The 1153433-nt window shown below is 42.0% G+C and overlaps 8 protein-coding genes and 1 non-coding gene across 15 annotated transcripts; 5 read left to right on the top strand and 4 right to left on the bottom strand.

Annotated features, from left to right (window-relative positions):
* Positions 1–79755: 79755 nt before the first annotated feature.
* On the bottom strand, positions 79756–176913 carry RB1CC1 (RB1 inducible coiled-coil 1). Of its 2 annotated transcripts, none has more exons than XM_075270500.1 (23): positions 176785–176913; positions 168489–168618; positions 153006–153132; positions 152175–152345; positions 150739–150941; positions 148260–148659; positions 143241–143411; positions 130497–130681; positions 125878–126064; positions 123713–123794; positions 123190–123251; positions 119586–119689; positions 116163–116289; positions 114153–116065; positions 107760–107910; positions 105821–105929; positions 101557–101764; positions 100351–100399; positions 97657–97704; positions 92131–92189; positions 88357–88493; positions 81601–81668; positions 79756–80837 (listed from the first exon to the last, which is right to left on the bottom strand). In XM_075270500.1, the coding sequence occupies exons 2-23, from the start codon at positions 168557–168559 to the stop codon at positions 80760–80762; spliced, it is 4710 nt and encodes a 1569-aa protein (XP_075126601.1). In that variant the 5' UTR covers positions 168560–168618; positions 176785–176913; the 3' UTR covers positions 79756–80759. The 2 variants fall into 2 exon arrangements, with proteins under 2 accessions (XP_075126601.1, XP_075126602.1); XM_075270501.1 differs by having other exon boundaries at positions 88366–88493.
* An 81783-nt stretch (positions 176914–258696) lies between these two features.
* Positions 258697–264688, top strand: LOC142201311 (aquaporin-4-like). The gene is made up of 4 exons (XM_075272147.1): positions 258697–259077; positions 262464–262622; positions 263965–264045; positions 264410–264688. Exons 1-4 carry the CDS (start codon positions 258697–258699, stop codon positions 264686–264688), a joined length of 900 nt encoding a protein of 299 aa, XP_075128248.1.
* Positions 264689–522214: 257526 nt separating this feature from the next.
* NPBWR1 (neuropeptides B and W receptor 1) lies at positions 522215–523643 on the top strand. The gene is made up of 2 exons (XM_075272146.1): positions 522215–522344; positions 522663–523643. The coding sequence occupies exon 2, from the start codon at positions 522663–522665 to the stop codon at positions 523626–523628; it is 966 nt and encodes a 321-aa protein (XP_075128247.1). The 5' UTR covers positions 522215–522344; the 3' UTR covers positions 523629–523643.
* A 48556-nt stretch (positions 523644–572199) lies between these two features.
* LOC142200299 (transcription elongation factor A protein 1-like) lies at positions 572200–1096300 on the bottom strand. 5 transcript variants are annotated; one of them, XM_075270564.1, is made up of 17 exons: positions 1096124–1096300; positions 1093018–1093049; positions 1091845–1091910; positions 1090474–1090521; positions 1086844–1086914; positions 1083722–1083799; positions 1082376–1082473; positions 1080750–1080926; positions 1061321–1061383; positions 1058959–1059064; positions 1056578–1056665; positions 1055707–1055855; positions 1055548–1055604; positions 1054546–1054700; positions 1052895–1053041; positions 1052623–1052694; positions 1051243–1051842 (listed from the first exon to the last, which is right to left on the bottom strand). In XM_075270564.1, the coding sequence occupies exons 1-17, from the start codon at positions 1096190–1096192 to the stop codon at positions 1051834–1051836; spliced, it is 1485 nt and encodes a 494-aa protein (XP_075126665.1). In that variant the 5' UTR covers positions 1096193–1096300; the 3' UTR covers positions 1051243–1051833. The 5 variants fall into 5 exon arrangements, 4 of the variants coding, with proteins under 4 accessions (XP_075126665.1, XP_075126662.1, XP_075126663.1 ...); XR_012715444.1 differs by lacking the exons at positions 1051243–1051842; positions 1052623–1052694; positions 1052895–1053041; ... (4 more) ...; positions 1058959–1059064; positions 1061321–1061383 and adding exons at positions 572200–572223; positions 1076762–1079778; XM_075270561.1 differs by lacking the exons at positions 1080750–1080926; positions 1082376–1082473; positions 1083722–1083799; ... (3 more) ...; positions 1093018–1093049; positions 1096124–1096300 and adding an exon at positions 1064868–1065128 and having other exon boundaries at positions 1055707–1055858.
* On the bottom strand, positions 619225–640981 carry OPRK1 (opioid receptor kappa 1). The gene is made up of 3 exons (XM_075270549.1): positions 640683–640981; positions 628566–628918; positions 619225–620136 (listed from the first exon to the last, which is right to left on the bottom strand). The coding sequence occupies exons 1-3, from the start codon at positions 640979–640981 to the stop codon at positions 619613–619615; spliced, it is 1176 nt and encodes a 391-aa protein (XP_075126650.1). The 3' UTR covers positions 619225–619612.
* Positions 691292–691364, top strand: TRNAR-CCG (transfer RNA arginine (anticodon CCG)). The gene has a single exon. It is a non-coding gene; the product is annotated as a tRNA-Arg (tRNA).
* On the bottom strand, positions 782705–906862 carry ATP6V1H (ATPase H+ transporting V1 subunit H). Its single transcript, XM_075270548.1, has 15 exons — positions 906737–906862; positions 904464–904544; positions 902002–902115; positions 896259–896358; positions 890013–890102; positions 879947–880060; positions 877642–877746; positions 870892–870945; positions 860899–860996; positions 858996–859188; positions 855236–855414; positions 849348–849473; positions 837310–837411; positions 809622–809735; positions 782705–783071 (listed from the first exon to the last, which is right to left on the bottom strand). The coding sequence occupies exons 3-15, from the start codon at positions 902103–902105 to the stop codon at positions 783011–783013; spliced, it is 1440 nt and encodes a 479-aa protein (XP_075126649.1). The 5' UTR covers positions 902106–902115; positions 904464–904544; positions 906737–906862; the 3' UTR covers positions 782705–783010.
* Positions 952741–1037182, top strand: RGS20 (regulator of G protein signaling 20). Of its 2 annotated transcripts, none has more exons than XM_075270569.1 (5): positions 952741–953118; positions 1026652–1026800; positions 1029106–1029192; positions 1030105–1030339; positions 1036267–1037182. In XM_075270569.1, exons 1-5 carry the CDS (start codon positions 952996–952998, stop codon positions 1036453–1036455), a joined length of 783 nt encoding a protein of 260 aa, XP_075126670.1. In that variant the 5' UTR covers positions 952741–952995; the 3' UTR covers positions 1036456–1037182. The 2 variants fall into 2 exon arrangements, with proteins under 2 accessions (XP_075126670.1, XP_075126671.1); XM_075270570.1 differs by lacking the exon at positions 952741–953118 and adding an exon at positions 996793–997029.
* An 11812-nt stretch (positions 1096301–1108112) lies between the features above and the next one.
* MRPL15 (mitochondrial ribosomal protein L15) lies at positions 1108113–1116794 on the top strand. The gene is made up of 5 exons (XM_075272145.1): positions 1108113–1108242; positions 1110267–1110424; positions 1111576–1111741; positions 1114277–1114400; positions 1116396–1116794. The coding sequence occupies exons 1-5, from the start codon at positions 1108138–1108140 to the stop codon at positions 1116731–1116733; spliced, it is 891 nt and encodes a 296-aa protein (XP_075128246.1). The 5' UTR covers positions 1108113–1108137; the 3' UTR covers positions 1116734–1116794.
* Positions 1116795–1153433: the final 36639 nt, after the last annotated feature.

The raw sequence follows: 1153433 nt of genomic DNA, 5'->3' as shown, positions 1-1153433 counted from the left end.
AAGAAAAGCTATTGAAATCTATTGAAAATATAGTTGAGGTAAAGAGGGCTGCAGCTGAATATTCAATGCATTAGCTGTAATGTTAGAGTTTCTTAGACCATAGGCCAACAAGAAGCATAGGAAAATTGGGAGGGAGTTTTCAACATAAGTAACTGGGGAATCCTTTGTAATTTATATGTGGGTTCAATACAATAGAAAAGCAGCCCCCAAAAATCCTTTAGGTATAATGGAAACAGAAAGTCTGCAGAGGAAACCTTGGAGCATTAACTTTAATAAAGTCCAAGTGCCACCTTAATTGAATGAATTGCACCCTTATATTATGCCCCTGATTCCCCCTGACATAAATACAGCACCCCTAATGACCCCTTATATAAATGATCTCCCCCCACCTTGTAATGCCCCCTAATAGCCCTTATATAAATGACCCCCATCATCCTAATGTCCTCTAAAGAATCCTCCCTTATATTTCCACCTTCTAACAACGCCTTATACTATTAAAACACCCACAACTGTGCTAATTAAAAAAAAAGTTATACTCACCTGCCATCTCCTCTTCTCTGCTTCTCTGCTCTATGCGCAGAGTCCATGCATAGGACGTCTGCATCCTGACACAGGAGGCATGATAATGTCATTGCGCTGGCCTGTGACGAGAGCAGACATGTGTTGTCTGGTCTCGGTGTCTTATAAACCGCAGGCCTGAAGTGAACAAGGATGGGTTTTAACTAGATCCATGTCTGCAGACACCGATCTAGTTAAAATTAAAGCATTAATGGCGGCATTGGGGTGGGCCCATAGAGTCAGTGGGCCTGGGGCAGCTGCCCCCTCTACCCCCTAACCCGCCCTAGCTACGCCTCTAACCATAACCTATTTATGCAGTTTGTAAGTTTGCAGTCTGAGTAATGTAAAACGAATACAAGAAAGGTCATGAAAAGACTTGACAGATTTTTGTTTCATGTATATAATTCTTTTATTGCTTATTTTAAATTTGTCTTATAGTGTGCATATAGTTCCATAAGGGCAACACATGCACATGAGAGGAGGACAGCTAATACTTGTCCTACCCCTTTCCAAATTGTATATAGACAAAACAAAGAGAGTAAACATAATTGTTAGAGATTCTTTAAGGAATAAATCTGCTTTCCATTGGAAATTGTTTTGTTTGTTGCTTTCACATCCTAATCCCAATTTTGTAGTCACTTGTTAAAATATTTTGATGATTAGTTTGGAACTTCAGCTCAATAATAGATGTTAATTGATTTTTTTTTTTCCATTTGAAGTTTCATTTCATGTTATTCATAATTCAATGTTATTTTCTTCCTCTAAGCCTTGCAGTATTTTCGGATACTTGTGTTGTACATTAATGTTCTTTTTAGATAATATAACTGGAAAAAATAGTTTTTGTCACATGAACATGGATTTGTGTTTTCTACATAGTTTTGCATGCTGAGCTTAAATATGAAATCAATTTTGGTCTCTCGTCCAGAGATTTTTAGGTCAGATGATGTACACCAAGGCTTTATGTTTTTAATAAGCCTTTTGTCTGGATTGTTTATTGTCTTATGAAGTTAATGTAGATCAAAAATTCACAGAGGGTGTAGTGGTTAATGTTCTGATATATAGAGACACGCACAACCATTCTGAAGTGTCTGATCTAACAGTATAATGAATGGTAGATTTATACACAACTGTAAGCCTCAGGAGAATTCTAGACTTTGAGGTTCATGGGACAGGAGAGGCACCAGCACTCTTAAATACTTGTTTGCTGCTTTGTAATGGTAGCTAGATTAATTTGTCTTGCAGAAACTTTCCTCATTATGCCTTTATCTGCACGAACCCATCTGTGCTCTGAATCATCCAAAAATCTCTTCACAGTATATATGATCACGTTTAAGTTTTTGTGAAATATTACAAACCTTGTCCAAGGCATTGCACTATTTGACCCTTTTCGGCAGCAGAGAGATCATTTTTTTCTTTCCCATATTGCTTGAAACCTATGACCTGCTTAATAATGTGGAACATCCTTTTTAGGCCCCACTGGGCGGAAACGCAGCATTTTTGGGCATTGCGGAAAAAACGCTGTGTTTTACAGTACAAGCATAGTGAATGCAATTTTGTCCTATCCTAGCCCCACACTGTGGGAAAAAACGTTGCGGAAAAGCTGTGTTTTTCAAAAATGTTTGCGTTTTTGAAAAACGCAGCATATCAGTTATAATTGCGGAAACGCTGAGTTTTTCCTTCCATAGATTTCTATGGAGAATGTGAAAACCGCAGCAAAACGCAGCATGATAAATATGTTGCGGAAACTCCACAGAAACGCAGCGGAAAAGCATCACAATCCGCAGACAAAAACTCACTGTTTTGCTTGGTTGAGGCTAAGGCACCACAGGCCAGAACCGCTACGCTAAAGCGCTGCAGGAACAACTGCAGCATGAACGCATTGCGGTTCTTCCCACAGCGCTTGAACAAAAAGTTTTCCTCTGCGGACTTTGTTACAATTATATCTATGGGAAAGTCGCCGGCGTTTCCGTAGATAAAATTGATATGCTGCGATTTTCAAAACCGCAATGGTTTTGCAAATTGCAGCGTGTCCATGTTACAATTTTTTCTGCAAAGTGGGCATGGGATTCACATGAATCCCATCCACTTTGTAAGTACTGTAAAAAGCCACAATTTTTCCTGCAGCGTTTTCACCGCGGCCAAATCACAGCGTCTCCGGCCTAAATAGCAGAGGACCATAATGCCTTAGGATTTTCAACATAGCCTTTCAATTACCTTTATTGCACATGAGAAACTTGAGCAAAAACGCAATGAAAAACTCAACAGACAACTCATATGAATTTCCGCAGCACAAAACTGAAAAACGCATGTACAGGAGTCCTAGCACGCTGGCTGGCTATTGTTGTACTTTCAAACAAGGTGAAAAATATTCCAGAATGTCAACTAAGTAACTTTTCACGTAACATGACTACACTATCAGGAGTCTCTAAAAATCTACAGGTGATAGAAAAAAGCAAATATGAATTTATTACAAAAAGGACTAATAGTTAACTCAGTTTGCCATCATATATTGTTCTGCTTTTCTTTGTACAGGGGGTTATTGTTGGAAGAATTTATGAGCACTCTAACAAATAGGATTCTTACCAGTTTCATGAGCCCAGTTTCTTGCACTCACATTTTTCTCATAAAAGATAGTTGGTTTGTCCTCATGTATGTTTTATATTAATCATGTGGGCATGAAGACAGAGGGACAATTTTATTAGAGTCATATCTCATTCTTTTAGCACTAGCATTTAAGGCACCATATGTCAAATGAACAATTGCAATAAACTAAGAGAAGCTGCGGTGACACGCAAGTAGGAAAAATTCTACTGAAGTTCTTTACATGTTTTCTATAGAGATGGGATTTACAATCCATAATATAAGTGTAAATTGTAGTTCAGAATATTAAATTACTTAAAGGGGTATTCCCATGATGCTTGTTCACTAACCTGCAGGCTGTTGTGCTCTCTTCACTTCCTGGTTTTCTCAGCACATAGGTGGGCGGGGTTTCACTTGCACGGGATTGGTTGTAAATGAATTACCACAGTGTGAAGCTGATGTAGCAGGGCTGGATTTGAGTCAGTTTGCATTACATACAGAGGTAACGGACTCCCTATCTCAGCCCTTATCAGCCAAATTCAATTAAACCGACTGATAAGAGCTCAGAAATCCCGTAGCTCTCATCTCCCCTATCTGAGAAGCTCCGCTACTTAAAAGACACAAACAGCTCAGAGCTGCTCCCAGCCCCTCCCTCCCCCCCCCCTGAGAGCAGGCAGCTACATCACTTGACAAATGAGCAGATAATCCCAAGGGCCATAGAAGCGGAGTGTAAACAATGAAGTGAATAAATTAAGATAGCGGCCAAACAAAACAGTTTTGATAAAGCAATGCATTTAGGAAAAGTCTTAAATCCACATAAACTAGCAGTATAGATAGGATCCTTGTGATGGGACAACCCCTTTAAGGAGACTATAGTCACACTTCATTTCCTGCTTAGCAGTATCGGCAGAGCTGCTTTCCAATTTCCAAATATACCCTTGTTATTTAGCATTGCAGCTAGATTATCAAGATAATAGGTGTTTTATTCATAAGCAAATTAGGTGAAAATGGCTTTTGGGGCTCTACAGTAGATTACCTCCCCTAACTGGTACCCAGTTCTCTCGAGATGAGAGCAGTCTGTCAAAGGATAGTGGTTAGACCTGGGCAGCAGTTATGGGATGTGGTCTATAGCACAGAGCTAAGCCCAGTGTATACATGAAATCCCCCAATATCCCTCTTCACGTAGTCTACACATAAATAAAACAGTGTTTTTCTTGATAATGGATCTGCAATTCTGAAAAACAAAGGCATATTTGGAAACTGTTTAAGTAGCACTACCAGGTATTGCGATTAGTATGATTATAACTCTCCTTCTGATAGGCTCTTTTTAACAGAGGACTCAGTCTGAAAAGTCGCCGGATACAATAAAAGCTTGCACTTATTTACTAGAAGAGTCATAGTTTTTAATTCACTGGACTTTATTAAGATATACAAGTGTAGCACCAGAGGGCTACAGAAGACTTTTGCTTTGGAGGTTGTCCTGCCCAATATATATATATTTTTTTCAATTAGGGCAAGGGAGGTGCAAAAAAAAAAAAAAATACATATTCACCTGGTCCTGGTTCTCTGTAGTCCAACTAGTGCAGTCTAGTCCTGCTGCTCAGCTGTCTTCTTTTGCCAGAAATCCGCCCTGTGATGAATTGGCTCCCCCCGTTGAGGCTGCAGATTGGTTTCAGCAGTTGTGTGTGGCAGGGACTTCCACTGGAAAAGAACAATGGAGCTGTAGGACCAGACCAGGCTAGAGACACTAGAGTACTGGGGACAAGTGAGTATGTTTTTTTTTTTTTTTACTTCCACAACCTATGGACCAGTGCATTGTAAAATTGCTATGACTCTATTACAGGATTCATATAGCAATACAATGACAAGTCTGGAAGTATTCATTAAGCTCACGATAACAGATCCCCAACAAAATGGCAGCACCCAAGTGCTGCTGAGAAAGTGGCATCTCTGTCTTGTTTGCAGAGGCAATAGCAGGGTTAACACTGCGATCAACCTTATGTATCACCATAAATGATGATACTCAAAAAGACCATGCTCAAAAAAATGCAGCAATATCTCCAATAATGTGTGCAGCTTATCTGCAACGTGCAGCCACAGCCTCAGGAAGCTGCAGGCTAAATCCCTAGATATGGGGCTGCTGCAGGAAAATTTGCAGCGGCAACAGCATGCTTTAGGTCTTTACGTTTCCTATGTTAAGTTCCAGTTACGAAACAATTCCAAAAGACGCCGGGCCACATTGCCTACTTTGTGGCTTTTCACAGTGAACCATGTTTTTCCCTGCGTTGAAAATAACTTACATGTTGTTTCTTAAAAGAAGAATTTTTTTTAACACTTAGAAATATTATGAAGCCTAAGTAGGTTCAGATGTTATGTAGCATATAAAATCTACTTCCTCATTCATGACTTTTTACAAACTTTGCAATATTTCTTACGGAGATTAAAGTGATTTCCTCCCCTCATGAAAGTATGGAACTTTTTAATGGATTGAAATTTAAGCTGCGTACCATATGCTTCTGATCATGGAACTGCAGCACTACTGTGAATCTGAAAAGAGTTGTCTTTAGGCTTTACTTGTCAACAAATCGAGCGTATTGTTAACCATATTATCAGGGCATTACACATGTAAGGATATGTACAATACAAGGCATTTCACATACTAGCCACATTTAATATAATTGTTGCAATATTTTTGCATCAAATCTTTCAAAGCAGACAATAACTTAAAGTGCATTTGCTTATAGGCATCATATCCTGGTATTATAGTAAAAACAGGTCGTTTCTTTATTCACCCGTATGTCTCTTTCACTATATTGTTTTTTATTTTAGCATAGAGAATCACAAGTGATTGGGCCCTTGATGTGGGTTGTGTACTTGTGTATTTTGGCCAAAATACCTCAAGTGTATTGCTATGTGTATCACAAGTATTCAACTTCACTTTCTAGGATACCAATGTCTCCGATGCCTCATTTGTGTGACCCCAGGTGATGACTACCCCAGGACTGTAAATTACTAGTACTCGTACTGAAAACACTAGTGCTAATATTCACATTTTATCAATAGCGATAAAGAGATCCAAAATAGATATACAATATTCATCATACTGCGGCTTGAAACTTAGGCCAATATCATTCCTGTTCAAGACACCACTCCATAGGTGTATCGCAATCAAAAAGTGATCAATGATGTCCAGTCCTCCATGTCATCTTTGAATATCATATGTTCCTCCAACTTAAGAGCAAATTTTTATGCATGGAGGTTACAGGGCTCCCCATTACGGCTCCCCTGAGCTGGTGGTAGAGACATCCATCAAACAAGAAGCAATTTGAGTAAGTTCATGACAAATCCATCATATCTAAGCAATTGTGCACCTGTTGTACAGAAGAAGTGTCTCATAGCTCTACAAGGCTTATCGTAGGGTACGCTAGGCTCACCCCTGAGTTCGGGTTTGCTTGGTGACCTGCAGAATGCATAGACTATAATAGAGTCCGCCAAGTTTCCAACTGGTTTCTACCTGAAAAAGAGGAATGATGGACAAAATGCCTAAACAGGCAAGAACTGCAGATGTGAATCCAGCCTTATGGAGCTGTATAATGCTTCCACATCAAGGCTGGTCAATATAGTAGCATACAGTGGGGCAAAAAAGTATTTAGTCAGTCACCAGTAGTGCAAGTTCCACCACTTAAAAAGATGAGAGGCGTCTGTAATTTACATCATAGGTAGACCTCAACTATGAGAAACAAAATGAGAAAACAAATCCAGAAAATCACATTGTCAGATTTTGTAAGAATTTATTTGCAAATTATGGTGGAAAATAAGTATTTGGTCACCTAAAACAATCAAGATTTCTGGCTCTCACAGACCTGTAACTTCTTCTTTAAGAGTCTTCTCTTTCCTCCACTCATTACCTGTAGTAATGGCACCTGTTTAAACTTGTTATCAGTATAAAAAGACACCTGTGCACACCCTCAAACAGTCAGACTCCAAACTCCACTATGGTGAAGACCAAAGAGCTGTCAAAGGACACCAGAAACAAAATTGTAGCCCTGCACCAGGCTGAGAAGACTAAATCTGCAATAGGCAACCAGCTTGGATTGAAGAAATCAACTGTGGGAGCAATAATTAGAAAATGGAAGACATACAAGACCACTGATAATCTCCCTCGATCTGGGGCTCCACGCAAAATCTCACCCCGTGGGGTCAAAATGATCACAAGAACGGTGAGCAAGACCTAGTGAATGAACTGCAGAGGGCATCCAGAAGACCTTGCCTGCTGTTCCACAGTCGTTCCTGGCTCAGTGTGGTCGTCCAGTGTCCATCTCCTGGTGTTCCTGACCCTCCTGGTACGTCTGTGGGGGCCTGCTGCTGCTTGTTAACTCAAGTCAAAGCTGCTGCTTGTTTATACTGGGCCCTTGCTCTGCCTGTTGCCTGGCCTTCCTGCACTGCTTGGATTACAGATATCTCCCCCCTCTGCTTTTTGGCTCTGGCGCTGTCTGCTGGGACATTCTAACACTGTGAGTACTCTCTGCTGGTTTTTTGGATTCTCTCACCCTCTCCAGAGACATTCCTAGTTGGGAACTCCTGCTGTTGTGACTTGCAGTGGAGTGAAGGGAGTGTTGAGCCCCTACTCCACCATCAGGGGGAGCTCCTCACCTTCCTCCACTTGCTGTGTGGTGTGCGATCTGCGGTGTGTCCCCACAGACCTGACGCTTCTCTCATTGCTCCTTTTGCACCCCCTGGGCACCAGGTTTGATTATGGAACTGTTTGACCGCCTCATGTAAGGCCTGGTGATACTGCGAGTGTACCTTCATTACCTTCTATAGTCGCTTCCCGCTGTGATATGTCCAGAAGACGTCCTAATACCTCCACTGCTCCCTCCCGCACACCAGGCCGCCCTCTTGCTCACTCACCATCAATCTCTACCTTCTTGTCCCGACCTGGAACCTCGGCTACAGGGTCTGGCGCTGAAGACATGGCTCCTCCATCTCCTCCGCTGCGCCAGTCGCGGCCGCCTTCTTTAGTGTCTGCTACCCCCCCTGCTACCCCCCCTTTCAATTACTTCGGGACCTTATTCAGGCTCTACCTACTAAACAAGACCTGGATGCTGTAGTTTCTCGAATGGAGCAGTCCCAAGCTCAGGCCCTGGGTGCTATCCAATCTGATGTGTCTCAGCTTACCACTAGGGCTGATGCTACTGATCAAACACTGTCCTCTCTGGAACAACGCCTGTCTGCAGTGGAGAGCGCTCAGTCTCACTCTGAGACTCGTCTTCAACATATTGCTCTGCTCCTGGATGATCAAGAGAATCGGGGTCGCAGAAATAATATTCGCCTGCGCGGAGTACCTGAAAAAGGCCCTCAGGATGATTTGCTCAACCGAGTTAATACCATTTTCAATATGGCGACTCAACGCCCGCTGGATGCTACCTTCGTGATGGACCGTGTGCATAGAGTCCAGCGGTCTGGCTCGATTGACCCTGCTAATCCTAGAGACGTTCTGTGCAGATTACATTACTTCACGGACAAGGAACTCATCCTGAAGTGTGCTTGGGATATGGGATCGGTGCCTTTTGAAAACGCCTCTGTCAAGCTCTATCCTGACATCTCATCTCGCACGCTGGCTATGCGCCGTGCTCTTCAACCGGTGTTGACTCTAATCAAGGACAGTGGAGGTTCTTATAGATGGGGTCATCCCTTCCATTTGATTGTATGTTCTGGCTCCTCTTCCATTGTGGTCCGTTCCCCGGCGGATTTGCCTGATTTGTTTGCCTCCTTGGATGTACGCCCTGTCTCAGTCCCGAATTGGCTTGCTCTGGACTCCTCCCGCCCTACTGTATCCAGACGTAGCCGTGGCTCCAGGCGTTCTTCTTCAACTGCCTCCGGAGAGAGACTTCGGAGCAACCTATCTCCACGACGTCTTCCAATGATGGATCCGCCTGGGCCCCCGCTCCATCAACCGGATCTTTCGATTTCGCTTCCCATCGAAGCATGAGCCCTTGTGCTACTGATATCTGCCCTACCCACAGGACAGTGTTATTGTCCTATTGTGTTGAGTGATCTTGGACTTGTTTTGCAGTTGGTGTTTATTTTGTTTGTGATTGCTCTGTTCCTTTTGATCCTGTTCCTGATGGGCTTTCTAGATGGCCCTTGGTGTTGCTTATGTCATGTTTTTTTTTTAAAATGTTTTCTCGTAGACCTTAGATTCATTTTGTAGCCCTGTGCTCCCTATCCCTTTGTATTTCATTGGGAGTGGGGGGCGTGGGGTTCTCCTTACCAGGTACACTCGTGGTGCTTACGGGCCCACTTCCCCCCCATCTTTTCCTAATCCCCTACTCCTTCCTGTTTCTTGTTGTGCCCCTTGTTTATTAGTTTAGGGGTAGTTAGACTTGTTCTACTCTTCTCCCCCGCCCCCTTCTTCTACCCTACCTTTACTGCTCTTCTCCCTCTACCCCCCCCCTCCCCCCCCCTTTTTTTTTTTCTTTCTCTCTCTTACCTTTCCCCCTTCCGCTCTCTCTCCTCCCCCCCCCTTCCCCTCTTCTTAGGCTGTGAGCGGTGAGGGCCTGTCTTCCACCATGCCTCCACTTACTCACCTCTCCTCCATCACAGTAGGCTCCCTCAATGTGAGAGGCTTTCACAGCCCGGAAAAACGCTCCGTGCTCTTCAATCTGCTCAAAGGTAAGCGCCTTCATGTTGTGTTTTTGCAGGAAACTCACCATTGCTCTCACAAACCGTACAAGTTGACTAATGCTTGGTTCCCCCATTCCTATCACAGCTCTTCTCCTGACCCGAAATCCAGAGGGACTAGTATTTTGATTTCTCACTCCCTGCCTTGGGAACATTTGGAGACTCGCACTGATTCCGAGGGCAGACTTGTTATGGTCAAAGGTCGTATCTCCTCCCAGCTTTTTACTTTTGTTTGTTTGTATTTGCCTAATTCTGGACAGGGTCGTGCCCTCAGTTCTTACTTAGGACTGTTGGACGGCTTCGCAGAGGGCTTCCTGGTAGCGGGGGGTGATCTTAATCTGGTCCTAGACCCTTCATTGGATTCCTCCACTGGTGTCTCTTCTCATCCCTATTCGCTTCTTCGAGGGGTTAAGAGGGATCTTCACTCCCACCAACTTGTGGACTCCTGGAGGTTACTCCACCCCTTGGATAGGGATTACTCCTATTTCTCCCCGGTCCATCACCGATACTCTCGTATTGATTACCTCTTTGTCCGTCACCAACATCTCCATTCTTTGTTAGCTGCGGAAGTTGACAACATTACCTTCTCCGACCATGCTTTGGTTACTTTGTCTGTTTCCTTGTCCTCTCCTATTCCCTTCCAACGTCAGTGGAAACTGAACGCGTCACTTCTAGACGACGTATCCATTCTGGCAGACGTCAAGACCCGATTGGAGGAATACTTTGAGAGGGAGGAGACGTCGGGGGTTGCTCCCCCAGTGGTGTGGGAGGCTCATAAATGTTTTGTCCGGGGTATCCTGCTGCAACATGGTTCCCGCTTGAATAAGGCGCGCCGAGCTTGCATTGAGTCTCTGCTGCAGCGGATCCGCTCGTTGGAACTCCTTCATAAACGCCAAATCACTCCTGATGTTTATTCTCAGCTTGCCAGCGCCCGGGAAGAACTCCGTACGCTTGTCACTGATAAGGCGAAGGGTACTCTAGCTAAATGCAGACGTCATTTCTACGAGTTCGGAAATAAGAGCGGGCGTTCCCTGGCTAGAGCTCTTCGGGTTCAGCGATCCTCCACCTATGTTCCGTGCCTCCGTTCCACCCAGGGTACTCAGTTGCACTTGCCCCTCGACATTGTGTCTGCTTTTCGGGACTACTATGCCTCTTTGTACTCTGTAGACTCTGGTCCCTCTCCCTGAGACGGTGTTCCGTGATCGTATTCGTTCTTATCTCTCCTCCTCGGGTCTCCCATCGCTGTCCCTGGAGGACTTGGCCGCCTTGGAATCTCCTATTGTTGAAGAAGAGATTTCTTCAGCTATCTCCAGTATGGCAACGGGTAAGGCCCCAGGCCCAGACGGCCTTACCTTGGTATATTATAAGAAACTTGGCCCTGAACTCCGCCCCAGACTGTTGAGAGTTTTCAATTCCCTTACTACTGGTTCGACCCTTTGCCGTGACTCCCTGTGTGCACACATAGCGGTTATCCCCAAACCAGGAAAGGACCCTTTCGTATGCCCTAGCTACCGTCCCATTTCGCTAATCAATGTTGAATGAACTGCAGAGAGCTGGGACCAATGTAACAAAGCCTACCATCAGTAACACACTACGCCGCCAGGGACTCAGATCCTGCAGTGCCAGACGTGTCCCACTGCTTAAGCCAGTACATGTCCGGGCCCGTCTGAAGTTTGCTAGAGAGCATTTGGATGATCCAGAAGAGTATTGGGAGAATGTCCTATGGTCTGATGAAACCAAACTGGAACTGTTTGGTAGAAACACAACTTTTCATGTTTGGAGGAAAAAGAATACTGAGTTGCATCCATCAAACACCATACCTACTGTAAAGCATGGGGGTGGAAACATCATGCTTTGGGGATGTCTCTCTGCAAAGGGGCGAGGACGACTGATCCGGGTACATGAAAGAATGAATGGGGCCATGTATCGTGAGATTTTGAGTGCAAACCTCCTTCCATCAGCAAGGGCATTGAAGATGAAACGTGGCTGGGTCTTTCAACATGACAATGATCCAAAGCACACCGCCAGGGCAACGAAGGAGTGGCTTTGTAAGAAGCATTTCAAGGTCCTGGAGTGGCCTAGCCAGTCTCCAGATCTCAACCCTATAGAAAACCTTTGGAGGGAGTTGAAAGTCCGTGTTGCCAAGCGACAGCCCCAAAACATCACTGCTCTAGAGGAGATCTGCATGGAGGAATGGGCCAACATACCAACAACAGTGTGTGCCAACCTTGTGAAGACTTACAGAAAACGTTTGACCTCTGTCATTGCCACCAAAGGATATATAACAAAGTATTGAGATGAAATTTTGTTACTGACCAAATACTTATTTTCCACCATAATTTGCAAATAAATTCTTACAAAATCAGACAATGTGATTTTCTGGATTTGTTTTCTCATTTTGTCTCTCATAGTTGAGGTCTACCTATGATGTAAATTACAGACGCCTCTCATCTTTTTAAGTGGTGGAACTTGCACTATTGGTGACTGACTAAATACTTTTTTGCCCCACTGTATATAGTTCTCTATAAGCCTCTATTCTTCTATTGTCATAGGGACAATTAAGCCGGGTTCAGACGGCAATTTTGGGTTGGATATTGACGCGGAATCCATGTCAGAATCCGGCTCAAAAAACCACCTCCCATTGAATTCAATGGGTTCATTTTTTCGCCCACAGAAGAAAGAAGCAACATGCCCTTTCTTCAGGCAGATTCAGGTGGATGTCCGCGGCGCGACACTTCCTCCTGACTAGGCCTAATCCGGAGCGGAATGCTGCGGCTGGATGCCGATGCACTGCACAGGAATCCCATTGTGGCTAGCCGTTTTTTGGACCAGATTCTGAGGCAGCCTCTGACTCAAAATCCGGTCCAAAAACTCCCAGTATGAACTGACCCTTAAAGTTTGACTGGAAAGGCAATACTTTCCACTCAGGCTATATCAGCTGGTGTATTTTTAGGATTTTTGAGGCCACTCTTTGATGCTGCTTTTAAGGAATTTTAATAAAGCACTTATCATCTTCATCTCCACTTGGATTCAGATAGTCATCCCAGTTGTGAGGATAGAAGTTTGGAGTTTTACTACAGATTTGGTATCTCCAGTAAGTAAAAGAAAGACAAAATCTTATCTTTGGATAATTTGAAGAAGTTCGCCATCAACAGACCAAATGAGATGCCCAAGGTAGGTATGTTTGAATAGTGGTATCTCCTATTTACCTAATAATATGGATTTTATGGTAATATATTCGTACAAATCACATGTAAAAATGTTAAATATGTGTGCAGCATACATACAATATATTCAGAACTAGAAAAGTTATTTTGCAATGCGCATTGACCTCATCTTCACAAGAGTCTAGTTCTATACATGTCACTCGTATGTTTGGGGATCTACAAGTTTGATATTTTACACTTACATCTGTTTTTCATGTAAAATAAATATACTGTTATGATCGTGGTGCCCTATGACTGTTCCCTATGAACAGGGCCGGTTTTAGACAAAGTGTGGCTCTGGGCAAAATTAAAAGCAGGGCCCCAAATCCTGACATACTATACCAACATCGTCATATTCAGTTATTTCCGAAGTCAGGGCTGCACTTACTGTAACATTGATATAGTCTTAAAAGATTAGGGGAAAAAAAATGTAAACACATATAGTTGTGAAACTTCTATGTGTGTACCGCTATACTGTGTATGTACTGCTATATGTGTACCACTATACTGGGGAGAATTATTACCACTATACAGACAATTACCAGAAAATTCACATCATATATAGACCAACACCACCTCTATACAAGGCCCAGATAGTACACGACCTCCATAATGTTACTACCCCCATTACATTGTATAGTGAATCAAAGTCATAGCTGTGCACTACACAGACTCCTAACCTAATAAACATCACATCAATTAAAGGGTTTTCTGACCTCAAATTGATTTTTTTTAATACTGATAACCTATGCAGAGGACGGCTCAGCAGTATGTGATCTGTCAGGGTTCAACACCCGAACCCCACACAGATCATCTGTTCTAGAAGCTTCTGGTGTCGGACACTGCTAGTGGGAAGGCTGCAGATCATATACTGAGGTCCGATCCTGTCCTGACAGATGACATACTGAAGTCCTATCCTGTCCTGACAGATCACATACTGAGGTCTGATCCTGTCCTGACAGATCACATACTGAGGTCCTATCCTGTCCTGACAGATCACATACTGAGGTCCTATCCTGTCCTGACAGATCACATACTTAGGTTCTATCCTGTCCTGACAGATCACATACTTAGGTTCTATCTTGTCCTGACAGATCACATACTGAGGTCTTATCTAGAGATGAGCGAACAGTGTTCTATCGAACACATGTTCGATCGGATATCAGGGTGTTCGCCATGTTCGAATCGAACACCGCGTGGTAAAGTGCGCCAAAATTCGATTCCCCTCCCACCTTCCCTGGCGCCTTTTTTGCACCAATAACAGCGCAGGGGAGGTGGGACAGGAACTACGACACCGGGGGCATTGAAAAAAATTGGAAAAAGTCATTGGCTGCCGAAATCAGGTGACCTCCATTTTAGACGAATAGTGGATTTCAAATCCGGGTCATATGAGAATGTGAACTTTGTGACTATGAGACAGGGATAGCTGTACAGGCAGGGATAGCTAGGGATAACCTTTATTTAGGGGGGAATGTTATTAAAAATAACTTTTTGGGGCTCTATCGGGTGTGTAATTGTGATTTTTGTGAGATAAACTTTTTCCCATAGGGATGCATTGGCCAGCGCTGATTGGCCGAATTCCGTACTCTGGCCAATCAGTGCTGGCCAATGCATTCTATTAGCTTGATGAAGCAGAGTGTGCACAAGGGTTCAAGCGCACCCTCGGCTCTGATGTAGCAGAGCCGAGGCTGCACAAGGGTTCAAGCGCACCCTCGGCTCTGATGTAGGAGAGCCGAGGGTGCACTTGAACCCTTGTGCACCCTCAGCTCTGCTACATCAGAGCCGAGGGTGCGCTTGAACCCTTGTGCACACTCTGCTTCATCAAGCTAATAGAATGCATTGGCCAGCGCTGATTGGCCAGAGTACGGAACTCGACCAATCAGCGCTGGCTCTGCTGGAGGAGGCGGAGTCTAAGGTCGGACCTGAATGGAGACTGGTGTGGAGCGATCTTAGACTCCGCCTCCTCCAGCAGAGCCAGCGCTGATTGGCCGAATTCCGTACTCTGGCCAATCAGCGCTGGCCAATGCATTCTATTAGCCCGATGAAGTAGAGCTGAATGTGTGTGCTTAGCACACACATTCAGCTCTACTTCATCGGGCTAATAGAATGCATTGGCCAGCGCTGATTGGCCAGAGTACGGAACTCGACCAATCAGCGCTGGCTCTGCTGGAGGAGGCGGAGTCTAAGGTCGGACCTGAATGGAGACTGGTGTGGAGCGATCTTAGACTCCGCCTCCTCCAGCAGAGCCAGCGCTGATTGGCCGAATTCCGTACTCTGGCCAATCAGCACTGGCTAATGCATTGTATTGGCGTGATGAAGCAGTGCTGAATGTGTGTGCTTAGCACACACATTCAGCTCTACTTCATCGGGCTAATAGAATGCATTGGCCAATCAGCGCTGGCCAATGCATTCTATTAGCGTGAACTGAGTTTGCACAGGGGTTCTAGTGCACCCTCGGCTCTGCTACATCAGATTGCTACATCTGATGTAGCAGTGCCGAGTGTGCATCAGATGTGTAGTTGAGCAAAACTGACTCAGCACTGCTAAGTCTCTGCATTCGCATAGGAATGCATTGGCCAGCCTTCGGCCAATCAGCGCTGGCTCTGCCGGAGGAGGCGGAGTCTAAGGTCGGACCTGAATGGAGACTGGTGTGGAGCGATCTTAGACTCCGCCTCCTCCAGCAGAGCCAGCGCTGATTGGTCGAGTTCCGTACTCTGGCCAATCAGCACTGGCCAATGCATTTCTATGGGGAAAAGTTAGCTTGCGAAAATCGCAAACTGACAGGGATTTCCATGAAATAAAGTGACTTTTATGCCCCCAGACATGCTTCCCCTGCTGTCCCAGTGTCATTCCAGGGTGTTGGTATCATTTCCTGGGGTGTCATAGTGGACTTGGTGACCCTCCAGACACGAATTTGGGTTTCCCCCTTAACGAGTTTATGTTCCCCATAGACTATAATGGGGTTCGAAACCCATTCGAACACTCGAACAGTGAGCGGCTGTTCGAATCGAATTTCGAACCTCGAACATTTTAGTGTTCGCTCATCTCTAGTCTTATCCTGTCCTGACAGATCACATACTGAGGTCCGATCCTGTCCTGACAGATCACATACTGAGGTCCGATCCTGTCCTGACAGATCACATACTGAGGTCCGATCCTGTCCTGACAGATCACATACTGAGGTCTTATCCTGTCCTGACAGATCATATACTGAGGTTCTATCTTGTCCTGACAGATCAAATACTGAAGTCCTATCCTGTTCTGACAGATCACATACTGAGGTCCTAGCCTGTCCTGACAGATCACATACTGAGGTCCTATCCTGTCCTGACAGATCACATACTTAGGTTCTATCCTGTCCTGACAGATCACATACTGAGGTCTTATCCTGTCCTGACAGATCACATACTGAGGTCCGATCCTGTCCTGACAGATCACATACTGAGGTCCGATCCTGTCCTGACAGATCACATACTGAGGTCTGATCCTGTCCTGACAGATCACATACTGAGGTCTTATCCTGTCCTGACAGATCACATACTGAGGTCTGATCCTGTCCTGACAGATCACATACTGAGGTCTTATCCTGTCCTGACAGATCATATACTGAGGTTCTATCTTGTCCTGACAGATCAAATACTGAAGTCCTATCCTGTTCTGACAGATCACATACTGAGGTCCTAGCCTGTCCTGACAGATCACATACTGAGGTCTTATCCTGTCCTGACAGATCACATACTGAGGTCTGATCCTGTGGACAGGTCATCAGTATCAAAAATCAGTTTGTGTCTGCAAAACCCCTTTTAAAATAGTGATTTAATACTACCCCTTTCTGCTCCCAGTAATAACAAACCTTTTTTATTCATATGCAATACCAATGAGCACCTTTGTATCACCTTATGATACTATTATAAATAATAGTCCCTGCTAATGAATAATAGTTTGACTGCATAGCACGCCAATATGTATGTTAACAAGGTTCTGCTGATCCGTGTCACCAGGCCGAATGTCTGATGCTGTGGATCCCGGGACCCTTTGGAGACAGGGGCCCTGGGCATTTGCCCAGTTTGCCTTCCCCCCTAATGCCAGGCCTGCCTATGAAATAAGTGCAAGTAATGCGTTACAAAACAGGTGTAAACAGTATTGTGTTACCCTATAACTCAACAACGCAAAAATACATAGGTTGTCCAGGAATACTTTTTTTTTTTTTCTTTTTTAAATTAGGTCAGGGGAAGTGAAAAAAATAAAAATAAAAAGTCATGTGACCGCTGAGGCCAATCAACGGCCCCCATAGTGCCCTCTCCATAGTGTCCTGGGCCATAAAAGACTGCAAAGTCTACACCAAAGGGCAGATCCAGGGAGTGAGAGGAGGTGCCTGGGTCTATCCTGAAATACTGAGAGACCAGTGAAACCTACTTGTGGTATTTAATGTTCGTGTGGCTGCTAGAAAGTCTAGTAAGTCAGACATATAGTTAGCCTTAACCTATTTAGTTAGTGCTCGGATGAGCAGGTTTTTGTTTCATGTTTTTGTACTTGAAATAAAGGTTTATTTATTTTGCTATCTTTTCAAATAAACCTGTTTGCACAAGATATTGTGTCCCTGTCTCTGACTGCTTGGGTCCACACCATTGCTGTTACTGAGCTACCTCCCCCAAAATATATTGGTATGTATTGGTACATAGTGATGCAACATCTCACTACAAAGTCAGACTACAGAAGGTCTGTACATTATTAGCAGAGAATGCTCTAGGCAACTACATTTTCTTTTCATAGTCCTACTTAGTGGTAAAGCTTTGAGAATAGTGTTTTCCAAAAGAAATAATAAATAATGTTACATAACCCCTTATGGACTTTAAGAAAGCAGAGACTTCTTGGCAGCATTGCATTCTGGAAGACTTATTTTCATCAGGTTACTGTACAGTGCTTGGTGTCTAGATTAGACTTTTATAGGTACAGTCATTGGATCACAAAAGTTAAAGGGGTTATCCGGTTTGTAATATTGATAGCTTAGTCTTAGGATAGGCCATCAATATTAGATCTGTGAAGGTCCGGTACCGGTACAAAAACAACGTGGTTAGGCCATCAGCGTTACAAACTGGACAACCCTTTTAATATCTGCAGGATAAAACTTCATCTTCATTCTTAGGATGTGGTTTGCTCTCTTTTTTTTAAGGCCTCATTCACATCTGCGTTGGTAATCTGTTCGGGGTAGTCCGCATGGAGACTCATACCCCCCCAACGGAATACCAATTAATACCAATGTGAACTTTTGCATTTAGGCCAAAAAGTTCAGCTTTGGTCTCAACTGACCAGAACACCCTCGTCCATATGTTTGCTATGCCCCCAATATGGCTTGTGGCAAGCAGCACTTCTTATGTCTTTCTTTGAACAATGGTTTTCTTCTTGCCACGCTTCCATAAAGGCCAGATTTGTGGAGTGCATGACTTATAGTTGTCCTGTGGACAGATTCTCCCACTGAACTGTAGAGTTATGCAACTCCTCTAGAGTGACTACGGGCCTCTTGGCTGCTTCTCTGACCACTGCTCTCTTTGCTCAATCTGTTAGTTTAGGTGGGATGCCATGTCTTGGTAGATATGCAGTTGTAGAATACTTTTTACATTTTTGGATTTTGGATTGAACAATGCTCCTTGGGATCCCCAAAGCTTGGAAGGTCGGCCGCCCAGAGGAAGGGATGCCCCGTGCCCAGGCAATCCAGACTGGAAGACAGGTAATTATGGTGGGGAGGAGGGGATTAGTATAGATTCCTTTTCCAATAATCGAATTTCACTGGAAAATCTGAAAATGTGCCTAGGATGATCACATGACCGCTCTGGCGATCTAGATAAATATAGATTTTTTTGTAAACTAAGAAAGTTAGAAGGTGAGGGGAGGTGTTTAGCTTAGAGTAGAAATATCACTTTATCCCAGACAACCCTTTTAAGGTATAAAATGATCTTCAAATGGCATCTAATTTATGAGATTTGGCAGATTATTTTGAAATGTTAGTATTAATTGGATGTAATAATAACCCCAAAGAAATGATAATAAAAATCATTTCCACAAATTACACATCTCCAGGTTCCCTTGCTTTTATTTTGTGCCAATGATAGCAATAAAAAAATCTAATTTAAGACTTGCTGTTGTAGCCGTTGCCAGTTTTGGCCAAATTTTATATTTCAACAGATTTGACTTTTTATTACTTAAATGATAGTTGATAGCACAATTCATCACAATAATGACTATTTGTCAATGATAAGGCCCAGATGTGTTCTCCATTATGGCAATATCTGAAGAAATAAAACGCCAAAAGCAAACACTGCTGCAAATGTTCAACAGAATGCATGTGTTGTAAAATCTACATATTTCCAGCTAGTTCGACAACAATTATTTTTTTCTGTTAAGGTACCTGATACATATAATGATGTGTGGCTATTAGAGATGAGCGAACACTGTTAGGATCAGCCGATCCGAACAGCACGTACCCATAGAAATGAATGGAAGCACCTGTGACGCCGGCCGCCGGCAAAGTCAGCGTCACAGGTGCTTCTATTCATTTCTATGGGTGCGTGCTGTTCGGATCGGCTGATCCGAACAGTGTTCGCTCATCTCTAATGTGTAGCTATTACCCACAAACAAGAAGTTCACGTTGGTATTAATGTGTATGTGTTGTTTTTTTGTTTTCTTTTTGTTTATAAATATATGTGTTTTTCAAAAAAATCAGTAAATTATAATTTCCATACAATATAAATGGTTGCATAAACATTATTTCGCTTAAGTGTTAACCCTTTCCAGAGATGGATATAATGCATGTTAAACAAAGAGGCTAGAGTTTAGATCTTTGGGCAGATACAAACTGGCATGGCCCAAATGGAGATCTTTTTCATGCTGCATTTATGACTTTTGCTTTTTAAGGGTCCATTCACAAAGAGTTTTTTTGGCAAGGATTTTGGCGCTGAATCCTTATCCCCATGGAAAAAAACGCCTCCCCATACAGTTCTATGGGTTCGGCTAGCTTTTCTTTTCCACCAGCGGAAAAAAAGCTTCCTTCAGGCGGATTCTACCTGCAAAAACCAACGCAGTCAATGGGAGGCGGAAAATCCAGGTGGAATTGGCAAAAATAGCGTGGAAAAACTGCTAGCAGTTTTTTCAAGGTCCATACACTGTGTTGCAGGAAAAAAAACATGTCCTAATTCCTGAAACGGATTTTTTCCTCGCCAAAAAACTCAGAGTGAATGGACCTTAAATATCGTCAAAAAGGGCACAAATGTACTCCAGGGCATGGATAGCGTAACAAAAAGCCCATCAGGTGAAACAGCATTAAAAAGGGACAACTGCAAAGATGCGCTTCTATCATGAATAGACACACGGTAAAACTAGTCTAAAAGATACCCCCAGACGTGGCGAATATGGGCAAATAAGGGGCCAGACAGACATAGATATTACCATCATAATAAACCCATTGAAATTCAGCCACCTCCCCCAAACATATTCAACTGCCCCCACCATGTTATAGAGCACATTATAGTGATAAACAATGTAGCTTTCTTATGTATGACTCTTTTGTAGATTTGCTGAAAAACAATTATTTTGCGGTGGCGTTGACCGGCGTTAATGCGGCGTTATGTACAAAAATAAGCACAAAAAACGCCAGCGTTACTCAGTGTGAATGCAGCCTAATAGTGATTTGTGGGGGGTGAACAACAGTCTTGTCACAAACCAATTTGCTTATCTCTACTCTGCACCCGATCATACACAAATGTTTATTGGCATCTGGATTGTGGAGATTTCCGTGCTGTCTACTGGTAGGAAATATGAGTTTGGTAGTAAAGTATGATCTATTTATTTTATAATTCAGGTTTTAGTCGTGTTTGCTAGAATTTGTTATGCTACAATTGCTCTGGCAACAAAAGGGTTAACTCCCCTCTTGACAAACAAATTCTTAACATTTTTGTGTTTTTGTCATATTCCAAAAATATAATTAGAATAATATATATATATATATATATATATATATATATATATATATATATATATTTTACTTAGCTATATGAGGGCTTGTTATTTTTTTTTACAAAATATCCATATAAGGTCCCATTCACACCTGAATTTTGGGTTTCCGTTCAGGGGGGTTTGCTTGGGGACCCCCCGAATGGAAACCAATACGCAACAAAAGTGGCTACCTAACACCTCATGGACCCCATAGACTATAATGAGATCTGTGTGGTTTCTGCACAAAACATGCGGAAAGAAAAGTGCTGCTTGCAGGACTTTTCTCTCCACAAATTTCCTACGGTAACTGAGTGTAAACCACACGGACACGATTATAGTCTATGTGGTCCACGGGTTTCCTAGGTAACTGCTTTTTAATGTGTATAGGTGTCCATTCAGGGGTCCCCAAGCATACTCCCCAAACGGAAACCCGAACGCAGATGTCAATGGGGTGTAAGATGGAAAAAGGAAACTTGCTCTAGCACCACCTTTTAGAAGTTAGGTCCCTATAGATCAGTGACAAGTTTTCCTGAAACTATTAGCATAAACTGGGAATGAAGTCAAGTCAGATTCCTCTTCTAAAAGGAAAAGTAATCCATTTGCAGACAGCAGTCTCTAGGTTATTGACTCCCATCAGTCTGAAATAGGGTACTGGGTGAGTGAGAGGTCATAACATAAGGGTTTCTATGACTCATATAGGAAAGGCTGCCTCAAAAAGGCTGTAAAATAAGGGGGCATTCACACGGAGGAAGTTGGCCCTGATTCTGCCGCGATAACTCGCTTCAGAATCCGCACAGAAATAAAGCCTCCCATTAACTTCAATGGGTTCTGCTCGGAAAACGGAACCCATTGAGGTCAATGGGAGGCTTTATTATCACGCAGATTCTGACGCGAGGCATCACGCCAGTATCAGCGCCAACTTCCTCCGTGTGAAAGCCCCCCTAAGGGGCTTATGAGAACATGCATATCCTGCTAGGAAATCTGGGAAAGGAATATAAAAGAAAATTCTCCTTGTTGGAAAATGGGAACTTGTACTAGTAAATATTCCATTCAATGTATTACGAAAAAGTTAAAAAAATATATTTGTCAGATCAGTTTTATATTTTTATAGCTTTTGGTCAATTTTACTACTTATTAAAAAAATAAAAACCTTTTTTAGTTTGCATTTCCATATTCCGGCACACTTAGCCTTTTTAGCTTTTCCTTTGACTTTTTTTTGTCTCTTTTTACTACATTTTTGGTGGGAGGCGAAGGGACTAAAAACCTCTGTTGGTGGAATTTAGATTTTATTTTTTTGTTATGAGATTCTCCATCCACATAAAACCTTTTATAATGTAATAGTTCTGACACTTTTAGAAGTAATTAGGGGCAGGAAGGTGAATACAACTTTTATTTATTGTGTTTTCTGCTTTTCTTTAGTCCCCCTAGGTGACATGGATATGAGATTGATTATTTGTACAATGCACTGTAAGCGTGAAAATATCCCATGTGACACCATCACACGGCTGCATTACATTCACTGTGTGTGACTGGGGGCTATTCACATGACCAAGTTTCTAAAAATAATAAGTCATGTGCTATTTTTGTCCGTTTTCATGGATCTCTCAATACACTAAAAAGTATGAGGCATCCATCAAAACAGGTACAGGTACAATTTTTCATGGCCATTTTCTATCATGGTTGTGTAAATCTAGACTAATGCTTCTTATTGCAATGTGTTGCACTCTAAAGGGGTCCTGACTGAGGCAGGCTGTAATACAGGTGCACAGAGATGGTAGGCCTGGGAGCCATTTCCTCTATGTGATTACTCAGATGCAGCTGACACCAAAGCATTAAAATACCGCCATCAGAACAAGTGTTGGTATAACACTGCTGGCATCTGCCACCTATATGGAGAGAGATCACCTTCTCAATAAAACTTGTAAGTTCTTTGGCTTCTTCTGAATTGCTAAGAATTGCTAAAAAAAATATGTGTATATGAAATAGAGAATTTCAAACGTGAGAGCGCCTGGACTGATGAGAGTGAATACACTGGGGTAGATTTACTATTGTGATTATGATTAGACTGTGGTGTAAATGTGGTGCATCTTAGGCACATCTTGGTGCATCTAGTTTAAAAGGATTCTACCATTAAAAACCTTTTTTCTGTGGATAACACGTCGGAATAGCCTTTAGAAAGGCTATTTGTCTCTTACCTTTAGATGTGATCTCCGCCGCGCCATTCCTTAGAAATACTGGTTTTTACCGGTATGTAAATTAGTTCTCTGGCAGCGATGGGGGCGTCCCCACTGCAGCTCAAGAACACGATCCTGCGCCGCCTCTATCTTCTGCTGGATCCTCCCCTTCTTTCTTCGACTGCATCACCTTTGACACTAGTAGAGCCGACTGTGCGCAATTGTGGCCTCGGAACTATGGCCGCGCATGCGCAGTTGGCTCTACTAGTGTCAGAGCCGACAGAGGTGACGCCGCCGAAGAAAGACAAAGAAAGAAGGGGAGGATCCAGCAGAAGATAGAGGTGGTGCAGGATCCTGTTCTCGAGCAGCAGTGGGGACGCCCTCATTGCATTTTCAGCGCTGGGGTCCGCCCCATCGCTGTCAGAGAACTAATTTACATACCGGTAAAAAATGGTATTTCTAAGGAACGGCGCGGCGGAGATCCCATCTAAGGGCTAGTTCACACGTGAGTATAAGGGGAGGTTTTTGACAGCGGATTTCGCGTCCAAAACCTCCCCTTATAATGGTGGTCTATGGAGACCGTCTGGCTTCTGTTCTCCGCTAGCGGCGAGCTGCTGCTAGCAGAGAAAAGAAAGGACATGTCCTTTCTTCCGCCCCCGGCAGCTCCCTCCTATGTCGGCTCATTCATTTGAGCCGACAGCAGAGGGTTAAGCCGCGACAGCGATGGTCGCGGCGGGCGGGTTTTGACAAGAGAGAGACGCGGCTCGCCGCGTCTCTCTCTGTGTCAAAACCCGCACGGGGAGTTCACGTGTGAACTAGCCCTAAAGGTAAGAGACGAATTGCCTTTCTAAAGGCTATTCCGACGTGTTATCCACAAAAAAAAAAAGATTTTTAATGGTAGAATCCCTTTAAGCTACATTTTTTCCAACATGTGGGCATGGTTTAAAGGCAACAAAATTTACCCAGATTGCACTAAGATTTTACCATAAAAAACAATAATGGGTGGTATAAACTCAGACTAGGCAGCCTAAAATGTAAAATGTTAGAAATAAATATGTCTCAATAAAAGAGTATACGAATGTCTTCTGAGTACTCTGTTGATTCTTCCAATAAATTCTATGATAGGAAATCCTTATAGCTCACATATATGATTTATATGTACTCCGCATGTAAGTAGAGATCTCCAGAAATAAAACGTGTCTCCAATATAAATTACAAATTCAGCATGCATGTATATTAATATCTATGTTCAGTATGTATATCAATAGCAAAGCTTCTGTTTTATATACCGTAATAAAGATTTAGGACATGTAAATTCCTCATAGTTATCATTAAAAGAATTTGCATTTAGTATTTTTAGTAGATATCAGTATTTTGACAGTTACCGTAAATATAATGTAAACCGCTGATATGTAGGTGGACTATAGATAGGCTTATATGTCAGGGGTTTAACGCCTTTACATTTACCAGTATATAATATGAAGACCAATTCCAATCAAATACATTAGCTAAGGGGTATCCAAACGTATAGGTTATGTACTTCTGTGCACTATACCGGCATCCAGTCACGGCTAGCCGTTTTTTGGATTGGAATGTGAGGCAGCCTCCGAATCAAATTCCGGTCCAAAATACCCCTGTGAACCCAGCCTTAGACCCTCTGACATGCTGCTGACTGTCACGTGAGACCACAAACTCAGCTAACCTTATGGTAGGTTCGGCCTTGGAAATATTTGTAGCATCAAATCTTGAAAAACGTGTACAAAAAATATCTGAACTGACGGATTTCATTAAACAAAAACTGTATGAAGTGCAAGGAACAGCAAATTATAGCAAAAAAAATGGTGAATGTTCTATCATCCAGAAATTATTTAAAAACATCCACAGCAAAAGAAACCACACCATGACTTCAGGCCAAAAAACCTCCCATGTCCATCGGACTAGTTTCAGACTATAGCATGCAGCCTTCATAGGGTTTGTCCCATGCAGTAAAGTGAAACGTCTCGTCTAGTCACAGAATGGAGATGATCAGGTTCAGCAGCCTCCAGCAGGCCCATGAGAATGACATACATATAATGCCCAATAGCCTTCATCCAATGCCAGGTATTATAAGCCGAAGCCCCTGATATGTCATCTCATAGACCCTAGTGCCCCTGTACTGTCCTGCCAATGCTTGTACATTGTGTGCGCAGTACCTGGATGAGAGGACAATAGAGCAGCGCATCCACCTGTTCAGGTCACCCATGGATTTGTAGCAGGGGTCCTGTGAAAGCATAGAGGGATATAACAACATTAATAATGTACACAGAAGAGGGAGAGGTGGGATGCACCAGTTCACTCAAACTCACTGTGACCCTTGAAACCATCTGTCTGTGAAGCACGACTTAGCAGGAGCCACTTTTCCCCACCCCCAGTTCAATTGTAATTTACTGTAACACTGTCTGTGAAGTAAGACTGAGGAGCGACTGATGCCCTATTGCTCATGAGTCCTGGCTTACAGACAGATGGTGTCAATGTTCACAGTCAGTGTGAATGACCTGGCAGGATGAGGTGGTGGTGGACAGGAGGTGGAGGCTCCCACACCTTCTTCTACATCTGCTGCTAATCACCGCTAGAACAAGTGGAGGCGCTATTGTTGCTGCCCTCAGGGACTCAGAAATCTTCCACTTGAGGCAAGATCTCAGATGCTCTTCTGAGTACAATTACGGACAAGCATTTAGTGCGTGTAATGATCGTTGCCTGGCGCTATTTGCGTACCTCTCTCGCTATGCTTGCTTTTTTATGCATTGTTTGGAATAAAGTGGACTCTTACAGATCCTGGCGAGTGCCCCCTTCTTTCCTATTTTTGCACTGTTGTATACAATTATGGATTAGAACCATGTAGGGTTTTTCTGTCCACTTGAAAAGTTGGACATCTTTACATGCGGACAGTGAAGGAAGGGCACGGAGTGCAAAAGAACACACCCGATCGCCATTTAAATAAATGACAGGTGTCACGGACACACTAGGAGTGGACACTACCTGTCGGACACAGACGGTAGTGTGAACGCCCCCTTATATTACAGTCCTATGAAAAAAGTTTGGGCACCCCTATTAATCTTAATAATTTTTAGTTCACAACACCAAAATATTTAGAACTAAAAATTATTAAGATTAATAGGGGTGCCCAAACTTTTTCATAGGACTGTATCTCCACATTTCCAAATAATCTGTGCATTAAAAGAGTTTTCCCATCTCACTGTTTCAGCGGTTTGCCTGTTGTCTCTTCTTCTTACTTCTTGAATTTCTCCCCCTTCCCTTCTGAATGGGACACTAGGAAGTATTACAATACTTCTGCAGATCAGATATATGTAAATGCATGTAGAGAACAGAGTTGGTGATTACTGTGTGTTTGCATAGAGAGATAACAGACAAGGCTTTACAGTAAACTGCAATTAGCTGAACTGATTGTCCTGGTGGCAGAGCAGTGAGTGAGGTCAATTGCCCTATCTCTCAGGTCTTTGGTTATAGCAACGCAGTGTAAACAATGGGAGCAATAAGCAGGCAAAAAAAGCAAACAAAATCACATAACAGGCAAACAAAGCAGAATTTCTAAAGCAATATATTTAGGAAAAGTCTTCAATTTACATAAGCTACCATTATAGATAGGATCCTTGAGATGAGACAACCCCTTTAATCTGGTATTTTTAAATGTTATATTATTACCATCTTTGTATCACTTACCGTATTCGTTAATTTGCTGATTGAAATTAGATACATATTCTTTTTTCTAATCTGCTTTCTGCACATTATCATGGAAGGAGTCTTTGTGTCTAACCTGCTAACAGCATTCATACAGTCCTATGAAAAAGTTTGGGCACCCCTATTAATCTTAATCATTTTTAGTTGTAAATATTTTGGTGTTTGCCACAGCCATTTCAGTTTGATATATCTAATAACTGATGGACACAGTAATATTTCAGGATTGAAATGAGGTTTATTGTACTAACAGAAAATGCGCAATATGCATTAAACCAAAATTTGACCGATGCAAAAGTATGGGCACCTCAACAGAAAAGTGACATTAATATTTAGTAGATCCTCCTTTTGCAAAGATAACAGCCTCTAGTCGCTTCCTGTAGCTTTTACTCAGTTTCTGGATCCTGGATGAAGGTATTTTGGACCATTCCTCTTTACAAAACAATTCAAGTTCAGTTAAGTTTGATGGTCGCCGAGCATGGACAGCCCGCTTCAAATTATCCCCCAGATGTTCAATGATATTCAGGTCTGGGGACTGGGATGGCCATTCCAGAACATTGTAATTGTTCCTCTGCATGAATGCCTGAGTCGATTTGGAGCGGTGTTTTGGATCATTGGCTTGCTGAAATATCCATCCCCGGCGTAACTTCATCTTTGTCACTGATTCTTGAACATTATTCTCAAGAATCTGCTGATACTGAGTGGAATCCATGCGACCCTCAACTTTAACAAGATTCCCAGTGCCAGCATTGGCCACAGAGCCCCAAAGCATGATGGAACCTCCACCAAATTTTACAGTGGGTAGCAAGTGTTTTTCTTGGAATGGTGGTTTTTTTTGGACGCCATGCATAATGCCTTTTTGTATGACCAAGCAACTCAATCTTTGTTTCATCAGTCCACAGGACCTTCTTCCAAAATGAAGCTGGCTTGTCCAAATGTACTTTTGCATACCTCAGGTGACTCTGTTTGTGGCGTGCTTGCAGAAACGGTTTCTCATCACTCTCCCATACAGCTTCTCCTTGTGCAAAGTGTGCTGTATAGTTGACCGATGCACAGTGACACCATCTGCAGCAAGATGATGCTGCAGCTCTTTGGAGGTGGTCTGTGGATTGTCCTTGACTGTTTTCACCATTCTTCTTCTCTGCCTTTCTGATATTTTTCTTGGCCTGCCACTTCTGGGCTTAACAAGAACTGTCCCTGTGGTCTTCCATTTCCTTACTATGTTCCTCACAGTGGAAACTGACAGGTTAAATCTCTGAGACAACTTTTTGTATCTTTCCCCTGAACAACTATGTTAAACAATCTTTGTTTTCAGATTATTTGAGAGCGGGCTGTCCATGCTCGGCGACCATCAAACTTAACTGAACTTGAATTGTTTTGTAAATCGGAATGGTCCGAAATACCTTCATCCAGGATCCAGGAACTGATTAAAAGCTACAGGAAGCGACTAGAAGCTGTTATCTTTGCAAAAGGAGGATCTACTAAATATTAATGTCACTTTTCTGTTGAGGTGTCCATACTTTTGCACCAGTCAAATTTTGGTTTAATGCACATTGCACATTTTCTGTTAGTACAATAAACCTCATTTCAATCCTGAAATATTACTGTGTCCATCAGTTATTAGATATATCAAACTGAAATGGCTGTTGCAAACACCAAAATATTTAGAACTAAAAATGATTGAGATTAATAGGGGTGCCCAAACTTTTTCATAGGACTGTATATATGGTTTAAAGCAGCCACACGGATCATAGGAACCTGTAGACTGAAGATGATTGGATTGGAGATGATTTATATGGCAGAACATTCTAGGCATTCTGTGTGACCTTTGCAGAGGTCTTGCCGCAAGCAAGAGGTGTTACCTATCTTTGTAATCCTGCCTGTGATAATAATGATATCTGAGAAATGATCTCTATAGAACAGGAAGTATTAGTCTATCATAAGGATCAATAGCAAGGGTGAAAACTAGAAGATTTCAGAGTGTTTTCAAAGTAGTCACACAGAAATCAACTATACAAAAAAAGATATTTATAATAACTTGATTGAAACAATCTGTCAGTTTCTAATGACTCATTCCCTTTAAATTAAGTGACATACTGTACGGCAACTAAACATCCAAAATGTTTACACTATATAACTCTAAAATCATACAAATACGAGCATGTGTTAATGCAGAGTTTATAACTATATGGAATATTATTATATCTATTTTATTTGTATGTTTACACATTTTAATAGAATGTAATGTTTATCTACTTTAATGTGCAATAAATTGAATGTTGAAACATAATGGTCACATTTTGAGAACAGTTGTACTTATTTGTTCTCATACAACAAATGCGTTTTATGCTTTGTTGTTTTTATGTTGCTGTAATTCTTCAAACAATTACAGGAGATGAAGTATTTTAATACATTCATTATTTACATCTATATCAAAAGGGAACTGTAATGTTCTTAAAAGATTAATTGTTTATAGGCAACAAAACACTAACTCTGTAGGCAATGAAAAAAAAAAAGCACATTACAAAGTCCCAGTAAAATATTAGAAACGTGTACATTTACAAACTTAGATAAATATATGCATTAAATGACAAAAATGACAAGAAGGGGTTGATGGGATGAAATTACGCTTTATATGTATGAATGTATATGATTATCATATTAGAGCAAAAGTATGAGGAAATTGAGGAAAACTCTACAATTAAAAGGTAATTTGGTCTAATGATGGGTCCCCTGTAGAGATGAGCGAACACTAAAATGTTCGAGGTTCGAAATTCGATTCGAACAGCCGCTCACTGTTCGAGTGTTCGAACGGGTTTCGAACCCCATTATAGTCTATGGGGAACATATACTCGTTAAGGGGGAAACCCAAATCCGTGTCTGGAGGGTCACCAAGTCCACTATGACACCCCAGGAAATGATACCAACACCCTGGAATGACACTGGGTCAGCAGGGGAAGCATGTCTGGGGGCATAAAAGTCACTTTATTTCTTGGAAATCCCTGTCAGCTTGCGATTTTTGCAAGCTAACTTTTCCCCATAGGAATGCATTGGACAGCGCTGATTGGCCAGAGTACGGAATTCGACCAATCAGCGTTGGCTCTGCTGGAGGAGGCGGAGTCTAAGATCGCTCCACACCAGTCTCCATTCAGGTCCGACCTTAGACTCCGCCTCCTCCGGCACAGCCAGCGCTTATTGGCCGAAGGCTGGCCAATGCATTCCTATGGGTATGCAGAGACTTAGCAGTGCTGAGCCAGTTCTGCTCAACTACACCGTGTGCCGGTCAGCCCATCTGATATAGCAGAGCCGAGTGTGCACACTCGGCTCTGCTACATCAGATGTAGCAGAGCCGAGGGTGCACTAGAACCCTTATGCACACTCGGCTCTGCTACATCTGATGGGCTGACCGGCACACGGTGTAGTTGAGCAGAACTGGCTGAACATTGCTAAGTCTCTGCATTCCCATAGGAATGCATTGGCCAGCGCTGATTGGCCAAAGTACGGAATTCGACCAATCAGCGCTGGCTCTGCTGGAGGAGGCAGAGTCTAAGATCGCTCCACACCAGTCTCCATTCAGGTCCGACCTTAGACTCCGCCTCCTCTGGCAGAGCCAGCGCTGATTGGCCGAAGGCTGGCCAATGCATTCCTATGGGAATGCAGAGACTTAGCAGTGCTGAGCCAGTTCTGCTCAAGTACACCGTGTGCCGGTCAGCCCATCAGATGTAGCAGAGCCGAGGGTGCACTAGAACCCTTATGCACACTCGGCTCTGCTATATCAGATGGGCTGACCGGCACACGGTGTAGTTGAGCAGAACTGGCTCAGCACTGCTAAGTCTCTGCATACCCATAGGAATGCATTGGCCAGCCTTCGGCCAATAAGCGCTGGCTCTGCCGGAGGAGGCGGAGTCTAAGGTCGGACCTGAATGGAGACTGGTGTGGAGCGATCTTAGACTCTGCCTCCTCCAGCAGAGCCAGCGCTGATTGGTCGAATTCCGTACTCTGGCCAATCAGCGCTGTCCAATACATTCCTATGGGAAAAAGTTTATGTCACAAAAATCACAATTACACACCCGATAGAGCCCCAAAAAGTTATTTTTAATAACATTCCTACCTAAATAAAGGTTATCCCTAGCTATCCCTGCCTGTACAGCTATCCCTGTCTCTTAGTCACAAAGTTCACATTCTCATATGACCCGGATTTGAAATCCACTATTCGTCTAAAATGGAGGTCACCTGATTTCGGCAGCCAATGAATTTTTCCGATTTTTTTCGATGCCTCCGGTGTCGTAGTTCCTGTCCCACCTCCCCTGCACTGTTATTGGTGCAAAAAAAGCACCAGGGAAGGTGGGAGGGGAATCGAATTTTTTGGGAGTTTGCCACGTGATGTTCGATTCGAATTGAACACATCGAACAGCCTGATATCTGATCGAACATGAGTTCGATAGAACACTGTTCGCTCATCTCTAGTCCCCTGTGTCAACTGGACAAAATGTCTTCAAGGGCATCATAGAGTCATGTCTATTAGTCACCACTCTCACCAAGAGGTGCACTACCCAAAAGTAGTTATCCAGCTGTTACTTACAGAAGTACTCCGATAACAGTAAGAACAGTGAGGCTCTGGAACTCTCTGCCCCAGGAAGTGGTGATGGTGGATTCATTAAACAAGTCCAAAGAGGGCCTGGATGCCTTTCTTGAAGAGAAAAGTATAACAGGTTATTGACTCTAGATTTTAAGGACACGTTGATCCAGGGTTTTTATACTGACTGCCAGATTTGGAGTCGGGAAGGATTTTTTTCCCCCTGAAATAGGGCAATTGGCATGAGCCTCATGGGTTTTTTTGCCTTCCCCTGGATCAACACTGTAGGGATTGTAGGGTTATAGGTTGGACTTGATGGACTAATGTCTTTATCCAACCTCATCTACTATGTAACTATGTAAGTATGTAACTCTGCAATAATAGGCCTCATCACTGATGGTGACGATAGCGAATACAGAGAGTTAAACCGGGATTTTGTTGAATGGTGCCAGCTGAACCACCTCAGGATAAATGCTGGGTAGACCAAGGAGATGGTAGTGGACTTTAGTAAACGGAGAAGTGCTCCGATCCCGGTGGAGATCCAAGGGACATGCATTGCGATAGACAAGACCTATAAGTACCTGGGTATGCTCCTCAATAATAAATTAGACTGGGCTGATCACAGGGAGGCGCTGCACAGATAGGGTCACAGCAGACTCTACCTGCTCAGGAGGTTGAGGGTCTTCGGAGTCCAGGGGCTACTTCTTAGGGCCTTTTTCAACTCTGTGATTGCTTCAGCCATCTTTTTTGGTGTGGCCTGCTGGGGGAGCAGTATATCAACCAGGGACAGTAATAGATTTGACAGGCTGATCAGAAGGGCCAGCTCTCTCCTAGGGAGCCCCCTAGACCCAGTACAGGTGGTGGGTGACAGAAGGATACTGTCTGTGGTGAGCTTCATGCGGGAGAACAAATCTCAGCCCATGTATGAGACCCTGATGGCACTTGGCAGCCTTGTAAGTGACTGTCTGCTTCACCCCAAGTGTGAGAAGGAGCAATATCGCAAGTCCTTCCTTCCAACCATGATCAGGCTACATAATCTACATCAGACCAAGCAAAGATCACTCCTCACAGAAAACTAAATGATACTGAAGTCTTCCTTCTTTCTTTCTTCTCTTCCTTAGCTGCTATGGACTCAGGGTCGGATTGGGGTGTCTAGGGCCCACCAGTGGAATTGTTTCTAGGGGCCCACCACCAGGAACCTGCAGACCAGCGATACCGAGACAGGGCAGCTAAAGGTAATACCATCTCGGGAGCCATGCTGCTCACCCACCATACAATGTGCAACAACACACTACCTAAACCTACTGCTACACTCTGTATGGAAAGTGATCAGCATGGCTCCTAGAAATGTTACCATTACTTGTAGCTCCACTGTCCTGGAAGAGCTGATCTGCAGAGGTCCTGGCTGTTGTATCATCACAGATGTAATACTGATGGCCTATCCTAAGGACAGACCATCAACATTATAAAGATGGATAAATCCTTTAAAGATTTGTCCAGGAATTGGATCAACCCATGTGCCTGATGGAAGGTGTAAAATAGAAAAATAAATAAAAAGCGCCTTCACCTGTCCCCATTGCTCCATTGTCCGCCGCCAGTGTCCATTTAGTCTCATGCCGGCACCTCCATGCTGGGAGTCCTGCACCTCATGGGACCACTGAAACCAATTAGATACAGGATTTCCAGAAATAAGGCCATGAGACTAAACAGACACAGGCAGGAGGATAACGGGGTGCTGGGGACAAAAGCTCAATGAAAACCACTGCGTCTCACGTCTGCGCCTAATCTTTAAAGAGGACCTTTCACCATTTGGGGCACATGTGGATTAATACACTGCTAGAAAGGCGTTTATGTCAGTCAATCGGTAACACCCTTCCTCACAGTAGCGTCTATTGCGCTGTACTGTGTGAGGGGGCTTTGTTTACCGCCTAGTGATGACGCTGAGCGGTGAGGAATGCTTCCGATCTCACAGTACAGTGCAATAGGTGCTGCTGGGAAGAAGAACGTTCCTGACTGACTGTCAGAAATGCCCTTATGACAGTGAAGAGCTACGGTACCGGCACCGATAGCTCTTTACTGGGGGCACAGAACAGAAAAGCTGCACTGAATTCAGCGCACTGTCGGCTTTCTAGCGGTATATAAAACCGCATGCGCCCCAGGAGGTGAAAGGTCCTCTGTAACATCTCAATATACTGTACATCACACTATAAGGATAAGACCTAACACAGCGTCCCACAGCCAAAAAGCGCTGCGGGAAAACCCCCGGCGGCAACACATCAGTTTTTCCTGCAGCGCTTTTTTCAGAAACTCCACAGAGGTTTGCTCTGAGGACTTTCTGTTTCCATTATACCTATACTGCAACACTACACACTCATACATACACATTCATATATACTCACACACACACACATATATATATATATATATAAATATATATATATATATATATATATATATATATAATTAGCATATACACATTTATGTACATTCATATACCATACAGTGCCTACAAGTAGTATTCAACCCCCTGCAGATTTAGCAGGTTTGATAAGATGCAAATAAGTTAGAGCCTTCAAACTTCAAACAAGAGCAGGATTTATTAACAGATGCATAAATCTTACAAACCAAAAAGTTATGTTGCTCAGTTAAATTTTAATAAATTTTAAACATAAAAGTGTGGGTCAATTATTATTCAACCCCTAGGTTTAATATTTTGTGGAATAACCCTTGTTTGCAATTACAGCTAATAATCGTCTTTTATAAGACCTGATCAGGCCGGCACAGGTCTCTGGAGTTATCTTGGCCCACTCCTCCATGCAGATCTTCTCCAAGTTATCTAGGTTCTTTGGGTGTCTCATGTGGACTTTAATCTTGAGCTCCTTCCACAAGTTTTCAATTGGGTTAAGGTCAGGAGACTGACTAGGCCACTGCAACACCTTGATTTTTTCCCTCTTGAACCAGGCCTTGGTTTTCTTGGCTGTGTGCTTTGGGTCGTTGTCTTGTTGGAAGATGAAATGACGACCCATCTTAAGATCCTTGATGGAGGAGCAGAGGTTCTTGGCCAAAATCTCCAGGTAGGCCAGGCTATCCATCTTCCCATGGATGCGGACCAGATGGCCAGGCCCCTTGGCTGAGAAGCAGCCCCACAGCATGATGCTGCCACCACCATGCTTGACTATAGGGATGGTACTCTTGGGGTCGTATGCAGTGCCATCCAGTCTCCAAACGTCACGTGTGTGGTTGGCACCAAAGATCTCGATCTTGGTCTCATCAGACCAGAGAACTTTGAACCAGTCTGTCTCAGAGTCCTTCAAGTGATCATGAGCAAACTGTAGACGAGCCTTGACATGACGCTTTGAAAATAAAGGTACCTTACAGGCTCGTCTGGAACGGAGACCATTGCGGTGGAGTACGTTACTTATGGTATTTGACTGAAACCAATGTCCCCACTGCCATGAGATCTTCCTGGAGCTCCTTCCTTGTTGTCCTTGGGTTAGCCTTGACTCTTCGGACAAGCCTGACCTCGGCACGGGAGGAAACTTTCAAAGGCTGTCCAGGCCGTGGAAGGCTAACAGTAGTTCCATAAGCCTGCCACTTCCGGATGATGCTCCCAACAGTGGAGACAAGTAGGCCCAACTCCTTGGAAAGGGTTTTATACCCCTTGGCAGCCTTGTGACCCTCCACGATCTTGTCTCTGATGGCCTTGGAATGCTCCTTTGTCTTTCCCATTTTGACCATGTATGAGTGTTGTTCACAAGTTTGGGGAGGGTCTTAAATAGTCAGAAAAGGCTGGAAAAAGAGAGAATTAATTCAAACATGTGAAGCTCATTGTTCTTTGTGCCTGAACTACTTCTTAATACTTTAGGGGAACCAAACAGAATTCTGGTGGTTTGAGGGGTTGAATAATAAATGACCCTCTGAATAAACTTTTCACAATTTTAAAAAAAATTAAACAAAGAAATAACATTCTTTTTTGCTGCAGTGCATTTCACACTTCCAGGCTGATCTACAGTCCAAATGTCATAATGCCAAGTTAACCCCTTAAGGACCCGGCCATTTTTTGGTTTCGCATTTTCGTTTTTCCCTCCTCACATTTCAAGAGCCATAACTTTTTCATTTTACAGTTCACAGAGTCACATGATGGCTTATTGTTTGCGGGACAAATTGTACTTTGTAATGGCATCATTCAATATGCTGTGCAATGTACTGGGAAGCTGGAAAAAAATTCAGAATGAGGTGCAATTGGAGAAAAAATGCATTTGCGCCATTTTCTTATGGGTTTAATTTTTACAGCGTTCACTGTTTGGTACAAATGACATGTTACCTGTGTTCTACGTGTCAGTACGAACGCGGTGATACCAAATTTATATAGTATTTGAAATGTTTTGATACTTTTAAAAAAATGATAAACTTTGCAAAATAGAAAAAAATGTTTGTGTCATCATGTTCTAACACCTGTAACTTTTTCATATTTCCATGTATGGAGCTGGTTGTGGTGTCTTTTTATGCGGGACAAGATGACGTTTCTATTGATACCATTTGGGGAAAGATCTGATGGTTTGATCACTTTTTATTCAATTTTTTATAGGAGGCAAAGTGTTGAAAAAAACGCTTTTTGGCGGTTTTTATTTTTTTTGCCGCTACGCCGTTCGCAGTACGGGATAAATGTTTTAATATTCTAATAGTTCGGGCATTTTGGAGCGCGGGGATACCTAATATGTTTATGTTTAATGTTCTTTAATTACTTTTATAGCTAATCTAGGGAAAGGGGGGGTGATTTGAACTTTTATATTTTTTTTATTTTTTTAATACTTTTAAAAACTTTTTTTTTTCTTCTGTTACATTTATGATCAGACCCCTTAGGTACCTTGAAACCTAGGGGGTCTGATCGCTCATACTATTCACTGCAATACTACAGTATTGCAGTGAATAGGAAAATCGCAGGACTTCTATTAGACGATGCCTCTGGCATCGTCTAATAGATCTAGTGCAGAGACAAGCCTGGAAGCCTTCAATAGGCTTCCGGCTGTCATAGCAACCGATCACCGCCCTCATGTGACGTTCAGGAGGGCGGCGATCGGGGAAACATGGCGGCGCCCATGCCGCCGTTTACACACTGCGGTCACGTTTGACCGCAGTGTGTAAAGGGTTAACAGCAGCGATCGGCTCGGGCACCGACCGCTGCTGTTATTGGCAGGTCCTGGCTGTATTATACAGCCGGCATCTGCCGTGTATGGAGCGAGCTCAGCGTGTGAGCTCGCTCCATACATCCCCATGCGACCCATGACGTACAGTTACGTCAAGGGTCGCTAAGGGGTTAATTCAGAATGTGTAAACCTGCTAAATCTGCAGGGGGTTGAATACTACTTGTAGGCACTGTATATACTATATATACTCACATATATACATACACTCACACATTATTATAGCATACTGTATATACACACACATACCTGTATACAAACATACAGTCCTCACACAGTATACAAGACACATGCTTTAACCCTTAAGTACTATCATGGTGTCTATCATAATGATATGTGTGTGATAGTGGTGTATGATAGACACCATGATAGGACTTAATGGTTAAACAAATGTACACATATACATATTAAATATTACATTTTACTAAAAAAAAGGAAAAAATATACTCACATTTGTGGATCATTGCAGCAGCAGACTCCTCTGTCCCCACACGGGCCGATGTAAGCGATGACTCACTGCTGGGAGGGGGAGGGGAAGGAAGTCCCCGGCGGGCCAGTCCGACCCTGTATGGACTCCTAGTATATCTTCTCTTCTCAGCATATGTGCGTCTAATTCCATAATATATTACTGTGTATTATCCTGTATCTGTATTCTATGCTGCTGTAAGATACTGAAATTTCCCCACTGTGGGACTAAAGGAATATCTTATCTTATCTTATAGAGCAGCACTTCAATGCCATCTTGTGGAAAGGTCCAGTGTCTAATCAGACCACAACTGTAATAACTTACATATCCAGTGTCAGACTGAGGTACCATGGGCCCAACAAAAAAAAAACGATTCTGTGACTCACCCTCCAACAATAGGCCATAGTACCCTTTAACTTTGGGTTTCTTCTGCTGGACTATTGTGTTACAGCCTGGGCCCACTGAGCATCACCTGGTACTCTAATGATCTAGACTCCTGGAACACATTGCCATTTATATTGTTTTTGTCATACCATTTCAATAAACCCAGTTAGTTTTTATATTAGCAGTGCTATGGATATTCTCTTTTTTTTCATTTTTATACCTGCATTGGATAAGTTTCTATCAGGGTGACCCAGCAGCTTCTGCAGTTCCCCCTGGCACCTGGTGATCACATGACTGTCAGGCCAAGAGGAAGTCACACTGAGTGCTGAGTATATAGCAATTGAAAAGGCAGAATGGTAATAAACTATCAGTGTGCCCCTTTTGGGGGGTAATAATTTTGTTAAGTAGTAATGTTTATGTTGTCAGAATGTTGTGCTGCTTTATATAGTTAAAAGCATTTGGTTTATTTTTAACCCAGTAGTACAGACATTGTGTACACAAAATTACATGCAAAGTAACTCTTGTGAGAAGGTGAACAGCAGAGTGCTGAAGTCCCGCTATATCAGCCCCAGGTTTTTGACTTATGTGTGGTCCAGTGCGGGTCTGAAATAGGCCTCAGCCCAGGTGTGAGTAATAGGCTCGTTATTGGGCCATAAAGGCCTGCTGAGCCTGCACTTCAGGGCAGATCCTGGGAGGAGACTGGGTCTGTCCTGACACTGAGAGCCTTGTGAGACGGTACAGTGTCTTGTTTTTTTTTCGGTTGACTTGTGTGGCTGGTAAGCTACACGTACAGTTAGTATATTCTGTTTAGTTAGCACTCAGACGAGCAGGATTTTGTTTGATGGTATTTTGCCTGAAGCTAAGGCTGTATTTTGTTTTGCACATTTTTGTGCCTGACGTAAAGGTTTATTTACTTAGCCGTTTTTCTTCAATAAACTGCTTTGCTGCAAGTTTTGTGTCCCTGTCTCTGACTGGTTGGATCCGCACCACTGCTTCTACTGAGCTACCATCCCCACACTATGTTATTAACAGCTGTCCCTATGCAGGAATTCCTTTAATAGTAATAGATGTCTACTCACAGTGTGCTTCATTATCCTGCATTCATCTTCTTCGGTAAGTCACATGATCACAGTGTGACCTCTTTTTTCTAGCATAGATTCCTATGTAAGCAGGGGGTATTTCTTTTGCCTATAGATTTTATTGAGAGCTTCCAATGACTACAGATTCATCCCGTCCACCTGTTCTTTTACCCTAGCATTTTAGTGAAAATGCCTCCCTGAAGTATCAGGCGATCAGATGCAACAGATAGAAGCAAAAAGATGAGTATTATCCTTTTGGCTAGCCTCTGACAGGCTGTTTTCTCACTATAAATAAATTACTATAAAACAACTACTAAACAATTTAACAGCGATTTAGCTCTATTGATAACTCGTTCAAACATAGTCTTCAATATATTCTCTTCCTGTGTCACTGAAGACAGAGAAAGTATCAGCAACATCACTAAGTACCATCAACAAAATCACATGGAAATCACTTTGAAAGGGGCTCTATCATTGGGAAAAGTCATTTTTAACTAATCACATCCTTGCATAGTCTTTAGAAAGGCTATTCCACACCTACCTTGTGTATGTAAATCACCTCAGTAGTTTTTGAATGAGCCAGTTTTTATTCATATGCTAATTAGGCTCCAGCGTGCACCCCACAAGTGTCTGTGATCACAGTCTGCTATTCTCTATGTGTGTGCCTCTCTGCTCTTATACACAGAGAATAGCTGAGGGTACACACACACACTTCCGGAGTGCATGCTGGAGGCTAATTAGCATATGCATAAAAATGGGCTCATTCAAAAACTACTGAGGGGATTAACATACAAAAGGTATGTGTGGAATAGCCTTTCTAAAGACTATGCAAGGATGTGCTTAGTTAAAAAAGGATTTTTCCCAATGATAAAGCCCCTTTAAAGGATAGTAGCATCCAATGCTCATGGGACAGTCTTACAGGGTAGTTTCTCAAAAATACAGGTGAATCCAACATACACAATTTGCTTGCACAGAGTGAATCATAGGTGACTTAATTCACTCCTATATATAGTGAATGTTGCATCATCCTAGAGATCACTAGTATCATGTGAAAAAATGTTTAGGTCTAGCCCTAGACTTATACTTGGCAGGAAAGTTAAAATTATAGATACATGTGGTAGATGAGACGTAACTCAACCAACATAAGCGCACCAGTCACCAAACGTTGCAGGATTTGTTTCACAGTATTTTTTTCTTCTACCGGTATCAATCTTTTCTTTTATAAACCCGTTGCCATATGAAATGAATAAAGTCTCATCGTTTCTACAGAATACATGTTGTTATCAATCATCAACGTTGTTGAAGTCTCTCCAAATATCAGATTACATTTTTATTGTCAATAATAAAACAATTGTCTTTTCTTATTAATGTGACATGTGGGAAAAAGTTTGAGAGACTAAAGTCCTATCTCATTGTTTTAGGAACATTATTCATTTACTATATACATAAAATGAAAAAAGTAAATTATTATACAGTACTCCATGTGACAGTGAGCAATATAACTGATAAAAAATAAAATAAAAATCTTCTTATATGGATATAGCATACATTGTCCTTTTGGGATCATACCTTGTTCCAATCATACTTTAATGAGTAAGTTGTGTTGACTTTCCTATTCACTACCATTTATTAATATTGTGCACAATTTTTGGCACAAAATACAGATCTATAGAAAACCATCCAAAAGGTGGCATAAGTAAGTTTGACATACATCAAGATGCAACAACTCTGTTAATGTATTTCAGTGGAATATTTGCCACAGCTTCAACCTTGTTCCTCTGGGTTTAGGGTACCATTGGTTGAAGTGGGTAAACCATGAACAAAAGTCTACGATCAAAAGTTTTTGATTGGTGGAGGTGCGACTAGTGAAACTTCCATGGATCAAAATAATTTGGATCCAGAGCCCCCACCTTTTGAATAGAGTATCAACAGTTCATACCTTCGATTCAATTTTATGGGACTGCCAGAGACAAGTGAGAGCTGTACTACACTCCTTTTCAGCAGTTCCATATAGGGATGAGCACAGATGAGCGACTGCCACTTAATTGAATGGGAAATCGTAGTTCTCTTATTCAGTGGTATGTCAGCAGTTAGATCCCCACCATTCAGACATGTATGCCCTATCCTTTAAACCATATGAATAAAACAGTCTCAGTGTTTAAAGTTGGAGTTACACTTTAAAACTGTGGAATAGCTGAGTGAAAAATAACATTTCTGCCATTGTAGTCACCAAGAGGTTGTAAAATTAGCCAAATCCCCAATTATACTATATTTGTTAAAATACAGCTGGATAATGTTTGACAGCTGTATTCAACTTAGTGGCATTTTTATGGGGCATTTTTTATAATATGTTTGTGATTTGCTTTGACATTTAATGTGTTGGAATGTGTGAAACATTGTAACTAAGGCTGAAAATGTACATTCTGTAAAGAGGTGGATAGTCATCAGATCTCTTAAATAAGAAAGGGGTAGTTGTGGGGTACCACAGAAATGGTCGATCCTTAAGGGACATAGCAAACGAACTGAATTACCCAAAATTGACAGTGGCCTATGTGATTACGAAGTGGAAGGTGAACAGTGATTGTCGGAATGTTCCCCCGAGTCGGCGGACCCCTGAAACTGGGAGATACTAGAGACCGACAAGTGCTGGCCAGAGAAACCGCACCCAACCGATGACTCATATACACCAGGAGTTTCACCAGGCATCCGGGAGTATTGTGTGGATCAATACCATCCGTAAGGAAGCATCTGCTGGGTCCTACCAACTACTGAATATGAATAAATGTTTTTTCTATTCTACCACAGGTGTCCAAATACTTATTGGTAGACTGTGTATAGAAAAAAAAACAAAAGATCCAACTGTAACTTGATAGGGTCATTGACAAATATGGATTAAACTTTACTGAACCATGCAAACAGAAAACTGCATAAGGCTGAGGCCCCACATTGCGGAAACGCATCTTTTTTTTGTTGCAGTTTTTGTTACTTTTTTTGAGCCAAAGCCAAGAATCGTTACAAAAGGAATGGGGGATATAGGAAGTTCTTATACTGCTCAATCCACTCCTGGCTTTGGCTTAAAAAAAGCGCAAGAAAAACTGCAAAAAAAAAGCTGCGTTTACGCAACGTGGGGTCTTAGTCTAAGGTTACGGCCCTACGTTGCGGGAACGCTGCTTTTTTTGCTGCAGATTATGTTGTGTTTTTTTTTAGCTAAATCCAGGAGTGCATTGAGAAAAAGGTAGAAGTATAAGTATTTCATATATATCTCCCATTTCTCTTGTAACCATTCTTGGCTTTGGCTAAAAAAAAAAACCGCAACATAATCTGCAACAAAAAAAGATGCGTTTCCGCAACGTGGTGCCGTTGCCTTAATCAGTTTTGGTTCTGTTTAAAATGTAAATCCATAACTTGGAAAAAAAATTTCTTGGAGTCACTATACCCATGACTTTCTTATATTTCTGTATACAAAGCATCGTAAGGTGACTTTCTTGGGGGCCAGAGGTACATTTTTTTTATACCATTTTGGGGGAATGTCTATTTATTTGTTTACTTTTAAATTTTTTCGGAAGTAAAATGTCAAAAAATAGCAGTTATGGATGTTGCAGATTTTGCTGGGGTTTTTTGAGCCAAAGTCAATGACTTGAAAAGAAATGGGAACTATACTCCAGTCACCTCTAGAGCTGCAGTCACTATTCTGCTGTTACACCATGTCTTATACTCCAGTCACAGCCACTCTGAGATGTAGCAGGGTTCAGCACACAGTCAGCTCTGCTGCATCTGAGGGTGTAGCAGAGCTCAGCGTGCACTCAACGCTGCTACATCTCATATGTAGCAGGGTTCAGCACACACTCAGCTCTCAATTGTAGCAGAGCTCAGCGTGCGCTCAACGCTGCTACATCTCATATGTAGCAGGGTTCAGCACACACTCAGCTTTGCTGCATCTGAGGGTGTAGCAGAGCAGAGCATGCGCTCAACGATGCTACATCTCAGGTGTAGCAGAGCTGTGCGCTCAACACTGCTACATCTGAGATCGGACCAGAATGGAGACTGCTGTGGACCGATCTTAGACTCCACCTCCTCACAGACGAGCCTCCAGCAAAACCAGTGTTGATTGGCCGAATGCTGTACTCTGTATGGCATTCGGCCAATCAACGCTGGTCATTGCATTCCTATAGGAAAAAGTCAGCTCCCGCATATCGCAAGCTGCCAGGGATCCCGACGTAATACAGTGACTTGGGCATGTTAGATGCCCCCAGACATGCTTCCCCTGCTGTCCCAGTTGCATTCCAGGGTGTTGGCATCATTTCCTGGGGTGTCATAGTGGACTTGGTGACCCTCCTGAGTCAAATTGTGGGTTTCCCTGAAACAAAGCATTTTTCCCCATAGACTATAATACGGTTCGATATTCGTTCGAATAGTCGAATATTGAGCAGCTATTCAAAACAAATATCGAATATTTTACTGTTCGCTCATCTCTAGTTAAAATACATAATATAATGATTCAGTCAGAGACAACCACCATTTGTTGTTGCAGCTGCGCAACACACAAAGTCTCCCTTGCCCAACATAGAGACTGTCTCTGTTAGTTGAATAAAACAGCCGACCTGGTGTCTAAGGGAATTGGTAATGACTTCACTCCTCTGGCGCTCTTAGGGTATGGGCCAATGTGGTATCTGATGGCAAAACAGCACTTATATGCAATTTGCTTATTGTCAATAACCTGTAAATCCATATGCACACTACCAAACATTTTTTAAGCATTTTTTAAATGATCAATAAAACAACTTTGCCGACTTGCATGCTGTTGTGGTTTTCAGTAGCGTTGCAGACTTCACCCTTACAAAATTATGAAGACATCAAAGGTCCTGAATTGACTTGCCCTTTCAATACTCCTCTCAATTGTGGGAAGGGGGAGCCAAACTGAGACTTTTCCCCAAGTGCAGGGACACCATTGATGTATGTTTCACAATGGGTGAAACTGGCAGATCAAGTGTTTTTATAGAATTATATAAACTGTCAATGACATGGTATATATTTTGGGTGAAAAGTAAATGTCTATCACATTACCAAAGTTTTGATTAAAAGCAACAAATTACATAATATTAAGCACACAAGCACAACAAACTGAAATTCTTAAAGCAGGGAGGTAAGAAGTATAGATGAAAATGATCATCTACTGCAAACTCAAGTCACTTCTATGTGCAAATTGTATGCAACCGTGTAGTGTATCAGTATGGTACTGATAAGGTCAAAGCTGTGTTTATGACTAATTGACCAATAATCCTGGGTAACTGTCATCGTCCTAATTAATTAGGCTGAGTGCAAGTACTAAAGAAATTACACCAGACACGCAATGTTGGTATTAGTTCCTCTCTGAACCAAGGAGGAAATACTGACGCCCTTTTATTAAAACAATGTGGTGTTAAATAGTATCAGAGAAAGGAAAAGAGATAATAACATCATAAGTTTTCATATTCATTCCTGATTGGTATGGCACATTTCAATCAAACAGAAAAAGTTTAAGGAGTGCCATATATGCCAGCTACTCCCGGTCCTGCGTGGTAACCTTGGGGAGCTGTCTTCTGGCAGCAAACCAAGCATTTGTTTTTCTTGCACCCATCCTGGATGCAGGTGCCATCTTATCATATAACATTATACCAGTTTCAAGCATAAGCAACTACATCTAGCATTCAGCTTTTAAGGATAACAATGTTTTTCATACATTACATGATTATAACCGTCATAGTACCACATAGGAGAACTATACTGTATCCTGTATGAATATAATGGACATGAACCTATATATGAAATTGGAATATGCCGAGGTTCAGAATGACCCTGTAGACTACTATGAGTGCCATATTGTGGCTTGATTGAATTAGAATTTTGCAATACTTGATCTTAATGATGTGACACAATTAACAATTCCATGCCACGTGGCACAAGAAGTTATCCTTATACTACTACAAGTCTCTTTCAACCCAAATACATCTAGAGAGATCTTCAAATAATTTGTATAAGTCTTGCCACCATGATGCTTTTCTGAAGAGGGGTAAGTCAGGTGGAGCTCGTGCTCATCAAACCTTCGGGAAATATAAGCCATCAAACAAATATGTAAACTGCATTTTTTTCCTGTGACTGCGTACAGAGCACGTCACCGTTCTGTTTGACAGTATTTCCATTTTAAATATACAAAGGTTGTAAAATGAGACATATGACAGGTTAGATATATATAAATTCTTAGTAATTGGAGTGTGTTTTCATTCTTAAGGGATGAGCATAATCCTGGCAATTTCACACTGACAGCGCTTTTTGTGGACATACTAAGCACTTGTCTCCTTGCTTCTGCAAATGTCATTTAAATGAAACCACTTTTATAATGGGATATGTTTTAAGATTTCTGCTAAACACTTCACAAAAGTAAATATTTCTTTCACAGCTCAGAAATACTCAGGATCCTTAATGTGCTGTGTAAGAGGACATCACAGCCTTAGGGCTATCTGCTGCTCTCATTGGTAAGCTTATAGGTATAGGGGCTGGTTGTAAAGAGCAGGTCAGATACCACACAGTTCTTTGGTATAAGTTATACTAAGTCTGTCGGACCAAGGTATATCCATGGATGGCAGATTTTTTGCCACGAACAAATATGCGCCAAAAATGTGTCACCAGAAAACTGGTGTGAAAAGTTTAGTATATTTCCTCCCAATGTCTCCTTTGAATGAGAATTATGACCCAGTTATAGTTCTGAAGGAACCTTTAAAATTTTGGTGTAGTTAGTGCAGGATGCCAGTCTTAATAAATTTCTTCCAAGGTCTCTAAATCTACAGATTTATACTTTTATGATTCCATACAATAGATACACAGTTCCTCATGTCTTTGCAGAATTGTAGTGGGTATTTACATCTTGGACATGTATGGTATATCCACAGAATATTCCATATGTGTTCAGATGAAAGTCCTACCTCTGGGACCATGTCTATACAGTCCTATAAAAAAAGTTTGGGCACCCCTACTAATCTTAATCATTTTTAGTTCTAAATATTTTGGTGTTTGCAGCAGCCATTTCAGTTTGCTATATCTAATAACTGATGGACACAGTAATATTTCAGGATTGAAATGAGGTTTATTGTACTAACAGAAAATGTGCAATATGCATTAAACCAAAATTTGACCGGTGCAAAAGTATGGGCACCTCAACAGAAAAGTGCCATTAATATTTAGTAGATCCTCCTTTTGCAAAGATAACAGCCTCTAGTCGCTTCCTCTAGCTTCTAATCAGTTCCTGGATGAAGGTATTTTGGACCATTCCTCTTTACAAAACAATTCAAGTTCAGTTAAGTTTGATGGTCGCCGAGCATGGACAGCCCGCTCTCAAATGATCTGAAAACAAAGATTGTTCAACATAGTTGTTCAGGGGAAGGAAACAAAAAGTTGTCTCAGAGATTTAACCTGTCAGTTTCCACTGTTTGCATCGGTCAAATTTTGGTTTAATGCATATTGCACATTTTCTGTTAGTACAATAAACCTCATTTCAATCCTGAAATATTACTGTGTCCATCAGTTATTAGATATATCAAACTGAAATGGCTGCTGCAAACACCAAAATATTTAGAACTAAAAATGATTAAGATTAATAGAGGTGCCCAAACTTTTTCATAGGACTGTATCTAGGATTAGAAGCATAGTCTCAGATCCATTCCCATTAGGTTGAAGTGATAAAAGTTGGTGTGATTATGGAAACATCAACTTTGCCACGCTCCCTCTTTCTAAAATGGCCATTCATTTCAAGCTAAGTGGTTTCAGTAACCCAGTCATGCCTGGCTTGTGCATTCAGGTGGAATATGGTTGAACCCCTTTTTATGATTAGGCTCTGGTTCCAGAGTTAGGGCTCGTTCACATCTGCACCCAGTCTTTGTTCTGCAGGTTTCCGTTTTCTGCACAAAACTGAGCAGGAGATGGAAACCTGCAGGACTCTTTTATACCCATTCATTTGAATGGATTTGAAAGATGTCCGGCCATGAGCGGCGGTGAGTGATTTATGCTCTCAGCCGTGAAACCGTTTTTTTTTAACCGGACACAGAGTCAGACATGCAGTACTCTGTGTCTGTTTTAAAGAAAAAACTTAAAATGCTCACCGCCGCTCACGGACTGACCCGGTCTGAAAGGTTTCCATCTTCTTCATGCAGAAGATGGAAACCACAGAATGGACTGCCGAACGCTACTGTGAACCTAGCGTTAGGAAAGTTTTTACTGACACACAGCAAGCTGAAAGCATCTGGTAATGGGAAACTTTCCTGCTTCCTGCTGAGAGAGCCCTGCAAATGGCGGCCATTTTACCTCCATTAGCGAAGTTGGTGTTAGGGTTAGGCATTGAAGCCAGAGCTCCCAACCACACTAAATTTATTGCAGACTTGCACCCAGAAAGCTGGAAACACTAGAACTGTGCTCCTTACATTCCAGCCATTACCTCAGAGCAGCTACCAAAATCTCACCTTGCTGCCAGTGTACCCACCACAGACACCGCTCAGCAATACTGGGGGTAGAGAACGTCCCATCAGAGATCATTAACTCTGCCAAGACCTCACCGATCTTGAAGTGTTCAAAATACCTCAAAAAAACAACCTTCAATTGAAGATTTAGCAAATGAATTTCGACAACAAAAAAGTCACTAAGCAGTAAAGTATTGTTTTTGCTTTATTAATAAATACGGCACATATATTAAAAATATAACTTTGTTATTAGAGCTACAAATATCACAACATTTTGGATTTTTCTAGAAGTGACACACCATCCATATTATGCTTGTTTTCTTTTTTTTTAAGAATTTCGACACACTGAGCTCCAAAGGCTGGCCATCACCGGTCTACAGTCTACAATTCGCACAAAGAGAGCCCACACATAGACACAAATAGAATAGTTAGCAGATCACTTTGCATTAACTTAGAAAAGCTGCTTACCTTGTCCGGGCCAAGAGGAAGGAACATCACATCTGTATGTCATAAAAGTGAAATGGGAATACTCCTTTAACAAACTTGACATTTTCACGCTACATGAACCTGGTTAATAGATAACGCTTGTAACAAAGGTCCCTCTTTTTGACTAAATTCCCTTTTTTTAACCCTTTTTTTTCCTGAGGACCTGCTTGAAGTTTAAATTTTGTACACGAAGCACCAGCTGAGGATTTTATAGCGGAGCTATTAATAGTTAGAGTTTCCTAGCTTGTGCGCTCTGTTTTAGATTTACACAGTAGCATGGTTTAACAGTGTGTAATTCTTGAAATATGTGACGTGTAAGTAAATCCTGGAAGATTTTGACGGATTGCATCCTTAAAAAAATCACAATAAAATAACGTGTAAAAGGAATGCCCGAATTTATAGACGTTACTGTGATGAAATCATGATATTAACCACTTAATAATATGGTAAAAATCTAAATACAGCAATAAATGTTAACATTTACTTTATTTTTACACTTCATAGAGGAATACTTGACTGCATGAGTGGGATTTTATTACAACAACCTAAAATACATCATCATTGTAACATTGAAGGGAATTACTAACAATTCCAGAGAATACGGTATGTTGTGTATCTATGTATCTTTGATAACAACCAAAAAGCCTATAATATCATAGCAAATAACTCAAACAACAAGAAACAACCATTATGTGATCCAAGAAAAAAAAAAACCATACGTAGCCAATCAATATTTAAAAATAATGCAATTATTCATGAAAATCCATAATAAATATGATATTAAAAAATTCAGAGAAACAATAGGTACAAAATACATAAACATACAACAAACAAGGGACATATGTGAAGAGGAGATGCTAAAGTTGGTTATACATGGCTATACATTCTATACTGCCAATAACACACACTATCCCAGCAAATCACAGTATTTAGACATTAAGACAATCCAAGGGGCATATAAATGGTATCCAATAAAACATCAAAATGCTCCACATAGGACCAAAGGGCGATGCTAGTCTGTTTCGAGCAAAATAATGCATATACATGTGTCCAAGAGTATGGTAGCAAAACCCTTTTACTGTTGATATACCATGCAGTCCTGGGTTCAAATCCTGCCAAGAACCCTGCATGCAGGGTTTTTCTGTCCGCTTGAGAAGTCGGACATCTTCTCTTGCGGACAGAGAAGGACGGGCACGGAGTGCAAAACAACGCACCCGATGCCCATTGAAATGAATGACAGGTGTCACGGACAGCTAGTGTCCGCTCCTAATGTCCGTGACAGATTTTGAACGGACACTAGGAGCGGACACTACCTGTCGGACACCGACGGTAGTGTGAACGCCCCCTTACCTGTAGCCATGAGTAATAATAAGCAGGACTCCTACCGTGTTTCCCCGAAAATAAGACAGTGTCTTATATTAAATTTTGGTCCTAAAGATATGCTATGTCTTATTTTCAGGGGATGTCTTACTTTATTTTTGTGTGCTGCTGCCACCACTGCGCTACACTGAGATGTGCAAGCTGCGCAAAGACTGTATAAGGAAAAACATTGCAGCTGGCTGCTGCTGCGATACCACTGCTGTTGTATCCACTGTTCCTGCTGCTGTGGGATGAACTCGCAGAGCTGACCCCGCAACATACGATGCTTCGTGTACACTATGCACAGCGGGCATCTCCCAGCTCATCCTACAGCAGCAGGAACAGTAAATACAACGTATCGCAGCGGCATCAGCAGCCGGCATACCTGTGCACACGGAACATCACACACAGTGTTCAGCCATTTGCAATGTTTTTCTTCATAAAATCTTTGCGCAGAAAGATTATTATTGGGGGATGTCTTACTTTTGGGGAGTGCCTTATATTAGGCAATTTAACAAAACCTCTGCTATGTCTTACTTTCGGGGGATGGCTTATTTTTGGGGAAACGGTATATCTACACAGAGAGTATACACAAATAAAGGCACCTCAACGCATATCACCCTCAGGTTTCTTTAGGAATTGATCTAAAATTTTTATTAATATTATATTTATTATTATCATCTATTTTCATGAATAAATTGATTATTTTATTCTTTTCTTGGATCACATAATTGTTATTTATGTATTTTTTGCCTAAAGTGTTTTGTGCTCAACGCCCTTAAAAAGAATTGTGAGTTGCTCAAAGTGTTAAAAAGTATGTTATAAAAGTGTTATAAGTTCTTTTAGGCTAGTTCTAAACTAAAACTTTTAGTAGGACTATTAAAGAAGACCTTCCATGTTGTCAGGCACATGCGATTTTATATTCCGATAGAAAGCCGACAGCGCACTGTCTGCTTTCCTGATTTGTGCCCCGAGGGGAGAGCTATCGGTGCCGTTACCGATAGCTCTTTACAGTCAAAAGGGTGTTTTTAACAGTCTGTGAGGAATGCCCAGCCATGACTCTGAGCGATGGGGAGCATCATGGATGGGTGGTGAGGATTGAAACCCCCCCCCCCCCCCCGCCTTTCTGACAGTGAAAAGCTATCGGTAATAGCACCAATAGCTCTCCAACCAGGGAGAAAGAAACAGGAAAGCTGACAGTGCATTGAACCTATTGTGACCTCTAATTTAAAAGAACAGCGCCGCCCAGGTTCGCGTCATTCTGAGCTTGCAATTCACCGAGGACGGAGGTTTCCGTCCAGCTAGCTAGGGCTTAGATTCTGGGTAGGCAGGGACAGGCTAGGATAGGAAGGAGAAGACAACCACAACAGCTCTTGTAAGAGCTAAATTCCAGGGAGAAGCTTGTCAGTGTAACGTGGCACTGACGGGCTCAATCGCCGCAACCCAGCTTTCCCAGGATCCTGAATGGAATACACTGTCAGTGTATTCCCGTATACCCGATATATACCCCCGATACCCGTTCCAACGGTGTGCCCCCCCACCTTCACCCCAGAAATACCCTGCAAGTCCCCTAGCAATAGAATTGGGGCTATATACACCCACTATTTTTGCTACTGCCATATAGTGCCTATGTCTGACTGGGAATTCAAAGAATATATTGGGGTTACGTGCACCCACAATTTTTACTACTGGTATACAGTGCCAGTTTCTGACTGGGAATTCAAAGAATATATTGGGGTTATAAATACCCTCATTTCTTGCTACTGCCATATAGTGCCAGTTTCTGACTGGTAATTCAAAGAATATATTGGGGTTATAAATACCCTCATTTCTTGCTACTGGTATATAGTGCCATTGTCTGACTGGGAATTCAAAGAATATATTGGGGTTACGTGCACCCACAATTTTTACTACTGGTATACAGTGCCAGTTTCTGACTGGGAATTCAAAGAATATATTGGGGTTACAAATACCCTCATTTCTTGCTACTGCCATATAGTGCCAGTTTCTGACTGGTAATTCAAAGAATATATTGGGGTTACGTGCACCCACAATTTTTACTACTGGTATACAGTGCCATTGTCTGACTGGGAATTCAAAGAATATATTGGGGTTATAAATACCCTCATTTCTTGCTACTGCCATATAGTGCCAGTTTCTGACTGGGAATTCAAAGAATATATTGGGGTTACGTGCACCCACAATTTTTACTACTGGTATACAGTGCCATTGTCTGACTGGGAATTCAAAGAATATATTGGGGTTATAAATACCCTCATTTCTTGCTACTGCCATATAGTGCCATTGTCTGACTGGGAATTCAAAGAATATATTGGGGTTACGTGCACCCACAATTTTTACTACTGGTATACAGTGCCAGTTTCTGACTGGCAATTCAAAGAATATATTGGGGTTACAAATACCCTCATTTCTTGCTACTGCCATATAGTGCCAGTTTCTGACTGGTAATTCAAAGAATATATTGGGGTTACGTGCACCCACAATTTTTACTACTGGTATACAGTGCCAGTTTCTGACTGGGAATTCAAAGAATATATTGGGGTTACAAATACCCTCATTTCTTGCTACTGCCATATAGTGCCAGTTTCTGACTGGTAATTCAAAGAATATATTGGGGTTATAAATACCCTCATTTCTTGCTACTGGTATATAGTGCCATTGTCTGACTGGGAATTCAAAGAATATATTGGGGTTACGTGTACCCACAATTTTTACTACTGGTATACAGTGCCAGTTTCTGACTGGGAATTCAAAGAATATATTGGGGTTACAAATACCCTCATTTCTTGCTACTGTCATATAGTGCCAGTTTCTGACTGGTAATTCAAAGAATATATTGGGGTTACGTGCACCCACAATTTTTACTACTGGTATACAGTGCCAGTTTCTGACTGGGAATTCAAAGAATATATTGGGGTTACAAATACCCTCATTTCTTGCTACTGCCATATAGTGCCAGTTTCTGACTGGTAATTCAAAGAATATATTGGGGTTATAAATACCCTCATTTCTTGCTACTGGTATATAGTGCCATTGTCTGACTGGGAATTCAAAGAATATATTGGGGTTACATGCACCCACAATTTTTACTACTGGTATACAGTGCCAGTTTCTGACTGGGAATTCAAAGAATATATTGGGGTTACAAATACCCTCATTTCTTGCTACTGCCATATAGTGCCAGTTTCTGACTGGTAATTCAAAGAATATATTGGGGTTACGTGCACCCACAATTTTTACTACTGGTATACAGTGCCATTGTCTGACTGGGAATTCAAAGAATATATTGGGGTTATAAATACCCTCATTTCTTGCTACTGCCATATAGTGCCAGTTTCTGACTGGGAATTCAAAGAATATATTGGGGTTACGTGCACCCACAATTTTTACTACTGGTATACAGTGCCATTGTCTGACTGGGAATTCAAAGAATATATTGGGGTTATAAATACCCTCATTTCTTGCTACTGGTATATAGTGCCATTGTCTGACTGGGAATTCAAAGAATATATTGGGGTTACGTGCACTCACAATTTTTACTACTGGTATACAGTGCCAGTTTCTGACTGGGAATTCAAAGAATATATTGGGGTTACAAATACCCTCATTTCTTGCTACTGCCATATAGTGCCAGTTTCTGACTGGTAATTCAAAGAATATATTGGGGTTATAAATACCCTCATTTCTTGCTACTGGTATATAGTGCCATTGTCTGACTGGGAATTCAAAGAATATATTGGGGTTACGTGCACCCACAATTTTTACTACTGGTATACAGTGCCAGTTTCTGACTGGCAATTCAAAGAATATATTGGGGTTACAAATACCCTCATTTCTTGCTACTGCCATATAGTGCCAGTTTCTGACTGGTAATTCAAAGAATATATTGGGGTTACGTGCACCCACAATTTTTACTACTGGTATACAGTGCCAGTTTCTGACTGGGAATTCAAAGAATATATTGGGGTTACAAATACCCTCATTTCTTGCTACTGCCATATAGTGCCAGTTTCTGACTGGTAATTCAAAGAATATATTGGGGTTATAAATACCCTCATTTCTTGCTACTGGTATATAGTGCCATTGTCTGACTGGGAATTCAAAGAATATATTGGGGTTACGTGCACCCACAATTTTTACTACTGGTATACAGTGCCAGTTTCTGACTGGGAATTCAAAGAATATATTGGGGTTACAAATACCCTCATTTCTTGCTACTGCCATATAGTGCCAGTTTCTGACTGGTAATTCAAAGAATATATTGGGGTTACGTGCACCCACAATTTTTACTACTGGTATACAGTGCCATTGTCTGACTGGGAATTCAAAGAATATATTGGGGTTATAAATACCCTCATTTCTTGCTACTGCCATATAGTGCCAGTTTCTGACTGGGAATTCAAAGAATATATTGGGGTTACGTGCACCCACAATTTTTACTACTGGTATACAGTGCCATTGTCTGACTGGGAATTCAAAGAATATATTGGGGTTATAAATACCCTCATTTCTTGCTACTGGTATATAGTGCCATTGTCTGACTGGGAATTCAAAGAATATATTGGGGTTACGTGCACCCACAATTTTTACTACTGGTATACAGTGCCAGTTTCTGACTGGGAATTCAAAGAATATATTGGGGTTACAAATACCCTCATTTCTTGCTACTGCCATATAGTGCCAGTTTCTGACTGGTAATTCAAAGAATATATTGGGGTTATAAATACCCTCATTTCTTGCTACTGGTATATAGTGCCATTGTCTGACTGGGAATTCAAAGAATATATTGGAGTTACGTGCACCCACAATTTTTACTACTGGTATACAGTGCCAGTTTCTGACTGGGAATTCAAAGAATATATTGGGGTTACAAATACCCTCATTTCTTGCTACTGCCATATAGTGCCAGTTTCTGACTGGTAATTCAAAGAATATATTGGGGTTATAAATACCCTCATTTCTTGCTACTGGTATATAGTGCCATTGTCTGACTGGGAATTCAAAGAATATATTGGGGTTACGTGCACCCACAATTTTTACTACTGGTATACAGTGCCATTGTCTGACTGGGAATTCAAAGAATATATTGGGGTTATAAATACCCTCATTTCTTGCTACTGCCATATAGTGCCAGTTTCTGACTGGGAATTCAAAGAATATATTGGGGTTATAAATACCCTCATTTCTTGCTACTGGTATATAGTGCCATTGTCTGACTGGGAATTCAAAGAATATATTGGGGTTACGTGCACCCACAATTTTTACTACTGGTATACAGTGCCAGTTTCTGACTGGGAATTCAAAGAATATATTGGGGTTACAAATACCCTCATTTCTTGCTACTGCCATATAGTGCCAGTTTCTGACTGGTAATTCAAAGAATATATTGGGGTTACGTGCACCCACAATTTTTACTACTGGTATACAGTGCCAGTTTCTGACTGGGAATTCAAAGAATATATTGGGGTTATAAATACCCTCATTTCTTGCTACTGCCATATAGTGCCAGTTTCTGACTGGTAATTCAAAGAATATATTGGGGTTATAAATACCCTCATTTCTTGCTACTGGTATATAGTGCCATTGTCTGACTGGGAATTCAAAGAATATATTGGGGTTACGTGCACCCACAATTTTTGCTACTGGTATATAGTGCCTATTTCTAACTGGGAATTCAAAATGCGCAAGGCTCCCGGAAAGGGACGTGGACGAGGCCGTGGGCGAGGTCGGGGGAATGGTTCTGGGGAGCAAGGTAGCAGTGAAGCCACAGGGCATCCCGTGCCTACTCCTGTGGGGCAGCAAGCATTGCGCCACTCCACAGTGCCAGGGTTGCTTGCCACATTAACTAAACTGCAGGGTACAAACCTTAGTAGGCCCGAGAACCAGGAACAGGTCTTGCAATGGCTGTCAGAGAACGCTTACAGCACATTGTCCAGCAGCCAGTCAGACTCTGCCTCCTCTCCTCCTATTACCCAACAGTCTTGTCCTCCTTCCTCCCAAAATTCCCAAGCTTCACAGAACAATAACCCCAACTGTCCCTGCTCCCCAGAGCTGTTCTCCGCTCCTTTCATTGTCCCTCAACCTGCCTCTCCACGTCACGATTCCACGAACCTAACAGAGGAGCATCTGTGTCCAGATGCTCAAACACTAGAGTCTCCTCCATCTCCGTTCGATTTGGTGGTGGATGACCAGCAACCCACCCTCATCGACGATGATGTGACGCAGTTGCCGTCAGGGCATCCAGTTGACCGGCGCATTGTGCGGGAGGAGGAGATGAGACAGGAGTTGGAAGAGGAAGTGGTGGATGATGAGGACACTGACCCGACCTGGACAGGGGGGATGTCAAGCGGGGAAAGTAGTGTGGATGTTGAGGCAAGTGCAGCACCAAAAAGGGTAGCTAGAGGCAGAGGCAGAGGTCAGCAGCTTAGGCGAAGCCAGGCCACACCCGGAATCTCCCAAGATGTTCCAGTTCGTACCCAGCCCCGAAAAACTCCCACCTCGAGGGCACGTTTCTCGAAGGTGTGGAGTTTTTTCAAGGAATGCGCCGAGGACAGATATAGTGTTGTCTGCACAATTTGCCTCTCGAAATTGATTAGGGGCTCTGAGAAGAGCAACCTGTCCACCACTTCAATGCGCCGTCATTTGGAATCCAAGCACTGGAATCAGTGGCAGACAGCAACGGCAGGACAAAGGCCGCCTGCCGTTCACGCCACTGCCACTGCCTCTGCCACTGCCTCTGCCTCTGCCACTGCCACTGCTGACTGTGCTGGCGATGCACTCCAGAGGACGAGCCAGGACACCACTTCATCTGCCTCCGCCACTTTGTTGACTTCTCCCTCATCCTCCCCTGTTCCTGTCTTATCTCCTTCTCCTGCACCATCAAAGGCACCATCAGGCGCTTCTTTACAACAACCCACCATCTCTCAGACATTGGAGCGGCGGCAGAAATACACTGCTAACCACCCACACGCGCAAGCCTTGAACGCCAACATCGCTAAACTGCTGGCCCAGGAGATATTGGCGTTCCGGCTTGTTGAAACTCCCGCCTTCCTGGACCTGATGGCAACTGCGGCACCTCGCTATGCCATCCCTAGCCGTCACTACTTCTCCCGGTGTGCCGTCCCCGCCTTGCACCAGCACGTGTCACTCAACATCAGGCGGGCCCTTAGTTCCGCGCTTTGCACAAAGGTCCACTTGACCACCGACGCGTGGACAAGTGCATGCGGACAGGGACGCTACATTTCACTGACGGCACACTGGGTGAATGTAGTTGAGGCTGGGACTGCTTCCCAAACTGGCCCGGTGTACCTCGTCTCCCCGCCTAACATTCCTGGCAGGGACACGAGAAGAACACCCCCCTCCTCCTCCTCCTCTACCGCCTCCTCCTCCGCCACCGCCTCCTCCTCCGCCACCGCCTCCTCCTCCGCTGTTAGATTGACCCCAGCTACGAGTTGGAAACGTTGCAGCACTGGCGTTGGTAGACGTCAGCAGGCTGTGCTGAAGCTGATCAGCTTGGGGGACAGACAGCACACTGCCTCCGAGGTGAGGGATGCCCTCCTCGATGAGACGGCAATATGGTTTGAGCCGCTGCACCTGGGCCCAGGCATGGTCGTTTGTGATAACGGCCGGAACCTGGTAGCAGCTCTGGAGCTTGCCGGACTCCAACATGTTCCATGCCTGGCCCACGTCTTCAACCTAGTGGTGCAACGTTTCCTAAAGAGCTACCCCAATGTTCCAGAGCTACTGGTGAAAGTGCGGCGCATGTGCGCCCACTTTCGCAAGTCGACAGTAGCCGCTGCTAGCTTAAAATCTCTCCAGCAACGCCTGCATGTGCCACAACACCGGCTTTTGTGCGACGTCCCCACACGCTGGAACTCAACGTTTCAGATGTTGAATAGAGTGGTTGAGCAGCAGAGACCTTTGATGGAATACCAGCTACAAAACCCTAGGGTGCCACAAAGTCAGCTGCCTCAGTTTCTCATCCATGAGTGGCCATGGATGAGAGACCTTTGTGACATCCTACGGGTGTTTGAGGAGTCCACAAGGAGGGTGAGCTCTGAGGATGCGATGGTGAGCCTTACAATCCCGCTCTTGTGTGTTCTGAGAGAATCCCTGATTGACATCAGGGATAACTCAGATCACACAGAGGAGTCAGGGATAGCATCCGATCCATCACAGCTGGAGAGTAGGTCCACACATCTGTCCGCTTCATCGCGTTTAATGGAGGAGGAGGAGGAGGAGGAGGAGGAGGAAGAAGAGTTGTCCGATGATGTGATGGTGATACAGGAGGCTTCCGGGCAACTTCGAATCGTCCCATTGTTGCAGCGCGGATGGGTAGACATGGAGGATGAGGAGGAAATGGAGATTGAACTTTCCGGTGGGGCCAGAGGAGTCATGCCAACTAACACTGTGGCAGACATGGCTGAGTTCATGTTGGGGTGCTTTACAACCGACAAGCGTATTGTCAAAATCATGGCGGACAACCAGTACTGGATCCTTGCTATCCTTGACCCCCGGTATAAAAACAACATCTCGTCTTTTATTCCGGTAGAGGGGAGGGCCAATCGCATCAATGCTTGCCACAGGCAATTGGTGCGGAATATGATGGAGATGTTTCCAGCATGTGACGTTGGCGGCAGGGAGGACAGTTCCTCCAGTAGGCGACCAAGTTCTCACCGGTCCACACAAACGAGGGGCACACTGTCTAAGGTCTGGGACACCTTGATGGCACCCCCTCGCCAAAGTGCCGCCACAGAGGGTCCTAGTGTCACCAGGCGTGAGAAGTATAGGCGCATGTTGCGGGAATACCTTTCCGACCACAGCCCTGTCCTCTCCGACCCCTCTGCGCCCTACACGTATTGGGTGTCGAAGTTGGACCTGTGGCTTGAACTTGCCCTATATGCCTTGGAGGTGCTGTCCTGTCCTGCCGCCAGCGTCCTATCTGAGAGGGTGTTCAGTGCAGCCGGTGGCATCATCACTGACAAGCGCACCCGTCTGTCAGCTGAGAGTGCCGACCGGCTCACTTTGATAAAAATGAACCACCACTGGATAGAGCCTTCATTTTTGTGCCCACCTGTGTAAAGCACCCCAACATGAAACTCCATGTCTGTACTCAACCTCTCCAATTCCTCCGCATCCTCATACTCATCCACCATAAGCGTTGCACAATTCTGCTAATACTAGGCTCCCTCCAACATGATTTCCCCCAACTCTGCTGGTTAGAGGCTCCCTCCACCCTGATTTCCACCAACTCTGCTGGTTAGAGGCTCCCTCCACCCTGCTTTCCCACAACTCTGCTGGTTAGAGGCTCCCTCCACCATGAATTTGCCCAAACTGGGCTGGTTAGAGGCTCCCTCCACCATGAATTGGTCCAAACTGGGGTTTTTAGAGGCTCCCTCCACCATGAATTTGCCCAAACTGGGCTGTTTAGAGGCTCCCTCCACCATGAATTGGTCCAAACTGGGCTGTTTAGAGGCTCCCTCCACCATGAATTGGTCCAAACTGGGGTTTTTAGAGGCTCCCTCCACCATGAATTGGTCCAAACTGGGGTTTTTAGAGGCTCCCTCCACCATGAATTGGTCCAAATTGGGGTTTTTAGAGGCTCCCTCCACCATGAATTGGTCCAAACTGGGTTTTTTAGAGGCTCCCTCCACCATGAATTGGTCCAAACTGGGGTTTTTAGAGGCTCCCTCCACCATGAATTGGTCCAAACTGGGGTTTTTAGAGGCTCCCTCCACCATGAATTGGTCCAAACTGGGGTTTTTAGAGGCTCCCTCCACCATGAATTTGCCAAAACTGGGCTGTTTAGAGGCTCCCTCCACCATGAATTGGTCCAAATTGGGGTTTTTAGAGGCTCCCTCCACCATGAATTTGCCCAAACTGGGCTGGTTAGAGGCTCCCTCCATCATGAATTGGTCCAAACTGGGCTGGTTAGAGGCTCCCTCCACCATGAATTGGTCCAAATTGGGGTTTTTAGAGGCTCCCTCCACCATGAATTGGTCCAAACTGGGCTGTTTAGAGGCTCCCTCCACCATGAATTGGTCCAAACTGGGGTTTTTAGAGGCTCCCTCCACCATGAATTGGTCCAAACTGGGCTGGTTAGAGGCTCCCTCCACCATGAATTGGTCCAAACTGGGTTTTTTAGAGGCTCCCTCCACCATGAATTGGTCCAAACTGGGGTTTTTAGAGGCTCCCTCCACCATGAATTGGTCCAAACTGGGGTTTTTAGAGGCTCCCTCCACCATGAATTTACCCAAACTGGGCTGTTTAGAGGCTCCCTCCACCATGAATTGGTCCAAACTGGGGTTTTTAGAGGCTCCCTCCACCATGAATTGGTCCAAACTGGGGTTTTTAGAGGCTCCCTCCACCATGAATTGGTCCAAACTGGGGTTTTTAGAGGCTCCCTCCACCATGAATTTGCCCAAACTGGGCTGTTTAGAGGCTCCCTCCACCATGAATTGGTCCAAATTGGGGTTTTTAGAGGCTCCCTCCACCATGAATTGGTCCAAACTGGGGTTTTTAGAGGCTCCCTCCACCATGAATTTGCCCAAACTGGGCTGTTTAGAGGCTCCCTCCAGCATGAATTGGTCCAAACTGGGGTTTTTAGAGGCTCCCTCCACCATGAATTGGTCCAAACTGGGGTTTTTAGAGGCTCCCTCCACCATGAATTGGTCCAAACTGGGGTTTTTAGAGGCTCCCTCCACCATGAATTTGCCCAAACTGGGCTGTTTAGAGGCTCCCTCCACCATGAATTGGTCCAAACGGGGGTTTTTAGAGGCTCCCTCCACCATGAATTTGCCCAAACTGGGCTGGTTAGAGGCTCCCTCCACCATGAATTTGCCCAAACTGGGCTGTTTAGAGGCTCCCTCCACCATGAATTGGTCCAAACTGGGCTGTTTAGAGGCTCCCTCCACCATGAATTGGTCCAAACTGGGGTTTTTAGAGGCTCCCTCCACCATGAATTGGTCCAAACTGGGGTTTTTAGAGGCTCCCTCCACCATGAATTGGTCCAAACTGGGGTTTTTAGAGTCTCCCTCCACCATGAATTTGCCCAAACTCTGCTGGTTAGAGGCTCAATCCACCCTGATTTTCAAAACAAATGTTGGTGCCAACCTCAACTTACTACAAGGGCCAAATTCACTGCTGGTGACAAGCTCTCCTCACTGCAAGTGCCAAATACACGTTTCAAGGTGTTTTCCTACTGTCAGAGAGGTGGTATTGAGTGTGTAAAGTGTGTAGTTGTTAGGCTGTGATGTTGGGGTACTAGAGGGTCTTTGGTGTGTTAGATGCCCCCAGACATGCTTCCCCTGCTGTCCCAGTGTCATTCCAGAGGTGTTGGCATCATTTCCTGTGGTGTCATAGTGGACTTGGTGACCCTCCAGACACGGATTTGGGTTTCCCCCTTAACGAGTATATGTTCCCCATAGACTATAATGGGGTTCGAAACCCGTTCGAACACACGAACAGTGAGCGGCTGTTCGATTCGAATTTCGAACCTCGAACATTTTAGTGTTCGCTCATCTCTAATCACAACCCCTTTAAGGAGAATCTTTCATTTCATCCAACTATATCTCTTTGCACCATTTTATAGTTGTTTGGTTTCAGTGCCCAATATGCAAATTAGGCTCTCTACTGTCAAGTGGGAGGTTGAAGCAGCGGTGCGGGCAACAGAAAAAAATTCCAACTCTGTAGGACTTAGTGGAGAGGCACCTATTACAGAATGCAGACAGCTGGAGTTGGTGGAGAAAGAGCTTTTTTTAAAGGGGTTGTGACATTAACAGGGTTACTGGGGACTTAACCACCGCAACCCCAGAAAGAAAAATGGGGAGCCAAAAGTCTCCCATGACTCCTCCTTGTGAATGGAGCGCCAGTGTAGTTACTTGACCAATGCTCCTTTCCCTTTTATGGGGCTTCCAGAGATTACAGTCTCAACTGCCCCATAGAAGTGAATGGAGCACACTAGCGCTCCATTCACAAGGAGGGATGAGGGACTTTTGGGACTCCATTCTCTTCATCGCTGGGAGACCCGCAGATTGGGCTCCCACCAATTGGACACGTATCCCCTTTATCCTGTGGACAGGTGCCTCTCCACTCAGTCCTGCACAACATCCTTTAAAACCAGGCGAAAAACAGACTGGAAACTTGCAACAACTCTGTATGTCTCACTTGCAACACAGAGGGTAAAACCTCCCCAGTTTGTGAATGAGGTTTGGTAAAGCTTTTTTCACTTGGTCTGCACTGTTCTTTTCACGGAATCCGCATTGTTTGTCACTTATGAAAATTCCATATGCTGCTGTATGGCATTGACATAACCTACAAACTTCATATAATGTATAGATTAGAGATGACATTATTGATTGGTTAACTGGGGGTCAACTATTTAAGAGTGATGTCTAACAATTATGTCACAGTGTTAGGTCACTTGTAGTACTGTCTCTGAAAAATGAGATCCTCTGCACATTTATTTCTAGTTATTTGTGATATATCTACATGGGATTGTTGAAAAAAGACTCCCAGCATGCTCCATTCTCCTCTATGGGAATTCCAAGAACTGAAAAACAAATGTCCATGCTGGGAGTTGTAGTTTCACAACAGCAATCCCTAAACTTGTGCTCTCATAGTCTCTTCCTCCAAAGATGGTGTTCCCTTCAAAGTTCAACCATTTCCTGGAAATAAGAGAGTTTAGTTCTAGAAAATAGTCTGCAGATTATGGAATGCTAAATTATTCTGATTTATCACATGTATCCCATCTCCACCTGTTCATAATCTTGTGTATCTATTCTAGCATCTCATCCATCACGTTGATCACCTATGAAAGTCCAGAAGCTGTCAACCACATGCAGAGAGGAGTCTTGTTACACCCGTTGTATGTGTGCAGTCAGAACAGAAATCAATAAAAACATTGAAATGTAATAAAAACTCAGCAGAGCTAAACCTTTTATAAAAAAAAAAAATCAGCATAACCGGATTATTATCAATTCCTTTTCATTTACACTTGGAGTCCAGCATGAGTTTCTTTGATGGTGGGCATATATTTAACTTTACATAGTAGATGAGGTTGGATGAAGGCATCAGTCCATACTATAACCCTACAGTGTTGATCCAGGGGGAAGGCAAAAAAACCCCATGAGGCCCATGCCAATTGCCCCATTTCAGGGGAAAAAATTCCTTTCCCAACTCCAATCTGGCAGACAGTATAAAAACCCGGGATCAACTTTAGAATTGTTAAAAGTGTAACTATAAGATCAGCATTACTTCTGTTTCTTAACCTTCCAAATAGAAGACCAGTTTTTCTTTTTTCTCCCTTCCCAGAATTCCCTGCATAGCTTAAATGGCCTTTAAGTCTCCAAAGGTAGTATCTAGTAGCAGGTATAGCACTCCTCCTGAATTATTTTGGCTTATAGGGCACTCCTGTATCCTTTATGTTCTTTATAAAATCCATTAAGTACCTACAGTACAGGGAGAAAAAAAAAATGAATAAAAGTGAAGAATTGAATTTCCAGGGAGTCTGCCACCAAGAAACAAAGGAGCCACAATGTATTGTAGGGGACAATATCTTGAACACTGTCATACCTATATATCCTACAGCTATGACACTACTTGTATTCCTACACATGGGCCTGAGAATTCCTTTGGAGGCTCACTGCACTTAAAGAGGACCTTTCATCAGATCGGGCACAGGCAGTTCTATATACTGCTGGAAAGCTGACAGTGCGCTGAATTCAGCACACTATCGGCTTTCCCGATCTGTGCCCGGTGTAAAGCGCTATCGATCCCGTTACCGTAGCGCTTTAGTGTCAGAAGGGCGTTTCTGACAGTTAGTCAGGGACGCCCTTCTGCCCAGCAGCGCCTATTGTGCTGTACTGTGGAACGGGGAGGAACGCCCCCTCCCTCTGCTCACACAGCTCATCCATAGACGAGTGTTATCAGGAGCGGGAGGGGGGAGTTCCTTCCCGCTCCACAGTACAGCGCAATAGGTGCTGCTGGACAGAAGGGCGTCCCTGGCTAAGTGTCAGGAACGCCCTTCTGACTGTAAAGCGCTACTTTACCGGGACCGATAGCGCTTTACACCTGGCACAGAATTCAGCGCACTGTCAGCTTTCCAGCAGTATATAAAACTGCATGTGCCCGATCTGATGAAAGGTCTTCTTTAAGCCAAAGAAAATTCAACTCAACTGAAGAAAAATGTACATTCTTTGACTATTTCAAGGTATGATGGTGCTGAGCATAATGTTCCCTACCAACGATGCACTTCCTAGTTTCATATCAAGTTTATTTGCGTCAGACTCCCTTTAACGTTCCAAAGATTTAGCAGCGATCACATCCACATCATTTTTCTCTAATTTCAAATTGGATTTACGCAACCTCAAGAAGTAATTTTGGATAATTTTTCCCTAAAAATTTGTTTCATCAATATTTTGGGAATGTCATTCATGAGCAGCCCTTGTTATGTCATGCCACAGGACTCTTGGCTTGGCCATTTCAAAAAGCAAATCTTTTTGAACCTTTAGTTGTGAATTCTGAAACACCGTCTCATTGCATCGCCGGAGTGCTAACCTTACATGCAAAATGTTTCGATACACCTTAGAATTAATTGTACCAAGGAACCAGGTGCTGAGGCATCAAAGTATCCGCTGTGATATTCTCTCCCCCCGGCTTCATAGTTGGGATGAGGTTTTATTGTACAGTGTTCTTTTCCTTCAAACATATCAATGTGCATTTGTGCTAAAAATAAAGCTTCTCTTTGTTGCATCTGTACGTAAAACTTTTTCTCGCAATAATTTTGGAACATACAGAAGGTCTCTGGCACGCTAAGGCGGACTATAATATGTAACATTATTCACTGTATTATATAATAATACATCACATCAATTCACCTTGATACAAACAACTTTTAAAAAAAGACTTGTTATAGAGACACAGGCTACAGTGTACCTAGTAACCATTAGAGATGAGCGAACAGTGTTCTATCGAACTCATGTTCGATCGGATATTAGGCTGTTCGGCATGTTCGAATCGAATCGAACACCGCGTGGTAAAGTGCGCCATTACTCGATTCCCCTCCCACCTTCCCTGGCGCCTTTTTTGCTCCAATAACAGCGCAGGGTAGGTGGGACAGGAACTACGACACCGGTGACGTTGAAAAAAGTAGGCAAAACCCATTGGCTGCCAAAAACATGTGACCTCTAATTTAAAAGAACAGCGCCGCCCAGGTTCGCGTCATTCTGAGCTTGCAATTCACCGAGGACGGAGGTTTCCGTCCAGTTAGCTAGGGGTTAGATTCTGGGTAGGCAGGGACAGGCTAGGATAGGAAGGAGAAGACAACCAACAGCTCTTGTAAGAGCTAAATTCCAGGGAGAAGCTTGTCAGTGTAACGTGGCACTGACGGGCTCAATCGCCGCAACCCAGCTTTCCCAGGATCCTGAATGGAATACACTGTCAGTGTATTCCCGTATACCCGATATATACCCCGATACCCGTTCCAACGGTGTGCCCCCCCACCTTCACCCCAGAAATACCCTGCAAGTCCCCTAGCAATAGAATTGGGGCTATATACACCCACAATTTTTACTACTGGTATACAGTGCCATTGTCTGACTGGGAATTCAAAGAATATATTGGGAATACAAATACCCTCATTTCTTGCTACTGCCATATAGTGCCAGTGTCTGACTGGGAATTCAAAGAATATATTGGGGTTACGTGCACCCACAATTTTTACTACTGGTATACAGTGCCATTGTCTGACTGGGAATTCAAAGAATATATTGGGAATACAAATACCCTCATTTCTTGCTACTGCCATATAGTGCCAGTGTCTGACTGGGAATTCAAAGAATATATTGGGGTTACGTGCACCCACAATTTTTACTACTGGTATACAGTGCCATTGTCTGACTGGGAATTCAAAGAATATATTGGGAATACAAATACCCTCATTTCTTGCTACTGCCATATAGTGCCAGTGTCTGACTGGGAATTCAAAGAATATATTGGGGTTACGTGCACCCACAATTTTTACTACTGGTATACAGTGCCATTGTCTGACTGGGAATTCAAAGAATATATTGGGAATACAAATACCCTCATTTCTTGCTACTGCCATATAGTGCCAGTGTCTGACTGGGAATTCAAAGAATATATTGGGGTTACGTGCACCCACAATTTTTACTACTGGTATACAGTGCCATTGACTGACTGGGAATTCAAAGAATATATTGGGAATACAAATACCCTCATTTCTTGCTACTGCCATATAGTGCCAGTGTCTGACTGGGAATTCAAAGAATATATTGGGGTTACGTGCACCCACAATTTTTACTACTGGTATACAGTGCCATTGTCTGACTGGGAATTCAAAGAATATATTGGGGTTATAAATACCCTCATTTCTTGCTACTGCCATATAGTGCCAGTTTCTGACTGGTAATTCAAAGAATATATTGGGGTTACGTGCACCCACAATTTTTACTACTGGTATACAGTGCCATTGTCTGACTGGGAATTCAAAGAGTATATTGGGAATACAAATACCCTCATTTCTTGCTACTGCCATATAGTGCCAGTTTCTGACTGGGAATTCAAAGAATATATTGGGGTTACGTGCACCCACAATTTTTACTACTGGTATACAGTGCCATTGTCTGACTGGGAATTCAAAGAATATATTGGGGTTATAAATACCCTCATTTCTTGCTACTGCCATATAGTGCCAGTTTCTGACTGGTAATTCAAAGAATATATTGGGGTTACGTGCACCCACAATTTTTACTACTGGTATACAGTGCCATTGTTTGACTGGGAATTCAAAGAGTATATTGGGAATACAAATACCCTCATTTCTTGCTACTGCCATATAGTGCCAGTTTCTGACTGGGAATTCAAAGAATATATTGGGGTTACGTGCACCCACAATTTTTACTACTGGTATACAGTGCCATTGTCTGACTGGGAATTCAAAGAATATATTGGGGTTATAAATACCCTCATTTCTTGCTACTGCCATATAGTGCCAGTTTCTGACTGGTAATTCAAAGAATATATTGGGGTTACGTGCACCCACAATTTTTACTACTGGTATACAGTGCCATTGTCTGACTGGGAATTCAAAGAGTATATTGGGAATACAAATACCCTCATTTCTTGCTACTGCCATATAGTGCCAGTTTCTGACTGGTAATTCAAAGAATATATTGGGGTTACGTGCACCCACAATTTTTACTACTGGTATACAGTGCCATTGTCTGACTGGGAATTCAAAGAATATATTGGGGTTATAAATACCCTCATTTCTTGCTACTGCCATATAGTGCCAGTTTCTGACTGGTAATTCAAAGAATATATTGGGGTTACGTGCACCCACAATTTTTACTACTGGTATACAGTGCCATTGTCTGACTGGGAATTCAAAGAATATATTGGGGTTATAAATACCCTCATTTCTTGCTACTGCCATATAGTGCCAGTTTCTGACTGGTAATTCAAAGAATATATTGGGGTTACGTGCACCCACAATTTTTACTACTGGTATACAGTGCCATTGTCTGACTGGGAATTCAAAGAGTATATTGGGAATACAAATACCCTCATTTCTTGCTACTGCCATATAGTGCCAGTTTCTGACTGGTAATTCAAAGAATATATTGGGGTTACGTGCACCCACAATTTTTACTACTGGTATACAGTGCCATTGTCTGACTGGGAATTCAAAGAATATATTGGGGTTATAAATACCCTCATTTCTTGCTACTGCCATATAGTGCCAGTTTCTGACTGGTAATTCAAAGAATATATTGGGGTTACGTGCACCCACAATTTTTACTACTGGTATACAGTGCCATTGTCTGACTGGGAATTCAAAGAGTATATTGGGAATACAAATACCCTCATTTCTTGCTACTGCCATATAGTGCCAGTTTCTGACTGGTAATTCAAAGAATATATTGGGGTTACGTGCACCCACAATTTTTACTGCTGGTATACAGTGCCATTGTCTGACTGGGAATTCAAAGAATATATTGGGGTTATAAATACCCTCATTTCTTGCTACTGCCATATAGTGCCAGTTTCTGACTGGTAATTCAAAGAATATATTGGGGTTACGTGCACCCACAATTTTTACTACTGGTATACAGTGCCATTGTCTGACTGGGAATTCAAAGAGTATATTGGGAATACAAATACCCTCATTTCTTGCTACTGCCATATAGTGCCAGTTTCTGACTGGGAATTCAAAGAATATATTGGGGTTACGTGCACCCACAATTTTTACTACTGGTATACAGTGCCATTGTCTGACTGGGAATTCAAAGAATATATTGGGGTTATAAATACCCTCATTTCTTGCTACTGCCATATAGTGCCAGTTTCTGACTGGTAATTCAAAGAATATATTGGGGTTACGTGCACCCACAATTTTTACTACTGGTATACAGTGCCATTGTCTGACTGGGAATTCAAAGAGTATATTGGGAATACAAATACCCTCATTTCTTGCTACTGCCATATAGTGCCAGTGTCTGACTGGGAATTCAAAGAATATATTGGGGTTACGTGCACCCACAATTTTTACTACTGGTATACAGTGCCATTGTCTGACTGGGAATTCAAAGAATATATTGGGGTTATAAATACCCTCATTTCTTGCTACTGCCATATAGTGCCAGTTTCTGACTGGTAATTCAAAGAATAAATTGGGGTTACGTGCACCCACAATTTTTACTACTGGTATACAGTGCCATTGTCTGACTGGGAATTCAAAGAGTATATTGGGAATACAAATACCCTCATTTCTTGCTACTGCCATATAGTGCCAGTGTCTGACTGGGAATTCAAAGAATATATTGGGGTTACGTGCACCCACAATTTTTACTACTGGTATACAGTGCCAATTTCTAACTAGGAATTCAAAATGCGCAAGGCTCCCGGAAAGGGACGTGGACGAGGCCGTGGGCGAGGTCGGGGGAATGGTTCTGGGGAGCAAGGTAGCAGTGAAGCCACAGGGCGTCCCGTGCCTACTCCTGTGGGGCAGCAAGCATTGCGCCACTCCACAGTGCCAGGGTTGCTTGCCACATTAACTAAACTGCAGGGTACAAACCTTAGTAGGCCCGAGAACCAGGAACAGGTCTTGCAATGGCTGTCAGAGAACGCTTACAGCACATTGTCCAGCAGCCAGTCAGACTCTGCCTCCTCTCCTCCTATTACCCAACAGTCTTGTCTTCCTTCCTCCCAAAATTCCGAAGCTTTACAGAACAATAACCCAAACTGTCCCTGCTCCCCAGAGCTGTTCTCCGCTCCTTTCATTGTCCCTCAACCTGCCTCTCCACGTCACGATTCCACGAACCTAACAGAGGAGCATCTGTGTCCAGATGCTCAAACACTAGAGTCTCCTCCATCTCCGTTCGATTTGGTGGTGGATGACCAGCAACCCACCCTCATCGACGATGATGTGACGCAGTTGCCGTCAGGGCATCCAGTTGACCGGCGCATTGTGCGGGAGGAGGAGATGAGACAGGAGTTGGAAGAGGAAGTGGTGGATGATGAGGACACTGACCCGACCTGGACAGGGGGGATGTCAAGCGGGGAAAGTAGTGTGGATGTTGAGGCAGGTGCAGCACCAAAAAGGGTAGCTAGAGGCAGAGGCAGAGGTCAGCAGCTTAGGCGAAGCCAGGCCACACCCGGAATCTCCCAAGATGTTCCAGTTCGTACCCAGCCCCGAAAAACTCCCACCTCGAGGGCACGTTTCTCGAAGGTGTGGAGTTTTTTCAAGGAATGCGCCGAGGACAGATATAGTGTTGTCTGCACAATTTGCCTCTCGAAATTGATTAGGGGCTCTGAGAAGAGCAACCTGTCCACCACTTCAATGCGCCGTCATTTGGAATCCAAGCACTGGAATCAGTGGCAGGCAGCAACGGCAGGACAAAGGCCGCCTGCCGTTCACGCCACTGCCACTGCCTCTGCCACTGCCTCTGCCTCTGCCTCTGCTGGCGATGCACTCCAGAGGACGAGCCAGGACACCACTTCATCTGCCTCCGCCACTTTGTTGACTTCTACCTCATCCTCCCCTGGTCCTGTCTTATCTCCTTCTCCTGCACCATCAAAGGCACCATCAGGCGTTTCTTTACAACAACCCACCATCTCTCAGACATTGGAGCGGCGGCAGAAATACACTGCTAACCACCCACACGCGCAAGCCTTGAACGCCAACATCGCTAAACTGCTGGCCCAGGAGATGTTGGCGTTCCGGCTTGTTGAAACTCCCGCCTTCCTGGACCTGATGGCAACTGCGGCACCTCGCTATGCCGTCCCTAGCCGTCACTACTTCTCCCGGTGTGCCGTCCCCGCCTTGCACCAGCACGTGTCACTCAACATCAGGCGGGCCCTTAGTTCCGCGCTTTGCACAAAGGTCCACTTGACCACCGACGCGTGGACAAGTGCATGCGGACAGGGACGCTACATTTCACTGACGGCACACTGGGTGAATGTAGTTGAGGCTGGGACTGCTTCCCAAACTGGCCCGGTGTACCTCGTCTCCCCGCCTAACATTCCTGGCAGGGACACGAGAAGAACACCCCCCTCCTCCTCCTCCTCTACCGCCTCCTCCTCCGCCACCGCCTCCTCCTCCGCCACCGCCTCCTCCTCCGCTGTTAGATTGACCCCAGCTACGAGTTGGAAACGTTGCAGCACTGGCGTTGGTAGACGTCAGCAGGCTGTGCTGAAGCTGATCAGCTTGGGGGACAGACAGCACACTGCCTCCGAGGTGAGGGATGCCCTCCTCGATGAGACGGCAATATGGTTTGAGCCGCTGCACCTGGGCCCAGGCATGGTCGTTTGTGATAACGGCCGGAACCTGGTAGCAGCTCTGGAGCTTGCCGGACTCCAACATGTTCCATGCCTGGCCCACGTCTTCAACCTAGTGGTGCAACGTTTCCTAAAGAGCTACCCCAATGTTCCAGAGCTACTGGTGAAAGTGCGGCGCATGTGCGCCCACTTTCGCAAGTCGACAGTAGCCGCTGCTAGCTTAAAATCTCTCCAGCAACGCCTGCATGTGCCACAACACCGGCTTTTGTGCGACGTCCCCACACGCTGGAACTCAACGTTTCAGATGTTGAATAGAGTGGTTGAGCAGCAGAGACCTTTGATGGAATACCAGCTACAAAACCCTAGGGTGCCACAAAGTCAGCTGCCTCAGTTTCACATCCATGAGTGGCCATGGATGAGAGACCTTTGTGACATCCTACGGGTCTTTGAGGAGTCCACAAGGAGGGTGAGCTCTGAGGATGCGATGGTGAGCCTTACAATCCCGCTCTTGTGTGTTCTGAGAGAATCCCTGATTGACATCAGGGATAACTCAGATCACACAGAGGAGTTAGGGATAGCATCCGATCCGTCACAGCTGGAGAGTAGGTCCACACATCTGTCCGCTTCACTGCGTTTAATGGAGGAGGAGGAGGAGGAGGAGGAGGAAGAAGAGTTGTCCGATGATGTGATGGTGATACAGGAGGCTTCCGGGCAACTTCGAATCGTCCCATTGTTGCAGCGCGGATGGGTAGACATGGAGGATGAGGAGGAAATGGAGATTGAACTTTCCGGTGGGGCCAGAGGAGTCATGCCAACTAACACTGTGGCAGACATGGCTGAGTTCATGTTGGGGTGCTTTACAACCGACAAGCGTATTGTCAAAATCATGGAGGACAACCAGTACTGGATCTTTGCTATCCTTGACCCCCGGTATAAAAACAACATCTCGTCTTTTATTCCGGTAGAGGGGAGGGCCAATCGCATCAATGCTTGCCACAGGCAATTGGTGCAGAATATGATGGAGATGTTTCCAGCATGTGATGTTGGCGGCAGGGAGGGCAGTTCCTCCAGTAGGCGACCAAGTTCTCACCGGTCCACACAAACGAGGGGCACACTGTCTAAGGTCTGGGACACCTTGATGGCACCCCCTCGCCAAAGTGCCGCCACGGAGGGTCCTAGTGTCACCAGGCGTGAGAAGTATAGGCGCATGTTGCGGGAATACCTTTCCGACCACAGCCCTGTCCTCTCCGACCCCTCTGCGCCCTACACGTATTGGGTGTCGAAGTTGGACCTGTGGCTTGAACTTGCCCTATATGCCTTGGAGGTGCTGTCCTGTCCTGCCGCCAGCGTCCTATCTGAGAGGGTGTTCAGTGCAGCCGGTGGCATCATCACTGACAAGCGCACCCGTCTGTCAGCTGAGAGTGCCGACCGGCTCACTTTGATAAAAATGAACCACCACTGGATAGAGCCTTCATTTTTGTGCCCACCTGTGTAAAGCACCCAAACATGAAACTCCATGTCTGTACTCAACCTCTCCAATTCCTCCGCATCCTCATCCACCATAAGCGTTGCACAATTCTGCTAATACTAGGCTCCCTCCAACATGATTTCCCCCAACTCTGCTGGTTAGAGGCTCCCTCCACCCTGATTTCCACCAACTCTGCTGGTTAGAGGCTCCCTCCACCCTGCTTTCCCACAACTCTGCTGGTTAGAGGCTCCTTCCACCATGAATTTGCCCAAACTGGGCTGTTTAGAGGCTCCCTCCACCATGAATTGGTCCAAACTGGGCTGGTTAGAGGCTCCCTCCACCATTAATTGGTCCAAACTGGGCTGGTTAGAGGCTCCCTCCACCATGAATTTGCCCAAACTGGGCTGTTTAGAGGCTCCCTCCACCATGAATTTGCCCAAACTGGGCTGTTTAGAGGCTCCCTCCACCATGAATTGGTCCAAACTGGGTTTTTTAGAGGCTCCCTCCACCATGAATTGGTCCAAACTGGGGTGGTTAGAGGCTCCCTCCACCATTAATTGGTCCAAACTGGGCTGGTTAGAGGCTCCCTCCACCATGAATTGGTCCAAACTGGGGTGGTTAGAGGCTCCCTCCACCATTAATTGGTCCAAACTGGGCTGGTTAGAGGCTCCCTCCACCATTAATTGGTCCAAACTGGGCTGGTTAGAGGCTCCCTCCACCATGAATTTGCCCAAACTGGGCTGTTTAGAGGCTCCCTCCACCATGAATTTGCCCAAACTGGGCTGGTTAGAGGCTCCCTCCACCATGAATTGGTCCAAACGGGTTTTTAGAGGCTCCCTTCACCATGAATTGGTCCAAACTTGGCTGTTTAGAGGCTCCCTCCACCATGAATTGGTCCAAACTGGGGTGGTTAGAGGCTCCCTCCACCATGAATTTGCCCAAACTGGGCTGGTTAGAGGCTCCCTCCACCATGAATTGGTCCAAACGGGTTTTTAGAGGCTCCCTTCACCATGAATTGGTCCAAACTTGGCTGTTTAGAGGCTCCCTCCACCATGAATTGGTCCAAACTGGGGTGGTTAGAGGCTCCCTCCACCATTAATTGGTCCAAACTGGGCTGGTTAGAGGCTCCCTCCACCATTAATTGGTCCAAACTGGGCTGGTTAGAGGCTCCCTCCACCATGAATTGGTCCAAACTGGGGTTTTTAGAGGCTCCCTCCACCATGAATTGGTCCAAACTTGGCTGTTTAGAGGCTCCCTCCACCATTAATTGGTCCAAACTGGGCTGGTTAGAGGCTCCCTCCACCATGAATTGGTCCAAACTGGGTTTTTTAGAGGCTCCCTCCACCATGAATTTGCCCAAACTGGGCTGTTTAGAGGCTCCCTCCACCATGAATTGGTCCAAACTGGGTTTTTTAGAGGCTCCCTCCACCATGAATTGGTCCAAACTGGGGTGGTTAGAGGCTCCCTCCACCATTAATTGGTCCAAACTGGGCTGGTTAGAGGCTCCCTCCACCATGAATTGGTCCAAACTGGGCTGGTTAGAGGCTCCCTCCACCATGAATTGGTCCAAACTGGGGTTTTTAGAGGCTCCCTCCACCATGAATTGGTCCAAACTTGGCTGTTTAGAGGCTCCCTCCACCATTAATTGGTCCAAACTGGGCTGGTTAGAGGCTCCCTCCACCATGAATTGGTCCAAACTGGGTTTTTTAGAGGCTCCCTCCACCATGAATTTGCCCAAACTGGGCTGTTTAGAGGCTCCCTCCACCATGAATTGGTCCAAACTGGGTTTTTTAGAGGCTCCCTCCACCATGAATTGGTCCAAACTGGGCTGGTTAGAGGCTCCCTCCACCATGAATTGGTCCAAACTGGGGTGGTTAGAGGCTCCCTCCACCATTAATTGGTCCAAACTGGGCTGGTTAGAGGCTCCCTCCACCATTAATTGGTCCAAACTGGGCTGGTTAGAGGCTCCCTCTACCATTAATTGGTCCAAACTGGGCTGGTTAGAGGCTCCCTCCACCATGAATTTGCCCAAACTGGGCTGTTTAGAGGCTCCCTCCACCATGAATTTGCCCAAACTGGGCTGGTTAGAGGCTCCCTCCACCATGAATTGGTCTAAACTGGGGTTTTTAGAGGCTCCCTCCACCATGAATTGGTCCAAACTTGGCTGTTTAGAGGCTCCCTCCACCATTAATTGGTCCAAACTGGGCTGGTTAGAGGCTCCCTCCACCATGAATTGGTCCAAACTGGGTTTTTTAGAGGCTCCCTCCACCATGAATTTGCCCAAACTGGGCTGTTTAGAGGCTCCCTCCACCATGAATTGGTCCAAACTGGGGTGGTTAGAGGCTCCCTCCACCATTAATTGGTCCAAACTGGGCTGGTTAGAGGCTCCCTCCACCATTAATTGGTCCAAACTGGGCTGGTTAGAGGCTCCCTCCACCATGAATTTGCCCAAACTGGGCTGTTTAGAGGCTCCCTCCACCATGAATTTGCCCAAACTGGGCTGGTTAGAGGCTCCCTCCACCATGAATTGGTCCAAACTGGGCTGGTTAGAGGCTCCCTCCACCATGAATTGGTCCAAACTTGGCTGTTTAGAGGCTCCCTCCACCATGAATTGGTCCAAACTGGGGTGGTTAGAGGCTCCCTCCACCATTAATTGGTCCAAACTGGGCTGGTTAGAGGCTCCCTCCACCATGAATTTGCCCAAACTGGGCTGTTTAGAGGCTCCCTCCACCATGAATTTGCCCAAACTGGGCTGGTTAGAGGCTCCCTCCACCATGAATTGGTCCAAACTGGGGTTTTTAGAGGCTCCCTCCACCATGAATTGGTCCAAACTTGGCTGTTTAGAGGCTCCCTCCACCATTAATTGGTCCAAACTGGGCTGGTTAGAGGCTCCCTCCACCATGAATTGGTCCAAACTGGGTTTTTTAGAGGCTCCCTCCACCATGAATTTGCCCAAACTGGGCTGTTTAGAGGCTCCCTCCACCATGAATTGGTCCAAACTGGGGTGGTTAGAGGCTCCCTCCACCATTAATTGGTCCAAACTGGGCTGGTTAGAGGCTCCCTCCACCATTAATTGGTCCAAACTGGGCTGGTTAGAGGCTCCCTCCACCATGAATTTGCCCAAACTGGGCTGTTTAGAGGCTCCCTCCACCATGAATTTGCCCAAACTGGGCTGGTTAGAGGCTCCCTCCACCATGAATTGGTCCAAACTGGGCTGGTTAGAGGCTCCCTCCACCATGAATTGGTCCAAACTTGGCTGTTTAGAGGCTCCCTCCACCATGAATTGGTCCAAACTGGGGTGGTTAGAGGCTCCCTCCACCATTAATTGGTCCAAACTGGGCTGGTTAGAGGCTCCCTCCACCATTAATTGGTCCAAACTGGGCTGGTTAGAGGCTCCCTCCACCATGAATTGGTCCAAACTGGGGTTTTTAGAGGCTCCCTCCACCATGAATTGGTCCAAACTGGGGTGGTTAGAGGCTCCCTCCACCATTAATTGGTCCAAACTGGGCTGGTTAGAGGCTCCCTCCACCATTAATTGGTCCAAACTGGGCTGGTTAGAGGCTCCCTCCACCATGAATTTGCCCAAACTGGGCTGGTTAGAGGCTCCCTCCACCATGAATTGGTCCAAACGGGTTTTTAGAGGCTCCCTTCACCATGAATTGGTCCAAACTTGGCTGTTTAGAGGCTCCCTCCACCATGAATTGGTCCAAACTGGGGTGGTTAGAGGCTCCCTCCACCATTAATTGGTCCAAACTGGGCTGGTTAGAGGCTCCCTCCACCATTAATTGGTCCAAACTGGGCTGGTTAGAGGCTCCCTCCACCATGAATTGGTCCAAACTGGGGTTTTTAGAGGCTCCCTCCACCATGAATTGGTCCAAACTTGGCTGTTTAGAGGCTCCCTCCACCATTAATTGGTCCAAACTGGGCTGGTTAGAGGCTCCCTCCACCATGAATTGGTCCAAACTGGGTTTTTTAGAGGCTCCCTCCACCATGAATTTGCCCAAACTGGGCTGTTTAGAGGCTCCCTCCACCATGAATTGGTCCAAACTGGGTTTTTTAGAGGCTCCCTCCACCATGAATTGGTCCAAACTGGGCTGGTTAGAGGCTCCCTCCACCATGAATTGGTCCAAACTGGGGTGGTTAGAGGCTCCCTCCACCATTAATTGGTCCAAACTGGGCTGGTTAGAGGCTCCCTCCACCATTAATTGGTCCAAACTGGGCTGGTTAGAGGCTCCCTCCACCATTAATTGGTCCAAACTGGGCTGGTTAGAGGCTCCCTCCACCATGAATTTGCCCAAACTGGGCTGTTTAGAGGCTCCCTCCACCATGAATTTGCCCAAACTGGGCTGGTTAGAGGCTCCCTCCACCATGAATTGGTCCAAACTGGGGTTTTTAGAGGCTCCCTCCACCATGAATTGGTCCAAACTTGGCTGTTTAGAGGCTCCCTCCACCATTAATTGGTCCAAACTGGGCTGGTTAGAGGCTCCCTCCACCATGAATTGGTCCAAACTGGGTTTTTTAGAGGCTCCCTCCACCATGAATTTGCCCAAACTGGGCTGTTTAGAGGCTCCCTCCACCATGAATTGGTCCAAACTGGGGTGGTTAGAGGCTCCCTCCACCATTAATTGGTCCAAACTGGGCTGGTTAGAGGCTCCCTCCACCATTAATTGGTCCAAACTGGGCTGGTTAGAGGCTCCCTCCACCATGAATTTGCCCAAACTGGGCTGGTTAGAGGCTCCCTCCACCATGAATTGGTCCAAACTGGGTTTTTTAGAGGCTCCCTCCACCATGAATTTGCCCAAACTGGGCTGGTTAGAGGCTCCCTCCACCATGAATTGGTCCAAACTGGGGTTTTTAGAGGCTCCCTCCACCATGAATTTGCCCAAACTCTGCTGGTTAGAGGCTCAATCCACCCTGATTTTCAAAACAAATGTTGGTGCCAACCTCAACTTACTACAAGGGCCAAATTCACTGCTGGTGACAAGCTCTCCTCACTGCAAGTGCCAAATACACATGTTTCAAGGTGTTTTCCTACTGTCAGAGAGGTGGTATTGAGTGTGTAAAGTGTGTAGTTGTTAGGCTGTGATGTTGGGGTAATAGAGGGTCTTTGGTGTGTTAGATGCCCCCAGACATGCTTCCCCTGCTGTCCCAGTGTCATTCCAGAGGTGTTGGCATCATTTCCTGGGGTGTCATAGTGGACTTGGTGACCCTCCAGACACGGATTTGGGTTTCCCCCTTAACGAGTATCTGTTCCCCATAGACTATAATGGGGTTCGAAACCCGTTCGAACACACGAACATTGAGCGGCTGTTCGAATCGAATTTCGAACCTCGAACATTTTAGTGTTCGCTCATCTCTAGTAACCATCAATACATGTAATTGAAGACATCAGCGGCAGAACCCGGTGTGCATCTTGTATGTCTGTACCCTCAGTGTGCCTTTATCTAATTGGTCAATCACCTGTAACTATCAATTCCTGTCACTTCCAATCTCATATAATCCCTTAATTGACACCCTTTGCTATTTAGCTACTGGAGAACTCCATGTGCTCAATAAGAAAACTTGAAAGGTAAACCTGTGTTAATCGTGTAAACTTTAAAGAAGTTTAAAAGACACTGTCCACAAATTCCAAGAGTCACATGACTGTAACTCCTCAGAGACAGGAATGGTGGATGGCTATAAGATGTCCCAGACCTTACTATAATAGAATTATACCACAGTACGTCATAAAACCACTGCCCTCAGCTCGGTACATAGGGATGGATACGTAAAGATCCTGCACAGGTCTTATATATCACAAATGTGGGGACTTTCTCTATACATGACTATTTTATATATGGTAAAGCTAAAGCAGATGGGGTATATTACCTCTGGGGTAATCCAACCATTCTGGAGACAAGTTGAAAAAAATGCACCTAACAAGATTCATTCTGTTTGACACCCAATGGATCCATCAGAAACAATACAAAAGCAGCTGGAGTTCCCACTACACATGGTCTCAAGAGCAGCTCGTGAAGTGGTTTTTGCAGGTGTGGGTCACCCTTCATGCCTCTCCCATTATTCCTGAACAATCTAACATATCTGATTGAGATGGACCCAATAGAGGCTTTCATCTTGAAGGAAAATAGAGATATTTTTTGAAGTGCCACATTACCTGAAAGGACTCAGCTAAAGATCAAAAATACATTTTGTAACATCACTTGCTACTTAAAAATGGAGTAAACTGGTGATCCATTCATTTTGAGATATCTTAAAGTGTCACCAACCCCATCCCACAGAAAATAAGGAAAACATTAACCCAGCTTTATTTCTTCTTTGACGTGGCCTCCATATTCTCAATTCCAATCTACTAATCTATAAATATATATATATATATATATATATATATATATATATATATTTATTTAAAAGTGTTATTTCTATTTTTCTACTGTATACTGCAGCATTCTATGAGCTGCTCTAAAACTTGTAAGACTTAAATCAGAATCTACTTTTATGGTAAGGAAGAACACAGTAAGGCTGAGGCCCCACACTGAGCAAATGCAGATTCTTTTGTTGCAGATTTTGCTGCATTTTTTGGAGCCAAACCTACAAGTGGCTACAAAAGGAATGGGAAATATATAGGAAGTTCTCATACTTCTACCTTCTGCTCAATCCACTCCTGATGTTGGCTCAAAAACTGCAACAAAATCCGCAACAAAATAAGCTGCCTTTCTGCAATGTGGGGCCTCAGCCTAATGCTTCTTTGAAATGAACAATCTATTCACAGATGCATGCATTATCCACTAGTACCTGGATGTGTGAATTTCTGTACTGGCATCCATCCTAGATCAGGACCACTTGGTCATGGACCTGGTTGGTCTGTAGTTCATATAACAAGTACTCCCTCTTATTAAAGCAGCTGCACATTACTGTCCATGTGCATAGATATTTCAAAACTACTATTTGGGTTTTGATTACATTCTTGAAATTTTTTTTAAGCAAAACATTTTAGAATATTTGAACAATCAAAACTTAAAGGTATACCTCCAATTATAAAAATTCATTTTCCTTAGGTGAAAATAAAGTTTGCAATATATCTTATGAAGGAATTAGGTTTCATTCTCCAATTATTAGGGTAAGTTCACACTGGGTTTTTTGGTCCAGATAAAATACGGATAGCTGTGACTGGATGCTGGTGCAGTGCACCGGCATCCAGCCGCGCACTCTTCTCCGGTTTTGGCCCAAATGAATGGGCCTAGTCGGGAGGGAATGTCTTCAGGCGGATGTCGCGAGGCAAATCTACTTGAAAGAAGGAGCATGTCTCTTTATTTTTCCACGAGCTGGAACAAACGTCTCCCAGAAAAAATAACTGACTGGCTCCCATTGATTTAAATGGGAGCCGTCTTTTTGGTCGGGATGCGGCCTCAAAATCCTGACAAAAAAAAATCCAATGTGAACTTACCCTTAGGTTGTTCTCTACCTCTTTACTCAGACTGTTTGTTTACATAGAGTCTGTATCTGTCTCCAGCTCATACTCAGAAGTCTATGGAGAGAATAGGGAGGCTAACTGATTTATTGCCTTATTCTGAACAGTGCTAGAGCCTTATCTTAAAGATACAGTAGAGTCAAAAGGGGCTCCTTACTCATGAGTGTATCAACTGCAGCTTTTCATATGTCCATTCACGCAGGCTACACACCTCTCCACAGACTAAGGTAGGGTTCACACTACTGTTGGTGTCCGCACAGAAGGTGTCCGTTTAAAAAAAATAAAACAACAAAAACGGACACCTATCATAACGGACACAAACGGACAGTAACTGATGGCTATCAGTGACTGTCCGTTGCCCACAGACCTCAATGTTAAAAAAAAAACAAAAAAAAAAAAAAACGGACACTTGCTGTCGCTTTTTTCAAACAGACAGAAAAATCCTGCATGTAGGATTTTTTTTGTCCGCTTGGAAAAAAAAAAAAAAAAAAATCGACATGGTCGTAAACGGACACAAACTGACGCTAAAGGACAACAGATAAAATCCCATTGAAATGAATAGAAATTGTAATGGACACAAATAGTGTCCGTTGCTAAAACCTTGAACGGACAGTAGCTACGGACACTGCTGTCGGACACCAACGGTAGTGTGAACGCCCCCTAATGTTTAAAAAGCAACTCCACTTAATAAGTGGAAAATGAAACACATGACCTTAATAAGATATACAACAAAGTTTCTTGAATTCATCGGTACTATTTTTGAAACGCTGCTTAAAAAAATTGTTTGAAAATATGGCACAGTCATTAAAATCATATTATCTTTAAACCAAAGAAAGTATTAAATATGAAATAAATTTCATCTTATAACCAGTGAGAAAAAAAGATATATTTTACAAGCCGTGGGAGTATTTATCCGCCAGTAAATATACATGTTCAATTAGTAAACCAAAATACACAATTTTTCCCTTATTTTATTGGAAAACATTACTAGAGCATAACATTTCACATAACTTAGATGCATGAATAAAATTATGCACAATAATATTGTGTTTTATTATATGTACAGTATACATTTTTTAAAAGACAGATTTTCAAACATTTACAGTTTTAAATCTTTATTGTTTTAAAACTCTACATGTCTTTGCAATACAATAATTTGTTACTTGAGTATGCTTAATGTACAATGAAGTTCTTTTGCCTGAAACTCAACCATAAAATACAATTTTATCAATATGATCTATTTAACGTAACAAAGGATTTCCATATGGCCGGGGTTGCTTTAGCTTGGTTTATGCCATGTAGTGCTGTATACATTCTTCCCTTCAAAATGTCCTATAGAAATCAACCAAAAGTGCATTGGAGAGCTGCATTGACCAGCCAAGAAAATTAGTATTATTTTTTTTTTTTAATTTTTTGTTTTATGTTATTACCAAGCCATATTGTAGGTAAATAGACAGATTCCAATATATATCATACTTTTTCCCATTTTTTTTTTTTTAATTTATTTTTTTAAATTTTATACTGAGGCAAACTCATAGTAAATAAAATGGTGATTATCCGCATGCCATACACACTCCCCTTTGCTGTAAAATTTACACAGGTTATAAAGGACGTGTTGAAGAGTGCCAGTACTTGTGTTTCACAAAGAGACAAATGCTGGTAATAATGGTAACTAACATTTAACATCTAAGTACAAGCTAATTTATATTCATCAGGCAGAAAATATGGCTAAAATAAAAAAAAAAAACAAAAAAAAAACAAACTTTATCCATGTCACCTGTCCTTTGAAAGAACAGAGGTGTCTTGGTCCACAATTCTAAGTAGTTTGGATGAAAGAAAATAGGGGCAGATATGCAGAACCCTCTCATATAAGATTTTCTAAATCATAAAACCCCAAAAAAAGAAAATTATACAACACCGTTAAGGACCTGAACTCCAATCTTCATAGAAAAAGGATGAGCAGCTGTTTAGGCTATGGATATATGTGGGTCAAACAAGCCGGGGTATAAGTGTGTGACAGTAGTGTAGGTGGGCAGCTTAGACTTTCTTGTTCCATGGCACTGCTTTCACACGATAAAATTTTGTACCCAGGGGAACCTTAAATCGGTTTTGAGCCTGAAAGACACATACATAGATATTACTTTCTAACTAGCGCTAACATTAGGCAGCAAAAATAGGTCATAGATAGCATGTCCGCTGAGACAGCAATGTCACCACAGGAAAAGTGGCTCTTTTGCTAATATTCTGGCTGTTACGTCACAGACTCTGCTGTACTCTTATTGCTTGTACGTAGGGTAGAGGGGGTTTGATGACATGAAGGAACGTCGTATTGTAAAAAGAGGAGGTGGAGCACAGAGACTTTGGCTATTCTACTGCACTGTGCATATCTAATAATCAGAATGCTGGAGACCCTTATCTATATCAGGAAAGGCCTATCCAGTGCAGTGAATGCACGGTTACAACTTTTTATTCCCCAAAATAACACCTTTAATTATATTTTATTATCCCAATGTGTGTCCTGTATGCTGGCTCAGCACTTGTTTTTCATGCTTACAGAATGCCAGAGGTCACATGATGTACTGGCTGTTACATGTCAAATTCACTAAGCCCATGGATGCATTACATAAAAATGATCAATGGGCTATACCATTTTACTGTGCAGATAGGGATCTGGTGAGTTATATATGTATATCAAGTAACTGTATAACTTCCTATTCTATAAACAAAGATTGTAATTCACTTAAAGAAAAAAAAACAAAAAACTAAAAGTTATAATTTATCATATCCCTCCATTTACACCATCTAGGTTAACTAGACAATTACAGATAAAGAAATATGTAAATGAGATGTAAAACCACTTGCACTATATATTACTTACCTTTTTTGCTTGGCAGTACTCCTTTTCCATCACTTTACCAAGTACCCAGGGTCTTCTAGGACCAGCAGCTACAAACATGGAATCAAATACAAAACAGAGTAAGCATAACATTCCCAAGACAAATGGTGATCTATTATAAGTATTATATCTATTATATCTAAGTATACAACCTGAAATCAAATGCAAATGTCAACATCCAAAATTGGTCTTAAAAAGATATTGATCAAAAGAATTGAGAAATTGCTGTTCGCCCTGCCGCGGAGTCTGATATAGTCCATGCACTCTTTGTACTCTCTGTACACTATAATCAATAGTCTCTTCACTTTGGTCAGTGGCTGGGTGGCAGGAGAAGACAGCTTGAAGATAAGATAATCCTTTAATAGTCCCACAGTGGGGAAATTTTAGGAAGCAGATCTAGCTGTCTCCTCCTCGCCGTGCAGATTTCTGAACTATTAATTATGTTTTTTTTTCTTAAGGAAAAACGAAACGTAAAGATAGAGATTAAAATTGAGAATCCCATTAGCCTGAGATAGACATAGAATAGGTTACCTCACCTAGAATAACAGAAATCAAAAGCCAGTTGAATCATTCAGGACACAGCTCCAAAAAACGACCTCTCTGTTTGCTCTCCAGCCAAGCTCTGCCCCCAGTCTGCTGCTGGAGCAACTTCTTAAGTCTCCTTGACGAGGAGACTCTCAACAGCTGAGTCGCTGCCGGAACATCCCCAAAGTGTGGACTGGAGGGGGGTGGAATGAAAGGTCCCACTACCAACCTACCTGACATTCCTAAAAATCCAGCCCAGTAACTGAAACTTTAAAATGACTATCAGCAGACAATAGTTATCTGCTGAGAAACATTCTTTCTGGAGTTTCCCCATCTCACCCACCTTAGTAGTCTGGGTGAGATGTACACCCCCCTACATTACCTGACCAGCCATCGGCTTACTATATATATATATATATAATTAAATTTTTATGCAAAAATCAGCCATGTTACAATTACTAAAAAATCTCACTTTTCAGTGTAAAACCAAAAAGAGAGAGTCATGAGTTAAACTTGGGAACTTTCCATTCCACTTTCCAAGTATAAAGTCTGACAAGTAAAGTGAACTGTGGAAAACATTAAAAATTTAGTTTGCAGCATTTACTGTGGCTTAAATTGTTCCACCGACCTTTGTCAACTTTGTCTTACGAGCCTTTGTTGGAGGACCAGAATGGATAGGTGGACTGCAACAATACCAAACACATACAGAGCCCAATCGACCCCTTTGGGACCCCATAATGGGATCTGTTAGGTGGCCATACTTTTAAAATGAAACCATCAGATCAAAAAAATCAGACTTCTCACACTTTCTCGTCTAGCAATTTTTAACGCACAGTACGACAGAGTCTCCAATGCAGATGTGAATGTAGCCTCAGTAAGTTTAGGTCTGCGACTGTCACAAAGCTTTACTCATAAAATTGAGTAAAACAATAAAAAGAAATACACAATGGAAGCTCAAAGACTGTACATTTTAGGAAAACGTTCTTTGATACAGAGACAACGTTGCTTTACAGTTATGACTTTAGCCTCAGATGACTCCATTAGTTCACTATAACTTAAGACACAGCAGGAGTTCTTGAAGGATCATTATGTATTATGTAATAATCTTTCAAATAAAATCAATCTGTATTAGAAGCGCTACCCTTTATGGTTAGTCTACCTATTGCCTGACTTGGCCCTGCTGCTTTATGTTATTTATTTTACCCCAGCTTAAGCATAAACTCTGGAGGTTAATGTCTACCCATAAATACACAGGGTTATATTCTAAATATTAGCTTCAATCTTCTGTCTGGACAGTTAAAATGTTTGAGAACTGGCAAACAACGATCAGCAGCTAATACTATGTCATCGGAATATCAACAAGTCCTATGTCTTTTCAGCACGAACTCATGGGTACAGAAGGGTGCGGTATTAGTGCTTAATGTACGGGGTGATTAATACCGCAGCAGCCAACGTATACCTCTGTAATATGCCTATACCTAGAAAGAAATCTAACACGCAAGCACAATGAGGACAGCGACAAGAGTCAATCAGGTTTTCTGCTAGAAAGAATGTTGTATTATAATTCACAGGTGATGGATTTTTAGAATTTTGTATCAAAAATAAAATGGTGAAGCAAAAAGTAGCGAAAATCCAGAATTCACATGTTCATTATGATCACCTATTAATTGAATGGAGAAATGGTTCGCAGAGGCACCAACCACCTAGCACCATGCAAAGTCTGTATTTTATCGGCAATGCCTTTCAAAAGGAAAAAGAAAAATGGCGACACTCTTTTGGCCTCCATTGGCTTTCCCAGAGTATGCAGTAGAACTGTGTGGTTATGTTCACGCAGAGGAATTTGCAGCTAATTTTGAGGAGGATTTTGTCGTAAAATCCGCTCCATATTCCAGCCAGAAAACAATATGCTTTGTTTTTTCAGAACACTGGAAAAAAGCATCATCCTGCTTGATTGTGCCATGGATTCCGGCTACACAGCTCCGGCAGAAAGCCGAGACATAGCCGTATTTAAACAACAATTTTAAACAGAAGGCCGACTGAAATTACTCTCTAAATTTTTCCATATTAATAGCCTGAGTACAACAGCATACAGTAAACTCCCAAGTCATCTCCACTTGCCACCTCTTAATGAAAACTGAACACCTATCCAAAGAACAGGTTGAAGATTTTAATCATTGGGGGTCCTTCTGTTGTAAGTCCCACCAATTACAAGAACACACGACACATTCGTCAGTCATACAGAGATTATATCTCAGATGCAAAACTCTCTTTCCATATTGATACATTACCCTCCCATACTTGGGATCGTGGTTATGCTTTTCACTTATCCTGTGAACAAGTTATCATGTGAGACTACCGACAACCCCTGTAATTGTACCTCTATGTAGGGGATTGGGAACTCTGCACCAGAAAAATCTTATCCCGCTATAAGATCTGGAAATGTAACAGTTCAAGCTTTTGATCTTAAATCTAATAAAAAAGAAAAGCAAAGTAAAATTGTTCTTCAGTAAGGTCATTCACTTCCATTGCTACCTGGAGAGCAGCTGCAGGGAGTTTCAATTCCTTGTTGTTGTTTTCCCATATTAATAGATGCTGTATCCAATAAAGTATTGTAACAGATGGGTAATTTAGATCATATGTATCATACAGTCTATATTACGAGTGCGAAATCTCTCCCCAGCCGTGAGCCTACTGACCTGCCCTAGAACCATCACAGTGATGCTGCTAAAATAGAACCATGGATAGAATGAGATTTGTGCCCATAATAAGGACAATAGAATATTTTAGCCTTATGTGACCATAATGTCCTTACACAATATATTACTTTTGCCCTCAACATTTGGTCCAATATTTCTCCCAAACCAATAATAATGCAGGGTAGAAATCTTTAAAGAAGTTATCTGGGACTTATGATAGTGAACTCTACTTACTCTTCTCAGACAGTGACAGCACATCCATCGCTCACATGGCCATGATGCAACTCAAGTCTCAATCAAATGAACAGGGCTGAGCTACATTACCAAGCATAGCTACTATATAGTGTATGGCACTGTGGTTGGCCACAGCAAACAATATCATAGTTCCGAATACCCCTGGCAACTGCACCGGGGAAAGAGGGGGACCTGACCCCTACAGACAAATACAAGAGCTACAACAACCAATGCTGCACTTTTTGCTTTGTCCTTTCAGCCTCTGCTGGTCTTAGAGCTGTCTACTGGCACATCAGTCCCACCCACAGGGCACTTGTAGCCTGATTTGCATATCCATTACAAGAAGATTATCTCTCATTTGTTTGTGGCCAAAAAAGGATATTTCTGATCATATTAAAGACTCCTACACGGCATTATTTTTCATGTGGCTACAGATAATTTATCATTGCTGTTCCTATCCCTCTATCTCCCCTCATATATGCACTAGTGCTATAGGATTCATATAGGCTGTATATATATATATATATATATATATATATATATATATATATATATATAAAATTTCTTTGATTTAAGCAAGCATTGTATTGCCCTTTGTATATACTCATACTGCCCATTTTTGGTATTTCTGCTATAGGTGTTTATGGACAGCATATTGGTCATATATAGTTAATTCCAGCATCTCTCCCCACACTTGTCCTGTGTTTGCTGTATATATTTTTGTCTTTTGTACCTTTTGTGTTCCACTGATGATATTTGATACTTTATATCTATGTATTTATATATTTTCATTAATACATTCATTATTCATAGATTGTAAGCCCCGTACCCCACTGTGCCAGTCGGTCATTGTTCGTATTATATCTACCTGTATATTCTGTGTACTGTATGTAACCCCCAAATGTAAAGCACCATGGAATTAATGGTGCTATATAAACAAACAATAATAATTATATATTTTTATAATATTATTTTTGATATTTTTTCTTTTTTGACTACAACTCTGTTGTTGCTGTTATATTTTTTGGTGTGGGCCCATATTAGGGCCTGACAGACTCCCTTCAATCCACTACAATGTATTTTATTTAAAAAATGAAGTGCCAATAGAAATAGATCATTCGTGAAGCTGTAAACAGTAACTATCTGCCATAGATTTGCCTGTAGGAAGGGAAAACATAAAGCGACATGGCCTCATTGCAGTTTTAGCTGTACGGTCACAGTTAGCCAGAAATAACCTTTGACTTATTAGAAGACTATGGTTTGATGATACCTCTGATAGCATGTAACCCAGATTGCCCAACTTATAACCAGCAATGCCTTCAAAGGTCAGGGACATCTGCACAGTAACAACAGATCATACTCTCTTTTTTTTTTATGCCAACAAGATTTTGGGTCTTGTGAGATAAAATCCATTTCAACTGAAAATATTCTGGATAATTCCAGTTTATGAACAAAACCACATGTGGAAAATAAGCATAGTGATTTACAACATGAAGAGCTGTTAGCATGAAAACAAGGCCGCCCATTGTTCACTGCTTTTCATTACCAATTACAGGATGTGATTGTGTCTCTACTGGGGAAGGCGAGAAGAATTTCTCATAGATCACAGGAGAATTGCTGTCCCTCTCCTTATCTGTTCTGTGATGTGTAAAACCAGAAGTATGTTGGAGAAGGACACAGATATGTAGGCCCTTCTTCATAATTTATTGTATATACTAAGGTCTGGTTCACATATGGGTTTGGGCCATTCCTCTCTCTGCATGAACAATGCGGAAAGAAAAGATCTGCAAGCAGCACTTTTCTCTCTGCATTTTTTGTGCAGATACCTCACGGATCCCATTATAGTCTATGGTGTCCGTGAGTTTCCTTAGCTAACCGCTTTTTATGCGGATTAGGTTTCCATTCGGGGTTCCCCCAAGCGGACTTCCTGAATGGAAACCCATGTGCAGATGTGAACCGGGTCTAAGTAGTAAGACCAGTCAAGGGTTTGGCCAAGTAGAGGCTACGAGAGAAAATGTCATAATACACTGCTGAACTGGTACAGAATACAACCACTGTATTATGGCCACAGTGAGTTACACCTTATTTATTTGTTGTTTGCAGTAAGGATATTATTTTTATTGTTTGAACACAGGGAGGCATGGTGGCTCAGTGGTTAGCACTAGAGATGAGCGAACACTGTTCGGATCAGCCGATCCGAACAGCACGCACCCATAGAAATGAATGGAAGCACCTGTGACGCTGACTTTGCCGGCGGCCGGCGTCACAGGTGCTTCCATTCATTTCTATGGGTGTGTGCTGTTTGGATCGGCTGATCCGAACAGTGTTCGCTCATCTCTAGTTAGCACCACCAAGGACAATTTTGCAAGGAGTTTGGAACTCCAAAGTTCTTGGTAGGATTGAGGTCAGGGGAGAATGGTGGCTACACCATGAATTTCTTTCCATTTTTGCCCATTGCATCCAAAGTATTCTTTGGTTGCATGGGATGGTGCATTGCCATGCATGTAGATGATTTTGCTACAGAAGGCACTTTTTTTTTTGTACCATAGAAGAAAGTGGTCATTAAGAAACTTTGCATAGGTCATTTCCAAATTTCAGGAATCCTAAAGGAGTCTACCAGCTCCCATGATTCCAGCTCAAAACATCACTCCCCCACCTCCTGCTGATAGCCTTGTTGTGACATGGTGGCCATCCACAACAATCCACTACTCCATCCATCTGGACCTTCCAGGGTTGCACAACACAACACCATTGTTTCTAAATTAGTCTTTATGTATGTTTAAGCCAACTGCAAACATTTCTGCTTGCGAGTACCGTTTAGGGGTGGCCGAATAGTAAGTTTATAAAACAACTGCAAGACTCTGGAGGATCCCACTCCTTGAGGTTTGTGGGACTACAGAGGTAACAGCAGTTTAAAATGCCGGTTTGTTTCTTTGTAATGGTATTTTAGTTCTCAATCTGATGAATTTGTCTGGCAGAACCTTCCTCATTATACCCTTATCTGCATGAACCCATCTGTGCTCTGAATCAGCCACAAATCTCTTCAGCAAAAATGAAAAGTAAGAACTGTCAGCCTTTCATGTGACTCTTTTCACCTAGTTTACAGAAAAATTTATCATATTTCACATCCTACCTTAACAGTGTTGTGGGTTTAGTGGTGAAAATCCCTTTTTTTTTTTTTACACAAATATTGTCCAAGTTGTAACAATTTTTTATAAGACGAGAAGGCAGCTTATAAATGGCTTTAATGATATTGAAATTGCTGTGGGTGGGTGACACTTACCACACTCACCTGGCTTAAGATCTAATGCCGTCAGTGATTCTGAATGCAGGAAATACAGAGTTGGGCTGACCGTAAATAACACGTAATTGTCGTGACGTTCATCCAAGATGATAAGTACCAAATCCCCAACCTGGAAGCTGTTAGGACATGAACACAAGGAAGATTATACCTTGAGTATGAATGTAAGTGTGTTATTTGTGACTTGAAGCCAGTAAATCTTTTATGGGGCCATGTTTTCAGTATGTAGCTTTTAATGGTTGTCTAATTCTCTGTTGTATTGACATTGCTTAATATGATGGTCGAGAAGTCTACCATTAAACTCCCGGAATCAAGCAGGTGAAAACCAACTGTCCAATCATTATGTCCCCTGCTGTCTGCCATCTAGGGTCAGGAAAGCCCCCATGTACATTAGATGGTTGACCGTTCTGTATGGGCTGCTTTAGCCTACTACTGTACCAATAGCTTTATTTCTAAGAATTAACATCTGCGAAAAATTCTGTTTTAGGATACTTTAGGACTGCGCAGGACATTCAGGAGTATAGTACTGCTAACCTCTCATACATCTCTTGGGTAAGGCAGCTGCTCAAAAATTCTCAGAATATCAAATAGAACAAGGTTTTAGCCAGACAACATTACATAAGTAAGATTAATATAAAAAAAATACTGTCAAAGGGGGTTTACAGAGGGCAGATTTTATGTAAAAATCAATTTATCATTTTTATTAGTATGATAAAATTCCAAAAGGGATTAGCAGTCCAAAAACATTGGCAGTGAATCTTTAAGACGAGATTACAACAAGATGAGAAATTTCTCTAAATGTCTTCAATTTCTTATTGATAAAAAGAAGTAACTGAATTGAAAGTGCAAGGAAGCAAAATGGAAACGATGAGTCCATCTATATTATAGTCTTATATATGTATTACGGTAAATAGGTGGGTATTACCTTGGAGTGTTATTCATGGATAATACGTCTGTTATAAGGATATGAATGAGATATCCAAGTGCCAGAAATAGCACCACCCCTGTCCAAAGGCTGTAACTAGTATTGCAGATCAGCACATACACGTCTACTTGATTTTCTGATATAGACAACTGCCTATAGGAGCACCCAATTTTTATTTTTTTTTAATCCATTTTACTAAACCAAAAGGACGACATTAACTTGAGCTGGTAAATGTATAAATATAATTACACCAAGAATTTTCAGTTTCTAAGGAATTTACCAAGTGGGATTTGAAGATTGTACTTTCATTGTAAAGTGCAAGTGACATTCAAATACATTTGACAAATTTGAGAAGTTTTGAGAAGTTTTTTTTTACTTCCATGATATGGATCTTCATTTTTGTTTCTTACATATTGGTGTTGAATTAAATTAAATGCAAAAATACTAACTTTCCAGCAAAATAAATTAAACAAGCTTCAGTGTAATGTGTAAGGCAGTAGCAAGTACTATAGTGTGAAGATTGGGAAGAGAAACAATGGTCAGGTCACAATTTAATGCTGGGCTTTTCCTGACATATAAACAACATTAAATTTTAAGGTCAGGTCCCTATATATCCCCATGCATATATCTGAGGATTTGTATGACTGTGTCACAATTGTAAATGCAATGTATTTCTCCTAATAAAAACTTCAGCTTCTTCGTGCAGTTTAATGACTTATTTATAGAATAGAAAAGTAACATATAACTGTATATACTTGTTTTTAATGTTACGCTGTCACCCTATTATATGGCTAAGGTACCGGCTATCTCAACAAAGAGCAGTGGGTCCTGCTAAGAAAACTACTAGAAAAATCAGACACAGTGAATCCCATTAGGACTATTTATTTTTTGGGGGAGTTTTTCATGAGAACATTTATTCAGGTAATCAATGTCCCATGTCAGCGGAAAACCCCCCCAAAACACGAAAAGCCAAGGACCTAGTAAACCCAACAATCAGATATGTTTCTGGTGTTGTTAAAGTGGTTGTAGAGATGAGCGAGCACGCACTCATAGGAATGAATGGAAGCGGCCGGCATGTAGACTTTGCCGGCGGCCGGCTGCTTAACCCCCTGCGTGCTGGCTGCATCCATTCATTCCTATGGGTGCGTGCTATTCGAAAATGCCGTTTCGAATAGTACTCGCTCATCTCTCTCTGCTCCTCAGGAAGACGGGACCAACGCTCACCCTAAAGCCTCAGTGTGAATGAAGAAGCGCCAATGCGCTTACGTGACTGGCGCTCCATCCACTTCTATGGGACTGCAGGAGCTGGTGGGGATTATAGTCCCAGCAACCCCATAGCAGTGAATGGAGTGCACTACTGCTCCATTTACAAAGAGACTTGAGGATGAATTTTGGTACCCCATTCTCCTAACTGCTGGGGGATCTGGCCATTGGACACTTAACCCCATCCAATAGAGGAGACAAGTGTGCTTAATGGCACCACCCCTTTAAGTGAGGTAATTCCTTTGAATAATTTTTACTGATTAAAAACACATTAACCTGCTGTTATCCAGTTCTACATGAATCTCCAATATTTTACATGAAGAATACAGTATATGACATCCATCTATAACTTAAGAACCTATAAGAATATCCCCATCAGATACGGTATAATAAGTGAAGGCATAATATAAGAGGCCGAACCAGAAAGTGCACTAATCTGGCTGGGATCAAAAGGATCGTAACAATACACAGTCAATGATATTATATTCACCACACAAAGAACAACAAAAGCAGTAGGGATCGAACTGGAAAATGGTGTTAAAGGGAACGTGTCACCATAAAAATACAGTCTAATCTGCAGAGCAGGAGGAGTCGAGCAGACAGACATAGTTTTTAGACAAAAGATTCAGTATAACTTTTTTTTTTTTTTCATGTATATGGCTGATTTTTCTCTGTTTAGAAGCATAGCCCGGTCCTGGCAGTGATGTCAATGTCAGGATCTCCTCCATGACTGGATGACTACCGTATATACTCAAGTATAAGCCCACCTGAATATAAGCTGAAGCCCCTAATTTTACCACAAAAAACTGGGAAAACTTATTGTCTCGAGTATAAGCCGAGGGGGGGGGGGGGGGGGAATGCAGCAGCTACTGGAAAATTTCAAAAATTAAAATGGTCGGAGTTTTTGGGTGCAGTAGATGCTGGATACTGGGAAAGGGGAGGGGGTGTTTTGGTTGTCTCTCTGCCCCTTCCCTGAGCACTGAGGTTTTTTTCCCCCCACTTGGAATTCAGCCTGGCTGAATATAGGGTATCTGCAGTGCTCCTATTAACCCCTTCCTGACAGAACAGGAGCACTGCAGATACCCTATATTCAGTAGACCGGGCACTTTCAGACACAGGGATACCTAATGTGTTTGTGTTTCACATTCATTTTCTACTTTTATATGTATTCTAGGGAAAGGAGGGATTTAGAACTTTTATTTACTTTATTTTTTTATTATATATTTTTTTAAAGCTTCTTTTTTCCCCCACTATTTTATGGGAGATTCTATACATTACTATTGCGGCTGCTCATAGACCCGAGGTGGGCTTTTTCAGCACAAAAACTGTGCTGAAAAAATTGGCTTATATTCGAGTATATACGGTAATTCTAAGCATAGAAAGGGCTGAGATATAAATGAGCAGATTATATAGGTAATACTGAAACTTCTCCCACAACACTGTCTATCAATCTGCTCAGTTGATGCCTGCATACAAGACTGCATTTTTATGGTGACAAGTTCTCGCTGTAAAACATACCAAAAAAAAGTAAAATACTACAAAACAACAATAAAACCCCACAAACTTACTCTCGAATTGCTATTTTCTCAGAATGCCTTGCAGAAACGGATGACATGCTCTGAGACATCTGAAAAGTAAGAAAAGAATTAAACATTAACATCACAAAATGTCAATTTACAGTATAATTTAGTGTAAAAAAAAAAAACATGTCACAAGCAGTGCAAAGATGACTATTTATATGTAAGTCAGCCTATACTTGAACTGGTAGCAGGATTTCTTTAGACAATGCCCCATACACAGAGGATATAACACTGGATATTTATAGAATCAAGAAACTTCTTAGATTCAAGTTCACTTAAAGGCCAAGTGTCAGTAGGATAATACACATACAACTAAGCCCGGTACCTTGTACAGATGACTCGTTTCTGAATAAGCCAGGATTCAGGATTCTGATGTCCATTTGCATAAAACTACAATTTTGATCGTATGCAAATGATGGAAAAGTGCTTTGTGGGCGTTCTTTAGCCGGCCTGAGCTTCGATCTATGCTCTAGCTTACTCTCCTGTACTCCACCAAGCTCTGCCTTCCAGTACCTGAGTGCCAGTGCTCCCCGCCAGCTTCCAGTGGGCGCACAGTTCCTGGCTGTACTGTACTTTGCAGACCTAATAAACTCAATGTCTGTAAAGTGCTGTGGAATATGATGGCGCTATACTAGTAAGCATAATAAAGCATAATAACTAGCCTAAGAATTTCATGTTTACTCTAAGATCAGATCTCTCCCAATCTAAATATCATCTAATACATAGACTACCTACAGACCTGCAACTCCAGCGCACATACACTGGTACTAGACTGTTTGGGTGGTTCATCCACATAATACAAAGCACGTCCTCTATCACAGATTAGCACTTGTGTATTGAGGGCAGTACTAGGACAGAATGAGTGGACAAAACAATATCTGCATCCTAGCTGGCACTAGAAATTGTGGAAATGTAGCAGAAAAGGTGTACTGGCATGAAAAAAGGTTGATGAATACACAAAATAAAAGAGATCTGGTTAGAACAATGTTATTGGAACGGTATTTTGTTTACTAACCTCTCCGAAATGTTTTTTATCCCATATAACACTTTAGGGCATTAAGGATACATTTTTAGAAAAAGACTACAGAATATTTCTTTCATCCTCCATCCCTAAAATCTTCAATAACAGAAAAAGGCCATTGCTTATCTTTATATAACAACTTAAGAATGAATGTGAACAAGAGGGTTTTTAAAGGGAGGCACGGGAACAGAGATAAGAACATTCCTACAAGAGGTCAAGACCACTTGGATGTTTTGACATTAATAGTCACACATCTACTTCTGCTTCAGGCCAAAATTTATAACATTTATAGAGCTAAAAGATGACTGAGGTTGCATGACTTCTGAGTTTATGTAAAAAGCTACTTGTAGCCGTAATTCAACAATGAAACTTCCTGCTTTGTTATATAAAAGAGGGGAGGAAAAAACACCACGGCCTCATACACGGCAGGGGCTTTATACTGTAAGGCTATGTTCACATAACACTTTCCACAATTTCTGTACCAAAACAACCCCCAAAAACCTATCTGCATGGAAACTGCCTAAAGTCAGCATCTCATTGCTTGTCATGAGAATCTGCATTGAAGTTCATACTGTCAGATTTGAAATTAAGAAAAAGAATTGACAGGTCACCTCTAGTCATGGATTGTGTCAAAATCATGGGAAAACTGCAGCAGGAAGCCAAGCTCCAGAATTTGGAGCTGAGGTTCTACCTCCATGTATTTCAATTGGGAGGTGAACACTGAAATCTATCTCTAACTGATTTCTTCAGCCAGGGGAAATAATAAGCGTCATGTGCAATCTTCAGACAGATTCCACCGAATTAATGGGAAGCAAAAAAATACAGTGGGGAGGGGTGGAATTTGACACAAAATTGCTAATTCCACCTTTCCAGATTTGGTAAAGTAGAAAAGGCAGACTCTGAATTCCCTGCTCATAAATATCAATAGAAAAACTTCCCAATGTTGTTAATAGTACCAGTTAAAGGGATCCTATCATTGGATACCCTTTTTTCTGACCAACACTTAGGAATAGCCTTAAGAGAGGCTATTCGTCTCCTACCTACCTTTAGATGTCTTCTCCGCACTGCCGTTCAGTAGAAAACCGGGTTTTCTTTGGTATGCAAATGAGTTATCTCGCAGCACTAGGGGTGGTCCCCAGCGCTCAAACAGCACTGGGGGCGTCCCCAATGCTGCAAGAGAACTCTCCAGCGCTGCCTCTATCTTCTTCTGGATTGCCCTCTCCCTGTGTCTTCTTCCGTTCTGGGTTTCAATCTACTAGGCAGGCGCAGTCGGCTCTGCCGTCGGGCCTCCGGCAGAGCCAACTGCGTATGCCCCGCGGCCACAAGAAAATGGCTGCCTACACGTGTAAGCGGCCATTTTCTTGTGGCCATGGGGGCATGTGCAGTCGGCTCTGCCAGTGGCCCGATGGTAGAGCCAACTGGGCATGCCTAGAGGATGGAAACCCAGGACGGAAGAAACTCAAGATAAGGAGAAGGGGGAGGGAAGGGAAACACAGCCCACTATATCTCTCGATGACAGAGAAAATCCTGCAGTTGTATGTGTTACACCCCACAATAAAAAGGATTTGCAGCGGTCATGGCTCCACGGCCAGGAGCAATAAACACAAAACAATTCTTCCAAGAAGAGGACCAGCAATCTCCATTATATGAAAAAAATCACTTCTACTTTATTTACAAAAATGCTTCTTTAAAAGTATACATGAATGCACATTTTCAGATTCCGAAGAAATATGCTATGAACAAACAATTAACTCACATGGTGTGGAGGAGCGTTCAGACTGACACGTTTCGGTATCAAGTGTACCTTCGTCGTAGCCTAGCGCTGTCTAACATACACACAGTATATAAAGGCCAGTAACCTTTCAGTGTCATGTGTGATGGATTGGGCCAATTAGAAAAGTTAACCCAATCCTTCCCACAGACAGATATCCACACTTACACAGAAAAACAATGATACATACACACATAATTTTTTTTAAAAAAACAATAACGCTCTATATGTGTTATACTTGGTAAATAAATAAATATTTATTTGTTTATTGGAACAATGAGGGTTTCCTTTTCATGACGGAGTTTCTCATGATGTTATATACTTTCACAATGGATTTACAAAACAAATAGACATTAAACCCAAACCAGTAAATGTCGTACAAATGCAAACTACAGAAGGAAAATTCTGATGTCGATACAAACTCATACTACTCTCATAATTACTTCTCGTTTAGTAAAATAAGTTGCCCATAATAAAAATGGAGACCATTGTCTCTTACTGGAAGAGAATGTAAGTTCCTACTAGAAAATCCAACCTGAATTATCTTCACTGGACGCGCATACGTGCCACGGCCAACCCGCATGCGCACTACAGGCAAAGCGCCTTCACATCATCCAGGACCGCAATACTATCCTAACCACTACAACCTATCGCTCTTATTTGGAGTGCGCATGCGCATTTCAGCGAACGCGCATGCGTGGAATGAAAACACCTGGTACTTGATGTGCAAAACAATCAATCATATATAGGACGGAAGAAGACACAGTGAGAGGGCGTTCCAGAAGAAGATAGAGGCGTCGCTGGAGATTTCTCTCGCAGCATTGGGGACGGCTCCAGTGCTGTTTCAGCACTGGGGACCGCCCCCAGTGTTGCTCATTTGCATACCAAAGAAAACCTGGATTTTTACCAAATGGTGGCGCGTAGAAGACATCTAAAAGGTAGGAGAAGAATAACCTTTCTTAAGGCTATTCCTACGTGTTAGTCAGATATAAGGGTATCCTTAGATAGGATCCCTTTAAAATTTTCTATCACGTAAAAATAAAAAATACTGTATATTGCAGTTTCTAACTGTCCATCAAGATGGCAAACACTAGGTGAGATATGTACTTAGCAGGTGGTAAAATGAATAATGCAGCATACCTTGACCCCTTCGCCATATATGACTGTGTCTTACTTACATAAGAAGAGCTATTTTAGCCGCACATATCACTTGTTTAGAAACACTGACAACTTTTATAGGCCAGGGATATATTCATTATTTATAAGCCTGCTGGTGTAATAGAGAAGCAATGGGTGCACTGGTGAATTATACAAGACATAATCCACTAGTCTGTCATTCACAAAGAATATATTGCACAGAAAACCCTAGAAAGTCAGCTTTAGGAAGCATTTATAGGATAAAGCTTGAAATGCTTCACATTCCATTATTTAGATAGCACAAGAAAATCGAAGAAGTAAAAAACCAAAAAACTGATTTTAGCAAAAATATGAAGAGATCAGAGATTGGAAACAGATTAGGCGATAAAGTAAGGAAAGTATGCTGAGAAGTAGCGTGTGATGTGAGAAAAGTCAGAGATACGGTATAGCCTTCCAGTAAATGGGGCGGCCAGAATTACAGCAATGTAATGAATGATCACTGGTTACAAAGTTAACAAAACAGAACAGCATTAAACAAGATTTTTCTAGCTAAATAAAAGACACCAGAAGGGAACCAAAAATAGATAACAGTATGCTTCAATAGGATTCGTCAGAACCTTTGGTCTCCATCATATAACGCTGGACATCACATGTCTTCGACAGAACAGATAACTGGACATACCGTATTTTTCGGACTATAAGACGCACTTTTTTTCCCCAAAATTTGGGGGGCAAAAGAAGGGTGCGTCTTATAGTCCGAATGTGGCGCCTGCACCCGCTGTAATAGAGAGGCGGATGCCGGCAAGGGATAGATGCAGGTGCCGGGGCCTGAGACATCGCTGCGCTCCTCTGCCCTGCATGAAGCCAGCAGCGGCAGGGGCGATGCTATTCCGCTCCTCCGTCCCCCCGCCGCTGGCTTCATGCAGGGCAGAGGAGCGTAGCGATGTCTCAGGCCCCGGCACCTGTGCTGGCGTCCATCCCTCGCCGGCATACGCCTCTCTAGTACAGCGGATGCTGGGTCTGTAGTCTGTATCAGCGGCCCCTTCTCCCCCGGGGCCGGTCCCCACCGGCCCCGTACCTGTGAAGTTGCAGGCCGGCTCCTGCGCGGTGACATCGCAGGAGCCGACCTGTTCGGGTGAGAGCCGGGAGCCTAATGAAGCTCCCAGGCCTGTCACTGCTATATTAGTATTGCGGCTGGGTCTATGACCAGCCGTAATACTAATATACAGAATGTCCCATAGACATAGTAAAAAAAAAAAAAAAAAAAAAAAAAAAAAAAAAAAGCTTTAAGAATATATAATAAAAATATGAAATAAATAAAAATTCTAAATCACTCCTTTCCCTAGAATATATATAACAGTAGAAAAAACATTCTATGCGTCCCCCATACAGCTGCAGGGTCACCTGTCAATGTGGCCTTGCAGCTGTTGCAAAACTACAACTCCCATATATTAAATATTTTACCATTTTTTGCTTCAAAATTTTTTTTCCCTATTTTCCTCCTCTAAAACCTAGGTGCGTCTTATAGTCCGAAAAATACGGTAACATAGCAGCGAATATTCTGGTATAATGTGTTATTTCTCACCAGTCTTTGATTTAATCGCTTATTTTCCTCTTCTTTTTGCTGCAACGTCTGAAAACAGGAAACAGAAAGAGAATGAGGTCTACGAGGCCTTCCGGGATGTCATTTAGGAAGAGTAGCAACTGGTTATTTAGGCCCTGTAAATGCCCCACTTAACGCATTAGGGATCTACAATGTGGGTGAAATTAAATATTGTCCTGGGTTTCTTAAAGTGTAACTAAAGTTTTAAACAATTTTTCGTTTTCTGGCAGGATTTGTGACAATTAAATTTTCTAATATACTTTATTAACAAATGTTGTCCCCTTTCTGTGAAATCCTGCATATCGTTATTCTTTACCTTGCTTCTCTATTAAGAGCTGTACCCTGCTCCTAAGGGCTAGTTCACACGGGGACATGGAGGAGGATTTTGACAGCGGAATCCACATCATAATCCTCCTCCATACAATGTTAGGCTAGTTCACACGGGGCCAAAGGGGCGGATTTTGACAGCGGAATCCACGTTATAATCCGCCCCTTTACAATAGTGGTCTATGGAGACCACTAGCGTTCTTTTTTCCGCTATCGGCAACTGCCGTTAGCGGAAAAAAAGGAGCGAGCTGCCCTTTCTTCAGGCGGATTCCGCGGTTCAGCTTCCGCTTGGCAGCCGCAACCTCCGGCGTCGGCCCATTCATTTGAGCCGACTCCGGGGTGGGGTAAGCCGCGACCGCAACATTGTGGCAGGCGGGTTTTGACCATATTTTGACTTGGCTCCCGGAATCAAAATATGGTCAAAATCCGCCCCACCACCCCCCGTGTGAACGAGCCCTTAGTCTATGTAGACTGCTAGCTTTTTTTTTTCTGCTAGCAGATTTTTCTGTTAGCAGAGAAAAAGAAGCGACATGACCTTTCTTCAGGCGTTTTCCGCGTGAAGAGAACAATAGACGAGGCGAAAACCGTGCTGTTTTTTCCACACGTTTTTTTGCAAAAATAAACAACGCTTTTTTTTTTGCAAAAAAAACGCGTGGAAAAAACCGTGACGCGTTTTTTTCAGCCCATTCACTTTACAGGAGGGGAAAAGAGCCAGGCTTTTTTTTTTTTAAAGCTGTTTTTACAAAAAGCTCCAAAAAAAAAAAGCTTGGCAAGGTTCAAAAAAAGCTTCCTAATTAGGAAGCTTTTTTTTCCGGTGCCAAAATGAGCCACACGTTATTTACGTGTGAACTAACCCTAACACTGTTCTCGGGCTTGTGTGTAATGCAGGGAAATAAGGGTGGGGGAGGTAGACACTTCATCGTGTCATCTTTCATAGGACACAGTTTGCAGTTCTACCTAGTTAAAATACAGTCTGGATTGGGATATTTATAAGCTGCTGGATATTACTAGGTGTCATATCAAAGATGAGAGTCTCCTCTCTTATATAGCAAGTTTCTAGGTTTTATAATGTGTGACATATAACTGTTTGAAGCGACACCCCCAACCTTTTTTTCATGGCTTTTTACACTACACCTTAGTCCGTACTCCGTACACAGTTAGAAGAAGAGAACGGACCTCAATAGAGAAGCAAGAGATATAAGAAAAAAAATAAAATAAAAATGCTGAATTTCACAGAAAAAAAAAAGCCATTTTTTTTTTAATAAATAGAGATGAGCGAGTACTATTTGAAACTTCCACTTCGAATAGCGCACACCCATAGGAATAAGTGGAAGTGGCCGGCACGCAGACTTTACGTCCATTCATTCCTATGGGTGCGTGCTATTCGAAATGGAAGTTTTGAATAGTACTCGCTTGTCTCTATTAATAAAGTATATTACATAATTTATGAATGAAACAATTGCTTCCAGAACGTTTAGGAATACAGTGGAAACAAAATATACACTGTGTTAACATGCAAAGCCAAAAGGTAGGGAGGGGGAGCTGGTTACATGACACAGGGATTCAAGGAGAACCAATGTATTTATTCTGAATGGAACAACAGATGAAAATTCACTTGTCTATTGGTTCTAAAGGAGTACATTATAAATACATATGGAGTGATCCTTTAGATCTAAAGTCCTTCATTGAGTTGGAGTATGGCTCTGGTACCGTACAATGGCATTCTGTAACATTTGAATCCCCTATGTGACACCAGAACCATCCTCCAGCCTCATGAAGGCCTATGTAAACCAAAAAACAAGTACATTTGCATCACGGACTGTAGTGATATTCCATTCAGTATACTAACATGTACAATCTCCTATGGCAGGATGGGCACATATCACACACACATGCTCAGTAGGCAAGTGCGGCCACTGCTCTATAAAGATTCAAGAACACCAAGAAGTATACCCCTGACTCCTGCCCCATCCGTCATGCCTTGCACTAAAGTAGTTTTACTTCTGTGGCCACTTCATTATCAGAAATGTGAAGATCCCCAAGGTCCACCCCTCATTATTTAAAAGGAAATTGGATATCTTACTAATGTATAAAGTGACAAAACCCCAATAAATATATATCCTGTTACATGTCCCCCTGCCTGTACAATTACGGACATGAACTATTATACTATTAAACAGGAAAATAAAAACTTTATTCAGTTGCATCAGTGACGCACAGCCACGGTGACAGGATCTTACATGGTACTGTGTTCTGGACATTAAAACTAGATATGTCAGCATAAAATACTAAGGCGAAGCTCATTCACTGCACAAGCATAAAGACTCCAACAAGTAGACCGATACTTACTCTCTCCAGCAGCATAATCTTTTGTTTTTCCTCTGACAATGTAGTGTCACTAGAAGAAGCAGAAAACATGAAACATCATCAAACCAAAGATAATAATTTCATAATTAAATGGGACTTATTAATTAATTGACGACCTATCTTTATTGAAGTGAAAGGGCTGAGCTGTGATACCCAATGCAGCTGCTGCAGTCCAGTACTAAAGAGGGTGCGGCGCTCATGTTGCATCCTCTTCACACAGCTGACCTGAGTGTTAGACCCCTGGAGATCTATTACAGAGATCTATAAGGGTCATCAATGAACAAGTCCTCTAAAATGCCTCAGAAGAAGCAATTTTACTATTATTAGCCATAGTGAAGTCACAAGGATGGCCAATGACTTGACATGGTTATTGAAACTGTCAGCAATAAACAGGGTGGGGTCTACAACTAGCTGACAATCATGTGTGGTGCCATATGGCCCATAACATTAAGTGACCATGGCAGTCATTCATCGTACAGACAATACTGGTGAGCGCTGAAACATAGGAGTACAATAAAACAGTACACTAAATAAAAGTACAATAAAACAGTACAATAAAACAGTGTGTATTTAAGGTCATGACAATTCTTAGCTTTACAACTTGAAAGTTAATCTGCATATTTTCTTTATTTTTTCCTCATTTCCAAGGGCCACAATCTTCTGCTGACATAGCCATATGGGACATTGTTTTTTTAACACACATATACAATGGAATTTAAATTGTATTAATTTCTATGAGATTTTTTCCACTGTTTTTGTACGTAATTTTAAGTTTAAGAATTTTTATCCAATTTTAACAATTTTTAATAGATAAATTCACTATTTATTACTTTTATACTTTTTATTCCCCCTAAACAAAAATTTTATTTATAACCAAGGCAGATTATTTATAATCAAAATAGAACAATCGGATAGGCAAGTTAAACAGGAGAAAAGAATAAGAAGTAAACAGAAAACAAATATGTAATGCAATATATAATACTATATAATACAATATATAATACCCTCCTATTTACTCAGCAGTTAAACTAGTACGTGGGGAAAATAAATAAGAAAAGAAAATGTGACAACAGTAAATGTGTGTCACATCTATTATGTATGGTCCTCGGGGTGCGGCTCAGTAGGTCACTACTAATACAAAGAATAAAAGACTTACACAGTTTAGCCAAAAACAGCAACTGCACTTACTGAACAGCGGTCATGCTGATCTCCAAAGTGGGCTCCATTCTGTCTTCTTCTTCACAAGGAAGCTCAGGCACAAAAGCTCCACTAGGCTCAGAGGCAGGAGCTGTGTGAGTTGAAGACACAAAACTTCTTAGCTTGCAAACTTCCTCATCAAGTCTCTTCTTCTCCTCCAGTAAGCGAGCTCGGTCTTCAGAGAGAGTCTCAATTAAATCTGCAGAATAGCACAAGAAATATGGGGCAGAGAAACAGTTATGCGGGTTCTCTCATAAGGACAATATCCTATTATAGCACATATGCATAAAGGACCCCTCTATACACAAAAAAGGAGAGCCATCCTGGTGTGCCCAAGCCTCTTTTTTATTTTGATGGCCATTCATCTTCAGCGGCCGCGTGCTTTTTAGGGTTTTTCTCATATGACAAGAATGCTACAAAAAACCGCTAGTCTTTTTTACCGCCTCCCATTCATCTCAATGGGCTTTGCAAGACAAAATCCACCTGATGATACTTCTAAAAAAAAATGATTTGAGGGACTGTATTAATTTGAGGCCTGTATTTATTTCTAGTGTGATCTGAGGGGGGGGGGGAAGTGTATTTCACTGTCTGATTGGGGGTCTGTACTAAATTTAGAATCTGATTCAATGTTGGAGTCTGGTTTTCAGAAGATGACTGTTCTAAAAAGCAGTTTGCTTTGGCTTCCAGAATTTTCCAGTTCTGCCCTGACATTCAGCTGTATCTGTGTCATCAAGGACTTTTATATTGGGAGTATCTGGGGACACTAGACAGGACTGTAGAACAGTAATGGTGGAACAGGGGTAGGAGTAGGCACAGTACTATAGTTTTTGCTATAGAGGGTGTGAATGGGCCTGAAGCTCATGATGGACATGTATGACAGTGGTGTTATATGCAGAGAAGACTTTAGACTCCTCTGGCTACAGCTGTGAAGGCAACCACCGCAATCCCTTCATATATTACTTGCCAAGGGTTTCTAGCCAAAAAAACCCTGCTCAGTCTTTGGGAGAAACTGTCACAATTGTCCGGGAACGGGGGCAACATGGTGGCTCAGTGGTTAGCACTGCAGCCTTGCAGCGCTGGAGTCCTGGGTTCAAATCCTGCCAGGAACAGCATCTGCAAGGAGTTTGTATGTTCTCCCCGTGTTTGCGTGGATTTACTCCTATTCTACAAAGACATACTGAAAAAAAAAAATAATAATAAAATCAAAAGTATATTGTGATCCCTATATGGGGATCACAATCTCCAAAAAAAATAAAAATAAAATAAAAAAAATAAATGCGTATGACTTCAATGAGAGAAACATTAATTGTGAATCACTGGATTAACTAGCCATGTATTATGATTGTGTCTTTTGCAACATGTTAAAGAAAATCTCTTACTCGCAAGTGAGACAGTTTTTAATTAATTCTACAGGAAAGAGGGGTGGAGGGGCAAATCCAATTTTCCTATTCACCATAATATCTTGCCTTGGTCTTTAATCTACATCTAGTCTTAATATCTTATACAGTTACATCATCTGTTTTAAAATTGTGATTCAGTTTCCAGAAAGTTTACAATTCTATTTATGCATGACACACTCTGTAATACAATTTCCGCTACTTTCTATGTTGTGCGCGCATTCTTGTACTGATTTCACAGCTCTAATATGGATCTGACTAAAGAAAAAAATCATTATCATAATTTAGTTTATGAGATGATGCAACTAAATAGAAAAATTCTATTAAATATGTAACTTCCCTAAAAGTATTACATCTCTTTACAGAGGTTACCCCCTCTCCTCTTTGACCTCCGTTTTCCCCGTGTGAAGGTTGTAAATATACGATCACAAAAAAAGTTATCCTTAAAACTAAATGCAGTATAACTATTTATGTTTCAAACTGAATATGATATTATGTGACAAGATGACGCCAGCAATATATGGCTATAGCTATATTATGCCTTTTTGTCCCAGGTTGAAACTAAAATCATATGTCCCTGCTGGCATCTTGTAATCCATTGTTTAATCTTTGGAGACTGTAGCCCCATTCCAGCTGATTTGAGCAGTCTCCATTTGGTTGGAGACAACGGATATCTAATTCAAAGAGTCATCTCTAAACAATGGTGGAAAAACCAGTTAGGCTGTCAAAGCATGAACAGATAAAATTCAATTAACCCTAGTCTCTCACACACCTTGTGACCGGGGGTGGATAGAGTTCCGAGCTAAGCCAAAGCTGTATACTAGGTTATATGTATATACTGTAATGCACGCATGGAAGTGTGAAGATTGAGGCTGCAAAGACATTCCTGTGTGTTATGGGCTTTTGACAATGTACCAGACATTATGACAAGATGGCCTCTATACTATGGGGCAACACAGTGGCTCAGTGGTTAGCACTGCAGCCTTGCAGCACTGGAGTCCTGGGTTTGAATCCCGCCAGGAGCAACATCTGCAAGGAGTTTGTATGTCCTCCCCGCATTTGCGTGGATTTCCTCCCATTCTACAAAGACGTACTGATGGGAGGAAAAAAAAAAAAAAAAGGCCTCTATAGCAAGCAACTTAGTCTTTGAATTTGGTCAGCCATTGTCAGTTAGTTGAACAGGTGACCACAAAGGTTCCTAAAGGTTAATACTTTAGTTTCCCTCTTAGTCACTATACAATTTTGTAGATCTGACATTCAGGATGAAATCCAAGTCAGGTAAAAATCAGGAAACATGAAAAAAAAATAAATAATAATAATTAAGTTGGTTTTGCCATAAACTTGACTGTAAAAATTTTCTCTAACCATTTTAAAATTGATATTGATGCTATCTAGTCCCCTGCTCCTCTCCTGCAATATGACACATGCAGGAAATGGTTAGAGAAACCTGCTTGGCCAACCACTGGCTAAAGCTGGACACCACTCCAATGACTGACTAAGTGGGTATTTTTTAGCTATTCCATATGTATTGCTTAAACCAAGAAGTAGAGAGCGGTGGGAACCCAGAAAATGTTGTGACCAGAGCAGCAGAAGACTGAGGGTCTCCGCCCGGTCTCCGCTTTGCAGGTTTCCATCTTCTGCCTGAGAAATTGGACAGGAGACTGAAATCGAAAGTCAGTTTTCCAACCCATGCATTTGAATGGGTTTGCAAAGTGTCTGCCCGTGAGTGTCTTCTGCCTCTCCGCGGATAAACCGTATTTTTTAAACCAGACACAAAGTCGGACATGCAGGACTTTGTGTCCGGTTAAAAAAAATCCCGGATTTGCCGTGGAGACCAGGAGATGCTCACAGGCAGACATTGACTGCCGAGTTTCCATATCCTGTCCAGTTTCTCGGACTGAAGACGGAAACCGGGCGCAGGTGTGAACCCGCCCTGAGGAGAAATGTTTTGTTATGTGAATACACCTATGTTTTGCCTTTTCAAAGGGAACCTATCAGGTGGTTTTTGTATCAGAAATTGACTCCCATCAAGCACAGGATGAAGTAATTCCTTTTCTATTGGTGCCCCTCTGTCCTCTTTATGTTGCAACAAAGTGAAGTTATAAAATGTTTGAAAGTGTAGTAAGTCATATGTAAATTACCCTGATTTCAACCATTTATAACTTCACTTTACTGCAACAAAAAGATATCAGAGGTATAATCATGGAAAGGGAATTACTTACAAGGGAGTCTTTCAGGAGGTATCAAACTAATGACAGTACCTTATAGGCAACTTCTACACTTTCCAAATATCCCTTTCTTATTTGGCATTGCAGGTCCAATTTCATGACAAGAAGGGGATTTAAGGGTGTTTGTTCTTCTGTTGTGGCTTCATTCTCTACTCTAGATATCCACCCCTAACTGCTGCCCAGAAACATACATATTATATACACTAAAAACGTAAAGGAAGTCTGTCACCAGAACCGAGCAGAATCCATCAAATCCAGACCTGCATAAGATTAGAGTCACCTAAATGAGTGTTGTCTCCTTGTGAATTAGTGCCTCTATTGCCGAGATAGTGCCGATTTTGCCAATATGCAAAATAGGCCAATGGTCATTGCTCCAAAAAGGTTAGCGGCAATGTCCTTAAGAGCTCATTTGCACAATCACAAAGACAGTGATATCTGAACAAAGGAGGCAGCAATTCACAAGTAACCTTAACCTATCTGGGTTCTGGCGACAGACTCTGTTTAAGAATACCGTACTCATTATAAAAATCCTGCTGTAAGAAGAAAGACGCATTGAATGTGTGTTCAGCTCAAACTTCCTAGCAAATATGTAAGGATTAATATTGTCATTTTCTCCAGGAAAGCACTTACCCTTATCTCTCTCCTGCTGCTGCGTGACACTTTTCAGCTTCTCATCCAGATCATTAATTATATTTTCTTTTTTAAGTCTCTCTCTTGTTAAAACTGTGTTAAAGTTAGTCTACATAAAACAGAGGGAACAATTCAGTAATAATAATAAAAAAAACATACAATATTATCTGTAGATACAGGGAAATGGAACGCTTATCAAAGCTAAGGATAAGATGGGTGTACGTTTTCCACTGTTAACCTGTTACTGCTGAGAGCTATGATATAGTGTGCTGAAGGGTGCCAAAAGAAGATGGCATCTGCTTCCTTCTCACAGCTCTGAACATTTTATATAAACGTAGAACTTCTTATTGCAGATATGCAAGTTCGTACTAATAGCCCAGGTGGCACAAAAACTTGTGGTGCCAAATGGCTACTAACAGTATTGAAAGAATACAATGGATATATATAGTCAGATTTATAAGGCAATCTTGAAAAACAAAAACAACTGTCTTTGTTGCCCAAAGAAACCAACCCCAATGCAACTTTCATTAAAATGTTTTTTTATCATTTGCAACATTTCTATATCCGCAGGATATGCCATAAATATCCCTAAGATTTGGGTCCCATCTCTGGGAATCACATCTATCTCAAGAACTATGTTGTGGCTGCAGTTAATGAAGAACAGACTATGCATATGCAGCTCTCCCTGTACCCTTCTATTAGTCCTCTGAGACTAGCTGAGCTCCTTTCTAATACAAAGTTAAAGGGGCTCTACCATTGGGAAAAGTCATTTTTAGATAAGCACATCCATACATAGCCTTTAGAAAGGCCATTTCAAACCTACCTTTAGTATGTAAATTGCCTCAGTAGATTTTGAATAAGTCAATTTTTATTCATATGTTAATGAGCTTCCACCATGCACTGAAAGTGTCTGTGTGCACTGTCTGCTCTATGTGTGTGTATACAGGTAGTCCTCGACTTACGACGTTGATCCGTTTTTCCACGGCGTCGTAAACCGAATTTCGACGCAAGTCGGAAACATACGTAACTGTACCATATGACGACGCATAGGAACGGATCAACGTGATTTAGTGTGCAGCGGCTCGGAACCGAGGAAGACTGTACCATATACAGTATAGTATATCCGCTGCACACTAAATCACGTACTGTACAGGGAGAGCTGGCAGCTTGCGTTTATCCGGGAGCTGACTTTTCTCATAGGAATGCATTGGCCAGCATTGATTGGCCAGTGTACAGAGCTGACTTTTCTCATAGGAATGCATTGGCCAGCATTGATTGACCAGTGTACAGCATTCGGCCAGTCAACGCTGGTTCTGCCAGAGGCTTGTCTGTGAGGAGGTCCAATCTTAGACCCCGCCTCCTCACAGACGAGCCTCTGGCAGAACCAGCGTTGATTGGCCGAATGCTGTACGCTGGCCAATGCATTCCTATGAGAAAAAGTCAGCTCCTCGTAACAGCAAGCTGCCAGCTCTCCTGACTAGCAAGGACCTACTCGCTCATCTCTAGTTGTAACCACGAAATGTCGTAACCCGAGGACTACCTGTAGGCTGCTGTGCTGATGACTCCTCTCTGCTGTACATACACGTAGAGCAGACTGTGATCACAGACACTTCCGATGCACGGTGGAAGCTCATTAGCATGTGGATAAAAACGGACTTATTCAAAAATCTACTGAGGCAATTTACATACAAAAGGTAGGTATGGAATAGCCTTTTTAAAGGCCATGCAAGAATATGCTTATCTAAAAATGACTTTTCCCAATGATAGAGCCTCTCTAATAGTAAATAAAAAAAAATAATGGAAAGATTTCTACATCTTGATTGTTAGCATCTAATTCTAATTTTGGCTTGAAAATACTGATTCACAATAATGTTAAACTCTCCAATGTCAGCATGAGGCCTAAGCATGGCCTAGAGCAATACACCTTCTTATCACAGACCTGTTGTTCAGCTATGAGAGAGATCCTGAGGTTCTGCAGTTCTTCAGATTTTTTCCTTTCCAGATGTTCAAGATGCTCAGAGATAAGCTGTTTCTCCTGTTGAAGCTTTTCTTGGAGCTCACAAAGCAGACTATGTGCAAACCCAGAAGAACTTAAAACAGAGAAGAGAGAATTAATACCAGATACAGTAGAATAAAACAGCAACAATAAACCTGTTTGTTTCCTTTTTCATAGTTTTATACTACAAGTATAGTGTTACGTTTTCCTCTTTTCATTTCGGTCAACCTGCATTTGGGAGGCTTTCACAGATATAGTCAACAATAAATATCAATTCTGCAGGAATACCCCATTGCTGCTAAATAGAGTTTCCAATAAAAACATTTGGAGAAATTTATTAAAACTGGTGCTAGTCTTAAAATGGTATTCCTATCTTAAAGATTCTATTTTTATTTGTAGCTTAAGTTTTATCCATCTCGCTGGGTTAGCCAGATACAGGAAAAAAATAGAATTCCTCAGTGTTAGAGCTGGTTGTCTAGGTTATAGACCTGCTCTTGGGTCAGAATGATACCTTGGTCCCTGTTCCTTCCCATCTATACTATCTCCACTCTTGTTCTTTTACAGTTTTTGAGCCCTGATAAGGACTAGTACAGTTTCTTGCTTCGTGATTCTGTTCTCTATGCAGAGATAACTGTGCTTTTTAGAGCAAGTATCTAAGCTGGAAAGAGCTGACAACCAAGAAGTGGAGTGGAGAGGAGACAGGAAGAGAGCAGAAATCCTGAATTAAAAAAAAAAATCCTTAAATTCATTCCCTGACAGGCGCAAGCCATGCCTGAAACACTCTGGCCTCTTCGTATTTCTTGAGCATGTAGGTTCTCCTGATTAGAGATGAGCAAGTACTATTGGAAATGGCAGTTTCAAATAGCACGCACCCATAGGAATGAATGGAAGCAGCTGTGTCCATTCATTCCTATGGGTGCGTGCTATTTGAAATGGGAGTTCGAATAGTACTCGCTCATCTCAAATCCATACCCGTAAAGAGTGGCCGTAGATTTGTGATGTAATTCTAGGAAGTTTCCTGTATAATTTATAGTAAATCACAGCCAATTGTATTAAAAAAAAAAGTGACAAGAGGGGTGCTGAGATGTGCCATAACGTGCAAAAAAGTTGAAGTGCTTTATTTGGACATTTTTAGGCCACTGGATTAATCGGTTTCCTAATACATCCATTTAAGACCTTTTTTGAGGCTGCTTCAAATTTATAAAAAGACCCAATTTTATAATGTTTTGTCCATCTTTACCTTAGTTGTTTTTTTTTTTTTTTGTAGTCCCCACAATTGCAGAACAATCATTTGTGCTAGCTTAACTGTGCTGAACCTGTCTGCTATAAGGGCTTGTTCACAAAGCGTAAAATTTTTCCGCCATGTGTTTTTTTTTTTTGGCGCAGGTGAATGAATGGGCCTAAAAAGGAGCAGGTCTCAAGCCACAGAATCCACTGCAAGATAGGACTTGTTGCTTCTTTTTTCTGCTACTAGCTAGAGGAAAAAAAAAAAAAAGCTAGCAGCTCCCATTGAAGTCAAAGGGAGCCGTTTTTGAAGGCGGATTACGTGCAAAAAAAAAAAAAACTCCATGTGAACATGCTCTTAGGTGGGCATCCAAGGATGGAGAAGAAAGACACGGACCATCCATCTGACAGTAGAGTTCATAACTGTTATGAAACGTAACAGAAATGATTGCTCAGGAATGGCGAGGACTAGAGAAAGAATTCCAACTGAGTGTTACCAGTTTGGGTTGGGATCCTGCTAAATCAACTTATTAAGACTAGAGTCACACTTACAAACGACAGAAAGCGCATCGACTAAAACAGAGGTTACCCCTGAACCACATAGACTATTCTCTCCGCCAATTTTCGGAAAAGTCTCCGACGAAGACTCTGATGCAAATGTGAACCTAGCCTTAGATGTTCTAGGTGAAATATGAGGAATACAGTATAAGGTAGAGTTATAAGTAAACATGCTTTTGTTATTTCAAGGGGAATAGAAGTATCGTATATACTCGAGTATAAGCCGGCCCGAATATAAGTCGAGGTCCCTAATTTTACCACAAAAAACTGGGAAAACTTATTGACTCGAGTATAAGCTGAGGGGGGGAAATGCAGCAGCTACTGGAAAATTTCAAAAATTAAAATGGTTGGAGTTTTTGGGTGCAGTAGTTGCTGGGTGCTGGGAAACGGGAGGGGGTGTTTTGGTTGTCTGTCTGCCCCTTCCCTGAGCTTGAGGACTGTTTCCCCCCCCCCACTTGGAATTCAGCCTGGCTGAATATAGGGTATCTGCAGTGCTCCTATTAACCCCTTCCCGACGGAACAGGAGCACTGCAGATGCCCTATATTCAGTGGACCGGGCACTGTCAGACACAGGGATACCTAATGTGTATGTGTTTCATAGTAATTTTCTACTTTTATATGTATTCTAGGGAAAGGAGTCATTTACAACATTTATTTTTATTATATTTTTTAAAGCTTCCCCCCACTATCTTATGGGAGATTCTATACATTACTATTGCGGCTGGTCATAGACCTCTCCCCCCCCTCCACAATAAAGGAATTATTATTTATTTATTTATTTGCTTGACTTGAGTATAAGCCAAGGGGGGCTTTTACAGCACAAAAACTGTGCTGAAAAAAAATCGGCTTATATTCCAGTATATACGGTATTTACTGGATTAGACAGATAAGGAGCGAATACTTTTTATAGGAAGTGCACATAACAACCTCAGATCTGTTAACAGAAACTATATGTCTATCATGTAAACTGCACTTAGCTCTCCAAGTAATGAATTCCAGGCCTACAAAGTTTTAACTTCAACTTTTAAAATTTTCAACACAGATGCAGGGAGTACTAGATTAGTAAGGGGGCGTTTGCACTTGTGCCCCTGTCCATCCGCCATACTTCCGTCCTAATTCCCGGAGAAACTAGGAAGGGGACGGCTTCCAAACGGTCAGTGTTAAAACCCATTCACTTAAATGGGTTTTTAAAGCAAACCACTGGTGTCTGTATGTAGCCACTCCGTCTGGAAATTTTTTTTTTTTTATTTTTTTTTGCACGGACACAAAGTTATACATACAGGACTTTGTATACATGCAAAAAATATGCCAGTCTTAATGTCCGTCCATCCCACCCTTAATGTTCATGCTACAATCAGAGATTCCGTTGGCAATTCTAAGAGATTGGACAGCAAAATGACAGACACCACAATGGAACCCTTTAGAAGTTAATAGGATCTGATAGCGGTGTTAGGGTATGTTATCAAATGGATGTGGCACTGACAGTACAATTTCTAAATAGACAAGAAGAAAATGGATAGCGTGCAATTTTTCTTCATTTAGCTCAGCTTCTCTTACCCAGAGCTGTGAAGCATAGAAAAAAAATTAATGGTGCTGCACTTCTGTTTTAGACATTGTCCAAGAGGAAGGGCTCTCCAACCCAAAATACAAAGATGTAAATGGACCAAGCACATACTATTATGAAGCCAAGTTCTGTAGACTGATCCTCAACACACAAAGTTCATGGTAAATTGCATACACATTACTGGGATAAATCAAATCTACATATAGCCACCCATCCACCAAAGATTAAAGCGAGTCTGTCAGTAGCAAACTGTCTATAAACCTAATCCAAACCTGGCTCTGTTATTCAGCTTTGAAGCCCCATTTTCATGTAAATAGCCATTTTCCCATTTTGCATATGAATAAAATGGTGATTTATGTGAAAATATGGCTCCAAAGCTGAACAACAGAGGAAGGTTTGGAAACTGTATAATCGCCTGTGAGTATAGCTGACAGACTCCCTGTATGTACTGCATCTGATGAAAGATTTTCTTTAATGGTCTTTAACCTCTTAAGGACACAGGGTAGTTTGTATGTTAATGCTTGGCGAAACTTTTTTCATATTTTCCCTCTTTGTCTTCCAAAATTCATAACATTTTTATTTTTCTATCAACATAGCTAAGCTAGGGCTTATTCTTTGCGGGACAAGTTGCACTTTCATTTGTCACCATTTTGCGGTACATATAATGTTTTGATTAGCTTATATGTATGTTTTTTGGTGGTCCATGTGAAATAACACACAATTCTATAATAATTTTTTGCATTTTGTTTTTAGAGTGTTCACTCTGTCCGATTGGTCATTACAATTACAGCAATATCATATTTAGATTGTTTTTTTTTTAAATTAAGTTTTACAAATAAAATGTCACTTTTGGAAAATGAATGATTTTCCTGCAGTCACTGTAATCTGACATCTATACCTTTTTTCCTGTACTGTTGACGAAGATAGGTCAGGGCTCTTTATTTGTGGGAAAAGCTGTACTTTCTAATGGTACCAATGTTCGTTATGTATAACTTTTATTGTTATTTTTTGGGGAAAGCAAAAGTGATCAAAACATGTTAATAATCACATTGCAGTCTTTAATTATTTTTTTTTACGGCATTCTCCATATGGGATAAATAACACCATTTTTGGATAATGGGGACTTATACGTATGTGGGTAATTCCTAACATGGTTGGTTGTTTATTTTTGTTTACACTATACATTCAACCCCCCCCCCTCCCTTTTTATAAGTTTTTATTGTTTGCTAGTCTATATTGGAAACTATAAGTTTATCGCAGGGGGTTCAAGTGTTGACGGGGAGAAGGGGTGAGCAGGGGAGAATTTTGTCCCCAGAAACTGTGATTGCTATGGACTATAGGCTCAGCGCGACGTAATAGTATGGTGCAGAGTGAGAAAAGGTTAAAGGGAATCTATCATTAGATCTATGCATTTTTCAATAAGCACATGTTGGAATAGCCTTTATAATAAAATGCTTTTTTACTGATATGCAAATTCAGCTCACGGAGCATAGGGGGCGTTACCCCTGTACTCCGAGCACTACATCGTCATGGCCTGCATTCTGTCTCCTTCTCATCTTAGATACTCCCCCTTCTTTGAAAATGAATCCTCTTTGCTGCACTTTAATTATGAACGAGCATACTGCGAGGGCATTCGTATAGTTCTAAGGAGCGTTAAGCATGCGCCTTAGAACTACTCAAGCGTACTGCACCTGCGCGCCACGTTCATTCATGAAGAAAGCGCAAAAGAGGATTTATTTTCAAAGAAGGGGCATATCTGAGACGAGGAGGAGACAGAATGCGGGCCATGACGATGCTGTGCTCAGAACACAGGGGTAATGCCCCCCCCCCCCCGCCCTGTGCTCGGTGAGCTGAATTTGCATATCAGTAAAAAGCATTTTACAGGAATGGAAGAAGGAAGGTAGGACTAGAATAGCCTGTCTAAAGGCTATGGGTATATACCAGGAGGGGAGCGCACTCTGGTCAAGGAAGTCGGACTCGCATAGAAAATTGCGTATACTTTATTGGAAGGTACAACGCAGAAGCGTTTTGGGCAAATCAATGCCCTTTTTCAAGTGCATAAAACTTAAACCATGACCTGGGCCGTTCAAAGCGTGTACTAAAGGCTATTCCAACATGTGCTTATTTATAAATGCATAGATCTAATGATATAATTCCTTTAATAGAGCTTTTTCATGCAAATCTGTACAGAGAAACATATGCAAATGAGTAAACATTACTGAAATATAGGATCTGGAAACAATACATTTAGCCTTTGCCTCCGGTGGATGGATGGCTGACGTGTATACAATTTACCATGGCCAAGGACAACATCTGTATGTTGTATGTTCCCCGCAGGGTTTCCTCTCACACTCCAAAGATATACTGATCAGAAAGCTCTGAGTGACGGCAATATCTATAAAGTCCTGCAGAATATGTTGGTAAGTAATACTCATAAATTCTGTATTAAATAAATGTCTACTGAAATTTATGATGCAATAGTAAAAAAATTAGGAAAGCCACCCGAGGAAATTTGGGAGGACAAAAATAGACATCAGAGGAAGGAAATAATAAAATAATGTAAAACTAATGGTCTCCTCAATGCCATTCTAAATGTTCCTTTTTATTTTTTTAACAAAATACTCCTAATGAATTCAATGTAAAGCCTGTTGCTTGTCAAGGGTTGTCAAAAATCTGGTACGGCTTCAGACAGAAATAGCTGAATACATAAACCAGCCAAACAATGCCTAAATGGTAAAATCTCACATAATTTATATAATTCTGCTTTGGTGCCATCTGCAGAAAAATTTGGAGGCAATATTCCACAGCTTTGTTCCTCGAAACAGACCATTCATCAAGTATTACAAGTCCTATCAAATATTCCCACGGCAAATTTCAGCTTTTAGAAATGGATTTGCCACTTTCTGGTAAAAGTTTTAGATCATGATTTACAGAAAATAAAAAGATATTTTTCACCAAGTGCGGAACAACAAATGAAGACCTCCTCCTACCTCTTGCTTAACTCCTGCTCGATGAATTGCATTTTTTCTAAAAGTTCTTTTTCGACAGTTTGTCTGTTTAGGTCAAAGTCTTTAAGAGCAAGGTGCGCACATTCCTCCTTTTCAGACATACACTTCTGGGCTAAGGACTCTCTTTCGAGCTTTTGTGTGGTCAAAATTTGATCTCGCTCTTCAAGTTTCCGAAGGGATGATTCATAAATGTCCTTTTGCTCCTTTAATGACCTCTCGTGTTCTTCACTCTGTTTCTCGAGGGCTTTCACACTATTATTCAGTTGGCTACGTAGGACACTCATCTCTTCCTGGAGCCTGCTCTCTATTTCTAGAGCTTTCTGATGGACAGATGTTAAATGGCTAATGTCTCTTTGCAATGAACTAGTTTCCGCTTCATGCCTTTCCAAAAGCTCAGAAATACACTGATTTTTTTCGGACGTCAACAGCGTTTTAAGTTCGGCAAGTCCTAGCTCATGTTCTTCTTTCTGAATTCGCATCAGGCTATTCAGGTTTTCGAGATCCTTCTTTAGGGCTTCCGTCTTCTCGTCAAGTTGACATTTTAAGTCATCCTGCTGTTGCATTTTACTTTCTTCCAGAAGTAATTTCATTTCATCTATTTCACCCTCTTTCAACGCCAACTCAACCTCCAATTTACAGCGAACGTCGGAGAGTTCAGAAAGTCTACAGCTTAGTTCCTGCAACTGAGACTGCTTCTCCTGAGCAGTGGTTGCTGAAGATTCCTGCAACTGGTCAATCTTGAGCCTATGATCATTCTTTAACTTTTCTAGACTACACTTATGTTCTGCTATTACATTTTCAAGTTCTTGTGCATGCCTGAGCTTTAAATTTTCCTCTAACTCTTTCAGGTGTGTTTGCTCTAAAATCTGAAATTCCTCCTTCAGTAGCCGGAGTTTTTCTTCGTTTTCAGCGTGAAGCTTCTTAAAATCCTCAAGCGCCGCTTCCCGAGACTGCTTCAGTTTCTGAATTTCACACGTCTGCTCTCTCATGGCACTTTCAAGGCGGATAACTTTTTCATCCTTTTCACTCTGTAAACAAAGAAAGGTTTCATTTTCCCTTCGAATTGCAGCAAATTCATTATCTTTACTCTGCAAATCATCTTGTAGGCCGGTAATGTCAAGCTTCAACTTGGCAATGGTTTCTTCATTCACTTCATGATCTTGCTTTGATACGTGGAGCCGTTTCTCATATGATTCCTCTAAAAGCCGCAATTCCTCTAAATGCTTTGCTTGTAAGGCGGTTTCAAGAGAAACCTTGGTGCGCTCGATCACATTTAGAATCTCGGCAGAAACACTTTTAATAGCATTTGCGAATTCACTCTGCTCTCTTTGTACGTGTTTCCTTAAAAGGCAAAGCTCTTCTTTGAAATTCCTCAAGTTAATTTGGGATTCTTGGGCAACCAGTTTACACTTCTCAAGGAAAGTTTTCAAAGAAGCATTTTCAGTACTTTCGTCTTTTGCTCTACTTTTTGTATCCTGCATACGTCTGTTGTCGATCGCATTTATAACAGAGGAGTACAGAGACTCCACCATCATTTCTGGACTCTGCGTATCGCTAATATTGGGAGAGACAGGGTTCTCCTCTATGACAAACTCATTGACTGCAGACATAAAATCAGATTCAGGACTATCTGCTAATGAGTCCAAATCCAAGGAACCCTGTTTAATAGCCTGTTCAATATTTGGATGGGGAATTGTTTCAAAGTCAAAGGTATGAGCGTCAATGCTGTCTGGAGACAGTTCTTCTAAAGGTCCTGGAATGGCAACAGAAGGACAAATGGGACCCTGAAGACTGAGCGATGGAGGAGACTTGGATGAGGTAGTAGTTGTGGTTTCGTTTGCATTTTCAATCCTTGGTGTTGTTACAGACTGGGGAGAAAGCTGGCCATTTGAAGCCTAGAAAAAAAAAAAAAAGGCAGGGATATGAGATAAGCGAAAAGAAGTTGACAAAACTAAATTTCTAGAATTTCCATGTATTTTTGTAATGCTATACCTTTTGTTCATTTAACAGATCTGTAATGGTCTGGGACATTTCATCCAAACTTTGCGCAGCTTTAACCAAGTTATGCAGAGCACGTACATGCTGGTGTAGAGGCTCAAAGTCACAAAGTAAGGGAACCCTAAGGGTAAAAGGACAAAACTTAAAAAGTTATATACAACAGTGTTTCAGAAGAGAAGGTATAGTACATACTATATAGAAAAGGTGGCCATACACATAATACAGAAGTAGATTGTTGGACTAAAACTATCCTTATCTCAAAGGGGGAGTTTTGTGGTTGGGCATCATTAATAAGGCAATTATCCCTATTTGTACAATACTTTGGAGATTAGTGGAGAAACAGTATTACAGGATTATCCTTACGGGAATGACATCAACCCCCGGTTGACTCTGTTGAAATTCATGTCGGGGATGGTACTAAATTGCTGTCATTTGATAAGGCACATTGCTTCTTTCCTCTTTTCTATTATTTGTGTGATCTGCTAGGAGCTCTGTTATAACATATGATTAGTACCTGACAGTTTATGAGATACAAACTATTGGTATATATGGATTTGGTGGATAAAATTATTGCTACATTGGTCTGTCCTAGGATTATCGCCAATACCACAATACTGTCCTCATGTCTTTAATCGCATTATTTGTTAATAAAGTGTATACATTTTGGATAATTTTGTGGGGATGAGTCCTTTTTCGCTATATATGCATTTAATTAATGGACATTTCATCTAAACTACTGTACTTCCCGATATTGAGCCTTACTTGTGATTATTTTGTTACAAGTGGATGCTATGACTCTTATTTTATTGCTATATAGGGGTTATCTCAACAGCTGTAGATGAGTCAAGAGGGTCCCTATACACATTACACTGGGTTCACACCAGCGTTTGGCACTACGTTCTCAAGTTTCCGACTCTGTGTCCGGTTAAAAAAAAAACTGGTTTAGCCGCGGAGCGCATAAAATGCTCACCACCGCTCACGGCCGGACACTTTTCAAACCCGTTCAAATGAATGGGTTTGAAAGATGCCGGCAGGTTTCCGTCTCCTGCTCTGTTTTGTGCAGGAAACGGAAACCTGCAGAACGGAGACTGGGGCGCAGATCTGAAGGAGCCCTTAGATGTTTAGCAAGTCCTGGTGAAATCGGTGGGTAAGTCTGCATGTAATGTGTATGGCTAGGTTAATCTACAGGTCCCTCAACCCACTCAGGTACATCCTTACTTTATCTTAACATCATTACAGAATCTAACAGATGACGTTAAAAAAAAAAAAAAAAAAAGTTTGCCTTCATGACGGACTTCACTTTAAATACCATTTTTCTGCTTTACAAATAAGACAACTGCAACGATCCCCAAGGGCTTTCGCCTGATGAAACTATTAAGGTTGAAATAGAGATGTACAATCATGCAAACCGTAAATCTTTTTCCACTCTCTAAAGTGAAATGGGATTCATCTTGTTTTGCTCCATATTTCAAATGTCAGACATCATATTCTGAATCCAACCATCATTTAATAAGATTTATTTTCATCCAGGTCACCACCTGCTTGTCTTATGACTCACCATTGTAGCAATACGAAATGTCAATAGGAATGGGAACATGAAAAATGTACTATATAGACTATTTCAAAAAGCTGCATGAAGTTTCAATTTTTGAGATTTAAAAAAAAAAAAAAAAAAAAAAAAAACCTAAAATTTCTGTTAAGTTTTCTAAAGCAGGATTGGATGGCAGTTAAAGGGAGACTGCGGGAACATCAGTATCTAATGACTGCACGTCTTTCCAAAGATACCTTACTTATTCTGCATTGCAGCTCCTTTTTCATGGGACGTTTGTTACCCTGTCTGGGCTTCCTTCTCTGCTCTAGATAACTGCTGACAAAAGAGTGACCAAGTGGGGGAGTCACTCAAGCAATGGGGAGCTGAGGTGGGTAGTAATGATTATGTAGAGCAGACAATAAAGCTCCAGCGGGAGAAGACACGCCCCTAAAACCCTTTTTAGCTAATCTGCATAATTATAAAACTCTGATTTCATGAGAATAGAGCTGCAATGTAGAATAAGAAAGCTGCACTACAAGGTACTATCATTAGTCTGATACGATTTTCCTAATGACAGACTCCCCTTAACATGCTAGAGCCAGAAACATGGGGGAAATAAACCAACAGTGAAAGGGAATACTGAAAAAATCATTCTTTAATCCACATAAAAAAGAGCTGTTGGCTCCACAATAGTATAGTGAGTAACAAGAGATTTTGGTGGTAGCGCCCCTTTAACTCTGTTGGATGTACTCTACAAAAGTTTTAAGAGAGTGTCGAAAAAATAATGCAAAACAAAAACGCTTTCAGAAATGGAAGTGTTAACTTTTTTTTTTTGCAAATTAACAAAATGTAGTGAATGAACAAGAGAGGAATCATATGCTAGGTTCACACTAGTGTTTGGGTTTTTCGTCCTTAGGGTCTGCATGGTGACCTGGAAGAGGGAAACCCTTTCAGCTTAAAAAGCGGTTACATGCGGAAACATGCTGGGTTTCTGGCCAGTTTCTGATGATTTCATACTGAAACCGGGGGGAAAGAAAAGTCCTCCTTGTATTACTTTTTTCCTCCTATGGAGGCTGCAACCCTAGTGTGAATCCAGCCTAAATCACATTGGTGTGAATTCCCTTTGCAGGAGGAGTCCTGAAAGTGATGATTTGTCCCTCACAGAGCCCTGAACTCAACATTATCCAGTCCATCTGGGATTACATGAAGAGACAGAAGGATCTATGAAAGCCTACATCCCTAGAGCTTAGTTCTCCAAGATGTTTGGAACAACCTCCATGCCAAGTTCCTTCACAAGCTGTGTACAAGTGTACCTAGAAGAATTGATGGAAGGCAAGATGTGGTCACACCAAATATTGATGAGCTTTAGATTTCACTTTTGCTCATCCAATTTGCATTTTGTTGACAAAAATAAACTATTAACACTTCTAGTTTTGAAAGCATTCTTACTTTTCAGCATTTGTTTCTATACCTACCTACAACTTTTTGTTACAGTTTATATACAGACTGGGATACAAGTGGGAATATTGAGAAAGTTGTAGGAGAATATGGAAACACAGAAGGACATAAAACTAAAAAGAAGTAGCCACACAAATCGATACGATGCTGTAAGTTCAGTTCACAGAAGCTACAATCTGTGTGGGAAATAGTTTTGTTGCATGGACTTAAAGAAACCTTATTGATCCCTGAAAAATGAGGGTAATATTGTACATCGTATACAGGGTGGAAGGTTATTGCCGAAAAAGAGAGTGAAGAGAAAGCAAAAAACGACACAAAACGCATCTAGATGGGTAAAACTCAAAAAACAAAAGATCAAAACACTAAATTTTGGCTGCTCCACCCCTCACTTGTATGCAATGGGGCCAAAATCACAGTTGTGTCAGTACCTGAGGAAAAGTTGGACTTCTGGAGGACAGAGCGACTGTAAAAACTGCAGGTCATTTAAAGAGATATCAGGAAGCTCACTATCAAACCTTCGGGGCTTTCGTGTCTAAGTTGCAAAAGAAATATGTTAAAAAATAAAAAAAAAAATTACAGGCAAACAAACATTACACATTGTAAAATTACATTTTCGAGATGTATACACACACACTATAAATCTGTCCTTTCGCTATATGTAAAAATAATTGAAACAAAGAAAAATAAATGAAAACAAATGTGTATACTTCCTCTCAGAAAATCCCATCCTGAGAAGATTTCATATCACAAGTGCATGCATTGAGGGAAGGAATTGTCTATTACACACAATCAGTCCTTGGGCTTCAGACCATAGTGTGTGTAGCAAGCATACCCTTATTGCATCAGACTATACTCAGAAGTGAAGGGGACCGCTGCTTCTCCAGAAATGGTTTGCCAAAACTGAACAATGAATACTAGTTTGTGAACTGCAAAATACACACAGTCCTCTGCAACGACACTGTGTGAGCCATGTGACCACTGAGGCCCAATGACAGGTCAGCCAAAAAAAAAAAAAAAAAGGTAGAGAAGAGGGAGTTGAACCGGAGACATGGAGAGGTAGTAACACTGTTTTTCATGTTTGATAACCTCTCATGGTTCTCCTATTATTATACTTCAGGGTCTGGGTACAAAATCAATTGCCCAGACCTAACCAATTTTGCATTCAGGTGACCCTAAGGCATCTTACAATATGTTTAATTTACTCATTCCTGGTCACTCCCTTTAAAAACATCATGACTTAATTTCTAACATTACAGCCTGAAGTACATCATCTTCCTACGAGTTTCAGACCACTAGAAAGGCCTATATTTATATCATAAAAAACAGCATGACCTGCAGACCTATATACTGGCATGTCTGCAGTTCATAAGGGTATAAGTAGTAATAACCATGAAAGACAGAAGATGCCTGACATCTACACACAACTAATAAATATACAAAATGTCTGCCTTATAATTCATGCTTCATAATCCAACAGGCTTCACGGCCGAGGAGCACATATTTCCAATTCCTATCTTTGGGCTTATATTTTTCTTTCTCTGAAAAAAGGCCTAGGGCTTATTTTTGGGTTAGGTCTTATTTTTCAGGCACCAGAGTGAATCATAGTAGTTTCCGATTCGCTACGAACTAATCATGTAAAATGGATAGGGTTAGAGTTAGAAACCCTACCTTACATTCACAATTGATGGTGCAGGGTCAGTGGGTCTTAAACAAACTTACTGGCACTCTTTCTATATATACACTTGGTGCGGCTGTGGCCCCATGTCCTCTCCTTTACGCTAAGGGGGAGATGCTGTAGTGGAGCAGCTGCATCTGTGGAAGCGAGCAATGGTGGCACCAGACATTTGGTCCAGTAGGTAGCCACGCGCATCATCATAAGAAATATCAGTCAGCAGCAGGGCCCTAGAAGCTACTTCATTTTCACCCAAAAGCAGTAACATAGCCTGATGGACCCTATAGTCTGAAAAAGGCAGGCCACAGAAATTCGCTTACTGACAAACCTTGAGTTGGATCTCAAGCAGATGCACTACAAGGGCAGCTTGACATGCTCCAAGTTTGAGTGCCAAGTGCTGTTTCCCCCCCTCTTTCATAGGCATTTGTTACAAGTAATGACATCAGGCTAGAAAAATATCCTTCTGAAATTTATAGCCACTTCAATAGAAATGATTCTCCACACGTTGAGTAAGAAATACCTAACACCAATGACTACAAGGCTGGTGAACACCAATGTTTAAAGGAGACCTATCAGCAGGTTTTGGGACACTAAAGGAGTAGCATGTTCTTCACACCAGCGGTTTAGTTACCCTAACTTGCCTAAGTGAAGTCTGTCTGCAACTCGAGCTCGCTGTGCATGTGCAGCTCTACAATGAAGCCAAGATAAGTATATATATATATATATATATATATATATATATATATATATATATATATATATGTATGTATGTGTGTGTGTATGTATATATTATGCTTAAAGGGATTTTCCTGTGAAAGTAAGGCTATTCTCTATCCTTAGGACAAAAAACAACTTGCACCTCAGTGGGGGTCTGACCATTCAAGCCCCCACTAATCAGTAGAATGGGGTTTTTTAACAGCCATTCTGAACTAAGCAGTGGTCCAGCAGCGCACATATTGCTCCAATCATTTTAATAGGAGGGCCAGAGGTGTCAAGCCTTCTACTTTGGCCAACTCTGGCTCTTCCGTTGACATTAATGAAGTGTTGCGCACACTGCCTGGCTAACTCTCCTCTCAGAACGAGGGAGAAAAGCTTCTCTTTCTCCAGATTAGTGGTAGAATTAGTAGTTAGGGAGCATTCACACGGTGTTACGTGCCGCGAGATTTGGCACGTAGACGCCGCGTGACCCTTTGCGTGCTGTACACGCTCCCATTCATTTCAATGGGAGCGGGGAGCGTATGCGCCGCGCTAGTTTGCGGCCGTGCATTTATTCACGGCCGCAAACTAGCGCGGCGCATACGCTCCCCGCTCCCATTGAAATGAATGGGAGCGTGTACGGCACGCAAAGGGTCACGCGGCGTCTACGTGCCAAATCTCGCGGCACGTAACACCGTGTGAATGCTCCCTTAGACTCTCGCTGAACTTCGAATTATCCCCTATGCATAGAATAGGGGATAACTTGATTTTGTGGGAAAATCCCTTTGGTGAGCGCATGAGTTGTTCAGGTGAGGTGCGCTGACCTTGGTTTCATTGCAGAACTACAATACACACATCCTGGAAGTGACTAAAAGTTTTATCTAACCGCTCAGAGGCAGATAAATTCGGCAAGGGCAGGTTTAGGACTCTAAATCACAGTTTCATAAGGACTTGCTGGTGGTTTGGTGACACTTAAAGAGGACCTTTCATGTCCTCGGGCACATGCGGTGTAATACCAGCGCACTATTGGCTTTCCCATTCTGTACCCCCGCTGAAGAGCTATTGGTGCTGTTACTGTAGCTCTTCAGTGTCAGAAGGGCGTTTTTGACAGTCTGTCAGGAACGCCCCTCCTCACAGTAGCATCTTTTGCGCTGTACTGTGAGAGGGGACGTTCCTTACCGCCCAGTGATAACGCTGAGCGGTGAGGAATGCCCCCCCCCAGTACTGTCAGGAGTAGGGGAGGCATTTCTCCCCTACTCCTGACGGTGCAATAATCGCTACTGTGTGCAAGGGGGTTCCTGATAGACTGTCAGAAGTGCCCTTCTGACTCTGAAGAGTTACGGTAACGACACAGATAGCTCTTCACCGGGAGCACAGAATGGGAAAGCTGATAGTGCGCTGAATTTAGCGCACTGTCTGATTTCTATTACCCCGCATGTGCCCGAGGAGATGAAAGATCCTCTTTAATTGTCTGATAGGTTCCCTTTAACCTGCGCTGCACTGCACTGCACTAAAGGTCTTCAGAGATTTTGTCAGTCATTGTCTCATTCGGACGGTTAATAAAATGAAAAAGGACTAAATACTATTTTTTTTTTTTTTTACAAATAATAACTAACAAATGTCAAACAAAAAAAGGAATAAAGAAGTAATTAAGTTATACTTACACAGAAAGATGAAGGCCAAGAGTCAAGTCCTCTAAAGAGACGATTTCGTAAATAGGATTTCCCTATTTGATTAAAAATGGAATTAGAGGCCACATCACAGACCGTAAAATGCCAAGATTAAAGGGCTTTTCTGGCCAAAGATATTGATTAGCTATCCTAACGTTAGGTCATCAATACCAGATTGGTGGGGGTCTAACACCTGGAATGGAGCAGAAAACAGACAGCTCTGTTCGCTCTGTAGCGGCCAGCCCAGTTTACTGCATCTAAGCTCCTATACACATTTATTTCATGAGCACAGCTTCAACTATTCTTGAGGTATATATATTTATATAATTTATATCTATTTATATTATTGCTTTTTATATATTCTGCACCAATCCCAGAATTCATATTCTGAATATAAAGCAGAGTAGAACTATGTGGCTAGTTAATATCACACTATTACTACGGTGTAAATGGCATACTAAAGGTTCTGATGGAAGCCTGACCTAACAATTCAGAAAGCAGCCTCTACAATACTTACTAAAAAATTTCCCGAAAGTTTCCCTTTTTGCTTTCTCATTTTCATAAAGGGATTTTCCATCTTTTACTAAGGCATTTGCCCACTGTAAAGAAATAAGTCCGAAAGTTAAAATGTATTCCGTTTCATTATCCAACAGACAGATCACATCACGGATTGTAATACCTACAAGAAAGGGCACAAGATCTTTGTACATAAGGGAATATTACACTCATAAATTGCAGGAGAAATACTAAAGCAAACGCATCCAATCATTTCTCAAGTCTTTATCGAAGCACAAGCTGACGGCATTGATGCAAGCAAAAGCAATATTAACTAGTAATATAGCCTCATTCTAGGCAATGGTGGACATATAGCTAAGATACGTCATCAATGTCTGAGCCTTACAAATAAGGAAATACTTTGCCTCTTTTTAATATAATCAGTCAAGGCCATTTGGGACACTCAACGACCCACAGATGAATTTAAGGCTGCGTTCACATGGGGATTCCACGTGTCATATTCTGTTGCGGCTGCCACGACGAGATGCCGATGCAGTGCACGGCGTCCAGTCGCAGCTTTCCGCTCTGGATTAGGCCCAAATGAATGGGCCTAGTCCGGAGGGTGCTGTCGCGATGCGGACACAGCGGCTGATTCAGCCAGGGAATCCACCTGAAGAAAGGGCAGCTCGTTTTTTTTTTTTCCGCTAGAAGCAACATGCCGCTAGCAGAAAAAAAGAACGCTAGCGATCTACAGAGATCACCATTGTGAGGGGGTGGATTATGACGTGGATTCCGCGCCAAAATCCGACCCCTCTTGCCTCATGTGAATGAGGCCTAAAACAGGGCAATTTGGGATACTAAACCTCCTATGTCTTGTGGGTGGTTCAGTGTCCCAAATCGACAGGTACCCTTTAAGAGTAAATGAAAAAAAATTCAAGGCAAACAGCTTGACTGTCCAAGAACATGCACTTTCAGAGAGAAGCAGGCATGACTGATCGCTACAGGTCTGCTTTCATAGTAAATGAGGTCGGATGAAGACATCTGTCCATCAAGTCCAACCCATAACCTTACAGTTCCCTACAGTGTTGATCCAGAGGAAGGCAAAAAAACAAACAAACAAAAAAAAAAAAACACATGCGGCCTATGCCAATTGACCCATTTCAGGGGGAAAAAAATTCCCTCCTGAATTCAATCTGGCAACCCTGGATTAAGGTGTCCTAGAACCCATAATCCGTAATATTGTTCTGTTTCAGAAAGGCATCCAGGCTCTCTTTGAACTTGCACAATGAATCTGTGAAGGTTACAATCATGTAATGTATGAAAAACATTGTTATCCTTAAAAGCTGAATGCTAGATATAATTGCTTTATGCTTGAGACTGGTATAATGTTATATGATAAGATGGCGTCTGCATCCAGGATGGGTGCAAGAAAAACAAATGCTTGGCTTACTGCCAGAAGACAGCTCCCCAAGGTTACCACACAGGACCAGGAGCACCAGGCAAATATGGAGCTGCTTAAACTTTTTATTTTTGATTGAGATGCACCATACCAACTAGGAATATGAAGACTTACATTGTCGTTATCACTCTTCCTTTCTCTGCTACTATTTAACCCCATGTTGTTTTAATATAAGCGCGTGCATCATTATTTCCTACTTGGTTGAGAGAGAAACTAATACCAACAAATTGTGTCTGGTGTCATTTCCTTAGTGCTGGCACTCAGCCTAATTACTTAGGACGACGACAATTACCCAGGATTATTGGTGAATTAGTCATAAACATAGCTTTGATCTTATCAGTTCCACCATCACCGCCTCCCGGGGCAGATACTTCCATAGCCTCACTGTAATGTAGAGAATCCCCTTCTATGTTGCAGGTGAACACTCTCTCCTCTAGATGCAGAACTTTCTCTCATCCCCAGTGATCAGCTGTTATTTGCTGGGGAAGATCTGTCTAGGCCAACAATTCTCCCGCTGCAGCTGCCCTCAGGGATAATAAGGCATTACATTGGAATGAATGGGTGTTCATGTATCACATGGATGTCACACCAAACTTTCAGCTTTGGCACATCAAGGGAGGTCATTAAATGAGGATCCTTTCCTGCTATGGCCCTCATATGTCCTACATATTTCTACATTGCACGTTCACTTCACATTTACAATAAATACATAAATGACACAGACTTACCTCTCTGTAGTGTTTTGTGAACATCTTTCTTCTTACAACCTCGACTACTGCTAAGCAATACATTTGGGGAACTGTACTAAGAGCTTCTACAATTTTTATTCTTTCAAGTAACTCTGTTAAAAGTCTGAACAAAGCCTGAAGCTTTTCCCCATCTTGATCAGCATGCAGCATTACAAAGCAGCACCACCTAAAACATAGAAAAAAAAAATTACCCATTAGAAAAACCTGAGCATGAAAAAACATGAAATACACAGCTTTTCAGTCTGATTTATGTATAATCGTTTTGAAAAAACAAGAACAAACAAAGAAATTCGTAAACGGGGCACACAGGTCCCAAACAGCATATACAGTGATAAAAGACAAAGGGGGAACACCCCCAACTGAGAAGGCTCAATGGAATATACTGAATGCTGATAAAGAGAATATAAACTGGCCACGCGGACCAGATATCAAAGACTGCAATGACAGAGGGAACAGGGAAAGGGGACAAGGCCACGGAGAAATTAAACAAACAGATAATACCCCACACAGAAACAAAAGAGAAAGGGAGGACAGGACAAGAAAACATAGGGGTGAACCAGAAGGGAAAAAGAGAGAGAGACAAAGAAAGAGCAAAAAGGATCAGAGAAGTAACCGGATCCATACTCAGGAAAAAGAAGAAGAGAAGTCCGAGGACTCCTGGAATACCACCCAGGGCCACCAGAGCTGCTCAAACCTAGAGGAGTCGGGAGAGTCCTCTGCAACCAGGGCCTCTATTCTCCGGATAAGGAGGAATTCCTGGAGAAACTCAAGAAGGGTAGGCGGAGTAAGACTGCGCCAATGCTTCGGAATGACAGCCCTGGCGGCCGTGAGGAAATGCCCCAGCAGATCACTTTTGATGTCGGACAACTTACCAGGAATGAACGATAGTAAGGCCAGGGCAGGGAGGGCGAAATCAGGTCAGCTTCTATAGTGACCCATTGTATGACACGACGTCGGAACTGCCAGTCAAAGAGACGAAACAGGACCAAGTAGCCATAGTACAGTCTAATATCAGGCAAACCCGCTTCCCCTCTGTCCTTGCGGCGGGTGAGAGCACAGAAACTAAGTCTACTCTTTGACGCGTCCCACATGAATTTCCCAAATAAGGACTGGACGCGATTGAGGAAGTCGCGGGATAACAGAATGGGGAGACTTTGGAACCTCGGGAGAATGTCCATTTTAAGGGCATGAATGCGACCAAACCAAGACAACGATTTGGCACCATAAGAGCGCAAATCAGACGTAACCCTCTCGAGGAGTGGAAGATAATTCAAACGGAACAGGAGGGACGGGTCGGGTGGGATACGAATTCCGAGATACTTAAAGGAGGTAGATTGCCAACGAAACGGGAACTCGCGCGTGAGAAAGGCGATCTCCACGTGGGGGCGGGCCAAAAGCGGGCAAACTCGCGGAGAACGGCCAGGAACGACACCCGTGGTTGCGAGATGTACAAAAGGAGGCTGCCTGCATAAAGCGCCGCTTTAACCTGGCGGGAGCCCAACTGCAGGCCGTGGATCTCCGAGCAGCGCCGGATCGCTACAGCAAGATGCTCCATGACTAGAGCATAAAGCAACAGCCCTGACGGGTGCCATTCCTAACCAAGAAAGAGTCCGAAAGAACCCCATTAGCTGTAACCCGTACAGTAGTGTCAGCGTAGAGAATGAACACCTTGCTCAGAAAACCGGAACCCACCCCAATCTGGCTAAGCATCTCACGCAGGAAGCTCCAGTGAGCCTGATTGAACGCCTTTTCGGCATCGACCGATAGCAAACACAAAGGCAACTTGGAAGAATGAGCCGCCGAGACAGCCAATATAGATTTGCATACATTATCCCGAGCCTCGCGTCCGTAAATAAAGCCAACTTGATCGTTATGTACCAAGGCCGGCATAAGGGGGGACAATCTGTTCGCAAGCAATTTGGCGAAGATTTAAACATCGATATTGATCAAGGAGATCGGACGGGGTCCTTGCCAGGTTTATGGAGTACCGTGATCAGGGCCGCAAAGGATTGCAAAGGAAACGACGCTGAGTTGCCGACGTTGTTAAATACGTGTGACATAACAGGGGCTAGAGAGTCACGGAAGCATTTATAAAAACGCGCAGTAAAGCTGTCCAGGCCCGAGGATTTACTCGGCAGAGAGGCCTGAATGGCAAGGGAGACTTCCTCCAAGGAAAAAGGCTCCTCAAGTGCTGCCTTACTGGTGCTCGAGAGAGTAGGGAGGGGGGTTTCGGAGACATATTTCCGGACCTTGTCGCGGAGGGCCAACGGGATGAGATCCGCAAAATAACCACAGCTGTTATACAGGTCCTTATAAAAGGAGCGGAACTCCACAACAATATCCGTGGGGTTATGGAGCATCTGACCCGCCGTATTCCGTACCCGAAGAATATACAAGAGAGAGTCGCGTGGATGAAGACGACGCGCCAGGGAGTGACCACACTTGTTTGCAAATTCGTAATAATGTTTACGAATGCGATCCTTTGCGTGCAAGAATTGCTCATCAAGGAAGGAACGGAGTTCTTCCTGTGCATTAATGAGCTCAGTAAGAGTAGTCTGGGACCTGGTGCGTTTGTGGGAGGACTCCTATGAATGAATAAGCTGGACACGATCCGCTATCCAAGCGGAACGCTCCTTTTTAAGGCGAGAGCCATTTTGGATCAGGATCCCACGCACGACACATTTTAATGCCTCCCATTGCAGTAGGGGGGGTTTCAGTCTGATTTAGTTCTGGTTCTGACCCTTCTACCTAAAGGCAGAAAGAAGGTACATACACACATGCAAAAAAAAAAAAAAATCAGCACCAAATCTTTATGTATTCCGGCATGGACTTTTATACATGTACATGCCGATTTTGCAGCCATTTTTTAAAGCCACGTAGGAAAAAAATGAATTCTTTTGAAAAAATTAATCTTAAAATCTGCACCTTATGCCAAATTATAAGCAGAAAAAAATGGAATTTGTCATTGACAGTAATGCTAAATCTGCACTGAAATTCGTACATAAAAATGAAGGAATTCTGGGGTGCGTGCTTAACTTTTGGCCTCTCTCGACATTCAGCCACTGGCGGACACAGGTCGCTGCAGAAACATGGCTAACCGGTCATTCCTACACATCAAAGGGGCTCAACAAGCAAAGAACTGGTCTTGGAAAGTGAGTGGTGACTGAGGTGTCACTAGTATATTGGATTAGTGGGGTGAGTATTGCTCCTTTCATTTTGTTTGTTGACTAAATCTGAACTATTCCTGCTGAAAAAAAACCTTTAAATAAAAATATTAATCACTTTAAAAAAAAAAAAAAGTCAGTCTCCAACAATTATGGTGATTAAATATAAGGGGAATTTATCATACGTTTTATCCCAGTTTGTGTATGATACCAAATGCACATTTGCCATTTTTGCTTCAACATTTGTAAATTTGATACTTTTGAAAAAGAAAAAAAAAAAAAAGAAAGAAAAGAAATGGGTACGTTGGGTGCAGGGCTTATTGGGAGGGCGCACGGTCTCCAGTGGCCTGGTAGATTTACCATCATTTATGATAGAAGGAAGTGTAAATTATAGCTCAATACTACATTAGATCCGAGCTGCAGTGGATTTCAGATACTGGTGTATGTATATATTCAGGGCACAATCACAATGGTATACTTTGCTGCAGAATCTTTGCTTTATTTGGGAGAAATTTAATTTTTTAGCCATATGCAAATTCCTATAAAATGCAGAGGGGCATGTTTATAGTGGCAATACATCGCCGCTACACTATTCAGTGGCTCACTCCCTGTCCCATCCTCTATCACATCTGCCAGGTCTTCTCCAGCTGTGAAGCTCTGAAGTGTCGGGTGCTCTGTACTGCGCATGCGCACCTCATGTCATCAAACAGCTGGAAGAAAAGCAGTTTGGCTTAATTTTGCATAGGCAGTATATGATAGGGTCAGGCCTAAGCAAAATTAAGCCAAACTGCTTCTCTACCAGCTGTTTGATGACAAAAGGCGCGCATGCGCAGTACAGAACACCCAACACTTCAGAGCCTCACAGCTTTGGGAGTAGGCAGAGAAGACATTATAGTGGATGGGAGGGGGAGTGAGCACTGAACGGTATCGTACTACCACTGTAAATATGCCCCTAACACCCTACGGATAAGAGACTCAATTTCTCCCAAATAAAACAAAGATTCTGCAGGCAAATTGTACCATTGTGATCTGTGACGCAAACCCTACAATGTACTGTGCTTGTTTTTAATTTGTTTTTTTCTCCTGACAGACACCCTCTAAGGGCAGACCTCTTAATAAATTAGGCACATCTCACTACAGCACAGGGGAGATTAAAATTGCCTTAGAAGCTCGTCCCCTGTGTTATTTAGGTGATGATACATTTTGATCCTCTTAATATAATATTTATCAAGTCAAAGACTGAACTGATAGAGTCAAAAGTTGGCAAGTGTTGAATAAAGACACAAATTTTCTCAACAATCTTTGGAGTGCAACCAATTTTTTTTTTAATGAAATGAGGACCTTTCATTTTGGATCCAAAAGAATATGCAGCCACTAGAATCTATTAGACATGGAGTGATATGAAGTCATTATTTTCAGAAGACACCATCTTACTTTAATCGAACTTGTAAGTTATTGGCAAGCTCCTGTTTGGCAGTGGTACATTTCTGTTTGATATCCAAGAGTTTTCTGTGGTTTGTTAACATGATCATTAGTTGATTTGCATGGCTCAAACACAAATCAGGTAACACAGAGGGGTCCTTCAAGTTTTCAGCCCGCTTTTGATTGGCTAAAAATCCCTAAAAAACAAAACAAAAACAAAACCAAAACAGAATAGTCTTCATATTAATGTGAAAATAAAAGCCAAAAATATTTTAATACATAAAATGTAATAATCTAGTGCATTTTCTTCCATTTCAATATTGCGGGCTATTCTCAGTTATTCCTCTTGGAAATATTGAAAAAATGATTTAGCAAATGGAAGATACCATTTGGGCGTTTCCCAACCCTCTGCAACCAGTAGTGACAATACCAGACTTTGTAGGTACACATCTCATGATGAAGGTGGTTGTCAATATGTTCATAGATTTCCCGGAAGAACAACTGAGCAACAGCACCACAAAAATTTGTACAAAAAACTGCTCCAGAATTTGTGAAATACATTTACTTACAAAAACAGACACGTCAGGAGATCTCACAGCTCCTCTACAATTGTGATCATCAACAGAAAAACAATCGATTTTACAATTTCCATTCTCATTCTCTCAATACCCAATAATTTAACACAAGCCTACCTAAAGCCCTGACCAGTCATACACAAAGTTGATATTAAGGGCTTATTCAGACATCGATTTTTAACATTTTTGTGCTATTAGTGTTATTATATGGACAGCGCACATTTATCGTTAGGTTTCTATTAGGACATCTGTATTTTTCAGACTGTGGGACCATTTCTCATCCTACCGTACATGCATTATTGTGTCCATACTGTTTCAATAAATCTAAAATGTAAAATGAAGAAACTCTGCAGATAGTCTTAAATAAAATACCATAAAGGGGTTTTCCAGGCGAAAATGGACGACCCCTTTAACGTTTAAATCAGCTAGAGGCATTTAAAAAAAAGCATACTCACCTATCCTTGATGCTCCGGTGTCCTCCCACGTCTCCCTGTTCTTCTACTCCGGCGGCTTCTCCTGGGTCTCTTCGGAAGTTCCGCTGGAGCCGCTGATTGGCGTCAGAGATCACGTGACCGATGAGGCCGATCGGCTGATTTAAAAGTTGTCTCCAAGGTTACAGACTACAAACTCAAGCAGCAGTTTTAGCTTGGGACAAACTTTCAGCAGATTTGGTTGGAATCAATCAACTGAACTGACCTCAGAACGTCAGAACTCTTCTCCCGCTGTGCGAATGCGGAGAATGAATTTAAATATGCCTTAGTTAAACCCATGTTTATCCAATGATGGGGAAAAAAAGGGGAGGGGTAGACCAGATGGTCTTTTTGTGCTGTAAATCGTATATGTTTCTGAGGAAATTGGAAACAGAGGGAGTGGGCTGACACATGACAGCATTATATGGCATATAACATCAATTCATGTCATAAGCTAAATTCAGTAGTGTGTTCTTTTCTGTAACTGGAGTAACAATGAGAAGGGACATTCCAGTATAAGCAAGTAGATAATAAAAGTTAGACTTATCTAATACAGATTTTGTATACATTTTCCATAGTTTTCAACATTTCCACTTGCATTCATTTCATAGTAACTATTGTTGCTTACCCAATGGTCATGTGATGATCACACCATGGCTCATAGCTGTACTGTAACTATAACCATTATATATGCCGGGATCAAGGGATAATAAGACTCCTTAGGGAGTGTGCACCTTCACAGGCGTATGGAGACCTACAAGCCTTTTTCGCTCCACTGGGGGATTATGGGAAAAATATGCAAATCTGTTTTCCAAGATGTAAATAGGAAAACACTGCCAATGCTTGCTGCCCTCTAGTTTGGCTAAACCTTGAATCATAGCATTAAAGCTTGTTGAAAAAGTCGTGCATGGTGTTTAAGGGGGCTGCCCCTAGAGGGCAGCAAGCAGAGGCAGTTTTTTTTTTTTATTTACATCTTGGAAAACAAATTTGCATATTTTTCCCATTATATATGGGACAGATTTCTATTCCCTGGAAGTTTGATGCAATGAGGTTTTCTACTGAGCAATTAAGATTTTCTATGGAATGAAAACAAGCAGAGATGCTTAAAAATGTATACAAAAGGTATAATAAATAGCCAAAAATAGTCAATTTTATTAATACACTTAAAATACATAAAAAGACAATAGACAAAAAACAAATATGGAGGAACAGTTAAAACCAAAGAAAATCCAGTAATCAGGAGGCATTAAAGTGCAAAAATTAGTAATGCTGGGATCCCATGTGATGTGTACAACACCATATATATGGAAAAAACATAAAGCCTGTGCATATAGTCACCAGGTGATGAAATCACCACATCAATACTGCAATCCTAAACATGGTAAAACTCATATAAACAACCATGGAATCCCCTGTAGATGTATTACCTATACCACCATGAGAATCAGATCACACCCCGACGCACGTTTTGCCCTTACCAGGTCCCTTGACAAAGCCCTGGGGTGTGATCTGGTTCTCCTGGTGGTATAGGTAATACATCTACAGGGGATTCCATGGTTGTTTATATGAGTTTTACCATGTTTAGGATTGCAGTATTGATGTGGTGATTTCATCACCTGGTGACTATATGCACAGGCTTTATGTCCTTTCCATATATATGGTGTTGTAGAAACTTCTCTCTACCCTGAAAACTAAAGCATCAGGCACTGAAAGTCTATATGCGGAATCCTTCTTTCCCCCAAACATCATCTGCTGGGAAGAGTCAGGAGTATTGGGACCAACAATAAATTCTCCAAATCTGTGGGCTACCAAAAAATCTCAGAATTTATGATATCATGAGGACATTGTGTAACATTTGCCATTAATATTTAATCTGAACATTTATTTCAGCTCTTATAACTAATGTATCTGCTGCCTGAAGGCACCAAACCTATGGCAAAACTAAACGGTGGAAGTAGATCCGAGTTCTTGACATATCTTCTAAGCCAATTTACACCGACTGAAATCTGGCACATGAGGCAACGTGACAAATAGACAGTAAGTAGGAATCGACAATGGCGACCCACACAACTAGACACTTGAAGGTAAGGTTCACACTGTAGGGTTTACCTATGGCAAATCCAACTTATATTTACAAGGGCAGAAACATGAGACTGTCACAAGGATTCACTGTATTCATGTGAACGTGAGACAATGATAATGGGGAGCGTTTTACATTGGATTTATCTACTTTGAATGCCCATTCCCTTTATCGCCGCACCAGCCGCATGACAAGTCAGTAGTGAATTTTCCATATTCCAGTGATATAACACGCTCTGCCTTTAGTCTCACTTCTTGCAATAGGAGAGAATGTCAACAATGGGGGAAGGCGGCAGTCAGGATGATGGAGGCGGCGGCAGTCAGGATGAATTGTAAAGGAGAGAGGAGGTAGCTGCAACTCTTACGGTTGTTTTCATGTGCATAAACAAATTTGGGAATTGTACTATAGAGGATGGTAAGTGCCACGGGCAGAAGTGGCACTCAGCGGTGGGGGAGCATGAAAGCCTGAAATAAGGTATGTGTGGGCATATACGTGAGCGGTAAAAGGTGGGTGACCTTTATTTCAAATTATACCTGTTCCCTAAAAGAACACTTTAATACAAAGGATGTAAAAGAATGTTTGGTGGATCACCAACACCGGGAGGCAGGGACTATAATGCTGGGAGTTCGTTCTACTGCAGACACGGACCAAACTTCACAACCGAAACTCAATCGTGTGAAAGTTCCTATATGTGTCTTTATACTGATATCTAATCATATACAGACGTATACAGCTGACGTATAGCAAAAGCGTGATGTGAACAGCGCCACGTAAAAAAATAATGTAATCCTAAAACTTTGTGACAGGTTTGATTGTTTACATATCCCAACATTCACTGTAAAAATGATCATGTTACTTCATCCCTTAATGGAAAATAATTAAAATAGTTTCCACCTGTGATATATCAAACTCAACAAAGCTGAAAGATCATATAGCGGTATTTTACAGTGGAGTCGTGCCAAAATAGCTACTGCTCATTTTCAGCTCTTGTCATACACTTAAAGGTTATTTGCGTCTATAAAATAAGGACAATCTTTCGCAGAGGTTAACGCTGTTACGTGACCTGCACACACTACCCATTATAACACACACATCATTCATTAATCTGCAAGACGACAAGACATGCTGCAACTGTTTCCAGACTAGTGTATGGCGGCTTTTCTCCAAAGACTGGGACAGAGAGGAATGAAAACTAGAGCTGTAGCACGCAAAAGATAGGGCGGTATTGAAAAATAATGCGGAATACAAGTCATATACTGGCCAGACAGAGTTACCACTCATATACGCACATCACACACTGCAGTTTATCCTGAAAAAGGGGTTGTCCACTTTCAAACCAATATTGAGAGACAAGTTATTGTTTGTATAATAAATTTTTTTTTTTTTTTTACAATTTTCTAATATATTTTCTGTATCAATTCCTCACCATTTTCTAGATCTCTGCTTGCTGTCATTCACTCTGTTACTTCTAGGAGATAAAACTCTGACCATGGTCATGTGATTTACAGTCTATAGTCATGTGATGAACACAGGTGGACAACTCGTTACCAGGCAGATGTCTGATTATGCTGTTGTGACTATAACGAGCTGTGTACCTGTGTGTTCATCACGTGACCCCGGGCTGCACATCACGTGACCCCCGGGCTGCACATCACGTGACCCCCGGGCTGCACATCACGTGACCCCCGGGCTGCACATCACGTGACCCCCGGGCTGCACATCACGTGACCCCCGGGCTGCACATCACGTGACCCCCGGGCTGCACATCACGTGACCCCCGGGCTGCACATCACGTGACCCCCGGGCTGCACATCACGTGACCCCCGGGCTGCACATCACGTGACCCCCGGGCTGCACATCACGTGACCCCCGGGCTGCACATCACGTGACCCCCGGGCTGCACATCACGTGACCCCCGGGCTGCACATCACGTGACCCCCGGGCTGCACATCACGTGACCACAGACTGATTTTATCCACTCTGATTATGAAGGCCAGCAAGCAGAGATCTAGAAAACAGGGAGGAATTGATACAGAACATATAATAGAAAATTGGAATTTTTATTATTATTATTATTATTATAATACAAACAATAACTTTTTTCTCTCAATATTAATCTCAAAGTGGCCAACCCCTTTAATCTTTACTTTATATTTCTCAACCCAGGATAGGTGAAATCTTACTAAAGACAATAAAGTTTATGAATTTCATCCCATTCCTTAGCAATAATGGAAAATTCTACATAGTATGGGATTAAGTTTTTCTAATATCACTGTATTAGATTCTGTTCACACTTCCACAATGTAATGTCTGATTCTGCCTCTACATGCACCTTATGAATTGTGGAAAAATGTTGCCGCTATATAAAGATGTTCAAGATTATTAAACGGCTCACGGACTCAGTGTTTTCTTATTCACTTGCACTGGACAACACTGCAATACCCGGAAGAGTCACTAAGTACGGCATTTTGAGCACAGGCCGTGCCAATACCAAATATAAACAATACAGAGGGCCAATGTGCTTGTGTGAAATCCACAGGCCCCTCGAATGGGAAAAAGTGCCAAGCATGGCACCCCTCTGATCGAAAACTAACCTAATCTTCTGATGATACATGATAGCTTAAAGAGGACCTTTCACCATATCTGGGCACAGGCAGTGTTATATACTGCCAGAAAGCTGACAGTGCGCTGAATTCAGCGCACTGTCGGCTTTCCCGATCCGTGCCCGGTGTAAAGCGCTATCGGTTCCGGTACCGTAGCGCTTTACAGTCAGAAGGGCGTTTCTGACCATTAGCCAGAGACGTCCTTCTGCCTCGCGGCGCCAATCGCGCTGTGCTGTGGAGCCGGGAGGAACGCCCCCTCCCTCTCCTGATAATGCTCGTCTATGGACGAGCTGTGTGAGCAGAGGGAGGGGGCGTTCCTCCCCGCTCCACAGCACAGAGCGATTGGCGCCGCGAGGCAGAAGGACGTCTCTGGCTAATGGTCAGAAACGCCCTTCTGACCATAGAAGAGCTACGGTACCGGGCCGTAAGCTCTTCACACCGGGCACAGATCGGGAAAGCCGACAGTGCGCTGAATTCAGCGCACTGTCAGCTTTCTGGCAGTATATAGAACTGCCTGTGCCCAAAAGTGGTGAAAGGTCCTCTTTAACAAAGCTGGCTAACCTACTTTCATGTGCTCAAAACCGATAAGTGATAAATGACTAAAGGCCGGGGTCCCACGAGGTGTATACGCTGCGATTTGGCTGTGGTGGAAACAAATGCAGCGCTTTACAGTCCCTGCAAATCCCATCCACACATTGCAGAGAATATGTGCAGCAGACATGCTGAGATTTCCAAAACTCTTGCAAGGTCGACACCATCGCAGCATGTCAGTTATACCTATGGAAACCCCGTAGAAAAAACAACCACGATGATTTGCCGCCACGGTTTTTCCCCCAGTGCTTTTTTGCTGCGGTCCGCTACATGGGGCCATAGCCTTGGGCAGATTCTCCTCCGCTGAATCCATTTATGTTTTTGCTTTTGAGGTGGCTGCTCCCTTTGTAGAGATATGGGGGCCATTAGTTGGGGTACACTGATGTAATAAGTGACTGGGCAGTGGAGAACACCCCCCTTGGCATTATATGGCAGTACACATGTACTATCAAGTGGACGTTCTCCAGTACCCAGCACCTGGCCTCTTGTGTGTAAAGTGGTATTCGTAACTGAAATAATAGGACCAAGATCTTTGCAATAGGAGCAGAATCCTGCAATGTAAGGACATGATTGGATTCAGCAGAGAAGTGGCTCTCTAAAAGTATTCATCTCTTAAGGAGTTTAAGGTCTTGAAGACTCCTCTCGGAGCATTATATAAGCCAGCTGTATAGTGTTGACTCACGTCTCGCTATGGATCACAGTGTACTGTGCCTATTGCTGACGAAAATATAAACCTTATTACCAATAACACGCTCAACCCTAAAAGGACATCATCTTTTTATGAACTCCACTAACTCTTTGCAGTTTTCTTCTCTTGCATACGTCTGATGAATGAATAGTCTTGGGCTCAGCATGCTTTGATCGCGACTTCGGCAGGAATAAGAACGAAGGAGAAAGCTGAGATAGCACAGGCTTCTCTGCAGGGTCATCTACAGGGAATTCTTTCATCCTTCCGTGGGCACAGCATAAAACAATTATACTAAATATGTGCATCAGTGAGACACCAGGGCCCGATGCAAGGCCGTACACTTTACTGTAATGCTGCGTTACACGCAAAACTGAACATAGATAATACTTTTAGTAATAGAAACAAAACCCAGGGAAAAGCTGTAAACAGCTGATAAATGATATGTAGTCTGACCACTGTGATGCCCACCAGGGAATGCTGTTTCCTCAAGGTGTACAGCTGTATCTAGGCGGAGCCACAATGGACTGGTGTCCTGCTACTCCATACAACGTCTAAGGCACCGCTGGATAGCTATGTACAGAAACACATTCTGTCAGCTGCAACACCCCTTTAAGGCTGAGTTCACAATGAGGTCAGGAATCTGCCTCAAAATCCTCCTCACCATACAGTCCTACGTAACCTGCTTTTTTTTCCCCCGTTAGCTGAAAAAAGAAGCGACATGTCCATTCTTCAGGCGTTTTCCGCCTGAAAAAAATGAATGCAAGTCAATGGGAGGCGGAGAAATCGCTAGCGTTTTTTTTTTTAACAAAAAACGCCAGGCGGATTTTCCACCTCCCGTTGACTTGCATTGATTTTTTTTTTAGGCGGAAAACGCTTCAAAAAACGCCTCAGGAATTTTCCTGAGCAGATTTTTCCTGACCAAAAAAACTCTGTTTTCAACTCAGCCTAAGACTTGAGCTTGCCACCATGAAGCAAGCTGCTACGTTTATCAATTAAACATAATGGGGCCCATTTATGAAGACTGACATTACGAACAGAATCCTAGAGTCAGCAAATGTGTGCTCATACATGGCGCACCTCCTCATAAATGACACGGATATGTATTATGCAGGGCAAACAAGCTGCCGATATCTACACGCCATCATGCCAGTTATTAGGAACTGGCTGAATAATTTAGCAGCCATACTTCTAGTAATCTATAAGTGGGGGGAAGGGTTTACAGAATCAATAGTGTTCACATACACGGGCTGGTATTGGCTCATCCATTCTATGGCACTGAATCGTGCTGAACTACAATATCAAGGCACAAAAGTGGCATTGTGCCCTGACAAAGATGTTAAAAAGCTGGAGTGATATAATAGCTTGTGACACGCAAAGAAATATTATATTGCCATAAAGTAGTTGTAATGTACTGTCTACACTACATCATATACTGAAAGCTCCTGCAGTTCTGGTGAAAGGATCCTAAAGAGAGATTTTTAGAATCGTAAGCGAATGCGAAATACCGTAACAGTAATACATTTCTGATCGCTAAGACCCCCGCTGATAATAAAAATGGGAGTACACTGCCTTCTTTGAAAGATCTGACTAGTCTGGTAGACTTTTAATGGAGTGCCAGTGTGTAAATTCTGGGAAGACAGATGTTACAACATACCCACGTTATGGCTGTCTCAATGTGGTATAAACATGTAACCGCACAACTTCAAATTGTTCCCAGGAAAACCGGAATGAGCTTTGTTTTTCCACTTGAGAACAAGCTAAGGCCTGGTAAAGGCCGATATTTCCAACCCAAATATAGTTTCGTTGTTGCATCTTTTAACAAATAGTAAAAAGCGAAGTTCACAGTATAATGTGAACAATGACAAGCAGCGGCAGCCTGCTCTGGAATAACCAATGTATAGACAGTATTATTAGCTGCAAAGTAAACGGCATGATCACAATTACAAGCCGTGCACCATTACTATATTAAGTAGTATATCCATTCCTATAAAATAGCTAAGACAAATTCTCAGCATGGCTTATATAGGCAGTGACTTAACTGGATGATGAATCATGTCGAAACGTTGTGCTATGTTTGCCTGTAATGGCTCAGGTACGGCCCAGTATCAGCATCCTACTTCTCTACCACTGATGGGTTTCTTTATCACAATGTTACTGTTCTGCAGTGAGAGCATTGTGGTCTATTGTAACAAGGTAAAACACATGCGAGTGTCATAAAGGGGTTGTCATTAGAGATGAGCGAGTACTGTTCGGATCAGCCGATCCGAACAGCACGCACGCATTGAAATGAATGGACGTAGCCGGCACGCGAGGGGTTAAGCGGCCGGCCGGCGTCAAAGCGGAAGTACCAGGTGCTTCCATTCATTTCAATGCGTGCGTGCTGTTCGGATCGGCTGATCCGAACAGTACTCGCTCATCTCTAGTTGTCATATTAAAGACACTTCCACCAGTCTATCCACCGACTGTCCAGTTACTATTATGGGGTGACAGGAGATTGTAGCCTGGCAGCCCTATAGCAGTGAACGGACACACAAGCGCACTGGCCTGTCATTCCAAGGAAGATTATTTGTTCCAGCTCTGTCTGGGTCACTGAACATGAACAAACAGGCTGGATAAATGGAAAGGCCAAAATGGACTAAAATGTGTATTGCTGTATCTGTGAAATAATGGATAACAATTAGTCTACTTCTATCTAATGTGTATGGCCACCTTAAGGCCCCAATGTAGCGGGCCAAAGGAAAAAAGCGCTGTGGGAAAAACCATGGCTGCAGCACATCACGCTTTTTCCTGCAGCACTTTACACAGAATGACCACAGAGGTTTCATTTTGCGGATTTTCGGCTTCAATTATATCTATAGGGAATCTACTGACGTTTCCGTAGGTATAATTGACATGTTGAAATTTCCAAAAGTGCAAAGTATCTGCTGGGTATATTTTTCCGCAAGGTGTGGATGGGATTTGCTAGATTCCCATCCACTTTGCAGTGGATGCCACATGGGGCCCCGGCCTAAAGAGGTTCTCCAACACTGGACATTGATGGCCTATCCTTATCATTAGCAGATAGGTGGTAGCTACCACTAGGCAGCCCACCGATCAACTACCGTATTTTTCGGACTATAAGACGCACCCAGGTTTTAGAGGAGAAAAATAGGGAAAAAAAAATTTCAGGCAAAAAATGGTAAAATATTTAATGTATGGGAGTTGTAATTTTGGAACAGCTGCAAGGCCACATTGACAGGTGACCCTGCAGCTGTACGGGGATGTATAGGGTGTTTTTTTTGTGGGGCCAGGTGTACTTTTTAGTTATACCATTTTGGGAAATGTTTATTGCTTAGATCACCTTTTATTTAATTCAGAGGCAAAACAGAGAAAAAAACCCGGCGGTTTAGCACTTTTGATTTTGACGTTCACTGTACATAAAACTATTAGTAGACCGGGCATTTTCAGACACAGGGATACCTAATGTATATGTTTCACAGTAATGTTATACTTTTATATGTATTCTAGGGAAAGGAGGTGAACTTTTATTTATTTTATTTTTTATTATATATTTTTAAGTGGTTTTTTTTTTTTTTTTTTACTATTTTATTATCCCCCGCCTAGGGGGCTTGAACCTGCAATCATTTGATTGCAAGTCCCATAGATGGCAATACAAGTGTATTGCCGTCTATGGGAGATTCTATACATTACTATCGCGGAGTGTCATAGACCAGCCGCGATAGTAATATATAGCTATGACAGGCCTGGGAGCCTTCATTAGGCTCCCGGCTGTCATCGGAACAGGTCGGCTCCTGCGGCCTCGCCGTGCAGGAGCCGGCCTGCATCACTAAAGGTATGGGGCCGGTGGGGACCGGCCCCGGGGCTAACTTTAAACTGCCGGGACCTGCGGAGGAGGAGCGGATTTACAGCATGCCACCGCTGGTTTTCTTCAGCAGCAGGAGCGTGGCAATCTGCAGGCCCCGGCAGCTAAGACACTCCCCGGCATCTGCTGTAATAGACCGGCAGATGCCGGGGACTGTCTTAGCTGCCGGGGCCTGCAGATTATCACGCTCCTGCCGCTGCAGAAAACCAGCGGTGGCAGTAGCGCGGCCATGCTGCAAATCCGCTCCTCCCCCCACATTCAGACTATAAGACGCACCCTCATTTTCCTCCGAAATTTTGGGGAAAAAAAGTGCGTCTTATAGTCCGAAAAATACGGTATTTTCAGGACAGTGCACAGAGAAGCTAATTAGTATAAAAACGGACTTATTCAAAAACTACTGAGGCGATTTACATACAAAAGGTAGGTGTGGAATAGCTTTTCTAAAGGCTGCGCTTAACTAAAAATAACGTTTCCCAATGACAGAGCCCCTTTAATAACTTAGGCATCTTTTGGCAGTCCATAAACAGTCCAATTTAGCAACTCTACAGAAACTGGTAACTAGTGCTGATCTGCTCTATAATTTACCTCATTTTCTGGCATAAATTATAGCAAATATGCTGGATCATGGGAAATTCTTCCTTCCAAATTAAACAAACAAAAACAAATAAAAACACAACTAAAGATGGATAAAGTCACAAATGCAACTTCTTAAAGGGAACAAGGCATGTCAATATGAGACACTAAACCACTCCAAGGTCCTTATGGACTGGGGGTATTTGATGCAAATCTCCATGCCTGCACAGTTCTTTAGCTGGTGACATACACCGAGGTCCACTAAAGCTGAGGTGTACTCTTCTGTCTTCAATGACGAACGGCGCTGTCAAAGTTAGCACATCCAAAAGGAGAGAATAAAGCTTTTTATTTTTAGTGCCCACAGTGATTTAGGACACTAAATCCCTGGTAAATAAGAACCTGACATGTTCCTATTATCTCCCCAACATATAGATGTTTGCTTCCTTACCTTTACTCCTGGCTCAAAACAACCAGAGATGTAAGGTGTGAGTTGACTAGGTTTTTAAAGGGAGTCTGTCACAGGAACCCAGCATCAACACAGCCCCACAGACTGAGAGCTTAGGGTCACCTGAATCAGTGTTTTCTCCTGATATATTGCTGATTTTCTCAATATGCCATTGGTACTTACCTCTTTGCTCCAAAGAGATCATTTGCATATTGAGAAAAGCAGTGACATCTTGGCAACAGAGGCACCAATTCACAATGTTTGACTCAAATGCCCTTAATCTATCTATTTGGGCTGAGGCGAGATATTGGGCTCTGCTGCCAGATTCCCTTTAAAAAAAAAAAAAAGAAAGAAAGAAAGAAATGTCTTTGCAATAAACCACTTTGAGAGTGGTCTATGCTGTAGGTGTCAATATGTGGCCTCCCAGTGGTTGTCTTGTGAACTGCAGCCTTTCAAGGGTTTTGCTAGGATCTTGCATTGTATTGAATTTGTATTGTGAGAAACAGGGAGTCTTTAACCAAAGTTGTGTGAAGCTAAGTGTAGATGCGTCTGCGCATGTGACTGTTGGCACAGAATTATTCTCCCATTATTCTTTGCCACTAACATTACTTTTAGACAAATGACAGAGAAAATTTTAGAGACGCAGCATTTTCAGGTTAACATGCCAATCACATCTTCAGTTATTACTGTTGGATAAGTTACACCGAGTTCTGACTTCATGACCACAATTTTACATCTTTGTACTGCAATGAGATGTGGTACGGATTGCAATACTTTCCTTACATCCCCAGTGGGTACATCTACACTTTCCCATCATATGTATTCTGTATAAAAATACACCCCTAATAATAAAGTGTATGCACACTTACCTGAGCAAGTTCTTTTTGTTCATTAACCAACCTACTGCAGCTAGCAATCATTTGATCCAGTGCATAAAGTCTGTCTTCCAGCCCCTTGATGGCTTTCATATTCTGATTATCCAATTTGGCAACATTTTGTCGGCACTCAGCCAAAAACGGTTGAATTATTCGGTGGTCCAGCTACAATTGTCAAAGCAAAAAGAATACTTTAGAGATGAGAAATACAACAGCAAAAATATATGTAATAGATGACATAGTAAGGTCCAGTTCACATCTCCTCATGAAACATGCGGAGAGAAAAGTCCTGTAAGCAGCGCTTTTCTCTCTGCATTTTTCGTGTTGAAACCAAGCGGAAACCACACGGACCCCGTTATAGTCTATGAGGTCCGCGGGTTTCCTTAGGTAACCGCTTTTTTAGGCAGATTAAGTTTCCTTTCGGGGGAGGGCGGCCCTCAAGTGGACTCTCCTATGAGAAACTCATGCGCAGAAGTGAATAGGGCCTAAACTATACTGCTTACTTCAGGGGGCACAGGTAGGGTCCGTCCAGGAAGGCAGCAGGCACTAAACCTGACCAGTGAGACCACTGCTGAGCGGCACAGCAAACTGTAGTACGGTAGTGGCTTTGCTTACTGTAATTTGGGCTGCGTCAGGTCAGGTCACGTTGCTAGGGTGACCTGACTGACAAAGTGACGGAGTGGCACAGTTGACTATATTGGGCCAGGCCATGGAGACAGCGCGCTTCACTTTACCTATTGGAGGCCACCGCTCCTGATGTCTGTGTGACCTGCGCTGCTTCCGGTGTCTGCCTGTCACATCACATGTATGCGACGTAAGGAGGATACCGGAGGCAGATCAGGCCACGCAGACATAAGGAGCGGTGCCCCCTGTATCCTCCTTACATCGCATACAAGCGATGTGGCAGAAGGACACAGGCGGACACCGGAGGCAGAGCAAGTCGCACAGACATCGTAATCGGTGCCTCCTGTATCCTCCTTACATCACATACAAGCGATGTGGCAGGAGGACACAGGAAGCAGCGCAGACATCAGGAGCAGTGCCTTCTAATAGGTAAAGTGAAGTGCGCTCCATGGATAGGCCCGATCTCCCCTGGAGCTTCATTATAAATGTTGGCGGGCCGGACAGAAGTGCTTGGGGGGCCGCAGTTTGAGGACCCCTGCCATATACTGTGGTTAGGTCATCAGCATTGAAATATGGACTGGAAAAACCCAAATGGAGTCTATCACCTCCACCAGTCACTTTAAGCTGCCACCACAGTGATGAAGATGCAGCAACATGAACAAAAATCAGACCTTTGTTATGTTTCACAGCTTCATGGATGCTGAGAAAATGAAATTTTGTCCAATATGCTAATTAGGCACTTGGGAAATTAACTTTGATCCCCAAGAACCACTATATCTGTTGTAAACATGCCCCTGATGTTATGGGGACCCTGGACAGTGGGAGTTAATGGTCTCACTGGTCAGTTGTCAACAAATCATCGGCGAAATCTTGTACATGTGCAGAATGCCCATACACGTCGAGGAATACAAGAGATTTACATCAATGATTCAATAACTGAGGTGAAAGAGGATACAAGGATGAGAGCCGGAAAAGGAGACTGCTTGAGGAGCAAGTAAGCGGCCCCACCATCAGATCACATGGTAACCCAGCAAAGTTCTACTTTCTTCACAATGAGGCAGTTACATGGATTTTATGTATATTATACATTACAGTATAACTAGAGGGCACGAAACCAATAGTATAAAATGTACTGACAGTGCTTTCATCTTATTATGGCTGCTAGTAAATCATATCACGCAAGCTGAGAACATAAGAGGACATTAAACACATAAAAAGTTACAGTGGCCTCTATGAATAAAACCCGTCCCCCATCACTTCTGCTGGGAAAACCACTGCTAGGACTCAGCGGCAGCTACCATCAAAAGCTACGGAGAATAGAGGAAATAAAATCGTCCATTAGTTTGGGAGCTCTTCATTTCAATGGGCCACTTGGCGGACGGGTTCGGAAATGTTGGTAATCCGGCTTTGAACTCTCCCAACCATGACCAAATCATTTCAGTATATTCAGGATCCTCTATTTGTTCCGGTTGTTCTGGATGAGATTGCCATTCGATGTACATATTAGAAAAATACAATCAGATCTCTTATGAAGAAACCGCTTATCAAACAGAGCGATAAACACTAGAGCGCGAGAATTGGCTTTTCTAAGTGAAGGAGAATAATCCATTTCATGACTTGCCACCTCCTTCTGTGACCTTACATGGAGTCTCCAACACAAACAGAAAGGATTCTACGAGTCTGTTTCGTGCCCGCTCAGATTATGCAATGGCGGTCTTATTTATTGATGATTTGTGCTACTTTCATGTGGTGCCAGTAGTTAAGCTTATTAGTCAGCCAGCTCCAGATGGAACCAACTTGTAAAAAAGATTTGCATTTTGAGTTCAATTCTAGAAATAGTATCTTTAATGGTAAGATTATTTAGGGTTTTATATAAGTCACACATGATTTTATGCACCACCGTACAGAACAGATGACACAACAGTAAGTTTCATGTCAGATCTGTCCCTGCAGGCGCCTGTGTCCCTGTTCAGTCTACAGACACTTTCCTCTGAATGTTAACACCATGTCTATAACAAAGTCTGCTTCGCTGGTTCTCATTTATGTGTCTCTGTATTGTCAGCCACATAGTGATCTGTCATACAGATGGAAGACAAGGAACAGTTTGTTTTCAGACTTTTAAGCCTGGGTTACAGCTTTCTTAAAGAGGAGCTTTCACGTCCTCATCGATGTACGGTATTATAAACCGCTAGAAACTGACAGTGCACTGGAATATTGGTGCCATTAAAGGGGTTGTCCGGGTAAAAACGGACAGCCCCTTTAACTTTTAAGTCAACTGGGGGCAATGAAAAAAAAAAAAAAAAAATAATAATAATTCATCCTCACCTGTTTCCGATGCTCCGGTGTCCTGCCAGTGGCCTCCGATCCTACTACTGAGCGGTCTCTTCTGGTGTTCCTCTGAAGCCGCTGATTGGTCACGTGACTGCTGAGGCCAATGAGCGAAGAGCATGCAATGTCACTACCTGTGTCATCACGGGTGTCTTCCTGAAGCCTCTGATTGGCCTCAGTAGTCACGTGATCGCTGAGGCCAATCAGCGGAACTCAAGAAGAGACCTGGAAGAAGCCAGCAGAGCAAAAGAACCTAGACACAGCAGTAGGACACCGGAGAATCGGGGACAGGCGAGTATGATTTTTTTTTTCCTCAGCCAAGCTGATTTTAAAGTTAAAAGGGTTGTCCAATTTTGTCTGGACAACCCCTTTATTTTCAGCACAGATATCTTCCCACAGTCAGAAGGGCGGGCCTTACAACCTATCGGCATTACTGGGCTGCGAGGAACATATTCGATGGGAGGTAGAATAGGGGCAGGAATCTACTGTCGATTTTGGGATTGAATCCACCTCAAAAATCAGTGGCAGATTTTGCCGTGTGAACGGCAAAGAGCTAAAAATGAGCCCTCCAGCCCCACTGAAAACACTGTAACCAATATGAACACTCCTTCACTAACAATACCATTGAGAATTGCCGTAATAGAAATCTCTGAGCAGTGTGAAAGGGGTTTAAGTTCTCTAGAAAGACCTTTTTTCTGGAAATCATTCTTCCATCACATTTTTCTCCATTACCATCACATGTATTGAGAAAGCAGGTTTCCATACTGTGGGAATGAACAAGCACAGCGGGTTTAAGACGTCTTATGACACAAGCATGACATAGGATATATTTACGTGATCCATGCCAAAAGGACATGCGATGCCATCTGATGACTTGTTCTCCATTTCCTCGTACAGAATCCTATGCTGCTCATTTTGCCAATGGTCAGAAATAAACTATTATCACATGAAGCAAATAAAACCTATTACTTCTCATCACATTGCATCAATTAAAACTAGGATCTTGCCCAAAGAAAGGGCCATGTTCCCTCAAAACTTTCTGAAATGTTAATAGTGCCATAAATTTTGCAAAATCCTAATTCCAAACATACAACATGACTAAAAGGTTTGTTTCAAAGCCATTGCATCGTCTTTTCCGCTGTCAATATCTGCTAGAAAGTAAGAGCGATGATGCATTTATCATCTGAAAAGAAACATAACCTCTCTTATGTTCAAGAGCTATAATCCGATTACACAAGGGGCATTTTGCATTCAGCTAGTCTGGTTTGCATTTTACGAGTGCACGCAGAATAAGGCACTTTTCACATGAGCATATTCGCCGTCTGTAACAATTGTCATTGGCGACATCAGAAGTCAATTGCTGATTCTTAATAGCTATTTATATGCGGCGGTCGTCTTACTGTACAGGGACACACAATGGTTAATACTATCACTCATAGCCATACACGTTGCAGACAGTCAGGACACAAGTTGTCTATACAATGATATCATAATCTACCCCTGAATCTTAGTTTCTACTTCCAGATTAGGTCTAGATCCACTACTGTGACCGGCGATTGGCTGAGTAGATGTGCCCTATGTGTTAAACCACAAGCTAAACAACAGTAGGGAGCCAGGCGAGTGGTAAGGGATCGCCAAGGTGAGTATTGTGGACAGAAGATAGAACAATATAATAGGAGCGACACTACAGCCCCCGCCCCCCACTGTATAGAAGTGGCGCCAGGGACTCCAAATCTGCTCCCATTACTTGAATAGGATCAGATAGCTTCCAATAACTGTCCACTATGGCAGCTCCAGCAGCAGAGCAATGTTGAAACAATTGATCTGTGCAGGATCCGGGTGTCGGAGCCATACCTACACTGGGATCCCATGAACTGTCTGCATTCTGTGGCTACATCATAGATTTAAAGAAAAACCTGCAAGGGAAATTCTTTGGGCCCGGTTTTAAAGCTTTATAGGTAAGGTGATTTAACATAAAATATAAATCTAGCACATTTATTAATACAGAAGACCCCGACTTGTAACCATTACAATGACATTAAATGGTTGTTATCCACTTACTCTGCTCATAGAGTCAAAACATTTCCTGACCAATGACTCGACATCATTGGGCCGATCTTGTACATTGATCCAGTCCAGCAGTGAAACATTGAACAGTGGGCTTTCCTGAGCCATATGCTCCTCCGAAGGCTCCACCACCTCTGTATCTTCTTGCTCCGTACGATTGTCTTGTACTTCCTGTGATACACATTCTCCAGATGTAGAAAGAGAAGCTAAGAAAACTGGATTTTTCAGTTTTGTTTCATCATATTGCACCATGTCAGTTGTCTTCTCAGTCTCCAGTTCATCAACTTCTCCATCCGTAGAAGACATCAACCTATCTAAACACATCCTATAGCTATGACGAGTAAGACACTCTAGCAGCGGGATCTTGGCCATGACAGAAACAGCGGTTCCTAAACTGGAAAACAAATGAGAATAAGGCATTGAAGGTCTTGAAATGGTGTCTATTATCTTGTATTGACTTAATATGAAAAACGCTGATTGTCAAATTCACATGTATATGATCTAACCAGGACATGAGTCTATTCTCTGAAACAGCCGGAAATAAGATTTTAAGTTGTTCAAAAAACAACAAAAAAAAACAACAATTTTATAAATTTGCCAAGAATGATATTGTACAAATGGGCACAAAATGCAAAATTAAAGCAAAGACTCTGAATAAAACAACATGTGACACAACTGATGCCTATAGGAATGATGTTGAATGCAACTTTGACATGAGACAAAGTTGAGCAAGGTTGGATTTGGTCACAGATTTTGCAGCATGCCTCGATGTATGAGACACCATAGAAATGCATTACATATTTGGTCACGCGACTTTAGTGTGATTTTGAGTTGTGCAACAAATGTCATTGTGTAGCCCTGGCCTGAGGCTACAAATTGGGGAAAAATTGCTCAGATATTGCAGTTTTGGGTTTTTTTAAGCCAAAACAGGAGGGAGAAGGGAGAAACGTAAGCGCTTCTGTTATATTTCTTGTTCCTTTTGAAGTCACTCTTGGTTTTGGCTTAAAAAAATGCAGCAAAATCTGCAAGAAAAACACAACTTTCCCACAAAACGTGAACTCATTATTACAGACAAACCGCAGCTGCTGATCAAGCAAAAAGCAGCACAAATCCAGAGACTTAACATGCTGACTCGGTGCTGCAACCTGATGTTTGTGCTGTGACTCCACCGCAGTATGTGAATACACCCTAATATTAAACATCGCTTAATGGAAACTACAGAAACAAAAGTAGGTCCTACAGAATAAATAGCAAATCTGAATATACAAGGAACTATATGGTCTCATTAGTAATGTACTGTATATAGCACATATTCTCTCGGTACAATACAGAGAGACTATATGCAATACACCTTACATTACACAGAAGATAAAACAGTCAAACCTTCTGAATTTAGCAGGACTGGCTGATCATCCAATGTGCAAGTCCCAACTCTCCTCTGATGGCAGATGTCAAAGGAGTTAAGGAATGGACATATGGATTTCAACATGTCCAATCCTTCTGCTCTTGGCGGGATAAGCCTCTCCCAGAGGAGTCACTCCCCTTTTCCTACTGGGGACACATGCATGCTCAGTAAAGCTTACTAATGCTTATGGCTAGTGTAACATTTACATCATCAATTAGTTTTAACTATTGAAAGAAGCCAAGACAGACTGAATAATCCGAAATCCATATCAAGATAGTCCCGTTATACTACTGTACGATATACTAAAGTTTAATCCTGGAAATGATAGGCTCTGCATTTCTTGACTGCTTAAAAGGAATTCTGTCAGCTCCCACTTAGCATGGCTATTAAAGTAGTTGCTCAGGATAGGACATCAATATTATATCAATGGGAGCCCCATACACTTCAATGGCGCAACACTGCAGTACCGCCACTTGCTATTATAGTTTATATAGTGAGTGATCTGCACATCTCTCCTCGATACCGGGGATCTGCAGGAGTCCACCACAGGTCTAATATTGATGGCCTATCCTAAGAATAGGTCATCCATCTTTGAAACTGTATTACCCCTTTAAACATAAGCACAGTCATATAGGTGCTTTATAATTTGATGCCCACAAGGTTCTGTCTTTTATTCTTGTTATTAAGTAGTTGCCTGAAGCACATTATAAAATTACAAGTTGCAGAATTATATTGTATTGTGGGGATATGCCATCATTTTATGGGAGTCTGGCCTTAGCAAAGCTGCTTCATTTAAGTCAACAGGGCTATGCTGCAATTCCCTGCAAAACCAGGTAGTTGGGAGAGAAGCTGTGTAGGTCATTCATTGTTAAACCAGTACTGAAGGCCCCTCATTATTTATTTTAATTATTTGTATAGCGCCATCATATTCTACAGCACGTTACAGACATCTCCAGACAGGTCAGGCATCCTGTAATGCAATGACATATCCTAGCAACACGCCACCACTTTACACATTGGGAGTACCCCCATAATAAATCATACCACGCACATACTCGGTCTACTTACTTTGTTAGCTTCATTTTTATATCGTCTACAGACTGTAGATACTTTGAGTAGGCATTTTCAAACTTGAAAAGCAGCTTTTGGTATGAATGCGTACAATCTTCTAGGTTGGCCATAATGGCAGCCCAGCCCTGATGCTGGAGATGCTCGTCATGAACCAGACCTTCACAAAAGGAACAGAGCTTCTTGGCTACCTCATACATTTCCTGTTTATAAATACAAAAAGATAAGAATATAAAAATAATTCTTCTTTATTACTTTCCTTGCTTCTCTATTGAGTGCTATCCCCCGTTTCTCACTGTGTATGACATTAGTGCGGCCCCCTCTGGAGTATGCAGTTCAGTTCTGGACACCAGATCATCAAAAGGATGTCGTAGACTTATAAAATGTTCAGTGGAGGTCCCCAAAGCAGATAAGGGGCACGGAGGACCCTAGACATAAGAGAGGTTAAGGCTGAAACCCCACGTTGTGGAAATGCAGCTTTTTTTGTTGCAGATTTTGCTGTGGTTTTTTGAGCCAAGAATGGCTACAAAAGGAATGGGGGATGTATAGGAAACACTTATACGTCTACCTTTTGCTCAATCCACTCCTGGATTTGGCTCAAAAAAAAAAAAAAAAAAAAAAAACACAGAAAAATCAAACAAAAAAAAGCTGTGTTTCCGCCACATGGGGCCTCAGGAGTTGAATTTGTTTAATCTGGAGAAGATGTATTTAAGGAAAGATATGACAAATCTATAAATCTATAAATGGCCCATAGAAGAGATATGGGGGAAAGCTGTCCCATTCCTTTAGAATGCCTTTATTGAACGTGATGAACATATGTCTTTTCTCAACTATACACAGGGTAGGGAAGGGTCACTTCAGTTACATCTCAGACATTATAAAACATAGAACTGTGCTTCTCGTGTTGTATGAAAGAGGAGATTCTCACCTTTCATATATCCGTTCTATCTGTATTATTTCCAGAGATGATATAACTTAAAAAGTGTCAAGATTGGGATATTTATATTCAGCTGTCCCAAATGAAAGATGTCACATGAAAGGTGAGAATCTCCTCTTTTACAGAACACCAGAAGCACATTTCTATGTTTTACAAAAGTCTGAGCTATAACTGTGTGAAATGACTCTCCCCTATCCTTAATATCTCTTCATTACTCACAGGCCTGTACACAGTTAGGAGCAGGTGACAGCTCTCAATAGAAAAGCAAGGCAAATGCAGGATTTCACAGAAAGGAGACAAAATTTGTTAAAGTAGATTACAAAATGTATTCATGACACAAATGATGTATGTTGTTCAGAAAAATCTAATTATAGTAACTGAAATCTTAACTATACTTACATCATCATACATTGACAAAGTATTCCGTATGTTGCACTCCACTGTCCATCTTAAATAGTTTATGTATTCAGTGGCAATGAAAAACGTATACATTTCTTACCACTGCAAGCTGTGTCCTGGAGGCGACAGTGTGAAATACAGCAGGCATCATAAGGGACTCTTCAACTTTTAATTCCATTTCATTCTCTGCAGAAAATGTTGTCCTAGGGATAATCGGGGGCCGTTCACATAATATCATCTCTTTATTGAAGAGGAATATTGGATTGGTGTCCTGTGGTGGCAAGAGCGTACAGGATGACAAAAGTGCAGATAGTAATGTATGCGCTTGTATAGTAACATTACGTGTGACAGTGTCCTACACTAGAAAGGAATGTAATTTCCAATAGCAGACAGTATGTCGATTAACGCTATTCATTGGAACTGCCATAAAGCAAACACACCCTGCTGCAACATCTATCCAGACAATGAAGTAAATGAGTGCCTCTGATATTGCTGCTGCCATAACATAGCATCCCTGTGACAGCAGTCATGTGATCCGCCAGAGGCTAGGGTGCTCTGCAGTTGAGGTTAGGAGTCTTATTATCCATTATCAGTCTATTATGACTTTATGGGGGACACTATGTATATAAAATACAAAAAAAAAAAAAAAAAAAGCCTTGACCGCAGCGACATAAAAAGAGTACCATAATGGAGAAGGAAAATTATTTTAAAGTTTTTAAGTACCACTTTGCTAGCTATTTCTCTGCAGTAGTCAATCAAGGAGGAAATGTGGCACATTATGAAGGCCATTTTGGGGAAATATGGATTAGAGTTCACCTGCAGGGCTTCATCCAGACCTCTCTTCTGTAATATCTAAGGACTATAATAGTGCATCTGGATTTTAATGAACCTAAAATGAAACACGCCCCAGTAGTAACCAAGGTATACTTACAGTACCAGCGCTGTAACTGCACACCCTCCTGTCAGGGGCCATACATTCTCCACCATTGACGACCAGTATCTGGTGCTGAACAGCGATCTTGTACTTAGCCTGAATAGCATGTTTAAGGTCAGTCACCCTAGGAAAATGAAAAAATACAAAATCATGTCAATTTATAGAATCACAATTAGAACAAGAAATCCACTGTCATGGATACTGACCATCACGGAAGGCTGTGGAAGTAAAGCCATGACAATATCAAGATGTGAACCAAAAATCAATACAGTTTGCTTTCCAAATACACTGAATAGCCCAGGACCACATTTTTGCAACACAGGGCAGATGCACTGTACGGTTTAATGGCTAATGGTTATCAGTATTTATTTTTGCTACTGAGGAGTTTGTGAAACATTTTTGTAATATCCTACTAATATTATAAATGTGAAAGTTTGTATGTTTGGATGTTTGTTCCTCAATCACAGCCAAACAGCTGAATGGATTTTGGCGAAATTTAACACATACCTACATATTGCCCAGGAAGGAAACATAGGCTACTTCACCCAAAATCGCCACTGCGACCGGCGAAAGTAGTCTCCGGCTCCAATGCAGGACCTGACATGACGTCAGCGCAGGTCTTTCAACGGGCCTCCTATTGGTGCGTGGCGGTTTGTGGGCGGGCCGCAGGGACAGCAGAGCGGCCCCATACATTGGCAGCGATGTGTGGGCAGGCCGCATCAGCAAATGTACGCTGAGGAACATGGCAGCTGCCCGCTTTTCCAGAACACCGCTGCCATGCCAGCTGGCTGAACATTGCCTGATGCTGGCTTACTATGCAGCTACGCTAAGAGGAGAGCGGCACATCCCCGGATACTGTGCGGCCGGAGAAGCAGACGTCTGGGACAGGAGCGCACATGCCAGATGATGTTGCGGCCGCGCCACACATTCCTCCCCAGCATCTTTATGGCGATTGCGGTGGATGCAGGGAGGAAGGGTGCGGGGTTTGGGGGGAAAGGGGAAGTTCAAAGGTAGGCTCACGGGGGGTGGGGGTTCAAGGGTAGGCCCACGGGGGGACTGGGGTAGGGGGGTTTGTGTTGTTGCACTGGCAGGTGCTGCGGAGGGGGTCGGTTGCTGTGAGTGGGCAGAAGTGGTGCCTCAGCGGAGGAACAGCCTCGGCGGTACCGCGCATGGGGGGGGCGGAGAGGGCAGGTGCACAGGGGAGAGTGGGGCCGCGCAGGAGATGAGTCTCGCAGGGAGTGAGGGGGCCGCGGACGACGTCGCGGCTAATGCTAGTACTTTATAAAAAGTTTTATTTATTAACCTATTACTGTATTTTTTTTTTTTTTTGCAGAAAGCAAGTTCTAAAGTTCTTTGCAGCCCAATAACTAAGTTCCGTCCACTTTCCTAGATGGAATAAAATCAGAGATGCGGTGATTTGAAGGAACACCCCCCTTTTTGGCATTGTATAAGTAAGATGACAAATGGGTGTTACCATTGCCTTTGCCACAGATGTGCTTATCTATACAGTCCGATATCATAAGCACTGACAGGACCGGATTTTATCTCCCCAAATGGTAACACCCAATTGTAAATTTATCCAGAAATCTTAACTGGGGATAAGAAAAGAACAGCACAATATAAAGCTGTACAAAAAGATTCCTGGAAATTGTTATTTCACAGGGAAAATAATAATTTACGAAATCAGACATGAGAAATATCACCACCTCCACCAATTGCAACTCCTTCCATAGTTGATGCCACACAGATTCTCCCACAATTTGAGTTTTGTTTTTCTCCCACCATCACCATGCCAGAGCGATCACTGCTATTAGTTACTAGTATGTCAGCACTAATATGTTACTCATATGGGCAGTCCCTGCATTTTTGCTCCAGCTCAGGACTGCCCATCTGACAGTAGAGAGCATAACAGTTCTTAAAGTAACAGGAATGACTTCCCGAAAATAGTGCAGTTTAAGGCTAGATTCACATCTGCTTTGAGGTTTCAGACCCAAATCCCCAAACACGGATGTGAACTGGGTCTTAGAGAAAAAAATTCCAACTGAGCTGGAATCAGCGGGGTGAAGCCTATTGAAGGATGCAAGGAGTTGGCAGAGATGTGAAAGGTCTTCTTTAAGGGTTGGTAAACTGCACATCATAAAGCTATACACTATGCTGCACAAATGAAATACACAAGCAGATCCCTTTGTTAGTTTTGGATTCTTGGTAAGGGGCAATCGTTTTTCAACACAGCAATAAAAGTCCTTAATGGCCAAAATAAAGCAAATACCAATATGAAAGGGATTATGTTCTGTATGCTAGAAGTTTGTTGGCATGATGCCAAGAATGACATAGTCCTCATAGGCACAGCCAGCCACCCAGTGCAGTAAATTGAATAGAGGTGCATTTCATTTCCATTATAATTTCCAGCGCCAAATAGAGAACAGATACTGGACCGAGGCGAGATACAAATTGATGATTTAGAACAGGGCTGTGTAGTCTCCCCGCACTGGGGTGGGCCACGTCTCTTCCTAGATCTTTGAGAGCCAAGTTCCATTAAAATATTAAGTGATATAATACAAGCTACAAAGTACTTACACATCAAACCAACCAAGCTGATGAAATATTTCCAGCAATTTTTACCATATGACTGAAGAAGGCATTTTGGAGGCATATTGTCTTTTTAAGAACATGCTTCCAAAGGAACCTAGTTTGGCTGCTTTTCTTTGTAGCCCCATCCCCACATTTGCACTGTAGATAGATACAGTATTGATACAAATGGATGTCTCTGGTTTGGCTCTAGTCATGTTTGAGTATTGGGGGCATTGACTTGTGAATAAATGCACGGCCGCAAACTAGCACGGCGCATACAATCCCCGCTCCCATTGAAATCAATGGGAGCGTGTACGGCACGCAAAGGGTCCCGCGGCGTACACGTGCCACATCACGCGGCACGTTACACCGTGTGAATGCACCCTAACCCTGGTATCATTGCCAGACTCCCAGCTGAATGAACACCTTCCAAGAGCTGCACATACTTAGACTGGGCAACCTATGGGTTATTGTAGGGCTGGGCACAAATCAAAATTGGGCGATTAACTGGCCGTTTTACCTCAATTACGATTAATGGTGATTATTTAGATCACGCTCCCTTTACATTAAGAGTTCAGCAAACTTCACAAGATTCGTCCAGTGGTTTTGTTCACAGCGAAAACAGGACAAACCAAAATTGCTATTATACTCTTTGGCGTTTTCAGACCCCAGAGTATAATAAGCAGAGGCTCCAGGGAGGCAATGAAACATAAAAAAAAATAATAGCGTTACTCATTTCGTCTGGCACTCTGAAGACCCCGAAGTATAACAATAGCAGTTCCGATTCAAACGCGTTTGGTCCGAACAACACTGCAAGTAGAACCTCACAAATATTGTAATAACCAGACCAAAATGACAGACGTGAACAAAATGACATTGGTTATCCTGGTGACATTTGGATTTGGGTTAATTTTTGATTAATCGACCAGCCCTAGGTTAATTCTAATTTTTTTTTTTTACGTTACTGTGTGTTCACTCAGCGTGCATTTGTCATAGGGCCATTTATGGTAAAATGTCCTTTTGGGATCGGCTATCTTATAGGCCTTTTTTTATAGCTAGAACTGAATCTCAACTTGCATATGTCACCAAAACCAATGATCTACATGGTATAAAACTGAAGATAGTGCCATTTCAAGTGACCTTCCCCTTCTAGCAACTGCTACATCTGTACATACTGGTTATACACGGTGTCTATGGATTTTACCTGGCCATGCTTAGAGAAGTTGCTTGGGAAAACTTTATAGCCTGTTTTCTGTTTATTACAAAAATGCTTACCTACACAAAAAAATGTGAAACAGCACTTAGGCCCCGTTCCCACAGAGTAACACGCCGCTCATTTATACACGTATACACGTGTCAGAGCGGGGCGCTTCAATACAGAATCCCATTGACTTCAATGGGAGCCGGATTGCACGCGCTACACATTGGAATCCTTGGGAGGTTTTATAACCCATTGATTTCAATGTGTAGCGCACGCAAGTTTGCATCCATTGAAGTCAATGAGATCCGTTTTGAAGAACCTCGCTCTGACATGTGTATATGTATCTAAATAAGTGGCGCGTTACTCCGTGGGAACGGGGCCTTACACTTAAAGGGATTTTCTGGACAAATGTTTTTGTTTTTTTTAAAGGTCAGTTAGTGCCATTAATAGGTTAATAAGTGCATAAGTGTTTTGAGTGATTTCTGGGTTTCTCTGGTAGCTCCTGTTATCCTCTGCAATTTGTTTACATGGGTAGCTTCCTGCTTTTATCCTACAACTACCATGATGCATTGCTCTTTATTCAGTGCCTCTCACTCCTTTCCCCTCCCTCTCTCACACCCCCTTCCCTTTTTCCTTAGCTAACCTATCCACTACTAGTCCTTCCTAACTAACTTAGCCCACCCCATCATTCTTACCTGTATTCCTATCTGGATCTTCTGGGTACATGGCATCCCTTCCTTCTGTACAGCCGACTTCTTTACCTGTTGAGGTCTGTCGGCGCCTGCGCAAGATAGCAGAAATACCGGCACTCCGGCTCTATTGTACAGACGTGGGAGGCCGTAAAGAACAGGAGAAGCCGGCCCTCCTGCAGGAAGCAAGAGGTGTTTCAAGCCCAGAAAATCCGGACAAGATGACAGGTAAGTATGATGATTGGGGGGGGGGGTTTAATAAGTGACTAGGAGGAGGGAAGGTGTACTGTTTTATCCCGGACAACCCCTTTAAGCGTATTTCTACTGCAATATAAAGTGATGGAACACATATTCAGCATCATGGGAAATTAAAAGTGCTCCATAAAGGGGCAGCAATAGAACAGAAAAACAGCGCCACTAGTAGTTCTCCCCAGGTTGGTGCTCTCCTATGCCCGAGAAAGGATAACGAAAACCCTTTTGGGATACTATTTGGAGTTACAATGTTTAACCCATAATACTTTCTGCCAATCCATTATCAGAGCGATTATATGCAAAGGAGTATTCCAGGATTTTAATACAAGTTACTTATCATTAGAATAGGTCATAAATACAAAATCTATGGGGCACATCTGCCAATCAGCTCTTTGCAGCAGACGCAATGCATCACAACACAGCTCAGTACACTGTGTAGCAGCTGGGAAAGATCCAGAAACACTGAGCCCATTTATGAGCTTTTAGTACGTTTTCCAGCTGCTATACAGTGTACGGAGCTGTGCTGGTACCAGCACACTATAGCTCCTGCAAACAGCTAAGCACAGATAGCATATCAATGACATAAACTAAAGAAATGCCATCTAATAAAACTGAATAGGAAGCAGCAGAGAACTCAAAGCCACAAAGCTGTAGACCGCAGATCCCAGCGTCATCGCACAAGCCGTACGTACCAGATAAAAACAACTCATTTCATTCTCACATTACGGAACGAAAGCTCAAAGGCAACCTAAACTATTAAATGATTTCTCACATTCCTGCAGAATTTAGGAAGATGATGAAAAATGTAGTAATATTCTCTTACCAAACGTCTCCGTCCTACTCAATATTGTGCCTGAACTTGCAGCTCAGCCTGCTCTCCATGGTCAGGGGTACAGCTATAGGGGCTGCAGCAGTAGCAGTTTCTACGTCTCCCTGGACCTTGAGGGGGCGCCACAGGTTCATCAGCCACATAAAATATACCACTATTCCAAACGGCACAAGGTAAGTAGAGGCTCCATTGTAGATTTAGAGTTGGGGCCACAAAGCTTTAAGCTTTGCCTCCGTCTGTGCGGCTTTTTTTTTGTGCCGTACACAGTATGTTGACATAGTCTCAATATACATGTAGGGAGCAAAGACTGATGCAGAGGGGGGGTTCTTATAATTATTTGCATCTTACGATCTGTAAAACTTAGAGCTGCAATCCTGGTGCCATATTAAGTTAAGATTCTACTATGGTAGCATACGCAATTCCTACTTCTGACTATCACAGCTAGAATGATCCCATTACCACACCATACTCTCATTTTTTTGTCTTTTAAAATAAAGCATATCTGTTGTCAAGTTTATGTATGCAACTCTCTAGAAATACCACCATTTACATATTAGAGACCCAAAAATATCCCCGACCATGTAAAATCTCACAGCTGAGGTATATGCAATCCTCCAAATCCTGCTAAATACCACAGCATCACAAACCTGTCCCTGGATCCAGGATGAGGGATTTTAATTCTAACAAGCCCCAGATTGTAAGCAAAAGAAGATCTAGTCCATTAATACAAAAAGAAAGAAAAAAAAAATCGCATATAGTTTGATGACAGATCCTAAGGCTGGTCTTACACGGCTGTAATGTAAGTTGCAAATAGTCTGCAATTGAGGGTTTTCAATTGCGGACCATTTGCGGACACATTATATTCATTGCGGCCTCTTACACCACCGGATATTTTAGCCGTGGTGTGGCCGGGCCGCAATTGTGGTCCGCAATTTATAGAACATGTCCGTAATGGCCGTGAATTGCAGCACTGCTAGTTTCACACGACGGAATTTCAGCTGATTTTAAGGCGAAGTCAAAGGAAGGGGGTTTTTTTTTGTTTTTTTGGGGTTTTTTTAGGACAATCTTACACAGTGGCTTATTCAGCAGTAGAATCTGCAACACAAGGTGTGAGATTAATCAGCTAAAAAAAACTGCCGTGTAAAGTGGAAACTCTGCTTCGGCTTTCTATTGAAGGATCCACGGGTCTGGAATTTGGAGAGGAATCTGGGGCGGAAGAAAGCCTCAAATTTCTCTCCTTATTCTGTTACTCTAAGAGATTCTATCCTAAAAGAAAAATACATATAAAAAAAAATGTACAAAAGGCACTTTCCTTCCTTTAATACATGGCCATTCTCCTCCTCACCCTCCTGTGTTTGGCTGTAAAACAGCTGGTTGCAGTAGGAGCCCCCCCCCCCCCCCCCCCTATGCAGTAGGGCCCAAGATCCACCCTATCAGCTGCCAAAGAAACTGGAATGAGGGGAAAAAATAATAATATAATAATAATAAAATAAAGCTATTTATCATCATTTGTAAATTTAATATCCCGTTAAAAGCCCCGAGGTATTGATGGAACTTTTTCACATACATTGTTCAAGATAGGGAAAACCTGACAAAAGAACATGGTATTTCTGTCCTATGCAGAGTTCCTGTAAAATTACATTTAATACGTCGTCTGAACACTGCGGCGTCTGCACGGTCTAGACAAGGCCTACGTAGATAACCAATGGGCACTTTTATAGCTTATATACATATACTCCACCTCTGAGCGAACAATAGTACATATGATGCAGCACATTTGTGCTCCACTGACTGAATGAACACAACTGTATTATTAATAAGAGAAATATGACAAACAAATTATCATCTATAGATTTAAAGCCGACATCTGAACGAACAATTTGTCTGAGCTTCAGGAGGTCAGGACTACCAGTACTAAACTTCATTGAAATGTCTTGTCCCTGCTGCCAACATAAAGAAATGTATGACTGCTGGTGGAGTCTATTAAAGAACAAGTATTTTTAATTTCCTCCTAAAATGTTCTTTTCAGTGCAGCTACATTATTTTGTTTCTGGATCATTTCTGTAATGAGATCACTCCATTGCTCCTGCAATACACAGCAAAAGCAAATCTTGTCTGCTAGGATGTGGAATGCGGCTTATTGAAATACCAGGGTGCAGACGTATGATGAAGCTCCTGTCTGTAAGGCCCAGAAGATGAGGACATGCAGCTCGCTAGTTACTAGGCTAGTAAGTAGTACAAGCCAATTTTACATGGTCATAATACATCCATATTTCAGTCAAAAATCCAGTCCAGCCCATAAGTCTAGTCTTCCCATCTACAGTATCACGGCTTCCTATGATGCTGCTAGATTGGGTGAACAGACCCAAGATGGAATCTGTGGCTGTAATATGGGCGGTAAAATTTGGATGCATGATCACTGTCTAGACAAAGCCATATATATTATTATTATTAAAGGGATCCTATCATTGAAATGCATTTTTTTCTGACTAACACATAGAAATGGCCTTATTCACTTGGATAGCAGTACAGTTGCAGTGGATGGATCTTTTGGTTTCTGGTTCCAACTCTATAGGCTTCTTGGGACAGTTGATAAGTGCAGGGACTGTATGATAGTATAAGGAAGGGTCCAGAGCCCTGAAAATACCTTTGATGGTTTCTAGTATTATAGTATGTCGTGTGTGCCTGCAGTCACTTTAGGGGGAGCATACTGCATACTGATTCATAAATCTTGTGACAAATCTGTTCTTAAAGGGATCCTATCATTAAAATGCTATTTATTCTGACTAACATGTAGGAATAGCCTTAAGAAAGGCTATTCTCCTACCTTTAGACCGCCGCCGGTCGGTAGAAATCCTGGTTTTCTTCGGTATGCAAATGAGTTATCTCGCAGCACTGGGGGCGGTCCCCAATGCTGCGAGAGAACTCTCCAGCAACGCCTCCATCTTCTTCTGGAACGTCCTCTTCACGCGTCTTCTTCCGGAGCTGGAAGCAAATTTTTACACATGCGCAAGTCGGCTCTGCCATCGAGCCTTCGTTGAACTACAGGAGCGAACTGCGCATGCTCGCGTAAGTGGCTCTGCCCAAGGCCCGATGGTAGAGCCAACACGCATGCGTAGACGTTTGCCCCCAGCGCCGGAAGAGGACACATGAAGAGGCCGTTCCAGAAGAAGATAGAGGTGTCACTGGTGAGTTCTGTCGCAGCATTGGGGACCGCCCTCAGTGCTGCGAGATAACTCATTTGCATACAGAAGAAAACCGGGATTTCTACCGAACGGCGGCGTGGAGAAGACATCTAAGGCTAAGTTCCCACGCAATTACGTGTGTGCATATTCCGGGTCGGATGCCGCGATGGGATGCCGATGCAGTACACGGCATCCCGTCGCGGCTCTCCGCTCCGGAGTAGGCTCAAATGAATCCACCTGAAGAAAGGGCATGTAGCCTGCCAGTCTACATAGACCTCCATTGTGAGGGGGCAGATTATGACGTGGATTCAGTGCCATAATCCGCCCCCTCTTAATCCATGTGAACTAGCCCTTAGAACCGCCTGGCTTATTTTGGTCCCGAAAAAAACTGCTTCCTAATTAGGTAGCGGTTTTTTGACCTTGAGGCATTTTTTTTGGAGTGTTTTCTGGAGCAGTTTTTGGTAAAAACTGCTTCAGAAAAAGCCAAGCGGTTTCCCTTCCCCTAAAGTGAATGAACTGTAAAAAAAAAAAAAAAAACGCTAGACGTTTTTCGCCTCCCATTCACTTCTATTGCTTTCCTCAGGTGGAATCTGCCTGAAGAAAGGTCATGCCGCTTCTTTTTTCTGCTAGCAGCAAAAAACTGCTAGCAGAAAAACGAAAGATAGCAGTCTCCGTAGACCACCATTGTATGGAGGCAGATTTTGAGGCGAAATCCGCTGTCAAAGTCTGTCTCATTGCCCCTGTGTGAACTAGCTCTTATAATACAGTGGAATATCGATACATAGTGGACAGAGGCATCTGCTTTGGGTTCTGACTCCTGTATTGGTTCAGACATTAAACTAGCTGTGTATGGGTCATCAGTATCACCAATCGCCCCCAACCTGTAGAGCCCCTTTCAGGGTATGTTCACACATAACATATTTTAGTGCAGATTTCAACTCACGTGACCTCCACATTCTATGCACGTGAATGGGCTTTTATGGAACCTTATTTAAAGGAAATGATGCACACTAACAAGCAGCGGAGGTGACTAGATTCCTTCATTACTTGCATCAATTCCTAAGACAATCCTGCTTGTGATATACACCATTGGAGAAATAATACTTGGCTTTTATGAATCACTAGTTCTGTTGGCAGACGTAGCTCTAACAAGATTACAGTTTACTAGGAAATAGCTTCTTATGTACATTTCTTATTGAATATAGATCTCAGATACCTACAATTATGGTATTTGGTCAGAAAGTTCCTAATGTGGGAGGCCTGTTAAAGACATTACACATTTTCTTCTTCGAAATGGATCCCTCAAGCATGAAAATAAGAGATGAATAACTGGGCGGCTCCCGGAAAACAAACCCTGGACTGTGAAAAGAGCAACGCAATAATATGGAAAGATCTGCTAATAAAACTGATGTCACAAGCACATGTAAGAAGAGATACAGGTTATACAAGGACTATAGGACTACAGCTCTATTAAAGGAGTTTTCCCATCTCAGCGTTTCACCTTCTCTCCAGACTTCTCTCTGCCTACCCGGAATAGTAAACATGCTGTGAGACTAACAGGGTGCTTGAGATTTACATACAAGGATACAGGGCTGATGAATCCTATCCTGTCAATCTAATTATCCTACTATACTAATATAAATGTGAAAGTTTGTTCCTCAATCACAAAAAATGGCTAAACTGATTTGAATGAAATTGGTACGTAGATAGATTGTAACCTCGATTAACACATAAGCTACTTTTTATCCCAATAAATGACATGGCTTCACCACTGTTCTGAATTTATGTTCACATACTATATTACACTGCTCTTGCAGCAACTTATCTCAGGTTCTGATAAAGCCAGGTCTGTTATCTCTCTATGTAAACACTCAGCTATCCCTATGGTCCATTGTGTACATGCATTTGCATATTATCTGATCTGCTCCAGGCAACATGCTGACACACTGGATGGGAAAACACCTTTAATTTAAATTGGCAATTTGCTACTTTTAAACATGCCGGGAAAAAGAAAATCTAATTTGTTGCAAAATGCTAAAACAACAGCAGCTATGAAGGTAGCTAGAAGTCAAGAGTTCTCAAGCGGAGCTGACGGGGATTATCAGCGTCAACAACACGCTCATTAAATGGTGTCCCAGCGAGCTGCTGAGATGCCGGAACAAACAAAGGGAAGGCCTGAGGAACAAGTTCAGTAGCAGGACATCTTAAGAGATGCCAAAACGCCAGAGCAGGCAAACCATCGACGGCAGCAATTTGCTGAACATAGGCGAATCATCAACGTCAACAACATGCAGACAAAGTTGCGGGCAGAGGCTAGTAATGGTAATAAAGGTGGACGAAACAGGGCTGAGGCAGCCATCCCTGCAACTAGACAGTGGTCTGAAACCTAGGCAATGAGCAGTAAACACTGAGGAGACACATTCTCGTGACAAATAGGGCAAGAGAAATACAATATATGGGGTAAAACACTTCATCAAGCTTAAAGGGGTTGTCCAGTTTCAGGAAAAAAAAGGCTATATAAAGTTTGTATAATGAAAAGTTGCACAATTTTCCAATATACTTTCTGTAGGAATTCCTCTTGGTTTTCTAGATTTGCTATCATTCATTCTGCTTACTTCCAGTGAATAAAAATCAGTCCATGGTCACGTGATCTACAATCCATGGTCACATGATATACAGTCCATGGTCATGTGATAAACACAGGTGCACAGCTGATTACCAGGCACATATCTAATTACTGTGCCATGACTATAACGAGCTGTGCACCCTCTGTGTCCATCACATGACCATGGACTGTAGATCAAACGACCAGGTTAATCCACTGGCAGTAAGCAGAATGAGTAACCAAGCAGAGATTTAGATAATTGTAAGAATTTGGTAGAAGAAGTATATTGGGAAATTGCACAACTTTCCATTATACAAACAATAAAATTTGTCTCTTAATATTGGTCTGAAACCAGATATCCCCTTTAAGCTATGTTTACATATAACCTTGGAGATGGGAATACCCCTTTAATTAACTTTCCTCCGAAGTTGAAAGGTAAGTTCACATGGCAGACATGACATGGCCACTTCAAATTCCTCTCTACTCCAGTCCATTGTATACAATGGGAGGCAGATTCAGGACAAAATTTGGCATCAATTTTAAGGCAGAATCCACCTTAATGTCAGCACCAAATTCTGCCTTATGAACATAACTTTAGGGTATAGATATGCAGTGCAATGTGTGGTAGAAAGCCAAGGCAACATGTGGTGGGCACGGTGAGTAGTATTATCCATCATTGATGTTTCCCAGCCAGGCTCTAACGGAGAGTTCACACGGAGTTACGTGCCGCGTGATGTGGCACGTAGACGCCGCGGGACCCTTTGCGGGCCGTACACGCTCCCATTGATTTCAATGGGAGAGGGGATCGTATGCGCCGCGCTAGTTTGCGGCCGTGAATAAATGCAATGAAATCAATGGGAGCGTGTACGGCCCGCAAAGGGTCCCGTGGCGTCTACGTGCCACATCACGCGGCACGTAACTCCGTGTGAACTCCCCCCAAGAGTCAGGAAACAGAGGCTGGTTGGGGACCCCGGTAGTGGTGAGGTATCACAGTAAGGTCATTGCTACCCAGTTTATTTTACATGACTAAGCTCTTGGCTTTAGGCTTGAGAGGCTAACCAATCCCTTTAATTAAAGCAGTTTTTCCAGCAATGCCAGAGTGTTTGCCACAGTAATTCAGCGGGTAAATTGCAGTATTACAAGTAAAATTACGCACAAACCATCGGAAATTGCACAGTGGGTGTGGTTTGTCATACACAGTTATCATACATCTTTGTTTTAATGTCTCCAGGTTATACTTATGCAATGCTGGCTGGATTTATGACTTAGGCCTGGAAAAAGGCAAGTATGTTTTATCCAGTATTACCATACCTATGTAAATTGCTTCTACTCACGCAACCAATGTCAGGAAAGTGAAAGTACACTTCTGACTTTATAACATGAATTTTTTTCATTAAATGCATCATTTACTGGTAGGACTACTCATTTCATTTATCTTGGTTCAACCCTGTCACAGAGAAGCACAATTGTTCTGTGTGCCAGGAAAACTTATTACTGTAAATGTACATTATTTCTATTCTACTCCAGTGTCTTGTGGCAAAAGGCCAATGTATATTGTACAAGAGACCTTTAACTGCCCAATATCATTGCACTTGTAACCACTTTTTGGATTAAGAGAAGAGAATGTGCAAGGTTCTCATATTGCGGACAAATCTACCATCATGCTAAGGAAACCAAGTCACCTCTGTGTGGTCAGTAAAGAAAGGAAAGGAAGTGACAACCTCTCTGTACACATATCCGACTCACAGCAGCACTTTAGCACTTCCCATTGCTGAAGGGTTCCAAGTTTACTATACAAAGTAAACCATGTTGGAGGTAAAGCCAAATTGGGAGGGTAACATCTTCAGAAACAATAAAAGGTACTCACTTAAAACAGTATTTTTTTTTTTACTCTGCATGCCATATATACTGCTCTGACTGTTTCCAGAGGCAAAAGTACATGTAGGCATCTGGACAGCTTAAAGGGATCCTATCATTCAGACGTCATTTTTTCTAAGTACCACGTCGGAATAGCCTTAAGAAAGGCTATTCTTTTCCTACCTTTCGTTGTCTTCTCCGTGCCGCCATTCGCCTACAATCCCGGTTCTTGTCGGTATGTAAATTAGCTTTCTCGCAGCACTGGAGGCGTCCCCAATGCTGCGGGAGAACTCTCTCCAGCGCCGCCTCCTCTTCTTCAGCAGCGTCATCTTCAGCCTCTTCTTCCGGTGGTGGCTTGCAACTTCTAAGGCCTCCGGCCTTGGGCAGAGCAGACTGCGCATGCCCATAGGCCACGAGAAAATGGCCACTTGCATAGTATTGTAAGCGGCCATTTTCTCGGGGCGTGTGCAGTCTGCTCTGCCCGAGGCCTAGAAGTAAGAAGACACCGTCGGAAGAAGAGAATGAAGAGGCTGTTCCAGACAAAGATGGAGGCGGCGCTGGAGAGAGTTCTCTCGCAGCATTGGGGCTGCCCCCAGTGCTGTCTGGACGCTAATTTGCATACCGAGAGAAACAGAGATTGTAGGTGAACAGCGGAGAAGACAACGAAAGGTAGGAGACGAATAGCCGTTCTTAAGGCTATTCCGACGTGGTACTTAGAAAAAATGTCATCTGAATGATAGTATCCCTTTAAGGGCCTTTTATAGATGAGATGGGAATACTCATCCATACACTGCAGTCACAGAAGGTCAGATTTACAGCTTCAGATAAGCTGGTTGTGCACTTGGAAAATTAAAGCTGGGTTGTCATTGGTAGCTGCAGGAAATAAAGAGTTTTTCTTTTAGACCGCTTTATAAATTTGCCCCTTGCATGAGGTTCTCAATGTCTCTATTAGCAGTATGAAAATCAGCTCATGACCACGACAGACATCTTACTACTTTTGGAAGAAGAGAAAAAAAATATTGAATGCAGACATGTTAAAAGGGGTTTTGCCGGCATAGTAATTGATGAGCCATCCTACAAGCAGTATTAGAAAGCTCGATTTCCTGCAGTCAAGTACTGATCAGAGAAAACGTGTTAATAGGCTTGCATTGTCCTTAATACACAAGTCATTGCAAAGTGAATGGGGAAGGAACAATCTGTGCTCCGACCATTCCTCCCTCATTTACATGCATGGATTATCAACAGCACTGCCCTGACTACAAGGGGTGATGTGCTGCATCCTTTAGCCTGCTTAAAAGTTGTGATCAATCAGTATTATACAGGGGTATTACCGGCAACAAGTGTTCTAGGAGCTCTTGTTGTCATTACTCTTAATAACGGCCCATCTAATAGTTAATCAATTAAAAATCGGCAAACATCCAGGCCCCTAGCTGAACAGCTGTTTGAAGAAGCTGCCATGTACGGGTGAGTGCTGTTTCTTCTGTACTTAGAAAGCACAGCACTGTACATTTGTGCAGCATTTGTGCTTGGTATCACATGAATAGGAATGAGCTATGATCACGGCATATGAACTTGACGTCATATGGGAAAGGGAAAACCTCTTTAAACAAACCATGAAGGACGGATAACTAAAATATATGAAAAAATACATAATGTTTCAATAAATTCTCACCAGGTATCCAGCACCACCGCGGTATTCCTTAAAACTTAGCCTTAGGCTACGACTAAGAGGATCAGCTATCCTCGAAACGTGTCAGCTGGACGTTCTTGATATGTATTGAATTGCAAATGGATTCATTCCAAAGAACATTCCGGATGTATGGATTTTAATCTAATGTAACAATAAAGGCTAAGTTTTATGGAATACCTTGGTGGTGCCAGATACCTGGTGAGAATTTGTTCACAGTTGTTCAAACCGGTGGAGTTTTGTTCCGAGCATCTTTGATTTCCATTTACGGCACATGTCGAAAGATCTTTGCTACATTGCCAGTTACGTGAGTGGGCTGTGATTTTCCTTTTTCCACCTTTTTCCCTTTTTTTGTACTTATAATGTTTCAATACACCACACACTTGCTGTATAGCGGAAACTGAATGATTAAAAATATACATAATAATGGTGGAACTACACAAATGGGGAGATTTTTCAAAGACAGTGCCTGGGAATTATGGAGTATGCACCCAAAATTGATACAGACACACACAACATCCATACAGATACTGTCCAGCGACTTTCACGCCTACTAGGGAAAAGCAGTACCATATAAAAATTAACTCTTTAAATGTGTTCTTACGTTTGAACTGCAAGCTCGGTGTCAAATGTGAGGGTGATTCCTGTGTTCACCAGAAACACATACAGCTTCATGATGACGGCTCTATGTTCCTCTGCTCCCTTCTTTACTCTTTGTTGTGCTCATTTAGAAACTGTGAAGAAAAGAAAATGGAAACATTAGAAGTTGCACATCTCACAACAGCGGGAGAGCCACAGGTTATTACTGCTTCTTCTAATGCTCTAAGCGTCTCCACCAGGTACATGAAAATCAAAGACACAAAATTGTATGTGTATGTAGTGCGTTTGTCCAGTGTAGGGCGGACCTGAAAGATTACAATACATGACATATTATGTACCTTTGAAAACTGGACAAAATTCAGGTAGAAAGTCTACTACTTTTCTTGTAACTGTGCGTTTCCCCCGGTTGCGAAAGTATGAGTTAGATGCAGGTATCTGTGATCACTAGAGGAAGAGGGGGTGGCTGACAAGAATAGTTTGCTACAGGTATATACATTAGACAGCGGTCTGCCTAACATTTGGCTAGATTCACCTATTAAGATTGGTCCATGCGTTTGTAGGGTTTACTGGCCTGACCTTCAAGATGAGAGAGGGATCACTAGCTTCATAGAGATCTAAGAATCCCACTCCCAACATGGAGGCCAGGTCAGTAAATCCACCGAACAATGGACTGGGTGAATCCAGCCTCAAGCTTTCATACAGCGCTCGAACAGCACTGGGGTCATCTCTCCAGCGCCGCCTCCATCTTCTCTTGAATGGCCTCATCATCCTCTTCTTCCGGCGGTGGCTTGCAACTTCTAGGCCTCGGGCAGAGCAGGCTGCACATGCCCACAGTCCACGAGGAAATGGCCGCTAGCACAGTATTGTAAGCGGCCATTTTCTCATGGCCTGTGGGCATGCGCAGCCTGCTCTGCCCGTGGCCTAGAAGTTGCAAGCCACCGCCGGAGGATGCTGCTGACAAAGATGACGCTGCTGATGAAGATGGAGGCGGTGCTGGAGAGAGTTCTCTCACAGCATTTGGGACGTCCCCAGTGCTGTGAGAGAACTCATTTGCATACCGACAAAAACCGGGATTCCTACGGAACAGCGGTGCGGAGAAGACAACGAAAGGTAGGAGAAGAATAGCCTTTCTTAAGGCTATTCCGACGTGTTACTCACAAAAAAAGGGTTTGAATGATAGGATCCCTTAAACAGTAGATCGAGAGGTTCCATTTCCCCATATACAAAATAGGACATGCGATAACAGTCTACCCATAAGGAGTCCAGAGAGATATCATTGAGCAGTCCATCACATGCACGATATAGTTTAGTCACTAAAATACTTGATCTATCTTGTACTGGTCCTGACTTACAGAATGTATTATGGCCCAGCGTGGCATCCGGATTTCTGCTTGAAGCAGAGTCTACCGCTGACAGACATGCCCTGGAGACATAGCTGAGCTTATATCATTGAAAGCTCTATGCCGCCTTGTACTATAGGATGCTTTGCCTCTATATTAGATTTAATAAAGTGTCTGATGTAAAAGCTGCACTTTCCAAAATGCAAGTCACATTAGTAAGCCTTGTATAACTACTAAAGATGCACGAAATGCTGGGGTCACTGTGGATTTAAAAAGTTACTAAATTCTATTTTACTCATGAATTGTATAGAATGATTAAATACAAAAGGTATTGCATAGATACTTTATATACAGATTAAAATCCCATCTTGGCATTTCTGGCTATACCCATTAGATATGTGGCTCTATCTCGAGGATAGGACACTGTTGGCAACTGCAGTTCCTGGAGAGAGCCGCGCTATTGTGTGAATAAGGCCTAAGGCCCCATACACACACCTGAGTGTGCTGTCCTAGAGGGGGTTCAATGCTTCACTCTGCAGGATATGGAACATATGCTGTACGCTACAGAGATGGGTGGAACAACAAAATGGAGAGGAACACACTTTGAAATCAGTGGAGGATATTGGCATTCAGACGTCACCCGGCTGTATTCTCAGTGGGTCTTACAGATCCACTGATTTCAATGGGGGCCATTTGTCCAACAAAAAAAAAGAACATTTTTTTCAGGGACTGTTCATTTCTGTCACACACTGGTGTGATTGCCATTAAAAAATAAATAAATTAAAAAGACCCATCCGTCACACATCCGTTTTTCACAGTCATGTGACTAAAGAATACAGGCGCAATAGCTGACTGATATACTTTATCCATGTGCGCTGTATTTATTAACGTTATGCTGGACACAGATTCGTAGCATATCAGTTATCTATGATCCTACAGGTTCCTGCTCCCCCACTACATACCGTCCTGTGGATAAAACTCTGTGTATATGAACTAAGCCCATATTTCATATAAGATAAGTGTAAAAAAAAAAAAAAAAACCAGACGTGTGCTATTTTGGAGAACTAACACACTACTGCGCAAAATCTGAATATGGTTCCTGACACATCAACGGCGGACACTGCACTATGTGACAAGAAGCAATGACTAAACTATCTAGAACTAAAGTTTGCAGCAACTCAGATAAAAGTTCTGGCGGTCACTCAATACATGAGCAAACCCTCGGTTGTTGGCTGGTTCCAACCTTTATGTGGCACCTAGAAATCCCCGTTTGTCAGCTGCACGATATCCTATGTAAACAGGACGGGCGTTCATTTTGCGATTTTTTCCTCCAATGCAGACAAGCGCCAATCTACAAGTTTATGTCGTAAACCAGCACTCATCTTCCCTTGCATGGATCTGTTGTGGCGTTTTTGGTAAAATGGAAGTAGCCAGTTGTTTAAGTTTGCATCAAATTACTGAAAAATCCACATACGCGGCATTTTGATTTGTGTCATTTATGTGTTTTTTATGTTCTTTATCCTCAAACCCTGCATTTTTTAAGTCCTAAATATCTCGAGGACAGGAAGGACTTGGATGTCCTCCATGCTTAGTTTAGCACAGTAATAACAGCCCATCTCTGACCCTGTGATGTACAGACACTCAGAAATGTTCTTATTCTATAACTGATAGATTATAGTGAAATGATCCAGGAATCGTGCTTTAGCACGTCGCTGGATCCAAACACAGCCTTTTGTTCATGGCAATTAATACTTGGAGAGAGAACATGGGACAAACATCACCCGTTCTCTGCCAAAGTAGATTTTACTGTGTGAAAACATAGCGTGAATATGTGCTACTTACCAGGGTGACAGATCAAACTACCGAATCCATCTCCACCAACATCACAACTTCTCTATTATGACCATAATCCCACCATATTACCTCCAGGACTATAGAACAGAACAGCCATTCAGCTAACCAGCAGACGGACGGAACATGATATTATATGGAGGAGTACTGTCAGATTAACACGACACATCTAGATGACATGCAAATTATCTGACATTTCTGGAGACAAGGGCATGATTGTACTCCAAGCCACATAAATTAGACAGGCTGTGCTACCAGATATATTCTCCATATACACTCTCACAAACAAGAACTGACTATGTCTTCACATGACTGTGCCTCAGAGGTTAGTCACTTAAAAGGAGTGTAGTGACAATTTTTTCCCGTGTTTTTATCTATTTTATTTTTAGCTGGTAAATTCTTTTTATTCTAATTTCCATAGATGACTATGTAGGCTGCCATCTTGCCTCATCTTCTTCTCTGCTCTGTTACATCATTTAGTCATATGTTTTACTGCATAGTCATGCCCATGGGCAGCAATAGACTAGAGCCAGCTCATTGAGGTCTATGGGAGAGCTTTCTAGGCATGCTCTGTGCAGATCAGCTGTGACAGAATAGATTGTCAGTAGTAGATAGAATGATAGATCACTATGGGGGTTATCTGTAGAAGTGTGATCCTATTGTAATCCTGTCTGTCTTGTTTGTGATGTATATGAGGTCATACCTTCAATGAAATCCCCTACAGAATTGTCAAGTGTCAGCTTAGTGGCCACAGTAAATATTGTAGGATTCTATAGACTATCATTTTTTTTTAGTTCAGATTATTCAAATAACTTTTGTGTCTTTTTTTTTGTTGACACACAGGGCTTTATTTTTATGTCATTTTTATTTTTTAATTTTTTTTTTTCGGTACCTGAGAAACACATATACAAAGAAAGAAAACCTGGTTTATCATATTTTTTTTTAATAGCACAAAATGCTATTAAAACTTTGTAAAATAGTTGTACCTCTCTGTTATGGTAATTGTCATGTAGTGTTGTCACCGGGGGTGAGGCTAGAACCTGTAATGTGGACATGGTAGAGTTTTTTGTTTTTTTTTCACTTGAATTTTTATTTTTTACATTATGACCCTCGCATAAGGTCAAAATAGATCTTTGAATCACATTTTAACATTAAGCTGATTTTCCCTGTAATTGGGGCTGATGCATTTAGTATTTTGTCAAATTTCTGGCATAACCTTACATAGCCTGACAGGACACAGGAAGAACGGCAAAGTGACTATGCATGCTCATGGCCCGCTTCATTCTTAAAGGGGTTGTCCTGTTTTTCCTCCCTATCCACAGGACAGGATATAAGTGCCTGATCACTGGAGCCCGCAAGTGATCAGGAGAATGGAGGAATGAAAGCCCCCCTAAGACTATGAATGGAGCACCAGTGCACTTACATGACCAGCACCCCATTCACTTGAATAGTGCTGCTGAGGCTGTAATGCATCTGAAACCTCATCAAAGCGAATGAAACGCTGTTCATGCAAACTCATGCTAAATTCATTAGGAGGCCTTATGGGGACTTTCAGTCCCCTATCCTCCTAATAACTTGTTGACCTCAGCAATCACACAATTACCCTTTCCATAACAAATTTAACTACAGACTTCATAGAAACAGATAAGCAAACTTTTTTCTGGGTGCATTGTTAACGGCTACCTAGTTATGTTTGTTTTCTATGGCCGTCTAAGGGTGCATGCACACTACGTAACGCCGGGCGTGTATGAGAGCCGTACACGCCGGCGTTACAGCAGGGCTGCCGAACTCTCCCATTCACTTCAATGGGAGCGCTCGTAAACGCCGCTGTTACGAGCGCTCCCAGTGAAGTGAATGGGAAGTGTTCGGCAGTCTGCTGTAACGCCGGCGTGTACGGCTCTCATACACGCCCGGCGTTACTCAGTGTGCATGCACCCTAAGTTAGGATTCAATGCTAATTTTTTATTTATTTATTTATTTTTTAAATATAGATTGTGAGCCCCACATAGGGAAAAAAATGTACATTGTGAATCCTATCAGTATGTCTTTGGGATGGAAATCCATGCAAACACGGGGAGGACATACAAACTCCTTGCAGAAGGTTTTTTGCCCTGGGTGGGATTTGAACACTGAGCCACCGTGTGGCCCCTTGGATTCAATGCAAAATTGACAGGTCTTCTATTCTACCCAATTTAAAGGGAATTTGTCAGCAGAAAATGACCTATTTCATATAACATTTTTATGTTAAACATATTTTTAGAGATTTTTTTTTGACAATGTGTTCATATTTTTTTTTTTAAAAAAAAACTAAATCCTGTACTTTTCACTCGACCACTAACACGCCTAATAATAGGCTGACAGTTGCCGATTGTGTAGTGGTTTTCTTTGCAGGAGCCACCTCATTTACATCACAGACAGGATTAAAATAGAGAATAACACCTCTACAGATAAGACCACAGACCCATTATTACAGTCTCATAGCCAATGCTGACAAGAAATGATATTACTGCTTATCTGCCCCTCCTGCACAGAGCAGATCTAGAAAACTCATAGCACTGGCTCCAACCTTTTGCTGACTATGGCCATGAGACTTCTGTAAAGCATATAACTAAATTGTTGTAAAAAAAAAAAAAAAAAAAAAAAAAAAGCAGCCCAGGCAAGATGGCTGCCCTATAATCCTATACAGAAAAAAAATCAAAACAAAAATGAATTAGAAAGTGTTATAGTATATATTAAAAAAAGTTCTATAATCTACTATGACGTGAATAAATAAAGAATTGGTGATACATTCCCTTTAAGAGCAGTATGGGACAGAGGGGGAGACAATAGGATTAAGCATATACTATTATATACAGGCATATTATTTACATGTTTATATTTTGGATTCTTGCATGCAAAGCTGGATCACTCGTGATTTTGTCTATAAATCCAGCTATCAGCCATCCTTTGTGGGCAGGAATAATAAGCTTAGTGTAATGTAGGAGACCTGACAGATACAGTTTAATATTAGGGAGTTCTCCAGAATTCCATCTGAATCATTTTTAATGTGTGTTTGCTTGGCAGTGCCACAAGAAGTCATCCTGTAGTCACCGTTACCTATTTCCTCCTCCCATGTAGTAGGATTATATATCACCCTACTGGACACAATACATATTCATGACATGGTGATGTAAATGATGTCAGTGCCATAAGCAATATGTCTCAGTGAAAGCTATCCATGACTTTATAATGTGGGACTGAGCAATAGCAGGTAGGAGTCAGTCTATGTAAAGGCTTGACCAATGTTTTATAAGTTTTATTCACGGATTTGGGGCCCTCGTTGCTGATAAACACCTCTGATCCTCTTTTAACTACTATGCACTGAACAAACAGGGATCTAAAAGTTATGTTTTCACGGATTTGGGGCCCTTGTAACTGATATCCAACCTCTGATGCGCTATAAACAATGGAGGATCTAAAAGTTATGTTTTCAATCCCCTTTTATTCAGTAAATACATTTGTTTATAAAGTGTTAAAGGGGTTGCCGGGATATTTTTGTATTTACGGCATAAGCTTAGGTTAAAGCCAGAAATATCTGATCATGGTAAGGGGTGTCAAGCGGCCCTTGCAAGGGTATGCTGTTCCTGGCCACGTCTGATGCTGAACGATACAAAAAACAGAGCAAGAGGTAGTTGCCTACAGTCCCTGAATAGTGGCCGGATGCCGATATTGTACCTCAGCCACCACGGAAATCAAAGTGAGCTGCAGCATCGGCACCCGGACTCTATACAGGCCGTAGAGTCAACAGCTTCTTGCTCTGTGCTGTGTATAGTATGGCATCGGCAGCAGCCCTGGACATCTGCTGGCCCCTGATCGATTCCTGGCCAACCCCTTTAACTATAACCGTATTGGCTTTTGTGCTGTATGTGTAGTAACCTCAATCATGTGGCTATGTCAAAAGAACATCCAAGTAAAGCAAGTTTTGTCAACATCCAGTGGTGTATCTTTTATAACACAAAACATTTTTTTATTTTATTTATATAGCAACAATATATTCCTTATATCATAAACATACAACGTAAGGGAAACTTGGAGCTGACTTTGAGGTGGATTCTGCCTCGCCGTGTATCTTGCCCCAGAATCTGCAGCACAAGACTCTCTATTGATACTCCATTCATGTAAAAACTAAAATGGAAAGCCGAGGACCAGATAATGGACCCTCTCCTCTTTCTGCAGTGTGAACGAGCCCTAAACATACATGAACACCACATACTGAGCCACACAGAGATCCTGAATAAAGTCCCACCTGTGGCTCTATAGGTGGCGTCTATGCGTTATTGTCTGTAAAACAATACACCAGTGGATGATGGAAGAACTCGTCTCGGAAGATGGGGAACCCAGGATAGAATCCTGTATCTTGGTAATATTCTTCGAGGCTTGTGCTGCCCACCATTTTTTATTGTTGGACTGTCATGTGACCATGGAACATGACATCATCACGGCAGACGCTTCATTATCCAGCAGCAGATAGGAGAATATGGTTAACACAATACAAATATAATAAGAATGATGTCACTTTTTATATCATGGGGGATGGAAAACAGGGGCAGGAGGTGAAAGGTCCCCTCACGGTGACATCATCGTCATGTAGGGTTTCACAGACAGCGATGAGGGGGGCGAGCAGATTGCAGGTAAAGGAAGCATATGGTATGGAGGGGATCTTTGCTGTGACAGGTGAGAATGCTTCCCATATGTTAGGAGACAAAGACCTCACTGCTGCCATGGGATTGCACACATGGGGGTACCATAATAACACATATACACACAGTGCTAGCTGAGGTGAGGGGCACAATGCGGGCACAGGGGCTACACAGGGGCTCAGTCACAGGTGGAGGGGTCTCTGTGCCGGGGGTGCCGATCCCCCCGTGTGTACAGGACACAGGTCACACAGACATATTTACAGCTAAGGGCGGATTAATGGAAAGCATCTGACAGGGGCCTGAGAGTCAGGCCGGGGGAGGAGTTGTCAGCTGGTTGCTTCATCTACATGAACACCACAACAAAGGGGCTCCTTCCATCGGGGCTCTCTAGCGCCTCTCCAGCCCACCCCCCAGCCGTCACCCCTCATACCCGGGCACAGTGTGGCCGCCACTCAGGAAGATCCCCTTGTTATTGTTGTTGTTGTTGACGACTCAGCATCGCTCAGGCTGCTTGTTTCCGGCGGCGGCTCTAGCATCGCGAGATTGAGGCCAAGTCTCGCGGTGTTTGGGAGAGACACACAGGGGAACTGGGGATAGAGGCGGGGCGGACGGGCCGGGATGTTAGTCGGGCCGTGACGTCATTCGTTGAGAGGGGGCGGAGCCTGTAGTGTTTATACTGGCGGGGGTCGACACCCGCTGCGTTGTTATATAGGGCTTATATTGCGGCTTAGAATAGAACTGAAGTCATTGGGGGCAGATTCTTGGGGCGTAGCTATAGGATGTGCTGTTACTGCCGCGCCCTGATGCTGAGGGTGGCCCCATAGGTGTCTGCTACTCACTATATACCACTAGTCTAAATGACACGAGGTGTTAACCCCTGCTTTACTTCACCTTGAAGTGTGAGGCCACAGGTCACCTCAGGTAGTGTGCTTCAGGAGTACACCGTGTCCAATAGGGTGTCGTGTCACATTAGGACACGTCTGTACACAATGACCATTGCAATTCTCATCAAGACTCCAAAGCTCAAGGACCATTGTGTTATGTGTATGGGAGTTAGTGTCTGTCATAAAGGGTCTCATCCCCTCCAAATTTCACATCCATATTGTTTTAACTCCTGCAAAATGCTTAAAGGGTTAACCAACTTCCCAAATTGGAATTAAGGGGTGTAGTTTTGGCAATGGGGTGATATATGGGGGATTTCTAATATATAGGGCTTTAAAACTGAAGTGGTCACTAACAAATGGGTTTTGGAACTTTTCCTGTATATCTGGAAAATCGCTGTTAGCGTCCATTCACACGGAGTAACGTGCCGCGTGATGTGGCACGTATACGGCGTGTGATACTGTACGCGCCGTAAAAGCTCCCATTGATTTCAATGGGAGCCTGGATTGTATACGCCATGTTATTTTGCGGCCGCAAAATAACGCCGCGTATACGATCCAGGCTCCTATTGAAATCAATGGGAGCTTTTACAGCGCTCAAAATCTCACACGCCGTATACGTGCCAGGTCACGCAGCACGTTACTCCGTGTGAATGGACCCTTAGACTTGTAAGTCTTCTAATGTCCAAAGTCATTTGAAGGACGATTAAAAGATGATGCTAATAAAAAAGTAGCTACGATATTTATTAGTGTATTTGGGGTACTTCATGGGCTCAGCAATGCATCATGGCTCCTGAGAGCAAATCCAGCAAAATATGCCCTCCAAAAGCCCAATGGTGCGCTTTCCATGTACCATGTGTAAAAAAAAAACACAAGTTATTTATCATCTCTTTTTTTGGCCTTATCTATCGCAGGTTCGCCTCTTCTTTTTTTTTTAAGATTCGTTTTACGGCGGTGCCTATTTATGATGTCATTGCACCTCCTTGTTAAATGTGCACAAGTTAGTGTAGTTGTGGATTTGTTTTAAAAAGATGCAGTAGCCCTTTTTTTGCTAAAACAAATTGTGCAATTTCAAATACCGTCTGACCTGACAGGTTTTATTACATTGCCCATGTACAGGAGGGCCTTGGCGCCTTATTAAAAAAGCACAAGTCATAAATATAACGTGAAAAGGATCTCCAGGCCATGCCCCCTTTTCTCAACAAAAAAAAAGTGCAGAGGGCAGCAAAATATCTGGACTCCTTAGTAGAGATGAGTGAGTAGTGAAATATTCGAGATTCGATATTCGTCTCGAGTAAAGCCTCAATATTCGACTACTCGATTGAATATTGAATCCTATTATAGTCTATGGGAATAAAATGCTCGTTTCAGGGGAAACAACTATTCGACTAAAGTAGAGTCACGAAGTCCACGAGTAGCAGGAGGAGAGTGCAAAGTGCAGTTTAAGAGTGTTGAGGAGGAGCTCTGTGCAGTTAAAGCGCATGGACCCCATAGACTATAACGGGGTCCGTGTGCTTTTTGCGCACTGCCCGCACGAATGATTCATGCGGGCAGTGCGCGGCAAGCACACGGACCCCATTACAGACTATGGGGTCCGTGCGCTTTAACTGCACAGCGCCTGCAGTTGCGCTGACATTCCGTTCAGGGGGTTCTCCTGCGGGCTCCTTCTGGACGGGAGGCAGGCGCTAATGTGAACTGGCCCTTACTCGTCCTGCAGAACCAGCATTGATTGGCCGAATGCTATACACTGTGTAGCATTTGGTCAATCAACGTAGGTTCTGAATCAAATCTTTACTGCGAATAGCGAGTAGTATTCGATCGAGTACGAGTATTTCGAATACCGTAGTATTCAATCAAATACCTACTCAATCGAATACTACTCGCTCATCTCTAATCCTTAGTGATTTTTCTCTACCTTTGCTTTATGCTATAGTGTCCTTGTCACTACTAGTAGCATAAAGCAGTATCTTCAGTCCAACAGGTTACACAGGTAGTTCAGCTCCTTCAGTGTGGCAAATCCATACATGCCATTGCAAGAACATGGGGAGGATACCAGAACCCCAGGCCATTACACCAGGAGAACTGGAAAGGGCTGTGCAATAAAGCAACCCAACAGCAGGAACAAGATCTGCTCCTTTGTGTAAGGGAAACAGCCAGAGCCCTACAAAATGCCCTCCAGTGGATTACTAATGTGCATACATGATGGTCCCATAGTCACAGCCCAGCAGCTTGTTTGCCACTTATAAATTCTTTAATTTGTTGGTAATAAAATGTCAGTAAAGATTTTCAACTTGAATCTTTCGATCACTGAGATCCAATGAGTAACTTAGTGTGTTGCTATTTATTTATTTACAAAAAACATATATACACACAGTCAAGTCACATTATTTCAACTACCTCCATGCGACAGCATGAAGCCCGTGAAGGGAGCAATGTGTCATGGGCTGGCTGGATGTGTATATGAGCTGTGTAAAGGGCTGTCTAAACACAAATCAGTCATTGTTGCCATGGGTAAAAGGTCATTTATCAGAGTTGCAAAAATGGATGATTATTGGCTTCCAAGGGTGGCAGTATTTCTCAAACAGCACAATTTGTGTATTGCTATGGTGAAAATGTATCATGAATGGGCAAATGGAAAGTGTGCAAGGTCCTACTAACATGCATCAGAGGAGCAGCTGTAAAAAAATTAACTGGGGGGGGGGGGAAGGGGGCTACTAGACTTGTCTCAAATAATAGTTAATGTTCCATGGGTCTCCAAAGCAAACAGTTGATCATTACACCTATGCTAACAAAGGTGGGTCGGACAAAAAGGCTTCAATTTGCAAGGCACATCTTATTTGACATTCTACAGCTGTGAATACTTACAAAGATATTTTTTGATAACAAAAAAAACCTCAGAATGGGTAGGAAATCTAAATTCCAACTCTTAGCTATGTGAAAAAAAATCTAAAAGCAGTCAGGCTGGAGGCAAGAATGTCTATTTTATAAAGATTGTTTTGAATGGGCAATGCTGTGACCAGCGTGCTATTTGACAAATGGCTAGGGGGAATCCCATTGTGATAATGGGTCACAAAAAAGGAGAGAAGATGGATCAAGGTGACATCAGAGGAAAAGGGTGGTGGAAGCTGCAATACTAAGCATTCCACCTGATGTGTAGCCCCTAGATCCAATATTCAAGAAGGCCCTGAAGACTCACCTATTCAGGAAGGCTTCCAACCTCCAATAACACTATCACCACACCACCATCTGAACTGTCTCCCCCCTCACCTTCTGTCTCTACCCCCTTCCCCCATAGATTGTAAGCCCTCGCGGGCAGGGCCCTCTACCCCACCGTGCCAGTCGGTCACTGTTAGTATTATATCTACCTGTACATTCTGTGTATTGTATGTAATCCCTTAAATGTAAAGCACCATGGAATTAATGGTGCTATAGAAATAAACAATAATAATAATAATACACCTGCCTGGGTCAGTGGCAGTGTGAAGGTTGTAAATATATGATCACAAAAACATTGTTATCCTTAAAACTAAATGCAGTATAACTATTTATGTTTCAAACTGAATATGATATGTGACAAGATGACGCCAGCAATATATGGATATAGCTATATTATGCCTTTTTGTCCCAGGTTGAAACTAAAATCATATATCCATGATCCATATCCATCTTGTAATCCATTGTTATCTCCTTTTGGCTGGAGGCAATGGGAGCCACTATTGACAAAGTCAATGAATAGACAATTCAGGAGGACATCTCTAAGTGGAAAAACCAGTTAGGCTGTTGTGGAGCATGAACAGATAACATTCAATTAACCCCCAGCCCTCATACATTTAGTGACTGGGGGAGGATGGAGTTCAGAGCTAAGTCATAACTGTATACTAGGCTATATGTATATACTGTAATGCACGCATGAGAGTGTGAAGATTGAGGCTGCAAAGACATTCCTGTGTGTTATGGGCTTTTGACAATGTAACAAACATCATGACAATATGGCCTCTATGGTGTTGTTAGGATTGGGTCCCATAGGGTCCACTCTCAGCGCACAGCGCCACCTGCGGGTCAATCTAACCCTCGGCCTCATGTAGTGAGGTGTCTGGAGTGTAAGTCCAGATTTCAGCCTACTGAGCATGCTGAGACCTATTGGAGTCGCTCACAGGCTAAGTGCCACTTCTTGCCTACTGAACATGAGCAGTGAGGTCATGGCCACCGCCCTGTTGGGCAGGGACTCCCCTTTAAAAAGTGTGAGCCGACGCCTGCCCGGCGCTCACACTTTGAATCAGAATCTCTGAGGTTGTTAAAGACAGTAGTTCAGGGCTAGCTGCAGTTTTCAGACAGGTGTCAGACTAGGCCTCTGTGTGGGGTTTTCCTTGCCACTATCCACTCTGTAGTTCAGTACCTGTAAATCCTGAACTATCAGCCCTACTCCAGGCTAGGAGCCGTGGACTCTGTTCCAGCCTGAGGCGCTGATAGCAGGTGTGGTTTCTCAGATAGCTCCCTTTACTGTCTAACTACCTTAGTTACTCCTGGCTGTTGCAGGAGCTGCTGTGGTTGCTGACCTGGGGTGAGTTAATCCTTGGCAGCCTTGTTTGTTTTCAGCTGTACTGTGCACCTGTCCAGTGAGGTTAACTGGCAGGGCACTGTTGCAGCGTGTTCACTTTAAGTATTGTGTCACTTGTCTGCCAGTGCAGTTTTAACTGGTAGCTCACTATACAGATATACAGCCGCCCACCTTCGGGCCTGTGGACCTTGCTGCAGTGCCTTGCAGACTAGGTTCTGTCGTTTAAAAATATTATTTTTTAATAAATACACAGAACCGTAACAGGTGTCCTCAGGTGTAGGCCCCCGACCATGTGGAAGCCACGTGGGAAGAAGTCACTCCCACAGGAAATGACATCAGAGAAACCACACGGCAAGAAGCTACATCACTTCCTGGAGGTAGTGCCCTGGAGCTGATGTCACAGGAGGCAGATACTCCTCTACCAACCAATCAGAGCTTGCTGTTTGTTTACTTCCTGTATGTGGATATAAAAACCTTGGTGCATAATAAAGCTCTCTATGTATGCACTGCTCAGACTAAGAAAGAGATTCTCATACCAAACATTTCTCGTGTGGTATGAAATTTCAAAGCTAGCAACTTAGTCTGTGAATTTGGCCAGGCATTGTCACACGCAAGTTACGCTGGGTTCACACCTGCGTCTGGGGTCTCCGTTCTATGGTTTCCGTCTTCTGCATGCCAGAAGACGGAAACCATAGACCGGGTCCGGCCGTGCGCGGCGGTGAGCGTTTTGCGCTCTCCGCCGCGAAACCGGATTTTTTTATCCGGACACAGAGTACTGCATGTCCGACTCTGTGTCCGGATTATAAAACCCGGTTTCGCGGCGGAGAGCGCAAAACGCTCACCGCCGCGCACGGCCGGACAGCTTTCTCACCCATTCAAATGAATGGGTGAGAAAGTCTCCTGCAGGTTTCCGTATCCTGCCTGTGTTTTAGGCAGGAAACGGAAACCTAAGTACGGAGACCGGGCCGCAGATGTGAACGAGCCCTTAGCTGCTGAACAGGTGACCAAAAAGGCCCTGTTTCTGACAGCAGCACTGGCAAACACAGATCTCTTGCTGCTGATTTTGAAAAATTTTTATACTTTAACAAATGACAAATCAATGGCAAGGTCCAAGATCTACAAGCAGATAAGCCATGGGTGTGCAAGTACACGTGTACGAACTAGGTCTCTCTGTACTCACATGAAATGGAGTAGCCAGCTAATTTGGCAAAATAAAATTGCCAGTGGCACCAAGTGAGTAAGATCGTTTTATTCCTTCTACCCATGACCATCTTTATAGGCCACATCCACATCTAGCATTTGGTCCTCGTCATCATTATCATCTCTGCTTTTCCATTTGGTCTCCAACTTTAACTTGGACTTGACCAAGTTACTGGTACTTAGTGGAATTCACTGTGTTTTGCTAGCTGATAGTAGTGCACAGTCTCGTTGGAGAAAACCTAGTCAACGTTATTTCTTTAGGAAAGCTGCCCATGTGGGCCTCTCCTTGTAAATGTACATGTGGGATAAGGTGCAGGCCACTGTAAGTATGCCGAGCAGCAATTATGGGCAGGGACAATACACAACTTTCATGGCCCACTGGGTCAATGTTTTGAGCGTTAGCAGCCTCATTCTAAAAATGCAGCCATGCCCAATGTTTTCTAGTACTGACATCACCTCATGGGTGCTCAGCAGGCACAGTTTCAACACCTAGCTGGGACACATCCATCTCCTCCAGTTCCTCCACTCTGGACCATATACTACCCCCAACATCACCAGGGTAAGCCATTGCTTACACTCCCCTCCCTTATTCCAAGGTTGTAAGATGAAGAGCACATTGAGGGGGCAGTGTTGCACATACTGAAGCCCCAGTTTGTGCAGAATTATACAGTGAATGATTACCGCATATAGCAAATAAGGGCTCGTTCACATCTGCGCCCGGTCTCCGTTCTGCACGTTTCCGTTTCCTGCACAAAACAGGGGGAGGAGACGGAAACCTGCAGGACTCTTTCATACCCATTCATTTGAATGGGTTTGAAAGATGTCCGGCCGTGAGCGGCGGTGAGTGTTTTATGTTCTCCACCACGAAACCGGTTTATAAAATTGGACACAGTCGGACATGCAGTACTCTGTGTCCGGTTTTAAAAAAAACGGTTTTGCGGCAGAGAGCATAAAACGCTCACCACTGCTCACGGCCGGACCCGGTCTGACAGCTTTCCGTCTTCTGCATGCACTGATCCATTAGTCCATAGGTTGCTTTCCCTTTGACATAACTTCGGCTATGTTTGCCTTCGAGAGCTAGAAATTGGATAGATAGGTTCCTAGGAGTCCTGACAGTGTTGTACACTATGTGTTAGGCCAATTTAAGTTGTGGGTTGACCAAAAACAAATCTGGCACCCAAGCTACCTGAAACAAAACAAATTTTCAGAGGTTTGCTTATCTCTAGTGACCACTCAGGATATTTTTTCTGCTTCTAGCAACAAGAACCCATAGATATAAAGGGGAGAAACTTAGAAGGAGTGAGTAAGGAGAACTGAATATCAGTAAAAGATATCCTCCATTAGTATACTCTAGTATGAAACCCAAAAAATAACAAATAAATAAATGACCTTCTAAGGAAATGTGATACTGGCATGAAGTCAGTTATGAGAGAACAGAAGAACATAGAGGGACAATCAAGCAATGCAACCCTGGGCATTTCATGGTGTACATATCACTAACTGCAGACCTGATGCATTACGTGAATGCCAAATTCGAGATTAGGGGAAGTGGGTCACCCAGAACATAAAGTCTGAAGGTTTTTTGTGCGGTTGGGTTGGTGGGAATGTTTTCATTTTTCTGTCGGAGTTGCACTTAAAGCCTTTCCCGATATCCATTGTACTAATACTATTGTTGGGTCTTTAAACAGCAGATCGCTGGCATTAATCCTGTATCTGTCCCTACAAAAAAAAAAAAAAAATGCCTTTTGCAGCTCCATATGCAGAAATATATAAAAGTTTTATGTGTGTCAGAATATGGCAACTCAAAGTAAATATATATTTTTTTTAAGTTTAGAATTTTTTTAATAAGGTGTTGTAACAAAAGCTCCGGACATTTATTCTTACTATCTAACACAGGGGTAGGGAATGTACGGCTCTCCAGCTGTTGCAAAACTACAACTCCCAGCATGCATACTGGCTCTGCTGTTCTGGGAACTCCCATGGAAGTGAATGGAGCATGCTGGGAGTTGTAGTTTCACAGCAGCTGGAGAGCCAAAGGTTCCCTACCCCTGATCTAACAGGTCACCTTCAGAGGATTCCCTGTTGGGCCACCTTTTCACTGGCAGAAGTTGGCAGAGAAAAGAGTACTGCACAGAGGACTTTCTCTGCTGGTTTCAGTATAAAAACAGCGGACGCCAGGCAGAGTCCATTAAAGTCTATGGGGTGTATTGGTGTCCATGGGTAACCACTGTTTCAGCAGTCTGGCTCTCCCATGCAAGACCCATGCACAGATGTGAACTTAGCCTCAGTGGTAACGCCACCCCTTTATTGGGACCGATGATCTGCACAAGAACAATCTGGCAACTCTCCAATAAGCTATATCCCCTGAATTCTCCAAAGTCAGCCATGTCTTTCTTGTTACCTAGTCCTTGCCCACTAGTTGTTCTGCTGATAATATTAAACTTTAGGCTCATGCAGGATTCTTATGTTTTGCGTGTCCTTCTAGTGGAAGATAAAGTACAATTTGACACCATTAGCTAAGATCTCAAAAAATACATTGAAAAAGCCAAACCTCTAGCTAAATCTCCAGGGTTTGAGAAAAAATAGATAAAGCTCGTCAGCAGATGCTGGAGGGGTTTGCTAGTAATCTTAACGAAAGAAAACACTTTCAATTGTTGCGAGACTTAGCTGAGTTTAGAGACAAAAAGGAATACGAGTTCCCTAAGCAACGACATAGAACACAATAGAGCAATAAAGAGTCTGAGATCCCTACGTCTGAGGATGACACTAGTGATTGTGATAGATTGAATACTTCAAATCGGGGTACGTTTGGCTATAGGCCACAAGGGGTCAGAGAAATAGGGGCAAAACAGGACTACCCCTTGTTCACACCCTGATTTTTTTAGCCAACATCCACCCTATCTCAAGATACATACTAAGGGACAAAAAAGAACTGTAAGTGGAGGAAGGGGTAACTTGTTCCAGAGATTCCCTTCAGATTATCAATCTATCTAATTCAGTACTGACACTGGCAGACGGGGTTCTTTTTTGTACCATCTGTTCACTTTGACTCTTTTACCTGGGTAAAGAATTTTAACTTTTTCACATGCAAACTGAAGTGGATCAAATTCTTAAAACTTCACAATAAAAATCGATGTGAGGCCCTGGGTTTGAGCATGGAGGATATACGGGGCCTGGAAATACTAGAGGGTTTATGAGAGGAGTCCAATTTGATTCCAGGCAAGGGTCCCTTAACAACATTAAAAAACAAAAGTACTAAGTACTATTTCGTATTGTACTAATATAGACATGTTTGTGGATTTGATGACAACAGAGCTCAGAGAACTTAAGCCTAAACAGTCTAGGGCCTGGTCTAATTTATCCTCGGCAGAATTAGAGGTCTTGTTGAATTTAGAAATAAAGATGGGATTTAGTCATCAAGGCATCCGACAAAGGGGGCAACATAGTTATCCTAAAAGAAGAGTATAAAACTGTGTGAACGTATACTTTTGGATGACTCCTACTATACAATTTTGAAACAGAACCCCTCCCCACAGTTTCAGGCTGAGTTATTGTCTGTCCCACGAGATACTCAGTCTCAGGATTTGATTGATAAAACAAATGAGTTCTTTTTTCCCAATCATCCAACAATGGCATGTTTTTATTGCCACCCCAAAATACATAAGGGGCTGACTCATCTACAGGGTAAACCGATTGTGTCAGGGATTAACAACCTTAACCAAAATATTAGTATTTATGTAGACAGGGTGTCACACCCCTTTGTGTTGGGGTTGGCATTGTACGTGAGGGACACAACTGAATTCTTGAAACATCTTGAGGGAATCAAGACTGAGCCGGGGACCTTCTTTGCCAGTCTGGATGTAGAAGCTCTTTATTCTTCCATTCCTCATGATCTTGACCTTGAAGCAGTCAATTCCTTTCTAAAATCCAGAGGTACTCAATTCCAGGCACACAATGTTTTTGTGTTGCAATTACTGGCATTTAAGAACCCGGGTCTTCCACCAGCAGGGAGGTACAGCGATGGGGAGTCCATCAGCCCCAACTTTCGTAAATCTGTACTTCGGCTGGTGAGAGACCCAGGTAGTTTTTAGGAGAGGCCATGGCTGAATGGGTACTATCTATAGCCCTATGGCTTAGGTAGATAGACGATGTGTTGATCTTATGGACATCATCAGTACAGGACTTAACAGCCTTTGTAACCGCTCTTAATATCAATTGCCTCGGCTTGAGGTTTACAAGTGAGATACAAGATAGAAGTCTCACTTTCCTGGATTTATACCTGGAGATTGGTCATACTGGCATGATACATACTAAGGTTCACCATAAAGCCACTGCAACTAATGGCTTTTTGGAATGGAGTTGTCATCCCTACCCCCTAAAGACGGGTATACCCTATGGGCAATTCCTTCGTATTCGCCATAATTGTTCATCTGTAAGTTACTTTGAACATCAGTCAGCAGAATTGGCTAATAGGTTTAGAGCACAAGGTTTTCCTGACATAGTCATCAAACAGCCTCAACATCTTCCCAGAACAACAGACAGGAATCGACTGCTGTTACCAAAACCTAAGCCACCAGGCAATGATGTGACAAGACTAATTACCACCTTCGATGAGAGACATCTGGAGGTGTCCAGTGTTTTGAAAAAATACTGGAGAATCCTATTGATGGATAATGACATCAGTTTACATATTACTAAACATCCTTCAGTCACCTACAGGAAGGGCAAAAATATTGGGGTTTATGTGACAAGTAGTTTCTTTGAGCCATTGACAACATGGACTTGGTTAACACGTAAGACTCCGGGTAACTACTGTTGTGGTTTATGCCTGGCTTGTGAATTTTTCCAAGTAGGCAAAACACTTAGGAGTGCTTCAACTGGAGAGGAATTCCTTAATCACGATTTTGTCAATTGTTAGACAACAGAGGTAATATATCTGGTAATCTGTTCTTGCCCACTTAATTATGTGGGCAAGACGAGAAGACAATTTCACCATAGAATACATGAACATATTTTAGATATCTCACATGAACAGGACACTCCCATCTCTAAGCATGTTCATGATAAACACCATGGTTGTACAGATTCCTTTAAATTTGAGGCCATTGAATGGGTACGTCCCCAGTTTGTGGGGATGACTGGGACAATTTCATCCTTAGGAAAGAGGCTCGGTGGATTTTTTAGGATGAATTGTGTGCACCCATTAGGCCTGAATGATATGTTGTACTATATGTGCTTTATCTAAATCACGTACGGCCAGTCCCTGGAAGGTTTTTCATATTGTGTATACTATTTTGCAAAAGAAGTCCTTTGCTATTTTTTTGCAATAATTTTTTGCTTCTGGAATTGCGTTATATGTTTTGCTCACCATTCTTAGTATTATGCCTTTCTGAGTCCATTTGGGCTATAATAAGTGTGTGGTTGTCATTATAATTATCATTATTATCAGTAATATACTGCAGTTTATATTTGGGCAATACTTAACATGGGCCCCTTTTTTATGCTAAAATGGTTACTTAATTGACTATTTACAGCTGGTTTTTAGTATATACGTAGCCTGTGAGTTGGTCTGTTTTGTGTTTTACCCTCTTAATTTGGAGAGGAGTAGCTAAGCAGTGTCCCTAGTAGGGATTTATTTAGTATACATCTATTTTGTCTGATATGATACCCAATTCTGTTATCCAGTTTGTCTGGGTTATCCATATCGGTGTTTTGCAGCCTAGAAGCTATGTTGTTGTCCCATTTTGCCGGGTCTTCCTTTCCCTAGTACTTCTTATAAGCATGCTTCACTGTCTAAGTGCTATACTGTAGCATTGATCGTTTAACCACAATGGCGTAAACACAGACGACTGGGACGTGTATGGTTGAGGCGTCCTACTGCCTTGACAATGGCCTTACCTCCATAGAAGCGCTTCTTGATTGGCTCTATATCGAGAGTGGTGGTTTGTGATGCGAACTGCGTCATCAGCTGACCCTGGTGACGCGGTGCGTGGCCATTGGTTGACCCTCTACCAGAGGCAGGAACGTGGGCGGAGAGTTCTCTTTTTAGACTTTACGTCTCAATGGTGCTTAGAAAGAAATGCGTAGGATCTTCTATACAGGGCTATTAATCAGTTCTACTGCTCAGATAGATAGTCTTAGTCTTAGGAAGCTCTGTTTTTGGGCTTGTGAATATACAGTAGCCTGATAGCACAGCTTTGACACTGCTAGCAGTTTAACATGAGCTGCTAGATACTTAGTGAAGCCCTGCAATACCAAAAACAGCTTTGGGTCTGCTATATATGAGCCAATTTGCTGTGATTTGTGTGTTTTTATGAGACATATTTTTGAGCACTTTTTGTTGATTCATCCATTGTTTAGTTTTATCGGCTGAGTTTAATAAACATTAGATTTTACTTTCTTTTCGTATATATCTTAGACCAGTGAAAATACTCTCAGTGAATTTTTGTTTTGCCAATATTGTCGACCCATTCACCAGGACCATACTGCTCCTTTCAGTCCCTCCAATCCAAATTTAGCCTCCCTACCACAGTCCACCAATACCATGTGAAGATTACCAGTTTAGTTCTTCTACTTTACCCCCACCACCCAAGTTTTTCCAAGCCTATGTTCTTCAAAGCACTATGCAGACAGAACTCCTCCACCTGAGGTCTTATTACTGAAATTTGTATTTTTGCTTACTAATCCTTTCCCAGAGAAAAACGTCATTCTTACTTGACAGGAGCTTCCTCTCCCCAAGCTGATCAATGATGAATAAGTCCTCATTGTGTGCTACCTACAAGGAAAATCAGTATAAAAGTGGTATTATACTTCAATGGTCTTGCACTGTATGTACTCCATCACATCTAACTAGTGTTGGATATCTGAAGAGACCCCAGAGTGTGATAATTTCACTTCTGGTTGTATTTGAACTTGTTCAACCCTAAATGAATCAGGGACACCCCCCCCCCCCCCTCCCAACACAAATCTTGAGAGGTTCACCCCTCTTTAGTTACATGTAATAATCTCTGTCTCCATAATCTCTTCTTCTTAACATATATTTAGAACAACAATAAGATAAAGCTAGATAGTAAAATATGAAAACTAATGTTTTGACTGATTTCGACAATGTATATGTTTACTTGACACTGTCACTTCTAGTAGTCAGCAAGGGTTACACCTGATGTACCCACAATATTTGACTATGGCAGACTTTGTAATGATGACCTTAAGCTCTGTTGTTTGAACTGTAATACATTTCCAAACTTTTGCCTCTTTACAAACTACCTTACGTCATGGTAAAGTTATGAGACTTGAAATGTCATTGACGTTGTTTAGCAGCGATGACTGTACAGAGGATTGGGCTGTGCTCATTTATCACATTTAATCTTATATTGTCCAGCAGTATTCTGTTGATATACAGATGACATGACTTTTTTCATTTCCATTTATCTCATGAGAATGTGAACATCTTATAAATTATTTTAAGGATCATCTCATGCTTTTGTTTTGTGCTTATTTTTATTTGTTGACATATGATACGTAGACATTAAATCTTTTGCTCAGAATTACATGAGACTTTAAAAAAATCCTTCAGTGAGTCAGAGTATTAAGGGATAAAACTGAAGAAATAGTAATAGATTGTCTGATACATTGTTAATCATATATTATAATACCTATCAGTATTTTTATACGTATGCAGAGAAACGTTGATGAACAATGGGAAAAAAAGTTCTCATTATTTTTATGTGATTATTAGGTTTACCTTTATAAAGGCTTTGTTTTATTTGGTGTTTACAGTTACTGTGTACTTGCAGTGGCACTATATGATGGAAATGTACATCATGGATTGTCTTGCCCCAAGGCTGCTTCTACACAGTCAATGACATTCAGCCTGCTGCTGTATTGACCATAAAAGACAAACCTCCCATAGCTCCCATTAAAACCATATTGTTGGAATACTGAAGTTCCACAATGGATTTGTGTTATGGAATTTCGTATCAAACAGCTAGTATACTTTTCACCCTGAAAAAAATTGAAGTCTTATTGAAGCCGATGCAACTTAATTTTCTGATCTAACGTTTATTGTTTATGCAGTTACTAGCCTCTGCCTGCGACTTTGTCTGCGGCTTGTTGGCTTTGATGATCCACCTATATTCAGCAAATTGCTGCCGTCGATGGTTTGCCTGCTCCAATGTTTCGGCAGCTCTTAAGGTGTCCTGCTGCTGAACTTGTTCCCCATGCCGTGCCTGTGATCATTCCGGCATCTCAGCAGCTTGCTGGGACGCCATATAATGAACATGTTGTTGGTGTTGATCTGCCTGCTCCGGCGTTTTCGACAGGTGCCAAGGTAGCCTGCCGCTGAACTCATTCCTCGCGCTGTGCCCGTGATTGTTCTGGTATCTCAGCAGCTCGCTGGGAAGCCATATAAAGAGGGTGTTGTTGGTGTTGATGATCTGCCTGCTCCGGCATTCGACAGCTGTCAAGCTGGCCTGCCACTAAACTTGTTCCTCGTGCTCTGGCCGTGATTGTTCCGGCATCTCAGCAGCTCGCTGGGACGCCATATAATGAGTATAATGAGATGTTGTTGTGTGTACACAATCCATGGAGTCTTGATTGTAGTTTACTGTCACTCGGTTTTTGTTTTGTTTGGGTGCTCAGAAAAGGCTTCTCACCGCCATAACAACATATGAAAGGAGTTTCTGGCACTCACAGGGACTCATGAAGAATTTCGCATTTATTTGCATCCAAAATTATTAAACGTTTCGGTCAACATGACCTTCATCAGTATGACGGATGCATGGTGGGAAAGGTGAAGTTCAGCGGAAATTGGAAGCAGTGACTGAGACAAGATAGGGCATTTCACTTCTTTTTTCCGCTACTAGCTAGCGGGGAAAAAAAAGCAAGCGACTCCCAGGTGTCAAAATCCACCTGCAAAAAAACTCAGTGTGAACATATCCAAGAAAAAATGGAGTACCTCCATTTTCTTATGGGGTTTCATTTTATGGCTTCCAATGTTAAAATGCTATGTTAGTTTTATTCTCTGGGTCGGTATGATCATGGTGACACCACATTTCTATAGTTTTCTTTCATGTTTTAATAACTTTACTTTAAAATGCAAAGTTTTGAAGAAAAAAATTTTTTCACCATATTCTGACACCTGTAACTTTTTTATACTTCAGTATGCAAAGCTGTGTGTTTTTTTGCAGGGATTTGTATGATGTCTTCAAAACATCATACAATCCCAAACATGGTATCATTGATCACTTTTTATTCCTGTGAGGCTATGACAGGTTCACTATGTAACTATTGAATCCTAGACATCCTCAAACTACCCAACAAATCTCCTTTCCATATACTATATGACGGGGTCTAAGGACAACTTTATCAAAGCCACCCCTATCCACAGATGGGAAACTTCTCTTCAGAAATCATTCTCCATTCAATGGAAAAGAACATTGAAATTTACAAAAAAGACTTCTAAGTTTGTGACATTCCAAAAGTACAGCAAAAATACCTCTTCATTGGTATTATACTCTAGAGAAACTTCATCAAATGTTTCCTCAGTCTTCAAGGAACTGCTGAGAGGATGTTCTGAAAATGGATTCCTCTTCCACATCCTTTGATCTTGCTCTCATCTACATACCTACTGGGAAGATATTCTCTTATGGCTGTCCTCTATTATGGGACTTTTGCTTTCCTCTTTTGGCACTACGTTTCTCGAATATACATGGATAACCATCGGCCATTTATTAAACACACCCTGTTCTCGGCTACACTGGCCATCCTCAGACAGTGGAAATCTTCACACATCTCGACAAAATTGGCTCTGTCCAACATAGTCCACAAAACCTTCCATCACAAAATGGTACTCTCCCTCTGAATATTTGGAGATGCTCACTTTGATTGAAACTCCTTGCCCACGTAGCCTAAAGACAACTATACATTACCCCAAGGGCTCTATAATCCTATTCCTTTCTGCTGAACTCCCACCATTCTAAATATATATTTGCATAACCCTTAATTTACTATTTCTTTAACATATGTCTTTTATTATATTAGGTTGATGCATATTGTTTATTATTTTGTTGATGTTTCTCTTCTTTTATGTTTTTAGTCATGGCACATAGCTGTGTTTACACTGACTACGCCCATCAGTAACCATACCACAATGTGTACTTACGATTCTCTGGTTACCATATGCTAAACAAAATACCAATTCTATTATATTTTATAGTGTTATTTTCTTTTTGCATGTTCATTTTATAAAAATTCAATAAAAAACTTTTGAAGTTAAATTTTTTTTGTAGGGTGAGTTGTAACCGCAGAGGACAGAGACTAGTGGAGAGGTGATGGGATGGGTTTACTTGTGGAAGTAGTAGGGTGATGAGAAGATAGGAGCCGGGAGACTTCTTCACCTGTTACTGGGTCAAGAAATGAGAGTTCACAATGAAGATCAAGGCAGGGAAGGGGACTGATACTGCTTGGAGATGGAGTTATTTCCTGATGGAGGTTGTCCACTTTGTCTTTAAAGTACGTGGCCGTGCCTTGAGCAACGAGGTCTGTGACAGGTACCTGCATCTTCAGCATAAGGAGGGAGTGAAAGGAGTCTAAGAATCGTTTATGGTTATTGAATAGAGAAGAGCTGAAGTGAAGAGCAATGTTTTAGACTTTGAGCAAAAACTTGAAGTGAAGAAAATCTGCATCTGTGTTAGATTTTCACCACAGATGTTCAGCACATCTTGAGCACCACTGAAGAAAACTTGTTTGAGGAGTTACTCTTTGTGTAATGAAAAGTTGTAGAACAGGACAGTCAAGGGTCCTACTTTATCAATATAGCTGTAGATGCGGTAGGTTGGTGTTTTAAAGGACAAGAGCCTTTGATAGTAAAAGAAAGAAGGTTGTGGTCTAAAATTGGAAGGCGAGAGTTAGTAAAATCAGAGACAGAAAAGAGCCATAAGTAGACCAGATCAAGGATATTACCATCTATACGTGTGGAAGAAGTAGTAAACTGGAAGAGACCAAGAGGCAGTTGGTGATTGAAGGCAAGAGGTAGATTGGGAGACAAGGATGTTAATAGAAGTTTTTAATTATTTTATTTTTTTAATCCCCCTACAGGTCTTGAACTCTAGGAGACTGATAACTAATACAGAACACTGCACAATTCCCCTGTAATCTCCATAATATTACAGCGGATGTAGGGACATGGTTAAAGGGATTGTGTTATCTCTTTCATGTTTTATATATATTTTTTAAAAATTCCTAAAAATCCTGAAGTTCTGAGACAGGCCACTAAGTCAATATGCTGACGCTTTCTATGTTCTGTAGCAGATTTCTTTGCAGTAGTCTCTTTAATGATGATCACACATTCTTTATCTCAACTCTCATGTATATATAGATAACACAGAGAATTGTTTTGTTTAGGGGTCTTTCACACTTGCGCTCGTTCTCCGGTTTGTGCATTCCACCGGGATTCCGTCTTCAGCACCGCCGAAACTGGATAGGGGACGGAAACCTAATGGTCAGTTTTAAAACCCATTCACTCTGTGTGCGCCTTCTGCCTGTCCGTGGGGAAACAGTTTTTTTTTAGCCAGACACAAAGTTGGAAATGCAGGACTTCCCCGCGGACAGGCAGAAGGCGCATACAGACGGTCATCTTTACAAACCAATTCAAATGAATGGGTATTAAAACTGACCACTGGGTTTCTGTCCCCTGTCCAGTTTCGGCGGAGCTGAAGATGGAAACCCGGTGGAATGCACAAACTGGAGAACGAGCACAAGTGTAAACCTCCCCTCATTTTGTTTTTTCACACGTGTGTTATAATTCAAATGTGTATTTACACTACCGTTTTTTATTGCTCATTTGTTTACTTGATAGCAACCTTAACAAAGGCTGGACATCGACCAAAACGTGAAGAATTTTGCGCGCCACGTTTACTCCGTGTGAACAAGCCCAAACATACAGCGCAACCTTGGCAGAATATTACAGGCTACACCGTATCTCATGGAGTCTAAGGAGTCAGTTAAGACCAACCCTGTTTTATGATAAACCAGGATTACTGCGAGAAATTCCAGAAGATTTTGAATAACTGTTCATTAGACTTAAAGGGATTCTGTCATTGGTGTCAGTGGTTTTGAGATGAAGACATGCCTGGGTAGCCTTTAAAAAGGCTGTTCTACTATGACCTTCTTTTTTGCAATTCTCTCCGCCATTCCATTGTAATCCTGGGTAATTATTTTATGTAAATGAGCCCACCGAGCACTCTTGGGCGTTCCCCAGGGCTTTTGAGAACCCCCCACATCATACCTTTATTTGCGCCCCTCCATTGCTTGTGCCCCGTCTGCCCTCCTCCTCCCTGGATGTTCTTCCGGCCAGATCGCACTGCTGCGTTTGAATTCTCAGTCATGCGCAATTCCGCTCCGTTCAGAGCAGTACTGAGCATGTCCGAACTCCATTTTGTTGTAGCTCGCTATAGAACTCAGCATACTGTTTACATGCCATTATTGGGGCTCACCATCGGAGCCTCGGGAACTGCGGTTTTCACTGCAACCATTACCCAGTACCTGGATACTAATAGCTCCAACTACAACTGTAGGGGAAACACGTAGAGCAATATGAGCCATATTATCAGCAACTTATAGCGATCTGGGCAGCAGCATTACTAGGTGTTGGGAATGACTGAGTGGCATGCCGCCGCTCACGGAAAAAAAGAAGCGGGCTGCCCTTTCTTCAGGTGGATTCTGCGGCTCGGTGAGCCGTGACGTCCACCTGGTGGCAGCAACTTCCGGAGTCGGCCCATTAATTTGAGCTGCGACCGCGACAATCGTGGCAGGCGTGTTTTGACCCGAGAGTGACGCAGCTCCCCGCATCACTCTCAGTGCCTAAATCCGCTATACATCCGCTATACCACCCCCTGTGTGAACTAGCCCTTACAGTTATGAAGTAGCCACCAAAATTATTTTTTGGTTTGGGGTCACCGCAACATAAGGAACTTTATTGCGGGGTCACGACATTAGAATGGTTGAGAACCACTGCAATAGATAGACTCACACCATTTACTTGGAGCTCTACATATCTGGAGCAACACATAGAATATGTGCTATGATAACACTAACAGTGCACATTGGTCAGGGATATTTATCATATTGGTGTTGCTCTGGCAATAGTTCTATTTGGTACTGTGCTATAGGTAACTGTAGTGAGCTGATAGACGCATTTTTTAGTAGAATCAATAAAAGTTATATTGTCAGGGTCGAATTCGACAGCATGGGTCAATCAGTCAGATCCAAATTAGTAAGAGCATGTGTGTGCACCGTCGCTTTAAGAAATGAATCAGACTCAAGCTGCTTCAAAACTTCTCAGTTCATGCTCTCTTATCCTTGGCTAGCAGCACTGACCTAAGTTTATTTCACGTCACACATAGTTATACAGGAAAGGAAAAGAAAGGGTTAATGCATAATATAACATGAAATTCTGCATATGATTGGTTCTGGTGCGTGACGCACAGCAAGTTGTAGTCCTGGTTACAATCTAAAGAATTTAGCAAAACATAAGAATCGTCGCCATCTTATAATACATTCTTTATTCCAAAGAATAGTCTTTAGTTTTAAAGGAAAATTAGTATTTCAACATAAATCCAGTAGCAATTCATCAGCAATTCTAACTTCAGATTTGACAATATTTTAACCATTTCTTTTGCTCCCTGGGACCTTTTACTGTGATTTTGATTACTTAAAGGGGTATTCTCAACTCACATACTCATCAGTCTTTACTGCTGTAAAATCTTCTTTCTTCCTGGTTTCTTGCATCATTAGGTGGGCGGGGTTTCACACTCAACCTGCTGTTTAGCTCCGCCCCCAAATTATTGGTAGCTCCGCCCACCCATATTGGACTATGAAGTACAGGCAGAAGCAACTCCATTCTGTGTTACAGACAGAGACTGTCTGTCTCTGCCATAATGAACACAATTGAATTAGCTAGCCTGATAACTGGGAGAACAGAAGAAATGAAAGCAGCTCCTCTCCCCTGTCTGCTAACATGAAACTAGGTCACGTGGTGTAGACACAGGAATAGCTAGATACACAGGCTCGCTCCCTGCACTTAGCCCCGCCTCCCTCCCCCCTGAGAGCAGGCAGATACATCACTTGACTCATGAGCAGCTAAGTCAGGGCTGTGGCCACAAAGAATTGAATAAAGTAAGACAGTGGACAAACAAAGCAGTTTTGCTGAAGCAATGTATTTAGGAAAAGTCTTACATTCACATTAACAAGCAGTATAGATAGGATCCTTTCGATGGGACAACCACTTTAAGGAGGCAGGTGCCCTTTAACCATCTGTGATTACTGGTGTGAAGTATCGCCTGTGTGTATGATGAGTCCAAACAAGTTTCCAAATTTCTGGAGCTTATTTTATCAAGTTTTCTCTTAGGGTGCAATCACACTGAGTAAACGCTAGCTTATTCTGAACGTAAAACACGTTCAGAATAAGCGGCGTCTAAAGCAGCTCCATTCATTTCTATGGGAGCGGGGATACGAGCGCTCCCCATAGAAATGAATGGGCTGCTTCTTTCACTCCGTGCAGTCCCATTGAAGTGAATGGGGAGTGCCGGCGTATACGGCAAGCTCTGCTCATGCCGGAGCGTACACGCCGGCACTCCCCATTCACTTCAATGGGACTGCACGGAGTGAAAGAAGCAGCCCATTCATTTCTATGGGGAGCGCTCGTATCCCCGCTCCCATAGAAATGAATGGAGCTGCTTTAGACGCCGCTTATTCTGAACGTGTTTTACGTTCAGAATAAGCTAGCGTTTACTCAGTGTGAATTCACCCTTAGATGCACTATGCATCTTTTTTTTCATGAGATTTGGTTTCATCTAAACATTGCCATTGTAATTATTAAAGAATACGTTAATTAATTAAATTGTGCACTGTTCTTGTGGTTATAACAAATCGGAGGTTTTATATAGGTTGTAAAAGTTGTGGTTGTAAAATTGCATTAATAACTTTGCAGTGTGTTAATGTTTAACCCCTTCCCGCCGATGGCATTTTTTGATTTTCGTTTTTCGTTTTTGACTCCCCTCCTTCTAAACCCCATAACTTTTTTATTTCTCCGCTCCCAGAGCCATATGAGGTCTTAATTTTTGCGGGACAAATTTTTCTTCATGATGCCAATTATTCTGTATAATGTACTGGGAAGCAGGAAAAAAATTCAGAATGGGGTGGATTTGAAGAAAAAATGCATTTCTGCGACTTTCTTACGGGCTTTGGTTTTACGGCGTTCACTGTGCAGCCAAAATGACATGTCCACTATATTCTGTGTTTCGGTACGGTTCCAGGGATACCAAATTTATATGGTTTTATTTACATTTTAACCCCTAAAAAAAATTCCAAAACTGTGTTAAATTTTTTTTTTCTAAAAGTCGCCATATTCCGACGGCCGTAACTTTTTTATACGTAAGTGTACGGGGATGCATAGGGCGTCTTTTTTTGCGGGGCCGGGTGTACTTTTTAGTTCTACCATTTTCGGGAAATGTTACTGCTTTGATCACTTTTTATTCAAATTTTTTCAGAATCAAAACAGTGAAAAAACGGCAGTTTGGCACTTTCGACTATTTTTCCCGCTACGGCGTTTACCGAACAGGAAAAATATTTTTATAGATTTGTAGAGCGGGCGATTTCGGTCGCGGGGATAGCTAACATGTATATGTTTCACAGTTTTTAACTACTTTTATATGTGTTCTAGGGAAAGGGGGGTGATTTGAACTTTTAATACTTTTTATATTTTTTTTTATTTTTATTTTTACTTTTTTTTAATATTTTTTTTTGCATTTATTAGACCCCCTAGGGATGTTGAACCCCAGGGGGTCTGATCACTAATGCAATGCATTACAATGCTAATGCATTGCAATGCATTGCAAAAAATCATCCTTTCTTTTGCAGGCTGCATAGACCAGCTTGCAAAAGAGAGGATTTGCAGACAAGCCTGGGAGCCTAATACAGGCTCCCGGCTGTCATGGCAACGGGACGTCAGCCCTGGAGCATGCTCCAGGAGCCGGCGATCTCTGGCAAAATGGCGGCGCCCATGCGCCGCCGGGAAAATGGCGCCTCCGGCGCCTTTGACCGCGGCGCCGGAGTGGTTAATGCCTCTGATCGGTCCGGGGACCGATCGGAGGCATGAGAGCCGGTTGTCTACTGGTTAAAGCAGTAGACACCCAGCAGCTATGGCGGCCGCCCGGGAAGGGAAGGGGTTAAAAGAAATAACAATAAGCAAAGAACTGTGGGCATTGTGGCCTTACATATCTGTGCTATATTATGTAACTGTGGCTTTGAAAAAGGAAGCAAAAGAGTGTACTTTTGTATCAGGGTTAAACCAAATTACATATGTAAATCACCAAAAGCACTATGAATAGTGGGGACAGGGGGCATTTAGGAATGTGTGACCCTTTTCTTTCAGAATGTAAAGCTGGACCACACTTTTCAATACCTCAAAGGAAAATTCACACCAGAGAAAAGCACAGTTTTTGTAATATGTTTGACTAATGGTAGTCTATGAGCAGGTGAGACTTAGAGGGTATGTCAGAAAATAAGCCCTTGTACGACTCGATTTTTATGAAAATGAATATTTTATTATTATGTAAATTAGATGAAAGGGGCCTTAGGGGTGTGTTTTGCTCTGCCAGACCTAACTGTCCCTATGTTCAGACTAAATAGAAGATGTCATACAAGCAATGGGGATGGAGCTGGGTAGCAGTTAGGGGCGATTATCTAGTGTGGAGAGTAAAGCCCCAGCAGGAGAAGAAATGCCCCAAAAGCCTTTTTCAGCTACTTTGCATAAGAATGAAATAAAGATCTTCAATGGAGCTGCCATGCTGCCTGGTTTGGGAGGTGCACCATCTTTGAAGTGAACATTCTACCCCGTCTTCTTTACCTGATGCAGGCGCTTCCCATCCACATCCCTATGTCCTTTCTTAGATCCTTCACTTCCATCCAGCTGCAGTTTATCTGGCCAAGTGAGTAAGGCTCTTCTCTTTTGCCCCAAGAGTTGCGGTGGCTTATCCCTCCCAGACCTGAAGTCCTATTACTTGGCTACCCATCTGGCTCCTGTCGTGGACTGGTGTAGGCATGTCATTTCTAAGCCCTGGGTTTATATTGAGCAAGCGTTTTCTCCGATCCCTCTGCAGGTAGCCCCATGGTTGGACCCTTCCTCCTTATCGTCCCTTTTCTCACATCCTACCATTGGCCCCACGCTTCGGATCTGCTCCAATGGCCTTGTTCGCTCTGCTCTTCTCCCCAAAAACTCTTCTCTTTTTCTGGTGCTAGGTAATCCTGACTTTCCACCCAGAATGTCAGACCTTGTCTTCCGCAACTGGCGCCGCCACAGGATCTTCCGTGTCGGCCACCTTTGTGACGAGGGGAGATGGAATACACTTTTAAGCCCCCAGGCTCCTTTTCAGTTGCCTCCTTTGGACTCCTGGTAGGAGATGCAACTCCACCACTTCTTGCACTCTCTCCCCGCTCCCGCAGAGTTCCCGCACGGAACCTACTCCCTCGGAGAGAATTTACGTTGGCACCAGTCACCTTCGCCATTCTCTCTCTTTCACTTACCAACTTCTGATCGAACCTCCAGAGGATTTTGTCCCCCCCCATTCATGCTTAAGTGGAAATCTGATCTATCCCTCTCTCTCTCTCAAGACCAGCGAAGGCATATTTGTCGCCTCCCTCATGCTAGTTCTATCAGCTCTCGCTACCAGGAGGTTAGCTACAAAATCCTTTCCTGATGGTATAGCGTACCTATGAGAGTACATGCTATGTTTCCCCAGGTCTCTCCGCTATGTTGGTGATGTGGCGAAGAAGAGGGCAGCATGCGTCACGTTTTCTGGTCTTGTCTAGCCCTGTCGTTCTTTTGGGAAGGGATCAAGTGGATAACCCTTCAACTCACTGAAACTTCTCACCACTTAGGCCCTGTTCTGGTTTTCCTCAATCATTGTGAGTCTTCGGTAAAAGTCTTTAAACGCTCCCTGCTCAGGTTTCTGGTCCTTGCTGCCCGGGCATGCATCCCGCTTTTTTGGAAGCGAGCTGAACCCCCTCCTCTCTCCCTCTGGATTTCGAAGGTCGAGATAATGCGAATGGAGAATCTTATGTCTTTCCTGCATGGCACAACTGAGGTGTATATCAGAACCTGGTTTTACTGGTTCATGTTCCAACATGACCTCCCCTCTGACTAACGCTCTTATTGTTCACTACAGACACTTGGATACTAGTTTCTCCTGAGCAACCCTCTGGTTGCTGGTCGATTGATCTGGCGGTAGGGGGCGTTTTAACTTGTCTTCTATCTGCTACCCTTTTACCCTCCCTCCTCCCCCCTTTTTTTTCCGCTTTTCGTTTCTCTCCTCTTCTCCCTTTTATTCCTTATTTTTCGACTTCTCTTCTATTGGCCTCCTAGGATCCCTCCCCCCCCCCCCCCCCCCCCGAGGGCCTTGTGCTGATCCCTCTTTGTTGTTTTCTTCTAATGATTGTTTTTTTTTAAAAAAAAAATTTCCCTTGTTTTACACTGTGTTCTTATGTTCTTGGGGCGTGTGATAGCCCTGTCGCTTGTGATTGTCTGTTTTATATTTTGTTCTTTATATTGCAAAATCTTCAATAAAAACTTTGAATTCAAGAAAGACATTTTTGGAAAGTGTAGAAACAGCACTACAAGTTACTATAATTAGTTTGATACCAATTTTCCAGCTGACAGACTCCCTTTAAATGTTGGGAGAATTTTCCAGTACCTATGCCAAGTATTGTGCTTGTGCTCACATTCATTGCAAACCTAACCTCAGTTATCATAAACCTGGAAGAAAACTAAAAAATAAGTTATACAAAAATACTGCAATTTGATGTAAATTGGTTTAGACTATTGTTATTTGTGTTTGGTTTAAACACAATTATTATTGCTGCGTTTTGCGTTGCATGTTTTATATAATGTAACTAAAGAATAATGATTTCACTATTCCATTCAGTATGATTATATTATTCTCATTCATCATTTTGTATGCTAGTGGAATCTTTTTCATTTAATTATATGTGTGGGTGTTTATTAAGATTGTGGGATGTAACTAATCTATTTTATCATGTTTTTTTTTCAAGAAGTTACTTACCTTTCAAGAACACTTGAATAAACTTTAGAATCATAATATTTCCCATTTATTAATTTCATTTTATTTTGTCTATGTCTTCAATAAGAGTCAATGTTTTCATAGCAAGTCTCAATTCACATTCTACTTATACATGCACAAAATACATGCTAAATACTTGTTTTTTTTCTTTAAGGCTGAGGCCCCATGATGCGGAAACGCAGCTTTTTTTGTTGCATATTTTGTTGCGGTTTCTTGAGCCAAAGCCAAGCATGTCTACAAAAGGAATGGGAAATATATAGGAAGCTCTTAGACTCTCTACCTTCTGCATAATCCACTCCTGGTTTTGGCTGAAAAAAAAGCCACAAAATCTGAAACAAAGTTGGGCTTCCACAATGTGGGGCTTAAGCCTAAAGCTGGGGCCCCATGGGTAGGAAACGTTGCTATTTGCCTGCAATGGAAATGCCACAAGAAAAATCGCTGCTTTTTACAGTAATTGCAAAGTGGATGTTTGCTGCAGAAGTGTTGTTCGCCCCGTTCAGCCAGAGGGAAGAGGGGGGAGATAAATACAGGAAATTACTATCAACTGCATTCACGCCTGGGATATTAATGCTTATTACACCCCTTGATAAATTCTTTGAAGGGTGAAGTTTTAAAAATGGGGTCATTCCTTAGGGCAGGGGTGCCCAATACGTCGATTGCGATCTACCGGTCAATCGCAATGGACGTATGGGTTGATCGTGGGATGCAGCCAGGAATCCCTGGTGTCTGCTTGTTCACAGTGCAGGCTGAGAGTCGACTCTCAGCCTGCGCTGTGAACAAGCACTCTGGACACTTGCAGGCCGGGCAGCAGCAGCTCCGGGGGATGACGCGCTTCCCACTCGTAGGTATGGAGGGGGCCGGGGTGCTGCTTGTTCACAGCGCAGGCTGAGAGTCATCTACGGACACTGGCAGGCGGGGATGCCGCAGCATCCCCGCCCACAGGCCTGCCCGGCCATGCCCACAGGCCCGTCCCAGCCCCGCCCACAAGAAGTGGGTAGTAGATCTTTGGACTTGGTCATGTTATAAAGTAGCTCACATGCTGAAAAAGTGTGAGCACCCCTGCCTTAGGGGATTCCACTTTTTTGGTACCTTACAGGCTCTTCAAACATGACATGGCGTCCAGATACCAAGCATCTAAATCTGCACTCCAAAAGCCACATAGAGCTCCTTCAGATCTGTGCCCTGCTGTGTGCCCAAACTGCAGGTTATGCCCACATGTATAGCAGTGATGTACCCAGGATAACATACTTAATGTCATATGTGTGTATAAACTGCAGTTTGGGCACAGAAGGGAATGAGTGATATTTGGTGCACAGATTTAGACAGTTTAGCTTTTGGATGTCATGAAACTTTTGCAGAGCTCCTGAAATGTCAGTAGTGGAATCCCCTGAAATTTTTAGAAACTACACCCTTGAAGAAATTTATCCAAGAGTTGCTATAATTTATTCTCCAGAAATGAATACGCAGCTGACTGTGAAAAGTGAAAATGGCAATTTTTCCAGGAATATGTAATTCCAAGGCATAATATGTTGTGCCCAGCTTGTATCATAGATGAAGGCTCCAAAAGCTGTTGTGACCGGGATACTCACTTAACAGTTTTTGAAGTGTGTTTCTGCTGACACAAACTGGGCAAAACATATCGGGCACTGAAATGGCATACTTCTGGAAAGATTGCAATTTTCAATGTTCAATATCAGCTGCGCAATCATTTATTGAAATTAAATGAATGTAATACTGAAGGGTTAAAAATGCTCACTACCCAACTTCTTGATAAATCCCTTGAGGGGTGTAGTTTCCAAAATGGGGTCACAAGTCTTCAGAATTCACTCACTGACAATTCAGGGGCTCTGCATAAGTCTCATGAAATCCAAAAACTAACATGTACTCAAAAAAACAAAATAGCGCTTGTTCCCTTCTGTGCTGGCTGTGCATAAACAGCCGTTTATACCCACATATGACATTAGCTACATTATCCTGGGTACACCAGTCATACATGTGGGTGTAAACTGCCATTTGACACACAGCAGGGCGCAGATGTGAAGGAGCGCTATGTGGCTTTTGGAGCATAGATTTAGATTGTTGGATTTTGGACACTGCATGTTCGCAGAGACCCTAAAATTGCCCCTACAAAATGGGGTCACTTCTTGGAGAATTCCAATTTACTGGCACCTCCAGGGATCTGCAAAAACAACATGGTTCAGAAAGCCCCCCTAAATCTGAACTCCAAAAACTAAAAATTGCAGTTTCCTTCCCTTCTGAGTCCTATTGTGTGCCCAAGCAGCAGTTTACACCCACTTTTTTGTACTTTTGTACTTTTTTGTACCCAGGATAGCTTACTTAATAGTTTTAGGAGTACATGTCTCTGATAACTCAAAGTGGGTACAATGTATTGGAAACCAAAATGGCATATTTCTTTACAAATTTCAATTTTCACATTATACATTAACTTTTCGGAAGCATTTTTAGGCTTAAAATTATAATACTCCTTGTGAAATTCCTTGAGGGGTGTAGTTTATAAAGTGGGGTCACTTTTGAGGGGCTTACATTGTATTGGTACTTTAGGGGCTCTGCAACTGCGATATGGCACCTGAAAACTATTCCAGTAAAATTCACCCTCCAAAAGCCAATTAGCGCACTTTCCACTTTGAGACTCAACATGTACCCATACAGTCGTTTACAACCACATGGGGAGGATTCATCTATTCAGGAGAAATTATGTAACAAATTTTATTTTATTTTTATTTTTTTATTTATTTATTTTTTTTTTTTTTTTTGGGGGGGGGGGCTTTTTCTCCTTTATCCTCTAGTGAAAAGGAAAAATTTGGGACTAAATTGACAGTTTATTAGAAAAAATTTTTTTTTCATTTTCATGTCCCAATGTTAATAAAATTTGTCAAAAGCCAGTTTTGTGAAAATGCTTGATATGTTCTATGAGGGGTGTAGTTTCCAATATGGTGTCACTTTTGGGGGGTTTCCATTGTATTTGTACTTTAGGGCCTCTGCAAATGCAACATCGCACCCGAAAACTATAACAGCAAAATCTGCTCTTGAAAAACCAAATAGTGGTCTTTCCATTTTGAGCCTGACCATATACTCATACAGCAGATTACAACCACATATTGGGTATTGCTGTGTTCAGGAGCAATTGTTTAACAAACTGTGGGGGGCTTTTTCTCCTTTAACCCCTTGCGAAAATGAAAACTTTGGGGATAAAGTGATATTTCAGTATTTTTTTTCAGTGAAACAGCTCTGGGGTCAAAATGCTCACTATACCCCTTGGTAAATTCTGTCAGAGGTGGTTTCCAAAATGGGGTCACTTATTAGGGTTTTCCATTGTTTTGACTCTCTAGGGCCTGTGCAAATGAGACATGGTGCCTGAATACCTGCTTTTCAAATACCAAATGTCGCTCTTTCTCTTGTGTGCGCTCCATAAGGCACTTTTAGACCCAGTCCTTAACTGGTTAACCTGTCAAGTTAGTTGTTTGAAGACTATTGAAACATGGTATAATAAGGCTGTTTTGTTCTGCTTCAAGTATGTATTTCTAAAAAAAAAAAAGTTTGTGTTCCATACTTTGTTGTTTTTTATTTGATCATACAAAGTGTGGCAATTAAATTTGTTTTTGCATTGAAATATTTTAAATAAAAAATTTTTTCAGTAATTAATGGATTACACATAAGGTATATAAAGCAAATGACATTTGCAACAGAGATCATGAAACTAAGCAAACACACAAAGTAAAATTTGTGATATTATCAAGTAAGGTTTATGTTAAGGAAAAGGTTGATTTTGTTAGTCTTGATGGACTTTCCTCTTCATTTCTTGATTTGTTTTAGTAGACTTGTTGGCTATTCTCTTAGATGTGAAAGATTCAACTTAACATGCCAAGTCAGTGACCATAGGACATGTATACAACACAGACATTTCTGTTAGTAGGGTTTTCCCATCTCCTTGGTTCAGCAGTTTTCACTGGTCTCTCCTCTTCTCACTTCCTGTATTTCCCCCTCCCAGCTTGCTGAACAAGACACTATGAAATATCACTATTTATTATAATTACTAGAAATCTAATATAAGTGTAGTTCAAATACTTTGCACATGCTTCTAGAGAACAGACTCAGTGTTATCTGTTTGTGTACATTGAAAGATAACGGACTGGGCTTTATCAGCAAACTGCAATCAGTGGAACTGATTGTCCTGCTTGCAGAGCTGTAGAGCAGTGAGTGATGTCACTTATCCTATCACACAGGTCCATCATTATGGAAACGCTGTGTAAACAATGGGAGGAATAAGTTCACATAGCAGGAAAACAAAGCAGCATTTCTAAAGCAATATATTTAGGAAAAGTCATTAATTTACATAAGCTAGCGATATAGATAGGATCCTTGAAATGGGAATACCCTTTAACTTCCTCAAAGATCATAGCCCTGTACTGTCAGAGGGGGCACGCCTTACTGCCCAGCGATGACGCTAAGCTGTGAAGAACGCCTCCTAGTACTACTTTATGAACTAATACTTTCAGCAGGGGCATTCCTTACAGCTTAGCGCCATCGCTGAACAATAAGGAACACCCCCTCTGACAATAAATTGTTATAGACGAGTTCTATCAGGGGGGCATTCCTCAAAGCCCAGCTAGGCTGTCGGAAAGGGGAGGGGGGATGGACGACAATACCAGACAAGTCAGGAAAGATTAAATAGGCTCCCAGCCATCATGGCAAGGGATCACCATCCCTGGATCTCTTAAGTGGGCAGCGATGCATAGCAAAATGGTGGCGCCCACGCGTTGCCACAAAAATGGCACCTTGGATAGGTATGACCAAGGCGTTTCAGAAGTTAATGAACATGATCAATGCAATAGTGCAGCGGAGACCCGGAAGTTATGGTGGCCACTCAGCTATTGAGCAATTGCCATCTTTAAAAACTCAACATCCATCACAGTAGTATGGCGGAAGTCAGAAAAGGGTTAATATTGAAGTTGTGGCCTTAACTTTAGCATGATTTTATTCTAATTATACTTCCCAAAGTATTGTAGAAAGTTTATAATGTGCGTTTTGCTTGGCTCTTTCTTTCATAAGGCACAGAACCAAGATCAGTCTTTCAAGGAATTTAAGGAAAATGATGTATTTTTTTTTCTATTTGGCAGGGTTTGCATTTCGGCCGGAGATTTTAACAAAAAATGTTATTCTCATCAACATGTAATTAATCTGTATTCTTTTCCTTATCTTTATCATTACAATTGTTTCAAAATCTTCATCTGACAGGTTCGTGGGAGAACTTTTATTCTAGAGCTTCTAATAATTATTTTTTCAAGATGTTTTAAAGGAGCTCTATCATTTTTAACTAAGCACATACTTACATAGCCTTTAGAAAGCATTTAGCATATGAATAAAAGCAGGCTCATTCAAAAATGACTGAGGCGATTAACATACAAAAGGAATGTGTGGAATAGCCTTTCTAAAGGCTATGAAAGTATGTGCTTATTTAAAAATGACTTTTCCAAATGATAAAGCCCCTTTAAGCACTTTGTAGAATTAGGGTTTGTTCACACTACTTTTAATTGGGTCATTGCTGTCATCCATCACAGGATGAGAACAGTGGACACTAACGGTAGTATTATATTGGATACACACCAGGTCCTTCTGGCTTTTTCCATTGCAATTGACTCTAATGTAAACAACAAGACAGACTGTTCTTCTGTAATGTTTGTTTACTATTGTTCTGGAAGAAAAAAAAAAAAGTAAAAAAAACAAAAAAAAAAAACCCCGGACAGGTCCCCATTGGCTACATACAGTTGTATTGCAGTCTATGCAATATGCATTCAAAAGATTGCAGATTCAAGCCCCTCACAGGCTAATAAAATAGTTTTTTTTTTTTTTTTTAATATATATAAATATATTATACACCGTGGCCGAAAACGCCCAGACTACAAGAATTTAAAATATTTTCCCATATGGCAAATAGCTCTGAAAACAAACAAAAAATACATTATGCATCCCAGTAGCCAGAAATATTAAAAAGTTACTGCTGTCAGAATATGAAGACTTCAATATTTTTTTTTTTTTTTAGCATACTTTTGGATTTTTTAAGGGGTTAAACCGTAAAAAGTACTATATAAATTTGATATCCTTGAATACCACCAATTATACCGGCCCACAAAATATAGGTGACATTTAATTTTGGCTGCACAGTGAATGTTGTGAAAAACAAAGCCTGTAAGAAAGTCACACAAATGCAGTTTTTTCCTAATTCCACCCTATTCTAATTTTTTTACAGCATCCCAGCACATTCTAAAGAATAGGAAAATCAAAAAATGCCAGCAATGGGAAGAGATTAATAAATCTGCCCAATTTTTTTCATGCGTATTAACAAAGGAATTTTTAGTGTTGGAATATGCAGCTGAACTGCCTGACAATACTCTCCATTCAGAATGACATGCTTACCAGTAATCTTTATCCAAAAATAAATATCAAAGCATCAGGCATAAAAGCAATTCGAAGAATCAAGCCTTACTGGTAAGCCACTATAACTTATTTCTGAGTCATTTCCTTAGGACTGGCATAAGGCTGGCATTGTACGTTATGTTTTTTTAAAGCATAACTAAACTTGCAAACAACTTTATTTTCTCACAGTATTTGTCATTAATATTTATTGCAATATGCTTTATTAGAATTTCTTTGAAATGATACACCGACACCCATTTTTTGACCCTTCTTAATTCTTTCCCATTTGTCTATCGCAAGCTGAAATCTGTACATTGCTTTTCACTAGGTGGGATCGTGTATAGTGCACGGAACCTATATCAGGTATTTTAAAACATAGAACTATGCTTCTCATGTCATGTGGAAGATAACTCTGTCACGTGATGGCTGATAATTCCATCTTTCATATGACACCAGCACTGTTCTAGGTCTTATAATGCTTGAGATATAACTTTCAATTGCCCCCCTTTCAACCTCAGCTTCCCTGCTTTATATAAGAGCCAGCGCTCCCATATAGTTAGTAAAAAGCAATGTGCAAATTAAAAAATAATAAATAGGAAAAAATATTAAAAAATAACAAACAGGAAATAAAAATAAAGAAATCTAGGATTTCGCAGAAAGGAGCCAATACTTGATAATAAATTATATTGAGGAATTAATGAATGTCACAAATGCTCGCAGAAAATAAAAAGTAAACAAGTAAAAAGTTGTGATTGACAGCTGCAATCCTGCACTAAAGCTGGACATATATGTATGTGTATATTTATCTATATATATGCTAGATTTGTCCTCTACTTTTAATAAGCTATTCTTTGTGACTATCGCAGATATATCTGCGGTGTCTGCTCTGTGTAAGTGTATAATTTTAAACTACAGAAATAAATTGAATTCTCACTTGCTCTGGGGTTTCATAGAACAAATTCTTGAAAACAAGAACTGTGTTTTAAATGTGGTTATGCCATCTAGTGGTAGAATAAAATAATTCTATTAAACATCTAGTCAAGATAAAAGATTTTATGGTCAGAGAGTAGAGACCTAATCTGTAGTCAAGCTAAGCAATAATTTTTGTGAGAATTATATAAAAATGGATGGAGTTTGCCATTATAGAGATTGTTAAGGTTTATTGTGTCCAAATCCATTACCAGTGGCTACTCAGTTATTATTGTGTCTGAAGTGACATTCTGATGTAAAAATGGTCCGTATTCTCCCATAGTAACATGATTCTTTGTATTATTGACTGCAGTGTTTGAAAGCTTTGTCCAATACTTCATATTGGTGGTCTATGCTTAGGACAAGTAATTAATATAAGATTTTGGGGGTCCGAAGCCCAGGACCCTCACTGATTAACTGATATTTGCATAGAGTATGGACCTGTAAGCAGATGACTGTGTACATTGTGTAGTGGCACATGCTATTGTAGCCACACTATTGTAGCTCAGCCCCCAGAAACACACGCTATTGTAGCTATGTATTTTTTACCATTTTGTCTCCCATAAAAATTTGTATAAAAAGCGATCAAAGCATCAGACATTCCCCAAATAGTATAACTAAAAATGACATCCAGCCTGCAAAAAAAAGACCCTTTTTACATAAAAAAAAAAAAGTTACTGGTGTCAGAATATGGTGACTCCAAAAGGATTAAAATATAAAAAAAAAATCATACTGACCCATAGAATACAGCTGACATGTCATTTTGGCTGCACAATAAATGATGTTTTTTTAAAAAAAAACAAAAAAAAAAAAAACACAAAGTTGTACAAACACAGTTTTATTTTTTCCCAATTCTGCCTTGTTCAGAATTTTTTCCATCTTCCCAGCACTTATTAATTGGTACCATTACAAAGTACAATTTGTACTGCAGACATTAAGACCGCATTATGGTTTTTTGAACTAAAACAAAAAAGTTATGGGGTTTGGAAGGTGGTGAATCAAAACTAAAAATTTTAAAATGCTTATGGCGGGAAGGGTTTAAAGTTTAATATTTTTATTAAAAAAAAACTTTCAGAAATGTATTGTAAATAAAAATAAAAAATATATTCATAAATTTATAGTACATGTGAGCAAAAGAAACTTTGTAATATATCTTATTTAAAAAATGTTTCCCCATTTACTCTGACAAGCAAAAGGGTAACAATGTTTTGAACTTTTGACTTTCTGGTTCCATATCTCACCATCCACTACAGCTTTGAACGTGATACTACCATCATTTTATAGACCATTATCTTTGCTCATACATACATTTCACTTGCAACTATTTAGGATGTAATTAGTTATACAGATTCTTGTCATGTAACTGCATTGTTACTGTTTTGCTTCTGGTGGTGGAAAAATCTTTCTACTTGTATGATACAAATTATAACCTGTTCTTGCATTCTCTAATAGCTCAGTGTCTTATTAGGTTGATTCCCACGTGAAAGGTCACTGGTTGAAATTGAGAATCAGGCATGAAGAAAATTTTCCAAGAAAAGAGAAACAGCATCATCATCCATCCGAAAGCAGTCTCTTGGCCAAGGAAATTGCTAAACTGCAATATGTGAGTGCCAAGACATTTAGAAGAATACAAAATCAAGTCCATACATCTATTCAAAAGCCAAGAAGTGGATGTCCAGGCAAAATATTGGAGTTAATAAGTCACAAGGTCTATCAGTTCTGGCAGTGGAGGTGGCATGTATGCTTCTCAATAGTGAGATCACAGATGTCCATGCAAGCACTGTGCAACGCACTTTGCACAAGTCTGGAATGGTGGCCCTGAAAAAAGGTGAAGAAGCCTCAACTTCAATATCGTCATAAGAAGTATCGACTTCAGTGCGAAAAGTGGACAGTAGAAGATTGGAAATGGGTGATTTGGAACAATGAGACAAAAGTCAATAGACTGAGCTCTGATGTATGCAAATGGGTCTGGAAGAAGCGCGAGATACATGACTTCATGGTGGTCTCAATGCTGAGCCATATGTGATTGTCCTACTAGATAAGCTACTTCTCCTGTAGATTCTGAAAAGGTGTTCCTATTTTCTGAAAGCAACCGGTTTTTACTCAGGCATGTCTAGTCCAATATATTCTGCTGCAGACATTCCACAGTACATGGTCATTGAGCTGGCCTTACATTGGCTTTTCACGAGGCAGGTAATTCCTTGTGAGAACTGAGTGCAAATAAGTTACTTTGAGATGATGAACAGGGACTATAAAGCTTAACATTATGGCACATACAGAAGATAGACAGGAAAAGCCAGAATATGAGGTTAGTGTGAGATAATACTAGTGAATTCATAAATTATAGTTTTTAAATTTGCCCTTTCCATTTCATTTCCTTGCCCTTGCCATTTCAAGAGGTCAGTGAACCCTCTAATTTGGTCTTTCTGCTTTTAAACTTCCTTAGAGACAATATATTGCAGTCTTTCTCAAAGTGGGTGATAACGACCCCTTGTGGGGCCCATAGAGGGCCCAGAGAAATTTGGGGGGTGTTGAAGCAGTTTAGGGGGCTGGAAGAACTTATAGAACTGACAACGAGCAAGGAAATAAAAATCAAATTCAAAAATGGCTACAAACGATTTTTGATAGCATTCCCATCATCGTATTCCTGTGAACGTGAATTTAGTGCTGTGGCAACGCTGCTAACTAAAAAGAGAAAGTGTTTGCATGTGACCAAACGCAGTGACATATGGCTGTTTTTGAGTAAATTCGACAAAAGAACCAATTATCCACAGACCATATAGATAACTGAGGGAATTAGATCCAACCATTAGAACACTCACAAAAGAAAAGGAAACCCTCAAATAATTATACACCAGATCATATGAAATTTAAATACATCTTTATTATACCAAATGCAATCATAAAGGTAAAAAGCAGCTGGGCAGATGGTTAAGCCAAAGTTGAAAACACAGTAACAAACAGGGGATTTAGGACTATATTTAAATTACAGTTAATGCATAGGGCTTAAGTATCCAGGTATATGCATATAAATAACCATAAACTTTAATTTTAACCGTGAAAACAAGAACCTACACAACATTAAATCACATTATATTCCATTGCAAGAAGTAATAAGACCAATGGTATTAGCAGAGCCTGAATAGCAAGAAATGATCAGAACGATCAGATTACATCATAACCTGGATGGCTTCCAAAGATAAGAAACCCATATAGTAGTTTAACATAAATCATACATTCATGAACAAGGAAGCCCAATATATATATAATTCAAGCTAGAATCATATCAAAGGATGAAAATTACCTGAGGTCATTATGGCAAATGGATGTAGTCCCAAGTCCCAAAAAAACCGGCAAGGACACCTCGACGCGTTTCGCCATGCGACCGGCTTCCTCAGGAGGTAAGGCTTTTTACCTTTATGATTGCATTTGGTATAATAAAGATGTATTTAAATTTCATATGATCTGGTGTATAATTATTTGAGGGTTTCCTTTTCTTTTGTTTGAGTAAATTCGAGCCTGGTATTAAGAAACTTGTTAATCATCAGATTCACCCATCACAATAGATTAGCTTTAAAATTAAAATTGAAATGTTTGTTATAATTTGAATAAGTTTTTCTAAATATTATTTATAAAGTTGCGTTTTATTGCTTTTATTAGAACAGTCTCATTTAAAACATAAGTGTGAACTCAGAAACAGGATAAGAGTCTTATGGCACACTAGAATTAAAGTAATGATTGTGATTTTTAAGATGTGGTAAAGTTAAAAAATTTAGGGGGTTTTAATTAGAGTTTTAATATCAAATGTTTTCTCTCTATTTTTTTCTCTATTTTTTCTCTCTATTTTTTGCAATCTGGCTTACCTGGTGCTTTCAAATATTGGATTTAAAACTTTGGGAGACACAGGTAAAAAACCTATCCACACTTTACATGTTTATTTTTTTTTTATCTTGCAGTATGTACATATAATAACAAACAAAAGAGGCCAAAGTAACAACCTATGTGTGGGTATAAGACCATGGCAACAATACAAGACTACCACACAAAAATATAGTAAAACATACCGTATTTTACGGACTATAAGGCGCACTGGACTATAAGGCGCATTGCCCATGAGCGCCTTATAGTCCGTCTCGGTTCATATATAAGGCGCACCGGACTATAAGGCGCAGTCCGGTGCGCATTATATGTTATTGAAAGCGGCGGCAGGCAGACTTTGCCAGCGGCCGCTTAACCCCCCGCTTCTATTGGAAGCGCTCGGCAGGCGAGAAGGGGCTCTATCAGCAAAATCATGCTGATAGAGCCCAACCGTAAAAGTTATATTAAACTACCCCCCCGTTTTAAAATAAAACCCTGAAACAGAATGTGAAACTTACCGAGCAGTGCAGGGTGGGCGGGCATTCAGGCCTCCTCTTCCTCCGATGTTCCGTCCTCCTCCTCCGGCGCTCGCTAACTGATAATGGCCTGGGCGCATGCGCAGTAGCCGTAGTAGAAGCATTATGATATTGCGCATGCGCCCAGGCCATTATCAGTTCGCGAGCGCCGGAGGAAGTGGTCATGACATCGGAGGAAGAGGAGGCCTGAATGCCCGCCCGCCTACCCTGCACCGCTCGGTAAGTTTCACGTTCTGTTTCAGGGTTCTGTTTCACGCCGGCATGACAGCAGGGCTGCCGGACACTTCCCATTCATTTCTATGGGAGCCGGCATGCGAGCGCTCCCCATAGAAATGAATGGACTGCTTTTTTCCATTCATTTCTATGGGGAGCGCTCGCATGCCGGCTCCCATAGAAATGAATGGGAAGTGTCTGTCCATTCATTTCTATGGGGAGCGCTCGCATGCCGGCTCCCATAGAAATGAATAGGAAGTGTCCGGCAGCCCTGCTGTAACGCCGGCGTGTACGGCTGTGATACACGCCGGCGTTCCGTAGTGTGAATGCACCCTTACGGTGCCTTTTATGTATGTATGGAAGCGGCACGCAGACTTTGCCGCCGCTTCCATCCATATGCAAGGCGCATCGGACTATAAGCCACACTTACGATTTCTGAGGAAATCGTAGGTTTTTATGTGCACCTTATAGTCCGGAAAATACGGTAATAAGTTTTATTAATAACTACTAAAATAGTAGAACAACATAATACGTATAGAAAACAAAAAATTACAAAATACAAACATTGGATATGGGGGTAGAAAGGACTACAAGTACCAACTTGCCAGCACAGTAGGTAAGAAATGGATGGCCAATGATACAATTAAATAGAGAAGGAATGGTCTTAGGTTTCATATAAATATGTATAGCATTTTATACTAGGTGTAGAGAACACCTTACCACCATCATCAGTATACTAGACCCAAGATCCATACAATATCCCAAAAAAATTGCATCAATAAAGTATTGCCACCATACATACCAAGAATGGAATGCCCGACGCGCATTTCATCTTCGCCAGGGGACAACTACCAAGCATATACTGCCGTCTTAAATACTGACAGATTAATTATGTAAACTCACCACAGGTTCATATCGCCACCAATACATGACTATTGCGTAAGAGAAAGGCTGATGTCATATCAGAATGGCCGCGGAGAAGGCCACCGCGCATGCGCCATGCTCCCACTACGGAAGCCTAAGCTACACAAAGTGCGTAGGGGAAAAAACAACATCCTATCAAGATGGACGTAATAGAGGCCACCGCGCATGTGCAACGCTCCCGCTACGGAAGCTCTAGCTGTATTGATATAGTAGATATAATGTCCATCATTGCGCATGCGTAGATCTTGCCTACGCAATGCCTTACAACCAGCATATATATTTTGTAAGTAGGTGTGATGATATCCGATAGATCGGACATAATGCCTATTACTGCGCATGTCTAGAATCTGCAACAACAATAACTTTATAAACACCACCTACACTGCTGACATATATAGCGCTGCCGGTAACCCACCGCTATCTGAACATAGCCCAAGATAACTATTGTGCAACAGAAAGACATATCATCTAAAATATTATAATAAAGTTACAGTATATACATGCCTAGGAATATTAAAAGGGGCATATCATATGAGAGAGCAAAGAACCTTAGAGATACTCTTGTCCATAGTCACTTTTCGGAAGAGAGAAAGGAGAGTTTCATATTTGGTCAGGGCCCGAAATTGGGTTGTAGACCTTGTGGCCACTGTGTGGCCTGTGCCAATGTAGAAACATCTTCAGTATTCTGGGATTCGAGTAAAAAACACACATTTGAAATTAGGAAACATCTCAATTGTCAATCTATCGGTGTGATATATTTTGCAACATGTTCATGCGGACTTATTTATGTAGGTCTTACAACGAGGGAATTCTGGAGAAGGGTACGCGAACATGTTCTTGGAATAATAAATGCTGTATAATACATCCAGAACCCAGAAGCAGGCACTGCTACTATGTCAGCTACAGAGCTGCACTCTACTATACTAAGCATAAGCTATAGGCTCAGTGCAGCATAATGGTATGGTGCTGAGAATGAAGAGGTTAATGTGGATATTATTTTATAAAGTATGTGTATGTATATTTCTTCTGCCTATAAAACTACTGCAATAACAAATTTGGTAATTTAGGCTAATTAGTATTTTTGATCACATTCACTTTTGTTTTTGTTGGTTCAATATTACCAGCTGTTAGTTCTTCTTATACATTTTATTGCCCTAGTAAAACTGTGCATTTGTTGTTTTGCATTATATACTTTATGTCCATTGACATGTTTAGCGCAGACTGTTACCTTTTTGATGTACCTGCCATGCCATCTAGTGTTGTGTCTATAAAGTACAGCTAATATTGTTATAGACTTAGGCTCTGTTCACATCTGCATTGTGGCTGTGGGCTCAATTTTATAACTATAGCCAGTCACAACCAACCCAACCATAGATTTGGCATAGGCAGAACTGTTGTATGATCATAGTGCTTCAACTGCATGCCAATGACCGTTAACCCCTTCCTACTGCAGTCATTTTTATTTTTTTCTGCTTTACTCAGTCTTCCAAAAAGCAGTAACCTTTTGTATTTTACTGTTCACAGAGCTGTATGAGGCCTTCGTTTGTGCAGAAAAAAGTGCCTTGTAATGGTACCATTGCTTAAGGTGTTTTTGGCTGAAACAATGCACATTTTTTATCAATTCATTAGTGTGTATGTGCAATTTGATTTCATTGTCTACTAGTCAATACCACATATTTATAGTCTATGTTCTAATTGTTTTTAGGTGTATGTCACAGTCCTTTGTGGCACAACGAGAATTTTGTGAAATTTTATACGTTAGTTCTTTTAATGGGAGTTTATTGAAATATGTCTTTATTTTTTATTTTTATTTCACAATCTTTATTTTTCTATCTTGTTATTCTTTTAGCTAATCCTTATATGGTTTGTGGTCTTTTTATGTATCAATAGGATACGTGTGTGTATTGGTTGTACACCTGAAAAGGGGTAATCCCCGAAACGCTGTCCGAATGCGTTGTGTTTAAGAAACCTCAATAAAGTGCATGTTGATTCAATGTTTTGGAGTAGCGCAGTGTCCTTTCCATCCACTGGTCATTATTTCCCGTTTGTTTCTCCCCGAGGGGGTGCCAGATGACTTTACTGCTGCTGATTGTCTCCAGTATTACAAGTTTTCAGGCTGTCAACAACTTTGTATTATAGAAAGTGACTGCAGAGGATTGCTCGGTACATTATTTATTGTGTTATTTGATTACATTTGCGGTTTCACTTGACCAAGAGACTGTGTGTGTCAGTTGATAAGAGGGAGCTGGGTCAATTGATCTCCTCCTGAAGACGTCCACATAGTACCTTGTAGCAACCAATCCCTTCTCCTAAATATGGACTTTATCGATCAGAGATTGTTTAAACGTGAAGATCTCATTGAACATTATACAAGACCTGTACCAGCTCTTCTGGAAGAAGATAAACAGGCCGCCAGTGAACCAACTGTTGTAACAGATGTACCTAATATATTAAGAGAGGAACTTGATGATCGCTTCTGGAAACTGGAGAACTTACTTGCAGAGGAATCCAGGCACAGTCTCGATCACAAGTTCCTACTCATCTATTTGAATGAAAATATAGCACCAAGGGGTTTGAGGTTTAAAAACCCCTCACCCTTTGTGAATGATGTGGAATTTCCAGTTGAATGGGATTCCTATTTACAAAAATGTACTATGGGTCTGATAAAGCGTCACATAAACGGTTATATTTAGCCATCCAGCTAAATGCCCAGATCAATTCTGCATGGATGGAACTAGAAAAATTCAAATCCCATCCGATGTTTATAAAAATGAGCAGAGTCCTCTGCTCCAGAAGTTTAGAGGTGGAAAGAAATATTTTAGAAGCCAAAAGCAGCGAACTTAACAGGGATAGACGAGACTTTGCTATGGGTGACGTAAAATTTTGGATACTCAATAAAAGGAATCCACTGGGCAATATACCTAGAACCAAGGAACCCAATAACAACAAAAAATCCAAACCCAATACTAAATTTAGTACTTTTACTCCCTTACATAGACAAGCAGTATGCTAATCTAGATTGAGATCCAATGACGTCAACCTGGAAGCCCCCCCCCCCAAAAAAAAATAAAAAAAATCCAGTCCCCCAGTCAAAGAGAGATAGCAAAGAAAACCCAGAAATTCGATCTAAAATGCTCTAAAAAATGAGCATTAAGGGCAAAACTGATAATTCAGTGTCCAGGTCTAAAACGCCGTTAGACAGAAACAATATTAATGGTGAACAAGACCATAGGGGGATTTCACCACAGGCACAGCTAGAGATACGCCCGTGTGAGGTCCTCCCCCAGATCTACCTTCCTGGATTAGAGCACCCTTGGAGGAGACTTCCTCGATTACAAATTTAAAACCAGCCACCACTAATCAAGGACTGAGCAGACCAGTGGAGCTAGAAACCATTTCAAAGAAACTCCAATTCCCACCCACCACATTTTCAAACATCATCTCTTCCAACACCAGTATTCCACAAGATCATAAGTTTCCCACCATGAACACCACTAAAAGTCCATACATCTCAATTCCAACCAGTCCGGTCTTAGCAGACATGGACTATCCCAATAGCGAATTTGAAGATTCCCTATATGGGACACCCCTAACAGAATCACAAATCATGAGAGCCATTGAGGAACCCACACAACCAAAAAAGGAGCATTTTTTAGCCCTTCCTCATGTACTCACCCCCATCACTTATCATGTCCAAGAAGCCCCTCTACACACAAGAATAACTTGGATATCGGATTTTTACACTCCGATAGGGACAAAGAGAAAATTAACAAGCAGTTTATCGACCCCCTCAAGGGGAAGAAAAAGAGAGGATGCAGAGGAGGAAGGAAGATTAATTCAGGCCTTAGACCTAACCAGTCCAAGCCACAAAAGGAACAAGACTTAATGAAACTAGGGATTTTTAATCTATCAGACTACCAGCTAACCCAGGCGGAAATCAATCTACTCAAGAAGGGTCTTTCTTTCTGTCCTACACAGAAAATAGATGATCTGGACCTATTTAACGATCTAAACAGGTTTGTGAGAAAATTCACCATGACAAGACATTTTTCAATCACAGAGAATCGTCAGGGTAATCAGACCTTACAGTCAGCATTACCTGCCTCATTGGTCACTCTCCCCCATCCTTTTCAAGCTTCTCAGCCAGGCCCCTCAACTCCAACGTTAGTACCATCCTCTATATCTCATAATCCCCCCCCCCCTTTACAAGCACCAAATCAGGACCAGCCTGGTCCCCTAACCACTCATTTGAAGCCAAGGTCAAACTTTTATCCACTCCACCATAAGGGAGCCAATATAGAAACATTTTATTCTTTAGTATCCTCCGAATTTAGATGGTTAAACAATACAAGAGATGTTCCAACCAATCTCACTCAGTCAAAAAAAAAAGCACTAAATACCCTCAAGGATAATACTTCCATTGTCATTAGAATCGCAGATAAGGAGGGGGGGTATTGTTATCCAGAACCGTGAAGCCTATATATACGAAGCCACCAGAATTCTTTCCGATACAAATTATTATAAGGAAATCACTCAGGACCCCACAACAAAACACCATCTGGATTATACAAACTTATACTCAGGGCCTTCAATGAAGGTATCCTAACTAAAGATGAAAAGGAGTACTTATTAGTAAAAAATCCAACAGCAGCGCTGTACTGTCATCTGCCAAAAATTCACAAGGATTCGGCAAACCCCCCTGGTCACCCAATTATTTCGGGGCTTAATTCAATAACGAAAAATGTATCTCACTACATAGATCTGCTACTGCAAAAATATGTTATAACCTTACCATCATACCTGAAAGATTCAGTAACCTTACTTAGTGAGATTCTACCATTAAAATGGGGGAAGGACTTCCATTGGGCAACCCTAGATGTTACAGCCCTTTACAGCAACATTGCACACGATAAAGGCCTAGAAGCAATTCAGAGCTATCTGATAGCAGACAACTCTATGCCGACCAAACAAAAATAATTTTTATTGGAAAGAATAGACTTTATATTAATTCATAACATATTCACTTTTGAACAAAAAACATACGTTCAAATAAAAGGGACAGCAATGGGAACAAAATTTGCACCGTCCTTTGCCAATCTTTTTATGGGCCGCTATGAAGACACATTTATATTAAATCCACATCCCTGGGTAAATAATATTACGTTGTACAAAAGATACATTGACGACTTATTATTCATCTGGGAAGGGTCGGTGGAATCATTTCAGGAATTCACCACCTATTTGAATGAGAACGACTGGGGGATAAAACTAACGGCAAAATCCATAAAACAGAAATTGAATACTTAGACCTGCTACTGATGGGGAATGAAGGGGGAATTCATACCAAAACATTCTTCAAAAAGGTAGATAGCAATAGTCTGCTAAATTATAGAAGCCTGCATTTCCATAAGTGGAAAAACAACGTCCCGTTTGGGCAATTCAAAAGACTAAGGCGGAACTGCACGAATGAATCAGACTACCAAGCCCAGAGTAAAACAATGGTAAAAAGGTTTAGAGAAAAGAAATAGCCTGACTCCATTATCAGGGAAGCCCGATCTAAAATGGGGGAATTAACTCAGAAAGAATACCTAGTCCCCAGAACAGACAAAGACTCTGTATGTAATTTTAAACACAATTTTATTACAGCTTTCAATGTGGCCCATCGCTCTATTCGGGAGATCCTGGAGAGACATTGGCACAGCCTTTTAAATGATCAGCATTTAAGAAAAACGCTCTCCAAAAAAACAGCTATTACCATTAGGAGAGCACGTACATTGAAGAATATTGTGGCACCTATTAAACTGAAACATCTTAGTAAGAAAAAAGTTAAAATCCCTATTACTAATAAAGTTACAGGTAGTTTCAGATGTGGACATCAAAGATGTAAATGCTGTCTAAAACATGGCACACAATCAGAACACCATTACAAGTACAACTACAAACAAAAAGTTCCCAATTAAATCCAGACTCCTCTACTTATGTGATCTACATTTTGACATGTCCTTGTAGAATGCAATACGTACAACGACGTACAACCATGTCCCTAAGAGACAGAATAAAAAAACACAGATCGAATGTCTGCAATGGTTTTGAAAAACATAGTGTGTCTAGACACGCCAAGCTCAAACATGATTGCAGTTTTGCTGGCTTTACTATAACTCCATTGGAGCAAATCCCGGTGAACACTGATAATAGGCTTGAGACATTGAAAAAGAAGGAAATGTTCTGGATATATAAATTCAACACCCTTCATCCAGAGGGCTTCAATGAAGCTCTCGAGGATATATCCCATTAAGTCTTCCAAACATTAGTCAAAAAACACCTAGAGAATGGTTTTACACCAGATAATAACCTATTAACATTACCTACTAGTCCACCATCCAAAGATGTATATTAATTTGTGTTCTAATGTGATTGTCCATGTGTGCTTCTTTTTATTGATATATTTCTGTTATCCAATGGTATATCTATTCATGGAAATATTCATGGAAATATTTATGTATGTATTCACCGGTTTTTATACTAAGTCATTATATCCAGTCTTTTCAGATATATGTATTTATGTATTTTTTTCTTGTATATATGCATTTTTATCTAATTAATGTATTTATGTATTGGTATTTATTGATGTATTTCTCATATATACATTTATGTAATTTCCTATCCTCACTATATTCTTTTTGTGCTATAAAGCTTTATATATATTCATTTATTTATCCAATGAACTATACATTTAATTTTTTATCTATGGATCGGTATATTTATTATTATTTTTATTTTATTTTCATACCTATTTTATTGTTCCATTTGCGGACTTAAAATATAAGGTCTAATTATCCACCAATATATGTCATTCAGAGACTCAGGGCATATCTGCTGTTTGCTGACAAGCTGCAAACAGCTCTGCGAATAAAATACTTATTGTGCATGCGCATAACTTCGGGAGCGTCCGTGAATCAGCGGAGTTTCCCGAAGCCAGAACATTGCTCTATACGCATGCGCTTTGGTCCCATGCGCAGATTGAATTTTCAGCCGAACAGAATAGATTGTTTCTTTCATCCTCCGCAACTACATGTAACCATACAAGGATTGACCTTAGTTTTGGTACTAAGAGTCAATTATTGGCCTTATATTATCTCACTGACAAATAGGCACCAGCACACAAAGCGCATGGGCGGCGGGATGCTAATTCCCGCACTCATTAAAATGATTCTAAGAACCTGCACGGAGTTCTAACGCCTTCTCATTTGCGCTGTAAGATACACTACAAGCCCGTACAGGAAGTCCATCATTAAAACGCCTGTAAGGTAAGACTCCTTGATATAATCAACAGATGGAAGGTCATTTGACTATATGATTTATAAGTTGCAGTGGTCCTTCTGTCCAATAGGAATCTTATCAGACCGATATAGAGCAGGCCGTTCCTTAATTTACCTTTTAAGCCACACTTGTTCCCATGGTTACTGGCAGTTTTTGGCTGAAACAATGCACATTTTTTTATCAATTCATTAGTGTATATGTGCAATTTGATTTCATTGTCTACTAGTCAATACCACATATTTATAGTCTATGTTCTAATTGTTTTTAGGTGTATGTCACAGTCCTTTGTGGCAAAATGAGAATTTTGTGAAATTTTATATGTTTGTTAGTTCTTTTAATGGGAGTTTATTGAAATATGTCTTTATTTTTATTTTGCAATCTTTATTTTTCTATGTTGTCATTCTTTTAGCTAATCCTAATATGGTTTGTGGTCTCTTTATGTATCAATTTTAATGGGATGGAGTTGTGGCATTGTCATATGACCAAGGATCATGATGTCACTTCCTGAGGAAAAGAAAGTAGACCAGTTTTTGAAGATGAGCAGCTGCCATAGCTGTCAGGTCATCGATGCTAATGTCTGCAATCAGTGCCCGCCCACTTGGGGTTAAAACATAAATAAAAGTATAGAAATATACTTATATATATATATAGAAGTATAGAATAAAAGTGACATGCCCAGCAATTTGTTTCACTAACATCAAGTCCTTATATGTCTCTCTAAATGGAAAAAAAAAAAAAAATGATGGGGTTACGAAGGAGAAGAGTAAAGAAACTAAAATTTTAAACCTCTGTAGCGGGAAAGGGATAATTATATATGTATATTTTTTTAATAAAGCAATGAAAAAAGAACCAGAAGCTATGTCAAATGTAACTGTCAGATTTGCTGTTTTGGTATCTAGAATATCTGATTCCTTGAAAATTGCTCATGCATATATGTCATATTTTCAGTGTATGTTCTGGTGGGTTTGCAGTATTATTTAAGTATGTAAAGGACGTATAGAACCCCTGTAAGCATGTCATTGTAACTGAGGAATAAAACAAGTTATAAAGAACTGTACAATTTTAATACGTATATGTCATAGTTAATTCTAGACGTTAATTCCACAGAGATCACTTCTGCTCTTAAACAGACATATGTTGCATAGCAACATAGGAAGGCGATAGCTATGGTATCACCATACAGGCATGTAGAGGTTGAGTTACCTGGTTTTTCCTTCTTACGTATATGCACTATTATTCTTCCTGCTACCATGATGTCTAATGTTAATTGTGAAACTATATATATATATATATATATATATATATATATATATGTATGTATATATATATATATATATATATATATATATACACACATATATATTCTTGATCAATTGGAATTTCAATTCCACTATTAATATAACATTTTCTTGTAAATTGAATAATCTGTAATATTCTTACTCGTTAAACAATTCTAATTAATGTCAATAATGTTCATGCCATATAGTTATGATGTATATAGTTACATATACAACATCTACAGGCCATGGAGTCTCTGAACTGTGGAGCAGATGTTTACCAGTAATTACATGAAGAAGGTGACGTGGCGGAGAATAAGCATATATAGATTCTGCTGTGGGAGGACCCAGTGATGATCTGACGCTGGAGTATATAGCATCACTAGAAAGCAGAGCGAGACTTTAATAAAAAGAAAACTGGATTGTAAAGCAACACAGAATCACACAATTTAAAGGTAAAATGCTCAAATACTATTCAAAATGCTATTTCATTGTAGAACCAAATATTTAATACTATAGTGATATAGTCAAGGAGAAAGAAAAATATTTCTTGGGTTATCCTAGCAGGACGCTTTACTGCAAGCTGAGGAATATCTTATAAAGCATACTGTATATGAAAGTGTATTTTCGCAACAAAAAGCATAAATATATAATCTTCATGTAGTAACAATATGATTTACATCTAACAATCAGTAATATTTATTGTTTCTATGTAATATAGATACAATGTGTTACTGTTACCTTCAACATATTAATTGGCCTAAATATTACATTTTATAACAATGTTCTCCAATGATTAGTTAAAATGGATGATCATTCTTCAATGTTTCGTTTAGTCAGATGTGCTATTTGTAGACTATAGCAGCCTGGAAATGTACTGTGCAGTGTATGGAAACAGATGACTGTTATGTTTCAGTATACAGTAGGTGTAAGGATATGTTTATATTTAGCCTATTTACTTTTCAGGACAGAAGTGTCACTGAAAATCCACAACAGACTATAGTAGGATACAAGGAATGATGTTCTATCAAACCCGATTTAATGTGTGCAGCAGAGATTTTAAAGCATAGCAGGGAAGTTAAAATCTGGCATGGATTCCTTCTGGAGTTTGACACAATTTTTGCCCTTAAGTATATAAAGAGTGAAATCTGGCCATTTCTACATGTGATACATGCCAAATTTTTCATCGCCTACATTTCTATAATTCTCTAGTTAGAATATACAACAGACCTGTTGCTGAAATTTCTGTGAACGTTCCATACAGCTAAATAGTATTTGTAAATAAAGGGTAAGCATAGATTTGTAACAGTGCCAGAATGGGATCTCTAGGACCCACCAGTGTTATTGATTCTAGCGGCCCACAGCCAGCAGATCAGCTGTACCAAGAGTGTGCGGCTACAAGTACTTGTAATAACATCTCAGTAGCCACGCTGCTCACCCGCCATATGATGTATACAACTGCACTAACTAAACCCACCACTACACCCTGTATGAAAAGGCTCCTAAAATTAACTTTAACTGTAGCAGCACTGTCCTCAAAAAAGCTGATCTGCAAGGGTCGAGGCAGATATAATATTGATTGTCTATCCTTAGAACAGGCCATCAATATTCGAAAGATGGAGCAACCCATGTGGCAGACACTCCATTGTCCACCACCAGTGTCCATTCAGTATCGTGTCAGCGCCTTCTTGCTGGGAGTCTTGTGCCTCATGTGACTGCTGACACCAATTAGGTACCATGAGACCAAACAGACACTGGTGGTGCTAGGGTCAAGTGAGTTAATTTTACACCTCCCTAGCGACCACAGAGATTGCACCAGTTTATAGACAACCTCTTTAAAGAGGTTGCTTGGGCCTAATTTTTTATGGCCAATTCACTGGTCCTCCTCATGCAATGGGGACAATTATATGTGTTTAATAAAGCTGTTATCTGGGCGTAATTTTTTTAAAGTACCTTATTGGTAGGATCCTAATGTACTGTATGGGGACTACTGACAGGGCCATTATATTTTATGAGGGCTAATATCTATATACCTGATCAGTAGGAGGCCAACACCCAGCCCCATCAGCTTGGACAGAGCCGCTTCCGGCAACCATTCTATACATTACCCCCATCACTGCCCCCACGCAATATAATGGCCCCATCACTAGTCCCCATACAGAATGGAGGGTCAGTAAAGTGGCTTTTGTAAATGATGGACCAGTTAAAGGGACACTGTATGGGTTATACAGTGGCCTCTTCACTGGTCTCCATTATAGCAGTATTAGGTCATTACTTACCGTATTTTTCGGACTATAAGACACACTTTTTTCCTTCAAATACAGATACTACTGTACATTGACTTTTCTATCTACAGTAATATCTATCTACTCATGAACTTCGCTCAACTTACCTGCTGCCGCTGCCCTCTGCTAGTTCGGTCCTCTGTCCTTCATGTGGCTTCAGAGCGCCTTGCGCCCCGCTCCCACCTCCGCACACTAGTATTATAGAGAAGGCAGGGCTTAGGAGAGTGTGGACAGGTACTGGGAGGGGAGACGTGAGTGATGCACTCACGTCTCCCTGCCCACACTCTCCAGCCGCACCAAGCCCGCCTACTCCCTGCATCTCTACAATACTAGTCTAGGGAGGCGGGGGGGCGCAGAGCGCTCTGAAGACATGTAAAGGATAGAGGACCGGGTGTGTGTGTGTGTGTGTGTGGGGTCTTAAAGATGGCGGCCGCTCCTGCAGAGCGGTTGCGATAGCTTCCGAGTCTCCGCACATTTTTTTGCTTCAAAATTTTTTTCCACGGGGGCGTGGCTTAACTGCCGAGGCGAACAGACGTGCTCTTGCTGAGCTCCGCCATCGCTGGCCTAAATCCCTTTCCATCGGCCTCGACACAGCCACAATACTCAAGACCTTGCTCCAAGGGACTACCCCCGGTCTCCGTGCACCTGTTGTGGAGCTACCTGTTGCATTTTGGAGTCGCTGCTCCATTCTGGGACTTGCGGCCTACCTTAATAGCTGAGGCCGCCCGCCATCTTGAGGCCTACGCCGAGGGCGCGGGACGCTGGCCCGGGACTAGGAGTTGAGCGGAAGCCGGCGATCGATACCCTTCTCGTCTACCCTGCTGTTCCGACGCATCCTGCCCGCTCTGGATTTCGTATCTCTTGCTGTGGCGTATCTCTGGAGAGGACTCGCGGCTGGGGAGGCTGAGGCTGGCGAGTGACGTGGCGGCTGGAACAGACTGCATTCCCGCAGCAGAGGGAGAGACTGGACGGCACCTGCCTGCAGGCATCGTGGAAGCTGCGACCAACCTGTGTGAACCGGAGCCGTGATCAGCTTTCTCCAGCTAAGTACACAGGCTCTGATTATCCCGTCTTTCCTTTGTACCCTGGCCCCGTCCCTCCTCTCCTGCCCTCCATCTTGCAGAGACAGTTGTGACCATCGGCGCACTGTATCCGGGTAGCGGAGTGTAGAGCCTCTACACATAGACCAGGGAGGCTCCTCTTGCTGCCCGGGTCCCTCCATTCCCTTCCCCCACCTTCCATCTGCTTGTACCTACACCTCACCTGCCTTTGCCTATTGTCTTCGCTTGTTCTGGCCTACTGGCAACCTGGAGAAAAGCCTCATCATAATTCCACCACCGACACGCAACAGCTATTTCCCATTATCTTGTACTTGCTCACCTGGACTTATTAATTCACTGGTGACCCTTATCTAACCCAAGTTTCTGTTGTTTGCTAGACAGGGGAGTGTTGAGCCTCTACACTAAGACCAGGGAGGCTCCTCCACTTGTAAAGCCTCAGTGTTTGCCCGTTTTTCCACCCTCTTCTGGACTTCTTCCTATGATATTCCCAAGTTGAAGAGGTTGTGCTCGCAACGTACATATGTTACATTCTCTTTTTCGTGACACTGGCTCCAAGTGACATGTCTATTTGAACTCTCTCACATGGACGCTGTCTTATGCCCAATTAGCTAATACGCACAGATATGGTCAAGACAGGGAGGGACAGAACCCCGAACTCTAAGTCGCAACAAAGGCATTCTAGCTCTCAGGCCGACATGCAAAAATTCCTGAAAAAGCAAAACTCGCACCGCTCCGCCTCGGCACACAAGGCCCAGGCTGAGGAATGTGGCACTTTTGAGACTTGCACTCCTGACTCTGATGAAGACGTTCCTAATGTGGACTCTGATTCTACTGTTATCACCCAGGGCTTCCTGAAAGAGGCCCTGTCTCAGGCCCTTCTCCCACTTATTACTGAAATAGCTGAGCTCCGTTCTGATGTGCAGACACTGGGCAAAAGAGTTGATACGCTGGAATCAAAACAAGTGAAATCCCAGAAAGCCACCTCTGCATTAGCTAGTAAAGTAGACTCTCACTCGGAACACTTTAATAAGACTTACCTCTTGCTTGAAGACTTAGAAAATAGGAATAGACGTCGAAATGTACGCATCCGTGGTCTCCCAGAGAGGTTCTCGGCTGAGTCTTTGCCAGAGATATCTTGTGCAATCTTTAAGTCACTGCTTGGAGAGGAGGAGGCAGGGAAGGTGGAAATCGAGAGAGTGCATAGAGCGGTCAGACCGCGGCCTGGAGATAATGATCCCCCTAGAGATATAATTTGTGGACTCATTTCTTCTGCTCATACATCTGCAATACTTAAAGCAGCACGAGATAAGAAAGATTTAATGTACGAGAATGCTCACATACAAATATTTCAGGATCTAGCCCCAGCCACCCTCCAGAAGAGACGTACAATGCGTCCTCTATTGGAGGTTCTGAAGTCTCATAACATTCCATATGCATGGTTGTTCCCCTTTGGCCTGTCGATAATAAAGAATGGGAGACGGTTTAACGTTTTCACTCCTAGAGACTTGGATCATCTCTGGGAACCACTGGGTATCCCACCTGTTTCTGTCCCATCTTGGCTACCAATGCCCGGAGAACCTGCCATTGCAGAATCTGCCTCTAACATGAGCGGTCTCTTACAAACTCCGGGGCGTTTTCGGTCACCCAAAGCTAAGAAACAGCTCCTCCGTGGGCTGGACGCTAGACAGGGAGATCGTTAGTTCCTCCCTCGCCTCCATATGGAGATTTAACCTGTTACGTGTTTAGTGGGACGATGCTAATTATATGATGTTCCAACGGATGTCGAGTCTTTATACCTATTTTTGTTGTTTATTGAGATAATTTATTTTCAGCCAATGTTTTTCCTCCTCTCCGTTGGTTGTCACTCTACTTGCTCTACTGTGCTACCCCACTATGGTTTGTTCGCAAGTTATGTCTCTGTGCTTAGAATATGAGAGATGTTTGGGCGTGACAGCGTCCTTTATTTGTACTAATCCTTTTTATATTTTACATCTCGAGTAGTTATTGTATTGAAGCCTTTCTGTCGCCTGATTTCTATTTGACTGTTACAGAGCTTGATATAGCAATAGTTTTAGTCATCATTTACTATTGTTTCCACAAGAGCATATTTCGTAGAACAGCGATTTACTATTCATTGTTGCATTGATTTGAGGATAGTTATTGTTTATTGTTCTATTGTCTCTGATCCTCCTTTTTTGCACATTCTCATCGCATTCCATCTTTAGCTGCCTCTCCCCTCCTTGGGACTTTCTCTCCTCTTCTTTTAGGTGTGCTGAGCTCCAGACTTCAACCCTTGCAATGTCCTCTGAATCAGAAGCAGTCTTGCACCTGGTATCGCTGAATGCAAATGGACTTAATTCTCCGAACAAGAGACACCATGTAACGCATCTATTACACAAGTGGAAAGCCGATATAGTTTTCATACAAGAGACACACTTCAAAGGTGCGAAGATACCAAAATTACCTGGGACATTCTACCCGACTAGTTATCACAGCACACACCCTAACTCGGCATCGAAAGGTGTATCAATCTACATAGGAACCAATGTGCCGTTTACATGTGCAGCTACGTTTGCGGATCCAGATGGTCGTGCAATATTTGTTAAAGGCCATATTGCATCAGTACCGTATACTTTGGCGTCTATCTATGCACCCAACAAAAATCAGACCTCTTGGATCATCAAGACCTTAAACTCGCTGAGTCTTTTTGCTGAAGGCCACCTGCTCTTGGGAGGAGATCTCAATGTGACCCTCAACCACTTGATTGATTCCTCTGCCCCCAAAGCACTGTTATCCCAGAGATCGATAGGAGCGATCAACAGAGCCCTTCAAGATTTGCACCTTGTCGACTCTTGGAGATTCCTAAACCCTAAGGGTAGGGACTTCACTTTCTATTCCTCCACAGCTGGGACATATCACCGGATCGATTATTTATTTGTCTCCCGTGACCTTTTGCCTCTAGCCTCACATGCAAGAATTGGTTCCATCACAGTCTCTGACCACTCTCCTGTCTTACTAAAAGTACAGCTCCGAAAAGTGCCGAAGGGACAGTGGTCGTGGAGATTGAACGAATCTTTGCTGGACTCTCAAGAAAATCAGGACTTTATAGATCGCCATTTAAAGGACTATTTTGCATATAATACAACTCCTGATGTCGCTTCTTCGGTGGTTTGGGAGGCGCACAAAGCCTACATTCGTGGAGTCTTGATATCGTTGGCAACGAAAGTGAAAAAGTCGAAGCAGGCCGAACTTGACACTATTCTTAATGACATAGCGAAACTTGAAAGGGTGCACAAGCGGACTAAGGCTGAAGCCACGCTGAAGGATCTTACGACATTGAGGGAAGAACTCTTGGACCGGCTTAATATCAAAGCAGCAAAACACCATTTGAATTTCCGTCAATTACTTTACGCACATGGCAATAAAGGGGGTCGACTCATGTCCTCGTTGATACGTAAAGCCAAACAGAAGACGTTCATATCGAACATTAGAACTGAGACTGGCTCTCTGACGGACGATACCTCGGAGATAGCACGGGAATTTGTGAAGTACTATTCCAGTCTATACAACCTAGACTCACTCGACACGGACACTGATGGTTCGGATAGAGTGGTGAAGATTGAGAATTTTCTGAAAGACCTGGATTTGCCCACGCTACCCCCTGACAAGACTGAATCTCTAATGGACCCTGTATCCCACGAAGAGCTGATGGCTGTACTTGATAGCTTTCCAACAGGGAAGAGCCCAGGCCCGGATGGCCTTCCACTTCTCTACTTTAAGAAATTCCGTTCGACCTTGATCCCACCTCTTGCAAAAATGTGCAATGAACTGCTCCAAGGAGGACGTCTACCGACTCAGACCCTAGAAGCTCATATAGCACTTATCCCTAAAGAAGGAAGGGACCTGACCGCTTGCAGTAATTATAGGCCTATTTCCTTATTGAATTTAGACCTGAAGATTTGGGCTAAACTACTCGCCACCAGGATGAAGCTGTTAATCCCCGAAATTGTGGATCCGGAACAATCAGGCTTTGTGGTGGGTCGTGAAGGAAGGGACAATACGGCTCGTTTATTACCCTTAATCCACAAAGCTAGGAAGGATAATCTCCCACTTGTCTTATTAGGTGTAGATGCTGAAAAGGCCTTCGATAGGGTCTCTTGGGATTTCATGAAGGCTACTCTCTTGAGGTTTCATTTCCCTCCTCCCTTCGTGGCAGCGATTTTTTCATTATATACAGCTCCCTATGCCAGAGTGAAGGTCAACGGCACATTATCATCGACGTTTCAAATCCGGAATGGGACAAGACAGGGATGCCCGCTTTCGCCCACGCTCTTCGTACTGGTACTTGAGACGTTGCTTCAGAAAGTCCGACAAGATCCAGAGATTCAAGGCATGCAGTCAGGACAGGTCCACACCTCCGCTACCGCTTTTGCTGACGATGTATTGTTTGTAATCACCAATCCTGAAGTGGCCCTTCCTAGGATCACTGTCGTGTTGAAGACTTATGGTCAGGTATCCGGGTATAAAGCAAACCTAGAGAAATCCGAAATCCTTAACATCTCTTTGAACAGACAGAGAGGGTCTATTATACAATCGAATTCACCATTTCAATGGGCTGCTTCCTCTATTAAATATCTGGGTATACATCTTACACAGAAGATCGAAGATCTATACGATAGAAACTTTCACACCCTGCTTGGATCTTTGCAGAAAGATTTGGACTCTTACCAACACCTTCCTTTGTCCTGGTTCGGCAGGAAGTGCCTTATTCAGACGTACCTTATTCCCAAAATACTCTACAAATTGGCTATGTTACCGATTTTTATACCAAAGGTCTTCTTCACCTCATTAAGGTCGATGTTTACGAAATTCATCTGGAGACATAAAGTACCTAGGCTCCCGTGGTCTCTCTTGGTCAAACAGAAATCTCAAGGTGGAATTGGGCTCCCCGACGCACATCTTTATTATCAGGCTATACAGCTTGGTTGGTGGTCTCACCTAATGTTTCCAATTAAGGTCAACACCGCCCAGTTATCTTCTGCTCTGCACCGAGACTTGTGGTTGGCGCGTAGGGTAACGTTACATCCAGATGCCAAGAGCCCTCTCTTCCGAGGTGCGCTAGAAACCTGGCGAGCTTACGGCCCGGAATTGGCGCCTAGCCCATCGCCGTTGCTCCCAGTCGCTTTAGTACCAGACGCTCTGGGCGAGAGACAGTGCAAGTATGACTCAGTGTGGTCTTACTTTAGACAATTGAGAATACAAGATGTGTGGGACATGGACCAGAATAGGGTGAATTTAGACACCTCTCAGTCATCCACTTTTCCAAAATTGTCTTTTTTGCATGCTGAACATGTCCGTTATTTCCTGAACAAGCTCAATGGCTCACCTGACCTGAGAATCAACCTGACACCTTTCGAAAAGATGTTGTTATCGAAGACAAGGATGCTCCGGAAAACGTCCTCCATATTGCACCGTTTTGTTGCTCCCCCGACTAGCTATAAACCTGCATATGTCACTTCCTGGGAGAAAGATTTGGGAATACAACTTACACAAGATGAAGTGGACAATACCCTAAATCACTCACATGGTTTCTCTACATGCATCCGCCTACAAGAGAACAGTTATAAAGTCTTGTCCAGGTGGTACCGGACACCCGAGTGGCTAGCTAGGCACGGCTTAAGAAACGACTCGGGATGTTGGAGATGCAAAGACCGAGATAGCACCTACTTACACATCGGGTGGACGTGCCCCGTCATTAAAACTTACTGGGACGCGATCGCAGAGCGGATAGAAGAAATCACAGGCTCCGCCATTGACTTAACCCCTGAGGTGTTGTTCCTGACACGATCGAACCACACCTACAAACCGACTAGAGACAGACTTACCACGAACTTACTAGCAGCTGCGAAACTGTTGGTCCCGCGCTACTGGCTTCAGCCTGTTGCCCCCCCTATGTGTTTATGGGAGAACACGGTTCATGATATTGCAAGACTCGAAGAACTGCTCAGCTGGGCGAGGAGAACACATGATCGATATGAAAAGGTCTGGAGCTCATGGCATAAATATTGGAGGCGAACACACCCCCTTTGAAGGCGCTTTTTGAATTCTGTTATCTACAGTCTCTTTGTTTTCCGGGCTGCCTCTCACACGCCTCTTTTGCGCCTATATCCCTTTGTCCTTCTTATTATGCTCCACTGCACTTTCTGACTCCATAGAAACATTCATAATGTTACGTGTGTTTTGCAATCAGTTGCACACTGTTATGCTTTTGAATGTCTGACTCGTATGCTATTCTACTTTGTAATGTACACTTCAAAGCTACGTTTGATTACTTTGCATCATTTACATTTACTTTTATCGTATGTACCTTGTTTATTCATATTGTACACTTGTCTCCTTTTCCCCTTTATCCTCCCTCCCCTCCCCCCGCTCTCTCACCGAATTCCTTCATCCTCCCTCCCCCCTCCCTCTCCCTCCTCATCCTCCTCCCGTTCCCCTCCCTCCTCTCCCTCCCCCCCCTCTTTATTGAAAAAAAAACAATAAAAAATCTTTGAATTAAAAAAAAAAAAAATTTTTTCCACCTATTTTCCTCCTCTAAAACCTTAGTGTGTCTTATAGTCCGAAAAATACGGTACTTGTCTTCTCCCTGGTCTCGCTCCTTCTTGCTCTGTATTTACTGTTTTGACATCATGTGAGCCAAAGTGGGAGGAGCACTCAGTTTGTAGGCCACATGCTTAATGTGGCCTGGGGCCCACAAATTGGGTAGTGATAGAACAGGAAGCCTGGGGGCAACCATACCTGATGCTTCAAACCCAACTTACATAAACTCATCACCTGAAAGGTATGGGAAAACCCCTATTACTGGGATATTTCCTACGCCAGCATGACGGTAAGGTGTCAGGCTGCAATATCTGTAGTCTTTACCTTGAAAAGTGCAAAAAGGCACCGCTAACTGCACAGCCAATAGACAAAACAGAGTTTTGCATGTTTAGTAAATCATTCCATTGTCTTTAGTTCACAAGGACAAGAAGCGCCAAATCACTCAGCAACACACATAAATGTCTGTAACACACAAAATACACAGTGCAATACTTATCCACTGGCAATGATATACTTCATGATATAACACACAGAACAAGAATTGTAAAAAGAAATCTATATAACCACTAGCTGGTACCCGCGACTTCGTCTGCGGTGATTGTAGAAGTGGGTATATACAGGCTCGGGTAAGGTTTTCGTACTGTGTATAAGGTATGGGATATGAAATGTAACTTTGTATCTTGTTTTTGCTGTAATCCAGAGAATACATGAGACTTTTGTGTTGAATGTAATTAGTATTTCAGCTGCTATATGGTGTTCAGAGAAATTGTACATAGTGTCTTTGGGACAGAGGTATTTCAAGTTAATATACTTCGATATACGACATTGTATGATTTGTTATTTCCCGCCAGTACATGTAAGTTTTGGACACAGGATACTCTTGAGCAAGCAACATAAAGTTGTCCATGTGAGAAGCCTGGTGTGGCCAAATGTATTCCTGCTACTTTCAGCGTTTGCCCTTGGGATTTATTCATGGTCATTGTAAAAGCCAATTTAAGGGGAAATTGTAGTCGTTTGAATTGAAATGGGAAATTATTTGGTATAATTGGAATGCGTGGGGTTAACACACTGTCACCTGTAGCTGCTCCTGTAAGAATAGTGGCTTCAATGATATTTGTTCCTAGTTGTGTGACACGTTGCCTCGTGCCATTACTCAAACGGGGTGCATCGAGATTACGCATGAGTAGAAAAGGGACGCCAATCTTGAGTTCTAGTTTATGTGAAGGGACGACGGGTAATTCTAAGGTGGGCAGTAAGGCAGATTGGTGACATTATTATCGACCATTACGTGTTCGTGGTGTGTTGAAATGGTACATCGGTGACTTTGGCTCATAAAACCGCAGCAAAATTTGCAACCAAAACGCTGTGTTAACGCAACGTGGTGCTTCAGCCTTAGGCCTCCTGCACACAAATGGCACAGATATGGTTTTCACTGACCTATAGATTAAAAATAAATTGACACGGCTGCAAATATGGACAGGCGTAGGAAAGGTATAGGACAAATATTGGATCTGCTCTATATTTTACAGCTCAATTTGTCCCAGATACACAGCTGCAAAAACAGGATCTATGTGTATGGGCCCATTGAAATGTACAGGACCAATTGTAGATAAAAGTTTGGCCCTGTGCATGACAGTTTAGTAACTCCATGTGCCTCTTATTAATAGCAATTAACCCCATCATGTCCCTCACATTAACCCTTGTGTAAGAGTTACTGATATGGGTGAGACTTGGAGGTAATAATTAAGTATCTTCATTATTGAGGTCTTTTATTAGTACCTCCATATGTCTCACATATTAGTAACCTTTATATGGGGCACACAGGGGTTAATATGAGGGACATGATGGGGTTTATTCCTATTAATGTGAGGCACATGGAGTTACTAACACTAAACTAATAACCCCAAATGCCTGATATTAATGAGAATAGGAACTAAAGGAAGGGACCTGTGTGTTTTTTACTTTCACTTTGCTAGCAGCTTCCTCTCCTCCTCGGGGAGCCTTTGCAGGATGCAGACGGCAGGAGCTATCACTATAACAGGCAGAGACCTGAGCGATTAAGCTCCACCCCCTGGGTTTCCTGCACCCCTCTCATTGGAGGGCAGTGAGAGAAGGGGAGTGTCCTTATGCTTCAGCTCTAGCAGAGCACTGAAGGGACGCTCGGACTTAATTTAACTCTTGCAGGTCCTGTGTTGCTGGCGTGCCAGTAAAATATGGCAGGAGTGCCACTCTTGGCACATATGCCAGAGGTTGCTGACCTCTGCTGTAGAGGGTAATATGAATTTTGTGGCTTGCTATGGTCCAAAGTGTGTGAGATTGCAGAGATAGTGATGTGAGTTTGGGTTTTGTGGGGGTCCTGGGAAAAACATATGTGCGCTATTGTGACAAAAAGTAGCCTACTGCGCAATCCAGTGTAGTAACTATGTTTGTGGAAAATTTCAGCCAAATCGGTGGAGCGGGTTTTGCGTGATTGAGGAACAAACATCCAAACACACAAACCCACAAACATCCAAACTCACAAACTTTCACCTTTATAATTTTAATAGGATACACAGGCCTGAGTGAGAACTTCATTTTAGTCACACACTAAAAGTGTACCTCCAATTATAAACAACTGGACTGTGCTGGGAGACCATGCCTTAGTTTACATTATATACATGTCTGTATTTAGCCACACATGTTGAACTCTATGGAGCAGGGAGGGGCTCAGTAGTATTCTCCTGTAGGCTGTTTAATTTCTTGCCTCATTCTGTGTATTGCTTCTTATCTACAACCTAGCAGTGTGAAAAAAACAAGGAAAAGCCGGTATAACATCAGCAATTAGTGCTGTCTTTTCTAACCCCTCTCCCCCACCTTCATAGACTAATATGGAGAAAGTAACTGCCTGAAAAGTGAAAAAGATATTTAATAAGAAATATTACATAGTTTGTTTTTCTGTATTATTTATTAACATTGCTTATAACTGTATAACTCTTTAAAACTTAACACCATGGAAAGAGGAGGCTTTCACCACTTTATAGATTTACAAATTAACATCTTCTAACGTTAAAGGGGTTGTACCATGTATAATACTTATTCCCATGCTCCCCCATTAGAATGGCAGTTGGGGGATTATTATCTTCAAGACTGTACAAGAGAATCTAAATACAATGAATTGGCAGTTCCATAGACTGGTGGGCCACCAAGCATATACAACCTCTGCACTATTCAAATAAGTATACTTGGGACCCTGTTCTTGTGATCCAAAATTGAAACTGCATTAGTTAAAAATATACATTGCCCTAAAATTTTCCCAAATTTATGCTATATTTGTCTTCATGCAATAAAAGTGTCCAATGTCATAGTGTAAATGTACATTTTGGCAAATGTTATAAAAGGCGCAAATGTACTGTTGCTTGTATAAAACATAAAAAACACTGAAATTGTATGCTGTCCCCACAAAATGCCCTCTCTAATTTCATTGGAGCAAGATACACTATTGTTAATACATATAGGCAAGAGACTCCAGGTCTGTCTAGTTCCAAAGTTTTCTTCGAAAAACGAACTGTAGCTGGGCTTTTTCTTATAGATCATAGATGTCGCATAATGTTTTTAACATATTTTTGGCAGATCTACAGAACACAGCAAGAAGCTCCATGCTATGTCAGAAAGTTATATGAGAGCTCAGCGTGAGACTTTCATATGAAACATTTCAATTAACACATAAATGACAAAGCTACACATGCCCCACAGTAAATACCACAGACAAGAAAAAGAGCGAATAACACCATGATGTGGTAATTTCATTAGTTCTGGTCCCTTGTTCTACATAAGTAAAGGCTAAGACTGTAGTAAACAAGTCATTATTTTCTTATTAGATGTAATTGGACTCCCACTGGGGCTCTAAATCATTGTTTGGACAATTATATGAGTCTTCATATTTTCCTAGCTAATATCTAAAACATAGAATATTGTATTAGAAGATTTTAGTACATAAAAAGACATGAATTTGTATAACCTTTGGGAATATTTTTTTCCCCATTTGTCACAGGTGATCATCAGGTGTGTCTCTGTTAGGGTCCCTTCACATGGAGGAATTTGGTGTGGGATTTTCAGTGCTGAAAAAAAGCCTCCTATTGACTTCAAATGGTTCTTTTTTCTGCTAGCAGAAAAATGAGAAGAATTATATGGTAGGAGTGATAAGGACACCCATGTGCTAGAAATGGATATAATCTGGCTATAAGAAAAATCATGGGGAGAAGGAGTAAGATAGTCTTGCCCACTTTGTCCCTGCCAATTCTATTTTGGTGAGGCCTATGTATTTTAGTACAGAGATATAATTCCTAGATTTGCATAATTTTCTGCTTGCAGAGAGCCATGGATTTGTCAGTAATATCATCACTTTTCCTGACATCTATTTTTAGAGATTCTTGTAAAGTGCCAGACTAGCACATCTACTATTACCCAATCACTTTTGCCTTGTCCACATTGAAACATCGGCTGTTCCCAACCAACTCATGAAGAACATGAAGACTAGGTGTAACCTCTGCATCTGTTCAGATTTGTGTGTTACATCTGTTCATAGTCTGTGTTTCTTACTCTTTCTGAACACAGCTCTATCCCATTTCTTCCACTGTTTTCTTCCCTTTGCTCCTCAAACAGTTAACCTCAGTTTTGTTTATGTGATTTATATCCTACCTTTCCAATTAAGCCTGGGGCAGATCTCTGACATCCAATATACACTTTTCTAAGCCATACCTGAGTGCTTGCTATTAGAGATGAGCGAACACTAAAATGTTCGAGGTTCGAAATTCGATTCGAACAGCCGCTCACTGTTCGAGTGTTCGAATGGGTTTCGAACCCCATTATAGTCTATGGGGAACATAAACTCGTTAAGGGGGAAACCCAAATTCGTGTCTGGAGGGTCACCAAGTCCACTATGACACCCCAGGAAATGATACCAACACCCTGGAATGACACTGGGACAGCAGGGGAAGCATGTCTGGGGGCATAAAAGTCACTTTATTTCATGGAAATCCCTGTCAGTTTGCGATTTTCGCAAGCTAACTTTTCCCCATAGAAATGCATTGGCCAGTGCTGATTGGCCAGAGTACGAAACTCGACCAATCAGCGCTGGCTCTGCTGGAGGAGGCGGAGTCTAAGATCGCTCCACACCAGTCTCCATTCAGGTCCGACCTTAGACTCCGCCTCCTCCGGCAGAGCCAGCGCTGATTGGCCGAAGGCTGGCCAATGCATTCCTATGCGAATGCAGACTTAGCAGTGCTGAGTCAGTTTTGCTCAACTACACATCTGATGCACACTCGGCACTGCTACATCAGATGTAGCAATCTGATGTAGCAGAGCCGAGGGTGCACTAGAACCCCTGTGCAAACTCAGTTCACGCTAATAGAATGCATTGGCCAGCGCTGATTGGCCAATGCATTCTATTAGCCCGATGAAGTAGAGCTGAATGTGTGTGCTAAGCACACACATTCAGCACTGCTTCATCACGCCAATACAATGCATTAGCCAGTGCTGATTGGCCAGAGTACGGAATTCGGCCAATCAGCGCTGGCTCTGCCGGAGGAGGCGGAGTCTAAGGTCGGACCTGAATGGAGACTGGTGTGGAGCGATCTTAGACTCCGCCTCCTCCAGCAGAGCCAGCGCTGATTGGCCGAATTCCGTACTCTGGCCAATCAGCGCTGGTCAATGCATTCTATTAGCCCGATGAAGTAGAGCTGAATGTGTGTGCTAAGCACACACATTCAGCACTGCTTCATCACGCCAATACAATGCATTAGCCAGTGCTGATTGGCCAGAGTACGGAATTCGGCCAATCAGCGCTGGCTCTGCTGGAGGAGGCGGAGTCTAAGATCGCTCCACACCAGTCTCCATTCAGGTCCGACCTTAGACTCCGCCTCCTCCGGCAGAGCCAGCGCTGATTGGCCGAAGGCTGGCCAATGCATTCCTATGCGAATGCAGACTTAGCAGTGCTGAGTCAGTTTTGCTCAACTACACATCTGATGCACACTCGGCACTGCTACATCAGATGTAGCAATCTGATGTAGCGGAGCCGAGGGTGCACTAGAACCCCTGTGCAAACTCAGTTCACGCTAATAGAATGCATTGGCCAGCGCTGATTGGCCAATGCATTCTATTAGCCCGATGAAGTAGAGCTGAATGTGTGTGCTAAGCACACTCATTCAGCACTGCTTCATCACGCCAATACAATGCATTAGCCAGTGCTGATTGGCCAGAGTACGGAATTCGGCCAATCAGCGCTGGCCAATGCATTCTATTAGCCCGATGAAGTAGAGCTGAATGTGTGTGCTAAGCACACACATTCAGCACTGCTTCATCACGCCAATACAATGCATTAGCCAGTGCTGATTGGCCAGAGTACGGAATTCGGCCAATCAGCGCTGGCTCTGCTGGAGGAGGCGGAGTCTAAGATCGCTCCACACCAGTCTCCATTCAGGTCCGACCTTAGACTCCGCCTCCTCCGGCAGAGCCAGCGCTGATTGGCCGAAGGCTGGCCAATGCATTCCTATGCGAATGCAGACTTAGCAGTGCTGAGTCAGTTTTGCTCAACTACACATCTGATGCACACTCGGCACTGCTACATCAGATGTAGCAATCTGATGTAGCAGAGCCGAGGGTGCACTAGAACCCCTGTGCAAACTCAGTTCACGCTAATAGAATGCATTGGCCAGCGCTGATTGGCCAATGCATTCTATTAGCCCGATGAAGTAGAGCTGAATGTGTGTGCTAAGCACACTCATTCAGCACTGCTTCATCACGCCAATACAATGCATTAGCCAGTGCTGATTGGCCAGAGTACGGAATTCGGCCAATCAGCGCTGGCTCTGCTGGAGGAGGCGGAGTCTAAGGTCGGACCTGAATGGAGACTGGTGTGGAGCGATCTTAGACTCCGCCTCCTCCAGCAGAGCCAGCGCTGATTGGCCGAATTCCGTACTCTGGCCAATCAGCACTGGCTAATGCATTGTATTGGCGTGATGAAGCAGTGCTGAATGTGTGTGCTTAGCACACACATTCAGCTCTACTTCATCGGGCTAATAGAATGCATTGGCCAGCGCTGATTGGCCGAATTCCGTACTCTGGCCAATCAGTGCTGGCCAATGCATTCTATTAGCTTGATGAAGCAGAGTGTGCACAAGGGTTCAAGCGCACCCTCGGCTCTGATGTAGCAGAGCCGAGGCTGCACAAGGGTTCAAGCGCACCCTCGGCTCTGATGTAGGAGAGCCGAGGGTGCACTTGAACCCTTGTGCACCCTCAGCTCTGCTACATCAGAGCCGAGGGTGCGCTTGAACCCTTGTGCACACTCTGCTTCATCAAGCTAATAGAATGCATTGGCCAGCGCTGATTGGCCAATGTATTCTATTAGCCTGATGAAGTAGAGCTGAATGTGTGTGCTAAGCACACACATTCAGCTCTACTTCATCGGGCTAATAGAATGCATTGGCCAGCGCTGATTGGCCAGAGTACGGAACTCGACCAATCAGCGCTGGCTCTGCTGGAGGAGGCGGAGTCTAAGATCGCTCCACACCAGTCTCCATTCAGGTCCGACCTTAGACTCCGCCTCCTCCAGCAGAGCCAGCGCTGATTGGCCGAATTCCGTACTCTGGCCAATCAGCACTGGCTAATGCATTGTATTGGCGTGATGAAGCAGTGCTGAATGTGTGTGCTTAGCACACACATTCAGCTCTACTTCATCGGGCTAATAGAATGCATTGGCCAATCAGCGCTGGCCAATGCATTCTATTAGCGTGAACTGAGTTTGCACAGGGGTTCTAGTGCACCCTCGGCTCTGCTACATCAGATTGCTACATCTGATGTAGCAGTGCCGAGTGTGCATCAGATGTGTAGTTGAGCAAAACTGACTCAGCACTGCTAAGTCTCTGTATTCGCATAGGAATGCATTGGCCAGCCTTCGGCCAATCAGCGCTGGCTCTGCCGGAGGAGGCGGAGTCTAAGGTCGGACCTGAATGGAGACTGGTGTGGAGCGATCTTAGACTCCGCCTCCTCCAGCAGAGCCAGCGCTGATTGGTCGAGTTCCGTACTCTGGCCAATCAGCGCTGGCCAATGCATTCTATTAGCCCGATGAAGTAGAGCTGAATGTGTGTGCTTAGCACACACATTCAGCTCTACTTCATCAGGCTAATAGAATACATTGGCCAATCAGCGCTGGCCAATGCATTCTATTAGCTTGATGAAGCAGAGTGTGCACAAGGGTTCAAGCGCACCCTCGGCTCTGATGTAGCAGAGCTGAGGGTGCACAAGGGTTCAAGTGCACCCTCGGCTCTCCTACATCAGAGCCGAGGGTGCGCTTGAACCCTTGTGCAGCCTCGGCTCTGCTACATCAGAGCCGAGGGTGCGCTTGGACCCTTGTGCACACTCTGCTTCATCAAGCTAATAGAATGCATTGGCCAGCACTGATTGGCCAGAGTACGGAATTCGGCCAATCAGCGCTGGCCAATGCATCCCTATGGGAAAAAGTTTATCTCACAAAAATCACAATTACACACCCGATAGAGCCCCAAAAAGTTATTTTTAATAACATTCCCCCCTAAATAAAGGTTATCCCTAGCTATCCCTGCCTGTACAGCTATCCCTGTCTCATAGTCACAAAGTTCACATTCTCATATGACCCGGATTTGAAATCCACTATTCGTCTAAAATGGAGGTCACCTGATTTCGGCAGCCAATGACTTTTTCCAATTTTTTTCAATGCCCCCAGTGTCGTAGTTCCTGTCCCACCTCCCCTGCGCTGCTATTGGTGCAAAAAAGGCGCCAGGGAAGGTGGGAGGGGAATCGAATTTTGGCGCACTTTACCACGTGGTGTTCGATTCGATTCGAACATGGCGAACACCCTGATATCCGATCGAACATGTGTTCGATAGAACACTGTTCGCTCATCTCTACTTGCTATTAGTCTCTCTGGAGCGTGCTAGCATTTTATCCTGTATCTCTGATCTTGTTCTTCCTGATTTCTGAAGACTTGTATACTCATCTAGTTCTTATTTTGTTCTTGGTTGCCTGACTGGTTCTTACTCTTGGCTTTTTCCATAACCATTCTTCTTTGTTTGTTTTGTCTACATTTATGTTTTCATTTTATTACAGGAAAGGACCGTCTCCTAGTTGTCCTCTACTGTTAGGTTAGCTGAGGCAAGCAGGTAGGGACATCTGGGTGGGTTTAGTATTAGGGCTCACTGTCTTTGTCTTAGTTTTTGTTTCTTCTGGGATTTTCGCAGAAAACGTTAAACTAACAGGATATGTAACACAATGCGCAACAATAGGACTAGGAGGTTTATCTTTCAGCAGTCAGGGTATTGTCTTTTGGGGGCAAGTAAGGTGACACATAGTCATTAGGGATCAGTGTCAGTGAAGATGAAGACAGGGTTCACAGAGCAGAAAGGCTTCTTCATAAATTAAGACAACGGAGGAGGAAGAGAAACGCACAGAACCCTGACAAAGTAACAGCATCACTGTCAGAAGTAAAATCTTGTTGTGACTGAGATGAATGCCCAGTTATTAAAAATGTCTTAATTCTCAGGAACTATAGCAGCCCTGTGACTAATGGTATTGCTATTGCCACCTCAATTCTAATTGTTACAGTCACGTCATCCACCGCTGATTGTTTTCCTCCTCCTTTATTCTGTCCCCTTCCTTGTCTTTTTCAAGACATTTTACTGCTTTTATTTTTCATTCCAAATAATTTTTATGCAAAATTTTGTAAATGTGGCCTACATTGGCGCTTAGCTGCAAAAAATTACTGTGTGAATAATATGCAAAGTTTTCCATTAAGTGTGCTCTACACAACTGCTGCTTAACTGCAAGATACTACTTTGTGTTCAGCGTGAAAAAGATTTTCTCTGCTGAAGTTTACAAAAAGTGATTTAAATTGGCAATCAAAGGGTGTTTACAGGTTAGGAAAACTAAATGTAATAAAAAGAGTGCACTGCTGCAGTTAACAAAAAGAGATATAACTTGGCAATGGATGGCTTCAGGTCAGAGAGACTATAAAAAACAATGCACAGTTAGCAAACAGTATTTTGAACTGGCTGCAGGTTAGATAGACTGTGTAAAAAAAAAAAAAAAAAGAGTGTACTGTTGCTGTAGTTAACAAAAACTAATTTGGCACTCAAAGTGTGATTGCCAGTCAGACTGTATGTAAAAAAAAAACCTTAAAAACAAGTGCATAGCTTGCTCCTAACTTGTATAACTCATATGATCTCTCCTTTTATCTGTCTAAATTTACTAAATCTATTTTTCCTATATCTACCTGTAATGCAGCAAAATATATGATGTTTTGTCACAGAATATGGTAAAATCATGTTGTTTTGAAAATAGACATGTACATATATGAACATGTCTAGACATGGAAGGAAACGTAAGGACAGATTTGTTTATAAATATTTATTTTTGGCCAATCCCATTAGGCGCCATCAATTGGGCTCTTTCACAAACATTATACACAGTATATGATATTTATGTTTAGTGTATACATTTCATTATCTGGCTTTTGTATTTCTGGTCAAATTTAAGCAATTTTGAGTTAATACAATGTTTAGAACACATTTTCTCTAATTAAAATGATAAAAGTAAACGTTTTTAATATATAATTTACATTCAATTTGGTGGTTTGATCAGACAGTCACTTGAGAATAAATTCATGTCTAAAAAAATTATGCAAATTCTATGGCTTGCCCCATTGTGGCCACTTTGACCTCTCCTATTAATTCACTTCTTCATGTTTCCCTTCCCCTTCCTTTTAGTACCACGACTACTAGTCTTCTCCCTTTCTATCTTCCCCCCCCTTTTCTTATTTTTCCGCTATATTAATTCTTTTATGCCAGTGTATCCAATATGTACGTTAGTTCTGTGTATTATTTTATGCTTCCAAGAAAACCTTAACAAAACATTTAAAAAAGAAAATTAAAAGATGTTTACTAGAGATGAGCGAACAGTGTTCTATCGAACTCATGTTCGATCGGATATTAGGCTGTTCGGCATGTTCGAATCGAATCGAACACCGCGTGGTAAAGTGCGCCATTACTCGATTCCCCTCCCACCTTCCCTGGCGCCTTTTTTGCTCCAATAACAGCGCAGGGTAGGTGGGACAGGAACTACGACACCGGTGACGTTGAAAAAAGTAGGCAAAACCCATTGGCTGCCGAAAACATGTGACCTCTAATTTAAAAGAACAGCGCCGCCCAGCTTCGCGTCATTCTGAGCTTGCAATTCACCGAGGACGGAGGTTTCCGTCCAGCTAGCTAGGGCTTAGATTCTGGGTAGGCAGGGACAGGCTAGGATAGGAAGGAGAAGACAACCAACAGCTCTTGTAAGAGCTAAATTCCAGGGAGAAGCTTGTCAGTGTAACGTGGCACTGACGGGCTCAATCGCCGCAACCCAGCTTTCCCAGGATCCTGAATGGAATACACTGTCAGTGTATTCCCGTATACCCGATATATACCCCGATACCCGTTCCAACGGTGTGCCCCCCCACCTTCACCCCAGAAATACCCTGCAAGTCCCCTAGCAATAGAATTGGGGCTATATACACCCACAATTTTTACTACTGGTATACAGTGCCATTGTCTGACTGGGAATTCAAAGAATATATTGGGAATACAAATACCCTCATTTCTTGCTACTGCCATATAGTGCCAGTTTCTGACTGGTAATTCAAAGAATATATTGGGGTTACGTGCACCCACAATTTTTACTACTGGTATACAGTGCCATTGTCTGACTGGGAATTCAAAGAGTATATTGGGAATACAAATACCCTCATTTCTTGCTACTGCCATATAGTGCCAGTTTCTGACTGGGAATTCAAAGAATATATTGGGGTTACGTGCACCCACAATTTTTACTACTGGTATACAGTGCCATTGTCTGACTGGGAATTCAAAGAATATATTGGGGTTATAAATACCCTCATTTCTTGCTACTGCCATATAGTGCCAGTTTCTGACTGGTAATTCAAAGAATATATTGGGGTTACGTGCACCCACAATTTTTACTACTGGTATACAGTGCCATTGTCTGACTGGGAATTCAAAGAATATATTGGGAATACAAATACCCTCATTTCTTGCTACTGCCATATAGTGCCAGTTTCTGACTGGGAATTCAAAGAATATATTGGGGTTACGTGCACCCACAATTTTTACTACTGGTATACAGTGCCATTGTCTGACTGGGAATTCAAAGAATATATTGGGGTTATAAATACCCTCATTTCTTGCTACTGCCATATAGTGCCAGTTTCTGACTGGTAATTCAAAGAATATATTGGGGTTACGTGCACCCACAATTTTTACTACTGGTATACAGTGCCATTGTCTGACTGGGAATTCAAAGAGTATATTGGGAATACAAATACCCTCATTTCTTGCTACTGCCATATAGTGCCAGTTTCTGACTGGGAATTCAAAGAATATATTGGGGTTACGTGCACCCACAATTTTTACTACTGGTATACAGTGCCATTGTCTGACTGGGAATTCAAAGAATATATTGGGGTTATAAATACCCTCATTTCTTGCTACTGCCATATAGTGCCAGTTTCTGACTGGTAATTCAAAGAATATATTGGGGTTACGTGCACCCACAATTTTTACTACTGGTATACAGTGCCATTGTCTGACTGGGAATTCAAAGAGTATATTGGGAATACAAATACCCTCATTTCTTGCTACTGCCATATAGTGCCAGTTTCTGACTGGTAATTCAAAGAATATATTGGGGTTACGTGCACCCACAATTTTTACTACTGGTATACAGTGCCATTGTCTGACTGGGAATTCAAAGAATATATTGGGGTTATAAATACCCTCATTTCTTGCTACTGCCATATAGTGCCAGTTTCTGACTGGTAATTCAAAGAATATATTGGGGTTACGTGCACCCACAATTTTTACTACTGGTATACAGTGCCATTGTCTGACTGGGAATTCAAAGAGTATATTGGGAATACAAATACCCTCATTTCTTGCTACTGCCATATAGTGCCAGTGTCTGACTGGGAATTCAAAGAATATATTGGGGTTACGTGCACCCACAATTTTTACTACTGGTATACAGTGCCATTGTCTGACTGGGAATTCAAAGAATATATTGGGGTTATAAATACCCTCATTTCTTGCTACTGCCATATAGTGCCAGTTTCTGACTGGTAATTCAAAGAATATATTGGGGTTACGTGCACCCACAATTTTTACTACTGGTATACAGTGCCATTGTCTGACTGGGAATTCAAAGAGTATATTGGGAATACAAATACCCTCATTTCTTGCTACTGCCATATAGTGCCAGTTTCTGACTGGGAATTCAAAGAATATATTGGGGTTACGTGCACCCACAATTTTTACTACTGGTATACAGTGCCATTGTCTGACTGGGAATTCAAAGAATATATTGGGGTTATAAATACCCTCATTTCTTGCTACTGCCATATAGTGCCAGTTTCTGACTGGTAATTCAAAGAATATATTGGGGTTACGTGCACCCACAATTTTTACTACTGGTATACAGTGCCATTGTCTGACTGGGAATTCAAAGAGTATATTGGGAATACAAATACCCTCATTTCTTGCTACTGCCATATAGTGCCAGTTTCTGACTGGTAATTCAAAGAATATATTGGGGTTACGTGCACCCACAATTTTTACTACTGGTATACAGTGCCATTGTCTGACTGGGAATTCAAAGAATATATTGGGGTTATAAATACCCTCATTTCTTGCTACTGCCATATAGTGCCAGTTTCTGACTGGTAATTCAAAGAATATATTGGGGTTACGTGCACCCACAATTTTTACTACTGGTATACAGTGCCATTGTCTGACTGGGAATTCAAAGAGTATATTGGGAATACAAATACCCTCATTTCTTGCTACTGCCATATAGTGCCAGTGTCTGACTGGGAATTCAAAGAATATATTGGGGTTACGTGCACCCACAATTTTTACTACTGGTATACAGTGCCATTGTCTGACTGGGAATTTAAAGAATATATTGGGGTTATAAATACCCTCATTTCTTGCTACTGCCATATAGTGCCAGTTTCTGACTGGTAATTCAAAGAATATATTGGGGTTACGTGCACCCACAATTTTTACTACTGGTATACAGTGCCATTGTCTGACTGGGAATTCAAAGAATATATTGGGAATACAAATACCCTCATTTCTTGCTACTGCCATATAGTGCCAGTTTCTGACTGGGAATTCAAAGAATATATTGGGGTTACGTGCACCCACAATTTTTACTACTGGTATACAGTGCCATTGTCTGACTGGGAATTCAAAGAATATATTGGGGTTATAAATACCCTCATTTCTTGCTACTGCCATATAGTGCCAGTTTCTGACTGGTAATTCAAAGAATATATTGGGGTTACGTGCACCCACAATTTTTACTACTGGTATACAGTGCCATTGTCTGACTGGGAATTCAAAGAGTATATTGGGAATACAAATACCCTCATTTCTTGCTACTGCCATATAGTGCCAGTGTCTGACTGGGAATTCAAAGAATATATTGGGGTTACGTGCACCCACAATTTTTACTACTGGTATACAGTGCCATTGTCTGACTGGGAATTCAAAGAGTATATTGGGAATACAAATACCCTCATTTCTTGCTACTGCCATATAGTGCCAGTGTCTGACTGGGAATTCAAAGAATATATTGGGGTTACGTGCACCCACAATTTTTACTACTGGTATACAGTGCCAATTTCTAACTAGGAATTCCAAATGCGCAAGGCTCCCGGAAAGGGACGTGGACGAGGCCGTGGGCGAGGTCGGGGGAATGGTTCTGGGGAGCAAGGTAGCAGTGAAGCCACAGGGCGTCCCGTGCCTACTCCTGTGGGGCAGCAAGCATTGCGCCACTCCACAGTGCCAGGGTTGCTTGCCACATTAACTAAACTGCAGGGTACAAACCTTAGTAGGCCCGAGAACCAGGAACAGGTCTTGCAATGGCTGTCAGAGAACGCTTACAGCACATTGTCCAGCAGCCAGTCAGACTCTGCCTCCTCTCCTCCTATTACCCAACAGTCTTGTCTTCCTTCCTCCCAAAATTCCGAAGCTTTACAGAACAATAACCCAAACTGTCCCTGCTCCCCAGAGCTGTTCTCCGCTCCTTTCATTGTCCCTCAACCTGCCTCTCCACGTCACGATTCCACGAACCTAACAGAGGAGCATCTGTGTCCAGATGCTCAAACACTAGAGTCTCCTCCATCTCCGTTCGATTTGGTGGTGGATGACCAGCAACCCACCCTCATCGACGATGATGTGACGCAGTTGCCGTCAGGGCATCCAGTTGACTGGCGCATTGTGCGGGAGGAGGAGATGAGACAGGAGTTGGAAGAGGAAGTGGTGGATGATGAGGACACTGACCCGACCTGGACAGGGGGGATGTCAAGCGGGGAAAGTAGTGTGGATGTTGAGGCAGGTGCAGCACCAAAAAGGGTAGCTAGAGGCAGAGGCAGAGGTCAGCAGCTTAGGCGAAGCCAGGCCACACCCGGAATCTCCCAAGATGTTCCAGTTCGTACCCAGCCCCGAAAAACTCCCACCTCGAGGGCACGTTTCTCGAAGGTGTGGAGTTTTTTCAAGGAATGCGCCGAGGACAGATATAGTGTTGTCTGCACAATTTGCCTCTCGAAATTGATTAGGGGCTCTGAGAAGAGCAACCTGTCCACCACTTCAATGCGCCGTCATTTGGAATCCAAGCACTGGAATCAGTGGCAGGCAGCAACGGCAGGACAAAGGCCGCCTGCCGTTCACGCCACTGCCACTGCCTCTGCCTCTGCCTCTGCCACTGCCACTGCTGACTGTGCTGGCGATGCACTCCAGAGGACGAGCCAGGACACCACTTCATCTGCCTCCGCCACTTTGTTGACTTCTACCTCATCCTCCCCTGGTCCTGTCTTATCTCCTTCTCCTGCACCATCAAAGGCACCATCAGGCGTTTCTTTACAACAACCCACCATCTCTCAGACATTGGAGCGGCGGCAGAAATACACTGCTAACCACCCACACGCGCAAGCCTTGAACGCCAACATCGCTAAACTGCTGGCCCAGGAGATGTTGGCGTTCCGGCTTGTTGAAACTCCCGCCTTCCTGGACCTGATGGCAACTGCGGCACCTCGCTATGCCGTCCCTAGCCGTCACTACTTCTCCCGGTGTGCCGTCCCCGCCTTGCACCAGCACGTGTCACTCAACATCAGGCGGGCCCTTAGTTCCGCGCTTTGCACAAAGGTCCACTTGACCACCGACGCGTGGACAAGTGCATGCGGACAGGGACGCTACATTTCACTGACGGCACACTGGGTAAATGTAGTTGAGGCTGGGACTGCTTCCCAAACTGGCCCGGTGTACCTCGTCTCCCCGCCTAACATTCCTGGCAGGGACACGAGAAGAACACCCCCCTCCTCCTCCTCCTCTACCGCCTCCTCCTCCGCCTCCTCCTCCGCCACCGCCTCCTCCTCCGCTGTTAGATTGACCCCAGCTACGAGTTGGAAACGTTGCAGCACTGGCGTTGGTAGACGTCAGCAGGCTGTGCTGAAGCTGATCAGCTTGGGGGACAGACAGCACACTGCCTCCGAGGTGAGGGATGCCCTCCTCGATGAGACGGCAATATGGTTTGAGCCGCTGCACCTGGGCCCAGGCATGGTCGTTTGTGATAACGGCCGGAACCTGGTAGCAGCTCTGGAGCTTGCCGGACTCCAACATGTTCCATGCCTGGCCCACGTCTTCAACCTAGTGGTGCAACGTTTCCTAAAGAGCTACCCCAATGTTCCAGAGCTACTGGTGAAAGTGCGGCGCATGTGCGCCCACTTTCGCAAGTCGACAGTAGCCGCTGCTAGCTTAAAATCTCTCCAGCAACGCCTGCATGTGCCACAACACCGGCTTTTGTGCGACGTCCCCACACGCTGGAACTCAACGTTTCAGATGTTGAATAGAGTGGTTGAGCAGCAGAGACCTTTGATGGAATACCAGCTACAAAACCCTAGGGTGCCACAAAGTCAGCTGCCTCAGTTTCACATCCATGAGTGGCCATGGATGAGAGACCTTTGTGACATCCTACGGGTCTTTGAGGAGTCCACAAGGAGGGTGAGCTCTGAGGATGCGATGGTGAGCCTTACAATCCCGCTCTTGTGTGTTCTGAGAGAATCCCTGATTGACATCAGGGATAACTCAGATCACACAGAGGAGTTAGGGATAGCATCCGATCCGTCACAGCTGGAGAGTAGGTCCACACATCTGTCCGCTTCACTGCGTTTAATGGAGGAGGAGGAGGAGGAGGAGGAGGAGGAAGAAGAGTTGTCCGATGATGTGATGGTGATACAGGAGGCTTCCGGGCAACTTCGAATCGTCCCATTGTTGCAGCGCGGATGGGTAGACATGGAGGATGAGGAGGAAATGGAGATTGAACTTTCCGGTGGGGCCAGAGGAGTCATGCCAACTAACACTGTGGCAGACATGGCTGAGTTCATGTTGGGGTGCTTTACAACCGACAAGCGTATTGTCAAAATCATGGAGGACAACCAGTACTGGATCTTTGCTATCCTTGACCCCCGGTATAAAAACAACATCTCGTCTTTTATTCCGGTAGAGGGGAGGGCCAATCGCATCAATGCTTGCCACAGGCAATTGGTGCAGAATATGATGGAGATGTTTCCAGCATGTGACAGTGGCGGCAGGGAGGGCAGTTCCTCCAGTAGGCAACCAAGTTCTCACCGGTCCACACAAACGAGGGGCACACTGTCTAAGGTCTGGGACACCTTGATGGCACCCCCTCGCCAAAGTGCTAGTCCTAGTGTCACCAGGCGTGAGAAGTATAGGCGCATGTTGCGGGAATACCTTTCCGACCACAGCCCTGTCCTCTCCGACCCCTCTGCGCCCTACACGTATTGGGTGTCGAAGTTGGACCTGTGGCTTGAACTTGCCCTATATGCCTTGGAGGTGCTGTCCTGTCCTGCCGCCAGCGTCCTATCTGAGAGGGTGTTCAGTGCAGCCGGTGGCATCATCACTGACAAGCGCACCCGTCTGTCAGCTGAGAGTGCCGACCGGCTCACTTTGATAAAAATGAACCACCACTGGATAGAGCCTTCATTTTTGTGCCCACCTGTGTAAAGCACCCCAACATGAAACTCCATGTCTGTACTCAACCTCTCCAATTCCTCCGCATCCTCATACTCATCCACCATAAGCGTTGCACAATTCTGCTAATACTAGGCTCCCTCCAACATGATTTCCCCCAACTCTGCTGGTTAGAGGCTCCCTCCACCCTGATTTCCACCAACTCTGCTGGTTAGAGGCTCCCTCCACCCTGCTTTCCCACAACTCTGCTGGTTAGAGGCTCCTTCCACCATGAATTTGCCCAAACTGGGCTGTTTAGAGGCTCCCTCCACCATGAATTGGTCCAAACTGGGCTGGTTAGAGGCTCCCTCCACCATTAATTGGTCCAAACTGGGCTGGTTAGAGGCTCCCTCCACCATGAATTTGCCCAAACTGGGCTGTTTAGAGGCTCCCTCCACCATGAATTTGCCCAAACTGGGCTGTTTAGAGGCTCCCTCCACCATGAATTGGTCCAAACTGGGTTTTTTAGAGGCTCCCTCCACCATGAATTGGTCCAAACTGGGGTGGTTAGAGGCTCCCTCCACCATTAATTGGTCCAAACTGGGCTGGTTAGAGGCTCCCTCCACCATGAATTGGTCCAAACTGGGCTGGTTAGAGGCTCCCTCCACCATGAATTGGTCCAAACTGGGGTGGTTAGAGGCTCCCTCCACCATTAATTGGTCCAAACTGGGCTGGTTAGAGGCTCCCTCCACCATTAATTGGTCCAAACTGGGCTGGTTAGAGGCTCCCTCCACCATGAATTTGCCCAAACTGGGCTGTTTAGAGGCTCCCTCCACCATTAATTGGTCCAAACTGGGCTGGTTAGAGGCTCCCTCCACAATTAATTGGTCCAAACTGGGCTAATTAGAGGCTCCCTCCACCATGAATTGGTCCAAACTGGGTTTTTTAGAGGCTCCCTCCACCATGAATTTGCCCAAACTGGGCTGTTTAGAGGCTCCCTCCACCATGAATTGGTCCAAACTGGGCTGGTTAGAGGCTCCCTCCACCATGAATTTCCCAAAACTTGGCTGTTTAGAGGCTCCCTCCACCATTAATTGGTCCAAACTGGGCTGGTTAGAGGCTCCCTCCACCATGAATTGGTCCAAACTGGGGTTTTTAGAGGCTCCCTCCACCATGAATTGGTCCAAACTTGGCTGTTTAGAGGCTCCCTCCACCATGAATTGGTCCAAACTGGGGTGGTTAGAGGCTCCCTCCACCATTAATTGGTCCAAACTGGGCTGGTTAGAGGCTCCCTCCACCATTAATTGGTCCAAACTGGGCTGGTTAGAGGCTCCCTCCACCATGAATTTGCCCAAACTGGGCTGTTTAGAGGCTCCCTCCACCATGAATTTGCCCAAACTGGGCTGGTTAGAGGCTCCCTCCACCATGAATTGGTCCAAACGGGTTTTTAGAGGCTCCCTTCACCATGAATTGGTCCAAACTTGGCTGTTTAGAGGCTCCCTCCACCATGAATTGGTCCAAACTGGGGTGGTTAGAGGCTCCCTCCACCATTAATTGGTCCAAACTGGGCTGGTTAGAGGCTCCCTCCACCATTAATTGGTCCAAACTGGGCTGGTTAGAGGCTCCCTCCACCATGAATTGGTCCAAACTGGGGTTTTTAGAGGCTCCCTCCACCATGAATTGGTCCAAACTTGGCTGTTTAGAGGCTCCCTCCACCATTAATTGGTCCAAACTGGGCTGGTTAGAGGCTCCCTCCACCATGAATTGGTCCAAACTGGGTTTTTTAGAGGCTCCCTCCACCATGAATTTGCCCAAACTGGGCTGTTTAGAGGCTCCCTCCACCATGAATTGGTCCAAACTGGGTTTTTTAGAGGCTCCCTCCACCATGAATTGGTCCAAACTGGGCTGGTTAGAGGCTCCCTCCACCATGAATTGGTCCAAACTGGGGTGGTTAGAGGCTCCCTCCACCATTAATTGGTCCAAACTGGGCTGGTTAGAGGCTCCCTCCACCATTAATTGGTCCAAACTGGGCTGGTTAGAGGCTCCCTCCACCATGAATTTGCCCAAACTGGGCTGTTTAGAGGCTCCCTCCACCATTAATTGGTCCAAACTGGGCTGGTTAGAGGCTCCCTCCACAATTAATTGGTCCAAACTGGGCTAATTAGAGGCTCCCTCCACCATGAATTGGTCCAAACTGGGTTTTTTAGAGGCTCCCTCCACCATGAATTTGGTCCAAACTGGGCTGTTTAGAGGCTCCCTCCACCATGAATTGGTCCAAACTGGGCTGGTTAGAGGCTCCCTCCACCATGAATTTCCCAAAACTTGGCTGTTTAGAGGCTCCCTCCACCATTAATTGGTCCAAACTGGGCTGGTTAGAGGCTCCCTCCACCATGAATTGGTCCAAACTGGGCTGGTTAGAGGCTCCCTCCACCATTAATTGGTCCAAACTGGGCTGGTTAGAGGCTCCCTCCACCATGAATTTGCCCAAACTGGGCTGGTTAGAGGCTCCCTCCACCATGAATTGGTCCAAACTGGGTTTTTTAGAGGCTCCCTCCACCATGAATTTGCCCAAACTGGGCTGGTTAGAGGCTCCCTCCACCATGAATTGGTCCAAACTGGGCTGGTTAGAGGCTCCCTCCACCATGAATTTGCCCAAACTGGGCTGTTTAGAGGCTCCCTCCACCATTAATTGGTCCAAACTGGGCTGGTTAGAGGCTCCCTCCACCATGAATTTGCCCAAACTGGGCTGTTTAGAGGCTCCCTCCACCATGAATTGGTCCAAACTGGGTTTTTTAGAGGCTCCCTCCACCATGAATTGGTCCAAACTGGGCTGGTTAGAGGCTCCCTCCACCATGAATTTCCCAAAACTTGGCTGTTTAGAGGCTCCCTCCACCATTAATTGGTCCAAACTGGGCTGGTTAGAGGCTCCCTCCACCATGAATTGGTCCAAACTGGGGTTTTTAGAGGCTCCCTCCACCATGAATTGGTCCAAACTTGGCTGTTTAGAGGCTCCCTCCACCATGAATTGGTCCAAACTGGGGTGGTTAGAGGCTCCCTCCACCATTAATTGGTCCAAACTGGGCTGGTTAGAGGCTCCCTCCACCATTAATTGGTCCAAACTGGGCTGGTTAGAGGCTCCCTCCACCATGAATTTGCCCAAACTGGGCTGTTTAGAGGCTCCCTCCACCATGAATTTGCCCAAACTGGGCTGGTTAGAGGCTCCCTCCACCATGAATTGGTCCAAACGGGTTTTTAGAGGCTCCCTTCACCATGAATTGGTCCAAACTTGGCTGTTTAGAGGCTCCCTCCACCATGAATTGGTCCAAACTGGGGTGGTTAGAGGCTCCCTCCACCATTAATTGGTCCAAACTGGGCTGGTTAGAGGCTCCCTCCACCATTAATTGGTCCAAACTGGGCTGGTTAGAGGCTCCCTCCACCATGAATTGGTCCAAACTGGGGTTTTTAGAGGCTCCCTCCACCATGAATTGGTCCAAACTTGGCTGTTTAGAGGCTCCCTCCACCATTAATTGGTCCAAACTGGGCTGGTTAGAGGCTCCCTCCACCATGAATTGGTCCAAACTGGGTTTTTTAGAGGCTCCCTCCACCATGAATTTGCCCAAACTGGGCTGTTTAGAGGCTCCCTCCACCATGAATTGGTCCAAACTGGGTTTTTTAGAGGCTCCCTCCACCATGAATTGGTCCAAACTGGGCTGGTTAGAGGCTCCCTCCACAATTAATTGGTCCAAACTGGGCTAATTAGAGGCTCCCTCCACCATGAATTGGTCCAAACTGGGTTTTTTAGAGGCTCCCTCCACCATGAATTTGCCCAAACTGGGCTGTTTAGAGGCTCCCTCCACCATGAATTGGTCCAAACTGGGCTGGTTAGAGGCTCCCTCCACCATGAATTTCCCAAAACTTGGCTGTTTAGAGGCTCCCTCCACCATTAATTGGTCCAAACTGGGCTGGTTAGAGGCTCCCTCCACCATGAATTGGTCCAAACTGGGCTGGTTAGAGGCTCCCTCCACCATTAATTGGTCCAAACTGGGCTGGTTAGAGGCTCCCTCCACCATGAATTTGCCCAAACTGGGCTGGTTAGAGGCTCCCTCCACCATGAATTGGTCCAAACTGGGTTTTTTAGAGGCTCCCTCCACCATGAATTTGCCCAAACTGGGCTGGTTAGAGGCTCCCTCCACCATGAATTGGTCCAAACTGGGCTGGTTAGAGGCTCCCTCCACCATGAATTTGCCCAAACTGGGCTGTTTAGAGGCTCCCTCCACCATTAATTGGTCCAAACTGGGCTGGTTAGAGGCTCCCTCCACCATGAATTTGCCCAAACTGGGCTGTTTAGAGGCTCCCTCCACCATGAATTGGTCCAAACTGGGTTTTTTAGAGGCTCCCTCCACCATGAATTGGTCCAAACTGGGCTGGTTAGAGGCTCCCTCCACCATGAATTTCCCAAAACTTGGCTGTTTAGAGGCTCCCTCCACCATGAATTGGTCCAAACTGGGCTGGTTAGAGGCTCCCTCCACCATGAATTTCCCAAAACTTGGCTGTTTAGAGGCTCCCTCCACCATGAATTGGTCCAAACTGGGCTGGTTAGAGGCTCCCTCCACCATTAATTGGTCCAAACTGGGCTGGTTAGAGGCTCCCTCCACCATGAATTGGTCCAAACTGGGTTTTTTAGAGGCTCCCTCCACCATGAATTTGCCCAAACTGGGCTGTTTAGAGGCTCCCTCCACCATGAATTGGTTCAAACTGGGCTGGTTAGAGGCTCCCTCCACCATTAATTGGTCCAAACTGGGCTGGTTAGAGGCTCCCTCCACCATTAATTGGTCCAAACTGGGCTGGTTAGAGGCTCCCTCCACCATGAATTTGCCCAAACTGGGCTGGTTAGAGGCTCCCTCCACCATGAATTGGTCCAAACTGGGTTTTTTAGAGGCTCCCTCCACCATGAATTTGCCCAAACTGGGCTGGTTAGAGGCTCCCTCCACCATGAATTGGTCCAAACTGGGGTTTTTAGAGGCTCCCTCCACCATGAATTTGCCCAAACTGGGGTGTTTAGAGGCTCCCTCCACCATGAATTTGCCCAAACTCTGCTGGTTAGAGGCTCAATCCACCCTGATTTTCAAAACAAATGTTGGTGCCAACCTCAACTTACTACAAGGGCCAAATTCACTGCTGGTGACAAGCTCTCCTCACTGCAAGTGCCAAATACACATGTTTCAAGGTGTTTTCCTACTGTCAGAGAGGTGGTATTGAGTGTGTAAAGTGTGTAGTTGTTAGGCTGTGATGTTGGGGTAATAGAGGGTCTTTGGTGTGTTAGATGCCCCCAGACATGCTTCCCCTGCTGTCCCAGTGTCATTCCAGAGGTGTTGGCATCATTTCCTGGGGTGTCATAGTGGACTTGGTGACCCTCCAGACACGGATTTGGGTTTCCCCCTTAACGAGTATCTGTTCCCCATAGACTATAATGGGGTTCGAAACCCGTTCGAACACACGAACATTGAGCGGCTGTTCGAATCGAATTTCGAACCTCGAACATTTTAGTGTTCGCTCATCTCTAATGTTTACCAGTCATGAACTGCTATGACCTATAAATTCTTAGCAGATGGAAATAGGAGGTCTAAGGACAGGTCCAAGTCACATTGTGTGCAGTAGTAAACCTTTTATTAGATCATGATATATAATGTTAACATAATACATAATTAGGGTTGAGCGATCGTGTTCGGAAAAGATCGGATTCCGATCGGCGATCGAGAAAATTTCACGATCGCGATCGGAATTCCGAACACGATCTTTTTAGGTGGGATCGAGATCTGTGATTATTTCCCACAATGCTTTGCTACTGGCCAAGCTAACAATGTTAGCCTTCACACTGAGTATACACTCTGCTTATTCTGAGCGGAGCGTATACTCAGTGTGAAGGCTCTGCTGTGGTTCCATAGGAATGAATGGAAGCAGCCGGCACACAGCCTTACCCCCCTGCGCGCCGGCTGCGTCCATTCATTCTAATGGGAGACTAGCTAACATCTCTATTAGCTACTTACCTGCAGAGATGGCTGGTCCAGTGCCCGGTGTTCTCGTTCTTCTTTGCCTCGCTGCTCTTGCCTCCCAGGTTAGTGTTAAAGAGCTAGGAAGAAGGTGGGGCTTGTGGCTTAGGAGAGTGTGGGTGGGTACTGGGAGGGGAAACGTCACGTCTCCTCGCCCTGTACCCGCCCACACTCTCCTAAGCAACAAGACCCGCCTTCTTCCTAGCTCTTTAACACTAACGTGGGAGACGGGGGCAGCGAGGCGAAGAAGAATGAGAACACCAGGCACTGGACCAGCCATCTCTGCAGGTAAGTGGACACCAGGGGGGATTAAGTAGCCAGAGGATTAAAAAAAAATCCTCTGGCTACATAGTGATTAAAAAAATCACTACACATCGTTGATTCTAACAATTAAAGCGTTCAATTGTTAGATTCCATGCTGTATAGTGAATAGGATTGTTTTTAAAATCCGATCTCCGATTAGTAAAAAAATCTCATTGATTTAAATTGGGATCGGAATTGGGATCGAGATCGGGTTTGAATGAAAAATGATCGGAAATCGGATTTCAAAATCAATCCTGAAAAGTCAAGATCGGCTCAACCCTATACATAATGTTTTATTTCTGATTTAATGCTATGTTATTGTTATGATTAAGCTGAATTAAGAGACGCCCCCACTTAAAATGAACTGTATATTACTCAGAGTCCCTGTTCCAAATATTCGAAGTATGCATCCCGGACAGACCTTAAGGGAGATTATTATATATGGCAAAGTAGTGTATAATTAATATTTTTCTTAAAGCTGAAATAAATTCAAGCACATTCAGTCTCCATTTAGATTCTCAGTGCTTCTAAATTATCTTTCACATTGACTGTTCAACAACAAATGCCAAAGATTATAGAGGACATTTGCTGGATCTTATAATAGTCTTCTCTTCTGTGCCAGGAATTCCATTAAAATAATCAGTATGGTGGCTTTTAAAGGTGTTTGGACACAATCATTTTGGAAAGCTGTTTCTGGAGAATTTGTGGCAACTCTCATTTTTGTCATTCTCGGCCTTGGTTCAACAGTCAACTGGGGAACAGCAGATAGCCCCCAACAAATAGATCTTGTTCAAATATCATTGTGCTTTGGACTTGGCATTGCTACAATGGTGCACTGTTTTGGACACATCAGTGGCGCTCACATAAATCCAGCTGTAACTATTGCCCTTCTGTGTACAAGGAAGATATCACTTGCCAAGGCATTATTTTATATTGTGGCCCAAAGTCTTGGAGCAGTTGTGGGAGCTGGACTACTGTATCTTATAACACCACCCAATCTTGTTGGAAACTTAGGCGTGACAATGGTAAATATATATAACAATGGCAAAAAATTTATTTTTTTAAGTTTAAATACACATTTTTACTGATTTCTTAAAAAATTTAACGTGTCCACAAAAGTGTATGTTTTGATTAATTTTATAATCCACATTGCCATCCTCTATCCCTTCAGAACAATTTATCTTACTTACTGTATATAGCGCCATCATATTCTGCAGTGCATTATAGACATTGTGGTCACTGTCCCACATAGCTCTTACAATCTAAAATCCCTATCAGTGCATCTTTAAAGTGTGGAAGGAAACCCACGCCAATACAGGGATTACATACAAACTCCTTGCAGATATTGTCCTTGGATTTAAATCTAGGACTGCAGCACTGCAAGGCTATAATGTTAACCACTAAGCCACCGTGCTGCCCATACTGTACATTGCATGTCCCTCCTATGAGAACAGAATGCTATAGACTAACTAGTTTATGTTATCTTTGCATAGTGCAGAGAGACTTTGTGACAAATGTTTGATGCCAAGAACAGGGGTCTCCAATGCCAGCATTTGGAGATTAGCATTTGGCCTAACTGAAAACATTCTATTATAAGTGGGCTTGCTGTGAAATATTAGAACATATTTTGCAAACTTTTAATAAAAGCAATATATCCCATTCATGGTAATTTTTAAGACTTTGTACTTCTGAACACAAAGCTTATCCTGTCTCTCTGCTGTAATGGGAAACACTGCTGATGAATAGAAGGAACTATATACAGAGATTATTGCAGTATTTTCTATAAAATTTACAAATAGAGATGAGCGAGTAGTATTCGATCGAATACCTCCCCTGCATAGTTATTAGTGTACTCGGTCGAATACCACGTGGTAAACGCAGTAAAAATTTGATTCCCCTCCCACCTTCCCTGGTGCTTTTTTAACACCAAAATCTATGCAGGGGAGGTATTCGATCGAATGCTACTCGCTCATCTCTATTTACAAACAATTTCTAAAATTTGGCCCAACACTACACAAGAGCTTTACTTATTATAGTCATGGCCAAAAGTTTTGAGAATGATACAAATATTAATTTTTACAAAGTCTACTGCTTCAGTTTTTCTAATGGCAATTTGCATATACTCCAGAATGTTATAAAGAGTGATCAGCTTAACAGCAATTACTTGCAAAGTCAATATTTGCCTAGAAAATTAACTTTATCCCCAAAAACACATTTCAACATCATTGCAGCCCTGCCTTAAAAGGACCATCGTTTCAGTGATTGCTCCATTAACACAGGTGTGGGTGTTGATGAGGGCAGGGCTGGAGATCAATCTGTCATGATTAAGTAAGAATGACACCACTGGACACTTTAAAAGGAGGCTGGTGCTTGGCATCATTGTTTCTCTTCTGTTAACCATGGTTATCTCTAAAGAAACACGTGCAGTCATCATTGCACTGCACAAAAAAAGCCTAACAGGGAAGAGTATCACAGCTAGAAAGATTGCACCTCAGTCAATAATCTATCGCATCATCAAGAACTTCAAGGAGAGAGGTTCCATTGTTGGCAAAAAGGCTCCAGGGCGCCCAAGAAAGACCAGCAAGTGCCAGGACCGTTTCTTAAAAGTGTTTCAGCTGCAGGATCGGGCTACCAGCAGTGCAGAGCTTGCTCAGGAATGGCAGCAGGCAGGTGTGAGTGCATCTGCATGCACTGTGAGGCGGAGACTATTGGAGCAAGGCCTGGTCTCAAGGATGGCAGCAAAGAAGCCACTTCTCTCCAGAAAAAACATCAGGGACAGACTGATATTCTGCAAAAGGTACAGGGAGTGGACTGCTGAGGACTGGGGTAAAGTCATTTTCTCTGATGAATCCCCTTTTCGATTGTTTGGGACATCTGGAAAACAGCTTATTTGGAGAAGACGAGGTGAGCGCTACCACCAGTCTTGTCTCATGCCAACTGTAAAGCATCCTGAAACCATTCATGTGTGGGGTTGCGTCTCAGCCAAGGGAATCGGCTCTCTCACAGTCTTGCCTAAAAACACAGCCATGAATAAAGAATGGTACCAGAATGTCCCCCAAGATCAACTTCTCCCAACCGTCCAAGAGCAGTTTGGCGATCAACAATGCCTTTTCCAGAATGATGGAGCACCCTTCCATAAAGCAAAAGTGATAACTAAATGGCTCAGGGAACAAATCATGGAGATTTTGGGTCCATGGCCTGGAAACTCCCCAGATCTTAATCCCATTGAGAACTTGTGGTCAGTCATCAAGAGACGGGTGGACAAACAAAAACCTACAAATTCTGACAAAATGCAAGCATTGATTGTGCAAGAATGGACTGCTATCAGTCAGGATTTGGTCCAGAAGTTGATTGAGAGCATGCCAGGGAGAATTGCAGAGGTCCTGAAGAAGAAGGGTCAACACTGCAAATATTGACTTGCTGCATTAACTCATTCTAACTGTCAATATAAGCTTTTGTTACTCATAATATGATTGCAATTATATTTCCGTATGTGATAAAAACATCTGACAAACACACATAAAAACCAGAGGGCAGCAGATCATGTGAAAATATAAGATTTGTGTCATTCTCAAAACTTTTGGCCATGACTGTACTATATTACCCTTAGTTAGGGAGCCATATTGAGGAGGTACATCTGGTTTAAATGAGTGTTCTGAATTTTTTTTTTTTGATGGCCTATACTTAGAAATAGTTATCCATGTAAGATAGACAAGGGGCTATCAAGGCCACTATCACACTCCACAACCCCACAATGAGGTAGTTAACAGTCATATCCATCTGTCAGGTGATTATTTTGTAGCTCATTCTCATTTAAGCAAATGGAACTGAACTACAATACAGTGGTCCCTTGATGTTCGCGGGTCCGAACTTCGCGGAAGGGCTATACCACGCGTTTTAATGTTAATGGAAGGATACTCCGTTGTTTTTTTGAACACCACGGGTTTTCCCGCGGCCGCTCATCAATATCATCAGAAAAGTTTTGTGTATCTTCTTCAATGGTGAGTACCCATATCATTTCATATACTGTACTGTACTGTACGTAGACTATTTTGGATATGAACAGTATTGCAGGACCTCTCCTAACATGAGATTAAACACCGCATCTCCACTTCGCGGAAATTTGACTTTCGCAAGCGGCCTTGGAACATATCCCCCGTGAAAGTCAAGGGACGACTGTACCAGGCAAAGCGACTATATTATATATAGCGCAGTGCCAGGTATGCAAGGAGGATCAGTCGTGATGCTTGGTGTTGGACCCCCACATATCAGTTACGAATAGGTAATTAGTATCAATATCCCAGAATATCCCTTTAACACAAGTATATTTTTGTTGGATAATGCCTTTGTTTCAAAATGTGCTTTCTTAGAATATTAGAAATACTCTAACTTAACTCTCTTTCGTCACCAGATCAATGAAAGACTCTCCATAGGCCACGGACTCTTAGTAGAAATTGTAATTACTTTCCAGTTAGTCTTTACTGTTTGCGCAAGCTGTGATCCGAAGTACAAGGAGAAATCTCCAGCTCTTGCAATTGGAATTTCTGTTGTAATTGGACATTTATTTGCAGTAAGTAGTAGTACTTCAGACCTAGTATTGATCCTCTCCACAGAACTTTAGATGTCAGCATGTGGTTTGTATTAACATTTTCTTGGCACATTTTTATCTATTTATTAAAAAATGCTGCAGCAAGATGTTACTTTAATGTTTGTTGTAAAATATTGAAGATTCAACATATTTAGTGCTTTCAATTATGGCCTTTGTGGAGTGTCAGCGGCAAGTTTATTACAAAATTTTATGCTTTTTCTTTCTTTTTTATTTTTAATTTGGCTTTTCAATAGAGCATTCATAAGGTCAGGATAAATTCTTGGACAATGCCGTAATGCAGAAAATGCCACCAAATACTTGGTTTAAAAAAGCAGTAAAAAAAAATCTGAAGTTAAAATTGAAATTGCAACAGTTTTTGTCAAATGTTTTGTCAAATTTATTTACTCATTTGTACCTTTTTCCTCCCTGGTAGCTGCACCTTTTAGACTTTGGTGGTAAAAGCGGTTGTTAGCTAGGCAAAGGAGATGCCACATTTATAAATTGCATCTATATAATGTCACAAACTATTTGGACAGTCTCATTTAAGCAGGTAGTAGAAGGTGAAGAAATTTCTCAGGATATATTTAATGAGGGCCAGCTCTGAAAAGCCCAATGACATGACTCATCTGTTAGGTGCCCTCAACCCCAGCATTGTGGTGTCTTGAGCATTGTGGTATCCAAATCCATTAAACCATTCCAAAGATTTAAGTCCTTTTAGTGTTGGTACATATTAGGGTACACTAGCCAAGTGGAAGGTAACACTATGGTTTCTCTGGCTGGGGTCCCTGTGTGCTGTATGTCATGAATTGTTACCACCCCCTTGACTGATAGATCCTAATTTGCACTAACAATAAAAGGTCTTACAGTATATCTTTGGGAATGGCTGAACAAATTTGGATCAACAAACCGTGAAGATGCTCAGGGTGACAACATCTATGTGATGATGTATGTCATTGGGCTTTTCAACTTTGACAACAGATCTTTTTTGAAGACACTACATATTTATTAACATTGTGCAATATTTCAATACATCTGTAGCTAATAAAGGTGCCATTGCCTTTTCAGCAAAACAGCTTACAGAAATACTTTATCTTTTATCAACAAGGCAGTGACCTTTCATAAAAATGAGTGAGAAATTTGGCAATGTATATCTATTTATACAGTAATAGCTTAAAAAATTAAGTATGTAATAACTGAGGACAAAAATGTTTTTAATTGGACCAACTATCCAAAAATCAGGACTTGACCAAAGCAAATGCCAATTGCTAGTAGTGTAGTAGTGCTATTTATCTGTTTATGGGGCTTTCTTTCTCTTTTTTTCCAGATAAATTACACTGGAGCAAGCATGAACCCAGCAAGATCTCTTGGCCCAGCCGTCATTATATGGAAATGGGACAACCATTGGGTAACTAAAGTCCTTATATTACAAGCTATATACTGTGCTGTATACATAGGTTTTAGTTGGATGCCTCTCTATTGAATAGCGTCTTCCACTTCTCCAATCAATACAGTTAAAGAAAAGGGTATACCAACACATATAGACATTGCTCTAGCATATGTTGTGTCAGTGGGTTCTTATAGATATCTTTGTCATCTACACTCAGAATTGTATACACACTATAAACATAGCCATACATAACTGTGAAAAAAAATGGAATAGAAGTTCTATGAATTATTACATGTATAGAAAAGATACAGTTAATGCTGTAGTATTTAGGACTAATTTAGATTCTCGTAGTAACTTCCTTTCTTTGTTTGTTTCCATGTAGATTTACTGGATAGGACCAATTATCGGAGCCATCTGTGCCAGTGCCGCCTATGATTATATATATTGTCCAGATACAGAACTCAAGCAACATTTGAAGGAAGCCTTACAAAAAGCTAAGCAGATGACAAAAGGAAAATACATTGAGGTAGATGACATAAGAAGCCATGATGACAATGAAGACTTAATCCTTAAGACAGGAACCATCCACGTTATCGACATTGACGAGAGAGAAGGGAAAAAGGCAAAAGACTCTGCAAGCGAAATATTATCTACTGTATAAAATGTGACATTGTAGCATTAGCTTTTTTTCCCGAATAAAACCGAAATGAGATATTACATGTGTACAGTACTTCTACTTTTTAATATGGTTCAGTTCAGGTGGTTTATTGTGACACCAGTATCCAAGTCTTAACATAAAGCTGCAAATTGGCTATTAAATAAACCATGGAGTAGAGTTTGGCTTGAAAATCCTAAATGTGTTAAAACTGCGTATCCGTAAAATCTGATCCAAATCTAGCAACATCATTAATATGTATTCATATAGATGAATTGTACAATCTAGTGCTGATAATGCTAAACACCAATCGTAATGAATGTCTGTAAAAAGCAAATGTGCTGCCAAGAGCATATCACTATTTTGGATGATTCTGTATGCCTGCATTTATAGTACATGAGTGTTCGTGCCAAGTGCTTTGTCAAACTACATACAAACAAGATCATCCTTTATCAGCTAGACAGTATTTATATTCTTATAATACACTATTGGTCAAAATATGGGGACACTTAACTATCACATCTACTGTATAAGAGCTTGTTGGTCAAGGCATTAAAAGAAAGAATATCCTTTCCCAGGCTATAACAGCCTTCACTCTTTTTGAAAGTCTTTCCACAAGATTTTGGAGTATGTCATTAAGAATTTGTGCAGCCATTATTGGGTTATTTCACTGGAATCCTGTCATAAGACAGGCTTGCACATTCCAGTGAGCGCCCTCTATTGGTTTGCAATACTGAGGCAGCAACTGTCTTCCTAATTACATCATGGAAGGCAGATTTGCATATTCTTCCCATAAGAATTTGTGGTCATACCTTCAAGAGAGGTCAGGCATTGAGAAGATTTGGTTCACAATCTGCCCACCAATTGACTCCAAATGACTTCAGGATTCCCTCAAAACAAACTTATCAAACCATGTGTTTATGGACCTTATATAAGAGCACAGTCATGCTAGAACAATCATGTTATTATAAAAAAGAGCTTTATTGGAAGTATAGGACCTAGTCCAAACTCCAATACCCCCATACTAGTATCCCTATTTAACTGAATGTTACAGCAGCCACAATGTATTTCAGTAGTTAGCATTTTCTAGGCATCCACCAAACCCAGATGTAACCATCAGAGTTTCAGATAGAGAAAAGCATAGTCCTATTTAAAGTTAATGGGCTCTACAGTATACTCCATAGTACTACCCAGATTTGTCTACAAGAATTCTGTTCCATATTTTATGCACTCATTTTCAATGGATATGGTTGAATAAACTGAACTCAATAATAACAGCAATGTCCACATATTTTTGTCCTAAAAATAGAATGTAAACTTCAGATAAGCTCTATAACTGCATACTTGCCGAAGCATTGAGGAACCATTTTTCCCCTAATAATGGAATCTGAGAAACTTTTTACTTGTTTCTAGAAAAACTAACATTAATTGAAAACAATGAATGGTTATTGATTCCAATAGGTATGCTGGAAGGGTATGATCACACTGAGTTTTTTGCAGATGGATTTTGACGTGGAATCCACCTCAGAATGCGCCTGTAAAATGGCTCTCCTTGACTTCAATGAGAGCTGCTTACTGGTACTTTTTTTTTTCTGCTAGCTAGTAGCAGACAAAAGAATCGACATGACCTATATTGTTGTGGATTCAGCGGCTCAAGACACGCTCCTGTTTAGGCCCATTCATTTGGGCCTAATCAGGAGCGGGATGCCGCGATGCATAGGCATCCCGTTGCAGTTAGTCGCGCCAAAAAAACACACGGCGGAAAAATCAGTTATTAAAGGGGTATTCCCACGAAGCATACTCACCAGTCTTCACTGCTATAAAATCTTCTTTCTTCCTGGTTTCTTGCATCATTTGGTGGGTGGGGTTTCACATGAAACCTGCCATTTAGCTCCGCCCCAAATTAGCATGTAGCTCCGCCCACCCACATTGGACTATGAAGTACAGGCAGCAGCAACTCCATTCTGTGTTACATACAGAGACTGCCTGTCTCTGCCATAATGAACACAATTGAATTAGCTAGCCTGATAACTGGGAGAACAGAAGAAATTAAAGCAGCTCCTCTCCTCTATCTGATAGCAGGGAGCTAGGTCACGTGGTGTAGACACAGGAATAGCTAGAAACACAGGCTCGCTCCCGTGCACTTAGCCCCTCCTCCCCCCTGAGAGCAGGCAGATACATCACTTGACTTTTGAGCAGATAAGTCAGGGCTGTGTCCACAATGAATTGAATTAAGTAAGATAGTGGACAAATAAAGCAGTTTTGCTGAAGCAGTGTATTTAGGAAAAGTCTTACATTCACATTAACAAGCAGTATAGATAGGATCCTTGTGATGGGACAACCCCTTTAAGTTCATTTGTTGATTGTTATCCATGATATTTTGTTGGTAACCACCACCAATGGCCATTAACAATCAATTGCAAAACAGGCGTTCTGTGTCATTGAAAACTCAATTAATATGTACCTAAGTCAGGAATAACATGAAAAACCACCTTATAAACATTGTGTAGGTCCCCTCTTGAAAACAAAGCAGCCTGACTTGTTGAGGCATAGACTCTACAAAACCTCTGGAATGTCCCATGGGTATCAGACGGGGATTTTTGGGCCAGATTTTGATGCGGAATTCGCATCAGAATCCGGCTAAAAAAAACCGTCTCCCAATTAAATCAATCAATGACAAATCAATCAATCAATGAAATCAATGGGAGCCAGTCATTTCCTTTTTCCGCGAGCAGTTTGTTCCCACTTGCAGAAAAAAGAAGTGACCTGCCCTTTCTTCAGGTGGATTCTGTGGCTGATTCAGCCATGGACGTCCACCTCGCGACACCTCCCAACCAACTAGGCCCATTCATTAACAATGATTAACAAACTTGGGGTTATTCAGTTTAGATAAAAGACATCTACGGGGAGATCTAATAACAATGTACAAATACATGAAGGGACAATACAAAGAACTTTCTAAGGATCCTTTTACTCCTAGGCCAGTAACAATGACAAGAGGACATCCACTACGTATGGAGGAGAGAAGGCTTCACCAGAAACATAGAAGGGGATTCTTCACAGTAAGAACAGTGAGGCTATGGAACTCTCTGCCCCAGGAAGTGGTGATGGCGGATTCATTAAACAAGTTCAAAGAGGGCCTGGATGTCTTTCTTGAAAAGAAAAATATAACAGGTTATGGACTCCAGGTTTTAAGGACACGTTGATCCAGGGTTTTTATACTGACTGCCAGATTTGGAGTCGGGAAGGAATTTTTTTCCCCTGAAATGGGGCAATTGGCATGAGACTCATGGGGTTTTTTGCCTTCCCCTGGATCAACACTGTAGGGGATTGTAGGGTTATAGGTTGGACTTGATGGACTGATGTCTTTATCCAACCTCATCTACTATGTAACTATGTAATCCGTAGCGAAATGCTGCAACTGGATGCCAGTGCAGTGCAATGCAGTGGCTAACCGTTTTTTGGACCAGAATCGAGGCAGCCTCCACATCAAATTCCGGTCCAAAAACTCACGTGTGAACTTACTTTAGGCTGGTGCCCGACGTGGTGGAATCACCATGGTAATTGCAGTATGTCAATTATACCTATGGAAATGCTGGCAGTTTCCTTATAGGTATAATTGAAAAAGAAAGTGCTGCGGTAAAAACTGCAATGTTTTTCCGGCAGCACTTTTTTGCTGCAGGTCGCTACTAGGGGCCTTACTGTTAAAGTTTGTACATCAGGGCCAAGGAGCTATAACTTTCAGCTTTGGACCGCCAAATCAGCAGTTGTTCCTTTTCACCAGAATTTAGTTATGTACATCTGGAGAGCAACAATTATATAATCTCTCATTAAAAATTAATAGACATTCCCGAGCATAGGACGTATTAGCGTCTTCTATCCGTGTAGTACAAGTTATACTATTAAGGTATTGTTTCCAGTTTGTTAAAAGTGGTATAAATATCTTTGTTGTACTGGATATGCCTTAGGCAAGTACAAATATGTGGTTAAAACACAAGGCAAAATATAAAAGATCATAATAATAAATGTCGTCAGACTGCGGCAAGAATACCTTGGTGTAGTATGTAAGCACGACATTTATAAAATATGTAAAATAACATACAACACAATAAATACCCTGCACTAAAAAGAGCCTTAAGGATCAAATAAAGTAATAGCAGTTTAAGAGCGGTATATAAACAATTAAGCTACAAATGTGTTTACTGCCAGGAAGGGAAACATTTGCTGCAACTATTTATAAATTTGAGCCTAGAGGAATAAAATAAAATAACGCAAGTCATGTAAAAGGATGATCGCTTAGATAGAACTGTCAACGCCAAATGAATTCCCATTGGAAAAAAAAAATGATCATGCTCTTGTATATAGTCAATCAGTTTGCCCTATAACTAGTGGAAACATTCTTTAAATTATTAAGGAACAAATATATTTATCAAAATGTGAAATCTTACATATTTTTCTGGCAAAGTCATAGTGGAGAAGGCCAACTTGTGTTAATATACTCTATAAGGTAGATGTTGTTACTGAGGAAAGTCATTACGTTTTACCCCAAGGGTAATAGTGGAGCAGATTTATCTTAAAGGGGTATTCCCATGTACATGATCATATCTATATTTGTAGATAATTAAAAGTTAAACATTTTTGCAAATATAAATAATTAAAAATTCTGCAAATTTTTAAAGATTTTCTCTAACTTTCTTAGTGGTGACAGTCACACCGTTACCGTTTCATGTGAGTATGCCATCTCAACAGCCTTCAACGGACCAGAATTGCACTATCACAGGATTAAGGCTTTACTCCAACTGCAAACCAAAGTATAAGTACAACTTTTCATTGTGGGATGCTGACCAATACTCACTGGATTTGACCGTAATTTGTAGGTATGTTTTGTAATTTGGTTTGTAATTTATTAGGTGACTGCTTTTAAGTACTGGTTTAGGCTATCCTTCACATCTGGGTGCCACACCACCACTAGAGGGAGCTTACTGCATTAAGTATATTCTTCGAACTTAGAAGGAACATGTCGGGTAAATTTGGGCACTAAATCACCAGAAGGTTCATGTGGATCAAGGACAACATCTGAATGGAGCTTGTATGTTCTCCCCATGTCTCTGTGGTTTCCCCAAGTACTCCAGTTTCCTCCCACACTTAGACATACTGATAGGGAATGTAGATTGTGAGCCCTACATGGGACAGTGACTGACATGTCTGTAATGCCCTGAAAAACATGTTGGCACTATATAAATGAAAATATAAATAAGTAAGTAAAGTTATTTAAAAAATTTTTTAATGACTTTTCATTGATGTTTGATTATTTGTTGTCTTCTATGATAAGCTAAACTGCTACAGAAATTTATCCCTCTGCAGAATTTGGGTTAACTCTAATACATCTGTATATATATATATATATATATATATATATATATATATATATATATATATATATATATACACACACTCACCGGCCATTTTATTAGGTACACCTGTCCAACTGCTCGTTAACACTTAATTTCTAATCAGCCAATCACATGGCGGCAACTCAGTGCAATTAGGCATGTAGACATGGCCAAGACAATCTCCTGCAGTTCAAACCGAGCATCAGTATGGGGAAGAAAGGTGATTTGAGTGCCTTTGAACGTGGCATGGTTGTTGGTGCCAGAAGGGCTGGTCTGAGTATTTCAGAAACTGCTGATCTACTGGGATTTTCACGCACAACCATCTCTAGGGTTTACAGAGAATGGTCTAAAAAAGAAAAAACATCCAGTGAGCGGCAGTTCTGTGGGCGGAAATGCGTTGTTGATGCCAGAGGTCAGAGGAGAATGGCCAGACTGGTTCGAGCTGATAGAAAGGCAACAGCGACTCAAATAGCCACCCGTTACAACCAAGGTAGCCAGAAGAGCATCTCTGAACGCACAGTACGTCAAACTTTGAGGCAGATGGGCTACAGCAGCAGAAGACCACACCGGGTGCCACTCCTTTCAGCTAAGAACAGGAAACTGAGGCTACAATTTGCACAAGCTCATCGAAATTGGACAATAGAAGATTGGAAAAACGTTGCCTGGTCTGATGAGTCTCGATTTCTGCTGCGACATTCGGATGGTAGGGTCAGAATTTGGCGTCAACAACATGAAAGCATGGATCCATCCTGCCTTGTATCAACGGTTCAGGCTGGTGGTGGTGGTGTCATGGTGTGGGGAATATTTTCTTGGCACTCTTTGGGCCCCTTGGTACCAATTGAGCATCGTTGCAACGCCAAAGCCTACCTGAGTATTGTTGCTGACCATGTCCATCCCTTTATGACCACAATGTACCCAACATCTGATGGCTACTTTCAGCAGGATAATGCAATGCCATGTCATAAAGCTGGAATCATCTCAGACTGGTTTCTTGAACATGACAATGAGTTCACTGTACTCCAATGGCCTCCACAGTCACCAGATCTCAATCCAATAGAGCATCTTTGGGATGTGGTGGAACGGGAGATTCGCATCATGGATGTGCAGCCGACAAATCTGCGGCAACTGTGTGATGCCATCATGTCAATATGGACCAAAATCTCTGAGGAATGCTTCCAGCACCTTGTTGAATCTATGCCACGAAGAATTGAGGCAGTTCTGAAGGCAAAAGAGGATCCAACCCGTTACTAGCATGGTGTACCTAATAAAGTGGCCGGTGAGTGTATACTGTATATATATTAGCAGTAAATAAAATGTTGAAACAATAGCCTTAGTAAGTAGGGGATAAGTACATACTGTATACCTACTTGGCTAGTTATTAAAAGCGCATCCGCTTTGTAGTTTATTTTTTTGTACAATGTATTTGCACTTGAGTATAATGTCAGCAATTGCCTCTAAAGATAAATGAGAAAAAATAAATCCTTTTTAACATTGTTTAGATGTTAGTTACAGAGTTTTCCAGCCAATTCTCCGCTTCTCTACCATTACGGTTGATTGCCTCGTATTGTAACAAATCTGTTGGACACAGCATTGTTGGCTATGTAATGCTATAAAATCAGGTTCATTGTAAAATACAACTGATAAGGTAGAGCTGACTAACAACTGGAACAGTAAATCACCCCTTTCCACTGCTGAATATATATTCTCAGAAATAGAGCTGGCGGGGTGACAAATGAGAGTTTACTCCACAGCAAGGGAGAAAAGTTTAATTGACTTAGTGAACTGGAATTGTTGTGGAATATACATCTGCATAATAAACCTGCATTTGTCATGTTAAGTGCCACAATTTCACGAATGTACTTTGTTGAATGCTCACTTTTTACTGTAGATAAAATTGGTTCCTGATGAAAAATGGAACTATCTACATACTGCATATAACGGAATAAGTTGAGTAGTTACTTTATGACTTTATAGATTGTATACTAGAATTAATTCATGAGATATTTTATGAACATCCTGCTTATAAATGTACATAATGATTATAGGAATAGTTTCAAGCTCAAGTGGTTCTTACTTTGAAGAACTTGTACTGACTTTACGTGACCATAGTTGTCTATAGTGGCAGAACACACTACTTTATCAGTCAATTAAAGCTGAACACTAGAGACTACAGAATCTGTAAAGGGGATGTCTAAGATCCTTTCATTTATGGACTATCATTAGGCCATACATATGTGATCAGAGGCCAACAGCCGTCCCTTGAACAGATTATCTGTTTGGGGGTAGGTCAGTTTCCTGTGCTATACAGTGCATGGAAGCAAAAGCAGGTGTATCCATGCACTGTATAGTGGCCGGCGCTGTTATAGCAGCGCAGCTCCCATTGATGTCAATGAAAACAGAGCTATAGTCACAGTCCCCTGCCACTATATAGGACATGCAGACAACTGCTTTTGGTTTTGTACACTGTATAGTACAGGGACCAGATGTGTCAACACCCCCCCCCCCCCCCCCATTGACCAGATATACTTAACTCTAAATCCTGGAGATCCCCTTAAAGGTATGTTCACATGGAGGTTTCTGCAGGCGTATTTTAACGTGGAATCCACCTCAAAATCCACCTGATAAACAGCGTCTCATTCATTTCAATGGGAGTCACTAGCAGTTTTTTCAGCGAGCATTTTTTTTTAGCTAGCAGAAAAAAAAGCAACATGCTCCATTTTGAGGTGGATTTCACGGCTCGAGACTCCCTCCTGATTAGGCTAAATCAGGAGCAGGATGCCATGACGCTGATGTACTTCATCTACATCCCGTCGTGGCTAGCTGCGCGAAAAAGCCGATGGCGGAAAAGGTTATCGCCATGTGAACTAGTCCTAACTGCTTCCCTCTTTATAACATAAGAGGCCTGAGCCTTTTCCTGCGTACTGTTGTAATAGTATGTCATAGAGATGTAAGTATGAAATAAAAAAGAACAAACATAAATAGAAATATTTCCCAATTTTGTTTTTTAACACTAAAAATAATAATTAAAAATAGCCATTTTTGGTATGTTTGCATCAGTAATTAGCTGATGCTAAAAAAGAATAGAATGTTATTTATCCCACAAAGTGAGTTCTGTAAAAAATAAAAAAAACAAAATTGCCGGGTTTTGGTCACATTGCCTCCAAAAAAAATGTGCAAAATTCACTTGTAATCCAAAGTGGTATGAATAGAAACTATAGATGTTTCACAAAAAACAAGCCCTCACACAGATCCAATGATGGAAAAATAAAAAAAAGTATGGCTCTCAGAATATGACGGAACTAAAACAAATTATTTTTGCAAGTAAGTGCCTTTATTTAGCAAAAATAATACAACATAAAAAATATTTAAGCTTGGTATCATCAAAATCGTACTGACTAGCAGAGTAAAGGGAACATGTTATTTATGATGACCAGTGCACACTGCAAAATTTAAGACAAAAAAACATAAGGCAAACCTTACTTTTCTGCCATCCTGCTAAGAACGAGTTAATAAAATGTGATCGATAAGCTAAATATTCTCCTATATAGTGCAATGGAAAAGTACAACTCAAAACAAAAGCGCAAACAGCGCAAAAAACAAGCCTTAATATGGCTATGTCATGGTCAATAGGAAAGTTATTTCCTTTAGAATAGGATAATAGAAAAAAACAGGCAGCATCCTTAAGTATTAAACAAGATCATAATTAATGGGTTAAATATGGTGATAAAGTTATTACTTCCTTAAAGCCACAATCCAGCCCATATGTCAAACATTATATGGAAGTCAGCGCTTACAGAGGATGATAACCTGATATTTATCTTCTTTGGGTCTTCTTCTTGCTCCCTGGCTGCTTTTTGCGCCATTAAGGTAGAGTTGTGGCTACAGTTTTGCTATAGTACCTACAGGGAGCCTGAAACACACCCAATGTCTTATCATTGATTCTGGATACTACTCCCTCCCTCACCCTACAGCTCTGCTGCTCTAGATTATACTGTAAGTCTAGAGTACAGAATATAAGCACAAGTCTGTTTATACATCAAATAATTGCCACACATTGAGGAAAACAAGCCTTGGGGAGATATAGTATAGACCTGTACAGTATACCTGTATTTAAACCAAATATGGTTGGACAAAGACCGCTCAGGGCCCTGTGCATGAACATTTATGGGCCCATTGTCTTTTATCACAACATAGAGCACCCGTACCCCTCTTCTGTATTTCTAACAAATGCATTACCACAGTATGAAGCTGATGTAGAAGCTGATGTAGCAGAGCTGGATTTGAGTCAGTTTGTAATACATACAGAAGTACCAGACTCCCTATCTCAGCCCGTGGTCCGGGGCCCGTGGTCATAGAAAAGCATGTAAACAATGAAGTGAATAAATTAAGATAGCGGCCAAACAAAGCAGTTTTGATAAAGAAATGTATTTAGAAAAAGTCTTATATCCACATAAACTATCAGTATAGATAGGACCCTTGCTATGGGACAGCCCCTTTAAGGAGTGAGATCAAGTAGGATCAAATGAGTTTTCTCATCTAAGCCAGTTATGTCCTATCCACAGGATTGGCTATAACTTGCAGATTGATGCGGAGCTGACTGCTCAGACTCCCACTGATCTACAAGTTATGCTCCTTCACCAGGATAAGGCATAACATGCCCAGATGAGAAGACCCTATTCTGTTGACAATATATTTCAATTGTATATTGAGCCCAAGGGGGTACCCTAAGAAACATAGATCCTGAGTAGAGATGAGCGAACAGTGTTCTATCGAACACATGTTCGATCGGATATCAGGGTGTTCGCCATGTTCGAATCGAATCGAACACCACGTGGTAAAGTGCGCCAAAATTCGATTCCCCTCCCACCTTCCCTGGCGCCTTTTTTGCACCAATAACAGCGCAGGGGAGGTGGGACAGGAACTACGACACCGGGGGCATTGAAAAAAATTGGAAAAAGTCATTGGCTGCCGAAATCAGATGACCTCCATTTTAGACGAATAGTGGATTTCAAATCCGGGTCATATGAGAATGTGAACTTTGTGACTATGAGACAGGGATAGCTGTACAGGCAGGGATAGCTAGGGATAACCTTTATTTAGGGGGGAATGTTATTAAAAATAACTTTTTGGGGCTCTATCGGGTGTGTAATTGTGATTTTTGTGAGATAAACTTTTTCCCATAGGGATGCATTGGCCAGCGCTGATTGGCCGAATTCCGTACTCTGGCCAATCAGTGCTGGCCAATGCATTCTATTAGCTTGATGAAGCAGAGTGTGCACAAGGGTTCAAGCGCACCCTCGGCTCTGATGTAGCAGAGCCGAGGCTGCACAAGGGTTCAAGCGCACCCTCGGCTCTGATGTAGGAGAGCCGAGGGTGCACTTGAACCCTTGTGCACCCTCAGCTCTGCTACATCAGAGCCGAGGGTGCGCTTGAACCCTTGTGCACACTCTGCTTCATCAAGCTAATAGAATGCATTGGCCAGCGCTGATTGGCCAATGTATTCTATTAGCCTGATGAAGTAGAGCTGAATGTGTGTGCTAAGCACACACATTCAGCTCTACTTCATCGGGCTAATAGAATGCATTGGCCAGCGCTGATTGGCCAGAGTACGGAACTCGACCAATCAGCGCTGGCTCTGCTGGAGGAGGCGGAGTCTAAGATCGCTCCACACCAGTCTCCATTCAGGTCCGACCTTAGACTCCGCCTCCTCCGGCAGAGCCAGCGCTGATTGGCCGAAGGCTGGCCAATGCATTCCTATGCGAATGCAGAGACTTAGCAGTGCTGAGTCAGTTTTGCTCAACTACACATCTGATGCACACTCGGCACTGCTACATCAGATGTAGCAATCTGATGTAGCAGAGCCGAGGGTGCACTAGAACCCCTGTGCAAACTCAGTTCACGCTAATAGAATGCATTGGCCAGCGCTGATTGGCCAATGCATTCTATTAGCCCGATGAAGTAGAGCTGAATGTGTGTGCTAAGCACACACATTCAGCACTGCTTCATCACGCCAATACAATGCATTAGCCAGTGCTGATTGGCCAGAGTACGGAATTCGGCCAATCAGCGCTGGCTCTGCTGGAGGAGGCGGAGTCTAAGGTCGGACCTGAATGGAGACTGGTGTGGAGCGATCTTAGACTCCGCCTCCTCCAGCAGAGCCAGCGCTGATTGGTCGAGTTCCGTACTCTGGCCAATCAGCGCTGGCCAATGCATTCTATTAGCCCGATGAAGTAGAGCTGAATGTGTGTGCTTAGCACACACATTCAGCTCTACTTCAGCAGGATAATAGAATACATTGGCCAATCAGCGCTGGCCAATGCATTCTATTAGCTTGATGAAGCAGAGTGTGCACAAGGGTTCAAGCGCACCCTCGGCTCTGATGTAGCAGAGCTGAGGGTGCACAAGGGTTCAAGTGCACCCTCGGCTCTCCTACATCAGAGCCGAGGGTGCGCTTGAACCCTTGTGCAGCCTCGGCTCTGCTACATCAGAGCCGAGGGTGCGCTTGAACCCTTGTGCACACTCTGCTTCATCAAGCTAATAGAATGCATTGGCCAGCACTGATTGGCCAGAGTACGGAATTCGGCCAATCAGCGCTGGCCAATGCATTCTATTAGCCCGATGAAGTAGAGCTGAATGTGTGTGCTAAGCACACACATTCAGCACTGCTTCATCACGCCAATACAATGCATTAGCCAGTGCTGATTGGCCAGAGTACGGAATTCGGCCAATCAGCGCTGGCTCTGCTGGAGGAGGCGGAGTCTAAGATCGCTCCACACCAGTCTCCATTCAGGTCCGACCTTAGACTCCGCCTCCTCCAGCAGAGCCAGCGCTGATTGGCCGAATTCCGTACTCTGGCCAATCAGCACTGGCTAATGCATTGTATTGGCGTGATGAAGCAGTGCTGAATGAGTGTGCTTAGCACACACATTCAGCTCTACTTCATCGGGCTAATAGAATGCATTGGCCAATCAGCGCTGGCCAATGCATTCTATTAGCGTGAACTGAGTTTGCACAGGGGTTCTAGTGCACCCTCGGCTCTGCTACATCAGATTGCTACATCTGATGTAGCAGTGCCGAGTGTGCATCAGATGTGTAGTTGAGCAAAACTGACTCAGCACTGCTAAGTCTGCATTCGCATAGGAATGCATTGGCCAGCCTTCGGCCAATCAGCGCTGGCTCTGCCGGAGGAGGCGGAGTCTAAGGTCGGACCTGAATGGAGACTGGTGTGGAGCGATCTTAGACTCCGCCTCCTCCAGCAGAGCCAGCGCTGATTGGCCGAATTCCGTACTCTGGCCAATCAGCACTGGCTAATGCATTGTATTGGCGTGATGAAGCAGTGCTGAATGTGTGTGCTTAGCACACACATTCAGCTCTACTTCATCGGGCTAATAGAATGCATTGGCCAGCGCTGATTGGCCAGAGTACGGAATTCGGCCAATCAGCGCTGGCTCTGCTGGAGGAGGCGGAGTCTAAGATCGCTCCACACCAGTCTCCATTCAGGTCCGACCTTAGACTCCGCCTCCTCCAGCAGAGCCAGCGCTGATTGGCCGAATTCCGTACTCTGGCCAATCAGCACTGGCTAATGCATTGTATTGGCTTGATGAAGCAGTGCTGAATGTGTGTGCTTAGCACACACATTCAGCTCTACTTCATCGGGCTAATAGAATGCATTGGCCAGCGCTGATTGGCCGAATTCCGTACTCTGGCCAATCAGCACTGGCTAATGCATTGTATTGGCGTGATGAAGCAGTGCTGAATGTGTGTGCTTAGCACACACATTCAGCTCTACTTCATCGGGCTAATAGAATGCATTGGCCAATCAGCGCTGGCCAATGCATTCTATTAGCGTGAACTGAGTTTGCACAGGGGTTCTAGTGCACCCTCGGCTCTGCTACATCAGATTGCTACATCTGATGTAGCAGTGCCGAGTGTGCATCAGATGTGTAGTTGAGCAAAACTGACTCAGCACTGCTAAGTCTGCATTCGCATAGGAATGCATTGGCCAGCCTTCGGCCAATCAGCGCTGGCTCTGCCGGAGGAGGCGGAGTCTAAGGTCGGACCTGAATGGAGACTGGTGTGGAGCGATCTTAGACTCCGCCTCCTCCAGCAGAGCCAGCGCTGATTGGCCGAATTCCGTACTCTGGCCAATCAGCACTGGCTAATGCATTGTATTGGCGTGATGAAGCAGTGCTGAATGTGTGTGCTTAGCACACACATTCAGCTCTACTTCATCGGGCTAATAGAATGCATTGGCCAATCAGCGCTGGCCAATGCATTCTATTAGCGTGAACTGAGTTTGCACAGGGGTTCTAGTGCACCCTCGGCTCTGCTACATCAGATTGCTACATCTGATGTAGCAGTGCCGAGTGTGCATCAGATGTGTAGTTGAGCAAAACTGACTCAGCACTGCTAAGTCTGCATTCGCATAGGAATGCATTGGCCAGCCTTCGGCCAATCAGCGCTGGCTCTGCCGGAGGAGGCGGAGTCTAAGGTCGGACCTGAATGGAGACTGGTGTGGAGCGATCTTAGACTCCGCCTCCTCCAGCAGAGCCAGCGCTGATTGGTTGAGTTCCGTACTCTGGCCAATCAGCACTGGCCAATGCATTTCTATGGGGAAAAGTTAGCTTGCGAAAATCGCAAACTGACAGGGATTTCCATGAAATAAAGTGACTTTTATGCCCCCAGACATGCTTCCCCTGCTGTCCCAGTGTCATTCCAGGGTGTTGGTATCATTTCCTGGGGTGTCATAGTGGACTTGGTGACCCTCCAGACACGAATTTGGGTTTCCCCCTTAACGAGTTTATGTTCCCCATAGACTATAATGGGGTTCGAAACCCATTCGAACACTCGAACAGTGAGCGGCTGTTCGAATCGAATTTCGAACCTCGAACATTTTAGTGTTCGCTCATCTCTAATCCTGAGTATTTGCAAAGAGTGATCAAGAGTATTTACCAGACAATACTTGCTATGTATTTATAATGTACATACTTTAGTATAAAAGTATTATAGAACATTATTGTAAAAGCTTCACATGTGCCCAAGGATTTGTGGGGGTCTGTGACTGAATGTGAGCTGGTACTGCAGTCTGTTGTACAAGTGGTGTATTCTCTTTTATGACCACTAGAGGTCACTGAAGGATTTGTATTTTCAAACCAAATGTTTATTTTGTTCTTATTTTTGTCTTTTTTAACTTGATGCATGTGCATTGCACTGCTCTCAGCATACGTAATACCTGTTAATATTAGGAAATTATCCAGGAATAAAGCAAACCACTAGTTTAATTTATTATTGTAGCTGCCGTTGTGGAATTAAATTTAATTTTCAAGTCAAACAAATGTCTTAAAAATTCAGGAAATAAAAAATGGGACCAAATAGGGGCAACACAGTGGCTCAGTGGTTAGTATGGCAGTCTTACAGTGCTCGAGTCCTGGGTTTGAATCTTGCCAAAGACAACATCTGCAAGGAGTTTGTATGTTTTCCCTGTGTTTGCGTGGAGTATGTCTAAAGACATACTAATAGAGAGAAATGTACATTGTGAACCTTATATGTGGCTCACAATCTACATTAAAAAAAAGAAAATTTTTAACATTAAATTGCTCTTTAACCCCTTTCTTGCTAAACAGAAAGTGGTGATGTCAGGACAGCATGGTGGCTCAGTGATTAGCACTGTAGCCTTGAAGCACTGGAGTCCTGGGTTCAAATCCCGCCAGGAACAACATCTGTAAGGAATGTGTATGTTCTCCCCCTGTTTGTGTGGATTTACCTCCATTCTACAAAGACATACTGATAGGAAAAAAAAAAAAAAAAAAACGTACGTTGTGGTCCCTATATGGGGCTCACTATCTACACAAAAAATAAAAATGAAAAAAAGAAAGAAAGTGATGTCCATATTTGTGTATTTCTGCACTGGGTAAGAAGACTAAATTGCTTAATGCTATCTATGATTTAACAGCTTATATAACTACAAGTAACTGCGTCCTAATTTCAGAGTAATAGCTTCAGTATTAGGGACATGAATGCTTTCCACAGCCCATCACAAGCTTGTAAAGCTTTATTGTAGGGGGGACTGAAAATTGGATCTTTGTCCTAGGTAATGAAAAGCCTAACTACCACTCAAGCCTCAAGTTTGACTATTTACTGCAGATAAATGTACATTTTATGTGTTTCCCTTGTATTCTGCACCTGCTAATACATCTAGAGGGACGGCAGGTTTAGATATCATCCAGCTAGTTATATAATGTCACTAGATTTATAGGATATACAGTATACTACGGGTCAGGAGGGACTCTACATCTGCTTGCTTTTACAAGTGTACAGTGTCCTAATGGCAGAGTTGTATCTAGGCTTTCTGTCACCCAGAGCAAAAGTTCCATTCACTGCCCTTGCTCTGTATCTAAATACATAATAGTGACTAGTTGGCGCCCTCCTGACCAACAGCACCTGGACACATGCCCCGATTGCCCCACAGCTACGCCCCTGCTTAACCCCTTCCCGACATGCGCCGTAATAGTACGGCGCGTGTCGGGTCTGTAACTATGGCGACCGCCCGGGCGCCGGGCGGCCGTCATAGCCGCCGGGTGTCTACTGCTTCAAGCAGTAGACAACCGGCTCTAATGCCTCCGATCGGTCCCCGGACCGATCGGAGGCATTAACCCCTCCGGCGCTGCTGTCAAAGGCGCCGGAGGCGCCATCTTCCCGGCGGCGCATGGGCGCCGCCATTTTGGCAGGGATCGCCAGCTCCTGGAGCATGCTCCAGGGCCGACCCCCCGTTGCCATGACAGCCGGGAGCCTTGTTAAGGGCTCCCAGCCAGTCTGCAAATTCTCTCTTTTGCAGGCTGGTGTATACAGCCTGCAAAAGAGATGATGATTTTTTGCAATGCATTGCAATGCATTAGCATTGTAATGCATTGCATTAGTGATCAGACCCCCTGGGGTTCAACACCCCTAGGGGGTCTAATAAATGCAAAAAAAAAATAAAAAAAATATAAAAAAAATATAATAAGTATTAAAAGTTCAAATCACCCCCCTTTCCCTAGAACAAATATAAAAGTAGTTAAAAACTGTGAAACATATACATGTTAGGTATCTCCGCGTCCGAAATCGCCCGCTCTACAAATCTATAAAAATATTTTTCCTGTTCGGTAAACGCCGTAGCAGGAAAAATAGTCAAAAGTGCCAAACCGCCGTTTTTTCACTGTTTTAATTCTGATAAAAATTTGAATAAAAAGTGATCAAAGCAATAACATTTCCCGAAAATGGTAGAACTAAAAAGTACACCCGGCCCCGCAAAAAAAGACGCCCTATGCATCCCCGTACACCTATGTATAAAAAAGTTACGGCCGTCGGAATATGGCGACTTTTAGAAAAAAAAATTTTTAACACCGTTTTGGAATTTTTTTTAGGGGTCAAAATGTAAATAAAACCATATAAATTTGGTATCCCTGGAACCGTACCGAAACACAGAATACAGGGGACATGTCATTTTGGCTGCACAGTGAACGCCGTAAAACCAAAGCCCGTAAGAAAGTCGCAGAAATGCATTTTTTCTTCAAATCCACCCCATTCTGAATTTTTTTCCTGCTTCCCAGTACATTATATAGAATAATTAATGGTGGCATCATGAAGAAAAAATTGTCCCGCAAAAATTAAGACCTCATATGACTCTGGGAGCGGAGAAATAAAAAAGTTATGGGGTTTAGAAGGAGGGGAGTCAAAAACGAAAATCAAAAAATGCCATCGGCGGGAAGGGGTTAAAAGCTGAGCATGTACAGCTAGGAATTCTTGGAAAGAGCATACAAATAACTTTTCTTCAATAGCAAAAAGGAAGACTGTCTCTAGCTCTACCTATTGAAAGGTAGCTCCCTAAAAGTCAATGCTGACTTGCCAGAAGCTTTGTGAAATAAAAGCTAGCACCCGATAAGTCATGATGACTTTCGAGAAGCTTTGTGAAATGATGACAATGGCAGCGCTGAAATACACGTCAGGAGTGGCGTCATCCCTGTTTCCAAGAGGAGACATTGTCCTGCAGCAGTGGCATATTTTCTAAATTCTATTAATGTATTATATTACATATTTGTATGTGGGATTGTATATCATAGCATTTGATGACACTTAATATAGTGTACTTACTCCTTTTTTCAGGGACTGGTGCCTTTATGTGTATTGGGTTATTCATTTTTATCTTTATTGTGTATTTCTTCTGACCTTAAAAAATAAAAAATTGTTAGATTTGATATGATCTTTTGGTGTACCCACACAATGCATTATTGCAGGGTGTGTATATTTGCTTTTCTGCATTTTTTGCTTTCATGCTGTAGATACAAGCAGATTCTATAGATATGCTGTATTGAGGTCACGAGAGTCAGCTGGCTGATATAATGATGTAAAAGATAAAAATACAAAACATAACCCTTTTCTTAGGCAGTTCTCCCAGAAAGGTCTCTATGCTGAATAATGGATGAGTACAATGCCATTTCAATTGCCACCTCAGGCAGTAGAGCAGTTTGGCATGCCAATCTATGTATGAGTTAATAGGAAACAAACACCGGGGAATTATATTATAAACTTGTATCCCCTGGTGTAGAAATATACAAACGTCTCTCAGTACAAGGCTGCACGTGTATATGGAAAGGTAATGTCTGAGTACTGTACAAGTTAAAGATTGAATTGTCTGTACGGTCGTATTCATCTGGATATATTTATTACCACCCTTGTAGAGGAATTACACAATCAGATTTCAATGTTTCCAGATGATACTAAAATCTATAAGGTAATCCACACAGCTGGAGATAATGTAAAACTATAGAAGGATTTAAAGGAATCGTGCTAAGATTACAATTTATAACCTATCCATAGTATAGGTGAGAAATGTCACCTATATAAATGTCATAGGTGAGAAAAGCCGAGTGACTAACTGATCAGTGCTGGTTCAGCTTCAGAAACCCCTGGGGATCAGCTGGTAATGGGGGAAGGAAGCATTACAAACTGGCCATTCAAGCAAATGATCGTCCATGTAATACATGGAATGATTCTCTACTATTTATAGAGATGAGATTAATAGTTGTGGGCCTTATAGGGTCACCCCTTTATGTAATTTATATTATACTGTATATAATAGGGGCTATGGAAAGTGTCTGTCTTTATGAGATAATACCTGCTTAAGTGGATTCTGTCAGCATGAAAATGCAATGTAATCTGTAGGCCGGATGTTATAGAGCAGCAGGAGCTGAGCAATTTGATATAATTGTAGGGGAAAGATTCCATTTATTCCATTACTGTATATACCTCTGCTTTTATATGCTTAGAATCAGTAATTGAGTCAAAAGAGCAGTCCTATAAGTGATTGACAAGCTCCCCCATTATAACATTGCATACAGAAACAGCTGTCCATCACTGCCAGTGCCTTGACTCAGTTACCATTTCTAAGCATAGATATAAAGGAACAAATGACCAGTTATACTGAATCTTTCCCAATAAAACTATACATTAATCTGCTCAGCTCCTTCTGCTCTATAACATCCTGCTGAATATATTGCATTTTCATGGTGACAGGTTCCCAATTTTCACATAACTATAGTATATAGTATGAGAGGACATAACAGTAACATACAGTACTTTATTATTCAATTAAATTTAAATTCCCTTTTAATGGATTTCACCTTTCAACAATAAAACTTATTTGATTTACAGTCACAGAAGAAACCAAATGTCACCAAAAAACCATTAAGAGTCCAGTTAACAACCTGCTAAGTGTCAACCTAAATCAGTAGCTACTACTTCAGCAGCAATCTAAGAGTAAGTTCACACAGCGTTTTTGCAGTCAGATTTTTAAGGCGACACATGACAGAGTCATCCCTTGTCCCTTTTCTGTACCAAACCACTTAATGACATTATCCTAATACGGAAACTTATCTTCTCTGCACAGGACAAAGGATAAGTGACCGATGAGGGAAGGATAGGGAATTGAAAGTCTTGCTTAAAGCCTCCCTGTGCATGGAGCACCACTGTGCTTGTATAACCGGCACTCTATTCAGTGTTATGGGGCTACAGGCAGGGCTGAAGAATTCAGTCCCGGCAGACACACAGAAATGAAAGGTGAATTGATAATGCAAGCACACTGGCTCTCAGTTCACGAGGAGACCTTAGCCTCCTTGCAGACGACTGTGTGTTAGGTCAGTAGGTACTAACTGGGTTTTTCTCAGATATCACACTGACCCATTCATTTCTATGGTCCCATACACATGACTGTGGTTTACACTGTCACGTGTGCAGGCCGACACTCCAGGGCAGAAAATATGGAACAGGTCCTATTCCTGTTCGAATTTGCAGCCTTGCTTTCCCGATTCCTATTCATTAAATGTAAGGGTTCGCGGAAGAATGGGCGGCACACGGGTGACATCCAAGTGTCACCTACCCCACACATGCCGTTCATTAATGACAGCTAAGAATTACACGGTCGTGTGCAACCGGCTTTAGGGAGACTTTCTGTCCCCTGTCGTCTCGATCACTAGGCAATCAGCCCCCAGTGATTGGATACTTATACCCAATTCTGTGGATAGGGGATTAGTGTCCATAATGGAATAAGCCCTTTAGGTCTTTAGAGACTGGTAATAACTCAGATGCAGTGCTTATAATACATTAGTTGTTGTTAGAGACTTTCACCTATTCTTAAAGGGATCCTATCATTCAGATGACATTTTTTCTAAGTACTACGTCGGAATAGCCTTAAGAAAGGCTATTCTTCTCTTACCTTTCGTTGTCTTCTCCGTGCCGCCGTGCCGCCTATAATCCCGGTTCTTGTCGGTATGTAAATTAGCTCTCTTGCTGCATTGGGGGTGGGCCCCAGCACTCTGACAGCAGCAGCATCATCATCAGCCTCTTCTTCCGGCGGTGGCTTGTAACTTCTAAGGCCTCCGGCCTTGGGCAGAGCAGACTGCGCATGCCCATAGGCCACGAGAAAATGGCCGCTTGCATAGTATTGTAAGAGGCCATTTTCTCAGGGCTTGTGGGCATGCACAGTCCGCTCTGCCCGAGGCCTAGAAGTAAGAAGACACTGCCGGAAGAAGAGAATGAAGAGGGCGTTCCTGACGAAGATAGAGGCGGCGCTGGAGAGAGTTCTCTTGCAGCATTGGGGCCGCCCCAAGTGCTGTCTGAGCACTGGGGCCCGCCCCCAGTGCTGCGAGAGAGCTAATTTAAATACCGACAAGAACCAGGATTGTAGGAGAACAGCGGCACGGAGAAGACAACGAAAGGTAGGAGAAGAATAGCATTTCTTAAGGCTATTCCGACGTAGTACTTAGAAAAAATATTGTCTGAATGATAGGATCCCTTTAAGAATACAAATGAAATACTATACTGCAAATAGATGCAATGTACTTTAATAGCAATCAATATGTTGCACTATGACTTTCTTCTTTACTCTAGCATATGTGACTGAGTGGATCAATGGGTCTGCCTTCTCATTTTACAGCTATGGAGTTCATCTCTAAGGTATAAAATAATAGTATCCGCCGAAGTTAAAGAGAAAATAAAAAATATCTGTACATAAAACCTGTTCAGATTCTGCTGATGTTGTATCACTCACTCCTGGTTTTACCTTTTCTTTTTTTTGGCTTGATGTTATTTGCTAATGTGATCTCCATGGGGAAAAAAAACTTCACCGAACCTACAATTAATTACCACGCTCATTTCACGGTGTGAATTACAGCACCAAGAGTGTAGGAGCTTTCGGAATCATTGATCTCCGCTGTCTAATGAATATATTACTGTTTCAGAAAATGCCCAGAAGATATTTAATTGATGGGTTTAACTTTTCTCTGGTGAGAGGCCAGCATCAGTGTCAGCACAAACTTAACTGCCGCTTTAATAGGACAGTCTTCACAGAGCTGCTATATCTGCAGTCCTGGGTCAGATGCTATCAACAATATTTCACAGATTGTCGGTATGGGATCATTAGTTATATGTCTTGAAGTAATAGGTCAACATCAACTTAGAAAATTAAAAATCACTATGTATGCAGCCTAATTAATCTATACTTCATTTAGATAATTATATAGATATATTTATACTTTAATATTTGTCCTGCCAAATTCCTCTAATCCAACATATAGTACGCCAGAGAGATATGCCAACGGCATTACTCTGTGCTCTAGATCTTTGCTCTGCCTTTGACTGTCAATCACTCCCTTCTGTTAAAAATTATCCAATTCCTTGGCATCAAAGACCTGGCCAATTCTTGGATCCCCTCATATCTCCGCAGTGAAACATTGTGTCTCTCATTAGCGCACCACTTTTTTTAACTCAACTTTGGATGATAGTTGTTGGTTGTGTTGGTGTTCGTCAAGTTATATCCAACAGTCCCATGGCTTCCAGTACCATTTCTAGACTGAGGCGCTCAACCAAAGATACAAGAAATACTTCATAATTCTGGCCCACTGTGGAAGGAATTTTATACACTTGAAAAAGGGCTGTAAGCCAGAAACGCCTTGTGTATTAATAAAGACGTATTCCCTGTATCTGTGGGTGAGCGCTGTTCATTCTTGGCCAAATCCTGTGAGGAGGCTGGGCCACTTTCTACCATTGTCTACACGTCCCTGTGGCGAATACAGTAGCTGCCCCTGTTTCCCATCATTTGTGTATTACATGCATCAAGGGTTGTTGTGTCATCTGCACAACCCCATCAGGTGAGAAGGCATTTGTCTTTTATAGCTTGGCCCATTACCTTGGTTAATGCACGAAGATCCGCTCGGTGCAGCTCTCTCTTTTGTCTTATTTCTAGTCTGATGACACTTAAGCTCAATGTTAAAAAGGTTACCTTTTTATTATCGGGAGTATTCAAGAGTATCCATTAGCTACTGTATATCCTCCTTCTTTTCCCTCCTGCTTTGGAAAACTAAACAAGGGGAAAACAGAATTCAACAACTGTCCCACATTTCCCTCCACCCCCTACAAGAGTTAACTTAATAACATTTAAATTCATACCCAAGTAAAAGTTAAACATTTTTGCAAAGATTTTTCTAACTATCTTAATGGTGACGTCTGTTGAATTGATCAATTTCAAATGGACACAGCCATGAATGTAGGAACTTTCTATGGTCTAGAACATGTCAGAAATTCAGCCATGGTTTCCTTATTGTGGCCAGTTTATGTTCTCTTCCATGTTGTGTCCCTGATTTCCTTGCTGTGGACATGATGTCAATCATAGTGTTGTTTCTGACAAATGCCTGATCATGGAACATTCTTGCATCCGATGTCATAATTACTGGCAACTGGTCAAAGCAAAAAACTGTCAACACTAAGATTAGAGAAAATCTTAAAACATCTGCAAAATGTTTAATCTCTATTATCAAAATGAATTCCTGTCTGTCTGTCTGTTCTTTATGCGCGACCAAACGACTGGACCAATCTTCACCAAATTTGGCACACAGATACTTCAGGTGTCTGGGAAGGTTTAAGATGAGGCCCCAGCTCTCTCAGACGTACCATTCCAGAGATACAACTTTCCCAACACCCTGACTCCCCATTAGCCAAAACAAACCTGAAAGTCTTTCATTTATGTTCCAACTGCAAAACACACAGTCACTGCACATGTACAACACTGATATCCAAACTAAGATACACGCATCAGAGGATTAGATACACAGTTCATCACACAGTACCACATGCCAGAGGATTAGATACGCACGTCTGCACACAGTTCCAAAAGCTGAAGGATTAGACGCAAGCGTCTGCACACAGTTCCACATGCCAATAGGATTAGATACACAGGTCAGCACACAGCATCACATGCCAGAAGATTAGATACGTGCATCTTCACAAAGTACCACATGGCTAAAGATTAGATAGGTGCATCTGCACACAGTTCCACATGCGAGCGGATTAGATATGCACGTCTGCACAAAGTACCACACGCTGGAAGATTAGATACACAGGTCAGCACACAGTATTGCACGCCAGCGGATTAGATACACAAGTCTGTGCACAGTTACACAACCAGAGGATTAGATACACGCGTCTGCACAAAGTACCACACGCTGAAAGATTAAATATGCACGTCTGCACACAGTTCCACATGTCAGAGGATTAGATAGGTGTGTCTGTACAAAGTACCACACACTGGAGGATTAGATACACAAGTCAGCACACAGTATCACATGCCAGAGGATTAGATACACAAGTCAGCACACAGTTACACATGCCAGAGGATTAAATATGTGTATCTGTACACAGTTCTTCAACCCGAAGGATTAGATACGCGCATGTGCACACAGTACCACATGCCGGAGGATTAGATACACAGGTCAGCTCACAGTATCACAAGCCAGAGGATTAGATACACGCATCTGCACAAAGTACCACACTCCAGAGGATTAAATGCGCATGTTTGCACAAAGTACCACATTCCAGAGGATTAGATACACAAGTCAGCACACAGCACCACACGCCGGAGGATTAGATACGTACATCTGCACACAGTACCACAAGCTGGAGGATTAGATATGCACATATCCACACAATACCACATGCCAGAGGATTAGGTACGCGCCACTGCACACAAAACCACATGCCGGAGGATTGGATACATGCCACTGCAGACAATACCACACGCTGGAGGATTAGATACGCACCACTGCACACAATACTACATGCTAGAGGATTAGATATGCATGTCTGCAAACAGTTCCACATGCCACAGGATTAGATATACGCTACTGCACACAATACCACACGCCGGAGGATTAGATACGTGCCAATGCACACAGCTACACACGCCACAGGATTAGATACACGCATCTACACACAATTCCACATGCCGGAGGATTAGATACGCGAGTCTGCACACAGTTCCACAGACCGGAGGATTAGATATACACCTCAACACATAGTAGGATTAGATACACACCTCTTTACGCAATACCACATGCTGGAAGATTAGATACGCACGTCTGCACACAGTTCCACATGCCGCAGGATTAGATACCCGTGTCTGCGAACATTTACACACGCTGGAGGATTAGATACGTATGTCTTTACACAATACCACACAATGGAGGATTAGATACGAGCCACTGCACACAATACCACACGCCAGAGGATTAGATACACACTACTGCACACAATACCTCATGAGGATGGTTAGATACACATGTCTGCACACAGTACCACACACCGGAGGATTAGATACGCGCATCTGCACACAGTACCACATGCTGGAGGATTAGATACACAAGTCAGAACACAGTATCACATGCCAGAGGATTAGATATGCATGTCTCAACACAGTACCACATGCTGGAGGATTAGATACACAAATCAGCAAGTACCACACACTGGAGGATTGGATACGTGCCACTGCTCACAATACCACATGTCAGAGGATTAAATACGCACCACTGCACACAATAGCACACAGGGGAATGTTAGATATGTGCCACTGCACACAGTACCACACACCAGAGGATTAGATACATGCCTCAGCACACAGTACCACACGTCAGAGGATTAGATACACGGCTCTGCACAGAGTACCACATCTTAGAGTTTTACTCCAGGTTTCCATAGAAAACCATCCTTTTTTCTTCACTGCTTTATGGCAACTTTAAAGGGGCAGGGCGCTGTGGATGACACTGTTACACAAGGTCACATAGAAAACTGCTTTCCTCCAGGTCTCCATAAAAACCAATCACAGGTTTCTCACTGTTATCTGAAATGAGATACACATGATCACATGATGCTTATGGACACACACACAAATGATATACAAAATATACCAGTGCAAAACTGGATAATTTTTATGGGGCCACTACACAAACAAAAAATGAAATATACCCATACGAAGCCGGGTCCTCCTGCTAGTTCTTTATATTTTCAAATTTTTTAACTGTTGATTTAAATCCTTGCCACCTCAGGCATTTTTTAATTTCGTTTTTGACTCCCCTCTGTCCAAACCACATACATTTTTTCATTTTCTGTTCGCAGAGCCATATGAGGCAGGGGTGAACCTACCCCTTTCGCCGCCCGAGGCGAACGACAGAAAGCCGCCCCCCCCCGGAGGAGGGAGCGGAGGGGGCGTGGCTGAGTGAAGGGGGCGGGGCAAAACTAGGGGCGGGGCTTAGTGTCATTCGCAGGCAGAGAGCAGGCATGGAAAGGACCTGCTCTCTGCCTGAGCATGAGGGGAGGCTGCTGGAGAAGCGCTGCTCCAGTGGCCTCCCCAATCCACCGCTCGGTGCTAAGCCAGTCCAGGACAGCTTGTCCTGGACTGGCTTAAGAAAGGAAAAATGCCGCCCTCCCTGGGGCCCTGACATAGCGCCGCCTGAAGCGGTCGCTTCAGGTCGCCTCATGGGAGGTGCGGCGCTGATATGAGGGCTTATTGTTCATAGAACAAATTGTACTTTGTAATGGCACCATTTAATATTTGGTATGATGTACTGGAAAGTTGGAAAAAATTTGTGAATGGGGTGAAATTGGAGAAAAACTGCATTTGGGTATAGAAGTAAGAGAAAAACTGAATTATTCTGAACAAGGTGGTCACAATACTTGTTATGCTGATTATCATCTCTCTTTTATCATTGAGAACTAGCATGTGCTTCTTTAAGACATTATGTGGGTCCAAGGCTCTTGCTGTGACATTTTTATACGCTGTACTGTATATTCATATGGTACCTCTTTTCAAATATCTATCATTTGACAAAGCCAGATATATTCTGATGCATATTGCTGGATAAGCTGCAAATCATCAGTAGAAATGCTCAATAGATTTTCACCTCATGTAGATTTCTACAGCATAACAGTTGTTGAAGAAAAACTATGTATCACCCCGAGATAGGACACCAGTCAGACTTCCTCTTATGTTGTCAGAAATGTCCTATGATTGACGCTATGTGTATGCAGTTCAGTACTACAGCTAACTTATCCATCACCTTTATGTGACAATAATGCAGAATATTTTCTGTCTCCAAAGCAGGAATCACTGTTTATTTCCATACAGCAATAGATCTAAAGCTGCTTCAGACTTATTGAGCTGGAAAAGTCACATTTCTGGTATCACCTCTAGTTTTTAAATTGCCTGCTTTATAATGGAGTTCATGTAACCTTATGAATAATATAAAACCAGGCAAACTTATTTCAGGTAAAACTAATTATGAAAGATCAGTTTTTAGCTAATGCTCCTGACAGTCCCTATGTGTTAATATTACTCGTTTTTTTTTTTGTAAAAAAAAAAATTCAAGTAATAGTAGAAAATGTGAACATGTTCAATATATAGTAGAGTCAAACTTTCCATTTGACACTGTCTTTATGAGTGTTGGTTTGTGAAATGTAGTTTATAATATGATTGAAGGACCATCTCCAGATTACTATTACTTTTTAGCTGTACACCGCGTTCCAAATTATTATGCAAATCGGATTTAGGTGTCTTAAAATTTAATTTTTTTTTTCATTGAAACTCATGGATAGTATTGTGTGTCAGGGTCCATTCACATGGAGGAAAATGGTGAGGCATTTGGTGCGGAATTTACCTCTAGTGGAAAATTTCGCTAGTGGAAAAAAAGCTAGCAGAACCTCTTTGGATCACTTAAATCAATCTCAAACATCTGTGATTAGTTTGCTAGGTGAGCCCAATTAAAGGGTCCATTCAGGATAAGTTCACACAGGGTTTTTTTGGCCGCCTCAGGTTCCAGACTAAAATACGGGTAGCTATGACTGGATGCCGGTGCAGATACAGCCTCAAAATCCTGACCAAAAAACCCAGTGTGAGCTTACCCTCACACAGAGGAAAATGGTGAATAATTTGGTGTGGAATTTCAGTGCTGAAAAAATAGCCTCCCTTTGACTTCAATGGGTTCCTTTTTCTGCTAGCATGAAATGGTCCGTGTGAATGGACCCTAAGAAGAAAGTTCCAGATTATTTTTTTTAACCGGACACAAAGTACTGCATGTCCGACTTTGTGTTTTGTGTCCGGTTAAAAAAAATGGTTTCACCACGGAGAGGCACAAGACGCTCACGTGAATGGGTTTTAAAACTGACTGCCGGTTTCCGTCTCCTGTCCAATTTCTCGGGCAGAAATCGGAAACCCGCAAAGCGGAGACCGGGCGCAGGTGTGAACCCTCCCTGACGGTGTTAAGTGAAATGTTTTTGTGAACGCTCTTTGTCAACTGTTACCTGTGGATGACACCTGTGTGAGTCACATTGAATTTCTGAAGTTCTTGAGATCAAACGAGGTCCAGCAGTCGATGGGTGCCAATAATAAAGGACTTACTTTCTGCAGCTGGTAGGAGGCTCCACATTTTTTGATCTATTTTTTACATATTTTTCCACTTTTGTATAGGCCGCATGTTACAGAACCATGGGTGCAAGTTACATATCCATACAAAAAGGATCCATAATGCCACCATCTACAAGAACCTTTGTCTGTAAACTTGTTTACAAAATTGTCAACATCTTATCAAACTGACTGATTCAAACAAATAATAAAAATGGTAATATGGTGACATTTCACATGACATAAAATCTAAATTTCGAGCTGTATCGTTATATCTTCCTGAGAGGTATACTGGGGAACATTTGCTTTCGTTTATACTACACACAAGCATGCTGAAAATTGATAAATTAGAAAGAAAAAGTCATTAAATCAACATGTGGAAAACAAATGCTAAGAAAAGAAAACCACAATAGCACCTTAAGGAAAAACAGCAAATAAGAAATCACTCTAATGGCTCCTTATAAAGCAATTCAAATAAATTTAAATACTTGATCTCTTGGCAGAAGACATTTTATTTCATGATTTGCTTGTCTCTGTGTTACTCGACAGGTTTACAACTCTATACATAGCTTCAAACTATACAAGTTAAAGCAGTTTCTTTTTAATATTTATTATGTTCGTATTATTCTTAATTTCAAGGTAGATTGGATAGCTGCACTCACTGTCTATTCCAAAACTGCACAAAAATCCACCTAGAAGATAGCACATGGTAAAATAAGGCCTTGTTCACATCTGTGTTGGAGGAGTCTGCCAGGGGAACCCCCGAACGGACTACCGAACGCATTTGCAAGTGGTGTGCAGTGCAAGCATACGGACTATATGGGGTCCATGTGATTGCCGCGAGATCTCCACAGGGAACTTGCGGACAGGAAAGTACTTCACAATCTGCTTTCCTGTCATTATAGTCTATAGGGTCCATGTGCTTTCATTGCACAGCGCTTGCAGTTGCGTTCGGTAGTCCATTTGGGGGGTCCCCATGCAGACTCCGAATGGATTACCAACGCAGATGTGAACCAAGGGTAAGCTAAGTGTACACGGAATCTGAGTCCAGTACTTAAAGTATAAATTTAACATTATTAAATAGCTCCATTTAACCAATGAAGGGCAAAATATAGGAAAGGGAAGAAAGCTGTACTTCCTATACAGAGGTCAACTGCAGAAAAAAAAAACACACTATACATCATGCAGTATACATTTTTTATAATAGGAGCCTAAAAGTTGTGTATGTCTTTACAGTGCCTATAATGTGCCATACTATAATTTTGGGCCCTTCAATGGAGGTGCAATATAGGTCAGGAAATCTTCCCGATGTATTTATTTTGCTTAGCCCTCGTTCACATCAGCGTTTGGATTCCGTCCGGGGGATTCCGCATGAGGATCCCTCCGAACAAAATACCAAACGCAAGTGCAAGCGCTGTGCTGTAAAAGCACATGGACCACATAGACTATAATGGGATCTGTGTGCTTCTCACCAGATCTCCTCAGGGATCTTGCGGACAGGAAAGTACTTCACCATCTACTTTCCTATCCGCATGATTTGTGCGGGCAGTGCGTGGCAAACACACGGACCCCATTATAGTCTATGGGGTCCAAGTGCTTTTATTGCACAGCGCTTGCAATTGTGTTTGTATTCCATTCAGGGGGTCCTCATGCAGACTCCTCCAGACAGAATCCAAATGCTGATGTGAACGAGGGCTGACTTGTATAGTGCCAACATATTCTACAGACCTTTACAGAGATTGCCATTTCCACTGCATATATATTACCGCAAAGTGGGGATAGGATTTGCTAGAATCCCATCCAATTTGCTGTAATTGTAAAACGCTGCATTTATGCCATGTGGGGCCCTGGCCTCAATGGGATTTTTGCTGAAAACACTTTAAACCAGCTTTTTTTAATTTTTAGAATATATATACATGAGTCATCAATTGAAGATCCGTGGGGATCCCTGATTTTGGATCCCCAGGCCATGTGACATCACATTAATTGGTCACATGGCCCAATCGCAACATAAATTCAAGTGAATGAGATGAAGTGTTATATGGAGCTCAGCAATTGTACAAATGAATGGCACTGAGCTTGGTTAGTACTGAAGAGGCTGCAACACTCGTACCAGCAGCCTCTTTAAAGAGCTGATCAGACTACGTGCCCGGGTGCCAGGCTTCTGGCAATCCTTAATTGATGATCTGTCCTAGGTAGCAAGTACTGGAAAATCCTTTTAAATATAAAACACCAAAAACACAATAGGTTGTTATATTTTTCTCAAATGATGGCTACAAAATGTAACAAACAGATCATTTCTTTTAAAACATCTGTACAGAGCTCAGTCAGTGTTCACTGAAATGTGTTGCAATCTGGCGGCTTTTTTGCAGTTGACTGACTAGCTTGTAATTGGTTTCTGAGCTATTTCACTAACCAAATCACGTTGCGACTGCTCATATAATTTTATTTTAGTTTATAAGGATACATTGTGGTCCGATGAAACAGATACTAGCATCATTACAGATACATTAATCCCCCCTTTAAAATATAGTAGGTAACATAATTGTAGATGGATTACATTTGTATCATTGTGATGCTTATGGAGAAGTAATGGACTTATCGTACATTGAAACTAATTCTACTAATTAATATAACCTGGTAAAGATATGAAAGATATATTACAGGTAAAGAATCCTGGTATAATCTGATGGGCTGATACCAACTACAGTGGGGCAAAAAAGTATTTAGTCAGTTACCAATAGTGCAAGTTCGACCACTTAAAAAGATGAGAGGCGTCTGTAATTTACATCATAGGTAGACCTCAACTATGAGAGACAAAATGAGAAAACAAATCCAGAAAATCACATTGTCTGATTTTGTAATAATTTATTTGCAAATTATGGTGGAAAATAAGTATTTGGTCACCTACAAACAATCAAGATTTCTGGCTCTCACAGACCTGTAACTTCTTCTTTAAGAGTCTCCTCTTTCCTCCACTCATTACCTGTAGTAATGGCACCTGTTTAAACTTGTTATCAGTATAAAAAGACACCTGTGCACACCCTCAAACAGTCAGACTCCAAACTCCACTATGGTGAAGACCAAAGAGCTGTCAAAGGACACCAGAAACAAAATTGTAGCCCTGCACCAGGCTGGGAAGACTGAATCTGCAATAGGCATCCAGCTTGGATTGAAGAAATCAACTGTGGGAGCACTCATTCCTCTTAGATACCGAGTGCTTTACAATCTGTCTGAATAAGCTGCTTGCATTTGGGTATTTTAGAGAAGGGAGGTAATATGCTCTTCAGTCACAGCACACATGCACAGCAGCTGCTCCCCACTGAGCGCTATTACAAGTATAATATTCTACAGCCTCCAAATGAAATACTCTTTTGCACCGTCTCCAAAAACATCCGGTAGCCAGAAACAACCTATTTGCTGTACCCTGAAGCAAATGTTTACAATTAATGCCATCTGACACTAGAAATGTATAGATTTATATAGTATAATACATTGCAAACTTTCACCAGAATGGAAAATACTTCCTTTACTATTCCTGTATACATTTACATACCTGTATTTTAGATGAAGGTTACATTAAACAAGCACTTATGGATTTTATTTTACCTATATACTGAAGCATAGTCTATAAATAAAGTAGATACTTTTGTATGTACCTGTTTTAGTTAATTTTTTGGTTATCTGCCATCTTGATTTCTTCTTCTCCCTTGATACAGTTTGCTTAATGCAGTCTACATTTTCCATCATTCCTCTGGCTTATTAGAGACATAGGGAGTGGCAGACGGCCGAAAGTGATAGATCAGTAAGGTATAATTTTTATACCTTAACTAACACGGCAGAATCTCAGTGTAGTCATACGTAATACAACTTGTCCCAAAGCCTCCTGCTTTTGATAAGTTTCTCCCTCTCAGCTCTTACATGCAGGAGGCCAGTGAGAGCAGCGAGAAGTTAGATCACATAGAAATACAAACCAGCATAAGTCAGGGGAGTTTTTAACTCTGACCATACACATGATGTACCTATAGCGCTGTACTGTCAGAGGGCGGAGGAACGCACCCGCCCTCTCCTCACAGTGCTTGTTAATAGACGAGTACTGAGGGACTGTTCTTCCCCCTCTCACAGTACAGCGCTATAGGCGCTACTGTGAGGAAGGGCATTCCTGACTGACTGTCAGAAATGCCCTTCTGACAGTGAAGATCTACGGTACGAACACCAACAGCTCTTCAGTGGGGGCATAGATCGTGAAAGCCGATAGTGTGCTGAATTCAGCGCACTGTCAGCTTTCCAGCGGTATATAAAATCGCATGTGCCCCAACTCATGAAAGGTCCTCTTTAAGGGGAGTTGTGCAAGTGAGGACAATATGGGTCAGCTGCCTGGAGAAGTGAGGAGTCAAAGATGTCTGTGTTGCAAACTTTACAGAGACAAATCACAGCAGGAAGAAGTGGTCACGGCGGTCTAGAGGAAAGAGAGCAATTAGGGATGTCTCCGGTAAGTCACCACAAAGTGTTACTCACTGTAATGTTACCACTAGCAACCCCCCGGGATTAAGTCCGGTGTGGGGGGGGGGGAGCCTTTCTGTCGTCTGTCTCAGGCAGCAGAATGGCTAGGTTCACCACTGGTGCCAGGAGTAATTCATAGATGTATTTTGTAGTTTACTGGAAGTCTTTAAACAGGAGAGACCGTACCTCTCTACCATACCTTTTTACCACGACTTTCAGAGAACAAAAAAAGGTATAAAACCCTGTCTGTATATTAAGATGTGATTTTGGAACCAGTAAACTCCATCACATCCATCAAGTAAGTTAAAGGGTTTTTCTGTGCAAAAAAATCTTTTTTTTATTTTTAAAAAGGTCTGTAAGTCCTATTAATGGATTAAAAGTACACCCATTTACTTTTAGCAGTGTTTTGAGTGATTTCTGGAGTTCCTGGTATCTTCTGTATGCCACAATACCTCCCTGTCACTGCTCACTCCTGCCCACACTCCTCTCTCACTCCATTACACCCCCTCCCTGCCTCCATAACTAAGCTGTGCTAAGTTATCCCACCCACTGCTAGCCCTTCTAAAGTAACTAATAGAGATGAGTGAACACTATTCGAAACAGCCAAATAGCACGCTCCCATAGAAATGAATGAACGTAGCCGGCACGCGGGGTTTAAGCGACCGGCCGCCGGCAAAGTCTGCGTGCCAGCTGCTTCCATTAATTTCTATGGGAGCGTGCTGTTCCGAATAGTGTTCGCTCATCTCTAGTAACTAACTAAGCCCCCCACCCCCATCACGTCATACCTACCTACCTTCTGACCTTAGAGACAGCTCGTCCTTTCTTCTTCATTGTGTGCAGGCTGGAGACACTGTGCACAGACAGGAAATACCTGTGAGGCCTGCATAGTAGAGATGGAGTGCCATCAGTACCGCTCATGTCTTGCAGTCACCTCCAGACTGCGCAAATGCTTCAAGAAAGGGGGAGCCATTCCTGGACACACAAAGATATGTAAAAATTAATGTGGTTGGGGGGGGGGGAGATTACTGGTGATGCTCCGTTTCGGAAGTGATGAAACGTCACCAGATTATTATAAATATGGGTAGTTATACATTTTTTTCTTTAATAGAAATAAATTAGAAGATAGACAGGGGGAGGGGATTTAGTTTAGGGGTTAATTCATAGTTTATCCCGGAAAATATAAAAGTGAAGCTGAAGACCAATGAGGACGTGCCAGAGTCGCCCCAAGGCTTCAGCCAGGAAACTCCAGGTCTCAACAAGATGTCATAGCTGTGGAAAAAGAAGAGGCTGTCAATCAAGTGTACAGGGGCATATAGGGGTCCTGGAAAAAGAGTCTCGGGGATTCTGACACGTCCCACTGCACTTGAGCCTTATCAGATTTTTCAAGGAAATGGTGCATCTATTCACTGTGACTGGTTTGATATTGAGTTTGATGGTGACAGATCCCTTATTTAAAGTGGCACTATCATTACAGTGGTGCTTTACACTGTGAGATATTGAGAACGGAATCGTTTTTTCTATTATGTGCACTCATCCATTAACATTTTGAAGCAAATAGTTATATTCTCTCTTAGACTGTTTTGATATATGAGGACTAATATTCAGTATGTCATTTCACTACCAAAAACCACTGCTATTTTTTATTAGTGTGTTCCAATTATATCTGCTATTAGCAAACAGATATTAGTAATGGTAGCAATAATCTGACCTTGTTTGTCATCACCGCGAGAAAAGTGTAATTGCTTCTCTTTTATGATTCATTAGCCCGGGTGGAAATTTACCTTAATTAGAGAAAAATGCTATAGCAAAAGCAAAAAAACATGCTACAACATTCACCTTTATTCGTCCACGGGTCTTTGCTGCATTGATATGTCACAGCAATTTTAATGCTGTATATGCTAATGAGCAAATGAAGAATTAACAGCTAGGTACTCATTTACATGCTAACAGATTTATACTGTATGAGTTATTGCTTAGCTATGCCACTGGGGCTATTTAACAACAAGCTAATACAATTTGTGAGTAGGAAATGTAGTGCACGTACATGGTGCGCTGAATGTAAAATATGATGAAGGAAGGGGCCTGGAAGTACTCTTATCTCTGGAAAGCAATATACTGCAGCCTTCTAGTAGGCTTCAGGTTGTTGTCTGAGGAGACATGAGATCTCCTTTGATCTCATGTCTCCTCAGACAACAACCTGAACTCTACTAGAAGGCTGCAGTATATTTGCTTTATGCATTTTATTTCATTATTAATCTATTAAGGATGTGCAGTAGTATTATGGTGTATGTCAGGGTTTTAAAGGCTACCTGAATTTTCATGAAAAGTTGAAATGTGTGTAGAGTCTTGTTGGGCAGTCTGTTCTCAGGCTGGATAAGCTTTCATACATGGTGTTCTAACAGTTATATTTCTTCTGCTAATATTCCTGTTATGACTGCAGCACATCTTATATTTGTCTGAGGCTACAGGCGTGTACAGAAATGAGCAGTCTGCCATTATTACTACTGCTAGTTTATTGACAGGTAATTATGCCAGGAGTAACTGTATAACAGCAAAAACAGCTGAGAAAAGGCTAAGTGAGCAAAATATAGCAACACAAACTGCAAATACATGTAGGCAAAGTTTCTTCATTTTTCTAATTTCAGATGAAAACAGAGCTTACTCCAGATACCAAGACATGTGGATGTTCAGGCCTTTTTGAGTTCCCAAGCTTATCAGTGTGGTCTTTTTTATCAAACTGTTGTTTTGGCCACTCACTCACTTTTTTTTTTTTTTTCAACTTAATGCTGGTCTATTTCACTTCCATCGAGAGCTCCTTTGACTGCATGTTGTACGTGCACAGCAACAGCTTCCGAATGTAAAAGCCACACTTGGAATCAACTCCAGACCTTTTAACAGCTTAATTGACCGTGGATTAACAAACGAACAGCCCATGCAGCCCATTAAATAACTTTTGAGATAATTGTTTAATTACTTTTGGTCCCTTGAAAAAGAGGTAGCTATGTCCTGCAGAGGTTTCATTTATAAACCTTTCCTCCAATAATAATGTGAATACCCTCAAATTGAAGCATAGAGTTTGCACTTTAAGTCCATATTGATATAACTAGATTTTGAATATTTGTTTTGGTAAGCAGCTAAAATGCCAAAATTTGCATCACAGTCCAAATATTTCTGGACCTAACTGTATATAAGAGATATATATCTAAAGCCAGCATTATTTTTTTGTGTTTCAGTGAAGATATAGGGTATTGTATTAAATCTACTGAACAAGCTAGTGAGGGCTATAAAGAAACCGCTTGTATTCAGATTATTGACTCCAATGGTTTATAAGAAATTCTAAGAAAATGCAATGTGCAAGGTTCCCCAACTCAGCAATAAGCTGACAATGTAGTGACCTAAGGAACATGCTGATGAAGACATCAATAAATGAAAAATGCTTGTTTATATTTTTTCTATGTAGTAATAAATGATAGCAAGATGGACAGTTTGACAATGGAAAGTGACATTTGCTCTGGAAATTTATCTTGAAGCAAATTCCTTTATTTACAGAGCTTTTTTTCTGCATATTTAACTATATGGTTTCCTTGTAATCCAGCAATGAGGATGGATTCATAAAATTTTTCAAAAAAAGCCACATAAAGCTGTATATCAGTTCAAAAATAGTATGGCCAAATATAAAGTACTGAAATATAAAATGCACTACATTCAAAATGGGGTTTTTGTGTTTATTTTCAAAAGTTATTATTCTCTGTGTAAACATTTTCTTCTGGTGTTGTTCTCATAGGCCTTTATGGATTCAAAAAATAGCAGAAGAAATGACTGAACACAACCATGTATCCATATTGGGCACACATCCTAGGTCCAATGTGGGTATCTTTAGTCCAGTGGACTTACCTGTGGACAGAGGCAGCCAAATTCAGCTGTTTTTTGCGGTGGGTTTTACCCCTGAGGCTATATTGGTTTTTTGCACCAAATCTGCAGAAAGAAATTGACCTGCTGCAGATTTCTTTTAAAAAAGTGTGTTGTTTAAATCCCATCCACTACATTGGTACTGCATACTGTAGCAGGTTAGCTGGCTGCGACTCCACCAGCAACTAGCCCACTGCAACTCTTCCAAGTGTGGCCCAAAATCTAAAAGAAAGTTCTTCCATGATAGATTTGTTGAAGAAGTTCCTGTAACCGTTTGATCAATCTAGCTAGGCTCCATCTCGATCTGCATGCTGCAGAAAAATACATTTTGATGAATGGAGCATATTTTTAGCTGATTCCAAGATGAACAATACCCACCATCAGAGCAGGGAGAAAGCATGGATCTAGAGTCCAGTGTTACATATACATAATGATATTTCTTCTAGAACCCAGATCATTGCTGCCTTATTATGGAGTTAGAATAAGTTCGCTCAAAAGGTGTTCAAGGGGTTGACGTCAGGTCTCTGTCCAGGAAAATCAAGTTCTTTAACACCAAACTCACCAACCATACTTTGCTGTGTTCACTGGGGCACTGTAAGGGTGAATTCACACTACTGATATGCTGCCTGATTCTGAACGTTAAAACACGTTCAGAATCAGGGCGTATAAAGCAGTTCCCATTCATTTCAATGGGAAGCCTGCATACGAGTGCTCCCCATTGAAATTAATGGGCTGCTTCTTTCACTACGAGCGCTCCCATTGAAGTGAATGGGAAGTGCTTGCATGTATGGCTCGGAATGAGCTGAGCTAGCCGTACACTCAGGCACTTCCCAGTCACTTCAATGGGAGCACTCGTAGTGAAAAAAACAGCCCATTCATTTCAATGGGGAGCGCTCGTATGCCGGCTTCCCATTGAAATGAATGGGAACTGCTTTATACACCCTGATTCTGAAATCAATGGGATCTTTTTGAGCGCGCAAACTCTGACACGCCGTATACGTGCCAGATCACGGTCCATTTTACATCGTGTGAACGCACCCTTATGCTGAAACAGAAAAGCTGTATTCACAAAGCTGGAAGCATACAACTGTCCAAAATGCCTTGCTATGCTGAAATATTAATATTTCCCTTCACTGGAATTACCTCATACTATTATTCTTCCTCCACCAAAATTTACACTTGACACAATTCAGTAGGCAGGTAATATTCTACTGGCATTTACAAGACCCAGACTCATCCAATAGACTGAAGATACAGATGTGGGATTCATCATTCCACAGAACATGTTTCCATCTCTCCAAAGTCCAGTGGCAATATGCTTTATAGAACTTTATGCAATGTCTGGCATTCTTTAATAACTTAAAGGGGTTATCCAGGATCTGAACATTTTTGATCCAACACCCAAACCGATTAGCTGCCATATTGTAAGTATTTGGCTGAAACATCCTTACAGCTTTTTAAGTGAGTTGGAGTGGGGCTGCACCCTCAGTTATGAACAAATTGTGCCGTGTAACTTTCAGCCATAGTAGCACATAGACTGGATCTGTGTTACACTGAAGAGGGGCTTCTAACTTGCTAGAAAGATCTATGGAGAAGGAGTGTGTACTGTAGGTGCTAATACACACACACACACACACACACACACACACACACACACGTGATTTCTCCTGTCACTGAAGACAAGCTGTATATCCTCTGACTGTATCTTTGTGCTGTGATAGCTGTAAATGTTACAGCTTTCTCTAGTCTGACTCCATTACATGGCAGGTACAGTCCCAGCTCTAGAGACAGTCTCACTAAGTATTCTGCCTGTATCCAACCAATTACTTAATCTTAGGCCTGGTTCACATCTGCGTTCTTGTTTCCATTGGGGAGTCCACTTGGGACTGGTTGGAGATTAACAGTACCAACATACAAACTATCCCTCCCCCTTTCTTTTTGACCTTCATTGACCCCATTAAATAAGACTATAGAGACAGATTCACCTTTTGATGGGCGGTAGTTTGGCCACAGCTTTATTAACTCTTATTAACGTCATAACCTTTAACCTTTTTTTTTCCTAACTCATTTGCATAAATGTCATTAACATTTGGAACTGGAGGAGTAAGCCCCACCCCAGATATCCGGAGGGCTTGTCCGGCTTCCGGTCCGCCCCTTCATTTTCTCTGAACTACCGCCATGGAGAGACCAGTGTAACCCCACTTAAAAGAAACAATGCCTGCTCAGTGCCTGCTTCCACACCATCAAGGAATACGTCATTCCCAAAGTCATTTAAGTGCACGCCATCTGGTCACATAAATTCACTATTGTCACCTTCGAGCCTTCTATGTCTAATCACTACACCACCTTTGGTTCTAACAAACCTGGCCATCCTTGCGTTAATAGAACGCCTAACCCTCTCAATGGCCTCAGCATTCCTAGCACCGCGCCACACCAGTCTAGGAATTCTCTGACCAAATGATCAATAATGACTGAAAAAAACTCAGGAATCCTATCCAGGTCAGACCTCATAACTGCAAGCAATTCGACCATCCTAACGGAACAGAGATCATTACCACCTGCATGCAGGAGCAGGATAACCGAAGCACGTATGGATCGACTGACCAAAACCACTTCGGGCAAAACTTGCGCCCATTTCAAACCGCGATATCCCCTCCACAACACTTGGATCCTTTGCAAGCCAAAGCTTCGTCCACCGGGCCGGAACTCAGCGCGCTGATGCGCCCAATAAATGAAAGAATGTCCTAAGAGAACCACCACCGGATCAACTTCATCTGAAAGAAAAACATACCATTAACAGTCTATCACAAAACCAATTCTGGACGGACATAACCCGTGTAAGCGCTAGATTTCCACCTCCCAATACGTTTAACCTCTTCCTCTACCAATCCCGCCCTAAAAGCATCCGTGGCTGCCCCAATACGAAAGGAATGGGAACCAAACTGCGAACCATCAACCTCGAGCCTACTCAAACAAAGCCTCAACATACCAGTGAACTGATATCTAGTGACAGGGGACAAATCCTCATGAACCAGAAAAAGTGGTATAGATGGACGGCAAGCCGTGTAGCGTGACACACAGACCACCGGGCAGGAGGGACCTCCAACCGGTCTCAGCGTGAGCCACACCCCCTTTCCGTATTGGTCAGTCTTAGACCTACTGATTTTGACCCTCAAAATCCCATTGGCAACCAAAACATCGGCTTCCTGAAGCCCACCCGCCCTGGTCTTACTAGCCGAGCACAATTCCCCAATGCGTAGTGCCGCAAAAAAGGCCAAACAAAACGCGGCGGACCACAAAAACACCTCATATTCTGTAGTGCAAACTGTCGACAAAACCTCCAATAATCTGACTAACAGCGAATGCGTGATAGGCCTCCTAGACTCCTTCCGCACGTATTCTTTTCGCCAGCCCTTTAATACCTGGTGAACGGCAAAATGACTAGTGACATCAGGCACACCCCGTAATTTAAGATGAAAACCCACCCCAGCCAACCGCTTCTGAGCAACTACCCCAGATACACCCAAATCCCGTAAATAACCCAGGTAAGCAGAAGTAACTGACAACGTATCCCTGATACTATAAATACAAAAAACTCCCTCTGACATAGCTAACCAAGCATCCCATGCCTTACCGTGGCTGGACCAAGTAGCAGGAGTAACCGAGGATTGGAGAAGTGGCATCAGTCGAGGGTCACTAATTCCCATAGGATGGGAGGGCATGGTACACCCTCCAGTGCAGCCTCCGGACAAAGAGAGCGGAATTCCTGCCAATTAAAACGCGACAGTGCGTCAGCCATTTGGTTCTCTATTCCCGGTACATGCCGGGCCCTTACACATATGTTATGCTCCAGGCATCTAAGCACCATGCGACGCAATAGCGCCAGGACTGGAAGGGATGAAGACGACAATGTGTTAAGACAATGTACCACACTCATGTTATCCACCCAAAAAACTACTTTCCTGTTTGCCAACAAATCACCCCACACTTCTATTGCCAGGACCACTGGAAAAATTTCCAGCAGCGTCAGATTACGGCACAGGCCAGACTACTTCCAAATCTCGGGTCAGCTCCCGGAACTCCACCTGGAGCCAAAAATGGCAACGTAACCAAAGCTCCCGGCCGCATCAGTATGGAGAGACAGCTCACCATTGGACACCTCCGCCTCCTGCCAACACGTGCGCCCATTGTACCTATCTAGGAAGGACTGCCAAACCCTCAAGTCCGCTTTTAAAACCTTAGTAAGCCTGATTTTGTGATGTGGCGCAACAACGCCTTTTGGTGCTAGTGATAACTGTCTCGAAAAAACCCTCCCCATGGGCATAATCCTGCACGCGAATACTAGCATACCCAGTAGGGACTGCATCTGTTTAAGAGAAACCTTCGGAACGCTTAAAAAACCGTTGATTAGACCACGCAATTTCTTGAGATTATCAGCCGGTAAGCGATAGACCATCGCCACTGTATCAAATTCAATGCCAAGAAAAGAAAGGCACGTAGTCGGGCCTTCAGTCTTGTCATCAGATAGGGGAACCCCGAACTTACCCATGAAAAAACGAAACGTCGACAACAAAAACTCACACTGCTGGCTATCAGCCGGAGCGACGAAGAGAAAATCATCTAAATAATGCATGACTGAACAAAGGCCTGTTTCATAATGCACCACCCACTCCAAAAAAAGAGCTAAAAAGTTCAAAGTAGTGGCACAATATGGAACAACCCATCGGCAGACACATGTCATAATAGTAAAAACTGTCGACTTTAAAACCCAACAAATGGTGACAATCGGGGTGTACAGGAAGCAACCAAAACACGGATTCAACATCAGACTTTGCCAAAAGAAAACCGGGGCTGGCATTACTAACTAAATTAACAGCTCGGTCAAAAGACACGTAAGACACGGACGCTTCTTCCCTTGGAATGCCGTCATTGACCGAATCACCTTTTGGAAAAGAAAGATGCTGAATTAAACGAAATTTGCCAGGTTTCTTCTTGGGAACCACTCCCAAAGGTGAAATCCTTATATTGTAAAAAGGGAGGCTGAGAAAATGGGCCATTAACCCTTCCCAAAACAACTTCTTTTTTAACCTTATCCCTCAAAACATCCAGGTGATCCCTGGCTGACTTCAAGTTATCTAAAAAAATCGGAGAACGACTAAAATTAAAAGGAATGAAAAACCCGAAACTAAAACCCAACCTAATAGTCGCAGCAGTGACTTTATCCGGATACTCATCTAGCCACCTGGACATCTGCGACACGCTCACCGGCGTTTTTCCCATCACCCGGCGTTTTACTAGGGGTTTTAACTGGCTTGGGGCAACGGGCCGCTGCGTTACCGCCTCCGCAAGTCAAGCACTCGTGCTTGAACTTGCACAGGCCATAAAATCGACAATGCCCTTCATTGAAGAGCCAGCACGTCCCGGGACGCTTGACCGCCACTGACCCACCTGGTGTCCCACTTGGGCCAGCGGCGTCGCTTGGAAAGGGCGACAATTTTTGCGCCATCATTAAGCGAATCCAAAGATCGGTGGCCTTAACCACCCACCCGATCTCAGGTTGAAGAGCTAGGCGGCGTCTGAATTCTTCATCATAACGCCACCAAGCGCTACCCCCGTGTGCCTTGTAAGCCCCAAAGATGGTGTCAAAATAGACAAACAGTTCGGAGCATCTCTCAGGATGCTTCTCACCCGCAATACACCCCAATACCGAAAAAGCCTGACACCAATTGCCAAAGGTTTTTGCAACCTTAGGCCTTTGATCAAGCGATCACTCAGTAACTATTCTCCTTTCTTTATCTACTGTGTGCTGGTCTACTGAAATCAGGGACCATATGTCTACATATTGGTTATTGTATATCTTATTCCTAGTTTCATCATCAACATGGGCACCCAGAGGACTGACTCCACAAAAGAAAGCTTCTTTGTAGATACCAGCACCCTGGGAAGCCACTTTTTTACTAGTACCAGAAACAACAGACTGCACTTCACCATTACTGTCTAAACGCTGCAACAAGGCCTTAAGGGCAGGTAGCAGCTCAGAGTCTTTGCTAGAACTACCCTCCCAAGACCCCGCAAAATCAAACTCACTGGACAAAGCAGATGGTTGTGGAATATCAGAAATAGGAACTGACACTGGAGATACCACGACGGCACTGGGTTGCGAAGCCCCTTGGGAAGGAGGTTCTCTGGGCTGCGCCTGAGCAGACTTCTTGTTCTTGCGTCTATGAGACCTGCATGAGTGATGAGAACTGCAGGAGGACGTAGACGAAGATGATGAAGAATGCCTGCGTTTGCCATGCGAATGACCCGACCTGCGGCTCCCTTTGGACCGGGAGCGGCGACGACCCCTGCTGCGTCTGGACTTGGACCCGTGATGGCAACTATGCCTGGACCGACTTCCAGAGGAAGAAGATGAAGAAGAAGGTGATACCTCCCGAGTCCTCTTATGGAAAGACCGGGAACTCCCAGCAGGAGAAGACATATGGGCTCTGGGGGGCCGCCGGATGATCTGAGTAGAAGGGGGAAACAAATCAAAAGAGCCGGGAGAATCATGCAGCGTGGCCTCCTCAGTAGCTGCCGTTACAGCTGTGCTGACACCCCTAACTTGAGTGGGTGGAGGAGTCATAGCTGGCGAGGATGGAGGGGAGACAGAGTGGGACTCCTTACTACCCATAGCTAACTGCAGAGGAGAAGCGGCGCCAAGTGGAACTAAAATGGCGCTCCTAGCCGTTACTGAGGGGGAAGGGACAATAAACGGCGGGCCAATAGGCTCCGCCCCCCTATGTCCGGGCGATGAAGAAATGGCTGGGGCCCTAGTCGCACTGACCCTCCGGACCGTAGGAGACGAGCTCGGGCTCAAGCGCTCCGGCGGTCTGGAGTGCCTAGAAGACTTGCGGGCAGCAGGGGGATTGGGAACCGTAGCGGCGCTATCTTCCTGCCGGTCCGCTGAAAGCAGCCTTGACAGGAAGGCGTCTCCCTCCGCTGCTATACCGGCTCTAATAGCCGAAAGAAGCGAGGAGGTATCGGCCATCGTACTCACCGAAGCCGCAGCCGTGCTGAAAGCTGGTTCTAATGACAGCTGAGTGAAGATGTCTGCCGGGAAAGCCCCTTTTCCCGGCCGGGGCTGTACCATCATATAACACGCCCACTAAGCATAGGTGGAGCTCTGATGCAACATGGGGCATACGAACTCTCAAACAAACTTTATTGTTCATTAACAATTGCACCCGTACATACCAAATAGAGGACCAGGCCAGGTAAGCTGACAGGAGAATGATTGAAAGGGAGGAGAAAAAGGGGGAAAACTTGTTATTATTAACACATCCCAACCAGTCCAGGGCATCCTCCTTGAAGTTCAGTCCGATGCCCACATGGACCTCCTGAATGGAAACCTATCTGCATAAAAAAAGCATCTACCTAAGGAAACCCGTGGACCCCATAGGCTGAATGGGGACCGTGTGATTTTGGCAAGAAAAACGCAGAGAGAAAAGTGCTGCTTGCATGACTTTTCTCTCCGCATATTTCATGCAGATAAGGGAACGGAATGGCCTGAATGCAGATGTGAACTGGATCTAAGAAGGTTTGTCAGCTGCAACTCAGCACTGCATGCATGTGTTAGGAATGGGTCCTGCGGGTTGCTCTCCCGGCGCAGAGCGCCACCTGCGGGTCAGTCAAAATCCAGCTTTCACCCTACCGAGCATGCTCAGACTTTTGGAGCCGCTCACAAGCTAAGTGTCATTTCTCCCCTACTGAGCATGAGTGATGAGGTCATGACCACCGCCCCTATTGGGCGGGGTGTTCCCTTTAAATAGTGTGCGCCGACGCCCGCCACGTGCTCACACTTTGACTAAAGTCCACTGAAGTTTGTTGATGACAGTACTTTCAGCGATAGTCTCCAGTATTCAGGCAGGTTGCCAGACTAGGCCTCTGTGTGGGGTTCCTCTGCTTATTTCTGGGTGCTGTTAGGTAGGACCTGTAAACCCTGAACTGTCAGCTCTACACCAGGGCTAGGAGCGGTAGACACTGTTCCAGCCTGTGGAGCTGCAGCAGGTTTGGCCTCTGAGAGCCTTATTTAAACTGTCAAACTTCCTTGGTAACTCCTAGCTGTTGCAGGAGTATGTGTGTTTGCTGACCTGGGGTGAGTTAACCCTTGGCAGCCTTGTTGTTTTCAGCAGTACTGGTGCACCTGGCTGGTGAGCTTAACTGGCAGGGTTTAGTTGCACCCTGTTCACATTGAGTATCACACCGCACCACTGCCCGTGTTGGTTGCACCCTGTTCACATTGAGTTCAGACATACAGCCGCTCCCTGGGCCTGTGGACCTCGCTGCAGTGTCTTGCAGACTAGCTGTTCCGTAGTTTAAATAAAATATTTTTATATATTTATACGGAACCGTAACAGCATGTAAGAAGATCCAAGGAAATAGTTTGTTTTCTGCCTGAATTCCTGTGCTTACATAGAAAACAGCAGCAGGTGAAAAGAGAAATCTTTGCCAAGGGGTATACAAAGATGTCTGAACACTAAAATGGCTGGCAAGCAATAACACATTAACAGGGAGAAGGGGGGAGCTAATACAGCATAGCCTGGCTACAGGAGCAGAGGAGGGACAAAACTAAACAAAGCAAACTTCTGTAGCAGCAGCAGCAATAATATTTATATGACATTTCGGACAGTTTTCTTCCAGCACTAGACTGTACTACACAGCCAAGGCCTGGGTCTAGCCACCAGAGTTGGAAAATATTCAGCGGATTAACCTCTCAGATGCAGTGATCAATAGGCATTGCCAGGGCAGCCATTAGGCCGTTGGACTGCTGTTCCCTTTAACACATAGTGTATTGCTGTACTCATAAAGACCTGATATTATATATCTCACACATTGAACTCCGTAAAAAAAAAAAACTATAAAAATATGCCTGATTTGCTGGCTTTTGTCTGTCTGACACCTAAACCGTGTTATAAAAACTTATCAAAAAGTCTTACTGCAAGTATTACCGCATATAAAAGCCCTCACACAAGTCCATCAACATGGAAAGCCTTTCTGCAAAAATCTTTTATAAGAAAGAGGATTTTATTGTCCATAAAGTAGTAAAACTAAAAAATATATAATGTTGGTGTCACTGTAATCGTATTAACCTGGACAATAAATTTATCATGTCACTTAAGCTGCTTAGTGAACGGCACAAAGTTTTAAACGTAAAAAGACGATGGTGGATTTGCAGTCATTTTGCTATTGCCTTCCAGAAACTGTTAATAAAAGAAGTTAATCAATTATATATATATATATATATATATATATATATATATATATATATATATATTTTTTTTAAGTTCTGATTAGTTATTCTGTGACAGGGGGCTACCATGTTGTGTGGGGGCCTGAAACAGGGGCCATTATGCTGTGCATGTGGGGGTCTGTAAATGGGGCCAGAATGTTGTGTGAATAGTAGTATAATACTTCAGCACTCCGAGTATTAAGCGTCACAACATTTATTCCGTTATAAAAAAAAAAAAACTACTGCACACAGCCAAATAGTAATAAAACATCACAGTGTTTGATGTCAATGTCCAAACGTTTCGGTCTTCAAGGACCTTCCTCTGCATGACATCTAAAAAATTCACTTATATAATAGCATGTGTGATATAATAAAACATATTTCAAACATTTATAACAACATATATCCATCTCTTATAGAGTGCCATATACAACACCAAACAAAGCTATGTAGGGAGTCCGACCGCAGCTGTAGGTGTGTCACTTTGTTGGCCATTGCTCTTATTCATTTCAATGGGCATAACAGAGATAGCTGAAGTAAAGCACTGCTCTATCTCTGTTGCGCCCATTAAAGTGAGTGGAAGCCCAGATTCTCCCCCCAGCCACCATTGACATGGCTACATGCACCCTGGCTGTGGTCAGGCTGAATACAAGGGGGTGGAAAAACACCTACTGTTCTCAGGATCGTGGGGGTCTCAGCAGAGATGCATAGCATTGTATTCTAGTCTTCTGCAACCAAAAATAAATCTCACTTTAAGATTTTTCATGTTGTCTTGAAGCGAACAGACTAAGCATTGCTGTAATTCTGTTTTATTTAATCAAGTGATTTTCCAGCAACTTTTCACAATCAGCATAACATTTGTAATTCACTGGAAATTACTGCTGAAGCTACATGAAATTTCAAGTCTCATTTGACTAAAGTATGACTTCTGATGAGATGCATTCATTTTCTGTTGCTTATAGTGTACTTACATTTCCTTCCATGCTGTACTCAGATTGGAATTTCTCACGTCCTGATCCTCAAAGGCATTTGCAATCTTATTGTTCACACACTGGGGCCAATTTTACAGACAGACAGTCAAAATTGTTTGTACAGGCATATAACAGATCTGACATGGGGCAAACTGTAATTGTACCCTAGGCAGTATAATTGACGCAAACAGTCACCCAGACACCCAGTAAGTAATACAGTATGCAGAGGTCTTATTAACCCCCTAACAGAGTCACATTAAGGCCCCACAATACGGAAACACATTTATTTTGTTGCACATTTTGTGTTTAAGCCAAAGCTAGGAGTGGATGGAGCAGAAGGTAGAAGTATAAGAGCTTCCTATATATTTCCCTTTTCAGCCATTCTTGGCTTTGGCTCCAAAAAAGTAGCAAAATCTGCAATAAAAAATGATGCGTTTCAGCAACGTGGGGCCTTAGTCTCAAATAGCAAACCATCCTCAAAATGTCCCATTTTTTATATATTTATGGCTCGAATAAATATTGGGGGCTTATGTGCATTTTAACCCTTAGTGAGTAACATTTTATCCCTCTCTGCATTCTGACTTTTATAAGTTTTTATATTCTATTTCAATGTAGCCATACAAGACCGTGTGTTTTGTGAGTACATAAGACTTTATTCTCAGATTTTTTTAAATTATTTTTTGTTTTTGAAAGGTGAGATTATCAGAAAATATCACTTCTGGCATCTGAATTTTAAGGTATATGGTGTTTGCCATGTAGAATAAATAAAATACTAATTTTATTTTAGTATTTTTATTTTTTCAATGTTAAACTACAATCCTGTGGTCAGTATTGACCCATTGACCTTAGCATATAAGGGGTTGAATGGCAAGTATGATTTCTGATTGATGGGTAGGCTGATATCATGAACAAACATCCATGGTATCTCCTCCCCTCCCTGGGGAGTTATCTGAAGTTACAGGGACTGGAGAATATAGTCATTATTAGAGAGTAGCGAACACTGTTTGGATCAGCAGTTCCAAACAGCACGAACCCATAGAAATGAATGGAAGCAGCTGGCATGTACACTTTGCTGGTGGCTGGTCGCTTAACGGCTGTTCCGAACAGTGTTCGCTCATCTCTAGTCATTATTCTTCTCCCACTGCGCTGTGAGCTGCACACTGGTTAAAATGAAATGGTGTGTGTATATGCAACTCCACTTTAACTAGTGATATCTCAAAATGTAGGTGGGCTACAGACATGATCTTGTTTTTTTCTTCACAACTCTGGAATCAGATTAGTTTAGTGACAGTTCTTTCTGCAATCCCTGGTATCCATCCGTTGTGAAGCCACCTTAAGATCAGAAACACTGTTTGGAAGCTGTTTGTTTAAAAACCCATTAATTTCTATGGGTTTTTAAAACAATCCGCAGATTTACATTTTGAGCCTTTCCACCATGTATCCGCTCTTTTAAACGGAGACCAAAGTTGGACTTGCAGGACTTTGTGTCCGGTCCGTACAAAAAATAAGGATACTCAACAGACCGCCTCAAAACGTCTTTTTTTTTTTTTTTTTTTTAACAAGGATGTCTGTGGAAGGCAGATTACAACGGATAGTAATTTGTTGGTGTCTGTTTTGCAATCAGTTTTTCCTTCTGCGCATGCTCAGAATGAAAAAGGAAAAATAAATGGATTGGTCAAAAACAGACACAAACTGAAAAAAACTGAAACAAACAGTTTGGCTTTTTATGACAGACACCTCTAAAAAGACGGATTCAGGTATCCACTGTGTAACCATTTGGAATCCTATTTGTACCAAACGTTTTTTTTATTTTTAAATGGTTTGCAAATGGATAGATACCAGGCGCAAGTGTGAACAAAGTATTAGACTTGGGAAAATCCCTAAGGCTAAGGCTCCATGTAGCGAGATTCAGCAAAATAATGCTGTAGAAAAAAATACGGTGGAAATATATCACGTTTTTTTCACAGCATTTTTTATTTTTTTTTGCATTATTAGTTTTCCTCTGTGGACTTTCTTTCCCTCTTATACCTATACAGAAAACAGCAGCATTTCCGCAAGTATAATTGACATGCTACGATTTTCAAAAACCTGAACGTTTTAGAAAATGCAACTATTCTGCTGCAATTTTTTTTCTGCAATGTGAATGAGATTAGCCAGAATCCCATCTATTTTGCACGTGCTGTAAAACGTAGTAAAAATGCAGCGGACAAGATGTTGCGTTTTTGCAATGTGGGGCTTCAGTCTGAATTGGAATGTAATGCAACAGAGGAAATTAAATTGAGACCTCGGATTGCATACAATTTCATTGTACATGTGATTAGTTGCACAAGGGATAGGCTATACATAGCAGCTTATCCTGAAGAGACAAATGAAGTCATAGACACACTTTAAGCAAAACACAAATGATGCACATGAAAATCAAAGGGGTTGCTTATTAACCTTGGCCTGTCTTGGCCTCTCTGCCATAAAATCTTAGGAACAGACATTTCTAAAACTAATGCAGTTAGCAAGTAGCTGTATCAGTATTCATTTATGCAGATATGCCAACTCTCCAGATACCATCAGATGACAAATGATTGAAAGACACCAATTTAATCTCTTTGAAAATGACACAGGTATCTACAACAACTAGAGGAACAAAGCATCTAAATGCTCTGAAAACAAGTAAAAACAAAGTAAATTGCTCAAAGACATTCAGTAAATGAGTGTGAGAGGTAAAGAGTCTATCAGAGTGATTTCCAAGGCAATTGTTGGGAGCGAACACTTATACGAATGCTCAGTCCCAATATTCAGCCTGTCTAGATGTGTCATCGATCACCCGATAAATGAGCATTTGCTTGTCCATTGCCAGATGGAAATGTCTGATTGTTGCAAAGCTCTGTATACAGGCAAATATATATATATATATATATATATATATATAGGCTTGGTCTAATTAGATACACAAGAGGTAATAAAAATCCTGCCATGGCTACTATATAAAAAGCCTCAGAGTTTATTTTTAGCAAGTGTATTTCTCGGTGAGATGTTATTGACTGGTAGACATGCAGTAGCGCAGGGGTGGGCAATTAATTTTCCAATGGGGCCACATGAGAAATTGCAATGGTTCTAGAGGGATATGCGTGCCATGGCAAATTTAGCTCCACCCACTTCTACGCTGACTCCGCCCATTCTCAATCATTTTTCCATGTGCCCCCACAAAGTATAATCCTCCTACAGTCATCCGTACATTATATGTCCCCACATTATAATGTTGCCCTCCAAATGTCCCACAGTATTAAGTTCCTCTCCTCGTACCCCAGTTTAAACTGGGGAAAACTAGAGGGGACATTAAACTGGGGCAGCTTGAGGGGAACATTAAACAGTGGGGATGGTTGGAGGGGGACATTAAACTAGGGGCAACTAGAGCCAGACATGTCCCCCTCCAGCTACCCCCCCATGGTTTAATATCCTACTCCAGTTGACCCCAGTTTAATGTTACCCTCCACCTTCCCCCTAATTTAATGTACCCCCTCCATCTGCCTTCAGTTTAACTGCCCCCCTACATCTGCCCCTAGTTCCCCCCTCTTGCTCACACATGCTGTCTCTTCTCTCTTCTTTATCTTCCTGCAGCCTCCATTGCTGGCAGCTTGCTGTTTCACACTGTTCTGTGTGGCACTGCCCACTAACGAGTCATAGCCTATCCTGGTGACAGGTTGTGATGATGTAATCACAGGTCCTAAAACTTCCAAAAGATATGCGAGCCGGACAGAACAAGGCAGAGGGCCGGATGTACATTACCAGGTCTGCAGTAGCGGAACCGTCACAGCTGCTATGTGGCTTGCAACCTTAGTGGGCCTGGTCCTTTTTAAATAGACTATCTGCTGAGTTACTTACTGATCCCAGCTACTGCCTAAGTCCACTCTATTCCCCCTTGAGCCCTCCAAGGGGTCCTAAACAATAATGATTAGAGATGAGCGAACAGTGTTCTATCGAACACATGCTCGATCGGATATCAGGCTGTTCGATGTGTTCGATTCGAATCGAACATCACGTGGCAAACTCCAAAAAAATTCGATTCCCCTCCCACCTTCCCTGGCGCTTTTTTTGCACCAATAACAGCGCAGGGGAGGTGGGACAGGAACTACGACACCGGAGGCATCGAAAAAAATCGGAAAAAGTCATTGGCTGCCGAAATCAGGTGACCTCCATTTTAGACGAATAGTGGATTTCAAATCCGGGTCATATGAGATTGTGAACTTTGTGACTAAGAGACAGGGATAGCTGTACAGGCAGGGATAGCTAGGGATAACCTTTATTTAGGTAGGAATGTTATTAAAAATAACTTTTTGGGGCTCTATCGGGTGTGTAATTGTGATTTTTGTGACATAAACTTTTTCCAATAGGAATGCATTGGACAGCGCTGATTGGCCAGAGTACGGAACTCGACCAATCAGCGCTGGCTCTGCTGGAGGAGGCGGAGTCTAAGATCGCTCCACACCTGTCTCCATTCAGGTCCGACCTTAGACTCCGCCTCCTCCGGCAGAGCCAGCGCTGATTGGCCGAAGGCTAGCCAATGCATTCCTATGCGAATGCAGAGACTTAGCAGTGCTGAGCCAGTTCTGCTCAACTACACATCTGATGCACACTCAGCTCTGCTACATCAGATGATGTACATCTGATGTAGCAGAGCCGAGGGTGCACTAGAACCCCTGTGCAAACTCATGCATTGGCCAGCGCTGATTGGCCAATGCATTCTATTAGCCCGATGAAGTAGAGCTGAATGTGTGTGCTAAGTAGAGCTGAATGTGTGTGCTAAGCACACACATTCAGCTCTACTTCATCGGGCTAATAGCGCTGGCCAATGCATTCTATTAGCGTGAGCTGAATTTGCACAGGGGTTCTAGTGCACCCTCGGCTCTGCTACATCAGATGTACATCATCTGATGTAGCAGAGCTGAGTGTGCATCAGATATGTAGTTGAGCAGAACTGGCTCAGCACTGCTAAGTCTCTGCATTCGCATAGGAATGCATTGGCCAGCCTTCGGCCAATCAGCACTGGCTCTGCCGGAGGAGGCGGAGTCTAAGGTGCTTAGCACACACATTCAGCTCTACTTCATCGGGCTAATAGAATGCATTGGCCAATCAGCGCTGGCCAATGCATTCTATTAGCGTGAGCTGAGTTTGCACAGGGGTTCTAGTGCACCCTCGGCTCTGCTACATCAGATGTACATCATCTGATGTAGCAGAGCTGAGTGTGCATCAGATGTGTAGTTGAGCAGAACTGGCTCAGCACTGCTAAGTCTCTGCATTCGCATAGGAATGCATTGGCCAGCCTTCGGCCAATCAGCGCTGGCTCTGCCGAAGGAGGCGGAGTCTAAGGTCGGACCTGAATGGAGACTGGTGTGGAGCGATCTTAGACTCCGCCTCCTCCAGCAGAGCCAGCGCTGATTGGTCGAATTCCGTACTCTGGCCAATCAGCACTGGCCAATGCATTTCTATGGGGAAAAGTTAGCTTGCGAAAATCGCAAACTGACAGGGATTTCCATGAAATAAAGTGACTTTTATGCCCCCAGACATGCTTCCCCTGCTGTCCCAGTGTCATTCCAGGGTGTTGGTATCATTTCCTGGGGTGTGATAGTGGACTTGGTGACCCTCCAGACACGGATTTGGATGTCCCCCTTAATGAGTATATGTTCCCCATAGACTATAATGGGGTTCGAAACCCATTCGAACAGTGAGCGGCTGTTCGAATCGAATTTCGAACCTCGAAAATTTTAGTGTTCGCTCATCTCTAATAATGATCGAAAACCTAGGGGAGGTGATTAAATATACAGTCCTATGAAAAAGTTTGGGCACCCCTATTAATTTTAATCATTTTTAGTTCTAAATATTTTGGTGTTTGCAGCAGCCATTTCAGTTTGATATATCTAATAACTGATGGGCACAGTAATATTTCAGGATTGAAATGAGGTTTATTGTACTAACAGAAAATGTGCAATATGCATTAAACCAAAATTTGACCGGTGCAAAAGTATGGGCACCTCAACAGAAAAGTGACATTAATATTTAGTGGATCCTCCTTTTGCAGAGATAACAGCCTCTAGTCGCTTCCTGTAGCTTTTAATCAGTTCCTGGATCCTGGATGAAGGGATTTTGGACCATTCCTCTTTACAAAACAATTCAAGTTCAGTTAAGCTTGATGGTCGCCGAACATGGACAGCCCGCTCTCAAATGATCTGAAAACAAAGATTGTTCAACATAGTTGTTCATGGGCAGAATACAAAAAGTTGTCTCAGAGATTTAACCTGTCAGTTTCAACTGTGAGGAACATAGTAAGGAAATGGAAGACCACAGGGACAGTTCTTGTTAAGCCCAGAAGTGGCAGGCCAAGAAAAATATCAGAAAGGCAGAGAAGAAGAATGGTGAGAACAGTCAAGGACAATCCACAGACCACCTCCAAAGAGCTGCAGCATCATCTTGCTGCAGATGGTGTCACTGTGCATCGGTCAACAATACAGCGCACTTTGCACAAGGAGAAGCTGTATGGGAGAGTGATGAGAAAGAAGCCGTTTCTGCAAGCACGCCACAAACAGAGTCACCTGAGGTATGCAAAAGCACATTTGGACAAGCCTGTGGATTGTTGAAACAAAGATTGAGTTGTTTGGTCATACAAAAAGGCGTTATGCATGGCGTCCAAAAAAAAAACAGCATTCCAAGAAAAACACTTGCTACCCACTGTAAAATTTGGTGTAGGTTCCATCATGCTTTGGGGCTGTGTGGCCAATGCCAGCACTGGGAATCTTGTTAAAGTTGAGGGCCGCATGGATTCCACTCAGTATCAGCAGATTCTTGAGAATAATGTTCAAGAATCAGTGACGAAGTTGAAGTTACGCCGGGGATGGATATTTCAGCAAGACAATGATCCAAAACACTGCTCCAAATCAACTCAGGCATTCATGCAGAGGAACAATTACAATGTTCTGGAATGGCCATCCCAGTCCCCAGACCTGAATATCATTGAACATCTGTGGGATGATTTGAAGCGGGCTGTCCATGCTCGGCGACCATCAAACTTAACTGAACTTGAATTGTTTTGTAAAGAGGAATGGTCCAAAATCCCTTCATCCAGGATCCAGGAACTGATTAAAAGCTACAGGAAGCGACTAGAGGCTGTTATCTTTGCAAAAGGAGGATGTACTAAATATTGTCACTTTTCTGTTGAGGTGCCCATACTTCTGCACTGGTCAAATTTTGGTTTAATGCCTATTGCACATTTTCTGTTAGTACAATAAACCTCATTTCAATCCTGAAATATTACTGTGCCCATCAGTTATTAGATATATCAAACTGAAATGGCTGCTGCAAACACCAAAATATTTAGAACTAAAAATGATTAAGATTAATAGGTGTGCCCAAACTTTTTCATAGGACTGTAACTAAATGTTACTCACCTCTCTTGGGCTCTGGCTCGGATCTTCAGATCTGTTGAATGACATCAGATTATTTATGCCGGCATCATTAATCGTCATGACGCCAGCGTGACCCACGTGAAAGGGGGTAATTACTGCACAGAGGTCAAGAAAGTGGCAGTATACTATGTGGGGGAGCACCAATAAACTTTTCCTTTTTGCTCTAGTATTGTAATAAATCCCATATATCATCATTACATTCACACACGTAAAATATGATTCAATTCCAACAATTCCTTCTTGGTATTTCTGTTTTTGTTGGCTTTCACTTATACTTTGCAGTTTGCCGATCTCTCTGAGTTTGTAGGGGAGACAGGCTGCCATGTACTATTAATAATAATAATAATAAATTTTATTTATATAGCGCCAACATATTCCGCAGCGCTGTACAATTTGTAGGGTTCAAATACAGACAGAAAGATACATTACAAAGAAAATAATTTCACACAATGGGACTGAGGGCCCTGCTCGCAAGAGCTTACAATCTATGAGGTAGAGAGGGTGACACAAGAGGTAGCAGGGGCGGTATTACTTATACAGAGGTCAGACACTTTTGTAATAGAGGTGACTGTCATTACACAAACATAAGACTTTATGAGCCGTCACCAGTCGTGTCCTGTAACATGTGGATGGAGCTTGAACCTATAAAGTTATCCTGAGATGACATCATATCATGTGGGGAAGTGTGGGAGTGGAGACAGAGGAGGGTTAAGGGTTTATGTTAGACATTGTGATAGGCTTGTCTGAAAAGATGCGTCTTTAGTTTGCGTTTGAAACTGTAGAAATTGGGAGTTAATCTGATTGTCCGGGGTAGAGCATTCCAGAGAAGTGGTGCAGCTCGGAAGAAGTCTTGTATACGAGTGTGGGAGGTTCTGATAATAGAGGATGTAAGTGTTAGGTCATTGAGTGAGCGGAGAGCACGGGTTGGACGGTAGACTGAGATGAGGGAGAAAATGTAGGGAGGTGCGGCATTATGGAGAGCCTTGTGGATGAGAGTGATAACTTTATATTTTATTCTATATTGAATAGGCAGCCAATGTAACGACTGTAACAATAAGTATATAGAAATATGTAGCTCCCCATCAATCTGTAACATCCCAGCAACATACATGAGATATATAGAGAAATACTTATATACACTGACATGAATGCAAAGCTCCTATAGAGCTCCACCCGCTATCCTGTTATCTCCTGCACTTCCTTCTCACTCCTCCTTCTCTATAGACATTTATACACATATGTAATCTGTCATGTGACCTGCAGCCTATCTGGAGAAGGACATAGCAGAATTTTCAGAATAAAAGTCAGTTTAGCAGAGAGAAACAACCTTATAGGAGCACAAATAGGCATTCTTGTCTGATAGGATATGTTACAAAGGTTTTTTATAATCACTTGTACTATCCATTTATGCAAAATTTGTTGAAACAAGAGTTCCTATGTAAGTGGTAGGGAAGGCTGAACTACTGCATCAAGGTAACATTCACATCAGGAAATATTCCTGATATTCAATTGTTAGTGCTGTCAACAGAAACATGGAGGAGTTTTAACAAGAGCAATTAGAACAGTAAAGAATTCAAGGTCAGCCACGAACTATATGGAGGGTTTTCTAGGTGAATTTTTATTAAACTTTCATTATTGCAAATAAAGTCCATAAAAACATTTTCATGATGTTTCCTCCATTATTTGTAAGCTAAACATTGTTACATACAGTAAAGTTCTTAGAAATAAAAACCTAATTGAAAGTGGGATCAGTAAGTACTTTTTAATGGTATCGGCTTCAGTATCTAAATGTGAGCAGACATAATCCATAGAGGTGCCTTGTTCGGTTAGTGTGCAGCTTATTAGGTTTTCTAAATGCATTGGTATTTGATTTATACCATACTTAACAAGATGATGCGGAGCCTATGAGATTTTGCTTAGGAAAGTAAGTGAAATATATTGTGGGCTCTATCCGAAATCTTCACACACATACACACATTTGTTAGCATAGCTAAGATATTACATTTTATTTGGCAGTATATCCTTTTCGTAGTATCTAGAACGCAATAATTGGCTATTTTGTAATATTTGTCCTGATTTTAATTTTGTTCTGCAAGACATTGATTTCAGCATCTGACTCTTCTAGATATTGCACAATGCTGGTATAAAGCCAAATCTGCTATAGACGAACAATAAAGCATGCTATTGTTGGGCAATTATTGTAATACCATTCTCGGTTATAAGCAATGCACCTCCTAGAGATACTATTGCGGCTCTGATTCTAGCGGAAATGGTGGGGGTAACATCTGCACTTGATACTGTAATTCTTGCTGCAAGGTTAAATCCTTATATACAGTATCTTCTAATAAAATTCTACAGTGCATGGTATACAACATATGGCTATAACAGAGGGGCTCACTAGATATAGATCAGCGATAGCAGTTTTTATTCTGGAAAATGAAGATTGTATTTGAATTAAACTGACAGGTACTGTATAAGAAATGAGCAGTAGTTGTTTGCTTCTCTAGGTGCTCCTGCGGGGCCCTCCATTTACTTCTACAGAGTTCTGAAAACATTGTACACATTGCGTTCTGGAGGGAGTCCAGCAAGAACTCATATACTAGGATAACATCAATGTGGGCCAGGGGACCACAGTTCTATAAAGTTTATTCTGTATCTATCAGATATTTATGCCATATCTTGTGGATAAGTCATGAATGTCTAAGATAAGAATAATACTTTAAGGCCGGCGCCATGATTTGCCTGCGAGGTGTTTTACAGTAATTGCAAAGTGGATGAAATTCATGCGAATCCCATGCCCACGTTGCAGTAAAAAAACGCAGCCTTTGTTAGCTCATCTCTTACGGGCCTCCGTCCATTATATTCTAGGGTATGAAGAGACCCAAGAGTATAATGATAGTTTGTGGGTAATTAACCCCCCAAATGTTTGGAAAATTCATAATGAAAACCTCAGGGGCCACTATGGGATACTATACTGTGTGCAGTGGCTACTGTGAGACATGATACTGTATGGTGGGACCAATGTGGGGCATTATGCCATGCAAAGGACTGTTTTGGGACATTTTACTGTATGAACGCCACTATGGCACATTATATTGTGTGAAGGAGCCACTGTGTGCATGGCAGTCAATAAAGGGGTAGTATACTATGTGGAGGGCCAGTAAAATGGGCATTTACTGCATTGAGGCTAATATAGGAGGCAATATACAGTGTAGGGCTAAGGGAGGGGGGCTTTGTACCATGTAGGGCCAGAAAAGAGGACGTAATATTGTGTGGGGGCTAGTAAATGGGGCATTATACCATGTGGTGACCTGTAAATAGAGCATTGTACCATGTGGGGCCAGTAAAAGGTACAGTGTACTATGTGAGGGTCAGTAAAGGGTGTGCTATACCATTTGCTATGTGGCCCAGTCTTAACTAGTTACGGACCTGCAGTCTATGGTCATGTGATGGATACACAGGTGCACAGCCCATTACTAGGCAGTTATATGATTACTGAGCCGTGCACCAGAGTTTCCATCACATGACCATGCACTGATACAGAAAGTATATTGGAAAATTATATAACTTTTCCTTATAAAACCATAATATCTATTTATTGAAGCTGGACAACCCCTTTACTTTCCTCTACGGCATCAGGACCTATAAATTGATGTATTTAAAGCAAGCAATCTATTGAAAGCAATGCCCTTTACTATGTTCTATGGTTGGTATCATATTTCTAGGGGGAATATCTTTATAATATGGCATCTGCTGGAACATTGATGTTGCATACTATCTACCTTATCTAGATCTAATATAGCCCCCTATAACCCCATTTATGGGAATGTAAAGAAATCTATGCTGTATTGCTGTCTTTCCAAGTGCTTGTGAATGGGTCTTCCAAGGCGTGGGACAGAAATGTCTGTAATGTTTTGTCTATATTTGAGTAAATAAATCCTTCCATTATGAGTAAATCAGCAGTGTACCACTAAACACATTCACTCTTCTATTAGCAATGTTAAAGTATCTATTATAGTCAGCACAGACACACAAGAGTCAACACAGCTGTCTAATAACAGCTCTCTCTTCTGCTGATAGGACAGTATAATAGACCAGCCACATAGAATCTGTCTAATTATACATAAATTTACATGAAGCACATGCCTACAGTATGCAAATATCAAATTGTTTCAAATGACTTTTCAGACAAGTGCTCATTATGTTAACAGTGTTTAATGATATTTAATTCATCATTAGCAGCGACATCTGTTACACTATTAACATATGTTGTGAACTGTCATCTATAGGAAAACATTGTCAGCTTGTTTCCAATAATTCAGAAGAAATACAAAGAATTATAAAAATAATGGAATGGAGTCCTTGCAAGAAATTTTTAGAGGGGTTGCCTATGGACATTACTGAAAATTTTTTCCTCCAAGAATTTGTATAAGTTGGACCTGGTTCCAACCCCCGGTAATGGAATCTGAACCAGCCCTTGCACACTGGGTCATGCTGCTTCTTTATCCTCTCCCATTTTGACAGATAGTTACCTGTGGTATGGAGGCTGGTTTTATTATAGTCTTATCTGTGAAAATGAGAGAGGACGGAGGATGTGGAGAGAGATGGGTGTTGGTTTCAATAAAATGACGTGGTCGGAAACATCCAGCAACCCCCTGGTGCAGCTTGACGTTACATTAAAGTCACTTCAGCGGCGGTGGAGGGAGAAATGATGTGTGGGTTACCAGTAGTCTCGGCCTGCAATGACCTTGGCATTGTTATCCCTAGGGACCATAAAAGATTTCTGGAACTGAATATTTCCCCCCTTATTTCACATTTTAGAATTAAATTTCTAACCTGGGCTGTATTGCCTTTATTGGTAGCAGGCAGGATCAACCTGATAAAGATGATTGTTTTACCCAAATGTCTATATGCATTAAGCCACTCGGCCATGCCCGTGCCTCTCCGATTCTTTAAACAGATGGACTCCTTGATAACTTCCTTTGTGTGGGACCACTCCAGATCCAAATTGAGATTGTCTGCCCTTCAGAGACCGACACAGTTAGATGGTGCATCGCTTCCTGATCTGTTTCTCTATTATTTAGTGCTCAGCTCCACTTTATTAAACCTTGGCTCTCCTTGGTCCAGCTCCAGGGACCCGAGGCGCATCTGACTCACCACCTGGACCTGCGTATCCTGTGGCCGGTGTTGGAACAGTCTCAGCTATTCAGGGGTAGACTTTTGCCCATTCACACTTTGGCGGTGCAGGTCTGGAAGCAGGCCCAGAAGGTGTCTTCCTACTCTTGATACCTTTGCGAGAACCTCCTTGTGGGATAATCCTGGTTTACCTGACCTTTATGAGTTGCCTGATGCCCGGTCCTGGTCACGTTATGGTGTGTCCTCACTAGCGGATCTGTACGTACAAATAGTATTTGTTACATTTGACTCCTTGACTACCTCATATGAGATTAACCGACACCAATTCTTTAAGTTTCTCCAAATACAACATGCCCTCTCCTCATTGTTCCCTTCCCAGTCGAGTGCCATCTCTGAATACCCGTTAATTGGTGTGCTGCGCACTCAGGGTCCTGGGGGCCTTATTTCTGTTCTCTATGTTCTCTACATCTTATTCATGGGAAAATGTCCTTAGCTAAGGCCCCCGGCCCTGATGCGTTGGCGCACCAATATTCCGTAACTGATGGATAAGACGTTCCAGGATATTTTGGAGTCTCCTCTATACGTCTCACCCTTTGCCAATAATAAACTAATTCAAATATTTATCTTACATCAGTGTTACCTGACCCCAACCCATTTGCAAAAGATGGGTCGTATGCCTAGCCTGAATTGCCTTAGGTGTCCGTGTCCTTGCACGGATTTCTGCCACATGGTGTGGAGTTGTCCAATTATACAAACCTTCTGGAGGGGGGTGGTGGACCTCTTGGCAGAGGATCTCTTGTCCTGGATCGCCCTGTCCCATTTTCTCCTGAAGTTTGCCTGTTTGGCGCACTAGAGGAGGAGGTGTGGCAGCATCATAACCAAATTTTTCTCTGGGAATGTTTATTTTATGCCAGGAAGGCCATTGCCTTACGGTGGATCGCCCCGCAGTCTCCGTCGGTGTCTCAATGGCGGAAGCTGGTTAATTCGATCCTTCCATTTAACCAAATTATATGTAAAGGGAGGGGCCGTCCCCAGAAATTCACAAAGGTATGGGGAGCGTGTGTGATTCCCCCACAAACCAATACTCTGCCCCCTCAATGTGCTCAGCGCTGGACGCCTTTACGCCTTGAGAAGGGATGTCTTCCAGATAGGTCCATGGCCCCTTGTACTAATATGGCATGTGACTACTGATGCCGTGATACTTTGTTCACCATTGCACTTTTGAGGTGGAGGGTGGGTTTGGACTGAGATGAGATGGCGATGTGACATTTCTCTGTTTTGCGATTTTTTTCCTGTATTTTACTTTGTGCTCTTTTGTGCATGTACTTTTCCTGTTTGCATTATTTGCTTTGTTATATTATTTTCAATAAAGCGGTTAAAAAAAAGTCACTGGATAACCCATTTAAGACAATTTATTATTACATGCTATGGCATCATTCTGAAAATGTATGGATGCATTATTCAGTACAAACACAGTATTCAGTACAAACACAGTAGTGGTCTACAGGGCATTCTATACTTTCATATATCCAGTGACATAAATAGAGTCTGATGGGTCCAAGGCAAACTTTGCACCCTCCACATCCCACTGCCATTATATACAGTAGTCAGTCAATGGCACCCCAGCTGCAGCATGCTTTATTATCACTGTATTAAACGCTTCCCCTGGATGTTTTTTCTCATCTTTTCCCTCAGTATATCAGACAACCAGCCTACTTTAAGCAATAGTCATTGTCTCACACACAGCATTGTAGAATACAGTGCATCACCTTACCAGAATTATGTTTCTGATGAAATGGGGCCCTATCCCATTCTTAACTGAAGAGCCCCCATGTGATGGACTTCTGTACTGTGTTTGTGTATGGATGTAAGCTGTTGCTTTTGTTTTCATGGCTGTATGGTTCTCATCCGCAATGGTTATACTCACTGTGCATGCCTTTGATTACAGTACATACAGTGGCATAGACCTTAGTTTATTAACCCTTTCGCTGCCAGGCACGTAAACTGTACGTGCTCCCAAGGTGGCACTTCAGTAGCCGAGGACGTACTTAGTACGTCCTCCCTACTAATGCCGATATCTCTGGACTGCATCAACATATCTTGATGCTTTAAAATGCATTTTAAAGAAGAGACTCTCATCTTTAAAATGATACCAGGGACTTGATGATTTTACTTACAGTCTTGGAGCAATTCACTGTTGAAAACACTATTTGGCATTGAGATCCAACTGCAGATCTCAATTCCCGACAGCGTTTCAACAGTGAATTTCTCCAAAACTGTACATCCAATCATCGAGTTCTTGATATCATTTTAAAGATGAGATTCTCCTCTTTAAAATGCTATTGAAAGCATCAAGATATGTTGATGCAGTCCAAAGATATAGAGCTCCAAAGTGTCCCCCCCCCTCCTTTCTAAGCAAGCAATTTGCGATCTAACAAGAAAGGGAGAGGGACACGGAGCAGCCCAGCAGAGAGAGAGAGACAGAGAAACGATCTGACTCTCTGCATAACTTGTATGTGACAGCAGGAGGGGGTGGCAGGGACTCTATTGTCCCTATTAACCCTTCTCCTGCCAATCAGAGCGTATACTATACATTTGTCTCTGATTGTCACATACAGTTATAATGTAATTCCCCCCTGAGCTTTACTAGTGGGGTATTCTTATGTTATACCTCCTGAACATAACCAGGAAGTTTGTTGGCACGGTGACCCAGACGTTTACCATTGTCCAGGTCGCAGCGCCAAAAAAAAAAGTCGCACCAAACACTTACACAACATATACATAAAGTCGCAAATAAAGTTTACATTTCACCCAATCCCTGTCTATACCTGAGCTTTCTACAGTAAAATACGTCTCTAGTGATGTCCGTTACACACTAAAATAATAGTAATAACGATTATCACTAGAGATGAACGTATAGTTTGCTAAAATTTTTATAGGGGGATGGAAAATAACAATTTTATGTAAAGTCCTATTTAATTTGCATGCACAAAATGGGATGGCGCATTTCTGCGATTTTGGCGATTCTTTAACACCCGCCCCTGTAAATATATACATGTGTGGTATGTATGAACTCCTCACATATTGCAGTTTTATGGACAGTACATTATGTTTGCAGAAAGGGATTTCTTGAGCCGCACTTTAGTGGCAAATTTGAATTTTTGCGCAATTTTTACTAGCAATCTCTGTTTGCGGCAAAGTTGAATGAAGGTGGTTGTATATATAAACTATTAAATTGTGTTTTTATATACGGTATGCTGTGTACTCTGAAAAAAGTTAGATTTTGGTATCACAGTCACAGTTTGGTAGGTGCAGTATAGCTTTTTAATATATTAGTGAACAACAGCAAAATCCTGCTTGTCTTCTGTATTCATGTTTTTGGGAGTCCGAGCTCTTGTTGTAGTTGATGTTTGCGGTACATATAGTATATGTACACATTGTATACACCATAAGCTATTATTTTAAAAGTATTTTGTATATGAATGAGATTGAACGTGAGTTTTAGGTGCAAATATGTGTTTTAGAGTATTTTTTCAAAAAATTATTTGTGTTGGTCGCAAAGTTGCATGAAGGTGGATGTGGCTATCGATGACCCGTTGACATTTGTAATCTTCACATTGTCTACTTTCAAAAAATATATAGGGTTTAGGGGTTCACTTACTTTTCATGGTGTGTAATCCCTACATTTTATAGGATGATACTTTTTTAACATTTCCAGCTTCAAAGCAGAATTTTGTTCCTTCCAGTTCTAGCGATTTTCTGAAGACACGTGCATGCGGTTTCAGGCCATAGTGATATGTATGAACTCTGCACATGTTGAACTCTTATTTTTAGGAGGTTTGGTGCATTTAATTTTTTGTTTGGTTTCCGCTTTAAACAACTAATATACATTTATTAGCATTTTTTCATAAAACATTCACTTTAAATCAAAATTGCATGAAGGTGCCTGTTCGTATACAGTACCAAGTGGCATTCTGACAATGCTGCAGGTGTCTACTTTAAGAAAATATATAGGTATGGGGGGGTTGGATGCTTTTTTAATGTTGCAATTTAGGTTTGATTTGTCCATCTCAAAACTGTGAAAATTGCTCTGGCTACTGGAGGTGCAAAATTTCCAGAGACCCTTGGCAGCGAAAAGGTTAACTTCGGAGATAAACAAGAGACATATTCCACTGTTAGTCCTATTTAGCGTTTTATAAGACACACTCATCCTGGGTCTCCAGTAATGACTCCTGCCTTGACAACTTGTCCTTAACTGCTATATCGACCTTTTTGCTATACCCTACCTATGTGCTTTGTCCAGTACATGTGCCCATGCTGGACGGGAAACATCTGTGCTCTCATTCACTTTAAAGCAAGAGCTGGAATTAGCCAAAGTAAAGCACTCTTCTATTATTCTGTGGCATTGCCACTGAAGTCAATGGTAGCCTAGATGTGTCCTGTCCAACAAGAGCAGCACCTATATTCTGCTTTGCTGCAGTAAGAGTGAATGCACAACAAGGGTAACACCGACCCCCAACAAATATTTATCCCTCATAATATAGATAGAGGATCAGCATTCTTCATATGAATAAACCATTGTGGTTCTGTCCATATCAGGCCAGGAGTCATGACAGGGGACCCATGGTGAGAGGATAACTCCATCTTCTGGATAATACCTGTCCATTTATTCCATACAGCTGAGCCTGTTAGATTTGTTTTCCTGGCTTAGATATTGTATATGGGATATTAAATAGACTGCTGGCGTCTAGTTTATTTTTGGTAACTATGAGTTAATCAATATACTCTTATTCTTTAATATGTATCATTTATAAGTTAAAGGGGTTTTACCATGACAACCAAATTGATCAGGGGCAACTTAAGCATCTGATGTATGGCATTTAGTATTTTCTACTTGACACGACAGGTTCTCTTAAAATGCTGAAATGAAATGATCATACCTATTAATCAATGTGTTACTTTTACGGGAACTTCCTATTCCTATCCTAGTCCTCGTCTCGTTGATGTGACATTTTCCTCTTGACTTGGATTTCTTATTAAGACTATTATATGCTGCTTGCAGATATGTAATAACTGTGGATGTAATTGTCTGAGTTCTCATCCTGCTGCCGGATCTTGACCTCCTAATACCTTTCCATTTGTCTGTTCTGATAGCTGATGAGTTCATCAATTACAATGTAACATAATAAACAGCTCCATTGCGTCTTATTCATCCTCAAAGTAAATTACCTGAGATTTAGACTTTGAGATGTTCAATTCGTATCAGGTTCTCCTAAGTGTCTCTCCTCATTGGTCTGGAATTGTTACATTTTTATTCTATTGACTTTCTATTTTACTTACCACTTTCATCAATAAACTGTTCAGAATGTATTAACTGCTAAAGTAAAATGACTACAGTAATTAAAAAATTGTCATTGAATTGTTGTAAAACTGCAGTTGTCTAAAGATTTGTGCCTTTAATGGGATTCAGATGTTGTTCTAACTCAATTGTCCAATTTCAGCAAATAAAGTTTATTGTTTGTATAACGAAAAGCTCTACAATTTTTCAATATGCTTTTTGTATTTTTCTCACGGTTTTCTAAATCCCTGCTTGCAGTCATTCTTTGTTTTCTTCACGTTTACTAAAAAAAAAATCAGTCCATGGTCATGTGATGTACAGTCCATGGTCATTTCATAGATAATTTATGGTCAAGTGACACATACACAGTTGCACAGCTCATTAAAGTCACAGAAAACTGCACCCATCTGTCTTGTAACAAGCCATGCACCTGTGTGTCCATCTCATGACTATGGATTGATTTTTATGACCATGATTTTAATTCTCTGTAGGAAAAAAAGAATGATAACAAGCAGAGATCTAGAAAAGCACAGGGAATTGAAATAGAAATTATAATGGAAACCATACATGTGGCTAACTTCCAGCCACATGAACAAAACAGGAGCCATATAATCCCACCGGACTCAGGGTTATAGGACAGATCCACCCTGGGGCTGATATACTTAGACTCTAGGACTCTGCCTGTCATCGTCTCACTACATATATATATATATATATATATATATATATATATAAAAAAATATATATATATATATATATATATATATATATATATATATATATATATATATACGTTAAGGTAGGAAAACTTTTTGGACCAAGGCCCCACGTAGCGACATGCTGCAAAAAAAAAAAAAAAAAAAAAAAACTTTGGGAAAAAAAAAAACACTGGAAACACAGTATTGTGTTTTATTTTATTATTGAAATAGTTTATTTCCGCAATGTTTTTCATTGACTTTTTATTGAGTTTTCCTCTGCAGACTTTCTGCCCTTATTATTCCTATATGGAAAATACCTTTCCACAGGTATAATTGACATTCTTTAAATTTTTGAAAACGTGGATTTTCCATTGCAGATTTTTTTCACAAGATTGTTCATCTGCAGGATCGGGGAGCTGACTTTAATCAAAAGCAGGAACAGTATATTAACATACCTGCCTTCCTGCTTTCTGTATTATTCAAATAACCTGAATGAATAAAATGTTCTAGCCTTCAAAAACATATGTACAAAAGACTCAAAAATATGTCTGGTCACGAAGTGGTTAAAAAGCACCATCTGAACCGAACCGATCTGTGAAGCAGATAGCAGAACCCATCTCTTATTACTATCTTTAGATGAATCAGACAAGAGTGCCCCTGCCATGATTCACTAGAAACATCCATGTCATGAGAAAGGTTAATGCCATTTGCAACATGATCCTCTAATTTGTGTAACTAATTATTTATCAGTCTCCCTTTATAAATCTGATATTTCTAATAATAAATATAATGAGCCCTCTCCATTTTCAGCCATTGTTCCCCAAGTCCTATGTCTTCTCTTGGATATTTTACATCGGCATTACCTTGGATACTGAATATTCTTCTCCTGTAATCTGTTAATTGCCTCTAAACACTCCATATATTATCGTCCTCCTCACTTTGTCTTGTGTTGTAGCATCATCTATTTGTGTGTACGTTAACTTATGTCTGTAGAATCTTAAAAAGAAGAGGTTGTGCGGCTTACCGGGAAGAAATTAGTTTTCTCCAGCATCTTTCTCTAAAGGGATGGATATTTACACATTTGTTTCTGTGATGATTTGTGGCATGTGTATAATGAGAAATTTTATTGATACATCAGCATTGACAAGGACAGTGTATTTACTTGAACAGACGGGTTTAGCAAGCTGTTCAGCATTCAGTATGAGGATTCTGTGGTTGATGAACATGCGGTAAACACTTTTAAATGGCCATTCCTATGATCCGAAGTTTTCCACTAATCGCACATTTTATGACTGCATTGCAGGAGCTGGAAAGACACAGAAAATGTATTCAGTAAATTTTAGTTTATGCAACCTATAACAGCCCTTGAATTATTGGCAACATAATATAGTAACTTTGTAAAGCCAAAAAAACCTATAGATGTGTCCTTCCTTTTCTCTTGGCTGGGAAGATCCCTAGATGGAGTGGTATGAGGAATTTTCACCGACACTTTGTTGTGATTTGTGAGCCTTTGCTTATGCACAGCTCTCTTAAAGAGGATATTTCACCACCACTATCAGCCCCAGTTCTATGCATCCTTTAATAGGTTCTGCTCCACTGACTCCAGTACAGTTTTAATTCTGTAGCTCCCACCATTCCTAAGCAATTAGTTCAGTTCGTTTTGCTGCATGATGTGCTATTTTGGCTGTATTTTGTTGAGTGGGCAGTGTCAGTCAGGAGCAGACAAGGGGGCGTGATACAAAGCTCCAAACTGAGGTAGATACTGACAGACACTGTCCTTCTAGCACCAAAACTAACATCACTTATTACTAGAGATTAGCGAGTAGTGAAATATTCGATACACCGAATATCGAATCCCATTATAGTCTAAGGGGAAAAAATGCTCGTTTCAGGGGAAACCACTATTCGACTAAGAAGAGTCACCAAGTCCACTATGACACCCCAGGAAATGATGCCAACACCTCTGGAATGCAACTCGGACAGCAGAGGAAGCATACCTGGGGGCATCTAACACGCCCAAGTCCCAGTATTACCCCACTATCACAGCCTATCAACTAGACACTTTCCAAACTCAATAGAACCTCTATGAAAGTTGAAAATTACTTGGAAACTTTCTTTCCTCCACAATAGTTTGGACAGAAACACAAATTTAAAGCTTTAGCATGCACCCCTTTAAATCACGTTGCCCATGACAACCACAGATGGCATAGGCAATGGGAAATACAACAGCCCCCATGCTTAACATTGTATGTGTGTGTGTGATGTGGTGGGACCTTCAAAAATTCACTTTTCTGGCCCTTATCGTGAGCCCTTCCAATTTAAATTACAGGCCTTTAAGCTGAGCTACCAGCAGAGATTGAGGCCCTTGAGGTGACTTCAGCCTTTTACCAGCATAGTTTTAGGCCCTTTAAGTTAGTTCAGCCTTGTACCAGCGGAGTGTTAGGCCCTTTAAGTGAGTTGTGCCTTGCACCAGCAGAGTTTTTTGCCCTTTGAGTGAGTTGAGCCTTGCACCGGCAGAGTGTTAGCCCCTTTAAAATTGTTAGCCCCTAAAACGGTGGTTCCAAAACCATCACTCTCATTGTGTGGGATTGATGCAGTGGATTGGAGTGAGGACTCAGACATTGACCTTGATTTTGATTGTGAAATTGATAACATTTTGGCATCAAGTCCTGGGGGTAACTTTTATTTATAGGACCACAAAGGTGGAGAATTGGCTGAAACCACTACTACCAGTAATGGTCCTCTAATATCGGAGTCTACATTACCTCTACAGGGTTCTGTGTTAGGAGTATTTAGGTTCTTTACTTTCTATTTTTCTTACCTGGGGAGTTTTTGGCTGCGCAGTGTCTGGGGTGGCATCCTGGCGCTGCGGGGTTGTCCTGTCGTGAGTATTGGTGCACACCTTCTGACTTGCACGTGCGCACTGATGGTAGGCAGCTTTATCTCCTGGTTGATTAGTCTGTCCTCCCATTTGCACCTGGGAGGAGTGGTCTCTACTCTGTATTTAAACCCATGCCTCCCATGGTTCTGTGCTGAGTGTCGCTTTTACAGAGCTAGGCCTTAGCAGGAGGAGTAGGTGGTGTTCTGGGATAGAGGAAGTTCCGTGGTTGGTTTTTGGGAGGTTTGGGTGAACGAGTTGGTTTGTGTGTTTTCCCTTCTGTGTTCACCAATCCTCCCTCTGTGTATAACTGACTGTGTGAGTGAATTGCCTTATCCTTTGATTTCTACTCAGTTTCCCTGTGTTTGTTTCCTAGTGTAAGGTTCCTTCCCATATTGGTTTGGGGGAATCCTTTCCCACATTTTTTCCTGTGTGCTGCTTGTGTTGTTAGTCAGCGCACACCCTTGTCAGTCCCTGTCAGTAGCAGCTTCACTTGTTCGTTAGGGGTGACCCACTTTAGTCTCCAGTCCCTAGAGGTCTTATAGGGCATTCCTTCTCCCACTTCCCTCTAGGCCTACGGAATCAGTGAGAGAGGAGCTGTCGGGGTCAGGCTTAGCCTGAGTACAGCCGACCCACACCCGTGAGGCAGGGACCGGGATAGCTAGTGGGAGTAGTGCAGGGCGAGATTCCCTACTGCTATCCCTTAGCCCCGTTGCAGCTACCTGGACTGACATAACATTCTGATCAGGTGTTAATAGTCCAAACAACATGCTCCAGTACTTTAGATGTAGATCAGAAACCACTTTCCCTTCCGACACCAGATTTAACCAAGCTTCATCATCATCATCCTGCTGAGATGGAGCCACTAAAGGAAACCTTGCCTTCCAAGGCATGTCCTGGAGCTGCGACTGAGCCAAATCTAAACACAGAGTCCTTTGGAACTGAACAAAATTCAAATTATCAAAAGATTTTAGAGACTGTTGAAAGTAATGGGATCCAGAATGAGGAGTTCATCACAAGGCTGACAGACCCAAATCCAAATGCTGCAGTACAAGCAAACAACAGTCAGACTAAGATTGTCTCTTCTTCAAGCAAGACACAAGATTCTTTGGAACCAGAACAGGAAAAGCCAGTGATTGCCATTGCAGCAGTGCCTAGGCCATCTTTCAGAGCAGTTCATTCAGAGATTGAATTGGAGAACAATAAGAACATTTACTGTGATTGAGTCTTCATGCACATTAGTGGGCATGGACATCCTAACATAGAAGATCCTCATGCTGAGCTGGCCTCATTAATGAACACGATCAACCAGGATCACCCTCGGTTTGGAAAGAAGCCATCTAAATGTTGCACCTTTAATTGAGTTGAGCAAAATGTTAGGCCCTTTGGGTGAGTTGAGCCTCTAACCAGCAGAATGTTAGGCCCTTTGGATGAGTTGAGCCTTTAACCAACAGAATGTTAGGCCCTTTGGGTGAGTTCAGCCTTGCACCAGCAATGTTTTTGGCCCTTGGGGTGAGTTGAGCCTTGGACCAGCAATGTTTTTGGCCCTTGGGGTGAGTTGAGCCTTGGACCAGCAATGTTTTTGGCCCTTGGGGTGAGTTGAGCCTTGCACCAGCAATGTTTTTGGCCCTTGGGGTGAGTTGAGCCTTGCATCAGCAATGTTTTTGGCCCTTGGGGTGAGATGAGTCTTGCACCAGCAGTGTTGTTGGCCCTTTGCTTGAATTGAGCCTTTAACCAGCAGAGTTTTAGTTTTTGGCCCTTGGGGTGAGCCCTAAAACATTAATTTTCAGGCCCTTGTGATCGAGTCTTCATGCATATTAGTGGGTATGGACAACCTAACATAGAAGATCCTCATGCTGAGCTGGCCTCATTACTGAACACGATCAACCAGGATAATCAGCCATCACATCTTATCGAAAGGAATAACCATCGGTTTGGATAGAAGCCATCTAAACATTGCACCTTTAATGGAGTTGAGCATTGCACCAGCAGAATGTTAGGCCCTTTGGGTCAGTTGAGCTTTTAACTAGCAGAATGTTAGGCCTTTTGGGTGAGTTGAGCCTTTAACCAGCAGAATGTTAGACCCTTTAGGTGAGTTGAACCTCTAAACAGCAGAATGTTAGGTCCTTTGGGTGAGTTGAGCTTTTAACCAGCAGAATGTTAGGCCCTTTGGATGAGTTGACCCTCTAACCAGCATATTTTTTGGCCCTTATGTGAGTTGATCCTCTAACCAGCAGAATGTTAGGCCCTTTGGGTGAGTTGAACCTTTAACCAACAGAATGCTAGGCCCTTTGGGTGAGTTGAGCCTTGCACCAGCAGTGTTTTAGTTTTTGGCCCTTGGGGTGAGTTGAGCCTTGCACCAGCAATGTTTTTGGCCCTTGGAGTGAGTTGAGTCTTGTACCAGCAGTGTTGTTGGCCCTTTGGGTGAATTGAGCCTTTTACCAGCAAAGTTTTAGTTTTTGGCCCTTGAGGTGAGCCCTAAAAATTTATTTTTCAGGCCTTTGGGGTGATCCCAAAACATTAATTTTCAGGCCCTTGGGGTGAGCCCTAAAAAATTATTTTTCAGACCCTTGGGGTTAGCCCTAAAACATTATTTGTCAGGCCCTTGGGGGGAGCCCTAAACATGAATTTTCAGGCCCTTGGGGTGAGCCTAAAACATTTGCCCTAAAACATTAATGGGGTTTTTTAAATTATTTTTTAATGGTGATGGTGGTGGTGTTGGTGGAGGAGGAGGAACTTGTGAGCTGGCACAGACACATGGAACTGTCTTGTCAGTACAGTTGACGAGACATGCAGGTTGCAGGTTCACAATATCTGCTATCCACTGTGACATCGGTTCCTGGTGCTCGGGCCTCATCAGCGGGGTACCCTGCACCCTGCTTGACGTTGTGGCACTGCTGGCTGCCCCTCTCCAGTAGCTAATTGGATCTGCAGTCGAGCTACTGTGGCCTGGATCCCCAGCTGGATTTCCACGTCCCTGTCCTTGTCTCCATCCCTTTGTGCTAATGACGAGGGGCACTGCTGGCTGCCCCTCTCCAGTAGCTATTGGATCCACAGTACCTCGACTGTGGCCATAATCCTTTTAATAGTCCCACAGTGGAGAAATTTCATTGTTACAGCAGCATAGTAATACAGATACAGGGTAATACACAGTAATATATTACAGACGTAGGCACACATATACTGAGAAGAGGAGATATACTAGGAGTCCATAGCAGCTTAGGAACAGAAAAAAAGTAAGAAGGAAGTCTTCATAATCATAATCATTTAGTTTTCTGTTTGGAGTGTCTTCGCTTGGTCTGATGTAGATTATACAGCCTGACTGCGGTTGGAAGGAAGGACTTGTGATAGCGCTCCTTCTCATACTTGGGGTGAAGCAGTTGGTCACTGACAGTGCTGCCAAGTGCCACCAAGGTCTCATACATGGGATGGGATTTGTTCTCCCACATGGAGCTCACCACGGACAGTGTCCTTCTGTCACCCACCACCTGTACTGGGTCCAGGGGGCTCCCCAGGACAGAGCTGGCCCTTATGATCAGCATGTCAAGTCTATTTCTGACCCTGGTTGATATACTGCTTCCCCAGCAGGCCACACCAAAAAAGATGGCTGAAGCAACCAATCAGCCTTCTGAGCAGGTAGAGCCTGCTGTGACCCTTTCTGTGTAGCGCCTCCAGGTAATCAGCCCAGTCCAGCTTATTATTGAGGAGTGCACCCAGGTACTTATAGGTCTTGACTATCTCAATGCATGTCTCTTGGATCTCCACCGGGATTGGAACACTTTTCCATTTACTAAAGTCCACCACCATTTCCTTGGTCTTCCCAGCATTAATCCTGAGGTGGTTCTGCTGGCACCATTCTACAAAATCCCAGTTTAAGTCTCTGTATTCCCTATAGTCACCATCAGTATTAAAGCCTATTATTGCAGAATCATCGGAGTACTTCTGTAAGTAACAGCTGGATGAGTTGTGCCTAAAGTCAGCAGTGTCAGTCAACAGTGTCAGTCAGATATTTTCACATGTGGCCTTGTGATGTGAACAAGAATGTTCATCTATGAGGGTGCATTCACACTGAGTAAACGCTAGCTTATTCTGAACGTAAAACACGTTCAGAATAAGCGGCGTCTAAAGCAGCTCCATTCATTTCTATGGGAGCGGGGATACGAGCACTCCCCATAGAAATGAATGGGCTGCTTCTTTCACTCCGTGCAGTCCCATTGAAGTGAATGGGGAGTGCCGGCGTATACGGCAAGCTCTGCTCATGCCGGAGCGTACACGCCGGCACTCCCCATTCACTTCAATGGGACTGCACGGAGTGAAAGAAGCAGCCCATTCATTTCTATGGGGAGCGCTCGTATCCCCGCTCCCATAGAAATGAATGGAGCTGCTTTAGACGCCGCTTATTCTGAACGTGTTTTACGTTCAGAATAAGCTAGCGTTTACTCAGTGTGAATTCACCCTGATATAGTTAATTAGATCTTAGAGTCTAGAAAACATTGTTTAAGGTAGATGAGTGAAAACAGTTGATAAGGAAGGAGACAGCTCTGATGTTTTGACCATGTTCTTTAGAGTTAACCAGAAGTCACATGTATAGTTATGCTATGTCTCCTATGAGAGTGAAGGTGATTTAAGGGGATGTTCTGATGGCTGGTTGCCAGAAAATGGACTTAAGAACCCATTTTGGGACGGCTGGCAAATTTCTCTTCTATGTCTTCTCTGCTCTGGTTTGTTTGTTTTTTTTTTAACTCGTTTTATTGAAGAAAATGTTTTTCTGAACTCAAAGTCAAAACAATAGTTTCAAAATTTTTTAAAAACTTCCTTTTTTTTGCAATGAATTAGAGTCTACTTTGTTAGTAATTGAAAACTTAATTAAAATCATGTTCTAATTACCAATTGTCTTATAACTGATTCTTTTTATCAAGCAATTTGAAATGTAATAAACTGTTGAATGACAAATTAAATATTTACTGGAATCCATCACTGTCCTTATAACGGTTTCTTTCTTGGTTGATAATTAAAAGCCCCACGATGTTTATAAATCTTCCCTAATTAACCCTTCCACCCTGCTGAGCTGAGATTGTTGCAGACTTATTGCTTCTTTATATTATCTATTTTGGGCTAAGGCCCAATGGGAGCCGGCATACGTGCGCTCCCCATAGAAATAAATGGGCTACTTTTTTCTCTATTGCTTTCAATGTGATGCACCCATTCATTTCTATGGGGAGCGCACGTATGCCGATTCCCATAGAAAGCAATGGGATCTGTTTTAACGCTGCTGATACGGAACGTATTACATGTTCAGAATCAGCGAACGTATACTCCGTGTGAAGGGGCCCCAATAGATGCAACAAAAACACATTGCTTTTTTTTCCACAATAGTTTTTGAGTTGTTCTTGCATTTTTCTCACTGTTTTTCTTCCCCTATTAAATAGATAGGGAAAAATCTTGCATACTTATGTAGTATTTGTAATGTATTTATACCTTTTAAAAAACTAAAAACTTTGCAAAATAGAAAAAAAAAATGTGTTGCCATATTGTGACACCTGTAACTTTTTTGGGTAATGCATACTTTTATGTGGGACCAGATGGCATTTTTTTTTATACCACTTTTTTCAGGAAAGTCTGATGGTTTGTTCACTCTTTATTTAATTTTTTAAGGCCGCGGCTCCACGGGACAGAAAAGCAGTGATTTACCCGACTGGAAAAATCGCAGCAGTTTACAGTAAGTGCATACCCGCTTTGCGGTAAAAACCGTGGTGTGGGCACGCCGCGATTTCCAAAACCGGCATGGTTCTAAATATTAGAACAAATTATCTACAAGATCTCTGCTTGTAGTTACTAAACTATTATTGTCAACTTCCAGGAATAAAAATTGTCCGGCCTTCTGGTCACAAATCTATTAATTTGACTTCTCTTCAGCAGTCCCATAGCATGCTCTACCTGCTGCTCCCTTAATAAAGGGGATATATGACCCTTGTTTGCCCTTTATTTTCTGTATAATAACCCCATAGCCCCTTTGGCAATAATCTTGTACTGACATTCAAATCCCCTTATAGAAACAATTAATGGAGAAGCTTACATGCAGTGACTTTTACATTCCCAAATCCCATAGAAACTTGAATTTGATAAAAGTCCAGTTTTAATTTCTCTGGAGTGATATAAGCAAAAAAAAGGCATTACCAAATCAGAATGACTCCATGGGATAGCTTTGCTTCATTTTATATTCTTATTAAGCTTGTAATACAATAAGTGGCTTCATGCTGTGATCAGCACATTGAGACAGGTACTGAGGTTTTATAATATTCAGAAATGTGGATAGAGATAATCTAGTGCTATTAAATAAATCACCAAGATGACAAAATCTTTAACAAAGCAAAGGATATATCTAACACTGCAGACTAGGAAAAACGCTGTGCAAGGTAAAAAAAAAAAAAAAAAAAGATATTTTTGGTTTTTTGAAAAAAAAATATTATTATTATTATTATTATTATTATTAGTTGTTGTTGTTGTTGTTTAATTATATACCATCATTAATTCCATGGTGCTTTACATTTGCAATGCAACTTTTTTCTTTTATTCCACTCTCTTTCCTGATGAGAGGGGGTATGAAGAGGAGAAGAGTTGTTGAAGCTGTACAGGGTTTATGATGAGGCATAAGGGATTAAGGAATAATCAAGATCTGCGTGCTAAAATCTTGATAGATCCTTAAGACATGTATATAAAGGCAGACTACATGGCTAGGTACTGGATTTTACACACCTATGGCAAAGGGACAAAATACCTGAATTCAGTGTATGTTAGACTTTCACCTCACAGTCCTCCTAAGAGTATATCCACATTAGCTTCTTGTTTTTTTGCATTATGTTTTCATGAACAGATCAATCGACAAATCCCATCAATTTCTATGGGACAGACTGCTGACACAGTGCATCCATTTGCAGTAATCAAAAAGATATACTGCAGGAAACTACCGGTGTCAACGTGCCCTCAGCTAGACTGGAAGAATTGTTCCTAGAACTGTTATTTGAGAACTATGGTGTTCACGTGATATACGACTGTGCTAGTAAAATACTGCTATCAAATGATCAATGCCAAAAAGTATTGAAAAAAAGTATCTGAACTGGACTTGATAATAACCCTAGTTAGTCACCGCTGTTCTCTGATGTCTTGTCAGTATTTGTACAGTGAAGAGATCTGATGATTATGAGGAACTGACAGGCCACAAGTCAAATGTAGATGAGGAGGACTGAAGAATCCTGTTCCATTATGTATAATTTGAGAAGTCAGGAGAGAATGTAATATAGAAGTTTTCTAAGTGATCCTCTAGTCGGAAACCAATTTTCATAAATGAATAGTGCATTTGAAAATAAGAAATGTTGTAATATTTCTTATTAAGGAGATCTCTTTTCTTTACTACTTTTAAGCTGGTACCTGCTCCTTATCTTCAATCTGACAGCTCCTCTCCACATTCAGTCTAACATATAGAGCTCTACGGAGAAGGGAGGGGAGGAGTAGAATTCTTCTGCCAGCGAGTTAATTGATTTATTGCCTCATTCTGTGCACCACTAGCTTCTTATTTAAAACCTAGCAGTGTTAAAACAGTTTAGAATAGAAGAGGTGTAACAGCAGCAATTATTTGTCTTTTCTACCCCCTTCTTAGACTAATATGTTGAAAGTACCTCTGCCTGAAAAGTAGAGAAGAAATAATAAGAAAATATATGTTAAAAAGTTTCTTATATTAAATTGAATGATTTATTTATGACTGGAGGTAAACTTTAAAGATAGGTTTAGGATGAGTTATAGCTACCTGATCTAATCAATCTGTCTGTGTAATAACTCTTTGTCTAGCAGTAGCTGCCTAGCAATGTTTATATTACACATATTTAAGTTCTAGATTTTTTTTTTAAACATTTCTTTTGAGATTTTGTTAAACTTATGGGTTAGATGATATATTCTTATTTTTAATCCTAATTTTGTACTTACCTCGCATTGTCAATAGTGCTATGCCCTACAATACAGCAGAAGTCATGTTTCCTTCTAGTATTCTCCGTATTTCTATGTGCAAGGATTATTTTCCAGGGTAAAATAGTGAGACATCTCTCCTTGATGACATCACTTTGAACTCTGCTGCTACTAGGAAATCTATATACGTGTACATATGCGTATTCAAAAATTCACTTCTCTCCAAATATGGAATGGGCCCACTAGACCTTTAAAAGGAAAAATAAATCCAAACTTTATTTGTTGTCAAGCTTGCAGTGCCTATGGTATCTTTGCTCTTTCCTAATCCCAGTAGCTTTTAAAGTGAAGACTAATACAAATTTGGAAATTTTTTGCTTCATATCTTTGGATGACTTTCTTTACCTGGAATTTCTGCAAGTGGTGAAAAACCACCTCAACCAGTCAACCATAGTTTTTCCTTTTTTGTGTCTCATTATCACTTCTCTATAAGCTTCATTCTCTGTAATGTTTTCAATTTCAGTTTATTTAATAGTAAAAATGATCGTTAATGAAAACAATAAATAAATAAATGCTCATTGAATTGCATTAGGGCAGGGTTCTAACAAGTATCCATAGGGCCCCATAGCAGAATTTAGAATCCACCATTTCACCATGACTTCTTCAGCAGAGAGTTCTGAAAAAACTTTGTTCTCAACGTGTGGCAAAAAATAATGCACACGTCCGTATCACAGTATGACCACTATAATGTCATGTTATATTAGTGCACATAAGGTTAGAACTGCAGATGCACATCATATCACAGTACAGTGATAATGCACTAAGCAATGAGAATGCACACTATAATGTTACATCACAAGATTGATGCACAATATAATATCACTGTAGAGATAATGCACGTAGTGATGTTAAAACTCAAAAACTCAAAAATGATGCACATCAGAATATCACAGGACAGAAAATACACTATGTGAAGTTAGAACACAATGAATGATGTACAACATAATGTTACAGTAAATATAATGCACAAAACTGATGCAAAGTATAACACCACAGTACAGATAATGCACACAGCGATGTTAGAACATAAGAATGATCCCCAGTACAGAGATAATGCATACAGTGATGTTAATACACAAGAATAATGCACAACATAATGCCACAATTTAGAAATACACTGTTTACTAGAGATCAGCGAGTACTATTCGAAGCTGCCGTTTCGAATTGCACACACCCATAGGAATGAATGGACGCAGCCATGAAACTCCTGGTGTATGTGACCAATCGGTTGGGAGTGGTTTCTCTAGCCAGCACCCGTTGGTCTTTATCTCCCAGTTTCGGGGGTCTGCCGACTCAGGGCACATTCCGACAATCACCGTTCACCTTCCACTTCGTAAGCACATAGGTCACTGTCAATTTTGGGTAATTCAGTTCGTTTGCTATGTCCCTTAAGGATCAACCATTTCGGTGGTACCCCACAAGGACACCTTTCTTGAAATCAGACAACTCTGCACTTTGTGACATCTACTTCGTGGCATGCGACTAATGCCAATGCACTAATGCCAATGCTGTTTCCTATTTAACAGTGGAAGACGTGACGTACATCATGGCTGCAGATATCTTCATTTCCATGGGTGTCCAAATATTTATTGGTAGACAGTGCAATACACTCAGTAAAATTGGAGAACAAGAGTCATGTCCAATATAATATCATACTACAGAGATAATGCACACAGTGATGTTAAAATTCTGGAATACTTCACAACATAATATCACAGTTCACAGGAGATAACCATACCCAGTGATTTTAGGACCCAAAAATAATGCCCAGTATATGTTCACAGCAGTTACACACAGACATTGACTATAATGGAGTCCTTTGAGTGTCTGTTGTTTCAAAACTGAAAGTGGCAGAAGCAACATTCTCTGTGCAGGACTTTTCTCTCCACCGATTCTTGGCGGTTTCTTCATCAGAGACTCCAATGCAGATGTGAACCCAACCTTAGCCAGAGAAGAGTTTCTGCTCAGACACAAGATAAAATACGTGGTTGACCATTGAAAGTTAGCAGGTTGTACACTGTATATAGAAAGGAGTTGTCCAGATGTGGTAGACTTTTTAGGATAGTAATACACGTATCTAAGTCTTGGCCACTAGGGCAGGATTTTTGAAAAAAGAACAAAAAACAGAAAAACAGGCAAGCATTGCTATGCTGTGCTATGTTGTTTACATAACTTGGGAGTTACAGTGGCTCTCACATTGCTACACTGTTTGTGTAATTCTCATTTACTTCTTTGGGACCTATGCATACAGTATAGAGCAGCCATGTCCAGCTCTATCTGTAATTCCAAACCAGCTTAGGCAACCAGAGACAGGTATTTTTTTATTTCAGATATGAAAGCTGATTTTCATCATTTTTTTTTTTTAACAAATTCTGTACTAGAATTTGTAAAGGTCAATAATAATTGCTGCCAAATACAATATATCTTTGCTCTGTTTGTGTGAATTTACAAAACGTCTTGTTCTCATTGGGTCATTTTTGGCATTGCATAAGTGGTTGCAAAAAGACAATCACATTGGATTGTAGCCCAGATCTATTAATCACTTGCTAAAGCAGCCTATACCAAGTGCTATCATGATTCAAGTCAGATTCTGCATTTGCACAATTACAGATTTATTCACTAAAGGACGATTAGAGAAGAAATTCAGGTTTCTAATAGAGAAAAAGATTGGCAAACCTCCAACTGAAAAATGCTGAATTCTCTAAGCTTCTGTAGGTTTAATAAAGAGAATAGTTTAAGCAATGTTTAAATCTTCTGAAAAAAAAAAAAAAAATCTGTAAAAAAGGCATGGTATGAACAGAGACAAATTGTGTCACCTTAAAACAAATTTCAGAACAACAGCCTACCTTTAGGTCTGGTCCATACTTTCGTTTAGATTGTGGTACCACAAAAGAGACTGAAATAGGTCTAGGTTTAGGTATGGCAGCGATGTCCTAAACCCACTACTAGACATTGTACAACTAGCTCGCAGCACAATTTCTGCCATGTACACAGTACCGGGAGCCATGCTGTCCTGGAACAGGAAAATCTGGTTGGTTGAAAATCTGGTGCAGTTTTAGACTGTCTAGTCTAACTTTATAGAATGTATTATTTGCCTTAGATTCTGATAAAATTTTGATGTCTTGTTCAGAATTTTGGTGCACTGATCATAATTTTGGCACATTACCCACGTTTCATCAAGCCCTATCCACATGGCGGACGAGGTGTAGAAAGTGTCTAAAACACAAAGAAGATGAGGTTAAGACTAAGGCCTCATGTAGTGAGCCGCAACCAAAAGGCTCTGGAAAAAATGCAGCGGAACACATTGCAGTTTTTCTTGCAGCACTTCTCACAGTCATTTTATTTATATAGCACCAACATATTCCACAGCACTGTACAATTAGTAGGGTTCAAATACAGACAGAAAGACATATTACAGAGAAAGTCATTTCACACAATGGGACTGAGGGCCCTGCTCACAAGAGCTTACAATCTATGAGGTAGAGGGGGTGACACAAGAGGTAGCAGGGGCGGCATTGCTTATGCAGAGGTCAGACAATTATGTAATAGAGGTTACTGTCATTACACAAACATAAAACTTTATGAGCTGTCACCAGTCATGTCTTTTAACATGTGGAAGGTGCTTGGACATATAGTTTGCTTGAAATGGCATCATATCATGTGGGGTAATATGGGAGCTGGAACAGAGGAGGGTTAAATTTGGGGGATTCTAATGATGGTACAGGGTTTACATTAGGAAGGGTTTACGTTAGAAATTGTGATAGGCTTGTCTGAAAAGATGTCTTTAGTTTGCGTTTGAAACTGTAGAAATTGGGAGTTAATCTGATTGTCCGGGGTAGAGCATTCCAGAGAAGTGGTGCAGCTCGGGAGAAGTCTTGTATACGAGCGTGGGAGGTTCTGATAATAGAGGATGTAAGTGTTAGGTCATTGAGTGAACGGAGAACACGGGTTGGGCGGTAGACAGAGATGAGGGAGGAAATGTAGGGAGGTGCGGCATTATGGAGAGCCTTGTGGATGAGAGTGATAACTTTATATTTTATTCTATAATGAATAGGCAGCCAGTGTAGTGACTGGCACAGACCAGAGGCATCGCTGTAGCATCTAGCCTGATAGATGAGCCTGGCCACTGCATTCAGAATAGATTGTAGAGGGGAGAGTTTAGTGAGGGGAAGACCGATTAGTAAGGAGTTACAGTAGTCAAGGCGAGAATGAATCAGAGACAATAAGTGTCTTTAATGTATCTCTGGTAAGGAAAGGGCGTATTCTGGAGATGTTTTTGAGGTGGAGGTGACATGAGCGTGCAAGTGATTCAATGTGGGGAGTGAAGGAAAGGATTGCATCAAACATGACCCCGAGGCAGCAGGCCTGCTGCCTAGGAGTTATGGTAAGGCCTGAGACTGCAATGGATATATCAGGGACAGATGTATTAAATGGTGGAAACAGTAGTAGTTCAGTCTTAGTTTCAGATAGAGTGAAGACGTGATATTTGAGACAGCAGAAAGACAGTGAAGATAAGAATGAACGTTAGAGGATTTCTTAGACTCCAGTCTGGCGTCAGTCTGATTGTGGGTACACATTCTGGCTAGCAATAATATTTAAAAAAAAAAAAAAAAAATCCAGCACTTCTCCCAGCTAAAATCTCCATATTATTAATCCATTAGGTGAATGAATAAACAGCATGACTAAGGACTCTGTGTGAGTCAGAAACGCGTCACAGTCTGCTGTTTATTCATTTACCTAATGGAATAATAAAACTGAAATTTTAGCCCAGAAAAGTGCTGTTTTTTTGTTTGTTTTTTGTATATCCAACCTCCAGATGGTTTTGTTAGTCTGTACATTATAGGTGGGCGGACAATATTTGTTGTTTTTCTTTTTCCATAACAATAATTTTCAACCCAAATTTCTGTGAATCCCATTCTTCCTCACACCTGCTTTCTCTTTCCTTGTAGCTCCACATACAACTATGTATATGGCTCGTGATTCTCATGACCTTAACTAGACGTTAGTATTTAGAAGTGAATATAGCCTCAATAACGGCATGTCTAACGCATGCATCTTTTTCAAAAAACGCACCATGTGACCCCACCCCAAAACGATACCTCAGTCCACATGTAGTCATCTTACGTGACCTAGCCAAAACCAATTGTTACACTATTTGATGCCTGAGGGAAACATGAGCTACATATTCTCACTCCACAATATCGTTGTATGTGAAAAATATACGATTAAACTCTGCATGTAGCTCGTGATTGTAATAACCACAACTAGATGTTAGTATTTAGAAGTATTTAGAGGCAAATATAGCCTCAATAACAACATGTCTAATCAGAGGTGTCTTTTTCCCAAAGGGTCATGAGACTCACGAGCCATATACATAGTTTGATCGTATATTTTTTTGCATACAACTATATGGTAAAGTTAGAATATGTAGCTCGTATTTCCCCTATGTAACAATTAGTGTAACAATTGGTTCTGGCTAGGTTACGTAAGATGACTACATGTGGACTGAGGTATCTTCTAGAGCCAGTAATGTAACTCCAGGGATATACTATGCTATTATTACCACCGTGGTGATACTTACCTGGTGTCTATTTTAATGTCTGGAACTAATAACATTATCCAGCTGTGAACGAGGAGCAAAGGCGTCCCCGTCACCATAACAACCGTGCCTCATGCTCGCGATCCAATTAGAGTGTGGGGGCGGTGCCCAAGGGTACGACCCACTCCGGAGCGACGTGCCAGAGGACGGGTAAGTTGAACCCTGTGTCCTGGGTATAAAGGGACGTGCTGTTGCACTCTGCCCTCGGCTTTCATCTCGGTACCTGTGTCTACCATCAAGGCACGGGGAACAGTGGTTTTCACCGCCCATCTCAAATATTAGGGAAGCGGATGATTGAATCCTAGTGACGGCTCATAAAGTTTTGTTTGTGTAATGACCTCTCCTCACCTCTATAACAAAATTGTCTGAATACTGTATAAGCAATGCCGCCCCTGCTACCTCGTGTCACCCCCTCTACCTCATAGATTGTAAGCTCTTACAAGCAGGGCCCTCAGTCCCATTGTGTGAAATGACGTTCTTTGTTATGTATCTGTCTGTATTTGAACCCTACAAATTGTACAGCGCTGCGGAATATGTTGGCGCTATATAAATACAATTTTTTTTTATTATTATTATTATTATTATTATTATTATTAGTGACCTTTGCCTTCAAAATAGTATCAATCCTTCTAGATACACTTGCGCAAACATCTTGGAAATTTAACCTCTAACCATATTGGAGATCTAACTGTCTCTTCATGTAATCCCAGACAGATTCAATTATTTTGAGATCAGGCTAGTCACACTAGATATTGATATGGTTTAGATTTATCTTTTCTTCATTCACTTCATTTTGTTAAATGACAAACATAAATGATTAACACTTCCATTTTTGAAAGCATTTTTATTTTACAGCATTTTTCCACACCTGTCTAAAATTTTTGCACAATACTGTAGATCCTCTGAAACGATAACAAAGTACACGACACTACAATGCAGTACATTAAACCACTCTGTAAGGATAGCCACTTCCTGTTGTTGAGTACACATTCTTAGTCAGTTTTCTATCTTTCTGATGTTCTCTTTTTTAATAGAGCTAATATAGTTCTTTATTATTGCGATTTTATAGAACTGATGCCTCTGTTAAGCCTAAAGCTGAATGAGAAATGAAGCAGAGTTAGGGGAGATTCCCAAATCATAACTCTGTCTAAAAGGGCATTCACACTACCATTGTTAATGTCCGTTGCTGCCTTCCTTCATAGGATGACAGCAACAGACATTAAACTGCTGCAGAGAACGGTCACAGACTGATTCTGTGTCTGTTCCCATTGACACTTATGTAAAAAACATGACAAGTTATCTTCTGTCATATTTCTTTACCTTTGTAACTGAATGTTGTTTATATTAGTGCTAATGGGAACGGACACAGAACGATTCTGTGACCGTTCTCTGCAACACTTTAATGTCCATTGCTTTCATCCTATGATGGAAGACAGCAATGGACAATAACAACAGTAGTGCGAACACCCCCATTGCTCTGGCAAGGGTTCACAAAGCACACTGATATAATGAACAAAACCTTGCTGTGAATAGACTGTGCTTTTTTTTGTCAGGATTCTTAGATTTTTATGTATATGTTTCTTGCAAGAAAGGAAAAAGAACATGCTTCAAGGTAAGCCCTATTGACAAACATGATAGGTACATTACGTGACATGTCTGCTGTTGCTGTTGCTATTGTGGCTTCTGTTACTGCAGACTTGGAAAGGAGACATTTTTTTAGGATGGTAAAACATAAATCACATAGCCTCAATATTTAAAGACATTGACTTCCAATGATCTTGACACTAGAGAAAATACACAGCCTTCTCCCTACAAATTAGAAACATTTAGTCTAATTCTTCACATATTTTACCAATATAACCTCTCAGAGATGATAAAAGCTGCCTGCAGTAAAATTATTAAGTGAAAACCTACAAGCTATGCAGGGTCAAGGAATGCTTGCAGAAGATTGTTGCCTGTAAAAATCCAGCTTTTTCACTCTCCAAGGGAATAGTTTTTTAATTTTATATTTATTTCACTGTCCATGTGAATATTTTTTTATTTTATATTTATTTTATTTTATATTGAATTATATTTTGAATTATAGACTAATTTACAATCTGTCAGTTTCCCAAATATCGTATCTTAACCCCTTGTACAGGGATCTGGTCTTCGCTGCCGGCAATCACCCGGTTGTTGCCTCTAGGATTAGTTCCAGTGTAGGTGACAGTTGACTGAGGGTCGTCGAAACACCAATGTGTAACACTGGGGGATCAGGCAAAAGAGGGATTGGTAGTCAAGGTATGGACCTGGGTGGTAGAATTTGTTCTTCATGGTATTGCAAGCATTGGTCAGGGTACGCAGTACAGTGTCAGGTCAGGGCAGACAGCACCCAATCATGTAGGAGAAACATCCAGGTTCAGAGTACAGAGAAAGACTTTAGCAGTACACTAGAAAGTTAAGAATCTTTTGCTTGGGCAACTTTCTATGTGAGCATCTGATGTAAAGTCTATCACCAGAACCCAGCATATCAAACCAACCCCACAGATAGATAGCAGAGGTGTCACTAGGCTTTCCTGCACAAATCCTTTTAGAGAATATACAATCTACTGAAAATAAGTATTTAGGTGGGAAGGAATGGAGAAAAGCAGCTGCTCTGGAAGTGCCTTGTTTTCTTTGCTACTGTGTCCACTGCGCGGTATAAGGGACATGTTAACAATATTCCTCTAGTTAACACAATTACTCATAGCACCAATAAAGAAGAAACAGCACTATACCATACCATGTGGTTTTCCGTGATACCAGAGAAACAAACCACATGGTGATATATTCATAATGCATAGGAACATAATATTCATGATGGCATAAAGGCTCAGTTAAAGGGATTCTGCAGGAATAGGAAAAATTACCAAGGGACAGGGGAGAAATGTAACATAAAAAAAATAAATAAACATACTCACCTGTGTCCAGTGCTCCGTTGTCCGTGTACACGGTCCGTTTGATCGTATCCCAGAAGCCTTGCAACCCATGTGGCCGCGGAGATCACTCATTGAACTTTGTTACTATATAGGTGTTTGCTGTGCAGGAGGTTAAGGAGTTAATATACCAATTGTTCTGCTTGTTGTCCAAGAGTCTTGCTCATGCACTCAGGGAGATTCTCCTGTACCCAAGCTGCTGTGGTGAGCTGTGTTATCGAGTGCTGGTGCACCCTCTACACATTGCTCCTGTGGGCTGGCGCAGTCATATGATATCACTGAGCTGATACATGATGTTGTGAAGGCAGGAGACCGGGTGTATCAGCTGCTCGCCAGTAGAGATGAGCGAACAGTGTTCTATCGAACTCATGTTCGATCGGATATTAGGCTGTTCGGCATGTTCGAATCGAATCGAACACCGCGTGGTAAAGTGCGCCATTACTCGATTCCCCTCCCACCTTCCCTGGCGCCTTTTTTGCTCCAATAACAGCGCAGGGTAGGTGGGACAGGAACTACGACACCGGTGACGTTGAGAAAAGTAGGCAAAACCCATTGGCTGCCGAAAACATGTGACCTCTAATTTAAAAGAACAGCGCCGCCCAGGTTTGCGTCATTCTGAGCTTGCAATTCACCGAGGACGGAGGTTTCCGTCCAGCTAGCTAGGGCTTAGATTCTGGGTAGGCAGGGACAGGCTAGATAGGAAGGAGAAGACAACCACAACAGCTCTTGTAAGAGCTAAATTCCAGGGAGAAGCTTGTCAGTGTAACGTGGCACTGACGGGCTCAATCGCCGCAACCCAGCTTTCCCAGGATCCTGAATGGAATACACTGTCAGTGTATTCCGTATACCCGATATATACCCCCGATACCCGTTCCAACGGTGTGCCCCCCCACCTTCACCCCAGAAATACCCTGCAAGTCCCCTAGCAATAGAATTGGGGCTATATACACCCACTATTTTTGCTACTGCCATATAGTGCCATTGTCTGACTGGGAATTCAAAGAATATATTGGGGTTACGTGCACCCACAATTTTTACTACTGGTATACAGTGCCAGTTTCTGACTGGGAATTCAAAGAATATATTGGGGTTATAAATACCCTCATTTCTTGCTACTGCCATATAGTGCCAGTTTCTGACTGGTAATTCAAAGAATATATTGGGGTTATAAATACCCTCATTTCTTGCTACTGGTATATAGTGCCATTGTCTGACTGGGAATTCAAAGAATATATTGGGGTTACGTGCACCCACAATTTTTACTACTGGTATACAGTGCCATTGTCTGACTGGGAATTCAAAGAATATATTGGGGTTACGTGCACCCACAATTTTTACTACTGGTATACAGTGCCAGTTTCTGACTGGGAATTCAAAGAATATATTGGGGTTATAAATACCCTCATTTCTTGCTACTGCCATATAGTGCCAGTTTCTGACTGGTAATTCAAAGAATATATTGGGGTTATAAATACCCTCATTTCTTGCTACTGGTATATAGTGCCATTGTCTGACTGGGAATTCAAAGAATATATTGGGGTTACGTGCACCCACAATTTTTACTACTGGTATACAGTGCCAGTTTCTGACTGGGAATTCAAAGAATATATTGGGGTTACAAATACCCTCATTTCTTGCTACTGCCATATAGTGCCAGTTTCTGACTGGTAATTCAAAGAATATATTGGGGTTACGTGCACCCACAATTTTTACTACTGGTATACAGTGCCATTGTCTGACTGGGAATTCAAAGAATATATTGGGGTTATAAATACCCTCATTTCTTGCTACTGGTATATAGTGCCATTGTCTGACTGGGAATTCAAAGAATATATTGGGGTTACGTGCACCCACAATTTTTACTACTGGTATACAGTGCCATTGTCTGACTGGGAATTCAAAGAATATATTGGGGTTACGTGCACCCACAATTTTTACTACTGGTATACAGTGCCAGTTTCTGACTGGGAATTCAAAGAATATATTGGGGTTATAAATACCCTCATTTCTTGCTACTGCCATATAGTGCCAGTTTCTGACTGGTAATTCAAAGAATATATTGGGGTTATAAATACCCTCATTTCTTGCTACTGGTATATAGTGCCATTGTCTGACTGGGAATTCAAAGAATATATTGGGGTTACGTGCACCCACAATTTTTACTACTGGTATACAGTGCCAGTTTCTGACTGGGAATTCAAAGAATATATTGGGGTTACAAATACCCTCATTTCTTGCTACTGCCATATAGTGCCAGTTTCTGACTGGTAATTCAAAGAATATATTGGGGTTACGTGCACCCACAATTTTTACTACTGGTATACAGTGCCATTGTCTGACTGGGAATTCAAAGAATATATTGGGGTTATAAATACCCTCATTTCTTGCTACTGCCATATAGTGCCAGTTTCTGACTGGGAATTCAAAGAATATATTGGGGTTACGTGCACCCACAATTTTTACTACTGGTATACAGTGCCATTGTCTGACTGGGAATTCAAAGAATATATTGGGGTTATAAATACCCTCATTTCTTGCTACTGGTATATAGTGCCATTGTCTGACTGGGAATTCAAAGAATATATTGGGGTTACGTGCACCCACAATTTTTACTACTGGTATACAGTGCCAGTTTCTGACTGGGAATTCAAAGAATATATTGGGGTTACAAATACCCTCATTTCTTGCTACTGCCATATAGTGCCAGTTTCTGACTGGTAATTCAAAGAATATATTGGGGTTACGTGCACCCACAATTTTTACTACTGGTATACAGTGCCATTGTCTGACTGGGAATTCAAAGAATATATTGGGGTTATAAATACCCTCATTTCTTGCTACTGCCATATAGTGCCAGTTTCTGACAGGGAATTCAAAGAATATATTGGGGTTACGTGCACCCACAATTTTTACTACTGGTATACAGTGCCATTGTCTGACTGGGAATTCAAAGAATATATTGGGGTTATAAATACCCTCATTTCTTGCTACTGGTATATAGTGCCATTGTCTGACTGGGAATTCAAAGAATATATTGGGGTTACGTGCACCCACAATTTTTACTACTGGTATACAGTGCCAGTTTCTGACTGGGAATTCAAAGAATATATTGGGGTTACAAATACCCTCATTTCTTGCTACTGCCATATAGTGCCAGTTTCTGACTGGTAATTCAAAGAATATATTGGGGTTATGTGCACCCACAATTTTTACTACTGGTATACAGTGCCAGTTTCTGACTGGGAATTCAAAGAATATATTGGGGTTACAAATACCCTCATTTCTTGCTACTGCCATATAGTGCCAGTTTCTGACTGGTAATTCAAAGAATATATTGGGGTTACGTGCACCCACAATTTTTACTACTGGTATACAGTGCCATTGTCTGACTGGGAATTCAAAGAATATATGGGGTTTATAAATACCCTCATTTCTTGCTACTGCCATATAGTGCCAGTTTCTGACTGGGAATTCAAAGAATATATTGGGGTTACGTGCACCCACAATTTTTACTACTGGTATACAGTGCCATTGTCTGACTGGGAATTCAAAGAATATATTGGGGTTATAAATACCCTCATTTCTTGCTACTGGTATATAGTGCCATTGTCTGACTGGGAATTCAAAGAATATATTGGGGTTACGTGCACCCACAATTTTTACTACTGGTATACAGTGCCAGTTTCTGACTGGGAATTCAAAGAATATATTGGGGTTACAAATACCCTCATTTCTTGCTACTGCCATATAGTGCCAGTTTCTGACTGGTAATTCAAAGAATATATTGGGGTTACGTGCACCCACAATTTTTACTACTGGTATACAGTGCCAGTTTCTGACTGGGAATTCAAAGAATATATTGGGGTTATAAATACCCTCATTTCTTGCTACTGCCATATAGTGCCAGTTTCTGACTGGGAATTCAAAGAATATATTGGGGTTACGTGCACCCACAATTTTTACTACTGGTATACAGTGCCATTGTCTGACTGGGAATTCAAAGAATATATTGGGGTTATAAATACCCTCATTTCTTGCTACTGGTATATAGTGCCATTGTCTGACTGGGAATTCAAAGAATATATTGGGGTTACGTGCACCCACAATTTTTACTACTGGTATACAGTGCCAGTTTCTGACTGGGAATTCAAAGAATATATTGGGGTTACAAATACCCTCATTTCTTGCTACTGCCATATAGTGCCAGTTTCTGACTGGTAATTCAAAGAATATATTGGGGTTACGTGCACCCACAATTTTTACTACTGGTATACAGTGCCATTGTCTGACTGGGAATTCAAAGAATATATTGGGGTTATAAATACCCTCATTTCTTGCTACTGCCATATAGTGCCAGTTTCTGACTGGGAATTCAAAGAATATATTGGGGTTACGTGCACCCACAATTTTTACTACTGGTATACAGTGCCATTGTCTGACTGGGAATTCAAAGAATATATTGGGGTTATAAATACCCTCATTTCTTGCTACTGGTATATAGTGCCATTGTCTGACTGGGAATTCAAAGAATATATTGGGGTTACGTGCACCCACAATTTTTACTACTGGTATACAGTGCCAGTTTCTGACTGGGAATTCAAAGAATATATTGGGGTTACAAATACCCTCATTTCTTGCTACTGCCATATAGTGCCAGTTTCTGACTGGTAATTCAAAGAATATATTGGGCTTACAAATACCCTCATTTCTTGCTACTGGTATATAGTGCCATTGTCTGACTGGGAATTCAAAGAATATATTGGGGTTACGTGCACCCACAATTTTTACTACTGGTATACAGTGCCAGTTTCTGACTGGGAATTCAAAGAATATATTGGGGTTACAAATACCCTCATTTCTTGCTACTGCCATATAGTGCCAGTTTCTGACTGGTAATTCAAAGAATATATTGGGGTTACGTGCACCCACAATTTTTACTACTGGTATACAGTGCCAGTTTCTGACTGGGAATTCAAAGAATATATTGGGGTTACAAATACCCTCATTTCTTGCTACTGCCATATAGTGCCAGTTTCTGACTGGTAATTCAAAGAATATATTGGGGTTATAAATACCCTAAATTCTTGCTACTGGTATATAGTGCCATTGTCTGACTGGGAATTCAAAGAATATATTGGGGTTACGTGCACCCACAATTTTTACTACTGGTATACAGTGCCAGTTTCTGACTGGGAATTCAAAGAATATATTGGGGTTACAAATACCCTCATTTCTTGCTACTGCCATATAGTGCCAGTTTCTGACTGGTAATTCAAAGAATATATTGGGGTTACGTGCACCCACAAATTTTACTACTGGTATACAGTGCCATTGTCTGACTGGGAATTCAAAGAATATATTGGGGTTATAAATACCCTCATTTCTTGCTACTGCCATATAGTGCCAGTTTCTGACTGGGAATTCAAAGAATATATTGGGGTTACGTGCACCCACAATTTTTACTACTGGTATACAGTGCCATTGTCTGACTGGGAATTCAAAGAATATATTGGGGTTATAAATACCCTCATTTCTTGCTACTGGTATATAGTGCCATTGTCTGACTGGGAATTCAAAGAATATATTGGGGTTACGTGCACCCACAATTTTTACTACTGGTATACAGTGCCATTGTCTGACTGGGAATTCAAAGAATATATTGGGGTTATAAATACCCTCATTTCTTGCTACTGGTATATAGTGCCATTGTCTGACTGGGAATTCAAAGAATATATTGGGGTTACGTGCACCCACAATTTTTACTACTGGTATACAGTGCCAGTTTCTGACTGGGAATTCAAAGAATATATTGGGGTTACAAATACCCTCATTTCTTGCTACTGCCATATAGTGCCAGTTTCTGACTGGTAATTCAAAGAATATATTGGGGTTACGTGCACCCACAATTTTTACTACTGGTATACAGTGCCATTGTCTGACTGGGAATTCAAAGAATATATTGGGGTTATAAATACCCTCATTTCTTGCTACTGCCATATAGTGCCAGTTTCTGACTGGGAATTCAAAGAATATATTGGGGTTACGTGCACCCACAATTTTTACTACTGGTATACAGTGCCATTGTCTGACTGGTAATTCAAAGAATATATTGGGGTTATAAATACCCTCATTTCTTGCTACTGGTATATAGTGCCATTGTCTGACTGGGAATTCAAAGAATATATTGGGGTTACGTGCACCCACAATTTTTACTACTGGTATACAGTGCCAGTTTCTGACTGGGAATTCAAAGAATCTATTGGGGTTACAAATACCCTCATTTCTTGCTACTGCCATATAGTGCCAGTTTCTGACTGGTAATTCAAAGAATATATTGGGGTTACGTGCACCCACAATTTTTACTACTGGTATACAGTGCCAGTTTCTGACTGGGAATTCAAAGAATATATTGGGGTTACAAATACCCTCATTTCTTGCTACTGCCATATAGTGCCAGTTTCTGACTGGTAATTCAAAGAATATATTGGGGTTATAAATACCCTCATTTCTTGCTACTGGTATATAGTGCCATTGTCTGACTGGGAATTCAAGGAATATATTGGGGTTACGTGCACCCACAATTTTTACTACTGGTATACAGTGCCATTGTCTGACTGGGAATTCAAAGAATATATTGGGGTTATAAATACCCACATTTCTTGCTACTGCCATATAGTGCCAGTTTCTGACTGGGAATTCAAAGAATATATTGGGGTTACGTGCACCCACAATTTTTACTACTGGTATACAGTGCCATTGTCTGACTGGGAATTCAAAGAATATATTGGGGTTATAAATACCCTCATTTCTTGCTACTGGTATATAGTGCCATTGTCTGACTGGGAATTCAAAGAATATATTGGGGTTACGTGCACCCACAATTTTTACTACTGGTATACAGTGCCAGTTTCTGACTGGGAATTCAAAGAATATATTGGGGTTACAAATACCCTCATTTCTTGCTACTGCCATATAGTGCCAGTTTCTGACTGGTAATTCAAAGAATATATTGGGGTTACGTGCACCCACAATTTTTACTACTGGTATACAGTGCCAGTTTCTGACTGGGAATTCAAAGAATATATTGGGGTTACAAATACCCTCATTTCTTGCTACTGCCATATAGTGCCAGTTTCTGACTGGTAATTCAAAGAATATATTGGGGTTATAAATACCCTCATTTCTTGCTACTGGTATATAGTGCCATTGTCTGACTGGGAATTCAAAGAATATATTGGGGTTACGTGCACCCACAATTTTTACTACTGGTATACAGTGCCAGTTTCTGACTGGGAATTCAAAGAATATATTGGGGTTACAAATACCCTCATTTCTTGCTACTGCCATATAGTGCCAGTTTCTGACTGGTAATTCAAAGAATATATTGGGGTTACGTGCACCCACAATTTTTACTACTGGTATACAGTGCCATTGTCTGACTGGGAATTCAAAGAATATATTGGGGTTATAAATACCCTCATTTCTTGCTACTGCCATATAGTGCCAGTTTCTGACTGGGAATTCAAAGAATATATTGGGGTTACGTGCACCCACAATTTTTACTACTGGTATACAGTGCCATTGTCTGACTGGGAATTCAAAGAATATATTGGGGTTATAAATACCCTCATTTCTTGCTACTGGTATATAGTGCCATTGTCTGACTGGGAATTCAAAGAATATATTGGGGTTACGTGCACCCACAATTTTTACTACTGGTATACAGTGCCAGTTTCTGACTGGGAATTCAAAGAATATATTGGGGTTACAAATACCCTCATTTCTTGCTACAGCCATATAGTGCCAGTTTCTGACTGGTAATTCAAAGAATATATTGGGGTTACGTGCACCCACAATTTTTACTACTAGTATACAGTGCCAGTTTCTGACTGGGAATTCAAAGAATATATTGGGGTTACAAATACCCTCATTTCTTGCTACTGCCATATAGTGCCAGTTTCTGACTGGTAATTCAAAGAATATATTGGGGTTACGTGCACCCACAATTTTTACTACTGGTATACAGTGCCATTGTCTGACTGGGAATTCAAAGAATATATTGGGGTTATAAATACCCTCATTTCTTGCTACTGCCATATAGTGCCAGTTTCTGACTGGGAATTCAAAGAATATATTGGGGTTACGTGCACCCACAATTTTTACTACTGGTATACAGTGCCATTGTCTGACTGGGAATTCAAAGAATATATTGGGGTTATAAATACTCTCATTTCTTGCTACTGGTATATAGTGCCATTGTCTGACTGGGAATTCAAAGAATATATTGGGGTTACGTGCACCCACAATTTTTACTACTGGTATACAGTGCCAGTTTCTGACTGGGAATTCAAAGAATATATTGGGGTTACAAATACCCTCATTTCTTGCTACTGCCATATAGTGCCAGTTTCTGACTGGTAATTCAAAGAATATATTGGGGTTACGTGCACCCACAATTTTTACTACTGGTATACAGTGCCAGTTTCTGACTGGGAATTCAAAGAATATATTGGGGTTACAAATACCCTCATTTCTTGCTACTGCCATATAGTGCCAGTTTCTGACTGGTAATTCAAAGAATATATTGGGGTTATAAATACCCTCATTTCTTGCTACTGGTATATAGTGCCATTGTCTGACTGGGAATTCAAAGAATATATTGGGGTTACGTGCACCCACAATTTTTACTACTGGTATACAGTGCCAGTTTCTGACTGGGAATTCAAAGAATATATTGGGGTTACAAATACCCTCATTTCTTGCTACTGCCATATAGTGCCAGTTTCTGACTGGTAATTCAAAGAATATATTGGGGTTACGTGCACCCACAATTTTTACTACTGGTATACAGTGCCAGTTTCTGACTGGGAATTCAAAGAATATATTGGGGTTACAAATACCCTCATTTCTTGCTACTGCCATATAGTGCCAGTTTCTGACTGGTAATTCAAAGAATATATTGGGGTTACGTGCACCCACAATTTTTACTACTGGTATACAGTGCCATTGTCTGACTGGGAATTCAAAGAATATATTGGGGTTATAAATACCCTCATTTCTTGCTACTGGTATATAGTGCCATTGTCTGACTGGGAATTCAAAGAATATATTGGGGTTACGTGCACCCACAATTTTTACTACTGGTATACAGTGCCAGTTTCTGACTGGGAATTCAAAGAATATATTGGGGTTACAAATACCCTCATTTCTTGCTACTGCCATATAGTGCCAGTTTCTGACTGGTAATTCAAAGAATATATTGGGGTTACGTGCACCCACAATTTTTACTACTGGTATACAGTGCCAGTTTCTGACTGGGAATTCAAAGAATATATTGGGGTTACAAATACCCTCATTTCTTGCTACTGCCATATAGTGCCAGTTTCTGACTGGTAATTCAAAGAATATATTGGGGTTACGTGCACCCACAATTTTTACTACTGGTATACAGTGCCATTGTCTGACTGGGAATTCAAAGAATATATTGGGGTTATAAATACCCTCATTTCTTGCTACTGCCATATAGTGCCAGTTTCTGACTGGGAATTCAAAGAATATATTGGGGTTACGTGCACCCACAATTTTTACTACTGGTATACAGTGCCATTGTCTGACTGGGAATTCAAAGAATATATTGGGGTTATAAATACCCTCATTTCTTGCTACTGGTATATAGTGCCATTGTCTGACTGGGAATTCAAAGAATATATTGGGGTTACGTGCACCCACAATTTTTACTACTGGTATACAGTGCCAGTTTCTGACTGGGAATTCAAAGAATATATTGGGGTTACAAATACCCTCATTTCTTGCTACTGCCATATAGTGCCAGTTTCTGACTGGTAATTCAAAGAATATATTGGGGTTACGTGCACCCACAATTTTTACTACTGGTATACAGTGCCAGTTTCTGACTGGGAATTCAAAGAATATATTGGGGTTACAAATACCCTCATTTCTTGCTACTGCCATATAGTGCCAGTTTCTGACTGGTAATTCAAAGAATATATTGGGGTTATAAATACCCTCATTTCTTGCTACTGGTATATAGTGCCATTGTCTGACTGGGAATTCAAAGAATATATTGGGGTTACGTGCACCCACAATTTTTACTACTGGTATACAGTGCCAGTTTCTGACTGGGAATTCAAAGAATATATTGGGGTTACAAATACCCTCATTTCTTGCTACTGCCATATAGTGCCAGTTTCTGACTGGTAATTCAAAGAATATATTGGGGTTACGTGCACCCACAATTTTTACTACTGGTATACAGTGCCAGTTTCTGACTGGGAATTCAAAGAATATATTGGGGTTACAAATACCCTCATTTCTTGCTACTGCCATATAGTGCCAGTTTCTGACTGGTAATTCAAAGAATATATTGGGGTTATAAATACCCTCATTTCTTGCTACTGGTATATAGTGCCATTGTCTGACTGGGAATTCAAAGAATATATTGGGGTTACGTGCACCCACAATTTTTACTACTGGTATACAGTGCCAGTTTCTGACTGGGAATTCAAAGAATATATTGGGGTTACAAATACCCTCATTTCTTGCTACTGCCATATAGTGCCAGTTTCTGACTGGTAATTCAAAGAATATATTGGGGTTACGTGCACCCACAATTTTTACTACTGGTATACAGTGCCAGTTTCTGACTGGGAATTCAAAGAATATATTGGGGTTACAAATACCCTCATTTCTTGCTACTGCCATATAGTGCCAGTTTCTGACTGGTAATTCAAAGAATATATTGGGGTTATAAATACCCTCATTTCTTGCTACTGGTATATAGTGCCATTGTCTGACTGGGAATTCAAAGAATATATTGGGGTTACGTGCACCCACAATTTTTACTACTGGTATACAGTGCCAGTTTCTGACTGGGAATTCAAAGAATATATTGGGGTTACAAATACCCTCATTTCTTGCTACTGCCATATAGTGCCAGTTTCTGACTGGTAATTCAAAGAATATATTGGGGTTACGTGCACCCACAATTTTTACTACTGGTATACAGTGCCATTGTCTGACTGGGAATTCAAAGAATATATTGGGGTTATAAATACCCTCATTTCTTGCTACTGCCATATAGTGCCAGTTTCTGACTGGGAATTCAAAGAATATATTGGGGTTATAAATACCCTCATTTCTTGCTACTGGTATATAGTGCCATTGTCTGACTGGGAATTCAAAGAATATATTGGGGTTACGTGCACCCACAATTTTTACTACTGGTATACAGTGCCAGTTTCTGACTGGGAATTCAAAGAATATATTGGGGTTACAAATACCCTCATTTCTTGCTACTGCCATATAGTGCCAGTTTCTGACTGGTAATTCAAAGAATATATTGGGGTTACGTGCACCCACAATTTTTACTACTGGTATACAGTGCCATTGTCTGACTGGGAATTCAAAGAATATATTGGGGTTATAAATACCCTCATTTCTTGCTACTGCCATATAGTGCCAGTTTCTGACTGGTAATTCAAAGAATATATTGGGGTTATAAATACCCTCATTTCTTGCTACTGGTATATAGTTCCATTGTCTGACTGGGAATTCAAAGAATATATTGGGCTTACGTGCACCCACAATTTTTGCTACTGGTATATAGTGCCAATTTCTAACTGGGAATTCAAAATGCGCAAGGCTCCCGGAAAGGGACGTGGACGAGGCCGTGGGCGAGGTCGGGGGAATGGTTCTGGGGAGCAAGGTAGCAGTGAAGCCACAGGGCGTCCCGTGCCTACTCCTGTGGGGCAGCAAGCATTGCGCCACTCCACAGTGCCAGGGTTGCTTGCCACATTAAGTAAACTGCAGGGTACAAACCTTAGTAGGCCCGAGAACCAGGAACAGGTCTTGCAATGGCTGTCAGAGAACGCTTACAGCACATTGTCCAGCAGCCAGTCAGACTCTGCCTCCTCTCCTCCTATTACCCAACAGTCTTGTCCTCCTTCCTCCCAAAATTCCCAAGCTTCACAGAACAATAACCCCAACTGTCCCTGCTCCCCAGAGCTGTTCTCCGCTCCTTTCATTGTCCCTCAACCTGCCTCTCCACGTCACGATTCCACGAACCTAACAGAGGAGCATCTGTGTCCAGATGCTCAAACACTAGAGTCTCCTCCATCTCCGTTCGATTTGGTGGTGGATAACCAGCAACCCACCCTCATCGACGATGATGTGACGCAGTTGCCGTCAGGGCATCCAGTTGACCGGCGCATTGTGCGGGAGGAGGAGATGAGACAGGAGTTGGAAGAGGAAGTGGTGGATGATGAGGACACTGACCCGACCTGGACAGGGGGGATGTCAAGCGGGGAAAGTAGTGTGGATGTTGAGGCAAGTGCAGCACCAAAAAGGGTAGCTAGAGGCAGAGGCAGAGGTCAGCAGCTTAGGCGAAGCCAGGCCACACCCGGAATCTCCCAAGATGTTCCAGTTCGTACCCAGCCCCGAAAAACTCCCACCTCGAGGGCACGTTTCTCGAAGGTGTGGAGTTTTTTCAAGGAATGCGCCGAGGACAGATATAGTGTTGTCTGCACAATTTGCCTCTCGAAATTGATTAGGGGCTCTGAGAAGAGCAACCTGTCCACCACTTCAATGCGCCGTCATTTGGAATCCAAGCACTGGAATCAGTGGCAGGCAGCAACGGCAGGACAAAGGCCGCCTGCCGTTCACGCCACTGCCACTGCCTCTGCCACTGCCTCTGCCTCTGCCACTGCCACTGCTGACTGTGCTGGCGATGCACTCCAGAGGACGAGCCAGGACACCACTTCATCTGCCTCCGCCACTTTGTTGACTTCTCCCTCATCCTCCCCTGTTCCTGTCTTATCTCCTTCTCCTGCACCATCAAAGGCACCATCAGGCGCTTCTTTACAACAACCCACCATCTCTCAGACATTGGAGCGGCGGCAGAAATACACTGCTAACCACCCACACGCGCAAGCCTTGAACGCCAACATCGCTAAACTGCTGGCCCAGGAGATGTTGGCGTTCCGGCTTGTTGAAACTCCCGCCTTCCTGGACCTGATGGCAACTGCGGCACCTCGCTATGCCGTCCCTACCCGTCACTACTTCTCCCGGTGTGCCGTCCCGCCTTGCACCAGCACGTGTCACTCAACATCAGGCGGGCCCTTAGTTCCGCGCTTTGCACAAAGGTCCACTTGACCACCGACGCGTGGACAAGTGCATGCGGACAGGGACGCTACATTTCACTGACGGCACACTGGGTGAATGTAGTTGAGGCTGGGACTGCTTCCCAAACTGGCCCGGTGTACCTCGTCTCCCCGCCTAACATTCCTGGCAGGGACACGAGAAGAACACCCCCCTCCTCCTCCTCCTCTACCGCCTCCTCCTCCGCCACCGCCTCCTCCTCCGCTGTTAGATTGACCCCAGCTACGAGTTGGAAACGTTGCAGCACTGGCGTTGGTAGACGTCAGCAGGCTGTGCTGAAGCTGATCAGCTTGGGGGACAGACAGCACACTGCCTCCGAGGTGAGGGATGCCCTCCTCAATGAGACGGCAATATGGTTTGAGCCGCTGCACCTGGGCCCAGGCATGGTCGTTTGTGATAACGGCCGGAACCTGGTAGCAGCTCTGGAGCTTGCCGGACTCCAACATGTTCCATGCCTGGCCCACGTCTTCAACCTAGTGGTGCAACGTTTCCTAAAGAGCTACCCCAATGTTCCAGAGCTACTGGTGAAAGTGCGGCGCATGTGCGCCCACTTTCGCAAGTCGACAGTAGCCGCTGCTAGCTTAAAATCTCTCCAGCAACGCCTGCATGTGCCACAACACCGGCTTTTGTGCGACGTCCCCACACGCTGGAACTCAACGTTTCAGATGTTGAATAGAGTGGTTGAGCAGCAGAGACCTTGGATGGAATACCAGCTACAAAACCCTAGGGTGCCACAAAGTCAGCTGCCTCAGTTTCTCATCCATGAGTGGCCATGGATGAGAGACCTTTGTGACATCCTACGGGTGTTTGAGGAGTCCACAAGGAGGGTGAGCTCTGAGGATGCGATGGTGAGCCTTACAATCCCGCTCTTGTGTGTTCTGAGAGAATCCCTGATTGACATCAGGGATAACTCAGATCACACAGAGGAGTCAGGGATAGCATCCGATCCGTCACAGCTGGAGAGTAGGTCCACACATCTGTCCGCTTCATCGCGTTTAATGGAGGAGGAGGAGGAGGAGGAGGAGGAGGAGGAAGAAGAGTTGTCCGATGATGTGATGGTGATACAGGAGGCTTCCGGGCAACTTCGAATCGTCCCATTGTTGCAGCGCGGATGGGTAGACATGGAGGATGAGGAGGAAATGGAGATTGAACTTTCCGGTGGGGCCAGAGGAGTCATGCCAACTAACACTGTGGCAGACATGGCTGAGTTCATGTTGGGGTGCTTTACAACCGACAAGCGTATTGTCAAAATCATGGAGGACAACCAGTACTGGATCTTTGCTATCCTTGACCCCCGGTATAAAAACAACATCTCGTCTTTTATTCCGGTAGAGGGGAGGGCCAATCGCATCAATGCTTGCCACAGGCAATTGGTGCAGAATATGATGGAGATGTTTCCAGCATGTGACGTTGGCGGCAGGGAGGACAGTTCCTCCAGTAGGCGACCAAGTTCTCACCGGTCCACACAAACGAGGGGCACACTGTCTAAGGTCTGGGACACCTTGATGGCACCCCCTCGCCAAAGTGCCGCCACAGAGGGTCCTAGTGTCACCAGGCGTGAGAAGTATAGGCGCATGTTGCGGGAATACCTTTCCGACCACAGCCCTGTCCTCTCCGACCCCTCTGCGCCCTACACGTATTGGGTGTCGAAGTTGGACCTGTGGCTTGAACTTGCCCTATATGCCTTGGAGGTGCTGTCCTGTCCTGCCGCCAGCGTCCTATCTGAGAGGGTGTTCAGTGCAGCCGGTGGCATCATCACTGACAAGCGCACCTGTCTGTCAGCTGAGAGTGCCGACCGGCTCACTTTGATAAAAATGAACCACCACTGGATAGAGCCTTCATTTTTGTGCCCACCTGTGTAAAGCACCCCAACATGAAACTCCATGTCTGTACTCAACCTCTCCAATTCCTCCGCATCCTCATACTCATCCACCATAAGCGTTGCACAATTCTGCTAATACTAGGCTCCCTCCAACATGATTTCCCCCAACTCTGCTGGTTAGAGGCTCCCTCCACCCTGATTTCCACCAACTCTGCTGGTTAGAGGCTCCCTCCACCCTGCTTTCCCACAACTCTGCTGGTTAGAGGCTCCCTCCACCATGAATTTGCCCAAAACTGGGCTGGTTAGAGGCTCCCTCCACCATGAATTGGTCCAAACTGGGGTTTTTAGAGGCTCCCTCCACCATGAATTTGCCAAAACTGGGCTGTTTAGAGGCTCCCACCCACCATGAATTGGTCCAAATTGGGGTTTTTAGAGGCTCCCTCCACCATGAATTTGCCCAAACTGGGCTGGTTAGAGGCTCCCTCCACCATGAATTGGTCCAAACTGGGCTGGTTAGAGGCTCCCTCCACCATGAATTGGTCCAAATTGGGGTTTTTAGAGGCTCCCTCCACCATGAATTGGTCCAAACTGGGCTGTTTAGAGGCTCCCTCCACCATGAATTGGTCCAAACTGGGGTTTTTAGAGGCTCCCTCCACCATGAATTGGTCCAAACTGGGCTGGTTAGAGGCTCCCTCCACCATGAATTGGTCCAAACTGGGTTTTTTAGAGGCTCCCTCCACCATGAATTGGTCCAAACTGGGGTTTTTAGAGGCTCCCTCCACCATGAATTGGTCCAAACTGGGGTTTTTAGAGGCTCCCTCCACCATGAATTGGTCCAAACTGGGGTTTTTAGAGGCTCCCTCCACCATGAATTTGCCCAAACTGGGCTGTTTAGAGGCTCCCTCCACCATGAATTGGTCCAAACTGGGTTTTTTAGAGGCTCCCTCCACCATGAATTGGTCCAAACTGGGGTTTTTAGAGGCTCCCTCCACCATGAATTGGTCCAAACTGGGGTTTTTAGAGGCTCCCTCCACCATGAATTTGCCCAAACTGGGCTGTTTAGAGGCTCCCTCCACCATGAATTGGTCCAAATTGGGGTTTTTAGAGGCTCCCTCCACCATGAATTGGTCCAAACTGGGGTTTTTAGAGGCTCCCTCCACCATGAATTTGCCCAAACTGGGCTGTTTAGAGGCTCCCTCCAGCATGAATTGGTCCAAACTGGGGTTTTTAGAGGCTCCCTCCACCATGAATTGGTCCAAACTGGGGTTTTTAGAGGCTCCCTCCACCATGAATTGGTCCAAACTGGGGTTTTTAGAGGCTCCCTCCACCATGAATTGGTCCAAACTGGGCTGTTTAGAGGCTCCCTCCACCATGAATTGGTCCAAACTGGGTTTTTTAGAGGCTCCCTCCACCATGAATTGGTCCAAACTGGGGTTTTTAGAGGCTCCCTCCACCATGAATTGGTCCAAACTGGGGTTTTTAGAGGCTCCCTCCACCATGAATTTGCCCAAACTCTGCTGGTTAGAGGCTCAATCCACCCTGATTTTCAAAACAAATGTTGGTGCCAACCTCAACTTACTACAAGGGCCAAATTCACTGCTGGTGACAAGCTCTCCTCACTGCAAGTGCCAAATACACATGTTTCAAGGTGTTTTCCTACTGTCAGAGAGGTGGTATTGAGTGTGTAAAGTGTGTAGTTGTTAGGCTGTGATGTTGGGGTAATAGAGGGTCTTTGGTGTGTTAGATGCCCCCAGACATGCTTCCCCTGCTGTCCCAGTGTCATTCCAGAGGTGTTGGCATCATTTCCTGTGGTGTCATAGTGGACTTGGTGACCCTCCAGACACGGATTTGGGTTTCCCCCTTAACGAGTATATGTTCCCCATAGACTATAATGGGGTTCGAAACCCGTTCGAACACACGAACAGTGAGCGGCTGTTCGATTCGAATTTCGAACCTCGAACATTTTAGTGTTCGCTCATCTCTACTCGCCAGCATACAGAGCTCCTCTATTAGTTACATAACTGCTTTATGTGTAGCATTCAGATGTACAAAATAAAGATTGTGATGAACCAGGGCTCCCTACTCTCTATGCTCCTGTAGGAAGCTTGGGGTTACCTAAATCAAATTTTAACTAAATCAAACGAATTTTCCGTTTGTTAATGGATGGCTTTGTTGCCAAGATATTACTGATTTTGCTATAAGGTAAATGAGCTGTTTGAGGTGAGTGGCAACATCCACATCGCTCCAAAGAGCTCATATGTAAAAACTGCAATATCTAGGCAATGGATGCACTTATTCACAAGGGGAAAACTCTTCATTCAGATGACCCTACGGACTGGATTGAAGTGCTGGGTTCTGGTGACGGGCTGCCTTTAAGTAGCCCACAGATGCAGGAGATTGACCAGGAATGGACTGTAAGGTTTCTTAAATAGTCAGAGCACCCTGCCAACAAGGACTTCAGTACAGCACCTATGGCTTTGGACAGCAGTGTGGCCGGCGGAGAGAGGATGCTGGTGACCGAGGCCAGATATCTATATTAGTAGACTCTATTATTAGTTAAACTATTTTATAACTTTTTGCTTTAAGCACAAACCAGGTTAATGCTGACACTATCTGACCCTAGTAACCCCTGAAGTTGGCACCATGTGGAATTCAGTATGTGCTAAAGACTGATACAATTCTTCAAAGCTCTTAAATAATGCATGATGTCCTGCAGAGAATTACAATGGAGTGTAATGAACAGTCGGAGGAAGTAAAACATGGAAGGTGACCAAGATTTATTCAAAATCCTCAGGACAGAGCATAATAAAATGTGCTAGAACAAATAAGGACACCATTAACAGAAAGATGTCATGTTATTAAGAAACATTTCTTTCATTTATCTTCTTTGACCTTGGGTATTCAAGAGACTTGAAGTGAAGTTTCCATGCTGAGCATCAATTTTAATCAAAGTATTAAATGCAGCATTTCATGTATCGCCGACTATGTAAGAGCATTGCAAGTGGGAAGTCATCCTTAAATTATCTTTCATGTCACATTCAGAAGATGTTACCTGCAGGGTCCTTACATATCCACCAGACCCCCAAACTGAAGGGACAATGACAAAGTCAATGATTTAAGGCACTGAAAGCAATTGGACTAATAGTATAAGAATTATCCTGGCGGTTTAAAATCATGGAAATATGTGACTATAGTAAGAGGGTAACATAGTTGATAAAGTTGAACAAAGGCACACAAATGAACAAGTCCATCATTTCTAATCCATAATCCTGCTATGTTTATCCAGAGAAAGGCAAAAAAAAGCCAAAAAAAAAATTGTCCCATTTTAGAGAAAAAATGCATTACTGACTCCATATATGTATCCTCAGAAATCTGGTTTTTATAACCCCAATTTCCAAAAAAGTTGGAACACTGTAAAATGTAAAGAAAACAAGAATTCAATGATTTGGAAATCTCATATAACCATACTTTATTGATGATAGTGCTCGATTCAGAAGTTGAAAGACATTTTTCTATTTATTTGAATAAATGAACCCATTTAGAAATTGATGACAGCAACTCAACTCACAGGACCGACCGTGTCTGCCATTGTGTAGCCTTCTTTCTTCTTTTTAGAGCAGTCTATAAACATCTGGATAGTGAAGAGATCAATTGCGTGAGTTTTGGGAGAGGAATGTTATCCCATTCTTGTCTGATGTAGGATTCTAGCTGCTTAAAAGGCCTGATTTGAGAACCACCATTTAGGTGTGTGGAGTCTTATTAAGCCATGAGCACTCCACTGTGCAAAGGAACATGGGAAGAATATGCTAATCTGACTTCCATGATGTAATAAGGAAGCCAGTGCCTCAAGAATGCACACCAATAGAGGGCGCTCACTGAGAATGTGCAAGTCTATCTTCCATGATGTAACTAGGAAGACAGAGTCTCAGTCAAGCAAACCAATAGAGGGCACTCCCTTTAACATCATGCCAACCTTCTCAGAGGCCTTTGTTTGCAATGATGTTGGGATTTTACCAGGTACAGTCTCTCTGCCAAGGACAGCTGTTTCAATGTTCTTGCATCTCATCAGCTTGACGCAGAGAGGACTGACCTGGCAGAGGTGAGAGGCTTCTAGACAGGGTTGCACAGTGGAGCGCTCATGGCTTAATAAAACTCCACACACCTAAATGTTGGTTCTCTCCCTATGGAGTAACGATATCCCCTCAACCCTGTCTAAGCCTCTCACCTCTGCCAGGTCAGTCCTGTCTGCGCCAAGCTGATGAGATGCAAGAACATCGAAACAGCTGTCCTTGGCTGAGAGACTGTACCTGGTAAAATCCCAACATCATTGCAAACAAAGGCCTTTGAGAAGGTCAGCATGATGTTAAAGGGAGCGCCCTCTATTGGGCTGCATGACTGAGGGTCTGTCTTCCTAATTACATCATGGAAGATAGACTTGCACATTCTCAGTGAGCGTCCTCTATTGGTGTGCATTCTTGAGGCACTGGATTCCTAATTACATCATGGAAGTCAGATTTGCATATTCTTCCCATAGGCCTGAGTCATCTTTGCAGTATATTTCCTTTGATAACAATCCAAATATATTTTATGGTGAAGGGTCTGGGCAACAGAAAGGACAGTCTGGCATTACAACTTTTGTAATTGGGGTTGTATTTGTTTCAAGAAAGGCCTGTAGGCTCCTCTTGAACTGGCACAATGTATCACAGCATCTGGTAGCAGAGAGTTCCAATGTCTCAACAATCTTACATCAAAGATGTCTTCTGCTATGACAGTACCTCTGGAGCAAATATCAGAAATTGCTGGAATTGGATGGCAATTGAGTGCAGTACAACAAGCTGTTTAAATTTCACACATTGCTAAGCAATAGATTCCAAGCTGTCAAATATCTTCACCATAAAAAAGGTGGAAGTGTGGATAGCCAAAAAATAGGTTCATATATTGTGGAGGGGCAAAAAGTAGGGTCATATACTGAGTGGGGGCCAAAAAAAGATGGTCGTGTATTTTGTGGATGCTAAAAAAAAGGGTTGTGTATCATGTAGGGGCTAAATATGAGAATTTTTTAATCTGCAAATGGGGGGACATGTCCTACGATTTTAATTAGGGTGGCAAGCAGCCAAATATAGCTGAGTTGGGTATCTTTTTTTGGGTGGGAGGAGCCTTTCTATGGTTCACCTCAGGCAGAGAGGTTAGGTTGAACACTGTCCCAATTGATAACACCGGTCACAACCCCACTATGATTCAGCCATTTTCTGTTTGACTATAGCACTAAAGTACCTTCTTTTTTTGGTAAATTCTAATAGGCCAATCAATAAAGAGTTAAGGTTGCTATTGAAATCATTAGCAGTTGTCACCTCCCATAACTTGGCCCAAATGAATTTAGCAACAAACTGGGTTCTTTGCTGCTATTTAAAAGGGTCAAATCATAGCAGGGCCACAGGGGGCTGATATCATCAAGGTTCAGCTAGGATTTGTTTTTTAACCACTGGCTACTAATGCGGTTATTATTCCTGTACAGTTATATCCATGTCACATTACAGGGATAACTCATACTGTGCCCATTGCCACTATTGATATCAGTGATCTTCTATAATTTGGACTTCTGAAATTAGGGGCTTTGGATCAGTCTGGGAAAAGCTTTATAGCCATTATTGATTTGGAAATTCAAGGTGCTAAATTAGAGTGGGCCCGCAACACATAGGGACATGTATGCACTACAGCCATTCTCTCCTCTGACCACGCTGCTCAGTTTAAGTCTGAAGCCCCATGTTGCGAAAATGCAGCATTTTTGCCACTGTGGAAACTCCCAGGCAAAAAGTGCTGCATTTTACAGTATCTGCAAAGCCACACATTGCAGAAAAAAATCTGTAATTGTCCTGCCAGAAAGAGGAGTGAATAAGTGATGTCACTTGTCATATAGGTCCGTGGTTATAGCAACGCAGTGAAAAGAATGGGAGGAATAAGTTCACATAGCAGACAAACAAAGCAGAATTTCTAAAGCAATATATTTAGGAAAAATCTTCAATTTATTTAAAGAGGACCTTTCATGGTTTGGGGCACAGGCAGTTCTATATACTATCAAAAGAAAAACAATAATGCAAGAGGTTAGCTCACCCTGAAAAAGACGTCCCAGGTGCACGACCCTGCCTCCTGACTCCTAGGAGCTTCAAGATTCACTGCAAGTCCACATTGTAAGAAGGATCCGCAACTTCTTGGGTACGTATAAAATTTAGCTTTTAATCCATAGGTTTAAAATAAGCCCAAAAGGGCAAACAAACAGAGTATCTAATACATAATAAGGTGCAGAGAAAGTCAGAAAGGTGGATAAAAACCGCAACTAACGCGTTTCGGGGTCCTTAAAGCCCCTTAATCATAGTGCAGCTATTATGTATTAGATACTGTTTGTTTGCCCTTTTGGGCTTATTTTAAACCTATGGATTAAAAGCTAAATTTTATACGTACCCAAGAGGTTGCGGATCCTTCTTACAATGTGGACTTGCAGTTCTATATACTGCTGGAAAGCCTACAGTGCGCTGAATTCAGTGCACTGTCGGCTTTCCCGATCTGTGCTCCGGGTAAAGAGCTTTTGATCCCGGTACCATAGCTCTTTACAGTTAGAAGGGAGTTCCTGACAGTCTATCTATCTGAACGTCCTTCTCCAAAGCAGCACCTATTGCACTGTACAGTGTGAGCGGGGAGGAACGCCCCCACCCTCTGCTCACAGTGCTCGTCCATAGACGAATATTATCGGGAGGGGAGGGGTGAATCTGTCATGGATCTGATTTTTTTTTTTGGAGGATAAAACTGTGTGGTAGGACAGTTGCCGAAATGACAAACTTGAAAGAGACAGTTTTATTTAACATGTGGATGGATACATTTTATTGTGGGTTTATTTATATTCACATATCTGTCAGACATGTATTCACATAAGGTAAAAGCATGCTTATGTACAAGCATGCTAATGCATTATGTCAGCCAGCTAGTGAGTCTTCCTAGTAAACAGAGCACCTTTATTTATGCTCAGGCATTGAGGACTCATAAGCCCATATTAACATATAGTGTAAAATTTTGACCTCCCCAGTGATATACATAGCAGATGTAAGTACATCCAATGCTGTTTTCTTCAGAGGGAATCGTATGCATATCCTAAAATAAAAGACAATTAATAGGCAACAGATGGTCCTAACTCTTTTTTGGATTACAGAAGTCATGGGTGAAATTTCTTACACTAGGAGGGCGAAGAAGTCTGGAACAGATGCCTGCATGTTAGAAAAAAATCATTCTTTACTCATCTTTCTGGATACAACTTTGGCCACAGGGGTAAAAAAGAACAATTTACAAGTCTCTGTCCACCAGCCTTCATCAGTTTTTTATGCAAATTAGTATCAGGTTGCGATAATTACCAGTTCTCATGGAACATTATGTTCTCCCTATACAGAACTTTAAGAGCAATCAGCCAGCTCATGCAATTTTCTACTAGTGTTAAGCAGACAAAAGATGTTCAGTGAGGGACAAGGTGTTATTAAAAAGACGCCGGTTGGATGTGTAAGGTTACTGGCAATGGGCATTTATTCTAAGGATTGTATCTTATTGAATCCTAGAGTGAATAGACTCCCACAAAGCAATGGAGCACAAGATCTGGGTAAATGCCAGTTCATTAGTCCTCTTCTTACAGTTCTATTAACTTTGGCAGCTCTATTTTTTATAATGTGTTATTTTTGCGCTATTGATCATATATCAAGTCAAGAGCAACACCAATGCAATAAAATGAAAAGCTACAAATGAAAGATGCAAAATGGATATCATATTTTTCGATGAAATATTACAATTACAAAGATCTCCAGTGATCAACAACTGTGGGACATAATAGCAACAATCATATGTATTAATAGTTTAGAGGAAAAGACTAAAATGAGCAATAAATGTAATATTCATTGCCATCTGAATGAAGTCACGTAGGTTGTCACGTGAAGTGGCATTTGTGGACAATTTACCAACAATTGTACTCGATGCTAATACCTGTTATTTAACAGCATGGTTTTTTTCATAATAGTCTTAGTAGCATAAACTAGTTCTCTAACTGTATATAAAAATGGAGCAATAATCTTATATAAAGCCAATAGAAACATCAGACGCTCTACTGGTTACTTCTGAAAGAGCTCAACATCTGCACAATATTCTATATTAATACCAATAATGAATCAGTCTCCATACCTATTGAATAGTGGTGGTGGGATAGTAAAGTCTTTTGCATCAGGTAGGATGAGTGAACCGTTTTGGAGCAAATCAAGAACCCAAAGTGAATATTATTATCGTGAAGAGACCCCAGAGTATAATAGGTAAACGTTTGGTGCATCCTATGTGATGGCTGAGGCCTGCAGTTGGGTCTCAGTGGTCACATGGGTAGCACCAAGCATCCACCTATTATATTCTGGGACCTGTAGAGACCCCAGAGTATAATAATTTCACTTCCAGTTTGCAGGGACACCCAGGGCACATAACAGAAGAGGAGGCCAAAAGAGGACTGGAAGAGTGACAGATTCCATGAGGAGGCCCAGAAAAGATGAGAGAAGGTCACTGTAACTGTTTGTTATTTTTTATACCTGTCCCGGACCTTTACCTATTATACCTTAGGGTCGGAAGAGACCTCAGAGTATAATAATTTAACTTCCGGTTGTAGCCGATCAAGTTGAAACTGAAATGAACCAAAGGGTCGACTCGTCCGAACACTCAAGATGATACAAATCTTCGCACGTTTATCCATCTCTAGCTTCCGGCTTTGGCAGTGAGTGCATAGTTAGTATGTGTTCCTGCAACAATTCATATCTTAGGTGTGGGTCTACTGGGATGCATCGGATTTTACCGTGGGCAAAACCGGATTGTGCATCTGGGTTACACATTGCATACACCACTGATCCTGCAGAGTAAGAGGTTGCCGAATATCACAAAAATTCTTTTTTCTAAGGCTAATATAGTACAATTCACTTCTGAATCTACCAAGAAATGCATATGTTGTTACAGTAAGAAACATTACCAGAAATTAACTGGTAACTGCAGTTTACACTTCTGATTCACCATGGGAACATTCGTATTACAACAATTGCTTATCGACTTGAATGATTTCTACACAATTTCATCCATAAAATATTCAGATTATTTCAGAGTCTACTTTTAGTTTTTTCTTTTTACGTAATCGCCTCGGACTGGAGACAGCGCCTAACCTTTAGAAGCAAAGGGAATGTTAATAACTGAGAGATACCATAATCTTTTCCACATAAATGTTTTAAGGAAATGATGTTGTGTTTTCATATCTGGCTAAATGCATGAACACCTATAACATAAAAATGACCTTTCTCACTGTTGCTGTGGAAATGCAAACTTGACATTTGTAGTGAGACAAATACGATATATAGAGACTTGTCGAATGCCTAAGGTATTGCAGATAAGGTTATTTGATTTCTTTTCAGTAGTCTTTCTACTACAATCTTTCAATCCAACAAAATTGAGTTTGGCTATGACCTAAACTCCAAAATCAGATATTGCAATGGAAGAAAAAATATAAGAAATCTTAGACATGGCCTTAGTAACCAGTGGCCATTTACCCTCTTATAACCTACAAATGCTTTTCAGGGATTTAGCACTTCAGGAGTGTAATATGTTGTAGCAGGGGATTATTCTTGGTAAATGTAATTGTTTTTTTGCAGCTAGTTCGTGTTTCAGTGTGACATCAGAAAAGTTAACATTTCTTTTATTGGGTTAGAATGGAAACCAGTATAAGTAGACAAGGCAACTAAGAAGATTAGATTACACATTGGTATGAATAGAATGTAAGTATATTTATAATATTATATTTCCTATTCCCATGTATGTTAATAGCTCTTCTGAATTCCACTGCTTTAGACTTCGACTTCATGCATACAACAGAATGTGTAGCCTGTGGGTGTTCCGATGCTCCATTTCGATATTTTATAAATTCTGCTCTATAAATATTGGAACACAGTTGGGCTGCTATCAGAACACCCTCTGGCTGAAGGCTCAATTGTGTGCACAAAGCCTTCAAGTAGAAAATCAACAATGTAGCCTTTATTCCATTACTCCACAGCATACAAAGCATACACAAATTTTGGTAAATTCCAATGGGATGGGGGGAATTATCAAGAATGGCATTTTATATACTAGTCATGATAAACCTTGCACCCCTGAGGATGTACGATTCCTTCTAACTCACGTACATCTTCTGGCAGACCATGCACGTGCAAATCTAAGGGTCTGCTATAGGGGATTAATAACTGCCCCAATAATTGAAAATGTAGTTTAGTTGTGTACTTTTCTAGTTTTACTTTGGGGCAGATACATAAAATCAACACATACAAAAATCAATAAAAATGTAATGTAAAAAAAATCAACACATACCACCATATTCTGTCTGTTCTATGCCAGCACTATCCACTCTTACACCTTCACTAAAAAGATGTCTATACACAGAGGATCACAACCTACAGTATGAGCAGATGTGGCATCTAAATCTAAGAGAAGAGGTACATATAACTATATGTATATACATATACTAAAAAGTGACTGATAAAAGATTAGAGCAACATCATATAATAGGCAACATACACATATATTGCATTACTATGCATATGAGAATTAGAAAGATATTATTGAGCCATCTGCCTTAGCATAAAAGATGAAAATTAAAAAAAATTCCACTTTGACTATTTTTCTAAATACGACTTGCAAAATAAAAAGAAATCAGTTATTATTGTTAAACAAATGGAAAAAAGGGGGAAAAATGAGTAAAAATATAAAAAAAATAAAATACAAAATCACATTAAAATTTGAATTTTGAGCTCTAAATGATGAACTTTTGCTCTAGGAACGAAAAGATACATGTATAACTGGTGTTTCATTTCATTACTAGTACTGTATCTCTAACATTTACATTTTACATTTCATGCAACACAACCAATACTATTATAATTATTTGCTGATGAATTTAGTAACACGTGTAGCAATATATCATGTACGAAATGCAAAGTCATACCCTGGCAAGTGACAATAGTCACTGACAACCAAACAATGCACATTACATGGCAGATTAAAAGATTAGACGTGACAGGGTCTGCGGGATGAGGTGACAGAGAGGACAGGTCATATAAAGAAACAGGCAGACAGGTCAGCATCAAGATGAAAAGGGATCAAGGAAGCTTCCGATAATTGAGAAATAGCAGAAGATTTAGTATGGTAACACAAGTTTATACTGTTAATATTATACTGCTAGTATGTTATAATTTTATACTACTTTATAATAGATATAATATATAATACATTTTTTAATATATTGTAAGATATATAGATATATATGGCTTGAGAAAGGTCCTGCACTTCTGGGACCAAAACGTTTCTATGGAATAAATCCTTGCCTTTTTTTTATTTATTTTTGGAGTGCTGTTCATTTGCTGCATTATCTATCTATCTATCTATCTATCTATCTATCTATCTATGTATCTATATTTATATATTGTAAGTCAATGGCTGGTCAGGTAATGGAGGGAGTGTACATCTCACCCAGACTACTCAGGTGGGCGAGATGAGAAAACTCCAGGAATGTTTGTTCTCAGCAGACAACTTTCGTCTGCTGAGCATTTTGGTAAATGCTCAGTACTGGGCTGGATTTTTAGGAATGACAGGTAGGATTGGTAGTGGGACCTGTCATTCCAACCCCCTCCACTCCAGTTGGGGATGTTCCGGCAGCGACTCAGCTGCACAGAGTCTCCTCGTCAAGGAGACTTAAGAAGTCAGCTCCAGCAGCAACACTGGGCAGAGCTTGGCTGGAGTGCCAAACAGAGAGGTCGTTTTTTTGGAGCTGTGTCCTGAATTATTCAACCGGCTTTTGGATTTCTGTTATTCTAGGTGAGGTAATCTATTCTATGTTTAGTTAGAGCCTAGCCAGGCAGGGAATTATTTTTGTATTGTTTCCTTTTGTTGCTGCACTACCTTTTTTGAGTGAAAATAAAACTCTACTATTGTTTTGGACTAAAGAAACTGGACTTGTGTGTCTATGCCACCCCACCTAGCAACCCCAGACCCTGACAATATTTTATAATCTCTAGCAATTGTGAACCCCCTTAATAATGTCATCTTCCTCTCTTTACCCCAAGATGAGTGGTGTTAGATGACCAGCTTGGGCAAAAAAAAAAAAACACATTTGGGATTCCCTGTGAGAAGTTGTGAGTAATGAGAAAAGACAGTGTCTTGTGCGAACAAATAACTTTTTGTATAATTTTTTTTTTAAGACCAACACCTTGATCCGCACAAGATGCATCAGAATTATTAAGAGACTTCACTCCCATGTGCCAGAATTAAAACGCACACATTTCTAAAACTGGTTACTAGAATGCCCTGCCTCTACATACAGAAAATACACTGCATAAAGCTAATGCTCTACTTCTACACTTGACCCTTCACTTCCCAGTAAATAAATGGAATGTTGTTTTAACCAATGTTAATATATAGAGTAGTTCAGATAAACGTGCACTTCATGAAAAATACAAAAAGACAATTATTTCTGTAACCTGTGTTACGTTTTCAATACCCTTTGGAAGGAAACAATTGCAATGTTCTATTTTAGAGATGAGCGAGTAGTACTCGATCGAGTAGGTATTCGATCGAAAACTATGGTATTCGAAATACTCGTACTCGATCGAGTACCACTTGCTGTTCGAATGTAAAAGTTCAATGCAGAACCAGCATTGATTGGCCGAATACTATACAGTCGCCCAATCAACGCTGGTTCTTCTCCTACCTTTAGAAGTCTTCTCCTTGCAGTGTCCCCGCGGCGTCTTCCGGCTCTTCATTCACTCTGCCAGGCATCGGGCCTGGGCAGAGCCGACTGCGCATGTCCGCTTGTAGTGCAGGCATGCACAGTCGGCTCTGCCCAAGCCCGATGCCTGGCAGAGTGAATGAAGAGCCGGAAGACGCCGCGGGGACACTGCAAGGAGAAGACTGCACGGAGGATCCAGCCCGACCCTCACTTGTGGACTTGGTAAGTATAATTTGATTGAACGTTGCCTACCCCTGAAACGAGCATTTTCCCCCCATAGACTATAATAGGGTTCGATATTCGATTTGAGTAGTCGAATATTGAGGGGCTACTCGAAACGAATATCGAGCCTCAAACATTTTACTGTTCACTCATCTCTATTCTATTCCTTTAATATCAATTTCTGGTTTGTTCATGTGTACTTTGTAGAATTGCAGCTGCATTTACAGACCGCTAGTCATGAGATGGACATGGAGAATGGGGGGGGGATAGAAGCAATTAATCTCTGGGAAAGTCCAATCTTTAATGACAGGCAGTGGCTGAACCATGTCTACAGATCAGCAGGTCAACATAATACATTCAGTATTTTAATCATGGCAGAATGTGTGGATAACTACTGTCATAAGGATGAGTGATCATTCCAGACTGCTAAAAGCACTTAACAAGGAGCTAATGTAGCAGCAATACCACGGATGGATCAATACACGTAGTCGCATTCTAAATGTTTTTTTGCTAAATGAAAGCAATCTCTCCGGAGGAATTATGTATCCAGCTTTTATACTGTACATAGTGGCTGAAACAACCATTTGATTTCTTTATTTTGAGCTTTCTGTTAAAGAGATCTTGTCATTACATACACAGTTTCTAAACCAACCCTATAGTGTTATACAGGAACGTTGTCACTTTCTGAATGTAACTGGCTGCACAATAAAAGGAAAATATAAAGTTAGTATCACACTTCTTGTGAAGAGTCGCATGGGTGGTCAGTTGTGGTCTTCTTAGGAATCACACAGTCCTGGCTTTATTGATGTCCGATAAGCCAGAATACGGCATTATAGCCATATCCAGTGGCATCCAATGCATTCACTGTGAATCCGCACACTTGCGTGTAAGCTAAGCTAAGCTATCTTCCCATATTATGGTCTGTGGGACATCAACCAGAGCTAAACATGATGTATGTCATGGACCAGCTCTTATGTTAGATGAAACCTTTTTGTTGTGAAATCTGTTCCTGCTTTTTTTGGCATCCCACTTTGCTTACAGATGGTCAAGACACCTAAATTAAAATATGTCTTCTGTTAGAAGACTGTATATTTAATATTGAAGTAGTCCTTGGGAATTATGGACTGTAAACTTACTAACAACTTAATATATTACTTTTCAATGTTGGAAATATAAAAAACAAAAAACTTGAGTCTTCAGTAGTTGATACCTTTTTTAATGGCTAACTAATAATGATGGTAGATTACAACATTTCGAAGCTCTCGGCTTCTTCTTCAGGTATATCTAAAAACAATTTCTGAAGGAATTAATTCACATTGCCATACAATTAAAGAACAAAGAATGGACCTTCCCGTGTCAAAACATTTCAGCAGTGAAGATCATATCACCAATGACATGAAAATTTTGGTTTTAAGAGGGAATTTTAAATCCATGAAACAGAGACAGATTTATGAGTACAAGTTTATGACCTTTTTTAACACTCTCAAGAAAGGGATGAATCTCTCACATGGGTTCATGGCATCCTACAGAAATCACTGAACTGAGACAGCCAGCCATAAAGACACTCTCTGAACTGATAACATTACAAACTGATGAATTGTTTAGTTGTATAACCAATAACCTTCTTCTACCCTCCCTCCTAAAATTCTATTCCTATGTGTCCCTCTTGTACATAAATATGCATCCTTCAGAATTGTTTTTAGATATACCTGAAGAAGAAGCCGAGAGCTTCGAAACATTGTAATCTACATCATTATTAGTTAGCCATTAAAAAAGGTATCAACTACTGAAGACTATCAAGTTTTTTTTTTTTATATATATATATATTTCCTACCCACTGGCTAACATGGTACAAAAACAAACATTTTCCTTATTTTCAGTGTTGGCAATTTTGCATCTGTGTTTCTTTTTGTAACCCCTACACCAAACTAGCCCCACCCATTGTAGTTATATAGTACCCTGTTTTATGACACATGTATTCATCTCCTTTTCATTTCAGGAAGGGGTTGGGTCCCGATACACATCATGTCTAGCCTATTACCGAAAGACAACTTGGGAGTATGTGGTTTTCAGTTTAGTATCCAGCCTGAAAGGTCAGCACTTTCCTTTTACTGTTGTAAATGGCAAAAAAGTAGTTTTGATAATATGAAGATGCCTTTAAAGTCATATTTTACAGGAACAAACTTGAGTTTTGTAAATCTTGTTCTATATCTTATTTTGGAAAGGCAGAAGCTGTCCTATTAGAAAATACCTGAGTCTGCTTTTTCATGTCTATTGAAATCCTCTGTTTAATTTCCTTAATGGCTTTATAGTGCTGAAATATGAAAGATATGAAAGATGAAAGTACTGAGAATGCTGGATATATAATGCAGGACCATAAAGAACTTTGCAGATGAGACTTGAGGATATCTTGGTGGTCATGAATATTTATAACACAGCAGCAATTTATTGTTTTCAAACAAAGATTTTGTAAAATTTTATTAGAGAGGATTAAAGCAAAACTGGCAAGTACAAAAAAGCCGTCTGTTCCTATATCTACCGGTATTTGTATGAATACTATGTGTCCACCAAACCTGGTCATATGGTATTACTCACATGACTAAAGTAAAGGCTGCAAACTCAAATAAGCCAGCAACTTATCTACCTGTTCACACTTGTACTATCTTTGCAACAAATTTGGTCAAGTGACTAGAATATTGTTCACATATCCAACATAATGTCGGCAAGTTTAAATAAGTTGGTAACTACAGTGAAGGAAATAAGTATTTGATCCCTCGCTGATTTTATAAGTTTGCCCACTGACTAAGACATGAACAGTCTATAATTTTAAGGGTAGGTTAATTTTAACAGTGAGAGATAGAATATCAAAAATAAAATCCAGAAAATCATATTGTGTAAATTTTATAAGTTTATTTGCATTTTGCAGAGAGAAATAAGTATTTGATCCCTCTGGCAAACAAAACAATACTGTGCACAGCAGTCAGATGGTTTTTGTAGGTGATGATGAGGTTTGCGTACATGTCAGGAGGAATTTTGGACCACTCCGAGTTGCCGAGCGACAGCCTCAAAATCTTAATGATTTGGAGATGATCTGCAAAGAGGAGTTTCAGCTCCCTCCATAAGTTTTTTATGTGATTAAGGTCTGGAGACTGGCTAGGCCACTCCATGACCTTAATGTGCTTCTTTTTAAGCCACTTCTTTCTTGCCTTGGCTGTATGTTTTGGGTCATTGTCCTGTTGGAAGACCCAGCCACAACCCACTTTTAATGTTGTGGTGGAGGTAAGGAGGTTATAACTCAGGAATCTACGATATACGTACGTGGCTCCATCCAATTTCCCATTGATGCGGGAAGTAGTCCTGTGCCCTTAGCAGAGAAACATCCCCAAAACATAATCTTTCCATATCCATGCTTGACAGTGGGGTGTGGCTGTGGTCAGATGAGACAAAAATTGAGATCTGAGGCATTAACTCATCTGTGAGAAGCTAACATAGCCTGCACTTATAATAGCTATGCCCTTTCTCTTGATGTGAATGGTAAGCTTCTCTAGCTAAAAGACTGAGGGCCCCTAGAAACCACTAAGCTGCTCCTACAACCTAGGACACCCTTCGCATAAGCCACTCCTGTTCAGACAGTAATAGAAGACCCAACACAAAAGCACTTAGTGGTCCTTTAAGAGTCAGAAGTGATTTTAACCAATGTTTGATTCTTCATAAATGTTTTCAGCAAATGCATTATATATTACACTCATTGGCCAAAAGTCATGGGAAGGTACCTGATGTGCTGTTAATAGCGGGTTGCCCCTCTGCAAGCCCTGATAACTGCCGCAAGACGATGAGGCATGGACTCCACGAGGTGTTGGAAGAGTTCTAGAGGGATATTGATCCACACAGTCTGCACTGCAGCCCATAATTCGTTCTGTGTAGTTGGCGCTGATGCCATGGAGCGGACAATGGTATCCACAGCATCCCATAAATGCTCTATGGGATTGAGGTCGGGCGAGCGGGCAGTCTAATCGAGGGTCGTGAGGTCACTGGTGTGTTCATTAAGCCAGTCCCATGCCACCAATAAGTGATGCCATGTTGCGTTGTCCTGTTGGTACACAGCATCCCCATCAGAGAACTCCAACACCACAAAGGGGTGCAGATGGTCTGCGATAAGTTGCACATATTGAGCAAAGGTGATTGATCCCTGCACCCAGACAATGGGGCCCAATTGTGACCATGTTAACATGGCCCAGACCATGACGGAGCCACCTCCCGCCTGGACACGTCTTTGTTGGCTTGCAGAATCCATGGCTTCATGGGGCATACGCCACACTCTCACACGCCCATTGGCTCTGTACAACTTGAACCGTGATTGATCAGACCATGCCACATGCCGCCACTGTTCCATGGTTCAATGACGATGGTTGCAGACCCATGCCAGTCTTCAAGCTCTGTGTTGCGGCATCAGCAAAGGGACATGGGTCAGGTGTTGACTGTTGAAGCCTATGCGGTGCAGTTCTCGGCATACATTCCTGGTGGAAATGTGGTCCTGGCACCCCACATTCAAATCAGTGGCGATTTGACCCACAGTAGACCATCGAGAGCCTCGTACGACTCTGTGGAGGTGACGTGACGTCCGTTCATCGAACACTCATGGTTGACCGGTGCGCCGGTTTATGCAGCTGCCAACATTGTCTCTGCGATATTGCAGGTCCACCCGAGACACTGTTGACCTCAGAAACCCAAATTCCCGGGTAATCTCCAAAATGCTATTCCCCATGCGTCTTGCACCGATTATTATCCCATGTTCAAAGTCACTTAACTCTCGATGTGCTGCCATGTTCAAGAGATACCTGTCTGCATCAGAATGCTCAGATATCCTGGTGACACTAGCGCTATAGGCCGCATTGCATCACACTGTTTGAGAGTAATATGCGACACCAACGGCACTGGAACACGCCTTCCCGTGACTTTTGGCCACTGACAGGCCAATGGCAAGTTTTGATTTTTTTTTAAATTAAATAACAGGTATTCTATGGCCACCAACAAGATAGGAGTTTATTTGGAACAGTATTGCAGTATTATTTGAAAAATGGAGGGCACAAGTTTTTGGACAAGGAAATGGATGCAGAGTAAAGAAACAGTAAAAAGGTGTGTTAAAAGCAGGGGAAAACTATTGAGTTGTGCGTATATTCTACAGAAAAGCTGCAGCTCATGAATTAAGAAGACATTACAGTATTTAGATACACAATATGTAATACTGATCACTGGATCGGGTCAGAGTTTTGCTGAACATTTTCCCTGGAGGAGAATGACTGTTTCACTTGAAGAATGTTGTATCTTGAGGCCTCGTATTATAAGCGTCTCCTAGGATTACGAAGCCGCGTATGATGAACCACTCTGCATTTATTAATTCAGCATATTTACATGTGTTTTTCTTATTCGCAAAATAAATCCATAAATACATTTATAGCGCAGTATACATCCTACTGTGAGACGTGTACTGAAGCTGTGCATGCCCCTACAGAGGCTAGTGACGGAAGTTATATTGTAGCATATTACTGTATAACAACCCGCTGTGAAAAAAGTATAGAATGCAGTGGGCATGGTATTCTGTATAGAGTATAGCAGACTATAGAGAGACCGCTGACGCTAGGTTCTCTCTTACATTGGGGTCTCCGCTCTTCCGGTCTACTTAGGGACATGAAAAACGTATACTCAATCTACTTAAAGAGGACCTTTCATCAGATTGGGCACAGGCAGTTCCATATACTGCTGGAAAGTCGACAGTGTGCTGAATTCAGCGCACTATTGGCTTTCCCGATCTGTGCCCCGGGTAAAGCGCTATCGGTCCCAGTACCGTAGCTCTTTACAGTCAGAAGGGCGTTCCTGACAGTCAGGTACGTCCTTCTCCACAGCAGCGCCTATAGTGCTGTACATTGTGAGAGGGGAGGAACGCCCCCTCCCTCTGCTCACAGTGCTCGTCCATAGACGAGTATTATCAGGAGGGGAGGGGGGTATTCCTCCCCACTCTCACAGCACTGACTGTCAGAAACGCCCTTCTGACTGTAAAGCGCTACGGTACCGGGACCTACAGCGCTTTACCCGAAGCACAGATCGGGGCTGTCGGCTTTCCAGCAGTATATGGAACTGCCTGTGCCCAATCTGATGAAAGGTCCTCTTTAAAAAGCAGATACCCATGGAAAGCCGCAGACCCCATAGACTATTATGGGTTCTGCTAGGTGTTTACCTGGTTTACTCCCGAAATATGCGGAGAAAAAAGTCCTGCTTGCAATCAGAATGGGGAATTAACTCTTTGAACGGTCACTGAGCGCAGATTTGGACCTAGCCTGAGACTAGTAGCTAGTTGTAATTGTCACATGTTGTGGAAAACACATCAGCATAGTAAATAAAGACCAAGAAAGAGCAACCATGATGGAAAGATAGACCGTGTTAAAAAAAAAAAAAGGTAAAGTAACAGTATTAAAAATAGCAAAAAAAAATGTACAATTACTTTTCCTCTATTAACTATCCTTAAAAATTAGTTAAAGTTATTTAATAAGCTACTTGTAGACGTGATTTTTATAATATTAAAACATTAATAAAACGTGCCCCACAGTATGTCAGGTAAGGTAAGGTGGAGAAATAAATACAGATCTGGCTCTAGGAATTTGGTGATGCATAAATAAAAAAAATATTTTCATCATGTAGTGCTTAGAATATGGTAATAAATTATCCTTGGTGGAAATCTCCACCTGGATTTCCAAACTTCTGTTGGTATAGGAACTGAAATACTCAAATCCCCATGGGGAGAAATCTATCACATGGCAGACACAAAATGGCCCCGATGGACTCCATTTACTAAAAGGGAACCTGTCGGGTTTCCATTATGGCCACTGTCTATTATACCTATACAGAAAACTCCAGTGTGTCCGCAGGTATAATTGACATGCTGCAAAATGTGCTGAAAATGGCGCAGATTCCACATGGATTTTGACATGAATCCACGTTGAATAAGCGCGGAATTCGGGTCAGATTCGGCACGGAATTAAAGCCTCCCCATAGAGTTCTATTGGGAGGCTTTTTTTCCGCGCTGAATCTGACGTGGTTTCCACACAGATTTGCACCAAAATCCGCACTATTTTCCTCCATGTGATTGCACCCTTATAGTGAGAAATATGGACCTAATGGATCCCCCATATGCTACAGTTTATAGAGGAATCTGTACAATGGAAGAAAATAGGACAAGACCTATATTTTCCTGGTCTGTGACAACTGAACCCAAAATAATGGTCACAAGAATACCCCACATTCACTAAGGGAGCATGCACATGGAGTAAAGTGGTGCTGATTCTGCCACGATAACTCACAGCAGAATCAGCGCTGATAAAAAAGACTCCCATTGACTTCAATGGGTTCTGTTTTCCACGCGGAACACATTGAAATCAATGGGAGGCATTTTAACCCATTGATTTTAATATATTCCGCGTGGAAAATGGAACCCATTAAAGTCAAAGGGAGTCTTTTTATCAGCGCTAATTCTGACGCGAGTTTACTCCATGTGAATGCCCCCTAACAGTGAAAATAATGCTGCTGTGTGACATCATACGGCCAGTTTTCGCTGTCATATGAATACAGCCTAAGTCTCTGCCATCCAAGTGCCTTTTTTCCGCAGCATTTTTCAGCTGTGCAAAAACCTGCAAAATACATAGCAACTAGAAAATAAGGTGTACTTAGGGAAAATTACCTTAAAAAACACTTCAAATAAGTAATGTCTTTTTTCAGTGAAAATATGCTTTTATGAACAACAGTACAAAAGTTCTACTCAAATCACTGAAAACTATGGAATTTTTTACTAAAGTTTTCTGACAGATAGCCATGTTAATGTTTAATAACTCTAGACCTGAATGTTACAACTTAAACTATAAAGAAGAAGGAAGAATATCTGGATTGAACTGTGAACCACTAATCTATCTATCTATCTATCTATCTATCTATCTATCTATCTATCTATCTATCTATCTATCTATTAATCTATCTATCTAGCTATCTATTATCTATCTATCTATCTATCTATCTATCTATCTATCGTATCTATCTATCTATCATCCTATCTGTCTATAAAATAAAAACCCATTATATGTTTTATAATGTGAAAATATCTAAATTAATCCTTCACATGTCATTAGATTTTCTACTCAACCCCCCCCCCCCAGTCTCCAGTATCTTTATATCTTTATATGTATCTTTCACATAGAGTATTTTGGAACTGATTTTGAGGTTCGAAGCCGTTTCAAATTCTGTGCGGATTCAGTCTCTTTTGTTTTCAATGGGAGGCAGTGATGGACGCTTCACACAGATGTGGCCCTTGCACACAGTATTATATCATATAGCAAACCTTTCACACAGTATTATCTCTCATTTTGTCCCCAACAGTGTTCATTGCAAATATTGCAAAAATATTGCAGAATTTTTTTGGGTACACCACCCATGAACTCTGGAATCTTCGGGTCTACTCTGGGGTCTTTTCAGGCTCAGGAGAGGTGAAACGTAAAAACCAGTGCTGCTCACCTCATTAGCGCGACTCCATGCTGTTTTTGGTCCTTTTCAATGGTATCGCAGACGTGGGTTACGCCAGCGTCATTATGCATTGCGATGCTGGCCTTACACACATGACATCTGTGACATTAGTATATACTGCATGAAGAATGTGAGCCCTATATGGGACAGTGACTGTCAATATCTGTAAAGCTCTGTGGAATATGATGGCGCTATACAAGTAATAAATTATAATAATAATTAATAAATAATAAATAAATAGGCTGAAGACAGCATGGAGAGGTCAGTAACACTGGTTTTTATGTTCGCTCACCCTACCCTGGGTCTGTGATCATTATACTTTGGGGTCTCTTCAGATTTAATAATAGAAGTATTTTTGTTGGGGTTCGCTCTACAAATAATCTTACCACAGACCTGTGGCCTTACTTACCCATCCTCACTTCTGCCTACTTTTCCCCGTCATCTCTCCAGGGTAGCCCAACGTCGTGATTTGGGATGCAAGGGGCTCGCTGGAGGTCAGAAGTGGAAACGGAGATGGTCGTGAGTAGGAGCGGGGATTGGTAAGTAGGACGCATTAGCTGATGGGTTATTCCAACAGGTAATGGCCTATTAAAAAAAAAAAAAAAAAAACAGCACAGGAACAAAGGTTGATGGCCCTATGGCAGCCACTATGGCCGCTATGGCGGTTCTTACGCCACTGGATTACACTGGAAGTTCTATTGAAGCCGTGGGCAGTAAACAATCTGGGAGAAAAAAACATATTTAATAACAAAAATAAAGCTCATAAATAAATAATATAGACATATACAATTGAACTGTTCCTTTTAAAATGTGTATTAGGTATTCAGAAACGCCTCCTGCTGTCATGTCATTGTGACCTCATGGAAGTGTTCATTTATTAGAACAAAAACCTTTAGTTAATACCATAGGTGACTATTTCCCCATGCATACATTTCTACGTACACATTTAGTAGATTCCATATTTCCTTGTCGCCTACCAGAAAATAACAAAGTAAATAATACATTCCCCCAGAGAGCGCAGGTGACTTCGCTACGTCTCTTGTCAATGATGTAGCGTGTTAGGTTACATTTTCCATATACTGTTTTTTCCACAAGTCTATCCAACTGCGGTTTTGCTATTGATATATAAAAGAGAAAAATCTAAGATGTGACTGAGTGTATAAAGCAACCAAAATCACCTGGATGTGAACGCTTAGAAGACCTCATTGGAAAAATGTTCCTTTACTGATGGTGGTAAAGAAAGCACAGTAAATGTTCCTGTTAATGTTCTCTCTTTCTCTAGCCCAGAGAAACCGGAGCTTAATGTCTTTTCTACTTTACATGACAGGACTATATTTCCATCAGCTTGGGTTTTCGACTTAAGGCGGCTTCTGAAATAACTTGTAGTTCGTGAATTTACCCTAAAATAATGTCACTTAGAACATTAAAGCCAGGCTATGGAGAGAAAACTTACTGTCTGGGTTTTGACATTTCTTTATCTGCTCACAATTCTATATTGTTCATTATCTTTAATATTTAATTGTCGGAGTAAATGGATATTTGGGAAATGAATAGAGTATTAAAAAGGGTAATACCTTAAATAAAGGGATTTTCCAGGCATATAGAAAAGGGTATTAAAGGGGCTCTATCAGCAAAATTATGCTGTATGAGCCCCACATATGCGTGAATAGCCTTTAAAAAGACTATTCAGGCACTGTTAATCTTATTTTAAACCCCGCTCCCGTTTTAAAATAAAACTATACTATAAAAACATATATGTAAATCATACCCGAACATGCACGGTGGGCGGTCGTGCATGATCCGACGTCATCTTCTGGCACGCATACCACTTCTTTCTTCTTGCAGCGACGCCCTCTGGTCCCGGGTCTCTTCCGTGTCTTCATCCTCGTCTTCTTCCAGCTGGATTGCTTGAAATCCCGTGCCTACATAGTAGCGCTTCCCTCCGGAGCGCTACTGCGCAGGCTTCTGTGCCATTTTTATCAATGGCTGTTCATGGGCGTACTGCGCATGCGCATGCGCAGTGCTCATGTAGTTCTAAGGGAACTGAGCATAGTATGCTCAGTTCCCTTAGAACTACACAAGCGTACAGCGCATGAATGGGTTTTTAAATGACAGCTGGCAAGTCTTCCCCAAGTTGTTTTCCCTTGGATTTAGGCAGAATGACGGTGAGCGGACAGTGGCGCAAGTGCAAACACCCTCTAATTCAAGTTATATAACTGTGGGTGGGGCCAACGAGAGCCAGACTACAGTACACTCTTGTACATGTGGTATAACCTCTTTAATGGGCCATTCACACGGAGTAAAGTGGCGCTGGCACGATAACTCACGTAAGAATCAGCGCTGAAAAAAAGCCTCCAATTGATTTCAATGTGTTCTGCGCGGAAAACAAAATCTATTAAAGTCAATGGCAGTCTTTTTTCAGTGCTTATTCTTAAGCGAGTTATCGTGGAAGCGTCACTTTACTCCGTGTGAATGGACCCTAAGTGTAAAGACACACAGTACAGAAAACCTGCAAAATAATACTGAGGGTAAACTGCTGTGGAAAAGCTGCAGAAAACACAGGTCAAAGTCACACCAAGTGGTATGAACATACCGGAATGAAAATACTTGCTGTTTTAAGTCTATGAGAATTAGAGCAGGAAAAAATGCAGTCTGTATATTCCCAGCCCAAACCGGTATCGGCCTCTTGTATGAAAACAAATACACACAAGAACTAGAGGAGCTCCCATAGCATAATAGGTTTGTCATGGAACCTTTCCAGACCTTAGGTTTAGATTAGAGAAAATATTCCCACAACCAAGTACCATCCTATACTTGGTCTCCATAGCAGCTAGCATGCTAACCAGAGAGAAGAAAATCTACATGTAAATGCTTACATTCTGTCTTTTATGCACAAACAGAGCAAAATTATGTCAGAACTGTGGCTAAATCTTTATCAGTGTAAAGCATGTGGATACGGAAATTTGTTCCAGTTCTTCTTTGCAAAACTGTTCAAGGTCTGTCAAGTTGTATAAGGATCATAAGAAAGCAGACCCTTGCACAAATTCTCATCTTCATTAAGATAAAAAAAAAAAATCTGACTTGAACATTAACATTGTAGTTGTAACGCTGTTCACTTGAAGATTTGGCTTTACAGCTCTGATTGTTGTCTTGCTGGAAAACAAATCTTCCAAGATACCAGTAAGTCCTTACATTCTACTGATTTTCTTCCACGTTTCAGCTTCTCAGGCCTTCTCAGCACTGCTGCTTTAACATGGATCTCCACTTTTTTCACCACCCTATGTGTCGATTAGTTTGTTATCTATCTATCTATCTATCTATCTATCTATCTATCTATCTTTCTATCTATTATAGTGGCCCAAGTTTTGTTTTACTGATAAAGAACTGCAAATATCCTGCAAACACATAGATTCCAAAAACAATGACCTGCATTAGCCAATATAAACCTGCAAGTCTTTCACTCATATTCCAACTGCCATACACACGGTCACTGCACATGCACAATCCAACACTAATATCCAAACTGAGATACATGCATCAGAGGATTAGTTACCCAGTTTATCAGACAGTATCACATGATGGAGGGTTAGATACGCAGCTTAGCACACGTTGGAGGATTAGATACGCAGCTCAGCACACAGTATCACACGTCGTAGGATTAGATAAATGGTTCGGCACACAATATCAAACATCACAGGATTAGATACATGGCTTGGCACAGAGTATCACACGTCGGAGGATTAGATACGCAGCTCAGCACACAGTATCAGACTTCAGAGGATTAGATACATGGCTCGGCACACAGCATCAACACATCAGAGGATTTGATATGTGGTTAAGCACATCATATCACATGTCGAAGGATTAGATACACAGCTCAGCACACAGTATCACACATAAGAGCTTTACTCCAGGTTTCCATAGCAAACCAGCCATTTTTCTTCACTGCTGTATGTCAGCTTTAAAGGGGCAGGGCACTGTGGATGATACTGTTACACAAGGTCACATTCACACATCTTTGCTCCAGGTATCCATAACAACCAATCACAGGTTTTTCACTGATATCCAAATTGAGATACACATGATGCTTATGGACACACGCAAACGACATACAAAATATACCGGTGCAAAACTATACCACTACGCAAACAAAAAATGAAATATACCCGAGTGAAGCAGGGTCTTCCTTCTAGTAATATATATATATATATATATATATATATATATATATATATATATTTGTTTTATTTAGAAAACAAGGAGTATGCGGGACCATCAACTTCGGGGGCCTACCCCCACAAGGAGAAGACCAATCTCCATTTTGGGTAAAAGAATAATACCTTGTAGAAAAATCTTTATAAGAAGCTAAAAGTGCCATGTGTCAGCCATTCTATGAGCCTTTGTCAAATGCACTACATATAATTCCTAATTACCCAAATGTAGAGCTGCAATCCTTCAAATTAATTAAAAAGGGAAAACCTGTGGCAGAATCTAATAGTCCAGTAGTCCATATATGCCCAAATCATGTACCTTGGTGTCAGGATGCAGTCAGGAAGGCATGTGGTGGGGCAATTGTGGTCACAGACTCTGGCACAGATGAGATTACAATTTTTAAGAACAGGCCACCTACTTGAATACTAAAAACTTGCATGTAGTAGATAAATATAGCAAAGTAAGACTTTTAGTCCGATCCCACAGATAAGATACAGACATCATAAAAAGTCATAAATCATAATACTTTATACTGTCTTGTTCTTCAGATTGTCATTCCACAGTGCTCAATGTGTGGTGACAAATACAGCTTTACTACACCTGCTTCATATACATTGTTGGCTATGCTATGTGGTACTTGGGATAGATTACATTCAACTACTAAACAGAATGTCCAACCAAAGTGCAAACATATAATGTATATAGAGCAGAGAGGAATGTCACCACGGATGGTATATTGTTATTCACAATGCATTGTCTGTGGTGGTAAATTCATCTACTACATCTTTTTTATGTATGTGAATCGGCTATGTCTGTTCATAAAGGTGCATGTAGATGAAGGAGATGTGACAGAGCTACAGATGGTGCACTGTAATATGACAATATGATGGCTAAGTTCACATTACATTATATGACATTATCATGCTTGTATCTGAGCTGCATATATTGACAGCCAGGTTTATTACAGAGATAGGTCTCAGTAGATGTGATATCCCCTCTACCATATTGTAATTTCGCTTACAAATTCAACTCTGCTACATTTGATTCATATCTATTACATAAAACAGATATTGTAGAGCTCTGCTACATTTACTTCATATACCAAATAGGATACAAATGTAGCAGGGCTGAAATAGCTTGTGATGTTATAAGCTAGAGAGTAAAGAGGAAAGGAGAGAGTAGCTGATCTATTGAGACATTCTACACTAAATATGGCAGTAGAAGCCAGTTACCCAACTCCCACATCCTTTATAGGGATATGGGGTTAGCAGCCATACTGTCACAGGGCTTCTTTACAGTAAGAGCAGTGAGACTATCACAGGATGTGGTGATGGCTGATAACTTGTACAAGTTCAAGAGGTGTCTGGATAACTTGCTTGAAAGTCAAACATCACAGGTTAAGATAACTAAAACTTTTGGAATAAGATGTTAATCCAGGGATTTAGTCCAATTTATCCCGCACCTAGCGATGAAGTCAATGTTTGCAAATGTTTGCAAAAGAATGGGTTAAAAAATTTTGGGGTTATCAGGGGTTGGTTGTGCCCCTTAGTTCCAGTGAAGAAAAATCTGTATGCGTCAGTATACTGTATAAAGATATTTTGGACATCTGTATGCAATTTTGTGGGAACTATTTGTAGAAGATCCTTTTTTGTTCCACCATGACTGCGCCCCACTGAACAAATCAAGATCTATGAAGTCATGGTTGGGTGACTTTGGATTGGAAGAACTTGACACAGAGCTCTGAGCTCCACTCCATTTGGGATTAATTAGAATAGAAATGGCAAGCCACACCCTCTTGTCCAACATCAGTGTTTGACCTCACAAATGCTCTTCTGGATAAATGAGTAAAAATTCCCAGATCCTTTATCTAGTCTGTTTGGATAGAAAATAAAAACTATGTTCACGAGACAGCTTAGAGGTTTAAGTTATTAACATCAGATCCAAATAAGTATTTTATAGTTTCTATCTGAAATATATTTGTCTTCAAAAATCAATAGAAAATGTAAAGTACATAACTTTTAAAGTGAATTAAGCCTGCCCAACATAGAAGCAATTCTCAGTAATACAAATGAATAGATAGGTGTGGAGAGAATTATTGGGTGGATAGATTTTCAGTCTTGTCTTGCCTAAAATATGTAGATTTGTTAGTATGTTTTACTAGTAAATAAAGTATAGAAACATATATTGAAGTGAAATAAATTATCATAGGAAGTATTAAAGTCCTTTTAAACAAGTAATTTGTAAGGCAGCAAAGACCCTAAATCAGGGAAAATTTACAGGCGAATCTCTCTGCTAAATGTTGTTTTAAAATTATTTACTGCAATTTTCGAGAGAGATTGATCTTGTTTAGTAAGTCATTGATTCATAGAGATTAGGTTCGGTTTTGTCCCTGGGAGGAAGGCAGCAGATAATATTAGGAAGATAATAAATATAGTACCGTGTGCTAGTAAAAATAATGAAGAGCCAATATCACTACTAACACTGGATATAAAGATGGCCCTTAAATGGCCATATCTGTTTTCAGTGATGAAGAATACGGAAATAACCAGAGGTTTTTTTTGGAAGTTTTTAAATTATTATATTCTTAGCCAGTGGCTACACTAAAGTTACCTGTAATAAATGATCTAATAAAAATGTGAATGGGGAAAGCAGGGATGTCCATTATCCCTAGTAATGTTTTTACTAGAAGGAGAATTAGAGAAAAAAATGCCACATAAGATATGACATATGATACAACATAACATAGTAAGAGCAGAGAAAAAGAGCACACAATAAATGTATTTGCAAAAATTAAAGGGATTCTATCATTAGAATCCCTTTTTTCAGTTCTACCAAGTTGGAATAGTCTTAGGAAAGGCTATTCTTCCCCTACCTTTAGAATTATTCTTTGCACCGCTGTTCTGGTGATATTCCCGGGTTTTCTCTATATGCAAATGAGTCTCCAGACAGCAATGGGGGCGGTCCCCCTGCACTTAAACAGCACAGGGAGCCTGTCTGAAGACTCCCCAATGACACCCTTCCCCTGCTAAAGCTGTGCCTCTCCACCACTAAAGCCGCGTCCTCCTGTTCTTTTTCCAGCAAGACTGTGTCCAATACGTAAGTAATGCCAGTACAGAGCTACTGAGCATGCTAAGTATACTCTATACTCCATAGAACTATACGAGCGTACTGTGCATATTTTGTCAGCCATTTTTCTGTGGCCACTACATGAGCATATGCAGTCTTACCAGAAGAAGATGACAGGAGGGCACGGCAGAGAGGTGTCGATGTAGAAAAAGAAGGGCATCACTGGCGAGTGTTCAGGCAACACAGGGGCAGCACTGAATTGTACCAAAAAATAAAATATAGGTGACATGTCATTTTGGCTGTAGTATGAACTCCATAAAACGAAGTCTGTAAGAAAGTTGTGCATATGCACTTTTTCTCCAATTCTACCCCATTCTGATTTTTTTTCAAGCTTTCCAGTACATTCTCCAAAATAATAAATAGTACCATTACAAAGAACAATTTGTCTCAAACATTAAACCATCTGTTTGCATTGTGAGCAGAAAAATAAAAAAGTTATGGGGTTTGGAAGGTGGGGAGTCTTCTGAAAATCAAAAAATGCCTGCGATGGCAAGAGGTTAAGACCGGGGTGTCCAAACTTTTTCCAAGGAGGGCCAGATTTGGTGAGGTGAAAATGTGTCCCTACATGTCATCCTGTCAAGCTTTTAGGCTGGGGCCCAACATAAAAACAATGGCAAAAAAAGCCCTGGTTTTACATTACCTGCATGGTGGATCGGATTCTGACTAACATCACACATCCACACATTGCTGAAAAAATGCCCTGCAGGAAAGTCCAGTAAAAAGTAATGTCCGAGCTGAGTACAGGAGGAAATCCACTTATTTAGTGAATGCGTCTGACTGTTTGAAGTCCGGTGAAGTGTCAAATCCAAGGGCGAGAGCAGAGATGAGGCAGTAATCTGTCTCTTGGTGCAGCAGGACATTTACTTATTCAGTCAGGTGAGGTTCAAGTCCAGTGAATTTGTCTCTGAAGCGCAGGTCATGTGATCCCAAGGAGGTGGTCACCATGTCAATAACCTGTGGTAGAGTGGTTATATCCAGCTGTGTCCCATATTCATTGTGGACACAGCAAGATCCCCCGCTCTGGAATCTGTAGATGCAAAAATATACCTGGTCACGACTGAACATAGAGCATTGGAATATTACATATAAGTGACATACAATATACACCCAGTCACTGCTAATCATTATATTCCTCTTATGTGGATTATATTTGGTCTATGGTGCTGATCCACTGATGAGATCAGATCTTGGTGTTCTGCACCTCTGTTTCTTCATTACAGACCTTTGGTGACATGGAGGATCCGATCTGCTGCAGTGTTCTCCAGAACCCCAGGATGATCTTCTCTAAGAACAGTGACTGCTAGATACAGTCATAGCTCCATGGTGTAGACAGCAACATCAACACTTGCTTCATGTTCCTTCTGGAAGAAAAGGTGGAAGCAATCAACATCAGACCCTTTCCTATAATAGCAGTTAGCCCCACCCCATCATAATTAGAGATGAGCGAGTACTGTTCGGATCAGCCGATCCGAACAGCACGCTCCATAGAAATGAATGGATGCACCTGGTACTTCCACTTTGACGTCGGCCGGCCGCTTAACCCCCTGCGTGCCGGCTACGTCCATTCATTTCTATGCGAGCATGCTGTTCGGATCGGCTGATCCGAACAGTACTCGCTCATCTCTAATCATAATTTATTACAATCAGTATATTAATGGAATCGTCTTGGATAAGTCAATGGTCACTTACTGGTGGTAACAAGTCTGTGGGCTGTGGTGCAGTAACAGGGTCAGGGTGATCTCTTGGTCCATCATGTCGACCTTGACATAGAGTCACTGATTGACCATTCTGGGGAATCCTGTGATCCTGCCAGTCTGCAGGCAGGGTCTTAGAATGTCTCTCATTCTGTTGTGGTTATACATGACATTGGGATCACCATCTTCTGCCAGGAGCTCGTAGTCAAATGCTATGGCGAATACCCCACAGTCAAAGCTGTTCCTCTGCTAATCCATGTTTAGAAATTTCAGGTGCTTCAGCGGCTCGGAAACCACATCACTGTAGATATGATCGATCTACTCCCGGATTGGTGGAGACAGATTGTTGGTCTTGATGCTGTCGGTCACATGGATTTTGTCGTCTCTGAAGCAGGTGTTCAGTCAGTGCACTCTGTCCTCATCATAGTGGATTTGTACCACTTTTCTTAGTACACTGTAGCCTGGAAAGAGAAGAACAGCAGCGGGCTGCAGGCCATCAAAGTCCTCATACTGACATTGTAAGATCTCCTGGGCCTTGTTGATAATGTCATCATGCCTCTCCTGGACTCCTCAGGATGGATAAGTGCTCTGGAGACAGCTGGTTTATGTTGTGCTGTCTCAAGGAATCAGGCATCTCCACTTGAAGTGTTTTAAGCTCCGGGATTCCTAGAACTTTTGAAGATGGATTAGTAGTGTGTTCCTCTGCAGATTTTTTGGCTGGTGGGAAAGTCCCAGGCTGACTGTCCTTGAAGGTTAGGAGTTCTTTTACTGCTTCATCTCAGCCATCAGCTTCTTGACGGTCTGATAATTAGCCGGTGCAATCGTTCTGTACCTCTCCTTGATAGAAGGATGTGAACCAGTAGGATGGTATTCTCAATGGACTTGGTGTGCCCAAAGTCCAGTGGATGTTGACTGAAGGCTGACCGACACTTCTTCACCACAGAAAGAACTCCTTCAATCTGTTCAGCTGGAGTGTCTGAGGCTTCAATATGTAAATCCTCCCACCAGGCTGTCAGTCTTTTCTCTCCTTTGGAGGCAACTTTTTGTGCAGATTGATGCGCAGAGGGGGTAGCAAACTCAATTATGCCTTCTGGAGCCACATAGGACACAACAGCCATAAGAAATTGTTCTTTAGTTTCAATGGCAAGTTGCTCAAGTTCATGATGTGTACTGGTGCCTCCCCACAAGTGATCTTGATGAGACAGCAGGCAACCAACAGCATGAGGTAGGCCTCTAAAGGTATACGCACCATCAGAGCCAGATAGTTTTGTCTTTGTACACCCACGTGGGTACAGCACCGCAATACAGTCTCTGCTCCAGGTTGGAGAGTCAATGACCTGCTGTCCTGGACATGGGCTCACCAAACTTCTCCCCTGACATTGACATAATTTTGTTGTGCAGCCAGGATGGTTTTCTGGATCACCCTCCTTTTGGTAGACAAGGCAGTAGGTCATGTCTTCTGCAGGGCCTCCAGCATTTCTCCATAGCAGCTCTTCAGGATGTTCATTCCCAACACCATGGGAGGAACTTCCTCATCACAGATGTCAGTGACCAGGACACCTTGGCCATATAGCTTGACCCATCCAACTTGCATATCAGTTATCCAGTACCTAGTAATAGACACTGGCAGTCCATTATTAGCAAGCACCATAGGTGCAGTCTGCACAGGGGTGCACCAGCCCATCATCTCCCCAAAATTCAGTGAAGGTGGCTCTCTGAATGGTGGTAACTTGAAAACCAGTGTCCAGCAGGGCAGTCAGCAGCACCCTATCGATTTGGATGGTAACTTATGGATGGGGGCCCACATACTTAGGTGAAGGCTTTGTCTTGAATGGACCTATTGTTCTTTCTCCTGAGGGGCGGTCTTTTGCCTCAGGGGAAGCCCATTTTAACTGCTAGCAATGAGGTTCAGTATGTCCATATTTATGGCAGTATCTGCAAATGGGTTTTTGGTCTCTCAGATGAAGAGAATGGTAGTCCTCTCCGGGCAGTTTCCCTGGGAGGCTCTGGGGGAGACTTAGCAGGAGAGAGTGGTGTACTCTTGGCCTGCAGGTGTTCCAGCTTCTTAGTCAGAACATCCACACTCCTGGCCAGCAGGGAAACCTGTTCTCTCAGATCCACCACATCACTTGGCCCTGGTGTTGCTACGGTCTGCTGGCAAGTATATGCTCCAGCTCTTGGAAGATTAAGGCTCTGGAGTGACAGTTGGAGCAACAGGAGGTGTGGTAGGGTGAAGTGGTGACTCTGTTTGATGTCCCGGGCCCAGAATTTGTATGACCAGTTCTTGAAAGGCCAGGAAGGAAACAGCTGGGCGTTAGGCTGAGAAAATTCTCAGCTGCCTCTTTAAGGACTAATCCTCAGCACCATGAATGAACTGTTCTTTCAAGGCAGCATCAGGATTCACTGCAGCCTGAACATCTACCTTGAGTGACAACTTGGAAGGCCTCTTGCAGGGACAGGGCAAACGCTCTGAGGGACTCACTGGCTTATTGCTTTCTGCCATAAAATCTCATCTTCTGCTCAGATGCAGTTTGGACTTCAAAGATATCACAAAGTCGCTGCAGCACTTGCTCCACTTGTGTGAAGGGAGCCAGTATTTGACCTCCTAATGAGCAGCGCCTTCCAATTGTCCCACCAGAATTTCCACATTCTGCTCCTCAGATAGGGGGTCCAGTCTAAACATGGCCTGCATGCAGTCTTTAAAGGGGCTCTATCATTGGGAAAAGTCATTTTTAACTAATCACATGCTTGCATCGCCTTTAGAAATGCTATTCCACACCTACCTTTAGTATGTAAATTGCCTCAGTGGTTTCTGAATAAGTCCATTTTCATTCATATGCTAATGAGCTTCCAGCCAGCACAGGAAGTTGCCAGCAGCACTCGTCTCTTCTATTATCCCCTATATGGGTGTGCAAACAGGAAGTCATCAGCAGCAGCCTGTGTTGTATACATACATAGGACACAATAGCAAAGAGGGTGCATGATGCATTGTGCACCAGTCTAATTAACATATGAATGATGATGGACCTATTCAGAAACTACTGAGGCAATGTACATACTAAAGATAGGTGTGGAATAACTCAGTGATCATTATTCTCCCTCACATGGCATGGATAAGTGAAGAAGAGCTTATCAGGGGCTGTTGTATATCTCCATCCATCAGTCACGATCCAGCCAGCTCTGAGACCTTTAAGCACTTCTGTCCTCTTTAAATGTAGTTACAGTATGTAGTATTGTGGTGGGGAAAAGAAGGCTATGTTAAAAAAAAAACTAAACTCCATCTGCAGACAACAACTTAGATGAAAATACGGGCTTCGTTTTTTTGGCTTAAAATGATGGAATTCTATTCTCCCACTTGGAACTTACTGGCGCCGCCTTGAGTGGCCGCCTCGATACAGGGCTCCAAGCTGGGAGCAACCTTTATCTTTCCTTTTCACTCTCTTTGTCTGTATCTTCAAGAATCCTCTAACTAAGCAAACTAGCACTATGAATTAGCAACTATAAATTGAAGGGAAGACCCTGTGGAGTTTCTATTGTTAAAGCATGGGCAATGACTCAAGACCTGGAGTTTTTCCTGTTGTGCACATGTGCCTGTTACCATGCCCCCAGGCGCTAAGAACCACATGGACACCATGCAGCAGACAAAGCTGGAGGAGAGACCTGCAGGAAAGTGCGGACTTCTTCTTTCAAGGAAATGATTTTTGGTGTCTATTGCTGATGTGTGAAGATGCCTACAGCTGACTGATATTTCTTTCTATTACTGTGGACACGTGGGACTCTGTTACAACCTGGGAACCTACCATCACCCACCTACCCCATGTGTTTATGGAAGCTTGGCAAGAGAGCAGCAGCCTGTGTACCTGGATGGCTTCAGACTTCTCTGGGCAGCAGAACACCGTGGTAAGAAGAAGGGCTGTATTATTAACATCACTTCACACAGAGAACTAAATGATCCTGCAGTGTGTCTGTGTTTCTTTCTTTTTAGTTGCTATGATTCCTAGGATTTCTCTATCTGCCATGAGCTTGTATGTGTTTCTCTCTTGTTATATACTACTGTACCATCTATGAAACTGTATCACTGAAATTTCCCCATTGTGGGACTATTAAAGGATTATCTTATCTTATCTTACTAATTTTAGCAAACTCCAAGACATAATTTTAGATTATGTCATACATTCATATATGAAAATAGATTTCCCCTTTCTAACCAAATAAGTCAATTTCTTTTTCATCAGTATACGTTCAGTAAGTATATAAGCACGTAAAATGTCTCTTTATCATTTATCACTGTCAGTTTTTTCTCTTTAACTGAAGTGTGAATGATAAGAGAAGTGCTGTGTGATGGACAAATATTACAGCACTTACAGACATAAGGGCACTGCGTCTGTTCTATCAGGAGCAATCACCCTGTCAATCTTGGCAGTGGCATCAAGCAATAATTTTCTCTACCATGAAGTCATATAAAAAGAAACCTGACTTAAGGCAATGTGCATTTTCATAAATTTTGAAAAAAATGTTTACTTTACTGTGTATATTTCATATGAAAAATCACATAGGCCAAATAACATCACTTGTGGGACTAAATTCAAAATTTGCCACAAAAATAAATCCACACAAAATTATAAAAATAAAAATCTATTTATTGGTATGCAATAAAAACATACATCACAAAAATAAACAATACATAACAAAGAGAGAAGAAAAGAACATCGAAGTCCCAAAAATATACCAGAACTAACCATAGGTCTGGAGCAAAAAGGGAGGATGAATTACAGACATAATTTGATACAGGTAAGCATGTATAGTATATAGCAAGATGTGACCCACTGAATATTGCATGTAATAAATGGAGTACACAAAGGCCCCTTATAATTATACTATCTATACAGGACACCCAGTACAAGAGGGTATATATCCCGCAGCTAAGCTAACTGTCTAAATATACATGCAAGCACAAGTTCAAATAGTAAAAATGAAGGACCTACCCTTCTGTACCAAGCCACACGCCATACACACATTTCACTTTCAGCAAAGCCATTTTTTATGTTTTTTCAGTCTTGCAAAATACAGAAAGCCAGTTAACCCCTTCCTGCCGATGGCACTTTTTGACTTCTTGACCAAGCTCAATTTTTCAAAAATAACATGTGTCACTTTATGTGGCAATAACTTTGGAACGCTTTAATCACCAAAGTGATTTTGAGATTATTTTTTCGTAACACATTATAATTCATGTTAGTGGTAAATTCTGGTTGATATGTTTTGTGTTTAATTATGACAAAATAGGAAATTTGATGGAAATTTAGAAAAATATGCATTTTATAAAATTCGAAATGATGTACATTGCATACAGATACAGTCAGACTGCCAAAATTATATCCTAAATCTCATGTCCCAGATCTCTGCTTTATGACGGCATCAAACTTTAGTCACCCTTTTATTTTTTACGGACATTATAAGGTTTACAAGTGAAACAATAATATTAAAAATTTTCAAGAAATTTCCAAAACCCATTTTTTAAGGGACTAATCCAGTTATGAAGGGGTTTTGAAAGACTCTTGTATTGAACCCCCCATAAATCACCCCATTTTCAAAACTGCACCCCTTAAATAAGCCAAAACAACATATACCTAGTATTTAACCCTATAAGTGCTTAAGAGGAATTAAGACAAAATGGAGGTGAAATTTTCAAATTTGATTTTATTTTACTAATATTTTTGTTTAGCCCTAGAATTTGCACATTCACAAGGGGTTAAAGGAGAAAACGCACCCCACAATTTGTTATGCAAGTTCTCCCGACTACCATAGTACCCCACTTGTGGGTGTAAACTAATATATGGATGCTCAGTGAGACACAGAAGGGAAGGCGCGCCAAGGAGCTTTTAGAGGGCAGATCTGGCTGTGATCAGTTTCAGGAACCATGTCACATTTACAAAGCCCTTGAGGAGTCAAAACAGTGGAAACCTCTATAAAGTGACCCCATTTTGAAAACCGCACCCCTCAAAGAATTTATCAAGTGATGTAGTGAGCATTAGTAACCCCGAAGTGAATATGTAAGCTGTCCGGAGTAAATTGGGAACACCAAATCTCATTCTATTTTCCCACTAGCTCCTATGACACGGACGGGGAAGAGGGGAATTCTGGGGGATCGGCGCTGGTTTATTATCTCTCATAAGCTCTAAATATGGGGGGTCCCCTGAAAACACTCGCACCGCTTACACATTTCCTTCTAGTCGCAGCCACTTACGTTCTAATGATTTGGCGACTTTTGGGGGGTTTGTCTTCACATTGTACAAGTTAGATTTTTATTTTCTGGCAATGTGGCCATATGAGGGCTTGTTTGCGGTATTAGATGTACTTTTCAATGCCACCATTTTGGGGTGCCTGTAACTTATTGACTACATTTTATTAACTCTTTCTGGGTGTCATGTAGAAGGAAACATCAATTCTGGCATTGCTTTTTAGCATTTTTTTTCCCGTGCAGCGTACAGCATAAGTAACATGTTACCTTTATTCTGCGGGTCGGTACGGTTACGGCGATACCTCATTTATATTATTTTGTAATGCGTTGCTATTTGTGCAGAATAAAATTCAATTCAGGGAAAAAAATCAATTATTTTTGCATCGCCATCTTCTGAAAGGCATAACATTTTTATTTTTCGCTAGACAGAGCTGGTTGAGGGATTATTTTTTGCGGTATGACCTCTTCTTTTTATTGGTACCATTTTGGTTTTCATCTGACCATTTGATTACTTCTTATTGAACATTTTGTAAGGGAAAGGTGGTGATTAATCATTATTTTGTTTGGTTTTCTACGTTTTTTTTATGACGTTCACCGTTCGTGTTAAATAATGTTTTAATTTTAGGGTTATTACGGACGCGGTGATACCAGATATGTAATGTTTTTTTCTATTTTTCTTTATTTTACATAATAAAACATTTTATATGGGGAAAAAGGGATTTTTGGGGCTTTATTTCTAATTTATTTTAAACTTATTTAAACTTTTTTATTTTTACTTTATCACTTTTTTTTCTGTCCCCATGGGAGATTGAAGCAGTGATCTGCTGATCACTGCTTCACTATATATACTCTGCAATACACGTGTTACATGTGTATTGCAGAGTATAGGAAGCTGTTAGCCTGTGTAGACGCTCAGGGCTGACAGCTTTCTTTTGGGCAGGATCAACCTGCTACAAGGAGGGGGTAAGTGATGGGGCAGACCCGGGGTCACTGATCAGACCCCGGGCTGCCCCCTACGAACATCGGCACCTCCCGAAACCGGCGCGGGGAGCGCCGATCGGCACCATTGTATACTGAAACCCCGGAGATGCCGGTGGTCATGTTTGACCGGCGGCATCTCAGGGGTTAACACCCACGATCGGACCCGTTTCCGACCGCGGGTGTTACAGGGCATTGTCAGCCATGTATTACGGCTGACACTCACAGGGCATGGTGCGCGCACAGTTTGTGTGCGCACCATGCAGCCGGTTTGCGGGAAGTCCTTCCCGGCAACGCCGTACTATTACGGCGGATGTCGGGAAGTGGTTAAAGAGTTGTATATAACAATCATGTCTTTTAATGAGAAGTCAATGTCAGCAAAGCTATGCCTGCATTAATTTAATCTGTGTAGGTAAATTAGATTTCCTATGCTTTAATGATTCTGAGACAACTAATTGCAATGTAATGTGAAAAAAACAAAGTTGTATCTGTATACCAGGTGATTGGTATGCACTATATACTGCCCTTGCAATAGTACATAGGAAATGCTTCATTGCTTTTTACTGTTGTAATACATATGGGCTAAAACAAATTAGCAAACATACAGATGGCAATAAATGGCGGTCTGCTGCCATTTCACTCTAAAATGCTGGAGCTCAGAATAAATGTTTAGAAAAGAGGATTTGTCACAATGTGGCTGCAGCCATTCTATGTTATAACACAGCATTAGCTAAGAAACACATGACTGGTTTATTGTACACAAAGTCTCCATTAAGCTCATCTGTATTCCAATTAATCAGCTTACCAATTGTCTGGTGACAAGTACAAGTTATGGATTCTCACATTTGTCAGGGTTCTGTTGTGTCTGGATTGCTAATGTTCAACTACATTCTACCTAATTGTTAATCTATCTATTGGACCACTCACTAATGGCTTTTAGGACCAAACAAAAACGTGGATGTATATATGGTACAGTCCAAAGAAAAATGAAGCAATTGACAACAGGCAGATGCCAATGGTATTTCAGCACTGTCGGTATATTCAGTTTAACCCATTTATGCTGGATGTTGGATGGAACACGAGGCATAAACAGGTTAATAAGAACAACAGGTAACTGTGCGGGAACTTTACATTTTTATCTTCTTTCTTTCTGTGCTTAGAAAGTAGTCATCTAGTGATGGGGTAGCCCTACTGAAGTGATTGACAACCCTCCATGTACTACAGTTAACTGTCAATTACTAATGGGATTATTCTCATGCAACTTTCATATATGTAGCTAGTTGTATTATGACATCCCAGACATGTATATAAGCAAGCACTAGAAAAATGGCAAATGTGGTTGACAGCTGCTATTCTGCACTCATTATAGAAGAAAGCTCTTCTCCAGCATGCCTTATAAAAATAACTTTTACTGTAACATTTTTTTTAAAAAGATACAAACACGGATCCTATGCATGTTAAAAACAAGCAGATTAGTTTATTTTCAGGATGAAGCGAGTGATCCCTTATTCATACTCTGCACTCATGTCTGGGAACAGAGAAAACCCATAAAGTATACTGATTTCAGGGTTAACTAAAGGAGAATTTTCGATTTTTTAACCCCTTCCCGCCGATGGCATTTTTTTGATTTTCGTTTTTCGTTTTTGACTCCCCTCCTTCTAAACCCCAGAACTATTTTATTTCTCCGCTTCCAGAGCCATATGAGGTCTTAATCTTTGCGGGATAAATTTTTCTTCACGATGCCATCATTAATTAATCTGTATAATGTACTGAGAAGCTGTAAAAAAAATTCAGAATGGGGTGGATTTGAAGAAAAAATGCATTTCTGCGACATTCTTACAGGCTTCGGTTTTACGGTGTTCACTGTGCAGCCAAAATGACATACCCCCTGTATTCTGTGTTTTGTTACGATTCCGAGGATACCAAATTTATATGGTTTAATTTACATTTTAACCCCTAAAACTGTTAAATTTTTTTTTTCTAAAACTCCGCCATATTCTGACATCCGTAACTTTTTTATACGTCCGTGTATGGGGATGCATAAGGCATCTTTTTTTGCGGGGCCTTGCATTGCATTGCAAAGTACCGGCACTTCTATTGCAGGCTATGTAGCATAGCCTGCTATAGAAGCTATGTAATGACAAGCCGGGGAGCCTTCACAAGGCTCCTGGCTGTCATAGTAACATGACATCGGCGCCGGAGCTTACTCCGGGTGCCGGCGATCACCAGGAAAATTGTGGCGCACGGAAAAATGGTGCCTCAGTCAGCTTTGACCGAGGTGCTGGAAGAGTTAATGCCTCCAATCGGTCCCCGGATATTAGCGCCGGTTGTCTACTATATAAAGCAGTAGACACCCGGCGGCTATGGCGGCCGCCCGGCTCCCGGGTGGTCGCCATAGTTACACACCCGGCATGCGCTGTACTAGTATGGCAGATGTCGGGAAAGGGATAAAGGGGTTGTCCCATCTCAAGGATCCTATCTATACAGGTAGCTTATGTAAATTGAAGCCTTTTTCTAAATATATTGCTTTGGAAATGCTGCTTTGTTTGCCTGCTATGTGAACTTACTCTTTCTATTGCTTACACAGCGTTACCATAACCACGGACCTGTAGGACAAGTGAAGTCACTGACTGTGCGGCACAATCAGTTCAGCTAATTGCAGTTTGATGATAAAGCCCTGTCTGTTATCTCTCTATGCAAACACACAGATAACAGTTCACTCTGTACAAGAATGTGCATATTGTCTGATCTGCACAAGTATTGTGATACTTCTCAGGCCCTTTCAGCCAGAGGAAAGGGGGGGGGGGTTAGAAATACAGGAAGTGAGAAGAAGAGACTGAAGGCAGACCCAAACAAGGAGATGGGAAAATTCCTTTAAGTCACTGCTACTGCTGCTTGTGATGAGTTTGTTACTGGCAACATTACTCCATTAAATGCTGCGTATGAACGTCCAGTATTAATATATATATATATATATATATATATATATATATACAGTCCTATGAAAAAGTTTGGGCACCCCTATTAATCTTAATCATTTTTAGTTCTAAATATTTTGGTGTTTGCAGCAGCCATTTCAGTTTGATATATCTAATAACTGATGGACACAGTAATATTTCAGGATTGAAATGAGGTTTATTGTACTAACAGAAAATGCGCAATATGCAATAAACCAAAATTTGACCAGTGCAAAAGTATGGGCACCTCAACAGAAAAGTGACATTAATATTTAGTAGATCCTCCTTTTGCAAAGATAACAGTCTCTAGTCGCTTCCTGTAGCTTTTAATCAGTTCCTGGATCCTGGATGAAGGTATTTTGGACCATTCTTCTTTACAAAACAATTCAAGTTCAGTTAAGTTTGATGGTGGCCGAGCATGGACAGCCCGCTTCAAATCATCCGACAGATGTTCAATGATATTCAGGTCTGGGGACTGGGATGGCCATTCCAGAACATTGTAATTGTTCCTCTGCATGAATGCCTGAGGATTTGGAGCGTTGTTTTGGATTATTGTCTTGCTGACATATCCATCTCCGGCGTAACTTCAACTTCGTCACTGATTCTTGAACATTATTCTCAAGAATCTGCTGATACTGAGTGGAATCCATGTGACCCTCAACTTTAACAAGATTCCCGGTGCCGGCATTGGCCACACAGCCCCAAAGCATGATGGAACCTCCACTAAATTTTACAGTGGGTAGCATGTGTTTTTCTTGGAATGCTGTTTCTTTTTGGACGCCATGCATAACGCCTTTTTTTATAACCAAACAACTCAATCTTTGTTTCCAAAATGAAGTTGGCTTCTCCAAATGTGCTTTTGCATACCTCAGGCAACTCTATTTGTGGCGTACGTGCAGAAACGGCTTCTTTCTCATCACTCTCCCATACAGCTTATCCTTGTGCAAAGTGCGCTGTATTGCTGACTGATGCACAGTGACACCATCTGCAGCAAGATGATGCTGCAGCTCTTTGGAGGTGGTCTGTGGATTGTCCTTGACTGTTCTCACCATTCTTCTTCTCTGCCTTTCTGATATTTTTCTTGGCCTGCCACTTCTGGGCTTAACAAGAACTGTCCCTGTGGTCTTCCATTTCCTTACTATGTTCCTCACAGTGGAAACTGACAGGTTCAATCTCTGAGACAACTTTTTGTATCCTTCCCCTGAACAACTATGTTGAACAATCTTTGTTTTCAGATCATTTGAGAGTTGTTTTAAGTAGCCCATGATGCCACTCTTCAGAGGAGATTCAAATAGGAGAACAACTTGCAATTGGCCACCTTAAATACCTTTTCTCATGATTGGATACATCTGGCTATGAAGTTCAAAGCTCAGTGAGGTTACAAAAACAATTTTGTGCTTCAGTAAGTCAGTAAAAAGTAGTTAGGAGTATTCAAATCAATAAAATGATAAGGGTGCCCATACTTTTGCACCGGTCAAATTTTGGTTTAATACATATTGCACATTTTCTGTTAGTACAATAAACCTCATTTCAATCCTGAAATATTACTGTGTCCATCAGTTATTAGATATATCAAACTGAAATGGCTGCTGCAAACACCAAAATATTTAGAACTAAAAATGATTAAGATTAATAGGGGTGCCCAAACTTTTTCATAGGACTGTATATATACTGTATATATATATTAGAGAACTTTTAATTTTAAAATTTGAACTGCAATATAATAAAACTATAAAACCAGAAAATAATAAATAATTTAATATACGACATTTAATGCATTTGAAAGTGGTTCCAATTTTGACCTAATAAGACTGTGGCCTATTTTGGACTGCAGTATTTTTTTTTTCTTTGTTATTTTTTTTGTTTCTCCATCCCTGCATATCAAAAATCCTTACTTTTTTATTTCTTATTGACATAACCATATAAAGTTTTATTTTCTGCAGGATAAGTTATATTTTTAGACGGCACCATTTGGGGTACATCTAATGTTTTGTTCAGCTCGTAATGTAGAGGGACTGTATAAAAAAAGCTACAATTCTAGCAATGATTTTGGGTTTTCATTTTTATAACTTACCATGTAGTAAAAAAGATATGGTGGCTTTTTCTATGGCGATGCCAAGTTTGTATTGCCGTAGTTTTCTTTTATTGCAATAACCAAATAAATCAATAAAACAACAATTTGGGGTCACAATATTCATTTTCATTTCTTTTTAGTTTCAAATTGAGGTAATGTGGTAAAACTGTTTGCCAATTTGCTTATACTCTGGTTGCTGAAGTACAGTCTCAACCCAAGTGGCAATGTATATGCTAGTTACAGTCTTACCCCTCCACTATTTATCTCCAAGAATCCTCTTGTAATGTATGTGGCAGTTTTATCTGAGGAAGGTTATATAGACCGTAATGTTGGTTTCTGAATTCGTATTCATTGTTCTGGGGAGGTGACCACAAGACAACAAGTCTTGAAATTTGTATTTTTTTTAAACATGCATCTTGAAGGATAACTTGTGTTATATTTTAGTAGTTGAGACATTTATGCAGGAGTGGGATGCAGCCAGTTCTGTCTCATTCTACTGACCCAATTGTGAAAACTATCACCACTCTCTGACTTCTAGGCCACATGCTGCCTTAGACCTATGGCTAACTAAATGCCAGGAAGAGAGTGGTGAGTATCAATTCATTACCCACTGCTCTGCTCACCCTTCTCCTCTGCTCTAGACTCACATAATATGTCACAGGGCAGCACAAAAAGAGCTTGGCCAGGATGAGGAGCAGTCAGTCATGAACCTATACTCACTGCTCCCTCCCAGGAGTGTGGTGGCACTGAGGGGACCATTTGACACTGATGGGGCCATTAACACTGTTGGAGGACTATAGGTGCTCTGTTTGGGCTCTGAGAGAGGTCACTTACCTGTGTTCAGACACTGAACGGACTATTACACTGATGGAAACATTAAAATATCTGGGGACACTTAAGGGGCCATTACAACTTCCACTCAACGCCAAAAAATGTTATTGCCACCCTGCAACACTTCCCCATGTAAACTGTTTTGAAAAGTGTGAGTCCCTTCCTTGCTTTTATGAATGCTGCAATGTCAGTTATGCTTATTTCTTATACTTACCTACTTCAATCATTTTAAAGGGAACCCATCAGCATGAAAATGCAGTGTAATCTGCAACCAAAGAACAGAGATATACAGTAAATGCCTGTGTATGGTACTGGTTGTGTGCCATTAACCCCTGATGACTCAGGGTGTTTGATTACTTTTACCCTGATGAAACATGTATGTGGGGTAGGCATGCTAATCAGGAAACTGCATTAACAATTACTTTGATCAGTTGAGTGCTTTCATAAGGATAGATCCTTAGGGTGTCCACACTACACGGATAGGTTCCAGTCAGGGCACTGGCTATTACAGCAGTGACCCTGAGTTAGGATTTAGGGTTTCTTAGGATCCTTACCCTGCCTCGTTATTAGGGATATTTTCCCTTTTACTTCCTTCCCCTCTGGTCATCTATTTTCATCATACACAGACTTTCTCCCTTCCATATGGTCTGGTATACAGTATATGTGACGTTTCCAAGTATTCGGCACTACTGACATGGTGAGTGGCCTGGTATAATTTCTTGGAGGCCACTGTGTCTCATTTTTGTGATCATTGTTGTACCATTGGTATCAAAAACTGGTCCATTATTGGCCTTTTGGTGTATGTGGGATTTTATATATTTCTATATTTTTGTAGTTCATGTATTTTATTTTTGTTTTATTATTTATTAAACGTTATATTTTATTGATTATTCCTTTTGGATTTATTTAGTGTTTGAATAATCATTTAATCATTTTTGTCTGTTGGATTTGGTTTGGTTTTAATCTGAAGGTGGATACTCATATTACGTTCCCCTCACACAGGGGACTGCTTCTTATGATAGTTTTTCTTTTTTATGGCTTTAAAAATGTTTGTCCATTTTTGTTTCCTAAGGGATTAATCTGCTGCAATCTGAATTATTTTTTTATATCAACTCCAGCGAGTGCCAGGCAGCATCAATACTATACAATCTGTGCAACTATAGCTGTCCGACTATAGCAATGAAAGCAACATGCCATCTATATAATACAATTGACACCTGACTGTGATGGTGTAGTCAGAGCTTCTCGTAAATTTGATATTATTTTGGTAAATTGGTAACATTCTGCAAAACCTGTCTTACATGTAAAAAAAAGGATTGCAACCAGAAAGAAGGGAGGCAAATTCTCCTCCCCCCCCAAAAAAAATAAAAATATATATACCTGTCCTCTTTCCTTAGGATCAAAACTGACTTGGCTCTTAGAGAGTTAAAAGAACCATCACGCTATCAGTATATTTGAGGCAGGAATGGTAATAATACCCTATCTCCCATGTTAGTTCTGGTTTAAAGCATAGTCATTTCCTATAGTGACTCACAATGCAGAGTAGTTAGGACTCATGCTTTTACCTAGAATAGTCATTCCTCAAGTGACCATTTACTGAAGGAGTCTCTCAACAATGGTGGCTTTGTTCTGCTAAGTACAGAATGATGCAACTGTGTTAGACCTTTACTTCTGCTGGCTTTTTATACAATAAGACTTGCAATAATCTCAAACAGAAAAGTGGATTTAGCCCAAGATGCAAGATTTTTTACAATGTAAGAAGTTTTTTTAATTGTAGTATTTATATACATTTGTAGTTGAATTCTAAAGCTCTATGTGAAACCAAATCATTTCTACCGGATAAGAACATACAGTAACACTCAATTGGTAATTCTATTAAAGATTTTGTTTTGCCTTTTCATTTGTGTTACTAAAAAAACAATAGGCTACAGCATGTAATCTAGGAAAGGTGTTCAATTGTCATATGTTAGAAAACAAGAATATTGAAACCTCAGGTTTCATCAAGGTGACAAAACAAACAAGGTTATGAAGTCTTTCCCTATTACAACAACGCAGTACACATTGTAATCCAAGAGAATAGTTACCAGGGAAGCCAGGGGTCAGTAATACAGTAGAAGAAGAAAGAGGAGCTAGCAGGGACAATGTCTAAGGACAGAGTCTTAATAGCCAGCAAGTCTATGTGGGCTGATGTCCTGTATATAAGAATGCCAAAGACCCGCCCTAGGTTTGATTGGAAGATATGCTGTCAATCACACAGGGAAGGCTAGAATTAACTGTTTGATGAACAGAGAGAAACAAGGTGCAGGAGATGGGTGTGGTGGAAACTCAATGACAGAGATAGAGCCAAATTTTGCAGGACTTTTTTCTCTGTATTTTTAACACTTTGCTCATTAACTACATCAGAGGAGTGCCAGTGCCAAGAGCAGAAAAGAAGCAGGGAGTCCAAGGAGCGATGAGTACTGACAACCATACTTGCCATTCACTGCCCAGCTGGTAACACATAAGCAATTCCATCAATAATGATGCAAGGACTCGATGGTTAACAGCAGGGCCTGATGAGCATCATCATTATTCAGTAGAGTCATGGCCAGCAAGCTACAGCAAAGGGGTGATTTTAACTGTCAAACCGCCCCCTTGTGCATGCCACTGCCTTAGTGACAATGAGCTTATAAACGGCACATGGTGGGAGACCCTGTTACAGATTAGGTACCAGGTCCAGAAGATTCCTGCTGTGCCTCTGAATACTGATGAAAAAATGTGTCAACTGACACCTTAAAAGGATTGATGTTAATCATGTCTATATGGCCAAATGATAGGGTATTATATTTAGAACCACCGTATATTTATCACCACCATCTAGGATATAAAGAATGAATGTCCTGCATAACTCTGCAAAAATAATAATGTATATATATTTATCTTAACCAATTTAGGACTGTCCATTGACTTTAGATGTCGGACAGTGCAGGTCCTCGCTCCTCGACTCTGGATTTTAGCAGGAACAGGTAACATCTGCAGGTGTCAAAGACTGATGGAGACCCTGGTGGGTACACAGAAATGGCTTGTTACCTCATGGGGGACATATAATGTAACAAAAGCACATATGTATATTATATATATTGTAAAGTGGAGAGGGGTATAGTGTGGGAGAACCGCTATTTTTCCCCAAGACTGTTGCAGTATGCACAGGCGTTTAGCTTGTAGGTCCCAGACTGGAGTAAAGTTTGGGCCAGTTCTGCAGGGCAATCCATTCCAGGCTTGGAAACAGACCAGCAGAGCCCTGTAAGTAGCACAGGTGTGCTGGTTAGTGGGAGAGAGGAGAGAGACTGAAACACACACTCAACCAGTCTGGGAAAGCTCTGCCAAAAAGGACGCTGTTAAAGGGCTGGGTATGTGTACCCCTTGTTTACTTGTGAACCTTGTTTGTTAGGAGGTCTGCAGTAGGCTGACCCCTGGTTAGTGAGGGAATAACTTGTTTAGTAAGCCGCCGGAGAGGCGTAGGTCTTTATTTTCATTTGTTTGTTTGGACATGCTGAGCTGCTAAGCAGCACTACCTGTACCTTTAAGCTTGTCTGCTGCAATAAAGACTGCCTTTGGGAAAGAAACCAAAGCTTCTGAATCCCCCGTACATCACAATATATATGTAAAATGAAATGCAAATAAATAAAAAAGCCCCCACTATGTCCCATACATTTTATATATATATATTGTGACATCTTGGTGGTCATTTTTGCTCATGGGATCTATCTCTTAGTCATGATGGTTAGCACTTTAGACATTTCCAATAAATTGTCACTCCAATACAGTGGATTCAGATCAAAACTGGTCACAGCCAGCTTTATTCTTCTGTTTTTACAGCAAACGTATATCACAGCACCAGTGGCGTAACTAGGAATGGCGGGGCCCCGTGGCGAACTTTTGACATGGGGCCCCCCCTCCCCAAACCGATGCCGAAGACCTCGACTGACCCCCTCCTCCGCACTCTATTATGTCCCTTAGTAAGCCCTGCACACAGTATTATCCCCAATAGTGTCCCCTGCACACACAGTATTAACCCCTATAGTGTCCAATGCACACACAGTATTAACCCCTATAGTGTCCCCTGCACACACAGTATTAACCCCTATAGTGTCCCCTGCACACACAGTATTAACCCCTATAGTGTCCCCTGCACACACAGTATTAACCCCTATAGTGTCCCCTGCACACACAGTATTAACCCCTATAGTGTCCAATGCACACACAGTATTAACCCCTATAGTGTCCAATGCACACACAGTATTAACCCCTATAGTGTCCAATGCACACAGTATTATCCCCCATAGTGTCCCCTGCACACACAGTATTATTAACCCCTATAGTGTCCAATGCACACACAGTATTAACCCCTATAGTGTCCAATGCACACACAGTATTATTAACCCCTATAGTGCCCCTGCACACACAGTATTATCCCCCATAGTGTCCCCATATGTCCCACTGTGGACACCTATAAACATTTATTATACTCTGGGGTCTGAAAAGACCCCAGAGTATAATAATCGGAGACCTGGGGGATTAAAACCATTAAAAGACAGAGACAGTTGCTTACCTGTTCCTGTCGGCTGTCCTGTCCGCTCTTGTCCAGCTTTAATGACGTCAGACGTCACATGACCCGGGAAGCTGGCCTGGGTCATGTGACGTCAGAGACGTCAGACACAAATGACGGAGGCCTGGCAGGATCGCGGAGAGGTAAGTAACACTGTTTTTTATGTTACCTTACCCCTCCCGGTGCGCCGATCATTATACTCGGGGGTCTGCAAAGACCCCCGAGTATAATGATAGCCTCTGTGGGCCCCGCGGTGTCACTTGCCGATCCCGGCCCAGCCAGGATCGGCAAGTGAATGGGGCCCGTAACGGACTTTAAAAAAAAAAAAAAAAAAACCGCAGCGGTAGCGGCTGTCACCGGGCCCCCTAATGGCCCGGGCCCTGTGGCAGCTGCTACTGCTGCTACCACGGTAGTTACGCCCCTGCACAGCACAACAAATCCTCAGCCGTCTGGCTACTGACTAGACATTCAATATCCGTCACTCCCAAGTGTAACCACAAACACAACATATCAACTCATGTGTTTGGGGATCCCACAGAGCCTGGCACAGTGTGTTTCTTCCCCAGACAGGGAGCATTAGGGAAAGGGCCACCACATTACTTGTACAGCCCTTCTGCCTGGCTGCTAATTGATCCTCATTGACAGCCCCCTTGTCTACAAATACAACAGAAACAATGATTTTTCCCAGATTTTTTTTCCCATCATGCCTTCCTAGGGTGAAATGAAACACTTTTTGTAACTCTAGTAGCTTGCTAGCAGAAAAAGGAACCCATTGAAGTCAATGGGAGGCTTTTTTTCAGCGCTGAATCTGAGGCGGATTCCACGCCAAATTCAGCACCATTTTCCTCTGTTTGAATGCACCCTGAGAGTTCTCGTTCCCCTTCACAATTCCAAATTAGCTGAATAAGAGCTTTTAATGGCCAGGAGACAAGTAATGCATAGACACCTGTACATATAATAATGTCTAACGCTTTACAATCACTTGATGGTCTTTGGCTGTTGACAACCAAACAAAATCCAAAATAAAAAGATTCATGTGTAATAGGAGTCAAGTGTAGTTTACTTATTAGTGCAGAAGTAGAAGACTAAGCAGTTATGAGCGACAAACAGAATGTCTGTATTTGGATAAAAAAAGCCAAGTAGCCTTACAGCGCTGGAGTCCTGGGTTTGTATCCTGCAAAGGACAACATCTGAAAGAGTTTTTATGTTCTCCCTGTGTTTGCATGGGTTTCCTCCAGGTACTAGGGTTTCCTCTCACACTCCAAACACATACTGATAGGGAGTGTAGATTTTGAGCCATAATTGGGACAGTGACTGAATATGATGGCGCTATACAAGTTATCATAATAATAACTAAATAAGATCTGTACAATTCTGCTAGCGTTATTGTGCATGTCTTTAGATAACATCCTGGGTTCCCATCCATCCTTCTCTAAATAAGGCACATTATATAGCCTAAGCACGTGAGTTAGTTTCAAAGGTTAGGATTCCAAACTTCACAGTTATTATAATAACTCATGGTTGTATGGAAAGCTTACAATTATCTTCAATCCTGTAGCCGCAATTACCATTTCATAATACAGTACATTCATATATGGCTAGAAAATGCATACGGTTTTTTGCTTTTTTTTTAAATCATGGAAAAACATTGCGGGAAATTTATCAATTCCTCTACAACAGTCAGGGAAGACATCTTGATGTCATGTGTAATACAGCACTAAATTAGAAAGAAACGTTGGTAAATGTACAAATGAAAGTATTGGTATGGAAATGTGGCTGATAATAGACTATAATATTTTGTTTAAATTCAATCTTCATTATCATTTATTTTCATTATTTATTAATAATGAGCAGTCTACCAATTCTGATTCCAGTATACCATAATAGTATCCATAGGGAAAACTCACTTGAAGAAGTGGTAGCAAGCCTACGCATATGCCATCATTTCAAAGTCTTATTACTTTCTCATAGCCTTGGTCAGGCATCTATAAGCATCATAAGTGCATATATCATCTTCAGTCTTAATAACCTCATAATAGCCACTGATAGGTCATGAGTGCAAAAAGGGGACAGAGGTGATAACAGGGAAGCATAAGGAAAGAAGGAAGGGGCAAAAGGCGAGGCAGAAATCCTGTTATTTAACAATATTTTATCTTGACTAAGACTCAACTATGAGTACTTGTGCTGTGTTATATTCTTAAAGGGGTATTCCCATCTCAAGGATCCTATCTATACTGCTAGCTGATGTAAATTCAAGAGTCTTCCTCTAGACATTGCTTTAGAAATGCTGCTATGTTTGCCTGCTATGTAAAATTATTCCTACCATTCTTTACACATTGTTTCCATGGAACATGGCCGGTCTGATAAGACAATCTAAATTACATCAGTCTGGGGTCCAGAGAGCATTGTCCGTGTAAGAGATCTATACAAATCTGTGTAATGTAATATACAGTACATTTATGGTGCATATTATTTGATCTACATTTATATTATATTTCTAGCAATCGTAATAAATAATGTCTCGTGGTAAAGGCAAAGTCTATATTGTGATACTTCATAATCAGAGATGAGCGAGTACTGTTTGGATCAGCCGATCTAAACAGCACGCTCGCATAGAAATGAATGGACGTAGCCGGCACGCGGGGGGTTAAGCGGCCGGCCGCCGTCAAAGCAGAAGTACCAGGTGCATCCATTCATTTCTATGGAGCGTGCTGTTCGGAAAGGCTGATCCGAACAGTACTCACGCATCTCTATTCATAATGTCTTTTTCATCAAACAGTCAAAACCACCCGAAGCTTGCAAAAATACAAGAAGTGAGAAGAAGAGACAGCAGGCAAAGCTGCTGAGGCAGGAAGATGGGAAAACTCCTTTAACTAACTACAACATGTGTGTGGACTTTACATTACAACTTAACTACTTTATATTGCCCTGGCTGTGAAGAAGGTCCTACCCACCTTCAACAAAAAAAAAAAAAAAAAAAAAAAAAAAAAGGAACTAAATAAATAGCCTGTGTATCAGTCACAAGTAAACCTTTTCTTATTTGTGACTATCCCAGTATTTTTTCAATTCTTCTCAGTACTTTCACAATTTAATACCTTTTGTGTAGTCTTTTCTAGGGCTAATTCATAATTCATACCTCTTTTTTTATTAAATTCTTCCATTTCTCCACCAATTAATTTTCACCACTTTTTAATAATAATAGACAAGATAGTAGACAATATAATATATTATAATATATTATATGTTGCCACAAAGGATTAGTACAAAAAAGGATAGGAATATATTTGCAAAGTTGCTCACATTTAAAATAATAGACCGATATATTTTGACTTGTAACACAATATGGCTTGGTATTGTAGTCAAATATTTTGTGGGTAACATTTCTCAAACAAAGCCTTGGAAAGTAGCCTAAATGATGCCTTTCTATAGGCCCATAGACCCTTTTTTTGTAAGGCCTTGCAAGGATTCTGCTGCGGAAGACGCAATGAATATATCCAGCGTTCTCAATATATCCTCAGTGTCACCGCGTCCTCATGGCTAACAGTTACAATTTCAGTTGTAATCACTATGATGTTCTATGTAGAGGAAGCCTTGACAAATGAGTTCTACTGTCTCAGCCCGACTTCTTAACCCCTTCTTATCCACAGACTATATGATAAGAAAAGACAAACAATAGTAAATTAAAAATACTCTCCAATGGGCAAAAATTAAAACATGGTAAGCCGGGGAAATAAACATGTTGTACGCGTCCGACTCTTTCCAATACTGTGCTCTTTCCGATAAAACATGGTTCCTTTTGAATTTGTTCCTTTTTGTACACACAATATAATGTCTTGGAAAGCAAATTAAGTCTGGTAGGAAACAACAAAAACAAATACTTGTAATGAGCGTCTAAGAATAGACTCAAAGCGCAAACCTTCCCCTTTAAATAAGGTAAAATATGTAAGTAGTGTATTTATCAATGGCTGAATCCTTTCCTAATCAACATCCTACTGTCATCTAAATTAAACTGTCAACTAAGGAGTTCTTACTGGTGGGAAAGAACAATAACTCTGTTTTATAGGGTTTACATCAAGTGATACAATTGATCCTTGAAGACATTTATTGTGGCATTCATTACATTTTTCCTTGTTGCCAGGCAAGTTTTCCTTGAGGGGACATAAAATAATCTAGAAAGGAATCTATGATGTTATATACTTGGGTAATTGTGAAATGGAAGGCTTAGACAGTACGAGCTTATCGTCTTTCAACTCCCACAGTGCACTATATAGAAAACAAGATCCTCTTCCGATGTAAACACGATATTGGTAACCACACGAATTCTACTTTTTTAATCAATGTAACAAGCTTAAAGCTGAATGTTTATGTTTTCTAAATATTCACTAAAAGCTTCATCAATTGATAAATATCTCCTTTCATATGGCGCACTTTATGCCTTTATTTGGTTGCCTAGCGACTGCTTAACTTCCTTTCCTGATATCCAAAAAAAAAAAAAAAAACCCTGTCTTTTATGACAATTGTATAGTGGCAGTCATCAGATGTTACCTCTCAAGTAAATGGAGCTACAGAATGCTCTCCATTGTGGCATGATGGAAAAGCATGCTCTGCCTCTTCACCCTTTAATATCTCAAAATGGATATGTGGTTGATGATAGTGTGAATGAGCCCCAGAAAGTAAGGAGAGGCAAATAAACTAAATCATCATAAAACCAATTTTTTTAGGGCATTACAAATGTATCAGGATAAATTGCATCCTACAGGGGCCTATATATTTTAAACTACATTGTATTAAGATCCTTATTCATGGTTTTGGCCCTCTGTGCATAACCGATCTTCAACAATTGTCTATATATCATAGGGCCATGTTGCAATTTTCTTGTTGGAACTGTAAGCCGATGGCCGGTCAGATAATGGAGGGGGTGTACACCTCGCCCAAACTACTCACGTGGGCGAGATGAGAAAAGTCCAGGAATGAGTTTGTTCTCAGAAGACAAGCTTTGTCTGCTGAGCATTTTGTTAAATGCTCAGTATTGGGCTGGATTTTTAGGAATGGCAGGTAGGTTGGCAGTGGGACCTGTCATTCCAACCCCCTCCAGTCCACACTTTGTGTTTGTTCCTGCAGCAACTCAGGTGCTGAGAGTTTTCCTCATCACTGAGGCTTAAGAGGTCAGCTCCAGCAGCAGGCCTTGGACAGAGCTTGGCTGGAGAACCAGCAGGAAGGTCACACTATTGAAGCTGTCCTGGATGATTCAGCTTGATAATGATCCTGTTTAGAGATGAGCGAGTAGTGAAATATTCGATATTCGTTTCGAGTAGACCCTCAATATTCGACTACTCGATCAAATATCGAATCCCATTATAGTCTATGGGAAAAAATGCTCGTTTCAGAGGAAACCACTATTCGACTAAAGGAGAGTCACCAAGTCCACTAGTAGCAGGAGGAGAGTGTTTAGGAGGAGCACTGTGCAGTTAAAGCACATGAAACCCATAGACTATAACAGATAGACAAATGATTCGTGCGGGCAGTGCATGGCAAGCACACGGATCCCATTATAGTCTATGGGGTCCGTGCGCTTTAACTGCACAGCACTTGCAGTTGCGCTGATATTCCATTCGGGGGGGGGGGGGTCCTCCTGCGGACTCCTTCTGGATGGGAGGCAATCGCTAACATGAACCGGCCCTTACTCGTCCTGCAGAACCAGAACACTGTATATCATTCGGCAAATCAACACTGGTTCTACAGCAGGCTTATCCTTGCTAGTCGGGAGAGCTGGCAGCTTGCGGTTATGCGGGAGCTGACTTTTTCACATAGGAATGCATTGACCAGCGTTGATTGGCTGAATGCTATACAGTGTACAGCATTCGACCAATCAACGCTGGTTCTGCTGGAGGCTCGTCTGTGATGAGGCGGATTCTAAGATCAGACCATAATGGAGACTGTTGCCAGCTCTACTATCTCTCTTCATAGCAGTACATGTTTGCAGTCAGTAATGACGGATGGTTGTAAATAAATTAGCACAGTATCACTGGAAGATGCACAATATGAAGCTGATGAAGCAAAGCTGGATTTGATAGGTGATGAGAATCCCAAATTGAAATGCTACAGGACCAAGAGTCAGCTTGCAATAATCTCCGTTTTAGGTCTGTGTTTACATACAGAGGTAACAGACTCCGTTTCTCAGCCCGTATCAGCAAAATTCAGTTAGCAGACTGATAATGGTGAGATAAACAGCTCAGAAATACAAGCTGCTCCCGAGTCCCAAGCACTCAGCTCCGCCTCCTCTCTTGAGAGCAGGGAGCTATGTCACTTGTCCTGAGCGGAGAGATAAGATCATCCAAGGTCCGTGAACTATGGAAATGCAGTGTAAACAATGAAGTGAATAATCTCAGATAGTAGCCAAACAAAGCAGTTTTGATGAAGCAATGTATTTAGGAAAAGTCTTAAATCCACATAAGCTAGCTGTATAGATAGGATCCTTGAGAGACAACCCCTTTAAGTCTAAGGCCCTATATAGCGAAGTGCAGCAAAAGAAACGCTGCAGAAAAAAATGCGGGGGAATTACATCACTTTTTTTTCTACAGCGTTTTTCATTCCAATTTCGTACAGCTTTTATCTGCGAACTTTCTACCTCCATTACACCTATACGGAAAACTCCAGCATATCAACAGGTATAATTGGCATGCTGAGGAAGCAGACACTAGTGGGAATCCAGGCAGCATCAGAATTGTTCAAACTTTTCAATCATCACATGATAAGGTAGGTTTAAAGAGGACCTTTCATGGTTTGGGGCACAGGCAGTTCTATATACTGCTGGAAAGCTGAATTCAGCGCACTGTCATCTTTCCCAATCTGTGCCCCGGGTAAAGAGCTTTCGGACCCGGTACCATAGCTCTTTACAGTCAGAAGGGCGTTCCTGACAGTTTGTCAGGTAGGTACTTCAAAGCAGCGCCTTCACGCTGTACTGTGTGAATGCCTCCCTTCCCTCTGGATAATACTCGTCTATGGAGGGGAGGGGGCGTTCCTCCCCGCTCACACTGAACAGTGCAATAAGCGCTGCTTGAAGAAGGACGTACCTGACTGACTGGCAAAAAACAAACAACACCGAGCCGATCCTCGTGTATTACCACTGGAAGAAAATGTGGTTTAAATGTAGAGACAAGTGCTTGCTCACCTGGTGGGTTGTGAGGAAGTCACAACAACCCAAATAACCTTGAGAGCAAGCAAATCCAGGGTATGTAGAATAAGGTGGAGGGCAGCAGCTGCAGGACCGTTACACGAACGTTACCAACGAACCCAATTTTTCGTTGTACCTGACTGACTGTCAGGAATGCCCTTCTGACTGTAAAGAGCTACGGTACTGGGACCGAAAGCTCTTTACCCAGAGCACAGATTGGGAAAGCCGACAGTGCGCTGAATTCAGTCACTTGAGGTTTTCTCAGCTATTTGCTATTTTGAAGCTGATGCCAAGACGGAGTGCCCAAATGCTGTAGCTTCGACCGTACGCCAGTCCAGTCTATAATGTTTGGCAAAAGTCAGTTGTGAGCTCCAAGAGGCTGCAGCACATATCTGTTCTAAAGAGAGGAACCGTCTCTCTGCCCATGATGTCGCCACTGCCCGGGTGGCATGGGCTCGTAGGAATTCTGGAACAGGAAGATCTTGTGCCCATAGGGAACAGCTAATAGCTTCTCTGATCCATCTAGACAGGGTTACCTTTGATGCTTTACAGCCTCTATAGTGGCCAAACACATTAACCAGAAGATTATCTGATCTTCGGAACGGTGCTGTACGGTCTAGGTAAATACGTAGTGCTCTTACCAGATCCAGTGTGTGTAGCTTCTCCTCCTGCTCCGTAGCAGGAGAGGGAAAGAAACCCGGTAAGGTGATCACTTGATTGGTGTTCTGAAGTGTGGGTACCTTCGGCAAGAATCCTGGGACGAACCTCAGCTGCACCCTGTCTGGAAAGAAGGTTGTGAAGGGTTCGGAGGCTGCTAAGGCCTGTAGTTCACCAACTCTCTTAGCGGAGGTTATTGCCTGCAGGAACGTCACCTTGAATGACAGGTACTTCCAGTCCACTTCAGATAAAGGTTCGAAAGGTGGCGCACAGAGCCCTTGTAGAACCGCGGCCAGGTCCCACCTTGGGACAGGGGGCCGTACCTGGGGGAGGAGCCTGGCAGCCCCCCTAAGGAACTGTTTGACAAGAGGATCTTGTGATAACCGTGTCTCCAGGAGAGCAGATAGAGCTGACACTTGAACCTTGGAGGTGGCAGGTGCTAGTCCTCTCTCCAGGCCGTTCTGTAAGAACTCTAGGACTGCATCTCTGTCTGGATCGCGGTGGCTGCCTGTACACCAATCTCGGAAAATCCAGGCGATCCTGTGGTAGCTCTGATTGGTTGCCTCTGCTCTTGAATGGGCTAAGGTACTTAGCACTCCCTGGGACAATCCTCTGTCTGCGTGTATGGCGCGGTTAACCTCCAGGCAGTGAGGTTGAATTTGTCTAGGCCCAGGCAAGGCCGACTGTTCAGTGACACCAGGTTCCTGACTGGTGGAAGCCTCCAGTAGTTCCCCCGACTCATAAGGATAAGGTCGGTGAACCATGCCCTCTTTGGCCAGAACGGCATGATCACTATAGCCGAAGTCTGGTCCTGCCTGAGTTTCGCCAATACCTTCGGGATCATCAGGATGGGAGGGAACACGTATGCCAGTTCGAACCTCCATGGTATTGACAGGGCATCCACAGCAAAAGCGTTGTCTTCCCAGTACAGGGAGCAAAACCTTTCTACTTTGGCATTGTGTTGGGTGGCCATCAGATCCACCTTGGGGAGACCAGCGGTCGGGTGGCCTCTGCTGAGTTGATCCGCTAGGATGTTCAGGCGGCCCTGGATATGTACCGCAGCCAGCTGGGAGAGGTTCCATTCTTCCCAGGAGAAGATCAGGTTGGTGACTTGCAGGAGTGAGGGGGACCTGGTACCTCCCTGCTTGTTGATATAATGGACTGTCGTCAGATTGTCCAACCTTACTTTGACCGCCTTCCCCCGTAGAAGTGGTGCAAATGACAGAAGGGCTCGATGAACTGCGGTAAGCTTGCGCCAATTGGATGAGCGCGTCCTCTCCTGCTGATTCCACATACATTGTACCGAGGTTTCCCCCAGATGAGCTCCCCAGCCTGTGAGGGAGGCATCTGTAGTCAACAGGGTCCAGGCGGGCTGGACCGAGGACTTCCCATCTCGTAGATGGGTCCACCAGGGCAAGGTTTGCCGGGTGCTGATGGTTAACTGGATTGGCTTCTATAAACCTGAAGGACTGTGATTCCAGACTCTCAAGATCTCGTTCTGTAGTGGGCGCATATGCCATAGGGCCCAAGGAACTGCATCTAGGGTAGCGGACATCAATCCAAGGACCTTCATAGCCGTCCTGATGGTGACCTTCCGTGTAGAAGATAAATGATGTACTGCCCGAGCAATTTTCCTTTTGCGAGGAGAGGGTAGAGAGACCGTCATGTTGAGAGAGTCTAGAATAAGTCCCAGGAACTGAACTTGTGTTGATGGCACCACTACTGACTTCTGCCAGTTTACCAGCCACCCCAGCTTGTCTAGTAGAGCTACGACGGTCTGCACCTGCGTGGTAAGAACCTCCTTTGAATGAGCCTTCAGAAGCCAGTCGTCCAGGTACGGGACTATGAATATGCCTTGAAGGCGCAGGGTGGCAGCGACCGGAGCTATGACCTTTGTGAAGGTGTGGGGGGTGGAGGATATGCCGAATGGGAGGGCTGCGAACTGGAAGTGCGCCTCTTTCCCTTCTATGTATATGGCAATCCTTAGGAACTTTTGGTGTGCCGGAAAGATAGGTACGTGAAGGTAGGCGTCCTTCAGGTCCAGAGTGACGAAGTGATCTCCAGGGTGTAGGAAAGGTAGCACTGACCTGATGGTCTCCATGCGAAACTGCACCTTGATGAAGCGATTCAGGTATTTGAGATCAATGATCATGCGCCACTCGCCTGATGACTTGGGGACCAAGAAGACTGGAGAATAGATGCCTGTGCCTTGATCTGCGTGAGGAACCACCTCCAGCGCGGCCTTGTCCACGTACACTTGAATCATTTTCTCCAGATGAAGTTGTTTGGGGCCCTGAAGAGGGCGGGTTCTTACCATCTTCTCTGGCGGCCGGGAAACAAAATTGATTTTATAGCCCTCCTGGATTGTCTGAATGACCCAAGGGTCCCGAATATTCTGGCGCCAGGCATCCACATAGTGGGAAAGATGACCGCCCACCACAGGGGAGGGGGGATAGGGAGGGGGGGGGTAATGTGGGGGGATTAGAAAGGAGCATTCTTACGCCCACGAGAGGAGCCCCGACCTCTTCCTCTGCCAGATCGTCGCTGGCCTCTGGTTCCTCTCCTGGAGGTGCCTCTTCCCCGAAAGGAGGAACTCCGACCTTCAAGAGGCTGTGGCAAATTCTTGCCCTTGGAGTCAGCCAATCCTTCCATAATGCAGTCGAGCTCCTTCCCAAACAGCCGTCCGGGCTCAAAGGGGAGACCACACAGGCTGCTCTTGGAGGTGAGATCAGCCCTCCAGGGCTTCAGCCATAGGGGTCGGCGAGCAACAGTAGCCAGCGCCATAGATCTGGCCACCAGACGGGTCTGAAAATGGGTTGCCTCTGTCAGATGGTCCACCAGTAATGTGATTTCCGACATTGCCGTGAGGAGATCATCTCGATCCACGCCAGAATCGATATCCTTGGCAAGAGATGAAAGCTCTGCCCGTAAGCCAGTTGCTACCTCATTCGCGACAATGCCCAAAGAGGCTTGGGCAGAGGCGGCCGAATACACCCGCCTCAGAGATCCTTCTACTTGGCGATCCATAGGATCCCTGAGACTAGACCCGACTTCTGATGGGAGGACGGTGCGCCTCGATAACTTGGCCACGTCCACTTTTGGCGGAGGACCCCACGCCTTCAGATGACTCTCAGAGACGGGAAATAGCGACTTAAACCGCCTGGATGGCGCAAAGGGTCTTTCCAGGCGCCTCCATTCACCCTCCATCAGGCGGAGCATCTACGAATAAGGCCTGAAAGTACGGGACCTGCGGCTTGAGCCTTCTCCGCCTTCCCGGTCTCTGATCCTCAGTATTCTGAATACTCTGGACATCTTATCCAGGGGAAAAATCTCCTTCTCCTCCTCAGTACTTGACGATGACTCCACGTCCTTGAGGCGCAGTCTTTCCAGAGGTGGCAGGGACAACTCACAGTCCAGGCGCGGTCTCTTGGCCAGGGAGACGGATTCCATCCTCTTCATGGAGTCCTGGACATACCCTTTCACCCAGGAAACCATTTCCCGCATGGGAGTCGCCTCAGAGGATGGGGCTCTACACCCCTGACAGAACTAATATTGGGAGTCGTCAGGAAGCAGAATTTTGCAGGTAGCGCATGCCAGGTGCTTCCTCTTTGACTCAGCTTTCCTCCGAGGAGGAACAGTGGAGGAGGAAGAAGACGACATTCTGAGGAGGAAGAGAGAGAGAACACAACTAACAACTTTCTGCCTCCAGGGTGACTACTCCCTCCCCCTCCCCCCCCCCTCCCGGCCACCTCCACCAAACCTTAATCAATGAAGCACAGCTTTCTAGGACAAAAAATTGACCAAGGAGCTTCTTCAGTTGAGGTGCTTGCAACCGGAGCAACAAGCACTGAATGATGGTTCAGGAGGACTTATATAGGCCAGGGGGTGGGGTTTGCCCGAGGGAACACCCAGGGGGCGGGGTTTGCACGAGGGCCAAATCTGAGGCTAAACAGGGGGGAAAGGGATCCCACAAATTCAGGTCCAGGATCCCCAGGAACAGGAGGGACACCCCCCAAAATCTCCCTGGCATCCGCTCGCGTCTAGGGGGTTTGACTCCGTCCGCCGCGCGACCTGCGCACCGCGCATGCACGGCGGACAAACTAGCCGGCGGACCTGGGGAACCTGAGAAAGGTTCCTAGGTCAGAAGTTCCTAGACGCACGGGGAAGCCCCGGACCCAGCGCGGCAGACACCCAGGTGCGCGCGTGAGCCGGAGGGCTCCCCCGGAGAGGGAGACGAAGCAACTCCGAAGGAAAAAGAGAAAAAAAGAATGAAGGTCTTCCAATGTCAGGTAAGAGGGGGGAGAGAGCAGTAGACCCCTATTAGAGGTCAGAACTCCTGCTCCCCCCTGACCACCTGTCCTGTCCCACAGGACAGAAAAAAACACAAGGGAGGAGCAGGTCTTCCGGCCTCTTATAGGGGTCAAAGCTGTTAGGTAATTAAAAATTCCACCTGTCCTAACAGCTCATAGGGGCAGAAATACCCCAGTTGTGCTGCTGTTGGGCGTAGGGGGGAAAACTGATAGAAGCTTATATAGCTACAGAACAGATTTCCTGGCAAGACCATACAGATATTTCAAATGATTTGCCCACTTTATAAAAAATGGACAAATGGGATAGAAAACCGACTAAGTGGCACATCGCTGGTGCAAATTATGGGCTATGACAAAGAAGGACCACTTCTGTGCCAGGTCAGCTAGTAAATTCCCTGGAACAGCACCACTAAGCATTTTAAAACTTGTGAAAATTTTAACTTCATTCTTCAATACAGTTTTTTGCAACGGAGATGTAAGTTTCACTGAGAAGAAAACAAATGCATGACTCTTACCATAGTTATTACAAAATATATTAAACTTGGAAGCAGAGAAAAAAGCTCTCACATAACCCGAAGACATATCAATAGAAACAAGCACGGTGAATGCTAGAGGAAAACCAACATCAAAATTACAGTCTGCCAGCTAAAACAAAGATTTCTAAGTTAATAGCAATTATACTGTTCATACTTTTTACTTTTTTTATGCATCTGTGCGCTGGGCTGGGAAAAAAAACCAAAACTTTATTTCCTACAAAGTATAAAGCATTACCATATACTTTTGCTTTTTGAATGTCTTCTTTTAGTAATAAATATAATAGATTATAAAATAAATCAATTAACTCAGAGCATTTCAACAGATGTTAAAGGGAGTCTACCATCTCCCCCTAGAATTTTAAATTACTACCACCATATTACAGAGCACCTTATAGTGAGAAACAAAATACCCTTATTAAGTATGTCACTTTCATGGATTTGGAGAATTTGCAAATCTTATGCAGTTGATGCACTGGGTGCGAAACTTCAGCCCTGGGAGCATTGAAGTAGGATGGGTGATGTCATAGCATTGTTAGGATCAACTCTCACTGCACAGGTTGGTGCAGGCAGGAGATGGGAGAGGTCTGAGTGTTAGCTATAATTCGCAGGTCTCACGGGACTCAGTGTATGCCAAGAAATTATTCCAAGAAACATGATTTCTTCACCTCGGAACTGTTCAAAGCTGACAGGAAGGCTTCATTGATTCATGCCGCAGGTACCAAATTCTGACCTTTCCACCCCCATGTAGATACAACCACATAATAGTGAGCCACAGACTCTCACAACTGCCTGCAACCTTCTCTCCTTATAATAGCAATATTACAAATCAAATGCAGCACTGGGCTATGGAGTGAGTCCCAGCACCAGACACACTGATCAAATGAAGCTACTGTTGTGCAGCGCGGTAACAGGTCAGAGAGCGCAGGACGTACAGTGCAGAACTAGTCTTAGCAGACCCAGAAACTGAAACCACAGACCGGAAAACTTCCAGAAACAGGATGAAGGTCTGAAGATACAGAAAGCAGCAGATGGCAGTAACCAAGAGGTGGCAGCAGTACACCAATAGAATAGTCGTTCAATCCCAGTTGTCAAAAAGATATCAGCACAGTACAGAGAGATAATCCAGGAGAGAGGTCAAACAAGTCTGATTGGTAGCAGGTCAGCAGAGCAATACCAAATTGTAATCAAGGAGCAGGAGTCTAAAGGGAAACGGAAATTGTTGCACGAGAGAGCAGAGGTACAAAGTCAAGAAATGAGAGCAGAGCCGGGACAGAACCAGGAAGTCAGGCAAGAGACACACGGAATAGAAAGGAGAGTTAACATCCAGGTTAGACCGAATAACCAATGGTGAACTGGAGTGGAAGTAAGAAATAGTTTCCAACAGGCACCAATAATAACCCTTTACCGGAAGGCGAGTATTTTCAGCCTGTGTTAGGAGAAGGTCGGTAACCCCAACAATCACCGCTGCAGAGGTTCCAGCACTACTCTTAACAAGAAAACCACAACCCAATCATAAATGTCAGCCTCTGTTCCTCCAAAATTATCATAGTGTCCACCCTAAATATCATCCAGTGCCCCCTTCACACCATGACTGCTAGTCACTGCCCCCTCATAATAGCCAGTCACAGCATTCTCCTCAAAATAGACCAGATCCCTGTATGTGAGTTAAAGTGTGAAGACCGGGTTGTCTGCTGGGATAACAGCTTAACCCTGTATTCACCCAAATCGACAGCTGCATCAATATTCCTGCATGTGAATGGGGGTTATTCATATAAATATGAATATAAGTCATGCTCTATTTTTACTGTTTTCATGAATCCCTACATACACTGTAATGTCTCAAAGATCCATGAGAACTGGCCATTTTTACACTTCAGTCATGTGAATGCAGCCTTAGAGGTGATTCCAAGCCAATCCAGTATGGTAGTACAGTGGGTCCACAATGTGCTGTCTGTGTCCAACTCCTTCATGGTAATACATTGAGCTATCATTCCCAGATTGGAAAAGCAGCTCTATAGAAGATGTCTGATCCTATGAAATAAAAAAATATGTAAAAAAAATCTTACTTTGGAAAATAAAAGTAAATAAAATATAAAAAAAATATAGTTTCCTAAACAATAATTATTAATAAAATGAACATGATGAGACTTTTTGAATTGTTTAGCTATCCTGTAAACTATTTCTCCAGGGGACATTACAATGTTGTCTGCACATTTCTGACTCTCAGATCTTGTCTGACACTTCCTAATCTGTCGGTGTCAGTGGGATTACAGACACAGGTTCTTGTTTATAATATTACCTGACGTTTTGTCTTTTTAGTGCAGAAGTGACAAATGGTAGGATGAGAGAATGTGAATGTGACAAGTGTTTTGTCGAAAAAGCTCTTGTGAGTCAGGACTGTGCAATTCTCGGAGCATAATTGGACCCCTGGGTAAAGTAGATTCTACACTTAGAACATTTTATTGTTTGATAAGGATGCATAGACACTCGTGCTCGTATTTCAGACTTCAGGATGCCATTTTTTCCTGTTTGTTTTTAAGGACACAAGCAATGACAATAACTTGTTACATATTTCCAGTCGTGTGCCTCAGGATATACTATTACGGTACTTTATTCTAGATTTACACCTTTGGAGCCTGTCTTTAGATTATTTGATTTCTATGTATTTAGGGGTAAACAAATAATTTTATAACAAGGTTTTTATTAAACATTTTGCTTCTTTTAGCGGCATAGCAGAAAACCATTCCCTGAAGAATCGCTCAGACTCGCTGTCTGATGTCTCCTGATTTATGACAACATTGAAGTTGGTCTCTTAAAGGGCCAGTGCTTGCTAATCACCTCTCACTCCAATCAATATTCAAGTTCCCTAGACTTCTTAAGGAATCTTCTCCTATCATTCTGCAATGTAGTCCTTTTGGTATCTTTGTCTATAAAGGCATGTTTGCTCCTGTTCTGTTTGATACTGACACAATGTTTGTTTTTGATCAGATCTTCTTTTTTGCTAGCCATCTCAACTTTTGGAAGGTAACCTAATCAAATCATTGCTTGTCTCAACTTTGGCACCTTCTAACTATGATTCCTTCATACTTCATGAGGACTGCGTCTTATTGACGTCTGCTTTTCTATACTCCAGCTGTGCTAACAGGGAATAATCTGTTCCCTTGCAGAGGTTAATATTATAATAATACATTTTATTTATATAGCGCCAACATATTCCGCAGCACTGTACAATTTGTAGGGTTCAAATACAGACAAAAAGAGACATTACAAAAAAATAGTCACTTCACACAATGGAACTGAGGGACCTTCTCGCAAGAGCTTACAATCTATGAGGTAGAGGGGGTGACACAAGAGCTAGCAGGGGCGGCATCGGAGGTAGCATTGTTTATACAGTGGTCAGACAGACAATTTTGTAATAGAGGTTACTGTTAATACACAAACATAAAACTGTATGAGCCGTCACCAGTCATGTCCTTTAACGTGCAGATGGTGCCTGAACATATAAATTTAGTCTCAAATGGTATCATATCATGTGGGGTAATGTGGGAGCGGGAACAGGGGAGGGTTTGTTTTAGGAATTCAAATGACAGTACGGAAGGGTTTCCATTAGGAATTGTGATAGGCCTGTCTGATAAGATGTGTCTTTAGTTTGCGCTTGAAGCTGTAGAAAATGGGAGTTAATCTGATTGTCCGGGATAGAGAATTCCAGAGGAGTGGTGCAACTCGGGAGAAGTCTTGTATACGAGCATGGGATATTCCGATGATAGTATAATTATAATAAAAGTCTTATGTCATTTAGGGTAAGGGTGAAGAACTTACAATCCATTAGACTTCATTCCCTGGTTCAGCCCTAGGGTATCTGTTAATGAGTTCACATCTCCTGTTGTGAACTGTGGATGGAATTGCAGAATTCTACCTTGACAGACAAGGAAAGTGTACAAGAAGAGACAAGCTTAGGAAAGATCCCTACAAATGAATGCCATCTACACAAAAATATAAAGTCAGAGTTCCATAATGTCCAAAAATGCACAAACCACTGCTTGATCAAGTACAATGTAAGCTAACATATATAGTATTGAAATAAAGTTTATTATGAGCATAGGTTTGCGTGGCTTATTTCCATGTTCTAACATGTAATAGCATTTTCAGTTCTCATTTTATTGGTATGCTTTAATTAATTATTAAAATTCAATTATTTATTTATTTACTGGATCACATTTTTCTATATGTAAGTAAATATATGGTTTTAATATTTTCTTAAATGTGAATATGGTAATACAGTTTAAATGAAAAACATGTTCCAATAATGTTTGATAGTTATTTAATAATATGAACAAAATTAGGCAATGACATAATAAAATGCTCTTATAAAGTACAGTAACCATCTTGCCGCACTAATGTCTATTGAGATCACAGCGCTCTGAATTACAGCGCTGGCTCTGGTACATTAGATAGCTAAGTATGCCGCAGTAAATCTGACTTATTACTAATTATCATTTTGATTGCATCTAGATATAGTTGGACTAGAAATGGAAATGCCCCTATCATAATGATATCACATTGTAAACAATGAAGGCTTTGCTAGTTAAAAGTGACAAATGTAAATCCTAATAGCATCATTTTGTCTATGAACATTATTGTTAATGCGTATTAAATCAGGTATATAATTGCTTTTCATAGTCATTGCCTTATGTAGGAGGGGCTACTATATGTGTAATGCTTTACTTCTACTTTAACCTTTACTTACTAAGGACATCACAATTGCTGGAAATAGCTCCTATTACATTTTTAAGTTGTGACTTACAAACAGCTGTCTACAACTCTATTATTGCCTGTAAGATGGGTTATCTGGGGAATATTAAAGCTTTAAATGCTCCTCGTCCAATGAAGCCCTGTTTATTAACTTTTCAGAGAGCAGTTGGGGAGGACAGGACTCTCATCTTCATGTCTCCCCCGCAGCTGTTCTGGCTTTGTGACATCACTAACTCCCCTCCACTTGTGTTGCAGGTCCATTGAGTAGAGAGGAGTAGTTCATGCGACAGGGAGCCCAAGACCAGCAGGGGAGGCAGAGGAGCAAGAGTTCCAGCCTCCTCAACTGTCCTAAGCATGGGCGTAACTTGAGGGGGTGTAGAAGGCGCAGTTGCACCGGAGCACAGGAGCCTTAGGGGGCCCATAGGCACTGGCATCAGTATTGAGATTGCACTTTCCATCTGGCCCATAAGCCAAGGAGATCCACAGATTACCCTAACCACACTAAGGTCGATTAAACTCCTTCACCCATAATCATTACTAATAAGAAGGGGGGCCCCGGACAAAATATTGTACCAGGGTCCACAAGACTTTAGTTATGCCACTGGTCTTAAGTCTTATTATTGCCCACATAACCCCTTTAATGTAGCCATTTTCATGTACTCTTTGATCCTCTATCGACAAAACAGATTGGCTGCCTTAAAAGGTGGTGCTATATCCATGCACAAATTGTTTTAAAGGCAAGGTTCCATTGATATTGAACATGTGCACATCAACTTCTACACTACCAAGGCATATAATCAACAGCTTCTTTTTAGCATCTTCACCCCCCTCTCTCCTTCAATGGTATGGCCATGGTGGTGACTACCCTTTGTCTCAACCCCGTTTCTTAGACACCATAAACATTTGGAATAAACATATAGATGGAACGTTCTCAAAGCCAACTTCTATTGTGCTCTAACACAAGTTCACCTCATGTTTGCGCAATTTGTGTATTAGTGCAACAATTCACTCTGAATGGGAAGTAGCCGCACTATGTAAAGTACGTAATGTAGAAATGATGAAACAGACTTTTCTTAACATGCAGAACAGTCTACAAAAATACACAATTATCTGTACAGAACTAACTCTATTCATCACACTTTATAAAGACAGGATTGGGACAATGATGAAATGGGATACAATCCATGGGTCACTAATATAAATACATAATACAATGTATGTTACATATTACATACATTATATGTTCCAGTATCACAGCTATTGGATCATGGACTGTATCTAATGTGCTACATTCATCATAGGAAATATGTATGTACATCAGTGCTGCAGAGGAATCGGCATCCGTCGATCTCATTGCAGGGAGACTGACTAGGGTTGATGAAGCCACTTCTCTCTGTCTAACGTCTGATGCTGCATTCACTATTGACTGCTCCAATGGATGGGTTAAATGTCTGTAATGTGAGCTATTTCTGATCACAACCATGCCAGAAGTTGTCAGCTATTTAACACAGCTGGCAGCCACTGCATATGGAGTGGTCTTATCCCCTGAGCCAGCACTGTGGGCATATATGACAGTAAATGAGATGCCGGTATTGGGACATATTCACTTGCAGAAAATTTGAGGCAACAACTGAAAGTTTAATTTTTCTGAATAAGGTTGTATTAGACAAGTACATGGAATGTAATAAGTCCTGTTCATGGATTTCTGGTCATTATTAAACTTATTTTTAGCAGTTTTCCCCTCTGTATCCTCTTCCTTTCATTCATAGAAGTAGAATCACAACATAATCAGTTTCAGAGGTCTTTACATGACTTTATCAATGCCCTGTGTCAAAGGCTTAAAATGAAGCTCCTAACCATAACATAACATTTACGGTACTGGTACTGATCTCTTCATATTTGGAAGCGACCTCCTATGGGACCCTCAAAACTCCAGCATCCAGATATGACTACTTCCTGTCACAAGGATCCTATCTATAATGCTTGTTAATGTGAATGTAAGACTTTTCCTAAATACATTGCTTCAGCAAAATTGCTTTGTTTGGCCACTATCTTACTTTATTCATTTTTTTGTGGCCACAGCCCTGACCTAGCTGCTCCTGAGTCAAGTGATGTGTCTGCCTGCTTTCAGGGGGGAGGGAGGAGGGGCTAAGTGCACGGGAGCGAGCCTGGAGGGGGGGTGGTAGTTTACACTTTGGGGGAAGGGACCGCCAATACAGGGTTAGACGCCGGCACAAGTGAAGTCAGCAACATCTCTATGCTTCTGCCCTGCATGAAGCAAGCAGTGGCAGAAGCGATGCTGCTATTCCGGGGCGGAGGAGCGGAGGAGCGGAATAACAGCATCGCTTCTGCTGCTGCTGGCTTCATGCAGGGCAGAAGCATAGCGATGTTGCTGGCTTCACCTGTGCCGGCGTCTAACACTCCCCGGCATCCGCTGTAATAGAGAGGCGGATGCCGGGGACAGTTAGACGCCGGCACAGGTGAAGCCAGCAACATCGCTATGCTTCTGCCCTGCATGAAGCAAGCAGCGGCAGAAGCGATGCTGTTATTCCGCTCCGGGGTCACATATGCAAAGCCAAGCGGCAAGATGCCGTCGGCCCTGCGTGCGCGCTCAAACACCAGACTAGCCTTCACAATGTGAATACAGACCCGACACCCTGTCGGGTCTGTATTTGCACTGTGAAGGCTAGACTGGTCTATGAGCACGCACACAGGGCCGGCGGCATCTCGCCGCTTGGCTTTGCATATGTGACCCCGCCCACCAATGACGAGACAAAGCCGGAAGACAGAAGAATTCACAGAAATGAAGACTGGTGAGTATGTGACGTGGGACAACCCCTTTAAGTTAAAGGGATTCTACTACTTAAATCAAATTTTTTCTCACTAACATGTCAGAATAGCCTTAAAAAAGGCTGTTTGTCTCCTACCTTTAGATGTCTTCTCCACGCCGCCGTTCCATAGAAATCCTGGTTTTCTTTGGTATGCAAATGAGTTCGAACGGGTTTCGAACCCCATTATAGTCTATGGTGAGAAATGCTCGTTTCAGGGGTACGCAACATTCGATCAAATTATACTTACCAAATCCATGAGTGAGGGTCGGGCTGGATTCTTCTCCCTGCGCAGCATCCCTGTGTCCTCTTCCGGCCTTGAATTCACTCTGCTAGGCCTGGGCAGAGCCGACTGCGCATGCCTGCACTACCGATGCCTGGCAGAGTGAATGCAGAGCCGGAAGAGGAAGCGGGGACGCTGCGCAGGGAGAAGACTTCTAAAGGTAAGAGAAGAACCAGCGTTGATTGGCAATGTATAGCATTCTGCCAATCAACGCTAGTTCTGTTTCGAATCTTAACTTCGAACAGCTAGTAGTACTCGATCGAGTACGAGTATTTCGAATACCATAGTATTCGATCGAATACCTACTCGATCGAGTACCACTCGCTCATCTCTAATAACTAAGTAAAGGGTTTTAGGACAGACATTGTATAATAAATTCTGTCAGACTTTTTACAAAGGAGTACATTGTTCTTCTTATTGTTCCTTTAGCATGAGCTCTTAGCTTAGCATTTTTATTTTTAAAGCTATTTTTTAAAGCTATTGTAGTCAGCTTTGCAGGGAAATGTAACTGTGTGACATTTATTGTAGAAAATAACCATGGTAAATACTGTAAAAGCAGTCCACTGTTTCCTTTCAATAGGCACTTAAAAACAAAGGAGCCACCTACAGTATGTTATATTTGACCTTATATATTCCTGTTGTAAGCCCTCGTGTGCGGGTTCCTTTCACCCACTCTTAGAAAGTATAAAACACATCAAAACCTGTAAAAGACTATATCAGCAACATAAACATATAATGTATAGGCAATGACAGACCAGTCCCAATATTAGATCAAATATTCACTTTGGACACATATTTTACATTGCTTACTTTGGACTGATCCAGAGTTACAGTAAAATGGATTATGTGAATACAATTACTGTACTTTCTTGCATTACTTACTATTGACTATGTGAGCCACTCAATAAAAATGCATGCACTCTTAAGTGAGCTGAAATATTGTTTGATTTATGACCCCTGAAATTCCAGAGAGAACATGTCCTAATAGGGAGGAACATTTTGTTGTGGCTCATGTAAGGTCTGTCAGTATGGAAGGGACCTACTTTTAGTAACATTACGACAGAAGATATATATATATACTGTACACATACATTTTATCTATTGCCGTACAACAGGTTTGATACACATAGCTACCTGCCCATGTCTCAAGAATTATGTTAGGAAAACTAGACATAAGTTTAGGTGGAGGATCTTAGATCATGTAGGCAATGTTCTGAGACATGAGGTCCCCTTAGTAAGTATGTATGAGAGGTACATGTTAGTGACCCTAAAAATCCTGTCATTTGAGAGAGTTGAACCAATTTGAACATCCATGCAAAAGAGTGATGTGGACTGCAAAGCCTGAAACCTCTGGGACTCAGTGATACAATCTCATATACATGTTTCATCTGATTAGAGACAGATCATCCATATCTGATATTAGGCACCTTTATGTGTGATTGATGTAACTCCCTTTAACACAATAGGACCCGGAGTGAGGATTTGTTGTCCATATTATTATTTATTTATTTATTTATTATGCTTACTTATATAGCGCCATCATATTCCGCAGTGCTTTACAGATATAGTCAGTCACTGTTCCATATAGGGCTCACAATCTACATTCCCTATCAGTATGTCTTTGGTGTGTGGGAGAAAGCCAGAGTACCCGGAGGAAACCCACGCAAATACGGGGAGAACATACAAACTCCTTGCAGATGTTGCCCATATAAAGAATTGTGAGGTCAGTATCCATACAGAATTGTATGATCTGTAGGATTTCTATATATTATATCATCTCAGTATGTATCTTTAATATGCTGTGTAGTCTATCACAGACATTTAGATTATATACACTGGGAAGATACATGCTACAAGGGTATTACACAGTGTTACCGTATCATATCTTAAATCTCGATCATGGTCTCTTATATGGAATTAGGTATCACGTCATATTCTGATCCTTTTTGATGGTCGAGTCATGATTTTAGATATCATGATAATGTATTGAGTATATTTGGTTTATCGTGTGTGGCTTACCTGTATCATATATACAGGTAAGCCACACATATATGCATATATGACTATGCATCATTACCCACCTCTGTCTCTAGTTAGGGGCTCTTTCTTTGGTGTAAGGATGGGATTACTATCTGCATACAATAGGTGCCTGCCTCATGATTGGGTATGCATGTTTGTGCTTTCATTGAGTTATAAAGTGGCATAATCTGAAGGTATGTCCTTGATGAACTAGGCCCAGCGACTTACACACCATAGCAAACCGCGGGTGGGTTTCCCCTTTATATACTGGGCTGCAAGCTGTGGCTCACTCCTGAGTACTAGTGTCCTCCATCAGGGCACCAGGAAATGCAGTTTTAACTACAATAATCTTTAAAATTGACAGCTTTCTTTCTCATACATACCTACTGATGTGTCTCAGTTTACATCTGAGAGGCGAAATAGGTTGAGGGAATGGGGGATTACATCTAGGAAGTTTCCTTATTTCCCAGAGTCTAAGGGGGCATTCACACGGAGTAATGCCGGGCGTCTATCACAGCCGAACAATGATGTCAATGTAATAAATGTAATGATAGGAATTATATTCCTTTGCACTGGATTCTCTACTCAAAGGAGGAACGAAGAAGAAAATATCCAACTTATTCATTACTCTTCTGTTATCTCTGATTATTGTAGAAGGTTGAAGGATTTTTCTCCATGACAAGCAAAGTGATCATAAACCTGTAATTTCATTATGATAAAATAAGCGACAGAAACTCCGCCATGAGTCACCCCCGCCCTTGCTACAAATCAAGAAGTGTTACAATCTCTAGTATGTGAATAATCAGATGGATATTGTTGCAGTGAAATATAAATCAATCAGATTCAAGGCTGCGTCACATTATAGGATTTATTACACTATGTTATAGTTAAAAAATATCTGGTTACAAAATTTCCAGTTGGAATGGAGATGTGCAGTTGCTTACCTCTAATGGGCAGAACAAGCAACCACCCTAGGACCTCTTCCCCATCTCAGAAGACTTACAGACAGGAGCATAGTATTTGTGTCTGCAGGGGAGACGCCAGCCCTACACATATTGGTGTCTGAGGAATCTCCCATTTTGAGTCTTTACTTTTCTGTACCTTAAGGACCCTAAGGACACATCTTATGACCTTGAGGTTCTTAACGCACAGGGACAGGATGACTCCAGACTGCCTATGAAAGGGACTGTACATGCAAGAGCTTCTCCGTTCCTGATACTGGACACTACAAGGTAGCACTTGTATCCTGTACATGGACATTGCACAGTAGCACCTGTAGCTTGTATATGGACCTTGCACAGCACCACTTTTCTTATTCTTTATATGGACAATGCACAGTACCACTTCTCCTATCCTATGTATGTTGACAACATATTACTATAGTAGGCTATGCTCATATCTTTTTGGGGATTTCAGCTTTTCATTCCATTATAGGTACAGAAAAGAGGAAATCCCAAAGGAGATGAATTTGCTGTGACTAAAGAAAGTAGACTATAATGGGGTCCATAAGGTACCTAGAATGTTCTCCAACATATTGCAAAAATGTTCTGCTTACAGAACTCTTTCCATCCAGGGTTTTAGACAAACTGAGTATATATTTACCCTGTATATGAACACTGCAACAAGTTTTTATTCTTGAAACACAATATCAATATAAAACAATGTACACAAATAATAAGAGCTGTATTAGAATCTGCATATCCACATCCCTTCCATTTGTTTTAACTATGGTGCCATATAGATATTTTTTTTAGAAATGGTTATATAGTACACTTGACTATGATTTGTAAAAGTCCATGCTCAATATACAAAATATATGTGTTTATATGAATAAAATGGACTGTCAGACAGAATCAGTAACGTGTGAGTGTTAAGATGTGACAGGTGCTGCATCAGACTACAACAAAGAGATGTTTAAGTCCTGTTCATTAACATTATCCACTCAAGAACAGGAAGCTTGATCCCTACTAACTAAGCACCTTCTTTGGCCTCATATTAAAAAGTGGTTCTCCTGGACAACGCCTTAAGGCCCCAGGGGATGTCCCGTAGGAAAAAAGCGCTGCGGGAAAACCACAACACATCATGATTCTACCTGCAGCGCTTTAAAAAGAAAGTTTTGGGAGTTCTCCTCCACGGACTTTCTGTTACAATTATACCTATGGGAAAACCGCCAGCATTTCCGCAAGTATTATTGACATGCTGCTATTTCCCAAACTGCGCCGCTTTTGGAAATCGTGGCATGTCCGCACCATGGCTTTTACCACACAGCGGGCATGGAATTTGCTAAAACCATCTACTTTGCCCTTACTGTAAAATGGGGCCCCAGCCTTAATGTGCTAATTATGCTTTATTAAAGGGGCTTTCCAGCTCATTTTTATTGATCTATCCTTAGGACATTTCTCTCTCTCTCTCTCTCTCTCTCTCTCTCTCTCTCTCTCTCTCTCTCTCTCTCTCTCTCTCTCTCTCTCTCTATATATATATATATATATATATATTGTTTTTATGTAGTAAAAGGGATCACAATATAAATTTAATTTTTTTCTTTTCTTTTTCTTTTCCTATCAGTATGTCTTTGTGGAATGGGAGGAAATCCACACAAACATGGGGAGAACATACAAACTCCTTGCCGGATTCGAACCCAGGACTCCAGCGCTGCAAGGCTAACCACTGAGCCACCGTGTTGCCCCCAGGACATATTTTCAATAAGAGATCAGTGCCCCCTGATCAGTAGTTTGAAGGGCCATGGCGCTTGTTTATATCACACGCTGTCTGTCTATAGTGACTGTGTGATGTAATTACAGTCTTGTCAAATACAAGTGTATAGGACCACGCTGGAGTTACATTACATGGCCGCTACGCAATGAATGACATTATGTAAACAGTGAAGGGGTCACAGCATTTACACAAATACCACGGTTCATTCAAACAGCTGATCAGTGGGGGTCCCAGGTTTTTGAGACCCACTGGAAAATCTTTTAATTAGGAAACACATAGGGCATTATAAATAAGGAACACTATTTCAGGGGGTACACATGGATATTATTAATATAAAGATGTACTTGGGAGTATTATTCATTATATGGGGGTTATATCATATTGTATAGGTTTTGTATAGGTGAGGACAATGTGAGTCAGGAGCCTGGAAAAGTGAGGAGCCAAAGATGTCCGAGCTGCAAACTTTACAGAGACAAGCTGGAAGAAGTGGTCATGGCAGTCCAAAGGGAAGAGACGAGTAAGTAAGGAATTAGTCACACACGTCTCCTGTAAGTCACAATATGTTTCTGCACTGTATTCATCTAAATTATAGAAAATAAATACCTGATTGATGGGGGAAATTGTCTGCTAAGACCTCCACTGGGCCTGAAAATTGGATTCTTCCCCTCCCACTGAGAATTCAGCCTGGCCGCAGTCAGGCTGAATATAGGCGTGTTGCTTGGTGGATGGACGAACCCACATGGCTCCCATCTGTCTCAATGTGAGTTCTAAAGATAGCCGAAGTTCAGTACTCAGCTATCTGCAGCTCTCCTATTAAAGAGAATGGGGCCACATGGGCTTGTCCATCCACCCAAGAAGAAGATGCGTGAAGTTATTTTCATTGTGAATGACGTGCTGTCGATCTCATACTGAAGTAATAAAGTAAGAAGAATTCTTAAAAACTTTTTTAGGAAACGTCGTGATTTGCCTGTGGCAGAAACGCAGCAGGAAAAATCGCGGTGTTTTACAGTAATTGCAAAGTGGATGGGATTCTTGTGAATCCCATGCCCACTCTGTGGTAAAAACCGCAGCTCGGACACGCTGTGATTTCCAAAACCGGCGTGGTTTTGGAAATCGCAGCATGTCAATTATATCTATGGAAACGCTGGCGGCTTCCCCATAGATATAATTGTAACACAAAGTCCACGGGAGAAAATTCTGCTAATTTTATGTTTAAAGTGCTGCTGGAAGAACCGCAATGCATTGTCGCCACAGTTTTTCCTGTGGGGCCTTAGCCTTATAACTTTGTGTATTGTGTAAGTTTATTGTGCACCGATAGCAGAGTGTGAAGCTAGTATCATGTAAACTCAATATTTTTTTTTTTTTTTTTTAAAAAGCCAGAATTTTACAACACAATTTTGGCACATTTTCAGCGCATTATAGCACATTTAAGAAACACCTCCCCATTTTCAGAATCTATATCCACAAGCAAGTACTAAATATGCCAAGAAACACCACAATGCACCATTCACCTTACTAAAAGCAGTGTCTAGTAATAAATAATAAATCTGGTCCATTATAAATACCCCAAATGGATCCATTTAAGGCTAAGGCTCCACGGGCTGTAATCGCAGCGCTAAAGCACTGCGGAAAGAACCGCGGCGTTAATGCACTGCGGTTCTTTGCACAGCGCTTTCATTAGAAAGTTCGCTGAGTTTTCCTCCGTGGACTTTCTGTTACAATTATATCTATAGGAAAGCCGCCAGCATTTCCGTAGATATAATTGACATACTGCGATTTGCAAAGCCGCAACAGTGGCACTGCGTTTTTTTCCGCAAAGTGGGGTTGGGATTCGCATGAATCCCATCCCCTTTGCTTGCACTGTAAAACGCTAAAATTTTTCCTGCAGCGTCTCCGCTGCGGGCAAATCACGGGCGTTTTTGCCCCGGCCTTAAAGAGGTTTCCTAGGACTGAAATACTAATGACCTATATCTTAAATGTAAAGATAGTAGCAGTGTGAACATATCCTTACCCCTACAGGAAAACGAACCACACAAAACAGATATACATATTCATTTCGTGTACATTCCAATAACAAACTTACTACATACAGTATTTGCACTGTGTGCATGGAGCACACACACTCACTCACCAAATTTGCAAGAAAAAGTAAGTGAATCCTTTGGATACAACATGGTCTGATTGTTATTGACTGAATTCTCACCACATGTGACACTTTGCTGCAGAATTGTAGTGGATTTGCAGTAGATCTGCGGCAAAATCTTTAGTGGCGTACATCTGGACATACCGCAAGAACAGTTAAACATATTCTGAGTGTAACTAGCCAAAGGAAAATCCAGCAAAAGCTCTTCCTTAAAATAATTTCTTCTTTATTCAAATGCACATTAAAAAGTGATAAATGTCCAACGGGATGACTGGATACAATGCATAGCAGGAAAACAAAAGGACTGACGCGTTTCGAACAAAAGTTCTTATTCGTAGTCTAGTGTTTTCAAAGATCCACTGGTTCTTATATATCATGAAAATCATGTGTAAACACTTCACATAATCACAAAGACCCGTGATGACGTATATCAAAACACACACCTAAAACACATAAAATAAAAACCGCTAGGCAATGATACTCTATGCAAAAATTATAAACATAAGGACTTCAAAGACAGCAAGAATAAGAATTGACAAGTAGGAAAAATGTTAGCAAAAGAGGAAAAACAAGAATATTTTATACATGTAGAAAAATCTCTATTGTCATAACATGATGAAGATTAATAAAGAAACCCCCATCATTCTGCACATATGTGTACACCTCCTAATTAGATTTTACCCTTTATATATTTTATATAATAATCCCTTGCTTTGGGTTAACCTTCCACACTGAATACATGATTCCTTACTTGTGTACACGAGAGAAAAGAGAGAAAAAATTCCCCGGACAAAGGTGAATGCACAGACGATCTAGAGAGAAACACGCATGCGTAAATTGAACTTACTACCATTAATGGAATCCCTTAATAAAGATGGTTGCATAATGTGTGCACATGCGTAAAAAGAGGATCCTTCAAATACGGAAGCCGATCATACCCACATTGATCCGCAAATCAAAATATGTCCCTAAAAAGACGAAGAACAAAGGTACATACATACCCCAGACCAGATAGGTAGAAAAACCACAGTCAGAGATCTAAAGTAAGTAATATGAAAATCAAGGTATATATCCTCTATACATGAATGATGGAAAGGAACTACAACATTAATATATATAAGATAAATCATTTCTCCTATTTAACCCGTTAGGTGACCGTGTGTTTAATCGTAGAATCCATGACGCTTCTCTCAATTTGAGAGAGCGTTCTCGATTGCCACCCCGTAAGGGTTTCTTGACCTGATCTATAGCTTTGAAACGGAAGCTTGTAACATTACCACCATGCATGTGGATAAAATGTTGCGAGACTCCCGTACTTTTGGTGCAATTGCTGTTAGTAATGCTATACAAGTGTTCCGAAATCCTTGTTTTAAGAGTACGTATAGTGCAACCTATGTAGTGGAGATTACAACTAGTGCAAGATATCATATACACTACATAAGAACTGGAACAATTAAGAAAATATCTGATGTCATATTGTTTGTTGCCGTTTGAATTCTTAAAAACTGAGGTTTTTTCCGTGTATTTGCACACATTGCATCGACTGGTACCACATTTATGGAAACCCAGCAGGTGCATCCATGTAGTATTGGGTTTCGAATCATTCACATAGACACTTGGGGAAAGAAAATTTCCAAGTGTTTTACCCCTTTTGGAAATAAATTGGCATTTGTCCGATAATATCGATCTAAGGATCTCATCCTGATTAAGGATGGGTAAATACTTTTGGACTATATTTGTGATCTGTTTATAATTACTACTATATACAGTCGAAAAGTATACCTTTCTCTTACTGGTGTTATTAGAATTCTTTTTGGACATTTGTTTTGAAGACAACAAAGATTTTCTATCAATCTGTGACACAATATTTTTGGCTCTATCCAGAGTCCACTGTGGATATCCACGTTCCCGGAATCTTTGTTCCATGGCTGCAATATTATTTTGGTAAAATGTTTCCCCCGTACAATTTCTCCTGGCCCTAATAAATTCACCAACTGGCAATGAATTAATAGTATGCCTGGGATGTTGACTCCCCGCATGTAAAAGGGTATTCCCTGACATAGGTTTCCTGTACATATTAGTAGAGATGGTACCTGTATCTGAATTGCCAGTTAAAGTAACATCAAGAAAATTAATGTTATTGACCTCCACATGATGTGTAAATCTCAAATTGAAATTATTACTATTGATATAAGTAATAAAATTCGATATTCTAATTGAACTGTCTCCCCAGATGATCAAAATATCATCAATATATCTTCCAAACCACACCAGTGACCGTGCAAAGGGGTTATGTGTGCTGTAAATATAAATACTCTCCCAATACGCCATGACGAGGTTCGCCAATGAGGGCGAGAACTTCGCCCCCATTGGCGCCCCGCATGTTTGAATAAAAAATTCCTTATTGAACATAAAATAATTATGGGAAAGTAAATAATCCACCACTTTGAGGATATATTCACAAAACACAGATGAAAAATTAGAAAATTTAGAAAGATGAAATGACAACGCCTCTAAGGCCACTGGATGCGGTATGGAAGAGTACAATGAAGTGACGTCACAGGTCACCCATACATAATCCTTCCTCCACTGAGACCCATCCAGGACCCTTAAAAGATCCTTGGTATCCTTCACGAAACCTGGTACTCGGGCCACCAACGGTTGTAAGATCTTGTCAATCCATTGGCAAAGACGCTCATTAAGTGACCCGATCCCTGAGATAATGGGTCTCAGTGGAGGAGGAAAACAGTCCTTGTGGACTTTGGGGAGCCCGTGAAAGATGGGAATGACAGGGAATTCAGGCTTCAAAAAATTGATATCTGCCATGGATAAAAATCCCATTCTCAAACCCTCCTGTAATAATTGATCCAAAATATTGGAAAAGGACAACGTGGGATCCACAGTTAGACGTTTGTAAGTATTTGTATCATTCAAAATTTTATAGACAGAGTTGACATAATCCGTTGAATTCAAAACTACAATGAGCCCCCCCTTGTCCGCTAGCCTGAATACTAAATTCTTATCTTTTTGTAATTTGTTCAGGCTTTGTCTTTCACTATAAGTGAAATCAAAACAAATGTCCAAAAAGAATTCTAATAACACCAGTAAGAGAAAGGTATACTTTTCGACTGTATATAGTAGTAATTATAAACAGATCACAAATATAGTCCAAAAGTATTTACCCATCCTTAATCAGGATGAGATCCTTAGATCGATATTATCGGACAAATGCCAATTTATTTCCAAAAGGGGTAAAACACTTGGAAATTTTCTTTCCCCAAGTGTCTATGTGAATGATTCGAAACCCAATACTACATGGATGCACCTGCTGGGTTTCCATAAATGTGGTACCAGTCGATGCAATGTGTGCAAATACACGGAAAAAACCTCAGTTTTTAAGAATTCAAACGGCAACAAACAATATGACATCAGATATTTTCTTAATTGTTCCAGTTCTTATGTAGTGTATATGATATCTTGCACTAGTTGTAATCTCCACTACATAGGTTGCACTATACGTACTCTTAAAACAAGGATTTCGGAACACTTGTATAGCATTACTAACAGCAATTGCACCAAAAGTACGGGAGTCTCGCAACATTTTATCCACATGCATGGTGGTAATGTTACAAGCTTCCGTTTCAAAGCTATAGATCAGGTAAAGAAACCCTTACGGGGTGGCAATCGAGAACGCTCTCTCAAATTGAGAGAAGCGTCATGGATTCTACGATTAAACACACGGTCACCTAACGGGTTAAATAGGAGAAATGATTTATCTTATATATATTAATGTTGTAGTTCCTTTCCATCATTCATGTATAGAGGATATATACCTTGATTTTCATATTACTTACTTTAGATCTCTGACTGTGGTTTTTCTACCTATCTGGTCTGGGGTATGTATGTACCTTTGTTCTTCGTCTTTTTAGGGACATATTTTGATTTGCGGATCAATGTGGGTATGATCGGCTTCCGTATTTGAAGGATCCTCTTTTTACGCATGTGCACACATTATGCAACCATCTTTATTAAGGGATTCCATTAATGGTAGTAAGTTCAATTTACGCATGCGTGTTTCTCTCTAGATCGTCTGTGCATTCACCTTTGTCCGGGGAATTTTTTCTCTCTTTTCTCTCGTGTACACAAGTAAGGAATCATGTATTCAGTGTGGAAGGTTAACCCAAAGCAAGGGATTATTATATAAAATATATAAAGGGTAAAATCTAATTAGGAGGTGTACACATATGTGCAGAATGATGGGGGTTTCTTTATTAATCTTCATCATGTTATGACAATAGAGATTTTTCTACATGTATAAAATATTCTTGTTTTTCCTCTTTTGCTAACATTTTTCCTACTTGTCAATTCTTATTCTTGCTGTCTTTGAAGTCCTTATGTTTATAATTTTTGCATAGAGTATCATTGCCTAGCGGTTTTTATTTTATGTGTTTTAGGTGTGTGTTTTGATATACGTCATCACGGGTCTTTGTGATTATGTGAAGTGTTTACACATGATTTTCATGATATATAAGAACCAGTGGATCTTTGAAAACACTAGACTACGAATAAGAACTTTTGTTCGAAACGCGTCAGTCCTTTTGTTTTCCTGCTATGCATTGTATCCAGTCATCCCGTTGGACATTTATCACTTTTTAATGTGCATTTGAATAAAGAAGAAATTATTTTAAGGAAGAGCTTTTGCTGGATTTTCCTTTGGCTAGTTTTCCTATAAGGATCCGTTCCTATGTCGGAGGAATAATTCTGGAAGATCCGGGCGACTGTCTTCCCTTCCATAAGGGATTGTGAGTGTTCCTGTTCATATTACTGCGTGTTTTTCCTTTTTTTGGGCTGTGTTATCCCTTCCCCGTATTCCCCTTTTTTGTGGTGTTTATAGTAACGTGCCGACTGCACTTGCCCTTAATGTGCATACATATTTGATTGTTTGAACAAATCTGTTTTCATTTTTTTGGGATTCGTATTGACGTTTTCCACGAATTTAATTTATGAACATTTTTTCATTATAAATTTTTTTGGGAACCTCCTTTAGACTGGATATTTCAACTTCATCACTTTTGTAATTGGATTTTATTATGGATAAAACAACAGAGGAAATAAGAATTAAAAAGTTGCAAGATTTGTTTAATGATGAAAATCCTTCTCCTGGTGTAAATTTGGACCTAAAACAGTTTTTACTGAATCTGTCTAAGTTCTCGTCTCAGGAAGTGAGGACTTGGTGGGATCTTAAGACGTTAAAAATGTATGTGGAAAAGGGCATGATCCCCCGAGGCTTGCGTATTAAAAAGTTTCCGACAGTGATTTTTTGTGATACGTTTAAGAATGAATGGGAAGCTATCCTAACAGAATGTTCTCTTAAACTTATGAACTTAATCACAAAATATGAGGAAGAGAAATTGGTTACAATAAATTCTGAAATCTCTACCATCAAAGAAGGTCTAACTAAATTTGAACATCAGCAGGATTTTGCAAATGAATATAAAAAAACTCAGGACAAGGTTAAAGAATTAGAGGAGAAAATTATGGACATTAAAAAGTCCAAATTTAAGAGGGACCAAGATGATTATGCTATGAATCGAGTCTATACATGGCCGAATAACAACGATTCTTTTTCAACATCTACGCCACGTTCAATTCTGAAAAGACATAAAAAAACATGGTATAAAGGGAACAATTCAAACAGGAAGGTTTCTTTTAGCTCATCCGAGCGTGAATCAGAATTTTCGGACACAGATTCTGGAGATGGTGCTAGAGCTAATCCATCATCTTTTTTAGAGGGAAGGGAAACACGCAATACACGCAGTCGGAAGTTTCTGGACACAAGAGACATAAGACAAGAAAACACAGAGCAGGTCGAAAACACCGTAAAAAGGGGAACTTATCCAACACGCAGGAACCGCAGGTTCTGAATACCTGCCAATTTGTTTTTTCTACTGCATCACTAAATGGACAAACAGATGCGGAATGTGTTATTCCTGCATCTAAAATGAGTTGTGTTTCAGAGACAGCTGACTCCACCTCCTCATCTATGAAAGATCAAGTATACCTTGACAATATGGAGACTGCATCTATTGCCATTCCATATACCATGTCTTTATTGTCGGCGCACAATTCTATTCCTGCAGGTACCGGGAGTGTATTAAATTTATCATCAAATAGTTTAACTGCGAGCGATATTTCGCTATTGTCTAAAGGCTTGGGCTTTGTACCAGCAAAGAAATTCGATCTGTTTGATACACTCTTGGACCTGAATCGATTTGTTCGATCTTTAACTATTAAACGGCATTTCTTTGAGCACAATACAAATCAACAGTCGAGAGAAGGTGTCGTGGTCTCCCGACAAAATGAATTTGAAGCCTTATCATTTAGAGAACAATGCTGTCTTCAAGATCTCCAATATTTAGCGGATGAGTCTCTTGCTCTTAACATTGACTCAACAGTGGACAGGAGGAATCCCTATTACAATCCAGTAGGTTCACGTACTAATATATTGGAGCAGTTTCAACAGGCAGTTGAAAATGACCTCTATAGGTTACATAAGGAAACAATGGACATCCCCTTGTCTGATAATCTCACTTATAGTGAAAGACAAAGCCTGAACAAATTACAAAAAGATAAGAATTTAGTATTCAGGCTAGCGGACAAGGGGGGGCTCATTGTAGTTTTGAATTCAACGGATTATGTCAACTCTGTCTATAAAATTTTGAATGATACAAATACTTACAAACGTCTAACTGTGGATCCCACGTTGTCCTTTTCCAATATTTTGGATCAATTATTACAGGAGGGTTTGAGAATGGGATTTTTATCCATGGCAGATATCAATTTTTTGAAGCCTGAATTCCCTGTCATTCCCATCTTTCACGGGCTCCCCAAAGTCCACAAGGACTGTTTTCCTCCTCCACTGAGACCCATTATCTCAGGGATCGGGTCACTTAATGAGCGTCTTTGCCAATGGATTGACAAGATCTTACAACCGTTGGTGGCCCGAGTACCAGGTTTCGTGAAGGATACCAAGGATCTTTTAAGGGTCCTGGATGGGTCTCAGTGGAGGAAGGATTATGTATGGGTGACCTGTGACGTCACTTCATTGTACTCTTCCATACCGCATCCAGTGGCCTTAGAGGCGTTGTCATTTCATCTTTCTAAATTTTCTAATTTTTCATCTGTGTTTTGTGAATATATCCTCAAAGTGGTGGATTATTTACTTTCCCATAATTATTTTATGTTCAATAAGGAATTTTTTATTCAAACATGCGGGGCGCCAATGGGGGCGAAGTTCTCGCCCTCATTGGCGAACCTCGTCATGGCGTATTGGGAGAGTATTTATATTTACAGCACACATAACCCCTTTGCACGGTCACTGGTGTGGTTTGGAAGATATATTGATGATATTTTGATCATCTGGGGAGACAGTTCAATTAGAATATCGAATTTTATTACTTATATCAATAGTAATAATTTCAATTTGAGATTTACACATCATGTGGAGGTCAATAACATTAATTTTCTTGATGTTACTTTAACTGGCAATTCAGATACAGGTACCATCTCTACTAATATGTACAGGAAACCTATGTCAGGGAATACCCTTTTACATGCGGGGAGTCAACATCCCAGGCATACTATTAATTCATTGCCAGTTGGTGAATTTATTAGGGCCAGGAGAAATTGTACGGGGGAAACATTTTACCAAAATAATATTGCAGCCATGGAACAAAGATTCCGGGAACGTGGATATCCACAGTGGACTCTGGATAGAGCCAAAAATATTGTGTCACAGATTGATAGAAAATCTTTGTTGTCTTCAAAACAAATGTCCAAAAAGAATTCTAATAACACCAGTAAGAGAAAGGTATACTTTTCGACTGTATATAGTAGTAATTATAAACAGATCACAAATATAGTCCAAAAGTATTTACCCATCCTTAATCAGGATGAGATCCTTAGATCGATATTATCGGACAAATGCCAATTTATTTCCAAAAGGGGTAAAACACTTGGAAATTTTCTTTCCCCAAGTGTCTATGTGAATGATTCGAAACCCAATACTACATGGATGCACCTGCTGGGTTTCCATAAATGTGGTACCAGTCGATGCAATGTGTGCAAATACACGGAAAAAACCTCAGTTTTTAAGAATTCAAACGGCAACAAACAATATGACATCAGATATTTTCTTAATTGTTCCAGTTCTTATGTAGTGTATATGATATCTTGCACTAGTTGTAATCTCCACTACATAGGTTGCACTATACGTACTCTTAAAACAAGGATTTCGGAACACTTGTATAGCATTACTAACAGCAATTGCACCAAAAGTACGGGAGTCTCGCAACATTTTATCCACATGCATGGTGGTAATGTTACAAGCTTCCGTTTCAAAGCTATAGATCAGGTCAAGAAACCCTTACGGGGTGGCAATCGAGAACGCTCTCTCAAATTGAGAGAAGCGTCATGGATTCTACGATTAAACACACGGTCACCTAACGGGTTAAATAGGAGAAATGATTTATCTTATATATATTAATGTTGTAGTTCCTTTCCATCATTCATGTATAGAGGATATATACCTTGATTTTCATATTACTTACTTTAGATCTCTGACTGTGGTTTTTCTACCTATCTGGTCTGGGGTATGTATGTACCTTTGTTCTTCGTCTTTTTAGGGACATATTTTGATTTGCGGATCAATGTGGGTATGATCGGCTTCCGTATTTGAAGGATCCTCTTTTTACGCATGTGCACACATTATGCAACCATCTTTATTAAGGGATTCCATTAATGGTAGTAAGTTCAATTTACGCATGCGTGTTTCTCTCTAGATCGTCTGTGCATTCACCTTTGTCCGGGGAATTTTTTCTCTCTTTTCTCTCGTGTACACAAGTAAGGAATCATGTATTCAGTGTGGAAGGTTAACCCAAAGCAAGGGATTATTATATAAAATATATAAAGGGTAAAATCTAATTAGGAGGTGTACACATATGTGCAGAATGATGGGGGTTTCTTTATTAATCTTCATCATGTTATGACAATAGAGATTTTTCTACATGTATAAAATATTCTTGTTTTTCCTCTTTTGCTAACATTTTTCCTACTTGTCAATTCTTATTCTTGCTGTCTTTGAAGTCCTTATGTTTATAATTTTTGCATAGAGTATCATTGCCTAGCGGTTTTTATTTTATGTGTTTTAGGTGTGTGTTTTGATATACGTCATCACGGGTCTTTGTGATTATGTGAAGTGTTTACACATGATTTTCATGATATATAAGAACCAGTGGATCTTTGAAAACACTAGACTACGAATAAGAACTTTTGTTCGAAACGCGTCAGTCCTTTTGTTTTCCTGCTATGCATTGTATCCAGTCATCCCGTTGGACATTTATCACTTTTTAATGTGCATTTGAATAAAGAAGAAATTATTTTAAGGAAGAGCTTTTGCTGGATTTTCCTTTGGCTAGTTTTCCTATAAGGATCCGTTCCTATGTCGGAGGAATAATTCTGGAAGATCCGGGCGACTGTCTTCCCTTCCATAAGGGATTGTGAGTGTTCCTGTTCATATTACTGCGTGTTTTTCCTTTTTTTGGGCTGTGTTATCCCTTCCCCGTATTCCCCTTTTTTGTGGTGTTTATTCTGAGTGTATACATACCTTGAGTTGAATTTCATAGAATATTCGTTTCTGCTTTCATGAGAATATGCTGACTATTCTAATAGAGTATTCTAGATTCAGTATAACACCCACCATTACATATAAATTCAAGTGAGGACAAATTATTAGTTGCTATAGTTACATATTTTACCATTTATAGACACTTACTTGGGAAAATGAAAGTAAAACGACTTAAATATTTTGATAGATTTTCACATTTCATGTGTAATTTATTTTAGCAATTATTAATTAGTAGAGCGATAATTACCGCACCAGCCGTCTATATTATTTATTCCATCTCATCTCTAACCATAGTCTTATTCAGGTCTTTTCCACACGATTTTATGCAATTTTAAATTACATGCAGCCAGTGTTTCTCTCTATCTACACCATAGCTATTATTTATGAGCGGATTATTATTCTTTATTTATAAAGTGTCAACATGTATTATGCATCACTAAGTATAGATTAGAGGGAGTCTGTCAGCAGTAAATTGGTTGTAAACCTAATCCCCTACTTTGTATTAGGGGAACACTGTCTTAGGGACATGTCTTAGCTTACCTAGGCTTTGGTCTCAGCTGTAGAACCACTCTGTAGTCTCGCTCCTGCGCTTCAAATCCTGTGCATGTGCAATAATGCTCCATTCTGAGCCTATTGCGCATACCCAAGCATACCCATATTCTTGCACCTCACTATAGAACAGCATACGGAGCAGTATGCTGAGTTCTATAGGTAGCTACAAGAAAATGGTGCTAGAGTATATGGAGTAGCGCTCAGAGCGGAGCGTTAATGCGCATGCACAGGATTTGAAGCACAGGAGCGAGACTACAGAGGATGGAGTTGGTTAGAGCAAGTGTGGAGGAGGAGGGCATAATGGAGCATAAGCCACGGAGGGGGTCGTGAAAGAGGTATGATGCAGGGGGGCGCTCTCTGGCCCTGGGGAATGCCCAGGGTGCTCAGTGAGCATCATTAGCATATCAGCTTTACTGATTTTTAAGAAAAATCGGGGGTCTTTAGAAAAACTGGGGACAGCACGTGAATAGCTTTTTAAAGGCAATTCAAGAATATGATTAGCTCAAAACATGCTTTGTCAATGATGGAGCCCCTTTAACACAAATGTCTTACATTGACCAATTAGCAATAGGCACCTCCTTCCTTACAAGTAATCTCTAAAAGCCTACTCACCGAATTATCAAATCACACAACTCCAGAGTAATAATCAACAAGCATCACTGGTAACCAGATTAGCTAACTCTATTCATCTATTTAGCTATTCATCTTTTAGGAGAGATCATGTATTTAGAGATGAGAAAACTAGTTGGACCAAACCAGATTCTACCTGAATTTTTCAATAGTTTCAGTCTCAAACAAAACCCCAAAACTTTGGGTTTCTCTTTGCATAAATCACTAATATACTCTTTGTTTGCGTCAGACTCCAGTGTAAATAAATGAGGTTCAGAGAAGACACAGAAACATAATAAACACATACTCATCTTGCCTCTCCTCTCCTGGGCTCCTTCAGAGTTCTCTTTGGTAGACTCCCAGCATTTTAAAACCTCTTGACTGATGTTGCAGGTTGCTGGGGTACATTTGAGGACTGTGATTGTGTCTCAGCTGTCACGTGGGACATGGCAATGTCATGCTGCTTGTGTCTAAGCTTCATGATGTCAACACATCCCACATGACCACTGAGGTCCAATCACCAACCCCATTAGTTCCCTAGAGATGTCACCTAGAAGACCCACGAAGAAGACCCTGAGGGAGCCTAGAAGAGGTTAGGCAAGATGAGTATCAGTGTTCATTACTAGAGATGAGCGAACACTATTCGAAACAGACTTTTTGAATAGCACGCTCCATTAGAAATTAATGGATGTAGTCGGCACGCGGGGGGGTTAAGTGGCCGGCCGCCGGCAAAGTCTGCGTGTTGGCGGCTTCCATTCATTTCTATGGGATCGTGCTATTCGAAACGGCTGTTTCTCATCTGTTCGCTCATCTCTATTCATTACATTTCCACCCCTTGGCCATCACCCCAGAATATAATCACAGCACTTCTGGTCTAGAACAAATTTTTTCAAACAGTCAGGTGAGGAGACCCTAGAGCAGTGGTTCTTAACCAGGGTTCGATCAAACCCTAGGCCATATGCACGGTTCATTTTGTGTACCAGTAAAAATACGTATACCTATGTCTTGAATTTGGAAATAAATCATATTTGATTTATCACTAAAGAAGGGTTCGGTGAATGTGCATATGAAACTGGTGGGTTCAGTACCTCAAACAAGGTTAAGAACCACTGCCCTAGAGTATAATCATAGCACTTCTGGTCTGGGCCAAACTCCTGAGATAGGCGGAATAACTGACAACTATTGTAGTGTCATTTAGTGTTAGCACAATAATAGTACCTGGTAAATAGTATCCCCAACGCTAAAAGTTTGCCCCAGACTGATGTATTTCCCCATAAAGTCAGAGTACCAAAATGGTGTTTAACATGGTAATAAAGTTTAAACAGTATGCCACATACTAAGAGTTCTAACCATTTGTATTATTGTCCCCTTTAGGTCCACTATACAGTTTGTGTAAAAGTTTTCATCAGATGTGGAAAAAATCCTAATGATAATTGAAGGAACAAAAGAGAAATCGAAGTAACATCAATGTTTGGTGTGACCGAGCCTTTACCTTCTAAACAGTAGGACAAAGTTATTCTCACCTAACTCCATTCCCATAACAAGCAGAGAAGTCTTGTTTCCTGTGTATCTCTACATGCAAACACAATGGAAAATAGCGTCACCGGGAGGTGGGCATGGGGTTGGGCACTGCTAGGGAGTCTATTTCAAATGCACTATTTGCCATAGGAGTAAAATGTTGTAAAAGACCCATTTGGCATTAGAGAGTTGTCAAGGAGATATATGGAATGGCAAAAAGGCAAAATGAAAAGCTACTTTTTTGTCTAGATTAAGATTTAAATGTCTCCAACACAAATATTAGGAACTGGCTAAGAAACAATTGGAAACATTTGTCAGAACAAAGACAAGCGTTACAATCACTGGAAAATCATGGCAATAAAGCGCCATGGATTCCCTGGGGAGAACCACTGTCGGCTATATCTGTATCTACAGGACAACGATACAGCTGAATCATGTGGTGCAGAAGAAAGCTATTAGTTCTTAGCGCCATCACATTGCTATTGGTGACTTGGTACAGACAGGTGCAATGACATCACTCACTTGTTGAGGAAATAGGAATTGTGGATTATAAATTTTAAAATTTTAAGTGACACTATGGGGTCTCCAATACTGTAAAGGGGGTACTATAGGGGTACCTTTACTCTGTGAGGGACACTAAGGGGATATTATTACTATGTAGACTCTTTGAAAGGCACCATTATACTATCTATACTATGGGAGGGCTCTTTCCCTCTAGTGGTTTGATAAGCAGTGAATAAGAACCAAAGACAACACTTCTTGGATATTCTCCTTGTGCTTACCAGGGGTCTTTCAGTTACTCTGGTTTCCTCTTTTACTTAAAAAAAACTGTCTAATGGGTCAATTTGTTTTCTTTGAAAATTGGCCTTTGTACAGTTTGTGGTAAAAGAGGTTGTCCACTTTCAGACCAAAATTTAGAGAAAATGTTATTGATTGTAAGATAAAAAAAAATTGAACAATTTTCCAATATCCTTTTTGTATCAGTTCCTATTGGTTTTCTAGATCTCTGCTTGCTGTCATTCACTCTGCTTATGGTCATGTGATATGTAGTCCACAGTCCATGGTCATGTGATGGACACAGGTGGCGCTTGTTATAGTCACAGCACAAACATCTGCCTTATAAGGAGCTGTGCTCCTGTGTGTCCAACACATGATCATGGACTGTATATCACATAACTATGGACTGTATATCACATGGCTATGGACTGTATATCACATGACTATGGACTGTATATCACATGGCTATGGACTGTATATCACATGACTATGGACTGTATATCACATGACTATGGATTTTAGATCACATGGCTATGGACTGTATATCACATGGCTATGGACTGTATATTACATGACTATGGACTGTATATCACATGGCTATGGACTGTATATCACATGACTATGGACTGTATATCACATGGCTATGGACTGTATATTACATGACCATGGCCTGATTTTTATCCTCTGGAGTAAGCAAGTAGCAAGCACAAATATAGAAAACTGTAATTGATACATTAAGCACATTGGAAAATTGTATAAATTTTTATTACACAAACAACAACATTTGTCTTTCATTATTGGTATGAAAATGGACAATCCCTTTAGAAATATCATATTGTAGGCCCACTGGGAACAGGGATTGGGACAGGGATAAGTGGCTACAATTGTGCACAAATGTGTTGTGTATACTTCATTTCAGCATTACACATGTCAATGTAGGCAATACTTCATAATTCCATTACTTCAATATCATTTAGGCTGACTAGTCCCGGCATCGTAAAAAAAAATCAATCAGTAGACAATATAACATACTTAAAGCATTCTGCCCTTTGAACTCAGGTACCCAGGTAGTCCTTACCTTGTTATGATGATAATAAATTTGCCAATGTCTGTTATCACTTATATGTTCCATACACATATACATTTATAGTTGTGCAATATTTCACATAAACGTCTTTCTTCCCATGTGAACTTTATGGTCTCAGTCCTAAGTGGCTGGCAATGCTGCAGAAAAGTCATTAAAATGTATGAGAGTTTTAAAGCGCTACCTTTTAGCACCAATAAATAAGGCCCTGTCATGACTAAGACCTTGCATGGCACAACATGTTTTATAGCAATGTATGTCAATGTGACCTGGGCCCACTTTCAACCTTACTACTACTTCAAAGCCTAGAATGAAGGTGAATGCTACTTTGCATTCTCTTTTAAAATGTATTAAAAGCTCGGACTGAATACATTCCAGTATTTTAAAAAATTTAGTTGATCATATTCTTAATAAGAGTCAGATGGAGACTATGGATCAGCCTGGCACACAAATCCCAGCCGCCTACATACAATATCACCCCCACCTCCCATTCATATTACAAAAAAAGAAGCATACAATGTGTTCCATGGTAAATGTTGCAGTATTTGGTCATCCCCCTCACCACTTCCTAAGGCTGTGAGTCAAAAGGAATGGGAAATATAAAAGCAGCTCTTATACTTCTCCTTCCTGTTAAATCCACTAGTGGCACAAAAATCTGCAGTAAAATCTGCAAGAATGAAAGCAGCGGAAAAAAAATGCTGCATTTTCCCAGTACCGATAAAGGGAATGAGAGGGGTAAAGGACCAAGGGTCCGCTGGGGAAGAACCGCGGTCACTGTTGTGTGCAAGAACAAGGTGAACCAGGATCCAGATAAAAACGATTTATTGAACGTTAAGAATACCGCATACAGCATGACGCGTTTCGGGCCTAACACTGGCCCTTTCTCAAGTGCAAAAATGAGAGCGGGTCCCGTCAGACGGATAAAGTGAATGAGATATGGTATTGGCTAATCCCTTCCACGCATTGCGTAAATAAAAACACTGTGAAAAAGCTGCATTTTCAAAAACGCATGCAGAAAATCTTCTTTATTATTTTTCATGAATCACTGAACCAGCCATAAAAAAAATAACTTGGAAAAACCCTTTAGGGCGGGGTCCCACGGTCCGGAAATGGCGCGATTTGCACACGGGGGAAACACCGCTCACTTTGCGTAAAAACCACAGCACGGACATGCTACAATTTCCAAAACCAACGCAGTTTTGGAAATCGCAGCCTATCAATTATACCTACGCAAACGCCAGAGGTTTCCCCATAGGTATTATTGCGATGCGTTGCTGCTACGGTTTTTCCCGCAGCACTTTTTTTCTGCAGGTTGTCCCATGGGGCATTAGCCTAAGGCAAGTTTTACCCACAGTGCTTTTCATAAAAAGTCCACAGAGTTTTCCTCTGCGGGCTTTCTACTTCAATTACACCTATATAGGTTCCTATACAAGCTTCCATACTTATAATTGTCATGCTGAGAGTTCCAAAAATGTGTTGCTTTTGGAAATCGCAGCATTTCTTCTGAGGGTATTTTTTTGCAATATGTGGATGGGATTTGCTAGAATCTGTTTTGCAGGGATCGTAAAACACCATTAGGAGTCCTGGCCTATGCACTTCATCACACCTGCACCAGCTAAAGATCTACATACCATTGTACTCCATTCCTCATAGGAATGGGAATTGTATTATATATAAAAGATAAATAAAGTTGCATTTGCTGACTCTGGTGTTCTGTGCATCAGCTAACTACTTTCCTCCCTGGTTTTCAAAAGTGGAGCGAGCAGTGTAAAATGAGAAAAACATTTTTAAGAAAATAAGCTGAGATAATCACAAATTCCTATTTTGCAACCTTTTGATGAAACAATTCTACACTGCAAGGCTTAAATTCTCTCAATTTATTTCTTTTGGCTGCAGCTGTAGTTTGATACCTGAAATGAATCAGTACAGCTACTAAAAGTCTCAGTGATGGTTAGATTGATGACATTGAGATCTGGGGAATTTTGAGGACAAGTCAGCAACTTGAAATCTTCCTTTTGTTCCTCAAACCATTCCTGAACAATTTTTCCAATGTGGTGGGTAACAATGTATGAAAAACAAACCCAAAATATGCTCATAGTGCTTATGATAAATTGACTCAAAAATCCATAGGCACCCATGTTAGAAAAAGTATACAGTATGGTATACAATACAGGGTAAACTGGATAAAACTGCATGAAATAGCAAAGCCTAGTGCAATATTCCTTGAAGGGGGTTGCAGCGATATTTTCCCAATGAAAGCACATTGAAGAATTATGTCAACTAGGTCTTGTTAAGAATCTGATGCAACAAATGACTCTAAGTTCTGAGCTTACTAGCTTACTGAACTAGAATCCCCAAGCACTGAGGCAAAAACAGTCCTGGGTGCGCTACTCTCTCCTAACCGGAGCAGAACCAGGTCCCGGAGTTCTTCACCAGAGCTCCTGATGGTGGAGTTGGACTTGGTAAAAGTCCAAGGCCTGGATCCGCAACCGCCCAGAGAGCGACGCACACCCAGCGAACCCCAAGTAGGAGGTCCCAGAAGGAGTCAGACACTAACCTTAGAGTGAAGTCCAAGAAAGCAGGATGGACTGGAGTAGCAGATGAGCAGGAGGGTAATCCAGGGGATCATCAATAATGGAACGTCACACAATGGAATGTGCTTCAAAATCATGCAGTGTTTTATTAAGTGCTTCAAGTAGAGTTTAAGGTGAAACGTTTTTCGGTGCATACAAGCACCTTCATCAGACTCTACATATAAGGAAAGGAAATATATACAGTGAGACAAAAATGCACATGATATACAATATATACAAAATATGTACAATACAAGGCCCAGATGTAAAAGGGCAGGGAATACAATGGTAGATTTCCAAATGCTGATATGGTGGATCAGGACATATCCAAATATTGGGAGATAGAGGAATTCACACATTACCTGAATAACATTTGGCCTGAACTCCAATTCACTGTTAACTTCAGCGCCAGATCTATTAATTTCCTTGATACCCTGATAACCCTCCGTGAGAACGGCACACTTGAATCTGACATTTACGTTAAACCAACTGACCGCAATAGTCTACTCCACTACTCTAGCTGCCATCCACCAGCAGTGAAACAAGCACTTCCAAAATCCCAACTTCTTAGGGTTAAACGTATCGTTGACAACCCCAATGTTAGGGACGCACGATACTATGAAATGACGGACAAATTCACCAAACGTGGTTATCCCAGCAAACTACTTAACAAAACTCTACAGGACACTAGAGCTCCCACTCAAAATAGGCCTCCTAGAAGCATGGATCATAGAATCCCCTTCATTCATAAATACCACCCTTTCTCCTATAAGGTGCATAACATTATCAGGAGACACTGGTCACTACTGGGACGTGCCTATCCAAATATCAAGGAATTCACACAACCCTTCATGCCATGTTTCAAACGCCCCTGCAATCTCCGTGATAGACTTATTAAGGCAGACCTAGGCTCTGACGTAAGAGTTCCACGACAGACATTTCTCAGTACACAAAGAAAGGGTACATTCCCATGTCTCCACTGCCACCAATGTTCCAACGTATTGAAGGGCGATAAAGTATATCATCCTCATAGCGGACAAGCAATCCCAGTGAAAGATTTCTTCACTTGTGATTCTAACTTTGTTGTGTATTTGATAAAGTGTCCATGCGGTCTCGCATACGTTGGGGAGACTACCCAACGTGTGCGAGACCGCATCAAGCAACACAAGTCGAACATTCGATGTCGAAACCTGTTGCTTCCAATCCCAGCCCATTTTGAGACTATGAAACATAGTATCTCACAATTACGTTTCCAAGTGTTGGAGCATGTGGAAGCTCCTAGAAGGGGCGGCAATCGCATCACCCTACTTAAAAGAAAGGCAGCCTTTTGGATCCACAGATTACAGACGTTGGAACCTAAGGGTCTTAACCGCGACTACGATCTTAATGCCTTCATTTGATTCAAGTTATATGGCCGTTCATTGCATATTCTCACTTGCCTCATGATATTGTTCTTGTCTCCTTCATACAGGCTCGTTGACACTCCGTAACCACCCTCCAGGGTCCGCAACCATAATAAAGTATCCTTTTTATCTTTATTTTTATTTTTTAATTGGCATATCCCGGTCTTAGTAGAACTTCCCCTTTTTTTATTTTTATTTTTTATTTTTTATTTTTTATTTTTTATTTTCTACTTTTTAATTTTTATTTTTTATTTTATTTATTTTTTATTTTTTATTTTTTATTTTTTATTCTTTGTTTTTTCTTATTATCTTTATCTTTATCTTCATTTTTTTACCTAAATCTTTATTCTTTCTATTTCTCTTCATTTTTCATCTTTTTCATTCTCTATTAATTTTATTTTTATTTTTTTCTTCATTTTTTATCTTTATGTACTTCCCTATCTCTTTACTTCTCTCGTTTTGTCTACATTTCACTACTCTATCTCTACTTACTCTGCCTTTTCTATCCGTTTACTACTTCTCATTTCTTCCACAGCTGGTCATTTACTCAGTAGCTGGGTTTATTACCTGTCTTCTTAGCCTCCGACCACTAGGGGCCACCAACTCTACATTATCCATCTTATTCTGCACAAGATCAGCACCACCTGACGCTCTACACGGAGTTTGGTTCTTCCACGCATGCGCCGCAGTGCCGGCTATCGCTCTTCTATATTGCGCCGCACTGGGCATGCGCGGTTTTCCGTGAACACGGCCGCATCATTCGCACGCTCTGAGCGTGCGCCGGGGCACCCATCTGATTGGCCGTCTGGCCGTTTTATACCGGACCTCCGGCACAGACTGTACGCGCCTTTTTCCACAGCGCTACAGCTGTTATTTCTGTGCCGCGTCCTATTAATTGTGTTGCTACTGACTACCAATTATATCATTAAAAGCGGACCCTGCAGGCTAACAAGCGGAGGTAAGTTACCTAGGCAACGAGCATTATGTCATTTACCATCATGTATGCACCACCTTGTTCTAGAACCACTAGTACGGCTAATAGCCCCTTTTCTCCTCTGCCACCAATGACTCTACAGTTTTGACATGCTACCTTGTTTATTGACAGAATCCAAGTTGTCCCAGGGGTCATCTGTTGAAAAACCGTGTATATTACTTTACCCCTCAGTGAAAGGTACTGCTTATATGCTTGTTTATTACCACAGATTGTATTATGTTTACCTTAACCGGACTATCAGTTCTTAAGGAATTCGACATCACTTCCGTCTACACAGTCTATTATTGCTTTTTTTAGCTTTAGTTCAGTATACCTCACTACCCGTCACTAGTCATGTGTCTATCTCCCAATATTTGGATATGTCCTGATCCACCATATCAGCATTTGGAAATCTACCATTGTATTCCCTGCCCTTTTACATCTGGGCCTTGTATTGTACATATTTTGTATATATTGTATATCATGTGCATTTTTGTCTCACTGTATATATTTCCTTTCCTTATATGTAGAGTCTGATGAAGGTGCTTGTATGCACCGAAAAACGTTTCACCTTAAACTCTACTTGAAGCACTTAATAAAACACTGCATGATTTTGAAGCACATTCCATTGTGTGACGTTCCATTATTGATGATCTGACTGGGTTGGGACCCTACGTCTACACTGCTACTGCATCTCCTACTGCAGCTCTCTTACTACTACGGTAATCCAGGGGAGTCACACAGATACCCAAGGAACAAATTTGTGGTCAAGTAAGCCGAGTCGATAACTGGAGGTCACGTGGTAGGAGAAGACAGAGGTAGAAGCATTGTCAGGTAAGCGGGGTCATACACTGGAGGTAAATGGAGTAGCCAAAACAGGATCCAAAAGCCCCTTACTCAGGGCCGCCATGAGTAAGGGGCTGCGGCCCTGAAACGCGTAGGCAACTAGTCGTGTTTTGTGTCTTTCGTGATACTATGTCATAAGTGCGTCTTTTTTATACATATATTTTTTTCTGGTTCTTGTGTATCATGTATTTTATGCATTTTTCTTATTAAAAGTAATGTTTTATTAAATACATGTTCTGAGTGCTGAAATACATTTTTGCTTTTGTCAAATTGTAAATGACGTCCATCATTTGATTGTGCTTTGGATTAATTTGGCTTTTTGTTTTTTTTAAATCTGTCCCCGTTCAAAAGATATCGCCCCCATAGGATTATATGTAAATGACTCAAATGGGTGGTAACCTATTAGTTTTTCTATGAGAAGACCTCCCACTTGGAGAATAAAAGTACATGTTCATATAAAGTACTGAGAGCCATACCTCAATACAGGTGGATAGATTTGCAAGAAAAAACACCAAACGGATCCAGGGCACGACCGCAATAATACGACGCAGGTCATTTTTACTTAGTGGCAGGCCCTCTTTAAGGAGTCGGCACTTTAATTTTTTACATAACAGTAATTCTTATGAAAATATTGCATCTACCTATAAATTTATTATTTATGACTGCATTTTTCTTGTTTACTGTAGATTTTTTTTCGAGGCTGTCAAAAATAAGAGACAAATGTGACACATTATTCATGAAGTCAGTAATATTTATCGAGCTGAATTTTTTATTTCACTTTTTAAATAATGATTTGGACAAGGACAATAAAGAGCGCTCTGTTCTGCGCTGTATTATGTAATAGTTAAATATTATACTACTTTATTTTTGCTGTGTAAGTGGTGATAACAGATCTATGGGCAATAAAATAGTCATTATATTTTCAAAACTGAAATTTCTAGGACAAATCATTAGAATGAAGGAATTATGAAATATATTACTAGCGGCCATCTTTTTGGCATCAGCCATTTATTTACATTGTAACTAATATGACCATTAACATAGTATTCTAAAGGCTTGTACTTTCGCTTATACGCTGCAATGTCATTTGCAGAGACCAGGGAAACAGACAAAAGCAATTTCCAACTCTTTTCAAAAGACCTTACACATCCAGATTCTATAATCAGAGGTTTCATGAAAGGTTTATCTTAGAATGTAGTTTTTCTCAAACTGTAATTTTTTCTCTGAGTTTTTCATTTAATAGCAGCTATTAAGAATTGTAAGTGCGCCCCTGTGGTTAATCTCTCTACTTTCAGAAGGTTTCTTTTGTAAAAAAAGATAAAATAAAAATCTCAGGATGAAATATCGGAGGGAATTAACTATATTTTGAAGAAATTCTAGAAAGCTTACAATGCGCTGATCTCAGCGTACTGTCAACTTTTCCGGTAGCCACACAAAAAAAGCAAAAGCATTAACATTTAAAGGCACAAAGAAGAAAAGAAGAGATGGCCTCTCACCTTTAGGGGTTGTGTTAATAACACAACCAACTTATCAGGCGGTAATAAATCTCAAGGGAGGATACAGGATCCCTGCTGTCACTGTGTATCACCAAACAGAGGGCAGAAAGTAATGCAAGACCTGGGACCAATTCACAAAGACTGCACAGATCCAAGAATAACATATAACCAATTCTTTATTCCAAAAAAAAACACCAGGCAAACACACGTTTCGGGGAATTAGATGCCCCTTTTTCAAGTGTGTATCATAGTGGCCACTACTGCTGATCGCTGCCCTCAGCCATTGCTGGTATGTCCCCCAGTTGCAGTAATATTGGTGCCATTGCTTCATCACCGATATCCTTACACTGTCAGAGGGGCTGGCCTTATTGTGCAAAGGCATTGTTGGGTGGTTAGGAATGCCCCCTGACCATGCACTTCCATAGCCTTGCACTGTCAGGAGGGGGCTTCATCAAAGCCCAGCAATGATGTAGAGCTGTAAGGCTGGCCCCTCTGACAGTGCAGGGATATCGGGGTTGAAACTAACGGCACCAATATTACTGCAACCATCAATGTTGACAGTGTGCTAAGTTCTGTTAGTTGTCTAGCTGTATATAACCCCACCAATGTCAGAGGACATAAAAAGTCTCATAACTTGTGTTAACTGCAAAATAATACTAAATGTAAGTCTGACAATAAACACTAACACATAACTGCAGTAATCCCCATTTTTGGTTTTATCTTGTCGCCTTCTAAGAGCCTTATGTTTTTTAAATTTTCTACAGCATAACTTTATAAGGGGTGTTTTTTTGCAAGGCAAATTTATTTTATCATAGTATCATTTAATGTTTCAATATAATGTATGGTTGTAACACCAGCACTCTGCACTTGTCGGTGTACTGTATTTCCATGTACTTCTGTGTTCCAAGTCTGTCTCTACCTGTTACGTTTGGATCCATGACTTTCCATCTGGCTTATTTTTAAAATGTCTTATCCTCTGTCTGTCATGTTTGGACTCTTGTCCTTCCACTCTGTGACCTTCATGTTTCTTCTATGTTTTCAGCCTTTGGACTTCTGTAATAGCTCTGCTGGTTTCTGTGTGTTTGCATATGTCCTTCCATTGTTTGTATCTGTTCCACTGTTTGAAGCCTACAGGCTTCTGCAATGTGCCTGCTACCTGTCCTGATGTCCTGTCTTTCATTCCAGTTTTAGACCCAGCCTGCTATATGTATGTTCTAGTCTGTTCCTGTTTCCAAGTCTGTTCACATATTCTGTCTGCCTTGATTTTATCCTGTGTTCAGATTATGCATTTTGTCTGATTTTTTAGTCCTGACCTGCTTGCTTAGCTGCTATCAAACTGAGACCACCTTAGGAGATAGTGACCTGGCAGACTCCCTGCAGCCAACTCCAGATCCCTAATAAACGGTGAAGACTGGTTAGTATGCTAAGGGCTTGTTCACTCAGAGTTTTTTTGGGCAGCAGATTTTGACACGTAATCCGCCTCAAAATCCACTGCCATTGACTTCAATAGGAACTGCTTGCTTCTTTTTTCCACTACCTAGTAGCTGAAAAAAGAAGCGACATGACCATTCTTGCCACGGATTCCGTGGCTGAATCTGCTGCGGCTTCCGCAGCGCGACACTCCCCTCTCGACTAGGCCCATTCATTTGGGCCTAATCCGGAACGGAATGCCGCGATTGGATGCCGATGCACTACACTGGCATCCAGTCACGGCTGGCCATTTTTTTGACCGGATTCTGAGGCTGCCTCTGTGTCAAAATCCAGTCCAAAAATTCCCTGTTTGAACTTACCCTTAGACAATGCCATTAGAGATTACCCTAAGTCAAACCAATTTGGTAGCACAGCGAATCTGCAATCTGTCTGTTACTTTCGGAAACTATAAAAAATGTATTTGTTGGATTGATTGCTAAATTGCTGTCAGACTTCTCTAAGACCAAAAAGACTGGGCATGTAAAACTCAACCTGGCTAAACCCATAGACACCCCCTAATACCACCACCAAAGGACACTACAATTATTTTCTTTACCAATGATTACTGACTATTATTGTCTAAGAAAAGGATAGAACATTATATTTGACTTGTATATATAAGGTCAGTATGTATTTTTGCTGACAGTTATTGTATAAAATCGTCATAGTGAATTTCTCTAAATTTAGCATTTTACTTTACAAATAAAAAGTAAGACCCATGTGTCCTGTGTTTGCTGATCACCGGATATTTTTCCAGCTGCTTTTTTTCACTGACTGCCTCTTCATGTGCTAAAAGACATGCCACTTTGCATTAGACATGATCAGCCATACACTTGCTCCCCTGGGATAGCAGTCTCCCTCTGTCATACTAACTCTCTGGCCTGGACACAGCAATATAAGTGTATAGTATAGGACCCAGCTGCCGGCAGAAGACGGAAACCTGTTAGACCAAGTCCGGCTGTGAGTGCCCGTGAGCGTTTTATGCTCTCCGCGGTGAAACGGTTTTTTTTAAACCAGACACAGAGTCCTGCAGGTCCGACTCTGTGTCCGGTTATAAAAAACAGGTTTTGCCGCGGAGAGCATAAAATGCTCACGGCCGGACACTTTTCAAACGTATTCAAATTAATGGGTTTGAAACATGACTATAGGTTTCCGTCTCCTGGCCAGTTTCGTGCAGGAAACGTAAACCTGCAGAATGGAGATCCCGGGCGGAGATGTGAATGAGCCCTGACCGTGAATTTACACTTTGTCAGTGAAACACTGAACTGCTTTTCCTTATGTCTATATGAGAAACACTGAACAACTGCAATATCAATGGTATTGTGGCAGCGACTCAATAGTTTTAATGGGAACTATATGAGGGTGTCGGATGGTCATGTATAACCCATAGGATTAACCCATATGTAACAAATATCCAAGTATTGGCCATGTAAATTATCCTTAGCTCAATTACATATCCTTGAGTATACAGTCTAGTCAGGTCTAATGTAGGTCCGAATATCAATAGGTCCATCTAATTTGCGGCCATTTACACAGATTACAACCTCCAGACATAACAGTTGGAGACGAGGGGTACTACATGACTATCTAGTGACAGTGTGATATATATATCATCTTCAGACTTGTCACTTCTAGTTTTCATTTGGAGACCTTCATATATTGTTTTTAGTCTCCTTTTAGGAGTTATACACGGACGTCCGTTGTGCTTGATTTTATAATACATACCAATAAAAGTTTTATTTTATTTTTCCTACACGCCATTCTTTTTCTGTGACATTGACATGAATCTGGTATTAGTGATCAAGTGTCATATTCCAGTTAACTTCCATTGAATGTTCTCTTTCATGGCACTTTTACATCACTTACACTTCCTATATCCTTTACCACGAGGAGTTAATAGGTGTCAGGCAATTATTAAAATGTCCCCTTCCTGCTTTTGACTGGGAGATATGACTCCCATTCGCACGTGTCCATCTCTTTTCTATACAGCTGTCTTTTTATTCTCACAAATTACCGATTTCTCTTACACCCTTCCTGCCTGTCACTTTAGAAGTTTTAATGTTACAGTCATTTTCCTTTTCAAGTCTTTGATCCTCTCCATGATTTCAGCCATTACTTACAATACAAAGCGTTTCCTTCCAATAGTAAATCTACTTTCTTTTTTCTTCTTCTCAATTCTCTTTTTATTACAACTTTATGTTAAACACCGGCTAAAACAAGCATTTAGGATAACAAAAGTAATATAGAAAAATTGGAATAAGAATGCAATGATCTAGGTAAAACTGTGTACAATGGAAAAAAATCATTGCTGTGGAATGAGCTGGGGGTGGGGATATAATGTGTGTCTATTGTCCAGAGTAAAAAGTTTGTAGATCGGTAGGGTACTTCACCAGTCACAAGGGTCCTTTGTGTAGCAGTCAGACAGACACACTGTGGCTTCTTTGAGCTATTGAACTGCCTGCAATGGCATCATAACTGCGTGGCCCCTACTATAGTCAGATGGGGGTACAAGGGACCAACACTGGTCTGTAACTTATCTACTATCCTGTTCATTGGTTAGAAAAAACTTTTAAAAAAATAATAAAAAAACTAATTAAATAAAAGTTCTAAATCCCTCCTTTCCCTAGAATACGTATAAAAGTAGAAAACTACTTTGATGCACACACACGTTAGGTATCCCTGTGTCTGAAAGTGCCCGGACTACTGAATATAGGGGATCTGTAGTGCTCCTGTTCTGTCAGGAAGGGGTTAATAGGAGCACTGCAGATTCCCTATAGTCAGCCAGGCTGAATTCCAAGTGGAGAAAAAAAAAACAGTCCTCAAGCTCAGGGAAGGGGCAGACAGACAACAAAAACACCCCCTCCCCTTTCACAGCAACTACTGCAACCCAAAAACTCCGATCATTTTAATTTTTGAAATTTTCCAGTAGCTGCTGCATTTCCCCCCAGGCTTATACTTGAGTAAATAAGTTTTCCCAGTGTTTTTTGTGGTAAAATTAGGGGCCTCGGCTTATATTCAGGTCGGCTTATACTCGAGTATATACGGTAGCTATATAAAGTCTTTTGGATCAGCTGAAGCTTAAACCTTTTTTCCCTAGACATAGAGAATGCTCTCTTGTCATAGTGACAGGTCTAGGTGTGAAAAGATCTATTTACTGTCCAGTCCTACATTTATAAATTGCATTTAGTTTGATACTAATCCATCCATTTTCCATACCGAAAAACCCCAAATTGGATAACCCATCCTAATACTGTAATCGACCCACCCTCTTATTTAATGTGCACCTGATTTAATGGAGCTACACTACAGTATACGGATGCAAATATTAAGATCCAGCTCTTAATCATTGAATTCTGGTGTTTCATTCAGGCCCATTACCACACGTGTATAAAATCCAGCACATAACCATGCGCTCACTTTTACAAACATTTGTGACAGACTGGTTCATTCTAAAGAGTTTACAGAATTCCGGTATGGTATTGTAATAGGACGCCAGCATTGAAACAAGTCAGGTCATGGAATTTCTACCATTCTAGATATTTATTCTAGATATTTCATGATCACCGATGAGTGATATTATTGACAAATGGAAGCATATAGGAGTCACAGCAACCCAATCACAAAATGGTAGACCGCATAAAGTTACAGAACAGGGACACCAAGTGCTGATGTACATAAAATGACCAGTGCTCAGCTGACTGCAGAGTTCCATACATACTCCCGGGAGCCTTATATAATCACACACAATGCCAAGCTTTGGAGGAATGGTTCTCAACCTGTGGTACATATACTCCAAGGAGTATTGCCTGCAGTTCCCTTGGGTATGTGCTGTGGCAAAGAGCACTGTATGTTTCTCCCCTATTTGTGAGGGCACTAAGGGAGCATTATGCTAAATGTGTAGGCTGACCATTATACTCTATCTAGGAGCTCTGAGGTGATCATTATAAAGTTTGGGGTACTGAAGGGGCCATAATATGGTGCTGGGAGGCCTGGTGGGGGCCATTATACCATGTGTGGGTGCACTCGGTGGGAATTATTCTGTGGGAGAACTCTGTGGGGACAACAAGAGACCATTATACAGTGTGGGGGCACAGACGGTATATTATTTATTCTTGTCGACTCTCCTAAACCATTTAGGTAGGTCCCAGAAATAGGGGTGAGCTACTGGAAGAGTGGACAAATCTCCTGGACCTGGTGGCTGTTTATGCAACTGCTTGGTTCTTGGTCATCACGCGTGTATTTTGGCAAAATACACAAGTAAAAAATACACATGTAAAAATAAGACTCCCATTGACTTCAATGACATTTTACACGTGTATTTTGACGTGTATTTTGACGTATATTTTGATGTGTTTTTTTTACACTTGTAAAAAATGTCATTGAAGTCAATGGGAGTCTTATTTTTACACATGTATTTTTTACAAGTGTATTTTGCCAAAATATACGCGCGTTTACTCCGTGTGAACGGACCCTTACCGTGTGAATGGACCCTAAGTCATGGCTTCACATCTATGTATGCACATCATGTTATGGAGTTCACATACCCCAACTTCACCTTACTCCCCAGTCCATTGCCTTTCCAATGGGGTCTTCCAGCGATACATTGTGGTGTCCATCACTTTGATAGGAAGAATAATGCTGCATGCTGTGCTATTCTTTCCTTCAAATCTGACTGAGGTGACTGAGATTGTCTCTGGTGGTGGACATTTCCGCATTGCTGTGTAAAATCCCGATATGTTAGGAAGGGTCAAAATATTAGAAATGTGAGTCTGTCTATTACGGAACATAATTCCTTCTGAGGTCAAGGTACACGTTATTTGTGTTTGCACTCTGCTATTCTATTTATTATTCATTAATGCCACATCAATACGTTTTTGGTTTAGTATTATGATTGTTTTTTCTTTTATCATTTATGGTGCCCATTTCTTGTTCTAGTTAGCTGCATAGCTTTTATATATATATATATATATATATATATATATATATATATATATCTATATATATCTATATATATATATATATATATATATATATATATATATATATATATATACACTCACCGGCCACTTTATTAGGTACACCACGCTAGTAACGGGTTGGACCCCCTTTTGCCTTCAGAACTGCCTCAATTCTTCGTGGCATAGATACAACAAGGTGCTGGAAGCATTCCTCAGAGATTTTGGTCCATATTGACATGATGGCATCACACAGTTGCCGCAGATTTGTCGGCTGCACATCCATGATGCGAATCTCCCGTTCCACCACATCCCAAAGATGCTCTATTGGATTGAGATCTGGTGACTGTGGAGGCCATTGGAGTACAGTGAACTCATTGTCATGTTCAAGAAACCAGTCTGAGATGATTCCAGCTTTATGACATGGCATTGCATTATCCTGCTGAAAGTAGCCATCAGATGTTGGGTACATTGTGGTCATAAAGGGATGGACATGGTCAGCAACAATACTCAGGTAGGCTTTGGCGTTGCAACAATGCTCAATTGGTACCAAGGGGCCCAAAGAGTGCCAAGAAAATATTCCCCACACCATGACACCACCACCACCAGCCTGAACCGTTGATACAAGGCAGGATGGATCCATGTTTTCATGTTGTTGACGCCAAATTCTGACCCTACCATCCGAATGTCGCAGCAGAAATCGAGACTCATCAGACCAGGCAAAGTTTTTCCAATCTTCAATTGTCCAATTTCGATGAGCTTGTGCAAATTGTAGCCTCAGTTTCCTGTTCTTAGCTGAAAGGAGTGGCACCCGGTGTGGTCTTCTGCTGCTGTAGCCCATCTGCCTCAAAGTTGGACGTACTGTGCGTTCAGAGATGCTCTTCTGGCTACCTTGGTTGTAACGGGTGGCTATTTGAGTCACTGTTGCCTTTCTATCAGCTCGAACCAGTCTGGCCATTCTCCTCTGACCTCTGGCATCAACAACGCATTTCCGCCCACAGAACTGCCGCTCACTGGATGTTTTTTCTTTTTCGGACCATTCTCTGTAAACCCTAGAGATGGTTGTGCGCGAAAATCCCAGTAGATCAGCAGTTTCTGAAATACTCAGACCAGCCCTTCTGGCACCAACAACCATGCCACGTTCAAAGGCACTCAAATCACCTTTCTTCCCCATACTGATGCTCGGTTTGAACTGCAGGAGATTGTCTTGACCATGTCTACATGCCTAAATGTACTGAGTTGCCGCCATGTGATTGGCTGATTAGAAATTAAGTGTTAACGAGCAGTTGGACAGATGTACCTAATAAAGTGGCCGGTGAGTGTGTATATATATATATATATATATATATATATATATATATATATATATATATATATAAAACTGTTTCTAACATGTTTATTCCAATCCACTAAAGATTTATGTTTTTGCTTGTTTCAGAATCTAACAGTTTGGACAGTAACAACATATTCTGAGAATTCACGCTTTTTGAGGTCCACAAACTAAAAACGAGAGTAACTTCTAAAGAAAATCTCATCAGTCTAGTAAAATCTTAATTTCCTTCCCAATTGCAGTCTCTTCTTTTCTACATGGCCAGATTTAAAGAAATAAAAGCCATTGCTGCATTATGAGCCTGACCTGCTCAGATCACCATTACACATATTTTAAGCTCTTTTTCCTGACTCACCAGTGTTGTATTGGAGAGGCTACATCCATATTGTTACCCTTCCCCACATAATCTGAGAGACCAAACATTTCGATTTATACTATGTCATATCTACGCTCCTATTGTGTTCAATGTTACTTATATAAATACTGTATGTATTATCCTGTTTACAACAAACCAATAGAGACTTTTAAATGGAAATATGAATAGCAATATTATTAACACACAGATTAGACATAAGTATAAGGCTGAGGCCCCACATTGCAGAAACGCAGCTTTTTATGTTGCAGATTTTACTGCGGTTTTTTTGAGCCAAAGCCAAGAGTAGCTACAAAATGAATGGGAAATATATAAGAATAGAGATGAGAGAGTAGTTAAATACTCGATATTCGATATTCGTTTTGAGTAGCCCCTCAATATTTGACTACTCGAATCGAATATCGAATCCTATTATAGTCTATGGGGAAAAATGCTCGTTTCAGGGGTAGGCAAAATTCGAATAAATTGAATTACCAAGTCCACGAGTGAGGGTCGGGCTGGATTCTCCAAGAAGTCTTCTCTGTGCAGCGTCCCCACGGCGTCTTCCGGCTCTGAATTCACTCTGCCAGGCATCGGGCCTGGGCAGAGCCGACTGCGCATGCCCGCACTACAAGAAAATGGCTGCTTACAGTCAAAGCGGCCATTTTCTTGTAGCACGAGCATGCGCAGTCGGCTCTGCCCAGGCCCGATGCCTGGCAGAGTGAATTCAGAGCCGGAAGACGCTGCGGAGACGCTGCACGGAGAAGACTTCTAAAGGTAGGAGAAGAACCAGCGTTGATTGGCCGACTGTATAGCATTCGGTCAATCAATGCTGGTTCTGCATCGAATTTTTCCATTCGAATAGCGAGTAGTATTCGATCGAGTACGAGTATTTCGAATACCGTAGTATTCGATCGAATACTTACTCGATTGAATACTACTTGCTCATCTCTATATAAGAACCTTCTTCTACTTCTAACTTGTAAGCATCTAAGCAGTAACAAAACTTTATTTTCCAGATAAAGAATGATTTAGCTCCATATTATCTCTATTTGCAAAGCTTTATTAATAAACCCTTCTTTTGATGGATTGCCTTTCTAGTGTTTGTCTATAGATTAGATCTATGGGTCAGATAAGTCTCTCAGTGTCTTATAATAGTATTGTTTAGTATGAAACATTATGTGTCATGTGAAATATATTGCTCATAGCATTATAGAACAATTATTATGTGTTCTCTTTCATAGTTTGTCTGAGGATTTTACCCATTCATTATTCCAGCCATCTAATCCAGTGTGTTTTCTTTTCGTGATGCAACTTTGACTTGATTTTTTTTTTTCTTTAATGGAGATAAACCCACCAATGATTAACCAATGGTTGTCTAATTTAGTAGCTCATTTATATATGAAACAGCCACACCAACATGTATGGCATTGTGTTTTGTGCTAGCAACCAAACAATGACGGCCTATGTCTTAGTATAGGCCTTTAATATTTAGTTCCCATAAAAACCTTTGAGGGTAAGTTCACACAGAGATTTTTGGTCAGGATTTTGAGGCCGTATCTGCCTCAAAATCGTGACCAAAAAGATGGCTGCTATTGAAATCAATGGGAGCCGGTCAGGTGTTTTTTCCGGGAGTCGGCTTGTTCCGAAGAGCAAGAAGAGAGGTGCTAATTCTTCAGGCCATTTCGCCTCGCGATTCTGCCTGAAGACACTCCCTCCTTCCGACTAGGTCCATTCATTGGGCCGAATCCAGAGCGGAGTGCTCAGTGCACCAACATTCAGTCGCGGCTGCCCGTTTTTTGGACCCGAACCTGAGGTGGCCTCCACCTCAGGTTCCGGTCCAAACAACCCCATCTGAATATACCCTAAATCTGGGATTCATAGGGGCCACATGGTGGCTCAGTGGTTAACACTGCAGCGTTGGGTCCTGGTGTTCAAATTCCGCCAAGGGCAAAAAAAACATCTGCAAGGAGATTGTATGTTCTCCCCGTGTTTGCATAGATTTCCATCCCATATTCCAAAAAGCCATACTGATAGGGGGGGGGAATGTACAGTGGGGCTCACAATCTACATATATATATAAAAAAAAAAAATCTGGGATTCATGGTGATCTTCTCCAAGGTTTCCAACAGTTTAATTGCATTGTAGTATGGTAAATATTTAACCCCTCTTAAAAGTATTCTCATTAGCCAAAATGGTATTTATGTATAAAATTCTCCAGTTTTCCAGGATTGTGACTATTAATATGGGATAAATAAGATTCACTACACACTGTCAGTCATGGAATTGCAAGTCAAGGTTTAAATAAGGTCTTTGGTGATTGATGTAAGGCTGGTATCATATATCTAGTTTTCTGGCACTTTTTTGGAGCAATTGTTTTAGCAAAAACTAGGAGTGGATTCTACAAGAAGTATAAAAATACAGTAAAGATTTCAGGATCAAGCCGGTGTATAAATGAGCCCTGGCCGGGGGAAGGCATGCTTAATTTATAATAGGGCTGTGCTTCTCATGAGTTAGACACATGGTTCCAGTGTCCTTGCATCTTGGCAAAATTCTATGTTAGCTTCTTGCTGGTGTAGCTTTTGCCCTTAGATGACTATTGTGAAATAAATTATGAATATGGCTTGAATGATTGCAACTATTTATGTAGCAAATGGTGTTAAATTGTTGCAAATCACAGACTGGTGTAACAATAATGATGAATTCATCCTTTCATTCGGCCTAATCAGGAGCGGGATACTGCAACGGGATGTTGATGCACTGCATCGGGATCCCATTGTGGGTAGCCACGCCAAAAAACCATATGGTGAAAATGTTTCCGCTGTCTGAACTTACCCTAAGAGCCTCTTTTACATTTCCTATTCTTTGTGTAGTTACTCCTAGGTTTGGCTCAAAAAACTGCAGCAAAATCTGCAACAACAACCCACCCCCCGTTTTTCCACATTATAGGGCCTCAGCCTAAAGAACAATTTTTAATTTTGATAAATCAAAAAAATTGACACCGAGCAGCCCTTACACATGGTATTGCTCACCAGCCCTCTTTGTCAAGTGAATAAAACACAATGCATATATATTATGAATATTATAATCTCAGTCCTGCTTCATATCTGTCAAATACTGACGGCCCATCAGACATCTATGTCAAGCCAAATAGAAAACAAAGCAGCCATCGATTTTCTTTTAAAGTGAGAGTCATTATTCCATACACTTACAAAGTAAATAAAAATAAAGCGTGTATAACAGCCCTAATGTATAATGCAATTTTCTGAGGATAAATTCCATGTGTATAGAATCTAAAGTAAAAAGGAAATTTGCTAATTGATTGATTGATACACTGGGACAAATTGAAGCTGAGGTCCCACATAGCGAGTCTCAGTCAAAAAGCGCTGCGGAAAAGACTGTGGTGGAAACGCATCATGTTTTTTTGCCACAGTGCTTTTTACTGAAAGTCTGCAGAGTTTTCTATCCCTACTGTACCTATATGGAAAGCACCAGCATTTCTGTAGGTATAATTGACTTGCTGTGATTTACAAAAGTACAATGGTTTTTGAAATCACAGCATTTCTGCTATTTTTCTGCAATCTGTGGATGGAAGTCGCCACTATGGTTTTTGCTGTGGTGTTCTGGGTGCTGCAAAATCACCGTATTTTCTCAACCTTAGGCCCTATCTCAAACTGAGCCAGAACTCTGGAACATATACTGTAACAAGTGCTACTTGGTGGGGTGGATGGGACTTAATATGCAACAAGGTGCACCGGAATTTTGGCGAAATTCAGGCACAAATTTCTTTTTTTTCTTTCTTTTTTTTTTTTTTTTTAAATGTAGATTGTGAGCCCCACATAGGGCTCACAATGTACATTTTTCCCTATCAGTATGTCTTTTTTTTGGAATATGGGATGGAAATCCATGCAAACACAGGGAGAACATACAAACTCCTTGCAGATGGTTTTTTGCCCATGGTGGGATTTGAACACCAGGACTCCAGCGCTGCAATGCTAACCACTGAGCCACCGTGTGGCCCCCCCCAGTCACAAATTTCTGTTAGAAAGTAAGCCAACTATAAGTATAGACTGGAAAGATGAATCAAGTTTATCATCTAGCATCAGCTACTGTGATAAATCTGTCACATTACAAAATTTTTAATGGTCATTAAAAACAGATGAAATTTTCCATCCATATGACACATATTTTTCATCCGTTTCCACGCCATCTGATCATTTTTAATGTCCGTTTGTTGTCTTTTTGTTGTGAATTTTTAATTGTCCATTGAAAAAAAAAACACAAATTAAGTTCATTGGCGTTTTTTATGCAACCTACTGATTTGTTTTTATCGCTCGTCATATGCTTGATGAAAATCCATTTTGGTGGCTGCATGGTGGCTCAGTGGTTAGCACTGCAGCCTTGCAGCGCTGGAGTCCTGGTGTTCAAATCCCACCAAGGGCAAAAAACCATCTGCAAGGGGTTTGTATGTTTTCCCCGTGTTTGCATGGATTTCCATCCCATATTCCAAAGACATACTGATAGAGAAAAATGTGAGCTCTACAATCTACATTAACAAAACAGAAAATCCATTTTGACAGATGTTAATATCGACACATCCAATTTAGGTTACCCTTTAGGCATTCAAAATGGGCAAAAATATGACATGTCCTATTTTTTAGTATATGTTATTCAAGGTCTGTCAAAGAAAACAGACACAACTCTGCAAAGCTCCATGAAAAAAAATGAATGTCACCATCTCTGATACTTGCTCAATCTTCGATCAAGTTTGGAGACCCTAGATTACCAGATCCAACGCCTTGGGATTGCCATACGGTCTCCAACTATAAACATGCCATGGGTTTGAATGTGATACAATCTCCTACCTCCCCCTGGCAGGGATCCTTTCCCATCCAATTCCGACTCTTCATTGTAGCGCTGTTCTATTGCCTCCACTCCTTTTATATTTAATATTTGTTTTGGCTATTAAACCTTTTTAACCCTAAGGGTAAGTTCACACAGAGTTTTTTGGTCAGGATTTTGAGACCGTATTCACCTCAAAATCCTAACCAAAAAGACAGCTACCATTGAAATAAATGGGAGCCTGTCAGGTGTTTTTTCCGGGAGCCGGCTTGTTCCAGCTGACGGAAAAAGAAGTGAGTTGGTCATTCTTCAGGCCATTTGGCCTGAAGACACTCCCTCCTCCCGACTAGGCCCATTCAGTCGTGGCTACCCGTTTTTTGGACTGGAACCTGAGGCGGCCTCCGCCTCAGGTTCTGGTCCAAAAAACCCCGTGTGAACTTACCCTTAGGGTGGATTCAAACTACCATCGTTGTTGGCCCAGTGATTTTTTTAAAATTATAGATTGCGAGCCTCATATAGGGATCACAATGTACTTTTTTTTTTCCTATCAGTATGTCTTTGTAGAATGGGCGAAAATCCACGCAAACACAGGGAGAACATACAAACTCCTTGCAGATGTTCCTGGTAGGATTCAAACCCAGGACTCCAGTGCTGCAATGCTAACCACTGAGCCACCATGTTGCCCCTGGCCCAGGGATTACTGTCCTAAACCCTGGGGAAACTGGAGAGGGGACAGCTTTCCGGTAGTCATCTTTAAAATCCATTCATTGCAGCCTGTCTGCCTGGAAACCTTTTTTTTTTTTTTTGCACAGACGCAAAGTTGTACATGAAGGACTTTGTGTCCGTACAAAAAAAAAAACAAAAAAACGATTTCCAGGTGGAGAGGCCGCAAATGGTGATCGGCAGTTACCTTCAAAAACCCATTCATATGAATGGGTATTAAAGCAGTCCGCTGGCAAGCTTCCCCCTCTCCAGTTTCACCGTGGTTTAGGATGGAAACCCTGGTGTGGATAGTGGCGGTAGTGTGAATGCCCCGTAATTTTTTCTCCTAGGTTGGCATTCTGAGCCTTTTTGTAATATATTGTACTATGCCTGCACTTGTTATACAGTTTATTTTGCTTTTGACAATTTCATTGCTCACTTATGTTTTTTCTTGGCTCTGTAATTCAATAAATACCTTTGAAACTAAAGATAATGGAGACGTCAACACATTTGTTCATTGTTCTGAATATACTGTATGATGGCCATTTAAAATAAAACTTCTTTCTCACAGACATTTTTAACTGCATGAGGCCTAAGTTTACAATGCCTGAATATTAGACAGAATCAAAGTGGGTTCACACCTCCGCCCTGGTCTTTTAGGTTTCCGCCATCTGCCCGAGAAACTGGCAGGAGACGGAAACCGCAGTCACTTTTCAAACCCATTCACTTGAATGGGTTTGCAAAGCGTCTGCCCGTGAGCGCCTGTAAGTGTTTTGTGGTCTCCGCGGCTAAACCGTTTTTTTTTTTAACCAGACACAAAGTCGGACATGCAGGACATGGTGTCCAGTTAAAAAAAAAAAAAAAAAACGGTTCGGCTGCAGAGACCACAAAACGCTCACAGGCGCTGACGGGCGGACACTATCTGCCCGGTTTCCATCTCCTGTCGGCAGAAGACAGAAACCTAAAATCGGAGACCAAAGCGCTTATGTGAACTCGCCCTTAGTAAATCTGCCCTAATATCTATAAGATACTTACAATACAGCAAACCTGTAATACTAACCATCAATGGTTCAATGGTAAAACAAACAAAAATTCTAGTACTTGTTGCTTTAATGCAAATGCCATGGGATGTGCAGATCTCCGATAATAAACAAAATACCATCAGAAATGACCACATTTTATGTACTCTGAGTAATCCAGTGAGAGGAAGAGCACGGTCAGGGGAATTGTGACTCATTTATGTTCTAATGAAGATGTCTCATTAAGTGCCACTTTTGCATGCTTTGGATTGTAGCGAGATACACAGATAAATAAAGCTAGTGATCCCATATACAATGATCATAGTTCTACTTGCTTCAGTAAAATATGACACCAATCATACTTACGATGTCAACATCCACTTTCATCACAGCTAAATAACGGAGTTTGATCGTTTCATTGCTGTATTTCTACATCTGGTCAAACATACTGTGTATATTTTATACATTCGCCCGAGTATTCTCTATAGAACCAGCTACAGCTATGAAAGTAAATTAGATTCTTTCCCTTCGAGCACTGATCTCATAATGATTCATTACTAGTATATTTGCTTGTGCTACTTAGATGGATAATTTATCAAGACTGGTGCAGATACGGCAGATATACAACTGGTATTACTGTGACCATTGACTAGTAACAGTATTAAGTAACTCCCTCAAGGATGTGACCTAGTTTGGGTATTAAATTAGCAGCTTTTTTAGCTTTGTTTTGTTGTTATATTCTGAAATCTGCAATAACTGTATGTATTTATGTTTTATTATCATATTCATATGCATTATGTTTTATTTACTTCATTTTGGAGTATATGCTGTATAATTTATGGGTTTTTTTGGGGAAGGATAAAAATACTTTATTGGGGTGGTATAAATATTCTGCAGGAAATTATTATTATGATGATGATGATGATGAAACAAAAAAATATATATATTGTGATGTACGGGGGATTCAGAAGCTCTGGTTTCTTTCCCAAAAGCAGTCTTTATTGCAGCAGACAAGCTTAAAAGTACAGGTAGTGCTGCTCAGCAGCTCAGCATGTCAAAACAAACAAATGAAAATAAAGACCTACGCCTCTCCGGCGGCTTACTAAACAAGTTATTCCCTCACTAACCAGGGGGTCAACCTACTGCTGACCTCCTAACAAAATGGGGTTCAAAAGTAAACAAGGGGGACACATATCCGGTCCTTTAACAGCGTCCTTTTTGGCAGAGCTTTCCCAGACTGGTTGAGTTTGTGTGTTTCAGTCTCTCGCCTCTCTCTCACTAACCAGCACACCTGTGCTACTTACAGAGCTCTGCTGGTCTGTTTTCAAGCCTGGAATGGATTGCCCTGCAGGACTGGCCCGAACTTTACTCCAGTTCGGGACCTACAAGCTAAATGCCTGTGCATTCTGCAACAATCTTGGGGAAAAATAGCAGTTCTCTCACACTATACCCCTCTCCACAATATATATTTTTAAAGGGAGTCTATCACCTCCTCAAGCATATTCAACTACTACCACTATTACAGAACATATTACAGTGATGAAGAAAGTACTTTTGTTGTATGTCACTTTTGTAAATTTGGAAAGCCAATTTGGAGAGGTTGGAGGCAGTTGGTACACTGAGGGCGGCCTTCACCACTCAGGGGCACTGCCTTTGCTGCTCAAGTAGGATGGCTGATGTTATAACAGTAGGATGCAGGAGATGGTAGGGGTCTGATTGGCAAAAGCCTTGCTCCCCGGAGCTGAAGGCCCTCTCTAGTCCCCCATCTGCCACATTTACATAATAATTCAAAGTTGTTTTCTTCCAAATCTACAAAAGTGAAATACACAACAAAATTATGTTGTTTATCACTGTAATGTGATTTGTAATGCAGTGGAGACAGTTGAATATGTTTGTAGGAGGTGGTAGATTCCCTTTAAAGAGGTTGTCTATATATATATATTTAATATTAGGCTGGGGAGGTAAAAAAAAATAAAAAAAAAATACTCACCTGTCCCTGGTGCTCCAGTGTCTCCAACTGAGGTCAGGTCCGAGGACAGGTAAGTATTTTTTTTTTTTTTTTCACTTTACTCTGCTTTGTACAAAAAAAAAAAAAGCTGTTATTCTGGACAACACCATTAAGTTAGGGACACACAGGGAGTAATTGCAGCAGGTTGGCCACTGAAAACTTGCCAGCTACTTACACACTTTATAGCAGTATAGTGCCACAGGTTTTAAACTGCCTTAGATTTCAACTGGATAAAGGATTAAAGCTGCAGCACCTATAGTAATTCTGGAAATGTAGTAATAATTACTCAATCGTGAGTACTTTTTCCCACATAGACATTTAAATTCATTATGGCCACCGGCCATTTTTGGGTAGCCGCTCTTGCAGTTCAATACAGGAGCCGGCTGGCGGCCATTTTGGGGTGGCCTCTCTATGCTCCTATATAGAACTATAAGAGCAAGAGAAGCCAGAAGAGTCGGAGTTGCTGCAGAACAAGGAGGCGGCGCAGGAAAGAGCTCTCGGGCAGCAATGGGGATGCGCTCACCGGCCTTTCAGCGCTGGAGCCGGCCCTCATTGCTGTAGAGAGCTCATTTGCATACCGGTTAAAACCGATATTTCTACGGAATGGCGCAGCGGAGACCACATCTAAAGGTAGGAGACGAATAGCCTTTCTTAAGGCTATTCCGACGTGTTCATTAGAAAAAAAAAGTAGTTTAATGGTAGAATCCCTTAAAATATTATTGCATGATACCAATTGACTAAAAAGCATTTTGCATCCCTTGTCTTCTGCATCCTTCACTTGTCATGTAACACAATCTGCTCTGTCTCCTTGCCACAGCCATCTATCTGATCAGTTACCTGAAGGCTTGTTCCAGGACTCTTATTACTAATTACTCATAAATACTCTAATTACTCATAAACACTCATTAAAGCTGAAACCTTATCAGAAGACACTGGAGGCAAAAAAAAAAACAACAAACAATTATAGGCAATAAAAGATATATTGCAATAGTAGAAAGCATGACTCCATGGGAGTACGTAGCCTTCAAAGTGTATCTCCAGCTTGGAGGTGCATGTGAATGTAAGAAACTTTATAATATATCTTATAATTGAAATCAGGGTTTTTTTTCTCCACTTATTAAGCTTTTCTCCTGCTCCTTATTTTCAATCTGACTGCTTCTTTACATGAAACTTGTTTCCATACTCAGCTTGAACACATAGAGCTCAATGGAGAATTGAGGGGTGGAGTAGAAGGCTGAAAGCTGGTTAATTGCATTCTGTGCACTAGTAGCTTCTTATATACAACCTGTGAAGAAGCAGCAACTATTTGACTGTCTTTTCTTTCTCCCTTCTTTCCTCTTCATAGACTAATCTGTAGAAAGCAATTCTGCCTAAAAAGTGGAGAAGAAAATATATTTTTTAATAAGATATTGCAAAGTTTCATATATTAACAATGTAATTTTTATTTCTGAAAAGTTGTCTATAACTGGAGGCACACTATAAGTAATTTCTTGTCTCTTCTATTTCTAGATTGATTTGCCAGTGCTGAGGTTGGAAAGTGCAAGTCAACAAACAAACTTATAATTTCCTCCTGTTGAGGATTATAGAGGCTTTCAGTTTTCCATCACAGGTTAGAGATTCCTCTCCAGTGAGTTGTGATTGCAAATATTTTAGGTTAGAGGGATTAGTTTAATAGTTTTGCAGCATTATACAGTACATTAAAAAACGCTAAGGGACAATTCCGGTCAGTTGTGAAATATTAATTTTGTACCATATACTGTATAACTTGGAATACATTACATTAACCATTATGACAAGTTTCTTAATAGTTACCCTGAAAGAACTCTTTACCTTATTGCTACAAATTCTAATTAGGCTCCAAGGGTTTTGCAGTTACAGCGAGAAAGGGTTATAAGAAAGGGCCAGGCATGGATGATACATAATAAGCAGGTTTAAAATTAATACAATTTCCAGGTCAAGTCGCTGATAGTGTCAGACTGCATGACGTTACAACTACTCTAGTGTTGGCTCAAGCGGAGTTAGCAATGGCGTAGTTCTAGGGGTCACATCTGTGACTGTGCCCTAAGCTAGGGGGGCTCACAGAGGGTTCCTTCACCACTCACTGTATGATAACAGCATCCTGAACCCTCACAGACGCCCACACACACTTATTCATGCAGACTGGTGTGTAGATAAGCTTATGGCAGAGCCATATTGAGAAGTAGCAATTCAATAACTTATTTGTCTGGGGCGGCCCAGAGATCAATAAGTAACTCTGTCCTCCGTGTGGAGATGGAGGATGAGGACGAGCAGGGACCCCCGATCTCCTCTTATTTGCTTGTTTCCACCATGTTTGATGTCCATTATTACCAAACTACAATCCATGGGCACAAACAGTGAGTTCCTATAGGCAAGCACTTTTGTTATCTTCCTTTTGATATTGGAGAGCCTAGAGGAGTTCCCATGTATAATAATGCTGTTACAGGTATTTGTGTGCAAGGATTGGCAGCTGCTGGCCATAATGGATTTTTAATCTATACGGAGCTTAACTGAGATACAAATAGATGTTGCAATATATAATCAGTGCCACATAGCTCATATGTGGTAAAATACAGGCACTAGCTTTTTTTTTTTTTTTTTTTTTTTGGGGGGGTTAAAACACAGGGATTTATTTTGATGTTATCTTCACTTTTGCATGTTCTTTTTTGTATGTGTACAGGAAAATATAAGCAAAATACATTTTTCACTTTTTTTAATAAAAAAAACTACTAGAGATGAGCGAATATGCTCGATCGAATACCTCCACCGCATAGCTCCCGCTGTATTAACACTTCCGGGGCATCACATTTTTACTGCCCCTCCCACCTTCCCTGGCGCTGGAGCTCTGTGTCGGAGGTATTTGATCGAGCATATTTGCTCAGCTCTAGAAACTACTATTAAAAATGTTTGCAGCTTCCACATTGCAGCTTTTTTTGTTGCAAATATTGATGTGGGTTTCTTGGAGCCAAAGCTAGGAGTGGACTGAGCGGGAGGGAGAAGTATAAGAGCTTCCTATATATTTCCCATTCCTTTTGTAGCCATTCTTGACTTTAGCTCAAAAAAATGCTGAAAAATCGGCAACAAAAAATGTTGCATTTCCACAATGGTTTTCCCTCTCCGTTATGGTTTTATGCAGTGTTATGTCATTGGGGCAAAGCTAGAACCAGTGATGTGGTTGTGGTTTTAAGTTCTTTTTTTTTCCTTGCCTTACTTTCCTTATTTGACCTTTGGAGTGGGGCAAAAAAGCGCTGCAGGAAAAGCCACAGCAACAAAGCATTGTGTTTCTTTCCATAGCACTTTTTTTAAAATTTTTTAATGTAGATTGTGAGCCCCATATAGGACTTACAATGTACATTTTTTTTCCTACCAGTCTGTCTTTATAGAATGTGAGGAAAGCCAACAAACATGGGGAGAACATACAAACTCCTTGCAGATGTTGTTCCTGGCAGGATTCAAACCCAGGACTCCAGCATTGCAAGGCTGCAGTTCTAACCACTGAGCTACCGTGTTGCCCCTAGCTTTCCATAGCACTTTTGACAGAAAGTTCACAGAGGTTTCCTCTGCAGACTTTCTGCTTCAATTATACCTATAGAGAAACCACAGGCATTTCCATAGTTATAACTGACATGCTGCAATTTCCAAAATCGCAACTGTTTTGGAAATTACAGCTTGTCTGCAGTGTATATTGTCCTGCACTGATGGGATGGGATTCGCTAGAATCCTATCCACTTTGCTGTGACTATAAACACTGTATTTTTTTTCTGCGGTGTCTCCGTCCTAAGTGTACAGCTAGATGGAATCAGCGGGTATTTCTTAGAGAATAACGGTTTGGGAGTGGGAGAAAGGCCCTATTAAGTGGAGAAAAAAGCATTGTATCTCATATTTTATAATGTTCATTATATTTGCTTGTTCTATTGATTTTTTGTTGCTGAAACGTTTGTGGCCATTCATTGTGAGCACATAGCATATAATATACTGTAAGTTCTGTAATGTGAGAATGTGCGTTTCAGGTCGTGGGATGTCTTTCTTGCCGTGATTTAAAACCATTTAGAAAATGTGAAGTGTGAACGGATAAAAACTGTCTTGAAAAGCATACTGAGGAAAGCATCTGGGGCTTGGCATTTTCAGATTCGGTGTCTTAACAAGCTGTTCAAGCTTTAACCATTAATTTTCCGAATGACTGATATAACAAGTGCCAATAGACTTATATAACAAGTCAATGTGGGCTCTTTGGAATGCCTTTAAACAGGGCAATGATCTTTAATGAATGGTCACATGAACAAATGTTTGTGTGCCTACTCATTTACAATCTTGTCTGCAGCTCATCACTCTTTACACAAGTGTTTGCTGATCTTTGTCCTATATACATAGGGCAGTGATCGGGGACAAGTTTTCTGAGGCTGCCCTTATATGGTCATCTTCACACATAGAGTTCAATGGAGAAGTGAGGGGTGGAGCAGGAGACTGCTACTAGTTGGTTAATTGCATTCTGTGCACTAGTAGCTTCTTATCTACAACATGTGAAGAAGCAGCAATTATTTGACTGTCTTTTCTATCCCCCCTCTTCTCTTCATAGACTAATCTGTAGACAATTAATGTCAGACAAAAATATAGGGCAATTCTAGGTAGTATTATCAAAACCATAGCTATCTCCCCCTGACGAAGCCACTTGCGTGGTGAAACGCGCGTCGGGGCGCGTATCGGTGCATGATATACGTACAGGTAATGTTCAAAGTAATTCACATGCTTTTCTTTATGTCTGCAATATTATGTCTGCAACATTAAGTGTAAACACATTGGCTTTCTAGTTAGTATTTCTAGTGATTCAAAGCTCTTGTATACTCATATATAGCAAATGATACCCACTTCTATGGAGTATTTTTTTCATTGAATATTGCATTGACTAATTATAAAACATATTACCTTATGGAAGCCTATTAGTATGTATTTCATTGCATCTATTGCTGGTTGCACCAATTACTTCTGAATTTATATTATTATTTATTTATGTATTTTTCAATAAATTTATATTTTTTTACAATTATGTTGTTTTTTATGTGGTAGTGGGCCTGTAGGCCAATGTGTATAATCTGTAGACAGCAACTCTACCTAAAAAGTGCAGAAGAAAATATTTCTCTTTGGTTCAATCACTTTGCATATTACTAACTGACATAAATAAACTAATAACATTTATATCTCTAAAATAATTCATACTTTGCAGCATCTTATTTCATACCAGTCATTTAGCATGGTCAGAGGGGCTTGATGTTTTTTTTAGGATACCATATAGTTCTTCCAGGGGATCTCTTAAATGCTCTAATATAATTCCTATCCTGGAATCAATTTCTCTGCAATGTTCAGACATCCCATTTGATACACCTGCATGTTCCCTGTTGGTAGTTGTAGTAGCTATTGATCTAGAAGGGGTAGAAACAGTTAAATTGTTGGCAGAAGTAGATTAATCTTATAAATCTCTAGTTGTCCAATTTAACTCACAACCACTTTTCTTGTACAATACTGTTGTAAATGTTTTGTGGGATTTATTACTCTCCAATGTCATAAAACATGAAGTACAAATGCATTAGCTGGAATTGAGATTACCGGAAGATATCAAAGTGTTACAGGAAGCTTAACCCAAATAAGTGCAATGTGAACAAATAAATAGGCAAAAAGGCATTCTGAGCGACGCGCTGAAAAGATCAACAATCAGAATGTACAAAAACGTATTACTGTGTCAAATCTTTCAAGTCAAATCTATTTCCCAAAAGAACCAAATATTCAGTAGATGTTGCTGTAATATTGCTACTTGTTAATATTGTGGTTGGTCCAAGATCTCTGTGCTGGCTCTGATCTCAAAATGTGCCACTGACAAAGAGAGTAAGGCCAGCTCACATGGGCGTTTTCAGTCCCTGAGATACGGACTGGATGTCAGCTGAGTTTCCCAAATCAAAGCCTAAGCCAGGAACCGGATTTCTAGCTTTAGGCTGAGTTCACACTGACCATAAAAACGTCTCCCATTGAAATCAATGAGAGCCGGTCAGTTATTTTTCCAGGAGCAGTTTGTTCCGGCTTCGGGAAAAAATGTGACATGCTCATTCTTCGGGCAGATTCGCTTCGCAACATCCTCCTGAAGACACTCCCTCCTCTCGACTAGGCTCTTTCATTTAGGCCTAATGCGGAGCGGAGTTCCACGTCTGGATGCTGGTGCACTGCGCCACCATCCAGTTGCAGCTACCAGTTTTGTGGTTTATAATCTGAGGTGGCCTCAGCCTCAAATTCCAGACCAAAAAACTCCGTCTGAACTCAGTGTTATAGTCATCTATGATGCTAGGAGTCCCTATTCCCCCATGGTTCTGCTGTCTCATACTAAAAGCCACATATAAAATTTAAAACTGCCCTTATATTTCCTGGGTGACTGTACCCTTATGATGTCCGGTTTTGCCACTAATTTTTTTTTCTAGTAGTGCGGTTCTTCTGGGAAGGAATTTCCTGCATAAGGTCATACATAAGAGCAAAAAGAATAGAAAAAATTAGTAAATTGGATAGGTCATCAGTATCTGATCGGGGGGGATTTGTCCCCTGGACTTCACACATATCAGCTACAGGGAACAGAGTGCATACTGGGCTGCAGAGGACAGGGCTGTTGAAACAACTGATCTTTATGGGGTCGGACCCTCAAAGAAAACATACTGATGACTTATCTACATATTAGGTCTTCAGTATTAAAAATACCTTTGCACCCAGTCCTGTGTTGCAGAAACGTAGAATTTTTGGCTGCTATGCAAATCCAGCAAAAAAAAAAAAAAAAAAAAATGCATTTTACAGCACCAGCAAAGTGAATGGGATACTGGTTATTCTCAACCACATATTGTGGAAAAAAGAGTTGTGTAAAAGCTGCATTTTTGAAAACCTCAGCATGTCAATTTTTGCTACAGAAATGTGAGTGTTTTTCGTATAGGTCTAATAAACGAAGAAAAAAAACTACAAAGAAAAACACAAATAAAAATGCTGCAGAAAAAAAGCAGTGAGTTTTTCTGCATTTCTCTAAGTGGGTCCTTATCCTTAAGGAACCTACAGTATAATAACTGCATTGGTTTCCTCTTTGGTGTATAAGCCTTTCCTTACCTGTATCCCGTATGAGCTAAAAACATCAGCAGCACAAATCTGTCTCCTGTCCTGATAGTTTACTATAATGTATTGCTCGATGTAAAATGCATTAGTCTGGGGTACAAGCGGTAAGAACCTCAAAAGATTGACGAGACTACATGAATTTGTAAGAAAGTCTCAGCTATGAATAGAATTAGTTCTATGGAATTTCAGTCTCTGGATGTAAAAGCGAATTTTCTATTTACGAACAGAAATCAGAAATCTTAAAAACGCTGAGGAATTAATAAGGTTATTGGAACGTCGCATCAACTCATTCTACATGGCGAATTGGCGATATATTATTTGTGATATTTATGGTGTTTTTAGAATGATTTCCACATAAATATTTATTATAAAGCCATAAAGTGTTAATAATATAAGAACATTTAAGGTAGGACACAACCTTGGCCCTCAGCCTCCTGTCGGCAATATTCTACGTAACACATCAGTTTTACGAGTGTGTGGACCTGACTTGAAATACATTACTGCTGCTCGAGTGTGACTTTTTCCTTGAGACTTGTAATCTTACAAATGGAGTTAAATGATTGCACATTCTTGGCACTGGTACCAATAGTGGGACATTCTGCATCTTAGAACTGCATAGAAATAAAGGAGTTAACACTAAGACCTTATTCACACAATAGTGATGTTTTTGACGAAGCTAACTGCTGTTAAAAACAGACAAATATGGCCATTTTACGTCTTCTATTCCATTTTTATGGATTTGCATCGGTTTTGCATTAGTTTTTAACTGTCAGGAAATAAACAGATACATTAAATTGGTCTTTCTTTTTTTGACCAAACTGACTGATCCCATTTTAATGGTCGTCACATGGATGTCAATCCGTTTTACACCAGGTATAATGGAAGCAGAAAGTTTGCAGAGGAAACCTCTGCAGACCTGCAGTGAAAAGCGCTGTGGGAAAAACAATGCATTTCACAGTTTTTCCAAAAGTGCTTTGTTGTTATGGGATGCTGTGTGGGGTCTTACCCTTAATAAAGCCCAAGTGCTATCTTAATTAAATTAATTGCCCCCTTATATTATGCTCTTGAGTCCCCCTGACATAAATACTGCATCTCTAATGACCTCTTATATCAATGACCATGTTCATATTGCCCCCAATGACCTCTTATGTAAATGTTGCCCACTTAATGACACCTTATATAAATAACTTCCTCCCATGTATTCATAATGCTCCCTGATAGCCCTTATATAAATGACCACCCCCATCATCCTAATTCTCCCTAATGAATCCTCCCTTATAGTTATAATTCCCCCCTTATACTGTTAAATTACCCATAAAAAAAAACAACTTATACTCACCTACCTGCGATCCTGATGAATGGAGCCACCACCTCCTTGTCCATGCATAGGATGTCTGCCTCTCGGCGCAGGAGGTTTAATGTTTTTTTTTTTTGTTTGTTTGTTTGTTTTTTCAAATCTCATTTTATTAACATTTCAAATGAAAATTCAAAAAGACTCAAAAAGACTGAATAAGAGGTGCAGTGTTGTGATGTCATCATGCTGCCTGTGCTGAGACTCGGATGTCTACTGTCCGTGGTCTCAGCTTCTTGTAAACCACAGGCCTCAAGTGCAGGATGCATTTTAACTAGATCAGTGTCTGCAGACACCGATCTAGTTAAAAGTAAAGGATGTATTAATGGCGGCCCTGGAGTGGGCCCCACAGAGTCATGGGCCCAGGGCAGCCGCCCAGTCTGCCCCCGCATTAGCTGTGCCACAGGTTCCACCACTAATAGCTGCACCTCATTTGATAATGTTGATTCCTCAGCAATCCACACTGTTGCAGTCGCTATGAAACAAGTTTATTCACAATGGTTTTTCTGACATTCAGTTATAAGGTTGACATCCATAGAACCAGCACGGCAACCTATGTGATGGAAACCTATAACACTGGGACTAGATAGTGATTTTGGCCATGATTCCAATTGCTTGACCAGATTGCCATGTTGCCCTGCAGCATCTGAATTAATGTAAGTGAATGGAGCTACATCACAACCATGAGGCTGCCATGACTCTGAGTGAAGCCCTGATTAATGCTTTTGCAACTGATTCACAGTTATGGCAATCTCAGAGTTGTAATGTAACCATATTCATATGTATCACTTCAGGTGTTGCAGGGCAATGCAGCTATCTTTGATTTTCTAACCCACGTTGATATCAATGCAACATCAGTAAAGTGGAAGACAAATCTGAATATTCTATCAAACAACATTATAGTAAAATAGTACAATAGGATTAAACAAAACATAACTATTAATTGCAATATACAGTATAGGCCAGTGGCGTAACTAGGAATGGCGGGGCCCCGTGGCGAACCTTTGACATGGGGCCCCCCCTCCAAAGACCCCAGCCGACCTCCCCTTTTCCCTCGCGTTCCTGCCTGCACTATTATGCCCCATACACTGTACACAGTATTATACCCTATAGTGGCCCCTGTACACAGTATTATACCCTATAGTGGCCCCTGTACACAGTATTATACCCTATAGTGGCTCCTGTATACAGTATTATACCTTATAGTGGCCCCTGCACACAGTATTATCCCCCATAGTGGCCCCTGTAGCACAGTATTATGTATTGTACTAACCCCTTCATCCCTAGGCAGCAGGCAACTGTACTGTGTGCTGACAGTCTGCCCTGCACACAAGGGTTAAACTCATCAGTCTGCTGCACTCACTCAGCTCTGCTCACTCCATCCCCCGGCATAGATATCTTCCTGCAGGATGTCTCCTGCCCTCCCCCACTGTCAGGACAAACACTGCTGAAGCTCTCCAAGCCTGGAACCTGTCACCTCAGGTGGCCTCTGGCCTCAAAAAGTAGAATTTATTGTTTGTTTATTTTTTTGGTCATATTAACTAGTGAGGGGGCCCGGGCCCCTGATGTCCCGGGCCCTGTGGCAGCTGCCTCTGCTGCTATGGTGGTAGTTACGCCACTGGTATAGGCCTACATGGTGATCCAGGAGAAAGCAGTTAACCTCATATTAGGGGTTACTACATTGAGTAGGTACTACATACAAGGGATCACTATGGCTTCTCATCTCATAAATCTCTTTATAATTGATGTCCAGCAATCCTATATATGTGTAATATTATGTCTCTCAAGAAAGAATGAAAAAACTGCATACAATACAGCACATAAAATGGCACATTAAAACACTAAAAGCAACACAAAAGAAACAACAATAAGGAGACTATAGATAGATGAAACAACGCATCATCCAGATATTCCATTGATCTCCTCTACTCGTGCGCACTCACGTAAAATATTCCTCCAAAACATTCCAATTGTTCCAGATGCATCTCTGCACAAATTCATCCAATTTGCACCCATTATGCCACCTCCCAAACACTACAAAAGACAGCTATCGTCATGGAAATCCCTTTTCAATACAAACCTGTATACTAGCCTTATGTAGAGATGGATTTGTAGGAAAGCTCCAAGTACGTACAACGGGTAACATCTATTTTATAAACCATACTTTCTTAAAAACATGTTTTTATTTACAAGTACTATTTTTATCAGAATATTATTTCTATACTTTTTTATATGAGATATTCATCTAGTGACAATGTAATAAAATGTCTTCATCTATTTTTCTGTATCTCCGCCGGGACCTTTTGCGAATTTATAAGACAGCATGATTTGTGGCGGAGTGTGGCTCGGGTCACAGTTTTTACTGTATAAGAGGACAGCAGATAATTCCAGACACAAATATGATATATTTTGAGGACAGGAAATTTCAATTACTTTTTTTTTTGTTGCAGAATATATGTAATAGGACACCATGCATGATAAACTTTTACTGACTAAAGCGATTACATCTGAAAAGAATTTCATTTTCACAGTTGGGTGAAAGTATAAAGCATAAGCACTTTACGTAGTCTTAAGGTCTGTAATAATGGAGAGTATAATTATCTATATTACGTCCAAATATCTGCAAGCTTTCCTAATTGTTCCAAGTAATTGAATATATTAGCCATCACTGAAGATTATAATGAATCATCCTCCATGTAGTACAAAGTGCTGCACAAGGCAGACATTACATGGAGGATTTCGGAGAGAGTGGTTCAGCACTCAGGTCAGACTTACTAATGTACTTCAGCAATCAGAACACAAAATTTCCACTATAATTATCTAACTTTTAACTAAGATAATACTGAACTAGCAAAATCACAGTCCTTATGGTGGAAGTAAGATTTTTTTGTAGTATACCAAATCACTGGAATAAGATTATTTTTGACATTTTCAATGAGAGTTAGAAATACTATGTTATCTGATTAATATTTCAAAATATTTTCCTTTTAAAATTCTATTTAGTGTTGTGATGTTTTTTCTACTAACACATTAAAGGGATTCTACCATTAAAACCTCTTTTTTTGTGGATAAGACATCAGAATAGCCTTTAGAAAGGCTATTTGTCTCTTACCTTTAGATGTGATCTCCGCCGCGCCGTTCCTTAGAAATACCGTAAATTAGTTCTCTGGCAGCGATTGGGGGGGGCAGCGCTGAAAATGCGATGGGGGCGTCCCCACTGCTGCTCGAGAACACAATCCTGCGAAGCCTCTATCTTCAGCTGGATCCTCCCCTTCTCTGTCGTCTTCCTCCTGCGTCACCTCCGACGCCTGCGCAGTTGGCTCTGCCAGTGAGACACTTGTACTGCGCATGCCTGCCAACGGCCATTTTCGGGAGGCCGCTCTTGCTCTTGTAGGTCAATGCAGAAAGTCCACGGAGTAAAACTCTGCAAACCTTCTGTCTAAAGTGCTGCGGGAAGAGCCACAATACATTGCCGCCACAACTTTTCCTGCAGCACTTTATTGTTGCAGGACGTCCCGTCGGGCCTTAGCCTTAAGGGTTGTCCATATTTCATGTAAATAAAGCATCATTCTAGTCTAATATACTTCCTATGCTCACCATTTTAAAATCTATGCTTGTTACTTTTATATAAGACTTTATTTTTAAATCACAAGCTAAAAACAGACCTAAGTCCTGCTGAACAAATGGATCCAATTACATCCAGTCCAGGCAATTTTCTGTAAACTAAATACATTAGCAACAGCACAAATCTCTTTGACAGATTGTTAGAATGTATCAATTACTATACAGTGTTTTCTAAAAGTATCTGGAGTCTAGAAAGCTTGATTTAGAGGACTGTTTAGACCAGAGATACACAAGTTATGTTTGTAGGGCTGTATTTTCAGATTGTTCCAACCTCAAGGGCTACAATAACAGTATAAGCTGTATTTCCATCTCAAGGATCCTGTTTATACTGATAGCTTATGTGATTTCTATTTTTTTTTTTTTTATTTTTTTTTTAATATATTGCTTCAGCAATGCTGCTTCCTTTGCAGCATGTGAATTTATTCCTCCCATTGTTTACGCATCATCGTCAATGCACCAGGCCTACATCTGATAACACAGGTCAAAGGAAGATTCACTACTCTCTGGCGGGAGGGGGGGGCTGAGTTCTCTTACTCTGTGGTGAGGACAATCAGTTCAGCTAATTGCAATTTGCTGATAGAGGCTTGGACATTTATCTATATGTAAACACAAAGATAACAATGAGTTTACTGCAAGTCTGTTCTCTGTAGAAGCATGGTAAGTGTTCTTTCCAACCCTATGTAATGTAATATACATTTACTGTGCATATTATCTGATCTTCATTTGTATTAGATTTCTAGTAATCTTAATAAATACTCTCTCGTGGAAAGGCAATGTCTATATCTACTGAGGTAGTTCATAGTATCATGTCCATCAAACAGTTATAGCCTGCCCCCCAGCATGTTAAAGAATGCAGGAAGTGAGGAGGAGAAGAAGAAGAGATAGCAGGAAAACAGAGAGGGAGATGGGAAAACCCCTTTAAGAGATAGATTATCTGTGGCATTTCATGTGACATAGTTGTCTTGTTTGAGATTCAACTAGCACGAAAAAGAACATCCCAGTCATGGTTTACAGTAAGTATAACAGTAGGTTTATATTAAGCATAACAGTTATGTTTTAGGCTGAGGCCCCATGTAGTAGAAATGCAGGTTTTTTGTTGCAGATTTTGCTTTGCTTTTTTAAACAAATCTAGGAGCAGATGGAGCAGAAAGTAGACGCATAAGTGCTTCCTATGTATTTCCCATTCCTTTTGTAGCCATTAGTCTTTAGTCGGAGAAAAATGTATATCAATAATGATAATGAAGAATGTATAAAATATACTTTAAAATGGAAGGACAAATAGGGACAGAACAAATCTCCATTCTTGTTATTACCATGTCACTCTCATTATAGCTGCAGAATTGGAGGCATAAAGTTTGATAACCAGTAAAATATATTGTGAATGTCTAAGAAAAGCAGAATGCTTTATGAGCTGTCAGCATAATGGAGATATCATAGTTTTAATAAACTTTGTTATATTATGAACATGTTTTCTGAAAAATCTAATCTTCGTGAATGAGGCTAATTTTCCCTTCTGATATGCTGACAGATGCTGTGTCTTCATTGTTCTCGTTCAGAGATTTATTAGCCATTATGTTATACTGCATAGTCTTAATTAACAATAGTTCAATTCCAAGAATAAGTGGACAGAATTTAGGGTTATTTTCCTGCTGCATCAATAAGGCCATAATAAGACCAGAATGTCAAACCGGCCCTGCAAATACAGTAGATAAATTAAGGTCAGCTAAATCAGTGTTGTCTCCTTGTGAATTGGTGTCTCCGTTACTGAGATATTGTTATTTTTATAAATATGCAAATGAGCTCATTGTAACAGCGAGCAAGCTGCTATTGTATTGGAGTGGAGCCTTAGCCTCAAGCTCATTTGCATTTTGAAAAAAATGGCAATATCTCAGCAATGAAGATACTGATTCAAAAAGGGGAAAAGACCACTTGATTCAGGTGACCCTAACCTATCTACGTGCAGGGCAGGGTCGATATATTGGGTTCTGACAGACTCCCCTTGCATGAACATAAACCTTTTAATGGCCGCTATAGCTCAAAGATGTAACACATAGCATGATATGTTTCATGTGAATTGATGAGAATCTTTGTAGCATCACTAGGACTCTATCCTCATCCTCTGCTGATGGCTTTTAGGCAGGCCATGTCACAACCAGGGACAGAGGACCTTAATGCAATACTTTTCTAAGAATGTGTGTGATGCTTATAATATGTACCCCATTTCTGGAGCAGGATATAACAGATATCTTAATAATTAGAGATGAGCGAACAGTATAATGTTCGAGGTTCGATATTTGTTTCGAGTAGCCCCTCAATATTCAACTACTCGAATTGAATATCGAACCCTATTATAGTCTATGGGGAAAATGCTCATTTCAGGGGTAGGCAACGTTCGATCAAATTATACTTACCAAGTCCACGAGTGAGGGTCGGGTTGGATCCTCCGAGAAGTCTTCTCCTTGCAGCGTCCCCGCGGCGTCTTCCGGCTCTGAATTCACTCTGCCAGACATCGGGCCTGGGCAGAGCCGATTGCGCATGCCCGCATTACAAGCAGACATGCACAGTTGGCTCTGCCCAGGCCCGATGCCTGGCAGAGTGAATGAAGAGCCGGAAGACGCTGCGGGTAAGCTGGATGGAGAAGACTTCTAAAGGTAGGAGAAGAACCAGCGTTGATTGGCCGACTGTATAGCATTCGGCCAATCAATGCTGGTTCTGCATCAAACTTTTACATTCGAATAGCGAGTGGTACTCGATCGAGTACGAGTATTTCAAATACTGTAGTATTTGATCGAATACCTACTCGATCGAGTACTACTCACTCATCTCTATTAATAATAAATGGCAATGAAAATATATTGGCTAAGGCAAATTATCCTGCTGCAGATATATGGGTTTACTCTGCGATATCTGTTAGTGCAATCTTCTGCACCTCTCTTGCTTTACGATATCCAAGAAACTCTTGAAGTTTTTTTTTCTACATTTTTTTGATGGTTCCTAGACCTCCGACCGCCACAGATACAATTTTGGCTTTGCTCCTCTGCATTTTCCTCAGTTCAGTCTCAAGCTATGTATCCTTCATGAGTTTCTTTCTGCATTATGTTCAGATTATTATTTTATTAAATATGGTGTATTAAATAACAGCTATTGCTAATGCATTGTTAAGATATTGTTAAGCTTTTTAGCGTGCAAACCAAAGTCTAGGCCTAAGGCCTCTTATTATAGAGAAGACATTTTATTTTAATAATAATTTAGTATGAAAATTAAATACTATCGATTCCATAATAGAATGGCAATATGCCATATGCATTATTTATTAGTCTTTGCTTTTACCCCATAGACATAAAGAACATTTGGTTATAAAGTCATAAGGCAATTGATGTTTGCAAACCACTGCGAAGGAAATAGCAGCTGTATTTATATGCAGTAAAAATATAAGAAGTCACTAATAAAAAGTGTGAAGTTGGGCTAGCGTAATTGCTCCTCATTGATCTGTTGTATAAATTCTTAATGCATGGTCTGTCTCACTTCTATGATACGATTTTTCTGCACTGTTTTTTTTTTTCCAAGATGGCACCGCATGTGTGGCAGCCTAGATACAGAGCTCCAAGCTGAGAGCGACCTTTATCTTTCCTTTTTCACTCTTTTTTGTCTGTATCTTCAAGAATCCTCTACTCAAGCAATCTAGCACTATGAATTAGCTAACTATATGGAATGGAAGTACTTGCAGTCTATTTTCTTTGTGTCTATTGTTTAAGCTTGGAAGATACCTGCTCGGCTGGAATTTCCTGTGTACGTGTGCCTTGTTACCATCCCCCCATGACCTAAGGTAAGCATGGACAACATAAAGCAGACAAAGCATGGAGGAGAAACCTGCATGAAATTGCAGATTTCTTCTTTCAAGGAAATGTTTTTGACGTCTATTCCTTATGTTAAAAGGAAAATGTTTGTTTTGGTACCGTGTTAGCCAGTGGTTATAAAATATAAAAAACAAAAAAACTTTGCAAGTCTTCAGTAGGTGATACCTTTTTTAATGGCTAACTCATAATGATGACAGAATATGACGTTTCGAAGCTTCCTCTGAGCTTCTTCTTCAGATATAACTTAAAAACACTCTGTAGAGGCTGCATATTTATGACTGGACACATGGCTAGAATTACAGGAGGGAGGGGGGAAGAGGCTTATTACTATATACTTATAACAACAAACAATCAATTGCCAGATCCCTGGTTCTTATCTTAATGGCTGTCTTAATGATTTGTATAAAAAGACATAAACCCAAGTGAGATGTTTATCCCATTGTCCAATGTCTGGAATAGGGTCATGGCCTTGTACTCATAAATCAGTCGCTGTTTCCTTGATTTGAAGTTCCCTTTTAAGATCAAGATTTTCATGTCATTGATGATGTTATGATCTTCCTGGCAGAAGTGTTTTGGCACGGGAAGATCAGTTCTCTGTTGTTTGATTGTATGGCGATGTGAATTAATTCTCATTCTGAGTTTCTTTCCGGTCTCTCCAACATACAGATTTTCAGTGGAACATTTGGTGCAAATGATCAAATACACTACATTAGGTGTGTTACAGGTGAACACACCTGGGATATTCCCTGTTAGAGTTTGGGATTTCTATCCTGTCAGTGGTCAGTATGTGCGGGCAGGTCTTGCACCTCTTCTGTCCACATGGAAATGTTCCTGTGTTAGTTGGAGGTGACAGTGAGCTGCTGACAACCATATTCCTGAGGTTTGGTGGCTGTCTGTAGCATAGGAGAGGGGGGTCAGAAAATATGGATTTTAGACGGTTGGGTGGAGGGTATCCTCAAACCTTTAGTGAAGGATACAGCCAGCTACCTACAGGATACTACAGACCTATTAAACAAACTATCCACTATAGGTTCCCTTCCAGATGGAACCATCCTGGCCACCATGGATGTAGAATCCCTATACTCCAACATCCCACACCAGGACGGTATAAATGCCTGCCAGTTTTTCATGGAAAAGCGAGGTATGAACACTGAATCGGTGGTGAAACTGACAAAATTCATCCTCACTCACAATTACTTCTCCTTTGGTGACTGCATCTATTTACAACGGACCGGCACCGCAATGGGGAGCAAAATGGCACCACAGTACGCTAATCTCTTCATGGCCAAGCTTGAGAGTGATTTCCTATCCACCTGCACCATTAGGCCTCGGGCCTACTATCGCTTCATTGATGATATCCTAATCATTTGGACCGGGTCTGAGGAACAGCTGAAAACCTTCCATGAACAGTTCAACCAGTTCCATCCCACCATCAACCTGACGCTCAATCACTCCTTCTCCGAAATAAACTTCCTGGATGCAGTTATCAAGATACAGGACAACAAAATTGAGACATCGCTGTATCGGAAACCAGTTGACCGCCCTACGTACCTAAGATGGGATAGCTTTCATCCTAAACACATAAAGAACTCCATTGTATACAGCCAGGCCATCAGATACCATCGCATATGTTCAAACCCTGCAGATAGGAACGAACACCTTGGGGGCCTCAAAAACACATTCTTGAGGCAGGGTTACCATTCAAGAACAGTTGATAACCAAATCACCAGAGCCACCAGGATACCAAGATCGGAGTTATTAAAATACAATACCAAACAGGAAAACAATCGGGTGCCTCTGGTCGTCACATATAACCCCCACCTGGAGACGCTGAGAGGAATCACACGCAAATTACATCCACTACTGCAAAAAGACAACCGTCTAAAATCCATATTTTCTGACCCCCCTCTCCTATGCTACAGACAGCCACCAAACCTCAGGAATATGGTTGTCAGCAGCTCACTGTCACCTCCAACTAACACAGGAACATTTCCATGTGGACAGAAGAGGTGTAAGACCTGCCCGCACATACTGACCACTGACAGGATAGAGATCCCAAACTTTAACAGGGAATATAAAATCCCAGGTGTGTTCACCTGTAACACACCTAATGTAGTGTATTTGATCATTTGCACCAAATGTTCCACTGAAAATCTGTATGTTGGAGAGACCGGAAAGAAACTCAGAATGAGAATTAATTCACATCGCCATACAATCAAACAACAGAGAACTGATCTTCCCGTGCCAAAACACTTCTGCCAGGAAGATCATAACATCATCAATGACATGAAAATCTTGATCTTAAAAAGGAACTTCAAATCAAGGAAACAGCGACTGATTTATGAGTACAAGGCCATGACCCTATTCCAGACATTGGACAATGGGATGAACATCTCACTTGGGTTTATGTCTTTTTATACAAATCATTAAGACAGCCATTAAGATAAGAACCAGGGATCTGGCAATTGATTGTTTGTTGTTATAAGTATATAGTAATAAGCCTCTTCCCCCCCCCCTGTAATTCTAGCCCTGTGTCCAGTCATAAATATGCAGCCTCTACAGAGTGTTTTTAAGTTATATCTGAAGAAGAAGCTCAGAGGAAGCTTCGAAACGTCATATTCTGTCATCATTATGAGTTAGCCATTAAAAAAGGTATCACCTACTGAAGACTTCCAAAGTTTTTTTGTTTTTTATATTTTATTCCTGATGTGTGGAAGATGCCTATGGTCGGCTGACTGGTATTTCTTTCTTTTACTGTGGACACGTTGGACTCTGTTACAGCCTAGGAACCTACCATCCCCTTTTCCCCCACAAGTTAAGGAAGCATGGCAAGAGAGCAGCACCCTGTCTCCCTTGATGGCTTCAGATTTCTTCCGGTGGACAGAACATGTGACAGCAATAAGAAGATAGGAGGAGGGCTTGCGATGAAGGATGGGGTACTGTTTGGGCCATTTTTATGGTTAAGGAACAATAGTGCTGATGCAAGATATTGAACTATCCGCTGAGCATGAGATCACTACCTACCAAAGGAACTACCACATGTTATCATGATAGCTGCATATGTCCCCCACCTCTGCAAAAAAACTGTTTCTGCCTGTTATATCTACATGCTGTGCCCCCCTCTTCGTGTCTTCCAACTGCAGTCGGGCTGTATTATCAACATCACTTCGCACAAAGAACTAAATGATCCTGCAGTGTGTCTTTTGTTCCTTTCTTTTTAGTTGCTATGACTCCTAGTATGTCTCTATCTGCCATGAGCTTGTATGAGTTTCTCTTTCGCTATAAAGTATACTACTGGACTATCCATGATGCTGTATCACCCTGAATTTCCCCATTGTGGGACTATTAAAGGATTATCTTATCTTATCTTTTCTTTTGAGCTTCCTTTTGCTACATTTGGTCTTGGCCAAGAATAGATTATGGAGATTCCCTTTAAAAGCTATGATGACAGATGTCTATTTATAGGGTGAGAGGGATCATGTAGTAGCATCACCTCCATTACTATCTTGTTGCTAAGGTACAGCGCCTCTTGAGCTAAGACATTTCTACTAATTAATAAATAGCTCACTTTTCTAATAGTATTTTCACGATGAAGGGCCCTTTACTAAAGGATAATGATAGATTTAGATGAAAAACATCTTCCCCCAAAATGTAAAGTGGACATATATTAGTGTATTAGAAGAATGTGCAGTTGCTAAACTTCAAAGGCTATTTTTTTCACATAAATATAGATATTTTTTTCCGTTATTGTCAGCTTTGAATTATCTTCTTAGAAACTGATGCTGGTCTGTGATTTAATACAAGTGTGAACAGAGCCAGAGAATATTAATAAAATGAACTTTGAACTAGAGTTCTTACGTCTTATACTACCGCAGTCCTCTAACAAAGCATGTACTCTTTTTATGTTATAAACTGTGAACTAGAATTTTATCTCTCTTTTATAATGCAAAAACGAGCAAGTGCATCTAAACACCAGGTAACAACAATCTGAAATAAAGTACAGCATTTGCTGCAGGGAATTCAGAGACATCCAATGCTTTGCATAGTTTTTGCTTTTAAAAAAAATTAGAAATGAAAAGAAAACTGTTAGAGAGTGGAAAGTAAGAACAGAGGTTACAGAAATGTAATAACCTTCAGTAACTAGTACATTTAAGGTACTGACTTGGAAGAGGAGCGGAATTCATGAATGCAGATCAAAAAATAGCAGCGCAGGCAAACCAGGGACAAAAAGACGTAACAAGTTATGCAAAAGACTGATTTGCATCATTATGCAGTGTATACTGTCCTCACTTTATAGACTTTATGTGTCTATATCAGGGGTGGGCAATTCATTTTACCATGGAGCCACGAGAAATTGGAATGGTTTTAGAGGACCAGATTCTGCAGCGCCAGTCCGGAGAAAAAAGAAGCATTTGATGTACCAAGAGAACCTTATATACAAGGTGCACATCTTACCTCAATAGCAAAGTGTGTGCACATACGCATGTTAACTGTATAGAGCAGGACATCTATATGAGGGATAGCATGTGGGGAATGCCCGTGCACGCGTGTTGTCACTGACACTGATGAATTTGGCCACACGGAAACATACAGGGACTTCAGATTTAATTTTTTGTAATTTCCTCCCAACTTCTCCTCCAAGTTGGATTTCTTCAAGTAACTTGTCTGCATGTTGGAATGTGGAGTAAACAATGCTAAACTACAGATAGTTAACAATATGTTGCACTAATGTAATGTTGGTCTTTCCAGATACATAAGATAAGATAATCTTTTAATAGTCCCACTGAGGGGAAATTTCAGCATGTTACAGCAGCATAGTAGTACAGATACAGGATAATAAACAGTAATATATTATAGAAGGAGACACACATAGGCTGAGAACAATACTAGGAATCCATAGCAGCTAAAGAAGAAAAGAAACAAAGAAGACTCAGGATCATTTAGCTCTCTCTTTGCTTGGTCTGATGTAGATTATGTAGCCTGACCGTGGTTGGGAGGAAGGATCTCCGATAGCGCTCCTTCTCACACTCGGAGTGATAAAGTTGGTTACTGACAGTGCTGCCAAGTGCCCTCAAGGTCTCATACATGGGGTGGAATTTGTTCTCCTGTATGGAGCTCACCACGGACAGTATCCTTCTGTCACCCACCACCTGTACTGGGTCCATGGGGCTCCCCAGGACAGAGCTGGTCCTACTAACCAGCCTGTCAAGTCTATTTCTGTCCCTGGTTGATATACTGCTCCCCCAGCAGGCCACACTGAAAAAAATGGCTGAAGCAACCACAGATTTGAAAAAGGCCCTAAGAAGTGACCCCTGGACTCCGAAGGCCCTCAGCCTCCTGAGCAGGTAGAGTCTGCTGTGACCCATTCTGTGCAGCTCATCCAGGTGATCGGCCCAGTCCAGCTTATTATTGAGGAGCACACCCAGGTACTTATAGGTCTTGACTATCTCAATTCATGACCCTTGGATCTCCACCAGGACCGGGATCGGAGCACTTCTCTGCTTACTACAGTGATGATGGCATCACCCACCCCAATGGCCAGTCGATAGGCAAATTGGAGGGGGTCCATGGCAGAACACACTAGAGGGCGTAGATGTCTCAGGACCAGTCTCTCTAGGACCTTCATCAGGTGGGATGTCGGTGCTACAGGTGTGTAGCTGTTGGGTTTCTTTGGGACTGGTACCACACAAGATGTTTTCCACAGTTGTGGTACCACTCCCAGCTTTAGACTCATATTGTACATGTGCGTAATATGTGCATAATAACCACACAGCTGGTCTCCACACATTTTAAGAATTCTTGTGCTTATCCCATCAGGTTCTCTGGGCCTTGTCTGCAGAACCATGTCTTGTTTCTTTTTATTTTCCTTATACCCTGCCCGCCTCTTCTTCTATATTGTTTGCTTCAGACCTGAAACTTACTTATCATGCACAGCGGGTGGGTCCAAAAATGAAAGCATGCGCATACGCAATAGTACTTGCACATCACTACTTCAAAAAACAGCAAAGGGCCGATAGGTTGCGGCTACGCACTGGCAAGAAAGAGTGTCAGTGCGGCTGCCAGTCAGTTTCCCGTACAGAGATCTACTAGTTAAGCTACCACTACTCTTCCCTCCTCTTCCCTTCAGCCTAAACATATAGAGTAAAGGCGGGCCGGTCAGAGATAGAGGGCCGGATGTGGCCCGCGAGCCTTACAATGCCCAGGTCTGGTCTATTTAAATATATATAGTGTATAATTTATATATATATTGATAAACTTCTGAGGAGTAATATCTAAGCATAGAAGACCAATGAATTTAAGATTATTTTATTGATGACTTTAACCAATTTGTCTTTGCTTTTATGTTTAAGAAAAATACCATGAAAAATGCAACTGAAACCATAGCTAAAAAAACATGTGCAATCAGACTTAGGGAGCCTTCACACAGAGTAACGTGCAGCGTGATCTGGCACGTATACGGCGTGTGAGAGTTTGCGAGCCGTAAAAGCTCCCATTCAATGGGAGTTAGGATCGTATACGCCACGTTATTTTGGGCCTGTGATTTTGCGGCCGGCTTGAACCCAAAGGGCACCCAAGTTAATCTAGCTATAAAAACAGGCTGTCAAAAAAAACTGATGTGTGAATATAAACATTGACATTAATTCTTGTTTCACAATTGTGTGACTAGGTCCTAAGGCCCCACATTTTGGAAACAAATTTTTGACGCTGCGTTTTTACAGTGCTTATTTTATATTTCCCTTTCCTTTTTTTATATTGTCAACCAATACCTATTGCTTTAATATTACCCAAACTTTGCATGATTGTAAAAATATTACCAAGTGACTCTAGTTTTAGTTGTACCTTATGTTCCTCTTTAATCACTAAAGATATACAACCGCTGTTATGGGATTCTGAACAATTTGTACTAAGCATCATGTTCTTATAATAACCTGTGTTTGTTCCCTTTCTATACTCCGCAGTTGTTTTATATACAGATACACACTTTTATTATTTTGTACAAGGCAATTCATAAAGGATGGTGTAAAAGCAGCGGCCTGTAGTTAAGGTAACACAAGTCAGTGGTAAATGGGCAGTGCCCAGAAAATCAAAGCAAAACTGGCAACCAAGTGCGCACATAACATATTACAGAGCAGCATTTATTTTTCAAGAGCCAAATGTAAAAGGTAGTTAGTGTGAAATAAGATGGTGACATTGAAACAAGAAAAAGCTTTTGCATGTTGGAATTTGCAAGAACAGGATTTGTGACAGTGCAGCGACACTTTCAGATTCAATTTGGTAAACATGCTCCACATAGAAACTACACAATTCATACACAGTTTATGAACAGCCGGTATCTATATTGTACAAGAACAACAGCAGCAGTGGTGAAACAATCATGGTCGCATAGAGTGCGACTGGGATCAGGCCCGGAGAGGTACAGGGCACGTGGCCAGCTGGAAATGGCTGGGGCCCCGAAACACCATTATAGTGGTCGGGGAATGTCTTATTCACTGACTGCTATAAATATTGTTAATGGAAAGGAGCCTGACTGTAATACTGTAATACGTAATACTGTTTGGGGGCCCCTCTGGTGCACATAATACTGTGTGGGCTCCACTGTGGAGCACATAATACTGTGTAAGGGCCACTGTGAGCATATAATACTGTGTGGGGGCCACTGGGTAGCATATAATAGTGTATGGAGGCCACTGTGAGCATATACTACTGTGTGGGCACCACTGTGGGTATTTAATGCTTTGGGGGGCCCACTCTGGGCATATAATTCTGTGTGTGGGCCACTGTGTAGCAAATAATATTGTATGGAGGTAACTATGAGTATATAATAGTGTGTGGGGGACACTGTGATCATATAATAGTGTGTGGGGTTACTGTGAGCATATAATACTGTGGGGGGGTCAACTAGTGAGCACATAATATTGTATGGGGGTCACTGTGGAGCAAGTAATACTGTTTGGAGGCCACTGTGTAGTATATAATATTGTATGGAGGCCACTATGTAGCATATAATATTGTATGGACGCCACTGTCAGCATATAATAGTGTGTGGGGCTACTGTGAGCATATAGTACTGTGGAGGGGCAACTGGTGAGCACCTAATACTGTATGGGGGCCACTGTGGCGCACGTAATACTGTTTGGGGGCCACTGTGAAGCACGTAATACTGTCCCAGTATTGTTTACATACTAGGCATTGTGTTGCTCTCTCACTGTATTCTTGATAACTGCAGTTGTGGGTTCTAAAGCTGTACCCCTTTCAAGTATCTTAGATATCGTTTCAGCACCCATAACTGCCACTATCAAGAATTCACTCTAGGAATGGGGTAGGGGGCCCTGGACAAAAGTTTGCGGCCGGGCCCACAAACTTTAGTTATGCCACTGCCTCTGAGTAAATCCTCTATTACAATGTTAGTGTATGTTGTGTAAAAACATGTTGGGCAAGGCCCTCTCTTGTGCCAATGATATGACACATCGCCTATTCTGCACCTTATTTACTCTTGTAACTGGATAGACCACTGTATCTGGCCACACATTGGTTGATGAAAATATGCTGACGAATTCCCTTTACTATTATCTATGTCTTTGAGCAATTGTACAACTAAGAATAACACAATATTCATCTGTATTTCATTTTCAATGCTTATTGTTATTATTTATGTAACATTTTGCTTATTTTTGTGCATTAATCAATACTGTAGTTTATAGCTGGAATTTTTGTAGACCCGTGCCATCCATTTTATTGATCGCTTCCATTTCCGCAGTCCAATCTTAATTGAAAATAAAGGATAACAATCTCTGCAAATCTTAAACAAATAAAATAAGCTCCCGCATTGATGCCCATCTTATTTAGCATTACTATTGTCTATTAATTACATTTTCTGGAATCAATGTGACTTTCATGATGCTGTCATTTATTTTCATAATAGAAAATGTGATTTATAGTGACTGTCTAGACCGGAGCCTCCGTTTCTTGCTCTGACCATTCCATTAGGAGAAGTTGTTTTGCTGTCCATTTTTTCACCTTTCTCATGAGACAAGTAGAGTTCCTGAGTTATATTACAAATATGTTTATGCATTTATATAACAACAAACCTATTTACATTTGATATAATCAGATTTTTTTTTATTAAATAGTTAGATACTAATGGCTGGGGTCATTTCCTTATCTATCTACCATATATTATCCTCAGGGTATATCTGCCTATGCCATTAACCTGCTTATTACTTCTGACTCTATTCGATGTATTAAATCATTCAATAGAAGATTTATAAGAAACCAGTGTTAAGCTTTTTTTCTTCCGACTTGCCCTCTGCCAAGGTAAAACTTCTCCCGCTATAGCAGATTTACAATACAATGCATACAAATTAATACATATATGGATGAAATAAAAATGGGAACTGATGGAGTTTGTGCCATTTTAACCCTAGCATTGAAATTTATAGGCGACATTTTCAAGGTGTAGACTTTCATCTAACTAGTGACCATTTTATAGGTTCATATACTAATTCCAGTCACTGCCAAGGTTGTAGTGTGAGATAGTGCCAGCATGTGCACTGAAATGGAAATAACCTATATGGTCTTCGTATCAAAGAGCATCTATCACCGTTATCCAATTTTAACTTTAATACTATTAAACTTAGCTGGCATCTAATAAGTTGACCATACACAAACAGACTTGGTTGGACAATCCCTCTGATTTTGGCAGGATTGACTGACCATCTAATGGATATCATAAAAGATTACATAAAAGGTTCCATAGATGTAGTGCATTATTAGAGTGACTGAATCTCCCAAGACATGCGCCAATGCATCCACCTCGTAAGGATGTGCTTGAGTACAACATCTTAAAGAATGTTGACTAGATTCCATCACACTGTCACCTGGACCGAGCCAGAAAGCTTATGTTTTTTGACCTCCAATTCCAAATCCAGTTCAAATTCATTGTGTGTAGTGTGAATGAAACATAAATGTAGAGTTTATTGAGAGAAGTAAGTCATCTAAGCAACAACCTTGACTAGAGTCCATTTCAGCTCCTCCGGACACCATACTCGTATAATGCGTATAACCACTGCCAATCTGTGAAAAAAAAGACACACTTTTCTGCAATGTGGGGTCTTAGTCTTAGAGAGGGATTTGACCGGTCACTTTAATTGTGGCTATCACTGACATAAAACCTGTCACTTCATTTTAAGCTTTGACGCCCACTTGACTGGTTACTTTAAAGATAGTCTTAAACTTAATGAGTCTTAAATGTACTAGGTTTAAGCTAGAATTCAGGCACAGCCAGGAAAGTAAATTCCCCCATTGTATGTTAGGTTAGCTGTATCCTATGGACATTTTTGTTGGGTACTTTACAATATGTCAACAACATTCCTTAACATGTACACCAAATATCTTCCATTTGTTATTGTAGCCTAAGCTGTTCTATCTCAAAATCTGTTCTCAATAAAACCAACGTTATCACACTTGTATTAAGTGTCATGACATTGGTGTGACCCATATGACTGCTGAGGCCCAATCACTGACCTCACTGGTGACTCTCGGGTATATGACATCAGTCAGAAGGCTGGAAGAGGACCCCGAGGATGCACTGGAGGCTCCGACAATGTTTAAGACATTGAGTGAGTATAACCGTCTATGTTTCCTGTGGGCCTCTATTTATTATACTCTGGGGACTGAAGAGACCCCAGAGAATAATAATTTCACATCCTGTTAATGACAAACTTATTTGACGCAAAGAGAATCTTTGGGCTGATCCATCTGAATCCTGTAATGAAACAGAGGTTCACCCATCTCGTTGAAAAGCCAAAATCATAATTTTTTTATGCTTGACAATACAGCAGCATACAGCATCACACAAAGCCAGGTTTAGACTAATATTAATTAAACAACCATAGTATTATACACCCTAGACCACTTACATAACCATGAACAGTTGCCACAGTGAGTCCCCGCTTTCTTAGTTCAAGATGGCCCTATCATTTTTAGTTCCCAGCAAGGCACCCTTATATATGTACCTTTTTACTCCCTAGTGTGGTTCCATTTGTAGCTGCTGCCATGGTTGCCCACCTTATTCCTGGTCTCCAGCATGCCACCTATTCATTTCTGGACTTCAGCATGACTACTCCACTCATTTCTAGTCTCTAGTATGGCTCCTATTCCCATTCCTGGTGCCCAGAATGGCTCCCCCACTTGTTCTCACCTCCAGAATAGTTTCCCCTTCTTTTTCCTTGTTCACAATATGGCTCCTCCTCTCATTTTTGGTACCCACGATGGCTCCCTTTCTCATTGTTTGTTCCCAATGTGGCTCTGTCTCTCATTTTTAGTATCTAGTTTTGAAGATTTGCAATCTAATAGGCTCTTCAGTGCAGCATAAGATGGATGAACTCTCCTTGCTCCTCTTAGAACCATTTATGATGCTGGAAATGTCCTTCTCTTGTTCTCTGTGCTTCAATGACAGTGATGCTGGCAGCTTCTCTTCCTAGATTTTCAAGTCTTTGGCTTGCTCCAATTCAGCTATATGGCACTTCATATGATTGAATGCTATTTTATTAAATAACAGTCTCTGAAGTAATTCCCTTAGCAGTGTTGTATATTAGCTTCACCTCCTGCTTCTCCTCTCCCACTGGCTACATACCTATATATACCATGTATGTGTCCTCTATACTGTAACATCAGGGAGACAGGAAGAAATATTAGAATTACTGTAAACAGGACACATGGCACTGAGCGGACACTATAGTCTCAAATGATCAGTTTTATGATTTGTCGAATTCAAATCAGAAAATTTTCTTTTTCAGTTGATTCCAACTAAAGTCTTATTTCTTTATAAGTAAAACAAATTGTAAATTTTTTTCTCATCATGGCTTTTCTACCAGTATTATCAATGATGCTTATACTATCTAGTGTTAGAAGATGATTTCGATCACTTCCAGTAACATGCAGCATCTGGTTTTATGGATTATACATAGCCTGATCTTTCCATAGAGGTGTAGTAGATAACATTGATCTACAGTGCAGTCATTTATCACACTGACATTTCCACTACTGAAATGGGTATTAATCAAATTGCTTAAAATAACGTATAGATAATTGATTTGAGGTCTATGGTGATGGCGTACAAATTCAGAATTAAGCGTTTTCGATATGAGGCTTTTAACACCTGGACAAGGTACAGCAATACGGTGACTAGCAGAATAGCGATTCTTACTTTTACTGTATGATCCTACTAATATTATAAATGTGAAAATGTGTGTGTTTGGATGTTTGTTCCTCAATCACGCAAAAACGGCTGAACGGATTTGAATGAAATTTGTAACCTTGATTAATATATAGGCTCCTTTTTGTCCCAGTATCCTTCTGTATCCTACTGTGGGTGAGCACTGGTTTTCTGCCTGTCTCCATAAGGCTGGTCCATCTTTCCATTTTTGTCCCAGTAAATGACATTGCTTCATGACTGTTATGAATTTATGTTCACATACTATATTACTCTGCTCCTGTAGCAGCTTACCTCAGGTCCCAGGGCTGTTATCTCTCTGTGTAAACACACGCTAACCCTCAGTGTACATGCATTTACATATTATCTGATCTGCTCCAGGCACTGCTGACAGACTGACATTGCCAAACACCTTTAATCCAACTTGGCAGTTTGTCAATTTTAAGCATGTTGGGAAAAAGATAATCTAATTTGTCGCAAACAACGAGAGTTATGAAGGTAGCCAGAAATCACAGAGTTCTCTTCAAGTGGAGCTGAGGGAGATCATCTATGCCAACAACACGCTCATTATATGGCTTCCCAGCAAGCTACTAAGATGCCGGAACAATCCTGGGCACAGCGCAAGGAACACGTTCAGCGACAGGCCAGCTTAACAGCTGTCGAAACGCCAGAGTAGGTGGATCATCAGCACTAACAACACACTCCTTGTATGGCGTCCCACCGATGCCCGAACAACCACAGACATGCTGTGAGGAACAAGTTCAGCAGCAGGACGGCTTAAGAGCTGCCAAAATGCCAGAGCAGGCAAACCATCGATGGCAGCAATTTGCTGAATATAGGCGGATCATCCACTCCAACAACCTGCAGAAGAAGTCGCCGGCAGAGGCTAGTAACTATATAAAACATTAAGCTAATGCATCAAATAATTAAAATTAAATATACTGACTTGGTCAAATGAAAAAATAGCACTCTTTTCCGCATCAAAATGGTGGAAACTTCAATGGAGCCTAACCAAGACCTTTCATATCCTCGAGCCCATGCAGTTTTATATACTGCTAGAAAGCCAACAGTGCTCTGAATTCAGTGCACTGTCAGCTTTCCCGTTTTGTACCTCAGGGCTTAAGATGGACATAGCATGGATGTCTGCCCACTGTCAGAGGGGCATTCCTGACAGTCTAGCTGGGTTGTGAGGAACGCCCCTCCTCACAGTACTCGTCCATAGCTCTGTACTGTCAGAGGGGGTGTTTCTTACTGCCCAACGATGATGCTAAGCTGTGAGGAATGCCCTCTCTGACTGTACTCATCCATAGATTAAGATAAGATAATCCTTTAATAGTCCGACAGTGGGGAAATTTCAGCATGTTACAGCAGCATAGTAATACAGATACAGGATAATACACAGTAATATATTACAGAAGCAGACACACATAAACTGAGAAGAGAAGATATACTAGGAGTCCATAGCAGCTAAGGAACAGAAGAAGAAAGAAGGAAGACTTCATAATCATTTAGTTTTCTGTGCGGAGTGATCTTCGCTTGGTCTGATGTAGATTATACAGCCTGGTTGCGGTTGGAAGGAAGGACCTGCGATAGCGCTCCTTCTCACACTTGGGGTGGAGCAGACGGTGACTTACAGTGCTGCCAAGTCCCGTCAAGGTCCCATACATGGGGTAGGATTTGTTCTCCTGCATGGAGGTCACCAAGGACAGTATCCTTCTGTCACCCACCACCTGTACTGGGTCCAGGGGGCTCCCCAGGACAGAGCTGGCCCTTCTGATCAGCTTGTCAAGTCTATTTCTGTCCATGGTTGATATACTGCTCCCCCAGCAGGCCACAATGAAAAAGATGGCTGAAGCAACCACAGAGTTGAAGAAGGCCCTAAGAAGTGGCCCCTGGACTCTGAAGGCCCTCAGCCTCCTGAGTAGGTAGAGTCTGCTGTGGCCCTTTCTGTGCAGCGCCTTCAGGTGATCAGCCCAGTTTAGTTTATTGTTAAGGAGCACACCCAGATACTTATAGGTCCTGACTATCTCAATACATGACCCTTGGATCTCCACCGGCGTCGGAGCACTTCTCCGTTTACTAAAGTCCACCACCATCTCCTTGGTACTGGGGAGGGCATTCCTCACTGTTCAGCGTCATCACTGGGTGTTAAGGAACGCCCCTTCTGATAGTACAGGGCTATGGATGAGTACTGTCAGGAGGGGCTTTCCTCACAGACCAGCTAGACTGTCAGGAACACCCTTCGGAATTCAGGGCACTGTTGGCCTGCTAGTGGTATATAAAACCACATGTGCCCGAGGACATGAAAGATCCTCTTTAAGTTGATGTTATAAGGCATGTGCCATTTTCATCTTCAGCCAGAAGGATTTCTATAACTCCTTGATGTAAAAAGGGGGTAGTCTAAACCAAAGAAGATAGAGAATATAAATCTACATTTAGAAAGGAGGAAGTTAGAAGATGACAAGTTTATCACAATGCATTCACGCGGTGTGATATCGTTGATTTGACTCATTTTGCTGAAAGTTACACATTTTCTCTCTTTTACTATAGGTCAAGGTTAGCTTGCCTTTTCCCATTATTTTGTGCCGAAAACTGCTATCTGCTAATAATAAATCTGGCACAATTTCCTGACTAGACAATGTTATGTCCTCTTTTCTAGACGCTTTTGGAAACTATTTAGCAAGCTGGGAAAAGTGTCTAAAACATAATAAATGTCATGCACAGTATGTGAGTGTTTTTTGGCACATTTTAAGCCAGATACATTTATAATAGTTAACAAGACTGTCTAGTCTTACTTTGGATACTTTCAGACAGTGTTAACATGGTTAATCTGCCTCATACGGGATTATATCTACATTATTCCATGCTGTTTTTGGTGCCCTTTTGGATGCAGTTTTTTTAGCCTACAGTAAGGCTGAGGCCCCACGTTGCGGAAATGCAGATTTTTTTGTTGCAGATTTTTTTGTGTTTTTTTGAGCCAAAGCCAAGAGCGGCTACAAAGGGAATGGGAACGTCTTATACTTCTACCTTTTGCCTAATCCATTTTTAGCTTTGCCTCAAAAAAATGCAACAAATCTGCAACACAAAAAGCTGCATTTCTGCAACGTGGGGCCTTAGCCTAAAGGAGTCTTTTAATCATACTTTTCTTTCCTTTTGAATACACTTTCAGCTTTCTGCAAACATTTCCCCCTCCCATGTATTAATATGCCACAAATGGTAAGGTGATATCAGCAACCACTTCCATTTATCCGGGGTAAATCCATACTTATAGGCCACACTGTATATTACTTGTGCAGCTTATAGCTGATCTGTGCAGGGTTTGGGTGTCAGACCCCCAACGATCATCATGTACTGTGGAAAGGTTAATATTAATAGAAAATCCCTTTAAGGGTCATATCTGGAAACTTTTGAAATTGCTTGTGGTATCAGTAATATTAAATGTGTTTCTTGCTGTGAGCCTCAGGACATATTGTTTTGAAGAAACCATTTTAGTGAATGTTACTATAGAGCCCTGCATGGCTAGTATTGGAAATAGAATACTTACCTGCCTTTTTTGCAGATTCCCTCCCTTGAGTACAGCATGTTCTAAAATCTCTGCAATAATATGAACCAAACATAATACCTAAAATTGTGATTGTGGCGTTACAAAGCAAAGCGATTTTACTATACTTTATGATAAAGTCTGTTTTCCATTTGCTGCATCCTGTCTCTGTGTATAGAAGCGGCTGAGCTTTTCAGTATTTAACCGGTCTTTACAAACTGCATGTAAATGAAATCTGAATGTCTTTTCTATGGTTTAATTCTAATCTCATTGTAAGAACTCATAAAGCAGGCTGACCTCTTAATCCCAAATGAAACACTGTAATAGAAGTGTGTAGGAACGTCTTTATATTATAAAACTGTGTCACTGATGTCTGTGAACCTCCTAGACAATTACTGATAAAAAGATAAGTATAAGACCAGGTGCTGACGGTGCTGCAGCAGTAAATAGCTGAAACCATGAGCTACCGTGAGCGAACTTTTCAGAATATGATTCCTAGTCATGTTTGTATATTCGGACCAAAGTTTGATTCAGGTCTGAATTGGTTTGTTGCAAAACATAAATAAAGATTGCCCTACGAAGTCATATATGACATTGCAAGGACTCCTAGGATTCTATATAACCTGTTTTCTTAGCTCTGTAATCAAAACCCAGCCTTAGTAATGTCAAAGTGACAGCAACAGGTATGACCATAGGTATGCAGATGGTAGCCAAATAGGTTGTAACAAAAAGCTTGTTTAAAAACATATTTGCCCAGATTTACTAATAGTAGAGATGAGCGAACATTAAAATGCCGCACACTGTTCGACTGTTCGAACGGATTTCGAATCCCATTATAATCTATGAGGGGAAATGCTCGTTTCAGGGGTACGCAAAATTCAATAAAATTATACTTACCAAGTCCACGAGTGACGGTCGGGCTGGATTCTCCTTGAAGTCTTCTCCCAGCGCAGCGTCCTTGTGGCATCTTCCGGCTAGAATTCACTCTGCCTAGGCATCCGGCCTAGGCAGAGCCGACTGCGCATGCGCGGGCATGCCCTCGCATGCGCAGTCGGCTCTGCTTAGGCGTCGGGCCGGGCAGAGTGAATTCCAGTCGGAAGACGCCGCGGGGACGCTGCACGGAGAAGACTTCTAAAGGTAAGAGAAGAACCAGCGTTGATTGGCAGAATGTATAGCATTCTGCCAATCAACGCTGGTTCTGCATCAAACCTTAAACTTCGAACAGCTAGTAGTGTTCGATCGAGTACGAGTATTTCGAATACCATAGTATTCGATCGAACACTACTCACTCATCTCTAACTAATAGTTAAACTGTGTAAACTTAAAGCAGGCAGACTGAAAATATTCTAGATTTATCACAGTGACTGATGCTGAATGATATATCTGATGTATCATTAGACTGTCTAATCTACGTTTATATCACCTTCTAGTTGGTTTAATTTGATCCAAATTTTATGACACAATCTTGGAATTTATGGCATACATTGGGGCACATTTATCAATATTGCCGAACTTTGCACTGTCTTTAACTATGAATCCTGTTAGTAGTTTTAGACGTGTGAATCTTCATAAATATGGATGGTTTCTAGAAACTCCAATATTCCTACATACTAAGAGACAAATATTTTGCACAAAACACAGACAAAATATGCATGGGTAAAAAATATGCAAATCTATTCTCCAGGATATAATTAGGAGAACAGTGCACTCTGTACACCGCCCTCTAGAGGGCAGTATCCTTAACATCATGCATGACTTAGTTAAAAGGAACAGTTTCCCAGCTATGGACAGAGCTGTTTCGGCCTTTTGGGCCTCCTCCGCATAGCGCAGGGATACTGATTTGGCAGAGTGAGAGACTATAAACCAGGGTCAGGGGATAATCGTACACATCAGGGAGAGTGTGTGCCTACATAGGCAGTACGGAGACTTACAAGTCATTCCTGTTCCGCTAGGGATTCTGGGTAAAAAATATGCAAATCTATTCTCCAGGATGTAATTAGGAGAACAGTGAACTCTGTACGCCGCCCTCTAGAGGGCAGCATCCTTAACATCATGCATGACTCAGTTAAAATATGCAGACAAAAATCTTAACTTGCAGGTCATAAGGAACAAATATTTGCTGCACTCACCAAAGACTGTACAATTCTTGGTATAACATAAGCAGACACAAGTCATCTCTTGTTTATTGAGACAAATATGTGGTGCACGGTGGGAATTTTTGGTGCACAAAGTAAATTGTCATAAATTCATTACATCATTTAAAACTTGGTTTATTTTGCACAGGAAATCTGTCCCATATTTGTCCTTTTCTGTTTCATAAACGTGTTATAAAGTGAGACAATCCTAAACCACGCTCATTCTGGGGCACATCTTCCAAGACTGTCGAGCTTATTGTATTTTTATATTCTTTCTGGTTTACACTATTCATAAATATATGCACTAAGAATTCTGTTACAAATGTAGACAGAAGAGTGCGGGACATGGATTGATAAATGTGCCCCAATGATTGTGGCGCGTTTAAGCCATACAACTTTTTTCTGAGAATCCACACCAGCATGTTTAGTCCAAACTATATGCACCAAATTATGCACATTATAACCACCGCCATATAGGTATGGCAAATGTTGGAAAGGGGTTAAATAGAAGAAGTCTCTAAAGTTGTCCATAACAACACTGTAATTGAGCTGCTGCCAGGGAAAATCTTTACATTTTTGCTTTATCAGTGTGTGGTATGCCGGGAAAAGGGGGTCGTCTCAAATAGCTGTTGTAAAAAACTGGTTCTGATATCATTGAAAGTTGTAAACTGTAATCTTGGTGTCATATTTAAACTGAGAGCAATTTTGTAGGTTTCCTTTGGGCAATTGTAATTCTTTTGGAGAAAAATTTAGTAAAATTGTCTAAAAGCAAAACTGTCTTAGCTGCCCATAACAGCTTTAATTTTGTAATCTGCTCTTTAAGAATTGTGATGGATTGCTACGGACAACTAAGGCAGTTTTTCTTATAGACAGTTTAATAAATCTGCTCCATAAAGCGTGGGTGTATGAGACAGACTCCCTCTGCCATTTCTAAGTTATAACATTACTAGGGAAGACTTTAGAGCATGCTTTCTACGAAAAGGAATTAATCACCAAAGACCGTCCTATTCGGTACCAAAAAAAAATTAAATGGTAACGTAAGGCAAAATATCTATATTGATTTACATGCTGAATTTATCAATATTATATACAAACCACATTCAGCTGTGGTCCCTCTGTTTTACTTTTCTTTACGGATAATGAGTACAGCTTCAATGTCACTTGGCCATCAGACTATTGTGAAATGTGATATCAGAATACACTAATACCTTGCCTAGGTGTCACCAAAAGTCAGTGATGCGTCCCTAAGAGACCAATTACCTATGTGACTAGAGTTAGTCCAGATGAATTAACCATGCAATGAATGTAAATAAGACCTCAGATAATGTCCTCTGTCTATGGATTTACATAGTTGTAGTTCACGTTTTAGCTACAAGATCATTGTAAATTATGTTCAGTTATTTGAGTTTACAGAGGACAACTTGTGACTAATGAAGTTGTAACTAGCAGCGAGGTGTTTATCCACTGTGTCACCTAACTAGTTTGGATTTGGGTGACTTGATTGCACCAGGGCCCACAAAACTTTGTTTATGCCACTGCTTCCAAGGGCATTGCTAAGTAGCTTCCCTGGTATTCATCCCTTAACTAACATACATAGATCTGGTCTTTAGTGGGGGGAGAATACCAGGTCACTACTTCTGTTGTTGCTTTATAGGGGGCAGTTAGCCAAAAGCCAGAGAGATGCCTGTGTAAAGCACCAGAGGGTCAGGCAGAGGGGTAGTCAAGTACAAGCCAAAAGTCTGTGGGAGGTGGCAAGTTAGCAGAGTTGAAACAAGCCAAAACGTCAGGACAAACAGTTCATGTTCACAGGTCGAGGACAGACAGGGTTATACACAATAGGACAGGATCCGAATCAACAGCAAAGTCAGAAAACAGGTCAAGGTCAAAAAATGGAAAATCAGACAGGAATGTAGTGTAATGAAGATAGTAGAAGGTATCCTCACAAGAACTAGTACACTAAGATCTTATATTGCTCAAGTGCTGTGCTGTGGTTGAGCAGATATAAATAGCTAAGGGCTTCCTGGGATTGGCTGGAAAGACCCATTGGAGGGCACATTAGGCCTTCAAACTGCAGTGAGGAATGCATGTCTATCCTATGGGCATGCCCAACTGCATCAGCTGCAGGAGGACATATACGGCAGCATGGAGAGGCAGAAACTGCACAGTATGTAGCAGAGGTAACAGCTGAGTCTGCTGGTAGAGATGGTATGTACAGAGTGTCAGCATTGTATATGTAAGCAGGGAAGGACTGACCCACAGGATAAATAGTGAATCCCCTGGTGGGCCCTGAGGCTGACTATTAATCCTCATTTTGTCAATGCAAATGAATTGGTCAGGGCCCGATCGGGATTTTCAGGGGCCCAATCGGGCTCTTCACCACCTCAAACAGGCCCCTGGAGTGAATTACCTTAATAGCAGACTCAGGGACTTTTGATCCCTGCTTGTGTACATTGCCAACAGGAGCCTGTGCTGCCCCCCCCCCCCCCCCCCGCCACACTGTAGTGAGATCGGAGTGTGCAGGGGGAAGTCTGCCGACTGCTGCTTTGATGTAAAAGCTTTCTCTACTGCCAGACAGAGCTGCACATGAGCCTCTCCATGTCCAGTGCACCCAGCGATTCAGCCACATATAAGTGAATTTTTTGGATAAAATATGTGTATTTAACATGTGTATATTTGTTTACAGTGTCTTATATACTGTATGAATCCTGCATGTTTGTAGACAGGTGTGTGTATATATTGTAATTGAATGTATGTGTGTAAATATATTGTATACTAGCCTCTGCCCGCGACTTCGTCTGCGTGTTGCTGGGGTCGACAATCCACTTATATTCAGCAAATTGCTGCCATCAATGGATCACCTGCTCTGGCGTTTCAGCAGTTCACAAGCTGTCCTGATGCTGAACTTGTTGCTTGCGCTGTACCTGTGATTGTTCCGGCATCTCAGGAGCTGGCTGGGACACCATATAATGAGCGTGTTATTGGCATCGATGATCCGCCTGCTCCAGCGTTTCGGCAGCTGTCAAGCTGTCCTGCCGCTGAACTCGTTCCTCGCGCCATGCACGTGATTGTTCCAGCATCTCAGCAGCTCGTTGGGACGCCATATAATGAGTGTGTTATTGGCATTGATATTCTGCCTACTCCAGCATTTCGGCAGCTCTCAAGCTGGCCTGCTGCTAAACTTGTTGCTCACACCATGATTGTGTTTGTTGCGGCATCTCAGCAGCTCACTGGGACACCATATAATGAGTGTGTTGTTGGCATCGATGATCCGCCTGCTCCGATGTTTCGGCTGCTCTAAGAGCCGCTTGACGGCTAGCTTTTTCAATCCTCCTGAGCTCCCCTTGAGGAGAAGTGTGTGACTTCTGGGTACCTTCATAGCTCTTGTGGTTTTAGAATTTTGCTACAAATTAGATTTTTTTTTTCCTCCAAGCATGTTTAAAACTGGCAAACTGCCAATTTCGATTAAAGGTGGTTTTCTTATGTCAGTGTCTCAGCACTGGAGCAGATCAGATAATATGCAGATGTTTGTACATAATAGACTCAGTGTTATCTATGTGTTTACATAGAGAGATAACAGACCTGGCTGTATCAGTAAAGTGCAATTAACTGATATTCCTGGCAGCAAGAGCAGTTTAATATAGTATATGAACATAAATTGATAACATTTGTGAAGCCATGTCATTTACTGGGATAAAAAGTAACCTATGTGTTAATCGAGGTTATAAACTATGTATGTGCTTTCTTTGCTAACCACTTTTTAATGTGTTGAGTATTCCGTTTGGGGGGGTCCTCACCATTCAGCCTCATGGCTGGGTGGTAAGGAACGGCCCCTCTTATAGTACAGTGCTATGGACTCTACTGTCAGGAGGGGCATTCCTCACAGACTGTCACTCTTCTGACACTGAAGAGCTACGGTACTGGCACCGATAGCTCTTCACCAGGGGCACATAACAGGAAAGCTGCTGAATTCAGCACACTATTGGCTTTCTAGTGGTATATAAAACTGCAGGTGCCCGTGGACATGAAAGGTTCTCTTTAAAGGAGTTGTCTAGGCATAATTTTTTTATGGCTTATCGTCAAGATAGGCCATAAATACCTGATCCGTAGGGGGCCGACACCCAGCCCTCAGACCAATCAGCTGTATGGAGCCACTTCTGGCACAAGTCCTGTACACAATATAGGGCCAGAAGTAAAAAGCTCTGTCCGCTGTATAATGGCCGGGTACTTCACTGCATCTCAGCACATATTGAAGTCAGTGGGAGCTGAGCTGCAGTGAAGATGCCGGGACGACTAAACAGCAGATGAAGCTTTCTGCTTCTAGTCCTGTATTGTGTACAAAACAGGCACTGGAAGGGATCCTGTAGAGCTGATGGGACTGTGTGTCAGCCCCCTAGTGATCAGGTATTTATGGCCTATCCTGAAGATACGCCATAATAATAATTAAGCCTGGAAAACCCCTTTAATATGCCCCACACAATTTAATGTCCCCTTCTCCCCAGGTTGTTAGCCCTCATCACTATCCCCACACAATATAATGACCCCATCACTGTTCCCCATAAATAAATTAGGCCCAGACAGCCCCTTTGAAGAGGTTGTCTAAGGGCTAGTTCACACGTAAAAACCTCCTGGCTTATTTTGGTCCTGAAAAAAACCGCTTCCTAATTAGGAAGCTTTTTTTTGACATTGCCAGGCTTTTTTTGGAGCTTTTTTTTGTAAAAACCGCTTCCAAAAAAAGCCAGGCTGTTTTCCCCTCCCATAGAAGTGAATGGGCTAAAAAAAACCGCTAGCGGTTTTTTCCGCGCGTTTTTTTGCAAAAAACAGCTAGCGGTTTTTTGCAAAAAACCGCGCTGAAAAAAACCTGCGCTGTTTTTGCCTCCCATTCACTTCTATTGCTTTCTTCAGGCGGAAAACGCCTGAAGAAAGGTCATGTCGCTTCTTTTTTCTGCTAGCTGAAAAATAACTAGCAGAAAAAAAAAGCTAGTGGAAAAAAAAGCTAGCGGAAAAAAAAAGCTAGCTGTTCACATAGGGCTCCATTGTAAAGGGGCTGATTTTGAAGCGAAATCCGCTGTCAAAAAACTCCCCTTTGCCCACGTGTGAATTAGCCCTAAAGCATACTCACCTGTCCCTTCCTGTGTCAGTACGGTCACATGGCAACGCCTCATTTCTCTAAATCCTCTACGTAATTATTCTGAGCGGTCACATGAGGTGCAGGACTCCCAACAAGAAGGGGTTGGCACAAGACTGAAAGGACACTGGTGGCAGACAGCGGAGCGCCGGGGACAGATGAGTATGCTTCTTGTTTATTTTGTTTAGTTTACACCTCCTGCTCGCCACATGGGTTGCTCCGATTCCTGGACAAGCTCTCTAATACATTTATTCATGATTTAATATTGGTGGCCAGTCCTGAGGATAGCCTGGTAATATTACATCTGAGGGGTACAACAGCCAGAACAGCTTTTTTTAGGACAGTGTGGCTACAGGAACTAGTAACATTTCTAGGAGCCTTGCTGTTCACTTACCATACAGGGTGTAGAGTAGGGTTTAGGTATTGCAGAGATGCACATTGTATGGTGGGTAAGCAGCATGGCATTGTTATTACCTGTAGTCGTGCTGTCTCAGTACAGCAGGGGTCCTGGCGGTGGGCTCCTAGAAACAATTCCATTGGGGAGCCCTAGACATCCCAGTCCGACACTGTATGCAAGTGATAACGAAAAAAAAACACACATTGAGTGAAAAATATATAAAAAGTTAATAGAGGCATGATAACCATCCCTTGACAAAGTCCAGCTCCCTGGACAAAACGCTCATCGGGCGTTCCTGCGACACTAGCGGTATGGTATGCATGTGATGGATTACAATTGAGATGGTCAGCATGCCTCTATTTGATACATAAGGGTGGTATATATAATCAGTTGTAGTACTGTATCTTTGATACTATTTATTTATTTGTTACATTACCTATCTTGTATGTGAGAATTGTTCTATTGGCATGATCACATTACTAATTCATTATTGGTTCACATTAGCGTTCCAGACTCTTAGTGTCTTGGTAAACTTCAGGATTCACAGATTATTTTGTCTCCCCATGTAATATGTTGTTTTGATGTATTTGTCTGGTAATATATTTTTTATTATTGTTATCAATAAAAATTAACTTTTTATATATTTTTCACTGAATGTGTGTTTTTCTTGTTGGTTATCTATGAAATATCTTCACACCAGCGCCACACCTCCCATGAGGCAACCTGAAGCGAGCGCTTCAGGCGGCGCTATGTCAGGACCCCAGGGAGGGCGGCATTTTTGATTACCAAAGCCAGTCCAGGACAGGCTGTCCTGGACTGGCTTAGCACTGAGCGGTGGTTTGGGGAGGCCACTGGAGCAGCGCTGCTCCAGTAGCCTCCCTTCACGCTCAGTCAGAGAGCAGGTCCTCTCCGTGCCTGCTCTCTGCCTCCGAACGGCGCTAAGCCCTGCCCCCTTTGCTACACCACGCCCCCTCGCTCCACCCCCTCCTCCGAGGGGGGCGGTTTTCTGTAGTTCGCCTCGGGTGACAAAAGGGGTAGGTTCACCCCTGCTTCACACACATATTTTGGTTGTTGTGTTTACTGTATGCAAGTGAAGCTGAAGATCATTGCATTTTACTTTAGTTTATAGATAACTATCAGCAAAGATCTGAGAATAGATGTAATGAATTTACCACATGGACAATGTAACTTAGCTTGATCTTCGTTCTATGTGAAAATTCCTATTCATTGAAATCAATGTGGAGCTAAATATATAGAGTACAGGATCAGAAATCTGAGTCTCTTCCATGCTGTAAATGCTTCAGAACATTGCTAGATGTTGACGCATTTAAGAGAAGATTGTATTAGTGCCAACTTGAGATATACTGATTTTAATATTACTTTCGTGCTGTATGTGAATTATATATTATGAGAACTTTCCCTGAATGGGAGGAAAAGCATAGGCATTTTGGAAAGATTTAAGAAGCAGAATGGTGAGTTTAATGCTGAGACACTCAGAACTTTAGCTTATTACTGTGTATGGCATTGACTTAGGCTAGATTCACACAAACATTTTTCATGGCCAGTTTGCACCCGAGGGGCTCCCATTGTCATGGAACTGCCAAAAATAGGACATGACCTATATTTTGAGAGTCCATGACAACTGACCATCAAAATAACAGTCCTGTGAATAGCCCCTATTTAATGACATTGAAAAAAGTGACCTCATACAGCCATTATTCACTATTGTGTGAATGTAGTCTTACCCAACAGCCTTAAAATAACAGCTCCCCTATATATATTTATCAGAATTGATCATTAACAAAGTAAAGGAAAGGCTCATTCACAGTGTTTCTAAGATGCAGAATTTTCTTCAAGGTCTTGAAGCAGTCTTGTTGAGATCTTGCAGAAAACACAGGGGTTAATTCCCACATGATTTATTTAATTTTGCATTGACAAATGATGTAAGGTGGGATTTAGCATATGGGTGGGGTTCAGCATACCTGATATAGTGTGGCAGACAGAGCTGCGAATATAAACTTCATCTGCAGCAGACTGGCTTATATCCAGGGAAAGCCTTATCCATATGGATATGATTTGTAACAATCTTATTTACTAGGATGCTACTGTATATCACAGCGAGTTCGCTGCTGGCGGGTGTACAGTGGTTAACTTGCTGCGATTACTGCCCGTGTGTCCTTAACCTAATGGAGTTTTACAATTTTATGCAGATAATAGGAATAATCACCGTATAATAAAACTTGTCTAATATGCTTTGCTTCAGATTCACATTTTCAAGATCCTGGTTTGCAATCAGTGATGGAGAATTTCTAACCAGAGGTTGGAAGGTCATATAAACCAATTCAGAGGAGATACGGATGAGATTGTATGCAACCTAGTGAATCCTCCTAGATGATCTAGAGCTAAACACAGCAGCAACAGCAGGACAAAGCTCTAGCACCTTTACATAAGGTAACAGTGCGGAATCCACACAGAGAATTGTCTACACATAGTTGTATCATCTTCTCAGCTGAGAGCAAATCTGGAGTTGTGTAAGGTTTCCAGATATGGACAAGAATCTTTAAGACTAGATTTAATGTAAATAGTCTAGAACAGGGGTAGGGAACCTTCAGCTCGCCAGCTGCTGTGATACTACAACTCCCAACATGCTTATTGATATCAATCTTTACAATTTCTTTGAAGCATACAGATATGTTTTATAAAATTACATTAGCCTACATCAAGTCTTATAGAGAGTGATGTTAGAGCATGGCAGATTAACCCTTTAGTGCTCGGCCTCTTCTAGCCATTGATGAGCATTTTGAGTCACCTAAGCCAGTCCATGACAGGCTGCTTTAAAAAAACAAGATGCATGCGACTTGCCTGGGCTGGTTTAGTGTTTTCGCAGGGGAGGAGAGAGATGTCCCAAGCTTGCTCTATCCGCCATTGTTGTGGTCTCTGCGCTTGAATCATGATTCAACTATGGAGAAAGACGAGATTGTTATATGGTCCTTAACACCTAATATCCCCATTTTTACCACAATCACATCTTTCCTCTGCTGATTTGGCATGGTGGAAATATTCCCAACATAGAACTACCATTGACTTTTTACTTACTGATTATCTTATTACCAAGTCACAATTTAGTTTTCATTTCACCCCCCCCCCCCCAAACTACTCCTAGATCTATAAATGCACCAGGTTTACCATTGTCTATAATCCCTTTTAGTCTGAATGATCTCTATTTAGGCTACCAAATTTGAGAAACTTTGTTTTTATAGGGCCTTGCACCTTGGTTCCATATCATATATTTATGGCCTGTTTCTCCCCTGGTGGAAAGTGGATGTTCTGCTACTGGCAATACTCTTCACACCTTTAATGCCAATACCTGTCTGACACAAAAGAACTGTTTGATAGATATCTTATCCCCATAAATTAATAGCTCCCAAGCCCCAAGCCTGTCTTGTTTACATCTGTAATATCTGATGTAGGGATCAGCTCACATGGTGGGGGTCAGCAACGACATAGTTCACGCAAGCAGTGGGTTAAAAACTCCAATGGTGCTTTTATTTAGGTGCCTCAGCACAGAAAATCACCATACAAACAAAAAGAAATCCTAAGGGCGAGTTCACATGGAGTTAACACGCGCGCATTCTGGCACGTATGCACGTGTCAGAATTTGAGCGCTCAAAACAGGTCCCATTCATTTCAATGTATCGTTACAGGCGTATAATGCGCTTAATTTTGCGGCCGCAAAATTACGCACGTTATACGCCCGTAACGATACAATGAAATTAATGGGATCTGTTTTGAGTGCTCACATTCTGACAAGTGTATATGTGTCAGAATGCTCACGCGTTAACTCTGTGTGAACTCACCCTAAGCCTGCCCGGCTCTAACTAAACAACAGCATGCCTCACGACTCTAGTGCAAGTCCAAAAATGTGTCACCAAATGCAGTAGAAAACTGTGCAAACGTCCAGTCCAAGGGTGCTCGCTCTCACACAGGCTGCAAACCTGCCAGCCCTTCTTTTACCAGACTTTCTTCCCCAGTAATGACCATCAGGAAACCTCACCTGGGAGCACCTGGGACCAAGGAAAAACCCATAGTGGACTAGTGGTGAGGATTGGAAGACTCCCATTATCAACCTGTCCACCAGTCCAGAAAAAATGTCTGCCTATGAGTTGCGTCTACCTGTATTGTAGCTAAGTTCCTTTAAAAGAACTAACCTGCAACACTTCAAACATCCTGTGGACCGATGGTGGCGCTGTTATTTAGCAGAAAGCAGCCATCTTTTTCTAATCCTGCACAATCCTTTTGTTTCTATATAATAGTCCAGGAAACCTGTATACACTCTTAGCAGATCGCACCATTACATCTACACTTCCTTCATTAACAAACTTGTGCTCATTTTATAGAACGTGTGAGAACTATACAGTCATTTAGCTAATGAAATGTCAATGCCATTCTTCAATTATGTAACGTTAACGGGAAATGTCTGCACTTATTAATGTTTAACAGTTTCCTGGGACATGTGCTGCTTGCGTGGAGCGGTACGATGCTGCAGAAAATAATTTGGTCGCATTATTATTTAATATTTCCCTTTGTTGGTTAGGAACATAGGACTGTTCTAGACTGATAAAATCGAAGCTTTCTAATAGGTAAGTTTAATGGAATTTGACCATTGTTGTCACAGATATAAGTAGTGTTGTGGGGGAAATAAACCACACATCGGTGCTTAGATGTAGCAAGAGTGGGACTATTTTATTGTCACTGTCTAAAAAGATTGAAAAAAGAGGGGAAGGGGAGAGGAGGGAGGGAGCTGTTCTTCAGCACTGGATTGCTATGGAAAGAAGCAGAGAGCTCAACAGCAGATCAGAAATTCAGCTTCAAGCATCTCTGTGCACTCCGCTTCAGCTCTAGTCTACCTAATGCAGCCACAAGGCATCTGGAAGCAGAAGAAAATACAAACAAGTCACTCCTAAAACAAACAGGAAGGTAAGAACGTCTTCTCCATTAACTTAATATCACTGCAGGATATTAGGGGGTATTTAGCTAAGATCAATATTTAATGAGATTCTTTGGAGATTTAGTAATTTATTCATTCTATAGAAATATTGCACGTTAATAGTCAAGATAGATTATATGTAGTACAGTATTGTAATAGTTATATATAATGCAGGATTTTACTTTCCAGTGGTATATGATGTCTGCATGATATATAATAGTCTAGGGAATGAATTAATGTACAATATTTGCCTAATGTAGATAACATAAGTAATCTATTCAGTAATCTGTCTCTTTTCTGTCCGGAAGATGGAAAATATATCTTTGGATTATTTATCAAATTCATCAAGAAGGTCAGAGTGGCTGAATGGATCAATATCACAGGTCATTCCTAACTTCTATCTGGCATTACCCATCATCTATTCCATTATCTGTGCAGTTGGATTGACTGGGAACACTGCTGTCATATATGTCATCCTAAAGGCTCCGAAAATGAAATCTGTCACCAACATGTTCATCTTGAATTTGGCTATAGCAGATGAACTCTTTACGCTGGTCCTACCCATTAATATAGTGGACTACTTGCTGCTGCAGTGGCCCTTTGGAGAGTTTATGTGTAAACTGATTATATCCATTGATGAATATAATACCTTTTCCAGCCTTTACTTTCTAACTGTTATGAGCATTGACAGATACCTTGTGGTAGTTGCAACTGTAGAATCTAAGAAACTTTCTTTTCGGACCTATCGAGCTGCCAAAATCGTCAGTCTTTGTGTATGGACCTTTGTCACCATAATAATTTTGCCTTTTGTTATTTTCGCCAAGATCCACCAAGAGCATGGCCGTTTGCAGTGTCTTTTTGTTTTTCCCAATCCTGAAGGTTTATGGTGGCAGATGAGTAGGATCTATACCCTTATTATGGGGTTTGCCATACCTGTGTCTACAATCTGCATCTTATATACCATGATGCTTTACAAATTGAGAAGAATGCGACTGAACACCAATGCAAAAGCCTTAGACAAAGCTAAGAAAAAAGTGACGTTCATGGTTGCTATCATTTTAGCAGTATGCTTGCTTTGCTGGACTCCTTACCATCTCAGCACTGTGGTGGCCTTAACCACAGACATCCCACAGACTCCACTAGTTATTGGGATTTCTCTGTTCATTACCAGCTTGAGTTATGCCAATAGCTGCCTCAATCCATTCCTGTATGCATTTTTAGATGACAATTTCAGGAAAAGCTTTCGGAAATTAGTAGAATGCAGGTCATCATGAAGGGTGAATATGGAAGACGTGCCATTAGGTCGGCTGCTAGCCTGCATTACTACCCTAATACTACTGCTTTCAAGGTATATGTGATACTTTATGTCTCAAAAATTCACCAAGAAGCAGCCTGACTATGTAATAGAATAGGTCGGGCTGCAGTCTTCTCATTGTGATATAAGCATTCATTTAACTGGTTCCCTATTTTTCGGTTGGTATGCACTTTGTCATGCATATTATCTAATACGGTATGCTATTTCAGCTGCATTTTGACAACGTTTAACAAGTAATATATTACAACTTTGGGACAATGGGGCTTTCATAATTCTTGCACAATTCGATTGATAATGTATGCTGTCGTGTCTATGTATTGCTAAAATAGTTTATGGTTATTGCTGGAAAACTGAAATAATGTCATTCTTGATGTAAATACATATACTGTTAAAATAATATTTCATTTGATAGGAAAAAAACAATACCAAATAAATATATTGAGTGCCTTGCTTGACTTCAGCGTTAATTCTGGATGTATATTGTAATGTGGACATGTATGGCTAATCATCTGCTTGCACAGTGTGTGATTTCAGAAGTGCTGTGAAGAATAAAAATTGCTGCATTTAATGGTAAAATTGCAGTCCACCATAATTGTCTGCAGCAAGGACTTTATAAGATTTAATGTGTATGCCAGTGTGCACACAGCACATTACAGACTTAACGGAAACATTTAATTTTAATAACAAGGCACAGTAAATGTAATAAGAATTTATATGCACATATAATACTTGGCTTCTCCCACAAAGACAATATTTGAATTAGTTTGCAAGTAGTCTATTAAAACAAGATAATTGTATGCCTTCTGTAGGTTTGTTTTTTTCAGATCTTTAGTTGTTTGTGAGAGGATATATGTGTCCAACATTGTTTTATGCAACAAGTTTACATTGTGATGGCAAGAGATGCTGCTGGCCCATTTAAAATGATCTTTCACCACCTATTCCAGTTCCATTCTTTACGTCTTACAATAGGTGCTACTCCACTGATCCCAGCACAGTTGGAATTTTTTCTGTAGCCCCCGCCACTCCTGAACAATCAGTTTTGTTAGTTTCAGCACCCAGTATGCTACTGAGGCTTCTGCGGTCAGTTAGGTGGTTCCTGTAAGTCTGTCTGCTACAACCAAGGACCACCCACCTTACAGAGAACATAATTAGCATATTGACTGCTGAAGCTAACAATACTGTTGGATCAGGGGGCTAGAGAAAAGAATTCCAACTGTGCTGGAAAGTACTGGTGGTGAGTTGGTGGACGTGGTGAAAGGTCCTCTATAAGTAGTACTTTTGCCCAAGCAACTGTATGACAACTGAAGTGTCTCCTACGAAACTCTTACACAAGAGGTCCTTCTTTATTACTGTTGCTTCAACATCAGCGTCACCTAACAACCTGTCAGCATCTCCTGCCATCTCCTGGCAGGACAAGAGAATGACAATGATGTACATGTTTACAGAAATCTGTCAGGTCTATTTGGGACAATACAGCAAAAACACATCCTTACAGGCAGGTGGTTTAGTGTCCCAAATAGCGCATCCTAACTCTGTCTGAGGCCACATAGAAAAAATACCAAGAGATGAGTCTAATGTGTCTCCTCGGACTCATCTCTGGTGTACCCAACACCTCCTCTCTGAAGCTGGTGAAATACCCTTCAGCATTATTGTACGTGTGTTCTGGTTCTGTGCTCGAGGTCTGGCGCATGCGCGCTGAAGCTGAGGCCTACTACTTTGGTTTCAGTATAGACTTGAGCAAGTACCAGTAGCCCGGGTAAGTATAAAAGGTTCTTATTAACGGTCATCAAGAACTGATATACGGCTACTTGGGACACTAAAGTATTGGTCCATAAGGACCCGTGGGTTCTTTAGCATCCCAATTAGACTTGGCAAGTTCCCTTTAAAACTAAACCTTAGACATACAACCTAAAAGTAACAAGACTGCTCGCACTGTCTTTCTGTCCTCAGTTTTGTCTCCATTACTGAGGTAGAAAAAAAGATGTGGAAAACCTGCAGATATTAGTCTCCTGGTTATCTGTTATCTTCCGCTGGTGATGAACTATGGGGTAGGGCTTAAAGGGGCTCTATCAGCAAAATCATGCTGATAGAGCCCCACTTATGCGTGAATAGCCTTTACAAAGGCTATTCCGGCACCATAAATGTTATATTAAACTACCTTCCCCCCCCCCCCGTTTTAAAATAATACCCTAAAAAAGAATGTGCTCTACTTACCCAACGTGCACGCTGGGCGGGCATTCAGGGTGCGCCGTCTTTTTCAGCCACGCCTCTTCTTCCTCCGATATCCTCCGGTCCCGTCTTCCTCCGGCGCTCGCGAACGGACTTTGATTAAAAAAATGACCTGTGCGCATGCGCAGTAGCTGTAGTAGAAGCCGCATGCTACTGCGCATCCGCCCAGGTCATTTTTTTTTTATCAATGTCCGTTCGCGAGCGCCGGAGGAAGAAGAGGCGTGGATGAAGATGAAGACACACCCTGAATGCCCGCCCAGGGTGCACGTTCCGTAAGTAAAGCACATTCTTTTTTAGGGTATTATTTTAAAACAGGGGGGTAGTTAAATATAACATTTACGGTGCCTGAATAGTCTTTTTAAAGGCTATGCACGCATATGCGGGGCTCTATCAGCGTGATTTTGCTCATAGAGCCCCTTTAACAATCTTTTGCCTTATAGCAGACAGAGCTGAGAGCAAAGTTACTGTTTCAGCCATTTGTTTTGCAGGACTGTGGAGGGGGGTAAGTAAGATTGCCTGGGATACATAGAGAAGATTCAAGTACGCATGGCAAAATTTTACTTATTATATGGAACAAAATCGGTCCAAGTGTTTAGCGTTCCTCTTTGTATTTCATGTAGAAATTGCCCGATAAAAATGAAATGAATGAAGACTCCAAGAGGACGTAGTGACACACAAACGCGCCTACCCCATGTGTTCATTCATGTTTTATTCTAAACCACATAGGTAACGGGTTATATTTCCAGCTAAGCCATGTCTCTTTTTCATACAAGTAAAGAGTGTCTAAAACACTTGCTGAATATGGCACAAGGTATGTTATGTTAGGTTCATTCTAGCTTTAGGCTCTCCATTGTGTGGGTCCGCATAGGGAGCCGAAAGATGCTGAACGAATCGGTTACCTGTGGACCCCATAGACTATAATGGGGTCCATAGTGTCTGTTGGGTTTCCACTGTAGTTATACTGAAAAGGGCAGAGAGGAAAGTAACTCCCTTCAGGACTTTTCTCTCCACCGAATGTAGACAGAATCTGCAGCAACGTCTCCTAAGGAAACTCCAATGCAGATGTGAACCTAGCCTTAGACAGTTTTGTAATACAGGTAATGCCATAATAGAGGAACATGCATGCACAGTAAATCTTTCCAATTATATTTGCTATGTAATGAAGTAACTATCCCTTCCGTCTCAGAACCTCAAGAAGAAGCAATGGACAAAAACAGTGTTGTCACTTAGGTTCTTATTTGTTACATGATGTAGAGTATCGGGGTTTTCTGGGATAAGTCATCAACTGAAGATCAGCAAAGGTCTGACGCCCAGGACCCCCATGGATCAGCTATTCACAGCAGCAGTGTCTCACCCTGAGTGCAGTTTCTGCATCACAAACCATGTGACATCATGTTTATGGTCACATGACCTGTTCACAGCGCAGTCTCATTCACGTAACTGTGCTGAGCTGTAATACCACACACAGCTGTTATAGAAATCTCTGGTGCTGTCCCAGGGGTACATACAGCTTTTAAATATTTTTTATTTTTCAAATTTTTCTGAAACTGATGAAAAAAACAGCAATTTGCAATTTTTATTTTTTTAACCTCTTCCCTATTCGGTATAAGTGACATGATAACCTTTTACCTTAGATCCTTAGTATGTGCATTTTTAATTGCTATAGTGTAATAAAAATGCATTTCACAAGGGGCTAATGGAATGAGAAGAAGCAATGGACAAAATAAGTGTTAGCACCTAAGTTGCGAACACCTAGACACCGCAGTTGCTATTGGTCACAACAAGGAGATCACTCATATCAACACATGATGGAGGTGAAGATACGCTACTTCTGAATCTGGGGTGATGTAGATTGGTCATCCGGGGCTGACAAAGGTAGCAATGCTCTGTACGGTGCTTGTCTCTCTGTATTGTGTCTCCATGTCTAAAAGGATTCACATGTACTTTTATGAACTTTTATACCATCAACCATGTATTATTTGTATCAGTATATATCTGCTTTCTTGATAAGGGAAAGAATTATGGCCAAAGGATCTGTAACATTACCAATGTATTACTACCATTTCAATAATGTTTAACTGCAGGAGGATTTGCTTGGTCTCAATTCACATGGTTTGTGGTTAATCAGAGGGTCATGTTACTGGTATATCAAGAACAAATTTTCACATTTTGGAATGTTAATGATTAGAGATGAGCGAGTAGTACTCGATCGAGTAGGTATTCGATCGAATACTACGGTATTCGAAATGCTCGTACTCGATCGAGTACCACTCGCTATTCGAATGTAAAAGTTTGATGCAGAACCAGCATTGATTGGCCGAATGCTATACAGTCAGCCAATCAACGCTGGTTCTTCTCCTACCTTTAGAAGTCTTCTCCGTGCAGCTTCCCCGCGGCGTCTTCTGGCTCTGAATTCACTCTGCCAGGCATCGGGCCTGGGCAGAGCCGACTGCGCATGTCCGCTTGTAGTGCGGGCATGCGCAGTCGGCTCTGCCCAGGCCCGATGCCTGGCAGAGTGAATGAAGAGCCGGAAGACGCCGCGGGGACGCTGCAAGGAGAAGACTTCTTGGAGGATCCAGCTCGACCCTCACTCGTGGACTTGGTAAGTATAATTTGATCGAACGTTGCCTACCCCTGAAACGAGCATTTTCCCCCCATAGACTATAATAGGGTTCGATATTCAATTCGAGTAGTCGAATATTGAGAGGCTACTCGAAACGAATATCGAACCTTGAACATTTTACTGTTCGCTCATCTCTATTAATGATGATTGTAATTTTTTTCCTCCTTTTTGTGGAACTTAAAAACTAAAGATGGAAAAAAAATTTTTTTTTTCCAATTCAGCCCTTGGAATAATGTGGTATTGATCTACAAATTTGAATAACAATGGTATATATGTACGGTACCTAATTTATGAATTGATGGATACTTTCAGACTAACGTCTGTTCTATGTCATAGCGTTTCATTCTTCTCTCATTCTGGGTAAAAACAATGAGATTTTCTACAGCTCCGACATTACAAAATTTGTATCGATCAATTAGCAATAATTGTAGAAATAGATGAATATTGAGACACAATGGATCCGATCTATTAATGCTGCCGTAAAATTAGGATAAAAATAGACAGGACAGACAAATTTTGTTTAGTAAATAGCCTTTATTGTCAACCTAAATGAGCAATCATACTGGTTACTAGAGATAAGCGTATCAGAGGAAATTCACCTTGCAGGGAAATTTTCTATTATAGGACCTCATTGTTTTGTATGTGACAAATATGGCTTTGTGATAGAAAATATGTTCTTATTTTGCAGCTAGCTACAGGCTCCATTTGATCTGAGAATACAGAATATTGATATTGTATTCTTTATTATATGATCCCAGGTAAATTAAAATTGCATGTTTTTCAGCTTCTTGCAGGTTTCGGAGAACTAATGTCAACAAAGTTATGGTCATATCTATGCTAATGTAAATCAAAATTCATATTACTTTATTTATTGAAAATGACTTTTTCTACTTGAAAAATCGCAGCAATGTGCCAGTCACTAGGCATCTGTTTTCCCTCCAAGCCTAGGTTCACACAAATGAGTTTGAGCTGTGAAATTTGGTGTGTGCATGCGGCAGATTTTCCAGGCTGCATAATGTGCCGGGACAGGGACTCCTAGCATTATAGTTATCTGTGATGCCAGGAGTCCCTGTCTCCCAGTGACATATTGCCCTGTAGTGATTATAGTATGGGACAGTTTGGGCCGGGGGGCTGGGACTCCTAGAATTATATATAACTATAATACTAGGAGTCCCTATCCAGCATACTATCAAGATTGTGAAATCTCGCGCATACTCTGACCAAGCTTCATGGGTGAAATTCGGATATGTAAATCGGCATTGCATTACAAATTATTATGCCAATTATATTTTTCTATGGTTTTCCTGCAAATGACAGTATAATGTTCAAATCTTCTACCATTACCGTATCAATCAAATTTTATTAGACAAACCAATTATTTTTTCACAAATTAAAATATCAAAATACACTGTTAACAATTATTATGTACAACAGAGTTTCTAAACATTGTCTAGGTCAGTGGTTCTTAACCAGGGTTCGATCGAACCCTAGGCCCTATGCACGGTTCATTTTGTGTACCAGTAAAAAAAAACATATACCTATGTCTTGAATTAGGAAATAAATCATATTTGATCACTAAAGAAGGGTTCGATGAATGTGCATATGAAACTGGTGGGTTCGGTACCTCAAACAAGGTTAAGAACCACTGGTCTAGGTTGTAAAGAACTGCAAATGGTCATCTGGTGAATTTGTAGCAAAAGGTCACATTTATTGAAATCAAAAGCTATTTCAATCAAAAAACTTTAACAGGCCAAGTTACGTGTTAATGTAGGACTCCTTATTTGATTTCACTTTCACAATTCTTGAATCCATTGAACTTGTGAGTTTTTGGATAGTTTCTGCTTGAGGATACTCCAAAGGCTCTTAATAGGTAAGGGGAAGATGGTGGCCACACTATGAGTTTCTCTCCTTTTATGCCCATAGCTGCCAATGACCCAGAGGTATTCTTTGCTGCATGAGATTGTGAATGGTCATGTATAAAGATGATTTGGCTACAGAAGCCATATTAATTCTTTTTGTACATTGGAATAAAGTGATCAGTCAGAAACTATATGCTTTGCAGAAGTCATTTTCACACCTTCAGGAGCCTACCAGCTCTCTTCCTATGATTCCAGCCCAAAACATGACTCCACCACCTCCTTGCTGATGTCACAGCCTTGTTGGGAAATGGTGGCCATCCACCAACCATCCACTAATCCATCTATTTGGACCATTCTGAGGTGTACAACACTCATCAGTGAACAAAATTAGTTTTCATGTCTGGGCCCACTGTAACAGTTTCTGCTTGTGAGCACTGTTTTGGAGTAGCTGAATAGTAAGTTTATGCACAACTGCAAGCCTCTGGAGAATCCTACACCTTGAGACTTGTTGGACTCCAAAAGTACCAGCAACATCAAATACCTTTGCTGCTTTGCAATGGTTTAGTAGCAGATGCTTTCTTAATCCAAAGAATTTGGCAGAAACTTTCCCCATTATGCCTTTATCTGCACAAACCCATCTGTGCTCAGAGTCAGTGAATCAACCACGAATCTCTTCACAGGACGATGATCAAGCTTAAATTCTCATGAAATAACTGTGTTAATCCCTAGTTAAAGGCACTGCACTATTGGATGCTTTTTGGCAACAGAGAGATCTTTTTTCTTTCCTATATAACAGAAGAAAAACATTTTATACAGCTTACTCTTATCTACTAAATATGATTTGACCATACCGTGAATGCTGATACCAGGACAACCCTTTGGACCACAGTGCAGAAGTCAAAATGTGCAAACATCCAATGATGTAGTCCAGTGTTATGGTCAGCAGGGTTTATAAAAAAAAAAAAAAAAATAGAACAAACTAAACCCTACGGAGCCCTCTGGGCCACTGACTGCTAACCAACCTGGTGTGAGCACAGTCTAACAGTTCCTGTCACTGAAGCTAAAGTAAAGGACCAGGTGTGTTCTGTTAATTCACAGAGCCCTGTGCAGTCAGAGCAGCCGCACAAATAAACAAACTGGCTAGCCTGAACTCCAGGACTAGCCAGAGATCATGTAAACCCTGTGTGCAGTTCCACCCAACCACCCAGGCAACTACTGCCAAGCCCACTCCCAGTCACCATGTCTGAGAAGTACTGCTAGCTGACCCTACTGAGTTTTACCACAAACATACAAGGCAGCATGCTGCCTGACTAAGTGTCATTGCTATCTCAGGGGCAATTTACTAGCTAGGGCAATTCTTGTTTACAGGCTGGAACCCATACGTACATACGTACACACGTCATTTCAGGTTTTGGAATGTGATCATAGAGCGCCGGGCGTCCAGACCAGCCCCATATATAGGCAAGCGGCGATCACCAGCAAATAGCCCAGCTGCCCAATCCGAGCGTCCATTGGTCGACACAACAGTCCATCAATGAATCGAACACGCCTGGCTGTTGCAAGGCAGGTTAACCCTTGCAACCCTGGATTGTGCAGAGGAACAGACAGCGACGCCCATATCATGGCCGCAGTCTCTGCACAATCCTAACGTCCAGCTCCAGAAATTTCAAGCTCATATGAATTCCTTTTCTTATGCGTTTTGAGGTTTTATGGCTTGAATCCAGTGGCCTGATTAATAATGTGGAACGTCCTTCTTAGGCCCCACGTTGTGGAAACACAGCATTTTTTGTTGCAGATTTTGCTGTGGTTTTTAAGTCAGGAGTGGTTTGAAAAGGAATGGAAAATATAAAGAAAGTATTTAGACCCTGTTAGGGCCCCTTCACACGGCGTAAGTGCTCGGCTCATTCTGAGCCATACACGCGAGCGCTTCTAAACACTTCCTATTCACTTCAATGGGAGCGCATGCTGTGTGAAGGGGCCCTTAAATTCACAAGTGACTTTGGCTCAAAAAACTGCTGCAAAATCTGCAACAAAAAATATTGTGTTTTGGCAACATAGAGCCTTGGCCTCAAGTAGATTTTGTTTACTTGGGCTCACCAAGCAAACTAATTACAGGTATTTGAGATTGATTTCAGTGATCCAAAGAGCCCGGAGAAGCAATCCGTGAGTTTAATTGAAAAACAAAAATGAAATCTTTATGGCATGTAAATCCAATTTGCATAATAATTTGGCATTTGATGTAGGCTTCCTTGTTATCCACTGAATTGTCTATGTGAGGTCTGTATCTAGATACAGACAGTGGAGATAGTTTACAATAACTGCGGTGTGTGTTCAATGTGAATTAGGTTGGAACAATATATGGACTAATTATGGAATACATTTGTATTTATTGTATATACATGATAGTTGGAGGTCTTAGTGCCTCTGGTGTTAGTCTGTAGTCTGTAAGTTATATTTGTTTGTGAATATTGTTATGCCATTCTTTATATGTTTAATAAAAGTACTATAAAAAGTGGGTCTTTGGTTAGGACATGGCAAGGTATGGAAAGTCACAAAGGTTTGAATAAAGTGAACCATAAAAGTGTGGATTGTGGGCAAGACTGAAATGTCCCAGGATTTGTTACCAACTATGGATAGAGCAAATAAATCCTATATTAGTTTTTTCATACTACATCATGTCCACAGCATTTCCAGCATGTAAGTCTTTGTCTTCTGCTCTTATGTGTGCACTGATATCACTTTAGGGTGCATTCACACTACGGAACGCCAGCGTGTATCAGAGCCGTACACGCCGGCGTTACAGCAGGGCTGCCGGACACTTCCCATTCATTTCTATGGGAGCCGCATGCGAGCGCTCCCCATAGAAATGAATGGAAAAAAGCAGTCCATTCATTTCTATGGGGAGCGCTTTCATGCCAGCTCCCATAGAAATGAATGGGAAGTGTCCGGCAGCCCTGCTGTAACGCCGGCGTGTACGGCTCTGATACACGCTGGCGTTCCGTAGTGTGAATGCACCCTTACTGAATTATAGCCGTGTGTCTTTCATTTGGACTGTCTCATATTGGCCCAATGATGACCAATATATGGTATCTGTTTAGTTTCCTTACAGTTGCAGCTACTTGAAGAAGTTACTAAAGGTACTTACAAATCATATGTGTATGAATAGTGTTTGAGTACACCCTGAGGACAGAAAGTGATACAATAGAAGAAGAGAAGAAACTCAATGGAGGAGACGGCTCAAGTAAGAAAAAAAAGGGGAAGTCAGTTTTGGGCCACACTGAAAGAGAAAAGTATAAGCAGCAAAACCATTCTGAATGAAATCTATAACATGAAAGCTGCAAGACGATGCTTTTATTTCATATTTCAATAAAATGACAGGTACAATTTAAGGTAATAATATATGTATTACATCAGTCAGAAAAGATAATGTTATATGATTATTAGAAACAATATGATTGGAAACACATTTATGAAACACCTATATCTCAAACAATTGCTCACTGTCCTTAGACTATAAAGGTCCTGGTGGTCACACATATCTCTGAAAGGACATTTTAGAATACCCTACAGAGTGTCCTTCCTCCATGCTCTCTCAGCTGAATCAGAGCTTTTGACATCACTATCTATAGACAGCTGAGATCATGGACTTTCCTTGGCATGGTCTCCAGGCGTGTAATTGCTGTGACTTCCATTTGCACCGATCACAAAAAGTTTGTCAGAAAACAACAAACTTTTAATGTGTTTGTAAGGTCTCCCATGCCACACATAGTACAAGAGAGGATAACTGATATGTATTGTCCCAGTCCCGTACAATACATTACACTCACTTTCCCTTCAACTTTTTTTTTTTTTTTTTACAATAATATTCTATCTATCTATCTATCTATCTATCTATCTATCTATCTATCTATCTATCTATCCATCCATCCATCCAGCCATCCATCCACGGTTTTGAAGCTGACTCAGACAGAGACACCGTTTTACGTCTGACTCGGATAATAATATATGTATCACATCAGCCATAAAATCCAAAAGATAATTTTATATGATTATTAGAAACAATATGATGGAAAACAAATTTATTAAACATGTATTTCTTAATACTGTCCCTATCCTATATGGGTCCTGGTGGTCCGGACATATCGCATCAAGGACATTTTAGAATACCCTACAGAGTTTCCTTCCTCCATGCTCTCTCGACTGAATCAGGGCTTTTTGACACTAGTATCTTCAGACAGCTGCGATTCTTCCTTGGCATGGTCTCCAGGTGTGTAATTGCTGTGACTTCCACTTGCGCTGATCATAAAAAGTTTTTCAGTAAACAACAAACTTTTCAGCATCCATAATATGATTCTGCATATCAGCCCAACCAAGGGTTTACCCACAGGAATAGAATTAGAATATCCTAGGTCAAGTATACTAGGATGCAGAGCCATTATATGGATGCCTAAGTAGTGCAAGGCAGCCCTGATTTACGTAGAAGTTCTGGCCTTTTCCTAAATCAGGTGCACGCACAGATGGAGGACTACATTCCACTGAAAGTGGTGAGTGACGCACAGAATGAGAGATGTGTCAAATCTTTGGTGTAAGACAGGGCCTTGTGCCAAAGATGCATCACATTTCTACACATTGACACCAGAAAACTGACATAGATGTGTGAATGAATCCTTCCAGTACGTTTGTCTGAGTTATCTCTTAGGGTAAGGCCACATTTAGCAGCCAAAGTGTTACGGTAATGTGGGTGAAAAATACCCTTTTAACTGCAAAGCCCAGCAGTTGTGAAGCATTGCATTACGTCTGCACAGTTTTTACAGGTAGAAATAAGGTGAAAGCCAAGTGGCCATAAACTACTGTGACAGTTGGCCATAAAGACATATACCATATGCATTAGTTGTTGCTTCATCCCTCCCAACCATCCCAGATTCTGCAGGACATTTCAGGATTCAGGGGCTCACAATCTACATTAAAAAAAAAAAAAAAAAAACCTTGAGGGCAAATTGAGGGGAGACATAATGAAGGGGTCCATGAAACTAGGGGCAGATGAAGGTGTGGGGGAGGTACAACATGAAACTAGGGCATAGATGGAGGGGGGATTTGAAACTGGGGGCAGAAATGGAGGGGGGAGATGAAACTGGAGGCAGAGATGGAGGGGGAGATGAAACTGGGGCAGAGATGGAGGGGGGGACATGAAACTAAGGGCAGATGAAGGGGGGCATTAAACTGGGGGAATATTAAGGGCGAAATTTAACTGGAGACAACTGGAGGGGGACATTAAACCGTGGGAGTAGTTGGAGGGGGATCTGTCTGCCTCTATTTGCCCCCAGTTTAATGTCACCCTCCAACTACCCCTACGGTTTAATGTCACCCTCCAGCTGCATCAGTTTCATGTCCCCCACTGTCAGTTTAAATTGGGGAACCAGGAGAGTTACCTAATACTGTGTGGGGACATTATAATGTGGGGACATATAATGTACAAGCGACTGTAGGAGGATCACAATGTGTGGGGGCACATGGAAAATGAATGAGAATGGGCAGAGTCAACATAAAAGTGGGCAGAGCTAAATTTGCTGTGCCGCACATTTTGTCTCTCTTTCTGTTCTTCAAATGTTGGCAGGTATGTTGCTTGCATCACGGAAAGTAATAGAAGGAAGTACCTTTTTTCATTTTCCTGCCTTTTATACAATTTCTGTCTTTACAAAATGTAAACAATATGACTTATTTTACTACACATTATCGAAGTTCTATCTTTGAGGAGTAAAACAAGATTAAGTACACCTAACTTGATTTAAAAAAAATAGAACGAAAATTTGCTACTAAAATGGCATTTAACTAGTGGGGCCACACGGTGGCTCAGTGGTTAGCACTGCAGGCCTGCAGCGCTGGAGTCCTGGTGTTCAAATCCCGCCAAGGGCAAAAAACAATCTGCAAGGAGTTTGTATGTTCTCCCCGTGTTTGCATGGATTTCCATCCCATATTCCAAAGACATACTGATAGGGAAAAAATATACATTGTGAGCTCTATGTGGGGCTCACAATCTACATTAATAAAAAAAAAAAAAAAAAGGCATTTAACTAAAACTTTAATATGCACTTGGTCAGAGGTGTGTTACCGTAATCTTCTGGTTAATAAGTGGTTAAAATATGACCGTTCAGATGAGTCTATAAATGCCAATGCACTGAGCGATCCAAACTATATGTAACCCATTCACACAATAAATATGACTGTACAAGTATGGACAGTGGATCGATGAGTGAATAACCCAATGACTAGCACTGTATTGTGTACAGCATAAATAATTGCCAGTGACTTCTTAGTAGTTTCTACCCTACTGAGTATACGGGAAGATCAGTGAAGAGAACCTGCTAGACATTCTGTGCTCCAAGTGATATATTGCCTGTCAGACATATCGCTAAGAACCTGACAGTTAAAAATTATCGTATGTGTTTTAGTGACAGCTTCCTCTGCTGAATTACATTGCCAAAAAGTAGTTTAATTTACTGAACCTTTGCAAGTATACAGTATATCTTACCTGGATTTTTATTGTTGTAAAGTAAGGTTAAATAAATTCTCACTTATCTATCACAAAGATACAACATCAATCAAAGGGGTTACCCCAAGGCCCAAGGCGGTCACGCGCTCCTCGCTTTGGGTATGAAATAAATACAAAAATGAGAAGTTCTGCAAGTTTCTTTCTCTTTCTTTCTTTCTTTCTTTCTTTCTTTCTTTCTTTCTTTCTTTCTTTCTTTCTTTCTTTCTTTCCTTTTCTCTATCTACAGTATCTATTTAAATTATATCTATCTATCTATCTATCTATCTATCTATCTATCTATCTATCTATCTATCTATCATCTATCTCTCTATCTATCATCTATCTATCTATCTATCTATCTATCATCTATCTATCATCTATCTATCTATCTATCTATCTATCTATCTATCTATCTATCATCTATCTCTCTATCTATTATCTATCTATCTATCTATCTATCTATCTATCTATCTCTCTATCTATCATCTATCTATCATCTATCTATCTATCTATCTATCTATCTATCTATCTATCTATCTATCATCTATCTCTCTATCTATCATCTATCTATCATCTATCTATCTATCTATCTATCTATCTTTCTAACTAAAAACAAGGCAGCACTCCATCTAAAATAAAAAACTTAATTTGTGAGATTTTATCTCAGAGTTTAGACCGCACTAAATCCCAATTCTAAGAGTTTATCTGAAAATTAATCCAAGGTCAATCGCAATGATCTGTTTTATGAAAACCCTATTTTTCAAATCTGAGTCACTTTGTGTTGTAATCAATTTTTTAAATGCATTTACCTATCCAAGTGATTCTGAGATTGTTTTTGTGACACTCAAGATGGCCATTTAGTACATTAGTGTTGCCATTAGTCTTAGTATATAATCTCTGTGCCACCGGAGAACATGCCTAATTTATCATTTATGAGTTCACGTCTCATTATACATCAGGGACATCCTCCAATGGGCACTGAAATCTCAGTAGGAAAAGATTCAGTATAAATTTTCATTTATCCATTTATACCTTTCTTTGCTTAACCCCTTCCCGACATGCGCCGTAATAGTACGCCACATGTCGGGTCTGTAATTATGGCGACCGCCCGGGAGCCGGGCGGCCGCCATAGCCGCCGGGTGTCTACTGCTTTAAGCAGTAGACAACCGGCTTTAATGCCTCCAATCGGTCCCCGGACCGATCGGAGGCATTAACCCCTCCGGCACTGCGATCAAATGCGCCAGAGGCGCCATTTTCCCGGCGGCGCATGGGCGCCGCCATTTTGGCCGGGATCGCCGGCTCTTGGAGCATGCTCCAGGGCTGACATCCCGTTGCCATGACAGCCGGGAGCCTTGTACAGGCTCCCAGGCTTGTCTGCAAAGCCTCTCTTTTGCAGGCTGGTCTATGCAGCCTGCAAAAGAAAGGATGCTTTTTTGCAATGCATTGCAATGCATTAGCATTGTAATGCATTGCATTAGTGATCAGACCCCCTGGGGTTCAACACCCCTAGGGGGTCTAATAAATGCAAAAAAAAAAAAGTTAAAAAAAATATAAAAAAATATAAAAAGAATTAAAAGTTCAAATCACCCCCCTTTCCCTAGAACACATATAAAAGTAGTTAAAAACTGTGAAACATATACATGTTAGGTATCGCCGCGTCCGAAATCGCCTGCTCTACAAATCTATAAAAATATTTTTCCTGTTCGGTAAACGCCGTAGCGGGAAAAATAGTTGAAAGTGCCAAACCGCCGTTTTTTCACTGTTTTGATTCTGATAAAAATTTGAATAAAAAGTGATCAAAGCAATAACATTTCCCGAAAATGGTAGAACTAAAAAGTACACCTGGCCCCGCAAAAAAAGACGCCTTATGCATCCCCGTACACTTACGTATAAAAAAGTTACGGCCATCGGAATATGGCAACTTTTAGAAAAAAAATTTTTTAGCACAGTTTTGGAATTTTTTTTAGGGGTCAAAATGTAAATAAAACCATATAAATTTGGTATACCTGGAACCGTACCGAAACACAGAATATAGGGGATGACATATTTTTCCTGCACAGTGAACGCCGTAAAACCAAAGCCCATAAGAAAGTCGCAGAAATGCATTTTTTCTTCAAATCCACCCCATTCTGAATTTTTTTCCTGCTTCCCAGTACATTATATAGAATAATTAATGTTAGCATCATGAAGAAAAATTTGTCCCGCAAAAATTAAGACCTCATATGGCTCTGGGAGCGGAGAAATAAAAAAGTTATGGGGTTTTGAAGGAGGGGAGTCAAAAACGAAAAACGAAAATCAAAAAATGCCATCAGTGGGAAGGGGTTAAGGACAGTAACTGAGTCAGTGTTGGTGGTCCTTTCAGTGACAGAGACCCTCCTCTGTTAATATGCAGGCAGACATAGCTGTCACTCAGTGATAGGACTGCGCCCTGACTCTATGGCTGCTTCTAAGCATGCAATACTAATATCAACATGCTTAGCCTAACTGCTCTGTTACTTGCTGCCTGCAGACCACACTGCATTTCCATACTGAGAGAGTTGTGCTGTGAAGCCTGCTAGGAGGTCTGCTTCAGAATCCTTGGGATTCTATAAAATAAGATAAGATAATATAAGATAAAATAACCCTTTAATAGTCCCACCATGGGGAAATTCAGTGTGTTACAGCTGCATAGATAATACAGCAATATATTTCAAGAAAGAACACATACAAAATCAGAATGACAGATAGAAAAGATACCAGGAGTCATAGCAACTAAGAAGAAAAAGAAGGACTCAGGATCATTTAGTTCTCTGTGCTGAGTGTTGATTATACAGCCTGACCGCGGTTGTGGGGAATGATCTCCGATAATGCTCCTTCTCACACTTGGGGTGAAGCAGTCGGTCACTGACAGTACTGCCCAGTGCTATCACGGTCTCATACATGAGATGGGAGTTATTCTCCAGCATGGATCTCACCACAGACAGTGTCCTTCTGTCACCCACCACCTGTACTGGGTCCAGGGGGCTCACCAGGACAGCTGGCCCTTCTAACCAGCCTGTCAAGTCTATTTCTGTCCCTGGCTGGTATGCTACTTCCCCAGCAGGCCACTTCAAAGAATATGGCTGATACTACCGCAGAGTTGAAAAAGGCCCTAAGAAGTGCCCCTGGACTCCAAAAGCCATCCTGAGCAGGTAGAGCCTGCTGTGGCCCTTTCTGTGCAGCACATCCAGGTGATCAGCCCAGGGGATATAGGGATGTAGCTGGATGTGGTGCAGTGTTAGAAGTTGCTACTGGGCCCTGGCCTATAAGGGGGCTCCAAAGGTCCTTTCGCTGCATAAAATATCCTCCTATTCTAAAAAGCACAAGGAAAGTAGACGCCCAAAACAGATTTTGCACTGGCACCCAGGAACTGCGTTACACCTCTGATGTCTCACACTAAGCCCACATTCTTAATCTATATTAAGAATACTGGGCAAATAACTCTCTCGGTGGGGAAAACTTGGTTTCTATGTGTCCAGGGGAGGAGAACTGTCTAGCCAGAGGACAAAGACAAAAGCAGCCACTGAACAATATGGTGGCCCAACCTGGTCCTACAGAAGTAAATCCTCCAAGAGATGCTGAAAATCACACAGCTGCATGAGACATTGTATTATTGTAGAAGTATATGACTGAAAGTAAGGGCAGCTGAATCCCAACTCAAAAAAGCACAGAGCCATGGAGAACGAAGAATAGAATGTGCTACAGGAACATACAGTATCATATAAAATCCCACACAGGACTTACTGTAACCTCTGTACATTTTACTGCAAATGACGGACAATCTTTTACTAATGTACTTCTCCGGCTTTTCCCATTGACTACTGCACCTCACATTGTGCCTGACTGTTGATATAGATCCAGGCTTACTGAAAGGATCTATTGCCGTGATTAACAGAATTGCCAGAGACTTTTCTCCTCTGGAGACACAAGGAGTCTATTATTAGCACTGTAATATTTGATCTGAATAGTGCATTGATACCTAAGAGGTCTCACTAGTCTAATCCGACTATATTGCAGATGTACGGTACCTCGGTGGTAATATGCATAGCAAACTTGTGAACTGATAAGGACGTGGTTATACTGTTCTTTTCTTTTTTATACAACAAAAATGAAGGGGTAACCAAAAGAAAAAGAAAAACCAAACTCCATACTGATGTGAACAACACTTCTAAACACTGAGCACTATGCTGCCCTGACACATGAGGCTTGGCATCACAAATCACTAGAATGGAGAATCTAAGTCCCCCGTTTCCCATTTCAGTCGAACATTTTGAATGTCATGGCGGTCGAGCGTGCCCCCTGCTGCTCATTTCAGTGTCTATGGGCCAGACAGAAACAGTTGGGGGCCATCCAGATCATTAAAGACAGTATTTGAGTTCAGTTTCTTCACAAAATGATTTTCGCATAGTGTAGAAATCTCCTCCAGATCACTCCCCTGCTGATAACATTAACATTTCATGTATAATATTCCCTAACTTCCATATAACATTACATTTACTCCTCTTTGCTTGACAGAACGCTACAGTATTTCATGTGTTCAATGGCTCAAATATACTATATTTTATGATCCTAACACCTCAGATTTGTAGTCTTTTATCCATTATACCCTTTCTAGAAGTCTCTTGTCCTATATTTATGATATTTGGACCATTTTTAACTCTTCCTTTGTATGAAGACATGGCTTTTCATATGCGGCTTGAACCTGCCTTTACTATTCCCTAGCATCAGCATTACTAATGTCTATACTATCATGCTAATGTTTGTGTATGTATAGTTATCAGTGCCACTCCTGAGCAGCAGAATACCTAATTTCCCTATGGGGACTAACAAAGTATTATTCTATTTAAAGCAGTATATCCATTTCAAGGATCCTATCTATACTGCTAGCTTACGTAAATTTAAAAGTTTTCCGAAATATATATTGTTTTAGCAATACTGCTTTGTTTGCCACTTATGTTAAATTATTCCTCCCATTAGTTACACAGCTTTACCATTGAGCCGAATCTGCCTGGTAAGACAGGACAAATGATGTCACTGCTCTCTGGGGGGGAGGGTTGAGTGTGCTCACTATTATCTAAAACTCTGCCAGCAGGACAATCAGTTCAGCTAATTACAGTTTGCTGATAAAGGATCCTGGAGCCTGTCTGTTATCTCTCTATGTAAACATAAAGATAACATAGTGTCCTCTCTCCTCTGCAGCATACAAGTGTGTTTTTATCTCCAAACCTGTGTAATGTAATATACATTTACTGTGCATCTTGTTTGATATCCATTTATATTAGATTTCTAGTAATCATAATAAATAATCTCTCATGAAAAAGGCAAAGTCTATATTGTGATACTTCATAGTGCCCTGTTCAACAAGCTGGGGAGGCAGCTTTGACTGTTTGATCAATATTACAGGAAGTGAGAAGAAGAGACATCTAAATTTATTTATGAAATCTGTTAAAGGGATTCTGTGACCAAGAAACTCGATATCGAAGTCCTTGACTGTTCTCACCATTCTTCTTCTCTGCCTTTCTGATATTTTTCTTGGCCTGCCACTTCTGGGCTTAACAAGAACTGTCCCTGTGGTCTTCCATTTCCTTACTATGTTCCTCACAGCGGAAACTGACAGGTTAAATCTCTGAGACAACTTTTTGTATCCTTCCCCTGAACAACTATGTTGAACAATCTTTGTTTTCAGATCATTTGAGAGTTGTTTTGAGTAGCCCATGATGCCACTCTTCAGAGGAGATTCAAATAGGAGATCAACTTGCAATTGGCCACCTTAAATACCTTTTCTTATGATTGGATACATCTGGCTATGAAGTTCAAAGCTCACTGAGGTTACAAAACCAATTTTGTGCTTCAGTAAGTCAGTAAAAAGTAGTTAGGGGAATTCAAATCAATAAAATGATAAGGGTGCCCATACTTTTGCACCGGTCAAATTTTGGTTTAATGCATATTGCGCATTTTCTGTTAGTACAATAAACCTCATTTCAATCCTGAAATATTACTGTGTCCATCAGTTATTAGATATATCAAACTGAAATGGCTGTTATAAACACCAAAATATTTAGAACTAAAAATGATTAAGATTAATAGGGGTGCCCAAACTTTTTCATAGGACTGTATATAATAAGAAACACTGCCATTACAAAATAATTCTATATAATTCAATATTCTAGGTCATACATTTTCCTTCTGTAAAGATGAACATGCATGTCTTATGTGTGTAGATCATGACATCTGCTGGTCAGACATAGTAATGTTGCAGCAAATTTAGGAGGTATTGAAAAGGATGGTTCTCATGCCCCTGAATTTCTTAGAGCTTTAACAAAAACCCAAAAGAAAACATATTTGGGGACAAATTGGAAAAAATACAATAATGAACAGTAATGATTCTAAGTAATATATATTCTATGGACAAAAGCAGTGGGTGCATTTCTTAATAATTGAATCAGGGGTTACATTCAGTTCTTATTGTCACAGATATTTAAAGAGGACCTTTCATGGGTTTGGGCACATGCAGTTTTATATACTGCTGGAAAGCTAACAGTGCTCTGAATTCAGTGCACTGTCGGCTTTCCAGATCTGTACCCCGGATAAAGCGCTATCGGTCCCGGTACTGTAGCGCTTTACAGTCAGAAGGGCATTTCTGACACTTAGCTAGGGACGCCCTTCTGCCCAGCAGAGCCTATCGCACTGTACTGTGGAGTGGGAAGGAACGCCCCCTCCCTCTGCTCACACAGCTCGTCCATAGACAAGTATTATCAGGAGAGGGAGGGGGGCGTTCCTCCCCGCTCCACAATACAGCGCGATAGGCCCTGCTGGGCAGAAGGGCGTCCCTGGCTAAGTGTCAGAAACGCCCTTCTGACTGTAAAGCGCTACAGTACCGGGACTTATAGCGATTTACCCCGGGCACAGATCGGGAAAGCCGACAGTGCGCTGAATTCAGCGCACCGTCAGCTTTCCAGCAGTATATAACACTGCATGTGCCCGATCTGATGAAAGGTCCTCTTTAACATCAAATAGCTATAAGGCTAAGGCTGTGGGAAAAACTGAGGCAACAACACAACACATTGCGGCAGCACTTTTCACAGAAAGTCTGCAGAGGTTTCCTTTGTGGATTTTCTGCTTCCATTATACTTATAGGGAAACTTCCGGTGTTTCTGTTGGTATAATTGACATGTTGCAATTTCAAAAAGCACAATGGTGTTGGAAATCACAGCATCTCCGCTGCGCGTATTTTTCTGCAAAGTGGGTATGGGATTCCCTAGAATCCCATCCACTTTGCTGTGACAGTAAAATCCCACAAAGCATGGTGCTTGTTTATTTAGGAACTGCATTTAGTTTTTAATGGCAGTTCCAAGTAGCACATTTCTACTATGCCTGTAAACCAGAGACTTCCAACAAGTCCATTTGTGAAATGTAATCTCTCCAGAGCACAGGTACAAAGTGGCTGACCACATAAAGTCACAGAACACGGCTGCTGAGTGCTGAGACCCATAGTATACAAAATTAGCCAAAACTGGTGCAAACCTCCACTAACTTTAACCCTTTCCCGCCGATGGCATTTTTTGATTTTCGTTTTTCGTTTTTGACTCCCCTCCTTCTAAACCCCCATAACTTTTTCTATTTCTCCGCTCCCAGAGCCATATGAGGTCTTAATCTTTGCGGGACAGATTGCCACCATTAATTATTCTGTATAATGTACTGGGAAGCTGGAAAAAAATTCAGAATGGGGTGGATTTGAAGAAAAAAAGCATTTCTGCGACATTCTTACGGGCTTCGGTTTTACGTCGTTCACTGTGCAGCCAAAATGACATGTCCCCTGTATTCTGTGGTTCAGTACGATTCCGGGGATACCAAATTTATATGGTTTTATTTACAGTTTAAGCCCTTAACCCCTTCCCGCCGATGGCACTTTTTGACTTCCTGACCAAGCTCGATTTTTCAAAACGGACATGTGTCACTTTATGTGGCAATAACTTTGGAACGCTTTAACTTACCAAAGTGATTTTAAGATTGTTTTTTCATAACACATTGTACTTCATGTTAGTGGTAAATTTTGGTTGATATGTTTTGTGTTTAATTATAAAAAAATTGGAAATTTGGTGGAAATTTTGAAAAATATGCATTTTATAAAGTTTGAAATGATGTGCATTACATACAGATAGTCAGACCGCCAAAATTATATCATAAATCTCATGTCCCAGATCTCTGCCTTATGTCGGCATCAAACTTTAGTCACCCTTTTAATTTTTACAGACATTATAAGATTTACAAGTGAAACAACAATATTCAAAATTTTCAAGAAATTTCCAAAACCCATTTTTTAAGGGCCTAATCCAGTTATGAAGGGGTTTTGAAAGACCCTTGTATTAAAGCCCCCCATAAATCACCCCATTTTCAAAACTGCACCCTTTAAATAAGCCAAAACAACATATACCTAGTAATTTAACCCTATAAGTGCTTAACAGGAATTAATACAAAATGGAGGTGAAATTTTCAAATTTGAATTTATTTTACTAATATTTTCGTTTAGCTCTAGAATTTGCACATTCACAAGGGGTTAAAGGAGAAAACGCATCCCACAATTTGTTAGGCAAGTTCTCCCGACTACCATAGTACCCCACTTGTGGGTGTAAACTATTATATGGACGCACAGCGAGACGCAGGAGGGAAGGCGCGCCAAAGAGCTTTTAGAGCGCAGATCTGGCTGCGATCAGTTTCAGGAACCATGTCGCATTTACAAAGCCCTTGAGGAGTCAAAACAGTGGAAACCTCTAGAAAGTGACCCCATTTTGAAAACCGCACCCCTCAAAGAATTTATCAAGTGATGTAGTGAGCATTAGTAACCCCGAAGTGAATGTGTAAGCTGTGCGGAGTAAATTGGGTACACCAAATCCCATTCTATTTTCCCACCAGCTCCTATGACGCAGACGGGGAAGAGGGGCATTCTGGGGGATCAGCGCTGGTGTATTATCACTCATAAGCTCTAAATATGGGGTGTCCCCTGAAAACGCTCGCACAGATTATACATTTCCTTCTAGTCACAGCCACTTATGTCCTAATGATTTGGCGACTTTTGGGGATTTTGTCTTCACATTGTACAAGGTAGATTTTTATTTTTATTTTCTGGCAATGTGGCCATATGAGGGCTTAGTGTTTGCGGTATTAGATGTACTTTTCAATGCCACCATTTTGGGGTGCCTGTATCTTATTGACTACATTTTATTAACTCTTTCTGGGTGGGATGTAAAAGGAAACATCAATTCTGGCATTGCTTTTTAGCATTTATTTTTTTTCCCGTGCAGCGTACAGCATAAGTAACATGTTACCTTTATTCTGCTGGTCGGTACGGTTACGGCGATACCTCATTTATATGATTTTTTAATGCGTTGCTATTTGTGCAGAATAGAATTCAATTCAGGGAAAAAAAATCAATTATTTTTGCATCGCCATCTTCTGAAAGGCATAACGTTTTTATTTTTCGCTAGACAGAGCTGGTTGAGGGCTTATTTTTTGCGGGAAGACCTCTTCTTTTTATTGGTACCATTTTGGTTTTCATCTGACCATTTGATTACTTTTTATTGAACATTTTGTAAGGGAAAGGTGGTAAATAATCATTATTTTGTGCGGTTTTCTACGTTTTTTTTTTTTACGACATTCGCCGTTCGGGTTAAATAATGTTTTAATTTTATTGTTCAGGTTAATACGGACGCGGCGATACCAAATATGTAATGTTTTTTTCTATTTTTCTTTATTTTACATAATAAAACATTTTATATGGGGAAAATGGGATTTTTGGGGCTTTATTTATTTCTATTTTATTTTAAACTTATTTAAACTTTTTTATTTTTACTTTTGTCCAACTTTTTTTTTCTGTCCCCATGGGGGATTGAAGCAGTGATCGGCTGATCACTGCTTCAATAGAGATACGCTGCAATACACGTGTTACACGTGTATAGCAGAACACAGGAAGCTGTCAGCCTGTGTAGACGCACAGGCTGACAGCTTCATTTACGGCAGGATCAGCCAGATGCGAGGACGGGGTAAGTGATGGGGCAGACAGTCACTGATCAGACCCCGGGCTGCCCCCTACGAACACCGGCGCCCCCCGAAACCGGCGCAGGGGGTGCCGATCGGCACCATTTGTTAACCAAACCCCGGAGGTGCCGGCGGTCATGTTTATCGCAGGCATATCAGGGGTTAACACCCGCGATCGGACCCGGTTCCAACCGCGGGTGTTACGGGGCATTGTCAGCCGTGTATTACGGCTGACACCCGCTGTGCATGGTGCGCACACAGTTTCTGTGTGCGCACCATGCATCCGCAGCAATAGTACGGTGGTTTGCGGGAAGCCCTTCCCAGCAGCGCCGTACTATTACGGCGAATGTCGGGAAGGGGTTAAAAAAAAATCCAAAACTGTGGGTTTTTTTATAACTCAAATTTTTATTGAAAATTTTTTTAAACAATAAGAAAAGAAAAAACAATTACAAGTTACAAGGCGAACACCCGCCCTGCGAACAGAAAAAGCACACAGTGCAACACAAAATACAATCAGAAGAATAAAATTAAAAATAAAAAAAAATAAAAAATAAAAAAAAAATTAAAGACAAAGAAAGCAACATAGAAAAAAAAGAAAAAGGAAAAAAAAGGGGGGGGGGGGAGGGAGGGGTTAGTGGGACAGATGAGTGGGGGAGAGGACTAAATGTGGGGGGTGAAAGGGTAGGTAGGGGTGAGTGTGAGCAGTCAGGAAACCAGTGAGAGCGCTCGCCAGGTCATCCATACCACAGCCAGTTGGGAAGGGCTCGGGAGCAACCACTGGTCAAATACCTGAGACGAACAACAAGAGTATCAATCAGAGGAGGGGTCAGAGCCCAGGAGCGTCCGGTACTCTGCAGACTGTTGAAACCTGAACCAGTAGAACCAGGTTTTGATGTACGCCTCAGTCGTGCCATGCAGGAAAGACGTGAGATTTTCCATGCGCATTATCTCGTTGACCTTCGAAATCCAGAGGGAGAGAGGAGGAGGATCCACTCGTTTCCAAAAAAGGGGGATACAAGCCCGGGCAGCGAGGATCAGGAATCTAAGTAGGGAACGCTTAAAGACCTTTACAGAAGACTCACAATGATTAAGGAGGAACAGGGCAGGGCCCAAATGGTGAGAAGTTTCAGTAAGCTGGAGGGTTATCCGCTTGACCCCCTCCCAGAAGGACGAAAGGGCAGGACAGGACCAAAAAATGTGTAGCAGCGTGCCTTCCTCGTCGCCACAGCGCCAACATAATGGGGAGACCTGAGGAAACATAGCATGGAGTCTCGTAGGAACCCTATACCATCGGGACAAGATTTTGTAGCTGGCCTCCTGGTGGCGAGAGCTGATGGAAGCAGTATGAGAAAGGCGAAAAATGCGCCTACGCTGTTCCTGAGAGAGGGAAAGGGATAAGTCAGATTCCCATTTCAACAAGAACGGCGGAACAAAGTCCTCCGGAGGTTCAACCAGGATCCGGTAAGTGAGCGAGAGGGAGTGGCGAAGGGGGCCAGCACCAACAAAAATCTTCTCCAAGGGGGTAGGTTCGACGCGGAACTCTGCAGGAGCAGGGAGAGAATGTAAAAAGTGACGAAGTTGCATCCCCCGCCAAGCGTCCAAAGGGGGCAGCTCAGGAGGGGCCTGGGAATTCAGAAGTGTAGTCCATCCCCCAGCGTCCTGGAAGTGACAGGCACGGAAAATCCCATGACGGCGCCAATTACGAAAAACTCGGTCAAACATTCCAGGTGGAAAGGCAGGATTGCCCAGCACTGGGAAAAGAGCGGAATCCTTAGGGAGGAGAGTGGAGCGAACAAGGCCCCTGGAGCAAATCCGAAGCGTGGGACCAAGGGTAGGGTGAGAAAAGAGAGATGACAATGAGGAGGAGTCCAACCATGGGGCAACCTGCAAAGGGATCGGAGAGAATGCCTGTTCGATGTAGACCCAAGGTTTAGAAACAGCATGCCTACACCAGTCCACGACACGAGTCAGGTGGGTAGCCAAGTAATAGGACTTCAGGTCCGGAAGCGATAAACCACCGCAACTCTTGGGACGAAAGAGAAAAGCCTTGCTCACTCGGGCGGGTCTGCCCGACCAGATGAACTTCAGTTGGACGGAAGTGAGGGATCTAAGAAAAGACAGAGGGATGTGAATGGGAAGCGCCTGCATCAAGTAGAGAAGACGAGGGAGAATGTTCATTTTAAAAATCGCGCATCTCCCGAACCAAGTAAAGGCTCCAGCGGACCATCGAGTACAATCAGCCCTGATAGACGCCAGAAGTGGGGGGAAGTTGCAACGAAAGAGATCTTTCGGGTCCGGAGTAAGATAAACCCCCAAATATTTGAGAGAAGTGGGGGCCCAATGAAAAGGGAAAGATTGACTCAAGGAGGTGGCCGCCGAGGAGGAAAGGGTCACATTAAGGGCTTCTGATTTCGAAAAGTTGATTTTAAAATTCGAAAGGGTCGAGTAAACCTGAAAGGCAGACATCAGAGCTGGAAGAGAAACATGAGGGGAGGAAAGAAAAAATAGCAAGTCGTCTGCATAAGCCGCCACTTTGTATAAACAGGAAGAATGAGCAGCGCCTGAGATGTTCGGGTCGGCTCGAACCTGGCGGAGGAAGGGTTCAAGAGTCAGGACGAAAATGAGAGGCGAGAGGGGGCATCCTTGCCTAGTGCCATTTCGGATAGGGAAGGACTGGGACAATAAACCGTTCACCCTAACCATCGCTGTAGGGAGAGAGTATAGAGCCATGATCCAACTCATCATGCGATTTCCAAGGCCAATATGTAACAGGGTCTCTTCCATGAACCGCCAGTTGACCCTGTCGAAGGCTTTCTCAGCGTCAGTTGAAAGAAGCATGAGAGGAGAGCCCGATTGTTTAGCCCCATACATGAGGTTGATAGCTTTGGTAGTATTATCTCGAGCCTCACGGCCGGGTAAAAATCCAGCTTGATCCGCGTGAACAATATTTCCTAACAAGGGCGATAAACGCGTCGCAAGGATCTTGGCTAAAATTTTTAGGTCAACATTGATTAGCGAAATGGGGCGGTAGTTAGAGCACAGAAGAGGGTCCTTTCCGGGTTTGGGGATAACAGCTATGTGAGCACACAGGGAGTCACGACAAAGGGCCGAGCCATCGGTGAGAGAATTGAAAACTTTCAACAGTCTGGGGCGGAGTTCAGGGCCAAGTTTCTTATAGTATACCAAGGTAAGGCCGTCTGGGCCTGGGGCCTTACCCGTTGCCATACTGAAGATAGCTAAAGAAATTTCCTCTTCAACAATAGGAGATTCCAAGGCCGTCAATTCCTCTAGAGACAACGACGGGAGACCAGAGGAGGAGAGATAAGAACGAATGCGATCTCGGAACTCCGCTTCAGGGAGAGGAGAAGGGCCAGAGTTTACAGAATACAAAGAGGCATAGTAGTCCCGAAAGGCAGCTGCAATATCAAGGGGCATGTGTAATCGAGTACCCTGGGTGGAATTGATGCATGGAACGTAGGTGGAGGACTGCTGAACCCGAAGGGCCCTAGCTAGTGAACGCCCGCTCTTATTTCCAAACTCATAAAAATGACGTCTGCATTTAGCTAGAGTACCCTTCACCCTATCAGTGACGAGCGTACGCAATTCCTCTCGGGCGCTGGCAAGCTGGGAATAAACATCAGGAGTGATTTGGCGTTTATGAAGAAGTTCCAATGAGCGGATCCGCTGCAGCAGAGATTCAATACAAGCCCGGCGTTCCTTGTTTAAGCGGGAACCATGTTGCAACAGGATACCCCGGATAAAACATTTGTGAGCCTCCCACACCATTGGAGGAGCAATCCCCGACAATTCCTCCCTCTCAAAGTATTCCCCCAAACGAGTCTTAATGTCATCCAGGATGGTTACGTCATCAAGAAGTGATGCGTTAAGTTTCCACTGACGCTGGAAGGGAATAGGAGAGGACAAGGAAACAGACAAAGTAACCAAAGCATGGTCGGAGAAAGTAATGTTATCGACTTCCGCAGCCAACAAAGAGTGGAGATGTTGGTGACGGATAAAGAGGTAGTCGATACGAGAATATCGGTGATGGACCGGAGAGTAATAGGAGTAATCCCTATCCAATGGGTGGAGTAACCTCCAGGAGTCCACAAGCTGGTGGGAATGAAGGTCCCTCTTAATCCTCCTGATGAGCGAGTAAGGGTGAGAAGAGACGCCAGCAGAAGAGTCCAATGAAGGGTCTAGGACCAGATTAAGATCACCCCCCGCCACCAGGAAGCCCTCCACAAAGCCGTCCAACAGCCCTAAGTAAGAACTAAGGGCACGACCCTGTCCCGAGTTAGGCAAATACAAAGAGGCAAAAGTAAAAAGCTGAGAGGAGATACGACCCTTGACCATAACAAGTCTCCCCTCAGAATCAGTGCGAGTCTCCAAATGTTCCCAAGGCAGGGAGCGAGAAATCAAGATACTAGTCCCTCTGGATTTCGGATCAGGAGAGGAGCTATGATATGCATGAGGAAACCAAGCATTAGTCAACTTGTATGGCTTGGTAGAGCAATGGTGAGTTTCCTGCAAAAACACAACATGAAGGCGCTTACCTTTGAGCAGATTGAAGAGTACGGAGCGCTTCTCTGGACTATGAAGGCCTCTCACATTGAGGGAGCCCACAGCGATGGAGGAAAGGCGATCAAGCGGAGGCATGGAGGGAGACGGGCTTTCCCAGCTCACACCCTAGGAGCAGAGGGGAAAAAAAAAAAAAAAAAAGGGGGGAGAGGGGGGAGGGAGGGGAGAGGGCGAAGAATTGAAGAGGGTAAAGGGGAGGGAAAGAAAAAAAAAAGAGAGAAAAGTAACAGAGTAGAGGAAGGAGAGCAGTAAAGAATGAGGGGGGGGGGGAGAAAGGAAAGGGAAAAAGAACCAAGAGTAGAACAAATCTAACTACCCCTAGACAAATGGGCCAGGGGCACAACAACAGACAGGAAGGAGTGAGGGAGTAAGAAAAGATGGGGGGAGAAGTGGGCCCGCAAGCACCACGAGTGTACCTGGTAAGGAAGACCCTATGCCCCCACCCCCAACAAAGTGTAAAGGGATAGGAAGCACAGGGCTACAAACTGACTCTAAGGTCCAAATAACAACATTGTATAAAAACACAGCAATACCAACAACAAGGGCCATCTATAAAGCCCAACAGGAACAGGATCAAGAGGAACAGAGTAGTCACAGAACAAAATAAAATAAACATAGTGAAAATGTCCACCAACCGCGAAACAAGTCCAAGACCACTCAACATAAAAGGATATTAACACTGTCCTGTGGGCAGATCAAAGACCGGCGGTATGAGGGCTCATGCTTCAATGGGAAGCTGAGCTGAGAGATCTGGTTGGCGGAGTGGAGACCCAGGCGGATCCGGTATTGGAAGACGTCGTGGAGATGAGTTTCGCCGAGGTCTCTCTCTGGAAGCAGCCGAAGAAGAACGCCTGGAACCGCGGCCGCGCCTGGGTATAGTAGGGCGGGAGGAATCCAGAGCAAGCCAGTTCGGGACTGAGACAGGGCGCACATCCAGGGAGGCAAACAAATCAGGCAAGTCCGCCGGGGAACAGACAACAATCGAAGACGAGCCAACACGAACAATCAAATGGAAGGGATGACCCCACCTATAGGAACCTCCACAGTCCTTAATCAGAGTCAACACCGGCTGAAGGGCACGGCGCATAGCCAATGTGCGGGATGAGACGTCAGGATAGAGCTTGACAGAGGTATTCTCAAAAGGCACCGATCCCATATCCCAGGCACACCTCAGGATGTGTTCCTTGTCCGTGAAGTAATGTAGTCTACACAGAACGTCTCTAGGATTAGCAGGGTCAAGCGGGCCAGAACGTTGGACTCTATGCACACGGTCCATCATGAAGGTAGCATCCAGCGGGCGTTGAGTCGCCATATTGAAAATGGTATTAATACGGCTGATCAGATCATCCTGAGGGCCTTTTTCTGGCACTCCTCGTAATCGAATATTATTTCTGCGACCCCGGTTCTCCTGGTCATCCAGGAGCAAGGCAATTTGTTGAAGGCGGGCCTCAGAGTGGGTTTGATTGCTCTCCACTGCAGACAGGCGTTGTTCCAAAGAGGACAGTGTTTGATCAGTAGCGTCAGCCCTAGTAGTAAGTTGAGACACATCAGACTGGATCGCACCGAGGGCCTGTGCCTGGGATTGTTCCATTCGGGAAACTACAGCATCCAGGTCCTTTTTAGTGGGCAGAGCTTGAATAAGGTCCCGAAGTAGCTGAAAGTCCGCAGAGGCAATATGGGCTGCCGAGCAGGGCAGGGAGGCCGAATCCATGGATTGCACGTCATGTCCAGGGAGGGTGGCAGACAGTGAAGGAGGTGGCTGCGATTGGCGAAGCGGAGGAGATGGAGGAGCCATGTCATCAGTGCCAGACCCAGTAGCCGAGGTTCCAGATCGGGACAGGAAGGTAGAGATTGACGGTGAGTGAGTAAGAGAGCGACTCGGCGTGCGGGAAGGAGCAGTAGAGGTGTTAGGACGTCTTCTGGACATATCACAATGAGAAGCGACCATAGAAGGTAAGGAAGGTACACTCGCAGTATCACCAGGCCTTACATGAGGCGGTCACACAGTTTCATAATCAAACCTGGTACCCATGAGGTGCAAAAGGAGCAATGGGAGAAGTGCTAGTTCCGTGGGGATATACTGCAGAACGTGGAACACACAGCAAGTGGAGGAAGGTGAGGAGCCCCCCCTGATGGTGGAGTAGGGGCTCAGCACTCCCTTCACACCACTGCAGTGCACGACAACAAAAAAAAAAAAAAAAAAAAAAAAAAAAAAATTCCCTGCTAGAAAGGTCTCTGAAGAGGGTAAGAAAGTCCAAAAAACAGCAGGGAGTACTCACAGAGTTAGCAGAATGTCCCAGCAGAAAGTGTCAGGATGGGAGCCAAACAGCAGGGGGGGGTGAGGTGTCTCCACTTCAGGCAATGCAGGGAGGCCAGGCAGCAGGTAGAGCAAGGGGTTCAGAGAGCAGAAGAGTTCCCTTACACACTGCATTAACCCCTTCACCAGTGGAAGTGTTGTCAGTTAGTCCCAAGGGACACTGTCTATGTGTGCCAGATGTAAAGGGAGGGGGAGGGAGGCTCACATCAATAGTGCAGACAGAGCAAGGGTTCTCAGACCTTCAGCTATGGCCCTCTAGTATAGCAAGTTTACTGTTGACCTGAGTGGAGAAGTATCAGTCCGTACATCCAGGTTCCCCTCCCCCCTTAGGCTGTAGCTGCAGTGGCTCCTGGTGTCTGCTGCAGGTGACGTTTATGTAGCAGAGCCTTGTTAGTATACTATGCAGCCTGGGAGGATGGTGGTGCGTCTGTGTCTCTCCCTGTGTGTTACCGACCTGAGCGCTTCAGCAGGCTGGGGTCAGATGCAGGTCAGAGCCTTCAGGCTGACACTTCCAGCAGGCCTCTCCGCAGGATTCCTTCTCTGAGGATGATGTCCCAGTGAAGCAGTGCAGTCTGTAGAAGGCCCACTGTCCCCCTCTCCAAAACTGTGTTAAAAATTTTTTTTTCTAAAAGTCGCCATATTCTGACAGCCGTAACTTTTTTATATGTCTGTGTACAGGGATGCACAGGGCATCTTTTTTTGCGGGGCCGGGTGTACTTTTTTTTTTACTTTTTATGACATCATTTATTTTCATCTTACCCTACTATTACTTTAGCTGTATTATTATTGCACGGATACTATGGTTTTATATCCAGTGACTGTGAGAGTGAGGTCAAGCAGGACCAAAAAATTAGGAATTATAAGCGATACTTGTTATGACATGTTTATCATTATTATCCACCTTGGCCTACAGGCCCACTACCACAAGAAAAGACAAAATAATTTCTAAAAAATATATATAAATTTATTGAAAATTACATAAATAAGTAGTAATATATTCAGAAGCAATGGTGCAACCAGCAATAGATGCAATGAAGGTACATACTAATAGGTTTTCACAGGATGGTACATTTTATAAACAGTCAATGCAATACTCCATGACATGATTTTTTAAGAAAGTGAATATCATTAGCTGTATATGAATATATAGGAATTTGGAATCACCAAAAAAGTACTAAATTGCAAGGCCAATGTATTAACACTTAGTGTTGTAAGAGCAGTATTGCAGACATGAGAAAAGAGCATATGAACTGCTAGGACATTACCTGTATGTATTTCATGCACCGATACGCGCCCCGTATAGGGGCGAGGGCATGCCCGCGCATGCGCAGTCGGCTCTGCCTAGGCCGGATGCCTAGGCAGAGTGAATTCCACCCGGAATAAGACGCGGGGAAGCAGCGCCGAGAAGACTTCGGAAAGGTAAGAGAAGAACCAGCATTGATTGGCAAAATGTATAGCATTCTGCCAATCAACGTTGGTTCTGCATCAAACCCTAAACTTCAAACTTCGAGGCTGAATATGGAGATGGGATCTTATGTAAACAACAGTCTGATTGAATTTAACCACTTCAGTACCGGGCCAATTTGTGGTCCAGGACCAGACACATTTTAGGTTTATTTTGTATGTGCGGTTTTGAGGGCTGTAACATTTTTCCCGTATGTCTCAGTCAACTAATTTTTGCGTCTTTTTTCGGGGACACATAGGGCTTTATTTTTATGTTATCTTTATTTTCGAATGTGTTTTAATTTTTTTTATATCTGGGAAAATATAAACAATATAGGAGGGAAATTGTGTCTGGTTTTCATTTTTTTTTTTTTTTTTTAATTTAATAACACAAAGTGTCACTGAAAAACTTTATAATATAGTCTTTCCTCTTCGTTACGGTAATTTTTATTTTGTATGGTGTCGCCGGGGGTGGGGCTATAACCTTTAATAACGGCGTTTTATTAGCGTATTATTTATTTATTTTTTATTATTATTTTATTTTATTTTTTTTCAGATTGTGTCCCCATAAGGTGATAAGAGACCTTTGGGGACATCTGATCACTTATTTTTTGTACTGGAGGCTGATTTCTCCTATAACTGGGGCTGCTACATTTAACCTCAGATACAGGAGGAATCCATCCTCCTGCATGCTGTATATACAGCTTACTGAGCTGATCTGAGTCCTGTAGGACCCAGCAGCTCTGGTAAGACTCTGCTCCTGGCGGATCACGTGTCCGCCGGGTCAGAGGGCAGCTGAATTATGGCTGCGTCCATAGCTGTGTATACAGCGCTCATTGAGCGCTGTATACACAGCGATTGAGAAGGCAGGGGAGGTAATAAATCTGCCCTGTCTTCTCTCTGGGAGCTCCGGCTGAAGTTACAGCCGGCTCCTAGTGAAAGCAGCTACACGATCTCCGTGCAGCTGCTGTTTTCTGATGGACGTACAGGTACGTCCAGTCAGAACTAGGCAACCACTTCCCGGACGTATATAGTCTATGGGCGGTCTGGAAGTGGTTAAGGGAGAGAAGAACAGCTTAATAAGTGGAGAAGGAAATAGATCTCATTAATAAGATATATATAAAAGTTTCTTATATTCACATAAACTATTAATTTGTGTAGAGTTGAAGGTATGTTTTCACTTCTCAAAAGCGTCAATGAGTCTTTGGTACCCAAGATCATGTCATTGGATTACTTATTCTTTCTTGGACCACTTTTGTTAGGTAAGTAAACACTGCAAACTCTGATGTGCAGACACTTCATTACATGTCATTACACCAGATGTTTTAGACACAATATATGTCTTTAAAGGGGTATTCCCACGTTGCATACTCACCAGTCTTCACTGCTGTAAAATCTTTCTTCCTGGTTTCTTGCATCATTTGGTGGGCGAAGTTTCATATGCAACCTGCCATTTAGCTCCACCCCCAAATTAGTGTGTAGCTCCGCCCACCGCATAGTGTGATCCTATGGGGCGGCTGAAGGGCCTGTGATGTCATCAAAGGTCCTCAAACATGGACTATGAAGTACAGCAACTCCATTCTATGTTACATACAGAGACTGCCTGTCCCTGCCATAATGAACACAATTGAATTAGCTAGCCTGATAACTGGGAGAACAGAAGACGAGTTCAGAAATGAAAGCAGCTCCTCTCCCCTATCTGAGTGCAGGGAGCTAGGTCACGTGGTGCAGACACAGGAATAGCTAGAAACACAGGCTCGCTCCTGTGCACTTAGCCCCTCCTCCCTCCCCCCTGAGAGCAGCAGATACATCACTTGACTTTTGAGCAGATAAGTCAAGGGCTGTGTCAACAATGAATTGAATAAAGTAAGATAGTGGACAAACAAAGTAGTTTTGCTGAAGCAGTGTATTTAGGAAAAGTCTTACATTCACATTAACAAGCAGTATAGATAGGATACTTGTGATGGGACAACCTCTTTAAGACAAGGCTGCAGTTCCATTACATGGCTGCTACAAAATGAATGATGCAATGTAAGCCAAGGATTGGTCAGAGCACTTGCACAGAGCTGATCAGTTGGGGTCCCAAGGGTTGGAATCTGACTGATTTTGAAAGAAAATCTCTTTAATTGGGAAACACACGGGACATTACTAATAAAGGGCACATTATAAGGGGCACACAGGGATATTATTACTTTAAAAATGCACTCAGAAATATTATTAATTCTTGTAAGATGTTATAATTTGCAGCAGGATGGAGACTTTTTGGAGGTGAGGACAATGTGGGTCAGGTGTCTGGAAAAAGAGCCAAAGATGTCTGTGTTGCTGAATTTACAGAGACAAATCACAGTTGAAAAAACTGGTTATGGCGGTCCAGATGGAAGAGATGAGAAATGTAAACTATTACAATATGAGACATTATCTGTAAGTCACTACGGTATTCACCTAAATGGTTTGTAGAGCCTGGTGTAGAGCCGGTATCTACCAATATATGTAGTGATAACATTGGTATACCTGAGTTGGGGACCTGCTTGGATGTGTTTGCAGATGTTAAGAGCTGGAGGTGGTGGAGGTGGTGAAAGGTCCTCTGTAAGACTAAGGCCACATGCTGCAGAAAAGCTGCTTTTTGTGTTGCAGGTGTTGCTGTAGTTTTTGAGCCAAAGCCAGGAATGGATTGAGCAGAATGGAGAAGAATAACAGTGTCTTTTATATTTCTCATTCCTTTTGAAGCCACTCTTGACTTTGACTCAAAAACACTACAACAATATCTACAGCAAAAAAGCAGCTTTTCCTTAGCGTGTGGCCTCAAGCTAAATCAAGTTTTTATATTTCCCATATTTAATTAATTCATTAAACCTCCTGGAGAGACACATTTGATGCTAGTGCAGATTCTGAGAGTCGGAGACTCCAATTCAAATCCAAATAAATTTCCTCCACTACATACTGCTTATGGGCACAAAGAGATCATAGGCATAAATACAATCTAATATCCAAGTGAAATGCAGAAAGAATGTACGCCCAGGAATTATTAGACAGTATGATTATTTTACTAGAGTACTAGAGATCATAGGCCTACTGTATATGCTAGTATTAATAAAGTTCTTAGCTGGCACAAGATGGTGCAGAATTATTAAGAAGTAGCATTGAAATCTACATTAGTCAGCCACTGGCAGAGACTTCACGTGTAATTTATGTCATCTTTCTAGGGTGAGTTATAGTATATTTGTTGGACCAAAGCTTCCCCAGCCCACTTTGGTCTCTGCCCTGCAATAACTTCTTTGTCAAAAGTATCAACCAGGTTAAAGTGGAAACAATGTGTCACATCTTTAGTTCAAGAAAGGGCTGTGCACCAAAGATGCGCCACATTTACATCCAACAACACTAGAAAACTGGTGTAGATGAGTTGGTAAATTCCCACCAATATGTTTTGTCTTCAGACAAAACAGACACATTTCTGTTAGTTTTTCAAATTTTCATATTTTTTTTTAGAATTCTTGTACAGATGCCAATTTATGAACACTATTCAGATCCTGGTCAAAAGAGGGAGCCATTTAACAACTTAAAGCAAGATAATGTTCATATTTCTCTGGGAATGGCAAAATAATCGAACAGACATCTTTTTCTCAGAATATTAGATGTGCTTTGGAGGTGAGTGTGAAACATTGATACATGTATTCCTGAAACAAATGCAGTAAAAACTCAAATAATGGGTGCAGAGCTTGGTTTAAAGTTCAGAAACAATTCAGTACAGGAAATATTTAGTAGAAGAGAGAAAACAATACTTTTATATCTATGTATCATGTTATCTTGTATTTTGCACGCATACAGTACTGTGCAAAAGATTTAGACAGGTGTGGAAAATAAATGCTTTGACAAATAGAAGTGTTAATAGTTTGTTTTTATCAATCAAGAAATGTAAGTGAATGAACAAAAGAGAAATCTAAATCAAATTATTATTTGGTGTGACCACCCTGTGGAGGAGAAGTCCTGGAAGTGATGATATGGCCCCCAGTAGAGCCTTGATCTCAACATCGCCCAATCTGTCAGGGATTACATGAATAAACAGATGGATTCGAGCAAGCATATATTTATGGAAGATCTGTGCTTAGTTCTACAAAAGGTTTGGAACAACTTCCCTGCCGAGTTCCTTCAGAAACAGTCTGCAGCTGTACCTAGAACTGATGCTGTTTTGAAGGTAAAAGGCTGTCACACCAAGTATGGATGTGATTTACATTTCTATTTTATTCACTTAATTTTGTGAGTTAAAAAAATAAACTATTAACCTTTCTATTTTTCAAAATATTCTTATTTTGCAGCAGTTTTTGCACACTTGCGCACTACTGTATGTATTTTGTGTTTGCTATTAGCACAGATGTGTCCACAATTAACTGATATCCAACTTGGTTAAAGATTCTAAATTCTCATAGAAGCAACTCAACAAAGTATCACAACATATTAACCTTTTCGCTGCCAAGGGTCTCTGGCAATTTTGCACCACCAGTAGCCAGAGCAATTTTCACAGTTTTGAGATGGACAAATCAAACCTAAATTGCAACATTAAAAAAGCATCCAACTCCCCCCCCCCCCCCCCCCATACCTATATATTTTCTTAAAGTAGACACCTGCAGCATTGTCAGAATGCCACTTGGTACTTTATACGAACAGGCACCTTCGTGCAATTTTGATTTAAAGTGAATGTTTTATGAAAAAATGCAAATAAATGTTTCTTAGTTGTTAAAAGCGGAAACCAAACAAAAAAATTAAATGCACCAAACCTCCTAAAAATAAGAGTTCAACATGTGCAGAGTTCATACATATCACTATGGCCTGAACCCGCATGCACGTGTCTTCAGAAAATCGCTAGAACTGGAAGGAACAAAAATCTGCTTTGAAGCTGGAAATGTTAAAAAAGTATCATACTATAAAATGTAGGGATTACACACCATGAAAAGTAAGTGAACCCCTAAACCCTATATATTTTTTGAAAGTAGACAACCTGAAGATTACAAATGTCTTAATGGGTCATCGATAGCCACATCCACCTTCATGCAACTTTGCGACCAACACAAATAATTTTTTGAAAAAATACGCTAAAACACATATTTGCACCTAAAACTCATGTTCAATCTCATTCATATACAAAATACTTTTAAAATAATAGCTTATGGTGTATACAATGTGTAAATATACTATATGTACCGCAAACATCAACTACAACAAGAGCTCGGACTCCCAAATACACGAATACAGAAGACAAGCAGGATTTTGCTGTTGTTCACTAATATGTTAAAAAGCTATACTGCACCTGCCAAACTGTGACTGTGATACCAAAATCTAACTTTTTTCAGAGTACACAGCATACCGTATATAAAAACACAATTTAATAGTTTATATATACAAGCACCTTCATTCAACTTTGCGGCAAACAGAGATTGCTAGCAAAAATTGCGCAAAAATTCAAATTTGCCACTAAAGTGCGGCTCAAGAAATCCCTTTCTGCAAACATAATGTACGGTACATAAAACTGCAATATGTGAGGAGTTCATACATACCACACATGTATATATTTACAGGGGCAGGTGTTAAAGAATCGCCAAAATCGCAGAAATGCGCCATCCCATTTTGTGCATGCAAATTAAATAGGACTTTACATAAAAATTTTATTTTCCATGCCCCTATAAAAATTTTAGTAATCTATATGTTCATCTCTAGTGATAATCGTTATTACTATTATTTTAGTGTGTAACAGACATCACTAGAGATGTATTTTACTGTAGAAAGCTCAGGTATAGACAGGACAGGGATTGGGTGAATTGTAAACTTTATTTGCGACTTTATGTATATGTTGTGTAAGTTTAGTGCGACTTTTTTTTTTTTTTTTTTGGCGCTGCGACCTGGACAATGGTAAACGTCTGGGTCACAGCGCCAATAAACTTCCTGGTTATGTTCAGGAGGTATAACATAATACCCCACTAGTAAAGCTCAGGGGGGAATTACATTATAACTGTATGTGACAATCAGAGACAAATGTATAGTATACGCTCTGATTGGCAGGAGAAGGGTTAATAGGGACAATAGAGTCCCTGCCACCACCCTCCTGCTGTCACATACAAGTTATGCAGAGAGTCAGATTGTTTCTCTGTCTCTCTCTCTCTGCTGACCTGCTCGTGTCCCTCTTCCTTTCTTGTTAAAGATCGCAAATTGCTTGCTTAGACAGGAGGGGGTGGACACTTTGGAGCTCTATATCTTTTGACTGCATCAACGTATCTTGATGCTTTCAATTGCATTTTAAAGAAGAGAATCTCATCTTTAAAATGCTATCAAGAACTCGATGATTGGATGTACAGTTGTGGAGCAATTCACTGTTAAAACGCTGTCGGGAATTGAGATCTGCAGTTGGATCTCAATGCCAAATAGTGTTTTCAACAGTGAATCCCTCCAAGACTGTAAGAAAAATCATCAAGTCCCTGGTATCATTTTAAAGATGAGAGTCTCTTCTTTAAAATGCATTTTAAAGCATCAAGATATGTTGATGCAGTCCAGAGATATCGGCATTAGTAGGGAGGACGTAGTAACTACGTCCTTGTTATGGTCAGCAGGGTTTATTAAAAAAACAAAACAAATGAAAAACCCTACGGAGCCCTCTGGGCCACTGACTACTAACCAACCTGGTGTGAACACAGGCTAACAGTTCCTGTCACTGCCAGCTAAAATAAAGAACCAGGTTTGCTCTGTTAACATTCACATAGGCATGCAGTCAGAGCAGCCGCACAAATAAACAAACTGGCTAGCCTGAACTCCAGGACTAGCCAGAGACCAAGTAAACCCTGTGTGTGGTAGTTCCACCCAACCACCCAGGCAACTACTGCCAAGCCCACTCCCAGTCACCCTGTCTGGGAAGTATTGCTAGCTGACCCTACTGACTTTTACCACACACACAAGGCAGCATGCTGCCTGACTAACTGTGAAATTGCTAGCTCAGGGGTCATTTACTAACTAGGGCAATTCTAATAATATTTCATGCAGGAACCCAAGCACACACACAACGCACATCATTTCAGGTTTGGAATGAGATCATAGAGCGCCGGGCATCCAGACCAGCCCCCTTATATCGGCAAGGGGCGGTCACCAGCAACTAGCCCACCTGCCCAATCCGAGCGTCCATAGGTCGACACACATGTCCATCAAAGACCAGTCGACCACGCTCGGCTGTTGCAAGGCAGGTTAACCCTTGCAACCTTGGACTGTGCAGAGGAACATTCGGCGACACCCATGTCATGGCCGCAGTTACTGCATAATCCTAACAGTCCTCCGCTACTGAAGTGCCACCTTGGGAGCACGTATAGCTACGTGCCTGGTAATGAAAGGGTTAAAGGGGTGTCCCATCACAAGGATCCTATCTATACTGCTTGTCAATGTGGATGTAAGACTTTTCCTAAATACATTGCTTCAGCAAAACTGCTTTGTTTGTCCACTATATTACTTTATTCAATTCATTGTTGACACAACCCTTGACTTATCTGCTCAAAAGTCAAGTGATGTATCTGCTGCTCTCAGGGGGGAGGGAGGAGGGGCTAAGTGCAGGGGAGCGAGCCTGTGTATCTAGCTATTCCTGTGTCTGCACCATGTGACCTAGTTCCCTCCTATCAGTTCCCTGCTGTTCTCCCAGTTATCAGGCTAGCTAATTCAGTTGTGTTCATTATGACAGAGACAGGCAGTATCTGTATGTAACACAGAATGGAGTTGCTGCTGCCTGTACTTCATACGCTAGGTTCACACCTGCGTTCAGGGTCTCCGTTCTGTGGTTTCCGTCTTCTGCATGCCAGTAATGAGCCAAGGATCTACATCTGGGCTGAGGCCTACTCCAGATCCGCCCTGGATCACACATATGTCAGAAACCTGGGGCTGATATATCTGGACTCCAGCACTCTGCCTGTCACCTTCTCACAGTTGTCAAGATGAACAATTACAAAACGTCCAATAAATTCTGAAAGAATCATTAAACAAATTTTGAAAAATGTCAGAAGCATTACTAAAACCAAATGGCATGACTAAACATCCATAGTGCCCCTCTGGGGTGTTAATGGTTGTCTTCCACTCGTTGCCCTCATGAACACATATGAGACTATAAATTAACTAAAGCAGATTGAGCTTGGTGAACCACCTTGCTCCAGAGATCTGATTTAGTAAACTGGGGATGAGAGGAAGGGTTTTTTTTTTTTTACTATAATTTTGTTTAAATTACAATAGTCAATACATAGTGTCAATCCTTCATCTGTGTCCTGACTTGGAAAAACCCAGCACCAACCAAAGTTTTAGAAGGACAGATATGATCTTTGCAAAGGCCATCTTTAATATAATCCTTCGTGGTCTGTCCTTCCAGATCAGAAATATTGTATACAGAGATTGTTTTAGGGATTTTAGAGTAAGAAGAAGATCAATAGCACAATCATGTGATCTACGAGGCAGAAGCAGATCAGTCCCAGATAAGATATCAACAAAATCAATAATCAGGCAAAGATGGTGTAACAGAAGCAGTGGTCAGAGGTATACAAGATTTAAAACATTCAGATTTCCATTTAACCACATCCCCTGTCTCCAATCAATAATAGGATTATGCATCGGTAACCAAGGAAATCACAAGACTAAGTCTGTAGGTAAGTTCACAATTACAGCAAAGGTATAGCATAGCACCAAGAGCAATGGTCTCCAGAGGTGTATTAACTTAATTGTACACTGGGAAAGAGGTATGTTATCAATTGCGGTCACACTAGCTGGACTTGAGAGAAGTACAGTAGATGTCTCCTCCGATAGTGTGGACATGTGAACACAACTCTCTTTACTACCTCATTATCAAACGCATTCCCTTTAATAACAAATCTACGTCTATGTAAATGTTCAACTCAACAACTTCAGCCTGATTCCCTCTTCCTGTTCTGGATAACTGGTACTACTGTATTTTAGAAAGCACTAACCTAGGCTTGAGTACATTTACAAAGGAGCAGTCTTTTAGGAGACCTATAGCCATGCTGTCAGCAACCCAAAGTCCAGCTGGTAACTTCTTAATGTCCTTTAGGATCAAGTCTAGGGAATTGACTTGTGCCAATACAAAAATACACCATTGTCTAGCACAGTGGTGCCCAATACATCGATTGCGATCTACCGGTCGATTGCAAAGGAAGTATGGGTCGATCGCGTGACTTTTTTTTTTTAGCTTTTTTTTTGGTTTGGACCAATACAGGAGGGTTGTCGCTCTCCTTGCGCTGGTTCAGACATCTACGTTTCAGTGTAGGCGGCGTCATCACGCCACCTACGCTGATACGCAGACATCTGCCAGGAGAAAAAGATGCAGCAGCAGCAGCATCGAGGTCGGTAAATATGAGAACTTTATGATTGTTTTATAACAAGCCGCTACCTGGTGGAGTAGTCCCAGCAGGTAGCGACCTATTTACCAACCTCCCCGGACCTGTTCAATGCCGCCCCCGCTTCGCCTTGTACTATAGGCTGCAGCAGGCGGTTGTGAATAGGCCCGGGCCAGGCCGCGATCCCACTACTGCTATTATTATATTCGGGGGTCTTTTCACACCCCCAAGTATAATAATTGGAGCCCCAGGGGAAGTGAGAGAACATAATAAACAATGTTACTTACTTCTCCGGGATCCAATGTCAATCTGACAATGCTCCAGCCCAGGCCCCGCCCACAAGAAGTGGGTAGTAGCTCTTTTGACTTGGTCACATGCTGAAAAAGTATGAGCACCCCTGGTCTAGCACTATTCTCTCCTGCTCACTATAACTGTTTGCTGTCTCCTTCTGAATGACTGGATATAGTCTACAGATGCCTCCCTTAGCCTGTGTAGAGTGTAACCATGTTTCTTCCTGATCTCCAGAAGACTTCTGTACCTTTGTGTTACAAACGGTCAAGCCTTGGGGTTTAAATACAACACAAATAGAAGAAAAATCCTGGTACTATCCTCATTTAGCAATTTACCAGTCTTTTAAGAGGAAACGGCAGGATCTCCCCTGCCCCTCTCTGATCATAACCTTCTGTCTCTCACCATCAGTGCCCTCTCCCCTTCACAAGATACAACTACCCAACACACATATAGGAACTTATGTGCTATCGACACCCAGCACCTCTCAGATACTCTACAGTCCTCTCTGTCCCCCAACTCTTCAATCTCCTGTCCCAATCTGGCCACCAGTCACTATAATGAAACCCTTAAAAATGCATTGGATGAGGTGGCTCCCCCCTCCACTCGTAAAGTCCCACGTAGGAGGCAGCAACCCTGGCACATGCCACAGACACGATTTCTTCAGCGGTGCTCTAGGTCTGCCGAACGTCTCTGGAGAAAATCACGTTCACCTGCAGATTTCCTCCACTTCAAATTTATGCTGAAAACATATAGTTCTGCCCTTTACCATGCCAAACAAGACTATTTCACCGCCCTCATCTCTTCTCTCTCCAGCAACCCTAAAAGGCTTTTTGAAACTTTTCACTCCTTACTCACACCCAAGGTGCAGACGCCATTCACAGACCTTAGTGCTGATGACCTTGCCACTTATTTCCATGATAAAATTGATAAGATTCGTCAGGAAATTACTGCCCAAGCCCCAGGTGGCATTGATCTCCTCACCAACCGCACTTCAGACTGTCCATTCTCATCTTTTGAACCTGTTACTGAAGAGGAAGTCTCCCAACTACTTTCTTCATCTCGCCCTACAACCTGCAGTAGTGACCCCTTCCCCTCACACCTTCTCCAATCTCTGTCACCTGCTGTCACTACTTACCTTACTAAAATATTTAACCTCTCTCTCTCTCTTCTGGAATCTTCCCATCCTCCTTCAAGCATGCTGTTATAACTCCGCTATTGAAAAAACCCTCCCTGGACGCATCCTGTGCTGCTAACTATCGACCCGTCTCTAACCTCCCCTTCATCTCTAAACTTTTGGAACGCCTGGTCTATTCTCATTTAATCCGCTATCTCTCTGCTAACTCTCTGCTTGATCCCTTACAATCTGGTTTCCGTGCTCTGCACTCTACTGAAACGGCTCTCACAAAAGTCTCCAATGATCTCCTAATGGCTAAATCCAATGGTGACTTCTCTCTTCTTATTCTTCTGGACCTCTCTGCAGCTTTTGACACTGTTTACCATCATCTGCTCCTCACTATGCTCCGCTCAGTTGGCCTCATGGACACTGCGCTCTCCTGGTTCTCCTCTTATCTCTCAGACCGCACTTTCAGTGTATCATTTGCGGGCTCTGTTTCCTCCCCTCTTTCCCTTGCTGTTGGGGTTCCTCAGGGCTCGGTCCTAGGCCCCCTGCTCTTTTCTCTCTACACAGTCCCCATTGGACAAACCATAGCCAGATTTGGTTTCAGGTACCATCTTTATGCTGATGACACCCAATTATACACATCTTCCCGTGACATCACCCCTGCACTCATACAGAACACCAGCGACTGTCTCTCGACTGTCTCTCTGCTGTCTTAAATATCATGTCCTCACTCTATCTGAAACTAAATCTCTCTAAGACTGAACTACTACTGTTTCCACCATCTAACAGATCTGTCCCTGATATATCCATTGTAGTCTCAGGCCTTACTATAACTCCTAGGCAGCATGCCCGCTGCCTTGGGGTCATGTTTGACGCAGACCTTTCCTTCACCCCTCATATTGAATCACTCGCACATTCATGTCACCTCCACCTCAAAAACATCTCCAGAATATGCCCTTTCCTTACCAGAGATACATTAAAGACACTTATTGTCTCTCTGATTCATTCTCGCTTTGACTACTGTAACTCCTTACTAATCAGTCTTCTCCTTACTAAACTCTCCCCTCTACAATCTATTCTGAATGCAGCAGCCAGGCTCATCTATCAGTCTAGACGCTACAGCGATGCCTCTGGTCTGTGCCAGTCGTTACATTGGCTACCTATTCATTATAGAATAAAATATAAAGTTATCACTCTCATCCAAAAGGCTCTCCATAATGCCGCACCTCCCTACATTTCCTCCCTCATCTCTCTCTACCACCCAACCCATGCTCTCCGCTCACTCAATGACCTAACACTTACATCCTCTATTATCAGAACCTCCCACGCTCGTATACAAGACTTCTCCCGAGCTGCACCACTTCTCTGGAATGCTCTACCCCGGACAATCAGATTAACTCCCAATTTCTACAGTTTCAAATGCAAACTAAAGACGCATCTTTTCAGACAGGCCTATCACAATGTCTAACGTAAACCCTTAACCCTCCTCTGTCCCCGCTCCCACATTTCCCCACATGATATGTCATCTCATGCTAACTTTATAGGTCCAAGCTCCATCCACATGTTAAAGGACACGACTGGTGACGGCTCATAAAGTCTTATGTTTATGCAATGACTGTCACCTCTATTACAAAAGTGTCTGACCTCTGTATAAGCAATGCCGCCCCTGCTACCTCTTGTGTCACCCCCTCTACCTCATAGATTGTAAGCTGTTGTGAGCAGGGCCCTCAGTCCCATTGTGTGAAATTACTTTCTTTGTAATGTATCTTTCTGTCTGTCTTTGAACCCTACAAATTGTACAGCGCTGCGGAATATGTTGGCGCTATAGAAATACATTTTTTTATTATTATTATTATTATTATCTCCATCCTTTAGTGGTGCTCAGCTGCTTTATATTTTGTTATGTGTTTCTTTCATGAGATTCATGGTTGTGAATTCAAAAATATATGTTTTTAACTTTATTGAGATAAAAATGAATCTTTTAATGGTGAAAAAAGAAAAAAAGCAGGTGGCACTATTGTAGTCCAACAACAGAGTGAAATAATAACATCTCGTTTGGAATGAGACGAATGAGTATTGGCAATATCGAGCTAGCGACTATGTGGGTTGTGCTCTATATTCCTATAGAACAGTCTGAAGATGAAGCAGAGCTGGCCGTGCGCTGAGCTCTGCTACACCGGAGATGTAGCAGAGCTGAGTGTGCAGCAGGGTTCAGCGCACACTCAGCTCTGCTACATCTCCGGTGTAGCAGAGCTCAGCGCACGGCCAGCTCTGCTTCATCTCCGATGTAGCAGAGCTAGCCATGCGCTGAGCTCGATCTCCGGTGTACTTTCTTGAAATCACCATCCAGCACACATTTTTCAAGTTTAAATAAAACTCAGCCTTTATTTCTCCATTTTAGAGTAGGAAAACATCCATTACAAAGTTTAAAAAGCGCTCAGCATGGCCAGCATAGGAAGGAAAAATGCTGCGTCCGGCTGACGCGTTTCGGAGCCCTTATAGGCTATGAGTAAGGAGCTAGTATAAGGGCTCCGAAACGCGTCAGCCGGACGCTGCGTTTTTCCTTCCTATGCTGACCATGCTGAGCGCTTTTTAAACTTTGTAATGGATGTTTTCCTACTCTAAAATGGAGAAATAAAGGCTGAGTTTTATTTAAACTTGAAAAATGTGTGCTGGATGGTGATTTCAAGAAAGTATATTATCACCCTGGGCTGAAAGGCATACAACCTCCGTGCATACCATTTATGCCTTCATGCAAAGTTTCACCTGAAATTAACAAGAACAGTGTACATTCTCCTTTACATCAAAGTATCTGGACACGAAGGTGAGCTGACATATTATTTGTTTATTCGATCTCCGGTGTAGCCTAGTTGAGTACACGACCAGCTCTGCTTCATCTCCGGTGTAGCAGAGCTGGCCATTCGCTGAGCTTGGCTGCATCTCCGGAGTAGCCAAGCTGAGTGCATGGCCAGCTCTGCTTCATCTCCGGTGTAGCAGTGCTGGCCGTGTGCTCAGCTCGGCTGCATCTCCGGTCCATTCTGGTCCGATCTTAGACTTGGCCTCCTCACAGACGAGCCTCCGGCAGAACTATCGCAAGCTCACAGGGATCCCGAGCAGATAGAGCCCCAAAGAGCTGTGTGAGTGACATTCCCACCTAAATAAAGGTAATCCCTAGCTAACCCTGCCTGTAGATCTGTCCCTGTCTCACAGTCACATAGTTCACAGTCTCAAATTAACCGAATGTTAAATCCACCATAAATTGGAGGTCACCTGATTTAGCCAGCCAACTACTTTTTACGATTTTTTTCCGATGCCTCCGTTGTCATAGTTCCTTTCCCACCTCCCCTGTGCAGTTATTGGTGCAAAAAAAGCACCAGGGAAGGTGGGAGGGGATACAAATTTTTAGTGCGTTTGCCTTGTGGTATTCGATTGGAATCGAATGCCTCGAAAGGCCTGATATTCGATCGAATATCTATTCGATCGAAACAGTGTTCACTCATCTCTAATTATTACGTTATTACATTATTCCTTTATACCAGTCATTATAATCTCCTCTTGCAATCAACATCACTCTCATAGTAGGATTAGCATAGTTATACATATGAGTTATAGTAAAGTTATGTGAAAGTGACCTTATTATATTATGGGGTTTCCTCAGACCCCAGTGGATAATAGGTGGAGGCCCAGGGGAAGTGTAAAACAATGAAAAAACATTGACACCTTCCGTTCCTTTTTTTTTAGGCATCTTTGCAGTGTCCAGTGCTCTGTGTCTGCCTTTGAAGAGACCCCAAGTATAATGCGCCATTTTATTTAGCCTCAGATGGATCTCCACTTGTTCAGAATTCTAAAAAAAATAATAATTTCAAATATTCTGGTTGAACCTGGCTTAGTATGAGAGGGTTTGCTCATCTCTATTGTATGTATAACACTTTGTGTACAATAAATGGTTAAAAAAAAACTAAAATGGGAAAATATGCTTACCCCTCCAAGGAAATGTCTGTTTCATATTTCTAACAAATACAATGTGTTTTCTAGATGCACAAAATATTCTTGATACCTAATAAATGATTCCATTTTATGTACAACAGATGGCACTAAATCGCTATTTATCTGACTCTTCTTTAGAGGAAGTTGCAGAACAAAATTTCTACAATATCTGCAGAGAATTATACTCAATTTATGTTGCCGTAAAAGTAAAATGACAGGAATTGCACTCCCTGTATTTCTCTGTTTCTTATACTATAGGCTTCAGGAGATGGAAATACTGAGAATTCAATACCCTTCATACACTGATAAATATGCACTTTTTACAAAAGCCAAGGCATTGTATTACACAGCAATAAGAAATATAAAGGTACATTCTATACTTTATTTACACCAGTAACACAATATGGTCTTCTGCAAAAGATTCTCTATATTCACTAAGGTTAGGTTCACAGTAGTGCATGATTTCCATTTAGGGTTTCCACAGGGGTGAACCTGGGCTTTCTGCCGCCTGAAGCGGCGTCAGAAAGCCGCCGCCCCCCCCGGAGGAGGGGCGGAGCTGAGGGGGATGGGCCACAAAAAAGGGCGGAGCTAGCGGAAAGGGGCGTGGCTGAGCGGAAAAGGGGCGTGGCTGAGCGGAGCGAGTGGCGTTCGCAGGCAGAGAGCAGGCAGGGAGAAGACCTGCTCTCTGCCTGAATGTGAGGGGCGGCCGCTGGAGCAGCGCTGCGTCCAGCAGGGCCACCCCAATACAGCGCTCGCTTCCCGTGTCGGGCTGCAGACACGGTGACGCTAAGCCAGTCCAGGACAGCTTGTCCTGGACTGGCTTAGGTCAGCAAAAATGCCGCCCTCCCGAGGCCCTTGCATAGCGCCACCTGAAGCAGTCGTTTCAGGTCGTCTCATGGGAGGTGCGGCGCTGGGTTTCCATCCTCGAACAGAAATCCCACACTAGTGTCTTCTATTGAAAATAATGAGGGACAGAATAAGGGCAGCATCTGCCTCAAAATCAGTGTCAGCTTTTGCCATTAGCATACCTATGATGGAAACTTCAGTTCTGTCATTAACCACGGCTACGTCGCTCATTAAGTGTATGGAGAATAATGTTTTATTAATGTTATTAATTAGTCTATACAAATGTCAACTCCTGGAGCCGATGTGGTGTCTGGTAAAATAATACAGAGTTTATTATGCTCAGAGGTGATCAATAGAAGATATACTGTATATTAGTTGTATATTGAGCTAGTGGGAAAGCCTTGTGAAAATACAACTTTTCTGTTATCGTTATTTTTGTAACCTGTTATTTGTCTATTTAGATTTTTGCTGACCTTTGACAACAATGTATCTACCCTCATACTGTGCATAGATTGTCCTGCACACCTCTATTTTTTCTTGCCTTTGATTCTATCTCCTTAGAAACTTTCGTTTCGTTGCTGGATGATTTCTCGTACTATTCCTTATGCTTTCATAGAATATAGTCAGGCTGCCAACTCCATCATTCTACTGAAACTCCCTTAACCAAAGTCACAAATGACCTGCTAACTGCCGAAGCCAAATGGTATTCTTCTGTTCTCTTTCTTGACCTTTCCTCTGCCTTCAACACAGTTGACCACTCCCACTTGTTAAAAATGGTGCAATCCTTTGGCATCACAGACTGGGTCCTCTCCTGGGCCCTTTTCCTACCTCACCATCCTCACATTCAGCATCTTCCACTCCCACACCACCTCCTCACTGTGCCCTGTGTAGGTGTCTGTCAAGGCTCTTTCCTGAGATCTTTCCTCTTTTCTTTCTACACTCAACTTTGGTCAACTCGTCCCATTGTTTTCAATACAACAACATCTTCATAATATTTCCTCAATGTGAATAGATACAATTGTAACATAATGCAAATTAGGGGTCATTCACATGGAGTAAAGTGACGCTGATTCTGCCGTGATAACTTGCGGCAGAATCAGCACTGATAAAAACCCTCCCTTTGACTTCAATGGGTTCCATCTTCCGCGTGGAACACATTGAAATCAATGAGAGGCTTTTTAACCCATTGATTTCAATGTGTTCCGCACGGAAGACGGAGCCCATTGAAGTCAATGGGAGGGTTTTTATCAGCGCTGATTCTGCCGCGAGTTATCGTGGCAGAATCAGTGCCATTTTCCTCCGTGTGAATGGATCCTTACTCTGTGATACACAGAGTATTCAGGAATGTTGCTTTCACCTAGAATTTACCAGACATCCTCACTGCTGTAACTGAATGTAACAGGTAACGTATTACCACTTGTATCTTCACATGAAACATAATAAAAAGCACCAAAAAATCAGGGATAGGTGATACTCTTAGAATACAGGCAATGTTCCCACAATATTAAAGTACAAAAATGGGTTTCAAAAAAAGTGATATGATAATGATGATAATAATAATAAATGTTATTTATATAGCGCCAACATATTCCGCAGCACTGTACAATTTGTAGGGTTCAAGTACAGACAAAAAGAGACATTACAGAGAAATAGTCACTTCACACAATGGGACCACAATGGGACCTGCTCATAAGAGCTTACAATCTATGAGGTAGAGGAGGTGACACAAGAGGTAGCAGGAGCGGCATCAGACGTAGCATTGCTTACACAGTGGTCAAACAATTTAGTAATAGAGGTACTGTCATTACACATATACTGTATAATATATAGACAATGGAAGCGCACATTCTAAACAATCAGTTGCTGGTGGTGCAGGCATAAAGGGTTCTCCAACCCATGAATAGAAAATGATTTAGCCGCACATATGTTCTTGAGTGAAAAGTGAAAAAAGTATTTCATTTGTGACTTCAGTACAAGAATAATAAATAACACGCCATGGATGGAGAGATTATGGTACATAAGGCAAACTGTAGATCATTCCATGTCCTAAGTGTGAGCTGGTCAAACACGCGACAGCGGCCATTTCATGTAGCGCAGCCTTTTTTGTTTGTCCAAAGTTTCATTAAAAACCAAACAATTTGGAATATTCAAGTCAAATCCAATTTGTTACGAACCAATTTGCCCATCTTTAGTCCTTATTTATTGATGACATTTCACACAGTTTGTGGTATGAGCCCAATGGTACAGGGGTCTGCGCTAATGGAAGGAAATGTCACTAAATAAATGTCATCCTTTGTTCTTATGCAAAGTCGGTGCATAAAATCTGTAATAACTGTGAGATCAACATGCACCTACACATATCCAGTTGTTTAATTCACAGTAATACATAAATGCATTTACACATCTGAAAGCTGTTGGTTAATTCTCCTGCTATTTTAGGAACTTAAAAATATCTTGGCCGACATCAAGCATGTACATATTATAGAGTAAGGTCGGCTTCCAGCAAATGGCCTCCATTAACTAGCTACGCCTGAGGCCTTCTGTAATTACAGTAATCCCTAATATAGCATTACATGACTGTAGTTATAATAATAGAGTACAAAGCATAAAATATACACAAAGGATATAAATATAATAGCTGGCCCTATATGGGTTGCTTGGATACAGACTGCTGTTATGGTCAGGATTTACTATACTGCTTTTTTTATATCTACACCCTGTGTAAACTTAGAGAAGAAAATATAATGTACTTAGTATTAAGGCTGTAGAGTCAGAGTTGGAAGAAGTTACTGACGTCAGCTACAAAATAAGATCATTATTTTTAATTATATCATAACATTTTTAGTATTGTTTTAATTAATTAATTAATTAGAAGATTTGTACTTCTTTCGACTGACCATGGCTGTCAATTTTTTGCAAAAGAGTCAGAATCAAGCTGTGGAAATATCAAGGAGTCAGTGGTTTGGCGCACAGCCTTGCTTAGCGCTGTATATGGTGGATATCTTTGGATAAAATGGTTTATGTACATAAAAGCCTATACTATAGAGATGCAGGTACTGTATGAGGATAGCCATACCTGCTATTTTTCAGCATTTTTATCATTGACTTTTCTAAGATTGAGCAGTACACTATTAAATCATTACATGATAGCAGGCTTTCAGATCTAGTAAAGGTTAGCGAGGCACTTAACTCATTAAATACACAACACGGACATTTATTATGTCTCTTTGAATGGTTTTACATTGGTTTTTCTTATGTTCGATGGTAAGATGCCCCATTGCATTTTCAAGTTAAACCTAGCTTCATCTGTACATAATGTGGATCATGACCTTCCAAGTCACGTTGCTGCTCTGCTAGTCTAGTACTAGTTACATAGTAACATAGTAGATGAGGTTGGATGAAGTCACAGGTCCATCAAATCCAACCTATAACCCTGCAGTGTTGAACCAATGGAAGTAAAAAAAAACAAAAAAAAACAAACATAAGACTTACTTTTTTTTTTATGGTAGAGTTGGAAGGGACCTCAAGGGCCATCGGGTCCAACCCCCTGCGAGTGCAGGTTTTCCTAAATCATCCCAGCTATATGTTTATCCAGATTCCGCTTGAAGATTTCCATTGATGGAGCGCCCACCACCTCCCGTGGCAGCCTATTCCACTCTCTCACTACTCTCACTGTCAGAAAGTTTTTTCTAATGTCTAATCTGTATCTCTTTCCCTTTAGTTTCATCCCATTGCTTCTTGTACTTCCTTGTGCTAATGAGAATAGGGTAGATCCCTCTGCACTGTGACTACCTTTCAGATATTTGTAGACTGCTATTAAATCTCCCCTCAGCCTTCTCTTCTGCAAACTAAACAATCCCAGTTCTTTTAGCCGCTCCTCATAGGACATGGTTTGCAGACCTTCCACCATTTTGGTTGCTCTTATCGATGTCTTTCTTGAATTGAGGCGCCCAGAACTGTACACAGTATTCCAGGTGTGGTCTGACCAGGGAAGAGTACAGCGGAATAATGACCTCTCTTGATCTAGATTCAATGCTTGTCTTAATACATCCCAGAATTTTATTAGCCTTTTTTGCAGCAGCACCGCACTGTTGGCTCATGTTGAATTTGTGATCTACTATTATGCCCAAGTCCTTTTCCCCTATGCTATCACTTAGTTCTATTCTTCCCATACTATATATGTTTTTTACATTTCTGTTACCCAGATGTAGAACTTTGCATTTGCCCCTGTTAAATACCATTTTGTTCGCCTCAGCCCATTGTTCCAGTGTGTCTAAGTCCTTTTGAATACACTCTCTCTCCTCTCTAGTGTTGGCTATTCCTCCTATCTTCGTATCATCTGCAAATTTTATGAGATCCCCAATAATTCCATCGTCCAGATCATTTATAAAGATATTAAAAAGTACTGGGCCCAGAACAGAGCCCTGCGGCACCCCGCTTTTGACTTTCTTCCAGTTTGATGTGTAGCCATTTAGTATTACTCGTTGTGCCCGATCATTAAACCAGTTGTGAATCCACCTAACTGATTTTTTGTCAAAGCCATACTTAATCATTTTTTCAATAAGAAGGTTATGTGATACTTTATCAAATGCCTTACTGAAGTCAAGATATACTATGTCCACGGCATTCCCTTGGTCCAACCATTCAGTGATTTTGTTGTAGAAGGAAATCAGGTTAGTCTGACAAGATTTATTGGTCATAAAGCCATGCTGGCTCTGGTTAATTAATGCCTTCCCATCCAGGTACCGAAGTAAATGTTCCTTGACAATTTGCTCAAAGATTTTTCCTGCTATCGAGGTCAAACTTACCGGCCTGTAATTTCCTGGATCGTTCCTTTTCCTCTTTTTGTAGATGGGGACAACATTTGCCCTTTTCCAATCTAAAGGGACCACTCCTGTTTCCCATGACTTACCGAAGATTATAGCAAGGGGTTCTGTTATTTCCTCTGCTATCTCTTTCAGGACTCTAGGGTGTAAATCATCTGGTCCTGGGGACTTGGTTTCCTGTAACTTGGCTAAGTGCTCTCTTACCAGACCTTCGCTTATAGTCAGCTTGGAGTCCTCCTTCCCCTCATCTCCATCACCATTAATGTCGATATTTCCATTAGTTTCTTGGGAGAAGACGGATACAAAATATGAATTTAGTAGCTCCACCTGCTGTTCCACCATGTTAACTGTTTCTCCTTTGTCATTCTGCAGGACTCCAATGGTCTCCTTCACTTTTCTTTTGCTTTTAACATATCCCCAAAATCCTTTTACCTTACTCTTTGCCTCTTTTGCAAGCTTCAATTCGTGTTCAGCCTTAGCTCCTTTGATGCTTGTCTTGCAGAGTCTGCAGACTGCTGTGTACTCTTCCTTAGGTATAGTTCCCATCTTCCACTTTTTGTATGTTTCCTTTTTCCTTTTTAGCAGGTTATGTAATTTTTTGGTCATCCATCCTGATATTTTTAGGTGCTTCCCATTTTTCTTCCTTCAAGGTATTGTTAGTTCCTGTGCTTTAATGATTTCCCTACGGAAGATTTCCTACCCTTCATGTGCATTTTTGTGCTTAAGAATTTTGCACCATGGAATTCTGCTAACCCTTGCCTTCAGGCTCTTGAAGTCTGCCCTGCTAAAGTCGAGCCTTGAAGTCTGTGTCTTCTCAGGTCTTCTTCTTCTTGCAACCCCAAACTCAAGTATAGCACCCCAAACTCAAGTATAGCACGCCAAACTCAAGTATAGCCTCATGTCAGGGAAAAAAAACCTTCCCGGCTCCAAATCCATCAATCATATTTGGATAAACTTCACCAAAAATGGAAAACCTGTAACTTGTGATTTTTTTCCATTCAAGAAAAGATGTCCATTCATACTTGTACAATGAATGACCAGTGAATCCACCATGACAGTATCCCACGGTAATGCACTCCATAGTTTTGCTGCTCGACAATAAAGAATCCTTGTCTATGTTGCTGGTGAAATGTTCTTTACTCTATGCATAGAAGATGTCCCCTTGTTCCTGCCACTGGCCTAGGAATAGAAAGATCATTATTAAGGCTCCATTCACACAGAGGAAAATGGTGAGGAATTTGGTGTGGAATTTCAGCGCTGGAAAACAAGCCTCCCACACCAAATTCTTCACCTCCTTGTGAATGTACCCTTAGAACGTTTTTTGCACTGTCCCTTCATGAATTTGTACATTGTGATTAGATACTGCTATGGTACATTAAGGTATTGGTGGACATACCATTGGTGCAACCCACTCAGCTGTACAGGAGCCCAGTGGGTCATGGGGCTTATCAGCTTAACAGTGGATTTCTATCCTATTAATATTATAAAGGTGAATGTTTGTGAGTTTGTGGGTTTGTGGGTTTGGATGTTTGGATGTTCGGATGTTCGGATGTTTGTTCCTCAATCACAGCCAAACAGCTGAATGGATTTAGGTGAAATTTCACACACACCTACATATTTCCCATGGAAGGCGAATAGGCTACTTTAAATGTGGGTCACTCACCCCAAATCGCCACCGTCACCCTCCAAACACCCCTCTGGGCTCGGCTGTAGAAGCTGGCATTCTGCCAGCGCTGCTCTGTCCACGCTCCTCCTATTGGTGCATGGCAGGCTGTGGGCGGGCTATAGAGCCAGGGCTGTGGCACCATAGGTTGAGGGCTGTATGTGGGCATGCCAATTCACCAGGGACACAGTGAGGAAGATGACGGCCGCCCACAGGGTCCCGGAGCTGCAGCTATGCCAGGCTGCCTACACACATCGCGGAGGAGGCTGCTGCACCCGACACTCCACACATACAAGTGAGTGCAGCGGGGGGTGGGGGTTTCCCGAGGGAGGGGTGTCCTGGGGGGGAGGGGGTGTCCCAGGGGAAGGGGGTGTCCCTAGGTCCCCAGCTTCAGTTCCATCCCTACATCAGCCCCCGTGTAGTAACACTCACCTCGGCCTATCTCCTCCTCTCCTGTGTCTCCTCGCTGCATACACTTCTCGGCCGGCTGCCTATATGAAGTACAGCAAGCTCCGGCATCTGGTTGCTATGACGCTGGGCTTGCTCTGCTACATAAACGACACAGAACTGTCTGCACTCAGCCAGCAGTGAGAGCAGTGGAGGACATAGGCCAAGGTGAGTGCTACTATATGGGGGCCAATGTAGGTGGGGGAGGGTAGGGGGGGCTATGAAGCTGGGGGCACAGATGGGGGGACATGAGACTGGGGGGCAGAGATGGGGGGGTGAAGAAACTGGGGGCAGAGATGGTGGGACATGAGACTGTGGGACATGAGACTGGGGGGCAGAGATGGGGGGACATGTGACTGGGGGCAGAGATGCGGTGGAGAAACTGGGGGCAGAGATGGGGGGACATGAGACTGGGGGCAGAGATGGGGGGAAGAAACTGGTGGCACAGATGGGGGGACAAGAAACTGGGGGCAGATGAAGTGGACTGGGGGCAGAGAAGGGGGGACATGAAGCTGGGGGCAGAGATTGGGTGAGAAGAAACTAGGGGCAGAGATGGGGGAACAAGATACTGGGGGCAGATGAACTAGACTGGGGGCACAGATAGGGGGACAAGAAATATAAGCGGTTCAGCCCCACCGCCAACCCACAGACGAAGTCACGGGTAACTTCTAATAATCTATAAAATCGCAGGTAAAGGTCTAAGCAAATGATCTTCAAAGTTAATGATTACGAGAGGATTGTAGGAGAGACATGTGGAGATGCTCTATGCTGAGATATTGGAAAGAAGGGTCCTGGTACAGGGACCCTCAACTGTCTATGTCCCCTGCATTCATGTGTTATCACCAGAATTACTATTGTTTTCATTTCAATTGATTTGCTTTTTGCTTTTTGCTTCATTTGCATCTGTACTACCGGGGTAATAAAGCATGCTAAATTTGCTTATTATGGCCTGACTAAATCAGTCAACTCACTGATGTTAAAACAACAAGCAGAGCATGAATATGGCATTACACCAGTGCCAATGACATATGAAGATTAAATGTAAAGAAATGAATGCAGAACCAGAGAAAGCTGAGTGATTTGCATTGTCTGAATTACCTTGACCTGTTAGAATGACATCTAATAGGTAGCCACTATATCTTTCATAACCTGGTGAATACATGTAAATATATATGTCTATAAAACTATATATCTGTAATGTATATCTGTTCAGTGGTGGTCAATCAGTTAAGAGGACTGTATGTTGCTGCCATGTCATATTATATACTCAGTGTTGTTTTGGGAGAAGTGGCACCTTAGTGATGTCTGGGCATTGTGCCATGGACAGTGCTCTGTAGTATGATCTGTAGTATGATCTGTAGTATGATCCTGCATAGCCTTATATTGGGTTTTACGCAGTGAGCAGTTGGCAGAGTTTGTGCAGCACTTGGGTAGTTTGAGTCCTGTTGTGTTACGATTTACAACACCATGCCATTCTCTGAAGTACAGATGACATATCTCAGATGTCTAAGGCTATGGTCACACTAGTATTGTGTGATTGTTTGGGGACCAAAACAGGACTTTTCTCTCTGCCGATTTTGAGAGCAAACCGGGCAGAAACCCAACGGACGTCATTATAGTCTATGAGGTTCATGGGTTTCCACAGGAGACCGCTTTATGAGCAGATAAGGTTTCAGTTTTTCGAGTCCCCAAGTGGTCCCAAAGAACAAAAACCTGAACGCTAGTATGAACCTAACGCTAGTAAGTAACTACCTTTCTGTGTCTAGAAGAATCTATACAGTAGATTTGATTTAAGGACAGTTGTCCAGAGACTTTATGTGCTATTTATACCTTCAATTTATATATATCCTCCACCTGAATAGAAAAGCTTGTTCATAAGAGACCTTGTGTATCAATTGTACCATTGCTGTTCTATTGTTGAATCATGTACAAGTAAAAATAACCAATTCTTGCAGAAAGTGAGTGTGAATTCCTACAAAGTACACAACTGCTTTACAGTTTAGACCCTGGGCCATGACCACACTATATACTGGAGGCATTTCAGAGGGGGCAACAACGTCTTAACCTCTTCCCATGACGGATATTTTTCAATTTTCATTTTTGACTCCCCCCTATCTATACCCCATAACGTTGTTATTTTTCTGTTCACAGAGCCATATGAGAGTTTAATGTTTGTGAGACAAATTGTACTCAGTAGTGGTATAATTTAATATTCTGCATGATGTAATGGGAAGATGGAAAAATTCTGAATGGAGTAGAATTGGAGAAAAATTGCATTTGTGTAGCTTTCTTATGGGCTTTGTTTTAACTGTGTTCACTGTGCAACCAAAATGACAAGTCAAATGTATTCTATTGGCCATTTTGATTCCAGGGATGCCAAACTTATATCACCATATGCTAACACCCGTAACTTTATTTGGCTTCCGTGCATATTTCTGTGCATAGAATCGTTACATAACTATTGAGGCTGATTATAGACCAACCTCAATAGTTATATTCCTAAGATAGGCCTGGAAGCCTTTATTAAGATCTTGGTTTTCATAGGAACAGGATGGCTTCTGAGATCTTTCTGCCAGCCCCAGGGTTTATTTTTCAACCTTAAGGGCCAATGTCAGAATGCAATGCCTGTGATCAGAGTGTTCTGCAGCTGTAATGTACAGAGACCCGGTGGCTATCTTTAAAGACCTGGCATCCACCATAATACTACAGTGGATGTCGGGATGGGGTTAACAAGCCACTGCAAACTGCAAAATTAATTCAGACATGAAATTAATTCAGCAAAAAAGTCAATGGTACCGCACACTCTAAAATTATATGTGGTGCTAGCGAAAAAAGGTCCTTCGACCCAAATATACTAGTGAAAATAGATTTTGCTGCACACACTGTTTTGTGATCAAAGGAATATAGAGATTTATTTTACAATATAGTTAACGCCTTTTGACACAATGCAAAATATTGGCATGGAAAGACAGGCTAGATCAATTGGATATGACGTTTCGGTCCTTAGACCTTCATCAGACGCGATCTAGTGTGGTAGCAGGATCAGTATAAGTGTCAAGGCATGCCTCAAACAACATTAAAAACATGAAATTAAATTTTTTTCTTTTTTTTTTTCTTTTAATTTCATGTTTTTAATGTTGTTTGTACATATGTTGTGTGACTCCGCAGCATGAGATCGGGTATATGTGCCATGTCTGCTCGCCATTCTTTGTGATTATTTGACTCAGCTGTGTTAACACATACTATGGACCATATAAATTGGAACAGGATTCAGTTAGAATTTGACTATGACTAAGGGAGGTATACTCCTGAACGCGTAGGTCGTTGAATTTGTTGTACACCTCAAGGCTATACCATCGGACTCATGAAAAAACTTTTAATGTGTTTTTTGTACCTAATAAAGAGAAAATTTGATATTTTAATCAAGAAAGAGTCTTCAGTCTGCTGGATTTCCGTCTTTCCTTACCTGCATTCCTAATAAATGTAGGCCCCAGAACAGACCCATCAATAAATGGTGACCCCCAGATCAAATGCTATAAATAAATTCAGACCCTAGACCACATTCCCTTATATCGTCATGAAAACAGGTGACGTGTAGTGCCATGTATGGCTGAACAGCCATCAGTTCTTATGACCATGCTCTACTTTTTTCACAAATCAGACTATAAGGGCCTTTTCATAAACCTGATTAACCCTCTAAGGTGAATGGGACCCTGAAGAAATGGACCCATTAAACACATGACCAAATCTCAGCCTAGCCATGTACATAGAGCATTAGACAAACTCATAAATCTCAAAGGTCTATGGACGGCATTTGTAGCTCATTACAGCAAGACAGAGCTACCACCGCAGTAAATATTTCCTAGGAAACTAGAAATACAAGTATTTAGATCAAAATAAGGCAGATGGGAATAACGCTTAGATCAAGGCAACAAAGAGAAATGGCCATTTCCTGACTTAGTGCTTTGTGTTATGAAGCTTTCTCTATCATGGCAGCTTAGCTAATTTCGCTGATCCAAATACCGTGTGGCAGCACATTCATGTCTGTGATATTTGATCTTATGCATTAGAAAAATAAGACAGCAGATACCTCAACAAACTGTGTACAAACACAAAGGTCACATTAACTGGCCTTGTCTGAGCATTAGCTTTCAGGTTTATCTGATTCCCTGTAACTTCTTGCCTGACACATCCAATTTATTTCTCTTTACAGCTTCCATCTTCTATCCTTCCATCAAATGCTACAACACTATCTCTTAACAGTCAGTCAGGCCAGTCACGTGACTTGTTTGCTCTTCACTTTGGCTAGATAACCCAAGATCATTATTTCCGAGTCTGGCACAACAGCAAATATCATTACACAAAAAACCCACACTTTTTGCAGTTCTAAGTTATCACGTATAAATTTGCTAAAACATTCTAAATTCAGTCATCTACACAGATCAGCTACTGTATATATTTGCATCTGCCCTTATGGAGCTACAGTGATACTGCTAAATATCAAAGATTGCTTAGCTGTGTTTGGGATAGACTATGGTTGTGTAATAAACTTAAATATTGTATACCAAAAAATTGCAAACATCAAAAATTACACACAACAAAAATTAACACTATATGTTGCTCTAACTAGGTAAAGACAACACAGTTCTAAGATTTTTTTTTTATGTACAGTAATGGCGGGTTCATACCTGCGCCCGGTCTCCGCTTTAGCCAATCCGGTGGGTTTCCATCTTCTGCCCCAAGAAACTCGACAGGGGACAGAAACCCGGCAGTTAGTTTTCAAACCTATTCACTTGAATGGGTTTGCAAAGTGACCACCCATGTGCGTCTTCTGCCTCTCCGCTGCGAAACCATTTTTTTTTTTTTAACTGAACACAAATTCAGACACGCAGAATTTTGTGTCCGGTTTAAAAAAATCTATTTCGACACAGAGACGCAGAAGACGCTCACGGGCGGTCACTTTGCAAACCCATTCAAGTGAATGGGTTTGAAAACTGACCACCAGGTTTCCGTCCACTGTCCAATTTCTCGGGGCTAAAGACTGAAGACCACCGGAATGGCTAAGGTCGAGACTGGGAGCAGGTGTGAACCTGCCCTAATATATAATGAAATACCTTCACTATGCAAGGAACAACTATTATCACCATACTATTACTGAACAAAACCCAGTATATCAAGGCCGATATTAGCATTACCATACTGGTACTAAATAAAAACCTCCATACAATGGCCCACATTGAGGACATACAGGGACACATATGGGGTACTTGAGATGTAACTTGCACCTTTGATACAGAAACAAATGCATGTTCTCTGACACATTCTCATCATGTGGCAGCCTATCTGTCTCCTGAGATTATTTTCCATCATTATCTGTAAATTTAATATATTTTCCTTCACTAAACTGATTTTAAAGTTAATGAGAACATTAGATCCCAGCTCATGGAGTGAAGATTCTTTATTATTTTCCTCCTAAAATAATTAATCTTAAACGCACGCTTTTCATGGACAGAAAATGTCCGTATTCTCCGCAGACAATTCTATTCTAAATATGATTTTCCAATATTTGGTGTTCCTATTAGTAACTGTAAGATTTTGTCTTAAGGTCCAAACAGCTTAGATTGAATTGTTGACAGCGATACATCTTATAGTTATTGGTGACAGATACAGCATACAGAGATAATGGGGATCCGTGACCATTAAACACAGGACTTTTTAATTAAGAATGCATTGTAAATCAATACCAGCAATGTTTTTCTGCTTGATTTTTTTAGCACCCTCAGCTTTATTGCTTATTCAATAAGTTTATACATCTGAAGTTTTCAACAAACACATTAACCATGAAATAAAAAGGAAGTCAGTGCTATAAATCATTCTCCTGTTATACGCTGTCTCTCTGGGTATATCATTAGGAGGTATGGAGGGTCTCAATGTGAGGATCGGTACTATAAACAATACAGGAACCCCTCCCCTGTTATATGTTTAGCACTGGAGCCCAGGTGGTTCAAGATATGCCTACCATTTTCAGGATGCTGGACATATATGTATACGGAAGATGTTTTCATTTTGTTGGTTGCCATGGTTATGTTGTGGGAAAAATATACTACATAGAAAGATACTGTATCGAGTATAGATAGATATGGATAAAATATTTATAAACATATACAGTATTTACAAAACATCTCTGAAAACTGCATAATAGAAAGGTTGTCATTTATCAAATTTTATTTAATGGCTAATGATTAGAGATGAGCGAGTAGTACTCGATCGAGTAGGTATTCGATCGAATACTACGGTATTCGAAATACTCATACTCGATCGAGTACCATTTCGCTATTCGAATGTAAAAGTTCGATGCAGAACCAGCATTGATTGGCCGAATGGTATACAGTCAGCCAATCAACGCTGGTTCTTCTCCTACCTTTAGAAATCTTCTCCATCCAGCTTACCCGCGGCGTCTTCCGGCTCTTCATTCACTCTGCCAGGCATCGGGCCTGGGCAGAGCCGACTGCGCATGTCTGCTTGTTACATATAGTAGATGATGAGGTTGGATAAAGACATTAGTCCATCAAGTCCAACCTATAACCCTACAATCCCCTACAGTGTTGATCCAGGGGAAGGCAAAAAACCCCAGGAGGCTCATGCCAATTGCCCTATTTCAGGGGAAAAAATTCCTTCCCGACTCCAAATCTGGCAGTCAGTATAAAACCCTGGATCAACGTGTCCTTAAAATCTAGAGACCATAACCCATTATATTTTTCTCTTCAAGAAAGGCATCCAGGCCCACTTTGAACTTGTTCAGTGAATCCGCCATCACCACTTCCTGGGGCAGAGAGTTCCAGAGCCTCGTTGTTCTTACTGTGAAGAATCCCCTTCTATGTTTCTGGTGAAACCTTCTCTCCTCCAGACGTAGTGGATGTCCTCTTGTCACTGTCACTGGCCTAGGAGTAAAAATATCCTTAGAAAGTTTTTTGTATTGTCCCTTCATGTATTTGTACATTGTTATTAGATCTCCCCGTAGACGTCTTTTCTCTAAACTGAATAACCCCAAGTTTGTTAATCTATCGTTGTACTCCAGTCCACCCATTCCCCTAATCATTTTGGTTGCCCGTCTTTGCACTTTTTCAAGTTCACTTACAGTCCTATGAAAAAGTTTGGGCACCCCTATTAATCTTAATCATTTTTAGTTCTAAATATTTTGGTATTTGCAACAGCCATTTCAGTTTGATATATCTAATAACTGATGGACACAGTAATATTTCAGGATTGAAATGAGGTTTATTGTACTAACAGAAAATGTGCAATATGCATTAAACCAAAATTTGACCGGTGCAAAAGTATGGGCACCTCAACAGAAAAGTGACATTAATATTTAGTAGATCCTCCTTTTGCAAAGATAACAGCCTCTAGTCGCTTCCTGTAGCTTTTAATCAGTTCCTGGATCCTGGATAAAGGTATTTTGGACAAACAATTCAAGTTCAGTTAAGTTAGATGGTCGCCGAGCATGGACAGCCCGCTTCAAATCATCCCACAGATGTTCAATGATATTCAGGTCTGGGGACTGGGATGGCCATTCCAGAACATTGTAATTGTTCCTCTGCATGAATGCCTGAGGATTTGGAGCGGTGTTTTGGATCATTGTCTTGCTGAAATATCCATCCCCGGCGTAACTTCAACTTCGTCACTGATTCTTGAACATTATTCTCAAGAATCTGCTGATACTGAGTGGAATCCATGCGACTCTCAACTTTAACAAGATTCCCGATGCCGGCATTGGCCACACAGCCCCAAAGCATGATGGAACCTCCACCAAATTTTACAGTGGGTAGCATGTGTTTTTCTTGGAATGCTGTTTCTTTTTGGACGCCATGCATAACGCCTTTTTTTATAACCAAACAACTCAATTTTTGTTTCCAAAATGAAGCTGCCTTGTCCAAATGTGCTTTTTCATACCTCAGGCAACTCTATTTGTGGCGTACGTGCAGAAACGGCTTCTTTCTCATCACTCTCCCATACAGCTTCTATTTGTGCAAAGTGCGCTGTATAGTTGACCGATGCACAGTGACACCATCTGCAGCAAGATGATGCTGCAGCTCTTTGGAGGTGGTCTGTGGATTGTCCTTGACTGTTCTCACCATTCTTCTTCTCTGCCTTTCTGATATTTTTCTTGGCCTGCCACTTCTGGGCTTAACAAGAACTGTCCCTGTGGTCTTCCATTTCCTTACTATGTTCCTCACAGTGGAAACTGACAGGTTAAATCTCTGAGACAACGTTTTGTATCCTTCCCCTGAACAACTATGTTGAACAATCTTTGTTTTCAGATCATTTGAGAGCGGGCTGTCCATGTTCGGCGACCATCAAACTTAACTGAACTTGAATTGTTTTGTAGAAAGAAATGGTCCAAAATACCTTCATCCAGGATCCAGGAACTGATTAAAAGCTACAGGAAGCAACTAGAGGCTGTTATCTTTGCAAAAGGAGGATGTACTAAATATTAATGTCACTTTTCTGTTGAGGTGCCCATATTTTTGCACCGGTCAAATTTTGGTTTAATGCATATTGCACATTTTCTGTTAGTACAATAAACCTCATTTCAATCCTGAAATATTACTGTGTCCATCAGTTATTAGATATATCAAACTGAAATGGCTGCAAACACCAAAATATTTAGAACTAAAAATGATTAAGATTAATAGGGGTGCCCAAACTTTTTCATAGGACTGTATGTCTTTCTTGTATATTGGGGCCCAAAATTGTGCACAATATTCTAAGTGTGGCCGTACCAGTGATTTGTATAGAGGCATAACTATGTCCTTGTCATGAGAATCTAGACCTCTTTTGATGCATCCCATAACTTTATTTGCCTTGGCAGCAGCTGCCTGGCACTGGTCATTAAAGGTAAGCTTGCTGTCCACCAAAATCCCTAAGTCTTTTTCATTGACAGTCTTACCCAGTAATTTACTATTTAGTACATAGTCATACATTTTATTATGTTGCCCAAAGTGCATTACTTTACATTTGTCAACATTAAACTTTATTTGCCAAGTCTCTGCCCATGCTTCCAGTTTCCTTAGATCCCCTTGTAATATTCTACTATTCTCCTCATTATTGATTACCCTACAAAGTTTAGTATCATCTGCAAATATAGACACCCTGCTTTGTAAACCCTCTACCAGGTCATTAATAAAGATATTAAACAAGAGAGGACCCAATACTGACCCTTGTGGCACCCCACTGGTGACTGTGGCCCAGTCTGAATATTTACCATTAACAAGTACCCTCTGTTTCCTATCAGTGAACCAGTTGCTAACCCAAATGCATATGTTTTCCCCCAGTCCCAACATTCTCATTTTGCATACCAACCGTTTATGTGGAACAGTATCAAAAGCCTTTGAAAAGTCCAGGTACACCACGTCTACTGCATTACCCATGTCCAGTCTTGAACTTACCTCCTCATAGAAGCTGATCAGATTAGTCTGACAGGACCGATTCCTCATAAACCCATGCTGATTTGGTGTTATAAGATTATTTACATTGAGATACTCCAGGATAGCATCTCTTAGAAAGCCCTCAAATATCTTTCCCACCACAGAAGTTAAACTTACTGGCCTATAGTTTCCAGGTTCCCTTTTACACCCCTTTTTGAAAATTGGCACCACATTTGCTATTCGCCAATCCTGTGGAACAGACCCAGTCATTACTGAATCCTTAAATATTAGATACAAGGGTCTATCTATGACCATGCTTAATTCCCTCAGAACTCGGGGGTGTATACCATCTGGACCGGGCGATTTCTCTATTTTAGTGTTTTGCAGGCGGCGCTGCACTTCTTCCTGGGTTAAGCAGATGATATTTAATTGAGAGTTTACATTACCCCTAATCATGTTGTTGGCCAATGGATTTTCTTGTGTAAACACTGTAGAGAAGAAGGCATTTAATACTTGTGCTTTTTCCTCATCCTCCTCCACCATTACACCCAGATTATTTTGAGAGTGCCGACATTGTCAGTTTTTATTCTCTTATTATTTATGTAATTGAAGAATAATTTTGGATTACTTTTACTTTCCTTGGCAATTTTTCTCTCAGCCTCAATCTTCGCCTCCTTTATTTGTTTTTTGCACAATTTATTTTTCTCCTTATAGTTTTTTAATGCTGTGTCGCTACTTTCTTGTTTTAGTACTTTAAATGCTTCCTTTTTATCCCTCATTGCATTCTGTACTGTTTTAGTTAGCCATATTGGTTTTCTATGATTTCTGGCCCGCTTATTCCCATAGGGTATGTGTTTTCTAGTGCTCTTATTTAGTATATTTTTGAAGATGTCCCATTTAGTTTGTGTTCCCGTCACGTTGAGGACATTGTCCCAGTTTATGCTGCTAAGCTCCTCTCTCAGCTGGTTAAAATTTGCCTTCCTGAAGTTTAGTGTTTTTGTACCCCCTCTAATAAACGTCTTCTTAATGTGTACAAGAAAACTTATTATGTTATGGTCACTATTACCCAGATGTCCCCCAACCTCCACTTTTGATAATGTGTCAGGTTCATTTGTTAAAATTAGGTCTAAAAGTGCCTCGCCTCTTGTTGGGTCCTGCACTAATTACGATAGGTAATTGTCTTTTATTACTGACAAGAACCTGTTCCCTTTGTTGGATCTGCAGGTTTCTGCCTCCCAGTTGATATCAGGGTAGTTGAAATCCCCCATAATAATGACTTTATTATGCTTTGCGGCCTCATCTATTTGTTTTACTAGTATATTTTCAGCTTCTTCCGTTATATTTGGAGATTTATAACAAACCCCTATCAGTATTTTATTATTATTTGTTCCTCCCGTAATCTCCACCCATAATGACTCCACATAATCATTTTCCTCCCAGATGTCCTCACGCAGGACTGGCTTAAGGCCGGTTTTTACGTATAAGCAAACCCCTCCCCCTTTCTTATTTGTACGCTCCTTTCTAAACATACTGTACCCTTGTATATTTATAGCCCAGTCATAGCTAGAGTCCAGCCATGTCTCACTTACCCCCACCATGTCATAATTGTAGTGCGGACATGCGCAGTCGGCTCTGCCAAGGCCCAATGCCTGGCAGAGTGAATGAAGAGCTGGAAGATGCCGCGGGGACGCTGCACGGAGAAGACTTCTTGGAGGATCCAGCCCGATCCTCACTCGTGGACTTGGTAAGTATAATTTGATTGAACCCCTGAAACGAATATTTTCCCCCATAGACTATAATAGGGTTTGATATTCGATTTGAGTAGTCAAATATTGAGGGGCTACATGAAACAAATATCGAACCTCGAACATTTTACTGTTCGCTCATCTCTAATTATGATCCCTATATGAGACTCACAATCTACATAAAAGAAAAATGTTTCTAATGTGCCAAGATCACACTGTATGACGACTAGAGATGAGCGAACACTAAAATGTTCGAGGTTCGAAATTCGATTCGAACAGCCGCTCAATGTTCGTGTGTTCGAACGGGTTTCGAACCCCATTATAGTCTATGGGGAACAGATACTCGTTAAGGGGGAAACCCAAATCCGTGTCTGGAGGGTCACCAAGTCCACTATGACACCCCAGGAAATGATGCCAACACCTCTGGAATGACACTGGGACAGCAGGGGAAGCATGTCTGGGGGCATCTAACACACCAAAGACCCTCTATTACCCCAACATCACTGCCTAACAACTACACACTTTCCACATTCAAAAAAACCTCTATCAAAGTGGGAAAATACCTGGAAACCTTCTTTACTCCCCAAATGGATGGACACAAACCCCAATTTAAGCTCAACAAACAGTAACAACCACCCCTTTAAATCACGTTCCCCATGACAACCACAAATGGAATAGGCAATGGGAATTCCAAAAGCCCTCACCCTTAACTGTCATTTTGAGTGTGTGTGTGTATGTGTGTGTGTGTGTGTGTGTGTGTGTGATGTGGTAAGACCTTCCAAAATTCACTTTTCTAGCCCTTAACATGAGCCCTTCCAAACAAAGTTACATGACCTTAAGCTGAGCTACCAGCAGAGATTGAGGCCCTTGGCATGAGTAGAGCCTTGCACCAGCAGTGTTTTTGGCACTTAGGGTGAGTTGAGCCTTGTACCAGCGTGTGTCCCTTAACATCAGGCGGGCCCTAAGTTCTGCGCTTTGCACAAAAGTTCCACATTAACTAGGCTGAATGGTACAAAGATTAGTAGGCCCGAGAACCAGGAACAGGTCTTGCAATGGCTGTCGGATAACGCTTAAAGCACATTGTCCACCAGCCAGTCAGCCTCTACCTCCTCTTACCCAACAGTCTTGTCCTCCTTCCACCCAAAATTCCCAATCTTCCCAGAACAATAACCCCAACTGTCCCTGCTCCCCAGAGCTGTTCTCCCTTCCTTTGACTGTACCGCAACCTGCCCCTCCATTTCGCGATTCCACGGACCTAACAGACGAGTATCTGTGTCCAGATGCTCAAACACTAGAGTCTCCTCCATTCCATCTCCGGTCGATTTGGTGGCGGATGACCAGCAACCCACCCTCATCGACGACGATGAGACGCAGTTGCTGTCAGGGCAGCCAGTTGACATGCGCATTGTGCAGGAGGAGGAGGCGAGACAGGAGTTGGAAGAGGAGGTGGTGGACGACGAGGACACCGACCCCACCTGGACAAGGCAGATGTCAAGCTGGGAAAGTAGTGTGGATGTTGAGGCAGGTGCAGCACCAAAAAGGGTAGCTAGAGGCAGAGACATGTCCAGAGGCAGAGGTCAGCTGCTTTGCCGAAGCCAGGCCAGACCCGGAATGTCCGAAGATGTTCCCTTTTGTACCCAGCCCAGAAAAACTCCCCCATCGAGGGCACGTTTCTTGAAGGTGTAGAGTTTTTTCAAGGAATGCGCCGAGGACAGATATAGTGTCGTCTACACAATTTGCCTCTCGAAATCGAGTAGGGGCCCTGAGAAGAGCAACCTGTCCACCACTTCAATGCACCGTCATTTGGAATCCAAGCAATGGAATCAGTGGCAGGCAGCAACGGCAGGACAAACGTCGCCCGCCGTTCATGCCACTGCCTCTGCTCACAGTGCTGGCGATGCACTCCAGAGGACGAGCCAGGACATCACTTCATCTGCCTCCGCCACTTTGTTGACTTCTCCCTCATCCTCCCCTGTTTCTGTCTTATCTCCTTCTCCTGCACCATCAAAGGCACCATCAGGCGCTTCTTTACAACAACCCACCATCTCTCAGACATTGGAGCGCCGGCAGAAATACACCGCTAACCACCCACCCACGCAAGCCTAGAACGCCAACATCGCTAAACTGCTGGCCCAGGAGAGGTTGGCGTTCCGGCTTGTTGAAACTCCCGCCTTCCCGGACCTGATGGCAACTGTGGCACCTCACTATGCCGTCCCTAGCCGTCTCAACTTCTCCCGGTGTGGCGTCCCCGCCTTGCACCAGCACGTGTCACTCAACATCAGGTGGGCCCTTAGTTCCGCGCTTTGCTGCAAGGTCCACTTGACCACCGACACTTGGACAAGCGCCTGTGGTCAGGGATGCTGCAGTGCTTATCTTTAATGACAGGCAGGGTGAATGTGGTGGAGTCTGTTCCCCGGGTGCAAACTGGGGTGGCCTATCTCCTCTCCCAGGCCAAAATTCATGGCAGGAGTAGACTGAAACCCTACGAAGCTGCAACCTCCACCCCAGCTACTAGCGGAAAACACTGTAACACTGGCATGGGGAGATGTCAGCAGGCCGTGCTGAAACTGATCAGCTTGGGGGACAGACAGCACAGTGCCTCCGAGGTCAGGGATGCCATCCTGGCTGAGATGGCATTTTTTTTTCCCTGCTACACCTGGGGCCTGGCATTTTTGCGCCTGTGATAATGGCTGGAACCTGGTAGCAGATCTGGAGCTTGCCAGACTCAAACACGGTCCACGCATGGCCCACGTTTTCCAACTTGTTGGTGCCATGTTTCTTTGAAACCTACACCATTGTGCCTGATATACAGGTCAAAGTGGGGCCATTTTCGTAAGTGAGAACTAGCCTCTGCTAGGCAGAAAACATTCAGAGCACACTCCTCTCATCTTCGCACCGTTGGCTGGCGGAGGAAGACGAGGGGGTTGGAGTGGCATCTGATGTCCCTATCCCACACGAGGCTAGAGGGTGCACTTCAGTGCATCCCATTGCTTCACCACAAATGGTGTGAAGGGGAGTGGAAAATGGAGGAAATGGAGAATGACCCTTACAGTTGGGGCCAGCAAAGGCATGCCAAGTAACACACTGGCACACATGGCTGACTTCATCTTGGGTTGCTTTTCAACACATATTTCAAATCATGAAGAACAAATAATACTGGATTTTTTCAAGCCTCGAACCCCGGTCTAGGTCTAATGTCTGTTCGTTTCTTATATTAGGGGAGAGGGAAAAAAAATTACTTCAGTGATACATTTAGCGTACATAGACTGACTATTAATGTGTATCCCACTTAGTGTTGTTAGGGTTACACACCGTCACAACCTGGCTAAAGCTTCTATAGCTGTTAATAAAGTCAACATAACTTTACGGTATCCAAAAAGACAGCTGGTACCGACAGAGAGCAAGACAAATGTCACCCAAAGCTGTGAGCTCTGAACACCCACAGTGACTTTGGCGTCATCATCATTATAAGGGAGCGGGTGGTAATAAATAACTTGGCAGTGCCTAAAACCCAAAAAGCTTATACAACTATATTTACATTAAGATACACAAATGAAACTTTTCAGTAGCATGTCATGAGACAAGCTGATAAGCTCTTCCTTTGTGCAGTGCTATTTGAAAGTTAAACGCTGCCTTTATTTTAATTCTGGAGAAGGTGCAGACATTAGATTTAGAACATGTTGTCTTCATTGTCCAAATCCTCTATATAGGTAACGTGTTTTTCGGGCCGAGCTGTCTGGGAACGAGCTGGTGCAGCACTGACAACCTGGGTGAATATGGCAAGAGCCTGAGATGTAGGGTGAATGAATCCCCAAATTATTTGTGGAATTCCCAGTGAGACAATGGCACTGTATACCAGTAGCAAAAATTGTGGGTGCACGTAACCCCCATATATTCTTTGAATTCCCAGTCAGACAATGGCACTGTATACCAGTAGTAAAAATTGTGGGTGCACATAACCCCAATATATTCTTTGAATTCCCAGTCAGACAATGGCACTGTATACCAGTATTAAAAATTGTGGGTGCACATAACCCCCATATATTCTTTGAATTCCCAGTCAGACAATGGCACTGTATACCAGTATTAAAAATTGTGGGTGCACATAACCCCCATATATTCTTTGAATTCCCAGTCAGACAATGGCACTATATACCAGTAGTAAAAATTGTGGGTGCACATAACCCCCATATATTCTTTGAATTCCCAGTCAGACAATGGCACTGTATACCAGTATTAAAAATTGTGGGTGCACATAACCCCCATATATTCTTTGAATTCCCAGTGAGACAATGGAACTGTATAGCAGTAGCAAAAATTGTGGGTGCACGTAACCCCCATATATTCTTTGAATTCCCAGTCAGACAATGGCACTGTATACCAGTAGTAAAAATTGTGGGTGCACATAACCCCAATATATTCTTTGAATTCCCAGTCAGACAATGGCACTGTATACCAGTATTAAAACTTGTGGGTGCACATAACCCCCATATATTCTTTGAATTCCCAGTCAGACAATGGCACTATATACCAGTAGTAAAAATTGTGGGTGCACATAACCCCCATATATTCTTTGAATTCCCAGTCAGACAATGGCACTGTATACCAGTATTAAAAATTGTGGGTGCACATAACCCCCATATATTCCTTGAATTCCCAGTGAGACAATGGAACTGTATAGCAGTAGCAAAAATTGTGGGTGCACGTAACCCCCATATATTCTTTGAATTCCCAGTCAGACAATGGCACTGTATACCAGTATTAAAAATTGTGGGTGCACATAACCCCCATATATTCTTTGAATTCCCAGTCAGACAATGGCACTGTATACCAGTATTAAAAATTGTGGGTGCACATAACCCCCATATATTCTTTGAATTCCCAGTCAGACAATGGCACTGTATACCAGTAGTAAAAATTGTGGGTGCACATAACCCCCATATATTCTTTGAATTCCCAGTCAGACAATGGCACTATATACCAGTAGTAAAAATTGTGGGTGCACATAACCCCCATATATTCTTTGAATTCCCAGTCAGACAATGGCACTGTATACCAGTATTAAAAATTGTGGGTGCACATAACCCCCATATATTCTTTGAATTCCCAGTCAGACAATGGCACTGTATACCAGTAGTAAAAATTGTGGGTGCACATAACCCCCATATATTCTTTGAATTCCCAGTCAGACAATGGCACTGTATACCAGTATTAAAAATTGTGGGTGCACATAACCCCCATATATTCTTTGAATTCCCAGTCAGACAATGGCACTGTATACCAGTATTAAAAATTGTGGGTGCACATAACCCCCATATATTCTTTGAATTCCCAGTCAGACAATGGCACTGTATACCAGTATTAAAAATTGTGGGTGCACATAACCCCCATATATTCTTTGAATTCCCAGTCAGACAATGGCACTGTATACCAGTAGTAAAAATTGTGGGTGCACATAACCCCCATATATTCTTTGAATTCCCAGTCAGACAATGGCACTGTATACCAGTATTAAAAATTGTGGGTGCACATAACCCCCATATATTCTTTGAATTCCCAGTCAGACAATGGCACTATATACCAGTAGTAAAAATTGTGGGTGCACATAACTCCCATATATTCTTTGAATTCCCAGTGAGACAATGGAACTGTATAGCAGTAGCAAAAATTGTGGGTGCACATAACCCCCATATATTCTTTGAATTCCCAGTCAGACAATGGCACTGTATACCAGTATTAAAAATTGTGGGTGCACATAACCCCCATATATTCTTTGAATTCCCAGTCAGACAATGGCACTGTATACCAGTATTAAAAATTGTGGGTGCACATAACCCCCATATATTCTTTGAATTCCCAGTGAGACAATGGAACTGTATAGCAGTAGCAAAAATTGTGGGTGCACGTAACCCCCATATATTCTTTGAATTCCCAGTCAGACAATGGCACTATATACCAGTAGTAAAAATTGTGGGTGCACATAACCCCAATATATTCTTTGAATTCCCAGTCAGACAATGGCACTGTATACCAGTATTAAAAATTGTGGGTGCACATAACCCCCATATATTCTTTGAATTCCCAGTCAGACAATGGCACTATATACCAGTAGTAAAAATTGTGGGTGCACATAACCCCCATATATTCTTTGAATTCCCAGTCAGACAATGGCACTGTATACCAGTATTAAAAATTGTGGGTGCACATAACCCCCATATATTCTTTGAATTCCCAGTCAGACAATGGCACTATATACCAGTAGTAAAAATTGTGGGTGCACATAACCCCCATATATTCTTTGAATTCCCAGTCAGACAATGGCACTGTATACCAGTATTAAAAATTGTGGGTGCACATAACCCCCATATATTCTTTGAATTCCCAGTGAGACAATGGAACTGTATAGCAGTAGCAAAAATTGTGGGTGCACGTAACCCCCATATATTCTTTGAATTCCCAGTCAGACAATGGCACTGTATACCAGTATTAAAAATTGTGGGTGCACATAACCCCCATATATTCTTTGAATTCCCAGTGAGACAATGGAACTGTATAGCAGTAGCAAAACTTGTGGGTGCACGTAACCCCCATATATTCTTTGAATTCCCAGTCAGACAATGGCACTATATACCAGTAGTAAAAATTGTGGGTGCACATAACCCCAATATATTCTTTGAATTCCCAGTCAGACAATGGCACTGTATACCAGTAGTAAAAATTGTGGGTGCACATAACCCCAATATATTCTTTGAATTCCCAGTCAGACAATGGCACTGTATACCAGTATTAAAAATTGTGGGTGCACATAACCCCCATATATTCTTTGAATTCCCAGTCAGACAATGGCACTATATACCAGTAGTAAAAATTGTGGGTGCACATAACCCCCATATATTCTTTGAATTCCCAGTCAGACAATGGCACTGTATACCAGTATTAAAAATTGTGGGTGCACATAACCCCCATATATTCTTTGAATTCCCAGTGAGACAATGGAACTGTATAGCAGTAGCAAAAATTGTGGGTGCACGTAACCCCCATATATTCTTTGAATTCCCAGTCAGACAATGGCACTGTATACCAGTATTAAAAATTGTGGGTGCACATAACCCCCATATATTCTTTGAATTCCCAGTCAGACAATGGCACTATATACCAGTAGCAAAAATTGTGGGTGTATATAGCCCCAATTCTATTGCTAGGGGACTTGCAGGGTATTTCGGAGGTGAAGGTGGGGGGGCACACCGTTGGAACGGGGATTTGGGGTGTATATATGGGGTATACGGGAATACACTGTCAGTGTGTTCCATTCAGGATCCTGGGAAAGCTGGGTTGCGGCGATTGAGCCCGTCAGTGCCACGTTACACTGACAAGCTTCTCCCTGGAATTGAAGTTATATGTAAGCCCAATATATTCTTTGAATTCCCAGTGAGACAATGGCACTATATGGCAGTAGCAAAAATAGTGGGTGTATATAGCCCCAATCCTATTGCTAGGGGACTTGCAGGGTATTTCTGGGGTGAAGGTGGGGGGGCACACCGTTGGAACGGGTATCGGGGGTATATATCGGGTATACGGGAATACACTGACAGTGTATTCCATTCAGGATCCTGGGAAAGCTGGGTTGCAGCGATTGAGCCCGTTAGTGCCACGTTACACTGACAAGCTTCTCCCTGGAATTTAGCTCTTATAAGAGCTGTTGGTTGTCTTCTCCTTCCTATCTAGCCTGTCCCTGCCTACCCAGAATCTAACCCCTAGCTAACTGGACGGAAACCTCCGTCCCCGGTGAATTTCAAGCTCAGAATGACGCAAAGCTGGGCGGCGCTGTTCTTTTAAATTAGAGGTCACATGTTTTCGGCAGCCAATGGGTTTTGCCTACTTTTTTCAACGTCACCGGTGTCGTAGTTCCTGTCCCACCTACCCTGCGCTGTTATTGGAGCAAAAAAGGCGCCAGGGAAGGTGGGAGGGGAATCGAGTAATGGCGCACTTTACCACGCGGTGTTCGATTCGATTCGAACATGCCGAACAGCCTAATATCCGATCGAACATGAGTTCGATAGAACACTGTTCGCTCATCTCTAATGACGACTTTTCTCTCTGAATTTTTCAGGCAGAAACCCAACAGAACACATTATAATCTATAGGTTTCCGTTGGTAAACGCTTTATATGTGGATTATATTTCCATTTATTGGGTTCCCAAGTGGACCCAAAGAACAGAATTTGAGTGCAAGTGTTCTCCAATGTTGTCTAATGTTTTTGTAGCACTTCGCTGTCAATGGCCAAATAGAGCAAATAAGAATATGTTGAGTCATTGCTGTTATCCGGCTATGAATGAGTTAACACATAAATGTAATAAAATGTGTTGTGTTGTGTCACAAGGAAAGGGCTTAGTTACATCTAGGAGAACTAAAATGCTGACAGTAGAAGACATTGTTTGAACAGTTGGCGTTGCTGAGGAACCCAGGCCAAAATAGCCCATATAATTCAGGCCAAAAAAGCCCATATAATCCAGGCCAGAATAACCCATGTAATCCAAGCCAGAATAGCCCCTATCCTGTAGCGTGGCTCTGATTAAGGCCTGGAGTCTTGCAACGGAGGAGAGATCAACATGATTTTGTTTTTCCACTTTTCTCTGTAGTTTTACATTTCCTTTAATTAAATCTGTTATACTCCCTTTGGTTGTCATTTCCTGTATCCAAACCACATCTACCATTTTGGATACATTTAATGGTATAGTCGGTAGGATGTATGTAGATGCAGGTCCCAGGCTGAGTGAAGTGTTCTCAGGACTGAGCATTATCCAGGCAACAGTGTTTCTCTAGGCAGGGGACAGTGACACGTGTGTGGAGGATGTGGCTGAGCCAATGTATGGCTGCAATCTTCAAGGAAGAGAAAGATGAGGGGATGCTAGAAAGAAGCTGCTCTCCAAGGTCAAACCACTCTGTAGAGAGAGTTGGCTGAAGCCGGCACAGAGCCCAAAGAACGATGCCAGTTGAAAAAAGGCAGACATGAAATTCAAAATTGGTGATCAAGTTGTTCAGCCCAGTAATGATGGTAAGGGAGCCAACATAGAAGAAATATCTGTGATGAAGAAAACTGATATTAAAAAGAGAGGCAATGTGGTCAAGTACAGAAGCAAGAAACTTTTCCAGTTGCAGTTCCAGTGTGCCTTGTGGATTGTGTTACAGTTATGGACTGTTGTTCATGAGAAAGTTCTGAACATACTCTTTTATATGTGAAGGGCTATGTTCAAGGACTTAGTTGGGTAAGATACCCTTCATACTGTGCTGTATGATCTGTTTTGCAGCAGGGTTGTAGCTTGAGCTCTGTAGTTAGTTAATGCCCTGTGGTTAGCCACATTACAGTCCTAAAAACGTGGGTGACTATCTCTAACTAGATTTCCTGTGATCTCCCATAGTGTTGCTGTGGTCAGAAAAATTCCTGGGTGAGCAGTCAAGGGTTGGTTAATCTTTTTAGTTAGTCTCCAAATGGGCCACTTCAAAATTCTAGGATTGACAAAGCCCCAGGTGTGAGAGAAAGTTAGAGAGTGAAAGTGATCAAGACATAACACATTCCCAAAATTATTATCAGTGAAACTACAGCTTGTCTCACAAAAAGCCCTTTATGTAGTTCCATAAATGGAAATATAAAAAAGGAATTGGATCACAATATGGCAACAACAATCCATTTTTTTTCTTTATTCAAAGTTTAAGGTTGTTTTCTTTTAAATGTATTAAAAATCTACTAAAATACAATTGGTATCGCCATCATCGTACTGACCCACAGAATATAGGTAACATCATTTTTACAGTACAGAAAGCACCGTAAAAATGAGACCCATAAAAAATTGGGAGAATTTATTTATTTTTTTCCAAATCTACCCCATTTTAAATTTTGCAAGCTTACCAGTAAATTGCATATATTATTAAAGGGGGTCTGTCACCAAACCCTGCATATGAAACCAACCCTACAGATATATAGGGTAGAGTCACCATCATCAAATAGAATTTTCCCCTTTTGAGTCAGCACCTACATATCATTGTTTATGTCACATCTTTGGGGCAAGGGCACCAATTTACAAGGGGGAAACATTGTGTGATTCAGGTTACTAACCTATCTCTCTGTAGAGCTGGGTTGATGTGCTGGGGTCTGGTGACTCTAACCTATCTATCTGCAGAGCTGGGTTGATGTGCTGGGGTCTGGTAACTCTAACCTATCTATCTGCAGAGCTGGGTTGATATGCTGGGGTCTGGTGACTCTAACCTATCTATTTGCAGGGCTGGGTTGATATGCTGGGATCTGGTCTTCTATTAAGTGGTGCCATTGTGCCAGCAAAAAAAAAGCCTTGAGTTCCATGAACAGCTGTATGAACAGAAAAATAAGGTTATGGCTTTTGTAAGTTGGGGAGAAAAACTGAAATTGCAAAAATTAATAACCTTAATAGGTTATTTATTTATTTTTTTAAAAAAAGCACTTTATTCAATAAAAAAATAAATCACAATAGCTTGACCTTAGTTCCCTCGACTACAGTACCTACACAAAAGTTTTACTTTTTATTGCTTAAATACTATGATGAAATACTGTTTGACTTTATTGTTAGATAGGGTAATATTGGGATACTGTCACAAAAGTGTTGTCCTTGTCTCTTGGCCTGTGTTTCCAGGTGACAGTAATAACTTGATGCTTGGGTCAGATTTACTAATACTATGTTTTAGGCTACATTCACATGAACAACGAAAAAAATGCAGTGGAAAAAAAAAAAAAATTCTAGATTTTTCATGACCGTTTTGCTTCGGTGGGACAGCAATAGACTCAATTCTATAGATCCCTCATAGACTCAAGTCTATTGCTGGATCTATAAAAATGATCAAGAATAGGACATACCGTATTTTTTGATGGTCCATTACAATGGGCCACGGTCAAAAAAATGACCATGTAAATAGACACAATTAAATCAATGGTCAGTGTTTACTATTGTGGTTACACTGGCACATCTTTTGTGCATCTCTGGCAGATCTTGGCGTATTTAGTTTATGATAAAAACAATTTGAAATGCTAGACATATGGGTATGCAATCTTAGAAAATGGAGGCTTGGCTTGAATGCACCACAATGCACCAAAAATGCGGCAAAAGTTTTAAAAACATTCTGGCACAAAGTAAGTCAACTACAAGGTTCCATAAATGCAGACTACAGTTTAAAGATACACAAGATATTTATTATCCAGTATCAGTCACTGAGATAAATTTGGTGTATTTTCAAACTGTATGCCTAAGTCTACATTATCTATTATTAAATTTAGGCCAATGTATTTTAAAAATGTTCCTGCGGCGACCATTACAAAATAATGGATGGTCCTGTGAGTAAGGCCTTGGATAGTGCAGACTACATAGTCTTAACCCCCTGACAGTTTTGAACCTACCCTGCTCAGAGTTTGAGCAAAGTACAATACAGTTTACCCTTAGTAGGAAACATTCAGTGAAGCTGCGATAGGAGCAGTCAATTTCAATTGCTCTAACTCTGAAGCCACAATCTTGTTCCTGTTTTAAAGCTAATAATGTAGCCCTCCTAAAATCTGTGATATGCTCTCTTGATATAATCCAACAATATCACTACTCATTAGTACCAAAATCAATGTTGACAGCGCTAGATTTTGTACAAACACAGATTACTTGGTGTCCCAAAAAGTCTATGAATGGCAGAGCCGAGAGAGAAAGAATCATAGAGATACATGCTGCAGATTTTCTATCTTATATATTCAAATCGGTACTATTCAATACTGCTCTATAATGTACTTCATGCTGCTTCTAATTCAGTGAAAGACAGGGAGCAGAATCTGCTGGTTTCTTCAAGGAAAAACTGAGAGATAGGACCTACAGAGGGGAAATCTGCTAAAACATATAAAATACAAGTAAAATATATATATATATATATATATATATATATATATATATATATATATACACACACACACATTGCAGCTTACTTTCTTACTTTGAAAGTTCACCCAAAATGACAGGTACACTTGAAGAAAATTGGTTTGCTTTACTTGTCACGAGTTACACTGTAGCAGCAGGTAACAATTTTTCTAAATGTAACATTAACCACTTTATGTTCAGTTGGGCAAATTGAATTTCTGTTACTATAGTTAGGCCATTTTAACTTACTTGTAAAAATCTTTTCATATGAAATGTGTCATACAGTGTGAAAATATATATGTGATATTTCCTTCCCTGAAAGACTCAGCAAGAGTGAAGCTGCCTAAACATTAACACTTCGCTTCTCTACTTCCTATATAATATTTTTTTCTAAGTACAACAATTTATGTCATATAATGTACTATACTAGTTTCCAAGGCAATGCCACACACCACAGTGCGTGCCGAATACATGATCATAGCTTAGTGTCAGTTGCTATGCCAGTCATGTATCTGCCCTTAAGATATAGTCCTTTCATTAGTTTTACAGTATTTATAGTAAAATGTGATAGAACGAGCAACAATTAAGTATAGAGAACATAAATCGCATCTGGTGGCCATCACTAAATTTATCTGCCACATAGACCACTGTAATGTACAACTAACCAAGACCAAATATGAGTCGGTATGACCAAGTGAGACCACGATATGATTCAATACAAAATATTTTATGGTTCTATAAAGTTAAATGCAGGCTTATTAAAGAGACCAAAAAAATTGCAAGCACTGGCAACATGTTTTAGGAGTCTCATGCTCCCTTTCTGATGCCTGATGTCACAGCGGATTTTAGAACCCAAGAAAAAATACTACAACAAAATTTAGGGGAAAAAAAATTGCCAAGACGAGCTGGCCAAAGATACTCCTAAGACATCTGTAATAGAGATGAGCGAACAGTGTTCTATCGAACACATGTTCGATCGGATATCAGGGTGTTCGCCATGTTCGAATCGAATCGAACACCGCGTGGTAAAGTGCGCCAAAATTCGATTCCCCTCCCACCTTCCCTGGCGCCTTTTTTGCACCAATAACAGCGCAGGGGAGGTGGGACAGGAACTACGACACCGGGGGCATTGAAAAAAATTGGAAAAAGTCATTGGCTGCCGAAATCAGGTGACCTCCATTTTAGACGAATAGTGGATTTCAAATCCGGGTCATATGAGAATGTGAACTTTGTGACTATGAGACAGGGATAGCTGTACAGGCAGGGATAGCTAGGGATAACCTTTATTTAGGGGGGGATGTTATTAAAAATAACTTTTTGGGGCTCTATCGGGTGTGTAATTATGATTTTTGTGAGATAAACTTTTTCCCATAGGGATGCATTGGCCAGCGCTGATTGGCCGAATTCCGTACTCTGGCCAATCAGCGCTGGCCAATGCACTCTATTAGCTTGATGAAGCAGAGTGTGCACAAGGGTTCAAGCGCACCCTCGGCTCTGATGTAGCAGAGCCGAGGCTGCACAAGGGTTCAAGCGCACCCTCGGCTCTGATGTAGGAGAGCCGAGGGTGCACTTGAACCCTTGTGCACCCTCGGCTCTGCTACATCAGAGCCGAGGGTGCGCTTGAACCCTTGTGCACACTCTGCTTCATCAAGCTAATAGAATGCATTGGCCAGCGCTGATTGGCCAATGCATTCTATTAGCCTGATGAAGTAGAGCTGAATGTGTGTGCTAAGCACACACATTCAGCTCTACTTCATCGGGCTAATAGAATGCATTGGCCAGCGCTGATTGGCCAGAGTACGGAATTCGGCCAATCAGCGCTGGCTCTGCTGGAGGAGGCGGAGTCTAAGATCACTCCACACCAGTCTCCATTCAGGTCCGACCTTAGACTCCGCCTCCTCCAGCAGAGCCAGCGCTGATTGGCCGAATTCCGTACTCTGGCCAATCAGCACTGGCTAATGCATTGTATTGGCGTGATGAAGCAGTGCTGAATGTGTGTGCTTAGCACACACATTCAGCTCTACTTCATCGGGCTAATAGAATGCATTGGCCAATCAGCGCTGGCCAATGCATTCTATTAGCGTGAACTGAGATTGCACAGGGGTTCTAGTGCACCCTCGGCTCTGCTACATCAGATTGCTACATCTGATGTAGCAGTGCCGAGTGTGCATCAGATGTGTAGTTGAGCAAAACTGACTCAGCACTGCTAAGTCTCTGCATTCGCATAGGAATGCATAGGCCAGCCTTCAGCCAATCAGCGCTGGCTCTGCGGGAGGAGGCGGAGTCTAAGGTCGGACCTGAATGGAGACTGGTGTGGAGCGATCTTAGACTCCGCCTCCTCCAGCAGAGCCAGCGCTGATTGGTCGAGTTCCGTACTCTGGCCAATCAGCACTGGCCAATGCATTTCTATGGGGAAAAGTTAGCTTGCGAAAATCGCAAACTGACAGGGATTTCCATGAAATAAAGTGACTTTTATGCCCCCAGACATGCTTCCCCTGCTGTCCCAGTGTCATTCCAGGGTGTTGGTATCATTTCCTGGGGTGTCATAGTGGACTTGGTGACCCTCCAGACACGAATTTGGGTTTACCCCTTAACGAGTTTATGTTCCCCATAGACTATAATGGGGTTCGAAACCCATTCGAACACTCGAACAGTGAGCGGCTGTTCGAATCGAATTTCGAACCTCGAACATTTTAGTGTTCGCTCATCTCTAATCTGTAACCCTTGGTGGCAAGAATGGGGACAGACTGCTTTTGTGACCTCCTTCATTTTTATGGTATTGTGAGATCAGAAAATGTATTATGAAACACTGGAGAATTCTTCACTCTGAACCTCCTGACTATGGAAGCTTTGTCTTCCACAAGGGCCATACACTTGAGAATCAGATAGCACTTAGCAGTCTTAGGAAAATACAATCCAAGTTCCATTGTTCCAACACTGCTAAGGGCTCGTTCACATCTGCGTTTTCCTCTCCGTACTGCAGGTTTCCGTTTCCTGCATAAAACAGAGGCAGGAGACGGAAACCTGCAGGAGTCTTTCTCACCCATTCATTTGAATGGGTGAGAAAGCTGTCCGGCCGTGAGCGGCGGTGAGCGTTTTATGCTCTCCGCCGCGAAACCGTGTTTTATAATCCGGACACAGAGTCGGACATGCAGTACTCTGTGTCCGGATTTAAAAAACTGGTTTCGCGGCAGAGAGCATAAAACGCTCACCGCCGCTCACGGCCGGACCCGGTCTGTGGTTTCCGTCTTCTGGCATGCAGAAGACGGAAACCACAGAACGGAGACCCTGAGTGTGAACTTAGCGTAAGGTGGGATTTGACGGATAAGAGGCAGTGCAGTAAACATAGGGCCTCTACTTTTCAATCGACCAGCACAAGGGAACATTGTCAAATTAAACAGTTTCTTAATTGTACATTATGTTAATGATTCATATTAGAATTAATAAACATTGACACAATCAAGACACAACTACAACTGTGAGTGTACGGTCACAAAAAGGAGCAGGGAAATGCTGAATCGCATCAGTGAAGGGCATGTGACATCACTACCTGTGACATACTGGTATCTCTTACTGAGGCCCCAGTGGTCACGTGACTTTTGAGACCAGTCAGAGGCTCCAAGGGAATGGATCCAGGATGTCACAGCCGGCAAGTAGTTTCACTTTGAGATGGCAGTCCAGCATAAGGACCATACTGTGCTGGGAGGACTCTGATTTTATTGATTTATTTTTTTCACCTGGCCAATTTAAAATATAAAAAATTTGCTTTATTAACGACGTGGTCCCACTACAATAGAAGAGCAGCTGCTGCTATTCAATTCAATAGTGGCATCAGCTCTCCTGTGATAGGTTCACTTCAATAAACCAAAGTGTCTACTCATAGCGTGGCCACTGCCTGCAATAGTGATCGGCAGCTCCATGATTTTTTGTTTTTATCACAGTCACTTACATTATCATCCCATTATTATTGACATTATTGTATCACAGCCCAGGGACAGATCATAGCGGAGCCGTAGAAGTTTCATACTGCCACCATTGAGTTCTTTAATTGTAGACTGCAGGGAGAGTGCTAAAGGATACAGGGAGGGGGCTTGGGAAAGCGCTGGACGCCACTTCATTTGATTTGATAGGCCACCAATTTTGTGGCTTCACACCAAGCTGCTTGCTTATTGCAGATTAAGTCTTTCTAGCCTGGTGCAGGGCCACAATTTTGTTTTTGGTGTCCTTCGACAGCTCTTTGGTCTTCACTAGAGATGAGCGAATACTATACGAAACGGCCGTTTCGAATAGCACACACCTATAAGAATGAATGGAAGCGGCTGGCACGCAGACTTTGCCAGCAGCCGGCCACTTAACCCCCTGTGTGCCGACTGCATCCATTCATTCCTATGGGTGCGTGCTATTCGAAACGGGAGTTTTGAATAGTACTCGCTCATCTCTAGTCATCTCTAGTCTTCACCATAGTGGAGTTTGGAGTCTGACTATTTGAGGTTGTGGACAGTTGACTTTAATACCGATAACAAGTTCAAACAAAAGCCATTACATCACTGAAGGGATGTCACTCAAAATACTAAATATCACTGAGGGAGTAACTATTAAAATGTAACTTTTATTAAGTCTGTTTAAAATTGATTCATAAAAATGCGTAGTCCAAAAAACAAAGTGTAAGAGGATAGAACAATTACTGATATGCCTGTGGTATAATATATTCACCACTCTATTTTTGCGGCTATTTCAGTCCTATAGACACTCAAAAGTGTCAATTACAAGCCGACCTCCTCTTTTTAATTGGGAAAACTTGCACAATTGGTGGCTGACATTCAGAATTTTATCATTTAACTTTGGGACATTACGCAAAGGGAATTTACAGTAGAGTTTTGTATAGGTATATGGTATATGGTTCAGTCTGTGGGACTGCCTAATGCAATTGATTGTTTCACAGATTTCCTATAGCTAACAGCGTTCGGGTCACAGCTGACCCCCTCAGCACCTTTTGTTCTATACGTGATAAGAGGGCTGTGGGAGCTGCACTTTTGTGCTATAAAAACAGCAGCATATTGGAGACGATGATGTAATAACACAGAGAAGGCTATTGCATCAGGTTCCCAAAATAAGAACGTCAGGCTCTTGGTAGCCAAGAAATGTAAAAGCTGTTCCCTGTCGTCCGTACCAGCGGCACAATGTGGGGTATTTCTGCCCCTGTGTGCTGGTAGGACAGGCGGATTTTTAATTATCCAATCAAAAGCGTGGCTGGCCCTATAAGAGGGCACAAGAACCTCCCCTCTGCGTGTTTTTTTCTGTCCTGTGTGGTCAAGGACAGGTGGGGAGGACTTGTGTCCTCTTATTTTAGGCTCTATGGGTTACCTACCTTTGGAGCATAATTCTTCTTTTTTCAGTTTCTGACCTTCTTGATTGAAGGTTCCTTCCCCTGTCTGGGGAAAAAAAGTTTTAGCCTGCGTGGCTCCTTTCCTTCCCTCCTACCTCCCTCCCTCCCTCCCTCCCCTCCTTCTCCCTCTGGCTCACCTGTCAGCACATCTCGTGCTGGTGAGTTGGCCCGGCACTCTGCCGCGGGGCTCTCTCGCTGTCGCTCGCGGACGTGCTCTGCCGGAACTAGGTTCCCGGCGGAGAGTTTCCTGCGTCCGCATTTGCCGGGCGCACACTTCCTGTTGTGCCCGGAAGTATAGCGGCGCCATTGAAAGTCCTGGCGCCGGCGAAGGATGTTTACTCCGGCTTTCTGCTTATTGCAGAATCTAGCCTGCACGCACGTCCGGGCCAGGAATTGAGGGGGTAGGCGCCCCTGCTGGGGCTGTATGAAGAGGGGGGGAGTAACCTTTTTCTCTTCCTGGAGGGTACATGTGATTATGGCCCCTCCCATTTCCGGCCGGCCGGGTTAAAGGTCAGGCCGGCCGGTTATTAGTTACCTTCTCCTTTCTAAGGCGGAAGGCTGTGCATCAGAGGTTGTTGCTTAGCTTCAAGTCTCCTTTTGCCTCCAAACCAAACCTTCAGTTTCTTGTCACCTTGCTGTCCGGTCTAGGACACAGTAAGATCTACCCCTTCTTTTGATATTTGGTAGAATATGTTGGTGACAATTTTGCATGGTCTATGGTCTCTCTGTAGGATATGTCTTCCTCTACTACCCCCCCTGGGGATTATAGGAGGAAATCTACTGCCAAAAGGAAGCACCTTTCCTGTTTTGACTGTGACACACCGCTCCCTGATGGTAGGTAGCGGCTTAAGAGGTTATCCCTCTGGGGTACTACCGGCCCTATAACCCGCCTATTATTTTTAGGCTATGAGTGGGCCCGTTGTCGTGGTTGCAGAGGCCCCCCACCTGAGGAGCCTTCTCCTAGAGATATGATGGCCTGGGTCAAGGAGATGGTGAGTTGGGCATCGCTTGGGTAAGGATAATTCCCTTGCTTGTACTCTCTCTTTATTTTTGCAGGATGATTCCCTCAAAGGCATACAGTCTACCTTGTCTCAGCTCGCCAAGAGACCATGCACAGAGCATCGTTCCTCGTCCCTCCCTCCCCTGGAACATCTACGGGTGGCAGAGGATGTTTCCTCCGAGGACGACTCTGTAGTTTCCAGCAGACCTGTGTTCCACTATGAACAAACAGGCAGGCTGCTGAAGTCCATCCGGTCTACAGTGGGCCGAGATGTTGACGGGGAAGCCTCCACGTCTGCCTCTGGGGGACATATTGCCTTCCATGCGGACGCCACGCTGACCGACCTCATGGTGCAGCAGTGGAAGCAGCCAGAAAAAGGACATTCATTATCCAGGATCTTTAAGCACCTGTTCCCTATGGATTCAACTCAGTGGGATTCCTGGGGGCCTCCCCCGAAGGTGGATCTAGCCGTGGCGAAGTTGTCTCGTAGAACCCTGGTGCCCCTTGAAGATGGATCAAATCTTCAGGATCCTTTGGATCGCAGGGCTGACGCCACCCTAAAGAAGGTTTATTCTGCTTCCTCTGCCCAAGCCTCAGTAGCCATAGCCTCTACCACTGTGGGCGATTTTCTTCGTAACCGCCTAGCCACCTTGGAGCGGGATATTGATTCCGGTGTGGACAGGGATGACATCTTGGCTTCCATGAAGAATATTCATAGGGCCGCAGATTTTTTGGCAGAATCTTCTCGCCATCAGTTGAGAATTTCAGCCAAGTCGATGGCGTTGTCCACTGCGGCCCGCAGACCCCTGTGGCTAAAGCCTTGGCGTGCAGACTTTGCATCCAAGGCTGCTCTTTGCGCGCTCCCTTTTGAGCCAGGAAGAGTATTTGGGCAGGGCTTGGATACTATCATAGAGGGATTAGCTGAAGGTAAGGGGAAGTCCTTACCTCAAGCTGCCAGGGGCAGACGTGCCCCCTCTAGAGGCAGAGGTTCCGCCTCTAATTATAGACGCCCAACCCAACAAAGGCGTCCCAGATATCGTCCTAGAGGTTCCGGACGTGGTGCTTCCAGGGAGGACACCAAGAGGAAGCCGGAATTTTGACGCGGGGCAGCTCCCTGTGGCCCCCCTTCCTGTGGGAGGACGTCTTTCAGTTTTTTTCAGAGCTTGGGTCACCCATATTCAAGATCCATGGGTGCTAAGAATTATACAGCACGGTTATCTTATCAAATTCCACCTTCCACCTCCAGATCGGTTTGTTGTCACCAGAATCCTTCCACCTTCCCAACAGGCCAGTTTAGAGGCCTTGGTCGCCGAGTATGTCATCAAAGGCGCCCTGGAGAAGGTCCCAGCCTCAGATCTCGGTCTGGGAGTTTACTCCCCCGTCTTTCTGGTCCCCAAAGTCACCGGGGGCTGGAGAATGATAATAGACCTGAGGTATCTCAATCGCTTTATCAAGAAGGGGTCATTCCGTATGGAAACCGTGGATTCCGTGTCTGCTTTTCTCCAGCCAGGAGACGTGATGGTTACCCTCGACCTGAAGGACGCCTACCTTCATGTCCCTATTGCTCACTCCCACAGGAAATTCCTCAGGATTGCCGTTTCTATGGCCGGCCACAGGGAGCACTTTCAATTCACAGCTCTGCCGTTCGGCATCACATCCGCCCCCCTGGTATTTACCAAGGTGATCGCTCCGGTTGCTGCGGCCCTCAGACTACAGGGCCTCTTCATCGTTCCTTACCTAGACGACTGGCTTCTGAAAGCTCAGTCTCCTGCTGCTCTCCTCCAGCAGCTCAACCTTGCCATCAGTTTCCTACAAGAGTTAGGATGGATCATCAACTGGGAGAAGTCCGAAATCGTTCCTTCCACACGGAGGAAGTTCCTCGGGTTCATAGTGGATTCAGAAACGATGCAGATCTTCCTCTCCAGCCCAAGGAAAGAAAGGATCCAGGCCGGTGCACGGTTTCTATTACACACCCGGCGGGTAACTATCCGCACCGCCATGAGGGTCCTCGGCCTAATGTCATCCTCGGCCAGAGCAGTCCCTTGGGCTTTATGGCATTTGCGTCCCCTGCAGATGGAAGTGTTGACAACCTGGAACAGGTCTCCACGGGGACTGCACAAGAAGATCTGCCTTTCTCCCGCTACCCGTCTTTCCCTCAGATGGTGGATACACCTGAAAGACGGAAGGTCCACGGTCCCAACATTGTGGACCCTGTTGACAACAGATGCATCCCAGTGGGGATGGGGAGCCCATTGCCAGGACAGGACTGTACAAGGACGATGGAGATGTCCGGAGCTGGGATCGTCCAATCTCAAGGAACTCAGAGCTGTGTACTTGGCCCTAGTGCACTTTGCCCCGGAGTTGAGAGGCAAGTCTGTCAAGATCAGGTCAGACAACATGACGGTGGTAGTTTACATAAACAAACAAGGGGGCACCAGGTCACCAACCTTACTGAGAGAGACGAATCTTATATTTGCCTGGGCAGAGAAGAACCTAGCCCAGTTATCCGCTGTTCACATAAAGGGCTCCCTGAACATAGTAGCGGATCATCTGAGTCGGGGTATTACCGTATCAGGAGAATGGTCTCTCAATCCAGACGTTTTTCAACAGATCGTCCAGAGATGGGGTCTCCCGGAGGTCGATCTAATGGCTACCCGACTCAATGCCAAGGTAGGGACCTTCTGCTCCCTATACCAGGAGGACAATCCCTTGGCAGTGGATGCCCTGTCCATCCCATGGAGGTTCAGGCTGTTTTACATATTCCCTCCAATTCCAATCATACCGAAGGTATTGATCAAAATAAGACAGGACCAAGCCTCGGGAATAGCCATAATCCCGTTCTGGCCAAAAAGGGCTTGGTTTGCTCAGCTCATACTAATGAGTCAGGGCATATATTGGAGGCTTCCCCCTCTCCCAGATCTGGTAACCCAAGGAGAGCTGAGATGCCAGGATCTGAGGAGACTCAACCTGACAGCCTGGAGGTTGACCAGTCCCTATTGAGGAATAGAGGACTGTCACAAGCCGTCTTGAAGACCCTATCCAGCGCCAGAGCGGATTCGACTAACAGGAATTACCGTCGAATTAGTAACATCTTTAATGCCTGGTGTCTGCAGCATCAAGTGGACTCCACTGGTCCCCCGACTGAGGCGATCCTGGACTTCCTTCAAGACGGACTAGACAGAGGTCTGGCTGCGGCCACACTCAAAGTACACGTAGCGGCCCTGTCCGCCTATCTGGGGAGGCGTTTGTCTCAGGATCCTTTAGTGAGCACCTTTATTAAAGGGGCAACTAGGCTGAGACCGGTGGTGAACACCCCTGTCCACCAATGGGACCTGATTCCGGTCCTGAACGCTCTTTGCGACCAACCATTCGAACCCCTGGAAGAAGTCTCACTTAAGTTACTAACTGGCAAAATGGCTCTACTATTGGCAGTTACAACTGCCAAAAGAGTTAGTGAGCTACAAGCCTTGTCTGCCGAGGAGCCATATACTATATTTTTTCCGGACCATATGCAGCTTAGGTTCCTCCCAGGATTTCGTCCCAAGATTCCATCCGCTGCAAATAGGAACCAAACTATTTCTCTTCCAGCATTTTTTCCCTTCCCCTCTTCATCTGAAGAGGAAAGATGGCACAGGCTGGATGTTATCAGATGTCTGCAAATTTATCTGCAGCGTACTCGCCCTTTTAGGCAGGCCGAAAACCTGTTAATCAGTTATACGGGGAAGAATAAAGGCGCCAAGGCCGCCAAGGCCACGATATCCCGCTGGGTCTCCGATACCATAAAAGTCGCCTATACCGCCCAAGGGCGTCCGGTCCCACCTTTTCTTCATGCCCACTCGACCAGGGCAGTGTCCACCTCTCAGGCTGAGAGGAGTGCGTTGTCCTTGGATCAGATTTGTGCAGCTGCCTCCTGGGCATCTGAGTCCACGTTCATTCGGCATTACCGCCTGAGGGACCGGGTGTCCGATTCCTCTGCCTTTGCCCAAACCATTTTGAGCTCTGTCATGGAATAATCCCGCCCATCTTTTGGGCCTACTTGCTATATCCCCACATTGTGCCGCTGGTACGGACGACAGGGAACAAGTGATTATGAAGATAATCTTGTTTCCCTTAGTCCTAACAGCGGCACAAGATTTCCCACCCTGGGAATCATATCTTATGTATAAAACTGTGTATAAATATGGAGGTACTTTTGTATTGACACGCAGAGGGGAGGTTCTTGTGCCCTCTTATAGGGCCAGCCACGCTTTTGATTGGCTAATTAAAAATCCGCCTGTCCTACCAGCACACAGGGGCAGAAATACCCCACATTGTGCCGCTGTTAGGACTAAGGGAAACAAGATTATCTTCATAATCACTTGTTAATTACAGAATCCCTGATGGCTAATGGTAGTGAATGGATTAATAGCATGATCTCTGGTGTTCTAGGGGGCTGATTGGGCAAATGTCAGGAACTCTGGTATTATATAGCAGTGTAAAGTTTAATTTAACTAACCCTTGTGGTCTAGGGCAGTGAAGGGGCTAATATTTCATACCTAGTAACCAGGTGATTACCATACTTAAAGGGGTTGTTCACTTTCAGACCAATATTGAGAGACAGGTTATGGTTTGTATAACAAAAAGTTGCACAATTTTCCAATACACTTTCTGTATCAATCCCTCACAGTTTTTTAGATTTCGGCTTGTTGTCATTCATTCTGTTACTTCTAGAGGATAAAACTCTGACCATGATCATGTGATTTACGGTCCATGGTCATGTGATGAGCACACAGGTGCCGCTCATTACAGTCACAGCACAATAATCAATCATCTGCCTGGTAATCAGCTGTGCACCTGTGTGCTCATCACATGACCATGGACCGTAAATCACATGATCATGGTCAGAGTTTTTTCCTCTAGAAGTAACAGAATGAATGACAGCAAGCCGAGATCTAGAAAACTGTGAGGAACTGATACAGAAAGTATATTGGAAAATTGTATATCTTTTTATTGTACAAACAATAGCATTTGTTTCTTAATATTGGTCTGAAAGTGGCCTACCCCTTTAACTCTGATAAAGAAAGATAATTATAGTCTTTACTAATAATTCATGGCTATCGTATTGTAATCCCATGGTATATATGTATACTGCTAATTCCTTTATTGCTGATATTTTCACATGTGGCTTTGTGATGTGAATTAGAATATTCCCCCGTGACATAGTTACTTGGATCTAAGCAAGTCCAAAAACATTGTTTTAGATAGATGAGTCAAAACAGTTGATAAGGAATGAGACACCTCTGATGTCTAGGCCACATAATATTATTTACAACTATCCTTAAGATGACCAAACTTTACATGTATAATTTTACTTATGAGAATGATGTTGATTATAAAGAGGATGTTCTGATGGCTGGTTACCAGAAACTTAAGAACCCCTGTTTTGGGACACTTGCTAAACTTCTCTGCCCTTTCAGAGGTCTCCGTACCTACATCTCTTTATTCTGTTTATCTTGTTAATTATCTCTACCTATAATACTCTTTTGCTGTAACCTTCTAAATAACTTTCATATGCTTTATCCCTCTGAGAGAAAGTTTAGCTCTTGGTAAATGCCTCTGAAACACCTCTGCATTCGGCATACTGTTTGGGGACTCCACATAGAGACCCCCCGAATGGAATACGGAATGCATTGACAAGCCATAAACAATGAAAGTACACAGACCCAATAGACTATAATGGGGTCCGTGTGTTCTCCGCATAGTGTCCGCATGGAACATGCGGAGAGAAAAGTACTTCATGAACTACTTTCCTCTCCGCATGACTCATGTGGACACTGCACGAAAAACACATGGACCCTATTATAGTCTATGGGGTCTGTGTACTTTCATTGCTCACCCCTTGTCAATGTGTTCGGTATTCTGTTCTGGGGGTCTACCATGCGGACTCCCCAAATGGAATACCAAACGCATATGTGAACCAGGCCTTAGATCAGAGCTGTCCAAGTAGTGGCAGGAAGGTGAACTTTCTGCACTCCAGTGTAGGGAGCAAGGAGCCGATAGTGAGGACAACTGCTCCTTACTCTCTATGTTTGAGCAAAAGAATGTTCTGTCCAAACAGTAAGACTTTCTCTGAGCTAACAGACTAAAGTAGAGTCCTGCTATCATGTCACAGCCTAGGTCGTCCACTTGAAGGGTCTACTTGGCTTCTGTTGGGCTATTCCAACTAACCAAACAAGTTGGTTTTATAATTATGCAAAACATATTGTGGAAAAGTTCTGTCTAGCAGAGTTTTTCTCAGCCTTGCTAGGGTATTAGTACCTGAACATTCTGTCTTTTTTGACTAGGCTCTTCAGGGTCTAGTGGAGTCTATTTTTCTGCTGGATAACCCTTCCATCACAATAATTAAATAATTTCTATACAATTAACACATACTTGCCAATTGTTTTGACTGGCAGGCTTGTTTAAAAAAAAAACAAATAAAAAAAAGCCTACGGAGCCCACTGGGCTCTGAATCGCAGGGCACCCTGATGTGAAAAAGCTCAACAGTTAACTTCACTGCTGGGCTTTACCACCAAATGGGTGTTCTCTCTGATAGCTTCTCAGAGAAAGCTCTTGTAGTTCAGAGCAGCCACAAATGTATTATAAAGTTTTGCAGTTACTGCACTGCAAGACTAACAGAAACAGCAGTAGCTTACAGGGCCGCACCCACACCACAGCCACCTGCTGTGGAGTACCACAGGTAGCAACCTGCCTAAGGTAGGAGATATACAAACTAACTAAAGGAGGGATTTCCACAATTTTAACCCATAGGGGCAGAGATACTCACTACCTTCCTAACTAGGCAGCTTGCTGCCAAACTGATGTCTTGCACAGCCGTGCACATATGGCAAATGGAGGTATGAGACTAGAGCACTTGGCATCCAAACCAGTCTCCTTAAATGGAGGGAAGGCAGGACTGATCAGCCAGCCCAGGTGCTAAAATCAGATGTCGATAGGCTGACACCAGTGTCAGTCATCAGGCCGACCATGCCTGTCGGCTGCAAGGGGATTAACCCCATGCATGCTGGACTGAACAACTACAGTGGAAGAGGCTGCGACCCTGATACCATGGCTGCACCTGCTGCACATTCCTAACACCAACTCTCCTGTAATGTCTGGCAGGCTCCTGAAAAAAAAAGTGTGACCTCCTGGAAGAGTAGGTAAATCTGCTACCCTGTCATTTTGTCTGCAACCTTGCTGCTTTGTGTGCCATTTGCTCCTAAAAACCATGGTTGTTAACTCAATTGGAACATCTGGAAGTTTCCTGCAAACAGTGGGTAAATTTCCAGCATCGTGGAAGAGTAGACAATTCTCCTGGAGCTGATAGAATGCTCCTGCATTTTCTGGGCTCACAGTCATTATACATGACATGGGTATTTTATGTGCCAGTTACATCACCTAAAGGGATGTGGCCAGAGCATAAAGTGCCTATGTAACAAAAGGGGCATGTCAAACTAAAAAAGAAGTTTGACACCCCAACCAGAAAGGGATGGAACTTTAATCCCTTCCTGTTCACCGCCATGCTATTATGTCACTCAGATCATATAATTAATGATAGTACAGGACTGTCATGGCACAGGTGCAATAGCTGTGCCTGCGGCATGACTCTCTAGTTGGGGCTGTATTACAGAGAGAGGACTCTGACTCCATTGGCTTAACCCCCCCACTGTTGATCACTGCATCTGGGTAGTTGAGGGGCAAATTTTACCCCTTTCAGCTACTCATATTCCCCACAATGAGAATGCAGGGTCTAAGGTAGGGCCATAGTAGCTAGAAGGGAGTCTATGTGTGATATACTCCAATACAGAGGCATTGCTGTACACTATAGTGGGGATCAGGAGACCTCAAGTTCAATTACCCTTGTGGGGCATGTAATGGATCTAGGACCTCCAACAGTAGTAACTAAACACAAAATGGGTGCCCTCCGGTAAATAATAAAACATAACTTTTATTAGAACTGTTAAAATATTCGTGGGCGAAATGCGGCCCCTATTGAAGCAGTACCGTCACGTGGATACGCTTCTAATTCTGTTAAGAGCAGAGTCCTGTGGGGATACTGGAAAAACTAGTAGGAGTGAGTTATACTAAAGGGGAATAGACAGAGGTTGAAATGGAGAAATTTGGTACTCTGAGAACCTACTGCTCTGTATTCTCTCAGCAGGGCCCATCTCACACGTGTGGGCAACCCCCGTAATAAACAATGGTATAACCCCCCTAATACAAACTATAGGGTGTTGGTTAACAAGGACAATGGTCTGTTATATTCCCCAGACCACCTTGGTTAGGGAGTATTTGTAACCAAAATTAGTGTTACCAGCTGCAGATATAACACAATGTATCCAAACTTCCACGAATATCAGGAAGTAAGCTAGAATGAGCTGCACTGTGTATAGTAACAAAACAAATCATCAGACCACCTGGTGCTGTGGCCTGATTCACTAGATGCAGCACTGCAAACAGGCACCATGGATATTCCACTAGCCGTCTAGGTACATAGGACAATAAAGATTGTTAGCATCTACAGGTGGAAATCTAGAGACTAGTAGAAGATTACACCCCAAAGAAAGCACAAAGTGCAGTCATAACCGCAGTTCCCGAGACCCTGATGGTGGGTCCCGGTACTTCATAGAGGAGGACACCACCACCAGAACCAGTTCTGGCAAAATGGTGGTGCTTGTGCAAGGCACTGGGGGTATTAATGGTTGCGATCAGTGCAGGCAGTGCGTGAGCATTAGCACTTGGGTCTCTGCAGTATAATACACCAGAGACCCAGTGGCTACAACAACCGCTCTGCTCCTGAGCGGCTGCTATATTTAAATACCGGACATGTGTAAATTACGCCATGTCCACACGCCAGTTTTTACCGCAAAGTGAGCATGGGTTTTGCTAGAATCCCATCCACTTGGCCCATACTGTAAAACTCCAGGATTTTTCCTGTGGCGTTTCCGCCGTGGGCAAATTGCGGCGTTCCTGTCCAGAGGGGCCCTGCTAAAAGTTGTAATATATGGTTATTGGCTGATTATTTTGTCTGTTTTTGTTGTATAGTTCATGTTAAATTGCAGGATTTGTAGTTTAATGTTCATGTTTTTTAATTGAAAATGGAATATTATTTTTTTTCACTACAACTGCAGTAAGCAATAGATGACTCTTGGCATCTTCTGTCCTAGATTTTATAAACACCTCGAACACAACAGAAAGAGTTAATATTAAAGATTCTGTATTGTTTTGTGCCAATGTAATAACACAATTGAAGACTTGAAATGTTTTTTGTTCCATGATCTGCCCAATTTGGATATAAATGTGTAAATCAATGTAACACATAATGTAGTTGGATATTGAAGATTGAACTTTACCTCACTCTCTGTGACCGATCGTCCACGGTTTTCAGCCCAATATTTCCATTCACTGAAATAATATTTCAATTTTGAAAGTAGGATTTTATTTAGCGATAAAGCTTTATTGTCAGGAAACTGAACAAACCATTCAATGATCCAACAATTCAGCAACAATTTCCTTTCTAAATATCAGACCATCAATTACTTTTTGCTAGAGTTTATTCTTCTTAATGTCATTCATTCTCAAGATGTAGGACACGATATTCAATGCTCGAAGTGTTGTTAGACTCAAAGAAGGTTGGAGTGTCGGGTGCTTAGTTCATTCTCACTTGGTATCATTTTATTTAGAAGAATACGGTTGTATTGAACAATAGTTTTCAGAAATAGTTTTTCTCCCACAGATCAACCTATTATTTATGAAACGTCTCAGACAGGGCACCGCTGATCGCTGACCATTCAGATACACCACTTCCCTTTGTCTATCATTGCTATTGAAGATGTTCCATGTCGGATTTCATATACACATCTTTGATTCACATCTGGTGTCACATGTTGGAGTGAGCTCATGAACTGAAATAGCTGGAAGGACTGAAATTTAACTAGATCTGGAACTTGGTAAAAAAATATCATCTTTGCATATAAATGTATAAATGGCATATAGTTATATAATATTATTTGTCTTTCAATAGTGAATGAGGATTTCCTGATCTTTAATCCCTTGTGGACATGAAGTATAGAGGATGTCCTAAACATTATGTGCAAATGGGCCAAAAATTATGTGCAAATTGTTTACATACAGTAATATTAACCATTAACCAATACAGCATCAGCAGCATGTGATAACTAGACCAAGACCTTACAGATGTAATAAGAGTGGGGGAATTTCTCAAGCCTTGTGACCATCCAGCTAGGACTACTATAAAATGTGCATAGTGAATTTGTGTTGTATGCTGCATGTTTTGGATCATAACTTGCTGGCTGTACATCTGTGGGTATGGAATAAAGTTCAGTATGGACTGTGCAGTTGAACCCGTAATGAAGGTCGAAACCGTGAGTCTTTTTCTCCTTAGTCTTTGGAGAGTGAGGAAGCAGAGACGCAGCACAGACACTGAATTAGATCCCTCACTGGCTTGGATCAACTAGACTGAAGAAAATACCCCTCTTAAGACTGAAAGAGCCAAGAAATGTGTGTCAGTCTGAGATCTGAGGATAATTATCTGAGTCTCAGAGAAATAATAACAATAATAATAATGATAATACACCAGATATAACAGAAGAAATATAAACTATAAGGGTGTGTTCACACTACCGTTGGATTCCATCAGCAGTGTCCGTGGCTATTGTCCGTACAAGATTTTAGCAACGGACAGTAAATGGTCCATCTGAAATTTCCATTCTTTTCAATAGGATTTTATCTTGTGTCCTTTAGTGTCCATTATTGTCCATTTATGTCTGTTTACGCCCATGTCCGTTTTTTCAAGCAGACAAAAAAAATCCCACATGCAGGACTTTTCTGTCCATTTGAAAAAACGAACAGCAAGTTTCCATTACGTTTTTCACATTGAGGTCTATGGGCAACGGACTTATAATGGACAGTAACGGGTAGCCATCAGTTACTGTCTGTTATTTTGTGTCCATTTATTTTCTGCGCATGCTCAGAAAGCAGAAACAGCAAAAAAAACTAAACATATATAAAAAAAATGGACACTTGCTAACTGACACCAACTGATGCTAAGGGCAGGTTCTCACCTGCACCCAGTCTCCGCTTTGTGGGTTTCTGTCTTCTGCCGACAGGAGACGGAAACCCTGCAGTCAGTGTCCGCCCGTGAGTGCCCATGAGCGTTTTGCAGTCTCCTGCATGTCCAACTTTGTGTCCGGTAAAAAAAAAACAATTTTGCTTCTGAGACCACAAAATGCTCATGGGCGCACATTTTGCAAATGAATGGGTTTGAGAAGTGACTGCTGATTTCCGTCTCCTGTCCAGTTTCTCAGGCAGAAGACGAAAACTTGAAAGCATCAGTTAGTGACAGTTAATGTCTGTTATGATAGGTGTCCGTTTTTTGTTGGGTTTTTTTAACCTTCGTAACGGAATCCAACGGTACTGTGAACCCTGCCTAAATTGAGTGATGATACAATTATGCATTCAGACTTTGTTTACAATTTCTTGTCAAAAGCAAAGATTTGCAAAAGTGGATTCTGTAAACCATCTGTGGTTCCACTAAATATTATTTGAAAATAATAGAATAAAACTACAAAAATGCTATAAATAATCTTCAAATGCAAAACCACTATTAAAAAAATTGTATCAACCATAATAATAATCATCTAGACATAGAATCTGTTTGCATGATATAACTTGTTGAATGAAAACTGTTCGGGAAAACATTAATTTTATAAATAAATTTTATTTTGCCAGATGTAAACATTTACAATACAAGATATATAATTATGTGTATATACAATATACATAATCAAGTATGTTTAAGCAGCAAACAAAACACTACGCATAGTGCTTAGTGTACATCTCATGGACGAATATGAAGCACAATGTGCAATAACACTCCGGTATCAAATATCACATTACAGCATTTACAATATTTAGAAGAAATACGTCATTTTACTTTTCTTTTAGGTAAATTACAGACACTAAATGAATTATCCTTATACAGTCGACAGCTATATACATATATTTACTCAAATCTATAAGATCATATGTATACTCAATACTGATATTAGAGTGAATGTAACACACCACTTGCTTACTGATGTGTGCATGTGACAATGGATTTCTCAGGTTCCTAGGAAAGTTCTGGTACAAGTCTACTAAAATCTGTCATTGTAAACTGTCATAAATAATCATACCGCTGATGTTATCTGAGTTAACCCCAGTTCATTTGCTCCACCACCTCCTTGAGGTGTGTAGGAAGTCATCTCCACTGCTAGTCATACCGGCTTGGTCGTCCGCTCACCATCTCTCGTGTAGGTTGGATCATGGACAGTGTTCCCAACTCTGCTGTTTCCTTGCCGATCTAATCTTAGTTTTGCAGGAAAGCAAAAGTCTTTGAAACATCTTTTGAAGTTTTCGTCCAGGAATGCATACAAGATTGGATTTAAACTGCTATTGGTGTAGCCCAAAGCAATGCAGAAATAATAGATGGAACTTACAACAATGCCTTGTGGTACGTCTACAAGGGTTTCAACCAAAACAAAAATGTGAATTGGGGTCCAACATATAATAAATACAGCGACAACAACCAGCACAAGTCTTGTTATGCGTCTGAGGTTTCTGTCTTTTTCTCGAGACCCAGACAGTAGGCGAACGCTTTTTAGCCGCAGAATCATCAAAGTATAGCAGATAGTTATGATAAAGACAGGAATGATGAATGCAAAGATGAAGACGCAGATTTTCATCACTGTGTCCCAGTACCAGTAAGGAGTTGGAAATTGAAGGGCACATTCTATGATACCTAGAAAGGTAAGAAGAAAGAAAATACAGGTTAAGGAGATTTGCAAAAGATAATATTTTGGTGTGACTTACAGGCAAAGCAATACTGAAGCAGACTATGAGTGTTCAGATGTATTTCATTTGCCCTAATAGTGTACTATAATAAGACAACTTGGATTTACTGATAGGAATGAAATACTTTGCTTGTATATAACCCAATTATTGTACCTAGTCCCTCCATGGACACATTAGGCAAGGTAACTGTATATGATCATTGTTTTATTCGACACTACACATGAAACTATGTATTTTTAATTGCACTTAGTTGTATTGTACTGGTTTTTTGTCATCTGGTCTTGACTGTTATTTTTTATTTTTTGACACCCTTAGGCCAGGTGCACACAGGGTTTTATGGTCAGGAATTTGACGCGGAGGCCGTCTCAGCTTCTGGACCAAAAAATGCTCTGCACCGGCATCCAGTCACGGATTCCGCTCTGGATTAGGCCCAAATGAATGGGACTAGTCGGGAGGGAGTGTCACGAGGCGGATGTCCACGGAATCCGCTTGAAGAAAGGGCAGCTCGCTTCTTTTTGCTGGTTTGCTCCTGCTTGCGGAAAAAGGAAATGACCAGCTCCCATTGATTTCAATGGGAGACGTTTTTTTTCAGCAGGATTTTGATGCGTATTTTGCGTCAAAATCCTGACCATAAAACCCCATCTGAACCCGGCCTGATGGTTAACTTTATACAGGAGGTGTGAAGATGGTCTGTGACATGGGTTGCATTGTTCAATAAAACTCATCTTTAACCCAGCTAACCCTTAGTAAGTGCAGTAAGCTTTATTATTTTATGTAGTGGAGCAAGTTACTTTCCGATCACCAATAATTTTGGAGTGCTATGTTACCTTTGATCTATGGGTATCATTACGATATTAGTTACATTTGATCTACTATCAATAGATCATTGATAGTTAAAGTGAAACTCCTTTTTCATTTTTTATTTGCACTGTTGTGTTGGGGGGGAGGGTGTTTGGTGACTATTTTTGTAATATTCTTTATTATCCTAAGTTCCTTTTTATTATAAAACAGGCTCTAACTGAGCACTTACTAGTAGGGTTAAGCCATCTTGAGATTTCAGGTTCGATTTTGAAATCCGATTTCCAATCACTTTTCAGCCAATCCCGATCCCAATCACGATCGTGAAATTTGCTCGATCACCGATCGGGATCCGATCGTTCCCGATCGCTCAACACTGATTGTATATTATATATACAGTGGGGTTGAGCCGATCTTGAGATTTCAGGATCGATTTTAAAACCCGATTTCCGATCATTTTCCATCTGATCGTGAAATTTGCTCGATCGCCAATTGGGATCCGATCTTTCCCGATCGCTCAACCCTACTTACTAGGGAACATCTGGACACTATGATACCATATAATACAATGCATCAGTTCTGCATCCTGCATTGAGTATGGATGTTTTAACAGGGTCAACCTGGGAATGCTTAGAGATTTAGTAATAGGAACTTTACAGCCTGTTTTCAATTAAAAGAAAGTTTGATAGGTTAGTAAAGTATATTACCAAAATGTTCACCACACTCCCCCGGCACAATAACGAAAATAAATCAAATGGGAATTACGCCTTAAGTTGTGAAAGACTCAACAAATTTATTCAATTTGATATATATTCACATTAACATTGCTAATAAAAAATAAGCAATAATTCATGTATGTGAGCACACAGCATGTATACAACTCCCATCAACAGCTTCTAGGACACATTCTTTGCATTTGAGTGTTACTACTCGTCTTCCGACACACAATACAGTTATTACGAATAATCGATCCTGGCCACTATCACTGCCAAGGACATGTGTGTAGTAAGAATATAAGGCAACTTTTCAAGGTTCCCTCTCACATTGAATATATACAAATATCAGGAACGTCGTGATAAGGCCAAGTAGAGAACGGCAATCAGTAGAAAATGGATCGTGGTAAATGAACCCATTAACTCAAAACAAACTGAAAAATTGTGGCTTAAGGAGAGTTAAATCAGTTCTAGGTATTAAAACAACCAATTTCAATCAGTCCACATTTATACAAACAGCAGTACTAAGGAAATCATATGGTTTAGTCTAACAATCTAAAAAGAAGCTAAAGTGGTTACCTACTGATACATTGCAAATGTCAAATTTTACAATCATTTTCTTGTGTTACATTTTAAAGATTAAAGCAGATTATAGGTTGGTTGGTAAGTTTTAGCCTGGCCGCAGTCAAGCATATATTTTTTTGCCAATATGATGAATATACCATATGTATCATGCTGTAAAAGATTGGAAATTGCTAATTAAAACATGCATTGAGTAAGCTTCCACTTTACCGCAGCAAAAAATGATTATTTCCACACATTGGCCATTTTTGAGAAAGGCCACACGTCACACGTAGTTCAAAAATAGTATTTAATATTATATTTATTAACCAGGTATAAATGCTTAGAAAACAGTGAAATTCGAGTTGATGAAAAATTCACTTATTGCCCTGCCATAACTTTCATAATACTATATACATGCTGACACTTCCTAATCTGTGCTACATTTTTTTTCCAGCAGTCACCTCATTATCAGCGTAGTTAGGATTACAGTGACAGATATCATCTATATCTATAATATAGGGAACAGTATTCACAATAGCTGATAAATATATACAGTATGTACTCCCCCTTGACATGTGAAGAAAACTTAGCAAAAACGACTATTCCATATAGTATATATCATGTCATTGAGATTTTGCATTGTTTTTTTTTTCACCTTTTTTTATTCCCCTTAATAGAGGAGTATTTAATAATTGATAATTAGCAATAATTAATTATAATAATACACTATGTAATTAATTATTAAAATATAATTAAAATAATTTAGGTATTGTTATTATTATTGATTATTATAATAATAATTAGTAATAATATTATTAATGATTAATGTAATATATTTGTGAAATGCAGGCCTCCCCCCAATGGGTGGATGAGATTAATGAAATCTCATTCACTTTGTTGGTATTATCAAATGCAGCATTTTCACAATGTGGGGCCTTAGTTATTATTTGCTTACTTATATAGCCCCATCATATTCCACATAGCTTTACAGACATTGTAAATCACTGTCCCATACAGGGCTCAAAACCTACATTCCATATTAGCACATCTTTGTAGGAAACTCATGTAAACACAGGGAGAACATACAAACTCCTTGTAGATTTTATCTTTGGCAGGATTTGAACCCACCATGCTGTCTTTAGCCTACATGCATTCTTCACAGATCTGTGTTATCAGCGAAATTAACTATTCCATATAGTGTATATATTCAAAAACAACTAGTAACTCATCTGCTAATTTCATAGTTATTTCAAGCTATTTGGCTATAGTACATTCTCATGTCCCCAAAGGACTTTGCTTATTTGTTGGCAGACTATAGTATTTCTCCATTTTAAATACTGCATGGATTAACATGAAATATTTCCTAATCTGACATTAATTTATTTAAATAATATAATTTGTGAATTTTATGGATTTAACTCTTAGGCCTGGCTCACATCTGCGTTCGGTCATTCCATTCAACTATTCGAATGAAGTCCTGCAGGCAGCACTTTTTTCTCCACATTTTTCGTGCGGAAACCACATGGACCCCATTATAGTCTATGGGGTCGGCAGGTTTCCTAAGGTAACCACTTTTTTATGCGGATAGGTTTCCATTTGGGGAAGGGGTCCCCAAGTGGACTCCCTGAACAGAAACCCGAACACAAGGCATTACACAATTTTACAGAATAGTCAACGTTTTCTAGAATTGGACAGAGAAAAATGTATTTTCCCACAACCACCAAGAACACAATCAATATTGTAACCAGGAAAGTATTTAAGTGAAAAAATAATCACTGGCTTACAAAATACCAATAAAGACTAGCAGGCTCAGAACTTTTTTGACACCAATAAATTATCACATATTGATCTCTGCAAATTGTATCTCAATAAAGGAGCTGGAAGAAGAAAACTAATTAAGTGAAGACAAAACTAAATCAATATCTTGATGTAAAAAAAAATAGTAAAGAGCTTCCCAAGAGGCCCCGAGGACAAGATTGACTTCATTTAAATTCATAGTTAAAATGTAGCAAACAATTGCCTGATTATCTTTAGCTGTGAGCGCAGACATGGTGCCTCAATGACCTGCTTATAAAACCAAGAGAAAGGCTATAAGAATAAAACCCCAGTGTTAAATAACAATTTTGTAATGACTTGATCACCAATTAATCTGAGCAATGGGAGGTCTTGATATAAAATGCGATGGCGGACAGAGTTTCTCCATCAAAGGACAATTTTTGCCAAATCAATACTAGTAAAAATAAAAGCTTCACTAAAATCTTTGATAAAAATATGATTTTATCAACATATAATTCCAGCACTTAACGTAACCTCTCTACTGAATATTAAAAGTCATTACTGCAAGGGTATTATTAGGTTACAATAAAAGATCTGCCGAAAAGATACATAAAAATGACAGACTAAGAAAAGTTATAGAGTATAAATATGCAGTCACTATATTTTAACTTGCTGGAAAATATTTGTATAAGGTTGCACTTGAAAAGATTTTACCTCAACTATCTCTTTTTTCCCCTTATTTTCGTGTTTTATGGTGGCATCATCTTATTTTTTAATACAACTTAGGCTTATCTAGTATAGCATGTTCCTTGTTAGTAGGGAAGGTCCTTCTTTAGAAGCCAACAGGCTCAGGATGGAACACAGGAAGTGAAGGGGAACAGGGATGTCTTTCTACCACACAGAATGCTACTCTGTGCTCCCTCCTCAAAGAAGAGTTATTAGCTTCTCACAGTGAGTGTAAGTAGAGTTTATGTACTTCTAAATATTTCTGACTAACAGTGTAAGGGAATTGCTAGGACAGCAATTCCCCAGTAGCTGCTGTGAAACCTGGGGGGACAGGCACAAGAGACAGTGAGCCCTAAGTTGAACCCCCCGCTGTCCTTTCCTGCTTGCCATTCCTATCCTAAGTAATACGTGACAACTGATCGTCAGGCCCTTCCTTTATAAGTGACAATACAGAACGAAGACAAGACAAACAAAAACAAAGGGAGGTCAGCTAGCCAAGGGTCTGGTAACAGTAGAGCAATGCAGTACAGAAACAAAATCCAAGAAAGTAGTCAAAGGGTAAGCCAGAGGTCAAGAATAAGAATACAAGTAGCAAACAGCAAGATAAACTCCAGCATGCACGGGGAAATAAGCACCAATGTGAATGTGAACCAAGAATAAATAGGGAGGAAGAACCTGCCCTGGACTTGATAGGAAGATAGGCTGTCAATCATAGGGTAAGGCTAAAAGTAACTATTAGAGGAGCAGAGGGAAATGAAGGTGAAGGACATGGGTGTGGTGGAAAACCAAATACCAAGGTGAGGGAATAGGACAGTGTTCAGACAATGCAAGAAGAACCCAAAAGAAGAAATCACAGATGGACACGTCTCCTGTGCCACAGCATGTGGCCAGAGGATGACGCCAAAGCCCAGCAAACATGTTACTAACCTAACAATTACCTAATTGTTTACAGATTTCTCTTTTTCTGTGTAAGGGGTAATTTATTATTATTTATTTATTTTGCTTACTTATATAGCGCCATCATATTCCACAGTGCTTTACAGATATCGTCAGTCACTGTCCCATATAGAGCTCACAATCTACATTCCCTATCAGTATGTCTTTGGTGTGTGGGAGGAAACCGGAGTACCCGGAGGAAACCCACGCAAACACGGGGAGAACATACAAACTCCTTGCAGATGTTGCCCTTGGCAGGATTTGAACCTAGGACTCCAACGCTGCAAGGCTACAGTGCTAACCACTGAGCTATATTATAACCTGGATTTGGAGTCCAGTGTGTCCCTAGATCTATATTATGTTCACTTGGGCTTTTCTCAGGTCTTTGGTTGCTATTTTCCATTTACAGTCCAGTGTCCTTAGATGTATGTTATGTTCACATAGGCTTTTCTCAACTATTTGTTTGCTATTTTCTAGTCACATCTGACAGACTTATATGTTAAGAAACCAGTAGTAGTAATAATGGATGGAGGTGCACTGCTCTGCTCTGTACACACCCACGGCAAGGTGTGCTAAAGATATAATTGAGCTAATAGCAGCAGAAAAAGTGAAAGGACACCCATGTATGAATGGATAATGCAGCCAGAGAACAGATGGCCAGTAAGACCCCGCATGCATTTTAAGATTTGATGAAATCCTCAGTACCCTTTAACTACTGTAAATTAATGTACTATATATATTTAAAAACAAAATATAATAAAACCTATAAACCACAACTAAATCTACTTGTAATCCAAGTAGAAGGTGATGATTGTCTTAAACTAAAGGACCATACACATTAGACACATTAGATAAAAATGGATTATTTCAACCATAACAAATGGTAGAAAATAGCAACAAAAAATAGTTTCATCCAAGCAATGATACATGGCCATAATCTGGAATGAAACTGGCTGTGTTTTCAACTGATACATGAACAATTATATATTAAGATATCTTGTATCAGAAAGATATTTGGTCCTTCTGTAATGCCCTTCACTTTTAGTAATACATTGGCTGTAACTTACAAAGTGTAACTGAACTTAAAAACAACAAAACTATAATTTCCAATACCAACTAAAATGTGTATATGGCTGCTTTAGCGGATCACTCACCATATTAACCAACTTTTAACCAACATGTATGTAGTCACCTTAAGTCTAGGGACATGAAGAGAACATTAGCCTTAACTTTAATGGTTTTACGCACTTTCCAGTCACATCAAACCTTATAATGGAAGTAGAGTATCTGTATTTCCACTGAATGTACTCTACACAGGTAAATTATTAACTTTATGAGGTATACAAAGGGTGTATCTAAGGAAATACAAGTTTTAATCATTCTCATGTTTTGAAACCTTAGTGGGCTCAAAAGCCTTTTTGTCACAAAAAAGGTCACCAGTAGAGATGAGCGAACAGTGAAATGTTCGAAGTTCAAAGTTCGATTTGAGTAGCCGCTCAATACTCGACTCTTCGATTGAACATCGAACCCCATTATAGTCTATGGGGAATAAATACTCGTTTAGAGGGAAACCACTATTCGACTCAGGAGGGTCACCAAGTCCACTATGACAGCCCAGGAAATGATGCCAACACCCTGGAATGCAACTGGGACAGCAGGGGAAGCATGTCTGGAGGCATCTAACAACCCCAAGTCACTGTATTACGTAGGGATCCCTGTCAGCTTGTGATATGCAGGAGCTGACTTTTTCCCTTAGGAATGCATTGACCAGCGTTGATTGGCCGAATGCCATACAAAGTACAGCATTCGGCCAATCAACACTGGTTCTGCCGGAGGCTCATCTGTGAGAAGGCGGAGTCTAATATTGGACCAGAATGGAGGCTGCTGTGGACCAATCTTAGACTCCGCCTCCTCCGGGAGAACCAACATTGATTGGCCGAATGCTGTACTCTGTATGGCATTCGTCCAATCAACGCTGGTCAATGCATTCCTATGCCAAGATGTAGGAGTGCTGGCCGTGTGCTTAGCACTGCTACACCGGAGATGAAGCAGGCCTGAGTGTGCACTGAACCCTGCTGCACACTCAGCTCTGCTGCATCAGAGATGCGCTAAACATGGGAAAAAGCATATCGCAAGCTGGCAGGGATCCCGACCAGAAAGAGCCCCAAAGAGCTGTTTGAGTAACATTCCCACCTAAATGAAGGTAATCCCTAGCTAACCCTGCCTGTACATCTATCCCTGTCTCACAGTCACATAGGTCACCTGAATTAACCAGCCAATTACTTTTTCCAATTTTTTTTCAATGCCTCAATTGTCATAGTTCCTGTCCCACCTCCCCTGCGCAGTTATTGGTGCAAAAAAGTGCCAGGGAAGGTGGAAGGGGAATAAAATTTTTAGTGAGTTTGTCACCTTGTATTCGACTCGAATCGAACATCTCGAACAGCCTGATATCCGATCGAACATGTACTCAATCGAACGCTGTTCGCTCATCTCTAGTCACCAGTGCCCCATAAAATGTCCCAGGTGGAATCCCTGGAATAGATTTTGCAGTGGAATCCAGAAGCTTCTACCTTTACAATAGTTATGCCCTTGCACCCAAAAATAGACTTTAGCCTCAAGTAAAAGCTTTCACACCTAGTATAGCTTTGTTACATTGCTCAAAGATAGAGATTTTCCATCTAAAAATTAGTAAACCTATTGATAAGCAAAATGGATAGATGGAAAACTTACTTTGTCTACACAAAAATAATAAAAATTAAATACAAATAAATAGTAAAAAATAAATTTGTAGTTTTAGTCTATACATGTAAACTGCATGTTCACAAAAACATATAGTTGGTAGATGTACAGAAAACCAACTCACCATCACTCATTTTGGTGCCTCCAAGTACAATGGCGGATATTCCAACAGAAGAAGAAAGCATCCAGATACAGACATTTATAAATTTTGCTTTTAAAGGTGTACGGAAATCGAGTGCTTTTACAGGATGACACACAGCAATATATCTGTCAACACTCATCATGGTCAAAGTGAAAATACTAGTGAACATGTTGTAGTAGTCAATAGATATAACTATTTTACACAAAATGTCTCCAAATGGCCAGGAGTTCATTAAAAATTCAGTGCTTTGAAAAGGCATCGTGGTTGTCACAAGAGCGTCAGCCAACGCCAGATTAAAGATATAGATGTTCGTCGCCGTCTTCATTTTGGTGTAACTATTGAGAGAAAATATAAAGAGCATTGAAATTTAATTAAAATGATGAACAACTCTATTAATATTTCAGTACAGGACTATGTAATAGGCTATTAGTAAGTGAATGTGGTCAATGAATAAAATAGACAATTCTTTTAGAGACTTTCAAATATCTAATGTTCAAAGAGAACTATAAGTTGTTGCACTAAAAATATTTGTGTTTAGTATTAACACTTTATTACTACCACATAATATAAAACATTGCTTTATATGCTGTAACAATGTATAGTAGATACAAAAAGAACAAAGCAATAAAAGAATAAATATTACAGTCCTAGAGTACACTTTTATATCAGGCTATTATGTATACTATTTATCTTTTTGCCTCTTCATAGGACACTTTGTAATAAATGAGAACTGAACATATTTGGATTTAAAGGAACAGGAACACAAAACAAAGAAAATGCATGAAAAGCTAAAAAGAAAATGTCTTTCTACAACTCTTCCTTTCCCTCGCTCCTACAGTATTTTGTCAAATAAAACAAAAAAAAATATAGAAAGTAGCGCTCCGTGTCTCAGGATGGCAGCGTGTCATTCTCCTTCTGTCCTGTCTACAATAGATTACGAAATACAAAATATCTGTAACATCTCTGCCTGTTCGGGTCTCTGCGCCACCCACCGCTCGCATGCTGCAACATCGGAGGCATGCTTGATTTGATTCTTTATTTAGTGTTTTTCATTGCACGGTGTGAACACTGCTCTATTGTCTAACATCTGTAATTGAATTTCCACCACATCCATCTCCTGCACCTTGTTTCCCTGTGTTCATCAAATAGTTAATTCTAGCCTTGCCTGTGTTATTGACAGCCTGTCTACCAATCAAGTCAGGGGCAGGTCCTGGGCTTCATATATACAGGCCATCATCCCACACAGGTTTGCTGGCTATTATGACTCTGTGCTTGTCCCTGTTAAGCGCCTCTTTCGGCAACTATTGTATTACTGACCTCTGACCCTTGGCTTCCCTTGCGACTACTCTTTGGATTACAACTTTGTACTGCTTTGTCTCTCTGGCTTTGACCCTTGGCTTGCTGACTCCTCTTCTGTGTTGTTTGTCTTGTCTGTATTCCGTGTTATCACATATATCTAGGAAGGACATGTCGACCAGTTGTTCTCTGCTGCCTAAAGCAGTGAGGCAAGCAGGTAGGGTCAGTGGTGGGTTCAGTTTAGGGCTCACTATCTTGTCGTGCTCCCCCCCCCCACTTCCCAGGGTTCCCAGCAACTACTGGGGACTTGCTCCTCTAACAATTCCCTTACAATATTGTTGAGCTTGCCCGTTTTTTTAAGCCCCACCCACTCTAGATGGCTCCTGTCTAAAAATTAAATGTATCAGCAAAAGATTAATTATCTGTGTGTATACTGCTTTCAATCACCTGTCACGCCGAACACTTGATTCCTGTGCCCCTTTTTGTATATAAATATGCATGCCTTCAGAAATTGTGTCACACCATGCTTGATGAAGAGACTTAGTAGTCTCGAAAGCTTTCAATCTGTCATCATTTAAAAATTAAAAAGGTATCAACTACTGTAGACTCTCAATCTTTATATTAGAGAATATATTGGAGTTCTTGTTGTTAAAGTATATAGCTGTTTACACCAGGGAGCATGTAAATTACATAAGCTTCCATTTTACTTAATTAAAGACACACTATAACTTTGTCAAAGAGGCCATCAATCAATGTTTCATAAAGTAAACTAAATTGTACATTAACACAAGGAGTTAACAGGCTGCCCATTTTGCCGTTTAATTGCTTAATCTATAGTCTCCATCACATCCATGGCTACCAGCAGTCATTGCTTTCCTGACAGTATAACAGTCTTGGCTTCCAGCTTTCAGAGAACAGCTCTTGAGACCTGATGTATAATATGTCCAAACCTTCAGGCAAATTATGTCACCAAAATATGGCTAAAAAAGTGAACTATAAAATTTAAGCTCAAAAGATGCCTACTGGCAATAGAGAAGAGTAAACTGTAATGAACTAGCCTGACGTGTCAGATCACTATTGGGAAATGTTTTTTTATTCCGTTTCATAAAGATGAGCGTTGACAAATCTATTGCTGACAGGTATTTACATAAACACAACTTTCATAGTAATTACATAGTGTGGTTGGAAAAAGACATATGTCCATCAAGTTCAACCAGTTATGTCTATGAAATTTTATGTATTTCCATAAACATCAATGCTATTTTTCTCTAAAAAAGCATCTAATCCTTTCTTGAAGCTATCAGCTGTGACCAGCTCCTGGGTAGGCTATTCCACAGATTCACAGTCCTCACAGTGAAGAATCCTTGTTGGATCTTGAGCTTAAAACTTTTTTTCTCCAGACATCAGGATAGGGGATTTTACAGGAAACAACTTTTCCCCATATTTTTTGTATGGGCCAGTTATATATTTATATAGATTTATCATACTTCCCATTAAAGCCTCTTCTCTAGTCTAAGCAGATTTAATTTCTTTAATCTCTCCTCATAGCTGAGGTTCTTCATGCCCTTTATTAGGTTTTTTTTGGCCTTCCTTTGAACCTTTTCCAACTCTAAGATATCCTTTCTATGAAATGGTGCCCAAAAAAACCTGCATACTCCAGATGGGGTCACATCAATGATTTATAAAGTGGCAATATTGCATCCTCGTCCCACGAGTCCATATCTATGGCCAGTCAATGGATTAAGGCATCCAAGTAAACCACTGTAATAAAGGCATCCTAATGAAAACTTATGTGTAAGGTTATGTTTGGAGATATGTCCATAATTAGATGCAGAATATATTTGATTTGGGCTGTGGAATTGGAATCAGAGTCCTGGCATTGGAGTCAAGAATCAAGCCTAATTTTGGGTGGAGTCGGAATTTGGAGCAAGATTGGAGTTGGTACGTAGAAAAATCGATGAGTCATTTATTCAATCCTGGTGAAGCTCATTATTTTACTGTATGTCATTGGAATTGAAATAGCCTAGGTTTTCCAAATTTTTGGGTCTGCATTGGTATACACATTCTAAACTATAATATGGAATCATTTGCTCTTTAGTTTGCTTGTTTACGTGGATTACATTTATCGCCAACCGGCACAATTGCCATGGAAGTTAAGTAATATAAAGCCAACTACAAAAACATTAATGGTTCCCATTTATGCCAATTTTATTAACCGGACAGTCAAACTCTTGAAGCAATAACACAGTTTGTACAGATAGATCCAGGATTCAGCAGCCTTACAGCCGAGGCCTAGAATGTTAGCCAACAACATGCCATTGCTTTGCTCGTACAGCTCATCTTTTTGGAGCCAATGAAAGGCAATCTCAAATCAAAGGTTAGTTCAATCGATCCTGGGATCATGATATTTTATTTCTAGAGGTCTTATATTTGGTTTTCAGGAACGGCTTTTCAACTGATCCTAGTCCGAAGTGAATGTGTCCAGAATCAGCTGATAAACAAGGAAATGCAGGTTTGTCATCTAAACCTTTGATTTAAGAGGAAATAAAAATGCTCGCTGGTTGGCAGCACATCTCCCTGTGTAAATCGGGATGGACTGCCCACATAATGCAAATGCCGATCAACATGCTGTATTATCGATCAAGTCTCAATACGTGCGGTTACTCAACCCATATATTAGGGGCCTTGTTTAATGTCTCCTAGTCTTCAGACATTGATAGCTGTAGAGATAATTGATTTTCACATCGGTTCACATACACATATATTGAATGAGTCTCTTTACCTTTACCTAATATTTGGAGTCTACTAGTAAATATAGGTGGACTTCCCATACATTGCATTTTACAACTGCTGGGAACGTCCAAGTGGCATGCATACAATGTTTAGGCTCCAAATTACAATACATAAGTGTCAAAATACTTTAGACTCCTGGTACCATAACAGTGTACAGATGGCCATAGGTAAAGATTTTAATGGAGAGATGAAAGACTAAGCATTTAGATAATTGTTAGAGATGAGCGAACAGTGTTCTATCGAACACATGTTCGATCGGATATCAGGGTGTTCGCCATGTTCGAATCGAATCGAACACCGCGTGGTAAAGTGCGCCAAAATTCGATTCCCCTCCCACCTTCCCTGGCGCCTTTTTTGCACCAATAACAGCGCAGGGGAGGTGGGACAGGAACTACGACACCGGGGGCATTGAAAAAAATTGGAAAAAGTCATTGGCTGCCGAAATCAGGTGACCTCCATTTTAGACGAATAGTGGATTTCAAATCCGGGTCATATGAGAATGTGAACTTTGTGACTATGAGACAGGGATAGCTGTACAGGCAGGGATAGCTAGGGATAACCTTTATTTAGGGGGGAATGTTATTAAAAATAACTTTTTGGGGCTCTATCGTGTGTGTAATTGTGATTTTTGTGAGATGAACTTTTTCCCATAGGGATGCATTGGCCAGCGCTGATTGGCCAGAGTACGGAACTCGACCAATCAGCGCTGGCTCTGCTGGAGGAGGCGGAGTCTAAGAGCGCTCCACACCAGTCTCCATTCAGGTCCGACCTTAGACTCCGCCTCCTCCATCAGAGCCAGCGCTGATTGGCCGAATTCCGTACTCTGGCCAATCAGCACTGGCTAATGCATTGTATTGGCTTGATGAAGCAGTGCTGAATGTGTGTGCTTAGCACACACATTCAGCTCTACTTCATCGGGCTAATAGAATGCATTGGCCAATCAGCGCTGGCCAATGCATTCTATTAGCTTGATGAAGCAGAGTGTGCACAAGGGTTCAAGCGCACCCTCGGCTCTGATGTAGCAGAGCCGAGGGTGCGCTTGAACCCTTGTGCAGCCTCGGCTCTGCTACATCAGAGCCGAGGGTGCGCTTGAACCCTTGTGCACACTCTGCTTCATCAAGCTAATAGAATGCATTGGCCAGCGCTGATTGGCCAATGCATTCTATTAGCCCGATGAAGTAGAGCTGAATGTGTGTGCTAAGCACACACATTCAGCTCTACTTCATCGGGCTAATAGAATGCATTGGCCAGCGCTGATTGGCCAGAGTACGGAACTCGACCAATCAGCGCTGGCTCTGCTGGAGGAGGCGGAGTCTAAGATCGCTCCACACCAGTCTCCATTCAGGTCCGACCTTAGACTCCGCCTCCTCCAGCAGAGCCAGCGCTGATTGGCCGAATTCCGTACTCTGGCCAATCAGCACTGGCTAATGCATTGTATTGTCGTGATGAAGCAGTGCTGAATGTGTGTGCTTAGCACACACATTCAGCTCTACTTCATCGGGCTAATAGAATGCATTGGCCAATCAGCGCTGGCCAATGCATTCTATTAGCGTGAACTGAGTTTGCACAGGGGTTCTAGTGCACCCTCGGCTCTGCTACATCAGATTGCTACATCTGATGTAGCAGTGCCGAGTGTGCATCAGATGTGTAGTTGAGCAAAACTGACTCAGCACTGCTAAGTCTCTGCATTCGTATAGGAATGTATTGGCCAGCCTTCGGCCAATCAGCGCTGGCTCTGCCGGAGGAGGCGGAGTCTAAGGTCGGACCTGAATGGAGACTGGTGTGGAGCGATCTTAGACTCCGCCTCCTCCAGCAGAGCCAGCGCTGATTGGTCGAGTTCCGTACTCTGGCCAATCAGCGCTGGCCAATGCATTCTATTAGCCCGATGAAGTAGAGCTGAATGTGTGTGCTTAGCACACACATTCAGCTCTACTTCATCGGGCTAATAGAATGCATTGGCCAATCAGCGCTGGCCAATGCATTCTATTAGCGTGAACTGAGTTTGCACAGGGGTTCTAGTGCACCCTCGGCTCTGCTACATCAGATTGCTACATCTGATGTAGCAGTGCCGAGTGTGCATCAGATGTGTAGTTGAGCAAAACTGACTCAGCACTGCTAAGTCTCTGCATTCGTATAGGAATGCATTGGCCAGCCTTCGGCCAATCAGCGCTGGCTCTGCCGGAGGAGGCGGAGTCTAAGGTCGGACCTGAATGGAGACTGGTGTGGAGCGATCTTAGACTCCGCCTCCTCCAGCAGAGCCAGCGCTGATTGGTCGAGTTCCGTACTCTGGCCAATCAGCACTGGCCAATGCATTTCTATGGGGAAAAGTTAGCTTGCGAAAATCGCAAACTGACAGGGATTTCCATGAAATAAAGTGACTTTTATGCCCCCAGACATGCTTCCCCTGCTGTCCCAGTGTCATTCCAGGGTGTTGGTATCATTTCCTGGGGTGTCATAGTGGACTTGGTGACCCTCCAGACACGAATTTGGGTTTCCCCCTTAACGAGTTTATGTTCCCCATAGACTATAATGGGGTTCGAAACCCATTCGAACACTCGAACAGTGAGCGGCTGTTCGAATCGAATTTCGAACCTCGAACATTTTAGTGTTCGCTCATCTCTAATAATTGTATATTAAGGGGCATATGCAATTCTGGTCAGACATACATCCATCTGTGTGTTTTCCATGAAAGAAAAGAGGGGACAACTCCAATTGGTAGGACAGTGTTGAGTCTCTGGCCCATAAATTGATACAGTTTATTATAGCTGGCATCATACGGAGGTTATATGATATTTCCAATATAGTTACTGCATTTCTGTGAAGTAGTGAATGTATCCTAGATATTGATTTGAAGTAAAGGAAAGTTTATTCTGCGTAGCCATAAAACATTTATTGGATAGTAAGTGAATAGTCTCCATGGAGCTTCAAGAGTATGTACGAAATGAGATGGTAATAAAAGGGATGACTAGTCAAAGGTTTAGTCTCAGCGTGTGGTTTTGTGGTTACAGGGAATGTATCACCATAACAAAACTACATTCATACAAAAGTCCTGTGTTCTACTACATAAATGTAAAAAGCAATGCCTATCTTTTCTAACAAATAAACCTCTGTCCCTGAACTGGGTCCATAGACACTGAACGAAAGCTGTAGAAAGATGGGTATGCCATGGGCACCAAACCACATGTGTAGTACTGTCATTATTATGGCATAGTATTTATCAAGTTAATAAATTCTATATGGCCATATACAGGTGATGTAATATGTACACAAATAGAAGGTGAACAATGTAAGATGGTGAATAAGATGCTGAAGTTGTTATGATATTTATTATTTACTAGAGGGAGGACCCGGCTTCGCACGGGTATATTACAATTTATGTTTGTGTACTGGCCCCATAAGAATTGTCCAATTTTGCACTGGTGTATTTTGTATGTTGTTTGTGTGTATGTCCATAAGCGTCATGTGATTATGTGTATCTCATTTTGGATGTCAGTGAAAAACCTGTGATCAGTTGTTATGGATACCTGGAGTAAAGCTGTATCTAATCCTTCCCCGTGTAGTACTGTGTTTAGATGCAAGTGTCTAATCCTTGTTGGTGTGGTACTTTGTGCAGATGCACATATCTAATCCTCCCCATGTGATATTGTGTGAAGAGGCGCGTATCTAATCCTCCAGTAAGTGAAACTGTGTGCAGACGCGCGTATCTAATGACTCTGGCGTGTGGTACTGTGTGCAGATGCGCATATCTAATCCTCCCCCATGTGGAACTGTGTGCTGAGACGCGTATCTAATTCTCTGGCATGTGGTACTGTATGCAGAGGCCTGTATCTAATCCTCCCCTGTGCGGTACTGTGTTCAGATGAACGTATCTAATCCTCCCCTGTGTGGTATTGTGTGAAGAGGTGCGTGTCTAATCCTACGGCGTGTGGAACTGTGTGTAGACGCGCGTGTCCAATCCCCCGGCATGTGGTACTGTGTGTAGACGCGCGTATCTAATCCTCCCCCGTGTGATACTGTGTGCTGAGACGCGTATCTAATTCTCTGGCTTGTGGTACTGTGTGCGGAGGCATGTATCTAATCCTCCAAAGTGTGGTACTGTGTGAAGAGGCGCGTATCTAATCCTACTGCATGTGGTACTGTGTGCAGACGCGTGTATCTAATTCTATGGCGTGTACAACTGTGTGCAGACGCGCGTATCTAATCCTCTGGAGTGTGGAACTGTGTGTAGACGTGTGTATCTAATCCTAAGGCATGTGGTACTCTGTGCAGACATGTGTATCTAATCCTATGGCGTGTACAACTGTGTGCAGATGCGCGTATCTAATCCTCTGGAGTGTGGAACTGTGTGTAGATGCGCGTATCTAATTCTACGGCATGTGGTACTGTGTGCAGACGCGTGTATCTAATCCTCCCCCATGTGGTACTGTGTGCTGAGACGCATATCTAATTCTCTGGCTTGTGGTACTGTGTGCAGAGGCATGTATCTAATCCTCCAAAGTGTGGTACTGTGTGCACACACACATATCTAATCTTCCCCTGTGTGGTATTGTGTGAAGAGGCGCGTATCTAATCCTTCGGCGTGTGGAACTGTGTGTAGACGCGCGTATCTAATCCTACTGCATGTGGTACTGTGTGAAGACGCGTGTATCTAATCCTATGGCGTGTACAACTGTGTGAAGACACGTGTATCTAATCCTCCCCTGTGTGGTATTGTGTGAAGAGGTGCGTATCTAATCTTACAGTGTGTGGAACTGTGTGTAGACGCATGTATCTAATCCCCCAGCATGTGGTACTGTGTGCAGACGCGCGTATATAATCCTATCGCATGTGGTACTGTGTGTAGATGCGCGTATCTAATCCTCCCCCATGTGGTACTGTGTGCTGAGATGCGTATCTAATTCTCTGGCTTGTGGTACTGTGTGCAGAGGCCTGTATCTAATCCTCCAAAGTGTGGTACTGTGTGCACACACACGTATCTAATCTTCCCCTGTGTGGTATTGTGTGAAGAGGTGCGTATCTAATCCTTCGGCGTGTGGAACTGTGTGTAGACGCACCTATCTAATCCTACTGCATGTGGTACTGTGTGAAGACGAATGTATCTAATCCTATGGCGTGTACAACTGTGTGCAGACGCGCGTATCTAATCCTCTGGAGTGTGGAACTGTGTGTAGACGCCTGTATCTAATCCTAAGGCATGTGGTACTCTGTGCAGATGTGTGTATCTAATCCTATGGCGTGTACAAATGTGTGCAGACGCGCGTATCTAATCCTCTGGAGTGTGGAACTGTGTGTAGACGCCTGTATCTAATCCTCCCCCATGTGGTACTGTGTGCTGAGACGCGTATCTAATTCTCTAGCTTGTGGTACTGTGTGCAGAGGCATGTATCTAATCCTCCAAAGTGTGGTACTGTGTGCACACACACGTATCTAATCTTCCCCTGTGTGGTATTGTGTGAAGAGGCGCGTATCTAATCCTTCGGTGTGTGGAACTGTGTGTAGACGCACCTATCTAATCCTACTGCATGTGGTACTGTGTGAAGACGCGTGTATCTAATCCTATGGCGTGTACAACTGTGTGCAGACGCGCGTATCTAATCCTCTGGAGTGTGGAACTGTGTGTAGACGCGTGTTTCTAATCCTAAGGCATGTGGTACTGTGTGAAGACGCGTGTATCTAATCCTATGGCGTGTACAAATGTGTGCAGACGCGCATATCTAATCCTCTGGAGTGTGGAACTGTGTGTAGACGCCTGTATCTAATACTTCGGTATGTGGAACCGTGTGCAGATGTACGTATCAAATCCTTCAGTGTGTGGAACTGTGTGCAGAAGTGCGTATTTAATCCTCTGGTTTGTGGGACTGTGTGCAGATGCGTGTATCTAATCCTCTGGCGTGTGATACTGTGTGCTGATCTGTGTATCTAATCCTCTGATGCGTGTATCTCAGTTTGGATATCAGTGTTGTATTGTGCATGTGGAGTGACCGTGTGTATTGCAGTTGGAATATGAGTGAAAGTCTTGAAGGTTTGTATTGGCTAGGGGGAGGGGGGCACTGTGTTTGGAATGCTGTATCTCAGCAACGGTACGTCCGAGCGAGTTGGAGTCTCGTCTTAAACCTTTCCGGGTATCTGAAGTATCTCTGTACCAAATTTGGTGAAGATCGGTCCAGTCGTTTGGTTCGCATTAGAGCACAGACAGACAGACAGACAGACAGATAGACAGACAGACAGACAGACAGACAGACAGAAATTCATTTTTATAACATAGGGAGATATTACTGTACATATAAACCCATAGGCCAAAATGAACCACCCACTGTAATAGAAAAGTCACACACAAAAAAAATTTCTTTAGAAAAACTATTAACTATAAACTGTGGTAATTAGGGCGGCAAAACTGTTTTTTTGTTTTTTTTAGCCAGACACAAAGTCAGACATGCAGAACTTTGTGTCCGGTTAAAAAAAACTGGTTTCACCGCGGACAGGCAGAAGACGCACACGGGCGATCACTTTGCAAACCCATTCAAAGTGAATGGATTTGAAAACTGAATGCTTGGTTTCCGTCTCCTGTCCAGTTTATCGGGGCAGAAGATGGAAACCCACCAGATAGGCTAAAGCGGAGACTGGGAACAGGGGTGAACCTGCCCTTACACATGATAAGATTTTAAAGGTAAAAAGGTTCATCATAATCTGCTTGATTATATTCTTATAACACTTGTTCTTCATCAAACATGTCCAATAAGCAACAATAAACTAGTAATATGATGTCAATTCCTAATACTTGGTGGATCACAAAATATGACAAAGTTCATTTCAGAGTGCACCTAGTTTTACAAAGTTCAGGATAGCTAGAGATTTACTGAAGGACAGATCAGGTTGTTATTTGGTATTACAAGCTATATTACCACTATCTTATTATAATCTATGTTTTTCCATCAGACTGTAGATAAAGATAAACCAATACGTAACAACTTTTGAATCCAAATTGCAAGAAATTTTGTACGCCACATCCATGTCCCGTTGGATAAAATCCACAAGAGAAGTACAGTTCCTCCTACCAAAATTGAATATTTTACATTCTCCATCACAACCAATACCAACTGGTTTTATATACAAAATTATTTCATTATTTGTAAAAGAACAGTAGGAGTCTACTATTCACGGTTTTCACCATATGCAAATGAATCTCCAGACAGCACTGGTCCCCCTGCACTCAAACAGCACTGGGGGCATCCCATGTTCTGCCTGCAGGCATTTTCCTGTGGCCTCTTACACAATTGTCCGTTCAGCCACAGGAAAATGGCTGCTGCACATGTGCAGTCGCCGCTTTTGAGTGAAGATGCAGAGAATAGCCGGTTGCAAGAAGAAGATGGAGGGCGTCCCTGGAAAGTCTGCAGGCAGCACAGGGAATGCCCCCAGTGTTGTCTGAGGGCAGGGGGACCGCCCCAGTGCTGTCTGGAGATTCTTTTGCATATGGTGAAAACTGTGAATATTACCAGGACGGTAAGGGTAGGTGTAAGGGTAGTGCAAAATTCTAAGTCTGTATTTGCTGCAGATTTTACCCCTCTACATTGAAAATCTGTAGTGAAAATCCTCAGCAGAAATTGTTATGTAGTGGATTTATAAATCTACATGAAAGGTTAATTTCCATATAGAAAATCTCCTTAGTGTGTACATGAGATTTATTAAAATTTCATCCACATGGCTGGTGCTGTAATTCATGCAAAAAATCAGCATATTACAATATGTGTGTAGTTTTAGAAAGTTCCAAGAATTACGAGTCATCCTTGAGCTTTACTGTACATGACTTGTCTGTAACACAATGTTAGAATATTAATTGTACATGTATCCAACCAGTAATATTACTCTCATATGAGAGACTGTAAAGAGCGACTACAATCGTGTGGTAGTAACTAGTCAGTAATATTTACATTGTTTATTAATCATTTTTCCCATATATTAAACAACTACACCAAAATCTGTTTTATTGAAAGTAGTCAAAAGTTCACTTACCGTATAATGACAAACATAACCAAAGCATTGCCCACCAAGCCAACAACAAAGACCATGGAGTAGACAGCTGTAATGATGACAGAAATTGTAGGAGAAATAGTGGTATGGTTGCTCTCATGTGTTGGTGACACTGTGTAGTCACTGACGTTCTCATAGTCGCCCCAACCAACCAACAAACTGGAGTTGGGATAGCAGATGGAGGTGCAAACAGGTATGCAACCTGGGGAGCATGTAGTACCCATTGGAATTCTCTTTGGGTCAGCTTCCTCCTCTCGAAAAATCTGCACTGGAGATTCCATTGGTGTATGCAGATGAGGCTCTGGAAAAAATTGTATATTATATTAAAAAGTGTGCAATAATAATAATAATAATAATAATAATAATAATAATAATAATAATAATAATAATAATAAGTAATAATGTTAGTTTTATATAAACACTTCAAATACAAAAAAAAACAAATATTAACCAATATAACAGAGAATACCATATTGTATATACTGTACTATGACATTTGCATAACATGTAAAACAGAATGTACAAAGGTAATGACTATATTGTCACATCTGGGTTCTAATGTATAGAGCCGTAGATTAAACAAAATATTACCCTATAACTTACTACAGGTAGTTCTGCCCTACTGCACATGCTCCAACAATCTCCATTATATCTTAATGGGAGCCTGTCAGGTGTTTTTTTCAGTATAAACTGGCCCCATCACATGCAGTGGAATATGTTTGGAGGAAGTGATAGACTCCCTTTAACTATTACAGTGCTCATATAAGAAAACATGGGAAATGTTTTTGCATAACCCAAATATAGCGTACCAACAATATGAGCAATAGTCAGGTATCAGGTTACAGTCTCACAAAACTTGATGTTAAATTAGAGAGAAATGGATGGGCTGTATTTGCTGATTTTGGCAAAGATCCTTACTCAGCAACGGACTTCAGATTTTCGCACATGGGCTTCCAGGCTTTTCTGAAAGTCCTTCTAGTAGTCAACTTTCACAACATTGCTTGGTAAAGAGTTCAATAGTCTCTGCACTTACGGCAAATAATCCCTGTCTATGATGACGGTGAAATATTCTTTCCTGAATACCATAAATGTCGCCTTACAGGATGCGGTGACATTAAATATATATATATATCAGAATTATCTAGTTTTATCTTTGTATATGTCTTAATTCCAAACTGAATGACCCCACATTTAATCATTATTCTCAGTATTGCAATCCATCCAATGATTATTTTGGCTCCCCTTGTCTACACTGGCTTCAGTCCAGTCCTACTTATGCCCAACACACTACATAATATTCCATGCAATATTCTGCATTACAGCTGACCTATGTATATTTCATAAACTCAAGCTGATTCTTAGTTTCGTCTAAATTGTTTGTAACTGTACACATTATATGCTATCCCTTGTAAAAGTATATCCCTTGTAAATTTGATCAGCACACAGAATAAAGAATTATAAAGAAAAATAATACATAAGCCTTCATTCATTTCACTATAAGGGCTAGTTCACATGGGGCTATGGAGGCTGATATTGACAACAGATTTAGCCTCAAAATCCGCCTCCATACAATGGTGGTCTATGTAGACTGCTAGCAGAAAAAAAAAAGCGACATGACCTTTCTTCCGGCGTTTTCCGCCTGAGAAAGGGCAATAGAAGTGAATGGGAGGCGGAAAACGCCTAGCTTTTTTTTGCAAGAAAAAGCGACCGAAACCGAGAGGCTTTTTTTTTTTGCTGCCATTCACTTTAGGGGAGGGGAAACCGCCTGGTGTTTTTACCAAAAAAACGCTACAAAATACGCGGCAAGGCCCAAAAAACGCTTCCTAATTAGGAAGCAGTTTTTTTCCAGACCAAAATAAGCCACACGTAATTTACATGTGAACTAGCCCTTAGGCTATTCATACAAACAATGTTTAAAACTATTTTGCTTTCGTGGTGTGCCCGCTTTCACAATTCCTTCATAGTTTTGAGTCTATGGGATCCTATTTTTTGATGGTCTGTAGAAGATCGGCCATGTGAATAACCCCATTCACATGTATTGAATTTAATGTAGCCAGTCTTTATAAAATAAAAATGCAACATTTTTGGCTGTGGAAAAGCAGAGGGAAAAAACCCCTGAAATTTACCATACCAGCAAAGTGAATGAACAATCTGCTTAATCTCATCCACACATTGCAGGGAAAAAAAAGTATATACCAATAAACACATCTCATCTGTCACAGCGCTTTACACCCACACATGTCTCCATATATATCTGTATACTGTAGAAACTTTATGGCCACCATGCTTAGTCAAAGCTCATTTCTTTCTTAAAGTTCTGATTTAGTTTCTTTTCTTTTTCCAATAGATAGATATTATATTCAAGATGAGACGAGTCCATTTATCTCTTTCTATGAGAAGTTATTTGCAAGGGCAGAAGGTACAAGAGACAGCAGTATATTTTGGGTAGCAAAGTTTTATGATGGTGCATTTTATACATATAACGTGGTTAGATTCTGTGAAGCAGTAAATAAAGTCGTACTATGATATATAGCGCATTGCTCGGTCTGCAATCATATTGGCTGGCTATGTAATGCATTGCTGCGCTGGCAAGTAATAAGATAAGGGCTCTGGATATAACAACCTTTAGAAGAGCGGAGAGAAAACAAAGCAGGTCAACAGCTTTCATATTATAGACGCTGATGTGAAAGTATTCACTTGTTTTACTGATATGGCATCAAAGCGTTCGGTACTGGCAGGATCATGGTAACAAAGTATCAACAATCTGGAGATTCAGAGCTATTAATTTAGTTATGGCATCTGGTGAAGACTGCAAAATATATACAGAAGGAATGTAACCAATTACAAAGGTTGTTATAGACATATAAATGAGCTTGTATGGTGGAAATATGTCTCTAGGGTTTTACGCATGACAAGAGTCAATGTAGGAATTCACATTTAAACACTATCGCACCACTTATGTACTCATTGAAAAAAAATATAAAACACCAAGAAGGAGTTGTTGGAATGGAATTATGCTTTCTATTTTGTAATCCTCCATTTTGTATCTGTCATCCATTTAGTATTCTAATATATATATAACAATGATATATATGTTATGACGTGAGGTTACTCTGAGTGTGAAAGGATGTAGACATCGACATGTTTGCTCATAAGCTGCTGATTCTTATCTCGAAAGATTGTGAGAGGATACCTATACCTATTAGTCTTTTAATGTCTAGACATGTTGCCAGAAAAGCACTATAAGAATTGACACAATAAACAGAATTTGTTTGATACACAAGCAAGCTGTGTGTGTGTGTGTGTTTGTGTGCGTGTGTGCGTGTGCGTGAAATGTCTTCTCCTCAGGCCTGAAATGCATACATCAATTCAGAACCTTACAACGTACTCCAGAGGACAACCTCTAACAGAATGCAATGATTATATATGCAAGTAATTCCAATATTAGAGTGAAATAATATGTATATTGGGAAAAAACGTACAGCTTGAAAGGAAGCTCTTCTACTCTACTGGGTCACCTCTATCCTAGATACAAGATGAGATACGGTTGGGCATGGAGGCTTACAGACATTTCATATAATATCCTGTGACGCTTTTAACTCACAGATGCTGAAGCTGAATCTTTAGATCCAACTAGACCTTTAGATGCAAACTTTTTTCCAAAGTAGCTGGTCTGATAAATGTTAGATTTGCAAGAAATCTGATGACTGAGTAGGCAAATAAGTGTTTCAATCAGACAGACATTCCTAGAAAACACTTGCTTTGTGTGGGCCTGCTGAAGAATTCTACTTGTAAGCCCTGCCATGAGAAGAAACATGATGTCCTGCATATATTGCTGAGCTGTCACTACTAGGGATGACTGACTGATGTATGTGATGGCTCCCCAGATCATCACACCAGCTGTTGGGGCAGTCAGTTGCTCCACAGTAAAGGCGGGATTGAAGCGCTCACCGCAAAGCTTACATACTTGAACCTGATCATCATCAGATCCAGAACAGAAGCATTAAACACAATAGGGCTCCAGCCCTAGTCCAAGTTTCTTATTAATGACATCACTGCAAATGAAGGTGATGTTGGTAGGTTGTCAATGACAGGAGACATAATGGGCATCGCAACACCAAATTTCCTTCTGCTAAGAACCTGAGAATGGTCCAGGCAGAGAAAGGGATTTATGATGAAGATGTTACCAGTGGCTGGATGGTGGGTAAGGAAACTGTGGCAGCTTGTCAATGGATTAAATGACCCTCTCTACTGGTGGTCTGTCTGTGCTGTCCAGAGCCTGTCTGCCAGGTGTGTACTTCCATCTGTACTTACATCTTCCACCAAATTGGATGTATTTGCCTAATGAGCATGTCTACCACATCTTTTCTGAATTAGATATGTTTTTTTTTTATTTATGCAATCTAATATGAAATTAATATTTATCACCATTTAACAGCTACTTAAAATAGTATACATCTTCATGTAGTAATTTATATATATGATAGTGTTCAATAAACATTGTGCACTGAGTTCTCAAATTTTCTATAGTACTATTATGATTTAGGATTTAGGAAAACCTGCACTCGCAGGGGGTTGGACCCGATGGCCCTTGAGGTTCCTTACCAACTCTACCAAAAAAACAAACAAAAAAAAAACAACCATTTTTAAAAGTTATTGAACCATAGTTAAACTTAGTGATCACTTGTGACTCCTATGTTTCACATTTTTTTGAGTTTTATCTCAAGTTGAGAAAAGTAATACCATTTTTTAAAATTACTATTAGGGTTGAGCGATCAGGATCGGAAAAGATCGGATTCCGATCGGCGATCAAGTAAATTTCACGATCGCGATTGGAATTCCGATCCCAATCTTTTTAGGTGAGATTGAGGTTGGAGGTTATTTCCCACAATGCTTTGCTACTGGCCAAGCATTGTGGGAAAAGCTAACAATGTTAGCTACTAGAGATGAGCGAGTACTATTCGAAACTGCCGTTACGAATAGCACGCTCCCATAGGAATTAATGGATGCAGCCGGCACATAACCTGTGCCGGCGTCCCGCTGCTTAACCCCCTGTGCGCTGGCTGCGTCCACTCTAGGAATGGCGGGGTCCCATGGCGAACTTTTGACATGCCCCCCCCCCTTCCTAACTGACACTGAAGACCTTGATCAACCGACCCCCCCCCCACATTCCTGTGTGCTCTATTATGCCCCATAGTGGCCCCTGCACACTGTATTATTCCCCATTGTGGCCCCTGCACACGGGATTATGCCCCATAATGAAAACCCTGAACAATTATTATACTCTGGGGTCTTTCCAGACCCCAGAGTATAATCATTGAAGACCCAGAGGAGAGACATACATAAAAAAGTTACTTACCTGTCTCCGGCTCCGCTGCAGTCTTTGGTGGTGTTGGCCATCTTTAATAATGCACAGATGTCACATGACATTTCATGCCCTCCCTCCATCTGCCCCCAGTTTCATGTCCTCCCTCCGTCTGCCCCCAGTTTCATGTCCTCCCTCCATCTGTTCCCAGTTTCATGCACCCCTCATCTCTACCCCCATTTTCATGTCCTCCCTCCATCTGTTCCAAGTTTCATGCACCCCTCATCTCTACCCCCATTTTCATGTCCTCCCTCCATCTGCCCCCAGTTTAATGCACCCCCTCATCTCTACCCCCATTTTCATGTCCTCCCATCATCTGCCCCCAGTTTCATGCACCCCTCATCTCTACCCCAATTTTCATGTCCTCCCTCCATCTGCCCCTAGTTGTATGCACCCCTCATCTCTACCCCCATTTTCATGTCCTCCCCTCCATCTCTGCCCCCAGTATAATGTTCCCCCTCCATCTCTGCCCCTAGTTTACTTTTGATCCTCAATTGCTCCACACCACACATACATACACACTCACACACAGACACACACTCTCCATCCTGCATCTCACATCCCCCTCCCCTTCAGTACCTAGCACCACATCTCTCCTTCTCTTCATCTCTTCCAGGACTGCACGGGCTATAAAGATACGCCCACCTAGTCATATGACAGCTGACATCACACAAAGGTCCTTCAGCTACAGGTCCTACAAGCTTTCCTCCGCTCTTATCACAGTTACAACATTTTGTCTGTTATAAGAGCGGGGGAAAGTTTTTTAATAAGTAAAACACCACAGGGAGCTGCGCGGGACAGCATTATAAATGCAGGACATGCAAGGAGCTATGCTGTTACTGGATCGAAACCCGCAGGGGTGGAGGCTGTCACTGGGGCCCCTAATATCCCGGGCCCTGTGCCAGCCGCTACCACTGCTACCACGGTAGTTACGCCACTGGCTATAGTCATCCAGACGGACGGTTGTTCCTGGTGCCGGATTGACCAATAGGCTAACTAGGCTTCAGCCTAGGGCCTCAAGATCAAGAGGGGCCTACATTCAAATTGTTAGCAAAATTAAAATTACACTATTCTAAAAACAGTGAACACTAAAACACAGCCGAAACTAAGGAGAAATTCTATGCATATGACTAATAAACAAACATAAAAATGTATTGGTAAGATTGTGGCGGAGCTACCACCAGAGGGCAGCAATAACTTGCCCGCGACATACAAAAACCGGAAGCTGACGTAAGTCACTCTCTCTTCTACTTTGTATTCGACGTGGTGAGCAGCAACGAAGGATCGCGCTCTTGACAATAAAGTATTTGTTCAGCTAATCTAAGAATGAGTAAAAGATTTGAAAGTGGCGCTTGCAAACGCAAGACAAAAAAGCTAAAAGAGTATGAGGTAATGCTTGCTAATTACTGATTACATGCATGTGCCAACTAGTACTACTCAATTGGAAGCAATGCAGCACGTTGTATGTGAGGACACGGTTGTTGCACCAACTCAAAGTGAAAATGTGGAACTAATTCAAGAGCAACTTACTGAACACGAATATACAAACGAGCCACAAGAAAATAATATGAATATTCTGAATTTTTTTCAGACAACTAATGAGAAACACCATGTTCAAGATATTGCAAATTTAGATAGTGATGTCAAATATATGTCTACTGTAACAAATTTATCGCAAAATGATGTATCATATTGGGTAGAGAAGGGCCCTTCTCAAGTTCAGCATCACTGTGGACCATTTTTAAATTCTAAGCGAGAATATAAGAATCAGTCCAGATTTTGTGCAAAAGCAATTTTTTTTTTCAACAAAAGCCAATGGAGAAAAATATACCCTAGAATGGCTTGTGTACTCTGAGAGTACATTATTTATAAAGGTTAGTACCAATAACAACATGTTTCATTTAACATATTGATATATATCACAGTAATGATGTATTTTATTATCTCTCATGTAATTTACAAAGTTAAAAATGGGAGGTGAAAAGGGCCTCATAAGTGGAATAGCCTAGGGCCTCTTTTCATCTAAATCCGGCACTGGTTGTCCCAGATGAATGCGACCCTCTCCTTAGGCTAATATTGCTGAAATATCATTGCTCATCCCTAATTGTGTTCCCTGAAGGTCCCCAAGTTCTGAGGAGAATTGGGGATCTACTGATCCATACCAAGCATGTAGTTCCAAAAAGGGGTGCAACCTTTCCGAAAAAAAATTCTACTCTATACGTGATAAGTTACAATTTTTGTGCACAGCTGCATTTGCACCAAATGTCTTCCTCTTTTTACTCCATTTATACCTCCCTGCTGTGCTGTGGGTGGGGACAATTGATCATACATTTCTCACCAGCCTCTGGCATAAAATGTACAGAAAAATTTAAAATTTTTGGATATCTGAAGATGGAACCCCAGGATCTGCGCTTCCTCAAAATCCAACAAATTTAGTATTATGCATGCCATAAAACTACTGCAAATATTTGCTGAAATCTAAGCGAATTTTGGCACATCTAACTCCAAAAAGATTGAAACTGCCATAGCAAATACCAATCTTAATAAATTCTTGTCAGTGAGTCATCTCCAGCTTGGATTTCCTATATTTATATGGCTGCTGTAAAGGTGAACTGAGCAGAACAGCAACACAAGCAAAATGGCTGTCCTATAAAATAGATTAAAAAAAAAATAACAATCAGAAAGTAAATGTTTCAGTATTTGGTTTTATTTAGTATATATTTTATTGCTGATACATTTCCTGTAAACATCACTACTATAATGTCACCTGCAAGTGTTAATGTTTAGAGATGAGCGAACAGTGTTCTATCGAACACATGTTCGATCGGATATCAGGGTGTTCGCCATGTTCGAATCGAATCGAACACCACGTGGTAAAGTGCGCCAAAATTCGATTCCCCTCCCACCTTCCCTGGCGCCTTTTTTGCACCAATAACAGCGCAGGGGAGGTGGGACAGGAACTACGACACTGGGGGCATTGAAAAAAATTGGAAAAAGTCATTGGCTGCCGAAATCAGGTGACCTCCATTTTAGACGAATAGTGGATTTCAAATCCGGGTCATATGAGAATGTGAACTTTGTGACTATGAGACAGGGATAGCTGTACAGGCAGGGATAGCTAGGGATAACCTTTATTTAGGGGGGAATGTTATTAAAAATAACTTTTTGGGGCTCTATCGGGTGTGTAATTGTGATTTTTGTGAGATAAACTTTTTCCCATAGGGATGCATTGGCCAGCGCTGATTGGCCGAATTCCGTACTCTGGCCAATCAGTGCTGGCCAATGCATTCTATTAGCTTGATGAAGCAGAGTGTGCACAAGGGTTCAAGCGCACCCTCGGCTCTGATGTAGCAGAGCCGAGGCTGCACAAGGGTTCAAGCGCACCCTCGGCTCTGATGTAGGAGAGCCGAGGGTGCACTTGAACCCTTGTGCACCCTCAGCTCTGCTACATCAGAGCCGAGGGTGCGCTTGAACCCTTGTGCACACTCTGCTTCATCAAGCTAATAGAATGCATTGGCCAGCGCTGATTGGCCAATGTATTCTATTAGCCTGATGAAGTAGAGCTGAATGTGTGTGCTAAGCACACACATTCAGCTCTACTTCATCGGGCTAATAGAATGCATTGGCCAGCGCTGATTGGCCAGAGTACGGAACTCGACCAATCAGCGCTGGCTCTGCTGGAGGAGGCGGAGTCTAAGATCGCTCCACACCAGTCTCCATTCAGGTCCGACCTTAGACTCCGCCTCCTCCGGCAGAGCCAGCGCTGATTGGCCGAAGGCTGGCCAATGCATTCCTATGCGAATGCAGAGACTTAGCAGTGCTGAGTCAGTTTTGCTCAACTACACATCTGATGCACACTCGGCACTGCTACATCAGATGTAGCAATCTGATGTAGCAGAGCCGAGGGTGCACTAGAACCCCTGTGCAAACTCAGTTCACGCTAATAGAATGCATTGGCCAGCGCTGATTGGCCAATGCATTCTATTAGCCCGATGAAGTAGAGCTGAATGTGTGTGCTAAGCACACACATTCAGCACTGCTTCATCACGCCAATACAATGCATTAGCCAGTGCTGATTGGCCAGAGTACGGAATTCGGCCAATCAGCGCTGGCTCTGCTGGAGGAGGCGGAGTCTAAGGTCGGACCTGAATGGAGACTGGTGTGGAGCGATCTTAGACTCCGCCTCCTCCAGCAGAGCCAGCGCTGATTGGTCGAGTTCCGTACTCTGGCCAATCAGCGCTGGCCAATGCATTCTATTAGCCCGATGAAGTAGAGCTGAATGTGTGTGCTTAGCACACACATTCAGCTCTACTTCATCAGGCTAATAGAATACATTGGCCAATCAGCGCTGGCCAATGCATTCTATTAGCTTGATGAAGCAGAGTGTGCACAAGGGTTCAAGCGCACCCTCGGCTCTGATGTAGCAGAGCCGAGGCTGCACAAGGGTTCAAGTGCACCCTCGGCTCTCCTACATCAGAGCCGAGGGTGCGCTTGAACCCTTGTGCAGCCTCGGCTCTGCTACATCAGAGCCGAGGGTGCGCTTGAACCCTTGTGCACACTCTGCTTCATCAAGCTAATAGAATGCATTGGCCAGCACTGATTGGCCAGAGTACGGAATTCGGCCAATCAGCGCTGGCCAATGCATTCTATTAGCCCGATGAAGTAGAGCTGAATGTGTGTGCTTAGCACACACATTCAGCTCTACTTCATCAGGCTAATAGAATACATTGGCCAATCAGCGCTGGCCAATGCATTCTATTAGCTTGATGAAGCAGAGTGTGCACAAGGGTTCAAGCGCACCCTCGGCTCTGATGTAGCAGAGCCGAGGCTGCACAAGGGTTCAAGTGCACCCTCGGCTCTCCTACATCAGAGCCGAGGGTGCGCTTGAACCCTTGTGCAGCCTCGGCTCTGCTACATCAGAGCCGAGGGTGCGCTTGAACCCTTGTGCACACTCTGCTTCATCAAGCTAATAGAATGCATTGGCCAGCACTGATTGGCCAGAGTACGGAATTCGGCCAATCAGCGCTGGCCAATGCATTCTATTAGCCCGATGAAGTAGAGCTGAATGTGTGTGCTAAGCACACACATTCAGCACTGCTTCATCACGCCAATACAATGCATTAGCCAGTGCTGATTGGCCAGAGTACGGAATTCGGCCAATCAGCGCTGGCTCTGCTGGAGGAGGCGGAGTCTAAGATCGCTCCACACCAGTCTCCATTCAGGTCCGACCTTAGACTCCGCCTCCTCCAGCAGAGCCAGCGCTGATTGGCCGAATTCCGTACTCTGGCCAATCAGCACTGGCTAATGCATTGTATTGGCTTGATGAAGCAGTGCTGAATGTGTGTGCTTAGCACACACATTCAGCTCTACTTCATCGGGCTAATAGAATGCATTGGCCAATCAGCGCTGGCCAATGCATTCTATTAGCGTGAACTGAGTTTGCACAGGGGTTCTAGTGCACCCTCGGCTCTGCTACATCAGATTGCTACATCTGATGTAGCAGTGCCGAGTGTGCATCAGATGTGTAGTTGAGCAAAACTGACTCAGCACTGCTAAGTCTGCATTCGCATAGGAATGCATTGGCCAGCCTTCGGCCAATCAGCGCTGGCTCTGCCGGAGGAGGCGGAGTCTAAGGTCGGACCTGAATGGAGACTGGTGTGGAGCTATCTTAGACTCCGCCTCCTCCAGCAGAGCCAGCGCTGATTGGTCGAGTTCCGTACTCTGGCCAATCAGCACTGGCCAATGCATTTCTATGGGGAAAAGTTAGCTTGCGAAAATCGCAAACTGACAGGGATTTCCATGAAATAAAGTGACTTTTATGCCCCCAGACATGCTTCCCCTGCTGTCCCAGTGTCATTCCAGGGTGTTGGTATCATTTCCTGGGGTGTCATAGTGGACTTGGTGACCCTCCAGACACGAATTTGGGTTTCCCCCTTAACGAGTTTATGTTCCCCATAGACTATAATGGGGTTCGAAACCCATTCGAACACTCGAACAGTGAGCGGCTGTTCGAATCGAATTTCGAACCTCGAACATTTTAGTGTTCGCTCATCTCTATTAATGTTGCTAAGCCAGCCACAGTAGCACAAATTATTGTTATATGTGGCCCAGTGGCGTACCTCCTATGGTACCTCCTATGGCTGCAGCTGATATAAGGCCCATGAAGCAGAGGGGCCCAGCCAAAGCTGAATGGCCCCACTCCCAATAAACTGCATTCTCTTCATGACTACAGGAGTCTCTAGTTTTGCATAAATGTGTTAAAAGCAGTCTATCACCTACACACGCCACTATAAACTACTGTTAGGCTCCATTCACATGGAGTAACGCGAGGCGTTTTTTTGTGTATTTTGTGTGTATTTTCACGGACGTAAAAAGCAGTCTCCATTGAGTTCTATAGTAAAATGCTGGCGTTTTTTTACGTCCGTTATTTTACGGACGTAAAATAACGGAAGTAAAAATACAGGCGTAAAAAAACGCCAGCATTTTACTATAGAACTCAATGGAGACTACTTTTTACGTCCGTAAAAATACACACAAAATACACACAAAAAACGCCTGGCGTTACTCCGTGTGAATGGAGCCTTATAGTAAGGTACCTGCTGCAAAGATATTTCCAAGCATACTTTTGATATGTAGATTAGACTGCCAGGATGACCATAAAACCGTTTTATTATGAGTATGCATATGAGCCTCACAGCCTAACAGGCATTGCTAGATAGCCAATGGATATGTTCGTGAATGCAATTTCTATGGTCTGCATGCATGAGAAGATAATCCAGCACAATTAAGAAATCATGACTGAGGTTACAGAGCTTACAACGTTCCGGCATTCATGGTCATATCGATTGGCCACCAATGAAGACAAAAGCTTTTCGCCACATAGGCCTGGTTCACATTTGTGTTCGATATTCCATTTGGGGAGTCCACTTGGGGAACCCCCGAACGGTGTCCGTATGAGTCATGTGGAGAGGAAAGTAGTTCATGAATTACTTTTTCTCTGCATGGACCCCATTATAATCTATGGGGTTTGTGTGCTTTCATTGCTCACTACTTGTCAATGCATTCGGTATTCCGTTCGGGGGGGTCCACATGTATGGGTCACAGCAAAGTGGATGGGATTCTAGCAAATACCATCTCCACTTTGCAGAAAAATATACGCAGGTAACCTGCTGCAATTTTCAAAACTGTTGCAGATTTCAAAGTTCTGGTATGTTAATTATACCTACAAAAATACTAGCATTTTCCCTAAGGGTGCATGCACACTACGTAACGCCGGGCGTGTATGAGAGCCGTACACGCCGGCATTACAGCAGACTGCCGAACACTTCCCATTCACTTCAATGGGAGCGCTCGTAACAGCGGCGTTTACGAGCGCTCCCATTGAAGTGAATGGGAAGTGTTCGGCAGCCCTGCTGTAACGCCAGCGTGTACGGCTCTCATACACGCCCGGCGTTACGTAGTGTGCATGCACCCTAAAGGTGTAATTGAAGCAGAAAATCCGCAAAGGAAACGGTTATTAAAAATTGACTTTTTTTTATCCTTTTTTAGTAGCAGTTTTTTATGTTTGTGTGCTTGTAGATTAAAAATAAATAATACGTTAGAAATGGACCATTATAATGAATTCAACACACGACAGCAATATTATGAGGAAATTAACACTGGTCCGTTAGAGGAATTCTTGGTCATAAGGTCATACTTGTCGATGGAAAGTAATACCGTCTGCAATATTTTTGTGGCATACTGATTTGCACAGCAATCCAAACCTCAAGCTTTCTATACAGTTGTCACCTCTTAAGGTTGATTGATCTTGAATGCAATGGTTGGAACAGAGAGTCCTCTATAGCTGAGGTCCAACTGAATTATTAATAGTATAACTCCTCGGAGATTCAGTGCTCAATTTTATGTCGATAAATCAATTTGATGTGTCTTTCTAACCTATTCTTTTTGTTCACTGCAACGTCAAGGTTCTTATATATTTAAATCAATACAAAAAGTCCATAATTACATTAAACAGTCCGAATAATGCACATTCAGCTCTAGAGAACTCTAGGGAAGAGGCCATAGAATATTAAACCAGTCTAATTATCAGTAACGCTAAATTCTATAAAGAACAATGATATGATGTACACATTGGAATAGTTCCGAGACTGGCACCTGTGAATTATCCTTCTGGAGGTGCAGCATTTACATTATATATATATATAATATTTCACCTAACTGTTCCAGACTGGTCTAAACCCTGGGTCATGTGATAGAAACCAACCCCCACCCTGTGAGTGGTTCCCCCATCTTCCTCCACTCCAGTTTTCCCAAGTAGTTAACTGTGCTACCTGGACAACCCCGTTAAATCTAATGCTGTGCTTGTAGTAGAAACTGACCTGTAAGGCCGGGGCCCCATGGGTTGGAAACACCGCAATTTGCCTGTGGCGGGAAAAAAATCGCAGCATTTTACAGTAATTGCAAAGTGGATGGGATTCTTGCGAATCCCATGCCCACTTCATGAGAAAATCCGTAGCGCGGAAGGGCTGTGATTTACAAAACCGGCGCGGTTTTGGAAATCACAGCATGTCAATTATATCTATGGAAACGCCAGTGGTTTCCCCATAGATATAATTGTAACAGAAAGTCTGCGAAGGAAAACTCCGAGAACTTTCTGTTTAAGTGCTGCTGGAAGAACCACGATGTGTTCCTGCCGTGGCCGTGGGGCCTTAGCTTCAAACAGGTTTTTAAGCAAAGTATGCCAATTTATACTGCAGGTTTTTGAGCCTGAGTCAGGAGAGGAAATAACAGAATGGATACATCTAAGAGCTTCCTTTTTATGTTCCATCCAGTGGCGTAACTACTGGGGTGGCAGCAGTAGCAACTGCCACAGGGCCCGGGACATTAGGGCCCAGCGACAGCCGCTACCACTGCGGTTTTTTTTTTTCTTAACAGGCCGTTACCGGCTGGAGTTACGGGCCCCACAAGCATTATTATTATACTCGGGGGTCTTTTCAGACCGCAAGTATAATGACTGAAGGCCCCGGAAAGGTAAAGGAACATAATAAATGTGTTACTTTTTATGTTTGTATCCCCTCCCCGGGTCTCCGATTATTATACTCTGGGGTCTGAAAAGTAATGCGGCGGGGGGAGGGGGGAGGTCGAGGTCTTCTGTGTCAGTCAGGAAGGGGTGGCCCCATGTCAAAAGTTCACCACGGGCCCCCGCCATTTCTAGTTATGCCACTGGTTCCATTCCCACATGGCACTCCCATTGTAGGCTCTCCTGACTTTGGCTAAAAAAAATCAACAAGAAGTCAAATCTGCAACAAAAAAGCTGTTTCTGCAACTTTTTTATAAAAAGAAATGTGTACTTCTAGGTTGAACTACAATATGTTCATCATTTACTCAGCAGTAGTAAAACAAAGTACATTAAATGTTACAACAACTGGTAAGCTTTGTTACATAAGGTGAGCTTGACAATTGATTTCTGCTGGATGAAGTTTCTCTCCGCCCCTGTGACTAGTTTAGGTAAATTTGTATAAGGTTTTAAAAGACAATCACTTGACTTTTGAAAAACAGAAAACTTAGTGGGAGGCACCATAGGAAAGGTCATTATGTGATTGTCCACATGCTGTGGCCATTTTAAGACGGAATTTTAACATCCACTTTGCATCCATTTCCTTCTGTTTTTCCATTTTTGATGGTTGAGTGTCAGGCCTCGTTCACATCTGCATCGGTAATCCATTCGGGGGAGTCTGAATGGGGACTCCCCCCGAAAGAACTACCGAACGCATTGGCAAGCGGTGTACAGTGATAGCACATGGACCCCATAGACTATAATTATCATATGATCATGAACTACTTTTCTGTCCTCATGTTCCTTGCGGAGACCATGCGGAAAGCACACGGACACCATTATAGTCTATGGGGTCCATGTGTTTTCACTGTACACCGCTTGCCAATGTGTTTGGTAGTCCATTCGGGGGTCCCCATGCGGACTCACCTGAATGGATTACCGACGCAGATGTGAACGAGGTCTCATCCAGTTTGCATCAGTTTTCAACTGTCAGTGAAAAAAAACGGATGCATTTCATTAATCTTTCTTTTTTGACCCAACCCATTCATCCATTTTTTAACATCTGTTAAAAATTGATCAATTGATTTCTATCGGATTTATGTGTCTGTGAAACCAGACAAGAATAGAACATGTCAGGGATTTTTGATGGCCAAGTAGACCATTACAATATTGGATATGTGAATAGACACATTGAAATCAATGTACAGTATTTTCAAAAAAGTCATTACAGAGACATTTTTCACTGTTGTGTGAATAAGGCCTTATGGTCCATGCACACGACTGTTTTTGTTACCTGAATGCCTTCCTTTTTTTTAACTGATAGCATTCAGATAGCATTAAAATAAATGTGCACATTAGTGTTTTTTAACTGATCAGTATATCCATTCCGTTTTTTAGAGCATGTCCTATTTAGATCCTGAGATACCTGTTGAAGTCTATGGATCAGTGTAAATTAATGGATGACACTTGGATGTCTTCTGAGTGCCCTCAGTTTTTTACTGATCCATTGCCAAGAGACGCATTTTTTTCAAATATGATCACTGAGAAATGGATGCAAAATGGAAATAATATGGAGGTTAAAATGGACTGGAAAGAAGAAATGGATGCAAAAAATAGACGCTGGAATCGGATCCAAATCTGAAACAATTGTGTGATAGGGCCTTATACAGGCAAAGGTGTCAATAGCTGTTTGTGGGCAGGGTAAGAAGGATTCTCACTGTCTCTCTTACCCCTCATTCACATCTGCATGGGGAACCCCCCCCCCCCCCCGAACGGACTACTGAACACATTTGCAAGTGGTGAGCAGTGAAAGCACACAGACCCCATAGACTATAATGGGGTCCATGTGCTTGCTGCAAGATCTCCGCATGAGTCATGCGGACAGGAAAGTAGATTGTGAAGTACTTTACTGTCCGCATGTTCCATGCGGAGATCTCGTGGAAAGCACACGGGTCCCATTATAGTCTATTGGGTCCCTGTGCTTTCACTGGCACACTGCTTGCCAGTGCGTTTGGTATTCCGTTTGGGGAGGTCCATTCTCAGATTTCTCAGATAAGACAGCATGACAGGTTTTATCTAAGACCAGAAAAATACTTAGACTAGGTAATAGTATTCCATATCTAGTGACTAAAGAGGAGCAAATCTTTAACATTTCCCTTCTCCATTGATTCTCCAATATGCAATTCACTGCAAATCTTAAACCCGGCAAATCAATTGTGCCATAATGACACCTCCTATGTCTGGAGATTACTGTCAGTGAACTATTACAGATTAGTTCTGCTCAGCATACCTACCAATCACATTATGATATAGGTAATGTAGTGCAATTTCCCCTGACCAGTCATTTTGCTACATGAATATAGAACTACCCTGGGTATACAGATACACTCTATGATCTATAAATTCTCAATTTTTTGTTGTTTTACATTTAATTTTCAATAGTTATAAAATAAATTACATAAGGTTTATACCATGTCCAAATGTACTCGCTAGAAACAAAAAAAAGTAGACATTTCAAGGCAATACTTCCAATTTCGCTCTCATCATGTAAGCGCTTGATCATGAGATGAAGGTAAAACTCTAATTGTTTCCATGATAGACAAAGCTTTTGTGCATTTCAATATGTTCACTGAAAAAGTATTTGTGATTGTGTGTACTGGCATCAGTGATCCTTGAGAATCATCCAACAAATCTATGGCTGGATATAGTATTTAATAGAAATTATAAAATGCTTTACTTCCCCCCATACCAAGCTTTTAGATGTCGGAATGAAAGTAGGGCTTCAGAGGAAGTAGCCAAATGATAGAAAGCAACCAGCCTAAGTGCCCAAAGTCAAAATCTGTATCGTCCTTCACTAGGCATCTCAAGCTGTATCCATTTGGATCACGAGCACCAAAAATTAGGATAAAGGAATGAAGTGGAATAAAGTAGAGTAAACCATTATTTACCTAATAATGTGGGATGTGCGATTCGTTAGAAGATCCAATCAGATAGGGCATTTCACTAATATTAATTGTTGTGTATTAACTTGCCTCATCTGTATTAGCTATCTGCTTATTTAATTCTTTAATTCTAATTTTTCTTATTTTATTTGACAATTCTGGGGCCTTTAAAATCATCACATAGTTTTTCATAGAATTCTGGAACTTACAATGTTTTCAACCTGCAACAATTGCCTGGAACTATTTAAAGAAGACCTTTCATGTCCTCGGGCACATGCAGTTTTATATATCTTTATATATATTTTTATTTGCCACGAGGCAAGAGATATCGGTGTCATTACTGAAAGCTCTTCACTGTCAGAGGGGCATTCCTGACAGTCTAACTGGGGTATGAGGAACACTCCTCCTGACAGTTCTCGTCTATTGCCCTGTTATGTCAGAGGGGGCGTTCCTTACATGACGCCATGACGCTGAGCTGTGGAGAACGCCCCCCAGTACTAGTCTATGGATGAGCACAGTCGGGAGAGGGTGCTCCTCACAGCGTCATGTCATGGCTGAGCAGTAAGGAATGCCCCCTCTGGCAGTACAGGGCTATGGACGAATACTGTCAGGAGGGGCCTTCTTCACAGCCCTGTTAGACTGTCAGGAACGCCCTTCTGAAAGTAAAGAGCTTTCATTAATGGCAATGATAACTCTTGCCCCGGGGCACATAATGGGAAAGCCAACAGTGTACTGAATTCAGTGCACTGTCAGCTTTCTAGCGGTATATAAAACCGCATGTGCCCGAGGACATGAAAGGTTCTCTTTAATTCCAAATTCCTTTTATAGACTAGACTGGAGTGTTAGCAATTGTGGCTCTTGGCCCTGCAAATCCAAGTAGTCCATAATTGATCATTCATTTGGCAAGATAAAACTTTCCTTGACAATTTCAGCTCATTACAGTGAAGCCGGACTTGTGTCTGTGATTTAATGGTTTCCGAACTTTGAGAGATTCTATGAGGCTAAGGTTTTACATGCCTTATTGCCACATGAACATCTATTATTTTTACTGTTGCTTCTTTTAAAACAGTATTTTGAAACCAATCTTCCAATTTCTATCTGTCTTACCCTCGAGTTGCAGATTCAATGGTAAGAATTTCTCCTCCATCACATTCATGACTTTCTTCTGAAAGGATGGTATTTTTCAACCTTTACTTGTACAAATATCTGATGAACATGGCCTTAAGTCTTTGAAAAGTGTGTGACCTTAGCTAGAGGCAATCTATCATAGATATAAAGACCTAAGTACTTTCAGACTCTTTGCTAGAGACATGGTGGCTCAAATTTCCTTTCAAGAGGACATAGGTATTATACCTATAGTAACCATTCTGCCATTAATGACTAAAGAAAAATATATCTTTGTACTGTATTAGCCAGTCAATATAAAAGAGAAAAATTGAGTCTATGGTTGTTTTTACCTTATAATGGCTCACTGAAAAAGATGTCGGCACATAGCGAGTGTTTGAGCCTACTTATGTCTCCTCTTTTGACATAGTTTCTTACCATGCCTGATGATGAGACCTAAGTATTCTGAAAAGCTTGTTATTTATCATTTTTTTCAGCAAGCTCTTAAAGGGTATGAACAACTAAAGGCTCTGAATGACTACGCTTTTCAACTCAATCTTTGCAGATTAACCAGCTATATTATAGCGTTTTATAGGTTGTTTCATCACAGCTCAGTTGCATCCATACATTTCCAACCCTTGCATCATAAGGAACTGTGTCATATGATTACAGTCCAGAGCCTAAAGAGATCGTCAGGGAAAAAAAATATGTTATTAAAATAGGCCCGGAAAGATGAAAAAAAATTTAAAAAATCATACTCACCTGTCCACAGTGCTCTGGTGTCCTCCCACCGCAGTCCCATCCTGCTTCTCAATGTGAAACTGTTTGCCAGCTGTGATGTCCTGAATACCCCGGGATAGAGACCCACGGGACACCACAGGTAGTGGCCTCAGTGGTCACCTGTGGCAGGGACTTACACTGGAAGAACATGTGTATGATTTTTTTTTTTCTTTTTTCACTGTCCCTCGACAGTGTGTGTGTGTGTGTGGGGGGGGAATTTATGCCCACATGTATGACACTGCACTTAATGTCATATGTGGGTATAAACTGATGTTTTGGCACGCAGCTGGGCATTATTTGGTTTTTAGAGCACGGTTTTAATTTCCTTTGTGGATGACATACCACTTTTGCAGAGCCCCTGAAGTACCAGTGAAATGGAATCCCCTGATGTTTCTTTAAAAATTTTAATTTTTGTTTTGCACATTAACTTTTGGGAAGCACTATCGGGCTCAAAATGATCACAGGAGTCCTGGTTCGAATCCCGCCAGGAACAAAATCTGCTAGGAGTTTGTATTGTAAGGGTTAAAATAAACTTGCTCTTTTATTAACAATATCTGTAAAGCACTGCGGAATATGATGGCGCTATATAAGTAAGCAAAATAAATAAATAAATAATAAGTCGGACAGCAAAACTACAAGTCTCAGATTGCACGCTAACAGTTAGATTCATTCTGCTGAACTATAGATAACTGCACGCCAGTGGTTAGACGTAGTCTGTTTTCATTCTAAGAACTGTAGATATGAGGTGTTGTGGTGTACGTGACCATTGATGCTCAGTGCTGTGATATATGTAACATTTTGTGTTTATCAAGGATGCTCTGCTAACTGTCGCATAAGTTGGCAGATGTTAAGCTGAAGATATATATATGTATGTGACAATATATGCTACGTACTACCGGATCCATGAGACTATATTTAGATGTTGGGTCATGTGACCTTTATGCATTTGTGCTTCCTTTATAAACCTACGCTGCTGAACAATAAAGGGTGACACTTGAATAACTGACAGCTGTGTCTGTTGTGTGTGTCTCCCGAGCTCGATATATTCAAAATCTTAATTAGGCCTACGACAATATAACTCAGGGGGTCTTGAGCCCCCAACAGAACGTTCTCCCCGTGTTTGCATGGATTTCCTCCCATTCTACGAAAGACATACTGATAGGGGAAAAAAAAAACATTGTGATCCCTATATGGGGCTCACAATCTATGTTAAGAAAAAAATAAAAATAAATTGCAGAGGGGAGAGAGGAGAATTGCAGGAGGGAAGTTCTCCAATGTTTTGTCACACCATAAAGCCAAATAGGATCAGTAATGGATGTTAAAAGGCAGCATGGTGTTAGAAACTGGTTCTAATAGTTTTTTATAATATCTGTGTTTTCATGCTGTATACTAATTTTCAATTCCTATTAAGATAAATAAACTTATCTAACGTGAGGATCCAACATCTTAAGTCCATTGCTTGTCACACAATCTAATAAGTTCCCCTACTATCTCCCAGCACTATCTAGCAAGGTGCCATCCTGCTGTCATCATTGAAGGATAGTCATGGCGGGGAGAGCCAGAGCATTGCTAGTCACAGCTGAGAGATAGCAGGGGATTATATTATACTCTCTGACAGGGAGGGAGGGAAGCTGAACAGACTTCACTGCTAGAAAACTTTATTTATCTTGATGGGAGGTATGAACAAGCATAAAATAATACAGTCCCTGTATGTGATCCTTAGAAAGAGAGAGACATCATTGTGTCATATGTTATCTTTTCTGAGGATAAAGATGTCATAGAGCACACTTAACTAATGGAAGCATCAGTAGAGTGCATCAACCTAGTGGCTGCTTTACTGCAGTTCAAGTGAGGACACGGATAAGCCCCTCCCACTAATCAGGAGCAACTGCCAAAAGCATTGTGAAAGCAAAGGGTCTAGGATACAATAGTGAATCCTTGCGATGATTCAACAGCTACAGAGTTATAAACCCCAGGGATCACACTAATTCTCTATACTACTGGTATGCTGCATGCTATGCGATGAAGCGCCGCACTGTTCCTACTACCTTCTGCTTGCAAGAGGTGGCAAGGAGAAACCTATCACAAGCAGGAGGCAGGGGAGATAGTATGAAGATGCATTACGTTGCAATACACTGAGGCTCTGCATTGTTAGTTAGGGTACAGAAGTTCTCTATATATGTCTTGTTGCCTTTAGGCTTAGAGCAGAACAATGCAGTATGATGAGACTCTGTGCCCTTTGTTTCTGGCAAGCCAAAGATATAATATGAATTGGACTCTGCATGAAGGAAACTATTTCAGATGGAAAGAAGGAAACATTATGACAAACAACACACGGTTAATGGCAAGTACAGCTATACACAAGGCTTATACTTTAAAAGGATTTTCCTAAGCATATGTCATCAATATCAGATCAGTGAGGGTCTGACACCTGGTACCCTCACTGATCAGCTGTTCTTAGCAGCTAGGATTGAGCAGGAAACAGACAACCTTGTTCTCTGTGTAGTGACTAGGCCAGGTGTAAGGGAATTGCTACTTGTGCAAATCCCTAGTGCTGCTGCTGGAGCAATGGAAGAAGTGAAAGCCAGAAACAGTGAGCCCTAAACTCGACCCAACCTCTGTCCCTACCTAATTGCCACGACTGTCCTAATGACAGGAGCAACTGGGCGGCAGTCCCTTCTCTGAATACGTGTCACACAGAACAAGACAAACAACAACACAGAAGCAGAGTCAGCAAGCCAAAGGATCAGTAACAGTTGCGCAACGCAGAACAGAATCGAAATCCAAGACAATATTCAAAGGGTAGCAGAGGTCAGAAGTCAGAATAAAATAAGAGCAGAAAGAGGAGCTTAGCAGGGACAAAGTCTCAGGAAAGGTGACAGTAGCCATCAACTATGTGTGAACAGATGACATGTTTATAGAAATAATCTGCCCCAGACTTGTTTGGTAGATGGGCTGTAAATCAAACAGGCAAAGCTGGGATAAACTATTACAAGAGTGAAGGGAAACAAAGGTGCAGGAGATGAATGTGGCGGAAATTCAATTACAAGAAGAGGTAAGGAGAAGAGGTAATAGAGCAGTGTTCACACAGAGCAACAAGAACCCTAAGCAAGGAATCAAACTAAACACACCTACTGCACCGCAGTGTGCAAGTGGAGGGGGGCCCAGAGACCCGAACAAGCAGAGACATTACACCAGGTTACTGCAGCGTTCAGCCAAAAAGCATAGAGCAGAGCTGTCTGCTTCTTAATAAGAAGAGCTGATCAGTGGAGGTGCCTGTTGTCAGACCACCACCAAATCTGAAATTGATAACCTATACTTAAAATAGAACATCAACCTTTTTACCTGGAAAACCCCTTTAATGGTAGCCTATGCAGCACTATATAGGCAAACAAAAATGATGGAGTGCTGCTTTAATAGAAACCTGTTTTTAAAACAATTTGCAGGCAGCATGCTGTAGAGAAGGAGAAGCTCAGCAGATTGATATACAGTTTGGTGGGAATCTGCAATTATTTTATCTTTGCTCTTTATATGCTTGAAAATAACTATCTAGTCAAGGGGGGGGGGGGACACCTAATAGTGATTGACAACTATCTCTCTTTTTTCAGATTGGAAGCCCCCATATAGGGCTCATAATGTAATTTTTTTCCTATCAGTATGTCTTTGGAATATGGGAGGAAACCCACACAAACACGGGAGAACATACTATCTCCTTGCAGATGTTGTCCTTGGTAGGATTTGAACCCAGGACTCAAGCGCTGCAAGGCTGCAGTGCTAACCACTGAGCTACCGTGGTCCCACTCAATTGACAGTTATCTCATGCTCAGCTCCTCCTGCTCTGTATACTACCTACAAATGACACTGCAGTCATCGTTTTTCATTACTGCTTTCATTACTGTAAAATATAATTAGGTGTCCTTGAAGCAGAAGTGTTGCAAGTTCCTTAGAAATGACACCTGACCGATACTACATCGACATACCGAGTACTGGCATGTCAGGCTATCTACTTATCTGTGTCCCCACACATGTTCCTGGAATTGTGGTACCATAGCCAGTAGTGGGCCCGCACTGCTACAAGTAGTTTTTGGTCATTTGTTTGTGTCATGCTTTCAGTAATTCAAAGCCATTCATGTTCGCTAATATACCAAATAAAATCTTAAATTTAGATGGAGAACTTTTTTTTATTTTGCAGAAGAACCTAGGGCTGCCGCATATTTTCCTTCATTTTACAGTTTTGACAGTGTGCAATGCTTTTGAACCTATTTACTTATCAAAATTGTGTAAAAGTAATAGAAAAGGTCAGTACTGTTTGCTATATTCATACTGTTGTTTTATCATTATCAGCCTATGTGTACTTTTGCTATTACAGTATTTTATTCCACAACTCCAAACCATCTACAATGCAAAATTTTGCCAATAATCTTAATTAAAACTACCCTGCTGTTCTGTGCCTATCTCATATGCTGACATCAATGTCTCCATGGCCACACACTATAAAAACAACTGTTGTGTAGTCCCAGTGTTATTCCTGTTCCTCTGTGAAACTGGGCCATGAAAGAAATACATGACTACAGGATAAGAATACAATGGGGGTTTGTAGTCTGTAACCATGGGAACCTAATGGCCTGTGTTAAAGTTGTAAGTCTTTAACTGTTTCTTGGTTAAACTAATATCAAAATCTATAATATATTAAAAAAATTTCTGTAGTAAAGATCAATTAAAATTAAATCAATGCATATTATTGTCTGTGGCTGACAACCAGCAGCAAACACAGGGTCCAACAAGGGTCAATCCTTTTAGTACATTTTGTAGATGCCTCTGTTTAGACCTGTCTATTTCAGGGCACGTTCACATCTGCGCCCGGTCTCTGTTCTGCAGGTTTCCATTTCCTGCACAAAACTGAGCAGGAGACAGAAACCTGCAGGACTCTATCAAACTCATTCATTTGAATGGGTTTGAAAGGTGTCCGGCCGTGAGCGCCGGTGAGGGTTTTATGCTCTCCGCCGCGAAACCGTTTTTTTTTTTAACCGGACACAGAGACGGACATGCAGAGTCCGGTTTTGCGGCGGAGAGCATAAAACCCTCACCGACGCTCATGGCCGGACCCGGTCAGACAGCTTTCCATCTTCTGCATGCAGAAGACGGAAAGCTCAGAACGGAGTCCGGGCGCTAGTGTGAACCTAGCGTAACAGTGACTGTGATCACATATTTTTGACTAGCTATTCAAAAAATGTTGTAGAATCTACAGTATCTACAGGAAGAACCATATAGTCGCCACCCTTTAATGGTTACACCCACCCTATTTTTTTTTATAAAACAGAAACCAGAGGGTTTGACACTCCACCTCGGTTACTGACATCATTTCATAGTGATACGATCTTTTGTATAGTAATAACATGTATAGTATTAACATATAAGTAAAGATTAACATTACCAAAAACCTTAAAGTGATATTCAGATTTAGGGAAATGTCCCTGTGATGACATCACTACAAGGTCCTTCTAAGTAGTGATCTATACATAGCAGGGGCTGCAGCTCTGTTTTTCTATCATAGCATAGATCTACTGTACACATGAAGATCTATGAAAGACACATGGAACTGCAGGCCCTGCTATGTATAGATCACTACTTAGAAGTACCTTGTAGTGACGTCATCACAGGGACAGGCCAATCACAGAGCAGTAGTGACATCATCACAGGTCCTGTGCCACTAGCAGGGAAGAGACAGAGGCTGTGAATCAAAAGCAGGAGGAGGGACTTACATAGAAGAACCAAGAGAGGAGGGTGTGAACAGAGTATGACGTGAGGGGTGAACGGGAACGCCCACAGTGCACAGAAGGGCTCATTTACATATATGTTTAAAAGGTAACAAACGATTAGCAGGACTTGAATAGCCTTTTTAAAGGCTATTCAGCCATATGTTTATCTAATGTGCACAGTCAATAGCCATGAGGAAGGGACAATAAGGAGTCCCGAAACGCGTAGCTGTTTCCATGCTATATCATCTGCAATAGCCCTCAGGTATCCTGTGATGGTTTTTATTATGGAAAAAATAAAAGTAAAATTTTATTTTCGCCAGGTGGACGCTGGATTTCTTTGTTTATATACCTATATGTTTATCTAAAATAGCGAAAATCCAGTGATAGAGCCTCTTTAAAGAGCAATAGTTTCATCATATAGTAATAGAGGATCAGGATAGAAAATGCGGTTAATATCGGTTATGGCATTACATACCCTCAGAAGCATTAAGATCTTTACTTTCCAGTATAACCTGTAAATCCAAAGTAAAACTTCTTTCGATGAATTGTAGTAATTGAAATGGGTAGACTAAAGTGTCCAGAAAGATCATAAAACTGAGAGTTTTTTTCAGAAAAAATACAGCTGTGAGTTAATGGTAGGTACAGTATTAATGGTAGGTACAGTCTCCCCATCCCCATCTATTCATCATCAGGAATGTAACTGTATCATGGAGGTATCCTGTACATTTAGGGAGCATTCACACGGAGGAGGTTTGCGCTGATTCTGGCACGATAACTCGCAGCAGAATCAGTGCTGAAAAAAGGACTCACACTGACTTAAATGGGTTCCATTTTCCGCGCGGAACACAATTAAATCAATGGGAGACTTTTTGTCCCATTGATTTCAATGGGTTCTGTGCCCCCTTGGAGGGAAAAACATTTCTAGACAGACATAGAGGTGGTTCTTTTATGTTAAGAGCAGTGAGACAATAAAAGTCTTGAAAGAGGAAATGATAATGGGAAATCACTAAAATAGTCCAAGAAATTTTCTTAAAGCATACCTCTAGTTAAATAAAAACTTTGCATAAATGAATTGTACAGATGAATATAAGAAATTTTGTAATATATCTTAATAAAGAAATACGTTTTCTTCTTCACTTTTTAGTCTGTGTAACTTTATACATATTAGCCTATGAAGGGGGAGGAGGAGACTGCTAGAAAAGACACTAAAATAGTTGCTGCTGCTACCTATAGTGTGTGTCAGTAGCTCATTTAACACTGCTATGCTTGAGGATAACAAGCTATCAGTGCAGAGAATGAGACAAGAAATCAATTAACCAGCCAGAAGTAGCCTCCTCCCTCCTCCCCCTTCCATAGAGTTCTGTGTTTTAGACCAGATACCAGTTGAAAAAACAGTCTGATTGAAGATAATGGGAATGAGAACAGCTTAATAAGTGGAGAAGGAAACAGATCTCCTTAATAAGATATATTATAAAGTTTCTTATATTCACCTGCACTAATCAAGTATAAGTCTCCACACACTTGAGAGGTGGTCTCTCCCTAAGGATAGACGTTATCCCCACAATCTGGTCTCTCAGCCTCTCACTTAAACCAAATCAATTCTCTCTAGGCTGCGCTGATGAAGTCCAAAGAGACAGAAACGGTGCCGTCCGTAGCTGAGAAATTGATTTGGTTATAACCTCGCATCATGCAGCAAAGGCTTCTGGGAAGTCGGGCATGTTGTTCAGGGTTGCTTGCTATAGAGGGCAGCATAACAGAGGCACTGTCTCCCTGTTTACATCTTGGGAGACAGATTTGCATATTCTTCCCATAATCATGTATGAACTGGAAATATGCTATAAGTCTAGCAATATCACTGACCACAGTTACCAGATTTCTAGAGTTGGGTCCTTTTAATAAGTAATTAAAAATGGCAGATAGCTATCATTTGTCATAACTAGAGATGAGCGAACAGTGTTCTATCGAACACATGTTCGATCGGATATCAGGGTGTTCGCCATGTTCGAATCGAATCGAACACCACGTGGTAAAGTGCGCCAAAATTCGATTCCCCTCCCACCTTCCCTGGCGCCTTTTTTGCACCAATAACAGCGCAGGGGAGGTGGGACAGGAACTACGACACTGGGGGCATTGAAAAAAATTGGAAAAAGTCATTGGCTGCCGAAATCAGGTGACCTCCATTTTAGACGAATAGTGGATTTCAAATCCGGGTCATATGAGAATGTGAACTTTGTGACTATGAGACAGGGATAGCTGTACAGGCAGGGATAGCTAGGGATAACCTTTATTTAGGGGGGAATGTTATTAAAAATAACTTTTTGGGGCTCTATCGGGTGTGTAATTGTGATTTTTGTGAGATAAACTTTTTCCCATAGGGATGCATTGGCCAGCGCTGATTGGCCGAATTCCGTACTCTGGCCAATCAGTGCTGGCCAATGCATTCTATTAGCTTGATGAAGCAGAGTGTGCACAAGGGTTCAAGCGCACCCTCGGCTCTGATGTAGCAGAGCCGAGGCTGCACAAGGGTTCAAGCGCACTCTCGGCTCTGATGTAGGAGAGCCGAGGGTGCACTTGAACCCTTGTGCACCCTCAGCTCTGCTACATCAGAGCCGAGGGTGCGCTTGAACCCTTGTGCACACTCTGCTTCATCAAGCTAATAGAATGCATTGGCCAGCGCTGATTGGCCAATGTATTCTATTAGCCTGATGAAGTAGAGCTGAATGTGTGTGCTAAGCACACACATTCAGCTCTACTTCATCGGGCTAATAGAATGCATTGGCCAGCGCTGATTGGCCAGAGTACGGAACTCGACCAATCAGCGCTGGCTCTGCTGGAGGAGGCGGAGTCTAAGATCGCTCCACACCAGTCTCCATTCAGGTCCGACCTTAGACTCCGCCTCCTCCGGCAGAGCCAGCGCTGATTGGCCGAAGGCTGGCCAATGCATTCCTATGCGAATGCAGAGACTTAGCAGTGCTGAGTCAGTTTTGCTCAACTACACATCTGATGCACACTCGGCACTGCTACATCAGATGTAGCAATCTGATGTAGCAGAGCCGAGGGTGCACTAGAACCCCTGTGCAAACTCAGTTCACGCTAATAGAATGCATTGGCCAGCGCTGATTGGCCAATGCATTCTATTAGCCCGATGAAGTAGAGCTGAATGTGTGTGCTAAGCACACACATTCAGCACTGCTTCATCACGCCAATACAATGCATTAGCCAGTGCTGATTGGCCAGAGTACGGAATTCGGCCAATCAGCGCTGGCTCTGCTGGAGGAGGCGGAGTCTAAGGTCGGACCTGAATGGAGACTGGTGTGGAGCGATCTTAGACTCCGCCTCCTCCAGCAGAGCCAGCGCTGATTGGTCGAGTTCCGTACTCTGGCCAATCAGCGCTGGCCAATGCATTCTATTAGCCCGATGAAGTAGAGCTGAATGTGTGTGCTTAGCACACACATTCAGCTCTACTTCATCAGGCTAATAGAATACATTGGCCAATCAGCGCTGGCCAATGCATTCTATTAGCTTGATGAAGCAGAGTGTGCACAAGGGTTCAAGCGCACCCTCGGCTCTGATGTAGCAGAGCCGAGGCTGCACAAGGGTTCAAGTGCACCCTCGGCTCTCCTACATCAGAGCCGAGGGTGCGCTTGAACCCTTGTGCAGCCTCGGCTCTGCTACATCAGAGCCGAGGGTGCGCTTGAACCCTTGTGCACACTCTGCTTCATCAAGCTAATAGAATGCATTGGCCAGCACTGATTGGCCAGAGTACGGAATTCGGCCAATCAGCGCTGGCCAATGCATTCTATTAGCCCGATGAAGTAGAGCTGAATGTGTGTGCTTAGCACACACATTCAGCTCTACTTCATCAGGCTAATAGAATACATTGGCCAATCAGCGCTGGCCAATGCATTCTATTAGCTTGATGAAGCAGAGTGTGCACAAGGGTTCAAGCGCACCCTCGGCTCTGATGTAGCAGAGCCGAGGCTGCACAAGGGTTCAAGTGCACCCTCGGCTCTCCTACATCAGAGCCGAGGGTGCGCTTGAACCCTTGTGCAGCCTCGGCTCTGCTACATCAGAGCCGAGGGTGCGCTTGAACCCTTGTGCACACTCTGCTTCATCAAGCTAATAGAATGCATTGGCCAGCACTGATTGGCCAGAGTACGGAATTCGGCCAATCAGCGCTGGCCAATGCATTCTATTAGCCCGATGAAGTAGAGCTGAATGTGTGTGCTTAGCACACACATTCAGCTCTACTTCATCAGGCTAATAGAATACATTGGCCAATCAGCGCTGGCCAATGCATTCTATTAGCTTGATGAAGCAGAGTGTGCACAAGGGTTCAAGCGCACCCTCGGCTCTGATGTAGCAGAGCCGAGGCTGCACAAGGGTTCAAGTGCACCCTCGGCTCTCCTACATCAGAGCCGAGGGTGCGCTTGAACCCTTGTGCAGCCTCGGCTCTGCTACATCAGAGCCGAGGGTGCGCTTGAACCCTTGTGCACACTCTGCTTCATCAAGCTAATAGAATGCATTGGCCAGCACTGATTGGCCAGAGTACGGAATTCGGCCAATCAGCGCTGGCCAATGCATTCTATTAGCCCGATGAAGTAGAGCTGAATGTGTGTGCTAAGCACACACATTCAGCACTGCTTCATCACGCCAATACAATGCATTAGCCAGTGCTGATTGGCCAGAGTACGGAATTCGGCCAATCAGCGCTGGCTCTGCTGGAGGAGGCGGAGTCTAAGATCGCTCCACACCAGTCTCCATTCAGGTCCGACCTTAGACTCCGCCTCCTCCAGCAGAGCCAGCGCTGATTGGCCGAATTCCGTACTCTGGCCAATCAGCACTGGCTAATGCATTGTATTGGCTTGATGAAGCAGTGCTGAATGTGTGTGCTTAGCACACACATTCAGCTCTACTTCATCGGGCTAATAGAATGCATTGGCCAATCAGCGCTGGCCAATGCATTCTATTAGCGTGAACTGAGTTTGCACAGGGGTTCTAGTGCACCCTCGGCTCTGCTACATCAGATTGCTACATCTGATGTAGCAGTGCCGAGTGTGCATCAGATGTGTAGTTGAGCAAAACTGACTCAGCACTGCTAAGTCTGCATTCGCATAGGAATGCATTGGCCAGCCTTCGGCCAATCAGCGCTGGCTCTGCCGGAGGAGGCGGAGTCTAAGGTCGGACCTGAATGGAGACTGGTGTGGAGCTATCTTAGACTCCGCCTCCTCCAGCAGAGCCAGCGCTGATTGGTCGAGTTCCGTACTCTGGCCAATCAGCACTGGCCAATGCATTTCTATGGGGAAAAGTTAGCTTGCGAAAATCGCAAACTGACAGGGATTTCCATGAAATAAAGTGACTTTTATGCCCCCAGACATGCTTCCCCTGCTGTCCCAGTGTCATTCCAGGGTGTTGGTATCATTTCCTGGGGTGTCATAGTGGACTTGGTGACCCTCCAGACACGAATTTGGGTTTCCCCCTTAACGAGTTTATGTTCCCCATAGACTATAATGGGGTTCGAAACCCATTCGAACACTCGAACAGTGAGCGGCTGTTCGAATCGAATTTCGAACCTCGAACATTTTAGTGTTCGCTCATCTCTAGTCATAACTCATTTACAAACTACATTAAAAAAAAAAAAAAAAAAAAAGCCAAATGAATACCCTAAAGTAAATCGGTCACATTGTACATGCAGCCCTATCAGTGAGCAGCTGGTTATAAAGCTGCATAGAATGCTATATATGTTTTGGGTTTTTTAATGTAATGTACAATGTACATTTCCCCTATCAGTATGTCTTTTGAGTATGGGAGAAAATCCATGCAAACACGGGGAGAACATACAAACTCCTTTCAGATGCTGTCCTTGGCAGGATTCGAACCCAGGACTCCAGCACTGCAAGGATAAACACTGAGCCACCGTGTTTCCCTTGGAATATTATATACGTTTGTGGGAATAATGCAGTAAAACTTTATTTTCTTAAATTAAATCCCTGTACTTTCTATGCGTAGGAGTCCAGGGGGCGGTCTTACATAGTGAAGCTATTCCTATATGCACAATCATACAGAAAAGCTGCCAGCTAGCTACTATAGCTACAGACCATATACAGGACCACCTATAGTATCACCTACTGTACTGCTAAGCAAAGAAAGAGCAGACATTTCATTTAAATAGATACAAGATATACTAAATATTTTCCCACAAACCTGTATATCAGTCTGCTCAGCTCATCTTGCTCTATACCATTCTGCATAGAGATCAGACATCATTGTCAATGTGACAGGTTCCCTTTAAATATAGGAATTATTTATTATAATGAGATAATATAATAGTATGGAAAATGCAGTGTCATCTAAAAGCAGCATGTTATAGAGCAGGAGGAGCTGAGCAGACTGATATATAACTTAGTGAGATAAGACTTAGTATAACAATATCTTTCTATGTAGGGAGGGCGGTCTTATCAGTGATTGACAGCTATCGCTATATTTACAATCATAGAGGGGAGGTTGTCAATCACTAGTAGGACCGCCTCTTTGACTTCTCAACATAGACTGAGCAGAGACTTCAATGAATAAATGACAGGTTACACTGAATCTTTCCCCACACCCCTATACATCGATCTGCTCAGCTCCTTCTGCCCCATAACATGCTGCCTACAGACTAGACTGCATTTTTCATGTTACAGGTTCCTATTAAGGAGTAATCTCACGGTTATCGATCATGCATTTACTTACATTGCATGCTGCATACAATTATAGTACCTGTTACATTAGCGTATATCAGTTCAGAGACTAGGGTACCTATGGAAACTAAGAAGTTCTGGAGACAAGGAGCACATGTTGTCATGTAGATCTGTGGCTAATGGTTGCTGATTATGATCACCATGGTTAGCATGCACTACTGATTCCAAGAACACAAGAAGTCACAAGTGTCTTTGACATGAAGATCAAGCACTTGGCTGAGTAGCTGGCAGCTCAGCCTCATTTAACGTGGATGGAGTAAATAATGGGTTACAACAGGTCCTACAGTAATATCTTAGGTATCTTAATTGAATGTGTCTAGCGCATACTAATATGCCACTTGTATCCAGCACTAATGCACATTTCTGTCTGTAGAGAATATTGATCATTTCTACATTGGCGCTGACAGTCATATTAAGCAGCGTGCATTCAATGATCACTTGTTACTGCTTTTATATTATTTGCTATCTCCTTCATCCACATCTCCATAAAACAATTCCATTGAAAATCCCTTGAGAATTTTACACATCAGCACTTTTTTCCATGTTTCATTATAGTAATACCATAGAGATTGTTTACAGCCTGAAACAAGGAATAAAACATAGACCATATAAGAAACCAACATAAATTTATGACTCTTATGAGTAAAGTGCTTAGAGATGTATACCTTATAGTTAGTAGGAGATATGTTCAGAGACACTATATAAACAGTATATGACTCGTATAGATTGTAGGATAGATGATGTGGCAGAGCTCAGTTTGGCAGATGTAGTGGAAGTAAATTTGTCATTTAGTAAGATAATATAATAGTATGTCAGATGATTATAGAATAATAGAATAGACAATATAGATATAGATTAGATCAACATCTTAATAAAAATATACATAGAAAATACATATATATATATATATATATATATATATATATATATATACATATATATATATATATATATATATATATATATATATGTAGATTTGCATAGTGAAGAATTAAAGCTAGAGAATGAGAGATGAAATTACCTGTGCCAGTCAGCTTTGGAGACTTGGACTTTGATATTCTTGCTGGAGATGTCACTGTTGGTTTCTCTCCTGACACCCTGTAGAGAAGAGATTATTTCCCTGCAGAAGTCTATGTCAGGCTCTCAGGCACTTCATGCTTATTTCCTTTGCACATGTAATGTCTGTCTGTGGAAAGCTCCTATTACAATTGTTACTTTCCTGCTCTGTCTCTCAGCTTCTCGTCTTCCCTATGCTAACCTCATGGTAACACTTTTCTCTGCTTGTGGTTCACAGCCCCTCCTCTCCACTTTGCTCTCTCTTTTTCTCCCCCTGTCTCTTTCTCTGTAGATCTGTCTGAGCAGCACTCTGGTCTCGCACCGCTCTCTGATGATTGGATATATGTAGAGCTATGGCACCATGACATCTGCCTGCCAAGTACACAGAAAAGCCAAAAGGCATGGAATACATCCAGGAACAAAAAAAAATCATTTTTGTACTTATTTATTGTCTTTCAATAAAATGTAAAATTTCATTGGAAATGTTAATGTGAGCAATTATGATGTGTGTAAATTCACTGTGTGTGTGCGCATTGGCTCACACTATACAATGAATCCAGTTATTCATATTGCAGAACATTGCTAAGGTCAAGAATTCTTCTGAACTATAGCATAATGGAGGCTCTTGGATTGTTACCTGTTGCTATAGTAGCGTAGTCAACTACTGTAAAGAAATCAAAACCGTATTTCCCTTATAGTAGTGTATACGCTAATCATTGACATGTACCGCAATATGGGGAAGACCGGGAATACATTTACATCAAGTAGCTCAGATTATAATCTGGGTTAGGTCTAGATGTTTTGCAAACAGTATTACAGTAGGTTCATACTTGCGTCTGGTATCCGTCCGCTTGCAAGCCATTTGTAAAAAAACCAAAAAACACGATTTGGTGCAAAAAGGATTCCAAACCGTTACACAGCAGATACACGAATCTGTCTTTTTAAATGGATTAGTTAATAGGTGTTCGTTCAAAAAAACCTGAGCGTTTGTGTCCATTATTCACCAATCCGTTTTTTGTTTTTTTTTCCTAAATTCTGAGCATGCGCAGAGGGAAAAATAGATTGAAAAACAGACACAAACGGAATACTATCCATTTGTAATCCGCTTTCCAAAGACCTCAATGTTAAAAGAAGCGGATTAGTTGCTGTCCGTCTGGTATCCTTATTTTTTGGACAGATAAAGGGTCCTGCAAGTCCGACTTTTTTCTCCATCCAAAAGAGCAGCTACCAGATGGAATTGCTCCAAACGCACACCAGCGAATGGTTTTTATAACTCATTAAAATCAATGGGTTTTAAAGGGGCTCTATCGGCAAAATCATGCTGCTAGAGCCCCACATATGCGTGAATAGCCTTTAAAAAGGCTATTCAGGCATTGCTAATGTTATATTAAACTACCCCCCAGTTTTAGAATAATAACCTAAAAAAGAATGTGCTCTACTTACCGAACGTGCACACTGGGCAGGCATTCAGGGTGTGTCTTCATCTTCTTCCCCGCCTCTTCTTCCTCCAATGTCTTCCAGTCCCGTCCTACTCCGGCGCTCGCGAACGGACAGTGATAGCCGGGGCGCATGCGCAGTAGCCGTAGTAGAAGCCGCATGCTACTGCGCATGCGCCCAGGTCATTTTTTTTTTATCAAAGTCCGTTCGCGAGCGCCAGAGGAGGACGGGACCGGAGGACATCGCAGGAAGAGGAGGCGTGGATGAAGATGAAGACACACCCTGAATGCCCGCCCAGCGTGCACGTTCGGTAAGTAGAGCACATTCTTTTTTAGGTTATTATTTTAAAACGGGGGGGGTAGTTTAATATAACATTTACGGTGCCTGAATAGCCTTTTTAAAGGCTATTCACGCATATGTGGGGCTCTATCAGCATGATTTTGCTGATAGAGCCCCTTTAAGAAGAACTGTTCAAAATCAGATTTTGGGGATTTTGAGTTGGTTTCAAAAACTGATTTTTCCTGGAGAGCCAAATGCAGATGTAAACCAGGCATTAGTCACTGACTGAACAAAAGATGAAGAGGAAATGGCCCTTGAGCACCTATTTGTTGGTCACGCATTGGAGCACACTTGCTGGCATTATTTAGGGCGAACATTGGCTACTACTATTACACTACATTCATGTGAACGTTGCATAACAGTTATGAAAAATGGTGCCTCTTGTTGCACCCGAGAGGCATCCATTTTCAAAGATGCCTCATACATGAGCATATGAAGGGATCCATGAATACTGGTAAAAATATAACTGACCTATATTTTCCCAATATTAGTTATGTGAATAGCCCCCATTCACTTGAATGAATATTGCTGCAGCCATGTGATAGCCATTCGTCACACGGCTGATTATGACATTCATGTAACTATAGGGTTAGGGTTGTGCGCTCTGTCAGTGTGCCAGCCATGTTGCTAGTGACTAGCACACTGATCCCATTGTAAAATTTAAAAAAAGGTATTTTAATAATCTTTTTATTTTGTGAAGATTAAAGCTTGTGTACTTTTCTGACATCAGACATACTGTATAAATAATACCACGATGCCTGATGTGCTTTATTATAGGTGTGTACCTGTGGCTGCCAAATATATAAGGAATTATTACATACTAAACTTTATTAATTTACAACATGAAAATCTTTTTATTGCTTTGGTCTCCATTGGAGGTGTCCCTCTGTTACACATAGGAATAATGTTTGAGGAGTAGAGCGGAAAGCGGTGTCTGCAGCTTCTCTCTTAGGTATTCCCTAAGTGGTGTCCCTCCACTATTGCATCTCAAAATGAGCGCCAGTCACTGCTAGATGTAGCAGGTTGGGGACGTGTGTCCCTCCTCCTATCCCTGTCATTTCCTGCTAGATGGGGACCAAAAAGAGAGAACAGCACCGAGCCACGTATGGTGACGTACATAAGGTAAGTATAGGTTATTTCAAATGAAAGCTTCTCACCTTATGTGGTTTTGGTGGTACTGGTTTTCATTAGCACATCGTTTTTTGTTTTTTCATTAATATTCATCCTCTAAATCAAATTCCCTGAGGAGGAAAGACATTAGGGGGAATTGATTAATTCCTTTACACCATTTTTACGGGCACAAAACGGTGATATTGTGCCACACATTTGGCACAAGGCAATTTCTTGTGCCAAACAAGTGCTGCAAAAAACTCTTTGCTCCTCACTCGCCTCATTTTGTGTATAATGGAAAGTACAATTCCCATTCTGATGGACAGGCGTGTGCCTAATCTATATAGAGGCCAGATCCTCTTGATAAATCAGTCATTCCCTGCATCAGTCAGGACCTAGGCATATACAAAACACCGGTCGTAATAAATCTGCGTCATTTTGCATATTCCGAAAATGTCCAATAAATATTTCTCTTGTACAACAAATACAGTGCTTTGATTCTAATTGGACTGATATTGTGATTACTCATATTTGACAGGCAGACAGGAGGCACAAGACTGTCACAATAGGAGGCTGACCTTTGGTATAAGCATTAACCTAGGAAATCTTTGTACATACACTTGTCCTAATAAGCATATCCTTATAAATGCACCCATTTTTATTACGTTCATGTTCATATGTTTAATTAAATAAAATATTTCTGGGGTCAATAATCCTTTCCAAAATTGTGAGCCAGATGGGACCTTGTGACATTTGTAAAGAGCAACCGGGTTAGCAGATCAAAGTTCATTGGATAGCATTCAAAAACTCACTCAATTTAATTGAGAAAAATAATTCAATAATAGTTGTAGACAAACATGCAATGGCAAATACATCAGCAGTGATTGATAAACGTCATGATATGATCCTTATATTGGGGCTGAGACCATGGACACTACTGGGGGGTTGTCATTTTGAGTTCTATTGATATTCTGGCATTATTGGCTCTGTTGAAGCCTTGGCCATATTATGGGCATTACTCTGAGAATGGCTTTTTAATTGTGATATCACTGCTTTCAGATTTTGTATGTTGTCTGTGCAGTTGCTTATTTTTTGCTTTTTTTTTTTTTTTTTTTTTAAATAAAACTATAAAAAGGGGGCAGAAAGTAGAAGAAAACAGCTGCAAGAGGCTTGCACTCCCAAGAGGCATTCCCCAAGTGAGTGATCTCCAGACTATAGCTGCATGTGACCCATTTGGCTGCTGTAAAGCATATCTCTAAATGCTGTTAACAGAAGCCTAAGTAAAGATAAGATAATCCTTTTATAGTCCCACCTTGGGGAAATTTCAGTGCGTTACAGCAGCATAGTAATACAGATACAGGATAATACACAGTAATATATTACAGAAGGAGACACACATAAATTGAGAATATCAGATAGAAGAAAAATACTAGGAATCCATAGCAGCTAAAGAAAAAAAGAAATAAGACTTCAGGATAATTTAGCTCTCTCTCTTCGCTTGGTCTGATGTAGATTATACAGCCTGACTGCGGTTGGAAGGAAGGACTTGCGATAGCGCTCCTTTTCACACTTGGGGTGAAGCAGACGGTCCCTTACAGTGCTGCCAAGTGCCGTCAAGGTCTCGTACATGGGGTGGGATTTATTCTCTGGCATGGAGCTCACCACGGACAGTAAAGAGGCAGTTATCATAGACATGTATCGAAAAACGGAATAAAAAAATCTACAATCTGGTAATAATTAATAAAAACTATAAGTAATGAATTCCCTTTAATCTGCCAACTAATACATTTATACAGAAAGCTCTTTAGAACAGTCAGTCCAGTCCTGAGTCTTTGAACTTTTCTTCATAAACCACTTTAATTTATTCCTATGCCATTTTCTATTTTTTCCTATAATATTTTTTCATTGGAAGAGGAGAGGAAAAGAAGATGAAACCTAACAAAATATAAGAGAGAAAGTGTGAAAGTTTCATCTTTGTTAATGGTCAGTACAGTCTAACCCAAAGACAATTCCATCAGAAGTGATAATTCTTGTACAGTGACTACGGCTGACTCCCCTTTACCCCATGCTGCAACAGCGTTTAGTCACAAGCCAAAGGAAGTTATAAAGCAATAACCTGAGTCTTGTCGTCTGCCTTATATCATGGAGATTGTTCAATTTTCACCTACAGCTGTGAGGCAGGAATGACATCATAAAAATAATTGGAAGGTATATCTAATAATATATTTCCTTAGAATTATTATTTCAAAGCTATATTGCACTCTTGTTTTTCATGAAAAATAATGTTACATACATACGATAAACTCTCTCTATATTATAAAAATTAATTCCTGTCTATCTGTCTGTCTGTCTGTTCTCTATGCACGACCAAACAACTGGACTGATCGTCACCAAATTTGGCACACGGATACTTCAGGTGTCCAGTAAGGTTTAAGACGAGAACCCAACTCAATCGGGCGTACAGTTCCGGAGATACAGCTTTCCCAAAACCCTGGCCCCCATTAGCCAAAACAAACCTGCAAGTCTTTCACTTATATCCCAACTGCCATACACACGGTCACTCCACATGCACAATCCAACACTAATATCCAAAATGAGATACACGCATCAGAGGATTAGATACACAAATCAGCACACAATATCACATGTCAGAGTATTAAATACGCGCGTCTGCACACAGTTCCACAAGCTGAAAGATTAGATACGCCCGTCTGCACACAGTTCCACAAGCTGAAGGATTAGATACGTGTGTCTGCACACAGTTCCACATGCCAGAGGATTAGATACGTGCGTCTGCACCCAGTTCCACACGCCAGAGGATTAGATATGCATGTCTGTACAAAGCACAACACGCCAAAAGATTATATACGTGCGTCTGCACACAGTTCCACATGCCAGAGGATTAGATACATGCGTCTACACAAAGTACCACACGCCAGAGGATTAGATACACACTTCAGCACACAGTATCACTCATCAGAGGATTAGATACACGCAACAGTATACAGTATCACACGCCAGAGGATTAGATGCGTGCAAAGTACCACATGGCTAAAGATTAGATACGCGCATCTGCACACAGTTCCACATGCCAGAAGATTAGATACATGCATCTGCACAAATTACCATATGCTGGAGGATTAGACACACAGGTTAGCACACAGTATCACATGCCAGAGGATTAGATACACGTGTCTGCACACAGTTCTACACACCAGAGGATTAGATGAACGCATCTGCACAAAGTAACACACGCCAAAAGATTAGATATGCATGGCTGCACACAGTTCCACATGCCAGAGGATTATATTCACGCAAAGTACAAAAGGCTAAAGATTCAGCTTGTGGAACTGTGTGCAGATGGGCATATCTAATCTTTCAGCTTGTGGAACTGTGTGCAGACGCGCGTATTTAATACTCTGACATGTGATACTGTGTGCTGATTTGTGTATCTAATCCTCTGATGCGTGTATCTCATTTTGGATATTAGTATTGGATTGTGCATGTGGAGTGAACGTGTGTATGGCAGTTGGGATATAAGTGAAAGACTTGCAGGTTTGTTTTGCAGGATTAGATAAGTGCCACTGCACACAATACCACAAGCCAGATGATTGGATACGCGCCAATGCACACAGTTACACACACTGCAGGATTAGATACATGCATCTACACACAATTCCACATGCCGGAGGATTAGATACGCACGTCTGCACACAGTTCCACATGCCACAAGATTAGATACGTGCGTCTACGCACAGTTCCACACGCCGGAGGATTAGATACCCGTGTCTGCACACAGTTAAACATGCCAGAGGATTAGATATGTGTGTCTGCACAAAGTACGACATGCTGGAGGATTAGATACACAAGTCAGCACACAGTACCACACACCAGAGGATTAGATACACGTGTCTGCACACAGTTCCACCTGCCAAAGGATTAGATATGCATGTCTGCACACAGTTCCACATGCCAAAGGATTAGATACGTGCGTCTGCTCAAAGTATGACACGCCAAAGGATTAAATACACAAGTCAATACACAGTATCATGCGCCAGAGGATTAGATACACGGGTCTTCACACAGCTGGATGGAGGATTAGATATGTATGTCTGCGTACAGTAGCACATGCTGGAGGATTAGATACACACGTCTTCACACAGTACCACATGCCGGCTGGAGGATTAGATATGTACATATGCACACAATACCACATGCAGGAGGTTTAGAGATGCACATCTGCATACAGTTCCACACGCCACAGGATAAATATGCACCACTGCACACAATACCACACACCGGAGGATTGGATACGTGCCAATGCACACAGTTACACACGCTGCAGGATTAGATAAGTGCATCTACACACAATTCCACATGCCAGAGGATTAGATACGCTAGTCTTCACACAGTTCCACACGCTGGAGGATTAGATACGTACCTCAACACATAGTACCACACACCAGAGGATTAGATATGCGTGTCTTCACACTGTTCCACACGCCGGAGGATTAGATATGTGAGTCTATACACAGTTACACATGCCGCAGGATTAGATACGTACGTCTTTACACAATACCACATGCTGGAGGATTAGATGGGCCTAAACAGGAGCGTGTCTCGAGCTGTGAAATCGGCAGCAAAATAGGTAATCTCGCTTCTTTTTTCCGCTACTAGCTAGCAGATAAAAATGCGATTACCTCCCATTAAAGTCAATGGAAGCCATTTTGCAGGCGGATTTTGAGGCGGATTCCACCTCAAAGTCCACCTGCAAAATACTCAGTGTGAACTAACCCTAAGGCTCCATGTAGTGGGCCAGAGCAAAAGCACTCTGTGGGAAAAACTGTGGCAGCAACACATTGCAGTTTTTCCCACAACATTTTCATGTAATATACCTATAGGGAAACTGACGGCATTTCCATAGGTATAACTGATATGCTACCATTTCCAAAGCCGCAATGGTTTTCGAAATCGCAACATGTACACTGTGCACATTTTGCCGCAGTATGGAGATGGGATTCGCTCGAGTTCCATCCACTATACAGTCACTGTAAAATGCTGTGTTTTTTTCCATGGCATTTCTGCCGTAGTTCCACAACATTTGCACCAAATGGGGCCCCAGCCTTACAGTGAAGGTGATCACTGTTACGAGTGCCAGGAATACAATTTTACTGTAAAAATTTCCTTGTCATCCAGACTTTGAGCCAAGTATCCTTGAGCATTAGGGCAATATTGATGTACTGTATATGTCTGCATGTCTACATAATATTAACCCATACTGTACATCAAAGTTTGCATCAGTATCAAACAAACCTAGGTCCATTAGATACAAAGGTCCATTGGATTTGGGAATAAATATCCATGTCAAGCTAACTCAGGCTTCAACTACAACCAGGACCGGCCCTGTTGTACATTCCACTTGTACTTTAGATTTTATATGCTAAAACAAGGTTAGTAAAAAAATTATAATAAATGCTCAGGTGTAAAATCTGCTGTGACAGTGATGCAAAAACGAACTCCCTGCAGGTTGTGAAGGACGGCTGTGCAATTAATCATATTAATTTAATTAATTCATCATTTCAAAGAATTATTGTGATTTTCATCAGAATCGTGAAATCGGTGATAGCTCTTATACATTTCGTGGAAGCTTTGTCTTCTCTGCTGCAAACCATGATGAATAGTTTCTTCACTGTAGCCAGTAGCTGGATGATAACATTTGCCAGCTTAACATTTTAGTGTCTTTAAGCAAAAACATAAAATTCAAGATTAAAATTGAGAATCGCCCATAGGCTTGAAAACAACTTTAATTTTATCTTTACAGACTTGACAGTGGGGCACGGTTTGGGGTGGTTGGGTGGCTCATAAGAAAACACAATAAATTGCATATTTAATTATTACATTTGTATATTGTAAGGGAATTGCTAAGACAGCAATTCCCAGAACTGTTAAACCCTGGGAGGGGCACAAGAGACAGTGAGCCCTAAGCTGAAGCCCCCCGCGTTCCCTTCCTATTGCCAGGCCCTATCCTAGGTAATAGGCGACAACCACAAGGACAATCCCTCCCTGAATATGTGAAACACAAAACGCAGACAAGACGAACAACAACAAAGGGAGGTCAGCTAGCAGGGTTCGGTAACAGGAGAGCGATGCAGTGCCAAATCGGAGTCAAGAGAATAGTCAATGAGAAAAGCCAAAGGTCAAGTATAATAGTATAAGCAAACAGGGACAGTAAGAGCAGGTATGCACACGGCAATAACAAGCACTGGTGTGAATGGGAACCAAGGCTAAATAGGGAGGAAGAACCCGCCCATGGAGTTCACAGAAAGGCAGCTGTCAATCACAGGGCAAGGCCAGATTAACCACTTAATGGACAGAGGCAACCTTAGCAGAAGACGGGTGTGGTGCAAATCCAATTAAGGACTAGAGCCGTGTTCACACAGTGCAACTAAAAACTTTAAGCAGATTCTCAAACTGCACACGCCTCCTGCGCCGCAGCATGCGAGCAGAGGGTGGTGCAGTGACCCGAACAGGCAGAGATGTTACATATATTTCCCTATACTTTATTGAGTAAGATCTCTTCATATCTTGCATAGCCTATTGGTGGTACTCACAGATCCCTTAATAAAAGTATGGGGAGGACAGGGTCCAATGCTCAATTAGGGGTGATATAAAGAGAGCTCCCTTAATAAAGTATAGGCCAGGAGGGTTTATCACACTGTAACTGTGCCCTAATAGTGCCCCCCACAGGTAATATTACCTGTATGGTGGGACTATTACCTCTGGGGGGCACTACTAGGGCACTGTCACAGTAAAACCGCCACCCAATAATGGATTGGTGCCAGCAGAACCACCTCAGGATTAATGTTGGGAAGACCAAGAAAATGGTGGTGGACTTTTGCAAGTGGAGACATGCTCCAAAACCAGTGGACATCCAGGGGACAGGTATTGAGATAGTCAACAGCTATAAGTATCTGGGTGTACTCCTCAATAATAAGCTGGACTGGGCTGATCACCTGGATGCGCTGCACAGAAAGGGTCACAGCAGGCTCTACCTGTTTAGGGGGCTGAGGGCTTTTGGAGTCCAGGGGCCACTTCTTTGGGCCTTTTCAATTCTGTAGTAGCATCAGCCATCTTCTTCGGAGTGGCCTGCTGGGAGAGTAGCTTATCAACCAGGGATAGGAATAGACTCGACAAGCTGATTAGAAGGGCCAGCTCTGTCCTGGGGAGCCCCCTGCACCCAGTACAGGTGGTGGGTGACAGAAGGATGCTGTCCATGGTGAGCTCCATGCGGGAGAACAACTCCCATCCCATGTATGAGATTGTGACAGCACTGGGCAGGACTGTAAGTGACTGACTGCTGCACTCTAAGTGTGAGAAGGGATGGTAGCAGAAGTCTTTCTGCAAATGGTGCCTCCACTTAAAAAAAATGCATGTATAACATTTTACATAAAAGCACTGAAAATGCCTTTATAAAAATCTTAAAGGAGTTGAGTTATGCTTTAATAGATGTTAGCAAATATGAGTATGTTGATCTGAAACAAAAGCATATAAGACACATTAAGAATACGCAGAATGCTGCTGTCCTGAAGCATTGAATGAATACGTTGTACTGTAAATGTAAGTATCAGCTAATATCCAAGGAGATTCGCTCACCGTATTCTGGTGCTAATGGTCAGCGGTTATTTATCTGCAATCACTTAGTACTTTTGACAAGTCACGAGGTCGGGTCAATATCTGTCATGTGCTAGTCAGAAATGTGTCCTATTTATTCTTCATTTGATCAATCACAAATACAATTTTTCAGAATCAGTTGTCTTTTTTGGTCAATACTCCAGGAGCGTTCTTTCTCTACAGCTATAGCCAGAATCTTTATATCCAGGACCCTGACTCTTTACTTTTTCCAAGGTGATATGCACTATGATCTAACACCAAGCATCTCCCCTGCTGTACTACATCACCTCCATGCGAGGAGCACATTATACTCCAATTAAAGTGAATATCATGAACATTAAATATAGCGAACATTAATATACCAGGAAAATATTAATTGGTAATTAAAACAGATGAACATTTAAGACATTTCACTAAAGGTCCCTTAACCAAGGTCTTCTGAAATGATTAACCTTTCCTTAAGTCAAATAAAACATGTAAAATACGTGTGAAGAGTTTTAGAAGTTTTACTACTTTTATCACCGCAAGAAAAGGGCATATGATTCAGTGTTTGGTTTATCAGACATATAATATAAAACTGAAAACAGATTCTATTTTTACTGAATTATTTTGTTCTTATGACAACCATTTCAACATGTTATATTTGGAACGTTGGAAGTCAACATCAAAAGTCCATTGTGGGAATCTTATCTGAGTTGGACATTAATCTTATTATACTGTCTATTATCCATAACTATGAGGATTATAAATGAAGATAATTGTGATTTTAATGTGATTAAGCAGTTTTTTTCTTACAAATTATTCCAGAATATTCTTTTTACAGTTGCTTGAATAGAAAAAAAAATCCTATTTTACTTTTTATCATTAATAATACTTGAATGGTTGTTATTGTAATTATAACTATTATAGCATTATTATTTTCATTAAATTGATGCCAATGCTTTACAAACATATAAATATTATTCTCCCAAAATGTTCTTTATTAACCTCCAGGTTGCTTTTGCATTATGATTTCGGAGATTATATCTGTCTAGCTTGTTGCTGTCTGTTCCTTCTTGTCTATATTTTAAAAAGGTTGTCCAGCTGATTAAATAAATAAATAAATAAAGTCACCATTCCCTAGCTGCTGCCATCCAGATGTCACCTATACCCACTTTACATGGTGGTCTCTGATTCTTGTGAGTGGAGGTGACCTCTCTTCCAATCACTGTATTGGGCTCATTGGTAATACAGTTACATAGTTACATAGTAGATGAGGTTGGACGAAGACATCAGTCCATCAAGTCCGACTTATAACCCTACAGTGACCTACTGTGTTGATCCAGAGGAAGGCAAAAAACTCCCATAAAGCTTATGTCATTTCAGGAGAAAAAAATTCCTTCCTGACTCCAATCTGGCAGTTAGTATAAAATCCCTGGATCAACGTGTCCTTAAAATCTAGAATCCATAACCCGTTATATTGTTCTTTTTCAATGGCATCTTCAGGGCACCCACACACTGTGAACAGATGGATGGTCCACAGAGACCACAAGTAGAAAGGCTAGTTTCATCTGCTGATAAGCACAAGCAGCTCTAAGGGTGCAATCACACAGAGGAAAATGGTGCTGAATTTTGTGGGATGAACAAACTGGCTTGGGTTGTACTATCCCAAGATTTTGGAGTTCAACATCAACAAATGATTTCCCATTAGACCACAGAGAATAATAATTGAACATTACACTGGTCAACAAATTTTCAAAAGTTGTTTGTTTCTGAAATGAAATGAGTCATTCCCTAATGATTTTTATGTGCTTTCAAATATCACAAGGAAAACTGTCAATTGGCTCTAGTTTCTATGATATCGAAGAGTTCTCATTTTACTGTTTTGTGAATTGCATAGAATATGATACATATTTATTACTTCTGCAATAATAGAGGTACTGTTTTTAAAATTTTGGAAATATATTCTTAGGAAACTTAGTTCTATCTAAAATCAACTATAATTTATAGTCATATCTAAGAATTTTTTACAAATGAAGTATGTTTATTGAACTTTGGAACGTAGATCCTTATTGAATTGCTATTCGGCTCCTTTACACACGTCTCTTGTATTCAGACATGGGATTGTCTCTGATAATTGTCCAGCAGTAGTCTGCAAGCATTGATGGGTTCCATTTACCCTGATATCTCTTTTCCATAGTCGCAATTTCCTGATAAAATCGTTCACCATGTTCATCGCTCACCGCTCCACAGTTTGGTGCAAAGAAGTCTAGATGAGAGTGTAAGAAATGAATCTTTAAAGACATGTTACATCCCTGGTTTTTATATGCCTTCAGGAGATTTTCAACCAACTCTTCATAATTATCTGCTTTGGTGTTTCCCAAGAAATTAGTCACGACTAACTTGAATGCCTCCCATGCAGTTGTTTCTTTGCCACGCAGCAAATGGTAAAACTCATCATCTTGAAGAAGCATACGAATCTGAGGACCAATAAAGACTCCTGCTTTTATCTTCGCTTCACTCAACCTTGGAAACTTACAGAGGAGATATTTGAATGCCTCTTCATTTCTATCCATTGCCTTTACAAAATTCTTCATAAGACCAAGCTTGATATGTAAAGGAGGTAACAGAATCTTTCCTGCTTGATCAAGTGCTGGATGCATAACATTTTTAGCCCCTGGCTGCAGTGACTTTCTGAGTGGCCAGTCTCTTTTCTTGTAGTGTTCTGATCTTGCACGACTGTCCCACTCACATAGGAAGCAGCAGTACTTGGTGTATCCTCCCTGTAGACCAAGCACTAGCGCTACCACCTTCAAGTCACCACAGAGCACCACAGATGTTGATCATAGTTTATGCATCTCAAGAGCTCTTTCATGTTGTTATAGGTTTCCTTCATGTGAACAGCATAACCAATTGGAACTGATGGTAGTGCATTGCCATTGTGAAGTAAGACAGCTTTAAGACTTAGGTTTGATGAATCGATAAATAGCCTCCACTCACGGGGGTTATAGCGGATTTTGAGAGCATCCATTAAACTACAAACGTTATTGCATACAACAAGATCACCCTCCATGAAGAAGAATTGGACAAGAGACTGTTGACGGTTCCTAAAGAAAGAAATTCGAACATCATCTGCCAACAGATTCCACTGTTGTAGTCTGGAACCTAAGAGCTCGGCCTTACTCTTGGGCAGGTCTAGATCTCTAACAAGATCGTTAAGTTCACTTTGCGATATAAGGTGCGGTTCAGTGGAGAGTGATGCAGGAAAGTCTGGATCTGACGAGGTAGATGGTTCATGACAAACTCCTTCTTCTTCCTCGTTAGTGGAATCGAGCGAGAATGTTTCTGGAGCATTTGGAACTGGCAATTCTTCAGAATGAGCTACTGGGCGTATCACAGATGGAATATTCGGATACTGTAAAGTCCACTTCTTTCTTTTTGAAATTCCTTTCCCAATTGGAGGCACCTTGCAGAAGTAGCAATTGTCACTATGGTCAGATGGCTCTCTCCAGACCACTGGCACTGCAAACGGCATAGACTGTCTCTTCCGGTTCAATCACTGTCTGAGATTTGAAGAACATGTATTACAGCATATGTGTGGAGCCCAACTCTTTTCCTGGTTGCCTATTTTGCAGCCAAAATACAGGTGGTAGGCTTTCTTAACCAAATATAAATAGAAATATAAAATGCACGTCTATATCATGAAAAGTAAAGCCAATTTTAAAATTTTAGTATCAATTTCAATCTCAGCACCCCAAAATTAGTTAAGAACAACTGGTTTGATGCCCGAAACATTTTGGCTCTTGACCAGTGTTATCAGAGATGCAGTATAGTAATACAGCTGATATTCCTTACCTCTCCTTTCCTTACCCCTCTGGGTCTCCAGCATGGCATTCAAACTTTTTTTTAGAACATTTGTTATTTTCTTCCATCCGCTTGGGTGACATGAGCGGCATTGAGAAATCTCTGAGGCCTGTGATAGGTAACGCTTGGCACGTCAATGTCATAGCGTTTGCGTCAAAACGATTTGACATCAAAGTGCGCCATGTCATGTCACCGTCCTCAGTTATATCCTAGGGTTGCTGAAAATGAGAAACAAGATCTGACACCACAATGAAGCTGCAGAGATGTGACAAAAGTTGAGTATAAGCTGTTTATTATTTTTCCAGGGTTTAATAATAACTCTTCTGGTTTGGTTCGGACTGAACTGAAACTTGCAGTAGAACCTTGCAAATATATGAGGTTTGCACATCACTAGTGATATGCCATGACTGTATGGTACTAATAATTGTTTCTCGTGTAGGTACTTTATTTCATAACTGTATAGGTATACCGTATATTATTTTCTGTGTGTCTTGGGATTGTGCCCTGATCTTTTATAACCCTACTAATGCTCCTTAAGTGGTAGAAAGCAGTACTTAAGCTATTTGCATAGCACCCTTGAAAAATACAGGATTTAACTAAGTTGTTGTTTGAATATTTCAGTGTTTGGGGCCCCCACCTTGAATTTTCCCAGGGTCATATGTTGGCTAAATCCTACCCTATCATCATATCAGCTAGACTCTTGGTAGATTTAGATTTATGTTATAATTGTAAGGAAATGTTACAGAATATTGAGGGATCCAGTCGCTGTCATAAGAAGGCTAATTGTTACTTTTTCCTAATTTCTAAAGAAAATAATTCTCAAATCTATAAATTCTAAATCATGAGACCCGGAGGACCTATGTGTATTCATGAAACCCTCTGCCTCCTGTTGAATAGACATTTTCTCAGTATGTTGCAAACATGTAAAATGCACAGGAAGTAGAAGAAGAAAATAAATCAAGGACATCCTGTAGTTTATTGTGCAACACTATATGGAGCTGCATGTAGTATGATAAAATACAGTACAGAGAATATTTGATCTGCGCTGGAGACATATCACATCGGTGTAAACTGCGGGAAACCTTTAGAAACAGGGCAGCATACAAACATGATTGTCTTACATTTTTGTTATGAACTTTAAAAAAAGTACACACATGAAAACCTCTTCCTGCACCACATAAATTACCGCAAGGTATACAGTCCTATGAAAAAGTTTGGGCACCCCTATTAATCTTAATCATTTTTAGTTCTAAATATTTTGGTGTTTATAACAGCCATTTCAGTTTGATATATCTAATAACTGATGGACACAGTAATATTTCAGGATTGAAATGAGGTTTATTGTACTAACAGAAAATGCGCAATATGCATTAAACCAAAATTTGACCGGTGCAAAAGTATGGGCACCTCAACAGAAAAGTGACATTAATATTTAGTACATCCTCCTTTTGCAAAGATAACAGCCTCTAGTCGCTTCCTCTAGCTTCTAATCAGTTCCTGGATCCTGGATGAAGGTATTTTGGACCATTTCTTTCTACAAAACAATTCAAGTTCAGTTAAGTTAGATGGTCGCCGAGCATGGACAGCCCGCTTCAAATCATCCCACAGATGTTCAATGATATTCAGGTCTGGGGACTGGGATGGCCATTCCAGAACATTGTAATTGTTCCTCTGCATGAATGCCTGAGGATTTGGAGCGGTGTTTTGGATCATTGTCCTGCTGAAATATCCATCCCCGGCGTAACTTCAACTTCGTCACTGATTCTTGAACATTATTCTCAAGAATCTGCTGATACTGAGTGGAATCCATGCGACTCTCAACTTTAACAAGATTCCCGGTGCCGGCATTGGCCACACAGCCCCAAAGCATGATGGAACCTCCACCAAATTTTACAGTGGGTAGCAAGTGTTTTTCTTGGAATGCTGTTTCTTTTTGGACGCCATGCATAACGCCTTTTTTTATAACCAAACAACTCAATCTTTGTTTCCAAAATGAAGTTGGCTTCTCCAAATGTGCTTTTGCATACCTCAGGCAACTCTATTTGTGGCGTACGTGCAGAAACGGCTTCTTTCTCATCACTCTCCCATACAGCTTCTCCTTGTGCAAAGTGCGCTGTATTGCTGACTGATGCACAGTGACACCATCTGCAGCAAGATGATGCTGCAGCTCTTTGGAGGTGGTCTGTGGATTGTCCTTGACTGTTCTCACCATTTTTCTTCTCTGCCTTTCTGATATTTTTCTTGGCCTGCCACTTCTGGGCTTAACAAGAACTGTCCCTGTGGTCTTCCATTTCCTTACTATGTTCCTCACAGTGGAAACTGACAGGTTAAATCTCTGAGACAACGTTTTGTATCCTTCCCCTGAACAACTATGTTGAACAATCTTTGTTTTCAGATCATTTGAGAGCGGGCTGTCCATGTTCGGCGACCATCTAACAACTGAACTTGAATTGTTTTGTAGAAAGAAATGGTCCAAAATACCTTCATCCAGGATCCAGGAACTGATTAAAAGCTACAGGAAGCAACTAGAGGCTGTTATCTTTGCAAAAGGAGGATGTACTAAATATTAATGTCACTTTTCTGTTGAGGTGCCCATACTTTTGCACCGGTCAAATTTTGGTTTAATGCATATTGCACATTTTCTGTTAGTACAATAAACCTCATTTCAGTCCTGAAATATTACTGTGTCCATCAGTTATTAGATATATCAAACTGAAATGGCTGCTGCAAACACCAAAATATTTAGAACTAAAAATGATTAAGATTAATAGGGGTGCCCAAACTTTTTCATAGGACTGTATTTAATATAGTGCACACATCAGAAAAGCTCTGACTGTATATAATAGTAAATAAATAGGATTACATTAGTGTGTGAATATCTTAAGACTGTTGTTTCTAAGATGGAGAAAAATAAATAAAAAATCAGGATATGATGGAGTGCCACTCAGGAGACTCAGGAATGAGTATATATAACGTTATTGGTTCCAAAACACAGATAAAAGGCTACACGTTTCGACACTGGACTGGCGTCTTCTTCAGGCCAATGTAAAGTGCACTGTCAGAGCGTGGGAACCAACTTTTATATTGGACTGTGTCTATACATGTTTCCTATGGTGGGCAGGACAAGATACACAGTTTTTCATTTGAGAGATTTTTCTGAATGTAATCATGCTTTAAGAATCTACACCGTAAAAAATATTTTAAAATGGCCTGCCTGAACATATAAACTTTGAAACTGGAGAAACTAGAGGCTTGGCTAGGCTTTGGCACAACATTGAAGTGGACCACTTTACCCAGTTATACCAATATTACCCCTATATTGTGACAATGTGGTGGTAGATACCTGCTTTACATTGAACTCTATAGAGAATATAAGAAGCTATAGGTGATGACCCAGTGGCCTAATGGATAAGGCATCAGCCTCCGGAGCTGGGGATTGTGGGTTCGAGTCCCATCTGGGTCGGTCCAGAATTATGCTTTTAAAATTCAGTATCTCAGAGACCATCCCCTCTGAGTATTTTCAAGACAATATCTTCACATTTCCAAATCCAGGAAAAAATGAATCACACTTGGCCAACCTTCACCCAATCTCCAATTACAACCTTTTTGCAAAAATATTAACCAATAATATGGCTAATATGGTGTCTAAATCTCTACACCATACAGTAATTCTTATGCACATGACCATTATACAGCTAAAAAATATATACACTCTACTGTACCTCTGCATGCATCCAATGCATCCAATTTCATCAAGGGCAGCACGGTGGCTCAGTGGTTAGCCTTGCAGCACTGGAGTCCTAGGTTCAAATCCTGCCAAGGGCAACATCTGCAAGGAGTTTGTATGTTCTCCCCGTGTTTGCGTGGGTTTCCTCTGGGTACTCTGGTTTCCTCCCACACACTAAAGACATACTGATAGGGAATATAGCTTGTGAGCCCTATATGGGACAGTGACTGACAATATCTGTAAAGCGCTGTGGAATATGATGGCGCTATATAAGTAAGCATAATAATCAGGTGCCAGTATTAGTAGATATCATTTATGCTTCTTACTTTAGAATGACAATTCTACTGTACAATAATACACAAATAAGAAGCGTTACTAATCTAATAAATGAGTTCAATAAGTATAATTAAAGGAGATGTCTCTTCACAGACACAGATGACATAACCCAGTAGAAAAATATTCCTTCAGCACAAGAGGTCTATAGTAAAACTTGACTTTTATTGGAAAAATATAAAAAATAGGTACCAGACATAGGAAAAAAAGATGTAGAAAAACTTACATGGTCAATTCCAAGTATGCATGTATGGTTGAAGACAGACAAGCCTACGCGTTTCGGGACATCCGTCCCTTACTCATGGCAATATAGTATTGCCATGAGTAAGGGACGGATGTCCCGAAACGCGTAGGCTTGTCTGTCTTCAACCATACATGCATACTTGGAATTGACCATGTAAGTTTTTCTACATCTTTTTTTCCTATGTCTGGTACCTATTTTTTATATTTTTCCAATAAAAGTCAAGTTTTACTATAGACCTCTTGTGCTGAAGGAATATTTTTCTACTGGGTTCTTGCATTGTTCCACCCCAGCCGGGGGTGTATTTTTTCGTGCACTCTTGGTCTAGCTGATTCTCTTTAAGATTTATGGTGAGCTGTGGACTGTGTTTTTTCTTGTACAGATGACATAGCCTAGCTAAGTGTCATGGGAATCACAGTGATCAGTCCTCTGGCAATCCCTAGAATGTAGTGGCAACAGCAATAGGAAAGCACTACGCCGCTTATCTCCTGTCACTACCACTTTACTTTTCACAATTTCTCTGATGATACAAACCCCATAACATTGTAATTTCAAGAAAAAAATGGAATATATTTAATGGGAAAACAATAGATATAATGTATGAAGAAATTTTGACATAAAAGCAACAACAAACGTCTCAGAGGTTGTGTTAAGTTGTGTTTCATCACATTTATATAGATTCAGTAAAGAAAGTGGATTATGTGATATGTGAAAACAAAAATATGCAAGTAAACTTTTTTCTTATCTTAGTCCCTCTCACAGTTCAATGATCTAGAAGGGTTAACTGTAGATGGCTGGTTTGTACGGAGTCCATCAGTATATATTGGACCATAATTTGATTTTGTTGGTCCTAGGGGTCTGAGTACATGGAGGCTCTATTTCCATTGGAATATAGCCCAGCAGAAAGTTTTATTCTTATGGCAGATTTATTTTTTTGAGAGAGTGGTACACATTTTATTTGGAATCATTGGTGGGGTTTCTTGTATAGCCAACAGGAGATTAAGATAGTTTGTTGAAAATCACGCTTATCTTTAAGAGTCTTACCTTAGAGCAGGGGTGCCCAATACATCAATCACGATCTACCGGGCGATCACAATGGACGTATGGGTCGATCGCGGGATGCAGCCAGGGATACCCGGTGTCTGCTTGTTCACAGTGCAGGCTGAGAGTCGATTCTCAGCCTGCGCTGTGAACAAGCACTCTGGACACTTGCAGGCCGCTCTTAGGGATGGAGGGGCCGGGGTGCTGCTTGTTCACAGCGCAGGTTGAGAGTCATCTACGGACACTGGCAGGTGGGGCTGCCGCAGCCCCAGCCTACCAGTGTCCAGAGATAACTCTCAGCCTGCGCTGTGAACAAGCAGACAGCGGGGATCCCTGGGCGGCCACAGAACGCCGCTGTCTCCTGCTCTCACGCTCCGCCCGGCCCCACCCACAGACACGCCCTGGCCCCACCCACAAGAAGTGGGTAGTAGATCTTTCGACTTGGTCATGTTATAAAGTAGCTCACATGCTGACAAAGTGTGAGCACCCCTGCCTTAGAGGAAGTTGAATTTGGTTATCATTATTATTGTTTATTTATATAGCACCATTAATTCCATGGTGCTATACATTATTTATTTATTAATTTTGCTTACTTGTATAGCGCCATCATATTCCGCAGTGCTTTACAGACATTGGCAGTCACTGTCCCATATAGGGCTCACCGGAGTACCTGGAGGAAACCCACGCAAACACAGGGAGAACATACAAACTCCTTGCAGATGTTGTCCTTGGCAGGATTTGAACCCAGGACTCCAGCGCTGCAAGGCTGCAGTGCTAACCACTGAGCCACCATGCTGCACCATTATTGTATTAATTCCATTGTGCTGTACATTATTATATTAATTCCATGGTGCTTCTTTACATTTGAGGGTTTACATATGGTACACAAAATATACAGAACAAATACAATGTTAACATTGACCGACTGGTACAGTGGGATAGAGGCCCACAGGGGATTAGAGTCTATAAGGGAAGAGGGATAGAGACAGAAGGTGAGGGGAGAGACTGTTCAGATAGTGGAGTGGTGACAGTAGTGTTATTGGAGATTGTAGGCCTTCCTGAATAGGTGGGTTACAAACTTGGTTACAAAAATCCAGGACTATGGAAAAATAAAATTTAGGAGGTATCTTTGTGATAGGTTAAAAAAGTATTTTTTTGGCAGATAATCTTATTCTATCTCGAAAGTTGGTTTTTTTTTGTACTTTTTTTTTTTCCTCTGACTGGCCGCTTGGGGATGGGAGTAAGTTTGGTATGATCTTAGAATTTTGTAATATAATTTTTATTCATTTACTAGAGGGAGGACCCGGCTTCGCACGGGTATATTACATGTTATGTTTGTGTAGTGGCCCCATAAGAATTGTCCAATTGCACTGGTGTATTTTGTATGTTGTTTGTGTGTATGTCCATAAGCGTCATGTGATTATGTGTATCTCATTTTGGATGACAGTGAAAAACCTGTGATCAGTTGTTATGGATACCTGGAGTAAAGCTGTATCTAATCCTTCCCCATGCAGTACTGTGTTTAGATGCAAGTATCTAATCCTTGTTGGTGTGGTACTGTGTGCAGATGTGTGTATCTAATCCTCCCCGGTGTGGCATTGTGTGAAGAGGCACGTATCTAATCCTCCGGTAAATGAAACTTTGTGCAGACGTGCATATCTAATCTTACGGCATGTGGTACTATGTGCAGACTCGTGTATCTAATCCTCTGGCATGTGGTACTGTGTGCAGACAGGTGTATCTAATCCCTGGTGTGAGGTACTGTGTGCAGATGTGCGTATCTAATCCTCCCCTGTGTGGTACTGTGTGCTGAGATGCGTATCTAATTATCTGGCATGTGGTACTGTGTGCAGATGCATGTATCTAATCCTCCAAAGTGTGGTACTGTGTTCACACACACGTATCTAATCCTCCCCTGTGTGGTATTGTGTGAAGAGGCGCGTATCTAATCCTTCGGCGTGTGGAACTATGTGTAGACGCGCGTATCTAATCCTACTGCATGTGGTACTGTGTGCAGACGCGTGTATCTAATCCTATGGCGTGTACAACTGTGTGAAGATGTGCGTATCTAATCGTCTGACATGTGGAACTGTAAGCAGACGCGCGTATCTAATCCTACGGCATGTGGTACTGTGTGCACACGTGCTTATCTAATCCTCTGGTGTGTGGAACTGTGTGCAGATGCACGTATCTAATCCTCCCCTGTGTGGTATTGTGTGATGAGGCGTGTATCTAATCCTACGGCGAGTGGAACTGTGTGTAGACGCGCGTATCTAATCCTACGGCATGTGGTACTGTGTGCAGATGCGCGTATCTAATCCTCTTGCGTGTGGTACTGTGTAATGAGACGCGTATCTAATTCTCTGGCTTGTGGTACTGTGTGCAGAGGCTTGTATCTAATCCTCCAAAGTGTGGTACTGTATGCAGACACACGTATCTAATCCTTCCCTGTGTGGTATTGTGTGAAGAGTCGCATATCTAATCCTACGGTGTGTGGAACTGTGTGTAGACGCGCGTTTCTAATCCTTTGGCGTGTGGTACTGTGTGCAGATGCGCGTATTTAATTCTTCCCTGTGTGGTACTGTGTGCTGATGCGCGTATCTAATTCTCTGGCTTGTGGTACTGTGTGCAGAGGCATGTATCTAATCCTCCAAAGTGTGGTACTGTATGCAGACACACGTATCTAATCCTCCCCTGTGTGGTACTGTGTGAAGAGGTGCGTATCTAATCCTACGGCATGTGGAACTGTGTGTAGATGCGCATATCTAATCCTCCCCTGTGTGGTACTGTGTGCAGATGCACATATCTAATCCTCTGGCATGTGGTACTGTGTGCAGATGTGCGTATCTAATCCTCCCCCGTGTGGTACTGTGTGCTGAGACATGTATGTAATTCTCTGGCTTGTGGTACTGTGTGCAGAGGCATGTATCTAATCCTCCAAAGTGTGGTACTGTGTGCAGACACACGTATCTAATCCTCCCCTATGTGGTATTGTGTGAAGAGGCAAGTATCTAATCCTACGGCATGTGGAACTGTGTGTAGATGCATGTATCTAATCCTACGGCATGTGGTACTGTGTGCAGATGTGCATATCTTATGCTCTGGTGTGTGGAACTATGTGCAGATGCGTGTATCCAATCCTTTGGCATGTGGTACTGTGTGCAGACGCATGTATCCAATCCCCCGGCGTGTGGTACTTTGTGCAGACGCGTGTATCTAATCCTTCGGCATGTGGAACTGTGTGCAGAAGCGCGTATTTAATCCTCTGGTGTGTGGGACTGTGTGCAGACGCGTGTATCTAATCCTATAGCGAGTGATACTGTGTGCTGATCTGTGTATCTAATCCTCTGATGCGTGTATCTCTGCTTGGATATCAGTGTTGTATTGTGCATGTGGAGTGACCATGTGTATTGCAGTTGGAATATGAGTGAAAGACTTGCAGGTTTGTATTGGCTAAGGGGGGGGGGGCATTGTGTTTGGAATGCTGTATCTCAGCAACGGTACGTCCGAGCGAGTTGGAGTCTCGTCTTAAACCTTCCCGGATATCTGAAGTATCTCTGTACCAAATTTGGTGAAGATCGGTCCAGTCGTTTGGTTCGCATTAGAGCACAGACAGACAGACAGACAGACAGACAGACAGACAGAAATTCATTTTTATAATATAGGGAGATTTATTGTACCCTTAACTACCCCAACATCTGCTTTTGGGGAAACCCTTATACACAACAGATGACTGATCAGCCCTACTGAAATAGGGTTTGGTCAATGCATATCTAATGTGTATGGCAAGCTCAATAGAGCAGAATGGCAGAGAATGTGTTTGTGACTCTAATGAATTAAATAATTTCCCCTTCGTTTTAATAGAACTATTAAGGCTTGGGGATGTAGAATTCTCTTGGCCAGGACTGCATGGTTATAGTAGAGCATCATAGACTTCATTCAACAATAATAAGAGTGCAAACTCATGGAAACCCAAGGGTCCCATTTTTTGACATGCATGGCTAAAAGCTCCCTTAGCTTACAATCCCTTGTGCTGCTAAATTCCGATATCTGTAGATAACTAAACAACATAAAGGAGTATACTCTGTCATTGTTTTAAAGCTTTGCTTACTTGTTTCCTAATCATATGTTATTGTTATCGGCTGCTCCCCTCTGCCAGTCCCTCCACTGGCTACCTATAGCCCAGCGAATTGAGTTCAAGCTACTAACGCTAACATACAAAGCCATCCACAACCTGTCCCCTCCATATATCTCTGACCTCATCTCCCGCTACCTGCCCACATGTAACCTCAGATCCTCCAATGACCTCCTACTCCGCTCTGCTCTCATCCGCTCCTCACACAACCATCTCCAAGACTTCTCCCGTGCATCCCCCATACTCTGGAACTCCTTACCACGACACATAAGACTGACCCCCACAATCACAGAATTCAAGAAGGCCCTGAAGACTCACCTATTCAGGAAGGCCTACAACCCCCAATAACACTATCACCGCACTGACATCTGTACAGTCTCCCCCTCTCCTTCTGTCTCTACCCCCTTCCCCCATAGATTGTAAGCCCTCGCGGGCAGGGCCCTCTACCCCACTGTGCCAGCCGATCACTGTTAGTATGATATGTACCTGTATATTTTGTGTATTGTATGTAACCCCCAAATGTAAAGCACCATGGAATTAATGGTGCTATATAAATAAACAATAATAATAATAATAATAATAATAATTGATGTACTTGGCTATTTGTGGCAGTCTCATAGACAGTGAATAAAGCAGTATTGTGCATGCCAGATCCGAAATTTCATTCAGATGGAAGAACAGGACTCACTCTTGTCGACCAGCATCTTATTCCCTGTGGATAAGGAATAACATTAAAATAGGGCCAACCCCTTTAAATCTTCTGTATTTTTAATGTGTACAAAAATTAATGTAGTCAATAAGAATATACGTTCCCGGACAATAAAACCTTCACCACAAGCAAGCAGTTTCAAGACATTGCTTTATTTAGTGCTTATTACGACTTACTTTCTTTAGTCAGCAATTACAGTTTGTCACTTTTAAGATCATGAAATCTTCAGTAAAGCTCTGTCGTTGGATGGATTGTTCAATTTACTTTTCACTTGCATAGCAATAAATGACACTTAATAAAAATAAAAGATGAAAGTTGCATATAAGGAAACAATGTTAGTAGCAACAAAGGAAAACTTCTGTGCAGTAAAGTTATGTTTGTTTTTCGGAAGTTTTATGTGTAATTTTCAGATAAAATTCACAAGCTGGAAGATTTCGCTGTCTGTTACAGATACGCATAGTTGGGTGAGAATATAATATAAGTTACTTTTAGAAGTATTTTTCTACAATAAATTCTGTGAAGATGTGACAAGTTTTCGATTGGGTTCACACTAGCGCTTGGTTTCTGTTGGCGGTTTCCGACCCCCATTCCGCTGGAAAAGTTTGGAGAGAAATGTCCTACAAGCAGGACTTGTCTCCCTGTATTTTTTTCGAGTAGATAGATAGATAGATAGATAGATAGATAGATAGATAGATAGATAGATCAATAAGGAAAGTGCTTTGGGAGGTGTCTCACCTTGTATGGGCTTTGATCTCAGTTCTAGATTCCAGCAGTCACTTTTCCCCTCATTTGTCTATAAATGAAACAGAAAATTAGATGAAAATGGGGCTTCAAAGCTGAATAACAGAGTCATATTTGCAAAGTGTAGAATCACCTCTGTAAGGCATTGTTAATAAGTTTATAACCAAATTAGTGCAGAAGAAGTCACAGAAGGTAACTAATGTATTGAACAGATTTATGTATGTACATACACTCACCGGCCACTTTATTAGGTACACCATGCTAGTAACGGGTTGGACCCCCTTTTGCCTTCAGAACTGCCTCAATTCTTCATGGCATAGATTCAACAAGGTGCTGGAAGCATTCCTCAGAGATTTTGGTCCATATTGACATGATGGCATCACACAGTTGCCGCAGATTTGTCGGCTGCACATCCATGATGCGAATCTCCCGTTCCACCACATCCCAAAGATGCTCTATTGGATTCAGATCTGGTGACTGTGGAGGCCATTGGAGTACAGTGAACTCATTGTCATGTTCAAGAAACCAGTCTGAGATGATTCCAGCTTTATGACATAGCGCATTATCCTGCTGAAAGTAGCCATCAGCTGTTGGGTACATTGTGGTCATAAAGGGATGGACATGGTCAGCAACAATACTCAGGTAGGCTTTGGCGTTGCAACGATGCTCAATTGGTACCAAGGGGCCCAAAGAGTGCCAAGAAAATATTCCCCACACCATGACACCACCACCACCAGCCTGAACCGTTGATACAAGGCAGGATGGATCCATGCTTTCATGTTGTTGATGCCAAATTCTGACCCTACCATCCGAATGTCGCAGCAGAAATCGAGACTCATCAGACCAGGCAACGTTTTTCCAATCTTCAATTGTCCAATTTCGATGAGCTTGTGCAAATTGTAGCCTCAGTTTCCTGTTCTTAGCTGAAAGGAGTGGCACCCGGTGTGGTCTTCTGCTGCTGTAGCCCATCTGCCTCAAAGTTGGACGTACTGTGCGTTCAGAGATGCTCTTCTGGCTACCTTGGTTGTAACGGGTGGCTATTTGAGTCACTGTTGCCTTTCTATCAGCTCGAACCAGTCTGGCCATTCTCCTCTGACCTCTGGCATCAACAATGCATTTCTGCCCACAGAACTGCCGCTCACTGGATGTTTTTTCTTTTTCGGACCATTCTCTGTAAACCCTAGAGATGGTTGTGCGTGAAAATCCCAGTAGATCAGCAGTTTCTGAAATACTCAGACCAGCCCTTCTGGCACCAACAACCATGCCACGTTCAAAGGCACTCAAATCACCTTTCTTCCCCATACTGATGCTCGGTTTGAACTGCAGGAGATTGTCTTGACCATGTCTACATGCCTAAATGCACTGAGTTGCCGCCATGTGATTGGCTGATTAGAAATTAAGTGTTAACGAACAGTTGGACAGGTGTACCTAATAAAGTGGCCGGTGAGTGTATGTTTGTATACTTTTACTATACAATGGGGAACTCTCCAAGGTGAAGAGTGACGAGCCACTAAAACCTTCAACTTTCACTTTCCAAGACTCAGTTTACGCTGGGTTCACACCAGCGCTTGATTTCCGTTTTCATGTTTCCGTCTTCTGCAGACAGAAGACAGAAACCTGTCAGACCATGTCCGGCCATGAGCGCTGGTGAGCGTTTTGTGCTCTCCCCTGTGAAACCATTTTTTTTTTAACCGGACACAAAGTCCTACATGTCCGACTTTGTGTCTGGTTATAAAAAAAAACGGTTTTGCCGCGGAGAACACAAAATGTTCACGGGCGCTCATGGCCAGACACTTTTCAAACCCATTCAAATGAATAGTTTTGAAAAATAACTGCAGGTTTACTTCCCTGCCCCGTTTCGGGCAGGAAACGGAAACCTGCATAACGGAGACCCGGGGCGCAGATGTGAACGAGCCCTTACTTGTATTACATGAGCAAACATTTAGGGTGACCATTGCAGGGCACATATACGGTATACCTATTAGCAGAGCCCCCAGCAATATCAGATCAGCAGGTATGCTTTAAAGTTGATCTGTCTATAAGGGCAAACATGACATCCACCCTGTAAGAAAATGTTTAACCCTTATTATAAAAGCAGTGGTAGGTCAGTATAAGACACTGAAAGAAAACTGTAACTAAAAGGGTTTCTGTCTTTGGCTCGATTTGTGGACTCTGTAGACAGATGTAAGCCCACCATTATTGTAATGGTTGGTGGTGGAGTATCTTTCTTTCCCTGCACACAGTATTATGCCCCATAATGGCCCCTGCACACAGTATTATGCCTCATAGTGGACACCCATAAACAATTATTATACTCTGGGGTATAGTAACAATGTTTTTTATGTTCCCTTACTTCTCCCGGCCTCCGATCATTATACTCGGGGGTCCAAAAAGACCCTTGAGTATAATAGTGCTTGTGGGACCCACGGCGTCACTTAGCGATCCCGGCCCCTGCCAGGATCAGTAAGTAAGTAGGGCCCATTACCAGCTGGAGTAACTCCAGCCAGTAACGGCCTATTTAAAAAAAAACGCAGCGGTAGCGCCTGTCGGCGGGCCCCTAATGTCCCAGGCCCTGTGTCAGCTGTTACTGCTGCGACCCCAGTAGTTACGCCACTGCCATGAACATAATCATATCTATACTTCTAGATAATTAAAAGTTAAATATTTTTGCAAATATAAGTAGTTAAAAATTCTGCAAGGTTTTAAAGATTTTCTCTAACCATCTTAGTGGTGACAGACTGTTGTCTTGATTGGTCGCCAATTGATACGACCACTAATGCAGAAACTTTCTATGGTCTTGTCAGGAACCCAGCTATGATTTTCTTATTGTAGCTGGGGTATCAGGCAGGGACACTACATGTATCAGAAGATATCCCGGCCACAATAATGACATCATGGCTGATTTTCTGACCTTAGTAAGGTCCTAGATTCATGGTCGTATCTACTGACAACCGATCAAGACAACAACTTGAGACTACAAGATATTTAGAGAAAAATCTTAAAAATAATGCTAAATTATCTACAAATTTAAAAATGGTTATGTATATGGGAATACCCCTTAAAGTCTTCAAACACATTTACTTAAAAATATCAAGGAAAAATACATTATCTCTACAGTCCCTGCTTTTTTTGGGAAGAGAACTCAATCCTGAGCTTTGCTATGGGACCCAAGATTTTTACGTTGGATTTGTTGGTTTTATTTACACTGAAGATGGTTGGCTGGTGTGGCCAATTCAATCGCTTCTGGTATCGAGTCTATGCCCTGGTGCAAGACTGGTTACAGTACAATGCTCTGAGACTTTTAACCGCTTTACAAAATGCATGGTGTAGATTGGTAAAATCCCTCTGTGCCACTAGTATGCTCTATAGAATATATAAATGAAACTAATGTTATACGTACAGATGTAGCAGAGTTCACCCAAACTTGTGCGATTGGTTAAACTGGTTCAGTGTGATATTTTATCACAGAAGACAACAAAAGCAATGAAAAGACATTGAAAAATATATTCTGTGATAATATATCACGCTTGGGCCCAATTCACATCTGTGCTCCAGTTTCCGTTTGGGGAATTCGCTTGGGGATCCCCTGAACGGAAACTTAATCTGCATAAAAAAGTGGTTTCTTTAGGAAACCTGCGGACCCCATAGATTATAATGGGGTCCGTGTGGTTTCCGTCCGGTTTCTGCTCGAAAAGGGTGAACAATGCGAAGAGAAAAGCGCTGCTTGGGGAGAGGGGAACTGAATCACTGTGCAGAATACAAATGCAAATGTAAACTGAGCCTAAGGCCTTATTTAAACCTGCGTTGATAATCCGTTCGGTGGAGTCCGCACCCCAAACGGACTACCAAACGCATTGGCAAGCGGTGTACAGTGAAAGCACATGAACCCCATAGACTATAATGCGGTCTGTGTGCTTTCGGCACAGTCTCCACATGAGTCATGAGGACAGGAAAGTAGATCGTGAACTACTTTTCTGTCCACATGTTCTGTGCGGACAGCACACGGATCCCATTATAGTCTATGGGGTCCGTGTGCTTTCGCTGTACACTGCTTGCCAATGTGGTCAATAGTCCATTCAGGGAGGTCCCCATGCGGACTTCCCAAACAGATTACCGACCCAGATGTGACCGAGGTCTTAACCAATTGCAAGCATTTGGGTTAACTCTGCTACATCTGTATATGAATGAGGCTTGAGACATATTGGTAATATATATTATACTAGCTGGTACCCGCGACTTCGTCTGCGGTGATTGTAGAAGTGGGTATATACAGGCGTGGGTAAGGTTTTCGTAGTGTGTATAAGGTATGGGATATGAAATATAAGTTTGTATCTTGTTTTTGCTGTAATTCAGAGAATACGTGAGACTTTTGTGTTGAAGTTAATTTGTATTTGAGCTGCTATACGGTGTTGTGAGAAACTGTACATAGTGACTTTGGGACAGAAGTATTTGAAGTTAACCCTTTCCCGTCAATGGCATTTTTTGATATTCGTTTTTAGTTTTTGACTCCCCTCCTTCTAAACCCCATAACTTTTTTATTTCTCCGCTCCCAGAGCCATATGAGGTCTTAATTTTTCCTGGGACAAATTTTTCTTCATGATGCCACCATTATTTATTCTATATAATGTCCTGGGAAGCAGGAAAAAAATTCTGAATGGGGTGGATTTGATGAAAAAATGCATTTCTGCCACTTTCTTACGGGCTTTGGTTTTACAGCGTACACTGTGCAACCAAAATGACATGTCCCCTGTATTCTGTGTTTCGTTACGATGCTGGGGATACCAAATTTATATGGTTTTATTTACATTTTGACCCCTTAAAAAAAAATCCAAAACTGTGTTTAAAAATTATTTTTTGAAAAGTCGCCATATTCCGACAGCCGTAACTTTTTTATACGTGCGTTTACGGGGATGTATAGGGCGTCTTTTTTTGCGGGGCCGGGTGTACTTTGTAGTTCTACCATTTTCGGGAAATGTTATTGCTTTGATCACTTTTTATTCAAATTTTTATCAGAATCAAAACAGTGAAAAAACGGCGGTTTGGCACCTTTGACCATTTTTCCCGCTACGGTGTTTACTGAACAGGAAAAATATTTGTATAGCTTTGTAGAGTGGGCGATTTCGGACGCAGGGATACCTAACATGTATGTGTTTCACAGTTTTTAACTACTTTTATATGTGTTCTAGGGAAAGGGGGGTGATTTGAATTTTTAATCCTTTTTATTTGTTTTTATATTTTTTTTACTTTTTTTAAAACTTTTTTTTTTGCATTTATTAGACCTCCTAGGGGTATTGACATGGGTGGGCGGTGTCGCGGATTGTCAGAGCGGTGGGGGTCGGCAAACATGGCTGCTCCGGAGCGTTAAAGAGCGCCTCCTGGAGTGTCGTTAAGGTGAGGGGCAAAGTGGTAAAGTATATGTATATGTGATTGTGTGGGGTTAGGGGCGAGGCTGCAGAGGGCAATATGAATTTTGTGGCTTGCTATGGTCCAAAGTGTGTGAGATTGCAGAGATGGTGGTGTGAGTTTGGGTTTTGTGGGGGTCCTGGCACAAACGTATGTGCGCTATTGTGACGAAAAGTAGCCTATTGCGCAATCGGGTGTATTAACTATGTTTGTGGAAACTTTCAGCCAAATCGGTCGAGCGGGTTTTGCGTGATTGACTAACAAACATCCGAACTTTCAAAACCCACAAACATCCAAACTCACAAACTTTCACATTTATAATATTAATAGGATTTTTATTGTATTATAAGCTCACCTTTGCTTTACGTAGTTTGAGTTATAATGGAGAGCTGAAGAGAAAATATTAGTATTGCCCGCTGGCTTTATATATAGTAATGCAAATCAATGTATCTGAATTAATAATGTGCCTTTATTTCATTGATTTAACACTTCAAGGGGCAATGTGAGCTTAGTATTATAAGTCTGCTCTTGACATTGTTGAGTCAAGTTACTAACATGTCAAGTTGATTGTTGTCTGCGCATTTCTATTATACATAATGGGATGAATACATGAATAGCCACTGAAGGCTTTTTAGATTATGTAAAATTATGATGGGTGCTTAAGCTAGTGACAGCATGACCCCCATCTCCCGTGACCTTTTACGACTATACATTGGTTCTATTATTACAACTGCTTCCTGTTTATATATGTGCATAACTCTTAAAGGGAACGTGTAATTACCTTTTTTCAAACCAAGTTTTTAAATGGAACTTATTTTTTATGAATTTTAAAGGGGTTGTCCAGCTTCAGACCAATATACTAAGAGGCAAATGGTATTCATTGTGTTAGAAAAAAATATGCAGTTTTCCAACATACTTTGTGTATCTGTTTTTTTCACAGTTTTCTAGATCTCTGCTTGCTGTCATTCATTCTGTTTTGAATAGATGTGAAAAAAGTGATACTGAAAGATTTCAATATTGATTTAAATAAATGCAAAAACTGCACGGTTCTGTCTTTAACTATACAATTTGGGAAGTGACCGTATCCCTCCTAGCATTGCACCCAACATTGGTATAATGTGCTGCTTTAAATTTCTTTTCTTCATATTGTATCCAGACTAGTTGCAGCCCAACAGAGTACTAGAGCTTCTGTTCATTTGTACAGTTTTCCCCAACTAAACTTTCCCTTTTTCTCTGATGTTCTCCTCGCTTACATATATCATTATTACATTCACCCACAAAAAGTTTCATTTGAATCCAACAACTTCTTGGTGAGTTATTCTCTTTGTCAATGAGTTTGGCATTTCAGTGGCAAAATCCAATAAAAATTATTTCCTGTAAAAATAACTAAAATAGAAATTGACATATAAAGCAACAATGCGACAGTTTGGCTCTTTTTATAGAATACAACAGTTACTTTTTCTAAATATAAGATTTATTATTCATGCCGAAGCTATGCATCGTGATCTTCCCACATCGTATAATGGTCTTAAGAATCATTCAGATTTCCTTCAACTAAACTTTTACAACCTCAAGAACCAATCTTTTTCAGAAGTTTTTTCTGCTTTAAAAAGGATGTCCCATCTCTGGGATCCTATCTATACTGTTAGCTTATGTAAATATATTGCTTTAGAAAATCTGCTTTGTTCTCCTGCTATGTGACCTTATTCCTCCCATTGTTTAGTCCAAATTTATGTGGGAGGTAAAATAGCAAAAAAAAAATATGGAAAAATATTTTTATAAGTTTGTAGTCTGGGTGTTTTCAGACAAAAAGATACCTTATGTTATGTTTGTACTTTTATATGTGTTCTAGGAAAAGGGGGTCATTTGAATTTTTATTTATTTTTTATTTTTTTCTATTTTTTTTCTTTTTTACTATCATTTTTAATTTGCAGTGCAATGTATTCATGATGAGACCCCCTGGGGTTCAAAACCTAGGGGTGTAATCACTAATGCAATCCTCTCTTTTCTCCATACACCATGAGAACCAAGGGACAACACTCAATAGAGAAGTTAGGGAAAGAGTGAAAAAATGCAGGATTTCACAGAAAGGAGAAAAAAATTGTTAATGAAGTATTTAAATATTTATTAATGACACAAAAACTGCCAGAAAATCAAAAGTTGCATGAAAGTTTAGTTATATTTTAATATACTGCATTCACTGTCATGGCAGGCCACTGGACGCTATGGTAACTCTTTGGCACCTCAAGATTACTAAATAAAATGCCTAGGTCAGACTTATGTGGCACCCTCTGCTTCCGTTCACACTGTCAAATCATACAATCCATCAGTAAAGTACTATTTAGACTTCTCAGAAGATCACAAACATGCAGGCCTGTGAGGTTGAATCACAAAAAAAAGTTCTCTAGTGTCCAAATCCCTCCAGCGCCACCCAAGGAGAACATAGATACAGTATTTAATGAGATTTCCTGTCTCCTGACAACGCCAAAGGGAATGAGGCACCAAGATTCCTACTTTTTGAGAATTTGTGGGTTCCTAAGAGGAACCTGAGAAATTACTTTGTAAGATATGCCTGACTTTTCTTTACAATGTGTGATTAAGAGAGAGATTCTAATGTTACCGTATCACTATATAATGGTCACCATGGAAACAAAGATAGCAAAGTAGCAAGTTACAAAATATACACAATGGGGCAGATGGCTTTTCAATACCAGTACTCGTATCTCCTGCGCCTATAGGGGTGTTCCTCATTTATGACGCCCACCCATTGGCTCAAAAATCAGGCATATCCTCTGCCAGGCCATGTGCCGGCACTGAAATTGTGAATAGATTTCAGACATGATTTATGCCAGTTTTTCAACATAAATTATCTTAATCTGGCAGGACCTGTGGCCCTACCCATGCTGTATCACTCATCACTCCCCTTTCCTGAAAGCGGCGAGGGTGTAAAAACCCAACTTGTGCAAAAATTGTGACTTTTTCATGCCTGTAACTGGCATGCAAGGCGCGATAAATGTGCCCTAATGGTTCCAGTCTTTTGCCACAACCACTGATATGGCCAATGATGCAATGGATAATATGAAGTAATAGAGGTCTGTGTAAAATAAAAAAATTATATTATAAATTTTTATCATGTACAAGATATGAGGCACATATTGATATCACAATCCTCATGTCCAGGACTTCACCATATACCTCAGATACCCCCAGCCTACTAACTAAAATCATTGATAGCCTTCAGGTAGGGAAACAAAAGGTCTTGCAGGAAATGTTATCTCTAATCTGAGTGCTGTGGAAGGGAAAGAGTTAAGCAGCATATTGAGGAGGTTATGAAGCCCAAAAGCAGGTTTACCTGTCTACAGGGACTGAAATGGTTAACTCTATCATAGCCAGAGCGCACAATGCTCTGCCTATGATACAATGCAATGAACAAAAAACAAAAGGAATAGTCCCCATTGCTCCCCCCTTGTTTTAGTAACAGGACCAATACTATAGTTTTAAGGATAATTATTAAAAGCTATGTTTTAAGATATATTTCTATTCCTTTTGGTTTTTGTTGTTTGATATTGAATATAATAATTAAGATTTATTCTGACCTTGTAGACTTGGATTTACTATAATGCAATGAAACAATGCTTGCAGGAGGCATCATGTCTTACTGCTGAAGATCTAAAGTGCTCATTGCTGGTACAGACAACTAATGCGTGTGCACAGACATCTTATAATATCATTCCAAATGCTTTAGAGGTTAAAAAATAGAGGACAATTCTACGAGTAAGGTGGCTGGACAGAACTAAAGAATATTCTCTCGTTAATAGCCTCACTAAAACACACAGGCGTTGCTACTACTATTCCTCCTGTCCTGTAAACCGCATGTAATTCTCAGGGTCTGCTCTTATTCTCTATATACCAACAACAGCATAGTATCACCCATCCTGCCTTGTATGTACTGTATAGACACTGCACAGTACTACTTATTAAAAATGCACCATGTGAACACAGCTTTACTTTGAACTGTAAGTACCATTAGCCTAGGACTGGAGGCAGCTATAGCCTAAGGGTGCTGCCATATGGTGCTCCTAGACACATACATTTACCACTAATTGAGGCTGCACATGTACTTTCATTGCTTCTACTGGAAAAGTAGAGGTATTTTGCTGTGAAAAACACTACTGAAAAAAAAAAGTGAAAAATGGCCGCTTGCACAGTATTGTAAGCGGCCATTTCTCATGGTCAGCGGGCATACACAGTCGGCTTTGCCCTAGGCCCGGGGACTAGAAGTTAGAAGACACCACCAGAAGAAGACGTGGTGAAAACCTCATTCCAGAAGAAAATGGAGGCGGCGCTGGAGAGTTCTCTCGCAGCATTGGGGACGCCCCCAGTGCTGTTTGAGCACGGGGGCCACCCCCAGTGCTGTGAGAGAACTCCTTTACATTTTGAGAAAAAACTTAATTTCAAGGAAACGGTGGCGTGGAGAAGACAACGAAAGGTAGAAAAAGAATAGCCTTTCTTAAGGCTATTCCGACGTGTTAGAAAAAAAATGTGTTTGAAAGATAGGATCCTTTTAAGTCTCATGTAAAATGGAAAGTTGGTGCACTCGGGACAGGACTTCATCTCCCTGGAGCACTGCTCTTCTAGCTCCTATCACATCCTGTCTATGCCACCTTTTGCAGTGAGTTTTGTTCCTCCCACTGCCATGACATCACCCATCTCTCCTAAGCAGCATGAGTATGTCTCCCAGAGCTGGAGGCCCACCTGCAGTGCATCAACTGCCCCAATAAGAGTAATTTGCTTCCCCTCAATTTATTGCACGGTAATGTGCTTTGTAATGCAGTGGTAGCAGCTGAATATGCTTTGGAGAGGTGGCAGATTCCCTTTAAAGAAGTTGTAGAGGATTATAACATCATAGTTGCTTTCTTCTCCACTCAGAGTCTCTACTGTTCACAGATTGTTTCTGATATTGCATTGCAGTGACTGGAAATTATTTCCAATAGCACACACAGATATGATGGTGTTTTTGGAAAAAAAAGCAGACATGTTTAATTTTATTAGTGGAGTAGGTCCAGTGGAGGATCCCACGGTGAGACAATCAAACCTCACATTCACTTCAGACGACTGAGCTTCACCCATGAAACTCTGTCCATGTTTGTCAGGTTTACTTAGCCTGAAAAGTATCCGGGGAGAGGGACTACTAGCAGTATAGTTATCCCTAGCAGTCCCTGCCTCCCAGGATCATACTGTCCCATAGTGATCATAGTTCAGGACAGTATGTTGTTTGGAGGCAAGGAATATAGTCAATGGTATAGTCAATTTATTCCACGTACCTGACTTCAAAATAGGAAACACACCTTCAATATAACCACAAACGTATTTTAATGCTGTTCTAGTATACTGCAGTTTTAATCTCTGCAAAGTCTTTCTCTTTACAAAAACATAGATAGATAGATAGATAGATAGATAGATAGATAGATAGATAGATAGGAGATAGATAGATAGATAGATAGATAGATAGATAGATAGGAGATAGATAGATAGATAGATAGATAGATAGATAGATAGATAGATAGATCTGAAAAACCTATGACTGAGGTGCAAAACGGTCATGACAAACATCCATTTTCGTGGCCATCTTGCAGCCATATATTTCAGTGTATGTAGGGATCTGTGAAAATGAACGAAAATAGGACATGACCTATATTATGACAGTCTGGGACAAAGGATTGTCAAAATAACAGTCATAAGTATAGCCCCCATTCAGTCACAGTCAAATTATTACTGTTGTGTGACATCTGTTAAAAAAAAACAAAACTGTTTTCTCTTATGCAAATGTAGCCTAAGGCTTGGTTCACACTGCCATTGTTAATGTCCGTTGCTGTCTTTCTTCATAAGATCACAGAAATGGACATTTACTGTTGCAGAGAACGAACACAGACTGAGTCTTTGTGCATTCCCATTGACACTAATGTAAACAACACGATGGATGCTATCTTCCATCATGTTTGTTTACTTGTATGACGGAAGGAAAAGTCCTGCATGCACTCAGTCTGTGTCCAGTCCCTGCAACTGTTAAAGTCTGTTGCTGTCATCCTATGTTGGAAGACAACAACAGACAGTGTGGGTAGTGTGAACTCAGCCTGAGCCATAGATTGCAAAAAAGCTGAGTTTTTTGTTGCATATTTTGCTGCATTTTTTGAGCTAAAGCGAATTTAGCAGAAGAGAGAACTGTAGTTACTTCCTTTTATATTTCCCATACATTTTCAAGCCTTTTTTTTACTTTGACTCAAAAAATACAGCAAAAAAGCAGCTTTGCCAAAAGTGTGGCGTCAGCCTAAAAAAATGTATAGATATTATCCACCGAGCTACAAGATTTACTTTTACTTCTTCTATAACATTGTGTTGCATTAAAACCAAACCATAAAATAATTCTGAAGTTTAGAAAACAAGTATACAGCAGAATATAATATAACTGTGCTTCTGCGTCAAACAGAACTTCAAAGGAAGAAGAAAACCTAACAATTAAGAATCAGATAGCTTCAGATCTAAGACAGCATCTCCGTTTTATAATGCACATTCTCCTGACCATCTGTAACAGAGCACTTGGCATTTTTTAGCATCAAGGACAAGTCATCTCTAAGATTGTTACCTGCGATAAAACATGGATGCAATTTTGCTAGACTTTTTAAACAAAGGCTCCTAGATAAGCTTTCTCAAGCTGTCTCAACCTCATTAAGAAGTGTTAAGATGCTGATTAATTTACCTCCTTGGCACATACAGGCGCCGGTCTGGGTCAGATCTTGATTTTCACAAATGCCACAATATGGGATTAATTAGTAATGAAAAGATGAGAACAAGAAGAAGATAGACAAGAATAAGATCAAAGTGTGATACAGACAAAACTTAAAAGAAAAGTATCTGATCTTTTTTGCCATCCTTCGGAGAACATCATGACATGGTCTTTCAGACCAAACTTATTGGACACATACTTGTAATAAAAATATCTGAGATTACCGTAAGTCTCTATATATTATCTAAGATAATGTTCCACGATCAGGGAGAATCTGACTGCAGAATTAGGATGACATGTCCTTCTAATAATTGCAGATCAGTGTAGCAAACTGAGAAACTTTATATTCAATGAACATTAAATCAGTCATTGCGATGATGTATAATCTTCTTGGAAGGACATTTTAGCAATAATCTCTGTTATTGTCATATGTGAGATATCTTTCCATCACACAGCCTGGAAACTCGTAGAAAATTTCAAAGGAGCCAAGTGATTTAGGGAATACGTCTAGGACATCTGCATAAAATATACTTTTTGGCATTTCACTTATTGAGATGAGAAGGCTATAGATTAAGAATCCTGAGGTACTCAGACATCTGGGAGGGGACTAGCATCCTCTATCTCTATGTTCCATGTGGATAAATTATAAGTCTTATACAATATTACAATACTTTAAATGATGGTGGCTAGTGTCATGAAAACATTACCAATCCATCTCCAGTTCTGTCTATGGCATTGTGTATCCACATATTTCCATGTCAACTAAATGAATGTAAACAGGCCCAGCATTTCATCCATGGTGGTGCCCAGTAGGACAACAGGCCCACGTGATAAGCAGTGTCTATACTTCACAAGGCCACAACATTTTATACACTGCCAGCTACATTTATCTGTGGTAGGGAAATACATTCAACAAGTATAGAAGCAAGAAACTGTACAGTTGGAAAAATAAATGATAAAACGACAGATATAATAGCAGATATTTAGTGTAAAATGTGACTTATACTTATATGGTCACTAGAGATGAGCAAGGATATTCGATCGAATACCTCCCCTGCATAGTTTTTGGTATAAAAAAAAGCGCCAGGGAAGGTGGGAGGGGAGTCAAATATTTACGGCGTGGTATTCGACCGAGTACACCAATAACTATGCAAAGGGAGGTATACTACTATTCAATCGAATACTACTCATCTCTAATGGTGACTTATACTGTCTTATTTCATCTGGCACTGTTAACATGTTAAATATTGCCAAAACAGATGTCGTGCTGTGACCAGTGTTTATAGCCATAAGCAAAGATATTCATGACGAGCCACACAGACAGGGCTTGCAAGCCTCATGTGACTCCCTAGCTACTGTTTGGGGATCACTGTTATATGTAAAAATGGGCTTCTGTCTTGGTTCGGAGAATGCTCCTTTCTGTTATTTACATAATGAAAATAGAAAAAAATTGATTTTTAAAAGCAAAGAACAGGATTTTCACCTAAAACATAAATATTGCCTATGGTAGTAAAGAATGTTATTAAAATGTATTACATTTCATAAAAAACAGCAGAATAGTTCACAAATAACACACAAAACATCCTAATAGTTATCTAATACACTGAAGATTAACACGATTGGCGCACAGTTAAAGCAACAACTCAAGGGTGCATATAATAGTCGTATAATAGATAGCAGAGTAATCTTGTCAAAAGCCATGCACCACCCCAAGGAGAAGGTCTCTAAGGTCAATCCGCAGCAGCCATATCTGCATTTATCCAGGGATCCCAAATTTTCATGAACCAATTCTGGGTACCTCTGGCCGCATTAGCTCCTTTATTAAGGTAGGTTTATTGCAATCAGATTAATCCATTGCCCAAGCCCTTGCTAGACCCACCGCCCTATTGATAAATCCGTGTATCTCCGACCAGAAAGCTTGTATAACCACACATTCTCAAACCCTATGTATAAAGGATCCCCTGTGGTTTATACTTCTGGTGCAATAGGCCCGTGACCTTAATGAGTTGATCTTTAGCACATATTACCATGGACTTACATGTTGTGGTCAGCTCCACTTTACAAGTAAGCTATAGATTTGGGATACCCCTTTGCCAACATAGGAAGGAACTATTTTGTAGGGACCGTTGACCACCAGTCAGTTCTGCAGAAAAGAGGAGATCAGCTTATAGGATGTTTCCTAACTTGCTACGATTCCGGTGAACCACATTCTGGATTCATCAGATCCCCACAAACTGTCACTTAAAGAGGACATTTCACAACCTGGGGCACATGAATTCAGCTCACTATCGGCTTTCCCATTCTGTGCCCCCAGTGAAGAGCTGTCGGTACCGGTACTGTAGCTTTTCACTGTCAGTAGGGCGTTTCTGTCAGTCAGGAACGCCCTTCCGCACAGCAGCGCCTATAGTGCTATATTGTGAGAGGGGGTGTTGCTTACCACCCAGTGATGATGCTGAGCGGTGAGGAATGCCCCCCCAGTATTCATCTATGGAATTCCTACTGGAGTCCCTTCTTGGGCCAAAGCTCAAAGTCAGGGAGATTTTGGCAGAAGAATGCTCCGCCACAAGGGCAGCCTTTCAAAATGAATTCACTGTTACTATTAATAATTTAATCTTAATATAATAAAGAGGAATCACTACTGGTGCATGGTTGTGCTTAATAATTAGGTACAGTGGTAATATCATTCAGGATAAGAGAGATTGTATTATTGATATATACGAAATTTATCCACTGTGAAAAGTGAAAGCCTATAGATTATGCCATAATTTTATCATTGGTGCAGGTCCAACCCCTGGAACCCTGATATTGGAGGGGCTACAATGCTAGTTTAGCAATATATCCCTTCACAATGGAGTCCAGATGCCTAGTTAGAGTTGCAGGGAACTTTAGCATAGTGGCTGTGCTACAGTTCCCTGCACTATGTACAGCCTTGGCATAGCTCTACAGGGAAAAACAGTGAAGTGACACAAACCCAATGCTAAACTAGTGCTAAAACCCACAGGAAGTCAGACTGTAACATACATAAAATAAGAATACCCTTTGCTAATAGATGGCATTGCTCTTTGTATAGTTCCTGTCTATTCGTAATTAACAAATACAATCTTTCTGTCGGCATTCACCAGCAATGTTCATCGCATTCTGTCTAATTGTTCCGGAAATTGGCAGGCTCACTAGAAAATTCTGTACAAACTAAAAGAACATTCATTGCGTTTTCAAAGGTCAGCTTGGTTTTGTTCTCCCGATAGTATATCATTCTTCAATGTCTCTGCGGATTAAAAAAAAAAAAGCATAAAAGCAGTAAGCAACAATTTGAAGCAGCAGACATGAAATACGAGCGGTATACTGTGCTGAGGTTTCACGGCAGCGATCTTAAAGCACAGTTAAGGGAAGTGAAGGAGAAAATTGTTAGTTTTTCCCATTGCTGAACGTTGCTTATAAAGTGTGTGTTTTACTATCTAATGCTACAATTGGATTTTACACTTTCCACTTCATTCCCTTGGGCTACAGAACCACAAATTAGTTTATATGGAGTTTGCCGGTTGGGGATTGCGGTGGGATTGTTACTTGCTATAGCTTCCTAATGGATTTTAGATTCATTTCTCATTACAAATGTAGAGCTTAAAGGGCCGGACTAGTTATTAGCACCGCAGATATAGGTTTACAAAGATGATTTTATGGTAGACTAAAGAGTAGTGGATTTCATGAGACTATCATTACAATGACTAGATGCAGATTCTGTATATATATATAGCTCTATGTAAATAATGCTTAATCGCTGTATAAATGAAAAGTTCTGCAATGTCTAATATACTTTGTGTCTCAATTCTTCACCATTCCAATTATATGTATTTATGGTCAGGGAATAAGAACGCTCTTTCATTTAAAGGGAGTCTACCACTACCAAAATAGCTTTAAATAATTTCTATGCTGTTATAGGGCTGGTTAAGTGACATAGTGAGCATCCCTGTGCTGTGTCTTGCTACGGAGAAATTCAGCAAATAAGCTTTCCAGTATACGTAGGGTGGGGTCACATGTACCGGAGCACACATCTCCAAAACAGAAAGACCTACCCCTAGAAAATGATTTATAGCAATGCCGAAAGAAGACATTGCTCCAGAAGATGTGACCTCTTTCTGAGTGCACCAAACTGATCATTTGAATATGGAATAAAAGTTTCTCACCAGCAAGATTTCATTTTGACACAAGTAAAGTATTGTTAGGATCGGGTCTCGCAGGTATCCATCCCGGCGCATCCCAAACATGCCTTGCAATTGGTGAATCATCCTGTCGAAAAATATTATTCACGTGATCTAGAATTCTGCATCTGAATTCACATATTGTTTTTCCAACATATTGAACGTTGCAACTGCATGTCAATAAATAGACCACTCCCTTTGATCTACAGTTAATAAAACTGCGATTATCAAAATGTCTTCCAGTTGACAGACTGACAAATGATTTACTTTGATTAATATGTCTGCACACCTTACAACTACCACAGTGGTGGGTGCCAGTCATCTCTGAAATATGGCTCTGCAGCCAATCTGTGGAATCCAACGGTTTAAGGCGACTATGCACCAACTTGTCTCTCAGGTTCGGACCCCTACGGTAGGTAACAGATGGAACATCATTCAACAAGGGACCAATATGGGGGTCAGTTTTCAGAATGCCCCAATGGTGATGTAGGATTGTTCGTATTTCTGCCCATGCCTTATCATACATCCCTATAATTCTGATCATCAGATAAGATCATTAGATTGTTCCCTTAATCTGGGAGTCAGAAGCGCTGTACGCTGAGGTAGCTGCATGTTGATTTACCCCCTTTGTTGGAATCTCTCACCCAATTCACTAGCAGATTGTTGGTATTGTGAGAAATGGGTGCAATTCCTCCATAAACAAAGGAACTGCCCCTTCGGTATTCATCTTCGGAGTGGGTGAGGATGCCAACTATCCCATTTAAGGAGACAGTTAGTAGCTGTCTCCTTTCTGTGACCCACAGTGCTTATTCTACTCGCCGGGGATTTAAACATTTTTAAGTCCAAAAATGTAATTGTAGATTGATGGATTTCTGATGTAAAATATAACCCAAGATCATTAATATTCAGGATTCCAACAAATTGTTTAAACTGATCCTCAGTGGCCCCCCAGAGGATCAGCACGCCATCTATGTATCTGATCCACATCAGGACCAGGGATGACCAGCACTCCATCTCATCTGCAAAGACCACCTCTCTCTCTCACCAGCCCAGGAACATATTGGCATAGGTTGGGAAATGGGGAAACAGATCATCACTGGATTATCAAAAAATGTCCCTGCAGCGGTCATATGACTTCCCCAGGAATCTGGATAAATATACATTTTTTTTGTTAATAAAGTTATTTAGAAAGTAGGAGGGGGAGGGTGTTTAGATTAGTGTTGGGATTGCAAAATATCCCGGACAACCCCTTTAAAGTTGTTTCACGGCACCCTTTTTCTCTTCAAAAGAGGTTCTGCAGTAGCTCAGGTTTGTATAACTATTAAGAGAAATCACTTTTTAAATATGATTAAAAAAAATGATTTATAAAAAGATCTGAAGAAGCCTCACATGCCCAGGATAGTACATTTGTTTAAAGCGTAAAAGAAATTTGCTAAAATTCAATAATGTCTCTTATTAATAGTTCTGCTTAGAACATTGATATCCGGGGAATTCTTCTCTGTTTAAAGACAAATACGTCTCTCAATAATTTGATCAGCAAATTTTACATTTCAAAAGATGTGACATTTTAATGTACATAAGCTTAAATGATTCATTAGATTGCCGGGCTGCTGTGATTACCGCCTAGACGTGATGGAAGGATCGTCCTTTACTCCTCCACATATCAAGAAATGTCAGTATGTTGACCTTTCAAACAAATGTATGGGCTGAGCAAGTAAACTTAAGTAAATAATTGTGGCTATGAGAAGGTCAACATCACTTCTGATCTCTACTTCACTTATATTACCAACCTCACACACAGAACTTATTGATTTGCAAATATTTGTCTTGCAGAGGATTAAAATGAAATAGCTGAGCCAGCTGGGACAATATGACATAAGAACCATCGCACTTCTAGAAGGTGAGGTCTAGCAGCAGATAAGTCTTAAAGGGGTTATACGGGGAAATAGCTGTAACCACTCATTCACTGCACTGGATAAGCAGCCTAAGGACTGATTCACATCTGCATTTGGGATTCCATTCGGGGAGTCCGTTTGGGGATCCCCCAGAATGGAAACCTATACGCATTAAAAAGCAGTTAGCTAAGAAACCAGACAGACCCCATAGACTATAATGAGGGCCGTGTGGTTTCTGTTCGGTGTCCGCACAAATCATGCAGAGACATTGAGCACCGACACTGAGTGGAAACCACACAGACTTCATTATAGTCTATGGGGTCCATGTGGTTTCTTAGCTGCTTTTTAATGCGTATAGGTTTCCATTCGGGGCGTTCCCAAGTGGACTCCCTGTACGGAATAATACGAAAAAACAACTAAAGGCAAACAAATTTTAGATGATAATCCAAAAAATTAATATAGAACATGGACAATGGAATCATCATACGTAAAAAAATGATTTATTTGAAAATATTAAAAAACATTGATACAACACAGTGCAGAGACATAAACATATACATATAAGGGGACCAATGCTACCTGTCAAGGAACATACGTGGTAGTTGAAAAAATGTGTAAATATGTAACAAAAATGTAATCCACCAATAAAGTATGGTGATAAATAATAGCCTTTAGCTCTACACACCATAAGGTGAGCTACAAAGACACCCTACCTAAGGAGAAATAATACCTCTTCAGACCAACACCAATGACCTCTCAACAAGCCAAACCAGCACCTTAATTAATACTGATGAGGAGAAATAACACTTAAAAGTTGTTTTCAGACAGACCAGTTTCTTTTTGCTTTGGAAAAGAAGTTCTGGTTTGGCTTTAATCCTAGACAATGTTTTTATGTTTCAAAGAAAATCATTGCTCTATAGGTGGAGCTAGAGTGAGTTTCCCTTCTTATTAACTTCCGATATGTACAACTTTCCTTGAAAAAGCAGTTTTGAAATATTTTGATGGCTAAAATTCAAGGGGGGCATGTTAGACTCTAAGTACTCTGAATACAGGCTTGAAAACTTGGGGATCTGGCATGACTTCATTGCACTTTATTCTCACTTGCAAAAGTCTAAAATGGCTTTTTCAAGTTAATGGTGCATTTATTGGACTATCAAAGGATGGATGGTGCTCAGTGTAATGTTCCCTACAATACACTGTGTCTGGCTTGATATCAAGTTTCCTGGGCACCGAAATTCTTTTAAAAACAAAAGTAAAAGTTGGAATTTTCCTAATAAGAGGATACAGTCTGTATTGCAGTTGCCAAAAAGGAAGAGGAGCCACTTCAAATATCTGTATCTCCAGATTTATATATGGGTCTGGTGTCATATGGAAGCTGAGATTCTCAGCTTTCACATGCTCTCAAGATCACCATAATAGCTATAATAAATAGAGATATCACTAGTAAAACAGTTGGGAATTTTAGCATTATAACTCCAGCAGGTAATGGGCCCTATTTACTTACCGATCCTGGCTCCTGCTCACAGCCACCAGCGCTTCCCTTTCTGCGGAGGCGGCTGTGAGCAGGAGTCAGGATCAGTAAGTAAGGCCGCGAACCCCACAAACACTATCATGATACTCAGGGGTCTTTTCAGAGGCCACTATGGGGAATAATACTGTGTGCAGGGGCCACTATGGGGCATAATACTGTGTACAGGAATGCAGGGCAAAGGGCTGCATTGGTCAGGGTCTTCAGGGGGGTCGGGGGGGGGGGGCATTTCACCACGGGGCCCCGCCATTCCTAGTGACGACACTGCTTCTGATTTCTGGGAGTAGGGTGGAATGAAGATATCAAGCTCAGATCTGACTCCCACGTGTGACAATGTTCCATCTGGTCAGGGGCCACACGGTGGCTCAGTGGTTAGCACTGCAGCCTTGCAGCGCTGGAGTCCTTGGTTCAAATCCTGCCAAGGACAAAAAACCATCTGCAAGGAGTTTGCATGTTCTCCCCGTGTTTGCATGGATTTCCATCCCATATTCCAAAGACATACTGATAGGGAAAAAAATGTGCATTGTGAGCCCTATGTGGGGCTCACAATCTACATTTAAAAAAATAAAATAAAATGTTCCTCTGGTCAGCTCCAAGGTTTATAATGATAATCCTCAACTCAAGATTCAGAGACGGCCTCCTGGTTCATTATTCTAATCTTTTGTTTGTGACTGGACAGTGGATTCATAATTAATTAATAATGAGTAGAGATGAGCAAACACTGTTCGGATCAGCCGATCCGAACAGCACGCTCCCATAGAAATGAATGGAAGCACCTGTGACGCTGAATTTGCCGGCGGCCGGCCGGTGTCACAGGTGCTTCCATTCATTTCTATGGGAGCGTGCTGTTCGGATTGGCTGATCCGAACAGTGTTCGCTCATCTCTAATAATGAGTAAGAATTCATTTCTTCCTGCTTTTTAATTCGCTCCCTGTATGGAATTGGAGTTGTTCAGCTCCGGGGATGTTTATTTGTCTTGTCAAACCATGAAAGTTGCATAAGCTAGACCCAGGTGTCAACATTCTCTGTCTCCTCCATAGGGCTCTGATTTGCTCTGTTAATTAAGGAGTTTCCCAGGCTTTTACTACCTTACAGCTTATACATATATGCACCAAAAAACACAATAAATTTCCGCTGTCCAGTATATACATTTTAAAGCTTTCATTAGACTGTACAATTGCAAATAAATGGTGAAATAGCACTTACTCTTAAAGGTCATCCGAGTGCATTCTGCTGCACCACATCGGATGCACTTGGGCAAGTGCCTGAGTCTAAAATTCAGATTTTAGAGTTCATGTTTTCTGTTCATTTCACCTCTCAAAGACATAAAGTAGTAAGAACTGATCAAAAAGTCATACAGTATGTACCCGCAAAACATTGAAATGAAACTTAAAGAGGACCTTTCATCAGATCGGGCACATGCAGTTCTATATACTGCTGGAAAGCTGACAGTGCGCTGAATTCAGTGCACTGTCGGCTTTCCCGATCTGTGCCCCGGGTAAAGCGCTATCTGTCCCGGTAAAGTAGCGCTTTACAGTCAGAAGGGCGTTTCTGACAGTTAGCCAGGGACGCCCTTCTGCCCAGCAGCGCCTATAGCACTGTACTGTGGAGCGAGGAGGAACGCCCCCCTCCCTCTCCTGATAATACTCGTCTATGGACGAGCACTGTGAGCAGAGGGAGGGGGCGTTCCTCCCCGCTCCACAGTACAGTGCGATAGGCGTTGCTGGGCAGAAGGGTGTCCCTAGCTAACTCTAAGAAACGCCCTTCTGACTGTAAAGCGCTACGGTACCGGGACCGATAGCGCTTTAGCCGGGGCACAGATCGGGAAAGCTGACAGTGCGCTGAATTCAGCGCACTGTCAGCTTTCCAGCAGTATATAGAACTGCCTGTGCCCGATCTGATGAAAGGTCCTCTTTAAAGTGTTATGAAAGTGGGAATGGAGAGAAGAATGATGGGTAAAATGAGTTATATTGCTAAAGGATTACTATGTACATAAGTCACCAGAGCTTTGTGCCTACGATATTTATTTGCGCCATAATTTAAAAAAAAAATAAAAAGTGACATTTCTGGGAGGGTTTTGGAAATTTCATTGTGACTGTTAGAGGGTTAAATACAGCTGTATATCACACATTACACTCCATATAACCTGCCACTCACTACATTTACATGTCATTTTCTGACTGCTATAAAAATCTATCTTTTCTATATATTTTCTTATCTATATCTATATATATCTTATATATTTATTGCTTTTTAAAGGTGGCTATATAGAAGAGCAGTGAAGTGTTCAGAATTCAAACACTTATATAAACTTTACATTCATTAAAGTGCAAAACACTGCCCCAAGTCCCTTCACCATAGTAAGATGTGATAGTCTTGCATACTGTATATAAATTGCATATTACTGAATTGGCAGAGCCATTACACCTACCTAGCCTGGAAGTTATTGGGTCTCCTAATATACTGTCAAGAATGGCAAAATCTGTAGTGCAAACAGCAAATACATTCACATAAAAAGCGGTTACATAGACTATAATGGGGGTGGGGGGTCTGATCATTTTCCTCCAAAAATCAGTGAAAAGTCCTCCTTGCAGATTTTCTCTCTTCCTAATTTAACTGGAATGGGGGATGGAATCCATGAACACTAGTGTGACTGCAGCCTTATACGTGTGCCCATCACATATATGGAACCAACTAATTCAAAAAATCTTTTGCACCTATGGCAGGGTTGATTGGGTGCTAAACAGAGAAAAATGTGCTCCATTATAATAATCATACTTACAGAATATTGTGAACCAACTGGCCCTTATAAAACATCATTCTTGAGCTTGAAGCGCTTTTATAATGATTGCTGTTATAATCACCCTGGCCAAAGCTTCAAGCCTCCCCGTCCTGATAGTTATTTGTCTTTTATATATGTGGTCTAGGGTGTGTCTGGAATAGGTTTCAGCCCCAAGTGTGGGTCCTGGGCTCATTCCTGGGCCATAAAAGGCTGCAGATCCTGCACTTCAGGGCAGATCCAGGGAGTGAGAGGAGGCACCTGGATCTGTGCTAATACTCTGAGTCCAGTGAGACTGTATCGTGCTTATTTGTCTGTTCGTGTGGCTGTTGGTCTGCCACATGTATAGTTAGTCTCATTATTACTTTTTAGTTAGTAGCTTAGATGAGCAGGATTCTGTTTCTTACTGTTTTGCCTGGAGTTAATGCTGTATTTTATTTTGATCATTTTTTGTGCCTGACCTAAAGGTTTATTTATTTTGCTGTTTTTTTTTTTTGTTTTTTTTTTTTAAAAATAAACTGCTTTGCTGCAAGATTTGTGTCCCTGTCTCTGACTGTTTGGGTCCACACCACTGCTTCTACCGAGCTACCTTCCCCACAGTAGATATTCCCAGATATCTGTCATAGATTCCTTTGTAAGTAATGAATTCCTTATCTTATGGCGGGCTAGAGATTATTCACAGAATTGCATTAAAGGCTACCACAAATTATTTTTTTTGCAGCTCAGACAACCATCTTCCATCTATACTTAAAGTTGAGGCCGCATATTGCAGAAAAGCAACATTTTTTGATACAGATTTTGCTGCTTTTTTTTTTTTCTAGCTAAAGCTAAGAATGGTTATAAAAGGAATGGGAACTATATAGGAAGTTCTTATACTTCTCCCTTCTTCACAATCCACTCCTGGCTTTGGCTCAAAAACTGCAGCAAAATCTGCAACAAAACAAGCTGCATTTCTGCAACATTTCCCTAAGCCCAAAGGGGTTTTGTAGGCAAAAGAAATAGACCCTAGGAGCTGGGGGTGAGCTAAAATAAAGATAGAAGCAATTCTCACCTACCCCAGTCCTCTATGCCCATTACATGAGGGGTACAGGTGATGGCACTGCTAAAGCCATGTCAGTCACCTGAGCCACTTTATTTCCAACCCAGCCAGTGCAGACACAGAATGAAACAAGGAACTTGATGCCACAGAATGGAGGAGTAGGGGCGGGTGAGTATTTCTTCTTTTTTATTTTAACGCACCCTGCCCTCCCCTGGGTCTTCACTTTAACATGACCACTTTTAACTGCATGACAATTGTTATCTTTGCACTTAAAGGGGCTCTATCGCTGGATTTTCACTATTGTTATCTTCGCAGCAATACAGTCAAATATGTAATCTGTGAATAACCCAGACAGAATTAGAACCAGTTAACTTCAAGGTAATGATATGGAGTAAATGTAATGAAATATCAGAATATCATAGAAGTTAAATATATTTTTATTAGAAAAATAGAAATGTCATCTTGTCAATCTATCAATGTCAGAAATGAACCATTTATTTTAATATTACAATGTGCAAATGAGCTGTAATGTTATTAGTAACGTGTTGGCTGTGCTAAACATAGATGTAAACTAAAGATAGAAACCTGCTAATATATACTTGAAGCACCTGTACAGAATCTGCAGAAAGTACTTGTATTTCTATTATAATATTGTTCTATAAGTGTATGGAAAGAGTCGCTTGCAAAGTCTTTGAATTACGCCAACTTGTTTTTCTTTATGGCTTCTTCGAGACATCAAGTTTCCTATTTCTCATTAAACTCGATTTGACCACAGAAGGTAAGAAAACAAAGTGAGGCTGAGACCACATTTACAGTGGCTTGCAAAAGTATTCATACTGCTTGAACTTTTTCACTTTTGTCACCCTACAACCACAGACTTAAAAGTATGTGATAGACCAACACAAAGTAACAGATAATTGTGAAGGGAATGAAAATGATACATGGTTTTCACCATTTTAATCAAATAAAAATCTGAAAAGTGTGACATGCAAAAGTATTCAGCCCCGTGTACCCTGATACCCCTAAATAAAATCCAGTATATACAATTGCCTTCATAAGTTACTTAAAGGGGCTCTATCGCTGGATTTTCACTATTTTAGATAAACATATGCCTGAATAGCCTTTAAAAAGGCTATTGAAGTCCTGCTAATCGTTTTAATGAATTACCTTTTAAGCATATATGTAAATGAGCCCTTCCGTGCACTGTGGGCGCTCCCGTGCATTCCTCATGTCATACTCGGTTCACGTCCTCCTCTGTGGTTCTTCTATGTAAATCCCTCCTCCTGCTTTCGATTCACAGCCTCTAACTACCTCTTTCCTGCTTCTGTAAAAGGACTATGGGCCCTTGAAGCATATAGAGAGAAGGGCTAGGACTGGAGGGCGGGAGATACAAGTTTACCTTTGAAATAATTGGAGACTCCGTTAGTGGGTTATACGGATTGGCCCTTGGGTTTTTAGGGGCGGAGTACTATATAAATGAGGTCACGTGGTTGTGGAAGCACCTTCTCACAGTGTCGTGCTGTAGAGAGGATCGAGCGCTTACCTTAGCCATGGATGTGGAGCGGCTCATCATGGACAGGCTCAGGATGGAAGGTTCTGGCTGGCTTAATTCCTTGCTGCAGAGTTACCAGGGATCCGGTTCGGTGGAGCAGCGGCTGGATGGATCGGGTGCACAGTCAGCGGGCCCGTCGGGTGAAGATTCCTCAGCTCTGCGGCCTGCGCCTGTGGAGACCAGGAGGCCGCAGAGGGAAGCTAGGCCTCCACGTCGCCTGAGTCCCAGTCCCCCGGGGTATGGTAAGAAGCGGAGCGGGAGGTTGGGCGCAGCAGCGGCGGTGACGAAGGGTAAGTCTGTCCCGGCGGTTCCCCATCCCCGCGCGCCTGAGCATTCTCGCCCCCGCACTAGGCCGTCGGCATCTACAGGAGCAGGGCCAGCGTCTCTCCCTTCCTCCCAGCAAGCGTCGGGTCACGTGGTCAGTCAAGCGTTCAGCCCGGGCCTTTTACTGCAGCCGCGTGTGTCTCTCTCTGCTCCTGCTGTGAGTGTAACAGGAGCAGCAGCAGGGAATCCCCCTATCTCTTCAAGCGTGTGTCCCGACCCCCTGCATGCTGTGGTGAGTACTGATGCGGGGTTTCCTCAGCCGGGTGGTGGGGGGGAGGGGCCGGCACCATTTTTCCACATGCAGCAGAGGGCAGTATATTCCCAATCCGGGGTCTCACATGATGTCTCATGTGGCCTTCCTTTGCCTACGGCTTCCTCTTCTAGCAGCCCTGTGGGTCAAGGGGGGGGGGTTTTGTGGGGAGCGTGGGAGTGGCGTCGCAGGGTCCCCTTTACCCCCAGCCGCATTGTCAGCTTTCCCAGCAGGTAGGGGTTTTCACAGCTAATATGCCGCAGGTTAGTTTGCCTGGGGCCTCGATCAGCTCTCAGGCCCCTCCTTCCGCATTGCTGCAGTTGTCCATGGCTACGGGTGCAGCTCGGGATGCCGTTGGTCACAGATCGAGTTCACATGCACGGGGTCCGGCCAGTGTTATGTCACCTCACGTGCATAGACGTTCTTCTGCCTCTGCTTCTTCTTCCTCCTCAGGTGTCCGGAGGAACTCTCGCCGTCGGTCGAGGGAGAGGTCACCTGCTCACTCCAGGAGGAGTTCTCGCCATCATTCCCGTTCCCGCGGAAGACGCCAGCGATCCAGGTCTGGAAGTAGGTTTTCCCGTGCAAGGGCGGGCGAACGAAGGTCATCAGTTGGTTCACATAGACGCTCCTTCTTCTCCGAGTCAAGACGTTCCCGTTCCAGAGCAAGCCGTGCTTCGGTAGGAAGGACATCCAGAAGGGGCTCTCCGGGGGCATCACGCAGCTCTTCGGTTCACCCACATCCTCAAGCGTCTTCCCCTGCTCCATTGGCAGTCTCCGTCCAAGCGCCGGCCCCTCCTTTGCCAGAATCAGGGACCAGGAGAGGAGGTGAGTGCTCTGCTTCCCTTGCCTGGTCCGCCCTACCGGCTCAGGGCCCTCCGGAGGATTTAGCTTCAGTGTTGCGTAGAGTAGCTAGTCAGTTAGAGGGTTCGGTCGCTCCGGCCGCTTCACCTACGGCTTCCGGGGGCGTTTGTCTTCCGTCCGTGGGTGGGCAGACCGGTATGACTTTCCGTGACTCCATCTTTTGCGGAGTGTCTCCGCTGGGAATTAATGTCCCGGCGGACACTCGGGAAAAGATTTTGAGAGGGGAGTATGTTGACATTTGGTCTCTCCTGTCGCCCGACCACGTGACGGTTGACAAGGAGAGATCATTTGAGCGTGGTTCGGATAGAAAGCCCAAAGTCGCTAAGACATTTGGGAACTGGTTACAGGCTTTTTCTGTTTTAGCATATATTTTGTGTCAGCATTCACCTGAGAAGGGTCCAGAGCTTTTCGTGTATTTAGACACGATCTATAGCGCCCACAAGATGCACGGCGGCGTTTTCGAATTTTAGAGTATCCCCTTTGGGCCTGGTTCCAAAGAAAGAACCTGGCAAGTTCCGCCTCATCCATCACTTATCTTTTCCTAAGGGCGGTTCGGTGAACGACGGAATTTCGAAAGATGATGCGGCAGTTCATTATGCGTCTTTTGATAGGGCGGTGGACTTGGTCAGGAGGGCTGGCCCGGGTGCCTCTTGATCAAGTCTGACATTGAGTCGGCTTTCCGCCTGTTGCCCATCCACCCTGACTGTTTTCATTTGTTGGGTTGTTCCTTGCGTGGTTTTTTCTTTGTGGACATGTGTTTACCGATGGGCTGTTCAATTTCTTGTTATTATTTTGAGTTATTTAGTTCTTTTTTAGAATGGTCTTTACGTTTTGAGTCAGGTCTGTCGTCGACGATACATTATCTCGATGATTTTTTGTTCGTTGGTTCAGCGGGGTCTTCTACTTGTGATTTGTTGCTTTGTTCCTTTAAATTATTGATAAAGGAATTTCACCGAGCAAACCACCAAGACTTCTATTCAAACTGGATGGTAGATTTAAAAACAGGAGCTTTTCAGCAGCAGTATAAACATTCGGCACCTTCCAAAGGTGAAATAGACACAAATCAAGCAGACCAATGGATGAGAAAAGAACTGCGCTTGCTCCAAATCCGTTGATTAAACACGTTCTTTTATTATGGTTCTAAATACACGACGCAGCGGACTGCGTTTCGGGGCTTCCCCTTTATCAAGTGTATTACCACTGTACACACTTATCCTATCAATAAAAACAGAATACAAGACAATTGTTCTCTTAAATTTGTCATCTTAGTTCATAACACAAATAACAATCAAGTTGCATCAATATTGCCTGATAAAAGTATCAATCACACAGCACAAAAAATGCATGTCAAAATATATTTTAAAATATAGCCTGTCAACTGCGAAGATCATGATAGTTACAGTAGGGACTGACACAATCGGAATAATAGACTAAGAAATTCCCAAAATACTGGTGGATGAAACTATAGAATATTCTATTTGATTTAAACCAGCCAAGAGGACAAGAAAAAGTTGTTTCTTACCTTACAGATAGATGACTATCCGAGTAAGTGTTACTAGTAGCCAGGCGTGACGGAGATAGCGTGTATCCAATTCTAGAGGAATTTTAAAGTCATAGAAAGCGCGCGTGGCTAGTGCACATGCGCACTGGCAGCTACATGGTGGCGTAGGGATCTCAAATAATTCCTTTCCCAAAGTTTTCCAGGAATACTGGGGTGAAGAAAAGTATATAATCCATATGAAAAATCCGGTAAAACTAAGTAAAGTTCGCATGTAGTGCATGCGTAAAGAAAGCAGCAGGTTCACGAGTGATCGGGGGTTTCCGTAAATCACGGAACTCTCCGAAGTATACGCGCATGCGCGGTCAGTATCAGAAGGATCATATTGGTTTTGGAAGACGCCGCTAGGTTCCGGAGACTTCCGAGGACCCGTGCTTGCCTAGTTTAAGTTTTCAATACTATAGGGACATGTACATAATACGAATTCATTAGAGCTAGGTCTATTTAGGCTATTCTGAGCAATTAAGTTACATTGTGTCTATATATAACTGCTAGGTGTCAATTTAAAATCTATTGTGGTTATTTTGGGCAAATAGGTTGAATTGTGTCTATATGCACGTACTAAAAGGCAATTAGAAATACATCTTTGTCAATTACAATTGCAATTAGATCATAACAGACTCTTTAGAGAATTGCATATTGTACAATAAGTTGTTTTTCTTGATAGTTTATACAAGAATACATTAGTACTCATTTTTACAAATCATACAGGGTTGTTAAAAGATATGTTATAAAATATACAAACTAAAATACATATAACAACAAATTTATTACTAAGAAACATATAAATTTAAATTTAATAAATATATAATGCAAAAATAAAAAATGCAAAGTACAAAAAATACATTAAATACATAATAAAAAAAAAATATAAAACTTATAAAATGGTCCTTGGTATTGGATAAAGAAATAGTGGACTGGCTTAGTACGATATATCTTCTAGGGCCTCATTGAGCCCATCCGGATGGAGGTTATTAATTTTATAAATCCAATACATTTCTTTTTTCTTTAGGGCCTCAAACCTATTAGTCACACTGTTGGGGATTTGTTCCAGGGGGATAACTGAAAATTGGGAAAAGTCACAGTTATGTTTTATTTTGGCATGGCGGGAAACACTATGTTTTTCAAACCCTTTGTTGACGTTAAACCTATGTTTCTTTATCCGATCGCGTAATGCCATAGTGGTTCGTCCTACATACTGAATCCCACATTGGCAAGTTAGGACGTAAACCACATATGCAGAAGAACAGTCTAATCTCTGTTTGATTGGAAATGTTTCCTGCGTAGATGTGCTTTTAACTTCTTTTACATTATGTGATATGTTAAGGCAACATTTGCATTTTAAACGACCGCACTTAAAACTCCCCGTAACCTTACTAGTTGTAAGGGTACTTGTGCTTTTTTTATTATTATGATGTCTAAGTTTGCTGGGTGCAATGATGCTTTTCAATGTGCGAGCACGCCTATAAGTAATAGCGGGTTTACTGGGAAGGGTTGTCTTAAGGTGCTGGTCATTTAATAGCATATGCCAGTGTTTCTCTAGGATTTTACGAACAGATTTATGAGCGACGTTGAAGGAGGTAATGAAGTTATATTTAAACTTATTTTCAGAATTTTTTACCTTATTGGTGATCAAACATTCTTTCTGTGTAAGGTTGGCAGCCTTAAGTTGGGCTTCCTTAATTATAGATTCAGGATACTTTTTCTCTTTGAATCTTTGGGTCATGATGGCACTCTGGGCCTGATAATCAGTTTCATTTGTACAATTACGTTTAAGCCTTTTAAATTGTCCAAAAGGGACATTTCTTTTCCATTTATGGTAATGAAGACTTGTGAAGTTCAATAAACTGTTGCTGTCGACCTTCTTAAAAAAGGTTTTCGTCTGGATACCCCTTGTATTTCCCATTAGGACTAGATCAAGATATTCTATTTCGGACTTATCAATTTTCCCTGTTAATGTGATTCCCCAGTCATTATCATTTAGATATTTAGTAAAGTCATGAAATGCTTCCATTGACCCCTTCCAAATAAACAGTAGGTCATCAATATAACGTTTGTATAATACAATATTGTTTGACCATGGGTGTGTACTAAGTATGAGAGATTCTTCAAATTGGCCCATGAAGAGATTAGCAAATGCAGGGGCAAACTTTGTCCCCATAGCCGTGCCTTTCACTTGTATATATGTTTTTTGTTCAAACGTAAACACGTTATGGGATAATATAAAGTCAATACCTTCCAACACAAAGTTTTTCTGGGCTGTAGGCATTGAATCGTCTAATATCAGATAACTACGGATGGCTTCTATGCCTTTACTATGTGCAATATTGCTGTACAGGGCCGTTACATCTAAGGTGGCCCAATGAAAGTCAACTCCCCATTCCATAGGGAGAATTTCATCAAGTAATGTGACGGAATCCTTCAGATATGAGGGCAGATTAACAACATATTTTTGTAGCAATAAGTCTATATAATGAGATAAATTTCTTGTCAATGAATTGATTCCTGATATGATTGGACGACCCGGGGGATTTTTTTGATCCTTGTGGATCTTCGGCAAATGGTAGTACAATCCTGCTGTGGGATTCTTAACTAATAGGTAATCTCTTTCTTTTTTGGTGAGGACCCCATTCGCATAGGCTTTCAATATGAGGTCTGTATATTCCGAATGATGTTTAAGAGTTGGATCAGTGGCAATCATTTTATAATAACTTGTATCGGATAAAATCCGAGTGGCTTCATATATATATGCGTCACGGTTTTGGGAATTTCTTAGTCTATTATTCCGATTGTGTCAGTCCCTACTGTAACTATCATGATCTTCGCAGTTGACAGGCTATATTTTAAAATATATTTTGACATGAATTTTTTGTGCTGTGTGATTGATACTTTTATCAGGCAATATTGATGCAACTTGATTGTTATTTGTGTTATGAACTAAGATGACAAATCTAAGAGAACAATTGTCTTGTATTCTGTTTTTATTGATAGGATAAGTGTGTACAGTGGTAATACACTTGATAAAGGGGAAGCCCCGAAACGCAGTCCGCTGCGTCGTGTATTTAGAACCATAATAAAAGAACGTGTTTAATCAACGGATTTGGAGCAAGCGCAGTTCTTTTCTCATCCATTGGTCTGCTTGATTTGTGTTTAAATTATTGATGGACCGTTTCGGGGTCCCGTTGTCTGAGGAGAAAACAGTTGGGCCGGTCACTTGTCTTTCTTTTTTAGGGATAGAGATTGATACGGTTTCCATGGTTTTCCGTCTGCCGTCAGAGAAGTTGGACCGCCTGATGGTGGTTGTAGTGGAGGTGTCCAATTCTTGTAAGGTCACTCTTCGTCAAATGCAAGTTCTTTTAGGTTTACTGAATTTTGCCTGTAGAGTAATACCTATGGGTAGGGCGTTTTGTCGCAGGCTGTCGCTGGCGACGAAGGGTGTTCAGGCATCGCATCATTTCATTAGAATTACTAAGCCTTTGCGTGCCGATTTGCTGATATGGCGTGAGTTTTTGTTGTCCTTCAATGGCCGTATTATTTGTCAGGAGGCTGAAGTGTCTAGTTGTGACTTGTGTTTGTTCACCGATGCAGCTGGCAGTGACGGTTTTGCCGCAGTGTTTGGTAACCGGTAGTGTAGGGGTTCCTGGCCAGATTCCTGGGTTAACGCCGGCTTGGTCAGGAATCTGACATTGCTAGAGTTATTTCCAATCGTGGTGGCTGTGGAGCTTTGGGCTCGGAGCTTTAGTAATGGTAGAATTTGCTTCTGGACTGACAATATGTCGGTGGTGCAGGCGATTAACGGGCAGTCGTCGTCGTCGCTGGAAGTGTTGTCTTTGTTGCGCCATTTAGTTTTGCGCTGTTTGCAGGCTAATGTGTGGTTTCGGGCGAGACATATCCCAGGGGTTGATAATTCTGTTGCTGGCGCTTTGTCCCGCTCGAAATTTCAGGTCTTTCGGTCATTACATCCCACTGCGGATCTGGAAAGTGCGACGTGCCCGAGTTACTTGTGGGAGCTGGTAGAGATTGTCTGATTCCTCTCGTCCAAGGTTCGGTTGCTACCGCTACGTGGAGAGCTCATTCTTCTGCATGGAACGACTGGTTGTCCTTCTCTGGCGGTGTGGTACCCGCAGACGACGGCCGTCGTTTGAGCGTTACATTGGACCTGCTGTGCAGCCTGCGTCAGAAGGGCGTTTCGGCGTCTGTGGTGAAAAAAACACTTGTCTGGTATTGCTTTTATGTTAAAACTGCATGGTTTATTTGATGTTACTAAACATTTTGTGATTCGCCAGATTTTTAAGGGATGGAAGAAGGAGGTTGCTTCGGTGGACAGACGTCGTCCTGTGTCTCTTCATCTGTTGGACCGCTTAATGGGGGTATTTCCGTTGTTTGTTCTGACGACGCCGAGGTATTGTTATTTAGGGTAGCCTTTTCTTTGGCATTTTATGCTGCTTTGCACATTAGCGAGCTGTTGCCTGCTAGCTCAAAAGCCTCTGGGGGTTTGGGTCTGAATGATGTAGTGGTTATGGATGCTGGGGTCAAGATTTGTATCCGAAAATCGAAGACAGATGTGTACGGTCAGGGCACTTGGGTGACCCTGCGGGCTGTGGGTTCCCCCTCTTGCCCTTTCAGATTAGTGAGCGAGTATGTTAAGGTCCGTGCCTCCGGTGCTCTTTTCTTGTTGCATGCCTGTGGTTCCCCCCTTACCAAATTCCAATTTTCCTCTGTTTTCCGTTTGTCCTTGGTTAATTTGGGTCTTAACCCGTCTGAGTTTGCATCTCACTCTTTCCGGATTGGGGCTGCTACGGCTGCGGATGCATTGGGCCTTGGGGTGGAAGGGGTTAAGCAGGTCGGCAGATGGTCGTCCTGATTTGCTTACACTTTGAGTTTGTTTTCCTTTTTACTTGGTTTGTTTGTTTGTTTGTTTTTCTTTAGGTTCTCCCGTTCCGGTGTGGATAATAGGGCACTCCTACGTGTATTGGGCAGAGAGGAGAGCGGCCAGGCGTCCTGGTGGTGTTTCATTGGGCACTCAAGGTACCGATGTGCATTGGCTGGGGATCCGTGGACTGCGGTGGATGGGCATTTTCCCCCAGGTCGCCACACTGAGTAGGTCTGTTTCTGACGTTGCCATTTTAGTCGTACACGCAGGGGGCAATGACTTGGGGTCAACCAAGATGGGGGATTTGGTATCCCTGATTAGACAGGATTTTTTTAACCGGGTCGTGTTAGTGTGGTCGGAGATTGTGCCTAGGAGAGTGTGGAAAGGGGCTAGGGACCTGGGCGCTCTTGAGAGGGCAAGGAGGGTGGTGAACCACCGAGTTTCGAAGCATGTCAGGTCCCTGGGCGGGGTTTCGGTGCGGCACACAGAATTGGAGGGCGATAACAGTGATTTATTGAGGGGGGATGGTGTGCACCTCAACCCTATTGGGTTGGATATATTTTTGGCCGGTTTGCAAGGTGGGATTGAGAGGGCGATGGTTCTTTTGGGTGGGGTTGGTCGTAGACGTGTGTAGGTCTACAACGTCTCCTTCATGGCGGGAGGTTTCCATGCCCCAGAGATGAGATGGCCCGCATGCCTGCTGTCGGAAGGCGGTCTGGCATTTCGGGCGAAAGCCAGGAGCAAGGTTCCAGGGCATGGAGTTGTTTTGTGTTTATATTTGGTTTATTATTCTAACGTTGGCTTATGTTTATTATTTGTAAATAAATAAGCTGTGGCCAACCCCCCGGTTTTTCCCACTAAGCAGTGTCTTGTCCTTATTACAATAGGAGTCTATTCGGGTAGGGGTAAATAATTTGTCCCTCCAGTCCTTTGATGACATCACTACAAGGTCCTTCGTCGTCTTCTAAGTAGTGATCTATGCAGAGCAGGGACTACAGCTCCCTGTGTCTATCATAGATCTCCATGTGCACAGTAGATCTATGATATGATATAGAAGAACTTGAGTAGCCTTTTTAAAGGCTATTCAGGCATATGTTTATCTAAAATAGAAAAAATGCAGTGATAGAGCCCCTTTAATTAGTTACTAGAGTCCATCTATGTGTAATGTAGTCTCAGTATAATTACACCTGTTCTGGGAAGGCCTCAATGGTTTGTTAGAGAACACTAGTGAACAAACAGCATCATGAAGACCAAGGAACTCACCAAACAGTTCAGAGATAAAGCTGTGGATAAGTTTAAAGTAGGGTTAGGTTATAAAAACATATCACAAGCTTTGAGCATCCCAAGGAGCAATGTTCAATCCACTATCCAAAAAAGGGGATATGAATCCATTTGAAAGTCACATGCTGTGTTTTTTGTTGCCTTTTTTGAGCAAAAGCCAAGAGTGGATACAGCAGAAGGGAGACATATGAGAGATTTCATTGTATTTCCCATTTGAAGCTACTCTTGGCTTTGGCTCAAACTAAAATGCAACTTTTCTGCAATACGTGTCTTCAGTCTGTTACTGACAATGACATGAACTCTCTTTGATATGCAGTGAGTAGCACCATCAGAATGAGTTGAAGGTGAACTAGTGTCAGGGTCATGGGCACCCAAGGCTGGGAAAGGGCTTGCACAAGAATGACAAGCAGGAGGAGGCGGTGTGATTGTTCATGCAACAGTATTCTGGGAAATCTTGGGTCCACAAATGATGGTGGATGTTATACCAGTTATCATACGGCACCTTAAAAAGTCTATGTTGAGCCACATGGTGGCTCAGTGGATAGCAGTGCAGGCTTGCAGCACTGGAGTCCTAGGTCCGAATCCTGCCAAGGACAAAAAAAAACCATTTGCACGGAGTTTGTATGTTCTCCTCGTGTTTGCGTGGATTTCCATCCCATACTCCAAAGACATACTGATAGGGAAAAACGCACATTGTGAGCCCTATGTGGGGCTCACAATCTACATCAGAAAAAAAAAGTCTTATGTTGTCCATAACTTGAGACGTCAGAGCTATTATTACAGATTGAGAAGGACCTAAACAAAATTAAACTTGTCCCTGTTATTTTATGGCTGACTAGTATATAATGGTACAATTCTCACTTACCCATAATTCATATAGAAGTCTGAGACGTCATCCCGAGTTTGCATAACAGTGGGCTGGGGATAGAGGGGCTTGTGGCAGCATTTGGACACTAATGCTATACATAGTACCCTCTTTGAGAACTGTCTTTAGCACTTTTTACGTCATAACAATGATAAATTCAGCTTTCTCTTTCTCTCTGTGAAGCATCAGGACGACACAGTGACAGCCGAGTCTCTGTAATGGCAGCACACTATGCAGCAGACGACATCTATTTATGTCCTTATTGTCATGTAATATGTGTTAATGTTGTCTGAAAAGCTAGTGGGTGGTCAGGAAAGGGGTCTATATACTTTCACACTGCTATATACTCAATATGTTTTGTGTTTGTCATGCATAATGAGCCAATTTATGATACATAATACAGCATGCGATGGAACATGGCACATATAAAATTGGAGGCATGCTGAGATATAGTATGGAGCTGGCATAGACGCCTGTGGGTACTATATTATGGATCCGCACATTACACATCTGTAATATTGATGATGCATGAAGCATTAGGGTCCAATGTCAAAATAGGATCTAGTATTGCAATAACATGATCTGAAATGTTGAACTGTACAGTACAGGTACACAACCATGTCAATTCACATCATTCTAAAGAGCTTACATTCACATTGCTATGCCTTTAGTGTATGTTGTAACAGTATTTCCATAATCATTACCATCTTCCATATGTTTCTTTTCTCGGTTTGCACATTGTATGTGAATACATCCTTACCATAATGCCCTCATCAGATTCTAGTACCACTTAGAATATATTACAGCGGAGTGTTAGGAAGAGTGTTATAAAATCCAATTTATGTTGCACCTAAATAAGCTGAGATCCTCCTCTCTGGTTCTAGATACGGCACAATTATGATAGCAGGCATATATTTACTGTAAACTGTGATTAAATTCATTTTTCAGACTCGTATACATAAAAAAGCATAAAGAATATCATACGCTTGAAGAAATAATCTAAAATACATAAGAAAATCATAATGTATGCATTTCACGGTGGGTGATTATTGGCTGCGGTGAGAAAAGAAATTACAATATGCAAATAGAGAGCAAGAAAGTAAGGTGTGAGCGAATTTAGGTGTTTAATAAATCATATATCATTGGATTAAAATGTGCCATATCTTGTAATAATAATTAATTGCAAAAAGTATTAGCATAGCTTGTGTGTCTATAGTGATTAAATCTGCTCTAGCACATAATATTCGGGTTTGTTCATTAGCTTCAGTAAATAAGTCATTGAAGCATGCGGCGCTGTCCCTACATTCACAGGAAAGAAAACCGCACTGGGTGATTTCTCATTCATTTCAGATAATCTTGAAGGGTAATAAAACATATAATACAGTTTATTGTGTGAAAAAACCCCACCTTGGCTGCATATTACCTTTCACTGATAACGCCGCATCCTGATGGAAGGAGCCAGAATGGCATTAGATTTAGTCGTAAAATCTGCACAAACAAAAACAAGTAGAATGCGCAATGGTGGAAATGATAAGTTAAGAACCTTATCCATTGTAGCATAATGAAATAAAACCAATGGTCTGATCAGTTTATTTCATATTACATAAAGGTCATACAGGATATATAAAACGTTCAATCCCCCTCATCCGAGGTTTCCATGTCTAGTATACTTGTGAATTAAGTTTTTGGTACTTTTCAAAAGAAAATGACTCTTTAACCCCTTAAAGGGTTCTCTAAGGTTAAGAAACACAAAGGCACAAGCATTTAATACGGTAGTTTAAAATAACAAAAATATACCATATATGTTCCATTGCCCAACAAAGATAACACTATTTTGGTCCACCCCACCGTTTATAGAGCTTCAGCAGTCCTGTGTTGCTGATGTGATGTCAGCTACAGCCCTATAAAGAAAGACCATAAGGAGGATTGATATGGTCACTCTGGAGATGTAGACAAGGTAACAGATAAGTATTGCTTACTTTGTTATTTTACCCTATCCCCTCAACCCAAATTTATGAGAGATGAGCGAACACTAAAGTGTCTGAGGTTCGAAATCCAATTCGAACAGCCGCACACTGTTCGACTGTTCGAACGGATTTCGAACCGCATTATAGTCTATGGGGAGAAATGCTCGTTTCAGGGGTAGGCAACATTTGATAAAATCATACTTACCAAGTCCACAAGTGACGGTCGGGCTGGATTCTGCTTGAAGTCTTCTCCCGGTGCAGGGTCCCCGCGTCCTCTTCCAGGTGGAATTCACTCTTCCTAGGCATCCGGCCTAGGCAGAGCCGACTGCGCATGCGCGTGCGGCTCTGCCCAGGCCCGACGCCTGAGCAGAGCCGACTGCGCATGCGCGTGCATTCCCGTGCATGCGCAGTCGGCTCTGCCTAGGCTGGATGTCTAGGCAGAGTGAATTCCACCCAGAAGAAGACGCAGGGACGCAGCACGGAGAAGACTTCGGAAAGGTAAGAGAAGAACCAGCATTGATTGGCAGAATGTATAGCATTCTGCCAATCAACGCTGGTTCTGCATCGAACATTAAACTTCGAACAGCTAGTAGTGTTCGATCGAGTACGAGTATTTCGAATACCGTAGTACACCTACTCGATCGAACACTACTCGCTCATCTCTAAAATTTATCCTAATTTCAAATTACTTAGCAAAATAGGAAAATAATATAAGGTTGAGCATTCAGAATGGAGGTGCCAAATAAAATAAATAAAGAATGCCTAATACTTAACTTTTAATGAATAATTTTTTTAAAAAAAATTCATGTGCTATCAAGTAAAGTGTACAAGTGAACAAATAAGTGTTCTACAATCCTTGAGCTATAATATGTATCCCTAAGGATCCTATCTGGGTATCCCTGCTCTCTGAATCAGGATCGTAGCTGCCAATTAAAGTTTATCATTGAGCACTAAGATATTGCCCGTTCGGGATACTTTGACGCAGAGCTGGTGGATGTCCGCTTTCCAAGTTCAGTAAGTTGTTAGTTGTGACCTCTTAGTGAAACATTGTGGTTCCAAGTTGTCCATCCACTAATCTGGTGATTGTAAAGTCCAGAAAAGATATTGAAGTCTCTTGGATATCATAAGTGAAATACAGTCCCATATTGTTTCTGTGTAATATTTCTACCACCTCAACAAACCTCTCCCTAATATCCTGCCAGAATATCCGGATTCAATCACTCTGGGTACTAAACTGCTACAATTGACACTTACTAATCCGAACTTGCATAAAACATAACTTTTAATATAGTCAGCTAAAATCTCAAATATAAGGCCCAATAGAGCTGTTGAAGATTAAAAAACACACGACCACAGTTGGCTAGGAGGTGATACACTGAAGATTAATGGATAATGTGTTAGCGCTCTATGTTTCCCTTCAAACATAAGCTAAAGAAGATTGTGACAGTGATGTTTAGATTTCACCTCTTACACATTATCCATCAGATCGGGCCACCTCCGGTTCTCCTTGGAGGTCAGCCCAGCGCCGGCTTGGATGACTCTCCCCCAGAACATTGGCCAGAGCAGATTGGTGGCAAGTTGGAGGCATGTTAGACTCACCTCTGAAAGCGATTGGCCAAAATCCATGACGATCAACTTACACTGAGTGGGGTTAGGGCTATATAAGACTTTTTTTTTAATGTAGTTGTGTTGTTTTTTTCTATCAAACTTTTTAAGAACTGCATGCTTTTTAATTGCAGTAATTACTAGGACATTTTTACTACTCATTTCAGCTGGTGCCAATGACCATGAAATTGAAATCCAGAGGTTTTCAATTTAGAAGTTATTAGTTACAGCTAAAAGGCATAGTTAAAATGTGCTACTCAGAACTGCAGTTAACTCCTTCTTGCCACAGCCAGTTTTCATAACTCACCACCTCCCAGAGCAGCTACCATAGCCACCGTACCAGGTCTCTACTGTAATCTACAGCAGAGACCTGGAATTAATGTACGCGATCAGAGTACCCTCTGATCATGGACATTGTTGACTGTGACCTCCCCTCCTAAGGAAATTGACCCTACGATTTTCCTTTGGTTGCTCATATAATACGATATATTGAATTGAAGCAGTTTGTACAAGACTGTGTTTAATACTAAAATATTTTTGCATAATTGTTGACAGCCCCAATTAGTGCCAGCAGTCATTTGAAGATTATATGTATCTTAAGTGTATTAGTACACCTACGTCTGAAATGTTTCACTGCGGATTTATCATTTTCTTGGCAAAAACAGCACCATCAAAACATTCAACAGAATTTCAAAGTCACTAAATACTCCACTATATCTAATGCGCAATAGAAACAACACACTAAGAAATGGAAACGGGCCTGGTGTCATAGAAGCTACTGTAGATCTTATGCCTTGTACTTGTTTTAATGGGGTCGGGTCATCAAATGAGCTTGTAAATATAATTATTAATTATTAGATCTATTTAGTGTACATGGTAGCAGTGCTCAACTGTATAAAGCTATGTTCATACCTCCAATAGAGGTTTCATCAAGTACATGGCAGCACTGCTCAGCTGTATAAAGCCAGGTTCACATCTTCAATGGAGGTTTCATCAGGTACATGGCAGCACTGCTCAGCTGTATAAAGCTAGGTTGACATTTCCAAAGGAGGCTTCATCAGGTGCATAGTAGCACTGCTCAGCTATATAAAGCTAAGTTCACATCTCCAAAGGAGGCTTCATCAGGTACATGGTAGCATTGCTCAGCTGTATAAGGCCAAGTTCACATCTCCAATGGAGGTTTCATCAGGTACATGGCAGCACTGCTCAGCTGTATGAAGCTAAGTTCACATTTCCAGTAGAGGCTTCATCAGGTTCACAAAGAAGAGTAAGGTGTCTTGTAAGTGATGATATGGGCCCAAGAGAACAATCTGAGATTGCACAAAGAGGCAGAAGGATTTGAGAAGATCTATGCTTAGTTCTCCAAGATGTTTGGCTTAACCGCCCTGCCGAGTTCCTTTGAAAACTGATAGAAAGAAAAGGGCAGCCATACTTAATATTGATTTGATTTCTGTTCATTCATTTTGCTAAATGACAAATTAATCAACTAATAAAATTCTATATTTGAAAACATTCTTGCTTTGCAGCATTTTTTCCACATCTGCCTAAAACACACACAGTGGAATCTGGTCTATATATGCCTAGAGCAGGTATAAAGAGAGAACTGATTTTTTTTAGTTAAGAGGTCTGGGGTGTGGTCTGTCCATTTTGGTGTCCAATAAAGGGAGTCAAATTGAGTCAGTTGTCAAAGTCATCTATATAAATGAGAGAGGATATGGGAAACAATTTGCACATGCAACTTTTTGTCCTCTTCTGAACACCAGTCATGAGAAAATGCTAGATGTGTAACACAGATAGTATGGCCTTCCCAACTGACCCCATTAAATTATAATGGGGACCACTGATGGTCCAACCTGATGTCAAATCTAAAAAAAGAGGTCTATGCCTCTCTCAACATGCAAGGTGAAACTTCCACTCACCACTGATTCAGATGAGAAGCAGAAGGACCATATGATTTAATGCCTTGGACCCTACAGGTCACCTGGTGAGTCCTTGGGACTATGTGTTGGGGCAAACAGTGTACTGCTTAGGATTCAGTTGCAATACTGCCCTTGTTCCCTTGTCATGGGGGGGTAGTTATTTCCACATGGTTTCTTTGGTGTACAGACAAGGTTATAATAGGGTGAGAATATCGTCCCTGACAAATCCTTACCTTTACTTACCCACATGGTTTTTCATCTAACAAGCACTAGTGAGACTGTTCTGCCATCATTTATGTTGTGACCTGCTAGACAAGGGTCTTATATATGAGGAATTTCCAGTGGTGTTATGGTATATAAGATTTGAGCTTTGAACATAAGCATGGTATGGTTTCTTATAGGCAATATTTTATATTTCTATGTTTTTAGGAAGGCTCTCTGGAGGACTTCTTTTTATATTTATAATAAAAGTTACCTTTTCAGCAGGTTTAATATCTTTGATATTTGGGCTTGCGTTTGGTGGGTGTTTTATGCACTTTTCTTTTGGTCACAATCTCACATGAATACGTTATTAGAGATGAGCAAACAGTAAAATGTTCGAGGTTCGATATTCGTTTTGAGTAGCCCCTCAATATTTGACTACTCGAATCAAATATCGAACCCTATTATAGTCTATGGGGGGAAAATGCTCGTTTCAGGGGTAGGCAACGTTCGATCAAATTATACTTACCAAGTCCACGAGTGAGGGTCGGGCTGGATCCTCCGAGAAGTCTTCTCCGTGCAGCGTCCCCGCGGCGTCTTCCAGCTCTGAATTCACTCTGCCAGGCATCAGGCCTGGGCAGAGCCGACTGCGCATGCCCGCACTACAAGTAGACATGCGCAGTCGGCTCTGCCCAGGCCCGATGCCTGGCAGAGTGAATTCAGACCCGGAAGACGCTGCGGGGAAGCTGCACGGAGAAGACTTCTAAAGGTAGGAGAAGAACCAGCGTTGATTGGCTGACTGTATAGCATTCGGCCAATCATTGCTGGTTCTTCATCGAACTTTTACATTCGAACAGCGAGTGGTACTTGATCGAGTACGAGTATTTCGAATACCGTAGTATCCGATCGAATACCTACTCGATTGAGTACTACTCACTCATCTCTAGTTATTGAATATAAGATTTGAGCTTTGAACATAAGCATGGTATGGTTTCTTATAAGCACTATTTTATACTTCTATGTTTTTAGGTAGGCTCTCTGGTGGACTTCTTTGTATATTTATAATAAAAGTTACCTTTTCTGCAGGTTTAATATATTTGCTATTTGGGCTTGCGTTTGGTCAGTGTTTTATGCACTTTTCTTTTGGTCACAATCTCACATGAATACATGTTGTATTTGTAAAAAAAAAAAAAAAATAGCAGCTCAAACAGAGGCTTTGATAGAAATGTAAGAGTAACCTTATTTTAGCAACCAATCACTTTCTTGGGTTCTCTGTCGAAACTTATTTCCACTAAGGGCTACTTAGCCTGAAAATCTGTTTTAGAAGATCTCAACTCAACTAGGATTTCCAAAAAAGCATATCACAGTAAGACGTATAGCAGGTTCTTACGTGTCATGTCAGATACAGAACAGAAGTTGTCTTTCTTCTGGATCATGTAACAAAGTCCTTAGTGAGTACCATGATGAAAAATATATGGAGGTTATTTCCAAGTTCTCTGAAACTTTGTAACTCATTTTACAAGGAAGTGAAATATAAACAAGTTGAAGAACCATATCTTACAAAAAGAATCCATAAATATATTTTTCTCTTCAGCAGAAAAGAGCCAGATATGCCTGAGGAATAACAAACAGCATATGTTGTCCTCTTATATAATACCAGAGATAGAGAAAAACTACACGCTATTACAAAACAGGTTTGTCGTATTTATTCAGTGTGTGCTGCACAATATAAAACTGTCACAATCCATTAGCTTCTATTTTTCATCTTTTGCTCCTCTTGTCATTACTTGTTTTAGTCTAAGAACATAATGCGGCTCCTCCATCTAGATTCACTAAAGGTCAATGAATGAAATAGTTGGTGTTACTAGAAATTGATGCTCATTTTATTTATATGGTTTTCTACTAAGTCCTTGTCACCAGCAGTAGATCAAATGTGAAATAGTTCCTTCCCTATTACCTTATTTCACGTCATATAAGGCCCAATTCACATGACTGCATCCATGGACGTATGAGATCCGTGCTATCACGGACAAAACTGGTGGGCTCTGCAGGGTCGATCTGCTTTTCACGTCTGTGAAACACTCAACATAGTAACATCCAAAGGTATAGGATGTTGTGGTTATGGGAAAAACAAATGCAAACTTTAGGTTTCAATAGGACTACCCTTGTCTAAATACCCTATTAGGTCATGTGGACATTATAGAAGGGGATCCTCTGCTCAGGAATTCCCCATTAGGGATCCTGCACACGGAGTTACGCTCTGCTCATTCTGAACGTAAAACCCGTTCAGAATGAGTGCATAAAAACCAGATCCCATTGATTCCTTTGGGTGCTGGCATACGTGCACTATCCTTTGAAATCAATGGGAGCCTTTTTTTCCCTATTGCTTTCAATGTGATACGCACGTATGCTGGCACCCATAGAAATCAATGGGATCTGTTTTTTACGTGTTCATTCTGAACAAGTTTTGAGTGGAGCGTAACTCCGTGTGCAGGCTCCCTTAGAGTTTATTCACACAACAGGGGTTTCGAGCTGCATATTATTAACCTTTTACTAACCGCAAGCACATGGCCCCATAGAAAATAACGGATCTATTCACACAACTGTTTTATAGCTATGAACAATGGGTCTGTGTGACCAACCCATTGAATGATAGAACATGTATTTCCTGGAACATTTTCACAGTTTGGTGAATAGACTTAAGTATGTGAGGGATCTATGAAAATGGGTTACTCAAGGGGGTACTTTTTCAGAGCCGAGTACATGGCACATTCGACTAAACATGCACTTAGATGGAGTGGAAAACCACCCAGAGACATTACTTGAAGCTCCTGGAGAAAAATCTATATCAGGTATCAGGATTCTCTATCTGGCTGCTGCACCTTTAATGCTACTATGCCAACCTGGGAAGTTTCATAGATTTCCCAGCTTTGTCCAGTTAGCAGCTGAGGAGGCCTTTATAAGACCTTGCCCTCCTGACACCGGTACCAACTAATTTTAGCTTGCTATTCCTAGATTGTCTCTCCATTTGTCTGTGAATTCCTGTCTGCTTTCTAATCTCTGGCTGGCTCTATGGATTCCCTATTTGCCTCCTGATCCTGCTTTGATGTTTCTGCCTAGATTTGTGACCCTTGGCTTGTTTTCTGGATATTGCTTTTATCTCCTGTTTATGCTTATTACTTCCTGTCCTGGTTTTGACCATGCTGGTACGACTTTTCTTGTCTCCACTCCATTTTGTAAGCTTTATAGGACTTAGTTTTGGTTTCTGCAGCAGTACATTTATTAGTAATACATCTATCTGTTTGGTGCTAATTCAGATTCCTAGATTCAGCGCAAGTCTAACTCTCCTTGCGGTGAGCGGTGAGCTCTGGTAAAGGCGTCTGGTGGTCTGTCTTGGTTTACAGAAGTGTACTAGTTTTATATAGCTGTCTCTATTGCTTGCAGTTATCAGCTAATCTCCTGCTATTGCTTGTATTGTGGCCTTGCTTCTAACCATAACAGATTAGTCAACCACCCCCCCCCCACCCCCACCCCCCGATGTCTTCACCAGAACTGAATGCAAGGAGAGTGATTGAGTGACCAATAGTGATTGTGGCATCCAGGGGGTTAATGCACCAGAGAGGGAGTTTCCAGCACCTAGTCCTGGGCCTCAGCTGTGTAACCCAGTCAAGTGCCAGAAGTACTATTATGTCAGAGAGATGTAATAGTATAGCGTGAAGTGGGAAGGGGTTAATATACTGTATTTGCAGCCTCTTATTGTAACTCGTATATCCTTCATTTTGTGGATTGTGTGTCCTGCACATGTTTATGGGTGAGTAGATGATATCTTCGGTTTATGTTTCTACATGTACATGTAAGTGGCCAGGTAACAGTTGTGGTTACTATTATCAGGGCAGATCCAAGAAAATGCTGTGTATTCGCAACATGGAGACTTGGCCTAATGCCTAATATTGGAGTATATTGTATATACACAGATATTTGCTTGGAATCCAGGAGGGGGCAGGAAAAGAAGGCAGCTGGGAGTGGTTGTGTACTCTATATAATCTACGATGTATATTTATGTAATATTTATATTTATATTAAAAAGGGGCTCAGTGGTTAGCACTGCAGCCTTACAGCGCTGGAGTAAAGGAAAAGTGAGGGGGAATGTCAGAATGAGTGGCACGTTACTCCGTGTGAACGCAGTCTTAGTTTCAAAATGAACCGGGGACACAGGTGCTGAACACAAAACACATCTTGAGAGGTTCACCCAGTTCTAGTAACAATCCCTTCTTAAGCTGTAATGCACAAATCTCCATGCACCATTATTGTAGCATATACTGGGAGATTTGACATTCTGGGGGCTGGGAAAGCTGGATAAAAGAAGTTTAATTAGACAGATTTAGTAAGGCATCACCACCGCTGTACTATGAATCCACCCAAGCAGGAATCAGACAAAACCATAGATGGTTTATGCTTTAGCAGGTCTGTTTGTATCTATAATTTGCTATGAATTCCCTTTCACATGAGATATTTTTCAGCTGCTCATTCCATCAAAATCAAGCTGTGTGAGCACCATGCTAGATCTAAATACACTGATTCCATCTCTTCAGTCTGATGGTTATTACATTTATATCATGCTAAACCAAGTTCTACAAAATCCAGAGAGGAAAGATAAATCTGTTCACCCTTTATAATACACTTTAAGAATTTCTTACATACAATACATACAGGGAAAAGAACTTGTTAAGATATTCAGATGTGCAAAGTTTGTAACCCCTTTGGATTTGCTTCTAAGCTCTTCATCATGATCTAATGTTACCATGAGCTGTATTGGTATATAAAGCCTTTTATCACAATGTTACCTTACTTTAGCTTTATTTGTACATGGTTTAAACAATCTGCCATTGACCAAATTCACCTCTCAAACATTATTTCTCTTCCATTCCACCAGTCATTCAGTTGTAGCAGAAACCTCAGGTTGACAATAAATGGCAACAGAATGGATCAAACAATTTTATAAATGGTGATCAAAATCTTTAAATATCTTATTTTTGTATCATCTCAATTATGTAAGTGTTTAGGAAATATGACATAAGTCATTTGGGATCTACTATGGGAAGGGGAATATATTTTACTTACCTGTAGTTCATATCTTTATGTTTGTATCTGTTGTTCTGCTCCGCCATAGGAGCCAATGAGGACAATAAATATAGTGGAAGTTTCGGATCCCTTACTTGACTAAACACCAAGGACACCCTACAGAACTCATTGACTATAATGAGACCCATCAGTTTTACAGCTTGCAGCTTGCGTTATGCGGGAGCTGCCTTTTTCTCATAGGAATGCATTGACCAGTGTTAATTGGACGAATGCCATACAGTGTACAGCATTGGCCAATCAACGCTGGTTCTGCCGGAGGCTCGTCTGTGAGGAGGCAGAGTCTTAGATTGGTCCACAGCAGTCTCCATTTTGATCCGATCTCAGATGTAGCAGAGTTCAGCGCACAGCTCTGCTACATCTCAGGTATAGCAGAGTTCAGCACACAGTTCTCTCAGGTGTAGCAGAGTTCAGCGCATAGCTCTCTCAGATGTAACAGAGTTCAGCGCACAGCTCTGCTACATTTCAGGTAGAGCAGAGTTCAGCGCACAGCTCTACTACATCTCAGATGTAGCAGAGTTCAGTGCACAGCTCTGCTACATCTCAGGTATAGCAGAGTTCAGCGCACAACTCTACTACATCTCAGATGTAGTAGAGTTCAGCGCACAGCTCTGCTACATCTCAGGTATAGCAGAGTTAAGCGCACAGCTCTACTACATCTCAGATATAGCAGAGTTCAATGCACAGCTCTGCTACATCTCAGGTATAGCAGAGTTGAGCGTACAGCGGGAGCTGACTTTTTCCTATAGGAATGCATTGACCAGCGTTGATTGGCTGAATGAAATACAGTGTACAGCATTCGGTCAATCAACGCTGGTTCTGCCGGAGGAGGCAGAGTCTAAGATCGGTCCACAGCAGTCTCCATTGTGGTCCAATCTCAGATGTAGCAGATGTAGTTCAGCGCACAGCTCTGCTACAACTCTGCTATACCTGTGCGCTGAACTCTGCTACATCTGAGATGAAGCAGAGCTGTGCGTTGAACTCTGCTACATCTGAGATCAGACCACAATTGAGACTGCTGTGGACCGATCTTAGAATCTGCCTCCTCCGGCAGAACCAGCGTTGATTGGTTGAATGCTGTACACTGTATGGCATTCGGCCAATCAACGCTGGTCAATACATTCCTATGGGAAAAAGTCAGCTCCCGCATTATTAGTGGCATAATACAGTGACTTGGGCATGTTAGATGCCCCCAGGCATGCTTCCCCTGCTGTCCCAGTTGCATTCCAGAGGTGTTGTCATCATTTCCTGAGGTGTCATAGTGGACTTGGTGACCCTTCTGAGTCGAATAATGGTTTCACCTGAAACTAAGCTTTTTTTCCCCATAGACTATAATGGGATTCGATATTTGTTCGAATAGTCGAATATTGAGGGGCTATTCGAAATGAATATCAAATATTTCACTGTTCGCTCATCTCTCATCATAATCCCTTAATAGTGCAGGCGCAAGCTCCCGGTGCACAAGCATGAATAACAGCCAACATTTTAGGCAGGGGTCCCACATTACAAAAATGCTGCGATTTCACTGCAGCGTTTTACATTACCTGCAAGGTAATCCCATTCAGACATTGCAGAAAAATAGCCACAGCAGAAATGCTGCAATTTCAAAAACTGTTGCATTTTTGTGCAGCATGTCAATTATACATACAGAAGCGCAGGCATTTTCCGTACAGGTATAATAAGGGGCAGAAAGTCCACAGAGGAAACTCGGACTTTCTGCGAAAAGGGCAATGTGTTTCCACCACAGTCTTTTACACAGCACTTTTTGGCTGTGACTCACTACGTGGGGCCTTAAACTCCATGAATGTTCATGGGTCTATTCACATGTCAGGTTGTTTTTTGATGGACCATGTTTCCATGGACATCTGCCCTGTGCCTTTGTCCTTGCTAGCTTCCTACTTATCTTACTATTGTATTACTGACTTATGACCTTTGGCTTCCCTTGTGACTACTCTTTTGGATTACGATTTTGTACTGCTTTCTCTCTCTGGTTTAGACCCTTGGCTTGCTGACTTAACTTCTGTGTTGTTTTGTCCAGTCTTGTTCTGTGTGACACTTATTTCTAGTAAGGGATTTGCCAACCCAGTTGTTGTCTGTTGCCTAGGACAGTTCAGGCAAGTAAATGTACAGGTGGCCCTCAAACTCCAAGACCAATCGGGTAGCAGAGGAGTAGGGTAAGGCGCGCACAAACCAGCTGGACATAAATTCTTCCAGAATCTTTATTGACAAGGCACTACGCGTTTCGGACACTAGCCCTTTCTCAAGTGCATATAGTTCTGTTTAATTCATTGGTCTTGGACTTTGAGGTCCACCTGTACATTTAATTTTTGAGAGCCTTGGCTGTCGCAAGGGGACTAGATGCTGCCACCACGCTTTAATTCTGTGTGCTAATAGTGTTGTGATTTGTCACATCACAACACAGCAAGGTAAGGGGCTTTAATTTATGCCTATTGCCTCATCTTATTGGGAATACTACACTATTGGCGCTCGGTGTCTCTCTTTTCTTTTTTCAGTTCAGGCAAGTAGGCAGGGACAGGACTGGGTCGAGTTTAGGACTCACTGTCTCTGTCTTCCCCTTCTTCCTGGTTTCAGCAGCAGCCTAGGGAACTGCACAACTAGCAATTCTCTTACATTATGTATGTAATAAATTGAACCATTGTGAAACACATTTTCCCCACAAAAATCAAGCCCTCATACGGCAGCAAATAAATTAAATAGTTATCTCGTCTCTAGAATAATTATGTCCATCCACTACTACTTCCAGGAAGAAGAGCTTGAAATTTGCGTCTCCAGGAAAAATAGCAAAATATCAATCCATGACATGTATACATTTTTTTCATTTCAAGCCTTTCTATAGAGACCACACACAATTACTATAGCAACCATGAATATGCAGAAAACAAATGAAAATACGGATAATAGGACTAGGTCTAAATTAATTGCTAGTAAATGACAAAGTACTAGGACAATATCCAGGAATGTGTCATGGGCTAAGTACAATACTGTATCTCTACAATACACATTGTGTCACTTTTCATTTATTTATTCATTGTGTCATTCATGAAAAAAAAAAAAATCATTTATGATGTACTTTATTTAAAAAAAAATATAAAAAAAAAAATCTTCAGGCTGATGCGTCACTACATTCAGAGCTATTGGCTTTTTCTGCTGATATTACCAGCAATGCACATTACAATGTAACTCAAAGCTATCAGTTGTAGTGTAATAGGGAGAGATATAAAATTACATTTTATGCTATATTATGGGTGATATCACATTGCGCTGTACTTATGTCAATCTTGTCGCTCGTATTTTCAACCTGCTCTTCTAAGACAGTCCTTAAAATCTAATCTCAACCAATCTTATTTGAACTATTCTGTAAATGGCTTAATATTAAATTGTAATTTATTTGTCATCTGCACATTGGAAATAGATGAATATAATTGAGTTTAAAGGGGGGAAAATATGCAACCCTATATGAGATTAAATATCTTATTTTTGTATCATCTCAATTATGTAAGTGTTTAGGAAATATGACATAAGTCATTTGGGATCTACTATGGGAAGGGGAATATATTTTACTTACCTGTAGTTCATATCTTTATGTTTGTATCTGTTGTTCTGCTCCGCCATAGGAGCCAATGAGGACAATAAATATAGTGGAAGTTTCGGATCCCTTACTTGACTAAACACCAAGGACACCCTACAGAACTCATTGACTATAATGAGACCCATCAGTTTTACATTATGGGACAGCATTTTGCTATGTAGGTTTAGGGGCTCTTCTTGTGTTTCTGGAGTCATACTTCTTCCTATTCTACTGTTACACATTGTCTCTGCTATAAAGGCACTTTTTCAGCCCCGACATTGTAATTCAGACACTGTAGTAGAGGCGGTCATAAGGGACAAGATGACTGACTTTAGAAACCCAACAAAATGTAACCTGAGATTGGATTTTAATCAAAGTCTTAGGGGTGTTTGGCTTTCAATATCCCACCAAGGTGTAGCTTTCACCGTTCCTTTAGTAAGTCTTTACAATTATTATCACCACTTAGGATCATATACAAAAATGGATACCTATAGGATACACCTATTCACTTGCCCATGCCTACTTATATATGAAACATGGAGGGGTAACAAATCATTCCGGTTTGTCACAATGTTATTTTAGGCTTCTTTTTATGTTACACTTACCATAGGGTGTCTGAGAGAAATTTCCAATATGCCACTAATATCATAGACCCAGGTTATTACAACTTCATTCCCATAACAAGTTACAAATAGTGATTTTAGACAAAAATGGTAAAAAAAAAAAAAATGGTAATTAAAATCACAGGTTTATGAAACAAAGAATATTGAGTAAAATGTTAAAGGGGTTTTATGGGCAACAAAAAAAACTGAAGGAAGGAAAGGGTGTAAAATAAGAAAATGTGTTATTTACCTCTTCTTCACCCCACTCATCCTCATCGTACATCTCAATGACTCCGCCCATGCCTGCTGTAGCCAATCATTGGCCTCAGTAGTCAAGTGCACTTGTTATGTCATCACCGAAGCTGCAGTGATAATGTGCACAAGTACTGCAAGTGATGGTGAAGGGAAACCACATGGGAATAGACTAATGTCATCAATGGGGAGCTGAAACAGAAGACAGACCGAGGACCAGGACCTGCCACTGGACCTGTGGGGAGATGCAAAGGCGAGTAACACTTTTTTTTACATCCTTCCGTGCATATTCATACTTTTACCAGAAAAAATCCTTAAAATAGCATTTACCTATGGGTTCCAGTGGATTTCATTGGCTTTAATGGGGTCCATCGGGTTCTTAAACCTAAAGTGGTGGATGAAAAGTTGTGTGTGCAAAATTTTTTCATTGGCCAATTTTAGACAGACATTGCAACAGAATCTCAGACACAAATGTGAGCATAGCCTGAGATTAAAAAAGAAAAATAGTCAAAAGTCGCTTGACTCTTGTTCATTGGCCATGACTAGTATTGCTGTCACAGCATACGGACAAGCACTGTTTCTGGACTGAAAAGCAATTTTTTTTCTTATTTCTATCCCTTCTTTATATTTTAGTAAATTAGATCTACAAGGGTCTATGGTAGCTTTTGCCTTGGTAAAGGGATATGAAAATGACCTATATATCATACACTGGAGTGTTCACACAAGCTGTACGTTTCAAGGAGGCTTGGGTACACGTCTCATTTTACTCATTCGCATAAAGAATAAAAATTTATTTCTGCAAACTGACACATTACAGGAACCTATGTATAAAAAAGCTTCCGTGCTGCCCACCACTGCTCATGGCGGCATTTAAATTCAATTTTACTAGCATTATTATGAATAGCAGCTGATATGATCTGTCTATATTACCATGTGACCAGATCAATATAGTGTAGGAAGTGGAGTCAGGATTCATCCATAATGGCACAATGTTAACACTGGGATTTTATTAAACTAACAATAACCATAAGTAATGTCAGCTGTTTCATATGTATTCACAGGGAATGGGTTGGCATCCCAGGGGATAAAATCCAATATTAGCGTGTAGTCAGAAATCAATAATGCCTAATACATTTGCATTTTAATGCTATTGCCAATATAGAGCCAATTACATCAGAAAATGGCAGGTGGGGGTGAAATGAAAGCATCAAGGCCTCTAATGCACATGGTATAATATGTTAAATTAAGAACTAAGCAGGAAATGTAACTTTTAGGAGGTCATTACCTATACATTACATGTGCTCATTATATATAGCAAGAAGAAAAGTTTTGTTTCCTAAGAATGACATCATAGGTATATATCTATAATAGGTATGGCTGGCAGTGGACATGTAGCATCTAGTGTTGTAAGCGCTCATATAAGGTAAGAGGCAAAGATAAGTAGTTGTCCAGTTTCTTGATATTGATGACCTATTTTTAAGATTGGAGCTCAATATCAGATTGGTGGAGGTCCTCATCTTACATCCCTGCCAATGCCAATAGACACAGTCAACAGGAGACAGCTACATCCCATTCACTTGAGCCACTATACAATAGACAGAGCAGTCTGAACAGCTGATTAGTGGGAGTGCCAGGTGTTGGACCCCCACCGATCCAATATGGATCACCTATGGATGGAATAGGTCATCAACATCAAAAGACTGGACAACCAGAATGTTAACTGACTTGAACATCAGCTTTTTTTGTTGCAGATTTTGCTGTTTTTATTAAGCCAAATCGAAATATATAAGAACTTCTTATTCTTTTCCCTTCTGCTCAATCCACTCCTGGCTTTGGCTCAAAAAACTGCAACAAAATCTGCAACAAAAAAGCTGCATTTCTGCAACGTGGGGCTATAGCCTTAAACTTCAAACTCTGTATTGTGTTATTGTGCTATTTATTGTGTTACTGCGTGTTTCATGTTCATTTGTAGAAGTTCTTAACAGTAAGTTAGAAGTTATGATGAAGGTAGCAGAGCACTGCACTCAGAGTCAGTCCCAAAAATACTGAATGGAGCAATAGCCCTATCGCCATTCCATTACAGATATTAGAGCCCCATTCTAATATTTGGTGGTGGGCTCAGTGGTCATATACTTATTAGCTGTAACCCCTTTAACATTTACTTGGAATTTCACAAATACAGATTAATAAAGAGGTCTTTATCACTTTATCTCTTTATCTCTTCTTCTCAGGTTAGTAATACATGAACACTTTCCATTCATTGGAACTTATTTTCCGTTTATCAAACATATAATTGAAATTCCTCAAAATAACACAAAAATGAACGATTAAGTATAAATTTGTATTTTACAGCATCGGGAATGGAGTAATAAATGATCGCTGTAGCTGAAAGATGATTCATCGTTATTTAAATAAGTACAAATGACTCCAATATTCTGTAATCCCTGTAATATCGCTCCATTAACTCTGCTAGTCTTACGTTCTCTCACAGCATTAAAGGCACTTCACCATCCACTGGAGAAGATTGCATCTTATTCATGTTTCACACTAAATATTTAGATTGGATAAATGTATATTACTCACATAACACTATTGCCATGTCAATAGTAACTAACTAACAGTAGGTTAACCTAACTATACATGTGGCTTACTTCCAGCCACATGAACAAAACAAGTGTAATATTGTCTCACCGCACTCAGGGTTACAGGACAGAACCACGCACCTCCTTTCACCTCATGGAACTGCTATGAACTGTAGGCTCTGCAGCCTTTTCCTGGCCCAGTATTGAGCTAAGGATCTACACCTGAGCTGCGGCCTACTCCAGATCCGCCCTGGACCACACATATGTCAGAAACCTGGGGCTAATATATCTGGACTCCAGCACTCTGCCTGTCACCTTCTAACACTAGTTAGTGTGGGTAGTGCTTACTAAACTGGTTGGATTGCTTCCCAGCAAAATATAGCCAAAAACTAGAGGGGACATAAACTATTGCAACAAATAGAGTATGCTATGTCTCCCAGTATTCAGTCATGACATTAGACATGCAAAAACTTGAGATGTTGTAAGATTCAATCTACTGCACACTGGAGATTAGAAATCTGTGGAGGAAGCGTTACTAGCACTTGTGGAGGCAATGGGGCAGATTTATTACAAATGGCATTTGAAGGCCCCGAATGGTGCAAGGTGCGTCTTAATTTTCAAGAGGCTCCGACCTCTTAATAAATACAGTGCATGTACATGCAGCAAAATGGAAGTCTACACGAGTCATACACTGGCATAAATTCCTGTATAACTCAGACCACAAAATGTAGAATGAATAGATTGATTTCAATAGGCCCATGACACATATGTATAACTCCATGAGTAGATCCATATGATATACAGTAGACTATCTCTCCATACTACATGTGCTTGTTTTACTAGTTCCACTAGTGAGCATGAAAAACATTGTAAAAGAAATAGAAAATAATAAAACCAAGGAATGGATGTAGAGGAACACAAATGGCTGGAAATAATGAGGAATTTATGTACTGAGGCAACAGACTGGGGAAAACTATGTCTTATTAATAAATTTTATTGCAGCGGGAATTGAATTTCTATAAATCAATAGTACAAATAGTGGCTCTCCCACCTCTAATTCCTGTATTCATCATTCGCCTTCAGTTGACAGCTAAAATCTATCTTCTTCAGAGTTGAAATAAATTAACAGCTCATTGAGAGGTCAGGTTACAGCTAATGCTCATAGAAGTCTATGGAGAGATTGGGGGGAGGATTGGGATGAGCAGCTGCAGAGGGAAAGAGCAAGGCATAGAGAGGCAGATGCTCTTGCTTCTAGTAAGAGTTTTATCTCACCCCAGTACTGAATTCATAGCTTTGTCACAGGGAAATGATGAAACTAGGGATTTGATCAAAGCCCGGAAGATGTTAAAATAACTCTGTGGGTCATTTCCCTAAAGAAAGTCAGTTATTTGATCACGTCCCTGAACTGTTTTAGTGAAATCATGAAATAACACACGTTAGGACTCGCACAGCTCTATGTTTCTCTTGTTATCACTCCCCCTTGAGGCTGGGTTCACACGAGTTTTTTGGACAGGATTTTTACACGGGAAGCCGCCTCAGAATCTGGACCAAAAAACACCTCCCACAGCTAGCCGCGACTGTCGCGGCATTCCAACAGTTACGGCATTCTGCTCTGGATTAGGCCCAAATGAATGGGCATAGTTGAGAGGGACTGTCAAGCCGTGGAATCTGCGGCAAGAAAGGGCAAGTCACTTCTTTTTCCTGCGAGTGGGAAGAAACCGCATGCCGAAAAAGGAAGTGAATGGATCCCACTGAAGTCAATGGGAGGCGTTTTTTTTTTAAGCCGGATTCTGAGGCGGATTCCATATCAAAATCCTGTCCAAAAAACCCTGTGTGAAACCAGGCTTACCTCACCGCTCCACGCAGCACTTCTGACGTGACGCACACGAAAAATGGGTTCAGATGTAAAAAAAAAAAAAAAAAACTCACCGGAAATAACAAAAGTTCTATGTTTTGCTTGTTACCACTCCCCCTTTTCCTCACCGCTCCCCTTTGACCGAATTAGTATCTGAAGGACAGTTTAATGAAACTATCAGGACATGTTTTGAACAAGCGGCATGATAAAACTTTTGTGGACTCACGAAAGGATAGAAAAAGCTTCACAGTCATTGAACATTTTAAGATTAGTACCACTATTTACACTACACCGGACGCATACACAGGACTATTATGGTAAAAATTACAATGTTATGGAAGTAGGTACTAAAAAAATATCAGCTTAAGTATATTTGTTTTGTTAATTAGTTTCGAATAACTAATTTGTGTTTCAATGACTATTGTTGTATTACCGGCTCTACATGTAATAATGCTGCTTCACTAAATAAATACTTTTCATATCTAAACAATATTATTTCATCACTTCACTAAAACAGTTCAGGGATTTGATCAGAGTTGTTATTTTAACATCTTCCGGGATTTGATGAAATCCCTAGTTTCATCATTTCCCTGTGACAGCTTCACTGCAGATTACTGCTGTATAATATCCTATACGCTGCTGCTCCTCTATTTGTTAGAGGAGCAGGATCTCCTGTTGTATATATGAGAGAAAATAAAGCAACTAGTCTATCTGCAAGGAGTTTGTATGCTCTTTCCATGTTTGCCTGGGTTTCCTCCAGGTACTCCGGCTTTCTCCCACACTCCAAATATACTGATAGGGAGTGTGTGTATACTGTGAGCCCTATATGGGACAGTGATTGTTAATGTCTGTAAAGCGCTGCAAAATATGATGGTGCTATACAAATAAGCTATATATATATGAAGCTCAGGAAAAAAAATGACAATTGAATGAAGGGGAAATATATGCAGAACTGGTGATAACTGCGGATACTTATATAATGTTCAGAAATGCGGCCGTTCCACACATAATAGCTGAATCTGAATAGTCACAAAGAGAGGAGCCAATAAATACATCTATTTTTTTGATCTGTGAGATAAGAAATATGTACAACACAGCTGGGAAAGTTATATATATATATATAGTGAAGTAAATAACATTACAATAAACACTTTGCCATTTGTCTTACCACAGCCTTTATGTAATGGTAGTTATGAATCATATCTAAGTATAGTTTGGTTCCTATGTATTGAATTTACTTTTTAGGCCTCCTAAATTTGTCCAAATGTTGGGGCATGGAGACTTAAACAGAATGTCCAAAAACAAGCATCAATATATTTACTTCTTTCAAGAATATACAAAGTTATGTCTGTTTTGCCTCCTCATAAGTTTCTAGAATAGGGATAGTTTGCAATGAATGACACTGTGCCAATTGGTGTCAGTGTCCAAATAAGGCAGAACATAAATTGACACTTGTGTAAATCACTTTAACAGTACTATCACAGTATCACTGGGAGCCGAAAGGGAGAAGATCAATGACTGTGGTTGCCATCATTGTAATTACAAATCACTGTAGTTACTATTGGCAGTGCGCTATCTTGTTTAATCTTCGTTTGCTTCAGCATCAATCCTCCGCTATTCTATCCTTACTGTACTAAATCAGGAAAATCATGCAGTCAATTGTCACTAGTCTTTTACCTAGTCCAGATTTCCTGGCAGATATATATATAGGTATATATATATATATATATATATATATATATATATATATATATATATATATATAGATATATATATATATATATATACAGATATATATATATGAAAACATTTATACTCACCTTACTTTACCTCTTTTGATTTTTGTAAAAAAAAAAAAGCAAACAATTTAGAAAATTCAAGTCAAGCCAGACTTGGTACAAGTTGATTCGCCCATTTCTAATTTATATAAGTGTGTATGTGCATAAGAATGCTTTCATAAACTGCAGTGTTAAAAGTTTACTATGTACTAGAGCTGTTGGGTCTTGCCAGTCCCAGATCCGTTCTATATGGTTATAGGCCCCCACACCATATAGTGCCCCTAGTGGTTAACAGATTATTTTCTCTTACTGGACCTTTCTGGACCGCTCCTGTCCTCAGTGCCACAATGCCTTACATCTACCCCAACAAAATTAATAGAGATGTAGAAAAGTAAACACATTATCTGTAATATGGCACTTAAACAGTCACTAACTTTTCAGACAACATAGTCTTGTTTTATTGAGCATTTGATTCTGGACCAAAATGTAATACAATTTTAATAAAAATGTGGCTGCTTTCTTCTGGAAAAACTCAAAAGTTCCTGACACTAGCTAACACTAACCAATGTTCATCCATAGATACATTAGATAAGTAAGATGGCAGCACAGTGAGTAGAGAGCAGAGGTTCTTTTCTCTTTTCACACAGTGAATGTAGATGAGAGGGGCAAATTCTCCTCTCAGACTTCATATACACATGTAAGCAAACTGTTACTCTGTGCACAGGACTAAACATTCTGCAAATCTCACAGGTTACAATGTAAGAAAAAATATGCTACGTTGTTTTTAATTTTCCAAATTAATATCTACATTTAAATAAAATCTTAATCTTGTAATTCCTACTTCTGGTTTGTGTCATCATGGATGGGATATTATTCACTGACAACAAGCAGCTTTCTTGCCTTTGCTCATAGATTGTTTTTTTCCTATGGTTTATCTGCTTGCCTGCATGTATTTGCCCTGGATTTGCAGTCCAGTGTTCCTGGACATCCTTGGGCTTGGGTCGCTTGGGCTTTTCTCAGCTATTTGCCATTATACAGTTAATCCAGGTAGAAGAGCAGAACAGAATCAGTAATGCATAGAGGAGGGGTGTACACTGCTCCTTAATGTACATGGCCACAGCTTCAATGACAAATGCAAAATGTGTTAGGTCATAATGTCATTATTAGCAGCAAAAAAACACTGATAGGCACCAAGTATGAAGGCTTACAGGCATAGAACAGACTGTCTAGCAAGACCCGGCATATATTCCAGTTTTTCTTGACAGCTCAGGTACCCTTTAAACTTAACATTTTTGATGGCTTCTGACTAGTTTTCGTTATGTTCTATGATAAGATATCATGCTGCAGAGAGCTAAGAGTGTCATGTGTAGGTAGGAGATAATGGAAGAGCAGAGCTCCTGCTGTTTGTAACAAGCCTATTATCGAAAGAGAACAATGGAAAAGGGAAATGGAAAAAATGCTTCATGGAGCATAAAAAATAATATTATGCATAACCAAACAATAAAAATGTATAGTTCTTAAAACTGCATCTACTAAAAAAAAAAAATAATAATAATAATAATAATAATAATAACAATAATAATGTGTATCTGGTCCTTACAGGGAAAAATGGTTAAATCAACAGAAAACATTACAAATAACCATATACCGTATTTTGCGGACTATAAGGCGCACTGGACTATAAGGCGCATTACCCATGAGCGCCTTATAGTCCTGTCTAAGTTCATATATAAGGCGCACCGGACTATAAGGCGCAGCCCTGTCCGGTGCGCCTTATAAGTGATTAAAAGTGGCGGCACGCAGACTTTGCTGGCGGCCGCTTAACCCCCTGCGTGCCAAGCCGCTTCTATTCATTTCAATGGCACACTTCCATTGAAATGAATGGAAGCGCTAGACACGCGAGGAGTTAAAGGGATTCTACCATTAAAAGAAGTTCTTTCCTCTTGACCACGTCAGAATAGCCTTAAAAAAGGCTATTCGTCTCCTACCTTTTGCCATATCCAGCGCCACCTTCTTCCTGAGCTGCGTCCTCCCCTTCTGTGTCGTCTTCTTTGGGCCTCATGGATGACGCATGCGCAGTCGGCTCCGGCTGCGAGAGCCTATTAGAGCCGACTGCACATGTGTCATCCATGAGGCCCAAAGAAGACGACACAGAAGGGGAGGACGCAGCTCAGGAAGAAGGCGGCGCTGGATATGGCAAAAGGTAGGAGACGAATAGCCTTTTTTAAGGCTATTCCGACGTGGTCAAGAGGAAAGGACTTCTTTTAATGGTAGAATCCCTTTAAGCAGCGTCCGCCGGCAAAGTCTCCGTGCTGCTTCCATACATTGCAATGGGAGCGTGCTATTCAAATAGTATTTGCGCATCTCTAACTTCAATTGTAAGAAGTTACAATTGAAGTTAGAGATGAGCGAATACTATTCGAATAGCACGCTCCCATTGCAATGTATGTAAGCGGCACACAGACTTTGCCGGCGGCCGCCACTTAACTCCTCGCGTGCCGCCGCTTCAATCCATATATAAGGCGCACCGGACTATAAGGCGCACTTTCAATTTCTGAGGAAATCGTAGGATTTTATGTGCACCTTATAGTCCGTAAAATACGGTACTATACGTCACAGCATTCACCTACTTCATCTGTAGTCCAGGGTGTTATCGGAGTTCTAGTTTAGTTGTGATATTTTTATGCTTTTGTTTTTCAATTCCAGACAGAGAGAATTACATGAACATGTCCCGGAGCCCAGAACATACCAGTGTGTGGATTGGAAACAAGTCCCTTCTAATTGTTATGACTTTGTTTACTGGCTTTACGACAAATGCCCAGAAGACATTAAATGTTTGATTTTTTTCATGTTTTTCCGCTTCAGAATAATTTTTCCTTTTTCTATGGGAATGTACATTTTTTCTCACAAATATGTACAACATTTCCAGTTATTTGGCTTTCTTTTTTTTTTGCTTGAAATACAAAATATTCTTAAAAGGAACCAATTTTTTTCACAACATTAAAAAAACCTTTAAGCCTGGGCAAAAACTCTTGGCTTTGGGGTAAAACTATGGAAATGCTACGGTTTTAATTAGATGTTGTATTTCTTAAAGGAAATTTATTGTGTGTTTTACTTTTAGTTAAGTATTCAAAGTGTGATGTTATTTCTTTTTTAATTTTTATTCATTTATATTTTCTAGGTATAAAGCAGACCCTGCGTATAAGATTTGGGAGAAAGAAGTCAACTTGTGTACTGTGTAGGAATTGGGAGGAAGAAAGTGGTAGGAGCCTGGAATCATGTCTCACATTACCATACATAGATTGGTATATTGCCAGTATGAAGATATACTATTGCTCTATAAGAATTTTTACAGGGAAATATTTGAGTTGAAATATGCCTCAAAAGACAACTCCCTACTCTCTCAATGGGAATCAATGGGAATGTTCAATGGGAATCATACAGATTTTTTGCTCTGGCTGATTTTTTCCCCCCTTTTTTTTAAGGTGCTGAAACTGCACCAACATCCATTCAAGTACGTGAAAAAAGTGGGAGTGCTACTAAAAAATATGCACAGGCATGCGTCTATCACAAGCTCATCCCAAAAGGAAATGGGCCCCCGAACACCCCTAACCCTCCGAGCCAAAAGGCACTAAGAAGGTCAGGGCACAGCTATCTTCCTAATGGAACAGGGTTACCACTAGCTCCGTCCTCCATAAGGCTTTCACCCCAAAGTGTAGTACTGGTAGCTGACAACTGCCTCCAGCTCTACATAAGCAAAGATGGACCAGGTAGCAGGGAAGGAGGGAGCCTAAGGGCCACACAACTGCTTCCTCTTTAGCTGTGGAGCTAAAGTGCAGTGCAATGTGCCCAACTCAGTGCCCTGGGACACAAAGCACTGCAAGCAATTAAAGCATTTCCAGTCTAATGGCTTAGATCTGTTGGCCCAAACCTAACCACCATGTGGTTTTCTGTTTCCATCCCTGGCCTGCTATTGCCCCCCTACGATGGGTCACCACTCCCACTGGTGGATGCAACTACTAATTGGTTCTGATAAGAACAGATACTATACTTTATCTTAGCCAAAAGGCCGAGAAACTGATATTTCAGGTAGAGATGAAAAAGCATCATGACCTATCTTCAGGAAGATTCTACTTTGCAAAGTTCAACTAGCACTTTTTTTTCCACCTCCCATTCATTTCAATGCACTTGGAAAGAATTCTCCTGAAGACAGGTCATAGTGACATCTGCGCCTGACTCTTATTAAAATAAATGGGAGATTTATGAGTTATGAGTCTTTTTATGAGGCAGATTATACCTCAAAATTGACCTGCAAAAAACTGAACATACCGTAGCATGATGGAAATTCGCACACTCGGCACAGCATTACACAACTTTATATCGACAATACACATAACTATGTATTACATTGTGAGACATTAATGGGTGAAGCATTGCTGGATGTTACTGCGTGACTGTGTGTGCTGCCATTAGGCTGTGATGGTTATTATAAGGGCTGCACCTAGCCATTATGGGAGGGCTGTGCCTAGTCTTTATGGGGCAGGGGTCTAGTTACACTGGGGTGGACTGTGCCTTGCCATTATAGATGGATTGTGACTAGCCATTATTGGCGGCTGTGCCTAGCTATTGTGGGGCTATGCCTAGCTATTATGTCATCTCAGGACAAATTGGGCCCTAACAGGATTTATGGATGTTCCCTCCTTTGGACTCCCTTCTGTATGGGATAATGGAGGCTGTAGGTTTTTTTTAACCAGTACTGTTGTGTCAAGTTTTAACATTTGCCCAAATCTGCTTCTTTGTGCAGATGCTTTGATGGTCTTTGCATATTATGATGTGAACACGGAAACAGTAAATCTTGACACGGCCATAAAGTTACCAGCTCAGGTCCCAGACGCACCAAATCATTCCTCTCTGGAACTCTGTCAGGTCTGTTAAACCCCTAAGACTAAAATATTGTTGTCCAGAACAGCACAAGTAATTCATTTATCAACATTGGTATAACCTGCATGACTAAGAAAAACGGTGATGGCATCAGGAAAAGTTCAACTTCTCCTCATACAAATAGAGGTATTTGCATTATTTTGTTCAACCCCTGTATCTATGACACTCAAAATAAAAGGGACATATCAAAGGGAAAAAAATGGCTATAAGTGTCGTCAGGGAGATCATGTCTGATTTCAGGGTGGATAGTTGTGCGTGTCTGTCTGTGAAAAAAAGAGAGAGCAGCGGGCACAACAACCTCTTTAAACAGAGAAACAGAAAGTTTGAAAGCAGAGGCAGAATTTAAAGCCCCCGGGCCCCAATCCAAAGTGTATAATGGAGTCCCCAAATTCCATGTGCTATTTAAAATACTGGTGATTTCTTATATTATAGAGAGGCCATTGGGCCCCCTTAGGCACCAGGGCCCACTAGTAATTGCTGCCTTTGCACCCTGTATAGTAAAACCCTGCTAAAAAGGGAAGGACCTACATTGATTCTTATTATTGCTGTATTGGGAACCTACATGCTGTGGACTAGCACTAATGCACCAGCTATATGTCACGGTTGTGTCTATGCCCGAGCAATTGTGATACCGAAAGCTGCTAGCATCTCTATTGAAATGGGGTAGGAAAGCTGTCCCTGGCGCTACGATGGCTGGCTAGGCCCTGCCTGAGGGTGTTGGTCAGCTGTACCCACGACAACTACTGGCTCTCTAAACGTGGAGACCTAACAGACAGATGGGGGAGAGAGCTGAAAGAAGCTAGGGACTGGTATACTAAAGGCGGTCACCCCTAACGAAAGAATAGGTGCAGCTACAAACAGTAACAACTAGGATGGGACGTGCTGGAGAACTAATAGGCGTAGCAAAACCATAAACACACAACAGGAATTTGAGGATAGGAAAAATGGAGTAGTGAGGAAAGGGTATCACAGGACAGGGGCAAAATAAACCTGAAGCCCCAAACAAAAAACTCACTAAGGGTGCATTCACACCTACTGATATGCTGCCTGATTCTGAACGTTAAAACACGTTCAGAATCAGTGCGTATAAAGCAGTTCCCATTCATTTCAATGGGGAGCCGGCATACGAGTGCTCCCCATTGAAATGAATGGGCTGCTTTTTTCACTATGAGCGCTCCCATTGAAGTGAATGGAAAGTGCTCGCGTGTACGGCTCGGCATGAGCAGAGCTAGCCGTACACGCGAACACCTCCCATTCACTTCAATGGGAGCGCTCATAGTGAAAAAAGCAGCCCATTCATTTCAATGGGGAGCGCTTGTATGTCGGCTCCCATTGAAATGAATGGGATCTGCTTTATATGTGCTGATTCTGAACGTGTTTTAACGTTCAGAATCAGGCAGCGTATCAGTAGTGTGAATGCACCCTAATACCAAAACAGTGACAGGCAGCCAGAAATGCAGGACAGGGGTTAAGTAGAAATGTTGAGGGTAAACCGACTCTCACACAAGAAAAAACTCACACCATTTCCAAATCAGCTCCTGAGACCGGGTAACTTCCACAAAACACTCCTACTAAACTGGGCCAAGAACCTTAGTTGGAAACAACGAAAACCAGCAAGGACTGAAGCCAGCAGTGAGTCTTTTACAGTCCCTGGAATGACTTGATAGGTTGATGACAATGTCAAACACCTGAAGCTCACATCTACTGAGACACCAAACCAGCTCGAGTATACACTGAGGCAGATACTCAACCACCAACAGAACAGCTCAGTGGCAAAGAGCATAACCAGAGAGTCAAAGGACACCGGCTCAAATCCCCAGACAAACACCACCACAAAATACACAACAATTTTATAAAACAACTCAGGTCCTGACACTAGTATTTAAGGGGACATTTCTATGTGACACAATTAAGTCAAATCCGCAAGATCTATCTCATGAACAGTGATTAGGGACAACATCAGGTTCACAACCTATAAGAATAGACCGTTTCCTGCAAATATGCAGCTATTGCCATTCATTTCTAATGGATAGGTGAAAATACAATTATCCAAGCAGCGAGTATAATCCTGTATGTAAATCCAGAGATATCAGTATGCAGGTTAGTCTCAGGAGTACATTCTGACCTGACCTGTACATCTCACAGACTTATCCCATCCACCAACTTGTCACTAAATCCGGTGAAAAGAGACAAGAGCAAGTAAAATCCTTAGGTAGGAAAACCCCTTAAAAATCTCAGCACATTGTCTCCTTTGGGGCTCATAATTGCTTTAATACTATTTATTTATGATTTTTGCAGCCTTTGCCCTCTCTCAACACCTGCCCTGACCACAATTTAGCAGTCTGTGCCCACAGGCTCCCTTGAGGCTTTAAATGCATTAAACAGCACCAGGACAAAATGTATAATGATAAACTAACAAGCAAATGCAAAGGCAATTACAATGAATGTACAAAGTCAGGCAGCTCTCAGCAGTCAGGTCAGGTGAGGCAGCTCTTACTATGTCGGTGATGTACCTGACCCTGACTGTCTGCAGAACAACTGTCCTCATTGAACGAGTAGTGGTTGGAAGCCCCTGCTGTCTACTTCTCCACTAATCTGTATTCCCTTCATACTGCAGAGGACAGGAAGGAATAAAGTTCATTTCCTTCCCTCTCTGCTATATGGACTGGGATCCCTACTTCAAGAAAAGACCTTGCTGAAGCTGAATTTCAAAATACCTGATTCTTCATTCCCAAAGGAAATAAGATGTTGCCAAAGGGGTCTCACAGTCAAATTGGGAATGCATGCTTAGTGTGGAGATTGGTAAACTGCAGTCTTTAAAGGGCACCTGAGGTTTCATGAAAAGTTGAAATATCTACAGGGTCTTGCTGGACAGTTTGTTCTTTGTGTGTTTAAGCCAGGGGTCCTCAAACTTTTTAAACAGTGGTCCGGAGGCAGAGCAGGTTGCACAGACATTGGGAGCAGAGCCCTCCAATAGGTAAAGTGAAGTGCGCTCCATGGCCTGGCCCAAGCTCCCCAGGAGCTTCATTATAAATGCACACCTGCCGGCGTTGTCGGCGGGGCCAGACAGAAGTGCTTGGAGGACCGCATGTGGCCCGCGGGCCGCAGTTTGAGGACCCCTGGTTTAAGCCTTCATACATGATGTCCTATCAGATTTTCTGCTGCTAATAGGTCCACTATGGCTACATTTCAGTCTGAGACAGGAGGTGTGTTCAATACAGATAAGTTTCCCCCTTCCCCATTTATTATTATTACTACTACTGGTTTCTGTACATATTATTCTGCTAGCAGTAACTGTACAACAGCAAACAGCTGAGAAAAATACAATTGTGCATAATATTTGAGATTCGGGGAGACTAGACTGATGCAGCTAAAAAGATCCCTGACATCTGAGCACAATAAGGAAACCTAGTTGCTATCAATGAGTAACATCCCATCAGTAATGATAAGCAGCTAGTCAGAAGTACATAGATTCTCCATACACACACTGTGAGCTGGGAAGAGCTGCAGACTCCTATCTGTATAGTGCACAGGCAGAGGAAACTGTGTATAGAAATGTAGAGGCTGTGAAGAGAGGCCTAGATTGTCAGGAACTCCCTTCTGACGGTGCCGAAACTAACAGCACCAATATCTCCAGCCCGGAGCACATAACGGGAAGGCCGACAATGCGCTGAATTCACTGCTGGCTTTCTAGCGGTATATAAAAAACATGAAGGGTCCTCTGTAAGCAACCTAAAATCTAAGAAATACAACAATACATTAAATTAATATGTAATAATGACTTACATAATAAACCAAACATACATTGGTAATCCAAGTTATAATATGATGTTTTATCCCCAAATATTACATGCATACAACACACAGAATCACCAAACAGTAAGGGTCACGTTACACTAAAAACAAATGACCATATTAATACACTCCATATATCAGATATACCATTAGGACATGACCACAATGTCACATTCATTTTATAAACAGATATTTATTAGCCAGACAGTTGCCAAAAGAACGTCTCTTTGACATTGACTATAATGAACACTGTAGTTGACTACTCGACTGCATGGAAAGTACAAGAACACTGTACACTCACCGGCCACTTTATTAGGTACACCATGCTAGTAACGGGTTGGACCCCCTTTTGCCTTCAGAACTGCCTCAATTCTTCGTGGCATAGATTCAACAAGGTGCTGGAAGCATTCCTCAGAGATTTTGGTCCATATTGACATGATGGCATCACACAGTTGCCGCAGATTTGTCGGCTGCACATCCATGATGCGAATCTCCCGTTCCACCACATCCCAAAGATGCTCTATTGGATTGAGATCTGGTGACTGTGGAGGCCATTGGAGTACAGTGAACTCATTGTCATGTTCAAGAAACCAGTCTGAGATGATTCCAGCTTTATGACATGGCGCATTATCCTGCTGAAAGTAGCCATCAGATGTTGGGTACATTGTGGTCATAAAGGGATGGACATGGTCAGCAACAATACTCAGGTAGGCTTTGGCGTTGCAACGATGCTCAATTGGTACCAAGGGGCCCAAAGAGTGCCAAGAAAATATTCCCCACACCATGACACCACCACCACCAGCCTGAACCGTTGATACAAGGCAGGATGGATCCATGCTTTCATGTTGTTGACGCCAAATTCTGACCCTACCATCCGAATGTCGCAGCAGAAATCGAGACTCATCAGACCAGGCAACATTTTCCAATCTTCAATTGTCCAATTTCGATGAGCTTGTGCAAATTGTAGCCTCAGTTTCCTGTTCTTAGCTGAAAGGAGTGGCACCCGGTGTGGTCTTCTGCTGCTGTAGCCCATCTGCCTCAAAGTTCGACGTACTGTGCGTTCAGAGATGCTCTTCTGGCTACCTTGGTTGTAACGGGTGGCTATTTGAGTCACTGTTGCCTTTCTATCAGCTCGAACCAGTCTGGCCATTCTCCTCTGACCTCTGGCATCAACAATGCATTTCCGCCCACAGAACTGCCGCTCACTGGATGTTTTTTCTTTTTCGGACCATTCTCTGTAAACCCTAGAGATGGTTGTGCGTGAAAATCCCAGTAGATCAGCAGTTTCTGAAATACTCAGACCAGCCCTTCTGGCACCAACAACCATGCCACGTTCAAAGGCACTCAAATCACCTTTCTTCCCCATACTGATGCTCGGTTTGAACTGCAGGAGATTGTCTTGACCATGTCTACATGCCTAAATGCACTGAGTTGCCGCCATGTGATTGGCTGATTAGAAATTAAGTGTTAACGAGCAGTTGGACAGGTGTATCTAATAAATTGGCCGGTGAGTGTATATTACATGTAATGCCACTACATCGACATCCAGTTCTACCCTCTAGGGCATATTTAGCAATACAGCAATATGTATTATAGTGAAATTATCTTGGTTGGAAAGTATATTGACCATGTCTAGAGATGAGCGAACACTAAAATGTTCGAGGTTCGAAATTCGATTCGAACAGCCGCTCACTGTTCGAGTGTTCGAATGGGTTTCGAACCCCATTATAGTCTATGGGGAACATAAACTCGTTAAGGGGGAAACCCAAATTCGTGTCTGGAGGGTCACCAAGTCCACTATGACACCCCAGGAAATGATACCAACACCCTGGAATGACACTGGGACAGCAGGGGAAGCATGTCTGGGGGCATAAAAGTCACTTTATTTCATGGAAATCCCTGTCAGTTTGCGATTTTCGCAAGCTAACTTTTCCCCATAGAAATGCATTGGCCAGTGCTGATTGGCCAGAGTACGGAACTCGACCAATCAGCGCTGGCTCTGCTGGAGGAGGCGGAGTCTAAGATAGCTCCACACCAGTCTCCATTCAGGTCCGACCTTAGACTCCGCCTCCTCCGGCAGAGCCAGCGCTGATTGGCCGAAGGCTGGCCAATGCATTCCTATGCGAATGCAGACTTAGCAGTGCTGAGTCAGTTTTGCTCAACTACACATCTGATGCACACTCGGCACTGCTACATCAGATGTAGCAATCTGATGTAGCAGAGCCGAGGGTGCACTAGAACCCCTGTGCAAACTCAGTTCACGCTAATAGAATGCATTGGCCAGCGCTGATTGGCCAATGCATTCTATTAGCCCGATGAAGTAGAGCTGAATGTGTGTGCTAAGCACACACATTCAGCACTGCTTCATCAAGCCAATACAATGAATTAGCCAGTGCTGATTGGCCAGAGTACGGAATTCGGCCAATCAGCGCTGGCCAATGCATTCTATTAGCCCGATGAAGTAGAGCTGAATGTGTGTGCTAAGCACACACATTCAGCACTGCTTCATCAAGCCAATACAATGCATTAGCCAGTGCTGATTGGCCAGAGTACGGAATTCGGCCAATCAGCGCTGGCTCTGCTGGAGGAGGCGGAGTCTAAGGTCGCTCCACACCAGTCTCCATTCAGGTCCGACCTTAGACTCCGCCTCCTCCGGCAGAGCCAGCGCTGATTGGCCGAAGGCTGGCCAATGCATTCCTATGCGAATGCAGACTTAGCAGTGCTGAGTCAGTTTTGCTCAACTACACATCTGATGCACACTCGGCACTGCTACATCAGATGTAGCAATCTGATGTAGCAGAGCCGAGGGTGCACTAGAACCCCTGTGCAAACTCAGTTCACGCTAATAGAATGCATTGGCCAGCGCTGATTGGCCAATGCATTCTATTAGCCCGATGAAGTAGAGCTGAATGTGTGTGCTAAGCACACACATTCAGCACTGCTTCATCAAGCCAATACAATGCATTAGCCAGTGCTGATTGGCCAGAGTACGGAATTCGGCCAATCAGCGCTGGCCAATGCATTCTATTAGCCCGATGAAGTAGAGCTGAATGTGTGTGCTAAGCACACACATTCAGCACTGCTTCATCAAGCCAATACAATGCATTAGCCAGTGCTGATTGGCCAGAGTACGGAATTCGGCCAATCAGCGCTGGCTCTGCTGGAGGAGGCGGAGTCTAAGGTCGCTCCACACCAGTCTCCATTCAGGTCCGACCTTAGACTCCGCCTCCTCCGGCAGAGCCAGCGCTGATTGGCCGAAGGCTGGCCAATGCATTCCTATGCGAATGCAGACTTAGCAGTGCTGAGTCAGTTTTGCTCAACTACACATCTGATGCACACTCGGCACTGCTACATCAGATGTAGCAATCTGATGTAGCAGAGCCGAGGGTGCACTAGAACCCCTGTGCAAACTCAGTTCACGCTAATAGAATGCATTGGCCAGCGCTGATTGGCTAATGCATTCTATTAGCCCGATGAAGTAGAGCTGAATGTGTGTGCTAAGCACACACATTCAGCACTGCTTCATCAAGCCAATACAATGCATTAGCCAGTGCTGATTGGCCAGAGTACGGAATTCGGCCAATCAGCGCTGGCTCTGCTGGAGGAGGCGGAGTCTAAGGTCGGACCTGAATGGAGACTGGTGTGGAGCGATCTTAGACTCCGCCTCCTCCAGCAGAGCCAGCGCTGATTGGCCGAATTCCGTACTCTGGCCAATCAGCACTGGCTAATGCATTGTATTGGCGTGATGAAGCAGTGCTGAATGTGTGTGCTTAGCACACACATTCAGCTCTACTTCATCGGGCTAATAGAATGCATTGGCCAGCGCTGATTGGCCGAATTCCGTACTCTGGCCAATCAGTGCTGGCCAATGCATTCTATTAGCTTGATGAAGCAGAGTGTGCACAAGGGTTCAAGCGCACCCTCGGCTCTGATGTAGCAGAGCCGAGGCTGCACAAGGGTTCAAGCGCACCCTCGGCTCTGATGTAGGAGAGCCGAGGGTGCACTTGAACCCTTGTGCACCCTCAGCTCTGCTACATCAGAGCCGAGGGTGCGCTTGAACCCTTGTGCACACTCTGCTTCATCAAGCTAATAGAATGCATTGGCCAGCGCTGATTGGCCAATGTATTCTATTAGCCTGATGAAGTAGAGCTGAATGTGTGTGCTAAGCACACACATTCAGCTCTACTTCATCGGGCTAATAGAATGCATTGGCCAGCGCTGATTGGCCAGAGTACGGAACTCGACCAATCAGCGCTGGCTCTGCTGGAGGAGGCGGAGTCTAAGATCGCTCCACACCAGTCTCCATTCAGGTCCGACCTTAGACTCCGCCTCCTCCAGCAGAGCCAGCGCTGATTGGCCGAATTCCGTACTCTGGCCAATCAGCACTGGCTAATGCATTGTATTGGCGTGATGAAGCAGTGCTGAATGTGTGTGCTTAGCACACACATTCAGCTCTACTTCATCGGGCTAATAGAATGCATTGGCCAATCAGCGCTGGCCAATGCATTCTATTAGCGTGAACTGAGTTTGCACAGGGGTTCTAGTGCACCCTCGGCTCTGCTACATCAGATTGCTACATCTGATGTAGCAGTGCCGAGTGTGCATCAGATGTGTAGTTGAGCAAAACTGACTCAGCACTGCTAAGTCTCTGCATTCGCATAGGAATGCATTGGCCAGCCTTCGGCCAATCAGCGCTGGCTCTGCCGGAGGAGGCGGAGTCTAAGGTCGGACCTGAATGGAGACTGGTGTGGAGCGATCTTAGACTCCGCCTCCTCCAGCAGAGCCAGCGCTGATTGGTCGAGTTCCGTACTCTGGCCAATCAGCGCTGGCCAATGCATTCTATTAGCCCGATGAAGTAGAGCTGAATGTGTGTGCTTAGCACACACATTCAGCTCTACTTCATCAGGCTAATAGAATACATTGGCCAATCAGCGCTGGCCAATGCATTCTATTAGCTTGATGAAGCAGAGTGTGCACAAGGGTTCAAGCGCACCCTCGGCTCTGATGTAGCAGAGCTGAGGGTGCACAAGGGTTCAAGTGCACCCTCGGCTCTCCTACATCAGAGCCGAGGGTGCGCTTGAACCCTTGTGCAGCCTCGGCTCTGCTACATCAGAGCCGAGGGTGCGCTTGAACCCTTGTGCACACTCTGCTTCATCAAGCTAATAGAATGCATTGGCCAGCACTGATTGGCCAGAGTACGGAATTCGGCCAATCAGCGCTGGCCAATGCATCCCTATGGGAAAAAGTTTATCTCACAAAAATCACAATTACACACCCGATAGAGCCCCAAAAAGTTATTTTTAATAACATTCCCCCCTAAATAAAGGTTATCCCTAGCTATCCCTGCCTGTACAGCTATCCCTGTCTCATAGTCACAAAGTTCACATTCTCATATGACCCGGATTTGAAATCCACTATTCGTCTAAAATGGAGGTCACCTGATTTCGGCAGCCAATGACTTTTTCCAATTTTTTTCAATGCCCCCAGTGTCGTAGTTCCTGTCCCACCTCCCCTGCGCTGTTATTGGTGCAAAAAAGGCGCCAGGGAAGGTGGGAGGGGAATCGAATTTTGGCGCACTTTACCACGTGGTGTTCGATTCGATTCGAACATGGCGAACACCCTGATATCCGATCGAACATGTGTTCGATAGAACACTGTTCGCTCATCTCTAACCATGTCCATATCCAGAATCATTACCTGGAGGCACTGGTGATATATAAATGGAAATGGAGCTCATTCTATTCTATGCCAGAAATCCAGGTTCTGATGGTAATAAAATGAGCAATAAACTACCCTCATGGCTGTTCTCATAGACAAACAACATTGTCATTGCTATTGGCACGGAGATAAAGCTTCTAGTCTAAGTCCTTCCTTTAATTTAGATGGTAATCACAGATTCCATATTTCCATCAAAGGAATGAAAATACAGATTTAATGCGCGCTATTAACATACCTAGAAATATAAGATGTTATCAAAGCGAGGCACAGCCATTATACAGTAATACTGGTAACTTTTGTTAGATAAAATTGTGCATTTACGAGCATTTAATTGTTCCAAATGCAAAATATGCAGTGAAAGCGCTGACCAAATAGATAAATGCACTCTCTGCTGTCAGAGATGGCTCTACATTAGTAAAGTGGGATTCATTAAACGCTTTTGATGTCAAAGCTATTTCAGGACTCTGTGAGGTCTCATAAATGAATGACCAATTATCTAAATTAATATGTGCCATCACAGATACGGCTCCTTCTAAAACACTGCATTGTGTCGGGTTAATAAAAGTACTGGAAAGCGTAAAAATAAACTTAGCAAAACAGTAACATATAATGGAGTGTAGTGGAAAGGGTTCAGGGAGGAGTGACAGCTTCATCTCACTTATAAGGCCTGGTTCTGCATTCAGTATTCTGTTGGGGAGTCCATATAGGCACCTCCTGAACGGAATACCAAATGCACTGACAAGTGGTGAGCAATGAAAGCACATGGACCACATAGACTATAATGGGATCCATGTGTTTTCCGCGCGGTGTCCGCACCAGTCATGCAGAGTAAAAAGTACGTCATGAACTACTGTCCTCTGCGCATGACTCGTGTGTACCGTACTTACAGGATTCTTCAGTTTTAATGAGTCCTTAAGGTACGTTCACATTCCTCTGACTCCCTGCTGCTGAGACCCATTCACCTGTTTATAGAAAAGATCTCACTTGCTGTAAGTTGTTGGGAGTCATTTTTATGTTAAATATACAAAACTATTTTGGATATGTTCATAAAGTGTATTTTTTGAGGGAGGGTTCCACAGATTTCTGCACATTTCCCACATCAATATAAAAACAGAAGTTTTTTAAAAAATTTAATCTCAAATTATTTGGTGCATTCACACTACGGATATGCTGACTCATTCTGAACATTAAAACACGTTCAAAATCAGCGGCGTATAAAGCAGATCCCATTCATTTCAATGGGAGCTGGCATACGAGCGCTCCCCATTGAAATGAATGGGCTGCTTTTTTTCTCTACGAGCGCTCCCATTGAAGTGAATGGGAAGCGCTCGAATGTACATCTCACTCGGCTCATTTCAAGCCATACACGCGGGCACTTGCCATTCACTTCAATGGGAGCGCTAGTAGAGAAAAAAGCAGCCCGTTCATTTCAATGTGGAGCGCTCGCATGCCGGCTCCCATTGAAATTAATGGGATCTGCTTTATACGCCGCTGATTCTGAACATGTTTTACGTTCAGAATGAGCTGGCGTATTCATAGTGTGAATGCACCCTTAACCGCTTAGCAACCCATGACGTAACAGTACGTCATGGGTCGCATGGGGATGTATGGAGCGAGCTCACACGCTGAGCTCGCTCCATACACGGCAGATGCCGGCTGTATCATACAGCCAGGACCTGCCACTAACAGCAGCGGTCGGTGCCTGAGCCAATCGCTGCTGTTAACCCTTTACACACTGCGGTCAAACGTGACTGCAGTGTGTAAACGGCGCCGGCGGCATGGGCGCCGCCATGTTTCGCCGATCGCCGCCCTCCTGAACGTCACATGAGGGCGGTGATCGGTTGCTATGACAGCCGGAAGCCTATTGAAGGCTTCCAGGCTTGTCTCTGCACTAGATCTATTAGACGATGCCAGAGACATCGTCTAATAGAAGTCCTGCGATTCTGCTATTCACTGCAATACTGTAGTATTGCAGTGAATAGTATGAGCGATCAGACTCCCTAGGTTTCAAGGTACCTAAGGGGTCTGATCATAAATGTATAACAAGAAAAAAAAAAGTTTTTAAAAGTATTGAAAAAATTAAAAAAATATAAAAGTTCAAATCACCCCCCTTTCCCTAGATTAGCTATAAAAGTAATTAAAGAACATTAAACATAAACATATTAGGTATCCCCGCGCTCCAAAATGCCCGAACTATTAGAATATTAAAACATTTATCCCGTACTGCGAACAACGTAGCGGCAAAAAAAATAAAAATAGCCAAATAACAGTTTTTTCAACACTTTGCCTCCCATAAAAAATTGAATAAAAAGTGATCAAACCATCAGATCTTTCCCCAAATGGTATCAATAAAAACGTCATCTTGTCCCGCATAAAAAGACACCACAACCAGCTCCATACATGGAAATATGAAAAAGTTACAGGTGTTAGAACATGATGACACAAAATTTTTTTTCTATTTTGCAAAGTTTATCATTTTTTTTAAAAGTATCAAAACATTTCAAATACTATATAAATTTGGTATCACCGCGTTCGTACTGACACGTAGAACACAGGTAACATGTCATTTGTACCAAACAGTGAACGCTGTAAAAATTAAACCCATAAGAAAATGGCGCAAATGCATTTTTTCTCTAATTGCACCTCATTCTGAATTTTTTTCAAACTTCCCAGTACATTGCACAGCATATTGAATGGTGCCATTACAAAGTACAATTTGTCCCGCAAACAATAAGCCATCATATGACTCTGTGAACTGTAAAATGAAAAAGTTATGGCTCTTGAAATGTGAGGAGGGAAAAACGAAAATGCGAAACCAAAAAATGGCCTGGTCCTTAAGGGGTTAAGTAAAAAAGCAGCATGTTCATTCAGCTACAAAATCTTTGAATGGGGTTACTAAGCGTGCGGGTCTCTGCCAGTTGAGGACTACAAACCCTGGCAGAAACCTGAGGCTCAGTATTCAATTCTGCTGCAAGTTCCACAGCAAAAAATTGCATTGGATCCTTCCACCATGTGAACATACCCCTACACTAGTTCAAGTAGATTTTTTTTCTTTTGAATACAGTGTAAGTATTTTTCATTTATGTCATTTATGCTAGGTTCACACCTGCATTCGGGTTTCCCCAAGCGGACCCCCCGAACAGAAACATAATCCACTTAAAAAAGCGTTACCTACAGAAACCCGCAGTCCATGTCGACTATAACGGGGTCCACCCAAAAAGAGCGATAAATGTGGAGAAAAAAGTGCTGCTTGCAGTGCTTTTCTCTCCACATTTTTCAAGTGCAATGGGCAAAGGAAACCCCAGTTGGACAGCAGGCGCAGGTGTCATATTTTCTCTTGTTTTGGATGTCCTACGGACTGAAGTATCCATGTCCATGTGAAGATTCTTCCTAACCAAATACATTACTTTTTCTATGTTGGATAAGACTGGAAGCCTATAAAAACTTATAACGTAAATATTAAAGCTTTTTGATAAAAAGTTTTTATGTTTTATGTATGGGAATGGTCAACAACAGCCCAGGCCGCATTCTGGAAGACTCACTAAAGAATTAGAATGAGAAAGTTAATTTTATTGAAATAACAAATAAATCAGTCGTGAATACTATCCGTCATGCTTCAACCTACAATATTGAGGATGGCAAGATTTCGAGAACGTGACTTGGTTTCTATTAGCAGTAACATTTTTATTTCTGAACATATTAACCGAGTGTCTATTAACTTGTTATATTTATTAAAAGAACGTGTGAAATGTGATGGACAATGTGATCTTAGAGGACACCCCTAGTACTGTTAAGATAGTTGTACCGTCTTTGTAGAAAAACATCCTTGCATATTTCAGAGCATTCGGTCATGGTTAGGCATGGTGAGATCTCACACACACACCAAGCTATCACTCTCCAGATGGATATTTTTCTTGTACTAAACTTATGATCCCATTTTCCTGAATTAACCTTCACTCAGTAACTAACTGGTGTAATCTAATGTTTACTGCATATTTGTAAATGCATTAAAATATGTTCTTTATCAGAAAGGTCAAGACCATACAGCTTACGTGTAGCTATTCAATAGAAGTAAGTGCGAGATTCTCTTAAAAGGATTGTTGGGGGGTGATACAAGGAGCCCCACTTGTATATGTATCATCACTGAATTATATTGTTTGTGTATATATCATTAGAGAATATAGTGTTTAAGCATGTCATCAGTATATTACATTGGTATGCGTATACAAGTAAAGTCAGTGGTAAACCTGTTTCTTTCTGCCATCACATGGCAGGTATACTGCCAAGACAGGTTTATTGCAGTCCGGTATAAGAAAAGGGGAATTGTGACTGGACAGGGACCTTAGCCATATGGACAGTAGCCCTCTTTTCAAAGTGTGGTAGAAAACAGCCATTACCAAGCTTTTCAAGATGTGGAAAGTGGGAGGAGAGGACACTCTGGCAGGAGATGTGGCTAAGCACAAGCCAGAAGCTTTGTATCACAAAGAACTAGGAATACCTTGAGACTTTGTCACACTTTCTTCTCCAAGCTATATGAAAACAAAATGACTCTAAGCTGCAAGGGTCTTCTGTGTTTCATATATATATATATATATATATATATATATATATATATATATATATATATATATATATATATATATATATATATATCACTGATCCCTTTAGTTATTAAAATGTTTCATTTAAAACCATTTAATAATACTTTGTGGAGCAGCAGTGTATGTGTATGGGATTCCTATTGATTCTGTCTACAATAGGTGGGTGTATCTGGTTTGTAAAGATTGTGTTGGGGTGTGAATTATTCAGAATTTGTAGCCTGAGGGAAGGGTAAGTGCAAGATTTAATGAGTGAAGACAACTGACCCCGAATAACTGCACCCAAATCACGGCCAATACATGACATATACATGCACCCTTTAGTGCGTTTATATCAAATTATGGTGAACCCATGCCCAGTGTGATAGCCCAATACATGACTGTGATGTTTTTTTTCAGTATCAGATTACTGGTTCCTTTAGGACCTAGATCTAATACTAATCACTAGAGATGAGCGAACAGTGTTCTATCGAACACATGTTCGATCGGATATCAGGATGTTCGCCATGTTCGAATCGAATCGAACACCGCGTGGTAAAGTGCGCCAAAATTCGATTCCCCTCCCACCTTCCCTGGCGCCTTTTTTGCACCAATAACAGCGCAGGGGAGGTGGGACAGGAACTACGACACCGGGGGCATTGAAAAAAATTGGAAAAAGTCATTGGCTGCCAAAATCAGGTGACCTCCATTTTAGACGAATAGTGGATTTCAAATCCGGGTCATATGAGAATGTGAACTTTGTGACTATGAGACAGGGATAGCTGTACAGGCAGGGATAGCTAGGGATAACCTTTATTTGAGGGGGAATGTTATTAAAAATAACTTTTTGGGGCTCTATCGGGAGTGTAATTGTGATTTTTGTGAGATAAACTTTTTCCCATAGGGATGCATTGGCCAGCGCTGATTGGTCGAATTCCGTACTCTGGCCAATCAGTGCTGGCCAATGCATTCTATTGGCATGATGAAGCAGTGCTGAATGTGTGTGTTTAGCTCAACTACACCGGTGGAGTAGTTGAGCTAAGCACACAGATTCAGCTCTGCTTCAATCAGCGCTGGCCAATGCATTCTATTAGCTTGATGAAGCAGAGTGTGCACAAGGGTTCAAGCGCACCCTCGGCTCTGCTACATCAGAGCCGAGGGTGCGCTTGAACCCTTGTGCACACTCTGCTTCATCAAGCTAATAGAATGCATTGGCCAGCGCTGATTGAAGCAGAGCTGAATCTGTGTGCTTAGCTCAACTACTCCGCCGGTGTAGTTGAGCTAAACACACACATTCAGCACTGCTTCATCACGCCAATACAATGCATTAGCCAGTGCTGATTGGCCAGAGTACGGAATTCGGCCAATCAGCGCTGGCTCTGCTGGAGGAGGCGGAGTCTAAGATCGCTCCACACCAGTATCCATTCAGGTCCGACCTTAGACTCCGCCTCCTCCGGCAGAGCCAGCGCTGATTGGCCGAAGGCTGGCCAATGCATTCCTATGCGAATGCAGAGACTTAGCAGTGCTGAGCCATTTCTGCTCAACTACACATCTGATGCACACTTGGCACTGCTACATCAGATGTAGCAATCTGATGTAGCAGAGCCGAGGGTGCACTAGAACCCCTGTGCAAACTCAGTTCACGCTAATAGAATGCATTGGCCAGCGCTGATTGGCCAATGCATTCTATTAGCCCGATGAAGTAGAGCTGAATGTGTGTGCTAAGCACACACATTCAGCTCTACTTCATCGGGCTAATAGAATGCATTGGCCAGCGCTGATTGGCCAGAGTACGGAACTCGACCAATCAGCGCTGGCTCTGCTGGAGGAGGCGGAGTCTAAGATCGCTCCACACCAGTCTCCATTCAGGTCCTACCTTAGACTCCGCCTCCTCCAGCAGAGCCAGTGCTGATTGGCCGAATTCCGTACTCTGGCCAATCAGTGCTGGCCAATGCATTCTATTGGCGTGATGAAGCAGTGCTGAATGTGTGTTTAGCTCAACTACACCGGTGGATGTAGCTCTGATGTAGCAGAGCCGAGGGTGCACTTGAACCCTTGTGCAGCCTCGGCTCTGCTACATCAGAGCCGAGGGTGCGCTTGAACCCTTGTGCAGCCTCGGCTCTGCTACATCAGAGCCGAGGGTGCGCTTGAACCCTTGTGCACCCTCGGCTCTGCTACATCAGAGCCGAGGGTGCGCTTGAACCCTTGTGCACCCTCGGCTCTGCTACATCAGAGCCGAGGGTGCGCTTGAACCCTTGTGCAGCCTCGGCTCTGCTACATCAGAGCCGAGGGTGCGCTTGAACCCTTGTGCAGCCTCGGCTCTGCTACATCAGAGCCGAGGGTGCGCTTGAACCCTTGTGCACCCTCGGCTCTTCTACATCAGAGCCGAGGGTGCGCTTTAACCCTTGTGCAGCCTCGGCTCTGCTACATCAGAGCTGAGGGTGCGCTTGAACCCTTGTGCACACTCTGCTTCATCAAGCTAATAGAATGCATTGGCCAGCGCTGATTGAAGCAGAGCTGAATCTGTGTGCTTAGCTCAACTACTCCACCGGTGTAGTTGAGCTAAACACACACATTCAGCACTGCTTCATCACGCCAATAGAATGCATTGGCCAGCACTGATTGGCCAGAGTACGGAATTCGGCTAATCAGCGCTGGCTCTGCTGGAGGAGGCGGAGTCTAAGGTCGGACCTGAATGGAGACTGGTGTGGAGCGATCTTAGACTCCGCCTCCTCCAGCAGAGCCAGCGCTGATTGGTCGAGTTCCGTACTCTGGCCAATCAGCGCTGGCCAATGCATTCTATTAGCCCGATGAAGTAGAGCTGAATGTGTGTGCTTAGCACACACATTCAGCTCTACTTCATCGGGCTAATAGAATGCATTGGCCAATCAGCGCTGGCCAATGCATTCTATTAGCGTGAACTGAGTTTGCACAGGGGTTCTAGTGCACCCTTGGCTCTGCTACATCAGATTGCTACATCTGATGTAGCAGTGCCGAGTGTGCATCAGATGTGTAGTTGAGCAGAAATGGCTCAGCACTGCTAAGTCTCTGCATTCGCATAGGAATGCATTGGCCAGCCTTCGGCCAATCAGCGCTGGCTCTGCCGGAGGAGGCGGAGTCTAAGGTCGGACCTGAATGGAGACTGGTGTGGAGCGATCTTAGACTCCGCCTCCTCCAGCAGAGCCAGCGCTGATTGGTCGAGTTCCGTACTCTGGCCAATCAGCACTGGCCAATGCATTTCTATGGGGAAAAGTTAGCTTGCGAAAATCGCAAACTGACAGGGATTTCCATGAAATAAAGTGACTTTTATGCCCCCAGACATGCTTCCCCTGCTGTCCCAGTGTCATTCCAGGGTGTTGGTATCATTTCCTGGGGTGTCATAGTGGACTTGGTGACCCTCCAGACACGAATTTGGGTTTCCCCCTTAACGAGTTTATGTTCCCCATAGACTATAATGGGGTTTGAAACCCATTCGAACACTCGAACAGTGAGCGGCTGTTCGAATCGAATTTCGAACCTCGAACATCTTAGTGTTCGCTCATCTCTACTAATCACCTCTACTGGCCTGCCTCTAGTGGCAAGACAGCATACAGCAGACAGAACTAGAGGCAAAGGATATGCCCACAGCATAAGCAGCAGCAATGGATTACTAAAGCTCTCCTCCTATTCAAGAGCTGTAGTACTCTGGCACCACAGATATACAATATACGGCGGCTCCTTTGGATTCTGACTTGAGATGCTGTCTTGTACAGCTGATCGGTACAGGGTGCAGATGAAGAACTCCCACCAACCTGTTACCATGCGAATCCCATGCCCACTTTGTGGAAAAAAACGCAGTGCGGACATGCTGCAATTTCCAAAACTGTTGCGGTTTTGAAAATCGCAGCATGTCAATTATATCTACGGAAAAGCCGGCAGCTTTCCCGTACATATAATTGTAACAGAATGTCCGCGGAGGAAAACTTTCTGTTCAAAGCGCTGGGGGAAGAACCGCTATGCATTCACGCCGTGAATTGGCAGTGCTTTAGCGCTGCGCTTCTGGCCCATGGGGCCTTAGCCTATCCAGTGAATAATTGATCAGTATAAAAAAATTGCAGGGCCTGGAAATCCCTTAAAAAATTGTGCACCGCATTACATTAATTTCAATGGGAACCACTGGAGAAAGCTGAAGTACAGTGCTGGACTATCTGCAGCAGTTTCCATTGAAGTGAATGGAGTGGTGGTGCACATATCTGCTATGCCAGTCAATTCATACCAGGGTACAAAACACCCCAGCTCTTGGAAATAGTGGAGTCCCAGCGTTTGGACTCTTTCAAATCAGGAAATTACCCCTTATCTTGTGAAGAGGAGTAACTTCCTGTGATCAGAAAGCCACACGGGCCGGAAACGCCGCGATATGGCCGCGGCAGAAACGCCGTGGTAAAAATCGTGGCATGTTACAGTACTTGCAAAGTGGCAGTCAGCTGATAAAGTATTTACATACGCTAATAATATAGAAGATTAACACTGCAGAAACACAAAAAAAGAGGTCAGTGGAAGAACGCTGTTTCATTACATAGTTTATAAATAAAGATGCAAATTGAGCCATTGGCTCGACATGCCTCAAAGCGTGTCACCGAACTGAATTACAGCTTAGACGACAAAGGTCCAGGACCTGTTTGTAGTAATGTGTTATTAACTGTAATTGTATCCATTGATTGTTAAATTCAATAGGGAAAGACATTCTATAGAAAAGAAGATCTGTAATAGGCAGCACATGAAACAAAAGACTTTCTGAGTGAAGAAAAGTATAGAAGTAACCGAATCATTGTTGGTTCGATGTACTTATAAAGTTGCCTTTACATAAAGGGGTGCAGTAACAGTCATGGTGTTAAGTGTTAAGTGCACCCCTGAAATTATTACAGAAAATTATTACAATTACATTTGTTTTGTTATACACATGTTTATTTCCTTTGTGTGTATTGGAAAAAAAAACCTGAGAAAAAAAGGCAAATTTGACATAATTTCACACAAAACTCCAAAAATGGGCCCGACAAAATTGTTGTCACCTTTTCAAAATTGTGCTTAAATAACTTTCTTTCAAGCATGTGATACTCAATCAAACTCACCTGTGGCAAGTAACAGGTGTAGGCAATATAAAAATCACACCTGAAACCAGATAAAAAGGAGAGAAGTCGACTGAATCTTTGCATTGTGTGTTCATACATGGTGAACAACTGCCTGAGGACTTGAGAACCAAAATTGTGTAAAAATATCAACAATCAACAATTTCAGGTCCATCTCCAGAGATTTTGATGTTTCTTTGTGTGCAACATAATCAAGAAGTTTACAACCCTGGGCACTTTAACTAAAACTCCCTGTACGTGGTTGGAAGAGAAAAATTGATGAAATGTTGCAACGCAGGATAGTCTGGATGGTGGATAATCAGCCCCCATCTAGTTCCAAAGAAATTCAAGCCATTCTGCAGGTTCAGGGAGCATCAATATCAAAATATTAGTCAACATTTGAATGAAATGACCTCACTGCTGACACGGAGACATAAAAAAAATCTAGACTGGAGTTTACAAAAATGTACATGAGTAAGCAAAAATCCTTCTGGGAAAACATCTTGTGGACATACTGTATGAGACCAAGATAGGGCTTTTTGGTAAAGCACATCATTCAACTATTTACCAAAAACAGACTAAGGCCTACAAAGAGAAGAACCCAAGTGTTTCAGGGATACCAACGCTGTTTGAGCACTGGCGCCCGCCCCCAGTGCTGCAAGAGAACTCATTTTTCATACTGATGACAACCGGATTATATACCGAACGGCGGTGCGGAGAAGACATCTATATGTAAGAGACAAATAACCTTTCTTAAGGCTATTCCTACGTGGTACCCAGAAAAAAATGAGTTTTAATGATAGGATCCCTTTAAGACCATGAGTGTATTTGTTTGCATAGCAGGTAACCCTTCCTTCCAATATGGTACTTTAGTTATAGAAACTGCTTGAATAAAGCATTCCAGCACTCTATTCAGGTAAACCTTTTAGAACAGTCCATATCAGATTAGATCAGGAGCAACAATTCTCGGACTTTTACTGTATAATTTTTTAATAAAAATAATAACCATGCACTCAGACTTACATGGGGATTTAAGTTAATTTTACAACATATAATAGACACATTTATTCTTTCACACGAGGTTTGTTGAATATTTTGGGGCGTGCTGTGTCTTACATTCTGAGCCATGTTTGCTTATCGCACGCTTGTACTTACCCTCTATAGAGGACATAACCTCCTGAGGTATTAAGGGTGTACACACTAATGTATGGTATGTATGCAATGGTGGGATTAGTTATATATCATAATTAAATCTGATGAGTTATGAATACAAACAGCTATGGGCATTATGTACTCGACATGTTGAAAACACTGCAAGCCAAGTCTAATAAAAAAAAAAAAAAATTGAAATATTTTTTTTTTTTTGAAAAATCCTTCAAAGTTTATACTTAGTACTTCTACACCAACTAATTTCACAGGCCCCGTCACTCAGGATCAATATATCAAGCTGGGGTGGTAATTCAGCTATCAAATACATGAGACGGAATATAGAACTGCTTTAAGTCGTCCTAGTAATGATCAGCTACATTTATCTAGCCTGCCGTACTATTCCTTTCTGTCATACAGAGACAACTTGAAGGATAACTAGATCTGCTACAGTAACCAGATGAAACTGAGATACTGCAAACACAAGTATAGTGGTGCAATGGTCATCCATGCATGTAGTTTCTAGATGATCGAATAATCCAAAATTCTTACACAATCCAAAAACATGCCGATAAGTTTAATGGGTTATCTGGAGAGAAACCATTTTAAAGTAGGATCATAATGAATTGAAGGCAAAAATCAAACAAAGTTAACCTTATTGAACCCAGTCTGCTCCCATTCTAGTGTTCCCTGGGTCCCCGCAGGTCTCTACTTCCTGGTCCCACCTCAAAATGCCCACCCACCCACACAGCAGCAACCAGTCTCAGCCACCGAATGCTTGAGCAGGTATTTCCTGTGTGCTGAGACAGGACCAGGAAGTAGAGACTAATAGGGACCAAGGTCAAATCAGAGACTGTTTGGGGCAGGGGATTCTTCAGGAAGAAAATTATTATGGTGACACAAAGAAATACACCACAATACCTTCCAAATTTATTTTTTATTTTTTTTTTGCTGGATCATAGCCTGAGTCAACCGGAAGATACTCTGGTGGGCCAGTTCGACACCGATCTCCTGGTACCCACCAGAGTACCGGAGGATCTTTTGGTTGGCCCAAGCTCTAAACCCAAATCTGATGCCACAAAAAATAGTGCTTTCCTCTTTGAGTCCCTGCAATATTGCAGGGACTCAATGAGGAAAGCACTGCCCCTCTTATTTTTAACCCATTCTGAGCCCCTCAATACCATCCACCAGGTAACCACTTTAAGGTTAAGGGCCCATCTGTCTGGTCTTTGATCATGCGGCAATAATTCAAAACTAGCACAAGGCACTTTGCTATAAGAGGTTTTTTGCAGTGAATGAATAAGATTTTTTTAATCCCATCTAAAGCACAGCTCCAGTATATTGCAGTGTGTGACGCCGGGTTCACACTAGCGCCCGGAGTCCATTCTGAGCTTTCCATCTTCTGCATGCAGAAGACGGAAAGCTGTCAGACCGGGTCCGGCCGGTGAGCGTTTTATGCTCTCCGCCGGGAAACCGTTTGTTTTAAACTGGACACAGAGTACTGCATGTACGACTCTGTGTCCATTTTTTAAAAAATGGTTTCGCGGCGGAGAGCATAAAACGCTCACCAGCGCACACGGCCGGACATCTTTCAAACCCATTCAAATGAATGGGTATGAAAGAGTCCTGCAGGTTTCCGTCTCCTGCTCAGTTTTGTGCAGGCAACGGAAACATGCAGAACGGAGACCGGGCGCAGATGTGAACGAGCCCTTAGTAAACAGCGATTTCACAGCAACTAACCTGCGGTGAGTAGGACATGCGAGTCCCTGGCCTTAACTGGCTTGTAGTGAAACTGGTACAAGTAAGCATGTGTAGACTGAAAGCTCCAGGGACTGCACTCTCACACCAGCACCTTACAATATTTTGGATCTGTAGAAGTAAAGCGGAGGACACAAGAGAAGAATACAGCAGGCCGGATTGTTTTTGGAATGTATCATTTATTGTATCTTTCATGTAATAAATTAGCGAGACTACATAATAATCACTCTTCTTCAATTCTGTACCTTGAGTCTGCGCAACTGAGATCTTGTAATCCCTCCAAGCACCATGTCATAGTGAATAGTAACACACCAAAACAGTTTCACATTTATACTTCACTAAAACATGGCTTTCAATGGGAAGGAGTACAAAGGACACAAGGAGGGGTGTTAAACAAAATAAAACAACATTCACTGGAGGTAGGGAAGCGAAGCCTGGATATGCTGTTATGTATCGATGATAGGTTTAACTTCTGGCAGTCACTGCTGGGGGTTGTTCTGACTGCAGCTGTTTTCCCAGATATTCCCTGAAAGACATTAGGTAAGAATATCAGTGATCCAATCAAATCTATTCATGTTCAACAACTATCAGAAGCCAACACACATCATCATCATCGGTTCGCTAAAAATTCCAACATTTTAGATGTGCCTGCTATACAGTTTCCATTGCATTTATTTCTTATTGTGTAATCTTATGATCATTACTATAAAGGTTAAAGAGGTAGAGAGGTTTGGAATGAACAAAACCCTTTCCTAACTGCAGACAAAGTGGTGATCAGATCGACCGGTCACCTGAGACATCTCTTATTGCCAAAAAAAGTTAAAGGAGTTTACAAATTTCCCTAGCAGTGGCCACTACAGGAGAAATGTAGTATTACATGGTGATCAATCAAATGAATGGACATCTGTGCAAAATACACTATGGTCACATTGAGTCCTCCAGAGGACATGGACCTCTGAAAACTGTAGTCTGAGACTTTGGAAACCACCTACCAAGACTCAACAGTGCCAGCAAAGACTTCAAAAAAGATTTTAAAAACCCCAAACAGTCCAGATGAAAGATGTCAGACACGCTGTTCACTTCATTTAACCCATAAGAGGGTTACATATACATTGTTAAGCATCATTCACACGTTACTTTTATTATACGATTATCATGGACAGCACACAATCCCACTTATTATAGGGTCAATGGTTGATCAGATTTTCACATCCATGAAAAACGGATCAACTTTTTTTTTCATTTCCTATGTTTTTCTATGCCTCTGGGTCCAAAATAAATGGATAGCACAGTCTGTGATTTTCATAAACCCATACATTTTAATGGAGCTCTGTGACAGAACAAGGAACAATAGAGCAGGCCTCCATTCTTCTCCCACGGGCTATTGGTTTGGGCAGCACGGTGGCTCAGTGGTCAGCACTTTCAGCGCTGGAGTCCTAGGTTCATATCCTGCCAAGGGCAACATCTGAAAGGAGTTTGTATGTTCTCCTGTATGTGTGGGTTTCCTCCGGGTACTCTGGTTTCCTCCCACACACCAAAGACATACTGATAGGGAATGTAGATTGTGAGCACTGTATGGGACAGTGACTGACAATGTCTGTAAAGCGCTGCGGAATATGATGGAGCTATATAAGTAAGCATAATAATAATATGGACAATAAATGGAAATCCGCATGTACCCATTAAAGTTAATGGGTATTCATGAAATCCATGATTTACATCATAAATCTGCAAAAAGTAGACATACAAGTAAGCCCTTATACTCCACTTTCCTGAAAGTATATTACACTAGGTGATGACCTTTTCTTTCTTTCTTCTAATTTTTCAGATAAGATTACATTGCGAGTCCAGTCTGGAAGTAAAAGACGTCATATATTCATGCTCCACACTGGAGTGAATTGTCTAATACAACCTTATTTACAGCGATTTTTCCATTACACGTGTGAGTGATATGCAGCTGGTCTAGGAATCATATTTCTCAGAATTCCCACTGAACCTGTTGACGCAGTCTACAGTCTTCTTGTAAGGGTCAGTCTTCAATCTAGAGGAAACTAAGGGGACTTGATTTCTTACAGTCCGTGTCAGGAGCTATTCATTGGATAACCTCATTTAATGTGATTTCCTTAGTATAAAATATCCGCTTGGCCTTCCCTAACAGACAAGAAAATTATTACTAAACGTGTCAAGAATAATCCAGAGTTCCCTTTCCATGGCGCGCCATCAGTACGGTACTCTCACAATTATTAGATGTAAGCCAGGGTGACATAGGTAATATAATTTATAGAAGACGCATCCTGGGATCACATCTCTATATTGGCAGTGTGATACAGAAAAGGAAACAAGATCTAGTTATCAGTATTTAAGGAAGTCTTTCCCCCTTTACACATCTTATTCTCATCCATGGGGCATCTTCCATCAAATCGCAATGACATCCTATTAATACACTTGCTGCTATAATCTGATCCATCAACATTTTTCGGAAATACTGTACAGCAAATACATAATCCAGTTCGCTGATGGACGTAAACCATTTTACAGACAGATCGGGTTTTCAGCTAGGGTTTTTTAATAGAGAAAGCGATCCTATCAAACAGCAAATAGAAATGCATAAATGATATATCGTATGTGGTGAGTATTCATGAAATACTACCTTCATGCTTCAAGTGAAGTGTTGACTATAGGTGCGGTCCCCACTTCTAGGGACTTTACACCTTACATTACACATATACAGCCAATTTTTGTAAAAAAAAAAAAAAAAGCTGTGTACATGAATTGAAATCTCTGTGTGACCATTGATGGACCATACAGCATGGGTCATCCATGTAGTCCATTTCACAGAAGGGTGAAGATATGTGGTCAGTATAATGGATCTATCAACGCCAGTTTAACAGTTTTTGGGCAGCAACAGAGATATTTTTTATTCCCCCTACAGACTAAACATGTTAAGATAAGTGACAGCAGTGTATTTATCACTAATCCATGGGCAGAACTTCACGTTAATCTTGTCTGTAAGGAAGATTGCCGAATTAAAGTGGTTTCTGTGCCTTTAATCCTTAGGATAGGTCACCAACACCAGCCTGGTTGGAATCCAACCTCTGGCACCCCTACAATCAGGAGCCTCAATAGGCCATGGTGCTCTGGTATAGGTACAGCTTCGTACGTTGTGTAGGTGGATGGGTGAAAGCTGTGGCAACTGTTACGGCCACTAAAAAACATATGGAGCTGTGACCATACTGGAGTGTAGTAGGCCCTCCAAGCAGCTGATCTGTAGGGCTAGCAGCTGATGGCCCCTCACCAACCTTATCGAAGGACTGGTTACAAAGTTAGTAAGTTAATAAAGACACAGGTAAGTTCTACTATATCTACTATATCCCTACATTGTTGATCCAGAGGAAGGAAGGCAGGAACCAATTACACCATAGAAGAGGAAAAAATTCCTCCCCAACTCCAAATTTGGCAACCAGAATAAATCCCTAGATCACCGTTTTATCTCTAAATATCTATTTCCTATCATTTATATTTACATTTAACTATATTTTTTATTAGATAACTTTCTAGCACTTCTTTAAATGCAGATACAGTATTTGTATTACTTCCACTTTGGGCAAGTCCTCGTTTTACTACTCTAACTGTAAAGACCCCTTTACTACATAGATGGCTAAACCGCCTTTCATCTGCGCCTATCAATATTTAAAAGCAAGTTATCCTCTATGCATCAGATAGGAGGTAACATGGAGACTAGTGTGTGGGGTGGAGGGACTGACTTAGATTTCTTATTCTAAGTGCAGTGGTGGTAAGACACAAACTCCATTATTTTCAATGAGAGCTGAAATACAACAATCTGTTGTCTCCAGCACTATCTCAAGCTCTCCTATTACATAGAGAGCCATGTGCCCTGTTCAACCACCACACCATTGGGAATGGGAAATGAAAGACTGAACTGAAAGGTAGGGGGTTAGGGGAAAACTTCTTTAAGGCTAAGGCCCCATGGGATGTCAACGTAGCAATAAAACGCTGCAGGAAAAACTGCGGGGGCGACACATTGCGGTTCTTCATGCAGCGCTGTAGACAGAAAGTTTGCAGAGTTTTCCTCCGCTGACTATCTGTAACAATTACACATATGGGCAAACCGTCAGCATTTCCGTAGGTATAAATCACATGCTGCAATTTCCAAAACCGTGCTGGCTGTGGAAGTTACGTCCTGTCCGCACGACGGTTTTACTGTACAGTGGGTACGGGATTCACTAGAATCACATCCACTTTGTCCGTCCCACTAAGGGTCAATTGACTTAATGATATGGATCATTAAAGAAACATATAATTACAAGCATGTTAATATCCTTATGATGTCCAGTTCAGGCAGTAAAACCTGTATAGATTTATTCATTTTGTGTAACATACTGGTGAGGCCAGACAGCAAAGAAATAACATGCAGAGCAGAAATGATAAACCTGCCATGCATGTATAAAAAAAAATCCATAGCCCCCTGCTGAATGTAATTATCACAATAGATTTGCCATTCACTCAGTTACCGCACTTGGTAATTGCTGCTCTGTAAGTGTGCGCTACAGCGTATGTTAGGAGGATTGTTCTCATGGCGGGTTTAATAAGGAAAGAAGAATCCTATTTATCCGTTCATTTATGTTTGTTAACAGAAAACCATTTCAAGAAAATTAAGACCTATCCCTTTAACTTGTGCATGTATATTCATTTTCACAATAAAGGAACAGTAAACATATGCAAAAATTAACAAAATAACAAATTTTTTCCTCCATTAAAGTGGTTGTCCGGGATCATAACATTAAATGTATACAGCAGTGGAGGGTTAGAACATGAAAGTCCTGACACTTACCTGCATCCTCCCCTCCGTTCCCGCACGGAGCTGCCCATCACTATCATCTGTCTGTTTGTGTACTGAGTGGCTGCAACAGCATTATACCGTGTATGGAGCACTCAGAGAATTATAGTGCATGTGGAAGGGGGGAGCACCGGTAGTTCTTTATATCATGTGGAGGCCACATTATACGGTGCATAGTATAATGCTCCTCAATGTCCTCCACACATAATATAATGCTCCTTAGTGTCTGTCACAAAGTATAAAGCTTCCTAATGCCTCCAATGCTTCCTAATGCTCCTTAGTGCTCCCCCGACAAGTATAATACCACATTAGTGCCTCCCACACAGTAGAATGCCCTTTAATACCCCCTACACGATATAATGATATTTAATGCCGACAAGCTCCAAATAAAGCTTCTTAGTTCCCCCTACACAGTATAATGCCACATTAGTGCCCCTATAGTATAATGCTCTTTAAAGAGGAACTTTCATGTCCTCAGGCACATACAGTTTTATATACCGCTAGAAAGCAGACAGTGCGATGAATTCAGTTCGCTGTCGACTTTCCCGTTATGTGCCACGGGGCTGGAAATATAATTGTCCTGTTAATTTTGGCACTGATATCTCCCCACCGTCAGAAGGGCATTCCTCACAACCTAGTGCCATCACTGGGCTGTGAGAAACGCCTCCCCCCCCAGTGCTTGTCTATAAACTTGTATTTGGGGGGGGAGGGGGGGGTTGGTGGTGAAGTGTTCCTCACAGCTTAGCATCATCGCAGGGCAGTAAGGAAGTCCCTTCTGACTGTGGGGAGATATCGGTAACAGCACTGATATCTCCGACTCCAAGGCACATAACGGGAAAGCTGACAGTGCGCTGAATTCAGTGCGCTGTCAGATCTCTAGTGGTATATATAACTGAATATTCGTGAGTACATGAAAGGTCCTCTTTAATGCCCCCACACAGTATTATACTCCTTAATGCCACCAAACACAGTATTAGTCTCCTTCATGCCCCCAAACACAGTGTAATGATCTTTAATGCTCCCCACAGTAAAAAGCTCCTTAATGTCCTCAACACAGTATAATGCCCCCACTCAATATAATGTCACATTAGTACAACACTCCTTAGTGCCCCCTCACTAGTTAATCACAATGGCCACTCTACTCCATTTGACCACCAAAGAAAATTAAATTAATGAAAAATAGGATTTTCCTAATTAAACCTGGAGTTTGTCTTACAGTCAAATGTGTCTTATCAGTGTTTAGCTCAGATCTTCACCTGATGGCTTGTCAGTGGACCTTTACAAAAAAAAATAGTTGACTACCCCTGACCTAGGTCATCAATTGAAAAATCGATGGGAGAGCTATCCAGGATCCCCTGCTGATCAGCTGTTTGGAGTAGTTGCAGCATTTATGTGAGCGCTGTGTCCTCTTTACTACTTCACACAAGCACAACGTTGTACATCTGTATAGAATCTGTGCTTAGTTACATAGCTCGCCCAATTGCTGAGATTAAGTTGCGAACAAGCCATCTGACCAATGAATGTGTCGTCATACAGCCTGTGAAACCAGAGAAGTCCTCAGCTGATCTGTCAGGGTGCTGAGTGCTGGAGTCCTGCTGATAAGAAATGATCCTTAGGATCCTTAGTCCTTAAAACTCCTCCAGGAGGTGTATGTTTCTTAATGAATAAAGCACATATATACCTCATAATGAGTCATGCACATTTTCACTCCAAAGTTCATGGCAGCAGGACTGGCATGTGATACGCCCGTCTTGTTAAATCTCCCTTAATAACTGCTCATTGTCCCCTAGTCATTTCAGCCTACCATTAGGACTTTTTCTCAAGCAAAGAAAACCTATTACAAAATCTTCCCATTCTCTTAGGAGGAATGACTGACAGCTTCATCAGACTAACATCCCAGATCTGAGTGACATAGGATGTGAAGTTCCCGAATGAATTTTCTTCTCGTAATACTTAATGGTGTATGTATGATCCCTGAGGATTTAAACACCCGTTCACACATTAAGGTATATAATAAAAAACGAAGAATGTGTTACAGTCTAGATTTTGCACCGGCAGATGAACAGCACCTTTGACAATCATTTAGTTAATAGGTTATTAAGTGACAAGTAGAATTAGGGTTGTCTGTCAAAATGAAAGGAGGTATAAATTACTGTCTCCGATACTTTGGGGGTCTGAAAGATGCTGAAGAGCTGTAAGACTTTAATGCATTGGTTTTGTAATTTAGCTATATTATGATATAGTGGAGAAAGCAGCTCTGCAAACATTATGAAAAATGACCGTCCATTAGGCTTATTTGGACGTGACATCTAGTGAAACACATTTAACTATGTGCTCTTAAGCAGGTTTCGCAATCACAATTCAGAAAATGGGAAATTATTTTTGCTGTATTATTGTGAACTATATTCTTGAAATGGAAAAACTGAGTGCAATAGAAATGGAGGAAGTAACTTCCCATCACAACAGAGCAAAACCTGGATCCTAAAATCTGAGATCGTTTTTCTCCACCCAAATGTTGGATATGATACATGAATAAACCTTGAATTCTGAAATATGAATTTGTTGCAAATAGGTCACAATAAAGAATAAGGGCTAAACAATAAATAAAAGCATTGCAATCTACTACTTGACCAGATTAGTACACCTTTACACCTGGCCATTGCACAAGTAAAGCTTGGGTCCTGCTTTGGGGACACGGCTATGTGCTCTATGGCACCATATGTTACTTACGCAGATATAGAGGCACCTCCCGTTCCTGGCAGTGCTTAAATTGGGCCAAAATGTGCTGGAACTCAGTTCCGGGATAATTACAAAATGTCCTTCAGCGTTCCGGTAGAAGAAACGTGTCTGATGCAGAATGAGGAACATAAAAAACACAGTTACTTACCTCTCCTGGCTTTAGAAGGCTTTAAGCCTACTTGGTGACATCCCAGTCATCAAATGGGCCAGGGCTTGCGACCTTATGCATTGCAAGGCCCTGCTCACGTGACATCCCGTACATCACTGACGATGGCCAACATTTGCGGGGAGTACACCTGAGCCAGGGAGAGGTAAGTAATAGTGGTTTTTTAGGTTTGTATCCTCCCCTGGATCTCCAATTATTATAATCTGGGGTCTGAAAAGGCCCAGAGATACCCCTAATTTTTTTTCTTAATTTAAGCACTGGTTCCTGGAGTGGCAATTCAGTAACTGTATGCAGTGTGCAGCTTCTGTCCTGTATGTCTTAGAAATCTGCTCCACAAAGACCTAGGGCTCGTTCACACAGGGACAGAGGGGGCAGATTTTGGCGCAGAATCCACCTCATAATCCGCCCTCTCACAATGGTGGTCTATGGAGACCGCTAGTGATCTTTTTTCCATGAGCGGCATGTTGGTCCCGATTTTGATGCGGCTTCCCATGTCAAAATCAGTACCAAAATACGCTATTCCGTGCCCGTGTGAGCTAGGCCTTAAGGGGAGAAGACATCCTAGTGATGGTGTTTAGACACAGAGGAAACAAGTTACACGCACTTCTGTCTTTCCAGGCCATGCAATAGTGAGGCATTATGTTACTTGTAGAAAACACCCAGGAACGAATCTGTAAACCAATAGGTGGATGGACAACCAGGAAGAAAGTAGAATGTACATAAAAGATGTCAGAAGAGCTTTATAGACAGTCAACTACGGGCACATAGACTAACAAAAACCCACTGGCCTATGCCAATAAGGTTGCATTAAACTGACTGAGGTCAAAGCTTTTTCTTATGACTACTGTCTGACCAGTATATGTTCGTACATCACAAAAATGCTTTATTCCTATCACATCTATGTCCTCTGCTTAGTGAATACTCAAAGACATATACATTACATGTGTATACAGTGGCATCTATCACTTATAGGGTCCCACTGTGTTAGAAAAACAAAAAAACAACTTATAGCCTGGTTGCTTTACTGGACATTTTTCTACTTTTTAATATTATAATGTTGTATAATGGCCAAATGGAGACATCTTTTTGGACTCTTTCACAAATGTTTATAAAGGCGGACTACCTGGCTAGATGCTGAATTGTATATACCTGTGGCAAAGGGACTGAGTGAATTCAATGGTAAAGAGTGGGGGACCAATACTTTTCTCCATGTAGTGTAAGTAGAAGGGCAGTCATAAAGGGGATGTGTACAGATCGCTTACAGACTCATAAAGGACTCTTATCTCTGTATGGTGGAAAAAGCTGCCCTAATCAGTCTGTGTTCCGGTCTCCATAGGAGAGACTGCCACAAATTGTGTCTAAAATCGGCGGAGAGAAAAGTCTTGCACAGAGAACCTATCTCTCCGCCAGTTTAGGATGGAAACCCCAGGGCGGACAGCGGCCCCCTAATATTACTGCTGGTACTGTGATGACATCCATTCCATTTATACAACCAAGTGTCTGAGATGTTTCCTACAGAGAATTGATTCTAGAATTCAGGAGTAGCTAGGACCTCATCTTCTAATACTGAGAAGGAGATAAATTATTTTATTTTATCTTATCCTGATGGAAAGAAACTCAAGGAAAAACAAAATCATTGAACTAAACTATTATATATGAAGTAAAATATCATCAAACAAGAAACTGTAAAATGCAGGTAATTCATCCTCAGACAGCCCGATGATGGTCTTGTTGTGGACTGTTGGTGGCACGAGGCGATGGTCTAGTCAGTTTGCTCCAGTTAATCCTCGTCTTCAGCAAAGCTCTCGAGAATGTCTTTAGCTAATGCTGCCAACACCACCATCTTTATGAGGAGCAACTCGGAATGATTCATGACATGGTCAGCTAAAAAGTGCAGCAGAAATGACTGTAGTCTGCCCATCTCGATCCGCAAGCGAGCACACGTCTCTAGCGAATACACGTCTCAAGGGAACACACGTCTCTAGCGAGCACACGTCTCAATATACACCTCTGTCTTCACTCTCTCTCAAATCAATCTGTAATGTGCAGGGATTATATGCTGGTGTAGAGGAGACATCACAACGGCTGAAGATTCCAGAGTGACATCATCATGTTCTGCTCCAGGCAGCAGGAGCCATGGCCTATGTAGTGATGTGACCTTTTTTTTTTTTTATCGAACTGACATAAATATAACAATCAGTTATTTTAATCCCTTCTATTGTTTGGATTCTTTTCTATATTTCTTTATATTTATAAGATTTTAAGTCCTTTTTGAATCTCTCTAAACATTTAGATGATGAAATAAAACGCAAATCATTAATGTTCCAAAATCCAGAAAAGTTTTTTTTTTTTTTTTTTTTTTGCATCAGTTGCAAATATCAGGCATATATGTGCAAGAAGGATGTCAGGATCTAAATGTAACAAATAATTGTGTGCCTATAATAAACCTCCCTGGCCACCTCTCTGGGTTAAAAGGCTTCAAGGTTTTTTCTACACAGCTAATACATGAGATGTCGCTATTTCTCACTGTGATCAGTATTACTTTATGCTGTATCTTCTTGTAGTCACCAGGGCCCAGCCGCATATCAACTCAGCCGCACCGATAGACAGGTTAGGGTGTTCTCCCTTGTGACTCATTGCCTCCATTGCCAAGATATTGCCTTTTTGGGGGGACAATATGCAAATGAGCAACAAGGGCATCACCACTTACTTTGTTGGAGCAATAGTAATGCCCCTGTTGCTCCAAAGAGCTCAATTGCATACTGATAAAAGCAGAATCATAAAAATCAAACACTATTTGATTCAGGTGACCCTAACCTATCTGTGGGGCTGGGATCTGGTGACAAGTTTTGATGCTATTCTGTATGGATAGGGGAGGGGATAACTTTATGCTTGGTGTTGGGTCTATTCTCTATGGGAGTGGCGGTGACCACTCTTGACTGTCTCCAGCACTCCCATAGAGCAGTAGCACACTTACTTGGCCTGGTAATCCATTAGGGCAGGGGAACTGGACCCTCATGTTCAAAATCCGTTGGGGTCCCAGGCATCAGACCTCCACTCATCATGAGACAACCCCCTACCCAATTAATAGGAATGACTTCATGTTCACATCTGTATTAGAGGTCTATTGGGGGCCACCATCTCTGTTTAACACTGCAGACAAATAAGGTCTGCACATAAGTTTTTAGTATTATATAACTTGCTTTTTGGAACATTTAAGATGATTTTTTATTAACTTCAGAAACCCTTCTATCTAATTATTTATCGTAAATACTTATTTTCGGCATATTCAGAAGAACACAAATGATCAGAAAAATCTCATTTTCATCTGAAGATTCACAGACCTTTATTAATAACCTCCGAGCCGCCGCTTGTCTTGTTTGCAGCTTAGTGGCCGAGTGTTTTTCAAGTGGTTTCATCTCTTCCTTTCTGTACTTGGTAACAGCTTTTAAAGGAACTTATCAATATTAAACATGATCCTCATATAGTAAATGTTTGGAGGAAAAGCTGAAGAAAATTGACTTTCATATTCACTTTACTGTCAGTAGAAATGCATGGTCAATTTTAGCGCAGACCTAGAGGAGTAATGTGAATACAGTGTATCATATGTTCTTGCACCCAATAAAGAGGTATTACAGGAGGCCCTATAGGTTATGGTTATAGGATAAGTATTGATAGCTAGAGATGAGCGAACAGTGAAATATTCGAGATTCGATATTCGTTTCGAGTAGAGCCTCAATATTCAACTACTCGATCGAATATCGAATCCCATTATAGTCTATGAGAAAAAAATGCTCGTTTCAGGGGAAACCACTATTCAACTAAAGGAGAGTCACCAAGTCCACGAATAGCAGGAGGAGTGTGTTTAGGAGGAGTGCTGTGCAGTTAAAGCACATGGACCTCATTATAGTCTATGGGGTCCGTGCGCTTTAACTGCACAGCGCTTGCAGTTGCGCTGGTAAAAAGTAAGCTCCCTTGTAACCGCAAGCTGCCAGCTCTCCCAGCTAAGACGAGCCTGCGGCAAATCAACGCTGGTTCTGCAGCAGGCTCGTCCTTGCTAGTCAAGAGAGCTGGCAATTTGCTGTTACGAGGGAGCTGACTTTTTGTCATAGGAACGCATTGACCAGCGTTGATTGGCCAGTGTACAGCATTCGGCCAATCAATGCTGGTTCTGCCGAAGGCTCGTCTGTGAGGAGGAGGGGTCTAATATCAGACCACAGCAGTCTCCATTGTGGTCCGATTTTAGACTCCGCCTCCTCACAGACGTTGATTGGCCGCATGCTGTACACTGGCCAATCAACGCTGGTCACTTCATGCCTATGAGAAAAAGTCAGCTCCCTCGTATCAGCAAGCTACCATCTCTCCCGACTAGCAAGGACGAGCCTGCTGCAGAACCAGCTTTGGTTTGCCAAATGCTATACACTGTATAGCATTCGGCCAATCAACGCTGGCTCTGAATCAAATATTTAGCTAGTAGTATTCAATCGAGTACAAACATTTCGAATACCGTAGTATTCGATCGAATACCTACTCGACCAAATACTACTCGTTCGAGTAGTGCTGGCCGATGTAGCAGGGTCTGATGTAACAGAGCTGAATGTGTAGCAGGTTCAGCTCTGCTTCATCTCGGCATAGGAATGCATTGACCAGCATTGCTTGGCTGAATGCCGTACTTCTGTATGGCATTTGGCCAATCAACGCTGGTCAATGCATTCCTATGGGAAAAAGTCAGCTCGCGCATTGCGCAAGCTGACAGGGATCCCGACATAATACAGTGACTTGGGCATGTTAAATGCCCCCAGACATGCTTCCCCTGCTGTCCCAGTTGAATTCCAGGGTGTTGGCATCATTTCCTGGGGTGTCATAGTGGACTTGGTGACCCTCCTGAGTCGAATGGTTGGATCCCTTGAAACGAAGCATTTTTCCCCCTAGATTATAATTGGGGTCGATATTAGTTCGAATAGTCGAATATTGAGCGGCTATTCGAAACGAATATCGAATATCGAACATTTTACTGCAAAATTATGCTGTATGAACCCCACATATGACTGAAGGCTACTCAAGCACCACTAATCTTATTTTAACCCCCCCCCCGCGCGCGTTGTAAAATAATACCCTAAAATCGAATATGCAAATTATACTTTCTGTGCAAGGTGGGCGGTTCGTGCACTGGTGGACGTCATCTGCTGTCACGCGTTCCTCTTCTTTCTTCTTCCAGCGACGATCTACTGTCCTGGCTCTTCCCCACCTTGATCTTCTGTTCTTCCGGCGAGTTTGGTTCAAATCCCGCACGTGCGCAGTAGCGCTCCCTCTGCACACGCTCCGGGGCCATTTTTGTAGTAGTTCTAAGTTCCCCTCGCGAACCAGTACGCTCGAGGACCTCTTCATTTCGGAAGAACAGAAGATCAAGGTGTGGAAGAGCCAGGACAGGAGAGCGTCGCTGGAAGAAGAAAGAAGAGGAAGGCGTGACAGCAAGATGACGTCGGACAGTGCACGACCGCCCACTGTGCACGGGTAAGTATCATTTGCATATTTGTTTTTAGAGTATTATTTTAAAACAGGGGGGTTAAAATAAGGTTAACGGTGCCTGAATAGCCTTTTTAAAGGCTATTCAGGCATGTGTGGATCTCATACAGCATAATTTTGCTGATAGAGTCCCTTTAAGACATCCAGTACTGACAAGAGGCTGCCTCTATTTTATATTGTCAATTCCTAGTTCCCTGATCCAACTTTCCATCTTGTTCCCTGAAGAGTGTTGTAGTCTTAGAACATCTTCCTGATGGCTCAGGCTCTTTGCTGACTACCAGTCGTCTTTAAGCTTAGAACCTTTAAAGGTGTTCAGAGAGCAGCGTTATCTTCTAAGACTAGCTAGAACAAAGTCTAGACAATGAATACTAGACAATACATGAAAAAAAATTTTTTCCAGCTCTCACCACATTTACAATGATTTCTTCCCCATCAGTGTGCACTTTATCATGAGAACTATAGAATATTAGACCGGATCCTTTTAGTAATTCTGATGCCTCTATCGCCAGCTTATGATGTACCCATCTTAATAAATCCCATCAATGTTCAAACTCACTATTGTCATGTTCCTATGAGAGCCGGGCTCTATACTTTACACACATATCACTGCTACTGTTTTGGTATTACAACATTTTTTCTAATTGTGTTAGTGTTTGCCCCATAGGCTTCACTGCTATTTTGCTATCCTCGTGGGTATTACCGATTCTAATGTCTTGGCCGCCACTAAAGTGTCAATAGTGGAAACTTTGCTGCTCTTCTTAGCTTTACTTCTTATTACCCTGGCACAAAATGAGCCATGTTCAGACCTAGTGATAGTGAAATGTCCTCCAAATTGTTCCAAATTGAATTGTATATACCTGTGGCAAAGGCACTGAGTTAATTCAATGGTAAAGAGTGGGGGTCCAATACTTTTCTCAATGTTGTACATGTAGAAGGGCAGTTATAAAGGTGATGTGTACAGATCGCTTACAGACTCATACTGATATTATACTGCACCAACTCCTAATGTACATTGTGCAGACTTGTAGAGGAATTCTGGGTGTCTATAAATTTCCTGCCACTAAATTTCCTGGCGGCTGTATATTTTCTACATTTAGAAAGCCTTTACTGTCTCTGAGGAGATTCTCTTCAGATCGTGCAATGAACCTTCCCCTGTACTGTTGAAAAGTGCCGGCACGCAACGTCTCAAATCGCAGCTCTGCTTGCCAGTTTTACTTGACCACACATACAAAATAAGGTCAAAAGCAAATCCCATCACTGTATCTAGCAGATGGGTCCTCAAGAGGAAGCCTGAAACACTGAAATATCCAATTATACAGCCATGTATTAGAACTCTACTATAGTTCCTGATAGGACAATAAATTAGAAAGAATGAAATCCACCACATGCTTCACTTTGTAACTGTGTGATATAAGTATTGTGTCAATGGCTCATATGGAGCCTAACGGGAAAAATCATACTGAGGATAGGCTCCCATGTGCATTGGAGGCTTTGTAGCAGAGTCCCGGCCCTCTTTACCTTTTCTGCTGCCACAAAGCAACAGAAAAACTGAAATGTAACACAAATGTGAACCCTGATCCTAATGTGGCATTTCTTACATATGGTGCTGGTCAAAAATCAAATGCATCACACGTGTCCAGCCCTGCAATTGTTTGAACCTGGATAAAGACTGGTGGTGGTGGTTTCTATGGGCTTCACACAAAACATGGTGTTACATCTAATAAAATCTGTAAGTAGTAGGGTTGAGCGATCGTGTTAGGTGGGATCGAGATCGGTGATCTTTTCCCACAATGCTTTGCTTAGCCTTCACACTGAGTATACGCTGTATACTCAGTGTGAAGGCTCCGCTGCAGGTCCATAGGAATGAATGGAAGCAGCCGACACACAGCCTTAATCCTCTGTATGCCGGCTGCCTCCATTCATTCTAATGGGAGACTAAACTAAACATCTGTATTAGCTACTTACATCCAGAGATGGCTGGTCTGGTGCCCGGTGTGTTCTCCTTCTGCCTCTTGCTACCGCTCCACGCTGGTCTCCTCGCTGCCCCGCCTCCTTAGTGTTTAAAGAGCTAGGAAGGTGGGGCTTGTGGCTTACGAGAGTGTGGGCGGGTACGGGGCGGGGAGACGTGACGTCTCCCCTCCCAGTACCCGCCCAAACTCTCCTAACCCGCCCACACTCTCCTAACCTGGCAGGGAGGGGGCAGCGAAGCGAGAACAGAGTGGAGCGGCAGCGAGAGGAAGAAGGAGAACACACCGAGCACTGGACCAGCCATCTCTGGAGGTAAGTGGACACCAGGGGGGACTAAGTAGACAGAGGATTAAAAAAAAAATCCTCTGGCTACTTTAGTGATTCACTACACAGCGTGGATTCTAACAATTGTTAGATTCCATGATGTATAGTGAATAGGATTGCTTTTAAAATCCGATCTCCGATTAATAAAAAAATCCCATTGACTTGCATTGGGATCGGAATTGGGATCGGAATTGGGATCGAGATCGGGTTCGAATGAAAAATTATCGGAAATCGGATTTTAAAATCGATCCTGAAAAGTCAAGATCGGCTCAACTCTAGTAAGTAGTACAATTTGGAACAATTTAGAGGACATTTCACCATCACTAGGTCTGAAAATGGATGATTTTGTGTCAGGGCAATAAAGAGTAAAGCTAAGAAGAGCAGCAAAGTTTCCACTACTGACACTTTAGAGGTGGTTAAGACATTAGAATCAGTAATACACACGGGGATACCAAAATAGCAGTGAAGCCTATGGGGCAAACACTAACACAATTGAAAAAAGGTTGTAATCATAAATGTAATCTACACCAAAACAGTAGCAGTGATATGTGTGTGAAGTATAGAGCCCGGCTCTCATAGGAACATGACAATAGCGAGTTTGAACATTGGTGGAATTTATTAAGATGGGTACATTATGAGCCCGCGATAGAGGCATCAGAATTACTAAAAGGATCTGGTCTCCTAATATTCTATAGTTCTCATGCTAAAGTGCACACAGATGGAGAAGGAATCATTGTAAATATGGCGAGAGCTGGAATTTTTTTTTATCATGTATTGTCTAGTATTCATCATCTAGACTTTGCTCCAGCTAGTCTTAGAAGATAACGCTGCTCTCTGAACACCTTTAAAGGTTGTAAACTTAAAGACGGACTGGTAGTCAGCAAAGAGCCTGAGCCCTCAGGAAGACGTTCTAAGACTACAGCACTATTCAGGGAACAAGATGGAAAGTTGAATCAGGGAATGAGAAACTGACAATATAGAACAGAGGCAGCCTCACATCAGAACAAGATGTCTTAAGTTTGGTGCATACTATGTACAGTGTGGTAAGATTCCTAGCGTATACACCTAACATCCTTATTGACTTCACATACAAAGGTTTTGTCAGTATCTCTCAGCCGACTTTCAATACAATTGTAACATTTTCTCTTCTTATTTGTTATCTGGATCTCATTGGTTATCAATCCTTATCCTATAACCATAACCTATAGGGCCTCCTGTAATACCTCTTTATTGGGTGCAAGAACATATGATACACTGTATTCACATTACTCCTCTAGGTCTGCGCTAAAATTGACCGTGCATTTCTACTGACAGTAAAGTGAATATGAAAGTCAATTTTCTTCAGCTTTTCCTCCAAACATTTACTATATGAGGATCATGTTTAATATTGATAAGTTCCTTTAAAAGCTGTTACCAAGTACAGAAAGGAAGAGATGAAACCACTTGAAAAACACTCGGCCACTAAGCTGCAAACAAGACAAGCGGCGGCTCGGAGGTTATTAATAAAGGTCTGTGAATCTTCAGATGAAATTGAGATTTTTCTGATCATTTGTGTTCTTCTGAATATGCCGAAAATAAGTATTTACTATAGATAATTGGATAGAAGGGGTTCTGAAGTTAATAAAAATCTCCTTAAATGTTCCAAAAAGCAAGTTATATAATACTAAAAACTTATGTGCAGACCTTATTTGTCTGCAGTGTTAAACTGAGATGATGGCACCCAATTGACCTCTAATACAGATGTGAACATGAAGTCATTCCTATTAATTGGGTAGGGGGTTGTCTCATGATGAGTGGAGGTCTGATGCCTGGGACCCCAACGGATTTTGAACATGAGGGTCCAGATCCCCTGCCCTAATGGATTACCAGGCCAAGTAAGTGTGCTACTGCTCTATGGGAGTGCTGGAGACAGTCAAGAGCGGTCACCGCCACTCCCATAGAGAATAGACCCAAGACAAAGCATAAAGTTATCCCCTCCCCTATCCATACAGAATAGCATCAAAACTTGTCACCAGATCCCAGCCCCACAGATAGGTTAGGGTCACCTGAATCATATTAAGTATGATTCTTTTGATTCTGCTTTTATCAGTATGCAATTGAGCTCTTTGGAGCAACAGGGGCATTACTATTGCTCCAACAAGGTAAGTGGCGATGCCCTTGTTGCTCATGTAGCTCATTTGCATATTGTCCCCCTCAAAAAAGGCAATATCTTGGCAATGGAAGCAATGATTCCCAAGGGAGAACACCCTAACCTGTCTATCGGTGCGGCTGAGTTGATATGCGGCTGGGCCCTGGTGACTACAAGAAGATACAGCATAAAGTAATACTGATCACAGTGAGAAATAGCGACATCTCATGTATTAGCTGTGTAGAAAAAACCTCGAAGCCTTTTAACCCAGAGGTGGCCAGGGAAGTTTATTATAGGCACACAATTATTTGTTACATTTAGATCCTGACATCCTTCTTGCACATTGCCTGTACTTTGTCTAGTAGATGGGACTTTATATCTCTGATATTTGCAACTGATGCAAAAAGAAAAAAAAAACAAAAAACTTGTCTGGATTTTGGAACATTAATGATTTGCGTTTTATTTATCATCTAAATGTTTAGAGAGATTCAAAAAGGACTTAAAATCTTATAAATATAAAAAAAAATCCAAACAATAGAAGGGATTAAAATAACTGATTGTTATATTCATGTCAGTTTGATAAAAAAAAAAAAAAAAAAAAAAAAAAAAAGGTCACATCACTACATAGGCCATGGCTCCTGCTGCCTGGAGCAGAACATGATGATGTCACTCTGGAATCTTCAGCCGTTGTGATGTCTCCTCTACACCAGCATATAATCCCTGCACATTACAGATTGATCAGAGAGAAGACAGTGGTGTATATTGAGACGTGTACTCACTAGAGACGTGTGTTCCCTTGAGACGTGTGCTGACTAGAGACGTGTGCTCGCTTGCGGATCGAGATGGGCAGACTACAGTCATTTCTGCTGCACTTTTTGGCTGACCATGTCATGAATCATTCCGAGTTGCTCCTCATAAAGATGGTGGTGTTGGCAGCATTAGCTAAAGACATTCTCGAGAGCTTTGCTGAAGACGAGGATTAACTGGAGCAAACTGACTAGACCATCGCCTCGTGCCACCAACAGTCCACAACAAGACCATCATCGGGCTGTCTGAGGATGAATTTCCTGCATTTTACAGTTTCTTGTTTGATGATATTTTACTTCTAATATAATAAATAATAGTTTAGTTCAATGATTTTGTTTTTCCTTGAGTTTCTTTCTATCAGGATAAGATAATATAAAATAACTTATCTTCTTCTCAGTATTAGAAGATGAGGTCCTAGCTACTCCTGAATTCTAGAATCAATTCTCTGTAGGAAACATCTCAGACACTTGGTTGTATAAATGGAATGGATGCCATCAGAGTACCAGCAGTAATATTAGGGGGCCGCTGTCCGCCCTGGGGTTTCCATCCTAAATCCCAGGGAAACTGGACAGGGGAAGGCCTGCCAGCGGTCAGCCTTAAAACTCATTCATTTGAATGGGTTTTTAAAGGTAACCACCGGCGTCCGTATGCGGCCTCTCCGTCTGGAAACAGTTTTCTTTTTCTTTTCTTTTTTTTTTTTTTTGCATGGACACAAAGTCCTGCATGTACAACTTTGTGTCTATGTAATAAAAAAAAGAAAAAAAAAACTCCAACGGGAGACGCTGTATACAGAGACCGGTAGTTACCCTGAATGCTGGCAAACCTACCCCTGTCCAGTTTCTACGGGGTTTAGGACAGAAACCCCGGGACGGACAGCAGCGGTAGTGTGAACACCTCCTAAAGGGGTTTCCATGACTATGAATTTGATGACCTATAGCCAAGTACAGCCAGCTTACAGATGTACAATACTTTGCTTGGTATATACTGATATGGAGATATATCAGTCACCAGGACTCTGTAGCCCCTTCAAACAGCTGATCGGCTGGGGACCCAGGTGTCAGGTTCCTGCCGATGGAAGCTTATTTTATCAGTGTCCTGCTGCAATCTCTACTGAATATTGAACAAATTCTAGGCAGAATCTCAGTAGAATCTGCCACTAATTTTGGGGCAGAATCAGCAACAAAATGAGCGACAGATTCCACAGTGTGAGCAGAGACTAAGGGTAACCTGTCACCAGAATCCAGCCGTAAAGATAGATACATTCAGGTGACCCTAACCTAACAGTGTTTTCTACTTGTGAATCATTGCCAGGATACCCCTGCCGATATGTAAATTAGCTGTTTGGAGCAACCAAGGTATTGCCATTTACCTTTTTGGAGCAACAGCTGCGTATTGAAAGAACTGTAATATTAAGGTGACCCTAACCTATCATATCAGGATGATATAATGGGTTGTAATGTCAGACTCGCTTTAACATATATGTTATATATACTGTACATTTTTCTTCTTCTTTATCATTATAAATATAGAAAACAAAAATATATAAGACGACATTATAGATTCCTGGACACAGCCATGGCAACTATTAGTAAGGCTTATATGGCTGGCTGCATTATAAGAACATGTAACTGGTACATAACAGGAATAACATGTATTAAGAGACTGAACTGCTTTGTATGTGCACTGCGATAAAACCCTTTATGAGGACGGGTTACGGAGCTATATTTAAGAGGGATATGCTAGTTAAAACACTTAATAAAACTACCAAACGCCACAATTATAAAGCATACATGGACTGGGAATGGATAGGAGGACTAAAAATAAAGCCCTCAAATGGCCAACACACGTCAGGGACGTTGTTACTGCAATTGGAAGCCGGTATTAGCCATTTCCTGGGATTCTAAAGATAAATGTTAATATGTATTTCTATACAGAAAAGCATCAAGGAAATCCTTAAGACCGTTTTAATGAGAATGGATGTAAGATGGTTCATTGCGCACATGCTGGCGATCTTAGGAGAAAACGCTACAAAACCTTTAACAACATTAGGACTTAAATGGTCAGACAGAGAAGGCTTTTAGAGACAGAGGAAAGTCAATTACATATACAATGGCCGCTGTTAACATCAAGCCCTATTTACTGGCTTGGCTTCATCTAGATATTACATTTGACAACAGATGTAAAGGGTTAATGACCAGAAGGCAAAGAACACTGCCTACAGGACATAATGTGACTCCAGCACTCAGCTTGTGAAATATAGAGACAGGTTGGAGATGATCGTTCTATTGCTATCCATGGCCATAAAGAATTCACTGATGTACTGAATGACATTATCTCAACCTTCAAGATTGTGCCTATAAAATGCAAGCCCAGAAAACAGTATCTGCTCTGTATATGGACTACGGAACAGTTACGTTTGCATCAGCTTTACATCTTAAAGGAATGACACAAAGCATATTAATCCACTATGCAAAGGATCGGTGAATGTAGGTGTTCCCCTGCAGGATGGGGCACTTTCACTTCAATGGGAGTGGCGGAGACAGCCAAAGTACAATACAAGATTGGGCAATTTCTGGCGCTCCCATTAAAGTGAATGGGTGAGGGATGTATCCCAAGCACCAGGGGTATGCCTACATTCAGCCTGGTGGCATTCACAACAAAGGTAAAACATAACCCCAACCCCTGCTCCATTCCTCAGGATCGGTGGTGGTATTCACCACTTTCCTATAGCCAGTTTAGTGGTGTGAATTATACTAGAAATCTATAGACTGCTGCCTGCTCACGACATATTACTTATGGGCTGGCAGCAGGGACCATTGCCAATTCCTGCTGCCCCTATTCTAATGTACAGTGTTAGTTCTAAGAGGACAGGGTAAATGAACTGTCAGTTGTGTTAGGGATTATTATACTATGTGGGGCACTAATGCTGCATTAGCACCCCCTATACAGTATCATTATATATAATAGTCCTTAGTGTCCCCCTACACAGTACATTAACCATCCCTCACAGATGACATACATATACAGCACTGCGTGCTAACCATTCCTTATGGATGATATACATACACCATACTGTATGCCAACCATCCTACACAGATGACACATATGTACAATATCCATCTCACACTGATGACATAAATGTGCAGCATTGTGTGCTAACCATACATCGCTGATGACATACGTATACAGATTTGGGCTCTGACCATCCCTTGCTGATGACATACATATACGGCACTGAGTGCTAAGCATCCCTCTTGATGGCATACATGTACTACATTCTGCCATAAGGGGTGAAAGAGGTTATACAGGTTTAGAAAAATCTGGTTGTTTCCAGGAACAGCGCCACCCCTGTCAGCAGGTTGTATGTGGTACGTCTTCATATTAATAAAGGTGTGGCACATTTTCTGAAAGAGAATCAGTCATGTTTGTACAGGTACAATCCCTTTAAATTCTGTTTCCCTTTGAAATGTTTTCTCAAGTGTCTCGGTCTTCCAGAATTTTTATTTATCACAAGAAACTTGTCAACCAACATGCTTGGAAAGATCTTATTTTTATTACTTTATTTTTTGCATCAGCCTTTTCAATGCATTTCATCCAGTCTCAGATAGTTAACTGCGCTGTGTGAATGCCCCCTGAGTTCAGTATCTGAATAAAGTGAGATTATTACGCTCTAATTGATAATACAAAAAAAAATCCTTCTCGTCACCTGGAAGTCTCTCTGGGCATCTCCTATTGTACATGAAAATAAGAATTGTAAAGCAATTAAAGCCATTTATCTTGGTGGAAGCTGTTTTTGTAATGAGAGCACAGTTGTGGATGATCCACCCCAATTCTGCTCACATTGTTTAACGTTTCCACGCAACGTAATGACAGGAACGCTGCCACCCAAAATGGGGTCTTATTTGTGCTTATTGGTTGTTGTAACTTCTCACAACTACAGTATTGAAGGTAAGAGGCCATCTAGGCTCTCCTACTTTACACTACTTTTATTAGACCTTCCGAAACAGTATCACACTATTGTGTCGCTCAGCGTTTCTTTGTGTTTTGTAATGTCACCTTCAGATCTCAGCTGATGGTATAATAATAGTAGACGTAGTCATGACTGAAGAGTAGGATGTGCAAGAGATAGCACAGCCAGGAGCGTATTACAGAGCGGTATTAATCGTAGATGCTTAATGTTTCACAAGATGATCAGTGGAAGACAGTCTGGAGCTGAAGCCGCTTGATGCCTCTGTCTGTGTAAAAGCTCCTCAATGGTCTTTCCTATCCCTACGGTATAGGAATGGGGCATGTGCACTGAAGCCAAAGTATACTCCTCTGGCTTCAGTGAAGAACTGTGCTGGTGTGAGGAATACAGCAGCAGAGGAAGTATAACGTTTTTTTTTAGTTTTTTTACGAGCACAAATGGTCTGATAACAGGGTGAATTGGGAAACTAAACCCCGTTCCATAAGGGCCTATGGGTGGGGTAGAGTCCCAACTCGCCCTAACAGATTCCCTTTAAAAGAGGACCTTTCACCTCCTTCAGCAATTCAAATTCTTAGCATTTGTTAATAGGCGCCGCTCAACTAATTCCAGTGCAGTTAAAATTTTCTCTCTAGTTCCCCCCCATTCCATAGCAACAAGCGCAGGTAGTTTTGGTGCCTAATGTGCTAGTTAAGCTCTGTAATGTCAGAAGAGCGGTGTCAGGCAGGGGCAGGTGATTCTGATCTCCAGTCAGAGACAGACAGTGTCATAACTCAGAATCACACCCCTTGTTTGCTCCTACCTGACACCACTGTCCTTACAGTGCAGAGCCTAAATAGTATATTAGGCAACAAAATTAATAGCTTTAATTGTTCAGGAATGGTGTGAGCTAGAGAAAAAATTCCAAGGTGCCACAATCAGTGCAGCAGCAATTATTAGCTGGACTTGTCGGAGGTGGTGAAAGGTCCTCTTTAAGGAAATATTTTGCTATTATCTCATCACTTTTTAAGTTACAAGAATTGTGGTCATATTTTATCGCATAAGGACTCGGGCCATCCATCCATATTTACTATAATATATACCAGAAAACTTCCTCCATATGAACACACCCTTACAGATATACATGTGAATAGGCTGCTCTCCTGTACATTATAGAGCTCAAGCTCAACTAAGCGAACATAGCTGGCAGAGTGCACTAACTTGCCTGACAACCTTTTGTACAAGGCTACGATTATTTGCTCTAGCTACCTGGATATCTCTGGAAGGTACAACACAGCAGAGGAGACCATCACTGCCACCACCAATGTGTACACGGCCTAAACTATAAAACCTTATAGAAAAACCGAACCTATCTGAAAGGTAAAAAAAATATGAATTGCATCATTTATGTAAAGTTATTCCATATAGGTTATCAAGAAGAATCAATGAATTACCAATGAGCAGGCATAAAGTTACTATGTCTGCAAGCAAGTTGTATAAAATCTCAGTTTTATTACAGGTGATTTTATCACAGTTGTCGCCTGAAGTTTCGTCAATTTAATTTACTTCCAGCCAATAAAACTGAAAACACAGATTTATATTTGAAATGAAAAGAAAATTCTATATACAGATTTCATACTGGTTGAGGCGTTCATAGATTTATTCACTATTCATTAAAATGTAGACTGGTACAGTTACACTCTGGGGTTCCTTCATTTCAACGCTCGTCCCCTGTATACCACCTGCATAGACCACTTCTTAAAGGGAGTTTATTCCCAGGAGACTCAATATCAAGTCAGCCACAGAAGATTGTAGGGGACATTATACTGCGCACTATCATACCTTTAAATTGTACCAGTTCCTCAAAACAGTATTTTTTACAATAATGCAAATGTCACTCAAAAGGGGGGGTGTCTATGGCTCCATATCTGAAATCCAGATACTCTGGCATGGCTCACTGTACGGCCTTTTTGAGGAAACTGTATTTCTTTTGGATTATCTAAAGTTAAGATGGTGCTCAACACAACGTCCCCTGCACTTGCAACAAGGCTGGTGTGGCATTGAGTTTCCTGGTGACAGACTCAGTTTAATAATAGAGATGAGCGAACACTGTTCAGATCAGCCGATCTGAACAGCACGCTCCCATAGAAATGAATGGAAGCACCTGTGACGCTGACTTTGCCGGTGGCTGGCTGGCGTCACAGGTGCTTCTATTCATTTCTGTGGGAGCGTGCTGTTCGGATCGGCTGATCTGAACAGTGTTCGCTCATCTCTATAAATAATGCACATTTCTTATGTCTGTCATATATACATCAGTGTATGACCATTTGTTTAATATTATTAACCTACTTTAGAATTTTTAATACAATTCCAGTATAAACTATTAATAAAAACTGGAAAGAAAAAAAAATGTGGTCTTCTCTACTGGGTGGACCAGGTTTAAGATGAAAAACACTACTGAGAAAGAGGATGTGACTCTCCACTGAGTCGCTGTCCCTTCAGCACCCTATAACCCTATTTCTAGGCTATATTGATAATGTACCACATTGCTTCCACATTCAGTTTTATGCTGTTGAGAAAATACCACTCGCAGTTACGTGTATATACATCCGCCAAGGTTATTAGTAAGAAATAATTATGCAAGATTACATAAGCAGGTCTCAAAGGTCACTTAGCTTGAATAAAACCTTAAGAGGGAGGTAATAAAACTAATGGCTTATGCACTTCTTTTATTAAGATTTTTCTCTCTCTCCAGGAAGTCTTTGCTCCCTTGTGGTCGTTTTAAAGGAGATCGGTCAGGTTGATATGAGACCGAGGTCAACATGGGACAATAAACCACCCTTATGGACCAGAAGTTTAGTGTCCCATATAGACCTGTAGCAATGCTATCCGTACCTGCATTAAAAAAAACCAAAAAAAAAAACTTTATACTTGCCTAAGGAGGATTCCAATGAGCGGTATCTGACTCCTTCCTGGTGCTCCTGGTGCCTGTGCAGTTTTTCAATGAAGTCAAGGTGTACTCCTTTGCTTTCACTGAGAAAGTGTAACAGCAGGAGGAGTACCAGAGCCAGGTAAGTATATTCATTGTCATTGCAGGCACGGATGGCATTAAAAGAGGGCTATTTGGAACACCAAAACTCCAGGTCCACAAGGTTGGTGGGTTTAGGGTCTCAAAATGCACTAACATGTTCCATTTAATTAAATTAGGTATCAATGTACATGAAGGGGCTGTCCAGAAAAAAACTTTTTTTTTTTTTTTTAAAGTGGAGTCTGGGGAAGGTTACAAAAACAACAACAATAATAACAAAAAAAAAAAAAAAAACACTTACTAGTGCCCAGTGCTTTGGTGTCCCAGGCTGGTCTGGTCCTGTAGTGCCACGGGGCTTTACCAGTGGAAGTCAAATGACCAATGAATCCAATCAGCAACTTTAAGAAAGGACACAGGACTTCATTCATATCAGTTACCTGTGAAGTCCTGGTTCTTTCATTGGGTTGCCGATTGGACTCACTGGTCGCATGCAGCGCCAACTACTACTGGAAAAACCATGGGTTGCTGTGGGAGCAGACAGCAGCCTAGGACACCGGAGTACCATTATTATTATTTTTTTTTTTTAAATTTCTGACTTTCCCCAGCCTTCTACCATAGCACTAAAACATTCTGGACAGCCCGATTAATGGGAGTCTACCAACACAAAAACCTCCTCTAATCCACTTCTATGTTGATGTAGTGGTGAACATACCTGTCTCATGTCAAAGCACAATCTGCTTTTGTTCAACTTTTATTGCATGTACAAATGAACTGTTCGGCACATTAAAGATAAGGCCACACCAGCTGGAGCATCCAATTTTCTTTTGTGGCTGTCACCCAGTGCTACCTCAACTCAAAAAGACTAAGATGTTTTCTGTGGAGCAATCACAAAAGAAGATGGTGCTCCAGCAGGTGTGGATCTGCCCCAAGTGCAGCTAATTTGCATGTTAAATTGAATTTTAATTTATTAGTAGCAAGATTCCATTTTGACATGAGAACAATATGTGCACTATGTCACTAACCAGCTCTACGACAGTATATAAGTGGCTTGGGTAGTGGTAGACTCTCTTAAACTAGGCAAAAATATAAAGCAATCCCATTCAGATGTTGGCACCAACTACACCGCCTCTCCCCATTGTGAAGATGCCACCCACTAGCGGTACCACCAGCCTACCACTGCATGAGTAAGTAGGAAGCTCATCTTATCCACTGGATCTTACTCCACTCATCTTACCCAGGACATTATTGTATGCACGAAATTCCCTTATGAGTCCTGAGGATTACAGGATGAAATATGTAGGATCAAAAGGGTAATAAGAATAATCTGAAGGTTTAAAGTATACTAAATCTGACCCATGAGAAAATACAACCATATTTTGTTCATAACGGCTAGTAGATTTCAGATACATTTCACTGCTAACTTATATCATTGTTGGATAATCCAGCAATCTGTCCTTTAATTCCAGACTAAAGTCATAACATCCAGCTACCTGTACGAATGAGATGAATTAAACCACAGCCGTCCTCTTCGCTTTCTACAAAACTCATTTATCAGAATTAGGAGCACTTATTCACAAGCTGAAACTTACCAATTATGGACCATCAATTTCTGCACTGCTAGCAAAGCATTGTAGCGGACCTGCTGGTCTTCATGATGCATGTGGTTCATTACCAGCTGCTTCCCACCCAACTGCTCAATCACCCTGAAAGATGAAGAAAGGACTTGTCATATTGATCGCTAGCACCGGCTGACAGATTTACCTAAGAAGATTTTCAGAATTTCATGACTCATGAGTATAAAGCAGGTTCTTCTCATCTTCTATAAGACATACATTATTAACTATAGCATAATACATCATGGGTTTATAGTTTTTATTTTCAATAATGCATTCATATGTATATAACCTCTGTTATACAGGGAACATGGTGCTGAAATCTTGTGATAAGCACCTGACATCCATCCACCTACAATAGGCTGGTAATTCAAGGAGATCCTGCTGCTTACCAAGTAAAAAGAGAAGAATGTATTGCATGTGACGTGAAATTGTGTCTGTGTGCTATATTCTGACACTTTATGTTTGTGCTTAAGGCTGAGGCCACACGTTGCGGAAACACAACTTTTTTTGTTGCAGATTTAAGGGTGGGTTCACACCTGCACCCGGTTTCCGCTTTGCAGGTTTCCGTTTCCTGCTCGAGAAACTGGACAGGAGACTGGACAGGAGACAGAAACTCATTTGAATGGGTTTGCAAAGTGCCTGCCTGTGAGCGTCTTCTGTCTAAAAATAAACAGTTTCGCCACAGAGACCAGAAGACACTCACGGGCGTCCACGGCTGGACACTGAATGCCGGGTTTCCGTCTTCTGTCAGCAGAAGACGGAAACCCACAAAACGGAGAGCGGGCGCAGGTGTTTTTTTGAGCCAAAGCAAAGAATGTTTACAAAAGGAACGTGCGATATATAGGAAGTTTTTATACTTTTCCCTTTTGCTCAATCCATTCCTGACTTTGGCTTAAAAAAATTAAAATCTGCAACAAAAAAGCTGCATTTCCTCAACGTCGGGCTTTAGCCTAAAAGGGATTTCCAAATATTTAGAAAATATAAGCCAGATCTGCATATGGCTAAACATAACAAAAGAAGGTATACTCACCTCCACCGATCCCCACTACTGCTATCCTGACTTTGGCCGAGTCCATTAGCTCTCCACCTCCTGCACCCACCCTGATATGGCAGGAAATGGGTGACAAAGCCCACTCGGACAAACAAAGGCGGAGGTGGGTCACTATGTGCCATAGTGCTAGTCTGAACTTCAGACAACTACCTGGAAATCTAAGCAGAGCAGGGCCTGATGCAAGTTAAAAATTTCTTAGGACATGTACATTAGGGAGTAAAATCTGTGTTTCTAATCCAGACAAAGAGAGTGTTCTATGTGGTTTATTAGAGTCATTCACTTGCTTGAAACGTCTTTCATTTGAATATAATGCAGTTGATAAGACAACTTGCATCACTGCAGGTCTGTGACGGGAACAAAGGACTATAGAGAACAATATTACAGACGATGAACTATAGAAGGTAAATATTCTTCTGTGTACCTTCCTTTACATGTCCTTACACTGCTGGTGTTTAGTAGAGATGAGCGAACAGTGTTCTATCGAACTCATGTTCGATCGGATATTAGGCTGTTCGGCATGTTCGAATCGAATCGAACACCGCGTGGTAAAGTGCGCCATTACTCGATTCCCCTCCCACCTTCCCTGGCGCCTTTTTTGCTCCAATAACAGCGCAGGGTAGGTGGGACAGGAACTACGACACCGGTGACGTTGAAAAAAGTAGGCAAAACCCATTGGCTGCCGAAAACATGTGACCTCTAATTTAAAAGAACAGCGCCGCCCAGGTTCGCGTCATTCTGAGCTTGCAATTCACCGAGGACGGAGGTTTCCGTCCAGCTAGCTAGGGCTTAGATTCTGGGTAGGCAGGGACAGGCTAGGATAGGAAGGAGAAGACAACCAACAGCTCTTGTAAGAGCTAAATTCCAGGGAGAAGCTTGTCAGTGTAACGTGGCACTGACGGGCTCAATCGCCGCAACCCAGCTTTCCCAGGATCCTGAATGGAATACACTGTCAGTGTATTCCCGTATACCCGATATATACCCCGATACCCGTTCCAACGGTGTGCCCCCCCACCTTCACCCCAGAAATACCCTGCAAGTCCCCTAGCAATAGAATTGGGGCTATATACACCCACAATTTTTACTACTGGTATACAGTGCCATTGTCTGACTGGGAATTCAAAGAATATATTGGGAATACAAATACCCTCATTTCTTGCTACTGCCATATAGTGCCAGTTTCTGACTGGTAATTCAAAGAATATATTGGGGTTACGTGCACCCACAATTTTTACTACTGGTATACAGTGCCATTGTCTGACTGGGAATTCAAAGAATATATTGGGAATACAAATACCCTCATTTCTTGCTACTGCCATATAGTGCCAGTGTCTGACTGGTAATTCAAAGAATATATTGGGGTTACGTGCACCCACAATTTTTACTACTGGTATACAGTGCCATTGTCTGACTGGGAATTCAAAGAATATATTGGGGTTATAAATACCCTCATTTCTTGCTACTGCCATATAGTGCCAGTTTCTGACTGGTAATTCAAAGAATATATTGGGGTTACGTGCACCCACAATTTTTACTACTGGTATACAGTGCCATTGTCTGACTGGGAATTCAAAGAGTATATTGGGAATACAAATACCCTCATTTCTTGCTACTGCCATATAGTGCCAGTTTCTGACTGGTAATTCAAAGAATATATTGGGGTTACGTGCACCCACAATTTTTACTACTGGTATACAGTGCCATTGTCTGACTGGGAATTCAAAGAATATATTGGGAATACAAATACCCTCATTTCTTGCTACTGCCATATAGTGCCAGTTTCTGACTGGTAATTCAAAGAATATATTGGGGTTACGTGCACCCACAATTTTTACTACTGGTATACAGTGCCATTGTCTGACTGGGAATTCAAAGAATATATTGGGGTTATAAATACCCTCATTTCTTGCTACTGCCATATAGTGCCAGTTTCTGACTGGTAATTCAAAGAATATATTGGGGTTACGTGCACCCACAATTTTTACTACTGGTATACAGTGCCATTGTTTGACTGGGAATTCAAAGAGTATATTGGGAATACAAATACCCTCATTTCTTGCTACTGCCATATAGTGCCAGTTTCTGACTGGGAATTCAAAGAATATATTGGGGTTACGTGCACCCACAATTTTTACTACTGGTATACAGTGCCATTGTCTGACTGGGAATTCAAAGAATATATTGGGGTTATAAATACCCTCATTTCTTGCTACTGCCATATAGTGCCAGTTTCTGACTGGTAATTCAAAGAATATATTGGGGTTACGTGCACCCACAATTTTTACTACTGGTATACAGTGCCATTGTCTGACTGGGAATTCAAAGAATATATTGGGGTTATAAATACCCTCATTTCTTGCTACTGCCATATAGTGCCAGTTTCCGACTGGGAATTCAAAGAATATATTGGGGTTACGTGCACCCACAATTTTTACTACTGGTATACAGTGCCATTGTCTGACTGGGAATTCAAAGAATATATTGGGAATACAAATACCCTCATTTCTTGCTACTGCCATATAGTGCCAGTGTCTGACTGGGAATTCAAAGAATATATTGGGGTTACGTGCACCCACAATTTTTACTACTGGTATACAGTGCCATTGTCTGACTGGGAATTCAAAGAATATATTGGGAATACAAATACCCTCATTTCTTGCTACTGCCATATAGTGCCAGTGTCTGACTGGTAATTCAAAGAATATATTGGGGTTACGTGCACCCACAATTTTTACTACTGGTATACAGTGCCATTGTCTGACTGGGAATTCAAAGAATATATTGGGAATACAAATACCCTCATTTCTTGCTACTGCCATATAGTGCCAGTGTCTGACTGGGAATTCAAAGAATATATTGGGGTTACGTGCACCCACAATTTTTACTACTGGTATACAGTGCCATTGTCTGACTGGGAATTCAAAGAATATATTGGGGTTATAAATACCCTCATTTCTTGCTACTGCCATATAGTGCCAGTTTCTGACTGGTAATTCAAAGAATATATTGGGGTTACGTGCACCCACAATTTTTACTACTGGTATACAGTGCCATTGTCTGACTGGGAATTCAAAGAGTATATTGGGAATACAAATACCCTCATTTCTTGCTACTGCCATATAGTGCCAGTTTCTGACTGGTAATTCAAAGAATATATTGGGGTTACGTGCACCCACAATTTTTACTACTGGTATACAGTGCCATTGTCTGACTGGGAATTCAAAGAATATATTGGGGTTATAAATACCCTCATTTCTTGCTACTGCCATATAGTGCCAGTTTCTGACTGGTAATTCAAAGAATATATTGGGGTTACGTGCACCCACAATTTTTACTACTGGTATACAGTGCCATTGTTTGACTGGGAATTCAAAGAGTATATTGGGAATACAAATACCCTCATTTCTTGCTACTGCCATATAGTGCCAGTTTCTGACTGGGAATTCAAAGAATATATTGGGGTTACGTGCACCCACAATTTTTACTACTGGTATACAGTGCCATTGTCTGACTGGGAATTCAAAGAATATATTGGGGTTATAAATACCCTCATTTCTTGCTACTGCCATATAGTGCCAGTTTCTGACTGGTAATTCAAAGAATATATTGGGGTTACGTGCACCCACAATTTTTACTACTGGTATACAGTGCCATTGTCTGACTGGGAATTCAAAGAGTATATTGGGAATACAAATACCCTCATTTCTTGCTACTGCCATATAGTGCCAGTTTCTGACTGGTAATTCAAAGAATATATTGGGGTTACGTGCACCCACAATTTTTACTACTGGTATACAGTGCCATTGTCTGACTGGGAATTCAAAGAATATATTGGGGTTATAAATACCCTCATTTCTTGCTACTGCCATATAGTGCCAGTTTCTGACTGGTAATTCAAAGAATATATTGGGGTTACGTGCACCCACAATTTTTACTACTGGTATACAGTGCCATTGTCTGACTGGGAATTCAAAGAGTATATTGGGAATACAAATACCCTCATTTCTTGCTACTGCCATATAGTGCCAGTTTCTGACTGGTAATTCAAAGAATATATTGGGGTTACGTGCACCCACAATTTTTACTACTGGTATACAGTGCCATTGTCTGACTGGGAATTCAAAGAATATATTGGGAATACAAATACCCTCATTTCTTGCTACTGCCATATAGTGCCAGTGTCTGACTGGGAATTCAAAGAATATATTGGGGTTACGTGCACCCACAATTTTTACTACTGGTATACAGTGCCATTGTCTGACTGGGAATTCAAAGAATATATTGGGGTTATAAATACCCTCATTTCTTGCTACTGCCATATAGTGCCAGTTTCTGACTGGTAATTCAAAGAATATATTGGGGTTACGTGCACCCACAATTTTTACTACTGGTATACAGTGCCATTGTCTGACTGGGAATTCAAAGAGTATATTGGGAATACAAATACCCTCATTTCTTGCTACTGCCATATAGTGCCAGTTTCTGACTGGTAATTCAAAGAATATATTGGGGTTACGTGCACCCACAATTTTTACTACTGGTATACAGTGCCATTGTCTGACTGGGAATTCAAAGAATATATTGGGGTTATAAATACCCTCATTTCTTGCTACTGCCATATAGTGCCAGTTTCTGACTGGTAATTCAAAGAATATATTGGGGTTACGTGCACCCACAATTTTTACTACTGGTATACAGTGCCATTGTTTGACTGGGAATTCAAAGAGTATATTGGGAATACAAATACCCTCATTTCTTGCTACTGCCATATAGTGCCAGTTTCTGACTGGGAATTCAAAGAATATATTGGGGTTACGTGCACCCACAATTTTTACTACTGGTATACAGTGCCATTGTCTGACTGGGAATTCAAAGAATATATTGGGGTTATAAATACCCTCATTTCTTGCTACTGCCATATAGTGCCAGTTTCTGACTGGTAATTCAAAGAATATATTGGGGTTACGTGCACCCACAATTTTTACTACTGGTATACAGTGCCATTGTCTGACTGGGAATTCAAAGAGTATATTGGGAATACAAATACCCTCATTTCTTGCTACTGCCATATAGTGCCAGTTTCTGACTGGTAATTCAAAGAATATATTGGGGTTACGTGCACCCACAATTTTTACTACTGGTATACAGTGCCATTGTCTGACTGGGAATTCAAAGAATATATTGGGGTTATAAATACCCTCATTTCTTGCTACTGCCATATAGTGCCAGTTTCTGACTGGGAATTCAAAGAATATATTGGGGTTACGTGCACCCACAATTTTTACTACTGGTATACAGTGCCATTGTCTGACTGGGAATTCAAAGAATATATTGGGGTTATAAATACCCTCATTTCTTGCTACTGCCATATAGTGCCAGTTTCTGACTGGTAATTCAAAGAATATATTGGGGTTACGTGCACCCACAATTTTTACTACTGGTATACAGTGCCATTGTCTGACTGGGAATTCAAAGAGTATATTGGGAATACAAATACCCTCATTTCTTGCTACTGCCATATAGTGCCAGTTTCTGACTGGGAATTCAAAGAATATATTGGGGTTACGTGCACCCACAATTTTTACTACTGGTATACAGTGCCATTGTCTCACTGGGAATTCAAAGAATATATTGGGGTTATAAATACCCTCATTTCTTGCTACTGCCATATAGTGCCAGTTTCTGACTGGTAATTCAAAGAATATATTGGGGTTACGTGCACCCACAATTTTTACTACTGGTATACAGTGCCATTGTCTGACTGGGAATTCAAAGAGTATATTGGGAATACAAATACCCTCATTTCTTGCTACTGCCATATAGTGCCAGTTTCTGACTGGGAATTCAAAGAATATATTGGGGTTACGTGCACCCACAATTTTTACTACTGGTATACAGTGCCATTGTCTGACTGGGAATTCAAAGAATATATTGGGGTTATAAATACCCTCATTTCTTGCTACTGCCATATAGTGCCAGTTTCTGACTGGTAATTCAAAGAATATATTGGGGTTACGTGCACCCACAATTTTTACTACTGGTATACAGTGCCATTGTCTGACTGGGAATTCAAAGAGTATATTGGGAATACAAATACCCTCATTTCTTGCTACTGCCATATAGTGCCAGTTTCTGACTGGGAATTCAAAGAATATATTGGGGTTACGTGCACCCACAATTTTTACTACTGGTATACAGTGCCATTGTCTGACTGGGAATTCAAAGAATATATTGGGGTTATAAATACCCTCATTTCTTGCTACTGCCATATAGTGCCAGTTTCTGACTGGTAATTCAAAGAATATATTGGGGTTACGTGCACCCACAATTTTTACTACTGGTATACAGTGCCATTGTCTGACTGGGAATTCAAAGAGTATATTGGGAATACAAATACCCTCATTTCTTGCTACTGCCATATAGTGCCAGTTTCTGACTGGTAATTCAAAGAATATATTGGGGTTACGTGCACCCACAATTTTTACTACTGGTATACAGTGCCATTGTCTGACTGGGAATTCAAAGAATATATTGGGGTTATAAATACCCTCATTTCTTGCTACTGCCATATAGTGCCAGTGTCTGACTGGGAATTCAAAGAATATATTGGGGTTACGTGCACCCACAATTTTTACTACTGGTATACAGTGCCAATTTCTAACTAGGAATTCAAAATGCGCAAGGCTCCCGGAAAGGGACGTGGACGAGGCCGTGGGCGAGGTCGGGGGAATGGTTCTGGGGAGCAAGGTAGCAGTGAAGCCACAGGGCGTCCCGTGCCTACTCCTGTGGGGCAGCAAGCATTGCGCCACTCCACAGTGCCAGGGTTGCTTGCCACATTAACTAAACTGCAGGGTACAAACCTTAGTAGGCCCGAGAACCAGGAACAGGTCTTGCAATGGCTGTCAGAGAACGCTTACAGCACATTGTCCAGCAGCCAGTCAGACTCTGCCTCCTCTCCTCCTATTACCCAACAGTCTTGTCTTCCTTCCTCCCAAAATTCCGAAGCTTTACAGAACAATAACCCAAACTGTCCCTGCTCCCCAGAGCTGTTCTCCGCTCCTTTCATTGTCCCTCAACCTGCCTCTCCACGTCACGATTCCACGAACCTAACAGAGGAGCATCTGTGTCCAGATGCTCAAACACTAGAGTCTCCTCCATCTCCGTTCGATTTGGTGGTGGATGACCAGCAACCCACCCTCATCGACGATGATGTGACGCAGTTGCCGTCAGGGCATCCAGTTGACCGGCGCATTGTGCGGGAGGAGGAGATGAGACAGGAGTTGGAAGAGGAAGTGGTGGATGATGAGGACACTGACCCGACCTGGACAGGGGGGATGTCAAGCGGGGAAAGTAGTGTGGATGTTGAGGCAGGTGCAGCACCAAAAAGGGTAGCTAGAGGCAGAGGCAGAGGTCAGCAGCTTAGGCGAAGCCAGGCCACACCCGGAATCTCCCAAGATGTTCCAGTTCGTACCCAGCCCCGAAAAACTCCCACCTCGAGGGCACGTTTCTCGAAGGTGTGGAGTTTTTTCAAGGAATGCGCCGAGGACAGATATAGTGTTGTCTGCACAATTTGCCTCTCGAAATTGATTAGGGGCTCTGAGAAGAGCAACCTGTCCACCACTTCAATGCGCCGTCATTTGGAATCCAAGCACTGGAATCAGTGGCAGGCAGCAACGGCAGGACAAAGGCCGCCTGCCGTTCACGCCACTGCCACTGCCTCTGCCACTGCCTCTGCCTCTGCCACTGCCACTGCTGACTGTGCTGGCGATGCACTCCAGAGGACGAGCCAGGACACCACTTCATCTGCCTCCGCCACTTTGTTGACTTCTACCTCATCCTCCCCTGGTCCTGTCTTATCTCCTTCTCCTGCACCATCAAAGGCACCATCAGGCGTTTCTTTACAACAACCCACCATCTCTCAGACATTGGAGCGGCGGCAGAAATACACTGCTAACCACCCACACGCGCAAGCCTTGAACGCCAACATCGCTAAACTGCTGGCCCAGGAGATGTTGGCGTTCCGGCTTGTTGAAACTCCCGCCTTCCTGGACCTGATGGCAACTGCGGCACCTCGCTATGCCGTCCCTAGCCGTCACTACTTCTCCCGGTGTGCCGTCCCCGCCTTGCACCAGCACGTGTCACTCAACATCAGGCGGGCCCTTAGTTCCGCGCTTTGCACAAAGGTCCACTTGACCACCGACGCGTGGACAAGTGCATGCGGACAGGGACGCTACATTTCACTGACGGCACACTGGGTGAATGTAGTTGAGGCTGGGACTGCTTCCCAAACTGGCCCGGTGTACCTCGTCTCCCCGCCTAACATTCCTGGCAGGGACACGAGAAGAACACCCCCCTCCTCCTCCTCCTCTACCGCCTCCTCCTCCGCCACCTCCTCCGCTGTTAGATTGACCCCAGCTACGAGTTGGAAACGTTGCAGCACTGGCGTTGGTAGACGTCAGCAGGCTGTGCTGAAGCTGATCAGCTTGGGGGACAGACAGCACACTGCCTCCGAGGTGAGGGATGCCCTCCTCGATGAGACGGCAATATGGTTTGAGCCGCTGCACCTGGGCCCAGGCATGGTCGTTTGTGATAACGGCCGGAACCTGGTAGCAGCTCTGGAGCTTGCCGGACTCCAACATGTTCCATGCCTGGCCCACGTCTTCAACCTAGTGGTGCAACGTTTCCTAAAGAGCTACCCCAATGTTCCAGAGCTACTGGTGAAAGTGCGGCGCATGTGCGCCCACTTTCGCAAGTCGACAGTAGCCGCTGCTAGCTTAAAATCTCTCCAGCAACGCCTGCATGTGCCACAACACCGGCTTTTGTGCGACGTCCCCACACGCTGGAACTCAACGTTTCAGATGTTGAATAGAGTGGTTGAGCAGCAGAGACCTTTGATGGAATACCAGCTACAAAACCCTAGGGTGCCACAAAGTCAGCTGCCTCAGTTTCACATCCATGAGTGGCCATGGATGAGAGACCTTTGTGACATCCTACGGGTCTTTGAGGAGTCCACAAGGAGGGTGAGCTCTGAGGATGCGATGGTGAGCCTTACAATCCCGCTCTTGTGTGTTCTGAGAGAATCCCTGATTGACATCAGGGATAACTCAGATCACACAGAGGAGTTAGGGATAGCATCCGATCCGTCACAGCTGGAGAGTAGGTCCACACATCTGTCCGCTTCACTGCGTTTAATGGAGGAGGAGGAGGAGGAGGAGGAGGAAGAAGAGTTGTCCGATGATGTGATGGTGATACAGGAGGCTTCCGGGCAACTTCGAATCGTCCCATTGTTGCAGCGCGGATGGGTAGACATGGAGGATGAGGAGGAAATGGAGATTGAACTTTCCGGTGGGGCCAGAGGAGTCATGCCAACTAACACTGTGGCAGACATGGCTGAGTTCATGTTGGGGTGCTTTACAACCGACAAGCGTATTGTCAAAATCATGGAGGACAACCAGTACTGGATCTTTGCTATCCTTGACCCCCGGTATAAAAACAACATCTCGTCTTTTATTCCGGTAGAGGGGAGGGCCAATCGCATCAATGCTTGCCACAGGCAATTGGTGCAGAATATGATGGAGATGTTTCCAGCATGTGACGTTGGCGGCAGGGAGGGCAGTTCCTCCAGTAGGCAACCAAGTTCTCACCGGTCCACACAAACGAGGGGCACACTGTCTAAGGTCTGGGACACCTTGATGGCACCCCCTCGCCAAAGTGCCGCCACGGAGGGTCCTAGTGTCACCAGGCGTGAGAAGTATAGGCGCATGTTGCGGGAATACCTTTCCGACCACAGCCCTGTCCTCTCCGACCCCTCTGCGCCCTACACGTATTGGGTGTCGAAGTTGGACCTGTGGCTTGAACTTGCCCTATATGCCTTGGAGGTGCTGTCCTGTCCTGCCGCCAGCGTCCTATCTGAGAGGGTGTTCAGTGCAGCCGGTGGCATCATCACTGACAAGCGCACCCGTCTGTCAGCTGAGAGTGCCGACCGGCTCACTTTGATAAAAATGAACCACCACTGGATAGAGCCTTCATTTTTGTGCCCACCTGTGTAAAGCACCCCAACATGAAACTCCATGTCTGTACTCAACCTCTCCAATTCCTCCGCATCCTCATACTCATCCACCATAAGCGTTGCACAATTCTGCTAATACTAGGCTCCCTCCAACATGATTTCCCCCAACTCTGCTGGTTAGAGGCTCCCTCCACCCTGATTTCCACCAACTCTGCTGGTTAGAGGCTCCCTCCACCCTGCTTTCCCACAACTCTGCTGGTTAGAGGCTCCTTCCACCATGAATTTGCCCAAACTGGGCTGTTTAGAGGCTCCCTCCACCATGAATTGGTCCAAACTGGGCTGGTTAGAGGCTCCCTCCACCATTAATTGGTCCAAACTGGGCTGGTTAGAGGCTCCCTCCACCATGAATTTGCCCAAACTGGGCTGTTTAGAGGCTCCCTCCACCATGAATTTGCCCAAACTGGGCTGTTTAGAGGCTCCCTCCACCATGAATTGGTCCAAACTGGGTTTTTTAGAGGCTCCCTCCACCATGAATTGGTCCAAACTGGGCTGGTTAGAGGCTCCCTCCACCATGAATTGGTCCAAACTGGGGTGGTTAGAGGCTCCCTCCACCATTAATTGGTCCAAACTGGGCTGGTTAGAGGCTCCCTCCACCATTAATTGGTCCAAACTGGGCTGGTTAGAGGCTCCCTCCACCATTAATTGGTCCAAACTGGGCTGGTTAGAGGCTCCCTCCACCATGAATTTGCCCAAACTGGGCTGTTTAGAGGCTCCCTCCACCATGAATTTGCCCAAACTGGGCTGGTTAGAGGCTCCCTCCACCATGAATTGGTCCAAACTGGGGTTTTTAGAGGCTCCCTCCACCATGAATTGGTCCAAACTTGGCTGTTTAGAGGCTCCCTCCACCATGAATTGGTCCAAACTGGGGTGGTTAGAGGCTCCCTCCACCATTAATTGGTCCAAACTGGGCTGGTTAGAGGCTCCCTCCACCATTAATTGGTCCAAACTGGGCTGGTTAGAGGCTCCCTCCACCATGAATTTGCCCAAACTGGGCTGTTTAGAGGCTCCCTCCACCATGAATTTGCCCAAACTGGGCTGGTTAGAGGCTCCCTCCACCATGAATTGGTCCAAACGGGTTTTTAGAGGCTCCCTTCACCATGAATTGGTCCAAACTTGGCTGTTTAGAGGCTCCCTCCACCATGAATTGGTCCAAACTGGGGTGGTTAGAGGCTCCCTCCACCATTAATTGGTCCAAACTGGGCTGGTTAGAGGCTCCCTCCACCATTAATTGGTCCAAACTGGGCTGGTTAGAGGCTCCCTCCACCATGAATTGGTCCAAACTGGGGTTTTTAGAGGCTCCCTCCACCATGAATTGGTCCAAACTTGGCTGTTTAGAGGCTCCCTCCACCATTAATTGGTCCAAACTGGGCTGGTTAGAGGCTCCCTCCACCATGAATTGGTCCAAACTGGGTTTTTTAGAGGCTCCCTCCACCATGAATTTGCCCAAACTGGGCTGTTTAGAGGCTCCCTCCACCATGAATTGGTCCAAACTGGGTTTTTTAGAGGCTCCCTCCACCATGAATTGGTCCAAACTGGGCTGGTTAGAGGCTCCCTCCACCATGAATTGGTCCAAACTGGGGTGGTTAGAGGCTCCCTCCACCATTAATTGGTCCAAACTGGGCTGGTTAGAGGCTCCCTCCACCATTAATTGGTCCAAACTGGGCTGGTTAGAGGCTCCCTCCACCATTAATTGGTCCAAACTGGGCTGGTTAGAGGCTCCCTCCACCATTAATTGGTCCAAACTGGGCTGGTTAGAGGCTCCCTCCACCATGAATTGGTCCAAACTGGGCTGGTTAGAGGCTCCCTCCACCATGAATTTGCCCAAACTGGGCTGTTTAGAGGCTCCCTCCACCATGAATTTGCCCAAACTGGGCTGGTTAGAGGCTCCCTCCACCATGAATTGGTCCAAACTGGGGTTTTTAGAGGCTCCCTCCACCATGAATTGGTCCAAACTTGGCTGTTTAGAGGCTCCCTCCACCATTAATTGGTCCAAACTGGGCTGGTTAGAGGCTCCCTCCACCATGAATTGGTCCAAACTGGGTTTTTTAGAGGCTCCCTCCACCATGAATTTGCCCAAACTGGGCTGTTTAGAGGCTCCCTCCACCATGAATTTGCCCAAACTGGGCTGGTTAGAGGCTCCCTCCACCATGAATTGGTCCAAACTGGGGTTTTTAGAGGCTCCCTCCACCATGAATTGGTCCAAACTTGGCTGTTTAGAGGCTCCCTCCACCATGAATTGGTCCAAACTGGGGTGGTTAGAGGCTCCCTCCACCATTAATTGGTCCAAACTGGGCTGGTTAGAGGCTCCCTCCACCATGAATTGGTCCAAACTGGGTTTTTTAGAGGCTCCCTCCACCATGAATTTGCCCAAACTGGGCTGTTTAGAGGCTCCCTCCACCATGAATTGGTCCAAACTGGGCTGGTTAGAGGCTCCCTCCACCATGAATTTCCCAAAACTTGGCTGTTTAGAGGCTCCCTCCACCATTAATTGGTCCAAACTGGGCTGGTTAGAGGCTCCCTCCACCATGAATTGGTCCAAACTGGGGTTTTTAGAGGCTCCCTCCACCATGAATTGGTCCAAACTTGGCTGTTTAGAGGCTCCCTCCACCATGAATTGGTCCAAACTGGGGTGGTTAGAGGCTCCCTCCACCATTAATTGGTCCAAACTGGGCTGGTTAGAGGCTCCCTCCACCATTAATTGGTCCAAACTGGGCTGGTTAGAGGCTCCCTCCACCATGAATTTGCCCAAACTGGGCTGTTTAGAGGCTCCCTCCACCATGAATTTGCCCAAACTGGGCTGGTTAGAGGCTCCCTCCACCATGAATTGGTCCAAACGGGTTTTTAGAGGCTCCCTTCACCATGAATTGGTCCAAACTTGGCTGTTTAGAGGCTCCCTCCACCATGAATTGGTCCAAACTGGGGTGGTTAGAGGCTCCCTCCACCATTAATTGGTCCAAACTGGGCTGGTTAGAGGCTCCCTCCACCATTAATTGGTCCAAACTGGGCTGGTTAGAGGCTCCCTCCACCATGAATTGGTCCAAACTGGGGTTTTTAGAGGCTCCCTCCACCATGAATTGGTCCAAACTTGGCTGTTTAGAGGCTCCCTCCACCATTAATTGGTCCAAACTGGGCTGGTTAGAGGCTCCCTCCACCATGAATTGGTCCAAACTGGGTTTTTTAGAGGCTCCCTCCACCATGAATTTGCCCAAACTGGGCTGTTTAGAGGCTCCCTCCACCATGAATTGGTCCAAACTGGGTTTTTTAGAGGCTCCCTCCACCATGAATTGGTCCAAACTGGGCTGGTTAGAGGCTCCCTCCACCATGAATTGGTCCAAACTGGGGTTTTTAGAGGCTCCCTCCACCATGAATTGGTCCAAACTTGGCTGTTTAGAGGCTCCCTCCACCATGAATTGGTCCAAACTGGGGTGGTTAGAGGCTCCCTCCACCATTAATTGGTCCAAACTGGGCTGGTTAGAGGCTCCCTCCACCATTAATTGGTCCAAACTGGGCTGGTTAGAGGCTCCCTCCACCATGAATTTGCCCAAACTGGGCTGTTTAGAGGCTCCCTCCACCATGAATTTGCCCAAACTGGGCTGGTTAGAGGCTCCCTCCACCATGAATTGGTCCAAACGGGTTTTTAGAGGCTCCCTTCACCATGAATTGGTCCAAACTTGGCTGTTTAGAGGCTCCCTCCACCATGAATTGGTCCAAACTGGGGTGGTTAGAGGCTCCCTCCACCATTAATTGGTCCAAACTGGGCTGGTTAGAGGCTCCCTCCACCATTAATTGGTCCAAACTGGGCTGGTTAGAGGCTCCCTCCACCATGAATTGGTCCAAACTGGGGTTTTTAGAGGCTCCCTCCACCATGAATTGGTCCAAACTTGGCTGTTTAGAGGCTCCCTCCACCATTAATTGGTCCAAACTGGGCTGGTTAGAGGCTCCCTCCACCATGAATTGGTCCAAACTGGGTTTTTTAGAGGCTCCCTCCACCATGAATTTGCCCAAACTGGGCTGTTTAGAGGCTCCCTCCACCATGAATTGGTCCAAACTGGGTTTTTTAGAGGCTCCCTCCACCATGAATTGGTCCAAACTGGGCTGGTTAGAGGCTCCCTCCACCATGAATTGGTCCAAACTGGGGTGGTTAGAGGCTCCCTCCACCATTAATTGGTCCAAACTGGGCTGGTTAGAGGCTCCCTCCACCATTAATTGGTCCAAACTGGGCTGGTTAGAGGCTCCCTCCACCATTAATTGGTCCAAACTGGGCTGGTTAGAGGCTCCCTCCACCATGAATTTGCCCAAACTGGGCTGTTTAGAGGCTCCCTCCACCATGAATTTGCCCAAACTGGGCTGGTTAGAGGCTCCCTCCACCATGAATTGGTCCAAACTGGGGTTTTTAGAGGCTCCCTCCACCATGAATTGGTCCAAACTTGGCTGTTTAGAGGCTCCCTCCACCATTAATTGGTCCAAACTGGGCTGGTTAGAGGCTCCCTCCACCATGAATTGGTCCAAACTGGGTTTTTTAGAGGCTCCCTCCACCATGAATTTGCCCAAACTGGGCTGTTTAGAGGCTCCCTCCACCATGAATTGGTCCAAACTGGGGTGGTTAGAGGCTCCCTCCACCATTAATTGGTCCAAACTGGGCTGGTTAGAGGCTCCCTCCACCATTAATTGGTCCAAACTGGGCTGGTTAGAGGCTCCCTCCACCATGAATTTGCCCAAACTGGGCTGGTTAGAGGCTCCCTCCACCATGAATTGGTCCAAACTGGGTTTTTTAGAGGCTCCCTCCACCATGAATTTGCCCAAACTGGGCTGGTTAGAGGCTCCCTCCACCATGAATTGGTCCAAACTGGGGTTTTTAGAGGCTCCCTCCACCATGAATTTGCCCAAACTCTGCTGGTTAGAGGCTCAATCCACCCTGATTTTCAAAACAAATGTTGGTGCCAACCTCAACTTACTACAAGGGCCAAATTCACTGCTGGTGACAAGCTCTCCTCACTGCAAGTGCCAAATACACATGTTTCAAGGTGTTTTCCTACTGTCAGAGAGGTGGTATTGAGTGTGTAAAGTGTGTAGTTGTTAGGCTGTGATGTTGGGGTAATAGAGGGTCTTTGGTGTGTTAGATGCCCCCAGACATGCTTCCCCTGCTGTCCCAGTGTCATTCCAGAGGTGTTGGCATCATTTCCTGGGGTGTCATAGTGGACTTGGTGACCCTCCAGACACGGATTTGGGTTTCCCCCTTAACGAGTATCTGTTCCCCATAGACTATAATGGGGTTCGAAACCCGTTCGAACACACGAACATTGAGCGGCTGTTCGAATCGAATTTCGAACCTCGAACATTTTAGTGTTCGCTCATCTCTAGTGTTTAGGTACCCAAAACCCAGAAACCGCAGTCCCATCCGTAGCTCTATTCAGAAGTTTTATTACTTTGAGAAGTGACAGGTGAGACATCAGAAGCCACTACAGTATTCAAGTAATAAAACTTTTGAATTGAGCAACATATGGAACTGAGGTTACATGGTTTGGGACCCTAAACCCCTCCAATATAAGGATACAATGTTGGTCTAGAGGACCGAAAAGTAGTTTTCATTAAAAGGAAAGCTTCATAAATGTACTGGAAATGAGGATCCAATGGCGCTGTTATTTTTATTTTTTTAAGGCATGCCTAAATTTGAAATGATTTCCTTTAGTTTATCTTGTGTTGGTCTTGACTGATAATTGATTGATTAATTAATTTAAAAAAAAACAAAAAACTTCAGAATTCTGCTGGTTCCCCTTTATCAGACTACAGTGTACTGTTAGGTCAAGGACAGACTAAGCAAAATCACCGTGGGTTAGCATCTAGAATTTGCCAGTGACTGACCTGCAATGAATTAGTTCCATATTTAAAGAGGACCTTTCATCAGATTGGGCACAGGCAGTTCCATATACTGCTGGAAAGCCGACAGTGCGCTGAATGCTTTCCCGATCTGTGCCCCGGGTAAAGCGCTATCAGTCCCGGTACTGTAGCTCTTTACAGTCAGAAGGGCGTTCCTGACAGTCTGCTCACAGTGCTCGTCCATAGACGAGTATTATCAGGAGGGGAGGGGGCGTTCCTCCCCGCTCACACAGTACAGTGCTATAGGCGCTGCTGTGGAGAAGGACGTTCCTGACTGAACTGCCTGTGCCCAATCTGATGAAAGGTCCTCTTTAAACAAATCCCATCCAAAATATCAGCCCTTGACTTGACGCTAAAGTACAGGCCAGATTTGCTCTGCAGTTCAAACCCCTGACTGGTGGAGCAGATACAGCTGAAGCTTAACTGGTAGGCAACAGCCATGTGGCAAATGCAGCACAGGTTCTACCCCAGAAGTGATAGACATAACACAATGACAACTGCGCCAGAATCAGTGTTAAATAGTGATGCATACGCAGAAAACTGGTGTTATTGGAGGTGGCAAAAGGTGCTCCATTATTGGCAAAAGTCATTTTTAGCTAAGCACATCCTTGCATAGCCTTTTGTATGTAAATCGCCTCAGTAGTGTTTGAATAAGTCCGTTTTTATGCATATGCTAATTAGCTTCTCGGTGCACAGGATGTTGTCAGCCAGCTCTCCTCTCCCTGCTGTATACTATGTATGAGAGCAATGAGGAAGAGTCAGCTGCAGCAGCCTGTGCTGTATATACAGAAGACAGTGCACAATGAGACTTCTGCTGTGCATGGAGAGGCTAATTAGCATATAAATAAAAACAGGCTCATTCAAAAACCACTGAGGCAATTTACATACAAAAGGCAGGTGTGGAACAGACTTTCTAAAGGTTATGCAAGTATGTGCTTAGCTAAAAATAACTTTTTCCAATGATAGAGCCCATTTAATTCATTCTTGTCAGAGTTAGTCAACTTAAAGAGAGAGTGAGTACTTCTTAGAAGAATGGGGTATATCCTCTGGGGAACACACAGGTCAGAAATTTAGGGTCTAGATCGATTAAAATTGATGCTCCCTAGCCTACGTTCCACATACATTGCCACAGTCTTATTTCTTAGAAATTGCTTCTACTCATGAAAAGATCGAGTAGGAACGATTGCATGGTTAGGATTGTAACTTGTAGATTTGCTAGCAGATATTTTATCATTGAGTGCCTTAAGAGTACACAGTTTGAACAAGAAAAAAAACAAACCTAAACGTGAATATTTCTGTAAACAGAATGCTAAACATAAAATAGGGAAATGAGGCTATTGTATCTCCTGGAATATAATTTAGATAGCATTTCCATCAAGCATAAAAAATAAAAAAAACCTCTTCCATTTGTGCGCAGCAGCTCTTCCCGTGAGATCCGCTGCATGTTATCTGCTCCAGGCTATTCTTAATGCAAATTGCAAGCTGCTAATGTAAGGGGTTAGTATTCCATTGGCACAAATGCGGCTTATGTTTACTTCACCTTCTCTGTGAAAGCACATTATCTCCAAGAAACTCATACATTGACTATATGAGAATAGTTTATAAACAACGAATGTAGGGAGAAAAAAGTCATTACATCGGAACACTTTCTCCTACTGCAATAAATGTCAGAATGTGCACACCTAAAGGTGTCTTGTAAGATTACAGCAAAAGGGCTCATCTTTAACAAGAAATACTGCCACTTTGTCCACTGGATGTGTCTGGAATTGCAGCTTAGACCTATCCAAGAGTCACTTTGTGGGTATTTAAAAAAACAAAAACAAAAAACAGCCAAAATGGTCCAATTTTCGCGTCTATTTTGTATGTGTGTGGCATGTTTTTAACAGATCCTGACAGACTTGAGGTTCTGAAGGATACGTCCAACTTTTTAATGGGCAGTTTACACAATCTGTCAAAAAACAGACAGACATGCGAATAGCCCCATAGACTCTGACTTTAAAAAAAAAAAAAAAATCACTGTCATGGCCATTTTTCACTGTTAAGTGAATACATCCTATAGTCTTTCATGAGTTCTGTCCCATTCAATCTCTTTAACTACTTAGATACCAGGAGTCGCAACCAATTTTGTCTGGATTTAGCGACTCCAGCTTCAAAATAAAAAGATTAAATATTTTTAATTATATTAGAGAATTATTAATATTCTATAATTCATTATAGTTTGTTGCATATTTACTTTCATAGAGAAATTAGAGAATCTTTAATGCTCCTAACTGACATGGCTATTAGTCATTTGTGAAGGAGTTTACCTAGATTCAGCGGTCTGTGGAAAAATGGAGGTGCCACTGTTGGTGGCTTAGCCTAAAAACTCCACAGCCCTGCTAGATACTAAGATAAAATCCAAAGACCTTGTCATTTCAGTTTGGGATACTAAACCACCAACAGGACCTTTTGGATTGGAGATGATTCGGATGACTATCAACAGACTCATTTTTGTTGTTCCAGATGTATATTATCCCTTTAAGTGCAAAATCATCAACAAATCTACCAATATAGTGAGGGTAAGTTCACATGGGGTTTCTTAGATCGGAACTTGAGGCGGAGGCCTACAACATTTCTAGTCCATGACCTTATAATCTCCCTCTAGACTACTGCAACATCCTTCTCTGTGGCCTCCCAGGTAGTTCCCTTGCTCCCCCTCCAATCCATATGTAACTCCTGTACCTGGTTAAACCACCTCTCCCCTCTGCCAATTACTTTTTTGCCAAATAAATGTTCTCTATCAACTTTTAGGACCAAGGGTGAGGATAAATTGTAAGAAAAAAATATTTTTTGTTCACCTTTCGCAATCTACAGAAATCTTTTTTTTTTTTTTTTATTCTGCAGAACATAAAAGGCCTGTCTTATAGCGTCAAAAATGTAACAATTTTTTTGCATCCAATAAAGAAAAATGGACAAAATTGAAAATAAAAAAAATATACAACTTTCCTCTGTTTCCCCTTTTACATTACATTTTCTACATTCCCATCTGTGTCAGAGGCTCCTTGTACAAAGTAGCAAATACAATCATAATACTTCTCTGATTCCGTATATGGATTTATTGGGAGCGCGGTTACATAGCTTGTAAGCTTATTTCTAGTAACCATAGAGATAGTAAGATGCTATGAAAAGGGCTGGATACATTGAAGACCTTGGATATTATTGTTGAGAAGTGTATAGAAAGGTGACGGGGGTTGAGGAATCAAGAGGATGACTATATAGCTAGAAGGAAAGTGGTGGGGAATCTTAAGACAAGGAAGATCAGATAACTATAAACCTACCCTGCAGATAGGCGATACATTTCTATATGGTCCAAACCCTTTCAGCTCAACAATAAGACAACATGCAGAAAGCTTCCTTTATATCTATGCACATAGTACACAGTGCCGCAAAGCAATGCAGTACACAATCAGTCCATAGTCTAATGGAAATGCTGTGGTCAGTCACTCCAGCACAGTCACATGTAATAATAGATTTTTTTCATGCAACATTTTTAAAGGGGCTCTATCATTTGGAAATCATGTTTTTAAATAGTGATATGCCTGAATAGCCATTAAAGGCTATTCAGGTGCTGCTTGTAGATTTTGAAAAGACCCCTCCCCCACCCTTTTTTTTACATATCGGTAAAACCGATATGCAAATGACCCTGTCTGTGTACCCTGGGCGATCCCAAGCCATCATGCACCCACCCGCCTCATACCTTTATAACGCCCCCTGCTTTGCTTGTACTCCAAGACACCCTCGTCCTCTGTAGGTGTAACCGCCTCCATTGTCTGTAGTCTCGATCCCTGCTCTTTGAAATCTCCGGCATACACAGTAACGCTCCCTTCTGAGTGCTACTGCACATGCCCGAGCGCCATTTTCTTGTGACAATGGAAGAAAGCGCCGCGTACGCCTCGCAAGTCCACCTGAAGACACTCCCTCCTCCCGACTAAGCCCATACATTTGGGCCTAATCTGGAGCGAAGTGCGCGACGAGATGCCAGTGCACCACCAGTCACAGCTACCCGTATTTTGGACCGGAACCTGAGGTGGCCTCCGCCTCAGGTTCCGGACTGAAAAAACCCTGTGTGAACCCAGTCAAATAATTGCAAACATCAGTCAGAGTTCCCAATTGTCCTATTAGGTGTGGGCCCAGCGTTTGGATCCCCTTCTAGTAGATAAATATAGCATGTGTTCTGGATATATAGTATTACCCCTTTAAATAGTGCTTTATATTGTCAGTTTTTGTTGTACGTCACACGTCATTTCTATATAAATATATTTTGTCACATTGTAAAGCGCTGCACAATATGTTGGTGCTACTGAAATAAAAACCGTGATTAGCCATTTGTGCTCCACACTTCAGTACTATTATATCTTGGCTTTTATTCTTTCTCTGTAGCGTAAGAAACGCTTATTTTCTTGATCACATTTATATAATGATCTAAGTCCTACATTTCTATTATTATATTTCTAACCTGTTCTACCATATGCAAAGAACAGAGAGAATGTTTGCCAAGATTAAAAACAATTTTTATAAAATGAAAGTCAGCCTCTTGTTCCCCATTTCTGCTGCGCCATTCAGCACTTGATTTCCTTTGTTCACTCCCTATTCTAAAAGCCCTGACAATAAAGTATAATCTTCATTGTCTGCCATTTCCTGTATGTAATAGAAACAATGCTTGCTGAGCACTTACACTTTTAACCCTTCACGTGTCTTTACACATTTTCCCATCTTTGGTCACTTGTAAAAGTGCAATACCACAATTACAAAATAATTTAAAGGGGGCCGTGCAGAATTTACAAAATTATGGCCAAGAACAGGATAAAAAAACAAACAAAAAACACACAACTATACAAACCTCTTTACCCTCCAGCCACTACAGTGACCATGTGGTCCACTTACCTGCAGCAATTACTAGCCTGGTCATGGGAAGAATATGCAAATCTGTCTTCCATGATGTAATCAGGAAGTCAGCTGCTGCCTCAGTGCTGCAAACCAATAGAGGGCGCTCACTGGAATGTGCAAGTCTGTCTTCCCTGATGTAGTTAGGAAGACAGAATTCCAGTGAAATAACCCAATAAAGATTTGCTCCCTTTACGCATCATGCTCGACCTTCTAAGAGGCCTTTGCTTTGCAATGACGCTGGGATTATTACCAGGTATAGTCATGTGAATGATGTGCATGATGTTGCAGGCAGAGACTGATGAGAACTGCCACAACTTTATTTCATCTGATTTCCTGTTCATGGCAAAACTGTTTAACCCCTTAACGACCGGCCCATAGGGAATCTACGTCGGCACTTGCAGGTCCTTCCTGACTGCCCTATAGGAAAACTACGTCGGGCAGTCAGGGAAGGATTCCCTGTCAGTGCCGACGTAATTGGAGCAAGTCTTAGCTGTATCTTACAGCTAAGACCCTGCTCCATAACCCCCCATCGGAGGGGACTCCGATCGGGGGGTTTTAACCCCTTCAGTTCCGTGATCAAACATGATCACGGAACTGAAGCGGTTCCATGACGGTGCCGGCCGAATCGGCACCCCCCGCGGCGAGATTGGGGGGTGCCGATGTCTCTAACATGGAGCCTGGGGTCTGGCCAGTGACCCCAAGCTCCAAGAGACCCCCAATACCTGGTTGATCCTGCCCGGGGAAGAGGAAGTCAGACGCAGGCAGCCCCTGCGACTGACTTCCTCCAGACGCTGCAAGACACTGACAGCTGTGTCCTGCAGCGTCTAATAGAGAATTAGTGATGCTTTTATCAAAGCATCACTAATCCAAGTGTCCTAAAGGGACACATGAAAAAGTAAGAGAAAAAAGTGAAAAAATAAATAAATAAAGTGTCTGATAAAAATGAATAAAGTTATAAAGCCCCAGAATTCCCTTTTTTCTATAGAAAATGAATTATATTAAAAAAAAACTAAAAGTTAATAAAAACAATACATATTTGGTATCGTCGCGTCCGTAACAATCTGTACAATAAAACTGCAACAATATTTAATGTACAAGGTGAACGTCGGGAAAAAAAAAACGGAAAAAACCCGCCGGAAGTAGTGATTTTTCGCCATCTCACCTTACAAAATATGCTATAAAAAGTGATCAAAAAGTCATAATCACCGCACAACAGTACCAATAAACAGCGCACATTGTCCCGCAAAAAATAAGCCCTCAACCAACACTGTCAACCAAAAAATAAAAATGTTACGCCTCTCAGAAGATGGCGATACAAAAAACATTGATTTATGTCCCTAAATGTGTTTTTATTCTACAGAATTAGTATCGCATAAAAAAATAATATAAATGAGGTATCGCCGTAATCGTACCGACCCGCAGAATAAAGGTCACATGTTGCTTATATTGTACGCTACATGGCAAAAAATTTAAAAGTTAGAATGCAATGCCAGAATTGATTTTTCTTTAAAAAATCCAGAAAAAAAGCGTTAATAAAATGTATTCAATAAGTTGTAGGCACCCAAAAATGGTGTCATTACAAAATGCATCTCATCCCGCAAACAACAAGCCCTTATATGGCCGCGTCACCAGAAAAATAAAGAAAATATAATATCTAGCAATGTGAAGACAAAATCCCGCAAAATCGCCAAATCATTAGAACACGACTGGCTGCGTCAGGAAGGGAATATATAAGCTGTGCGAGCGGATATCAGGGGACACCCCATATTTACAGCTTAGGAGGGAACAGACACCAGAAATGACCCCCAGAGTGACTCCCCCAATCATAGGAGCTCCTGGAACATAGTAGGGAATTTGGTGTTTACAATGTACTCCGCACCGCTTATATATTCCCTCTTCGCCATCCCCTCTGCAGTCACGTCTGGGATACTAATACTCACTACACCCCCTGATACATTCTTTGAGGGGTGCAGTTTTCAAAATGGGGTCACTCCTTTGAGGAATCTAGTTTTCTGGTATGTTATAGGCTCTACAAACATGACATGGCGTCCGGATACCAAACATCTGAATCTGTACTCTAAAAGTCGCATAGCGCTCCTTCGCTTCTGCTCCCTGCTGTGTGCCCAAACTGCAGTTTATGCCACATGTATGAAACATGTATGACACTGGTGTATCCGGGATAACGGACGTAATGTCATATGTGAGTATAAACTGATATTAGGGCACAGCCAGACACAGAAGGGAAGAAGGGTTATTGGGTTTTTGGAGCACAGACGGTTTGGTTTTTGGATGCCATGACACTTTTGCAGAGCTGAAGCGCCAGTAAAGTGGAATCCCCTGATATGTGACCTTATTTTGGAAACTACACCCCTGAAGGATTTATCCAGGGGTACAGAGAGCATTTTTAACCCCCAAATGTTGCTATAACTTATTATCCATAAATGAATACGCAGATGATTGTGAGAGGTGAAAATGACCATTTTTCCAGGAATACGTCATTTCAGTGCGTAATATATTGTGCCTGACTTGTATCAGAGATGAACGCTCTAAAAGCTGTTGTGCCCGGGATACCCGCTTACCAGTGTTTGGAGTGTGTATCTCTGCTGACATAAGTTAGGCACAACATATCGGGCACTAAAATGGCGAATCTCTGGAAAACTTCATTTTTAACTTCTCATTATCAGCCGCAATTTCATTTCTGGAAACCAAATAAATGCAACACTCAAGGGTTAAAAACGCTCGCTACACCACCTGATAAATCCCATCAGTGGACTAGTGTCCAAAATGGGGTGACATGTCTGCAGATTCCACTTTATTGGCAATTCAGGGGCTTTGCAAAAGTGATGTCCAAAAACCAAACTGTGCTCCAAAAACCAAAATAGCGCTCCTTCCCTTCTGTGCCCGGCTGTGCCCAAACAGCCTTTCTACCCACATATGGCATTAAGTCCGTTATCCGGGGTACACCAGTGTCATACATGTGGGCATACACCGCCATTTGGGTACACAGCAGGGCGCAGATGTGAAGGAGCGCTATGTGCTTTTGGAGTGCAGATTTAGATTGTTGGTGTTTGGACACCATGTCATATTTGCCGAGACCCTAAAATTTCCCCTACAAAATGGGGTCACTTCTTGGCGAATTCCAGTTTACTGGCACCTCCAGGGCTCTGCAAAACCAACATGGCGCCCCGAAAGTCCCTCTAACTCTGTACCCCAATAGCTAAAAAGCGCAGTGCTCCTTCCCTTCTGCGCCCTGCTGTGCGCCCAAGCAGCAGTTTACACCCACATATATAATTTTCTGCCCCTCGGGATGGCCCCTTAATAGTTTTAGGAGTGCAGGTCTCTGACAACACAAAGTGGGTGCAACATATTGGGCACCGAGATGGCAGATTTCTTTAAAAATTTCAATTTTCATTTTGTACATTAATTTTTGGGAAGCATTTTTAGGCTCAAAATGATATTACCCCTTGATACATTCCTTGATGGGTGTAGTTTTTAAAATGGGGTCACATTTGAGGGGTTTCCATTGCATTGATACTTTAGGGGCTCAGGTAATGCGACATGGCACCAGAAAACTATTCCAGCCACATCTGCCCTCCAAAAGCCAAATAGCGCTCTTCCCATTCTGACCCCCACCATGTCCCCATACAGCAGATTATGGCCACATATGGGGTATTGCCGTGTTCAGGAGAAATTGTGTAACAAACTGTGGGGGGCTTTCTCTCCTTTAACCCCTTATGAAAATGAAAACTTTGGGGATAAAGGGACATTTTAGTAATTTTTAACCTACACATCCCTAAGTTAGTAAAATCTGTGAAACGGCTATAGGGTCAAAATGCTCACTATACCCCTCAATGAATACCTTAAGGGGTCTAGTTTATAAAATGGGGTCATTTATGGGGGGTTTCAATTGTTTTGGTAACTCAAATCTTGTTTGAATGTGTAATGGGCCTAAAATATCTGCAAGCAAAATTTGTGTCTTGAAATCCAGTTGGTGCTCCCTTCTGTTTGGGCCCTGCCGTGCGTCCGTACATAGGATTAGGGCCACAAAGTGTACATTTTTGAACACGGGAGAAATAGGGCCATCTATTTTGGGGTGTTTTTCTTCATTTTCATGTGTTATGTGCAAAAAAACTGCCTTTAAAATTACTCTTTTGTGTAAAAAATATGAGAATTTTTTGTTTGACGCAAATTCTTTTAAAACCTATGGGGTCAAAATACTCACTATACCCCTCAATGAATACCTCAAGGGGTCTAGTTTATAAAATGGTGTCATTTATGGGGGTTTTCAATTATTTTGGTAACTCAAATCTTGTTTAAATGAGTAATGGGCCTGAAACATTTAGAAGCAAAAATTGTGTCTTGAAATCCAGTTGGTGCTCCCTTCTTTTTGGGCCCTACCGTGCGTCCGTACATGGGATTAAGGCCACAAAGTGTACATTTTTTAACACGGGAGAAGTGGGGTGATATATTTTGGGGTGTGTTTCTTCTTTTTGATGTGTTGTGTGCAAAAAAACTGGCTTTAAAATTACATATATTTGAAGAAAATGAAAATGTAATTTTTTTCATCATTTGTAATAATTCTTGCAAAACAATATTTGTTTGATCAAAATGCTCACTAAACCACTCAAAGAATACCTGAAGGGGTCTAGTTTTACAAATTGGGTCATTTAATTGGAGGTTCTGTTATTATGCCACCTATTCCTGTCTGCAAACAGAGCTTGGTACAGGAAAAAATGACAAACTCAAAATTTCCAAAATTTGCTTATAAACTTGATAAACTTGTAAATTGTCTAAGTTACTCAAATATGCTAAAATTATTTCAAATATGCTTGAAACACAAAAGGAACATTTGGAAATATATAACTACTAACTTTTTTGCCCTGTATTATTGTGTATATATGAGATATCGCAGCTAAAAATGGAAAACATTGAAAAATTTTCAAAATTTTCAGCATTTGCGAGTTTTTAAATAAATTTACGCAAGTTATATCAGTCTAATTTTAGCTTCTCAGTAAAGTACAACATGTCACGAAAAAACAATCTCAGAATTGCTTGGATGCGCTATACTGTTACAGAATTATTCACTGATAAAGTCACACAGGGCAAATTTGCAAAATTCGGCTTGGTCATTAAGGTCCAAAACAGGGGTTAAAACCCTTTAGGCCAGGGGCCACATGTTGCACAAACACAGTAGTTTGGCCGCTGCATTTTACATTACCTGGTAACTAACAGCACATACAACAGCATATAAGTGATTTAGAAGCAATGCTAGAGGTGATAAACTCCCGTTAATGTTAAGATTATGCCTGAATAAAGAGTGCAGGACTGTTATTCCTGGCAACCCAACACCTATGGGTATGAGATAACATTCAAACTTGGGACAACCCCTGCAACTGAAAATTACAATGTTTTTTCCCCAGCACACTGATGGGAACCCAACTTAGGGGCTCCCTTGGCCATATCGTTGTTCTTGAGTTCCCTTGTTAGAAATCATAAGAACATGGTCTGTGTCCATTACAAAATCATCGCCAAACACAGGGGCTAACATAGTGGATCAGTGGTTAGCACTGCAGCCTTGCAGCGCTGGAGTCCTAGGTTCGAATCCCGCCAGGAACAACATCTGCAAGGAGTTTGTATGTTCTCCCCATGTTTGTGTGAATTTCCTCCCATTCTACAAAGACATACTGATAGGAAAAAGAAGGAAAAAAAAAAAACATCTCCAAACCATACAATATACTTGCCTTTTTCCTCTTGGGTAATGCCGCACATACTCTCCGACATCATGGGCAGCCACTGCAAGGACTTGTGGGTCATCGGAGACTTCCAGAAGCTTTGTTAAGATTCTACAAAATAATTAGTAAAAGACACGGCCAATTAAAGAGATGTCACAAAAAACAATAATATAATAGGTTTATTCAGAATAAAGGTTTATGGTTTCAGCTGTGGATTTTTTTTTTTTTTAAATGTGTAGCCCCACCATTTTTTTTTTTACAGTAGAGTTTTCCAATAGCAGCAGAATGAAGGGCATACTGAAGCACTGGATTATATCATCTAAAGAGACAACCAAAAAATCAGTCTAATAGATTAGAGGTAGAGCTCGTGGCGAGCAGAGATTAAATGAGAGGACAAAAACCCATCTGGATCTTCCAGAGCAGGTCACACCATCACCGAATAATGTCATATAGAGAAGGACTATAGCCTTGGCTCAGATGAATGTACTAATAAAAATGAAGTGAAATTTGCAGTGGATTAATTCTGAGTTTTACAAAGAGAATGTTTAAGAAATGATTATGTTTTAGGCACGTTTCAATCACTTGAGATATCTATTCACATTTTCACAAAAGAAAATCAAAGTTAATTTAGACATCTCAATAATGTGAACAGCTTTGATCTGCTAAGCTGGATAAACGCTCAGTGAACATCCCGGGCAGACAATTTTCTTTTCATAAGGCCACATTTAAACAACGTACCAGGCCACTTAACGGAAAATGTACAAAGTAATGAAAGCATTATCGACCCTGGGAATTATTCTGCACTTCTAATATACAGTTCAGTCCAAACTTCTGGTCTTGAGTGCCAAACAGACAAGAGGAATTTCCTATTAGATCGAGAGCCTTTAAATTTAACCCTTAGGGGGCGCTCACACTATCATTGGTGACTGTCAGTAGTGTCCGTTGCTGTTGTCAGTTACGGACACTAGCTGAACAGTCACAAAGCCATTAAAATTTCCATTGATTTCAATGGGATTTTATCTTGCGTCCGTTAGCGTCTGTTATACACCCAGTCCGTCACATCAGGTTTTTTTCGTGGACAAGAAAATTCTTTATGCAGGACTTGTGTCCGTTAAAAAAACAAAATGGATCCATGAAAGACGTCATGTGTCCATCATTATTTACTTATTTATTTTTTAACATTGAAGACTATGGGTAACAGACAGCAACTGGTAGCCATAAGTTACCATCCATTATGTTGGGTCTTTTTTTTTTTTTTTTTTTTGCGCATGCTCAGAAAGCGGAAAAAAAGGACAGTATAAAAACAAACACTAACGGACAATAACTGATGCTAATTAGAGATGAGCGAGTACTATTCGAAACTCCCGTTTCAAATAGCACGTACCCATAGGAATGAATGGATGCAGCCACTTCCATTCTTTCCTATGGGTGCGTGCTATTCGAAACGGCCGTTTCGAATAGTACTCGCTCATCTCTAATGCTAATGTGTCAAATTCTTTAACTGATTCATTAAATGTCTGTTATGACAGGAGTCGGGTTTTTTTTTTTTTTTTTTAATGGACACCTTCATAACAGAACCCAATGAGAGTGTGAACCCTGCCATAAAGAGTACCTTTCACCAACTCTTTACACCTTTCAGTAGGTGCTGCTCCATTGATTTTGGCGCAGTTGGAATTTTCTATTTGTAATATTGCTGACACTTTCTGTGTTGTCAGGTGGGCAGTCCCTTCTTTGTGCTCTAGCCTGGGACCACCCACCTACAGCAGAGAGCATATCTATGCTGAAACTAACAGAAATAATTGCTCAGGAATGAAAAAAAGTGGAACAGTGTCTATCCAAGGAAGCAATGAGATAGGAGTTGGTGGAGGTAGTGAAAGGTCTTCTTAAGGCTGGGTTCACATCTCAGTCGGAGTCTCCAAAAATTGGTGCCTTTCTCTGCAGCTTTCAGTTTGGAAACAGCGCATACCTGGTGGATCCCATTATAGTATACACTCACCGGCCACTTTATTAGGTACACCTGTCCAACTGCTCGTTAACACTTAATTTCTAATCAGCCAATCACATGGCGGCAACTCAGTGCATTTAGGCATGTAGACATGGTCAAGACAATCTCCTGCAGTTCAAACCGAGCATCAGTATGGGGAAGAAAGGTGATTTGAGTGCCTTTGAACGTGGCATGGTTGTTGGTGCCAGAAGGGCTGGTCTGAGTATTTCAGAAACTGATGATCTACTGGGATTTTCACGCACAACCATCTCTAGGGTTTACAGATAATGGTCCGAAAAAGAAAAAACATCCAGTGAGCGGCAGTTCTGTGGGCGGAAATGCGTTGTTAATGCCAGAGGTCAGAGGAGAATGGCCAGACTGGTTCGAGCTGATAGAAAGGCAACAGTGACTCAAATAGCCACCCGTTACAACCAAGGTAGCCAGAAGAGCATCTCTGAACGCACAGTACATCGAACTTTGAGGCAGATGGGCTACAGCAGCAGAAGACCACACCGGGTGTCACTCCTTTCAGCTAAGAACAGGAAACTGAGGCTACAATTTGCACAAGCTCATCGAAATTGGACAATTGAAGATTGGAAAAACGTTGCCTGGTCTGATGAGTCTCGATTTCTGCTGCGACATTCGGATGGTAGGGTCAGAATTTGGCGTCAACAACATGAAAGCATGGATCCATCCTGCCTTGTATCAACGGTTCAGGCTGGTGGTGGTGGTGTCATGGTGTGGGGAATATTTTCTTGGCACTCTTTGGGCCCCTTGGTACCAATTGAGCATCGTTGCAACGCCAAAGCCTACCTGAGTATTGTTGCTGACCATGTCCATCCCTTTATGACCACAATGTACCCAACATCTGATGGCTACTTTCAGCAGGATAATGCGCCATATCATAAAGCTGGAATCATCTCAGACTGGTTTCTTGAACATGACAATGAGTTCACTGTACTCCAATGGCCTCCACAGTCACCAGATCTCAATCCAATAGAGCATCTTTGGGATGTGGTGGAACAGGAGATTCGCATCATGGATGTGCAGCCGACAAATCTGCGGCAACTGTGTGATGCCATCATGTCAATATGGACCAAAATCTCTGAGGAATGCTTCCAGCACCTTGTTGAATCTATGCCACAAAGAATTGAGGCAGTTCTGAAGGCAAAAGGGGGTCCAACCCGTTACTAGCATGGTGTACCTAATAAAGTGGCCGGTGAGTGTATGGTCTGGGTCTCAGTCATTCAGGTCCCCCGACGGAAAGCCTGGTGCTAGTGTGAACCCAGCGTAAATGGATTTTTCTAACAGAAATTGAACTAGGGGGTAAAATGCTATAAAATAATAAAATACCCAATTACACACCTGAGAAATTTGTCTCCACTCCACTACCACCTCTTCGAAGTTCATCTATGCTGCAGCACCAAGACCACTATAGTTAATCACTGGCCTTGACAATACACTGTTGCTGCAGTGGTCATTTGGGTAGTTGGGTATGCCAGAAGATAGTTCTTTACTGCCATAGAGGCAACTTTGGACAGCATTATTATCAGATGAGTAATGGATCTTTTATTACATTATTGTCCAGCCCAATGATCAATCTCATAAAAGCTCTATAATCTGACCATATATAGATTAATCCACTAAGCCTACTATCTACTGTGTATGCTGGCCTCTAAACAGTCCTCCGTCAACAGCAAAAGCAGAAAAGCAAAAAAAAATAAAAAATTAGGTAAATTCCTTCCCAAAGCCAAATGTTGCAATGAAAAGAAATCCCTGGATAAACATACCATCCCAAAATTCTAGTTCCCATAACTTGCAGTATTTTTACACACAAGAAAAGTAATCAGACCCCTTGGAAAAGATAGATTTTGGCCGTATTCACATGAACAGATATCTAATGTATGATCTAATCAGAAAATCTCATGTAAATATGCTACTAAAGAATGGGGCAGATTTACTAAGATATCTAAAGAAATGGAGAGATTTCAAAATGTAGCATCATCCATTCAAAGTAAATAACGCACTGACTTGAAGACTCCTTGGAGATTTGTTAATTTTAGGTATATTTTAATGAGATAGAAGTGGTCTTCAATGGTCACTATTAGGGATGAGCGAATACTATTCGAAACGATAGTTTCGAATAGCACGTTCCCATATGAATGAATGGACGCAGCCGGCGTCCGGACGCTTAACCCCATATGCGCCGGCTGCTCCTATTCATTCCTATGGGAGCATGCTATTCGCTCATGTCTAGTCACTAACTTTTCCAACAGCTTAGTCTCATTTAATACGGTTTGGGGCTCTAAACTAAAATATAATTTACTTTGATTAAAAATATTGCCGTTTCCTGTCTAAAAATTTGCTACCACTAGGTGTCTCCCTTCCAGCTAATTTGCTGTTCACTCCCTGTTTCTAGGTTAATCCTGTCCGTAGATACAATTCAAAAGCGAGACCGGTGCACAGTGAGTGCAGGAGGGAGGGGCTTGGTAAGGGGGAGGTTCCACACAGCTAGAAGTTCCTCTCAGATCAAACTTATCAGCTTTCCTTTTTTGCTCAGATTTCTTTGTGAGAGTTTTTTTTTTCTTTTTGCTACCCGGTATTTGCAAATCAGTGTCCCTGGATCTCCTATATTATATTCACTTGGGCTCTTCTTGGCCATTTGTTCGCTATTTTACACTTATTCCTGGCAGAATGACATGTGAAGAACCCAGTTGCTACCAGTAGTAATAATAGGGAACAAGATCAGACTGCTGCTTATTGTACTTGTCCACAGCCGAGAGAGAAATGTGCTGCAGCCATAATGGGACTATTAGCAACAGAAAAGATAACAGGGCACCACATATGAACCACATTCACTGAATATCCCCTAGCAACCACGTATGAAGGATTATACAGGCAGAGAACAGACTGCTTAGCAAGACCCTGCAGAGATTTTAACTTCTGATATAAATGCAAGTACCCTTTAAGGAAGATAGTCTCAGGATATTGTGTTAGTTTCAGAAGTATCCTGGTATTATTTGACTTTTGACATAGAACAGCCTCGAAAAATAGCAATTGTTAAATAGGTTCTTTTATCCTACTTCAGCCCTTTCTCTTCCGCAGCTGTATACACAACCTGGAATGCTTTTATGCTCATATTTCCCAGTATTCTCTGCTGCTTCAGTGTCTGTATTTGGAAGATGATCACTCTGAGAAGCCTTTATACATTTCAATGAAGAGCAATCTAATGTAGAAGCAAATTAACTGGAACAGAATGCATTTCAGCTGAGAGCCCGGCATTACAGGAGTCCCCCGAGCTGTCGACTGTTTCTAAGAGCAACTAACAAAAGGCTATTCAAGACACAGGCCATAGCTCATGATCAGGACGAGATATAGGAGAACTGTAAAACTGTGTACAAAGCGCAGTCTACACGGAAAGGGATTTCCCATAAAAACTATCACTTATTCATAGGATAATTAAAATGTGCTTGGCTGGGGGACTGAACACTAGGACGCCCACAAGTTCCAAAAATGGGTATCTCAAGTACCCTGTGTGAAGGAAGCAGCAGTGCACATGCAGGCAACCACTTCATTCACTTCTATGGGATGATATAGCAAAATTCAGCAACCCGTCAGTCCGACAGAAGCGAGTAGAGTGGTGGGCATGCATGTATATTATTGCTCCAATTCCGCTGGGGACTCACGGGCCCCACTTTTGAGTGGTGAGGGTTTCGGTAGCCAGAACCCCAGAGATAATACATATATCATCTATGCTGAGTATCAGAGATAAATGTTGTTTATGGGCCTTTGACATAAAATAATGATTGGAAAACTAACTCAGCGATAGAACCCGGATATGGCTCTAGTGAACAAGCCAATTGTTTCGGTAAAGGAATAAGCATCTGGCTTTTCTAACTTCTGAAGGAAACAAAAGAATTAAAGGATAATGTCCTAAAGGTATAATCTTAGGATTCCAGATTCAAGTCCCATTGTGGGACAGGTAAAAAAGAAAGAAAGTTAAAGTATAAAAAATAAAAACTTAAAGAAACCATCTATACATTTAAAAACTAAATAAATAAATAAAGCAAACATTTATCCTAAAGTGCTTCCAAGTCCCTACTATCAAAAAATAGTATCCCATATAGTGAATGCCATTAAAAAAAACATATATCAAAATGCACAAATTAATGTATTTTGATCATCTTGCGTACACCAAAAAATAGCAATAAAAAGTGATCAAAAAGTCATACATAACAACTAAACATACTTCTACTGTTTGCTGTATGCACTTGGAGTTATCATGTACAACGATATGTACTTATCCTTGTCTTTGTGAATGGTGAAAAATTTCTAAATAAATGTTACAGTTTAAAGAGAATAAAAATAAAATAAATATTCACATTGCCCCGCAAAGAAAGAGCCTTTAGATATCTCACTCAGCAAAACAGTAAAAAGTGATAGGTGTCTGAATACGGTGACTCCAGGAAAATTGTTCGTATCATTTTCATAAAATGAATTTTTAATTATAAAAACGGTAAAACATAACAAAGTCAATGTAAATATGGTATTGTCGTAATTGTAATGACTCGTTGCCATGTCATTTCTAACGCAAACTGAACACTCTAAAAAGAAAATACAAAAAAAAATAAAAAAAATTGTGGGCTTTTTCACATGGACCCGCCCACAAACATTAACAAAAGCTAATCAAAATGTACCACAAAATTAAGCAAAATGAAAGTACAACTTGTCACATAAATAATACCGTATATACTCAAGTATAAGTCGACATTTTCAGCACATTTTTCATGCTCTCCTCGGCTTATACACGAGTCAGGGTCCACGGAGCACAAAAAACTGGAAGGACCTGGAAGGGGGGGGGGGTCCTTTAGTGCTACTGCTCTGTGATTGGCTTGTTGTGAGGTCACGTGACTGTGATGTCATCAAAGGTCCTGTAGCCACTGGTATGTAACATCTGCAGATAAGGTTGAATCCTAGTAGCTCCGCCCACACCAGAGTCCGATCACATGATCATGATGTCATCAGAGGTCCTTTAGCACACTAGGATTAGCATCTCCCCTGCAGATGAGTGGCCAGGATTCATTGTGTCTTATGGAAGATGTCTGTTGTATGGAGGAGAGGAAGCTCCAGTAACGTGACACACACAGGGACCTTCCTTTAGTTACTCTGCCTATTACTGTCAGGCATTTGGGGTTATTAATTTAGTTTCAGTAACTCCATGTACCTCACATTAATAACAGTTACCCCCATCATGTCCCTCATATTAACCCCTGTGTGCCCCATATAAGGGTTACTAATATGTGAGACACATGAGAGTACTAATGAAGGACCTTAATTATGAAGATACCTAATTATTACCTCCATATGTTCCACATATCAGTAACTCTTATGTAAGGCACACAGGGGGTTAATGTGAGGGACATGATGGGGTTAACGTCTATTACTATGATCCCCATGGAGTTACTAAGCTGCAATGCACATGACCAGACTTTTTATCTGCAGTGGTGGATTTCCCCCCTAGGCTTATACTCGAGTCAATAAGTTTTCCCAGTTTTTTGTGGTAAAATTAGGGGTCTTGGCTTATATTCGGGTTGGCTTATACTCAAGTGTATACGGTAAGCCCTAACTTAGCTATGTTGACACAAAAAAAAAAAAAAAAAAAGTTCTGAATTTTGGAAGGCGGAGAAGGAAAATATGAAAAATAGTCACTAAGCGTTAACATACAAACTACCTTGTGTCCTTAATGGGTTAAAGTACATCATTGTGGGAAGTTACTAAAGCCAGCAATGACCACAGGCAGCCTGGTGCTGGAGCTGCATGGGATTGAAAAAGTTGTGGCTTTCTGTAACTTTACTGGTGTTCGCCCCCCAAAGAATAAAAAAATCTAAACAAGCACTTTAACAAAACAACCAAACAAAATGCAAAATACATCTTGAGCAGATGCAGCTCCACTGACACAAAACACTAGAATTTTATATGTCCCCGTCTTGCCTCTAGCAATCTTTAGACATGTAGTAAACATATCACCTTCTGTTCTCATCATAAAATTTCACTTTTAGCAAATCAAAATGTTTTCAGCTCAGATAATACTAGGCAACCAAAAAGTTGTATCCATTTTTACAAAAATGAACTGCAAATCTCTAGTGACTGGCACAGCCTATACATGTAGCCAGGCACATTAGAGGGGCTGTCTCGTCATTTATGAGTCAGGAGTTATCAGTCTAATAAATTAATTTTATATCGTTCTTATAGAAGCTTGATAATCACCAAGGTAAATCTGTCAGCAATATCCAGTGTTCCAGTCGCCACTCATTTTGATACGTACAATGTTTGGTGCTAGGATAAAACAAGTCAAAAACAACTCAAGACCACTGCATACATCCAAACAAAATACTGCCACCAATTGTGTTATCAGACCTAAAAGGTCCACTCTCCATCATCAAAAAGATCACCTTCTACACAGCTAGGCTATTATTTCTCACTTTTAGGTTATGGGTAAATTAAGAGTATCAAGGAAAAACTTATCAAACATATCATATTTCAAGATTTCATATACAAGATATTTCTGTCCATATATAGAGATGAGCGAGTACTATTCGAAATGGCCGTTTCGAATAGCACGCACCCATAAGAATGAATGGAAGCGGCCGGCACGCCGACTTTGCCGGCGGCCGGCAACTTAACCTCCTGCGTCCATTCATTCCTATGGGTGCATGCTATTCGAAACGGGAGTTTCGAATAGTACTCGCTCATCTCTAGTAACAATAAAAGATCATGCCCAAGGGATTTTATTGTAGGAACCAAAGCTCAGGGAGGTTTTCTTTTGTAAAAGAGAGTATTACATAGAAGATACCAGGGCTTAATCAGAACAAGTAATCACTGAACAAAAACAATTCCCTACTGTGATGGAACTCAAGAGGTGACCTGTTAAATATCCCTTGTTCTTCCCTTTATTACTCCACTAGCCTGTTCTGAGCCACATATTAGCTTAAAGGGGCTCTATCATTGGGAAAAGTAATTTTTAACTAAGCACATCCTTGCATAGCCTTTAGAAAGGCTATTCCAAACCTACCTTTTGTATGTTAATCCCCTCAGTAGTTTTTGAATTAGCCCGTTTTTTGTTTTGTTTATTCATATGCTAATTAACAAACAATGAGCACCGGAAGTCTCAGCAAGCACTCTCTCTGCTATGTGTGAGAGCAGGGAGATGAGTCAGCAGCAGCCTGTGCTGTACACATAGCAAACAGTGCTCGCTGAGACTTCAGAGTGCACTCTAATTAGCATGTGAATAAAAACGGGCTCATTCAAAAACTACCGAGGGATTAAACACACAAAAGGTATGTGTGAAACAGCCTTTCTAAAGTATGTGCTTAGTTAAAAATGACTTTTCCCAATGATAGAGCCCCTTTAAGAAATAATTGGTTCTGGTTTCAGAGCTACACTATTATTTCTTAAAGGGGTCCTTTAATAAATAATAGTGCAGCTCTGAAACCAGAACCAAACAGAACAAATCTATAAAAGTTGTTGTACCATAATAAAGTGTATTTCTTGTAAGCACTGCAGCATTTTGTATTCAAGTTTAATGTTTAGCCTACATATGTCCTAAGAATATATAGCCCTTTATAGGGTGTTAAACCATTTGACTGCAAGAGTGAGCTGTGTACTTTTGTTGGGTAAGAATTCGACAGGTGGTGGATGCAAGTTATGGTTTGGGTTGATGGACTGTCATTTATGATCAGTTAGCCTGTGTGAAAGACTCAATGAATTTTAATATTTGCAATTGTACCCATGACATATGTGAGGACAATGTGTATTGTACCCATGACAGCATGGACACATTTCTATCATCTTGACAGTAACAGCTGATTGGGATCCCGCACTCCTTAAAGATTGGGAGGTGTGTATGAACGACCCATGCAGTTTATGAGAACATATGAAAATGAAGTTGAGCGCACTGTCGTTACTTATGAAGTTAGAGTTACATTTAGTGATATATCAGAAACACGCCGAGCACAGCACTGGGAGCTGCGGGACACGGCACACAACCTATATAGAGATATGCTGAGGAAGGCCGCTCTGGGCTGAAATGTCTACAGTATCACAATCACTTCATCTCTATAAGCCCATACGCCTCCATTTTTTTTACTCTGTAAATTGCAATTTCAAATGGTCCAAATCCACTGACTCAGAGCATAAAAGGATGGCTAATTATATGCAAGAAAACACACAGCTTCAAGACATAAGTCAAGTCTATATCAGATCTAATTTGCAAATCCCAAAACATATTTTTACCAAAATGAGAAGAATGAGAAACATAATATTCTATAAAGGCCATAAATTCTAGAGCTCGAGACAAAAGAAGTGCCTGAGGTGGGTTATTTAAAACAGATCTACCATCAGATGCATTTACCTCCCACTTGTGAACATCTCAGTGTTAAGCTAAGACACACAGAGACACAGCTGGTCTCCATGTAGAACTTGTCACCATATTAATATGGTTAGTGCTACTGAATAGGATAGACAACGGAACGCCATGTCATGTCTGCCCAGGGATGTCTGATTCAAAGTATAATGTACAACAACCATAAGAGATGTCAGCAGCTGGGGAATACATGGGCAAACTGATGTCCCTGCCCATCAAGACAGGATAGACTGTATTGTGCCTGCATTCATATGGGGTCCGCGATTTTCTCGTATATCCGCTTTTAAGCAAACAGATGACTAGTGTGAACCTAGTGTAATATTTGGAAGCGTTAGGCAAGTTCTGAAAAAGGCAGCAAAGTAAGAAAGCTGTCAATCTAAATCTCATCAATATTTGGGGTGACCTCTCTTTGGAGTCCTGGAAGGGAAGATATGACCCCACAGCGTGTCCGCCCTTTGCCAGCATCAATTCTTCTAGGGAAACTTGTACACAGTTTTTGCAGCAACTCAGCAGGGTGGTTGTTCCAAACATCTTTGAGAACCAAGTACAGATCTTTTGTGGATGTAGGCTTACCCAAATCCTTCTGACTCTTCATGTGACCCCAGACTGACTGGACAATGTTGAGATCAGGGCTCTGTGTGGGCCCTATCATCACTTCCAGGACTCCACCTCTAAAAGGCAGTCAAATATTAAAGGGATTCTGGCATTAAAACCCTTTTTTTGTAGATAAGATGTCGGAATAGCCTTTAGAAAGGCTATTCGTCTCTTACTTTAGATGTGATCTCCACCGCGCCGTTCCTTAGAAATACCAGTTTTTATCGGTATGCAAATTAGTTCTCTCGCAGCGATAGGGGGGGGGCCCCAGCGCTGGAAATGCGATGGGGGCATCCCCACTGCTGCTAGAAAACCGGCTCCAGTGACGCCCCTATCTTCGGCTGGATCCTCCCCTTCTTTCTTCGTCGTCACCTCCAATGCCTGCGCAGTTGGCTCTGCCAGTGAGACACTAGTAGAGCCAACTGGGCCGTGGGCATGCGCAGTCGGGCTCTACTAGTGTCTCACTGGCAGAACCAACTGCGCAGGCGTCGAAGGTGACGCCGAAGAAACACAAAGAAAGAAGGGGAGGATCCAGCAGAAGATAGAGGCGTCGCTGGAGCCTGTTTTCGAGCAGCAGTGGGGACGCCCCCATTGCTGCAAGAGAACTAATTTGCATACTGGTAAAAAACGGTATTTCTAAGGAACAGCGCGGAGGAGATCACATCTAAAGGTAAGAGACGAATAGCCTTTCTAAAGGCTATTCCGACGTCTTATCTACAAATAAAAAGGGGTTTTAATGGTAGAATCCCTTTAATGTGATTTAGATTTTGATTTTGTTCATTCACTTACTTTTGGTAAACGACAAAAATGAAACATATATATATATATATATATATATATATATATATATATATATATATATATATATATACATATACACACACACACACATATCTATAAAGGATTCTTCAATTGCAGCATTTTTTTCTATTCCTGCTTAGAACTTTTCCATAGTACTGTATGATTCTCTCTCTATATATATTATATTACATCTCACACACAATTTTCTTATATACCAGATTCTCTGCAGTATTAACCGCTGCTTACTTCAAGAGCTCGTAGTTCTTTTCATTTAGTCTTGCGGCGTTCTCTCTCCAGAACTTCTCTGATTTATGGACTGGGCTCCATTCCAACCTTCCAGACTTCAGTTCTGAACTGTACTCATCAAACGAGCTGTAAAGACGGTAGAAAATGAGACTCTTAACAGCATTACAGCAGGTTTATACACACAGCAGAGCCATTTGCCAATTGGCAATGTGTATTCCAGAAATTAAGCAGTGCCACAAGAAGGTATATTAATAGCAGAGCTCATAGTATCACAGTCAATAGTGACAGCGCTTGGAAAACAAATTTAGGAGACAGTAACAGATGCCGAGTTAATTTAATTATCCGCAATATATAATGAGTTTGCTCATTCTAAAAGTGCTCGCATTAAGAATGGCCGCTTACTTTTGTTAGACTTTCGGCAGATTGGATTCCTCTGTGGAAGGAACGCCCTGCCCAGAAATCAACAGCCACGTTCTGCTCTCTCATGGAAGTAAATGTTATATGGGCTTAGTAGGAAAAAAAACCTGCCACCTACTTATCAATAAGACACCATTGCTTTAGAATATCTACTTCATTGAAAGTAGAGGAGTATTTGCGGCTGTTACTTGCGGTTTACGATCCATGGCGAAGTTGACAATCCATTTAAAAATTTACTAGAAAGGAACTCTAAGGGTCCATTCACACGGAGTTTTCTGGTGCAGATTCTGATGTGGAATTTGCGTCAGATTTTTTTTTTTTTTTTTTTTTTTTTTGGGGGGGGGGGATTTTATTGCAATTCAATAAAACTGAAAATTTTTCAATCTATTAAATCAAGTGCCTCTACCTTTTCATTTACAGATTAATTTTTCCCCATATTACAGAACACAGCCAAAGAACACTGTGGAAAAACATGCAGTGGAAATGCATCACTTTTTTCCTGCAGCATTTTTCTCTGCAGATTTTCTTTCGCAGGTATAACTCACATTCCAGCTTTTTTTTCCCTGCAAGGTGTAGATGGGATTAGCCAGATGGTCATTCACTTCACTTTGCTGATAATGCAAAATGCACCATTGTTTTTTTCAGCTGCATTTCCACAACAGGAAAAACGTGTTTCTGCAACGTGGGCTCGTAGCATTAAAGGGGTTGTCCCATCTCAAGGATCTTATCTATACTACTAGTTTATGTGGCGTTAAGACTTTGCTTCAGCTTCAGCAAAACTGCTTTGTCTGGCCATTATCTTAATTTATTCACTTCATTGTTTACACCCAATTTCCATAACCAGGAGCTGGGGATGATCTTATCTCCTTGGCAAAGACAAGTGACATAGCTCCCTGCTCTCAGGAGGGGAGCGGGGAGCGGGGAGCTGAGTGCTCAAAGCAGCTTGTATTTCTGAGCCGTTTATCCCCTGCTCTTCCAGTTATCAGTTGGTTTACCTCAGTATGTAAGCACAGACCTAAAACGGAGTTTACTGCAAGCTGACTCTTGTTCCTGTAGCATGTAAATTTGGGATTGTCATCAAATCCACCTCTGCTACATCAGCTCATATTGTGCATCTTCCAGTGATACTGTGGTAATTTATGTACAACCATCCCTCATTACTGACTGCAAACATACTGCTATGAAGAGAGATAGCAGAGATGGCTTTGCCTGGGAGACAGCAAGTGAAACCCCGCCCACCAGTGTACAAAAAAAAAAAAAAAACAGGACTTGAACAGAGTAGATAGCATGCAGGTTGGTGAACAAGCGACTTGGGAAAACCCCTTTAAAGTGGTTTACATATTGATGGCCTATCCTTAGGACTTCTCACAAGTGTTGAGGATGTCACGTGCATTGGTTGCATGCTAAAAGTGGCAGCTGAGTCCCATTCAAGTAAATGTACCTTTGTAATGTACAGCGCTGTGCTTGGAAGTGAATGAAGAGGCTGCAGTGCGCCCCTAACACTGCAGCCTCAAACCACGACCACATATTGGTAACCCATGCTAATATATTGATCCTTGAAAAAAATCTTTAATTGATTTGATCAATCAGTACAACCTTTGTCCACATGCCTAACTGGGATATGACATATGGACCCTATACTGGGGTCTATTGCCCTGAAGGCCACCCATTATGGAGAGCTGCTTCGTAAAATGGCCAAGGCTGTGCAGGGGAAACATACATATTCCCACATTACAAATTTGTTGCAGAAATGTCTGCAACTAAAAAAACAATCCCATTCATCTGAATGAGGTTAGTCTGGTGGGCAGGCACTTGGTTTTCTGCATGACCCTTTCTAATGAATGGGATGGAAGTAAAAATGTGCGTGACAAATCTGTCACTTGTAAACATACTCTAAAAGATTGCAATTTTCCTTGGCAATGAGCTGAAATCTCCAGCGATCAGAAACTTGACCCACAACAGTCAACTGATCACTGAACCAGCTTTATTTTCAATAGAAGCTGTCAGTCAAGACATATAATGTTTAAAGGACTTTGAAGCCTGTAAAAAATAATATGAAGAAATATAAATACAGAAAAACTGAGGTTCAGTTCACCGAAGGCTTGTGGCTTCAGATATAAGTGATGATGATCATCTCTGTACAGAGCTGCCTAATATGTATGCACTATATAAATGAGCACATGACGCAATGCTACTGACTTGCAAGGATCCCCATTCCATGAGAGTTACCTTATGGTTTGCCTCATTTTGCGACAAAAAAAAAAAATCAACAGATATGAGAGACCCGTCGATGGAGACTCAATCCATTTAAGGGTAAGACCACATGACCAGATTAGTGGTTGTCGCACCTATTCAATTGAATGTCCTGCTATAAGAGTGCATGACCACACTAAAAGAGAGGGTGCCAGTATGTTAAAGGTGGAGTTCATCCATCTCTACTAATAAAGTAGAAATCTCGTGGAGTTCACCCACGTTTACTAAGGAAGTGGCCCAAGGCATTATACTGTGTGGGGCCCTTGTGGAGCATTATACTACGAGGGCAACATTATACTATGTGGGGCCACTTTTTTGGCTGGAGGTACAAATTACTGAAATCAGTCAATGCTGGCCAGATAAACTCAAAAAAAAAGGGGAGTTAGTGGCTGCCATACAGGAGCAACAGTTGTTTTATGGGAAGCCAATTTTCTGATCAGTATATTTTAAGCTTGTGGTAGGAAACCGACACAAAATTAGAAAGAACATACAAACTCCATACAGATGCTGCCCTTGGTCTAACTCGAACCCAGGACTCCAGCACTGCAAAGTGCTAACCACTAAACCATGGACCACGGCCCACTGTCCACTGGTTGAGAGTGTTGCAGGGTCAATGAAAAGCCAAATGGGCTTCAGCCAGTTCATACTAACGGTATCCTAACTACAGACTTAACAATTCACTGGTAGTATACAGTATACTGTTGTGCCCTCATCCAAGACAAATGGACTGAATATGTAAGCAATGCGTTCTATATGTCCTCCGTATTCTTTGGTTGCGTCTATTACTCTATATTTTTGTGCCGCTTTGGCTAATAGAAGAGCAAACTTGTCCTCATACCAAACCAGCCAATACAATATTACAATACAAGGGTGTATTGTGCTATTGTATAAATCTACTCACTCAAAGGAGACTTTGCCTTACTGTAGTCGTATGCTTGTCCAGTAGCCATTTTCTACAGTTCAGAAGCTCTCACTGTACAACTTTGTATTCACTTCCTCCTATTATAACAGATATACCTTAATTTCTTTTACAAAATGGTGGATATTTATCAAGCAAAATGCACTAGAATACTGGCATAATTAGCGTTAAAAAAAGCAAAAGAAAAAAACTGTCTAGCATGCCTTACATCAGATTTATCAAGGGATTTAGACACTTTTACGACTAGTGCAGCATCCATTGGAAAGTGGGTGTGGCTTTGCAAAAAGTGGGTGTGGTGTAACGCATGCGCCAATAATGCACCAAAATTTTGCAACATTTTTCTGGTGTAAACTAAGCCCATCAATTATAAGAACAGGGTCCCAAGTCCCACAGTCTAAACATGTGCATGTGCACTTCTATTCCACTCCAATGGACTGTCAAAGCACCAAAGATAGGTTTGATTGTTTTTTGTTTTTTTTTTACCTAATTAAAATTTTTAGCCTTTAAAGATACATGGAAAGCTTGGGTTAGAATAAGAAAACAATTTGGACTCTCTCAATCTCCCTGAATGAAAGGGATCAAAGGAAAGATCAAGGTTGACAAATGTAATACAGATATTGAGAGAAACAGACGGATCTAGAATTGGATTCAGAGAATTAAAGGAAAAATATCATGTGCTTGCATCTCACACCTCTGTATATTTGTAAGATGTATCCTGTAACCAGTCAATAGTATAAGATAGAAAGACATCACTGGAGCTCTCTGACCTCCATGATTTATTCAGTAAGGATAAAATAATAATATAGAGATAGGAGATTGTGGGAAAATTCTCAAAAGAGGAGGAAATGTATAGTAATGTATAGAGATGGAGACAATATCTAGTAGGTAATATACCGCAGGAACTCGTAAAAGATCAACTGATAAAGGGATTGAGAAAGATTTATGCCATATAATACACTGCATACAGTATCATCTGCCTTCAGAACGTATATAAAGGATATAAATAGGACTACCCAAGGACTCCAAAGGGCATAATTTTCTGGAATTACCAGACAATAGAAAACTTTTGGAAGATGATTACTAAGTTCATTGGTTAGATGGAAATGGCTGGGGTCGATTCACACCCATGACTACATGTTCCATTTTAGCAAAGAAAGGTATGAGAGCAGGAGGAGGAGAAATATCTTTGAAGGTGTAACCAGGATTCTTTAGACAATAAAAAGAAATCTTCTAAAAACACTGGACAACACAAACAGAACCAATGGAGAAGGAGGAAAGAGAGGATCTGATAGAATGGATGAATAAAGGAAAAGGGAGATGAGCTTGGCTGTAACTAAAAAAATTTAAAGATATGGAAGGTTCTGTACTAAAATATTAGGGCAAGATGAGCAGGATAGCATAGGCAATGAATCTGAAAACATGTTTTCCATGAAAATAGAAATGCTCTGGTGCATGATAAGGGGATGGGGTGGGCGGCTATGGAGGGGAGCGAGCACTTTATACATACTGAAGACTGTTATTTCTTTCCCTATTTTCTTGAAAATAAAAATATTACAGGTTATGGACTCTAGATTTTAAGGACACGTTGATCCAGGTTTTTTATACTGACTGCCAGATTGGAGTTGGGATGGAATTTTTTTTCCCCCTGAAATAGGGCAATTGGCATGAGCCTCATGGGGTATTCTGCCTTCCCCTGGATCAACACTGTAGGGGATTTTAGGGTTATAGATTGGACTTGATGGACTGATGTCTTCATCCAACCTCATCTATGTAACTATGTAGTCAACTCTAAAAAATGACTGCCGCAGTAAATGGAGAACAAAGTATCGAGGTGGTTGTACAGACTGATGGTTTGTCTCCTGCCCTATCAGCAATGTTGACGGGTTGTCATGGCAGTGGGGAACACAAAGGCCGGCCATGTCTACATCCCTGCTAGGCCAAATCATACAGACCCATGGATTACCATCATCATGTTGCAACTTATTACATTTGACTTGGAAACCCACAAGTAACAAAAGTAATAAAAATTCTAAACAAAACAAAAAATGTAAAATATGAATAAACCAAAGAAAAGAACCAGGTGGAGACATGAAATTTGTTTAGGACCGGGTTAAAATGTACTGATCAGTGAGCTTACCACTCTCCTCGAAGGCGACTACTGAATCCATCTTGATGCAATAACTTGTGAAAACAGCCACGTTATAGAGACAGAGTGACAGCTATTTTATCGGCATATAAATAAAATTTATTATTATTATTATTATTATTATTATTATTATTATTATTATTATCGGCATACCTCAAGTCCTGCACACTTTCCCCAAGTTTTTCCAAGAGGAATTTGATATCTTCAACTATATCCTCGTCATCATATTTCTGCTGCTCCAGGTTTTCCAGTTGCTTCAGCACTTTGCACTGGATCATGGCGAGGGCGTACTCCTGGCGGGTCTCTCGTTCAGTGGATTTTTCAAGCAAATTCTGTATCCCAAATAAACATAAAAGGATTATTTAAAGTGACATCAATAGACCCTTATCTAGCATACACCCCGTATTCTGCATGACCAGATGGCCATAAAAAGCCGTTCAACAGTAGGAAGCCCAGAGACAAATACTCAATTTTAGTTCAGAATTTAGGGCTTTATTAGTGTTTGTGAACAGTGTGAATAATGTCCTGCAGTGAAAGGGTTACACTCTGCCAATGCTGATGTGATCATACAACTTTCTGAACAAGAATATTCTACAGACATAAAAGTTTGGAATTTCCTTTTTGAGTAATATATTCAAAGAAGTTTAGCTATACACTTAGATTTTTTTATGGCCTAGCAAGGAAGAAGATGCTGCAGCAAATAATATCTTCTCCTATTCTGCCCCACATTGAAATGAATGGAACGATCAGCCTGAAGGTGGACAAAGCTGATAAAAAGCACAGATTATCATTTTTATAATTCTAGATTAGAAAATTGAATTGACACCCTGATGTTCATATACTAAAAGTTTATTCAAAGGGGTATTCCCACGTCGCATACTCACCAGTCTACACTGCTGTAAAATCTTCTTTCTTCCTGGTTTCTTGCATCATTTGGTGGGCGGGGTTTCACATGCAACCTGCCGTTTAGCTCCACCCCCAAATTCGTGTGTAGCTCCCACCACCCATATTGGACTACAAAGTACAGGCAGCAGCAACTCCATTCTGTGTTACATACAGAGACTGCCTGTCTCTGCCATAATGAACACAAATGAGTTAGCTAGCCTGATAACTGGGAGAACAGAAGACAGTTCAGAAATGAATGCAGCTCCTCTCCTCTATCTGATAGCAGGGAACTAGGTCACATGGTGTAGACACAGGAATAGCTAGAAACACAGGCTCGCTCCCTGCACTTAGCCCCTCCTCCCTCCCCCTGAGAGCAGCAGATACATCACTTGACTTTTGAGCAGATAAGTCAAGGGCTGTGTCAACAATGAATTGAATAAAGTAAGATAGTGGACAAACAAAGCAGTTTTACTGAAGCAGTGTATTTAGGAAAAGTCTTACATCCACATTAACAAGCAGTATAGATAGGATCCTTGTGATGGGACAACCCCTTTAAGTGAATAGCCAGAGGTAAATACTACTATTGGGTATAGTAGCTGGACATGGCCACCCTGCCAATCACAGGAGCCACACGACAGGTTGGGGGATCTTATTCCCAACATTTATGGTCCGCTAAAACAAGGAATATTTTAATCTTTTACATGGCTTATGTACTTCTCCTTTCAGGATTTAACAAAAAAAATATCCAATTTACCATGTCAGTAAAGGACGAGGCATAGACACTTATGTATAAACCATTTCTAGTACTATTGTGTTCTCTTGCCTTTCAGCTGTGTTTTATGCTGCATTACCCCTTGTACATAAATGCAAAGAAGATTTTACAGAATTCAGAAAGTAGCTATGATTTGATAGTACAGCTCCCATAATCCACTGCAGGTCCCTAATGCCTATGTACAAGGTAGGGGAGATGATACATATAATATCTGTCATTGTCCCTTGAATCCTGACTCTTTAGAATTTTTTTTTTTTTCCTGAAAAAGTGCTGTTGCCACAGTAACAAGAAATCCATTGTGGTGTCCTGTACCGTCACCGTATACTGCAGTACAAAGGCATCATATGTAAAGGCGCTCGTGAATCTCAATATTATTAGCTATAGATTACAGGTAGTACAGATATCAGCTACAGCATTAGAGGGAATCTGTTTCTTAAGAATACATGTGTCAACAGTTCTACATTAGAAGTACAAGCGTGTCGTATGTCAGTTTGGTTGAAACCAATGGAAAATAAAATCTACTTTTCAGATTAAAATGTAACAGCACCAAAAGAGTGGCCAAGTGAATAAAGGGACAATGGAAAAAACAATAAAAGAGAGAATCCGGCATATCAGCCCAGCAGATAGATAGGGTAGGGGCACCTGAACCAAACTAGGTTTTTGAGGGCATTGCCATTGCTCCAGAGTGGTAAATGGCAACACACTCATTGCTCCAAAACAGCTCAGGGCGGGTTCACACCTGCGCCCGGTCTCCGCTTTGCAGGTTTCCGTTTTCTGCCTGAGAAACTGGACACGAGAAGGAAACCGGCAGTCACTTTTCAAACCCATTCATTTGAATGGGTGTGCAAAGTGTCCGCCCATGAGCGTCTTCTGGTCTCCGTGGCGAAACCGTTTTCTTTTTAACCAGACACAAAGTCCTGCATGTCCCACTTTGTGTCCAGTTAAAAAAAAAAAAACAGGCACTGGCCACCAGGTTTCCGTCTCCTGTCAGGGTTTCTTGGGCAGAAGACGGAAACCCACAAGGCGGAGACCGGGCGCAGGTGTGAATCTGACTTCAACTGCATAGTGACAAAAATGTAATGTCTCAGCAACAGAGGCATCAATTCACAAGGAGAAAGCGCAGTTAACAGTGACTTATCTATGGGGGCTGGGTTGTTATTCTACACGGTTTCAGGGCACTGAGGCTGGGGATGGGCTCACTTAAGAGACAGATGTAGGTCCAAGAGGTGGGACTTTCATCAGTTTTTGGGTATCAGCATTTATGATAAGCTAAGAAAGTCTTTGGTGGGGAAAAAAGCCCTATGTTGTGGAAACGTAGCATGTTTTTGTTGCAGAATTTGCTGCATTTTTGTTTGGCAAACGCCAATAGTGGATCTAACAGAAAGGAAACTTCCTTTATATTTTCCATTCCTTTTGTAGATACTTTTGATTTGGCTCAAAAAACTACAGCAAAATCTGCAACAAAAGACACTGTGTTTCTGTAATGTGGGGTCTTAGCCTTAAAGGGGTTTTCCAATATTTAAAAATTGTACACAAAAGGTTTACCATATTACTGCATATTACTCCGTAATATGCATGACTTACTAATATGTTGTATATAGAAGAAAAGCTTCTGTAAATCAATCTCATGTGTAGTTATATAATCATCATTCTGAGGTTTTTCCTGTATGTGCAAAATCTTTATTTTTTTTGTAGATTGTGAGCCCCATATAGGGCTCACAATGTACAGCAAGTCTTTGGAGTATGGGAGGAAATCCACTCAAACACGGGAAGAACATACAAACTCCTTGCAGATGTTGTCCTTGGCAGGATTTGAACTCAGGACTCCAGCAATGCAAGACTGCAGTGCTAACCACCGATTCACCGTGTTGCCCCTTATGTGCAAAATCTTGTACTCAAAAAAGTACTGCCCCCAGGCTTCCGCCCTTCTTCCCTGTTTCTGCAGGGATTATTGGTATTGGCAATTCAAACTACAGCAGCATACAACACCAACATAGGACTGATCTGGGCAAGATAATGAACATTATAATGATTATGTATTAGTAATTATAATTTATAGCAATTCTTCAGGTTAAAGTCATGCTCTTGGACTGCATAAAGATACCACTTGTCTAAGTATTTCACTAGATTTGTCTTACAACCCAAGAACCAGAATAATTCTCGCCTTTTAGCGAATATTAGTAATGTAATCATATGTCTGCTTCCAGTGATAGGGAATATTTGTGCTGATCTGTAACAGTGCTTGGGATGACTTACCTTGAAAGCCGCAAGAATGATTCTTGTCACTTTCTCTTTGACGGACTCCTGCAGGATATCAGACAATACTGGCACAATATTATACCGTCGCAGGTGTTCACACATTTGTGGACTGAAGGCAAGCAGCCAGACTGAGAAGATCATTTGATACTGTAGCTGGAATCCACATTTGTTATGCAGTACAGACATGATGCTGAAATAGAAGAAACCAAAGGTATATTCAGAACCCCGACATGACTATGAGGGAGCAGAGACCAAACAGAAGTTTATTTATTTTGTATCTTGGCCCTTTAAATATAGAATATACGTGCGTATATATGTAAAAGAAGGAAAATCCTAGTGTGCTACTTGAGATCACTCATATGTATTCATTGTCATTGCAGGGCGCTCTGAAGACATGTGAAGGACAGAGGACCGGATCAAGAAGAACTGGGAGCTGCAGCTGTGCAGGTAAGTGGACACCGGTGGGGGGGTTTGGGAATATTATATTATTATGTTGTTAAATATTTTACAAATTTTTACAAATTTTTTTGCTTCAAAATTTTTTTCCCTATTTTCCTCTTCTAAAGCCTTAGTGCGTCTTATAGTCCGAAAAATACGGATTTCAATCATTCACTTTATATACCCTGATAGGTTGGTCCTATCCTTCCCCTTATGTTTTTTTTTTGTTCTGTTTTCCGCGTTCACCTTTCATTTTTACCTTTTTTTGGTTCATCTCATTGTAATTCTACTTCTTTATTGCTATTAATGCTCTGTTAAACAACTGATAATATCTCTGAAAGCCATCTTAAATAACACCATCGCCTAAAATACCTCGTTTCATTGGTCTTCTCACACGACCTATTGCTTTATTGTTTCCAGAGTGTGTTGTGTCACACTCTTTTGTATGTTCTCTTTCAAAACTTTAATAAAAATTTACTTTAAAAAACAAACAAAAAAAACTTAGTCTCATTTCATAGACCATTGGTTTCTGGACCAAAATGTCATGCACTTTTATTAAAAATGTTGCTGCCTGAAAACCTCTGTAAAGTTCCTGCCACTAGATTTCTCCCTTCTAGCTAATTTGCAGGTCCATCCAAAAGCAAGACGTGGAGGGGAAGGTATACAGACAGAGAGCAGCTTTCATGACTGTGCTTAAATATTGTTTTTCCCTGTCTTTTAGCTAATTGCATGTATGTATTTACCCTGTATTTGCAGTTCATTGGTCCTGGATCTCCTACATCATGGTCACTTGGGCTATGTGTTTGGTATTGTACAGTTACTCCTTGCAGAAATACATATAAAGAAACCAGTAGTAGTAGAAATGGATAGGGGAGAGGGCAGGCTGCTCCTTATGGTACATGCCCACAGCCTGATAGACAATTGCAAAATGTGCTGCAGCCAAAATTACTAGATTAGCCATATTAACAGCAGTAAATCTGATGGGACATCGGGCTTATACAGACATAGAGCAGACTACCCAGCACATATTTCAACATTTCATGAAAACTCTGGACCCTTTAATTTCCTTATATAAAATGTATGTTTGATACTAAATCTTAGGGTGCAAGTGATAATTAATTTAAATTCAATATCAAGCAGGGAATGGTCACAGATTTCACCAGGTGTATCTGAACATTATAGACCTATTAAATCTATGTATACAAGCCTATCTCATACACACACTTCCTAACACTGCATGGTAAGCACAATTTCATGTGATGTGTACCTAACTTGTCTACCTGCCAGCACTTCCAAAGTTTATCGGCAAGTCTAAACCATACCTGTCTCCTGTACTTTGAGTGCCTTATCATTCAATAATCATATTACTCGTATTCCCAAGCTGCAGTCAAATCCATGGTGACAGCAATTGTCTTTTCGAAGCTTCCTAGCATTTATCATTATGTTCTGTAAGGAGCCTTACCAGGTGACACCATCTGCTTCAACCCACGCAAAGCGATACTCATTAACCCTTAGCATCAGCTGAAGGCATCCAGCGACACACTGCACATACTGGGAGCTCTGGAAGGGGAAGAATGATGGACATTAGCATCAGGATATAAAATATATATATATTATATCTTCATTCCAAAACAAGAGAAATACAATTATAATTGCAGCCATTTACTGGGTAAAACAAGCCTCAGGATGCCGATGCAATAGGGAAAGGGGTTCACAGGCCTGTTAATAGGCATAATAGTAGGACAGGCTCTATTATGGCAGAACACGGGACACAATGACAGCTAATTACTTCCACATTGTAGCCTGCTACACCTTAGTAAATGTTACCATTAAGTATAGTGAAGTCCCGGAGCAGATTGTTGAGTCTTGTCACCCACTGATGTGCTGCATTTCCCATTTTCACGACATTAAATTGCCTAAACAAGCCCGTTCTTGTTTGCTATTCCTGACATGTCTCAGCGGCGCAGTGTGACTTTTTTCCAGCTGCATAACATATAACACATTATCGGATTTGTGGCAGTATGATGCTGTGCTGGTGAAAGTGCCCATTGAGAGAGCGATAGATAGGGGGTCATTTATACAGTTTGCAGAGTTTGCGGTCTGTAACTTCAATTGCTGGAATTTATTGGCTTATCTGCACCCCTGCACTAAGCTTATGAAATGGATGATTGAGCGGTCCCGCCGAGTGTTTCCACAACATGCACAAGTATCACCAGGTTAACGTGGTTATTTCTAGGTCTATACACAAGTATAATGATCTCATTACAGGACTACAGACATTTCAGAAGGACGTCGGAGAACTCAATTACTTCTTTCTGAAGTTGAGGCTTAGAATAAGTATACCAACATAAAGTAATGGTTAGCGGAAGCCTGGCAGCATGTAGATCCCCATCTTAACTCTTGCATTGCCACAGGTTTGTCGACCATTTTCATACTTTTGACATGAATAAATAAATCATCAATTACAATATAAAAAATATCTTACCAACTCCCCATATACATATTTTTGGGGAAAATAGATGCACATTGTTGAAATGCCACTCAGCATATACACAGACAATGTCATGCAATTTTGCACCAAGTGTAAGGTTTTATTAAAAAAGACAAAAATAAATCAATAAATTGTGATATTATTTGTTAAATATAAATAATGGGGTCTGCCAGGTTTACACTGTTTTTATAGTAAAACTGAGCTGAAAAAGAACTACTTCTTTAAAAATACGGCATGTTCATTTTAATTGCTTTTTCCCTATAAATTTAACAGGAGAAGGAAAAAGCAAAGGAAAACGCAGCAAAAACTGAATGAAAAATGCTGTGTTTTAGTATGTGGGGCTTTAGCTTAAAGTGGTTTCCCCAGGATACATCATCAATCTCTGATCGGTGGGGGTCCTAATCCAGCAACCCCACCCGTCAGTTATCAGAAAAGACCTCTGCATTTGAGTACTGCAGCCTCTTCACTGAATGCCAAGCACAGCGTCTTACGTCACATAGGGATTGTGCTTGGTATTGCAGCAGATCTCCATTCATTTGAAGACTGGGCTGCAAACAGGCCACTTAACAAATGAATAAGACATTTCCAATAGCTCTACCTCAGACTGTACATCATTGAAGAATAGTGATTCTGATGTCATATTAAACCCGAGGGTCTCTAGTCAATGTCTGGAGACATAGCCATGGATATGCAGCTCTCACCCCCAACTAGGCTTTACCTCTGGATCTACACAGTCCAGTCATATTAATGTGACCACCGCCTACTTTTGACATCAACGTTAAATAACCAATCGCAGAAGGCACGTGTCATCAGCCATCTTGGTGCACTCATCATTGTGGAAGGCAGAATGGATCAGCACAAGTATGCATCTATCCTTGCGGACCACGTTCACCCCTATATGTGAAATGTTTTTCCTCAGGATGATGGCATCTACCAGCAGCAATGCAACGTGTCATAAAGCTCGCAGTGTATGTGCGTAGTTCGAGAAGCACCAGGATGAGTTTATCGTACTCCCTTGGCCAGCAAATTCCCCGGGCTTGAACCCAATCGAGAATCTGTTGGACCACCTCGATCGGGTTGTTCGCGCCATGGATGCTCAACCGCGTAATCTAGCGCGGCTGGCCACGGCACTGGAGTTGGCACGGCTCAACATCCCAGTGATCATCATCACAACATCCCCTCTCTTCCTGAATGTCTCGCAGCGGTCCGCTCTTTGGTTATTCTGGATTTTGACAGGTGATCACATTAATATGACTGGTCTATGTATAAAGGCTAGAACCAGAATCCTGGTGGCATTTTAAAGAAACAAAATTCAGCTTTAATATGGTGCTAGGTGGTATACAGTTTGGGAAAGAGCATATGTATCTGATATGTCCTTGGTTACTGAAATACCACTATGCAAGAACATATGAGATACGTCCTTGACAGAGAAAGGATTAGAAGCTATGGATACATTTGGAGCCTTTCTTGTCAGTTATTGATTTACATGTATGGGGAGTGGGAAGGACTCCACTTTTGTTATAGGTTTTTATTAAACCGGTTGCTAGATTTGACTTCTACGGATGCTATATTTCTCTACAAAGTCAGCAGCATAATGCCATTCAGAAGCAAACCAGACTAAGTGATAGCTCATTCACCAGCCCTTCTCTGGCATCTCCTACACAATCACTTAAGCTAGAAAATCATCATTTATTTGTTTCTGCGGCTGAATGTCCGGCCAATCCCACATGCTGAAGTTACAGCGCATCAATAAGGAGGATGTTAATATAAATGTAGCCAACACGTCTACAATAAATCACATAATTCATTGTCAGATTTGAAGCTACCTTAAAAATAAAGACATTATAAAATGATATTCCTAAGGAGGAGTCATCTATTAGTATGAAACATGACAAATATAAACAGGATCCTTGAGTGTTACTGAACAGCGGAATGTAAATTGTGTATCATTACAGAAGAACATTTAACGGGAGCTTGCAAGGTCATCTCTCTGCCTCCACACAAAATGTTCCTTTTCCAACCTCTCTAAACAAAAGCTAAAAGAAAAAAAAATCTGTAAAATAAAAAAAAAAAAAAGATAAAGCACTTATCGTATAAAAGGGATGACTGGTGGTTCGGCGCCATTATGTGTACAATTTACAGGGTCAAATTCAAGGATTTTATTCCTAGTGATGAACGTCTATTAAAGCGTAATTTCCTGAGATTAATTATATTGAAATGAAATTTTGCATTAGCATAATCCAGAAGATTTCAGAAGTAAAATGAATACCTACGAGCAACACATGTATGTGAGCATACATCTAGAGAAACTAGTGAAACAAAATCTATAGAATATAAATCTGCAGGGGGGTGTGGCCTAGGACTCGATGCGGAAGGACGCTACTCACCTCGGCTCCTACCTTGAATGCGCTGTACGGACCTCTATCCGCTCTCCTGCCGGCCTCATGGTGCGCAGAAACACCCCTGCTTCTTCCTCCGAACCTGCTGCTCCTCCAGCCTCCACCAGGCAGCCTGGGATCTCCGGTTACCTCGTACCGCCGACCTCCTCCTTGCAGACAATCACGCGACGGCGGCCATCTTTGCAGGCCGCATCGCCCCCTCCTGTCACCTCCGCTTTATTACATGGCGCAGCATGACCATCATCAGCTGTGCTCCTGCCTCCGGCTGCTCCGCTAGAGTCTCAACTGTCCACCGTTGTGTGGTCCACCGCTTCCAGACCGGCGATATCACCTCCTGCCTCCCACCCGGCTACAGCCCTGGACCCTAAGATGGCGCCGCTGCATGGAGCCCCTCCTGCACCCTCACATGGACATCAGGTACTGCAGGCTCCTGCATCCCCTTTCCCTGGTGACTTACAGCCCTCAGGACACCCTGCAATCCTGGCCCCTGGCCTGAATACTTCTCCTCCAGCAACCTGCCTGGGAGGCCTGAACGCTGCAGCTATAAGCTCTGCCTCTCCTTCCCTCAGCCCCCCTGTTCAGAACCAGCTTCAAAGCCTACAACCTCCTGCTCACACACTGGGGACTGAAGTGGATTTAGGGGCTACTCCCTCTGTCGCCCAGAGACGTCATCTGCTGCGTCCACGATTTTTCCCTAAAGGAGGCGATCCTAGCCAAAGCCAGAACCCTGAGGGAAATTGATTTTGACGGAGCCAAGATACAATTGTATCAAGACCTGTCCTGGATAACTCTCCAGAAAAGCAGACACCTCTGTCCTCTCCTCAAACTGCTCCAGGACCGACGAATCCCCTACTGTTGGGGTTTCCCATTTGCACTTTCAGCCAGGCTCAATGGCCGCACAGCCGTCCTCCGCTCTCACTCGGATCTCCAGCAGTTTTGCTCGACCTTGGACATTGACCCTCCTTTGGATGTGCTCGATTGGGAACTGGCTGCTCCCCCCACCCCTCCTTTACCTCCGGTTTGGTCTCAACAGAATTCAAAGAGGGGTCATTCCTCTCCTCCTGGTGCTACTACCCAGCGCCGACGCTTGGCTCACGCGCCCTCCCAGCATTAACTTTTATTCTACTGTTTTTTTCCTCCAGGCCCTACTCTGAACTTTTGAGAACTGATTGATGTTGATATTAAGTTTTCTTTCGGTGTTTCTGCCTCCGTATGTGCCTTTTCAGGTCCCTCTGTATTGCAGTGTGTTTATTATTATGTTTTGCCTTGTCCCACCACTGTTCCATTCTCTTGCAGGTAGGGTAGGAGGCTCCCACACCTTCTACCCTTACAGTTCTTATTGTTCCACTTGCGGATGGACTCTCTCCACTCCCCCCCCCACCCGCCCACTATAGAGGCATTTCCCAGTTGTGGATCGTACTACTGGACCCTTTGAGTTGTAATTTCTTTATCTTCTCTACTGTTTGATTATTGCCCCCTGTTCACAGGATTTAGCACTGACCAAACTTAGGTTTAGTATGATACTCATGTTTGTCTTATTTTTTGTTCCCTTCCCTATCTCTCTCTCCCTCCCCTTCCCTGATGCCCGGGTATGGAGTCACCTGCTTCCTGTGCATGATCCTCCGGTCTCCACTGATGGCCTTCTCCTCTCTGGATTGGGTGAGATCTGCTTATACACTTTCTCATTTACATTTGCTGGTACTTGTTCCCCTGTTTCCTTATGGCGAAGTGTGTGTCACTGAATGTCAGGGGCCTGGGCTCCAATTCCAAGCATCGACTGGTTCTCCGCGAACTGCGCTCTCTTGGAGCAGACGTGGCTTTCCTTCAGGAGACCCATTTTGATCACTCGGGTAACTTTAACTTTGCCCGACGCTATTTCCCGTTTGCCTATTCTGCTTTTAATACTCGTAGGAAGGGGGGTGTAGCCATCCTCCTCTCCCGTTCCTGCCCTATCTCGACCACAACCTCCCACTTAGACCTGGACGGTCGTTACATCATCCTTGAAGGTCTTTTTCAAGGTTGTCCCATTATACTCTGCAATTTATATGCCCCCAACTCCTCTCAGATCCCTTTTCTTAAACGTGTGTTGCGCCGTCTCCAGGCTTTCTCTGGCTCGGCCCTGCTGTTGGGTGGTGACTTCAATATGGTCTTCTCTGAACATTCGGACAAACTGACATTGTCTGGTGCGGCTCCTTCCGCCCCGCAGTGTCGCCTGGCCAGAGCATTTCGGCGCTTGATTAGGTCCTCTTCCCTTTATGACTTTTGGCGCCTAAATAACCCTAGTGCCCGATCGTACACTTTCTACTCCCACCCTCATAAGACACACTCCAGAATAAATTTTTTTTTTGGTAACACCCTAACCCTTCGGCTTTTAGCCGACGCGGATATAGGTCCCATTTCGTGGTCCGATCATGCTCCCGTTTTACTGTCGCTATCCTCAGCTTCTGTTCCTACTAAGCGTTGTCATTGGAGACTGAATGAATCCCTCCTTCACTCCCCCACTTCATGCGACACTTTGCATTCTCACCTTAGGGACTATTTCTCACTAAACACTGATTCGGTCTCCTCTACTTCTACTGTTTGGGAAGCCCATAAGGCTGTTATGAGGGGCCATTGCATTGCTTTAGCTACCCGACTGAAGAGAGATAGGAAGGCTATGGAAGTTGCACTAACCTCTCGGATTCAAGCTTTATCAGCTCACCTAGCTGCCTCCCCTTCAGTTTCCATCCTCTGCCGGTTGGTGGCGGCCAGAGCAGACCTCCGTGATCTAGCTACCCAGAATGATAGGCGCCTTCTATTTTATAGTCGCCAGCGCTCTTGGCTAAAACTGTACGTGATCACCAGGTCTCCTCTGTCCCCCATGCTATTTGTGACTCAAACGGTGTCCTACAACACCATACTGATGCTATTGCCTCTCTATTTCAGGACTATTATATTATACTAGGCTATATAACCTTCCGACTCCAGCGGGTACTGCCCCTTTGTCTCGGGACACTGACCCCCGCTCTTTCCTAAACTCCTGCTCCCTCCCCAGACTTTCACCTGCTGCGCTCTCCTCTCTAAATGCCCCTGTATTGGAGGAAGAGCTTTGTGACATCCTTAAGAATTTACCCAACGGTAAGGCCCCTGGCCCAGACGGCTTCTCTTATCTTTATTATAAGAGCTTCTCCCCCACCTATGATGTCTTTTTAATTCTTTCCTTGAGGGTGCGGCTATACCTCCGTCCATGCTCCATTCCCACATTACCTTGATCCCTAAACCCCACAAGGATCATCAAGACTGCTCTAACTACTGCCCCATTGCTTTACTGAATACTGATCTCAAACTTTTTACTAAAATTTTGGCTAATAGGCTTAATGCCTGGCCCTGCAACTCCTAAAGTCCAACTCCTAAAGTCCAACTATAACTACCATTGGCGTACTAAATCTCTTCGCTACCTGGGGGTTCACCTATCTCCTTCCTACTCCACCCTTTACTCAGTCAACTATCCTCGTTTGTTCAGTGATCTTCGTGCCCTCTTAGATAGATGGCGTCCGCTCCATGTCTCCCTTATTGGCCGAATTAATGTTGTTAAAATGACCCTCCTCCCGAAACTGCTTTATTTTTTTTTTAAACCCTCCCAGTTGCTGTCCCGCGGTCTGATCTGGGCGCTCTTCAGAAAGCAATCTTCCAGTTAATCTGGAATAAAAAGCGTCATCGTATCCCTCGTTCAGTAATGCTATCAGAAAGAGAGGAGGGGGGGTTGGCAGTCCCACACATTTTACATTATTATTGGGCTTCCCACCTCCGGTGTATTCCGTTTTGGGCTGCCTCAAGGGCCTATACGAAGTGGGATGAAAATGAAAAGCTTTGGCTAGCACCCATCCATCCCAACTCGTTTTTGTGGTCCCGCTCCCCTCCCTCCCCCCTGACCTCCCTCCTAGGCCCCATTCGTTTTACACGAGCTATATGGCTCGAGTGTTCTAAGCGTTTTCCTTTAGCCTCCCCCCATTCCTCTATGATCTCCTTCCTTTACAACCCGCTTCTCCCTGGGGGACTCACTGCATCTATGGTACGGCCTTGGAGTGCCTTGGGCCTCTTCCATATAGCGGATTTGGTTGACTCACTGACCTTAGAGCTCAGGCCCTTTGACTATTTTACTTCTACCCTAAAGTTGCCATCCACGGAGTGGTTCCACTACCAGCAAATTGCTCACTTTGCTCTCTCCCAGTTTGGATCCCTCACTGTCTCGAAGCCTACTATCTTTGAGAGAGTGTGTAGAGCAGGCACCTCTACTGCAGGCCTTGTTTCAATCATCTATAGATTACTCTCCTCTCCTGAGGGGCGGCCTTCCATTTCCCATTGTTATATGACTAAATGGTCTGATGCACTGGGTAGGCAGATCTCGCCCGGTCAATGGCAGATTATCTGGTCCCATGCTGCTAAGTCATCCACACGTATCTCATTCCGTGAAACCCAGTACAAGCTCCTTATGCACTAGTACCACACTCCTGCCCTGCTCCATTCCCTTAAACCTAGCATTTCACCCCTGTGTTGGCGCTGTCAAATAGGTATTGGTTCTTTATGCCATGGTTTTTGGGACTGTCCTGACATACGACCCTTTTGGTTGGAAGTCCAATCTCTTTCTGCTGAGGTTTTTATACAGGTTGTCCCACTAAATCCCTTTACTTATCTGCTAAACCTCCCTCCCCCTCACTTAGGTAAGCAGTTCTCTAAATTATTCCTATATATTTGCACAGCGGCCAAAACACTTATAGCCCTTAACTGGAAGAGATCCTCCCCCCCTACTGGTCCGGACTTGGTGGCCAAGATGAAAGACGTTCGAAGCATGGAATACTTGACTGCCTCCCTCAACCACACCTTAGACGCCTTGAAAGCTGTATGGTCGTCTTGGGACTCCTACTGTATCCTTAATGGTCTGTGACTCCCTGCCCTTATCCCTTCCTCCTCCCCCCCTCTTTCTCTGGTTTGATATATATTCCATTGTTGATAGGCTTAATATCTGTTCTTGTATGCGTTTACTTGTTTGTACCACACTTCTGGTCTATCCATCCCTTTAAATGACTGATCTGCAGTAAAAGCCCTTCAAAAGACAACCTGTTTGGACAAGACCACCCCCTTAAACACTTTGCACACCATGCAGGACAACATGGCTGTTAGCAGGTTAGAGCAATATACCATAAATTTACAGCATGAACATGATGTCAGCTCAGGAGTTGAGCTGGCGCCATTACGAGTGGATGTCAGCTGTAACATAGTCCTGTATCTCCGGCATTTAAAGGGAACCGGCCACATGTTTTTCAAGCTAAACTGGTCCCAGCATATAGGAACAGAAAAGGGGGAATAGAAAAGACTGTCAAATAATTGCTGTTACACTCTGCTATTCCTTGCTTTTTTTTTTTTTTTTTTTTAACACTGCTAGGTTATAGATAAGAGACTGCTAGCACACAGAATGAGGCAATGAATCAAAGAACCAATCTGCAGGAGAATCTTACTCCACCACTCTCCCATCTCCCTGTACTGTACTCATCCATAGACTAGTACTGGGGGCGTTCTTCACAGCTTAGCGTCATCGCTGAGTGGTAAGGAATGCCCTGTGGGCAGAGCTATAGAGAAGTACTGTTGGGGGGAGGGGCCTTTCTCACAGCCCAGCTAGACTGGTAGGAAGCCCTTCTGACAGTCGGTAGAGATTGGTAACGGCACTGATATCTCCAGCCCTGAAGCACATAACGGGAAAGCCAACTATGCGGAATTCAGTGCACTGTTGGCTTTGCTTGCAGTATATAAAACCGCATGTTCCTGAAGACATGAAAGGTCCTCTTTAATAATATAAATAACAGAGTTTTACATTTAAACACATTCTGGAGGTCTCTATACTCTACCCTGACAGCGAATAGCTAGGAAGAGATAGGGATAGGGTGATTGGACTGGGTTATGCCCAAGACTTTCGATCTCTGGGACATAAGCCACTGACGGAGTGTTGGATAGCCCAGCTGACCCGCCCAACCACATTTGTACGGGGAAGGGGTATGGGAGAGACAGCTGTAAGCTCGACTATAGTCACAGTAATTGCTATATATAAAAAAGGAGGGGCAAAATAGTATGAAGAAGTGTTTACCTGCAGAAATGAAACTGTAGACATCTTAAATAAAATTACAACCTGGCAATACTTATAGTATTCAGTCTTATGGCTTATTTTTAACAAGCCCTAAAATAAGAGCCTCATTATCGCTTCTGCCGCCTCCACAATCACCTATATAACGTCTTGTCATGCTTTCCGTCCAAACCTTGTGATCTCGATTTCCAACGCCACACTTATTGTGGTGAACTTAGGTCACTTCCAACTTCTATGGCTTTGTGTCTTTACATAAAAGAAACGTGGGTGGCAGAAACGAAACCCAGAGTGGACTGGATCTTATAAGACACTGATGTAATGAGTGAGAATACAACAAGGGAATCAGCAATAAGCAACATGCTGGTAACCTGATGTCAAGTAGCTGTGATCTAGTCTATGATTCACCATTGTACCTTATCTACCGTCATGTTTCCATTTCTGAACACTTACATCACTTGGAGAAACTGTTCCTGTTTCCATAGCGCCTCCACCGCCTCGTGATTTCTGAAAGAAGAAGTGTCAAAAACTTCATTAAAAGTACATTACTTTTTCACGATATTTTTTAGTGCAATGTTGTTTTAGTTTAAGACATCCATTGGCTTGTGTAGCTTTGACCACGTAGCCATTGATGATGCCAAACGGGGTGGTCTGAGTATATACAAATGTGATATATGTCATGCTGGCGTGCAAAAAATGCATCTCTGAATCTGAAGCAAAAGTACCATGTAAAATAGGTCTGGACAGAAGGATACAGGTTTATATGATGGGTCAAAATGGAAGCCTTTAAAGGGAACCTCACCACATTCTCCAGCTCCTTGAAAAGCTGCCTCTCCACTGATTCTGGCACAGTCACGCTTGCCATTCCTGAACAAACATTGCTATTCATTTTAATAGAATTATGCTTTCTGCTGTCAAATAGGCAGCTAATGTCAGTCTGCTCCAGCCAAGGACCGCCCATCTGACTCTAGAAAGTATCTCTGAGTTGAAAGCAACAGAAGTGATTACTCAGAAACAGCAAAGAATCAGTGACGGATACAATTAGATAGGAGTTGGTGAAAGGTTCTCTTTAAGGCTTCAACATCTTAGGAACCGGTAATGTATGAATCATAGCCCAACCTTCAGGCCAGATGTTTTCAGGTTATATGCTGCGTGCAGACTGGACGGCATTTTCTAGGTATAACATTCCTTTAAAGGGGCTCTATCAGCAAAATCATGCTGCTAGAGCCCCACATATGCGTGCATAGCCTTTAAAAAGGCTATTCAGGCACCGTAAAAGTTAAATTAAACTACCCCCCACCCCCCCGTTTTAAAATAATAACTTAGAAAAGAATCTTCTCTACTTACGGAACGTGCACCCTGGGCGGGCCCTGGGCGGGCATTCAGGGTGCGCTGTCTTCTTCTTCCCCGCCTCTTCCTCTGTCGTCTTCTTGTCCCGTCCTCCTCCGGCGCTTGCTCGCGGACACTGATAAAAAAAAACAGGGCTATTTTTTTTTATCAGTGTCCGCGAGCAAGCGCCGGAGGAGGACGGGACCCGAAGACGACAGAGGAAGAAGAGGCGGGGAAGAAGAAGACAGCGCACCCTGAATGCCCGCCCAGGGCCCGCCCAGGGTGCACGTTCCGTAAGTAGAGAAGATTCTTTTCTAAGTTATTATTTTAAAACGGGGGGGTAGTTTAATTTAACTTTTACGGTGCCTGAATAGCCTTTTTAAAGGCTATGCACGCATATGTGGGGCTCTAGCAGCATGATTTTGCTGATAGAGCCCCTTTAACTCCTTCCTTCCCTTCGCAGGCATTTTTTGATTTTTGTTTTTTGACTCCCTGCCTTCCAAACCGCATTACTTTTTTGTTTTTCCATTCACAAAGGCTTAATGTTTGTACTAGGGAAAAAAAAAAAATCCGGGCCAGATGTGACTTTTTATACTAGGTTCACACTAGCGTTCCGGCACTGTATCCCAGATTCTGCAAATCTGCAAGGAGGACATCAAGCTGCTGATTTTATATTAAATTTGGCGGAGAGGAAAGTCGTCCTTGCAGATTATAGTGAATGGGGTCCGCAGGTTTCCACGTGTAACTGCTTTTTAGCAGACTGGGTCGGCTTGGGGAGCCAGAAGGCCCTAAGGACAGAAACCCAAACGTTAGTGTGAACTTAGTGTTAGTTATACTATATACCTTTTGAGGAACGTCTAGCACTTTGATTGCTTTTTATTAAAATTTTGAAGAGCGGTGAAAGAGAAAAAAGGGGAGTTTGGCTCTTTCGATTTGTTTGTAAACCTAATTTGTATGTCTTTCACTTTATTTTTTAAAACTTTTATATGTTTACTGTACTTATTAGACCCACTAGGGCCTTGAACCTGACAAAATGCCTGACATCCGCCTTACTATTATGGCAGATGTTGGGAAGGGGTTAACGCGGTTTCTTAGAACTACGGTCATGATAACTAATCCTTACTAAAGGCACTCAACATTAGATCGGTAAAGTATGAAACCCAGGTCAGAAAATGATCAACTGTTTGAAAAACTTGTCACTTTTCCGCTTCTCAGGCCAGTGACACTGCGTCCATTGCTCGCCCACATGGCCATGATGCGGCTCATTTCTAATATAAAGTGTAATCACTATACAACCTAAGGCGATCTGCTTGGTAAGTAGTGAAGAGGTCACAGCAATAAAAATCATAACTTTGGAAAAGCCCTTTAAAATGGAGTGCAAAAGTTTTAGGCAGGTGTAGGAAATTGCTGCAAAATAAGCATGCTTTTTAAAAATAGAAGTGGGAATGTCTTCTTTTTATCAATCAACAAAATGCAAAAAGGAATGAATAAAAGAGAAATCTAAATTAAAGAGGACCTTTCACCATATCTGGGCACATGCAGTGTTATATACTGCCGGAAAGCTGACAGTGCGCTGAGTTCAGCACACTGTCGGCTTTCCCGATCTGTGCCCGGTGTGAAGAGCTTATGGTCCGGTACCGTAGCTCTTCTATGGTCAGAAGGGCGTTTCTGACCATTAGCCAGGAACGTCCTTCTGCCTCGCAGCGCCTATCACGCTGTGCTGTGGAGCGGGGAGGAACGCCCCCTCCCTCTGCTCACACAGCTCGTCCATAGACGAGCATTATCAGGAGAGGGAGGGGGCGTTCCGGCTCCACAGCACAGCGCGATTGGCGCCGCGAGGCAGAAGGACGTTCCTGGCTAATGGTCAGAAACGCCCTTCTGACCATAGAAGAGCTACGGTACCGGACCGTAAGCTCTTCACACCGGGCACAGATCGGGAAAGCCGACAGTGCGCTGAATTCAGCGCACTGTCAGCTTTCCGGCAGTATATAACACTGCCTGTGCCCGGATATGGTGAAAGGTCCTCTTTAAGTCAACATTTGCTGTGACCTGCTTTCATCTTCAAAACAGCATCAACTCTAAGTACACTTGAAGACAGATTTTGGGTAAAGTGACTCCCATTGAAAGCGAGTGGCTCCCATTGAATTGAATGGAAGATGTTTTTGCAGGCGGATAATGAGGTGGATTCCGCCTCTAAATCCACCTGCAAAAAACTCCGTGTGAAGATACCCTTTAAAGGAACTCTGTACGACCAAGGATCTAGGATGACCAAGTACAGATCTTGTGTAGATGTAGGCTTGCTCTAATCTTTCTGTTTCTTCATGCAATCCCAGCCAAACTCTATAATGGTGAGATCAGGGCTCTTCTGGGGCCATTCTTATTAATTATTTATTTATTTGCACCTGCCTTAAACTTTTGCACATTATCGTAAAAGTTGATCTAAAGGTTTAAAATAGTGGGCGCCATGGTTTTCTGAACAGCCTTTAAGCAATAGCCATTTACATAGTCCTTTTCTGTTGGTGGAGTTTATTACTAGAATATATCAACAATGTCTGATCGGTAGTGGGGGGAAGGGAGAACCTGACAGATACAGAAGAAAGAGAAGCCGCAACCAAAAAAAAAGTCTACCAAAACAACAGAGAATGAATATAAAGCCAGTGTTGTGTCTCATTCCAGATGGTTATTATCCTTGTGTAGGAATACCACTGTGGTCACAATTTTACTAAATTATACTAAGAAAACCTGAAGTGTTCAGAATTGTATAACAATGAAAAAGCTTTTGTATTGTAAGCCGCGTAAGTGTGGATATTTGCAATCTCACAGCTAGACACACTGAAACATCTTTAAGATTCTGGATTTAACATAAGAATGTTGGTCGCTGCTTATACCCTGCAAGATAGCGGATATGTCCTGTATAAGAGAACGGCACTGCACGTACTGGAAGAAAATAGTTTGTTACATGTCTCATTTTAGTTAATTAACAATTGTGGAAAATAGAAACAACAGGACAAATCTAACAATCCTGTCTAGTATTTAGACAATGCAAAAATAGACTAATCAATATTAAAAAGGTTTTCTGGAATTCAAACAAAATTAGAAAAGGGCAGGAAAGAGGACCTTTCATGTCCTTGGGTACATGCAGTTTTATATACTGCTACAAAGCTGAATTCAGCACGTTGTTGGCTTTCCCATTATGTGTCCAGGGCTGGAGACATCAGCGCTGTTACCAATATCTCTACACTGTCAGAAGGGCGTTCATGACAGTCTAGCTGGACTGTGAGGAACGTCCCTCCCGACAGTACTATCCGTAGCTCTGTACTGTCAGAAGGGGCGTTCCTTACCACCCAGCCATGACACTAAGCTGTGAGGAACCCTCCTCCTGACAGTACTCGTCCATAGACTAGTACTGGGGGGTGTTCTTCATAGCTCAGCATCATGGTAGTACAGAGCTACAGGCAGTACTGACACGAGGGGACTTCCTCACAGCCCAGCTAGACTGTCTGGAACACCCTTCTGACAGTGAAGAGATATCGGTAACAGCACCAATACCTCTTGTATCAGGGCAAATAATGGGAACGCCAAAAGTGCACTGAATTCAGCTTTCTAGTGGTATCTAAAACCGCATGAGTGAGAGAGAGTGTGTGTGTGTGTGTAGATAGATAGAATCAAGGTGAAATCAGTTTTGTGAAGAATCGCATTCAGTCATTTAGCTCAAAGAGGTTGTCTCAAAAAGTAAAAGTCTGAAGCATAATACTCAATACATTGCTTTATCTGTCTTGCACCGTTAGTCAAATACAGCTAAATATTCTTCCTTTGTAATTACAGCTGGCTGCCTAGGTTACAGACCACTTCTATGGTCAAACTGATGACTCAGTCCCTGTTCCCAAACATCTATAGTCCCCTTTCTCTCTCTCTCTCTCCCTGTGTATTGCTTTCAGTTGCTGAGCCCTGATAAGTTTCTTGATCATTGCTAGTTGTAATCCTGAGATAAATGTGCAGTTAAACAAAAGTGACTGCTGGACTAAGCTGAACACCAAGAAAAGGAGAGAAGAGGGGAGAGGAGACAGTACGGCTGATGAAATCCTGTGATGAGATCCTTTAATACATCTTATTTTAAAGGCTTACTATTATGTTTTAAGTGTTTCTTGGGGTGTCCATATTGGACACAGTGAACCTTCCTTTATTATCTGTATACACATGTATGCACTCTTTACAGCAGCTGCTGGTTTTGGGGCTGGAATGACTCAAGGAAGTTGGCTGACAACTAATATATGAAAGAGCAGTAAAGAAGAGGATAACAGGTAAAGAAATATCTGAGCAAAATAGATTATGTTGTATGCCCAACTTAACATGAAAGTAAATGAGCAGCATCTGTCATCTTTCCTTGCTCAAAATTTATAAGAGGTGAATTTAACATGACAGTGATATACACTTATATGCCAGACAGCCGTATCATGGGTGTATTTCTGTGTTGGCCACTACAGAGCAGAGGGGATTGTCTCAGACTACAGAAGCATAATGAGAAGAAAGAACAACTACTTAGTAAAGCCAAAAATCTAAGGAGCAATGCGAGTCATGACACAGCAGGTACAGTCGATGCTATAATGGAGTGGGTAAAATCAGGTGTTGCCTGGTATGCTGTGGAACCAGAAGGTGGTGCTGCTTCCTGTGACTGTTATTGTGAGGCACCACCTACTGTGTCCACGTGAAATCAGGAGGGTTAGGTTTAGGGCTACATATAGGGTTTGCATAGTTAGTCTCTACTTCAATAAATTAAACACAAAAAATGCCAAGGCTCCAAGTGTGTTACCTGTGACGGACCTGCCAGATCATGCGGCTAACTTCCCCAGAGCTAATGCAGCGCCACCTACTGGATCTATGACACAGCTACCGTAATTTAAGCCACTCTATTCTAGTATCAACCCAGCAGGTAGCAATAATGCTTTAGCAAGATGGAGAAGACGTATGTAAATATGCAGGGTTTATGAATGGTTCGAAAATCATCAGGCTAGAAAACTCGCTGTAGAGCATTGCAGGAGGAAGGAGTAGAAGTGAAGATTTCAACAGAAAAGTGGAGAAGCATAGTGGCTCAGTGGTTCCCACTATTGCCTAACAGAGCTGGGACCCCAGGCCGAATTTAGCCAGGGACATCACCTGTATACAGTTTATAGGTTTCCACTGGGTAATCCGGTTTCCGCCGACACTCCAAAGACATACTGATAAGGAACTCGGGATTGTGAGCCCTGCTTGGGACAGTGACAATATCTATAAAGTGCTTGGGAATATGTCGGTGCTATAAGTAAGTTAAATAACTAATAAATAGGGAGAACAGAACCTTTATTGTATAAGGTTTAATAAGCATAATTAGAAACTAGAAAGGTCTGCACTCACATTGGGAAGTGTAAAAACTAGCATCTTATAGCTGAAGAAAGAACATGTAGAGAATAGGTGTAGCTCAGGAGGATATTCAGCTCGATGTGATAGAAGAGACAGTGTCAGACGTAATTAGTTAAGGCACATGAATGGAACTGGCTTACAGAGATAAGAGACGTGTGAGTGACCAGAGTGACATACCAAGAGAGTGTGAGGTCTCTAAGATAACTTCACTGTCTCATTAATAGTTAACACTATATAATATGCAGCTGTACTACAAGTAAGGGATTCTCTGAAGATTATGGATCACTTTCCTTGTACTAAACAACCAGCAGACATGCTGTGAAATATTTCGGTGTCCTGCCTAGCGCTCTCATTATGCGCCGACACATAGAACAGCTAACGTATAAACCGTAATTAAAATTCTGTAATGGCAGCAATTACAGCTCCGTATCACTTTATACAGAACTACACAATCTACCAGTGCAGAGAAAGGAATACCTGGGAGCTCAGCTGAGTTTTAATCCAGTTGAAGTAGTAATTCAGATCACTTCCTTCCATCAATTCTCTCCCCCAGGCCGCCAATTTAGCAATTATACGAGCTGCCTAAAGAGTGGATGAAAAAATACATTTTTATTTTACCTTACAATAAATTGGAACAAGTCACCATTTAATATGCTTCAATCATTAAGTAATTAACATGCAGATTAAAAAAATGTACTACTTAAAGGGATTTTCCTCCATTCTATATGGACTGGTGGTCGGCAGCATGCAGTGCTCCATTTATTTCGAAGGGAGCGATGGAGATATCCGACGTATAGTGCTGGGCTATCATGCTTCCCAACCACCGCTACATCAACAGTGGGGGTCTGAGCAATCAGACCCCCACCGATCTGCAAGTTACCCCTTCCAGAGTGCTCTGGAGCTCAGACTGGGCCGAAGGTTCACCTTCCAACAAGACAATAACCCTAAGGGTGCATTCACACTGAGTAAACGCTAGCTTATTCTGAACGTAAAACACGTTCAGAATAAGCGGCGTCTAAAGCAGCTCCATTCATTTCTATGGGAGCGGGGATACGAGCGCTCCCCATAGAAATGAATGGGCTGCTTCTTTCACTCCGTGCAGTCCCATTGAAGTGAATGGGGAGTGCCGGCGTGTACGCTCCGGCATGAGCAGAGCTTGCCGTATACGCCGGCACTCCCCATTCACTTCAATGGGACTGCACGGAGTGAAAGAAGCAGCCCATTCATTTCTATGGGGAGCGCTCGTATCCCCGCTCCCATAGAAATGAATGGAGCTGCTTTAGACGCCGCTTATTCTGAACGTGTTTTACGTTCAGAATAAGCTAGCATTTACTCAGTGTGAATGCACCCTAAGCGCGCAGCTAAAATAACAAAGGAGTGGCTTTGGAGCAACTCTGTGACCATTCTTGACTGGCCCAGCCAGAGCCCTGACCTCAACCCAATTGAGTGTCTCTGAAGAAACCCGAAAATAGCTGTCCATCAACGTTCACCATCCAACCTGACGGAACGGGAGAGGATCTGCAAGGAAGAATGGCAAGAGATCCCCAAATCCAAATGTGAAAAACTTGTTCAGATGTGAAAAACTTCCCAAGAAGAGTCATGGCTGTACTAGCACAAAAGGGTGCAAATACTCAATACTGAGCAAAGGGTCTGAATACGTAGGACCATGTCATATTTCAGTTTTTCTTTTTTAATAAAATTGCAAAAATATCTACATTTTTGGTTTGTTTTCTGTCTAGATGGGGTGCGGAGTGTACATTAATGAAAAATAAAATGAACTTTTTTTGTTTTAAAGTGAAAAAGTTAAAGGTGTCTGAATACTTTCCGTACCCACCATAATCCACAAAGGTAAACAAAAAAAATTCTATTGTCATATTATTCAGCTGTTCAAACCAAGTGCTGGATTAAAGTAATTTTCCATCAAAATCGTGGGGCTGTTTGTTTTTGAATAATATTGCAAAAAAGATGCACGGAATATAAAAGCAATAGTTGAGATGGATATACAGATATTCAGACAGGCCACATTTACTAAGTAGGTTATGCCCAATTTTAGTGTAAACTGTTCCAAAAAAAAAAAAAAAAGCGTCAAAATCATGCTGCATGAGCCCCACATATGCCTAAATAGCCTTTAATGCACTGTCGGACGTCATCTTGCTGTCACGCCTTCCTCTTCTTTCTTCTTCCAGCGACGCCCTCCTGTCCTCGCTCTTCCACGTCTTGATCTTCTTTTCTTCTGGAATGAAGAAGGTTGCGAGGGTACTGCGCATGCGCAGCACGCTCGCATAGTTCTAAGGGGTACTTAGAATTACAACAAAAATGGCGCCGAAGCGGGCGCAGGTTTTGAAATCAACCCGCTGGAAGAACAGAAGATCAAGGCGTGGAAGAGCGAGGACAGGAGGGCGTCGCTGGAAGAAGAAAGAAGAGAAAGGCGTGACAGCAAGATGACGTCCGACAGTGCACGACCGCCCACCGTGAACGGGTAAGTATCATTTGAATAATTGTTTTTAGTGTATTATTTTAAAATGTGGGGGTTAAAATGAGATTAGCGGTGCCTGAATAGCCTTTTTAAAGGCTATACAGGCATATGTGGGGCTCATACAGCATAATTTTGCTTATAGAGCCCCTGAAGATGGCACAAAGGTATACCCACTCATAGCAAATGTACAATTGGTTTTCTGAGTGTTACAAATGCACAAAGTCATGCACCTTTTAACACATTTAGTGCATTCACTCCAAGGCAGTCCTTGGCATGTCACAAGTAGTATCGTAAACTTTATTTTACCATGTGGACAGTGAAGAGATCCTGGCGATTTAACATTGGTAGAAAGTAGGACCATGCGGTGTTCTTCCCACGGCGAGCATAGTCAAAAAATATACTGACACGTTGATGATTTTCCTAGAAGACATTAAAAATTAACATAAAATGAGAATAATAAAGTGACAAGGCGATTCATCAACTTGAAGTGTAACGTTCACCGGTTTAGCTAATTTTAGAATGCATTTGTTTAACACTAACTTTAATTTGTTGGGCGATCTACATAATATTTTGTGTGTTTTCTCATGGCCAATACAAGTTCCTTTTATTGATCATTTTTATACATATAACTTGAGGGGGTTTGAAGGGGTATTGCAGCTGGAGGGTAGACAGAGCTCTACGCTCCAGCTGCAATACTGTCTGCAATTCATCTGAGCAGTGACAGGTACTGCACCGCTCCTAGGAACCAATAGTTTAAGATCTTATTCACTTGTCACATCAGTGATTGTGTGCTAAATCCTTGAGTGGAGACTACAAAGATATAGGGGAAAGATTTGCCTCTGGGTTTTTGGGCCGCATTTAGTTTAGTCTCACAATGACGGTTATAGACAAACACTGACCAGGTGAATAAGGACACACTATAAAGCAGGATTGTGTAGACGACCTTATGAAAGTGCTTCTGCCTTCTATTTATACCAAAACAAATCCATGACTTGTGTCTGTAATGTGGACATAAGCAAGAAGAATAGGTCTAAACTACCTAGCCAATATTCCAAGAAGTAACAAAAAATAGAACTTCCTTTTATTAAAGTTCCTGGAATAGATGGGGGCTGGTTAACAATAAGAGAAGGGGGATGAATGTCAAAACTGTTGGACAGCAAAAATAGCACTAACCCGTAGTCAAAATTAAATCTAAATGGAGCCTTCACAAAAATATCGCAATTCATGGTACTGATACCAATGTAGCCGAGTGGACTGTGTCCATCAAAAGTTTAAGACAAGACTGAGGGCCAATGTACCATGAAAATTCTGCAGATATCTCACTTTTTAGATTGCTCAGTTGTCAATAATAGGTCTTATTGCCTACAAGACTGCAAAAGTGCACAGTGACATATGCCAGCTTGTTAATGGCTAGGTTGAGGCCACATGCTGCAGAAAAGCTGTGTTTTGGGTGCAGATTTGGTTGTGGTTTTTTTTTTTGTTTGTTTGTTTTTTTATTATCAGAACCAGGCCTGAATTGAAGCAAAGTATGAGAGCTTCTTTTATGTCTGCCATTCCTTTTAAAGGGGACCTTTCATGTCCTCGAGCACATGTGGTTTTATATACCGCACTGTTGGCTTTCCCATTATATGTCCCAGGGCTAGAGATATCCTTGCAGTTATAACAGCAATGATCTCAGTCCACTGGCAGAAGGGCGTTCCTGACAGTCTAAGCTGTGCTGTGAGGGACGCCCCTCCTGACAGTACTTGTCCATAGATTGGTACTGAAAGGGAGGGGGGGATATTCCTCACCACTCAGCGTCATGGCTGGGCAGTAAGGAAGTCCCCCTCTGACAGTACAGCTCTATGGACAAGTACTGTCATGAGGGGCCCCTCTGACAGTACAGCTCTATGGACAAGTACTGTCATGAGGGGCCTTCCTCAAAGCACAGCTAGATTGTCAGGAACGCCCTTCTAACAGTGGGCAGATATCGGTAACGGCACCGATATCTCCAGTCCCGGGGCACATAATGGGAAAGCCAACAATGTGCTGAATTCAGCGCACTGTCGGCTTTCCAGCGATATATAAAACCGCATATGCCCGAGGACATGAAAGGTCTTCTCTAAAACCACTCTTTACTTTGGCTCAAAAATACATCAAAATGTGCACAAAAAGAAAAAAAAAACTACAGCTTTTCCACAACTTGTGGATTGTGACTTAAATAGGATCGGTCATCTCTCCTTACAAGTCTGTTTTAGTAAATACATGTGTATCTCATGAGCAGCTTTAAACAAATTATCTATTTATATAATCTACATTATGTATTGTATGAATAAACTGACAACTGGTCATTGGACTGTGTGGAACTGGCAGCACTGATGGTGTGTGTAGGGACATATCCCAAATGGTAACAGCCACTTATCAATGTATTAATAGTAGAACTAACACAGGGAAATATCAGCTTTTACTAAAACCAGACATATTACGATCTCTTTCAAGCGTTCTTAAAGACAAACGGATACTCTGGGTTCTGATACTTATTGGTTAGGATACAAGACCTGAGTTATGCAATGTCCCCTTCAAGCCTAGGGACATGCATTCATTTTGCATGATGGAAATATCCCTTTAATAAAGGATGCCTCAGGCTAGTTCTCCATTGAAGACTCTGGCGCAGAAACCACTGACAAAAATCAGAGAAAAGTCCTGCATGGAGAACTTTTCTGCCAATTTCAGTATAAAAACAACAGACAGTCTGCAATAACCGTTATAGTTTATGGGGTCTACGCGGGTAACAGTCCTTTTAGCGGTCCAACTCTCCACTGAACGACGGAGACCTGTGCGCAGGTGTAAAGATAGCCTTATAGCTTTATTATGGGATGTGTCAAGTGACTAACCCGGGTGCACTAAATGTGTACTGTAGACATTGCAATATCTTTATAAAGACAAAGCTAAGATCTTAAGAAAGTTAGAAAGAAGTGTGAGCATTCTGAAATGGCTAAGCCATAGAGTATAATTATATAAGTGGCGCAGACTTCATGACATCTGATCTCATGAATAATAAGAACAAAGCTGCTGTCAGATCTGACATCTGGTCTTGAGAGCAGATAAGAGAACGCAACTCAAAGCGGAGAACATTCACATGAAGGGAAAATTATAACATTCATAGAAAACTCTCTGTACAGTAAAGTTAAAAAAAAAAAAGTCTGGAGGAGAACAAAGGAGCTGAAGAACCAACCAAGATACTTATAGATCCCTTCTAAACATCTTGTAAGTATTTAAGCATAGCCTATTATTAGGCCTTTACCAGGGGTATCTGACTTTATATGCCCTGTTTAATATCATATAACACAATACATATCCTCAATACAGCGTCAGACAAAGTGATTTATTTCCCTTTTACACTCATCCATCAAAAATAATAGGAGACATCAATCTGAATAGTTTTTAGGATGCAATAGCATCCATTACAGTGTACCTAATGTTTCATTTTCGTGAGGTGTCTATGACTACCCGCAATAGTAATCTCGCATAAAATAGTAAAAAATAAGAAACTTAAAAAAATATATAATAAAAAAATAAAATAGATAAAAGTTGCAAATCCCTCCTTTCCCTAGAATACATATAAAAGTAGAAAATGACTGTGAAACACATACACATTAGGTGTCCCTGTGTCTGAAAGTGCTACTGCACCCAAAAACTCTGACCATTTTAATTTTTTAAATTTTCCAGTAGCTGCTGCATTTCCTCCCCTCGGCTTATACTCGAGTCAATACGTTTTCCCAGTTTTTTGTGGTAAAATTAGGGGCCCCGGCTTATACGCGAGTCTATACGGTATGTCATTTTTTACAGAAATCATTTAATAAAATCCCAACTTAAAGGTGTATTCTCATCTAGCTTAATGAAACTCAAGAGTTTTCCTAAATAGATGCTGCTTTTTTTGCCTGTGATGCAAAATTATTCCTCCCACTGTTTACACATAGTTCCCATGGAGCCAGACCTGTCTGATAACACAGGACAAATGAGATTAGTCACTGCTTTCTGGGGGAGGCAGAGCTGAGTGCTCTCACTGTTATCTACAGGACAATCAGTTTAGACAATTGCAGTTTGCTTATAAAAGCTCTGGAAGCTATTATCTGTTATATCTGTAGGTAAACACAAAGATAACACTGTTCTCTATAGAAGCATGGTAAGTGCTCTATACAATCCTGTGTTATGTAATATGCATTCACTGTGCATATTATTTGATCTGCATTTATCTTAGATTACTAGTAATCATAATAAATTATCTCTCATAGTAAAGGCAAAGTCTATATTATGATAGTTCATGGTGTCCTGTTAGAGATGAGCGAGTAGTATTCGAAATACTCGTACTCGATCGAGTACCACTCGCTATTTGAATAGAAAAGTTTGATGCAGAACCAGCATTGATTGGCCGAATGCTATACAGTCAGCCAATCAACGCTGGTTCTTCTCCTACCTTTAAAAGTCTTCTCCGTGCAGCTTCCCTTCGGGCCTAGGCAGAGCCGACTGCGTATATCCGCTTGTAGTGCGGGCATGCGCAGTCGGCTCTGCCCAGGCCCGATGCCTGGCAGAGTGAATTCAGAGCCGGAAGATGCCGCGGGGACGCTGCACGGAGAAGACTTCTCAGAGGATCCAGCCCGACCCTCACTCGTGGACTTGGTAAGTATAATTTGATCGAACGTTGCCTATCCCTGAAACGAGCATTTTCCCCCCATAGACTATGTCACGGGATGGTTAGAGTCTATACTATAGGCAATGTGTAATATATATTTCATGTGGAATGTATTCTCTAACCTGTTGTATACATCAATGTGTAGTTGGCTGATTGGGGTCTAGTGTGTTAGCACATTGTATGCAAATACCTCTAACTAGTGAGGACCAGTGAGGACAATGGGTGGAGATAATCTGATCAGTGTCTCCAAGAAGATGTTGGACGGTGCATTGTCCACAGGAGACAGGGAGTCTGCTCTCCTTGGTATAGGTGAGGGGGGAAGGATCTGTGACTCAGCCCTCCCCACCCACAGATAGAGGAAGTAACAGTCTTAGTATATAGTTGTAGCTTGCAGTTAGTATGGGTTAGCCGGCCTGTGCACAGCTCTGCAGAGAGCCAGAATTTAGTTACAGGACCAAGGAACCAAAGTTATCATTGGATTGTGACTTCTGTGGACTTATTGTTATTACGGTTGATGTGACCGCCGCCGGCTACTAACTTTGTGGATTACAATAAATTGCTGTTGTCTCCCGACCTCTTGCGTCCGTGTTGATTCAAAAGACCTTCCGGAGGAAGACGTATACCTTTGCTCCGTGACAACTGGTTGGCGGCGGTGGGATCAACAGCGGACAGCGAGATGGACTACAGCAGCTCAGCGATTAATGGAGCCACAACCTCAGAATACAGGAACTGGACTATGGCAAGTCTACAAGTAAGGGCCCGGGAACTAAACCTGAGTTACCAGGGAAGAACGAAAGAGCAACTGATCGAGGCACTGGAGGAGATGACCCTGCAAAGCGACCATGAGGAGGGCTGCCCCCAGGAGACTGGAGAGATACGGGAGTGGCAGGTACAGACCCAAAAGAGCAGATGGGTTGTTTTGTATGAGGAGGAGTTGGCAGTGCTGGGGCTAGGAGCAACTGCAGAGCAAAGGAGTAGAGCATTACAGAGGGCTCAGGAAACGGAGAAGGAGGAACAGAGAATGGCGCATGAAAAGGAAAGAATGGCGCATGAAATGCGAATGGCTGAGATAACTACGCGGAATTATAATCAAACGTCGACCCCCAGCCCAACAGTGAGAGAACCACCATATGTCTCCCATAAACACTTCAAGACCTTTGATGAAGCGGCTGGGGATGTTGATGGATATTTTCAGGACTTCGAACACCAGTGCCACCTGATGGAAGTCCCAGAGAAGGATTGGGTCCGGTATCTGGTGGGGCACCTACGAGATGGGGCTGCGGAAGCTCTCAGAGCCATGGACCCTAGTGATCAGCGGGACTATGAGGCCATTAAAAGAGCGGTGCAGAAGTATTATGCAGTCACTCCAGAGACCTACCGAGTTCAGTTCCGCTCTTTGTCTTACAATGGGGGAAGCTCCTTCCACATGTTCGCCCACAAGTTGAAGCAAGCATGCAAGCGCTGGCTAGAAGGAGAGGAGGCTGTCACAGTCGATAAGGTCCTCCAAGTCATACTTAAGGAACAGTTCTTTTCCCAGTGCCCCGCTGAGATCCGTGAGTGGGTGCTGGAACGGAACCCAGCCACAGTTGAGCAAGCTGCTTCCCTTGCAGATGAGGGCCTGACCATCAAGCCGCAGTGGAAGAGGTTGTTTGCAGAGGAGCGGAAAACTACCACAGTCCGCCAGACACCCTTCAGCCAGCCACCCACCTTTCGTGCCCGGCCTCAGGATTACAATTCCCCCTCTACCCCTGCCCCAGCCCATCGGCCTCCAGCTATGAACAACCCTGTCCCTAGACAACGACCTACTGGAAGAATGCTAGAGCGCAGATGTTTTGGGTGCGGGCGGCCTGGACATTTGCAAGCTAGTTGCCCTGTTAACATGGGGGCACGGGCCACCGTGGCATCCCGGCCTATTCACTACCTGGGAACCACCCCTAGGACAGAAAGTTTGGCCCCATTTCCAGGTGACTCCATGAATGACCCATCTGTTCCACCTCCAGGGGTCTATGGGATTCAGCCTTCCGCCACACATCCCGCAAACCTTCAGCGGAAGCACTTGCAGGAGGTCCTACTGGATGGTCGAACAGTTGTTGGATTCCGGGACTCGGGAGCTTTCCTAACGGTAGTGGACCCCCGAGTGGTTCGACCCGAGGCCCTAGAGGAGGGCCCTGGCCTTTCTATCGAGTTGGCAGGAGGTACTCGGAAACGTATTCCTAAAGCTACCGTGGAACTCGACTATGGTTATGGACCAAAACGATGCACAATTGGTGTGATGAGCGGGCTGCCGGCCGATGTTCTGTTAGGCAACGATGTTGGAAATCTACAGTGCCACTTTGTGGGAGCAGTGACCCGAAGCCAAGCTCAGAGAGATGCCAACATGGATCCACCGGATTTTCTGCCAGATGCCAGCCCTTCAACCCTACAACTTTACCATTCAGTACCGCCGAGGGAACCAACACCAGAACGCAGATGGGTTATCCCGGCAGGAGGACATATGACCTATAGAGACTGATGTGCATTCCCCAATTTACCTGTGTAGGCCAATTGTGTCATGCACATGTTTTGAGAGGGGGAGGGGTTGTCACGGGATGGTTAGAGTCTATACTATAGGCAATGTGTAATATATATTTCATGTGGAATGTATTCTCTAACCTGTTGTATACATCAATGTGTAGTTGGCTGATTGGGGTCTAGTGTGTTAGCACATTGTATGCAAATACCTCTAACTAGTGAGGACCAGTGAGGACAATGGGTGGAGATAATCTGATCAGTGTCTCCAAGAAGATGTTGGACGGTGCATTGTCCACAGGAGACAGGGAGTCTGCTCTCCTTGGTATAGGTGAGGGGGGAAGGATCTGTGACTCAGCCCTCCCCACCCACAGATAGAGGAAGTAACAGTCTTAGTATATAGTTGTAGCTTGCAGTTAGTATGGGTTAGCCGGCCTGTGCACAGCTCTGCAGAGAGCCAGAATTTAGTTACAGGACCAAGGAACCAAAGTTATCATTGGATTGTGACTTCTGTGGACTTATTGTTATTACGGTTGATGTGACCGCCGCCGGCTACTAACTTTGTGGATTACAATAAATTGCTGTTGTCTCCCGACCTCTTGCGTCCGTGTTGATTCAAAAGACCTTCCGGAGGAAGACGTATACCTTTGCTCCGTGACAGACTATAAATAGGGTTCGATATTCGATTCGAGTAGTCGAATATTGAGGGAATACTCAAAATGAATATTGAATTTCGAACATTTCACTGTTCACTCATCTCTATGTCCTGTTCATCAAACAGTCAAAGCCACCTCCCCCAAGCTTGCAAGAATACAGGAAGTGAGGAGAAGAAACAGCAGACAAAGCCAGGGAGATGGGAAAGGACGAAAGCCAGAAGTTAGAGACCTCAGAGTACTATATAAAAGGAAGTAAACAAGATTAATTTAGAAGGGTTCCATGGTTCCTAGGTCTATGCTAATTTCTTATTAGATTGTAAGTTCTTGAGATCACAGCTTTCAATTCTAAAGCGCTGCACAATATTTTATACAAAGTTATACATTCTGATGCGGTCAGTGCAGGACAATAGAGCTCCACTGGCATTAAAAACCCTTCTCATGCTATAGCATAAGTCATCTTATTACCCCCCAGTTTCCTGCCTTTTCCCCTCAGTAACTCATTTTCCAGACCATTCGTTCATCTGTTTCTTAAGGGACTGGTAAAGGAGGATAAAATGTGCAACGTGAAACTGCAGAAAGTGGTTGAAGAGGGAAGCTAACCGAAGTGTGTTTACGCTGAATGTAAATTGCTTCCATTATTACAGATCAGTCACATTAATGAGAAGCTCAGCTCAGCTCATTTGTTTACACATTAATTAAAGTGTCATCATTAGTCAAATAGATAAGGGCAAGGAAGTAAATGTACTGTCCCAGCAATAATGTGACTGAATATTCATCTCATACCACTCAGTCCTAAGCCAGAACTTTATGACTGCGGAGGGCTATAGAATCAATGTGTCCGGGATAGTTATGGATTCATGTATTCATCATCACACGATATTGCATGTCCTAATCTATATTAATGATGTCCTATAACATATAGAGGCAGCACCATTAAAATACACTGTGCATATGGAAGTTATCATTCAGGAGTTATTCTGTCCAATATTGCACATTTAGCTTAGGCTGAATAACGTATGAAAGCTTCCATATTTAACCCCTTCCCGCCGATGGCATTTTTTGATTTTCGTTTTTGACTCCCCTCCTTCTAAACCCCATAACTTTTTTATTTCTCCGCTCCCAGAGTCATATGAGGTCTTAATGTTTGCGGGACAATTTTTTCTTCATGATGCCACCATTAATTATTCTATATAATGTACTGGGAAGCAGGAAAAAAAATCAGAATGGGGTGGATTTGAAGAAAAAATGCATTTCTGCGACTTTCTTACGGGCTTTGGTTTTACGGCGTTCACTGTGCAGCCAAAATAACATGTCCCCTATATTCTGTGTTTCGGTACAGTTCCAGGGATACCAAATTTATATGGTTTTATTTACATTTTGACCCCTAAAAAAAATTCCAAAATGGTGTTAAAATTTTTTTTTTCTAAAAGTCGCCATATTCTGACAGCCGTAACTTTTTTATACATAGGTGTACGGGGATGCATAGGGCGTCTTTTTTTGCGGGGCCGGGTGTACTTTTTAGTTCTACCATTTTCGGGAAATGTTATTGCTTTGATCACTTTTTATTCAAATTTTTATCAGAATTAAAACAGTGAAAAAACGGCGGTTTGGCACTTTTGACTATGTTTCCCGCTACGGCGTTTACCGAACAGGAAAAATATTTGTATAGATTTGTAGAGCGGGCGATTTCGGACGCGGGGATACCTAACATGTATATGTTTCACAGTTTTTAACTACTTTTATATCTGTTCTAGGGAAAGGGGGGTGATTTGAACTTTTAATACTTTTTATATTTTTTTATATTTTTTTAACTTTTTTTTTTTTTTTTTTTTTTTTGCATTTATTAGACCCCCTAGGGGTGTTGAACCCCAGGGGGTCTGATCACTAATGCAATGCATTACAATGCTAATGCATTGCAATGCATTGCAAAAAAGCATCATCTCTTTTGCAGGCTGTATACACCAGCCTGCAAAAGAGAGAATTTGCAGACCGGCTGGGAGCCTTTAACAAGGCTCCCGGCTGTCATGGCAACGGGGGGGTCGGCCCTGGAGCATGCTCCAGGAGCCGGCGATCCCTGCCAAAATGGCGGCGCCCATGCGCCGCCGTGAAAATGGCGCCTCCGGCGCCTTTGACAGCAGCGCCGGAGGGGTTAATGCCTCCGATCGGTCCCCGGACCGATCGGAGGTATTAGAGCCGGTTGTCTACTGCTTAAAGCAGTAGACACCCGGCGGCTATGACGGCCGCCCGGCTTCCGGGCGGTCGCCATAGTTACAGACCCGACACGCGCCGTACTATTACGGCGCATGTCGGGAAGGGGTTAAAGGAGATGTCCCATTATAGAAAACCCCCTTCTGAATGCAACCCCCTGAATGATCGCCCCAGATCCTGCCCTAGTAAGCAATTGATTTTGCCAGGCTAGGGGAAATTGTGGCAAGTCAGGTATTTCCACAGCAGGGAAAATGTAGTATTACATGTTGGCCATTCAAATGAATACCTGACCATGACAGAAGAGTATACGGCTTCTGAAATAACTTACCTGAAGCATATCATCGACCATAGTTAAAATGTACTGGACCGTTTGCTCCTTGGATATGTGGGTCATCAAGTTGATGAAGGTTTTAGCACACTGAAAAAAAACAAAAAACAACATCATCATATTACCATTCTTTATCTAGACGTGTTATTCATCCTATGTAACAGATCACATCTGAAATCTCCAGTTGACCAACGATTGACCTACAATAGTAACAGCACCATATACACAGTCCAGTCATTAGTGTGACCACCGTAAATGTTAAATAACCAATCGCAGAAGGCTCGTGTCATCAGCCATCTTGGTGCGCTCATCATTGTGGAAGGCACGATGGATCAGCACAAGTATGCATCTATCCTTGCGGACCATGGTCACCCCTACATGCGAAATGTTTTTCCTCAGGATGATGGCGTCTACCAGCAGTACAATGTGTCATAAAGCTCGCAGCGTACGTGTGTGGTTCGAGGAGCACCATGATGAGTTTACCGTACTCCCTTGGCCAGCAAATTCGCCAGACTTGAACCCAATCAAGAATCTGTGGGACCACCTCAATCGGGTTGTTTGCGCCATGGATGCTCAACCGTGTAACCTAGCACAGCTGGCCACGGCACTGGAGTCGGCATGGATCAACATCCCAGTGACCTCATCACAACATCCCCTCTCTTCCTGCACGTCTCACAGCGGTCCGCTCTGCCAAAGGTGGTTATTCTGGATTTTGACAGGTGATCACATTAATGTGGCTGGACTGTGTAAAAAGAACTGCAGGCTTTGTCATGAAGTTATGGGCTGTAGAGTGGTGACCCTCCGGATCCCCACAGTCAACAGGAAGTGGTGCATACCTCTAATGTGCACATCCTCCTCTTCGTTCTGCTGTTGGTACACATCCCCAGCAGATTACACTTTAATGGTCTACACTCAGGTTTGGCCATCAATGTTATTTCATTGCAAGCCTTTTCTTTAGTAGTATTAGCATCCACTGAAGATGTAATGTACATCAACGATAGTTGTAACATAGGAAAATCTGTATGTCATTATAGTTATAGTTCAACATGTGTCAAGTTAATGAGGGTGTTATCATTAGAGACAAGCAGTTTCAGAATACAGCCTTTGGAGCAATCCTGAATAGCCTCTGCCAGTTACTCATTTCCCTGCAGTGTCCATTGTAGGGTAAGGTACAATTACAATCACACAGCTTCCGTTGCAATGAACAGCTTGAGTCCAGCAGGAGGAGCCACTCATACGGAGCGTCTCTCTGTTATGGCTCATACAGGGAAGATGTGACTAGCGTCCTTCCTATATGCCATAATAAAGCATATAGACTAAGATCTTGTTGTCACATAGGACACTTTATGGTCAGGATTAAATGACTTTTTTTCTCTAAACGAAAACCAAAGGGACACAAACTAAAGTGAACAGTAGATAAACTTGTCCACAGTGTTAGTCATCAACTTGCAGGTTTTTCAACTGGTAACCAACTAGGAGGGCCGGCTTATTCAAGAGTCAGGGCTTTATAATATTTGCATCTTAGGGCCCATGTACATGACTGAGTGCGCATCTGACGTGAGGGCTGAGTTTATCACGTCTTCCTATTATAATAGAGCAGGTCCTATTCTGCTGTGTTATTGGAACAAAGTGGATCTGAAAACCCCAAATACACGAATCCATCACGCTGGATCCATCAATCCACACTCTGATGTCACTGTGCGTGACATTCTGTGATAAACTCAGCCCCTAATTCGAATGCACACTGAGTCATGTGCATGGGCCCCAAGTGTAGCCAGTTGTCTTACAGCCAAGCACACTGCTGTAACCAAGTGTACAACAGTCACACATAGCTGATGTTCTATGCATTTCACAATTTTAATTGTAATCTGAGACTAAATAGGATTAAAGGAAAGAAGCAGATTAAAGGGACGTGTGCTGGGATTATTATTTGTTTATTTTTCTATTTTATTTGTGCATTTCTCATGTTTTTAGTTCTACTATGGAACAGCTATCCAGACTATATAGCAATGCCCTAATAAAATGTTAGAATGACTCACTCATTTAACCCTTTCATCGCCAGGCACGTACGCTATACGTGCTCCCAAGGTGGCACTTCAGTAGCCGAGGACGTAGTTACTACGTCCTCCCTACTAATGCCGATATCTCTGGACTGCATCAACATATCTTGATGCTTTAAAATGCATTTTAAAGAAGAGACTCTCATCTTTAAAATGATACCAGGAACCTGATGATTTTACATACAGTTTTGTAGTGATTCACTGTTGAAAACACTATTTGGCATTGAGATCCAACTGCAGATCTCAATTCCCGACAGCGTTTCAACAGTGAATCGCTCCAAAACTGTACATCCAATCATCGAGTTCTTGATATCATTTTAAAGATGGGATTCTCCTCTTTAAAATGCAATTGAAAGCATCAAGATATGTTGATGCAGTCCAAAGATATAGAGCTCCAAAGTGTCCACCCCCTCCTGTCTAAGCAAGCAATTTGCGATCCAACAAGAAAGGAAGAGGGACACGGGGCAGCGCAGCAGAGAGAGACAGAGACACAGAAACAATCTGACTCTCTGCATAACTTGTATGTGACAGCAGGAGGGGGGTGGCAGGGACTCTATTGTCCCTATTAACCCTTCTCCTGCCAATCAGAGTGTATACTATACATTTGTCTCTGATTGTCACATACAGTTATAATGTAATTCCCCCCTGAGCTTTACTAGTGGGGTATTCTTATGTTATACCTCCTGAACATAACCAGGAAGTTTATTGGCGCTGTGACCCAGACGTTTACCATTGTCCAGGTCGCAGCGCCAAAAAAATAAAAAGTCGCACCAAACACTTACACAACATATACATAAAGTCGCAAATAAAGTTTACATTTCACCCAATCCCTGTCCTGTCTATACCTGAGCTTTCTACAGTAAAATACGTCTCTAGTGATGTCCGTTACAGACTAAAATAATAGTAATAACGATTATCACTAGAGATGAACGTATAGATTGCTAAAATTTTTATAGGGGGATGGAAAATAACATTTTTATGTAAAGTCCTATTTAATTTGCATGCACAAAATGGGATGGCGCATTTCTGCGATTTTGGTGATTCTTTAACACCCGCCCCTGTAAATATATACATGTGTGGTATGTATGAACTCCTCACATATTGCAGTTTTATGGACAGTACATTATGTTTGCAGAAAGGGATTTCTTGAGCCGCACTTTAGTGGCAAATTTGAATTTTTGCGCAATTTTTGCTAGCAATCTCTGTTTGCCGCAAAGTTGAATGAAGGTGCTTGTATATATAAACTATTAAATTGTGTTTTTATATATGGTATGCTGTGTACTCTGAAAAAAGTTAGATTTTGGTATCACAGTCACCGTTTGGTAGGTGCAGTATAGCTTTTTAACATATTAGTGAACAACAGCAAAATCCTGCTTGTCTTCTGTATTCTTGTTTTTGGGAGTCCGAGCTCTTGTTGTAGTAGATGTTTGCGGTACATATAGTATATTTACACATTGTATACACCTTAAGCTATTATTTTAAAAGTATTTTGTATATGAATCTGAGATTGAACATGAGTTTTAGGTGCAAATATGTGTTTTAGCGTACTTTTTCAAAAAATTATTTGTGTTGGTCGCAAAGTTGCATGAAGGTGGATGTGGCTATCGATGACCCATTAAGACATTTGTAATCTTCAGGTTGTCTACTTTCAAAAAAATATATAGGGTTTAGGGGTTCACTTACTTTTCATGGTGTGTAATCCCTACATTTTATAGGATGATACTTTTTTAACATTTCCAGCTTTAAAGCAGAATTTTGTTCCTTCCAGTTCTAGCGATTTTCTGAAGACACGTGCATGCGGGTTCAGGCCATAGTGATATGTATGAACTCTGCACATGTTGAACTCTTATTTTTAGGAGGTTTGGTGCATTTAATTTTTTATTTGGTTTCCGCTTTTAACAACTAATATACATTTATTTGCATTTTTTCATAAAACATTCACTTTAAATCAAAATTGCACGAAGGTGCCTGTTCGTATAAAGTACCAAGTGGCATTATGACAATGCTGCAGGTGTCTACGTTAAGAAAATATATAGGTATGGGGGGTTGCATGCTTTTTTAATGTTGCAATTTAGGTTTGATTTGTCCATCTCAAAACTGTGAAAATTGCTCTGGCTACTGGAGGTGCAAAATTTCCAGAGACCCTTGGCAGCGAAAAGGTTAAAGAGACTTTTTTTAAAAAAAATTTAAAAACAAAGATTTTATATAAATAAATATGTGTGTGTATATACATATATGGGGGCGCTCGTCCACATTAGGGAGAGTGTTTGCCTACATAGGCAGTACGGAGACTTACAAGTCATTCCTGCTCCGCTAGGGATCATGGGTAAAAAAAATATATAAATATATATTTTTTTACTTTATATATATATATATATATATATATATATATATATATATATACATATATATATATATATATATATATATACATATACACACACACACACACACCAACAATGACTTGTCAGAAATTTTGATCTACGTGCTTCTGCATTTTTCCTTCAGTGAAGATCTCAGCAAGCGGAAATATCTAAAAATATAGTGTACTAGACAGTAGGTCTGGGTAATTATGACCTAAATCATAATCATGACTAATTGAACATTTTACCTCAGTTCTGACTAATAACATTTTAGGACACTTTTTACATGCTACACCTCCTAATGATATGTTACACCATACAACTGAATTTTGGTTTGGGTTATTAACATATCAGCAGTCCTAATTGCATAGTATACAGTGAGTGACATATCCTTTATTGTATAGCAGTGGAAGAGCGAATGCCATGGATACAAAATAATTATAATAATCGATGTGAGCGAGTTCATATCGATTACTGGAAGTGACTCAGTTTCGGTTATTTTCTGATTTATTACACGCCCCTACTAACAGGGCTGTTTTAACACATTACTTGGCCCTATTCAAAAATTTCCTAAGTGGTCTCCCCAAAATGTCCCCCATGTGGCCCACACAATACAGTGTCCCCTTAAGTAGCCCCCACATAATCCCCTCTGACACTGCAAGTGACCATTCAATGAATTATTTTACATACAAGTTAAAAATAAACAAAAAAAGTTATACTCACCTATCCCTGTTCCCATGGAGTCACCTATAGGCTCCAGCTGTAGGGAGGTCTCTGGCTCTCCGCCCTGCCACAGACATCAGCTGAAGCCCGAATGGTGGAGCTCAGAGCTGATATCATGCTTCACAATTGTACTCAGCTCTGTCTGCGTCTTAAAAAAGTTAAAAATTGCTACCTGCTGCTCAGAACAGCACCCATAACTGTCCCACTCACTACCATAAGGCCCAATTCATCTGGTGCAGATGCAGTTTGCCTTATGGTTAAAGTGGCCCTGCCTACTAGATAGTATTACATTAGAAAATTACTATTCATTCTACAAGATATATTCTACCATTAAAAAAACTTTTTTTTCTAGGTAACACGTCGGAATAGCCTTTAGAAAGGCTATTCGTCTCCTACCTTTGGAAGTGCTTTCCGCCGCGCCGTTCGTTCGAAATACCGGTTTGTATCGGTATGCTAATTAGATCTCTCGCAGCGATGGGGGCGGGCCCCAGCACAGGAAATGCGACGGGGGCGTCCCCATTGCTGCTCGAAAACCAACTCCAGCGACGCCTCTTTCTTCTTCTGCATCCTCCCCTTCCTTCTTCGGCTTGACGTCAGACACCTGCACAGTACGCTCTGTTAGGCGAACTTCGCCGAATGTACTGCGCATGCGCGAAATTGCGGTGTCGGCACTATGGCCATGGGCATGCGCAATACGTTCGGCGAAGTTCGCCGAACAGAGCGTACTGCACAGGCGTCCGACGTCAAGCCAAAGAAGGAAGGGAAGGATGCAGAAGAAGATAGAGGCAGCGTTGGAGTTGGTTTTCGAACAGCAATGGGGACGCCCCCATCGCATTTTCTGCGCTGGGGCCTGCCCCCATCGCTGCGAGAGAACTAATTAGCATACCGGTACAAACCGGTATTTCGAACGAACAGCGCGGCGGAGATCACTTCCAAAGGTAGGAGACGAATAGCCTTTCTAAAGGCTATTCCGACGTGTTACCTAGAAAAAAAAGTTTTTTTAATGGTAGAATCCCTATAAACACCTTCTGCTTTGCAGACTCCATAGCCACATGTGAATATCTGGACAAATACCACAGTAAAGTAACTTGTCTCCTTACCTGATTGCCTTCATTGGTTAATATGGCTTTTTTTTCTTCTGAATTGGACTTTTCAAACCTCAAAATAAATTCACAATCTTCTCCTGAAATCATCTGACCTCTGGAATAAAGTACCACAGTATGAGTTTCATGATGAACTTATGAATATATCAATATATAATACTACATGCACGTAGATTGTTCTACAGACAGGTACCAAGATTTACTACACAGAACTCATTTAAAGGGGCTCTATCATTGGGAGAAGTAATTTATAACTAAGCACATACATGCATAGCCTTTAGAAAGGCCATTCCAAACCTACCTTTTAGTATGTAAATTGTCTCAGTGGTTTTTGAATGAGCCAGTTTTTATGCATATGCTAATTAGCTTCCAGCCAGCACAGGAAGTTCCCAGCAGCACTCGTCTCTCCTATTATCTCCTATGTGTGTGTGCAAGCGGGAAGTCATCATCAGCAGCAGCAGACTGTGCTGTACACATACCGTATATACTCGAGTATAAGCCGACCCGAGTATAAGCCGAATTTTACCACAAAAAACTGGGAAAACCTATTGACTCGAGTATAAGCCTAGGGGTGAAATGTAGCAGCTACTGGAAAATTTCAAAAATTAAAATGGTTTTTGGTGCAGTAGTTGCTGGGTGCTAGGAAAGGGGAGGGGGTGCTTTGGTTGTCTGTCTGCCCCTTCCCTGAGCTTGAGGACTGTTTTTTTTTTCCCCCATGTGGAATTCAGCCTGGCTGAATATAGGGTATCTGCAGTGCTCCTATTAACCCCTTCCCGATGGAACAGGAACTCTGCAGATACCCTATATTCATTAGTCCAGGCACTTTCAGACACAGGGATACCTAATGTGTATGTGTGTATACGTATAAAAACGGCCTCATTCAAAAACCACCGAGGCGCTTTACATACAAAAGGTAGGTGTGGAATAGCCTTTCTAAAGGCTATGCAAGGATGTGCTTAGTTAAAAATGATAGAGCCCCTTTAAGGCTGGGTTCACATCTGTATCGCAGAGTCAGCTTAAAAATCAGCAAAAAAAAAAAAAAAAAGTCCTGCAGGGAAGACTTTTTTCCTCCGTCTCAGTTTCAAAATGACGAACCCCATGATAAGCAATGGGGTCTGCGTGGCTCCATGTGATGGACCCGAACGATGGAGAGACTGCACTAGTATGCATTACACAGTATTTATATAAATAGCATTCTGAAAAACAAACTGGAATAAGTGAATAAAATAAGCTATGGTGATGGTACTGAAATCTATCTCAAGGATGTAACCCTGCAACCTAAGAAATAGGATGAGAAACGGTGACGGATAAGAGCAACATACTGTACATTAAGACCGAGAAGTGTGAACCTACCCTAAGTGTGTATTATAAGCATTTACAATCCTTACCAAAAAGCTGCTGTAAACTACAGAACCTTGAACTAGGAGGAACAAATGGCTACATAATGTCTACCATAAACAATGTCTCCAAATTGGTCTACTAGACCCCAGTCTTGTGTGATGGTGAGAGAAGACTCCATTTACAGTATATTCTTTTCCTCATTGCAACAAACAATTACGATTTGTTACAGATAAAAATAATATAAAGGTATGACACGGATTTGTCAAATCACCAAGTGAAGAACAATTTGCACTGGCCGTGATAAAGTGACAGGCAATGAAGATTTCGGGAACAGTATTTCAGGTTTACACGGGAATAAAGGAAGAAAGCAAATGAAAACCATTCATCACAAGTGTAAGGACTATAAGAATCTGATGAAATGGTTCTCATGGATAATCCAAAGACAGAACCTCTCAATAATACATATGAGTGACAGGGAGTCTTACTGTCAGCAACAATAATGGAGGGGGAAGTGCAGGGGCTCATGGTAAAATCACAGACAGTCATGGTCAGTAGGTATACAAAGAGTTGTACAAAACTCTTTTCTCTCTTCACTTATTGAATGCAGACGGAAGGGGCCGATTCTCCTCACAGCTCTACACATGTCTGCAAACTGCAATATTTTATTTGTTTCTTAAATTGTATTACCCTCTATTGAGCCCTAGGGTCATATGATGAGATTATGTTCTCACATTCATACCAGCAAGCTCTAAGTGCTTGTTCATACCTGTAAGTGGCCAGCTGGCTTTTTTTCAGACAGTTGTAATTTATTATAAATTATATTATACTATTGATTTGTGCCAATTAGTCTCCTGCACATCAGTGACCTTTTTAATTTTTATTTTCTCATTTATTTTTGTTCATTCACATTGTGTTTTAAACACTTTCTATGAGATCTGATACTGCTTTATACTGCTTTTGATCTCTGAGGACATTTCAAGATGGCGCCTCACAGTAGCTACTGCACATGTGCGAGACAACTGACATTGCATGCACTGTATTTTCATTCCATCCCCGCACATGTGCGATGGCGATCACTACACGCTATAGTGGACTTGTAGTCCTCTTTTATCCATGTCTGGATTGTATCAGGTAGCTAAACTAATGACACTCTTACACCTGTCTGTTATTGGCTCATTAAGCTGTATTGTAATGTATCTTTGTACACTTTGGAGATATGTCACTTATCTTTATATATTTATATAGCTTATGTCACATCATTTTTATGTATTGTGTTTTTTCACTTTGATATTACTGACATGACACATGGCTAGGCTAATTAATTGATTGTTGATGAATCTTGTCCACACTATATATATATATATATATATATATATATATATATATATATATATATATATATATATATATATATATATATATGCATACTATCACTATTGTAATGCTTGAAACAGGCTCTTGGAGCCGAAACGTCGCAGTATGAGGCAATAAACCTCCTTCACTTTTTTCACAATTTTTTTGATGTGCCGTCTGCTTTCTTGGAGTATATATATATATATATATATATATATATATATATGCATATACACACGCACATGTGTAATCTCTTGGACAAACGTCCAACTGGTAGAGGCCTGACATCTGTGAGCCCCCTAGTCACTAGAACGGTCATTGTCAATGACAGTTCAGTAATTCACCAGATATATTATCTGATCAGATAAGACAAGATGAATGTTCACACAATCCAACAAAATGATTTTGTAATAGCAATACATCTTAGGAAATATGTCAAGTAAAGAAAACAGAAGCATATTTTTTTCCCATTTCTCCTACTGAATTGCTTTCTGTAGGGCCAACTGTTTTAGGGCAGGGGTCAGAAATCTTCAGCAATCTAGATGTTGTGGAACTACAACTACCAGCATACACATGTGCTTGGTATTTCTTAGAATTCCCATATGAGTGAATGGGGTATGTTGGAAGCTGCAGTTTTGTGTCCTCTCCAAATCCCCAGATTCCTTGCATAAAATGATGACCCTAATTGATCGCTTGTCTTTGTGGTATTCCCAAATGATGTTAAACCAACAATACAAAAAGGGGTACCCTCTAGAAAACCCTCTATATATGAGAACCCAGACTAATCCACAATACTCTAATGCTCAGCTGTATGCATCAGGATCCAAATCCCCGTCAGATAAATGAGGTGAAGGACAGGGCTTCGTTCAGGCCCAAGGGACGCTCTGTCATCTACTTTGTATCTGTACACAGGAGCAGAACAATACTGTATTGAAGCAGCAACTGTTTGTCCTCCTGCAGTGAGGTCTCGTGATCATCTTGCTATATGAGATCTGATGAACAGAGGAATCTGCTACTCTCATGTAGTTACAAATTAGTAACATTTGAGGTCCTAATATATCACAGATAGGCCTCCTTTTTAGGGCTAATGCTAAGTTTTAGACATATTTAATAACAGTTATGTTTTAGGGATAATGAGTTTTCGAGAGGGTACTCCTTTTTGTATCGTTGGTTTAAGATTGTTTGGTACTGTCACATCCAGTGATTTACTATTCCCAAATGATGGCAAAATTTTGCTCTAGTCACAAAGGCTCAGAAGATCCCAAGGGGTGTATGGTAAGATGTACTAGTTATACAGGTGCCCGTGTCAAGTACAAAAGGGGAATGAACCTTGAAATGTGACTGGTTCCTATAAGCAGCACATACACTTTCATGACCAGAATCTCAGGGACTGCCAATATTCCAACTGTAAACAGACAAACTGTATACAAAACCAAAGAAAAAACACATTCCAGAAATATTTCTAGAAATATAAGGGCTAAAAAAAGAAGGAACGGACCTAAAAAGCGAAGTTAGATTATATACTGAAGGTATAACGCAGTGAAATAAACTACAACAGTGACAGCATTAAAACACTGCAATAAACCATTCCCTATATCCAAATAACTAACACTGCCAGAAGTCTACAGCACCCTAGTGTGGATGAGCAGGTATTTCTACAAGCCCAGGAAGTAATGTTGACACACATACATGACCCCTGACATGTCTCCGGTAGTGTGTGTTATGTACACAAGGACTGTGCGGTCACACTACACTACTATACTAGGACAACAAACCTCCACACATACCAGAAAACTAGAGCCCATATAACCAGATATATCCAGCCTGGTCATAGACTAGTGGAGGAATTACCATAAAACAGTAGAAAATGTTAATATTCTTTGTCAGACAAATGTATTGCCTGACATAGATCCTGTGCACAAAAGAGCTTGCTTTATGCTGTGCTGCAAAACAATCAGGACAATTTAGGACACTTAAACACCCACAGGCCCTATTGGTAAGGGTTTTGTGTCCCAAATAATCCTGTTATAATGCAATCCGTTGATGCATTCAAAATAAAAAGATTTATACTTACCTAGAGATAAGTCCAATGAGTCTCTCAGTCCCATCAGTGAAGCTGGAGATGTAGGCCCGGAGTCTACTGCGCATGCACACTGACGCCAAGCTGTGCTCCTCTGGCTCCACTGAAGAACTGTGCAGGTGGTGGGAGCACAGCCGAAAGCGTTTTTTTTTTTATTTCTAATGTGGACACAGACTGCATTATAGCAGGGAGATTTAGGACAATAAACCTCCAGTCCATAATGACTTGTTGGTGGTTAAGTGTCCTAAATCGCCCTGACAGGTTCCTGTCAAAGGTATGTCCAGCTATATAGAGACCAGCGAGAGACCAGGAAAGTGGTGGTGGGGGATCAATAAGGTGAATGTTATTCAGTTTATTTCATGTCAGTTTGAGGTTTTGCTCAAAAAATGTTAAATCTCCCAACATTCACAGCTTACTCCACCTCTTCTAATATCATATACATCCTGGAGGAGGGGTTCACTTAGTGATCACAACTGCCCAATGCATTGCTGGAGCTCACTTGTTCACCTGAATGCTCTGAGCTAGAATTCCAAGGAGAGCTTATTTTTCCCATGCAGAATATTGCTGTTACATGTCCATAGGATTCCATTTGAATTTACCCTTAGGGTACGGCCACACATCTGCAACCATGGACCTGAAGAGTTAATCCAGGCATACTATCCCACCAAATCTGACAACAGCATTGAGAGACGCCATTGCACACTGGGTGGGACAGATGCCAAGGCCACAATCCAATGCACAGTGAATACTGTGTACAAGCATTATATATATATATATATATATATATATATATATATATATATATATATATATATACTGTATATTTCAGAGGATTAACGTAATAATAACATCAAAAACAGCAAGATATAATATAATGAATCTATGGGATGAAATTAAAATGCTATGTGTGCTGACTTCACTATTATACATAAACTCCCACATTGTTAAAGCTCACAGGGCACTTACTGTAGATACGACTGCCAGTTCACTTTGTTAGCACGAACTTCTGCAGCTTTGGCTGCAATAATGTTTGTTGGAACAGCAGCATCAACAGCCCCTCGAATGTCCATCTTCTTGTTTCTGTTCCAAAAGACATAGAAAGATCACTTATTATGTTCCCAAAAAATACAAATATAAAAACATACATAGTGCCACAATAAATGTACAACCCAAGAGATGTGATGAGCACTTTGTCATTGACTGTTGTGGGACAGCAGTTTGGCAGATACGACTTCTATCTCTACACTAAAAAACCCTGCATGCAGGGTTCCTCTGTCCGCTTGAGAAGTCGGACATCTTCTCTTGCGGACAGGAAAGGACGGGCACGGAGTGCAAAAGAACGCACCCGATGCCCATTAAAGTGAATGACAGGTGTCACGGACACATCTAGTGTCCGCTCCTAGTGTCCGTGACAGATTTTGAGCGGACACTAGGAGCGGACACTACATGTCGGACACCGACGGTAGTGTGAACGCTCCCTTACATGGTATGACTGGATAACCCAAATTGTTTACATAGCTTGCAACTTTGTCCATGTACCCTATTAGATCATATGGAATACGGCCTCCTTTTTACCCTGGGCAAAGACTCATTGCAAATATCTCTCAGGATTACATCTGAAAGCTACCATCACTCTGTGCCCTATATATCTATCCCTAACTTGGGAACCAATGTGCCACTTCACACTGTCTAAGGAAATTATCCCTACAGTACAACCATACACCATGTCAGTAAGAGATCTGTAACTTCTCCATTATCACTGAGCTAACAAGTCCTGACAACAACTGCAAAATCGAGCTGAAGTGTGCAAGTCCGTGATACTAAAAAAAAAAAAAGCCCCAAAATACCAAAATATGGTGGGACACATAAAAAGAAGTCACCTTAAAATAAAATCGCCAGGAAATACAATTCTTGGCTGTTCTAAAACTGTTAAAATTTCTATTCATCTTGATCGGTGTTGACGCTTAACAGGTCCACCGCCGATCTCTACTTCCTGATTCTTCTCGACATGGAAGTCTGACTGGTGGACTAAACACTAGTCATAGCGGGTATCTGCCTCAGCCAGGTGGACAGGACACATTTTACTTTTTAAGCCATTCTGACTCTTTTTTTTTTTTTTTTTTTAAAAAAACAATTTTCTATCCAGACAACCCGTCACAACTAGTTTATGTTTAGGTCATAGGGTTTTTCAATGTACTTAGTGCTATATAAGGCCAATAAAAGCTGATAATGTACAGGAGCCATCTCTGACTGCCCAGTATGGGTTTTCTGGATTTGAAACAAATGTGAAAACCTCAATTTGAAATTCCACATAAATATTGGTTTGTCATCAATAACCCAAGAGAAATGGGGCTGAGCTGCGGAATCTCTGTGCAACCTGCATGAAGAACCAACGGAGATATCTGCATTCGGCTCTGGTATCTGTATAGTGACTACCAAGAACAGCTGATTGGCAAGAACTCCAGGGTGTTGGACCCCTGTCAATCTGATACCTATGACCTATACTAAGGACAGCATTTGTGTAGGAAAGTCCTTTAAGCTGCATCATAGACCTGTCTAAATGATGCTGCCTGGAGCACTGAACTAGTAAGCATGGTCCTCCACTCCTCCGGTTACAATCTTCAGTTCGGCAGCCAGTACGTTAGAATCACTATGGCACTGACTCACATACTGAGGCCTAACAACCAGAGCAGGACGCTTACTATAGCAGATGGCAGCATGGATATAGACCAGTCAGTGCTGCAGTATTGCCTAATACAGTCAGAGAAAAAGCACTATACAGCCATGTCCTAGACTATAGTCATTTTTCTTCCAAAATTGGAGGTACACCTAATGAATTCCAAACGTTTCCTGAGTAACCTGTGACCTGTAAACTACCTCTCTGCAACCTCATGTATTTATTATTATTGCATTATTATTGTATTATTATTGCAATTGCTGCTAAAAGTAGGGACCCTTTCATTTCTATGGACCCATACACAAAGCCGTAGTTATTGCCGCTGTTTGTCCAGGTCAAATTGAAGGGCTGCAAAATATGGAGCAGGTCCTACACCTGTCTGTAGTTGTGGCTCAGTCTATTCATTTCAATGTATGGGGGGGGGGGTCAGTGAAAAGAACGGGTGACACAGATACTAATTCATGTGTCATCCACAATATTTTTACTGACCCATACACTGCACACGGTGATGTACATGAGGCTTAAATGCATAATTTACAGTGGGGGAGGGGGCATTAACCCCTGCATTGAACTATTGCTATTAAAGAACAGATTGTGTGGCCGACAATGTCACTCTCACTCCTCCTGCCCTTCACAAGCTTAAGAGTCCTGTGATGCCACAATAAAGTGATTGTTGTCTGTAAACACTTATCTGGAGGGAGTTGCCATATTGTGCACATGAGGACAGGTTCTTACCAATCCCCAGCCTTACCTTTAACCAGTAGTAAGCAGGAGACACTGGATCAGGGCAGCACAATGCTGGCCAGGAGAGCTCGGTAGAAATAAATTTGTCCTAAAAGAAAAAAGGGCAGATTATAGTGAAAGGCAGCATTGTACTAAGCAGATAATGTGCGTGTCTTTCCACTGTAGATACAGGATCTGGAGCTCACATGCTTTATTAAACCAGTCACATTTTCCTTCCCTATGCAGGCAGCAGTGCTGGGGGAGGGGATGTTGGTTGTGAGGGTGCCCAATTATTGTCTTTTTTTAATAGTTCCTTTGGTGCCTCAAAGTCAACCATTCTCAGTTTGCGTTTAAATCATATATTATGAGGAAGGTTTTAGCCACAAGATTAGTAAAGCCTAACAAGGTAGAGATGACAAACTGGAACTGGGAAAAGCTGAGTCATAAAGGTTGTCACCCATCTTTCCCAGAAACAGAGAAGTCTATAACTATGTAAAGATAATGTAAAATCTTAGGAGGAAAAAGCTCTTTATCTTCTTCCTTTTTCTACTCACAATTTCCAAGATACAAGTTGCCTCACAAACCTTTTCTGCTGACAGCTAACACGGACACGCTTCCCCTGACATTTACTTGTGAGTTATTTGGTTTACATTTGAGCTATAGTGAAATATGGCATGGCCAAAGAAAGGAGAATTTGGGCTATATTCATATTAGCGCCCAGCTATAACTATTCTGCTCCTATAACTGGAAATACATGATGTTTATTTGACAGACACCAACAGGGTCTAAAAGATCCTACGATCTATAATGTGGTCCTTTGGGCTTCTGTCCCAGTGACAGATGAAAATACTGCAAGCAGAACTTTTTTTTATCTGCAATTTTTAACAGATTCTCCTCCGACGCAGAATTGATGTTACTTGGAAACAATCACCATAAAGTACATTGGTACTGAAATCTTAAAAAGTAATGGCATATTACTAGGATATGCCAGCACGTTGTGACCACATCTCATTGACAGTCTATAGGTATAACGAAATACAGAGCACCTGTGGACAAAATGACACATTTGACCCCTAAAGTAAAATGCATTAGACTGTGTATAAAAACTGCAACATTATTAGCCCAGAAGGAGAAGAACAGCAATAAATGTATCTCTGGTTACAGATGACAAAAGCAAAAAAAAAAAAAAGATCCGCGATTAGAACGTCACTACCTTCTCTATATGGCTGCACTCTTCAGGTAAATGGAGACCTCTTTGTGTGTGCCAGATTTATTAAGAGTACACAAGATACTGCAATAAGAAAGGAAGCCTTGAGACGGCCTAAAGTATAGACATTGTCTAATGTAATGGAAGATGCACCAAATGGATGACACAGTGTGACCCACTCTGATACCTGTTGTATTTGGTGGCTGCCCCTCACTATTAGGACATGTAGGACATTATGTCTGCACATTATTACACATCTCTGCTACTTGTCTGAATGTTGAACAAGCCCTATGAGAGCAGTAATAGGCTGCACCTAATACACTTCCATCAGTAGGTGTAATGTCAACCTAAACAAGCGGAAATCAATGTTACCCCTTACCACCTATAGATCGCCATTACTGCAGACAGATGGCATAGAAAGCAGGGGAAATATAAAATGTGTCCCCGCTGTGCTAGGATCATCCCTGCTGAAGTAGTAGTCACTGTGTACAGTGCTGTATAGTAGAGATACAGGTACCGCTATATAGCTGGGGTGTCTACCATGGTCTCCACTAGGACTGCAGGTAAATGTGCACAAGACTAGGACTATACAGCGAGACACGGGGCCTGGGACTACTTCCCTATTATTAGTAAATGGATCCGCACTATGTCCCTAGGATGTCATGAGGGGGACTTCTAGTCACATAAAGATCCAGCAGTGTTCAGTCATTCAGAAGACGCCGCTCATGAGGGGGTTACAATGGGAAATGGGGAATCACAGGAGAATACAATGAGCTGATGTTGGGGCCAAAGTCATTGTGTAGCCTTAGAAAATAGTGACACAACCAATCCAGTTCTGCTACATACACTACACTGGTATATGCTGTATACAGAGCATAGCTGAGGATGCTACATACACTACACTACACTGGTATATGCTGTATACAGAGCATAGCTGAGGAGCTACAGATAAGGGGGTGTCACCACCACAGGACCCCCTGACATCAAGTAGCATCAAGGCCAGGTCAGCCCTGTCAGAGGAGGCCGAGGAGCCGCCATTAGTTCTCCCCTATGGCAGACATCAGGGCCCTGTTCACACACGTCCTATCACTCACCTCAGCACAGGCGCGGTACGGGAGCCAGGAGCGGACAGACAGCAGATCCTCCTATCGCTCCGTGTGACCTCTCCGCTGCGTTATTACAGCTGGTAAGTGATACACGGTCATGTGACGGGAGCTGGGTCAGGTGACTGAATGCCGGAAGCAGGAACTGGGCATGCGCGACCGTGGTCACGTGATTGTGTATCCTCAGAGAAGGGGAGGGGGACGCGATACTGTTGTGTGTACACTGTGCTCTGTCTCACACTCCCATAATACATTATTGTTCTGTCAACAAAGCCGCACTAGGACTTGTTATACACAGGACGGCCTGGCCTATACTTACAGGAGCACATGTTACAGTCATATAATCTATAGAATAACTTTCATAAACTTTACCCATAGGAATTGGGAAAAAACAGAATTGGATTTCATTTTTATGTGTTCACGGTGCAGTACTTATAATAATGTGTTATTCCCCGGATCATTCTGAATATTGCTAAGCAGATAATACTGAGTGGGGAGCCTGTTATGGGGTATATAACACTGTGGGGGGTACTGTGGAGAATATAATACTGGGGGGCATATAATACTGTGTCTGGGGGTACTGAGGAGCATATAATACTGGGGGGCGTACTGAGGAGCATATAATACTGGGGGGGGGTACTGAGGAGCATATAATACTGTGTCTGGGTGTATTGAGGAGCATATAATACTGGGGGAGCGTACTGAGGAGCATATAATACTGGGGGGCATATATAATACTGTGTCTGTGGGTACTGAGCAGGGGTCCTGGACTGGCTTAGGTCACCTCATGGGAGGTGCGGCGCTGGTACTGAGGAGCATATAATACTGTGTCTGGGGGTACTGAAGAGCATATAATACTGGGGCATACTGAGGAGCATATAATACTGGGGGGATGCGTACTGAAGAGCATATAATACTGGGGGGCATACTGAGGAGCATATGGTACTCTGTCTGGGGGTACTGCGGAGCATATAATACTGGGGGTATACTGAGGAGCATATAATACTGTGTCTGGGGGTACTGAGGAGCATATAATACTGTGTCTGGGGGTACTGAGGAGCATATACTACTGCGGGGCGTACTGAGGAGCATATAATACTGTGTCTGGGGGTACTGAGGAGCATATAATACTGTGTCTGGGGGTACTGAGGAGCATATACTACTGCGGGGCGTACTGAGGAGCATATAATACTGTGTCTGGGGGTACTGAGGAGCATATAATACTGTGTCTGGGGGTACTGAGGAGCATATACTACTGCGGGGCGTACTGAGGAGCATATAATACTGTGTCTGGGGGTACTGAGGAGCATATAATACTGTGTCTGGGGGTACTGAGGAGCATATAATACTGGGGGATATACTGAGGAGCATATAATACTGTGTCTGGGGGTACTGAGGAGCATATAATACTGGGGGATATACTGAGGAGCATATAATACTGTGTCTGGGGGTACTGAGGAGCATATAATACTGTGTCTGGGGGTACTGAGGAGCATATAATACTGTGTCTGGGGGTACTGAGGAGCATATGATACCTAGGTGGGCGTATTGATAAGCATATAACACTGTGTGTGGGTGCCACTTTGGAGCATATAATCCTGTGGGGGCTACTATGGAGTGTATAATACTATGTGGTGTGGGGACCTACTGTGAAGCATATAATACTGTGGGGGCTACAGCAGAGAATATAATACTGTGTGGTGGGCCTACTGTGGAGCATATAATACTGTAGGGGAGCACTGCGGAGCAGGTAATACTGTCTGGGGTCCCCTCACTATTTATATCACACATTATCAGTTTTATAGCAGACGTGATATTAGTACAGGATGTATTACACGGTCACTATAAAACAGATCCTGTGTGATGTAAATAGTGAATATTAATTGTTCAAAAGTACTAAATGCAGATAGCTTTACATTTCAGTACAAAGTTGTTTGTATTATGTAAAGCCCTATTCACATGATTGTAATTTGTGGGTCCATAACTGTCCACAATTGTGGATCCACACAGTATTAAGTTTAAATTGCCATGTTGGCACTTTGTGATAATTTATTGGGTTTTGGGTTGCAATTTGGGCACTTGGTCTCTAAATGGTTCGCCATCACTGCCATAGACTATAATGTGGTCCGTGTGTTTTCCGCATGAATCATGCGGAGAGAAAAGTACTTCAAGAACTACAGATGTGAACCAGGCCTGACATGTTATTTTAGCTGCAGAGTGAATACTGTAAAAAAAAAGTTATGAGGTTTGGAAGGTGAGGAGTCTAAAATCAAAATAGAAAATTGTCACCGACGGGAAGGGGTTACAGAGGACCTTACGCTATCTCCAGTTTGTATCCTTAGGCACCACTCTACTGATTCTGGTATAGTTCGTATTTTCACTTTAACCCCTACCACTCCCGAGAAACAAGATGGTTTGTTAGTCTTTAGTATATTTATGGCAATTACATCCTATCTGGCACTGTGTTATTTATTCATACCTTTGAGAAACTCCCGACTGTCATTTCAATTTTTTTTAGTCAAATTCGATGCTTTGTAATGCAAATACATTTCATAATAGTGCCACTTATGTTACTGGCTGCATAGAGCAGCCTCTACTACAAGTGTATGACAGACAAGCCTGTGAACATTCAATAGGCTCCCTGCTGTCATGGCAGTGGATCGCCAGCCCCAGCTCTCGTTCTGGGTGCCAGCGGTCAGCTTTCATTAAGACATCAGGAAGTTAATGCAGTTTGAGCATTAGTTGCAGGCTATGTTGCCAGGTCTCCTCTGTATAACAGGATACAGAAAATGTCCATCAATCGATCCAATCCAAAATTAAGATTACATTTATTTAGGAAACATTGTTGTAGCGCCTGGTTGACGCTTTTCAGAGTTAAAAGAGACCTATGAATAGCCTATGAATAAGTGCAGTACGCTCCTGTAGTTCTATGGGGTACAGAGCGTACTGCGCATGCACACGTAAGCAGCCACCAAAAAATGGCTGCCGGTCTGTGCATTCAGCTCTGCGTGCGGCCGGATGGCAGAAACAACTGCGCAGGCGTTGAAGTGTGACCCCAGCCGGAAGAAGACGAGTGAAGAGGCGGTTGCTGGAGAAGATGGAGTCGCTGGAGAGCGTTCTCTCACAGCATTGGGGATGCCCCCAGTGCTGTTTGAGCGCTGATGTCCGCCCCCACTGCTGCGAGAGAACTCATTTGCATACCAACAAAAAACGGGTTTTTAACCGAACGGTGGGCTGGAGACGAATAGCCTTTCTTAAGGCTACTCCGACGTGTGAACTAGAAAAAAAATTAGCTTTAATGGTAGAATCCCTTTAAATAACTTTTTTCTGTAAGAATGTTTCCTAAATAAATTTACTCTTAATGTTGGATTGGATCGATTGCTGCACTGTTTCCATGTCCTGTCTCGCATACCCCTAGCTGAGGGTTTTTTTTGGTTCGTGCATCTCCTCTCCTACAGCTACAAACCCACGGGATTAACGTCTATCAGCATCAGAACTGTGAGTGGGCTGTGCTTCTTACCTTCTCCTTTTCCCTTTCTCAACTGTATTGCTCTTCTGTATAATACAGCAGAGACCGGGGGCTATGGCTCCTTAGTTCCCGCCCTTTTCAAATAACTGACATCCGCTGTACTATTATGGTGGATATCAGAAAATCTACATTGAGTATGTATATAGTGTAAGCCGATGGCCGGCAAGATAATGGAGGGGGTGTACATCGCGCCCAGACTGCTCAGGTGGGCAAGATGAGAGGAAGTCCAGGGATGACTTGTTCTCAGCAGACAGCTTTTGTCTGCTGAGCATTTTGTTACAAGCTCAGTATTGGGCTGGATTTTTTAGGAATGACAGGTAGGATTGGCAGTGGGACCTGTCATTCCACACCCGCTCCAGTCCACACATTGTGGATGTTTCTGCAGCGTGTCAGCTGCTGTGGATTGTCCTCATTAGGGAGGTTTAAAAGGTCAGGTCCAGCAGCAAGACTTTGGACAGAGCTGGACTGCAGGGCCAGCTGGAAGGTCACATCGTGGGAGCTGTGTCTTGTACCCTTCAGTTTTGATATTGAATCTGCTATCATAGGTGAGGTAACCTAGTTATGTGTGTAGTTAGAGCCTAGCCGGGCAGGTATTTATTTTTGTATTGTTTTCCTTTTGTTGCTGCACTACCGTTTTGTTTTGAGTGAAAATAAAACTCTACTTTGGTTTTGGACTAAAGAAACTGGACTTGTGTGTCTCTGCCACCCCACCTAGCAACCCCAGATCCTGACAATTGGTGGAGGATGCGGGCATACAGCGGTTGCTAGGGGCAACGACAAGTCCACTCCTTGCTGGAGAAAATTAGTTTTTTTATGTCTTGGGTAAAGGCTGCTGCTATACAAACCCGGACTATGGAAGAGCTGCTGAAGCATCTCTTGCAGTCCAATCTGCAGCAACAAGAAACCAACCGTTTGCTGTTGGAGCAGATTACGCTCCTTAAAGAGACTGGTGTCACTAGCCCGCAGAGACCTGTTGCGTACAGAGACGAGAAGCGGGCTGTGCAAAGAGCTTTGCAAAAGAGGGTGGCCGAACAGGAGAAACTGCCAGCTGTGGACTGGGCAGATGTCATTGCTCCCTATCTGACCGGTGAACCCCAGGAGGCCTATTATGACTTCTGCCAGCAGGATGTCCAGCACTATGACAAGTTAAAAGCGGAAATTCTTGCTCGGCTGGGGGTAACCACTGCTGTCCGTGCCCAGCGGGTGCATACCTGGAGCTACCATATGGACAAGCCTGGCAGATCCCAGATGTACGACCTGATTCACCTGGTGAAAAAGTGGCTGGAACCTGACACCTGTACTCCTGCGCAGATGGTGGAGAAGGTGGCCCTAGACTGGTTCACCAGAGCTCTCCCTCCTGCATTGCAGCGCTGGGTTGGACATGGAGACTCTAAAGATGCCAACCAGCTCATCAGCCTTCTGGAGAGGTACCTGACGACTGAGGCTGAACTCCACGATGACCCTACAGTGCGACCATCCTCCAGGAACACCCAGTGGAGGGCACCACCCGGTAAGACTGTTCCGGTATTTGAGGGAGGAGTGAAAAGAGTTCTAGAGGTGTCTCCCAGGCCATCCAACAGCCCAAATAGTGACTCTCTACTAGAGAAACCAGGGCTGGTACGATGTTGGAGATGCCATGAGCGGGGACATGTTGCTGCCCAGTGCCCATTTACCTCTGAGCCAATGGATTGTGATGTTTGTAAGCGTCAATCCTTATTTGCAGTTCCTGCCTGTGCTGCGGCGCCAGGACTAGAGACTGAGCCACAGGACTGCAGTGTTGTAGTGAGTGGCCATTCTGTCCAAGCGTTGTTGGACTCTGGTAGCCTGGTCACTCTGGTGCATGCCAGCTTGATAGCTGGGGACTTTTTCCTGAACAAACGTATGAGTGTTTGTTGCATCCATGGGGATGTCAAGGAATACCCCATGTCCAATGTCAGAAAAGAGACTGTATTAGGATCTGTCTATTATGAAGTGGGTGTTGTAAAAAACCTTATGCATAATGTGATTTTGGGACGTGATTACCCTTTGTTCTGAGATTTGTGGGGAAAAGGTAAAACCACAAAGCCAAATGTGGAAACCCCACTTACTCCTAAAGTGTATGAGGAAGATGACACCTTTACGTTACTGGTCCTAGCTGGAGAAAGAGATTATACCTCTTCCCTTACTCCTGAACCCAATATACCTGAGTTAGAGGTCTCGCGGGTTAATTTTGGTACTGCACAATTGAGAGATCCCACTCTGGCTAATGCTCGTGATAATGTGACCGTTATTAACAATGTGCCTCAGGAACCTGATGCTGACCACCAATTTCTGCATTTTGCTATAAATAATGACCTGTTGTATCGGGTTGCAAAATGTAATGGGGAAATGGTAGAGCAGCTTCTCGTACCAAAGCCATACCGCCGTGTGGTACTTGATATGGCCCATAATCATGTGCTTTGGGGACACCTAGGGGTGGAGAAAACACAGGAGAGGAGTCTCCAAAGTTTTTTTTGGCCAGGCGTGTACAGGGAAGTGAAGGACTACTGTGCGTCCTGTCCTAGATGTCAGGTACATGCCCCAGCCCCACATTTCCATAGTCCCTTGGTTCCTTTGCCCATCATTGAAGTGCCTTTTGAAAGGATTGGTATGGACTTGGTCGGTCCAATAGTCAAGTCAGCTAGAGGTCACCAATATATTCTGGTTGTCTTGGATTACGCTACTCGCTCTCCTGAGGCAGTTCCCTTGTATAATACGACATCAAAGAGTATTGCCCTTGAGTTGTTTTACATGTTTTCAAGAACAGGCATACCTAAAGAGATACTGACTGACCGAGGCACACCGTTCATGTCAAAGGTGATGAAGGAGCTATGTAAGCTGTTCAAAATTTCTCACATATGGACCTCTGTCATGCATCTGGGATCGGGTTGGGAGACTCTCATAAAAAATCCATTGGTGCACTCAGCCGTGCCAGGATCTCACCTCTCAATCTGGAGTAGTCCTTAGCTTCCTGTTCATACAGGTCATAATAGGCCTTCTGAGGTTCCCCAGTGAGAAACGGTGCCACAACATTGGCCCACTGATCCCTCTGCAATTTCTCTCGTTCAGCCACTCACTCAGAAGATATGCCAATACATTGTCTGTGGACATCATCTTTTGCAGGACACTTTGTACTACATCTCAAGCAGCAGTCTGTACCCTCTGGATCTCTCTTGCACCGGTACACTTTCCTGCCGTCCTCTTGTCAACCAATACCTTGCTGAGCAGTGTCAACTTCTCCATAAGCAACAGGGTCATCTCCTGCTGTTATGCCTGCGTTTGCTGCTGTTGCCTCTCGGCTTCCATCTGGGCTTGTTGCTGCTGTAGGATGACCTGCCCAAACTGTTTCACAATAGCCGCCATGCTGGCATTCTCCTTTTTAATCTCTCCTGCAACCTTCACCCAGGACATAGGAGAGGGAGTGGAAAATAAAAATGGGTGTGTGTCTTTTGACTGTGTAATTTGGGATGCCTGCATCCAAAGCAACATATGTGGGGAAGGTATCTCGGTAGAGCTAACCAGTCAGAGACAGGGACACAAATCTTGCAGCAAAAAACGGTTTAACAGCAAAATAAATAAACCTTTACATCAAGCATAGGATAAGCAAAATAAAATACAGCCTTAACTTCAGGCAAAAGGCAAAAAAAGACTCTGCTCGTCTGAGCAACTAACTAAACAGAAGTTCTACTTATTTATTTTTCCTGGTTTGTTTGTAAATAAACCAGTTTGCTGCACATTTTTGTGTCCCTACCTTGACTGTTTGTGTTCGCACCACCGCTTCTACCGAGCTACCTTCCCCACAATAGTAAGGGGGCGTTCACACTAGCATCGGTGTCCGACAGCTAGTGTCCAATGCTAATGTCCGCGCAAGATTTTAGCATCGGACACTAGCTGCATCCGTTACAATTTGCATTATTTTAAATGGGAAACCATGCAGTGTCCTTTAGTATCCGTGGGTGTCCTTAAGTGTCCGTTTACAAAGATGTCAGATTTTTCAAGTGGACAGCTAAATCCTACATGTAATACAACTCCTACAATACAAAATCCTACATAAATACAACTGTATAAGACAGAACTAATAAACTACAGCGCAATCCCTCAGATAATAAATCAGTCTATCTAATGACAAGCAACCAATAGTAAAGGATACAGATACATCCCATGGTTTGCTAAGGGAAAGTACAGTATATGGTTCACCTCTTACACACTTTAGTGATTATATGTATTTGATGCCTCTGCTCTTCATTTTGACAGCCTTGTTCCAAGGTTTTCTTCCACCTTTGTATTATCTTTCCTTTAGAGAGGGTAGGAATCAAGGAGAAGAGATGAATAGAGCACACTAGTATGCTTTGTAGGAATGACAGGTTATGAAGTGCAGAGTTTGTTTTATGCCTTATGAGAGTTAGATCTCTACTTGTCAATGTACTTCTTTCTTACACACGGCTGAAATAAATAAAGTGCCGAGACTCTCTCAGCAGTGTTAATTTCTGAGCCTTGGCAGCTGCTGTGTGAAGTGCTTAGGGACCTGGGAAACCTTCCATCACAAAACCTGACATAGAAGTATTGATACAGCTGCTAAAAATGCAGTATTGCATTGTAAAGAAAACCATTGTTGGGTTTTCTGAACTAAAAAAAATAGCTTGCTTATTTTAAGGATAGCCCATATCTGAAATTTCCCCAAGGTGGGACTATTAAAGGATTATCTTATCTTATATCAGATGTGTGGGAGAATCCAATACCTGACACCCCTACAGATCAGCTGATACACAGAGAAAAGAGCAGGAATCAGACAGCTCTGTTTTCTGTGACGTGACTGACTCGAATCACTGCAGCTTAGCTGTGCTTCACATGAATGTGAGCTGATCTGGAGTAACCTGGATAAGTTCCATTTAACTGGAAGTTAAAGTTCCTCCCCGCTCACACTGTACAGCGCGATAGGCGCTGCTGTGGAGAAGGATGTTCCTGACTGACTGTCAGGAATGCCCTTCTGACTGTAAAGCGCTACAGTACTGGGACCGATAGCACTTTACCCGGGGCACAGATCGGGAAAGCCGATAGTGTGCTGAATTCAGCGCGCTGTCGGCTTTCCAGCAGTATATAGAACTGCATGTGCCCAATCTGATGAAAGGTCCTCTTTAACTGTGCCTAGTCTATAGATGGGGCTGATGAACTCATCAACTTTGGAAAAGGCAAAAAAAATATTTTAGTCACCAAATTCCAATATCCATATGTGTTTCTGACTATGTAAGGAGCTTTGTAAGGTGTCTTTTGTTTCTTTTTCTTACAGCACAAGATGTAGTTTTAATTCATACCAATTTTTTTGTTTTGTTTTGGGAGGCAAAACAGTGAAAGAATAGAGATTCGGTAATTTAGATTTTTTTTTTTTTTACTTCTACAGTGTTCATCATATGGAATGCACATTTGTATATGCGGGATACCTAAACTGTTTACTTTTATAATTGCTTTTTATGAAAAGGGGGTAATTGGAAATTTTTGATATTTTTGTGGAGGTTATGAATTATTGGTTATGCCAAAAAAAAAGAAGTTAAATTGCTGGTTAGTGTGAGTCTGACTGCAGAGACCACCACTGATCCTGCTGCCATTTACTACGATGGGAACACTAGAGAAATGCTGTAGGTCACTTATTTCCAGCTCTCCCTTTAAAATGAATGGAAGCAGGAGTGTACCTGAGTGCAGCACATTCACAGTTGGGGGTCTCATCCCCACATATCAGTAATTTATTTTATAAATATTTTTAATAATTTAAAAACTTTTATCCTTTATTTTAAACTTCTTTCAATTTTTTAGCGCAACCCCATCATAAGAATACTTGTACATTAGACTGAAATACAACTATACGGTAGCAGCTGCCACAGAGCCCGGGACATTAGGGACTCGCAACAGCCACTACTGCTACGTTTTTTTTTCTTAATAGGCCATTAGCGGCTGGAGTTACTCCAGTTGGTAACGGGCCCTATTTACTTACCGATCCTGGCATGGGCTGGGATCAGTAAGTGATGCTGTGGGCCCCACAAACACTATTATTGTACTCGGGGGTCTTTTTAGACCCCCGAGTATAATGATCGGAAGCCAGGAGAGGTAAGAGAACATAAAAAACACTGTTACTTACCTCTCCAGGTTCCAGACAGGCTTCGGGCCTACTTCTGTGACATCCCTGACATCACATGACCAGGACCTGCGTCCCAGATCATGTGACGTCCTGGACATCATTGAAGATGGCTGACACCGCCAAGCAGTGCAGCGGAGCCAGGGAAAGGTAAGTAACAGTGTTCTTTATGTTGGTATCCCCCTCAGGTCTCCGATTATTATACTCTGGGGTATGGTTGTGCAGGAGCCTGCCTGGTGACAAAAGGTGAGGGGGGCACCACAGGTGAGAGGGGAAGAGGAGCGCAGAGGGGTGATCAACAGCCCTATAATCACTTAGTTTCCATGTTCAGAGAGAATTCTGATCTTGGGCATTGCTGCTGTGTAACACAGTGGAGACCCAGTACATATGGCACTCACTCTGCTAATAGGCAATACTCAAAGACCTGACAGAAGAGGTGGGGCAGAAAGGGCAAGAATCGATTTGACAAGTTCGTAAAAAAACAAAAACAAAATTGAATTGTTAAACTATTTAATGGCAAATTCATGTAATTAATTTGATTAATTGTCAAGCCCTAGGTAGAAAATAACAGAGTGGAACAGACACACTGGATGACATCCATCATTCCCTCTATACTACAGTCATGGCCAAAAGTTTTGAGAATGATACAAATATTAATTTTTACAAAGTCTACTGCTTCAGTTTCTCTAATGGCAATTTGCATATACTCCAGAATGTTATAAAGAGTGATCAGCTTAACAGCAATTACTTGCAAAGCCAATATCTGCCTAGAAAATGAACTTTATGCCCCCAAAACACATTTCAACATCATTGCAGCCCTGCCTTAAAAGGACCAGCTAACATCTTTTCAGTGATTGCTCCATTAACACAGCTGTGGGTGTTGATGAGGACAGGGCTGAAGATCAATCTGTCATGATTAAGTAAGAATGACACCACTGGACACTTTAAAAGGAGGCTGGTGCTTGGCATCATTGTTTCTCTTCTGTTAACCATGGTTATCTCTAAAGAAACACGTGCAGTCATCATTGCACTGCACAAAAATGGCCTAACAGGGAAGAGTATCACAGCTAGAAAGATTGCACCTCAGTCAACAATCTATTGCATCATCAAGAACTTCAAGGAGAGAGGTTCCATTGTTGGCAAAAAGGCTCCAGGGCGCCCAAGAAAGACCAGCAAGCACCAGGACCGTCTCTTAAAAGTGTTTCAGCTGCGGGATCGGGCTACCAGCAGTGCAGAGCTTGCTCAGGAATGGCAGCAAGCAGGTGTGAGTGTATCTGCACGCACTGTGAGGCGGAGACTCTTGGAGCAAGGCCTGGTCTCAAGGAGGGCAGCGAAGAAGCCACTTCTCTCCAGAAAAAACATCAGGGACAGACTGATATTCTGCAAAAGGTACAGGGAGTGGACTGCTGAGGACTGGGGTAAAGTAATTTTCTCTGATGAATCCCCTTTTCGATTGTTTGGGACATCTGGAAAACAGCTTATTCGGAGAAGACGAGGTGAGCACTACCACCAGTCTTGTCTCATGCCAACTGTAAAGCATCCTGAAACCATTCATGTGTGGGGTTGCTTCTCAGCCAAGGGAATCGGCTCTCTCACAGTCTTGCCTAAAAACACAGCCATGAATAAAGAATGGTACCAGAATGTCCACCAAGATCAACTTCTCCCAACCGTCCAAGAGCAGTTTGGTGATCAACAATGCCTTTTCCAGCATGATGGAGCACCTTGCCATAAAGCAAAGGTGATAACTAAATGGCTCAGAGAACAAAACATAGAGATTTTGGGTCCATGGCCTGGAAACTCCCCAGATCTTAATCCCATTGAGAACTTGTGGTCAATCATCAAGAGACGGGTGGACAAACAAAAACCTACAAATTCTGACAAAATGCAAGCATTGATTGTGCAAGAATGGACTGCTATCAGTCAGGATTTGGTCCAGAAGTTGATTGAGAGCAAGCCAGGGAGAATTACAGAGGTCCTGAAGAAGAAGGGTCAACACTGCAAATATTGACTTGCTGCATTAACTCATTCTAACTGTCAATATAAGCTTTTGTTACTCATAATATGATTGCAATTCTATTTCTGTATGTGATAAAAACATCTGACAAACACACATAAAAACCAGAGGGCAGCAGATCATGTGAAAATATAAGGTTTGGGTCATTCTCAAAACTTTTGGCCATGACTGTAGTTTTCTGGCCACAACCTCTTCATAAATCTCCAGTTCCCTGTGGCAGTCGGAGTCTTTATTAAGACTGGTGTATAATATACTAGTCATAATAAAATTTTCTCATTGCATACATGTTTGGTTCTTAATTTTAAAGCAGGATATTTGGTATATCTGTGCTATTATATTTATTATGTTATATGTAGAGATGTGCGAACAGTAAAATATTCGATATTCGTTTCGAATAGACCCTCAATATTCGACTATTCGAACAAATATCGAATCTATTATAGTCTATGGGAAAAAAAACGTTTGTTTCAGGGGAAACCACTATTCGACTCAGGAGGGTCACCAAGTCCACTATGACAGCCCAGCAAACGATGACAACACCTCTGGAATGCAACTGGGACAGCAGGGGAAGCATGCCTGGGAGCATCTAACAAGCCCAAGTCACAGTTTTACCCCACCATCATAGCCTATCAACTACACACTTTCCACACTCAAAAAAACCTATGAAAGTGGGAAAATACCTGGAAACCTTCTTTCCTCCCCAATTGTATGGAGAGAAACCCAAATTTTAAGTTAAAGAAACATTACCAAGCACCTCTTTAAATCACATTGCTCATGACAACCACAATGGAATAGGCAATGGGAAATCCAAAAGTACCCACCCTTAACTGTCATTGTGTGTGTGTGTGATGTGGAAAGACCTTCAAAAATTCACTTTTCTGGCCCTTAACGTGAGCCCTTCCAAATTAAGTTAGAGGCCCTTAAGCTGAGCTACCAACAGAGATTCAGGCCCTTGAGGTGACTTCAGCCTTTTACCAGCAGAGTTTTAGGCCCTTTAAGTTAGTTCAGCCTTGCACCAGCAGTGTTTTTGGCCAAAAACAATGTATATTCAGCTCACCCCTTAATCATGAACACCTGATCCTGGGCCGCACGGATGTGGATGGACCTTGTTCCACTTGTAAAGCCAGCAAAAAGTAAAGAATATCCAGCGTCTCCAGAAGGTAAAAATTAACTTTTATTTCCGCATTAAAAAAATATAAGCATCACAGGTAAGTACACCCAGCGTACAGAGATTGTTTAAGCTACGCGTTTCAGAACCTTGCTGGTTCCTTCATCATGTCCCGTAACATCAGGCGGGCCCTAAGTTCTGCACTTTGCACAAAGTTCCATTTGACCACCGACGCATGGACAAGTGCATGCGGCCAGGGACGCTACATCTCAATCACGGCACACTGGCTGAATGTAGTTGAGGCTGGGACCGGGTCGCAAACTGTAGTGGCCTGCCTTGTCTCCCCGCCCAATATTCCTGGCAGGAGTGCTGAAACACCACCCTCCTCCTCCTTCTCCGCCGCCGTTAAATCGACCCCAGCTACGAGCTGGAAATGCTGCAACACTGGCGTGGAGAGACGTCAGCAGGCCGTGCTGAAGCTCTTCAGCTTGGGGGACAGACAGCACACTGCCTCCGAGGTGAGGGATGCCATTGGTGGCAGACTTATGTGAAATCCTATCCCATCCTTTCCACTGGACACTTTACAAACTCACTAGAACCTCTATGAAAGTGGATAAATAATTTGAAACCATCTTTCCTCTACATTAATATGGCCAGAAACATAACTTTAAACCGAAAGAAACATTAGTATGCACTCATCACAATTCCTGATTTGACAGCTGCGTTAAGCAGGGTGCGGGGTACAACGCAGACCAGACCCGAGCACTAAGAACAGGTGTTAAAATGTCTAGCGGATAATGCTTCCAGCTGCTTTTCCACCAGCCAGTCAGCCACTACCTGCAGTCGTGTTCATACTCAAGAGTCTGCCCCTCCTTCCTCCCAACATGCCCAATCTTCCCAACAGACTCATCCCACCCTTGCCCCCTCCCAGGATCTCTTTTCGGGTCCTTTTACTGTCTCTCCCTCTGTTGAACCACTTCCTGCAGGAGCTACCAGATGACTTTGTGTGTCCTGATGCCCAAATACTGGAGCATCCGCCATTTCCTGCCAATTTTGTGGTTGTGGACCTGCAACCGGCATTTCTCATCCTCAGTGATGATGACGAGGCACATTTGCCATCAGGGCAAACTGTGGTTATGTGCGGTTTGCAGTAAGAGGAGAGTGAGCAATTGGAAGAGGAGTTGGTGGATGACAAGGCCACCAACCTGACATGGACAGGGGTGATGTCTAGCGGGGAAAGCAGTGTAGATGTGGAGGCAAGATAAGCAGGAAAAAAGGTGGGTAGAGGCACAGGCATGGACAGGGGTGATGTCTAGGGGGGAAAGCAGTGTAGATGTGGAGGCATGCGCAGCAGCAAAAAAGGTGGCTAGTGGCAGAGGCATGTCCAGAGGCACAGGACAGCTGCTTCACAGAAGCCAAGCCAGGCCAGAGGCAGCAAGGCCAAAGATTTTCCATGTACTAGCCACTCAAAACTCGCCCATGGCAACCTTCCTCGATGGTGTGGAGATTTTTCAACGTATGCGTGGAGGACAAAGTGAGTGCGTTTTACACACCGTGCAACTCTAAACTAAATAGGGGCTCAGAGAAAAGCAACCTGACCACCTCAGCCATGTGCCGTCATTTTGAAGGCAAGCACTGGACTCAGTGGGAGACAGCAAACGCAGGACAATCGTCGCCCGGCGTTGCCGACACTGCCTCTTCCACTGTTTACAGTGCTGGTGCTGCAGTCCAGACCACCAGCCTGGACACCTACACATCTGTCTCTGACACTTTGAGGAGTTCACCCTCATACGCCCTTTTTGCCTACACCATCATGCACCTCTTCCCAGCCACTCCCCATCTCCCAGGCGTTTCGTTGCAGGCAGAAGTATAGCGCAATTCACCCACATGCCCTAGCCTTCAGCAGCCTCATCTAAAAACTGCTGGCCCTGGAAATGTTGGCGTTTATGCTTCTGGATACTCAGGCCTTCCGTCACCTGATGGCAGCTGTGGTACCTAGCTATGCTGGGCCTAGGCACTACTACTTCTCTTGGTCGCATAAATGTAGTGCAGGCTGGGCCCGGGGTGAAAACTGGAGTGGCCTATCTCCTCTCCCAGCCCAAAATTCGTGGCAGGGGTTCTCTGAAAGCCTACTCCTCCGCTGCAACCTCAACCACACCTGCGACCTGTAAGTGCTTCAGCACTGGAGTGTGGAGACGTCAGCAAGTCATGCTGAAGCTCATCAGCTTGGCCAACAGAAAACACGCTTCCCCTGAGGTTAGGGATGCCATCCTCGATGTGACGGCAATGTGGTTTTCCCCGCTGCACCTGGGCCCAGTCATGTTGGTGTATGTGATAATGGCCGGAACCTGGTAGCAGATCTGAAGCTTGCCAGACTCAAACACGGTCCACACATGGCCCACGTTTTAAACTTGTTGGTGCAAAGGTTCTTTGAAACCTACACCATTGTGCCTGATATACTGGTGAAAGTGCGGCCATTTTTGTAAGTGAAAGTAACCTCTGCTAGGCTGAAAACATTCAGAGCACACTGCTGTCATCTTCGCACCGTTGGCTGACGGAGGAAGACGAGGGGGATGAAGTGGCATTTCATGTCACTGTCCCACACGAGGCTTGAGGGTGAAGTTCAGTGCATCCCATTGCTTTAGCACGGATGGTGTGAAGGGGAGTGGAAAATGTAGGAAATGGAGAGTGACCCTTACAGTTGGGGGCAGCAAAGTCATGCCAAGTAACACACTGGCACACATGGCTGACTTCGTGTTGGGTTGCTTTTCAAGAGACAAAGGCATAGTTCACATCATGGAGAGCAAACAATACTGGATTTTTGCAATCCTCGACCCCCGGTATAAATATAAAATCTCGCCCTTCGTTCTGGTAGGGGAGAGGAAAAATCGCATAAATGATTGCTACAAGCAACTGGTACAGAATATGATGGAAATGTTTCCGTAAACCCTCGTGGGTGGCAGAGAGGAGATTTCCTCCATGAGGCTAACAACTGCCGTCCGGTCCACAACCACCAGGGGAACACTCCAAGGTCTGGGACACGTTAATGCCCCCCCCCCCCCCCTCCGCCCAAACTACCACCACTGAGGGGCCTAGTGTCATCAGGATGGAAAAGTATAGGCACATGTTGCGTGAGTACCTGGCCAACCACAGCCCTGTCCTCTCCGATCCCTCTGCGCCTTACACGTATTGGGTGTAGAAGTTGGACCTGTGGCTCTTGGGGTGAGTGGAGGCTTCCCCCAGCTGAGGTTTGGGTGAGTTTGGTGAGTGGGTGCAAGTACGCCCCGCAGTTAGCCTTGAGAGCTGTCAAATGTACAGTATGTATGTGTAAAGGGATTTCATTTAGTTTATTATAGGACGTGCTCCGTGCCGGGTGTTATTATGTAAGGTTGTGTTACATAGAACGACTTTTAGGATCAGTTAATTTTGTAAGCTGGTTTAGAGCACTGCACCTGTATAATTTTGACACATCAGGCCAGGGTCCAATAGCAATATAAGCTAGCCATAAAGTGCTTGAATTTATACCTTATATTAAGTAATGGACAAAAAATTGCAAAGATAAGGGATCAGCAGTTTTGACCCTTTGCACTGTACACTATATAGAGAACGTGGAGAGTGGTGTAACTGTACATGGACTGATTGTCACGTAGGGAGCATGACCAAGATAGCCACGTGTTTTTACACAACCAACAAAGCTGGATTCAGCGTATATATACTATACACAGATTTTCTGTATACCACTTAAGTATTTGGGGGTACACACCGTGGATAGCTGGATTAAGCGTATATAGCCTGATTGAATGGCTGTGTATCCCACTTTGGCATTTGAGGGTACACAACGTGGAAAGCTGGGTTGAGTGTATATAGCCTGACAATTGCTATGTATCCCAGTTGGGTTTTGGGGGTACACACCGTAGAAATCTGGGTTGAGTATATATAGCCTGACAATTGCTGTGTATCCCAGTTAGATTTTGAGGGTACACACTGTGGAAAGCTGGGTTGAGCGTATATAGCCTGACAATTGCTGTGTATCCCAGTTAGGCTTTGGGGGTACACACCGTGGGAAGCTGGGTTGAGCGTATATAGCCTGTTTGAATTGCTGTGTATCCCAATTAGGTTTTGGGGGTACACACAGTTAAAAACTGGATTGAGCGTATATAGCCTGCATTGGCACATATATAACTACACTCGGCACAAATGTAGCCATATTGGAGCATCTAGAATCCAGCACAGACATTAGTAGATGTAGAACTATCAATAAATACATAATAAGGGCTCGTTCACATCTGCGCCCGGTCTCCGTTCTGCAGGTTTCCATTTCCTACACAAAACTGAGCAGGAGACGGAAACCTGCAGGACTCTTTCATACCCATTCATTTGAATGGGTTTGAAAGATGTCCCGCCGTGAGTGCCGGTGAGCGTTTTATGCTCTCCGCCGTGAAACAGTTTTTTTTACTCTACGAGCGCTCCCATTGAAGTGAATGGGAAGCGCTCACGTGTACAGTTCGTACTGAGCCGAGTGCCGGGCCCCTTCACACGGCGAGCCGTACACGTGAGCGCTTCCCATTCACTTCAATGGGAGCGCTGGTAGAGTAAAAAGCAGCCCATTCATTTTAATGGGAGCGCTCGTATGCCGGCTCCCCATTGAAATTAATGGGATCTGCTTTATACGCGCTGATTCTGACCATGTTTTAACGTTCAGAATCAGGCAGCGTATCAGTAGTGTGAAGGGGCCCTAAGACAACAACACTAATGGTTGAGCCTCAACTGTTCTTAATACTGGAATATTTTTGACCCAAGACTTCAATACAAATTGTATTTGCATACATGATATGCTGGCATATACAGATATAACTCCATATGTATAGATATATATTTCTACTGTATATACCAATATATTGTGTGCCTATACAAATACAGATTTTTAAAAGCAATCACTATACTGGCATATAGAAATATATCTATATACAAGCACATTATAAAATGCATTCATTCTCAAACGGTCTTGGCACTTAAGGGGTTAATTCCCCAGCTGCAGATGTCACCATGGTAACTGCAGCCACAACCAATAGGATTGCTGGATCTTGATTTGAAAAATCAGTTGTCTGCAGTCAGTTAGTGGTCAGTGATGGAGGAGACGGACGTCTGCGGGGTCGGCTCTGCTCAGTGCGCTGAAGACTTAGTGGTGACGGGTTGGGTAAGAGAGCGGGATCTAATCCCAATACTGAAGCCCCTAACACATGGCCGATCACTAGACAGAACATATTACATAATGGCTGGGGGGCCGGGGATGGCGGAGACTGTTACTAAATCTCCAGTATTAGTCCCTGGTCACACAATCTATTCTCTATATTATTCTGCTCCATCATTTATAGAACAAATAAGAAACATTTCCATTAATGTCTCCTCTTATTTCACTAAGATTTCTTCCTATGGCCAATGGGATCAGTTGTCACCAGTCACCTCTAGGGGCAGCATAGCGCAGTCAGCTCTGCTATACCACACAGTTATATAAGTCAGAGCCTGACAGATTTATATCTCACCATGTAATATAAGCACATCACATGTATAACTATGTCCTTACATACACTCAGGTTTTATTTACATCACCAACAAAAAAACCACTATGCAAGTTTTACTTATGATATATACGTCACTGGATGGAGAGATCTCCTGCTTAATATCCCTCCTGATAGAATATAAAAGCATCAATGTATATTGTTATTGCAAATAATTGCCTATATCTGATATATCCTGACCCTGAAATAAAAGCCAAAGAAAAGCAGCACCAGCATCAAGGTATCATGTGTGATGTCTGTGTGTCATGTATTTATATGTATGTAATATTACTGTATTGTATATATTGTAAATACGGGACCCTCAGAGAAGGTAAGTTGCTAGGTCAAGCAGACGGAGGCAAGGAGATTAGCTCTCAGTTGTAGTCAGTTTATTGGAGGCAGTTCACACAGTCCACAGAATGTAAATCAAAAACAGCTTTCTTCAGCATAAGGATAACATAAAGGAGCTTTCTTCAGCAGGGTACAAAAATGAAACAACAAAACAGTCCTTACTTCAGGATGTAAAGAAGGTAAGTCCTCAGGCTTTCCTCACCCACACACAAGGTGAATTTTAAGGTTTTATCCTCCAGACACACACAGGGCAGTGTGTACAACAGGTTTCTCCTCCAAGAGACGACCACACCCCCTTCCCATGGGCAACCTCAGTGCTTTTATAGCTGACCACTTGAGTCAGCCAGCAAAACCCAGGACTGGAGTATCGGCCTGAGTTTACAACAACACCTAACTCCTGGTCCCATACTCCAGCCAGTCACCTTGTAGATACTAACCATCTTAGTGGAATGTACCTGCCCTCTACCACTTTACCATCTGCCTGTTTACATATCCCCCCCCTCTGCCCAAAGCCGAGGGGCTGGGCACTTATAGCGGAGAGGCAGTGGATCCTAGACAGGGCATCCGCATTGCAATGAGCCTTCCCTGGTCTATGTTCCACCACAAAATCCTGTAACGCCAGGAACCACCTTGTTACCCTCGCATTATTGCCCTTGTGTTTGCTCATCCATTTAAGCGGGGCATGGTCTGAGATGAGCCTGAACTTTCTACCCAGCAAGTAATACCTGAGAGAGTCTAGAGCCCACTTTATTGCCAGACACTCTCTTTCTACAATAGAGTAGTTTCTCTCTGCAGTGTTCAATTTCCGACTCAAGTACATGATGGGATGTTCTTCCCCATTAACTTCCTGAGACAGGACAGCCCCTAACCCGACCTCTGACGCATCTGTTTGTACTAAAAATTCCTTTGAAAAATCTGGAGCCACTAGTACTGGTTGTCTACAGAGTGCCATTTTTAGATTGCTAAATGCATTTTCGGCCTCTGGTGACCACTGAATCATCACCGACTTTTTCCCTTTTGTGAGATCTGACAAAGGTGCTGCCATACTGGCAAAATTAGGCACAAATCGCCTGTAATACCCCACAATCCCTAGGAAAGCCCTCACTTGTTTTTTTGTGAGTGGACGGGGCCAGTTCTGTATGGCTTCCACCTTATTATTTTGGGGTTTAATCATACCTCTCCCCACAACATACCCCAGATACTTGGCTTGTTCCATGCCTATGGCACACTTTTCTGGGTTGGCAGTAAACCCTGCTTCTCTAAGGGAATCCAAGACAGCCTGAACTTTACTTAAATGGCTGCTCCAGTCTAGGCTGAAGATGACAATGTCATCTAAATAGGCTGCTGCATAACTCTTGTGCGGAACAAGGATTTCATCCATTGCTCTTTGGAATGTGGCCGAGGCTCCTTTCAAACCAAATGGCATTCTAACATATTGAAAACAGCCATCGGGAGTAGAAAAGGCAGTTTTCTCTCGGGCATCTTTTGTCAAAGATATTTGCCAGTACCCTTTAGTGAGGTCCAGAGTGGTGATATATCTGGCTGGACCCAACCTCTCAATAAGTTCATCCACCCGGGGCATAGGGTAGGCATCCATTTTTGAAACTTCATTAAGTTTACGGAAATCATTACAGAATCGCCAGGTACCATTTGGCTTGGGAACTAACACGATTGGGCTAGACCATTCACTTTTTGATTTTTCAATCACTCCCAAAGACAACATTCTCTGAACCTCTTCTGAGATAACCTGTCTACGGGCCTCAGGAATCCTGTAAGGTTTCAGCTTTACTTTTACCTGTGGTTCTGTAACAATATCGTGTTCAATCACACTTGTACAACCTGGCAAGCTAGAGAACATATCTTTGTTATGTTGCAAAAACTCTTTGGTCTCCTGTTTTTGCGAACTAGATAAAGTATCAGCCACTGTCACCTTATGGCATTCTGGCTCAGTAGCTACAGTAGGGCAGACTAGTGCGGCCAGTGACTCCCTTTCTCTCCAGGGCTTAATCAAATTTACATGATAAAGTTGCACCGGCTTTCTTTTGCCTGGTTGGTGCACTTTATAATTTACTTCCCCAACTTTTTCCAGGATCTCAAAGGGTCCCTGCCACTTAGCCAAAAATTTACTCTCCACAGTGGGCACTAATATCAAAACCCGATCACCCGGACTGAATTCTCTAATTCTAGCAGAACGATTATTATACACATTTCTTTGAGCTTCCTGTGCCCTTTGCAAATGTTCCCTCACTATGGGCATTACCTGGGAGATTCTCTCCTGCATTTGGGCTATATGCTCAATTACACTTTTATATGGGGTGGCCTCAGACTCCCATGTCTCTTTAGCTACGTCCAGGAGACCCCGGGGATGTCTACAATATAGCAGCTCAAATGGGGAGAACCCTGTAGAGGCCTGTGGTACTTCCCTAATTGAGAACAGCAGATATGGCAACAAAATCCCAATCTTTTCCATCCTTCTCCACAGCCTTTTTTAACATGGCCTTCAAGGTTTTATTGAACCTTTCTACAAGGCCATCCGTTTGTGGATGATATACGGACGTTCTCATCTGCTTGATTTTCAATATCTTACACAACTCTCCCATGACCTTAGACATAAATGGTGTGCCTTGATCAGTTAAGATTTCTTTGGGAATTCCCACCCTAGTGCATATGTGGAACAACTCTTTTGCAATGCACTTAGCAGTGGGGTTTCTCAAAGGGATGGCCTCTGGATATCTGGTAGCATAGTCTAGAACTACCAAGATGTACTGGTGTCCTCTGGCGGACTTTACCAATGGTCCGACTATATCCATGGCAATCCGCTCAAATGGGACTTCAATGATGGTTAAAGGTACTAAAGGGCTCCTGAAATGAGACACAGGAGCATTCAGTTGGCAGGTGGGACAAGACCGACAGTAATTTTCAATGTCTTTATAACATCCTGGCCAATAGAACCTCTGAAAGACCCGTTCCCTGGTCTTATCTGAAGCTAGGTGTCCTCCTAATACATGAGAATGAGCCAGGTCTAGCACCATTTTTCTGTAGGGCTTTGGCACCAGTAACTGTTCCACAATCTCATTATTAGCTTTAGTAACCCGATACAACAGATTGTTATGTACCTCAAAGAAAGGATACCGCTGATCGGCCCCTGGCTCCTGGGGAACACCCTCTAAAACAGTCACATTTTCTAATGCAGTTTTTAAGGTAGGGTCTTGCAACTGTGCAGTCCCAAAATTAACCCTTGACACCTCAAGGTCTGGCAAGGCTGATTCAGAGTCTGCAGACTCAGCCTCATCTCCTACCATAACTGCTAGAGGAAAATTGTCAGGTGCAGGAGTGTTTTTCTCCAACAAGTTAGAGTGTAAACTGTCTTCCACCTGTTCAGCCCTTGGAGACACACTTTCAACCTTGGTAGGCTCAGTAACAGGGGAAGATGTCACTCTCTCCCAGAGTTCCCAAAACAGAGGAAAATCCTGTCCTATTATCATTTCATACAACAAATTTTTTACCAGGCCCACTTTGTGGGAGACATTACCACACACAGTCTCTATAAACACTTGAGCCACAGGATAGTCTTTGATGTCCCCATGTACGCATTTCACTCCCATCCCCTTTCCAGGGACACACAATACATGGGGAAGTCCTTCTCTAACAAGGGTTACCAGACTTCCTGAGTCCAGAAGCGCAGTTACAATGTCCCCATTGACAGACACCTGGCACATCTGTGTTCTGCCAGGATGAGATGGTGTGGCACTGCAGACAGGGTGTGCAAACAGGGAATAGCGGTGAGCCACACTACAGTCCATGGGCTCTGTATTCACAGAGCAATGTGCTGCTATGTGCCCTGGTGTATGACACCTCCAGCAGACTATTTGTTGTGGCTGCTTTGTAGAAGGGACTTTCAGCTCTTCCATTTTTTTGTCCAGAGGCATCTGTCTCCGCTCTCCCCCTGGTTTATACCCCCTTTTACTGGGTTCAGCATGAACTTTGGGGTTAACCAGAGAAGATTTCTCCTTACTTGGCCACAAGACAAAGTTCTCAGCAGTGGAATATCTCTCCACCAGGTCCACCAGACTGTCTGCACCTTGTGGGTTTCCCTGGACAACCCAGCGCTGCACTGGCACAGGAAGGGCACGTATATAGCGATCCATCGCCACCCTTTCCACCATCTGCTCAGGTGTAAGAGTCTCTGGTTTTAACCATTTACGAATCAGGTGGAAGAGATCATACATCTGTGAGTGTGGGGGCTTTTCTTGGCAAAAAGTCCATTGGTGTACTCGCTGGGCCTGGACTGCTAGACTGACCCCCAAGCGAGCGAGTATTTCAGCCTTTAGTTTGCTGTAGTCTTTGGAGTCCTGCACAGAGAGATCATAATAGGCTTTTTGTGGCTCACCTGTCAGGTATGGAGCCAGGATTTCAGCCCACTCTTCCACAGGCAATTGCTCTCTGTCTGCAACCCGTTCAAAGACAGTTAGATAAGCCTCCACATCATCCTCAGCAGTCATTTTCTGTAGTGTAGTCTGTATTTTTCTCCGGACATCACTCACAGAACTTGTAGCCTTTGCAGACACCACTTGCTGTGCAGTCACCATCTTTGTGAGAGCTGCCAATTGCTCCACCAGCAAGTGATTGGTCCCCTGCTGCCGTCTCTCAGCCGCCTCCATGGAACGCTGCTGTTGTGCATTGGCCAGCACCAACTGTTTGACCAACTCGTCCATGGTCTCAGTGTTTGGCTTTACTGCAGTAGCCGCCTTCACCCAGGACATTCACAGCTTGGAAATTTTAACTCCCACACGCGGTTGCCCCTAGCAACAGTCTCTGCCCGCGTCCTCCACCATATGTAAATACGGGACCCTCAGAGAAGGTAAGTTGCTAGGTCAAGCAGACGGAGGCAAGGAGATTAGCTCTCAGTTGTAGTCAGTTTATTGGAGGCAGTTCACACAGTCCACAGAATGTAAATCAAAAACAGCTTTCTTCAGCATAAGGATAACATAAAGGAGCTTTCTTCAGCAGGGTACAAAAATGAAACAACAAAACAGTCCTTACTTCAGGATGTAAAGAAGGTAAGTCCTCAGGCTTTCCTCACCCACACACAAGGTGAATTTTAAGGTTTTATCCTCCAGACACACACAGGGCAGTGTGTACAACAGGTTTCTCCTCCAAGAGACGACCACACCCCCCTCCCATGGGCAACCTCAGTGCTTTTATAGCTGACCACTTGAGTCAGCCAGCAAAACCCAGGACTGGAGTATCGGCCTGAGTTTACAACAACACCTAACTCCTGGTCCCATACTCCAGCCAGTCACCTTGTAGATACTAACCATCTTAGTGGAATGTACCTGCCCTCTACCACTTTACCATCTGCCTGTTTACAATATTTATATGTTTACATGTCGGTAATTAGTGAACATTTCTAAAGACAATACCAACCTCTATATATTGAATGTGTCCTATATATACACACCTAGGTATACTGTATACTTCTATACAGTGTATGTCCTGAATATATATATATTTATGTATGTATTGAGTATGTAATACTTTGTATCTCTATATACAGTGTGTGTCCTGAATATATATATATATATATACATATATATATATATATATATTTATTAGAGATGAGCGAACACTGTTCGGATCAGCTGTTCCAAACAGCACGCTCCCATAGAAATGAATGGAAGCACCTGGCACAGCAACCGGCCGCCCGCAAAGTGTACGTGCCAGGTGCTTCCATTCATTTCTATGGGAGCGTGCTGTTTGGAACAGCTGATCCAAACAGTGTTCGCTCATCTCTAATATTTATGTATGTATTGAGTATGTAATACTTTGTATCTCTATATACAGTGGTTCAGATTTATTGCAGACTGGTGTTTAATAAAGTCCCCGATTCCGACCTCTTCAGAATCCAGATCTTTGCTAGTTAGGAACTGGCATAGATTCCCAATATAACTCACTTCAGAAACTGGCGGTAGTTATAATAAATGAGGGCGGGTTCACACCTATGCCCGCTCTCTGCTTTGTGGGTTTCCATCTTCTGCCAACAGGAGACAGAAATCCAGCAGACAATGTCCGCCCGTGAGCGCACGTGAGCGTCTTCTGGTCTCCACGACAAAACCGTTTTTTTTTTTAACCGGACACAAAGTCCTGCATGTCCAACTTTGTGTCCAGTTAAAAAAAAATGTTTTGCCGCGGAGACCAGAAGACGCTCACGGCGCTCACGGCTGGACATTTTGCAAACCCATTCAAATGAATGAGTCTGAAAAGTCACTGCCGGTTTCTGTCCGAGAAACTGGACACGAGACGGAAACCTGAAAGCAGAGACCGGGAAGCAGATGTGAACCTGCCCTAAGTGTGCAAGCGGTGAGAGAGGTGCAGGACAGGGGTGCAGCTTCTCTATGGTACAAGAGGGAGCCTTGTACTAAAGATGTGACACATTGTAACTATCTACACCAGCAAAACCCCACAGAGTGTTTGATATATTGTCTCCAAAATGTTTATGATGTGTATAATGTGGATATATATATAAAGAGAGAGGAAAAGAGAGAATTCATTTCTATGTATCTGATAGAAGTGCCTCTAATGTATACTGTAAGTATCTCTATATACAGTGGGGAGATTTACTAAGCAGAATGTGAGGTGTTTTACACACTTTGCAATTAAATTTTGACACATTTTTCTGATATAAAGCATCAAAGACTATAATAACCCTGGACCAGTTTAAGATAGTCTAGTCTTAACTTTGCACTGTATAACTTTTAAACATAATTAGTAAATCTGCCCCACTGTATGCAAAGTGTGTGTACTGTCTATATACTGTATATATGTATTAAAGAGATCCTTTTACCTTCTCCATCTTGGGCTTTATTCATCATTTACTTGTCACCCCTCCACTGATTCCAGCACAGTTAGAATTTTTGTCAAGTGGGCGGTGTCAGGCAGGAGGAGGTTATGGGTGTGATCCTGAGCTCTGACACTGTCTATTGGAGGTCTGAGCCACGCCCACTTTTCTGCTCCTGCTTCACAACTCAAGTCACATTGGAGCTTCTAGTTATTATGTCAGAAGTTTCCTCAGTAATGGTGGGGACTGGAGAAAGAATTCCAAGTGCGAGAAAGTCAGTGGAGCTCTGCCTATTAAATTAATGAAAAGAACTGGAGTTGTGGAGGAGGGGAGAAGTCCTCTGTAAATTAATTATAAGGAGGCCCCCATGCACCAGAATTGTAAGCTAACAATGAGGGACTGTCATAGATTTATAGTATAACACATGTAAGGTTTTTGGCATGAGTTATAGTAAATCTCTTGGGCTGAGGTTTCCCTCCCCTGGCCCACCTTGATCTCTGCCCTGCTCTTCTCACTTTCGTAAAAAGTGATGAACAGGAAGAAAAATGCTCCAAGTGGTCCATCATTAGTGCAAACAAGGGCCGTGTGCAACAATTATTCCCATGAGCCAGAACTCTTCTTATTTATGTCAATTTGTAAGGTGTGTGTAATATGTGTGTATCTGTGTGGGTGGGTGTGTGTGAATATGTATGTGTATATTAACATTAGTGTTTTCTTTGCCACTCTTTTACTTTCAATAAATTTTTGTAAGATGTTTTGTAATAAGGATAAAAACAGTGATATGTATGCTGTGCAGTTCAGTGAGGGCTCGTTCACATCTGCGCCCGGGACTCCGTTCTGCAGGTTTCCGTTTCCTGCACAAAACAGGGCAGGAGACGGAAACCTGCCGGCATCTTTCAAATCCATTCATTTGAATGGGTTTGAAAAGTGTCCGGCTGTGAGCTCCAGTGAGCATTTTATGCTCTCCGCGGCAAAACCGTTTTTTTTTTAACTGGACACAGAGTCGGACATGCAGTACTCTGTGTCTGGTTTAAAAAAAATGGTTTCACCACGGAGAGCTCACGGCCGGACTCGGCATGACAGGTTTCCGTCTTCTACTACGGAGTGCCAAATGCTGGTGTGAACCCAATAGGAGGCAAAAATAAAATAATAAGGAATAATCATTGTATAGAGTAGAACTAGGATAAATAGCCTGAGTTCAAGCAAAATACAGCAAAAATGGTGGTCATAGTTGTATATATAGCTGGGGTAAAGAGTTAAAAAAGTCAGAGAGTGTTTGGACAATTACAAGTCATGGGGTAGAGAAGCTGCTAGTCTATAGGTAACCCAGGGATTACAGTTCCAGTCAAGGTATACATGGATGTGTAGAAAGCCAGTTACAGTGGAAATTGTGGGTATGATGGGGGTTTTCCATAGCCTGAGAAGGGCCAGAGTGGCCAATAAGAGTGTATGGGCAATAAAGGTCCTGAAAACCAAAGGATGGTTGAACCGTGAAACCAACGACGGCGGAGAGCCAAATAAAAACGTTTCACCATTAACATTGCAGATGAGGGCATGACCAAAGTATATAGAGTAAGGATCCAGTGGTAGAGCAGCCTCTCCAGCATCTCCCCGATGATTGTGTAGTAATAGTGGAGTGGAAGCTTCACAGGGGTTTCGTAGTGAGTCACACATTTGAAATTTTTTTTAGTAAAGTCTGGTGCTCTCTGTCATTAAGAAGGGGAAAAGGATTTCTGGAGGGAGATTTCCCAACTATGGATTGGAGTAGTCTTAACAAAGGAGTCCTTGAGTCCCATCATGTGATAAATGGAGGTGAGAATTTTGATTTATTTATAAGTTTTAAGGCATCTAATAGATCTTTGTTATGGAAGGTCTCAGAGTTGTGGGAAGTGGCAGAGAAGTGTTTAATCCTAAGGTACTTTGGAGCCAGTGAGAAGTTTAGGGAGAGCTCCTTCCCAGTAAGTTTGTGGGTACATTTCCACAGAGTTGTGAGGTGTGACAGGATGAGAGAAGAAAGCGATGGAAGTTAGTATGTAGGAGGGAATAGTATAGCCAGGCCCTGAGACTGTGGTTGGGAATGAGGTGGGTTTTGCATTGTATCCAAGTTTTGACAGCTGTAGCTTGCCATCAGTCTCTGCCAGTGGGTAGTTGAGAGGTTACGTAAAAGTCGTGGGTGTTAGGGATACCCAGACTTCCCAATCCCCTCCATCTGAAAAGGATGGAAGAAGAGTTTATAGGTTTTTATAGTTCCAAATAAATTGGAGGATCATGGAGTTGATTTTGTGGAGGATCAAAGAAGGAGGAGCCAGTGGGATCATCTGAGAAATGTATAAAAGCTTCAGAAGTATCATCATCTGATATGCAGAGTTTCTGCTGAGCCAGGATAAGTTGTGTTTGGTGTATGATTGGAAAACCTTCCCCAGTTCGGGTAGTCAGGGTAGAAAGTTGATTTGAGTGGTTTGAGCGAGTGAGAGGGAGTGATCTTGATGCCACAGTAATCCAGTGTGGAAGTTCACCAATCAAAAGCAAATTTTGTTTGTAGTTGTTGCAGGGATTTCAGGGTCATATTCTAAGAGGGGATCTCGGTTTTGTTTTTATAATTCTTATAGAACGAAAGCATGTCATAATGCTAAATCACATCTATTGCTTGGGGAAATAAGGTGGATGGTTGAGTTAAAGAGAGAATAATATTATCTGTCTATAAATATATCAGATGCGAGGAGTCCGCTATCTTCACACTATGAATCGAGTCATTCTGTCTAAGGGCTTGCGTCGGAGGTTCAATGGTGAGGACAAAGATCAATGGAGACAGCGGACATCCTTGTCTCGTGCTGTTGTGGATGTCAAACCTGTCTCAGAGGTTGCAGTTAGTGAATACTCTGGTCAATGGGGAGGAGTATAAATTCACTATGGCTTGTAGAATAGTTCCAGAAAATTCTAATCTGTCCAACACTGAAATAGCGAAGGACCAGTAGATGTGATCGAATGCTTTTTCTGCATCTAAGGCAATTGGTGCAGAAGAAGTTTTATTTTGTTTTAGTAGGACGAGGTAAAGAACGTGTCTGGTGTTATTCGGGGCCTGATGGCCCTTGACAAACCCCACTCGTTCCATCCTAATTTAGTTGGATATAATGGGTGCCAGTCTTTAAGCCAATATTTTAGCATGTAGTTTAATATCTGTGTTTAATGGTGAAATTGGTCAAAGATTTTGAGGAGAGTCTGGGGATTTACCTGGTTTTGGTAAGGTGATAATTTCTTCCAAATTCTCTTTTGGGAGAGAGATCCCAATCGTGGCTTGATTGCAAAACTGCAAAAGGAAGGGGTGAGGGTCTGATGGAAGTGGAGAAGATATTCATTAGAGAATCCATCAGGACTTGGAGATTTACCTTTAGGTAGAGTCTTAATAATCCAGAGTTGTATTGGGTCCATTTAGAGAGGATAAAAGGTCTGGCGTCAGGGTTGGTAAACATACAGTAGATGAGATAAGAAGTCGGAGATAAGAGACTGGTGGTTTGCAGGTACTAGGAATTGTTTCTTTAAATTAGTTGTGCGTAATATGTCCTGAAAATTCCAGCAACGTCTCTGGGGTCTCTCACCTTTCCTGCAGAGTTGCTTCATATAGGGGATTTTTGACTTAGCTGTTCTAACTTTTAGCTGGTGGGTCAGCAATTTCCCAGGTTTATTGCTTTGCGAATAGAATTTAGCTTTAGATTTCTTCAATGCCTTTTCATAATCATAAAGTAGTAGAAGTTGCAAATGGTTTCTGGTTTGGTAGATTTGGTCAATGAGACTAGTAGAAAAGCAAAGTTTATTTCCATGTTCCAGAGCGCGCAGGCGGGTGAGTGTATCAGTATGTAATAGAGTTGGTAGATCCAGTAGAATCAATTCTATACATGAGTATATGTGGTGGATGGAGGAAAATTGCGTATAATTGTGTAGGTTTTCCTTAAGTTAGAATTGGGAGAGGCTCAGAGTGCTCTGTGTGGTAGGATTTGTGGAGTCCAGAGATGGATTCAAACAGTTTTAAAGTCTACACAAAGTATAAGGGCCCTCTTTCGAAGACTGTTTATGTGTTTGTAAAGTTTGTTCAGAAAGTGTAGCGATTGCCGGTGGGGGCATAAACATTGATAATAGTATATTGTAAGTTATTGATAAGGCAGACCATAATAAAGTATCTACCTTAGGGGTCTGGTCTAATAAGGAAAGGCTACTGCCATCAGGACACATCTCTTCTTCTTATTGTGATGAGCATGACAAATATTTGGAAAGGAGGGATGTTGAAATCTAACAGCATCTTTATAGTAGATGAGTCTCTTATAGACAGAAAATATCAGAATGTAGTGAGTGGACCTCCTGCCATAGGTAGGATTGTTTTTGAGGGCTGTTAAGACCCTGTACATTGAGAGAGGCAAGTCTGAGCACTATTTTAGGAAGACAGAATCTATACACTCAGTCAATATGTATCGTTGAAAGTAAAGAGCAATTTGTATCACTATACTACTGCTCAGGTCAGCCAGGCATTAAGATAAAAGAAAGAAAATAGAATGAGAACTAACTTACAGTTCTGAAGAGGAATATAGTAATAGTGTATGGAGGATGGGGAGTATCATCACGGGTGGAGTAGAGAGTCCTTGTGGAGGACAAGCACCATTTATATAAAGGTTGGAGCCCCATAATGTAGTCAATTAAGATCAGATGGAGGGTGACGTTTATGTTGAATATTGGAAATAGGATTGCCTGCATCTTGCAGAAGGGACAGCTAACAGGTCCTTGTTTTCACTCAAGGTGTTGACAGTATGAATGGTGCCATCTTTGGTGTTAAGAATTCCCATCTATAGATGATTTTGTAATGTCAGAGAGAGGTAGTTATTTGTGTAAGCTCCCCACATAGACGTAGTGTGTCTGAGTAAAAGTCCATATACATCTGGACATCTGAAAATCTGATAGGCCAGGATCGTTGCTTGTGTGCTTGAGCCATGATGAGTTCCTTGATGTGAAATAAATGGAACCTGGCCAAGATATCTTGGGGTATATTTTTAATAAGATGGTGTGGATGTGGCAATCTGTGTGCTCTGTCAATAATAAGGTCTGTGGCAGAAAAATCCAGAAGCAGAAATTTGGTATCTTGCACGTAGGATTGTAGGTCAGATGGGGACACATTCTCTGGAATACCTCAGAATTTCATATTGTTGCAATGAGAACATTCTTCCTTGTCTACTAATTTAGTTCTAAGTTTTTCTAAGTCTTCTACTAGATCATTGGGAATATTGATCACCTTATTGTGGGAAGTCACAAAGACTCCCATTTTGTTCTCAATATGTGTCACTCACATATCTAGAGCAGAGACAGAGGACTGTAGTGGTGTAATACGTTGGGATATATCAGCTTGTAAGGCGCTACAAAGAGCAAGAGTGTGCTTAAGTGTGCTTTAAGACGCCAAGTCCATTGGATGCGTGGAATGCATTGAGACCTCCTTCTGGAGTTTCAAATGCTATTGTTTGTTGTGTTTGATAGTGAGGGCTCTCCATAGAGGGAGGTAAGTCCAGGTGAGGATTTTGTCTTACCGGACTAGTAATAGGGGATGAAGAGCTTGATGTCAAAGTAGGAACATCCAGAGGGTTCAACTGTTGTGAGTGTTGGAGGTTTTTAACCACCTGGCAGATGTCCTCCGGAGTAGAGGGCAGATGCAAGGATTTTGTATATATTGAGTGGCCTGGGATCATTGCATTTAGGAGGGCCCCTGTGGCAAAGACATTGATAGTTCGAGATGGAGGGAGTAGTTCAACAGGGCTTGGTGGGGCACAGCCACCGTCACCGTCTCTGCTGCGATCCCATTTGAAGTAATTGGTCAGGTTGTTTTCTGATCGCTTAGTTGTTTCTTGCCTTTCACCATGTTGGATATGCAGGCAACAGAAATTAGACAGGCAATACAGTGAAAATATGGGCCACTGTACAGCACTAGAGGCTTGAGAGTTCATCAGTCATGGGGAGCAGAGAAGGGTAGGAAAACCACTGTGTTGCAATTTGAAGAAAGATGGCTCCAGAGGCTGTGTGGTTGATGAGTGGGTAGGAGGCCTCTCCTCCAGTGCTACTTGGACATGATCCTTATGATACCCGGGCACCTGGGGGAGTTAGCTGAAATGTCCAATTTAAGGATAGAGTTTCAGGATCAGCAAGACAGCAGGAGTGTGCAGGTGCCCTAGGATGTGTGAAAGGGAGGATGAGGAGCCCCCTTAGTAGATGTGTAGGGGCTCGCTACTCCTCTCGCCAAGACAAGGCACTGACTGTGGTACTTCCTGGAGGAGCAACAGAGGATCCAGTACCTGAGGTAGGTCCAGAGGCCTGCCACAAAAATTGTGATAAATGAGGCCGCTGTAGATCTCACAGGGAGGTGGGTGTACTAGGTTAGGGTAAGAGCTCTATAGATTAACCTGTGTACCTCAGGGGAAAGTAATGCGAGTTATTAGTGACTAGAGGAGCTGAATAGAGATGATGAGGTAAAGATCCAGAGCACCAGAGGAATCTCCTGGATATAGTAGATGGGAGTGTGAGGCTATTGGAGTAGCAGGTGGGAGCCTGAATGTCTATACAGGGCTGAATGTGGCTCACCTTAGGTCAGGGGAATGCAGTAGTCCAATCCAGATGTAGTAGGAGAGAGACTATGTGCTGCAATGGAGGAAGCCCAGGAGGTGCGGGTGCTGGAGAGTCATGCTCCCTCGGAGGTGGCAGGAGCGACGTGTCAGAGAGAGGTGTGGTCCGCAGTAACCTGCAGTTGTGGAGGTAAGCAGGGATGTGGAGCGCTGTGCACTGTGGCAGGGTAGAAGTGCCAGAGGGCAAGATGGCGGCCTCTGGAATGGTGGTAGTAGGCCACACGTGGAATGAGGTGCTGTTACGGGTGGCAAGTGGAGACAAACTCCTTGTAGTCCATGGTAATTCTGCAGGGTATGTCGTGTGCAGCAGAGTGGGGGCACGATAGGTCCAGAAGGGCAAATGGCAGACCCACGCTGGAACAAGTGTAGGCCTCAAAGTCCAAATCCCCATGGTCTGCTAATTATGATGGACTGACCCCTCAAGAAAAGAAGCAGTGGTATAGGAGAAAAGGTCTGTGGTGTTTCCAGGTGAGGGAGGTTAGGGATGGAGTAGATAATGAATGGATCGTAGTATGCTTGTGCAGGATCCATTCACCATGCCGGCTTCAGTCATAGAAGGCATGTTGTTGACATCTGAGTATTGTCCATTTACTGTGATTTGAATGGGCAGCTCAGACCCATGAATAGGACATGCTCTAATAATATCAGGATGGAACAGAGCATTGGATGAATTGCCCACTTAGTGGTGTGCATGAAGCCTTAGTGGCAGCAGCCACTGTACTATGACACAGTACAGGGATAATGTTGGTGGGACAGTGGTAACAAAAAGGAAGTGACAGCAAGATGTTGCTTAGACTTCTGGTATGTTACTGACACTGTACATTGTAGACATAAAATATGTGTGTATATTTGAGTGTATGTATATATTGTATGTGCATATATCTATAGATAGATTAAATATGTATATATATATATATATATATATATATATATATATATATATATATGCATAGACATGTCTGTATGTAATGTCAAACTATGTATTAAGTTTCCATATATAAGGTTTGAATAAGGTGTATATATTGTATATATTTAGATGCTGTTTAATTTAATGCTATGTAATGTGCCAAATGTCAAGTTAATATTTGCTGATACAAGTCCAAGGGATTCTCTCATGTTCAAAATGCCTTCCAAACCAATAACAGTGCCGTGTTAGGCCATTAATAGGACCAAAGCTTAGAGGCCACAAACCAATGAAGCAGTTCAGAGATAATCATTGTTTTATGGATATGCAAATCAGCCTGCAAGTGCACCAGGGGCAGGACTTCATTTATTAAATATACTGACACATAGCAGTGACACAGCAGAGTCTGAAAATGTCAATTATGGCAAAAGGTGCGATGTTACAAAGGAGAGCCAGAGCACTTGTGATTGTCTATAGGCAAGTCTGGCTAATCAGCCCCCCCCCCCCCCTTGGGCTCTTCCAGGCTTTTTGGTAAAGTCATAACAAAACAAATATTATGTCTTATTTGGTTTGTGGCCATAAAGGTATGATCCTCTCGCTACTAAAGACAAACAGAGAGCACTGTTAGGCTCCATTCCCATGAAGTAAAGCGCCGCTCATTCTGACACGTAAACACGTGTCAGAGTGAGTGCTGTAAAACAGAACCCCATTGACTTCAATGTGTAGCGCGCATAAGACGGCACCCATTTAAGTCAATGGGATTCTGTTTTGCAGCGCTCACTCTGACACATATTTATGTGTCAGAATGAGCGGCGCGTTACTCCATGGGAACGGAACCTTATTGATTTAGAAGGCATTTTGAACCTGCAGACTCTTTGATGTCGGCTACTTCTGTTGTATCTTCATATACAGTGTGTAAGGTATATACTATGCGCATTTATATATTTATTTAGACATATTGGTATGTATTGTCACTTAAGTAAATACATATCTCTATATAAGTATGGTAAGGTGTGTGTACTGTATATATTTATATATGACATTTACATCACATTTGTGATCCCATCAACCACTAAGTGGCATTATTATGATGGGTCCCTACACTAACACTTTATATATAGGGCAGGAGATAATCTTCTTATATACTCACTGTTACAGTGCAGTGTGTAAGAACTTCATCTCTGGGGTCTTGTCTTTAGGGGTAGTGGAGCATTTATTATACATATAAAGTCTTAGGGTAGGGACCCATCTGAATGAGGTCGCCGTGACGTGGCAGATGGGCTCGCACAATTTACCAAACTGTGCGCTAAGAACCTCACATTTATTAGTGTAGCCAGTGATACATGAAACTGTAGTAAAGAATTTTATCAATTCAAGCTCAACAGAGACTCCAGATGTGAACATAGCCTTAGCTTTGTAAGAAACATTTATCACCTATCCACTAGTTAGATGGCACATAACAGATTGGCCGGTTTGTCATTAAACTGATAAATCACTAGCCCAGCCAATATGCTTGCCTGGAGATTGGTGACAGTTTTTCACTTCGAGCAGCCATGCTACTTGAGGGTAACCTTTTGAAAATATGTCTTCAGAAAATTACTTGATTTGTGAGTCTTCAGCAAACTGTGGATGGGACACCTCTTTGTGTGTTTTAGAAGGATGTGTTCAGCTCTGCCTTGCCTTCCCTGTCTGTAACAACGTTCCATGTAACCTATAGGTGACTTTGGTTTTTGTCTTAGTGTCTCAGGGAGCATTAAACACTAAATCTCCCATGCTGGCTGCAGCAATGAAATGCAATAATTACATGACTATGGCAGTGGTCACATACTGTACATGCTTATGTCACCACTAGAGATGAGCGAACACTAAAATGTTCGAGGTTCGAAATTCGATTCGAACAGCCGCTCACTGTTCGAGTGTTCGAATGGGTTTCGAACCCCATTATAGTCTATGGGGAACATAAACTCGTTAAGGGGGAAACCCAAATTCGTGTCTGGAGGGTCACCAAGTCCACTATGACACCCCAGGAAATGATACCAACACCCTGGAATGACACTGGGACAGCAGGGGAAGCATGTCTGGGGGCATAAAAGTCACTTTATTTCATGGAAATCCCTGTCAGTTTGCGATTTTCGCAAGCTAACTTTTCCCCATAGAAATGCATTGGCCAGTGCTGATTGGCCAGAGTACGGAACTCGACCAATCAGCGCTGGCTCTGCTGGAGGAGGCGGAGTCTAAGATCGCTCCACACCAGTCTCCATTCAGGTCCGACCTTAGACTCCGCCTCCTCCAGCAGAGCCAGCGCTGATTGGCCGAAGGCTGGCCAATGCATTCCTATGCGAATGCAGAGACTTAGCAGTGCTGAGTCAGTTTTGCTCAACTACACATCTGATGCACACTCGGCACTGCTACATCAGATGTAGCAATCTGATGTAGCAGAGCCGAGGGTGCACTAGAACCCCTGTGCAAACTCAGTTCACGCTAATAGAATGCATTGGCCAGCGCTGATTGGCCAATGCATTCTATTAGCCCGATGAAGTAGAGCTGAATGTGTGTGCTAAGCACACACATTCAGCACTGCTTCATCACGCCAATACAATGCATTAGCCAGTGCTGATTGGCCAGAGTACGGAACTCGACCAATCAGCGCTGGCTCTGCTGGAGGAGGCGGAGTCTAAGATCGCTCCACACCAGTCTCCATTCAGGTCCGACCTTAGACTCCGCCTCCTCCAGCAGAGCCAGCGCTGATTGGCCGAATTCCGTACTCTGGCCAATCAGCACTGGCTAATGCATTGTATTGGCGTGATGAAGCAGTGCTGAATGTGTGTGCTTAGCACACACATTCAGCTCTACTTCATCGGGCTAATAGAATGCATTGGCCAATCAGCGCTGGCCAATGCATTCTATTAGCTTGATGAAGCAGAGTGTGCACAAGGGTTCAAGCGCACCCTCGGCTCTGATGTAGCAGAGCCGAGGCTGCACAAGGGTTCAAGCGCACCCTCGGCTCTGATGTAGCAGAGCCGAGGGTGCACTTGAACCCTTGTGCACCCTCGGCTCTGCTACATCAGAGCCGAGGGTGCGCTTGAACCCTTGTGCAGCCTCGGCTCTGCTACATCAGAGCCGAGGGTGCGCTTGAACCCTTGTGCACACTCTGCTTCATCAAGCTAATAGAATGCATTGGCCAGCGCTGATTGGCCAATGCATTCTATTAGCCCGATGAAGTAGAGCTGAATGTGTGTGCTAAGCACACACATTCAGCACTGCTTCATCACGCCAATACAATGCATTAGCCAGTGCTGATTGGCCAGAGTACGGAATTCGGCCAATCAGCGTTGGCTCTGCTGGAGGAGGCGGAGTCTAAGGTCGGACCTGAATGGAGACTGGTGTGGAGCGATCTTAGACTCCGCCTCCTCCAGCAGAGCCAGCGCTGATTGGTCGAGTTCCGTACTCTGGCCAATCAGCGCTGGCCAATGCATCCCTATGGGAAAAAGTTTATCTCACAAAAATCACAATTACACACCCGATAGAGCCCCAAAAAGTTATTTTTAATAACATTCCCCCCTAAATAAAGGTTATCCCTAGCTATCCCTGCCTGTACAGCTATCCCTGTCTCATAGTCACAAAGTTCACATTCTCATATGACCCGGATTTGAAATCCACTATTCGTCTAAAATGGAGGTCACCTGATTTCGGCAGCCAATGACTTTTTCCAATTTTTTTCAATGCCCCCGGTGTCGTAGTTCCTGTCCCACCTCCCCTGCGCTGTTATTGGTGCAAAAAAGGCGCCAGGGAAGGTGGGAGGGGAATCGAATTTTGGCGCACTTTACCACGCGGTGTTCGATTCGATTCGAACATAGCGAACACCCTGATATCCGATCGAACATGTGTTCGATAGAACACTGTTCGCTCATCTCTAATGATTTCCTTTAGGGCACTGAGGCATTAGTAATGCAGGATTATACAGTAATAGTGATTGTCATTTCCAAAGACATAAATTGCTTGCCATACACAACAATGGTCCGGTGTTTAGAGTTGGAGAGGTTATGCAATAAAACCGCCGCATATTTTTATATAACGCTGAAGGCCCCATGTTGCGAAGAACCACTGCGATGTACATTACCTGCAAAGTGTGTTGAGGGAGAACCCCCGCCAGAATACGGGTCACTTACAGTGGTCAGTCACCTGCTCCAAATCAATCATGCATGTGCGCGCTGACAAAGATAAACACTGACATTGATGCAGTTTCAATCTCAGTCCATGCAATGAGCGTGATGCCTATTCACACAGAACTGAGGTTTATTGAGGAAGTTACAGTTTTTATACAGGAATGCAAGAAAGATAAGAAAAAGGCAGGCTGTAAGCATATACGTCTTGTATCTGAATACACTGGCGATCAGTCATTGGCCCTTAAATTTCAACATCTTTTAGCTTTCGAGTTCCCAGGAAATGATACTGTCTTTCTTGTAAACCACATGACAATCATGTGCGTCAGCCTCTGGGTGCGGTACTGGATACAGGCGCCATCTTAATGTATAAATGTTGCACAAAGAAAAATATAATTTCTTAAGCAGTATAAAGCATGTATAAAAATAAGAATGGACATGGTCTACCTTCACATTCCCCCCTAAATTATATTTTTCTTTCCCTGAAATTTCTGCACAGTGTTATCTGGAATGTAAGTACAACATTCTTCACCAATCATGGAACAGACTCCACCTCTTTCTGCTGTGATCATATCTATAGCTAGTCGGGTTTGGAGAGAGGAGGAGGGTGTGGTAGAGTTTTCCATGCAGAAGTCAGAGCCAAATATGCCTAGTTTGACTCCAGATGTTTCATTGGCAGTAAAACAGGTATAGTTACCAGCATGTATATACACATGACCTTAATAGTCCCCCCTTGAAACAGCTCCAGACAAAGGGAATGCAGGGTGGGATGTCTGTCCCTATCTCTCACTACCGGACTGTAAGGAAATACCCTTCAGATCTTATAGAAAGCATATACATTGACTATTGTCAGACCTATAAACAATATGAATATAATAATTATAGAAACATAACAGGAATATAAGTTCAGATAGATCCAACAGTCTTCAAATTTTCTCTTCTCAAGGTCCATATCCTCTAACAGTTTATTGTCCCATTTATTTTCAAGAACATCATCAAGTGGGCGAAGGTTTAAGGTTTTCCTTATACTCTCACAGCTGTACTGGCGATCAACAGGAACCGGAAGTGACCATTGAATCTCATATATCTCCTTATCACCATCCAATCTTTGGGTTTTAGTTTAGAAGTTCCTTCCACTGACTTAGAATCTGGAGGGAAAAAGGGAAAAACTCGAGAATATACATTAATCATATGTCTTTGATGATTCGTCACATAGTCAGTCAGCACAACATATTACATCTGGAACATTTATAAGAAATACAATCCAAAGACAGGGCTAAATATCAATTTTCCTCTTTTCAACTTAGTGTGAAACACACTGCATACTTATGGACAATAGATTCAGGTAACCAATAATGACACGCGTAGACACGTCTGCCCCAGAACTAGTGGACTTTGTACACGGACTGTTTGTGATGGTTTTTCCTCACCAGATATGCCCCAAGCCATCCTGAAGGGAGACAACTACACCCAAGCACGTACTCATACCGTCTCACTGTATATACTCAACCTGCAATCTCTGGAACAGGTACAAGGGCTTCAGGCCTGGCTCTCTGGCCTAGCACATGCCGTGCGGGCTCACATATATATCTGACTATAGTGATGCTAAATCCTGCAGCTGCCCATCCTCCGCTCACCAGGTCACACATGGCTACTTCTAAACAGTACACTTAGTAAGAAGCTGCTTATGCCATAAGTGGGAACAATGTTCTCAGTACATACTCTCTTACCACCGGACACCAGGACTTGTACATCCTCTTTCCAAGTCTCCTTTCCTCCTGGACCATCTTCGGTGCATCAGTGTCATAAAACCTGAAAAGAGAGCTAAAAGGTTTGGGTCTTACCAGTAAAACATGTCCCCTAGGCCTATGCAGCTGGGCTAGTGGCAGTGTCTGCCCACATGCTACCTCTACTTTCTTTCGTATCAGCCTTGGTGTGTGCCATGACTTCTGACTATACCAACCTATGAGCAGCCGCAGGGTCTCCATCACACAAAAGTTCTTGCCTTCCAGATCGGACCATACTTCTACTATATCAACCACCTACCCTCAGACATTGTACCATGTTCAAGCGATGGCTTCAAGTTCACCTGAGACCCGTGGAGTCCCATAATAGGTCTCCTTACGCTTGGTTTACCTCATATACGGTGACTGTGGCATATCTGATGCAGGATTCACCATCTTTCCCAAATATAAGACCATCTATAATAGAGCTCAATCAAAAAAGTTATCAACAGATTCATATCAGCAAAATTTTCTTAAGTTATCTTAGGCTTCTTCACCCCCCCCCCCCCCCCCTTTGAAGATATTGATAACATCACGGTTCGGTTGTGTCAATGCCCAACCAACCATATACTGAATGCTGCATGCACCTCTATGGGAATGGGGTAGGAAAACTCTCCCTGGCGCTACTGGCTGACTAGGCCCTGCCTGCGGGTGTTGGTCAGCTGTTCCCAAGCTAAGCTTGGCCCCGACAACTTCTGGCTCTCTAAACACGAAGACCTAACAGACAGGTGGGGTGAGAGCTGAAAGAGGCTAGGGACTGGGATACTAAAGATGGTCACCCCTATTGAAAGAATAGGTGCATCTGCCAACGGTAACAAATAGGATGGGGCGTGCTGAAAAACAAACAACAACGGCTGTGCTGTCTTTCCCCCCTGGAAAAAAAAAACAAAAAAACAAAAACCTTCTAATGCAGCAAGCAAATGTGACTTGTCAGAGAAATGAACTTTAACACAATCTTAATGTACGTGGACTGGACCCCTTTTTTTTTTTTTTTTTTTTTCCCAAAAGTACTTCATGTTCTGTGAGAGAGATACATGTCTGACTGGGCGCAGGAGTCTCTGCAAGGTCAAAGCTAGACAATACAAGAAGAGCCAGTACTATCTTATCATGCTGCAGCTCACATAGCTGCTCATCCCACTCATAGCTGCGGCTGGGTATCCCCCCCCCCCTGTATCTCATAGCTGTGTCTTGTGTAGGACTACAGACTTCAGCAATCTCTCTTAAAGAAACAGAAACACACTTGTACAATCTCATAATATCAATACAATAAGGTTAGGTACATATTCAGAACATATATATATATATATATATCAGCAGAGAAAGCAGAAACATTAACGGAGGTATCCAATCAATCTCCTGTTCACACAACACAATCATACACATAGAACACTACACAACAGATATGAGAGTGACTTCTAATTCACTTAGTATAGACACAGGAATTTTTCTCTCTCTTTTTCTTTTTCCTAAAACCAAAACATCATTACAAAGATAATCTGTGCTACGTCTTTTTATCAATCAACATACACACACACATTTTCAAATTCGGACACCTTACTGAGTTTCTAAGTTTCAATAACAGTTTTCCTATAATGGGGACAATCCTGGTTTCAATCAGCTTATCTCAACCTATGTTCACTTTCTTGCGAAATCTTTCCACTTGCTTCACCCTAAAATCCGATACCCATCCTATTATGTGCATATTGTCACATCACTTTATGGTTCAACATTCCAAGTTCCATCTCTTTGACATCCTAAACTTAGGCAACATACTTAAACCTCCTGTTTCTTTCCACTTTCTGGCACCTCTTCATTACATCAACATTTTTCAACCATTCATTTCATGATTCACATAATCTAACACATTGTGACCACTCATTGACTAAAATACATGTTTAACACAATTTCACACTATATTCCGGATTATTGGATGGACGTCTCAAAATTCCAGATTATCAGAATTTACCTAGAATTTTACTTTTAAGATCAAAATGTTGCTAACAACACAGTCCTAACAAGAAAAACCTTCTACCGTACCCCTCTTATAGCACTATATGTTTTTCCAACTATCTTAAGGGGTCGGGTACGGCTTTAAAGAAGGCAACACCAAATGCTTTACTAAGACAATTCTATGTGGGATCAGTGACTACATAAAAAGAGAACGGAAGCTAGTGTGATATTGTGCACACTTCTGTATGATACAAATTATAAAGATTAATATACAAAGATTAAAATACAGCACAGACCAGATGAGTTACCTTCCCTCATAACCGTGATCTGAGTCAGCTCAGGAAAAGGATTCTGGTCTCTTATGGTAAATTTTTAGACAAGAAGAAGACACATTAGAATAATTAGCATAACGGGATACTCAGAATACTCTCTGTAATACATAGATGATACCAGTAATCCAATCTCTGTGTGCCGTGAACCTTTGCACAAAGATTTTAACTTGGGGTAAAACCCCAACTTGTAGGTTGGCGAGGCGACAGAGGGTGAGTGGCCGTCTCCCCCTCCGTGACCTCCCATACCTACGCTGTGAAGATTCAAAACTTCTCACTATCACCTTTTTGCTCTTTGTGGACACAACAGTTTAAAAGACAATAACAGACAAACAATAATTCAAAACATAACCATTACATCATATGCTTGGATATCCCTATATACACATTGTCATTATACGTTACTCAGGTTAACCTTTTTTTTTTTTTGTACTAAATCACTCCTTTGGATATAATACATAGACTGTGGACTGTGGTGCTGGCACAAAGCCAAGTTTCATCTTCTCTGCGCGTCCTCCAGCATCTGGCAGTCTATGAGATAAAACGACCTTGAAGCTCTTGGCAGTCAATTGAAATGCTTTGATTGCCCTTTACAGAAATAAAATAGGAATAAAACTCAAACAGCAGTTAATATACTGACACCAAAATTACACATCAATATTTTTGCGCAAATTTTTTTTTTTTTTTTTTTTATAGCAAACCTCACTCTAGTAATTACCACAAATGTTCAGAATGTCTTAAACTATACTTGACGTTAAGGGAAATTTCCTTCCTTCCCAATTTTCCTTTTCTTTACTAGATCCCAACCAAAGTTTTGAACGTATAATCCTCTAAACATCATAATAGTGGTATACAGTGAGGTCTTTTATAGCTGAACTGGGCATAGACACTCGGACACTCGGAAAGGGGGCTACCAGGGGTTTGACCTTCCGGGCTTGAGGGTTTGTGATAGGAACTGGATGTGGCTATCACTGGATAAAGGGGGCGGTGGGGGCCGGAGATGTTGGTCTGGGTGTACTAACATGGCTGCCAGTGGGAACAGCCATAACCTCACTTCCGCCATCCCTGGGCGTTGGTCCGGAAGATGAGACAACAGGGGCATGGGCGGGGAGATCCACAGGCTACACAGACATCTTGCAAATCAGGATTCAGCTGCCTACAGATGTCACAGATCCACCCATCTCCACTACTCTCGGCGCCATTTTAGGGCAGTGGCGCACAAGCAATTATACTCGGCATATTCTTTTTATCATCAAGTTTCAGATAACCAAATGAAGAAACAAAGGTTCAGCATTTTCATATCCCTCACGTTCTAGAGTCCTTGCAACCCTGTAATTAGCTTGGGCAGCTTCCAGCAAACCTTTATCTTCTAACACTCCCCGTGACTCTTCTAACATTTTTCTCCACATACTAGGTTGCAATCGGCCCGTAGGAGGCACCTCAGCCAGTTTATACATTCTCAAAGCTTCTTTCACATATTTCTTGCCCTCCCTGACTCGAACTAAATCAACAGCAGTCTGTGCCCCGTCAGGCAGAACATGTTCCCTCTTGAACAACCGCAACATTCTTACGGTCCCAATATTGCTTATCTGCGTGCGCACGGCAGATATGTGACCCCACAACCACCAACAAAAGTCACCTTTACCGGTCTCAGACTCTTGCTGACAGGTCCTCCGCTGACCAAAGGTTGCGGTCACTGGGCAATATCAGATAGGAAAGAATAAGCAGAAGCAATCCACCAGCTGACAGCCTTATGCTAGGGATCAATAAATAAGTAAATTACAGCACCCGTCCTCTTTACTGACGGCCCGTGCCCAGACCAAATGCTGCAATCGTCCAAAAGGTCACATGCACTACTCTACATCAAAAAGGGCAAGAAATTCACTTCCTGGAATCTGCAGCGCCACAGGTGACTGAACACTCGGTGATATATATATATACCAGTGAGGAAAAACAAGTTCAGACTACGGCTCTAGGACCCACCTATCTGTATCACTCAGACCGGACAATCGATCCAACTGGATCACCTGTCAGCCAGACAACGACACACCGACAGTCACAGGCAAATGACACACATTCATATGAATATGCATACACTTACCGTGACTCTAATGAGGGTGATCAGGCCTCGGGTCGGTGAGACGTCGTCCGGCGTCCAGGGTCCTGCGCGGGTCGGTCATCCGCGGTGGTCCCATGGCCGTGGTCCCGGGTTTCGGCACCACTTGTTGAGGGAGAACCCCCGCCAGAATACGGGTCACTTACAGTGGTCAGTCACCTGCTCCAAATCAATCATGCATGTGCGCGCTGACAAAGATAAACACTGACATTGATGCAGTTTCAATCTCAGTCCATGCAATGAGCGTGATGCCTATTCACACAGAACTGAGGTTTATTGAGGAAGTTACAGTTTTTATACAGGAATGCAAGAAAGATAAGAAAAAGGCAGGCTGTAAGCATATACGTATTGTATCTGAATACACTGGCGATCAGTCATTGGCCCTTAAATTTCAACATCTTTTAGCTTTCGAGTTCCCAGGAAATGATACTGTCTTTCTTGTAAACCACGTGACGATCGTGTGCGTCAGCATCTGGGTGCGGTACTGGATACAGGCGCCATCTTAATGTATAAATGTTGCACAAAGAAAAATATAATTTCTTAAGCAGTATAAAGCATGTATAAAAATAAGAATGGACATGGTCTACCTTCACAAGTGGATAGGTCTCTGGCTAATCCCATCCACACATTGCAGAAAAAAATCTGCAGCAGAAAAGCTGCATCTTCAAAAACACCCATGGAAATGCTGGCATTTTCTGTATAGTCATAACAGGGGCAGAAAGTCCGCAGAGGAAAACTCTGCGAAAATGAATTCTTCTGTCCCTATTAAGCCTTCTCCTGCCAATCAGAGAGCATACTATACTTTTTCTGTCTGATTGTCACATACAGGTATAATATAATTCCTCCCTGAGCTTTACTAGTGGGGTATTCTTATGTAATACCCTCTAAACATAACCAGGAAGTTTATTGGCGCTGTGACCCAGATGTTTACCATTGTACAGGTCGCAGTGCCAACTAATCACGGCCGCAAAATAGCGCGGCGTATACGATCCAGGCTCCCATTGAAATCAATACGCGGCACGTTACTCCGTGTAAATGCACCCTTACACAGCCGATTGTGCATGCCTGAGATTTTAGATAGCTACAGTGCGGCGTCAGAGGCCTGTACAAGGCACAAGTTCTGGAGAAGAGGAGAAGGGGATGGAGCACAAGCATGAAAGGGGTGGTGGACATATATGAAGCGGAGGGTGCTCGGAGCACTGGGGAAATGCCTCCTGCACTCTGTGATCCTCATTAGCATACCAGAAGAAACCAAAATTTTGAAGAAATGGCAGGGAGAAGGAAAGAAGTAAAGGTAGGAGTAGAATAGCCTTTTTAGGCACTGCGATTTGCCTGCAGCGGAGAAACTGTAGGAAAAATTGCATCGTTTTACAGTGCAAGCAATTGCATCCCCACTTTGCGGAAAAAAACGCAGTGCGGACACGCTGCGATTTGCGAAACTGTTGCGGCTTTGCAAATCGCAGCATGTCACTTATATCTACGAAAACGCCGGCGGCTTTCCTGTAGATATAATGGGAAGAGAAAGTCTGCAGAGGAAAACTCTGTGAACTTTCTCTTCAAAGCGTTGCGGAAAGAACCGCAATGCGTTCACGCCGCGGTTCTTTCCGCAGTGCTTTAGCGCTGCGATTACAGCCCGTGGGGCCTTAGCCTTAAAGACTATTCCAACGTGCCTTTAGTTGAAAATGAGTTTTTCAAATGATAGACTCCCTTAAAGGGGTTATCCAGCTTTTTAAAGCTGATGTCCTATTCAGCAGTCAGACCCCCACTAATCTAAAATTGATCTCCTAGGCTATAAATAAAACATCAATTTTAATTTTGATTTGTGGTCCCCAGGGGACATATTGTAGCCTGTAATTGAGGGCAAGGTTTTGTGAGTGCTATTATAATGTCCTTTTCTACTTGTCAAATTGGGAATGACCTGTGCAGCCACTGGGGGAGCTGGTCTAGATTCCATCCATTTTGCCTCCTGGTGATTTCATATACTATAGTCTGGAACACACAACATTTTGTAAATCATGATTTCAGAGAATAACTGTTTTCATGCTCCTTCAATGTTTTCCCTTCATAAATGATATTTACCCACTGAGCGCTGTATATTTGGAAGACAAGAATGCAAATGTTGATTAGGAAAACACAGTGAACTGTCAGAATGAATCCATCTCATAATACGAGACGGCATTGAGAGCAGCGCTTGTGTCATGATAATTAGAAGTTTGCAGACTAACCCTCCACTAATTCAACTAAAATGTTATTTTCAGTGAGGCAGAAAGGATTATATTGTAGAATGGGCCATCTGTCTGAATAGAGGCACATCAATGAGGAACAGAGAAACCTAGAACCTCTCCGCGCTCAGGATGAGTTCTACTTTTAGAAGGTAAAAATACAATTGTTTCCTGGTTTGTTGTGTGCGTTTTGGCCTATAATACACCTTCTTTTCTGCAGCACATTGTGCACTATTTTACTTTTGAGGCCAGCCTTACTAGACTGAGGCATTCAATGTAATAGCTTTAATCTGTAAGCCGGAACACTTTACTAATGCTCCCAGAGTAAGTAAGGCACTGGTACATAGGCTGGAAGATAATCCCTTATGCCTTCATCATGTCTGTAAACACAGAAACAAAAGAGCTGGCAAAATGGGAGCATCCTTTTTGCCAACAATGTATTAGGAGAAGATTATCCACCATGCCGACTGCTGAGATTTGATCTTCACTTCAACGTTTTCACAAAAGAAGTCGACAGCATATTCAATTTTTGTGATATTTTTTTCCACAAAGAAGAAAGGCCTAGTGCTTACCAGGCCGTGCTTTTCCAATGTGGAGGCAGTTCCTGTTTCCACTTCGAGCACGGAGATATGCTGGCAGTTTCCGTGTGGGCAAAAATCAGAAACGTGAAAATGAGGAGGAAAACAACAAGGACATGTTACAGATTTGTAAGGTAAAAAAGCATCAATAGTCCTGTCTAGGGCTGGTTCTTTTATGACTATTGTATTATATTGTTGACTATGTATTCAAATACTTAAATTATGTACGTTTATCTGATATATATTTACATTTATATATTGTTCTTTTTTATTTAATTAATATTATTTCATACTAATAATAGTAACAACATAAAATAGTATCATTATTATAATGTAGGAAGCATATATTGATTGTTAACATTGTCACACATATATACATATATATATATATATATATATATATATATATATATATATATATACACACATACATATAATATAATACATATGTGTATATATATATATATATATATATATATAATATATTTACTATATATATATATATATATATATATATATATATATATATATATATTTACTAGTAGACTAATCGCAATGGTTATTCATTTTTTTATTACTAAACATAAAATAGATGCACATTAAATACACAGTGATTTAAAACATACATTCTGCTACCACACATTTACATTACACAGGTAATAAATACTCATTATTAATTATATTGCTTATTATCTACTGTCTTACCTTATCCGGTAGTGTTTTAGACAACATTAACACATTTTATTGTCCAAAAATATCCTCATTATCCAGATATAGGGAGTTGTTTAATGCATATCAATGTAACAAAAGTAATGATCGGTCTGTATTATGTAGCAAGTAGAATAAATCCTGTATACTAATACTGACGGTTATGTTACTTGGCTGTTTCAAGTTTTGCCTTCCCTCAATACATTTTGATAGGGTGCAGGAGAGGAAGTAGATATTCATCTGCCTGCACACACAAATCTGGGAACAGGGATGTAATTTGCCTTGAATTTCTTATACAGTACCTAGTAGTGTAGTTTGTGATGTTTTCTGGAGTACTGTGAACGGATTATTGTGATTATCACCATTTTACAAGCCCACTATAAGCACCTCTAATGTGTCCATATTAGTGTAGTCCATGTAGTGTTTTAGATAAACTGTTGGCAGTGTTACCATAGTGAGATAAAGAGAAACGCGTGATAGGTTTGACTATTTCATTGTCATGATGCGTAAATATATATTTGCAGTATTATCTATAAACATGTGTTTCTTATGATTCCTTAATATGCAGGTGAAACCTAAAACAATCTGATACCTCTATATACGTAGGTTAATTGCTGTCTAAGTGTTATAGAATTGTATGGACAAGATAATACTACCAGAGTGACACTGTATAATACCAGCCATATTGTCCATATAACAGCAGACACAATGGCATTGTAGTAATACATTGTCATTTTTACATCATGTAACAAAAATGGAAATGATGAAAAACAAAGTCCTCCTCATGAATCTATAGCATGTAGAACCTCCGCTACCGGCAATAGTGTTCTGTATGAATTTATCAGTCCCTAACATCATTCTGGAGGAATTTTGTCTCACTCTCCTTTACAATAAAGCTTCAATTTATTGATGTTTGAGAGCAGGGGCGTTTTAACACATTGGTGAGCCCAGTGCAAAGGTTTCATGTGCCCCCTCCCCATCACCACTGACCCGCACAGATTATAATGCCATTACATAATAAGTGCCTCCTTAGTGACCCCTCAGACATTAACCTGCCCTACCCCCAGTAGCTCCTCAGACATTAACGTGGCCCTCCTAGTGGCCCTTCACACATTAAACTGTAGCCCCCATCGGCCCCTCAGACAGTAATCTGACATCCACAGTGACCCCACAGACAGTAACCTGTTTGCCCTCCGCAACTCTGTCTGGTTCAATGTCTATATATAGATAATTATTAGACATATAAATAAGTAATTGTAGTCTCAATACGCTTTTTAATACATCTTTAATGCTATAAAAAGACCATTTAAGACTTTGTTCACATCTGCATTGTGCCTTCTGCTTTAAATAAAAAACAAGACACAGTGTTGGCTTTGTCTCATGGCAGACACCACCTCTACCCAACAGATTTCATTGAACTACAATGCAGTCTGATGAGTTTGATCAATCCTTGCTTTTACACTGCTCATTTGTTGTAATGATTCCTCATGACAACTACAAATATAGACATTCACTAACATTAGAAAGCTGGGTTACAAGGGTGAGGTACCACAAGTCCAATGTACAGTCGACTGAGTTGTAAACTTTTGCAAACTAACATGGTTAATGCTTTTATTGCTTCTCTATCATATATCTGCAGACACCTATATACAGGCTGACTAGCAGGTCAATTACAGAAGTACTATATATCACTTGGAGGAGACGGTAGCTACAAAGGAGTCAGAGTGGAAAAATAGAGGGTTGAAAGGGGATTGTGGATGGATGACAGCAAATTTAGCAAGGGAAGAGACTGATAATGGAGACTTCGCTGCAAATATGAACTTAGCCGTAGTCTCCCATTGTACATGTGATAAATTAATATTGATTAAAAACTTCTATTGATATGCATACATTGTGTATGGCTAAATTCCCACTGCCTCCTCCATAGTGCTCGCTAGTAATGACAGGATCAATATGAGTGTCCTGGATCATTGAAAGCTTTCTGTATTTCTTATACTTGGCCTGATAACCTGATTGTTGTATTACATCAGTAAATGAAATGTAAGAAAATGGCAATGTCTTCTGTTTAGTCTTTTTTTTTTAATTGTTTTTAACTTTTCAAGCTAACTCTGCATTTCTTGGACAGTAGTACCACAATGTCTTCATGTATCTGTCTCATCCATGTGTACAGACACGTACTAAACAGAAAAAACTAAATGGTTTATAGCATGAACCTGATCACCAATGTAAAACTCGGATGTATACCTATACAGCTGCATATGTCTATCATTAACTCCACGTATATTTGTTTACGTACATTTGTATGAAAAGCATAGTGGATTAAACTTTTCAGTAGAATTTAGGAAATGGTATGATATATATATATATATATATATATATATATATATATATATATATATATATATTATGTGTGTGTGTGTGTGTGTGTGTGTGTGTGTGTGTGTGTGTGTATATATATATATATATAGCAATCGTTTTGGTTTCCCAAGTTGCCTGGATAGCATGTAGTAGCTAGCTGTATTGAATTGACCTGTTCCTATTTTTTTTATCCACATGAAGTGGCCACAAGTTTTCTGTTATATCATATAAAATGTATATTGATGAATATTGTGTTCTATCATAACATGTTTGTTTTATTTTATTTTTTTTATGTAGATTGTGAGCCCCACATAGGGCTCACAATGTACATTTTTTTTCCCTATCAGTATGTCTTTGGAATATGGGATGGAAATACATGCAAACACAGGGAGAACATACAAACTCCTTGCAGATGGTTTTTTGCCCTTTGTGGGATTTGAACACCAGGACCCCAGCGCTGCAAGGCTGCAGTGCTAACCACTGAGCCACCGTGTGGCCCTCTAACCTGTTTATTTTATGTATTGTGAGAAGGTGACAGGCAGAGTGCTGGAGTCCAGGTATATCAGCCCCAGGTTTCTGACATATGTGTGGTCCAAGGTGAATCTGGAGTAGGCCTAAGCCCAGGTGTAGATTCATTATTTTGTGTCCCTGTCTTGACTATTTTACTAAGTCCTCCATGCTGGCATTCTCCTTTTTAATCTCTCCTGCATATTTCACCCACGACATAGGAGAGAAAAAAAATTGTGTATGCCTCTTTCAGACTGTTTAATTTGGGTATGTCCACATCCGAAGCACCATATGTGGGGAAGTTAGCTCGGTAGAAGCAGTGGTGTGGACCCAAACAGTCAAGACAGGGACACAAAATATGCAGCAAACAAAAAAAAAACTAGAAAATAAATAACACTTGACTTCAGCTGCAAAATAATCAAAACAAAATGCAGCCTTAACTTCAGGCTGAAACAAAATAAAATCCTGCTCGTCTGAGCAACTAACTAAGCAGAACTGATATCCTAACTATACGTTACTTCCAGCTACATGAACAAAACAAGGACAATATAGTCTCACCGGACTCAGGGATACAGGACAGACCCACACACCTCCTTTCACCTCATAGAACTGCACTGCAATACAGCATCTGCAGCCTTTTCTGGCCCAGTAATGAGCCAAGGATCTACACCTGGGCTGAGGCCTACTCCAGATCAGCCCTGGACCACACATATGTTAGAAACCTGGGACTGATATAACAGGACTCCAGCACTCTGCCTGTCACCTTCTCACAGTATATATCACATAGTTGCATAGTATATTTTCTATTGTTTTATTGGTGTCTCTGACTCCAGCCATTTTGTCATCTTCAGCAATGGCAGTTTTAATATTCTACACAGTAAATACTGTATTCACATAGTGCATTGTCACCCATAATTATGATGTGTTATATAACTATGATAACATCACTAATCTCCATTAGTCGTTCATCCTTGGCTTTCTTCCACAACCACACAGAGGTATTTGCCAGAGGTCTTTGTTTTATTTCCCTCTCCCCATGCAGAATGCACGCAAATTCGCTCAAGCAGAGAAAGCATGTGGATTGATGGGGGAAAGGGTGATAGTTGTTGATGTAAAGAGGTTTTTCAGATTTTACGAGTTTTATGACTTATCCTTAGAATAGATCGTCAATTAAACATAGAAGGGGTTGACACCCAAGTCCCTGGCTGATCAGCTGTTTGAGGAGTTTTGTAGCATTCCGTGTGAGCACTTCAGTGATTTCAGTACTGGCCATGAACAGAGCCACACATTTGTACAGTGGCTGTGCTTGGTATCAGAGCTCAACCATTTCACATGAATGTAACTGACTGTGATCAGGCCTTGTAACCAATGAATGTGACATCACATGGCCTGTGAAGCGAGAGTGACTCTCCGGGAGCATCTGCTGCTACTTCATACATCTGATCTGTGGGGTCCGGGTGTCGGATAGGTCATAAATTTAAAAGGCCTAGAAAACCGCTTTAGGCCGAGGCCCCACATTGCAGGAAAGCTGCTTTTTTTGTTGCAGATTTAGCTTCATTTTTCTTTTTTTATCCAAAGCCAACAGTGGATACAAAAGTAATGGGAAATGTAAAAGAAACTAGTAATCCAATTCGAGAAAGTATGTGTGCACTAAGTCAAGTAGCAAAAACAAAAAAATTCCCCAAAAAACTTTTTTTGCGAAATGTAAAAGAAGCTTCCTTTATATCTCCCACTCCTTCTGTAGCCCCTTCTTGATTTGGTTTAAAAAAAACGCTGCGAAATTTGCAACAACAAAAAAAGCAAGTTTTCCACAAACTGGGCCTTAGCCTTACTTGTTTTTTGGCTGACAGCAATCTAAAGTGTATAGCTAATTTTAGATATGAGAATATTTTATTTTATTTTTATGCTATTCATTGTTCATCATAATACTATTTATATCTAATAACGCTGCCCAGTGTAGTTGTATAGTGAAACTCTGATACCGTGTTTTGCACCTAGTTCAGGGTCCAGCACATGACTCCCTCCACAGGCTCTATTCTAAGCACAACACAAGGTATCAGGATTTATTATGGGGTGATGACTGTTCTTTCTCTCTCTTTGGGACTTAGTATCTGTGTGTGGCCTGACTGCATGTGGTTTATTATCAAATGGGCCTGATGTACTGGACTGGTGAATATATTTTAGTCTTTCTTTTTTGCCTCTAATCACTTCTCTACAAATTGTAGCATGTGCCTCAATATGGAAGAAAACACCACAGAAATCTTCATGTAGAAATAGTGATTGTGTATATTTTACTTACTTTTCCAACATTTATCATGATAGTAGTTCTATCATGTAGGAGTTTAGTATTCATGTCCTTTCACAATAGAGTCAAAAACTTGATCAAAGTCAACAGAAGGCAACAATAACTCTACTACCAGGAAGAACTATATTACTTTGAATTCTCTGCAACTTGGATTACCGCCATTTTTCGATTAAATATACTCTTCACTAGGATGTGTCTCTCAGCAGAAACAGGGCAATTCTGATTTTTCCTCCAACAGCTGTCATTGGGTACTTGGTAAGGATACCATCTGTTCCTGGTTGATTGTACTTTTTGAAGGCTTGAGGGGCCACTTTGATGGAATGATCGTCTAAGCAAGAATTCAGGATGTAAATATGTGGCAAGAATAATAAATGTCAAGAAAAAAGTCAACTGTCTTTGTTTTCTCAGGTGACATAGTCTTGAGTTGCATTGATATTTTTGCTTCTTATCCTTGCTAACAGGAAAGCTTGTCAACAGACTGACTGACTGACTGACTGTAATAACCAAGCCGTGCTGCTATATACAGTATAATGTAGTGTAAAGCTCAAGAGATTGTTGCTAAATATGCTCCAGGGAGGTGAAAACATTTTAAAAAAAAAATCATACTCACCTGTCCCCAGTGCTCTGGTGTCCTCCCAGCTCGGTCCGGTCCTTATGCTCCGGCGTCTCCGGGTCTCTTCCTGAGTTCCGCTGAAGCCTCTGATTGGACTCAGCATTCACATGACCACTGAGGCCAATCAGCGGCATCAAGAAGACACCCGTGATGTCATAGGTAGTGACATCACATGCTCTTCACTGAGGCCGCTGATTGACCTCAGTAGTCACGTGTGGCTGGGACTTTCACCATTATAATAATAATAATAATAAATTTTATTTTTATAGCGCCAACATATTCCGCAGCGCTGTACAATTTGTAGGGTTCAAATACAGACAGAAAGATACATTACAAAGAAAGTCATTTCACACAATGGGACTGAGGGCCCTGCTCGCAAGAGCTTACAATCTATGAGGTAGAGGGGGTGACACAAGAGGTAGCAAGGGCGGCATTGCTTATGCAGAGGTCAGACACTTTTGTAATAGAGGTGACTGTCATTACATAAACATAAAACTTTATGAGCCGTCAACAGTCATGTCCTTTAACATGTGGATGGAGCTTGGACCTATAAAGTTAGCATGAGATGACATCATATCATGTGGGGTAATGTGGGAGCGGGGACAGAGGAGGGTTAAGGGTTTACGTTAGACATTGTGATAGGCCTGTCTGAAAAGATGCGTCTTTAGTTTGTGTTTGAAGCTGTAGAGATTGGGAGTTAATCTGATTGTCCGGGGTAGAGCATTCCAGAGAAGTGGTGCAGCTCGGGAGAAGTCTTGTATACGAGCGTGGGAGGTTCTGATAATAGAGGATGTAAGTGTTAGGTCATTGAGTGAGCAGAGAGCATGGGTTGGGTGGTAGAGAGAGATGAGGGAGGAAATGTAGGGGGTGCGGCATTATGGAGAGCCTTGTGGATGAGAGTGATAACTTTATATTTTATTCTATAATGAATAGGCAGCCAATGTAACGACTGGCACAGACCAGAGGCATCGCTGTAGCGTCTAGACTGATAGATGAGCCTGGCTGCTGCATTCAGAATAGATTGTAGAGGGGAGAGTTTAGTGAGGGGAAGACTGATTAGTAAGGAGTTACAGTAGTCAAGGCGAGAATGAATCAGAGAGACAATAAGTGTCTTTAGTGTATCTCTGGTAAGGAAAGGGCATATTCTGGACTGAGAAGACTGGACAACTCCTTTAAGCTAGTTATACACATTGCGATTTCAGTGGAGCCACCTAATCATGTAATATGTATCTCTCCACCGCAGTTATAGAGGGAGATAAGGATCACCCTGGTAGATTTGGACATGCCTGATACTTTTGTTTGAAGGGAGGATACAGCCAAAGGTGTCTGACAATGGCATTCTTCCCTACCCCATCCAGAATCTCATGTATATGCATGGCCAGCCCTAGTTTTCAACTTACATGAGATTACTGTACAATGCCTTCACATTTAAGAATATCAGACTAGATTCTATTCATATCTTGAAACCGCAAGGAATATTGGGATATTTAAGATAAATGCACCGCTGGGCTATATTACAGATTGTAGGATCAGTACAAGAGGGGTAATACAAAGTATGTACAGAGTTACTCATTTTATTATGTAGAACAATTCTATGTTAAAGAGAGTCTGTTAGGTCTAAAATACATCTTAAACCAGTAATAGTGCCCTGTAGGTGTCTTTAATAAAAGGAGATACATACTGTAGAAATGATAATATGATTTTTTTTTTTTTTGAGGATATGTAGTTATCCTCCAAGTGCCCTTGAGACGGGCCTGATTTGTTATATTTGCTTACAGAAATCTGTAATCCAGCAGAGTCTTAAAATGTCATTCAAAGCTAATGGGGTGGCATTGGGCAGCATTTCTAGAGGAAACTTGTGGCTGTCTGTGGGCAAATCTGGCAAATTGAGCCCAATCTATTTCACATATAGACTTGTTTGTTTAGCCATGAAATATGATTATCTGCATAGCTTTATTAGTTTGTGGCTACAAATGTAAGTTTCTGCTCAAACTAAAAGTCCTCACACAGCCCTATTATTCATTTTAGAGGCATTATAGCTCTGATGGACACCCATTAAGGTACCAATATACATTCATGAAAATCAGGCGCACCGTTTGACCAGTCCAATTATCTAATATACATGGAGGTGTCCTGAATCTCTCTCAACATGAAATATTGGAGGGTGAAGATATATCAACCAGGCTGGATTTCAACAGGCCTTACCTTATGTTCCACGGCGGAATTATCGGGCATCGGCTTATTCCCCTTTAACCTCTTTAACATGCACACTTGGCAAAGTCGAGACTTCATATTAATTGTGGAGTTGGGAACAAGTGTTCGTATGTACAACATGTTTTTCATATAAGAAAAAATATTTGCTATATTATGGATTAAGCTTAATAATATTTTTCATTTCTATAGCACCAACATATTCCACAGCATTTTACAAATAATAGGGTTCATGTGTAGACATTACAGTGTAATAAATCAATTCATACAGTAGGAGCGAGGCCCTGCTCACAAGAGCTTACAATATATGATATGTTCTGTTGTAATACACATCTGCTAATCTTAAAACAGTGTTCACAAAGAGCAAAGAACAAGCTTTCTTTTGTTCATTACATTCCTTTGAAGGTCTCAAGATATCCAATCTGAATAGAAGACAGATAATAAAATACATACATGTGTCAGCTTCAACTCTCGTCCATAGGGTGATATAGACAATATAAATTGCTTTGCACCTTTGTAACTATCTATCACAATAAAATATATATCCAATTTAAAAATAATGCTAAAACTCATTTCCACTTCAAATAGGAAATCACATAAAAGAAGTCCTAAGGTACATTGCCCATAAGGTGTATTGTAATAGCATTGTGAAAATAATTTGATGTTGAAGTAACAGATGAATGCGGTACTAGATAACTACCAGGATAGGAGACAGTACCGTATACATTGTTCTCACTTGCTTTTGAATTCTTCATTGTTAGTAAAATTTTAATAGAAAATGATTATTAAATAAAGGAAAGACAGTGGACAGTCCTATGTTAGGTCACCTAGATGCATGTAATACTTAGCAATATAACTGACAGCATGTGTCCATACTGCCGGGAGGAGCAGAAAAACTGTTTTTTTGGGGGTGAAACTTTAGGGGATAAAAATGTAGCAGTCACAGGAGCCACACGGTGGCTCAGTGGTTAGCACTGCAGCCTTGCAGCGCTGGAGTCCTGGTGTTCAAATCCCGCCAAGGGCAGAAAACCATCTGCAAGGAGTTTGTATGTTCTCCCCGTGTTTGCATGGATTTCCATCCCATATTCCAAAGACATACTGATAGGGAAAAATGTGCATTGTGAGCTCTATGTGGGGCTCACAATCTACATTAAAAAAAAAAAAAAAAAATGTAGCAGTCACACTTGTACCCTGGTGCCGTAGGAGGCCCAAAGGCCCATCTGCTACACGAGAAGATCCACACTGATCATAAAACATACACTATGTGATCACAAGTATCCAGACACCCCAAAAAACATACGTTTTTCATTCGTAGCTTTATTCCATATGAGTTAAAAAAATAGTATACACAGAGTGTCCAAAGGAAAATACACACAGTGCGTTAAAAGAAGACGCTTACGCGTTTCGGGGTTGCCCCCTTAATCATAGCTATATTTTGCTGAGATTTAAAGATCTCTTTTAAGGGTTCGTTCACACGTGAGTTTTCTGGACCGGAATTTGACGTGGAGGCCGCCTTAGATTCCAGTCCAAAAAACGGCTAGCCGCTACTGGATGCCAGTGCAGTGCACCGGCATCCTGTCACGGCATTCTGCTCCCAAATGAATGGGCTTAGTCAGGAGGGTTGGTGTTGCGAGGCAAATGTCCGCAGCTGAATCAGCCATGGAATCCGCCTGAAGAAAGGGCAGGTTGCTTCAGATCAAATCGCTCACGGAAAAAGGAAATGACTGGCTCCCTTTGATATCAAGGGGAGTTGGTTTTTTGAGCAGGATTTTGACGCGGATTCCACGTCAAAATCTTGACCATTTTACTCCGTATGAACTAGCCCTTGCTGTTTTAGTGGTGACCTCTGTTTTCTTGATCGGTTGCCTATAGATACAACCATAAATGCAGGAACTTTCTATGGTTACCTTCTCGTGCCTGCAGTGTCCATGTCTGTTTTTGTGTTCCGGCATGAGAAGAAGATAACCCAGCCACAATTAGGAAACCATGGCCGGGTTTCTGACAAGTCCCAGATCATAGAAAGCTTTTCTGCATTCATGGTTAGATCTATTAGTAATCTATCAGGATAACAGACTGTCACCCCTGAGATGGTTAGAGAGAATCTTTAAAACTTTGCAAAATATTGAATTATTTATATTTGTGAAAATGTTTAGCTTTTAATTGTCTACAAATTTCAACATGGTCATGTTCATGTAAAAACCCCTTAGGCCGGGCCCCACATTACAAAAGCACAGCACTTTGGCCACAGTGGAAACGCCAAGGCAAAAAATGTTGCTTTTTTATTGCCTGCAAAGTGAATGGGATTCTAGATCATTTTACGTTTTTGTAAATTTCAGCGTGTCAGTTATACCTACGAAAACGTTGGCGTTTTCCATATAGGTAAAATAGAGGCAGAGAGTCAGCAGAGGAAAACTCTAAAAAGATATTGCCATTTTGGTCAATAAGCAAATGAGCTCTTTGGAGCAATAGAAATACCCCTGTGCCAAAGAGCTCATTTACTTATTGACAAAAACAGCAATATCTTTATTATGGAGGTTGAGATGGTGAAAGTATATTGTTCTTTTCTATGTCAAGTGAAGAGCTATGAATAGGTCGTACTAATATGAAGCCAGTAAGTTTTGCTTGCGCTTCTTATCGTTCAACTAGTTTTATTCCCATTGTCTGTTTGACTGGATTCAATGCACAGCCAATCAATAGTCTTCATCTCACATTATCTGACATTCTTCAGTCTTACAATCTTCATCTTACATTATTTTGCATTACCTCATTATCAGTAATAAGATCATTGATCAATAAGAGGCAGACACAGCCACTGAAAAAAGGATACTATCAGCCTGTAGTATTTATTATATTCCTGGTATTTCTTTTTTACTATTATAGTCTTAGTTACTCTAAAGTTGTTCATAAATGGTCTGATTTTCAGTCTAAAGCAATGACTAGGATCAGTATGGGAAGATTTTTATCTATTTAGCACCATCAGATTCCACAGCCCTTTTACAGACATTGTGGTCCCTGTCTGATATAGGGCTCTCAATCCATATTCCCTATCAGTATGTCTTTGGAGTATGAGTGAAAACCCAGACAATCATGGGGAGAACATACAAATTCCTTGCAGATGTTGCCCATAGCAGGATTTGAACCCAGAACTCCAGTCCTGCAAGGCTGCAGTGCTAACCACTAAGCCACTGTGCTGCCCCCAGTCCTAAATTGACAAGAGGCTATAATGAGCACACCATGTTGGAAAATCTATTTTAATTTTTCTTCCTCCTTTATAAAACTGACCTACACGATACTACAATAAACACTGACCTCTGCTTCTGGCAAGATGCTTCACTGCACTGATTCCTCACCATATTAAAATGGAATATGTGTCCACTCTCATATGGAAGGGACAGTGTAGGGTCAGTAAAACATTCTAGTCTAGTTTTGTATTTAGACTGATATATATTGACTGTTCTGCATTGTATTTTTCAAATTAGTTAGCTATATGTTATAAGAAATCTCTAACTACATTATCGAGAACTGTATATGGGAAATATTGTCTTAAATGGAGTCTTTCACCAGAGCAGTTTTTATTGAAATGTAAGCGCAGTCAGGTAGCGGGGATTCATGAGAATAAAACATATTTTTCTGCTTCCCAATTGGCGCCTCCATTACTGAGATATTAGCTTTTTTCCTTGTATTCTAGTAAACTGGTAAAAAGAAGATGTCACCATTCCTCTCATTGCACCAAAGTGCCCTGGTCTTTCATATCGACCTAGCTCCTTTCGATGATGGACAGGGCCATCTATTTTGTCCAGTTGACAGACTTTGAGACAGGTCACATCATTGGACTGAGAGAAGCAGGATGGTTGTTTCAATGACTTTTCCACTGTCAAGGCTGCCCTCATCTATGAAGTGTTCAAAACAGTGGTTACGTGAGGACAGGCAGAGGTGGCAAATAGGCTCTGGACAGTCCAGACAAGCTATCAGTATAGAGGATTGTTTTAACCCTCAAAAAGCCAAAGTAGCACCCACAGTTTCCTTGTCCACCATCCAGATATAGATGACACCTTCAATACACATCCCTGTCTCTAGGAGGAAGTTTGGTGTCATGGCACCCATTATATGTTCTGCCATTGACAGCCAGGAATCTATGCAGTGGTGTCATGAACAAGAAGCCTGGACTGCTATGGGCTGGAACCATATTGCCTTATAGCCTTGTGGCAAATGCTTTAATCCTCCCTTTTCTGTGGAGCGATATGCTATTCCAACTGCTGGCATAATGTTCTAGTCACCCTAGTAGTGATATGTAGGGACACGTAACAGCTTAGAGACGTGCAAGACATCCTGCAGCCACATGAATTGCCTCTCTTGTGGGGCTTTCAGTTGGCATTTCCCTGCAGGATAATGCTCATCCCTACACAGCATGAGTTTTCCAGAAATGTTTCCGCCAGATTGCAACATTTCCCTCCCCGTCCAGTCATCAGATTTACACCAGCTTCAGGAACCGACGGGTGTGCAAGGTTTACAGGACAGTTGCAACATCTCTGAGCAAACGTGCTGCAGAATACCCTCCAGAACCTGTAGACCTCTATGCCCAACTGAATCTCATCTTGTATACAAGCTAAAGGCAGCCCAGCAGGGTACTAGAACCTTCTTTCAACTGTACAATTGTCCCCCAATAAACATATTTTATTCTAGTATTGTAATCACTTATATATATCATCTTTAAAATCACACATAGGAAGTTCCATTTGATTTCAACATCTCCTTCTTGCATTATTTGTGTTATTTTTTTGTGTGTATCAATGAGTGTAATTGATAGTAAAAAAAAAAAAATAATAAAACATGGAAATCTTGTCCATAGAAAATAACAGCACAGAACTTGCAGAATATCTTGCATTGTATATAACCTTTTATGTGAATGTGCAGTTACACAAATAAGTAAATGTATTTGTAGGTGTTTGATATATTTTCTAGGCTTTCTTTTCACAGATGTATTGGAGGTTGTCCCCGAACATCTGATGATCTATTCTCTCGCTGTAATCTGTGACTGTAGACTTGTCTGGGTTTTAACTTAAACTGTGTCACAGCTGGTAGTGATCTTATGCCGTACTAAAGCCCTTAGTCTAGTCAATTCAGTGTACAGTACCAGAAGCCAAGTGTCAGACAGATTACATCCTGTTACATCCTGCCCTACTTGGAAATATAAAATTTACAACACAATTGGATTTGTCTCTTGGCTAAAAACATTGTCTACGCCGGACTAACCACTTACTGGTTAGCGCTGCTCTTTATAGCAAGTGAAGTCTGGAATTTATAATGAGTGCTATATGTAGATCAGCTGAGGATATGTCCCAGGCATTACAATTGTATTGTTCTATATTCATTTAGCATTATATACAATACATAGATAGATAGATAGATAGATAGATAGATAGATAGATAGATAGATAGATAGATATGGCACTAGTTACAATAATGTATTGACCAATGGAAGAACAAAAATTAAAATATTAGTATTTGTCAAATTATACTTGTATATAACAGGATTGTCAGAAGACAAGGTTAACATAACTAGGAATATAACGGGATGGTTTGGGTTAAATGCCTTTAACCATGGACCACGTCGGCTAATTTTCTAAAACATCATTCTCATCATATTTTTAGGTGGATTCCAACTGAAACTCTCGTAGAAAAGATTGGGAGCCAAAATTCCCTTCAAAAATCAGTTAAGGTTTTAAGACACTAATAGATTGTAAGCTGTAAGGGCTGGTTCACATCTACGTTGGTATTCCTCCCGGGAGAGACTGCATGGGGACCCCCCCCCCTCCCCCGAACGGAATACCAAACGCAATTGCAAGTGCTGTGTAGTAAAAGCGCACGGACCCCATAGACTATAATGGGTCCGTGTGCTTGCCGCCAGATCTCCGCACAGAACATGCGGACAGGAAAGTAGTTCATAATCTACTTTCATGTCTGCATGATTCGTGCGGGCAGCGCGCAGAAAGCACACGGACCCCATTATAGTCTATAGGGTCCGTGTGCTTTTACTGCACAGCGCTTGCAATTGTGTTTGGTATTCCATTCTGGGGGAGGGGGGTCCCCATCTGGACTCTCCCGGACGGAATATCAACGCAGATGTTAACGAGGGATAAGACTGCACTATCCAAAAATAGCAGTATATATCCCGTATAGTGAACACCATAAAAAAAATATAATGCAATGCACAAATGAATTTATTTTGATCATCTTACTAACCCCACCCAAAAAAAAACAATAAAAAAAGTGAGCAAAAAGTCATACATACCAAAAATTGTTACCAATAAACACTAATAAAGATCCCTTACATATCTTTGTCAACAAAACAGTACAAAAGTCATAGGGGTCAGAATATGGTGACCCCCGAGAAGAGTGTGATGTTTTATAAGTAAACGTGGTAAAACATAACAAAGCCAATATAAATATGGTATCATTGTAATAGTAATGGCCCGGTAGACAAAGTTGCCTTGTCATTTAATGCATAGGAAACACTGTGGGAACACAATCCAAAAAATAATTCTAAAATTGTGTTTTTCTTCACACAGATCTCCCAAAAATGTTAATAAAAGTTAATCAAAACATTATATGCACCCCAAAATAGTGCCAAATAAAAGAAGAACTTGTCAGCGAATAAACCCTCACGTTGATATATAAAAAATTATGAATAAAAAATTTAGGAATTTTGGAAGGCGGAGAAAGAAAGTATGAAAAAAGTTGCGGACATTAACTTACGAACTACCATATGTTCCTAAAGGGTTAGAGCCCATACAGACATTAAAGAAGTTGTCCAGGCTAAACAATATTTTCTAATGAGGTCGGGGAAGGTGAAGAAAAAACAAAAAACATACTCACCTGTCCCCAATGTTCCAGTGTCCTCCCATGGTGGTCTGTTTGGCCTTGTTCTTGCTGTTGTATTTCTCCTCAGTTGTGTCATCCCGGTTCCCTTCTTGAGGCCATTGATTGGCTTCAGTGGTCACATGACTGCTGAGGCACAGCAACCTCAGGAAGCGAACCGGGGACGTCACAGGTAGTGATTGGCCTCAGCTGTCATGTGCGGCAGATATTTCCACCAGAAGACAACAATGGAGCTGCATAACCAGACTGTGCAGGGAGGCGCTGGAGCACCGGGCACAGACAAGTATGGTTTTCTTTTATTTTTTCGCCTCCCCCGGCCTAATTAATAAATAAATGTTTAGCCTGGACAACCCCTTTAAGACAAAGTTGGTCAAACTCCTTTATCGAGGTGGGATCGATCTACTGCTACACTAAATTATAGGGAAAGAAGGATCAGGCATGTTAAATTTTGATGCCCAATTTTTTTGTCCTCCAGAGAGAAATAGCTGTCACAGGAGGTGTGTACTAGCGCTCTACTTCACAGTGATAAACAATGCAATATCAGATTGCAGAAGGATGACAATGATTCATATTAGCATACTGTGACAGTCTCTCCTCTCTCTACATACAATGTTGCAGATTCTCTGCTCTTTCCCATGCTTTAGTTCACTAAATATATTGCAGCTTCAGAAAATAAATGTTTTTTGTTTGTCTAAGGGAAAGTTATAAAATGTTTCAATATAATCTTTGTATCATTTTTTTGGTAAATCAACGGTAGGCTCTAATAACTGGACTATAGCTATAATTACGCTAAATACCTGTTTTCCATCACATGACCAAGACAGATTTTACTTTTGAGTGTTGGGTTTACATACAATGTATACAGCCTGAAAATCTGTACCAAAATGTGTAAAGAAATCTGGCCGGCGGCCATTCTTGGGAGGCCGCTCTTGCTCTTGTAGTTCAATACAGGAGCCTACTACGCAGGCGTCGGAAGTTGGACCGCATCGGTGTATTTCTGCCTATGGCCGTGATTATACTTATGGCCTTGAATATTCTGTAAAATAGGAGTATTCAGCTACTTTTAGTAAAGGTCCATTGATTGGGTTCCGCCATCAAGTAAAGGTCTAAGCTGCACAGCTACTGAACATGTCCAATATTCATGGTATTTTATGGCAAAAAAGATGCATCTGATTATAAGACGCACAAGAAATATTAGGAAAAAATATTTCTTAAAATGGCATTATACATTGCAGGGGGCACTAAGGAGCATTATACTGTTGGTGGGGACACTATGAAGCTTTATATTGTGGTTGAGGGCACTAGAGAACATTATACTGTGTATGGGGCCACTAATAAGCATTATATTGTGGGTGGGGGCACTAAGGTGCATTATACTGTGCATGGGGGCACTAAAGAGCTTTATACTATACAAGGGGGTACTAAGAAACATTATATGGTGCATAGGGGCACCAAGGAGCATTTTATGGTGCACAGGGGCACTAAAGAACATTATACTGTGGTTGGGGGCACGAAGGAGCATTATACTGTGCGTGGTGGCACTAAGGAGCATCATTTGGTTGGTGGGGGCACTAAAGAGCATTGTACAGTGGGTAGGGACACTAAGGAGCATTATACGATGCGTGGGGCTCTAAGGTGCATTATACGGTAGGTGGTGGCATTAAGGGGCATCATACTGTGGGGAGCACTAAAAGGAAATGACCAATTATTGTCCATACTCAAGGTTAACACTTTCCTTTTAATGTAAATTATCTATATTGGGTACATCTAAACTCTACAGTAAGATTCTAGCAGGGTATTTATTTAGCAAATGACCATTCTGCAAGTAGCCTGAAGGTGGCAGTATGTCATAGCATAGTTACATAGTAAACTGTTACCTTCATGGTGATGTTTACTGAAGAAGAGCATGAGAACAAATATCCTATAAACTAAGGGCTTGTTCACATCTGCACCCGGTCTCCGTTCTGCAGGTTTCCATTTCCTGCACAAAACAGATGCAGGAGACGGAAACCTGCAGGACTCTTTCTCACCCATTCATTTGAATGGGTTTGAAAGCTGTCCGGCCGTGAGTGGTGGTGAGCGTTTTATGCTCTCCGCCACGAAACCGTTTTTTTTTAATCCGGACACAGAGTCGGACAGGCAGTACTCTGTGTCCGGATTAAAAAAAAAAGGTTTAGTGGCGGAGAGCATAAAACGCTCATCACTCCTCCCGGTTCGACCGGCTCTGGCGGCCCTGGATGATCTTTCAGGAATCTTCTGCTTTCTCGTCTTTCTTCCTTGACTAGTCTCTGGCTGCTCTTTCCTTTCTCTCCCCCTCCCTCTTCTTGCCCACCCTTCCTTCCCTCCGTGTCTGCTTTTTCCCTCCCTTTTGTGGCTGTCTCGTCATTGTGTATGTCATTTCTGTTTCCGTATAGCGGTTGTCGCTGCTTTCCCCTCTCCACCTCTTTTCTCTTTTTTGCTCTCCTACATGTGGCCTGGATTTGGCCTGTTTTTGTTATTTTGTTTCCCTTATTTTTGTGATCACGCGGCCCATTTGGTTTTTCAAGTTGCGGGGTTGGGGGCCCTCCCCCCCTCCCCATTTATACTGTTTGGGGCCTGCGTGCCTGATTTGTCAACCCTTGTTTTTCTCTTGTATCTTATTCTGTTCAATTGTAAAAATTTCAATAAAACCCAATTATACATAAAACGCTCATCGCCGCTCACAGCCGGACCCCGTCTGTGGTTTCCGTCTTCTTGCATGCAAAAGACGGAAACCACAGAACGGACTACCGAACGCAGGTGTGAACCTAGCGTCAGACTAAATTAGTTCTTTAAGATCTGACAGTTTGTGGTGCTGTGTTCTTACATACTATGCAATAAGGATTATAAAAGAAACAATACAAGAATAATCTCATGTATAGAAAACCTATTATCATACAATTGGTAATGAGAAGCATTGGCTATTTTTTTCTACACTATGATTTCATACTATCTATGGTACATCACATTATCAGATATTGTTCAAATACTTTACAGCATATTTAATTCTGAGGGGCGATGTATGGAAATTATGTAAACTTCCTCATATTAATGGGGTTTCACAGGATTAAACAAATATGGCTGCTTTCTCACAAGAAGAGCGCCACCCCTGTCCACACCCCTGGTGCTGCAGCCAGAAAGCTCTCACAAATATATTTCTTTCCATGATACATGGAATAAGTTGTGGTTAATTTAGCTCAAGAAAATAATTGCTTTGACCTTGTGCCTATTACATTCACATTCTTGCCTGGCTTATATCAGCTGTCTCTAAGTTCCCTGTAATATTGTATATCCTCTTGCTTGGAGTTTCTTGCTTGATATTGTATTGTTGTGGTACAATTGCACACTGTTGTTATATACGAGCCATAGGGAATGGTATACAGTGTGGAGAGTCAAAGACTGGCAAACACTGCACTAAATTAATGATGACAGGATAAAAAAAAAAAAAAAAAATCCAACAATCTGATGTGTTTGTGATACTGGGCACTCATCTGTACCCTGGTGGTAGACGTGAAATTAAATAGATGTTCTAGCTATTGCAATCCCAACATATGTGACTAGAATGTCAGTAGTTTTTTTGCTCCTTGTTTAGTTTGTATGTGTATGTATAATGTTGCCTCGACTGTATTGAAAAGCATAGTCAGGATAGATAGAGACTGTATAAATATGCAAGTATGATCAGGGTTAATTTAGCTACGCAATGTAAATATGATACCTATAGATAGCTATAAATCTGTTTCCTCTCTTCTTGGTTGAGAACTGATGGTGCAATGCTGACACCTGCCTGTGAGCTGTAGTATAATACTAGCACCGGCCATACACGTCACATACTACAGATAATGGCAGCATTTTCCATCTCAGTCTGCTTTTTTCTGGTTATCCATTTGCACAGAGGAACTTCACAAATTTTATGATGACCCTGGCATTAGCAGACAGCATGCATAGGACACCTAGATTCCTAAAGCTATGTTAACATCTGCATTGCAGAATTCGTTAACAATTGCAGACAAATGAGTCCTATATGTAGGACTTTTTAACCCAATAAAAATGACAGAGACTTGAATGGAAGCCCAGTTATTGACAATGGGATGTTATGGGCCTTGTTGGTGTCTGTCATGTCAAATATCTGTTATTCCATTATTATGCTGTTGTAACAGAGTAGAACAATATAACTAGGTGCTGATGTGAAGGAAGCCTTATAGATTGTGGTCCACACATAACCTCAGCAAATTTCCCACTAGTCCTACAGAGGCCTTGCCATAGTGGCCACATGCTGTCTTATCAGGTGCCTTCCCTTTTATTCTTTTTGCTGCAACCTTTTAGAGAAATACCCTCCATTGTGAGGATAATACCAATTAAAGGCGAGGTCACTCAATTTAACATCAAATATCTGTCACGGCAAGTGGTCACAATGTAAAGAAAATGCTCCTGTGTCTATATACTGTATGACTGTTACCAACTTCTTATAGGGACTCTTGCTGATTCCCTTGCTGTTCGGTCACCTTATGTATTCAATGCTGGAGAATACACATATTCAGGGGATCAGTCAGATATTCTTGTACATGTTAGGTTCTGTTCATATCTTGCTTTTTGGTAATGTAGGTATGTTATATGTTGGGAGTATTTCCTGATGTTTAACTGATCTGGAGGACCCCAACATATGCCACTGTATAGGGTTGAAGTGGCGTATGTCAACCATTGCAAAATGGTGCAGCATATACCAAAGGGATTCTCTTTTGGCATATGGTGGATGCATGTGGACTGTCTATATCTCAGACCCCCACTGATCAGGAAAACGGAGGAATTTTGTCCCCCATTCTGAATTGAGCGGTGATTGGACAGTGGGTGTGCCTCTCCATTCATTTCAAAGGGAGTGCCAAAGATAGCCGAAGTACAGCACTCAGCTATCTCCTGTGCGCCCATTGAAATTAATAGAGTATGGCGCACACTGTCTGATCACTGCTTCATTCAGAAGGGGATTTCTCCTGATCATTGGGTGTATGAACAGTTTGCCCCCCCTGATCTGCATGTTATCCCCTATCTCATGGATTGAGAATAACTTGCTTTGGATGGAAAATCCTTTTAACCTATCAAAGGTACATGTCTGCTTTCTTCTGTTTCAATATATGGTCCAAAAAGTAATGACAGATATTGTTCTATTTAGGGAAATGTCCCTATTACAATATTAAAACACAATGCATCCTCCTGGATACATTAAAGAACTGTAAATGTTTGCCTTGGCTTTGGGTTATTGGTGGGCTACGGTCCCCAAAAGATATTGGCAATATACTTACTTTATACAATGTAGCCCCATGAAGAGCACTCCACTCAAGATTCACCCTTTAGAAATGAGCCGTTATGTAATAAAGGCCCCACAAACTGTATTTGCACAGGGGCCACATAATGGTCTATACCACAGAAGTTTGTATCATTTACATTTGCACGAGGTGATGCTTCAATAAGGTGCAGGGTAGACAGAAGTTGGATTATTCCCTTCTAAATAGCAAAGGGATAAAATAGAAAACTTATATTATAAAATTATAATGAGGTCAGGGGTGTAGCTATACGCAAGGTAAAGGTAGCAGTTGCACTCTGGCCATGGTGTGTGAAGGGGTTACAATCCCATTTGCTACTCCAGTATTATAAATGACACATGGTAGGAGGTGGGGGGACTGGGGACATTTTACACTGGAGTCCCAAAGCCTTAGGCTAAGGCCCCGCATAGCGAAACGCTGTGAAAAAAAATGTGGCGGTATTGAATTGGGGTTTTTCACAGTATTATTTACAGAATGTCTGCAGAGTTTTCCTCAGCGGACTTTCTGCCCCTATTATACTTATATGGAAAATGCCAGTGTGTTTATGTGGTTTTTAGGTGTAATGCATGTTGTGGAAATGCAGCTTTTTTGTTACAGATTTTGCTGTGTTTTTTAGAGCCAAAGTCAACAGTAGATTGAAAAGAATTGGGAACTATATAGGAAGCTCTTATGCTTCTCCCTTCTGTTAAATCCACTACCAGATTTGGCTCAAAAAAATTCAACAAAACCTGCAACAACAAAAAAAAAGCTGCGTTTCCACAACGTGGGGCTGTAACCTAAAGAGCTTCTCCATGACTATTATATTAATTACCTATCTATAGAATAGCTTTTATAAGTTATCAATATCAGACCATTATCAATGTCAATATATGTTATCAATATCAGACCAGCAGTGTCCGACAAACAGCACTCTCACCGATCAGTTGTCCTCACAGTTCTGTGGTGTCACATTCATGAATCACATGGTCTATTTACAGCTCAGTTCTTGGGGATACGGAAAGAAAATATTTTCTACTATTATGGGATTATATATAATCATATGTACAATATAGAGCCCTTGGTCATTAAAGCGCTATACACTATTTTGATACTTGCACATTTAGGTCTACATAGTCCCATAATATATATATATATATATATATATATATATATATATATATATATATATATATATATACTCACCGGCCACTTTATTAGGTACACCATGCTAGTAACGGGTTGGACCCCCTTTTGCCTTCAGAACTGCCTCAATTCTTCGTGGCATAGATTCAACAAGGTGCTGGAAGCATTCCTCAGAGATTTTGGTCCATATTGACATGATGGCATCACACAGTTGCCGCAGATTTGTCGGCTGCACATCCATGATGCGAATCTCCCGTTCCACCACATCCCAAAGATGCTCTATTGGATTGAGATCTGGTGACTGTGGAGGCCATTGGAGTACAGTGAACTCATTGTCATGTTCAAGAAACCAGTCTGAGATGATTCCAGCTTTATGACATGGCGCATTATCCTGCTGAAAGTAGCCATCAGATGTTGGGTACATTGTGGTCATAAAGGGATGGACATGGTCAGCAACAATACTCAGGTAGGCTTTGGCGTTGCAACGATGCTCAATTGGTACCAAGGGGCCCAAAGAGTGCCAAGAAAATATTCCCCACATCATGACACCACCACCACCAGCCTGAACCGTTGATACAAGGAAGGATGGATCCATGCTTTCATGTTGTTGACGCCAAATTCTGACCCTACCATCTGAATGTCGCAGCAGAAATCGAGACTCATCAGACCAGGCAACGTTTTTCCAATCTTCAATTGTCCAATTTCGATGAGCTTGTGCAAATTGTAGCCTCAGTTTCCTGTTCTTAGCTGAAAGGAGTGGCACCCGGTGTGGTCTTCTGCTGCTGTAGCCCATCTGCCTCAAAGTTCGACGTACTGTGCGTTCAGAGATGCTCTTCTGGCTACCTTGGTTGTAACGGGTGGCTATTTGAGTCACTGTTGCCTTTCTATCAGCTGGAACCAGTCTGGCCATTCTCCTCTGACCTCTGGCATCAACAACGCATTTCCGCCCACAGAACTGCCGCTCACTGGATGTTTTTTCTTTTTCGGATCATTCTCTGTAAACCCTAGAGATGGTTGTGCGTGAAAATCCCAGTAGATCAGCAGTTTCTGAAATACTCAGACCAGCCCTTCTGGCACCAACAACCATGCCACGTTCAAAGGCACTCAAATCACCTTTCTTCCCCATACTGATGCTCGGTTTGAACTGCAGGAGATTGTCTTGACCATGTCTACATGCCTAATTGCACTGAGTTGCCGCCATGTGATTGGCTGATTAGAAATTAAGTGTTAGCGAGCAGTTGGACAGGTGTACCTAATAAAGTGGCCGGTGAGTGTGTGTATATATATATATATATATATATATATATATATATATATATATATATATGTATATAATTGGTAACCTGCTGTATTTCCCCTTTTGAAATGTAATGAATATATTATGGCCTATGTAGATGCCATTGACTCAAGCTTTGCATTTGAAAGTACAAACAATTACAGACCCAATTCCTTCTGGGAACCCCTTAGATCCCTGCTAAATACTGGATCAAAGTATACATTGCACTTACCTGGGTAGAAGGTCACCCTGCCCTGAAGAATGTGGCTTTCAATAACCTACATACAAAATGCACATTACTAATTTCAGCAATCGGATCGATCCATTCCAGTGCAGAGCGCCATGGTATAGATTTTTAGTAATGATCTGTCCTGGATTTAGTTATACTATCTAATGCACTACTGGAAATTCGGGCAGACACAAAGATGTGGAAAGAAGGAAATTATTCAGGTAATAATGGAAAATTATGCACAGGGGACATATCAGAGGTTTGAGGCTCAGTCTTTAATTTGCTTTTCCAATCCATTAGAGGAGTGACTAGAACATCTAGATAACGGAAAGAAATGACTTGCAAATCCAAGATGTACAATTATTGTGGTGTAAACCAATACCGAAATACGGCGTGATCTCTTTATCATGGATCTTATTAGTGACATGAGGCACAGAGTAAAACTAAACTGGGTTTCTATTGTTCTACATATTAATAATGAAAAACCGCTATCACTGGATATAAAGGAAACACATAGAGTAGTATTCATATACAGGTGTAGTACACACGTGGACAAAATTGTTGGTAGTCCTCGTTTAATGAAATAAAAACCTACAATGGTCATAGAAATAACTTGAATCTGACAAAGATAATTTGCCAAACTACATGTTGACAAGCCACAAAGCTTCTGGGAGAATGTCCTATGGACAGATGAGACAAAAATCTAAATTTTTGGCAAGGCACATCAGCTCTATGTTCACAGACAAAAAAATGAAGGCTATCTTGAAAAGAACACTGTCCCTATTGTTAAACATGGAGGAGACTCTGTTATGTTCTGGGACTGCTTTGCTGCACCTGGCACAGGGTGTCTATCTCATGCAGTTATATGTGAAGATCTAAACGGACTTTGATGGTGAGTATGATACAAAAATAGACAAAGCTATACTTACAATATTAAAGACCACTGGCTTATCAAGTCAAAATCAATTAAGTCTATCAATTACGTACATACTGTACATATGAAGATACTTTGGTTAGCATATTAGGCTATTATGAGCATTTTCTTAGTACTGTTATTTGTCATATCTCTCTTCTATGCAATATACAGCAGATATTTTCCATTTCCTACAAATTCCAGAAGTCAACAGGCTATAGACCGTTTAGAAGCTATGTTGTCAACAAGTGATACGTGTGCCCCGGGTGGTACACACCAGCTCTCTAGGTGGTTCTCGTCATGCTGTGCATACAGAGATGGCTGTCAATCACAGATAGGACCATATCCTTTACTTCTTACTATAGAAAGAGCAAATTCAGTAGATAAATAAAGTTACATTGCATTTTTTCAAACAAAACTATATATCAATTTGCACAGCTCCCCCTACTCTATTATATGCTGCCTGCAGATTGAACAGAATTTTTAGGTTCCCTTTAATAGCTGTAGCAAAGTGTATGAACATTCATAGTTTGGGGGCACTTTGGTAATGTACTTCAGTAGTGAGCTCTTAGCTTAGGAAGGTTGTGAAACACCGGTTGAGAGCGCTGTGTACACTATGTCCAGGAGGCAGCCTCTAAATTTCTAATAAAATTTTTGAAGTCACTGACGCTATAGAATTAAAGACTTGTTCCCTCTACCCACAGAATAAGAAATAAGGGTTTGATTGCTGGAGGCCTGACCAAATGTGAATGGAGCATTGGTGCTCATGTTTGGCCAAAACCCCATTCACTCCAGTAAGAATTCCTTCCCATGGAAGTAAATGGAGCATTGAAGACATATACACCACCACTCCATTCACGTGGAGCACTCAGGGACATTGCTGGCTCCCATTATTGTGATCCACTGGAATCACAATGGTCAACCCCCTAAACAATCAGATCAGTTCTCTATCCTATGGATTGAGTATAAATGTCATTAATAGAAAAACGCCCTTAACCCATTAACCCTCTCACTGCCAAGGGTCTCTGGGAAATTACAAATGTCTTAATGGGTCATCAATAGCCACATCCACCTTCACGCAACTTTGTGACAAACACAAATAATTTTTTGAAAAAATGTGCTAAAACATATGTTTGCTCCTAAAACTCATGTTCAATCTCACATTCATATACAAAATACATTTAAAATAATAGCTTACGGTGTATACAATGTGTATATATATACTATATGTACCACGAACATCAATTACAACAAGAGCTCGGACTCCCAAAAACCCTAATACAGAAGACAAGCAGGATTTTGCTGTTATTCACTAATATGTTAAAAAGCTATACTGCACCTACCAAACTGTGACTGTGATGCCAAAATCTAACTTTTTTCAGATTACCCAGCATACCGTATATAAAAACACAATTTAATAGTTCATATATGCAACCACCTTCATGCAACTTTGCAGAAAACAGAGATTGCAAGCAAAAATTGCACAAAAATTCAAATTTGCCAGTAAAATGAGGATCAATCCCTTTCAACAAACAAAATGTACTTTCTAAAAAACTGCAAGATATGAGGAGTTCATACATACCACACATGTATATATTTACAGGGGCGGGTGTTAAAGAATCGCCAAAATCGCAGAAATGCGCCATCCCATTTTGTGCATGCAAATTAAATAGGACTTTACATAAAAATGTTATTTTCCATCCCCCTATAAAAATTTTAGCAATCTATACATTAATCTCTCGTGATAATCGTTATTACTATTATTTTAGCGTGTAACGGATATCGCTACAGATGTATTTTACTGTAAAAAGCTCAGATATGGACAGGACAGGGATTGGGTGAAATGTAAACTTTATTTATGACTTTGTATGTCTTGTGTAAGTGTTGGTGCGACTTTTTTTTGGTGCTGCGACCTGGACAATGGGAAATGTCTGGGTCACAGCGCCAATAAACCTTCTGGTTATGTTCAGGGGGTATAACATAAGAATACCCCTCTAGTAAAGTTCAGGGGGAATTACATTATACCTGTATAGCATGCTCTCTGATTGGCAGGAGAAGGGTTAATAGGGACAGAAGAGTCCCTGCCACCCCCCTCCTGGTGTCACATACAAGTTATATACAGAGTCAGATTGTTTCTCTGTCTGCTGGACTGCTCCTGCCCCCTCCCTTTCCTGTTACAGTTCGCAAATTGCTTGCTTAGACAGATGGAGGGACAATATAGAGCCCTATATCTTTGGACTGCATCAACATATCTTGATGCTTTAAAATGCATTGTAAAGAGGAGAATCTCATCTTTAAAATGATACCAAGAACTTGAGGATAAAACTTATAGTTTTGGAGCGATTCACTGTTGAAATGCTGTCGGGAATTGAGATCTGCAGTTGGATCTCAATGCCAAATAGCGTTTTCAACAGTGAATTGCTCCAAAACTGTAAGTTTTATCATTGAGTTCTTGGTATCATTTTAAAGATGAGATTCTCCTCTTTAAAATACATTTTAAAGCATCAAAATATGTTGATGCAGTCCAGAGATATTTTCATCAGTAGGGAGGACGTAGTAGCTACATCCTCCGCTACTGAAGTGCCACCCTGGGAGGAGGTAGAACTGACGTCCTCGGCGAAAAGAAGGGTTAAAGTCACAAGTTAGATTGGGCTCGGCAACTTTTTTTCCTATTTTCCATCTCCACCTTTCAAAACTCATAATTTTTGCATTTTCTGTCAACAAATAAGGGCTTATTCTTTGTACAACAAGTTGTATTTTTAGTTTAGTTAGTAGGCATCACTTAAGGATGCACATGGGGGAATTTATTATCCCATCTCCAGCAGTTTTATGGCGTACATGGGTGATAATGTGGCGCATCTTTGGTGCAAGCCCCTTCTTGTGTCAATGATGCAACACATCCCCCATTCTATGTCTCGCTGTCCACTTCCTGCGATAACAATGACGTCCGCTTTTTCTGGGTGGGTAATTACAAATACAGCAATAACATAATTATATTATTTTTATTATATTTTGCCACCTTTGCTAAATAATCAAGTCTTATACAAATGGAAACAATTTGCCTGGTGGGCACAGTATTATGAGGTTCATTACCTTTTTAATTTTTTAGTTGATGTAGCTATGTTGGGGTTCTTCCTTTGTAGGACAAGCTGTAATTTTTATTGATACCATTTTCTGGTGGTTTTAATTTTGTGGTTGATCAATGTTTCTACAGTCCTATGAAAAAGTTTGGGCACCCCTATTAATCTTAATCATTTTTTGTTCTAAATATTTTGGTGTTTGCAACAGCCATTTCAGTTTGATATATCTAATAACTGATGGACACAGTAATATTTCAGGATTGAAATGAGGTTTATTGTACTAACAGAAAATGTGCAATATGCATTAAACCAAAATTTGACCGGTGCAAAAGTATGGGCACCCTTATCATTTTATTGATTTGAATTCCCCTAACTACTTTTTACTGACTTACTGAAGCACAAAATTGGTTTTGTAACCTCAGTGAGCTTTGAACTTCATAGCCAGATGTATCCAATCATAAGAAAAGGTATTTAAGGTGGCCAATTGCAAGTTGATCTCCTACTTGAATCTCCTCTGAAGAGTGGCATCATGGGCTACTCAAAACAACTCTCAAATGATCTGAAAACAAAGATTGTTCAACATAGTTGTTCAGGGGAAGGATACAAAAAGTTGTCTCAGAGATTTAACCTGTCAGTTTCCACTGTGAGGAACATAGTAAGGAAATGGAAGACCACAGGGACAGTTCTTGTTAAGCCCAGAAGTGGCAGGACAAGAAAAATATCAGAAAGGCAGAGAAGAAGAATGGTGAGAACAGTCAAGGACAATCCACAGACCACCTCCAAAGAGCTGCAGCATCATCTTGCTGCAGATGGTGTCACTGTGCATCGGTCAACTATACAGCGCACTTTGCACAAATAGAAGCTGTATGGGAGAGTGATGAGAAAGAAGCCATTTCTGCACGTACGCCACAAATAGAGTTGCCTGAGGTATGAAAAAGCACATTTGGACAAGGCAGCTTCATTTTGGAAACAAAAATTGAGTTGTTTGGTTATAAAAAAAAGGCGTTATGCATGGCGTCCAAAAAGAAACAGCATTCCAAGAAAAACACATGCTACCCACTGTAAAATTTGGTGGAGGTTCCATCATGTTTTGGGGCTGTGTGGCCAATGCCGGCATCGGGAATCTTGTTAAAGTTGAGAGTCGCATGGATTCCACTCAGTATCAGCAGATTCTTGAGAATAATGTTCAAGAATCAGTGACGAAGTTGAAGTTACGCCGGGGATGGATATTTCAGCAAGACAATGATCCAAAACACCGCTCCAAATCCTCAGGCATTCATGCAGAGGAACAATTACAATGTTCTGGAATGGCCATCCCAGTCCCCAGACCTGAATATCATTGAACATCTGTGGGATGATTTGAAGCGGGCTGTCCATGCTCGGCGACCATCTAACTTAACTGAACTTGAATTGTTTGTCCAAAATACCTTTATCCAGGATCCAGGAACTGATTAAAAGCTACAGGAAGCGACTAGAGGCTGTTATCTTTGCAAAAGGAGGATCTACTAAATATTAATGTCACTTTTCTGTTGAGGTGCCCATACTTTTGCACCGGTCAAATTTTGGTTTAATGCATATTGCACATTTTCTGTTAGTACAATAAACCTCATTTCAATCCTGAAATATTACTGTGTCCATCAGTTATTAGATATATCAAACTGAAATGGCTGTTATAAACACCAAAATATTTAGAACTAAAAATGATTAAGATTAATAGGGGTGCCCAAACTTTTTCATAGGACTGTATATGCCATATTGCCATTGGGGTCATAAAGGGAATCGGTCACCAGTCACCAGAAAACTCAAAAGCAAACCAGCCACAGTTCATTACTGGGGACATTATGCTGAGCACATCTGACCTAGAGATAGTCCAATAAATGTGGCATTAGTTTGAAAAATCTGTTTTTAGAAATATTCAGGAAAGGCTACAAGCACATGACTGAGTGCTTTGTCAGTGTGCTAGCCATGTTTTTCACACCTAGCACACTGACTGATGTCATCCATGTACCGTCTATACCATTCCACCACGGATCAGCTACATGCACATGATCGGGTATTTATAGCCTAGGGCTCAAGTGTAACAGGAGCATGCCAGAACTTGGCGGCTCTGACATGCTTTCACTAGACTTGAGAATTCTGTGTGTATTTCTGTAAATCTCTTTTTTCAAGCAAAATGGTGTAACTATTTCACTATCTAAAGCAGCGGTTCTCAACCTGTGGGTCGCGACCCCGGCGGGGGTCGAACAACCAAAACACAGGGGTCGCCACATACCTCCCAACCGTCCTGGTCGGTGGGAGGTATGTCCCGGTTTCAACTGATCGGCTCCCGGAGGACGCCGATGAGTTGAAAACACAGGCGATTAAAGCAGGAGCTGACACAGCCAGCTCCTGCTTTAACGCTGTGCTGCGGCTTCTGTATGTGTAGCCGCGATGTGATGACGTCACATCGCGGCTACAACTATATGAGTGAGCGAGACTGAGCGGGCAGCGGGGCAGCATTGGAAGGTGAGTGTGTGTTTTTCTGTTTGTTTTTTTTTAAACATTAAGGTGGAACATAATGAAGGGGCAGATGAAGGGGGGAACGGCATGACACTGGGGACAGAGATGGAGGGACATGAAACTGTGGGCAGATGAAGGGGGGGACGGTATGACACTGGGGGCAGAGATGGAGGGACATGAAGCTCTGGGCAGAGATGGGGGAACATGGAACCGGGGAACAGATGGGGACATGAAACTGGGGGAAGAGATGGGGGGACTTGAAACTGTGGGCAGATGAAGGGGGGGAGGTACAGCATGACACTGGGGACAGAGATGGAGGGACATGAAACTGTGGGAAGATGAAGGGGGACGGCATGACACTGGGGGCAGAGATGGAGGGACATGAAGCTCTGGGCAGAGATGGGGAAACATGAAACTGGGGAACAGATGGGGACATGAAACTGGGGGAAGAGATGGGGGGACATGAAACTGTGGGCAGATGAAGGGGGGCTACGGCTTGACACTGGAGGCAGAGATGGGGGACATGAAACTGGGGAAGAGATGGGAGACATGAAACTGGGGGCAGAGATGGGGGACATGAAACTGGGGGCAGAGATGGAGGGGGACATGAAACTGGGGGCAGATGAAGGGGTTATATGAAACTGGGGGAGAGATGGTGGGGGGACATATAATGTACGGGTGACTGTAGGAGGATTATACTGTGTGGGAGCACATGAAAAATGAATGAGAATGAGCGGAGTCAACATAGCCACTGAGAAGCCGCGCTACTGTCTGCAGCAGCGCTATTCAGCTAGAACGCACGCCGTTATGGACGCGTATTCCAATGGGGTCACCGCAACATGAGGAACTGTATTGCGGGGTCACGGCATTAGAAAGGTTGAGAACCACTGATCTAAATGTATAATAGTGCTCAGCCATGATTTCCCCTACAATACACTGTAACATGTTTTGCAGTGAAAGATTCCCTTTAAGAAACTAAATTCCATTGTATCCATAATCTTATACTACACACCAGGAAGAATTTGTTAAAAATGTATGAATTTCCGAAAAAATATGAGTGATCATGCAGAACAAAGTTTGTTAATTTTTAGAATAATGCTCATGTAGACCTATTTATCATCACACAATTATGTTTATCCTCATAGAGGTATTCGTATCATTGACATTTACGGACTATCCACAGTCGAGCATGTACCCTACCTCTCCATTGTATCTTGTTATTTCTGTCAAATACTATAGATTTTGAGTATTCCATTCTTTTTCCTCAGCTGTCTAACAGTGAGGAGGAACAGGTAGGCTAAGACCACTGTTTTAGTGGTTATGAGGGTCCCCACACTGTGGCTTGGACAATCAGACATTCATCACCTACTGCATTCTATTAATAAATGGTAAATGTTCATTGCACAAACCCTTTAACTGTGCATAATAGAGCTATGCACTTTGTGGGTCCAGGTAAGGATGTGTTAATTCATTCACTAAACTTATACCAGACAAAAGTATGTGTCATGGTGAAACTGTAAAGATGTGTAATGGTGGTGACAGACTGCGTACACAGATGACTGCTCCTTGTAACTTTTCACTGGAAAGTCTTCAGAAATGTACAGGAAAATGGTTGTTTGCAAAAACAAAAGTAAGTAACTTGCACAATGCAGTTCCTCCATCTTTGGGGCGCTCATGCGTGAGGGTGTCTTCTTCTACTCACACATGTAGTCTCCCAGGGGTGGCCTTGGTCTGGATGAAGGGTCAGTGGAATAAGCTTATACAGTCTTTTGAAAATAATGTCTCTTAACACAGTATCAGGAAAGTTTCAAAAGCACAGACAGTTTAATCTCTATATAACCAGGATTCGCAACATGCCCACACCAGGTCGGAACACCTTCTCTCATAAAAACTGTATTTTAGCAATGACCATTTCACAACTTCCACTGCAAGTACATCCATTATACAGTCCCTACACTGAGTAGAATCTTCTTTGCTCACCTCCTGTGCTGTCACTACGCTTATTCTCTCTTGTGGTGGCCTAGCCCACCATCCACACTGAAGCAGAATCGTATTCTCCACATGAACCTCTGCCATGGCCTGCCCACGGTATCGCCATCTCGGACACTTATGGTGCTCAGTATGCACCACCTCATTCATTCACAGCAATCTAACTTGCCCTTGGTGCCTTCTGTTTCTCTTTTCTTTTGGAACCTTGGAACACAGAAGAGAACCTCTTTCCTTGTTTTCTTCTCATCTTAAACAAAACAGTTTGTCTCTCTCCTGAGATTGTTCTCTTCAGCAGCAGAACAACAGTACACCATCTTGTCCTGGTGCCAGTAAACCTCATGATATGGAACTTTTGAGGTTGAGATTCTTGTTTTGTATGTATGAAGGTGTAGTAGAAGCATACAGAAAACACAACAGAATGGATTGCTGGCCTTGTTGTCCATAACAAACAGTAAGACTCACAGCATCCAAGTAGTTGCCAACAGACCAACATTGAGCCTGGCTTACTACACATCTCTTTAATAAGTAATATAGATGCAGAATGAACTCCTTCTGATCACCCAAATATTGTCAAAAAAACATCAGGTTTACGTAGCAAAAAAATAATTACTAATATAATTAATTACATTGTAAGAATTTTATTTTATGGACATATTTACTTATACTACCATACGGTCGCATAGTATAACAGTATGGATTCTTTATGTAGTATGCTCTCTATTTAGGGCTCAGTTCACATCTGCAATGAAGGCTTTACAAGGAGCCTTCAACACGCATCCTGCCAAAAATGTCAAACAAAATAGCACAGCATGCTGCTCTATTCTATTGGTAATATCGGGCCCCATGATGGAAACCTGACAGACCCTATTACAGACAATTGGTACCCATCATGTCAGGTATTTAGGATTTCCAATTTTTTTGGTTATTCTGCTCCGATTATAGATGTGAACAAAGCCTTATCAGCACAGTGCATACTGATTGAGGGATACAATGTAGCTAAAGAGCTATGCCGGGCTGCACACATTGTAGCTCAAAATATTGAAAAGCTTTAGAAAAGAAGTTGCAGTTTGTGACTTGCAAGCTGTGCTCCCTTTTTTCTGAAAATTCATATGAAATAAAGTTGCAGAGGCTTCATAAATATGGTGTTCAGCCTGAAAGCGGGATTAGCTGCCGCAGTAGATCTGCTCCAATGCATCTATTAGGGTCTGTTCACACTTGTCCATTTTCATCATTTCTTTGTGGCCAAAAGACATTTAGATTTTGTTTTGCTAAAGAAATAACTATCCATCGTCCCTTCAGACATCATTTGAAATGTACAGGTAAACTGCATGGTTTTTTTCTGTGGGGGTCTGAATGATGCCAATTGTCATTGGTGTCCCTTCGATTTTATTTTTCATAGTGCAGTTAAATAGTTTTCCCATTACTGAGACTTCCAATCCCCAATTAACATAAATGGTTTAAGTGTTTCATTTTTGGGGGAAGGGGATGTCTTAGGGTGCATGCACACTGAGTAACGCCGGGCGTGTATGAGAGCCGTACACGCCGGCGTTACAGCAGGGCTGCCGAACACTTCCCATTCACTTCAATGGGAGCGCTCGTAAACGCCGCTGTTACGAGCGCTCCCATTGAAGTGAATGGGAAGTGTTCGGCAGTCTGCCGTAATGCTGGCGTGTACGGCTCTCATACACGCCCGGCGTTACTCAGTGTGCATGCACCCTTACAATGCAATCACGAAAATGAGGTTCTCAAGCATGTGAATGCTATGTGAACTGAACTGAAAAGAGCACTGTATCAGGCCAGTGCCCCACGGACCGGAATCAGCGTTTTACAGTACTTGCAAAGTGGATGGGATTCATGCAAATCCCATCCCCACTTTGCGGGAAAAAAATCGCAGCACGGAAAGGCTGCGATTTCCAAAATCGTTGCGGTTTCGAAAATTGCAGCATGTCAATTACATCTACAGAAACGCCGGTGGCTTCCCCGTAGATATAATTGTAACAGAAAGTCTGCGGAGGAAAGCTCCATGAACTTTCTGTTCAAAGCACTGTGGAAAGAACCGCGATGCGTTCACGCTACAGTTGTTCAAGCAGTGCTTTAGTGCTGCATTGCTGGCTTGTGGGGCTTAGACATTCCATAAAAGTAAATTAGGTGGTGGTCTCACATATGCACCATCAATCCATTCACTCAGGGACCCCTGTTCCTGTGATCATCCCTGTGTTAGGAGTGGAAAACTCATGGACAGGATACCTCTGTAGAAAGGGATGGTGGTCTATAGCAGTGAAACAGAAGATCATCTACAGCAGTTCACAACACAGTGTAGGGGGAGCATTGTCTATACCATCTCATAGAGCAATGTCACAGAAGATCATCTACAGCAGGTCACAGCACAGTGTAGGGAAAAGATACAGCAGCACAAAGCACAGTGTAGGGGAAAATCATCTATGGCAGTTCATTCATTAGAAATAAAAACAGCCAATAAGATGACACGTAACCAGCTCTATGGACGTCCCCAGAGGCAGAAGCTTGAATGTAGAAAATGTTCTATTAATGCGAAGATTGGAAACAACATATCCAGGAAGAATGTTGTCTTTCACGAATAAGTAGTCTGTAGGATAGAACTGATGACCATTCCGCCTCAATTTTATCAAATTTTGCTCATTTGTCACCCAGTCCCACACGAGAAAAGTGAACGAAACAAAACCTTTGGTTCTCCCAATCAAAGCAGTATAGCCCTATCAGATGGAACTGGTGACTTATAATATGGGGCCCATCAGGTGTCTATGGAGATTCTGGTATTTTTGGTGGCAATAATATCCCTGCAGACTACGTTACTCTTGCTACCAGAACATCAGAACCCTAAATGAACAAAACTTAGCACAAATGTGAACCGATTTTTAAGTATTGAATTACGGTCCTTTAATACAGCATGCCGATCTGTGCTCATTATTATCATTAATGCTCATTATTACTTTCATTTTCACTGTGCAATGAGTGTGAACCAGTGCTTTGCTTTTGTGATTCTTCATAGCCCTTCTCTCATATACATTATGTAAGCAATATATGGCCTCTTTACACAAGATGTGTTAATAGACATTTTGTGGCCATATAAGTGAGGTGATCAACCAAAATCTCTAGCAATTATTGGTATGAATCTGGCAAACAGCGGTATGACCTTTCTTTAGGTTCAGGTCAATGTTGTTTTTTGGTTTCTATGTCTAAGGCAAACCACAATGATAAGTCTACTGTACTACCAGTGCCTGACTTAGGCTTCATGTACACGATCATTTTTCAGTCTGTGAATCAATGAAAACAGCACAGATGGCATCTGGTTTGCTATCTGGGTATCATCCCCAGTCTTCAGTGACCCATCCATTCTATTGAAATGCTGCCCAGACACACAGATGCAAAAACTATGGCTGGATGCATGGGCCCATTGAAATGTATGCATTAAAATTGCAGCAATGTGCATGAGGCCTTACTGAGGCCTTTATAGTCCAATGAGGCTTTTGTGTATGTTGGCTATTTTCTGTGAGACTGCAGACACAGGGTCTAATTTTCTGGAGCCACTGACGGCAATAAAATTGGATGAAACTTTGTATGTGTAAATGTAACAATATACAGTATATAAGTGATAACAATATTGAGGCACAAACATCGGTTTATTGGGTAAAACTGTACAATTAAAAGGAGTTTCTAGTAACCTGTTGGGTCACCTCCATCCTTGGCATAAGATATGGTTCAGTAAGGTTGCAAACAGGTTCTATATGGTATTTTGTGACATATTTGTTCACAGATTTTGCAACTAGATCTGTAGATCCTGCACGCTTATAGGTTGTTAAAGCTGGAATCCCAGCTGGTTCTATAAATGCCAAGACCAAGGAAGTGTTGCAATGTTGGGGAGACATTCCTGGGAAACCATTGCTGTGTGTGGCCAAGCATTATCTTGCTGAAAAATATCAGATGGAAGCCCTGCCATAAGAAGCAACACGTGACCCCAGGATGTCCTGCACATATACTGACCTGTTAGTGTCCCTCGTATCACTACTAGGGGTGACTGACTGTCATGAGGTCTCCACCGTCATTGGATCCGAAACAGAATCTGGGTTTGTTGGAGCTGCTCGTGCTTGTTCTTGGATCAAATTATACTCTCTATTGGTGGGGATAATGTTCCTCCTTAAGGAGAAACCACCTATTAGGTGTGTGGAGACTTATACAGCCATAGTCGCTCCACTGCAAGGGAACATAGGAGGAATATGCAAATCTGTTTCCCAAGATGTAAATAGGGAGACAGTGCCTCTGTTATGCTGCCCTCTATAGGAAGCACCTTGAACATCATGCCAGATTTTCCCAGAAGCCTTTATTGCATAATGTGGGGTAAAAAACCCATTATTTTTAACTCATTATGCAGTAAAGGCTTCTGGGAAAGTCGGGCATGATGTTCAGGGTGCTTCCTATAGAGGGCAGCATAACAGAGGTACTGTCTCCCTATTTACATCTTGGGAGACATATTTGCATATTCCTCCCATGTTCTCTAGTGGTGGCCTGTTTGGATTATCCGAAGCTATAACCATTGCTCCCAATACCTCTTAAATGCTAGGTCATAACCACCATCCTGCTTCAGTCAAAGTATTTGAGTATATTACAGAGGCATTTCTTGCAATCTCTCACCAAAGGTACACTACCCAAAAGTAGCCTCTAGAAGCCTTTTTATAGGGCAGCAAGTGAAGCACTTTTATGCCCTCTTGACCCAGTATCTTTTCAAACCACACCTGTAATTATTGAAATATCGGCATACAGAACTTTGTAGCAATATATTTTTGTTTAGAGATTTTAGAGATTTAATTTACAAGGTCCTGTTAACAAATAACCCCAGAAGTGAATATTGAGAACATTTATTGTTAACAGATGATTGCCCTGACAAACCTTATACAGTGTGATCAAAATGTTGCTATGGTGGTGTGTGACACAAATAAGGAAGTAATGAGAGGGAGTTGACCATTATTATGTGCAAAGTGCTTGATAAAAGCAGCCTGGATCCATGTCATAGGCGTCGGAGATAGAGATAACCAATGACAAATGAACACCCGGCACAGTGCACTAGAGCTGGAAGTCATTGCTGTCCAAGGTCCTGAACAGGGCTCTGTCCAATGTACTAAAAAGACATCTCTGAAGAATAAGATTAACTTTCTATATGTTAGCATGCTGCAGTCTGGTATATTTATATTACACATGTTCATCCTATTACACTATCATCTTTCAACACCACTAATACAATAATATACACTCCTGACCACTATTCTCCCGGCACAGACTCTGAATGATCAAACTTTTCTGGGATATTGCATTAATATGCTATAAATGTCTGTTGTGTTTTTAGTACATATACACCTTTAAGAGTGGGGTGGTGATCACAGATCTGCAAATAGTTTAATTATATAGGTGGCACATCATCTGGTGCTGATCCAGAAATGGTGAGAATCCAGTGAATGCCAGTCTTCTGTGATTTGCATAAACAAATTGTGACCTTCTTAACTCCGCGCCCCTCTCTCCGCTTTCCGATAAAGAGGGAATGGTGAAGGCGCGCAGAGAAAGGGCCAATTTATCATAATTCATGCCAGAAATCTGGTGTAAATAATGCTATAACTATACGCCAGTTACGCATTACTGTACATTCCACCCCACCCCCCACCCCCGGAACACAGCATGCACCTTGTCATATATGAGGTGCACCATCCACCAGCACAGAGGCTATGAAGACTGCCATTAGTAATGCCAGGCTTAATAAATCTGCCCCACTGGAAGGAATTTATCAAGACTGGTATACTGAATTGTTAAGAAGCTTCAGATATAACATGCCAGTTTTCTGCCACACTCCTGTGTGTGCCATTACCTCTCCCTTATTTGCATTGCATGCTGTCTGGTCATGGCACTCACAAAAGCTTTTAGTCTTCCTCTTACAGCTGATCAGCAGGTGTCTGACTCCCACTGATCTCTTAATGATCATCTATGCTGAGGATATGCCATCAATAAAAATGAACTGGACAAACCCTTTAAGGGGTTAAAGGGATTTTCTGGGATTATAATATTGATGATGACCTATCCTTAGGAACAGGATGTGTTATCAATAACAAATCAGTGGGGGATCAAACACCTAGGAACCCCAACAATTATCTGCTTGTAGAGACTGCAGTGTTTGAGTGAGCACTAGAGTCTCATTACTGAATCCCAAGCACAACATTATGCACTGAAGTGACATTACTGGCCCATAAAGCAGCTTTCACCTGAGCAGCTGATCTGTAGGGTCTCCTAGAGATCAGACACCCACTGATCAGATGTTGACTATCTATCCAAAGGATAGGTGATAAATATTTAACTCCCAGAGCCCATTGCACAGTAATGTCTGCAAAAAAACACAACTAAAATAATGGTTGTACATGTGCACATCTAGACACAGCCTTGGCCAGAAATGTACGGGTTATCTATGTTAATATGCAAATTCATGGAAAGTTAAGTAAAATTTGAATATGCGATTTTTATGTGAAAGGAAACAAAGTTCTAACTGTACGTAGGGATTTGGTCTGTGTATACAGGTAGGTTGTGTATAAGAACTGTCAGACTGGAATTGGCATGATGTGAATGATGAAGATGATGCAAATTTATGCACCAAGTTTGAGTTTAAAGTTTTTGACTCTCCCGAGTTATCCCTTAAAGGGATCCTATCATTAAAACATATTTTTTGTCCCTAACACGTAGGAATAGCCTTAAGAAAGGCTAATCTTCTCCTACCTTTAGATGTGTTCTCCGGGCTGCCGTTCGGTACAAATCCCAGTTTAAGTCGGTATGCAAGTGTGTTCTCTCACAGCAATGGGGGCATCCTCAATGCTGTGAGAGAACTTTCCAGCGCCGCCTCCATCTTCTTCAGGAACGGCCTTTCCACACGTCTTCTTCCAGCACAGGCGGTCAAACTTCTAGGCTTCGGGCCTAGGGCAGAGCTGACTGCGCATGCCCACAGGCCACAAGAAAATGGCCACTTACTTGCTGTGACAGAACTCATTTGCATACCGACAAAAACTGAGATTTATACCGAACAGCGGTTAAGACACTTTAAAGTACTCGGGGCTGTAATAAAAGTTTATATAGTTTACAAATTTTATAAAAGTATGTTGCAGACAACTATATTTTCAAAAAAAACAAAGGTGTTAAAGAGGTTGCCCAGTCCTTTTTTATTGATGATCTATCCTCAGAAGAGGTCACCAATAATAGATCAGTGGGGGTCCAACACCTGAGTCTCCTTCTCACCAGTTGTTTGACAATTCCATCTAGAATCCACCTCCTGTTGCTTTCAGAGACTGACACAGGATACTGAAAAAATAACCGTACTGCTCGTTCTTCACGTGAATTCCACGACTAATGCAGCCACAAACCTGTCGGCACAAGCCTTAAGCCGATTAGTCCCATTCTGTCTCAGTGAGTAAGTCCGTGGTGGAAAGTTCTACTTTGGCTTTCTGCCGTGGAATAGACATGTTCGGAAAGTGGAGAGGAATCTGAGATGGAATACCCTGTCCAATTCCTCTTCACTTTTCACTGTGTCCGTGTGGTTTCCGCACGAATCATGTGGAGAGAACAGTACTTCAAGCAGCACTTTTCTCTCCGCAGCATTCATGTGGACACCGCGTGGAAAAAACACAGACCCCATTATAGTCTATAGGGTCCGTGTGCTTTCATTGCTCACCGCTTTTTAATGCATTCGGTATTCCGTCCCCAAGCAGACTCCCCAAATGAAATACCGAATGCAGATGTGAACCAGGCCTAAGTCTAACAAAAGTGTGAACAGTGCTGATAAAGCTAATTGATGATCAAAATCAACTCAGCGAAGTCTTTACCCCACTTTCCCAGATTCCTGCATGAAAAATCTGCAGCTATACATTTATTGCTGCATAGAATGGCTGCCACAACTGTCACCTAACTTTCCCAATAAGCAGATACAACTAGAAGGAATGTGAAACTATGAACCTCCATATAAGGTCTTAATCTTTAGTCAAGACGCGGGGAAGAGGAATAATGGTCCTCTAGTACTTGCTCTCTTTTTCCACCAAACCGTCCCCTTTAAATAACGACAGCTACTGGATTTTAAAATTTGGCCTATCAGGCAACTCCCACCAGGGACCACAGCTGAACCGAGGGGCTACCTCAGGCACAGAACTCCACACACAGGATCTTCATACCTTAGATGAGGTCCTAACAACAAACACCTAACGGCCTCTCACCCGACATCACCCGCGAACATCTTACCAAACTACCCTACATTAAGGGCGGGCCGGTGGGACGCTGCTCGACTTTTCTGCACTGACCCCTGCTACCCCCTCCTCCCGCATTTTAACACCTCTGTCTTCTCCCACACTAGGCAAACAACACTATTGTTAACGCCTCCCGTCCCTGATCCTTCCCCCGGTCATGTGGGCCGCATTCCCCATTGTCTGCAGCCCTCTCTTGACACAGGGAGGAGGAATAATGGTCCTCTAGTACCTGCCCCCTTTTTCCACCAAACCCTCCCCTTTAAATAATGACAAAGACACCTGCTGGATTTTAAAATTTGGCCTATCAGGCTGATTTATTAACATAATCATAATTTTAACATTAACACAAGTACCACCTTCAGAGGGGGGCGGTACCCCATAAACAGTTTGTTGAATAAATTATTGTACATAGTGCAAATATTGTGCTAATCCCTACTAACCACTACCTGATCCTATTAAAGTGCGTAACACAGATAAACGAGGAAGGGGACTCCCTCCACCATTACCCAGGCGCGAGCCCCTGCCTCGGGTACATGTCCACAACCAGCAACCCCCACCAGGGACCACAACCCAACCCCTCAGGCACAGAACTCCACATACGGGATCCTCATACCTTAGATGAGGTCCTAACAACCACCACCTAACGACCTCTCACCCGACATCACCCCCGCCAATGACTCTCGGGCATGACTCCTTATGCCTGATAGGCCCCGCCACAATGCAACTGCTTGCTCTACTCCTTCACACAGCCCTATCATCCATAAATCTGTCCCTATAGCATTTAAATGCACCCCGTTTTGACGCATGTGTTCCATGGACAGACGATTCGTGGACCGGGCATGCCGCCATACCAGCCATGCCACGATGTCTGACCACACTATGATCAAACCCGGAAACTCCTCCCTTATCAACTCCCGTGCTGACCGAGGTGCAAAACAACTATGTGGGACGGCTGATCCATTCTGCAGTAAAAATTTAATTCTGGCAACACACGACCCCAGACCATGCCCTGCACCCCCAGCCATCTCACTACCGCAGAATCCCGGATGAGACCCAATTGATGGCCATCTGGCCGCACATCGGCCCGCAGGGAGCCCCAGAACAGATAAGAATGGCCAAGGATCCATACGAGGTACGGTCCTGCAACAATATGAAAAGAAACAGTACCACAACAATGTCAACAACACCGACAATGCCCCCTCCTCCCTCTTCTCTCCAATCCTCCTGGGAAGTCTACCAAAAACTACCGATGTTCAAACATTACCGCAGCAGGTGGGGGCGAACGTAAAGGCGGAACCTTTTAAATTTCCAGCACCCAAGGTGCCAGACGATGTCGTCACTCAGATGCCATCAGGACGCCTCTGTAGCCGCCCCAATTTGAAATGAATGGGTCCCAAATTGCTCAGGCGCCTCTCCTACTGCTTCCAACGCCTGTTTAAAGACAGACACAAACTGGTATCGAGACAAAGCCCCCCCCATCCGCACGGCACAAAAATGAACCGGGAAAAGACCCCCGTGCACTAAGAAACGTCCGCACCACTCCCACAGGACAACACACACTACCTGGTATTGCATGCAACACTATCAAGCGACCCCGACCTACTACATCCGTCTTGGAACGCTGCAAGTGACTCTCGACCCGATCAACAAACAACAACACATCTCCAAACTGCAAGCCACCTTGAGTTGCCACCGAGCCGCTAACCAGCTCACCCACTCTAAAGGCCCCAAAGAAAGCCAGCACAAAAGCCGTACGAAAAAGCAACACCTCAAACTCCGAAAAACACAGAGACTGCAGACAATCCACCAATCGCTCCAATAAAGCAAAAGAGACCGGCCTACGAGAGTCCCTTTTCTGAACCCCCCGTCGAAAACCTTTTAACGCCTAATGCACAACAAATTCTTTGGTTACATCCCGAAGACCCCGCAATCAAAAACAAAAAGCCAACCCCGCCATCCGCTGAGACACCACATGCGCGGATTTGCCAGCTACGAACGCCTCACCAGTTAATGATACCACCAACCACAACCACTCCTCATCTGTAAAAAGTCCACCAACTCTCGCGCACGTGGCCTCCCATTCTGACCAAACCCGAAAATACCTTGACCAAGTTACTTCCAACACAGCCCGCTGGATGAGGCCCGCCGTGGCACCGACACCAGAGACCACAAGCTCACCAGACACTCCTCCCCCACAGCGGCTGCCTCCAGCACCAACTCCCAAAACCTGTCGAACTGAAATCGAGACAACGCGTCAACCACAGAGTTGGACCACCTCCGGATGATCCCTTGCTGATTTTAGATTACCTGGGCAAAAAACTGGAGCCGCCGCATCAAACGGGATGAGGAAGCATTCTGTCCTCTGTGCGGCTGCGGCCTCGCCGTGGATTCCTCCCGTGATCCGGGCATGCACCAGCTGAGCTTTGCTGGGAGCCCGGACCCGGAGGGTCCCCTCACGGGCTCCTTAATTGCCGCTGCACCGCAGTCCCACAATCTGGAGAGTAATGCTTTGACGGCCTTGACCGCCAAGCACGTGGAACAGATGGGGAAGCGGACCCCTCACCCGTGGGTCATTTCAGAGCCTCCACTAGCCGGGTCTCCAGGAGCTGTCCTCCATGTACTGCCGCTGCTGTTCGAACCATTCTTATTAGGGCCTCTAAATCTGCCATTTTGATGATTGACAGCTGCTGAGCTCTGCTATAGCTTTGTCACACGCTGCTGCCTTTTCTGCACTGACCCCTGCTCCCCCCTCCTCCTGCATTTTAACCCCTCTGTCTCCTCTCACACTAGGCAAATAACACTATTGTTAACCCCTCCCGTCCCTAATCCTCCCCCCTCCTTGGTCATGTGGGCCGCATTCCCCATTGTCTGCAGCCCTCTCTTGTCATGTAGGCAGACATATTGTGCGCACACATCCCAGGACTTCCCTCTGCAGCACACAAACAGTTAAGTGCTCCCAAACCCTTGCTTTGCTTTCCCTCAGTAACCAGGGAACCCTGATTTCTGCTCTGGTGACACCAGAGGAAGTGACGTGAATGTTATTTATATATCAACTCAATTTTTACTGCAGGAAAGCCTGTGTGTGTGTACAGAGCCGTGTGAGGGAGAGGCTGCTCGTCCTCCTCACATCACAGGCGCTGCTCCCACCACTCCAATGTGACCATATAAGGCTATTAACCCGTGCACGGCCGCAGTCATTCCAAGACAGCCAGAGACCCCCACAGCTGCCCACGGCCACCTGTATAACGTGTGACCACTGCGTGTGTCATAGGCTGCAATACATATTCAAATAAAACGCGTCCACATGATTATGCATGCATGAGTCTGACACACTGACTACTATGTACATACACCGTCCCTGGGTGACTACCGTCTAGGGACTTCTCCTCACACAGCCGCAGCCGCCTCTTAATCTCACTGCCTGCCATTCACGGTTCACTTCTCCTTTACTCCTGGATAGTAATCACTGCCATCCCTGTGCTGCGGTAACGTAGGACCCTGCAGCAGCACGACCAGCCTTGTTTTTAATTTTTTTTCCTCCTTGGCAGCGGAATTAATAGGAATAACCCTAATAATAAGCCTGAGCAGTAGCAGCAGTGTGCTAGTAGCAGGAGACGCATGCGCATGGGTGATGAGCAGCAGCCAGCCCCGGGTGATCAGCCCAGCTTCCACGGATGTGATCCAGGCAAAGACTTGCAGCTCTCCCCCGGCATTGATGCTGACATTGTGAGTATATGGCCGTCCTCATCCTCAGCAGGCTGCCTCCTCTAGCCAGCATTGGGCTCCATTTTTAGTGCCCAGAGCATGTGTGATGAGGGGATCCAGTGCAGTGGCTGGGGGATGTGGTGCTGCTTCTGCTAGGTCAAGTGCCATATTGCTGGAGATGGCTGTGGTCAGTGACTGCAGTGGATTACTACTCTGTATACCTGTTGAGAGGCATGTCATGGCAGCCTTGGATGAGCCCTGCCTGTGCTGTACATGGTGCTGATGCTGCTGCTCCTCAGGTATGTACTGGATAGTAGCAGCACATCCTGGCTTTGTGCAGGCATCCAGTGCAGGCAGCAGGCACCATCCTAGCAGGTGTTTGCTAGGATGTAGCAGAGACGGTTTTGTCACTGCTCCCTTTCCTCTCTGCACCATTCTAGATATTTGTACGCTATATGACAAACTCGTCTCTACTACATATCTATTTATAGTTATCCATTGTAAAGCAAGAAATGCTGCCAGAAGAATAGGATGAGACTTGTAGTGCACCTCACCAAACTTACTGGCTGCGAATATTGCAGAGCATATTAGCAAGATGTCATTGGTTGTATTAGAAATAAGTTCTGCCATGTATACTAGTTGACATTGATGATCATTGTTTGAGCCGTCATTGTAGATATTGTTTAACCCCATGTGCTGGGTGATTTCACGCTGCAGTTTATCCTCTTCACTATGGAACGGTAGGTTGGGTATTATAAAATGCAGTTATTATGACATAACAGCCCCCCACCCCCTCCAATCCATTGTAGGAACATTTCCTGCCGTATAATCTGCCTTTCATTTTAATGAATTCTACATCAAATGGTTGTTTGATGTCCCCATGTAGTGGGTTGTGTTCTACCTATCTACTGTATATGTAGTGGGTTGTGTTCGGTATCTATCTACTGTATTTGTCCATATCTATCTATCTATCTATCTATCCATAGTCTGTCTATCTATCTATCTATCTATCTATCTATCTATCTATCTATCTATTACTTATTCACCCATAGTTATGTAACTATCGTATTCATCCATAGTTATCTATCTCCCATCTGTCTATTCATCCATAGTTATCTATCTATCTATCTATCTATCTATCTATCTATCTATCTATCTATCTATCTCCTATCTATCTGTCCATATCTATCTATCTATCTATCTATCTATCTATCTATCTATCTATCTATCTATCTATCTCCTATCTATCTGTCCATATCTATCTATCTATCTATCTATCTATCTATCTATCTATCTATCTATCTATCCATAGTCTGTCTATCTATCTATCTATCTATTACTTATTCACCCATAGTTATGTAACTATCGTATTCATCCATAGTTATCTATCTCCATCTGTCTATTCATCCATAGTTATCTATCTATCTATCTATCTATCTATCTATCTATCTATCTATCTCCTATCTATCTGTCCATATCTATCTATCTATCTATCTATCTATCTATCTATCTATCTATCTATCTATCTATCTATCTATCTATCTATCTATCTCTCTCTCTCTCTCTCTCTCTCTCTATCTATCTATCTATTCATCTATATTGCATAATTTATTATGCCTTTTTTGACTATAAATAGTAGAACTCTATATGTGTTTCTCTTGTCTTTAAGTAAACGTCTTAGGGCCAATTCAGGATATCCTCGCCTGATTTGACCACGATACTATATGTAGACTGACCCTATAATAATTCTAAGAAAGCAGCATGCATCATCTGTTGCCAAATTGCATCTAAAATTTCACCACAGAAGTCAATGGAGATCCAAAATAATTGCATCCGTTGAAGTATAACCATCCACATTCTGTAATATACCATATATAATGCCTTGGGTCAATAAGAAGATTCTATTTTGAATCACGACTAAGAATATTTGCAGACGTTAAACAGGGATCTAATATGGCGCTAATGCAGACAAATTAATGTAATATGAACTTATTTACTAAAGTCTAAATGAATACAAATGTGACTGTTTTACATCTACAGTTCTAGACATTGCAGCGATGTTTCTTTTTCTTCTGGTGTGAATAAACCCTTACTGAAGTATAGGAATTTGGTTGTTTGTGAATACACAAGCTGTGAATATGGAAGCAGCAAAGAAAAAACCAAAATTAAAATGTTTTTTTATTGTGCTTGCTATAATAGTGGTACTAGTGCTAGAAAGTGTATTCTGTAACTCAGTAATATGTGGCATAGGGTCGGTGAACACCAGGATGTAAATGCCATTGCTGTTGGAAGGGATTGGCAATTTAGCTGGATTAAATTGATTAATTTCAAAGAAATAGAATTCAAATTTTCATCAAAATCATGAAATTGCTGTTATCCGCGTCCCAGAGTCTAATCTAGTCCATTTCTTCTCCCACCATAAGCTTTGATCAATAGTTTCTTCACTGTAGTTTGTAGTTGGGTGATAGATAGGATGAGAAAACTGCAGCAAATATTTCTGACTTGTTCCTGTTCCAGCTCATTAGAACCTTTTTGTTAGTGAAAATTGGTGTAAAATTGAGAATTTTCCATAAATTTAAAGAATCAAGATTTTATTTTTAGGCAGAATCGCCCAACCTTACTCATCAGGTATTTTTCAGTAGTATAAATATACGCAGTTAGTGTCACTGGAAGGCTGTGATCCTTTTATAACCTGCTTGTTGTTATGTACATACAGTGGCGGCCAAAAAAAACGCACTATTTCACAAAATGTAATGATTGTAGCGAAAATGATTTCTTGTCTTTTTCCATTTCTATCCTCTTCTCTCCTGGATGACGATGCCGGCTCCTATAGAAATGAATGGGAAGTGTTTGGCAGCCCTGCTGTAACACCGGCGTGTACGGCTGTGATACACGCTGGCATTACGTAGTGTGAATGCCCCCTTAGACAGGCAGTGTGAAAATCCACCAGATTTATGACTGTGATGCTGAATGTGAAATCTGTTGCATCTTTACACTCTCTAGTCTACGTTTTAGTTGCCTTAATTGTACTCTGGGGTCTCTTCAGACCCCAGAGTATAATTAAATGAGGCCCAGGGAAGGTGAGCAAACATACAAAACAGTGTTTCTCACCTGCCCTGGGCTATAGCGTTGTTTGTGGTCCTCTTTAGGCCTCCTGAATGACGTCAGGGATGCCACATGCCTGCTGAGGCACAATCACAGGTCTGACGTTATTCAGGAGACTAGAAGGCCAGCGCTGTAGTACAGGGGAGGCGAGTAACACTATTTTGCATGTTTATTCACCAATCTGGGCCGAGGATAATTATACAGAGTATATTAGTAGTATAATAGTAGTTCCGGTTCTGAGGTTTTCGGTCTGAATGAAATTGCTTACCAATGCTGTAATAGCTGTACCAAAATAACTGGCATGACCGTCAGTTCTGTTATTCTTCGATTAAATGCCCAGCCCTAGTTCATGCTACTGTTATTAAAATGTCAGTTACCTTCATCCATCCCAGGACAACAATGAACATTCAATGACAGATGGAGACAGAGCCCCCTGTTAAAAAGCACCCCCTTTGCAAAATTAAGCAAACATGACAGAAGAAAGGATCCATTATGTTTTTTACATTATAGTCAATAGAAATGGACGCAGACTGAGGGGCCCCTGAATGTGTCTGTTACTCTTAGGGCCGTGATGGCGAACCTATGGCACGCGTGCCAGAGGTGGCACTCAGAGCCCTCTCTGTGGACACCAATCTGTGGAACAAATGATACTGTTTGGGGGCCACTGTGGAGCAAATTGTACTGTGTGGGGGCCATGGTGGGGCAGATTGTACTATGTGGTGGCTAAAGGAGGTTAAATCGCCGTGTTGGCACTTTGTTATAAATGAGTGGTTTTTGGGTTGCAGTATGGGCACTCAGTTTCTAAAAGGTTTGCCATCACTGTTTTAGGGTATGTTCACACGGTGGAAACCAAATTCCACCGTGTTATCTCCGCGCGGCTAGCCGCGACGAGATGCCTATGCAGTGCACCGGCATTCAGTTGCGGCATTCTGCTACTGGTTAGGCCCGAATGAATGGACCTAATCAGGAGGGAATATTGTGCTGTGGAAGCCGCGGCTATCTCAGCCGTGGGAAGAAGGGGCATCTCGCCCCTTTAAATGAATGGGATCCTTTTTGCAGGCATATCTTGAGGCGGATTCCGTGTCAAAATCCCCCTGCAAAAAACTCCATGTGAACATACCATTATACTGATAATGTCCTAATCCTATGAGTACCCTTATAGAACATGTCCCTACAATGATAAATGATAGGGACATTTGGCCCTCCTGTTGCAGATGGTTGACAATGTGATGGTGTCAAGTATTACCTGAAAGGGCCTCATTTTTAACTTTGTTGGCCAGGGCCGCATGTAGCATGAATGCCGTTGTAAAACTGCGGCGTTTTACAGTCCCTGTAAAGTGGTTGGGATTCTGGCTAATCCCATCCACACATTACAAAAAAATATCCGTAGCGGCCATGCTTCATTTTAATAAAATCTTGCGTTTTTGTAAATTGCATCATGTCAATACTACGTATACTATAGCGACACTGTTTTATTCTGTATAGGTGTAATGGAAACAGAAAGTCCACAGAGGAAAACTCTGCAGACTTTCAGTGATGCATTTCTGCTGCAGTTTTTCCTGCAGCGCTTTTTGGATCGCTATGTGGGGTCGTAGTCTCAAAGGGATTATGCAGAAAATTGCATAGCAGTGCTACATAAATTTGGGCAGTATTCATTTCCTAATAGGAGTACACTTACTAATATACATACCCACAGATCCATCTCTGCTTCTGGTGCGTGTGCAAAGATGTCAGAGGCAAGATGGTCAGGAGCAAAGGCAGGGCACAAATACTTCCAGCCCCTCACAGCACCAAGCGATCTATGAATTAGTGTGACAGAGGCCTGGTATTTATATTAGTAAGCTTATATTACTTAAAGTAATGGTTGCCCACATGACCCCTTTAAATGAGCTGTTGCATCTTAGACACAAGGAACTCCATTCTTTGGCTAGAATCAGTTCCAAGCATTGATGTAAGATGCATGAATTGTTCCTAGCCAGCCAGCATGCCAATATTACTGTCAGAATACTAGTTGTATGACATGGCAGGCATAGTCTCCTATGTGGCAAATTGTTGTTACTGCAGTGGATAAGGTCCATACTATTCTTTTGAGCAGGACCACCTGCTCAAAAAATTGATGTAACCCTTTCCTTTGCCCATAACAACTCACGGCTTGGATTTTATCCCATATTCTGCTCTTAATGCTGCCTTGAGGACTTTTTTTTCCCTGAGTTTACTTGTCAGTTCTGTCTAATGTTTCCCTGCTGTAACGTCATGATCCAGTTTTTTGTAGTATGATCAGGCAGGTGTACCGGAATGTCACAGAAATTGCCACGTGAGTCAGGGTATTGCATTCGATGCTAGTTTATCTTCTCTACATTGTCATCAAAACCTAAGAAATTGTGATAATGTGAGTCAGAGGTAAATTTTAGGAAGCATCTACCCATGAAAACTGTAGCATTAGTCATTACAAGTGTAAGTAATTTTGTGAGTCAGCGTGCAGTAAACAACGTGAGTCAGGCGCTTGTACAGTAGACGGTTGTGAAATTCATTCATAGTATTGGGCAGCGAACAATTATTTCGTCTGTATCTTTCATAATTGGACGGAAAATAATGATATCCTATGTCTATTTACTCTAGGTTCATACCTGCGCTAGGGTTTCTGTTCTACGGGTCTCCAAGCAGAACCTAGACTATAACGGGGTCCAGCTGGTTTCCACCCGAAAAATGTGGAGAGAAAAGTCCTGCTTGCAGGACTTCTCTCTCCACATCTTTTAAGTGAGTTCAGGGATGTAAACCCTGAACGGAATACAGGCACAGGTGTGAACCTAGCCTTATGGGTGTAGCTTGAAGTTCCTCTTTAATTAAGGCTGAGGCCCCACGTTGCAGAAAATAATCTTTTTTGTTGCAGATTTTGTTGTGATTTCTTGAGCAAAAGACAGGAGTGGATTGAGCAGTAGGGTAAAGTATAAGAACTTCCTATATATTTCCCATTCCTTTTGTAGTCTTTCTTGGTTTTGGCTCATAAAAACACAGCTAAATCTGCAACAAAAGAAGCTGCATTTCTGCCACGTGGTGCCTCAGCCTAAGGATAAGTTCACGTGCCGGCAGATGACGCGCTCAAAATGCTCCCATTCATTTCAATGGGAGTTAGGAGCGTATACGCCGCATTATTTTGCGCCCATGATTTTGCGGCCGCAAATCAATAGGAGGCTTTTTTTTTCAGCGCCAAGTAAAGCGCCATTTTTCTCCGTGTGAATGGACCCTTAGATTATGACAATTTAACTTTTTTTTTTTTTTAAAAAGTCACATTTGTTAAATCTGGAATACAGACAGACAGGATAACATGACCAACTTCCTACAGTAAGTGGTGTAGAAGTGTCTCACTGCCTTATATTTCTATACAAATGAGTTCATTGGGGAGTGTTCTTAGGCATCTGAGCATTAAGGCAAGATTCTCCTCTTTCTTGAGAGAAGGTATGGGAAAGCTCTGATTACGTCAGTGTTTCTAGGAGGGGTATTGAATGGGAGGAAGAACTTGCTGCGATGCTCAGCCACCCCAGAACAACCTCAATGCACTCTTGGCTCGTTGCAACTAAAAGCAGTTTTTTGTCAAAAATTAAGCAGCCATTCTATAAACAAATTATACATGGCATTGAGCTGGTTTAGGCTAAAGTCCCACATAGTGGGTCACAGCCAAAAATCGCCATTGAATAAACTGTGGCGGCAACACATTGCTGTTTTTTCCTTAGCGCTTTTTACGGAAAGTAAGAAGGGAAACCTCTGCTTCCATTATACCTATAGAAAAACTGCCGGGATTGCCATTGGTATAATTCACATGCTGCGATTTCCAAAACTGCAATGGTTTTGGAAATTGCAACGTGTTCACTGTGCATTTACGCTACGTGAGGCCCCAGCCTAAGTAAGGATTTTAATACTGACAGACTCTCTTTAATAAGAGCCTGAGTCAGTCTGTGTCAAAATGGAAGAATGATTGGTTTGATCTACCACCACTACCTTGAGTCATAGATTTTTCTCAGAAGAAATGGGCTAAGGAGTGTGGTGACTTGCGCAATAGGTTCTGTGGCTGAATTAGCAACGGAATCCGGGGCAAGACTAAGCAGGACGCTTACTTTTTTAAAAAAATAAATTACGTTTTATTGGATTTTCAAAATATGTTCACAATGAATATACATTGTTGAAAACAATAAGTGTGGCAATAAAGTAACAAAAAAAACGTTCAATAGTGCTGGTATATAACCACAGAGTGAGAAGTGAACGACACAGTGGGTGTTGGAATGTGGGGGAAGGGGTGAGACAATGAATGTTGGGAATACGAGTCCGGACGCTTACTTTTTCATTGTCTTGCTATGGTCTCTGCCGCCCATTAAATGCAATGGGAGTCAGATTCATGACACAATTTGACACTGATTTTGAGACCAAATCCACCTCAAGATCAATTTCTTTTGTGTGAATATTCCCGATATATTCTATTGTTTTGCATTTATAATGCTTGGGGCAGATTCATTAATATTGCCTAATACTTAGACAGTGTAAATATAAATGCCTATTACATAGGCTGATAATGAGGTAAGTTACCAGGAACAAGCGTTGGAATGCTTCTTCATTATAATTGCCCTGTCTAAGGTTGGGTTCACACAGTGCATTTTTAATTAAGAACTGCATGCAGTTTTCAGCATCAGTAATGCCTAGCACATTTTACTATGCATCTCTCCTGTAAGCTAATAGCCATTAAATTGATAACTTCTAGTTTACTGGTATAGTACATATCTGCTTCTCAGCTGGAATAGTACAATGTGATCCTCATTACTAAAGCTTCAAAAGGCATCTAGTTCTTTCTTAAGGCTAAGGCCCCACAGGAAAACCGTGGTGGCAATGCATCGCGGTTCTTCCCACAGCACTTTAAACAGAAAAAACCTATGGGGAAACCGCTGGCATTTCCATAGGTGCCGGTTATGGAAAAATTTTGGCGTGTCCGGGCCGCGGTTTTTACCGAAAAGTGGGCATGGGATTCGCTAGAATCCCATCCACTTTGCAGTCACTGTAAAATGCCACGGGCAACGTTCGAAAAGCTGCTGCTCAATCCACTCCTGGCTTTGGGTCAAAAAACTGCAGCAAAACCTACAACAAAAAAAAGCTGTGTTTCTGCAACACGGGCCCTCAGCCTGAAGGGGCCCTAAATCAAATTTTCATACTGATGACCTATCCATGGGATATCCGCTCGTCCCCTAGCAGCTTTCAGCATTCGGAGGCTGCTAGAACAGGTGGTCTGTGTGAGGTCCTGGTATTGGACCCTGACGGATCACATACTATGTAATACTGTGGACAGGTCATAGAATATTGATGATGTATCCAGACTTTATCCTATGGGCATTGCTATTTATCTCTTTATAGCAATGGCAACACCCTCGTTGTGTACCGATTTAAAAGAGAAAAACAATGTTTGATTCAGATGACACTAACCTTTCTATTTGTAGGGCTGGGTTGATATGTTGAGGTCTGGTGACACTAACCTATTTATCTGCAGGGTTGGGTTGATATGCTGGGTCTGGTGACCCTAACCTATCTATCTGCAGGGCTGGGTTGATATGCTGGGGTCTGGTGACCCTAACCTATTTATCTTCAGGGCCGGTTTGATATGCGGGGGTCTGGTGACTCTAAACTATCTATCTGCAGGGCTGGGTTGATATGCTGGGGGTCTGGTGACTCTAACCTATCTATCTGCAGGGCTGGGGTGATATGTTGGGGTCTGGTGACACTAACCTATCTATCTGCAGGGCTGGGTTGATATGCTGGGATCTGGTGACTCTAACCTATCTATCTGCACTACTGGGTTGATATGCTGGGGTCTGGTGACGCACTCCCTTTAAGATTAATCAGAGCCGCGCTGCCAATAATCAACAGAGCTGGATAGAGGAGCGCCAATGGACGTGTCTATAGTTCTGTATGTCAATTATAAAAGCTCTATAAAATTTACTATACACTTGCCTGGTTTATAGTTTAGAAAACTAATTTTACATGGGAACATTAGGAAATAGAGAGGGATCTTGACTAAAACTGACAGTGCTCTGGAGGATCTGCCCTGCATTATACAGCTAACCCATATGAATGGTTTTTCCCGGATAGAACATTAGCCCATTCATTTCTATAGGCCTGTACACATGACCATGAATTACACTGCCACGTGTATGGGCCAACAGTCCGGGCCACAAAATACGAAACAGGTCCTATTCCTGTCCTATTTTGCGGCCCTCCTTCCTCGGCTCCTATTGATTGAATGAAGGGGCCACAGGAACACGGGCAGCACACTGACAACATCTGTATACCCTGTGCCATTCATTCATGGAAGCCGGTTATTACACAATCATGTGCAAGCAGCTTAATACTTAATTTCCCTTTATGTACTGGGAGAATTTAAGCTTTGAAAATGGCCATAAATGTTAAATTTAAAAAAAGAGTAAAGGTAATCTCACACTGTATATTGTGGAGTTGATTATATGACTGAGAGTGGGAGCACCAGCAGGGAAGGTAAGGGTATGTTCACACGGAGTTTTTCGTAGGCAGATTTTGACACGGAATCCGCCTTAAAATCCGCCTGCAAAAATGCCTCCCATTCATTTCAATGGAAGTCATTTGCAGTTTTTTTCCGCTAGTGATTTTATTCATGCCCTAACTTCACGCAGATTCCGCAGGTGAGTCAACCGTGGCATCCGTAGCTTGAGACACCCTTCTGTGTAGGCCCATTCATCCAGGCCTAATCAGGAGCGGGATGCCGCGATGGACTGCTGATGCACTGCATCCCGTCGCGGCTAGCTGGGTGAATATACCAGTGGCAGAAAGTGATCCTCTTCACTTTCCACCATATGAACTTACCCTAATGAGACTTCTGGCCTCTCCAGCTGCACTCCTTAAAAGTAACTTAGCAAATATTAGTATATTAGCAATAAAGCTGATCTAGACCTACTGTACATTCAGTTGCCAGTTTTGCTAAAGAGGGGGGGGGGCTTCCATTTTCTGGTAGGCAGGATTCCCCACCTTTCAGCCATTTTTGGAAATATCTAAGGTGGAAATACCCCTTTAAGTAAAAAATGTAAACTATTAGCAAAGCCTAGTGTATACTGTAAGAAAGGCTGTGGCACTGACGTCTTTACCCCTGTGGACACATAGATCGCTCTCTTATGAATATCTAGGTTAACTTATGTGATGCTTGATTGCTTACTCAGTCACTGGCGCTTCCAGTGAGTAATCTGTGTAATTAACGTAAGCAGACAAATAGGTGTAACAAAGGCAGAATCCTATTCTCCAAGCAATTATCTGCTTATCTACCCCGCTTAACAAGCTTAAAACAGCCGAGATTATGCATATATGTATGGACTTCTCCATCACACCTAGTAAATAGAAACGTCTTAGCCATATATTCGTCAGCATTAATAAACCAGTTACTTAGCTCCTCACTAACTGCTGACGTTCTACGATTGTATACATTTGTGGTTTACAATGCATGAAATCCCAGGAAATATTCTCAGCCTCCTCTTTACATAAATACAATGTTTTCACATCGCAAACTGTAATTTCTTCAGTCATGTAACCAAACTAGATTTTTGGTGTAGTTTGCAACAAAAAATAAATAAAAAAAAAATAAAACTGGTGGGCATGCCTTATACCACATTTACTAGCTGCTTCAGGCTAAGGCCCATGTAGCGAGCTGCAGCCAAAAAGTGCACAGAAATGCATGACAATTTTTCCCATTCGCTTTTCACAGAAAGTCTGCAGAGTTTTCCTCTGCAGACTTTCTGCTTCAGATATAGCTATATCAACATGGCAGCGTTTCCATAGGTATAATTGACATGCTGTGAATTCCAAAAATGCAACGCAATGTCTGCTGCTGATATTTTTCTACCATGTGTGGATGAGATTAGCCAGAATCCCATCCACTTTGCAGGTGCTGTAAAAGATCCCCTTGGGGTCCCTTGCCTCAAACACTCTCCTGTCTAATGATTTATCCGAAAGGGAGTATGGGAGAGGAGGCATAACATAAAGAGGTTTTCTGGGCAAAAAAATATTTTTAAAATAGGTCCCTAATGCTCCAGTGCCCTCCCAGCGCAGTCCAGTCCTGCTGCTCCAGCATCTTCTGAAACTGCTCACCAGCTGTGATGTCAGGAAGAGACCCCAGGACGTCACAGTTAATGATATCACATGCGCTTTGCTGAGGTCACTGATTGGCCTCAGTGGTCACATGCGGCAGGGACTTCCACCAGACGACTACAATGAACTAGGTGGACCGGACCATGCTGGGAGGCACCAGAGCTCCAGGGAAAGGAGAGTATATGATTTTTTTTTTCTCAGCCCCCAACCGATTTCAAAAATATTTTTTTTGTCTAGACAACCCCTTTAAAGAGGACCTTTCATCACTTGGGGCACATGCGGTTTTATATACTGCTAGAAGGCCAATAGTGCGCTGAATTCAGCGCACTGTCAGCTTTCACGATCTGTGCCCCGGGTGAAGAGCTATCAGTGTCGGTACTGTAGCTCTTCACTGTCAGAAGGGCGTTCCTGACAGTCAGTCAGGAACACCCTTCCTCACAGCAGCACCTATAGCGGAAGGAACGCCCCCTCCCTCTCCTCACAGTACTCATCCATAGTGGTGGTCATCTGGCACAAATAGCCGGAGGACCTGTATAAAGTAGACTGGACCTCGCACCATTGAAAATGAGGCCTGGGGAGAGGTGAGTAAAATTTTGTTTTTTATGTTTGTAGCCTCTTCAGCAGAAAAAATAACTAAGAAAAAAAAAAGAGTCAGAATATTCCTTTAAATCTCATCCTTGACATTAGATATACCACAGCTACACAGGACTGTGTTAAGGTCACAGGCCCATAGGCTACCATTGTGAAATATGTAAAAGAAAATCAAGAAATGCTGTATAGGGCTGATGAATATACATTTATTTTATGGTGTATATTTAAGCATTGTATTTGGGTGTAGGAACATCTTCCTAGAGGGAATCATTTTGGACCATTTGATATGGCCATTTTTATTATATCTTGGTACACCGCACACATAGATGAGCTGTACATGGTGGGATTTGGACATGTCTGGCCTCTTATGTTAAATGCACAGCAACAAATAACCAGTTACCACAGAATGATGTAAGAAGGAATTTCCATCCTTACCGAGGGAATACAAACCACAGCACAATAAGAAGCTGCACAATTACTGTCAGTATGTAGGTCTGTCATATCAATTATCACTGGGCTGGCAGCAAGTAATGGATCTGCATGTGCGGGCTTTATGTTAGATTGTCTTTGCTTTTGTCAGGCTCTGACTGGCACAAAGATCAACAGGTGAATGCCTTGGTGGGCCCCAGAGCTAGGTGGGCCCCCCATTGTAAAGTACACTCATTGGACGTCATACAGATACTCATCTGCAGCATCTCAGCCAGGCTATGTGTCAGTATAATATATTGGATAGATTATTTAACAAATTTTCAAGTTTATTTTTATATATGTGCAGAGCCTTCTGTCTGGGCCCCACCTTCTCAATTACACTGCAGGGGCCCCAATAACCAGTCATCTTGCTGTTGCCTGAGGTCTGCTAATAGGACCCTAGTTCAAGGCAAGAGCCAGACGGCAGACTAGTGACAGGGCTCCAGGACAGGTACAGTCAGAGGGAAGATCTAGACTACAGGCTAATACTGAGAAATACGTTCGCATACAGTTTTTTTGCAGGCAGATTTTTGAAATCTTAAAGGTGTTGTCCAACACTGTGATATTGATTTTCACTTTCTTTTTCCCGGGCAGTGCCATCATGTCTTTTGGTCACAAAGCAATACTGCAGAATTTCAATGAACAGGGCTGAGCTACAATACCAAGCACAGCCACTATGCAATGTATGGCGCTGTGCTTGATAAGTAGTGAAGTTACAGCAATCAGTATCAGATATCTGGACAAGCCCTTTGTGAGAATTTACTATAGTATTTCCTAAAGTATTTTTGTAAGTTACAGTACTGTGATATACAGGTTCCTGTTGGAAATATATTATGATAGGGAAAGTTACAAAAAATAATGGATGGTAAACAGACACTAAAGGATGTTAATGTGTGTCCATAAAATGGATCAGTTAAAAAAATATAATAAAACCAGACAAAAATGTATATGTTACATAGTCTATTTTTGGGGAAGTTTTTATTCTGCTTTCTGAGAATGCAAAGAAAAAAAAATGCCAGAGATAGCAGACGGTATAAGAAACCATACACCTGTTAGATTGAATTCACACCTAGGCACATTGCCCATCCAGGGATTCCGTCCCCCATTCCAGTACAAACAGGACTTTTCTCTCTGTATTTTTTTGGGTGGAAAGCAGGTGAAACCCAACCATAGTCTGGGGTCTGCATATTTCCATGGGTAACTCCTTTTTCAGCAGATTGGGTTTCCAGTTTTCAGGTCCCCAAGCAGACCTGAAGAACAGAAACCTGAGCATAGGTGTGAACCTTACTTTAGCCATAGACAGTAATGTTATAAAATAACGGATACTTCACATCTATCATAAGTCTGTTATTTCCGTTATCTACACCATTATTAACATTTTCTGTCAGATGCTAAAAATGGAAACCAATAATAGTGTGGACGCCCCCCAAACCTTCAGGATGATTTTCAAACATTTTCAATGGTCTGGGCTGTTAGACCCCTTTCATTGCTGAAAGGAAGGGGCTAAAATGTTTGGCTCTGCTCTGACCGGGATATAGATATATATATGTTTTATGTAGGGTAGAATGGAATATACAAATACGTACTGTAAAGATACATTGTTTCCTTTTAAATGGTTTTATACTATTTTTTTTAATTTTTCAAATTAGCATAAAAACTTTACTCTCCTCTGCCCTCTGTTCCCAGTGGCGGCAAGTCCAGTCTTCTGTTTTCAGGTCCCCAGACTGATGTTCTATTTGTGGCAGGTGACCATTGCAGCAAATCACAGACTTTGGCTCTGACTTCTTCACAAATGTCACATCACAGCAGTCACATGCTGTTTAGTAGGAGGTCACTGCTGCCACTAAAAATAGAAGCCTGAGGATGAGTAAAGTGTATTTTTTATGTTATTGGCCCCATCTGCAGCACTGCTGAACCTTATAAAAATAAGTCTTTTACCTGTTTGATATTTTAAGCCAGTATTCCTGGTTGTGAGTCAGAGGTGTAGCTAGGACTACCTGTGTCCTGGTGCACAGTATATAATTGGTCCCCTATAACTGCTATTGCTGACACACGCCATTTTGGTATAGTGTTTATATACAGTACTAGTGCTTTTGTTAAGTAGGATATATCCGCTACTGTTTTTGGAATAATGTAACAGTTTTTATCACACTTTTCATGCAGTGTTTTGAGCTGAGGCCAGAAGTGGATTGAGGCTAGATTCACACTGGGTTGGACCACCAGGGGACCAGAACAACAGAAAGGTGGACCACTAAAACAGCAGTTACACAGCGGACCACCATTGGTCTGTTAAGTGTCCATTGTTTTTAAATAGAGATGAGCGAACACTATTCGGAACAGCTGTTCCGAATAGCACGCTCCCATAGAAATGAATGGAAGCAGCCGGCACGCAGACTTTGCCGGTGGCCGGTCGCTTAACCCCCCGCGTGCCGGCTACGTCCATTCATTTCTATGGGAGCGTGCTATTCAGAACGGCTGTTCCGAATAGTGTTCGCTCATCTCTATTTTTAAATTGAAAACGGAAGAGGAAAAAGTTGCTTTTCCTCAAGGTGGGGTGTTAGCCTTAAAGGAAATTGGAAATATAGAAGAAGGAAGTTATACTGCTTCAAGCAGCTTTCACGTCTGGCTTTGGCTAGAAAAATTGCATCAAAAACTGCAGTAGCATTTTCCCAAAAACTACTGTGTGTTAAAGGTTCCTTAGAACATATTTTATGTGTAAGAAGGGTGTTCCTGACAGTCTAGCTGGGCTGTGAGGAACGATTCCCCCTTGACAGTACTCATCCATAGCTCAGTATTGTCAGAGGGGTGTTCCTTACTGCTCAGGAATGATGGTGAGTGGTGAGGAACATCCCCCAGGACAATGCTATGGACGAGTATAATCAGGAGGGGCATTCCTCACAACCCAATTAGACTGTCAGGAATGCCCTTCTGACAGTGGGCACAGACCAGTGCCGTTATAACAGCACCGATATCTCCAGACCGGGGACACATAACAGGAAAGCCGGCAGTGTGCTGAATTCAGTGCACTGTTGGCTTTCTAGCTGTATTTAAAACCGCATTTGCTTGAGGACATGAAAGGTCGTCTTTGAGTATATACACACTGATGAGAGTGGTGCTTGGCAGTCCCATTGACGTGATGTTACCAACCATTCCGTATACAGAGCGGCAGTGGTGATGGTTGGCTCAGCACAGGGACAGAAGAGAGGATGCAGGTAAGTACCAGGGCTTGATTATTTTCTAGCCCTCCCCTGCTGCATGTATTTGATTTTAGGACATCCCCTTTAATTCAGTTATTCTTGTTTTACTGGAGAATCTAATATCTACCATGTGAGGCTATGCTGGGTGTGTGTCTTTTATTCTGCAATGAACAGGACAGCCTGGAATTAATAAATGTTATAACTGATTAAATCAGAGAGCGGTAAGCAGCTTTTGTCCATGAAAATAACTTTTATCCCTGATCTTTGCATGTAGCTGTATCTAAAAGTTTAAAGACTGTATTGTATAATCTTCATGTAATGGGGAGATTGGAGTCCATTTAATTCCTCTGCAGTGAATACACAATACAGAACTCTCTTATTTCCATTCTGATGTACAGAGATACAGTATATACTCACATGGCACATCCCGTCTTAATAAGAAAGAATGTAGACAGTGGCAAGGAGATGAATTTAGGATATTATTCCAACCCATTTATCAGGCCTACCTGGGGAGTTGAATCTGAGACACTTGGGACCCCTATGTAGTGAAATGCTGCAGAAAAATGTGCAGTGGAAACACTCAGTGTTTTTCATTGCATTTTTGCTGAGTTTTTCTCTGTGAATTTTATAATACCTATAGGGAAAGAGCCAGCATTTCCGCAGGTATAATTGACATGCTGTGATTTTTAAAGACGCGGCTTTTCCGTAGCTTATTTTCTTCTGCAGTTTGTGGATGGGATTAGCTAGAATCTCATTCACTGTAAAGCACCTCATTTTCGCAATGTGGGGCTTCAGCCTTACTCACCTCTCCTGGGCTGTGTTGCGACTCCCTGCTCTGTTGGGGTTTTCTGACTGAGGTCACACTCATGAGTCAGGCAGTGCAGGGACGTTTGCTTCTATGCATGACAACGTCACATGACCTACTGAGAACTCTGACGTCAGGAGAGGTGAGTAACACTGTTTGATCATCTCCCCTGGGCCTCCGCTTATTATACTCTATGCAGTCCCTCTCCAGCTACACTCCTCATATAACTGATTTCTGTGAAAAAATAAATAAATTATATCACAATAGTACATCGTATATGTACAGTATTTAAGTCAGTCGGATGTATTATTAGGTAAGATGGGCCAATAGCGGCAAGCAACAAAGTTGGAAAATAAGTTTTTTCTATGCAAATATTAGAATATATAGTAGACATACAGAAGTAGCCAAGCTTAACATGACTTTTAACGTGTTACCTAAGCAGTAGCCAATCACTTTAACTGGACTTCCATTACTTTCAATAGTTTTCTTGGGAGTTATCACAGTGCAGCGAGTTATAAGATTCAAGTTGAAGACTGTTACATCTGTAGGTCTACTTTATGTAGCTTGTTGGAGATGTCTTATAGGTCTATGTTATGAGGGAAAAGACTAAACTAGACACTTGACTTCTTTAGGCTAAGGCCCCATGCAGCAGGCTTCAGCAAAAAAGCACTGCAGGAAAAAATGTGGTGGAAACGCATTGTAATTTTTCCTGTAGCGCTTTTCACATTATACCTATAGGGAAACCGCCGGCGTTTCCACCTGGTAGATACAACTCAGGTCCATTGAAATACGTGGAGTTGCAATACCATGCATGCATTAACCTATAAACAAGTGTGACACTGTTTTTAGAATAAAGAAGCTTTTTTTTTTTTCTGTAGCGAGCCAAAAAGCACTATGACAAAACTAGACCATTATAGGGGTCATTATAAGCACATGGGGTCCATGTGCTTAACTGCACAGCGCTTGCAGTTGCGTTGCGGACTCCTTCCGGACGGAAGCCAAACGCTAATGTGAACCGACCCTTGGAGGACATGAGAGGTCCTCTTTATGGTGGAGCCCACACCTGTGATTAGTTAGGGTTCATTTGCATACCCCAGTCTCAGGTTTTGAAGGGTTAAAACTTTACTTTTCTACACATAAAAGCTTTGTGAGGGGTTCAGGAGGGAAAGTGATAACCAGGGTTGTGGAGTGGATAGGCCAATCCACCGACTCCAACTCCTGCTCTGGCTCAGACTACAGTACTTCATAAACAGTTGACAACCATTGTCAGTCAGAAGCAGTAAAAATCCTCAAATTTACTAAAAAGTTAGGGACTTAATGAAAAGCAAATATAGAACAATCTATGCATCTAATTAATTATACAATATTAATAATTGTATAATATAATTCAAAATAATTACTAATATTTACTAACAACTTTTTTCCAAGTCCACCCAAAATTGATCCTGACTCAGACTCTGATATAACAGCTCTGTAATTTGATTCTGCCTGTGCTAAAGTCTGTTTGGGGTAGTAAAAGCATCTGGCAAGTCCCTTGTCAATTTTATTTTGTTATATTGCCATATTTTTACTTTGACTCCGCCTTTAAAGGTTCCTAAATTGGGACAGCCATGCTGGAATTCAGGAGAAATGGGAAAAGTTCTAAAAACCAGCCAGTGCACCTTCTAGGACAAGTATAGCTGTAAAAGCAACCACTGACCAATAAATCCTGGACCTGTAGTATACACAACTAGATGAGAATGGTTTGCAAACTGGTTACTACTTACTGTATTGTATCATTTGCAGGAAAGATTAATGGAGGCAGCGGAGACAGATGTCACTGATGATGTAATGACATGTCATTACACAAGGCCACTTCATGTGTTAGTACGCTGTCATTGTTCTACAGGAACGCTGTGTAATTTCCTGCCAGCTGCATTGTTTGGGAAGTGTAATTATATGTGTAGGACATTGCGATACAAGGACCGCCGCACTGACTGTGTAGGATATCTAAGACTTGGTAATTTATTACTCAGCCATGTAAAAGCCCAATAAGCATGGGTTACTTTTCATCACACTTGCTTCTAGAATATGGTTTATTAAGTACAAGGGTTAGCTAAAGATGGTGTGTATTTTTACACATGTAAAAAAAAAGTGACGCGTTTTTTGACGTGTTTTTTGGCACATTTTTTTACACGTGTAATATAACAGAAAACGCTATCACTTTTTATTCAAATTTTTATCATGTGAAAAAGGCGGTTTGACACTTTTTGTTCTTTATTTTTTCTCAATGTGGCGTTCGCCATATGGGAAAATTATTTCTATAAGGGGGGTGATTTGAATGTTTAGGTTTTTTTTTTTTTTTTTACTATTTCATTAGCCCCACCCAGGGGATTTGAACCTGCAATCATTTGAATGTAATTCCCTAGATTTCAATACAACTATATTGCAGTCTATGGAAGAAACGCTACATTACTTTTAAGGCTAGGTTAACCCCTGCACTCAATCATTGTTCAGGGATTCCATCCCCCATTCAGCTTGTAAAATGTAAAGAGAAGGGGACCACACGGTGGCTCAGTGGTTAGCACTGCAGTCCTGGTGTTCAAATCCCGCCAAGGGCAAAAAACCATCTGCAAGGAGTTTGTATGTTCTCCCCGTGTTTGCATATTCCAAAGACATACTGATAGGGAAAAAATGTACATTGTGAGCTCTATGTGGGGCTCACAATCTACATTTGAAGAAAAAAAAAAAAAAGAATGAAAAATGCAAAGAGAAAAGTCTCTGTAAATTTCAGGCGGAATCCGGATTTCCGTTTTTGGGTCACCAAGCGGACCTAGCGTCAGATTTGTCATAGAGGTTTTGACTGTTGCGGAAAAGAGGCATTTTACAAGAACCAAGAAAGTGAAAGGGAGTTATTTTAATCTCATTGTGAAAAAAAAAAACTGCAGAAAAGTTGCAATTTCAAAAACATGCATGCAAAAACTCAGCATGTTAATTTTTCCTGTGGAAACTTCATTTTCCCTATAAACTTCTATGAGATGGGGAGGCAAAAATACTGCGTTTCTTTTGTGTTTTTTTGCTGTAGCATTTTTGAGCTTCTCTTTGCTGCATGTGGTCTTAACCCTGTAGCCGAAGGGAGCGTTCACACTACCGTTGGTGACCGACAGGTAGTGTCCGCTCCTAGTGTCTGCTCAAAATCTGTCACGGACATTAGGAGCGGACATGCAGGGTTTTTCTGTCTGCTTGGGAATTCGGACATCTTCACTTGCGGATAGGGAAGGACGGGCACGGAGTGCAAAAGAACGCACCCGATGCCCATTGAAATAAATGACAGGTGTCTCGGACACAGCTAATGTCCGCTCCTAATGTCCGTGACAGATTTTGAGCGGACACTACCTGTCGGACACCGACGGTAGTGTGAACGCCCCCTTAGCCATTTTAATGCTTGAAATTTTTTTTATCTCATGTCATTTTCATTTTGGATTTTTTTCATGGCTGATAAGGTTTTATTTTTGTAATTTTAGACTGGATTTACAGAGTGATTTTTCTCAGAAAAATGCATGTATAACACTGTATAAATCCACCTTTATGCACATAGTATTTGAGGTTATTTGTATATATTTTTATAATGGATTTTTCAAGTTTAAACTTAAAATTTTGGAATTTGTATAGTGAGTCTGCCCATATAATATACCCTATTGAACTATATGCACAGATAGACGCAGGTGACCTGAATAAAACTTTTTTCTGTGTCCCCATCAGAGCCTCCATTGCTCCATTGCTGACATACAGCTTTTTCTATGTTTTCCACCACCCAGTTCCATCCCTCCCTAAGATGAATGACCATCCACAGGTCCCAGCCCTCACCCTTCCCCTTACATTTATAGATACCGGTACAGTCCTTCACAGCGAGATCACGGGAGCCATCTGGTGTCTATGGCAGCTGGGTGTTTTCTGAATACTCCCAGACGTGTCATAAAAACAAAACTATTGAGGATTGCCTGTGGCCAGCTTCAGTAGTTATACAGTCATTCTGCCATAGACTGAAATACAGTTGTTTTGCCATCTATTGGACAAGCGATCAAATGATTACTGGTTAAAATGATTAGGGCAAAAAAATTAAAAGAATGTTAAAACGTCTTTAAAATTATTTTTAAAAAAACTTAAAAACTTAAAACCAGCTGCCCCTTTCCCTATCACAAATAGATAATAAACAAAAACAAATAAATTAGCAATTTCTGCATCCAAATATGGCCAATCTATAAAATATTTACACATGCCTTACACGCCTCTGTATATGGAAACACAAAAATGAGTGACAAAAATTATATGGATTTATAAATTTGGTATCACTGTGATTGTGCCGGTGTAAGGAACATAATTTCTACCGCACCATGAACGCTGTAAAAACATAACCCTAAATGCGCTTTTAATGCATGGAAGACAGTTATAGTAATGTGTGAAGAGCGACCTCTTATCATTATTATTCTACATATTTATTTCCAATATTGCAGACTTTGTACACCTCCACGGCTAAAAATACTCCTCAAAAATGATAAGAAGAGTATTTTTACTCTTCCATAAAAATTGTATCAACCTTTGTAGCGCAAACATCCTTTAATTTTAATATATAACTTGATAGTGGAATTGGCCTGTGATTAGGACTTAGGAGGGGCCGGATCAGGTTATTTTTATTGTTTATTTTTTCATTTTAATATTATTTTTACTTCCTTTTTTGTGCATGTTCCCAGTACTGTTCTGGTGATCACATGTACAAATAAAGCTGTCTATTATATACCGTATATACTCGAGTATAAGCCGACCCGAATATAAGCCAAGGCCCCTAATTTCACCACAAAAAACTGGGAAAACTTATTGACTCGAGTATAAGCCTGGGGGGGGATGCATCAGCTACTGGAAAACTTCAAAAATGAAAATGGTTGGAGTTTTTGGGTGCAGTAGTTGCTGGGTGCAGGGAAAGGGGAGGGGGTGTTTTGTTGTCTGTCTGCCCCTTCCCTGAGCTTGAGGACTGGGGTTTTTCCCCCTATTGGAATTCAGCCTGGCTGAATATAGGGTATCTGCAGTGGTCCTATTAACCCCTTCCTGATGGAACAGGAGCTCTGCAGATCCCCTATATTCAGTAGACCAGGCACTTTCAGACACAGGGATGCCTAATGTGCTTGTGTTTCACAGTCATTTTCTACTTTTATATGTATTCTAGGGAAAGGAGGAATTTAGAACTTTTATTTACATTTTTTTATTATATTTTTTTTTTAAGCTTCTTTTTTTCCCACTATTTTATGGGAGATTCTATACATTACTATTGCGGCTGGTCTATCGCAATATTAAAAAAAAATTTCTGCTTGACTCGAGTAGAAGCCGAGGGGGGCTTTTTCAGCACAAAACTTTGCTGAAAAATTTGGCTTATACACGAGTATATACGGTACACCATGTACATAGTGTATATAACAAAATGTATGAAAAAGTTTCTGCTTTCTCTACTGGATGTCCGGGCATCTGACCATGTAGTAATTCCCTATACACATATAATATACAGACAACTGAAGCGTAACAACATAGCATCTGCTCTCTGTTCTGTCTCACACGCAACTGTTTTAACAAGTCAACAGTGGAGAGCTGACATAACATTACACTCCAAGAGCAAGCTATATCATAAAAGTTGTCTCTTCCTCTCCTTTTACATGAACAAGCCCCAGTTGATGATGTAGGAAGTCAAATGATGCTCCATAAAGGACCTTCCTACACTGGGCAAGTAAATAGTCATATGAACAGTTATGGTGGATTGTGTGGTCTTTCACTGACTAACATTACACAGGACAACAATCGGGACCGGTTAGAAATCAGCCCATGAGGATATAAAGGATGTGTCTTATAGTATAAAGACATCCCTTTGCACATGTCTTATTAGGGCAAGCAGTGTCAATGGGCCATTCAGTGCTTAGGGCCCTAGACTTTATGAGTGACTTTCTCTGGTGGAGCCGTATGTCCATGTATTACATTGTCAGCCATTTATTTCACTGGTTGACTCATAACATTACAAATTTCCCCACTGTGGGACTCTTAAAGGATTATCTTATCTTATATTTCTTGGGGCTGCAATATCCAGAAGCAGATCTCTGGTGTAGCTGTATTTCTTTTTCTATTTTTTTTTTTTAGATAGACCTGCTGTTTCTTCTTCAGTGTTGCTGTTGTGTTGGGATCCATTCAGATCATGTTTTTAGCAGATCAGTTTTATTTTTACACTGATCTCCATGTAAACAGGTAGCCATCTATTTGTATCAGTATGCCTCTGTTTTTTTGCATCCATTAAATGGATCTGCTAAGTGTAAAATCTGAATGGAGCCTATAAGAGTACTTGGTGCCAGCTTCTTCAGGTAATAACACCTGATTGTGGGACGTTCTAGGAGTGATCCGTCACATAGGATGTGTTTGTACGGTTTTACAGTTTTCCTTTAACAAACCGAATACATTTTTGTTAGCGATGAAGCAAATTTTCAAGCAGGTTTGATAAATGTTTTGTACAATAGGCCATTCTGATATAGAATTATACCGTCGCATTACCCAAATAACATAGCGCAGTACTGCTTTGGATGTTATATTGTATCAATCGTTGTATATTGCACTGTTAATACTGATGACTCTTTGCACTGTATTTGCATGTTACTGACACTTTAAGTATTATCTACATGATAATAGTAACTTGATCTACAAGCTGTTTGTGCTTACCCAGTCAAACTTCTTTAAGCACTGGCATAGCGGAGATCTGGCTACCCTGTATATCCCTTAGGGTAGGCTGGTATAATGGTGCTGCAGTGACAGGCCAAGCACTATTACACTCCAGTGCTGCATATGAATGGAACGGTGATGTACATGCATGCCCACTGCTCAATCCACTTCCACGGGACTGCTGTGATAGCAACTTCTGCAAGCCCAGAAGTGAATGCAATAGTGCCAACGCCTGTACACCACCGCCCCAATCACATGAAGTACTTAGGGGAAGTTTCTGGCCCTCATTGTCCTGATTGTTGAGGGTCCCAGGTTTTCAATCCCCATTGACCAGACACTTGTCCCTTGACCGGTGGATAGCGGTGGTCGACTATTTAATTTGTATCTGTTGTTGGAGGAGAGACGGGTCAGAGATTATGCCAGATTCTTTTGTTCTTGGATAGATAATATTAAGTCCCCACCCGTTTGAAATCCTACGCCGTCCTCTGGCCATATTGTACAACGTAGGAGACATGTCTGCTTATGATTACCTCCTACTGGACTCTGTCAATTGTGTTGGCATGGTTAGGGTTAAACTCTATGTGCTTGTGAATGACAGCTTATTGGCCAATCAAGCCCAGGGAGGGTTCTGGACTTCCTTAATGGGCCCTCAGCCTATACATGGTTGCTGCCTATTGTGTCTCTGACCTTGCTAAGTGGTTTTCCTTGCTCTTGTATTGTATTACCGACCTCTGCTTTTTGACTACACGTTTGGATTGCTATTTGGTACTGTTTTGTGTCTCTTGTTGATCCTTGGCTTGCTGACTCCTCTTCTGTTTTGTGTTGTCTCATCCTGTTCTGTGTATCACTTATCCAGCATAGGGCTTGTCGCCCAGTTGTCCCTGCCATTAGGACAGTTGTGGAGGCAAGGAGGTAGGGACAGGGGCTAGGTCGAGTTTAGGACTCACTGTCGCTGTTATTCCCTTCCCCCCAGGTTTCAGCAGCAGCTTCTCGGGAATTGATCAAATGGCAATTCCCTAACAGATAAGCTGCTGTCTGATGGTATGCTCACAGTAGCAATGCCTCTCCATTGTTCTGGTCTGTCAGACCATGAAAATAATTACATACAGAGCCTGACAAACCCCATTGACTATATTGGGGTCTCTGCAGTTTATTAATCTTTCCCATTTATATCATAATAAAATTGAGGAAAAATCCATTTAACATAAAGGGTGCATTAAAATTGTTATATAATTCTAATATGTCAGGAACAAAGATACATGCTTGGGCAGTGGTCTATGGTAGATACTGTACAAGCTCGATACAGTAAATTTCATTTGTTTAGACAAATGATAACTAAGGCTGACTGTTCCAAAGGCAGAGTCATAACCCCGGTGCGAGCAGTGGAAAATAAAAACAGTGTCCGCTGGGGAATACGAGCAAAACAAGACAGGAACTGGCTGCTCTCTAAGGGTGCAATTTTCCAATGGGCTTCTGCTGTTAATAAATGGTGCAGAATACAGAGTAGGCTCCATATGCATTGGTTTATTGCAGATATGAAATCATTGGAAGTGGTAAGTTTGCTCATGTCTTACCTGTACACAAACAGGTTCAATATGCGTTCTACTATCATGTCTGGGAAGTGAATAGAAGACAGTTCTTGGTACATACTTTTCTATACAGGCAGGAGTGATTTTGGTACTTATAGGGTGATCCAGCTTTTTAAAATCAATGTCCATATTTTTGGTGTGTGTGCTATCCATTATTAAAGTATAGTGTACAGATCAATTTTTATGGACCTATACACACATCCGTAGTTTTTATGGATCTATGTGGGTGGGCTGTAGGACTGAGTCATTAAAAAAGGAGCAGGTCCTATTCCTGTCCATATTTGCGGTAGGATCTCGTCTGTTCTATTGATAGGGTCTGTGATAAACACGGCCATCTGTGATCTGTGTGCTGTCTGTTCTATTTTCACAGACTCCATGGTTGTGTGCATGAGGCCTGAGATTGTGTTGGACTTTCACATAAGTATACAGTGTCTATACTGAGTATTGCAGCTATGTCCTATTGTCTGAAAGGAATCGGGCTACCTGGTGATACCAAGAACAACTACTAAAAATGTGGCATTCTGTGTACAAAAAGCATCACTGAACATGTTGTAGTCATCACCTGAGCATCTCGACCCCTTCAGACAGTTCATTAGAGGGTGCTGGGAGTCGGACCCTCACTGATCTGATATTGACGGTCTATCCTAAGGATAGGCCGTCAAATTAATAAAGCTGGAAGATCCCTTGGAAGGCCATGTCTAAGTGCACAGTAAAGTCTGTCTCCTTCCTGTACCGAGTCATATTGGTCAGAGATATGTTGAATTGGATATGGGAATTACTTTCTTCTGAGACATGATACACTATCTAGAAGATTTTCCAGTCCCAGAAGGCTAACTTTGTAAGTAACTAATAGGGGCAGGTTAAAATAAGAAAAGGTTACTTACCACAAACCCCTGCTGCTCCACACCAGGTCCCTGCTGAGCTCCATTTTCTGGTGTTTCCCTACTATCATTGGCCAGAGCAGTGACCTGGATGGGTATCTCAAAAAGAGATTTTTTTTAGGATCTGGAGCTCTCTGGGGACCAAAGCAGTGGGTGATTGTGGAGGGGGTAACCTTTTCCTATTGGACTTGTACTCTTAGTTTTCCAGTGGTTGGAACACCCCTGTAATGGCCAATCCTAAGCATAGGCCTTCAGAATGTAGCATTTTAAATAGCTTTTCCAGGTTGCTGGCCTAACCTAAGAATAATTCATCGCTGTCAGAAGCAAATGGCTCCATCCACTACATAGTGGCCATTTCTATTTTTCTTGCAGCTTTTCTCCCATTCGAGTAAAGTCCCCCGACACTACCACAACACAGTGTACAGTGCTGACTATTTACAGTGCCATCCACCGTTTAATTCTGGCACCCACTGGAAGCCAAGAACAGCTGATCAATGGAGAGATTCAGAGTTTAGGACCCCACAATCAGTTATTGATGACCTATCCTAAGGCCATCAATATAGAACGCAGGAAACCGCTTTAACATCAAATCATGAACCTAAAATTGCTGCAAAAGTCACAATACTAGTAGTGATAGTGAACAGTACGCATGCAGAATATGATGCCACATTCATACTACAGTGATCTGAAGACTTACATTGCAGACCCCTGATATAAAGTACAGGAGATGGCGCCATTAGTCACACGCAGGGATGAATGCTGTGACAGCTGACTGGATCAGGCCATGGTATCATGTTATTTTTACCAGGCTTGCAGGAGGTGATTATATTAGAAATGATTGCACTTACAGAACTTTGCTCTCCAGAGGACTGCGCTCACCTTTGGCTATTTCCAGCCTGTGCACCTGGTAGCTGGCATGCAAATTGTTTTATCTTACGGATAAACATTTGTCTAATGCACCATGTGAACAATACTTCATTTTCCTGTCACTACTGCTTGTTGTTCGTCTTTTTTATTTGCAATCTAAATACCGTTCTGTGTTCTCATAGACTGGAAGACGTATTGTCCATTCTGGAGATTGTCGATACCTGTTTGCTTTATGCTAAATTACGTATGACAAGATTATGGAAAAAAACTGGATTTGCTTAGATGCTTTGTGTGTTCTTTAACAAATATAAAAAAATATATATTATTTCCAGCTCAAACAGAATCTTATTTCTATGATTTTAAGGAACGAAGGAAATTCTGACCAGAATCTGACAACTAATGGGACGCAATGCTAGACATTTTTTTTTTTTCTTCCATACCGTTTCTGTTTTCTGCCCGAAACTGGACAGGAAACGGAAACCCGCAGGCAAAACCGCAGCATTTTGTGCTCTCTGCGGCAAAACCGTTTTTTTTAACCAGAAACAAAGTCGGACATGGAGAACTTTGTGTCTGGTTTTAAAAAAAAAGGTTTCGCCGCGGAGAGCACAAAACGCTCACCGGCGCTCATGGCCGGACAGGTTTCCGTCTTCTGTCTGCAGAAGACGGGAACCTGAGAATGGCGACCAGATGCTGGTGTGATCCCAGCGTTAGTCTTGCCGTAGATTTCATGGCTAATCGAACCTCAGCCCCTTTCAGACGACCATATGAATGGTCAGTGTGCTATCGGGGTTTTTCTCAGATATCACACTGACCCATTTATTTCTATTTCACATGCACGGTCCCATGTGCAGGCCATCAGTCTGGCCACAAAATATGGAAGAGATCCTATTCCTGTACGATTTTGTGGCCCTGCTTCTGTGGCTATTATTCATTGACTGAGCGGGTCACAGAAACATGGCCAGTGCATGGGTGGCACATGGATAACATCTGCGTGCCGCCTGCACCTCCAAATGTGCCGTTCATTCACGCGCGCCTGTTAGCAAACGGTGGTGTACAACCAGCTTAAGGCTTTGTACACATTTGCAGCTTTATCAGCTCCATCACATTGATAGAATAGAGTAGTGTGTAGTGCTGTGCTAGTTATCACAAAGATGGATACCAAGATGGAACCACAATGATAAGCCTATGGGTCCACTGGATTTCATCATTTAGCAAATCCCGTATAGCATTGTGGCTTCCATTATTAATGAAAGCTGCAACACAGATGTGAACCTATACATGTAGCAGAGCTGTGTGGTGACACAGTGAGTCCATATGGTACCCCCATAAGGCCCATGTTCTGACAATAGTGCCCTGCACTCAGCTAAGACAAAATTTCATTTTCCGGGCTGAGTGCGCATCCGAGAATAGTACAATTTCATGGATCCCTCATACACTTGAGAATATTGAGGGACCCATAAAATCGGGCTGTGAATTAATAGCACATTCCATTTTTCTTGACTCACTCAGATAGACTGCTAAAACACTGGTCGTGTATAAAGATGCATTACAAGTCTATGGAGCCAGTTGCAGCTACCCGTATGTTGGTCCAGAACCTGAGGCGGCTTCCGGTGGACCAAAACCCTGTGTGAACTTACCCTAAGTATTTGATAGGCAGTGCTACCTCTTCACAGTCATATCTTAAGAGCAGAAGATGACAGCATATAGCTAAGAAAATTGTATCAGCTGCATATTATTACATGTATGTTCATGGCTATTATTACCACTATAAAAATTGTATGTGGAAAGTGAAAGCACCTGTGCCATATACCTGACCACACTGAAGGAGGGCTGTAAAGGAATCATCATTTAGGCTACATTAGTGTTGAGCGAGTAGTATTCAATCGAATACCTCACCGGCATTGGAATGCATGTAATCAGCCGAACACCAAGGGGTTACATGCTTGGAATATTCGATGCGTTTAACTCCTTGGTGTGCGGCTGATTACATGCATTCCTTTGCCGGCGAGGTATTCGATCGAATACTACTCGCTCAACACTAGGCTACATGCATACAATCTAGTGGCTTTTACTGTCGGCAAAAATGGATCCTTATTTTGCAAAAAGCATATCCATATTGCATCTGTATGTCATCCGAAATCACAGATCTGCAAAAGACTTGCATAGAAAACTGAAGTTGTGTGCATGGGGCCTTAATGTGTCTAATGTCACATATGCTGAAATTGGAAACATGATTCTGAATATAGAATAGAAATCTGTTGTTATTATTAATAACAATAATAGCAATAATTCCTCAACACTGGTGATACATTGGGTTTCAGAAGGTATGCCTGGCTTAAAGGGATTATCTCATTGCACACAACACCTATCATATAAGGGCTGCCAAGGTGATAGCTGGTTGAGAAGGAAGGTGCTCTTGAGACGCTAAGTAAAGCTCACTTTGCTTAGGTTTGTTGATGTGGTCTTAAAGTGGTCACTACAGGGAGAATGTAGTATTATATGTGGCCACTCAATTGTGGCTCTAAGACCCATACATCCTCATAAGGGATATAGAAAACAGTTGTCGAGATGGGGGAAATATTTTACAGTGGTAAAAGAGAACAAAGTTATTATAACTTCACGCCTATAGTCATGTTAGAATGACCACCAAAGACCTTTTGATCATTACTACTACACAGTCCAGTCATATTAATGTGACCACCGCCTACTTTGGACATCAACATTAAATAACCAATCGCAGAAGGCACGTGTCATCAGCCATCTGGGTGCCCTCATAATTGTGGAAGGCAGAATGGATCAGCACAAGTATGAATCTATCCTTGCGGACCATGTTCACCCCTACATGCGAATTGTTTTTCCTCAGGATGATGGCATCTACTGTACAGCAGGACAATGCGACGTGTCATAAAGCTCACAGTGTACGTGCGTGATTCGAGGAGCACCAGGATGAGTTTACCGTACTCCCTTGGCCAGTAAATTCCCCAGACTTGAACCCAATCAAGAATCTGTGTAGTAGTCAATGAGATACTGACCATAAATACCTTCACTAGTAACCGGCAGCGCTCCCTATAAAAGTAGGGCTACATGTTTCTGTTCTGCTTTGCCAACCACCTCGTCCGTACAAACTGTATTGTATCTTCTGCAACAATCTACTGAGTACAGGTTTATACGACTGTGGAAATTGAATAAAAGAAAGCATAGAGGCTACTCGATAACACTCCTATCTTTTTTGTTCTTGTATCTTACACGGTTGTTTGTTTTGGTTGCAGCCCATGGGATCAGAGCGGATGGAAATGCGCAAGCGGCAGATGTCAGTGCACCAGGAGACAGTGAGCTCCTCTCAAGCACAGCAGGGAGTTGGGAATAGGGGATCTAATGCCTGTTGCTTCTGTTGGTGCTGTTGCTGCAGCTGCTCTTGGTAAGTTGAATGTACCCTTTATTATAATGTTACTATAAACACTGAGCCAGCCCTGGACTTAATACATGGGATTGCAACTGATATGTGCCAGTATTCCAACACGTTATTTGGTTATGCATATGGTATAACCAAGTGCACAGGGCCTGCATGGTTTACCACATGGTGCTTGTATACAGCATCACATAACCTAATTCTGTGGTATAAATGGCATGTTTGCCCTAATCTTAACTTACTCATACACGTGGCGATGTCACCACAGTTTTCTTTGCTGAAACTCGGCTAAACCCACTTATGATGTTCCTGCAATTCACCTGAGTGAACCCACTTGTGATTTCGCTATAGCCTACCTGATAGAAACACAGTTGTGACATCACAGCAGCTCGCTTGACTAAAACCCACTGCTGATGTCACTTGTGATGTCATCACATATTAACAAATGGAAACAAAGTTATGATGTCACTACAGTTTGCCTTACTAAAACCCACTTGTGATGTCACAGCACCTCCAATGATAGAAACACAAATGTGACGTCACAGCAGAATACCTAATAGCCACATATGATGTCACCATAGCTTACATTGACTGAAAACAAATTGTGATATCACCACAACATACCTATTGGAAACGTATTCAACCGAGTGTGCCATCTGATGGGCCGTTCTGATGATTATAGAGCAGATCCTATCCTGCTCTATATCATTGGAACAAAACAGATCGGAAGCCCCCATAGAAGTGAATGCATCACAGATTTCATTCTGTTAAAAAAATTGTCCCACACACAGCCTTTACACTTGGTCATGTGCTTAGGGACAAATCCAGTAATTCTTAGAAGTGGATGAAGATGAGGAAACAGTGATATACTTCATCTGGTTTCATTAAATAATTTTTAAAAAATGCAATATATTCCTGGTAAGGACACTGTAAGTCCCGTTGCCTGCAGGGCCCCTGTGCATGTGTAGATTATAGAGTAGGATAGGCAATATATACATAAAGTATATGTGATGTACCCTTATAAAATAAAAGTTAATGGTGTGACCTATTCAATGTGGGCTATACTTCAGTGAACATTTTGCATTGATAGCAATGATATCACACTTTGTATGAAGCCCACAGTACTCGATTTGTGTGTATATTGTAATTTCGGCCGTACCCACAGATAAATTAAGAGCTTGGTACATAGAGCTCAATTACATCACTTTGCTGTAGGCAATTCTCCTGCATATGCCAGCTTGTTCTTTTTGTGTCCTCTGTAGAAATGATGATAATCTCCCCTTAGCAATAGGAGGCTACAGTTTATATGTTTATATATACATATATATATGATCATGCCTCTTAATTTGAGGATATATTGGGTGGTCCGTGGATCTATCTATGCCAACAAATGATCTGGCATAGATTTTAGACATTGTTTTCTGGTATAAATAATGTTAAATATGTCGCACTGAGACCTGCCCTGCGCTGCCCATGCCCGCCCACTTCTTAGAAAAGCGCTGAGCACAATTTATAAAGCAAATACGGATGTGCCCCAAAAATTTAGCAACTACTCTATATGGGGTATTCAGGTCACAACAAGTTACCCTCTGTCCACAGCGTGGTGTTATAACTTTCTGATCAGTGGTGGTCCAACTGCTAGGACACCCACCAGCCACAAGAACTGGGGTATAGTTCGGCAGTGCACGTTTCCAACCTACTTCTCCATTCAGACTAGGACGCAAAACACCCCAATTCTCATGATAGCAGGGTTCCAGTAATCGGGCTACTATGATCAGCAGGTGGCCTCCTGTCCTGTGAATAGGCACTAACTTGTGACTGAAACATATTCTGAATCTAGGAGATACAAGAATGAACAAATGTATTCAGAACTCCATGTCTCTGGTGTTTACTGCGGTGGTTTTTTTCATATCAGTACAGAAATCATGTCCTGAGTCATACACAGTTAAGTGAATAAGCTGAAATTTCCAAGGGTGTACAGTCAGTGAGATGATGGAGAACATCGCCTCAGGCTGCACCCTTTCATGACTGCAGAGTAGGAAGCATATATGGAGTTCTCCAGTCTGTATCTGATTTTTCTCCTTCTCTTATTGGGGTGGGGGGAAAAAGGTCCAAGAGTCCATGAAATGCCATCACTGTAACTATTTGCAAAAAGAATGGAAGGTCTCTGACCATGTAACACCAGACCATGCCTCATAGTGTCGGCAAATTGTCAAATTCACATGTAAAATTCTGATGAATTCTATAAATTATGACATAAGAATATAGTACATGATATTGTAAAGATATTAATGAATAATGATCCTTCTTACAGCCTCACGGTCAGGAATCAAGAAAATGAGAGGACAAGAAGGTCTTCAAATGAAATCCGAGGTGCTGGCATACCAAACTGTGAAGAAAGGCAAGTAGCAGCTCTGAGTGTCAGCAGTGCAGTCACCATGTCAGTGGGGTTCATGATAACTTATAGGATTGACAAGGATCTCTGCATGAACCTATATGAGCTGTCAGCCAGTGCGTGACCCAGGAGCATACTGTGTATGGCACCTCTGTGGGCAACATGTTTACATCCAGTTCAGAGCAGATTTTTCCTATTTGTTTATCAAGTGCGTTTAATGGATTCTTTCTCATGAAAATCGAAAAATGAAAAATCTGTTATACATTGACTGAAATATTTTTTTTTTAAAAAAAGGATCTACTACTCACTCATTTTTTTTTGGAGACTATGTAGCCTATGCTGTCTCTTAAATAAAAATAAAAGAGAGATGTTTTTTACTATTAGACTCTTGAGGCCTCATGCACATGACTGAGTGTGCAGGTCGAATTAGATAAGACTTTTCAGTGGAATGCATTGGGGTAATACTCAGATGACATCCAAGTGTGATCCAAGTGTCTCCGTTCTCCGTGGCATACGACCTATTACCCCACCAGAAGAGCCTCAGTCTGCACACTTAGCCATGTGCATGCGGCCTAAGTTATGAATATCATGATACAATATGGGATCAGTGCCCCCCCCATCACATATTGATAGGTCATCAATGTGCAACCAAGTACAAGTCTCTGCAAGAAATGGTGAATGGGAAAGGCCATTAAGCTGCAATCCACATTATTGCATGAAAAATAGTTGCCCTACTGAAATAAGTTATGGAGTTGTATTCCATAAAAACATGGCTGCCTTCTTTCAGACACCACACCACTCTTGTCCATGGGATATGTGTGTGATATTGTACCTGCAATACCAGACATGCAGATATGGCAATGTTACGGTATCAGTGTGATCTGACCTTAAGTAAATCTTGACTTTTGTTTCCTTTAGTCCAACCCCTACTCTTGAGGATGTATACTCTTGGGGCCAGTCATTCGACAAACTTATGAATACACCTGCTGGGAGAAACGCTTTCCGGGAATTTCTTAGAACGGAGTTCAGTGAGGAGAACATGCTTTTCTGGATGGCATGTGAGGATCTGAAAAAGGAAGCCAACAAAAATGAGATAGAAGAGAAAGCCCGGCTAATATACGAGGACTACATCTCCATTTTATCTCCAAAAGAGGTATGTTCTGTCTTCGCACAGATGTAGCAGTTGTTGTACAAATATTCATTCACTTTAAAGGGATTTAATCATTAAAATGCTATTTTTTCTCCCTAACACGTAGGAATAGCCTTAAGAAAGGCTATTCTTCTCCTACCTTTAGATGTCTTCTCCGCGCCATCGTTTGGTAGAAATCCAGGTTTTCTTCTGTATGCAAATGAGTTCTCTCGCAGCACTGGGGGTGGCTTCAAACTTCTAGGCATGCACAGTCGGCTCTGCTGTCAGGCCCGTTGGCAGAGTTGACTGCGCATGCCTAGAAGTTTGAAGCCAGTGCCAGAAGAAGACACGGAGAGAGGTCGTTCCAGATGAAGATAGAGGTGGCGCTGGAGATTTTTCTCGCAGCATTAGGGACACCCTAAGTGCTATGAGAGAACTCATCTGCATACAGAAGAGAAACAGGATTTCTACCAAACGGCAGTGCGGAGAAGACATCTAAAGGTAGGAGAAGAATAGCCTTTCTTAAGGCTATTCCTACGTGTTAGGGAGAAAAAATAGCATTTTAATGATTGAATCCCTTTAAGTGATCTTATTCTGGATTCAGGAGGCCAATAAAAAGTAAACTGAGCAGTAATTTTAGCAAAGGTTTCAATAACAGGTTACGAGGACCAGGAATCACCATGTTTAGTTTGTGAGGACGGATGTAGAACCAGTCCTGACATAGAGCCATGTTTTGAAACTGTGCTACCTCAACAGACCACATTTTCAGGGTTTCTGCAGTAATACGCAGTAGATATAATTATTGACAGCACATCACGAATGAGTTTAATCCATGGCTTATCTATGATACATGACCTGATGGGGTACATCCTCTGACATCGGTGGTATTATGTACCGCTAGAAGCTGACCGTGCACTGAATTGCTGGTATGTGCCTAGGTGCCAAGGATATTGGTGCCATTCTTTTTGGGAATTGATATCCCTCCACTGTCAGAAGGACGGACCTTACAGCTCTGCGCCCTGAAGTATACAGAACAGAACCATAATACTGAAGTATACAGAACTATTATACCGCACCTCACCTTTATGGTGTATGGGATCTTTCTGTTCATTTGTGTGCCTCAGACTAGTCAGTCTAAACATACGCCAGATTTATCATCCAGCCTCAGTCATTGTGATAAATGTGGTGCATTTTCAGACTGCATGTGTAAATTTACTAAATCTGGGCCAATGTTTCTCCTACCGAAAACCTTGATACATATGTGGGTGGACAAACTAGTCACATGGACCCTGTGTACTGCTGAACACATAGCTCTGCCTTGTGCATGAACCCATACGCTCAGTGGCTTCTCCATGGTTCAGTAACATTGTGATAGTCCACTATGGGGAATATTCTGTAATCTCTAATGGCGCTGACAGATGTATCTCATACCGATGGCTAAACAAGCCGTAGATGTAAGTGTGATCACATCAATCATGACATATGAACAAAATCACATATGGAACAGTCCCATCAAAGCTTTTGGGACCAAGCTAAACGCTATTATTAGGATTCCAAGCTTTCAGCTACAACAGTAAAACAAGAATAGATTTTAACAGTATTATATTCTGAAGAAGTAGCGTGTACAGAGTCCATTCTGTGCGTATAAACAATGGCAAGACATTTAAGACGATCTCCTTGTGAGATCCCCAAGGGGTAATTCTTAAGGCCTGGTGAGAAAGAGAATAATTATTCTGAGAACAGTCTGACCTTTCAAGTATTATATTCTCAGACAATAAAAGATGGAACGATTAGCAGTGGTCGAGATAAGGAGACAACGCTGTCAGTCACTGGGGTTGATTTTCCTATATAGAGAAAGTAGCTTATTATAGCGCAGCATGCGCAGCCACTACCCTGCTCACAGTCAGGGGGATCAGTTAGGGGTCTTCTTCATTGTGCAAAGGTTGCGGCAACAAAGAATTAAAGGGAACCTGTCATAGGGTTTTTGCTCTGCCAACAGCCACCACTTACTGACGGTTCCACTCCTGTACTTGTAGCCAAAGCAAATAATAATATAATGTTGGTTACCGGCACGTACGCAGTGAGGGTGGACGTACCTGCTCTGGGTTTATCAGAGCGCTGCGCATGTGCTGGAAGCCTGTCAGGAGTGGAATAGAATTAGTAGGAAACTCTGCATGCACAAAATGCACAAATTTGTGATGACGGACCCTGATCTTAGGGGTGTCAGCCAAGATTGGGCGGGATTAGGGCTTGTTCCCATGATGTAACGCGCCCTGCATTCAGACACGTATACATGTGTCAGAGTGTGAGCGCTCAAAACAGATGCCATTAATTTCAATGTGCGCTGGCTCACACGCGCTACACATTGAAATCAATGAGAGGCTTTTTAACCCATTGACTTCAATGTGTAGCGTCTGAATGCAGGGCGAGTTACATCGTGAGAATGAGGCCTTAAGTTGTAGCTATCTTGACTTGCAAGTGTCTCTAATTCCTTGACTGCAAAAAAAGGAAAATGTTTGTTCTTGTACCGTGTTAGCCAGTGGGTAGGAAATATAAAAATATAAATATAAAAATATAAAAAAACAACAAAAAACTTGAGTCTTCAGTAGTTGATACCTTTTTAATGGCTAACTAATAATGATGACAGATTACAACGTTTCAGAACTCTAGGCTCCTTTCTCAAGTAAATTTATGTGATCGGTGATATTATGATCCTCATTGCAGAAATGTTTTGACACGGGAAGGTCCATTCTTCGTTCTCTAATTGTATGCCAGTTTTTCATGGAAAAGCAAGGTATGAACGCTGAAATTGTGGTGAAACACACAAAATTCATCCTCACCCACAATTACTTTTCTTTTGGTGACTGCATCTATTTACAGCAGAGTGGCACCGCAATGGGGAGTAAAATGGCGCCACAGTATGCTAATCTCTTCATGGCCAAGCTTGAGAGTGGCTTCCTATCCACCTGCACCACCAGGCCTCTGGCCTACTATTCCTTCATTAACAATATCCTAATAATTTGGACTGGGTCTGAACAACAGCTGAAAACCTTCCATGAACAATTCAAGCAGTTCCATCCCACCATCAACCTGACGCTCAATCACTCCTTCTCTGAAATAAACTTCCTGGATACAGTCATCAAGATACAAGACAACAAAATTGAGACATCGCTGTATCGGAAGCTGATTGACCGACCAGCCTACCTAAGATGGGATAGCTTTCATCCTAAACACATAAAGAGCTCCATTGTATACAGCTAGGCCATCAGATACCATCGCATATGTTCAAACCCTGCAGATAGAGATGAACACCTTGGAGGCCTCAAAAACACATTCTTGAGGCAGGGTTACCATCCAAGAACAATTGATAACCAAATCACCAGGACCACCAGAATACCAAGATCGGATTTATTAAAATACAATACCAAACAGGAAAACAATCGGGTGCCCCTGGTCGTCACATATAACCCACACCTGGAGACGCTGAGAGGAATCACACGCAAATTACATGCACTACTACAAAAAGACGACCGTCTAAAATCCATATTTCCAGACCCCCCCCTCTCCTGTGCTACAGACAGCCACCAAACCTCAGGAATATGATTATTAGCAGCTCACTGTCACCTCCAACTAACAAAGGAACATTTCCATGCAGACAGAAGAGATGCAAAACCTGCCCTCACATACTGACCACTGACAGGATAGAGATACCAAACTCTAACAGGGAATATAAAATCCCAGGTACATTCACCTGCAGAACACCCAATGTAGTGTATTTAATAATGTGAACCAAATGTCCCACTAAAAATCTGTATGTTGGCAAGACCGGACAGCAGCTTAGAATGCGTATGAATTCACATCGCCATACAATTAGAGAATGAAGAATGGACCTTCCTGTGTCAAAACATTTCTGCAATGAGGATCATAATATCACCGATCACATGAAAATTTTGGTTTTAAGAGGGAATTTTAAATCAAGGAAAGAGCGACGGATTTATGAGTATAAACTTATGACCGTGCTTCAAACACTGGAGCAGGGGTTAAATCTGTCACATGGGTTTATGGCATCTTACAGAAATCACTGACCTGAGACCCTGAGAACTGATAAGAACCTGGAATTGTTTAAATTATTTGTACCAATTACTAATAACCCTCTACCCCCCCCCCCCTTCCTCCTAGAATTCTATCCCTATGTGTCCTTTTGTACATAAATATGCATCCTTCAGAAATGGTTTTTAAATTTACTTGAGAAAGGAGACGAGAGTTCCAAAACGTTGTAATCTGTCATTATTAGTTAGTCTTCAGTAGTTGATACCTTTGTGATGGCTATCAAGTTTTTTTTGTTTTTTTTTTATATATGCAGAAAAAGGTAACTAGTATATGGCACATGCAGGAATTAAAGGGAACCTATCACCACCTGTAAACCACCAAGCCTGTCATGCTGCTGTACTTTAGGGCCCTCAGTGCCATTTGTCCCTTCATTTAGAAATGTAATTCCTTTTAATTTGCTGGAGATGAGTAATTAAATTTGTAAATAGAGGGACACATGTGACTGGGAATACCAATATGCTGATGTTATAGGGTCCCAAACCTTGTGCCAGGTTCACTATAAGCGTACCTCCAATTATAAAACCACTTTCATAAATGAATAGTGAATATTAGAAGCTATGTAATATATCGTACTTAAGAAATATATTTCCTTTTTTATTTATCAAGTTACTTTTTATACATTAGTCTATAGAGAGGGAAGGGAGCTGATGGAAAAGGCACATTTCTAGATGCAACTGGTACACTCTGCTACTCCTAATGTGAGTCAGGTGACCCCTTTGACACTGCTGTATCATCAAGCTAAGACCTTACAACGGCACAGAATGAACCATTAAATCAAATAACAGTCTCCTCCTCCCCCTCCTCTCTCCATAGACTTGTATGTCTGAGCTGAATACGGAGAATGGAAGTCTGAGTGTAGATAAGGAGAGCAGCCTAATAAATGGAGAAGTGAACATATTTCTTGAAGGGGGTTGTCAGATACCAGGCAAAATGGATACTGATAAGCTATCCACAGAAAAGATCATCAGTATCAGATGGTTCAGGGGACAACACCTGGCACCGATCAGATGTTTCAGCGGCTATAAGCAGAATATAAGGTATATGGCTGGAAGCAGATCAGGGGAATCTGGTTTAGTGTTTCCCAGCAACACTGCTACAGAGTATAATCCGAAACAGTGGGGTAACTAGAAATGGCTGGGTCCCAAGGTAAACATTTCACATGACCCCAGAGTATGATGATATCGGTATTTGTGAGGTTCGTGTCCTCACTTACCGATGTCCGCTCCTACTCACAGAGGAAGTGCAGGCAGCGGTGAGCAGGAGCAGGGATTGGTCAGTTAATAGGGACCATTACTCCAGCAGGTAATGGCCTATTAAAAAAAACCAAAAAAAAAAAACATCAGGGGCCTGCTGGGCTTCCTAATGTCCCAGGACCTGGGGTAGCCGCTACCACAGCTACCCCGGTAGTTACGCCACTGGTCCGAAAGCTGTATGCACTTTACAGAGTCGTACACTGTAGTGTTGGTGCCAGGTGGTTGTATAGGAGCATCTCTGCTTTCGCCCATATACCTTGTATACAACTTCTGGCAGCCAAAACAGCTGCATTGTCTGGGCGTCAGAATCCATCTGATCTGATCCATAACCAGTCCTGTGAATAGGTCATCAGTATTCATTTTGCCAGGAAGGATTTCTGACAACCCCTTCAATAAGACATATTACAAAGTTATATTGACACGTACTATTTATGAAAAGTGACTTAATAGTCAGAGGTCTGCTTTAAGAACATACATAAGGACAACTTTAGAAAACCCATGAGCAGAACTGATAGTTGGTGGTGATTTAGAGCACAGAAAGCTCCTGACAGATTCCCTCTAAAGAAATGTACTCTCTCTTTTTTGCAGGTCAGTCTGGACTCTAGAGTACGAGAAGTCATCAACAGGAACATGTTGGAGCCCTCACAACACACATTTGATGATGCCCAACTCCAGATCTACACCCTAATGCACAGAGACTCTTACCCACGTTTCATGAACTCTGTAATTTACAAAAACCTTCTTCAGACCTTATCGGAAACCACCGCCGAGTCTTAGTTTTGTTGACGTTTTGTGTTTTTTTTTTTTTTATTATTATTATTTTTATTGTCATTTTTATTTATTTAAAGCAAACGGAAAAAATGGGTACTACACCTGGCAGGGAGTTTAGAGCTACCATGATGTTCACCTGAAAATCCTACTCAGGCCTATTTTATTATGGACTACGTTATATTGTCTCCGGCTGAGGGCTCATCGCCATGCCTGTTGCAGCTAGTGATCAATTTTAGTGATATTTTCCAAATAAGAAAAAAAGAGATGGAAACCTTTTTAAATGATATAATATATATAGTAGTTGTATTTTTACAACAGTAATTAGTATATATTCCAAGACGAGCGTCACCCTGGTGGAAGTGCCTTGATGTGTTTATGTCTATTTCCTAGAACTAGATTGGACTATTACACTAAGACCATGTATGTGACCTGAAAATCCATCTGTTTATAAAGGACGGTACTTCCACTTATCTTCGGGAATTTGTGTGTATGTGTATATATATTTATGCATATGTACGTACACACAAACAAGTAGCGTGCTGACGGAACAATTTCCAATGGCATGGAACAAATCTGGCTTTTTGTTGAAGACCAGCAATTCTAATATTAACAATTAATGTGTGAACAGGTTTTGAATATTCACTTTTCCTCTTTTGCAATGGGAGAATTAAAAATATATATATATGGACATTTACAGAAGACAACTCAAAACTGTAATAAAGCACAATAGTTTTATCCAAAAAGTATTGTTTTTTTCCTGGAAAAATGTGAACTTGAGCATTGACGGAGAACTCTGGGCAAAACATATACCTTGTGTTATGTTATGGCTACTGCAGGGCCTGAAGGGGTGATGCATGACACAGGGATAGTCTGTTTCAATCACCAGCCCCCTTAGGTCCTAGACTTGGTATTACAGAGTATTAGAGCCCCTTCACACGGAGTTTACGACCCGTGTATTCTGTATGCGCTCGGTGTATTCTGTACATTTTACACGTGTAAAAATACACGTGTAAAATGTAGTTAGCCATTGAATTCAATGGCTTTTTCGTATAACGCGTGTCTTTTTGCGCGCAAAAAGACGTGCGTTATACGAACATGCCATTGAATTCAATGGCTAACTACATTTTACACGTGTATTTTTACACGTGTAAAATGTACAGAATACACCGAGCGTAAACTCCCTGTGAAGGGGCCCTTAGTTTTGCTTGGAGTGCTTCTTTAATAAGTGTAAAGCTAAGGCTGCGTGATCACATTGCGGTTCTTTCCGCAGCGCTTTGAAGAGAAAGTTCAGAGTTTTCCTCTGCTGACTTTCTCTTCCTATTATATCTAAGGGAAAGCCGCTGGCATTTCCACAGACATAATTGACATGCTGCAATTGGCAACGCCGCAACAGCTTTGCAAATCTCAGCGTGTCCACATTGCGTTTTTTTCCGCAAAGTGGGCATGGGATTGGCATGAATCCCATCCCCTTTGCTTGTACTATAAAATGCTGCAATTTTTCGCAGCGTTTACATCTCGTGGGGCCCCGGCCTAAGGGAGTTTTCCAGTAGCATAAGTTCAGTCAAGCTCCCATTGTCCTGCTCTCTAACACGCAGTTACTAACTGGCTCCAGTTCACACCATTGTGTTCCTTCCTGTGTAGCACCTGGTTCAGCCCATAAGGCATAATGAGTTTACCTTTACCTCCTGCTAGGAATCTCAGTTTCCTAAACAGCTAGCTAGAGATGAGCGAACACTGTTCGGATCAGCCGATCCGAACAGCACGCACCCATAGAAATGAATGGAAGCACCTGTGACGCTGACTTTGCCGGCGTCACAGGTGCATCCATTCATTTCTATGGGTGCGTGCTGTTCGAATCGGCTGATCCGAACAGTGTTCGCTCATCTCTACAGCTAGCTACTCTGTTGCTTTATGTTACCTTACCAACATATGAAGCTTCTGCAGTTTTCAGAACTCTGCTATGCTGATCCAATGAGCAGCTGAAGATGTTTAAACTCTATTCCTGCTCACCCAGGTTCCTGCTATTAGTTTGTACTTTAGTGAGGCTCCTGAACTCAAGTCTTTTGGATATTGACCTGTTACTGGAAATTCAATTATCTCCTTGTGAGTTTGTTGCAGGTTTGGATTTGACTTCAGTTTGTAGAGCGTTTATTTTTTACACTATTTTCTGTGGTGATAACTTGGGGCCAAAGCCAGCACAAGTTCATATGATTTTGTGTTTAGCGCTGGTGAAGATGTTTGGGTTCCCAGGATCTATATCTCAGTGCTGTGTGAGAGTTAGATATCTTATTCTACTACTCTGTTATCATCCAGATCCTGAAATTTTAGATATTTGCTCCATGATATATGATAACAGCTCCTCAGCCAATCCATGACTGCTTCCACCTCCATTAGTCTGCTCAGCCCTCTGAACCATGCCCAAACAACATTGAATCTGCTGCTTCCAATTTTGCCAGGGTTCTGTACTATACTACATATGGATTATCGTTTATTGACCACACTTCCAAGCCTAATTCAGACCTCGGCCTGTCCTGGACTACTAAACCTGATCTGCTCTGAGCTATTGGCTTGTTTACGACCTCAATTATCTACCGCCTGCCACTGATGTTCAGCCTGTACCCTCTGGTGCATCATACCACTTTCTGCCTGGTCAGCACCCACCGACTCCAGGAACCCTCTGGTAGGTGCCACAGTGGGTCTAGACATCCGTTTCCCATTGCAATAACCATATTTAAATTTGTAAATTTAAAAGTTAAACATTTTCTCAAATATAAATAATTAAAAATTTTGCAAAGTTTTAAAGTTTTTCTCTTACCATCTTAGTGATGACAGTCACCAATGGATATGATTACAAAAGCAGGAATTTATGGTTTGATAATGATGACATTATTGTGGACAGGTTATCAGGCAGGATCATTTCATACATAAGAAGACAGCCAAGCCACAATAAGGATATCAGCTGAGTTTCTTAGTAGTGCCAAAATATAATCAGAACTCCTTTAGGCTGAAGCCCCACGTTGCAGAAACGGAAACAGCTTTTTTTTTGTTGCAGATTCTGTTGCGGTGTTTTGAGTTAAAGCCAGAAATGGCTACAAATGGGAAATTCTTATACTTCTCCCTTCTGCTTAATCCACTCCTGGCTTTGGCTCAAAAAACTGCAACAAAACAAGCTGGATTTCCACAATGTGGGGCCTCAGCCTTAAGGGGTAATTCAATTACAACAAGGACCCTGATACGCGTCATCACTGCATTGAGTGAAGAGGAGGTCTGTCTCTCTCCGTTGACTTCTGTGGGACTTCCAAGAATAGCTGTCCCTATTGGAAATACCATTGCCCATATAAAGAATAGTTATTTAGCCATGCAGTATCCTAAGTTGTGGCCCAAATATGTTAAAGATACTACTAAGTAACAGTAGACAAATTTTTATTTATTTTTTTAGCAGACTTGTAGGTGAAATAGAGAAGACTATAGGCACTGATCGCTGCAACAAAACTCAGCCCTGGATCTTTAGAGTGTTTGGGTTGTTCTGGAGAGGTGAAGAGGGATCAGTGGGTAGAGGTTGTATATTCTTTAGCTGTGTGGCACAGGGTAGACTAATGTGTAGTCAACAATGTTTTTGCTCACTGTGCACATTGTTCATTCAGCTGCCAAACTGGTTTCTCAGCTGGTCATGTGACTGGCAGACTATTGCACTAGTAGGCTTTGACTTGGACACCCCTACTGATCAGCTAATATTAGTGGGCACAGTGCCAACAGTGTACAGCGCAGTAAGAACACAGGCTCGCCAGCTGCAGTTGCTGTTGTCAGCTGATCGCTGGAGGTGCCTAGTATCGGGACCCCCACTGATTTAATACCAATAACCTATCCTAATGCATAGTTATAGCAAAACCCCTTCAGGCTACATAATCAGGTTACAGATTAAGTGCAGATCTTCTAAACACATTTTCACAGAAAATTTTGGAGTATAATTCAATAACAAATCAATGAGATTTTCTTAATCTCCTGTACACAATGCAGATTTATTTCTGCTTCTAAACGGACGTGGTGTGGAAAATAAAATCTACAGAATGTTCTCTGGACTCCGTCTATTTCAATGAGAGGGGAGGAACCAGCAGGACAATCCAAATATAAGAAGTGCGTGTGTTTATTTAGCTTACTTATATAGAGCCATCACATTCCACGGTGCTTTACAGACATGTCGAACATCCACAATAAGTATTTCTATATGCACATACATGTAGCCATTGGGTAAGCTCAAAGGTTTATTTGAATGACTTTGGGAATAGAAAAAAAAAAACACACCCTAAACCATTTGCATTACATTATGTACTACAGTCACATTTGCTGTATAATGTATTACTAGGTGTACGACAGATTTGTACAACCTCTCTCCCATTCTTGATAGGTAGATTCTTGGTAACCCACTCCAGGGCAGTATAGAGGCATCAGTGCACACTATGTGATATAGGTTAACACTAGTGTTGTATCTCCATTGTTCTGATCTGTGAGGGGACCCAAACAACAGAGATGCGGACGGCTAACACAGCAGTGATACACCGAGCCCAGCAGAGCTCACAGACCATAAAAGGAGTCCATTGGGTGGCGTTTTTAGAACTGAAACCATCTCCATGTAGGGCTTTCCCGCTGCTGATTTTTGGTAGAATCTGCAGACTCTTTTGCAGATATGAACGTAGCCTTACTCAGATTAGTGTTAGTTATATTACACACACAAGATATAATAAATAAATAAATATATATATATATATATATATATATATATATATATATATATACACACACACATACAGTTGGGCAAAAAAGTATTTAGTCAGTTACCAATAGTGCAAGTTCCACCACTTAACCACATGAGGACCGCCGTACGTAAATTTACGGCCTCATGTGCTGGTACCTAAAGACCGGACTATTGCCGAAATACGTCCGGCCTTTAGGTACCTTTCTGGCGGGGGGAGGGGTGCGGGGGGGACAGGGGTTAGGTGTTACTAACACCTAACCCCTTCCTCCATAACGTCCAGTCGGAACTCAGTCCGACTGGACGTGTTAACCCTTTCGATCGCGCCGTGAAACATCACGGCGCGATCGAAAGGGATCCGCCGATAATTTAAAGTGATCGGCACCCCCCGCGGCGAGATCGAGGGGTGCCGATGTCAGTAACAGGTAGTCTGGGGTCTGGCCAGTGACCCCAGACTACCGGAGCCCCCACATACCTGGTGATCCTGCCAGGCGGTGGAGGAAGTGAGCGATGCAGCTCACTTCCTCTGCAGCTTACAGGACACGAGCAGGTTCATGTCCTGCTCGTGTCCTGTCTGCTACTGTGTAGAATCAGTTGATGCTTTCATCAAAGCATCAACTGATTCAAGTGTCCTAAAGGGACACATGAAAAAGTAAAAAAAAAGTTAAAAAAAAAATAAAGTGTATGAAAAAAGTAATAAAGTTCTAAAGTCCAAAAATCCCTTTTTTTCTATACAAAATGAATTATATAAAAAAAAGCACTAAAAATTAAAAAAAGCAATGCATATTTGGTATCGCCGCGTCCGTAACAACCAGTACAATAAAACTGAAATAATATTTAATGTACACGGTGAACGTCGGAAAAAAAAAACGGAAAAAACTCGCCGGAAATAATGATTTTTTGCCATCTCATCCTACAAAATATGCTATAAAAAGTGATCAAAAAGTCATATTCACCCCACAACAGTGCCAATAAAAAGCGCACATTTTCCCGCAAAAAATAAGCCCTCAACCAACACTGTCAACCGAAAAATAAAAATGTTACGTCTCAGAAGATGGCGATGCAAAAAACATTGATTTATGTCCCCATATGTGTTTTTGTTCTGCAGACTTAGTATCGCATAAAAAAATAACATAAATGAGGTATCGCCGTAACCGTACCGACCCGCAGAATAAAGGACACATGTTACTTATGCTGTACGCTGCATGGCGAAAAATTTAAAATGTAAAACTCAATGCAGGATTGATTTTTTTTTTTTTTTAATCCAGCAAGAAAGAGTTAATAAAATGTAATCAGTAAGTTGTAGGCACCCAAAGATGGTGTCATTACAAAATGCATCTCATCCTGCAAACAACAAACCCTTATATGGCCATGTCACCAGAAAAATAAAGAAAATATAGCATCTAGCAATGTGAAGGCAAAACCCCCCAAAAATCGCCAAATTATTAGAACACAACTGGCTGCGGCAGATAGGGAATATATAAGCTGTGCGAGCGAATATCAGGGGACACCCCAGATTTACAGCTTATGAGCGAAAAAACACCAGAAGTGACCCCCAAAGTGACCCCCAGAGTGACTCCCCCAATCATAGGAGCTACTGGGACATAGTAGGGAATTTGGTGTCTGCAATGTTCTCCGCACAGCTTATACATTCCCTCTTCGCCATCCGCTGTGCAGTCACGTCTGGGATACTAATACTCACTACACCCCCTGATAAATTCTTTGAGGGGTGCAGTTTTCAAAATGGGGTCACTCCTTTGGGGAATCCACTTTTCTGGTACCTTACAGGCTCTACAAACATGACATGGCGTCCAGATACCAAACATCAAAATCTGTACTCCAAAAGCCGCATCGCGCTCCATCGCTTCTGCGCCCTGCTGTGCGCCCAAACTGCAGTTTATGACACATGTATGACACTGGTGTACCCAGGATAACGGACGTAATGTCATATGTGGGTATAAACTGATATTAGGGCACAGCTGGACGCAAAAGGGAAGAAGGGTTATTGGGTTTTTGGAGCACAGACGGTTTGGTTTTTGGATGCCATGACACTTTTGTAGATCTGAAACGCCAGTAAAGTGGAATCCCCTGATATGTGACCTTATTTTGGAAACTACACCCCTGAAGGATTTCTCCAGGGGTACAGAGAGCATTTTTAACCCCCAAGTGTTGCTATAACTTATTATCCATAAATGAATACGAAGCTGATTGTGAGAGGTGAAAATGACAATTTTTCCAGGAATACGTCATTTCAGTGCGTAATATGTTGTGCCCGCCTTGTATCAGAGATGAACGCTCTAAAAGCTGTTGTGCCCGGGATACCCGCTTACCAGTTTTTGGAGTGTCTCTGCTGACATAAGTTGGGCACAACATATCGGGCACTAAAATGGCGAATCTCTGGAAATTTTTCATTTTTAACTTCTCATTATCAGCTGTGATTTCATTTCTGGAAACTAAATAAATGCAACACTCAAGGGTTAAAAACGCTCGTTACAACACTTCATAAATCCCATCAGTGGGCTAGTGTCCAAAATGGGGTGACATGTCTGCGGATTCCACTTTATTGGCAATTCAGGGGCTTTGCAAAAGTGGCATGGTGTCCTAAAACCAAACTGTGCTCCAAAAACCAAAATAGCGCTCCTTCCCTTCTGTGCCCGGCTGTGCCCAAACAGCCATTTATACCCACATATGGCATTAAGTCCGTTATCCGGGGTACACCAGTGTCATACATGTGGGCATACACCGCTATTTGGGTACCCAGCAGGGCGCAGATGTGAAGGAGCGATATGTGCTTTTGGAGTGCAGATTTAGATTCTTTGTTTTTGGACACCACGTCACATTTGCAGAGGCCCTAAAATTGTCCCTACAAAATGGGGTCACTTCTTGGTGAATTCCAGTTTACTGTCACCTGTGTAGTTTCTAAAATGGGGTCACAATGGGGGGTTTCCATTGTATTGATACTTTAGGGGCTCAGCTAATGCGACATGACACCTGAGAACTATTCCAGCCACTTCTGCTTTCTAAAAGCCAAATAGCGCTCTTTCCATTCTGAGCCCCACCGTATACCCATACAGCAGATTATGGCCACATATGGGGTATTGCCGTGTTAAGAAGAAATTGTGTAACAAACTCTGGGGGGCTTTTAATTCTTCAGCTACTTGCAAAATTAAAAATATGGCGCTAAATGGACGATTAATTGGAAAAAAAAAGTAATTTTTCATTTTTACGTCCCATTGTTAATAAAATCTGTGAATCAGCTGTGAGGCCAAAATGCTCACCAAACCCCTAGATAAATTCTATGAGGGGTGTAGTTTCCAAAATGGGGTCACTTTTAGGGGGTTTCCACTTTATTGGTACACTAGGGGCTCTGCAAATTCGACATGGCACCTGAAAAATATTCCAGCAAAATCTGCCCTTCAAAAGCCAAATAGCGCTCTTTCCATTCTGAGCCCCGCCATGTTCCCATACAGCAGATTATTACCACATATGGGGCATTTCTGTGTTCAGCAGAATTTGTGTAACGAACTTTAGGGAGCTTTTTCTCCTTTATCCTCTTGTGAAAATGAAAAATTTGGGGCTAAATTGACAGTTTGTTGGAAAAAAAGTAAATTTTCATTTTCATGTCCCAATGTTAATAAAATCTGTGAAACAGCTGTAGGGTCAAAATGCTCACTCTACCCTTTGATATGTTTTGTGGGGGGTGTAGTTTCCAAAATGGGGTCACTTTTAGGGGGTTTCCACTGTATTGGTTCTCTAGGGGCTCTGCAAATCAGACATGGCACCTAAAATTATTCCAGCAAAATCTGCCATCCAAAAGCCAAATAGCGCTCCTTCCATTCTGAGCCCCGCCATGTTCCCATACAGCAGAATATGGCCACATATGGGGTATTGCCGTGTTCAGGATAAATTGTTTAACAAACTTTGGGGGGCTTTTACTCCTTTAACCCCTTGTGAAAATGAAAACTTTGGGGATAAAGTGACATTTTAGTAATTTTTCTTTTACACATTCCAATGTTAGTAAAATCTGTGGAACAACTGTAGGGTCAAAATGCTGACTATACCCCTTGATGAATTCTGTGAGGGGTGTAGATTCTAAAATGGGGTCACTTTTGGGGGGTTTCCATTGTTTTGGTACGCTAAGGGCTCTGCAAATGTGACATGGTGCCTGAAAATTATTCCAGCAAAATATGCTGTTCAAACACCCAGTGTCACTCCTTCCCTTTCGTGCACTGCCGTGTGCCCAAAAATCAGTTTACACCCACATGTGGGGTATTTCTGTGCACGGGAGAAATTGTATAACAAAATGTGAGATGCATTTTCTCCTTTAACCCTTTGTGAATGTGTTAATTTTAGGTCTAAATGAATGTATTAGTGAAAAAAAATGAAATGTCTAAATTTGACCTCCATATTATTTTTATTCTTATGAAATGCTTAAAGGGTTAACAAACATCCCAAATGCTGTTTCGAATAATTTGAGGGGTGTAGTTTTGAAAATGGGGTGATTTATGGGGGTTTCTATTATATAGGCCTTTATAATTCCTTTCAGAACTGAAGTGTTCCCTAAAAAATTAGTTTGAGGAATTTTCTTGTAAATCTGGAAAATCGCTGTTACACTTGTAAGCCTTGTAACGTCCAAAATGAATTAAAAGACGATCAAAAGATGATGCCGATATAAAGCAGAGATATGGGAGATAATATTTATTCATGTATTTGGATGGTATGACTATCTGCCTGAAAAGCAGAGAATTTCACATTTTGAAAATTGCAATTTTTTCCAAATTTCCATCAAATTTGCTAGTTTTTTTATAAATAAATACAAAAATATTGATTAGTGTTTACCACTAACGTGAAGTATAATGTGTTACGAAAAAAAAATTTCAAAATCACTTGTGTAAGTTAAAGCGTCTCAAAGTTATTGCCATTTAAAGTGACACATGTCAGTTTTGAAAAAAGAGGCCCGGTCCTTAATGTACTTCTGGGCCTGGTCCTTAACCGGTTAAAAAGATGAGAGGCGTCTGTAATTTACATCATAGGTAGACCTCAACTATGAGAGACAAAATGAGAAAACAAATCCAGAAAATCACATTGTCTGATTTTGTAAGAATTTATTTGCAAATTATGGTGGAAAATAAGTATTTGGTCAGTAACAAAATTTCATCTCAATACTTTGTTATATATCCTTTGTTGGCAATGACAGAGGTCAAACGTTTTCTGTAAGTCTTCACAAGGTTGGCACACACTGTTGTTGGTATGTTGGCCCATTCCTCCATACAGATCTCCTCTAGAGCAGTGATGTTTTGGGGCTGTCGCTTGGCAACACGGACTTTCAACTCCCTCCAAAGGTTTTCTATAGGGTTGAGATCTGGAGACTGGCTAGGCCACTCCAGGACCTTGAAATGCTTCTTACAAAGCCACTCCTTCGTTGCCCTGGCAGTGTGCTTTGGATCATTGTCATGTTGAAAGACCCAGCCACGTTTCATCTTCAATGCCCTTGCTGATGGAAGGAGGTTTGCACTCAAAATCTCACGATACATGGCCCCATTCATTCTTTCATGTACCCGGATCAGTCGTCCTGGCCCCTTTGCAGAGAAACAGCCCCAAAGCATGATGTTTCCACCCCCATGCTTTACAGTAGGTATGGTGTTTGATGGATGCAACTCAGTATTCTTTTTCCTCCAAACACGAAAAGTTGTGTTTCTACCAAACAATTCCAGTTTGGTTTCATCAAACCATAGGACATTCTCCCAATACTCTTCTGGATCATCCAAATGCTCTCTAGCAAACTTCAGACGGGCCCGGACATGTACTGGCTTAAGCAGTGGGACACATCTGGCACTGCAGGATCTGAGTCCCTGGCGGCGTAGTGTGTTACTGATGGTAGGCTTTGTTACATTGGTCCCAGCTCTCTGCAGTTCATTCACTAGGTCCCCCCGCGTGGTTCTGGGATTTTTGCTCACCGTTCTTGTGATCATTTTGACCCCACGGGGTGAGATTTTGCGTGGAGCCCCAGATCGAGGGAGATTATCAGTGGTCTTGTAGGTCTTCCATTTTCTAATTATTGCTCCCACAGTTGATTTCTTCAATCCAAGCTGGTTGCCTATTGCAGATTCAGTCTTCCCAGCCTGGTGCAGGGCTACAATTTTGTTTCTGGTGTCCTTTGACAGCTCTTTGGTCTTCACCATAGTGAAGTTTGGAGTCTGACTGTTTGAGGGTGTGCACAGGTGTCTTTTTATACTGATAACAAGTCTTAACAGGTGCCATTTCCACTATAATTTGCAAATAAATTCTTACAAAATCTGACAATGTGATTTTCTGGATTTGTTTCCTCATTTTGTCTCTCCTAGTTGAGGTCTATCTATGATGTAAATTACAGACGCCTCTCATCTTTTTAAGTGGTGGAACTTACACTATTGGTGACTGACTAAATACTTTTTTGCCCCACTGTACATACACACACACACACACACACACACACACATCTTATTTCTGTCTCTCATGCTGACATGGCTGCTAAACCACACTAAGCCCTGAACCTGCAGCATCACAAGCAGGCATGTTCTGCAAAGCAGTACAGAAATCTTTTTTTTAAGCTGAGGCCCCACATTGCGGAAACGCAGCTTCTTATGTTGAAGCTTTTGCTGTGTTTTTTTTTTAGCCAAACCCAGCAAAGGCTACAAAAGGAATGGGAAATTTATAGGAAACTCATACCTATACCTTCTGCTTAGTCCAATCCTGGCTTTGGCTCAAAGCAATGTTGGGCCTCAGGTATGCAGAGTGTCTGTCACACACAAACACTCCACCATTCAATATCTATAGGATATAACTCCTACTTCACAAAAGCAGCCTCTCATTCATCCACATCACAGTTTCTTGGCCACATTCTCTATTAGAAACAGAAGGGGGAAAAAAAACAAAAAAACAACACATCTGCAGATTAGGCAAGTGGAAATATATCAACTGACAAATATATAATGGGTTAATTCTATATAGCCCACTAGTCCAAGCATGTTATGCCACACATCAGCATCAGTGTAAAAGTCACTGACATCTCAATCCTATATACTTTTACATAGTGACATTCACAGATCATGCATAAAATACCCATAAGCACAATCCATGGTAATAAATAAAAATCATATAAAACCCTCTAAACATTTCCTTTGCATTGTTACTGGTCTAAGTGTATAAGGGCTAGTTCACACGCTGACATGGAGGAGGATTTTGACAGCGGAATCCACATCATAATCCTCCTCCATACAATGTTAGTCTATGTAGACTGCTAGCAGAGAAAAAGAAGCGACATGACCTTTCTTCAGGCGTTTTCCGCATGAAGAAAGCAATAGAAGTGAATGGGAAGCGGTTTTTAACACGCGTTTTTCTGCAAAATCGTGCAGCGTTTTTCTACAAAAAAACAACGCGGCAAAAAACACATCTGTTTTTTGCAGCCCATTCTCTTAAAGGATGGGAAAACCGCCTGGAAGCTGTTTTTACAAGAAAAAAATAAAAATAAAAAGCTCCACAAAAAGCGTGCCAAGGTAAAAAAAACCCGCTTCCTAATTAGGAAGCGTTTTTTCCCGTGCCAAAATAAGCCACACGTTATTTACGTGTGAACTAAGCCTAAAAGGGAAAACTTCAGCAACTTCACTAACAAGAGCAGCCACCTTGTGGTCACACTGACGTAGTGCACCATTTAATAGAGGATTACACTAAAGCATACCGCCAGGGGGTAACATCCAAAATAAATAAATAAATACAGGTTATAATATGAAACTTTGTCATCTTATTAAATTAATATGTTCTATTCTACGTTTCTCAGGCTGTTACTTTCACCAAATTGGTCTATGAAGAGGAGATAAGAATAGAAAAGGTAACTACTGCTGTTACTCTGTTACTGCTTACTTTTTAAGGCTCTATTCAGATTTTGTTTTTTGCTCTCTCTCTATAATAAATTTATATATATATATATATATATATATATATATATATATATATATATATATATATATATATATATCCGCCCACAACACACACATACCCATTTACTGGATGCAAAAAAAAAAAAATGGACACAAATGGATGACCATCTGTTTATATAGACAGCAATGTGAAAGACGACTGATCGGTTACATTTTTTTATTTTTTGACAGCCAAAAGTATGGTATACTACTTTTTTTTTTTTTTTTTTTTTATACAAAAAAAAGAGAGAAACGTTCACTGATAAATCTTTCACCACTAGAAGAATCCATATTAAGGTAGACCAGGGGACACCAACCTTCGGCACTGCAGCTGCTGTGAAACTACAACTCCCAACATGCTCCATTCACTTCTATAGGAATTCCAAAAACAGCAGAGCAAGTATGCATGCTGGGAGATGTCATTTTACAAGAGCTGGAGTACCAAAGGTTGCCTACACCTGGGGTAGAATTTAATGGGAGTCAATCATTGTTGCCGCTTACCCTAGTTTACTGTGTAAGCAGCCACAAGAAAATGGCCGCTTACACCAGTTTACTGTGTAATCGGCCACAGGAAATTGCTGTGAGCATGTGCAGTTGGCTTGGCTCTGGCCCAGGCCCGACGGCAGAGCCGACTGTGCACACCTAGAAGTATGAAGCCAGCGCCGGAAGACGACACAGGGAGAGGCTGTTCAATGCGAAGATAGAGGCGGTGCTGGAAAGTTCTCTCACAGCATTAGGGACCGCCCCCAGTGCTGCGAGAGAACTCATTTGCATACAGAAGAAAACTGGGATTTCTACTGAGCAACGGCGCAGAGAAGACATCTAAAGGTAGGAGAAGAATAGCCTTTCTTAAGGTTATTCCTATGTGTTAGGGACAAAAAAAAAATAAAAATTGCTTTTTAATGATTGAATCCCTTTAATAAACATTGTCACAAATGTGGCATAATTGCTGTATATGTCTTACACCACACCCAACAAGGAGGCAAGATACTTTGTTCTGGGGGGACAGAACCCACTGCCAAAAGTGTCTGATAAGGACATTCTCCCCTCTCCTAGTCCGATACACATGCACCAATCAGCCCAACTAAGCAAATGTGCATGGGGAAGATGGGCAAGACAGTCTCAAGTTTAACAAATACATCAAGGGTGGGAGGGGAGGATGGGGAAGGGATGTTGCAAAGTACTAGTTTTTTTTCACAGTGCGAGAATGGTGAAAGATGGTGCCAGCTACGTCATGCATACACATTAAAAAGGTTTTCCCCATCTTATGGCTCTTAGCCCAGTATGGCAGTGTTCTCGAAGATGGACATTGTGCTTCTTCTATTGTATATTACATGGTCATCTCTGGATTTACATATATGGGGGAATGTAATGTTTCTTTAAAAGGGGCAACCAGGATTAGGAAAACATGGTTACTTTTCAGTGTCCATGGGATGTGTCTGGTATTTCATCATGCGGCTAACCTACAAAACCCAATATAGCTGTGAATGCATTATCCAGTTTCCTGGGATGTAGATGGTGACCTCTATTTGGGACAGTAACTGACAGCTTCTGTAAAGCGTTGCAAAATATGTTGGCGCTATACAAGTAAAACAAATACCTGCTTTTGTGGTTTAGCCATATTCCCTTAAATACTGGATACCAGATACAATTTGTAGATACAGAAAAGCCGCCATGTTTTCCTAATCCTGAATGTCCCCTTAAAAGATACTCTAAAACCTGCACCTATCTTCTCCTGATCTCCTGTTATATTCAATGCCAAGGAAAGAACACAGCCATGTCTTTTTAATCTTTGGTAACAACTCTTGACTACATGAAGGCGATATTTGGAACTCCTATAGGCGTCATAGGAACGCTCAGAGAACAGCGTTCCTATGACACCTATGATTTTGGGATCCACTAAGTTGCACATTAACTTTCCCGCTAGGTGGTGTGTATATACACATTGCTGCACACCTTCAGTTTTTCTCCATAAAGTAATGAACATCCATTTATTACTTACCAATACTGATCACTTACTATATTAAAGCTCCCTCCAAAAAAGTCACAGCAAAGAAATATCAATCCAGTAATTACAAACAGTCTCAATTTTAATGAAAAGCTATAAAACAAAAAATAAGCACGACAATTTATAACGGGAATGAAAGTCAATCTAACCATGAGTTAACAAAATAACTTAATTTGGTGCCTCATAGTTAACATTTCGTATGGCATGATTAGAGAGTTTCTAACATTGATTTTCTGGGAGGAATATTTCTTTTCTTTCCACAAACCATTGCAAACTATGTACATGTTTTAGAAGAGCTCGGGGGACTGCGAGGGTGCAAGACTATCAAGCGTACAATACAATCGGGGTGTGATCTAAAGTCAACGGATTTAGAAATGTTCACGAGATGCCACAGGCGTATCCATAAAATGTAATGTGAACTGTTATAAAAAGGACCAATTTTGATTTTTCCCTCTAAACTTGCACCGTAAAAATTACGGCTTCCTCGACGGTTCAAAAGGAAATGGTTTCATCATTTCGGTCTTAAAATTCCAAAAGATCCCACAAGTTGAATCCAGCTTCAATTAAAAAAAAAGAAGAAGAAGAAAAAGGAAAAAAAAGGCAAAAAGAGTAATTTGTCTTCCCAATTACAAAACTGCCTCTTTTGTGTTTTGGTGTCAGAATAGGATTTCTTAGCAAAACTAGAAGAAGAAAAATGACAAAAACAAAAAAAAAAGTATATTATCTATACTTGTAGAACATTCACAGTTATAACAATAGGTGGTGGCATCATTTATTCTGGACACACAGGAGAATAGACAGGAGTGCGCTGGTTTTGGCCGGGGTCAGACTGCAAGCTTATAAAATCTGACAGTCATTTCAGGTGTATTAGGTATTTCTTGCTAATCTCTCCCACCCCGAAGGCTCGATCTATAATATTTGGTGTTTTCATGAGCTCATCTCCAGCAGGGAGGAACCGTAACTATTAAGATCTTCTCCCACCTTAATGAGCACTGCCCACAGACTTGTAAAGTCTGGTTGTACATTTAATATGGATTTATCAGTCATACAACCACATGTGCCCCTATGTGTGGAGTGCCCAAAGCTCTACAGGGAGCAAACCCTGGCACCTCCCCTCTGCCAAGTGACTGCTCTAGGAATCATCTGAATGGACATTAGAGCTATCACTCAGGGCAAAGTGGAGGGGCTTAAATTCATTTCAGGTCTGGGCTCTACACGCAAAGGGGCCAACTCCCGGACACTTGAAATAGCGATGCCAGTGCTATGAAACCATTAACTTCATGGTCAACCTGCATGATCGTCACCCAAGGTACTGATCTCATTTCTAGGGCCTGATCATCTGGGGTCATGCACAAGCAGTCCAGACATGGAGAAAGCAGCCTATAACAATGGAGGCAACAGACTATGCCACAGACTATAAGATGTCCCCATACCGTCCAGTACAGTAATATGGTTCTTACCTTCCACCGATTTCCACACTCATTACAGAACACAAATGTTGTCATAGGTTCATCAGCGCTGCGGGTCTGAACCTAAATAAAGAAAAATATAAGATGACAAGTCTGGACAGAACATACAACCGGTATATTCATTATTTGCATCAGTGGAATGTACAACAATAACCAGCATTACATTATTTACACGAATACAGGTGTAAAAACCATTTGATCAGAAACCAGATATAGGAAGGCAATGTGATGTGGACTGAGGAAGGGTCATTCTCACAACGTACCTGAGTGTAAGTACAGTTCTTCTTTTTGCATTTGCCGCAGGTGAATAGGTCAGTCTGCGTACCACCGGTCCTGGCCATCTGATGTTCTCGGATGGCCTCCTTTGTCAGGTTCTTTCTCATTTCTTTTAGTTCATCGCTTGCCATTTCCTGGAAACAGGTTACTGAGTGTGAATAAAATAAGTAAAAAAATATCTAAATCCTATACTCATTTACTAGTCTTTAGTTCTGGGCGGACATCCAGATCTTACTCCACCTAAATCACTGCCATGAAGCAAAGTACAGCACAATACTACATTTTACATGTAGTTACATGTTACTCTATGGTCACAGCTGCTCCAAGGTTTCTGCTGTTCTTGTCCGAGGACCAAAACAAACGACACATGGACACCAACAGACCCCATTTGCTATAATGGGATCCATATGGCGTCCGTTCTTTTAAAATGAAACCACCAGAATTGGAACACTTTTTGTCCAGCAATTTTCTTACAGTCATTGTAACAGAGTGTCCAAACGGAGACTGGGTGCAGATGAGAACCCAGCCTTACATGTGGAGGGAAAAAGTGCAGATTTTAAAACATTTGTAAAGCATGTATTTGTATTGTGACAGATTTCACCTATTAGATTACTAAGAGAAAAATCTGCAGCTGAAAGTCTAATGCAGAATGTAGTCTGAATATGTAACAAGTACTAATGTTATAAAGTAGTCAGAGGAGTAATACTCCCCCTAATAATCCTTTACTACCCTCATGCTAACACTTCTCTGCCACTCACCCAATGGGGGGTGGGGCAGTGTAAGGGAGAAGCAGGTGAAAAAGTCAGTTTTCTGGGAATTAGGTCATCAATTGAAGACCCTCAGAGGTCCAAAACCCAGAAACCCCATAGATCAGTTGTTTGAAATGGCAGCAGCACTCCCTAAATGCCATATCAGCTTCACAGGACACGTGACATTGCATTCTTTGGTCACATGGCTTGACTACAGCTCATCCCCATGCAAGTGAATGAGCTGAACTGCAATACCAAGAACAGCTGCTACAAAATGTCTGGTGCTATGCTGGGTAAGTAGTGAAGGGGTGGCAGCCCTTACTTGAACAATAACGCTTCTTCAAATGGCCGATTGGCAGGGGTCTGGCACCCTCAACCCCAGCCTTTTTTTTTTTTTTTACCGATGACCTATCCCAAGAATAAGCCAATTATTAAGCTTTGAAAAACCTCTTTAAGGTCAGGGACCCCCTTTGCGAAAACGCAGCAATTTGGTCACGGAAGAATTGCCATTGCAAAAACCCTGCATTTTACAGTACCTGCAAAGTGGATGGGATTCTGGCTAATCCTATCCACAAATTGCAGGAAAAAAATCTGCAGCAGAAATCACAGCCTGTCAATTATACCTGCCAAAATGCTACACTTCAGGATGTGGTGGCCAAGACTCTAAATAAATAAAAATCACCAAAGTAAAGCTTTACTAATGAACCTGCTTTCCGTGACTTACACTGACATCAATCCCTAATGGAAGAGAAGGTACAAGGCTCCAGGGAGAGCAGCGCTCTGTGCTAGAGGACCCAAGTGACACGAGCCACTAAGTGATTATCCATAACAAGCATATTGTCACCTTCCTTTCTCTGCAAGAAATAAGCCCACAGAGCCAGGTACTCACCTCTGCCGACATCCTCGCAAACACATCTGGGGCAATGTTACCGCAAAGTACATTTCGCCTCAAGTTGGGATTTTTCGCATCCTTCAGGTTAGCAATTCTACTTCGAACTCTGTTCTTATATTTTGCATCTGTATTCTTAAATTCTTGGTAAACAGGTACAGAGGAGTCAAGAAATAACCTAGTACATAGTGAACACCCTGTATATATGCATTTCTAGACAGATCCCACAACCAGTGAAGTCAATGAGTGTGGGTATAACATGTACAGAACCCCACCAGTGCCATAGAAAATAAATAGAGCAGCAGCAGACATGTCTGGCCCCTGCTCCATCCAAACCCTTTACTTGTAAAATGAGAAGAAATAGGGTGGTCAGGATGGGACCTGAATGGCCAAGTATTTATCGTCTATCTTGTAGATAGGTGATAAATATCCACTGTGGCACAACCCCGTTAATAGACTTAGGCTATGCAACATTTCACTCTAACTTCAGGAGAAAAACTTGAAGCTAAGCAAGCAAGAGTAACGGGGTTCTTTAAGAGTCACCTACCCTAGGACAGGCTTTCAATAGCTGACTGGTGGGGTCCAAGCCATGCTGATCAATTGTTTAAAAAGACTGCAGTATTTGGGAAAGCGTTATAATTTCTTCACCTAAAGTTTAACTCCCATTTGGGGAGTGGGGTTGGGCGACCATTTTTGTAATATACTGTATTTCTTGGACCACACCCCCAAACTTGGGAGGAAATGCGGGTTGCGCCTTATAATGAAGTCTGAATGTGAGATGGGGAAAGGAGCCTGCAGCGACAAGAGTGATGTGAGGCTGCAGGCCCTGGGCTGGGAGGAAAGTGTGTCCAGACAGTGCAAGCAGCTACCATAGCTATTGGGACTCCATTGTAATGTACAGTAGAGACCCAGAGCTAATGCCTGCGATCAAAGGCTGAACTCATATTGTAACACTATGAAATATCATCTAGACATATTACAAAACATGAAGAAAAAGGATATCTTCTTCAATCTGGGCGCCAAGTTCTTCATCATCTGCTCCAATAGTAATGTAGTCATCTACAAGAGATACACCAATGAAATACAATTTGATCTGTACAATGTGCACCATCCAAATGATAAAATACATATAGTGTATACATCTGCATTTGCAGCACTCACCTCCTGTTTTAAGAGCTGTAGCAAGTAACTCTCTACACTTGATTCTCACAGGGTCCGAGGTGCTGGGAGCTCGAGGGAAAGACGTAATGAAAGATTCAGATGGGGCCCCACATTCTTCTTTCCGCCCACTGGAGCTACTGCTGGAACTGCTGCTGGAGATCGTAGTAAAGTAAAAGTGTTACTTGCAACATGGACATTCACCACTGACCTAGGCGTTCTAGATGAACTTCATTCACTGGAAACGAACATGCAAATAAGTCCTCCTTGATGGAAAAAAAAGAAAACTTGCACTAACACCACCTTTTGAAAAACACCACCTATAGATCAATGCTTAGTTTTCTAAGATTAAAGCCAAACCAGAACATCTCCTCCAGAAGGAAGACAATCAGTGTAAAACTATCATATGAGTTTGGCTAGGTATGGGGGGGGAGGGGGGATGAGGAGTGGGGACAGTCGAGGGTCACAATGGGTACTAAGTCTCCTTAGGAAAAATTGCCTTTGCAGGCTACCTTGTAGTGTGTAGAGTTTTACAGAACATACATGCCCCACTAAAAGGGGGTCAGAAACCTTCGGCACTCCAGCCGTTGTCAAACTACAACTCCCAACATGCTCCATTCACTTCCATGGGAGTTCCAAGAACAGCACAACAAGTATGCATGCTAGGAGTTGTAGTTTGACAACAGCTGGAATGCCAAAAGTTGCCTACCCCTGCTCTACCAAATATATTTAACCAGGAGGACAAAAAGTAAGATCTGAAGGGAGTGGTACTCTGATAAAACTAGAAGTCAAATTCCTTCAAAGATTTTTGTCTGAAATGTTTCTCCTATAGAAATCATAGAAATAGTTGTACATAGCAGTAATGGCAGAATACCTCTCCTCCTTTGCTTCAGGACTGTTTTGTGCAGGAGGTGGCTGCTCTTTCTTCTTTTCCTCTGTATCTTTTTCAGATGATGGTCCATCTAGATAAAATTGGGGAGAAAAAAAAAAAAAAGATTAAGCTTCTAAAAGGATTGGTTTACCAATGGGACAAAACAAGGTTAAATAAGATGGAGACAGATATATCTTACTATATACCTTTAATACCGCCCCACGGAGCACAAGCAGTGGAGGGGCGGTATTAAATGTATGACATAGGGGGTGCTCGGAGGCCTTGGGGAACGCTCAGGGTGCTCCATGGGGTTAATTAGCATAAAGAAATAAAGTGGTTTAAAAAAGCGGCGCGGACAACAGAAAAACTAAAGGTCGTAGTAGAATAGCTGTTTATTCAGACATGTGTTTAGCTCAAAAGCACTTTTTCCAATGATAGACTCCCTTTAACCCATTTATGCCTAGAGTTCCAGTATTACACCTGAAAAGATGCAACTTCAGGCATAAATGGGTTATAAGGGGTTCATCTCACAAAGACAACCCCTGTCCATATGCCCCATTAGAGGACAAAGAGATCCTGGAAAGAGGCTCCTAAGTCAGAACAAACAGCAACTCAGTATGAGCTGCCGTTCACCTGTATGCCCAGCAATGCCTGCCTGGCAGCCATTTTTATAAGGGAGCCTTCACACGGAGTTACGCTGCGCTCATTCTGTACGTAAAAACACGTTCAGAGTGAGCGGCGTAAGAAGCAGCTCCCATTGAATTGAATGGGAGCCGGCATACGTGCGCTCTCCACTGAAATCAATGGGAGGCTTTTTTCCCTATGTATACGCGCGTAATACATTGAAAGCAATAGGGAAAAAAGCCTCCCATTGATTTCAATGGGGAACGCAAGTATGCCGGCTCCCATTCAATTCAATGGGAGCTGCTTCTTACGCCACTCATTCTGAACGTGTTTTTACGATCAGAATGAGCGCAGCGTAACTCCATGTGAAGGCTCCCTAACAGGTTGTCTCAGATATGACAAGCCATTGAAAATGTACTTAAATTTACTGACTTATGTTTTTTATATTTATATGGAATTGACACATAATTTTTTTTACACCCCAACAGAAAAACAAATCTTTGACTTGATCATCAGAAAAATAAAATCACACAAATATTAAAAAGTATGCCAACACAAATAAAAGATGAATATGAAAGTGTGGCAATGATTGTGGTAATTACACACCCGGGAGACCAAATCTAACGCCACGGATATAGATCAATATATGTATAAGCTAGAGACTTGAAAAACAGAAATATTTGTGCACTTACCATTGCCCAATATTGCACTATACAAACATTTGCACAAGCTTGTATATGTACAGTGCACTCTGCTGGACACGTTGAAGTACTACAAGTCATGTTATATACAGTATGTAGCATAGCTAACAGACATCTGAATGTTGTACTACAGATGAATAATGACAACTACAGTAATATGGTTATTTGATGGCCTGGACTGATCAGTCTTACCGTGAGTGCAATATTGATAATTGCAGAAACACTCTTATTTGACCTATAAAGCTGGGGCCACATGGAGTGTGATCAGAGCAGGATATATGCTGGCTGCCATTGACCATAACTCAACGGTAGATGAAAGTTATACACATCCCATCCACATGCTCCAACTACAACCTGCAGTGCAAAGTGACTTGTGCTGCAGGTTTTCTATATACAGAATGTCATTTATTCGGGCAGATTTTACCAACAGATTTAAACTTTTGCAATGCTATGAAACGTGTGGGACTGCTGCAGAGACGTCTGCAACTATATCTACATAATCCCGTTTTTTTTTTTCTTTTTGCCTTGGCAGCTTGCCAGAGAACACACTGCAGAAGTTTCCCATAGTGTTGCTTTAGCCTAAAGGTAAATGATCAAGCCTCTGTATTTTTACACATTTACTGATCAATATCCCCGAGTGTAGCCCGGTATTAGATGAGTCTCCCAGAAGAATGAGTCAACAGGATTACAGAAAAAATTATAATTATATATAATTATTAGCAATTATCAAGCATTTTTAATAGGTTTATGTTTATGCTTTTAAATACTTGTGTGAATTTTAGTACAATCAAGGAGGCAGAGCAACTAGGACAAAAAAAATAAAAAAAATAATAGGTGTCCTGCTCGATCACACCGCCTGTCTGATTCAGTGGCAGAACCCAATGGCGCGAACCACTTCATAGATTAGATCCAATCATCTGAGCTTGAAGGGGAAAAAAACAACAAACCTTCAAAGTTTCTTATTTACTCCATTTTATGTTGGCCTTTTAGTTAGACTTCTACACGGTACACCACAATAGTCAGACAGAAAAAAAGCCAATAAAAGCAGGTTTCGATTACCAAGCAGTTTCTTCCAGGATTTGATGAGTGATTTAGCAAGAGAGGTGACATCTTCATCAGAGCTCTGCTTACGGATGGCGTTTACAGACATTCCAATTCGGGTAGACTGTCAAAAACAGAAGCATAAAAAAACCACTTTGTGATTATCTGATAATAATAAGTAAGGTGCAAAAAAGCCAAAAACATACATCAAGGTTTATAACATTAAAAGGGATGTTCCCCACTAAAGGCCCTATTAGACAGGGCGATATAGTATGCAATTGTCAGGAACGAATGCTCATTCCCGATAAGATCTCCATTTACACGATGAAGAAGGGTTGGATCAGGGCTTGTTCACATCTGCGCCCAGTCTCCGTTCATGCAGGTTTCCGTTTCCTGCACAAAACTGAGCAGGCGACGGAAACCTGCAGGACTCTTTCATACCCATTCATTTGAAGGAGTATGAAATGTGTCCAGCTGTGAGCAACCACACAATGTACAGAGCAGTCTGCTTTTGGCACACTGAGCTACTGCAAACACCATAATTCTTGTGATCACTGGGGTTGCCAGATGACAGATTTCCCCCACCCACCCCCCCATCAATCTGAGACGGACAAACTATTATAACAATATGGAGGAATCTGGAAGCTTTGTGGACATGATATAGGAATAAGACATGTGGAGCAATTGTATTAAAGACAAAAGAAACCTGAGGACTAATATTCTCGTAGCTGACACCATGGTTATGGGCCCCTGGTTTACCAGGTTCTACTGAACAGACTAGATTACTACTTTTTCAAATTTAGTCCTAATCATATTAAACCTTCCAACCCCCCTCCCCCATCTAAATGGATTTGCCACCTGTCACTATGTCCAGAATCATCAGGTATGGGTGTGCTCTCCACATTACAAACTAATGGAAAAATACACTTCAAGAAAGGAATAAGGTGCGGCATACAGGAAGGATGCAAAAACATGAACCACAATCGCTTTTCTTCACCTTTCTGAAAAAGCAGGTAGATGTGCTAGAAGTGGCGGGGTAGCCCTTCATGTGTGCGCTTATGCTGCACTCCAAGAGACCAATTTCACAGGCTCTGTTTAATTGGTGTCGCAAAGCCTAGGAGATCCATTATGATCAACTGATCCGGTGTCTATCCATTTCCAGAAGCGGAATTTCATTGATACTCTACCATTCTTACCCGTCTTCCTTCCAGGCTTCTTCCTGCGGGACAGCTCCTCCCCATTTTCTGACTACAGGTGCGCTAAAGTCCCAATGCTGCTCTGCAGTCGATAATCCACCTCTACAGTGCAGCTTCAATGCCTGGGTAATAGAGGGGGATCATCGGCTACAGAGCACAGAGCAGCGCTGGGACAATAGTGCACCAAATCCGAAAAGAAGGAGAAGCCGTCCCGCAGGAGGAAGAGGCAAGTATATTATATGGCTGGGATCGGTAGATAGGGAAGGGCTAGTATTGGTGGGATAGCTAGAGAGACAGGGAGGGGGTGTACAGGAGGAAGAATTCAGGTGAGAGGGAGCTACTGTGGAAGTTACATAGCAGGACGCTGAACCATATAAACAAATGCAGAAGATACCTGGAGCTGCCAGAGACACCCAGAAATCCCAGCTAAAGGTATATAAGTGCATTTATTAAACCATTACTAGCACTAAGACTTTTTTTTTTCTCCCAGAAAACCCCTTTAAGGCTGAGGCCTCACGTTGCAGAAACACAGCTTTTTTTCCTTGGTGCAGATTTTTTGAGCCAAAACAAAGAAAGGTTACAAAAGGAATGGGGAATATATAGGAAGTTCTTCTCCCTTCTGCTCAAGCCACTCCTGGCTTTGGCTCAAAAAAAAAACAAAAAAAAAAACACGCAGCAAAATCTGCAAGAAAAAAAAAAAAAACACCTTCGTTTCCGCAACATGGGGCCTTAGCCTAACACCTACCCCTTCCCTAGACACAGGTCTTGTCTGCCGTACCACACACAAAGAAGGTTTTGCTGACATTCATAACTAGTTTACAGATTTTGCTGCTTTTTTGAGCCGAACTCAGGAGTGGTTACAGAAGGGAGTTGGAAATATAAGGGAATCACTTATACTTCTCCCTTCTGCTCAAGCCACTCTTGGCTTTAGTACAAAAAAGAAAAAAAAAAACTGAAGGAAAATCTGAAAAAAAAAAGCCACTTTTCCATAACATGGGGCCTTAGGTGAAAGGAGATTTCGGGATTTTTAATACTGATGACCTCTTAGAACAGATCGATCAATCAATAGGGGTGCTACAGATCAGCAGGATAAAAAGACCACGGTGCTCACAAACACCACAGCCTGTGCCGATGACATCGTTGACTGGGTATGTACAAGATTTTTTTTCCTTTTAGAAACTCACCTGAAGAAGCTCCAAAGTCATTGGAAGGTTTTTAAGTTCTTTAAGTAAATCTAAAGCGCCAACCTATAAAGAATACAACAGGAAAAAAATATTATAAACAATAAAACCAAACATAAAGGAAAGGTACAACAAGTTAACTTATCTGACTTGATCACCATGCCCATAGTAGCACAAGGACAAAGAGCACAGCTATTTGGAGGCACAGATCAGAGGTAGTGGACCTCATGTAGTCACTGCTACTCTGTACTCCAAACACCAGACAGTTGTACACAAAGTTAACAGGTGGTTTTAGCTTTACGCTACAAAAATGGAATTTATGGCTTTGTAGATCGTAGTCAGGTGGGGTAGACACTTAGTGGTAGTGTGCCACGTGCATTATAAAACACTCCAGCAACGTAAATGAAATGAGTGAAACGGTTTGTTAAGGGCTCGTTCACATCTGCGTCCCAGTCTCCATTCTCCAGGTTTCCGTTTCCTGCCTCAAATTGGTCAGGAGACAGAAATCCACAGTCATTTTTCAAACCCATTCATTTGAATGGCTTTGGAAAGTGTCTGGCCGTGAGCGCCGGTGAGCGTTTTGTGCTCTCCACGGCGAATCAGGTTTTTGTTTTTTTTTTTAACTGGACACAAAGTCGGACATGCAGGACTCTGTGTCCGGTTAAAAAAAAAAAAAAAAAAAAAGGTTTAGCCACACAGAGCACAAAACGCTCACGGCTGAACACTGACTGCCAGGTTTCCAACTTCTGTCGGCAGAAGACGGAAACCTGAAAACGTAGATCGGGCGCTGGTGTGAACCCAGCGTAACCTGTAAACCAAACACTAAATCACAAACTATGTAAGGGCTCGTGTTTTTTTTTAGGGGCGGCTAGCTGCAATGGGATGCCGTCGTGGCATCCCTCTCCTGATTAGGCCCGTCTCTAGCCGCAGAATCCACAGCAACATAGGGTATGTTGCTTCTTTTTTCTGTTAGCTAGTGGGAAAAAAAAAAAGCGAGCGGAAGTCAATGGGAGCCATGTATGCAGGCGGATTCCATGGCAAAAAACTCAGTGTGAACATATGCTTAGGCTGGGTTCACATGGGGATTTTTGTACCGGATTTTCACATGGAGGCTGCCTCAGAATCCGGTCCAAAAAACGGCTAGCCGCGACTGTATGCTGGTGCAGTGCACTGACATCCAATCGCGGCATTCCGCTCCGGATTATGCCCAAATGAAGGAGGCCAGTTCTGAGAGAATGTTCGCATCACGGACACTGCAATAGAATCCGCGGCAAGAAAGGGCAGGCTGCTTCTTTTTTCCGTGAGTGGGAAGAAACCGCTGAACGGATCCCAGTGAAGTCAATGGGAGCTGGTTTTTTGAGTTGGATTCCGCATCAAAATCCAGTCCAAAAAGAAAACGCTGTGTGAACCCAGCCTTAAAGTTCTGGTGCTCTACAAGGCAATACCACATGTAAAGAATATCTAAGCGGATCCTTACTGAGGCACAAAACACTAATAAAATCATACAAAGACGCATGGAGTATCCAGTCCAAAGAAGGATGACAGCTATACTAGATACAACTATATAAGATCACTGAAGAATACAAAGATCAAGGCAAACACTGAAAAGATAAGAGATAAGATAATCCTGTAATAGTTCCACCATGGGGAAATAGCAGCAGGGATAGTACAGTAGTATATAGTGAGAGAGAACACAAGCTCATCGCAGATAGAGAGATACTAGGAGTCAGAGCAACTAAAAAAAGAAAAAAAAAACTTCAGGATCATTTAGTTCTCTGTGTGAAGTGATGATGAGAAGCTTTACTGTTTTGCATTGTAAAGACTGTAGACAACTTTGCAGAAAGAATTGACAAGTCAGTTTGGGGATAAGATTTAGTGAAAATCTTATTCAATAAGCTAATGTCTCGTGTCTCATCCTTGTCCTTCTTACAATCCGATTAATGACCGGGTTAAAGTTGAACTTAGATTTGGTCACAAATCATCTTATAAGGTGGTGCAGGAGAGGAGTGTACATGTATATACACTACGGGATCAGTGAAAGTACTAGAAGGCTCCCATAAGTCCCGTCACTGTATCAGGGTCACATCTGTATCACCCACATGAGTGCCGGATGTACCGACATATAGACAAGCCTTACCTGCGGCTGTAGTGTTTATGCTCAGCTGATAGGAATTGGTTTTAGACTCTAAATAGTTAGGTTCTGTTCACACTGTGCAGCAAGGGAAAGCTTTTGTACTTACACCAGAACTGAAGACCAACAGGGGTCTTACACCCAGGACTCTCACCAACCAGCTGTGAAGACGCAACAGCACTCCCGAAAAACCACTTCTGCTTCACAGGCCGTGTGATGTCATGGTCATCAGACATATGCCCTGTTCACAGCTCAGTCCCATTCAAGTAAATGGGCTGAGCTGCAATACCAAGAAAAGCCACTAGAGAAAGGTACAGCACTGAACTTTGTAAGTAGTGAAGTGGCTGCAGCGCTCACCCAAATGCTGTAAGCTCTTCAAACAGCCAATCAGCAGGAGTCCTGAGTGTCAGACCACCGTTGACCTTTAAAGGATGACCTATCATTAGTATTAATCCTACTGACATATCCCACCGACTTACAGCGAGATACTTATGTGGACAGCGCCTTAGTCTGTGTCCATGTCTGCACAGTTAGGGCTAGTTCACATGGCAGAAACCTGAATGAATAGGCCTAAGCAGGAGGGGGTCTCGAGCCATGGACGCCACAGCGGACTCAGCCGCAGAATCCACGGGAAGATAGGGCATGTCGCTTCTTTTACCCGCTCGCTGAAAAACAAACAAACAAAAAAAAAACAAAAAAAAAAAACACTAGCGGGGAAAAAAAAGGGAGCGACTCCCATTGAAATGAATGGGAGCCTTTTTTTGCAGGTAGATTTTGCATCAAAATCCACATGCAAAAAAAACCTGTGTGAACATACTTATAGGAAGAGAATAATGAAGAGATGGAAGCAGAAAACTGTGAAATGATGGACACAGACAACACCGGACAGACCTGGCCTGACCCGGAGCCCGGCAGTACCGCACACAGTAACATGGCACACCGCACTGCTTTGCCTGGATTTATTTTTTGGAGAATTTATAATGATACTTCTCCCTCGGATGTCTCTCTGCCCCATTCCAGAGTACAAGCTTCTGCCTGCAGGGGGGGCAGACTGTTCACATGACATAAACCCCATCCTTTTACAGACAGAGCACTGACAAGCTCCAGGATTTCTGGTATTTCCAATGGCAATGCCGCTGTCTCAGGCTGCTGTAAAGACTGACAGCCTAGTGACAGTGTGAACAGAGCCCTACCGTCAGAACAGCTATCCAGAGTAGATGAGGGCTGCTGATGATGATGATGATGATGGTAACCTTCAGTAAGCTGCCTGTACTCTGCAGGGGACATGGCCTGTGCAGTGCTTCTCTCCTCAGGTGACCCCGCTATCCTCCAGCACACTCCTCATCACCAGGTTACCCGCCTTGCCCCTCTAATAGGGGGCGCCCCCTTCTGTCCATTCACACGCTGAGCAGGACTCACCGTGTTCTTCTTCTGCACCATCCGCTCCATCTTCTTGGCGATGCGGATGATCTCCTCCCCGCCGGCCGCGCTCATCTTGACTCTCCTCGGACCGCAGCACCGCTCTCACACACCCCCGAGCCGAGATCACAACGCTTAGAATGACAGGTACTTTCCCGCTTACAGCGTCCTCCACACACCCCGACCGGAAGCTGCTCCCGACACTGCTGGAAAGCGATGCCGCTGCTATGTTGTCGTTAGACGCGGGCTCTGCCTCTTCCTGTTATGGCACCATAGAGTGTGCCCTCAGTTACATACAGACGCGCCTATCCTGGCTGCCTGTCCTCACAAGAGTCTCGAATATCTATGCGACACCTAGCGGCCGGAGGTGGAAGCGCACTGTACCTTCTTGCAGCAAGTGCGTCAGGCCGCTTTGTGATGGCGCTGCAGACCTGCTGTATGATATAAAGAGGAGGGTGTCAGATTCTCTAGGCAGCAGGATTATCATTAGGCAGCATTTCCGATAAAACTATGAAGGACAATTCCCACTGGCATCATGGCTTCCATACATAACAGCAGCTTTGTTGTGCTGCATACAGATAGCGCTCCACAGAAGTCAGCAACCTTCTGCACTCCAGCTGTTGTGAAACTACAACTCCCAGCATGCACACTTGCTCTGCTGTTCTTGGAGTTCCCATGGAAGTGAATGGAGCATGCTGGGAATTGTAGTTTGACTGCAGCTGAGAGCTGAAGGTTGCTGACCCCTGGGTTTAGGCTGTGTTCACATCTGCATCACAGGCTCTGTCAATGCTGTTTTTTTGATAAAACAATACTGAAACTCAGCAGACCACGATTATAAGGCTAGGCAGACACGGTGATTCAGATCACAATACATCATTCTTTCTACATCACATGTAATAAAAGTAAAGGTACATTCACATTGGCATACTTTGTCTTGTTTCCCTGTCAGTACGTCTTTGGAGTGTGGAAGGAAACCAACACAAACACGGGGAGAACGTACAAACTCCTTGCAGATGTTGTCCTGGGTAGGATTGAAACCCAGGACTCCAGCGCTGCAAGGCTGCAGTGCTAATCACAGACCACCATGCTGCTACATTGGTGTAATTTAATTGGTCCATCGGGTCTATTGTAGAAGAATGGATTAAACATCAAAAACTGATCCATCTAATAATGAATATTCCAATGTACCCCATTGACTATAAAGAGATCTGTTGGGTATCCATTTTTTTCACCCTGACATCACTGGATGAAAAAGTCAGACTTGCAAGATGTCATCTGCAATTTCATGGACTCCTATACAGATGGGAGTCGCTCCCATGTGTCTTCAGCTGAAGTTTTCTTTGTTTTACTTACCAAGCAGTTACATACATTGTACAGCGGATGTGATTGGTTTTGTAGCTCAGTCCTATTCACCTGAAAGGGACTAAGCTACAAACTAGTCATGTGACCTATGTATGGGAGATGTCATGTCCTGTGAAGTGGAAGCACTACTACTCCTTTGATCATCTGTGGGGTTTCAGGTATCAGACTCCCACCAATCCAATATTTTAATTTCGAAAAAACCCTTTAACAATATGCCACTCACAACTGCCCCTACGGCAAATTGACAATCCCATATAAACATACGCACGTTACCTCTGTTAAGCATGCTGGGACATCTGTCCTCGGACATCTTCTTCAGCATTTATGCATCTGAGCATACAGTAGTTATATAGTTGTCTTCTTTTATTTTTTTAACAAACTACTTGATCACTAAAACTGTTCAGACAGTTGAGGCATAAAAATTTGAGGGTGTACAGAGCTATCAGGGGCACAGAATGTGAAAGCCGATAGTGCACTGAATTCAGCGCACTGTTGGCTTTCTAGCCACATGTGCCCCAGGGTTTTAAGCTGACCTTTGGGAAGTTGTCCCCTCTCCAGTTTCACGGGGCTGAAGACAGAAACCCAGTGACATGGCCCAGGGCGGACAAGTGTGAACACCCCCTTAGTTTTTTTTTGTTTTTTTAAGAGTCCAGACATACCCACAGACTGGATCTAAAGCTATAGCAAGCTGTAGTTTATTCCCACATAAAGGAATAAAAGCCTGTGCCAGCACAAGGAGGTGCATTATTGCTTCAGTCTATATACCATGGATACGGATGAGGATTTGTCCTTACCCTCCAGCTACTGGGCTTTAGACTTGTTTGCTGTACTGCTCCGCCCGCTCGTTTCTAAAGTAGGAGCACCTATTTTTCTAAAAGCTGTGAAGTTGAGATATCTGTACATGGCTCTTTTCCGCTACAGATTATCTGCAGAAATGCGGCATATTTCACCAATTGTATGAAAATCCACATGAAAGTCCACTTTTGAAATAGATTTTTTCCAAATGTATGTTGGAAAATGGCGGACAAAGAAAAACATTAAACATTTCCTTATTTCAGTCTATCCCAGATTTCCTACGGACAAAGAGCAACATTCCTGAGATCCTGTCTACACCGCCCTCTGTTTGTATACATAGTGCCTACAGCTGTGACATCACATCGACCAGATCACTGCAGCCTATACTGGCCTCAGCGGTATACAGTAAGGACTTTGATAGGCTGGAGCTGTCATGCTGACACAAAGTATACAGAGAGAGATAGTGACAGGAGCCATGAGGCAGGAATACCTGCGAGGAGAGAGGTTCGGCAGTCCGTCCCAATTGAGACTCGGGGCTGCTCGGTGCCTTTTGGCCCAGCAGTCTTGGAGAGAGGTCGGGAGCCCATTCCCTTTTGGGATGGGCACCTACGCCAGAAAAGCATCCTTTACACATTTTTTTTTTTTAGGGGGCGTTCACACTACCGTCGGTGTCCGACATGTAGTGTCCGCTCCTAGTGTCCGCTCCAAATCTGTCACGGACACTAGGAGCGGACACTAGATGTGTCCGTGACACCTGTCATTCACTTGAATGGGCATCGGGTGCGTTCTTTTGCACTCCGTGCCCGTCCTTCCCTGTCCGCAAGAGAAGATGTCCGACTTCTCAAGCGGACAAAAAAGTCGGACATCTTCTCTTGCGGACAGGGAAGGACGGGCACGGAGTGCAAAAGAACGCACCCGATGCCCATTCAAGTGAATGACAGGTGTCACGGACACATCTAGTGTCCGCTCCTAGTGTCCGTGACAGATTTGGAGCGGACACTACATGTCGGACACCGACGGTAGTGTGAACGCTCCCTAAGTGGCACTCCCACTTTTTCGTGCACTGGGTGTGAGAGATGGCACAGTTAGAGGACTTCGATAAAGAAAAAAAATGTGCGAGGAGAGAGGTGAGTATAGGCTTTTTTTTTATTCTAAGGGTCCATTCACACAGTCCATTCTGTTAGTGAACTACTAGCATCATGGATCAATATGATGCAAGGAATCTGGGTGTCCATAGGAAATGGTGACATTGTATGGTCCAGCTGTTCCAGACCATTTTGCACGCGTGCAGGAGATCATAAAGAGGACTTTTCATTTGCTCTAAGAGCGGGAGTATTATATATCATGGCAAAGCTGACAGTACACCAAATTCAGTTTTGCAAGCATCTGCCTCAGTTCCAGAGATATCACTGCACTGTCAGAGGGGCTAACCTCACAGTGCAGTGTTATCGGTGGGCGATGAGGAACAAGACAAGATATAACAAGACTGTAGAAGTTTACCATTATGGGGGCATTCCTCACTGCCCATAGATGAAGCTGAGCTGTGGGGACGGCCCCTCTGACATTGCAGTGATATTGGTTGTCAAAACTAATGGCACCAATATCTCTGGAATTGAAGTGCTTACCTGCAAAACTGAAAGTGCGCTGAATTCAGCGCACTGTTAGCTTTGGAATCGTATCTAATGCTCACTATTTTAGAGGGCATGAAAGGTTCTCCTTAAGCGGACAGCAAAATCCGACATGTAGGTTTTTGCTGTCCGCTTGAAAAGTCGGACATCTTTGGGAACGGACAGTTAAGGACAGGCACGGACAGTAAAAGAACACACCCGATGTCCATTTAAATCAATGCAAAATGTCACGGACACAGCTAGTGTCCGATGCTAATGTCCGCACAAGATTTTGAACGGACATTAGCAGCGGACACTAGCTGTCGGACACCGACGATAGTGTGAATGCTCCCTTACATATGACAGCAAAGGACATTTACCTGCATGGACAGGTAAGTCACTTTCATACAGTAGTATTTTTGTTGAAATTTTGGATCAGTATTTTTATGCCAAAATCAAAATTGGAACCTATATATAGAAAAAGTCTTAGGGCCCCTTCACACAGAGTTTACGTTCCGTGTATTCTGTATACGCTCCGCTCATTTTGTTCATTTTGCAAGTGTAAAAATACACGTGTAAAATGTAGTTAGCCATTGAGTTCAATGGCTTTTTTGTCTAATGCGCGTCTTTCTGCACGTGCGCAAAAAGACGCGCGTTATACGAACATGCCATTGAACTCAATGGCTAACTACATTTTACACATGTAAAATGTACAGAATACACGGTACCTCTTCTGTGTTTTGGACCCACTCCTGGTTTGGACTTGCATATACAGATAAGTAGAACACTGTCCAGAATACTGCCATGCTAAGAGAAGATCTAGACTTTCCAGACTTTCTTTAGCAACGGCCTTAGCTGTTACTCCCCCCCCAACCCCCCCCCCCCCCACACACACACACACACACTATATAGCCTCCGTGCCATGTGATGTAGGTGTTAATGTGTTAGCTGCACAATCCGTCTCAGATAATAGAGGCAGCCTTATTAAAGTCATAGAGTTATAGCCAACAATTCACATGTAGCTACCTAATCACATGAGCCCTGAAGAAAGTCATACAACCATTTGGGGCAACTTACAGCTGTGGCCTTCTCCTGAAAATTCTAGAAGAGTAGACAAGTATGGTGTAAACTAAGCCTTAGGCCTCCTGCACACAACCGTAGTGGTTTTTACTGTGTGCAAATACTTGTCCACAAAAAAACATGTCAGTCGGTATGTCATCTACAATCATGGATCCACGAAAAGATTTATATGATCCCCTACACTTGTATGTGCCACAAATGCAGACACAAATAGGACATGCTTCATAATTTGAGTTCCTTCGATACTGCATGGACACACATCTGTAAAAAATGCAGTTGTGTCTGGCCCCATAGAATTGCATGTATCCATATTTTGATCCAAAATTGTGGATCAAGAGTATGGTTGTATAAGATAAGATAAGATAATCCTTTAATAGTCCCACAGTGGGGAAATTTCAGTATGTTTCAGCTGCATAGTAATACAGATACATAATAATATACAGTAAATATTGCAGAAGTAGTAGACACACATATGCTGAGAAAGATATACTAGGAGTCCTAAGGAACAGAGCAGCTAAGGAACAGAGAAGAAAGAAGGAGGACATTCATAATCATTAGTTCTCTATAAAGGAGGCCTTAAAGGATTCCTCCTCTTTCAGAAAATGATGTTAGGGTGAATTCACACTGAGTAAACGCTAGCTTATTCTGAACGTAAAACACGTTCAGAATAAGCGGCGTCTAAAGCAGCTCCATTCATTTCTGTGGGAGCGGGGATACGAGCGCTCCCCATAGAAATGAATGGGCTGCTTCTTTCACTCCGTGCAGTCCCATTGAAGTGAATGGGGAGTGCCGGCGTATACGGCAAGCTCTGCTCATGCCGGAGCGTACACGCCGGCACTCCCCATTCACTTCAATGGGACTGCACGGAGTGAAAGAAGCAGCCCATTCATTTCTATGGGGAGCGCTCGTATCCCCGCTCCCATAGAAATGAATGGAGCTGCTTTAGACGCCGCTTATTCTGAACGTGTTTTACGTTCAGAATAAGCTAGCGTTTACTCAGTGTGAATGCACCCTTAGGGTGCATTCACACTGAGTAAACGCTAGCTTATTTTGTAGAGTAAAATTACACTTGTAAATTTTGCTATCCCATTGACTTCAATGATATTTTTTTACAAGTGTAAAAATACGCCTGTAAAAAATACGCCTGTAAAAATACGCCTGTAAAAATACGCCTGTAAAATGTCATTGAAGTCAATGGGATAGCAAAATTTACAAGTGTAATTTTACTTTACAAAATAAGCTAGCGTTTACTCAGTGTGAATGCACCCTTAGACGTTTTGATCATTGGTGGCCTGGATGCTGAGACCCCTTCCCCACTGACTACTGAAGGTGTCTCCGGGAATAGCCAAGTTGTGAGATGTATACTGCTGAGGCAAGGGACTGACTATAGCAGGCAGGTGGAGTATACAGTTATCTCTACTGCCAAGTAAACACAGACTGGCCGGGAGGACCAGAGCGGCAGAAGGATTTAATCTTTTTTTTTAACATTGTATTTGACTACTTGGCATACAATGGGATTTCATAGGCTTTGGCAAGTTAAACTTTTACTTAGAGTTATGAAATAGATTCTGAACAGACAGGAGATTTCAGCAAATCTAGCAAGGCGTACAGAATTTCAGGTTATGTCTGGAACATGCTGCAGAATTAGCTTCTCAAATGAAATTGAGTGACTGGGTGATCATGTAATACATTGCTGCTTTCAGACAGTCTGGGCAGAGATACTGGGTATACGGAGAAGCTGATAAATCTCCATCTGCAATGGCCATATACAGTATCATAATAGGCTGTATGTATAAGGGATGCCCAAAGAACATATAAAACCAATAAAATATCAATGAAAAATAATAGGATAAGGCATTACTTATTGATCACTTCCATCAGTGGGCAGAGAAGAGACCACAGAGCCCCTATTATTTGGTACCAGAAGTCAGATTCCCACCCCCTCAAGCACACCACCGAATGCATTGTCAGTGTAGTTGCTGTGTTTTACACACCTACTGCGTAGACCCATTCATTTATTTAGTCTCATTCACATGACTGTATTTTCACAGACCCGTGAGCACGGATCAAAACTTCAGACAGGTCCCATTACGGTTCATTTATGGTCTGTGCTCAGCGACAGTGGTGAATGGGGCCATGGAGGTATAGGCGGGCACATATCATCCACATGTTGTCTGTACCACAAAGTCGTGTGCAAGTAGCCTTAGCAATGTAGAAAGTCAGGCTTTAGGAACACGCCACCTAAGGATCATATAATAATAATAAATAATAAATTTTATTTCTATAGCGCCAACATATTCCACAGCGCTGTACAATTTGTAGGGTTCAAATACAGACAGAATGATACATTACAAAGAAAATCATTTCACACAATGGGACTGAGGGCCCTGCTCGCAAGAGCTTACAATCTATGAGGTAGAGGGGATGACACGAGGTAGCAGGGGCGGTATTGCTTATACAGAGGTCAGACACTTTTGTAATAGAGGTGACTGTCATTGCATAAACATAAGACTTTATGAGCCGTCGACAGTCGTGTCCTTTAACATGTGGATGGAGCTTGGACCTATGCAGTTAGCATGAGATGACATCATATCATGTGGGGAAATGTGGGAGCGGAGACAGAGGAGGGTTAAGGGTTTACGTTAGACATTGTGATAGGCTTGTCTGAACAGATGCGTCTTTTGTTTGCGTTTGAAACTGTAGAAATTGGGAGTTAATCTGATTGTCCGGGGTAGAGCATTCCAGAGAAGTGGTGCAGCTCGGGAGAAGTCTTGTATACGAGCGTGGGAGGTTCTGATAATAGAGGATGTAAGTGTTAGGTCATTGAGTGAGCGGAGAGCACGGGTTGGGCGGTAGACAGAGGGGAAAAGAGCAAATAAAGTGGTTTCCAGGATTAACATATTGATGGCCCATTTTTAATGGGAAGGAAGGTGGACATGCAGGATTTATCCATTTCCAAATGTCCATCTCAAGGAAAATAAAATGCGACAAGTGTCAGTCTCATATATGTTGAATAGCTAGATTAGGGTGCATGCTATAGGGGAGCTTACCTCAAGGATTTTTCAAGCGGGCAGCACAGTGGCTCAGTGGTTAGAACTACAGCCTTGCAGCTCTGGAGTCCTGGGTTTGAATCTGACCAAAGACAACACCTGTAAAGAGTTTGTGTGTCCTCACTGTGTTTGTGTGGGTTTCCCCCCACACTCCAAAGACAAACTAATAGGAAATGTAGATTGTGAGCCTTAGATGGGGCAGTGATTGTCAATATAAATAAAAGCGATGCAAAATGTGATGGTACTAAATAATAAACCAAGCGGTTAACCTAAAAGTTTCTCTAATATTTTGTTTGATATATAAAGAGAGTACGGTAGCCATAAAACTGGTGAACAAGTGTCAAAAAAAAGGATGTCACTGGTAATTTCATTTCTCTAGGATGCGTATACCCAGTTTATACGAAGTAAAAAGACCATTTTTCCCAAAAATAAGCCAGGGGTGATAAGTAAATTGGGGACCAGCCAGCTTTGCAATATGATCTTATAGACTGTAACTGAAACATCAAATAACATTTTTTGGGCCAATACAGGGTTTAGAGATGTCTGGTTGAGAAATATGTCCAAAACAGTCCTAAGCCAGAGCTTGCTTGATCAACAGGTTGTGGGGTCAGTATATTTGTGATGACGTAATTTCATTTGGGGGAGATGTAATCCTTATTATGCCTGGGTCATCTCCCAATATCATATGTATGCAATGTATTTGAGGATTTTAGATATGTTTTTTGTTTTTTTTTAACGTTAAAAACATAGAAATTGTTAGTTTTTATCATTAATAAATTAACAAGTTAATGCAGCGTTGGCGAGATTCTCGTCAATTCTCGGGACACGTGAGAAAATTTCTTGAACGTATTTTACTTGTTTTAAAAAAGGATATTAATTCTTTTTTTTTTAATATTTTATATAATCATTTAATTTTTAATTTGAAATGATTTTTATTTAAATTTTTAATATTGTGGTAAAAAATAAATCGTCAAAATAAAAAAAGGAAAAGGCTTTTATCACTTTCAACTCACACACCCCTAAACCGTACGTCCGGTTTTAAAAATTTGCTTCGGGATTGGGGATTTTAAAATAAAAACCAAACCATGATGTACCGTATTTTTCGGACTATAAGACGCACTTTTTTTCCCCAAAATTTGGGGGAAAAAGAAGGGTGCGTCTTATAGTCCGAATGTGGCGCCTGGCATCCGCTGTAATAGAGAGGCGGAAGCCGGCAAGTGATAGACGCCAGCACAGGTTCTGGGGCCTGCGACATCGCTGCGCTCCTCTGCCCTGCATGAAGCCAGCAGCGGCGATGCTATTCCGCTCCTCCGTCCCCCCGCCGCTGGCTTCAGGCAGGGCAGAGGAGCGATGTCTCAGGCCCCGGCACCTGTGATGGCGTCTATCCCTCCCCGGCATCCGCCTCTCTAGTACAGCGGATGCCGGGTCAGTATCGGTGGCCCCTTCTCCCCCGGGGCCGATCCCCACCGGCCCCGTACCTGTGAAGTTGCAGGCCGGCTCCTGCACGGCGATATCGCAGGAGCCGACCTGTTCGGGTGACAGCCGGGAGCCTAATGAGGCTCCCAGGCCTGTCACTTCTATATTAGTATTGCGGCTGGTCTCTATGACCAGCCGTAATACTAATATACAGAATGTCCCATAGACGGCAATACAGTTGTAAAATAAAAAAATAAAAAGCTTTAAAAATATATAATAAAAATATGAAATAAATAAAAGTTCTAAATCACCTCCTGTCCCTAGAATATATATATAAAAGTAGAAAATCATATATCATAAACCACCGTTTTTTTTTCAATAAAAGGTGATCTAAGAAATAGATATTCCCCAAAATGGTATAACTAAAAAGTACTTCTGGCCCCGCAAAAAAAACCCACTATGCATCCCCATACAGCTGCAGGGTCACCTGTCAATGTGGCCTTGCAGCTGTTGCAAAACTACAACTCCCATATATTAAATATTTTACCAGTTTTTGTTTCAAAACATTTTTTTCCCTATTTTCCTCCTCTAAAACCTAGGTGCGTCTTATAGTCCGAAAAATACGGTAATTAAATAACTTACCCTTAAGTGCTTAAGGAAGTTGGACGTTGAGTTTATTTGACCCGTGATGAACTTGTTTGGATAGGCCTTGCAGTAAGCAGACACTTTTTGTCCTACCCCTGCTGCTTCAGATTTAGTCTTGTTAATTTTGAAAAATTTCCATCCAAAATTGCAGGGAGATGTGGGTCTTCAAGATCTGAATCATTGTCAGTTGCCTGCCCTTCGCTGGTATGACAATTTTCCTCCATTTTCAAAGTAATTTTACGGAATGGATTACGCGATCGGGATGATTAAAAACTAAAAATAAATCACGCTTCACTACAAGGCGGACTTGCGTTGCTGGACCGTGCTGGAATTTTCCCTCCTCTTATCGCACCTCACATGAGAAACGAGAGTGATGACATGACTTGCGCTGTTGGTTTTTTGGGGTTTTTATTTTAAGTGCGGTGAGGCGGGTTATTTAAATTCCAACATTTGTTTTGAATTTAGACAGTAATTAAAATACTTCCTAAAAGTATCTTACCGTATATACTCGAGTATAAGCCGACCTGAATATAAGCCGAGGCCCCTAATTTTACCACAAAAAAATGGGAAGACTTATTGACTCGAGTATAAGCCGAGGGGGGAAATGCAGCAGCTACTGGAAAATTTCAAAAATTAAAATGGTCGAGTTTTTGGGTGCAGTAGATGCTGGGTAAGGGGAGGGGGTGTTTTGGTTGTCTGTCTGCCCCTTCCCTGAGCTTGAGGACTGGGTTTTTTCTTCCCCCACTTGGAATTCAGCCTGGCTGAATATAGGGTATCTGCAGTGCTCCTATTAACCCATTCCCGATGGAACAGGAGCACTGCACCCTATATTCAGTAGACCAGGCACTGTCAGACACAGGGATACCTAATGTGTATGTGTTTCACAGTCATTTTCTACTTTGGTATGTATTCTAGGGAAAGGAGTGATTTAGAACTTTTTTTTTGCACTATTTTATGGAAGATTCTATTTATGGAAGATTCTATACATTAATATTGTGGCTGGTCATAGACCTTCCCTCCTAAAAAAAAAAAAAAAAAATTTTTTTTTTTTTTTTGCTGACTCGAGTATAAGCCGAGGGGGGCTTTTTCAGCACAAAAACTGGGCTGAAAAATTCGGCTTATACTCAAGTATATATGGGTAATTACAAATACAAAATAAAAAAAGTATTTTAATTACAAAATACAAATACCTGACAAGTATTTTAAATACTATTTTAATTACTCTAGACGTCACAGGCACAGCTCTATAACATATGTAGTGGCCATCAATGGTACTGCAGCTCTCACATTCACATAAATCAGAAATAACACAAAATTCTTTGGTTTAAGAGTTATTTATTTTCACAATTAATCATAAAAAAGCCTTAGAGTAAGCCAGTTCATATTTGTTTTAGAAAAAAAGGATTTGCAATTTAAAACGTAGTCTTAAGAAGATCAGAATAAGCGCATCCACTCCACATCTGCTTTCTCACTTTTGCATCAGTTGAATTCACCGTAAAGTAATACCCAATCTTCCAACAGAAAGAAAACTGCTCATAGAAAGAAACGATTTCCTAGCATAAATAACAACCGCATTCTGCTACAGAATACAGACACCAGATCCTTTCACATATAGAAGAAAACACAAACTAGGAAAGAAGGCTGGAGCTTGGAATATGTCAGATTATACATAAAAACATATGGCTTAAGAAAATTGCTAGTCTTGAAACATGGATGACATCTAATAACTGACAAGTGAAATGTATGATGCTGCAGTCAGTCTATGAAATGATGTAACATCAAGACGCTTTTACATACGGTACTATCTGATCCATCTCAATAAATATGCATATTCATTTTGTGGTGTTCACAAACATTCAGGGTGTGGGTTAGAACAAAAAAAAATAAAAAGTAACTACTGAAGCCGACTTGACATGTAATGTCTCAAGACCTCTGTAACAAGACTAATTTGCAACGGCCAAAAGAGTGAAACATGGGCGCCTGCTACACAGTGACTAAGGCAGTACATTTCATGAGTCCTCCTTGGCGGGTTGCTTAGAAAGTAAGTTTGAGGATTTGTAGATGGCAACCAATCCGATTCCAGCTCTCATTTCTGACTGGCCAACAGATATTAATACAGCTGCAATTTGACTGGTTATAATGGGGAAATCCTTCACTTATATTAGGGCTTAGAAATATCCCCACTAGACAATGCAATGAGATGGGATGATGTCACTTTGGCTGAATGAGGCCTGACTTTAATATTTACCAACTTACTGGGAGGTTTCTGCTCCATTCAAATGAGGAACATCAGGAACCCCATTTTTTTTTTTTGACCAGTGATGGTCCCAGTGTTCAGACCCCTCCCCCCCTCTACCAATGAGATAGCTCTAGATAGGTAGAAAGTTTTTAATATAGTAAAAGACAATAACATTTTATGAAATTAAATCAGTAAAACAAGACTATATGGACCAGGGGTCCTCCAACTTTTTAAACAGTGGGCCGGAGGCAGAGCAGGTCGCACAGACATCGGGAGCGGTGCCCTCCAATGGCCCGAGCTCCCCAGGAGCTTCATTATAAATGCACGCCTGCCGGCGTTGTCGGCGGGGCCAGACAAAAGTGCTTGGTGGGCCGCATGTGGCCCACGGGCCGCAGTTTGAGGACCCCTGATATGGACCATACAACCTTAGTATGTTGTATAATACATTTTGTTAGATTTACCAGCATAGCAAGACTATGTATACAGGAATCTTTACCCAACAAGTTCAGTAGCTTCACACAGACACGCTAAATTCACACTAGCTTAAAATCAGCAGAAACCTGGCCCATTATAGTTGATGGGGTCTACTTGCAACCACTTTTTAAAGCGGATATGGTTTCTGTTTTTTGGGTATCCAAGCGGACATGAAGAACGGAAACCGGGATGCTAGTGTGAACCTAGCCTAAACTGTATCAAGTGTCTGATACAAAAGAGGAGATTTCCTTTCAAAAAGTATCCCATAATCAAAACTTATCACCTGCCTACAAGATAAGGAAGGTAGGTGATAAATGTCTGATCACTGGGTGTCACGTAAATGGGGTCTCATATCCCCTTCCTTGAGTGTGAGAGCAGTGCACATGGTTGGTCACTTCTCCATTCAAAATCTATGGGTCTGACAAAGTTAGTCAAGTACCGTCCTCAGCCATCACTGGCAGTCTCATAGACTTTGAATGGGATGACAAGTGATCGTGCACTTTGCTGTCCCATTTTGACACGATCCTTGATCTTGTGATCTCTGGGTCTCTAGTTGTAAGAATTCTGCTGATCTGACACTTATCCCTTATTCTGTGACTAGGTGATAAGTTTTGATTAAGTGAAATCCTCTTAAGGATATAGCCACATGTAGAGAAAGGCAGTTAAAGAGGACCTTTCACCATCTTCAAGGCGTCTAGCTCTTTACATCATATAATAGTTGCTGCTCCCCTGATTCTGGCACAGTTGGAATTTTTTCTCTAGCCCTGACCATTCCTGAGCAATCAATGCTGTTAGTTTTGGTGTCTGATATGCTATTTACTCTCTGTACCATCAGAAGGGCAGGGTCAGGCAGGAGCAGACAAGGGGCTCTGAATCATGTCCCCCCTGCCGGACACTGCCCTTCTGATATTACAGAGCTTGAATAGCACATCAGCATCAAAAGTAACTGTATGTAGCTCGGGAGGGGTGGAGGCTAGAGTAAAATGTCCTAAAAACACAATCCTAAACCACTCTTGGTGCATTTTGCATTTCTGCCCCCCCCCCCCCCCCATCATAGAAATCTATGGGCAAAAAGCAGCAATTTCGCATGTCAACTTCTGTGTAAAAGTCTGTGATTTTTCTCATTCATTTAAATTTTTCTTCCACTGAGTTTCCAGTAGATGGGGCCTCAGCCAGTAGGGTACAAGTACATGACTATGTGCATGTAGTCAGACCATGATTAAACACCATGGATGACATCCGTGCCTTCACAACCTCATCCCCTGTGAGCCTAGGCTACAAAACGGACATATATAGGACCTGTTCTGAGTTTTGCCTGGGCTCACAGCCACATACATAGGCCCGTGAATGTGTGTATGTGACCACATAAATGAATAAAGCATCACTAGCACTTAGTCATGTACATGGTGCCTTAGGATTATTTATTTTCTTCTCAGCAGCACAAGACCTTTGAATCAAACACTGAACTCATGAAATAGTCCGATCAAACCCATGAACACACTGGAAAGTCTATGCAGACATCTGTAATGGTGTATACGACATGTAGCTATAGTGGTCCTTCAACATCTTAATCATTTTGGTACCTTGCAGGAAAGCATGGCAAGCTCTGCAGCTAAAATCTCCTAAAATAAAACAGAACTATAACACCGAGATCATCTACAGCACTGTACCTCATATATCCTCTATGTCAGCAGTCAGTTGATAGTTTTTACACAAAAGCCAGTGAACATATAAAGTGTCCGTTGTCATTTGTTAACAGCTACATATGACTTTATTCTAAAAAGTTACAACAAGGGTTAAACCCCAAATAAAAGATAAAACTGTCCTGTACGGTCAATCAACAGAATGGAAACAATGGATGAGTGGCATACTGTGTAGAGGCAGAGAAGACCTGCCCATAGTGATGTGAACACAACATATATAGCCCTTACACTGCTATAAATAATATAGCAATCAGTCTACTGCATGAGATATTGACTGCATCTTCTATGGGCTTAAATATCCATTTTTTGTTTTTTTATTTTTACCCAAAAACCCAATGCAACCAGCCCCTCCATAATTTGGTTACCCCAACCCCGTCGTGACTGTGCAGCTTTCTGAAAAACTACTCTTTCTTTAGGTTTTTATAAGTATCAACATTAAAAGGAGCATAGAGACTGCTGGTGTACTATCCCAGAAGGCATCGTTCTCAGTTAACAGGGAGGTAGCTGCTTCTCAATAAACTGCTTGATGTCTGTCATTTCCTGATGGAAGAAACACAAGCAAAATATATTAAACCCAAAACGTTACAAGAGCCATGGATGATCATAAAGGGATTTACTTAAGTGCAATAAAATTTAATGAGTGACCTGCCCTGGAAATCTTGGGAACTATTTTTGTTGCACTTAAAGAACTTACAGGGGTTGTAATGCCTTAACAAAATAAATTAAAAAAGAAAAAAAAAAGAAAAAAAAAAAAGGGACACTCACCGATACCCGTCACATCTGTTTTATGTCTCACATCTCTCTGCGGCGAAACCTTTGTTTTAACCGGACGCAAAGTCAGACATGCGGGGCTTTGTGTTCAGTTAAAAAAGAAAACTGTTTCGCCGCGGAGAGGCAGAAGAAGCTCACGGGCGGTCACTTTGCCAACCCATTCAAGTGAATGGGTTTGAAAACAGACCGCCGGATTTCTGTCTTCTGTCCAGTTTCTCAGGCAGAAGACAGAAACCCGCAAAGCAGTGACCGGGCGCAGGTGTGAACCTGCCTTAATACAGTGGGCAAACAATAAGTAAGTGTCAACAGTCTGCCAAGAAACTGAGGCAATTGGCAAGGCAGGGTTCATTTTCTGCCACCAGCATTTTTGCCGCAGTCTATCTGCGATGGGATGCAGATGCAATGCATGAATGGGCCTAATCAGCAGGGAGTCTCGAGCCGTGGATGCCACAGCAAAATTGAGCAGGACACTTCTTTCCCTTTAGGCCTACACAGGAGTGTGTCAGTCTATCGGTATCTGAGCAGTGATGTTCTGTTAACCCACAGATTGGATGACACAAAAACCAGGGACCCAAATGGAGGCTCTTTGCGGAATCCCAGGTCATACAGACAGCTAAAACGTATAGTACATGTTACAGCTTCCTACACTGTTAAAATAAAACACTGGAACTCGCCTTTAACAATACAGGAAATATTTCATTCATGACGTCAGTATTAATAAATAAGGAATAATCATTCACCTGGTTGCACGAGCTGTGTGCCAAGCCTGGGTAGGACTTGAAACTGACATTTGCTGGGTTTATTACAGTTTTCAGTTTCTCTGAAGTCATAGCACCAAACATAAGAGGAACTAGTGGATCACTTTCTCCGTGGCACTGGAGAACAGATACGTCTTTGTTGGCACTATTAGCAGCAGCCTGGCATGAAAGCAAATAACATTAGTTACTACATAATAATAAGATATCCAGTTAAAGTGCAATGCATGTAAATGATAGAAAAAAAATAAGCGGGAGGTGTCCCTAGTCCAGACCACCAATTTTCTAGAACAAAAGGCATAGTGTGTTGCAGAAAGCACCTGCCTGTCATCTCATTGGCAAGGACTGTAGACACTGGAAATAAGTAAGCATAACTCCATTCATCTGAACAGTCCTTTGTGAAGAACATTGTATCAGATATGCAAAATTACTGAAGTGCTCTTACAGGGGATCTGGATGCCCTATAAACAATGACGGCTATCCATGCTTATGTACAGATTTTATCATTTAAGGGGAATTCCTGTCTAACTGCCCAACGAAGGCTTATGCCTCACATAGTGGGCCGCAGTGAAAAAGCACTGTAGTCAAAACCGCAGCAGCAACACATCGCAGTTTTTCCCGCAGCGGTTTTCACAGAAAGTCTGCAGAGGTTTCCTATGTGGACCTTGTGATTCAATTATACTTCTAGGGAAACCGCTGGCGTTTCTATAGGAATCAAGGACATGTGGTGATTTCCAAAACTGTAACGATTTTGGAAATCACAGTGTAACCGCTGTGCACGTTTTTCTGCCATTTGTGGATGGGATTCACTAGAAATGTAAGCTGCCTGAAAGGCCTTCCCATAAAATTTTATCTCTGTGGAGCATGTTTTTTCCAGACCTCTGCATTGTGGCGTTCATCTGTTATCCCTCCTGGAAATGACTAAACTGAGAACCAGGCCCTTCCCATTCTTCTTATGTTTGTTCCAACATAGTCCTACACTGTCAGCACTATATTAGACATTGGAAGCTTGCACTTAGGTGACGAAAGTGACAGAAATACGGACTCCCATATGGTAAATGACCTTTATGTTAAATACTTAGTGGCCCATTTTTACTAATTTAATTTGCCTACTTTATAGGGGGATTTACTGTGAATATAATCATATTTAAATGTGTTGACAATTAAAAGTTAAATATAAGTAATTAATTTTTTATTTTAGAGATTTTCTGTAATCATCTTATTGTTGATAGTCTGTCTTGATCAGTTGCCAATGGATACGACCATAATGCAAGAGCTTTCTATGGTCAGGAACACAGTCTTCTCATAAAGGTAGTGTCCCGGCCTTACAACTTGACCCCAATAATCCTGTCAGAGTTTGACAAGTCCCAGAGAATAGAAAGTTGCTGCATTCATGGTTGTATCCATTGGCTACTGATCAAGAAAGAAGACTGTCATCATTAAGATGGTTAGAGAATCTAAAACTATTTAAAAATTTTGAAATATTTATATTTGAAACAATTTTTAATGGTCTACAAATGTAAATTTGGTTAGGATTATGGGAAATCCCTTTAAATGGATATGATAAAATGTTTGCTGAACTACAGTATATAAACACACACTATTATATACCTGAGGAAAAGAGGTTCTTAGCGGCAGCCAACAACTTAAAGCAACAATGCCGGCTAGCTTCTGGCTTGATGTTAGAGCCGTGTACAGCGACAGGGCTCCTCCCTGCAGAAATAAACAGGTATATGTAATTATGGGCAGTGTGGAGCATATGTTACCTCTGTACTAGGAACCATTCATCTTTATAGAAACATACAATAACATCCACCAATCTAAGAAAATATTCCACAAAATTTACATAAGACAGATCTATAGCTCCTGACATACCATAAGTATTTTCATACAGAATAAAAAGAAGAATACATACAGTACATTACAACCTCAATGGTAAAAATGGTAAAGATGTTAGAGAAATACATAAGGTTTGGTTGTCATTTTACTTAGGGTACACTAACATGGTTTCTACCGTCCAAACAGATAGGCTAGAAATAGATGCAAAGAAAAGGCATACATATGCAGGGGATTCATGTTCCAAAAAACTAGATCTGCTGGGACAACATGGTGGCTCAGTCGTTAGCACTGCAGGCTTGCAGCGCTCGGTTCGAACCTTGCCAAGGACAACATCTGCAAGGAGTTTGTATGTTCTCCCCATGTTTGTGCGGATTTTCTCCCATTCTACAAGGACATACTGATAGGGAAAAAAAAAGTACATTGTGATCCCCATATGGGGCTCACAATCTACATAAATAAATAAATAAATAAATAAAAAACTAGATCTGCTAGACTACAGAATTACAGCCATTTTGATTATTACTCGAGATTAGATTGGGTCTTAGGAGGTGGACCTACATCTATTAGACATTTATGTCAAATTCTGTGGATATGCTTTAAATGTCTGAAATGACAATACCCCTTACATTGGTCCCAAGATCAATGCTCATCACCAGTTCACAGGTTTGTGGCAAGTGTCTGATTGTTGGGGATCCCAATGATCCATGATCAAGAGAACTGGGGCTCCAATGTTCTTGATTTCTATGGAGTGAAAACCACATAAATGCTTCTGATTCATGTAAGGTCTAAAGGACTGACAAAGCAGCGGAGCGCCATCACTGTTGGTCCCAAAGTGTTTGAATGGAGTGGCAGCGCACATAGGTGAATGCTGAACCATTGAAAAGGGGGAGAAACGATTGTGTGCTCATGATCGCAAGGATCTCAGTCACCAGATGACTGGTGTCAGCCTTTGGACAACCCCTTTAATTTCTCTATAGGATTGTCACCTCTTACAAGCACTGAAGGAGACTGCTCACAAAGTACTTCCCAGTATTGGCAGCAGTAGCTATTGACGGCTATTGATTTCTTTCAGTACAATTGCAGTAAACCAGTCAGCATCCCGTACAAGCACTCCACACTTGCCTGAGAGAATCCTCCCAAGATGATTCGGTTTGAAGGGATCCCATTTTTTACTTCTTGATCTATTAGTGCTTTAACTGTTTAAAAAAAAAAAAAAAAAAAAAAAAAAAAAGATAGTTAAAACAGAAGAAGAGCATAATAGAATTCATATGGATTTATACTAAATATATTGCATTTATTCTACATTAAATTATTATTATTATTGTTTATTTATATAGCACCATTAATTCCATGGTGCTTTACATTGCATTAGTCCAAGAAGCCAACGGCATCAACTGTGCACCATAGTAATATCTGCTCACATACGTCTGCAATGTGCGAATTACTATGCATGATCTTGCAGCTAAATATGTAGGCCGAATGGTTTGACAAGCATTGTTAAAATATCTTACACATTGCACAGCAACTTTAGCAACAATAAGTCTAAAGTGAAGGCGGCAGAATGCGAGCATATGTAGGATCAGAATCTGCATGGCTTGCATCTGCAAAACGTTGAAAACTATGAAAAATTACACCCAGAATACAATTCTTCACAAGGAATATACTGTTTAAGAAACTGCAGTGAAATTGTATTAAAAGGGACTGGGAAAATCAAGCAGCGTTTTGGTTCTTAGTTCTCTGTGGATTATCTCTATTCCTTATATAGCACTGATATATGCTGCTGTGCTGTCCAGAGATTGTCTCCATTCACATCTATCAAACTAAATCGCCAGTAAATAGGTCACTGATGTCTTCCTTGTACAACTATTAAAGTCTTATTCCATCTCTTAGTGACAGACTAAGTACATCGAATAGACATTTTGCCCAGTTGACAGACTTTTTCCGCATCATGGGACTGAGAAAAGCAGGATAGTCATTTTGATGACCTGCCCACCATCTTAGCCATTCTGAACTAACTGTTGGGCCGGGTTCACACAGGAATTTTTGGTCCGGAATTTGACACGGAGGCCGCCTCAGATTCCGGACCAAAAAAACGGTAGTAGCGACTGGATGCCGTTGCAGTGTACCGGCATCCAGTTGCGGCACTCTGTTCCGAATTAGGCCCGAATGAATGGGCCTAGTTGGGAGGGAGTGTCTTCAGGCGGACGTCCGAGGCTGAACCAACCACGGAATCGCCTGAAGAAAGGGCATGTCGCTTCTTTTTTTCTGCGAGGGGGAAAAAGAAATGACCTGCACCCATTGATTTCAATGGGAGACTTTTTTGGTTTTGATTTTCTGCGTTAAAAACCTGACCAAAAAACCCCATGTGAATTCCGCCTTAGGAGCAGTGGTTATGTGAGGGCACGCACATATAGCAGGCTCTGGAAGGCCCAGACAGACTACCAGTAGAGAAGATTCTTTGATCCACCCACAAGCAGCTCCCACAGTTTCCTGGTCCTCTATCCAGACACAGGTGACATCTTCATTATACTACACCCCCGTCTCGGCCCAGACCATTTTCCAAGTGGTGTTAGTAGAAGGAAATTTGGTATCACAGTGTCAATGAGAGGCAACACAACTGGCATTTTTCAGCAGGATAATGCTCGCTCACACACAGCAAGGGTTTCCCAGGAATGTTTCCATCAAATTATAATATTTGCTTGGCCTGCTCGGTCACAAGATTTATAACCCATCAGGCATTTATAGGACCAGCTGCAATGCCAGTTTCGGCAACCCACAAATGTGCAGGATCTAAAAGCCCAGCTATGACATCTTTTGCCAAATGCCGCAGAACCTTTGGAACCTATATAGCCAACCAATTCTCATCTTGTAAAAAATATAGCCAAAGGAAAAGTAATGTAGTTAAAGCCAGAGGACATGTTAAGATAAAACTTAACTTTTATCACACCATTAAAAGTTATATTGCAATAAAAAAATAAAATAAGGCAGGGACAGCTATGTTGTTGTCTAATGGGAAGTGGAATCTCCATTGCCAATATATCCACCTTCCCTATATGGGCTGTGTAATCTGCTGAGGTATATGGTCTGAGGTATCCCCTTTATGAAAAGGTAATAATATACGGTAAGCACTACTGTCAATCATAATGATAAATAGTGGCTAATAGGGCCATAAATGTGGCATCACAGTGGCCTTTCTATCTATATGCTTATAAAAGTGTAACCCAATACAACGTTAAGTGAGGCCGCATTGGCACCATCTATTCAACATCAATTCACATAATTTAGCGGCTGATGCAAGCCATATATAAAGATATATACCCCTGGAAGCAGTCCTGCTCCTAATTCAAGTGGATGGGAGCAAGGCTGCAGTTCCCTGGCATGACCACTGAGTGTACAGAGCTCTGTAGCAGTGATGCCTGAAACTGCTTCCAGTCATATACTTAGTATACGGCTTCCAGGAATCTTGGGTCCCTGAAACCCACCGACCTGATACTAATGACCTATCCTGTGGATAGCTCATCAATTATCTTTGGGTCCTGGAAAACCCTTTAATAGAATGATAAAAGTTAAGTATAATAAAACATCGTCCCCTACGTTACCGGCGTTCCAAGTTTCTGTTCCTTTTGACTTATATTTTCTAGTTTATGAAAAGGTGGTGTACACCTAGGTATTTCTGTAACAGAACTATTGTGCGTCTAACTGTAGCAATATTGGTGTATCCCTCAACTTGTATCCTGGCTAAAGACACAATTGTTATTTCAGTATTTGTGAGATTCTATATGTGGTTTTGTTTGGACAGCACATGCATGCACGTAATCTCACCCTTAGACTCCTATGTCCCACAATAGTGGGGATGCCACGATTCTATAGAGATGGATGCTTATCCTTTCTCTCTTATATTGTAATCACTTAGAAATATCATACCTAATATGAATACATAACTAATATTGGCCAAATGTCCCCCTTTTTTTTTCTAATGCATACAAATTCGTTAGGAATGGTTGGTACAGATTCATAGGCCCATTGAGCAGTTGAGAATTGCATAACCATATGTATATAGCATAACTTGTCCTTTTTCTACATATCGCTGTATATAATGTCTATCCCTTGCTCTGCAGTAGCTCATATACATAGCAAATAGCCTTTTCCCAAATATATTGCTGCTAAATGTGGTACTTGCTTGCACAATATTCAATACAGACATGGGTCAGAAAGTGCAATAAAGAGTAAAGCAGCTTACTATTCTCTGCCGCCTGCTTGATGCCAGCATCGTCTTCCTGTGCATCGGGAGACAAACCAATTATGTCAAACCTAAAAACAACATATTAAACACAGGTCATTAGGAAACAAGCCCCAGGTATTCATTGCATTTAGGTAGAAGATACAGATTGTCTCATCATTTTATTTCCAAACACAATTGCAAACATCTCAAGTGAATGCAACATTAATATCATCCTGCAGAGCAGAGCTCCTTCTAAAGCCTTGAGGAACCATTAATTCTATGTCATGTTGTTTCCAGACAACGCTAAGCCAACTTCGCCCTGTGGACAATGAATTTTTAATTACATTGTCATTTAGAAATTAATTAGAAGGAAGCAGATCTACTTGAGGTCTCTTGGCGGAGGTGCAGCAGGGAGATGACTACAACCTGTAAGATCTAGATATAGGGGATTATAAGCGGATGCATCTAGAGAGAAACATGTACAGCATCAATACAAGACAAATGAGTTAAAAATATCGATCTTCATGGACTAGTGGTTCACTATCAGCCATCATGTTCTCTTTTCCAAAAGCTATGTAATGGCCATTTTAGCAGCACTAGGGCCGGTCATTCTGGCGGTAATACACTCTCCTCACTCCCACTTAATCTTTTTGTGACAGTAGACATTTCCGTTCCATCTAATCCATTTACAATCTTCACATTCTATTTACTAGGCTGCAAAGTCCACCAGCAAAGAACATCACCGTAAACCAATGATAATCACTACAATAAAGAGATAACCCAGGGAATATTTCCTTCTATCTCAGTACTGCCAAAACGGAGGTGTAACACGGGATTCATGACACTATAGCTAGACACCAGTACGACATCATCTCTTTCATACACTTTGGTTAACACTGTGGTTTATTTCCATTAATGAAATATAACTGCAGCAAAGTTACAAGGGTCTGTCACAATGTAGCACATGGGCCTTTTATGTCACATATGCTGTACTGAAAATATACCCTGTCCTTGAACTGTATTCTAATATATCACAGTGTTTGTAACCTCAGACCCACTTCCAAATGACTGTATAAAGGGACTGAGCTATAACCTAAAATATCATTCGGATGTGCTTGTAACTTTCCAACAACTCCATTGAAATCAAACTCCATTGAAGCCCCTTCAGTTTAGGTATCAGCTCAATGTCAGGGGGTCTTTATAGTCTTCTATCAGTTACATGTACTGAGCTGCCACCATAACATGACACATGATCTACTTTAAAAGATACATGACCACAGCTGAACTCCGGTCCGGTTCACATTTGTGCATGGGTTTTCCATTCAGTGGTCTGCTTGGGGATCCCCCAAACAGAAACCTTATCCACATTAAAAAAAAGCGGTTACCTAAGGAAACTCACGGACCCCATAGACTATAATGGGGTCCGTGTGGTGTCCCCTCGGTTCTTGCATGAAAAGTGTGGAGAGAAAAGTGCTACATGCATGACTTTTCTCTCCGCATGTTTCATGCAGAGAGAGGAAAGGAATCCACCAAATTCAGATATGAACCGGGCCTAATGCAAGTAACTGCACCCATCAAATTTGCTGGTATATAAAGCATAAATAAAGTGGCAATTTTTTTGTGTGCAAAAATATGGAGCTTTGTTAATCCTGCACCACCCATGTCACTTTTACAAAAAATGGAGTATGATGAAGAGGTGTACAGTGAACAGGACTATTAGCCCCACCAGATTTATTATCATTTGCATCAGAAATTTGGCATAAGTGATGCAGTAAATCTATGCCAGATACAATGAAGGGAAGGCCCTTCCCAAACCCCCTCCCAAATAGTCAAACTAAAACACACACTTCTGAGTCTATACTAGAAACAACTTCTCTACAATAAAATTTGGAAACAAATGAAGTCATTTATGGACACAACTTTTATGAGATATATTGACTGAGGCTGGGATCACAAAGCAGAACGTGAAGATGAATTTCTCTCCACTTTCCAGACTTTCGTCTTCCTCCTGGGCTTTTACTCGCTGATTGGCAGACTGTCTCATACCGAAAATCTGCAGCTGAATCAGCGGCAAAATCGAGCAGGACGCTTATTTTTTAAGAATCTGGTGTCTATTTCAACCTCCCATTGAATATAACGGAAGGTAGATTCAGGACGGAAACTACCTCGAAATCAAAGCCATGTTACACAATGTGAACAATGGCAAAATGTACAAATGCTACAGTAGCCATCAGCTTGTTTAATGAAAAGCCCAGCATTTAAAGTTACAAGACCGGATTCATGGACGGCCTGTGGACCACAGGCCATAGGAGGTTCTGTTTGCGAAAGTTTCTTGCATTGAGAATATATATATATATATATATATATATATATTATATATATGACGAGCTGTGCTAGTGAATAAGAGAAGCATTAGTTAAAGAAGAATCACTACTACTATATTCTATGTATAGAATATACCATATACTATATGCTATGACAACATACCGGGGTGTGTCTGTGCACCTTGACATACAAACAGACAGCAAGTCATTGAGGCTTTGTTCACAGTTGCAGTTATTGTGTCTTTCCTAACAATATGCAAACCACCACTGCGGCCTCTGTGACAAACAATCCTGAGAACCAGTTTTGCGAGCCCAATAGGATCAAGCCCGTCCCTCCAGAGCCTTGTATATCATTCTAACCAAACTGACTTTTGTTCTCCTATATAAAGAAATGCCACACAAGGGGAACATCATAGCTAATAATAGAAAGGTTAAAGCTGAATGCACGACAAATCCAACATTTAGGTGGCAAATAAAGCAGGATTCCTTTAAAAGAATAATGTGGCATGTCTGTTGTTTTTATTTTATACGGCATTACACATCACAAATGCTACGATAAGAGGCCTTAAGCACATGCTGCATTTTTTGTCAGACAGATGCATTTTCTATGACAGACTCCAGAGTAACAGCCAATCTAATACAGTGGCATATGGCAACACCTGCTAAGCTAGCCAAAAGAAAGGATCACTAATACTTGGCCTACATTTAGATAGGAGAGCTGCAAAACAAAGCTTTACTCATTGTGCTGTACAGTCTGTGGTGACATTAGAAATATGTCACTTTGGATAACAGTCCTATCAGATCGATAGCCCTCCCACTGACCAAGCTATGTGGACGCCATAGTACTGCTCAAGAACCTCTCTATATAAACCAAAGACATTGCAAAAAATATAATTTCATCTTCAAGGAATTAGCTTTACAGAAGGAGGTTATTCGCCTAGGAAAATTGTTTTATTATTTAGGAAGACACATGCTCTTCTACAATATCCAATAAAAACACCATCAATATATGGTGGTATACAAATATGGATATGGACAGTAATCTGCATTACAAAGTTTATAATCCATTGAACCATCTATGATGTCTAAACCTGATGATACAAGGACAGAATACAGGCCGTCATCCAATGTGCTAACGGACTTGTAGTGCAGCAGATTACTAGATCTACCCTCCGCCGCGATGCTCAGTCTTTAGATGTGAGCTGCTCAGAAAGTAGGAATTATAGTAAAAAGTAGATTATTAAAGTTACTGCTTAATGTGAATGTAAACCTATAAAGGAAGTATATTAATATATCAATACAGGCTCAGTATGTAAAAACTTACCAGGAGGGCATTGCCATGTTCATATTCAGCGAGACTGGCATGATGGGCCTAAAATGAGAAATGAGTAGTTATAGACCAAGTGCAAAACAAGCAGGTTTCTAATTGTATAGTCTTGGCTATAGGCAATTAACCCTATAATGGATTGGGTAATGACTGACAAGCACAAGCATGCATGTAACTCTAATATCTCAGCAGATGAACTGGCGAATGCAGGCTACAATGGCCTCCGCAGCAGAAAATGAAAGGACTAGATGTTATGGTATTGATTTATGGTTATAAAAACTAAAATTAAAACAAGTGGTGGGAAAAATACTTTGTAACATATCTTATTACAGAGAAATATCTCCTGCTTGACTTAAACGGGTGCACAGTCTCTAAATGCAATGTATCTGATCTGTGGGATCCAACACGCAGACCCCGAACGGATCTACGGATCCAGCTGTGGAAGCTACAGCAGTGGATGTGAGCGTAAGCAGCTCTGCTCCTAACCAAGAAAATGGAGAAGAGCCGCAGTTCCCTATGCAAAGAATGGCGGCCGTCCATTCTATAGTGGTGGAGCCGGGGTACTGCAGCTCTGTTCTTGCTACTTAAATAGTTTCTTCAATCAACCCCCTTCACTGCTATAGGTTACAAAGTGCAGAGGTCACTCAATCGGTGGTCCTGGGTGAGGTTTGGGTGTCAGACCCCACAGAACAGGTACGGATAGCTCGGTCATCAGTATCAAAAATGCATTTTGTGATCGGAAAACACCTTTAAAAGACTCTTCCCACACTCTGCACTGAATATGAAGATATAAAGGCAGATATAAAGTCACATCAGATCACTGAGAACAGGTTACAGCTGCTGACAACAGACATCTATGAAGAAGAAAGAGGGAGGAGTGAGCAGCTGCATAAACAGAGAGAGGCACAAACACAGACACAATGCTGCTGCTTCTAGTAAGTATTGTATATAACACCAGTGCTGGATTCACTACTGCACTGTTCACTATTGTTGTATAATGTCCTCCATGCTGCTGATACTTGTGAGGTTGTGCTACAGAGAGACAGGGGACCAGAATTTTCTTTTATTGTTTGGGGTGTATAGAAGTTATCATAGCAACCTGTTTCCACCCACCAGTTGTGAGATAACTGAATTAGAACTAGTGATAAATGCAGAATACAACTCGTATAATAGTCAGAAATACTCTTCTTCATGTATACCGGCTTATCCTGAAAAGTCACTTGAAACTACAGTTATACTTTGACTGCGTCAGGCATGACTACACAAGAACACGGCTACAATAACAAAGCTCTGGATTTGGAATAAGTATGAAATTACATTTATTTAAAAAAAAAAAAAAATTCTCCTTAGCAAACAGATGACACCTACGCGTGGGGACAGATATACTTCACATGTGGACTTCGGATGCTTGCCATAGCTTCTGCCCAGCCATGCCTGCAAGGTAGAAAACAAAACATTAATATACATATACATAGTTCATTAAAGTCTGAATGCTATGAACAGTAATCTGTAACACATAAGACAGGGCTCAAAGCTCCTGGCAAATTACATATCAAGGGAATTGTGGGTAATATGAACAGCAGGTATCAGTCTACACTGAGGTTATAGCACAGAACAAGTCCTTAAAGCAACTCTGCATTTACATTGTCTCCTGTGCAGGCTTAACCACTACACAAGTGCCAGTCCCTACAATGCTGCGTGCCAAGAGCTCCAGACACCCATCTGGCATTGCCTTGACGTAGCAGCAGCCTCTCCAGTCCTCCGTGCCAAAACAGACTATTCTGACATAGAAGACAAATAAAAGGCTATACTTGCACTAATATTATACTATGTGGTTATGCAGAACTGTTCTGAAGAGAGCTGTCTCAGGCCCTGTGCACAGGACTACGTGTACTGCCATTGTGCAGTGTACAATCACGGCCCGGCTACATGTACATGGTCGTGTGCGAGTAGCCTTACAGAGAGATGTAAGGTAAATATACTGCCACATCTGCAAGGAGATGAAGGCAATTATACAGGTCTATTCATTGTTCCCAACAGGTCTGCTTTACAAAATTCTGACACTCGACAGGAAATATAAATTCAGCATTTTTTCATAGAACTCTGCTGTTCTGTTCCTCTGTTATTCCTCCTAGAAATGCATGAAAAACATTGACAGCTGGCTCTTAGCAAACAGGGGAGTCTGATATTGTTCAAGGAGTGTTGCCAGTATCAGACTGCATAGGGACACAACCTCTGCAAACACCCAGTCACTTTATTCATGCATTTCCAGGAGGGATAGCTGAGGAACAGGACAACATTTTAAGAAAAGGAGCTCTAGATCTTTATTTCATGTGGAATGCAAGAAGTTGGGAGTAGTGACAGGTCGTCTTTAAGGATATCTGATATTTTACTAGTAGCAATTTTAATAAACTGATTTCACCCTAAGGTGCATTGGTAAAGTAACATTCTTCAGTGACTCCAGGAGGAGTCCACACGTTACACCTGAATGTAAGACATCGAGAAAAGGAAGTTTTATATAACTGATACAGTAATACATACCCAGTATCTCCTAACCCGTGCAGGAATATAACCTACAACACAGAAGAGTATGGGGTTAAGACACATAACACTATAATATGACACAACAGTAAATATAAATAAGAAATAAATATAATACTGGGCAAATATAGAAAGTTTAGACAGTACCCTAAGGCAGGAGGGTGAGACACCTAGAATATACCTCCGAGTCTGTGTATAATGGTATGTGAGAATGATACTTGCAGCTCTGAATGGCCCAACCTGGAAATATATGCAGGATCACAGCAGTCACAGAACTTTTGGCTTTTAGGAAAGTTGTGGGTTTTGGATCAAGTAGTGACCAGAAATGAATGTGAAGGTACGACCTCTAGCGTGTCACATGACGTGGTAAAATGCAAGCACCAAATGTCTGCCTCCTTTCCACAATGGAGATGCCACCAGTTTTCATCATATCCACCAATACCAATGTTCTGAACAGCAGCCACGCTCTTGCCCATGCAACTTAGAAAGCTGATGCTATTCCTCCCAACACCCTGCCATATATACTCTGCTACAAGACACAGCTTGCTTTTCCCCCCTTTAGAACACAGGACTGATATCCAACTTGAACAATCCCACCCATTTGCCGTCAGCATTATATGGCTGGCCCTCACACTCATCTAATGTGTATGGCCACCTTTAAGGGGACACTCTTCCTTGTCCTGTTAAGGTAAAGAATAACTCTATAAAGTACATTATAATGAACTGGCTACAGAGCATGAACCTGGATGATGTAGCACGTCACAAAGCATCTCGGCACTGCAACGTGGTATGGCACAGCAGAATGAATGGCATAATGCAGGGTGTATGACTTAGGTTACAACTCAATTATTGATAGCTTTGTAAAGAAGTAGAACAGATGATCCTCTGTTCAATGGAGTCACACAGTCCTGGTTTAGAATCTTCTACAAAGTAATAAAGTAGCAAAAAACATAAAAATAGTTTAGATGTAATTTACTATGAGCAACATTAGTGCAGATGTGCATGTAGCATGTTGTAAGCTTATAAAAGGAGAAATATACAGGGCAGCATACTATCTGCAAAATAGAAAGACATCATGATAGAAACCCAAAGACAACATTCTTATCCCTCAGGCAATTAATCTGGCAAGGCCATCTTGAAGGAACAGAAATACCACATATGTGAACACTGAGCATTCAGAACCATCAGCAAAACCTTAAAGGGATTGTGCCGGCAAGGACACTTCTAAGTGTTTTTAAAGACACAATCCCTTAATGGTGGGTCTGGCTTTATAATGGGCCAGACTGGTACTGGAGAAAGAAGAATATGGTCTCCAGCACAGACTTATAATACAGAGTCACATGTATGCTATACCACTACAAAGCAGCAAGAGGAGAATCCCACTATAATACAGCGTACAACAGAGGATAATGTAAATTGTTTTCTAAAGAATCCAATAGAAGTTTACAGGCAAAAAAAAAAACAAAAAACTTGTATATCTCTACACAAAAAAAAAAAAAAAAGTAAGTTATAGGCTCATAACCTGCATAGATACCCTATAAAGCCATACAACATGGGTTTAAATACCACCATGTACTCTATAGAGGACAACAATTCTATAACTAGGAGGAGTCAGAGGATGAATTAACTAATTATAATGAAGGACAAGTCTAAAGAAGCATAAAAGATCTAGGGAAAGATGATCTCGCTCTCCAATAATAAGCGTTGGACAGATACTAATCAGCATGGATACGTCATGTATGCAGAAATGATGACATCCCAATATCTGCTCATCTCAATGTCAGGATGGGCACAAGTTATAGATTTACATGGATTACAGTATACAGATTACAGCAATGAATGGTGGGCAAGAACTAACTAGTCACCATCTGCTGACAGCAGTCGTCTGCTACCCAAGGCTCTCTGGAAGAACTACAACTGACTGTATGCTAGGAGTTGTAGTCAGATATCCATATGCTCATGGTGGGTGCAGCATGTGATAAGAGATGTTCTGTACAGCATACAGACCAATAAGGAAAGTGAATATTTTATATGTGATGGCTCAGTGGTTAGGACTGCGCCCCAGGGTGCGAAACTGGCCTAAAAACAGCCATAAACAATAGAGAAAAATCAGAGGACTCTAATCGATTATGGCGGGGCTGGATGATCTTAAACATAAGCAGCCTTCAGACTACCCCTGACAGATAATATGGGGGAAGGATCAATCATGTTGGACTTTAAGACCCCATCAGAGTTGTCTGGTGCAAATACCAATCTCCATCTAAACCACCTCTATGGAAGGGGTTTGGCCCCTTAGACCACAGATACATAGTTATTTATGGTGTCTTCACATGAAGGACTTGTCAATGCTGCTTATATTAGAACAGAAGGAAATATTGAAAAAACAACAGCGATCAGACCCCAAATATAGATTGTGAGCCCTAATGTCAACGGATGGCAGCTATCTCTGTACAACATCACAGTATACACTGGCAATATAAAGAAACAAATAAATAAATATACATATGTTCAGCTCGAATAAAACACAATAATGGCAAATGGTCTGTTTAGACACCATATAGCTAAAGAGAAGGATCTGTGGGGTTAGATAAAAGTCAGATAGATAGATAGATAGATAGATAGATAGATAGATAGATATGAAATACTGGGATAGAGAAATAGAAATCTATGAAATAGATGATCTATAGATATGAAAGATAAAGATGTAAGACATATGACAGATATGAAAGAGTTATGAAATAGACAGCTAGCTGTGAGGAGAGATAGAATAGATAGAAGATAGATAGATAGATAGATAGATAGATAGATAGATAGATAGATAGATAGATTAGATAGATAGATTAGATAGATAGATTAGATAGATAGATTAGATAGAATAGATAGATAGATTACATAGATAGATAGATAGATAGATAGACAGATAGATGATAGACAGATAGATGTCCAGCTCTGGAGCAAGGCTTGTTACATGGGGGTCCCCGGCAGTCACCCAGAAGTGCAGATGGAGAGCGGGGTGTGCCTGGCAGGAGAAGACCCATAGGGTGGGTGACCTCCTAGCAGACAGCTGAGTGACACATAGCAGGGCAGGCACTTGTCTCTCACTCACCGCGGCCGTGGCCTTGCGGGCGGCGGGCACTATGGCAGGCAGAGGTGCGGACATGTTATTGCCGCACATACACCGGTTCTGCACTGAGCCGTCTTCGCGGTGCCGGTTGCTGGGGCTGTACACGGCTGCACCGCCCTTATCCTTCAATAACCCGGAGCTAAGCCGCGCAGATGTGGGCGTGTCCCTATCGTCAGAATCTCCAGGACAGCCAATGACCTGGCCAACCTAGCCCCGAACTACAGCGAGTGGGCGTGAAAGAGGGCAGTTACGTCACCACACGGCCGCCTGCCATTGGGCAAAGAGTCTTTGTAGGCGGGGATAAAGTGGGCCATATTCGACCTTTCGGTTTTTTGGGAAGTGAGGAGACGGCTTGTCAGTGACGTCAGTAGACACGAGGGCGCAGCGTGTGTGACTGATGAGAGTGGCTGCTGTAATGTGCCGCCCCGGACTCCCGGCTCTAGCAGGGCTGTGGTGCACATGAGGGCTAGCAGGCACAGGGCCGCCCACTGGACGAGCAAGGAACACTTATGCACTGTCTTGCTGGGATGTTTCAGACTCCTTGGAACTCGTATATGAAGGCTGGCCTAAGGTGCAGAGCTGATAAGGAAATCAGCTCCAGTACCTAGTAACACTAGGCTTGGAAATAACTGGCAGATTAGTGGGGATCAGACGAATGGGAGACTCCTGCCCTGCTCTGAATGGGACACTGGTCGGCCTTTGTGCATTGCTCCATTTATGTAAATGGGAGCGCCAGATATAGCAGAAGTACAGCACCTTCTAGAGAAAACCAAAGACTCTGAAATAATTGCTGCTGTTACACTTTTTTAATCTAAACTTGTTTAACACTGCTAGGTTTTAGATAAGAGGCAGTGAGTGCAAAGAATGAGGCCATAAATCAAATAACCCGCTGACAGGAGAATCCCACACCACCCATCCCTTCTCCATAGAGCTCTACCTGTGAGGCTGAACACAGAGATGGATATAATGTAAAGAAGCAGAGAGACTGAAGCTAAGGAGCAGGAGAACAGCTTAGGCCCAGTTCGCTTCTGCCTTCAGTATTCCATTTGCAGAGTCCGCATGGGGTCCCCCCCGAACGGAATACCGAACACATTGACAAGCGCTGAGCAATTGAAGCACTCAGACCCATTGACTATAATGGGGCCCACGTGTTTTTCCGCACGGTCTCTGCAAGAGTCATGCGGACAGGAAAGTAGTATATGAAGTACTTTTCTCTTCACATGGCTCATGCGGAAACCGAATGCAGATGTGAACCAGGCGTTAATAAGTGTAGAAGGAAACAGATCTCCTTTAAGGGATTTTATCATTAGAATCCCGTATTTTAATACTAACATGTAGGAATAGTCTTAAGAAAAGCTTTTCTTCTCCTACCTTTAGACGTCTTCTCTGTAGATACTCCCGGTTTTCTTCGGTATGCAAATGAGCAGCCCTGGGGGCGTTCCCCTGCGCTCAGACAGCATTGGAGGCGTCCCCTTCTTCTGGTAAGCCTCTCCACCGTGTCTTCTTCCCACTATTCTGTCTTCGGCATCTAAACCCAGGCATGTGAAGTCAGCTCTGCATCGGGCAGAGCCGACTGCACATGTCTGCGGCCATTTTCTCATGGCCACTTACATGAGCGTACTGTACATGCCTGGGATTTAGATGCAGAAGACAGAATCGCCGGAAGAAGACGCAGTGGAGAGACTTAGCAGAAGAAGATGGAGGCGTCGCTGGAGAGGTTTCAAGCAGTATAGGGGACGCCCCCAGTGCTGTTTGAACGTAGGGGCTAGGGCTGTGAGAAAACTCATTTGCATACTAAAGAAAACCGGGAATATCTACTGAACGGTGGCGCAGAGAAGACTTCTAAAAGTAGGAGAAGAATAGCCTTTCTTAAGGCTTTTCCTACATGTTAGTATTACAATACGGTATTCTAATGATAGAATCCCTTTAATAAGATATATTACAAAGTTTCTTATATTAAAATTCACTATTCATTTCTGAAAAGTTGTTGATAACTGGAGGAACACTTTAAGGGCCCCTTCACACGGCGTAGGTGCGCCGCTCATTTAGACACGTATACACGTGTCTGAGCACGACGCTTCAAAACAGAGCCCATTGATTTCAATGAGAAGTGCGCATACATGCCGATATACGCACAATTCCCATTGAAATCAATGGGCTCTGTTTTGAAGTGCTGCGCTCGGACACATGTATACGTGTCTAAATGAGCGGCACGTTTACGCCGTGTGAAGGGGCCCTAAGGCTCCTTGAAAGCTGAACCTGCTATGATAGAAACAATATTTCTTTGTTTTCAATGGATGAACTCAATCCCTAGAATAGCACATCTCACTTTATGCAGGCACAGACCTAAAGGGGGTCTTGGGGTCCCTGCAACAGTTAAATACTTACTAAGTAGTCCAAATTGCACAGTTCACCCCATAAAAGATCCCTTCTATGGCTAAGCTTTAGATATAGTCCCTCAATTCAATTATATGCATGCCCATAGCAAATCACCAACCTATTAAGAATCCTTTTACAAAACACTTTCTTAAGATCTGGGACTCTGTATAATACTCATCACAAATGATTTTGCCTTAGTTGTTTTGGTAGCCCCTTGTAAACCCATGTTCCCCTTTAAGGAAGAATCCCCCTATCTCCCACCTCTTCTCCTTAGAGGATGTCTCACCTTTTCCTGTATGCCTTATACTTTTTGTAACAGTTCCATATATACTTTTCATGTTGTGTACTGCATTACCTCTTTGTACATTGAGAAAAAAAGTTAATAAAAACTATTTCATAAAAAACAACCAAAACACCATTGTCCAGTAGAAGAATTGGAAGGGGGTAGTTATCCAGGTTTTGTGTTTGAAACCTTATCCCGCCCATATATAATTGTTGACTGATTTCATGATGTGTATGAGGGCAGCCGTGGTGGTGATGGTGGGGAGGGGGACAAAGATCACGTACATTGGAATTCAACATGTTTTGTTTTCATGCGAAGCATCGCAACTACGCCTATAAGTGCAAAGGATATTTCATGCTCCGTGACCTTCATTGGTTGCTTTGCTGTTAGTAGATTAAGGGTATTAAAGGAGCGAACTACACCTTGGCAGGTAGAACACTTGTGTAATCCATATGGTGCGTCTGCAGTAATTTCTCATACACTACTGCAGAGCTTTTATATATTATTATTAGAGATGAGCGAACACTATTCGAAACAGCCGTTTCGAATAGCACGCTCCCATAGAAATGAACGGATGTAGCCGGCACGCAGGGAGTTAAGCGGCCGGCCGCCGGCAAAGTCTACGTGCCGGCCACTTCCATTCATTTCTATGGGAGCGTGCTATTCGAAACGGCTGTTTCGAATAATGTTCGCTCATCTCTAATTATTATGTATATTGCAATAATGTGATATTTCAGTTTTGTACCAAATAATCATATACAGTAGATGCTTGTACCCTGCTTGGTGGTACGCACAGTCTGTATAGCGCCATAGTAAAAAAGTATAGACACTCTATATGCCATCTTATGGCGTCTCTTCATGGCACTGTATTACGGAGGGATCCTTCACTAGATGCTAGGGGCATATTAATTAAGACTGACGTATTGTATGCCAGACTTAATAAAAGGCTTGACTGGGGCAGGGAAAGAGAGATTTATCAAGAGGCTACAGCCGGTGTACTGTAGAGTTTGAGTTTTAGGAAATCAGTTGGGCCTAGATGTTCCTGCCTCTGCCCACACAGCCCACATTTGTAGAATGGAGTATGTGACATGGATTTGCACTTGGGAAGCATGCTTGGTGCAAGAAAGGTCCTCTCACCAAATGTGAGCCTGAATATCATCCTTTTATGCCAAAAAACCAGGGGTGAACCTACCCCTTTCGCCGCCCGAGGCGAACTACAGAAAGCCGCCCCCCCCCCCGGAGGAGGGGGTGGAGCAGAGGGGGCGTGGTGAAGTGAAGGGGGCGTGTCTTAGTGCCGTTCGCTGGCAGAGAGCAGGCACGGAGAGGACCTGCTCTCTGCCTGAGCGTGAGAGGAGGCTGCTGGAGCAGCGCTGCTCCAGTGGCCTCCCCAAACCACTGCTCGGTGCTAAGCCAGTCCAGGACAGCTTGTCCTGGACTGGCTTAGGTAAGCAAAAATGCCGCCCTCCCTGGGGCCCTGGCATAGCGCCGCCTGAAACGGTTGCTTCAGGTCACCTCATGGGAGGTGCGGCACTGCAAAAAACTATCCCAGAGGAATGATAGATTCCCTCCAATGTTTGTAGGGCAGAATACCTCTGTAATATGACATGTCTGTTAGGCTTTACAGCTGTAGTTTGTAAGAAGTCAACTAGTGTCTACCGTATGCGTAAGAAAAGTACATTCATAGTACACCCTATAAGTAAGAAAAAGAATTGAGACACTTTAATTTGGTCCATTTTGCAGACCAAAGATGTACGTTAAAATTTATGGGCCCACAGCACTTTTGGGGGTTGTTTTATAGTATAGAATCTGATGGCATGTTCCTAAATCAAACATTTTAGCCAATCCCTGAGCTACAGTATATCAAAGGTACTTACGCCATATGCACAATCTAGAATACTCCACATTAATGCCAATGGTGGAAGTTTTTTGTTCAGTGATGACTTTGTGAAACTTGCCCTTCACAAGCAATTCAACTTCATTCATTCAAGTCAGTAAAGATATTGCCATTACAATTACTTTTACCTGCCTCCCTAAGATTCACACAACGCAGCCAGTAGGGTATTACCAGGCACTTTCCAATAGGTGGAACACTGTGAGTGAGCGGACTGCATATATTCTTGGGACAGCTGCAGCCCAGTAGCCCTCGGATCCTTTCAACTGATGATTATCTCTCCCACCATCAAGCTTTGCCACTTTTGGGCATTGCTTACATATCCCCCCCCCCTTAAAGTTTGTTGGATTGTCCCTCCAAAATGAGAACTGTTGATAGCTGTCATAGTTTATTTGATTTTATACTCTATGTGGGGAAGATAGCTCGGTAGCAGCAGTGGTGCGGACCCAATCTGTCAACGACAGGGAAACAAAATCTGTACCAGGGCCAACATGGTGGCTCAGTGGTTAGCACTGCAGCCTTGCAGCGCTTGAGTGGGTTTGAATCCCACCAGGAGCAACATCTGAAATGAGTTTGTATTGTGGGGAACCGCTCAGGTAGATGCTCGGTAGCAGTGCAGGAAACAGGGACACAGACACTGGTTTGCACACAAGTTCAGGCTTTATTCACTTGCAGTGCATTAATTGCCTTTGCAAAGGCACACATAAACAAAATGAAAGCCTTCTCGGCTGAGAACTAAACTCAACACAAACTTTTCCCTGTGTATACAGAAGCCTGGCTACCAGACTCCCACCTTGGCAACAACAAGGGGTGGCACAGTACCTGCTTCGGAGGTCCGGTCTGGACAGTTGAACTCTGTGGTGCCACACACCTAGTCCTCACACACAGACTATTATCAGGCCTTGATTAGTCAGCTGACCTCCCTGGTGTGGGTCTTTACCAAACACCCTTTAGCTGCCTGGCTAGGACATACCTGTCTTCCCAGACCACACCCTTCACTCTCTCACAGTATGTTCTCCCCGTGTTTGCGTGGATTTACTCCCATTCTACAAAGACATATTGATAGAAAAAAAAAGTACATTGTAATCCTTATATGGGGCTTACAAAAAACGGTACTATTCCGTTATCGGGCCAGCAGAGCTTATCAGCACCAGCATCGGGACAGCAGCAGTCAGCATTTCAGCATTGGGAATGACATCTGAGGACTGACTGCTGGCCCGATGCTTGTGCCCAGCTCTCCTTCCATCTGCCCGTACCCCTCTCTGGCCCAGCTCTCCTTCCATCTGCCCCTCTCCCCGCCACGTGACTAGGCTTGACCGACATTACTAGTCGCCGGGACGCTGCAGGAAGTTTGTCCCTCTGGGTCACCATAGCTCCCCGCCGTTACTATGGTCAGCGCATCCCTGAATCTCCGCCGCCACTTTCAGGACCCTTTATTGAGCCCCGGTGTGTGCTATTTTTTTCCTTCCGGTCTCCGTTCTCTGTGCCGGCCATGGCTTCCAGTGCGAGCGTCTTTCTTTCCTCCTGAACGCTAATGGCCAGAATGAGAGCGCCGAGGTGAGGCCTAGTCGAGTGGCAGGGAGAGGGGGTACGGGGCAGATGTAAGAAGAGCTGGGGGGCAGCACTGGGAGGATGGATGGGGGCATTGATGTACTGGTTACTAGAGACAGGGCGCCAGCATCGGGCCAGCAGTCAGTCCTTGGGGCGGGCCAGAGAGGGGTACAGGGCAGATGGAAGGAGAGCTGGGCACAAGCATCGGTCCAGCAGTCAGTCCTCAGATGTCATTCCCGATGCTGAAATGCTGACTGCTGCTGTCCCAATGCTGGTGCTGGTAAGCTCTGCTGGCCCGATAACGGAATAGTACCCAAAAAACATTTAAAAAAAAACAACAAAGAAACTAAATCTGTACCAAACAGGTTTATTTTGAAAAAAAAAAAAATCGTCATGTCAAGTACAAAAATAAGCAAAATAAAATACAGCCTTGACTTCAGGCAAAAGGCAAAACAAAATTCCTGCTCGTCTGAGCTCTAACTAGTATAGAATGAGGCTAAATATACATGTGGCTTACAACAAACAAACAAAACAGCACAGCACAGTCTCACCAGCCTCTCAGTGTTTCAAGACAGACCCAGGCACCTCCTCTCACTCCCAGGATCTGCCCTGAAGTGCAGGCTCTGCAGCTTTTTATGGCTCTGTATTGCACCCAGGACCCACACCTGGGCTGAGGCCTATTTAAGACCCGCACCAGACCACACATAAGTCAGAAACCTGGGCCTGATATAGTGGGACTCCAGCGCTCTGCTTGTCATCTTCTCACACCTTGCAGGAATCATAAAGGAAAGAAGATGTTCCCTGATATGAAGCACCAAATTCACAGATATTTTTTCATCATTTAAGGCTAAGGCCACGCAACACAAACACTACCTCTATTATACTGATATGGAAAAAGACCAGAGTCTCCGCAGGTATAATTTAATTGATTTTCAAAAATGTGAGCGTTTTTATAGAAGCAATTTTTACACCACATTCTGAACTGTATGGATGGGATTAGACAGAATCTTAACCATTTTGCAACCACTGTTGGACAACCTGGGGCTTCAGCCTGCAATGTGTTTTTTTAAACTGTCAGAAATATGGTGGGAAAACAATAATTTTATGAATGTGCCCAATGTTTACCAATGTCTTCCTCCCATTGAGAGAGATTATCTTTTTCATTTACCAAAGTACTGCTGATAAAGAGCCATCTGTACTGATCTGGTTGCTTAGCAGTTTTTACTACATAGATTGCTTTATATACTGTTATATAAACTCAGTATCATGGGAACAATTTCAGTGTTTGTATACAGCTACATTCATAACACAGATCAGTGGCGTAACTACCGTCTTTTCGGATCCCCGAATATAATGATTGGCGGACAGGGAGATGTAAGAAACATAAAAAACATGTTACTTACCTCTCCACGATCCTGCCAGACCTCCTTCCTGACGTCTCTGACGTCACATGAACCCGGCCTTTGTCCCGGGTCATGTGACATCCGACGTCATTGAACAAGGACAGCAGCGCAGAAGGCAGTGGAGAAGACCGCGTAGGAGCCGGGGGACAGGTAAGAAACAGTAGTTTTTTATGTTTTTATTCCCCCGGGTCTTCGATTATTATACTCTGGGGTCTGAAAAGACCCCAGAGTATAATAATTGTTTATGGGTCTCCACAGTGGGACATAGTACTGTGTGCAGGGGCAACTATGGAGGATAATACTGTGTGCAGGGGCCACTATGAGGGATAATACTGTGTGCAGGAGCCACTATGGGGGATAATACTGTGTGCAGGGACCACTAAGGGACATAATACTGTATGGAGGGGCCACTATTGGGGATAATACTGTGTGTAGGGACCACTAAGGGACATAATACTGTATAGAGGGGCCATTATGGGGGATAATACTGTGTGCAGGGGCCACTATGGGGGATAATACTGTGTACAGGGGCCACTATGGGGGATAATACTATGTTAAGGGTCCACTATGGGGCATAATAGGACGCGCAGAAATGCGGAGGAGGGGTTGGTCGAGGTCTTCGGCGTCGGTGTTGGTGGGGGGGCCATGTCAAAAGTTCGCCACGGGGCCCTGCCATTCCTAGTTACGCCACTGACACAGATCATAGTTATCTCCACAATTCCAAATGTCAGACCAGGACCTACAATGAGGTACTTGCTGATGAGAAACTGCTGCATTTAGGGTGCAATCACAGAGTTTTGTGGCACTGTTTTTGCCACAATAACTTGTGTAAAGAATCAGCGCTGCAAAACAGAATCCCTTTTGGGTTTCGTTTTATGCATTGAAATCAATGGGAGGCTTTTTTACCAGCTGATTCTTTATGCGAGTTATTGCGGCAAAAACAGCGCCACAAAACTCCATGTGAATGCACCATAAGAATAAGTTGATACAGCGGAAACCTTTGCTGCCATGTGGCTTTTTCGTGCGGCTAGCTGCGACGGAATGCCGATGCGGTGCATCAGTCATTTTCCTGTGGCCATACAGAAGAGGCCACGGAAAAATGGCCGACGCACATGCACAGTCGTCGCTTTTGGACAAAGACGCAATGGAGGTGCTAGAGAAGAGGCGGTCCGGAGAGGAAGACAGAAGCGTTGCTGGAGATTTTTCAAGTAGCATTGGAGACGTCCCCAGTGCTGTTTCAGCGTAGGCGAACGCCCCCAGTGCTGCGAGAAAATTCATTTACATATGGAGGAAAGAAGAGATTTCTCAGGAACTGAGGCACGGATCAGATAATAAAGGTAAGAGAAGAATAGGCTTTCTTAAGGCTATTCCTATGTGCATTTCGTTTAAAAAGAGAATTCTAATGATAGAATCCCTTTAAAAAAATCCATAACGCTGAAAAAAAAATTCTTGGAGTCGCCATAATCACAACGTTTTTATATTTGCTTATATGAGACTGCATAAGGCTTCTTTTTTGGCAGGGACATCTACTTTTTATTTATATTTTTTTATTTATACTTTGTATATATTTTTATGGGAGGCAAAAAAGAACATGAGTTTGGCACTTCAATGCTAATGCACATGCAGAAATGTAAAAAATTGCATTTACACTTCAAAATGCCTTAATTAGTTTTCTTCACAAATGACAAAAAAAGCCAAGATAAAATATTCTGTGAGAAGGGCGCTATGTATGGTCACATATAACTATAATATTTAGAGATGAGCGAACACTAAAATGTTCGAGGTTCGAAATTCGATTCGAACAGCCGCTCACTGTTCGAGTGTTCGAATGGGTTTCGAACCCCATTATAGTCTATGGGGAACATAAACTCGTTAAGGGGGAAACCCAAATTCGTGTCTGGAGGGTCACCAAGTCCACTATGACACCCCAGGAAATGATACCAACACCCTGGAATGACACTGGGACAGCAGGGGAAGCATGTCTGGGGGCATAAAAGTCACTTTATTTCATGGAAATCCCTGTCAGTTTGCGATTTTCGCAAGCTAACTTTTCCCCATAGAAATGCATTGGCCAGTGCTGATTGGCCAGAGTACGGAACTCGACCAATCAGCGCTGGCTCTGCTGGAGGAGGCGGAGTCTAAGATAGCTCCACACCAGTCTCCATTCAGGTCCGACCTTAGACTCCGCCTCCTCCGGCAGAGCCAGCGCTGATTGGCCGAAGGCTGGCCAATGCATTCCTATGCGAATGCAGACTTAGCAGTGCTGAGTCAGTTTTGCTCAACTACACATCTGATGCACACTCGGCACTGCTACATCAGATGTAGCAATCTGATGTAGCAGAGCCGAGGGTGCACTAGAACCCCTGTGCAAACTCAGTTCACGCTAATAGAATGCATTGGCCAGCGCTGATTGGCCAATGCATTCTATTAGCCCGATGAAGTAGAGCTGAATGTGTGTGCTAAGCACACTCATTCAGCACTGCTTCATCACGCCAATACAATGCATTAGCCAGTGCTGATTGGCCAGAGTACGGAATTCGGCCAATCAGCGCTGGCTCTGCTGGAGGAGGCGGAGTCTAAGGTCGGACCTGAATGGAGACTGGTGTGGAGCGATCTTAGACTCCGCCTCCTCCAGCAGAGCCAGCGCTGATTGGCCGAATTCCGTACTCTGGCCAATCAGCGCTGGCCAATGCATTCTATTAGCCCGATGAAGTAGAGCTGAATGTGTGTGCTAAGCACACACATTCAGCACTGCTTCATCACGCCAATACAATGCATTAGCCAGTGCTGATTGGCCAGAGTACGGAATTCGGCCAATCAAGCGCTGGCTCTGCTGGAGGAGGCGGAGTCTAAGGTCGGACCTGAATGGAGACTGGTGTGGAGCGATCTTAGACTCCGCCTCCTCCAGCAGAGCCAGCGCTGATTGGCCGAATTCCGTACTCTGGCCAATCAGCACTGGCTAATGCATTGTATTGGCGTGATGAAGCAGTGCTGAATGTGTGTGCTTAGCTTCATCGGGCTAATAGAATGCATTGGCCAATCAGCGCTGGCCAATGCATTCTATTAGCGTGAACTGAGTTTGCACAGGGGTTCTAGTGCACCCTCGGCTCTGCTACATCAGATTGCTACATCTGATGTAGCAGTGCCGAGTGTGCATCAGATGTGTAGTTGAGCAAAACTGACTCAGCACTGCTAAGTCTGCATTCGCATAGGAATGCATTGGCCAGCCTTCGGCCAATCAGCGCTGGCTCTGCCGGAGGAGGCGGAGTCTAAGGTCGGACCTGAATGGAGACTGGTGTGGAGCGATCTTAGACTCCGCCTCCTCCAGCAGAGCCAGCGCTGATTGGTCGAGTTCCGTACTCTGGCCAATCAGCGCTGGCCAATGCATTCTATTAGCCCGATGAAGTAGAGCTGAATGTGTGTGCTTAGCACACACATTCAGCTCTACTTCATCAGGCTAATAGAATACATTGGCCAATCAGCGCTGGCCAATGCATTCTATTAGCTTGATGAAGCAGAGTGTGCACAAGGGTTCAAGCGCACCCTCGGCTCTGATGTAGCAGAGCTGAGGGTGCACAAGGGTTCAAGTGCACCCTCGGCTCTCCTACATCAGAGCCGAGGGTGCGCTTGAACCCTTGTGCAGCCTCGGCTCTGCTACATCAGAGCCGAGGGTGCGCTTGAACCCTTGTGCACACTCTGCTTCATCAAGCTAATAGAATGCATTGGCCAGCACTGATTGGCCAGAGTACGGAATTCGGCCAATCAGCGCTGGCCAATGCATCCCTATGGGAAAAAGTTTATCTCACAAAAATCACAATTACACACCTGATAGAGCCCCAAAAAGTTATTTTTAATAACATTCCCCCCTAAATAAAGGTTATCCCTAGCTATCCCTGCCTGTACAGCTATCCCTGTCTCATAGTCACAAAGTTCACATTCTCATATGACCCGGATTTGAAATCCACTATTCGTCTAAAATGGAGGTCACCTGATTTCGGCAGCCAATGACTTTTTCCAATTTTTTTCAATGCCCCCGGTGTCGTAGTTCCTGTCCCACCTCCCCTGCGCTGTTATTGGTGCAAAAAAGGCGCCAGGGAAGGTGGGAGGGGAATCGAATTTTGGCGCACTTTACCACGTGGTGTTCGATTCGATTCGAACATGGCGAACACCCTGATATCCGATCGAACATGTGTTCGATAAAACACTGTTCGCTCATCTCTAATAATATTATATTATCATTTAGGACAGGTATTTTGATTTTGTCCCACATTTACATCACATCAGCCCCTGTAAAACCATAGTGTATGTATTACCAATTTGAATCCAGAACTGCGCATGCTCCACCGGGCGTCTTGCCATGAACAAACATGGCGCATTTTCAGCACGTCCTCGACGTCAAAGCAGTAAAGTGTCATCTTGAAACAGCGATGTTTATGGGCCAGTGTCTATCACGTGACTGTAACCTCCCCCTGTCCTTCAGCATGTAGATATGGCGGCGTCCGGGAGCAGCGGCAAGAAAGCGGGGGACCTGCTGAAAACTCTTCCACGGGTGTCTCTGGCCAATCTGAGACCCAACCCCGGGGCCAGGCAAAGAGTAAGGCCTATGCTGCGGCGTAGATTTATGTACATACATGTCACAGTGTGAACAGTCCCCGCTGTCCTGCTTCAGCTGTCACTGGTGACTGCGGTAACGCATGTGTTATCCTAGTATCAGTGCGTTGTGTATTTGCAGTAACAAGCTCTATGACAGCTATATAATAACTATGACATTATGGCCGGTGAATGTGTCTGTAAATAACCCCAGAGATTATAATAGGATTATTATAAAGGAGTCCTCTGCTCTGACATATTGATGGGGCTATGATACCCCCTCCCCATTTGACAATCCACAGGGGGGCATAGGCAAGGGGGATATGGAAATGGGTGAACAGGTGACAGGTGTTTGTTGCCCTTTCTATCTGTTGATTGTGGGAGACACATGCCGGGCAGTATAATAATTATGGGATGGAAATCTAAGATTGTATAGTTATGTACTGTGTGTAAAATTGCTTATGACATTGAAGTACTGAGAACTTATAGGGAGACGAAGGCTCAGCTCACATTTGCATTTGATGGTTGGGAGGGTTTCTAGTGCAGTTTTATACACCACTAGAAAGCCTGAATTCAGCGCACTGTCGGCTTTCCCTGTAATGTGCCCCCCCAGGCTGGAGATATCGGTGCTGTTAATTCAGCGCACGGTCGGCTTTCTAACGGTGTATAAAACCTCATGTGCATGAAGACATGAAAGGTCCTCTTTAAATATTCTCTCTAACCATCTTAGTGGTGACTAGAGATGAGCGAACACTGTTAGGATCAGCCGATCCGAACAGCACGCACCCATAGAAATGAATGGAAGCACCTGTGACGTCGGCCGCCGGCAAAGTCAGCGTCACAGGTGCCTCCATTCATTTCTATGGGTGCGTGCTGTTTGGATCGGCTGATCCGAACAGTGTTCACTCATCTCTAGTGGTGACATCTTTTGTCTCGATTGATTACCAATAGATATGACTATGACTACAAGAAATTTCTATGGTCTGGGACTGAATCTCAACCAGGATTTCCTTATTGTGGACAGGTCATCAGGCTTACGTGTATGCGAAGATAACCACAATAAGGAAATCATGACTGGGTTTCAGAGTATAGAAAGTTCTTGTGTTTATGGTCTTGTCCATTGGCAACTGATCAAGAGAAAAGACTGTCAGCACTAATATGATCGTGATGGCGCACTGTGACTCCTTCATGAATGTCAGTGAATGGAGCGGCATTGCTATCCTGATGGTACTGTGGCCTCTAGAAGCAAAAAGTGTGAGCACTGTTGAATATTTTTGTGGCTAGAAGTTGCAGTCCCAGCACCCTCAGGATCTTAGTTTGATTCCATTCACTTACATTACACAGCGACATGGAGATCTCAAGTAGTACAATAGAAGTTGTCACCAAATATGTTTGTGTAGCCTTAACCTAAATCTTATTCATTTTGCTGCTTCTGTACAACACAGTGGAGCAAATTTATTAAGACTAGCGTATCGTATGCCAGTCTTAATAAATGGCCCAACTGTGGTCTCTTCATAAAATCTGTCCGGAGTCCTGGTACCTGAATGGACGTCTAGGCCATTTATGAACTGACTTAGATTTCCATTCTAACTCCTGCCAGGAAACTGCCTTGAGTTTTAGTAAATCAGTTAGACGGCCTGCCCTGCAATGGACACGTTATCAGAATGTGGTGAGGATCGGGGCTTGAGGCACACGTATGGTGTGTGCTGTGTGCCTTAATATTATCAATTATGATAAAGAATGTCATCCACACTACTAAGGTTATACAGGTCTTCTGACGTTGAAGGCGCCGGATCGTCGCTTGCTCATAAATGACATAATTGTAGAAGTTCAGTCAGCATAAAACTATAGCTTGGTCTTGCTAAGTCCTCAGTTCAGATGAGTGAATTATATTAAATAAATACACTACATCCGTATCATTTTAAAGTAATGTTGTGTATTTACCGCTGAAATTCCATGTGCCCGCTGCCGAGACTAAAACGTCATGTGATACAACACAGTCAATATATACATTTTATTCTGTCGTAGGAAAGAAAACGAGGACGCGGTAGATATGGTGGAAACAGAAGTGGCAGGGGCCACAAAGGAGAGAAGCAACGGGGTAACAGGCCGCGCTTGGGATTTGAAGGAGGCCAGACACCATTTTACTTGGTCGTTCCCAAGTATGGATTCAATGAAGGACACAGGTAAGTGACTCTGCTACGCTCTATTCTGGTAAAGATTACATCTTCATTTTGTGTTTCTAATAATGGATCTATTTATAAAACATTGTTTCTAAGTCAATTATGTCATCACCTACTCACAAGGTAGGTGATAAATATTCGATCACTGGGGTCCTCATGAGAGTGGGGTTCTGCGAGTCCCATATGTAAATAGAGCACTCAGATGGTCTCTTTACACAGGGATTTCGGACACTTGTGATACCTAGTGGCCTCATGCTATGTTCACATCTGTGTCTTGTATCCATGTTTTGAGAATCCATGTTAAAAATGGTCACAAACAGTTACACAGTGCATACCATAGTTTGTCTTTTTGGATGGATTTGTGAGTGGGTGCATCAAAAAAAATATGTCCTTTTGTGTCTGTTTTTGACAATTCCCCCCCCCCCCCCCCAATTTCTTCATTCTAAGCATGTGCAGAGAAGAATAAAGATGGAAAAACTATTATGTAGATTACTATTACAGATGAGCGAACACTATTCGAAACAGCCGTTTTGAATAGGACACTCCCATAGAAATGAATTGACATAGCCGGCATGCGGGGAGTTAAGCAGCCGGCCGCCGGCAAAGTCTGCGTTCCGGCCACTTCCATTCATTTCTATGGGAGCGTGCTATTCGAATAGTGTTCGCTCATCTCTAATTACTATCCGTTAGTAATCGGTTTGTGTCCGCCTTCCATAGACCTCAATGTTAAAAAAACCAAACAAACAAAAAAAATCAATTTGTTGCTGTTGGTCGTCCTTATGTTTTTTTGGACGGAGCAAGTGTGCTGCAGGTTCCAATTTTTTTTCTCCGTCCAAAACAGTGGATACACGGTAGAAATGCTCAAAACGTACACTGGAAATCAATGGGTTTTTTAACTACCCTTTCCAAATCAGTTTTTATGATCTTTAAACTGATCGCAGAAAGTGGAAACCGCAACGCACGTGTGAACCCAGCCTCAGTCGTCACACATTTTCCATCTATCCTGTGTAGATGATAAATGCTATTTGTGGGCCAAGCTCTGTAACTGCAGATCAGCTGTAAAGAATAGCAATCTTGTCAATTTCACAGAGTAGATCTGCTTGAATTAATAATGTCATTTTTTTTGTGTAGTTTATATGTTATTTATTTTTTAGCTTTCGGCGCCAGTATCATCCACTGAGTTTGAAGAAGTTACAGTACCTCATTGATCTTGGGAGAGTTGATCCTTCACAACCAATTGACTTGACACAACTGGTGAATGCCCGAGGAGTGACAATACAGCCCCTCAAGAGAGACTATGGCGTCCAGCTTGTAGAAGAGGTAGTGACAACTGCAATGGCTTTTACCTTTCCTTCATAACTTTTTAGAATAATTTGTGAGAATTCACCTGTAACTCGGTAACGTATGCATTTACTGTATTTTTCGGACTATAAGACGCAGGTTTTAGAGGAGGAAAATAAGGAAAAAAAATTTTGAAGCAAAAAATTGTAAAATATTTAAAATATGGGAGTTGCAGTTTTGCAACAGCTGCAAGGAGACACTGACAGGTGACCCTGCAGCTGTACGGGGACGCATAGAGTGGTTTTTTTTGCGAGGCCAGATGTACTTTTTAGTTATATCATTTTGGGGAATGTCTATTGCTTAGATCACCTTGTATTGAAAAAAAAACCCCGGCGGTTTAGCACTTGCGATATTGACGTTCACCGTACAGTAAAACTATTAGTAGATCGGGCATTTTCGGACACAAGGATGCCTAATGTGTATGTGTTTGACATATGATTTTCTACTTCTATATATATTGTAGGGAAAGGAGGTGATTTAGAACTTTTATTTATTTCATTTTTTATTATATATTTTTAAACTTTTTTTCTTTTTTTTTTTTACTATTTTATTCCCCCCCGGGGGCTTGAACCTGCAGTCACTTGATTGTAAGTCCCATAGACAGCAATACAACTGTATTGCCGTCTATGGGACATTCTGTATATTAGTATTACAGCTGGTCATAGACCCAGCCGCAATACTAATATAGCAGTGACAGACCTGGGAGCCTCATTAGGCTCCCGGCTGTCACCCGAACAGGTCGGCTCCTGCGATATCGCCGCGCAGGAGCCGGCCTGCAACTTTACAGGTACGGGGCCAGTGGGGACCGGTCCCGGGGGAGAAGAGGCCGCGGAATAGCATCGCCGCTGCTGGCTTCATGCAGGGCAGAGGAGTGTAGCGATGTCTCAGGCCCCGGCACCTGTGCCGGTGTCTATCCCTAGCCGGCATCCGCCTCTCTATTACAGCGGATGCCAGGCGGCCACATTCGGACTATAAGACGCACCCTTCTTTTCCCCCCAAATTTGGGAGAAAAAAAGTGCTTCTTATAGTCCGAAAAATATGGTAATATATTCTCCAATACACCTGTACAGTCCATACTGTCGTCCATGATCTGTGATTGTGCGTGGGTTCATGGTTGTTCATGGTGTATATTTATTTATAAAAAAAAAAAGCGAAATAGCAAGTCTCCTAAAACTATAACCAAAAAAACCACAGCAGTTATCAGCAGTGAGGTGTGTAAGGGCACACTCAAGGATAGCAACTGGTAAACCAAGACCAGTGAAGGAAACCCAAATCCTCTAGGCTGCATTGGTGGGTATTGAAGAGCTGATATTATTTTTATATATTCGCTACTCGTGTTTTTTGAGAGTTAGACAACCAACCCTACTTACATTTCTGCAGTATTTTTAGTGCTCTCTAAGAGAACTATTACTGCCACTAGGTGGAGACATTTGCCAAGTTGATTGGTCTCTAATGGCATCCACAATATTCTCTTCTGTTCATTAGACCAAGAATACTGTACTTTTTAGTTAAAATCGAGTAATAACAAATATAATTGGAATGGTGTGTCCAGACTTGTTACCATCTACTGCCTCTGACCACAGCTGAACAGGTGATCTGCTTGTTTTACACTGGACCTGCTATGTGTAATGGACTCTTCTCTTATAGGTGCAAAGTAATTCATTAGATTTGTATTTTTTTTTTTTTTATACAGACAACAAGACTGGAACAGAATATTTTCAGGAAATTCTGCTTAAGGGTGCATTCACACTGAGTATACGCTGACCGATTCTCAACGTTAAAACACGTTCAGAATCAGCGCGTATCACATTGAAACCAATAGGGAAAAAAGCAGCGCAGTCATTTCTATGGGGAGCGCACGAATGCCGGCTCCCATTGAAATGAATGGGATCTGCTTTGTACGCGCTGATTCTGAACGTGTTTTAACGTTCAGAATCAGTCAGCGTATACTCAGTGTGAATGCACCCTAAGGCTGAGGCCCCATGTTGCAGAAACGCAGCTTTTTTTTTTTTTTGCTGTGTTTTTTTGAGCCAAAGCCACGAATGGCTACGAAAGGAATTGGAAATATAGAGATAGTTCTTATACTTCTACGTTTTGCTCAATCCACTCCTGGCCTTGGCTCAAAAAAAACGCAACGAAAAAAGGTGTGTTTCTGCAATGTGGGGCCTCAGCCTGATTTAGAATTCCTATCTTTAAAGTCAAAGCATATCATTACACTTGGTGAGGGTTTGGCCCTTGCTGATCTTGAAAATAAAGGGGGCTGCAGTACTAGTTCAGTACTACATGAGCTCCCCTGTTCTCCCGCCAAGAAAATTGGGACTGCCTACAATTTTCCTGCACAGTCTTGTAGCTGAAAACTCTGCTGTACAGATAAAACCTTGGAAGAGGACACGGTGATTTTGATTAGTCGAGGTCCAAGCAATATGTCACATGACTAGAATCAGACATATAAAGTGTGTGAATCATTAGCATCAGTTATGTAGTGTTAAACCTTTGTGTCATATTGTGTTTTAGGGGGCTGACTTGTTTTGCGCTAAAGTAAACATTGAAGTCCAGTGGGCATCTGAGCTAGCTATTGCTGCTATAGAAAAGAATGGCGGCGTTATAACAACTGGATTTTATGATCCACGAAGTCTTGGTAAGTTTAAAAACGAAAAAAGCATTGGCTTTCTCTTATGGGGAAAATATTTATATTTTAATATTGTATCAATTTCTTTCATAGTATTTATACGATAACTACTGTCTTTATACCTCCTGATTATAACTGAGGTATTTTACTGAAATAATATCAAACACCAGGGATATATAAAACACTGTGAGGTATAACTGTGGAGCTACTCGGACCAATTGGGGAGTTGTGTAACCTGTATTGCATAGACTCCGCAGCAGTGCATCTATTATATGTCTGTGTTATGCGCTATGTTGTAGTGTAGTCATGGAATTTGAGTGGTAGTGGAGGGGACCTTGGAAGGATATACAGCATAGAAACATAGAAGCTGATAAGCTCGGTATTAACCCGTTTGTGCCTAGTATTCCATTATTGGAACTCAAAACCAATATAACCTCTGGCATATATGGATTAAAGCTGATGAGATCCAGTAGGAAATATCTTGGCACTTTGGCTTTCCAACTCTTGGGATTCACCACAACCATTAAAGGGGCTCTATCACTGGGAAAAGTTATTTTAACTAATTACATCCTTGCATAGGCTTTAGAAAGTCTATTCCACACCTGCCTTTAGTATGGAGATTGTCTCAGTGGTTTCTGAATAAGTCCGTTTTTATTCATATGCTAATGAGCTTCCAGACAGCACAGGAAGTACCCAGCAGCACTCGTCTCTGCTATTATCTCCTATGTATGTGCAAACAGGAAGCTGAGTCCTCATCATTATCAGAAGCAGCCTGTGCTGTGCTTATAGGAAACAATAGGAGAGGAGTGCACAATGTATCATGCACCAGTCTAATTAGCATATGAATAAAAACGGACTTATTCAGAAACCACTGAGGCAATTTACATACTAAAGGCAGGTGTGGAATAGCCTTTCTAAGGTCTATGCAAGGATGTGATTAGTTAAAAATGACTTTTCCTAGTGATAGAGCCCCTTTAAAGTGGTTAAACTGGCCGTAAACGACATGTTGTGGCACAGTAAACATGATGTTATTTTATCTCAGGTGCTGTTCAGGAGGCCCAAGCTGCCTATCCATGGCCTATATAAGCCGTTAGGGAGCATTCACACAATGTTACACTCCGCTCATTCTGAATGTAAAATTAGTTCAGAATGAGCGCGTAAGAAGCAGCTCCCATTGAATTGAATGCGTGCCGGCATATGCGCGCTACCCATTCAAATCAATGGGAGCTGCTTCTTACGCGCTCATTCTGAACTAATTTTACATTCAGAATGAGCGGAGCGTAACATTGTGTGAATGCTCCCTTAAAAGCTGGATTCATGTGACAAGCACCACATTCATGGGAAGTAAAATGGTGCTGGTCACATGATTTTCTCATTCACATGACTGCTTACTTGTCTATCCTTAGTTGTATTCTCTTCTGTGCAGGCACTGGACCGCCACCATGTTGCTTTGCATGAGTGGTGCAGCTAAAAATGCTTATGTAACCAGAGGACAGGTAGCTGAGGCCTTCACCTTCAGTTGGTCTAAAATAATAGCATGTCTATAGGAAAATATTAATGACATCCAGTGGGAAACATTTTAGCACCCTGGCTTCCTGACTATCTTGATTTGGCATCACAAACCTAATTAAGAGTCTTGGGTCCACATCTTGTACTTGTGAAACAAATTGATCGCTGATATTGATCGCTGCTGGTTCTTCATTACTTACCAGGTACAACGCTGTAAATTGTATAGTGGATATGCTTGGTATTGCAGACCCAGTATCATTCATTTTGAATGGGACTGAGCTGCAGCATGGTCGTGTGACCAATGGACTTGATGTCACATCTGTGCGAGCATGCTGGGAGTTGTAGTTTCGCAGCTGTCATGCCAAATGCTGCTGAGCCCTGTTCTTTTTATTGCCCGACACAGGACACATTTTGGTGATCAAATTTTTTTATTTTCTTGGGTCACTTTAATCTGCTAGATGGTCACATTTTATGATTCTCTTTTCTTCATTTCAGACATTCTGTGCAAACCAGTACCATTCTTTTTTCGCGGAAAGCCAATTCCTAAAAGAATGCTCCCGCCAGAAGACTTGGTAAAATATTATACTAGTGCAGAAAACCGTGGCTACTTGGCAGATCCAAGTAAAGTGGCTGAGGCCAGGAAATATCTTGCTCACAAATATGGTTATATTCTTCCTGACCTTACTAAAGATGAACTGTATGAAATGCTATGTAAACGCAAGGACCCACGTCAGATATTCTTCGGCCTTGCTCCTGGCTGGGTAGTGAACCTGAAAGAAAAGAAGATCTTGAAACCCACAGATGAGCGCTTACTTGCGTATTACAGCTCTTAAGTATCAAAAAGTCTCGGCTTATACTTTTTTTTATAATGTTAATAAAATACTTTAATTGAAATTTTTTTTTTTTTTTTTTTTTTGGAGCCACGTGACTTTGACACATTTCACTTGTACCAGATTTCCACACAATTTCTCTCAAGGGGCTTATATTTCCTAGACTCCCCAAAGGGGGGCATTCAGACTTGGGCCCAGTATCAGCCATGTGCCATTCCACCAGGTTTCCGTCCTCAGCCCCGAGAAACTGAACAGGGGATGGCTTCCTGGCGGTCAGCTTTAAAACCCAGGGCTGAGGACGGAAACCCGACAGAATGGCACAGGGCAGACACCAGGCAACAGTGTGAACACCCCCAAAACTGTGTGCAGTGGCACAACAAACATGCTTCTGTTATTTCAGCTGGCGGTCAGGAGCCCAGGGTTGCCGGTCTTAGGCTTTATAAGCAGTGAAGAGATCCATGGGAGGCAAGGTATTGGTGAGCACAGGATTGCTTTCTTGGCTTTCCTGGCTGCATTCTCTTCTGTGCAGGCAATGAACGGATGGGCAGCTGTAAACTTTTTGACCATCAGTTGAGCTAGAATAAAAACTTGTCTTCAATGCCACAGGATTTGTGTAGGGGCATTTAGGAAATATTGTTATGAAGTGGATAACCCCTTTAATTTGACATGTTTTGCTCCTTGCCTGTCCCTGCCTTATACGGAATAAAGTACTTACATTTTCATTATTTCCCCTCTGTAATCTTTCTGTTGTAAGAAAGTGAAGAAATAAATGTTTCAAAGCATATAAAGTCATACGAAAATTACAGTAAGTAGTCACAGAGGCGGGGAGGAGCTTCATCCTCATCACACTGTCCTCTTCCTAATCGGTCCTGGGTGTGACTGACGTCTTACTCATAATGTCAGGAACTGAGTGTTCTGTGACAGAGATGGAAGTGTGATTATTAAGCGGGTAGCATGACAAGGCTGTAGTTGCTCCCCGACCTCCTTGAGTTCTTAGGTGACTTTTTATGCATTCAAACATTTGTCTTCACTTTGCTCCAACCAAAAGATTACGGAGGGGAACCAATGGAATGGGAATTACTTTGTCCTGCCCATGATGGGGCCATCTTATGTTAAAAACAAACAAACAACTATGTTCCCTTAAATACTAATATGCGGCATGATATCTAAGGATGGACGGCAAAGAGAGATCCCTACCCATGAACCTTATGTGAATATACTAAAGTATCGAGGATGGGACTACAACTTTAAGAAGTGCATTGGTTTAAGGGGCAATACTCAGAAAATCATTGTTGCTCTTGTTAATCATAGGTTATAGCAGAAGCCGCTGATAGACGTTGCGTCTCAGGTCAGCAGGATACTGTCTTATCCAGCTGAATATGCAGAATAGTACATAGAAGGGACATCCTGCAAGTTGGAAAAGGTAGAAAGACGATCAACTAAACGGATACGGAACATCAATTATAGCTTATGAAAATAATCACATTAATTTAGTGTTAAGAGATCTATATTTTATAGAAACAGCTTGTACAAAAATATGGTGAAAAGCTGCTCAATAAAAAGCCATCATATCTCTGATCTGAGCTCCTTCATGTACTTCGATGGCTTGCATTAGACATTAGTACAGAGTACAGGAAGTCTGGAGGTCAGTGCAGTATTTATCACAGTGACTACTGAAGGGATTGTACTGGTGACCTTCACAATCTTCTTACAATCTGTAGGCTAAATACTGCTTTTTAGCTCCAACATCATACCTAGAGTGACTTTAAACATGAAGATAAGGAATTACTTTGTAATATTATGGGTTGTACTAAAATAGCTTCATAACAGCATTGTAGTTCATTGAATTTTTTCCTTCTCATTTCCCTCTTCTCCCCCCCCCCCCATGTTCTCTTCCTGCTTTTCATTTATAGACCACTTAGGCTGGGTTCAGAAGGGTTTTTTGGTCCGGAATTTGATGCGGAGGCAGCCTCAGATTACGGGCCAAAAAACTGCTAACCGTGACTGGATGCCATTGCAGTGCACCAGCAGCCAGTCACGGCACTCCGCTCCGGATTAGGCCGAACTGAATGGGCGTAGTCGGGAGGGAATGTCTTCAGACGAATGTCACAAGGTGCATCAGCCGTGGAATCCACCTGAAGAAAATGTATGTTGCTTCTTTTTTCCACGAGTGGGATCAAACCACTCGCAGAAAAAAGAAATGACCGGCTCCAATTGATTTCAATGGGAGGCTTTTTTTGGTCAGGATTTTGACACGGATTCCGCTGCAATTAAATCCAATCCACACTGCAAAAAAAATAAATAAATCAGCCAAGTGTCTTGCATTGCAGGTTTCCAACTATTGCTGTGTGTTTGGCTGTAGATTGCAACTTTTGCAATACAAAGGTTGAGAATCAGGCTAGCTACATGGGAAAATGCCCATGAAATACACAGCACAAACCAGCTAACTTCACCTGGGTTTTGCTACGGCCGGTCTGCTGCAGGATATCAACTATGGACACCAAATTGCACACTGGAATTGTGTGGTCTTAGAGCTAGTTCACACAGGGGAAGTTGGCAGCACATTTTGATGTGGAATCTGCCTCAAAATCTGCTACCAAAAATGGCTTCCATTGACTTCAATGGGAGCTGCTCGTTTCTTTTTTCCACTAGCTAGAAGCGGAAAGAAGAAGCGAGCTGCCCTATGTTGCCACGGATTCCGCGCCTGAATTGGGCCTAATCCATTGCGGACTGCTGCGACACGATGCCCGTGCACTACAGGAATGTGTACACGTGGCGTTCATTTAACTCCATGTGAACTAGCCATTAGGATTGCAGCAAACACGGTCTGTGTGTTAGCCAAATTTACCAGCTTGACGTTCATGCCGGGAGCGGAACTCCTAGCAGTATAGTAATCTATGATGGTACAATGTACTGTACTGTAATTGATACAGGACAGTATGTCGCTGGAAGGCAGGGACTCCTACCATCATAGATAACTATACTGCTAGTAGTCCCGCTCCCAGCATGAAGGTCAAGCCGGTAAATCTGGCTAACACACGGACAGGGTTTACTGCTACCTTTAACCTTACTCTTCTTAACCCATGTAAGTTAAGACTCCATGCACCCTAATGGATATCCACATAAGCCAAATTTCCCTATATAGCTAAGTCTACAATTGTTTTATACCATAAAGAACCGCCATACTTCAAAAGTATTTGTACTTTTTATTCTGCAGAAAAATTATTTTGCTGGTGCGTCTTATTTTTTTTAATAAATTAATGTAAGAAAATGAACGTTTGATAATATAACGTCCATGTTACGTGTACATCTATAGACTAGCCTTACGACAACCTTTATATGAGCTATGAATACTGTGTACATCAAGGATAGTAAATCCCATTCATACTGGCTGCATAGTTTAGACTGAGAGCAGCCGTTTCCAGCACTTGTCATCAGACATGACCACCAGGAATAGGTCGCTTGTCGAGGATAACCCTAATTATCCAGTGTCAAAAGGACACCCTGTTCAACATCCAAGAGAGCGGCCAGAAAAAGTAGAGTTAATAAATACTTGTCCAGAATTCTGTTCCCTTGCATACAAAGAGTTAAGTGTGCCCTCCATTTACTACAAATAGTACATTCCAGAGGGAACATATGTATTTGTTGCCAGTCTCCAAAGGTCCCTACAGGTGAAAGGAAAGCACAATAGTAGTATAACAGGGAAGGAATGAAAACAGGAAACAGATGTCTGGTGACGTGTAGTGATTGGGTAGGATTTGCTCAGTGAACATGTATTTAGTCAAAAGACAGCTGTATCCTGGTGTTGATATTCTTATGCTTAGATACACTCTGAGCCAAAACAGCCACGTTCCCCTAGATCCGGTTATTCTTGCTCCCGAGGACTCTTAGAGGAGATTTTGCATTTGTCAAATTTAAACAATTTAGTTTGGAAAAATCTTGATACCGCTTCACTTTTTATGACGTAAACTCGTAAATAAGTGAAATTTTACTGCTTTTTAGAATATGATGAGGATATCCTATGGTACCTAACTCCCTTTTTCTTTTCTTTTTTTTTTTTTTTCTATTCTTGGGGGTGTTTGCTAAACATTTTTGTAATATACTTAATTAACCTATTGAATGTCGTTTCAGTAGAAAACAGGCACTCTCCCTAGCAATTCTTTAACTGATCTGTTACCAAGGAAATCGGATCACATGTGTAATGTTAGCATTAGAATCTCAGCTTTCATGTGATACTAAAACCATTTTTGTAGGTTATAAAACCAGAGATACAGCCATTTGAAGTGACCGTCACCCGTATGGCAAAAGCTCCAGCTCTACATACTGCATTCAGTACAGGGTGACGGGACAGACTCTGCCAGGCAATGCTTAGTTAGAAGGAATTTTATAACCTGTTTATTATTTAAAAAAAAGTTAGATAGGTTAATAAAGTATATCACAAAAATCTTCACCACACTCCCTCCCGATGTGACTTAGAAAATGCCCTTAGGAGTAGCCTTATGCGGTCCACTAGTATTCACCTTTTAACTCATATGTGAGGATCTGTAATTCAATACAAAGCAACCATTAGTTTGGTCCCCTTTGGGGTAGTATCCTTTTTATGACAGTTCACCCTGGTGAGTTGAGAGATGATGCCATATGGCACCAAAAGGCAAGGCCAAGATGTGGTTAGGGGATAGGTCGAGGTCAGGGAAGGCAGAGTTTGTATGTACTAGTAAGCCAATAGGTTAGGACAAGTAGCACAAGTTTGGAGTCAGGTAAAGAGGAAGAAGTTAAACACAGGTGGTCAGTATACCCGGGAAATTCTTTTGAAGGAACTAGGCAAGATAGGACCCAAAATTTTTCAGGCATCTTCCTGTAAGTACAGGTGCCTTATATAACTAGGGGGCACGATGTCTGTTCAGAAACAGACAGTTGATGCTGTGTCTGCATGACGAATGCGCCAGGATACAGCATGCCTGAAATCAGCGCACTATTGGCTTTTCCGTTATGTGCCCCGGGAGGAAGAGATATCGGTGAATTTACCAATAGCTCTTCACTGTCAGAAAGGTGTTCCAAACAGTCTAGCTGGGCTGTGAGGAACGCCCCTCCTGACAGTACTATCCATAGCCCTGTACTGTCAGGAGGGGCGTTCCTTATCGCCCAACTGTTGGCTTTCTAGCAGTATATAAAACCGCATATGCCTGAGGACATGAAAGGTCCTCTTTAACACCCACCTGGCAAAGTTACTGGCTGTGCAGTCACTACCAAGCCACTGAGTTTCACCAACTGATGGCAGCGCACAATCTCCATGGAAAATACCTAGCCGCCACTATTTCTTTGGGAAAGTTGTCCTTGCTTGATGGGCATGTCGACCTCTCCTTGTAAATGTCCATGTGGGGAAAGGATAAGTGAGCAAAATGGTAAACCACAATGGAGCCTAAACTGGTCAGGAATTCAGGTGGTAACTGAACCCAAAAGGAAAGTTACCCTTAGTGGTATTAATGTCAAGCTGCTGCTCGGCCCCGGGACCACTTGTCTCAAAAAAGTGGTAATAGCCATAAAGAGAGTGTACAGAGAAAAAAACAGGGTATATTTCTAGCACTGCTTGGATGGTTAAACAACTGATAAAGCCAGTAGATATAAAATGCTGTTTTATTTCCAAAAACACAGGGACAGGCAACGCAGTTCAACATAGTATTGACGTCAGTCCAACTGGGTAACAGTATGAAATAAAACAAAACAAAAATATGTAATGTAGTGTATTTGCATAAAAAGTAGTCATGCATATATTTAGTGATTGTTAAAAAATGGATACATGACTAAAACCATCTACAATGCTGAAATCATGATGAAAGACATAACTAAAAAAGAAAATAAACAAGGTTCTATGAATAGATAAATATATATATATTATATATATATATATATATATATATATATATATATATATATATATATATATATATATATATATATATATATGTATATTATATATTGCCAGGGTCTGGGTTTGTTAGGTGGGGTGGCATAGACACACAAGTCCAGTTTCTTTTAGTCCAAAACAAAGGTACAGTTCTATTTCCATTCAAAAAAGTAGTGCAGCAACAAAAGGAAACAATACAAAAATAAATACCTGCTCGGCTAGGCTCTAACTAAACATAGAATGGGTTACCTCACCTACAATCACAGAAATCAAAAGCCAGTTGAATAATTCAGGATACAGCTCCAAAAATATGACCTCTCTCTTTTGCTCTCCAGCCAAGCTCTGCCAAAGTGTTGCTGCTGAAGCTGACTTCTTAAGCCTCCTTGACGAGGAGACTCTCTGCAGCTGAGTCGCTGCCGGAACATCCCCAAAGTGTGGACTGGAGGGGGGTGGAATGACAGGTCCCACTACCAACCTACCTGTCATTCCAAAAAATCCAGCCCAATACTGAGCATTTAGCAAAATGCTCAGCAGATGAAAGTTGTCTGCTGAGAACAAACATTCCTTCTGGAGTTTTCTCATCTCACCCACCTTAGTAGTCTGGGTGAGATGTACACCCCCTCTATTACCTGACCAGCCATCGGCTGGTCCCCCCATGTGGTACTGTGTGCTGAGACGCGTATCTAATTCTCTGGCGTGTGGTACTGTGTGCAGAGGTATGTATCTAATCCTCCAAAGTGTGGTACTGTGTGCAGACGCACGTATCTTATCCTCCCCTGTGTGGTATTGTGTGAAGAGGCGCACATCTAATCCTACGGCATGTGGAACTGTGTGTAGAGGCGCGTATCTAATCCTACGGTGCGCTTTTCATTACTGCCTTTGGCATCCTTCCTAGTGCAGCATTTTACCTTTCTGCAAGCAACCGGATGGTTGTTGCGGGCCTGGACTGGCGTACAGTGGAGATTCAATTGACAGTCTTTACCCAGACATCCACTTTTCATTTGTTTGACTCCAAGTTTTCAGATACAACAGAGTCTGATGAAGGTCAGTGGACCGAAAATGTTAACTTGTACTCTACCAATAAAAAGCCTATGGTGATTGGTTCAGCATCATATGAGTGTGAAGTTCATCTTTTGCATATCCAAGACGGGTTGGGACCCTAACTTCGCTTACAGGGACTACGACTGTATCCCTGAAATTAATCCTCTGGCAGTGGTACTATGTGAAGACATGAGTATCTAATCCTCCGGAGTGTTGAACTGTGTGCAGATGTGCATATTTAATCCTCCCCTGTGTGGTATTGTGTGAAGAGGTGCGTATCTAATTCTCCTCCGTGTTTGTACTTTGTGCAGACACACGTATCTAATCCTTCAGCGTGTGGAACTGTGTGCAGACGAGCATATCTAACCCTCGGTCATGTGGTACTGTGTGCATACGCACGTATCTAATCCTCCCCTGTGTGGTATTGTGTGAAAAGGCGCGTATCTAATCCTACGGCGTGTGGAACTGTGTGTAGACGTGTGTATCTAATCCTACGGCGTGTGGAACTGTGTGTAGACGTGTGTATCTAATCCTACGGCATGTGGTACTGTCTGCAGACGCGTGTATCTAATCCTCCCCCGTGTGGTACTGTGTGCTGAGACGCGTATCTAATTCTCTGCCTTGTGGTACTGTGTGCAAAGGCATGTATCTAATCCTCCAAAGTGTGGTACTGTGTGCAGACACACGTATCTAATCCTCCCCTGTGTGGTATTGTGTGAAGAGGCGCGTACAGTATCTAATCCTACTGCGTGTGGAACTGTGTGTAGACGCGCGTATCTAATCCTACGGCATGTGGTACTGTGTGCAGACGTGTGTATCTAATCCTATGGCGTGTACAACTGTGTGCAGATGCACATATTTAATCCTCTGGAGTATGGAACTGTGTGTAGACGTGCGTATCTAATCCTACGGCATATGGTACTGTGTGCAGACGTGCTTATCTTATGCTCTGGTGTGTGGAACTGTGTGCAGATGCGCGTATCCAATCCTTTGGCATGTGGTACTGTGTGCAGACGTGTGTATCCAATCCCCCGGCGTATGGTACTGTGTGCAGACGCGCATATCTAATCCTCCGGTGTGTGAAACTGTGTGCAAATGCGCATATCTAATACTACGGCATGTGGTACTGTATACAAACGTGCGTTTCTAATCCTCTGGCGGTGGTACTATGTGAAAACATGCGTAGCTAATCCTCCGCCGTGTTGAATTGTGTGCAGATGTGCATATCTAATCCTCCCGTGTGGTATTGTGTGAAGAGGTGCGTATCTAATCCTCCCCTGTGTGGTACTTTGTGCAGACACACGTATCTAATCCTTCAGTGTGTGGAACTGTGTGCAGATGCGCATATCTAACCATCGGTCGTGTGGTACTGTGTGCTGATCTGTATATCTAATCCTCTGATGCATGTATCTCAGTTTGGCTATCAGTGTTGTATTGTGCATGTGGAGTGACTGTGTGTATTGCAGTTGGAATATGAGTGAAAGACTTGCAGGTTTGTATTGGATAAGGGGGGGCATTGTGTTTGGAATGCTGTATCTCAGCAATGGTACATCCGAACGAGTTGGAGTCTCGTTTTAATCCTTCCCGGATACCTGAAGTATCTCTGTACCAAATTTGGTGAAGATCGGTACAGTCGTTTGGTTTGCAATAGAGAACAGACAGACAGATGGACAGACAGACACAGAAATTCATTTTTATAATATAGAGAGATAAAGAAATGTTTATATGTATCAAAGTAACAACATCAATGTCCAATGGCTGTACCTGTTGGTGCAGCCGTTGGGTGTCAGTTGCCTTTTGTGGGTCTGGTCGACACTGTAAGCTGAAAACTCTCTGGTTTCTCATCTTCCAGACACTGTATTGGGCCTGGCTGCTGCTGCTTTTGCTCAGCCTGACACTTATGGCACTGGCAGAAGAGGTGGAGCGCTGGCTGAGTGAGGTGGACTGGAAGTAGACTGAAGACACCTGGGTACGCACGTGACTGGCAATTTCAGTAGTCTTCCTAAACACTGCAGTAAACTGGGTATATAGTCTATCCTTATATTATTCTAATTTTTCTTCTCTTTGAGAATTTGGGAAGGTTTCCCCCATTTTGGCTTTATAGCAAGGGTCTAAGAACACTGCCATTCAGAACTCATCCCTCTTATTGATGCTAATAATATATTTGCTGCTTTATAAGCAGCAGTGTATATACAGCCTCACGTTTGCTAGAGGCCTGCAATGACTGCTGTTTTTGGCCAGCCTTGCCATTGTCATCATCATCTTGGAAGAAATAAGGGTCAGCCTCCCATGGCACTGTGTCTTGTACACTGTCTACCAATAATGTCTACCAATAATGTCTAGTATCGTATGGTTACGATGGTGGAAGCTGAGTTTTCTCTGGCTACAACAGTAAGAGCTGGGTGTCAGTTCCGAAAATCTTTCGTACATATTCTATTTTGGGACTTGGACACAAACAGGGTCTTTTACTCTGGAGGACTCAGAACATCCTTGCAGTAAATGGACAACACATCTGATCTCAATAGGTGCTGTGTAATACATAATTTCTCCTTTGGTGGCAGATGAAATGGACATTTGTTGCCTTAATCCCCCACAGATTATGTCTGATTACCATGAGTACCAGGACACCCCTATGATCCTAGGTAGGTAGACTATTGTTAATCTCTGGTATCATGCAGATGACATATTGTATTGTGATTTCTAAGGTTACATAGTGATGGCAGTAGGACTGGCTCGCCATCTATTTACTGTACTTTCTGGAGTTCCTCCTTGCGTGGGTGACTGTCTCTAATACTCCTACAGATCCGACCAGATCAAATATTTCCCTCCTTACTCCCGGGGTCTGTGCTGGGTCTCCTTTACTGGATACAGTACCAGGAAATTCTGCACAGAGACAGAACCTGGCAAGAGGTGATTGCCTATGGGTGGAGTCATGTGATGGAGGTAATAAAGTGCCTTAATAATGTTTAATGTAATAATTATTACCTCCATGTCTCTCACATATCAGTAACCATTTTGTGAGGCACACAGGGGGTTAGTGTGAGGGACATGATGGGGTTAACTGCTATTACTATGAGGCACATGGGGTTACTAAGCTGTAATACACATGACCAGACTCTTTATCTGCAATGGTGGATAAAATAATGGACTATTACATTTCAATGGGCCCGTACAAATAGATGTCGTCGCTTTTGCGGCTGTGTGTCCGAGACAAATTGAAGAGCTGCGACTTATGGAGCAGGTCCTATATGTGTCCTATACCTGTGCTATATGTGTCTGCATTTGCCGCCCTATCAATTCATTTTTAATGTAAAGATCGGTGATCAGCATTTTTCCCCCTAGGCTTATACTCGAGTCAATAAATTTTCCCATTTTTTTTGTGGTAAAATTAGGGGCCTCGGCTTATATTCGGGTCTGCTTATACTTGAGTATATACGGTTAGGGTAGCATATAAAACCAGATTACCTCAGATTTATATAAAATAAGGGTATCATGTAAGCCCTCTCTGCACTTTGAACTAAGTGGGAAACATTACCTGTGGTTTACACTATAGATTTTACTTCACTAACCTTTTACAAAACCTATTTTTATTCATAAAAATCTTGTTTTCTACTGACGAAGTCACGAACTTTAACATCATCCTTCTTGGAGGTGACAGAATTCCTCAGCGATTGCTGATATGATTGTATTATAATACAAGGAGACATTGCTGTGTATGTGTGCGCAGACATGTAACAAGCCGTATGTGTTATTTATTGTCTTGTTTTCATTTACTTTCAGCGAGACTTTTCGCTGTGTACAAATGATCGGAAGCCATTAATTTTATAACATACACAGCTTCTTGAGACGTCTCGCTTTTAGCAGCAATTATACTGCAGAAATATATATTTCAATGGGTTTATCCTGTTCTTACCTGACAAATGACTTTCCTGTTATGGCATGATTATTATTGTGCTTTTTAAATTGCATTGTGTACTGTTAAAAGGACCCCCCAACCCCCCTACTACAAAAAGAAAAAAAAAATGACAAACAGGAAACAAAGCATTGATGTCTATTACTATGATCAACTCTCTAAGGAATCTACATATTGCACATGTTGTAAGGCAGGGAAAGCCGGGGTTGTGAATTAAATTCCTACTTTTAAGTACTCAGCACGACTGTATATAAACATTTTTAGGATTACTAGACGGTGGATAACAGCAGCTGTAGATATGTTGACCCAAATGACTCAACACATTTCTAAGGGGGCTTTCCATAAACAACAGTGTTATTGGTGTCAGTCCTATTGAATGGAGCAGTGGTCATATGTATACACTTCCAATCCATTCACTTAGGGGCTGAACAAACCTTGGTCATGTGACTGGTGGAGGACCCAGAAGTTGGACCCACTACAACCACACAACCATACATTCATCACCTATGCTGTGGATAAGAGATAAAAATGGTTTCAAGGAAAAGTCCTTTAAGGCTATGGCCTCATGTAGCGTCCAGTGGCAAAAAAGCGCTGTGGGAAAAACCGCGGTGCCAACGCATTACAGTTTTTCCCTCAGCGCTTTTCACTGAAAGTCCACATTGGTTTACCCACTTTCTGCTTCAATCAAACCTATAGGGAAACCGCAGGTGTTTCCGTAGGTATAACTGAAATGCTACAATTTCCAAAACTGTGTCAGCTTTGGACATCGCATCATGTCTGCTGTGCTTATATTCCTGCAGTGTGGGGATAGGACTCGCTAGAGTCCACTATACAGTGACTGTAAAATGCTGCAAATTGTTGTATAGTTTTCTGTAATAGCATGGTGGATGTCAGGAAAGCATTAAACTTGAGGATAAAGCAGCATTCACACTAATGCTACTGTCCGCCCTGGGGTTTCTGCCAGCAAGCCGTCCCCTGTAAAGTTTCCCTGGGTTTTAGGACGGAAACCCCGAGGCGGACAGCGGTGGTAGTGTGAACACCCCCTCAGTCAAAAAAAGACACCCAAAAATGTGTCCAGTCTTTAATTGGTTAAAGTCATAAAGCATTATCTGATAAATAAGTGATATGGCCGTAAAACTTTCCAAAACATTCAGTCCTACCAGCCCTGTGTATGTAATGCAAAGCAAGATTTTGTTGGCTATACAGTACATGGCGTACAATAAGGGCACAGTCCTTTATTACTTGATGCTACATAAGGTTATATCACAGCCCATGTATGTCATCAGTACAAGTGATGAAAAAGCAATCCATTCTATTAAACGGGGGTCACATAACTTCCAGCACTACATGTGTAAGAAACAGGAGAATGTCGGACACAACAACAAAGAACGCATAATTAGAAAAAATGCAGTCAAGTGACTTCCCCTTCATGACAAGATGTCAAATTGCTTTTGTCTGTCTGAAGTCTATGGCCCGAGTCTGTACACAGCCCTGTACATCAGCACACTGGGAATGTTTAGAAAGGCAACACTTGCTGTGTGAAGTCACCTCCTTGTGAGGCGCAGCAGATTTCTGATATTGTATCACAGGAAATTCCTGATGTACCAGAGGAAAAAAAAATGGGGCTGGGAAGTGCAGCTGTTGGAGAGTGTGGAGAGGCCCGGACCGATTGTGACATGGAGGACACCTGGACTAGAACAAGAAGGGCATTAGAATAGTCCTCCCCACTATACTGATAGAGGGCAAAGGTCAATGATAGGTATTGTACCAAGAATCCCAGACTACATGAGTACAGGATGTGTACTGTGAGAATGGCTTGTCATCATTAGACACCAGGATCTTCTGCATGTAGTATAGCGTATATATCTTCTCTATGGCATGTATAGAGGCAATCAAAGTTAAATGTGGGGCAAATGGATAAACATATATTTTTAACAAGAAGCAAAAGAGTTTGCATGGAATTAGGAAAAAAGCCTGCTTTTTGCAAAGAAACTGCATTATGGGTTTCCTAACTGGTGCTGATGTCCAATATAACTCACAAGCAACATATAATAATGTGCCATGTCAAGACGCTCCCCCTATTATACATTCGCCACCCTGCCCACTTTTGCAGAAAGTTACCAGCGACTTGCAGAAAGAGGAATGTGTCATATCTTTGACACAAGAGAGAAGCAACACATGTTCACAGATTAAGACCAGGGCTCCATGTAGCTTTATTGCCATGGTTTGCCCACGGCGGAAATGTCGCGGAAAAAATGCGCCATTTTACTGTCACACCAAAGTGCAAATCCCACATCTACTTTATAGCAAAGTACACGCAGCAGACACACTGTCATTTCCAAAACCGTTGGGGTTTTGGAAATGGCAGCATGTCAATTATACCTACGGAAATGCCAGCAGTTTCCCTATAGGTATAATTGTAACATAAAGCTGCAGAGGAAACCTCTGCAAACTTTCTTTGCAAAGCACTGCCAGAAGAACCACAATGGTTTGGCGGACACCGCGGGACGCTATGTGGAGCTTTAGCCTTAAACCAGAAAACTATTTTAGGTAAATTCCCACATTATCTGGGTTTTATTATGCTATATGGACCAATAACCTGATCCAGACACTAAAGGGTTCCTATTGTTACTTTAATCTACATTTCCACTATCATCTATTCTGACATTCATAACAATATAAAGCCTATAAGGAATGGTAGTAACATAAATATTGCCGTAAAGACTACATTTTTATGAATATATCAAAAGTTTATTGTTACATACAAGAAAAGAAAAAAAAAACATAAATGCAGATCTGTTAAAAACATAAAAAGGAGGCAAGGTCCCGGTATTCCTATGTAGGTAAATCACAGACATAGTATATACAAGTGCATCTCAATAAATTAGAATATCATCAAAAAGTTATTAATTTTTTTTTCCAGTAATTAAATAGAAAAAATGAAACACATATTATATTGAGTTATTACAGAGTGAACTTTTTCAAGTGTTTATTTATGTAAATGATTATGATTATGGCTTACAGCCAAGGAAAACCCAAAAGTCATTATCTCAGAAAATTTGAATAATTAACCCAAAACAGCTGCAAAGGTTTCCCAAGCGTTTAAAAAGGTCCCTGAGGGTAAGAGTAAGTTCACACATGCATCGGCATCCAGTCATGCACTCCGCTCCGGATTAGGCCCAAATGAATGGGCCTAGTTGGGAGGGAGTGTCTTCAGGCACATGTTGCGAAAGAATGAAAGAATGAGCACCACGCTTCTTTTTCTGGGAACCAGAAGAAACCGCTCCTGGAAAAAAAAGAACTGACCGTCTCCCATTTATTTCAATGGGAGCCGTCTTTATGGTCAGGATTTTGAGGCGGATACGGCCTCAAAATCCTGATAAAAAAAACCCCTGTGAACTTACCCTAAGGCCCGGATTTTGGAACCGCGGAAGGGCGGATTTTGGCACCGAGAGTGACGTGGGGAGCCACATCACTCTCGAGCCAAAATCCGTCTGCCACTACTGTCGCAGCTTCCGACAGTCACGGCTTCTCCCTCCGGAGCAGGTTCAAATGAATGGGCCGACTTGATAGCCAAGTGCTGTACTTGGTGGTAGAGGAAATGGGATACACAACCCAGCAGTTTTTGCCTATCCTATTTAATAATAACTCATTACAACACATTACATACAGTCCTATGAAAAAGTTTGGGCACCCCTATTAATCTTAATCATTTTTAGTTCTAAATATTTTGGTATTTGCAACAGCCATTTCAGTTTGATATATCTAATAACTGATGGACACAGTAATATTTCAGGATTGAAATGAGGTTTATTGTACTAACAGAAAATGCGCAATATGTATTAAACCAAAATTTGACTGGTGCAAAAGTATGGGCACCTCAACAGAAAAGTGACATTAATATTTAGTAGATCCTCCTTTTGCAAAGATAACAGCCTCTAGTCGCTTCCTGTAGCTTTTAATCAGTTCCTGGATCCTGGATAAAGGTATTTTGGACAAACAATTCAAGTTCAGTTAAGTTAGATGGTCGCCGAGCATGGACAGCCCGCTTCAAATCATCCCACAGATGTTCAATGATATTCAGGTCTGGGGACTGGGATGGCCATTCCAGAACATTGTAATTGTTCCTCTGCATGAATGCCTGAGGATTTGGAGCGGTGTTTTGGATCATTGTCTTGCTGAAATATCCATCCCCGGCGTAACTTCAACTTCGTCACTGATTCTTGAACATTATTCTCAAGAATCTGCTGATACTGAGTGGAATCCATGCGACCCTCAACTTTAACAAGATTCCCGATGCCGGCATTGGCCACACAGCCCCAAAGCATGATGGAACCTCCACCAAATTTTACAGTGGGTAGCATGTGTTTTTCTTGGAATGCTGTTTCTTTTTGGACGCCATGCATAACGCCTTTTTTTATAACCAAACAACTCAATTTTTGTTTCCAAAATGAAGCTGCCTTGTCCAAATGTGCTTTTTCATACCTCAGGCAACTCTATTTGTGGCGTACGTGCAGAAACGGCTTCTTTCTCATCACTCTCCCATACAGCTTCTATTTGTGCAAAGTGCGCTGTATAGTTGACCGATGCCCAGTGACACCATCTGCAGCAAGATGATGCTGCAGCTCTTTGGAGGTGGTCTGTGGATTGTCCTTGACTGTTCTCACCATTCTACTTCTCTGCCTTTCTGATATTTTTCTTGGCCTGCCACTTCTGGGCTTAACAAGAACTGTCCCTGTGGTCTTCCATTTCCTTACTATGTTCCTCACAGTGGAAACTGACAGGTTAAATCTCTGAGACAGCTTTTTGTATCCTTCCGCTGAACAACTATGTTGAACAATCTTTGTTTTCAGATCATTTGAGAGTTGTTTTGAGTAGCCCATGATGCCACTCTTCAGAGGAGATTCAAATAGTAGAACAACTTGCAATTGGCCACCTTAAATACCTTTTCTCATGATTGGATACACCTGGCTATGAAGTTCAAAGCTCACTGAGGTTACAAAACCAATTTTGTGCTTCAGTAAGTCAGTAAAAAGTAGTTAGGAGTATTCAAATCAATAAAATGATAAGGGTACCCATACTTTTGCACCGGTCAAATTTTGGTTTAATGCATATTGCGCATTTTCTGTTAGTACAATAAACCTCATTTCAATCCTGAAATATTACTGTGTCCATCAGTTATTAGCTATATCAAACTGAAATGGCTGTTGCAAACACCAAAATATTTAGAACTAAAAATGATTAAGATTAATAGGGGTGCCCAAACTTTTTCATAGGACTGTATCTATAATAGACATAAGAGTACTAGGAGCATACCTCCCAAGTGTCCCGCATTTGGCGGGACACTCACGCTTTCCTGCCCCTGTCCCGCGGTCCCACACAGCCCCCTGCATGTCCCGCTCTGTCCCTTTAATGTTTTGTTAAACAATCGTTCTTCCGATCAACAGATAAAAGGCTCTGGTGATCGGAGGTACATTTCACTATGGTAGAAGGACCTTTGTGTGACATCACACGGTCATGTGACTAGGTGGGCGTGTCAGTGTCCCATGCAGTGAAGAGATGAAGAGACGCGTGTAAGATACTGACGGGGGGAGGGGGTGTGAGATGCAGGATGGAGAGAGAGAGTGTGTGTGTGTGTCTGTCTGTCTGTCTTTGTCTGTCTGTGTGTATCATTATACTGGGGGCAGAGATGGAGATTAGGACATGAAGTGGGGCAGATGAAGGGGGCACTTAAACTGGAGTGACATTAAACTGGGAACACCTGGAGGGGAGCATTAAACCGTGGGAGTAGCTGGAGGTGGACCTGTCTGCTTCTAGTTGCCCCCAGTTTAATGTCACCGTCCAGCTACCCCTATGTCTGCTTCTAGCTGACCAAGTTTCATGTCTCCCTCCAGCTACACCCACGGTTTAATGTCTGCTTCTAGCTGCCTGAGTTTAATGTCCCCCTCTAGTTGCCCCCGTTTAATGTCCCACGTCAGTTGCCATTAATTTATTGTCCCCCTCCAACTACCCCCATTGCTAATGTCCCCCTCCAGCTGATCAGTTTTATGTTTAAACTGGGGCACCAGGAGAGGGACTTAATACTGTGGGGCAGTTGAAAGGGAACATTATAATGTATGGGTGACTGTAGGAGGATTATACTGTGTGGGGGCACATGAAAAATAAATGGGAATGGGCGGAGTCAACGTAAAAGTGGGTGGAGCTAAATTTGTTGCGGTGCGCATAGCGCACCACACATTTTGTCCCTCTTTCTGTTCTTCAAAAGTTGGGAGGTATGTAGGAGTATTAGTGAAGAATCAGTTATTGTGGGTGTATTCTTTATAGAAATTCTTCCTTGAAAACCAGAAATTGTGCTTGTCCTATATACGTAGGTGCAACACCTAAAAACAACATACTTCCAATGAGCCGACATGAACTTACAAATAAAAATATAATTCCAATAACTGGAAAGTAATGTAGTTTATGAAAACTTCCACCAGGGTGAGCTAAAACATTGTACAGAAAAGCCTGACTGAGCTCGTGTTCATGGCTCATGGCTCTAGTAAGGTATCCTTCTGTATCCTTCTGGTTCACTGGATGCTGTGTTATGAATCTTAATGGCAACTGTTTGCTGCAGGGTCACTTTAACTATTGGGCAAGCAAACTCTATGGCATCAAGAGGCCCCTTGTTAGCTATCCCAGCATTTCCCAATTTCAGCATGGGCAATGCTCGAGCTCCCACCTTTACCATTCACCCTGCAATGCATGAAGGTGCAATATGATGACATCATTTCACCTTGTACTACAAGTCAAGGTTTGGTGAGTATTGTTTTTTTTCTTTGACATGACATCTATGTGGGGACACTAAGTAACATTATATTGTGTAGGGGTCACTAAGGGGCATAATGCTTTGTGTGTGGGTCACATAGGGTGCATTATACTGTGTGGGGGTCTCTAAGGGGGCATTACATTGTGTGGAGGGTTCTAAAACGGCATTATGAAGTGTGGTGGACACTCAGGGAGTATTATATTATTGTGGCGATTTATTATGCTGTAACCACTAAGGGGAAATTATACTGTACGAGGTAAACGAACATTATGTTTGTGAGGGGCATTAATGAGGCATCATACTGTTTAGGACCACTAAAGAAACATTATGTATTGTGTGAGGGACCACTTAGGTGTATCACACTGTGTGTGAGGATACAAGGGCGTTATACTGTGTAGTACCACTATGGGGAGACTAAACTGTGTGGGGCCACTAACAGTGTAGTAGTGGTGGCACTAATGGGTATCATAGTGTGATGAGGCCACTAAGGGGGCATTATATTGTGTGGAAGCCAGTAAGAAGCCATCATTATCTTAAATAAAGAATGGGAATATTACTGTGATAGGCACAAAGGACACAATTTGTGTCCTCTGAAAATATGTCAAAAAAGTGGGGAAACTTATAAAATCTTTTCACTGGGCCCATCAGTATATTAAAATACCCCTGGCTCACTGGTATAAAAATCCATATGTGTACTAAAACCTGAACTTGAAAAATTCCGGAAATTGTTAAATTAGACTTACTAAAACAGCATTTGGTAGTGGCAGATAAAAGATTACAGATAGGAATAGTTATAGAGGATCAGTAAGTGATAAATATAATTTAATGATCACTGGGGTGAAGACAGACATGAGTGAGGGAACAATGGTCATAGGAGGGGAGACAAGTAGAGGAAGTTGAGAAACTTGATGGTGGTCACTTATTACTCAGGCATTTCCTCTGCTAAGCTTTTATAAAAGTCATGTCCTCTATTCCTGAATTCCAAGCCCACAGGACAGGTTATCAGAGCTTGTCTAAAATTCCATAGTAGATTGTGCACCCTGACAACTTAGGCTATGTCCAGGTTTTCTGAGCAAACTTGTGCATGGAAAATCCACCACAGGATGAAATTTAGCCTTTCCAATTCCACACCATACTTTGACATCACGCTAAGCATATAATGACACTCAGGAGCATAATATAATGGCGGATTAGTCTCAGGGCTTGTGCCCACACCATCACTGGTCGGTGTATTAGATAGTCAGGAGTTAAAGGGTTTTTTCCCTTCATGGACTCATTTCCTATCCACATGACAGGGGATAAGTGTATGATCTGTGATGGCCCAATCGTTGGGTCCTGCAGTAGACAGTAGGATGGAGACTGAAGGTTAACCTCCTTGTGAATGGAGCACCAGTGTACTTGCGTGACTGGCGCTCATTCCCCTCTACGGGGCTGCAAGTGCTGCCAGAGGTCAGAGTCCCGGTAACCCCATAGAAGTGAATTGAGTGCCAGTTGCATAAGCACCCTGGCACGCCATTAACAGGGTAGCCTTAGGGAAACGTTTGGCTCCCTGTCCTCCTGATCACTGGGGTGCATTGTGGGTAGGGCATAAGTGTCCATACCAAAACCTCCTCTGAAATGAAGACTACAGGGTCCTGGCTACCATACAATATATTCCTCTAAGCCTTAATCCCAGCAGTAGGGTTGGTGTGATGTGTCTTGGCAATGGCCTCTTCATGTGGTTGCTTATGTGGTTTCCAGACAAATCTCTGGTGATCAGCGGGACAAAAGCAGGACTCCTCAGTGAAGAGGACAGACCTCAATTTCAGCCTCCATTCCCATCTTGCTGTGCACCATGACAGGCGTGAGGTCAATGTAACACTTGCTGCTGTTTGCCGCCCAAGAAGTCCTCACAAAGCTCCACAAATGAAAAAAAAGTTATGTCTCAGAATATAGTTCACACAAGCAAGTTTTTGATAAAAAGGTGATTTTATTATGTAAAATTAATTAAACATAATAAAACCTACATGAATTTGATATCTCTATAATTGTAATGACCTGCTGAATAAAGTTATTGTGTAATTTCTACCACACAGTGAATGTCATGAAAGACATGTCTGACATATTCTACATATCTAGCATGTTGACAAATATCACCCTTTAAAAAACATTTTGCATGTAAATCTAGTTTCGCTGCTCTTACAGTAAAGATTCCCTGTCTATGCTGCTGGTGAAGTGTTCTTTCTTCTAGGTGTAGAGGATGTCACCTTGTCACTGTCACAGGTCTAAGAGTAAAGAGTGTTGCAGAGTGCAGTCACAGAAGAAAGCTTCACAGTAGATTATATGGGTTAATCTTCAGTTTACTTATCAGAACATGAGGTAACATCAGCATGTCTACAGCAATATAACAAGGAATACACTTGAAAGGACTAACCATAGATAGTGTGAGATATAGACAAGTCTCCATAGCTTATCATTACATGTATTCAGCACATAACAATAATAACATCGCCATCTAGTATCCAGAAGCTATAAGTTCCTCCTACACAGTATAATACAATAAGTCTATATCTGTTGCATATATGTATATACCAACACCCTTTCTCAACAATAAAGACTTATTCAGTCAAACTTAATTTATTCATCAGTTTCTGATGTCTTGCAGCATTCAATGCCTTAGTAAGAATATCGGCTGTCATATCTTCAGTTGGACAATAGTCTAACTTCAGCATTCCTTGCTCCTGGCAATCTCTCAAAAAATGAAACTTTATATCAATGTGTTTTGTTCTTGGATTAACTCTTTCCGTCTGAGCAAGAACAATACAACCTTGATTGTCTTCATACAACTTTGTTGGTTCCAACAGTTGTTTTCCTAATTCTGTCAGTAGTTGTCTCAACCATAAGACTTCTTGAGCTGCTTGTGCTGCGGCAACATACTCTGCTTCTGTTGTTGACAGTGTCACTATTGATTGTTTTTTACTAGCCCAACTAATTGGTCCACCTGAGAGTAAGAAAACATAACCACTGGTAGATTTTCTGTCAAGTGTATCTCCAGCCCAGTCTGCATCCACATATCCAGTTAAAATGCATTTGTTACTTGCAGGTAGTTTTAGTTTAACATCGATAGTTCCTTTCAAGTAACGTATTACTCTCTTCACGGCATTCCAGTCCATTTTATTTGGTTTTGACACCTTTCTGCTCAAAATTCCTACTGCTGCTGCAATGTCTGGTCTTGTAACAGTTGCAAGATACAGTAATTTTCCCATTGCCTTTCTGTACTGTTCGTTGTCTGGCAACATATTTTGTTCACTGTTCATCTCCTTCAGATAGTTGATTTCCATTGGAGACTTTATTGGTTTCGCATCTTTCAATCCAAATGTTTCAATAATGTCCTGAATCATGTGACTTTGGTTAAGAAGATAACTTCCATCTTCTTCTCTTTCTACTTGTATCCCTAGGTACTGTTTCACATTTCCTAAATCTTTGATCTCAAAGTGTTGATCAAGAATTTTCTGTATTTCTGTTATATCCCTTTCTTTTTCAAAACAAACTAAAATATCGTCCACATATATCAGTACATAGATCCATCTGTCTCCCAGTTTCTTGGTGTATAGACACGGATCTGCTTTACTTCTTTGAAAATGTTCATTTGTGAGTACTTCTGTGACTTTATCATTCCAGGCTTTAGCAGCTTGCTTTAAACCATAGATACTTTTCTGTAGCTTACAAACCATGTTTGGTTTTCTTTTATCTTTGTATCCTGGAGGTTGTTCCATGTAGATATCTTCTGTTAAATCTCCATTTAGGAACGCTGTCTTTACATCCAGATGTCTCAATTGCATTTGTTTTGTTGCTGCAACTGCAAACAAGGTTCTAATTGTAGTATGTTTGACGACTGGTGCAAAAACTTCATCATAGTCTTCTCCATATTTTTGAGTATAACCTTTAGCTACGAGTCTCGCTTGATATCATTCAGCTGTGCCATCCGTTTGATATTTTACTTTAAAAACCCATTTACATCCTATAGTTTTTCTTCCTTCTGGTAATTCTGTCAGTGTCCAGGCCTTATTATCACGCATGGATTTCATTTCTGTTTCTGTTGCTTTTATCCATTTGTTAGCTTCTTCTTCTGAGAGTTTTGATATGTCTTCCCAAGATGTAGGTTCATATATCTTGTTTGTACTCGCCTTGTATGAAAGACGTACAGGTGGTTTTCCCTTGTTCTCTCTTATTGAACGTCTTGGTTCATTGTTTGCCTGTTCTTGTATCTCTTTACTTTCAGTGTTTTGATTTTCAGCAATTTCCACTTCTTTTTCATCAGATATTCCTGCATTGATATCACTGCTTTCATCATTTCTCATTTCCAGTGATGTCATTATGTCATCATTTAGATCCTCAATGAATGTCACACTGTTACTCACTGTAACTTTGGCTGTCTTTGGATCTAGGATTCTGTATCCTTTGCAGTTTTCACAGTATCCAACAAATATTCCTTCTACGGCTCTGTTTTGAAGTTTGGATCGTTTCTCTTCTGGAATAAACACAAAGGCTTTACAACCAAAAACTCTTAAATGCTTCACACTTGGTTTATTACCTTGCCATAGCTCATATGGGGTCTTTTTCAGTTTTCTTGAAAAAAGTCTGTTTTGCAGATAAGTGGCCGTCATTGCTGCTTCACCCAATATTTCTCTGGTAGTTTGGAATCTGTCAGCATACATCTTATCATTTCAGTCAAAGTTCTGTTTTTTCTTTCTGCTACCCCATTCTGCTCAGGTGTGTATGGAACAGTCTTTTGATGCTCTATTCCATTCTGTTTTAAGTAGTTTTCTATTTGGTGTCCTGTAAATTCACCTCCATTATCACTTCTAATGATGATTGGCTTCCTTCGAAACTTGTTACTCGACTTTGTCACATAGTCTTGTAATTTACTGAAAACTTCACTTTTGTTCTTTATCAAGTACGTGACAGTGTATCTTGAATAGTCATCTATGAAGGTCACCATGTATCTATTACCTCCTGATGTGGTCACTTTCATGGGTCCACATACGTCAGTATGTACCAAGTCAAGTGGTCTTTTGCTTCTTGTTTCACTTTCTTTAGACATTGACACTCTTGTAGCTTTTCATTTTATACAACATTCACACCTCATGGTCATTGAGCAATTAGATATTAATAGATCTTTTGTCAAATGTTTCTTCTGTAATGCCATTATACTTTCAGGATGTCGGTGTCCTAGACGTCTATGCCATACATGAATACAATTCTTGTGATCATGTGTACATAACTTCACCTGTTCCTGTACTGTGTCTAGATGATATAATTGTTCTCCTGCATTTACACTGACTATAACCTTGTCTCCTGCTAGGATTGTACACTTATCATCTTTGAATTTTACAGTAAGTCCTTTAGCTGTTAGACGTTTTACGGATAACAACCCTCCTTCTAGTCCTGGAACATACAATACATCCTTTACTAGGACTTTTACATTATTTCCAGATTTATCAGAACAGATCAACATTCCTTGTCCAATACCTTCTGCTGTTATTCTGCTCCCATCTGCAAGATAAATTGCTTCCTTCTTATCTAAATCAAGCTCAGTAAAGAAACTTCTATTACTTGTCATGTGACTTGTTGCTCCTGAGTCAATAAACCAACTTGATGATGATGATGATGACTTTTTATCAGCTGCTTTAAAGGTACCATTGCAGTGATCTGCATGTGAGTTAGAAATGGAGCTTTTCACTTTCTGTTTACTGTGTCTCTGATGTAATTTTTGTTGTTCTGCTTTCCATATAGAACAATTTTTCTTTAAATGACCCTTTTTCTTACATCTGAAACACTCTCTTGTTTCTGTCTTGTGGCGCTTTTTATCTGTAACTATAAGAGCATTCCCACTAACCTCTTCTGTGGATTCTTTGGTTTGCTCTTTCCTTCTCTCGTATTCATCTATGAGTCTGGTCTTTACAAACTCTAGTGTGATCTCTGCTTCAGGTCTTGTTTCTAGAGCGTTTATTAGAGCAGTATACGAATCTGGTAAGCTGCATAATAATATCGCTGCTATATGACTTTCCTGAATATCTTCACCAATAGATCTCAGCTGTGTTATCACTTCCATCATGGAGTATATGTGCTCATGCATGTCTTTCTCTGCACTTAATCTCATCTTGTACAGTTTCCTTAGCAGAAATAACTTGTGATTTAAGCTGGATCTTTCATGTAACTTCCTCAAAGCTTGCCACATTCCCATTGCTGTATTCTCATTTCTTATGTGAATTAGCTGATCATCCTCCACTAATAAGCTGATAGTAGCTCTAGCTTGTCTGTTTTTCTTCTCCCATGTCTGATCATTCTCATTGGGTCTATCTGTAGTGATTACCTCCCATAAATCATCCTTAGACAACAACATCTCCACTTTGAACTTCCATAACTGATAGTTCTCATTGTTCAGCTTAGCTACTGTAAGTCTGAGCTCCGAGCTGCTGTTCATCTTTAACTTATCTTACTTGGGTGTAGAGACTTGTTCTGGAGAATTCTTTTGCATTCACAGAGTCCTCTTGTCTTCTCTGCCTGGTTGCTATGGTCTGGTTGCTAGGCCTGGGTGCCTGGGCTGTCTGGGTCTGTCTGGGTGCCTGGGTACTGTGCTTGTGCCTGGGTGCCTGGGTCTCTCTGGGTGCCTGGGTCTCTCTGGGTGCCTGGGTTGCCTGGGCCCATAACCTGTTGCAGAGTGCAGTCACAGAAGAAAGCTTCACAGTAGATTATATGGGTTAATCTTCAGTTTACTTATCAGAACATGAGGTAACATCAGCATGTCTACAGCAATATAACAAGGAATACACTGGAAAGGACTAACCATAGATAGTGTGAGATATAGACAAGTCTCCATAGCTTATCATTACATGTATTCAGCACATAACAATAATAACATCGCCATCTAGTATCCAGAAGCTATAAGTTCCTCCTACACAGTATAATACAATAAGTCTATATCTGTTGCATATATGTATATACCAACAAAGAGATCATTAAAAAAGTCATTGTAGAGGCCATTCATGTATTTGTACCTTGTTATTAGATCTCCTTCTGAAGTTGATGGCTGGATTATCTCTTTTTACTAGTGTACATTCTACTGAGTCACAGCGGTGTCCATATACTGAAGAGTACGGAGGCAACACAGGGGTGACGTGGTCTCCCCATGTTTGACTCTTACATTGGGTTTACTTCTTCAAAAAACATTGGAGAATATACATTTGCCTGAAGTTAACACACAATATATATTCAACCCATTTGGCTAGGTATCCTGCAGGAAATCTAATAACAACAACAATAATAATAATAATAATAATAATAATAATAATAATAATAATAATAATAATAATAATAATAATATCCCATCTGTAATCACACAAGTAGCCAGATGTATATACAAGTGCATAGAAGTACATTTCTTTCATTGTAAGTTGTAAAATTTCTAAAATCTTCAGTCCTTTGCACAGAGCAAGCAGTTTTAAGACATGCTATGAGGAGAATCAACCTTTCTCATCTCCTTTCACTGTGTGAAAACAGAACAGCACTCGCGACCATTTTGGATGGACCTTCCCTAGTAACAGAGAGTGAACTGCAAATTATCGAGAAGGGAGACACCTAATGCTAGGGACTTTACAGAGGTTTTTCAGGCAGAAAACAGCCACATGTTAAATTAAAATACATTATATTTTTGTCCAGAATCACATGCTCTATGAAATTAGATTAAGTTGTCTGAAAAATTAGTGCCCATTTAGAAAATGTATTTTTAAGTATTATACATTTGTAAAGTTATGGCAACAAAAGTGGTACCTACTGGTACATAATGGAGAAAATATCAGAAAAAAAGCAGGAACACTATGCACACAAAGTTATTCTTGTCTCGAGGCTTTGCTAAAGTCTCTGTGTATGGGGCTTGACGATATGTAAGAGCCCTTTGTCTAGTTTGCTGGCGACAAATCTATTCTTCTTTCAGTAAATATCAAGGTATAATTTCCATTTATCTAGGATGGGTTTGGAAAATTATAGTGAAGAATCTGAAATTTCCTCGAAAGTACTTTGAGTATCTTCCTGAATTTATGAAAACATCATCCCTTATTGAATCTAAAGTAAAGTTTGTTTGCTCCTACTGAAGTGTTTTGACCTGTTTTAACTACATCTATTAAAATTGTTATGGAGTGAATTCTCATGGCTGCAGGAAATTCCAACCTTTCTAGGGCAGAAAACAAAAGTTTACATTTCAGAAACCTGGATTTATGACTCCAAGAAAAATTTGTCTGCAGACTCTAGTTTAAACCAGAAAGTAAAAAAAAAAAGACTTCACGGACACAAATAACATTAGTTTTGTGTATTAAAACTGATATAAATGAGCCAAAAATATAACAGAACCCACCCAAATTACACATTGTACATTATTTGTAACAATCATATTAAGGCCTCGTTCATACATGCGTTGGTATTCTGTCCGGGGGAGTCCACATGAGTACCCCCCCCCCCCCCCCCACGAACAGAATACCGAACGCAACTGCAAGCGGTGAAAGCAGTGAAAGCACACGGGCCGCATAGACTATAATGGGGTCCGTGTGCTTGCCGCCAGATCTCCACAGGCATCATGCGGACAGGAAAATACTTCACAATCTACTTTCCTGCCAGCATGATTTGTGCGGGCAGCGTGCGGCAAGCACACGGACCCCAGTATAGTCTATGGGGTCCGTGTACTTTCACTGCACACCGCTTGCAGTTGCGTTCGGTATTCTGTTCATGGGGTCCCCATGCGGACTCCCGAATGGAATACCGAATGCAGATATGAACGAAGGGTAACACCTCCTAAAAAGATTTTGTTAATTCAGGTATTCATATGACAACATAGTATATATTTCATAAAGTAATAGTAACCACTAGCATGGTAGGTGTAACTACTAGACATGACGCAAAATACTACATGGGTTATTAGTATTTCTGACCATTTATTTTTCTTATGTTTTCATTTATAATAGTACCCCCAAACCAGTGACTTAGATGCCAAGTGTGACTTTTGGCCCTCTTGATGTGCATGACACTGCTCAATATTAATTGCCCTAGTGACACAATCAACATTTAGAATATTAGTAAAATTGGGTACAGTGGCCAAATACTTAAAGTGGTTAAAGGCTGCCTCCGATTTTAAATGAATAGTACAGATGAATATAAGAAACTTTGCAATATATCTTATTAAAAAAAAAATATGTTTCCTCTTCCACTTATTAGGCTGAGTTACTTTTTACATATTAGGCTATGGATGGGAGAAGAAGTCTGCTGGGAAAACCGCACTAATAGATGCAGCTGCTACCCTGTTTCCCCGAAAATAAGACCCCCCCCCTTCACCTTCTGGATCACATACAACCGGCAGTCATGCCGGCGCTCCGCTAAGGAAGCATCAGCATGACTGCCAATTGTTCCCCGCTCCAGCCGCTGCATAAGACATCCCCCGAAAATAAGAAAGGTCATATATTTTGTTGATAATTAATTATAAGAAACTGTCTTATTTTTGGGGAAACAGGGTACTCTGTATGTGAGGGAACTCTTCTGATACTGCCATGTATCCAGATAATAGTCTATAGGAGGGGTCGGCAACCCCTGGCACGTGTGCCGCTCTTTGCACGGGTGGCATATCTTGCTGGCACGCTCCCCTTTCTCTGGCTGCTCTCTGCCCACCAATGAGAGGAGAGAGGTGAGCTCAGGGGGCGGAGCTTAGCACTACACAGCTCCTGGACCCTGCCTGTAGTCAGAGCTCCTGCCCTGCATCCCACACAAGTGACAGAGCAGAGGAAGATCCCAGCAAAGTGAAAGTAAAACAAGAAAACACCAGGTACACATTGGGGTTATTAATATGCCTATTAATGTCAGGCATTTTGGGTTATTAATTTAGTTTTAGTAACTCCATGTGCCTCACATTAATAGCAATTAACCCCATCATGTCCCTCCCATTAACCCCTGTGTGCCCCATATAAGGGTTACTAATATGTGAGACATATGGAGAAACTAATAAAGGACCTCAATGATGAAAATACTTAATTATTGCCTCCATGTCTCTCACATATCAGTAACCATTATGTGAAGTACACAGGGGTTAATGTGAGGGACATGATGGGGTTAACTGCTATTAATATGAGACACAAGGAATAACTAAATTGCAATACACATGACCGTGCTTTTTATCCACAATTGTCGATAATATTGTGGACTATTATATTTTAATGGTTCCGTACACACGGCCGTTGTTTTTGCGGCCGTGTGTCTAGGCCAAAATTGAAGAGCTGCAAATGATGGTGCAGGTCCTATATGTGTCAGCATTTGCAGCCCTGTCAATTCATTTGTCATGTATACGTCAGTGAAAACTACATCTGTGCCATTTTTTGTGCGGGAGGCTTAAGGGGTGCAGCACATGACCGTGTTTCACATGTGAACCACTGTATGTCAGCCATATTTACCGGCTTGAACTTCATGTTGACAGTGGGACTCCTGGCAGTATAGTCATCTATGGTGCTAGGAGTCCCTGCCTCCCAGCAACATACTGCTCCGTATCATTTACAGTGTGGGACAGTATGTCGCTGGTTGTGTGCTGATCCCCTAAGGATGAGGCCCTATGTTATGGAAACGCAGCATATTTGTTGCAGATTTTCAGCAATTTTTGAGCCAAAACCAAGAATGGCTTCAAAAACAATGGGAAATATCTGGGAAGCTTCTTATATGTCTCCCTTCTGCTTACTCCACCCCTGGAATTGGTTCAGAAGAACCCAGAAAAATCTGCAACAACAAAAAAAGCTGCATTTCTGCAATGTGGGGCCTCGGCCTTAGGGGGCATTCACGCGGAGTGACGCGGGGCTGATTCTGCCACGATAACTCGCGGTAGAATCAGCACTGATAAAAAGACTCACGTAACACATTGAAATCAATGGGAGGCTTTTTAACCCATTGATTTCAATGTGTTAGGGAGCATTCACACGGTGTAACGTCCCACGAGATTTGGCACGTGTACGCCGCATGACCCTTTGCGTGCCGTACACGCTCCCATTCATTTCAATGGGAGCGGGGATTGTATGCGCCGCGCTAGTTTGCGGCCGTGCATTTATTCACGGCCGCAAACTAGCGCGGCGCATACGCTCCCCGCTTCCATTGAAATGAATGGGAGCGTGTACGGCACGCAAAGGGTCAAGCGGCGTACACGTGCCAAATCTCGCGGGACGTTACACCGTGTGAATGCTCCCTTTCACGCGTTAAATGGAACCCATTGAAGTCAATAGGAGTCTTTTTATCAGCGCTGATTCTGCCGCGCGTTATCATGGCAGAATCAGCGCCGCGTTACTCCGTGTGAATGTCCCCTTAGGGTGTTTCTTTCCAGGTGGTGACACATTGTGTACCCAGATGCGGCTATAGCCAAATCTAGTCCCCAGGCAACAGTGCTGACACTTTGGTGTAAGTGTAACACCCATTAATTCCTGTTACCGTACTGCAAGGAATTAAATGTGGCTGAAATTAATCTGCATTTCACTTACAGAAAAGTGAAGGTACTGGCGGCTGGGGACTAGATGCAGCATTCAGGTACATAGGGTGTGACCCTCTACAGGTGTTACCTCACTCTGCTACCAGTCACATACATTACCACTAATTGCGGATTACACATGTACTTACATTGCTTCTAATGGAAAAGAACACGTGTACCCAGGCAAATAGCGGTAAACACATGTGGCTGGGAGCGCAGTATGACAGCACCTCTATGTTTCGGTTTGTGCTGTGTACTGGGGCCACTATGGGGACATAATACTTTGTACTGGGGCCACTATGGGGAAATAATACTGTGTGCAGGGGCCAATATGGGGTATTATACTGTGCGCAGAAATGCGCGTGGGGGAGGCAGCGGTAGGGGTTAGTTGGTCGAGGTCTTCAGCGTCGGTCGGGGGGGGGGGGGGGGGCAAAAGTTTGCCACGGGGCCCCGCCATTCCTAGTTACGCCACCGAAGAGAAGAGAACTTCAGGAAAGATGAGCTTTATTGGTATCCACAAACGCACTGTTTCAGGGCTAGAGTACCCCTTTATCAAATGTAACAGGTCTTTTCTTCTTTTCCTGCTGGTCAATCGATCGATTGATTTCTAATGCCACAGTGATCCTGCAGGTGTAACCAAGTTACACAACATATGACTGCTCCACTGTTGTTGTGACTCATCACAACAACATAAGGTGAGAGGCCATCTATAATATCTGTGTCTCATATCACTGTCTCCTTGATCTGTATTTTTACTCTTTCCATACGGGATTACATTATGTGTTGTTCCGTGCTGTCTCTCTGTTCTTAATAAACTTTCTTAATAAACTTTAAGGCTAAGGGGATAAGTCGTAGATTGTGGGGATACAGTCGCTGGCACTTTTACAGATTACAAGAATGATCATCCCTTATATCTCCATCTGAATGAAGTGATGGTTACACGGGTTTGCTACCATTACATTTGTCTCAGAACCTTACTCTAGCAACCCCACATAAATCATTGCATATAAAACACTTAAAATTTTGCAGAAATGCAGAATTTTGGTAGTGCTCAGTTGTCAGAGAAGAATTATAAGAAAATGTCCTCCAGAATAGTTTTTTTTTACACAAAGAATGCACTAAGCCAGACAGGTCAGGAGTGGTAGTGCGTCCTCTTTACATGTAAATAGCCTGTCCCGGTGACATGTTCCCCTTAGTAACAAATCAATTGCAAATTGTCAGTAGCAAAACTAGATTGTAGCACTGACAGAATTATTATTTGACAAGGGGTTATCAACACAAAGGTCTCAAGAGGAGTATGTTTTGGAAAGAGGGGTGTTCATTTGGAGAATGTGTGTAGAGAAGGCTTATACATAGCTGTCCGCAGGTGCAGACCTTTCCTCTAACAATGTCAAACACAACTTTCACTAAGGAATTTGGAACTTGGAGAGGAAATTGAGAGATGTCCATTAACCTTTTCTTACTACGCCTTTGAAAGAAAATAAATGAGTAGAAATACAAGAGATCGCTGTATCCCTATCCATACAGAATACTTCCCCTTCCACTCCCACAAGTACCAAAAGTAAAATCCATATTAAAGCCTAATAAAGGCTTCTTAAAGGGATCCTATCTTTCAAACACATTTTTTTCTGAGTAATACGTCGGAATAGCCTTAAGAAAGGCTATTCTTCTCCTACCTTTCGTTGTCTTCTCCGCGCCGCTATTCCATAGAAATCCTGTTTTTTGTCGGTATGCAAATGAGTTCTCTCGCAGCACTGGGGGCATCCCAAATGCTGTGAGAGAACTCTCTCCAGCGCTGCCTCTATCTTCATCAGCAACATCCTCTTCATCTTCTTCTTCCGGCGCAGGTTTCAGACTTCTAGGCCTCGGGCATCGGGCAGAGCAGACTGCGCATGCCCACAGGCCACAAGAAAATGGCTGCTTACACAGTATTGTAAACCACCAGTGAAAGGTTCATACCTTCAGAAGTGTCTGCTATTACTTTACCATGTTAAGAAGGTTCAGGTGAATGAGAGCTGACCTGGAGCCCTGTGGTATGGAGACTGTGTAGTTCCAGTACTGGTGGCTGCTGTGAACAGTTGAGTGGTGGAAGTTCAGGGTGTCAGACCCCCCTATCTGATATTGACAACCTATTCTAAAGATACGTAGCTCATCAACATCAAAAGATGGGATAACCTATTTAAAGGCAAAACCCATTTAAGGTTATCTAGGACTTTTTTATGGCCTATCCTTGTGGCATCTGGCCCCCACATGGATCAGCTGTTCAGGGGTGCATCCAGTCCCTGTACGAAATAGTGCATGGATCTGGAAGCAAATAGCAAATAGATTTGTGGCCATTCGCCATTACTGAAGCTCGGCCTTCATTGATGTCATTGGCAGCCCAACTGCAGAAATGGTGCTCATCCACAATCGACGACCTAATTCTATCTGCTTCCAGCTCTGTGTAGTTTTTAGTACAGGGATTGGATGCAGTTCTGAACAGCTGATCTGTATGGGGGTCGGATGTTGGGCTCTCACTGATTAGATATTTATGATATAGTTATTCTAAATCATTCTAACCTATGATAAAGAATTCTGTGCATACTGTATATAGCATTAACAATGTCAGATAGAGTAATGCAGTATCATGGATTTTTTTAATTGGTCATTTCATACCACTCATTTCAGGATGACTCAAGCCAAGAATAAAGGTAACAAAGGGAACATCTACATGCCACTGTATATGTATAGATGTAGAAAAATCCTTATTGCACAGTATATGTATTTTGAAAAGATTCTGTTATACAGAAAAACATAGTTGACAACAATATTCCATAAACTGAATAAAAAAAGCTATCAAATGTCAAAGAGATATGTTTTACCCTTCCTTTAAAAAAATAAGCCCCTATAGTACCCAGAAATGAGAAATGTTGTATTGTAGGCGTTGCTGGCTGAAGGGATTTTAAGGAATGCACTGACAAACATTTACTTAGTGGGTAGCGGAAGAGTTAGAGCATTTTATCAATTAGTGATAGTGCCCAGCACCCACAATGCCCCCATGGACTCATTTTACAACCGCCTTATCAGGTATTGCAGGAAAAATAATATTCACAGTGTACACAATACATGAATCAAATACTTGACCCCTTGTGGAAGAAAGGTAAAAGTATTTTATTAAACCTACAGGTCACCTGTCTGCCAGACAGTACATATCTCAGCAGGCAGGAAGGAACCATTGGGAGCACTGTACAGATATTTTTGGAATTTATAATATGCATGGTATTTCCCAGAATAGCACCCATGCCTTACTGATTGATTTGTACCAATACAGATAGAATCATCTATGTCATCATTTCTTGTCAAAATCACAAAAACAACACTGGTAACTCAATTATATATTAATAATATAGTTAAATGATCATTGATAAAGGCTGTAGTCATACACTGCTAAACAAAAGTATCCTGTTCTTACATACTGTTGATCTTCTATGGGTCCAGTTGAGAGATGGGAGCTTATATTCACCTCTTTTCCATGAGTGGGGTGTAAACGTGCTTCCTCCACTTGCTGCCTTTCCAAGTGAAAAATGATGGAACTGGTTAGAAGATCTGTTATGTGGTTTAGATAACTCGACTAACCCAATGGCACAACCACGGTTATAGTCAGAGACTTCTTTCCATATTGCTGTTTATCACACAGTACAGTCATATTAATGTGACCACCGCCTACTTTTGACGTCAAAGTTAAATAACCAATCGCAGAAGGCACGTGTCATCAGCCATCTGGGTGCACTCATCATTGTGGGAAGCACGATGGATCAACACACGTATGCATCTATCCTTGCGGACCATGTTCACCCCTACATACGAAATGCTTTTCCTCAGGATGATGGCATCTACAGCAGGACAATGTGACATGTCATAAAGCTCACAGTGTACGTGCGTGGTTAAAGGAGCACCAGGATGAGTTTACCGTACTCCCTTGGCCAGCAAATTCCCTGGACTTGAACCCAATCGAGAATCTGTGGGACCACCTTGATCCAGTTTTTCGCGCCATGGATGCTTAACCATGTAACTTAGCACAGCTGGCCACGGCACTGGAGTCGGCATGGCTCAACATCCCAGTGAACATCATCACAACATCCCCTGTCTTCCTGCACATCTCGCAGCAGTCCGCTCTGCAAAAGGTGGTAATTCTGGATTTTGATACATGGTCACATTAATGTGACTGGACTGTGTATTTTAACAAAAAAAATGGTGTTTTAGACAATGTCTGAATACATTATATTGCTTCCACATAAATGATCGATAAGTGAGAGTATTTATGTTAAGGAGATATTCTGACCATTGCCATGTGCTTTATCTAAAAATGTTGCTGTTTTCTGCTTGAAAAAACTCTCCGCTAGGTGTCTTTTTCCTTTTCGAATTTGCTGTTCACTTAAATCTGTTACTAGGGAAAGTCCGCCTTTAGAAACTGAATACTGAACACAGAAAGTGGAGGAGAGAGGGACAGGCCTCTCTTCACAGCCTGTTCATGTTTATACACATACCTGCTGCATTGTGCTCCTTACCATATACTGCTTAGAAAAGATTCTGCACTCAGTGAGTTTACGGTGGGTCTATCTACTTTTGACCTAGCTGTTTGTGTTATTACTGATGGGATATTAGTCATAGACAACAAGCAGCTTTCCTGATTTTCCTGAGCTCAGATTTCTCTTTTTCTATGTCAGGGATCCATATAGCTGCATTACAACCTGGATGTGCAGTCTAGTGCCCCTGAATCTCCTATATTGTGTTCTCTTGGGCTTTTCTCAGCCATTTGCTATGTTACAGTTACTTCTGGCAGAATTACATGTAAAGAGACAAGTAGTAGCAATAATTATTAGAGAGTGGAAACTGCATCACCTGTCTCAGAGAAAAATGCTAAATGAGCTGCAGCCATAATAAAGGCTTATGCAGCTAGAGATCAGATTTTCCAGCAGGACCTTGGAAATATTTCAACTTTGATAAAACTAAGGTACCATTTAACAATTAATGGTGAAAGCAATAACAGTAAAACATCAATGAATAAATCAGAATGTTCATATGCGAAAGTTAATCGACTGTGTAAGACGTGACCGAACATGTACATATGTACCTGGGTTCACTGCAGAAAATACATAAATTATCAGGATTTAATGATATATTACACCCTGTTGTGCATTTAACCCCAGTTGTTTTCTATTGGTCAACATAAAAATCCAGATGTAAAAAGTCTATGGATATTTAGTCATGGTTTAAAGGGATTCTACCATTAACCCCTTCCCACCGATGGCATTTTTTGAATTTCGTTTTTCGTTTTTGACTCCCCTCCTTCTAAACCCCATAACTTTTTTATTTCTCCGCTCCCAGAGCCATATGAGGTCTTAATTTTTGCGGGACAAACTTTTCTTCATGATGCCACCATTAATTATTCTATATAATGTACTGGGAAGCAGGAAAAAAAATTCAGAATGGGGTTCACTGTGCAGCCAAAATGACATGTCCCCTATATTCTGTGTTTCGGTACGGTTCCAGGGATACCAAATTTATATGGTTTTATTTACATTTTGACCCCTTAAAAAAAATCTGTGTTAAAAATTTTTTTTTTCTAAACGTCGCCATATTCCGACGGCCGTAACTTTTTTATACGTAAGTGTACGGGATGCATAGGGCGTCTTTTTTGCGGGGCCGGGTGTACTTTTTAGTTCTACCATTTTTGGGAAATGTTATTGCTTTGATCACTTTTTATTCAAATTTTTATCAGAATCAAAACAGTGAAAAAACGGCGGTTTGCCACTTTTGACTATTTTCCCCGCTACGGCGTTTACCGAACAGGAAAAATATTTTTCTAGATTTGTAGAGCAGGCGATTTCGGACGCGGGGATACCTAACATGTATATGTTTCACAGTTTTTAACTACTTTTATATGTGTTCTAGGGAAAGGGGGGTGATTTGAACTTTTAATACTTTTTATATTTTTTATATTTTATTTTACTTTTTTTTAAAAAAAATTTTTTTGCATTTATTAGACCCCCTAGGGGTGTTGAACCCCAGGGGGTCTGATCACTAATGCAATGCATTACAATGCTAATGCATTGCAATGCATTGCAAAAAATCATCCTCTCTTTTGCAGGCTGGAAAAATAGACCAGCCTGGAAAAGAGACAATTTGCAGACAAGCCTGGAAGGCTCCCGGCTGTCATGGCAACATGACGTCAGCCCTGGAGCATGCTCCAGGAGCCGGTGATCCCGGACAAAATGGCGGCGCCCATGCGCCGCCGGGAAAATGGCGCCTCCAGCGCATTTGACCGCGGCGCCAGAGGGGTTAATGCCTCTGATCGGTCCGGGGACTGATCGGAGGCATTAGAGCCGGTTGTCTACTGCTTAAAGCAGTAGACACCCGGCGGCTATGGCGGCCGCCCGGCTCCCGGTCGGTCGCCATAGTTACAGACCCGACATGCGCCGTACTATTACGGCGCATGTCGGGAAGGGGTTAAAACCTTTTTTTTTTTGTGGATAAGACGACGAAATAGACATTGAAGATGACGCTGCGGACGAAGAAGGAGGCGGCGCTTGGAGACACTTCTCTGTCAGGGGTGGGGATGCCCCCATCGCTGTTTGAGTGCTGGGGCCCGCCCCCATCGCTGAGAGATAACTCATTTGCATACCGGTAAAAACCGGTATTTCTAAGGAACGGCGCAGCGGAGACCACGTCTAAAGGTAAGAGACGTATAGCCTTTCTAAAGGCTATTCCACATCTTATCCACACAAAAAAAAAAAGGTTTTAATGGTAGAATCCCTTTAAGGTTAAAACTAAATTATATATGTTATTGGCATAGCACCTACATTTGGGTAAGTCTCCCCAAAGAAGTAGGAGGTTGTCTATGTAAGATAGCATTATTTGTCTAGAGCAAATAATGTCTGAAAAAAAGAAATAAATAGTCTCTCCCAACACACAATGAAAATATTTTCAAGGAAAAAATTTTTGCATCCATCCAGGGGTGAAGCTAAACGTTCATGGATCCCCTTCTGTTGCTTCTCACAACTGTCAGCCATGTCCCATTTGAACATTTTATTATGGTGACCTGTGTTGCCACCACTGCGACCCCGTGTTTCATTGGGACCAGCCAGCCATGTATAGGGACGGTTATTTTCCAACAGCAGATGGTGGAAATAAGGATCAGGCATTTGGCTTACACCTTGCGTGGTAGCTTTTTTTGGCACTCTCTTAGGTTTACAGTGAACATATGATTGAAACATAGTGGGGCAGATAAAATAATACTTTCTAGGCTATAGATGGTGCAGATTTAGACAGTGGTGCCAGGGACTGATGCTGGGTGATAAGTCTGGCTCATTGTTAGACTGTCCAGTCAAAGTTTATACCATGTATGAGTTGGCTTGGTTTTGAGTCATTTTTGGCACACTATGTAACATCTTAAGCTTTGCCTCTTCCCCCGGCAAGCGCCGTTGTTTTTTCCATATTACTGTATGGTTGTGGTGAATCTAAATTCAGCAATCT

The sequence above is a fragment of the Leptodactylus fuscus genome, chromosome 4 (assembly GCF_031893055.1).
Source record: "Leptodactylus fuscus isolate aLepFus1 chromosome 4, aLepFus1.hap2, whole genome shotgun sequence".
Taxonomy (NCBI): Eukaryota; Metazoa; Chordata; class Amphibia; order Anura; family Leptodactylidae; genus Leptodactylus; species Leptodactylus fuscus.
The sequence above is the reverse complement of the archived record's forward strand: the minus strand, read 5'-3'. Positions and strand labels throughout refer to the sequence as shown.

Excerpts from the sequence above, each read along its gene's own strand:
- NPBWR1 (XM_075272146.1), top strand. The coding sequence starts at position 522,663 with ATGGAAAATATATCTTTGGATTATTTATCAAATTCATCAAGAAGGTCA.
- RB1CC1 (XM_075270500.1), bottom strand. The coding sequence starts at position 168,559 with ATGAAGCTGTATGTGTTTCTGGTGAACACAGGAATCACCCTCACATTT. Across the intron at positions 105,930-107,759 it reads CTCTCATAGCTGAACAACAG|ACTAACTTTAACACAGTTTT; the intron begins GTCTGTGATAAG and ends TGTTTTATGTAG. Across the intron at positions 100,400-101,556 it reads ATCAGCATGACCGCTGTTCA|TGACACTACATTGTCAGAGG; the intron begins GTAAGTGCAGTT and ends TGCTTCTTCTAG.
- OPRK1 (XM_075270549.1), bottom strand. The coding sequence starts at position 640,981 with ATGGAATCTCCAGTGCAGATTTTTCGAGAGGAGGAAGCTGACCCAAAG. Across the intron at positions 628,919-640,682 it reads GTTATGTTTGTCATTATACG|TTACACCAAAATGAAGACGG; the intron begins GTAAGTGAACTT and ends TTCTCTCAATAG. Across the intron at positions 620,137-628,565 it reads AGGCACCAAAATGAGTGATG|GTATCATAGAATGTGCCCTT; the intron begins GTGAGTTGGTTT and ends TTACCTTTCTAG.
- LOC142200299 (XM_075270564.1), bottom strand. The coding sequence starts at position 1,096,192 with ATGTGCGGCAATAACATGTCCGCACCTCTGCCTGCCATAGTGCCCGCC. Across the intron at positions 1,054,701-1,055,547 it reads TGGCGCCCAGATTGAAGAAG|CTGTTTACCAAGAATTTAAG; the intron begins ATATCCTTTTTC and ends ACTCCTCTGTAC. Across the intron at positions 1,052,695-1,052,894 it reads AGAACTGTACTTACACTCAG|GTTCAGACCCGCAGCGCTGA; the intron begins GTACGTTGTGAG and ends TTCTTTATTTAG.
- MRPL15 (XM_075272145.1), top strand. The coding sequence starts at position 1,108,138 with ATGGCGGCGTCCGGGAGCAGCGGCAAGAAAGCGGGGGACCTGCTGAAA. Across the intron at positions 1,110,425-1,111,575 it reads GGATTCAATGAAGGACACAG|CTTTCGGCGCCAGTATCATC; the intron begins GTAAGTGACTCT and ends TTTATTTTTTAG. Across the intron at positions 1,114,401-1,116,395 it reads TTATGATCCACGAAGTCTTG|ACATTCTGTGCAAACCAGTA; the intron begins GTAAGTTTAAAA and ends TCTTCATTTCAG.
- LOC142201311 (XM_075272147.1), top strand. The coding sequence starts at position 258,697 with ATGGTGGCTTTTAAAGGTGTTTGGACACAATCATTTTGGAAAGCTGTT. Across the intron at positions 262,623-263,964 it reads TAATTGGACATTTATTTGCA|ATAAATTACACTGGAGCAAG; the intron begins GTAAGTAGTAGT and ends CTTTTTTTCCAG. Across the intron at positions 264,046-264,409 it reads GGAAATGGGACAACCATTGG|ATTTACTGGATAGGACCAAT; the intron begins GTAACTAAAGTC and ends GTTTCCATGTAG.
- RGS20 (XM_075270569.1), top strand. The coding sequence starts at position 952,996 with ATGTGGAGGCAGTTCCTGTTTCCACTTCGAGCACGGAGATATGCTGGC. Across the intron at positions 1,026,801-1,029,105 it reads TGTTGCTGCAGCTGCTCTTG|CCTCACGGTCAGGAATCAAG; the intron begins GTAAGTTGAATG and ends TCCTTCTTACAG. Across the intron at positions 1,029,193-1,030,104 it reads ATACCAAACTGTGAAGAAAG|TCCAACCCCTACTCTTGAGG; the intron begins GCAAGTAGCAGC and ends TGTTTCCTTTAG.
- ATP6V1H (XM_075270548.1), bottom strand. The coding sequence starts at position 902,105 with ATGGACATTCGAGGGGCTGTTGATGCTGCTGTTCCAACAAACATTATT. Across the intron at positions 870,946-877,641 it reads AAACTCAGCTGAGCTCCCAG|AAATCACGAGGCGGTGGAGG; the intron begins GTATTCCTTTCT and ends TTCTTCTTTCAG. Across the intron at positions 837,412-849,347 it reads AAGAACTACGAGCTCTTGAA|AATCTTAACAAAGCTTCTGG; the intron begins GTAAGCAGCGGT and ends ATTATTTTGTAG.